The sequence below is a fragment of the Ambystoma mexicanum genome, chromosome 8 (genome assembly GCF_040938575.1).
Source record: "Ambystoma mexicanum isolate Mex_15411 chromosome 8, UKY_AmexF1_1, whole genome shotgun sequence".
Taxonomy (NCBI): domain Eukaryota; kingdom Metazoa; phylum Chordata; class Amphibia; order Caudata; family Ambystomatidae; genus Ambystoma; species Ambystoma mexicanum.
Window position 1 is genome coordinate 1,682,909,732 of NC_090929.1, and position 1,153,433 is coordinate 1,684,063,164.

Genomic DNA, 1,153,433 nt, shown 5'->3' on the forward strand with positions numbered 1-1,153,433 from the left:
TGCTCTGTGCTTGTCTTTTCTTCACGTCATGCTCGCTGCCTATCTTGCGCCTCTGCACTCACTTCTTTCTTGCTGTTGTGTCCACCGTCTTTTACTGTCTCCTGTATTTTCGCTTTCTGCTGCATGCATGTCTCTTTTGTAGTCTCATGTGCATGCGTTCCTTGCAACATGTCTCTGCATTTCACGCTGCACGGCTGTCTCTGCTTCTCTCCGCGCTTCGACTGTCTCGTGTCTTCTTTTTGAATCTGTCTTTTCACTCTCTATGGCTGTCTCCTGTATTTTCGGTCCTCCTGCGTGCCTGTCTCTCATGCGGTCTCCTGTGTATGCATTCCTTGCTATATCTCTCTCTGCATTTCGCGCTGCACCGCTGTCTCTGCTTGTCACCGCTCTCCGGCTGTCTCTCATGTCTGCTCTCCGGCTGATCCTTGTTTGCGGGGCCCACACCCCGCCCCTCTCTCTTTTTTATGAATCCATGACCTGGTTTGATGATTTTGGTGTTTTTCCAACTTTTAGGCAGAAAAAAGTATTTCCAAGTGCGCTGAGGCCAGTGCTGGAACAGGCCCCAGGGCCCCTCCCCCCACAGGCTCGCTGTCGGTGATAAAACACAGCCCGGCCCCTCCACTCTGCACTCTCTGCTCTGCGCCGGCAGACACCGCACAGGCCTTTGCTCTGCACCGGCAGACACCGCACAGGCCTCTGATCTGCACCGGCAGACACCGCACAGGCTTCTGCGTCCAGGTCTCCGGCGATTGAGGCTGCCAATCTCGGGGCCCCCAGAGACCCGGGGCCGAGCCGCCGCCCGTGGCAGTCAGGCCTAGAGCTGCCCCAGGAGAGACAAGGACTGGACCCAGCCGCTGAGGACACAGTGAAGGGGGACTGGACCCATTTCTCGAGTGTCCGGTGCAAGGACGGGCTTCTGGATCACCGGGCAGTGACTGGACACCAGGCTCCATTTAAGGGAAAGGGTTGCGCCCCTTCCGACCCCCTGGTCCTGTGATAGCTCTTGGGACTGGATATAATGCCTCCTTTACTCCCACTGTCCATCCTGGTCCTGCTCGCGGCCCCCTCCCTCGTGACCCCACTTCCAGAGGCGGGTTGCCCTGACCGCTGCGACTCCACGTTGTGTGCCCCCAGCCCCGTGCCCGAGGCCTGCGAGTCTGGGGAGACCGTGTTGATCTGCAATTGCTGCCTGGTGTGTGCGATTGGCGAGGGGGCTCGGTGTGGCCCCGGGCCCAATGGGGAGGCCCTAGCGCTTTGTGCTTCTGGACTCCGATGCTCCTTTCCTGGCCTAAGAAGGAGGATGCCACACACCAGCGGGCGGTGCCTGTGCGCCTCCAGTGAGCCCGTGTGTGGCAGTGATGGAAAGACATACAGCAACCCGTGCCGCCTGAGGGAGGCGAGCCGAGCCGCTGAGGCGAGACGGGAGCCGGCCGTGATCCTCATCCAACGCGGAGCGTGCGGGCACGGTAAGGAACCATGCGCCTAACTCCAGGCAACACCATGCGCCTAACTCCAGGCAACACCATGCGCCTAACTCCAGGCAACACCATGCCCCTAACTCCAGGCAACACCATGCGCCTAACTCCAGGCAACACCATGCCCCTAACTCCAGGCAACACCATGCGCCTAACTCCAGGCAACACCATGCCCCTAACTGCAGGCAGCATCATGAACACACTGCACCCAAACCAGGCGCCTAACTCCAGGCAACACCATGCTCCTAGCTCCAGGCAACACCATGCGCCTAACATCAGGCAACACCATGCGCCTAACTCCAGGCAGCACCATGCGCCTAACTCCAGGCAACACCATGCGCCTAACTCCAGGCAACACCATGCCCCTAACTCCAGGCAACACCATGCCCCTAACTGCAGGCAGCATCATGAACACACTGCACCCAAACCAGGCGCCTAACTCCAGGCAACACCATGCTCCTAGCTCCAGGCAACACCATGCGCCTAACATCAGGCAACACCATGCGCCTAACTCCAGGCAGCACCATGCGCCTAACACCAGGCAGCATCATGAACACACTGCACCCAAACCAGGCGCCTAACTCCAGGCAACACCATACTCCTAGCTCCAGGCAACACCATGCGCCTAACTGCAGGCAGCATCATGAACACACTGCACCCAAACCAGGCGCCTAACTCCAGGCAACACCATGCGCCTAACTCCAGGCAACACCATGCGCCTAACTCCAGGCAACACCATGCGCCTAACTCCAGGCAACACCATGCGCCTAACTCCAGGCAGCACCATGCGCCTAACTCCAGGCAACACCATGCCCCTAACTCCAGGCAGTATCGTGAACACACTGCACCCAAACCAGGCGCCTAACTCCAGGCAACACCATGCTCCTAGCTCCAGGCAACACCATGCGCCTAACTCCAGGCAACACCATGCCCCTAACTGCAGGCAGCATCATGAACACACTGCACCCAAACCAGGCGCCTAACTCCAGGCAACACCATGCTCCTAACTCCAGGCAACATCATGCGCCTAACTCCAGGCAACACCATGCGCCTAACTCCAGGCAACACCATGCGCCTAACTCCAGGCAACACCATGCGCCTAACTCCAGGCAACACCATGCGCCTGACTCCAGGCAACACCATGCCCCTAACTGCAGGTAGCACCATGCCCCTAACTGCAGGTAGCACCATGCCCCTAACTGCAGGTAGCACCATGCGCCTAACTCCAGGCAGCACCATGCGCATAACTCCAGGCAGTATCATGAACACACTGCACCCAAACCAGGCGCCTAACTCCAGGCAGCACCATGCGCCTAACTCCAGGCAGCACCATGCGCCTAACTGCAGGCAGCACCATGCGCCAAACTCCAGGCAGCATCATGAACACACTGCACCCAAACCATGCTCCTAACTCCAGGCAACACCATGCTCCTAACTCCAGGCAACACCATGCTCCTAGCTCCAGGCAACACCATGCGCCTAACACCAGGCAACACCATGCCCCTAACTGCAGGCAGCATCATGAACACACTGCACTCAAACCAGGCGCCTAACTCCAGGCAACACCATGCTCCTAACTCCAGGCAACATCATGTGCCTAACTCCAGGCAACATCATGTGCCTAACTCTAGGCAACACCATGCGCCTAACTCCAGGCAACACCATGCGCCTAACTCCAGGCAACACCATGCGCCTAACTCCAGGCAACACCATGCGCCTAACTCCAGGCAACACCATGCGCCTTACTCTAGGCAACACCATGCCCCTAACTGCAGGCAGCACCGTGCGCCTAACTCCAGGCAGCACCATGCGCCTAACTCCAGGCAACACCATGCGCCTAACTCCAGGCAGCATCATGAACACACTGCACCCAAACCAGGCGCCTAACTCCAGGCAACACCATGCTCCTAACTCCAGGCAACATCATGCGCCTAACTCCAGGCAGGACCATGAACACACTGCACCAGAGCCCAACACAAGGCTGAACCAGGCGCCTAACTCCAGGCAGCACCAGGAACACATTGCACCAGAGCCCAACACAAGGCCAAACCATGCGCCTAACTCCAGGAAACATCATTAACTCATTGCACCCAAACAATGCGCCTAACTCCAGGCAACACCAGGCCGAACCATGCGCCTAACTCCAGGCAGCACCAGGAACACATTGCACCCAAACAATGCACCGAACTCCAGGCAACACCAGGAACACACTGCAACAGAGCTCAACACCAGGCCGAACCACGCGCCTAACCCCAGGCAGCACTATGAACACATTGCACCCAAACAATGCGCCCAACTCAAGGCCACACCATGCACACAAGGCCAAACCATGCGCCTAACTCCAAGCAATACCAGGAACACACTGCAACAGAGCCAACACCAGGCCGAACCATGCACCTAACTCCAGGCAACATCATTAACTCATTGCACCCAAACAATGTGCCTAACTCAAGGCCACACCATGCACACAAGGCCAAACCATGCGCCTAACTCCAGGCAGCACCATGAACACATTGCACCAGAGCCCAACACAAGGCCGAACCATGCGCCTAACTCAAGCCAACATCATGAACACATTGCACCAGAGCTCAACACAAGGCCGAACCATGTGCCTAACTCCAGGCAACATCATGAACACATTGCACCAGAGGTAAACACCAGGCCGCACCAGGCGCCTAACTCCAGGCAACATCATGAACACATTGCACCAGAGCCCAACACAAGGCCGAACCAGTTGCCTAACTCCAGGCAGCACCAGGAACACATTGCACTAGAGCCCAACACAAGGCCAAACTATGCACCTAACTCAAGGCAACACCATGAACACATTGCACCAGAACTCAACACAAGGCCAAACCAGGCGCCTAACTCCAGGCAGCACCATGAACACATTGCACCAGAACTCAACACAAGGCGAAACCATTCGCCTAACTCCAGGCAGCACCATGAACACATTGCACCAGAACTCAACACAAGGCCGAACCAGGCGCCTAACTCCAGGCAACACCATGAGCACATTGCACCAGAGCCCAACACAAGGCCGAATCAGGTGCCTAACTCTAGGCAACATCATGAACACATTGCACCAGAGCCCAACACAAGGCCAAACTATGCACCTAACTCAAGGCAACACCATGAACACATTGCACCAGAGTCCAACACAAGGCCGAACCAGGCGCCTAACTCCAGGCAGCACCATGAACACATTTCACTAGAGCCCAACACAAGGCCAAACTATGTGCCTAACTCAAGGCAACACCATGAACACATCGCAGCAGAGCCCAACACAAGGCCAAACCAGGTGCCTAACTCCAGGCAGCACCAGGAACACTGCAACAGAGCCCAACACAAGGCCAAACCAGGTGCCTAACTCCAGGCAGCACCATGAACACATCGCACCAGAGCCCAACACAAGGCCGAACTATGCGCCTAACTCCAGGCAGCACCAGGAACACTGCAACAGAGCTCAACACCAGGCCGAACCATGCGCCTAACTCAAGGCAACATCATGAATTTATTGCACCAGAACTCAACACAAGGCCAAACCATGAGCCTAACTCCATGCAGCACCATGAACACATTGCACCAGAACTCAACACAAGGCGAAACCATGAGCCTAACTCCAGGCAGCACCATGAACACATTGCACCAGAGCCCAACACAAGGCCAAACCAGGCGCCTAACTGCAGGCAGCACCATGAAAACATTGCACCAGAGCCCAACACAAGGTGAAACCATGCACCTAACTCCAGACAGCACCATGAACACATTGCACCCAAACCATGCACCTAACTCCAGGCAACACCATGAACACATTGCACCAGAACTCAACACCAGGCCGAACAATTCACCCAACTCCAGGCAACACCATGAACACATTGCACCAGAGCCCAACAGAAGGCCAAACCAGGGAAACTCAGGGCAAACGTATGAATGCAACTCAGAACATACTGTAACCCAACACAAATCCAAGGAATGACCACAACTTAAAACCAAGCTGCACTGTACACACAACTCAACACAAGACTAAAACATGAGTGCAGCTAAGCATAAGGCCTAACCAAGAGCATAACTGAACACAGCGAACCCCAAGGCCATCCTTGTGCACAAATGAACACACGACTAAACCATGAGCAAAGCTCAACACAATATCTGACCTTCAACACAACTCATCACGGACAAATCCATGAGCAGAACTGAAAAATAGCACAGCTCCACACAAGGGCACACCATGATCACAGTGCAACACGACTCAGCTCCATGACAAACCACAAGTTCTATGCAACGCAATTAAAAGGTATCTACTCTTGAATTCAGCTTAATGCACAAGCAAGCACAAACCATGAACATCATCCAACACAACTCCTTACAAGGCTGACACTTCAGCAACACTAGGCCGGTTAGATAGGGCCCTCCTACAGACCCCCAGGGCGCAGGGTCAAATCCTAGCACCCCTCACCCTCCAAAGGACGTTAAAATATAGGATTAGTGTTTAGTTTGTAAATTAAATCACATATCGCCCAGTGATACAGCACGTTGCTGTATATACAGCTATTTGTTGGATTTAGCTTAACACAAAGCTAAACGACAAGCAAAGGTTTCGCCTTGAGCACAAGGGCACACAACGCTGCACCACGAGCCCAACCCACTGATCTGTGGACCGAATACACAACATGGCTGAAGCAAGCTGTGCAGCCGGACTAGCAGGCAGGTGGGGCCGGGAGCCCCCGGGGGCACTGGATATTGCAGCCAGACTAGCCAGGGACTAGCAGGCAGGCGGGGGCGGGAGCCCCCGGGGGCACTGGATATTGCAGCCAGACTAGCCAGGGACTAGCAGGCAGGCGGGGCCGGGAGCCCCCAGGGACACTGGATATTGCAGCCAGACTAGCCAGGGACTAGCAGGCAGGCGGGGCCGGGAGCCCCCGTGGGCACTGGATATTGCAGCCAGACTAGCCCCCGGGGGCACTGGATATTGCAGCCAGACTAGCCAGGGACTAGCAGGCAGGCGGGCCGGGCCGGGAGCCCCCGGGGGCACTGGTTATTGCAGCCAGACTAGCCAGGGACTAGCGGGCAGGCGGGGCTGGGAGCCCCGGGGGCACTGGATATTGCAGCCAGACTAGCCAGGGACTAGCAGGCAGGGCCAGGAGCCCCCGGGGGCACTGGATATTGCAGCCAGACTAGCCAGGGACTAGCAGGCAGGCGGGGCCAGGAGGCCCCGGGGGCAGACTAGCCAGGGACTAGCAGGCAGGCGGGGCCGGGAGCCCCCGGGGGCACCGGATATTGCAGCCAGACTAGCCAGGGACTAGGAGGCAGGCGGGGCCGGGAGCCCCCGGGGGCACTGGGTATTGCAGCCAGACTAGCCAGGGACTAGCAGGCAGGCGGTGGCAGGAGCCCCCGGAGGCTCTGGATATTGCAGCCAGACTAGCCAGGGACTAGCAGGCAGGCGGGGCCGGGAGCCCCCAGGGGCACTGGATATTGCAGCCAGACTAGCCAGGGACTAGCAGGCAGGCGGTGGCAGGAGCCCCCGGAGGCTCTGGATATTGCAGCCAGACTAGCCAGGGACTAGCAGGCAGGCGGGGCCGGGAGCCCCCAGGGGCACTGGATATTGCAGCCAGACTAGCCAGGGACTAGCAGGCAGGCGGGGCCAGGAGCCCCCGGGAGCACTGAATATTGCAGCCAGACTAGCCAGGGACTAGCAGGCAGGCGGTGGCAGGAGCCCCCGGGGGCTCTGGATATTGCAGCCAGACTAGCCAGGGACTAGCAGGCAGGCGGGGCCGGGAGCCCCGGGGGCACTGGATATGCACTCAGACATTAACGTGTTTTCACCTGCAGTAACATTCTTGAGTATAATTATAATACATGCGCATGGAGAATAGCTTGTCGGCCCCCCCGCCCCCGTCGACACCGAGCGTTGCTTTATCTCAGGCTGCATCCGTGGCTGAACCCCACCGCCCACCCTCGCCCCCATCTGCCCCCACTTGGAGGCGTGTCGGTTCTCTTACACAGGTTAGCGAGAACTCCTTTGCTTCGAGCAGGCGTTACCACACCCCATTGCGAATGTGTAAATATAATAACACATTGGGCCAGGGAGGGAAGGTTAGGGGGGAGGGGAGGCTCTTGTCCAGGCGGCCCCCGGGTTAAGCCCCCCTAAAGGAACACGAGGATGGAATCCTGCCTGCATAGTTGAACATCACTATTGCGCTTGCTGTTTCACCCCCTGGCATTCGTGCCCTCAGTCTTGGGTCACCCCTCGGATCCCCCAACTAAGGACAGCTATGAGACTCGATTTGCTACACTGCCGCAACCCGCCCTCTCCTTTCCACCCCACAAGGACACCCTTATTGTCCCCCTAAAGTCTGGTTACCTGCCCCATCCCCCACAATGCCCCTCACTGTGAACTATGCCTCTGACCTCTCCTCTGACATTCCCAAACTAAGGATGGCGGACTCCTCCTCTACCCACCCCTCCCTACTACCTCGTACCTCCACTCGTTCATCTCTTTCATTGTGACCCGCTACCTCTATAGAATTGGCACCCAAACCTTAGGATGGTCCTCTGATCTCCAAACCCCACCCTCTCATCCTCTGTTCCTGCATCTCCCATCCCCTCACCCCATCCTCTCATCCTACATCTCCCATCCACCATCCTATGCTCCTACATCGCCCATCCCCTCGCCCCTATCCCCTCACCCTCTGCTCCTACATCTCCCATCTCTTCCCCCACCCTCTCATCCTCTTCTCCTACATCGCCCATCCCCTCACCCCCATCTCATCCTCTCATCCTCTGCTCCTACATCTCCTATCTCTCAACCCCACCCTCTCATCCTCTGCTCCTACATCTCCCATCCCTCACCCACCCTCTCATCCTCTGCTCCTACATCTCCCATCCCTCACCCCATCCTCACATCCTCTGATCCTACATCTCCCATCCCCTCACCGCCATCTCATCCTCTCATCCTCTGCTCCTACATCTCCCATCACTCACCCAGCCCCTCATCCGCTGGTCCTACATCCCACATCCTCTCATCCTCTGGTCCTGCATCTCCCATCCCATCACCCCCATCCTCTGGCCCTACATCTCCCATCCACCATCCTCGCATCCTCTGGTCCTACATCCCCATCCTCTGGTCCTACATCTCCCATCCCCCCACCCCCATCCTCTCATCCTCTGCCCCTACATCTCCCATCCCCCATACTCTCATCCTCTGGTCCTACAACTCCCATGCCCCACCCTCTCATCCTCTGGTGCTACATCTCCCATCCCCCATCCTCTCATCCTCTGCTCCTACATCTCCCATCCCTCACCCCATCCTCTCATCCTCTGGTGCTACATCCCCCATCCTCATCTTCTCATCCTTTGGCCCTATATCTCCCATCCTCTTTTCCTCTTGTCCTACATCTTCCATGTCCCATCCTCTCATCCTCTGTTCCTTTCCCCCTGTCCTCCTGAAATTACTGGAACTCGCTACCCCTGATATTAGTGGAGCTCACCACCCATGATATTACTGGAACTAACTACCCCTGGAACTCACTACCCCTGATATTACTGTGCTCACTACCCCTGATATTACTGGAGCTCACTACCCCTGATATTACTGGAGCTCACTACCCCTGATATTACTGGAACTCGCTACCCCTGATATTAGTGGAGCTCACCACCCATGATATTACTGGAACTAACTACCCCCGGAACTCACTACCCCTGATATTACTGTGCTCACTACACCTGATATTACTGGAGCTCACTACCCCTGATATCACTGGAACTCACTACCCCTGGAACTCACTAACCCTGATATTACTGGAGCTCACTACCCCTGATATTACCGGAACACACTGCCCCTGATATTTATGTAACTCACTACTCCTGATAACAATGGAACTCAATACCCCTGATATTACTGGAGCTCACTACCCCTGATATCACTGGAACTCCCTACCCCTGGAACTCACTACCCCTGATATTACTGGAACTCACTGCCCCAGATATTACCGGAACTCACTACCCCTGATATCACTGGAACTCACTACCCGTGATATCACTGCAACTCACTACCCCTGACATTACTGGAGCTCACTACCCCTGATATCACTGGAACTCACTACCCCTGGAACTCACTACCCCTGCTATTACTGGAGCTCACTACCACCCGATATTACTGGAGCTCACTACCCTGATATTACTGGAACTCACTGTCCCGTATATTAGTGCCACTCACTACCCCTGATATCACTTGAACTCACTACCCCTGATACCACTGCAACTCACTACCCCTGATATCACTGGAACTCACTAACCCTGATATTACTGGAACACACTACCCCTGATATTAACTCACTATCCCGTATATTAGTGCAACTCACTACCCCTGATATCACTGGAACTCATGACCCCTGATACCACTGCAACTCACTGCCCCTGATATTACTGGAACTCACTACCCCAGATATTACCGGAACTCACTACCCCTGATATCACTGGAACTCACTACCCGTGACATCACTGGAACTCACTACCCGTGACATCACTGCAACTCACTACCCCTGATATTACTGGAGCGCACTACCCCTGATATCACTGGAACTCACTACCCCTGGAACTCACTACCCCTGATATTACTGGAGCTCACTGCCCCTGATATTACTGGAACGCACTGCCCCTGATATTTATGGAACTCACTACCCCTGATATCACTGGAACTCCCTACCCCTGGAACTCACTACGCCTGATATTACTGGAACTAACTGTCCTCTATATTAGTGCACCTCACTAACCCTGATATCACTGGAACTCATGACCCCTGATACCACTGCAACTCACTACCCCTGATATTACTGGAACTCACTACCCCTGATATTACTGTAACTCACTACCCCAGATATTACCGGAACTCACTACCCCTGATATCACTGGAACTCACTACCCGTGATATCACTGCAACTCACTACCCCTGACATTACTGGAGCTCACTACCCCTGATATCACTGGAACTCACTACCCCTGGAACTCACTACCCCTGCTATTACTGGAGCTCACTACCACCCGATATTACTGGAGCTCACTACCCTGATATTACTGGAACTCACTGTCCCGTATATTAGTGCCACTCACTACCCCTAATATCACTGGAACTCACTACCCCTGATACCACTGCAACTCACTACCCCTGATACCACTGCAACTCACTACCCCTGATACCACTGCAACTCACTGCCCCTGATATTACTGGAACTCACTACCCCTGATACCACTGCAACTCACTGCCCCCAATATCACTGGAACTTACTACCCCTGATATTTATGGAACTCACTACCCCTGATATCACTAGAACTCACTACCCCTGATATCACTAGAACTCACTACCCCTGATATTACTGGAACTCACTACCCCTGATATTACTGGAACTCACTACCCCTGATATTACTGGAGCTCACTACCGCTGATATTACTGGAACTCCCTACCTCTGGAACTCACTACCCCTGATATTACTGGAGCTCACTACCCCTGATATCACTGGAACTCACTACCCCTGATACCACTGCAACTCACTACCCCTGATATCACTGGAACTCACTAACCCTGATATTACTGGAACTCACTACCCCTGATATTAACTCACTATCCCGTATATTAGTGTAACTCACTACCCCTGATATCACTGGAACTCATAACCCCTGATACCACTGCAACTCACTACCCCTGATATTACCGGAACTCACTACCCCAGATATTACCGGAACTCACTACCCCTGATATCTCTGGAACTCACTACCCATGATATCACTGCAACTCACTACCCCTGATATTACTGGAGCTCACTACCCCTGATATCACTGGAACTCACTACCCCTGGAACTCACTACCCCTGCTATTACTGGAGCTCACTACCACCCGATATTACTGGAACTCACTACCCCTGATATTACTGGAACTCACTGTCCCGTATATTAGTGCACCTCACTACCCCTGATACCACTGCAACTCACTACCCCTGATATCACTGGAACTCACTACCCCTGATACCACTGCAACTCACTACCCCTGATATCAGTGGAACTCACTACCCCTGATACCACTGCAACTCACTGCCCCTGATATTACTGGAACTCACTACCCCTGATACCACTGCAACTCACTGCCCCCAATATCACTGGAACTCACTACCCCTGGAACTCACTACCCCTGATATCACTGGAACTCACTATCCCGTATATTAGTGTAACTCACTACCCCTGATACCACTGCAACTCACTACCCCTGATATTACTGGAACTCACTATCCCTGATATTACTGGAACTCACTACCACTGATATTACTGGAGTTCACTAACCCTGATATTACTGGAACACACTACCCCAGGAACTCACTACCCCTGATATTACTGGGGCTCACTACCCCTGATATCACTGGAACTCACTACCCCTGGAACTCACTACCCCTGATATTACTGGAACTCACTACCCCTGGTATTACTGGAACTCACTATCCTTTATATTAGTGTAACTCACTACCCCTGATATCACTGGAACTAACTACCCCTGATATCACTGGAAATCCCTACCCCTGGAACTCACTACGCCTGATATTACTGGAACTAACTGTCCTCTATATTAGTGCACCTCACAACCCCTGATATCACTGGAACTCACGACCCCTGATATCACTGGAACTCACTACCCCTGATATTACTGGAACTCACTACCCCAGATATTACCGGAACTCACTACCCCTGATATCACTGGAACTCACTACCTGTGATATCACTGCAACTCACTACCCCTGACATTACTGGAGCTCACTACCCCTGATATCACTGGAACTCACTACCCCTGGAACTCACTACCCCTGCTATTACTGGAGCTCACTACCACCCGATATTACTGGAGCTCACTACCCTGATATTACTGGAACTCACTGTCCCGTATATTAGTGCCACTCACTACCCCTGATACCACTGCAACTCACTACCCCTGATACCACTGCAACTCACTACCCCTGATACCACTGCAACTCACTACCCCTGATACCACTGCAACTCACTGCCCCTGATATTACTGGAACTCACTACCCCTGATACCACTGCAACTCACTGCCCCCAATATCACTGGAACTTACTACCCCTGATATTTATGGAACTCACTACCCCTGATATCACTAGAACTCACTACCCCTGATGTCACTAGAACTCACTACCCCTGATGTCACTAGAACTCACTACCCCTGATATTACTGGAACTCACTACCCCTGATATTACTGGAACTCACTACCCCTGATATTACTGGAGCTCACTACCGCTGATATTACTGGAACTCCCTACCTCTGGAACTCACTACCCCTGATATTACTGGAGCTCACTACCCCTGATATCACTGGAGCTCACTACCCCTGATACCACTGGAACTCACTACCCCTGATATCACTGGAACTCACTAACCCTGATATTACTGGAACTCACTACCCCTGATATTAACTCACTATCCCGTATATTAGTGTAACTCACTACCCCTGATATCACTGGAACTCATGACCCCTGATACCACTGCAACTCACTACCCCTGATATTACTGGAACTCACTACCCCCAATATCACTGGAACTCACTACCCCTGGAACTCACTACCCCTGATATCACTGGAACTCACTATCCCGTATATTAGTGTAACTCACTACCCCTGATACCACTGCAACTCACTACCCCTGATATTACTGAAACTCACTATCCCTGATATTACTGGAACTCACTACCACTGATATTACTGGAGTTCACTACCCCTGATATTACTGGAACTCACTACCCCAGGAACTCACTACCCCTGATATTACTGGGGCTCACTACCCCTGATATCACTGGAACTCACTACCCCTGAAACTCACTACCCCTGATATTACTGGAACTCACTACCCCTGGTATTACTGGAACTCACTATCCTGTATATTAGTGTAACTCACTACCCCTGATATCACTGGAACTCACTACCCCTGATATCACTGGAATTCACTACCCGTGACATCCCTGCAACTCACTACCCATGACATCACTGCAACTCACTACCCGTAACATCACTGCAACTCACTACCCCTGATATTACTGGAGCTCACTACCACCCGATATTACTGGAACTCACTACCCCTGATATTACTGGAACTCACTGTCCCGTATATTAGTGCACCTCACTACCCCTGATACCACTGCAACTCACTACCCCTGATATCACTGGAACTCACTACCCCTGATACCACTGCAACTCACTACCCCTGATATCAGTGGAACTCACTACCCCTGATACCACTGCAACTCACTGCCCCTGATATTACTGGAACTCACTACCCCTGATACCACTGCAACTCACTGCCCCCAATATCACTGGAACTCATTACCCCTGGAACTCACTACCCCTGATATCACTGGAACTCACTATCCCGTATATTAGTGTAACTCACTACCCCTGATACCACTGCAACTCACTACCCCTGATATTACTGGAACTCACTATCCCTGATATTACTGGAACTCACTACCACTGATATTACTGGAGTTCACTAACCCTGATATTACTGGAACACACTACCCCAGGAACTCACTACCCCTGATATTACTGGGGCTCACTACCCCTGATATCACTGGAACTCACTACCCCTGGAACTCACTACCCCTGATATTACTGGAACTCACTACCCCTGGTATTACTGGAACTCACTATCCTTTATATTAGTGTAACTCACTACCCCTGATATCACTGGAACTAACTACCCCTGATATCACTGGAAATCCCTACCCCTGGAACTCACTACGCCTGATATTACTGGAACTAACTGTCCTCTATATTAGTGCACCTCACAACCCCTGATATCACTGGAACTCACGACCCCTGATATCACTGGAACTCACTACCCCTGATATTACTGGAACTCACTACCCCAGATATTACCGGAACTCACTACCCCTGATATCACTGGAACTCACTACCTGTGATATCACTGCAACTCACTACCCCTGACATTACTGGAGCTCACTACCCCTGATATCACTGGAACTCACTACCCCTGGAACTCACTACCCCTGCTATTACTGGAGCTCACTACCACCCGATATTACTGGAGCTCACTACCCTGATATTACTGGAACTCACTGTCCCGTATATTAGTGCCACTCACTACCCCTGATACCACTGCAACTCACTACCCCTGATACCACTGCAACTCACTACCCCTGATACCACTGCAACTCACTACCCCTGATACCACTGCAACTCACTGCCCCTGATATTACTGGAACTCACTACCCCTGATACCACTGCAACTCACTGCCCCCAATATCACTGGAACTTACTACCCCTGATATTTATGGAACTCACTACCCCTGATATCACTAGAACTCACTACCCCTGATGTCACTAGAACTCACTACCCCTGATGTCACTAGAACTCACTACCCCTGATATTACTGGAACTCACTACCCCTGATATTACTGGAACTCACTACCCCTGATATTACTGGAGCTCACTACCGCTGATATTACTGGAACTCCCTACCTCTGGAACTCACTACCCCTGATATTACTGGAGCTCACTACCCCTGATATCACTGGAGCTCACTACCCCTGATACCACTGGAACTCACTACCCCTGATATCACTGGAACTCACTAACCCTGATATTACTGGAACTCACTACCCCTGATATTAACTCACTATCCCGTATATTAGTGTAACTCACTACCCCTGATATCACTGGAACTCATGACCCCTGATACCACTGCAACTCACTACCCCTGATATTACTGGAACTCACTACCCCCAATATCACTGGAACTCACTACCCCTGGAACTCACTACCCCTGATATCACTGGAACTCACTATCCCGTATATTAGTGTAACTCACTACCCCTGATACCACTGCAACTCACTACCCCTGATATTACTGAAACTCACTATCCCTGATATTACTGGAACTCACTACCACTGATATTACTGGAGTTCACTACCCCTGATATTACTGGAACTCACTACCCCAGGAACTCACTACCCCTGATATTACTGGGGCTCACTACCCCTGATATCACTGGAACTCACTACCCCTGGAACTCACTACCCCTGATATTACTGGAACTCACTACCCCTGGTATTACTGGAACTCACTATCCTGTATATTAGTGTAACTCACTACCCCTGATATCACTGGAACTCACTACCCCTGATATCACTGGAATTCACTACCCGTGACATCCCTGCAACTCACTACCCATGACATCACTGCAACTCACTACCCGTAACATCACTGCAACTCACTACCCCTGATATTACTGGAGCGCACTACCCCTGATATCACTGGAACTCACTACCCCTGGAACTCACTACCCCTGATATTACTGGAGCTCACTGCCCCTGATATTACTGGAACGCACTGCCCCTGATATTTATGGAACTCACTACCCCTGATATCACTGGAACTCCCTACCCCTGGAACTCACTACGCCTGATATTACTGGAACTAACTGTCCTCTATATTAGTGCACCTCACAACCCCTGATATCACTGGAACTCATGACCCCTGATACCACTGGAACTCACTACCCCTGATATCACTGGAACTCACTACCCCTGATATTACTGTAACTCACTACCCCAGATATTACCGGAACTCACTACCCCTGATATCACTGGAACTCACTACCCGTGATATCACTGCAACTCACTACCCCTGACATTACTGGAGCTCACTACCCCTGATATCACTGGAACTCACTACCCCTGGAACTCACTACCCCTGCTATTACTGGAGCTCACTACCACCCGATATTACTGGAGCTCACTACCCTGATATTACTGGAACTCACTGTCCCGTATATTAGTGCCACTCACTACCCCTGATATCACTGGAACTCACTACCCCTGATACCACTGCAACTCACTACCCCTGATACCACTGCAACTCACTACCCCTGATACCACTGCAACTCACTGCCCCTGATATTACTGGAACTCACTACCCCTGATACCACTGCAACTCACTGCCCCCAATATCACTGGAACTTACTACCCCTGATATTTATGGAACTCACTACCCCTGATATCACTAGAACTCACTACCCCTGATGTCCCTAGAACTCACTACCCCTGATATTACTGGAACTCACTACCCCTGATATTACTGGAACTCACTACCCCTGATATTACTGGAGCTCACTACCGCTGATATTACTGGAACTCCCTACCTCTGGAACTCACTACCCCTGATATTACTGGAGCTCACTACCCCTGATATCACTGGAACTCACTACCCCTGATACCACTGCAACTCACTACCCCTGATATCACTGGAACTCACTAACCCTGATATTACTGGAACTCACTACCCCTGATATTAACTCACTATCCCGTATATTAGTGTAACTCACTATCCCTGATATCACTGGAACTCATGACCCCTGATACCACTGCAACTCACTACCCCTGATATTACTGGAACTCACTACCCCAGATATTACTGGAACTCACTACCCCTGATATCACTGGAACTCACTACCCATGATATCACTGCAACTCACTATCCCTGATATTACTGGAGCTCTCTACCCCTGATATCACTGGAACTCACTACCCCTGGAACTCACTACCCCTGCTATTACTGGAGCTCACTACCACCCGATATTACTGGAACTCACTACCCCTGATATTACTGGAACTCACTGTCCTGTATATTAGTGCACCTCACTACCCCTGATATCACTGGAACTCACTACCCCTGATACCACTGCAACTCACTACCCCTGATACCACTGCAACTCACTACCCCTGATATCACTGGAACGCACTACCCCTGATACCACTGCAACTCACTGCCCCTGATATTCCTGGAACTCACTACCCCTGATACCACTGCAACTCACTGCCCCCAATATCACTGGAACTCACTACCCCTGGAACTCACTACCCCTGATATCACTGGAACTCACTATCCCGTATATTAGTGTAACTCACTACCCCTGATATTATTGGAACTCACTATCCCCGATATTACTGGAACTCACTACCACTGATATTACTGGAGTTCACTACCCCTGATATTACTGGAACTCACTACCACAGGAACTCACTACCCCTGATAATCCTGGGGCTCACTACCCCTGATATCACTGGAACTCACTACCCCTGGAACTCACTACCCCTGATATTACTGGAACTCACTACCCCTGGTATTACTGTAACTCACTATCCTGTATATTAGTGTAACTCACTTCCCCTGATATTACTGGAGCTCACTACCCCTGATACCACTGCAACTCACTACCCCTGATATCACTGCAACTCACTGATCCCAATATCACTGGAATTCACTACCCCATATATTTATGGAACTCACTACCCCCGATTAAACTGGAGCTCACTAACCCCGATACCACTGGAACTCACTACCCCTGATACCACTGGAACCCACTACCCCTGATACCACTGCAACTCACTGCCCCTGATATTACTGGAGCTCACTACCCCTGATACCACTGCAACTCACTACCCCTGATATCACTGCAACTCACTGCCCCTGATATTACTGGAACTCACTACCCCTGATTGTTTGTTTGTTTATTATTTGTAGTGCGTGCCTAACCCAAGGGTAGCAGGACGGAAAAGCAACAAGAGGATTGTAAAGCTTAGGTTACAGGGAGCACAATAGATGGAGTCCAACCGAGGCTACATTGCTGGAAAACATCAAGAACAATGAAAGCCGATACCTCAAATTATAATTACAGGAAATATACAATATTTGCAGGTTATATGATATGTCTAAACATAGAGGATCAGTAGATGTACATAGTTAAACACAATTTACAGTAGTTAAGTATGGCGCAGCAAGGAAGAGCGTTAGGTGTCATGTTCCTTGAGCCAGAGGATGGTATTAGATCTGAATTGAGGGTAGGGAAGGTCTTCCCTGAGGGATGGTGGTAGGGAGTTCCAGAATTGTGTTGCTTTGACAGGAAAGCTATTCCCTCCCGACATAGTGCGTTTGAATCTTGGCACCAGAAGGAGGTTAGAGTTGACCTTTCTGGAAGGGCGGCAGGATGCTGGTCTAGTGAATCTCGTTATCAAGTATTGAGGGGCAGCTTGGTGGAGGCCTTTGTGAGTCAGAGAGACAGATTTAAGGAATATTTTGTCTTTCGTTGAGAGCCAGTTGACAGATCTTCTAGTCTCTGAGATGTGGGCTTTCTTCGGGAGGCTTAGTGCAGCTCTTAAAGCATTATTTTGTAAAATTTGGATTTTGTTTGCGATGTATTTGTTTCAGCCTACATATTGAGCATTACAATAATCCAGCTTGGACAGGATCAAAGCTCTGGCTAGGGTGATGCAGTTAGTGGGAGAGAGGAATGGTTTGGCTGCTCTAATAAGTTTGCATGTATAAGATGTGACGGATGCCATAGCATTAACTTGTTTTTTGAAGGTGAGTGTGGAGTCTAAATAGAAGCAGAGGGTTTTGACCTCCTTAGCTACGGTGATGTTGTTGTTGTCAATTACAAAGGAAGAGTAATTTTGGCCTAGTTTATTAAGGTTGGATGTAGTGCCTAAGATGAGGAGTTCTGTTTTGTCATCATTCAGGCATAGACCGTGTGAAGCCATCTATGCCTGGATGATGAGGTGCACTCTATTTACAAAGGCCAAATCCTTGTCATAATCCCCCGTCAGCGGGATGAGGATCTGGGTATCATCAGCATAATTAGTATAGGTGATACCCAGGCCATCCAGATCATCGAAAAGGGGCTTCGTAATAAAGTTGTACAGGGTGGGGGAGACACAAGAGCCCTGAGGCACACCGCAGGTGATAGGCGTTGGGTCAGCAGCTGCTAGTGGGGAAAAGACTCGCATAGTGCGGTTGTTAAGAAAGGATTGGATCTAGTCGGTTGCCTCTTGGGAAAAGTGGGCTGCCGATTGCAAGTGATTGCAAAGGATCTCATGGTCGACCAGATCGAATGCAGATGAAAGATCAAGAAGCATCAGTAATGCTGTCTTACCCTCGTCTCTCAGCTCATCTATATGTGCCTTAAGATCTATAAGCGCAGTCTCAGTCCCGTGCTGGGGTCTGAAGCCTGACTGTCGGACTCCTAGAAGGTGGTAGTTTTCAAGGTAGTGTTGGATTTGTTGGTATGCTATTTTATCAAGGATTTTGAGTAGGAACGGCACTGTGGTGATGGGACGGTAATTTGTGGGGGTGGAAGGATCTAGATTAGGTTTTTTAAGGAGTGGGAGGACCCAAGATTGTTTCAGATTATTAGGTATAGTGCCTGCTGTAAAGGATGCGTTTATTAGTTTGGTGATAAATGGTGAAAGTTCACGAGCTGCATCTTTTATTAGCTGTGCAGGGCATAGATCCCCATGGCAATTCGAAGGTTTGAGACTGAGAATAACAGTTTCAACCTCTTTGGTGGATACTTTACGGAATTTAAAGTGGGGAGTCAGCACAGGAGGAGGCGACAAGTTGAATTGTGACAATGAGGAGCTAGTGGTGCTAGGTTTGGAGGTGGAGAGAAGGGAGTCTTTTTTTAGACTAATCTCAGTTTGCAAGGAGGTGATTTTATTAGCTAGAGAATTTTGTATACCTGTGCACCAGTTTTTATCCTTAATGCAAAAGTCAGGCGTCTGTACAGGGGATTCTACCTCTTTCAGAATTACAAAAAGCTCTATAGTGTTAGATTTGGCTTGAGAAATTCGAAGGTTATAGGAAGTTTGTTTAGCCAAGATAATTTCTTTTTTGTACTGGGAGTCTAGTTTCCTCAGGTTTTTCTTATTGTTTTCTGTAGGATCTGACCTCCAGATTTTTTTGCAGCGTCGTTTCTCCTGTCTGATAGCCTTGAGATGGGGAGAGAACCAGGTATTCATATGTTTGCAAGGTTTACTCTTTCACATCTTCATAGGTGCTATGTCATCAAGGGAAGGTAGCATTACTTTATTATACAGGTCTACCATAATGGAGGGATCTGTGTGGTCTGGAATGGCATTGAGAGTAGGTAGGATCAAAGGGATAAGGTTTTCAGGAGTAATGTTTCTTTTGTTTCTGGTCGGGACAGCTGGAGCTATACTGTGGGATTGCGATGGTATAGCTTCTAGGGAGATTGTGATCAAGTAATGGTCAGACCAGGGCTGTGGTGTTATAGATGAGACCAAAATTGGGCAATTATGCACAGCTAACCAATCAAGAGTTCTGCCTTTGATGTGGGTAGGAGTTGTGATCTTCTGGGTAAATTCCTCTAAGGTGTTGTTAATTAGAGTGGCACTAGCATCTGCGGGGTCGCTGAAACCAAGATTAAAGTCTCCCAGTAGGATGCTTTGGGAGGAGTTCTTGAGATTGTTTGATAGGATATTTGTAAGGTCCTCTTCAAAAGATCCTAAAGGGCTGGGAGGTCGGTATATAAGGTGAATAGATACAGGCTGCGTACTAGTTAAGGTTAACTTAGCAGTTAGGGATTCACATGAACCTGTGTTGTGGGGAGGAGAGATTTTCTATGTTGGTTTAGTTTTAGCTATTATGGCAAGACCTCCGCCTCGAGAGGTGGTACGATCAAGTCTTAGTAGGGTACAATCGTCTGGTAAGGCTAGCATAATTGCTGGACCAGCTGCTGGGTGGAGCCAATATTCGGCCACAACTGGAAGTCTAAATCTTCACTGTGTAGTAGGTCGGCGATATCTGTTGCGTGGGCTACCATAGATCGGGCATTTATAAGTGCGCCCTTTGTCTCAGGCTGTACTGGTTTCAAAAGTGATGGCTGAATTTTATGAATACCTTTCGGTGCGATGATTGGCTCTCGGAAAAGTCTGCTGTTAAGTTGGAGCCATCACTCCTGATATCACTGGAACTCACTACCCCTGATACCACTGCAACTCACTGCCCCCGATATCACTGTAACTTACTACCCCTGATATTTATGGAACTCACTACCCCTGATGACACTAGAACTCACTACCCCTGATATTACTGGAACTCACTACCCCTGATATTACTGGAATTCACTACCCCTGATATTACTGGAGCTCACTACCCCTGATATTACTGGAGCTCACTACCCCTGATATTACTGGAGCTCACTACCCCTGATATCACTGGAACTCACTATCCCTTATATAAGTGTAACTCACTACCCCTGATACCACTGGAATTCACTACCTGTGATACCACTGCAACTCACTACCCCTGATATTACTGGAACTCACTATCCCTGATATTACTGGAACTCACTACCGCTGATATTACTGGAGTTCACTACCCCTGATATTACTGGAACTCACTACCCCTGATAACACTGCAACTCACTACCCCTGGAATTCACTACCCCTGATATTACTGGAACTCACTATCCTGTATATTAGTGTAACTTGCTACCCCTGATACCACTGCAACTTACTGTCCCTGATACCAATGGAACTCACTACCCCTGATATTACTGGAACCCACTACCCCTGGTATTACTAGAGCTCACTACCTCTGATATTACTGGAACTAACTACCTCTGGAACTCACTACCCCTGATATTACTATAGCTCACTACCCCTGATATCACTAGAACTCATTACCCCTGATACCACTTCAACTTACTACCCATGATATCACTGGAACACATTACCCCTAATATTACTGGAGCTCTCTAACTCTGATATTACTGGAACTCACTACCCCTGATATTATTGGAACTCACTATCCTGTATATTAGTGTTACTCACTACCCCTGATTTCACTGGAACTCACTACCCCTGATGCCACTGCAACTCACTACCCCTGATACCACTGCAACTCACTGCCCCATATATTACTGGAACTCGCTACCCCTGATATCAATGGAACGCACTACTCCGATACCACTGCAACTCACTGCCCCTGATATTACTGGAACTCACTACCCCTGATACCACTGCAACTCACTGCCCCTGTTATTACTGGAACTCACTACCCCTGATATCACTGCAACTCACTGCCCAGATATCACTGCAGCTCGCTACCCCTGATATCACTGGAACTCACTACCCCTGCAACTCACTACCCCTGATATCACTGGAACTCACAAACTGTGATACCACTGCAACTCACTGCCCCTCATATTACTGGAACTCACTACCCTTGATATCACTGGAACTCACTACCCTTGATATCACTGGAACTCACTACCCCTGATATCACTGGAACTCACTACCCCTGATATTACTGGAGCACACTACCCCTGATATCACTGGAACTCACTACCCCTGATATCACTGGAACTCACTACCCCTGTTGTTACTGGAGCTCACTACCCCTGATGTTACTGGAGCTCACTACCCCTGATATTACTGGAGCTCACTACCCCTGATATCACTGGAACTCACTACCCCTGATATCACTGGAACTCACTACCCCTGATACCACTGGAACTCACTACCCCTGCTATTACTGGAACTCTGACCTCCATTCTCATTTCTCATTCCCATCCTCGCCCTCCGTGGCTCTTCAATGTATACAATCATGTTAAGTGCACATGTGGTGCCTTGCCTGTTTGTGATTTCCTCACATGTATCTCCTCTTCCAATACTTGGACCACCCCTATGTATCTGCCCCCTCGCTTCCCTTTTTTTGCATTGCGCCAGCAGCCCCGCGAATGAGAGATGCGAATAAGAGAAGCGAACACTCCCCCTTTGTGAGGTCATACGTATGTTGATGAAGCTCCCTGAAGGCATCTGTGCTAAGCTAACCTCTTGCTGTGGCCTATTGCACTTACTATCAAAATGATGTGTAGGGTAAACCTGGAGACTGGACCTGGAGACTGGACCTGGAGACTGGACCTGGAGGCTGAATCCACTAGAGATCTCATAAAGACCATGCCATGGTCGCCCAACATGTGTCATCTTCCGACAGTGTCTACAGTCATAAACCGTGAGCATATCTTGCATCACAGCACCCCCCAGCCAGAAGCCTTCCTTATTCACATGTGTTTTGGCTTATTCTAATGTGCGAGATCCGCAAATGTATGGCTGCAGAGTACTATTTGTCTGTGTTTATTTATTGTATTGCTTAAAGCGCAGACCTAGCTCGAGAGCAGCAGAGCGCTGTACAGAGTGCGGCTAGCCGGAATTTGGGCTGGCATTTTTTAACAGTAGTGCACTACTGTGAGGTCTGTGCTTTGGTCTGTGCCTCCATTGGAATGAGTCCTTGGTCAGGTGTTGTTGAAAGAGCCATGTTTTGAGATATTTGCGAAATCGGAACATTGTGGGTCATTCAGAGCCGACGCTGGGATCGAGTTCCAGAAGGTGGGTGCATCATAAGAGAAGGATTGTTTGTGGGTCCTCGCTTTTCCGGACGAGTTGTGATTCAAACTGGTTGTCGATTCACCGTGTGAGGAGCCTGTGCCACCAGATATGTGGAGCTTAGCCGCCATGTACGCTGGTGTGCTACTTGTGACTGCTTTGTAGATGATGGTTCTATGTTATTACATCAACAGTCTTTTTTAGATGGGATTTTTTTACAAAAACATTTTTCACTGAAAAACTCATCAAATCATTTTTTATCATTATTTTGGGGGGTTTTCTCTCCAAACTCCCCTTGTTTTTACCTAATCCCGACCCCTACACCATATATGACCTTTTTCACCCCCTATATTATTCAACATGTTTTTTCATAAAAAATATTTGAAAAAAACCCATCGAAAAATGAATGTCGATGTAACATTGTTGTACCCTGGATGGTACATGCAGTATTGAACAGTATCCTGGCTTAGAGTGGAAGCCAATGTAGTTCGCGTAGGATGGGGGTAATTTGGTCACATTTCTGTGCTCCCATAGGCCAAGCAGACGGATACCCTAGACCCATAGCTATGTATCTAGAGTCAACTGGATTGTTTTACGTTTCTGAGGCCTATCATTTCGTGCCAAAATAGTCTATATTTTGATGTGACTGTGGCCTAGATTTCCCCATATCCAGGTAGAATAGTTGATATTATATTATATTTTATGTATAGCGCTTCATATCTGACTCCTGGCAACTTTTGCTGCTAAGCACTGTAAAAATAGGTGGTATTACTGTTTACTTAGAGGGGAGAAGGCTAACCGTCTGCAGCCCTTATCCTCCTCCTTCACCTCTGTGCACCACTGGCTGTGATGACAGTATATATTGCACACATTTAGGGCATTGGTCCAGAGCCCCGTCCCACCCTTTTATTACTGCGTTTTATTATTACTCTAACAATGCATGGGTACATTGATGCCATCTTGCATTCCCGTGGTAATCATTCCCAGGGTAATGCAGTGTATGCTGACTTCCGTGGTAACGGGAAAACGCTTCACAATGTAAAAGTCTTCCCATATTCACTGCCTGTGTGTCCTCCTTGACCCTCTCCCGTTCTCCCCTTTCACTCTCTGGTTTGTGTGTCTTATTTTCTTTTTCGAGCGCGTTTTATGACGTTACTGTGGAAAGCTGCCAAGAATCCCACCGGATTCCCCTGGGATGACGGAAACGTTCAGGCACAAACAGGCACCTCAGCTCACCCCTAACTCTCTCACTGCACATGTGGTGCTCTTTCCCCCTCCACCCTGCTCCAAATATCATTTTAAACACTTTACTTTTTCAACTTCCTTTTGGGATTACCACGGTAATCCCTCACATCTAGCAAAAAAAAAAATGCCTTTTACTTTCTAAAAAGCCTCAGTGCTGCAATGCATCATGGGAAATATGTAAACGTTTATTAATTTATTGGGACATACCCTTTTCTGCTGAATTTTTTAACAGCTACTGGATGGATTTACATCAAAATAACAAAAGGCCCATCTGCAACGCTTTGTGCCCCACCTATTTCTTCAAACCCCTGCAGTAGTTTTCACGCCACAGGTGGTCAGTGGAAGCACCCTTTTCTCTGTGGGAAAATGAATGCGAGTATGCCAAAAAGAGTTTTTTGTTTTCTTGATAACTTTTGAACCATGAAAAGGTCTTTGTTGGGACAATGTCATCGAAATACATCCAGCGAAAACGTTATTAACAATAGCATTTTGGGAAAAGTCAACGCGAACAGGTTTTAACTTCACTATGATATAGGGCACCACTCTATATTAATCATTTCCAGTGGGAGAATGGTTTTATTTTTGGGCACCCTTGACGTGGTCTCTCTCTACACCTCTATTGATCATGTGGTTGGCATCAATGCCTGTTGATATATTTGGGAAACACGGTCCCTGAACTTTCTTTCTCACAGCAATATGATTTTGGAGATGTTAACATTGTGTCTCAATAACAATGTTTTCCTTTTCGAAAGTATTTTTTACCAGCAGAAGCGTGGCACAGCCACGGGTAGTACTTTTGCCCCATATATGCAAATCTGATGATGGGCTGGTGGGAAGCGACTTTTCTGAGTGATGTTGTTAATGAAACTTTTGCTGAGCAGATCGTGGCATGGTGGCGTTATATTGACGACATGTTCATCCTATGGAAGGGGACTGAGTCAGACTGGTTCAACTTTGTCAAATGCATCAATGAGAACACTGTCAATTTGGTGTTCACCGACAGTCACAGCTGAACTGAGATAGTGTATCTCGATGTGACTGTTTCTTTGGATAGTCTAGGCTTACACACATCTGTGTTTTAAAAAGAAAACACCAGTTCAAGCCTTCCCCTCCATGCCACCACTGGTCACCCAGTGAGTTGTAAAAGGAGCATATCCTTTGTAGAATTCGTACGCTATCATAGAAATTGTTCCGATACTGTGCAATTTGATAAATGCTGCTCCCGAGCCTCACATGATTTTTTAAGCAGCGGTACACCAAGGGTGTCATTGAGAATGCATATGTCAAGGCCAGATCACTTCAACGTGAGGACTTATTAGCCATTCAGAGAAAGGTGGGGTGCAGTGATAATGAGGACCCCCATTATATCATTACTTATGGCAGTTCCTCACACAGTGTGAGGAAAATTGTCCAGCAATACTAACATGTCCTTAAGTTGGACAATGATCTGTCATCATTAGTAGCCTCATGCCCCATCTTGTCCATTAGGAGAGCTCCCTCACTGAAGGACAAACTTGTCAAGAGTTTTTTAGATACCAAGCCCCAACTTGCCACCAACTCCTCCTGGCTCACCACATTACCCACGGGCTTTGTTAAATGCCATAAATGCAAGGTTTGCACCCATGCCATTGCTCAGAAATGTTTCACACATCCTGTCACAGCGACTCCTTGTGTCATCAGACAGCTCATTACACGTGACACCACATTTGTTGTTTACATGCTTTGTTGCTCCTGCAATAAGTGGTGCATTGGTAGCACAACCTGTAAACTTAAAATTCGGATTCTGCAACATCTCAGGGCTCTTAGAACATCTGACCCCTCTTATCCTACGGCTAAACGTTTTAAAGAACACCATGCCAAGAATGCGCAGTTGCTTACCTTCTTTGGGGTTGCTCGTGTTTCTATGAATCCTAGAGGTGGCGATCGAGTACTATGGCTCTGCCAGTTAGAGACCAAATATATATTGGATCTGAACCCTAAGGTCCCGCTGGGGCACAACATAGACAAAGAACTTTACACTTTCATAGGAGTTTAATCATAGGTGTTTTATCTCCTTCCCTTTGCTGAGCCTTGCTCTCTTTTGGCTGTTTTCATGAGTCTTACTTATTCAGTGTGCAATTGCATATGTGATGTCATGATGTTTGCACCTTTTCTGAATGTGTTCTCTCCTGTGTTCTATTTTTATTCTACATCTTGCTTTCCCTTGACGTCATTGTGTGCACTCCACTGACGCACCACAATCGCGCCATTGTTTTTTAAAACCTTTTGACTGTTTATTGTCTGTGCTATAGTGTTTTCTTGGCAACGGTTTATCATTTCTCATGCATTTTGTTTTTTTGAGTTCTTCTCCTCTCTTTGAAGTTGGGTTCACCCACTGGGGCTTACTTCATGGAGAGTTCAGTGCATTGCTAGCCATGAGTTACGTTTTACTGTTGCATTCCTATTAGGGTCTTGTTGCTTTGGGGCATTGCCAGAGGAGGTATGCTCATTTCTTCCTGGGAATTGTTAGGATTGTTATTGCATTTTGCGCTGTAAATGCAGCCTGCATTCTGCAGTAGCACTTTAATGGATGACTTCCCATTAGCATTTTTGCACTACTGCGGGCACGTAGTACTTTACTAGCAAATCGGTTAGTGTGGAAGTTGATGCCTTTATGATTCCTTGTTGGACTCCCCGTGGGTTATATTGCGTTATTTGCACTTGCACTTTATTACCATTTCCCATTGGGTGCTCCACATTGCTGCTTGCACTTGCACTTTATTACCATTTCCCATTGGGTGCTCCACATTGCCGCTTGCACTTGCACTTTAATACCACTTCCCATTGGGTGCTCCACATTGCCGCTTGCATTTGCACTTTATTACCATTTCCCATTGGGTGCTCCACATTGCTGCTTGCACTTGCACTTTATTACCATTTCCCATTGGGTGCTCCACATTGCTGCTTGTACTTGCACTTTATTACCATTTCCCATTGGGTGCTCCACATTGCTGCTTGCACTTGCATTTTATTACCATTTCCCATTGGGTGCTCCACATTGCTGCTTGTACTTGCACTTTATTACCATTTCCCATTGGGTGCTCCACATTGCTGCTTGCACTTGCACTTTATTACCATTTCCCATTGGGTGCTCCACATTGCTGCTTGCACTTGCACTTTATTACCATTTCCCATTGGGTGCTCCACATTGCCGCTTGCACTTGCACTTTAATACCACTTCCCATTTGGTGCTCCACATTGCCGCTTGCATTTGCACTTTATTACCATTTCCCATTGGGTGCTCCACATTGCCGCTTGCACTTGCACTTTATTACCATTTCCCATTGGGTGCTCCACATTGCCGCTTGTACTTGCACTTTATTACCATTTCCCATTGGGTGCTCCACATTGCCGCTTGCACTTGCACTTTATTACCATTTCCCATTGGGTGCTCCACATTGCTGCTTGCACTTGCACTTTACTACCACTTCCCATTGGGTGCTCCACATTGCCGCTTGCATTTGCACTTTATTACCATTTCCCATTGGGTGCTCCACATTGCCGCTTGCACTTGCACTTTATTACCATTTCCCATTGGGTGCTCCACATTGCTGCTTGCATTTGCACTTTTACATCATGTGTTCGATTCCCATGTTGACTGATCTATTTTTCCTTTGCATATATTATTTTTCTTGGCTATCAATATGCTCCGACATTAATTGATATGCCTTTATTGTATTCTTCATTTTTTATTTTTAACCCTTAATGTTACAGAGGAATGCACTGTTCAGGTAATATTTACGATCATTTGTGATGTACATTGCAGTCTGATTATGTTCAAAGATGTCTGCCGCTGAGCTCCATCCACTGATCCTTACACCACACTGTGTCATCAACATGGTGGAAGGACTGAGCACTCTATTCCAGTGTGTATTTGTTGCTGCTGTCACTGTGTGATCAAGCGCCCTGTGAGCACCAAACACGTAACCTTTTTCCGTGTACCCTTGCATGCTGTGCTTGACAATTAAACACGTTACAAGCCATTCCCCCTTGTTCGTTTTCTCTACTGAGGTGGCATCCAGTGGACCGGAGTGCGGGTCGCCTGCCGTTGGTGGGCTACTTGTTGTTTTGATATATACATACATACACATGTATATACACACATACACACACACACATATATATATATATAAAAACTGCTAACTGTATTAATGTTATCAGAAACTGTAAGTGCGCCTCCCCTCAGACATATCTCTTGGACACACCATTGTCCACCTTGTAGCCGTGTGCCACACGAGAAACACCTCCTGCGATCTGGATAAGGCAGTTGGGAGAGAGTGTTGGGGGAAGGGGGCACAGACAGGATTAAGACCAGAGATCACGCAGGAAAGGGAGCATGCCATCCAGGTCGTTCAAGCAAGCTGCAGAGAAGCCAGGTGGCAGGGACGTGATCTCTGCGTGCAGAGCGCAGCCGTGGAAGGAGCGCACTGGGAGCTGCAGTAACGCTCCTTTTGTAGTCAGCCTACACCTTTCCGTGTACCTGCTGGAGGCTGATTGGAGGTGATTAGAGGTGTTATTTGTACTGTGTTTTATTTAATTTATATAGCGCTCTTCGGCAAATGCACTGGTACAAAAAAATGAGCAATGCAATCCAATTAACACAGAAGAGGGTGGAGAGCAGAATTAAATTAGTTGAAAGAATGGACAAGGGTGGGTTTTAGGTTTGTAAGGGTGCAGCAGTAAAACTCTGACACAGAGGGATCATGTTGATTGATAGACACTTTCATTCAAGCATAAAAAGGAACATTAAACCCTATCTCGCCCTAGCTGTAAGAGGGGTTTCCCCGCTTCAACTAAAATAACTTGTGTCCAAAGCAAAAAGCCCAAATGTCCATTGTCAGAACCCTAACTCTGTCCCTCACACTCTAAGTCAAAAGGGGTGCATTCCTGGTTTAGAGGAATGACTCGGCAGTTCTTGGCTTGGTAGATTTCCAAGTTCAGTTCCAACTGCTCCTCAGTCTTCCTCAGGCTTCCTACACAGTTCATCAACTGTTGGGGAATGTCTCCCTTCCCCTTGCCCTCCTCAGGCTTACGATACAGTTCAACAGTTGGTAGGGGGGGTGTCTCCTTTCCGCAGCCCCCCCCCCCAGGCCTATGATTCAATTCCACAATTGGTGGGGGGATGTCCCCCTTCAGAAGATAAGCCATTTATAGGTGCACACCTTACGTATACACAGAATGTAGTAAGTGGACATGCTCCTAGGGATGTAGGAGGGTTGCTGGGGAGAAGAAATCAGCCTTGGCACTGGCCTGTGTATTCACAAGGAGAGAGAAACTGGTGTCCACGGGCTGTGGCGCACTCGCGTCCCCTACACACCAAATGTGTTTGAATACCAAACAATAGTTGTCAATAATTTGAAACTCAAGAATTAAGAAATAAATTCAATCATACAGTTTTGATAGCGGCAGCTGTGTTATTTGTAATAAAAATCATAACATGCGGTCGGTATAGTTCAGTCACATTGCAATTAATTAATCGCATTATGTAAATACAAATATTTTGGAATACAAATAATAGTCCAGTGCGTTTCGGGACTACAGTCCCTTCATCAGGAGCTGAAGTTCAACTGTCTTTCTTAAATTTCAACTTCAATCTGATCTATAGTGTAACATAAAATGTGAAATACATTAGCTATTATGTAAATTAAATATCTCCTAAGCACCATGTTACTGTATATACAATGGCTCTCGTGTATGGGGCATTCACCTGGCAAGAAACTGCAGTGGATTTACTCGGAGACTAATCTCCGTCCGAATGGTTACTGGAGGGCGGTGATGGAACCTAAAAAGGCGTTAAGGGATGGATTAGGGGCTGTATGTCATCCATGGAAAGGAGATCCATGGAGGTAGGATGTCCTCCTACCTGACTCTGAAGGGCTTTGGATAGAGGTCACATGCCTCATCTCGAGACCTGAAGATGATAATGTCTAATCAGAAAAAGGGTCTGAATGTCGGCATAGAGGCAGCATAATAAGGGTGTGTGCATACCTTGAGGATCACAGTTCTATGAAACGTACTGGCTTTTGATGTCAGGTGTCGGAATGTGGAACGCTAAGTTTCAAAAAGTGCATCTAGGAAAAAATATTTCAAAGGATAATGACTGTATTGTGAGCTACTGTGTAACTATACAAAATTATCAGCATATTGTGAAGATGTTTACCTTAAAAAGCTTGTGTTTTCCCACTTCGATATGGAGCGGGGGTTGCTAAGGAGCGGTGTAGGTCCCTGCAACAATTAGGACATGTTAGGGTGAAGAGACCGTTTGGTCCATTCATCTAAGGTTGCAATGCTGCACTAAGCAGATACGGGGCATACCTGTACTCTTCCATCTGCCGCAGTAGTACGACCGCGTCTTGTAGCGGGATCGGAGTGGCGCTGAGTGAGTAAAAAGCCTCATTGTAAATAAATGACACCATTACGCGGGGACGCCAGCAGAGGTGTGTATGGCGGCAGCCAATAGGATCTGTAGTCATGAATTCTCGTGAGAAATGGATTAGATGTAACATGGTGATCTCGGTGTCCAAAGGTGGCGACCAAAACCAGAAGAAGCAGTGACAACAACCTGGGATTCATCACAGGTTGGACTGAAAAACACAGAAAGTAGGACAAGAGTGGACAGATGGAGGGAGAGAGTTCCAATGTGTGGAAGAGTAAAAAGCCTGAAATGAGTGGATGTACAGAACGTAGGAGCTGATTTTGGGATCAAAGTGGACGAGTCGGAGAATGAAGTGAAAACAGCAAAGAACGATAAGAGGGAGCAAGGCCATGAATAGACTTGAAAACATTCCAAAGGAAATGGTAGAGGAGACTCGGAAGGAAGAAGCGATATAGCGAGTAACAATTGCGTGAGAGAGGCATGAGAAGACAGAGAAAAAAGGAGCCGACCCAAGGAGTTATAGATGGAACGAAGCAGAAGAAGATGAGACGCAGGAAGACCAAGAACAAGAGATAAACAGTCAATGCGAGAAAAGACCAAGCAATAGAGAAGAAGCTTTGTAGCATAAAATGATAGACGGGGTCAAGCACAACGAATATTAAACAGAGCGTAATGACAGGAACGAGCAGCGGAGGAAATGTGCCAGGAGAAAGAAAGAGAAGGGTCAAAGATTACACCCAGATTATGATCAGACGAGGAAAATGCTAGAAAAGATGGTGCAAAAGAAAGAGAGATGGGAAGAGTAGGAGGAATTGTGGAAACAGGAAAGAAAAGAACTTCAGTATTAGAAGGATTGAAGTGGAGAGACAGTTAGACACCATGGAATGCATAGTGTCATCAAAAGAAGTAGCGGAACAGAAAATTCAAGTGTTGTCGGCATAAACCGGTCTGATAGCACAGCCAGTACAGCGCTCGCTTTGACATCTATGCAGAGCTTGCTGACACGGGTTCGAATCCCGGCAGGGCAAAGCTCAGCCTTTCATCCTTCCGAGGTCGATAAATGAGCACCACACACCGTGGGTAATAATAAGCAGCGCTCAGATACCTGAGGGGTCATAGCGCTATATAAATGCTGAATTATTATTATTATTAAAGGTGATAAGAGAAATTTAAGGAAGAAATAAGAGCAGAAAGTGGGGAAATGTAGAGAGAAAACAAGAGGGGGCCAAGAACAAACCTTTGGGGAACACCATAGAGAAGCGGGTGCAGAGAAGAAGTGCGTCCAGCCATGTTACGGAGTATGACCATTGAGAGAGGCAGGAACGACACCATTGAAGAACAGAACCAAAAAGGCCAGGAGTAGAAAGAGAAGAGATAAGAGAGTGCTCAACAGTATCAACCACAGCAGAAAGACCAGGAAGAATAAGAATAGAGGAGGGTTTAGAATAACGGCCCAAGAGGAGGGCATTGGAGACGTGCAAAAGGCCAGTCGCTGTGGAATGGGAAGGCCCAAATCCAGATCGGCGAGGAGGCAAGAGGGCGTGAAGGTTAAGATAGGTAGATGCTTGAGCATAGGAAGCGCGCTCAAGAAGTTTAGATAGTAAAGGAAGAAGAGAAATTGGCTGAAGATATACGGGAATATAAGGATGCAAGGACTACTTTTTTTAAAATCAGAAGAATGAGTGCTTGCTTGAAAAGAGAAGGAAAACAAGAGTTAGAGAAAGATGAGTTAAAAAGAGAAGTAAGGTAAGGGAGAAGATGAGGATAGATTTGAGGAATAAGAGAAGAGGGAAGATGATCAGAGAGGAGGGCAGTAGGGTGAGCAGGAGCCAGAAGAGCAGAAGTGTCAGAATGAGAAAGAGCAGGAAGAGAAGATAGTGTGAAGGAGAAATAAGAGGAGAGGGGGGAAGTGGGGTAGCAGGAGTGGTAAAGGAGGAACGAGAGTCGCGACTTTGGATGTGAAGTGGTTTGCAAAGTCGGAGGAAGGGAGATAGGAGAGAAGAGAAGATTCAGGAGGTTTTGGAGACAGAATAGTCTGAAGAAGTTGAAAAAGATGACTAGGATGGTGGGAAAGAGAGATGGTGAGTTCCGAAAAGTAAATCATTTTTGCAGCTTGTAGAGCAGAGTCATATAAGGAAAGTGGGGAGGAGAGTGTAAAGAGATCAGACGAAGAACGAGACCTTTTCCTTTGCCGTTCAGCTTTGCGTAGACGGCAACGGGGAGAGGCAAGGTCAGTGGTGAGCCACAGGTGGGGAGGATTCTGAGTGGGTGAGAAAGGGCGAGCAGGAAAGTCAGAATCAAGTGCACACAGTAAGATAGAATGGATGGTATGGGCGTCATCACCAGGAGAAAGAGAAGAATCTAACGAAGGAGGAGAAGCAGTCAAGTGAAAGGATCGCAGGGTACGGCGAGTGAAGATGGATACAGGGAAAAATGAGATCAAGACAGGAACCAGACTGATGGGAAGGAGGTGATGGAAAGAGATGTAGGTGATACGAATCAATGAAGACTAAGTTGAGGCGAAAGAGGGAGGTTATCACGTGACCTGTTCTAGGATCGCATATAACATGGGCAAAGGTGCGCCCGCCAGCTCTGGTGTCTGACAGAAGCGCCCACCTTTCTCTTCAAGAAATACCGTCAATCACAAGTCATGCTCCCCAGGTGACGGTGTTTCCAAGCTTCCAGGAGCACTTTAAGGAATGGGTGGCAGTGGCACTTGTTTTTGCTGTGATGGCTGGTCTTATCGCTCAGATGTTGGCAAGTTGGTCGCCTGATTGGCGCGGCCATTGTATAAGGGCCTCTTGGGGGGTGAAGACCGGCTCCTATGGTAGAGAGGCTCCCACAGTGCTTGTGTTCCCTTCGTTGTTGACTACTTCTGGCAACTTGGATGTTATTGCCTTAAGTGCCAATGGCGAGTATGTTCTTTCTGAATTTCCATATGGAATCTTTGTAGGCCCCGCCCACTTCTGCAGTTAAAGGTCCCTCCCACCACACATTCTCTCCTGCAAGTCCAGGACTTGGGTGCTGTGCCTCTTATTGGCTGTCCTTTGACCTGTATATCACTTTGCTTGCAGTTTCACAGTGGTGCATGGATTTATAGATGTTCGATGCTGTACAGCTGTGTTTTCTTTTGTGCGTGTTGTACCTTGTGAGTAGCAGTGGGTGAGATCACCCATCCCTACTCCGTGGAGCAGAATGGCACGGTGGGGGCAGATCTGCCCCCTTTGCTATTCCACCTGCGGTGTGGATATTCAGATCTGGCGCCCGGTCCTCCATTTCACCAGATAAGTTTCTAATGCAGAGCACAGGACTGTCTCTCTCTTGCCTTCTGCACAGGCAGAGGGGTTTCAGAACATCCTCCCAGCCTCGAGTCGCTAACTAGTCTGTTGCCGAGCTGGAGACTAAGACACCATATGCCAGTCCAGGATCCGTTCTGGAGATGGTTCCATGAGGTGTAATCAAACTTTAACTGGTCAATTTTTATTCTGAAATATACTTTACCTAAATGTTTACCAAAGAGCGGGGGGGTGACACCCCACTCCCCAACCAATATTGCTTCACCCCAAACCACATCAGTTACAAAACTGTTAAAAAAAAATTGAAAAGCAACAAATTCAACCAGTTGGGGGTCAACCGAAACACAAAGATTAGGGGACGTCCAGAGTAAGGCAGCTTGGGATTTGCGCATCGCCCCGATCCAAGGTTCAGTACAACCACCTTCCTTGGAAAGACCATGGCTGGAGCGAAAGGTCTGACGTAGTCTTGGGCCGTTGCAGTACTTGCTTGACTGAGCGACGCATCAGCCAATTGACGCCACCAAAATCTTTTTATATCAAAATTGATGCTCACAAGGTAGGCAACCAGCGTTAGAAAAGTAATTCCCTTTACGTGTTAGGCTGTGTGTACCAGTTCCATGCTGCCCCCCAGGTTCAATGGAATTATTTTAGCCAGTTATGCTGGATATTTCACTGGATAGTGTGAGTAGCAGGTGAGCTTACGTTGCGTCTCGAAGATGGAAATATTGTCGCGATGATATCCGATATTGTATTGGAAACTCACAGACCCTGACGCAGTGTGCTCACGCCTTTTGCAGTCCTGCTGGGGGAAACGAGTCTCCTCTTCCGGTGGGCGGAGCCTCATAAAAACCCAATAAAATACAGAAAATAAAATGAATCGCACCACAAGTGGGAGCAAAGAAAAGGCCTGTCAACCAGACCTGGAATAAAACAAAATAAAAAAAGAAGAAATTGGCACGTGACTTTGTGAGGAATTGCCATGTGGCAAGGGTGCGAAGCCCTGAATTTTTTTATTTTGTACTAAATAATAAAATGATTCGGGTAATTCAATCTCTAGAAGTTAAGCCTGCTGATCAGATTCCCCTCTCATGAGCTCTGTACCCAAGGCATAGTGTGTATCTGTCTCCTGCTGCAACAGTATCCCGAATCACATGGCCTGCTCTACCAGTGGCACAGACCAGGGTCAGAGGTCACAGCTGCCCATTTGACAGCTACAGTGACAGCCAAGTGTCTGCAGCACAGTGGGCTGCATTTAATATGTGCTCCCCTGCACCGAAGCTACAGTGATCATAAGTAAGCCCTGCCTGAGTTTGGGAATAGTGCAGGGCACTACATCTGATCATTTCCTTCACAGCCCGATTGATATCGCGCATGTCCGCTCCGGTGAGCCAGCTCGGCTGTGCAATGTGATGTGTATTCTGGTCAGCTGGGTGGAGACTGCCAAATGGCAGGACAGCAACCTGGAGGACCGGCATCCTCTTTGATCTCTTTGTGAGGGCTGGTAACATCCTTCACACCAGAGGCACCTGTCCTGGGCCCAGGCATCAAGGGAGCAGATCCATTCAATAGGAGTAGCCTCACATAAGGGTGCTGCGTGTCTAAAGGCCTTTGTTCTCAGTGAGAAGGAAAGGGGGCAGGATTATGATGGGCAGGAGGGCTCTGGTCAATGGCAGGAGGCTTCCACCATTTTGTTTCTTTCTGTCTCTCTCGCTCTTTCCTGTCTCCTCTCCTCCCTCAGAGCAAAGCACTTTGGGTGTGACATCAGAAGGGCAAAGTCCACTCTCTTCAAGAGCTGGGATTGGACCACTAAGGTAGGCTGGCTTTAGTCGAATCACCTGGGAAAATTTGCCTTTAAAAGAAAGGGTCTCTCTGACTCCGTCAGTAGATTCTTTCCAGACAATGTAAAGACTCTCTTTAAAGCTCCTGAGAAGAGCTCCCTCCACTTTCTTTGGGAAAGTTGCACTTTCCAAAGCCCTCGTCTTGACGTGAAGAAGGAGCTGTCCAAGACAGAAGAAGGACTTGCCCGCTACCCACTCCAAGTTCACACTGGGGGTGAACCTTGCTGTGGACCAGGACCTGCCACTCTGCACTGGAATTTCCTTAAGGTGGGAGAGCAGATCCTGAACGGAACCCTCCTGTCCTTGAATGCCTTTGAGTGAGCCTCACAGCAGCCGGTGCATCGTGCCCTAGCTGCCTCCGTCACTTGCTAGGCCTGAGGCTACTGCTTAAACCAGGACCCGACCCGAATCACTGGTGAGTCACACACCGACTCTGACCCGGGGCTACAACCATGGATTGACCCAGCTAACCCTGGAACCTCTGCCTCACTGACCTCCACAGGTTTGGGTGACTAGTGGTTCACCTTCACACCACTCTTAAGAGCATAGTCTTCCCTCGGCCCACGTTACCACAAAAGGCGAAGGAGGTATATCTCTTAACTGTGCCTGTTTTACCTTTATGATGGCGTTGGCTCTTGATTTGTAAAAGAGTGAGGTTTGAGTGGGCATTTTAACTCCTAGTCAACCTTGGACTACTGCAGAGCAGAATCCAATTTGTCACAGTCGTGCAATAGTTTCAGGACGGCCACAAGTGCCATCTTGTTGTTGTGCACTGGTTCTTTTGTTTTCCGAAGCCAATTTCCTCAGACCTGCAGTGAGAGTTATTTTAAGTATTCTACTGGTGACAGCCTGTCCAGGGTGCGGGTCACTTCTTTCTGCCTATCAGGGAGGGTCACTTTTTACTACTGCAGTGTAGGCGTACTACCCTGCTTAAAGTGCTCTTGTTTCACTACTGTCGTATGGGTCAGTGGCAGTGTGCTTTGCCGTGTGTGTGTGTGTGTGTTTTTCAGTTTGCTGAAGTGGTCACCTTTAAGCACTGCAGTGGTGCTATCCTGTGCTGCCTTATGTGTGCTTATTTCATTGCTGTCGTAAGGGTCATTGGCAGTGTACTGTGCCGTGGGTGTGGTATAGTTTGTTGCGATCATCACCTTTCAGTATTGCAGTGGTGGTATCCTATCCTGCGTGATGTGTGCCTGTTTCACTGCTGTCATAAGGGTCAGTGGCAGTGTGCTGTGCCGTGGGTGTGGTATAGTTTGTTGCGATCATCACCTTTCAGTATTGCAGTGGTGGTATCCTGTCCTGCGTGATGTGCGTGCGTTTCACCGCTGTCGTAAGGGTCATTGGCAGTGTGCTGTGCCGTGTGTTTGTGGTCAGGGGGGTCGGTTATTCTAATACCAACCCAAAATACAACTCTTATCCGAAACAAAATTATAAAGTAAACTAAATAAAAAGTTTATATCCCCATAACCAGCGGTCGCTGGGCGGGTCCCTCTGCGTATAAAACATTGCAGCCAGTGCAGGGATCCTAAAATTGGGGATTCCTGGGGCGCATGGACAATTTTGGCCGTGACTTAAGACATCCATGGTGTTTTGGCCCTGAATTTTGAATTTTTTTATTTTCACATTTTTTTATTGAACAAAAATAAAAAATCAAGAAACATCAAGTACAAATAACTCCCCAAATTCCGCAAACACAACACAATATACCACAGGCCAGGATTCTTCAAGAAAAACAATTGCACCAAGCACAGAAACTTCCCCCAAATGTCTGCATAAAGGATACGTTTCTTTAGTTTGCTGAATGTGACCCTCTCTAACAGGGACATTTACGCAGGTCTTCAGCCCATACAGGAAGCGCATCACTCTTCCATTCTCTCAGTATTTATTTTTAAGCAGACGAGGAGACTCTGTAAAACCAACATTCCTGGGGCTAGGACAGACCCTCGAGGCGATCATCCTCACCCAAACTTAGAGTTTCAAAATCCAAATCAATGTCCATTTACAGAACCTTGTTCATCGTCTTAGTCACTTCAATCCAAAATGTTCTCGCCTGGCTACCTAACTTGGCCATGAATCAGGCCTTGTTCAGGCCAGAGATCATTCAGAAACAATCTGTTGGTGGCGTTCCTTACACACTCCTATGTCACAACCATTTCCTCCATAGTGTATGGGCGCCCGGCCAGGGGGTGGGACCACAGCCAGTTGCATTGCAAAATGAACACTTCTCCTTTAAATTTAGAGGTGCACATGGCTATGGCTGAGGACTCGCCTAATCTCAGCTCTGCTAGCCCCGCCCCTTGGTACCACACCACAGTCCATTTTTCTGTTCTGACCGGAGCAGACGCCTTGCACTGCACAAGTGCATTTTCCTTTCTATTTTTCCCCCTTTTTTCCCTTTTCTTTAGTTTTCATAGAAAGGGTCAGGCGGGCAAAAGTTGCAAAGTGCATATCTAGTTTACATGACACTGCACATTAGGAGTGCATAAAATGGCCGAAATTCACTTTAGTGGATAATTGGCAAGGTCAGAGCAAAATTCACAACCTAGCGAGTGAAATTGGCTATTTTGGGCTTTTTCCCAGCCCAAAATTCTATTTAATTCGAATGAAAAGCTTCTGGCTTAAAAAAATGAAATTTCATGGACAAACATCTCAGTTGGTTCCTTGTCTGAAATTTAATTTTGCTCTACAAAATTTCGTTTTAAGGGTTAAAAAAACACAATTTCATGAAAAAACGTAAATATTTCAGCGAAATGAAAATCTCCTAAAATAATTGGTCAAGAAGGTAAAAAAACAACCCACTGGCAAAACTGAATTTGAGGCGAAATTCGCCCATTTCCTTTTGCCGTCGGTAATTCCGCCCACCCCTATTGAGGATATTGCTCTGGAATAAGGTATGTGGTATTGCAATTTTTATTACCCGCTTATGCTCCACAATTGTTACTTTCAATGCCCCCCCATGCTCCCCACATCAGTAGGCCCAAATGGAGCTGAGAAGGTTGATCGCAAGAATTCCTCTGCTACCAAATCCTCGATGTATGTATGAGCTATTATAGGAGAATTCCAAAAGATGTGTCCACTATGTGCAGAAATTGCGCACACTTTGTGCGTGAGCGCCTGGAGACTGCCTCTGCGGTGGTAGCGGTGCGCAGTATAAATCAACATAACACATGTGAAAGCTCCACGCCAGGGGAGGTAGCAAAGTCAATATGTTGCAACGGTAAAGCTGTGGTTTGGCTTTTATTTATGGTTTCCGGCCCCGCCCCCACGATATGGCTTAGATCTGCATCTGACATTCAAATCAATTACACTGTCCGTTCTGCCATTTTGAATCCTTTTCTGTCCCTGGTGGAAAATAAATGGCATGGGAATCCAGGTGGTCCATGGGTTCTGCAGCCATTTTGCACCACACTCCGTGTATTCGCACATAGCGCTGATCCGTACTGGCGGCCTTCATCGCAAGGGATCTGTACGGATTCTAGCAGAACATATAGGGATCTCAGCCTCTCATGCATCAATATCTGATGCGGGCAGAGACCCCATTGCTTCCCCTCTGTGGAGTGCGGAAATGCCCCGCGTGCATTTCACGCTCCACGCGGTTTCATTTTTGCTTCTTTTATTGTACCGGTGTTTATGAATTGTACAGCGATTTGGCAAAAGCGCTTTATAAATTCAATAAAATGAAATTCCCTGCTCAGTCTAGGAAAATCGCATTAAAATGTCCCAGAGGTAGTGAGGCACGTGACCACCCGCCTCTACGTATTTCTCCACCTCTAGAAAAGGGCTCCACAAGCCATACCATCTCACCAAAAGGAACACTCTTTATATGGATATCCTTATGGGCGCTGTCACTAGGCAACCAAAAGAGCGTTAGCCACTGATGCTGTGGAAATCGCGTCATCTCTGTGTAGAATTCACTAAAAAACGAAATGCATTCTCTACTTTTTTGCATGAAGAGATGAGTCTTATTCTGATTTTTCGTCAAGCAAAAAAATCTTCACCCAGCTGGTCTCAATCGCCATCTCTTGCAACCATTATATCGTCAATAAATCGTGCCCAAAGTATAGCTTGTTGCTACAAGGGCCTGATTCCTTTGCACCAGGCCCGCTCTCTCTCAAACCAACCCATGAAGAGATCTGAATATGAGAGCAGTCGATTCTGGAAAAGTATTGCTCCTTTTTTTGTATAAAACGAAGCCTTGAAGTTCCGCCGCAGTGCGGTCTCAATGCTCCCACCCTGGCCTTTTGAGATGGACTTGCAGGTGACTGCGGAAGAATTGCAACCATGTCCGACACCTTCTAGAACATTGTGGGCGATGTGTTACAGTGTCACTCTTGAGCACAGGGGAGGGAGCAGAAGCTAGCCTGGTAACCTACTGTAGCCAAGGTTCTGGGAACCCAGGAACTAAAGAGACTCACGGAAAATAGTTAACTTAGGTGTGGGATGGGCGGGGCTTACAATGATCTCCTATGTATGTCAGGATGAACATACTCGCCCTTAGCAGTAGGCAAGAGCTCTCTAAAGCACCTTTCACTCACCTGGGGGCTTGGTTCAGTGAAATGCTAAATTCTGCAAGGGTTGTTGCTGGCAACAAGGTTCGGTGGATCCCAACAATTAGCGCTTAGAAAGAAAATGTTGAAAAGCCAAATGTTAGTTAGAGAAGATATTTATTTATGCTCTTGAATGTGAGCATGTCGCCTTGTGTCCGTTTTGCCTCTCTACGGGTCAGTGGAGGGTTTGATCAGTCTCCGTTTCCTGGAGGTGGCTCGTCCAGTGGCTCCCTGATATTTTGGTCATTGTGATTCCTGTAGTGATGTTGCGGCCGAGTCCCCAGGGTGAGGATGAGAAGGATGTCTCCACCATCAACTAAACCCTATCAATGAGGGGAGCTTAGGTTTGGCAGAGGCATAAGGGCTCAAAAGAAATCCCATTTTGGATCTCGCCCAGATCTTTGAATCCATCGTCCATATAGTCCACTGCTTGTTTGTGCTTTCAGGTATTGGGCACTTTAGGGTTAATACGTCAACATGAATACAATACTGGTTCTAGACCAGTCCATCAACATATTAAATTACACTAGGAAGGGTAGGGCCTGGCAGGCCCTCAAGCTGCCAGGACCCCAGATCCTCAGATGTCATGTGGAAGCCTTCAAACATTGTCAAAGTGGCCAGTGCTGGGGCTTTTCCATCCCGAAATGAGCACTGACAAAGCCAGCAGTTTTAGCTTTTGTTTACGCCTGCACCCATATACTGAACCTAGTTATCACTGGATGTCATTGGTAGACTAGAAGACCCCTTTTCTGGCAGTTCTGTGCTGGTGAATTCCAGTAGGAGCTGTACTGTGGACAATGCCAGCTCTTGTTGGCAGTCTATTAGTGATTCAATGCAGTCACTTACTTCCAGAGTGCAAAACATGTGGGCTTCTAGTCAATAGTATTATTGGTTAATCTGATGGGTGGATGCAGGGGTACAGGAAGCAGTCCTTCCACTCTCCGACTCCCACGTTCATCGGTCTCCTACACTTCTTGAAACTCCTTTGGGTGTACCGTGTACAGATATCCGCTGCCTGACAAAGTGGTCTCCAGGGGTTTGTGGAGGCCATGCCTGAGCTTCAGTTTCAATGGGTACTCTTGCAGCCAGAATGGCGACTTCTAAATCTTGATGGAACAATGTGGCAAAACATTGGATTAATGGGAAGAGCAGCTTCTTGTCTGTCCCTAACTTGAACAGTTGTCCATACAGATGTAGGTGGATATCGTGTCATTTTCACAGTATACCTATACCGTGCATCCTGATCACATTTGTGGTCCGAGGTGTCAGGATAGAACCAAGTTAAAACAATGTTTTCAGGTCTGGCATGGTGGCCATATCCTTGGCTCCACCTCATTGGCTCAGCGTCTGACACTCACCCTCACCTTCATGTTCATATTCTCCACGCGGCCTGGTTCATGCTGGCAATCCTGTAACCTGTCCGATGGACCGTTTGATAATTTGGTAATGTGTGATGGTTAATCGAAGCTTGCTTTACTTGGAGTTCCAAGCCAGCAGCAATATCTCTTCCTGCTACATAGCTGTTTGACCCTTCATCATGGTGGGTCATGAAGGAGAAATAGGGACTGTAAATCATTTCAACATTTGGTTGCTTCTTGCTTCCATGAGTGTTGTTACTTGGTCCCGGCATGTCTGGTCAATGAAGCCAGAATACAATTGTGAACCATTGGCGGGGGTGTCTGGAACATCTTGCCCCCAGGCCCCTCCGTGCCCACATCGATTCATTCTATTCCCAGAGACTAGTTGCCGGGGCTACGAAAATGGCAGATGAAACTGACGTCAGCTGATAACAAACGTGGTATGTCATTCATTTTTCATAGTGGCGTTCAGGCAAAGGGGCAGTAAGTAGCTACGTCGCCGATGAGAGAAAAGGCTGCTGATAATACACGCCGAGGCATTGAACAGGCTTACTAATGAAGAATGAAACATAATGACGGGCGACAACCTTTATGGAAATAGATACATTAAGAATCAATCTAGCGACAGCAGTCTGTGTCGATTAAGCTCTCCCCCACTAGCAGGGCTGGATATAAGCAATATACAGAAGTTTTAATAGACTGCCACCAGCAATCTACAGGAGGCACCTTGTCCATCATACTTTTTGAATAGAGAATTTAGCATCCTGAAGAAGGCCCCACTGAAAGGCTGAAACTTGTGGGGCTGGTTGAGCTTTCCCTGCCAATGAAGGATAATTATGTGAGGGGCTGTGTTACAACTTTACAAAATATGTAAATTTGATGAGTGTAATTGCGCTATATATTTATTTTATTTCCAACAATTTGATTTATGTTTGAATTAATGTATTATCATGTATTTCTATTCTAATGGTTGCTCCTGTTTTGAAGAGTTCAAATAAAATGTATTTCTGGATAAAACAGGTGGCATTTGTTCATGATGTTAATATTATAATTGGAGTAATTTGTGTAGCAAATTCCTTCAGCAAACAGGTCTTTAAGAGTTTGTGTATATACTACATAGGTTTCTTGGGGAACCCCTCTATATAGATCAGGTCCCTCCCAGTGATCAATGGTGGATAACTTCAGAGAGCCAGCAAGGGGCATCTTTGTTAGTCTGGAATGACCCTTGTTTCCGGTGAGGAAACATCTACTCAGGTGTTCGGAAATGTATCTCCTTGTGATTTCAACGTTTGGGATAAGTCATCTGTGGTAATTACAATTCCTCAGAAGCTCCTGGTTTCTGGGACTTTTTGGGGAGCAGTGGCTGTTTTGATTTCCTCTTGCTATACCCCAAAGTGATTCATGTGTACTTACTAAATCAAAGGTGTATGACAAAGGTTCCTTAACTTGGAATGTAGTTGCAGCCAATGATGTCCGGCATTGAGCTGACATGTTTAAGAGCACTTGACCCCATTTAAATTGATGTTCATATTTTTCAGGCCTCTTTTGGATGGTCTAATAATGCAGTCTCATGTCTACGCAGATCCTGACCTTGTCAGGGTTCCTGGGCTTCTTGTTAAGAACAATCAAGGGCACCCTCCCTTTCCATCAGACTCTTTGGAGAGCAGTGGCTGTCTTGATGTCCTCTTCCTTCTTGGGCTCAAGCACATTTTCCAAGAACATGTGACTGACAAAAAGTACACTTGGTTCTAGGAATTCTCCATTTTGTTTGTGTAGCATCAATTTACTGACCTATAGTCACTGCATCCTTGATCTTAGTCTCACGTGATGGGGGCTTTACAAGGCAGTCTCATGTCCACACAGATCCTTACCTCACCAGGTTGTCTGGCCTTTTTGGTCATAACTATCGAGAGCACCCTTCTTTCCAGATGATGGTTGCTTTTCTAGCTTTCTCTGCTTTTTTCCTACTTTGACCTTGTGTGGAATGTGATGTGTCTATGCTGCACTGTAACCTACACCCCATTAACCTGTATTTCTACATAATCTTCTTTCACCCACATGTAAACTGACGCATGCGCGCGTGCGCGCACACACATACACACACATGCACACACAGTCACTTAGCACAAAGAGCTATATAGTTCAACTGTTACATAACTGAGCAACATGCTAGTGACGAATATATCGATACCTCTTAGTGAATGTGGCACGTGCCTACATCGTCAGAATTCTCTTCGTAGTTTATCCCAATTTTGGGCTGCGGCCATGAATAACTGTTCCAACATGCTGTGGATGCTGCATGTGCCTTTAAGGACAGAGTGCCAATCCACAGCCACCCCCATCCTGGGCTTTGGCATTCTTCATTTTCAGTCTACAAATATTCTTTTCAACTTCTTTTGTTTTCCTTTTGTGTGGCTTGTTCAACAGCCCTGTTGCCAGTTGTTAGATAGCATTGCTTTGCCAGTAGCATGGTAGGTGCAGTGCCTCACCTTTGGTGTTTTGGGATTGAGACACAGTGGTGCAGGGGACACCCGCGTGGCAAAGCATGGAGGCTTTATTGCTCTTCGGTGCATCCATGCATCCTAGGCTATGCAAAATACAGGAAACCTGGATGATGGCCTGCCAGCATGTGCGTGTGCTCTGGCTCCTTAAAAGGAGCCACAGAGCAAAACCACAACTTATAAGTCACAACACCACAGGCATATCACGTGTTCCATGAAACACTGACACACTCGACCCATAAATGGAGTTCATGATGGGTTCAAAGGGACATCTGGGTTTCATCCTGATGGGAAGCCAACAAGCAGCCTGTGTGTTAACATGATGGAGCGCCTCCATTTGTGGTTTGGCATGACTATGGCATTGTGCAGCTGCGGTGCACCCCTCCTGAGCCGGGTGCGTCACTTGGAAGCTGCATGGCTGGGAGATCCATGTATTCCAGACAATGCATGCCTTTGCAGTTCAGCTGTTGTGCAGCTGCGGTACACCCCTCCTGAGCCGGGTGCGTCACTTGGTAGCTGCATGGCTGGGAGATCCATGTATTCCGGGCAATGCATGCCTTTGCAGTTCAGCTGTTGTGCAGCTGCGGTGCACCCCTCCTGAGCCGGGTGCGTCACTTGGTAGCTGCATGGCTGGGAGATCCATGTATTCCGGGCAATGCATGCCTTTGCAGTTCAGCTCTTGTGCAGCTGCGGTACACCCCTCCTGAGCCGGGTGCGTCACTTGGTAGCTGCATGGCTGGGAGATCCATGTATTCGGGCAATGCATGCCTTTGCAGTTCAGCTGTTGTGCAGCTGCGGTGCACCCCTCCTGAGCCGGGTGCGTCACTTGGTAGCTGCATGGCTGGGAGATCTATGTATTCCGGGCAATGCATGCCTTTGCAGTTCAGCTCTTGTGCAGCTGCGGTACACCCCTCCTGAGCCGGGTGCGTCACTTGGTAGCTGCATGGCTGGGAGATCCATGTATTCCGGGCAATGCATGCCTTTGCAGTTCAGCTGGTTTTCCTACTGCCTCTTTTATTTATGAGGGCGATGGGTCCTTCCCTTGGGTTTGCTTTTGGCAGCTGGTCAATAGCTTCTTGCAAGTTTCTATTCGTGCCTAGTTTCTGGGTCTTCGGACCCCATGGGACGTGGAACCTTTGACGGGGCTCCAATGCTTCCTGGCGCTGGGCAATGTATACTGGTTCCTCACTCTCAATGTATGTGCTGCCTTGAGCAGGGCTACATATTATTTCTGACGTGTGGTTCCCCTCCTTTTTCTCTGCAGCATATGGTGGCCACTAGACACTTAGTCACTTCCCTCAGAGGTCTAAGCTCCTTGCTCAGACACTCCATTCCAGCCAAAGTGTATTCATTTGAAGGACAGGGATGTCAGTTTCGCTCAGAAATGACTCAAAGTAACACATTTCCAGATGCCCGAGTCATGCCCCGGAAAGGCGCCTGTACAGTAGCACAAAATGAGTTCAATGGGCGATACAGTCTATGAGGGTGTGAATAAGGTGGCACACAGACCAGGGACAAAACTAAACAAAACACACAGGTAACCTCTGCCTGGGTTCCAGTCGCCCGGGGATCTTGTGAGGGCTACTGTCACGTGCTTATTTAGCCAGTCTCGCCGTCATGCTTCCGCCCCCTCATCCTGGTCAAGCTTTTGCACTGATTGCCACTTATTTCTGCTCCCAGGGTCTTTCCTGGCTACCTGTGGGCCATGGGTTCTGACTCTGAGTGTGCTCCTGTCCCCTCTCCTGCTGGCAAGGGTGGGCTCTGCATATCAGCAGTAAAGCAGTAAGCTTCCCTTGCGATGGGCCTGTTTATCTGTGGGCCCACCGAGTGTCCGGAGTCGCCCGGACCTGGACTCCAAGTGGGGGCGATCAGACATTGCATACTATTTAAAATGATTCTGTTTTTTGGGGAAAGAACATACACTATGTTAATGCGAGACACACTGGAAATGAGGCCTGGAAAGATGACATTGTTATGATGTAGAGTGCTGTGCGACGAATACAAAAGGAGGAGGCGCAGCGTGCTTCGCAGAGTCATGATCAAGATTTGACTTGACTAGGGTCCTGATTTCTACCCCCTGCAGCACCTCCCTAGGCCATTACCCAGCTAGATGCCTGGTCACCTGCCTGCACCACCTCCCACCATGGGCTTGACTCCTTCGCTTCAGGATCTCGCACCTACCCTCTTCTTTGAGCTATCTGCGCCACGCTGTTTCTACCTGCTCTTACTAGTGCGTTGGCTTCTCTTTGGGCTCCCAACCACCATTCGATCTCTTGCACCTATCCACTCTTTTCATCTCTCTCCAGTCTCCAACTCATGTGTCTCTCCTAATAACTGAGGTCTCGGACATGCCTCCTCTTGATTTCTCTCCAAACCTTCTCTTAACGAGTTCTTCCGACAACCTCCTATGATCTCCCTCCCACCAACTTCTGGTGCCTTTTTGCTACTATCACCAATGGTCTCCCTTCTATCACCTTTAGATGGTTTCCCCTTCCAACTCCTGTCTTCCTCCTAGGCCTATTACGCTTCCCTTGCTACTGCCACCTTCCACTGTTTTTCTCCTGCCACCTCCACTGACTTCCTCCTACCCATTCTAAACTCCCATTGCTGCTGCCACCTTCCACTGTTTTTCTCCTGCCACCTACACTCACCTTCCTCCTACCGATCCTAAACTCCCCTGCTACTGCCACCTTCTACTGTTTTCCTCCTGTCACCTCCATTGGCCTTCCTCCTACCCATCCTAAACTCCCCTTGCTACTGTCACCTTTCACTGTTTTCCTCCATTGGCCTTCCTCCCAGCCACCCTAAACTCCCCCTGCTACTGCCCCTGCTACTGCCACCTCCTACTGTTTTCCTCCTGCCACCTCGTACCTTATGAATGGGGTCCCCCCTGCAGGGAGGATTACTGGAAACATGCAGTCCCAGACACGACAGCTCACTGACAATTGATACTTAGGGCAAGAGCTGGCTACAGGTGGACACAGTTGCATATGAAAGGATATTGGGGTTTCCTGTCTCCTTTGTTATCTGCTGCAGCGAGGCCCCATGTCGGCCTGTTTGAAGTACACTCCATTTGTATGTCAATTATGTTAATCGCTGCCACCAGCTGCAGGGCCTAACAAAGGAGCAGGGCGGTCCCATGGAGCCTTTGTTAGTTAATCAGGCTGGCCTTGGCAGGAGGAAGGTTTGGTCTTCCCCTTCTGGAGATGCATTGTGTACTCCTCATGTCATATCCCAACTAAATATAACAGGGGGGACTGCCCCTGTAGGTGGTGTCCACCCAGAGTACACAGATCTATGTGTATGTCATGTGGTGAGCATAGGAAAGTGTGCGCGGGTTAGCCTCACACATTTTCCAGAGCTTGATCTAACATTTCAAAAAAGCACAGGCACGAGCGCACAGCTACTGTGCGAATGGTTGAATTCCTCACACTGCCACCATCTACTGTTTTCCGCCTGCCACCCCCATTGGCATGCCTCCTACCCATCCTAAATGCCCCCTGCTACTGCCACCTACTACTGTTTTTCTCCTGCTACCTCCATTGCCCTTACTCCTGCCCATCCTAAACTCCCCCTGCTACTGCCACCTTCCGCTGTTTCCCTCCTGCCGCATCCAGTAAACTTCCTCCCACCTCTTCTATTCTCCTCTGCTACTGCCACCTTCTATTGGTTCCCCCCCTGCCCGCCACCCCACTGGCCTTCCTCCTACCCATCCTAAATGCCCCCTGCTACTGCCACCTTCTGCTGTTTTCCACCTGCTGCCTCCTGTTCTCTCTTCTCCCCCTTTTGTCTCCAGCCACTTACACTCTGCTCCATCTCTTGTTCAACTCTTACATAGCCTCCTTCTCGAATTGCCAGCCCACTCTAAACTCCCGCACCAACCTTCTCCAAACAGCCACGCCCCCCCTTCCTGGGATGTCTCTTTTGTACATGAGTCTGGGATCTAACTTGTGGCTGGTTTAGGGTCTACTGCCTGCAATGCTGTATCTGCCCAGCTGTAGCACAGACTTCATCGCGTGATCCAGGAGGTGGTGGCACTGGGGCTTCGGCAAGCAGGCACCCACGCATTGCAGCCGTGTCTGGCGCGGGGGTGGCAGTGGGGTGTTGTAGTGTTCCCACATTGTGATGCTAGTTCTTGATGAGGTCTGGCATACCTCTTGTGATGGAAGAAGAGGCACCTTGTTCTGAGAGAGACTGCATGGACCTTCAGTGCCCAGCAGCAGGTGCCTGTGGCATGTGACTTTCCCCTGTCCTGTGGGGAGTGGGGGCTAAGTGAGGTAAGTACTGCATCATCCCCCCCCCCTGTGAATGGCCTGGAACTGTATCACTGTATCACTGTACCACTGTATCACTGTATACACATTGAACCTGAGAAGCCAACTTGCCACATTTCCTCCTGAGATCTGGGGGAGGGTGGGATGTGAGGAGGCATTTCTTCTTATTCTTAGCAGGACCCCCTGCTTATTCTCCTGGATAACATGAACTCAGCTAGACTCCATGATGCAGGCTCAGATGTCATCCAGGCTACATGCATGTTCAGTAAAACAGATGTTTGTTTACCTGTAACCGCTGCCGGGTAGTAAACCTTTAACTTCAGGAATAATCAGAGTGGTGAACATAGTTGTGAAAAGTAGTGGAACTGTTAACAGTAACAAAATAAAAGTAGCAGAACTCAGCTTCTGAAAGTTCCTGCTCACTTCTAGGTCTGCATATAAAAAAAGTGCAGCAGAGGTTAAAAATGCTTACTTAAGCAATATAACACGAGCAGGGGGGCATTACCGGTCAGGTGATGTGCCAGGGCATAAGGTACAAGCCTGTGCGAAGCAAGGGCTCTAACGTTAGCCCCAGGGCCTTAACTTGAGTGGTAATACCCCCCTGCTCGGGTTATATGATATTAGTTACCCCGGCAAGGTACACGTGTACCTCTCTCGCTGGCCACCCACTCTGGGTCCTCTTCCTGCTCCTTCCTCTGAGGCAAAGAACCTTGGTGTCATCTTCTACTCCACTGTCTCCTTCTCTCCTCACATTTCTGACATCTCCAAGAAGTCAAACTATCAGCTGCACCTCCTCAGAGGTATTCTTCCCTTCCTCACTTCCCCCCAGAAGCTCAATGTCTCCAGAGCTCTGGTCCGATCTAGGCTGGACTACTACACCAGTCTCTTTCTAAACCTGCCTGATTCTACTCTCCGCCCTCTGCAACTCATCCAGAACAAAGACTGCAAGACCTGTCCTTGGCCTCAAACCCAGGGATCGTATCTCTCCAGCTCTAAAGTCTCTTCATTGGCTCCCAGTGGCGGCAAGGAACAAGTTCAAGACCCTCTACATCATCCACAAGGCTTTCTGGGGCCTGGTACCGCACTACCTCCAACTCTCTCTTCCTAAGTATCTCCCTTCTTGAGCGCTCTGCTCATCCACCTCCAACTCTCTGCAGGTCAGACGCTCTCCAAGCAGAGAGTTGGGTGGAAGAGCCTCCTTGCCTCTCTCAAGCTTGAGCAGAACCATCTTCGGTTCTGGAAGCAACTCAAGACCGCCTTCTTCGCTTCCGCCTTCTCTCTTCCTCTCCCCTGCTGATGATCCGTCTGTTCCACGCACCTGGCTTACCTGGCCACCCTCTGAACTTGGGACCAGGTCCCTGCCTGTCCCGTTGCACCTCGCACTGCCTCTTGGCTCCCCTGCACTTGTGGTCTGCATCTGTAACCCTACAGTCCACCTACTCTCTCCACTTATTAGCCACCTGCTGGCTGCACCCTCTGATTACCGGCACTTAGCCATCCGTTGGCTGCAATTGTTACCTGCACTTCTCCCTCTCCCCTCCATTTGCACTTCTCCAATGCCCCTACCCCACTCTTGTACTTCTCCCCTCCCCCTCCCTGCGGTTGCACAATCAGAATGACACAAGGCCTAGTAAGATTGTTGTTTTGTCCTCCCTTGTTCCCCCCTCCTTTTCTTGTCACACCTAGAAACACTGGTGTACAGGCGCGTTATGAATGCCATATCATATCACGTTGTACCGGGGTACTGATAGTGTTTTTATTTCAAGTTGAGAAACAGTATGTTTGCCGTTTCTCAGCTTGAGATAAAACTACAAATGAAGATGGCCTCCATGGATCAGGGAGAACGGAACTACATGTAGTCCCTTCACCTTGGTGGCCATTGCTGTGACGGGGACTTGCTGGGAACACTAGTGTTCCCGGCGCCAGTGAGGGACAAGGCATTACAATGTAAGTGGGGCAGGGGTGGGGGGGTAGGATGTGTGGAAACGGGGGATGGGGTGGGTGGAAGGAGCCACAGGGGAGTGCAGATAACTGATTCCCGGCGTGGGAAGATGGTGGCCTCCTGCTCTGAGGAGGCTCAGAGTGGGGTCTTTAACCCTGTTCTGAGGCTCCTCATTGGCTGGGAGGCCGCCACCCCGCACACCTCCCTCCTACCGGGTACTCGTTAGCAGAAGTTCCCTGCTTCATCTCCTGAAGTTCTAGCTGGGTTATAAAGCAAACCTTAGACCCTGAATGTGTCAGCTGGTTTTATGTACACAACCTTAACTCTACCCTAAAGCACCACTCATGACCTCACACACTGCATTGTTTGTAGAGGTGAATTGGTTGCAGACATTCTATGCGGCTACTATGGGGGTCGTGTGAATATATGTTGCGGGGACCTTGGCATCAGGAGTGCCTACAGGGATGTAATAGGGGAACATGTATGGCAGGGTGAGTTACTGGCCCCCAATCTCCAATCGCAGTTCTTTAGTTGTTTCGTGTTTACATAGTTGCACATGTAGGGTAACATGTTTGGCAGGTGGCGTTATTACCTCAGCAAACTGAGGTAATAACGTCAGTCAAACTTTCCAGCTGCACAGTGAACTTACTCATCAAACTGGCCCTCAAAACTGATCCGTGTTGGGCCGGCCCAAGTGTAGGCGTTGACAGTGCTCATTAGTTTTAATAGTGCCCCTTTGAGAGCACTGAACTTCAACCGAACAACTCAGTAGGCTAACGCACCTGTGGAAGTTGTCAGAGGTTCACATTTTGGCAACTGTTTTAGAGATATCTCATACTTTTGTGTTACTTTTATAGTTTTCGTTGAAAGGTGAGAACGCCACTTGTGGCCAAACACATCCTGCATTGTGAGGTATCCGGGCTGGTGTAAGTATTCAGTAATTTCAGTAATTTGACATGTTATTTCTTTCCTGTTGAGAATCCAGGATTTTAGTGCAGGCTGATGGCTGCGTCATGCAAACGTCATTGGATGGGGGCCGCTGTCACTCCAGTCAGGCACCACCCCTGCTTCCTCCCACCCTGAAGTCTAGCCTAGCAGGTTGGTCTGCCTGCACATTGCCTGAGGCTCCTCAGACATCTGGCTCTTTCATTCATGGCTCCTTTCCTAAAATACCAGCGTGAGATGAAGGCAGAAGCCAGGTCTTGTTCAGATGTCATTTACTACATGTGTGCTCAGTCAGTGTGATTTACGAGCGGCTTGGGGAGACGTCTGGCGAAATCACAGATCCGCCAGGTAGAGATGTGCGGGATCAGTTTTGTCCATTAACTGGCACTAGCGCCACCTATAAACCGAAACTATTGCACCAGAGGATATATAGGGCGAAATGGCACACGAGAAGGGATCCAAGGTTTGTATGTGTTGTTTGATTATTTGCCCACCCATTGGCTGCACATGGCTATGACCATTCCTATGGCAATTCCCACCAACTTCCTGCCCCACCCTGCCTAAACCAAATCCTACTGGAATCTCTTTAAACTAGCTTTATCAAGCCTTATCATCAAACTCTGGGCTTGAAGTGTCTGCCAGTGTTTTTTTTTAAATCAGTCTTCGGAGAGTTAAGGACTTAATTGGAGCTGTAAACTCGATACTGGTTTAATATAGGAATGTGTGGGGAGGTTGCAGAAGATTCAGGGCATTGCTGCTGCAATAGTCTGCAATATCACAGAGAGAGGGCCAGTATCTAGAGCCCGGAAAGAGCTTCGCTGGCATCCAGTGGCCGTGCTCTAGCACCTTGAAGCATCTTCTTTGTGCTAGGTGGAATTACCAGTAATTATCAAAGACCTAATAACTGGACAGACCGAAGGGAGATGGTACAATACTGCTTTAATCTCAATGAAGGAAAGCAGGGAGAACTACAGCTATCAAATAGATGCACTATATGTTCACACATAAGTTTGCTTGCACAGAGTTCATATACTTTTACATGCGTCATGTGTGACGCCATCCTATGTGGCATTTCATAAAAACTTAACGCCGGGAGGGATTGGATTAGGGGAACATATCTACTTATAGAATGTTATAAGGGTTAATATCTGATTGGCTGCCCCTTGTCTTTAGGACACGCCCTGAGCTACGTCTACGTACGTCGCATACTGATTATAGCAGAGAATATGGCAGCGGGCTAATAACTGCAACATTGTATATGAAAGTGCATGGCAGGCCTTTTGATTGGTTGGCAACCCTATCCAACCTTGGACTTTTGGCACGTTTTAGCAGCACATGAACATAATGAAACCTAGGTGTTCACATTGCGTAAATGTATTCTCTGTTTTTCCAAATAATCCATCATATGTCATCGACCTGATCCTTAGCCAAGGTCTAACGTTTGTAGTTGACCTCGTAGCCTGCTCACCGTTCTGGGACATACCAGGGAGTGTGAGCACATCATTATCTTAACTCGAAGCTCTAATGAGTAGCCTTTGTTTGGAGTTCTTCATCACGTGTTAGGAGACCCCGCTTTTGTCCATTTCAGCCTCCCAGTTACTGCTATTTGATTTAATTAAAGAGGGTGTCATTACCCTCTCTGGCCTTTAGAGACTGCTCACTCCACCTCAAATAGGCTTTTGCCTTTGTGGTTGTCCAATACATGGCCTCAGCTAATGTCCTTGCCCTCCTAATCTTAACAGAAATATGTCTTATGCACATGGTGTGTTCATTCGACTCCCTTTGTGCCTTGCATCCATCTCTCGAAATAGCCTCCTTGAGTTCAGGCCAACGTATTCCCTTATTTTGCACCTGAAAACAGCTTCTCCATCAATTCTTCAATTTGCGATCCTAGGCTTGTCCTTTGAGGTGGCTGGGTGGATTCTTTAACACAAGACGTCATCCATTTTCTTTAAATGGTCTTCCTAAACGTTATATATATATATATATATATATATATATATATATATATATATATATATATATATATATATATTTCTGAGGCTTGTGGAATCTGCTTAGATCACATGCTGTGCATAGGCCGACATCTAGTGGAAGCTGCAGAGTATTACAGTTTGTTTTTCGAAACTCGAAAATGGGGTTGACACAGGGCGTGCCAGTAATACTATCCCTAGTGTGACGTCCACTGTACCCAAGATCCCTCACGCGTCTAGGATCCTCAGATTGTTTTTTTCCGCCATACTGGTCGGAAGCATTTTGCGGAGTCCCCTGGCCTTAGACATACTTTTGCTAAAAATTTAAAAGATTAATCTATTGACATCCTTCCCCACCCCAACGTCGAACTTCGACACTCGACGCCGGCTGGAGAAGAAATCGACCGTCGGCTGCTGCACAATGGATTTGGGCCTCGGAAGGCCACTGGCCTCGGCCCGGGCCTTGGAAGACCTCTGGCCTCGGCCCTGCAAGTAGGGAGAGTGGGGGGTGGTACATACTCTACACTCTTGGTATATAGGTACACCTTATACATTTCCTACACTTAACTGCCCGCTGCCTCAAGGTGCGTATGGAGGGTACCCCTTTTCAATTCTGCCCCAAGTGCAATCGCAAATACCCCTGGGTCGACAGGCACGCCACGTGCAATCTCTGCTTGCCGAGGGACCACCCCGAAGCGAACTCCAGAGCATGTAGTAGGTTTTAACTTAAGACACTTAAGGACCATTCGACCAAGCGTTGGGCCCACCACGCCAGGCAGGCGGCCATGGCAGCGGAGGGCGCCTTCAGCGATGGCAGCGACGCCGTACTTTCGGATGGCGAGGGCATTACGGCGTCGAAAGACAGCCGAGCGCAGGTCCCCGACCTCGGAAGGTCGTCCGTCAGGGCGGCTATGGGGAAGACCCCCGGCGACACAAGCGCTTCACATACTACACACACTAAACACACTAAGTCCAACCGAGACTCGACAACGTCGAGTTCTCGGAAAGAGGCACAAACAGAACGGTCCGATTCAGTGTCCTCTGGGCACTCTCGATCAAGATCGCCGCATGACTCCAGGCAATCATCCACTCTTGCCAAGAGTGCCTCGCTCCCTAGGCTAACAGAAGTTCGATCGTCGGAAGACGAAGACGACTTCCACCCCCAGGCTGCGCTCCAGGAGTCGGAGCCCGCAGTTAAAGCCAGCGAGGCCCCACACTCGAAGGACAGGGACACCACCCCCGATCCTCGACGCCAGGCGTCGAAAAACTCCGGAGCTACTAAAGGACAGGGAAAACATTTTTCCACGCACGGGGAGGGGGAAAAACAGCAGAAGAAACTACCTGTACATTCTTCCACACCTGTGAAACACTCCACTCCCCCTAAACAGACAGACAAAACCAGGTCTGCTGATAGGTCTACAACCAGCAAAGCTACTCAAGATAAATCCCATAGACTTGCTGAGAGAGTCATTCCTAGTTCCAAAAAATGGTCCAGTGAAGACATAGATAGGGTCATGTCAAGAATGTCTTCTTTGGCTGATTTTTATGATAAAAATCCAGAACATTTCCTCTCGTATGATCCACAAGGGGCCACACCCTCAGGCTCTACTGATCCTATCCCCCCCCGAGTAAAAAGCCCCGGTTTGAACCTCCGATGAGGTCAGAACCCTTCGAGGTACAGCCTTACGCAAGACCATACTCACGGTATCAAGGAGAGGCTTCCTTTGGTGAGGACCAAGAATTTGGTATGATAGAAGAGCAAACCGGGACGGACTACTATGGGGATGATGAGGACCAGGAAGAAGAAGAGGAGGACCCTGAAACATACAGAGTAGATTCCCCGGTAGAGAACGAAGCCCCGGTTACCGACTCCCCGGTCGATAACCAACCCCTCCTAAATGAGGTTCTCGCTCGCGCAGCAGAACATTTCCACATTGACACCCACGGTGTCCAGGAGGAAAGGGACTTCGCAGAAGAGTTAGTGGGAGAAAGGAGGCCTGTTGCCCAGACCATCCCTATCCTTAAGTCCATTCAGCGGAGAATAGATCCGTCCCCGGTGAACCCGAACCTCACCAGAGCAGTCAATCCCAGGGTTGAAAAACTTTTCAGGGCGGCCCAGTCTGACCCTCTCTATATAAGAGGACATCTGAAGCCAGACTCCCTAGTTGTCACCAACACTCGTAAGAGGGCTGGAACACCCTTGTCATCGTCCGAAGCTCCTCCCGACAAGGAGAGCAAAAAACTATACGGTTTTGGCAGGAAAGTAGCCTCAACGTCCGCCTATCAAGCAAGAATTGCTAACTCCACCACCCTGTTGACCAGCTACAACTGCCATCAGTGGGAAGAAGTCGTGGCACTCATAGCCTCTGCTCCTGAACCTTTAAAGGGCCAGTTAGCTCGGATTTCCGCAGAGGGTAGAGCCGTGTCTGGTTGCATTTTGAAAGCAACCTTCGACGCCGCGGACAACGCAGGCGGATTGATAGCGGAGGGCACTGTTATCAAAAGACATGCGTGGTTACGGCAGTCTGGTTTTAAGGCAGAAACCCAGGCATCATTGTTGGACAAACCGGTGGAAACCGATCTGTTGTTTGGTAAGGCGGTCGAAGACACACTGAAAAATGGCAAGGACGAATACGAAACACTCAAGTCCCTTGGCCAGTTAACCAATAAACCCCCTAACCAGAGAGGGAATAGTAATTTTCGTCGGCCACGCAGCCAAAATTCCCAGAGAGGATCTAACTATTCCCAGGGCCAGGGTACACAGTGGAACAACAACCAACAGTCTACCCAGGGTTACGGCAGGGGTAATAGGAGAGGTCGTGGTAAAGGCAGAGGCAGCCCCAGCAAAGGAGGCGGCACGCCTCCACCAAAGCAGTGATGCTCAGTTCAGGGTCCCTTCTCACGCAACCCCAGTAGGGGGACGCATTTCCAACTGCACCCAGGCTTGGGAAGGGATCACATCAGACAGATGGGTGCTGTCAACAGTATCCACATGATATTGTATAGAGCTACTGCAGCGTCCCCGGAACCATCCTCCACGACAAAGAGTACACTCCTTAGAACATGTTCTGCTAGAAAAGGACGCGATAGAACTCGTCCCGGGACACCAGGTAAACAAGGTTATTTATTCAACTTACTTCCTTGTGCCAAAGAAAGATTTGACAATGCGCCCAGTATTGGACTTACGGCCTGCCAAATAACGGTACGCAAAGCAATGCGTTTACTGGGCATGATGGCGTCATGTATTTACCTGGTCCCCCACGCGCGCCTGCGCATGCGTCCCATGCAGGAATGGTTGGCGAAACAGTGGTCTCAGGCAAGTGGTCAGTGGGACGATCTAGTGGTCGTTTCGCCAACACTGGTACAAAGCCTTCACTGGTGGACAAGAGAGAATCTCGCACAGGGGAAACCCTTTTACGATCCCGAAGTACAGGCAGTAGTCACTACAGATGCATGTCTGATGGGGTGGGGAGCTCACCATCTCCACTACACAGCTCAGGGTCTCTGGTCTCACTCAGTGGCCAAGAACCACATCAACCTGCTAGAGCTTCTGGCAGTATTCAGAGATCTTCAGGCGTTCGAGCCCCACCTACTAAACCTGTCAGTGCAAATCCGGACGGACAGCACAACAGCCATGTTCTACCTGAACAAGCAAGGAGGGACTTGCTCGCCAAATCTGTCCAAGCTTGCCCAGAAAATCTGGATATGGGCACTCAGACGGAACATCTTCCTGTCATCACAATATGTTCCAGGGGAGCTCAATTCCCTAGCGGTGCTCTGAGCAGAGACTCCCTCCCAGAGGAACACAAATGGGTTCTACACAGAGAGGTCGTAGAAGATATCTTCTCTCAGTGGGGTTTCCCCACTATAGACTTATTCGCCAGAAGTGAAAACAGACAATGCCCAGGATTTGCATTCAGGTTCCCCCAACCAGACTCCCAGGGGAACGCCCTGTGGATGAACTGGTCAGGGATGTTTGCGTACGCTTTTCCACCAACTCCTCTCATCAGGAAAGTGGTGAACAAGATGAACAGGGAATCGATGACGCTCGTCCTAGTTGCTCCCATGTGGGCAAGACAACCGTGGTTCCCACACCTACGCAGGATGGCGGTGTGCGAGCCCATCAAGCTTCCAGCCTGGTACAACCTACTGTCCCAGCACCAAGGTCAAACAGTGCACCAGCAACCCAACTCAATGAACCTGGCAGCATGGCTCCTGAGGTCATAGAGTTTGGACATCTCAATTTGCCACAGAGGTGTATGGACATCCTAAAGGAATCTAGGAAACCAAACACAAGGCACTGTTACTTTGACAAGTGGAAGAGGTTCGTTATCTGGTGCCAGAGTAGAGAAATCAACCCGGTTGATTGCACTCCTTCCACTATTGTTACATACATGCTCCACCTGCTAGATGCAGGATTGGTTTTTAACTCACTGAAAGTACACCTGGCAGCCCTGTCGGCTTACACCACTTCCCATAGCAAGGTTTCGTGGTGGAAAGTACCAGTAGTTAAAGCCTTCATGGAAGGAGTAAAGAGACTTCACCCTCCTATTGCAAACCCACCACCAGGGTGGAACCTTAATGTGGCGCTAGCCAAGCTCATGGGCCCCCCTTTCGAACCCATGCATAAAAGCAGTCTCAAACACCTGACTTATAAAACGGCCTTCTTAGTAGCTATTACTTCTATAAGAAGGGTCAGTGAAATTCAGGCTCTGTCAGTGCAGGATCCCTTCTTTACTGTCCATAAAGACAAACTGGTTTTACGCACACACCCTAGGTTCTCACCTAAATTTATATCAAAATTCCATGTAAACCAGTCCATCGAGCTTCCGGCTTTCTTCCAGGACCCGCAAAGCTCGGCTGAGGTGAAACTACACACCCTAGATGTGCGTAGGGCGGTCCTCTACTATGTAAATAAAACCAGACCGCTAAGAAAAACAGATCAACTGTTTGTCTCTGTAGCTACAGGCAGAGAGGGGGATCGCGTCTCTAAAGGTGCCATCTCGAAGTGGATTATTAACTGTATCCAGCTGTGTTACTCACTCTCTGAAAGAACTCTGCCTTTCACGCCAAGAGCCCACTCTACTAGAGGCATTGGGGCCACTCTGGCTTTCATTGCAAATGTACCCTTTGACACCATTTGCAAAGCAGCTACTTGGAGCTCTATTCACACTTTTACTCAGCATTACTGCATTGACACCCATTCCAAGGCAGATACACAAGTGGGACAGGCGGTTCTAAGACACTTATTTGCTCATGACCCTTCTCACATCCCACCTCCTTCTTCAGGTACTGCTCGCTAATCTATGCACAGCATGTGATCTAAGCAGATTCCACAAGCCTGAGAAGGGATACATTACTCACCGTAATCGTATTTCTGATGCTTGTATCTGCTTAGATTCACATGCGACCCACCCTTCCTCCCCTCTGAAAGAAGGCGCATGATTGCTTGTAGTCTTACCTTTCTGTCTATCTGCTTGGATTATCTGTACTCGCGCTACTCCTCATGCTACCTCATGTCAGAAAAAATACAATCTGAGGATCCTAGACGCGTGAGGGATCTTGGGTACAGTGGACGTCACACTAGGGATAGTATTACTGGTACGCCCTGTGTCGACGCCCATTTTCGAGTTTCGAAAAACAAACTGTAATACTCCGCAGCTTCCACTAGATGTCGGCCTATGCACAGCATGTGAATCTAAGCAGATACAAGCATCAGAAATACGATTACGGTGAGTAACGTATCATATATATATATATATATATATATATATATATATATATATATATGTATTACATGGACGCGGAAGGTTAAGTTGGTGTTTCTATAGGAAGAGCATTTTTTGGGTGGGTTATAACTTCGCTCCCTCTGGACGAATCCTCACCAAACTTTGCAGAAAAAGTATATGGCCCACTCTGAATTTCTTTGCAAATATGGTGTAAATCCGTCCAGTAGTTTTTTTTAAAATGACCAAAATGTAAGGCAAAAAAATTAGTGATATCTCTGTTCATTCCGCGGACGGACTTCCCTGTTTGCTCCGCGGACAGCGCCCCGATTGGCCAAGCGGCTTGCGTGATGTCCGCGGACAATGATTGGACGGCGTGGTGCGTGAAGCGCGTCAGATTTTTGGTGGCGCCCGCCATCTTGCATTCGCCGACGACCGCGGACAGCGCGGTGAAACTTGGATTAAAAATTGTATTTAGTGGAGTGTGTAAGAGTGTTTGGGGAGGGTGGTGTCATTTGTGATGTCATCTTTAATGTCCTGGGTGTTAGTCTTGGCAGTGCACGTTGGTGGCGCGAGTTATGGTTGCTTATCTTACCATAACTGCTGAATTTCTGGGGTTTTTCGGTTTTACTTTGAACCATAACGTCCCTTTAACACATTTTTTTACTGAATTTGATAGGTTTTTAGTAGCGCAACTTAACCATAACGTCCCTTTTAACCAAGTTTTTTCATTGAATATATATATATATATATATATACATATATACCTCTTTTTAGCAAGCTTCTATATACTTTTTCTACCTTATGTTACAGTGTATTTACAGTTGTTGGTCAGCAAATGACTCATCTTCTTATTCTCACGATACCTTCATCTTTGGTACCTGTCTCTCTTAGTGCTTCTGTTATCTTGTCCATCTTAAGTATTTTCATATTTTTTCGGTTTAGGCTTATATATTATCTTTATGACATCATATTGCTGTCATCAGACTTTTGTGAGTTCGCCCATGATTCCCATAGCCGCTCCCTGGCACTTTGGCAATGGACATCCTTCTTGGTAACTCCCTTCCATTGTCTCAACATGACGGTGTCTTCTGAATAGCTGTCTGAGGACATATCATCTTTCATACAATCGATGCGGTATGGACATGTCGCATAAACTCGTGCAAGGGATCCAAATAGAAGCTCTTCGTCTGCTACTCCAATAGGACGCTGGTGAGGGGGTGGGGCCTAGAGAACAGTCATCCACCTGCTCCTCTACAGTCCGATTCAAAATCCTGACCGTGGGACACACATGCCTGTTTGGAGTTGCTCAGAACAATCTGAGGAAGAGAATGGAATTTTACAAGCCCTGCCGAATTTTGCGGTCTAGTAATGCTCAACAGCTCAAAGTCTCTAGCTTTAAAAGAGCGAGAGGGAATGGTAGATCACTCCCAGTATTGGTTGCGCAAGTATGGAATGATCTTCCAACTGAACTACACCTTATTTTCAGGAATTGTCTGAAAACTCTCCTGTTTGAGTAGAATTTCCAGGTCGTTTTCTTGTTAGTGTCCTGTTATCTTCACTTGTCCTGTGTTCATGTCAGCGCCTTGCTGCCTCCAGGCTTTGGCGCTATACAAATAGAACATGTCATAAAATGTCTTAACCAAGTCTCTCTTCATCCACTTGATTTATAAACACTGTGGGCCGTATTCATGGAAATGGGTGCATCGATCCTGCAAATGCCACGTGCCGAAAATGACAATGCACTGCCCGTTGCGCATATGAAAATCTGCGCGCTCTGCATATTTATGGAAATATCTGCACAGATCTACCCAAGAGGAAGAGGAATGCCCATGACATGCCCACACGCAAAGCCATTCCAGCACAGGAGAGACATTTGCGCACTCCTGCGACACGATTCGGTGCAGCCTAGCAGGACCGCCTGCGAATCCCCACAGCCAATCCAGCACCCCGGTGGGGGTGCGTGGGGTCCCCCAGAACCCTGCGCAGCACCTCATGAACATGCAGACCACTTACCGTAAAAGTCGACATTCGCCTGTAAATATGCGTGTGAACCATTGCATTCCACTCCTGCACCCCGATGCGATGCTTACGCCACCCCTGAGTCTGATTGAAAACCTGTTTGCATGCACGCACCCCAATATCTGACTTGCAATCTTTTCTTAGTGCAGCGAATCCCATGCGCAAGTGCCTTTTAAACCTGCCTGGGGTTGTCTTATGAGGGATTTGCATGGCCTTTTCCCTGCAGAGACATTGCGCAGGTGGGTATTAGAGAGAAATCTTATAAATGTGCTAATTTCCCTTACCTTTGGACACCCCCAGCACCTTTGCTGGATTTCTAGGACTTACATTTTTACCTGGAAAGAGTGTGAGCCTTTTTGTCCCACTCTTTCATGTATTTTGATGTGTGTTTTAAAGAGACTAGCAAAGTCAATTTAACTTTACATTCACTGGGAGACAGTAGTCAGTCCCAGAGAAGGTATTTAAACCTTGGCAAGTCTGAAAGACATCCCTGTGCCACTGCACTGAGGGTGCTGTGTGACACACAAGAAAAAGATGATGCCTATGGAGTTGTCTAAAATTCCATACCCAAAGAACACAGTCAGCCAGCCAATCACGCCAGAGTGCATTTGGGTCTCCTAATAGACTAAGCACAGGGAGTTTTGGGCACCTCTGTCACATCCTGTCCACCCCAGACACTCAGGCGTCAGAGGGGGTATTCAGTACTGAAGCCCACCAAAGGCAAATTAACAAAGGGACCAAACCTGGTTTGGCGCGCAGAGACAAACACTAGAAGGACCTTTCCAAAAAGAACTGGCGAAAAAAGTCAATTGCAACCTGTTTTTACAGAGGGGACTCAGACGCCATCTTGAAAAACATGGCTCCAGTGGATTTTAGCTACCGGAGCATTTAAGCGGGTCGCAGTCGGGAAAATCATGGTAATACCACTGCCGCCATTCTGAAAGGAAAGGGTAGCTTTTGAGGGCTTAGTCTATTAGGAGACCCAAATGCACTCCTAGACCCAGCACACACTGCCTTACAGCAGAGTTCTGGAGGGGTTACCTAGTATTCCCTATGCCCAGAAAACTCATGTAGCCCTCAAAAGCTACCCTTTCCTTTCAGAATGGCGGCAGTGGTATTACCATGATTTTCCCGACTGCGACCCGCTTAAATGCTCCGGTAGCTAAAATCCACTGGAGCCATGTTTTTCAAGATGGCGTCTGAGTCCCCTCTGTAAAAACAGGTTGCAATTGACTTTTTTCGCCAGTTCTTTTTGGAAAGGTCCTTCTAGTGTTTGTCTCTGCGCGCCAAACCAGGTTTGGTCCCTTTGTTAATTTGCCTTTGGTGGGCTTCAGTACTGAACACCCCCTCTGACGCCTGAGTGTCTGGGGTGGACAGGATGTGACAGAGGTGCCCAAAACTCCCTGTGCTTAGTCTATTAGGAGACCCAAATGCACTCTGGCGTGATTGGCTGGCTGACTGTCTGGCCAGGACAGCCACCTTGCTGGGTGAGTGGCAGCCAGGCTGGAATGAATGGGAGCAAACTGTTTAAAAGCAGGTCTCTGGGACTTGGAAGGCAGAGTCGACCACTGGAACGAAAGAACCGAAGATGAGCTGAAGGAAGACGACTTCTGCAATTCCTGGACCATTGGTTTGCCCTGTGAAGCCCTGCTGCAGGTCAGAATAGCCTGAAACTCCCTCGACAGAGAAGCCCCTTCAAGGACGACTTCTTCCCTTGAGCTGGTGGGAACAACCAACTCGCAAGCCACCTGGAAACCATCTCTATACTGGTCAAATATTCTTCAGAGTGCTGTTGAAAACTGACCGGATGGCCAGTGAGAAAAATACCAGTTTGTGGACTTTAAGGCACTCACACCTTAAACCGATGTTTTGCCAAGCTTGTGGATCCATCCCTGTGCAGTGCAGGAACCTCCCGACATCCTCCCTCTTGTCCCCACGACTGAGGCCCAGGAACAGAGAGATCTGCAGGAACTGCCAGGAACAATTGCCTCAGCTACAGCTTTTCTTCATCACAAAGGTACTGTGCAAACGCAGTTGAAAAATCCTCTCTGCCGCGGTGAAAGTTTGTGAAACTTTCCCAACTTTGGAGTCTTGTTTGCTCCTAATCCGACATATAACTCTTTTTTTCATGCAAACTAGTTCTAAGAACATTGGCAAAGACTTACCCGTTTACTACCAGAACTGTGCTATCCTATCCAAGACACTGATCCATTGACTTTGGCCCAGGCCTATTGAATTGAATTGCCTCTTGTAGTGAACTGAAACTATTTGCCCTGCCTAAGAAAGTATTTGTGTTTAATTCTTATAACATGTGTCTTTTTACTCCCTTTTTAAAGTTACGGAGGTGCCATTTTGCTCCCACTTCAGGGGAGCATAACCTGTTCAGAAACATATTGGTTTGGTACTGGAGTGCATTATAGTGTGATATTGAGCTGCTTATTGTATTGCTAAGGAATGTTTTCTAAATGACTGTGTAAATAAATTAATATTGGTTTACCAAGAAACCTTGAGTATGTGTTTGTTTGGACCAATGTGATTGCAAGTCCTTTGTGTAACACCTTGTACTGCTCACATCCCTCGTGAGATAAGCCTGGCTGCTCAGCCCTGCTACCACAAAACTGTGTAGTACAGACTTATACCAAAGGTGAGATTGTACTTACACCTGTAGTCTTAATTGTGTGTAGTGTTCCCAAAGGGTACTGCATGTAATTCTGTCCAACAGTGGGTCCATGAATATGCACCGTTCCACGCAAATGTGGGCATATGATGGACTGCCTGTGGGCCGTCCCTCGTAATGCCACATTTTTGTAAGTTCTTTCCCATTTCCTGAGTACTGCCCCTTCCCAGCCCTCTGTGCAAGCCACGCCCATGCCCTGTGTGGTGACTCGCACAAGGCACTTGGCCGCTTGCAGAGGCATGCCGGGCCTGTGCGGAATCTTCGCAAGTCTCGGATAAGTCCAGCGCATTCGGTTCCATGAATCGCCGAACAGGGATTAGTGCGCAGGTTGGCACGCAACTTCCCGATTTTCCACGCAAATATTTCCATGAATTGGGCCCTATGTGTGTACTTCACTGAAGTCCTGTTAAAAACAAGCATTGGCAAAGCTAACAGTTTTGGCTTGTGTAAAAGTGCTATGCATTTGCCAAGCACTGTTTATATATGCCCAGCTACTCGCACTATTTTGCAGCTGCAATGGCCAGTCATTACCACTAAAGCAGTGCCTGGACAATTCCCTGAAAATGCCCTTCCCATGCCAACACAAATGCCAAAAGTGTTGGCATTATCACTGCTTGTTTTTCTCATTGACACAACACCCCCCGTTGGCTTTATTGCCTGCAGGAAGGGTAGGAAATGGGCCAGAACGAGACAGAACTCAACGTTCTACTCTGGCCTGAGGCCCAGGGGCTAGCCCAAGAAACTCCCAGATCTGCTCCCAATGCAGAAAGAGCCAAGGCCTCAGGTGCTGTTTAGAAGCGGTCTACATTGGCATGCATGTCTTATATTTAACAAACTTTTTTTGTTAGAGTATTGAGACTAAGGACCAGAACGGAGTCCAGCCTCCAGTACTCGCTCAAAATGGTTTCTTGCTGAATCACTATCAGACATCTTTCACATTTACAACTGCAGATATTCTTATGTTCCCAAAATGCTCTTTGATTTTATGCAAATCACTAAGCTCTGGTTCCAGGAAGAGAAACTGTGTTGTGGGAAATGACCTGGTGCCAATCCTATTCCACCCCACCCCATAAAACTGTTAAAAAAAGGTTGCTTTTGTAGTGGACATGAGGGTTCCAGTCCAAAAAGCACGACCTGTGATTTCTTAAAAATATATTTTCAAAAATGATATGCAGGCAGGATTTGAACCAGTCCTGTGGATTTACAAACTCCGTTGACATCAACTGTGAGGCCAGTGAAAAAGATATATACTCAAGAAAGCTAAAAATACCTTTTGTTAGCTCTATGTTAAATACACACAGGTGAAATCTCAGCGCTTAACACTTAGGGCCGGATTCACAGAAGCCTTTTATAATGGCGCAATCCCATTGGATAATGTTCTGGGAATCAGGTTTTAGGTATTGCGCTATACAACAAATGCCGGGCGGGTTCGAAAATGACTACTTTTTTTGTTCAAAATGCCAGTGCGCTATTGGAATGGAGGTGATAAGGCGCGCAGTCCCTGGAAAAAGGCCCAAACGACCAGTTATGCCCCATTTCTGCTACTCTGCAAGGGCTGAAAACAGATTTTTCCAGAAAGACTACCACTATTTTCTTCAAGGAAAATAATGTGGTACATTAAACTGCAACAAAAACTGCCAGGAATACTCAGTGTACAGATTGAATGCGGACAGGTGCTTCTTTGCAACTTTCTGCAGTAGCAGTTTAATGCATGACCATTAAACAAGCACAACAAGCACTGGCAAAACCAGCAGTTTGGGCATTTGTGTAGGCATGGAAAAGGCACTTGCCAGACACTGCCGTAGTGGTATTAACTGGGCATTAATGGTAGCAGGTGCAAAATGGTGCGAGTACCTGGCCATCTAATACAGTGCCTGTCAAATGCCTAACACTTATACACAAGCCAAAACTGTTAGCTTTGCCAATGCTTGTTTTTAACAGGACTTCAGTGAAGGACAGGCAGAGTGCTTATAAATCGAGTGGCTGAAGGCAGTCCTAGTAAGACATTTTTATTAAGAAAACGAGAAAAGAGTTCCCAAGAATGAAGGAGCTCCCGTCCCCTGCACACTGTCATAGACCAGAAGACATCAGCCAAACGTGCAGGGGTCGATTCATGGCATTACGCGCAGAAATCGTGCAATGGCTGCGCGCTGAAAGGGCCACTGCGCGCGCCTGCGCGCTTAAGAAAATCTGCGCACCAATGCAAAAGTCCTCAGCTGCAAATTGCAATTCATTCCTTTTGTAAGGGAGAGGGTTTTGATCAAATATGATGCGAACTGTGCATTTGGAAAAATATGTATTCAGTAAAACTGGCCAAAACTCCTAGCCGCACAGAGAAGTCTCTTATGAAACTGGCTCACTGGGGCAAAAAAGTGGGCCCAAAAAAACGGAGCCACACTAGAATTTTGCATTTTTGGTCTGGGCATTGCCCTATTGCCCTTTAGGTTACTTCGAGCCTGACCCCGTATTGGTAAAATCAGCGTGACTGTGCACTGGGCATCTTGCAGTGTAACTGTCCACTGTGCTACATGCAGTGTGACTGTGCACTGGGCCCCCTGCAGTGTGACTGTGCACTGGGCCCCTTGCAATGTGACTGTGCACTGGGCCCCCAGCAGTGTGACTGTGCAGTGTGACTGTGCACTGTACTATTTGCAGTGTGACTGTGCACTGGGCCCCCAGCAGTGTGACTGTGCAGTGTGACTGTGCACTGGGCCCCCTGCAGTGTGACTGTGCAGTGTGACTGTCCACTGGGCCCCATGCAGTGTGACTGTGCACTGAACCCCATGCAGTGTGACTGTGCACTGAACCCCATGGCAGTGCACAGCACGCACAGAATTCTCTCTAAGGGGCCGGATCTTAGCAGGCAGACCCCCTGTGCACTGAGCCCTCACTGCACTGGGGCGACCAGCAACTTGGCGCCCAGATTAAACCAATAGCAGAGCAGGTGGTGCACATTTCGCCGTTAGTGTGAGCATAGGTATTACTTAAATTCACTGTTATACTCTGCTGCCTTGATACCAATTGTATAGATATAAGATACCATCAAGTATTAGAGATTGTGATGTCACTTCCTGTCACGATCCTTCCCGTAGTATCCCCATAAACTGCCCATGCTAAGGACCTCCCCTCCCCCCTGTTTTTTAAGGCTTGTACCAATACATGCCTGGACTAGAGACCCTTTGCCTTTGAATCTATTTTCCTAATATTCTAAATACCCCCAAATTCTGGAATTAAAGCTTCCATTGAGGTGGGTTCAAATAACACCAGCCCATTTTACTGTAAATAATATAAGCTAATACCCCCCCTCCCCACACACACTCATTGGTGCGCAGAAAGCACCTCTGATCGTTGAAAGGCTCACGCAGCCCGGCCACAAACTTACCCTGTGACCCGTGAAGGTGGATACAGCCTGTAGGCGCTACAAATGGACTCCTTGAGGTTGGCGCTTTGTAAATGACCAATGAATAAAAGCACTTAACCCACCGCAGTATCTTTCATTTCACGAACACAAAGAGAGTGCAAAGTTTGTATTGTGCGTTATAACGAGATCATATTAATATGCAATACCTTACTGTCGTTGTTGGCCCAATACACGACCCCTCCCTCTACAGTTGTAGGAGTGCTGTATTGGCTGTGCACAGCCATCGCAGTGAGTACCCCAGACATGGGAGGTCCCTCTACACATACTGGCACACTGCTCTCTGCGCAACACGGCCCCTGTTGCTCATTTTCACAGGCAACATTTCCTGTTTTGTGTTGTGGCCTTTAGAGCATGTATGTATTCTCATACATGACAATACCAATCTCAGACAAGACCATTACTCTGAAGACCCATGCGTGATAGTTAAAAAGGCACGTGCAAGCTTCCACACAGGGTCAAATCGCTTTGATATCAGAGTGTGCTTTTTTCAGGTCTCAGGGGTCCTCATTTTATATATATATGCGAAAGGGGGAACGTCGGGCCGACTTGAACCTGCCACCCTACCAGGGTGACTTTCACAGCAGTGACATGAACCCAGTGAGCTACCCCCCCCATCAATAAATGTGATCCGTGTATGCGGCCATGCTAAGATCAGTCCCTTGGTCTGGAGTGCTGTTCCTCTCCGCTCCATTTCTGTCTGTTTTGCTTTTCGTGACTCTCTGACACTCTGGTTAAATTGACATTATGTTTTCCTAATCTTCATTTATTGTACCGTTTTAAATTTTATGGACAGCGCTTTGGCTTAAAGCGCTATATAAAACCCAAATAAAATACAAAGCAATATGCAAGCATGGCGTGATAGGCAGATCTCCAACCTCTTTGTCGCTGGGAGGGTTGCAACCTGAGACGGCCAGAAGGCTCTGCGCTGCCTGTTCGCTCTGTAGCACGAGGACGCAGGACGGGGACACATTTCTGGGAAGAACATGATTGTTTATGTTGAAATATCAGATAAAAATAGTTCTAAAATGTTTTCTGGAATTCGCAGGCATGTTTAGAAACGTGCCTCCGAATATGAAAGGCTTTTAAAAGGTTGTAATCTCAGACTGATGGACCATGTCGGCTCAGCCCACGAGCCAATCACACGGGTTGTATGGGTGGCGGGGGGGTTAGCCACGCAAAGCCTTCATACTATCTGCCTCCAGGGGGAGCACTCAAAGGTAGCTGTTCTGGCTGTTTTTGCTTTGCGTGGAGGCGTGTCGGGGGCGTTCTTGCCGCAACTTGCGTATATGGTTACTTTGCGCAGACAATTCCATGAATACGCAGAGCACACTTTTTTATTCGCTCGCGCAGTGTCATTCTCAGTGAGCGGCCTTCGCGGGCTAAATGCACACTTTCCCATGAATCAGGCCCCAAGTCTTCAAAACGTAACATATTTCTTCTTCTTCTAAATTACCGAATGGTGGGCGGACCCACGCAGGCGCTTCCCCATCCAATAGGATTTTTTTTTTTTGAACGTTCTCCACATCACCCCTTACAACCGTCCCTTTCCTCCAGCAAAGTAGTTTGTACTACTTGCGACTACACGCCAATTAGTTTTCCAATTAAAAGGTTTTCACGAATTAAAATTGAATTTGGTTTAAAAACTGTCAAAAAGAAAGACTTAGAGCAAAGCTCTCCCTAACCCAGATTGATTAAACAGTTAGCGTTCTCCAGTTGTCTTGTTGCCAAATCTTTTGTGCCTCCTGTTTACCCTTGTCTTTGGCATCAAGACAGTAATATGTGTATAAATAACACAACAGCAACTTAACATACTCCTCTGGAGTTATGTTTTTGTGCTGTAGCACTAGTCGTGATCTTGCCTTCCACACGGCCTCTTTTACGATGTGCACCACCCCACCAATCAACACATAGCCCACATAAACTACAATTTTTGCCTTTCACACAATGATTTTGCAAGCACCATCAATATTATGGTGATTTTGAAAAATGCATGAAAAAAAACTTCCACCTGAAATGTGAGCGTTAAATAGGTAATTTCCGCTAACAAACCGCACCACCACCCAGTAGTCATCATCGCTGGAGGTTCACCTCCAGTTCTGAACTACTGAGCAGTGCATTGTGGGTATGTAAATTTGCTGGTAAGCATGACTATTTGCTCCAGAAATGGTCTTTGTCTTAAAAGGCAGTGCTGTTTTGCACACAGCTTTGTCAACCCTGGACAGATGCTCTTAAGGAGGCAGAGACCCACATACACATGTCACCCTTTCTAGCGATCCGAAGGAATGTGCTGTACAGTGGTCATATATAGCGCCCTTCTGCCAATAATGTTGGCTTCGCTGCACATGGCTCTGTGAAAGAGGCGGTCCGGGTGCGTTAGTGCCATAGCAGGAAGGCACATGAAGAAACCTTTACTGTTGATGGATGCAGGTCGGAAGTACCTGTTACATGTGTGCCTAGATGAACATTTAGTTTACTGTAATTTTACCGAAGCCTTTTTTACTGAGGTAAATGTTAGTGAAAATAAAAAAATACAGATTTTTGTTTTAATTGGGGGTGTTCCCCCAAGCCCCGTTTACTTATGTATTCCACCCTCTCCCCACCCCTTTTGATCTCTTAGCCCCCCATTCCCACCCACTTCTTTTCGCTCCTGCACAAAACACACTCTCCAGGGATCTCTTTAAGCTTGCTTTCTCAAGCTTTACCATGAAACCTTGAAGTCCCTGCCAATGCAGTAGCTTGAGAGTTAATGGGCCTCATTACAAGTGCGGTGGTAACCTGCCGGTGTTACCGGCGGGTTGCCACCGGACTCTAACACTGTTTCCGCCGCCTGAGATCATGGTGCCGCCGGGACATTACAAGTCCCGGCGGCCCGGGGTATCAGGCGGTGGAAAATGTTAGTCCCCATTCCCATAGGGTCCCGTAGGGCTCCATGGGAATGGGGACTTGGAAGCACCAACGCCATTGCTAACGGTGCTTCCATGACCAGGGCCATTGTGCCTACCGAGGCCGTTGGGCCAGGCAGGGCAGACCTGCTGCACGCAACAGCACCAGCAGGGATAGTTGTAGTCTGCCGGTCCAGAAAGGGTTGCTACCGACACCCTTATTTCCGTACCAGCAGACTTGTAATGAGGCCCAATGACTTCATTGGAGTTGTACACACACCACACACCACGGGTGCAATAAAAATGTCTTTACTAGGTCTGCCTTCAGCCACTCAGTTTCTTAGCACTATGCTTGTCCTTCAATGAAGTCCTGCTCAAATAAGCATTGGCAAAGACAACAGTTCTGGCTTGTGTCTAAGTATTAGGCATTCGCCAGGCACTGCTATTAGATGCCCAGGTACTCGCACCATTTTGCAACTGCTACCATCGACTCCTAGTTAATACCACTACGACGGAGCCTGGCAAGTGCCCTTCCCATGCATAGACAAAAGCCCAAACTGTTGGCATTGGCAATGCTTGTTTCTCTTGTTTTTACTCTGGTTTCAGTGGGGTTTTTTTCGGAGCTTCGCCAGCACCATTTATCTGGCAATCTTAGCTCAGGACTCATATGTTTCTTTGCAGCCAGCGGTGCGGTTTGACATGGAAGTGTGGGGTACCTCTGGGCTATTTGGGTTCAGCACCCCCACACCCGCCCAAGGATCCAGCACAGCAATTTAAGAAAGGCAAAGCAAATACTTTATAAAAACATCTTTGAGTTATGAGCACAGCAACACATTTATAACGAGGGCTGGCAGTGGATGGTGACAGACACAGCAGTACGCGTGGGCGTTGTTGCATGGCACCCCTGTAAGGAGTGTGCTTGGTGTGGTCACATGGGCTTCCGGCTCGTCAGTCAAACCATCTTCGACTCCGGTGTGTGTTTGTTGCGTCACCATGCTGGTGTCACACCGCATGTGCTGGGCCCAAGGACGGGGCCCAGCTCGAGGACGGCGCCCCTGCGGGGCAACGCCGTTCCAGGGTGATCCCTCTGCCATGTGACCATGGCTGTTTGTTGAGAACCCGGCCTGGGTGCCCCCAGCCACGTGTGCAGCTCCGGTGACCCGGGGCGAGTGGGGTGACCCCCACTCCATTGTCTGTGGCGTGATCGCCACCCCAACGGTCCCTGTCGGGTGCTCCCGACATGAGTATGGGGCCTGCCCGGTGACCCGGAGCAGGCCCCCAACAGGCGTGGTCACCCGAATGGACCGCCTTTGTTTACGCTTCATGCCCGTGACGTATTGGGAGATTGGTGCTGTGATGGGCACGTGTCCAGCCGACAGCCCATGCGCAGCTCCAGGTGCCAACTGGGCCTGCACATTCTTCATTTCACACGATTTACGAAACAGCATAACAAATTAAAAATCTGTTCCAGATAAGGATTCCAAGCAAGTGACCTTATTTAAATTCTGAAAGTACAGCGATAAAACAGAGTGAGTTTGCGGGCTCCCAATTTCATTCTGCTTCTTGCAGTCATCCATTCAGGATGTGGAAAATAAAGCTTTTTTTTTCTTCACATTTTTCTCTATGGATTTACATATTTTCAAGTTTCTTTATTGTGTGATTTGTTTCCTTTGAAAGCCATCGATATAAAACAGTTATGCTTTGGCTTTAAAGAGCTACAAAACGAAATACATTTTGCAGCAACACTCAGAAGGTATATGGTCAAGGGCTTAAATTGCAGAGAATGCTCAAATACTAGAATCGCCACTTAACCAATGTGTGTGATCCTGGGCAAACATATTATCATAAAGTGCTCTACGTGGAAACATGGGTGTCCTGCCTGAGAAGGAATTCAGTTCGCTATCTACCCTGATTGGAAAACGCCTCACATGTTTATAGACTATAATCTTGCATCATATATAATCATAATAGTGGCAATTCATATACTGCACACCAGAACGTGTTTGTCTCTTGGTTTAAAGAGAGCAATATCACTTGGAAACCAGGGTTCGCTTCTGATGGAAAAGTGAAATAAACAATATGGGGGCAATTCATGGAATTATTTTCGTGGAAAATCAGGGATTTGTGTGCCATTCTGCGTGCAAACCCCTGTTCATCGATTCATGGAATCGACTACACAGTACTTTTTCCCCAACTTGCGAGCGGTGGAGTGCCTTGCGTGAGACACCACACAGAGCGTTTCTCGAGGCCTGCGCAAATGAGGAAGAACAAAGGAAAAAGTAGGCTTTAGAAGGTACAGGCCGCAGGCAGTCCATAGCACGCCCACAAAAGCGCACGACAATGCGTATTCATGGATGTGACAGCGAAACTTCTCACCTGCAAAAATGCCCACGCAAATCCCTCCCTCTCTCTGCCACCCGAAGGCTGGCATAAGTACAGTTGCGCATAAGAATCGCAGCCCAGATGTGGGTTTGCATTTTGGATTTAGGGGTGCATGTACGCAGCCAGCGATCTGATCGTACTTAGGTGTGTGCTTACGCATAGTAGTGTGGAGCAGGAACGGTTTACGGGGGTTTGCACGCAGATTTTTACCCAAGTTATGATACATCTTACGCATGTTGTGGGGGTGCCGGTAGCAGGTTACGGGTCCCCACGCAGGTTCCCAGAGAAGCAGGCCCGCTTACGAGGGACCCCATGCACTGTTTGAAAGGTGCGTGTATTCGAACCCGGCGGAGCATGCAAAGGTAGCTGTTCTAGTTGTTTTTGCTTTGGGTGTGGGCGAGTCAGTTGTGTTCTGGTCATGACTTCGTATACGGTTACTTTCCGCAGAAAATTCCATGAATACATGGGGCATTTTTAATTCTGCGTGCCGGCTTGTGCATTGTCGTTCTAGAGCCCTGGCCCTTGTGGGATTAGTGCAGACTTTTCCATGAATTGGCCCCTGTATCACTGCTTAGGAGCACCTTTGCTTTAGATGTATTTGTACTCACAAATATAAACATATTTTGGCAATAATGCCCTCCGGGGGGGGTTGTATTGGATGGTCACGGCCCATTTTGTTGATGTCCCGCTCTTTGATTCCACTTCTTGTAATTTGTTACTTGTGTTATATGCAAATTAGGGAGGCCCTGCTTGTCTTTTGCCACAGAGGGCCTCACAAATCCTAGGATGAGCCCTAGGGAAATAGTCTGAGAGCTTGCTCCTGTGTTACGCTCCATAACTTCTTGGATTCACCCACAAAACTACCAAGGACAACCTTGTCTCTCTAGCTCCAGCCTTGGCAGACCTCTGTAACCTCTCCTTCATCACTGGTGTTTTCCCCACTTCTCTCAAGCATTCTCTTGTGCACCCTCTGCTCAAAAAACCCTCTGCTTACCCTACTATTCCAGTAAAGTATTGCCCTATCTCCATCATTCCTTTCCTGGGCAAACTCCCTGAGAAGATGGCTATTTCTCAGCTCAGCCTCCACACTTAATCTGTTGGTTGTCTCCATGACCCATCAGTCTGGCTTTAGAACATTCAGAGCCACGGAAACCGCTCTTCTGAATACCCGTGAAGACCTGCTCGCAACCCTTGACTCTAACTCTCCCTCTGTCCTCATTCTTCTTGACCTCTCCTCTGCTTTTGACATGGTAAACCACATCATCCTGATCTCCTGTCTCCGTGAGACCCTGGGCATCACTGATCAGGCCCTGGCGTGGCTAGCATCCTTTCTCTCTCTAGCATCCTTTCTCCATGCTTCCCAGGTAGACCCTGCTTCCTTTCTCTCCGCTAACTCTCTCTCTACTTGTGGTGTCCCCCAGGGATCCAATCTATCCCCCTGGTTTTTCAATGTCTGCATGGCCCCTTTGGCCCACATGATCTCTGCCTTCACCTCCAACTTTCAGTGTTATGCAGATGACACACAGCTCTCTTTCAGGCTACCCTCGGCCTCTTCCTCCTCCTCGCTCATCCCGCACTATCAGTCCACAATTAAGTCCTGGTGTGCTGCTAAAGATCGCTGCCTTAATACCAGTAAGACAGAAATCATCCTCCTAGGGTCCCCTGCCCCTGCTTTCCCACTTTCACTCTGGCTGACCACCCTTGGTCCTGCACCCTCACCCACTAGTGAGCCAAACAATTTGGGGGTCATCTTAGACTCTACTCTCTCCTTTTCTTCTCACATCTTGGACATGTCCCAAAAGTCCCACTACCAGCTGCACCTCCTCAGAGGTATTCTACCTTTTCTCACCTCCCCCAGAGGCTCACTCTCTCCAGAGCCCTGGTTCTCTCTATGCTGGACTACTACAACAGTCTCTTGCTCAATATTCCTACCTCTACTCTCCGACCTCTTCAGCTTATCCAGAACAGAACCGCAACACTTATCTTGGCCTCAAGCCCAGGGACCGCATCTCTCTGTCGCTGAAATCCCTCCACTGGCTCCCCACGGCTGCAAGGATTAAGTTCATGTCCCTCTGCATTGTCCACAAGGCTTTCTGGGGCCGGGCCCACACTATCTCCAACGCTCTCTTGCTAAATACTCTCCTTCTAGAGACCTCCACTCGGCCTCCTCCAACTCTCTGCGGGTCTCCTGTTTTTTCCAAACAGAGATGTGGGGGTAGATCCTTATACTTTGCACGTGCCTCATTCTGTAACAGCCTACCTGCCTCTCTCCGCCTTGAGCCTGGACTCCTTAAGTTCTGGAAACTCCTCAAGACATTCCTCTTCTCTTCCTCTCTCTGACTCCCTTGCTAACCACCTTTCACATCTACTGCTTCCCTCCTGCGTTCTCGTCCCAAATCGGTCCGTTGACTGGTCGCCTGGTGCACCTCCAGAGCCTCACAGGTCCCAAGCTCCCCGCCAGTCCTGCACTTGCCTCCCGGCCGCCTCACTCTGCCTTCACTACTGCACCTGGAATACGTTCCATGAGAGTGGCAACCACTCTGCACTTAACCCTGGCCCCTGATGGACTGGGTGCATTTCCCCCCTCCCCCAGCCCCAGCATCGCACTTCTGTCTTGAGCACTTCTGGACCTTGAATGTACTTGGCTTAGCACGTTTGTCTGTCCTCCTCTATCCCCCCTTCTCCCCTCCCTAGCCTGGTTGTTTTCTGCATGCACAGGCGAATTGATGACCAATGTGTTTTGTCTTGTTTGTTCTTTCCCCCTCTCCGTCCCCCTTTTCTCTCCCCCCTAATCTTTGTCACGCTCGTATGCTAGTAGAAATGCCTTGGACTAGTATGCTAGTTATTGCTGTAAAATCATTCGGAATCTTCAAGGCCTAAGAATGAAGACGATATCCCCTTGTTTCCTTCCCACCTTTAAGCGCTTTAAAGCACTTCACTTGTGTATACGCACTTTACAAATAAAGAATGATAATTACCTTCCTGACACAGGTGGTGAGAATTCAAGGGGTGTCTGAAACCTCTGGATTTAGGGTCACGCAGGAGCCATGAAGAATTTGGTTTTAATGTTGTTTATTGGGTGCATTGAGGTTGAAGCGGCAGGATTTTTATTTGTAAATTAAACAGGCTCCCGGGACTACTCTCTGTTAGCTCTGGCAACACCTGTAGCGCCACTTCCTGTCGGCAAAGCGCCGCTCATTGAGGGATGATTCCAATGCAGAGAGTCACTGAGTTCTCTCTTCACTTTATTCTGTGACACCCACATGAGGGATAGCGCTGCTTTGCTATCGCTCTAAATCCAGCGGCAGATCATGGAAGCGAGTGGCGGTGGTGGTGGTAAATGAGTTTGGTGGTAATTCTGCTGCACTGAGTTTAAAGCCGGTGTGAAGGGGCGGCCTTCGGGGACAGATCTCTGGTGGTGTATTGGTGTTTCTTACATCAGAGGTTCATCTCATTTAGATATTAGAAGAAAGGAGACCAAGAGCCAGCAGGATGTGTGGGTCCATCAGATTTGAGAATGTAGAAGCCAACTGAGACACATTTCCAGACATTCCCAGAGCTGCCTCAGTGGAGAGGAAGAGTTTTCTGTGCATTTCCTGTCCTGCCAGCTGCCACTGTCCAGATGTCCCACGCAACGCCTTCGCATAAAGAGTGCACAAGTGTGTTCAACAAGTTCCTTCCTGTGCCGAACACACCATGCGCTGTTCTACATTTTCGATCCATTGCATTTGCTCTTCCCAAGCTTGGGGGGGCCTGGGTAAAGTTAGCCTTAGGGCCTGATTCATGGAAACGTGCGCAGGGATCCCGCACATGGCGTGTGCCGAGAACACCTCTGTGCGAGCCTGCGTGCAGAATTGACTCTGCGCGTTCCTCGTATTCATGGAAATGTTCCTGCAAAATAGGCCTATCCGCAGGTCGTGGCAAGAACGCCCCGGACATGCCCCCACGCAAAGCCAAAACAGCAACAGTAACCTACCTTTGCGGCCGCCCCGCTTTCGAACACACCACCCTGTGAAAACTGCGTGGGGTCCCCCACAACCAAGCCAGCACCTCACTGACACTGCGCAAGGTCCCCCTTAACTGCAACCGGCACCCCAAGAACATGCGTACCACTTCCCATAACTCATGTCATATTTCAGTCAACCTGCGTGCGAACCCCCGTAAACCGTCACTGCACCCCGCTATGCTGTGTACATGCACCACTGAGTCTGTTCGGAACCCCATCTGCATGCACGCATCCCTAAACTCGACATGCAAACTCACTTCCATGCTGTGCATCATATGTGCAACTGTGTGTACGCCTGCCTTCGAGTGGCAGAAAGATTGAGGGCTTTGCGTGGGCATTTTGCAGGCGAGATGTTGCTCAGTCCCATCCAGAAATACTCTGTCTTGCTCATTTCGGGGCATGCTATGGTCTGCCTGCGGCCCATCCCTCGTAACACCCACTTTTCCACTTATTCTTCCTCATTTTGCATGTTCGGCCCCCTACTATGCATAGGCCACGCCCACCCCCTGTATGGAGTCTCGTGCTAGGCACTCGGCCGATCGCAGAGCCGTGTCGAACCTGCACAAAGTCTGCGCATAGTACAAAAAAGTGTTGCGCAGACCATTCCATGAATCAACAAATGGGGTTTTCATGCTTGGTTTGGCGCGCATGTTCCCTATTTACTGCGCAATCTATTCCATGAATCAGGCCCTTAATCTGCATGTCATAATAACCATAGATTGTTACACCTCTAACAACCTTATTCTCCTGACCAGTGGTGGAGCCAGGTTGGGGGTAGGTGGGTGACCGCCCCCCTGGTGCCCAGTGCGCCTCCCCCAGCCTCCCATATACTCCTGACCCAAGAGGATCTGCTGTGAAGAGACCAGGAAAATCATTTAGCGGTCGCTAGGGGTCACATCTGCGACCCCTGAGGTCTCCCTTGCTACCCCTGTGGTCTCTCTTGCTACCCCTATGTAGAAATCAGGACAGTAGCCGATGTGGAGTTTTGTAGACCTTTATTACACACTGGTTAAATGTAATGTCTTAACCACGGTAGTTGGACTCCAGGTTGACCCCACAGTTACTTCACTGTGAGTAAAAGGCACCAGGAGTTCCTCTTCTCTTGAAGTGTCTCCTACTCTCATGGACCCGGATAGGCCCACCAGTTGCTCTCACTCTCCTCTCCTTCTCCCTGCCAAAAGCAAAACAAAATGCCATTAGGCCAGTCCCTTTTATATCTGGTGCTTGGAGGGAAAAAGGGCCAATTGGGGACAACTTCCCTCCCCCCCTTTCCGATTGGTGGGGACTCTAGGCACCCACCCTCTATGAATAGAGCTGCCTCCTCCCCTCCTCCTCCTTTACTCTGGCTGCCTGGTTCCGGCTCCCCCTCCCTGTTGTCAGCCACGCCCTCTCCATCGGCCCCACCCCCCCAACATGGTGTCTCCCTTGAGGCATGCTTCCCGGAGGCCCGTCCTGCTCGAGGCCCCATGCTTCTGCTAGGGGTCTGCCCTGCTTGAGGTAAGGAGGGGGTTCTGTTTTGTTCCCCCTGTCGGGATCCTGCCCAGCTGTCTGGCGCACCTCCGACGCCGAGCGGTCGGCACAAGCCGGGCTCTCTAATTCCCGAGCCTCGCCGCCGCTCGCTGCCGGAGGCCGCCGAGCTACGCTGTGTTCGCGGGTCTCCCAGCCGCAGCGCCAGTGGACCGGGTCCTCGTGGGCACACGCGGCGCTGCGGCTGTGGGCACACACGGCGCTGCGGCTACAACGCCGGCACTGTCGCGGGACGCCGACAAGGCTCTCCCTTTAACAGGGACGCGTCCCCGGCGCCCGCCCTCAGCGTCGCACACGCCCGCAGTACAGCGGGCTCCTCTGGCCGTGCGTCCCGCTCTCCATCCACCCTCACATCCTCACATACCCCCACCACAGATCCAGGCCGGTCGGGCCGGATCGAACTCCTGGACAAGTAATCCGCCACCAGCTGAAAGCTGGCAGGTCTATGTAAGGTAACGAAGTCGAAGGGCTGGAGGGACAGGAACCATCGCAGAACTCGTTGGTTGGAGTCCTTGTGTCTCGCCAACCACTGCAGTGGTGCATGGTCGGTATATAACGTAAACTCCCTCCCCAGTAGGTAGTATCGCAAAGAGTCCACCGCCCATTTAATGGCGAGACATTCCTTTTCGATAGTGGAATACGCTAACTCATGCGGAAGGAGCTTCCGACTCACAAAACAGATCGGTCGTAGGAACCCGTCTACCTCCTGCGTCAGGACCGCCCCCAACCCCATGCCAGAGGCATCCGTCTGCAGGAAGAAATGCTTCCGGAAGTCCGGGCATACCAACACCGGGTGGGATGATATACTGCGCTTCAGCCCCTTGACGGCCAGTATGGCTGCGTGATTGGTTGACAGGTCCGGGGAACCCCCGATTTTCAACGCCTCGGTCAGTGGCGCAGCCAGGGAAGAAAAACCGGGAATAAAGCGCCTATAGTACCCTATAAACCCCAAGAAGGCCCTAATTTGTTTTCTGTTAGTTGGTACTGGGATCCCCTGAATAGCCTCGATTTTGGACACCTGTGGCCGAATCACGCCGCCACCGACTATATGTCCGAGGTACTTGGTTTCCTGGGTCCCTAGTACCGATTTCGCTGGGTTGATGTGGAGTCCGGCCTGGGTCAGGGTGCCGACCACCTCGCGTAGATGGGTTAGGTGGTCATTCCATGATGCGCTGTATATCACGATGTCGTCCAGGTAGGCTGCAGCGTACTGGTCGTGGGGCTGTAGGAGGACGTCCATCAGCCTCTGAAAGGTGGCCGGAGCCCTATGCAACCCGAATGGTAGTACTTTATACTGAAAGAGCCCCTGGCTATAGCAAATGCGTTTTTTTCTTTGTCAGATTCCCGTAGGGGGATCTGCCAGTATCCCTTGGTGAGGTCCAAGGTACTGAGGTAACGGGCAGCACCCAGCCTTTCCAGCAGTTCATCCATCCTAGCCATGGGATAGGCTTCGTAGTGGGATATCATGTTGAGTTGCCTAAAGTCCATACAAAATCGTACAGCCCCGTCTGGCTTGGGTACGAGTACGATTGGAGAACACCACGCGCTGGTTGATGGTTCAATAATATCCAACCTAATCATTTCTTCGATCTCCTTCTTAATGATCAACCTTCGGGCCTCTGGGATCCTGTAGGGTCTCAGCCGGACTGTCTGTCCGTTTAGGGTTTCGATACGATGCTCCATTAGGCCGGTCCTTCCGGGTAAATGGGAGAAGGTGTTGCGGTGTGGTTTGAGCGTCTCCAGGATCTCGTTCTTCATGTGTTCAGTGAGTGTTTCACCCCACTGCACCGCATCCAATTGGCCGGTTGCGTGGAACACCCCCGTATCCTGGGTGGCTAGAATATCGACCGGGGCAGGCTCGGTCCATTTCTTCAGCAGGTTTATATGGTAAACCTTATGTGATGGCCTTCGGTCAGGTTGGTATATCCGGTAATTCACTGGTCCCACCACGTCCTTCACCACATAAGGACCTCTCCACCGAGCCAACATTTTGATCGTACTGGTGGGTAGTAACACCAGTACCTTATCCCCTGGTTCTAGCTTTCTTAGGCGACAGCCCTTGTTGTATGTCTTCTCCTGCCGGTCTTGGGCTATACTTAGATGGGATTCTGCTAGTCCCCTCAAAGTAGACAGATGGTTCTTAAGGTCCTCAGCGTACTCGGTGAGGGACGTTTCCTTAGTGTTTTCCCAGTCCTCCTTAACCAGATCTAGGATTGTTCTGGGCTGTCTCCCAAACAGCAGCTCGAATGGGGAAAATCCTGTCGAGGACTGGGGGGTGTCCCTTAATACCATTAGGATCAGGGGTATGACTCTATCCCAGTCCTTCCCCTCCGGGCCTGTTACCCTCTTCATCATTTTCTTTATCGTTTGGTTGTACCTCTCCACCAACCCATCCGTTTGGGGGTGGTAGACTGAGGTACGCAACCGTCTGATCTGTAGTCTTTCACAGACTTGTTGCATGACAGCCGACATGAAGTTTGTACCCTGATCGGTGAGGATTTCGGTGGGTAGGCCTACCCGTGCGAAGTAGGGGATGAGTTGGTCACATATCTGGTTAGCCGACGTCCCTTTTAGGGGAAAGGCCTCGGGGTACCGGGTGGCATAATCCACAATGACCAGCAGGTATCGATATCCACGACTGACTGGCTCGAGCGGGCCTACCAGATCTATACCTATCCTTTGAAAGGGTATGGTGATCAAGGGCATCCGCTGAAGAGGCGCCTTGGCTGGCTTTTCCCCACTCGTCAACTGGCAGATTTTGCATTCCTTACAGAATTTCGCCACCTCCCCATAGACCCCTGGCCAGTAGAAACGTTTTAGAATGTTTTGCTGTGTCTTTAGGGAGGCCATGTGGCCGCCACACGGGTGATTATGTGCCAACTGGAGGACAATGCCCCTGTGTGTTTTGGGCAGGAGTAGTTGTTCCCTCCGTGCTCCTCCCTCCTCTTGGTAGACCCGATAGAGCAGGCCCTGTCTAGATGTAAAATCGGCTCCCTTGGTCAGGTCTGGGTCCCCATTTGTGATGGCCCTTTCGCGGGCCAATGTTAAGGTAGGGTCCGTCAAGGTTTCTCCCCGGATGGAATCCTCATGGTCCTCCGGGTTCCAGGCTATCCGTTGGGTGGCATACATGGATGCGCATTGAGCAAGGCGAGCTTCCCTTCTTTTCCTAGCGGGTTTCTCTCGTCCCTGGGTGTTCGGGGGGATGGGCTCCCTGGCAAAGGGTGCTTCTTCCCACCATCCCTGGTCTAGGGCTTTGATAGTCTGGTGGAAGTGGGGCAGATCGGTCCCAATCACCACTGGGGCGGGTAAGGAGGGGAGGACGGCAGCTCTCATCTCTGCAATGTTAGGGCCCACCTCTACTGTTATGGATTTCATGGGGTAGGTCCTCACATCCCCATGTATACATCGAATTGGGATACTAACATTGGTGAGGTAAGGAGAATCACTTACGGTTGGTAGTACCGCCGTCTGCCGACTTCCACTGTCGAGTAGGGCCCTGGCTCTGTTCCCGTCTACCCGGACGTCCATCTCGTAGAGACCTTGGCATCGTGGTCCTGGCTCGGTCCTCATGAATCCGATCTCCATCGGCTCGGTGCCTCTCTTCCGGGGACAAAACCGGGCTATATGGCCCCACTCGCCACAGTCATAACATTGCGGTTGCGGGTATCCCGTGGACAACGGGGTGGACCGCGGGTCGGGACCACTCCTCTTCTCCTCGGATCCAGAAGGGCGTCCTTCCATTGCTCTCCATTTGGGAGGCCCTACTCGCAGGCTCTTGGTTGTGAGGGGTTCCAACGGTGGCATCGGGTTGCGAATGGGAGATCCGACTCCAAAGGGTTTACCCGCTCCCCCTGCCTTTTGGTAGGCCGACGCGATGTCCACAGCCTCAGATAAGGTGGGCCTGTGATGTTGTCGGACCCATCTTTGCATCGGAGGGGGTAGGGCCTCAATGAACTGCCCGAGGGTGACCTTATCTAAGACATCTTGGAGGCCTGTTCCCGGTACTTGTAACCACTTCTCGGTGAGGTCTTTAACCCGGTAGAAGAGTTGTCGGGGGTTCTCCCCCGGTTTGAGTTTAGTGTCGCGCAGCCTCATTCTGTAGGCCTCTTCGTCAAGTCCCAACCGGTCCAATACTGCCTTTTTGATTTCAGCGTAAGGCGTGGTTCCGTTTGGGTTAACGGCCTGGTAGGCACCTTGCATGATGCCAGACAAAAGGGGAGCAACATACTGGCCCCAGCGGTCCACCGGCCACTGAGCGTTTCGGGCGATCCTCTCGAATGTGGTGAAAAAGAAAGCCGGATCTTCGCCTTCCTTGAATTTCTGCAACACTGCGGAAGGGACCATGGGCTGGTTTCGGGCGCCGGTGACAGCATCCGTCAGGTGTTTTATCGTCTCTTGATGTTTGTCCTGAGAGGTGGACTGCAGGTTTCCCTGCAATTGTATTGCCTGCTGAAAGGCTTGGCGATCAGCGGCCGCCTGCTGGGCCTGAAGTTGGAAGAGCTGTTGTAACTGTTGTTGCCCCTCTGACAGTGTCTGTATTATTTTCTCCATCGCGTTCTCTTTTATCCTGCCGACTACGCCACTTGTAGAAATCAGGACAGTAGCCGATGTGGAGTTTTGTAGACCTTTATTACACACTGGTTAAATGTAATGTCTTATCCACGGTAGTTGGACTCCAGGTTGACCCCACAGTTACTTCACTGTGAGTAAAAGGCACCAGGAGTTCCTCTTCTCTTGAAGTGTCTCCTACTCTCACGGACCCGGATAGGCCCACCAGTTGCTCTCACTCTCCTCTCCTTCTCCCTGCCAAAATCAAAACAAAATGCCATTAGGCCAGTCCCTTTTATACCTGGTGCTTGGAGGGAAAAAGGGCCAATCAGGGACAACTTCTCTCCCCCCCTTTCCGATTGGTGGGGACTCTAGGCACCCACCCTCTATGAATAGAGATGCCTCCTCCCCTCCTCCTCCTTTACTCTGGCTGCCTGGTTCTGGCTCCCCCTCCCTGTTGTCAGCCACGCCCTCTCCATCGGCCCCGCCCCCCCAACATGGTGTCTCCCTTGAGGCATGCTTCCCGGAGGCCCGTCCTGCTTGAGGCCCCATGCTGCTGCTAGGGGTCTGCCCTGCTTGAGGTAAGGAGGGGGTTCTGTTTTGTTCCCCCTGTCGGGATCCTGCCCAGCTGTCTGGCGCACCTCCGACGCCGAGCGGTCGGCACGAGCCGGGCTCTCTAATTCCCGAGCCTCGCCGCCGGAGGCCGCCGAGGTACGCTGTGTTCACGGGTCTCCCAGCCGCAGCGCCAGTGGACCGGGTCCTCGTGGGCACACGCGGCGCTGCGGCTGTGGGCACCCGCGGTGCTGCGGCTGCAACGCCGACAAGGCTCTCCCTTTAACAGGGACGCCTCCCCGGCGCCCGCCCTCAGCGTCGCACACGCCCGCGGTACAGCAGGCTCCTCTGGCCGTGCGTCCCACTCTCCATCCACCCTCACATCCTCACACCCTAAAAAATGTTTAAAAAAAAAAAAAAAAGTTTTGCATTTTTTTTTATTACATTGAGGCCCCTGGGCTGTGGCCAGCAGCATGCAGCTCTTTGTTTCTGGTGAGGCTGTTGCTGTGATAGCTATAGCTGTTAAGATAGCTCAGTGGGTTGGGCGCTCGCTGCTACAATGTGTGTGCGATCTGCAGGTTGCAGGTTGCAGGTTTGAACCCCCACAAGGTCAACTCAGCCTTTCATCCTGCTGAGGTTGATAAATGAGTACCATCACAGGTTGGGTAATATTGTATGTATATTTGTTCTATATGAAGCACTTAAGCATAAGTGCTATATAATAACACATCATTATCGTTTGGACTTGGACGTCTACTTCCGTTCACAGTAATTTGGTAATATGGGCCTATACACACTGATATTAATGATACATTTAGTGATCCATTCTTGTATAAATGTATATCACTTTACAGTGATATCTTAACCATATTTTTCGTAGTGTACTTAGAAACAATGCTATGTGATGCAACTTCCTGTTTTGTTAAGGGGTGAAAGGTTGTCTTCCATCGCTTCCCTTGATTTCATGATCGGATGGGGTCCCATGACATCACTTCCTGTGATATCATCGGAGGTCAATGGCCGTGTGATGTCACTTCCACTACCCATGGCATTTTGGTGAAATGACGTCCCTGGAAGAGCCTGGTCACTCTGCTGGTAACTCATACACTACGGATACTGGTCAAGGACAGTTCCCTCTTCTGCATCCAAGAGGGATTCCCCTGGTAACTCATAATCTATGGATGCTCGTCCCGGGACAATCATCATTTCTGCATCCATGGGGGATTCTCCTGGTAACTCATACACTACAGATGCTGGTTATGGACAATCCTAATTTTTGCATTTATGGGGATTCAACTGGTAACTCATATCATACGGATGCTGGTCAGGGACAATCCTGCCTTCTGCACCCAAGGGGATTTTCCTGGTAACTAATTTCCTACGGATGCTGGTCAGGGACAATCCACATTTCTTCTGTGCCGCGAAGCATGTCTGCATGCTGGAGAGAAAACCAATGCAAAAGCACTCCTTCTCACTGCGCCGTGCCAGGGCCGGCTGCTGGGCAGATCCTGTGCCAGGGCCAGCTGCTGGGCAGATCCTGTGCCAGGGCCGGCTGCTGGGCAGATCCTGTGCCAGGGCCAGCTGCTGCACAGATCCTGTGCCAGGGCCGGCTGCTGGGCAGATCCTGTGCCAGGGCCGGCTGCTGGGCAGATCCTGTGCCAGGGCTGGCTGCTGGGCAGATCCTGTGCCAGGGTTGGACTGGAGAATAAAATTGCCGCAGACACAAATGAAAAGGTGGCAATTCATTCCATTTGTGATAGACTGTTTGAGTATTTCCCTGTTAGGGAGAATTCGCCAGAAGGGCTCATTTCCCTTACCTACTGAGTCCCTCAGCAGCTTTGCTGGATTTCTAGGATTTATTTTTGTTCACCTGGTAAGAGTGTGAGCCTTTTTTCCCACTCTTACATGTGTTTTGCTGTGTGTGTTTCACATTGTTGTGTTCATAGACTGTGGAGCCTCAAACTTAAATCCGCTATTTGGTTCCGGCTGGGTTTATTCGCCATTTCTTTTTGTAAAGGTCTTTCTAGTGTTTTACTCTGCGCGCCAAACCAGGTTTGGTTCCTTTGTTCGCCGTCCATAGGCAGGTTTCTGCACAGAAGCCCTCCTTAGGCGCCTGTATGTCTGGGAGGACAGGATGTGAGGGAGGGGTTTGGAACTCCCTGCACATGGTCTCCTTGGAGACCCATGTCGCACTCTGGTATGATTGGCTGTGGTGACTGTCCTGCCAGGACAGCCACCCTGCTGTGTGATTGACAGCCAGGCTGTGTGAATGGGGGAAAACTGCAAAAAAACAGGTCTCTGGGACTAGGAAGGCACAGTCACCAATAGATCGAGAGAACCAAAGAGAAGCTGGAGGAAGACGACCTCTACCATGACTGAACCTCCCGGTGAAGCCCTGCAGTCGGTCCGAATCGCCAAACTTCGACGACAGGGAAGATCTGCAGGGAATCTTCTCCCCTAGAGCTGGTGGGACCAACCAGTTTGTCAAACTGCAAGCCAGGCCTCCATCCTCTGGTCGAATTTGCTGTGCACAGCTACAGTGAACCGGATAGCCAGGAGGATCGGACCATGCTTGGGATTTAAGGAGCGCACCTTTTATTCGTTGCTTTGCTCTGCTGCTGGTTTCTTCCCTGGGCAGTGCAGGACCCTCCAGTCTTCCTCCTTCTTGTCAGTCTGACAGTCGCTTCAGGAACCGTGAGCCTGCAGGACCTGCCAGGAACGTCTGCCTCAGCTACAGCATTCTTCTGCTCTAAAGGTACTGTGCTAACCCGGTTGTTTGTTCCGTCCGACCACGGTGAAAGTGTTTGAAATCTTTCTCCAATCCGAGAGCTTATCCTTCTCTATTCTTTAAAGTAACTTTTCTTACGAACAACTTTGTTTCAAACTCTTGGCAAAGACTTAACCGCAAACTACTCTGAACTGTTTGATCCGCTGCAAAGACTCTGGTCCAATGACTTTGGCTCAGGCCTCTTGATTTGATTTCCTCACCGTAGTAGCCTTTTCTAGATTGCCCTGCTTACTTACTTGTTGGTGCTGCTTAATTGTTGCCTAACCTAGTCTTTCCCTCCCTTTTAAATTGCAAGAGTGCCATTTTGCTCACACTTCATTTTGAGCTTAACTTGTCCAGAATCTATTGGGGTGTGTGTAGTATATTAAGAGTGTGATTTTTCTACTGCTTTACATTAGTGAATTGTTTTACAACTGATGTGTAAATAAATGTATATACTTTTACTCAGAAACCTCGAGTCAGTGTTTGTTTGAACCATAGTCATTGTTGTGTTTTGTGTAATCTCTGCTACTGCTCACTTGCTCTTGAGATAAGTCTGGCTGCTCAGCCATCGCTACCACTTGACTGTGTAGTACAGGCTTGTACCAAAGGTGAATTTGTACTGCCACTTGTAGTCTTAGTTGTGTGTGCTGTTCCCAAAGGGTACTGCATATGATTCTGCCTAACATTCCCAATGAGGAGTTTTTGTGTTTCAATGTGTTGCAATTGTGCATTTTGGAGGAATATTTGTTCAGTGAGACTGGTCACGGCTACTAGCAGCACAGGGAAGTAACTTATCAGACTAGTGTGGCTGGCATGCACGTTGGGCGTTGAGCTGTTTCCGTGCAGACCAGCCCAGCCTGCCGTGTGCCTCACCTGCCCAGGGCACCCATGACCAAGTACATGTTTATCTAAAGGGGGGAGGGGCAGGGGAGGTCAGGGCTGGGCGCCGACCATCCTTGATTGGGCAATCTGTGCTTCTGGCAGCTGTGCGCCCCCATGCCTGTGGGCACCCTGCGGGCATAGGGGCATACTGCTTCCTGAAGCCTGCACGTGGAAGAACTGGCGGTGGGAGGCGTTAATAAAACACAGAAGGCCTTGTTCCATGCTTTCCGCCTGCATCCACTGGCAGACAAACCAGCTCTTCACTTCTGGGCTTTGCGCCAACTCGTAAGAGAATCCAAAACCAGACTGAGGCTCTTGATAAAAGGAGGCTGCCGTGGTCCTTGTACTCCAAATCTTCCCCAAGTCCTACTCACTTTACACCAAGGGTGGGCAACCTGCCCCCGCCTGGATATTTTGGACTATAACTCCCATGGTCCCTCACCATTGACTAGACTGGGTAGGGCTCTTGGGAGATATAGGCTCAAACATACGGAGGGCTGCAGGTTGCCCACCACTGCCTTACACCCTACCTTGCTGCTTATGTTCCAGTCCGCCTGGATACTGCAGGCAAGGGGGCAATACCCGAACACTCCAGGCAACCGTAGGCTCTATGAGGCCACCACTACACGGGGAGGTTTGGGGGTTTATGAAAGCTGTGTAACATGACATCAAATCTGCAAGGAGACACTGGCTCAGCTGTAACCACTGTCTCTGCTTAATTACCAACTTGATCTATGCAACGATGAATATTGCGAAACAATGCATCCAGGAAAGTGAAAGGCAGGACTTGCTGCCTTTCTTCATGCGACCCCATGACCTTTGAGGGCGCATGGACCATGGGGACCTACTATTCATGCAGCCATCTTCGTCCTGTGGGTCTCTGGCATATGGCCCTACAGTGCTGGGCCTTGGGCCGCCATCTCTAATCTCAGGCTCTCCCCTGGTGGCCAGATCATGGCCCACTTTTAATGGCAGTGGCAGATTTCAGGCAAAGGGCCCTGTGGGCAACACCTGACACAGGGTTCTAGGTGGGCCGGTCGAGGAGGTGGACCTTAGGGTGGGCGTTAATTGTGGTCACGAGTGCACAATGGCGAACTTTAGGGACAAGAGCTATTTTTAATAAAGTTGTCTTTATTACAGTTACCTGTGTTTAGGGGTCTGACTAACTGAAAACAGCTGGGCCTCCCCAGCAGGCTTTGCTATCAATGGTAATATTGGAGGATCAAGCCTGAAACTAATGTTCAAGGCTGGGGGTGAAAGAGAATTACAGTTTATGAAGACCACACAATTTTCTAGAAAAGTGTCTCAGAGAAAGCTAGTTGGATCCAATGTTTGTAATTACAACTGTGGAAATGTTTCACAAAGTACAAAACCTTGTCGAAGTATGTTTTTAATAAGTACACATCATAGTACAATTAATTCAGTATTGTGCAAAAAATGAAAACAGTTCCTTTATAGAAATTATTGTGCAATAAGTGAAGTAAAAACACAATTGCCGACTAAGCTTCATAAAAAATGCAATGAGAAGACATCAATAATAAAGTGTCCATTCATATATTGCACATCACAACATTCTCTTGGTTTACACAGGAAAACCTGGCATCCAGGATGGGGAAAACAAATGTAGAATCACATTCTTTTGATTGACCTGACTCTATGATGTATATATATTGTCAGTTGTTTTTATTATGTGATGTGTGCACTTTTCAAGGCATCGCTAGACAAATAATGATTTATCCTTTTGATGACCAAGCCTTATAAATACTGATATGAAGTATACCTGGGCAAATCATGTAATCTCATCTTGCCTGATCTACCAACATTGGGAACCCATAAACGCAATTCAGTTTTCAACTCTCAAGAGTCTCTAAACTCGAGTTAATGATAATGATTGGTTATGTAAATAGCGCTTCGCCAAACCACTATACATAGAACATATTCACATACAATAATCACCCAACTAAAGTTGGCACTGATTTATCGACCTTGGAAGGATGAACGCCCGAGTTGGCCTTGCCAGTATTAGAATCTTCGACCTGCAGATCATACACACACACACATCACAGAAACAAGTGCTCAACCCACTGAGCTACATTGTTACATAATAATATACTGTCCATTTATATAGCACGCAACATAAACTTTGCTTGGCATATACATGAAAACCTTGAATCAGGAGGAGCAAAATAAACATATCACATTCTTTTTGCTTGACCAATTTCCAAAATGGATATACATTGGGAGCCCATAAAAGCTATTCAGTTTGCTACTTTTCTGATTGGCCACCCCAGGTGCCACCCCATTATCCTAAACTACGATCATTAAGTGTGTGTGCTCGTACTTCATGCCACCCCTGCATAAGTCAGTGCCCCACTTCGCCCCCCCCCCAGCCAAAAAGCGCCTGGACAGCCACTGCAAAGCACACTTTAAGCATTTGTGCGGCGCTTTTGTTTTTTGGGGGAACAAACTGGGAGGAAAGTCAGCGGTCAAGACTTCCAGCAAGTAATCTGTGGACCAAGTGAAGCCACACTTCTGCGTTTGCCCCTCGAGGTGCCTCGATAATCCTACTGACCCCCACTCGTTTACCATTCTATCACCGCCTGCGGCCTGATAGCCATTGCTGTTAGTTTACATGGTATATAGAAGACGTCAACATTCTGCATCCACTATACTGGGTGCATTGTAAATGCGAAGAATCCCTGCTTCCTGCCTGCATTTCATCAACACCTGGATGTGCACTGATTGGCTTACACTGCCTGCATCACGAAGCTGTCATAACCACACACCACTCTATGCACCCATGCGTCCCGGATTCATGGGAAACTTGAACATTTGGTTCATCTCTTCCCCAGGACCCTCCCTTCGTGCCCCCCTCTTGCTCGCCGGCTTTGAAGCCACTTGTGGCATTCAGCATTTTACAACTCGAAAATATATACCTAAATACAATACATAGCTTCCAAATGGATCCATATCACGAGGGTCTCCTTTGTCCAGTCCAAGCTTTTTAACCAACAGCATGTTGAATGCTGGGATTTGAAGTCCTTTGTTTATAATAAAAAGTTAAACTGCATGTGACAACGTGAGACGTGATGTTGGTCATCCAGGTCGGAAGAGGGTGGCCCCCAGGATATGAGGAGGGTTGGCGGGGAGGTGGCTTGGTGCGGCACCTCATGGAGTCATCCACTCGTCCCCTCCTGACTTCCATTGTCGGAAGGAACCCTAATGACGCCTAATGCACCTGCCGCACCCCCATAGTGGCACCACTGTCTGGAGTCACAGAGGACACAAGGCCCTTTCTGCTGTGACTCACAGCAGAAAGGGCCTTGTGTCCTCTATCTCAGAGAGAGACTGGGAAGGAAAGGGCCGGGGCAGGGCAAAGGGGCCTGCTTGTTGTTTGTCCGCCTGGCGACCGTTATATCTGCCTCTGCTTAATGGTGTAATGTAAAGATACACTTTTATAGCGCTCTTCTACCATTCTTGTTGGCCTCATTGCACGTGGCTTTGTAAGAAAGGGGGGGAGGGGCCATCTGTGGGAAACCTAGAGAGGCAGATGTGAAATCTGTGGTGTTGATGCGCCCAGGTCGGAAGTACCAGGGTCCTGAATGCTGATTTGTTTTCTATAGGTTTGGAGGGAACGCTTGGGAGTGTGTAATCCGTAGGGGAGAGTTCACTCACACAGTCGACTGTTACAAGGAACAAAGAGCAAACGCGTTCCCCTTTGCAGATGGGTCCCATTTGTGGACTTGTCCAATTGAGAATTTGTAATCTGTTTGGATTTCTGGGAACGCTGCTATGCAACTGTTATCGTCCTTTAGTTGAGTGCCTCTTTTCATCTGTGGAAGGGTAGCCCAACAGACCAAGTTTGCAGCTTCTCGTCAGGTGGGCCAGTGATGTTAACATATAGGGTCCGATTCATCCGATTCATGGAAAAGGGCGCATAGATCCTGCAAAGACTGTGCGACGAGAACGACTCTGCGCGGGCCGTCGCGTAGAAGAAAATGTGCGCTACGCATATTCATGGAATTGTTCACGCAAAGTATCCTTATGCGCAAGTTGAGGCTGGAATGCCTATGACACGCCCGCACGAAAAGCCATTCCAGCCATAGATACAGACCGTTGCGCACTCCTCACGCGTAATGCAATGCACCCTGGGAAAACTGCCTGTGAACCCCCACAACCAGGCCAGCACCCTGGCGGGGGTGCGTGGGGTCCCCTGTAACTATTTCCAGCACCCCCTCAACATGTGTATCACGTATCGTACAAATCATCATTTCCGGGTACACATTCGTGCGTACCGCTGTAAACTGTTCCTGCCCCCCACTACACTGCTTACGGGCACCCCTAAGTCCAATCAGCACCCCGACTGCGTGCATACACCCCTAAATTCAACCTCCAAACTTACCTCCGCGCAGCGATTCCTATGTGCAAGCGTCTGTACGCCTGCCTTCAGGTGGGGGATAGATCAAGTGACTTGCGTGGCCATTTCCTTGACGAGAGATTGCACGGACAGATCCATGAATACGCTTGGTTATGTGCATTTGTGGGCGTGTGATGAACTGCCAGCAGGCCGTCCCTCGTAACGTCCACATTTTCCCCTGTTCTTCCCCACTTTGTGAGTTCTGCCCCCTACTCCGGTCTATGCAAAGCCAATGCCCAAGCTCTGCGAGGTGTCTCGCGCAAGCCAATCGGCCGCTCACAGGGATGTGCCGAACCTGCGCGAAGTTCCCGTATAGAATAAAGTCCTGCACAGTTGATTCCATGAATCGACAAACATGGTTTCACATGGGATTATGGGTGTAACGTGCCGATTTACTGGGCACATAATTCCATGAATCAGGCACATAGAGTGTTTTACCCGCCTTTTAGGTGACACTGTAGTATGGAGAGCACATTAACCCACATACCTTTTTAGTTTTGGCTGTTAGGTGGAACGCCCATCAATTTCCAACTGTTGTCATAAACATGGTAGAAAGCCTAGTTGAGCAACTGGACTAAGTACTGAATTTCCAACATGTCACGACGCTGCGCGTGTACCCTTCTGCATGCAAAGTAGTGCACTGCAAACGGATAGACACATCACGGAATGCATGAAGGCAGAAAGCTGTGTGCGCTTTCAGTGTGAAGGGCAGAGGTGTGCGATGGGCGTTTGGGATTTTCGACGTTCAATCTCACACTACCAACACCTGGTAATGGAGTGAGGACCAGGGCATTTAAAAGCTGAAGTGAATGGATTTTGAAGGCTTGTTTAATCCACACAGTGTGGTGCTTTGAGATTTGACTCTTGACCTCATTGGTTAATCATGTGAACATTATTTTCCCTGGCTGCGGCCCGTTTTCGTTAGATGCCAAGATTAGTAGCGCTTAGAGGCGATTCAGTTAACAGCATGCGCTGTAGAATGAGATGTCACAGACACGTGGTTTGATACACTCTAGTGTGTCTCCACATATGATAATATTGGTAATTTTCACACTACACGCAGCAAACTGAATCATCCCTGAGCCCCCTCGTGGCAACACGACTTGTGAGCCGCTGCCTCTTATTAAATAGCGTAAATACATGGGTACAAATATATAAATATTAAGATAGGCGGGACCGGGGTAGACGATAAGACCAAGGTGAGTATACCCAGAACTTCGGCAAAAGCCCATGGTAAATATATCTCACCCACTATGGACATGTCACTGCAGGTATCCGTTACTCATATACACTCAAATGTATCCTTTTAGCCAAACAATCTTTATTTCATTCAGTGTGAATACAAATATATACGTTTACAAAACAAATATTAATTCCATTCGATACCCGACATGTAAAAACTGTATAAACAATGTTCTTCCAACACCCAGTTCATTATGTCACTCCTCTGTTAATTACAGCACTATATCAACAGCACGTCAGTAACGTTTATATTTTTTAAAATACTGAATTGCTATCATCAACTTCGTGTCACTCTTTTGAACAGAAACACGTTCTATGTATAATCAATGTTTCTATTCTTTGGATATGTTGTAAATACATATCATTAAACAAAGCACTCAACGTGTTTCTGTTCATGACCCATTGTTACAGAACCTTCATCAGGAGTGTAATGCACACAATGTTTAAAAGGAGTGTTCTGATGGGTAGGCAGATTTGTCTTTTTACAATTTTAAACATGTTTCAGTTCATGACCCATTGTTACAGAACTTTCATCAGGAGTATATATCATTTCCAACCATATGTCAACACACAAAATCATTCAAAGGAGTATTCTCATGGGTGCCACCAGAGGTGTAGCCAGGATTGTCTAACAAGTGGGGCCTGAAGCTAATGCAGATGGGCCCACCTTAGTAACATTAACATCTGTAAATGGCCACAGAGCGCTGCTGAGTGGGCATTTACAGATTTTGGGTGGGCTTTGCCCGCTCAGGTCTTACCCTGTCTACACCTCTGGTAGTCGCATGTTTCCTTGTACAATTTTAAAACGTCCTCATCTTCTATCCACACAATCTGGATTCTAACATTATTATCTCAAGTTAATATCACTACTTTCAATGTGATATGTATCTCTGAGGAGATTGTAATTACCTTTCCTGGTGAGATTACTACCATAGCATCTACTATTTCACTGTCTCATAATGAGAGGTACCCTGTGTACAAATGACAGGGGCTCCCATTCATGATATAATGTATAATGAATGTATAGTGTGGTCACGTGATGCTGGCAACTCAAGAATGGCATTTCATATCTTGAGATTTAAAGATACCTTGGCTTCACACCTTTATTGTAACCTTTATACTTGCATAAAGAACTAGGTTCTTGACACATGAACAGTGTTTACAAATTCTCTGCATTTAAATGCGGAAACTGTTCAGTGTGTCGTTTCACAAAGAATGTGAAAACTGTCAACCTAAAAGGCTTAATTTGGCACTTAAAAGGCTTCACTAATTGCAATACACCATGGGCAATTTACGCCATTATATGCCCATGCAGGCTAATATATATTGGCAAGACAAAGAGACCCATAAAGCAGAGAATTTGTGAACACTGCTCATGTGTCAAGAACCTAGTGCCAGACAAACCACTAGTGGCCCACTTCGCAAAAGCGAAACACACTGCTGAAGACATTGAAAGGTTTATCATTCAAACAGTGCCAGGTCATCCACGAGGAGGGGATCGAGATCGCAAATTAAGACAGCTCGAGCAGAAATTGATCTATAATCTGAACACTGTTCAAGCTGGGCTTAATATTGGAATTGAATGGAGCCTGTTTTTGCATAAGTAAGTCACTAACGACCTTCTATATGCCATCGCACTTTTGTTCCTTGCTGCTCTAATTTATCATAAGTGCAGGAGGGATACATACAAAATATGCAGGTTTAAAAACATGAAAATTTGGTCATTACATGCCAAACACTAAAAACGCACACTTGGCACTGGTTTGAAAGCCACCGCTTCCTTAATGATTTCACCTGTTACATTTAAATTCTGTAACACGATCGCAAACAAGTTATTCAATGTTTCATCTTATCAAAAATGCGCTTGCATAATGACAGGCATTTTTCTATCATGCATGCTCAATTATTGTTACTCACCGACCGGTGAATGCCGAGACCGAGGCTCATGTAATGAAGTTTGGGACTTGATTGTAGAGCTCGGGTTGGAGCCTCCTACCCGAGCCTCTTCTCTATGAAGGAAGTAACTCTTTTCAGTAAAAAAGGGTCCCGATCACTTAAAAGAGCGGGGAGAACACACCGCCAAGTAACCGGCTGCAGAGGGAGATAGAAATCATAAGCCACAGGTAACGAGTAAATACATATAACCCAAAGAATTACAAAGTATACCTGATATGTCTTCCCCCAGATTGGCTACAAGAGACACCGGCCGTCCTCCTATCAGTAAACAACCAAAACAAGAAAATAGTGTTGTAACTACTAAATTGGGAGCCAGGCGATATTACAAGTAAATTGTTGAGTCTTACCACGAGAAGTACTCGATTTCTTTTATAAGGGAGACAACGGCAGGTATAAAATAAAAAAAAGGATGGTTAGTGAGGGTACTATTACCGGGCGGCACGAGGAGCGATCTAGTTCCAGGTTGGTGCAATCTCAGCGTAGCGTCCTTTATGCACGTAGGAAAAAGGAGGAGTTCCAGTACTTGAGTTAGGCGGAGGCAGCAGTGATTCCAGTAGTAAGAAGACAGTAAGGCACGGGTGAGTGGAAAAATTAGGTTGAAACAGGAAGGTACAATTCTTTTCAAGCGGTGGGAAAAATTGGAGTGACTCACTGTCTTTAGCAGCAAAAGCACAGGTGCTGAGCAGTGAAAGAAAGCAGCGCTTTACTAGCCTTCACACAGGTAAGCAGAGGGTCCGTGACGGTGAAGGACTGAAAGAGTTATGGTCCACAGGTAGAATCTGTACTTAGGCAATAGACGAAGCAGTCCACTTAAACAGGCAAGGGTCCTGGTACACGAGTGGGCAGAGTCAGAAGTAAGACGAAAGGCAGGGCAGTCCCATGAAGAAGCAAGTAACCCTGGTACACGGGCGGGCAGAGTTCTGGACAAAACGAAGGGCAAGAGCAGTCTGTAAAACACGCCAGGAGTCCTGATACACGGCTGGTCGGAATTCAAGACGACCAAAAGGCAGTCCGCAAGTCGAAAGGAAAACGGGATTTAGGAAACCAAACGAAGACAAAACTTTGCATAGCAACTTCAAACAGAAGCAGCGAGGAATGGTTCACAGCTGTTTATGAAGGGAGGCGCAATTAAGGAGAGCGTCCGGCAATGCTGTGACAAAGTCATGTGACAACCAACCAGGCAGCATGGGAATAGTAGTCCCCTTACAAGTTATGCTGCCTGACTCTCCCCTGCAGTTTCCATCGGGCTAGAAATGGTGCTACAAAGTACCGCACGCCACAAGGCAGGGTGACAACCTTACGCCTTACAGCAGGGTATTTTTGTACGTGCTTCGTGCACGGCCTGGAAGAGTTCTGCAAGCGCCTGTGTGTGCTGCGGAGTGTGACAATTATCCCTCCAGTAAATATGCCCATACATTGGCAAATTATAATAAATTATAGATGGCAATAAGGTTTCTCTCTTTTCTGTGACTTGAACAAGCTATCCCTGTTGGCCGTGTCCGCTCATTACAAAATGGCAGACACATTGAGACAGGCCGTCATTGCAGCAGGTCTGTCTGCATGCTAGGCTCTCCTTGTTCGGTCGCGCCCGCCATTTTTTATTTCAAGATGGCAGACGCATTAAATCAGACCGTTTGCACAGTGCAGGTTTAGTTTTCCCATACGCGATTATGAGAACATCCGGCAGCCACAGGGTGAGATCCTCGCGAAGCAACAACAGCGTTTGAGCGTGAGAGTTATTACCAACAACATTGCACAAAGGTATTTACATTACATACCGCGCTCGTGAAATACTCTCAGACAGTCTTTGTCTGATAATTACTGGCCGTTATATCTCAGCATTTATATTGACAGATTGGGCGAGCACCATATTCTGATACCATTGGACAGGACACGTGCAAATATGCTTGCGGCTTGCTGAAGCTAATAAAAGCACACTTTGCTTTTCCTGAAAGGTATTTATTTATTTAAAAACAGCATGGACCAAATGTTCCTCATACAATTGTTAGATTCAGTCTAGAACAACAGATGTGTCACTTGAGGCAACATACATTTTGCTTACAACTAACCCTTGGGGGCTTCAATATGACAAACAGAGAGGTCATAGATGAATTACTACATTTTTGTATTTAATGAACAAAGTCAAAAAATTGGAACTACAAACCTTTAAAGTTCATTCTTTTCTAGTTCTAATTATTGTGAAGATTCACAGTCCGGACAACTGAATTTCGTCCATATTCACATCTAACTTGAGGTAACACACATCCACCAAGCAATTGAAACGTTAGTGGAACCTGTTGCATGTGCACACCAATAGAGACATCCCACTCTGATTGGGTTCTTTTATCATGTGACCAACACGGCTTTTTCGTTTTGGTTTTTAGATTGCCATTTGTGAAGCGCATCAACCAATGAACTACCTTTGACATCCAATTCCGGGTATTTTCATACAAAGTCCTGAAGATGGGTCCAGCACACATCTTATAGCATCTTCAAAACTGGCTACAGAGTGTTTTCTCTCGTTCAATTAATATTGCTAGGACCTAGAAACACATTTCTCGGTGTCGACAGACAGAGTCAATGACAAGTTAATTGTAACTTGAGGTTTCATGAAACAACAAGATGTTCACCTCACACCTTTACTAACCCCACAACATCACCATTGTACGATGATTGTGTTAAGCTCAAAGAAATAGTTTTTGGTTGAAAACATTGACTTTCACTGTATGTTTCTTATGTGATGTTATGTATAAACAAAATGCATTTTTTGTCTTTTTTAATAAAAATCTTATTGAGTGTTTTGCATTTACAAATTAAAAGATGTATATCTCTATTGTTTCTGCCGCTATCAATTAACCAACAAGAAAGGTAGCACTTTTTGCAACTAGACACACCTAGCACGTGTGTAGCCGGGTAGCTGTTTCTGTGGCATTTTTTCTATATATATGTTCGCAGTAGTCCTCTGCCACACATCCCCCTAAAAAAGATACTTCATAGCTCTAATTGCTTTGTTTCAGTCATAGCTTGTGCCTGCTTCAGAGAGGGAGGGGTGCATTGCCATATATGGTCATAGCTTCGCCTGCTTCAGAGAGGGAGAGGCGCATTGCCATCTATGGTCATTGCTTGTGCCTTCTGGTGTGCTTCAGGGAGGGAGGGGCGCATTGCCATATATGGTCATAGGGTCTGCCTGCTTCAGAGAGGGAGGGGCGCATTGCCATACATGGTCATAGCTTCTGCCTTCTTCAGCGAGGGAGGGGCGCATTGCCATATACGGTCAGACCTTCTGCCTGCTTCGGAGAGGGAGGTGCGCATTGCCATATACAGTCATAGCTTGTGCCTGCTTCAGAGAGTGAGGGTGCATTGCCATATATGGTCATAGCTTCTGCCTGCTTCAGAGAGGGAGGGGCGCATTGCCATCTATGGTCATTGCTTGTGCCTTCTGGTGTGCTTCAGGGAGGGAGGGGCGCATTGCCATACATGGTCATAGGTTCTGCCTGCTTCAGAGAGGGAGGGGCGCATTTCCATATATGGTCATAGCTTCTGCCTTCTTCAGCGAGGGAGGGGCGCATTGCCATATACGGTCAGACCTTCTGCCTGCTTCGGAGAGGGAGGTGCGCATTGCCATATACAGTCATAGCTTGTGCCTGCTTCAGAGAGTGAGGGTGCATTGCCATATATGGTCATAGCTTCTGCCTGCTTCAGAGAGGGAGGGGCGCATTGCCATCTATGGTCATTGCTTGTGCCTTCTGGTGTGCTTCAGGGAGGGAGGGGCGCATTGCCATACATGGTCATAGGTTCTGCCTGCTTCAGAGAGGGAGGGGCGCATTGCCATATATGGTCATAGCTTCTGCCTTCTTCAGCGAGGGAGGGGCGCATTGCCATATACGGTCAGACCTTCTGCCTGCTTCGGAGAGGGAGGTGCGCATTGCCATATACAGTCATAGCTTGTGCCTGCTTCAGAGAGGGAGGGGCGCATTGCCGTATATGGTCATAGCTTGTGCCTGCTTCAGAGAGGGAGGGCCACATTGCCATATATGGTCATAGCTTGTGCCTGCTTCAGATAGGGAGGGGCACATGGACATATATGGTCATAGCTTCTGCCTTCTTCAGCGAGGGAGGGGCGCATTGCCATATACGGTCAGACCTTCTGCCTGCTTCGGAGAGGGAGGTGCGCATTGCCATATACAGTCATAGCTTGTGCCTGCTTCAGAGACGGAGGGGCGCATTGCCGTATATGGTCATAGCTTGTGCCTGCTTCAGAGAGGGAGGGGCGCATTGCCATATATGGTCATAGCTTCTGCCTTCTTCAGCGAGGGAGGGGCGCATTGCCATATACGGTCAGACCTTCTGCCTGCTTCGGAGAGGGAGGTGCGCATTGCCATATACAGTCATAGCTTGTGCCTGCTTCAGAGAGGGAGGGGCGCATTGCCGTATATGGTCATAGCTTGTGCCTGCTTCAGAGAGGGAGGGGCGCATTGCCATATATGGTCATAGCTTCTGCCTTCTTCAGCGAGGGAGGGGCGCATTGCCATATACGGTCAGACCTTCTGCCTGCTTCGGAGAGGGAGGTGCGCATTGCCATATACAGTCATAGCTTGTGCCTGCTTCAGAGAGTGAGGGTGCATTGCCATATATGGTCATAGCTTCTGCCTGCTTCAGAGAGGGAGGGGCGCATTGCCATCTATGGTCATTGCTTGTGCCTTCTGGTGTGCTTCAGGGAGGGAGGGGCGCATTGCCATATTTGGTCATAGGGTCTGCCTGCTTCAGAGAGGGAGGGGCGCATTGCCATATATGGTCATAGCTTCTGCCTTCTTCAGCTAGGGAGGGGCGCATTGCCATATACGGTCAGACCTTCTGCCTGCTTCGGAGAGGGAGGTGCGCATTGCCATATACAGTCATAGCTTGTGCCTGCTTCAGAGAGTGAGGGTGCATTGCCATATATGGTCATAGCTTCTGCCTGCTTCAGAGAGGGAGGGGCGCATTGCCATCTATGGTCATTGCTTGTGCCTTCTGGTGTGCTTCAGGGAGGGAGGGGCGCATTGCCATACATGGTCATAGGTTCTGCCTGCTTCAGAGAGGGAGGGGCGCATTTCCATATATGGTCATAGCTTCTGCCTTCTTCAGCGAGGGAGGGGCGCATTGCCATATACGGTCAGACCTTCTGCCTGCTTCGGAGAGGGAGGTGCGCATTGCCATATACAGTCATAGCTTGTGCCTGCTTCAGAGAGTGAGGGTGCATTGCCATATATGGTCATAGCTTCTGCCTGCTTCAGAGAGGGAGGGGCGCATTGCCATCTATGGTCATTGCTTGTGCCTTCTGGTGTGCTTCAGGGAGGGAGGGGCGCATTGCCATACATGGTCATAGGTTCTGCCTGCTTCAGAGAGGGAGGGGCGCATTGCCATATATGGTCATAGCTTCTGCCTTCTTCAGCGAGGGAGGGGCGCATTGCCATATACGGTCAGACCTTCTGCCTGCTTCGGAGAGGGAGGTGCGCATTGCCATATACAGTCATAGCTTGTGCCTGCTTCAGAGAGGGAGGGGCGCATTGCCGTATATGGTCATAGCTTGTGCCTGCTTCAGAGAGGGAGGGCCACATTGCCATATATGGTCATAGCTTGTGTCTGCTTCAGATAGGGAGGGGCACATGGACATATATGGTCATAGCTTCTGCCTTCTTCAGCGAGGGAGGGGCGCATTGCCATATACGGTCAGACCTTCTGCCTGCTTCGGAGAGGGAGGTGCGCATTGCCATATACAGTCATAGCTTGTGCCTGCTTCAGAGAGGGAGGGGCGCATTGCCGTATATGGTCATAGCTTGTGCCTGCTTCAGAGAGGGAGGGCCACATTGCCATATATGGTCATAGCTTGTGCCTGCTTCAGATAGGGAGGGGCACATGGACATATATGGTCATAGCTTCTGCCTTCTTCAGCGAGGGAGGGGCGCATTGCCATATACGGTCAGACCTTCTGCCTGCTTCGGAGAGGGAGGTGCGCATTGCCATATACAGTCATAGCTTGTGCCTGCTTCAGAGAGGGAGGGGCGCATTGCCGTATATGGTCATAGCTTGTGCCTGCTTCAGAGAGGGAGGGCCACATTGCCATATATGGTCAAAGCTTCTGCCTGCTCCAGAGAGGGAGGGGCATATGGACATATACAGGCATACCTTCTGCCTGCTTCAGAGAGTGAGGGCACATTGCTATATATGGTTATAGCTACTGTCTGCTTCAGAGAGCGAGGGCTACATTGCCATATAGGGTTATAGCTACTGTCCGCTTCAGAGAGTGAGGGGTACATTGCCATATATGGTTATAGCTGCTGTCCGCTTCAGAGAGCGAGGGCTACATTGCCATATATGGTTATAGCTACTGTCCCCTTCAGAGAGCGAGGGCACATTGCCATATATGGTTATAGCTGCTGTCCGCTTCAGAGAGCGAGGGCTACATTGCCATATATGGTTATAGCTGCTGTCCGCTTCAGAGAGCGAGGGCTACATTGCCATATATGGTTATAGCTACTGTCCGCTTCAGAGAGCGAGGGCACATTGCCATATATGGTTATAGCTGCTGTCCGCTTCAGAGAGCGAGGGCTACATTGCCATATATGGTTATAGCTACTCTCCGCTTCAGAGAGCGAGGGCTACATTGCCATATATGGTCATAGCTACTGTCCGCTTCAGAGACCGAGGGCACATTGCTATATTTGGTTATAGCTACTGTCTGCTTCAGATAGGGAGGGCTACATTGCCATATATGGTTATAGCTACTGTCTGCTTCAGAGAGCGAGGGCACATTGCCATATAGGGTTATAGCTACTGTCCGCTTCAGAGAGCGAGGGGTACATTGCCATATATGGTTATAGCTGCTGTCCGCTTCAGAGAGCGTGGGCTACATTGCCATATATGGTTATAGCTACTGTCTGCTCCAGAGAGGGAGGGGCATATGGACATATACGGTCATAGCTTCTGCCTGTTTCATAGAGAGGGTACATTGCCATATATGGTCATAGCTTCTGCCTGCTTCAGATAGGGAGGGGCACATGGACATATATGGTCATAGCTTCTGCCTGCTCCAGAGAGGGAGGGGCATATGGGCATATGGACATATACAGGCATACCTTCTGCCTGCCTCATAGAGTGAGGGGCACATTGCCATATACAGTCATAGCTTCTGCCTGCTTCATAGAGAGGGTAAATTGCAATATATGGTCATAGCTTCTGCCTGCTTCATAGAGTGAGGGGCACATTGCCATATACGGTCATAGCTTCTGCCTGCTTCATAGAGTGAGGGGCACACAAGCTGAACCCCATGTTCAGCTCCTTTGATATCGACAGTAATTCCATAAAAGTCTCCAAAGATTCCAAAACTCTCGGAATCTACCTCTACTCCACTCTCTCCCTCCACAGACAAACGAATGCAGTTGCTGCCGCCTCTGCTTACACCTGCAAGCTGATCACTGCTTGTCGCCCTTTTCTCTCCACTCATAACTGCACAATCCTTGCTAGGACTTTGGTCATGTCCAAGCTGGACTATTGTAATGCACTATACCAAGGCACCAATCAACGCAACCTAGACAAACTCCAGATTATGCAAAATAACGCCATCAGAGCAGCCCTCAATATCCCTAGATCAGCCCACATCTCGGAAACCAGGAAGAACCTTCAATGGCTGTCAGTCCACAAAGGATCTCACTAAAATCGCCTGCCCTGACCTACAAATGCATGAATAACCTGGCCCCCATCTATCTCTCCTCACGGTTCACTCAGTACACCCCATCTCGATCTCTAAGGTCTACCCTTAGCCAGAGCCTACTGATTCCCAGATAACAAGCTCCAAACAGCCGGCGGGTCCAGCTTCCCAGTCCTGGCAGCTAAATTGTGGAACTCTGTCCCCCTTACTATCAGAAACCTTCCTTCCCTGAACGAATTCAAACACAAAGCCAAACTCTGGCTAGTCACCTCAGACGACCAACTTTCACTCTGAATACTTGATGACCTATGTATTTCTGTCTATACTTCTAACATGTTCTGATTACTCTGTTCAATTCAAATGTTTACTTGTAATGTCATATTGTTATGTAACCACTGCCTCTAAGATATGCGCCCGGTAGCCTCCGGGCCTGGTTTTGCGCTATACAAATACAATAAATACAAATAAATACAAATACAAATGCCATATACGGTCATAGCTTCTGCCGCTTCAGAGAGCGAGGGGTACATTGCCATATATGGTCATAGCTTCTGCCTGCTTCAGGGAGGGAGGGGCACATTGCCATATAAGGTCATAGCTTCTGCCTGCTTCAAGGAGGGAGGGGCACATGGACATATACGGTCATAGCTTCTGCCTGCTTCAGAGAGGGAGGGGCATATGGACATATACAGGAATAGCTTCTGCCTGCTTCAGAGAGGGAGGGGCACATTGCTATATATGGTTATAGCTACTGTCCGCTTCAGAGAGTGATGGTACATTGCCATATATGGTCATAGCTTCTGCCTGCTCCAGAGAGGGGGGGCACATTGTAACTTCTGTAATTTACTGAACCAACCCAACTTTGGTGAAGCCTTAAAAGGTCTTCCCTTTATAGCCAACAACACATAAATGTGACAGTCTGATAGTAGATCCTACCTTATCTTCACAAGGACAGGTGCAAGGGGGGGCTGCACTGAATCCTGAAGAGAGGAAGAATCCCCGTGAGACCCCCTGCGCGATCAGCACTAGAAAGGCTACCCCCCACAGAGCAAGTCCCAAGGAAAACCCTCAAGGGGGAAAAAACCCTGTGCTGAGCTGCTAGGGAGCGTGGGTAAACGTCCTCCTTCCCTCCGGAATGTTCGGTATTATTCTTACTTTCCTGTCTTTGGGTTTTGCTGATTGTTCTAAAATGCCCAGCTGTAGATGTATTAAAGAACAACAATTAGCTAAAGAGTAGAAAATAAGAAGGACCATAGATACTAAAGAAAGCTCCCTGCCCCTTACCGAAAGTGCCAAAAGGACTGGTAATTTAATTGAAGAGGCAGGGAAAGGATTCCATGTGGACAGAGCCTTCTGGTGCTGCAAGATAACAAAGAATAGATTGCAAAGTCTTCTGCAATTGGAAATATCAGGTAATAGCAAATAAATAGAAGAAAAGGGCTTCTCCACCTGAAAGGGGCGAAAACTGAGCAAACACCCCAGTGTGAAGAGGACTCTGAAAAAGGTCTGAAAGGGATTCTGGGAATGGTAGTTCCCGTGATTAATAGAAGTTCTCTCACGACAAGTGCTGATTCCTAGATAGCGATGGAGAACAACAGAGTCTATCAAAATTCCCAGCCAGCTGCAGAACAAAGAGAAACAGTAAAGCGCTAAAGCCGCGCCTACCGAAGAACTGTTGAACGGGACTTGAGAGTGAAAACAATGGAGGCGCGGCAGCTGAACAGATGAAGGATCGGGAGAGGTCGCAGTTAAAGGCGCGGGTTCTTAGTGAAATACAGAGAGAGAGGTAGACAATTATACAAGTTGAAAAGGTCAGAATAGGAATAGAAGCAAGGAGGAAAGTACGGAAATGCCCTGAAGCGTACTCACGGAGCGTCTTGCAACCTCTGATAGAGTAGTGACACGACGTGAAGTCCGCTTTCCCTTCTTTTAACGTATTGACATCTCCCTCTGTGGGTGTGGTGAGGTTCTCACGCCGTCCTACTGCTTCCGGTGGGAATGTAGTGAATGTGTTTACTACTAGACCGACAACGCCTCCTACAGCCAGTGCCCTCGTAGAAAAGTTAGTCACTTATGCCGCACACATCACGTGATGTAATGGAGGAAACCATTACACACATGGACATATACAGGCATAGCTTCTGCCTTCTTCAGAGAGTGAGGGAACATTGCCATATATGATCATAGCTTCTGCCTGCTTCAGAGAGCGAGGGGTACATTGCCATATATGGTCATAGCTACTGTCCGCTTCAGAGAGCGAGGGGTACATTGCCATATATGGTTATAGCTACTGTCCGCTTCAGAGAGCGAGGGGTAATTTGCCATATATGGTTATAGCTACTGTCTGCTTCAGGGAGCGAGGGGCACATTGCCATATAGGGTTATAGCTACTGTCCGCTTCATGGAGCAAGGGGCACATTGCCATATAGGGTTATAGCTACTGTCCGCTTCAGAGAGCGAGGGGTACATTGCCATATATGGTTATAACTACTGTCCGCTTCCGAGAGCGAGGGGTACATTGCCATATATGGTTATAGCTACTGTCCGCTTCAGAGAGCGAGGGCACATTGCCATATATGGTTATAGCTACTGTCCACTTCAGAGAGCAAGGGGTACATTGCCATATTGCCATATATGGTTATAGCTACTGTTCACTTCAGAGAGCGAGGGCTACATTGCCATATATGGTTATAGCTACTGTCCGCTTCAGAGAGCGAGGGGTAATTTGCCATATATGGTTATAGCTACTGTCCGCTTCAGAGAGCGAGGGGTACATTGCCATATATGGTTATAGCTACTGGCCGCTTCATAGAGCGGGGGCACATTGCCATATATGGTTATAGCTACTGTCCGCTTCAGAAAGCGAGGGGTACATTGCCATATTGCCATATATGGTTATAGCTACTGTTCGCTTCAGAGAGCGAGGGGTACATTGCCATATATGGTTATAGCTACTGTCCACTTCAGAGAGCAAGGGGTAATTTGCCATATATGGTTATAGCTACTCTCCGCTTCAGAGAGCGAGGGGTACATTGCCATATATGGTTATAGCTACTGTCCGCTTCATAGAGCGAGGGCACATTGCCATATATGGTTATAGCTACTGTCCGCTTCAGAGAGCAAGGGGTACATTGCCATATTGCCATATATGGTTATAGCTACTGTTCGCTTTAGAGAGCGAGGGGCACATTGCCATATATGGCTATAGCTACTGTCCGCTTCAGAGAGCGAGGGGTACATTGCCATATATGGTCATAGCTACTGTCCGCTTCAGAGAGCGAGGGCTACATTGCCATATATGGTCATAGCTACTGTCCGCTTCAGAGAGCGAGGGCACATTGCCATATATGGTTATAGCTACTGTCCGCTTCAATGAGCGAGGGGTACATTGCCATATATTGTTATAGCTACTGTCCGCTTCAGAGAGTGAGGGCTACATTGCCGTATATGGTTATAGCTACTGTCCGCTTCAGAGAGAGAGGGGTAATTTGCCATATATGGTTATAGCTACTGTCCGCTTCAGAGAGCGAGGGGTAATTTGCCATATATGGTTATAGCTACTGTCCGCTTCAGAGAGCGAGGGCACATTGCTATATATGGTTATAGCTACTGTCTGCTTCAGAGAGCGAGGGGTACATTGCCATATAGGGTTATAGCTACTGTCCGCTTCAGAGAGCGAGGGGTACATAGCCATATAGGGTTATAGCTACTGTCCGCTTCAGAGAGCGAGGGCTACATTGCCATATATGATTATAGCTACTGTCCGCTTCAGAGAGCGAGGGCTACATTGCCATATATGGTTATAGCTACTGTCCGCTTCAGAGAGCGTGGGCTACATTGCCATATATGGTTATAGCTACTGTCCGCTTCAGAGAGCGAGGGCTACATTGCCATATATGGTTATAGCTACTGTCCGCTTCAGAGAGCGAGGGGTACATTGCCATATATGGCTACAGCTACTGTCTGCTTCAGAGAGCGAGGGGTACATTGCCATATATGGTTACAGCTACTGTCCGCTTCAGAGAGCGAGGGCACATTGCCATATATGGTTACAGCTACTGTCCGCTTCAGAGAGCGAGGGCACATTGCCACATATGGTTACAGCTACTGTCCGCTTCAGAGAGCGAGGGCACATTGCTATATATGGTTATAGCTACTGTCCGCTTCAGAGAGCGAGGGGTACATTGCCATATAGGGTTATAGCTACTGTCCACTTCAGAGAGCGAGGGGTACATAGCCATATAGGGTTATAGCTACTGTCCGCTTCAGAGAGCGAGGGCTACATTGCCATATATGATTATAGCTACTGTCCGCTTCAGAGAGCGAGGGGTACATTGCCATATATGGTTATAGCTACTGTCCGCTTCAGAGAGCGAGGGGTACATAGCCATATAGGGTTATAGCTACTGTCCGCTTCAGAGAGCGAGGGCACATTGCCATATATGGTTATAGCTACTGTCCGCTTCAGAGAGCGAGGGTTACATTGCCATATATGGTTATAGCTACTGTCCGCTTCAGAGAGCGAGGGCTACATTGCCATATATGGTTATAGCTACTGTCCGCTTCAGAGAGCGAGGGCTACATTGCCATATATGGTTATAGCTACTGTCCGCTTCAGAGAGCGAGGGGTACATTGCCATATATGGCTACAGCTACTGTCTGCTTCAGAGAGCGAGGGGTACATTGCCATATTGCCATATATGGCTACAGCTACTGTCCGCTTCAGAGAGCGAGGGGTACATTGCCATATATGGTTACAGCTACTGTCCGCTTCAGAGAGCGAGGGCACATTGCCATATATGGTTATAGCTACTGTCCGCTTCAGAGAGCGAGGGGTACATTGCCATATAGGGTTATAGCTACTGTCCGCTTCAGAGAGCGAGGGGTACATAGCCATATAGGGTTATAGCTACTGTCCGCTTCAGAGAGCGAGGGCTACATTGCCATATATGATTATAGCTACTGTCCGCTTCAGAGAGCGTGGGCTACATTGCCATATATGGTTATAGCTACTGTCCGCTTCAGAGAGCGAGGGCACATTGCCATATATGGTTATAGCTACTGTCCGCTTCAGAGAGCGAGGGGTACATTGCCATATATGGTTATAGCTACTGTCCGCTTCAGAGAGCGAGGGCTACATTGCCATATATGGTTATAGCTACTGTCCGCTTCAGAGAGGGAGGGCTACATTGCCATATATGGTTATAGCTACTGTCCGCTTCAGAGAGCGAGGGCTACATTGCCATATATGGTTATAGCTACTGTCCGCTTCGGAGAGCGAGGGGTACATTGCCATATATGGCTACAGCTACTGTCTGCTTCAGAGAGCGAGGGGTACATTGCCATATTGCCATATATGGCTACAGCTACTGTCCGCTTCAGAGAGCGAGGGGTACATTGCCATATATGGTTACAGCTACTGTCCGCTTCAGAGAGCGAGGGCACATTGCCATATATGGTTATAGCTACTGTCCGTTTCAGAGAGCGAGGGGTACATTGCCATATATGGTTATAGCTACTGTCCGCTTCAGAGAGCGAGGGGTACATTGCCATATATGGTTATAGCTACTGTCCGCTTCAGAGAGCGAGGGTACATTGCCATATATGGTTACAGCTACTATCCGCTTCAGAGAGCGAGGGCTACATTGCCATATATGGTTATAGCTACTGTCCGCTTCAGAGAGCGAGGGGTACATTGCCATATATGGTCATAGCTACTGTCTGCTTCAGAGAGCGAGGGCACATTGCCATATATGGTTATAGCTACTGTCCGCTTCAGAGAGCGAGGGGTACATTGCCATATAGGGTTATAGCTACTGTCCGCTTCAGAGAGCGAGGGCTACATTGCCATATATGGTTATAGCTACTGTCCGCTTCAGAGAGCGAGGGCTACATTGCCATATATGGATATAGCTACTGTCCGCTTCAGAGAGCGAGGGCATATTGCCATATATGGTTATAGCTACTGTCCGATTCAGAGAGCGAGGGCACATTGCCATATATGGTTATATCTACTGTCCGCTTCAGAGAGCGAGGGGTACATTGCCATATAGGGTTATAGCTACTGTCCTCTTCAGAGAGCGAGGGGTACATTGCCATATATTTTTATAGTTACTGTCCGCTTCAGAGAGCGAGGGGTACATTGCCATATAGGGTTATAGCTACTGTCCGCTCCAGAGAGCGAGGGGTACATTGCCATATAGGGTTATAGCTACTCTCCTCTTCAGAGAGCGAGGGGTACATTGCCATATATTTTTATAGCTACTGTCCGCTTCAGAGAGCGAGGGGTACATTGCCATATAGGGTTATAGCTACTGTCCTCTTCAGAGAGCGTGGGGTACATTGCCATATATTTTTATAGCTACTGTCCGCTTCAGAGAGCGAGGGGTACATTGCCATATAGGGTTATAGCTACTGTCCGCTTCAGAGAGCGAGGGGTACATTGCCATATAGGGTTATAGCTACTGTCCGCTTCAAAGAGCGAGGGATACAGTACGTTTGGTACTGAGACGAGGAAGAGGACTGTAGAGGAGTAGCTTTGCAAGAGTCAGGCATGTGCAGCTAACAGGCTTAATTATGGTCAGGAAATTGAAGACAAGGACTTGCACCTGCAACAATTTAATAGGCCCCAGGTGCATAAAATGGGAGAGCGCCAGTGAGAAAGGAGAAACCTGCCTGGAGGACAGGACAAGGCTGGCAGGCGTGGAGAAGGCTGGAGAGGGGCTAGCGGGAAGGACGCTGTGTGCTGCAGAAGGGTGAGAGTGATGCCAGGGCCCGAGCAGGCCGTGAGAGGGGCGAGACACCTGATGTATGCTGTTGCCTTGTGTCCACAGCCGGAGCTGTGGGTCAATGAAGGCTTCCGAACATCGCTGGTAGCTCCAGCGGTGGGCTAGCGGAGCTATGTGCAACATGTATCATGGTCCGAAAACGGAGAGCACTGCTCGCCGGGCTCCCGAAAAGCATTAGCGGAGTGAAAGGAAACCGGAAACTCGTAGCGGGGAGTTCCAGGCGCTGCGAGCAGGCATATGTGTATGCTGAATGAACTGAAAGTTAGGACAATTGGTTTTGAAACCCACATGGAGGGTTTGTAAAAGCCGAACAAGCTGAAAAGTGTAATGAATACTTTTAAGAGTGCAACACATAATATTGAATACCGAACTAAAGGAAAGTTATGATGAACCTATACATTAAGTGAAAAGCATGTAATGAGCACTTATGAATCCTGTGAAAGCAAGGTGGTGGAAAAGGGTGATCACCACGAGTTGTGTGGAAAACATGTGGTGGCAAAGCCAAGAGGCTGGCAAGGAGAACCAGAAATGAGTGTTAACCAATGACAAAGGTTCAGAGAGAGAAAACCTGTGTTGGCAAAAAAGCCCAAGAAATATAGAAGCATAACAGAGTGCCATGGGTTATCGGTTGAATGACATGTAATGGGTGGACCGTGTGGTCCTACAACTGCGCCTAGGCCGAGTGACCCCTGCTTGGAAAGAGCCAAGGAAAGCAAAGATAAGGAAGCTGCGTTGTGTAACAGGGTTGCTGAAGTGAATGAGAAAGAGAAAGAACACAATCTGTGTGAACTGTTGAAAAGCCGGGATGAATACAAAGTTGAATTGGAACTGTTCTGAATGCCAAGAGACTTTGAACTGATTGACGGTTTTGACTCTGGAAGAGCTGGCTTCTAGGGGAAGGGAGCCCCAAGACTTTGTGAACTGCGTTGACCTCTTAGGCACAACAACCCTGAGGCCTTTTGGAACTGTTTTGAACTTGGGAAAGGGAAGCTGGAATGTAAGCCAAGAGCTGGAAGCAGCTCCGAACTTTACTTTGAACACTGTTTCTTTTGTTGCTGACATGCCTACACATTGTTTAGATTTAGTTGTGAGGGCAAGCATAGGTTTTGGGCACAGACAGACTGTTAAGTTCAGTTTACTGACCCAGACTATCCTTAGTTTCTTTAGGTAGGGAAATCCCAACTTAGCATAGGGCAAGTGAGGCCTTACTCCATCCTGACATTGAAGAAAATAAATCATTTTATTTAGAAAATGGAATCTGTTGTCTGTGTCTTACTTCATGATGCCTTCTCAAGAGCCACCAGTGATGTGATGAAACCCCTTGAGGTCGTGTATGGGGGACCACGCGCGGCTCCTCTATTCTTCCCTTGGACACCCCCTCATGTGCCGCATAATCACCAATTCAAAGACAAGTGCGTAACATACCCCTCCAGGACCTCTATCTCATCAGCAGTGACAAAAACAGCCCACAGTGAGGGGAACAATGTTGAATAAAAAAAACTTTAGAAACTCAGCCTCTGGAAGGATTTGCCATAAATGCAGCAGAAGCGTGAACTTAGCTGCACACTCCAGAGTGGGAATCTGCCAAGAGCACATTCGGCACGCAAGCTCCACGGTGGACAGCGGAGCAGATACTGATGGCAAACGGGTTCAGCGGAAGACAGGAACAGAAACAGAGTGTACGCCCAAGGCGCTGAGAAGATGGCAACAAGCAAACACACTTCAAGCCAGTCTTGGCAGCTGGAATGAAAGGTGGCCCAGCCACCATACAAGTCTATGCATGACCCAAAATGGTGCATAGATTATTGAACCCCTCAAGCTACAGGGACCGGGGCAGTGGCTGAACCAAATCATTCGAGAAAGCTCAGCACCTGAACCGTATTGAGGCACAGGGACGCATGTGTAGGAGGTGTAACCCTCTAGTTTTCACCAATGGCATGACCCGTGGCTAAGAGTGAAAGCGAACCTCCAATCCCACGCTGACTGAAGCATTGGAGGCCTAAGCCAACCAATAAAAGGAGGCACTAGCAGGTCAATGGTCTGGATGCTAGGATGGCGCTCCAGAGAGTTGGTGTTGTAGCAGTGCGAGGAGCAGGAGAGACTGAGGAGAAGAAAGACCACATTGCAGGAGTGCTGAAGAACAGGAGGTGCTGAAGCCAAGGCACCCCTACTGTGCAGGGCTTGAAGCTTGCAGCAAAGGCCAGAGTACGGAGCCTGCGGCGGACCCTGAACCAACGGCTGGCAGAAGCCAGGCCTTGAAGACAAGGAGCAAAAGAGAAGACTGATCGGGGCATCATCTATGATACTGGTGCTAGCTGCAAAGTCGCCAGAGCCAACTACACACATCTGCAAGCTCTGGGAAGCTGCAGCCTGGCACGGAGCCGCGTACCCAGAAGGCCCATAGGGCAAGAGAGGGGCATTGCAGGGGATTGCCTCGCTAAAAGTATGACTAGACAACTAGACATCTAGTCCAAGAAAGGAGAAAAGGATCATTGCATTGTCTCTGGAAATAAACCCCGAAATCAAGAGAGGTGATTGGGCAGGTCTTGCCCCGGTAGGGTTACATCACGACTGCAGTGTCCAGGAAGTCTAGTCACCATGGAGATCAAGTAAGGAAATGTTCTGGAGCACCTATAAGCTCCCAGAGATGGTGATTTCTTTGAAGGATGCACTCCGTGCTGCGTACGCCCCAGAATTGTGTGGCTTAAATCAGGGACTGGATATTGGACTCAGAACACTGGTCCTTCACTTGAACGGATTTGTAATTCCATCAGATCTGTTTCTGAGAAATCTCCCCTGCTTTTGTTTTTTTAGCTATTCTCCAAGGTCCTGTAGGAGTGTGTATTTAGGATTCCTAGGAGGGGGGAGCGCAAAGCCGGGGGTACCAGGCTATCCAAGAACAGGGACTAAACGGGAAGGTGGGGAAGATCTACCATACAAATTCATGGATTATCCCCAATAAACCTGGACACAGGGTTCTGATTGGTAGGTCATCCCGTGAATGCGGGACACCCTTTGTGTGGTTCAGAACCTTGCTCGCCCCAGTAGACTCAGTCTGCACCCCTTTCCCAACCCACCTCACACCTTTAGGCGTAATCACAAATTTAAACTGGTGACCATCATTCTCGGGGCTGTTGGTCACACCTGACGACTGACCATTCCCATCACTGTTGCAGTGGGGAAGCAGCATCAGGACCAGTAATACACTTCATATTTTAAGGCCCTGGTCAGCCTTAGCCATTACTGTTCGTCCGACCTGACAGGGCAAAAACCAAAGCATGCCCCCTCTGAGAGCTGAGACTTCATAAACCCACACCACTTACCAGCTACTGTACATACATACTTACCTCCCATCATCAAGAAATAAGGTAAGTTTACCATATACCATATCCAGTCTTGGATGTCCAGTGCGTACTTGACGTTCAACCCCTGCAAGACCAAATTCCTACTCCTCACCAACAACACTGAACACCCAGACATACAGACCTGGCTATCAACCATGAACCCTGATGGCTTCACACCTGAGCTCACCTCCTGCGCCAGGTCCCTTGGGTTTCACAGCGACAAACAACTCTCCTTCAAGACAGACATAGCTAAGAAAACTCAGACAGGTTGGTATTGGCTCTCCCTCCTGCAGAAAGTCAAGCCCTTTCTCCCTCCGAACAGCTTTAGATCCACTGTTCAAGCACTGGTGCTATCCCACCTGGATGGGGGCAATGCTCCTTGAAGGCCTCCCGTTGCCCTCCCTGGTGCCCCTGAGAAGTGTCCTACACGCTGCTGCACACCTCATCAATGGCCTACACAGATACAACCAGGGCTTTAAGTGGGCCGGGCCTACCGGGACTGGGCCCCGGCAGGCTCTGAAATCTCGTTCTGAGGCGGGGCCCTCTAATCTGCCCTGGCAGCCCCGGCCACTACACGTAAAGGCTTTTTTTCTAAAGCCTGAATCTCTCGCTTGCGTGCGAAAGATTTAGGCTTCAGAAACAAATGCCATAATGATGGCGCCGCACCTGCGAGGCATCCCTTTAAGCAAGAGATATCCATGGGCCGGTGCCACCATTATGGAGAAAAAGTGAGGTCGCTGAAAGCAGAGGCCTTGTTTTCTAAATCCTGAAGCTCCCGCGCATCGCAGGAGTTTCAGTCTTCAGGAAACGGCCTCAGCTTCCAGCGGCCTCACCCTTTCAACCTTAATGGTGATGCTGCCCCTCCCCAGCTGGCGAGGGCCAGCGCCACCATTAAGGCTGAATAAGCAAGGTGCTGTCCCCTGCCAGGCAAGCCTTTAGAAAATAAAGGCGGAGATCAGCACCCTCTCCCCATTGGGGAGAGGGTGCTGATCCCTACAAAAGACTGCCTGGCAGTGGTGCCAGTAGCCCATTGAGCCGGGGCTTGTCACGGAGGCGTGGCCTAATGGGCCAGCAGGTGACCCTGCCGTTAGGTCACGCCCCCTTCATGAGCCCCGGCTCATTTTGTAGTGCCACTTTAGGCACTGGATACAACCACATCACCCTGGCCCTCATTGACCTTCACTGCTCCCTCTGCAAGCACGAATAACCTTCAAATCTTGCTGCATCATCTATAAGGCAGTCGCCCTCAAGTCACCGAGCTACCTCACAGAGAAACTCTGCATCTTTGGCGGACAGAGCACCACCAGAAGCAAGGACACGTGCAGACTTGAAATCCTCCCTGCAAAAAGGAAAGGACTAGAAAACAAGACTTCTCTGCCTACGCCACAAGACTAAGGAACCTCCTCCCCGTCAGCATCAAACTCGCCCCCACACTCCTACAAAGCAGAAAAGAACTCAAGACCCACCTCTTGAAGGAGTCTCTCCTTCTCAACACCTAGGTCATCACGTCGCCCCCTCGGCACCTGACTCGCCAGATGCCGCCAGCCCCTCTCTTCCCAGCCACCCGGTACAGCTGTACCCCTCCTCTGTCCCCCTCTGTATTATAACTCCCGCTGTATATCTGTTCTGTTGTTACCTCCCTAAAGCGCTCTGTTATGCATCTGTATTGTTGTATACCCCAGTAAAGCTCTCTGCTGCTTCTCGAAGCTAGGTCAGCGCTCAATAAATATAATAATAATAATAATAATAATATATTAGTATTATTACTATAATAATATATATATTTTTTTATTTTTTTATTATTATTTCGCTTTTATCAAATCAATGATTTTGCAAAAAGAAGAAAAGAAAGAAAAAATTGGAGGAGGAAAAAGAAAAAGTTGGAGGAAGAAAAATTAAAAGTTTATAGAGAGTTCCCTTTTACAGTTCGGTGTTGATGTTCAGGTCAGGTTGTTTATCAAGAACCTAGTTAATCGAATTCTTTAGATCTAGGGAACATGCCTCTAAAGCTGCTTTTAAGATTTTTGCGGTTGCAATAGACCATGTCGTTCTGGAACCGCTCAGAAGTCCATTCCACCAGACGTCTTCTTCATTCAAGAGGTTTGAGTTTATCAGAGGACTCAGGTATGCTCTTCTCCATTTTTCAGTTTTGGGGCAATGCATCAGAAGATGTTTTATCGATTCCGGCTCTGAGTCGGTTTCACAGAGGCGGCAAAAATTGGTTTGTGATTGCCCTGATTTCATTTGTTGGAAGCAAATTTAAGCGACTTCTCAGGAAGATAGATCTTAGACCCTTGTCCGGGAATCTTTTCAGGACTTCCGAGGTAGAGTGTAGTTTTTTAGGATGAAAATTCAGGTGGGCGAGCAGTTTGTTATTGCCTGACAATGTGAGAGTCTCTATCCAATCCAGCAGCGCCATTTTCCGTTTAACTTTCATGGGATTTTGCATCAAGTCGTCTTCAGAACATCCACTGATGACCAGGTGAGTGCGCTGTTTGTTCGCCCAAGAGGAGAGGAGTTTGCTCTTAGCTTCCATCATTTCCTCATTGATTATCTTGTAAACAGGCGGAGAGTCTTGCATTATTATTTTCCTGAAAAGTGCTATTTCGCCTGCCTCGATGACTGCTTTCAGGGAAAGAGTTCCCTTTTCTCTTCTGATAATCGAAATTGGAGTCGAATTTGGGAGCAAAAGAACTTTCCGCCAGAAATAGGCTTCCAATTTTGGCCAGATAGCAGAGGGTATCGCAGGCATTGCCTCACAGCCGTAAGTCAAACTCGGGACTACTTTGCTCTTGTAAAATTTTATGGCTGGTAGGAGCGAAAATCGTCCATATTTTCGGTCAATTATTTTAGCCTGAGTGGTCAATTTGTGGATTTTGTCCCATAGATAATTTTGCATCGCGATTTCTGATTTTGAATTGTCCATCATCGGTCCCAGGTATTTAAAGGACTTCACCACTTCAATTGTTGAGTTTTCAATTCTCCATCTGAAGTTTTTTGCGTTCTTTTCCTGCAGCTTTACGAGGGTCAGGATTTTGGTTTTCTCTTTGTTTATCTCAAGGTTGTTACTTGAGATGTATTTTGCTAGGTTGTCAAGCTGCCTCTGAAGACCAATTGGAGTCTGGTCGACGAGGATGATGTCATCAGCGTATAACAACCTAGTTACAGGAGTCTTACCAACTTTCGGAGGGAATGATCTTAGCTCGCTGGAATTGTCTTTTAGGTCTCCAAGGAAGGAGATGAACAGGGCCGGAGCCAACGGGCAGCCCTGCTTTACCTCTCTAAGCGCCTGGATTTCTTCAGACAAGTTTCCCGCTTGGTCCAATTTGATCCTGATCGAAGTCATGTCATGGAAAGCCTTGATTGGATCAAGGATTTTGTTTGGACAGTTCCATTTTTCTAACTTGGACCACAGCAAAGATCTGTCTATTTGGTCAAAAGCTTGACTCAGATCGATAAATGCCAGATGTACTTTCCCAGGCTTGGATGAAAATACAGACTTTATGACACTTAACAGCATAATGTTGGCGGTAGTCCCTGAGTTCTTCATGAACCCTGTTTGAAAAGGGTCTCGACACGGAGCTGATTTGGCCCAGGATTGGAAACTTTTTAGGAGAAATGACCCGTAGATTTTTCCAATGGTGTCCAAAAGGGCAATGGGACGATAATTACCAGGCTCGGTTTTGTCTCCTTTTTTATAGATGGGTGCAATCACTGCTGTGCGCCATGAATTCGGAATGGATCTTGTGGTGCTGCAATTCTTGAAAACTTGTCCTATAAAGTTAGCCCACTCCACCGGGTGGTTCTTTAAATCTATATTTGTGATTCCATCGGGGCCCGGTGCCCTAGAAGATTTAAGGCGCTTGATGGCCGAAACTATGTCTTCCTCGTTTGAGAAGTCTTCCCAGGTGGAAAATATTGAGTCCTGCACTGCAACCGGTGCTCGATTCCTTGGAAGTTGGAAAATCGTGGAAAAGTGTGATTTCCATGCTTCTTCTGAGACATTGTTTGATCCCTTTTCACTTACTCCCTCTTCTGTGTTCTTTATTAGCTGCCAGAAAGCACCAGAGTTCTTAGAGGCCAACTTTCGGAGCATTTCTTCAGAATCACGCTGGTACAGGAGGATTCTTTGTTGTCTGAGCCAGGATTTATATTACTTGTGTTCCTTTAGATAGAGGTCTCTTAGACCCGGTGACTTAGAAATAGCCGCTTGCTTTTTCAGCTTTCGCAAGGTACGCTGTTTCAGGACCAACTCAGTGTCGTAGATGTGTAAAGGTTTTTGAGTTGCTTTATGATTAAGTTTCCTTGGTATCAGGTACGGAACCAAAAGAGGCTGGTAGTCAGTGGGGTTTAATTTCTCCCTGTTTCCCCGAGAACAATGCGTCGAGTAGTTTTTGGTCAGTTCCTTGATTCTCTCTGATGTAAGCCTGAGACGGTTTCCTTGGTTGGTAGATTTGTTTTTTTCCATCAATTAGGTTCTTTTTCTAACTGTTGTCGGCCAAGAGATTTTCAGAATGTTATGGTCGCTTGCTTCCGTCCTTACAACCTCAAATGATGTAATTCGATTTAACATCTCCTCTGATACAAATATGTAATCCATCGTTCCTTCTTGTGAACCTCTTTCCCAAATTGGAATGGGGACAGCCTGGGGGAGAGAGTGGGCGATGTTAAAAATGTTTCTAGAATCCATGAGCGATTGCCATTGTTTTCCCCGTGACTCAGTCTGGGTTACTTGGCGCAGCTCAAGACCTCTCGGTTGACCCGTAGGGCATTTAGCATTAAGGTCGCCACTTAGAATTATAAGTGGATTTTCCTGAGTGGTCATGATTCCATCAATCTCTTTTTCAATAGTCGCTAAGAAAATTTTATCTGAAATGACTTGAGGATTCCAGTAAGTAGTGATTATCGTAATCAGAGAGGAAATCAACGATCGACTGTTTTCAGCTAGTCGGTCCCACTTTAGTTGTACTACTAAGTGAGATTGAGTTGCGGCAATCTCCTTCTGGATCGAAAGCCCCGAGCCCGATCGGACTGCTACTAGAAGGCCTGCTGATGGACGGCCCAAGCGGCCTTTTTTTGCTGGAGAAGTAGCAACTGAGAAGCCATCTATTGTTGGGGAATCAAGTAGCCATGTTTCTTGAAGGGTAATAATGTCAAAGTCCCCTAGGTTAACTCGTCCAGGTTTTGTGAGATGGGCAAAACCTCTTGTATTCCAAGAGATCATTTTAAGTGAGTGGTCTTGGCAATCTGGGTCCTTTGTTGGTGTATTTTGACTTGGTCCATCTTTTGAATCTGTTCCCCGCCTAGCGGATGGAATTTGTTGCTATTGCTTTTGGTGTTTCGAGGAAGTTTTCAGAAGCCACGCCAAAAGCTGTCTAATCGGTGCAAATGTTGACGAGTTTTCATTGGCAGCCACGTGGTCCATAGGTCTCGTGGACTTCCGGTTTCTATCGGAAGATTTTTGGTCCGTCTTAGATTCGATATAGGACTGTCCCCTACCTCTAGCCGGGGGTCTCCCTTACCGGGTTCCTCTTGGTCTTTGCGAGTTTCTTTCGGCAAGTTCCCCATTTGGAAGGGGATGCTTTTTGCTCTTTCCAATATACTCTAATAATTGGGCCGAGTCCCGCCTTGGGAGCGGCGACGTGGTCAGCTTATTCAACTCCGTTCTTGACCTGTAATGGATGTTCCCAGACGGGTATGCAGTTTTCATTTCATGCGGTGTCTCCTCGTTTAGGGAGCATTTCACCTCTGTAATGAAGTAGCCCTTTTTCAGGAGGTCAGCTTTGCCTTTTTTAGACCAGCTACCTTTTGCTTCTGCGCTTATGTACAAGTACGCCTTTGGTTTTTGATCCTTGTGGTATGGTTCAACAAGTACCAGGTCCTCTGTTGTCAGATCTTTTAGGTCTCTTGTGTGTTTTAGGATTTTCAGTACTGTCCCCCTGTTTAGAGTTGTCTTCTCAAAGTTTGCTGGAATCTGTTCTAGCTTTAAAATTGTTGTAGTTGCAAGCCTTGAGTTTAAGGCTGTTTTTTGAATCGAGCTTCTGTCCCCAGAATGTTTCTTTTTTTCCGTCAATTCGATACGGTCGTTATATCCTTTGTGCAAATTAGGTTCGACTCTCCGGATTTTGATGGTATCAGTATAGGATTCCGGTTCAGCATGGGTTCTTTTGTGCGACGTTGGTTTCTCCCTCAAGGAATACGGGCCACGAGGATGTCTCTCGTCAACGTCAAGCCGGGCCCTTTTGTTGTCAGTGTCGGGCTTATGTTTTTTTGGTGGTGAATTTTTTATACAGTCATTGATTGGTTGCAGTCTTTAGTGATGGTGGTTTTCAATGTGGTTTTGACAGCCGCTCTCTGGTGACGAGTGGAGAGTGATATTCATTAGAGCTTCGTCTCTCAGGAAGTCTTCACAGTAATTGGCGAATGTGACAGCGGAGACTGAGAGGGACTTCTAACGTAATGGCAGACCTGTATCGGGGACTGAGGGGTGGCACAGAGTTTTATTTCATTCACTGGCAGGTCTTTGGTTTTCTGTCGGGGGGGTCAAACATTTTTCCAGTGGTTTGCTAGCTGAGGGTTTCAGAACAGGAGCTATCAGCACTTCTTGTGGGGTGTTTTTTTTTTTTTTGATTTCCGTTTGAATTAGTAAGCTCAGGTGGTTTAACTGTTGTTTGCACTTTACCTGGACTCACCCCAGGTCGCTGATGTGATTGTTTAGGAGCTACAGTTGGCTCTTTTAGGCAAGGTTTAGCCGGGCCCTTTTTGGCTCCTTCAAATAGAAATTTTCTGAGAGGTTCGATGTTTTCTTTTCCTTTTTGGTTTGTTTTGAACTCTTTCCCAAAGTCAAAGCAGATTTTGCTTGGAACCTGTTTTCCAGTTTGTTGGGTTTTCGAACCCGATTCTCTTCCTTTTTCTGCCATTGGGTCGGTCTGTGATGCAGAATCTCTTGTATCTTTAATTAAGATTGAGTGGGCTGATTGAATCGACTTTTCTGTTTTTTTTTGTGAAGGGACACCAATGATTTTGTCATATATAGCACTGTCAACTTTTTCCTTTGCGGTTATATACCCTTCAAGGTATGTCATTTTCGTGTGAGTCATTGCGATCAGGGTGGTTTGATCCTTTAATGTGTCGTTTAGGGCTTCATATAATTTACCAAAAGGAGCGAGTGCAATCGTCAAAGCTGACATCAGTGTGGTCAGATCTCGTTTTTTCGACGGTGTTTCATTGAGGGCACCCTCCAATTGGGTCCCACCAGCGCTTTTCCTTCGAAGTGGAATATTATGGCTGCAGGGTGAAGAAGGAGGCTGTAATTTAGCCTTAGGAGAGTGGAGACCTGTGTCCGGAGCTGCAGAAGTTGGTTCCTGTTGGTGTTGATTTTTGGCTAGAGAATCAAGATCCCAGGTCTCAATACTTTGAGGGGCGGGTTGAGAGCTTAGTGGACCCTTTGGGCTATTCTTCTGGGGAACTTCAACTAGCGAGGTGGGTGGACTCGTTGGAGGAAGGTTGAACGGAGCAGGTTTTGGACTGCCTGATGTTGCAAGCAAGTCGGCTCTTGGGCTTTCCAGGAGACGAAAAACTTCACAGGTGTTGACGTTTTCAACAGAAAGCGGTAAAGGATCTTTCGGTACGTAAGGATACTTGCATGCTTTAGGGCCCCCAGCGAGGTTGTCCGTTGCGTCTAGTATTTCAGCGTCCATCAGTTCTAGGAGGACATCATATTTTCGTTTCCCTTGGCTGACGAAGTATTCTTTTAAAGAACTGCAAATTGCTGCGTTCGTTACGAGCTGGTCCGAAGGTTTTTTATACTGAGGTGCTCGACCTGCCGGACCCTTCTTCTTTCTTTGTTTGCTTTGGTTTCTTTTTTTTCTTTGGGAGCTCTTTATTTTTCAGATTTTTATTTGGGTGAGTGTGTGAAAGCAATGAGTCAATGGAGGGGGATTCGCCCTATAAATTCAGCATAGTTGGAGGCTTTGCAGGTTGAAACTCTGCATAGGCGGGTCTTCCTCAGTTTGTTGGTCTTTGGCTCGGCGCCCTTGAGGAAGTGGGCCCTCCTTTTCGGGCGCATGAATATTAACACGCCCCACCTGCTTCTCCGATGACGCTGTCGGCACCTCCATAGCTTCCGGGACGAGTGCTGGCGAGGCGGCAGGTGGGGGAGCAAGCTCTTGCGGCTCCCCTCCTCCTCGGCAGAGGGCATCCCTGTCACAGCCCTCCGAGCCGTCGCACACTGCGCCGGTCAAACCCAGGGCTCCAGGCGACCGAAGAACCTCTGAGGCCCGATCTCCGGTAAGAGGTTTTTGAGAGCCCTCCTGGGCTACAACGAGCGCAGAGAGTGGCGAAGCCGCCTGCGGTTCCCTCGCCGCCCACCCTTCGGTCGTCTGCACTGGGAACCTAACCGCATGGGGCTTCACCGACTCAGGCGCCCGCTCTTGGACCTCACGGGACTCGATTGCCGCAATGAGTCTGGTTTGAAGTATTTCCACACTGGCCGCGTCCTTTCTTGGGGGTGACGCTGGGGCTGCGCTTTGACCCTGATTGTTTTTTGAAGTATTTCCACACTGGCCGCGTCCTTTCTTGGGGGTGACGCTGGGGCTGCGCTTTGACCCTGATTGTTTTTTTTCAAAGCGGACTCGTATTGAAGGTATACAAGGGAGCTAGCGGTTTGCGGCCTCAAGTTGGTAGGATGTCTTTTTCTTGAGAGTGGGCAGGGAGGTCAGATCTAGTAGACGAAGGTCTTTGGTTTGAACTCCTCAGCCGTCGCACGTCCTCTTCTTCGCCTCTTAGAGGCGATGACGGGGGTGTTTCACCCCTATCGGCCTCCATGCAGGCCGGTCACTCCTGCTCACGGACTGCCACAGACTGCAACTCTGCAGCCAACTCCGCGGCCGCTCCGCGGCTAGGAAGAGGTTTTATGGGTCCACCCACAAAAACAGCAACAAGCGTCGAGAGACTCTGGTAGGAAAGTCTGGTAAGGAAGGTCGACTGCCACAGACTGCAACTCAGCAGCCAACTCCGCGGCCGCTCCGCGGCTAGGAAGAGGTTTTATGGGTCCACCCACAAAAACAGCAACAAGCGTCGAGAGTCTCTGGTAGGAAGGTCTGGTAAGGAAGGTCGACTGCCACAGACTGCAACTCTGCAGCCAACTCCGCGGCCGCTCCGCGGCTAGGAAGTGGTTTTATGGGTCCACCCACAAAAACAGCAACAAGCGTCGAGAGACTCTGGTAGGAAGGTCTGGTAAGGAAGGTCGACTGCCACAGACTGCAACTCTGCAGCCAACTCTGTGGCCGCTCCGCGGCTAGGAAGAGGTTTTATGGGTCCACCCACAAAAACAGCAACAAGAGAGACTCTGGTAGGAAGGTCTGGTAAGGAAGGTCGACTGCCACAGACTGCAACTCTGCAGCCAACTCTGTGGCCGCTCCGCGGCTAGGAAGAGGTTTTATGGGTCCACCCACAAAAACAGCAACAAGCGTCGAGAGACTCTGGTAGGAAGGTCTTGTAAGGAAGGTCGACTGCCACAGTGATGATTAATTATTATTATTAATAATAATTCTACTGCCTGGATATTCCTTTATTCATAGTAATGCTGTTCCCCTATATTCTGATCTCCTCCGTTCCCTTCCTGAGAGGTAGCCTTCATCCTCAACCACAACGTCTACAGTTTGGGCTCAGCGATGGCTTTGCTTACATTTGTGAACACTAGGACCAGAGATTCCTCGCTGCCATCAGATTGTGGCACTAACTTATGATTTTATGGATTGCCCTTAACCCCCTCCAACTCCCCTCCGACCTCCCCACCTTCTCCATGAAGATAATCACATGACTGAGAAAGCCAATTGGAGGCCGAGCTCCGCCATCTTTGCACAAGCAGCTCAATGGCGATTGGCTTGTGTGTATCGAGACACACTTTTGGGCACAGGCCATGGGGTGTTCGTGTTTAATGTGGACTGTCGCTCCCTTTCAGAAAGAGGCCCAGCCCCAGGATTTGTGGCGCCTGGGTGGAAAGCAAGTGCAGTGGCTCCCGTCCAATGTTCCCAGGCAGTCATGCCAGTGAAGTCATGGTTTGAATTGAAATACTCTTTTATAGAGGTAACTTGAAAAGTGCACAAATCACATATTAAACCAACCAGACACATTGAGAAATCCTTATAAAGCATGTAAGCTAAGGCTACGATAGGAGTTGTGTGTGTGTTTTTCCAGTCAGGACGGGAAAAGTAATGTGAGCCTAAAACATCTCAAGGGTTTGAGATCTGTGCTTCCAAAACACGGCTCAAACCAAGCGGTGTGATAGAATTCCCTGCCAATAGTCATTTTTTGGTACAGACATGAATTTTGTTACTATGCAAATTTGAAATTCTATTTAAAAAATGTGTTTGTACCACTAAGCACACACCAGTGAAATACAGTAGTTGGTTTAAAAACGTGCTCTATTTTAACTGTCTTTAAAACATGGCAAACACGTGGGCTGTGTGGGGCTTTGCTATGGAGGTGGCACCACTGCCGTGCTTATCACACGTGACCTGCGGGGCTACCTTCTTTTCAAGGTCCCGCAAGGCCTTTTGGTGTGACTCCAGGGCCTCGCAACGTGGGGATGGCCCTCGCAATATGGCGCTGGGCCCCCAACGAGGTGATGGGCCTCGCGTCCGGGCGCAGCCCAGAGCGCTCTGCTCATTGAGGGGCCTGCGTGGGTCTGGGGTCCTGGGCGACCTCGCACATAAAGTATACCTAGGGCTGGAGCTAATGCACATGGGCCGCAGCCCCCTTGCGCTGTCCCTGTTGGAAACTGCGCACATTTGTGTGGTATTACTGTCAGGGTCGGATTGATCCCTCGGCCTTTCGGCCCGGAAATCGTCCCTGGGGAGTGGGGGCCGGTTTCTGGCCATGCCTGGGCCGGTTTGGAAGAAAATGTAAAAAAAAAAATTCTCTTTTTTCTTCATTTTTTTTTCATAAAGCCTTTCATCCTTCTTAGATCGATAAATGAGCCCCAACACAGGTTGAGTGATATGGTATGCATATTTGTTCTATAAAAAAAAGCTTAAGCGTAAGTGCTATACAATAACATATCATTTGGCCTTGGACGTCTGCTTGGATTCACAGTAATTTAGTGTACTTAGGCACAAAGCTATTTGATGCCACTTCCTGTTGTGTCAAAGAGTGAAAGGTCGTGTTTCATCACTTCCCGGGATGTTACTTTGGGGTGGGGTCAAATGACATCACTTCTGGCGATGTCATCAGAGGTCAAGGGTCGTGAGGTGAGGGGTGGGTCACTTTTTTTTGGGTGACCCGGGTCTGTTGTGTGTGTGTTGGTCTAGTGTTCCCAGCTGCGTGCGTGTCATGACTGCGTCATGATGCTGGAATAATAAAAGGGGCTCTGCTGGCTCCGCGAGGGCAGAGCAACAGAGCCCCAGGAAGTGGCAACTTGTGTCTGTGCATTTGTGCGTTGTGAGCCTGCCACGTGGTCGTGGCCTAGTGTGCAGCGCGGCCCGAGTGCCCTCGGAGCCGCGGCTGCTGGAGACTGGGGGTGACACCACCACATCGTGAGACCTGCGCCCGGTGACACCGGACGTCGTAGGGTGCTCCCCTACCACAGGTTCGCCGGCTGCCCCCGGCGCACCTATCTTGTCGGGTGATCCCGACAACATCTGTGGGCTGCCCCGTAGACCGGAGGCAGCCCACAACACTGGCGACGAGGAAGTCGCGCCTGCCTGCTGGTGTACGCGGTGGGCGGGCGAAGGCACCCGCGGACACGGCTGCAGCCGGCGGCCGTGTGACAGAAGCATGGTGCGGCCGCCCAGCCCGGGAACAAAGGAAGGGGGCGGGGCCTGGTGCTCCGGCCCGCGCCGGCGTAATCCACCGGAGCGGGGATCACTCCCGCTGAGCCCCGGGCTGCCGACGGTTGAAAGGCCTGTAGTGCAGGAAGGAACAGTGGAAAGGCCACGTATGGGTTTTGGTTTTGTGTTCCTCGCAGTGCGAGAAGGAGAGGCACCGCGCTGCGGGTGATCCAGGGACAGCACACTGACAACTGCGCACGGGTCACCTGGTGCCGACAGAGGAGGGCGCGTGGCACTGCGCCGCGAGTACACCCAGGCGGCATCATTCAAGTCATGGCTGGAGCCGCGTGGTGAGGGAGAGCCTCCGCCCTACAGACAGAAAGGGGCGGGGCCTCATCTTGTGCCCCTAGGATACCTGGTGTACAGCACACGGGACTGCAACAAAGTCTCCTCTCGTTCAGAAGGGGGGGTAACATAACGGCAGAAGGTCATCCGCATCAACACATCCTTTTGCCTGCATCTGCATCAGGCCCTATGGGTAGCGGCTCTATCTGGAGTGCTCGTGGGCCCCTGGGGAGGAGGGGAAGGGTGGCACCACTGGGGTCTGTAACCAGTGGGTATCAGAGGCGCCCACAAAGGGGCAGGAACGTGTAAGCCCAAGGGGGTGGACATGTAAGACAGGACATTTTTCTGTCACCCCCGCTCATCAAGAACACCTCTGGAAGAACGGGTACCAGAACCGGGGCGGGACCACCGTGACACCTCTGCTCCCATCCACCGTCCCAGGGGAGCGGATGCCCGAAGGAGCAGATGAACGCCTCCAAAGGATCGCCCCACAAGGGGTCAAGCTGCCTGAAGCCCAGCAACGGCGGGCACCCCTCTACAATGGCAACTGCATCCGGCATCCTCAACAGCAATCAACATGTCGGATGACGAGGGGATATGTCGGGGTCAGCTGGCACCAATACCCCATTTTGATGTCCTGGGTGCACCTGCAAGTCTGGGGGCCCTGTGGGTGGCCTGGGTGGAGAACCTGGAGTTGTATTTCGCTCCAATGGAGATCAAGGAAGCAGCCAAACGCCCAACACTCCTGTACTCTGTTGGATTGGCAGTTCAGAGGCTGTTCAAGACCCTAAGGCCCCAAGATCAGTCATACGATGCAGCCGTCGCAGCCCTGAACGAGTATTTCAGACCCATGGTCAACAGGGACTATGAACGGTTCAGGAAGAGGTGTGCGAGGCAGGAGGGAGGGGAAAGCCTCGATGCATTCCATGGGAAGCTGGACACCTCTAGACACCACCTAAAGATGGAGGTCCCCATGCAGCGAGTGAAGGTTGAGGAGGTGGTGGCTGTCGGCAGGTGGCCAGGAGGAAGAGTGATGAGGAGGGGAGACTGGCCGAGGCGAGACCCCAATGCCACAATATGTCATCAGTGTGGGTGGGATCTTTCACACCCGCAGGACTGCACGGCGATAGGACAAATCTGTGGAAGGTGCGGGAAAGGAGATCACTTTGCACGAGTGTGTCTTGCCCCAGCCCCAGCCAGCATCGTGGGGGCATCAGGGGGGAATGAGGTGAAGGGGAGAAGGACCCCCAAGGTGGCGGCGGTCCAGGTGGCTGAGGGTCCCCGAGAAGCACTGCATGATATGGGGGAGGAGGAATACAAAGAGAACATATTCTTCTTGTCCTGCAGCGGCGTTGGTGGCCAATTTGATCCGGGAATCTTCTGAACTCCCACAGCCCGTGGTCGGGCCCCGTGGTGTGCGGACTAGAACACACCTGTTTGTTTGCAGTGGTAAACGGTTAAGCGTTAGTGACCGTTAAGAGGTGCTCGGACTAGAATGCACCCAATGTTTGCTGTGATGATGTAGGGGCACGGTGGTGCCCGGACTAGAATGCACCGCGTGTGACCCAGTATGGAGAGTTCCAGTTTGCAGTGGGGTCTTGTTTGTTTTGTTTATAATAAAGGAGGGATGTTATGTATGTGTTGGTCTAGTGTTCCCAGCTGCGTGCGTGTCATGACTGCGTCATGACGCTGGAATAATAAAAGGGGCTCTGCTGGCTCTGCGAGGGCAGAGCAGCAGAGCCCGAGGAAGTGGCAACTTGTGTCTGTGCATTTGTGGGTTGTGGGCCTGCCACGTGGTCGTGGCCTAGTGTGCAGCGTGGCCAGAGTGCCCTCGGAGCCGTGGCTGCTGTAGACTGGGGGTGACACCCCCACATCGTGAGACCTGCGCCCGGTGACACCGGACGCCGTAAGGTGCTCCCCTACCACAGGATCGCCGGCTGCCCCCCGGCGCACCTATCTTGTCAGGTGATCCCGACAACATCTGTGGGCTGTCCCGTAGACCGGAGGCAGCCCACAACAGGGTCTATTTCTTGTCCCAGTCTGACCCTGATTACTGCGCAGACGCGATGCACAGCACACAGCTAGCCAATGTTAATCACGCACAGCTGTCTCTGTGACTCAGCACTCAGCACTTTGTCCCTTGCAACGGAAGAACTTGGGGGCGTACAGCTCCCTCTGGTCCAGCTCAGAAGTCGGCCATAGTGCGAAGTGTTAGACAAACACTGAGTAGATTGTGCACCAATACAAAGCGCCTTGAGGCCTCCTCTGAGGAGGCCTCCAAAGTGCGATGTCAAGAAATTAAAGGGACTGCGGGCCTCATAACAGGCCACTGCATCTAGAAGGCCGGGGTGGCTGGGGCGGAGTCAGTCACAACAAGCCCACGAATGTGGAAGAGTGTAACTTGAAAGGTGGGCACGCTTACCCTGATGTCGAATAACCAGCGCCTGGCGCCTGCAGGTGTCTAAAAGTGTGCAGTGGGCCCCCAGGGAGTCATCAAAGCCTTGTGTTGTGCACCCAGTCATAGCTGCGCTGTGCACGTTTTTCTGCGGACTGTCATTTACAGCACTTTTGGCAGTTAAGGGAGAATTTAATGGTGAATACGTCATGTGGTCAAAACATTTTCAATGACTCTCGGGGGGATAGCTCAGGGGCAACGTGCTCGCCTCGGAAACAAGAGAATACTGAGCATCACAGGTTCGATCCCCGGGTCCACGCTTGGAAACCTTTGGGTATTAAGCGAGTTATAAATAACCAATTACAATTACTCTTCTATGTGGAAAGTTCTAAATGTTTTGAAAAAGTGCCAACGATAGCGTGTTAACACTCTCATAGGCCATGTGCACTTTTCAGTCATATCCACACCACATGGTTAAGCCAGTGAGATAGCTCTGCTGGTTAAGTGCTTGCTGCTGAGCTCTGTGTGTGTGATCTCCAGTTCACATGTTTAATTCCTGGCATAGCCAGCTCAGCCTTTCACCCTTTTGAGGTTGGTAAATGAGTACCAACTCTGTTTGGGTAATAATGAAAGAAGCAGGACCCTGCGGAAGAGTATACAGACATCTCAGTTCGGCCCTGGCCATTGTGAATGGGGCAACCAGCCTTGCACCTTCCCTTACATTCTGCCCCTTGCAGCCCTTCATTTATAATGGAAAAGCAAAACTACATGTACCAGAATTCACTGAAACCAAGAGTGCAGCATACGCCTCTCGTGCCTGATGCTGGGGAAGGGTTCTCGAGCTGCTGCACGAGCTGCATCCTGGCCTGCCCATACTACAGGCAACTGGAGCTGTCTGATGCCACATCCAGGCCAGGTTTTCTATTTTCTTTGCATTCTGGCATCTAAACGTCTGCAGTTATGCAAGTTTACCTTCAGTGATCTCCCTAACTGGGATGTCACGTGGGGTCAAAGGTCATGAGATGCTGCTTCCTGTGACGTCCTTAGGGTTGCCTGCCAATCCGCCTGTGAGGGATAGAGTTTTAATCAGTGACAACAACAGCTCTGATTTACAAGGTTTTTTCTTGTTGTGGTTCAATATCACACGCACACAATACCTACGCGGGATGCTCGCTTGCATGTCTTACTACTTCCTTGTTCTCCTACAGACTGCCTTCCTCTTTCCTTGTCCCCTCCCCTTTACTTCCACCGTTCCCTCCTTCGCTCCGAGGGTACCTCCTTCTTGAGGGAGCATGTCCCATAGTCCACAACATCCCTCCTTGCTTATCACGGGAGTTTGTGGCCTACATTTGTTCAATGAGGTGGAGGGTCCTTCGAATGGTGTGCTGGGGCCGACCCGGTATGTCATGGGCCTCCCCGTTGGGTGCCCTCGGCGGGGGGTCCTCGGGCGGTTCCACCCTGGGCTCGTCTTCTTCGACGTGTGTCTTTTTATCTGCATCCTTTTGGAACAACTTGCAAAAGAATGAGGCGTTCCGAGTTATTTCTCCATCGTCTCCCAGGGCTGTAACCATTGGCCCTTTGACCTCGGTGACCACGAGCGGCTCTGGTCTGTACCTTGTGTCTGTTTTCCTTTGTTGTTTTTGCCGGACAAGTACAACCTCACCTATTGGGAGTTGGTGCTCTTCGGCCTTTCGCTTGCAATCCCTCTATTCTTCGGCCTTCCTCTTTTTTCGGCCTCTTGTCCTCTAATCTCTTCATCTTCCGCAGGGATGTAGTCTGCCAGTTGCGGAAGCCCGGTCCGTGGTTTGTATCTTATCTTGAGTTCGGTGCGTGTGCATCTGGTCATCTGGGAGATGGCTTGAGGCATAGACATTAGGTCTGCTGCTGCTTTTTGGCGAGTCCTTTTTATCGTAGCCATGAATCGCTCCACCATGCCATTGGCCTGTGGTCATAGAGGTGTTATCCTTTGGTGGTGGAATCCTAGGCGCGCTGCAAATTTCCTGAATTCTTGGCCCTGGAATGGTGGGCCATTGTCTGTTTTGACTACTTTGGGGACACCTCATTCACTGAATAGCTTGTCTACTACCGCCACCACATGTTGCAATGCTGTGGACGGAATGTGCTTGACCAGGGGAAAGCAAGAGTATTGATCTATGGCTACCAGTAGGTGGCCTCCTTCTTCTAGTCGCCCGAAAAAATCTATTGCTACCCTTTTCCAGGGTCCTTCGGGTAATGGGACTATTTGGAGTGGACATGGAGGTCAGCTTGGTGCGGTGACTTGGCACAGTGTGCAGTGTTTTAGTGTGTCTTCCACTATTGCGTCCATGTACGGGAACCACACCTGGTTTTAAAGAATCTTCTTTGTATTAGCGATTCCGCTGTGGCCTTTGTGCGCTATGATGACGAGGGCTTTTCTGATACTCTTGGGGGCCACTCGTTGGTTACCTCTCAGCAGTGTTCCTTGGTCCGTTGTGGCCAGTTCACCATGTTTTCTCGTCATTCTCTGTATGTCTCTCTTGTCCACCCCCCTGTTTTCAAAGCTTTCCGTGGTCTGGTGTCACCACCTGTTGTTGTTTGTGAGCTGGATTGCCGCCTGGATGGTGGGGTCAGTCTTGTACCTATCTGCAAACAGGCCCTTTGTGATGGCCGGGGAAGGGCGTTGAGAGATAAGTACGCAATGTATGCTTCAGCCTCAAGTTGCATGCCATTTTCTTGTGCGCTGTCAGGGTGTCGTGACAGATAATCTGCTGGATTGGCCTCACCTCTGGGTTCGAGAACAATGGTGTAGTTGTAATCTTGCAATCGAATGACCCACCATTCTTTTCTTGGTGGCATTTTGATCTTGGGGTTCCCAAAGAGGGAGAGGAGTGCTTGATGGTCCGTTATGAGGACGAATGTTCTCCTGATAAAGTGCTGAAACTTCTCACATACCCAGACCACAGCAAAGCTTTCACGTCGGCCTGGGAATAGGCTTGCTCGATGATGGTGAGCGCTCTGCTGGCATATGCTACTATGCGTGTGTCGGATTTTCCGGCCTCGGTCTGTTTGGGCTAGGATAGCGCCCAGCCCGACCGGACTGACGTCAACCGTGATCTCGGTATCACAGTCAGGGTTGAAGTACTTTGTAGAGGAGGTCCCAGACAAAACAGCAGGGAGTTTGAAGGGAGTGATAAAAATATGGACTCCAAAGGCTCACACATTCACACCATCATGTACCAACGCAGAGAACGATGAGCACGACACCGAAGAATCAAAATAAATGAATGCAAAGGAGATTGCAGAAGTGGTCGATGAACCAACCAGAGGGGGGCATGTAGAGGAGGTCCCAGACATGGCCTGCACCCCTTCCCCTCATGTCGAGGTACCAGGAGCGTACTCGCCAAGGTATGTGACGTATGAAGAGCAAATTAACCAACAAAGAGCTGCACTGGGACTCTGCCCAGTATACATCAGAAGATCCACACTGGTTGAAGCACCCATAACCAGACAACCCTGGGCAGCACGGTACCCTATCAGACAGCCATACCAGCCACTGATACGAAATGAGGAGTACCTACACACGGTCCATGAAGAGACCCCAAAAGCCTTAATGGAAGGCCAGTGGAAATGACAAAAGGGCCTGAACAGACCCGTGAATGAACAAAAGCAGCTGTCGAAGATAACACGCCAGTGCGAGTAACTACGAAAATGAATGAAATAGACACAGAGAGGAGACAATGTTACAACATGAGGAAACAGTGCTACGAGACAAGATAGAAGCAACCCTCCTGTTAAACGTGTGTAAATAGGCTTGAAACGCAAGATGCTAAGAAATCGATATTGCTTGCAATGCTTAGTAGAAGATAGAGCGGCAAGCTCCAACCGTATATCTACCTCAATAAGGCACATTATACAAGTGCGACTCCATTTTGTAAAAGCAGAAAGGTACCCAGGCGGCCAGAGGCCTGACAGGTCAAGTTTCGAAACCCAGCCAAAGGCAAGAGAAGGAGCGGAATGGAAACTCACCAAAGAGCGGCTCATGCCTAGGAAATCGAGGTCAACCAGAGAAGGGGAGGAGAGCGTCAGCTCACAAGACTCCAACTTCAGAGCATACCAGCCTGCCTCATGAAGGTCAAGATAAGGGGGGTCCATGCAGGTGGCTAGGCTGACACAGAATTAAATGCACTAAAATCTGGAAACTGAAGCAGATTCATGGTGAACTAACACGTGACCAGCCAGGCGCGAAGAAGTACCATCGCCTGATGTCATCCAGGACCCGAGGATGCCATAACTTTTCCCAATAAGAGACTACAGTTTTGAGGCCATCCTTAGCCAACTAATTGACACATCACCCTAAAACACTGATTGATGGAAGGGAGGCAGAGTGAAACTTGTGACACCAGGCACAGGAATGTCCATTCTGCATGCTGCTAATTAAAAGTGGAAATTTATGTCTAGGGGTGTAACCTGCCCAATCACAATGAACCAAGTTATCTGGAGTCATATAGATATTGTAACCAATAGGACGTCGTAGTTGTAGTGACGTCTATCAAGTATGATGTAGAGGGATGGGCGTAGACGCCCACCCGATAAGAGTTATCCAATCCGCATGCCCTATTATCATATACAGATATAACACCTATACTTAAGTTACCTTTCCTAACCAATTATATTGCATGATGATTTTTATAGAAATTAGACATCAGTGATGACGATTTTTGCCTATAAGAAGTGCTGTCCGACTGAAGTTCGAGGAAGTCGGAACGAGACAGGTGATCGCAATGCTGCTGATTTCCATTTGTTTTTCTGTTGGATGTAATTGTCATTAAACAGACTTCCCTTTGCCAACCTACTGAGTCCTCATTATTGAGTCGTGTTGGAGTAAGTGAATTCTGCACCCCCTGTCCTCACATGGTGCTGCTATCTTGTCTTACAAGTTCTGGAGGATGAGCGCTGATCTATGGGCCCATCAGTAACTTTTTCCCCTCCTGAACACTTTCAACAGGAGGTCGTTTGCCAGCTTCTGCTTAATCATGTCAAAAGCTACTTGACAGTCCGTATCCCATGCGAAGGTGAGGTCTTTCTTATGGAGCTGCCTCAGTGGGCTGTTTAACGTTGCGCAGTGTGGCAGGTAGTGGGCACAGTATACAGCCATTCCCAGGAAGGTTCGCAGTTCCATCACGTCCTTTGGGGCCTCGAGATTGACAATGGCGTTCATCTTGTCGGGGTCTGCTCTTATCCCTTGATCAGGAAATATTTGTCCGAAGAAACACAGGCTGCGTTTGTTGACAGTGCATTTTGGGCCATTGAGGGTGAGGCCACTTTTGTGCAGGATGGTGCAGACCTGTCGTAGTGCGTTGTTATGTTGATCCTGGGTGATACCAAATACCAAGATGTCATCACTGTAATTGAAAGCATTCATGACTAGTGCTATGACTCGACGTATTGTCTCCTGGAATATCTTGGCTGCCGAGGATATACCAAAGTTAAGCCACTTGTAGCGGAATAGGCCTTCATGTGTAGTGATGGGTCTTGATGCTGGGTCAATGACCAGTTGATGGTAGCCTTGGTTCAGATTTAATTTCGAGAACCGGGTGGCCTGGTTAAGTCTGACCAGCATGTCCTCGATGTTGGGCCTAGGGTGTCTCGCCCTCTGAATCACGGTGTTGGGGATCCGCATATCTACACAGAGGCATAGGCATCCGTCCGACTTGGGTACTACCTCCAGGGGGGATACCCATGGGGTGGGTCCATCAACTCTTTCAAAGATGTCATTTTCAAGTAATAGTTGTAATTCATGTGTCACTTTATCCTGCAGATGAAACCCTATCCTCCGCGGGTGTTGCAGTACAGGATGTACCGTATGATCAATGTGGAGTCAGATAACAGTGTCCTTTAGCATGCCAATGCCCTTGAAAAGGTCGGGAAATATGTCTTTCAGTTCACTGATGTCTAGTTCTCTTCAAGATAGGGTCTGTAGGGTTTGGGTTTGTGGAGGGAAGCTCTGCATTGTCTTGGATTGGTTGTATTGGATGTTAATCAGTTCTCATACGGGTCGTACCTGGAAATCTCCCCTACTTGATAGAGGTCTTTCATGGTGAATTGATACTCTTTTATCCACCTAGCTACAGGTCTTCAAAGCACATTGATGCTGTTTATCCACCTAAGATGTCTTCAGGGTGCATTGATACTCCTTATCTGCCTAGGTAGAGGTCTTCAGGGTGCAATGGTACTCCTTATCTGCCTAGAGAGAGATCCTCAAAGCACATTGATACTCCTTATCTGCCTAGATAGAAGTATGCAGGGCACATTGATACTCCTTAACCTCTTAGATAGAGGTCTTCAGGGTGCAGTGATACTCCTTATCTGCCTAGTTAGAGGTTTTCCAAGCACTTGATACTCCTTATCTGCCTAGATAGAGGTCTTCAGCGAGCATTGATACTCCCTATCCGCCTAAATAGAGGTCTACAAAGCACAGTTATACTCCTTATCTGCCCAGATAGAGGTCTTCAAAGCACATTGATACTCTTTATCTGCCTAGATAGAGGTCTTCAGGGTGCATTGATGCTCCTTATAAAACTAGATAGAGGTCTTCAAAGCATAATGATACTCCTTTTCTGCCTAGATAGAGGTCTTCAGGGTGCATTGATACTCCTTATGCGCCTAGATAGAGGTTGTCCAAGAACATTGATACTCCTTATCCGCCTAGGTAGAGGTCTTAAAAGCAGATTGATACTCCTTATCTGCCTAGATACAGATCATCAGAGTGCATTGATACCCCTTATCCACCCAGATAGAGGTCTTCAGGATAAATTGATTCTCCTTATCCGCCTAGATAGAGGTCTTTAAAGCACATTCATACTCCTTTTCCACCTAGATAGAGGCGTTCAGGTTACATTTATACTCATTATCTGCCTAGATATAGGGCTTCAAAGCACATTGATTCTATTTATCCGCCTAGGTAGAGGTCTTCAGGGTGCATTGATACTCCTTATCCACCTAGATAGAGGTCTTCTAAGCACATTGATACTCCTTATCTGCCTAGGTAGAGGTCTTCAGGGTAAAGTGATACTCTGTATCCGCCTGGATAGATGTCTTCAAAGCACATTGATACTCCTTATCCGCTTCAATAGAAGTCTTCAGAGTGAATTGATACTTCTTATCTGCCTAGATACAGGTCTTCAAAGCACATTGATACTCCTTATCTTCCTAGATAGAGGTCTTCAAAGCACATTGATATTCCTTATCTGCCTCAATAGAGGCCTTCACGGTGCATTGATACTCCTTATACGCTGAGATAGAGGTCTTCAGGGTGCATTGATACTCCTTATCCACCTAGATAGAGGTCTTCAAAGCATATTGATACTCCTTATCTGCCTCAATAGAGGCCTTCAGCGTGCATTGATACTCAGTATCTACCAAGATAGAGGTATTCAGGGTGCATTGATACTCCTTATTTGCTGAGATAGAGGTCTTCAGGGTGCATTGATACTCCTTCTCTGCCTAGATAGAGGTCTTCAAAGCACATTGATACTCCTTATCTGCCTCGATAGAGGCCTTCAGCGTGCATTGATACTCCGTATCCACCTAGATAGAGGTCTTCACGGTGCATTGATACTCCTTATCCGCCTAGATAGAGGTCTTCAAAGCACATTGATTCTCCTTATACACCTAGATAGAGGTCTTCAGTGTGCATTGATACTCCTTATCCACCTAGATAGAGGTCTTCAAAGCATATTGATACTCCTTATCTGCCTCAATAGAGGCCTTCAGCGTGCATTGATACTCAGTATCTACCAAGATAGAGGTATTCAGGGTGCATTGATACTCCTTATTTGCTGAGATAGAGGTCTTCAGGGTGCATTGATACTCCTTCTCTGCCTAGATAGAGGTCTTCAAAGCACATTGATACTCCTTATCTGCCTCGATAGAGGCCTTCAGCGTGCATTGATACTCCGTATCCACCTAGATAGAGGTCTTCACGGTGCATTGATACTCCTTATCCGCCTAGATAGAGGTCTTCAAAGCACATTGATTCTCCTTATACACCTAGATAGAGGTCTTCAGTGTGCATTGATACTCCTTATCTGCCTACATAGAGGTCTTGAGGGTGCATTGATACTCCTTATTCGCCTAGATAGAGGTCTTCAAAGCACATTGATACTCCTTAAAGGAATGGTTCGGTCAGAAAATATTATTGGCCAAAAAGATGGCCAATAATAAAACAAATACCTAAAATATATATATTTTTAAGTCCCTATGCAAAGTTTCGAGCAAATGAAGCTCAAACTTTAAAATTGCAAGCTCTAGGGGGCATCCATTTTGTGAATTCAGGCAGCCTCCTCGGCTCTGCCTTTGCGGCACTAAACAAGCAGCAAAAGCCCCCTACTGAAGGCAAAAAGCCAAGGCGCACCAATTAAAAATATAACTTTGTTGTATTTGTGATTGCCGTGGTTGGAAAACCACGGCAATCACAAATACAACAACGTTGTTCTTCTGAATGCTGCAGCTTTTGCTGGGAATTTCCTGGGCTCCCTCAACCCTGAGGGAGTCCAGGAGACTCTCAGCAAAAGCTGCAGCTTTCAGAATAACAATGTTTTTGGATGTGTAAATACTGCGGCATTTACAAATACAAAAACATTGTATTTCTAAACACTGTGTCACGGAAACACAACCGCGTTGTGTTTCTGCCTACAGCAGCTTTCACTTTGGGGCTCTCGGGCTCCCCACGGGGGAGCACCACAGACCCAAAGTGATAGCCACGACAGGCAGAAACACAACGCGGTTGTGTTTCAAAAACGCTGCGGTTTTCTTTCTAAGTTTCTCAGGCTCCTCCGGCTTGGAGGAGCGCGAGAAACTTAGAAAGAAAAACCGCAGCGTTTTTGAAACGCAACAACGGCTCCAAGCTAAAGCTACCGCAAACATAAATACAACGTTTTAAAAGCTGCAGTTTTATTTCTAAGTTTTCCAGCTCCTCCAGCCCGGAAAACGTAGAAAAAAAAATGCAGCTAGTGCTTATTTTAAAAAATAAAATAGCACTTACTGAGATGCAGCTGCAGCTTTCCTGCCTGTACTCTCTGGTTCCCGTCCTCCGAGTCCGGCACCAATGAAGCAAAAGCCACCCAGTGGTAGCTTTTGTTTACTACAGCTGGCTGGCTTTTGCTTCATTCGTGCCGCAAACGCAAGCACAGGCGGCATCCATTTCACAAAATGGATGCCCCCTAGTGCTTGCAATTTCAAAGTTTGAGCTTCATTTCTTGAAACTTTGCATAGGGACTTTAAATAAATATATATTTTAGGTATTTGTTTTATTATTGGCCATCTTTTTGGCCAATAATATTTCTGAACAAACTATTCCTTTAACCGCTGAGATAGAGGTCATCAGGGAGCATTGAGACTGCTTATCTGCCTAGATAGAGGTCTTCAAAGCACATTGATACTCCTTATATGCATAGATGGAGGTCTTCAGGGTGCATTGATACTCCTTATCCGCCTGGATAGAGGACTTCAAAGCACATTGATACTCCTTATCTGCCTCGATAGAAGTCTTCAGAGTGCATTGATACTCCTTATCTGCCTAGATAGAGGTATTCAAAGCCCAATGCTACTCCTTATCCACCTAGATAGAGGTCTTCAGGGTGAATTGATACTCCGTATCTGCCTGGATAGATGTCTTCAAAGCACATTGATACTCCTTATATGCATAGATGGAGGTCTTCAGGGTGCATTGATACTCCTTATCCGCCTGGATAGAGGACTTCAAAGCACATTGATACTCCTTATCTGCCTCGATAGAAGTCTTCAGAGTGCATTGATACTCCTTATCTGCCTAGATAGAGGTCTTCAGGTGCATTGATACTCCTTATCTGCCTAGATTCAGGTCTTCAGTGAGCACTGATACTGCTTATCTGCCTAGATAGAGGTCTTCAAAGCACATTGATACTCCTTATATGCCTAGATAGAGGTCTTCAAAGCACAATAATACTCCTTATCTGCCTAGATATATGTCTTCGGGGTGAATTGATACTCCTTATCCACCTAGATAGACGTCTTCCAAGCACATTGATACTTCTTATCCTCCTAGATAGAGGTCTTCAAAGCACATTGATATTCCTTATCTGCCCAGATAGAGGTCTTCTGGATGCATTGATACTGGAATCTAGGCAGATGAGGAGTATCAATGTACCTTGAAGACCTCTATCTAGTCGCTAGATAGGGGATGTGGCCCACCCCACATCCGCCCCTACTGACCCTCCCCCTTCCCTTCTTATCACCAAGATCTACCCTCTTCTTATTCCCTACCTTACTTCCTTCTTCAACACCTGCCTTTCATTGGCCACCTTCCCCTCTGCTTTCAAACACGCCACTATCATCCCTATTTTGAAGAAACCTTCCGCCGATCCCCTTCTCACTTCTAACTTCCGCCCTATCTCTTTTCTTCCATTCCTCTCTAAGCTGCTTGAGCGCCTCGCCTACTCCCAGCTCTCAACCTTTGTCACCAATCTTTCCCTCCTACCCCCCTCCCAATCTGGCTTCCGTCCTAAACACTCTCCTGAAACTGCTCTTACCTATATCCTTAACTCCCTCCTCTCTGCTCGGCACTCTAAGCAATCCTCAGTCCTCATTCTTCTTGACCTCTCTGCTGCTTTCGACTCTGTTGATCACCCCCTCCTTCTTAACACCCTTTCCTCCTTTGGATTCACAGGCTCTGCTCTTAACTGGCTATCCTCGTACCTCTCCTCCCGCTCTTTCACTGTTTCCTGGGGTGTCCGGTCCTCTCTATCCCAATCTCTTGAGTACGGCGTACCTCAGGGCTCAGTGCTTGGACCTTTCCTTTTCTCACTCTACACCTCCCTCCTTGCCCCTGTTATCTCCTCGTTTGGCATTTCCCACCATTTCTATGCCGACGACACCCAACTATTCCTATCTTTCTCTTCCTTCTCATCCGACCTCTACCTGAGACTCTCTTCCTGCCTTACTGCCACAAAGAACTGGATGTCTTCCCGCTTTCTCTCGCTCAACACTGACAGGACTGAAGTCGTCTTTTTCCCCTCCAACTCTCTTCCTCCTCCCTCCCCCTTTCATTCACTTCCCTCCCTCTACTCTCCCTATCTCTCTCGACGCTCGTAACTTAGGCGTCCACTTTGACTCCTCACTCTCTTATTCCCAGCATATCTCTCTCACTTCACGTGCCTGTCGCTACTACCTCTTCAATATTCGCAAAATCCACCCCTCTCTCACCTTGCTGCTACCAAACTTCTAATCTCCTCTCTCATCTTCTCTCGCCTCTTCTACTGCTCCTCCTTACTCTTTGGTCTACCTACTTCTCATCTCGCCCTCTCAAATCTATCTACCACTCTGCTGTCCATACCCTCTGTCTCCTCACCTCCCGTGACTCCATCTCGGCTTCCCTCTCCTCCCTTGGCTGGCTTCCATTCCACTCTCAACTTAAATTTCACTTTCTCTGCCTTGTCTTCAAATCTCTCCATGAACTTGCTCCCCCTTACCTCTCCTCCCTCCTCTCTTTCTACACTCCCTCCTGCTCCCTTCGTTCATCTGACCACTTCCTTCTCACTGTACCTCCGTCCTCTTGTGCCCCCTCCCGTTTCTGCTCCTTCCAGCTCCTAGCTCGCCTGCGCTGGAACTCCTACCTCTTTCAATCCGTTCTATTCCTACTTTCTCCTCATTTCACACCTCTCTTAAATCTCTCCTTCTCGACCCCTGCGTTGAAACTCCTTCCCCTTCTTGCTCCCCCTCCTTTCTTTCTGCTTCCCTTGATCACCTCCCTCCAATCCCTGAGCACCCCACTCTCACCCTTCCCCATTCTCTCCTCTGTCTCCTCTCCACCCCTCCTTTTCCCTCACAGTCCCACTGCACTACTCTCCCTATTCCCTTCAGTTTAATGGCTCTTCTTACTGTTTGTTGATTGATTCATAACTGTAATTTGCTTCTACTGTTATATTGTTTTCATGTTTTATGTACCAAGTTGTTCAATTGTGCAGCGCTTTGGTGTAAAGCGCTATATAAACAAATAAATACAAATAAAAATATATTGATACTCCTCATACTCCTAGTTAGAGGACTATCGATACTCTTCATACTCCTAGTCAGAGGTCTTCATGGCACATTGATACTCCTCATACTCCTAGTTAGAGGTGTTCACGGCCCATTGATACTCCTCATACTCCTAGCTAGGGGTGTTCAAGGTACATTGATACTCCTCATACTCCTAGTTATAGGCCTATTGATACTCCTCATACTCCTAGTTAGAGGCCTTCAAGGCACATTGATACTCCTCATACTCCTAGTTAGAGGTCTTCACAGCACATTGATACTCCTCATACTCCTAGTAAGAGGACTATCGATACTCCTTATACTCCTAGTTAGAGGCCTTCAAGGCACATTGATACTCATCATACACCTAGTTAGAGGTCTTCATGGCACATTGATACTCCTCATTCTCCTGTTAGAGGCCTATCGATAATCTTCATACTCCTAGTTAGAGGCCTCCAAGGCACATTGATGCTCCTCATACTCCTAGTTAGAGGTGTTCACAGCACATTGATACTCCTCATACTCCTAGTTAGGGGTGTTCAAGGCACATTGATACTCCTCATACTCCTAGTTAGAGGTCTTCAAGGCACATTGATACTCCTCATACTCCTAGTTAGAGGCCTTCAAGGCATATTGATACTCCTCATACTCCTAGTTAGAGGTCTTCAAGGCACATTGATACTCCTCATACTCCTAGTTAGAAGTCTTCATGGCACATTGATAATCCTCATGCTCCTAGTTAGAGGCCTATCGATACTCCTCATACTCCTAGTTAGAGGTCTTCAAGGCACATTGATACTCCACATACTCCTAGTTAGAGGTGTTCACGGCCCATTGATACTCCTCATACTGCTAGTTAGGGGTATTGAAGGCACATTGATACTCCTCATTCTCCTAGTTAGAGGCCTTCAAGGCACATTGATACTCCTCATACTCCTACTTAGAGGTCTTCAAGGTACATTGATACTCCTCATACTCCTAGTTAGAGGACTATCGATACGCCTCATACTCCTAGTTAGAGGTCTTCAAGGCACATTGTTACTCCTCATACTCCTAGTTAGAGGCCTTCAAGGCACATTGATACTCCTCATACTTCTAGTTAGAGGCCTTCAAGGCACATTGATAATCCTCATACTCCTAGTTAGAGGTCTTCAAGGCGCATTGATACTCCTCATACTCCTAGTTAGAGGTCTTCACGGCACATTGATACTCCTCATACTCCTAGTTAGAGGTCTTCACGGCACATTGATACTCATCATGCTCCTAGTTAGAGGCCTATTGATACTCCTCATACTCCTAGTTAGAGGTCTTCAAGGCACATTGATACTCCCCATACTCCTAGTTAGAGGTGTTCACGGCCCATTGATACTCCTCATACTCCTAGCTAGGGGTGTTCAAGGTACATTGATACTCCTCATACTCCTAGTTATAGGCCTATTGATACTCCTCATACTCCTAGTTAGAGGCCTTCAAGGCACATTGATACTCCTCATACTCCTAGTTAGAGGTCTTTACAGCACATTGATATTCCTCATACTCCTAGTTAGAGGTCTTCAAGGCACACTGATACTCCTCATACTCCTAGTTAGAGGTTTTCACGGCACAAGATACTTCTCATACTCCTACTTAGAGGTCTTCAAGGCACATTGTTACTCCTCATACTCCTAGTTAGAGGTCTTCAAGGCTCATTGATACTTCTCATACTTCTAGTTAGAGGTTTTCAAGGCACATTGATACTCATACTCCTAGTTAGAGGTCTTCATGGCACATTGATACTCCTCATACTCCTACTTAGAGGTCTTCAAGGCACATTGTTACTCCTCATACTCCTAGTTAGAGGTCTTCAAGGCACATTGATACTCCTCATACTTCTAGTTAGAGGCCTTCAAGGCACATTGATAATCCTCATACTCCTAGTTAGAGGTCTTCAAGGCACATCGATACTCCTCATACTCCTAGTTAGAGGACTATCAATACTCCTCATACTCCTAGTTAGAGGCCTTTAAGACACATTGATACTTCTCATACTTCTAGTTAGAGGTCATCAAGGCACATTGATACTCCTCATACTCCTAGTTAGAGGTCTTCATGGCACATTGATACTCCTCATACTCCTACTTAGAGGTCTTCAAGGCACATTGTTACTCCTCATACTCCTAGTTAGAGGTCTTCAAGGTACATTGATACTCTTCATACTTCTAGTAAGAGGCCTTCAAGGCACATTGATAATCCTCATACTCCTAGTTAGAGGTCTTCAAGGCACATTGATACTCCTCATACTCCTAGTTAGAGGTCTTCACGGCACATTGATACTCCTCATACTCCTAGTAAGAGGACTATTGATACTCCTCATACTCCTAGTTGGAGGCCTTCAAGGTACATTGATACTCCTCATACTCCTAGTAAGAGGACTATTGATACTCCTCATACTCCTAGTTAGAGGCCTTCAAGGCACATAGATACTCCTCATACTCCTAGCTAGGGGTGTTCAAGGCACATTGATATTCCTCATACTCCTAGTTATAGGCCTATTGATACTCCTCATACTCCTAGTTAGAGGCCTTCAAGGCACATCGATACTCCTCATACTCATAGTCAGAGGACTATCAATACTCCTCATACTCCTAGTTAGAGGCCTTTAAGACACATTGATACTTCTCATACTTCTAGTTAGAGGTCTTCAAGGCACATTGATACTCCTCATACTCCTAGTTAGAGGTCTTCATGGCACATTGATACTCCTCATATTCCTACTTAGAGGTCTTCAAGGCCCATTGTTACTCCTCATACTCCTAGTTAAAGGTCTTCAAGGCACATTGATACTCCTCATACTTCTAGTTAGAGGCCTTCACGGCACATTGATACTCCTCATACTCCTAGTAAGAGGACTATCGATAATCCTCATACTCCTAGTTAGAGGCCTTCAAGACACATTGATACTCCTCATACTCCTAGTAAATGGACTATCGATACTCCTCATACTCCTAGTTAGAGGCCTTCAAGGCACATTGATACTCCTCATACTTCTAGTCAGAGGCCTTCAAGGCACATTGATACTCCTCATACTCCTAGTTAGAGGTCTTCAAGGCACATTGATACTCCTCATACTCCTAGTTAGAGGTCTTCACGGCACATTGATACTCATCATGCTCCTAGTTAGAGGCCTATCGATACTCCTCATACTCCTAGTTAGAGGTCTTCAAGGCACATTGATACTCCCCATACTCCTAGTTAGAGGTGTTCACGGCCCATTGATACTCCTCATACTCCTAGCTTGGGGTGTTCAAGGTACATTGATACTCCTCATACTCCTAGTTATAGGCCTATTGATACTCCTCATACTCCTAGTTAGAGGACTATCGATACTCCTCATACTCCTAGTTAGAGGCCTTTAAGACACATTGATACTCCTCATGCTCCTAGTTAGAGGCCGTCAAGGCACATTGATACCCCTCATTCTCCTAATTAGAGGTCTTCACAGCACATGGATACTACTCATACTCCTAGTTAGAGGTTTTCACGGCACATGGATACTCCCCATAATCCTAGTTAGAGGCCTATCGATACTCGAATACTCCTAGTTAGAGGCCTTCATGGCACATTGATACTCCTCATACTCCTAGTTAGAGGACTACCTATACTCCTCATACTCCTAGTTAGAGGTCTTAAAGGCACATTGATACTACTTATACTCCAAGTTAGAGGTCTTCAAGGCACATTGATACACCTAATACTTCTAGTTAGAGGTCTTCACGGCAACTTGATACACCTCATACTCCTACTCCTACTTAGAGGCCTATCGATACTCCTCATACTCCTAGTTAGAGACCTTCAAGGCACATTGATACTCCTCATGCTCCTAGTTATAGGCCTATTGATACTCCTCATACTCCTAGTTAGAGGCCTTCAAGGCACATTGATACTCCTCATACTCCTAGTTAGAGGTCTTTACAGCACATTGATGCTCCTCATAGTCATAGTTAGAGGTCTTCAAGGCACACTGATACTCCTCATACCCCTAGTTAGAGGTTTTCACGGCACATGATACTCCTCATATTCCTAGTTAGAGGACTATCGATACTCCTCATACTTCTAGTGAGAGGCCTTTAAGACACATTGATACTCCTCATACTCCTAGTTAGAGGACTATTGATACTCCTCATACTCCTAGTTAGAGGCCTTCAAGGCACATTGATACCCCTCATTCTCTTAATTAGAGGTCTTCACAGCACATTGATACTCCTCATACTCCTAGTTAGAGGTTTTCACGGCACATGGATACTCCCCATACTCCTAGTTAGAGGCCTATCGATACTCCTCATACTCCTAGTTAGAGGCCTTCATGGCACATTGATACTCCTCATACTCCTAGTTAGAGGACTACCTATACTCCTCATACTCCTAGTTAGAGTTCTTGAAGGCACATTGATACTCCTCATACTCCTAGTTAGAGGTGTTCACGGCACATTGATACTCATACTCCTAGTTAGAGGTGTTCAAGGCACATTGATACTCCTCATACTCCTAGTTATAGGCCTATCAATACTCCTCATACTCCTGGTTAGAGGTCTTCACGGCACATTGATACTCCTCGTACTCCTAGTTAGAGGTGTTCAAGTCACATTGATACTCCTCATGCTCCTAGTTAGAGGCCTATCGATACTTCTTGTTAGGCAGAATCCTGTGCAGTGCCCTTAGGGACCACTACACACAATTAAGACTACAGGTGGCAATACAAGTTTTACCTTAGGTACAAGCCCGTACTACTAAGTTATAGTGGTAGCAGTAGCAGAGCAGCCAGGCTTATCTCAAAAGTATATGAGCAGTAGCAGAGATTACACAAAGGGACCAAAATTACTGTGACTTAAGCAGACACTGACTCAAGGTTTCAGGTAAAAAATATAAGTACATTTATTTTTAAACCATTCCTTATAAACACAACACTTCTATTAATTCAAAATCACACGTAAAATACACTATAACCAACCAATTCACTTTGGTACACTCTAACTCAAGGTAAGTACCCTATGTTTTAACGGACCGGTGTTGTGAAACAAAAGACATTACCGGGAATACCCTTGCGGTCACTTTTTCACAGTAATGATAGTTCGGTCTTACTAAAGAAACGCGTATCCGTGGCAAGAAATGTTACCAGGGCAAAAACACACTTAGCACCTGAGTTAAACGGAGAGAGTTGGGGGCAGAAATCATAGGCAATACTTTTGTCAAGGCAGACAGAATCAGAGAACACTCATAGACAGAAATTCAAGAGTCAATAGGCCGGAGCCATTGTCAAGTGGAACTGGGTTCCTGTTGTCGAGGATCACACAGTCGGATAGTTCGAGATTCAACGTTGCCAGGAGTACTTAGATATTGTCAACAGAGGAAGCAAAAGTTGTAAGAAGGAGGGAAAACAAGGGAAAGCCTTGAAGGCGAAGAAATGGGGTTCACCCTAATTCTTCAAGCAGAACACAGTACCTTATTCAATGAAGAAGCTGGTGCCACGGCAGTTGTTCCTGGTAGTTCCTGGAGCTTCGGTGTGAAGGAGGACGTCTGGAGGGGTCTGCACCACACATGGATGAGGCCGCCAGCAGCGACGGTGAATAAAAGGTGTGCTCCTTATAAACAGGATAGGCTCTTCAATGGCTATCCGGACCACTACAGCAGTGTGCAGCGATTTCGACCAAGAAGAGGATCCTCTGGCTGTGGAAGATGAGCTGGTTATCCCCACCAGGCTCAAGGGAAGAAGTCTCCGGACTGGATCTTCTCTGGTCGTCGAAAGGTAGATAGCTCAGGACTGCAGCAGGGCTTCACCGGGACGGGGTAGTTGCAGCAGCCGTCTTCTTCTCTGCTTCTCTTCGGTTCCTTGTAGTTCCAGTGCCGACTCTGACTTCTAGCCCAAGAGACCTGCCTTTTATGCGAAAATCCCCCATTCACACAGCCTGGCTGTCAATCATGCAACAGGGGGGTTGTACAGCCCGGACAACCACGTCAGCCAATCATGGCAAAGTGCACATTGGGTTTCCTAGGATACCCTGTGCAGGGGGTGACTACACCCCTCCCTCACAGCCAGCCCACCTAGACACCCAGGCGCCTAGAGGAGGGCTTCTTGGCAGAAGCCCGCCAAAAGACAGTGAACAACGGGGCAAACCTGGTTTGCCGCGAACAGTAAAACACAAGAAGGACTTTAACAAAAAGAAATGGCGATTAAACCTGACCGGAGCCAAAAGCAAAAGTATTTGGTCAAGCGGGTTTAAGTTCGAGGCTAATATAATAGCCTAAAACAATACCACGTTTAAATAGTATAATCGCGGTAGAAAAGTTAGGGTAGATACCACTGCCACCAGCCAAGTCTAAATGTTAAAAGAGCGAAACAATGCTCTAGGAGGTACAGATAAAAAGGGATACGGAGTAACCCTTTCCAGTACTCCATGTAAGATGGGGTGTACTGATCTGTGGTAAAATGACTAAGTAAAGTTAATGGCAACTTTACCCTTTTCTGGGGGACAGTAGTCAGCCTCAGAAATGGAGTCGGTCGGAAGTCTAAAAGACAACCCTGTGTCACTGCACTGAAGGTGCTGTGTAACACACAAAAGAGGGGGACTACTGAAGCGGTGTACTCCAGAATCCACAATCACAAAAACAGATGAAATACACATGGCAAAACATGGGTAGGAGTGGGGGGACAGCTCACACTCTTACCAAGTGAAACAAATTCACTCCAAAAGTCCAGCAAAGCTGCTGGGGGACTCACTTGGTGAGGGAAATTAGCCATGAATTGAGAATTCTCCCTAACACTCCTCATACTCCTAGTTAGAGGCCGTCAAGGCACATTGATACTCCTCATACTCCTAGTTAGAGGTCATTACGGCACATTGATTCTCCTCATACTCCTAGTTAGAGGCCTTCAAGGCACATTGATACTCCTCATACTCCTAGTTAGAGATGTTCATGGCACATTGATACTCCTCATACTCCTAGTTAGAGGACTATCGATACACCTCATACTCCTAGTTAGAGGTCTTCATGGCACATTGCTACTCCTCACACTCCTAGTTTTAGGCCTTCAAGGCACATTGATACTCCTTATACTCCTAGTTAGAGGTGTTCACGGTACATTGATACTCCTCGTACTCCTAGTTAGAGGACTATCGATACTCCTCATACTCCTAGTTAGAGGCCTTCAAGGCACATTGATACTCCTCATACTCCTAGTTAGAGATGTTCAAGGCACATTGATACTCCTCATAGTCCTAGTTAGACTATCGATACTCCTCATGTTCCTAGTTAGAGGTCTTCACGGCACATTGATACTCCTCATACTCCTAGTTAGAGGTGTTGAAGGCACATTGATACTCCACATACTCCTAGTTAGAGGCCTATCGATACTCCTCATACTCCTAGTTTGAGGCCTTCAAGGCACATTGATACTCCTCATACTCCTAGTTAGAGATCTTCACGGCACATTGATACTCCTCATACTCCTAGTTAGAGGACTAGCGATACTCCTCATACTCTTAGTTAGAGGCCTTCAAGGCACATTGATACTCCTCATACTCCTAGTTAGAGGCCTTCAAGGCACATTGATACTCCTCATACTCCTAGTTAGAGATGTTCAAGGCACATTGATACTCCTCATAGTCCTAGTTAGACTATCGATACTCCTCATGCTCCTAGTTAGAGGTCTTCACGGCACATTGATACTCCTCATACTCCTAGTTAGAGGTGTTGAAGGCACATTGATACTCCACATACTCCTAGTTAGAGGCCTATCGATACTCCTCATACTCCTAGTTTGAGGCCTTCAAGGCACATTGATACTCCTCATACTCCTAGTTAGAGATCTTCACGGCACATTGATACTCCTCATACTCCTAGTTAGAGGACTAGCGATACTCCTCATACTCTTAGTTAGAGGCCTTCAAGGCACATTGATACTCCTCATACTCCTAGTTAGAGGTCTTCACGGCACATGGATCCTCCTCATACTCCTAGTTAGAGGCCTATCGATACTCCTCCTACTCCTACTTAGAGGTCTTCAAGGCACACTGATACTCCTCACCCTCCTAAATAGAGGAATTCAAGGCAGACTGATACACCTCACGTTCAAGAGGCCTTTAACATTATAATGATAATTAATCATAATTATAATTCCTTATTTATAACGCACTTAATGCCCGGATCCACCTGCGTTTGGGGAATGAAACAAGGGTCCAGTCAACATCCACGATGGACTGGTCTGAGCTTCCTACTGGATTCTGGAGGACCGGCTCTACCTCAGGGGTCAGGTATAAATGTAACCAGAACACAGCCTCGGACTCCGAGCTGGCATTGTCTGTCCAGAGGTTAAGGGCAGCTACCTAGTTTAGGGGTGCCAACAGGAGCACCCGTAAACTACAGCAACATAATCTACACCGGCCTGTTAAAAACGTAACGGCCAACAGCATCGAGTGCAAAATGGAGTGCCTGGACTGGGCCTTATCAGGATAAAGCACTGATCTATGGCAAACGGTGGCACTGGATCCTGGATTCACTTTTATCTTCTCTGCATCACGACCTATGAAACCTGCTGGCAAACTGTGGCACCGGATCCCGGTGATGGGAAGGATTAATTTTAATCTTCTCTGCATCACGAACTTTGAAATCTGCTGGCAAACTGTGGCACCGGATCCCAGTGATGGGAAGGATTCACTTTTATCTTCTCTGCATCACGACCTATGAAACCTGCAGCAAACTGTGGCACTGGATCCCGGTGAAGGGAAGGATTCACTTTCATCTTCTCTGCACCACGACCTATGAAACCTGTTGGCAAACTGTGGCACTGGATCCTGGTGACGGGAAGGATTCACTTTTGTCTTCTCTGCATCACGACCTATGAAACCTGCCGACAAACTGTGGCACCGGATCCAGGTGACGGGAAGGATTCACTTTTATCTTCTCTGCATCACGACCTATGAAAGCTGCCAGCAAACTGTGGCACCGGATCCCGGGGACGGGAAGGATTCACTTCTATAAGACCTATGAAACCTGCCGGCAAACTGTGGCACCGGATCCTGGTGACGGTAAGGATTCACTTTTATCTTCTCTGCACCACGACCTATGAAACCTGCCGGCAAACTGTGGCACCGGATTCCGGTGATGGGAAGGATTCACTTTTATCTTCTCTGCATCACAACCTATGAAACCTGTCATCAAACTGTGGCACCGGATCCCGGTGACCGTCATCTTCTCTGCACCACGACCTATGAAACCCACCTGCAAACTGTGGCATCGGATCCTGGTGACGGCAAGGATTCACTTTTATCTTCTCTGCACCACGACCTATAAAACCCGGCGGCAAACTGTGGCACCGGATCCCAGTGACGGGAAGGATTCACTTTTATCTTCTCTGCAACACGACCTATGAAACCTGCCTGCAAACTGTGGCACCGGATCCCGGTGGTGGGAAGGATTCACTTTTATCTTCTCTGCACCACGACCTATGAAACCCACCGGCAAACTGTGGCACCGGATCCCGGTGATGGGAAGGATTCACTTTTATCTTCTCTGCATCACGACCTATGAAAGCTGCTGGCAAACTTTGGCACCAGATCCCGGTGACGGGAAGGATTCACTTTTATCTTCTCTGCATCACGACCTATGAAACCGGCCTGCAAACTCTGGCACCGGATCCCGGTGATAGGAATGATTCAGTTTTATCTTCTCTGCACCATGACCTATGAAACCTGCCTGCAAACTGTGGCACTGGATCCTGGTGACGGGAAGGATTCACTTTTATCTTCTCTGCATCACGACCTATGAAACCGGCCTGCAAACTCTGGCACCGGATCCCGGTGATAGGAGATTCAGTTTTATCTTCTCTGCACCATGACCTATGAAACCTGCCTGCAAACTGTGGCACTAGATCCCGGTGACGGGAACGATTCACTTTTATCTTCTCTGCACCACGACCTATGAAACCTGCCATCAAACTGTGGCACCGGATCCCGGTGACCGTCATCTTCTCTGCACCACGCCCTATGAAACCCGCCTCCAAACTGTGGCATCGGATCCTGGTGACTGCAAGGATTCACTTTTATCTTCTCTGCACCACGACCTATGAAACCCGCCTCCAAACTGTAGCATCGGATCCTGGTGACTGCAAGGATTCACTTTTATCTTCTCTGCATCACGACCTATGAAACCTGCCTGCAAACTGTGGCACCGGATCCCGGTGATGGGAAGGATTCACTTTTATCTTCTCTGCATCACGACCTATGAAACCCGCCTGCAAACTGTGGCACTGGATCCCGGTGATGGGAAGGATTAAGTTTTACCTTCTCTGCACCATGACCTATGAAACCTGCCTGCAAACTGTGGCACCGGATCCCGGTGATGGGAAGGATTCACTTTTATCTTTTCTGCATCACGACCTATGAAACCTGCCTGCAAACTGTGGCACCGGATCCCGGTGACGGGAAGGATTCACTTTTATCTTCTCTGCATCACGACCTATGAAACCCGCCTGCAAACTGAGGCACTGGATCCCGGTGATGGGAAGGATTCAGTTTTATCTTCTCTGCACCATGACCTATGAAACCTGCCTGCAAACTGTGGCAACGGATCCCGGTGATAGGAATGATTCAGTTTTATCTTCTCTGCACCATGACCTATGAAACCTGCCTGCAAACTGTGGCACCGGATCCTTGTGACGGGAAGGATTCACTTTTACCTTCTCTGCATCACGACCTATGAAACCTGCAGGCAAACTGTGGCACTGGATCCCGGTGACGGGAAGGATTCACTTTTATCTTCCCTGCATCACGACCTATGAAACCTGCCATCAAACTGTGGCACTGGATCCTAGTGACGGGAAGGATTCACTTTTATCTTCTCTGCATCACGACCTATGAAACCTGCCATCAAACTGTGGCACTGGATCCTAGTGACGGGAAGGATTCACTTTTACCTTCTCTGCATCACGACCTATGAAACCAGCCTCCAAACTGTGGCATCGGATCCTGGTGACTGCAAGGATTCACTTTTATCTTCTCTGCACCATGACCTATGAAACCTGCCTGCAAACTGTGGCACTGGATCCTGGTGACGGGAAGGATTCACTTTTATCTTCTCTGCACCACACTCAAACTCTTTTGGTGTAAGTATTTATTTAAAATGTTTATATAGCGCGAACAAAGTCTAAATTCTTCGGGGCGCTTCACAATGAATATACATATAATCAACAGATTGCATAAAAACACTAGTTAAAGAAATATATAAATATGAAAAGTCAAAATCATAAAAATGGACATAGCAGTGAGCAAAAGAATAAATCATCAAAACGAGCAGCCATGATTAATTCCGTTTAGATTTCCAAACCCATACTTCCAGGATTTTCCTGAATCCCAAGAAATCAGGAATTTAACGTAGAGTAATTGGTAATAGGTTCCAAAAGTACACAGCAGCACCCGAAAAAGATCTTTTAGCAACCGCTGAACGTCTGAATCTTGGAACTTCAAGAAGTCATGAGTCGTGACTACGGAGGCCTCTCGACCCTCCTGAGATTTTTAAGTACCTCGAGAAGTGGACGCCCCAACATGCACCTAACTACCACCTCCATTGGTCCAACGTACAATGGGCGAGCAAAATGTCAAGCTAAACAAGTATGGCGGTAGATCCCTCGCTGTCCAGGGCCTCTCAGCCCGAAGCTCTTTCTGAGCAACCTTTAGGTCCCAACCTATCCAGTGGTTCTTCAGGCGACTCTTGGAAACCGAGCTGTTCAAGACAACCTTCGACTGATGGATGTCACCAATGGAAGCCACAACCAAGGATCCGATCTCTTGTATTACTTGCAGCCTTGACCGAGCAGTGCGGTTTGGTGATTCCAAATGTTACCCTAGCCTTGACCCGCAGCGTAGAACTGACACGTCCATCCCACACTAATGCTTAAGACTCAGAATCTGAACCTACACACCAGTACCGCCATCAAAGACACAAGGGAAGGCCTCTTTGCTTTCTGGAACATCAAGTAGTCTGCGCCATTATCCAGAACCGGGCTACCTCACTCACATGGACCGACTACCCGAATGTTGTATACCTAAGTGGACTCGACTGACAGGAAGTCATGGGGACACCAAGCTTCCAGTCCTGGGTCTTCCTTTTACTAATCAAGCTGTATAGGTAACGTGGTACAGTCCGAACACACCAAGGCTACCATTGCTTTGCTGGAGGGGCAACACTTTTTCCCGGTGATATCAAGTCCTCTGGGCACCCTATGGGTCAGTGCAACCAAGCGCCTTGAAATGGCTGCAAAGCAATGAGTGAAATAAATAATGCAGTCAAACAACACCAACTCTTCGCTTACAGCAACTTTTATCTGAGCAACAGACCAACTCACACTGGGTTCCACAGATGCGTGCTGTGATTGGGTGAAACATCCCTCATTGGAACAGAAAATGCGGCATGGCACAGCGGTTCTATGGTTTTTCCGTATCCCGCAGAGTTCCTAAAAATACATTCTTTTTGAAATTCTATATTGAAGACATGATTGGAGCAGTGCCAGTCTTGCCCGTAGGCATTCATTTTAGAGTAACGTGTCAGTTGTCTCTACAACCTGGAACAGGCCTTGGAAGAAAGGGAAGGTGTGTTCGACACCGGGGCGCCCGGCCAAAAGCGATGCATGGGCTTGTGGGGCGGAGATATGTCATACTCTGTCATCTCAGAGTATAGCATTTAGAGTCTTTATATTTGTATGGGAGAAGGGCTGGGGAGGTCTGGAGTGTTGAGGGAGTGTAGATCAGTTGGTGGAGCAAGGAGAAGGTTGAGGATGGATAAACTGCAGCTGCAACTTTTATCTTAAATAAATGCTGGCACTGGGGATGGGATTATGTGCTTTGGAGAGAAGGAGTCCAGGTAGGTTGTTGGGTGACAATGGACCTTAGATGGTGCCAAGAGAATTTCAACAGTTCTTAGGTTAATATGGTATCCAACATGTTAGAGCTGCCCTATATCACCCTAGAAGCAATGGATGTGTGGAGGGGTTTAATAGGACAGAGGTGCTGAGAGGAAAGAAAACCAAATACACAATTCTGTCCAGTATGGATGGGACATCCAAAATGTTGACCCCACATTTTGAAGGTATTAAATAGAGGATTAGAAAGAGTGGTGTGGCAGCTAAAGGAAGACATGAGTGCAAGTTAATTTATAAGGATGTAGTAAAGATTAGGTTACCTGAAGAGTGAGAAATGGCGGGTCTAAATTCTCCAGAAGGAGAAGAGTACTAGAAGATTGTGGCAGTGCAGTGAGGTTGCATGGAGGTGATGCGTGGAATAAGGAAAGAGTAGTTTGCATGGTTATGGAAGTGGGAATGGATTACTGATTGGGTTCAGTTATTGTTCAGTTTAATATTCCCTTGGATGTGAAAGAAAAAACAAAAGAGCTACCTCAGATGTGTTTGCATAATCTCATGGGTATATCACAAGTATTAAACTATGAATCAAATGTATTTATGAAATTGTATAACTGTAAACACGTTAATCAAAAAATATCACAATGCTATATTGTACATAGTTTCTAAGTGTAGACATCAACTTTTCGTTACAGTTTTCAAGGTTTATGTATCAACTTTTAGTTACAAACAAGTCTTGTGTTTTAAGCCGCATCCTCTAAGTCACACATTACACGAATCCCACAAGTAAGTAAAGGGGAGGGTGGGGGTGTTATAGCTGATGCTTTGCCTGCACAGAGTTTAGTCTTTATATTTGGAAGGGAGAAGGCTGGGGAGGTCTGCAGTGTTGAGGGCGTGTAGATCAGTTGGTGGAGAAAAGAGTCGGCGGAGGATGGATAAACTGCAACTTTAATCTTAAATGCATGCCGGTTGCAACTAATCGCTCCGACTGATTCACGTCATTGTGCCTGTACACTATTCATGCTTGCAAACGCTTGCAATGAGACAGCCGCGTGCTGATTTGCTTGCACGGCACACGCCTATGTACTGCTGCCTGAGCCAAGGCAGACCCTACAACTTCATTTAGACGCCCCCCACCACCCCTCAGGGTGCCGGACAGCTTTGCACAGGGTCACAGTCACTGCTGAGTCTGACACACATCCAGCACTAACCACTGACATAGTTAGTGATGTTGGTGGAGGTGAAGGGTTCCAGGCGGGGGCCTGACAAGCGACCTGGAGTGGGAGTTCAACCAAAGGGCTTGCCTTGTCCATTTAAACACAGATTTGCCCCCCGACCACCCTCCCAAGAACCCAGAAGTGAAGAAACCGTTTTGGGCCCTGATTCCTGCCTTGAACTGCTTGTGAGCTGCACCGACCCAGACATCGCCAGTGTTAGGCAAAATCATATGCAGTACCCTTTGGGAACACTACACACAATTAAGACTACAGGTGTAAGCACAATCTCACCTTTGGTACAAGCCTTTACTACACAGCTATGTGGTAGCAGTGGCTGAGCAGCCAGACTTATCTCAAGAGTAAAGTGAGCAGTACAAGAGGTTACAGAAAGGACTAGCAATCACAGTGATTCAAACAAACACTATACAAGGTTTCTTGGTAAAGGAATATACATTTATTTACACAGTCATTTGGAAAACATTCCACTAGTAAGAAAGCAGCTCAATATCACACTCTAATACACTACAGTACTCAACCAATACGTTTATGAACAAGTTAAGCTCCCGTGAAGTGGGAGCAAAATGGCACTTCAGTTACTTTCCAAAGGGGTAGAAAGACAAAGTTAAAATAATTTAAAGCACAATTACTTTCACAGGCAGGGCAAATAGTTTCAGTTCACTACAGCCAGCAATTCAATTCAATAGGCCTGGGCCAAAGTCAAAGGTTCAGAGTCTTGGATAGGATAGCACAGTTCTGGTAGTAAACGGTTAAGTCTTTGGCAATGTTCGAGGAAGTAGTTTGCCAGAAAAAGAGTTATATGTCAGTTTAGGAGCAAACAAGGCCCCAAAGTTGGGAAAGTTTCACAAACTTTCACTGCGGCAGAAAGGATTTCGGCACCGCGTTTGCACACTACCTTAGTGATGAAGAAAAGCTGTAGCTGAGACAGTTGTTCCTGGCAGTTCCTGCAGAGCTTCAGTCGTGGGAACAAGAAGGAGGACGTCGGGAGGTTCTTGCACTGCCCAGGGAACAGGCCACAAGCTTGGCAAAACGTCGGTTTTAAGGTGTGAATGCCTTAAAGCCCGCAAAGTGGTACCCTTCTCACAGGCTATCTGGTTTTCAACAGCACTCTGAAGAAAATTCCACCAGTATGGAGACGGTTTCCAGGCGGCCTACGAGTTGGTTGCTCCCACCAGCTCAAGGGAAGAAGTCATCCGTGAAAGGCTTCTCTGTCGAGGGAGTTGCAGGTAATTCGGACCTGCAGCAGGGCTTCATCTCAAGGTCCAAAAGGTCCAAAGGTCCAGGAGTTGCAGCAGTCGTCTTCCTTCAACTCGTCTTCGGTTCTTTCGTTCCAGTGGTCGACTCTGCTGTCTAAGTCCCAGAGACCTGCTTTTAAACAGTTTTCTCCCATTCATTCCAGTCTAACTGCCACTCACCCAGCAGGGTGGCTGCCCTTGCCAGCCAATCACACCAGAGCGCATTCAGGTCTCCTAAGAGACTAAGCACAGGGAGTTTCGGGCACCTCCCTCATATCCTGTCCACCCCTGACAATCAGGCACCAGAGGAGGGCTTCACCAATGAAGCCCGCCAAAGGGCATCGAACAAAGGGACCAAACCTGGTTTGGCAATCAGAGTTCAACACAAGAAGGACCTTTCCTAAAAGAAACGGCGAAAAAAGATGACCAGAGTCTGTTTTTACAGAGGGGTCATGGGCGCCATGTTGAAAAACATGGCTGACCCGGTTTTTAGCTACCGGTGTTCGCGGTCAGGAAAAATCATGGTAGTTTGATCTAAACAACTGTCACCAGCCATTCCAAGAGGAAAGGGTAACATTTGACTGTTACATGAGTGTTTAGACCCAGGGGATGCTAGGCAATCCCTCCAGCACTCTGTAGGAAGATAGTGTGTGCTGCGTCTATGAATTTAAAAGGACTAGTAAAGTCAATTTAACTTACATGCTCTGGGAGATGGTAGTCAGTCCCAGAGAAGGTATTTAAAACTTGGGGAGTCTGAAAGACACCCCTGTGCCACTGCACTGAGGGTGCTGTGTGACACACAAGAAAAGGATGATGCCTATGGAGTTTGTCTAAAAACTCTATATCCAAAGAACAAAAAAGTAAAACACATCAAAATACACGAAAGAGTGGGAAAAAAGGCTCACACTCTTTCCAGGTAAAAATTAAAATCCTACAAATCCAGCAAATTTGGTGGGGGTCTCAAAAGGTAAGGGAAATCAGCACATTCTTGAGAATTATCCCCAACAGCCTGCCTGTCCCAAAATTGTTTGTGCCACACGCTGTTGCAACCTTTACAGCCCTGCAACTGACTTTGAATCCGGTCGACCAGCTCACCAACCCAACGCTGCTGAGTCCCAAAAACAAATGAATAAGGCATGTGAAGAAACCCTGAACCCCTGAACCCTGAACCCCTGTACACTTTGGGCCCTTAGTGACTTTTAAGGCCCTTGCTTCTGCCTTTTTCCTGAAAGACATATCCTTTGAAATGTGACATTGCTGCAACTGCTTGCCTGATCCCCTTGCTTAAGTACCCAGAATGTTAGTCTGTATCAGTTTTGCATTTTCTGTGTTCTTTCAACAGGGTGGGTTTTTGTTAGTATTCTTAGTGTGTACGTGTTTTATATTCCTATGGGACCTTGATTGGAAATTCTTTTACTGTACAGTCATTACAGTGTTGCTCGTGTTATTACGCCTCCTGGGCGCGTAGCCTGCTCTCAGCCCATGTCACCACAAAAGGTGACAGAGGCCTACCCTTGGGATTGTGTCTGTTTTACTTTGATGATTGGGGTCGCTACTGGTTTAGTCATAGTCGGGGTCTGAGTAGGCGAGTTAGACTTTGTCACATATAATATATGTAGCCTGGACTTGTGTGTTTTTCCTGTTCTTGTTCAGTAATGTGCACATGCTGTTTATGCTTTCATAGTACCCAATACTTAAAGTGAGATGAGGAATTGTGGGGGGAGGGGTCTGTAACACGGGGCGTGGCCAACGTGTGGGGGTGGGGAGGCAGGAAATTGCTTTGCTCCCAAGGTCACTGGGATCTAAACAGGGGAAGGGGCTTATTTCTTTCAGACCTTTTGCTGCACCCTCCTCTCGTTTTTTTTTTTTTTAATCACAGGCTCCGTCCCCCGCAGGCAGCCCTTTCACCACGCAGCTCTGTTGAGTGAAAAGGCTGCCTTTAGGGCTGGTTGGGGGAGCCCAGCAGAGCCCCAATCAGGAGCAGTTTTTGGAGACTGCTGGTCAGATAGCACAGCAAGCTAAGCGCTTGCCTCTGAAATCTGTGTGCAGCCTACTGTGGCAGGTTTGAATCCCGGCTGGGTCAACTCAGCCTTTCATCTTTCTGAGGTCGATAAAATGAGTACCACTCTGTGGGACAATAATGTCTTCTGTTATTTGAGCGCTCTGACCCCTTTGGGTGTGTAGCGATATACAAGAAATACATTATTATATTGGACCCGGCTAGCCCAGGACCACTTAAAGCCCTGAAAGGAGCCTTGGGGAAGTCGTGTTATCAGTTGGGTTTTTCGTTCCTACACGTGTGATCTCAGTACATTCTTTGTAATGGTGGAAATAAGGCTGCTTTGATCTCAGTGGCGCCAGTGAATTGTTGAGAGGTGGTTTGGCCCTTGCGTTGGCGACACATGCAGGAGCAGATGTTCGCCAGCGGCTGTACCATCAGGCTGCGCCGCACGTGGGTTGGCCGGATGCTGCGGCCCCACATGTCCTCATGTAGGTGGGGGCCCCAGCACCCGTCCGGCCACAGGATATAGCTTCTGGGATCATCTCATAAAGTCTAAATGGGAAACATAAACTACACTTCTCTGGATACAGCCTGCTTTATATTTGAACTAGATTGAGCCAGATTTAAAATAATCCCAGATTTGTTTCAAATAATATCTTTACTGACGCCGTTTTCCAGCATGTTTCCTAAGGCTCATTTTATCAACCTCGCAGGATTGATTGAAACTATTGCCCTGCAGGTGGCACACCTATCTCTGCAGCAGTCACAAGAACCGACTGAGTTACTTTACAAGCATGTACTTTTTTTCACCTGCACTCATTGCTGGAAATGGACAAAATGTACTGGGCGTACTCCCCCCCTCCCCCCCTTGGTGCGTGGTGGGTGCCGATTGTCAGTAGTAGCATGGGCGGGACTGGGGGGTGGAGCAAAGTGTTAAATGATGTGTGTGCCCTGATTATAGGATGCTGGCTGCTTTGCATAAAAACAAAGTGCATTTTGGGAACATAAGTATGACCACCAATTTTGAAAACATGTCTGTGCTAGTAATTCCAACGTGCATTCTTTCTGAGCATGCAATGCACACTGGGTATGGGGCTCATTTCCTCTGTCAGACTAGTCAACCTCACAGTAAAATGCGTGCAAAGCATGAGCCATATATACCGCTTTGGACAGTGTCACTGTTTATGTTTGAGCCCTTGAGAAAATAGCACATTTTAGATGCAGTCTGTGAAGACACGCATCACTCAACTGCAGGCGCTGGCGCTTGGGAGACTCAGGCAGTCAGGGGCAAAGAGCTTCCTCAACTGCCGCCTGATGCACCTCAGAGTCTCACAGTTCCCAGGCACCTGGCCATTCCTTTCAGCACTTGCCTCAGGGCCCTGCACCCCACCCACTAACTGCACTTGCAATAGATCCCTGAGAGCTTCTCTCTCTGCACTTCTCCAGTCTCTACCGACTGGATGTACTTGGTCCCCTGGCCTGTCCTGTCTGCACTTGCTTGACCTGTATACAGCCTTGCCTGAAGATCGTTCTGTCCGTTCTCCCTTGTCTTCACCCCTTCAGGCCTATTTGCGGTATCTAAACTGTTAAATGAACCATATTCACTTATTCTGCCTTTGCAGACTGTTATTGCTTCAGAAATTCAAGGGCTCTGAGCCACTGTTGTTTTTCTCTTTGTTCCCGCCCTCCTTGAGCGCTTTGATACACGTGCCTGTGTATAGGTGCTTTATAAATAAACATTACCATACCATACCATACTTGAGGGGGTTTGGGCCTTGTGTCTGAACAGAACGGCATTCCAGCAAGACAGTTTTTGCCAGAGCGCAACTCTACCTTGTTCCGGCCCAATTTCTTTCCTGGGAATTTGGCATGGCTCTAGTTACAGTGCAGTACAATCAGCTTTGCAAACGGTTGAATTCATGGGGTCCCATGTTAGATTGCAATGATCCTGCAGTGTGCGCCGATCTAACAATGTCCCACGCACTGGGAGGTATAGCTCGCTCTTGCACCCATTTGAAAACTCCACCAGTTACTATGCTTTTATTAAGGCCCCTGTAATATATGGGGCCTTAATAAAAGCATAGTAACTGGTGGAGTTACTGTATGGCTGCTGTAACACTGAGAGCCTACAGATTTGAGAAAATACTATCTTGAAAGAACTTTCGGGTCTTCCTGCCACGGTGCCAAATTCTGGTGGGTGGGGTCCCCATATATCATGGACTTCATTAAGAGTTAGACTTATTTCTCTCTTTCTAAAAACGGTTTTAAATTAAAAGGTTAAGGTTTAATTTGTTATTTTAAAAGATATATGGAAACCTCCAAATTGTTTAGCAATTCTGTGGGTTAAAAAAGCGGATTTAGCTCCTTTGCACCTTATATATAGCTGGAAAGATTTTTTGGACCTTAAATTTAGATATACTTCGCTCACACATGGACTGCTTTCAGTTATCTATTCTGGCATGCAGAGAGTCTCTGGAACTAGAACTTGTCAATAAAGCTTGGTCAGAGGAATTCTGTACTAATCAGACCTTGCAAATGCTTTAAAAATCCCACTAGACCTGCAGGGCGAGTTTCTTAGTTTACATACTCGACCTAAGAGAAATTCACTCGCCCTATGGTGACAAAATATTTACCAGTGCCTTCTGTAAAATGATGCGCATCACCATAAGTAGACTTTATAGTTGGTGCAAAGCTGCCACCCAAAGGCCAGCCATGCACAGTGAAATGTTTATTTGCCATTTATGCAAACAATGTTTGTCAGATGTAATCACACATACCCCTCTCTGGACTCCTGTTTGCTTTTGCTCATAACCTCATTGAAGGGGGTGACTTGCTTGACTATCACCTATGCCCCTAAGCTACCGACGGCTATACTGAATCTTCTCAGCAATCAAGATACCTGAATAAACAGCAGTTCCATAAAACTGACCAACAATAAGAGACAGGCTGCAGAAGGGGGATGGTGTCCACAATGTCCTCGGCCCCCAACCTTCTGAATGCCTTCATGTAAGGCTCGTACCCCCACTGTCCACATTTCAAGCCGCCCACACATTGTCCTTCTCCCTAAATATTACACTGTCACTGCCCCCTCTGATTCTCAGTGTCCTGCCTTCTCAAATGCCTGCAGTGTCCTGTCCTCAACCTACCTACCCACCACTCACATCCCCATTGTCCTAAGTACTTACCCTCACATTCACACCATCTCCATTAAAAGCTCACACCCACATACACCGCTTTCTAAGCCACACACACTAACCCCCTTCTGCGACTCTTAAACATGCATTGTCCTCATCTGACCTCACACCCACCTCACCTCTTTCTGGGGTTGCTCAACACATTGGCCCTCATTACGACCCTGGCGGAGTGGGTTTACGCCAGCGGTAATCGCGGCGGACCCGTCCGCCCTACTACGAGTTCCCGTAGCGCCATGGAGCCGTTTTCCGCCTGGTTTTTCCAGGCGGAGAAATCCATGGCGCTATGGGACCTTGTTGTTAATTACGCCACCGTATTTTACGGTGGCGTAATTAACGCCTTCCCCACTCCCATTATACCCTATGGGGCAAAAATGGGAATGGGGAAGGGTAAAATGGGGAATGGGGATTTACCGCCCCGCCAAGGTCGGCATGGGGCGGTAAATCCGCCAAGCCCCATGGCGGTATCGGCAGCTTTCCGCCGTGCTCCATGGTGCATATTGCACCGCGATCTCCGCCAGGGTCGTAATGAGGGCCATTGTCCTCCTTCCTAGCCGTCACACCCACACTGCCCTGCCTTGCCTCGCTCGCACCGCACTGTCCCGCGTAACAATGTCATACCTTGTCCTCACACCCACACTGCCCTGCCTTGCCTCGCTCGCACCGCACTGTCCCGCATAACAATGTTATACCTTGCCGTCACACCCACACTGCCCTGCCTTGCCTCGCTCGCACCGCACTGTCCCGCATAACAATGTCATACCTTGTCCTCACACCCACACTGCCCTGCCTTGCCTCGCTCGCACCGCACTGTCCCGCATAACAATGTTATACCTTGCCGTCACACCCACACTGCCCTGCCTTGCCTCGCTCGCGCCCACACTGTCCCACGTAACAATGTCACACCCTGTCCTCACACCCACACTGTCCTGCCTATCCTCATGCCAACGCTGTCCCACCTATCCAACACCCACCTGCCTACCCTCCCTGCCTACCACACTGTTCTGCCTGCCCTCATACCGACAGTGTCTTGCCTACCCACCCACACTGTGCTGCCTATCCTCGCGCCCACACTGTCCTTGTACCCACACTTGCACCTATACTGCCCTCCTCCATGTGAAGTCCTTCATCGGGGCTCCCATAAACCAAGAGGCCCTCTAGCAAGGCCCAGTACCCACCAGGCCCTCACATTGCATCAGGGGGTACAACCACTGGGTCCTCACATTGGTAGTATCCGCTGATGCCCATCCTAAGTCTTAGCCAATTCTATGAGCACGATTTCCTTCTTCCTGTATCCCATAATGCAGTGCAGTTGCACGGAGTGCCATAGAGCTGAGACGGGGCAGCACCTCCAGCACAGCCATGGCTCCCCAAGCTCAGCACTGCCCCTATCGGCAGGTCTGAGGATCTCCTGCACAGGACAGGTCCTTTTAGATCCATGAAAGCCTTTTCCTGCCCTCACACAACATTTCACTGCTTGTCCTGCAGTGGCTGTGGGTGTTGTTATTTTACACAAACTTGCTGCAATAACCTCCTATCCCCAGGACTCCAGGATAATTAAGGGGCAGAACACTACGGTACTCATTCGGGGCACTGCGCGGCGTATAATGCACACGTAATGATTGTATGCATGCGTTTTACGCCACGCCATACTTTCATTAATTTGTATGGTGGGGAGGGTGCACGGAACGGAATTCCCATTTCCGCCACCGCCATTTCCTACACTGTACAAACACATCAGAATTTATGCCAGTATGAAAATGCCCTGCTGGCGTAAATGCTATGGATGCCTATTGAAGCCGCGAGCTTCTTACATCCGCAACAATCAGGCGGATTCCATAGGAATCCATTAGAAAGATGCGGCTTGACACGTGTAATTGGCTGACAGCCAGCAAAATGCAAAGGCACTTTCACCAGCATTGTACACCTCCCTTTTGCACTTAGCAGTGCAAACGATGAAAATTGCCCATAGGAGACCTGTTTGCACCTAAGCACAAAGGCAACGGGCACCGTCCATGTGATTTACACAGACGGAGCAAGAGCTCATGTGAAGTAGCCTCTGTTATTGCATGGGCAGGTATGTTGCCCCCGACGGATGGCCATGGGGCTGAAAATGGCATCGTACTCTAGGTGGGTGACAGCATAGTGCCTATCCCTTGCCAGTATGCTCTGTACCAACCCGTGAGGCATTCCTCCTGCCAATGGGCATGACCTCACACTCAAAAGATAATAATTGCTCTAATTAACTTGGCTATTAATATTATTATAATTTTGTTAACGTTTTGTTAATGTTAAAGGATATTTGTATCACGCACTTTCACCACTGGAATGGTCCCCTGGTGCTCTGGCGGCTCTGAAAAGGGAAGGTGGGTGAGTTAGTGGGGACGAGCGGGAAAAGTGCAAGAGAGCAGTGATGTGCTTTTGGCAGCCTCAGCCTGGTTAACACCGTTCGCTGGGCTTGGGGTGCTTTCCGGTCGGTAGCCGTCATGTGCTGTTGTGTGAGTCTATGTGTGGTTTGTTTTGTTGTTGCGGTGTAGAGAAGTTTGTGTAGTTTGTTATGCTATAGGGTTGTGTTTGTTTAGAGTTTGAGAGGTGTATGCAGAGGGGTGAAATTGTTAGTGGGTTGGTTATGAGATCGCTGTCTAGAAATGATGTGCTAAATTTCCACATTCTTTCTAGATGTGGCGTGTGAATACCTTTGCATTTCTATCTAGATCCGGTACCGGCCAATATTCAGAATCCTTTCTATATATATGACGCCCCCACCAATATTCACATCTGGATCCAAATGTGGCACTGGCCTACCTTTGAAATGCTGTCTACATGTGAAGCAAGCTAGTATTCACAATTCTGTCTACATCTGGCCTTGATAATATTCCCAGTGCAGTCTAGACGTGGCACTTGCTAACAATCGCTATTCTATCTAGATGTGGCACTGGGTGACATTCGCTATTCTATCTAGTTGTGACGCATGTGTTAGGCAGAATTGCAGGCAGTACCCTCTGGGACCACTACACACAATTAGGACTACCAGTGTTAGCCAAACCAACCTTTGGTATAAGTCTGTACCACACAGTTTTTGGTAGCGAGCTGAGCCGCCAGGCTTATCTCAAGAGTGAATGTGAGCAGTACAAGTAGTTACACAGAGTACTTTCAATCACAGTGGTTCAAGTAGACACTTATACTCAAGGTTTCTTGGTAAAAACACTTATTAATTTATTACACAATCATTTAGAAAACATTTCACTAGCAGAAGACAACTTACTATTATAAACCAATACACTTCAATACAAAATTCTATGGTTTTGAGACAGTTTGAGCTCCCCTGAAATAGGAGTCAAATGGCAGTTCAGTTACTTAAAAAGGAGCAAAAGGCACAAGGTAAGTAACATAGATCATATTTACTTTTTAGACAGTGCAAATAGTTTCAGTTCACCAGAAGAGTTCAATTCAAGTCAATAGGCCAGGCCAAAGTCAATGGGCTAGTGTTCTGGATAGGAAAGAGCAGTTCTGGTATCAAACAGTAAAGTCCCTGCGAAAGTTCTTAGAAATAGTTTAGGCGAAAAGGAATCATATGGCGGGTCACAAGATAATTAGGCCTGCAAGTTGGGAAAGTTTCACAAACTTTCACCGCGAGAGTGGCGTTCTCTCAATCGGGTTGGCACAGTACCTCTGTATGAAGAACAAAATGCAGCAGAAGACGCTGGTTCCTGCAGGTCCTGCAGAGCTCACTGTTCCTGAGCCTCAGTCGTGGAGACAAGAGGGAGGACGTCGGGGGACTCCTGCACTGCACGAGATCGTCAAAAAAGCAAACAAGATGGTGTCACTTCAGTTCTGGTAGCTGTAGTTTAAAGAGCACAAACTGGTGTCCCTCTCCCTGGTTAATCCTAACCAGCCTTGAGAATGGTATCCAGGTGGCTTGTGAGTTGATTGGTCCCACCAATTCAAAGGAAGAAGTCGTCCTTGAAGGGGCTTCTCTGTCGAGATGAACTTCGCAATTCGGACCTGCAGCAGGGCTTCACCGGGCATACCAACGGTCCAGGAGTTGCAGCAGCCGTCCTCTTCCAGCTCTTCTTCGGTTCTTTCATTCCAGTGGTCGACTCTGCCTTCCAGTCCTGAAGACTCACCTTTCAAACAGTTTTCTCCCATTCATTCCAGCCTAGCTGTCACTCACCCAGCAGGGTGGCTGTCCTTACCGGACAGTCAGCCAGCCAATCATGCCAGAGTGCATTTGGGTCTCCTAGGAGACTAAGCACAGGGAGTTTTCAGGCACCTCACTCACTTCCTGCCCACCCCAGACACTCAGACGCCATAGGCGGTCTTCAGTCCTGAAGCCCGCCAAAGGCATAGGAACAAAGGGACAAAACCTGGTTTGGCGCGCAGAGACAAACACTAGAAGGACCTTTCCAAAAAGAAACAGTGAAAAAAGAAGACCGGGACCTGTTTGAACAATGGGGCTTAAGGCGCCATCTTGAAAAACATGGCTCCTGTGATTTTTAGCTACTGGTGTTCTCGGTCGAGAAAAATCATGGTAGTTTGTTGTAAAACCACTGCCACCAGCCTTTTCAATAGGAAAGGGTAGCATTTGACTGCTACATGAGTAGTTAGACACAGGGGATACTATGTAACCCCTCCAGCACTCCATTGTAAGATAGTGTGTGCTGGGTCTATACATTTGGAAAGACTAGTAAAGTCAATTCCACTTTACATTCTCTGGGAAACAGTAGTTTATCCCAGAGAAGGTATTTAAACCTTGGGACAGCCTGAAAGGCTTCGCGGTCACTGCACTGGGGGTGCTGTGTGACACACATGAAAAGATGATGCCTATGGAGTTATCTAAAACTCCATACCCAAAGAACACAAATGTAAAACACACATCAAAATACATGAAAGAGTGGGAAAAAAGGCTCACACTCTTTCCAGGTAAGAAAATCAAGTCCTCAAAAAACCAGCAAAGTTGCTGGGGGTCTCTAAGGTGAAGGGAATTAGCACATTTTTGAGAATTCTCCCTAACAGCATGCTATTCTTCACAATCTTATCTAAGTGTGGCACATGTTAGCATGTGCCACACTTAGACGGAATTCCTAACTTTGGCGTGCATTGCATCTAGATAGGACTGTGAATGTTAGCATAAGCCACACCTAGATGGAACTGGAATGTTGCATGTGCCACACTTAGAATTGAGAACATTAGCCTGCCCCATATCTAGATAATTATTGTGAAGGTTAGCGAGTGCCACACTTATGTAATTATGTAGATCAGCAAGTACTACACTTGGACAGAACTGTGAATGTTAGCATGTTAAATGTCATATAACCCACTAACCAATATAAGCTCAAACTCTCTGAATACTTATCTCACTCAAAAAAACTCACACAACCATCTCTCGCACAACAAGCTGCATGCACTTCACCACACTGCAACAATACATAAGCCGCACCAACAGCACACACGGACTGACACCGATCCAATACTCGCACCAAAGCACAGCACCCGGTGTCTACCGAGTTGCAGCTGCCAACAGTACACCACTCCTCTCACTATCCTACTCCCTCTTCACCTTACTAACCCATCCCACCTTCTCGTTTACAGATCCGCCAGAGCACCTGGGGATCAATTCCGTTGGTGACAGTGCGCTATATAAGTACCTTTAACATAAAATAACAAGTGTGGCATGTGCTAATATTCACAATTTCATCTAAGTGTGGCGCATGCTATCATTCACAATATCGTCTAAGTGTGGCGCATGCTATCATTCACAATATCATCTAAGTGTGGCACATGCTAACATTCACAACATCGTCTAAGTGTGGCACATGCTATCATTCACAATAGCATCTAAGTGTGGCACATGCTATCATTCACAATATCGTCTAAGTGTGGCGCATGCTAACATTCACAATATCGTCTAAGTGTGGCACATGCTAATATTCACAATTTCGTCTAAGTGTGGCGCATGCTATCATTCACATTTCTATCTAGAGGCAACTTCAGGCTAATGTTCAAGATTCCATCTAAGTGTGGTGCATGCTATCATTCACATTTCTATCTAGCGGCAACTTCAGGCTAATGTTCAAGATTCCATCTAAGTGTGGCGCATGCTATCATTCACATTTCTATCTAGCTATCATTCACATTTCTATCTAGCGGCAACTTCAGGCTAATGTTCAAGATTCCATCTAAGTGTGGCGCATGCTATCATTCACATTTCTATCTAGCTATCATTCACATTTCTATCTAGCGGCAACTTCAGGCTAATGTTCAAGATTCCATCTAAGTGTGGCGCATGCTATCATTCACATTTCTATCTAGCTATCATTCACATTTCTATCTAGCGGGAACTTCAGGCTAATGTTCAAGATTCCATCTAAGTGTGGCACATGCTAATATTCACAATTTCGTCTAAGTGTGGCGCATGCTATCATTCACAATATTGTCTGTGTGGCACATGCTATCATTCACAATATCGTCTAAGTGTGGCACATGCTAACATTCACAACATCGTCTAAGTGTGGCACATGCTATCATTCACAATAGCATCTAAGTGTGGCACATGCTATCATTCACAATATCGTCTAAGTGTGGCGCATGCTAACATTCACAATATCATCTAAGTGTGGCACATGCTAATATTCACAATTTCGTCTAAGTGTGGCGCATGCTATCATTCACAATAGCATCTAAGTGTGGCACATGCTATCATTCACAATATCTTCTAAGTGTGGCGCATGCTAACATTCACAATATCGTCTAAGTGTGGCACATGCTAACATTCACAATATCATCTAAGTGTGGCACATGCTAATATTCACAATTTCGTCTAAGTGTGGCGCATGCTATCATTCACAATAGCATCTAAGTGTGGCACATGCTATCATTCACAATATCTTCTAAGTGTGGCGCATGCTAACATTCACAATATCGTCTAAGTGTGGCGCATGCTATCATTCACATTTCTATCTAGCTATCATTCACATTTCTATCTAGCGGCAACTTCAGGCTAATGTTCAAGATTCCATCTAAGTGTGGCGCATGCTATCATTCACATTTCTATCTAGAGGCAACTTCAGGCTAATGTTCAAGATTCCATCTAAGTGTGGCACATGCTATCTTTCACAATTTCGTCTAAAATTGTGGTATTTATTGAGGGCAGACAAGCTTCGGGAAGCAACAGAGCGCTTTAGAAGTCATTGTGGCGCTTTGAAATACTATTCAGGTGTATACGCGCCTCACAAATGTCAATAAATAAATAAATAGGGGGAAGCACCTAGGGAGGAAAGCAGAGATGCAAGGGAGTGCAGACCTAATAAGGTGGTGGGGGTCATTTGGCAACAAGGGATCTACAAGCAACCAGGGGAGGAAACAGGGGGTGGGGGTGAGATGACCCAGTCCTAGGTTAGCTGAGGAGTGGAGGGTGTGTGGGCCCCATTGTTTATGACTTTACTACCTTCACTGGAAGTCAGGGGAGGAGGGAGGTGAAGGTACAGGCCGGAAAGCCGAGTGATGTGCTGTGGGCGATTCCTCTAACAGGTATTTGCCAGGACCCACTCTCCCAAGGAAAGACCCCAACTGTCAGCTGTCACGCTGCTGTGCACATGCGCGGAATGAGTTTGGGAATAACAACTGGTGCGTGCAGGGCTTCCATCTGCCCACTTCCTGGTTGTGTTTTCCTTTTCAGTGACCCATTTTCTAACCCAGGCGAGGAATGTAGCCCTGTGTGCAATCTTCCCTGTTTCTGGTTAAGGATAACACCGCCCCCCTGCCTCTCTGGTGCAAGGTTAGGCAGTTCACATACTTTGTCATGCTAGGTACAAATATTCAGAACAGAAGGAGAAAGAAAGTGAAACTGAACTGTTGCATAACAAGCCCAGAGTCTTAAATCAGGGTCTGCACTTCCAGTTTAAAAGACACTCACCTCTTTCAAATGTGTTTTAGTTTAAAATAAGGTCGCAGGAACAAACATTTGCCAAAATTGCTGTAGTGAGGGTATGTACTATTAAATCCCTAATTGTCCAATGAGTAGTATCAGTGGCAACGCGCTAGTTTTGGAAGCAAAACGACTGGTTCGAATGCCGGCTTGCACTTAAAAAACCACTCGAATCCCGGCTCTCGCTTAGAAACCTCTTTGGTATTAAGGGCGTTATAAATAACCGATTATACTTATACCGCTAACCCTGACAGACGTCACTACTTTCAATCCATTGTTTTACGCACAAAACCACTTTTCTTTCCGATGAGCTGGGGCCAGAGTACCAAAACCTTGCCCCTGTGCAAGCACACGAAACGAATGAGGCGCCAATGGGGCACACAGGGTTAGCTCCAAACCGTATTATCCAAAACTGTTCCCAGTTGGGCAAAATGTAACCCCTTAACTGCTGAGCCTTAATCAAGTCTATGCAAAAAGGACAAGCATACTCGTCCCTAGCACTTCAGACTATTTCACTACCTATGTTCGCTGCATAACACGAAACTGAATGCATTCAGCACATTACCTTTTAAGGTATGCAGCAAAGGTTGCACAACAAAAACAGTGTGGGGCACTTGCCCCCTAGTGCAAACGTTTTCAGGTGATGTGGATTGGGGCCGAACTGTTTGTCCCATTCTGTTATCTAAGCATTTGCTACATTTTTACCACTGTCGCAAATGTTCGATTATTTGGCTGTAGGGGTATTAGCCGCACTGCTGACCCCATGTGTCATGATCTCTGCTTCCAAAAGATCAGGACTTGCCCGACTCCCTTGGAAGCAGACCCATAACCCCGGTTCCGAGTGCCAGCCAGTCCCAATTGGGATCTTTTGGACCCTGTCCTGGCGCCAGTGGCACCAGGCTCATAAAGATGCCCAGTCCCAGCGCTGGAAGCGCTGGGCTCATAATGCTTGGGTGGACTTACCTGCAGCAGACCATGCTGCTTACTTACCTGCCAGTTGAACCCCTGATCCTTTTATGTTTGGGACTACTTTTCCTGTTGGGTGGGGCAGGAGCCACTCCCTAGGTTCAGAACACTGGAACTCTTCTGGAAAGCAGGAACTCTTTTCTTACCTAGGCGTGGCTGTGGAAGGAGACACCTAAGCACTACAGGAGGCTATTTAAACCACACCCCATGGATGAATCTTGCTTTGTGTTATTCTGCATTCTCTGCAGCAGAACGCTCATCGTGTCTTCTGTTTCTGATCCTGGGCCTAAGGGAACAAAGGCTTACCATCCTGGAATCCAGTCTTCAGCAGCACCTGTAAAGACAAAGAAAGAACAGGTTAGCACTACGGTCTTCAGTGGCAGCGCATCTCTTACCTGGTCCATCGGCTGTCACCAATGCCTCGCGCTGCATTCCGGCATCTGAAAGACAAAGGCTTACCTACTCTTCGCAGGCTCCGGAGGTCTTCGCACTGCATTCCGGCATCTGAAAGACAAAAGCTTACCAGCTCTTTGCACGCTCCGGAGGCCTTCGGCGCTGCATCCCGCATCTGAAAGACAAAAGAAGGTGCGTTTAAAGAAATTGGGCAACTTTATTCCTCACGTGCCATTACTCCTTCCCACGCCGAATCCAGTGGGTATTCCTGCACCCTTCAGCTTCTCTAAAGCTCCGAACTTGTACCTGCAAGATAAAAGGGACAGTTAGTGCGCATCGTGAAGCAGGCTACAAGCGCGTACTTACGTGCTTCCAGGCGCTTCTATTCCTCACGCGGGTTCGATCCTCAACTCTCATCAGCCCGCCAATCCGCCATCGCCGGAACCCTGCAAAACAAGAGATATCATTACAAAAGACTTTTAAGACATTTGAAGTGCCCAGAACTTACCGTTCGTGCAGGTAACGACGGACAGCAGTCCTCTGAGGTCAAGAGGCCTGCACCCTTATCCAGTGAAGAAACTGGTTACGGCACCCTGCCCCGAGGCAGATGGAGAGCTTGGCGTTCACTTACCTAAGGTGAGGGCGTTAACCTTTGGGGTTCTACAGGAGAAGAGAAAGGGAAGAGGAGAGAGGCACCCAATAACCCCAGTTCATTAATCCCATATTTTCTATCTTACTCTTCGAGTCAGACATACAGTGCACAGAGGTCCAGCCCAAAGAGCCAACCGTGTGTTACACATCATCTTTGAAGATACGGCATTCACCCAGTCAAGACCGGCGCCTCTGCGGGAATCAGGTGAGCGTTACAGAACAAAAAGCCTACCGCAAAACTCCCACCCAGGCGCTATGGAAACCTCGGATACCGACCAGCTAGCCCAGTTACTTGGGGAACTAAGAGCAGAAGTGCATGCAGCCCGTCAGGAAACGAATGCTCTAAGAAGGGAACTGATTATTTCCAAGGAGCGAACAGACGATCTCGCTAGACAATTGCTACAGTCACAAGCCGGACAAACTCTGTTACCCGCATCAGGGGCAAATCTTCCTTCAACATCCTCTACGAACCCAGTGCAGATCAACCTACCTGGGAATGTACCTCTGGCTCCGCCCGAACGATTTTCTGGTGACCCAAAGAGGTTTGCAGTATTTATTAATCAGTGCCGGTTGCACTTCTTATGCCGGCCAGCAGCCTTTCCAACTGATCAAGCTAAGGTAGCTTTCGTGCTTTCGTACCTTAGTGGCAATGCGGCAGACTGGTCGATCCCTCTAGTTAATCAAGATGATCCGGTTCTCCATGATTTTCAAGCTTTTCATCTCAGTATGGAAAAACTGTTTGCAAGACATTCACAGGGGCAGGCCTTGGACAATGAGCTCCTTTCATTGCGACAGGGTAATCAAGACCTTTTGGCTTATATTGCGTCTTTCAACAGACTGATAGTGGAAACTCGATGGCCTGAGGACAAAAGGATTACGCTGTTTTATAGAGGTCTACGTGGAGAGCTCAAAGATGTGTTAGCCCAAGTAGTGAATCCCCCGCAAGACTGTTCGGACTATATTGACTTAGTCGTTCAAATTGACCACAGACTGCAGAACAGGAAGGCCGATCGTTCCAAGTTTGATGCTCGAGTATTTTCCAAACCACCAACTCCTACCAAAGGAGTAGACTCCGGGGAACCCATGCAAATAGGGGGCCTGAAAGGACCACTAACACAAAAGGAGCGGGAAAGGAGAAAACAGCTGCAATTATGCCTCTATTGCGGAAACTCTGGGCACTTTCTTCGAGACTGTCCGGTGAAACCAGCCAAGAAGGCAGTAGGAGCTGCAGTTACCAGGGTCACAAACTCTGAGCAGGGAAACGACCTCGCACGACAAGAATAGAGGTCCTCTTGCCGAGCGTTAAAACCAGTTCAGTGACCTCGCATTTCGTGATACCTATGGTCCTCATTAGCCCTGAACATCCGGATTGATTACATGCGATTGAAGCTTACGTCGACAGCGGTGCCATCGGCAATTATGTGGATCATGAAATGGTTTTGAGGATGAATCTGACTCTTTGTCCAAAGGCTGTAAAGGACGTCATTACTACGGTGGATGGTACGGAGATAGCCTCCGGACCAGTAACGCATACCACCCAAGAAGTGACGCTAGTAAGTCAAGATGGACACCACGAGAAGATCGTGTTCGATGTGATCAAGGCCCCTCAGTTCCAGATTATTCTAGGAATTCCTTGGTTAGAGAAGCACAATCCTCAGATCGTTTGGCGAGCAAGAACGGTTCAGTTTCCAGAATGTGTCTCTACTTGTCACCCTCGACCTGGTGTTGCACTGGCAGCAATTTCCTCGGAGGCTCCCCAGTTACCTCCTGAATACCTAGAATTCCAAGATGTTTTCCGGAAGGATCAGGCTAACTCTCTACCTCCTCATAGGTCTTATGACTGCCAGATAGACCTGATACCTGGATCTACTCCTCCTTGTAGTAGAATTTATACCCTCACCGAGCCTGAGAATCTTCACCTCCGACAATACCTGGATCAATACCTAGCGAATGGGTTTATTCGTCCTTCCAAGTCCCCTGCTTCCTCAGCTTTGTTCTTCGTTCCAAAAAAAGAAGGGGACCTTAGAACTTGTATAGATTATCGCGCCCTGAACCAGATCACCGTTAAGAATAGATATCCGTTGCCTTTGATCCCTGAACTCCTGGACCAAGTCAGAAAAGCATGCATATATACAAAGCTGGATCTTAGAGGAGCCTACCACTTGGTACGAGTAAAAGAGGGCGATGAATGGAAGACGGCCTTCCGCACCAAGTATGGGCTATTTGAATATCAGGTCATGCCCTTCGGACTTTGCAATGCCCCGGCCGCCTTTCAATATTTTATGAACGATGTCCTCAGAGAGCTCATAGATGTGTGTGTTGTTGTTTACATTGACGACATCCTCGTTTATTCTTAATCGGAAACTGAACATCGGAAACACGTGAAAATGGTCCTCGAGAGATTGCGTCAACACAAACTTTTCGCTAAGTTGGAAAAATGTGTTTTCAACGTGACTGAAGTTGAATTCTTGGGATTCATATTATCACCTAGCGGAGTGCGTATGGATTCGAAGAAGGTCGATGCAATTCTCAAATGGCCATCGCCATCCTCCGTAAAAGGTGTTCAAAGCATGTTAGGCTTCGCTAACTTTTACCGCAGGTTTATCCCCGAATTCTCTCGAATAGTCCAGCCCATCACCGCCTTGTTAAAGAAAAACAAACGTTTTGAATGGTCTACCGAGGCGGAACAAGCTTTCCAGAATTTGAAGACTAGATTTATCTCTGCACCGATCTTAAAACATCCTCGCCCAGAACTCCCCTACATCGTTGAAACTGATGCTTCGAGCCTTGCCATGGGGGCAGTTCTATCACAAAAGGACCCAGTAACCAATCAGTTGCATCCCGTGGCATTTTGGTCCCGCAAATTCTCGCCTCCTGAAATCAATTACACTATTACTGATAAGGAACTTCTAGCTATCAAGTCCGCCTTTAAGGCTTGGCGGCATTATCTTCTGGGGGCCCGACACACCGTTACTGTGATTACAGATCACCGAAACCTGCAATATTTGAAAACCGCAAAAGCTCAATCCTCTAGGCAACTCCGTTGGGCACTATTCTTTGCCGAGTTTGACTTCATAATTACCTATCGACCTGGTACAAGAAATGGTAAAGCTGATGCCCTTTCTCGGATGGGAGTGGAACAACATTTGATCAATCCTAAACCTGTACCTATCATTCCCGAACAAAGAATTCTAGGTGTAATCGCCACACAATCCATAGAGGAAGTTAAGGATAAAGCCAGGCTACTGGTAACTCCAGCATACATACAGAATTGGCATCTGCAGGGAAAGGACTTTACGGTGAAGGACAACCTATTATATTTCCAAGAACGGTTATACCTGCCCAGCACAGATTTACAGAAAAAGGTAATCTCTTGTTATCACGATTCTTTAATGGAAGGACATCCCGGTATGACCAAGACCTCGGAAAAGATCAAGCGCTACTTCTGGTGGCCGTCTTGGAAAAAAGATATCAGAGACTTTATAATGTCCTGTGGAGTATGCGCCCAAAACAAGAGTCAAAAGGAAAAACCAGCCGGCCTCTTACACCCTATTGACATCCCGCCTCGCCCTTGGCATACGCTTTCTATGGACTTCATCACCGATCTACCTCCATGCTCCGGATACAATACGATCCTAGTAATCGTGGACCTATTCTCCAAGATGGCGCATTTCATTCCACTCAAAGGCTTACCAACAGCAGCAACTCTGGCCCGAGAATTTCTCGAAAACATCGTCCGACTGCACGGTTTTCCTTCAGTTCTAATTTCGGATCGAGGTAGTCAATTTATTTCTCATTTTTGGCGAAGTTGCTGTCGGTCGGCTCAAATTGATGTGAGACTTTCGACCAGCCACCACCCTCAAACCGACGGACAAACCGAGAGGACCAATCAAACTCTGGAACAGTATTTGCGCTGCATGCTACAACAAACTGAAAAAACTTGGAAAGATATCCTTTGGATAGCCGAATATGCCTACAATAACTCTGTCCACTCGGGAACTGGGAAGACCCCGTTTTTTCTTTTATACGGTAGTCACCCTCGAACCTCGGAGTTGGATCCACTCCAAGATCTTGGAACACCAGCAGTAGACCACCTGCATTTTACAATCACCCAAGCCTTTAAGGAAGCCGTTTCTCACCTTCAAAGGGCTAAAGAACAATACAAGAAAGGAGCAGACCAACATCGGAAGGAAGCCCCCCAATATCAGGTAGGAGATCAAGTCTGGTTATCCACCAAATATCTACCTCTAAAAGGACCACGCACATTCAACCCAAGATACCTTGGTCCCTATTCCATCACTACCATAGTAAATCCAGCAGCGGTCAAGTTGGACTTGCCCCCTCACATGAAGATACATCCGGTCTTCCACGTCTCTCTATTAAAACCCGTGCAACCTCAAACCCGACTAACTACATCTCCAAAACCTATTCTAGTTGATGGAGAACTCGAGTTTGAAGTCAAAAGCATCCTGGATTCCAAGATCTCCAAATCTAAACTATTTTACCTGATTGACTGGAAAGGCTACGGTCCCCAAGAAAGATCCTGGGAACCTGCAGAATATGTCCACGCGCCTCGTCTAATCAAAAGATTTCATCGAACATTTCCTAACAAGCCCAAACCCCCGGAGAAGCCCGGTTTGGGAGGGGCCTTGAGGGGGGGTGCTGTCATGATCTCTGCTTCCAAAAGATCAGGACTTGCCCGACTCCCTTGGAAGCAGACCCATAACCCCGGTTCCGAGTGCCAGCCAGTCCCAATTGGGACCTTTTGGACCCTGTCCTGGCGCCAGTGGCACCAGGCTCATAAAGATGCCCAGTCCCAGCGCTGGAAGCGCCGGGCTCATAATGCTTGGGTGGACTTACCTGCAGCAGACCATGCTGCTTACTTACCTGCCAGTTGAACCCCTGATCCTTTTCTGTTTGGGACTACTTTTCCTGTTGGGTGGGGCAGGGGCCACTCCCTAGGTTCAGAACACTGGAACTCTTCTGGAAAGCAGGAACTCTTTTCTTACCTAGGCGTGGCTGTTGAAGGAGACACCTAAGCACTACAGGAGGCTATTTAAACCACACCCGATGGATGAATCTTGCTTTGTGTTATTCTGCATTCTCTGCAGCAGAACGCTCATCGTGTCTTCTGTTTCTGATCCTGGGCCTAAGGGAACAAAGGCTTACCATCCTGGAATCCAGTCTTCAGCAGCACCTGTAAAGACAAAGAAAGAACAGGTTAGCACTACGGTCTTCAGTGGCAGCGCATCTCTTACCTGGTCCATCGGCTGTCACCAACGCCTCGCGCTGCATTCCGGCATCTGAAAGACAAAGGCTTACCTATTCTTCGCAGGCTCCGGAGGTCTTCGCACTGCATTCCGGCATCTGAAAGACAAAAGCTTACCAGCTCTTCGCACGCTCCGGAGGCCTTCGGCGCTGCATCCCGCATCTGAAAGACAAAAGAAGGTGCGTTTAAAGACATTGGGCAACTTTATTCCTCACGTGCCATTACTCCTTCCCACGCCGAATCCAGTGGGTATTCCAGCACCCTTCAGCTTCTCTAAAGCTCCAAACTTGTACCTGCAAGATAAAAGGGACAGTTAGTGCGCATCGTGAAGCAGGCTACAAGCACGTACTTACGTGCTTCCAGGCGCTTCTATTCCTCACGCGGGTTCGATCCTCAACTCTCATCAGCCCGCCATCCGCCATCGCCGGAACCCTGCAAAACAAGAGATATCATTACAAAAGACTTTTAAGACATTTGAAGTGCCCAGAACTTACCGTTCGTGCAGTTAACGACGGACAGCAGTCCTCTGAGGTCAAGAGGCCTGCACCCTTATCCAGTGAAGAAACTGGTTACGGCACCCTGCCCCGAGGCAGATGGAGAGCTTGGCGTTCACTTACCTAAGGTGAGGGCGTTAACCTTTGGGGTTCTACAGGAGAAGAGAAAGGGAAGAGGAGAGAGGCACCCAATAACCCCAGTTCATTAATCCCATATTTTCTATCTGCAGACATCTTACTCTTCGAGTCAGACATACAGTGCACAGAGGTCCAGCCCAAAGAGCCAACCGTGTGTTACACATCACCTTTGAAGATACGGCATTCACCCAGTCAAGACCGGCGCCTCTGCGGGAATCAGGTGAGCGTTACACCATGGTGCAGAGGAAATAGCCAAGTGCCCCTCCCACGAAGTTGGGAAAGCATTTTCAAGTATTTTCAGAGAAGCCCATTTTGATTATATTTTTAAACCGTGTGACGAATCAACGTCCGCGGCACCAGTGGCCCAGGGTTGAATATCGGTTTCTAAACCTCTAGTACACCAGAACGGATCCGAACAGATTGGAAACACAAGCAAATTATAAACCTCCTTGTCCAATTTTGTTAACATAGACAGAATGGCAGGCTTGTCTCCACAAAGTCATGGATCGTTGGTTAGTTGCCAGTGATAAAAGGGACTGTCCAGTCAAGGTTGTATAAAAAAATCGGCTTTATTATTATTCAACAGACAGTTCTAGCACACTACAAAATACAACCCATCCTGTAAAGGAATGCAGGGGACAGACAGTTTCAAGAAGGAAAAGGGATGCACTCTGGATACTGACAGGAGGGTAGTAGGTAAAGTAATCACAATAGTTCAAGTATACTTTGTTTCAGCACAAAGGGAGTAATGGGTCATAAAATGTCACTAGGGGCCTTTCGGAAAAGGACCAGGGGACAGAACCACAATGTACCTTGTGCTTATAGAAGTTCTTGGTATTTGACAGGGTAGAGTTGATTTCAGGGTGCTTTGCAGCTTCTGCGACAGAGTTCAAGACGGGAGACATCTGCGAGTCTCAGGCAACAGGCTGTTCGGCGAGCGAGGCTGGATGGAAGGTTGCAAGATGACCTACACAGCGGCTTGGGGTCATGAATCTTTGTCTGAGTGCTGGTTGGTGGATCTGAAGCACTGGTCGAGGAGTCTCGGATGGCATGAGCGACTGCGGCATGACAACAGTCAGCGCTGCAGTCGGTTGCAGATCATGGGGCTCGACTGGCTCTAAAATGTCCTTTGGACGGACACTGTTTGATGCTTGTGAGGCACTCCTCCTAGCTTCTTCACTGGGCTCATGTCATCCTTTAAGGCGGACGGCCCAAAGCTGAGGAGAGTGTTGCAGGCAACAGCCTTGGTTTGGTTCAGAGACTCTCTAGCACTTCCCACCTAGGAAGCTTGCTGCAGAGTCCAGTAGCACATGCTGGGTGCTGGCTGGGTACTGGTTCTGGAGCTGCTGGAGGGACCTCTGGTTTCAGTATCTCCCTCTGTTCCCTGTGAGATGTTTAGGGGAGAGATACTGCTTCCCCTTTGGAAATATTGGCCTTCCTTGACTGGCAGAAGCTGTAAGGCAGACTGTACCTTTAGCCAGGATCCAAATGAGTTATTCTTGTTACTCCCTGAAAAGCCTTCAGATGATCTGACAAAAGAGGGGCTGAACCCCCTCATTTAAGGTGAAATGGGCCCCAGTGATGGGTGTAAGCTAAGCCTACCTTAATTGACCAATCCTGGGTTCCCACGAACAATATTCTGTTATGAGGTCATAACCAGAGTGCTTTGCAATAGGAAAGGTAAAGGGGTGAAAAAATGTATTACTAAATCCCACTCATCTTCCTGTCTGTTGCGGATCAAATTGTCTCTCTGGTTAATTGAGCTCTCTGTATTTCCTGATTGAAGGCATGTTTCCCTTGAAGTTGTGGTGAGAACAGACTTTCTGTCTCCATAAAATCACATACTCCTACCATCTGAAAGGGGTCACCCTGTGGGGGTTGTCTACTGTAAACACATGTACCAGACATGACACTTCACTGCCCATGATACTGAGGATGGTAGCTGGCTTCATGTTGATAAAGCGCATGCCAAAGGTTGGGGGCTTTCCTGTCTTTTGTTAGCCTCTGCAGCTAGGCCCCATGTTGGCCTGTTTGAAGACTACTCTGTCAGTATGCTAATTATGTTTAATTGCTGCCACAATTTCTGCAAGGCCAACAAAGGATAGGGCAGATCCATGGAGGCTATGTTATTTAATTAGGCTGGCCATGGCATGGGGAAGGTTTTGCCCTCCACCTTTTGAGATGCCTTGATGTACTCCTGGGTGTCAATTCCAACTAAATGTGACAGGGTGGACAGCGCCTGTAGGCTCTGTCCACCCAGAGTAGACAGGTCTATGTGTATGTTGTGCGGTGAGCATAGGAAAATGTGTGCAGATTAGTCCCACACATTTTCCAGAGGTTGACCTACTCTCATTCAATTTCATATGCAATTTCAAAGAAAGCCCAGGCGAGCACACTCTCCCTGTGCGGATGGTCGAATTCCTCACATGCCCCCCCAGCCTCAACATGTGAACCACCACCCTACTGAGGGTCTGGTTTGTCATCAAGGCAAAGCACCGGCTGAGGCCATCTGCATTTCCGTGCTGGGAGCCTGGCTTGTGCTGGATGTCCATATCTAATCCTTGTAGGGATATGGCCGAGAGCAGAAGCTTAGGGTTGTACCCTTGCATGGCCATTAACCATCAAAGAGGCCGGTGGTCTGTCTGGTTCGTAAAATGCGACCCACAGATGTAGAGTTTCAGCTTCTTTACAGCCCACACAACTGCATAAGCCTCTTTTTCAATGACAGCCCAGTTATTTTCCCTTTTTGTCAATCGCCTGCGACAGGTTGCTCCCCCAGGGGAGTTCAGCCGCTCTAACACTGCTCCAATACCAAAATCACAGGTGCCTGTCTGGATAGTGAATTCCCGACCATAGTATGACACTTTCAGAACTGGGGCCCTGCACAATCCATCTTTTAAATCCTGAAAGGAGGTATGACAGGTGGGGGTCCAAGTTAACTTCTTTGGCATTTTCTTGGAAGTTACATCATTCTGGGGCATGGCAATGGTCCCGTACCCCTTAATGAATGACCGGTAGTACCCAGTGAGACCTAGAAAGACTCTCACCTGTGTCTGTGTGGTGGGGAGGTCCCAATCCATCACAGCCTGTACCTTTGCTTTGGAAGGTTGTTTCTTACCTTCACCGACCAGGTGGCCTAAGTAAGTCAATGTGCACTGTGCTATTTGGCACTTTGTGGCCTTGATATTCAGAGCTGCATTCTGCAGTGCCTGAACACTTGTTTCAGGTGGGATACATGTTCCTTCCAGGTGTGGCTGAACACAGCAATGTCGTCTAAATATGCGATACTGAAGTTTTCCAGTCCAGACAAAACCTGGTTAACCATCCGCTAAAATGTAGCAGGGACATTCTTCAGTCCGAAGGGCATCACAGTGAACTAATAATGTCCTTCTGGGGTTGAGAATGCTGACCTCTCTCTCGCTACATCTATCAAGCCGACCTGCCAATCCCCTGCCATGAGGTCGAAGGTGCTCATGTGCCTGGCAGCGCTGAGCTTGTCAATGAGCTCCCCTGCCTGGGGAATTTGGTGGGCATCTGTCTTCATGACAGAATTGCGCCCCCTGTAATCCACACAAAAGCAGACTTCAGTCTTTCCACCACTGGTCATTTTAGGGACCAATACAACTGGGGTAGCTCAGTGGCTGTGGGATGGCTCTATCACTCCTAGGGACAGCACCTTGGAAACATCCCCCTTGATGGTGTCCTTGAACTTATTGGACATCCAATGAATCTTACTCTTCACCGGCTTACGGTCTCCAGTGTCTTCATCATGGGTGCACCAATCTGCGTGACCTGGAGTCAGCGAAAAACAGACTAGCAAACTGTCCCAGTAAACAGCAACAGTCTGTCAGTTGCTATTCTGAGAGAGCCCTGTCAAGGCTGGCACCTTCAACTGACCCATCTGTGGCTTCAGTGTGCAAGAGGTCTGGGAGGGGTCGGTCTCCTCCTCAGTCTCTCCACCAGTCACTAATGCCATGACCAAGTCATCCCGGCTGTAATGTGGTTTTAGCTGGTTGATGTGAAAGACCCTGCACATCTGTTAGGTCCTTTCACATTAATGAGATCATTTAGCTCACTGACTTTTTCCAGCACACAGTAAGGCCCAGTCCACTTGTCCTGAAGGGTACTGGGTTTGTCAGTCTCCATAATCCACACCCACTGGCCTGGAGAATAGACTGTCACTGTGGCCTTCTGGTCAGGTCAGTGCTTCATCAACTCCTGACTGGCCTTTAGGTTTTTCGTTGACTGTTCCATGTACTATGTCATTCTAGACTGAAGGCCAAGTACATAGTCCACCACATCGCGTGTAGGGGATGAAGGGTTGCTCTCCCATCCCTCCTTCACTAGACTGAAGGCACCTCATACAGAGTGTGCAAACAGAAGCCCAAAGGGGCTAAACACTACTCCATTCTGTGGCACCTCCCTGTAGGTGAACAAAAGTCATGGAAGTAGAATATCCAATTTTCTCCTCAGGTGCTCTCCCAAGTCACCCATAAGGCCTTTCAGGGTCTGTTGAACCGCTCAACAAGCCCATTTGTTTGTGGATGGAGGGATGGAAAGTACTGGTAGGTGACTCCACACTGTTCCCACATAGCCTTCATATTTGCTGATATGAAGTTTGATCCCCTGTCAGAAATGACTTCCTTGGGGAATCCAACATGGGAGAGTATCCCAATCAGAGCCTTTGCAACCACCAGGGCTTTGATGCTCCTCAGAGGGACAGCCTCAGGGTAATTTGTGGTATGGTCCACCACCACCAAGATATATCTGTGCCCCGAGCTAGTTTGAGGATCCAAAGGATCCACAATATCCATGCATATTCTCTCGAAAGGCCGCCCCACCATGGGTAGTGGTATTAAGGGGGCCTTTGTGGCACCACCTGACTTGCCAGAAGCTTGACAAGTCCGGCAGGACCAGAGAAATTACTTAACCTTTACACCAAACTGCGGCCAGTAAAAGCGCACAGACAACCAGTCTGATGTCTTAGTCACTCACAAGTGACCCGCTGAATCAATTTGGTAAGCCAAATCTAAGCAAACTTTCTGTGGCATTGGGGAATCACCAACCTTCTGTGCCCTCGCCCTCAGAGTCCTTTGGCTCACTGTACAGGAGTCCATTCTCCCAGTACACTTTGAACAGTCTTAGCCTGCTCCTCTGCCTGCTTCGGCAGCCCCGCCAGAGTGGGACAATCTTTCTTGGCTGTGAAGAAGTCAGTCTGATATGGGCCTCCAGCTGATGCAAACCTATCCAGCTTGGGCAGGCCCTTTACATCTGCACCCACCTGGTCCTCCACCTCAGGTTCCTGTGCTGCGCCAGGCAACTCTGAAGTCACTGAGTCCCCTGCTACCAACGTAGGGTCCTCAGTGGCTACTGGCAACTCTCCTGCAGGAGTAGGTGACTCAGCAGTCAGTGGAACTGGACTAGGGACTACCGGCCACGCCGGTCCTTCCAAGAAGCCCTCCAGGAGCACTCCACACCATAAGGCTTTGAGATTTTTCACTCTGGTGATCTCTTTGGCCCTCGATTGGGTAGCCGGTTTAATTATCTCGGGATCAGGAAAATCATTATCCAACAGACATAAGGCAGGTATGGAGTCTTTCACCGCTACACGGCGCTGGGTCGTTTCACCTCACCAGCTGAACCGTACTATAGCCAAGGGGCACTTACTCTTTCCATCAAACCCACTGACGTTACAATCAGGCACATTAATGTATTGTCCTGGCTGTATCCACTGCCGGGTGACAGCAGTGACGCTAGCCATAGTGTCTTGGATCGCTGGAGTTTTGTGTTCATGGGGATACACCGAACAGCATATAAGGACCAGTGCTTTGGTACTGTGTGCTCACACTTCTGGTCATAGTCAGCCATCACATAATTTCAACCAGAATAGAAATTGCTTCATTAACAAATAAGTACTCCAAGATTCCAGTTATTCCAAAACGGTATCCAGGGCTCAGGTCAAGGGTACACTTTTTTCAGAGGGTGGACTCAGTCCCCCCAACTAAAATGAGAAACATTGAACGTCTTTTTGAATTTATGCCGACCCCAGGGATCGAGCAACAGCCGTCAGGTTTGTAGGCCGGACACTTCATCACTGCACTATATAACCTGATGTAAAATCGTAAACAACTAAAGGTGAATTGTCCCATTTGGGTACTGCAAGTTCCAGGGAAAACATTTGTATTGGTTCTTGGAGTTTGAAACATACACACATTTTAACGTTTTCAAAAACACTGTTAGAAGAAAATATCTTTTCTTGGTTTTGTATATGTGTTGATTATATGAAAGGCAAATGTTGTCCTGTGCAATTTGGGTGATTATGCAAGCCAATTGAATTAAATGTGCATATTTCACCTTGATATGCTAATTTATGGCGATACCACATCCCATTGCGTTAGTTGATGAGCCCCCCCACTTTTATTTTTAGGACTTGACACCTGACAATGGGCCTCATTACGACCCTGGCGGAAAGTTACTGACCTGACCGCCATAGCGTAAATAGCGTTTCCGCCATGGCACGACGGAGTAAAGTGCGGCCAATTCTGACCCATCGGGCACGAGCACTACGCCATGGCGGAAGTGCAAAGTCCGCGATGGCGGAAATGTCCCCAAAACGCCCCTCACCGCCGTCGTACGGCGCCCTAGGTGCAATTCCGCCACCCATCATAGCGGTCACCGTAATGAGCGGCAATCGGAAAATACGGTGACCGTAAATATACGGAAACGGAAGTAAAAACATGGTCCCGGAACGGGAAACAGCACGCCGTACACCTACAAAATCAGAATTCCCACACAACCATTAAAAATACTACCCTGAGACACATCCCAACCCGTCATCCACCCTAGTGAAAACAATAAAAATGGGAAAAGTAGCGAAAAAAGCGTGCGACCGCAAGCGGCAGGTCCACTTCTCCACTGAGGAACTCACCGTGCTCACAGAGACCCTCCAGGAGAATGCTGCCGTCGTCTTCTCGACGCAAATGACCAGGACGGCACTTGCGAAAAAGAAGGCCATATGGGCCCTGGTGGCACAGCGGGTAAGTGCGGTGGGGACCGCACCCCGCAACCCACAGCAATGCAGAAAGCGATGGGACGACTTGCGGATACGCGTACGGAGCATACTATCCGCCAACCGTAACATTGCCACAGCTACCGGGGGAGGATCGGAATCACCCATCAAGTTGACCCCCTGGGAAGAAATCTGTGCCTCCACCATTGGAATGGAGAGTATAGAGGGAGTCGGAGGGATGGAGAAAGGAGTGCAGACATCCGAAGAATCAGGTAGGTGGGCCAAATAAAACAATGCTAAATCCACAATGTCCAATCATGTGAAGTACCATGTGTCCACATAGTGCAACAGAAACACATGTCCAGGAGAACGTCCACATACATTGGCCTGATAGCGCACTTTAAAAGTCACATTAAATACATAAATAATTAAAAATCCTAAAAACACCCTCTACACGTGCAGCAGGCACACCCTAACTGCAGGCTGCAAAACAACTGCATCCTCAATCCACACAAAATGAAACCACCTCCAAGGCCCTCACCCAAATCACCCTCAGGTACCACCCCAATGCATGTGATACATTGCCATTCCAATTTCCACAGACCCATTAATAACGCTCGCCCTCCTTTACTCCACCACAGGGTCCGATTCAAACGACGAGCTCCAGGACACCCCTACCAGCACACCTGCAAAGAGGGCGAAGACCAACGGCCAAAGACCCTCCACCTCAGCTGCACGGATCAAGACACGGCAGCAGCACAAATCAAGTGGCAGCATACAGGAGGGCACTTCCACAGGCACCCCAGCAGCCAGCATGCCCACAACAGCACCACCACAGGTCCCCCCAATGGATGCCACAGAAGGCACTGCTTCTGGTGGCAGCAGCACCATAGGTGACACTGCATTAATGGCAGCATGCTCCGACACAGAAAACGGTGATGTCGATGTAGGATCCATCCATGACCTGTCTCAATCCCCCTGTTTGTTTCATCCCGTACACCATGAGGATACCACGCAGGGGCACCACAAGACGACGACTGGCCATCCCCCACAAGCCCTGTGTCAAGGCAACATGAGGTGATCAGCCCCTCTGTGACACCACCGCAAATGGCCATGGCCCAGCAGAGGCAACAGTCCCTCGACCAGGTGATCGTGCAACAGCAGCAACTGGCCACGCTCCTCAAGGACCATGCTGATGAATGTGGGGGTACTAAGGCAGCCATAGAAACATCTACTGAGACACTTAGGGCAGAAATGGAGAGAAGTACAGAGACACTAAGGGCACAAATGGAGAGAAGCACCGAGAGCCTGAGGGGGGAACTGCATGCGACGTCCAAAGACGTATGTGCTGAACTTGCCGCTGTGCGCCGTGTGCTCACTGAGCTCTCACAAACCCTTAGGGACATGCATGGACGTGAGCAGGCAGAGACATCATCCGTTGCAAGTTCCGTCCAGGGCAGCCCCCAACGTAGATCTGGGAGGAACCTGCGCTCCACAGGCAGGGGTGCCCCTGATACCCGGAGAGGGGGCTTGCAATAGCGTCTGCCCACTGACAATGAGCATCTTTGAACACTGGTGTTCGGGGGGGAGGTAGGAGGGTGGAGGGGGTGTGTTGGGCTTACTTGGGTGGCGGGTCGATGGGGTGTGTAACATAATTTCACATATGCTATAAACATTTCACAATCATCCAATGAGATGTGTGGACATTGATCTTTGTGTACGAGGCCTTTATAGGCGTACAGTCCATATTGTGCATGTTCCAGACACACACAGTGCCACAAGTCCCGTGTCCATGTATCAGCCACCGGGCGTGAGTGCTAGAAGCATGAATCTATGATAATCTGACGAATTTCACGGCCCTCCTGTGCCTCGCAGACTCCTTGAGGTGCTGCCACATCCCCACCCTCATCATGACCATCTTCAGGTGCTTGCAGTTCTGCGTCAGGGGGCATGGGCACATTTCTACGTACGCACATGTTGTGTAGCATGACAATGTTCCAGACACACACAGTGCCACAAGTCCCGTGTCCATGTATCAGCCACCGGGCGTGAGTGCTAGAAGCATGAATCTATGATAATCTGACGAATTTCACGGCCCTCCTGTGCCTCGCGGACTCCTTGAGGTGCTGCCACATCCCCACCCTCATCATGACCATCTTCAGGTGCTTGCAGTTCTGCGTCAGGGGGCATGGGCACATTTCTACGTACGCACATGTTGTGTAGCATGACACATGCCATGACCATCTTTGCAACCTTCTCATGGCGGTACAGGAGTGCCCCGCCAGACCTGCTGAGGCAGCGGAAACGACCCTTCAGTAGGCCGAATGCCTGTTCTATGACTACACGGGTACGTGAGTGGGCATGGTTGTAGTCCTCCTCATGCTGGTTCTGTGGGTTCCGGAGTGGTGTAAGGAGCCATCTCTTCAGTGGATACCCGGCATCACCTGTATGTGGACAATAAAGGATGTTTGTGGAATGACATTGCTACGTACACATCCCCCCCCCTTCCTGCCAGGTCATTGCCGCATCACATACCCCACATTATCATGCATGAAATGAGACTCACCGAGTAGCCAGGATCTGTTCCCTGCGTGTCGCTCCATGTAGCGTGGTATTGTAGAGTTCCTCAAGACAATAGAATCATAGGTTGATCCAGGAAATCGGGCACAACAATGTGTAATGATCCTGTTGGAGTCACACACCATTTGTACATTAAGAGAATGATATTGTTTTCGGTTGCGGTACTGGGCCTCCATGGCATGTGGGACAACCAATTCCACATGGGTGCAGTCGATGGCACCAATGCAACCCGGTATGCCGGCAAGTGCATGGAATCCCACTTTTGTGTTCGTAATTTCCTGCTCCGAGCGTGGTAGAGAGATGTAGTCGTCTGCGTGCTTCAGGAGGGCATCGAGCACTTGCAATAGTGTCCGTGACAACAGTGGCTGTGAAATGCCATGCAACTGTCCGACTGTGTGCTGGTAGGTGCCTGTGGCCAGGAAGTGGAGTACAGACACCACCTTCAGTAGGGGTGGGATGGCGGTTGGGCTATCTATCATGCTGACAAGGTCAGCGTGTGTCATGTCCACAATGGCGGTTATGTCCCGGTCCAAACGGTAGAGGGTGTGGATCTGCTCATCAGTGAGGTTGAACGGATGTGCTCGGAGGCGTGGGATTGCGGGCTGCCTGCGTGGTGGTAGTGGCTGTGCTGGTGGGCCTTGCTGGCCCTGCCTTGCCCTCCTCCTCCTCCTGCGTCTCCTCTGTGCGGCCGGTTGTTGTAGTAGTTGGTGTTCGTCTTCTTCTTGAAGTTGGAGTACTTGCAGTGCTATCAGGTCCCCCAGGGCCAACATCGCTAGTCCTGCCGGTAGCATTTTGGAGTGGGTGTGGTTGTGGGAGGGGATTGGGTGTGCAATTTATGTGTTTTCAGGCTGTATAGCCTCCACCTGTGGTGATTCATTCCACCTGTGCAAGCTGCAATCCCCTTTGGGCGAGCACGTCCCGCACACAACGCTGCAATTCGACGCATGGCATCTTGCTATTACAATCATGTATTTAATCCCGATGGCAGTGAAATATTGGTTCATATGTTCATTCTGCTATGGTCCCATTGTTTCACATACTATCTTTGCAGTCGCGAACAAACTTGTGAAGGGTCAGTGGAATGTAGTACTCGATTAACGGTGGACCCTCATGCAGCACTGTACCGCGGTTCACCGACGGGCGGGGCGTCCCATTTGTGAGTGAAGCCAGTTGCCATTTTCACACACTGCCGCACTACATGGATGGATTTGTGATTTCAAGCGGTCACAGATGCCTTTTCGACATGATGTTGCAAATGAGGAATTCGAAGGACAGCGCTTTCGGTTTTCAGCTAGCGGCGAGGAGACGCCCACAGGTCTGACTGCAGATATAAAGTTCTATTGTTTAATGTCCTTCGGACAGGGGCCATGGCGAGAATGCAATGATTGATATGAATAGTATGGGATGCGCAATAGCGTAGTGGACGATAAGGCCGGACGTTCCCAAATACATGTTACTTCACAACACTGGAATTCCGGGCTGGAGCACAGTGGATTTTACAGACTGCATTACGCACAGACTCAATGGAAATTTCACATGTTATGTGAGTAAATAATCAGGCGTTTTCATACCGGGATGAGGGAATGATGTATGGATGCATGGACAGATGATTTAATTCAGAGTTTGCCATGTACGGGGCTTCTTGGAATATTTCCACCTCCCCTGCGCTATGTGATGCAGGGCTGCCATAGTGGGACCATCGTCTATGTGCCCTTGTTGAACCCTCCCTGTCTCGACGCGCCTTCAAACACTTGTGTCTATGCACGTTACTAATCCCATCTAATGGAATCTGTTTTAACAGACGCATGCACACAAACACTCGTTTGTAATAGTGTTTTCACCTCGATTTATATAGTTATGATTCGCAAGTGATTTTTGGGTGGGAATAATCCTTTTGAGTGGGCTAGCATGCATATGGCTGTGGATTTAGTGTGATCATTGAAGTGAGTAATTCAAATGAAGTTCTGATGCCCATACTATTCTTTTTCATTTCATTTGGGTGACAGGTATCTCCTCCCCTTTTGCCGCTGCCATCTGTATGCCACTCCTGCAGATGGCTTTTACTCCCGACACCTGCTACTTTGTGTTAATCAGTGGAGCACCATTACGATCTTATGGGACGATCGCCAATGGGCCACATGCCCTTAAGCAGTACTAGTGGCTAGGAGCAACATATCGACCTTTCAGCTGGACTAGTGCCTACCTAATGGGACGGCCCTGCGGTTCTCGGCGCTTCCATGTTGCCTTTTTGAACGTGAATGTAGCCCCTGTGTACCATGAAGGAACAGGGCGTCACACAAGAAGAGGCTGGTCATTTATTGCGGTTGCAGCCCACAATGATGAAATATATTTTGGAGTTCATGACCTAATAGCTGTATGGGCTTGGTGATTTTGTTGTGCATTAAATTTTGATTATGATATTGACCGTGTAGCGTTATTCTTTGCAAGTAATGTGGCATATTCCTATTTGTGGAGCGATGTATTGTGAGAAGATCTGCATTGGGTTCCGGCTTCTGAGTATAGTTGCGTGGTACTGTACTGGGCACGTTTGCCTACGAAGCCCAGTGAGGTGAGGGATAGGGGCTGCCATTATGACTGTTTTAATGATGTCATGCTCAGGGGCGGGGGATTAGCTTTTGTGTAACAGATGCCGGTCAGCCAGGTGGATTGGTGGAATGATGTGATTATCAGAATATGGCTGGTCACAGGTGCCTGTGTTTGCGTGCGTTTCTTGGAGGGAGACTGAGGTCATGTCCATTGGAATAGCTTCTGTATTCGTGCCATCTGTGCCCTGCAGCTCCCATTGGCCCCTCTTGAGATGAGCCTGGCTGCTCAGTCACTCTGCCAACTTGTGTGGTACATGCTTATGCTGATGGTTGGTTTGTTTACTGGCAGGAGTACAGGGCTGGTGCAGTCTCACTCAAGATACTGCTTTGAATGTTGCCTTACACTGGTGTCAAGCGATGGGGGGCCTGTTTTTGTTTGTCTCATATTTCAGTTCATGTTGCTGTACTTGAACCTTCACATGCCTGTGCTGCATCAGTACGGCAATGGTGCCATGGCAAATATGGATGGCCACTCACAAGGCACTTGGAGCCCCTACATTCTTTTGTTCGTTGGCATGCCTGGGTGACTTGTACATTTCACTGGTTGCATTGTGTGACTTCATTGCACCTACGAGGAGTTGTGCAATGTGGCCAGGGAGTGGTGTACGGGCACTCAGTAGGGCCTTTTATGGTTGGTTCGCGATGCCGTACTTCTCACCATGGCGGAATGGTACTTTCCGCCATGCTTGATGGCGTTAGGTAAATGTCCGCTAGGGTCAGAATTCGCGTACCGTTGCGCCATGGTGGTAATTACGGTTTCGCAAGGCGCGCGTGCACGTACTTGGTGCAGTTAGCGTTGGCGTTCACTACGGTGTCGCTAATGGCATCGTACTTTACGGTGACGGGTCATAATCGCACCGAGCGCTATTCGATGGCGGTATTGCATTTCTGCCATCGTTTTTCGATTTCCGCCAGGGTCGTAATGAGGGCCAATATCTTATTAGTGCTCAATATAAACTATGTTGAAAGATAGAGGAGAGAGAACTCTGTGGCCAATGTATTTTGTATTTAAAAATTATTAATCAGAGTATATATAAATCAAGTAGAATAAAACAGAATAAAACAAGTAGAGAAAGTAATTTATACAAGGAACCCGTGCAATGAATCCGGCGGAGACATCACTGATCCCCACCCTAAAGTCTCCTCCCATGTGGACAGCGGAAAGCGGAAAGCAGCCGCTACCTGATCCTGACCCTGCTGGTATTCTGAGGGTGGATCGCATGGGAGGAGATGGCTGTGGGGGCGGGGGAGGGAGGAGTTGTGACTCCACAAGGAGAGAAGCGATATACTTCTCTGTGTTATCACGAAGATCCATACATTTCAAGGTGTTTCATAGCATGTTGCCATTATTCAAAACCATCTCATGCTAAAGCCTTTGTGTAGATATGGTGAAAGTAAAACGTGAAACATCTGATGTTTATGGTAATTGTAATGATATTACAACTGTTCAATCATGCCTCCCAGGTCCAACTCGGGTCTTTCCTCTCTTCTATCGCTCTCTCTACCGGCTGTGTTCCCCAGGGGTCTAACCCTTCTCCCTGGCTGTTCAACCAATATCTGGCACGTCTGGCCCAGTACATCGCTACGTTCTGTTCTAACTTTCAGTGTTATGTGGATGACCCTCAGCTCTCCTTCAGGTTCCCCTAAGCCACCTCTGCTCCCTCTCTCATACCAGACTGTCTGGCCACAATTCAGGAATGGTGTGCTGCCAATGATCTCTGCCTTAATGCCAGTAAGACTGAGATCCTCCTCAATGGAACACCTGCTCCCTGCTTTCCTTTCTCTCTCTGGACGCCCAGCCTGGGCCCTCTTCCTGCTCCTTCCTGTGAGGCTAAGAACCTTGGGGTCATCTTCGACTCCACATTCTTCTTCTCTCCTCATATCTCCGATGTCTCTAAGAAGTCACACTACCAGCTGCACCTCCTCAGAGGTATTCTTCCTTTCCTCTCCTTCCCACAGAAGCTCACTGTCTCCAGAGCCCTGCTTCTCTCCAGGCTGCACTATTGCAACAGCCTCTTTCTAAGTCTACCTGTCTATACTCTTCGACCTTTACAACTTATCCAGAACAGGACTGCCAGACTTGTCCTTGGCCTCAGGCCTAGGGATCTTATCACTCCAGCTCTGAAATCTCTGCACTGGCTCACTATGACTGCAAGGATCAAATTCAAGACCCTTTGCATCGTCCACAAGGCTTTGTGGGGCCTGGGACTGCACTACCTCCAACTTTCTTTTCTTAAACATGTTCCTTCTCGAACTCTCTGCTCATCCACCTCCAATTCTCTGATGGTCAGATGCTTTTCCAAGCAGAGAATGATGGGGGCAGATCTCTTTCCTTGGCTGGGGCCTCCTCTGGAACAGCCTCCCTGCCTCTCTCAAACCTGAGCAGAACCACCTTCAGTTCCGGAAGCATCTCAAGACCTCCCTTTTCACTTCCAATTTCTTTCTTCCTCCCCCCTGCTGATGTCCTGACTGCTCCGTGCACTGGTGACCTGGCCACCCCTGCACTCAGGCCCAGGCTCCTGCATGTCCAGTTACCCCTGCACTGCCTCTGGGCTCCCCGGCACTTAAGGGTCTGTATCTGCAACCCTACAGTCCTTTCTTTTTGCACTTAAGAGCCACCCTCTGGCAGCACGTATTGAGTCACCTGCACTTCTCCTCACTGCCCACCACCCCCTTGGCACTTCCCCCCTCCCCTTTTGACACAAGGCCTAGTAAGATCGCTGTTTGTCCTACTTCTGTTTTCCCCTCCTTGTCTTGTTGCGCCTAGAAACACTTGTGTACAGGCGCGTTACAAATGACTTATCATATCATATATCATGTCATATCATTGATAGAGTTGAGTATTATTGGGAACTGGGATCTCTTCTGGAGATCCGGTACCGTTCCCACTCAGTGTAACCAATCCAAATTCAGCCACTCTTTGGCATAGTGGGAAGTCCTCCTGTAAGAGGCCGACACTAATAATGGCCTCTTCCATGAGTCCAACATTCACTATAGCTTGCTTGGGTAAGCCCTTGCAAGCAGGATCCCTTTTCCTATGGCCCAGCTCCTTACACACAAAACAACCTTTGGGGGGTGAGAACACCGATGTCCCAGTGTTAGGGGTGCCTTTGCTCTTCTTTTCTGTGTGTACGGCTGAACTAAAGTTTCGGAATTTCCCTTCATACTTGTGGGGGAATGACTTCGAAGAGGAGTGGGTTGAACCTTTGTCCTTCCAATCCTTGTTTACCTTTATGTGTAAGATTTCGCTTCCTGTTTGGGTGTGCTCGATTGAGCCCTTTTCTGGACTCGAGAACTCACAAACCCTCCCAAGCTCCGTAGGGTCTGTGATAGTCTTGTCCACAAGATGTTGGTACAGGTCAACATCACAATTCTTCAATACATGCTTGCACGCAATCAAATTGTCCATCCCTTTAAGTGTGTCAACTTTGTTACCAGCCACCAACTCGTTCAGATATTTCAACGACAAGTGTGTGAATGCTTCAAATGTCTGCCCACTTTTCTTTCCAAGCTCTCTGAAGCTCTTGAGATACTGTTTTGGGGTTTCACAGAACTTCCTGTGGAGGGCTGCCTTCATGCTCTCATAAACAGGCCTTTCCTCAGGAGTTAACTGAAGAATTGCATCAGTCACTGGTGTCGGTAAGCGACTCATCAGGGCTGCACCCGACAGAACATCATCCTCCTCCTGTAGCTGGAATGCCAGCTCGAGATCTTCAAACCAGTCAAAAAAATCCTTCCAGACTGCATAATCCTGCACTAAGTCTTTGGGGATGTGCCGTTGGGGCTTATTCCGGGCACTCTGGTTAGAACAACTACTGCTGCGTTGCTAGCCGTGGACCTGTTGGCCTCTTTCTTCTCTACAAGCGCCAGGTTGCGAAGATCTATGGCGGCCCTGTCCTGTTCTATGGTGACCATGTCCTGAGGTTTCTGTTCCTGTAGCACTAGTCTCCTCTCCTCCAGCAGGAGCTTTCTAGCCGCTACCTTAGTAACAGCCGGAACCTTTACACACTGTGCTGCGACTGTTGAGCGACAAGTGCAAACCAGAAAGCTGCACAGGATGCACAGCAGGTTGAGTAACTGTTGCTGAGATGTTTTATGTTCTGTACTGCCTGCAGATTTTTGGGAAGTGCTATAAAATGCATGGTTTCGATGTGGGTAGAAGTTGGGTTAGTTAAAATCGTTTGGTTCCTTGTTTATATTCAAGGCAGGGGAATCTCTAAAATTGGGACCCCCTGGCTCCCGCTCAATCGAGCCCAGTCAGGGCCAGTGTGATGTGAGTGTTTTAAACAGAGCAGGCCCTCGAATTTGCGAGGCCCTGTGCTTCGCAACTTTGCTTTGAAAAGGCTGTGTGAGATGCAATGCAAACAAAATGCCGATTGTGACTGGGCGGAAATGTGATGATGTCACTTCTGGTGATGTCACTTCCCTAAAATCCGGGCACCCTACAGGGAAATGCATAACTTGCCACCCCTAATTCGGGCGTGTAATTTCTCCTTTACCAGAGAAGCGGCTGTGCTTGAGAAAGGCCCTCGGAAGATCTTCCAGGGTGGGGCTGCCTGCTCCCCAGACACTCCCCAGGGACAGTGCGAACCTCCTGCCTCTTCACGCTGCGGCAGAGCGCTGCCTGCTAGAAGCCCTGTGTCTAGGCACCTAGGAAAGCAGTGTGTCAAGTTCTGGGAGCACTAGTCCAGAGGTCTTGGTTCAAGCCCTGATGAACTCACTCAATTGGCTGATTGCGAAGTGCGGGTCGAGTGCAAGTTTGCATGGGGGCTATTAGTGCACATAAGTTTTCCCCCAGCACGTTATCTTTTGCCAGCAATGCCTAGGCTTCCAATGGCAGGTGGGCACCTACTTCCCTCTCTCCAGGTGTGAGCATCCGGAGGTGAGCAGGGCGGTTACTATCATTCCGGTGTCTTGGGGAAGCTTGACCACTGCCAACACAACCACAAGGCAGTGGTACCAACCTTCTTCTAGGCAAGAGCCATGAGCAGCCTTTGGTGCCCAGCTGAGGACGCCACGGCGGCAGCAACGCCTGAGAGAACCCTGCCTCACGGGAGGGATTCAGTGTGAAGGGAACCTTTTAGGTAGGTCCTGCACCTTCTGCACGCCAGCTAGTTCCTCTGCAAGCCTGGCTAGGCCGAAAGCCGTAATCTCCAAGGACCCGCATCCCTTTCCCACTGCCATTCACTTCACCAGGACCTTAAGACTACATGGAGATGCCAGCAGTAGCGACGTATGACCTCTGTATCCTTTTTAGGGGGCCATAGCAATGTATGACCTGTGTATCCTTCTTGGGGTGCCGCAGCGACCTATGACCTGTTTATCCTTTTTGGGGTGCCGTAGCAATGTATGACCTGTGAGTCCTTTTTGGGGTGCCGTAGCGATGTATGACCAGTGTATCCTTCTTCGGGGGGGGGGGGGGGGGCGTAATGACGTATGACCAGTTTATCCTTTTTGGGGCGCCGTAGCGACGAATGACCTGTGAATCCTTTTTGGGGTGCCGTAGCGATGTATGACCAGTGTATCCTTCTTCGGGGGGGGGCGTAATGACGTATGACCAGTTTATCCTTTTTGGGGTGCTGTAGCAACATATGACCTGTGAATCCTTTTTGGGGTGCCGTAGCGATGTATGACCAGTGTATCCTTCTTGGGGGGGGGGTGGCATAGTGACATATGACCAGTTTATCCTTTTTACAGCGTTATTATTTGTTTCTGCTCATTTCACTTTTTAACTGGTTTCTAGTTATTACAGATTTTACTATTTTCATCAAGACCTTTGTCGTCTCTTGGTAATCGTTATCTCTTGACTGTATTTCATTGGGCTTTCTGTTTCTGGCATCCCCGCACCTCTTGCTGTTTTATGCATTGAGTATGGCCGCGTTACCTAAAGGAGAGCCAACTGTAGCTTGCACAGCTTCTGGCTTCTTCTAGTTTAAAGATTTGAGTTTGGGTGTTTTACTCGTATCTGGCCACCGGCCTGGGACTTCCCCACAGGTTTCTCCACAAATCCCTGAACGGGAACATCTGCGGTTACGTCCAAAGCACTGAGAACAGCTATTAGGCAGCATGGGCATACTTTTAGGGGGGTACGTGGTGTTTGTCCCCCCAACTTTCATGGAACACCATTTTAGGCCCATTAATTTGGCTGGGGCACCTTTTCATTAGATATCATGTCACCCCCAACATTTTCAGAAAAGTTACTCCACTGTTAGACAGGCATATCAAACACAAACATTGCAATGAAAAGATCGATGGATGCTATTTAATAGCCTGTCTGATCATGAACTCCAGTAATTTGAAAAGACAAGATCTTGTACTAACAGTTCCATGAGTCAGGCTGAGCTTCCACCAGCTTCCAATCACAGAGAAGGTTACTAGCGAGGCACGTTATACCAAAACGGAAGTAGATGGCCGACTAAAACAGCAGAATAAAACTCAAACTCTAACTCAAGGGCATGGACAGAGATACTGGCTAGAATGAGTGCTGCACGGCACTGACAGTTCCCCTGTTGCCTGGAAACTTACCAGAGGATGGTACTCAACAACTCAACACCTGATCTATAAATGGAGACATGGAACCTCTGTGCTCTATGGTCTGGAAGCAATATGCATGCAAGACCCCACCTGGCTAAAAGGGTTGGAGGATACATTTTGGCATAGAATGCTGGGCTTGGGGCCTATGGATCCTGTCGAAGTTATCCCTTTGGAATTGGGACTTATTTCATTGGCCACTAAGGCTTGGAAAAGGCGTTCTGCATTGCATCTGAGATCCCGCAAAGCGCCATAATGCCCATTCTTGCATCTATTGGCAAAGCAAACTCATCTTCCTCACCCTGATTCGCTTGCCTCCTTGACCAATAAGACTTTTGCTAGGATTGGATGGAAACCGAATTGGGATGACAGCAGACATATGCTGATCACAAAGTCACTCCCAAATTGGAGCAATGGGACTGGTGTTCCAATTACACTTATTTGGCTTCCTTGAAGAACTATCCTGCCTCTGTGGAGCAATTAAACCATACATACAAAACTCCTCAGTGCTTTTTAAATGTTTGCCCATCGCCAGACCTACGTGAGTTTATTTTACTCCAGTGAATTGGCAAATTACCTATTCTGGCTGCGATTGGCTCCAAACTTGGAATCCGACAAGAGGGGAAGAGTTTAGTTTGGTTTATTTACTTAAATAGCGCGCCTAACCCAGGGGTATCTGGGCGCTTTTACTTGAGTACAGAACATGTTACCAAATTACAATGCACAGGGTTACATAATTACAATACTCATCATGTTACAATATATAGGGTCTGTCGATCTTGCAGTCCGGAAGGAAAGATGGAAACTGCTCAACATGTATTGGCCGCGTGTCTTGAGAACGGTCCACTATACATGAACATGCTGGGCACATGTGTACCTGACTACAATAGCATTAAGAGTAACACGTTCTGGAGGTATGTCTATGCCTGCCGCACTGGATAACATTTGGAAAGGAATATTAGAATCAGGAGAATGAACTAGATAGTGTTTTCTTCCGATAATAATATTTGTTATAGAATTTTTAGAATGTATAGTTTATTTAGGCACATGTACTTATCAAATCGATGGTGCTGATTATGTTTAGTCTTAGTACAAACGCATAAATAAATAATTATGACGCACAGCGATGCATGATGTTGATAGGAAATGATTCGGGAGGATAGCTCAGGGGCGATGTGCTCGCCTTGGAAGCACGATGATCCGGATCAACACCGGTTCGATCCCCGTGTCCGCGCTTAGAAACCTCTGGCTATTAAGCGCATTATAAATAACCTATCATAGGATGAACGTAGGTATGGCAACTGCTATGCTAGATCTGAGTATGTTACTTCATTTATTTATTTATTTAATGTGATTTAGTCTGAGAAAAACTCAAACTTTACATATATTATACAAAAAGATAAAACAAAGACTATACAATATATTTTGCAATTACATAATCAAATATAACACAATAATTCACATAATATTTAAAGCAAATACATTAAATCAGTGATTCACATAGTACATGAAAAAGAAATAAACAAACATTTTTAATATCCTACATCTGCTAAGTGGCCGCTTATCGTCACACTCGACCACCTACCTATGAACACAAAGCAGCTCACACGACTTCCCAATTCCGGCCCACTTCCCCTAGACTAATCAAATTTGCCTCCTTTTTATCAGTGGCCAGATTTAACTCCTTCTTTTCAATACCTCATTTAGCATTTCTACCTTGAGTTCCACCTTAAGCCATACATTATAAAGGGCAATTAGTCGACTCATATTCCCCGAGTTTGTACAGTAACACCAGAAGGACAGATCTTTCAAGGATTCCAGATTATGGACATATTTCCCAAGTAACAAATGAATAGTATTAACGAATAGTTACTTAATGTGTATATTTACTTTTTTATTTTTCATAGTAATGATTCAATGAATGTAGTGTTTTATTTATTACTGTATTGTTAAACTACTTTGAGCTATAAACATAATAAACAATTATTATGAATGGATAAAGGAAGAGGGTACCAGGAAAAAAGAGAAGGTTATAGCAAAATACTCTTACTTCTGGGAACTTAGGCTGCAAGACCTGGCAAGATACAGTGATTTAGGAAGATTGGCCTGTGAGTGCTTTTCAACCTGAGGATTCATCTGCTCTGAAGTTGGCAGATGGGGGAAAACCCTATCCCTGGCTATCAGATAGCTAGGCTTAGCCCGGAAAATCACTCTTTAATGGGCCAATCGGAGATCTGCGTTGGTCTCCTTGTATCGGTGAAGCTTTTCTCTCGCTCTATGCTCGCGGGGAGGATTCTATGTATTGTGCAGCAGCTACATAACACTAAAGTTCAATCTAGATTCCTTTTCTGTGTTGTGATCTTTTGTTGGTCCCGGCAACCTGGCAATTCGAAATACAGAAATGGATTAGGTTTCTGAAATGGATTTTATCACTGCATGCAATTTCCAAAAACTACAACAAATTATATTGGAATTTACATATTTTCGAGTCACACAAGACTAAAACACATTGTCAGCTGGTGCTGTGATGTCACTTCCTGTCAGACAGTGCAAGAGGTTGATTGTGTGTTACCTATGGTAGGAGCCAATCTTGATCTACATCCAAAACCACTGTGGGAACCCAAGGTCTTAGAATCCAAATATACTTCTTAAAGCTACAATGTTCCACATATCCTTTCAGATATTCTTCATAAATGTCCCTTCTGTAGTCAACACAGAACCGTATAATACCAACTTGCTTCATAGCAATTATTATTATGAAGGCCATGCCTGACAGGATTAGCAAGGGATGCCACGGCTAGCATCTTCCTGAATGTTTAACAGATATTCTCTATCAATGACACTGCAGTTTTGTAGGTTACAAATCTATGATAAATGAAAAAATGTCACCACCTTTTAAAACCTGCTAAAGTTTCCAGCTAAGTTATGCACACAGAATTAACTTAATTTGTCCAGGTCTTCTGGTTGTAAAGTTGGCTGGCTAGCCACCACGGCACATCCTGCACTCTACCCCGCACTCCCCTGGCCCCAAGCATCACCACATTTCTTGCAAACAACTGGAATGCCCCATACCAAGAATGGCCTCACTGGCAAGTACTTATCCCCGCCATTGTCTTCTTTGTCTGCACCAGATTTCATGACACAACCTCTTCATCAGAGCTGATGTTTCAGTTCCTGCCTGATCCCCTGACCGACTATTTCTCCTGGCTGATGATCCTGGCTAGTTACTGCATCCAGCCTGGCCTGCCTCCTCTTAGTGACCTTCTCAACTAATGCAACCATTTTCTTGGTCTAGTTGCCCGCATTGGCTGGATCTCAGGTCTAGCATCCAATCCTCTTGCTTAATATTATGATGCCAATATTTCTCCTGCACACTTACTGGCTACATTATGGAGTACAAATCTTCCTTAACTACCCACCCTCCGGAGGTACCCCCCTCTTCTAATAGAAAGGTTGACACCCCAGGTGGCCAAGCCTGAACGCTTGTGGTCGTGCCACCCCACACTGCTTTCTCTTATGCCTACCCGGTCTAGTCTGCCTTTGCTCCCTTCATTTGTGTTATGTTATTTCATGTACATAGGCTTCTTATACTGCACCAAATCACCACCGTAGCATTCTCAGAGCACCTAGGCTTGTCCATGGAGAGACGTACTGTGTATCAAGACCTCAGTGTGCTGCAAGAAAGGAAGTGAGCGAGGGCAAGATGGGCAGATGGGAAAGCAGGAAATCGATGCTCCGCACACAGGAAGTGAGGGATGCAGCGGAGAAGAATGTTTGTGATAACATTAAGTAATGATGAAAGTATTTGTAAAGCGCACCATTTGCCATTTCCATGGCTTCTCAGCGCTGACAGCTATCGCAGAGATGAGAGGTTAATAAACGCTTGTAATACTGTTTTTCTAGCGCCCATTGCACATCAACCAGAGGACTTCCAGGCAGTGTGCAGAGTGGACTTTCTTCTACTCACCTCCTAGATCCAACCTCCCAGAAGGTTACAGGCCCAGTCTGCAGCCTTCCTCCACTCCTAATGCCTCATTCCAGCTAAATAAGTCTTTGAACCTCCACCTCCAGAAGTGATTCCAAGAACAGGCAGGGATCTGGCTTTCAGGGAGCGTTTTGAAAGGGTGCTGGGGAGGCTGCCATGCAGAGGTTTTGTTGAAGGATGGACATCTATAGAGTTGTGGAGGATAGCTCACGGGCAACACGGTCTATCAGATTGCCGGTCTTTCCCGGTCCCTTCTTCACCGAAATCCATCACCTCGTCCCTGTCATCCTGATCTTTTGCTGACCCCTACATCACCATCTAAAAGCTGAGGCCGCCGGGTTATTGACCCAAAATGACCCAGAGCTTCACCACAAGCTGCATGAGTGTAATCCCTGGGGCCGGAAGGGGTGGTGGATGTTTTGGTTAGAGTGTGGTGTGAAAGTCAAAGAGAAGGTAAGAGTGGTGGGTGTGAGCCGATTGGGTAGACTCGGGAGATCCTTAGAGATGGAGACACTCTATGCAGGGTGCTAGCATAGAGGAAAGTAATTGCCAGTCAGGGTAGGAATCTAAATGGCAGGGACCATGTAAAGGTGATGGCGTGGTTATCCATTTCTGTATGCTATCAACAGGGGGAGAGTGGAAGTATTTGCGTAACCGTAAGCACTATGTAAATAACACATCTTTTTTTGCAATACCTTAAACTCTTGCTGAATGTGTTATGTGTTCAAGAGTTCCTTCGGATGCAACATTCCAGCAAACAGGTTCAATACATCTCATGTAATTGTGCATTTCTTCCTGCCTGACCCGAGATTTGTGTCCATTTATGTGCGCTCTGAGGCCTATGGGCGTGTATCGCTCTATAAAAACTACAAATGAATAAATGAGTAAATACATTGAATAAGTGTCAGCCCATAAACTAATAGCAACACCTTCAATTCACAATCAATGTCTGTCAACACTATGAACATACTTCAGTGTGAATTTTATTCAGTGGTCTTGGGATCCCAGTCCAACTTTTGGGGTACTAGCTTTTCCCTTCTGTGTTAAATGCAAAAGAAGTGCTCAAAGTGTTTGCGTAGAAAGTCATAGTTGGCTGTCTTGGGCTTCCATTCCCAGAATCGCCATTGTAATTAAAGTGTTTGGGGCTGAGGAGTAAAGATGGCTATTTTCTTCTTCTATCACCAGGACAGGATGATCCCAACAGTTTGCGGCATAAATACAACTTCATCGCAGACGTAGTGGAGAAGATCGCCCCTGCTGTGGTGCACATTGAACTCTTCCGCACGTAAGCAATGCCTGCGATATGTATTGATTAAACGCCACACCCATGGGAGCTTTGTTCACACATAGGATTTTAAATGCTATTGCAATTCAGAGACGTATCATGGCAATGGGAGAAGGCACAAAAACACTCATTTAGAAAGTTGGGTCCTCATCTTCCAAGCCCTCCGGAAAACCACGGATTGCTAGGTTCGAAGCTCTGGTTGGATTTTCTAGCTCTTCTAACCAATCAGAAATGCTCTATTTGCTCATTGGTCCCTGATCTGTTCAGTACAGACCATTCTTCATTTACCCAATGAAAGGGCCCCAAGGTGTCTTCTTTGCACCATTGTGAAATATACATAATATACACAACAAAATAAGAAAATTAATACTTTATAATGGGTTCCTGACTTAAGTAAAAAGGCTAGCCGATACAGGGTGCCTAGGCAAAAGGGTCTTTATGCCAGTAAGATAGCTCAGTGGGTTGAGTGCTTACTGCTGCGATCTGTGCCTGATCTGCAGGTCGCAGGTTTGAACCCTGAGTAAGGCCAACTCAGCTTTTCATCCTTCCGAAGTCGATAAATGAGTACCAATTTTGGTTGGGTGATATTGTATGTAAATATGTGCTCTGTAAAGCACTTTGGATAAAGGTGCTTTATAAATAACACATAATTATCAGTATATCTGCGGAACACTTGAGCCAACCTTCTTCAGAATCTCCTTTTCTCAATTAAATGATCAAAGCTAGCACCAGCTTTGTAAGGTGCGCAATCTGTTTAAGACTGCCCATCGGTGAGGTTTGATTACGGTGGCGTAAGAAGGCACGCAGCCACGCAAGACTAAAGGGGAACCAGTCAGTTTCAGAAAAGTTTGTACCCTTTGAAGTTCTTGTAGAGCTGGGGCAGAGTCAGTTGCGAGTGTGTCGTTGCAGGTAAGAGGAAAGCATCAGAGGAAGGAGTGATGACTGCAGGTAGGTGGCAATCGTCCAGGTGGCAAGTAAGAACTATTTTTAGAGCGGCATACTTCAGCTAAACATCTGAACCAACGTGATGCAAAGCAGGAAAAACAAGGACTCCAGCTGCAGACTGACTGACCCCAGGAGCAGTGAGCAGGAAGCTCGCAGAAGACTGGTTTGCTTATTTTCAGATGTGTGTGGGTTTGAGAAGGGGGGTATTTCTGGCTGAGTTTCTAGTGCAGGGACCAGCTTTGTGATTCAGTCCAGGGCCTTCTTCCTTTGCCTGGACCTCTGGCTCCTGCCAGCCTCTGGGTTACAGGCCCATCTGGCAAGCAACAGCTCCTCTCTCTCTCTCCTGGTAGTCACAGGCTCTTGCCACGTGTTGGGCTATAGTAATACCATTCTCCTTGATGTTGCCTGGCCGTGGCCTGTCTCTGGGCCATTTCCCCCAGCATGCTCTCTGCAAGCGGTTCCCTGCACGGCCTGGCCCCACCCAGAGGCGGAGTTATAGCACTGAGTACGCCCTGCCCCCTTCCCTGCACTGCCACTCACCTCTGCCATGCACACACGTCAATGGACCGCCAGCCCATCTGCCTTACTCTCTGATTGGCCTTGTGCATATTTTAACTCCGCCCTAATAGCTGTCATAATAATCTTTGTCCTATCTCACCTCATCATGTGTTTCGCCGTTCCCCCTCATCCCTTTCAGCTGTTTCGGGTCTCCCGCTTCAATGTGTCTCTTAATTGTGCCGTTTGCCCCGAGGCCATGGGCTTGAATAGCACCACGGCCATCTTAAGATCACGGGCAGCGGCGGTAGCACCGGCACGCGCGATACCGCCAACCCGTTCTATGCCGGTGCATTATACACAACCTCCTTATGTCTTAGTGGTTCCCGATCTCAACAGAGTTCCCTCAATCCTGCATCTCTGCCCAGCATTTCCTCTTCCACGCCATTGATATCTGTCTTTGGCTCTCAGGAGAATCGGATTTTCCCACAGTGTTTCTGTTCTTGATATATGGGGGTTTGGGGCATCTCCTGGCATGAGAGGTTGGTGAGGGTAGGTAGAACCTGTCGAAGCCTCCATGTATTGCCCCTAAGCATCAGATCGAGGAATGGGTGGTTCCTTCTCACCCGAAAGACCCCCCTGGTCCTCCACTACTCGCTGTGTACATGGGACTTTGTCTAAGACAGTAACCTTGGAAAGTTCTTTGGTGTACTATGTAGACCACTCTGGAATTGTCCGTCGCTGACCATTGTACGATGTGTTGCTGTTTACCCACAGAAAGTGTGAGGATTTCTACAGCACAGCCTAAAGCACAGTCTACAGCACAGTCTAAAGCACCATCACGTTATTAATTCCAGAGTTTCATCCTGGGCTCCTCAACTTGATCACGCTCAGGAAATACTCTTGCTATTTCATGAGCACTCTTACCAAGCGGGGAGGCCTGGATTTAAGTTGTTAAAGGTCCATTGTTAAGACCTGCAGGTGCCTGATTGGAGTCGGCCCACATGAGCACCCTTGGAAGCGTATGCCTCCAAAGATCCATCAGCAAACCTGCAAATGTTCCAACTCTAGTTTAGCATCTTCTGATCAAGTTGCAGTGCCTTTAAAAGGGCAGCAGGATCACCTACACTTTAGAAGACCACCAAAGACTTGCCTTTAAGATGCGCTCATCACCACCCAGAGTAAATTCCTGGGGGGAGGTCTTTTCTCAGCTAAGGGTCTCAGTTTCCTGCATTTGGCATCTTGGTCTACAACAGCGCCACAATGCTGTCCTGTCAGATCATGGCGCTGTATAAATAACACGCTCCTCCTAGGAGACATCGGGTCCTACCTCCTTGCTCCCCTGTAGATGGATCATACTCTCAGGATTGTCCAACTATCCTGGTGGGTTTTCAGGATATCCCTCAATAATATTCATGAGGGAAAATTTGCATACCTTTAGAATCATTGTATGCAAATATATCCCATGCATATTAATGAGGGGTATACTGAAAACCCGACATGGATCCAGCTCTCGAGGTCTGGAGTTGGACAACCCTGCCCTAGACGTTCATGCAAGTAATGCATCCCCATTGGGGTTGCCACTCAACCAATGTCATCCCCTATTGTTTTTTTCCTAGAGATACTTAAGGAATTCCTCGTAGATTGCAGGGAGACTGGAAAACCCATAGGTGAACAGCGGAAACGTTCATGCTAGGATTCCTGTAGAAGAGTTTTGTACGATACTTGCCCGAAAGCTCTATAGGTGTCTTTTCAAAGTATTTCTCATAGGGTTCTGATAGGAATCATCCTACCTCCAACTTTACCACGATATGACTTTCTCTGAAAAGCCAACAGCCCTCACGAACCCCTCCCCCCCAGAGCAGTGACATTGCTAGTACCTTCCAATAGGCAGCTAGTCAGATAGCTCAGTGAGTGTGAGCAGAGCTGGGATCTCTATGCATGCTGCATGTCCTGGGTGCAGACCTCAGCTGCAATGGCTCAGCCTTTATCCTTAAAGGGAAATATTTTAAGGTCAAAACATTGAGTGCTGTTAATCTGGGTAATAGTCACACTAGTTATTCACAGCACAACAAAATGACAGGAACTGCTGCACCAGCGCAATATACAAAGAACAAGGTATTGGTAATATTTGAGGTATTGGCATAGTTGACCTCATGCCAACTTGACCTACTCCCATTTGAGTGAATCTTTATGACCTAATTCGTTAGGTGAAATGGTACACTTTGATTCAAAAAATAGGTGTGGGATGGGGTAAGGAAATAGATTGAGGTGGGGTGAAGTCAGGGGGGGTGTTCTCCATCCGCAGTAGGTCAAAAAGAATTAGGTCAAAAGAATTAGGTCAAATGAGCAGAAGGTCAAGTTTTTTAGATCAAACAACCCATATCCAATATTTGATACCTAGTGTCATGTAAGAAATTAGCATACAACTATCCTGTAAAATTCCTACTTGATTTCCCATGGGAAACCCATAGGATGATGTTGAACAGGTCTGTCATTGCCCCCGCTCCTGTTCCCCTCGATCCTCCAATTCTGAGACACTGCCCAGGTCTTAGTATTTTCCATCATTGCCCCCGCTCCTGTTCCCCTCGATCCTCCATTTCTGAGACACTGCCCTCCTCCACTCCTCAGGTCTTAGTATTTTCTGTCATTGCCCCCGCTTCTGTTCCCCTCGATCCTCCATTTCTGAGACACTGCCCTCCTCTACTCATCAGGTCTTACTACTTTCTGTCATTGCCCCCGCTCCTGTTTCCCTTGATCCTCCAATTCTGAGACACTGCCCCCCTCTATTCCTCAGGTCTTAGTACTTTCTGTCATTGCCCCCGCTCCTGTCCCCCTCGATCGTCCAATTCTGAGACACTGCTCCTCCTCCACTCTTCAGGTCTTAGTATTTTTTGTCATTGCCCCTGCTCCTGTTCCCCTCAATCCTCCATTTCTGAGACACTGCCCTCCTCTGCTCCTCAGGTCTTACTACTTTCTGTCATGACCCCCGCTCCTGTTCACCCTAATCCTCCAATTCAGAGACACTGCCCTCCTCTACTCCTCAGGTGTTACTGCTTTCTGTCATTGCCCCTGCTCCTGTTCCCCTCGATCCTCCAATTCTGAGACACTGCCCTCCTCTGCTCCTCAGGTCTTACTACTTTCTGTCATTGCCCCCGCTCCTGTTCCCCCTAATCCCCCAATTCTGAGACACTGCCCTCCTCTACTCCTCAGGTGTTACTGCTTTCTGTCATTGCCCCTGCTCCTGTTCCCCTCGATCCTCCAATTCTGAGACACTGCTCCTCCTCCACTCCTCAGGTCTTAGTATTTTCTGTTATTGCCCCCGCTCCTGTTCCCCTCGATCCTCCAATTCTGAGACACTGCTCCTCCTCCACTCCTCATGTCTTAGTATTTTCTGTCATTGCCATCGCCCCTGTTCCCCTCGATCCTCCATTTCTGAGACACTGCCCTCCTCTACTCCTCGGGTCTTACTACTTTCTGTCATTACCCCCGCTCCTGTTCCCCGCGATCCTCCATTTCTGAGACACTGCCCTCCTCTACTCCTCAGGTCTTACTACTTCCTGAAGAGGGACATGCCGGTGGCCAGCGGTTCTGGCTTCATAGTCTCTGAGGATGGCCTGATTGTGACCAACGCCCATGTGGTGGCCAACAAGAACCGCGTGAAGGTGGAACTGAAGGACGGCAGCACGTACGAGGCCAAAATCAAGGATGTGGACGAGAAAGCGGATATCGCACTGATTAAAATCGATGCTCAGGTGAGCCACGGCTGCATACGACTTCCTTCTCTTGAATGAACTGTTGCTAATCATGAAATGTATTGATACACATTGGGTAGAGTGTCCAAAGGCCACATGCACTTTTGGAACTCAACTACCTCACCGTTTCTCCCAAGTTATAATCCAACAAAAAATGCCTAGGAGGTGTAATCTTTCAGTCATTTTTTTTTTATTATATATTTTTATTGTGATCAACAGGAGCATCAGTCACGAGACTCAAAAAATAAACACCTGTGCACACCCTCTCCAGCAATTGGGGGAGAGGCCTGGGTACATTTTGGCCAAACGTTGGGGAGTTAGGTGCCATTGTGCGAGTATTCTACAGTTATGCATCTTGTACTGCATAGGTAGGGAAGATTCCCACACCGCTCTGTATATGGCATCCCAACCTGCTCGTCTTTATCCCACTTCGCTTTGGTGCTCGGGGGGAGAGGGGGCCTCTGTCGATGAGTGCTTTGTACATGCAAGTTATAAGGTCTTTGGTGCCTGAGCGAATGTTCAATATTTTTTTGAATGTGGTGAGGGGGCGCTGCAGCTGGTATTTCCATATCTTTTGGTCATTCTGATTAGAGTTACTATTGCTGACACCCTAATGATCAGTATGTTGTATGATGCCCCTTTGCTTTTTCCTGGTAGGTGATTGGTGCAAGGGTCTGCAACATTTAGCTCTCCACATGTTTTGAACTACAACTTTCATCAAACCTAGCCAGCATAGTCAAAGGTGAGGGATCTTGGGAGTCGTAGTCGTAGGGATGATCCTGGAAAGCTTTTCCAACAAGTCTGAGACCACAATATCAGGCAACACACGTCCTGCTATACATCCATCACATTTCTTGGAATCACCATTGGTCGGCAGCATTGGCTATCCAAAGGTTTTGCACTGCACCTCCTGTCAACCCTAGCTTGCATAGCCAATGGTGATGGGCAATTCTGAGCTACTGGGTCATTGCATGGGCATTCCATTCCACCAAGAAGTGGTGGCTAAAACATCCAATGCCATGCTAGTAAAGACTTGCCAATATCTTCTGAAAAAACAGTTAACGTTATTGATTTTTGGCTTTGGTGCATGTTGGTGGCATAGCCACCAAAATATCACCAACACCATTTCTACAGAGAGGAGACAGAGAGTATAGGGGTGCCAGAAAGCTGACTTTGTGCTTGGCTTCACAACTGTAAAGTCTGCGGCATGATCTATCAACACACTAAATGTTATTTATTGCTCCATTACACTGATGTAATCCAATACTGGCTTGTTTAACTAATTCTCTCCCAATAAAGGAAACTGTAACCTGTCACCTGTCTGTGTGACTTACTAAGCTGGGGCTGCACAGTGATCTTCTTTTTGCAGCCAGAGGCAGCTGAGCTGTATTTGGGCTACATTCCTGGCCCTGTTGGGTTACATGTAGGTTTGGTTTCTTGTTCTGGATGCTGTTACCATACAAGCCATTCTTTTTTCGAGAGGTGCAATACCACTGTCAAGCTGCAGATGTCCTCATAAGAAATGCATTTCTTATGAGGATATCTGTCTGTTGTCAGTGGTACTGCACTTCTCCAATCTCAATGTGATTTCTTATGAGGACAACTGTTGTCAGTGGCACTGCACTTCTCCAATAACACATATTTTGAGGATATCTGTACGTTTTAATTTATTGGAGAGGTGCAGTACAACTGACAAATGTTTTCTCCTGCTCACAACCTGTTTCCATTTCTAGTTCCTGTTTCCCTGGTTGTTTTGTTTTGTTTATTTATTTGAGAGGTGCAGTGCCACTTGCAACATATAGATGGCCTTATAAGACATCTCAATGTGATTTCTTAGGATGACATCTGTCAGTTTGTTTGTTTATTTTATTTAGTATAGCGCTCCAGACCCAGGGGTAAATGGGCACTTAAGGACAGGTTACATAGTTACAGTATAAAGACAGTTATACAATTGTGGCGGAAATATGCCATATATGGTATGTACAGGCAGGTAGTAGGAAACGATTCAGAGTATGTACAATATATACAGTTAGTACTGAGCTTAGTCTATCTGAGGATTGCCTTCTCCAGAAGCCAGCTAATGACTAGTTTTCTGAACACTAGGAAGGATTTGGTCAGTTTAATACTCAGTGGCAGGGTGTTCCAGAGTTGAGGGGCGAGGACAGTGAAGCTCGAGCCCCCCGCTCTTTTGGCGGTGAATCTGGGCACAATGAGACTGAGAGTATTGGATGATCTGGTGATTCTTGTGTTTGGTTTAAGAGTGAGTTTGTTGGTAAGGTACTGGGGGGCTAGGTGGTTTAAGGCTTTGTAGGTGAGGCAGATGGTTTTAAGGTCGATTTTTTGTTGAATGGATAACCATTTGCAAGATATTCTTATGTGGGAGATGTGCTCTCTCCTTGGAATATTTAATGCTGCTCTCAGCACATTATTTTGGAGGATATGAAGTTTCTTGATTATAACTTGGTTGGCACCAAGGTAGACTGTTGCAGTAGTCAAGCTTCGATTGTATGAGGGCCCTCGCCAGAATGAGGCAGCTGTTTGTAGATAGAAAAGGTCTACAGGCCCTGATTAGTTTTCCCGTGTATGCGGTGGCTGAGGCAGTCATATTAACTTGTTTGGAGAGGTTGGTATTGGCGTCAAGGTAGAAACCTAGTGTTTTCACATTATTCACAACTGGAATGATGTTGCCATCTATGGTGAAGTTGGAATAGTCGGGGCTGAGTTTCTGTAGGTTATTGGGGGACCCGACTAGGAGGAGCTCGGTCTTCTCATCATTCAGGCAGAGGCCGTGTATGGCCATCCATGCCTGATTGATGGCAAATTTTTCGTTAATCCTGGTGGCGTCAGTGTTGTAGTTGCCAGTGATGGTGAGGAGTATCTGGGTGTCATCTGCGTAGTTGGTGTAGGTGACACCCAGATGGTCCAGTTTATCAAAGGGAGGCTTTGTAAAGATATTATAGAGGGTGGGGGAGATGCAGGACCCTTGTGGGACACCGCAGGTGAGGGGGATGGGGTCTGCTGCCTCCACAGATGAGAAAACCCTCATGGTTCTGTTGGCTAGGAAGGATTGTATCCATATGACAGCAGAGAGGGAGAAGTGGGCAGCAGAAGAGAGGTGGTTGCAGAGTATTTTGTGGTCAACCAGGTCAAAGGCTGCTGAGAGGTCTAGGAGGAGTAGGATTTGTCCTTGATGTCATCAATCTGGCTTTTGAGGTCAACAAGGGCAGTTTCCGTTCCGTGTTGAGGGCGAAAGCCAGATTGACGCAGGCCTAGCAGTTGATTGGTCTCCAAGTAATCTTGGATTTGCAGGTAGGCAACTCTGTCGAGGATTTTTAGCAGGAAGGGGACTGTGGTGATAGGTCTGTAATTGGTGGGAATGGCCGGGTCGAGAGATTGTTTTTTTAGGAGAGGGAGAACCCATGACTCTTTTAGGTTATTAGGTACCGAATTGGTCGAGAAGGATAGGTTTACTAGTTTGGATATAAAGGGGGCTAGGTCTCGTGCAGCATCTTTGATGATCTGTGCGGGGCAACTGTCCCCTTTACAATTAGAAGGTTTAAGGGATGCTATGATTTTTTGGATTTTGGGTATAGTAACCGGTTTGAATGTGAAGCCGGAAGTATTGCTGGTCGGTGTGGGTGTGCTAGGTATGAAGGCGTTACTATTTGAGAGTTGTAATCTTTTGTATTCGATTTTGTTTTGAAGACCAGTGATTTTGTTAGCTAGGGCATTTTGGATGCTGGTGCACCATGGCTTGTCCTTCACGCAGGTATCGGTTGGAGGGTTCGGATTTTCTAATTCCTTCAGGATGGTGAAGAGTTCTTTAGCAGAAGATTGGGCATTGTTTATTCTAACATTGTAGGCTTCTTTTTTAGTGCAGATTATCTCTTTCTTATAGTGGGAGGAAATGGTCATGAGATTGGATTTGTTTTCTGCAGAGGGGTTGGTTTTCCATAGGGTTTCCATCTTGGCTTTCTTTTTTCTAAGAGTTTTGAGTTCCGGTGTGTACCAAGGGTTCAGGTGAGCTATAGTCTTACCTTTGCGTTGCTTTAGCGGGGCAACGGCATCAATGGCGCTAGTTAGGGCATCATTGTAGGTGTTGACTAGAAGGTTAAGGTCGGCAGTAGCTGAGAGTGTGTTTAGAAGGGGGAGGATCAGTGGTGTGAGGGTCTCCGCAGTGATGTTGCGCTTGTTTCTAGTCAGGCAGGCATGTGCGTAGGGGCGCTGTTTAGGGTTAGGATTGTTTTGGTTGATGTTGAATAATATGAGGGAGTGGTAAGTCCATACAAGAGGTTGTGGGGCTTTGCAGGTGATATTGCAGTTGTGGGCTGCGACCCAGTCAATGGTTCTACCTTTCTGGTGGGTGGGTAGTGTAACGACTTGGGTGAAGTCATGCTCGGATAAGGCGTTAGCCAGGGAGGCCGCAGGAGAGTCGTTAGGGTCATTAAACCCAGGGTTAAAGTCTCCTAGAATAATATTTTGGGAGTAGGGCTTGGAATTCTCTGCTATGAGAGAGGTAATATCTTCCTCAAAGGAACCTATGGGGCCTGAGGGCCTGTATATTAGTTGCAGAGTAATTGTACTCTCAGGGGTGTGGCTTGTACTTTGATGGTGAGGTGCTCGCAGGACTTTAGCGGGGGGATTTGAATATGATTGCTACACCTCCTCCAGTGGTACTGCACCTCCCCAATCTCAGTGTGATTACTTATGGGGATATCTGTATGTTGTCAGTGGTACTGCACCTCCCCAATCTCAGTGTGATTACTTATGGGGATATCTGTATGTTGTCAGTGGCACTGCACCTCTCCAATAAAATAAGTTGTGAGGACATCTGTAGGTTGTAGTCCATTGGAGAGGTGCAGTACCACTGTCAACATACAGATGTCCTGGTAAGAAATTGCATTGAGATCAAAACTACATCCTGCTGCTATTTCTGAAGGCCACACCCTCCTCAGTGGATTGGCACGCTCGCATAACAAAGAGGACTTCTCTATCTGTACCACCTGCCCTTTCCACAACAGACTCCCCTTCTGAACTTCCTCAGCACTTTGCCATAGTCGGATGACTCCCACTCCTGGGTTCACCAGTGCCCTTAGCAGTAATTGGGTTCACTCCCCTCTGCAGTCCCCTCTCCCATCTTTTTCGCTCTCTCTCAAACATGTATTCCCACCTTCTCTTTCTATATATCTCTGTCTCTGATTCCTCTTCCAACCTCTTATTGTGTTCCTTCCTCTCTCCTCCTTGATGTCTCTTCCAACCTCCTTTGCTTCTCTCCTTCTAAAATTCTCTTTTGTATTCCTTATTCCCTCCTTGTCTCTTCTCTCTTTCTTTCCAACCTCCTCCGGCATGTTCTTTGTCCCCTCCTCTTCCTTTCCCTCTTCCCAACCTCCTCCATGATGTGACTTATCTGCCTCCTTCTTCTTGCTCTACTTCCAACCTCCGCCAGACTCCTTCATTCAGCGTCCCAACCTCTTTCTTATCTTTCCCTTCTACCTACCTCTTATGCTTCCTTCTGTCCTCCTCCTTGATTTCCTCATCACCTTCTCCTGAGTGATTCCTCTAGCCACCTTTCTCTCTCTTCTCCCAGCCTCCTCTGCATGCCACCTTCTGACCTCATCCTTCCTGAGGTTCTCTTAGTCAGTGCTGTTCCCTCCTTTCCCCTCCACCACTCTGATGTTCTCTTTACCTTTCCATGTTAGTCCTCCAACCTCCTTGCCAACTCCGTACACCGCCGCCTCTCCAATTTCACTTTCCACCTCCTCTCCAATTTGCCTGCCTCCCCTTGCTCCACCTCTCTTCTTCCACCTCTGACCATCTCCACCAACATCTAGTGCTTGCTCGCCAACCTCTCACACCCACACTACTTCCCCACTTCTGATTCATGTTGTATGACACTACCCCCACCCACTTGACCACAGTGGAGCAGACTGAGCCTATTTCTTGCTCGGTCACTGTACTGGAGACACCAGGTTGTGCATTCCTCCCGCGTTCATTCAGGAAATAATACACGGGAGCCTTAGACTGATGCTTGCAACTGGCACACAGGGAGCCGTGCGCCCTCTTTCATTAACATGGTCACATGTAACCCCATGTGACCTAACGCAGGCTCACCCAGGCATCATGTGACGGCTCTGTTTACAACAGTCGCCATTTTGAATTTCCTGTTTTCATTCAGGACACTGCCAAGTTAACCACCCTTGTGCATACTCCTGCAACCTGACACAGGTTTCACCTTTTCTGCCTAGGGTGCCTCCAGGATGCAGTCCTGAGCACATCCTGCCCTTGGGGGTGGTGTACTGTGGGAAGATCACCTGGGTGGCGACAGGGCCCAGGGTAGTGAGGAGATTCCGTGGGATGAGACACAGTATCTTTCCTCTGAGAGGGAGACTCTTACCACCATGTCAGAAGAGGTTATAGCTTATTGAAGTGCTTTAAAACACATTGTGTATAGGCGCTATATAAATGAACTGTCATATCATATCATATTGTCATTTTAAATATATCAACCTCCTTGTGCAAGTGAAATGGTAAATGCTACGGTTGTAACACCGCAAAATATTATATCAAAAGAACAAATCTTTTGTATCCCTGAAATGAAACATCTTCCTCAATACCAAAGGTACACTACAAGAAATGGCGTAAATACAGCCTTTTCTATACTATCTGTCTCTATTAAGATTGAAACCCACAATCCCTCTTCTAGAAATACTAAGGGAATTAAAAGTACCCTTGCAAGTATAAAAGGATGGGGGAAACCTAATTTCACTAAAGTGAACTACATGTCCCAGAATCCTACAGGGACTGAGACGAAGAAGGCTGAGGAGGCATGTAGAGTTGAAGGACAGGCAAGTTGGCCTAACAGCCTTTGTCAGGGTCAGGCAATTAACAGGGCTGGCACTTGAAATCAATTTCTGCACCTGAGAGGCATAAAAGGCTGCAGGAGGAATGAGCTAGAGGATTGCACTGGAGCAGGAGCTGGAAGGCTGGCAGTAGTAGCAGAAGGAGAAGAGCATGAGGCTGGCAGTTCATGAGGAAGTGTGATCACTTAAGGGACGCAGGACGAGAAAAGAGCAGATTTCACCTGCAGGTTCTGAGTTGGCCCTGTGTTCACAAACCCTGCCTTGCCGTGGCTGCCCTGAGAGAGACGTGCCGACATTGAAGGTCTTCCCAGGTGCGCATAGTGGCTGTAACTGCAGAGCCGTGATCGTGCTGCAACCCGAGGCCCGTGTTCAGAAGCAAGACGAAGAACAGAGGCATGTAGGAGACTCCTCGTGCTCAAGGCTGGACTGTAGACACCCACGCTGCACAAAGGTGTGGGTCCAAAAAGTGCCTAAAGTAGTAGTTGAAGGAAGAGAAGTCCGGATGTGGAAGCAGCCCACAACTGCAGTGTTTCTGGAGCCGGTGAGTGAAGCTCTGTGTTCAGAATCACTGAAAATCCCTTGCCGGTAACTTTTACCAGCTCAATTGTAACTCGCATAAGAGTAGGAGCGAGTGCAAGTTGTTAGTTGCTGTGAAATGTCCTAACAACAAAGGAAATGTATCACGCGCACATCTAATGCAAGTGGCAGTGCTCGTGTAAACAAAAAGCTTTCCATTTCCCATTGTTGAACTGTATTACTTTAACGGAGTGGTCGCGTGTCTCCAATTAAGAAGGGGGGCGCTTTTCTAAATCACTCAGAAAGTTAAAGCTCACTTTTCTAAACGGTTACAAGGAATATTACATCAAAGAGAAGTTGCGTGTGGACAATTGCGATTTCCCACCAGAGTCAAAGTATCACTCCTTGCTAATGAAAGGGAACGTAAGTCCTTACAATTCTTTAAAGTTGAAAATCTTCATTAAAGAGTGGTCGAGTGTACCTAAATCTGTTTCCCTTGTAAAACCTGACCCTAAAACATCCAGAAGAAGTATTCTGTACATATAGAAGTTGCCGAATTAAAGAGAAAAAGCATTACCCAAGCCAGTAGACAAATTCTTGCTATAGTGAAACCAGCCCTATTGAAATCTAATCACCTGTATTTTGAAGTTTCTGAAGTTGTTAAAGGTCCAGTGTCCTCTGATACAAGGGTGACAAAGCTGGAAGAGTGGCATTACAGATTCAGGGTAGCTGCTGTAACCAAGACAGTGTGAAAAAAGCTGGTGAAGGGAGCTGGGTGCATGTAAGCAGACTAAGTCAATGCTGAGACTGTTGAAGGTGAGAGAGGCAGTCTGGAGTCAAAGGCAGATTATGCTGTTGGTAGTAGAACAGACAGACGCGGCAAAGAGGCTGCCCTTTTCTTACAACACAGGAAAGAAGAGTGACTTGCCTTCCTGCGGAGGTCAAAGAGTCTGGTCTTTAAATTGCCTAACAATCCTAAGTTACCAAGTTGAAGCAGACCTATCAGAACTGTGCTTGTCAATAATATTGTCAGTGAATGTTGTATTAAAGGTGGTTGAAGCAATGGCACACTGTGGAGCAAAGGAGCCTGCCTCTACAGTGACCGTAGTAGAAGGGGGTTGTCGAGAGGAAAGCAACAGCCCAAGAAGAAGCATCCTGACAAATTATACTAAAGACACTGCAGAGGTTATAAACATATGGACAGTCTTTTGTCTTTGAACTGTGGCAATACCATCCTGGAAGGAGGATCTCCAGGATTACCATTGGTGCTGTTTTGAAGTGAGGTGGTCCTGGAGATCCCCGACATGGGCATCACCTGGTCTGCGTGGCCTGCAGAACCCTATGCCCAAGGAAGGGGCCCCATATGCCCATGTGTATACTGTGGCCTAATGACCCCATCATGTGTGGTCCCATTGGTGTTGGAAGGTAGAACGGGAAGACATTCCTTCTTTTTCCAGTATGGCGTTTATTTTCCAATTTACTTTTTTCAAAGACCTTTCCGACATCGGAATTACTTCCAAAAAAACTAATCGAAATATATGGGGGCAGGGAGGAGGGTAGCAATTGGTGAGGATGGGGTTGGTGTAGGGGTCAAACAATAGAGAAAGGAGGGTTTGGGGGGACCCCCCCAAATTAAAAAGAAATAAAGTCAATGGTTTGTTTTCAAAGTAATTCCGATGTCGGAAAGTGCTTCGGAAAAAGTCAGTCACAAAATTAACATAGAACCCTTTTCCATGCAATGTGAGAGCTGTAGTCTTCGGAATCGTAAAAGAGAGGGGAAATGCAGAACCGTATTTCCCAACATTTCTTCCTTAAAAGAAGCTTTTTTTGCATCCATTTGGCCAATGATTGGAATCAGGTGAAAGAAAGCCATAAACCCTGGAATCCATTGCGATCATTACCTAATCAAACAAACATGTTCTAAAATGTTCTTTGATATCTTTAATTAAAACATTTTTGTGTGTCGACATGAAAACCAAGAGCGTATGAAGCGTTCTGGGACCAGAAGTTTAATAAAGTGGGGGTGCTCGACTCCACAGGGGCTGTTCTCTTCAGAAGGAATGAGGTTTGGAGTGGTTTTGATTAGTCTGCACATATCTATCCGTGGACTGTATTAGGGGTGGAAGGGAAACCTATTAATCCACAGAATGCTTTGGTCTAGGAAAATATTGATTTACAGGATATTCTGTTATTCTTTTCCACAACAGCCTTGAGAAAGCCATTTGGGGTGCGAAACACATTGGGCAGTCTCCTTACAAATAGCGTTTTTTACTAACATAACCCATGAGCTGCCCTTCACGCTCGTATTGTAATTGCTAACAAACTTCCCACACTAGTTTTGTATTCTGATTGCTAAAGTTCTTCCTCCAATGCCTCTCCCTCTATTCTTATTTTTGGTTTATCTCTAATTGCCTTTCAGAACATTCCACTGCAGTGTCATATTGCGATTTCTAATTATACTTGTAAGCCCCTGCGAGTATTGGTAACGGTCAGAGCAAGGGACACAAGTGTTTTTTGAGTGCATTTTGCTTTTTGGCATTTATGAAAGTGGGATCTGATTAGCAGATCTCACTTTCGGAAGCAGAAATACCTGCATGATCTTATTATTAAAAACAAAAAGGATCAGGCTACCTCACCCTCGCAGGTGGCAATCTGCCAACACCTGATCTCCCAATGTTTCCGATAGTCTCCTCTGTTACTCATGAACCTCCCACTTTGCCTGATATTGTGGTCTCTAATGTTACACGTGAGACTCCTTTCCCGTCTCTTAGGCTGATCTGGTACTCCTGAGCCTCCCTTCCAGTCTCCTATACTAATCTGGTAGTCACGAGCCTCCTTTTCAGTTTCATATACTGATCTGGTACTCTTGAGCCTCCTTTCCCATCTCCTATACTGATTGGGTACTCCTGTATCCTGCTGCCACCCAGTGCTGCTATTCATAGACTCCGTATCCTGCTGTCACACAGTGCTGCTGATCATAGACTCTGTATCCTGCTGCCACACAGTGCTGCTGACCATAGACTCTGTACCCTGCTGCCACCCAGTGCTGCTGATCATAGACTCTGTACCCTGCTGCCACACAGTGCTGCTGATCATAGACTCTGTATCCTGCTGCCACCCAGTGCTGCTGATCATAGACTCTGTATCCTGCTGCCACACAGTGCTGCTGATCATAGATTCTGTATCCTGCTGCCACACAGTGCTGCTGATCATAGACTCTGTATCCTGCTGCACCCAGTACTGCTGATCATAGACTCTGTATCCTGCTGCCACACAGTGCTGCTGATCATAGACTCTGTATCCTGCTGCCACCCAGTGCTGCTGATCATAGACTCTGTACCCTGCTGTAACCCAGTGCTGCTATTCATAGACTCTGTATCCTGCTGCCACACAGTGCTGCTGATCATAGACTCTGTATGCTGCTGCCACACAGTGCCTCTGATCATAGACTCTGTATCCTGCTGCCACACAGTGCTGCTATTCATAGACTCTGTATCCTGCTGCCACACAGTGCTGCTGATCATAGACTCTGTATCCTGCTGCCACACAGTGCTGCTATTCATAGACTCTGTATCCTGCTGCCACACAGTGCTGCTATTCATTGACTCTGTATCCTGCTGCCACCCAGTGCTGCTATTCATAAACTCTGTAACCGGCTGCAACTCAGTGCTGCTGAGCATAGACTCGGTATCCTGCTGCCATACAGTGCTGCTGATCATAGACTCTGTACCCTGCTGCCACACAGTGCTGCTATTCATAGACTCTGTATCCTGCTGCCACACAGTGCTTGCTGTTCATTGACTCTGTATCCTGCTGCCACACAGTGCTGCTGATCATAGACTCTGTACCCTGCTGAAACCCAGTGCTGCTATTCATAGACTCTGTATCCTGCTGCCACACAGTGCTGCTGATCATAGACTCTGTATCCTGCTGCCACACAGTGCATCTGATCATAGACTCTGTACCCTGCTGCCACGCAGTGCTGCTATTCATAAACTCTGTATCCTGCTGCCACACAGTGCTGCTGTTCATTGACTCTGTATCCTGCTGCCACCCAGTGCTGCTATTCATAAACTCTGTAACTGACTCCAACTCAGTGCTGCTGATCATAGACTCTGTATCCTGCTGCCATACAGTGCTGCTGATCATAGACTCTGTATCCTGCTGCCACACACTGCTGCTGATTATAGACTCTGTATCCTGCTGCCACCCAGTGCTGCTGATCATAGACTCTGTATCCTGCTGCCACACAATGCTGCTGATCATAGACTCTGTATCCTGCTGCCATGCAGTGCTGCTATTCATAGACTCTGTATCCTGCTGCCACACAGTGCTGCTATTCATTGACTCTGTATCCTGCTGCCACCCAGTGCTGCTATTCATAAACTCTGTAACCGGCTGCAACTCAGTGCTGCTGAGCATAGACTCTGTATCCTGCTGCCATACAGTGCTGCTGATCATAGACTCTGTACCCTGCTGCCATGCAGTGCTGCTATGCATAGACTCTGTATCCTGCTGCCACACAGTGCCTCTAATCATAGACTCTGTATCCTGCTGCCACCCAGTGCTGCTGATCATAGACTCTGTACCCTGCTGCCACGCAGTGCTGCTATTCATAAACTCTGTATCCTGCTGCCACACAGTGCTGCTGTTCATTGACTCTGTATCCTGCTGCCACCCAGTGCTGCTATTCATAAACTCTGTAACCGGCTGCATCTCAGTGCTGCTGATCATAGACTCTGTATCCTGCTGCCACACAGTGCCTCTGATCATAGACTCTGTATCCTGCTGTCACCCAGTGCTGCTGATCATAGACTGTGTACCCTGATGCCACGCAGTGCTGCTATTCATAGACGCTGTATCCTGCTGCCACACAGTGCTGCTGATCATAGACTCTGTATCCTGCTGCTACACAGTGCTGCCGATTATAGACTCTGTATCCTGCTGCCACCCAGGGCTGCTGATCATAGACTCTGTATCCTGCTGCCACCCAGTGCTGCTAGTCATAGACTCTGTATCCTGCTGCCACACAGTGCTGCTGATAATAGACTCTGTATCCTGCTGCCACACAGTGCTGCTCATCATATATTCTGAATCCTGCTGCCACACAGTGCTGCTGATCATAGACTCTGTACCCTGCTGAAACCCAGTGCTGCTATTCATAGACTCTGGATCCTGCTGCCACACAGTGCTGCTGATCATAGACTCTGTACCCTGCTGAAACCCAGTGCTGCTATTCATAGACTCTGTATCCTGCTGCCACCCAGTGCTGCTGATCATAGACTCTGTACTCTGCTGCCACGCAGTGCTGCTATTCATAGAATCTGTATCCTGCTGCCACACAGTGCCTCTGATCATAGACTCTGTATCCTGCTTCCACCCATTGCTGCTGATCATAGACTCTGTACCCTGCTGCCACGCAGTGCTGCTATTCATAGACTCTGTATCCTGCTGCCACACAGTGCTGCTATTCATAGACTCTGTATCCTGCTGCCACACCGTGCTGCCGATTATAGACTCTGTATCCTGCTGCCACCCAGTACTGCTGCTCATAGAGTCTGTATCCTGCTGCAACCCAGTGCTGCTGATCATAGACTCTGTATTCTGCTGCCACACAGTGCTGCTGATCATAGACTCTGTATCCTGCTGCCACACAGTGCTGCTGATCATAGACTCTGTATCCTGCTGCCACCCAGTGCTGCTGATCATAGACTCTGTACTCTGCTGCCACGCAGTGCTGCTATTCATAGAATCTGTATCCTGCTGCCACACAGTGCCTCTGATCATAGACTCTGTATCCTGCTTCCACCCATTGCTGCTGATCATAGACTCTGTACCCTGCTGCCACGCAGTGCTGCTATTCATAGACTCTGTATCCTGCTGCCACACAGTGCTGCTGTTCATTGACTCTGTATCCTGCTGCCACCCAGTGCTGCTATTCATAGACTCTGTATCCTGCTGCCACCCAGTGCTGCTAGTCATACACTCTGTATCCTGCTGCCACACAGTGCTGCTGTTCATAGACTCTGTACCCTGCTGCCACACAGTGCTGCTATTCATAGACTCTGTATCCTGCTGCCACACAGTGCTACTGTTCATTGACTCTGTATCCTGCTGCCACCCAGTGCTGCTATTCATAGACTCTGTAACCGGCTGCAACTCAGTGCTGCTGATCATAGACTCTGAATCCTGCTGCCGCACAGTGCTGCTGATCATAGACTCTGTACCCTGCTGCCACCCAGTGCTGCTATTCATAGACTCTGTATCCTGCTGCCACACAGTGCTGCTGATTATAGACTCTGTATCCTGCTGCCACCCAGTGCTGATGATCATATACTCTGTATCTGTAGCCTGCTGCCACACAGTGCTGCTGATCATAGACTCTGTATCCTGCTGCCACACAGTGCTGCCGATTATAGACTCTGTATCCTGCTGCCACCCAGTACTGCTGATCATAGACTCTGTATCCTGCTATCACCCAGTGCTGTAGGTCATAGACTCTGTATCCTGCTGCCACCCAGTGCTGCAGGTCATAGACTATGTATCCTGCTGCCACCCAGTGCTGCTGATCGTAGACTCTGTATCCTGCGGTCACCCAGTGCTGCAGGTCATAGACTCTGTATCCTGCTGCCACCCAGTGATGCTGATCATAGACTCTGTATCCTGCTGTCACCCAGTGCTGCAGGTCATAGACTCTGTATCCTGCTGTCACCCAGTGCTGCTGATCATAGACTCTGTATCCTGCTGCCACCCAGTGCTGCAGGTCATAGACTCTGTATCCTGCTCCCACCCAGTGCTGCAGGTCATAGACTCTGTATCCTGCTCCCACCCAGTGCTGCAGGTCATAGACTCTGTATCCTGCTGTTACCCAGTGCTGCAGGTCATAGACTCTGTATCCTGCTGTCGCACAGTGCTGCTATTCATAGACTCTGTACGCTGCTGCCACCCAGTGCTGCCATTCATAGACTCTTTTACCTGCTGCCACACAGTGCTGCTGATCATAGACTCTGTATCCTGCTGCCACCCAGTGCTGCTATTCATAAACTCTGTACCTGACTGCAACTCAGTGCTGCTGATCATAGACTCTGTATCCTGCTGCCACTCAGTGCTGCTGATCATAGGCTCTGTATCCTGCTGCCACACAGTGCTGCTGATCATAGACTCTGTATCCTGCTGCCACCCAGTGCTGCTGATCATAGACTCTGTACCCTGCTGGCACCCAGTGCTGCTATTCATAGACTCTGTATTTTGCTGTCACACAGTGCTGCTGATCATAGACTCTGTATCCTGCTGCCACACAGTGCTGCTGATCATAGACTCTGTATCCTGCTGCAACCCAGTGCTGCTGATCATAGACTCTGTATTCTGCTGCCACACAGTGCTGCTGATCATAGCCTCTGTATCCTACTGCCACACAGTGCTGCTGATTATAGACTCTGTATCCTGCTATCACCCAGTGCTGCTGGTCATATACTCTGTATCCTGCTGCCAGCCAGTGCTGCAGGTCATAGACTCTGTATCCGGCTGCCACCCAGTGCTGCTTATAATAGACTCTGTATCCTGCTGTCGCCCAGTGCATGTCATATACTCTGTATCCTGGTGCCACCCAGTGCTGATGATCATAGGCTCTGTAACCTGCTGCCACACAGTGCTGCTGATCATAGACTCTGTATCATGCTGCCACACAGTGCTGCTCATCATATATTCTGAATCCTGCTGCCACACAGTGCTGCTATTCATAGACTCTGTATCCTGCTGCCACACAGTGCCTCTGATTATAGACTCTGTATCCTGCTTCCACCCATTGCTGCTGATCATAGACTCTGTACCCTGCTGCCACGCAGTGCTGCTATTCATAGACTCTGTATCCTGCTGCCACACAGTCCTGCTGTTCATTGACTCTGTATCCTGCTGCCACCCAGTGCTGCTATTCATAGACTCTGTAACTGGCTGCAACTCAGTGCTGCTGATCATAGACTCTGTATCCTGCTGCCACACAGTGCTGCTGATCATAGACTCTGTACCCTGCTGCCACCCAGTGCTGCTATTCATAGACTCTGTATCCTGCTGCCACCCAGTGCTGCTGATCATAGACTCTGTATCCTGCTGCCACACAGTGCTGCTGATTGTAGACTCTGTATCCTGCTGCCACCCAGTGCTGATGATCATATACTCTGTATCTGTATCCTGCTGCCACACAGTGCTGCTGATCATAGACTCTGTATCCTGCTGCTACACCGTGCTGCCGATTATAGACTCTGTATCCTGCTGCCACCCAGTACTGCTGCTCATAGAGTCTGTATCCTGCTGCAACCCAGTGCTGCTGATCATAGACTCTGTATTCTGCTGCCACACAGTGCTGCTGATCATAGACTCTGTATCCTGCTGCCACACAGTGCTGCTGATTATAGACTCTGTATCCTGCTATCACCCAGTGCTGCTGGTCATAGACTCTGTATCCTGCTGCCAGCCAGTGCTGCAGGTCATAGACTCTGTATCCGGCTGCCACCCAGTGCTGCTTATAATAGACTCTGTATCCTGCTGTCACCCAGTGCAGGTCATATACTCTGTATCCTGCTGCCACCCAGTGCTAATGATCATAGGCTCTGTATCCTGCTGCCACACAGTGCTGCTGATCATAGACTCTGTATCCTGCTGCCACCCAGTGCTGCTATTCATAGACTCTGTATCCTGCTGCTACACAGTGCTGCTGATCATAGACTCTGTATCCTGCTGCCACCCAGTGCTGCTAGTCATAGACTCTGTATCCTGCTGCCACACAGTGCTGCTGATAATAGACTCTGTATCCTGCTGCCACACAGTGCTGCTCATCATATATTCTGAATCCTGCTGCCACACAGTGCTGCTATTCATAGACTCTGTATTCTGCTGCCACACAGTGCTGCTGATCATAGACTCTGTATCCTGCTGCCACACAGTGCTGCTGATCATAGACTCTGTATCCTGCTGCAACCCAGTGCTGCTGATCATAGACTCTGTATTCTGCTGCCACACAGTGCTGCTGATCATAGACTCTGTATCCTGCTGCCACACAGTGCTGCTGATTATAGACTCTGTATCCTGCTATCACCCAGTGCTGCTGGTCATAGACTCTGTATCCTGCTGCCAGCCAGTGCTGCAGGTCATAGACTCTGTATCCGGCTGCCAGCCAGTGCTGCTTATAATAGACTCTGTATCCTGCTGTCGCCCAGTGCAGGTCATATACTCTGTATCCTGCTGCCACCCAGTGCTGATGATCATAGGCTCTGTATCCTGCTGCCACACAGTGCTGCTGATCATAGACTCTGTATCCTGTTGCCACCCAGTGCTGCTATTCATAGACTCAGTATCCTGCTGCCACACAGTGCTGCTGATCATAGACTCTGTACCCTGCTGAAACCCAGTGCTGCTATTCATAGACTCTGGATCCTGCTGCCACACAGTGCTGCTGATCATAGACTCTGTGTCCTGCTGCCACCCAGTGCTGCTGATCATAGACTCTGTACTCTGCTGCCACGCAGTGCTGCTATTCATAGACTCTGTATCCTGCTGCCACACAGTGCCTCTGATTATAGACTCTGTATCCTGCTTCCACCCATTGCTGCTGATCATAGACTCGGTATCCTGCTGCCACACGGTGCTTCTGATCATAGACTCGGTATCCTGCTGCCACACAGTGCTGCTGATTATAGACTCTGTATCCTGCTGCCACCCAGTGCTGATGATCATATACTCTGTATCTGTATCCTGCTGCCACACAGTGCTGCTGATCATAGACTCTGTATCCTGCTGCCAAACAGTGCTGCCGATTATAGACTCTGTATCCTGCTGCCACCCAGTACTGCTGATCATAGACTCTGTATCCTGCTATCACCCAGTGCTGTAGGTCATAGACTCTGTATCCTGCTGCCACCCAGTGCTGCAGGTCATAGACTATGTATCCTGCTGCCACCCAGTGCTGCTGATCATAGACTCTGTATCCTGCGGTCACCCAGTGCTGCAGGTCATAGACTCTGTATCCTGCTGCCACCCAGTGCTGCTGATCATAGACCCTGTATCCTGCTGTCACCCAGTGCTGCAGGTCATAGACTCTGTATCCTGCTGTCACAAAGTGCTGTAGGTCATAGACTCTGTATCCTGCTCCCACCCAGTACTGCAGGTCATAGACTCTGTATCCTGCTGTTACCCAGTGCGGCAGGTCATAGACTCTGTATCCTGCTGTCACCCAGTGCTGCAGGGTCACCCTGTGCTGCAGGTCATAGACTCTGACTCTGTATCCTGCTGTTACCCAGTGCTGCAGGTCATAGACTCTGCATCCTGCTGTCACCCAGTGCTGCAGGTCATAGACTCTGTATCCTACTGTCACCCAGTGCTGCAGGGTCACCCTATGCTGCAGGTCATAGACTCTGATTATGTATCCTGCTGTTACCCAGTGCTGCAGGTCATAGACTCTGTATCCTGCTGTTATCCAGCGCTGCAGATCATAGACTCTGTATCCTGCTGTCAGCCAGTGCAGCAGGCCATAGACTCTGTATCCTGCTGCCACCCAGTGCTCCTGATCATAGACTCTGTACCCTGCTGAAACCCAGTGCTGCTATTCATAAACTCTGTATCCTGCTGCCACCCAGTGCTGCTGATCATAGACCCTGTACCTGGCTGCAACCCAGTGCTCCTGATCATAGACTCTGGATCCTGCTGTCACCCAGTGCTGCAGGTCATAGACTCTGTATCCTGCTGCCACCCAGTGCTCTTGATCATAGACTCTGGATCCTGCTACCACCCAGTGCTGCATGTCATAGGGCCTCATTACAACCCTGGGGTTGGACCATGGTGCTATTAGCACCATGGTCCATGCCGGATTCCGCCATGGTGGATGGCGTATTTACTGCCCCATTCCAAGGTTGGCGGGGCGGTAAATCCCCATTCACCATGGCCCCTTCCCCATTCCCATTTTTGGCCCATAGGGCTCAATGGGAATGGGGAAGGCGCTAATTACGGCACCGTAAATTACTGTGCCGTAATTAGCACCAAGGTCCCTTAGCGGGTTGGACTTTAACACCTGCAAAAAGCAGGCGTTAAAGTGTGAATCTGGCATTAAGGGTTTAATGGCGCCGCAGCCTTTTATGGTGCTGTTAACCCCTTACCGCCAGGGTTGTAATGAAGCCCATAGACTCTGTATCCTGCTGTTACCCAGTGCTGCAGGTCATAGGGCCTCATTACGACCCAGGCGCTGGACCATGGTGCTATTAGCACCATGGTCCATGCCGGTCTCCGGCATGGTGGATGGCGGAATTATCGCCCCCATCACAAGGTTGGCGGGGGCGGTAATTCCCCATTTAGCATTTGCCCTTCCCCATTCCCATTTCGACCCATAGGGCATAATGGGGATGGGGAAGGCGCTAATTACGGCTTCGTAAATTACGGTTGCCGTAATTAGCTCCAAGGTCCCTTAGCGGGTTGGATTTTAACACCTGCAAAAAGTAGGCGTTAAAGCCTCCAACCCGCTAAGGGACCTTGTAATCAGGCACTAATGGTTTAACGGTGCCGACGCTCTTTACGGCGCCGTTAAACCATTAGCGCCAGGGTCATAATGATAGACTCTGTATCCTGCTGTTACACTGTGCTGCAGGTCATAGACTCTGTATCCTGCTGCCACCTAGTGCTGCTGATCATAGACTCTGTGCCCGGCTGCAACCCAGTTCTGCTATTCATATACTCTGTACCTGGCTGCCACCCAGTGCTGCTAATCATAGACTCTGTGTCCTTCTGCCGCACAGTGCTGCTGATAATAAACACTGGTCCTGCTGCTGCTGCTTAGCGCTGCTGATCATAGACTATGTATCCTGCTACCCCCAGTGTAGACTTTGTATCCTGCTGCCATCCAGTGTAGACTTTGCATCCTGCTGTCACCCAGTGCTGCAGGCCATATACTCTGTATCCTACTGTCACCCATCGCTGCAGTTCATAGACTCTGTATTCTGCTGCCACACAGTGCTGCTGATCATAGACTCGGTATCCTGCTGTTACCCAGTGCGGTGGGTCATAGACTCTGTATCCTGCTGTCACCCGGTGCTGCAGGTCATAGGCTCTGTATCCTGTTGTTACCCAGTGCTTCAGGTCACAGACTCTGTATCCTGCTGTTACCCAGTGCTGCAGGTCATGGACTCTGTATCCTGCTGTTACCCAGTGCTGCAGGTCATAGACTCTGTACCCGGCTGCCACCCAGTGCTGATGATCATATACTCTGTATCCTGCTGTTACCCAGTGCTGCAGGTCATAGACTCTGTATCCTGCTGCCACCCAGTGCTGATCAGACTCTGTACCCGGCTGCCACCCAGTGCTGATGATCATATACTCTGTATCCTGCTGTTACCTAGTGCTGCAGGTCGTAGACTCTCTATACTGATTTCACCCAGGGCTGCAGGTCATAGACTCTCTATCCGGCTGTCAGCCAGTGCTGCAGGTCACAGACTCTGTATCCTGCTGTTACCTAGTGCTGCAGGTCGTAGACTCTTTATACTGCTTTCACCCAGGGCTGCAGGTCATAGACTCTCTATCCGGCTGTCAGCCAGTGCTGCAGGTCATAGACTCTGTATCCTGCTGTCACCCAGCGCTGCAGGTCATCGACTCTGTATCCTGCTGTTACCCAGCGCTGTGGATCATAGACTCTGTATCATGTTACCCAGTGCTGTGGGTCATAGACTCTGTATCCTGCTGTCACCCAGTGCTGTAGTTCATAGACTCTGTATCCTGCTGTTACCCAGTGCTGCAGGTCATAGACTCTGTATCCTGCTGTTACCCAGTGCTGCAGGTCATAGACTCTGTATCCTGCTGCCACCCAGTGCTGCAGGTCATAGACTCTGTATCCTGCTGTTACCCAGTGCTGCAGGCCATAGACTCTGTATCCTGCTGTCACCCAGGGCTGCAGGTCATAGACTCTGTATCCTGCTGTTACCCAGTGCTGCAGGTCATAGACAATGTACCCTGCTGTCACCCAGTGCTGTTTGTCATAGACTCTGTATCCTGCTGTCTGCTGTCACCCTGTGGTGTTGTGGGTGGTGGAGGTCAGTCTATATACTCTGCTGCCATCTAGTGCTGGAGGACAGATAACATATCCTATAGGTATCCAGTGTGAGTGGCCAGCCTGTGTATCCTGCTGCCATCAAGTGCTGGAGGTCTTACTCCTTATCCTGAGGCCATCAAGTGCTGGAGGCCTGCCTCCTTATCCTGAGGCCATCAAGTGCTGGCGGTCTGACTCCTTATCCTGAGACCATCAAGTGCTGGATGTTTGACTCCTTATCCTGAGGCCATCAAGTGCTGGAGTTTTGATTCATTATTCTGAGGCCATCAAGTGATGGAGGTCTGACTCCTTATCCTGAGATCATCAAGTGCTGGAGGTTTGACTCCTTATCTGGAGGCCATCAGGTGCTGGATGTCTGACTCCTTATCCTGAGACCATCAAGTGCTGGAGGTCTGACTCCTTATTCGGAGGCCATCAAGTGCTGGAGGTCTGACTCCTTATCCGGAGGCCATCAAGTGCTGGAGGTCTGACTCCTTATCCTGAGACCATCAAGTGCTGGAGGTCTGACTCCTTATTATGAGGCCATCAAGTGCTGGTGGTCTGACTCCTTATCCTGAAACCATCAAGTGCTGGAGGTTTGACTCCTTATCCGGAGGCCATCAAGTGCTGGAGGTCTGACTCCTTATCCTGATACCATCAAGTGCTGGAGGTTTGACTCCTTATCCGGAGGCCATCAAGTGCTGGAGGTCTGACTCCTTATCCTGAGACCATCAAGTGCTGGAGGTCTGACTCCTTATTATGAGGCCATCAAGTGCTGGTGGTCTGACTCCTTATCATGAGGCCATCAAGTGCTGGAGGTCTGACTTCTTATCCTGAGGCCATCAAGTGCTGGAGGTCTGACTTCTTATCCTGAGGCCATCAAGTGCTGGGGGTCTGACTCCTTATCCTGATACCATCAAGTGCTGGAGGTTTGACTCCTTATCCGGAGGCCATCAAGTGCTGGAGGTCTGACTCCTTATCCTGAGACCATCAAGTGCTGGAGGTCTGACTCCTTATTATGAGGCCATCAAGTGCTGGTGGTCTGACTCCTTATCCTGAGGCCATCAAGTGCTGGAGGTCTGACTTCTTATCCTGAGGCCATCAAGTGCTGGAGGTCTGACTTCTTATCCTGAGGCCATCAAGTGCTGGGGGTCTGACTCGTTATCCTGAGGCCATCAAGTGCTGGAGGTCTGACTTCTTATCCTGAGGCCATCAAGTGCTGGGGGTCTGACTCGTTATCCGGAGACCATCAAGTGCTGGAGGTCTGACGCCTTATCCGGAGGCCATCAATGCTGATGTCACACATTTAGTGTTAACGGTCAGGCCTCCTCCCCTGACCCACATAATTATTTCCTGGGAGAGATGCAATTTAGTGGCTTCGTTGCTAGCTGGCCACAGTAGAGTCGGGTTTTATTCACAGCTCTCACACTTGACCACATTGTGTGATTCTAGGAAAATTAGATCATCGTTCTGTGCCTCAGTTCCATCTGACTGGGACAAAAGAGCCTGAGACCCCAATAAAAACTGCCCCATCTTCAGAAATCGGAAGAAATAATTTGATTAGTATCTGGAGGAACGTTTTTGAGGTTATTTATGAAAAAGAGCAGTCATTTTGACTGGAAATTATGTGGACTCTTCCCGTTAATACAGGCTTAGCATATGCAGTAACAGTAAACGGCGGTATTACCACAGCTGATAGCGTGAAACTTGCAATCACGCCCAAAAGGCTTGGTTCCCTATTCACTAATTTAGCCCAACCACCCAGCCAGGGGAGTATCCGGCATTGCAAGAGTGGGGGTGGAGGGGTAGAGGCGAGCCTCGAAACAAATCCTGTTACTTTTCCCTCCAAATGCACCTTGGAAAATGAATACTAAACTGATACAAAATCGTTCCTGTCCCGCCCTGCCCTCACACCCCATATGATGAGTTGACTCCATACCCTCTCCCTGCAACATTCAGACAAGAGTGGGACATGGAGCTGTGTGCTCCTGCTCTGCATCTGGCTCTGCCCCTTATTCGGCCTGCAGTGCAGTCAGCGGCCTGTGGTGGGACATGGAGCTGTGTGCTCCTGCTCTGCATCTGGCTCTGCCCCTTATTGGGCCTGCAGTGCAGCCAACGGCCTGGAGTGACCACAGAGCATATGCTCCTGCTATGCTCCCTATTGTGCACGGAAGGTGCAGAGCAGGAGCGTACGGCCACACTGTTGTCCATGTCCTGCTCCAGACCGCTGTTCTACAGGCAGCCAGGCGGAGCAGGAGCAGACGGAACATTGCTGTCCATGTCCTGCTCCAGACCGCTGTTCTACAGGCAGCCAGGCCGAGCAGGAGCAGACAGAACACTGTTGTCCATGTCCTGCTCCAGACCGCTGTTCTACAGGCAGCCAGGCCGAGCAGGAGCAGACGGAACACTGTTGTCCATGTCCTGCTCCAGACCGCTGTTCTACAGGCAGCCAGGCCGAGCAGGAGCAGACGGAACATTGCTGTCCAGTGCTGCTCCATCTTCACCAGAAAGAAGGCCTGGCCTCCACGCAACCTGCCTGCCGACTCCCGTGCTCAGCTGACTCCCTCCTCCACTATGCATACCATGGAAGCAGGAGAGCTTCCTGGTTTCCTGTCATGAGTAGTGGGGCCAGAGTCAGAAAGAACATCACTTATTTTATTTATTTATCATTATAGTATTTTAGTTCATAGAACTTTAACAACTGTAGCGACAAATAGATTATTTACATAATTACAAAATACACAATAGTCGTACATATATCACAAATAATTATTATGTGAGTATACATTAGTATAAATGTAACTAAATTTAACTAGATTCTTATGTACACATTTCAAAAAACTCACATAATATTTTAAATAAGAAAAGAGACATCACAACATTCATTTGGACCAATTAATCCTAATTGGTTCACTCAAAAACTGTAAAATTAATTATTTAGTGATAGTATCACCCTCAGATCATGTTAAAAATAGATATTATTATTCTCATAATCTCATGGTTTAATAATCTAGGTCAGTTTTTACTTTATAGTTTCCAATTCAGTTCAGCTACAGACCAAACTCTGTAAACTGCAATGTGTAGAGAGTTAATTGGAGAGTTTCAGCAAAATTGCCAGAAATGAGTAGTAGCTATAGTAGATAGGGGTGTCACGGTATTAGTTTTATGACGGTATGATAACCTTCTTGCAAAATGACGGTATATTATGGTTATTGCGGTATAGCAGGTGGAGTTAACCAATCTTAACAAATATTTTCTAAAAGGTCATACATTGTCAGATTTATCATCACAAACAAAACCAGGCACCCAGAGCCAGAATTGGGCTTTTCAACATACTTTTCACTGAAATGCCACCCCTTGCTTCCACCAAACACAAACACGTGTGGAGAGGAGGAGGGGGAGAGCCCTGCTGCGACTGGCAAAGCAAACTGAATAGCTTTTCTTAAGTGGTCATTTAGGCTTTTAGCTTCCCCACTGGCTACTGGTGAAGATGAACATGTTGCCATCTTTATAACCTGCATGCCACAGATCAATGAAGGCTGATGGTAGTATACGCTTGTGTGCATACACACGCACGCTCTCTTTACGTTACAGCCTTTAGTTTACTTGCGGGCCAAAAGGTGTTCAGTAATCACGGACATCTTACCCTTTGGTATGGCAGCAGGGAATAACCACAGAGAAGTGAATTTCGCAGTGTGACTTATTATATGTAAATTCAATGATGGAACCAGGGAAATCCCCCATTGTCATGTGTTTAGCAAACATTATCCATTATAAATATATAAACCCCAAAGCCACCAACCCAAAGTAAACCCTTTTCCTTCTTGGCACTGTATTTATTCTTCCTATTGCTAACTTATTGATTTTGTGTCAGGCACGTGTAGTTTATGGAATGGCATTAAAAACTGCTCCAACTGAAACTACTTGGCAGATGGCACATCCAACAGTGCAAGACCAAGACTGCGCAGCACTTGCTTACTGCAGCTTTCCAAATCAGATTGAAAAGCACACTTAACGGTATACACGGTATACCTGTATAAACAATGTGACGGTTATTATTGTTCAATTGAGTGGTTCACGGTATCTTTAACGGTATACCGTTATACCGTTACATCCCTAATAGAAGAGTGTCGATATATATATTTGTCATACAAATTTTAGTACAAATTCTCAAGTTTAGGACATTGTATAAGGATGTGTTGCATAGTTTCAAAGGATTCCAAGTTATTACACAACCTACAAAATCGTTGATTAGCATCACGTTTCCACTGGGAGCCCTGGCTCTGACTGTTAGTTGATTGGTTCGCATCATGAGTCTAAACTGGCGCACAGCGGGATTAGGGCACCTCATTAAATATATTTGTGGCTTTAAGTATGCATAAACAATGCCTTCAAGATATTGACTATTACATAGCCCACTCATATATTCATAGTTGTTAATCCAACCAGTCTTATGCTCTGATAGCGGCCCTCTCTAGATACATCAATGGTCCAGTCCATATAATTGAAAAGCTCTCTACATTTGAACTCATAGGAGTTATACGTTTTCTTTTCCTGAATTTGTATGATGTCAGTCGCAATAATGCGTTGGATCATACTCACAGGATACTCACAGGATGGCGTACGGCTTCCAGGACAAAGAGACCACGTTGCTGTAGAATGATGCTCTTCAAAGAGGCCAGGCCCATTTCTGTGCCAATGTACTGTATTGGGCTAGAGCTGGGCAGTCCGCCAAAAATAACCTTCAATCTGGCTAAGCCAATCAAGATTTTTATTCGTCAGTGCTTCTAACCCATAAGCGACCACCGGAATAAGCCATTGAGAATAAAGCATTAAGATTCCTCTCAAGAAGTAACCAGCATACTGCAGAACAAAGCTGCGGGCAAGCATAGAAATGTGTTTCACCTGTCGAATCTTTCTGGGTACTAAAGTAAGATTACCTCTTCCGCAGTCAATTTCTACACCCAGGTATTTATATATAGAACATAACGTTCTAGTTGCAGGGCAGTGCGCGTGCTGCAACTAGAACGTTACTTTCTTAAGTCCCTGAGCGCATTCACTAGTTCGACTTCAGATAGAAGTCAGATCATTTCTTTCTGGAGACGGGGTGTGAATGCGCCCAGGACTGGAGCTGAAGGCTCACAATAAGGGTGCTGCACCGTGGATGTGTCCTGCTTCCAGGACAGCGAGGGTGTTGTGCAGGATCTCCTGCTCGGCACCCTCATTGTCCTGGCAGCGCAACACCTTTCCAGCCATCCAAGCATCTCCCCCCTCCAGCACCCTCACTGGGTACGTCCCTGCCCCCATCTTCTCTCACACTGATGCATTTTTCTCTTCCACTATATTAGCCGCTGCACAGGGCCTGTTATTCCGTCTAACCCTAGGCGGCATAAGGTCAGAGGTCTCCCAGCAGTCAGCTCAGGTGGCCCCTGAAATGCAGCGACTCCCAGCTAGGGGTGTCACGGTATTAGTTTTATGACGGTACAATAACCTTCTTGCCAAATGACGGTTTATTATGGTTATCGCGGTATAGCAGGTGGAGTTAACTAATCTTAACAAATATTTTCTTAAAAGGTTATAAATTGCCAGATTTATCATCACAAACAAAACCAGGGCCAGAATTGGGCTTTTCAACATACTTTCCACTGAAATGCCACCCCTTGCTTCCACCAAACACAAGTGTGGAGAGGAGGAGGAGGGGCGGGGGGAGCCCTGCTGCGACTGGCAAAGCAAACTGAATAGCTTTTCCTAAATGGTCCTCCTTTAGGCTTTTAGCTCCCCCACTGGCTGCTGGTGAAGATGAACATGTTGCCATCGTGATAACCTGCATGCCACAGATCAATGGAGTCTGATGGTAGTATACGCTTGTGCGCATACACACACACGCACACACACACTCTCTCTGTACGTTACAGCCTTTAGTTTACTTGCGGGCCAAAAGGTGTTCAGTAATCGCGGACATGTTACCCTTTGGTATGGCAGCAGGGAATACCCACAGAGATGATTAAATTTCGCAGTGTGACTTATTATATGTAAATTCAATGAAAGAACCAGGCAAATCCCCCATTGTCATATGTTTAGAAAACATTATCCATTATAAATATATAAACCCCAAAGCCTCCAACCCAAAGTCCCGGGAGGATAGCTCAGCGGCAACGTACGTGCCTTGGAAGCAAGACGACACGAAGCAACACAGGTTCGATCCCTGGGTCCGCGCTTAGAAACCTCTGGGTGCTTAAGGGCGTTATAAATGCGCAACGAAGACAAAAACAATTGCGCAACTAAATAAACAAAACCAATTTCTTTAACAGCGCCTCGATGCCCGCAGGCTGTCTGAGCGCTTTTAAAAAAATGTACATAAAAAAAACCCTCTTCCTTCTTGGCACTGTATTTATTCTTCCTATTGCTAACATATTGCTTTTGTGTCAGGCACGTGTGGTTTATGGAATGGCATTAAAAACTGCTCAAACTGAAACTACTTAGCAGACGGCACATCCAACAGTGCAAGACCAAGACTGCGCAGCACGTGCTTACTGCAGCCTTTCCAAATCAGATTGAAAAGCCCACTTAACGGTATAAACAATGTGACGGATATTATTGTTCAATTAAGTGGTTCACGGTATCTTTAACGGTATACCGTAATACCGTTACATCCCTACTCCCAGTTTAGAAGGCGGCGTTTGAGGCTGTGCAGGACACGCCTTCCGGCCTCCGGTCTCCCGCCGCCTGCCAGGCAGCTTCCGGTCCTATGCTGTCTGAGCACCTCTAGATCCGGCCCTGGGGGCTCCAAGTGGAACTACTCTGATCCTCTGCCTACAGCCCCCTGGGGGCGAGTGCATACCCGATGCCCGCCGCCTGCCAGGCAGCTTCCGGTCCTATGCTGTCTGAGCACCTCTAGATCCGGCCCTGGGGGCTCCAAGTGGAACTACTCTGATCCTCTGCCTACAGCCCCCTGGGGGCGAGTGCATACCCGATGACGAGCCTCAGCACAGACTCTGTGGAGAAGCTCGGGTTCTGGCCAGACCGGATGCCTGTTCTCGGCAGGTAAGTCCACGCTGGAAAGGAACGCCAGCTCAGTCCCGTACACAGGCTTCCTGAACTCAGGCGCGGACTGGCCTAGAGGGCGATACCCGGAGGGCTGGCCCGGCATGCTACCGTGGGCAGCTGTTAGGGAACTGATTAATTGGGCTGTAAAATACTCTGCCACCCATTTTACCAATACCTCCCTTTGTAGAATCCCCAGTCTAGTAAAAAAAAACGAACTCGTGTCCACGTGCAGCTGCGGGACACTTCTTCAGTGGTGGGCCGGCTAAGTGCATATCCCAGTCCAACCCTGCTCATCGTGCATTGACTTCCTGGGTCCTACGCATAGCCGTCTGGTCGCCCTGATCACCCCTTCACGAGTGGGCTGCGGTGCATGTGACCCAGCGAATCACACACTTTGATGACACAAGGCCTCCAGAACCAGATACAGGACCCGAGGTGAACCCGCCAGAGCTGGACACAGGACCCCAGGTAAGGCCTCCAGAACCAGGCACAGGACCCGAGGTGAACCCACCAGAGCTGGACACAGGACCCCAGGTGAGGCCTCCAGAACCAGGCACAGGACCCCAGGTGAGGCCTCCAGAGCTGGACATAGGACTCCACATGAGGCTTCCAGAACTAGACACAGGACCCCAGGTGAACCTTCCAGAGCTCTATACAGGACTACACATGGGGCCTCCAAAACCAGACACAGGACCCCAGGTGAGGCCTCCAGAGCTGGACACAGGACTCCAAATGATGTCTCCAGAACCAGACACAGGACTCCAGGTGAACCCTCCAGAGCTGAAAACAGGACTACACATGGGGCCTCCAGAACCAGACACAGGACCCCAGGTGAGGCCTCCAGAGCTGGACACAGGACTCCACATGAGACCTCCAGAACCAGACACAGGACCCCAGGTGAGACCTCCAGAGCTGGATACAGGACTACACATGGGGTCTCCAAAACCAGACACAAGACCCCAGGTGAGGCCTCCAGAGCTGAACACAGGACTCCACGTGAGGCCATCAGAACCAGACACAGGACCCCAGCTGAACCCTCCAGAGCTGGACACAGGACTCCACATGAGACCTCCAGAACCAGACACAGGACCCCAGGTGAACCCTTCAGAGCTGGATGCAGGACCACACATGGGGCCTCCAAAACCAGACACAAGCCCCCAGGTGAGACCTCCGGAGCTGGACGCAGGACTCCACGTGGGGTCTCCAAAACCAGACACAAGACCCCAGGTAAGGCCTCCAGAGCTGGACACAGGACTACACATGGGGCCTCCAAAACCAGACACAAGACCCCAGGTGAGGCCTCCAGAGCTGAACACAGGACTCCACGTGAGGCCATCAGAACCAGACACAGGACCCCAGCTGAACCCTCCAGAGCTGGACACAGGACTCCACATGAGACCTCCAGAACCAGACACAGGACCCCAGGTGAACCCTTCAGAGCTGGATGCAGGACCACACATGGGGCCTCCAAAACCAGACACAAGCCCCCAGGTGAGGCCTCCAGAGCTGGACACAGGACTACACATGGGGCCTCCATAACCAGACACAAGACCCCAGGTGAGGCCTCCAGAGCTGAACACAGGACTCCACGTGAGGCCATCAGAACCAGACACAAGACCCCAGGTGAGGCCTCCAAAGCTGGACACAGGACTCCACGTGAGACCTACAGAACCAGATACAGGACCCCAGGTGAGGCCTTCAGAGCTGGGCACAGGACCCCAGGTGAGGCCTCCAGAGCTGGACACAGGACCCCAGGTGAGGCCTCCAGAGCTGGGCACAGGACCCCAGGTGAGGCCTCCAGAGCTGGGCACAGGACCCCAGGTGAGGCCTCCAGAGCTGGACACAGGACCCCAGGTGAGGCCTCCAGAGCTGGGCACAGGACCCCAGGTGAGGCCTCCAGAGCTGGACACAGGACCCGAGGTGAGGCCTCCAGAGCTGGGCACAGGACCCCAGGTGAGGCCTCCAGAGCTGGGCACAGGACCCCAGGTGAGGCCTCCAGAGCTGGGCACAGGACCCCAGGTGAGGCCTCCAGAGCTGGACACAGGACCCCAGGTGAGGCCTCCAGAGCTGGGCACAGGACCCCAGGTGAGGCCTCCAGAGCTGGACACAGGGCCCCAGGTGAGGCCTCCAGAGATGGGCACAGGACCCGAGGTGAGGGCTCCAGAGCTGGGCACAGGACCCCAGGTGAGGCCTCCAGAGCTGGACACAGGACCCCAGGTGATTCCTCCAGAGCTGGGCACAGGACCCCAGGTGAGGCCTCCAGAGCTGGGCACAGGACCCCAGGTGAGGCCTCCAGAGCAGGACACAGGAGCCCAGGTGAGGCCTCCAGAGCTGGGCACAGGACCCCAGGTGAGGCCTCCAGAGCAGGACACAGGAGGCCAGGTGAGGCCTCCAGAGCTGGGCACAGGACCCCAGGTGAGGCCTCCAGAGCAGGACACAGGAGGCCAGGTGAGGCCTCCAGAGCTGGGCACAGGACCCTAGGTGAGGCCTCCAGACTGTAGTCCAGTGTAGCCTCCGACGCACCGACAGTGGGTGCAACTCTTTACATTGATTCTTCATGCCTTTAACGGCCCCCAGAAGGCAATGCACCGGAAGTCGCCTTCAGAACTGCGCACAACTCTTTAGAAGAAGACTTCTTGCTCAAGCTGAGGTCATTGATCCGATAACCCCAAAATCCAGCCCCCTCCCTCAGATTGGCCTCAGACTCGTGCCTCACCGCATGTCCTTCAGGGTGGGTGCCCTGGGTGCGACACTTAGCAGAATGTGTTCGGATGACTAGGGTGGGGCTGTCTGCTGGAGAGCACGCAATTACCACTGAGAGGGACTGGGAGCACACATGCCCCCCACCGCCCCCCCCCAGAGGGCACCTTCAAAATGCTCCAGTACTAGGTGTCCACCAGGGCGGTGTGCCTGGCAGTACTAGCCCACCAGGGCGGTGTGCCTGGGGCAGTACTAGGTGCCCACCAGGGCTGTGTGCCTGGCAGTACTAGCCCACCAGGGCGGTGTGCCTGAGGCAGTACTAGGTGCCCACCAGGGCTGTGTGCCTGGGGCAGTACTAGCCCACCAGAGCGGTGTGCCTGGGGCAGTACTAGGTGCCCACCAGGGCTGTGTGCCTGGGGCAGTACTAGCCCACCAGGGCGGTGTGCCTGGCAGTACTAGCCCACCAGGGCGGTGTGCCTGGGGCAGTACTAGGTGCCCACCAGAGCTGTGTGCCTGGCAGTACTAGCCCACCAGGGCGGTGTGCCTGGGGCAGTACTAGGTGCCCACCACCAGGGCTGTGTGCCTGGGGCAGTACTAGGTGCCCACCAGGGCTGTGTGCCTGGGGCAGTACTAGGTGCCCACCAGGGCTGTGTGTCGGGAGCAGTACTAGGTGCCCACCACCAGGGCTGTGTGCGTGGGGCAATACTAGTTGCCCACCAGGGCTGTGTGCCTGGGGCAGTACTAGGTGCCCACCAGGGCTGTGTGCCTGGCAGTACTAGCCCACCAGGGCGGTGTGCCTGGGGCAGTACTAGGTGCCCACCAGGGATGTTTGTCTGGGGCAGTACTAGGTGCCCACCACCAGGGCTGTGTGCCTGGGGCAGTACTAGAAGCCCACCAGGGTGGTGGGCCTGGGGCAGTACTAGGTGCCCACTAGGGCGGTGTGCCTGGGACAGCACTAGGTGCCCATCACCAGGGCGGTGTGCCTGGGGCAGTACTAGGTGCCCACCACCAGGGCTGTGTGCCTGGGGCAGTACTAGAAGCCCACCAGGGTGGTGGGCCTGGGGCAGTACTAGGTGCCCACTAGGGCGGTGTGCCTGGGACAGCACTAGGTGCCCATCACCAGGGCGGTGTGCCTGGGGCAGTACTAGATGCCCATCATCAGGGCTGTGGGCCTGGGGCAGTACTAGGTGCCCACCAGGGCGGTGTGCCTGGGGCAGTACTAGGTGCCCACCACCAGGGCTGTGTGCCTGGGGCAGTACTAGATGCCCACTAGGGCTGTGGGCCTGGGGCAGTACTAGGTGCCCACCAGGGCGGTGTGCCTGGGGCAGTACTAGGTGCCCATCACCAGGGCGGTGTGCCTGGGGCAGTACTAGGTGCCCATCACCAGGGCTGTGTGCCTGGGGCAGTAATAGATGCCCACCAGGGCTGTGGGCCTGGGGCAGTACTAGGTGCCCATCACCAGGGCGGTGTGCCTGGGGCAGTACTAGGTGCCCATCACCAGGGCGGTGTGCCTGGGGCAGTACTAGATGCCCACTAGGGCTGTGGGCCTGGGGCAGTATTAGGTGCCCACCACCAGGGTGGTGTGCCTGGGGCAGTACTAGGTGCCCACCACCAGGGCTGTGTGCCTGAGGCAGTACTAGATGCCACCAGGGCTGTGGGCCTGGGGCAGTACTAGGTGCCCACCAGGGCGGTGTGCCCTGGGGCAGTACTAGGTGCCCATCACCAGGGCGGTGTGCCTGTGGCAGTACTAGGTGCCCATCACCAGGGCTGTGTGCCTGGGGCAGTACTAGATGCCCACCAGGGCTGTGTGCCTGGCAGTACTAGGTGCCCACCAGGGTGGTGTGCCTGGGGCAGTACTAGGTGCCCATCACCAGGGCCGTGTGCCTGGGGCAGTACTAGGTGCCCATCACCAGGGCGGTGTGCCTGGGGCAGTACTAGGTGCCCATCACCAGGGCGGTGTGCCTGGGGCAGTACTAGATGCCCACCAGGGTTGTGGGCCTGGGGCAGTACTAGGTGCCCACCAGGGCGGTGTGCCCTGGGGCAGTACTAGGTGCCCATCACCAGGGCGGTGTGCCTGGGGCAGTACTAGGTGCCCATCACCAGGGCGGTGTGCCTGGGGCAGTACTAGGTGCCCACCAGGGCTGTGTGCCTGGGGCAGTACTAGGTGCCCACCAGGGCTGTGTGCCTGAGGCAGTACTAGATGCCCACCAGGGCTGGGGGCCTGGGGCAGTACTAGGTGCCCACCAGGGCGGTGTGCCCTGGGGCAGTACTAGGTGCCCATCACCAGGGCGGTGTGCCTGGGGCAGTACTAGGTGCCCATCACCAGGGCGGTGTGCCTGGGGCAGTACTAGGTGCCCATCACCAGGGCTGTGTGCCTGGGGCAGTACTAGGTGCCCACCAGGGCGGTGTGCCTGGGGCAGTACTAGGTGCCCATCACCAGGGCTGTGTGCCTGGGGCAGTAATAGATGCCCACCAGGGCTGTGGGCCTGGGGCAGTACTAGGTGCCCATCACCAGGGCGGTGTGCCTGGGGCAGTACTAGGTGCCCACCAGGGCTGTGTGCCTGGGGCAGTACTAGGTGCCCACCAGGGCTGTGTGCCTGGGGCAGTACTAGATGCCCACCAGGGCTGTGGGTCTGGGGCAGTACTAGGTGCCCACCAGGGCTGTGGGCCTGGGGCAGTACTAGGTGCCCACCAGGGCGGTGTGCCTGGGGCAGTACTAGGTGCCCACCAGGGCGGTGTGCCTGGGGCAGTACTAGGTGCCCACCAGGGCGATGTGCCTGGGGCAGTACTAGGTGCCCATCACCAGGGCTGTGTGCCTGGGGCAGTAATAGATGCCCACCAGGGCTGTGGGCCTGGGGCAGTACTAGGTGCCTTTCACCAGGGCGGTGTGCCTGGGGCAGTACTAGGTGCCCACCAGGGCTGTGTGCCTGGGGCAGTACTAGGTGCCCACCAGGGCTGTGTGCCTGGGGCAGTACTAGATGCCCACCAGGGCTGTGGGCCTGGGGCAGTACTAGGTGCCCACCAGGGCTGTGTGCCTGGGGCAGTACTAGGTGCCCACCAGGGCTGTGGGCCTGGGGCAGTACTAGATGCCCACCAGGGCTGTGGGCCTGGGGCAGATCTAGGTGCCCACCAGGGTGGTGTGCCTGGGGCAGTACTAGGTGCCCATCACCAGGGCGGTGTGCCTGGGGCAGTACTAGGTGCCCACCAGGGCTGTGTGCCTGGGGCAGTACTAGGTGCCCACCAGGGCTGTGGGCCTGGGGCAGTACTAGGTGCCCACCAGGGCTGTGGGCCTGGGGCAGTACTAGATGCCCACCAGGGCTGTGGGCCTGGGGCAGTACTAGGTGCCCACCAGGGCTGTGGGCCTGGGGCAGAACTAGGTGCCCACCAGGGTGGTGTGCCTGGGGCAGTACTAGGTGCCCATCACCAGGGCTGTGTGCCTGGGGCAGTACTAGGTGCCCACCAGGGCTGTGGGCCTGGGGCAGTACTAGATGCCCACCAGGGCTGTGGGCCTGGGGCAGTACTAGATGCCCACCAGGGCTGTGGGCCTGGGGAAGTACTAGGTGCCCACCAGGGCTGTGGGCCTGGGGCAGAAGTAGGTGCCCACCAGGGTGGTGTGCCTGGGGCAGTACTAGGTGCCCATCACCAGGGCGGTGCGCCTGGGGCAGTACTAGATGCCCACCAGGGCTGTGGGCCTGGGGCAGTACTAGGTGCCCACCAGGGCTGTGTGCCTGGGGCAGTACTAGGTGCCCACCAGGGCTGTGGGCCTGGGGCAGTACTAGATGCCCACCAGGGCTGTGGGCCTGGGGCAGTACTAGGTGCCCACCAGGGCTGTGTGCCTGGGGCAGTACTAGGTGCCCACCAGGGCTGTGGGCCTGGGGCAGTACTAGATGCCCACCAGGGCTGTGGGCCTGGGGCAGTACTAGATGCCCACCAGGGCTGTGGGCCTGGGGCAGTACTAGGTGCCCACCAGGGCTGTGTGCCTGGGGCAGTACTAGGTGCCCACCAGGGCTGTGGGCCTGGGGCAGTACTAGGTGCCCATCACCAGGGCGGTGTGCCTGGGGCAGTACTAGGTGCCCACCACCAGGGCTGTGTGCCTGGGGCAGTACTAGGTGCCCATCACCAGGGCGGTGTGCCTGGGGCAGTACTAGGTGCCCACCAGGGCTGTGTGCCTGGGGCAGTACTAGGTGCCCACCAGGGTGGTGTGCCTGGGGCAGTACTAGGTGCCCACCAGGGCTGTGCGCCTGGGGCAGTACTAGGTGTTATGGGGGCCGGCTAGTGCCATCACGACTGCCCCCTTGGTGCTACATAGATACATCATTCAGCACCTTAGAGGCCCAGTATCTCAGGGGGTTCTGTGGGGGCAGCGTGAGCCCTACCCAGACCATGCGGACCCTAGCCACCTTGCTGGCACGAGGGTCCCACGGCATCATAGCTTGCAAGCCCGCGCTCACATGGTAGGGGCTTTCAGGCCTACATGAGACACAGCCTCAGTCGTTTCCTTCTGGAGTCTGCAGGCGGCCTGAGGCACGTGCCTGCAGTTGCTCCTTTTATTAGCTTTGGCCATGACACAGTGGCCATGACACAGTCCCATCTTCGACAGGCAATACCCATGGAGGGTCAGACACCACACTAGGTGCCACCCAGGGCTGTGTGTCCGGGGTGGACTCGTGTTACTGGCCTAAAGGCGTCTACAGTTGCAGAACCAGGCCAGAATTCGTGTTATCCCTTCAGGCAAGCCTGACAGGTGACTGCCTGTTAAACCACCTTTCCAGGGATTTCAGACGTAGGGGATTGCGTGAGCCTGGCAAGTGACCGGCTCGTCTGAAGCCCCATCTGCTATGGAAAGCCACGGACCAGTCTGACCCACCCTGACAGATCAGGGATTCTGTCCCAGCCCTACCAGGCTTTTAGAATGTCCAAGTTTGACAGGGGCTCAGGGGCAAGGAGCTCGCTTTAGAAGCAAGACGACATGGAGCAACACAGGTTCGATCCCCGGCCCACACTTAGAAACCTCTGGGTATTGAGCGCTTTATAAATAACTGATTACAATTATTATTCTCCTTTTAGGGTCACCAGCCTGACCGTGCCAGACAGCTTCAGTGACTCTTCTTTCCCAGCAAGCCCTTCCTGCCTTAAAGAGAAAGTAATAGCAGGTGAGTGACTCTGCCCCAGCGCTGCAAGCGTTACAGAGACAGCGCAGCACGTCTGAGGCTGACCTGGCCCAGGTTTGGCATCCTTATAGTGAGGGTGGCATACTAGTCACTCTCCCGCAACCCTACCTACTTGCCAGCCAGCACACAGTGGCATATCCAAGCCTAAGGCATGTTTGCAACTACCCCAGCCCTACCTGCCTTACCGAAGCAGCAGCATGTCCGAGCCTAGTACGCAAAGGACTTGCCCCAGCCCTTCCAGGTACAGCAGCATATCCAAAACACAGCGATATAGGCGACCCTGCCACGTGCTCAACTGCTATAATAGATTAACGTAGCTACAGGCTTTCCTAGACTGACACGTGAGTGACTATGCCACAGACACACACGTATGCCCAAGACAGAGTGACTCTGAGTCTCTGACCCTTGGAGTCACCGCGCCATCTCCGAGCCTCACACGTGAGTGACTCTGTCTCGGTTCTGCCGAACCTCCAGACCCAGCACCACGTCCTAGTCTGACGTGGGAGTGACTCCTTCCCAGCTCTATGTGACATGTCTGAGACTGTCAAGGGAGTGACTCTCTCCCAGTACTTCTGGTCTTTCCGATAAAACAGCAGCCCCAGACTGACGGGGGAGCTGCCCTCCCCCAGCCCCGCTGGTCATCAGACACAGTGGCATGCCCTGATGCCCGGCCCTGATCATTGGTTGACTCTGCCCCAGCCCTGGCAACATGCCAGACGCAGCACCATGTCCTAGTCTGACGTGGGAGTGACTCACTCTGCCCCAGCTCTGACGGTCTTCCCATGTCTGGGCCTCATCCTTTAGTGACGCTGCCCCAGCCCTCTGGCTTCCAGACATGGCAGCACGTCGTAGACTGGCATAGGAGTGACTCTTCCAGGCCGAGAGGCCTCTGATCGCCTGCCACAGTAGTAATTCCTTCCCAGCCCTGCTGTCCTTCCAGACACAGCAGCATGTCCTACCTAGTCTGACACGGGAGTGACTCAGTCCTCCCCAGCTCTGACGGTCTTCCCATGTCTGGGCCTCATCCTTTAGTGACGCTGCCCCAGCCCTCTGGCTTCCAGACATGGCGCCATGTGCTGGCCCGGGAGCTGCTCGTCCTCCTCACCCTTGCCTTCTTCCAGGACGAGAGGCATCTGAACGCCTGCCACCGAAGTGACTCCTTCCCAGCCCTGCTGTCCTTCCAGACACAGCACCATGTCCTAGTCTGACACGGGAGTGACTCAGTCCTCAGTCCTCCCCTGCTCTGACGGTCTTCCCGTCTGGGCCTCATCCTTTAGTGACTCTGCCCCAGCCCGGCTGTCCTTCCAGACACGGCAGCATATCGTAGTCTGGCATAGGAGTGACTCTTCCAGGCCGAGAGGCATGTGTGCGCCTGACACGCGAGTGGCGCTATCCCAGGCCCGCCGGGCTTCCAGGCGCAGCGGCCTGTCCGAGCCTGACACGTGAGGACTCAGCCTAGGGGGCTGCGTGCAGATGTCTCCTAGGCCCGGCCGACACTTCTATGAGTCCGCGGAGCTCCCCTTCTTGGCCAAGTTCTGGAAGATGCGAGTCTTTGTTTGACAGCGAGAAGCGAACAGAACCCGCATTCACTGGGACTTCGCTGCCAAGAAAGAACCCGGCAGCCGCCTTCAATTTCCATCTCCCAGGCCCTGACACGAACATCCTGCCTGGGGTCAGAAACAGGGACAAGCCGGGGAGGCACCGCTCCCAAACCTCCAGAGTGCTGAATGTGTGGTGGGGGTGTACCTTAAACCCAAGCGAAAGTGTTCTGATACTTTCCCCTCCCAAGAAAGAAAGGACAAGCACCCTGAGACCACTACCTCTCAGAAAGAAGGGAAACTACCCTGACACTACCCCCTATCCTCTCCTCCCCCAGGAAGGAAGAAGGCAAAGTAGCCTGGCACTATCCCCACTCAGAAAGAAGGGAAAGTACCCTGACACCATCCCCACCCAGGAAGAAGGGAAAGTACCCTGACACTATCCTGACCCAGCAAGAAGGGAAAGTACTCTGACACAATCCCCACCCAGGAAGAAGGGAAAGTACTCTGACACTATCCCCACCCAGGAAGAAGGGAAAGTGCCCTGACACTATCCCCACCCAGGAAGAAGGGAAAGTACCCTGACACTATCCCCACCCAGGAAGAAGGGAAAGTACTCTGCCACTATCCCCACCCAGGAAGAAGGGAAAGTACTCTGACACTATCCCCACCCAGGAAGCTATATGGGAAATGACACTGACACTATCCCCACCCAGAAAGAAGGGAACGTACTCTGACACAATCCCCACCCAGGAAGAAGGGAAAGTACCCTGACACTATCCCCACCCAACAAGAAGGGAAAGTACTCTGACACAATCCCCACCCAGGAAGAAGGGAAAGTACTCTGACACTATCCCCACCCAGGAAAAAGGGAAAGTACCCTGACACTATCCCCACCCAGGAAGAAGGGAAAGTACCCTGACACTATCCCCACCCAGGAAGAAGGGAAAGTACCCTGACACTATCCCCACCCAGGAAGAAGGGAAAGTACTCTGACACTATCCCCACCCAGGAACAAGGGAAAGTACTCTGACACTATCCCCACCCAGGAAGCTATATGGGAAATTACCCTGGCACTATCCCCACCCAGAAAGAAGGGAATGTAATCTGACACAATCCCCACCCAGGAAGAAGGGAAAGTACTCTGACACTATCCCCCCCAGAAATAAGGGAAAGTACCCTGACACTATCCCCACCTAGAAAGAAGGCAAACTACCCTGACACTATCCCAACCCAGGAAGAAGGGAAAGTAGCCTGGCACTATCCCCACCCAGAAAGAAGGGAAAGTACCCTGACACTATCCCCACCCAGAAAGAAGGGAAAGTACCCTGGCACTATCCCAACCTAGGAAGGAAGAAGCAAAAGTACCCTGACTCTATCCCCACCCAGAGAGAAGGGAAAGTACCCTGACACTATCCCCACCCAGAAAGAAGGCAAACTACCCTGACACTATCCCCACCCAGGAAGAAGGGAAAGTACCCTGACACTATCCCCTCCCAGAAAGAAGGGAAAGTACTCTGACACAATCCCCACCCAGGAAGAAGGGAAAGTACTCTGACACTATCCCCACCCAGGAAGGAAGAAGGGGAAGTACCATGGCACTATCCCCACTGGGAAAGAAGGGAAAGTACGCTGATACTATCCCCTCCCAAGAAAGAAGGGAAAGTACCCTGGCACTATTCCATCCCAGAAAGAAAGAAGGGAAAGTACTCTGACTCTATCCCCATCCAGGAAGGAAGAAAAGGAAGTACCATGGCACTATCCCCACCCAGAAAGAAGGGAAAGTACCCTGATACTATCCCCTCCCAAGAAAGAAGGGAAAGTACCCTGATACTATCCCCTCCCAAGAAAGAAGGGAAAGTACCCTCATACTATCCCCACCCATGAAGGAAGAAGGGGAAGTACCATGGCACTATCCCCACCAGGAAAGATGGGAAAGTACGCTGATACTATCCCCTCCCAAGAAAGAAGGGACCAGCCCCCTGAGAACACCACCTCTCACAGGAAGCATTAAAGAAAAGTACCCTGACACTATCCTCACCCAGAAAGAAGGGAAAGCACCCTGATACTATCCCCTCCCAAGAAAGAAGGGACCAGCCCCTTGAGACCACCACCTCTCAGAAAGAAGGGAAAGAACCTTGGCACTATTCCATCCCAGAAAGAAAGAAGGGAACATACTCTGACTCTATCTCCACCCGGAAAGGAAGAACGGAAAGTACTCTGACACTCTCCCCACCCAGGAAGAAAGGACGGAAAGTACCCTGGCACTATACCCACCCAGGAAAAAGGGAAAGTACCCTGGCACTATTCCATCCCAGAAAGAAAGAAGGGAAAGTACCCTGACACTATCTCCACCCTGGAAAGAATAAGCAAAAGTACCCTGATACTATTGTCATGGTTTTATAACCCGGCACACTCCAGCCAGGGACTTCTTCCCCTGACAATGAATGTGGCACACAATAAAAACACGTTTTATCTTTAATAAACCCCAGGGTCTTTTATTAGAGTAGGCCTCCAACCCTTCTCACACCCAACCTTCACAAATAGCCCGTGTCACAATGGACTAGGAACCAGGCCGGTGGTTATCAATAAGATATTTATTAATTTATGGTTTAATGAAAAAGAAAAATCAAACAATTTTACAACAGCCACCAATGTTGTGGCAACACAAATGCCAGCGCCACAATGCCCACAGGCTGCTGTGCGCTTAACAAATGTGAATAAATAAATAAAAATAAATGATTCCTACAGAACAATTGGTTCAGAAAACCTATCAAAGTTTACACGGATCTTTAATGGCAAAACAGGAAAAACTGTTTTGAATCAAGTGATATCACTAAGGTTCGGCACTCCCTCCTGCAACACTCACCCGCAAACATCAGCTAACTTAATTCCTTTGGATGGAAGGCAGTGGCAAGGAGTAAGGATAGAAAGAAAAATCAGATTTGGAAAAAAGACCACCACCCCAAGATGGAAAGTCAGAAAAGAAAATGAAAACCCGTATTTGGTGCAAAACGGAAACATTTGATTTTGCTTATTACTCACACGGCTACTCACAACTGCAATGGGACAGATAGAAAGGGAATGTGTGTTGTGTGGGGTACATTTACCCACCCAACAGAATTCCCCTCCATCACCAATCTGCACTTCAGCCGTTACCAGCAAAATGGCCGCGCTGTCTTTGCCAAGCACATATGGATGGGGCAAGATGGAACCGGAAACACACCAAGAAAGGCTGCCAGTGTGTTTCCTGATGTGCACCAAAGAAGAGAGTTGAAAAGCAGCGCTGCTTGGCTGCTAACTCCGGAATTTCCCATTAAAAAGGAAACATTTTGCATTCAAGTGATGGAGCCTGATGCCCTTTCCTATCTGTTCAACAATACACAGTCCTGATCCAGTGAGACCCAGCTATGCCCAGCCATATTCAGGTTGTGAAAAAGATAGCATTTCTCACTAAATGACAGGCTGTGTCAGGAAAAATCTGTGAAATCACAAACAACTTTACTCCCAGCTGTATAGGAAAAAGGCTTCATTTGGCAACAAAATATCACAGCTGAACTCTTCAAAAGAAACCCTATTCCTCTGTGCTATGTTAGTGTGAGTGGACCTTTGCCTTGAGCTCCGCATGAGAAATTGACTAGGGCTGCAATTTGACAGCAAAAGGAAAATTAACCATGTGTAAAAATTGTTGCTTTTTGCAAACAAGATAAGTGTCTGTTTAAAAGTGTAATGTTGAATCCTGTCCTTGCCTAGAAATGTAGGGGGGGTTGCTTGAAAGCATATATGGGATGTTTTATTTCAACAGACTTGCTTCTGATTAAAAAAATAAGTATATAAAGAAGTGCATTTACTGTGGACGCCACAGAACAGGTTTTCCTGCTTGGCTTCAAAGGACATTGGTTTGCTGGGAACAGGAGTTGCCTTTCCCAAAATGGGGCCAGCCCCTTTGAAACTCTGAATGGAACAAGAGGAAGCATATAAGATGCTCGTCAGACTTTGTGTCTGGGCTTGAGCCTGATAAAATAGATTCCAGGACACTTAGGTGTGAAATTGCAAATAACACCTCCCCTCAACTTCAAATGGGGGGCTTCGCAGCTAACACCAGAGCAGCCTTGGAAGTTATGCCCTTATTTGGGAGACAATGCTGACCATTTGGCTCAAAAGACTCTTTTATTTAATAAACTTTAAGACTGTTATTTTTGCTATTGGATAACGCAGTAATGCGAAAGTTTTACAGATTAAATGCAATGTTTGTGGCTTTAAATTAAGACGTGGTAGCCTTCACTAGCATATTGGGGACGGAAATGACGGAAAATTGTATATTCTGAGGAAAGTGCAAATGGTGCCACTTTGAAATTCAATACTAACATGCCTTATGATCATATGTACATATGTATAAAATTATAGAATTGTAAGTGAAATATTTCCGAATGAAAATCACAAAAAAATATTAGAAGGATGAAACAATGTCGTACAGACCTGGGAGTTGGACTGCCATGCCTTGTGTGGAATATGTCATTTGCATATGTGATTTGTGAGACCACCACAACTGTAAATATTTGCAATTTATGTCAGAACTGATTTTTGGCAAAAATGACTGGGTGGTGGCTTTATACCTCTAATAACACACCCCATAAAACTCAGTCCCCTCCTTCAGTTCAATCTGCCCCTAAGGAGGAGGCAACACAACATAGACTGACCTATCCATTTCTTAGGGGTAGGTCTAGCTTAGTTCTCCCCCACAATAAATCCTGTGATGTCACCCGCCTTATAAAAGGTAGAGGCTCACAGAGACAAGACACACTCTCTTCTGAATTTTCCAGCACCTGCGTATCCAGACATTACACATTCACTCTGCAAGATTCCAGATTTTACTGCCAGGCCAGAGCATAGCTGACCCTATCCAGGTAGAACCACCCTTTAGAACTAAACCCCATAACAAAATCCCACTAACTCAGGGAGAAAGGGGGAAAACTGTGGTACCCTTTTTGAGAGTACCCTGTGACCAGACCAGCTTTTTGCCCCACTACCTGCATGCCACTGTGCCATGACCATACCTTTGTCTAGCGGTTTTCTGTTAGGAGAGCCCACCGCTGTGACCAGTGACCAGATATTACCTCGCTGTCTAGAAACTCGGTTGGCTGTCCCAAAATCCCAAACTCATGCGCTGATTGTGAGTATTACCCCATCCCATAGCAACACATAGTATACCCAAGCTTGATACCTTTTCTTTGCTCCACCTTCTAAGTAATCCCATCCATACCCTGATAACTTGGTGAAGATAGTCTGAATCCTCTGTGTATTCTGTTCCTTGATTTTCTAGTGTTAGCACAATTCTTCCATTCATTTCTGTCTTGCACAAGTCCCTAGTCATATTTGAAGAATTTAAATGATTTCCCACATAGAGCTGAACGCAGGGTGAAAAGGTTAACCTTGCAAATTAACCTTGGAGCATACTGTGTCTTTCTTTAACAATCTAGTCATTAAATCTAGTTTAAGTGAAACGTGTCCTTTCCTTTTTAAACCGATTTTCTTTTAACTGCTTTTATTTTTAAAACCGAATTTCCTTTCACCTTGAAACTCTCATCCAGTTTTCCAGCTAGAGTCCCTCTTTCACTTTCTTACTATCCCTGTGATGTGCATCTATCACCCAGCCTAAAAACCGCATTCCGATTCTGTCTATTTCACCCGTTTTTCAAACCGTTTTTGCCATTTAAGCCTGTGTAATTTAGCAAATGCAAATTCTGTGCATGTGATTCTGGCTGCACTGTGTTGTCACTTCAAAGTTGATTTTTGAATTGTATGCCCTTTGTTGGTACCTTGCCTTCTAGTTGCTAGTGTTATTACATCCCTGATACTGTGATAACTCATATTTACCTAATTTATTCAACAGCACATTTAAATTTATTATTTACCAATTCCGAGTGTCATTTACGCAATTGCAAAGGTTTTCAAACCCAATTTCGTTTTCCATTTTGCGAGGGAATGTCAGATTGTAATTCTTTTTGCTGCCTAGTATCCCTGACTGCTTGCTGCTCCTTTCCAACCACACCATTCGATTAGTTGGGGTTTAAGGGAGCATTTCAGGGGGTATTCTTGACTCTGTGCTATCTACCCGAACAGTAAAATTGCTCCTATTAATCTGTTCTTCGGATATGTTCTAGTAGAAGGTCAACCAAGTATATTTAATCAGTTTACATTGTAATTATCACACCATTGGTGATTTCTGCCCAATATTAAAATTGTGTGATTTTCTTTGAATTTAAAATAAATAAATATTGTATTCCCACCAACCGGCCTGGTTCATGGTCCATTGTGACCCGGGGTATTTGTAAAAGGTGGTGTGAGACGGGTTGGGTGCCAGCTCAATCTGAATTCTAGGAAAAAAAGAAAAAGTATTCTAATTGAGCGCTACAGCCTAGACTAAGGGCAAGGGTCCTGGTCCGGTGTGACGCCCGATTAGATTCCTTAAGATCTGATACACTTGGAGAGATAGGGTAACTTAGAGACTACTAATCAGTACACAGAGCAACGTGGACATGAGGTGAGGAAATTGATTTTGGGAAGAAAGCAAATGCAAAATAAAAATACAAACAGCAAATGGAAATTCGTTTCACACAGGATTTACAATGACAGGTAGCTAAGGAAAGGGTTTAGCTTTCAAAATCGGAAATCGATTTTCAAGGACAAGGACAGAAGCACATAACAGATAGGATTCTAGACAAAAGAGGTTGCTCTCAAAGGGACTACGGTTTCGGGTTTTAATGGGACAGATGCAAATTAGGAGTCCGTGGGGTAACGCACACAACACACGGGCACATTCTGTTTTCAGTTACACAGAGACTAATTATGTTGAGGCTATACTTTAATGACTATAGCTATAAAAGAGAGACACTTGAAGAAAGACACTAGGCATAATGGGGTTAATTTCTAATTGTAACCAACTCAGAATTTCAACAGGGAGTTAATTGATTTACTTCAAAATAATGCTAAGGATTTATACAGACAACAGAGAGATTTATCAAAGAGAATGCACTAACATCCACAGGCTAATACAGATTCTACTATGGGAAGGTGAATGAATTATACTCGCAATTAGGGACATTAAATGGGATTTCCAATGGGATTTCAATGGTGGTTCAATTGGATTTTCAATGGTGTTTCAACGGGGGAAATATTGGATGCAATGTTACAAAAGGAGAGGTTTATGCAATTTGGGGCTGGGGTTATTTGCTACTTTCAAAGTAAGCCTTGGTTTGGGATTCTGGACAGCCAGCTGGATCCGAGGACATTGTGGACAGCTAGGCAAGGGGTCTGGTCTCTGCACTCTCTTGGATGGGATTCTGTACAGCCAGCTGGATCTCAAGACTCTCTGGATAGCTGGGCAAGGGGCCTGGTCTCTTCACTCTCCTGGATGGGATTCTGGACAGCCAGCTAGATCTCAGGACTCTCTGGACAGCTAGGCAGGAGGTCTGGTTTCTGCACTCTCTTTGGTATGGTTCAGCTGCCTCCTCTCCGTCCTCCTTCTCCTGTCTCCCTGGATTTGTGTGTGTGTGTGTCTCTGTGTCTAGTACAGTCCCTCCTTATATAGCCAAAATGACATCATTCACTTTACAATCTAGGGTGTGTACTCTGGAATTACTCCTACCCTGGGATAGGTCAGCCTACCATTCCCCGCTCCACCCCCTGGCCTTATTGGTTCAAGGGGAGAGAGCGTCATCTGTCTGTTTGTCATTTATTGAAGTTCTTTGTTCCCAGGTCCACCTTTTAGCAAAATTGAGTTATGTATCATAACTTCAAACTTATACTAGCCACCGACATAAGAAATAGATATGCAGTTTCAGTGGGTCATAGAGAATTAGACAAGCCGATCGCCACTCTGTGCGAGGTAGAATGGCACTTTGGCACATTATTGTCCTTTTCATGAAATGCATAACAGTTATAACTCTGCAAATGATTAAGCATGTTCATAATCTCATTTTCCATCTTTCCACCAATTATCATATCTGTCCCATTTTTAAATCAGCCAGAAATGAGTCTTTACTGGCCATTTCAGTCCACAAAGTCCCAGGAACATGCACTTCGTCTCTTCAGAACCCCTTGGAAATCACATGGAAAAACAGCATAAAACAAAATTATTTCTTATTTTGAGTGCTGGGAAAAATGTGTGATATGAATCAATGCTTTAATGTCAATTTGGAGGATCTGTCACATATGGGAGGGCGGTGCTTCATCCCCCAACTGTCTCACCTGGCTCAGCTGCAACAAAATACTTTCATTACACCCTTTGAAGGTTGTCATTTTGTCCTGGGTAGTGGGTGCAGAAGGAACTCACACTTCTTGTTCGAGCTCTAGCCACACTTGCTTTCTTTGTCCTCCCTGCTAGTCCTGCCTTCCGGTTTGGCAGAGCCGGGAATTATAGTGACCTCAGTCCCATCACATGTCATTGCAGAATAGTTTGCTTATAGGTGCGACTTCCAGTGGGAGGCAAGGCATTCAATTGAGAAGTTTCCTGCCCGAGCCAAAAACTGTTTTTACTGGTATTATGAGCCTCTTCTAAGGTGATTGTCTTGTGGGGGAAAATATAATGTACATTGCTTAGCCAACAACCCACCCACAACATGTTTTACTGACATTTTTGTTCGAGCAAAGCTATCCTTTCACATTGGCTTTTAAACATCATTTTTCCTATTTTCTTTCACACGTGTTCAAGCAGTATTTTTCATCTAATGCTTGAAATGCGGTTCTGTAGGTCATTGGATTTTTTTACTTTGTCCTCTTGAGTGGGTTTGCATTTGCTGCTCGTCCATTGACACGGAGGGGTAAGCCCCCTGCACAGGGCTCTTTGATTAGACATGGGATAAAAAGAAAAAGCCAAGCTGTTTTTCATTTGCAGTGTTTTAGAGTGCCGCTGTTCACATGAAAGGGAAAACAAAAGCTGTGTCAGGTTGCAATGTTGAAATCCTTGCCCCTCATGTGATTTGACAGTAAGACAAGGCCGTTTTGGATGTAGTGCATAACTTTGATGTTCAGATGCAAGGAAAACAAATGCAGGGCCGTTTTTCAATGCAGTGCATACTTCTTGTTATTCAGATGTAAGAGAAGTAAACGCATAGCCATTCTTGGTGCAATGTTTAAATGCTTGCCACACATGTGCCCGGGAAAGCAAAGCACAGCCATTGGTGGCACTGTTTTATGCAATTTTTCAGGTGACAGGGATTTCTCTTTCAGGACCTTAAATGCACCCCACACTATCCCCACCCAGGAAGGAAGTAGGGAAAGTACCCTGCCACTATCCCCACCCAGGAAGAACGGAAAGTACCCTGGCACTATTCCATCCCAGAAAGAAAGAAGGGAAAGCACTCTAACACTATCCCCACCCAGGAAGAAAGAAGCAAAAGTATCCTGACACTATCCCCACCCAGGAAGAAAGAAGCAAAAGTACCCTGACACTATCCCCACCCAGGAAGGAAGGAGGGAAAGTACACTGGCACTATCCCCACCCAGGAAGAAGGGAAAGTACCCTGGCACTATTCCATCCCAGAAAGAAAGAAGGGAAAGCACTCTAACACTATCCCCACCTAGGAAGAAAGAAGCAAAAGTACCCTGACACTATCCCCACCCAGGAAGGAAGGAGGGAAAGTACACTGGCACTATCCCCACCCAGAAAGAAGGGAAAGTACCCAGGCAATATTCCATCCCAGGAAGAAAGAAGGGGAAGTACCCTGACACTATCCCCACCAAGGAAGTAAGGAGGGAAAGTACCCTGGCACTAAACCCACCCAGGAAGAAAGGAAAGTACTCTGACACTATCCCCACCCAGGAAAGAAGAGGCAAATGTACCCTGACACTATCCCCACCCAGGAAGGAAGACAGCAAAATACCCATGCACTATTCCATCACAGAAAGAATGAAGGTAAAGTACCCTGGCACTATCCCTACCCAAGAAGAAGGGAAAGTACTCTGGCACTATTCCATCCCAGAAAGAAAGAAGGGAAAGTACCCTGACACTATCCCCACCCAGGAAGGAAGAAGGCGAAGTGCCCTGGCACTATGCCCACCCAAGAAGAAGGGAAAGTACCCTGGCACTATTCCATCCCAGAAAGAAAGAAGGGAAAGTATCCTGACACTATACCCACCCAGGAAGGAAAAAAGCAAAGTACCCTGGCACTATACCCACCCAAGAAGAGGGGAAAGTACCCTGACACTATTCCATCCAAGAATGAAAGAAGTGAAAGTACCCTGACACTATCCCCACCCAGGAAAGAAGAAGCAAATGTACCTTGACACTATCCCCACCGAGGGAGGAAGTAGGGAAAGTACCCTAGCACTATCCCCACCCAGGAAGAAGCGATAGTACCTGGCACTATTCCATCCCAGTTAGAAAGTAAGAAGGGAAAGTACCCTGACACTATCCCCACCCAGGAAGCAATATGGGAAACTACCCTGACACTATCCCCACCCAGGAAGGAAGAAGGCAAAGTACCCTGGCACTATCCCCACCCAAGAAGAAGGGAAAGTACCCCGGCACTATTCCATCCCAGAAAGAAAGAAGGTAAACTACCCTGAGACTATCCCCACCCAGGAAGCAAGAAGGCAAAGTACCCTGGCACTATCCCCACTCAGAAAGAAGGGAAAGTACCCTGGCACTATTCCATCCCCGAAAGAAAGAAGGGAAAGTACTCTGACTCTAGCTCCACCCAGGAAGGAAGAAGGGAAAGTACTCTGACACTATCCCAATCCAGGAGGGAAGAAGCAAAAGTACCCTGACACTATCCCCACTCAGGAAGGAACAAGGGTAAGTACCCTGGCTCTATCCCCACCCAGGAAGAAGGGAAAGTGTCCTGTCACTATTCCATCCCAGAAAGAAAGAAAGAAAAAGAAAGAAAGAAAGAAAGAGAGAAAGAAAGAGAGAAAGAAAGAAAGAAAGAAAGAAAGAAAGAAAGAAAGAAAGAAAGAAAGAAAGAAAGAAAAGAAGGAAGGAACGAAAGTACCCCCACATTATCCACACCCAGGAAGCACTATAGCAAAGTACCCTGACACTACCACCATCCAGGAAGGTAGAAAGCAAAGTTCCCTGGCACTATTCCATCCCAGAAAGAAAGAAAGGAAAGTACCCTGACACTATCCCCGCCCAGGAAGGAAGAAGCAAAAGTACCCTGACACTATCCCAACCAGAGAAGCACCATAGGAAAGTACTCTCACTCTATCCCCACCTAGGAAGGAAGAAGGGAAATCACCCTGACACTATCCTCACCCAGGAAGGAATTAGGGAAAGTACCCTGGAATAAGGGAAAGTACCCTGACACGATCCCCTCTCAAGAAAGAAGGGAACATGTCCCTGAGACAACCCTTTCTCACAGGAAGAATGAATGAACAGTACCCTGACACTATCCCCTCCCATGAAAGAAGGGAACATGCCTCTGCGACCTCCCTTTCTCACAGGAAAAATGAATGAAAAGTACCCTGACACTATCCCCACCCAGGAAGACATAAGGGAAAGTACCCTTACCTTATTCTTCCTCACAGGAAGGAATGAGGGGAATTACACTGACACTATTCCTTCCCAGGAAGGAATATGGTAAATTACCCTGACACTATGCCCACCCAGCAAGGAAGAAGGGAAAGTATCCCAATGCTATCCTCCCTCACAGGAAGGAATGAGGTTAAGTACCCTGACACTATTCCCTCCATGGACGGAATAAATGAAAGTACCCTGACAATATCCTCCCTCACATGACAGAATGAGGGAAAGCACCCTGACACTATCCCCTCCCAGGAAGAAATGAGGGAAAGTACCCTGACCTTATTCTTCCTTACAGGAAGGAATGAGGGGAAGTACCCTGACACTATTCCTTCCCAGGAAGAAATAACAGAAATTACCTTGACCCTATCCTTGACCCTATCCTTCCTTACAGGATAGAATAAGGGAAATTATCCTAACACTATCCTCCCTCACAGGAAGAAATGAGGGAAAGTACCTTGATACTGTAAGAAAGTACCCTGGCACTATTTCCTCCCAGGACGGAAGACAGGAAGTACGCTAAGGCGAAGGGTTGGACTCAGACCTACAATTGGCCTGGGCACTAATGTTTTACTGTAGGGGGAGTTTTTGGTAAAATTTTATGCAAATAGTGCACTTGAAAGCTTATTTGGTTTTAAACTGTGATGAATCCGATGGAACCCTCACAGATTCTCTGGCGGTGACCTCCTCCCACGTGGCCAGGGGACGGCCGCTGTCACCTGATCCTGACCCTGGGGGTGGTTTCTTGAGGAAGGATCACATGGAAGGAGACCACTACCAGGGAGATGTCATGACTTCATTGGAGGAGCCACAAAGTTCCCCCCTTCCCCATGAGGAAGACCCTCAGATACCTGGGTTCTTGATGGCCTGTCATTCTAGTCAGGCCCTCACCTTTCACTCAAACACTCACAACTCACATATTACACCTTTTTCTCTTGATGCGCCTTTTTGTGAAAACCATGAGAGAAACCATCCAAGAGCTAAAAGCCCAAACAAAGTTATGGTCTTCAACTCCCATAGAGAGGAAGTAGAGTCAACGGCTACCCAGGCCTAAGGCGTGATAGGGGGTCGCAATATTCCTTGCAGTGGAGCTAGGAAGATACTAGCTGGAGAATAGACAATGTTACATGTATTGTGAATGTAAACAATACATAGAATATCTGGTCACTATTGTATGATTACTAACTCACCGATATGCAACCTGTAAATGTATTTCAAGTATGCATACACTATGTGCCACGGCACATAAAGAATTGTGTAAACATGTCTTCCTATTAAAATAAACCTTCATGTTTATTATACTCCACGGTGATCCTTTTTCTCCAGCTAGTATTTTCCTAGCTCCACTGCAAGGAATATTGTGACCCCCTGTCATGCCTTAGGCCTGGGTAGCCGTTGACTCTACTTCCTCTCTATCTCCGTACCTTCCGACCCTCCAGAGTCAGGCCCCCAACAAAAAAAGAGGGTCCGCCCATTTTCTTTCTTCCCTTCGGACAACCCTTTGGTTGTTGGGCATCATTTATTTGAGAAACACCAAATGGAGAATGTAAACATTGTTAGCTTCTCCGATGATTTATATAAAAAAACTCTTAGACACTCCATCGCTCCTTGGTGTAACCACAACACCGGCGGTACCGGTGAAAGATCCGGCACTAAACGATCTAGATATCCTACTACAGAAAAAGAAGAAGCTCACCCGCACAGAATCGCATGGTCAACTTATGCTAGAATACCTAAAAGCAGGCATAATTCCGGAAGGCCTTCAAGTTAAAAACATACCCCGTGTCTTCCTAGATAATCCTCGTTTCATGACCAAATTCAGCAGAGTTGGCAACAAATGTTCCCGCGACTGGGTCATTTTAGTAATTGAGACAGCAGACGAGGAAACTAAGACACAAAGCGAAGAACTTAAAACCCTTGAAGACAAAATCAAGAACGATTCTGTGATACCGGAAATCAAAATGCATCTGGACAAAATCGAAGAAGAAATAAAGAAATTTCAGAAATTCACAATTGACAAAAAGTTGTGGAAACTGCAAAACGACATTAAGAACTATAAGGAAGAAAGGACATATCCTTATTTGATCCCAGGTTTCTATAACCAACTTAATCAACAGGCATCCAACAACAGACAAAACCCCCGAAGACAACAGAGGAAGAAATTCGTGACATTTTCGAACAGCTCTAACAGCAGCGACTCAGACTCGACAACCGGTGGACAAGACAATCAACCACAATCTTCAATTTTTCAAGGGAGGGGACAACGCGGCAGACCCCGCTTCCAAGGCCAACACCCCATGCGCACACGGAATTGGACCCCACGAGCGCAACAAACATGGTGATCCCCATTTTTAATCTTAGCGATCACACTCTGTCAATAAATGAAATTGAAGTCCTGAGCAAAGGTCTCAGTTTTATCCCGAGCTTCAAACGCATCTGTGAACATCGGTCATGTGTACGCAACCAAGTAGAAGATAAACCCCTAGTGGCACACTACAAAGCCATGAAACATACCCACAACAACATTTTCTGGACAATACTGCAAACAGTGGGTAACCCCTTCCGAGGGGGTAATAGAGACCTTGCCCTTCGCAAACTCGAGCAGAAATGGATATATCGCCTTGACTCCGTCAGACAAGGCTTGAACATTTCCATTGAATGGAACCTTTTCTTTAACAAATAACTCTGAGTTCCCACACTAACGCGCAAAAATTGGTTTGCAACATTTTTCCCTGTAACCAAACATCAAAATCGGTTCTTTTAGACGAGCACCATTGTTAAAACTACACTAAACATGGGCTTTGTTTACTTTTGATGTTTCCCTCCTTCTGTCATGATGTTTTCATATATATGTTGTATGCTTTGATGTTTCGCAATCTTGACAATGTAACCACACCAAATTCATTTCTCCCTAATGGTATATTGATGACTCTCGTGTACCACTTTGCACATCCTATGTTTAGGAGGTTTAACAACTCCGTCTCCAAATTAAGAGATTTGTTGCATCCAGAGATCACTTTTTTTTGTCAACCATGACTACTTGGAAAAGAGTCTTATTAATCCATACACATATTCCTGCCATACATGACTATATGTGTTTCTCCGCTACTCCATCACTGAGTTTTGGTTTTGAGATTTAACGCTCCCTGCGTTGAGCACTCACTCAGACATTGCCCTTCTGCACATGCGCGTTCGGGCCACGTTTCAGCCTCATTCTGGTTAAATAACCCTCCAGGGCACACATGCGCACAACTAGCCTGCAGTGACACAACTCTTTTTCAATTCGGCACAGGTAGGAACGAGTACGGTCACATTTTTTGATTCACTGCCGTTGGTCCCAGCACTTATTTATCAAGTGTCCTTCCTCACCGCTCTCACACTTAGAGTCGTGGTAGAATGTTCATCGTCACAATCCGATCATGACCTAGCTATTTTTCCCTTGGCCGCCATTAAAATTGGAAAGGGCATTTTCAACAACAGCCCTCCCTTACTCCGGCACCAACCGCACAATCAAGTTCTTTTCAGCATGTCCAAAAATTAAAAAATTAAAATCCATGAATGGCATTCACTTTATGCACCTTTCTCGTAAATAACGAATACCTTGCACGTCAAGATCTTACCTGTGCACTAATTTGTCTTAGCTCACCGCTAACCACCGCACTGTCATTTTTGACCCCCTTCCAACTAGATTTGGGCATCTGACTATCGCAGACTGCCCACCCCAGCCGTATTTACCGACAGCTGGATAAACACAAGAACACTGCCATGGCGTCAACTTACTTACACATGGTAGGTCCACTCCTTGCAGCCCAACTTTCACTATGTTTCAAATCTTGCATCACCGTTTCTAATTAGCGTTCTCCACCCTTAAACTTCAGGATGACGCTCTTCTTACTTAACTAAGTCCGACCACGACTTGATGTCCTGAAGACAGTTCGGTACTACCTTGCAGCGCTGCCTCATTTCATCCAGCCACTGCCCTTTGTATCCTACCGAACCAGAAACACCCACCTATGTGTCGACAACGTTAAATGTATTGTGAATGTAAACAATACATAGAATATCTGGTCACTATTGTATGATTACTAACTCACTGATATGCAACCTGTAAATGTATTTCAAGTATGCATACACTATGTGCCACGGCACATAAAGAATTGTGTAAACATGTCTTCCTGTTAAAATAAACCTTCCTGTTTATTATACTCCACGGTGATCCTTTTTCTCCAGCTAGTATTTTCTTAGCTCCACTGCAAGGAATATTGCGACCCCCTGTCAAGCCTTAGGCCTGGGTAGCCGTTGACTCTACTTCCTCTCTATCTCCGTACCTTCCGACCCTCCAGAGTCAGGCCCCCAACAAAAAAAGAGGGTCCCGCCCATTTTCTTTCTTCAACTCCCATAACCACTCAGCTACTGAGATGGAGAGGAGGACAAGGGAGTTTGTGCAGAGTGACAGGAGCTCAAAGTTCAACATGCTGACTAGTTGTTTTTCCAAACCTGTTATGAGCGGGACATTTAAAAATGGCAACCACGCTCTGGCAAGGGGGGGTGCAGCGAGGAGCACAGAAGGAGACTTTGTCATCCACGCCGGGGTGCCTGAACGCGAAGCACACCAACAGAGCAGGCAGAGCAGAGACGGCCGATGAGATAGGAAGAGGAATGCTGCAAGTGGGCAGGAAGGGCCGTGAAGATGCCAGAGGAGAGCAAGAGCTCCTGGAGGTTCGGTCCCTCGTTGAGGAAGCAGACCTCATCCCGGGCCAAGAAAGAGAGCTGTTGTGGACCGCAGAGCCGCGCCAGGTGCTGAGGAAACATCTGCACACTCCAACCTGGAAGGCAGAAGAAGAGGCCATAATGCAGAAGCGCAGGCAACATTGGGGATGCTGGAAAAGGTCAGTGAGTTTGCCTAAAGCCACTGGGGACTTCGGGGCATTTCATTGCCACACCAGCAAGTGATTGAATGGTACAAGATTGCCAATGCAGAAAATATACAAAGGTAGATTTTGTTTGAATGCAGTCAAGGCAAAGTGCCAATTCATCACCCAATATGAAGAATGTTTGATGCAGAAAATATACAAAGGTAAAGTTTGTTTGAATGCAGCCATGCCAAAGTCCAAAGGCAAGATTCAATGACAAGAATGTTTGAACGCCGACAAGACAAAGTATATAGGTAAACCCCAATTAAATACAGAAGCATGAGATGCCAATGTGGGGGAGAAGTTTGAGCAAGTACATTTGAATAAACATATTACCAAGCAGCACTTTGTATATGCTATTGTGGTATATCACGGAACTGTGAAATACATAAGACGTCCTGGCAGGCGAGTATATCAGGCAGTTAGAAATTGTATAATGATTCCAGGCAGGGGAGTATAGCAGGTCATCTGCAGTACAGACATATTGTTACAGAACTCTTTGATTGAACATAACTTTTTGCTTGAACACACCTTTTTGGTTGAACAAGAACATTGTGAGTCCAGTGAACACACAAAGGAACTGTTAGCTAAAGAGACATTTTGCCATCCTGTTTAAGAATTGGACCATCCTCTGGATCCAAGTCTTTACCTTGAAGAACATTTTCATTGTAGTCATTCTTACACTTTTGGTTTTTGCAAATGTATTCGAACATCAAGCCAAAGAAATTTCCTTGCACCTTTTGTTGTTTGTTTATAGGTGTCAGGATAGGTTGTTTCGGACACAAGGATGGCCTTTCAGTTACTGGAATAATTGTGGTGAGTGGGCATAGCTTCTACTTGCCTAATTCGAACATGCATTCATATGAAATGTTTTTTTGCTCACATATATGAGTGGGGTGCAGACCCAGTGATAAGTGCCTCTGTGTTGGACACACCATAATTGACAGGAAAAGGACCATGGCTCTCTAGCCTTCGGTGTGGGCTGCACACGCTACCATCCACTATGTGGTTGGATATAGCATATTACTGTTACTAAATCTTGAATAGGAGGTCAATTAACCTTGTAGAAATGATTCTTCTTCACCCTTTTGTTCGCCAACACCTGGCTTAGGTTTTATTAATGGAGGCTTTTCAGTTACTGACATCCTGATGCAGAAGGTCCTTTGTTTTAGTTTCTAGTTAGGGAAGTTCCTCTTTAGAACAGGGCAAGGGAGGCGTTTTTCCTACCCGTTTTTTTATTTAATAAACACGTCTTTGATTAAGTACAGAACAGAACAACCTTGTTTCCGTCTCTCATATCTGAGCCCTCACATACCATTGGTTAAAACTAGTGGAGTAACTCATCAAACTGTCCAACATTGGCCCCAAAACTATGATACTATAAGGCTACCAGGAAATAATAAGGGAAAATACCTAACAATATCAACTCCCAGGAAAAAGAAGGGAACATACCCTAACATTAACAATATAACTTGGGGAACTTTTTTACAGTCACTCTTAGACCTCCGCGACTTGATACAACATGATAGTATTACAGTTTCGCACTGATCCGTGCAGAGAACAAAGACACAGAGTCCCCCTATTCCGTTAGTAGTAAGTGAAAAAGGTGGTTTCTGCACTCATCTATTACTGCGCCACAGGGAGTTCGGTATCAACCAACACCAATTTCTCTTAGTTCATCATATATTTATTTATTTGATCGCCCATAAGGATGACACGTGTTTCGGCACCCTACATGTGCCTTTTTCAAATCTGGGCATAGATTGTTTAATAAACTGTGTACAAGATAGCAAAAAATAATAAATATAATTGTAAGACAATTTTTATGATATATCAATAGAATAGATTAAGTATTCATATCAATCATATTAACAAGCATATGACCCAAATGAATTAGCAATTTTTACAGAAAAACAAAAAATCACAAATTAGTTTCCACACAATCACAATTAAAACAAATCGAGTGTAAACAGAATCACAAGTTTGTATCCACATAATAACAATTAAAACAAATCAAGTGTGAATCCATTATGAAATAAATTAAACATACTATCATGGTGCCCAGTCGGGGTGATCGGACATAAGAGATTTTCGTGGAGGGAGGAGGAAGGGAAGGGAAACATCGTGATAAATAAGGGAGGGAAAGAAAAATGATATAATAGACATAAGCTCAAGTTAGGTTAATTTTCATTTGCTAGTTTGACTTAATTTACATCTGCCTTGAGATAGGGCTTACCTATCGTCGGAGTACAAATAGCTCACTGATGTGTTGTCAGAAAGAGTCCCATCAGACTCACAAGCGCTGCACGCACTTAATCCATATAAAAGAAAATGATGGAAAAATATATTATTTTCTTGCGTAATGCAGAATTTCAGTCATAAGTCTACCATGTCAGGGTTTGGGTTTGCACTATTTCTGCGTTCATTGTGGAATTTATCATATACAGATAATCGTTATCGAAAAGCGATTGGCAATAACTGTCAAAAAAAGTATTTCTTGTTACATACATATCTCGTATTGCACATGTATTTGTGTGTGCATTCGTAAAATGATTGTCGTCATAAAATATAGCGGCAACTGGAAGCCTGCCTGTTTTCTGCAGACCTTCTTTAAATCGGGAGGCTAACAGGGTGGGCTTGCGCCTTCCCTCAGGGCGTACCTCAAAATTCTGGTTTATGCTTCAAGCGTCGGGTTCTACTGTGAGCCCTCTCGGGCAGCCATGAAGTGTTTATATAATGTTGTCTAGGTAACTGGAATGTCCTTCTTATATTTCCGTCATGATACGGCTGTCGGACATATTTTGGGAATGATGACTCTTCAGGAGTCTATACTATGTTAAGTCACAGGCTATCCTTTCCAGTCTAAGCATGTTAGTTAACCAAAAAGTATTCCTTGTCATTTTGAATTCAAAAAGAGAAAAAAAAACAACCTACGGACGCAAGGTGAAAAGTTATTTTTTTCGAAATTACAAATATTGTCCTACTGGCAAAGTTATGTGTAATTGGGGAGCCCTATCCCCAGAGCTATATGGGAAATGTAGTTTTTCCCATGGGGGAGTCCAATATATCCCATTACAATTCATATAATGAGCTTTAAATAGGCTCTCTAAAAACACTAGGTGCTTCATAAGCTATGTAATTTCTCATCGCGAACGATTGTACATGTTTCCATGTTTGTTAGAATCAATTTACGCATGCTAGTGAGTTCATCATTTCTAAAACCCCTGCTCACGGCTTCATGGGAGATGTAGTTCCTTGTATATTAATGGAAAATATACCACATACAATAAATTAGTCATTCCCTAGTGTTACTCGTTATCATGATAGTAATGTCATGTCTTGTATATATAAATTTGTGCAGTTGGAGACCTTTGGGGCACTCATGATTACAACTATACATTGCAGTAGGTAGAAATCAGTCTAGATATTTCGTTTTCTACAGAAATTTGGACATTTCATTGTCCATGTTCAGGCCATTTTCTGCATTACGCAAGAAAATAATATATTTTTCCATTGTTTTCTTTTATATGGATTAAGTGCGTGCAGCGCTTGTGAGTCTGATGGGACTCTTTCTGACAACACGACATCAGTGAGCTATTTGTACTCCGATGCAACTATACATTGCAGTAGGTACAGATCAGTCTAGATATTTCGTTTTCTACAGAAAGTTGGACATTTTATTGTCCGTGTTCAGGCCATTTTCTATACATCTAAAGTAATTTATAAGCTTAGCTTCTTCTTGTCGTAATTGCAGCTCTTGATTTCCACCTCTGCGTCCAAGGGTCACTTTTTTGAGTCCAATGAATTTAATATTTTGTTTGTGTTCCATCTGGTGATGCCTCTGCCAATGTTCAGCTATTGGCAGATTCCTGTTTTGGCTTCCAATAGCTGTTAAGTGCTCACGAATCCTGGTACGAAGCTCTCGGATCGTACTTCCAATGTACATTTTCCCACAAGTACATAGGATAGCATATATCACGTACTTAGTACGACAATTAATCTGGTCTCCTATTTGCATCTGAATTCCATCCTTATTTTTGAAAAAGTCTGTCATAGTAACCGCATGTTTACACATGGAGCACATTCCACATTTCCTGAAACCTGGTCGACATTCTTGAAGCCGGTGCCTGCTGCATCTTTGGTGTCCTCGGGTAATAATGAAGGACTAAGGCTCCTTTTTAAAGTTCTTGCCCTTCTGTAAACTACAGATGATAGTTCTGGATGAATGGTCCTATGTGAGGATCTAGTTTGAGCAATTCCCAATGTCTTTTAAGGGTTTTCTTGATCACATGGTTGTTAGCGCAGTAGGTTGTAATGAAATTGACCTTATCATCGTGGATTGGTCTGTCTCGCTGGCTAAGTGTTTGTAACCTTGGTGTCTGCTGCGCTTTCTTGTTAGCGGTTTGAATGCTAGCTCTGGAGTAACCTCTTGCTTCAAATCTTGTGGACAAGGTTTCGCATTCTTTCTTAAAGCTGCTTTGATCATAACAGTTCCTTCTTGCTCTGATATGTTCTCCCTTTGGGATGTTCCGAATTACCGGTTCGTAATGACAACTGGTGGCATGTATTGTTGAATTCACTTCCGTACTTTTGCGGTAAGTTCTGGTTTCAAGATGATCTCCTGATACATATATTGTCAAATCCAAAAAGTTTATTTCTGTATTGCTCCATTCTCCTGTAAATTCAATCCCCACATCATTATTGTTAATTTCTTGCCTGAACAGTTCCAGTTCTTGTGGTGTGCCTTTCCATATGAACAGCACATCATCTATATACCGGGTCCATTTTACAACCTGTTGATTGTATGTTCTGGTGGTATAAATGTGTAAGTCCTCGAACATGCCCATCACCAGGTTTGCTAAGGCTGGTGCATACTTCACATTACAACCTGTTGATTGTATGTTCTGGTGGTATAAATGTGTAAGTCCTCGAACATGCCCATCACCAGGTTTGCTAAGGCTGGTGCATACTTCACACCCATGGCTACCCCACGTTTTTGTTTGAAGAAAGTATTATTGAATGTAAAAATACTGTTGTCCAAAGTGGCCATGAGCATTTCTTTGAGCATACAAACGAACGGGAAATGAGATGCCGATTCTTGTCTAAATATATAATCAATTGTGTCTAGAGCAAGGTCGTGACTAATGGACGTATATAGGGCCCTAACGTCCCATGTTGCCAAATAGTAAGATGGATGCCATTGTATACTTTCAATAATGTTAATTGCTGAAGTCGAATCTTTAAGGTATGCCTGTACCATCTTTGCCTTGGGTCTTAGTATTTTGTCAATATATTCTGCATGGGTTCCGTGGCCCAGCCTATTCCACTTAGTATCGGTCTGCCTTCAGGGATAGTTGTAAAAGGTTTATGTACCTTTGGAAGGAAGTAGATCGTCGGCTATATGGGTTTGGGTATAAACAGGAACCTTTTTTCCTCATCGGTGATGAGGCCTTGTCTGTACCAGCCATCAATTGAGTCTCTAAGATCTTGAACAATCTGAGTCTTTGGGTTGCCTGGTAGTCTTTCATAGCAATTAGGTGTATCCAGATGGTTTTGGGCCATCTTAATATAATCTGGAAGATTCATGATGACTATGTTTCCACCTTTATCAGCTTCCTTAATAACGATCGTATGTTCTTTCTCCAATTTCTTTAAAGCAATTCTCTCCTGTACTGTGAGATTTTCCCGTTCTTTTGTCCTGCCCATCCTGTTCTGTTGGTATTCTATTTTATGTAAATCTTTCGTTACTGATTTGTAGAAGGCATCAATCATGTTATCCGGGGAAAATTGAGGTAGGAATTTAGAGGTTGGTTTAAATTCTTTTTTAGTTAGACTGATCGGTGCAATTGTTAGTTCTTGGATTGTTTGGTGAATTGGAAACGTTTCAGTTTCTTGTAATGATCTTAGAAGAAGAATATTGCCTAATTCCTCTATTGTGACTTCACTCATTGTGGTTGCCTCTGTTGGGTGTTTATGTGCGGTGATTTGAGTCGCAAAGTATTTCTTAAGTTTAAGTTTCTGCACAAATTTGAAAAGATCAATATGTACTTGCATGAGTTCCATGTACGTTGTGGGAGCAAATGATAATCCTTTATTTAACAAACTGATTTCATCCTGGTTTAGTTCAACATCTGATAAGTTCATCACTAAATTAGTTATTGACTCTTCTTAGCTGCTTCCCTTGTTGCTACTCTTGTTTGTCTTCGATAATCTTCTAATGCATCTGGGTTGCCGGAGTCTACCTGCCCTCCTCCTTCCTCTTCTCTGAGTAAAGGTTGTTTCTTGGTGGGTATATTCGTTACTTGAAAATTGACTTGTTTAGGTGTTTGGATTCTATTTCCTTTTTTATATCTGCGGAAGCCTTTCCCAGTTCTGCTACTGTCTTCTACTGTGTTTGTTTCTCCTTCTGCTGTTTCTTCTACATCTGAGCTTGGTGCTGAGCTAGCAGGTGATGTATTGGGTGTACTTTCCTTAGATTGTGATTTAAGAAATGTATTATATTTCTCCTGAAATGTGTAAACTCTGTTCTCATTATACTCTCTTTCGTCCCTGAAGAATTTCCGTAATTTGCGCAATTTGATATCATCTTGGTATTCTTTTAATACTTCATACATCTTGAGGTCATTTTTTTCCTTCATTACCTCTAGTGCCTTAGCGTCTGCTATTTCCTTTTTGATTATTTCTATTTGTTCGCTGGCTCTCTTTTGCTCTCGAGTTGCGTGTTCTACCAACATCTCTAACATCTGTGTGGAGCAGGCACCTAAATTTCTCTCCCAGTCTTCTGCAAGATCCTGGTCATCATCTTTGTTAAAATCGGGAAAAATCAAGATCCGTAACCCTCTGGGTATTTGTTTCTTGCTGAGATAATTATTGAGTGAGACGATCTCCCAGTATTTGTCTATTTCCTTCTGGGAGATTCTTTCTAGCTTGATAAACTTGTATCTCAGGTCCTCACGTTTCGTGTACTGGTTCCAAATGCATGTACATTACTTCCTTTAGGCATGAACAGGTTACTTGCTTCCTCTTCTTGGTTTTCTAGGTATTCAGCCATTATATTCAACTCAGATCTGTAGTCAGCGCGGTGAGTGACTATTTCAAAACAATATAACTTGGGGAACTTTTTTACAGTCACTCTTAGACCTCCGCGACTTGATACAACATGATAGTATTACAGTGTCGCACTGATGCGTGCAGAGAACGAAGACACAGAGTTCTCCTACTCTGTTTGTAGTAAGTGAAAAAGGTGGTTTCTGCACTCATCTATTACTACGCCACAGGGAGTTCGGTATCAACCAACACCAATTTCTCTTAGTTCATCATATATTTATTTATTTGATCGCTCATAAAGATGACACGTGTTTCGGCACCCTACATGTGCCTTTTTCAAATCTGGGCATAGATTGTTTAATAAACTGTGTACAAGATAGCAAAAAATAATAAATATAATTGTAGGACAATTTTTATGATATGTCAATAGAATAGATTCAGTATTCATATCAATCATATTATCAAGCATATGACCCAAATGAATTAGCAATTTTTACAAAAAAACAAAAAATCACAAATTAGTTTCCACACAATCACAATTAAAACAAATCGAGTGTAAACAGAATCACAAGTTTGTATCCACATAATAACAATTAAAACAAATCAAGTGTAAATCCATTATGAAATAAATTAAACATACCATCATGGCACCCAGTCGGGGTGATCGGAAATAAGAGAATATCGTGGAGGGAGGAGGAAGGGAAGGGAAACATCGTGATAAATAATGGGGGAAAGAAAAATGATATAATAGACATAAGCTCGTTAGGTTAATTTTCATTTGCTAGTTTGACTTAATTTACATCTGCCTTGAGATAGGGCTTACCTATCATCGGAGTACAAATAGCTCAGTGATGTCGTGTTGTCAGAAAGAGTCCCATCAGACTCACAAGCGCTGCACGCACTTAATCCATATAAAAGAAAACAATGGAAAAATATAATATTTTCTTGCGTAATGCAGAAAATGGCCTGAACATGGACAATGAAATGTCCAAATTTCTGTAGAAAACGAAATATCTAGACTGATTTCTACCTACTGCAATGTATAGTTGTAATCATGAGTGCCCCAAAGGTCTCCAACTGCACAAATTTATATATACATTATTAAACAATCTATGCCCAGATTTGAAAAAGGCACATGTAGGGTGCCGAAACACGTGTCATCCTTATGGGCGATCAAATAAATAAATATATGATGTACTAAGAGAAATTGGTGTTGGTTGATACCGAACTCCCTGTGGCGCAGTAATAGATGAGTACCCTAACATTAACCCTCAGACCTCTGAAAAGAACAAGGTGAAATGCTCTGACATTTTCCCCATAACAGAAAAGAAGAAGGGAAAGTACCTGATACTATCCCCTCCCAGGAAGCAACAGAACACGCCCTGACTGTCTACACTCTCCAAAGAACAAACAAGGGAAAGTGCCTGATACTATCCCCTCCCAGGAAGCAACAGAACACGCCCTGACTGTCTACACTCTCCAAAGAACAAACAAGGGAAAGTACCTGATACTATCCCTTCCCAGGAAGCAACAGAACACGCCCTGACTGTCTACACTCTCCAAAGAACAAACAAGGGAAAGTACCTGATACTATCCCCTCCCAGGAAGCAACAGAACACGCCCTGACTGTCTACACTCTCCAAAGAACAAACAAGGGAAAATACCCTGATACTATTCCCCTCTCAGGAAAGCCTAAGGGAAAGTATCCTTAAGTACCCTTCCACTACCCCTCTCAGAAACTCAGAAAAGCATAAGGGAAAATATCCCAAGGCACCCTACCACAACTCCCTCTCAAGAAAGCCAAACTGGAAAGTGTCCTAAGCTACCCTGCAACTACCTCCTCTCAGGAAAGCCTAAGGGAAAGTATCCTAAGATACCCTACCACTAACCCCTCTCAGGAAAGCCAAACCGGAAGGTATCCTAAGGTACCCTACCACTAACCCCTCTCAGGAAAGCCAAACCGGAAGGTATCCTAAGGTACCCTGCAACTACCTCCTCTCGGGAAAGCCTAGGGGAAAGTATCCTAAGGTACCCTACCACTAACCCCTCTCAGCACAGCCAAACCGGAAGGAATCCTAAGGTACCCTACCACTAACCCCTCTCAGGAAAGCCAAACCGGAAGGTATCCTAAGGTACCCTACCACTAACCCCTCTCAGGAAAGCCAAACCGGAAGGTATCCTAAGGTACCCTGCCACTACCTCCTCTAGGGAAAGCCTAAGGGAAAGTATCCTAAGGTACCCTGACACTACCACCTCTCCAGAAAGCTTGAAGGAAAGTACCCTAGAAACCGCAACAGTGGGATCTAGACTATTGGGACGGTTTGCTCCAAAGAACGATAATATGGAAGAGTGGTGGTCGTATGTGACAACAGGCAATAACATCAAACTCACATGTGCAGTGGTTGATTACATGGACAAAATCCTAGAGTTGACCGCTTAATAAGAACTTTAATCTAGTATAAAAGTGAAGTACCAAGATTTGAAACTTGAACAATGGTAGCCCCTGAAGATCTGTGCAGTGGATTTAATTTGAACCGATGTATGGTAGAAAGTATTTTTTTATTTTCTGGATAGTCCCTTTAATTTTGGCAATCTCCATATGTTTCTATATTGGGTTGAATGATGTTTGTTTTCTTTGCTAACAGATGAAATGATGAATTATGTTTTTCTATAATGGATGTAATGAAAGTTTTGTACAAAAACAAAAATTACAATAAAAATACAAAAATAATGATAATAAAAAAGAAAGTACCCTAAGGTACCCTGAGACTACCTCCTATCAGGGAAAGCATAGGGCAACGTATCCCAAGGTACCCTGACACTAACCCCTCTTGGAAAAGCATAAGGGAAAGTGTCCTAAGGTGCCCTGCCACTACCCCCTCTCAAGAAACCCAAACTGGAAAGTATCCTAAACTACCCTGCAACTACCTCCTCTCAGGAAAGCCTCAAGGAAAGTATCCTAAGGTACCCTACCACTAATCCCTCTCAGGAAAGCCAAGCCGGAAAGTATCCTAAGGTACCCTGACACTACCTCCTCTCGGGAAGCTTAGGGGAAAGTATCCTAAGGTACCCTGACACTACCTCCTCTAAGGAAAGCCTAAGGGAAAGTATACTTAGGTACCCTGAGACTACCTTCTCTCAGGAAAGTATAGGGCAAAGTATTCTAAGGTAGCCTGACACTACCCACTCTTGGAAAAGCTTAAGGGAAAGTATCCTAAGGTGCCCTTCCACTAATCCCCTCACACGGAAGAATGATTATCTATTCCCTGGCTCTACCTCCCTCCCAATAAAAAATAAGGAAAAGTTCCCTGATAATACACCACCACCCCTAAACCACCAGGTCACAGGTTGGGGTAAATATCTAGGGATGATCGTCCTGCCTGAAACCATCTATATATATAAAATGCTTAGGTATGTTTCCGCACTCAGCTGATGCAATTTATCAGTGTTAGGTTGCCGTATGCTACCCAAATGGCAAAGTGCACCTCTGTGTTCCCTTCCACTTCAACAAGAGCTATCATTTTAAAAAACAGAATAAGCACGGTTCTACGCGGCCACCTTTACCTTCCAATATCGCAAAAAATTAGGTATAATTTCAAGATGCTTCTTTCCACCCCACTTCCCTCCACACAGGGCATGGCAGTTCCAGTGTCAATGAACAGTTAATTATCGGCTCAACATTTCAGGCTCTAAAGAGCGAAACGCTGTAGGAAAAAATCCTCCTCATCAATAAAAACTGAAAGTAGGTGTTGTAAATATGCTACTACACAATATAATGCCATCACTGGGGCTCTGCAATGGAATAAGGTTGACAATTACATATCTACAAGGACACATCATAGAGGCCTGCGTAATCGATGGAACTTAGATACTGTTCTTATACCGTGCATACCTTTCATTCCATCTGATGCAAATATGCCTTTCAAATTCAAATTCAAGTTGCATTACGCATTTTCAATGACTTCTTATCTCCACAGTTGGTCTCTCCCAGGGCCTGAGATATTGCCCTCAGCAGGCTCTTGAGTCTTTCCCCTTCTCTATGACTGGTCTCTCCCAGGGTCTGAGATATTGTCCTCAGCAGGCTCTTGTCTCTTTCCCCTTCTCCATGACTGGTCTCTGCCAGGGTCTGAGATATTGCCCTCAGCAGGCTTGTGGCTCTCTTTCGCTCACTTCTTCTCTAAGGCTGGTCTCTCCCAGGGTGTGACATATTGCCCTCCGCAGGCTCTTGGCTCTTTCCCCTTCTCTAAGACTGGTCTCTCCCAGGGTCTGAGATATTGCCCTCAGCAGGCTTGTGGCTCCCTTTCGCTCACTTCTCTAAGGCTGGTCTCTCCCAGGGCCTGAGATATTGCCCTCAGCAGGCTCTTGGCTCTTTCCCCTTCTCTATGACTGGCCTCTCCCATGGTCTGAGATATTGCCCTCAGTAGGCTTCTGGCTCTCTTTCGCTCACTTCTCTAAGGCTGGTCTCCCCCAGGGCCTGAGATATTGCCATCAGCAGGCTCTTTGCTCTTTCCCCTTCTCAATGACTGGTCTCTCCCAGGGTCTGAGATATAGCCCTCACCAAGCTCTCTGTTTCTGGTCTTTGTCAGGGTTTGATAGATCCCTTAGCGGGCTCCCCCGTCTCTCTCTTTTTCTCTTGCTCTCTTTCTTTCTCACGTTTCCTCTCTTGCTCTTCGTCTCTTTGTCTTTTACTCTTACTCTTTTTCTCGTTCTCCCTTTGAATGAACGATTTGGCCGGGGCATTTGTGTGCTTTTTTGAAAAGTGGCCTCTCCTATCCAGCTCCCCCAAAGTCTCTGCACCCCTCGCCCTTGATGCTGCTTTCTCTCCTCTCCTCGCACTCTTCACCCTTCCCCCCGCTTCCATAGAGTGTGGCACTGCCATTGTGCTGCTTTCTTAAATTCTTCCTCAGTGTTCCCTTTCAGTGCGGTCTTTCTCATTGGTGCTGTGTTTCTGCTCTGCGTTGTCCTGAATTTTAAAAAACATTATCAGTCATAGCCTGTCCCTAAAACGTCTCTTCCGTGCAGTATCACACTCTGGCGCTCTCTTCCACTTTTCTTTTTTGTTTTAAACTCTTTATTTCACATTTTCAACAAGTTACAATAAACAAGAGAATGAACATCCTCGGTCATTGAATTGCAAAATAAATAACAGTGGAAAACAAAACATATAGAAGTCCAAACCATAAATCTATGTTCCACCAAATGAAACTTTAGACTGAACGAAAACAAAACCAGATGCATCAAACAAATGACAATACACAAAACAGCCACACAGACAACACAACCCCCCCCCACATATAAATGTTGACAAACCAAATACACTCCATTCCAAAACCCAACCTAGCATCATCCATAAAGGTCAACAAAGTTCCCCCACATATCCTCATAAAGAGTTTCCTTGCTTTGTTTACCATACATTGTTTTCTTAAATCTGGATAAAATCTTAACATCCAAAATCCATTCCTCCACCATTGGCTTCCACTTTTCTAACATGGCACACGGCCTGTTAGGTAACCCAAATTGTGATGGATGAAAGGTTACACTATTGTTTTTACTTGGCCTGCGCCATTGCAAAAAGGTGCCAAACATATGCAAATCAGTCTTGGTCCTGCCCATAGTGCCAAGCCACACCCCTTCTGGCTGGAAATAGAAGCATCCCACAACATGTTTTAGCCTTGTTGGCCCTCATCATTGAGGTGCAGCTTGGTTCTCTATGGCGCAGCGAGCAAGGGACCCATGTCTGGGAATACCCTCTTCACTTAGGGAGGTAAACTATAACCAAAATATGGTTATTAATTATAATTATGGAAGGTTATTAATTAATCAGTTATTAATTAATCTTCACAACTGGCATAGCTCTGGACAACCTTCCAAACCATAATTTTAAGCCTGGATGTCCTATTGCAGATAGGTACCTGTTTTATGCAAATCAGCCTTGGTTCTGCCACCAATGAGAGCAGCCCAGCCTGAACTGCTAGGACATGTCCCTTCTGCACTGAAACACAAGCCCCCACCCAGATGTATTTTTTCCTCCTTCAGCCTCATCCGTGAAGTGCACCTTGGTTCCCTAGGGTGCCGTGAGCAAGGGTCCCATGTGTGGGCATATCCTCTCTCTCTATCTTAGAGAGACAAACTTTAACCAATAACTAGGATGTGTGGAATTTTGTTAATTATCTGGCATACATTTGGGCAATCTTCCACACCATCCTTTTTTAGCCGAATGCCTCATTGCACCAGTGTGAGCAGCCCACCACGAAATATTAGGCCACGCCCCTTCACACAGAAACACAATCACCACCACAACATGTTTCAGCCTTGAGATGCAGCCATTACCCTTCATTTTTGCTATAGGCACTCCGAGTCTGATGGGTAGTCCCTGTGCTCCGGGACCCCCAACCGGCCCATAGAGTCGGGGTTTGCCCAGAAGCACTTTAAGACAAGATAGCAGCACCCGTGAGATGGATGGGGGTGCAGATTAATACTCCAACATCAAATCAATAATGACAACTCAACAGTTTGGCAAAGGGAGTCTGTTTAATGACAAGTACAAAAAACAGGGAGTTTCATGAAATATCAGCGGATGCGTGATCTTCCTTCTTGCTTCACAACACCACCGAACCTCATAATAACAACATCATTCATACTAAAATCTCGTCATCACTCACGTTTAACACTTAAAAGTTGGCATGCAATTTCATTGGTTAAGGAAAGGTAACTTTGATATAGGTACTATAGCTGTATATGGTAACGGAGTAAGGGGATTGGATAAACACTGTCTGGTGGGAAATCTAAGCCCTACCTTCAAAATGGCTACTGTAGACGTCACTACAAGTACGACGTCCCATTGGTTCTACTAACTATAGGACCCTAGATTACTTGGTCCACTGATTACTTGGTCCCACTCATACTTTTCCACTTTGCCTAGCAGCACGCAGAATGGTCGGCCAGATGCAGGGTGCCCCTTAGCTACTCGGCCGTCCTCCAATTATTGTTACAATCAATCCTCACTTTAGTAGCCATGTGTCAATTATTTCACTGTGGTTGGCCTTGAGACTGCATCTCCAGTCTGGAAAGTTCAAATATCTTTGCCTAGCCTGATGTCATGTGTAGGTGTGAAAGTCTCGCTTCTCCTCGCCCGGCTGGTCACGTGATTCAGACACCGTGAATTTGTCTCTTCTTCATGTCATTTGTGTATTTCATTTTCATTTCACCCACCACCTGCCTCCAGTTTCTTATCTTGACCTTTCTGAATCAGGATATTCCTTTCTTAGTTTCAATTAATTGTAGCTACTGTTCGTCTCTTCTACTGATACGACCTTGGCTTTCTTGGCATGATTTGCCTTTTCTGTGTTTCGTTTCTGCCGCTTATTCTTGGTTTTGCTAGATACGAAGCCCTCCTCGTGTAGCCTTTAGTAACCTTTGGTTAATTCTGCTTTTCGTGCAAGGTGGAAGTATGCTTATATAACGTGCTTCTTTTGAGGTAGATTATGTATAGTGGTGCTTGCCACACTATCTTTCTATTAAGCATAGCAAGCTGCACGATTTTCTTAGCTTTCTTGCGGTTCCAAGTATATGTGCATGCATAAACTGGTCGATTGTCTTCCTCATGCTCATTGCATTGGTTCCTTGCATTTAACATAGTCTTTTCACTTTAAGTTCACAATATCTCTTGTTCATTGTGTTTCGTCTCTTTACATCATTCTCTGGTCGTCATATCTTCTATGTGTGAGTCAGTCTGGGTTCTTGTGACATCGCCATTCATCTTCCATTAAGAGCCTTTTTTTGTTTCTTCAGGGACTGTACTTAGACGATCTTCATTTCGTTTCATTTGTTGGTATGGTTTTCTCAATGGGTACTTTACTGTCCATGATTTCCTAGGTGCTGGTACTTCAATAGGTGCTGTTCTTTTGATAGCTACTGGACAGAGCCCCACTGCGGCTCTTCTGGTTTATTTGGTCATCATACGTCACATATTTCGGTGTGAACGTTCCTGGTACTTCAAAATGGACTGTTGGAGTGCAGGCTGTATTTGGGACCTCCTCTACAGCCCACACATAGGTCTAGAGCCTGCTGGGCCTAGAAACCCTGGCTGCCATTCACTGATGAGGCCCAATTAGTCTGAAACATGTCTGGCATTGCTTGTGGATTTGTGAAGAAGGGAAGTCACCCAGTGGTTGGGGCTGGACGCCCCTTTTGGGGTGGAACCAAGCATGGTTTGCATCTGGTCTTTCCCTTTCTGTAATGGCTTTACAGGCTGAAAAACAATGGTCTGGGGGGTTGCCCAGAGCAATTCCTGTGGTTATGATTAATTCGAAACAGTCCAGCCATCACCCATCAGTTGTGCACTGCCTGTTCAGAAACAGTCATAGTCAACTATGTAATTGGTAAATGCGTTATTTTGTGGAGGCCGGTCTTATTTCATCAACATCAGAAATCAATATAAGAAATGTGTCAATATATCACAGATGCTCAAAGGCAACTAACATTACCACTAAAAACACATCCCTAGCCTTTTGGACAGGATCCCAATCTCCGCACTGACACTCGATCGTGCCCAGTTGCTTCCATAGCAGCTTTCCAAGTAAATGACGGGATCCTAATGGTTGCTTATGCCAACGCTTGACTTTGTGAAATGGCTGTTTCTATATTGTCATTTTATTGTGCTGTTCAGCGTGTTAAGAAAAAGTGTTGGACGTTCTCTATAAGAAATATTAATTAAAAATGAATGTGCTGAAAGTGATTAACTGCAGGTTTTGTGCCTTTTCTTTGATTCCTTTGATAGAGTTGTATCGCCTCAATGTTGCCCCTTTGGGTTTGTATGGTTCTGATCGCATCTGGCGTTCCACTAGAAAGTACATGGACCGTCTTGAGGCTTTCATTCTCAAGGAAGTCGTAGGAGTGCCGAAAACTATACCTATCAGTGTTATTCAGCTACAGATGGGGCTGCTGTCTTGGTGGGCACAGTATATGGAAAGGGCCATTTTCTGCTACAAAAAAATATCAAATTCTGAGAAATGTTCTGTTGCGTTCCATCTGTGTGAAATGTTTGAGGGTGGTTCCAACTGATTTTTGTCTAAATTCTATAAACAGTATCTGAAGTACATGGAGCTGGCAGACATTTCTATTTTGGATTCACAGATAGTGATAAAAACAAAAATTAAAAGGTAGGACAGGATATCGGATCTCAATGATTTGCAAGGACTTAAATTGTACAGAATTCATGTTTTTTATTACACTCCCACCAATGATATCAGAACCTACATTGGACATTTCAATCTAAAACATAACGAGGTTGGTTTTTAAAATGTAGGTTACATTGTTTAGCAACACTTGAGATGATCAGACCGACATTAGGGATTCTGAAAGAGCTAAGAATGTGCAGACTTTGGAGTCCTGATATCATGCAGTGGTGGAAGGTCCTAACCTTAGAAAAGGCAGGCTTCAGTTTCTGGGTTCCTACATACAATCTACGTCAGAAGTCATGCTCATCAGTCTTTGGAATATTCTTAGGATGGGCCCCCAATTATCGACGACACCGGCCCTGTCAAAGTCTCTTGTATTAATTTTGTAAGACTTGCAGGCAGTAGTAGAGCAAGGACACTCTTGTTTATCTTTCTAGAATTTAAATTTATGGGGCTTCTGTTTTTCTTTATGATGGATTATGTATTTTATGTGTAATTATGTGAAAGATCTATTTTAGATAATTTGAAAAATTTAACTCAGATTTTGTATTTTGTAATTCGCAATTGGAGAATGGAATGACATTGTTTTCTCTTTTTTTCTCTTTGTGTAAGGTACTCTGTGTACAAAAAAAACAATAACCATTCATTTTTTTGAAAAAATAAAAAATTGTCATGGCGCATTTTGTTACAGGGGAAGCTGCCCGTGCTGCTTCTGGGCCGCTCAGAGGATTTAAGGCCTGGAGAATTTGTGGTCGCCATCGGAAGCCCCTTTTCCCTTCAGAATACGGTGACAACAGGGATCGTGAGCACGACACAGAGAGGCGGGAAGGAGCTCGGGCTGCGCAACTCAGACATGGAGTACATCCAGACGGACGCCATCATCAACGTACGTATGTACAGTCGACTCACCCGCGAAGGCCCTTAACTGTCCATAGAATTGAATGGGGGTTCACCCCCCAGAAATAAAATCCCCGCTTTTCATCCGCCCTGGCAACTCAAATGATTGAGAGGTATGGCTAGTATATGTCCAATGCCAGGCAATACCAGTATGCCAGTTGCCAAGGATGACCCCATACTTAAAGCCAGTGCATACCCCCATGTCAACACTGCCCTTTCACTGCAGGATAGCTCACTGCAGCAAGTGTAGGGTTGTCCTGAGGACCAGGCATGGGGAAAACAAAGGGTATAAGGGATGTCCTCCCAAAAAACGGCACATGTTAAGGGGGTTGGTAGATGTGGGCAGGCCCTCCATATGACAGCTGGGGTATATGCAGTCAAGCACAGTAAACTGACATACCAATGTACCCACAATCCCACAAATATACCCACTGCCACGTTACAGGCAGCCAGCATACACCTATGCCCACCCACAACAGTATACGCCACACTGGCAGTACATACCCACGGAAAGACTGTACAACCAGTGCCAGTCCATACCTTTACAAAGTACCTATATTACTAACATATACCACTGCCAGTCCATACCTTTACAAAGTAACTACATCACTAACATATACCACTGCCAGTCCATACCTTTACAAAGTACCTATATTTACTAGCATATACTGAGCGAGTCAATGCCTGTACAAAGTACCTACATTATAAGCAAATACCGGTGCCAGTCCATACCTGTATAAAGTAACTACAATACTAACATATAATGGTATCACTAGATACCAGTACAAAGTACCTACATTATTAGCAAATACCACTGCCAGTCCTAACCTGTACAAAGTAACTACATCACTAAAATATACTGGTGCCAGTCCATACCTTTACAAAGAACCTATATTAGTAGCATATACTGGTGCCATTCCTAACCTGTACAAAGTAACTACATCACTAAAATATACCGCTGCCAGTCCATACCTGTGCACTGTACTTACATCAGTAGCATATGCCAGTGCCAGTCAAAGCCGTATGCAAGTTAAAGAAATGGCATCTTCTTTGAAACGAAGCACTTGTGGGGGAACTAATCTCCTGATCACACAGATTACAGTGAAGTACTTGGGAAAATATAAAGGTTGCATATTTACTAAGCGGGCGGTTAAATAGATTCTGGAACCAGAAAAAAAAGCTGAATATTCATTTCAAGGGGAATTGGGGATTCCAAATAACAGACACAAATCTGATATACATTTAACTGCACTGTGCAGTCATATTTTCCAAAAAACCTTGCATTACGGGAATGGATGAGACCTTTCCCTGGCCTATTTCCCCAAAAGACTCGTGTTTGATGGAAACTCATTGGAATGCAAGCCACCACTTGATCTAATAGTGTATTCGGATCTTCTTGGACAAGTCGCAAACTGAAGATTTTCATCCCCGTAGCATCAGAAATCCAATAATTAACTCCAAACAGCTGGTGTCAGGCTCCAAGCTTCCAGGCGCAGGAGTCGTATGAACCAACCACCCCACTGCGAGTCTAAGCTTACACAGGCCTCCGCCACCCCAGCGGGGAAAGAGAGCTAGGGAAACCCGGATTGGATGGGTACGGGTGTTGAGGAGAACCGGATAGAGGATTGGGGAAAGAATGATGGATGGGTTAGGGGATTATAGGAAAAAACAAAGCATTACAATGTCCTACATACATATACCCAATCACCCACATGCTTGCAATATCTGCTTCCTAGACAGGCATAAAGCACTGGCTAGACCAGATGGACTCTTAGCTCTAGGGTGAGTGCTGGCCTCCTGCCGGCGCACTCCAGGGCCGTTATCAGGAGCAGTTCAAATGCTGCAAAGAGAGCTTACATTTTAGAATGCACCTTGTTGCATGTTGTTCACGTGTGCTCATGCAGGATTCACTAGAGTGAGCGTTCATGCAAACGTGGATTTGCCCAAGCCTTTATGTATGCAGGCTCAGTACATACAGCGTTCTACAAGGGGCTGCACGTGACTCTAACTATACGGGTTTGTCTTCCTAGCTGCACGTGGCTTCAGCATGCAGTTTCTTTTCTGTGCCTCATGTGGCTTAAAAACATGCGTATGTGGCTTTCGTTGTGCGGTTTGTTCGTAAGCCGCACGTGGCTTTGTTATGCGGTTGTAGGCCACACATGGCTTTCGCTGTGCAGTCATAAGCCGCACATGGCTTTCGGTGTGCGGTCTGTTTATGAGCCGTAAGTGGCTATGGGCATGCAGCTACACAGACGGGCTGCCCGTGGTCTGTGGATGCGGCTTCTGTACATGCAACGGTGTGTGCGGTATCCCTATGACTGTGCCAGGCGTATCGCTGATGCACTTCATGCAGTAAGGCTCAACAAGGGTTGCGCGCAAGACCTAGCTTTCCTGGATCAGGTGGACTTTTGAACTCTGGCGATGACCCCTGCGCGTGTTCCTTTGCGTCTCTTCTCCCCCTCGAGACAGCGCTACCTAACACAGTAAGGCGAGGGGCCGGAATGGAGATTCCTTGCGGCGTGGCCCCTCGTGGTGATCCCCGTGGCTGGAGCTCTTCGAATGCGACCGCTCGCGTTGAAGTTTAGAGCACAAGCCCGTTCTCGGCTCTTCGTGCAGGCGCGCAAGCGTGCCGCTCCCAATGTGGCCTTTAGCAAGTAGTTCCCGGCCCCAAGGCTGCTGGGATATGTAGTCTGCAAAACCATTTTACTGCAATGAGGGCAAAGAAGCCTTTTGTAGGGCCTGAACTTTTTCTTTTGTCTTTTCTTTATTAGTTTAGGACCCCTCTAGTATGCCCCTTCAACCAAACCACACACATTCTTGCTGCAAACCCTGACAGTACCCCACCCCGCACAGAAGGACCTTGGTTGGGGTTTCTCTGGGTGATTGGTGTGAAAAGTCTGGAGTAATCTAGGGGCGTCGACATTGTTCGTTGGTTCCCAAGACCGGTCTTCTGGGATGTAGCCCACCCAGTCAATAAGGTGGTAGATCTGACCATCTTTTCACTGTTGAGAATTCAGGATAGCTTGTACCTTGTATTCAGGGTACCCTTGCACTATTATTGGTGGGGGTTTAACAGTGCAGATAGATGGTCGTGCTGGTTTTAGTGGAGACACGTGAAATGTGGGATGTATTTTTATCTGACTAGGAAGTGCCAACCAGACTGCCACTGGGTTTATTACATCAGTTACGGACCTAGGTATCATGGCTGTAACTTGCGAAGACCTTGCATTCGTATATTTTGGGTGAACGACCAAACCGGATCCCCTTGTTTGTACAATGGATTGTTTCAGTGTTTTTCATCAGCATATCGTTTGTATGACTCCTTGGCACAATTTAAGTTGGTCTGAATATCTGCCCAGATCTGTTGTGCGTGCGCATGTTGCCCTACCAATGTGGGTATATCTATTGGTGGGGTGACAGGTGACATAGACAAAACCCGTGGGTGGTAACCATACGCACGAAAGAAAGGCGCATGCTTCGTAGAGCTGTGCACAGTGTTATTATACGCGACGTCGGCCAACCAAACATATTGAATCCACAAAGTCTCTGCACTAGAGGTGTAACACCACAGGTACTGTTCTAGGCCTTGATTGACCTTTTCAATTTTCCCGTCTCTCTGGATGGTAGCCTGAAGACAGACTGACTTCCATGCCAATCAACGTACAAAATGCTCGCCAGAACCGAGATGTAAATTGAGGGCCTCTGTCGGTTATAACGCGCGTGCGTAGGCAATGCGGCCGCCCCACGTTGTCCAGCCGTGGGAACTCTCATAAAAGGAACGAAGTGACTCATCTTAGTAAGGAATCTACGATAACTAAGATTGAGGTATACTTCTGGACGGGTGGTAAGTCCACCATCAAGTCCATTGTGACTGTGTGCCAGGGACCTGGTGGTGTGGGCATTGGTTGCAGTAATCCTGCTGGCTTTTGATGACTGGCCTTTTGCCTACTACAGGTTTCACAGTCAGACACATATACTCGGATGTCCCATAGTAAGGTGGGCCACCAGAAATGTTGGGATACATTCTTTTGGGTTTTGGCAATGCCGGGGTGTACAGGTAGTGCCGAATCATGACACCATTGCATGACCTCCTTCCTTAACTCGGCTGTGGGCAGATATAGGACTTTAGCATAGTACGGAAGACCGTTTACTAGCGTATGTTGAGGCTCTTTGGCACACCAGTCTTGTAACTCCGGGTTGACATGGCCTTCAGCACATCTTCATATACGCTGGGCCTTCCTACCACTCCTATGATCTGAGCCGCCGGGATGATGGGTTGTGTCCCATTCGTCCTTTTCTCCTCTGGCTCCGTATACTGTGACAGGATATCCGCCTTTCTATTTTCTGTTCCTGGGCGATACGTTATGAGGAAATCGTAATCAGTGAAGAACAATGCCCAGTGTAGCTGACAGTGACTGAGTGTTTTTGCGTTTTTTTTTTCCAACATTGTTTTTATTATTTTGGTAACAAGTCATACAGATTCTTTGAGAATTACATACTTTGCAAACTTGTTAAAACATTTAATGGAAAATAACGCCTCTTTCTATGGCTAAAACTAGGCAAACATGCATTCACTTCAAAAATAAAACTTTTAAATCATAACTGAAGAGGGGGGGAATGGGGATGGGGGGACAAGGAGCTGTGCACACATCAGAGGTAGAAGGCTGGCTGTATTCAACAAGGTAATGGTTCAAGGGTTCAGTGCGTCTCTTTGACTGGTTTTAGGATGCAGATCTCGGCGCAGGCCTTTCGAGGTTGGGGAACTTGGCCTGGAGGTTCCTAAGGTTGCGGGGGCACAAAGAAGTCCCGTCACTCTTCGACCTGGTTCCTGCTACGTTCTTTTCAGTTTTGAGTTTCCAACCAGCGAAGGGAAGGGGCTGTCTCGCTACTCCGGGGAATTGCTGCACATAGTCCAGAAAGGGGGCCCCTACGCGGTCGAATTTGGGTTTATTGCCTAGTCTGATGGCTGTAACTTTTTCGGCTGCAACAATGTCCCAGCATTTAGACCACCACATTTGCGTGGACGGACCCTCCGGGTTTTTCCAGAGTCTGGCGATGGTCATTTTGGCAGCAGTAAGGAGATGGGAGCAGAGGTCCGCCAGACAACCTGTTAGGGGGAATTGACCGTCTCCCCTCGCACCCAGCAGCGTGATACCTGGGTCCCAGGGGATGGTGAGTCCAGTGATTCCTTTGATTTGCTCCAGGATGTTCTTCCAGATAATGGAGGCTTTCGGGCAAGTCCAGAAGAGGTGGAACAGAGTTCCTTGGTCCGCGCACCTCCTCCAGCATTGAGCAGAGATCGTTGAATTACATTTGTTTAGGATTACCGGGGTCATATACCATCTGTAGCAAACTTTAAAGGCACTTTCTTTGTTTGTTACGCATTTTGAGCTTTTCTGGGCGTGGGACCAAATGTGCTGCCATTCCTCTGGGTCAATCTGTCTTCCGATGTCTTCTTCCCATTTTGGCATATATGGTTCTTTTTGTGCGGGATCTGTTCTGTCCAGGATCTTGTACAGTGCAGAGATTTTCCCTCTCGGGGGATTTGCTGCGAGGGTAAGTTCTAACGCCGTTAGCTCTCTGCAGCCTTGTTTTCTGATCTGTGGGTTTGACAGCCAATGTCTCAATTGCGTATAGTGGAACCTTTCCTTTTCAGGGATCTGGAATTTCGTTTTACACTCCTCGAAGTTTAAGGGGAGGCTGTTTTCAAAGAAGTCTGATATGGTTTCCAAGCCCCCGGCCCTCCACTCCCCGAACTGGTTTGGTGAGACTCCGGGGGAAAAGTCGGGATTGTCCCAGATTGGCGTGAGGGGTCCTGTTGTGCCCCTGCAATTCCACCGGCGGGCCGCCATTTTCCAGCTGGCGAGCGTATTTCTTGTTGCAGGTAGGGGCCCCGGGTCCTGGGTTCTTTTGGGCTCTTTGGAATGGGGCAAAGATTCAAGTGGGATCTTACTCCAATCTTCCTCCAGTTGTAGCCACCGGCGACGGTTGGCGCTAAGCTTCCAGGTGAAAGCTGGGGCGAGCTGGGCTGCGAGACAGTACTTTGGACATCTGGGACCCCAAGGCCACCCAGGGCATTACTTTGGAGCATGATGCGTTTCGGCATACGGGACTTCTTTCCTTCCCAGATTAGGTTCAAGATCTCTCTTTGCAGCTTTCTTAGGGCTTTCTCCTGAATTGACACCGGTAGAGCTTGAGCGTAATATTGCAGCCGTGGAGTTAGATTCATCTTTATCGCCGTAATCCTGCCGAACCAGGAGATCTCCTGTTTTTGCCATCGGTTGATGTCATTTTTCAGGTCTCTGAAGAGTGCCGGAAAGTTAGCCTTGTACAGTTTTCCAGTTTTGTTGGGTAACTGAACACCCAGATAGCTGATGTCGTTTTTTGCCCAGGGGATCCGGAACTCTGCTTCGAGGTTGGCTTGGGCTTTTCTTGGGATATTAATGCCCAGTGCTGCTGATTTGGAGATATTTACTGTGAAGCCTGAGGCTGCGCGGAATTCTTCTAGCGTTTGCCATAGTGCTCTTATTGATTCTGCTGGCCGGGTAAGTTTCAGCAGCACATCGTCCGCGTATGGGGCGATTTTGTAAGATGCTTTTTTGAACGTGAGGCCGTGAATTGATGGATTTCGACGGATCCTGTCCGCAAATGGCTCCATTGATAGGGCAAAGATAAGCAGAGAGAGTGGACAGCCTTGCCTCGTGCCTCTAGTTATGTTTATCTTACTGGATTTGGCCCCATTGAGGCGTATTTTTGTGGAGGGGCTTTGGTAGATAGCAAGGATCCATTTTACAAAGTTTGGGTCGGAGCCAAAAAGCTTGAGGATTTCCTGCAAGTAGCCCCAGTCGAGCATGTCGAACGCCTTCTGTGTATCTAGGGAGAGGACTGCTAGCCTTGAGCCCAACCTATTCGCTGACTCAATGATATTGATGGTTCTGCGGATGTTGTCTTGGGTGCTCCATCCCGGTATGAAAACTGCTTGGTCTGGGTGAATGATCTCCGGGAGGGAAGGGGCCAGCCGATTTGCCAGGATTTTGGTGAATATTTTCGCATCAATGTTAAGGAGTGTAATGGGCCTGTATGATGCGCATTGCGTTCGGTCTTTCCCTGGTTTTGGGATCAGTACTGTAATCGACTCATTCATGGATGCGGTCGTGGAGCCTGTGGAGAGGAAAGAATTGAACAGTTTTGCCATTTGTGGTGATAGCAGGTGAGCAAACTTTTTGTAAAATTTTGCGGAGAACCCATCTGGCCCGGGCGTTGAGTTTTTCAGGTGGCAGATCGTTTCGCTGACTTCCTCCGCTGAGATAGGAGCCTCCAAGTCGGATAGTGATGGGTTTGACTTAGATTTTGGAATCGGGGCCAAGAATTGGGTGATAGCTGGATTTGACGTCGGGGGTCCCGACATGATTTGCTTGTGGTGCTGGACCATTATCTCGAGTTTGTCAGAGTCCAAATGGTGGAGGGAGCCTCTGTTGCCCGCTAGGACTTGGATGTGGTTCCTGGTTTGGAGCTTTTTCAGTTTGTGACTAGGAGCCGGTTCGCTTTGTTGCTGTTAAGGTAGTAATACTGTTTGTTGTAAATTAGTGCTTTAGTGGCCCGGTCTGCTAGGTGGATCTCCAACTCTCTTTTAGCTCTTTTCAGTTCATGGTGGGTCGTTTTCATGTAGCGTTGTTTGAGCTTATTTTCTAGTTCTGAGAGTTTTACCTCTAACTTTTGTTGCTTTAGCAGATTTTGGCGCTTAAGTCTAGCCGTTGAGTCCATCGCCACCCCTCGAATCACAGGTTTCATGGCATCCCATATAGTTTCCATTGAGGAGTCTGGGGTTATGTTCTCCGTGAAGTAATTCTGAATCGCCTCCGTGATGTCAGAGCTGGCTACTAAGTTGGTAAGGATATAGTCTTGCAGCTTCCATTGCCTCTGGCTGGGTTCTGGAGCTCCATGGAGAAGCAGCGTCATCGTGACTGGTGCATGATCCGAGATTGCTATAGGTCCGATGTGGATGTTATCCACACAGGGGGCCTATTTGTTGGCGGTTAACAGAAGGTCGATACGCGAGTAGCCTCGGTGAACATGTGAGAAGAATGTATAGTCCCTTTCTCCCTGGTTGCATAATCTCCAAATGTCGATCGTCTCGGTTTCACGCAGGAATTCCGCCAGGGCCAGGGATTTGCCGAAGTCATCCCTCGAGGTAGGGAGCGACTTGTCCACCCTCGGATCTGGGGGGGTGTTGAAGTCTCCGGCGATTAGCAAGTGGCCAACCGAGAAGGCCGTGATGGTCGGGAGGAGATTATGGAGGAATTGGTCTTGCTCTTTGTTTGGTGCGTAGATAGCCACCAGAGTGATCGGTAGTTCGACAAGGAGGCCCCTCAGGAGTAGGAATCTGCCCTCCGGATCTTTTTTGGTGGTGATCTGCGTTAGTGGGAGGTCTTGACCTTGCAATATAGTGACTCCTCTCTTTTTCTGTGTAGCGGAAGCGAAGTAGCATTTCGGGTAGCGTCGGAACCGTAGACGCTTTTCGTCTTCCACGATCAAGTGTGTTTCCTGCATGAAGACAATGTCCGCGGCAAGCTGGTCCAGTTTGTGCTCCACTGACTTACGCTTTCTTGGTGCGTTGAGCCCCTGCACGTTCCAGGTCGAAATAGTAAGGGTTTTGTCTATTGAACCCATCCTCTAAGATCTAAGTAAGGTGTATCGGCCTTGAAGATTTCTTGTTCCTTGTCTCCCAGTGCTGAGTTCATCAGTTCTCCCCTAATTGTGAGGATCTCCTCTCCTTTACATCCCCCCTCCCTCCTCTCTCCCCCCCCAAACAACAACAAGGTTTCCGGACCAGCCTTCGATCAACGGGGCATCCGGCCGGTACCGGTGGGTTAACTCTTCTTGGAGGCAAACATTGCCTCTGCTGTTGACCAGTAAACTTTCAGGTTGAGGTTAGTGAGCCCCTTTGATAGGTACCATTTGAGACTCTGTGATGCCCCCACATGGGCGGAGGGCGGACGGGCTAGGAGGGGGCCAGGGGCACAAGTCACCCCCGTTCCGGAGGACCCAAGGATTGGGCCGGATCCTCAACGGTTGTTATCTCGTTTCGGCCTGCCCGGAGGGACTCGGGGCCTGCGGCGCCCCGACATCTTGGTCCAGGCTTTGGTGGGGTCCCCTGGGGATCTCTCCGGGGCCCCTGAGCTTTCGGGGAAGGGCCCCTCCTCACGCCCCAGGTTCATGAATCGCTCGGCATCTCTGGGGGAAGATATAGTCCAGGACTTGCCCTCCCAGTTGAAGATTAGAGAGGTGGGGAAGCCCCAACGGTAAGTTGTTTTCCTCTGACGCAGCCATTCGCACCATGGCGCCAAGCCACGCCCCCTTGTTTTGTGGGTTTAATGATTTGTAGTTTCCGGTGATCGGTCATGACTGTTACCGTGTGACGGGCTCCAAAGAGATAGTGGGCCTCATCACGAGTTTGGCGGTAACCCTTAAATGCAGCGGTAATGTTATCACTGCTGCATTTAAGGGTCTGCCAAATCACGGGCTTGGTGGATTTACCCCCAGTTCTGAGCTGGGGGCAAATCTGCTGTGATTTTACTGATTTCCAGCGCTATTAACGCTGGCGGTAATACCGCCAGTGGTAATAGCGCTGAACATTCCCCATTGGGCCCAATGGGGAATGGGAAATTCCTTAATGGGCCCAATGGGGGATGGGGACTTACCGTTCCGCCAAACCTGTGATCTGGCCCTAATAGTGCCAGGGGGTTTGGCGGTAGGGCTAATAGCTCTGACGGTAATACCGCCGGGGTTAGCGCCCAACTCGTGATGAGGCCCAGTGTCTTCACTCCTCAAATGCAGATTTTACCGCAAGAAATTCCCAGTCGGCTATAGTATAATTCAATTCTGCTGGAAGTAGTTTACGCGAATGGTAAGCCACAGGATGTAGTAAGCCAGACTTGGGTTCACGTTGGGGGAGAACCACTCCCAGTGCGTAACTAGACGCATCCGTTTCTGCCACAATGTGCAGAGTCAGATCTGGATGTCTGAGTACCGGTGCAGAAGTGAATGCCAACTTGAGCTGTTGAAACCCATGTTCGGTGGAATCATCCCAAAGGAACGTCCGACCTTTTCGGAGAAAGGCAGTGATTGGGGTTACCAATTCTGAGAAGTTCTTAATAAAACGCTGGTAAAAGTTTGCAAATCCTAAAAAGTACTGCACCTCCTTGACTGAAGTGGGCGGCTGGCCAATCCAACACTGCTTGAACCTTTTTCTGGTCCATCTATACCCCAGATGGGGTTAAGAAGTACCCTAGGAATTCCACTGTAGTGCGATGGAATTTGCACTTTTCCAGTTTGGTGAACAGGTTGTGTTCTCTGAGACGTTGTAGCACTGCTTTACATGTTGTACATGTTTTTGCATGTTTCATGAGTATATTAAGATGTCATCTATATACACCACTGCGAACACGTCCAAGTATTCGCGAAGGACCTCATTGAGGAAATGTTGGAAGGCCGCAGGGGCAATGGAGCATCCCTGAGGTCTAGCTTTGTGCATACCGCTGCATCACGTACCTGATCTAGCAGAACTGGTATCAAGGGTAGTGGGTACCGATTTTTCACTGTGATGCGGTTGATTCCGCGGTAGTCAATACAGGTTCTGAACTCGCCGATCTTCTTAGGTACAAAGAAGAGTGGCGACGAGACGGGAGAATTAGAATGCCTGATAAACCCACTACGAAAGTTGGAATCGATATAGTCCTTCAGGCGTGCCGTTTCAGCCTCCGTAAGGGCGTAGATGCGACTAAAAGGTAGTACTGCCGTGGGCTCTAGATCGGTACGACAATCGAATGATCGATGAGGTGGTAATGTTTCAGCAGCTTGCGATACTTGTGATACTCAGGTGGTAGGTCACTAAGGTCTTGAGTATTTTCCAGCAGGACAGATGGTTCACCTGTGGTCAGTGGTGTTTTCGGGATGATGCAATGCTTTTGGCAATCTGGTGAGGATAAATTCATGGTGCCCCTGGACCAGAACACCTGCGGATCATGTTTTCGGAACCAGGAAAGCCCCAAAATGATGCCAAACTTCTATGAGGTCAAATTGCACCTTTTGAAGGTGGTTCTCCATGCAACGCAACGTCAAAATCTGTGTGCTCTGAGTTATGGTTCCTAAACATAATGTAGTGCCATCTACTGCTTGCACAGCTTCTGGTGGCTCCTTTGAGCACAACGGCACGCCTAATTTGGCAGCATAGTTAATGTCTATGAAGTTCCCAGTGGCCCTTGAGTCTAGGAGTAGAGAAACCTGTACCTCTTGATCAAGGAAACCCAGGTACCCAGTAAGGCGACGTGCAGCGCATAGTTGGCATAGCCTTTGGTTGGGGCTGCTAAAACTTCCTGGCTTGACTGTACGACCCCTACAACTGTCGAGCCAAAGCGTTTTGCTGCATCTTGGGCTTGGAGTGGCACTCCCGAATGAAATGACCAGTGCTCACGCAGTCTCAAACACTACACCCGCTACCAATACAGTTACCCACTGCTAACACTTGGTTTGGTTTGGTTTGGTTTATTCATTTGTATTGCGCACCAGACCCGAGGGTATAAGGGCGCATGAGCAGCAAGGTTATTCAAAGCTTGGTTACAGGTTGCTTATACATTGCGTTACATAATTACAGTGTGACAATGAAGGACATGTGTACAGTTTGGCAGGAAGGAGATAATGCAGTACATATATTTAAAGATTTACATATATTTTTCAAATTTAAAATTAAAAATTTACAAATTTACATATAAGCATACAATGCGGAGAGCAGCCGTGTAGTGTTAGAGGTGTTAATGGTTCGTGTTCTTTAACCAGTGGATGTAGTTGCGTCTGAAGTGTGAGTAAGATTGGGGAGTTCTGAGAGATGGTGGTAGGGAGTTCCAGTGTTGAGGTGCTTTCACCTGGAAACTGTTGCCGCCCATTTTGGTGCGTTTAAACCTGGGGACAGTGAGCAGGTTAGCGTTGGAGGTTCTGGTGGGTCTGTTGGGGGTGTGTTTGCATATTCTGTCTGCCAGGTAGCGTGGGGCAGCGTTATTCAGGCATTTGTGGGTGAGTGATGCTACTTGAAGCAGGATTTTGTCTGTTGTGCTGAGCCAGTTATGGGATTTCCTGATATTGGAAATGTGTTCCCTCCTGGGAATGTTGAGCGCTGCCCTAAGAGCGTTGTTTTGTAACGTCTGAATTTTGTTGGTAATTTGCCTGCTGGCTCCTATGTAGAGGGCGTTACAATAGTCCAGTTTGGATAATACCAGGGCTCTGGCTAGTGTAATGCAACTCTGGGTGGAAAGGAAGGGTTTGGCTGCTCTTATAAGCTTACATGTGTAGGCCGTGGAGGATGCCATCGAACTAACCTGTTTGTGGAAGGTCAGGGAGGAGTCAAGGTATATTCCTAGAGTTTTCACTTCTTTGGAAACCTTAATTAGGTTCCCGTCTATGATGAAGTTGGCGTAGTTGTGGTCGAGTTTGGTTAGGTTGGAGGTGGAACCAAGGATGATGAGTTCAGTTTTGTCATCATTCAGGCATAGACTGTGTGAAGCCATCCATGCCTGGATGATGAGATACACCTTGTTCACCAAGGCCAAATCCTGGTTGTAATCTCCTGTAAACGGGATGAGGATCTGTGTATCATCGGCGTAGTTGGTGTAGGTGATACCCAGGCCATCTAGATCGTCAAACAGGGGCTTTGTGAACACATTGTAAAGAGTGGGGGAGATGCACAAGCCCTGTGGGACTCCACACGTGATGGGGAAGGGCTCGGCGGCGGCAGAGGAGGAGAAGACACGCATGGATCTGTTGTTGAGGAATGACTCAATCCAGCTGATGGCTTCTTGTGAGAAGTGGGCAGCTGAGTATAAATGATTGCATAGGATTTTATGGTCAACTAGGTCAAACGCTGCGGAGAGGTCTAGCAAGAGTAGTAATGCAGTTTTCCCGTTTTCTCTAAGGGCGTCTATTTGGGCTTTCAAATCTATCAGGGCGGTTTCAGTCCCATGTTGGGGTCTGAAGCCTGATTGTTTTATGCCTAGGAGGTGGTTTGTTTCAAAATACTTTTGGATTTGTTGGTATGCTGTCTTGTCTAGTATTTTGAGCAGGAATGGGACGGTGGTAATCGGTCTGTAGTTGGTCAGGATGGACGGGTCGAGGGAAGGTTTGTTGAGGAGAGGGAGGACCCAAGACTCTTTGAGAGGTTACTGGGGACTGTTCCTGAGGAAAATGAGGCATTGATGAGTCTGGTGATGAATGGCGAGAGGTCTCTTGCCGCATCTTTAATGATTTGTGAGGGGCAGATATCGCCTTTGCAGTTAGAAGGTTTAAGTCCAAGAATAATTTTTTCTACTTCGAGAGTAGAGACTTTGGAAAAGCTGAAGCGAGCAGTGTTGTGTGTGTGGTGTGAGGGTGGAGGGCTCGAGTGGGCGTTGATGGGGTTGGTGAGTTTGGTGAGGGAGTCTTGTTTTTAATTTTAGTTTGAAGGCCGGTGACTTTGTTGTTTAGTGCATTTTGGACACTGGTGCACCATTGTTTGTTCTTAACGCAAGTATCTGGAATTATCACCAGTGTTTCCAATTCTTTCAGGATAGTAAATAATTCTCTGGAGCTGGAATTGGATTGTGAGATTCTCTGGTTATAGGATTCTTGTTTGGCCGCTATGATTTATTTTTTATAGTTGGCCGTTATTTTGTTAAGCAATAGTTTGTTGTGGTCTGTCGGAGACTGTCTTCCAGTTTACGCTTTTCCAATCTAAGGGTTTTAAGATGGCTGGAGAACCATTGGTTGAGGTGCTTTTTAGGTTTGCATTTTCTGAGGTTCAGTGGTGCAATGGCATCTACGGCTGTGTGCATGGGTTGTTATAGCCTTCTACGAGGTCATAGGGGTTAGAGTCAGGGAGTTGGTTGAGCGTAGGAAGAATGAGCGGGATCAATTTTTCCACTGTAATGTTTTTTTTTGCTTCTTGTGGGGATGGCTGCAGCTAGTGCCATGTTGGTTATGGGGCTTGAGGCCTCGAGTGAGAAGGAAAGGAGATGGTGGTCAGTCCAGGATTGGGGAGTGTTATTAGTGATCGATACGGCACAGTTGTAGTCTGCTATCCAGTCAAGGGTTCTCCCTTTGTTATGGGTGGGTCTGGATACTTTTTGTGTGAAGCCTAGTTCAGACAAGGTGTTACTGATGAGGGTGGCTTGATTGTCTTTGGGGTCTTTGTAACCTAAGTTGAAGTCTCCCTAAGAGGAGGCATTGTGAGGAGTTTTTTAGGTTGTCGGTAAGGATGGTGCTGAGGTCTTCCTCGAAGGATCCCAAGGGTCCAGGTGGTCTGTATAGTAGGTGAATGGATATAGTTTGGGAGTTGGCAGTGGGTAGCTTGGCTGTAAGTGATTCGCATGATGGGAGGTGTGTAACGGAGTTGAGTCTGATGTTAAGGTGAGTCTTGGCAATGATGGCCAAACCTCCACCTCTAGCATCAGTTCTGTCCGCTCGGATGATGGTGTAATCAATGGGGATGGCTAGCGAAAGGGCTGGGCCTGCGGCTACATGAAGCCAGGACTCTGTTATGGCTAAGAAGTCTAGATCTTCAGCTAAGATGTGATCAGCGATGTCCGTGGCATGGGCAATTATGGAGCAAGCGTTAATGAGGGCACCTTTTATAGGTGGGGTATTGGTTTTGGCAGAGGGGGTGGGGGTGGTTGCTGTAATGAGCGCTTTGTTGTTGGTTGTAGTGGTGTTGAGGGGTTTAAGTTTAGGTTTTTTAGCGTAAGGTTAGCGCAGGCGCTAATGGAGGTTCGGTTTGTGAGTTTGGATTGTGTGGAGTCCCTGGCTCTAGGCTCATGTATTTTGGGAAGTCTGGATCGCAATCTGGTCAGCCTGTCCGAGAGGCATGGGGGAGAGAGTAGGGTAAGCATGATTGTGGTGCTAGGCTCTGTGAGGGTGGGTGATGCGGTGCCTAGGCTGATCAAGTTAAGGGGTGAACTGGGCAGGCATGCAGAGTTGGTGAGGTGGAGAATGATTCTCAGTACTATAGAGTAAAGGCCCGGGAGGAACATTGTGTAAGGTGGGTAAGATGCAATGTGTGCCCTGTCTAGGGTCAAAATCTAGCAGTGGGCACGTAAGTGTAGTTAGTGCAGCCTGCCTGGAATAGCACTTAGTTCAAGTAGCGCATGGTTGCAGATTAGCGTACAGGCATGCAAAGTGGCCTTTAGATTCAAAATAGCAAGCGTTTGCAAATTTAGCACAGCACTAGGTTTAGAGTGACACCGGAGTACCAATTAGCATCTACGATCAGAGTAGCACATGAATTCAGAGTAACACAGGTTTGCTGGTTAGCATCTAGATTCAGAATAACACCTAGATTCAGAATAACACCTAGATTCAGGATAGCACCTAGATTCAGGATAACACCTAGATTCAGAATAACACCTAGATTCAGAATAACACCGAGATTCAGAATAACACCTAGATCCAGAATAACAGTTAGATTCAAAGTAGCATACGTTTGAAAATTAGCACAGCACTAAATTTAGCGGCTATAGAGATGTGTAGCACGATGACACATAAATGTAATGAGCCCTGGAGGCGTAGGCATGGTATAGTTATCCATCAGGGTGCAAGGGTCTGCTGGCACATTCAAGGAATTGTTGCAGACGCTAGTCGGCGGTCAGGCAGAAATGAGTGCAAGCAGCAACGTGGGCGAGATTAGGCTAGAGCATAGACACAGCTAAAACAGGTCATTAGGTGGTTAGATGTAATACAGGTATGCAGTAGTAGTGGTGCGGTAATGCAGGAGGACGTTCATGAAGTGGGTACTGTGCGGCGCCGACAGTCCACAGATGGGTGAGGTGGAACAGATTAGTGTTAAGAGCAGGTTAGTTCACTGCAAGGTAGGGTACATACTGTGGTGGCACCGGATAAAGTCCAACCGGCAGAGTTTCTAGGCGTTGGCGTCTGGCCGGACTGGACAGGCACAGGACAGGTGTAGTCCTTGTTGCACGGTCCTTTGTGCGTGGGACGGCTCACGCCTCACGGTTCAGCGTCGTGGAAGATGAAGAAAAAACAGTGCAGCCAATCACACGGCTGCTTGGTTCTGTATGGTGCTAGACGGCAGCTCGCACTGGTGGGGCGGCCATCTTTGGGAGGTGCAGTGCCGAATTAGGGATAATGGTGGCACAGCCTACACGGCTTGGTAACGGATGAAATGGGCACGGTCCTGATCGAGTGGAACTCTATAACGCATCCGGTCTCAAACACTATACCCGCTACTAACACAGCCACCCACTGCTAACACTTGCAGTCTCAAACACTACACTCGCTACCAATACAGTTACCCACTGCTAACACCACCAGGCCTGGATTGCACATGCATTATCAACACTGCCCGCCCTGAACATTTGCTATCACTGCCAGGTCTGAGCAGTATCGCTACTGCTAACTCTACCGGCCCTCACACACTGTTAATGCTGCCAGCTTTGAACGGACACCCACTGCTAGTTACACCAGCCCTGAACAGTGTATCCACTGCAAACACTGCCAGTCCCCGAACATCACACCCATACCAACACTGCCATCCTTGAGGGCTCTATCCAGTGCCAATGAAGTCAGTCCGGATGAGTATACCCATCACTAACCTGTGTGTTTTTATTCTTCACAGTATGGGAACTCAGGAGGACCTCTGGTGAACCTTGTAAGTACCCAGATTTTTATTTTATTGAAAGAAATCTCTTGCGTGTCTGGCGTGGGACTGGGGGGCGGGCGGCGGGGGGAGGGGGTGCCTGGCATTGAGTGTCTGGCGGGGCATGTCTGGAGGGGCATGTCTGGAGGGGCGTGTCTGGTGGGGCGTGCTTGGCGGGCCATGTCTGGTGATTTCCTGCTAAAATCACCGGGTTGGAGGCCTCCCGCTGAGAAAAGGCAGCAAAGTGTTTCAAGTGCGGGGAGCTCGGGGGTGGGACTCTTAAAAGTGTCCTGGTCTACATGTTGGGGGTGGCCCAAACAGTGAGGGCCGAGGCCTGAAGAGGCGCTGCCTGACCTAAGCAGCACACCCCGAGAACCTGCAGATAAACTGCCAGGCACAGCTGTTGCAGGTGCACTTCCGCGCTGGAGCAGGTCTGTGGCTGCTGCACTCCCCGCTCTGGAGCAGATGCATACATTGATCTGGGGCAGGTGAACTCCTGTGTCTGGAGCAGAACAGGGTGTGCGCCGCCTGGCACAAGAGAAGGTGCAGTACCTGTTCTGGAGCAGGTGCACTACCTGGGCTTGATCAGTGCACCCTGGCTGGAGCAGGGGCACTCTCAGGGCAGGTGCAGTCCTGGGGCTGGGGCAGGTGAACCCAGTGGGCTCCTACACATAAACTCCGAGGATGGATCAGAGGAACTTTCAGGCCTGGGGTAGCAGCCCTCCCAGGGCTGAAGAAGGTGCACCCCTGGAATTATAGTAGGGGCACTCCCGGGGCTGGAGAAGGTGCACCCCCCAGATTATAGTAGGTGCATTCCTGGGGTTTCAGCAGGTGAACTGCCAGGGCTGGAAGAGGTGCACCCCCAGATTATAGTAGGTGTACGCCTGGGGCTGGAGAAGGTGCACCCCTGAGATTATAGTAAATGCATGATGTCTGGGGCTGGAGCAAGGTGCACTCCCAGAGCTGGAGAAGGTGCACTCCTAAAATCACACTAGGTGCATGACTGGGGCTGGAGCAGGTGCACCCCGGGAATTACAATATGTGCACGTCTGAGACGGCAACAGGTGCACTCTTGGCACTGGCATAACTGTGTCCTCGAAGGGGTCCCCTGAGAATAAAAAAAAAAAATGTTTACAAAACATTTTTAAAAAACAGAAAAAAATGACGTTTAATACTTTTTTACAGAAATAATTTCTTTATGAAGGCAGAGTGACTAAAAAAAGATTCCATTTCTTTATGAAGTCCGAGGGCTCCCCCACCTCATGACGTGGAAGCCTAAAGGCTAGCGGCCTCCAAGGCATGGGGCAGGGAGCCTATGACTTCAAAAAGAAATTGGGCCTCATTACGAGGTCGGCCGTAACCCGCCGGTGCGACCAGCTGTTTGCCGCCGACCTCGTAACACCATTTCCAACACCTAGCTTCCCGGTGCTACCAGGACATTACAAGTGCCGCCGGATCGGGAAGCTAGGTGCTGGAAAATGTTTGTCCCCATGCGTTCATGGAAGCACCGTCACTGTCACTAACGGTGCCGGGGCTTCTGTGATGAGTCTGCCTACTGGTGCCGCTGCGCCCGCCATTATCAGACCTGTCGAGCGCAGCGACCCCAGCAGGCAGACTCTGAGTGTGGTGGTCCGGAAACACCAGACAAGTGTCCTTGTTTCCAGACCACCACACTCAGAATGAGGCCCATAGATTCTGTTTGAAGTCACTCTGCCTTCATAAAAAAATTATTTTTCTGGTTTGGTCCTTTAACGGAAATAATTTCTTATGAAGTCAGAGTGACTGCAAAAAGAAACCATTTCTTTTTGAAGTAATGGGACTCCCCTCCACCCTATGACACGGGGGTCTCTTGGTCCTCTGCAGATGACGGAAACAAGCATTCCTGGCTACTGCAGGGAGCTGAAGGTCTAGTTCCCTGGACCAATGGATTAAAGGTAAGAATCTGGGCCTCATTACGACCCTGGGGCTAATGGGTTAACGGCGCCGTAAAAGGCTGCGGCGCCGTTAACCCATTAGCGCCTAATTGCGAGGTCCCTTTGCGGGACCCGACCTTAACGGCTGGTCTAGACCAGCCGTTAAAGTAGGGACCCGCAAAGGGACCTTCGCGGTAAGTATGGTACTGCAATTTGCAGTACCGTACTTAGCGCCTTCGCCATTCCCATTATGCCCTATGGGGCAAAAATGGGAATGGGGACGGGCCATGGGGAAATACCGCCCCGCCAACCTTGGAATGGGGCGGTATTTCCCCATTTCACCATGGCGGACATGTTATGATACCGGCACCAACCATGGTGCTAATAGCGCCATGGTTTAGCTCCGGTATCGTAATGAGGGCCTATGTATTTTCTTTAAATGTGTGTGCGTGCATGTAAGTGTGTGTATATGTATGTATATAATATGACGTGCATTAATGAGTGAGTGCATGATGCGGCCTGGGTATGCCCGTGTGTGTATGGTGAATGTGTGCACACTCAAATGAAGGGGTGGCTGGTTGTGCATGTGTGAGTGTATGGTGAAAAGGTGCAGACTTAAATGTATGGGTGGCTGCCTGGGTGTGCCAGTATGGTGAAAGGGTACACACCTAAATGTATGGGTGGCTACCTGGGTGTGCCTGTATGGTGAAAGGGTTAACACTTAAATGTATCGATGGCTGGGTGTGTGTGTATGTGCATGGATGGTGAATGGTGTGTGCGCTTTTGTTCAGGGGCTCAACAAAACCTACATTTCGGGAGACCGCTAACCCTTCAAATGTGGGCAGAGGCGCTAACTTCACGAGTGGAGGGGGAGGGGCAAACTTATTTGTTTGGGGGCATCTAACTTCTTTATGCATTCACATGAGACTATTCTAGTGCAGCATCAATGTTACAAGCAGTTAACTCTCTCCTTTAAGTCTGGAAGCACACACTTATGGACTGCTGTGATAATGAGCGGTCTCCTGTCCCCCCTCTACCCTTCCAATCACTCCCCAGGCATGCAAGTACTAAACCCACATCACGATTTCAACTACCTAAATACGAACAGTGAAATGCTTTACGTTACACAGGCGCTATTTAACATCTGTGTCCTGTTCTGTCCAGCGGCATTGTAGGTCAGCCAGGTCGAGTCAACAAAGCCCAAAATGTCAGGGGTGGGGGAGAGCACTGACGCCCACTCAGATCAATGGTCTTGTGCTACTGCTTGTGTTTAATGCCATGATTGCTTATTGGTAATCTTGATTACTCATATCCCCATTCTTCCTCATCCCAGTACTTGTGTATGAGTCACTTTGCCACATACACCAGTACGGGGATAAGGTAGGGAGCATGGAGGTTATGCCTGGCTTAGTTACCTGTAATCTCCCTTACTTCTAGCCCCACTATTCCTCATCCTTGTATTTACCTATGAGGGAAGGTGCCTTATATGTCAGCACTGGGACAAGGAAGAGGGACATGGAGGTTATTCTGGGCCGATGTGCTGATTTTGGGGTTTGGAGCAGGGGGTTGGAGGGAGAGGGGATGTGTGGGGGGAAGGGATTGTAGGATACATCGTAATGGCAGTCGATCTCGAGGCTAAGCAGGCATGATATGTGGTATTAGCTGATAGAGAGGCATTTTGGTGCAGCCAGTCTAGTCATTGCTTAGTTTGGCTTGAGTTTCTTTAACTGGACATCTTAGATAAAGCAGTTCTGCTTAGTGTAATTACCTGGCTAGACTGGCATTTGGTTGCTGCCAGTCTAGCCATTTCTTACTGTGTTGTTGTGTATTTTTCTGGGCATCTGTGATAAAACAACCATGATAAGTGTTATTGCTTCAACTGCCATTTTGGTGCAAGCAGTCTAGGTATGTCTAAATGTGGCCTGACATGCTTTACTGTAATATGTTATTACGTGTCTAGACTGGTCTACATTGTACAGCCAGTTGGACATGTTTTCGTTATGGCAGCATTTTTAATAGCAAAGCATTCAATTAATGAAAGCATTAAGGTTCCTGTGCACTGTTGGTGACTTGCATGTATTGGATTTTTGGACTGGTGTTACCCTACAAAACAATTGCAAACACTCTGGCTTTTTAGCCAATTTTTCTCAGAAAGTGTGCCTTATAATGCATTAAAATACACACATATATATGTGCTGCTCCTAGTACAGTGTGCGGCATACCCTTGAAGCAGCACGCTCGTGCGTACTGCGCAATTGTGGTAATCGAGGCCGGCCCAGAGTGCGGCGCGACCAATGATTTGTTGCCAAACTGGGGGTGTGGAGGAGGCCCTCACCCGCAGGGGTGGGGGGGCAAATGTTGTGTTACGCCACTGACTCCTGGGGCTAGAGAAGCTGCACCCTCAGGGCCGGAGAAGGTGTACCCCAGGGCTTACAGTCGGTGCACTCCCGGGGCTGGAGCAGGAGCATTCCCTGTGCTAGAGTAAGGGCACTTTCAAGGCAGGAGCAGGTGCACTCCTGGGGGTGGAGCATGTAAGCTCAGTGTGTTTATTCAGGTGAACTCCCAGGGATGAGAAGATGAACTCTCAAGGCTGGGGCAGCAGCATATCTGGGGCTGGAGAAGATACGCTCCCGCATTACAAGAGGTGCACTCCCTATGATCTGGGTTGGAACAGATGAACTCTAAAGGCTGGAGCAGGTGCACTCCTGGGGCTGTAGCAAGTGCACTCCTGGGGCTGGCCCAAGTGCCTTCCTGGTGCTGGCGCAAGTGTTCTCCTTGGGCCTGAACAAGTGCACTCCTGGGGCAGGCACACGTGCAGTCCTGGGGCTTGAGCAAGTGCACTCCTGGGGCTTGAGCAAGTGCACTCCAGGGGCTGTAGAAAGTGCTCTCCTGGGGCTGACGCAAGTACATTCCTAGGGCTGGAGCAAGTGCACTCTCGGGCTGGAGCAAGTGCACTCCTAGGGCTGGAGAAAGTGCACTCCTCGGGCTGGAGCAGGTGCACTATCTGGGCTGGATGGAGCAAGTGCTCTCCTGGGGCTGGTGCAAGTGCACTCCCGGGGCTTGAGCAAGTGCACTCTCGGTCTGAAGCAAGTGCACTCCTTGGGCTGGAGCAGGTGCACTACCTGGGCAGGCTGGAGCAAGTGCACTCCTCGGGCTGGAGCAAGTGCACTCGCAGGTCATTCGCAGGTACACTCCCGGAGCTGGAGCAGGTGCACTCCTGAGGCTGGCGCAGGTGAAACCCTAACCTGTAGACAGTCACTCTCATAGCTGGTACAGGTGCATTCCTGATATTGGATCAAGGACATTCTGAGGGCTGGAGCAGATCCACTTTAGGGGCTGGAGCAGTACACCTCGGGTCCGGGTAGGTGCCCACTCAGGGCTGGGACAGCCACACTCCAAAGGAGGAATTATCTGTACACCTAGGACGGGAGCAGCAGGTTCACTCCCAGGACTGGGGCAGGAACGACCCCAGAGATTGGGTCGGTGCACTGCAGGGCTGATGGAGGTGTACTTGCACGGCTGTAGCAATTGCAGTCCCGGGAGCAGCAGGTTCTCTCCCAACGCTGCGGCAAGTGAACTCCAAGGTCGCATGTAGAGGATCATCTGCCCCCCATAGGCCACTGAGCAGGAGCGCCCTACTTGGGCTGGTGTTCCCCATGGGGTGCTGAGCAGGAGTGTCCTACTTGGGCTAGTACTCCCCATGGGCCGCTGAGCAGGAATGTCCTACTTGGGCTGGTGCCCCCAATGGGTTGCTGAGCAGGAGTGTCCTTCATAGGTTGGTGCTCCCAATTGGTCGCTGTGCAGGAGTGTCCAACGTAGGCTGGTGTTCCCCATGGGCCGCTGAGCAGGAGTGTCCTCCATGGGCTGGTGCTCCCCATGGGCTGCTGAGCAGGAGTGTCCTCCATGGGCTGGTGCTCCCCATGGGCTGCTGAGCAGGAGTGTCTCCATGGGCTGGTGCTCCCCATTGGTCGCTGACCAGGCGTCTCCTGCTTGGGCTGGTGCACCCCAAGGGGCACTGAGCAGGAGTGTCCTCCATGGGCTGGTGCTCCCCATAAGCCACTGAGCAGGAGTGCCTCTATGGGCTAGTGCTCCCCATGAGCCGCTGAGAAGGAGTTTCCTACATGGGCTGGTGCTCCCTATGGGTCGATGAGCAGGAGTGTCCTCCATGGGCTGGTACTCCCCATGGGCCACTAAGCAGGAGTGTCACTATGGGCTGGTGCTCCCCATGGGCCACTGAGCAGGTGTGTCCTCCATGGGCTAGTGCTCCCCATGGGTCTCTGAGCAGGAGTGTCTCTATGGGCTGGTGCTCCCCATGGGTCGCTGAGCAGGAATGTCCTACTTGGGCTGGTGCTCCCCATGGGCCGCTGAGCAGGAGTGTCACTATGGGCTGGTGCTCCCCATGGGCCGCTGAGCAGGAGTGTCACTATGGGCTGATGCTCCCCATGGGCCGCTGAGCAAGTGTGTCCTCCATGGGGTGGTGCTCCCCATGGGCCACTGAGCAGGAGTGTCTCTATGGGCTGGTACTCCCCATGGGCCGCTGAGCAGGAATGTCCTACTTGGGCTGGTGCCCCCAATGGGTTGCTGAGCAGGAGTGTCGTTCATAGGTTGGTGCTCCCAATTGGCCGCTGTGCAGGAGTGTCCAACGTAGGCTGGTGTTCCCCATGGGCCGCTGAGCAGGAGTGTCCTCCATGGGCTGGTGCTCCCCATGGGCTGCTGAGCCGGAGTGTCCTCCATGGGCTGGTGCTCCCCATGGGCTGCTGAGCAGGAGTGTCTCCATGGGCTGGTGCTCCACAATGGTCGCTGACCAGGAGTCTCCTGCTTGGGCTGGTGCACCCCAAGGGGCACTGAGCAGGAGTGTCCTCCATGGGCTGGTGCTCCCCTTAAGCCACTGAGCAGGAGTGCCTCTATGGGCTAGTGCTCCCCATGAGCCGCTGAGAAGGAGTTTCCTACATGGGCTGGTGCTCCCCATGGGTCGATGAGCAGGAGTGTCCTCCATGGGCTGGTACTCCCATGGGCCACTAAGCAGGAGTGTCACTATGTGCTGCTGCTCCCCATGGGCCACTGAGCAGGTGTGTCCTCCATGGGCTAGTGCTCCCCATGGGTCGCTGAGCAGGAGTGTCTCTATGGGCTGGTGCTCCCCATGGGTCGCTGAGCAGGAATGTCCTACTTGGGCTGGTGCTCCCCATGGGCCGCTGAGCAGGAGTGTCACTATGGGCTGGTGCTCCCCATGGGCCACTAAGCAGGAGTGTCACTATGGGCTGGTGCTCCCCATGGGCCACTGAGCAGGTGTGTCCTCCATGGGCTAGTGCTCCCCATGGGTCTCTGAGCAGGAGTGTCTCTATGGGCTGGTGCTCCCCATGGGTCGCTGAGCAGGAATGTCCTACTTGGGCTGGTGCTCCCCATGGGCCGCTGAGCAGGAGTGTCACTATGGGCTGGTGCTCCCCATGGGCCGCTGAGCAGGAGTGTCACTATGGGCTGATGCTCCCCATGGGCCGCTGAGCAAGTGTGTCCTCCATGGGGTGGTGCTCCCCATGGGCCACTGAGCAGGAGTGTCTCTATGGGCTGGTACTCCCCATGGGCCGCTGAGCAGGAATGTCCTACTTGGGCTGGTGCCCCCAATGGGTTGCTGAGCAGGAGTGTCGTTCATAGGTTGGTGCTCCCAATTGGCCGCTGTGCAGGAGTGTCCAACGTAGGCTGGTGTTCCCCATGGGCCGCTGAGCAGGAGTGTCCTCCATGGGCTGGTGCTCCCCATGGGCTGCTGAGCCGGAGTGTCCTCCATGGGCTGGTGCTCCCCATGGGCTGCTGAGCAGGAGTGTCTCCATGGGCTGGTGCTCCACAATGGTCGCTGACCAGGCGTCTCCTGCTTGGGCTGGTGCACCCCAAGGGGCACTGAGCAGGAGTGTCCTCCATGGGCTGGTGCTCCCCTTAAGCCACTGAGCAGGAGTGCCTCTATGGGCTAGTGCTCCCCATGAGCCGCTGAGAAGGAGTTTCCTACATGGGCTGGTGCTCCCCATGGGTCGATGAGCAGGAGTGTCCTCCATGGGCTGGTACTCCCATGGGCCACTAAGCAGGAGTGTCACTATGGGCTGGTGCTCCCCATGGGCCACTGAGCAGGTGTGTCCTCCATGGGCTAGTGCTCCCCATGGGTCGCTGAGCAGGAGTGTCTCTATGGGCTGGTGCTCCCCATGGGTCGCTGAGCAGGAATGTCCTACTTGGGCTGGTGCTCCCCATGGGCCGCTGAGCAGGAGTGTCACTATGGGCTGGTGCTCCCCATGGGCCGCTGAGCAGGAGTGTCACTATGGGCTGGTGCTCCCCATGGGCCGCTGAACAGATGTGTCCTCCATGGGGTGGTGCTCCCCATGGGCCACTGAGCAGGAGTGTCTCTATGGGCTGGTGCTCCCCATGGGCCGCTGAGCAGGAGTGTCACTATGGGCTGGTGCTCCCCATGGGCCGCTGAGCAGGAGTGTCCTCCATGGGCTGGTGCTCCCCATAAGCCACTGAGCAGGAGTGCGTCTATAGGCTAGTGCTCCCCATGAGCTGCTGAGAAGGAGTCTCCTACATGGGCTGGTGCTCCCCATGGGCCGCTGAGCAGGAGTGTCCTCCATGGGCTGGTGCTCCCCATGGGCTGCTGAGCAGGAGTGTCTCCATGGGCTGGTGCTCCCCATTGGTCGCTGAGCAGGAGTGTCTCCATGGGCTGGTGCTCCCCATTGGTCGCTGACCAGGCGTCTCCTGCTTGGGCTGGTGCACCCCAAGGGGCACTGAGCAGGAGTGTCCTCCATGGGCTTGTGCTCCCCATAAGCCACTCAGCAGGAGTGCCTCTATGGGCTAATGCTCCCCATGAGCCGCTGAGAAGGAGTTTCCTACATGGGCTGGTGCTCCCCATGGGTCGATGAGCAGGAGTGTCCTCCATGGGCTGGTACTCCCATGGGCCACTAAGCAGGAGTGTCACTATGGGCTGGTGCTCCCCATGGGCCACTGAGCAGGTGTGTCCTCCATGGGCTAGTGCTCCCCATGGGTCGCTGAGCAGGAGTGTCTCTATGGGCTGGTGCTCCCCATGGGTCGCTGAGCAGGAATGTCCTACTTGGGCTGGTGCTCCCCATGGGCCGCTGAGCAGGAGTGTCACTATGGGCTGGTGCTCCCCATGGGCCGCTGAGCAGGAGTGTCACTATGGGCTGGTGCTCCCCATGGGCCGCTGAACAGATGTGTCCTCCATGGGGTGGTGCTCCCCATGGGCCACTGAGCAGGAGTGTCTCTATGGGCTGGTGCTCCCCATGGGCCGCTGAGCAGGAGTGTCACTATGGGCTGGTGCTCCCCATGGGCCGCTGAGCAGGAGTGTCCTCCATGGGCTGGTGCTCCCCATAAGCCACTGAGCAGGAGTGCGTCTATAGGCTAGTGCTCCCCATGAGCTGCTGAGAAGGAGTCTCCTACATGGGCTGGTGCTCCCCATGGGCCGCTGAGCAGGAGTGTCCTCCATGGGCTGGTGCTCCCCATGGGCTGCTGAGCAGGAGTGTCTCCATGGGCTGGTGCTCCCCATTGGTCGCTGAGCAGGAGTGTCTCCATGGGCTGGTGCTCCCCATTGGTCGCTGACCAGGCGTCTCCTGCTTGGGCTGGTGCACCCCAAGGGGCACTGAGCAGGAGTGTCCTCCATGGGCTTGTGCTCCCCATAAGCCACTCAGCAGGAGTGCCTCTATGGGCTAATGCTCCCCATGAGCCGCTGAGAAGGAGTTTCCTACATGGGCTGGTGCTCCCCATGGGTCGATGAGCAGGAGTGTCCTCCATGGGCTGGTACTCCCCATGGGCCACTAAGCAGGAGTGTCACTATGGGCTGGTGCTCCCCATGGGCCACTGAGCAGGTGTGTCCTCCATGGGCTAGTGCTCCCCATGGGTCGCTGAGCAGGAGTGTCTCTATGGGCTGGTGCTCCCCATGGGCCGCTGAGCAGGAGTGTCACTATGGGCTGGTGCTCCCCATGGGCCGCTGAGCAGGAGTGTCACTATGGGCTGGTGCTCCCCATGGGCCGCTGAACAGGTGTGTCCTCCATGGGGTGGTGCTCCCCATGGGCCACTGAGCAGGAGTGTCTCTATGGGCTGGTGCTCCCCATGGGCCGCTGAGCAGGAGTGTCACTATGGGCTGGTGCTCCCCATGGGCCGCTGAGCAGGAGTGTCCTCCATGGGCTGGTGCTCCCCATAAGCCACTGAGCAGGAGTGCGTCTATAGGCTAGTGCTCCCCATGAGCCGCTGAGAAGGAGTCTCCTACATGGGCTGGTGCTCCCCATGGGCCGCTGAGCAGGTGTGTCCTCCATGGGCTAGTGCTCCCCATGGGTCGCTGAGCAGGAGTGTCCTACTTGGGCTAGTACTCCCCATGGGCCGCTGAGCAGGAATGTCCTACTTGGGCTGGTGCCCCCAATGGGTTGCTGAGCAGGAGTGTCCTTCATAGGTTGGTGCTCCCAATTGGCCGCTGTGCAGGAGTGTCCAACGTAGGCTGGTGTTCCCCATGGGCCGCTGAGCAGGAGTGTCCTCCATGGGCTGGTGCTCCCCATGGGCTGCTGAGCAGGAGTGTCCTCCATGTGCTGGTGCTCCCCATGGGCTGCTGAGCAGGAGTGTCTCCATGGGCTGGTGCTCCCCATTGGTCGCTGACCAGGCGTCTCCTGCTTGGGCTGGTGCACCCCAAGGGGCACTGAGCAGGAGTGTCCTCCATGGGCTGGTGCTCCCCATAAGCCACTGAGCAGGAGTGCCTCTATGGGCTAGTGCTCCCCATGAGCCGCTGAGAAGGAGTTTCCTACATGGGCTGGTGCTCCCCATGGGTCGATGAGCAGGAGTGTCCTCCATGGGCTGGTACTCCCCATGGGCCACTAAGCAGGAGTGTCACTATGGACTGGTGCTCCCCATGGGCCACTGAGCAGGTGTGTCCTCCATGGGCTAGTGCTCCCCATGGGTCGCTGAGCAGGTGTGTCTCTATGGGCTGGTGCTCCCCATGGGTCGCTGAGCAGGAATGTCCTACTTGGGCTGGTGCTCCCCATGGGCCGCTGAGCAGGAGTGTCACTATGGGCTGGTGCTCCCCATGCGCCACTGAACAGGTGTGTCCTCCATGGGGTGGTGCTCCCCATGGGCCACTGAGCAGGAGTGTCTCTATGGGCTGGTGCTCCCCATGGGCCGCTGAGCAGGAGTGTCACTATGGGCTGGTGCTCCCCATGGGCTGCTGAGCAGGAGTGTCCTCCATGGGCTGGTGCTCCCCATAAGCCACTGGGCAGGAGTGCCTCTATAGGCTAGTGCTCCCCATGAGCTGCTGAGAAGGAGTCTCCTACATGGGCTGGTGCTCCCCATGGGCCGCTGAGCAGGTGTGTCCTCCATGGGCTAGTGCTCCCCATGGGTCGCTGAGCAGGAATGTCCTACTTGGGCTGGTGCTCCCCATGGGCCGCTGAGCAGGAGTGTCTCTATGGGCTGGTGCTCCCCATGGGCCGCTGAGCAGGAGTGTCCTCCATGGGCTGGTGCTCCCCATAAGCCACTGAGCAGGAGTGCCTCTATAGGCTAGTGCTCCCCATGAGCCGCTGAGAAGGAGTCTCCTACATGGGCTGGTGCTCCCCCTGGGCCGCTGAGCAGGTGTGTCCTCCATGGGCTAGTGCTCCCCATGGGTCGCTGAGCAGGAATGTCCTACTTGGGTTGGTGCTCCCCATGGGCCGCTGAGCAGGAGTGTCTCTATGGGCTGGTGCTCCCCATGGGCCGGTGAGCAGGTGTGCCTCCATGGGCTGGTGCTTGGGAATCTGTGGCCTTGGTGAGCATGCACATAGACTATGCGCACTAATGGCCATTCTGCAACTCCACATTCCTCTGTGCGGATGGTTGCCCCTATGAGCCTGTGTACAGACTGTCTTCCATGGTTCGGTGTACAGACGCTGCCCTCGATGGGCCTCTGTGTAGGCAATGCCCGTCATGGGCCTTCTCTGCCCTGAATGGGCATGTGTGGAGGCTATGCCGCCCTCCCTGGACCTGTATAACAGTGTAAGGGACTCTGCCTTCCATTGTACGGGCACAGCGTCTGCCCGTAAATGGCCCTGTGTGAAGGCTATGCCACCTCTATGAGCCCGCACAGACTCTAACCTGCTTGGGCATGTGTACAGAAGACTCCCCATCCCTGCATACACACTCTGCTTGCTCTGCCTGCCCCTGTGCTCAGGAGGCTCCCCATCCCTGGGCCTGCATACACACTCTGCTTGCTCTGCCTGCCCCTGTGCTCAGGAGGCTCCCCATCCCTGGGCCTGCATACACACTCTGCTTGCTCTGCCTGCCCCTGTGCTCAGGAGGCTCCCCATCGCTGGGCCTGCATACACCCTCTGCTTGCTCTGCCTGTCCCTGTGCTCAGGAGGCTCCCCATCCCTGGGCCTGCATACACACTCTGCTTGCTCTGCCTGCCCCTGAGCACTGTGCTCAGGAGGCTCCCCATCGCTGGGCCTGCATACACCCTCTGCTTGCTCTGCCTGCCCCTGTGCTCAGGAGGCTCCCCATCCCTGGGCCTGCATACACACTCTGCTTGCTCTGCCTGCCCCTGTGCTCAGGAGGCTCCCCATCGCTGGGCCTGGATACAGACTCTGCTTGCTCTGCCTGCCCCTGTGCTCAGGAGGCTCCCCATCCCTGGGCCTGCATACACACTCTGCTTGCTCTGCCTGCCCCTGTGCTCAGGAGGCTCCCCATCGCTGGGCCTGGATACAGACTCTGCTTGCTCTGCCTGCCCCTGTGCTCAGGAGGCCCCACCATCCCCGGGGTTGTGTACACAGTGCATCCATGTTACTGAGTTTACCCTCAATGGAGTTGGGTACAGGAGACTCCACCGTCCAGGGGCGGCCTACATGAGACCTCAGTGTGCATGGACCTGTGTACATATGTCTTTCTGTACAGGAGTCTGTACCATCCATAGGCATGTCAGCAGGACATGGGCTTGTATGCAGTGGCTGCTCTCTTTGGACCTATTCATAGGACACTCTGCCATCCATGAGACTGTGTACGGGAGTCTCCACCGTCCAGTGGGCTGTGCACATGTTCTGCCCTGCGTGGGCCTGTCTACTGGTGACTCCACCCTCCATGAACGTGTATACAAAGGTCCCTGGCATGCTCTGTAGGCAGACGCTGGCCACTATGGACCTGTTTTCAAACTCTACCTTTCATTAGCATCTGTAGAGTTTCCCCCCGCATACATGTCCTAATTAACCTTCTAAATTAGGTCAATTCTCCGAGGTCAATTCTCCGAGGTCAATTGTGAAAAGGTAAATTATTATACACCCTGCAGATTCTGCCCCCCATGGCCTTGTTTCCAGACCCTGCCCTCCACGGGTCGGTGTAAAGACTCTTCCCTCTATGCAATCTCGCTGCTCCCCAAGAATGTGCACGTGCCCTGCCCCCTTTGGCCTGCGTACATATCTTCTGCCCATGCTTGGCCTTTTTTTAACTTTTTCTTCTGCTTGCCTGTGTACAAACTATGCCCACAATGGTCATGTGTACAGGCTCTCCTCTTCATGCGTCTGTGTACAGGCTGTGTCCTCCATGGGCCTGTGTACAGACTTTGCCCTACTTGGGCCTGTGTACAGGCTCTGTCCTCCATGAGCCTGTGTGCAGAGTCTGCCCTTCTTGGGCCTGCGTACAGGTTCTGTCCTCCACGAGCCTGTGTACAGACACTGCCCTTCCTGGGCCTGTGTACAGGCTCTGTCCTCCATGAGCTTATGTGCAGAGTATGACCTTCTTGGGCCTGTGTACAGACTCTGTCCTCCATGAGCCTGTGTGCAGACTCTGCCCTTCTTGGGCCTGTGTACAGACTCTGTCCTCCATGAGCCTGTGTGCAGAGTGTGCCCTTCTTGGGCCTGCGTACAGGCTCTGTCCTCCATGAGCCTGTGTACAGACTCTGCCCTCCATAGGCCAGCTTGCCTATTTTTCTCTCTGTTGGTTTGTGTACAGGATACATTGTCTTCCAATGGCCTATGACAGATCCTTGAGAGAGATCCCGGATCATTTGGGATTACTTGGGGCTCTTTCCTGTTTTGAGAAGGATCGGTGAGGGCCTGGTTGATCCTTTCTTGCCTGTTGGCTAGCGCCAGACGCCTTTTTGGCCTTGGTTCCCGTGCTTAATAGTTTTACATTACATCACATTACTTTCCTTCATGGGTCAGTATTTACTATAGCTTCTACTGTGACGCTGCATGCCGACTGCACCCTCCGTGAGCCTATATACAGACTCTTCCTTCTTTCGACCTGTGCATAGACTCCACCGACAGATTTTACTCTACGCCGCCAGACGACAAAATGGGAAAGCAGTGGTGCATAGTGAAAGCTTTGTACTGAAAGAGAGGGAACCGCCCCACACCCAGATTACCACCCCCACATGTGACTACTGCGGAGGACCACTGCCTCATAAGGGCCGCTGCCCAGCCCGGGGGGGTGGAAGTCTACAAATACTACCACATGATCTACTGCACCAAAGAGTGTGGAGCCGGAACCTTGAAACCCCCATCCAGTATCCATAGACAACAGCACCTCAATGTACAAGAAATAGAAGTGCCCCCGGCACCTGACTTCCAAGACTCTGAAGATGGGCAGGATGTGTTCATGATCTCCACCTTAGGCCCCAAACCAGGGGAAAGGAGGCAGCCAAGATGCAGAATTCTAATTGGTGAAAAACCCATGCCTTCATTGGTCGACACAGGCACTTCAGTAAATATGATTAGCACACCCAGTTTGCTCTAGTGAAGCCTCGCCCAACCCAGAAGCCAACTAAAGTGTGCATCTTTGCTTACGGAAGTCAAACCCTGATCTCCCTACACAGAGAAGACCACGCCACCTTTCCACATAATGACACAAAAACTGAAGAAAGACTTCACATTATGCCTGCTGACACAGCAACGCTGCTGAGCTGTGACACTGCCTTAAAGCTCAAGCTAGTCAATTTCACATTTGAGGTACACTCCGAAGAGATTGAAGACATTCTGTATAAATTCCAAAGCATCTTTGATGACATTGGCTGCTTACGCCCCCACGAAATATGGCTCCACATAGACAAAACAGTCCAACCAGTTGCTCTCAAAAAACCTTGCATTCCATTCCACTTGTGTCCTAAAATGGAACAATTTAAGAAGCTTGAAGATGCATGCATAATTGAGAAAGCTCATGGCACCACACTATGAGTATCGTCCATTGTGATTGCAAGGAAACCCAAAACACTGGGTAAAGTTAGCATGTGCGTGGACATGCGCCTACCCAACAAGATAGTGCGGTGGGAAAGACACCAAACTCTCTCTTTATATTACCTAATTATGGACATTCAGGCGCTCAACACTTTTCGAAGTTAGACCTGTGGCAGGTTACCCTCAAATCCTGCTACATGAGGAATCAAGATGCACCTATACGAGCGGCTTAGTTTTGGAGTGTCATCTGCTGCTAAAGTTTTTCAGAGCACAATTCGCGGGGTCGTAGCAGGAATCCAGGGTGTTGTCTGTGACGACATACTGATATTTGCCAAGACACATAATGAGCACAACCTGCGGCTGAAGGCAGTCAGGCAGAAAAATCCCTATCATTGACTCACACTCAACAGGGAAAAGTGGGAATTCCTCACGCAGCAAGAAGGGTTTGAATCCACAGTGTACCCTAGGAAACCATCGAATCCCTGGTGGGGCGGAGGTGTGGTGGCGGCTGCAGGGGGTCTCGCCTGCATTAAGTTACCCTGAAATGCTTTTAAAAGAAAAATAAGAGTGATGTTTTGTGATTCGGAATGTTTTATTGTTGTAATCACGTTCATACATTCCACAAAGCATGCCCTAGCAGGGGGCCTAACAATGTTATATTTTGACCCTCACAGGGAAACCAAGTTGGTGGTTGAGGCCAGACCTCATGGCCTTGGGGCAGACCTTTTGTGGGGGAATTCAGTATTGGAGACAGACGGTACTAGTTGTGTTGAAGGAGGGCAGAGGTGTGGTACTTAGACTGTGCGGTCATGTGTTGAATGTGCGATCCGTGAGGTTTCATGGGATTTCAGTACTAGAAAAAAACATCGCTGGGTAAATGATATTTTTTTTCACCCGCTAAACACCCTTCTCAACATATTTGTAGGACTTGCATGATTATATAAATGAACATCAGTCCTAGAATATGTGGGGAAAGTGTTCGATAGTGGCTGAACAAAATATTGTTTCCCCATTGATGTTTGTTTTCAGTTCTGAAATCTCTGGGTATGGAACCACGAGCACACCCGCAGGTACGCGCAGCATCACCACATATGATAGAGAGCCCCCGGGGTAACATGTACGGTGTGGGGGCTCTATTGGCGGCTGAGGTGCTCGGGCATAGTTCGGGCCAAGGAGCGGCCTTGCAGTCTCTATCCAGCCTGTGCACCCGCTTCTGCTGCGGCATCCCTGTGAGGGAACCACCACTGACAGACTCCTCTGGGCCTGGAGTCCCCGACTTCGTGGTAGGACATAACTCCCAACATGGGCCAGTGTGCAGACTCTGCCCTTCCTGGCTCTTTTCTCACTCGCTGCTCTCCGTGGATTCGTGTATAACCCCTTCCATCCCTGGAGCAGTCTATGGATTCTGCCATCAGTGGGCCTGCGTATAGACACACTCTGCCCTCCATGGACCCTTGTATACAGCTTCCTTGCCCTCCGTGGTATAGATTCTGCCATCAGTGGGCCTGCATGTAGACACACTCTGCCCTCCGTGGTATAGATTCTGCTATCAGTGGGCCTGCGTAATGACACACTCTGCCCTCCATGGTATAGATTCTGCCATCAGTGGGCCTGCATAACGACACACTCTGCCTTCTGTGGTATAGAATCTGCCAACAGTGGGCGTGCATACAGACGCACTTTGCCCTCTGTGGTAAAGATTCTGCGATCAGTGGGCCTGCGCATAGAGACACTCAGCCCTCTGTGGTATAGATTCTGCCATCAGTGGGCCTACGTAACAACACACTCTGCCCTCCGTGGTATAGATTCTGCCATCAGTGGGCCTGCGTAATGACACACTCTGCCCTCCGTGGTAAAGATTCTGCCATCAGTGGGCTGGGTATAGAGACACTCTGCCCTCCGTGGTATAGATTCTGCCATCAGTGGGCCTGCGTAACGACACACTCTGCCCTCTGTGGTATAGATTCTGCCATCAGTGGGTCTGCAAATAGACACACTCTGCCCTCTGTAGTATAGATTCTGCCATCAGTGGGCCTGCGTAACGACACACTCTGCCCTCCGTGGTATAGATTCTTCCATCAGTGGGCCTGCGGAAAGACACACTCTGCCCTCCGTGGTATAGATTCTGCCATCAGTGGACCTGCGTATAAAAAAACTCTGCCCACCGTGGTATAGATTCTGCCATCAGTGGGCCTGCATAATGACACGCTCTGCCCTCCGTGGTATAGATTCTGCCATCAGTTGACCTGCGTTATGACACACTCTGCCCTCCGTGGTATAGATTCTGCCATCAGTGGGCCTGCATAACGACACACTCTGCCCTCTGTGGTATAGAATCTGCCAACAGTGGGCATGCATACAGACGAATTTTGCCCTCCGTGGTAAAGATTCTGCCATCAGTGGGCCTGCGCATAGAGACACTCTGCCCTCTGTGGTATAGATTCTGCCATCAGTGGGCCTACGTAACAACACACTCTGCCCTCCGTGGTATAGATTCTGCCATCAGTGGGCCTGCGTAACGAAACACTCTGCCCTCCGTGGTATAGATTCTTCCATCAGTGGGCCTGCGTATAGACACACTCTGCCCTCCGTGGTATAGATTCTGCCATCAGTGAACCTGCGTATAAAAACACTCTGCCCACCGTGGTATAGATTCTGCCATCAGTGGGCCTGCATAACGACACATTCTGCCCTCCGTGGTATAGATTCTGCCATCAGTGGACATGCGTAACAACACACTCTGCCCTCCGTGGTATAGATTCTGCCATCAGTGAGCCTGCGTAACGACACACTCTGCCCTCCGTGGTATAGATTCTTCCATCAGTGGGCCTGCGTATAGACACACTCTGCCCTCCGTGGTATAGATTCTGCCATCAGTGAACCTGCGTATAAAAACACTCTGCCCACCATGGTATAGATTCTGCCATCAGTGGGCCTGCATAACGACACATTCTGCCCTCCGTGGTATAGATTCTGCCATCAGTGGACATGCGTAACAACACACTCTGCCCTCCGTGGTATAGATTCTGCCATCAGTGGGCATGCGTAACGACACACTCTGCCCTCTGTGGTATAGATTCTGCCATCAGTGGGCCTGCATAACGAAACACTCTGCCCTCTGTGGTATTGATTCTGCCATCAGTGGGCCTGCATAACAAAACACTCTGCCCTCCTTGGTATAGATTCTGCCATCAGTGGGCCTGCGTAACAACACACTCTGCCCTCTGTGGTATAGATTATCTCATCAGTGGGCCTGCGTATAGACACACTCTGCCCTCCGTGGTATAGATTCTGCCATCAGTGGGCCTGCGCATAGACAAACTCTGCCCTCTGTGGTATAGATTCTGCCAACAGTGGGCTTGAGTAACAGCACACTCTGCCCTCTGTGGTATAGATTCTGGCATCAGTGGGCGTGCGTATAGACACACTCTGCCCTCCGTGGTATAGATTCTGCCATCAGTGGGCTTGCATAACGATACACTCTGCCCTCCGTGGTATAGATTCTGCCATCAGTGGGCCGGTGCATAGACACTCTCTGCCCTCCATGGTATAGATTCTGCCATCAGTGGTCCTGCATAATGAGACACTCTGCCCTCCGTGGTATAGATTCTTCCATCAGTGGGCCTGCGTATAGACACACTCTGCCCTCTGTGGTATAGATTCTGATATCAGTGGGCCTGCATAACGACACACTCTGCCCTCCATGGTATAGATTCTGCCATCAGTGGGCCTGCGTAACGACACACTCTGCCCTCCGTGGTATAGATTCTGCCATCAGTGGGCTTGCGTATAGACACACTCTGCCCTCTGTGGTATAGATTCTGATATCAGTGGGCATGCGTAACGACACACGCTGCCCTCCGTGGTATAGATTCTGCCATCAGCGGGCCTGCATAACGACACAGCCTGCCCTCTGTGGTATAGATTCTGCCATCAGTGGGCCTGCTTAACAAAACACTCTGCCCTCCGTGGTATAGATTCTGCCATCAGTGGGCCTGCGTAACAACACACTCTGCCCTCTGTGGTATAGAATCTGTCATCAGTGGGCCTGCATATAGACACACTCTTCCCTCTGTGGTATAGATTCTGCCATCAGTGGGCTTGCATAACGACACACTCTGCCCTCCCTGGTATAGATTCTGCCATCAGTGGGCTTGCATAACAACACACTCTGCCCTCCGTGGTATAGATTCTGACATCAGTGGGCCTGCGCATAGACAAACTCTGCCCTCTGTGGTATAGATTCTGCCATCAGTGGGCCTGCGTAATGACACACTCTGCCCTCCGTGGAATAGATTCTTCCATCAGTGGGTCTGCATAAAGACACACTCTGCCCTCCATGGTAAAGATTCTGCCAACAGTGGGCCTGCGTAACGACACACTCTGCCCTCCGTGGTATAGATTCTTCCATCAGTGGGCCTGCGTGTAGACACACTCTGCCCTCCGTGGTATAGATTCTGCCATCAGTGGACCTGCGTATAAAAACACTCTGCCCACCGTGGTATAGATTCTGTCATCAGTGGGCCTGCATAACGACACATTCTGCCCTCCGTGGTATAGATTCTGCCATCAGTGGACCTGCGTAACAACACACTCTACCTCCATGGTATAGATTCTGCCATCAGTGGGCCTGCGTGTAGACACACTCTGCCCTCCGTGGTATAGATTCTGCCATCAGTGGACCTGCGTATAAAAACACTCTGCCCACCGTGGTATAGATTCTGTCATCAGTGGGCCTGCATAACGACACATTCTGCCCTCCGTGGTATAGATTCTGCCATCAGTGGACCTGCGTAACAACACACTCTACCTCCATGGTATAGATTCTGCCATCAGTGAGCCTTTGTATAGACACACTCTGCCCTCCGTGGTATAGATTCTGCCATCAGTGGGCATGCGTAACGACACACTCTGCCCTCTGTGTTATAGATTCTGCCATCAGTGGGCCTGCATAACGACACACTCTGCCCTCTGTGGTATTGATTCTGCCATCAGTGGGCCTGCATAACAAAAAACTCTGCCCTCCTTGGTATAGATTCTGCCATCAGTGGGCCTGCGTAATAACACACTCTGCCCTCTGTGGTATAGATTATCTCATCAGTGGGCCTGCGTATAGACACTCTCTGCCCTCCGTGGTATAGATTCTGCCATCAGTGGGCTTGCGCATAGACAAACTCTGCCCTCTGTGGTATAGATTCTTCCAACAGTGGGCTTGAGTAACAGCACACTCTGCCCTCTGTGGTATAGATTCTGGCATCAGTGGGCGTGAGTATAGACACACTCTGCCCTCCCTGGTATAGATTCTGCCATCAGTGGGCTTGCGCATAGACAAACTCTTCCCTCTGTGGTATAGATTCTTCCAACAGTGGGCTTGAGTAACAGCACACTCTGCCCTCTGTGGTATAGATTCTGGCATCAGTGGGCGTGCGTATAGACACACTCTGCCCTCCGTGGTATAGATTCTGCCATCAGTGGGCTTGCATAACGACACCCTCTGCCCTCCGTGGTATAGATTCTGCCATCAGTGGGCCAGCGCATAGACACTCTCTGCCCTCCATGGTATAGATTCTGCCATCAGTGGTCCTGCATAATGACACACTCTGCCCTCCGTGGTATAGATTCTTCCATCAGTGGGCCTGCGTATAGACACACTCTGCCCTCCGTGGTATAGATTCTGCCATCAGTGGGCCTGCGTATAAAAACACTCTGCCCTCCATGGTATAGATTCTGCCATCAGTGGGCCTGCATAATGACACACTTTGCCCTCCAGGGTATAGATTCTGCCATCAGTGGGCCTGCGTAACGACACACTCTGCCCTCCGTGGTATAGATTCTGCCATCAGTGGGCCTGCGCATAGACAAACTCTGCCCTCTGTGGTATAGATTCTGCCAACAGTGGGCTTGAGTAACAGCACACTCTGCCCTCTGTGGTATAGATTCTGGCATCAGTGGGCGTGCGTATAGACACACTCTGCCCTCCGTGGTATAGATTCTGCCATCAGTGTGCTTGCATAACGACACACTCTGCCCTCCGTGGTATAGATTCTGCCATCAGTGGGCCGGTGCATAGACACTCTCTGCCCTCCATGGTATAGATTCTGCCATCAGTGGGCCTGCATAATGAGACACTCTGCCCTCCGTGGTATAGATTCTTCCATCAGTGGGCCTGCGTATAGACACACTCTGCCCTCCGTGGTATAGATTCTGCCATCAGTGGGCCTGCGTATAAAAACACTCTGCCCTCCATGGTATAGATTCTGCCATCAGTAGGCCTGCATAACGACACACTCTGCCCTCCATGGTATAGATTCTGCCATCAGTGGGCCTGCGTAACGACACACTCTGCCCTCCGTGGTATAGATTCTGCCATCAGTGGGCCTGCGTATAGACAAACTCTGCCCTCTGTGGTATAGATTCTGATATCAGTGGGCATGCGTAACGACACACACTGCCCTCCGCGGTATAGATTCTGCCATCAGCGGGCCTGCATAACGACACAGTCTGTCCTCTGTGGTATAGATTCTGCCATCAGTGGGCCTGCTTAACAAAACACTCTGCCCTCCGTGGTATAGATTCTGCCATCAGTGGGCCTGCGTAACAACACACTCTGCCCTCTGTGGTATAGAATCTGTCATCAGTGGGCCTGCATATAGACACACTCTTCCCTCCGTGGTATAGATTCTGCCATCAGTGGGCTTGCATAACGACACACTCTGCCCTCCGTGGTATAGATTCTGCCATCAGTGGGCTTGCATAACAACACACTCTGCCCTCCGTGGTATAGATTCTGACATCAGTGGGCCTGCGCATAGACAACTCTGCCCTCCGTGGTATAGATTCTGCCATCAGTGGGCCTGCGTAATGACACACTCTGCCCTCCGTGGAATAGATTCTTCCATCAGTGGGTCTGCATAAAGACACACTCTGCCCTCCGTGGTAAAGATTCTGCCAACAGTGGGCCTGCGTAACGACACACTCTGCCCTCCGTGGTATAGATTCTTCCATCAGTGGGCCTGCGTGTAGACACACTCTGCCCTCCGTGGTATAGATTCTGCCATCAGTGGACCTGCGTATAAAAACACTCTGCCCACCGTGGTATAGATTCTGCCATCAGTGGGCCTGCATAACGACACATTCTGCCCTCCGTGGTATAGATTCTGCCATCAGTGGACCTGCGTAACAACACACTCTACCTCCGTGGTATAGATTCTGCCATCATTGGGCATGCGTAACGACACACTCTGCCCTCTGTGTTATAGATTCTGCCATCAGTGGGCCTGCATAACGACACACTCTGCCCTCTGTGGTATTGATTCTGCCATCAGTGGGCCTGCATAACAAAACACTGTGCCCTCCTTGGTATAGATTCTGCCATCAGTGGGCCTGCGTAATAACACACTCTGCCCTCTGTGGTATAGATTATCTCATCAGTGGGCCTGCGTATAGACACTCTCTGCCCTCCGTGGTATAGATTCTGCCATCAGTGGGCTTGCGCATAGACAAACTCTGCCCTCTGTGGTATAGATTCTTCCAACAGTGGGCTTGAGTAACAGCACACTCTGCCCTCTGTGGTATAGATTCTGGCATCAGTGGGCGTGCGTATAGACACACTCTGCCCTCCGTGGTATAGATTCTGCCATCAGTGGGCTTGCATAACGACACACTCTGCCCTCCGTGGTATAGATTCTGCCATCAGTAGGCCGGCGCATAGACACTCTCTGCCCTCCATGGTATAGATTCTGCCATCAGTGGTCCTGCATAATGACACACTCTGCCCTCCGTGGTATAGATTCTTCCATCAGTGGGCCTGCGTATAGACACACTCTGCCCTCCGTGGTATAGATTCTGCCATCAGTGGGCCTGCGTATAAAAACACTCTGCCCTCCATGGTATAGATTCTGCCATCAGTGGGCCTGCATAATGACACACTTTGCCCTCCATGGTATAGATTCTGCCATCAGTGGGCCTGCGTAACGACACACTCTGCCCTCCGTGGTATAGATTATGCCATCAGTGGGCCTGCGCATAGACAAACTCTGCCCTCTGTGGTATAGATTCTGCCAACAGTGGGCTTGAGTAACAGCACACTCTGCCCTCTGTGGTATAGATTCTGGCATCAGTGGGCGTGCGTATAGACACACTCTGCCCTCCGTGGTATAGATTCTGCCATCAGTGGGCTCGCATAACGACACAATCTGCCCTCCGTGGTATAGATTCTGCCATCAGTGGGCCGGCGCATAGACACTCTCTGCCCTCCATGGTATAGATTCTGCCATCAGTGGGCCTGCATAATGAGACACTCTGCCCTCCGTGGTATAGATTCTTCCATCAGTGGGCCTGCGTATAGACACACTCTGCCCTCCGTGGTATAGATTCTGCCATCAGTGGGCCTGCGTATAAAAACACTCTGCCCTCCATGGTATAGATTCTGCCATCAATAGGCCTGCATAACGACACACTCTGCCCTCCATGGTATAGATTCTGCCATCAGTGGGCCTGCGTAACGACACACTCTGCCCTCCATGGTATAGATTCTGCCATCAGTGGGCCTGCGTATAGACACACTCTGCCCTCTGTGGTATAGATTCTGATATCAGTGGGCATGCGTAACGACACACTCTGCCCTCCGTGGTATAGATTCTGCCATTAGCGGGCCTGCATAACGACACACTCTGCCCTCTGTGGTATAGATTCTGCCATCAGTGGGCCTGCTTAACAAAACACTCTGCCCTCCGTGGTATAGATTCTGCCATCAGTGGGCCTGCGTAACAACACACTCTGCCCTCTGTGGTATAGAATCTGTCATCACTAGGCCTGCATATAGACACACTCTTCCCTCCGTGGTATAGATTCTGCCATCAGTGGGCTTGCATAACGACACACTCTGCCCTCCGTGGTATAGATTCTGCCATCAGTGGGCTTGCATAACAACACACTCTGCCCTCCGTGGTATAGATTCTGACATCAGTGGGCCTGCGCATAGACAAACTCTGCCCTCCGTGGTATAGATTCTGCCATCAGTGGGCCTGCGTAATGACACACTCTGCCCTCCGTGGAAAAGATTCTTCCAGCAGTGGGTCTGCATAAAGACACACTCTGCCCTCCGTGGTAAAGATTCTGCCAACAGTGGGCCTGCGTAACGACACACTCTGCCCTCCGTGGTATAGATTCTTCCATCAGTGGGCCTGCGTATAGACACACTCTGCCCTCCGTGGTATAGATTCTGCCATCAGTGGACCTGCGTATAAAAACACTCTGCCCACCGTGGTATAGATTCTGCCATCAGTGGGCCTGCATAATGACACATTCTGCCCTCCGTGGTATAGATTCTGCCATCAGTGGACCTGCGTAACAACACACTCTACCTCCGTGGTATAGATTCTGCCATCAGTGAACCTTCGTATAGACACACTCTGCCCTCCGTGGTATAGATTCTGCCATCAGTGGGCATGCGTAACGACACACTCTGCCCTCTGTGTTATAGATTCTGCCATCAGTGGGCCTGCATAACGACACACTCTGCCCTCTGTGGTATTGATTCTGCCATCAGTGGGCCTGCATAACAAAACACTCTGCCCTCCTTGGTATAGATTCTGCCATCAGTGGGCCTGCGTAACAACACACTCTGCCCTCTGTGGTATAGATTATCTCATCAGTGGGCCTGCGTATAGACACTCTCTGCCCTCCGTGGTATAGATTCTGCCATCAGTGGGCTTGCGCATAGACAAACTCTGCCCTCTGTGGTATAGATTCTGCCAACAGTGGGCTTGAGTAACAGCACACTCTGCCCTCTGTGGTATAGATTCTGGCATCAGTGGGTGTGCGTATAGACACACTCTGCCCTCCGTGGTATAGATTCTGCCATCAGTGGGCTTGCATAACGACACACTCTGCCCTCCGTGGTATAGATTCTGCCATCAGTGGGCCGGCGCATAGATACTCTCTGCCCTCCATGGTATAGATTCTGCCATCAGTGGGCCTGCATAATGACACACTCTGCCCTCCGTGGTATAGATTCTTCCATCAGTGGGCCTGCGTATAGACACACTCTGCCCTCCGTGGTATAGATTCTGCCATCAGTGGGCCTGCGTATAAAAACACTCTGCCCTCCATGGTATAGATTCTGCCATCAGTGGGCCTGCATAATGACACACTCTGCCCTCCATGGTATAGATTCTGCCATCAGTGGGCCTGCGTAACGACACACTCTGCCCTCCTTGGTATAGATTCTGCCATCAGTGGGCCTGCGTATAGACACACTCTGCCCTCTGTGGTATAGATTCTGATATCAGTGGGCATGCGTAACGACACACTCTGCCCTCCGTGGTATAGATTCTGCCATCAGCGGGCCTGCATAACGACACACTCTGCCCTCTGTGGTATAGATTCTGCCATTAGTGGGCCTGCTTAACAAAACACTCTGCCCTCCATGGAATAGATTCTGCCATCAGTGGGCCTGCGTAACAACACACTCTGCCCTCTGTGGTATAGAATCCGTCATCAGTGGGCCTGCGTATAGACACACTCTTCTCTCCATGGTATAGATCCTGCCATCAGTGGGCTTGCATAACGACACACTCTGCCCTCCGTGGTATAGATTCTGCCATCAGTGGGCTTGCATAACAACACACTCTGCCCTCCGTGGTATAGATTCTGCCATCAGTGGGCCTGCGTATAGACACACTCTGCCCTCAGTGGTATAGGTTCTGCCATCAGTGGGCCTGTGTAAAGAAAAACTCTGCCCTCCGTGGTATAGATTCTGCCATCAGTGGGCCTGCGTATAGACACACTCTGCCCTCTGTGGTATAGATTCTGCCATCAGTGGGCCTACGTAACAACACACTCTGCCCTCCATGGTATAGATTCTGCCATCAGTGGGCCTGCGTAATGACACACTCTGCCCTCCGTGGTAAAGATTCTGCCATCAGTGGGCTGGGTATAGAGACACTCTGCCCTCCGTGGTATAGATTCTGCCATCAGTGGGCCTGCGTAACGACACACTCTGCCCTCTGTGGTATAGATTCTGCCCTCAGTGGGTCTGCAAATAGACACACTCTGCCCTCCGTGGTATAGATTCTGCCATCAGTGGGCCTGCGTAACGACACACTCTGCCCTCCGTGGTATAGATTCTTCCATCAGTGGGCCTGCGTATAGACACACTCTGCCCTCCGTGGTATAGATTCTGCCATCAGTGGACCTGCGTATAAAAAAACTCTGCCCACCGTGGTATAGATCCTGCCATCAGTGGGCCTGCATAACGACACACTCTGCCCTCCGTGGTATAGATTCTGCCATCAGTTGACCTGCGTAACGACACACTCTGCCTCCGTGGTATAGATTCTGCCATCAGTGAGCCTGCGTATAGACACACTCTGCCCTCCGTGGTATAGATTCTGCCATCAGTGGGCATGCGTAACGACACACTCTGCCCTCTGTGGTATAGATTCTGCCATCAGTGGGCCTACGTAACAACACACTCTGCCCTCCGTGGTAAAGATTCTGCCATCAGTGGGCCTGGGTAATGACACACTCTGCCCTCCGTGGTAAAGATTCTGCCATCAGTGGACTATAGATGGCAGAATCTGGGTATAGAGACACTCTGCCCTCCGTGGTATAGATTCTGCCATCAGTGGGCCTGCGTAACGACACACTCTGCCCTCTGTGGTATAGATTCTGCCATCAGTGGGTCTGGAAATAGACACACTCTGCCCTCTGTGGTATAGTTTCTGCCATCAGTGGGCCTGCGTAACGACACACTCTGCCCTCCGTGGTATAGATTCTTCCATCAGTGGGCCTGCGTATAGACACACTCTGCCCTCCGTGGTATAGATTCTGCCATCAGTGGACCTGCATATAAAAACACTCTGCCCACCGTGGTATATATTCTGCCATCAGTGGGCCTGCATAACGACACACTCTGCCCTCCGTGGTATAGATTCTGCCATCAGTTGACCTGCGTAACGACACACTCTGCCTCCGTGGTATAGATTCTACCATCAGTGAGCCTGCATATAGACACACTCTGCCCTCCGTGGTATAGATTCTGCCATCAGTGGGCATGCGTAACGACACACTCTGCCCTCTGTGGTATAGATTCTGCCATCAGTGGGCCTACGTAACAACACACTCTGCCCTCCGTGGTAAAGATTCTGCCATCAGTGGGCTGGGTATAGAGACACTCTGCCCTCCGTGGTATAGATTCTGCCATCAGTGGGCCTGCTTAACGACTCACTCTGCCGTCTGTGGTATAGATTCTGCCATCAGTGGGTCTGGAAATAGACACACTCTGCCCTCTGTGGTATAGTTTCTGCCATCAGTGGGCCTGCGTAACGACACACTCTGCCCTCCGTGGTATAGATTCTTCCATCAGTGGGCCTGCGTATAGACACACTCTGCCCTCCGTGGTATAGATTCTGCCATCAGTGGACCTGCGTATAAAAACACTCTGCCCACCGTGGTATATATTCTGCCATCAGTGGGCCTGCATAACGACACACTCTGCCCTCCGTGGTATAGATTCTGCCATCAGGTGACCTGCGTAACGACACACTCTGCCTCCGTGGTATAGATTCTACCATCAGTGAGCCTGCATATAGACACACTCTGCCCTCCGTGGTATAGATTCTGCCATCAGTGGGCATGCGTAACGACACACTCTGCCCTCTGTGGTATAGATTCTGCCATCAGTGGGCCTACGTAACAACACACTCTGCCCTCTGTGGTATAGATTCTGCCATCAGTGGGCCTGCGTAATGACACACTCTGCCCTCCGTGGTAAAGATTCTGCCATCAGTGGGCTGGGTATAGAGACACTCTGCCCTCCGTGGTATAGATTCTGCCATCAGTGGGCCTGCTTAACGACTCACTCTGCCGTCTGTGGTATAGATTCTGCCATCAGTGGGTCTGTAAATAGACACACTCTGCCCTCTGTGGTATAGATTCTGCCATCAGTGGGCCTGCGTAACGACAAACTCTGCCCTCCGTGGTATAGATTCTTCCATCAGTGGGCCTGCGTATAGACACACTCTGCCCTCCGTGGTATAGATTCTGCTATCAGTGGGCCTGCATATAGACACACTCTGCCCTCCGTGGTATAGATTCTGCTATCAGTGGGCCTGCGTAATGACACACTCTGCCCTCCGTGGTATAGATTCTGCCATCAGTGGGCCTGCATAACGACACACTCTGCCCTCTGTGGTATAGAATCTGCCAACAGTGGGTGTGCATACAGACGCACTTTGCCCTCCGTGGTAAAGATTCTGCCAAAAGTGGGCCTTCGCATAGAGACACTCTGCCCTCTGTGGTATAGATTCTGCCATCAGTGGGCCTACGTAACGACACACTCTGCCCTCTGTGGTATAGATTCTGCCATCAGTGGGCCTGCGTAACGACACACTCTGCCCTCTGTGGTATAGATTCTTCCATCAGTGGGCCTGCGTATAGACACACTCTGCCCTCCGTGGTATAGATTCTGCCATCAGTGGACCTGCGTATAAAAAAACTCTGCCCACCGTGGTATAGATTCTGCCATCAGTGGGCCTGCATAACCACACACTCTGCCCTCCGTGGTATAGATTCTGCCATCAGTTGACCTGCGTAACGACACACTCTGCCTCCGTGGTATAGATTCTGCCATCAGTGAGCCTGCGTATAGACACACTCTGCCCTCCGTGGTATAGATTCTGCCATCAGTGGGCATGCGTAACGACACACTCTGCCCTCTGTGGTATAGATTCTGCCATCAGTGAGCCAACGTAACAACACACTCTGCTCTCCGTGGTAGAGATTCTGCCATCAGTGGGCCTGGGTAATGACACACTCTGCCCTCCGTGGTAAAGATTCTGCCATCAGTGGACTATAGATGGCAGAATCTGGATATAGAGACACTCTGCCCTCCGTGGTATAGATTCTGCCATCAGTGGGCCTGCGTAACGCCACACTCTGCCCTCTGTGGTATAGATTCTGCCATCAGTGGGTCTGCAAATAGACACACTCTGCCCTCTGTGGTATAGTTTCTGCCATCAGTGGGCCTGCGTAACGACACACTCTGCCCTCTGTGGTATAGATTCTTCCATCAGTGGGCCTGCGTATAGACACACTCTGACCACCGTGGTATAGATTCTGCCATCAGTGGACCTGCGTATAAAAACACTCTGCCCACCGTGGTATAGATTCTGCCATCAGTGGGCCTGCATAACAACACACTCTGCCCTCCGTGGTATAGATTCTGCCATCAGTTGACCTGCGTAACGACACACTCTGCCTCCGTGGTATAGATTCTGCCATCAGTGAGCCTGCATATAGACACACTCTGCCCTCCGTGGTATAGATTCTGCCATCAGTGGGCATGCGTAACGACACACTCTGCCCTCTGTGGTATAGATTCTGCCATCAGTGGGCCTACGTAACAACACACTCTGCCCTCTGTATTATAGATTCTGCCATCAGTGGGCCTGCGTAATGACACACTCTGCCCTCCGTGGTAAAGATTCTGCCATCAGTGGGCTGGGTATAGAGACACTCTGCCCTCTGTGGTATAGATTCTGCCATCAGTGGGCCTGCGTAACGACACACTCTGCCCTCTGTGGTATAGATTCTGCCATCAGTGGGCTTGCGTAACGACACACTCTGCCCTCCGTGGTATAGATTCTTCCATCAGTGGGCCTGCGTATAGACACACTCTGCCCTCCGTGGTATAGATTCTGCCATCAGTGAACCTGCGTATAAAAACACTCCGCCCACTGTGGTATAGATTCTGCCATCAGTGGGCCTGCATAACGACACATTCTGCCCTCCGTGGTATAGATTCTGCCATCAGTGGACATGCGTAACAACACACTCTGCCTCCGTGGTATAGATTCTGCCATCAGTGAGCCTGCGTATAGACACACTCTGCCCTCTGTGGTATAGATTCTGCCATCAGTGGGCCTGCACAACGAAACACTCTGCCCTCTGTGGTATTGATTCTGCCATCAGTGGGCCTGCATAATAAAACACTCTGCCCTCCTTGGTATAGATTCTGCCATCAGTGGGCCTGCGTAACAACACACTCTGCCCTCTGTGGTATAGATTATCTCATCAGTGGGCCTGCGTATAGACACACTCTGCCCTCCGTGGTATAGATTCTGCCATCAGTGGGCCTGCGCATAGACAAACTCTGCCCTCTGTGGTATAGATTCTGCCAACAGTGGGCTTGAGTAACAGTACACTCTGCCCTCTGCGGTATAGATTCTGGCATCAGTGGGCGTGCGTATAGACACACTCTGCCCTCCGTGGTATAGATTCTGCCATCAGTGGGCTTGCATAACGACACACTCTGCCCTCCGTGGTATAGATCCTGCCATCAATGGGCCAGCGCATAGACACTCTCTGCCCTCCATGGTATAGATTCTGCCATCAGTGGGCCTGCATAATGAGACACTCTGCCCTCCGTGGTATAGATTCTTCCATCAGTGGGCCTGCGTATAGACACACTCTGCCCTCCGTGGTATAGATTCTGCCATCAGTGGGCCTGCGTATAAAAACACTCTGCCCTCCATGGTATAGATTCTGCCATCAGTAGGCCTGCATGACGACACACTCTGCCCTCCATGGTATAGATTCTGATATCAGTGGGCATGCGTAACGACACACTCTGCCCTCCGTGGTATAGATTCTGCCATCAGCGGGCCTGCATAACGACACACTCTGCCCTCTGTGGTATAGATTCTGCCATCAGTGGGCCTGCTTAACAAAACACTCTGCCCTCCGTGGTATAGATTCTGCCATCAGTGGTCCTGCGTAACAACACACTCTGCCCTCTGTGGTATAGAATCTGTCATCAGTGGGCTTGCATATAGACACACTCTTCCCTCCGTGGTATAGATTCTGCCATCAGTGGGCTTGCATAACGACACACTCTGCCCTCCGTGGTATAGATTCTGCCATCAGTGGGCTTGCATAACAACACACTCTGCCCTCCGTGGTATAGATTCTGACATCAGTGGGCCTGCGCATAGACAAACTCTGCCCTCCGTGGTATAGATACTGCCATCAGTGGGCCTGGGTAATGACACACTCTGCCCTTCGTGGAATAGATTCTTCCATCAGTGGGTCTGCATAAAGACACACTCTGCCCTCCGTGGTAAAGATTCTGCCAACAGTGGGCCTGCATAACGACACACTCTGCCCTCTGTGGTATAGATTCTTCCATCAGTGGGCCTGCGTGTAGACACACTCTGCCCTCCGTGGTATAGATTCTGCCATCAGTGGACCTGCATATAAAAACACTCTGCCCACTGTGGTATAGATTCTGCCATCAGTGGGCCTGCATAACGACACATTCTGTCCTCCGTGGTATAGATTCTGCCATCAGTGGACCTGCGTAACAACACACTCTACCTTTGTGGTATAGGTTCTGCCATCAGTGAGCCTTCGTATAGACACACTCTGCCCTCCGTGGCATAGATTCTGCCATCAGTGGGCATGTGTAACGACACACTCTGCTTTCTGTGTTATAGATTCTGCCATCAGTGGGCCTGCATAACGACACACTCTGCCCTCTGTGGTATTGATTCTGCCATCAGTGGGCCTGCATAACAAAACACTCTGCCCTCCTTGGTATAGATTCTGCCATCAGTGGGCCTGCGTAACAACACACTCTGCCCTCTGTGGTATAGATTATCTCATCAGTGGGCCTGCGTATAGACACTCTCTGCCCTCCGTGGTATAGATTCTGCCATCAGTGGGCTTGCGCATAGACAAACTCTGCCCTCTGTGGTATAGATTCTGCCAACAGTGGGCTTGAGTAACAGCACACTCTGCCCTCTGTGGTATAGATTCTGGCATCAGTGGGCGTGCGTATAGACACACTCTGCCCCCCGTGGTATAGATTCTGCCATCAGTGGGCTTGCATAACGACACACTCTGCCCTCCGTGGTATAGATTCTGCCATCAGTGGGCCGGCGCATAGACACTCTCTGCCCTCTATGGTATAGATTCTGCTATCAGTGGGCCTGCATAATTACACACTCTGCCCTCCGTGGTATAGATTCTTCCATCAGTGGGCCTGCGTATAGACACACTCTGCCCTCCGTGGTATAGATTCTGCCATCAGTGGGCCTGCGTATAAAAACACTCTGCCCTCCATGGTATAGATTCTGCCATCAGTGGGCCTGCATAATGACACACTCTGCCCTCCATGGTATAGATTCTGCCATCAGTGGGCCTGCGTAACGACACACTCTGCCTCCGTGGTATAGATTCTGCCATCAGTGGGCCTGCGTATAGACACACTCTGCCCTCTGTGGTATAGATTCTGATATCAGTGGGCATGCGTAACGACACACTCTGCCCTCCGTGGTATAGATTCTGCCATCAGCGGGCCTGCATAACGACACACTCTGCCCTCTGTGGTATATATTCTTCCATCAGTGGGCCTGCTTAACAAAACACTCTGCCCTCCGTGGTATAGATTCTGCCATCAGTGGGCCTGCGTAACAACACACTCTGCCCTCTGTGGTATAGAATCTGTCATCAGTGGGCCTGCGTATAGACACACTCTTCCCTCCGTGGTATAGATCCTGCCATCAGTGGGCTTGCATAACGACACACTCTGCCCTCCGTGGTATAGATTCTGCCATCAGGGGGATTGAATAACAACACACTCTGCCCTCCGTGGTATAGATTCTGCCATCAGTGGGCCTGTGCATAGACAAACTCTTCCCTCCGTGGTATAGATTCTGCCATCAGTGGGCCTGCGTAATGACACACTCTGCCCTCCGTGGAATAGATTCTTCCATCAGTGGGTCTGCATATAGACACACGCTGCCCTGCGTGGTAAAGATTCTGCCAACAGTGGGCCTGCGTAATGACACACTCTTCCCTCCGTGGTATAGATTCTGCCATCAGTGGGCCTGCGTATAGACACACTCTGCCCTCAGTGGTATAGGTTCTGCCATCAGTAGGCCTGTGTAAAGAAACACTCTGCCCTCCGTGGTATAGATTCTGCCATCAGTGGGCCTGCGTATAGACACACTCTGCCCTCTGTGGTATAGATGCTGCCATCAGTGGGCCTGCGTATAGACACATTCTGCCCTCCGTGGTATAGATTCTGCCATCAGTGGGCTTGTGTATAGACACATTCTGCCCTCCGTGGTATAGATTCTGCCATCAATGGGCTTGTGTAATGAAACACTCTGCCCTCCGTGGTATAGATTCTGCCATCAGTGGGCCTGCTAAGGACACACTTTGGCCTGATTCTGCCATCAGTGGGCCTGCGTATAGACACACTCTGCCCTCCGTGGTATAGATTCTGCCATTAGTGGGCCTGCATAACGACACACTCTGCCCTCCGTGGTATAGATTCTGACATCAGTGGGCCTGTGTATAGACACACTCTGCCCTTCGTGGTAAAGATTGTGTCATCAGTGGGCGTGCGTATAGACACACTCTGCCCTCCGTGGTATAGATTCTGCCATCAGTGGGCTTGCATAACGACACACTCTGCCCTCCGTGGTATAGATTCTGCCATCAGTGGGCCAGCGCATAGACACTCTCTGCCCTCCATGGTATAGATTCTGCCATCAGTGGTCCTGCATAATGACACACTCTGCCCTCCGTGGTATAGATTCTTCCATCAGTGGGCCTGCGTATAGACACACTCTGCCCTCCATGGTATAGATTCTGCCATCAGTGGGCCTGCGTATAAAAACACTCTGCCCTCCATGGTATAGATTCTGCCATCAGTGGGCCTGCATAATGACACACTTTGCCCTCCATGGTATAGATTCTGCCATCAGTGGGCCTGCGTAACGACACACTCTGCCCTCCGTGGTATAGATTCTGGCATCAGTGGGCCTGCGCATATACAAACTCTGCCCTCTGTGGTATAGATTCTGCCAACAGTGGGCTTGAGTAACAGCACACTCTGCCCTCTGTGGTATAGATTCTGGCATCAGTGGGCGTGCGTATAGACACACTCTGCCGTCCGTGGTATAGATTCTGCCATCAGTGTGCTTGCATAACGACACACTCTGCCCTCCGTGGTATAGATTCTGCCATCAGTGGGCCTGCGTAACAACACACTCTGCCCTCTGTGGTATAGAATCTGTCATCAGTGGGCCTGCATATAGACACACTCTTCCCTCTGTGGTATAGATTCTGCCATCAGTGGGCTTGCATAACGACACACTCTGCCCTCCCTGGTATAGATTCTGCCATCAGTGGGCTTGCATAACAACACACTCTGCCCTCCGTGGTATAGATTCTGACATCAGTGGGCCTGCGCATAGACAAACTCTGCCCTCTGTGGTATAGATTCTGCCATCAGTGGGCCTGCGTAATGACACACTCTGCCCTCCGTGGAATAGATTCTTCCATCAGTGGGTCTGCATAAAGACACACTCTGCCCTCCGTGGTAAAGATTCTGCCAACAGTGGGCCTGCGTAACGACACACTCTGCCCTCCGTGGTATAGATTCTTCCATCAGTGGGCCTGCGTGTAGACACACTCTGCCCTCCGTGGTATAGATTCTGCCATGAGTGGACCTGCGTATAAAAACACTCTGCCCACCGTGGTATAGATCCTGCCATCAGTGGGCCTGCATAACGACACATTCTGCCCTCCGTGGTATAGATTCTGCTATCAGTGGACCTGCGTAACAACACACTCTACCTCCGTGGTATAGATTCTGCCATCAGTGAGCCTTTGTATAGACACACTCTGCCTTCCGTGGTATAGATTCTGCCATCAGTGGGCATGCGTAACGACACACTCTGCCCTCTGTGTTATAGATTCTGCCATCAGTGGGCATGCATAACGACACACTCTGCCCTCTGTGGTATTTATTCTGCCATCAGTGGGCCTGCATAACAAAACACTCTCCCCTCCTTGGTATAGATTCTGCCATCAGTGGGCCTGCGTAATAACACACTCTGCCCTCTGTGGTATAGATTATCTCATCAGTGGGCCTGCGTATAGACACTCTCTGCCCTCCGTGGTATAGATTCTGCCATCAGTGGGCCTGCGTAACAACACACTCTGCCCTCTGTGGTATAGAATCTGTCATCAGTGGGCCTGCATATAGACACACTCTTCCCTCTGTGGTATAGATTCTGCCATCAGTGGGCTTGCATAACGACACACTCTGCCCTCCCTGGTATAGATTCTGACATCAGTGGGCCTGTGCATAGACAAACTCTGCCCTCTGTGGTATAGATTCTGCCATCAGTGGGCCTGCGTAATGACACACTCTGCCCTCCGTGGAATAGATTCTTCCATCAGTGGGTCTGCATAAAGACACACTCTGCCCTCCGTGGTAAAGATTCTGCCAACAGTGGGCCTGCGTAACGACACACTCTGCCCTCCGTGGTATAGATTCTTCCATCAGTGGGCCTGCGTGTAGACACACTCTGCCCTCCGTGGTATAGATTCTGCCATCAGTGGACCTGCGTATAAAAACACTCTGCCCACCGTGGTATAGATTCTGCCATCAGTGGGCCTGCATAACGACACATTCTGCCCTCCGTGGTATAGATTCTGCCATCAGTGGACCTGCGTAACAACACACTCTACCTCCGTGGTATAGATTCTGCCATCAGTGAGCCTTTGTATAGACACACTCTGCCCTCCGTGGTATAGATTCTGCCATCAGTGGGCATGCGTAACGACACACTATGCCCTCTGTGTTATAGATTCTGCCATCAGTGGGCCTGCATAACGACACACTCTTCCCTCTGTGGTATTGATTCTGCCATCAGTGGGCCTGCATAACAAAACACTCTGCCCTCCTTGGTATAGATTCTGCCATCAGTGGGCCTGCGTAATAACACACTCTGCCCTCTGTGGTATAGATTATCTCATCAGTGGGCCTGCGTATAGACACTCTCTGCCCTCCGTGGTATAGATTCTGCCATCAGTGGGCTTGAGTAACAGCACACTCTGCCCTCTGTGGTATAGATTCTGGCATCAGTGGGCGTGAGTATAGACACACTCTGCCCTCCCTGGTATAGATTCTGCCATCAGTGGGCTTGCGCATAGACAAACTCTTCCCTCTGTGGTATAGATTCTTCCAACAGTGGGCTTGAGTAACAGCACACTCTGCCCTCTGTGGTATAGATTCTGGCATCAGTGGGCGTGCGTATAGACAAACTCTGCCCTCTGTGGTATAGATTCTTCCAACAGTGGGCTTGAGTAACAGCACACTCTGCCCTCTGTGGTATAGATTCTGGCATCAGTGGGCGTGAGTATAGACACACTCTGCCCTCCCTGGTATAGATTCTGCCATCAGTGGGCTTGTGCATAGACAAACTCTTCCCTCTGTGGTATAGATTCTTCCAACAGTGGGCTTGAGTAACAGCACACTCTGCCCTCTGTGGTATAGATTCTGGCATCAGTGGGCGTGCGTATAGACACACTCTGCCCTCCGTGGTATAGATTCTGCCATCAGTGGGCTTGCATAACGACACACTCTGCCCTCCGTGGAATAGATTCTGCCATCAGTGGGCCAGCGCATAGACACTCTCTGCCCTCCATGGTATAGATTCTGCCATCAGTGGTCCTGCATAATGACACACTCTTCCCTCCGTGGTATAGATTCTTCCATCAGTGGGCCTGCGTATAGACACACTCTGCCCTCCGTGGTATAGATTCTGCCATCAGTGGGCCTGCGTATAAAAACACTCTGCCCTCCATGGTATAGATTCTGCCATCAGTGGGCCTGCATAATGACACACTTTGCCCTCCATGGTATAGATTCTGCCATCAGTGGGCCTGCGTAACGACACACTCTGCCCTCCGTGGTATAGATTCTGCCATCAGTGGGCCTGCGCATAGACAAACTCTGCCCTCTGTGGTATAGATTCTGCCAACAGTGGGCTTGAGTAACAGCACACTCTGCCCTCTGTGGTATAGATTCTGGCATCAGTGGGCGTGCGTATAGACACACTCTGCCCTCCGTGGTATAGATTCTGCCATCAGTGGGCTTGCATAACGACACACTCTTCCCTCCGTGGTATAGATTCTTCCATCAGTGGGCCTGCGTATAGACACACTCTGCCCTCCGTGGTATAGATTCTGCCATCAGTGGGCCTGCGTATAAAAACACTCTGCCCTCCATGGTATAGATTCTGCCATCAGTGTGCTTGCATAACGACACACTCTGCCCTCCGTGGTATAGATTCTGCCATCAGTGGGCCGGTGCATAGACACTCTCTGCCCTCCATGGTATAGATTCTGCCATCAGTGGGCCTGCATAATGAGACACTCTGCCCTCCGTGGTATAGATTCTTCCATCAGTGGGCCTGCGTATAAAAACACTCTGCCCTCCATGGTATAGATTCTGCCATCAGTAGGCCTGCATAACGACACACTCTGCCCTTCATGGTATAGATTCTGCCATCAGTGGGCCTGCGTAACGACACACTCTGCCCTCCGTGGTATAGATTCTGCCATCAGTGGGCCTGCGTATAGACAAACTCTGCCCTCTGTGGTATAGATTCTGATATCAGTGGGCATGCGTAACGACACACACTGCCCTCCGCGGTATAGATTCTGCCATCAGCGGGCCTGCATAACGACACAGTCTGCCCTCTGTGGTATAGATTCTGCCATCAGTGGGCCTGCTTAACAAAACACTCTGCCCGCTGTGGTATAGATTCTGCCATCAGTGGGCCTGCGTAACAACACACTCTGCCCTCTGTGGTATAGAATCTGTCATCAGTGGGCCTGCATATAGACACACTCTTCCCTCCGTGGTATAGATTCTGCCATCAGTGGGCTTGCATAACGACACACTCTGCCCTCCGTGGTATAGATTCTGCCATCAGTGGGCTTGCATAACAACACACTCTGCCCTCCGTGGTATAGATTCTGACATCAGTGGGCCTGCGCATAGACAACTCTGCCCTCCGTGGTATAGATTCTGCCATCAGTGGGCCTGCGTAATGACACACTCTGCCCTCCGTGGTATAGATTCTTCCATCAGTGGGCCTGCGTGTAGACACACTCTGCCCTCCGTGGTATAGATTCTGCCATCAGTGGACCTGCGTATAAAAACACTCTGCCCACTGTGGTATAGATTCTGCCATCAGTGGGCCTGCATAACGACACATTCTGCCCTCCGTGGTATAGATTCTGCCATCAGTGGACCTGCGTAACAACACACTCTACCTCCGTGGTATAGATTCTGCCATTAGTGAGCCTTTGTATAGACACACTCTGCCCTCCTTGGTATAGATTCTGCCATCAGTGGGCATGCGTAACGACACACTCTGCCCTCTGTGTTATAGATTCTGCCATCAGTGGGCCTGCATAACGACACACTCTGCCCTCTGTGGTATTGATTCTGCCATCAGTGGGCCTGCATAACAAAACACTCTGCCCTCCTTGGTATAGATTCTGCCATCAGTGGGCCTGCGTAATAACACACTCTGCCCTCTGTGGTATAGATTATCTCATCAGTGGGCCTGCGTATAGACACTCTCTGCCCTCTGTGGTATAGATTCTGCCATCAGTGGGCTTGCGCATAGACAAACTCTGCCCTCTGTGGTATAGATTCTTCCAACAGTGGGCTTGAGTAACAGCACACTCTGCCCTCTGTGGTATAGATTCTGGCATCAGTGGGCGTGCGTATAGACACACTCTGCCCTCCGTGGTATAGATTCTGCCATCAGTGGGCTTGCATAACGACACACTCTGCCCTCCGTGGTATAGATTCTGCCATCAGTAGGCCGGCGCATAGACACTCTCTGCCCTCCATGGTATAGATTCTGCCATCAGTGGTCCTGCATAATGACACACTCTGCCCTCCGTGGTATAGATTCTTCCATCAGTGGGCCTGCGTATAGACACACTCTGCCCTCCGTGGTATAGATTCTGCCATCAGTGGGCCTGCGTATAAAAACACTCTGCCCTCCATGGTATAGATTCTGCCATCAGTAGGCCTGCATAACGACACACTCTGCCCTCCATGGTATAGATTCTGCCATCAGTGGGCCTGCGTAACGACACACTCTGCCCTCCGTGGTATAGATTCTGCCATCAGTGGGCCTGCGTATAGACAAACTCTGCCCTCTGTGGTATAGATTCTGATATCAGTGGGCATGCGTAACGACACACACTGACCTCCGCGGTATAGATTCTGCCATCAGCGGGCCTGCATAACGACACAGTCTGCCCTCTGTGGTATAGATTGTGCCATCAGTGGGCCTGCTTAACAAAACACTCTGCCCTCCGTGGTATAGATTCTGCCATCAGTGGGCCTGCGTAACAACACACTCTGCCCTCTGTGGTATAGAATCTGTCATCAGTGGGCCTGCATATAGACACACTCTTCCCTCTGTGGTATAGATTCTGCCATCAGTGGGCTTGCATAACGACACACTCTGCCCTCCCTGGTATAGATTCTGACATCAGTGGGCCTGCGCATAGACAAACTCTGCCCTCTGTGGTATAGATTCTGCCATCAGTGGGCCTGCGTAATGACACACTCTGCCCTCCGTGGAATAGATTCTTCCATCAGTGGGTCTGCATAAAGACACACTCTGCCCTCCGTGGTAAAGATTCTGCCAACAGTGGGCCTGCGTAACGACACACTCTGCCCTCCGTGGTATAGATTCTTCCATCAGTGGGCCTGCGTGTAGACACACTCTGCCCTCCGTGGTATAGATTCTGCCATCAGTGGACCTGCGTATAAAAACACTCTGCCCACCGTGGTATAGATTCTGCCATCAGTGGGCCTGCATAACGACACATTCTGCCCTCCGTGGTATAGATTCTGCCATCAGTGGACCTGCGTAACAACACACTATACCTCCGTCGTATAGATTCTGCCATCAGTGAGCCTTTGTATAGACACACTCTGCCCTCCGTGGTATAGATTCTGCCATCAGTGGGCATGCGTAACGACACACTCTGCCCTCTGTGTTATAGATTCTGCCATCAGTGGGCCTGCATAACGACACACTCTTCCCTCTGTGGTATTGATTCTGCCATCAGTGGACCTGCATAACAAAACACTCTGCCCTCCTTGGTATAGATTCTGCCATCAGTGGGCCTGCGTAATAACACACTCTGCCCTCTGTGGTATAGATTATCTCATCAGTGGGCCTGCGTATAGACACTCTCTGCCCTCCGTGGTATAGATTCTGCCATCAGTGGGCTTGAGTAACAGCACACTCTGCCCTCTGTGGTATAGATTCTGGCATCAGTGGGCGTGAGTATAGACACACTCTGCCCTCCCTGGTATAGATTCTGCCATCAGTGGGCTTGCGCATAGACAAACTCTTCCCTCTGTGGTATAGATTCTTCCAACAGTGGGCTTGAGTAACAGCACACTCTGCCCTCTGTGGTATAGATTCTGGCATCAGTGGGCGTGCGTATAGACAAACTCTGCCCTCTGTGGTATAGATTCTTCCAACAGTGGGCTTGAGTAACAGCACACTCTGCCCTCTGTGGTATAGATTCTGGCATCAGTGGGCGTGAGTATAGACACACTCTGCCCTCCCTGGTATAGATTCTGCCATCAGTGGGCTTGCGCATAGACAAACTCTTCCCTCTGTGGTATAGATTCTTCCAACAGTGGGCTTGAGTAACAGCACACTCTGCCCTCTGTGGTATAGATTCTGGCATCAGTGGGCGTGCGTATAGACACACTCTGCCCTCCGTGGTATAGATTCTGCCATCAGTGGGCTTGCATAACGACACACTCTGCCCTCCGTGGTATAGATTCTGCCATCAGTGGGCCAGCGCATAGACACTCTCTGCCCTCCATGGTATAGATTCTGCCATCAGTGGTCCTGCATAATGACACACTCTGCCCTCCGTGGTATAGATTCTTCCATCAGTGGGCCTGCGTATAGACACACTCTGCCCTCCGTGGTATAGATTCTGCCATCAGTGGGCCTGCGTATAAAAACACTCTGCCCTCCATGGTATAGATTCTGCCATCAGTGGGCCTGCATAATGACACACTTTGCCCTCCATGGTATAGATTCTGCCATCAGTGGGCCTGCGTAACGACACACTCTGCCCTCCGTGGTATAGATTCTGCCATCAGTGGGCCTGCGCATAGACAAAGTCTGCCCTCTGTGGTATAGATTCTGCCAACAGTGGGCTTGAGTAACAGCACACTCTGCCCTCTGTGGTATAGATTCTGGCATCAGTGGGCGTGCGTATAGACACACTCTGCCCTCCGTGGTATAGATTCTGCCATCAGTGTGCTTGCATAACGACACACTCTGCCCTCCGTGGTATAGATTCTGCCATCAGTGGGCCGGTGCATAGACACTCTCTGCCCTCCATGGTATAGATTCTGCCATCAGTGGGCCTGCATAATGAGACACTCTGCCCTCCGTGGTATAGATTCTTCCATCAGTGGGCCTGCGTATAAAAACACTCTGCCCTCCATGGTATAGATTCTGCCATCAGTAGGCCTGCATAACGACACACTCTGCCCTCCATGGTATAGATTCTGCCATCAGTGGGCCTGCGTAACGACACACTCTGCCCTCCGTGGTATAGATTCTGCCATCAGTGGGCCTGCGTATAGACAAACTCTGCCCTCTGTGGTATAGATTCTGATATCAGTGGGCATGCGTAACGACACACACTGCCCTCCGCGGTATAGATTCTGCCATCAGCGGGCCTGCATAACGACACAGTCTGCCCTCTGTGGTATAGATTCTGCCATCAGTGGGCCTGCTTAACAAAACACTCTGCCCGCCGTGGTATAGATTCTGCCATCAGTGGGCCTGCGTAACAACACACTCTGCCCTCTGTGGTATAGAATCTGTCATCAGTGGGCCTGCATATAGACACACTCTTCCCTCCGTGGTATAGATTCTGCCATCAGTGGGCTTGCATAACGACACACTCTGCCCTCCGTGGTATAGATTCTGCCATCAGTGGGCTTGCATAACAACACACTCTGCCCTCCGTGGTATAGATTCTGACATCAGTGGGCCTGCGCATAGACAACTCTGCCCTCCGTGGTATAGATTCTGCCATCAGTGGGCCTGCGTAATGACACACTCTGCCCTCCGTGGTATAGATTCTTCCATCAGTGGGCCTGCGTGTAGACACACTCTGCCCTCTGTGGTATAGATTCTGCCATCAGTGGACCTGCGTATAAAAACACTCTGCCCACCGTGGTATAGATTCTGCCATCAGTGGGCCTGCATAACGACACATTTTGCCCTCCGTGGTATAGATTCTGCCATCAGTGGACCTGCGTAACAACACACTCTACCTCCGTGGTATAGATTCTGCCATTAGTGAGCCTTTGTATAGACACACTCTGCCCTCCTTGGTATAGATTCTGCCATCAGTGGGCATGCGTAACGACACACTCTGCCCTCTGTGTTATAGATTCTGCCATCAGTGGGCCTGCATAACGACACACTCTGCCCTCTGTGGTAATGATTCTGCCATCAGTGGGCCTGCATAACAAAACACTCTGCCCTCCTTGGTATAGATTCTGCCATCAGTGGGCCTGCGTAATAACACACTCTGCCCTCTGTGGTATAGATTATCTCATCAGTGGGCCTGCGTATAGACACTCTCTGCCCTCCGTGGTATAGATTCTGCCATCAGTGGGCTTGCGCATAGACAAACTCTGCCCTCTGTGGTATAGATTCTTCCAACAGTGGGCTTGAGTAACAGCACACTCTGCCCTCTGTGGTATAGATTCTGGCATCAGTGGGCGTGCGTATAGACACACTCTGCCCTCCGTGGTATAGATTCTGCCATCAGTGGGCTTGCATAACGACACACTCTGCCCTCCGTGGTATAGATTCTGCCATCAGTAGGCCGGCGCATAGACAATCTCTGCCCTCCATGGTATAGATTCTGCCATCAGTGGTCCTGCATAATGACACACTCTGCCCTCCGTGGTATAGATTCTTCCATCAGTGGGCCTGCGTATAGACACACTCTGCCCTCCGTGGTATAGATTCTGCCATCAGTGGGCCTGCGTATAAAAACACTCTGCCCTCCATGGTATAGATTCTGCCATCAGTAGGCCTGCATAACGACACACTCTGCCCTCCATGGTATAGATTCTGCCATCAGTGGGCCTGCGTAACGACACACTCTGCCCTCCGTGGTATAGATTCTGCCATCAGTGGGCCTGCGTATAGACAAACTCTGCCCTCTGTGGTATAGATTCTGATATCAGTGGGCATGCGTAACGACACACACTGCCCTCCGCGGTATAGATTCTGCCATCAGCGGGCCTGCATAACGACACAGTCTGCCCTCTGTGGTATAGATTCTGCCATCAGTGGGCCTGCTTAACAAAACACTCTGCCCTCCGTGGTATAGATTCTGCCATCAGTGGGCCTGCGTAACAACACACTCTGCCCTCTGTGGTATAGAATCTGTCATCAGTGGGCCTGCATATAGACACACTCTTCCCTCCGTGGTATAGATTCTGCCATCAGTGGGCTTGCATAACGACACACTCTGCCCTCCGTGGTATAGATTCTGCCATCAGTGGGCTTGCATAACAACACACTCTGCCCTCCGTGGTATAGATTCTGACATCAGTGGGCCTGCGCATAGACAACTCTGCCCTCCGTGGTATAGATTCTGCCATCAGTGGGCCTGCGTAATGACACACTCTGCCCTCCGTGGAATAGATTCTTCCATCAGTGGGTCTGCATAAAGACACACTCTGCCCTCCGTGGTAAAGATTCTGCCAACAGTGGGCCTGCGTAACGACACACTCTGCCCTCCGTGGTATAGATTCTTCCATCAGTGGGCCTGCGTGTAGACACACTCTGCCCTCCGTGGTATAGATTCTGCCATCAGTGGACCTGCGTATAAAAACACTCTGCCCACCGTGGTATAGATTCTTCCATCAGTGGGCCTGCATAACGACACATTCTGCCCTCCGTGGTATAGATTCTGCCATCAGTGGACCTGCGTAACAACACACTCTACCTCCGTGGTATAGATTCTGCCATTAGTGAGCCTTTGTATAGACACACTCTGCCCTCCTTGGTATAGATTCTGCCATCAGTGGGCATGCGTAACGACACACTCTGCCCTCTGTGTTATAGATTCTGCCATCAGTGGGCCTGCATAACCACACACTCTGCCCTCCTTGGTATAGATTCTGCCATCAGTGGGCCTGCGTAATAACACACTCTGCCCTCTGTGGTATAGATTATCTCATCAGTGGGCCTGCGTATAGACACTCTCTGCCCTCTGTGGTATAGATTCTGCCATCAGTGGGCTTGCGCATAGACAAACTCTGCCCTCTGTGGTATAGATTCTTCCAACAGTGGGCTTGAGTAACAGCACACTCTGCCCTCTGTGGTATAGATTCTGGCATCAGTGGGCGTGCGTATAGACACACTCTGCCCTCCGTGGTATAGATTCTGCCATCAGTGGGCTTGCATAACGACACACTCTGCCCTCCGTGGTATAGATTCTGCCATCAGTAGGCCGGCGCATAGACACTCTCTGCCCTCCATGGTATAGATTCTGCAATCAGTGGTCCTGCATAATGACACACTCTGCCCTCCGTGGTATAGATTGTTCCATCAGTGGGCCAGCGTATAGACACACTCTGCCCTCCGTGGTATAGATTCTGCCATCAGTGGGCCTGCGTATAAAAACACTCTGCCCTCCATGGTATAGATTCTGCCATCAGTGGGCCTGCATAACGACACACTCTGCCCTCCATGGTATAGATTCTGCCATCAGTGGGCCTGCGTAACGACACACTCTGCCCTCCGTGGTATAGATTCTGCCATCAGTGGGCCTGCGTATAGACAAACTCTGCCCTCTGTGGTATAGATTCTGATATCAGTGGGCATGCGTAACGACACACACTGCCCTCCGCGGTATAGATTCTGCCATCAGCGGGCCTGCATAACGACACAGTCTGCCCTCTGTGGTATAGATTCTGCCATCAGTGGGCCTGCTTAACAAAACACTCTGCCCTCCGTGGTATAGATTCTGCCATCAGTGGGCCTGCGTAACAACACACTCTGCTCTCTGTGGTATAGAATCTGTCATCAGTGGGCCTGCATATAGACACACTCTTCCCTCCGTGGTATAGATTCTGCCATCAGTGGGCTTGCATAACGACACACTCTGCCCTCCGTGGTATAGATTCTGCCATCAGTGGGCTTGCATAACAACACACTCTGCCCTCCGTGGTATAGATTCTGACATCAGTGGGCCTGCGCATAGACAACTCTGCCCTCCGTGGAATAGATTCTTCCATCAGTGGGTCTGCGTAAAGACACACTTTGCCCTCCGTGGTAAAGATTCTTCCATCAGTGGGTCTGCATAAAGACACAATTTGCCCTCCGTGGTAAAGATTCTGCCAACAGTGGGCCTGCGTAACGACACACTCTGCCCTCCATGGTATAGATTCTGCCATCAGTGGGCCTGCGTAACGACACACTCTGCCCTCCGTGGTATAGATTCTGCCATCAGTGGGCCTGCGTATAGACAAACTCTGCCCTCTGTGGTATAGATTCTGATATCAGTGGGCATGCGTAACGACACACACTGCCCTCCGCGGTATAGATTCTGCCATCAGCGGGCCTGCATAACGACACAGTCTGCCCTCTGTGGTATAGATTCTGCCATCAGTGGGCCTGCTTAGCAAAACACTCTGCCCGCCGTGGTATAGATTCTGCCATCAGTGGGCCTGCGTAACAACACACTCTGCCCTCTGTGGTATAGAATCTGTCATCAGTGGGCCTGCATATAGACACACTCTTCCCTCCGTGGTATAGATTCTGCCATCAGTGGGCTTGCATAACGACACACTCTGCCCTCCGTGGTATAGATTCTGCCATCAGTGGGCTTGCATAACAACACACTCTGCCCTCCGTGGTATAGATTCTGCCATCAGTGGGCCTGCGTAATGACACACTCTGCCCTCCGTGGTATAGATTCTTCCATCAGTGGGCCTGCGTGTAGACACACTCTGCCCTCCGTGGTATAGATTCTGCCATCAGTGGACCTGCGTATAAAAACACTCTGCCCACCGTGGTATAGATTCTTCCATCAGTGGGCCTGCATAACGACACAGTCTGCCCTCTGTGGTATAGATTCTGCCATCAGTGGGCCTGCTTAACAAAACACTCTGCCCTCCGTGGTATAGATTCTGCCATCAGTGGGCCTGCGTAACAACACACTCTGCCCTCTGTGGTATAGAATCTGTCATCAGTGGGCCTGAATATAGACACACTCTTCCCTCCGTGGTATAGATTCTGCCATCAGTGGGCTTGCATAACGACACACTCTGCCCTCCGTGGTATAGATTCTGCCATCAGTGGGCTTGCATAACAACACACTCTGCCCTCCGTGGTATAGATTCTGCCATCAGTGGGCCTGCGTAATGACACACTCTGCCCTCCGTGGTATAGATTCTTCCATCAGTGGGCCTGCGTGTAGACACACTCTGCCCTCCGTGGTATAGATTCTGCCATCAGTGGACCTGCGTATAAAAACACTCTGCCCACCGTGGTATAGATTCTGCCATCAGTGGGCCTGCATAACGACACATTCTGCCCTCCGTGGTATAGATTCTGCCATCAGTGGACCTGCGTAACAACACACTCTACCTCCGTGGTATAGATTCTGCCATTAGTGAGCCTTTGTATAGACACACTCTGCCCTCCTTGGTATAGATTCTGCCATCAGTGGGCATGCGTAACGACACACTCTGCCCTCTGTGTTATAGATTCTGCCATCAGTGGGCCTGCATAACGACACACTCTGCCCTCTGTGGTATTGATTCTGCCATCAGTGGGCCTGCATAACAAAACACTCTGCCCTCCTTGGTATAGATTCTGCCATCAGTGGGCCTGCGTAATAACACACCCTGCCCTCTGTGGTATAGATTATCTCATCAGTGGGCCTGCGTATAGACACTCTCTGCCCTCCGTGGTATAGATTCTGCCATCAGTGGGCTTGCGCATAGACAAACTCTGCCCTCTGTGGTATAGATTCTTCCAACAGTGGGCTTGAGTAACAGCACACTCTGCCCTCTGTGGTATAGATTCTGGCATCAGTGGGCGTGCGTATAGACACACTCTGCCCTCCGTGGTATAGATTCTGCCATCAGTGGGCTTGCATAACGACACACTCTGCCCTCCGTGGTATAAATTCTGCCATCAGTAGGCCGGCGCATAGACACTCTCTGCCCTCCATGGTATAGATTCTGCCATCAGTGGTCCTGCATAATGACACACTCTGCCCTCCGTGGTATAGATTCTTCCATCAGTGGGCCTGCGTATAGACACACTCTGCCCTCCGTGGTATAGATTCTGCCATCAGTGGGCCTGCGTATAAAAACACTCTGCCCTCCATGGTATAGATTCTGCCATCAGTAGGCCTGCATAACGACACACTCTGCCCTCCATGGTATAGATTCTGCCATCAGTGGGCCTGCGTAACGACACACTCTGCCCTCCGTGGTATAGATTCTGCCATCAGTGGGCCTGCGTATAGACAAACTCTGCCCTCTGTGGTATAGATTCTGATATCAGTGGGCATGCGTAACGACACACACTGCCCTCCGCGGTATAGATTCTGCCATCAGCGGGCCTGCATAACGACACAGTCTGCCCTCTGTGGTATAGATTCTGCCATCAGTGGGCCTGCTTAACAAAACACTCTGCCCTCCGTGGTATAGATTCTGCCATCAGTGGGCCTGCGTAACAACACACTCTGCCCTCTGTGGTATAGAATCTGTCATCAGTGGGCCTGCATATAGACACACTCTTCCCTCCGTGGTATAGATTCTGCCATCAGTGGGCTTGCATAACGACACACTCTGCCCTTCGTGGTATAGATTCTGCCATCAGTGGGCTTGCATAACAACACACTCTGCCCTCCGTGGTATAGATTCTGACATCAGTGGGCCTGCGCATAGACAACTCTGCCCTCTGTGGTATAGATTCTGCCATCAGTGGGCCTGCGTAATGACACACTCTGCCCTCCGTGGAATAGATTCTTCCATCAGTGGGTCTGCATAAAGACACACTCTGCCCTCCGTGGTAAAGATTCTGCCAACAGTGGGCCTGCGTAACGACACACTCTGCCCTCCGTGGTATAGATTCTTCCATCAGTGGGCCTGTGTGTAGACACACTCTGCCCTCCGTGGTATAGATTCTGCCATCAGTGGACCTGCGTATAAAAACACTCTGCCCACCGTGGTATAGATTCTTCCATCAGTGGGCCTGCATAATGACACATTCTGCCCTCCGTGGTATAGATTCTGCCATCAGTGGGCTTGTGTATAGACACATTCTGCCCTCCGTGGTATAGATTCTGCCATCAATGGGCTTGTGTAATGAAACACTCTGCCCTCCGTGGTATAGATTCTGCCATCAGTGGGCCTGCTAAGGACACACTTTGGCCTGATTCTGCCATCAGTGGGCCTGCGTATAGACACACTCTGCCCTCCGTGGTATAGATTCTGCCATTAGTGGGCCTGCATAACGACACACTCTGCCCTCCGTGGTATAGATTCTGACATCAGTGGGCCTGTGTATAGACACACTCTGCCCTTCGTGGTAAAGATTGTGTCATCAGTGGGCGTGCGTATAGACACACTCTGCCCTCCGTGGTATAGATTCTGCCATCAGTGGGCTTGCATAACGACACACTCTGCCCTCCGTGGTATAGATTCTGCCATCAGTGGGCCAGCGCATAGACACTCTCTGCCCTCCATGGTATAGATTCTGCCATCAGTGGTCCTGCATAATGACACACTCTGCCCTCCGTGGTATAGATTCTTCCATCAGTGGGCCTGCGTATAGACACACTCTGCCCTCCATGGTATAGATTCTGCCATCAGTGGGCCTGCGTATAAAAACACTCTGCCCTCCATGGTATAGATTCTGCCATCAGTGGGCCTGCATAATGACACACTTTGCCCTCCATGGTATAGATTCTGCCATCAGTGGGCCTGCGTAACGACACACTCTGCCCTCCGTGGTATAGATTCTGGCATCAGTGGGCCTGCGCATATACAAACTCTGCCCTCTGTGGTATAGATTCTGCCAACAGTGGGCTTGAGTAACAGCACACTCTGCCCTCTGTGGTATAGATTCTGGCATCAGTGGGCGTGCGTATAGACACACTCTGCCGTCCGTGGTATAGATTCTGCCATCAGTGTGCTTGCATAACGACACACTCTGCCCTCCGTGGTATAGATTCTGCCATCAGTGGGCCTGCGTAACAACACACTCTGCCCTCTGTGGTATAGAATCTGTCATCAGTGGGCCTGCATATAGACACACTCTTCCCTCTGTGGTATAGATTCTGCCATCAGTGGGCTTGCATAACGACACACTCTGCCCTCCCTGGTATAGATTCTGCCATCAGTGGGCTTGCATAACAACACACTCTGCCCTCCGTGGTATAGATTCTGACATCAGTGGGCCTGCGCATAGACAAACTCTGCCCTCTGTGGTATAGATTCTGCCATCAGTGGGCCTGCGTAATGACACACTCTGCCCTCCGTGGAATAGATTCTTCCATCAGTGGGTCTGCATAAAGACACACTCTGCCCTCCGTGGTAAAGATTCTGCCAACAGTGGGCCTGCGTAACGACACACTCTGCCCTCCGTGGTATAGATTCTTCCATCAGTGGGCCTGCGTGTAGACACACTCTGCCCTCCGTGGTATAGATTCTGCCATGAGTGGACCTGCGTATAAAAACACTCTGCCCACCGTGGTATAGATCCTGCCATCAGTGGGCCTGCATAACGACACATTCTGCCCTCCGTGGTATAGATTCTGCTATCAGTGGACCTGCGTAACAACACACTCTACCTCCGTGGTATAGATTCTGCCATCAGTGAGCCTTTGTATAGACACACTCTGCCTTCCGTGGTATAGATTCTGCCATCAGTGGGCATGCGTAACGACACACTCTGCCCTCTGTGTTATAGATTCTGCCATCAGTGGGCATGCATAACGACACACTCTGCCCTCTGTGGTATTTATTCTGCCATCAGTGGGCCTGCATAACAAAACACTCTCCCCTCCTTGGTATAGATTCTGCCATCAGTGGGCCTGCGTAATAACACACTCTGCCCTCTGTGGTATAGATTATCTCATCAGTGGGCCTGCGTATAGACACTCTCTGCCCTCCGTGGTATAGATTCTGCCATCAGTGGGCCTGCGTAACAACACACTCTGCCCTCTGTGGTATAGAATCTGTCATCAGTGGGCCTGCATATAGACACACTCTTCCCTCTGTGGTATAGATTCTGCCATCAGTGGGCTTGCATAACGACACACTCTGCCCTCCCTGGTATAGATTCTGACATCAGTGGGCCTGTGCATAGACAAACTCTGCCCTCTGTGGTATAGATTCTGCCATCAGTGGGCCTGCGTAATGACACACTCTGCCCTCCGTGGAATAGATTCTTCCATCAGTGGGTCTGCATAAAGACACACTCTGCCCTCCGTGGTAAAGATTCTGCCAACAGTGGGCCTGCGTAACGACACACTCTGCCCTCCGTGGTATAGATTCTTCCATCAGTGGGCCTGCGTGTAGACACACTCTGCCCTCCGTGGTATAGATTCTGCCATCAGTGGACCTGCGTATAAAAACACTCTGCCCACCGTGGTATAGATTCTGCCATCAGTGGGCCTGCATAACGACACATTCTGCCCTCCGTGGTATAGATTCTGCCATCAGTGGACCTGCGTAACAACACACTCTACCTCCGTGGTATAGATTCTGCCATCAGTGAGCCTTTGTATAGACACACTCTGCCCTCCGTGGTATAGATTCTGCCATCAGTGGGCATGCGTAACGACACACTATGCCCTCTGTGTTATAGATTCTGCCATCAGTGGGCCTGCATAACGACACACTCTTCCCTCTGTGGTATTGATTCTGCCATCAGTGGGCCTGCATAACAAAACACTCTGCCCTCCTTGGTATAGATTCTGCCATCAGTGGGCCTGCGTAATAACACACTCTGCCCTCTGTGGTATAGATTATCTCATCAGTGGGCCTGCGTATAGACACTCTCTGCCCTCCGTGGTATAGATTCTGCCATCAGTGGGCTTGAGTAACAGCACACTCTGCCCTCTGTGGTATAGATTCTGGCATCAGTGGGCGTGAGTATAGACACACTCTGCCCTCCCTGGTATAGATTCTGCCATCAGTGGGCTTGCGCATAGACAAACTCTTCCCTCTGTGGTATAGATTCTTCCAACAGTGGGCTTGAGTAACAGCACACTCTGCCCTCTGTGGTATAGATTCTGGCATCAGTGGGCGTGCGTATAGACAAACTCTGCCCTCTGTGGTATAGATTCTTCCAACAGTGGGCTTGAGTAACAGCACACTCTGCCCTCTGTGGTATAGATTCTGGCATCAGTGGGCGTGAGTATAGACACACTCTGCCCTCCCTGGTATAGATTCTGCCATCAGTGGGCTTGTGCATAGACAAACTCTTCCCTCTGTGGTATAGATTCTTCCAACAGTGGGCTTGAGTAACAGCACACTCTGCCCTCTGTGGTATAGATTCTGGCATCAGTGGGCGTGCGTATAGACACACTCTGCCCTCCGTGGTATAGATTCTGCCATCAGTGGGCTTGCATAACGACACACTCTGCCCTCCGTGGAATAGATTCTGCCATCAGTGGGCCAGCGCATAGACACTCTCTGCCCTCCATGGTATAGATTCTGCCATCAGTGGTCCTGCATAATGACACACTCTTCCCTCCGTGGTATAGATTCTTCCATCAGTGGGCCTGCGTATAGACACACTCTGCCCTCCGTGGTATAGATTCTGCCATCAGTGGGCCTGCGTATAAAAACACTCTGCCCTCCATGGTATAGATTCTGCCATCAGTGGGCCTGCATAATGACACACTTTGCCCTCCATGGTATAGATTCTGCCATCAGTGGGCCTGCGTAACGACACACTCTGCCCTCCGTGGTATAGATTCTGCCATCAGTGGGCCTGCGCATAGACAAACTCTGCCCTCTGTGGTATAGATTCTGCCAACAGTGGGCTTGAGTAACAGCACACTCTGCCCTCTGTGGTATAGATTCTGGCATCAGTGGGCGTGCGTATAGACACACTCTGCCCTCCGTGGTATAGATTCTGCCATCAGTGGGCTTGCATAACGACACACTCTTCCCTCCGTGGTATAGATTCTTCCATCAGTGGGCCTGCGTATAGACACACTCTGCCCTCCGTGGTATAGATTCTGCCATCAGTGTGCTTGCATAACGACACACTCTGCCCTCCGTGGTATAGATTCTGCCATCAGTGGGCCGGTGCATAGACACTCTCTGCCCTCCATGGTATAGATTCTGCCATCAGTGGGCCTGCATAATGAGACACTCTGCCCTCCGTGGTATAGATTCTTCCATCAGTGGGCCTGCGTATAAAAACACTCTGCCCTCCATGGTATAGATTCTGCCATCAGTAGGCCTGCATAACGACACACTCTGCCCTTCATGGTATAGATTCTGCCATCAGTGGGCCTGCGTAACGACACACTCTGCCCTCCGTGGTATAGATTCTGCCATCAGTGGGCCTGCGTATAGACAAACTCTGCCCTCTGTGGTATAGATTCTGATATCAGTGGGCATGCGTAACGACACACACTGCCCTCCGCGGTATAGATTCTGCCATCAGCGGGCCTGCATAACGACACAGTCTGCCCTCTGTGGTATAGATTCTGCCATCAGTGGGCCTGCTTAACAAAACACTCTGCCCGCTGTGGTATAGATTCTGCCATCAGTGGGCCTGCGTAACAACACACTCTGCCCTCTGTGGTATAGAATCTGTCATCAGTGGGCCTGCATATAGACACACTCTTCCCTCCGTGGTATAGATTCTGCCATCAGTGGGCTTGCATAACGACACACTCTGCCCTCCGTGGTATAGATTCTGCCATCAGTGGGCTTGCATAACAACACACTCTGCCCTCCGTGGTATAGATTCTGACATCAGTGGGCCTGCGCATAGACAACTCTGCCCTCCGTGGTATAGATTCTGCCATCAGTGGGCCTGCGTAATGACACACTCTGCCCTCCGTGGTATAGATTCTTCCATCAGTGGGCCTGCGTGTAGACACACTCTGCCCTCCGTGGTATAGATTCTGCCATCAGTGGACCTGCGTATAAAAACACTCTGCCCACTGTGGTATAGATTCTGCCATCAGTGGGCCTGCATAACGACACATTCTGCCCTCCGTGGTATAGATTCTGCCATCAGTGGACCTGCGTAACAACACACTCTACCTCCGTGGTATAGATTCTGCCATTAGTGAGCCTTTGTATAGACACACTCTGCCCTCCTTGGTATAGATTCTGCCATCAGTGGGCATGCGTAACGACACACTCTGCCCTCTGTGTTATAGATTCTGCCATCAGTGGGCCTGCATAACGACACACTCTGCCCTCTGTGGTATTGATTCTGCCATCAGTGGGCCTGCATAACAAAACACTCTGCCCTCCTTGGTATAGATTCTGCCATCAGTGGGCCTGCGTAATAACACACTCTGCCCTCTGTGGTATAGATTATCTCATCAGTGGGCCTGCGTATAGACACTCTCTGCCCTCTGTGGTATAGATTCTGCCATCAGTGGGCTTGCGCATAGACAAACTCTGCCCTCTGTGGTATAGATTCTTCCAACAGTGGGCTTGAGTAACAGCACACTCTGCCCTCTGTGGTATAGATTCTGGCATCAGTGGGCGTGCGTATAGACACACTCTGCCCTCCGTGGTATAGATTCTGCCATCAGTGGGCTTGCATAACGACACACTCTGCCCTCCGTGGTATAGATTCTGCCATCAGTAGGCCGGCGCATAGACACTCTCTGCCCTCCATGGTATAGATTCTGCCATCAGTGGTCCTGCATAATGACACACTCTGCCCTCCGTGGTATAGATTCTTCCATCAGTGGGCCTGCGTATAGACACACTCTGCCCTCCGTGGTATAGATTCTGCCATCAGTGGGCCTGCGTATAAAAACACTCTGCCCTCCATGGTATAGATTCTGCCATCAGTAGGCCTGCATAACGACACACTCTGCCCTCCATGGTATAGATTCTGCCATCAGTGGGCCTGCGTAACGACACACTCTGCCCTCCGTGGTATAGATTCTGCCATCAGTGGGCCTGCGTATAGACAAACTCTGCCCTCTGTGGTATAGATTCTGATATCAGTGGGCATGCGTAACGACACACACTGACCTCCGCGGTATAGATTCTGCCATCAGCGGGCCTGCATAACGACACAGTCTGCCCTCTGTGGTATAGATTCTGCCATCAGTGGGCCTGCTTAACAAAACACTCTGCCCTCCGTGGTATAGATTCTGCCATCAGTGGGCCTGCGTAACAACACACTCTGCCCTCTGTGGTATAGAATCTGTCATCAGTGGGCCTGCATATAGACACACTCTTCCCTCTGTGGTATAGATTCTGCCATCAGTGGGCTTGCATAACGACACACTCTGCCCTCCCTGGTATAGATTCTGACATCAGTGGGCCTGCGCATAGACAAACTCTGCCCTCTGTGGTATAGATTCTGCCATCAGTGGGCCTGCGTAATGACACACTCTGCCCTCCGTGGAATAGATTCTTCCATCAGTGGGTCTGCATAAAGACACACTCTGCCCTCCGTGGTAAAGATTCTGCCAACAGTGGGCCTGCGTAACGACACACTCTGCCCTCCGTGGTATAGATTCTTCCATCAGTGGGCCTGCGTGTAGACACACTCTGCCCTCCGTGGTATAGATTCTGCCATCAGTGGACCTGCGTATAAAAACACTCTGCCCACCGTGGTATAGATTCTGCCATCAGTGGGCCTGCATAACGACACATTCTGCCCTCCGTGGTATAGATTCTGCCATCAGTGGACCTGCGTAACAACACACTATACCTCCGTCGTATAGATTCTGCCATCAGTGAGCCTTTGTATAGACACACTCTGCCCTCCGTGGTATAGATTCTGCCATCAGTGGGCATGCGTAACGACACACTCTGCCCTCTGTGTTATAGATTCTGCCATCAGTGGGCCTGCATAACGACACACTCTTCCCTCTGTGGTATTGATTCTGCCATCAGTGGACCTGCATAACAAAACACTCTGCCCTCCTTGGTATAGATTCTGCCATCAGTGGGCCTGCGTAATAACACACTCTGCCCTCTGTGGTATAGATTATCTCATCAGTGGGCCTGCGTATAGACACTCTCTGCCCTCCGTGGTATAGATTCTGCCATCAGTGGGCTTGAGTAACAGCACACTCTGCCCTCTGTGGTATAGATTCTGGCATCAGTGGGCGTGAGTATAGACACACTCTGCCCTCCCTGGTATAGATTCTGCCATCAGTGGGCTTGCGCATAGACAAACTCTTCCCTCTGTGGTATAGATTCTTCCAACAGTGGGCTTGAGTAACAGCACACTCTGCCCTCTGTGGTATAGATTCTGGCATCAGTGGGCGTGCGTATAGACAAACTCTGCCCTCTGTGGTATAGATTCTTCCAACAGTGGGCTTGAGTAACAGCACACTCTGCCCTCTGTGGTATAGATTCTGGCATCAGTGGGCGTGAGTATAGACACACTCTGCCCTCCCTGGTATAGATTCTGCCATCAGTGGGCTTGCGCATAGACAAACTCTTCCCTCTGTGGTATAGATTCTTCCAACAGTGGGCTTGAGTAACAGCACACTCTGCCCTCTGTGGTATAGATTCTGGCATCAGTGGGCGTGCGTATAGACACACTCTGCCCTCCGTGGTATAGATTCTGCCATCAGTGGGCTTGCATAACGACACACTCTGCCCTCCGTGGTATAGATTCTGCCATCAGTGGGCCAGCGCATAGACACTCTCTGCCCTCCATGGTATAGATTCTGCCATCAGTGGTCCTGCATAATGACACACTCTGCCCTCCGTGGTATAGATTCTTCCATCAGTGGGCCTGCGTATAGACACACTCTGCCCTCCGTGGTATAGATTCTGCCATCAGTGGGCCTGCGTATAAAAACACTCTGCCCTCCATGGTATAGATTCTGCCATCAGTGGGCCTGCATAATGACACACTTTGCCCTCCATGGTATAGATTCTGCCATCAGTGGGCCTGCGTAACGACACACTCTGCCCTCCGTGGTATAGATTCTGCCATCAGTGGGCCTGCGCATAGACAAAGTCTGCCCTCTGTGGTATAGATTCTGCCAACAGTGGGCTTGAGTAACAGCACACTCTGCCCTCTGTGGTATAGATTCTGGCATCAGTGGGCGTGCGTATAGACACACTCTGCCCTCCGTGGTATAGATTCTGCCATCAGTGTGCTTGCATAACGACACACTCTGCCCTCCGTGGTATAGATTCTGCCATCAGTGGGCCGGTGCATAGACACTCTCTGCCCTCCATGGTATAGATTCTGCCATCATTGGGCCTGCATAATGAGACACTCTGCCCTCCGTGGTATAGATTCTTCCATCAGTGGGCCTGCGTATAAAAACACTCTGCCCTCCATGGTATAGATTCTGCCATCAGTAGGCCTGCATAACGACACACTCTGCCCTCCATGGTATAGATTCTGCCATCAGTGGGCCTGCGTAACGACACACTCTGCCCTCCGTGGTATAGATTCTGCCATCAGTGGGCCTGCGTATAGACAAACTCTGCCCTCTGTGGTATAGATTCTGATATCAGTGGGCATGCGTAACGACACACACTGCCCTCCGCGGTATAGATTCTGCCATCAGCGGGCCTGCATAACGACACAGTCTGCCCTCTGTGGTATAGATTCTGCCATCAGTGGGCCTGCTTAACAAAACACTCTGCCCGCCGTGGTATAGATTCTGCCATCAGTGGGCCTGCGTAACAACACACTCTGCCCTCTGTGGTATAGAATCTGTCATCAGTGGGCCTGCATATAGACACACTCTTCCCTCCGTGGTATAGATTCTGCCATCAGTGGGCTTGCATAACGACACACTCTGCCCTCCGTGGTATAGATTCTGCCATCAGTGGGCTTGCATAACAACACACTCTGCCCTCCGTGGTATAGATTCTGACATCAGTGGGCCTGCGCATAGACAACTCTGCCCTCCGTGGTATAGATTCTGCCATCAGTGGGCCTGCGTAATGACACACTCTGCCCTCCGTGGTATAGATTCTTCCATCAGTGGGCCTGCGTGTAGACACACTCTGCCCTCTGTGGTATAGATTCTGCCATCAGTGGACCTGCGTATAAAAACACTCTGCCCACCGTGGTATAGATTCTGCCATCAGTGGGCCTGCATAACGACACATTTTGCCCTCCGTGGTATAGATTCTGCCATCAGTGGACCTGCGTAACAACACACTCTACCTCCGTGGTATAGATTCTGCCATTAGTGAGCCTTTGTATAGACACACTCTGCCCTCCTTGGTATAGATTCTGCCATCAGTGGGCATGCGTAACGACACACTCTGCCCTCTGTGTTATAGATTCTGCCATCAGTGGGCCTGCATAACGACACACTCTGCCCTCTGTGGTAATGATTCTGCCATCAGTGGGCCTGCATAACAAAACACTCTGCCCTCCTTGGTATAGATTCTGCCATCAGTGGGCCTGCGTAATAACACACTCTGCCCTCTGTGGTATAGATTATCTCATCAGTGGGCCTGCGTATAGACACTCTCTGCCCTCCGTGGTATAGATTCTGCCATCAGTGGGCTTGCGCATAGACAAACTCTGCCCTCTGTGGTATAGATTCTTCCAACAGTGGGCTTGAGTAACAGCACACTCTGCCCTCTGTGGTATAGATTCTGGCATCAGTGGGCGTGCGTATAGACACACTCTGCCCTCCGTGGTATAGATTCTGCCATCAGTGGGCTTGCATAACGACACACTCTGCCCTCCGTGGTATAGATTCTGCCATCAGTAGGCCGGCGCATAGACAATCTCTGCCCTCCATGGTATAGATTCTGCCATCAGTGGTCCTGCATAATGACACACTCTGCCCTCCGTGGTATAGATTCTTCCATCAGTGGGCCTGCGTATAGACACACTCTGCCCTCCGTGGTATAGATTCTGCCATCAGTGGGCCTGCGTATAAAAACACTCTGCCCTCCATGGTATAGATTCTGCCATCAGTAGGCCTGCATAACGACACACTCTGCCCTCCATGGTATAGATTCTGCCATCAGTGGGCCTGCGTAACGACACACTCTGCCCTCCGTGGTATAGATTCTGCCATCAGTGGGCCTGCGTATAGACAAACTCTGCCCTCTGTGGTATAGATTCTGATATCAGTGGGCATGCGTAACGACACACACTGCCCTCCGCGGTATAGATTCTGCCATCAGCGGGCCTGCATAACGACACAGTCTGCCCTCTGTGGTATAGATTCTGCCATCAGTGGGCCTGCTTAACAAAACACTCTGCCCTCCGTGGTATAGATTCTGCCATCAGTGGGCCTGCGTAACAACACACTCTGCCCTCTGTGGTATAGAATCTGTCATCAGTGGGCCTGCATATAGACACACTCTTCCCTCCGTGGTATAGATTCTGCCATCAGTGGGCTTGCATAACGACACACTCTGCCCTCCGTGGTATAGATTCTGCCATCAGTGGGCTTGCATAACAACACACTCTGCCCTCCGTGGTATAGATTCTGACATCAGTGGGCCTGCGCATAGACAACTCTGCCCTCCGTGGTATAGATTCTGCCATCAGTGGGCCTGCGTAATGACACACTCTGCCCTCCGTGGAATAGATTCTTCCATCAGTGGGTCTGCATAAAGACACACTCTGCCCTCCGTGGTAAAGATTCTGCCAACAGTGGGCCTGCGTAACGACACACTCTGCCCTCCGTGGTATAGATTCTTCCATCAGTGGGCCTGCGTGTAGACACACTCTGCCCTCCGTGGTATAGATTCTGCCATCAGTGGACCTGCGTATAAAAACACTCTGCCCACCGTGGTATAGATTCTTCCATCAGTGGGCCTGCATAACGACACATTCTGCCCTCCGTGGTATAGATTCTGCCATCAGTGGACCTGCGTAACAACACACTCTACCTCCGTGGTATAGATTCTGCCATTAGTGAGCCTTTGTATAGACACACTCTGCCCTCCTTGGTATAGATTCTGCCATCAGTGGGCATGCGTAACGACACACTCTGCCCTCTGTGTTATAGATTCTGCCATCAGTGGGCCTGCATAACCACACACTCTGCCCTCCTTGGTATAGATTCTGCCATCAGTGGGCCTGCGTAATAACACACTCTGCCCTCTGTGGTATAGATTATCTCATCAGTGGGCCTGCGTATAGACACTCTCTGCCCTCTGTGGTATAGATTCTGCCATCAGTGGGCTTGCGCATAGACAAACTCTGCCCTCTGTGGTATAGATTCTTCCAACAGTGGGCTTGAGTAACAGCACACTCTGCCCTCTGTGGTATAGATTCTGGCATCAGTGGGCGTGCGTATAGACACACTCTGCCCTCCGTGGTATAGATTCTGCCATCAGTGGGCTTGCATAACGACACACTCTGCCCTCCGTGGTATAGATTCTGCCATCAGTAGGCCGGCGCATAGACACTCTCTGCCCTCCATGGTATAGATTCTGCAATCAGTGGTCCTGCATAATGACACACTCTGCCCTCCGTGGTATAGATTGTTCCATCAGTGGGCCAGCGTATAGACACACTCTGCCCTCCGTGGTATAGATTCTGCCATCAGTGGGCCTGCGTATAAAAACACTCTGCCCTCCATGGTATAGATTCTGCCATCAGTGGGCCTGCATAACGACACACTCTGCCCTCCATGGTATAGATTCTGCCATCAGTGGGCCTGCGTAACGACACACTCTGCCCTCCGTGGTATAGATTCTGCCCTCAGTGGGCCTGCGTATAGACAAACTCTGCCCTCTGTGGTATAGATTCTGATATCAGTGGGCATGCGTAACGACACACACTGCCCTCCGCGGTATAGATTCTGCCATCAGCGGGCCTGCATAACGACACAGTCTGCCCTCTGTGGTATAGATTCTGCCATCAGTGGGCCTGCTTAACAAAACACTCTGCCCTCCGTGGTATAGATTCTGCCATCAGTGGGCCTGCGTAACAACACACTCTGCTCTCTGTGGTATAGAATCTGTCATCAGTGGGCCTGCATATAGACACACTCTTCCCTCCGTGGTATAGATTCTGCCATCAGTGGGCTTGCATAACGACACACTCTGCCCTCCGTGGTATAGATTCTGCCATCAGTGGGCTTGCATAACAACACACTCTGCCCTCCGTGGTATAGATTCTGACATCAGTGGGCCTGCGCATAGACAACTCTGCCCTCCGTGGAATAGATTCTTCCATCAGTGGGTCTGCGTAAAGACACACTTTGCCCTCCGTGGTAAAGATTCTTCCATCAGTGGGTCTGCATAAAGACACAATTTGCCCTCCGTGGTAAAGATTCTGCCAACAGTGGGCCTGCGTAACGACACACTCTGCCCTCCATGGTATAGATTCTGCCATCAGTGGGCCTGCGTAACGACACACTCTGCCCTCCGTGGTATAGATTCTGCCATCAGTGGGCCTGCGTATAGACAAACTCTGCCCTCTGTGGTATAGATTCTGATATCAGTGGGCATGCGTAACGACACACACTGCCCTCCGCGGTATAGATTCTGCCATCAGCGGGCCTGCATAACGACACAGTCTGCCCTCTGTGGTATAGATTCTGCCATCAGTGGGCCTGCTTAGCAAAACACTCTGCCCGCCGTGGTATAGATTCTGCCATCAGTGGGCCTGCGTAACAACACACTCTGCCCTCTGTGGTATAGAATCTGTCATCAGTGGGCCTGCATATAGACACACTCTTCCCTCCGTGGTATAGATTCTGCCATCAGTGGGCTTGCATAACGACACACTCTGCCCTCCGTGGTATAGATTCTGCCATCAGTGGGCTTGCATAACAACACACTCTGCCCTCCGTGGTATAGATTCTGCCATCAGTGGGCCTGCGTAATGACACACTCTGCCCTCCGTGGTATAGATTCTTCCATCAGTGGGCCTGCGTGTAGACACACTCTGCCCTCCGTGGTATAGATTCTGCCATCAGTGGACCTGCGTATAAAAACACTCTGCCCACCGTGGTATAGATTCTTCCATCAGTGGGCCTGCATAACGACACAGTCTGCCCTCTGTGGTATAGATTCTGCCATCAGTGGGCCTGCTTAACAAAACACTCTGCCCTCCGTGGTATAGATTCTGCCATCAGTGGGCCTGCGTAACAACACACTCTGCCCTCTGTGGTATAGAATCTGTCATCAGTGGGCCTGAATATAGACACACTCTTCCCTCCGTGGTATAGATTCTGCCATCAGTGGGCTTGCATAACGACACACTCTGCCCTCCGTGGTATAGATTCTGCCATCAGTGGGCTTGCATAACAACACACTCTGCCCTCCGTGGTATAGATTCTGCCATCAGTGGGCCTGCGTAATGACACACTCTGCCCTCCGTGGTATAGATTCTTCCATCAGTGGGCCTGCGTGTAGACACACTCTGCCCTCCGTGGTATAGATTCTGCCATCAGTGGACCTGCGTATAAAAACACTCTGCCCACCGTGGTATAGATTCTGCCATCAGTGGGCCTGCATAACGACACATTCTGCCCTCCGTGGTATAGATTCTGCCATCAGTGGACCTGCGTAACAACACACTCTACCTCCGTGGTATAGATTCTGCCATTAGTGAGCCTTTGTATAGACACACTCTGCCCTCCTTGGTATAGATTCTGCCATCAGTGGGCATGCGTAACGACACACTCTGCCCTCTGTGTTATAGATTCTGCCATCAGTGGGCCTGCATAACGACACACTCTGCCCTCTGTGGTATTGATTCTGCCATCAGTGGGCCTGCATAACAAAACACTCTGCCCTCCTTGGTATAGATTCTGCCATCAGTGGGCCTGCGTAATAACACACCCTGCCCTCTGTGGTATAGATTATCTCATCAGTGGGCCTGCGTATAGACACTCTCTGCCCTCCGTGGTATAGATTCTGCCATCAGTGGGCTTGCGCATAGACAAACTCTGCCCTCTGTGGTATAGATTCTTCCAACAGTGGGCTTGAGTAACAGCACACTCTGCCCTCTGTGGTATAGATTCTGGCATCAGTGGGCGTGCGTATAGACACACTCTGCCCTCCGTGGTATAGATTCTGCCATCAGTGGGCTTGCATAACGACACACTCTGCCCTCCGTGGTATAAATTCTGCCATCAGTAGGCCGGCGCATAGACACTCTCTGCCCTCCATGGTATAGATTCTGCCATCAGTGGTCCTGCATAATGACACACTCTGCCCTCCGTGGTATAGATTCTTCCATCAGTGGGCCTGCGTATAGACACACTCTGCCCTCCGTGGTATAGATTCTGCCATCAGTGGGCCTGCGTATAAAAACACTCTGCCCTCCATGGTATAGATTCTGCCATCAGTAGGCCTGCATAACGACACACTCTGCCCTCCATGGTATAGATTCTGCCATCAGTGGGCCTGCGTAACGACACACTCTGCCCTCCGTGGTATAGATTCTGCCATCAGTGGGCCTGCGTATAGACAAACTCTGCCCTCTGTGGTATAGATTCTGATATCAGTGGGCATGCGTAACGACACACACTGCCCTCCGCGGTATAGATTCTGCCATCAGCGGGCCTGCATAACGACACAGTCTGCCCTCTGTGGTATAGATTCTGCCATCAGTGGGCCTGCTTAACAAAACACTCTGCCCTCCGTGGTATAGATTCTGCCATCAGTGGGCCTGCGTAACAACACACTCTGCCCTCTGTGGTATAGAATCTGTCATCAGTGGGCCTGCATATAGACACACTCTTCCCTCCGTGGTATAGATTCTGCCATCAGTGGGCTTGCATAACGACACACTCTGCCCTTCGTGGTATAGATTCTGCCATCAGTGGGCTTGCATAACAACACACTCTGCCCTCCGTGGTATAGATTCTGACATCAGTGGGCCTGCGCATAGACAACTCTGCCCTCTGTGGTATAGATTCTGCCATCAGTGGGCCTGCGTAATGACACACTCTGCCCTCCGTGGAATAGATTCTTCCATCAGTGGGTCTGCATAAAGACACACTCTGCCCTCCGTGGTAAAGATTCTGCCAACAGTGGGCCTGCGTAACGACACACTCTGCCCTCCGTGGTATAGATTCTTCCATCAGTGGGCCTGTGTGTAGACACACTCTGCCCTCCGTGGTATAGATTCTGCCATCAGTGGACCTGCGTATAAAAACACTCTGCCCACCGTGGTATAGATTCTTCCATCAGTGGGCCTGCATAATGACACATTCTGCCCTCCGTGGTATAGATTCTGCCATCAGTGGACCTGCGTAACAACACACTCTACCTCCGTGGTATAGATTCTGCCATTAGTGAGCCTTTGTATAGACACACTCTGCCTTCCTTGGTATAGATTCTGCCATCAGTGGGCATGCGTAACGACACACTCTGCCCTCTGTGTTATAGATTCTGCCATCAGTGGGCCTGCATAACGACACACTCTGCCCTCTGTGGTATTGATTCTGCCATCAGTGGGCCTGCATAACAAAACACTCTGCCCTCCTTGGTATAGATTCTGCCATCAGTGGGCCTGCGTAATAACACACTCTGCCCTCTGTGGTATAGATTATCTCATCAGTGGGCCTGCGTATAGACACTCTCTGCCCTCCGTGGTATAGATTCTGCCAACAGTGGGCTTGCGCATAGACAAACTCTTCCCTCTGTGGTATAGATTCTTCCAACAGTGGGCTTGAGTAACAGCACACTCTGCCCTCTGTGGTATAGATTCTGGCATCAGTGGGCGTGCGTATAGACACACTCTGCCCTCCGTGGTATAGATTCTGCCATCAGTGGGCTTGCATAACGACACACTCTGCCCTCCGTGGTATAGATTCTGCTATCAGTAGGCCGGCGCATAGACACTCTCTGCCCTCCATGGTATAGATTCTGCCATCAGTGGTCCTGCATAATGACACACTCTGCCCTCCGTGGTATAGATTGTTCCATCAGTGGGCCAGCGTGTAGACACACTCTGCCCTCCGTGGTATAGATTCTGCCATCAGTGGGCCTGCGTATAAAAACACTCTGCCCTCCATGGTATAGATTCTGCCATCAGTGGGCCTGCATAACGACACACTCTGCCCTCCATGGTATAGATTCTGCCATCAGTGGGCCTGCGTAACGACACACTCTGCCCTCCGTGGAATAGATTCTGCCATCAGTGGGCCTGCGTATAGACAAACTCTCCCCTCTGTGGTATAGATTCTGATATCAGTGGGCATGCGTAACGACACACACTGCCCTCCGCGGTATAGATTCTGCCATCAGCGGGCCTGCATAACGACACAGTCTGCCCTCTGTGGTATAGATTCTGCCATCAGTGGGCCTGCTTAACAAAACACCCTGCCCTCCGTGGTATAGATTCTGCCATCAGTGGGCCTGCGTAACAACACACTCTGCTCTCTGTGGTATAGAATCTGTCATCAGTGGGCCTGCATATAGACACACTCTTCCCTCCGTGGTATAGATTCTGCCATCAGTGGGCTTGCATAACGACACACTCTGCCCTCCGTGGTATAGATTCTGCCATCAGTGGGCTTGCATAACAACACACTCTGCCCTCCGTGGTATAGATTCTGACATCAGTGGGCCTGCGCATAGACAACTCTGCCCTCCGTGGTATAGATTCTGCCATCAGTGGGCCTGCGTAATGACACACTCTGTCCTCCGTGGAATAGATTCTTCCATCAGTGGGTCTGCATAAAGACACACTCTGCCCTCCGTGGTAAAGATTCTGCCAACAGTGGGCCTGCGTAACGACACACTCTGCCCTCCGTGGTATAGATTCTTCCATCAGTGGGCCTGCGTGTAGACACACTCTGCCCTCCGTGGTATAGATTCTGCCATCAGTGGACCTGCGTATAAAAACACTCTGCCCACCGTGGTATAGATTCTGCCATCAGTGGGCCTGCATAACGACACATTCTGCCCTCCGTGGTATAGATTCTGCCATCAGTGGACCTGCGTAACAACACACTCTACCTCCGTGGTATAGATTCTGCCATCAGTGGGCTTGCATAACGACACACTCTGCCCTCCGTGGTATAGATTCTGCCATCAGTGGGCTTGCATAACAACACACTCTGCCCTCCGTGGTATAGATTCTGCCATCAGTGGGCCTGCGCATAGACAAACTCTGCCCTCCGTGGTATAGATTCTGCCATCAGTGGGCCTGCGTAATAACACACTCTGCCCTCCGTGGAATAGATTCTGCCAACAGTGGGCCTGCGTAACGACACACTCTGCCCTCCGTGGTATAGATTCTTCCATCAGTGGGCCTGCGTGTAGACACACTCTGCCCTCCGTGGTATAGATTCTGCCATCAGTGGACCTGCGTATAAAAACACTCTGCCCACCGTGGTATAGATTCTGCCATCAGTGGGCCTGCATAATGACACATTCTGCCCTCCGTGGTATAGATTCTGCCATCAGTGGACCTGCGTAACAACACACTCTACCTCCGTGGTATAGATTCTGCCATCAGTGAGCCTTCGTATAGACACACTCTGCCCTCCGTGGTATAGATTCTGCCATCAGTGGGCATGCGTAACGACACACTCTGCCCTCTGTGTTATAGATTCTGCCATCAGTGGGCCTGCATAACGACACACTCTGCCCTCTGTGGTATTGATTCTGCCATCAGTGGGCCTGCATAACAAAACACTCTGCCCTCCTTGGTATAGATTCTGCCATCAGTGGGCCTGCGTAACAACACACTCTGCCCTCTGTGCTATAGATTATCTCATCAGTGGGCCTGCGTATAGACACTCTCTGCCCTCCGTGGTATAGATTCTGCCATCAGTGGGCTTGCGCATAGACAAACTCTGCCCTCTGTGGTATAGATTCTGCCAACAGTGGGCTTGAGTAACAGCACACTCTGCCCTCTGTGGTATAGATTCTGGCATCAGTGGGTGTGCGTATAGACACACTCTGCCCTCCGTGGTATAGATTCTGCCATCAGTGGGCTTGCATAACAACACACTCTGCCCTCCGTGGTATAGATTCTGCCATCAGTGGGCCGGCGCATAGATACTCTCTGCCCTCCATGGTATAGATTCTGCCATCAGTGGGCCTGCATAATGACACACTCTGCCCTCCGTGGTATAGATTCTTCCATCAGTGGGCCTGCGTATAGACACACTCTGCCCTCCGTGGTATAGATTCTGCCATCAGTGGGCCTGCGTATAAAAACACTCTGCCCTCCATGGTATAGATTCTGCCATCAGTGGGCCTGCATAATGACACACTCTGCCCTCCATGGTATAGATTCTGCCATCAGTGGGCCTGCGTAACGACACACTCTGCCCTCCGTGGTATAGATTCTGCCATCAGTGGGCCTGCGTATAGACACACTCTGCCCTCTGTGGTATAGATTCTGATATCAGTGGGCATGCGTAACGACACACTCTGCCCTCCGTGGTATAGATTCTGCCATCAGCGGGCCTGCATAACGACACACTCTGCCCTCTGTGGTATAGAATCCGTCATCAGTGGGCCTGCGTATAGACACACTCTTCCCTCCATGGTATAGATCCTGCCATCAGTGGGCTTGCATAACGACACACTCTGCCCTCTGTGGTATAGAATCCGTCATCAGTGGGCCTGCGTATAGACACACTCTTCCCTCTATGGTATAGATCCTGCCATCAGTGGGCTTGCATAACGACACACTCTGCCCTCCGTGGTATAGATTCTGCCATCAGTGGGCTTGCATAACAACACACTCTGCCCTCCGTGGTATAGATTCTGCCATCAGTGGGCCTGCGTAACAACACACTCTGCCCTCTGTGGTATAGAATCCATCATCAGTGGGCCTGCGTATAGACACACTCTTCCCTCCATGGTATAGATCCTGCCATCAGTGGGCTTGCATAACGACACACTCTGCCCTCCGTGGTATAGATTCTGCCATCAGTGGGCTTGCATAACAACACACTCTGCCCTCCGTGGTATAGATTCTGCCATCAGTGGGCCTGTGCATAGACAAACTCTGCCCTCCGTGGTATAGATTCTGCCATCAGTGGGCCTGCGTAATGACACACTCTGCCCTCCGTGGAATAGATTCTTCCATCAGTGGGTCTGCATATAGACACACTCTGCCCTCCGTGGTAAAGATTCTGCCAACAGTGGGCCTGCGTAATGACACACTCTTCCCTCCGTGGTATAGATTCTGCCATCAGTGGGCCTGCGTATAGACACACTCTGCCCTCAGTGGTATAGGTTCTGCCATCAGTGGGCCTGTGTAAAGAAACACTCTGCCCTCCGTGGTATAGATTCTGCCATCAGTGGGCCTGCGTATAGACACACTCTGCCCTCTGTGGTATAGATTCTGCCATCAGTGGGCCTACGTAACAACACACTCTGCCCTCCGTGGTATAGATTCTGCCATCAGTGGGCCTGCGTAACGACACACTCTGCCCTCTGTGGTATAGATTCTGCCATCAGTGGGTCTGCAAATAGACACACTCTGCCCTCCGTGGTATAGATTCTGCCATCAGTGGGCCTGCGTAACGACACACTCTGCCCTCCGTGGTATAGATTCTTCCATCAGTGGGCCTGCGTAACGACACACTCTGCCCTCCGTGGTATAGATTCTGCAATCAGTGGACCTGCGTATAAAAAAACTCTGCCCACCGTGGTATAGATTCTGCCATCAGTGAGCCTGCATATAGACACACTCTGCCCTCCGTGGTATAGATTCTGCCATCAGTGGGCCTACGTAACAACACACTCTGCCCTCTGTGGTATAGATTCTGCCATCAGTGGGTCTGTAATCAGACACACTCTGCCCTCTGTGGTATAGATTCTACCATCAGTGGGCCTGCGTAACGACACAATCTGCCCTCCGTGGTATAGATTCTTCCATCAGTGGGCCTGCGTATAGACACACTCTGCCCTCCGTGGTATAGATTCTGCTATCAGTGGGCCTGCATATAGACACACTCTGCCCTCCGTGGTATAGATTCTGCTATCAGTGGGCCTGCGTAATGACACACTCTGCCCTCCGTGGTATAGATTCTGCCATCAGTGGGCCTGCATAACGACACACTCTGCCCTCTGTGGTATAGAATCTGCCAACAGTGGGCGAGCATACAGACGCACTTTGCCCTCCGTGGTAAAGATTCTGCCAAAAGTGGGCCTGCGCATAGAGACACTCTGCCCTCTGTGGTATAGATTCTGCCATCAGTGGGCCTACGTAACAACACACTCTGCCCTCCTTGGTATAGATCCTGCCATCAGTGGGCCTGCGTAATGACACACTCTGCCCTCCGTGGTAAAGATTCTGCCATCAGTGGGCTGGGTATAGAGACACTCTGCCCTCCGTGGTATAGATTCTGCCATCAGTGGGCCTGCGTAACGACACACTCTGCCCTCTGTGGTATAGATTCTGCCATCAGTGGGTCTGCAAATAGACACACTCTGCCCTCTGTGGTATAGATTCTGCCATCAGTGGGCCTGCGTAACGACACACTCTGCCCTCCGTGGTATAGATTCTTCCATCAGTGGGCCTGCGTATAGACACACTCTGCCCTCCGTGGTATAGATTCTGCCATCAGTGGACCTGCGTATAAAAAAACTCTGCCCACCGTGGTATAGATTCTGCCATCAGTGGGCCTGCATAACCACACACTCTGCCCTCCGTGGTATAGATTCTGTCATCAGTTGACCTGCGTAACGACACACTCTGCCTCCGTGGTATAGATTCTGCCATCAGTGAGCCTGCGTATAGACACACTCTGCCCTCTATGGTATAGATTCTGCCATCAGTGGGCATGCGTAACGACACACTCTGCCCTCTGTGGTATAGATTCTGCCATCAGTGAGCCTACGTAACAACACACTCTGCTCTCCGTGGTAAAGATTCTGCCATCAGTGGGCCTGGGTAATGACACACTCTGCCCTCCGTGGTAAAGATTCTGCCATCAGTGGACTATAGATGGCAGAATCTGGGTATAGAGACACTCTGCCCTCCGTGGTATAGATTCTGCCATCAGTGGGCCTGCGTAACGCCACACTCTGCCCTCTGTGGTATAGATTCTGCCATCAGTGGGTCTGCAAATAGACACACTCTGCCCTCTGTGGTATAGTTTCTGCCATCAGTGGGCCTGCGTAACGACACACTCTGCCCTCCGTGGTATAGATTCTTCCATCAGTGGGCCTGCGTATAGACACACTCTGACCACCGTGGTATAGATTCTGCCATCAGTGGACCTGCGTATAAAAACACTCTGCCCACCGTGGTATAGATTCTGCCATCAGTGGGCCTGCATAACAACACACTCTGCCCTCCGTGGTATAGATTCTGCCATCAGTTGACCTGCGTAACGACACACTCTGCCTCCGTGGTATAGATTCTGCCATCAGTGAGCCTGCATATAGACACACTCTGCCCTCCGTGGTATAGATTCTGCCATCAGTGGGCATGCGTAACGACACACTCTGCCCTCTGTGGTATAGATTCTGCCATCAGTGGGCCTACGTAACAACACACTCTGCCCTCTGTGGTATAGATTCTGCCATCAGTGGGCCTGCGTAATGACACACTCTGCCCTCCGTGGTAAAGATTCTGCCATCAGTGGGCTGGGTATAGAGACACTCTGCCCTCCGTGGTATAGATTCTGCCATCAGTGGGCCTGCGTAACGACACACTCTGCCCTCTGTGGTATAGATTCTGCCATCAGTGGGCTTGCGTAACGACACACTCTGCCCTCCGTGGTATAGATTCTTCCATCAGTGGGCCTGCGTATAGACACACTCTGCCCTCCGTGGTATAGATTCTGCCATCAGTGAACCTGCGTATAAAAACACTCCGCCCACTGTGGTATAGATTCTGCCATCAGTGGGCCTGCATAACGACACATTCTGCCCTCCGTGGTATAGATTCTGCCATCAGTGGACATGCGTAACAACACACTCTGCCTCCGTGGTATAGATTCTGCCATCAGTGAGCCTGCGTATAGACACACTCTGCCCTCCGTGGTATAGATTCTGCCATCAGTGGGCATGCGTAACGACACACTCTGCCCTCTGTGGTATAGATTCTGCCATCAGTGGGCCTGCATAACGAAACACTCTGCCCTCTGTGGTATAGATTCTGCCATCAGTGGGCCTGCATAACGAAACACTCTGCCCTCTGTGGTATTGATTCTGCCATCAGTGGGCCTGCATAACAAAACACTCTGCCCTCCTTGGTATAGATTCTGCCATCAGTGGGCCTGCGTAACAACACACTCTGCCCTCTGTGGTATAGATTATCTCATCAGTGGGCCTGCGTATAGACACACTCTGCCCTCCGTGGTATAGATTCTGCCATCAGTGGGCGTGCGTATAGACACACTCTGCCCTCCGTGGTATAGATTCTGCCATCAGTGGGCTTGCATAACGACACACTCTGCCCTCCGTGGTATAGATTCTGCCATCAGTGGGCCGGCGCATAGACACTCTCTGCCCTCCATGGTATAGATTCTGCTATCAGTGGGCCTGCATAATGACACACTCTGCCCTCCGTGGTATAGATTCTTCCATCAGTGGGCCTGCGTATAGACACACTCTGCCCTCCGTGGTATAGATTCTGCCATCAGTGGGCCTGCGTATAAAAACACTCTGCCCTCCATGGTATAGATTCTGCCATCAGTGGGCCTGCATAATGACACACTCTGCCCTCCATGGTATAGATTCTGCCATCAGTGGGCCTGCGTAACGACACACTCTGCCTCCGTGGTATAGATTCTGCCATCAGTGGGCCTGCGTATAGACACACTCTGCCCTCTGTGGTATAGATTCTGATATCAGTGGGCATGCGTAACGACACACTCTGCCCTCCGTTGTATAGATTCTGCCATCAGCGGGCCTGCATAACGACACACTCTGCCCTCTGTGGTATATATTCTGCCATCAGTGGGCCTGCTTAACAAAACACTCTGCCCTCCGTGGTATAGATTCTGCCATCAGTGGGCCTGCGTAACAACACACTCTGCCCTCTGTGGTATAGAATCTGTCATCAGTGGGCCTGCGTATAGAAACACTCTTCCCTCTGTGGTATAGATCCTGCCATCAGTGGGCTTGCATAACGACACACTCTGCCCTCCGTGGTATAGATTCTGCCATCAGTGGGCTTGAATAACAACACACTCTGCCCTCTGTGGTATAGATTCTGCCATCAGTGGGCCTGTGCATAGACAAACTCTGCCCTCTGTGGAATAGATTCTTCCATCAGTGGGTCTGCATATAGACACACTCTGCCCTCCGTGGTAAAGATTCTGCCAACAGTGGGCCTGCGTAATGACACACTCTTCCCTCCGTGGTATAGATTCTGCCATCAGTGGGCCTGCGTATAGACACACTCTGCCCTCAGTGGTATAGGTTCTGCCATCAGTGGGCCTGTGTAAAGAAACACTCTGCCCTCCGTGGTATAGATTCTGCCATCAGTGGGCCTGCGTATAGACACACTCTGCCCTCTGTGGTATAGATGCTGCCATCAGTGGGCCTGCGTATAGACACATTCTGCCCTCCGTGGTATAGATTCTGCCATCAGTGGGCTTGTGTATAGACACATTCTGCCCTCCGTGGTATAGATTCTGCCATCAATGGGCTTGTGTAATGAAACACTCTGCCCTCCGTGGTATAGATTCTGCCATCAGTGGGCCTGCTAAGGACACACTTTGGCCTGACTCTGCCATCAGTGGGCCTGCGTATAGACACACTCTGCCCTCCGTGGTATAGATTCTGCCATTAGTGGGCCTGCATAACGACACACTCTGCCCTCCGTGGTATAGATTCTGACATCAGTGGGCCTGTGTATAGACACACTCTGCCCTTCGTGGTAAAGATTGTGTCATCATTGGGCCTGCGTATAGACACACTCTGCCCCCCCTGGTATAGATTCTGCCATCAGTGAGCCTGCATATAGACACACTCTGCTTCCCGTGGTATAGATTCTGCCATCAGCGGGCCTGCATAACGACACACTCTGCCCTCTGTGGTATAGATTCTGCCATCAGTGGGCCTGCTTAACAAAACACTCTGTGCCCTCCGTGGTATAGATTCTGCCATCAGTGGGCCTGCGTAACAACACACTCTGCCCTCTGTGGTATAGAATCTGTCATCAGTGGGCCTGCGTATAGACACACTCTGCCCTCCGTGGTATAGATTCTGCCATCAGTGGGCTTGCATAACAACACACTCTGCCCTCCGTGGTATAGATTCTGCCATCAGTGGGCCTGTGCATAGACAAACTCTGCCCTCCGTTGTATAGATTCTGCCATCAGTGGGCCTGCGTAATGACACACTCTACCCTCCGTGGAATAGATTCTTCCATCAGTGGGTCTGCATATAGACACACTCTTCCCTCCGTGGTATAGATTCTGCCATCAGTGGGCCTGCGTATAGACACACTCTGCCCTCAGTGGTATAGGTTCTGCCATCAGTGGGCCTGTGTAAAGACACACTCTGCCCTCTGTGGTATAGATTCTGCCATCAGTGGGCCTGCGTATAGACACACTCTGCCATCTGTGGTATAGATGCTGCCATCAGTGGGCCTGCGTATAGACACATTCTGCCCTCCATGGTATAGATTCTGCCATCAGTGGGCTTGTGTATAGACACACTCTGCCCTCCGTGGTATAGTTTCTGCCATCAGTGGGCTTGCGTAACGAAACACTCTGCCCTCCGTGGTATAGATTCTGCCATCAGTGGGCCTGCTAAGGACACACTTTGGCCTGATTCTGCCACCAGTGGGCCTGCGTATAGACACACTCTGCCCTCTGTGGTATAGATTCTTCCATTAGTGGTTCTGCATAATGACACACTCTGCCCTCTGTGGTATAGATTCTGACATCAGTGGGCCTGTGTATAGACACACTCTGCCCTTCGTGGTATAGATTGTGTCAACAGTGGGCCTGCGTATAGACACACTCTGCCCTCCCTGGTATAGATTCTGCCATCAGTGGGCTTGCATAACGACACACTCTGCCCTCTGTGGTATAGATTCTGCCATCAGTGGGCCTGCGCATAGACAAACTCTGCCCTCCGTGGTATAGATTCTGCCATCAGTGGGCCTGCATAATGACACACTCTGGCCTCCGTGGAATAGATACTTCCATCAGTGGGCCTGCATATAGACACACTCTACCCTCCGTGGTATAGATCCTGCCTTCCGCGGCCTGTATACAGACTTTGCCTCTGTGGACCCATGTATAGGGCCACCCTGCCCTCCTTAGTATGGATCCTGCCTTCCGGGCCTCTATAGAGACTCTGCCCTCCGTGGACCCATGTATAGAGCCATCCTGCCCTCTGTAGTATAGATTCTGCTTTCGGAGCCTGTATAGAGACTCTGCCCTCCGTGGACCCATGCATAGGGCCACCCTGACCTCTGTGGTATGAATCCTGCCTTTTCGGGCCTGTATAGAGAGCCTGCCTACCGTGTGGGCCTCCTTGGTATAGATCATGCCTTCCGGGGCCTGTATAGACACTCTGCCCTCCGTGGACCCATGCATAGAGCCACCCTGCCCTCCATGGTACAGATTCTGCTTTTCGGGGCCTGTATAGAGAGCCTGCGCTCCGTGGGGGCCTCTGTGGTATAGATCCCGTCTTCCGGGGCCTGTACAGAGACTCTGACCTCTGTGGACCCATGTATAGGACCACCCTGCCCTCCGTGCTATGGATTCTGCCTTTCAGGGCCTGTATAGAGAGTCTGCACTCCGTGGGGGCCTCCATGGTATAGATCCCGCCTTCTGGGACCTGTATAGAGGCTCTGCCCTCTTTGGCCGCATTTATTGACCCACCCTGCCCTCCTTGGTATAGATTCTGCCTTCCGGGGCCTGTATACAAACTCTGCCCTCCATGGACCCTTGTATAGGGCCACCCTGCCCTCTGTGGTATGGATCCTGCCTTTTGGGGCCTGTAGAGAGAACCTGCCTTCCGTGTGGGCCATCTTGGCATAGATCCCGCCTTCTGGGGCCTGTATAGAGGCTCTGCCCTCTGTGGCCCCATGTATTGGGCCACCCTGCCCTCTGTGGTATGGATCCTGCCTTTCAGGGCCTGTATAGAGAGCCTGCCCTCCGTGTGGGCCTCCTTGGTATAGATCCCGCCTTCTGGGGCCTGTATAGAGGCTCTGCCCTCTGTGGCTCCATGTATTAACCCACCCTGCCCTCCTTGGTATAGATTCTGCCTTATTGGGCCTGTATAGAGACTCTGCCCTCAGTGGACCCATGTATTGGGCCACCCTGCCCTCTGTGGCATGGATCCTGCCTTTCAGGGCCTGTATAGAGAGCCTGCCCTCCGTGTGGGCCTCCTTGGTATAGATCCTGCCTTCTGGGGCCTGTATAGAGGCTCTGCCCTCTGTGGCCCCATGTATTAACCCACCCTGCCCTCCTTGGTATAGATTCTGCCTTCTGGGGCCTGTATAGAGACTCTACCCTCCGTGGACCCATGTATAGAGCCATTCGGCCCTCTCTGGTATAGATCCTGCCTTCCGGGGCCTGTATAGAGACTCTGCCCTCCATGGTACAGATCCTGCCTTCCGGGGCCTGTATAGAGACTCTGCCCTCCGTGGTATAGATCCTGCCTTTCAGGGCCTGTATAGAGACTCTGCCCTCTGTGGTATAGATCCTGCATTCCGGGACCTGTATAGAGACTCTACACTCCATGATACAGATCCTGCCTTCCGGGGCCTATACAGAGACTCTGCCCTCCGTGGTATAGATCCTGTCTTCCGGAGCCTGTATAGAGACTCTGCCGTCCATGGTACAGATCTTGCCTTCTGGGGCCTGTATAGAGACTCTGCCCTCCGTGGTATAGATCCTGCCTTCTGGGCCTCTATAGAGACCCTGCCCTCCGTGGTACAGATCCTGCCTTCCGGGCCTGTATAGAGACTCTGTCCTCCGTGGTATAGATCCTGCCTTTCCGGGCCTGTATAGAGACCCTGCCCTCCGTGGTATAGATCCTGCCTTCCGGGGCCTGTATAGAGACTCTGCCCTCCGTGGTATAGATCCTGCCTTCTGGGGCCTGTATAGAGACTCTGCCCTCCATGATACAGATCCTGCCTTCTGGCCTGTATAGAGACTCCGCCCTCCGTGGTATAGATCCTGCCTTCCGGGGCCTGTATAGAGACTCTGCCCTCCGTGGTATAGATCCTGCCTTCTGGGGCCTGTATAGAGACTCTGCCCTCCGTGGTATAGATCCTGCCTTCCGGGGCCTGTATAGAGACTCTGCCCTCGTGGTATAGATCTTGCCTTATGGGGCCTGTATAGAGACTCTGCCCTCCATGGTACAGATACTGCTTCCGGGGCCTGTATAGAGACCCTGCCCTCCATGGTACAGATGCTGCCTTCCGGGCCTGTATAGAGACTCTGCCCTCCGGGGTATAGATCCTGCCTTCCGGGGCCTGTATAGAGACTCCGCCCTCCGTGGTATAGATCCTGCCTTCCGGGGCCTGTATAGACTCTGCCCTCCATTATACAGATCCTGCCTTCCGGGGCCTGTATAGAGACTCTGCCCTCTGTGGTATAGATCCTGCCTTCCAGGCCTGTATAGAGACTCTGCCATCCGTGGTACAGATCCTGCCTTTTGGGCCTGTATAGAGACCCTGCCCTCCGTGGTATAGATCCTGCCTTCCCGGCCTGTATAGAGACTCTGCCCTCCATGGTATAGATCTTGCCTTCCGGGGCCTGTATAGAGACTCTGCCCTCGTGGTATAGATCTTGCCTTACGGGGCCTGTATAGAGACTCTGCCCTCCATGGTACAGATACTGCTTCCGGGGCCTGTATAGAGACCCTGCCCTCCATGGTACAGATGCTGCCTTCCGGGCCTGTATAGAGACTCTGCCCTCCGTGGTATAGATCCTGCCTTCCGGGGCCTGTATAGAGACTCTGCCCTCCATTATACAGATCCTGCCTTCCGGGGCCTGTATAGAGACTCTGCCCTCTGTGGTATAGATCCTGCCTTCCGGGCCTATATAGAGACTCTGCCATCCGTGGTACAGATCCTGCCTTCTGGGCCTGTATAGAGACCCTGCCCTCCGTGGTATAGATCCTGCCTTCCCGGCCTGTATAGAGACTCTGCCCTCCATGATACAGATCCTGCCTTCCGGGGCCTGTATAGAGACTCCGCCCTCCGTGGTATAGATCCTGCCTTCTGGGACTGTATAGAGTCTCTGCCCTCCGTGGTATAGATCCTGCCTTCCGGGGCCTGTATAGAGACTCTGCCCTCCGTGGTATAGATCCTGCTTCTGGGGCCTGTATAGAAACTCTGCCCTCCGTGGTACAGATTCTGCTTCCGGGGCCTGTATAGAGACTCTGCCCTCCGTGGTACAGATCCTGCCTTCCGGGGCCTGTATAGAGACTCTGCCCTCCGTGGTACAGATCCTGCCTTCCAGGGCCTGTATAGAGACTCTGCCCTCCGTGGTACAGATCCTGCTTCCGGGGCCTGTATAGAGACTCTGCCCTCCGTGGTACAGATCCTGCCTTCCAGGCCTGTATAGAGACTCTCCCCGCCGTTGTATGGATCCTGCCTTCCGGGGCCTGTATAGAGACTGCCCTTCATGGTATAGATCCTGCCTTCCGGGGCTTGTATAGAGACTCTGCCCTCCGTGGTACAGATCCTGCTTCCGGGGCCTGTATAGAGACTCTGCCCTCCGTGGTACAGATCCTGCTTCCGGGGCCTGTATAGAGACTCTGCCCTCCGTGGTACAGATCCTGCCTTCCGGGGCCTGTATAGAGACTCTGCCCTCCGTGGTATAGATCCTGCCTTCCGGGGCCTGTATAGAGACTGCCCTCCATGGTATAGATCCTGCCTTCCGGGGCCTGTATAGAGACTCTGCCCTCCGTGGTACAGATCCTGCTTCCGGGGCCTGTATAGAGACTCTGCCCTCCGTGGTACAGATCCTGCTTCCGGGGCCTGTATAGAGACTCTGCCCTCTGTGGTATAGATCCTGCCTTTCGGGCCTGTATAGAGACTCTGCCCTCCGTGGTATAGATCCTGCTTCCAGGCCTGTATAGAGACTCTGCCCTCCGTGGTATTGATCCTGCCTTCCGGGGCATGTATAGAGACTCCGCCCTCCGTGGTATAGATCCTGCCTTCCGGGCCTGTATAGAGACTCTGCCCTCCATGGTACAGATCCTGCTTTCGGGGCCTGTATAGAGACTCTGCCCTCCGTGGTATAGATCCTGCCTTCCAGGGCGTGTATAGAGACTCTGCCCTCCGTGGTACAGATCCTGCCTTCTGGGGCCTGTATAGAGACTCTGCTCTCCGTGGTATAGATCCTGCCTTCCGGGGCCTGTATAGAGACTGCCCTCCATGGTATAGATCCTGCCTTCCGGGGCCTGTATAGAGACTCTGCCCTCCGTGGTACAGATCCTGCTTCTGGGGCCTGTATAGAGACTCTGCCCTCCGTGGTACAGATCCTGCTTCCGGGGCCTGTATAGAGACTCTGCCCTCCCTGGTATAGATCCTGCCTTCCGGGCCTGTATAGAGACTCTGCCCTCCATGGTATAGATCCTGCCTTCCAGGGCCTGTATGGAGACTCTGCCCTCCGTGGTATAGATCCTGCCTTCCTGGGCATGTATAGAGACTCCGCCCTCCGTGGTATAGATCCTGCCTTCCGGGGCCTGTATAGAGACTCTGCCCTCCGTGGTACAGATCCTGCTTCCGTGGCCTGTATAGAGACTCTGCCCTCCGTGGTACAGATCCTGCTTCCGGGGCCTGTAAAGAGACTCTGCCCTCTGTGGTATAGATCCTGCCTTTCGGGCCTGCATAGAGACTCTGCCCTCCGTGGTATAGATCCTGCTTCCGGGCCTGTATAGAGACTCTGCCCTCCGTGGTATTGATCCTGCCTTCCGGGGCATGTATAGAGACTCCGCCCTCCGTGGTATAGATCCTGCCTTCCGTGCCTGTATAGAGACTCTGCCCTCCATGGTACAGATCCTGCTTTCGGGGCCTGTATAGAGACTCTGCCCTCTGTGGTATAGATCCTGCCTTCCAGGGCGTGTATAGAGACTCTGCCCTCCGTGGTACAGATCCTGCCTTCTGGGGCCTGTATAGAGACTCTGCTCTCCGTGGTATAGATCCTGCCTTCCGGGGCCTGTATAGAGACTGCCCTCCATGGTATAGATCCTGCCTTCCGGGGCCTGTATAGAGACTCTGCCCTCCGTGGTACAGATCCTGCTTCTGGGGCCTGTATAGAGACTCTGCCGTCCGTGGTACAGATCCTGCTTCCGGGGCCTGTATAGAGACTCTGCCCTCCCTGGTATAGATCCTGCCTTCCGGGCCTGTATAGAGACTCTGCCCTCCATGGTATAGATCCTGCCTTCCAGGGCCTGTATGGAGACTCTGCCCTCTGTGGTATAGATCCTGCCTTCCTGGGCATGTATAGAGACTCCGCCCTCCGTGGTATAGATCCTGCCTTCCGGGCCTGTATGGAGACTCCACCCTCCGTGGTACAGATCCTGCTTCCGGGGCCTGTATAGAGACTCTGCCCTCCGTGGTACAGATCCTGCTTCCGGGGCCTGTATAGAGACTTTGCCCTCCGTGGTACAGATCCTGCTTCCGGGGCCTGTATAGAGACTCTGCCCTCTGTGGTACAGATCCTGCCTTCCGGGGCCTGTATAGAGACTCTGCCCTCCATGGTACAGATCCTGTTTCCAGGGCCTGTATAGAGACTCTGCCCTCCGTGGTACAGATCCTGCCTTCCGGGGCCTGTATAGAGACTCTGCCCTCCGTGGTACAGATCCTGCTTCCGGGGCCTGTATAGAGACTCTGCCCTCCGTGGTACAGATCCTGCTTCCGGGACCTGTATAGAGACTCTGCCCTCCGTGGTACAGATCCTGCCTTCCGGGGCCTGTATAGAGACTCTGCCCTCTGTGGTATAGATCCTGCCTTCCGGGGCCTGTATAGAGACTCCCCTCCATGGTATAGATCCTGCCTTCTGGGGCCTGTATAGAGACTCTGCCCTCCGTGGTACAGATCCTGCTTCCGGGGCCTGTATAGAGACTCTGCCCTCCGTGGTACAGATCCTGCTTCCGGGGCCTGTATAGAGACTCTGCCCTCCGTGGTACAGATCCTGCCTTCTAGGGCCTGTATAGAGACTGCCCTCCATGGTATAGATCCTGCCTTCCGGGGCCTGTATAGAGACTCTGCCCTCCGTGGTACAGATCCTGCTTCCGGGGCCTGTATACAGACTCTGCCCTCCGTGGTACAGATCCTGCTTCCGGGGCCTGTATAGAGACTCTGCACTCCGTGGTATAGATCCTGCCTTCCGGGCCTGTATAGAGACTCTGCCCTCCGTGGTATAGATCCTGCCTTCCGGGCCTGTATAGAGACTCTGCCCTCCGTGGTATAGATCCTGCCTTCCGGGGCATGTATAGAGGCTCCGCCCTCAGTGGTATAGATCCTGCCTTCCGGGCCTGTATAGAGACTCTGCCCTCCGTGGTACAGATCCTGCTTCTGGGGCCTGTACAGAGACTCTGCCCTCCGTGGTACAGATCCTGCCTTCCAGGCCTGTATAGAGACTCTGCCCTCCGTGGTACAGATCCTGCTTCTGGGGCCTGTACAGAGACTCTGCCCTCCGTGGTACAGATCCTGCTTCCGGGGCCTGTATAGAGACTCTGCCCTCCGTGGTACAGATCCTGCCTTCCGGGGCCTGTATAGAGACTCTGCCCTCTGTGGTACAGATCCTGCTTCATGGGCCTGTATAGAGACTCTGCCCTCCGTGGTACAGATCCTGCTTCTGGGGTCTGTATGGAGACTCTGCCCTCCGTGTTACAGATCCTGCTTTCCGGGGCCTGTATAGAGACTCTGCCCTCCGTGGTATAGATCCTGCCTTCCGGGGCCTGTATAGAGACTGCCCTCCATGGTATAGATCCTGCCTTCCGGGGCCTGTATAGAGACTCTGCCCTCCGTGGTACAGATCCTGCTTTCGGGGCCTGTATAGAGACTCTGCCCTCCATGGTACAGATCCTGCTTCCGGGGTCTGTATAGAGACTCTGCCCTCCGTGGTATAGATCCTGCCTTCCAGGCCTGTATAGAGACTCTGCCCACCGTGGTATAGATCCTGCCTTCCCTGGCAAGTATAGAGACTCTGCCCTCCGTGGTATAGATCCTGCCTTCCGCGGCATGTATAGAGACTCCGCCCTCCGTGGTATAGATCCTGCCTTCCAGGCCTGTATAGAGACTCTGCCCTCCCTGGTACAGATCCTGCTTCCGGGGCCTGTATAGAGCCTCTGCCCTCTGTGGTATAGATCCTGCCTTCCAGGGCGTGTATAGAGACTCTGCCCTCCGTGGTACAGATCCTGCCTTCTGGAGCCTGTATAGAGACTCTGCCCTCCATGGTATAGATCCTGCCTTTGGGGCCTGTATAGAGACTCTGCCCTCCGTGGTACAGATCCTGCTTCCGGGGCCTGTATAGAGACTCTGCCCTCCGTGGTACAGATCCTGCCTTCCGGGGCCTGTATAGAGACTCTGCCCTCCGTGGTACAGATCCTGCTTCCGGGGCCTGTATAGAGACTCTGCCCTCCGTGGTACAGATCCTGCTTCATGGGCCTGTATAGAGACTCTGCCCTCCGTGGTACAGATCCTGCTTCTGGGGTCTGTATGGAGACTCTGCCCTCCGTGTTACAGATCCTGCTTTCCGGGGCCTGTATAGAGACTCTGCCCTCCGTGGTATAGATCCTGCCTTCCGGGGCCTGTATAGAGACTGCCCTCCATGGTATAGATCCTGCCTTCCGGGGCCTGTATAGAGACTCTGCCCTCCGTGGTACAGATCCTGCTTTCGGGGCCTGTATAGAGACTCTGCCCTCCATGGTACAGATCCTGCTTCCGGGGCCTGTATAGAGACTCTGCCCTCCGTGGTATAGATCCTGCCTTCCAGGCCTGTATAGAGACTCTGCCCACCGTGGTATAGATCCTGCCTTCCCTGGCAAGTATAGAGACTCTGCCCTCCGTGGTATAGATCCTGCCTTCCGCGGCATGTATAGAGACTCCGCCCTCCGTGGTATAGATCCTGCCTTCCAGGCCTGTATAGAGACTCTGCCCTCCCTGGTACAGATCCTGCTTCCGGGGCCTGTATAGAGCCTCTGCCCTCTGTGGTATAGATCCTGCCTTCCAGGGCGTGTATAGAGACTCTGCCCTCCGTGGTACAGATCCTGCCTTCTGGAGCCTGTATAGAGACTCTGCCCTCCATGGTATAGATCCTGCCTTCGGGGCCTGTATAGAGACTCTGCCCTCCGTGGTACAGATCCTGCTTCCGGGGCCTGTATAGAGACTCTGCCCTCCGTGGTACAGATCCTGCCTTCCGGGGCCTGTATAGAGACTCTGCCCTCCGTGGTACAGATCCTGCTTCCGGGGCCTGTACAGAGACTCTGCCCTCCGTGGTACAGATCTTGCTTCCGGGGCCTGTATAGAGACTCTGCCCTCCGTGGTACAGATCCTGCTTCCGGGGCCTGTATAGAGACTCTGCCCTCCGTGGTACAGATCCTGCCTTCCAGGGCCTGTATAGAGACTCTGCCCTCTGTGGTATAGATCCTGCCTTCCGGGGCCTGTATAGAGACTCTGCCCTCTGTGGTATAGATCCTGCCTTCCAGTGCCTGTATAGAGACTGCCCTCCATGGTATACATCCTGCCTTCCGGGGCCTGTATAGAGACTCTGCCCTACGTGGTACAGATCCTGCTTCTGGGGCCTGTATAGAGACTCTGCCCTCCGTGGTACAGATCCTGCTTCCGGGCCTGTATAGAGACTCTGCCCTCCGTGGTATAGATCCTGCCTTCCGGGCCTGTATAGAGACTCTGCCCTCCGTGTTATAGATCCTGCCTTCCGGGCCTGTATAGAGACTCTGCCCTCCGTGGTACAGAGCCTGCTTCCGGGGCCTGTATAGAGACTCTGCCCTCCTTGGTATAGATCCTGTCTTCCAGGGCATGTACAGAGACTCTGCCCTCCGTGGTACAGATCCTGCTTCCGGGGCCTGTATAGAGACTCTGCCCTCCGTGGTACAGATCCTGCCTTCCGGGCCTGTATAGAGACTCTGCCCTCCGTGGTACAGATCCTGCTTCTGGGGCCTGTACAGAGACTCTGCCCTCCGTGGTACAGATCCTGCTTCCGGGGCCTGTATAGAGACTCTGTCCTCCGTGGTACAGATCCTGCCTTCCGGGGCCTGTATAGAGACTCTGCCCTCCGTGGTACAGATCCTGCTTCCGGGGCCTGTATAGAGACTCTGCCCTCCGTGGTACAGATCCTGCTTCTGGGGCCTGTATAGAGACTATGCCCTCCGTGTTACAGATCCTGCCTTCCGGGGCCTGTATAGAGACTCTGCCCTCCATGGTATAGATCCTGCCTTCCGGGGCCTGTATAGAGCCTGCCCTCCATGGTATAGATCCTGCCTTCCGGGGCCTGTATAGAGACTGTGCCCTCCGCGGTACAGATCCTGCTTCTGGGGCCTGTATAGAGACTCTGCCCTCCGTGTTACAGATCCTGCCTTCCGGGGCCTGTATAGAGACAATGCCCTCCATGGTATAGATCCTGCCTTCCGGGGCCTGTATAGAGCCTGCCCTCCATGGTATAGATCCTGCTTCTGGGGCCTGTATAGAGACTATGCCCTCCGTGTTACAGATCCTGCCTTCCGGGGCCTGTATAGAGACTCTGCCCTCCATGGTATAGATCCTGCCTTCCGGGGCCTGTATAGAGCCTGCCCTCCATGGTATAGATCCTGCCTTCCGGGGCCTGTATAGAGACTGTGCCCTCCGTGGTACAGATCCTGCTTCTGGGGCCTGTATAGAGACTCTGCCCTCCGTGTTACAGATCCTGCCTTCCGGGGCCTGTAGAGAGACAATGCCCTCCATGGTATAGATCCTGCCTTCCGGGGCCTGTATAGAGCCTGCCCTCCATGGTATAGATCCTGCCTTCCGGGGCCTGTATAGAGACTCTGCCCTCCGTAGTACAGATCCTGCTTCCGGGGCCTGTATAGAGGCTCTGCCCTCCATGGTACAGATCCTGCTTCCGGGGCCTGTATAGAGACTCTGCCCTCCGTGGTATAGATTCTGCCTTCTGGGCCTGTATAGAGACTCTGCCCTCCGTGGTATAGATCCTGCCTTCCAGGGCGTGTATAGAGACTCTGCCCTCCGTGGTATAGATCCTGCCTTCCGGGGCATGTATAGAGACTCCGCCCTCCGTGGTATAGATCCTGCCTTCCGGGCCTGTATAGAGACTCTGCCCTCTGTGGTACAGATCCTGCTTCCGGGGCCTGTATAGAGACTCTGTCCTCTGTGGTATAGATCCTGCCTTCCAGGGCGTGTATAGAGACTCTGTCCTACGTGGTACAGATCCTGCCTTCCGGGGCCTGTATAGAGACTCTGCCCTCCGTGGTATAGATCCTGCCTTCCGGGGCCTGTATAGAGACTGCCCTCCATGGTATAGATCCTGCCTTCCGGGGCCTGTATAGAGACTCTGCCCTCTGTGGTACAGATCCTGCTTCCGGGGCCTGTATAGAGACTCTGCCCTCCGTGGTACAGATCCTGCTTCCGGGGCCTGTATAGAGACTCTGCCCTCCGTGGTATAGATCCTGCCTTCCAGGCCTGTATAGAGACTCTGCCCTCTGTGGTATAGATCCTACCTTCCAGGGCGTGTATAGAGACTCTGCCCTCCGTGGTATAGATCCTGCCTTCCGGGCCTGTATAGAGTCTCTGCCCTCCGTGGTACAGATCCTGCTTCCGGGGCCTGTATAGAGACTCTGCCCTCCGTGGTACAGATCCTACCTTCTGGGGCCTGTATAGAGACTCTGCCCTCCGTGGTACAGATCCTACCTTCTGGGGCCTGTATAGAGACTCTGCCCTCCATGATACAGATCCTGCCCTCCATGATACAGATCCCGCCTTCCGGGGCCTGTATAGAGACTCTGCCCTCCATGATACAGATCCTTCTTCCGGGGACTGTATAGAGACTCTGCCCTCCATGATACAGATCCTGCTTCCGGGGCCTGTATATAGACTCTGCCCTCCGTGGTACAGATCCTGCTTCCGGGGCCTGTATAGAGACTCTGCCCTCGGTGGTATAGATCCTGCCTTCCGGGCCTGTATAGAGACTGCCCTCCATGATACAGATCGTGCGTTCCAGGGCCTCTGTAGAGACTCCGCCCTCCGTGGTACAGATCCTGCCTTCCGGGCCTGTATAGAGACTCTGCCCTCCGTGGTATAGATCCTGCCTTCGGGGCCTGCATAGAGACTCTGCCCTCTGTGGTACAGATCCTGCTTCCAGGGCCTGTATAGAGACTCTGCCCTCCGTGGTACAGATCCTGCTTCCGGGGCCTGTATAGAGACTCTGCCCTCCGTGGTACAGATCCTGCTTCTGGGGCCTGTATAGAGACTCTGCCCTCCATGATACAGATCCTGCCCTCCATGATACAGATCCTGCTTCCGGGCCTGTATAGAGACTCTGCCCTCCGTGGAATAGATCCTGCCTTCCGGGCCTGTATAGAAACTCTGCCCTCCGTGGCCAGCGCCACAGCACATGTTTCTCCTCACATTAAATGCTGACGTTGCTTGGGCGCTGCCGGGAAGTCTGCGGTCTCCCTCCTTCATGACGCACCCCAGCTGTGGCACTCGTGCTATTTTGGGGCATTATTTGAGAGGAGCTGGAACACATTTGGGAGAAAACCTCCGACTTCGTGAAAAGCTCGAAAACCTTTGAATCAGCAAAGAATGATGTGATGCCCGCAGCACAGAGGGGAAAGCTGCCCCCCCTCCCGACTCCCACCCCCCGCGCCCTCCATGCTGCACACATCACTCCCACAATATTTCCCAAAAGGGACTTCTTTTACTTCAACGTGGGGGGTCCCGTGTCCTGATTTTGCAGTGGGCAGGTGCAGTGGGTCTGGGAATTCGGCAGCCCCGTGGGGGGCGGTGGTGACGTCACCCAGAAGTGCCTGCGCGGTGAAGGCTTTTTGAGGGGGCTCATGGTGGTGGGAGAGAGGGCTTGAGATGTGACCTCTCGCGAACAGGAACCGCTTGGAAGTCAGGGGAGGAGGTCCTCGTGGGCACTAAAGTGAACAGAACGTGCACCTTACCTCTGGCATCCACCGCGTCATGCTAGAGGCGCCCTGGCACTCGGACCAGTATTTATCCATGAACTGATTGGATGGAGCACGTGTAGCGCCGCATGCTCCACCAGGGCTTCAAGCCACTTGGTTTGTGAGACAATAGCACATCTAAGAAGCTCGCAAGAATGCTGCCCTGCCAGGAAGCGGGGAGCTCACTCTGCAGACGCCTGCCCTCAGCTGAAAGCCTGGCCACAAGCACGACATCTAAGGGGTGTCTGACGAGGGATTAACCCTCTCCCACCCTCTTTCAAAGCTAAATCCCAATCATTCCACTGGCCAATCAGTCAATCCCGAGAGACCTCCTCTGCGTCATGCACTGAACTAATGCTGTATGTTGGTGAGCACTTTGCCTCATGCTCATCAGGGATGCATGCATACATGTTATGCCTGGAGCGAGGCACAGAGGTGTAGCGCCTTGGAGGGCTGGCGGTGGAGTGTGAGGCGCATCCGCCCCACCTCAATACTGAGAATGTGAACTGTGTGTTGGCTTTCTCATGCTAAATGAATGGGGTAACAATACCTCAGTAGGTGCCTGCACCCCCATATAGCCCGGCCCCACCACTTCCTTGCTTGTAGAAGGGGATCAGGGGGGCCCCTCAGAAGCCGTCGACTAGTCCAGCCCATGCCAGGGGCCCCTTGATCTGGGGCCCCTTCTACTCATTTTGTTTGGCTGAGGAGGATCTGGGTACCTCTCACAAGCCCTTGACTAGTCCAGTCCACGCCAGGAGCCACTTGCCCTGGGGCACCTTGTACTCCGTTATTTGGCTTAGTAGGGTCTGGTGGCCACTCAGAAGCCCCTGACTAGTCCAGTCCACCTTGGGGTGGTTGGGGGGGAGGGGCTTGCCCCGGGGTCTCTCACTTTCCTTTTATTTTGCTGAGTAGGAGTTGGGTGGCCCTCAGGAAATCCTGGCTAGTCCAGTCGACGCCAGGGGCCCCAGAGCAAGGGGCCCCTTGAACTCCTTTGTTTGGCTGAGGAGGATTGGGTGGCCCCAGGAAATCTTGGCAAGTCCAGTCCATGACAGAGGTCTTTAATTCATACTCAGTGATTGGGCACGAAGTGGAATATTACCAGTAGATGGGTGGAGTTCTGTACTGTCTGTGGGAGGGGTGGAGTTCTGTACTGTCTGTGGGAGGGGTGGAGTTCTGTACTGTCTGTGGGAGGGGGTGGAGTTCTGTCCTGTCTGTGGGAGGGGTGGAGTTCTGTACAGTCTGTGGGAGGGGTGGAGTTCTGTACAGTCTGTGGGAGGGGTGGAGTTCTGTCCTGTCTGTGGGAGAGGGTGGAGTTCTGTCCTGTCTCTGGGAGGGGGTGGAGTTCTGTACAGTCTGTGGGAGGGGTGGAGTTCTGTACAGTCTGTGAGAGGGGGTGGAGTTCTGTACAGTCTGTGGGAGGGGTGGAGTTCTGTACAGTCTGTGGGAGGGGTGGAGTTCTGTACAGTCTGTGGGAGGGGTGGAGTTCTGTACAGTCTGTGGGAGGGGGTGGAGTTCTGTCCTGTCTGTGGGAGGGGGTGGGGTTCTGTACTGTCTGTGGGAGGGGTGGAGTTCTGTCCTGTCTGTGGGAGGGGGTGGAGTTCTGTACAGTCTGTGGAAGGGGGTGGGGTTCTGTACTGTCTGTGGGAGGGGTGGAGTTCTGTCCTGTCTGTGGGAGGGGGTGGAGTTCTGTACAGTCTGTGGGAGGGGTGGAGTTCTGTACAGTCTGTGGGAGGGGTGGAGTTCTGTACTGTCTGTGGGAGGGGTGGAGTTCTGTACAGTCTGTGGGAGGGGTGGAGTTCTGTACTGTCTGTGGGAGGGGGTGGAGTTCTGTACAGTCTGTGGGAGGGGTGGAGTTCTGTCCTGTCTGTGGGAGGGGTGGAGTTCTGTACTGTCTGTGGGAGGGGGTGGAGTTCTGTACTGTCTGTGGGAGGGGTTGGAGTTCTGTACTATCTGTGGGAGGGGTGGAATGAAAGGGGATGGAGATCAGGATTTTGTGGAGAGGGGAAAAGCATTTAGATAATGGCCTGTGAGCAGAACTCTTGGGTGGGTTGTGGTGATGGGAAGAGCTGACCTCCTGGGTGGTTAGTGAGGATTGGTAGAGCAGACCTCATGAGTGGTTAGTGAAGATGGGTAGGGCAGACCTCTTGGGTGGGTTGAGGGGATGGGTAGAGCAGACCTCCTGGGTGGTTAGTGAGAATGGGTAGAGCAGACCGCCTGGGTGGTTAGTGAGGATGGGTTGAGCAGACCTCTTGAGTAGTTTTTGAGGATGGGTAGAGCAGACCTCTTGGGTGGGTTATGGGGATGGGGAGAGCTAACCTCCTAGGTGGTGAGGATGAAGGTTAGCAGACCTCCTACGTGGTTAGTGGGGGAGAGCAGACCTCTGGGTGGGTAGTGATGAAGGCTGAGTAGAGACCTCTTGAGTGGTTAGTAAGGATGGGTAGAGCAGACCGCTTGAGTGGTTAGTGAGGATGGGTAGAGCAGACCTCTCGGGTGGGTTGTTGGGATTGGGGAGCAGCCCTCTTGGGGGGGGGGGTTATGGGGAGAGCTAATCTCCTATGTGGTTAATGAGGATGGGTATAGCAGACCTCTTGGCTGGGTTGTGGGGATGGGGACAGCTGGCCTCCTGGGGTGTTAGTGGGGATTGGTAGAGCTGAACTCCTGGGTGGTTAGTGAGGATGGGGTAGAGCAGACCTCCTAGGTGGATAGTGAGGATGTGTAGAGCAGACCTCTTGGGTGGGTTGTGGGGATGGGGAGAGCTGACCTCCTAGGTGGTGAGAAAGAGGGTTAGCAGACCTCTTAGGTGGTTAGTGGGGCAGAGCAGATCTCTGGGTGGATAGTGACGAAGGCTGAGTCGAGAACTCTTGAGTGGTTAGTGAGGATGGGTAGAACAGACCTCTTGTGTGGTAAGGGAGGATGGGTAGAGCAGATCTCTTGGGTGGGTTGTGAGGATGGGGAGAGCTGACTTCCCAGGTGATAGGGCTAGCAGACCTTTCAGGTGGTTAGTGGGGGAGAGCAGACCTCTGGGTGGGTAGTGATGAAGGTTCAGTGGAGACATCTTGAGTGGTTAGTGAGGATGGGTAGAGCAGACTGCTTGAGTTGTTATTGAGGATGGGTAGAGCAGACCACCTAGGTGGTTAGTGGTGATGGGTAGAACATACCTCTTGGTGGTTAGTGAGGAGGTGTAGAGCAGGCCTCTTGGGTGGGTTATGTGGATGGGGCAGAACAGACCTCCTAGATGGTTAGTGAGGATGGGTAGAGCAGACCTCTTGGGTGGGTTGTTGGGGGTGGGGAGAGATGACCTTCTGGGTGGTTAGTGGGGATGGGTAGAGCAGACCTCTTGGGTGGGCTGTGGGGATGGGGAGAGCTGACCTCCTCGGTGGTGAGGATGAGGGTTAGCAGGCCTCTCAGGTGGTTAGTGGGGTAGAGCAGACTCCTGGGTGGGGACTGAGAAAGGGTGAGTGGAGACCTCTTGAGTGGTTAGTGAGGATGGGTAGAGCAGACCTCTTGGGTGGGTTGTGGGGATGGGGAGAGATTACCTCCTAGGTGATGAGGATGAGGGTTAGCAGGCCTCTCAGGTGGTTAGTGGGGTAGAGCAGACTCCTGGATGGGTACTGAGGAAGGTTGAGTGGAGACATCTTGAGTGGTTAGTGAGGATGGGTAGAGCAGGCCTCTTGGGTGGGTTGTGGGGATGGGGAGAGAGAACTTGCTAGGTGATGAGGATGAAGGTTAGCAGACCTCTCAGGTGGTTAGGGGGGGAGAGCCGACCCCTGGGTGGGTTGTGAGGAAGGTTGGGGGGGACCTCCTGATTGGTTAGTGAGGATGGGTAGAGCAGACCTCTTGGGTGGGTTGTGGGGATGGTGAGAGATAACCTCCTAGGTGGTTAGTGAGGATGTGTAGAGCAGACCTCTTGTGTGGGTTGTGGGGAAGAGGAGAGCTGACCTCCTAGGTGATGAGGATGAGGGTTAGCAGGCCTTTCAGGTGGTTAGTGGGGTAGAGCAGATTCCTGTGTGGGGACTGAGGAAGGTTGAGTGGAGACCTCGTGAGTGGTTAGTGAGGATGGGTACACCAGACCTCTTGGGTGGGTTGGGGGCATGGGCAGAGATGACCTCCTAGGTGGTTAGTGATGATGGGTAGAAAATACCTCCTCAGTGGTTAGTGAGGATGTGTAGAGCAGGCCTCTTGGGTGGGTTATGGGGATGGGGAGAGCTGACCTCCTAGGTGGTTAGTGAGGATGGGTAGAGCAGACCTCGGGTGGGTTGTGGGGACGGGGAGAGCTGACCTCCTAGGTGATGAGGGTTAGCAGGCCTCTCAAGTGGTTAGTGGGGTAGAGCAGACTCCTGTGTGGGGACTGAAGAAGATTGAATGGCGACCTCTTGAGTGTTTAGTGAAGATGGGTAGAGCAGACCTCTTGGGTGGGTTGTGGGGATGGGGAGAGATGACCTCCTAGGTGATGAGGATGAGGGTTGGCAGCCCTCTCAGGTGGTTAGTGGGGTAGAGCAGACTCCTGTGTGGGGACTGAGGAAGGTTGAGTGGAGACCTCTTGAGTGGTTAGTGAGGATGGGTACAGCAGACCTCTTGGGTGGGTTGGGGGCATGGGGAGAGATGACCTCCTAGGTGGTTAGTGAGGATGGGTAAAGCAGACCTCTTGGTGGTTTGTAGGGATGTGGCGAGAGGACCTCCTAGGTGGTGAGGATGAGGGTTAGCAGGCCTCTCATGTCGTTAGTGGGGTAGTGCAGACTCCTGGGTGGGGACTGAGAAAGGTTGAGTGGAGACCATTTGAGTGGTTAGTGAGGATGGGTAGAGCAGACCTCTTGGGTGGGTTGTGGGGATGGGGAGAGATGACCTCCTGGGTGGTGAGGATGAGGGTAAACAGGCCTCTCAGGTGGTTAGTAGGGGAGAGCAGACCTCTAGGTGGGTAGTGAGGAAGGTTGAGTGGAGACCTCTTGAGTGGTTAGTGAGGATGGGTAGACAGACCTCTTGAGTGGTTAGTGAGGATGGGGAGAATAGACTTCCTGGGTGGTGTTGATGAAGGTTAGCAGACCTCTCAGGTGGTTAGTGGGGGAGAGCAGACCTCTGGGTGGGTAGTGAGGATGGGGAGAGCAGACCTCTTGGGTGGGTTGTGGGAATGTTGAGAGCTGACCTCCTTGGTGGTTAGTGGGGATGGGTAGAGCAGACCGCTTGGGTGGGTTGTGGGGATTGGGAGAGATTACCTCCTTGGTGATGAGGGTGAGGGTTAGCAGGCCTCTCAGGCGGTTAGTGGGGTACAGCAGACTCCTGGGTGGGTACTGAGGAATGTTGAGTGGAGACCTCTTGAGTGGTTAGTGAGGATGGGTAGAGCAGGCCTCTTGGGTGGGTTGTGGGGATGGGGAGAGATGACTTGCTAGGTGATGAGGATGAGGGTTACCAGCCCTCTCAGGTGGTTAGTGGGGGAGAGCAGACCGCTGGGTGGGTAGTGAGGAAGGTTACATGGCGACCTCTTCAGCGGTTAGTGAGGATGGGTAGAGCAGAGCTCTTGGGTGGGTTGTGGGGATGGGGAGAGTAGACCTCCTGGATGGTGAGGATGAGGGTTAGCAGGCCTCTCAGGTGGTTAGTGGGGGAAAGCAGACCTCTCGCTGGGTACTGAGGAAGGTTTAGTGGAGACCCCTTGAGTGGTTAGTGAGGATGGGTAGAGCAGACGTCTTGGGTGGGTTGTGGAGATGGAGAGAATAGATCTCCTGGGTGGTGAGGATGAAGGTTAGCAGACCTCTCAGCTGGTTAGTGGGGGAGAGCAGACCCCTGGGTGGGTAGTGAGGAAGGTTGAGTGGAGACCTCTTGAGTGGTTAGTGAGGATGGGTAGAGCAGACCTCTTGGGTGGGTTGTGAGGATTGGGGAGAGCTGACCTCCTTGGCGGTTAGTGGGGGTGGGTAGGGCAGACCTCCTGGGTGGGTTGTGGGGATGGGAAGAGATGATTTCCTAGGTGATGAGGGTTAGCAGGCCTCTCAGGTGGTTAGTGGGGTAGAGCAGACTCCTGGGTGGGGACTGAGGAAGGTTGAGTGGAGACCTCTTGAGTGGTTAGTGAGAATGGGTAGAGCAGACCTCCTAGGTGGTCAGTGAGGATGGGTAGAGCAGACCTCTTGGGTGGGTTGTGAGGATTGGGGAGAGCTGACCTTTGGGTGGGTTGTTGGGATGGGGAGAGTATACCTCTTGGGTAGTGAGGATGAGGTTTAGCAGTCAGACCTCTCAGGTGGTTAGTGGGGGAAAGCAGACCTCTCGCTGGGTACTGAGGAAGGTTGAGTGGAGACCTCTTGAGTGGTTAGTGAGGATGGGTAGAGCAGACCTCTTGGGTGGGTCGTGAGGATTGGGGAGAGGTGACCTCTTGGGTGGGTTGTGGGGATGGGGAGAGTATACTTCCTGGGTGGTGAGGATGAGGGTTAGCAGTCAGACCTCTCAGGTAGTAAGTGGGGGAGAGCAGACCCCTGGGTGGGTAGTGAGGAAGGTTGAGTGGAAACCTCTTGAGTGGTTAGTGAGGATGGGTAGAGCAGACCTCTTGGGTGGGTTGTGGGGATGGGGAGAGTATACTTCCTGGGTGGTGAGGATGAGGGTTAGCAGTCAGACCTCTCAGGTGGTAAGTGAGGGAGAGCAGACCCCTGGGTGGGTAGTGAGGAAGGTTGAGTGGAAACCTCTTGAGTGGTTAGTGAGGGTGGGTAGAGCAGACCTCTTGGGTGGGTTGTGAGGATTGGGGAGAGCTGACCTCTTGGGTGGGTTGTGGGGATGGGGAGAGTATACCTTCTGGGTGGTTAGTGAGGATGGATAGAGCAGACCTCTCAGGTGGTCAGTGGGGTAGAGCAGACCCCTGGGTGGGTAGTGAGGAAGGTTGAGTGGAGACCTCTTGAGTGGCCAGTGAAAGTGAGAAGCCTGGTTTTCGTTGGCACAAGGGTAGACTTGGGCGTATATTTGAGTCATGTTTCAGCGCTGAAGTCACTGGATGACCATCTCAAACCCCCCTCTGCCAATTAATACATTTCAATAATTTCTATCTAACCATGACACTATTCTGCAGGGAGAATCTCAATGCTCAGCCATCCCCTTGGCTCTCCTTTATCATCAATGGAGGGAGATGCTGATTTAGAATAAATACTCTAGTAATGTTCTTTGCATACAGGCACTTGAAACAAGCTGTTGGTTTTTTGTATGAAGGTAAAATGCCAACATTCATAACAGCAAAACAGTCCCTTCGTGAGCTGCCTCCTCCCTGCGAGACAACATATATGTAAAACAAAAAAAAATCCCATGGCACATATAGTCAAAATGCATTTCAAATTGTGCAAACGCGTAGTTAATATTAATACACATAAAAACCCTATGGGCCCGATTTTCAAAAATGAGCGCAAATGAAAAAGCGCAGCAGATGCGCTCTTTTCGTTTGCGCTCATTGCTGCAGCGTACAAGGTCACCTTACTCTCGAAGGTGGCCTGCACATTGCAGGAGGGGCTGGACAGTGGAGCAAAGATGCGCTTTCCAGCCCCCCCTGGGAGTGCGCTCGGACACTAATGTGTGACTGTTTCCCAGCAACCACGTGGTTAGAGAAGGGCCCATCTGGGGCCCGGGCCTCTCCCCCTGCGCTTGTTTCCAACAGGCGCAGGGGGGGTGACCCTCATTTCTGGGCATTTAAAAGAGCATTGCATTTGTGAAATCGGGAGGCGCTTTTAAATGCACATAAATGCCCCCTTTCTTTGCGCAAATGTGCCAACGGGGGAAAAGCGCATGGAATGAGTGCATGTAGGATACGCTCATACAGATGCCCTTTGTGAATTGGGCTGCCCCTTTTCTTGTTTTGGCGCAAATGAAGAGCTGCGCTAGCGCATGCATCTCCCCACTTGCACCCCAAAAGGTTTTGAGAATGTGGTACTGTGTTTGCGGTGGGTTATCTCGACTTGCTGCAGACTTACTGCAGACCCCTAAAACCACTGCGCAACCTTCTTTGGGATTGGGTAATGAGTGGCTCACGTCAGGACTCACACCTATAGAAATGTAGAGCGTGAATCGCATGTTTCCCTGAAGGAGGGGGGCAATCGTGTATATACAAGAAAAAAGAAGGAAAACAGAAATGGCTTCCACCACTACCCCTGGAGGAAAAAACACTTAGGGCCAGATTCACAAGGCCTTTTAGGATTCATTGCCCTTTTCCCTCTTTGCGCATTTGCACAAATAGGCAGGCATTTTTGGTTATTTTAAAGCGCACCATATGCCACTGCCCAGCCCCTTTCAGAAGAAAGTGACCTGCGCATTGCAGCATTGAGCACAAATGAAAAAAGCGCATCGTCTGAGCTTTTTCATTTGCGCTCATTTTTGAGAATGGGGAAGCTTATTGTTTTGGTTTCCCGCCAACTGCAAAAACCAAGGTTCCACTTATTTAGAAAATGAAGGGGTTTTAATCACCCAGATGTGACAAACACGTGTCAGGTGGTGGGATGGCGATGGCCCTCACAGACCCCGTGGAGGGCATTATGTGAGAGACATGTTTTCATGTTTGTGTGTAGGGTGCTGGGAACTTTCAGCTTCCGCTGCATGTGGCTTCTCACTGGGTTGCGCATGCGCGCCAGATTCCCTGCATGCTTAAATGATTGCTTAAGGCCCACCTTAAGTGGCTTTTGTGATTTAAATTCAAACAGTCTTTCCAGAGAAGTCCAGGAGTATTAACTGCATGTGGCATTTGTACAGTGTGAACAGATGAGGACTTCTGTTTAATAACGAAGGGGAGGCGCGTAAAGGGGCACACGCAGCAAATAGGATTTCCATGGGATTTCCCTTGCGTGGCAAGTAATGTGGGCTCTGTCTTCTGAGCTGCTGGGCCGGAGGCAGATCACTGAAAGAAGCCGCATGCCAGCAAAGTAGGGCCGCAAGGGGGAGTGGCCGTGTGTTGTCCTTTGTCTATGTTTGGTATTTGCAGTTGTGTTCTACAGTGGCTAATTCCCCTCACTATCCTGAGTGGGGGGTTTAGATTGTATTAAAGACACAGAGGCGAGTATTATGCATTCATCCTTTTTACCTACTCATCCAGCAGCAAATACTTTTTTTTTACGTTTAAAGAAAACTTTTTCCAAAACAAAATGAAACAGTTTCTGATAACATGAAACGTGGCTCCATAACTCGCTGGGTTCGTGACCTGTGACACCGGCCAATCACAGCCAGACCAAGAGGCGTTGCTAGATGGGGGCTAGGGGGCTATAGCCCTGGGGATTTTTTTGTTTGTAGCCCCGGATAAAATGTCAGGGACTAAAACCAAAAGGCTAGCTAGCCCCGAGTCCCGACAGTCCCAACATTAACGTAGCCCCCGATCTTTTCCAGACCTAGCAACACCCCTGGCCAGACCCAATACATAAAAGGCTGTGCCGTTAGTCTCTCGTCCTTCTTCTTTAGCGCTCGGAACAATAGCATTTACTTGAAACAAGCCCCACAAAAGGACCCAAGCAAAGAGGTAGCCTGGGACACCCGGGTCACTTCTTATCAGCCACCGTCGTTCTTCCGCTGTGTGTTGAGGATCAAGGACGCTTCCGCGGGGCCTTTCGACAACTCGTTTGCCACTGATAAACCATGGCGTCCGTTCCTCCCTTGGAGAGAAAAGAAAGAAACCAGTGGGTAGCGTGCACAGACGACACCACAAGTTTGAATAACCTGACGTCCAAATTACAGTTGGTGACCATTGGTACTATCTCTACACATATTGCAGTACTCTGAGGGGCTCTGACAAGGAGGGAAACAGTAATAACACTACAGCACACTGGAGGCAATTTACATGAACATCTATGCAACAATACCAAGTAGCACGAACAGAAGCGCAGAGATCCACAAGCTGCTATGGAGTCTGGCAGATCCTTTTTTATAATTATAATTGGTATCAGACTCTGGGATCGAACCTGTGATGCTCCGCACCGTCTTGCTTCTAAAGGGGAGCGCGTTGTCCCTGAGCTATCCTCCCGAGACTTTGGAAAGTATCAGCAGATATCCAAGTATAGATATTCTGTGATCCGTATGCCAGGCAGTAATAACAATAACGTGGACCTAAGGCATAGCCAATCACACCTCGAGATGGAATATCATTTCCTGCAGCACCTGACCAGAGAGAGGCCAAATCTGCGTGAGAGGAAAACATATTGCAAATGAAATGCACTCCATTGCCCAGAGGGTAACCTTATGATATGATGCCTTGCCCCCTGCCACCTTGGGTAGTCCCTGAAAGCTTTATAGAACAGATCATGGTATGACCTACCCTTTCTTTGAATATGGGAAGTTATTCTCCTTAGTGCTAAATAGTTTAGGCTACTAGCAGAGTCCATCCCCAAGTGCCTCCCCAGGTTTACCCGTCTTTGAGAAGTAGTGAAAATAGCAACTATTAGGTCTCAGCTTACACCCCCTGGGATCACAGGGGTAAGAATGTGTATGGAAATATACCTTGAAGGATCAGTCAATGCAAATGGGGGGGTGCACCAAACCCACCCCAAAAAACCGACACTTGTAATGGTGGTTCCCTAGAACTGCCCTAATCCGAAAGGTATCTAAAAGCTAAGGTGACTGCTACATGAATTCTGAGCAAAACACATTCAAAGTAAAGGGAAAGCGAAAAAAAATGAGACCCGAATGGCCCTTTCCATGTCTCCCAAATGTGATGCATTAAATTGACACCAAGCATTTAAATATTTCACGTAAGAGGGTCCTCTGCATCAGGATAGGCAATATCCTGGATAGCAGAACAGGTTATTGAGTAAACTTTCCAATAGCAAAATTCTTTGTCACATTCTACAAAACGGGTACCTACCATTCGAGTTAAGATTGAGTCATGTGACCATGTTACCATAAGGAAGAAGACACAGCGCGTGGACTCATCTACGGCCTGCTCCCCAGCCATGATAGCATCTCTCCTGCCATTATACATATTATGACATGTTCCATGTGATCCTTGACACAGGATATGTCACCTTAAGCCTCTCCTACTCATTCAATACTCGTCTTATTGTCATAGAGTCTCAATAGACAGGGCCAGCTGATGACATTAAAAAACATTGTGAGATAAAAATACACCCATTGTAGTTACTGTAACATGGGGTTTGGGACTGGACAATGGGAGAGCCAAAACTGACAAACCTGTGTAACTGTATCCCAGAGATGCCGGGTGAGAAATCAACCCTCTGAAGCAATGCGAAAGAAACTTCCTGACACCAATAACGTTGAAACCCGACAAGCGTGAAAAATTGTCCATTGGAAGGAAAATGCCCCATGACAATTATAGGATAGAATCATCTTTGCAATTACAATCCTCTACTCCAGCCTAACCTAGGTATGACACGAGCTACTATACACTTGGGAGGGAGGGATAATACTCCCCTGGGTGTCTTTAATAGAATCTAAACCCCTACTCACGATAGTGAGGGGGATTAGCCATTCTCTGTCAAGCCGGGAGGCTTCCCATTATGCAAGTTTAAAGCTCTTTTGCAAAGGCCTATTTCACCGAGTGGTGAGTAAACCATGTGTTACACCACGAAATCGCAACTGTTACCCCTCCGATACTAATCTATATTCATCCCGACAAGCTAATGTAAACACAACTGCATGCCATAACCCTGTTGGGCAGAAAGAAATGGTGATGACATGGTAATAGAATATGAATCGAACATCTGACCGTTTGTACCAGGCAGGCACCTACGAGGAGGTGAACGTCACGCAATAGATCCATTTGTGAGAATAGTCTCACGAAACTAAAGGAAGAAGAAACCGCACTGACCATGCAGATGGTCCATCCAAAATGTAAGCAAAACACACACTGTCCACTTAGGAAGAAGACATTTGGACCCAATGGAACTCTCATCTTAATGACAGAAAACAGACACGATGGTTGTTCCATCCACTCGGGTAGAGGAATCCATTAAGATGGAGGGGCAATTATGGCATAAGCAGATGTTAGACGCTTGCAAACACTGGTCTCTCTTACCAATGGAGAACGCCACCTTCACACCAGCAGAAAATGTCCTTTGTTAGTGTGAGCAAACCCCAGACGCATCAAGAGTTTGTCCTCCATGCCATGTTAGCTGACAGGACTGGTAGTGTGTTCAGCCTTGAACCGGCACGTCTGAAGCGTACCTTATCGAGTATATGAACCTTGCAGGCAAGTTAGAGGGCTGTGATCGAGAAAGTCCATACATGAGCTAAGGAGACCCTATGGCACGTTTCAGTCAGTGCTCATGGCACTTATGACCTGAAACATCTAAAAGGGAAATAAGGGACCCACATGTAGAAACATGCCTTAATGCCCCCAGGAGCAGAGCGAGAAGCTGCCCATGCCAACGCTGCTCACTGTGACTCTGCACCGCCCTAGCAGCTTCCTTTAAAGCCAGAAGAAGGCGATGGTTTGAAGCCCTCATTTGACTGGACTTGAAAGTTCCATGACCATGTTCATGAACGCAATAAGAAAGGGTACATCTTGCCACCAACAGAGAAAGAAACACACCAAGATCTCCCAACAATAAAGTGTTAAAACAGAGTATGACAATATGCAGGCATTGTATGCCCATAGATACCAACCAGTGTGCCAAGAACAAATGCAACTAAGCCGGATAAAGACCTGATTGCTCCTGGAACCACATTGGCATTGGCAAGCCGGTAGCGTGCATTGCTCGCGAGCAGCACATGCATGGAATCATGGCACACAGAACCATGACTTCATTTCCGGGAGCACCTTTAAGTGCAGAGTCTGACTAATGTAGCACCAACATTGTCCCTTCTGTCCAAAACAATCCACTGGCGAGCAGGCAGACACTGCCAAGCAGGCAGAAGGTGTAACACCACCAATACTAGGGCTATAGCAAGCCAGTGCCAAGCAGGCAGACACTGCCGAGCAGGCAGAAGGTGTAACAACACTCATATCAGGTCCATTGCAATTCACTGCCGAGCAGGCAGAACGTGCAACACACCAATACCAGGTCCATAGCAATCCACCGCCGAGCAGGCAGACACTGCCAAGTAGACAGAAGGTGTAACACACCAATACCAGGTCCATAGCAATCCACTACCATACAGGCAGACACTGTATGCCCAGACGTGGGTCCCGTGCCTGCTGGGCCTAGAGACCCAAGCTACTCCTCACTGATGACACCCAACAAGGCTGAAACAGGTCTGGGGATGCTTGTGGTCTCGTGCAGAAGGGATGTGACCTAGCAGTTTGGGCTGGACTACCCCTTTGGGGGTGGGACCAAGCCTGATTTGCATATGGTCTTTTCCCTTTTGTAATGGCTTTGCAGGTGAAGAACGATGGTCTGGAGGGTTGCCCAGAGCAATGCCAGAGGTTAAGATTTATTCTAAACCTTCCAGCCATCACCTCTTTTGTTTTGCTATAGACACTGCCAAGCAGGTAGAAGGTGTAACACCACCAATACTACGGCTATAGCAAGCCAGTGCCAAGCAGGCAGACACTGCCAAGCAGTCAAAACGTGCATCACCACCAATACTAGGGCTATAGCAAGCCAGTGCCAAGCAGGCAGACACTGCTGAGCAGGCAGAAGGTGTAACAACACTCATACCAGGTCCATAGCAAGCCAGTGCCAAGCAGGCAGACACTGCCGAGCAGGCAGAAGGTCTAACACCACCAATATTAGGGCTATAGCAAGCCAGTGCCTAGCAGGCAGACACTGCTGAGCAGGCAGAAGGTGTAACACCAACAATATTAGGGCTATAGCAAGCCAGGGCCAAGCAAGCAGACACTGCCAAACAGGCAGAAGGTGTAACACCACCAATACTCGGGGTATAGCAAGCCAGTGCCAAGCAGGAAGACACTGCCGAGCAGGCAGAAGGTGTAACAACACTCATATCAGGTCTATTGCAATTCACTGCCGAGCAGGCAGAACTTGCAACACACCAATACCAGGTCCATAGCAATCCACTGCCGAGCAGGCAGACACTGCCAAGTAGGCAGAAGGTGTAACACACCAATACCAGGTCCATAGCAATCCACTGCCGAGCAGGTAGACACTGCCAAGCAGGCAGAAGGTGTAACACCACCAATACTAGGGCTATAGCAAGCCAGTGCCAAGCAGGCAGACACTGCCAAGCAGGCAGAAGGTGTAACACCACCAATACCAGGTCCATAGCAATTCACTGCCGAGCAGGCAGACACTGCCATACAGGCAGAACGTGTAACACACCAATACCAGGTCCGTAGCAATCCACTGCCGAACAGACAGACACTCCAAAGCAGGCAGAAGGTGTAACAACACTCATATCAGGTCCGTTGCAATTCACTGCCGAGCAGGCAGACACTGCCAAATAGGCAGAAGGTGTAACACCACCAATACTAGGGTTATAGCAAGCCAGTGCCAAGCAGGCAGACACTGCCAAGCAGGCAGAAGGTGTAACACCACCAATACCAGGCCCATAGCAATTCACTGCTGAGCAGGCAGACACTGCCATACAGGCAGAACGTGTAACACACCAATACCAGGTCCGTAGCAATCCACTGCCGAACAGACAGACACTGCAAAGCAGGCAGAAGGTGTAACAACACTCATATTAGGTCAGTTGCAATTCACTGCCGAGCAGGCAGACACTGCCAAGCAGGCAGAAGGTGTAACACACCAATACTAGGTCCATAGCAATCCACTGCCGAGCAGGCAGGAGGTGTAACAACACTCATATCAGGTCCATAGCAATCCACTGCCGAGCAGGCAGGAGGTGTAACAACACTCATATCAGGTCCATAGCAATCCACTGCCGAGCAGGCAGGAGGTGTAACAACACTCATATCAGGTCCATAGCAATCCACTGCCGAGCAGGCAGGAGGTGTAACAACACTCATATCAGGTCCACAGCAAGCCAGTGCCAAGCAGGCAGAAGGTGTAACACCACCAATACTAGGGCTATAGCAAGCAAGGGCCAAGCAGGCAGAAGGGGGGACGCCTGGTCACATTATTAAAGTAGGTTACTCTGACAGTTGGCATAAGGGTAATTCATCCCATATAAGTGGAGCGTTTTGGCTTCCAGTATGTGAGTGAAAACAAGACTCAGAGCAGGGATGTAAAATAACTTAACAAAATGTCATACATAAATATAAAAAAACCTTATGCAGTGAGGGGCACCATGCAGAGTGCCTTTTCCCCAAAACACCCTTGTTGTGGAACAAAAGTATTTGAACCGAGCAGAAATGTATTAACTTCCAAAATGGGGCAAATAAACGCATTGGAAGGAGCAAGGCAAGGGTTGGTAATGTAGCCCGTTTTGCCCCTTAGGGTTAAGCTAAAATGAAAAATAAAAATAGCAGCCACGGCGCGTGCCCACGCATTTTAAGAAGTAAAGCGCTCCCTGAACTCAGGCTCGAACCCGCAATACCCAGTGTCATCCAGCATCCACGAGAGTAATGTTGCCCGTGAGCCAATAGCTAAGCTCCGTCCAGAGACCATTTGAAAATAAGTGGAGTTATATTTACAGAGGCGGTGTGTGGCTATGACACAAAAGAAGTGTGGGAGACCCGCAGTGAAGCCCAATTATTTCCACTTCAAGCAGTATTACAATGAACACACATTTATATACATTGAAGTAAAACCACAGTAGACTCACAAGTAATTGGGTAAAAAGCCAAACAGTTTGTAATTGGTTTTATAGGGTAAGTCTTGAAAAATATCTAATAGATGCAAGTCAACAACAGGGCACAGGAGCATTTCTCCAGCACATTTTCATGATGCCTTTTCACACAATATGTGCCAGCATGCAACATTTTCACACTGGCTGTGTCCATGCATTTTCATGCTGACTGGAACATTGTACCCTAATATTCCCATATAAGAACATACTTGTGTTTGGTTTGCACATAATACCAGTAATGATACTTTAAGAAAACATGTTTGTTCTGCCAATGTATGGCAGCCTCCCCACATAAGAACGTGCTCCAGTTGGCTCTACAATTACGAATGGATGCCAAAGTATGAAACATGTCCAAACTGGCTGCACTAAAATGCCAGTCAAGCTACATCATATTTCTAACACTTGCTTTATCAAAGATGCCCAATACAAAATGCCATACCACAATGCTAAATAACTGAACTGGCTGCACTGAAAGGCCAGTCTAGCTACATAATAACAATAATGCTTGTTTTTACAAATGCCATACCCCAACACAAAATGGCTAGACTATCTGCATAAAAGAGACAGTCTTGCTTCATAATAAGACCCATCATGCTTGCTTTACCAAGGATGCCCAATACAAAATGCCTTAGCACAATGCTAAATAACTGAACTGGCTGCACTGAAAGGCCAGTCTAGCTACATAATAACAATAATGCTTGTTTTTACAAATGCCATACCCCAACACAAAATGGCTAGACTATCTGCATAAAAGAGACAGTCTTGCTTCATAATAAGACCCATCATGCTTGCTTTACCAAGGATGCCCAATACAAAATGCCATACCACAATGCTAAATAACTGAACTGGCTGCACTGAAAGGCCAGTCTAGCTACATAATAACAATAATGCTTGTTTTACCAAAGGTTCCTAACACAAAATGTCATGCCACAGTAAAACGAATACCACTGATGCTGCTTGCTTTATCACAGATGCCCAATACAAAATGACATGCCACAGTAAGAAATGACTAGACTGGTTGGATACAAAAGGCCAGTCTTGCCTGCCTCTCATGCCGTACCGATGATGGCACCACCATCTTTTGTTGTGTACATATTTGTCATTGGCAGAGCTTCGGCGAATGGCGCATGCTCCGCTCTTCATTTCAGTCTACGTTGCCTACTTCATGCAAAACAGTGAATCTTCAATGTTTTTTGCTGTCGTTATGGCTTCTTTCGCGGCAGGGATTTTTGTGGACCCACAAAGCTTCTTGCACTTTTACACTGTGACAATGAAGGGCCATCATTTGATCAGTCATGGCCTGAAACCCACCATGTGGCCGGTAGCTCACCAAGTGATGTGACAAAGTCATCAATGGATTTGGTAGGAACTAGTGATCTATTCTAGGACTACATTGTGCTCCAAAACAAACATGCATACATTTTCCATAGCATTTCACCAGGCGATCAAGCGTCTCCTTGCCCACAGAATCAGGTGCACCTGGCTGGACCTGTGTTGGAGCAACAGGGAACAGGCGTTGCCCTTCAGAACCCAAAGCATTTAACAGGAGTGCTCTTAGATGAGCAGAGGAAAATTCTCCATCTTCGATGGCTCCAATACATGTGTGATATGAGTCCTCCATTGTGCCCCAGTAATAGGATGAGGGCTGTGGCATTGAGGACATGGTAGTTCAGCGCCAGACACAGGTATAAGGTATGATATTTTATTTATATCGCGCCCATACAAAAGTGTTTCAAGGCGCGACGTAAGTGAAGGGTCATGATCATGAAATCCACAGAAGCAGTTGTGCATGGGGTACAGGTCGTCACTACTGCGGCATTTGAAGTTGTGCTCCACAGTTGCGCGCTTTGAGATGAATGATGAGCAGGATCGAAACAGAGACATTTTTGCAGGCATTCATTGATGACATCGACAAATGCTTTAGCCAATACGATGTTGATTACATGTGTGTGGGTGGAGACCTAAATGCACCTTGCCTGTCTAACAAGGGGGTGATGATTAATGATGAGGAGGAGGAGGGCAGGAATAGTAGAAGAAATACAAGAGCGTTGGGGTGGCTGGATTTAATGAGAGCTAAAGAGCTGCGTATGCTAAATAGTTAATGTGAGGGCGCCCAACCGCCGGGCTAAGCGGGGTCAAATGGGGTATACTCGTTAATGATGAACTACATATTTGTATCTTCCTCCCCAGACAAACATCTTTGAGAATCTGTCCAAAAGAAATAGTGATCATGTCTTTTTAAGGTTTTCTGGCAAGAAAAGGAACAAGACATGGCAGCATGGTATAGGAGCCACTAATGGATGCAATCGTGTACGGCTTAAGCCCTCTGACGTTAAAGCCCTGAACGCACATTATCGATGAGAAAGTCTCCAACGAAAACAAGCTTTTGCAAAAGATCAGAATTTTGGACAGAAACAAGGTTGAAGGCTTTCATATGTTGATTAAAAAGAGAAAACAAAAATTCAGAAATTGACTAGCGACACATAGGGCAATATTGTTGCAACAATATTCAGAATTAAGGTCAGCGAAGCTCATGCGGAGGGACACAAGATCTCTAAGGGAATTGCCAAACAATCACGACAAAGAAGAAAGCTTGGTTCTATCTAATATGGTGTCAGAAAATCCGTGGATTACACATTATGAGAAACTATTTACCAAGAGAGGAAGTCTTTGTTATAGGCCTCCAGAGGTGAAGGGATCAGGACAGTCCATTCCATTCGATAAGGATGATTTGGTGACAATACTTAAGAAAGCAAGTAGATCCAGAGCCACAGGGCCTTATGGCATCACAAATGCGATGCTTAAAGCGGCACCAGAGGAATGGGCAGCCGTTATGCCAACCCTCTTTAAACAAATGATGAAGGAATAGAGAGTCCCCAAGTCATTGTCCCAATCCACAAGGGAAGTGATAGGGCTGATCCTGAAAACTATCGCCCCATCGCCCTCCTAGACGTACTGGTGGAGTACTACTTAGTCATCTATAGAAATGGATCTCTACTTCTAAAAGATATGATCACAGACAGACGGGGTTCACAAATGGGGTAGGAATGGACATAGACTTGTTCTTGTTAAATTTTCTTAAGGGTAGAGTAACTGAAAAAGGAACGCAAATATATATTGCCTTTATTGACCTTTAAAAGGCATTTGATAGTGTAGATAGCAACTGCTCTGGGCAAAAATGGAGTCTTGGAATTGCCCTGCACATTTGTTAGCGGCAATTGGAGCTCGCTATTCATCCAGCAATGTGAGCATTAGGCTTAGTGCGCAAGGACTCCTTTCTAGGCCTACTTACACAGAGAGAGGCCTGAAACAGGTTTGCCCTCTGTGACCAATGCTTTTCAACTTATTTATGTCCGATTTACCCCTAGCATTAGATGCGGTCAATGCCTTCCCTCCCAAGATGGGGGATCACTCGCTGGGTAGGCTGTCATTTGAAGCTGACCTTGTTCTTGTGGATCAAATCCTGATAGGGTTGCAACGGAGTTTGGAGGCACTACAGGTATTCATGACCGCAAATGGCCTTGAGATAAAACACAAAAAAACAAAAACATGGTTTTTGGATCTAGAAGTCGGAAAGGGAATTCTAGGTATAGGTGGTCCTTAGAGAAAGTGTCACCAACAGAAATCCAATCCCTGGTTTATCTCGGGACCTATATTAACAGTAGAAGAGATGATGGCCCGAGGCTGCTGGCTTTAAAAAAAAAAAAAGAAGCTATGTTGACATCACAGGCGATTCTGATCCCTAGGAGATTTGGTAAATCCTCAATAGAGCGGTTAATAACTTTTTGTGAAGCCAAAGCCACTGCAGTGCTTCTTGGAGCAGAGGGCTTTCTTTTCACTTCTTACAAAGTGTGGTCCTCGCTAGAAGGGGTGTTTTGGAGAAAGATCTTAAAGCTCCCAAATTTGATAGCAACCTCAATGATGACCTATGAACTGGGTCTAATATCACTATATTCAAGAACTGTTTGGAAGTCGCTGTCACTATTTCGGAAATGTTCGCTGCTGACTCTGTCTCTGCCTTTTGAAATCCTTAGTGCAGAATTGGGTAAGATGGATCACGACATCCTGGGACAGTGGGAGAGTTGCTGCAGTGCCATGCTAGAATCCTTAGGTGTAAGAATTTACACACTGATAAGCAATTCCGACAAAAGAAAGAATAAAATGTGAGAGCTAGATTGGATGCGTACAATGGAGGACAGAAATGCCCACCGTTTGCAGTCAGCTCTAGTGAAAGAAGTTAAAGCCTTCGGGTGTAGGCCGTGATATATACATATCTTTCCCTCGGCCTAGTATCGGATGCAGGTCTTGAGATTTCACCTAAACTTGCACGCATCCAACCAATTAAATCAAGAGGATCTATTGTAAAACTAACGAGATGGCTTGTAGATTCTGTCAGTCTGAATCCCAGACAGAAACTCTGCAGCACGTTACAGGTTACTCTAGGGGTTTGATGGCAGTAAAAACTAGGTATCTGGGTTCTGGATATGAAAAAGACAATGTTATGGGGCAGAGACGTTTTGAAATCTCCTAATGGGTGGTGAAGATTGTAGGAGAATGTTTGTGTTGATACAGTTTTTGAAAGAAATGGTTAAACTTTAAAGGAAGAGGTGGATGGAATCGAGGGATTAATTCATTGTGGGATAGGAGGGATACATGTATTGTGGGATAGGAGGGATACATGTATTGTGGGATAGGAAGCGTGGTTGGAGGATTAAGGATTTTCAATGGAAGTTTTGTTTATTGTATGATCTATTGATAAAAGTTTGTAATAAACTATGAAATAAATAAAACATATGAGCTACTCACGATCCTTGAAGCATTGACATGTATTGCCTTGTAAATTGGTATTGTATTGTATTGTTTATTTATATAGCGCCTATACACAGGAAAGTGTTTTAAAGCGCTCAAGCAGGGTGGGAACAGGGGGGAAAAGACAACAGTCGTTCAGAGCCCTTGAAATTCTGAGACGATAATAGTCTGCACAGGCAGAGTAAGTGCATAAAATACATTTAACATTTGAGACACAGCAAATAAGCAAATAGGCCTGACTGTGATTCTGCAGTGTTACCGGTGAAAAAGGGGGGTGGGAGGAGATTAGGGAGAACAGACAGACGATCTTTGGGCATGTTGCATTTGCATCGTGCAAGTGCATAGACGGTAACAGGAAGGGGAAGTCCAAGTGCACCCAGTCATTGGAGACTGGGGTAAGTGCAGAGAGTTCCACTCTCTTGGGTTAATTTTAAGTGCTGTGAGGGTGAGAGGATGTAGGGCCCTGAGGCAAGTGCGAGAGAGGACTGGCGAGGGTGCCTGGGACTGGTGAGACTCTGAGGTACTTAGCAAACAATGGGGCAATTTCTATAAATTGACAGGGTATTGCCCTTAGATAGGTAATATTCACACAAAAGGTTAGGCAACACACAACTGTGTAAGAGCTACTAGCAACCACCTGAAAACCCAAGACTAGGTCCAGATAGTAAAACCAAACCCAAAGAGAAGGTTTTATTTATTTTACTATGGGGTGGACTCAAATCTATTCATAAGGAGAACTGAACAAGGTTGTGGCTGAAGACAGAAGGATAGAGCGAAGCAAGGGTGCTATCCCTGCCTAAAGTGCACTCTTGACTAGGTTGCGGTGTTACAACGCCTGTCCATTAGTGACAGAGAAAGAGTAAGATTACCTCTCTATGATATGTAATACGTTCAACCTTGAGAGTCCCAACCCACTCTCTTCCCGATTGGCTAAAATCGGAAGAGACTACCAGTAAATCCAGGGAAAGGAAAAGAGAGTCAATTTTTCTCTTCAGAACGAACCGTGTGGCATCTAATGGGATAGACAGTTTTTCAATAGCCCATTGATTGTCACACTGCTCCTGGGGTACTCAAATGTAAAAATGACACAACTTAGGGAAATGGGATAAATTCCCAATCCCAAAAACACACACAAAGACAATACAATTACCACTTCCCATGTGGAGTCAACTTTTTGCTCATGGAAAGTGGGACAATGTAAAAAAGTTTGCTCAAAACTAAAATGGGGGCAAATTGGAGCCTTTTTAGATGATACAAACACCGTCTTTTACTATGAGTGCACCCCATAGTAAAATAAATAAAACCTTCTCTTTGGGTTTGGTTTTACTATCTGGACCTAGTCTTGGGTTTTCAGGTGGTTGCTAGTAGCTCTTACACAGTTGTGTGTTGCCTAACCTTTTGTGTGAATAGACTCTGAGGTACACCAGGTGGCCAGTCAGCAAGCTGTAGGGAAGAGGAGGGAGAGACAGAGAGAGCAGAGGGCTAGGTTCGCAGGGTAGAGGGAGATGAGCAAAGGAGGAGGAGAAGAGGAAGGTCTTGAGGATGTTCTGGAACCTATGAAGGTCAGGCTCAAGACAGAGGGTGGCAGGGAGGCTATTCCAGAGGGAGGCCCCTGCTGAGGATAAGGATCTCCCTCCCGATCTCTGCTTGGAGAACCCGCTCACCCACAGAAGGTTGGAGGTAAATGAGCGGAGGGCTCGTGAGGGACAGTATTTAGGTCGGCAGCGTTGCAGGTAGGTAGGTCCCAGGCCCCAGAAAGCCTTGTGGATAATGCAGGGTCTCATGTACTTGAACCTTGCAGCCACGGGGAGCCAGTGAAGGGATTTCAGTGCCAGAGAGATGCGGTGCCTGGGCTTGAGGCCAAGGATAAGTCGTGTGGTTCTGTTCTGGATGAGTTGCAGAGGGCGCAGGGTAGAAGAAGGGAGGTTGAAGAACAGGCTGTTGCTAGAGTCCATCCTAGAGAGAACCAGGGATCTCGAGATGATGAGCCTCTGGGGGAAAGTGAGAAAAGGTAGAGTACCTCTGAGGAGGTGCAGCTGATAGTTGGACTTTTTAGAGATGTGAGAGATGTGAGAGGAGAAGGAGAGAGTGGAGTCGAAGATGACCCCAAGGTTTTTTGCCTCGCAGGTGGGTGTGGGTGCAGAGCCAAGGGAGGGAGGCCAGAGTGGAAGTGGAAAAGTGGGAGCAGGGGTCCCAATTCAAATGATCCCAGTCTTACTGGTGTTGAGGCAGAGGTCGTTTGCGGCACCCCAAGACTGGATAGCCGACAGGCAGTCAGATATGCGCAAGGAGGAGGCGGCGGCGGCTGAGGGTAGCCTGAAGGATAGTTGCGTGTCATCCGCATAACACTGGAAGTTAGAGGTAAAAGTGGCAATCACACATATAGACAGCCATATAGACATTGAAGAACCAGGGTGAGGGGTTAGATCCCTGGGGAACGCCATAAGTTGAAAGAGTTATAGTCGAGAGAAAGGCTCTGAGTTCCACCTGGGATGGGCGGTCAAAGAGAAAGGAGGTTAACCACACCAGACCCTGACCTGTAATTCCCAGCATGTCATGGAGACGTGTGATCAGGATATTGTGGTTAACCATGTCAAAGGCAGAGGAGAGGTCAAGGAGAATGAGGACAGAGGGACTGTTAGTGTCACGATTTGAGAGCAGGTCTTTACGGGGGTTCAGAAGAGCAGTTTCTGTGCCTTTGGATGCTCTAGTGCCAGACTAATGGTCGTAGAAGCAACCAATAGATTCATTGTGGAGGGTCAGCTGAGTGATGGCCAACTTCTCCAGGAGTTTGCCCAAGAAAGGAGTGATGGAGATACATTGGTAGTTTGCCAAAATTGAGGGGTCGGCAGAGTGTTTCTTGAGCAGAGGGTGCACAAGGGAGTGCTTAAGAGAAGTTGGGAAAACTCTGGTTGAAAAGGAGAGATTGCAGAGATCAGCCAAGGCTGGGGCAAGGGAGTCAATATTGTCCTTAATAGTTTTAGAGGGGAAGGGGTCCACCTGTTTCGATGAAGCCTGTTTGTATAGCAGCACAGGCTTATTGCTCATAAATGGCTCCACTGTCGGTGTCACGGTGCTCGCCACTCTGCGCCGTGAGTATATGTAGATTGTGGCTTGAAGACATTTTACTGTCAGGGTGAGTGTTGTGATAAATGAAAAGAGCAGAAAGGCCAGTGTGCATTAGGCGCTCCGAAGCATGTCATGCATGAATCGCTATCACAGACATATTTCAAATATAACATTTTGTGGTTATTCTTATGTTCCCAAAATGCTCTTTGATTTTATGCAAATAGCCAGGAAACCACCTAGCTGCTATTTGCCCTCCCCCATTCATCATGGGTGATTTATTTAGAGTATGACACTGATTTACTCACTGATTGACTTGTTTATGCACTGATTGAGAGAGTGACACATTCACAAGTCTCTGAGAAATGAATTTACAATATGTAGGCTGCATGCAGGCACAACCATCTGAGGCCATGCTGAGGGACCCACATGTTTGCAGCCTCTAATGTTGTATCATTTGGGTCAGGCAGCTCCCACTTTAGGCCACACCCATCACTATTCAGGCTGCGCTCAATATTCAGGCCAGGCCTTCTTGTTCCAGCCCCCCTCGATTACTTTCCAGCGCTGAACGATGACACTTTGGGGGCAATAAGACAGGTCAGTGAGTGCATGGACATGCATTAGGCCGTATTTAATTTATTTTGAAGTATGGCTGCCTGTCACTATTGGAGACCCTTTTGTCAGCCTTTTATATACATGTTGTGCGGAGAACCTTTCTGGCTTAGGGTCGGATTCTCTGCCTGTGACTCACAGTCAGTGTTTGTCGTGCTGTTCCTGAACTGGCCCTAGGGCAGCTGTTCTCTCAGAGACTGGGGTTTAAAGCTGTTGAATTGGAGCAGAGGACCGCTGGGAGTAACAGCAGACTGAAAGGAGGCCCTAGTCTGCAAAACCGGTGCTATCCCAAACAACCTACTTCTTTAATCTCATAAAAACAACACATCTGTTCGATCTGCCCTTTTGATAAACACCCCTTCAGTATAAATCATCATCTGTTTGTAATGTACAGAGGCCACGTGCGAGTTAATACCCCCTGCACCCCTCTGTAAAGACCTTGGAATTTGAATTACAATATCAACTTAAAATAAGCCTCGCAAAAGGTCAATTTTTTAGTTTGATCATGCGTGCAATGACGCCAGAGGGTTTAATTCTTTAATTCAGTAAGAATTATACAATAGAAGCGGCACGTTTCAAGCACTGTTTCTGAAGATGAACTTTCACATGAGGGGGGTTCATGAATTCGGTGGGTGCTCTCGCCATCCAACTCCCTTAGAGAGTATTTGGTCACATAGGTATTTCGGGTACTAGAAGCCCCTTATTCTTATCTCCTGGCCCGACTTTCACTTGTGCAGTTGCCAGCTGGGGTGTTGCTAAGTTTGTAAAAGATCTGGGCCTACACTAACGTCGGGACTGTCGGGACTCGGGGCTAGCTAGCCTTTTGGCTGTAGCCCCTGAGTTTCTGTCCGTGGCTGCAACCTAAAGACCTGGAGCTATACCCCCATCAGGACCCCCCTAGCAACGCCTCTGTTTGCTTGTATTCGTTTTGCTACAGCCGGGGGTCAGAGAGGAACTGTTTCTGTTTTTCCTCTGCTTGAAGTTCTATACAACATATGTTCTTCTTTCCATACATGCACCAATTGCACAGATGTGAATACTGACATGTGCAACTATAATATGATGCACCAGTTGCACAGATGTGAATACTGACATGCGCCACTATAATATGATGCACCAGTTGCACAGATGTGAATACTGACATGCTCCACTATAATATGATGCACCAGTTGCACAGATGTGAATACTGACATGCTCCACTATAATATGCATGCACCAATTGCACAGATGTGAATACTGACATGCTCCACTATAATATGCATGCACCAATTGCACAGATGTGAATACTGACATGCTCCACTATAATATGCATGCACCAATTGCACAGATGTGAATACTGACATGCTCCACTATAATATGCATGCACCAATTGCACAGATGTGAATACTGACATGCGCCACTATAATATGATGCACCAGTTGCACAGATGTGAATACTGACATGCTCCACTATAATATGCATGCACCAATTGCACAGATGTGAATACTGACATGCTCCACTATAATATGCATGCACCAATTGCACAGATGTGAATACTGACATGCTCCACTATAATATGCATGCACCAATTGCACAGATGTGAATACTGACATGTGCCACTATAATATGATGCACCAGTTGCACAGATGTGAATACTGACATGCGCCACTATAATTATACAAACCTGAAGAAGGTCCTGCAATGGCTTTAGGGCATTGAAACATGTTGGGATGACCCATAGCAAGTACTGTTCTTTTCGTGTATCAGCTAAATCTTTGTACAATCAGGAATACCTTTTGTACGCACGTGTCATGTGATTTTATTATTTTACATTTGCTGTCTGCAGGGCCTCTACTGCTTACTTCTGTAGGCTGTTTTTCTGTTATGAATATTGGTCTGTAACCTTAGCACACAAAACTGGAAGCTTCTTTAAAGTGGCTGTTTGCATAGGAAATGCCATTAGTCAATACGTCAGCGTGGATCTCCAATGGCAGTGTACGTGACCTCAGCAGGTGGCTGAGTTATGAGGGAGGCTCTGATAACGCAAGCATGTCATTGTTGCTTACAACTATTCAAACATGGTATACTTTTACAGAGAGGGTTTGGGATTTGGGATTAGTAATGTGGTATATTTTGACAGAGAGGGTGTGTGATTAGTAATGTGGTATACTTTGACAGAGAGGGTTTGGGATTAGTAATGTGGTATACTTTGACAGAGAGGGTGTGTGATTAGTAATGTGGTATACTTTGACAGAGAGGGTGTGTGATTAGTAATGTGGTAGACTTTGACAGAGAGGGTGTGTGATTAGTAATGTGGTATACTTTGACAGAGAGGGTCTGGGATTGGTAATGTGGTACACTTTGACAGAGAGGGTGTGTGATTAGTAATGTGGTATACTTTGACAGAGAGGGTCTGGGATTGGTAATGTGGTACACTTTGACAGAGAGGGTTTGGGATTAGTAATGTGGTATACTTTGACAGAGAGGGTGTGTGATTAGTAATGTGGTATACTTTGACAGAGAGGGTGTGTGATTAGTAATGTGGTATACTTTGACAGAGAGGGTGTGTGATTAGTAATGTGGTATACTTTGACAGAGAGGGTTTGGGATTAGTAATGTGGTATACTTTGACAGAGAGGGTGTGTGATTAGTAATGTGGTATACTTTGACAGAGAGGGTTTGGGATTAGTAATGTGGTATACTTTGACAGAGAGGGTGTGTGATTAGTAATGTGGTATACTTTGACAGAGAGTGTTTGGGATTAGTCATGTGGTATACTTTGACAGAGAGGGTGTGTGATTAGTAATGTGGTATACTTTGACATAGAGGGTTTGGGATTAGTAATGTGGTATACTTTGACAGAGAGGGTGTGTGATTAGTAATGTGGTATACTTTGACAGAGAGGGTTTGGGATTAGTAATGTGGTATACTTTGACAGAGAGGGTGTGTGATTAGTAATGTGGTATACTTTGACAGAGAGGGTGTGTGATTAGTAATGTGGTAGACTTTGACAGAGAGGGTGTGTGATTAGTAATGTGGTATACTTTGACAGAGAGGGTCTGGGATTGGTAATGTGGTACACTTTGACAGAGAGGTTTTGGGATTAGTAATGTGGTATACTTTGACAGAGAGGGTGTGTGATTAGTAATGTGGTATACTTTGACAGAGAGGGTGTGTGATTAGTAATGTGGTATACTTTAACAGAGAGGGTGTGTGATTAGTAATGTGGTATACTTTGACAGAGAGGGTTTGGGATTAGTAATGTGGTATACTTTGACAGAGAGGGTTTGGGATTAGTAATGTGGTATACTTTGACAGAGAGGGTGTGTGATTAGTAATGTGGTATACTTTGACAGAGAGGGTGTGTGATTAGTAATGTGGTATACTTTGACAGAGAGGGTGTGTGATTAGTAATGTGGTTTACTTTGACAGAGATTGTTTGGGATTAGTAATGTGGTATACTTTGACAGAGAGGGTGTGTGATTAGTAATGTGGTATACTTTGACAGAGAGGGTGTGTGATTAGTAATGTGGTATACTTTGACAGAGAGGGTGTGTGATTAGTAATGTGGTATACTTTGACAGAGAGGGTGTGTGATTAGTAATGTGGTATACTTTGACAGAGAGGGTGTGTGATTAGTAATGTGGTATACTTTGACAGAGAGGGTTTGGGATTAGTAATGTGGTATACTTTGACAGAGAGGGTTTGGGATTAGTAATGTGGTATACTTTGACAGAGAGGGTGTGTGATTAGTAATGTGGTAGACTTTGACAGAGAGGGTGTGTGATTAGTAATGTGGTATACTTTGACAGAGAGGGTCTGGGATTGGTAATGTGGTACACTTTGACAGAGAGGGTGTGTGATTAGTAATGTGGTATACTTTGACAGAGAGGGTCTGGGATTGGTAATGTGGTACACTTTGACAGAGAGGGTTTGGGATTAGTAATGTGGTATACTTTGACAGAGAGGGTGTGTGATTAGTAATGTGGTATACTTTGACAGAGAGGGTGTGTGATTAGTAATGTGGTATACTTTGACAGAGAGGGTGTGTGATTAGTAATGTGGTATACTTTGACAGAGAGGGTTTGGGATTAGTAATGTGGTATACTTTGACAGAGAGGGTGTGTGATTAGTAATGTGGTATACTTTGACAGAGAGGGTTTGGGATTAGTAATGTGGTATACTTTGACAGAGAGGGTGTGTGATTAGTAATGTGGTATACTTTGACAGAGAGTGTTTGGGATTAGTCATGTGGTATACTTTGACAGAGAGGGTGTGTGATTAGTAATGTGGTATACTTTGACATAGAGGGTTTGGGATTAGTAATGTGGTATACTTTGACAGAGAGGGTGTGTGATTAGTAATGTGGTATACTTTGACAGAGAGGGTTTGGGATTAGTAATGTGGTATACTTTGACAGAGAGGGTGTGTGATTAGTAATGTGGTATACTTTGACAGAGAGGGTGTGTGATTAGTAATGTGGTAGACTTTGACAGAGAGGGTGTGTGATTAGTAATGTGGTATACTTTGACAGAGAGGGGCTGGGATTGGTAATGTGGTACACTTTGACAGAGAGGTTTTGGGATTAGTAATGTGGTATACTTTGACAGAGAGGGTGTGTGATTAGTAATGTGGTATACTTTGACAGAGAGGGTGTGTGATTAGTAATGTGGTATACTTTGACAGAGAGGGTGTGTGATTAGTAATGTGGTATACTTTGACAGAGAGGGTTTGGGATTAGTAATGTGGTATACTTTGACAGAGAGGGTTTGGGATTAGTAATGTGGTATACTTTGACAGAGAGGGTGTGTGATTAGTAATGTGGTATACTTTGACAGAGAGGGTGTGTGATTAGTAATGTGGTATACTTTGACAGAGAGGGTGTGTGATTAGTAATGTGGTTTACTTTGACAGAGATTGTTTGGGATTAGTAATGTGGTATACTTTGACAGAGAGGGTGTGTGATTAGTAATGTGGTATACTTTGACAGAGAGGGTGTGTGATTAGTAATGTGGTATACTTTGACAGAGAGGGTGTGTGATTAGTAATGTGGTATACTTTGACAGAGAGGGTGTGTGATTAGTAATGTGGTATACTTTGACAGAGAGGGTGTGTGATTAGTAATGTGGTATACTTTGACAGAGAGGGTTTGGGATTAGTAATGTGGTATACTTTGACAGAGAGGGTTTGGGATTAGTAATGTGGTATACTTTGACAGAGAGGATGTGTGATTAGTAATGTGGTATACTTTGACAGAGAGGGTGTGTGATTAGTAATGTGGTATACTTTGACAGAGAGGGTGTGTGATTAGTAATGTGGTATACTTTGACAGAGAGGGTTTGGGATTAGTAATGTGGTATACTTTGACAGAGAGGGTGTGTGATTAGTAATGTGGTATACTTTGACAGAGAGGGTGTGTGATTAGTAATGTGGTATACTCTGACAGAGAGGGTGTGTGATTAGTAATGTGGTTTACTTTGACAGAGATGGTTTGGGATTAGTAATGTGGTATACTTTGACAGAGAGGGTGTGTGATTAGTAATGTGGTATACTTTGACAGAGAGGGTGTGTGATTAGTAATGTGGTATACTTTGAAAGAGAGGGTTTGGGATTAGTAATGTGGTATACTTTGACAGAGAGGGTGTGTGATTAGTAATGTGGTATACTTTGACAGAGAGGGTTTGGGATTAGTAATGTGGTATACTTTGACAGAGAGGGTGTGTGATTAGTAATGTGGTATACTTTGACAGAGAGGGTTTGGGATTAGTAATGTGGTATACTTTGACAGAGAGGGTGTGTGATTAGTAATGTGGTATACTTTGACAGAGAGGGTGTGTGATTAGTAATGTGGTATACTTTGACAGAGAGGGTTTGGGATTAGTAATGTGGTATACTTTGACAGAGAGGGTGTGTGATTAGTAATGTGGTATACTTTGACAGAGAGGGTGTGTGATTAGTAATGTGGTATACTTTGACAGAGAGGGTGTGTGATTAGTAATGTGGTTTACTTTGCCAGAGATGGTTTGGGATTAGTAATGTGGTATACTTTGACAGAGAGGGTGTGTGATTAGTAATGTGGTATACTTTGACAGAGAGGGTGTGTGATTAGTAATGTGGTATACTTTGACAGAGAGGGTTTGGGATTAGTAATGTGGTATACTTTGACAGAGAGGGTGTGTGATTAGTAATGTGGTATACTTTGACAGAGAGGGTGTGTGATTAGTAATGTGGTATACTTTGACAGAGAGGGTGTGTGATTAGTAATGTGGTATACTTTGACAGAGAGGGTTTGGGATTAGTAATGTGGTATACTTTGACAGAGAGGGTGTGTGATTAGTAATGTGGTATACTTTGACAGAGAGGGTTTGGGATTAGTAATGTGGTATACTTTGACAGAGAGGGTTTGGGATTAGTAATGTGGTATACTTTGACAGAGAGGGTGTGTGATTAGTAATGTGGAATACTTTGACAGAGAGTGTTTGGGATTAGTAATGTGGTATACTTTGACAGAGAGGGTGTGTGATTAGTAATGTGGTATACTTTGACAGAGAGTGTTTGGGATTAGTAATGTGGTATACTTTGACAGAGAGGGTGTGTGATTAGTAATGTGGTATACTTTGACAGAGAGGGTTTGGGATTAGTAATGTGGTATACTTTGACAGAGAGGGTGTGTGATTAGTAATGTGGTATACTTTGACAGAGAGGGTTTGGGATTAGTAATGTGGTATACTTTGACAGAGAGGGTGTGTGATTAGTAATGTGGTATACTTTGACAGAGAGGGTGTGTGATTAGTAATGTGGTATACTTTGACAGAGAGGGTGTGTGATTAGTAATGTGGTATACTTTGACAGAGAGGGTTTGGGATTAGTAATGTGGTATACTTTGACAGAGAGTGTTTGGAATTAGTAATGTGGTATACTTTGACAGAGAGGGTGTGTGATTAGTAATGTGGTATACTTTGACAGAGAGGGTTTGGGATTAGTAATGTGGTATACTTTGACAGAGAGGGTGTGTGATTAGTAATGTGGTAAACTTTGACAGAGAGGGTGTGTGATTAGTAATGTGGTATACTTTGACAGAGAGGGTGTGTGATTAGTAATGTGGTATACTTTGACAGAGAGGGTTTGGGATTAGTAATGTGGTATACTTTGACAGAGAGGGTGTGTGATTAGTAATGTGGTATACTTTGACAGAGAGGGTGTGTGATTAGTAATGTGGTATACTTTGACAGAGAGGGTGTGTGATTAGTAATGTGGTATACTTTGACAGATAGGGTTTGGGATTAGTAATGTGGTATACTTTGACAGAGAGGGTGTGTGATTAGTAATGTGGTATACTTTGACAGAGAGGGTGTGTGATTAGTAATGTGGTATACTTTGACAGAGAGGGTGTGTGATTAGTAATGTGGTATACTTTGACAGAGAGGGTGTGTGATTAGTAATGTGGTTTACTTTGACAGAGATGGTTTGGGATTAGTAATGTGGTATACTTTGACAGAGAGGGTGTTTGATTAGTAATGTGGTATACTTTGAAAGAGAGGGTTTGGGATTAGTAATGTGGTATACTTTGACAGAGAGGGTGTGTGATTAGTAATGTGGTATACTTTGACAGAGAGGGTTTGGGATTAGTAATGTGGTATACTTTGACAGAGAGGGTGTGTGATTAGTAATGTGGTATACTTTGACAGAGAGGGTTTGGGATTAGTAATGTGGTATACTTTGACAGAGAGGGTGTGTGATTAGTAATGTGGTATACTTTCACAGAGAGGGTGTGTGATTAGTAATGTGGTATACTTTGACAGAGAGGGTTTGGGATTAGTAATGTGGTATACTTTGACAGAGAGGGTGTATGATTAGTAATGTGGTATACTTTGACAGAGAGGGTGTGTGATTAGTAATGTGGTATACTTTGACAGAGAGGGTGTGTGATTAGTAATGTGGTTTACTTTGACAGAGATGGTTTGGAATTAGTAATGTGGTATACTTTGACAGAGAGGGTGTGTGATTAGTAATGTGGTATACTTTGACAGAGAGGGTGTGTGATTAGTAATGTGGTATACTTTGACAGAGAGGGTGTGTGATTAGTAATGTGGTATACTTTGACAGAGAGGGTTTGGGATTAGTAATGTGGTATACTTTGACAGAGAGGGTTTGGGATTAGTAATGTGGTATACTTTGACAGAGAGGGTGTGTGATTAGTAATGTGGTATACTTTGACAGAGAGGGTGTGTGATTAGTAATGTGGTATACTTTGACAGAGAGGGTTTGGGATTAGTAATGTGGTATACTTTGACAGAGAGGGTGTGTGATTAGTAATGTGGTATACTTTGACAGAGAGGGTGTGTGATTAGTAATGTGGTATACTTTGACAGAGAGGGTTTGGGATTAGTAATGTGGTATACTTTGACAGAGAGGGTTTGGGATTAGTAATGTGGTATACTTTGACAGAGAGGGTGTGTGATTAGTAATGTGGTATACTTTGACAGAGAGTGTTTGGGATTAGTCATGTGGTATACTTTGACAGAGAGGGTGTGTGATTAGTAATGTGGTATACTTTGACAGAGAGGGTTTGGGATTAGTAATGTGGTATACTTTGACAGAGAGGGTGTGTGATTAGTAATGTGGTATACTTTGACAGAGAGGGTGTGTGATTAGTAATGTGGTATACTTTGACAGAGAGGGTGTGTGATTAGTAATGTGGTATACTTTGACAGAGAGGGTTTGGGATTAGTAATGTGGTATACTTTGACAGAGAGGGTGTGTGATTAGTAATGTGGTATACTTTGACAGAGAGGGTGTGTGATTAGTAATGTGGTTTACTTTGACAGAGATGGTTTGGGATTAGTAATGTGGTATACTTTGACAGAGAGGGTGTGTGATTAGTAATGTGGTATACTTTGACAGAGAGGGTGTGTGATTAGTAATGTGGTATACTTTGAAAGAGAGGGTGTGGGATTAGTAATGTGGTATACTTTGACAGAGAGGGTGTGTGATTAGTAATGTGGTATACTTTGACAGAGAGGGTGTGTGATTAGTAATGTGGTATACTTTGACAGAGAGGGTTTGGGATTAGTAATGTGGTATACTTTGACAGAGAGGGTGTGTGATTAGTAATGTGGTATACTTTGACAGAGAGGGTGTGTGATTAGTAATGTGGTATACTTTGAGAGAGAGGGTGTGTGATTAGTAATGTGGTATACTTTGACAGGGAGGGAGTGTGATTAGTAATGTGGTATACTTTGAGAGAGAGGGTTTGGGATTAGTAATGTGGTATACTTTGACAGGGAGGGTGTGTGATTAGTAATGTGGTATACTTTGACAGGGAAGGTTTGGGATTAGTAATGTGGTATACTTTGACAGGGAGGGTGTGTGATTAGTAATGTGGTATACTTTGGCAGGGAGGGTGTGTGATTAGTAATGTGGTATACTTTGACAGGGAGGGTGTGTGATTAGTAATGTGGTATACTTTGACAGGGAGGGTTTGGGATTAGTAATGTGGTATACTTTGACAGGGAGGGTGTGGGATTAGTAATGTGGTATACTTTGGCAGGGAGTGTGTGTGATTAGTAATGTGGTATACTTTGACAGGGAGTGTGTGTGATTAGTAATGTGGTATACTTTGACAGGGAGGGTGTGTGATTAGTAATGTGGTAAACGTTGACAGAGAGGGTGTGTGATTAGTAATGTGGTAAACTTTGACAGAGAGGGTGTGTGATTAGTAATGTGGTATACTTTGACAGAGAGGGTTTGGGATTAGTAATGTGGTAAACTTTGAGAGAGAGGGTTTGGGATTAGTAATGTGGTATACATTGAGAGAGAGGGTGTGTGATTAGTAATGTGGTATACTTTGAGAGAGAGGGTGTGTGATTAGTAATGTGGTATACTTTGACAGGGAGGGTGTGGGATTAGTAATGTGGTATACTTTGACAGGGAGGGTTTGGGATTGGTAATGTGGTATACTTTGAGAGAGAGCGTGTGTGATTAGTAATGTGGTATACTTTGACAGGGAGGGTGTGTGATTAGTAATGTGGTATACTTTGACAGGGAGGGTGTGTGATTAGTAATGTGGTATACTTTGAGAGAGAGCGTGTGTGATTAGTAATGTGGTATACTTTGACAGGGAGGGTGTGTGATTAGTAATGTGGTATACTTTGAGAGAGAGCGTGTGTGATTAGTAATGTGGTATACTTTGACAGGGAGGGTTTGGGATTAGTAATGTGGTATACTTTGACAGGGAGGGTGTGTGATTAGTAATGTGGTACACTTTGACAGGGAGGGTTTGGGATTAGTAATGTGGTATACTTTGACATGGAGGGTGTGTGATTAGTAATGTGGTACACTTTGAGAGGGAGGGTGTGTGATTAGTAATGTGGTATACTTTGACAGGGAGGGTGTGTGATTAGTAATGTGGTACACTTTGAGAGGGAGGGTGTGTGATTAGTAATGTGGTATACTTTGACAGAGAGGGTTTGGGATTAGTAATGTGGTATACTTTGACAGAGAGGGTGTGTGATTCGTAATGTGGTATACTTTGACAGAGAGGGTTTGGGATTAGTAATGTGGTATACTTTGACAGAGAGGGTTTGGGATTAGTAATGTGGTATACTTTGAGAGGGAGGGTGTGTGATTAGTAATGTGGTATACTTTGAGAGAGAGTGTGTGTGATTAGTAATGTGGTATACTTTGACAGGGAGGGTGTGTGATTAGTAATGTGGTATACTTTGAGAGAGAGCGTGTGTGATTAGTAATGTGGTATACTTTGACAGGGAGGGTTTGGGATTAGTAATGTGGTATACTTTGACAGGGAGGGTGTGTGATTAGTAATGTGGTACACTTTGACAGGGAGGGTTTGAGATTAGTAATGTGGTATACTTTGACAGGGAGGGTGTGTGATTAGTAATGTGGTACACTTTGAGAGGGAGGGTGTGTGATTAGTAATGTGGTATACTTTGACAGAGAGGGTTTGGGATTAGTAATGTGGTATACTTTGACAGAGAGGGTGTGTGATTAGTAATGTGGTATACTTTGACAGAGAGGATGTGTGATTAGTAATGTGGTATACTTTGAGAGGGAGGGTGTGTGATTAGTAATGTGGTATACTTTGACAGAGAGGGTTTGGGATTAGTAATGTGGTATACTTTGACAGAGAGGGTTTGGGATTAGTAATGTGGTATACTTTGAGAGAGAGGGTTTGGGATTAGTAATGTGGTAAACTTTGACAGAGAGGGTGTGTGATTAGTAATGTGGTATACTTTGACAGAGAGGGTGTGTGATTAGTAATGTGGTATACTTTGACAGAGATGGTGTGTGATTAGTAATGTGGTATACTTTGACTGGGAGGGTTTGGGATTAGTAATGTGGTATACTTTGACAGAGAGGGTTTGGGATTAGTAATGTGGTATACTTTGACAGAGAGGGTGTGTGATTAGTAATGTGGTATACTTTGACAGAAAGGGTGTGTGATTAGTAATGTGGTATACTTTGACAGAGAGGGTGTGTGATTAGTAATGTGGTATACTTTGACAGAGAGGGTGTGTGATTAGTAATGTGGTATACTTTGACAGGGAGGGTTTGGGATTAGCTGGTGAGTGAGGACAGGGGTTAGTCCGGGGAACTCGGTGAGCAGGTGGAGGGGACACGGCGGGGTATGCATGCAGGGGGCGCCTTAATAGGAGACTGCCTGGGTGATGCATGAGCAGTAGTAGAGCAGGGAAGAGCAGTTCTGCTAGTTGGGTAGAGTGCACATCAGCCGCACAGAGAGTGAGCCAGAGGAGCAACAGGCTGTCTGGGTGGGCAGTCAGTGGGCAGAGAGCTAGGCGTCCTAAGAGATGGGTCGGGAAGTAATAAAGCCTCTTTATATAGAAATTCCAGCTGCCACGACAGGTGTTACAACGCGCTGGCATGGTACTCAAATGATTGCCCTTGGAAGGATGCATGGCTGAGTTACCCTGCCGTTAGGCCGAGGTATTTAAGGCAAGGGATCTGCTTGATGAGCCCTATCAGCGGTTTACCCGCCGAGCAGACGGATGGCAACATACTGCCTGGGTAGTTAATAAGCATACTGCCTGGGTAGTTAATTGGTATACTCCCAGGGTAGTTAGTGGGAAGGTAGGAAGCAATGCACTGCCTCAGAGGGTAATTAGCATGCTACCTGGGTAGTTAGAGGGCAGGGGGAGCAACGCACTGCCCGAGAGGCTAATTAGCACGCTGCCTGGGTAGTTAGAGGGCAGGGGGAGAGGAATGCACTGCCTGAGAGGTTAATTAGCATACTGCTTGGGTAGTTAGAGGGCAGGGGAGAGCAATGCACTGCCTGAGAGGTTGATTAGCATACTGCCTGGGTAGTTAGAGGGCAGGGGAGAGCAATGCACTGCCTGAGAGTGTAATTAGCATACTGCCTGGGTAGTTAGAGGTCAGGGGGATATCAATGCACTGCCTGTGAATGTAATTAGCATACTGTCTGGGTAGTTAATAGGCGGGGGGAGAGCAATGCACTGGCTGAGAGGTTTTTTAGCATACTGCCTGGGTAGGTAGAGGGCAGGGGAGAGCAATGCACTGCCTGAGAGGTTAATTAGCATACTACCTGGGTAGGTAGAGGGCAGGGGTGAGCAATGCACTGCCTGAGAGGTTAATTAGCACACTACCTGGGTAGTTAGAGGTCAGGGGGAGAGCAATAGACTGCATGAGAGGTGTATTAGCACACTACCTGGGTAGTTAGAGGTCAGGGGGAGAGCAATAGACTGCCTGAGAGGTTAATTAGCATACTGCCTGGGTAGGTAGAGGGCAGGGGTGAGCAATGCACTGCCTTAGAGGTTAATTAGCACACTACCTGGGTAGTTAGAGGTCAGGGGGAGAGCAATAGACTGCCTGAGAGGTGTATTAGCACACTACCTGGGTAGTTAGAGGTCAGGGGAGAGCAATAGACTGCCTGAGAGGTAAATTAGCATACTGCCTGGGTAGATTGCAGGGAGATGGAGAGCATTGAACTGCCTGAGAGGTACATTTTCATACTGCCTGGTTAGTTAGAGGGCAGGGGTGAACAATGTACTGCATGAGAGGCTAATTAGCATACTGCCTGGGTAGTGAGAGAGCAGAGGAGAGCAATGCACTGCCTGAGAGGTTAATTAGCATACTGCCTGTGTAGTTAATAGGCGGGGGGAGAGAAATGCACTGCCCGAGAGGTTAATTAGCATACTGTCTGGGTAGTTAGCAGGCAGATGGAGAGCAATGTACTGACTGAGTGATTAATTAGCATATGCCCGGGTAGTGAGAGGGCAGGGGAGAACAATGCTCTGTCAGAGCGGTTAATTAGAATACTCCCTGTGTAGTTAATAGGCAGGGGTGAGCAATGTACTGCCTGTGAGTGTAATTAGCATACTGCCTGGGTAGTTAGAGGGCAGGGGAGAGCAATGCACTGCCTGTGAGTGTAATTAGCATACTGCCTGGGTAGTTAGAGGGCAGGGGAGAGCAATGCACTGCATGGGTGATTACTTAGCATACTACCTGGGTAGTTAGAGGGCAGGGGAGAGCAATGCACTGCATGAGTGATTACTTAGCATACTACCTGGGTAGTTAGAGGGCAGGGGAGAGCAAAGCACTGTATGAGAGGGTAATTAGCATACTGCCTGGGTAGTTAGCATGCAGATGGAGAGCAGACCTCACTGGTGGCTAGTTGACATGGGGTGTCGAGCACCTGTGTAGTTAGTGAGTAGTCAGATAGCAGGTTGCCTAGCTGGTAATTGGGCAGACAGACAGCAGGCTGCCTGGGTAGTTCGTGAGCAGCCACAGAAGAGACCATATGGGTAGTTAGTGAGCAGAAGGAACACAGGGCTTATGGGTAATAAGTGGCAGAGTGCAGAGACAATGGTTGGTTAGAGAGCACATGGAGATAGAGCTCGTGTGCGGTTATCGGGCACTGGGTAAAGGCTGACTCTGTGGTAGACTTGCTGTGGATGTTGGGTCCGCTACATTGTGGGTTTGGGGCACCGTGCCATGGGCTACTTACCCCCAGGCCCAACGTTGCCAGTCCTGCCCTGGTGAGCATACACATTGCAGACTGCATGGGTGGTTAGTGAGACTGGCTATGTGATAGTGGGCGTACAGTTTAGCAGGTTACCTGGGTGGTTAGTGGGTGGTTTCTAGGCGGGGAGGTATGCCCAGGGAACAGAGCTGGCATTATGTGTGTTCTCTCCAAGCATCTGCCCAGATTCTTGCCCTCACTGGTGTTCTCTCTTACCGCAGGACGGGGAGGTGATTGGCATTAACACCCTGAAGGTCACCGCTGGCATATCCTTCGCCATCCCCTCGGACAAGATCAGGAAGTTCATGGCCGAATCGCACGACAGGCAAGCAAAAGGTATGGCCTCAAATGCTTTCTGCCCCATCACACTGCACAGCGTGCTGAAGGGGTATAATGTACCCACAAAAACGTGACTGAGACATGCACCATGTAATGTGCAGTGTAAAGTATGCAAGGGAAAGATGAAGGGGTATGATGGGCCCAGGAAAATGGCGACTGGGATATGTAATGTGTACAAGGGAAATATGAAGGGGTATAATGTGACCAGAGAAAAGGTAACTGTGATATGAACCATCTAATGTGCATTGTAATGTGTGCAAGCGAAAGATGATGGGGTATGATGTGCCCAGGAAAAGGTGACTGAGATATGCACCATGCAATGTGCCTGGTAATGTATACAAGGGAACGATGAAGGGGTATGATGGGCCCAGAAAACAAAGTGACTGGGACATGTAATGTGCACAAGGGAAAGATGAAGGGGTATAATGTGACCATGGAAAAAGTGATTGAGCTATGCGCCATCCAATGTGCATGGTCATGTTTGCAAGGGAAGGATGAAGGGGTATGATGTGCCCAGGAAAAAGGTGATTGGGGTATGTAATGTGCGCAAGGGAAAGATGAAGGGGTATAATGTGACCAAGGAAAAGGTAACTGTGATATGCACCATCTAATGTGCATGCTAATGTGTGCAAGGGAAAGATGAAGGGGTATGATGTGCCCAGGATAAAGGTGAATGGGATATATACCATGTAATGTGCAGGGTAATGTGTGCAAGGGAAAGATGAAGGGGTATGATGTGCCCAGGATGAAGGTGAATGGGATATATACAATGTAATATGCGGGGAAATGTGTGCATGGGGAAGATGAAGGGGTATGATGTGCCCAGGATAAAGGTGAATGGGATATATACCATGTAATGTGCAGGGTAATGTGTGCAAGGGAAAGATGAAGGGGTATGATGTGCCCAGGATGAAGGTGAATGGGATATATACCATGTAATATGCGGGGTAATGTGTGCACGGGGAAGATGAATGGGTATGATGTGCCCAGGATGAAGGTGAATGGGATATATACCATGTAATGTGCAGGGTAATGTGTGCATGGGGAAGATGAATGGGTATGATGTGCCCAGGATGAAGGTGAATGGGATATATACCATGTAATGTGCAGGGTAATGTGTGCACGGGGAAGATGAATGGGTATAATGTACAGAGGAAAATGGGGCTTGGAGCATGAACAGTGGAATCTGCACAGAAGAAAGATGAAGGAACATAATGACTGCAGGGAATAAGGAATAAGGTGACTGAGAGCTGCACCATGTAATATGCGGGGTAATGTGTGCACGGGAAAGATGAATGGGTATAATGTACAGAGGGAAAATGGAGAAGAGTTATGTACAGTATAATGTGACTTAGCTGAGTTGAGGAGAAGGCAGTCTTGGTAGTCTTTGGCGGGCGCAGGCAGCAGAGCGTGGATGGAGGAATCCATGAGAAAGGAGGGAAAGGATGGGTTTATGGTGAATTTGGAGAACTTGGACAATGTTTGCATGGAGACGGTGCCAAAGCCAGCCCCTGTGATTGAGTGCTATAGTGGCCTAAGTGTCAAGAAAAACGGGGAGGTGGGAGCCCTGTTAGTCAATGTTGGTGGAGTGGGTAATGTTGTTGGAAATGGCGGCGTATGAAGTGGGCCATATTGTGCCACAACCTTTTAACGTTTTAGTAGAAGTAATCGCTAGCACGGCAGCTTACATTGAGGGACTATATTACGTGCTCTCTCCCGAAAAGGTGCCTGGATGTCTTATATTAAATGGTACCCTAACTTCAAAAGAAAACAATGAGGTCCTAATCTCGGACAGCTCGTGTGGTGGTGACACTTTATGCAAGCGACCCGTAAGGCCGACTGAGAGAATAAACAATAAGGAGACAACGCAAATAACGGCATCGCTACTATATAACACATTGGGTGTTCTATAGGCAAAGACAGAGTATTTACCTTTCCACAGACACATACTATGAAAAGCCATAATGCTGTGAACTGGGGTGTCCGACCTAGCCCTTTAAGATGAGGTAGCAATAATTTGAGATGGATGGAGATGCAGAATATACTCAAACATCAATAATCAAACTAACGCAGGAAGTTGGCAAAGTGTAACAGTTTTAATATCAATTATCTAAAACAGGGAGTTACAACGAACATCAATGAATTCGCTCGATCTTCACACTCAATGCATGTCATAAAAAACACATTTTATAATGAAAGCGCGTCATCATTGACGTCAACCTACGTGGCAGACTACAAAAACCTACCTGGGAAGGTGATGGGCTTACAGGGAACATCTAGGTATACGTTCCATACTTGCTAGGATGGTGATTGGGTCTCTAACATCAGGTGGGGCAACAAAGCCCTCCGTTAGTGCAGGCCACTACGAATGTCATCAAATACACAACGTCCCATTGGTTATACAAACTATAGAGCACTCTATTACGTGGCCCTCTACAATTGGTTGGCACCCTTGACCCTCTGTAATATTCCATTTACACAAGCAGCACGCAGGATAACATACAGGTGCTGGTGAGCTGTTCATAACTATAGCTTCCCACCAATTAGCCTGTTAATCCTTCATCACCCTTGCAGTCTGCCAGCCAATTAGGCTTTGAACTTAGCCTTGAAAATGTTCTCTTAGCTCGAGAATATGAGGGAGTATAGGCATCCTCTGTGTTTTCGGTTTCCATACAGCTCATCCCAGTGCCTATTTTCATCCAACCACCTGACTGCAGACTACGTCTTTCTGCATTTAAAATACTATTAAATGATGAACTTCCAACGTCTTCAATGTTCTCACTCCTCATATAAAATAGGAGGTTTGTTCTTTTCACACATTCTGTAACCACTATGCCAACATTCAGGCCCAAGATGGCCTTGACTTCTTGGTGTTGAGCCAGCCATGCCCTTCCTTCGTTCACCGGTTAGGTTTTCCGATTTCTAACTGCGAAACACTGAAAAACTTTCTTTTTACTGGATCGATCTCTACTAAAGTGCGTAGTGGAATCATCCATAGTACATAAGATTCCTATGCATATACGTTTACACATCGTCACCATCTATTGAGTACATAGCCAGCCTTTAAGAATACTTTGTCTACTTGCGTTACTGCTTCTGTACAATTGTAAAATGACTTGATATCTTCTTCATTTTTTCTGTTAGCACGAGCATCTTTATCTCGAGCCCGAAATGTTGCCCATCTTTAACACCTCCTCTTTAGAGCCTATGGAATGTTTATGTTCTTTCGTCTCTGCATCTCTTCTGTGTGAGTCAGCTCTCCTCTTTATGATGTCACCAATCTTCTCTTCTGCTCAGTTTTCCTGCTTCTTCCGGGATTTCATTCAAATGGCCATCATATTGTCGTGTATGCATGTATGGCTTTCTCAATGGGAATCTTACTTCCAGGATTCTCTTTGGTATTGGTACTCTCACTGGCATTGAACGTATCGCACACTCTGGCTCCCAACATATAGGCAACATGGAGAGGATCTTTGGGTGGGTCTACTTGGCTCCACCTCTACAGCTGAATTAGAGCCCTCCAGGGCCATCAAACGGTCGACCTTTAATCCTTCACTTGATGCAGGCAATCCACTCAAAGGTAAATCAATTTGGCAACCGACAGAGTTGGATCTGATGAGGCTTTTAAAAACTATAGACTTTTGTAACCGCAAGGTATCTGCTGAGGGCAAATTAGGGCTAACACAGAATTTATGTGAGGGTGGAAGTTGACGATGAAGACCTACTAGAATCAATGAAGCTCATTGAAAATGTCTCAGCAAGTATGAAGGTCGTCTCTCCGAATGTAAATGTGGAAATGAGGGAAGCCGGTAAAGCTCTTTCCGAGAATAGTGAAGAAATTGGTGGAGATGAATTGGAAATTATTCAGATAATTAATCAGGACTTGGCAATTATGCCCCTAGCAGAACATTCTAGAAGTAGTGTAAATCTTGGGAGTCACAAGCTGGGTGGAGTCAAAGGGTGTGGGACTGGAAGTCCTACTCAGAAGAATTTACTGGTAACCCTTATTTATCCTTAGCAAAGTCAAAGCCTATGTTATTGGGTGAAATCTCCAAAAACCCAAAATTAGATCCTATAATTACATCTGTTATGGATGTGGTTCAGCCCTCAAGAAAGTCTGTTGAGGGAAAGCATAAGAGGACAAGGCTTTTATCTGGAAGTCGGGAGTCTCCCTTGCAGGAAGACCTTTTAGATATAATTAAAGGCTGCAATTGTCATCAAATAAGTTCATCCCGAAGTGTGCAACTAATAGAATGCCCGGAGAACAACGCTAAATCAGTTGGGATCAACACGAATACTGCGGCGGCACTAACTGTCACAATGGCTCCCTTTGCTAAACTTTATGAGAGCATAAATGACCAACTTAAGGATCATACAATGTGGTGAGCAATAGTGCACTCGAAGATGCTATTTGTGGAGGGCTTTGTAACTGCGGTACAATATAATTTGGACAAGAACAGTGTGTAAATAATAAATATACTTTGCATTATTTTTGAACCAATTATCCAGGAAAAAAATCAAAGGAGATCACAAAGATCGCTGGTGACACCAGCTGACCAGGAGATGGGTGCTCAAGAAATGTCCAGGACCCAAGTCATGGATGTTACAAAGGCACAGGGCATCAAGGCTGCTACAGGCAAACAAAAAGAGATTAATGAGATGCCAGTGCTTTTTGCAGGTCAGGGATGCAAACCACAAATCACATGACGGAACAGTGACCTTTGCTTCATATTAATGCCCAGCTGGAGGGCTTACGAGTCTGATTGGGTGTGGATCAATAGAGACAGTAATTCTGGATACAACTGTTCGTAAAGAGTCTGATGAGGTGGAAGATTCGATATTTGAAGAGTTGGATGGGAGGGAAGTGACATACGTTAATGAAACAGCTCAAGATCCTTTGATTGATATGTCTGGTGTTGCAAACTCTCACCCTTTGGAAGAATATACAATCTTCTTAAAAATAAGGGAGGTCAACCTTGGTCAAGTAACTGGACCTCGGCAACAGGGCAAACAACAACAAAAACAGCGGAACCTCCGTCCACAACAAGAAAAAAATCTAAAAACCAGAAACTGCTGAATAAGCAGAGATCAAATGATTCATGTTAATTCATATGGAATTTGGTCTTACGAGAGTGTTCAAATGAGCATGCAACCCTCAAAATTAATACTAATATGGAAACTTTGAAAGAAGCAAGCCGAGAGAAGAACCAGTGAGATGTTAAACAACTCAATTACAGACGTGGAAACATCAGTTGATCAGACTATATTGTAACGCTCACCTGATTCCCACGGAGGCGCGGGTCTTGGCAGGAAGCTGTCTGTGACTCGAAAAGTGATGTGCAGGACTCGATTGGCTTCTGGGGTCGAACCTCTTCGCACTGTGTGTCGGACTCGAAGAGTGAGGTTTCTGCAGGTGAAAGAATATGGGGGTTAATGGTCTGGGTTGTTGAATGTCCCTCTCTCTCTCTCTCTCTTCCCAGCTTTTTCGTAGAGCCCCCAGGTCAACGTGCTCATCTTATATAGGTGAATGCTGGGCTCTCCATCTGCGTCTGGTGCAGGGTGCCGTTGCCAGTTCCTTCACTGGTGAAAAACAGGCCTCTTGAATTCAGAGGATGGTTACCGTCGTTATCTGCACGAGCGGTGAGTTTCTGGACACCTTTTGTCTTTATAGTCTTTACATGCATGGCACGTTTATATGCAGACTCTGTATAATGCCTTTCCCTTATGTATTGCAGGGCTCTTGAGATGAAAGATGAAGTGAAGCGCCTGGAAGTTCGTAAGTATGGCAAGCGCTCTAACTGTCTCTTTCCTTGCAGCTTAGTTCGTGTTAAAGAGACGCCGGAGTATTCGCAGGCGTTTTTATTGCGACGAGCGTGATGGACGTAAGTAAATACCTGCTTAATGTCTTTTCTTTTGCCTTTCAGATGTTGGGTTGCAGGGCCGGAGTCCGCGGAATGCCAGTAAGTTGTTAACGATACTTTGCCTTCGCAGGCGGCGATGCAGAACGAAGAAATACGGAATTCACAGCGTGCCGGTAAGTATGGCAATGCTTTTGTTCTTGCAGGTGGAGATGCGGCGTGAAGAAACGGCCGCAGCCGATGGATCAGGTAAGTAAGCACTGCGAGTAAAGTTCGCCTTGCTAACCTGTTGTTTCTGTTCTTTGCAGGTGCTGATGATGTCTGGATACCGAAATGGTAAGTAGGATTCTTGCAGGTCCAGGATCGGAAGAAGAAAGGCCGGAGTAGACTCGGTGAGCGTTCTGCTGCAGATGCAGAATAACGCGAAGCACGCTTCATCTATCGGGTGTGGTTTAAGTAGCCTTGGAGTGATCTTCTTCCACGGCCCGCCTAGGTAAGAAAAGAGTTCCAGTTTCCAGAAGATTTCCAGTGCTGTATCCAGGGAGTGGAGCTGCCCCACCCAGGTAAGAAAGTAGTTCCTGTTCTCAGATGGCTTCTAAGTGGCTGGTAAGTAAGCAGCATGGTCTGCTGCAGGTAAGTCCACCCAAGCATCTTCACACCTATTATGAGCCCGGCGCTTCCAGTGCCGGGACCAATGGTTTTGATGAGCCTGGTGCCACCGGCGCCAGGACAAGGTCCAAAAGGTCCCAGTGGGGACCGGCTGGTGCTTAGGATTAGGGCTAGGGGCCTGCTTCCAAGGACGTTGGGCTGGTCCTGGCTCCTTGGAAGTAGTGATCATGACAGTACCCCCCCTCAAGGCCCCTCCTAAGCGTGTCTTCTCCGGGGGTTTTGACTTGTCGGGGTGATTCAGATGGAATTTCTTGACCAGACGATGTGCGTGGACATATTCTGAAGGTTCCCAAGACCTTTCCTGGGGGCCGTAACCTTTCCAATCAACCAGATAATATAACTTAGATTTGGAGATCTTGGAGTCTAGGATGTTCTTAACTTCGAATTCAAGTTCTCCATCTACTAAAACCGGTTCTGGGAATTCAGTCAATCAGGTTTCTGGTTGTACTGGTTTTAATAAGGAGACATGGAATACTGGGTGTATTTTCATATGCGTAGGTAACTCCAATTTGACAGCCACCGGATTAATTATGGCAGATATGAGATAGCGTCCAAGGTATCTCGGGATGAAGGTGCGGGGTCCCTTTAAAGGCAGGTGCTTAGTGGATAGCCAGACCTGATCTCCTACAGCGTAGTGAGGAGCCTCTTTACGGTGGCGATCTGCTCCTCTTTTGAATTGAGCTTTAGCTCTTTGCAGATGGGCCGAGGCTTCCTTAAAAGCACGGGTGATCTCCGAGTGCAAGTGATCCACAGCAGGTGCTTCGAATTCTTGGGGAGGATCCAGGTTAGAGGTTCTAGGATGGTGTCCGTATAGTAGGAAGAAGGGAGTCTTCCCTGTTCCAGAATGAATCGAATTATTGTAAGCATATTCAGCGATCCAAAGAATATCCTTCCAGGGGTTTTCAGTTTGTTGGAGCATGCAACGTAGATATTGCTCTAGAGTTTGATTTGTCCTTTCGGTTTGTCCGTCAGTTTTGGGATGGTGACTAGTTGAAAGTCTTACATCAATTTGGGCTAGACGACAGCAACTGCGCCAGAAGTGAGAGATGAATTGACTTCCCCTATCGGAGACTAAAACCGAGGGAAAACCGTGTAGCCGAACAATGTTTTCTAAGAATTCTCGGGCCAATACTGAGGCTGATGGTAGACCCTTCAGGGGAATGAAGTGAGCCATCTTGGAGAATAGATCCACGACTACTAAAATAGTAGTATACCCAGAGCATGGAGGTAAGTCCGTGATGAAATCCATGGACAGGGTATGCCATGGACAGGGAGGGATGTCTAGTGGCTGTAATAGGCCGGCTGGTTTCTCCTTCTGACTTTTATTCTGGGCACACACACCACAGGAGATTACAAAGTCTCTAATATCCTTTTTCCATGACGGCCTCCAGAAATGTCTTTTAATCTTTTCCATGGTTTTGGTAATGCCAGGGTGACCCTCCATTAGAGAGTCGTGACAACAGGAGATTACTTGTTTTTGTATTTTCTCACAGGGTAAATGCAATCGTCCTCGGAAATATAGTAGGTCTTGATCCACTGAGAATTCTTTCCCCTTTAATTGCCAATCTTGCAAATCGCCCGGAGTTAGGAGTGATTTAACCATGGTCTTGATGTCTTCAAAAGATTGAGCGCTGACCAAACCCAAAATTCTTTGTTCTGGGATTATGGGTATTGGTTCTGGATTGGTCAAATATTCATCTACTCCCATCCGGGAGAGAGCATCTGCTTTTCCGTTCTTACTGCCTTGTCGATAAGTAATTATAAAGTCAAATTCTGCTAGAAACAGAGCCCAGCGAAGCTGTCTGGAAGACTGAGCTTTGGCTGTCTTTAGATATTGTAAATTGCGGTGATCAGTCATTACGGTGACTGTGTGTCTGGCTCCTAAAAGATAATGCCGCCAGGCTTTAAAGGCCGATCTGATGGCCAAAAGTTCCTTGTCTGTAATTGAATAGTTGATCTCGGGAGGCGAAAACTTGCGGGACCAAAAGGCAACAGGATCTAGTTGGTGTGTGACCGGATCTCTTTGGGATAAAACTGCCCCCATAGCAAGACTAGAAGCATCCGTTTCCACGATGTAGGGGAGTTCTGGGTGAGGATGTTTTAAAACAGGTGCAGAAATGAATTTAGCTTTTAAGTCCTGAAAAGCTTGTTCTGCTTCAGAAGACCACTCAAAACGTTTGTTCTTTTTCAACAGAGCGGTGATGGGCTGGACTATACGAGAAAATTCAGGAATGAATCTGCGGTAAAAGTTAGCGAACCCTAACATGCTTTGAACTCCTTTTACAGAGGTTGGTGATGGCCACTTGATGATTGCATCAACTTTCTTTGAATCCATATGGACTCCGTTAGGTGACAATATGAATCCCAGGAACTCGACTTCCGTTACGTTGAAAACGCATTTCTCAAGCTTAGCAAAAAGATTATGTTGACGCAATCTCTCGAGAACCTTTTTAACGTGTCTCTGATGTTCCTCTTCAGATGATGAATAGACAAGGATGTCATCAATGTAGACAACAACACACACGTCTATGAGTTCTCTAAGGACATCGTTCATAAAATACTGGAAAGCAGCAGGAGCATTACACAGTCCAAAGGGCATCACTCGATATTCGAATAGCCCGTACTTGGTGCGGAAGGCCGTTTTCCATTCATCGCCCTCTTTTATCCGTACCAAGTGGTAGGCTCCTCTGAGATCCAACTTTGTGTATATACATGCCTCTTTGACTTGATCCAGGAGTTCAGGGATCAAAGGTAATGGGTATCTGTTTTTAACGGTGATCTGATTCAGGGCGCGGTAATCTATGCAAGTCCTAAGGTCTCCTTCCTTTTTCGGAACGAAGAACAAAGCCGATGAAGCTGGAGATTTTGAAGGACGGATAAACCCGTTAGCTAGGTATTGGTCTAGGTATTGTCTGAGGTGAAGGTTCTCTGGCTCGGTAAGGGCATAAATCCTGCTGCAAGGAGGAGTTGTTCCAGGTATCAGATCTATTTGACAGTCGTAAGACCTATGAGGAGGCAGGGTGTTGGCTTGATCCTTCCGGAAGACGTCTTGGAATTCCTGGTATTCAGGAGGTAATTTGGGCACCTCCTCAGAAGAGATTGCCGCCAGTGAAACATCAGGCCGAGGATAACATGTGGTAAAACACTCTGGAAACTGAACCGTCTTTGCTCGCCAATTGATCTGAGGATTGTGCTTCTCCAACCAAGGGATTCCCAGAATGATCTGGAACTGAGGGGCCTTGATTACATCGAACACGATTCTCTCCCGGTGTCCATCTTGACTCACTAGCGTCACTTCTTGGGTGGCATGCGTTACTGGTCCGGAGGCTATCTCCGTGCCATCCACAGTAGTGATGACGTCTTTCACTGCCTTAGGGACAAGGGGTAGATTCATCCTTGATACCATTTCACGGGCCACATAGTTACCGATTGCTCCGCTGTCGATGTAAGCTTCAATTGCATGCAAACGATCCGGACGTTCAGGACTAATGAGGACCATGGGTATCACAAAATGCGAGGTCACGGGACAGATCTTAACGCTCGGCAAGAGGACCTCTACTCTTGTCGGGCGAGGTCGTTTCCCTGCTCAGAATTTGTGGTACAGGTATCCGAGGCTCCTACAGTCTTCTTAGCTGGTTTCACGGGACAGTCCCGAAGAAAGTGTCCTGAGTTTCCGCAATAGAGGCATAATTGCAGCTGCCTTCTTCTTTCCCGCTCTTTCTGGGTTAAAGGTCCTTTCATGCCCCCTATTTGCATGGGTTCCACAGTGTCAGCTCCCTTATTCGAGGTCTGTGGTTTAGAAAACACTCGGGTATCAAATCTGGAATGATCTGCCTTCCTGTTCTGTAGTCTATGGTCCAATTGGACAACTAAGTCAATATAGTCAGAACATTCTTGTGGAGGATTCACAACTTGCGCTAACACATCTTTGAGCTCTCCACGCAGGCCTCTGTAGAAAAGCGTTATTCTCTTGTCCTCGGGCCATTGTGTTTCCACTATGAGTCTATTGAAGGAGGCTATATAAGTCAAGAGGTCTTGATTACCCTGTCGTAATGAGAGAAGTTCATTGTCCAAGGCCTGCCCTTGTGCATGTCTTGCGAACAGTTTCTCCATGCTGGACTGGAAGGCCTGAAAATCATGTAAAACCGGATCATCCTGGGTGACTAAAGGGATCGACCAATCTGCAGCGCTGCCACTGAGATAAGAAAGCACGAAAGCCACCTTGGTCTGGTCTGTTGGGAATGCAGCTGGTCGACATAAGAAGTGTAGGCGGCACTGATTGATGAACACTGCGAATTTCTTTGGATCACCAGAAAAGCGTTCGGGCGGAGCCAAGGGAACATTACCGGGCAGATTGATTTGCACTGGATTTAAAGATGATGCAGAAGGATAACTTCCTCCTGGAGCGGGCAGAGGTGTCTGTCCTGCCTGCGTTTGTAGCAATTGCCTAGCGAGGTCCTCTGTTCGCTTCTTGGAAAGTATCAGTTCTCTTCTTAGAGAGTTCGTTTCCTGACGAGCTGCATGTACTTCCGCTCTTAATTCCCCGAGCAACTGGGCTAGTTGATCAGTGTCTGAGGTTTCCATTGCGCCTGGGTAGAAGTTTTGTGGTGGGCTTCGCGTTCTGTAACGCTCACCTGATTCCCACGGAGGCGCGGGTCTTGGCAGGAAGCTGTCTGTGACTCGAAAAGTGATGTGCAGGACTCGATTGGCTTCTGGGGTCGAACCTCTTCGCACTGTGTGTCGGACTCGAAGAGTGAGGTTTCTGCAGGTGAAAGAATATGGGGGTTAATGGTCTGGGTTGTTGAATGTCCCTCTCTCTCTCTTCCCAGCTTTTCGTAGAGGCCCCAGGTCAACGTGCTCACCTTATATAGGTGAATGCTGGGCTCTCCATCTGCGTCTGGTGCAGGGTGCCGTTGCCAGTTCCTTCACTGGTGAAACACAGGCCTCTTGAATTCAGAGGATGGTTACCGTCGTTATCTGCACGAGCGGTGAGTTTCTGGACACCTTTTGTCTTTATAGTCTTTACATGCGTGGCACGTTTATATGCAGTCTCTGTATAATGCCTTTCCCTTATGTATTGCAGGGCTCTTGAGATGAAAGATGAAGTGAAGCGCCTGGAAGTTCGTAAGTATGGCAAGCGCTCTAACTGTCTCTTTCCTTGCAGCTTAGTTCGTGTTAAAGAGACGCCGGAGTATTCGCAGGTGTTTTTATTGCGACGAGCGTGATGGACGTAAGTAAATACCTGCTTAATGTCTTTTCTTTTGCCTTTCAGATGTTGGGTTGCAGGGCCGGAGTCCGCGGAATGCCAGTAAGTTGTTAACAATACTTTGCCTTCGCAGGCGGCGATGCAGAACGAAGAAATCCGGAATTCACAGCGTGCCGGTAAGTATGGCAATGCTTTTGTTCTTGCAGGTGGAGATGCGGCATGAAGAAACGGCCGCAGCCGATGGATCTGGTAAGTAAGCACTGCGAGTAAAGTTCGCCTTGCTAACCTGTTTCTGTTCTTTGCAGGTGCTGATGATGTCTGGATACCGAAATGGTAAGTAGGATTCTTGCAGGTCCAGGATCGGAAGAAGAAAGGCCGGAGCAGACTCGGTGAGCGTTCTGCTGCAGATGCAGAATAACGCGAAGCACGCTTCATCTATCGGGTGTGGTTTAAATAGCCTTGGAGTGATGAGACGTCTTCTTCCACGGCCCCGCCTAGGTAAGAAAAGAGTTCCAGTTTCCAGAAGAGTTCCAGTGCTGTATCCAGGGAGTGGAGCTGCCCCACCCAGGTAAGAAAGTAGTTCCTGTTCTCAGATGGCTTCTAAGTGGCTGGTAAGTAAGCAGCATGGTCTGCTGCAGGTAAGTCCACCCAAGCATCTTCACACCTATTATGAGCCCGGCGCTTCCAGTGCCGGGACCAATGGTTTTGATGAGCCTGGTGCCACCGGAGCCAGGACAAGGTCCAAAAGGTCCCAGTGGGGACCGGCTGGTGCTTAGGATTAGGGTTAGGGGCCTGCTTCCAAGGACGTTGGGCTGGTCCTGGCTCCTTGGAAGCAGTGATCATGACATATATTTAATAGTCTGAGTAGCAGATGATGACAGTGTCGTGAACATATGTTCTCGTCCACGTGGGGAGGGAGGATGAGACCAGGCAAGAACTTTTGGAAAGGAGCATAGATACGCATTTAGCTAATCACAACGAGTCTAAGGCGAATCCTAAGAACGTTGTGTTTCATGTCACCCTACCAACTTGGATGCCTCTAAAGCTAAACGATCACCTCCTCTCCCTTCTCCATCCCATGATAACTTAGAGGAACAATTGCATAATCTGAGATTGAAACATAGAAAGGTAATTAGTAGAATCATTGACCAGAAGAAAGATGCTGACCTTGCCTGAAAAATCCTTTGAGCTGAGATGGAGAACTGTAGGTCTCTGTAGTTCTGCTAAAGCGAAACGGGAAGATCAACCTGAACAGAGGATGACCGAGTCTTCTTTTTCTAACTTGCAGAAATTGAAAACTTAGCGCCAGACTCAGACTTTGACTCCTCCATTTCAAACCTTGGAGGAAAAACATCTCAGATTTTTTTTAGAATCTTATATTGTGTTTTCAACGCAATATAAGATTGTAACTGCTCGAAGTGTTGAGAAGTACTCGGACGAGAACTCTCCTAAAATAGTTGAACAGAGAAGATCTAAGGAAGCGTCTTGTTACACAAAGAATTTGTTTCTAGAGTGTATTTTGCCTGATTCCGAACCGTGCAAATGTGCTCAGATGACTGCACCACGTTACAAAAATGTTGTTTAATAACTGCAATTGATTTGCAAACTGTTGACTCTCTGGAGGATGAACAGCTGGACAAGGTTGCAATTCATTTGGTATCTAACTTAGTTAAGCATTCGCTGCTGGATGAGACAAATAAATGGTTGCCTTTAGGTTTTGATTTGACAGAATTGTCCAACAATCCTCAGACAAGGCTTTTAAAATCGTCCAGGGGGGTCACAGAGAAAAGGAAGGATGAGGCTGCTTCTACGCCACTGCATTCCGTAGTGGGGCTTAACCAGTATAATGAGAGAAGAGTGGTCAAACAACAGATGCAAGCAAACAACAAAGAGCGCGACACCTGGAATTGGTTAGCAGAAGCTTTGATGGTGAATAAAAAAATAAAGCATCCAAGCCCTCGAGAGGATATTATTGTCGTGAGTTGGAACACAAGAGGGTTTTGTCATCTGTTTGGGAAGGGTGATACGGATTTTGATTTGCGTGATATTGTTTTTCTTCCAGAGACCTGGCTGAGAAAGACCCCTGTTTTAGATGGATATGCTTCTATCTAAATCTGGCTAGGGAAGGATTGAGTGGTAGGTCTAATAGATATCAGAAATGAGCGGGGATTGAGTGTAGTGGCAGTGTTTGATCCAAATGCCCACATTCAAATCCTAATGATGCCGGTTAATTGTGCGAGATTTCATTATCAAAAGTGGATGGTGCTTTTTAACTTATACTGGAATCAAGAGGCAGATGGGGCGCTAAATTTACGACCGCCAATCATCGGTCTTCTGGACAGGTCTTTTGAAATGTGGCTAGATACAGTCATAATAATCTGTGGTGACCTAAATATTCATTGCTTTGATAAATGATATCCAAGTGTCATCAGCAATGGCTGAAAGGAGAAAAGAACTGAGCTTTAGGGACATCCATTTGCTGAATGGTCAAACTAGGGGGTATATACTGGCAAAAGACACCTGGAAACGGGGATGAGAAATGAGTGTGCTGGGTTATATTTTCGTGTCAGGCAAAATGCTTAAGCACATTTTGTATTTCCAAATCACTCAGACAAAACAGAGTGATCATAACATCCCCCATTGTCCTGTATGGAATGGGGGACTGAGTTAACTGAAATCTACCCTATGGAAGTTGATTCCTCCGTGGGGAGAAACAGGCTGATTATGAACCAATCGAGAATTGCATGGTTGACTGAGAGAGTTGTAAATCAGGTGGAGTCGGTTCCAAAGGGTCAAAAATCTAGTGCATTGCAGTATACTAGGTTCCTGGTGAATTTTGTTGAACTCAGGAAGCCAGGGGTAAAGAACGCAGTCTCTCATTTGGATGCATATGATGAGGAATTGACAAATGCAAAGAGAACTTTGAGGTCAAAAATGAGGAGACTTAAAGGAAATAAGGCGGTGGTCCAAAGGGAAGACACTAAGAAATTAAAACAACTATATCATAATTGTGTAAGATCTTGAAAGTATGCAATGCTGCAACAGGACGCAGAATTAAAGCTCCGAATGATTGCAGCAAAAAAGCACAAATGTTTTGTATTGGATACAAACGTGATGGCGGTAATACATAGTCATCTGTAGAGTCAAATACTGCCTCATTCTCTGTGACATCACCAATTTCTAAGACTCCCGGGGCTCTAGAGAAAAAAAACATTCCGTTCCGCCCACCCTCAACAACCCACCCAACCTGAGTCCCTGAATATCCATTTCCCTGCCCGGAGGAGTCCTGTGTGCCTGACCTTGTGCTAGTGGTCCAAGGTCAGGCACACAAGTATTGTGCTTCTGTTGAAGTCTTATACTTCTGTTGGGGCCCTGCGTTCCCCATTGGATCACGACAAGCCTAACACTAAACCAGAAGCAGAATGACAACAGATAGAAAAGGTGTACACTTGGCAGCCACATCCACAACGCATTGGAACGCACATCCACCCAGCGGGTGCACCCTCGGGTATATTCAGTAGACAAATCACAGTTTCATATAAGGATATGTATAAGTGGCAATTTAACTGTGGGAGTGACAAGATAACAGTATCCTGAAATACTATTCTGAAACATATCGTATGGAAGCCACCTCTTACTTACAACAAGTCTAACATAAACATGAGGATATGTGGGTGAAGTACGCATCAGTGTAAAGCATAGCACATCATGTAGTAACATCAAAGTGTGTGTTGTATAGGTCCTGCCAGTGTTATATTTCTGGGAGTTTATGCCTTGTTTGGGCATGTTAATGAGTTTCTGTTGTAATTAAAATAAGACAGGAGTGTGCCCTTGCACTTAAGTCCTGTTAAAAACAAATACTAACAAAAGGCTACAGTTTAGGCGTTCGTGTAGGAAATAGATAGGCACTTATGAGGCACTGGCATCACATAATTGGATACTTACACCATTTTCCTGCTGTTGCCATGTCATGGCCAGGTCCATTATGGCAGTGCTTGGGAACATGTCTATTCCTTGGTTTCTAGCTAGTTCTATCATGCAAAGTTTTCAAAATATTTGTTGACTAGGGCCTGCCAGTGCCATTTTTAAGCAGCCTTCTGAGATGTAATGCTTCAATTGTGCATGTAAATGAGTTCCTGATGTAATTTGAGTAAGACAGATGTGTGCCCTTGCACCTGTTCCTGGCACTTAAGTCCTGTTAAAAAAAAAACAAATACTAACAAAGGCAAAGCTTTTGACTTTGTTAGAGGTATTATGTAATGTAATGTAAGTGGTCTTGTATAGTGCCTGTCTGCCCCTATTGGTGACCTTGCTGTGCTTGACTCTGTAAGAAAAAAGGTAGGTTGCGTTCATTACTGAGGCAGTGGGAAAGGCAGATGCGAAAACTGTAGTGTTGATTGGTGCAGGTCCCAAGTACCTGGTTCCTGAGTGCCAATCTGCTTTCAATGAGTTTGGCGGAGAAACATCAGAGTATGTTATGCAAAAGGAAGAGCCAAAGATCTGATCGACTACCGCGCTTTGGGTGTGGTTACATGCTGATGTGGGAGAGTGTGGCATGACTAGTATGCTTAGCATGCTGATTGGCAGGCTGAGACAGACCTCAAAGCTCACTCTACAATGCTCGGGTGCTGTGCTCAGTGGCCTGCTCATGATTCTGCCTGTATTGGGCAGGGTCCTTCTTAGGAAGGGCAAGAAGTTTTTCAGGTGTTCATCAAGCATTGGTCTGGGCAGGAGCTAAAATCACTGCTGTTTTTGCCCAGAGGTCTGCCTTGTTTCCCTCAAGCTTCAATCTCTTCTTCCACATTGCAAAATGAAAATCCCCCTCCAGCGCCACCAACAGACACAACCCCTCCAGGTTTTGAAGTGGCACCAGGTCTTCAGTATCAGAGTGATGCTACAACGCTGCAGGGGATTCTTCATGGTGAAGTGCGGAGCAGGAAAGATGGAGGGTGGGGTGTGGATTCCTCAAAAATGTGCTGCACCTTGATGTAAAAAAAAGAGACAGGAGGTGCGACGGCGGCACAGTGGTGAAGAGCAGTGTGTCTGCAGTGACAGACAGGGGTTGTGGGGCTGGGGGAGGTGATGAGCTTTCCAATAAGTCTGCAGTCTCGAGTTTGCAGTCTCTCAGGCTCCTTTCCAGTTAAGGGTCTCAGCAGGTTTCCTTACTTGTGCCCCAGCTAAAATATTGGGAGCTGGACACAAGCAGCCATGCTTTATTCATCCAGATTCCAAGGGCGGTCCTTCCAAGGGTAGAGAGAGGATGCCAGGGATTAGCATATGCACAAGTTGTGAGCTGTACCCCACACAGGGTCTCCTGGAGCCAGGGAAGGGTCTGCCACGCCCATTCACAGCTGTTTACACTACAGAAGAGGGGGAAGGAGGAGAGAGACTGTCTATCTAAAGCACGTGGGGTGTTGACTGAATTGTGCTCTTACATTTATAACTTTTTACACAAGTTTGAAAGATGTATTGGGGCGCTGTCAGAGAAGGCGGCAGAAGCCGCACTCGCACCTAAACTGGGCAGCTGCTGTGTGTGCCCTCAGTGACCACAAAAGCAATGGTACATCGACCTCCCACGCTCTCATGACAAACCCGATGAGAAATGTAAACAGGAGATCTGCAATACAGAAAAGAAGCTTGCAGCTCCCTGAAAAGTGAGCAATGCGGCATTTGTGTGGATAGGATCAGGCATTTTGTGAATGCCTAGGCTTGTGTGTGAGCTGGGTCCAGGGTTGAAGCAGGCTGCCTGTAGGAGCTCCTGTATATATACATACACACAAACGCCCGCATTTGTAAGCAGTCTTCTGAGATATTATGCCTTCACTGTGCATGAAAATGAGTTTCTGTTGTAATTAAAATAAGACAGATGGGTGCTGATCTGTTTATAGCACTTAGGTTCGGTTAAAAACAAGTAGTAACAAAGGCAAAAGTTGTGGCTTTGTATAGGTATTATGTAATGTAATGCATCTTCCAAATACTGAGCCAGGTGTATCTGCCCCTGCCAGCGCTACAACACAAACACCTATTTCGGTCGTTAGGGGGTGCAGGCGTGCTGGGTTGAATCGAGTAGCATCAGTGTGTAATAACAACGCTGATTAATAGAGCGCTCAGACATGCCCCAATTAACTGAACCTATATTCATATGATGCAAGTTCACGACTAGGTGCTGCGTCTGATGGCCAAAGCTGGCAATTGTGTGAGTACCTGGTCATGATGCGAGTACCTAACCAAATGATGACAATACCTGCAATAGGTTTTACGTCATCATATCCTGGCAAATATATCAAATGGTAGTAAGCTTGGGCATGCGCCTGGAACACTAGGCATACCGTGAGGGATCATGGACATGTGAGCGCAAAACCTACAGCCACAACAAACAACACACGTATGTCAAAATGTTGGTTTTGCTAATGCGTGTTCTCTGTTTTGTTTTCTGTCCTTCTCCCCCTTCTTCCCACTTCCTCCCCAAACGAATTAACATTCCAGACAAATGATACTCTGAAGCGATGGAAGGAATGTCTACGTCTTGAATAGCAAGACTGGGGGCTGTTGGCTTTTCTAATCTGGTACTTTTGACACCCAAGCCCTTTTTTTAGTGTGGTTCAGAATGTTTGCCAGCTCAGACTGGGATAGCAGTTCTTTGATGAATTCTTAGCATTCTGTTAGGCAGAATTATATGCAGTACCCTTTGGGAACAACACACACAATTAAGACTACAAGTGACAGTACAAATTCACCTTTGGTACAAGCCTGTACTACACAGTAAAGTGGTAGCGATGGCTGAGCAGCCAGACTTATCTCAAGAGCAAGTGAGCAGTATCAAATAGTTACACAACAGACAGCAATTACTATGATTCAAACAAACACTGACTCAAGGTTTCTGAGTAAAAGAATATACATTTATTTACACATCAGTTGTAAAACATTTCACTAAAGTAAAACAGTTGAAAAATCACACTCTTAATACACTACACCACACCCAATAGATTCTGGACAAGTTAGGCTCAAAATGAAGTGTGAGCAAAATGGCACTCCAGCAATTTATAAACGGAGGGAAAGACAAAGTCGGGCAAGAATTGAACAACACCAACAAGTAAGTATGCAGGGCAATCTAGAAAAAGGAACTACAGTGAGGAAATCAAATTCAAACACAGCCTGGCCCCTAATCAATGGGTCAGAGTCTTTTGCTCAAGATCACACAGTTCAGGGTAGTTCGCGATTAAGTCTTTGCCAAGAGTTCTGGATGAAGTTGGTTGGCAGAAAAGTTAGTTTAAAGAATGGAGAAGGACAAGCCCTCGGATTGGCAAAAGGTGTCACACTCTTTCACCGCGGCTGAACAAAATGAACAAACGGATTTGAACAGTACCTTAAATGGAGAAGATGGCTGTAGCTGAGGTGGATGTTCCTGGCAGACCCTGCAGGCTCACGGTTCCTGCAGCGACTGTTGGACTGACATGAAGTAGGAAGGCTGGAGGGTCCTGCACTGCCCAGGGAAGAAACCAGTAGCAGACCAAAGCAACAAATAAAACGTGCGCTCCTTAAAACGCAAGCAGGGTCCGTTCCGCCTGGCTATCCGGTTCACTGTAGCTCTGTACAGCAAATTCGACCAGAGAAGGGAGACTTGATGAGCAGTTTGGCAAACTGGTTGTTCCCACCAGCTCAAGGGGAGAAGATTCCTTGAAGATCTTCCCTCTCGTTGGAGTATGAATATTCAGACCTGCAGCAGGGCTTCACCAGGAGGTTCAGTCATGGTAGGGGTCCTCTTCTGTCAGCTCCTCTTCGGTTCTTTCGTTCCATTGGCGACTCTGCCTTTCCAGACTCAGAGACATGCTTTTTATGCAGTTTTCCCCCATTCACACAGCAGGGTGGCTGTCCCGCCGGGACAGTCACTACAGCCAATAAGATCAGAGTGAGAAATGCGGTCTCCACCCCGTGCAGAGAGTCCTAAACCCCTCCCTCACATCCCCCCCCCCCAGACATACAGGGGCCTAATGACGGCTTCTGTGTAGAAGCCTACAAAAGGATGGTGAACAAAGGAACCAAACCTGGTTTGGCGCACAGAGTAAAACACGAGAAAGACTTTTACAAAAAGAAATGGTGACTAAACCCAGCCGGAACCGTATAAAAACGTATACGGTCTAGCGGTTTAAGTTTGAGGCTACCATGGTAGCCTAAAACAATACCAGAGTTATTTAAGATAACCGCGGTAGGAAAAATAGGGTAGTTACCACTGCCACCAGCCAAGTCTTAATTAAAAGGGAGCGGAACAATGCTCAGTGAGAAACAGACAAAAAGGGATAAGTATTAACGCTTTCCAGAACTCTATGTAAGATAGTTTGTACTGGGTCTGTGAGTATTAAAAGAGACTAATAAAGTCAATGGGAGGGACAGTAGTCGGTCTCAGAAAATGGAGTTGGAGTTGGGAAGTCAAAAAGACAACCCTGTGTCACTGCACTGAAGGTGCTGTGTAACACACAGTAAAAAGATGATACCTATGGAGAAGGTGAGGCTCCACAGTCTATGAACACAAGAAAATGTTAAACACACACAGCAAAACACATGTAAGAGTGGGAGCAAAGGCTCACCCCCTTACCAGGTGAAAAAAATAAACCCCAGAAATCCAGCAAAGCTGCTGAGGGACTCAGTAGGTAAGGGAAATTAGCCATTCTGGAGAATTCTCCCTAACACATTGCAAGGTGCTCTTACATATCTCTTACATGCCACATGTGCTAACAACTCTAGAATATGCCAGCGAAGGAGGCATGGCAAATCTGTCTGTGATGACAACCAGCAAAGCACACCAGGGGCCATGCCTATTTCCTGTTAAGCCAGCAATTTCTCCATTTAGTTCCTGAGCTTATTCTCTTTCTATGGTGCAGGAGACGCTCACGTTTGTGCCTACGGAAAACAACTAGGCGTATTTTATGCCAATAGCTACCAGGTGCCCAACCCACTGAGCTAGCTTGCAAAGGCAAACGACAAGCATTCCAATGGGGCTGCACACAGAAGGAAAGCCAGAAAAAGAACGAAATGCAAAGCGGAACCTGACGTTGTCCGAACAAGCATCCATACTTGCTACAAAACGGAACATCCCAACACCCTTACCCAGGGCAGTTTCTAGCCAAACTGGTGCCCAGTGCAAAACAATAGCAATACATCATTGCTAACCAAATTAAGCTGCTTTAATTACATTGTAATTCAAGTAATTTACAGAAGAAATCTAATGTGAAAACACAGCTGTTGCTTCCCAAGTGAATGGTTCTTCTGTCACCTGCTCTTAGGGAAGGCCATGCCTGAATGCAGTTGCAAACTGTCTGTACTGACACAGTGTGGTGTGACCAGCCATCCGCGATCTGAGGGCCCTCTGACCTGGCCCTGTGTTGCAGGCATTCTGTTTGAACCACCTCACTTGTATTTCCCAAGAGGTAACACTAGACTAACCATAGGAATTATTTCCTGATAGGAGGGTATTATTGCAAAGTGGACAGTCTGGTACACTACTATTGTACTCTCTCAAAATGCTACTATGAGAGAGAGAAAGGGGACAAATAGCACCAATGAGTGTTCCTGACTGCTTTGCATTAAATCACAGAGCCTTTTCGGAATATACCAATGATCAGAAATCTCTATATTTGATGAACAAGTTTGTGAGAAAAGGGTTGTAGGTGTGAATTAGTAAATATATAAAAGACACAAGGCTTAGTGCTGACATCACTGTTCACAACATTCACCGTAACATTTAAATGTTTGTAAACAGAAACCTACATACTAATTCGGACATCTAAGTGTTGGTATGTGAGGATAAAATGGCTGCAACAACAGCCACTCAAATGAGGTATAAGAGCTCTTTTGCTTCTTGTTTCTGGGGAATTTTAGATGAGGAGGGGCTGGGTCTCGGTCTGAGCATGCCCAGTCCCCAATACAGAAACATATTTAGGGAATTATATCTATAGACAGGAACGGATACCCCCACAAGAGACACCCAATAAAGAGGGAAAATGTACAGAAAGGGTTGTACTTCTTACAAACGTTAGTTTGCCTGACCAATAATCAGCTAGTGAAGCGTTTTAAACAACACTGACTTCTTATAAGTGGTAAAGGGTCCACAGTTTTTCAGCGAATACCTCCTCACCTTTGCACAGGCCTCAGGGGTTATTTCTGCAAAAAAAAGAGCGAGCCCATGCTTTAACTAACAGCTGGCATTGGCATCTTGTATTAGTGCTGGCCTGCAGCTAGTGAAAATCATGGGCAGTGTAGAAAGGGTGTTTGGCCTAGTGGATGTACACTTCTTTGATTGGTTTATGTGTTTAAGTGCAGGGACAGTATAGCACACTTGTTAGAGCCACATACACAAAACGTTCCAGTGTGCTATTGTATGGGTGTGGGACAAATCAGACATAAACAGTCTTATGTGCTGTTACATAGAGGAGCAGCACATACACGTCTTAACAAACAGGGTGGTGCCTTGGGCAGCGCAGAAATTATTGCTGCACACATATCACTGCATTGATTTCCCACGGACTACGGTCTGCACGGTGACGCACAATGCTCCCTGCTTTCCTAATCAAGGTGCCAAGTCGCATTGAGGAGCCATATGGCAGTGGTTGGCTTGTTAAGAAAATCAAAAGTTCCTTGATGCTGAGCAGATGCATTTAGTCCATGTCCCAAAGCAGCCACTAGACCACTTAGGCAAGAGAATTACAGTTGACTTCATCAGTCATGGGCCTTATGTAACTAAAACTTAATATTAAAAAGAAAACGTTTGGGTGTGTGAAAGACATGAAAATAAAGAACATAGTTTAAACCCTTTTCTGTGTGGCATGTTAATACTCTTGGAAGAATGCGTAGATTTGGTCAGCTAACCGATGCTTTGTGCTGGCCTTCGGAATAAAAATGACCCATGTTCAGTTCTTATCACTGTGGTGTAAAAACAATGGCTTGTTAAACGAGCTCCCACTTTAAAGGCTCTGTCAACACAAAGCTGGAGAGGGGAGGCAGAGGGTGTCTGTCTACAGAGCATCTCAGAGGCTGCCTTCGGAATATGCATTCCTTCTTGGAAACAAAGGAATGCCTAACTTTTCAGAGGCAGCTGTTTGACGGCCGACCCCTCCGCCTGCCCCAGGAAACGGGGCCGCTCTTACCTTAGGCGGTGACACAAAGTTACGTCGAAGGAGGAACCAGCGCGAAACGCGAACAACAACGGAAAGCGCGCCCTGGAAAATTCCATGAAACAGAGAAGAGGGCCGCTACTCATTCCTGGAGCCACTCACAGATTGCAATGGAGTTCACCGTGCCAGCATGTATGGAAGACCAGGCGAGCTATTGCACTGTTAGATAAGGTGCAAAATCAATGTACATGTTGGACCCACCCCCACAACCTTGCCTCTGTAGCAAAACAAGCTTATTTCAATGCTCCATCTGCCCCTTGGAAATAATTGTCAATGCAGGCAAATTAGCTTACCATGTCATTCGTGTATGCTGTGCTCAGACGCCTATGCACTGACCTTTGTCTATAGAGGACCGGCCAGTGGAGCGATGGTGAGCCCGACCAGCCAAGCTGTACTTCAGAGAGCAAAGGACCTTTTACGTGTTTATCCTAGGCAGTGGTCGAAGTGTACGAAAAGAAGTAGCAGAACTATGTTACCTACTGGCCTGCACCTCTCCCCACAAACCCCATCACCACACACCCTCCCACACACGATACAAACCCCAAAACACATGCTCCTGCTGTTTAGGGAAACGCTCAGTGTAGTGCACTGTATGTGCAAGTTTCAACTTCTTCCTATACTTTTATTTTATAACTAAACCATTCCAGAACAGTTTCTTTTTAAAATAAAAGTATAGGAACTGTAACCCTTAATTAAAAGAAGTAGAGGAGCACCACTAGCTTCGACCACTGATCCTGGGAAATCATGATTTTTTTTCTTCTTCCCTTTTTAAGAGAAGGAACCACTTTCAGCATTACGTGCAGTGTGACCTACAAAATCCTGGCACTGAAGACATGCGCCATTGTAGCACAGCCCTAACTTTTCGTACCCAATCCAAAATAAAACGACCATGTGACCTGTGCCCCCCTCCTTCTGCTAGGGGACTGTGTGTACAGGCAGCAATGAAAGCCCACCCTTGGCCTCTACAACCCTCTTTGCTTTAAGTAAGGAGAGTACGCCAGCTTTTGGTGCTGGCTGTTTCGTCACAGTGCTTTTGGAGCAGGTCACTGTGGCCTGTTGGCAGACCTGCCTACACTTGTTATGTTAATGTTAAAGGACATTTGTACCGTGCACTATCAACACTGGAGTGTACCCTGGCGCTCTGGCGGCTCTGAAAGAGGAAGGGAAAGGTGGTTAGTGGGAAGTAGCTGGAAAAGTGCAAGAGAGCAGTGATGTGCTGTTGGTGGCCTCAGCCCTGTGGGTCCGTTGGCTGGGCCTGGGGTGTTGTACGGCTTTTAGTCGTTGTGTACTGTTGTGCAAGTCTATGTGTGTTTTTTGTTTTGTTGTTGCAATGTAGTGACGTTTTTGCGGTTTGTTGTGCTGTAGGTTTGTGGTTGTGTTTGGATTGGAGTTTGAGAGGTGTATGCAGAGGGGGAAATCGTTAATGCAATTGGTTAGTTGGCATCTTTATCCTGAATTGAGGCGCTGGGCTTCTGTAATTTCCCTAGGTGTGGTTCGGGATGCGCCCCTGCGCCTCTGTCTAGATCTTGGTCCGTCCGGCCTTCGAGGTCCCTTTCACCTCTAGCCCCCTCCTCCCCTAGTCTTCCCTTCGCACCCATATGGCTAGTGCACCTGCCCATGTCCACAGCTCATATATTGTGGTGATTGCTAATATCCCGGTAATTCCACTATACTGTGGTACCCAGTGGAAACTTACGGACGAGTGCAGTTGTTGGGTGGGGAGTTTATTACGTCCCAGTTTGGGTGTTGCCTGTGTTCCCCTCTAACCGGTGTCCTTCGTCCAGGTGCCTTGGGAGCTTCTTCAAATAGGGAGATGCCCACAGTCTGTACTGGGGGTTGTCCGAGTCCAGTTCATTCATCCCTTTCCGATTCGGTTTTCAGTTTAAGTCTGTGGTGTTCAAGAGCCAGGTTTTAGTAATTTCCTACATTTTAGGTGATTTTTGGTGTTTCTTATGTCTTTTGGGATGTTGCTCCAGGTTTTTGCGGCTAAGTGGTAGAAGGAGGTGCCTCCCAGTGTCTTCTTGAGGTATGGTTTAGGTTCCAGTCAGATTTCGTTGCTTGACCTGAGGGGTCTTGTTGGTTTTATAGATTTTTTGGGGGGAATTCTGCTCCCTGTCCACTGATTGCCCTGTGCGTTATGCACATTGTTTTGAAGGTGATGTAGTGTTTTACTGGGAGCCAGTGTAGTGTTTTTAGGGCAGGGGTGATGTGTTCTCTTCTTGATAGTTTGAGGAGTAGTCTGGCTATAATTGCCCATTCACGGGGGACGGACCCGGATGCAAGTTTGGAGGTAGCCTTGCCGGTAAAACCGGCAAGGCTACCTCCAACCTCGTAATGAGGACCATTGTCTCTGATCACCTCACCGGATGAGTCTCAAGTGTAAGCATCACATAGGATTCTTAATACACCATTTGGGTACCCTCTCTTTTTACTTCTGCTCTGCTTATTTTTAAGCCGTCTTGTGCTCAGTGTAGTATTCTAAAAAGGGAAGCCAAATCCTATCAATGTGAGAATGTGATTCCAAGAGGGCTGCCGTCATACTCTCCATTTGGTATATAGAGTGCGCTTTCGTTAACCACTCTCCTTTCGTTGGTAGGCTATTACATTTCCATTTAACAGTTAAACACACTCTTGCTGCCAATAGCACATGTCTGGGCATATGTGAGAGAATGGAATGGGATCCTTCTGAGTCTGACTCAATTCCGAACAGAACCAGTAATGGGGATAATTGCCTTTGGATACTGTGAATAGCATGTATCCAACGTAGTGTCTTTCTTCCAATATGTCTGCACATTTATACAACTCCACCATTGATGCCAATAATCACTCGGTTCCCCACACCCTCTCCAGCAATCTCTGTGGTGTAAGATGCCATCTCATCAACAGCCGACCATTATGCATCTTATACTGCATTGATATTGAAGTGCGCCATACAGCCCTGTATATTTCTGTCCATGCATCTAAATGGCCCTGCAGCGCTAACTCTTCCTCCCTTTTATCCTGGGTGCTCGGTTTCACCAGGTGACCTCTAGAAAGCAGGGCACTATATAACTGAGCTATCAAACCTCTTGTACTTTGACGTTCACTCAAAACACGCTCAAACGCCATTGGAGGCCTCCTAAGCGAGTCCCCCCAGTGTGTATCATGCAGTACACTCCTCATCTGCAAATAGTGGAGAGGAGCTAGCACTGTGCCCTGCTGTACCGCCTCTAAGTCCTCTTTCAACATGTAAGACCCCTCCTTCCACATTTGCCCTTCTCTCACCAAACCTCCCTCATATAGAGGCTGAAAGTGGTGTGCATCAACTAAGTGATCCCTTATGGGGGGGCCCCATATATAACTGAGAGGGTATGGCCAGGTTGTGACTCCATTCATGCTTCTCATAGGGACCATAGTACCGCTAAGACGGGGTTCTCACGGATCCTATGTGGCATAGATTGATATGGGACCCACAGTCATTTGCCTAAGGTCACAGGTGTAAATAACTTGTGTTCCAGGCCAACCCATTGTTTCTCTATATGTTCCCAGAGATGATCTGTAAGGATGTGCCATTGGAAAGCCCTGTAATATTCAAAGAGATCAGGAAACCCCATACCCCGCTTATCTTTCGGTGTAATCAAGGATGTGTACAAGATACAAGGTTTCGAGTCAGCCCACACATATGCTAGGACGGATCGCTTAACCTCTGCCTGGAATGCATCTGCGATCATCACTGGGAGGTTCTGAAAGAGAAATAAGAATCTGAGCAGTATATTCATCTTAATCGACGTGAACCTTGGTGTCCGTGATAACGCCATTTTTGACCACCTCTCTAGGCCTAATTTAATGTTCTTCCACAGAGGAATATAATTTGCATTGAACAGCCTCTCTAAATATTTCATAATCACACCCCTAGGTATTTCAGCTCTTCTGTTTGTTGTTGAAATCCCCATTAATTTACCAGGTTCGCTGGGAGGGCTGTGATCATTCGAAGCTGTAGTGCTACTGTTTTGTTCAAGTTTGCTCGGAATCCTGACAGTGCCCCATATTCACTCAGTGTAGCAAAAAGGGCTGGTACTGACTCCAATGGTCAGGTGATGTAGGCTAAAATGTCATCAGCAAAAACTGCCAACTTGTACTCCCTCCCTCCACTCGTGATCCTGTGTAGCTGGGCATTTGTCCTCATGGCTTGTGCCAACAGTTCTCCCACCAAGGCATACAAGCGGGGCGACACAGGACAGCCCTGTCTGGTGCCTCTCGTTAGGTTGAAGGATTCCGACCACGACTTTGGCCCTAGCATTCTTATATAATGCGAATGCCCCTGAGACTGAATGTGGACCCAGTGCTGCCCACATCATGACCCCTTGCAGGAAAGGCCATTTGACTCTGTTGAATGCCTTTTCGGCATCCACTGACATCAATGTGGGACAAGCCTCTATTTCATCTATGGCAGCGATAAGGTCAAGCATTTTGCGGACATTGTCCACCCCCCTGTCTTCCGCTTACATAACCTACCTGGTCGGTATGGACTAATTGCGGTCAAATTTGGGCTAATCGGCGGGCGAGAATGCTCACATAAATCTGCGCGTCCAAATTTATAAGCAAAATTGGGCAATATGACGCACACTCCATGGCATCTTTGCCTTCTTTCGGAATTACTATGATACAGGATTCAGTGAATGACTGTGGGGCCTGGCTGGTTTCCATAATTGAGTTATAAAGTTTTACTAAGAAAGGGGTCAGCTGGGTACTGTAAGCGTTATAAAAGGCTGTAGTAAATCCATCCTGTCCTGGAGTGGAGCCTGCCCTCATTTTAGAGAAAGCTGCTTGAATTTCCTCAGCTAAAATCGGACCATTTAACATTTCCAGATTAACTTGTGATATCGGAGCGTGGGGGAAATAAATACCTCGCAATATTGTCCTCCAAGCCTTCCCCTTCCACCGTGTATAAAATAGAGTAGAATCTGGAAAAGCACTTTGTAATTTCACTAGGGTCTAGTCTCTCTTCGCCTGTTTCATTTTTGAATTTGGGGACCGCCCTTTCTGCTCTTTGGTTTCGTATGCACATCGCTAACATGGTATGTGCTTTGTCGCCTTTTTCGTAATATTTTTGCTTTAAATATCTCTATTGCGTTAGTGCTTTATCTTTCCAGATGACTCTCAATTCCTTTCGAAGTGTTACAACTTCCGCTGATACTTTTTCTGCATCAACTGGGTGGGCACGGAGTTCTAGTTCTTTGCTTGTAATTTTAGCTTTGAGATCTAGTTCCCTTCTTACCCATATTCTATTCTTATTGGCTCCTTCTGAGATCAAAACCCCTCGAATTGTGGCCTTCACCGCCTCCCACACCGTGTTCAATGATACCTCTCCCGTGTCATTTTCAGTAAAGTAATTACTAATCACATCAGATAAGACCTCTCTGAATATTGGGTCTTTGTAGAGGGTATCATTGCAGATCCATATGCATTCTATGCGTGGGGGGGATCCCAGTCTAATTCCAGCACACATAAATCATGATCCGACCAAGAAACTATTTCTATTACAGTGGATATTATTATACTTTCTTTCTTAGCCTCAATCAACAAATAATCTTTACGAGAATATGGAAAATGGGGGAGGGGAGGTAAAAAGTGTTAGCTCTCTCATGTGGATGCTTTGTGCACCAGGTATCCATAAAATGGTGTGTTTTTGGTAAATCTGGAAGGCCTTCCTTGGCGTGACCCGCTGGCGGAATCGCCCCCTGCCTCATGGAATCCCAATCCATCCCTGGGTCAGATATTAAGTTTAAATATGCTGCACAGACCAAGGTACCTTCTTTCCAACTGCTAAGGAAGCTGAAAAGTCATTCACTAAAGCAGAGTTGGTTTTGATTGGGTGCATAAGCCGAACATAGAATGATTGTCCATGCTTTTATTTTCCCTTTCAATGCGAGATATCTCCCCCGCTCCTCCCTTTATATTTGCTCTATTTATAGGCCCAACGACTTCCTATAAATGATTCCCACCCCGCCTTTTTTGGACTCACCCAAGGCCCACACTACGCCTCCTATACCCCTACCGGCAACATTAAATTCCTTCCCTTTGGCAAACTTTGTTTCCTGAACGAACAACACATCCAATTTTGATAGCTTAAATTCCCTTACTAGCATGGAGTGCGTTTGCAGTGAGTTCAAACCCTTGATGTTGAGGGACCCTAATTTTACCACTTCAGGTGATGCCATGTCAGTGTTCTAACTGAGGCTCTTCGACTCTCTCCGGGTGGCATAACTCAGTAGTTGGTGTTGTACCCATTTCGAAGTGCTTTTACATCTTTTGCATAAAAGGTTGTGACCATGGTACTTTCTTGATAATTATAAACTTTCCTTTACCTCTCAGTTGTGTTACCCTTCCACCCCTCTCCACCCTCCTCTGCTTGAAAAATGCCTTCCTCTGCATTTCCCTGGGTCTGAGACGCCCTTGTAAAACAAAGGGCCACACTTCAGGGACCCCACTCCAGGCAAACTATAACCCCTCAACAGAACCTAACAACTTAATGGCAAAGACTACTCGCTGCTACTCTGTTAAGGGACTTCAATTCAGCATTCCAACTAAGTCAATGCCTGGTCTGGGATGCCCAAGAGAAGCCCTTATTTATATATTTTTATGACAAGTTATAATCTGGATGATAAACCCTTATGTAACGCCCCTCTCTTTGAATCCCCCTGACCTCACTGAGCCAAGAAGTAGGTTTGTTTTGCAATTTAAAAGATTTATTTGAAAATTAAACAATATATATATATATATATATATATATATATATATATATATATATATATATATATATATATCACACTTTTATAATAAATTAATATTTGATAGCACACTTATGAATATGACAGTGCTCAACAATGGATAATATTACACTAGCACACTTATTTAATTACTTAGGAGTTAGTATAGAAGGGATAAGGTAGCTGAGAATGCTTTATGGTTTCAAGGGAAAACAATGATGGAAAGAATGCAGCACAGAAATAAACTGATATGGTTTCAACAAGAGATAATATAATCACTTTTTCTTTTGTGGCAATTCACTCCCCCCCTCCCCCTATGCAATGAAAAGAGATGGAAGGAGAGCACACATTTTTCAGGAATACCATCAAATGCAATACCAATTCAGTTCCCCCTTAGCAAGCTTAGATCACAGGGATGATTTTAAAACACAGGCAAAAATACTTTAAATGTGATTTGCAAAGAAGTGAAAATATGCTAAAAATGATTTTAATTCCCTATAGGAGATTCAGGGTAGGTGATAGCTACTTTGAATTAGTTCAGGTCTACACTAGCAATGACTCATGAGGGATTATCAGGTTGAAAACGAATTTCAGCAATGGAAGCAAAAGACAGGTATTTTTGACAGGTAAAGAAGTGTGAGCTAGTTTTCAATTCGCGGCACTTTTTCCGAGTGCGTCGAGCAAGAGTACGGAAAACCATAAGTCGGGCTTGTTGGAAAGCTGAGGATCCTAGCTTTCAAATGAAAGTTAAATCTCGTTCCTAGCACATGCGGTTCCAAAAGATACAGACGATTTTGTGAAGGTAGTTTTTCAGAAATGAAATAATGATTCAGAATGACAAAATGACACTTTTACAGGTTTAAAATCGGAGAATGGACGCACGATTCTATGATGCAGTTCTGGACAGGTTAAAATGGTTTGAATCAGATTATTTTAGACTAAGAGATTGGTTCTGGCACAGTTTTCAGGATACTCACTCCTAGTCTTGGAAGGAATGGGCCTCCGTCACTGATCTGGTCAACAGGTTTAGCTGCGGTTCTCTCGCCACGGACGGTCTTTTGTACCGGTTCTGCTCACAGCGATCTGGGTCAGCTCTGCTCAGCTGCTCTGGATCTCTGGTTCTGGCAAAAGTTCTTGGCACTGCATACAGCTCTGCTTTCTGGGTGTTTCTGGCACAAGGTTATAGGCCAGAATCAAACAGCTCGCCCGGCTGTTGAATAGTTTGGTTAGGTTGCTGGATTCTGAGGCCTGCTGAGGATTCAGCTTTTGGACTAGGCCTCTCTGCTGCAAGTTCTGAAATCTGGAGTCTGGTTTTCTAAGTTCTGGTTCTGGAGTCTTCTGGATATTGTCTGGTCCGGCAAAATGCTTCGCAAGAAATCAGTGGAAAGTGAATGTCTCTACCTGGGTCCCAGTGGCTCCTTTTATGTCTTTAGAAAGTAGGTGGGAAGGCTTTCTTTCTATTCCCAACCGTCTGAGGATCCTGATAGGTGAGAGAATCTACCGCCCTCTGATTGGGGGAGAAAATGAAGTGTCATCGTGATGAGGTAGGTTTATGGGTCAAAGGATCCTCCCCTTGTCAATTTGCGGACAAATCTATTTTTGAACCAAATACATATTTATCTATGTACAATTTTTCTAATATTATATGTCCAGTTATTTTCTGTAGCACCAAATCATCCGATCCCTGTCTTTGTAAGATGTTGTGTCAACTTCTGACAGAATTCTGCCCTTTTCATCAAGAACACAACCTCTAAACTTTTTCAGAATTTACACAAACGTGCGCAAGGAGTATGGCCATCAGATGATAAAGTGTCAGATTTTTAACATACAGACATTTGGAGTAATACCTTATTTTCCGCTACTACCCCCCAGAACATACCACCGAGTCCTAACACCTCTTAAAATGTGCACAGAAAAATCACAAGAATAAATGATATTATTATATAATTTTGACAATTTCGTACTATGAATTATCCATCTTTTTAAAATTATGCTCTGGCCCAGATGGGTGTGGTTTAGGTTCCAAAGCACATGGGGGGATTTCTGTCTATCCCCGCCTCCAGCTCAGGTGGCTCCCAGAAGCACTGCTCCTCCCAGTTTCTTCCAAGAGGAAGCCATTTACGACCCGCCTAATTTAACATTTGCCTGAGCCAAGGAAGGTTCATTGTTCTGTTTCCTTTGCAGTCCAAGGTGCCCCTCCTATGATTCAATCAGAGAGGTGTGATCTCCTTTTGCTGGTGCAGCAGAAGGGAGGCCAGGCCTGGGAATGCAGTTGCTGGGCAAGTTTCCGCTCCTGTCGGGGGTAGTTGTCAGGCAGAATTCAATCTGCTTAAGACAGGCTTCAGCGAAATGTCACTTTTGTTCCCAGTTTTTCTTCATTCAAATCAAACTTACAATTTTTACACATGCAGCTAGAACGCTGATTCTAAGTTCAAAGCTATGACATTTAAACAGTTGCAACCTATGTGACACTCAAAAGTAGGTCATTCATTTATTTTAAACATTTCGATTTTAGTAGTTTTAAATCCCATTTCACTTAAGCTGCTGACATCCACAGCTCAGCCAGTTTTGTTATAAACATTGCTTTAGCTCTTCATCTTTCCAGATTTTGTATGCACACAAGACTACATTCTGCCAAATGTCTGCTGGTGTTCAGTGAGATTTTTGAATATCTTGCAGTGTTTAATATAGGCATTTTAAGCTTGCATTTCAGAGAAACAAATGTGATTTCAAAGCGCTTTTTGAGCTAACAGGCACTGCTGTTTTTCCTTTGGCACCACGTTTCACTCATGGTGCTTCTGGCCTATCACGCTAGCACTGGTGGGTGGCAGGTCAGGCGACCATTTTGGTGTGCGCAAAACTGCATGGTTTTCCTGGATTCTGGCGCAAATGTGGGCTTTTCGGCCATCTTGGATTTTCTAAGCCCACAGCACCAATGTTGTAGCATAATATTTCAAACGTGGGTCAAGACACCTGACAACACCCAACCATCTCAACATGTGAACACTCTTAATTCTCCAGTCATTTTGAACCCCATGTCTGTTGTTTTCGATGAGAATACAACGGGTTCTCCCACCTTTAATAATCAAAACTCCACCTTTGCCCCCCAAAAAGCATGCACACACACTTGAGAAGGCGATTATTTATGTTAGTGCCCTCTTCCGGGGACTAAACTCTCAGAACGTATTGTATCATTTATATTTTCTCGTTCCAGGGGCTCAACCCCCTTCTCGGTGACGAGGACCCTTCTTTATGTCTCGGGCCGCTCGGTTTTCTGAAATTTCCTGCTTCGGTTCCTTGAACTCCTATTTGTAAAGTATCCAGAACTCTGTGGGCCTCCTCTTCTGTCGTAACCCGGTAGCTTTCTCCTTCATGCTCGAAGCTTAAGGAAAAGGGAAACCACCACCGATTGCGGATCCCAGGCTCCTGCAGCTAACCTGTCAAAGCACGATAACCTCTCCGCTTGTTCAGCGTGATAACTGAAAGATCTTGAAAGATTTTGTATCTGGAACCTTCAAATTCCACTGGCTCGCTCTCCCTTGCTTTCTGTAATATGTCTTGTCTTTGCTTATAGTAGTGGCATTTGGCGAGGAATGATCTTGGGCCATTCGGGGGACCACCCGCCCTATGTATCCTGTCGAACTCCAAGGTAGGGGGATCCATGGGATCGAAGAGTGAAGGACCGCTGGCGTTTCTCCTTGTCTCTCGCTGAGGCCCATAATACAAATGTTAGACCTACGCTCTCGATTTTCTGGATCATCGAGCTTCAGGTCAATATCCCTTTCTTTTTGCTCCAAATCCTGGAACCTTGCCTCACAGCCACTGCTGCTAAATCACCTGACAACTGGTTTTTTTCGACTGCCTCAATCCGGTCTTCTACTTTCACCATTCTGGCTTGCAAGTCAGTTCCTTTTTTGGTCAAGCTCGATTTAATAGACCTGATTTCCCCTAGTAGGAGGCTGATGTCTACTTTGGTCGAGCTATCCCTGTCATCTCCTGGGATTTCTGGCAAGCCTTGCTCTCGGTCGCGCTCCATTGTAACTGGCCCATAACTGAATCCTTGTAACTTGAGCGTGGTAGTGGTGTCCAGAATGCCTAAGTGCGGGGAACTTGTGATTGTTTTTGCTATTGGTGGTGGTTTCCATCCCCACTTCCTCTGTTAGGCACTATTTAGGTCGCACTTGCTGTTTCTGGGTGACCACATTAAAATTTTCACTGACCAGGCTTCCACGGACACTGATATGATATGATATGGTATTTATAACGCGGCTACACACAAGTGTTTCAAGGCGCGACAAGGCAAGGGGGGGGAACAAAAAGGGGGGGACAGACAACGATCCTACTAGGCCAGGTGTCATGCAGATCGCGCAAGTGCATGGGATGGGGAGAGGGAAAAGTGCAGTACATGGGAAAGTGGAATAGATAAGCTAAATAACGGCCAGCTGGTGGCAACTGCAAGGAAGTGCAGGCGTAAGTGCTGGTAGGGGGACTGAAGGGGTACAGAAAACAGTCCCCCGGTGCAGGGGTTACCAGGGGGGCAGTGCAAGTGGGCAATTGACGGGGCCTGGGCCAGAGATCAGAAGGCCAGGTAACCAGTGCAGTCTCAGTAGGGAGTTCAGCAGGGGAGAGGGGGGGAGAAAGCAGAAGCAAAGAGGAAGGTTTTGAGGTGCTTCCGGAACCTGAGATGGTTCTCCTCGAGTTTCAGGGAGGCAGGAAGGCTGTTCCAGAGAGAGGCCCCTGCCGAAGAGAGTGATCTGCCACCAACTTGTTGCTTGAAGAGGCAGTTGGAGGCGGATGAGCGAAGAGCTCGAGAAGGAAGATATTTAGGAAGAGAGAGTTGAAGGTATTACGGCCCCAGACTCCAGAAGGCCTTGTGTACAATGCAGAGGGTTTTGAACTTAATCCTCGCAGCCACTGGGAGCCAGTGCAGAGATTTCAGTCCTGGAGAGATGCGATCCCTGGGTTTGAGGCCAAGGGCAAGTCTCGCAGTCCTGTTCTGGATAGGGGCTCTTTCTCACTGTGAGGTCCACTCTCTGTGCATCACATAGCTTGTGAGCTGCCAATAGTTTGAAGACGCTTATTGCGTGCACGGTAGGATTCTTGTAGTTCAGTTGTCCTTGCGTTGCTCACTTTACTTTTCTGCGCAGCTCTTCTTCATTATCTAATCGTGCTCGGGGAACTTGCACCCCCTACCGCTATCACAGGGCACTGCATGCACCTTCTTTTCCAATGTCTCCCCCTTTCATCTTCTGCACTGTGTCTCCCCTGCTGACTTTTACATTTGCCAAAGTTTCGTATTCTATGTGATGTGCAGGTTACATCAAGGTATTACTTTGGATAATGTTGGTATCCTGTGCAGCGAGGTCTACGTTGCTGCTGCTCTTCCCCTAGGGCACAACTGTGATCTGTCAGTTGCCTACATTATGCGGAGTGCTGGCCTCTTAATCGGGTAAATTCAAATATTGGCGTTACTTTGAGACGCGAGTGCATTCTCATCGGGAGCCACCCTCTCTGTATATATGGGAGGGAGCACAGGTCTAATTGGCGGGCCCTCGGTGCAGTGTCGTTATAGCAGGGAGGCGCTTTCCGCTAACCGGCAATGTTGTGTTTGTACTGCGGCACTCCTGTACGCCTGCACTCGATCCCCCCGACGGCTAGTTGCACTTTAGGGTTGCGGTCAAGCTCCTGGTCACATACTTCTGGTTGCGGGGGATCGGCGCCACCGGGCGGATCACTTTATTTGGATATGTTCACCTGCTGCCAGCGGTGTCCACCGTGTTGTGGGCTCCTCTTCACTCCGGCCTGCAGATCTTTGCCTTGGTAACTGCGATCTGAGGCATGGTTTGCTTTCTCCTTTGGGTGTGACCTGCACCAACAGTTGAGGGGTCGAATCGTGTGTCTATAACTGTAGTAGTTATAATTCACACGATGCTTCGCCTATTCTTCTCGCCTGGAGTGGGAGATGACGGTTTAGGCAGCCATCACGCCTGCACCTCACCCCCTGGTGGTCTCCGTGTAACCATTTTTAACATTTGCTGACACATTTTATTTTATACATTACTGTTGTCCCTCCTTGCGGACCAAGTAATTTCCTTCTCCCGTTCCCGCAAGTTCTCTTCCTTTATCTAGGAAGGCGGTCTTCGCCCTGCTTCCTTTCTCTCCGGCATAAATGTGCCGAAGAGAATGCCCGCGCAGTGGACGGGCACAGCGCGCGTGCCGTCAGCGCACCAAAGGCGCTCTTCAGGCAAGCCTGTCTGTGCCCATCCATGCACTGGCCGGGCCGTGGGCGTTTGCCTCATCAGGTAGGACTTGTTCTGAACCTCCTGTACTAAGTGTATCATGGGCAGATCCTCTTTATTGGGCCCCAGTGACTACTACTTTTCCATCTATCTTTGACAGAACATGTGTTCCTGTGCAGCTCTGCTAAAACCTGATGCAACCTTGATAAAAGAAGTCGAATTGTACTATGAACAGCCTCTGATCAATGCACGCTCCTTGGTGGTGCACGCTCAAAATTGTAAAAATCTTGTTGAAGATCATTACCCGGAATTTGTATTTATTTGAGAAACCTGGTTTGACCCCCATTCTGAGCCTGCAGTGATTCAAACCCTTCCTCCTAATTACGAGCTAGTGCGCTGCGATCGCAGCTCACCACGGCCGGGTGGTGGGGTAGCTGTAATTTATTAGTCTGTTTTTAAGGTTGTCCCTGAGTTTCCCGGTCTCGTGGCCATGCTGCGCCTGGACTATTTTAACGTGATTATTGTAGGTGATTTTAATCTTCCAGTGAACAAATCCAACTGCAATCTGGCCAGTCAATTTCTGGCCATGATGTCGGACTTGGGTCTTTCACAGCTGATTAGCTACCCCACGCATCAGCTGGGGAACACCCTTGATCTTATCTTTTCTCCACCAGCAGTCCTGCCTGTTTTTCCTGTGTTTCCCATTATTTGGTCTGATCACATGGTGAGCCCTTTCTCTACAGCAGCTGTGGTTTCTCTCCTTCCCCTCAGCAGTTTATCTAGAAGCGCTGCTGGCATTCCTTTTCTACTCAGAACCTTAGTTCTCTACTTAGGAAAGATTGCACTAATGTCCCCCACTGCACACTGGTGACAGTCTCCCAGACATTTAAGTCAGTGGCGAATACTCATGCACCCAGTAAACGCTGTCTTGTGAAGTCTTACTGCAGACAGGCAGAAAGAAAATGGATAATGGCTTATTCACCATCCGTGAGAGCTCTTTACTGTCTTGCCACTGTAAAATACCAAAAGCTACTTTGACGGGCAAACAAGTATTTATTAGTACTAAGATTGAACAGGCCATTAACCAGCCTAAAGCCTTATTTCTGGCCGTTCAATCTTTAACTGTGCATGCCAAATCTCAGTCTACAACTCCTTCCTCACAGGAACTCTGTGACTCTCTTTCATCCGTTTTTGATGACAAAATAACCGCTATTCGTAAGGCCATTGGTCTGACTTGCCCTCAGATGGTGTGGCTGGGTCCATCATTTAACCTATCCACCACTTTGGACATAGTGGTGGATCTCCAGTCCTCCTCTAAGTCAGTGTCGCCCAGTGACATTATCCCGCTCTCAATTCTGAAAAATGTCTGTGATGACATTGTCCCATTGCTCACTAGAGCTGTTAATGACTCATTTTCGTCAGGGGGGATCCCTGACAATCTTAAGCACGCTCTTGTAATTCCGCTGCTGAAGAAGCCTCGCCTGGACCCATTAGTTCTGTCCAATTTCTGCCCTATCTCTCTGCTTACTTTCCTAATGAAACTGCTTGAGTCCTTGGTTTCCCCTCTCCTCGGTGCTTTCTTGGAATCATCTGGCTTCTTTCATCCTGTCCAATCAGGATTTCACCCCGGGCGAGGTACTGAGTCTGCATTGATATCAGTTGAGGATGATCTGGTGCGTTTGGTTGACCAGGGCGGGGTGGGGGCCTTGATCCTGTTTGATCTGTCAGCAGCATTTGACACCGTTGACCACCATACCCTGGTCACCCGTCTCTCCTCTGCTGGCCTTTCTGGTCAATGTTTTGGCCTGGTGCTCCTCCTTTTTGGCAGGGCACTCTCAATCTGTTTCTTTACCTCTTTTTCACTCACCACCTATCCCATTGCAGTGTGGAGTCCCTCAGGGCTCCTTGCTGTCTCCTACTTTGTTCAATGCGTATATTCAGCCTCTTCTCACTATAAACCTCACTCATGGGTTTTTGTGCTACTCTTACGCCGACGATATGCAAATTATTTTGCGTCTCGACTTAACCCAGCCTGAGACGGCTGGTTGTTTGAGGAGTTGCTTAAAGGCAGTTGGCGATTGGATGGCCCTGAACTGGCTCAAATTGAATGGAGAGAAAACGGAGGTGCTGGTGGTTGGCACAGCTACCCTCTCCCTGTTCTGGATCCCTGAGTTCTGGCTTGTGAGCCTTGGTCCTTTTCCTTCTCCAGTTTCATCAGTGAAGGACTAGGTGTAAAAATATCGGCCTCGCTATCCATGGCTGAACAGGTCTCTTTATCTTGCCAGAAGGCACACTTTAAATTGCGGACCCTACGGAAAGTCCTTCTGTGTAAATTCCATGAACCAGTGGTATCATCCTTGATTATTAGTAACATCGACTACTGTAACACTTTGTATTTAGCTCTCCCGCTGCATTTGGTCCATCGCCTGCAGTTCCTGCAGAATATAGCAGCTAGAGCGGTACTTCACCCCCCTTTTGGTGCCCATATCATACCCTTGGGTCTCTAGATTATCCCGCTTTGTGTCTGTGGTTTATCCTTCCTTGGGATATTTTATTTATTTTTTATTTATTTGAATGTTTATATAGCGCCGAAAGCCTGCAGGCATCAGGGAACTTAACATGAAGCATACATATGACAGAGACCAGACATAAAAACAACAAACCATCTAGGCAAACAAAAGAGACACAGCTTAACAATAACATAGTTATAACGGGCCTAAATGCTGAGAAGAGTAGATCTAAAAAATAAAAAACAATACCACTAAAAGAATGTAATACAATTACAAGAGAAGAACTAAACTATAACAGTTAGTTAATTAATTCAATTCAATACAATTCTAAGGGTACTGGAGGAACATATGTGCCGTGGGAGTGAGAAAATACATCGGTTGACTACTAGACCCACAATAATGCAGTCAGTGTTCTCGGTAGGACACCAATTAGCAATTTGAATTCTACAAAGCACTTTTAGATCTTGCGTCCTCACACACTTAGTCCCCAATATAGAATTGAACCAAGCCAAGATTTAATTTTTCAGGGCCTCCCTAGATTCATATTGATTTGGATTATCAACATTAGTGATAATCAAGTTTCGCGGGCCCAAAGCAAAACTCCTTAGACTGGGATCCGCAATACTGGCCATTTTAGCTTTCCTTTGTCGGAGTGCCTTAAAAGATGAAAAAGCGTCCAACGAATCTGACCTTAGTCGGCGGAATAGTGACTACTCGTGGTGTGTATTTCCACTGACCAATTGCGTGAGTGACACACCTACGTCACTGCACTCCATAGAGTCGGTTTGGCAGCCCTTTTGCTGGCAATTCCCACAAGGAGGAGGGGTTTGTGTGGAGTTTTCCATTCTCACAGTTTCCAACATATTGGGCTTCTCAGAGTTAAGCCGATACGTGGTAAGAAAGTTAGAGCCCACCAATGCTACCCATCTCTGGAAGTCTGTGATGTTCGAACAAGCCCCAAGCTCCCGCATCAACTGTTCTTGGTGAAGTCGCCAGGGCTCTAAAATCTTGAAGTCAACCATCTCCCTGTCCATGTTTCGCACAAAATTTTGACCTAATTGAACTCTCCTTGATTTCGGCTGCATCCGCACGAAATGGGTATATCCTCTGCTTGGGTAGACAGTTCATCGTGTCCTTGTGTTTACACTCGTCCCTTTCCCTGGGTCTTTATTTTATCTTCTGGTTGAGTGTACAGTGTATCATCCCCTTCGGTCTCTAGTTTATCCCGCTTTGTGTCTGTGGTTTATCCTTCCTTGGGATATATCCTCTGCTTGGGTGGACAGTTCATCGCCTCCTTGTGTTTGCACTTGTCCCTTCCCCATGGCATCTATTTTATCCTCCCATTGTGTCTGTGGTTTGTCGTTCCCTGGGGTCGCTGGTGGCCCCGAAGGCTTCTCTGCTGAGATAAATCTATATTCTTTAATCATTTAATCGCTATACTCTGCTATTGCGTCCCTCTTGGGACTGATAGACCGAGGGACGGGGAAAGAGGGAAGTAGGTAAGGAGGGATGGAAGCAAGCAGAGAAGAGGTTATGAAGGAATGAAAGTTGAAGATCTGGGCTTCAGTCATGAAGACCTACACTACCCCTTCTCTGACCTTCATCAGCAGACCTCTTACTCGCCGAGGATGCGCCAGAGCCGAGCCTGCACTCTGTGACAGCATGAGCAATGCTTCTAGAAGTCTCGTGACCTAGTGAAAGCTCCGGCTAAGGACTTCCCACTCTCAGTCAACGAACAAGTGGGACTTTTACAAGATGGAGTAAGAATGATCTAAGTGTGCGGCAAGGAGCGTACCACACAAACCTATCCTGAAGAAGCTGGGCCACTTCCATGAACTGCATGGTGGATCGTACAGTACATAAGCTTTGAACTGTATCCTGCGGTTCACTGGAGTCAATGAAGCTTGTAGATACGCTGAGATGTGGCCACATTTGCACACAGAGGAAATCGGGCCAACTGGAATTATAGCAACCCCAAATACGGCAAGCTAAAGTAGTCCAAATGCATGGATGCAAACAATCTATGACCACGACACACTGCAACACTAGAACGAACTTCATAGGCTTATGCACAGTATAGTCAGCCCATACAAACAGCTTGAAACCAATTGCAGATCTGTGACTCCAACCAAAAAGCAGAATTGATAATCACACTGAGATGACTTACCTTGGTCTCAGATGAGGGGTACGGGCCAAGTGACGTAGACCAGAGGGAGGACCTCCAAAGATTAGTTTTAGGGCAGAAAGTAATGACTTCTGTCTTTGAAAGATTACTTGTGAGAGAATTCTCATGCATCCATGTCTTAGTCTCTTTCATACATGGATAGAAGGCGGCAATGTCTTTAACCAGATCCTCCTCCAAGCACAGGAGATCCTGGGCATCGTCTGTGTAAATTTAAAGAATCCCAGAAGGATTGAATAAGTGCAGTGAGTGGATGAACATACCAGTTAAAAATCAGCATGGGCAAGATGGATCCCTGAGTAGCACCACAGGTTAAGGTTTGCAGTGTAAGGACGGGAAAGCAATGGAGCTAGATGTCGAACTCGCAAATGACACAGGCGTGGTCTACAGCGTGACAAGCTGCCAATGTTTTCAGAAGATATGCAACGAAGTAAAATCTGCACTTCTGTAGGAACGAGGGGAAATAACAAAAAATATACAAATGTTTGAGAAGAATCAATGAAGGCCAACTGAGGCCTCACACCAGTGCCCTGAGAAAGCCCTGCCAACCTCGTTCACAAACATCCGTCCGATGAAACAAGTGTCAGCTGCTGCCTTCTCATCCACCTTTATCCCTCTTAGCCCCCCCAACTCAGACTCTACCACCAACACTGCTCTCAACAACTTCAACTTGTCCGTCACCAACACTCTTGACATTCTTGCCCCGGTCATGAGGATCCGCCTGAAACCCCCCTCTAAGCAGTACACCTGGAACGACTCCGAACTTGCAGCCCTGAAACGAAAGTGCAGAGCGGTGGAACAGAAGTGGCAAACTTCTGCCTCACCCTCTGACAAACTGGCCTGCCGCCTGCTCCAAAGGCAATACAGACTCTCCATCCGTGCCAAGAAAAGGGCCCACATTCAGGCACAGATATCTGGAGCATCCAACAACACAACCAAACTTTTCAAAATCTGCAGGGAACTAGCCAACCCTACCGCAGTCTCCTCCTCCCTTCTTCCTTCCCAGGCCTGCTGCAACGCACTGGCCACACACTTCGCCACCAAAACTCAGGGCATTCTGACCCCACTTGCTACACACCCTTCCATCCCATCCCACACATACTTGCCTCCCTTGGCCCCCACACTCGGCCCCTACCCTTCTCCTTCCTCTTTCTCCTCCTTCTCCTCTGTCACACCTGAAGAAGTTACCAGAGTTGTCCACTCCATGAAGGTCTCTTCCAAACAGGTTTCCCCTTGCTCATTCAGAACCTTCCAGGACAACAATCACTCATTTGACACTGGCTCTTTCCCCTCCTCCCTCAAGCACTCCCTTGTGTGCCCCACCTGACAAAAACCTTCAGTGGCCCCTACCCGTGCCAGCCAACTACCGCCCTATTTCCATCACCCCCTTCCTGGGGAAACTGCTGGAAAAGTTGGCCTTGCCCCAACACAACTCTCACCCTGAACTTGTTGGTGGTCTCCAAGACCATCAATCTGGATTCCTTGCATCCAGATGCACGGAAACTGCTCTTATGAGCCCCCGTGAAGAATTGCTCACATCCCTTGATTCCAACTCCCCAGCTGCCCTCATCCTACATGATTTCTCCTCTGCCTTTCATTCGGTCCTCATACAAAGACTCCACAATACCCTTGGTATCTCTTATCGGGCACTAAACTGGCTGGCCTCCTTTCTAACTGACCGCTCTTCCCAAGTCATCCTGGGCACCTTCTCCTCTCCTACTTCCTTCTCCACCTGTGGTGTCACTCAGGGTTCTATCCTCTCCCCTTGACTCTTTAACATCTACTGTACACAGCTGGCACTCTTCATCTCCTCCTTCTCCCCCAACTTCCAGTGTTATGCAGATGGCACACAACTTTTTTTCAAACTTCCTGCTGACCCTCTTGCACCTTCCATCATCCCTGACTGCCTATCTGCCATCCCAGCCTGTGGCACTTCCAATGATCTCTGCCTCAGTGACAGCAAAACAGAGATCCTTCCCATTGGGACCCCTGATCCCACCTTCTTCCCTTCACTCTGGCCTTCCTCCATGGGCTCTCTCCCTGATCAGTCTTCTGAAGCCAGACACCTTGGAGCCATCTTTGACTCCTCGCTCTCCTTCCTCCCTCACACTCAGGACATTGCCAAGAAGTCCCACTTCCAGCTCTTTCTTCTCAAAGGAATTCTACCTTTTCTCACCTTCCCCCAGAAGCTCAATGTTACCCGAGCCCTGGTTCTCTCGAGGCTCGACTATTGCAATAGCCTCCTCCTGAATCTACCTCTTCCACTCTGCGGCCCCTCCGACTAATCCCGACTTATCCTTGGCCTTAAGCCCAGGGACCGCATCTCTCCTGCCCTGAAAAGTCTACACTCCCTTCCGGTTGCTTCACATATTAAAATCAAATCCCTCTGTCATGCACAAGGCTGTCTGGTGCCGGGACCACACTATCTACAACTCTCTCTTACTAAATATTCTCCCTCTAGACATTTGCGTTCCTAGACATCCAAGCGGAGGATACTGGAGGCCCAGAGAGGCATAGACTACAAACCCAAGAGAAGGAAAAAAAACTTAGAACAAAGTAGAGGTGAAATTGGAGGACCAAGGGGATGATAAACTGTAGACCAAAAAGAGTATAAATCAAAGACCCAAGCCGAAGATAAAACAGAGACCCAAGGGAAGGAACAACTTTAAACACAAGGATATAACAAACTGAACAGCCAAGCAGAGGATAACAGAGACCCATGGGCAGGATAAACCTCAGCCACAAAGGGAGGATAACATAGATACCCAAGGAGAGTTTAAACTAGAGAGGATAAAGTCAAAGATAACATAGGGACCCGATGAAAGGAACACATGTAAACACAAGGGGCTGATAAGCTGTCCACCCAAGCAGAGGATAAAATAGAGACCCAAGGGAAGGCTAAACCACAGACACAAAGGGAAGAAAAAACAGAGACCCAGGGGAAGGAACAAGTGCAAACACAAGGGGGTGATAAACATTATACCCAAGCAGAGGATAAAATAGAGACCCTGGGGAAGGGACAACTGTAAACACAAGGACACGATGAGCTGTACACCCAAGCAGAGGATATAAAAGAGACCCAGGGGAAGGGACACGTGTAAACACAAGGACATGATGAACTGTACAACCAAGCAGAGGATATCATAGAGACCCAGGGTAAGGGACAAGTGTAAACACAAAGAGATGATGAACTGTACACCCAAGCAGAGGATAAAATAGAGACCCTGGGGAAGGGACAAGTGTAAACACAAGGACATGATGAGCTGTACACCCTAGCATAGGATAAAATAGAGACCCAAGGGAAGGCTAAACCACAGACACAAAGGGAAGATAAAACAGATATCCAAGGGAAGGAACACATGTAAACACAAGGGGATGATGAACTGTACACCCAAGCAGAGGATAGCTTAGAGACCCAGGGTAAGGTACAGGTGTAAACACAAGGAGATGATGAACTGTCCACCCAAGCAGAGGATAAAATAGAGACCCAAGGGAAGGCTAAACCACAGACACAAAGGGAAGATAAAACAGAAATCCAAGGGAAGGAACAAGTGTAAACACAAGGGGATGATGAACTGTACACCCAAGCAGAGGATAGAATAGAGACCCGGGGAAGGGGTAAGTGTAAACACAAGGAGATGATGAACTGTACACCCAAGCAGAGGATAAAATAGAGACCCGGGGAAGGGATAAGTGTAAACACAAGGGGATGAAGAACTGTACACCCAAGCAGAGGATATAATAGAGACCCGGCTAAGGGACAAGTCTAAACACAAGGAGATATTGAACTCTACACCCAAGCATAGGATTATAATAGAGACCCAATAGAAGGATAAACCATAAACCCAAGGAGAGTTCATACTGGAGACCCAAGGGGGTGTTAAACTGGAGACCCCGAGGGGGATACATCAATTCAAAAAGCAATAATAAATACATCGAAGACCCACGTCGAGGATAAAATTGAGACGCAAGGGAGGGGACAAATGTAAACACAAGGGGATGATAAACTTTACACCCAAGCAGGCTACCCTTTTAACACAAATAAACATCAAAATCCTGAATAAAAATACATACAGATTATCATTTCAAAAAGAGGTAAGAGGGGTTTAAAAGCAAACTAGAGGGCACAAGATGAAAGGGCAGACCATCTGTGTTGGGCATTGGAAAGGTATGGAGAGAAAAAGGCATACAAACAAATGGCACTTCAAAATTGCCATGCCAATAGTTTTGGCTTTGCTGAAAGGAACTTCTTCAACCAGCCAGTCATATGACTAGGTCCCAGACAGAGAGGTGGGAGGAGATGTGTGCGTGACACTTCTCTGACCCACCCACTTACTGGTCCCCCCACCTTTCAGCCTGTGCCATCTACTGCACCCCACATCCCAAACATATGTAACAATATCTTAGCTATCTCTGCCTGGTGCTAAAGTGCCACTCAAGCGCCCAAACTATTGTGGCATTAAAGTGCCACCCAGAAGCCAGACCAGTGTGGCCTTATTGTGCCAACATGTGCAGCCTCACTGGATGGCACTAAAGCACCACCTGTGCTCCATCACTATGAACCAGAGAACATTATGTCACCTGCACCTGTGCTCCAAAGCGAAAATGAAAGGTAAAGGGTCTGCATGAGAAGCTGGAACATCCTGATTGGTTGGGTGCATGAGAAGCTGGAACATCCTGATTGGTTGGGTGCATGAGAAGCTGGAACATCCTGATTGGTTGGGTGCATGAGAAGCTGGAACATCCTGATTGGTTGGGTGCATGAGAAGCTGGAACATCCTGATTGGTTGGGTGCATGAGAAGCTGGAACATCCTGATTGGTTGGGTGCATGACAAGCTGGAACCAGGGCCGGTCTTTGCATCAGGCCATACAGGCGGCCAGGCTCTAGGGGGCGCCTGTCCTACTCCTCCAAAAGGGCTCCAATATCACCATCATTCATTATGCTCGATGCTTCAATGCTGCATCATTTCATGTTATTGTGCTAAAGTTAAGTACATTACGTTATTACCTAGATATAAAAAAACAAAGTACTAATCGGAAGCAGACTCAGTAGGAAAATTCAGGCTAGCAGTGCATCTGGGGTCTCCATGTCGGTATTTGGATCCTAGTGAAAAGCAACATGTGTTGCTTATCAGTTCTTCGGGCCCGGCCAGGTCTGCCCACACGTGCCTCGTACTCAGCGCATGCGCTGCAGTCAGAGGGTGATTGTTCAGCTGTCTGGGCTTTTCAGTCAGCTCATACTTTGGCCAGACAGCAGGGACCGGATACTCTAAAGAGATCAATCGCCATCAGGCTTGAAGGATCAAGACCCAGGCACAGGAGTAGAAGGTCCAGTCAGGGCAGGACTCAGGAGGAGGTGTCACAAGCAGTGTCATATTATCTAAGTGCTGCAATGGTATCGCCCACAGTGGGACGAGGAGGTGGAGCAGAACAGAGGCACTTGTAATGTCTTCCTCATCAGAGAAATCATATATCCTATGCATGTAATCTATGTAAATGGTCATTTTGCACTCATATTCCAGTGGTGTGATGGAAATTCCCAATGTAGATTTTCACTAGAACTGCAGGTAAATGAGCACCTGCAGCATCACGCAGGTGAATGAGTCAACCCCCCACCCCTAAGGGAAAGCACCTAGTTCTGCGCCGAGGTATATTTCAGGCAGGCCAGTTCTGAACTCTCAGGACAGGAGACTGGCCTCTGCGTCATGCCACTGCTCTAGATAGGAAGCTTTTAAGATCACTGCCAAAGAGGGTGCTGAACTGTAGTTTCTGAGGCCTGTGCAGTTTCCTTAGGTGGTGAATGAATGCTGAAGGACTTCGTACCTAGCGAAGCCCACTGTACACAAGTACATGGACGGCATTGGGGCTTTTCAACTTTTTCAAATGAAAGGTGTCTTGAGCCTCAGGGGCCCCCAGCAACTGCCCCCAGGTTGCCGGTCAGCAGTCTTTCCATATATTCATTTCTAAAGCTGTGTTTTCTCTTCCCAAAGGATATACAGAAGTGTTATCATCTCAGTGCCTTCCAACACTGGTTACTCCACATCAGCCATTTGTTGACAAAGAAGGGTTTAGAGCTCTTCAGTGGGCATTTCATGTTTAAGCTCCCTGGCGCCTGACCATCTTGTGATAATGGGTGGCTATTAACCTTACCTTTGTTGCCATTGTAATGTATGCAACCCACAGGTGCTGCAGACTGTTTTCACTCTAAGCAGGGGGCCTGTAACTGTCATGTTGAATGGGCCCCCACACATCTTCAGCCAGTCCTGCTTGAGTAGAATGGTCACCAATGTACAGTGTGGGTGCCTCTATTTTATAATTGGTTGACTACACCTTGTACGAGAGCAGAGTGTTCGGTAGGGGAGTTTCACAAATACAGTAATGATAATGATATGTTGTTTATATAGAGCTTTCACCAAAACACTTTATATAGAACAAATACATTATCACCCAACCAAAGTTGGTATTCTAAAAAGCTGACATATAAATTAAACAAAATGCCATGAAGGAGCCTTTTTATAATAGCATACACCATGCAGGCCAACATATCTATTTCAGTCAAGGGATGATAGGCCAGTCCTGCATTTAACTTTGCATTCTGGGTCTTGTCGTACTGGATTTACCCATTATAAATCTAGGACTACAGGTCCCAGAATGCAAACCTAAGTCCAGGACTGGGCTAGCATCTCCCTAATAGAATGGATGATGTTGGCATTTATGTAATCACGTGTCCAGGATCACACACTTTGCAGTGAAAATGGCATTTCAGACCAGTCTGTAACTTAGGCACTTACGCAAATGTTCTCATGTCTAATTGTTAGAAATGTGTGCTTATGCTTGGAATTTGCAATGTCAAAGTCAAGAAAAGTTACTTTTTGGACTCCTAATACATTAACATTACAGTAACATTCTAAGATCGTCACCTAGTATCGAATGTATGCATTTTGTATTACATTTGCATCTGATTTTTTATGGTATCACTACATATTATCCCCACCAAAATATTGCCGTATATATGGTCGTCTAGAACGGCCATAGGCGATATTTTGGGGGTTTGGGGGTAATTTTTTGGGGTTTTGGGAGCAGGGGTTGCGGGGGTATCCCCCGCTCCTTTAAAAATAATGCAGGGGTTGAGGGGGTGTCCCGCTCAGGTTCCATGCCTTAATATCGCCGCAAAAATATGGCAATATATTTGTATGGTGATAATTATGCGGGGATATTAACACATGGAACCTTCTTTATTGAGTGGCCCATTAAGAACATTTGTAACATACATATTTGTTGTAATTCCTTTTGGTGGTTGGTGGGCACCAACAATGCTTCCCGCCTGGGGTGCAATCTGGTCTAAGACTGGCACTGGCTGGAACACTCTGATTGGTTGGGTGCATGATAAGCTGGAACATCCTGATTGGTTGGGTGGACGTGTGGAAGCTTTGGGAAATGCACGGTGTAGTCTCCAGGAAAGGAGGATGCAACGAAATAATTGGAAGGCTGGTGGTTAAGATGCAGTGGTGCACTCCGGGCCTTCTACAGCTCTGCACCCCTGCATGGAGCACCCGGGCCTTCTGCAGCTCTGCACCACTGCATGGTGCATCCTGGGCCTTTTGCAGCTCTGCACAACTGCATGGTGCATCCTGGGTCTGCAACTCTGCACCACTGCATGGTGCATCCCGGGCCTTCTGCAGCTTTGCACCACTGTATGGTGCATCCCGGGCATTCTGCAGATCTGCAGCCCTGCATGGTGCATCCCGGGCCTTCTACAGCTCTGGACCACTGCATGGTGCACCCCGGGCCTTTGGCAGCTCTGCACCACTGCACCACTGCATGGTGAATACCGGCTCTGCAGCTCTGCACCACTGTATGGTGCACCCCGGGCCTTCTACAGCTCTGCGCCACTGCTTCACGATCTATGCCATTTTGCCAAAGAGGGATGCCTCGCGCCCCTCAGTAACAAGAAGGCATTGCAGACTGCTATCCTTCCTGGGGCACCAGCTCAGCAAGCAGCCCGGCTCTGCCAGGGGGGCCCTGAGCTGTGGGAAAGAGGGCTGCAGTCCACACATAGCAGGCATAATGCCTAGAAGCCATTTGCTGCAGGGAAGGCGCTGTGCCTGCTGCCTCCGAGGAGAAAGCCGAGCTCTGTAGCATGCTTTTACATTAGCCTTCCTGGGTGGGGTTTCACCGGACGCACGCCCAGGCCTCACAGGCCAGGTGAGGTGTCCATGTGTGCGGTAGCATGACTTATACCCAATCAAACAGAAAGCCCGGGTGCATGGGTGACCTGGTCCGTGCCCTGGCCCGTCCTCCCTGTTTCCAGACCCATCGAGCACCTGCTCCCCAGTGCTCTTCATCAAGTCAGGGACACCGAGACGCAGCTTCCTGCAGCTCATGGGGTTGCCCTCACTGGGCCCTGCTACTTGCCAAATGTCACAGATGTTGGTCTGCAGTTCCGCCATTGGAAAACCTATCAGAGTGGTTGCATTGGAGCCTGCCCCATTTCACCTTCATGCAGCCAGGCCGGGGACCGGTTCTTACTGGACAGGCCTGCGCGACCTCTCCCAGTTGGTTCCAGGGACGGCTGAGGTGTCACGTCAGCCTAACTATCAACCAAGGACCCTTGAAAGGCAGCCCACTTCTGAGCTCGGTAGCGGTGGTAGCAGCAGAAGGCTCAAGCCAGCTTTGGTGCCAAGAATCTCCTGGCCCATGTGCCAAGCGTACCACAAGGTGCTGCCAGGAAGCCGAATGGGGTCAAGGCACAGGGTGTGAAAACAGAAATAAAATATCGAGGCAGAGTACCCCAAAAGGAAATACACCAGACACGGGTTACAAAGGAACATACAAAGTACTTTATTCTATACTGAATTCAATTACAAAACAAAGAGCAAAATCAGATAGCTATTGGCCCTCAGTACAACACAACGAACTCCAGCCGAATAGGATCAACATAAAGGGCAGGAAGCCGAATAGAGCCAACATAAGGCACAAGCTGCTGCCAGGAAGCCGAATAGAGCCAACATAAAGCACAAGCTGCTGCCAGGAAGCCAAATAGGGTCAAGATAAGGCACAAGGTGCTGCCAGGAAGCTGTCTAGGGTCAACATAAGGCACAAGGTGCTGCCAGGAAGCCGACTAGGGTCAACATAAGGGACAAGGTGCTGCCAGGAAGCCGAATAGGGTCAACATAAAGGGCAACATAAGGCCCAAGGTGCTGCCAGGAAGCCGAATAGGGTCAACATAAGGCCCAAGGTGCTGCCAGGAAGCCGACTAGGGTCAACATAAGGCACAAGGTGCTGCCAGGAAGCCGAATAGGGTCAACATAAGGCCCAAGGTGCTGCCAGGAAGCCGAATAGGGCCAACATAAGGCACAAGCTGCTGCCAGGAAGCCGACTAGGGTCAACATAAGGCACAAGGTGCTGCCAGGAAGCCGACTAGGGTCAACATAAGGCACAAGGTGCTGCCAGGAAGCCGACTAGGGGCAACATAAGGGTCAACATAAGGCCCAAGGTGCTGCCAGGAAGCCGAATAGGGCCAACATAAGGCACAAGGTGCTGCCAGGAAGCCGACTAGGGTCAACATAAGGCACAAGGTGCTGCCAGGAAGCCGACTAGGGGCAACATAAGGCACAAGCTGCTGCAGGAAGCCGAATAGGGCCAACATAAAGGGTCAACATAAGGCCCAAGGTGCTGCCAGGAAGCCGAATAGGGTCAACATAAGGCCCAAGGTGCTGCCAGGAAGCCGAATAGGGCCAACATAAGGCACAAGCTGCTGCCAGGAAGCCGACTAGGGGCAACATAAGGCACAAGCTGCTGCCAGGAAGCCGAATAGGGTCAACATAAGGCACAAGCTGCTGCCAGGAAGCCGACTAGGGGCAACATAAGGCACAAGCTGCTGCCAGGAAGCCGACTAGGGTCAACATAAGGCACAAGGTGCTGCCAGGAAGCCGACTAGGGGCAACATAAGGCACAAGGTGCTGCCAGGAAGCCGACTAGGGTCAACATAAGGGACAAGGTGCTGCCAGGAAGCCGAATAGGGTCAACATAAAGGGTCAACATAAGGCCCAAGGTGCTGCCAGGAAGCCGAATAGGGTCAACATAAGGCGCAAGGTGCTGCCAGGAAGCCGAATAGGGTCAACATAAGGCGCAAGGTGCTGCCAGGAAGCCGATGTGTTCAGGCGATGGCTTATTGGGAGCATTTACAGATGTGGGCCAAACTAGGAACATGCCAAGAAAAAACTTGAACAGCAACAGGATGGCTTCGCCTTTCGTTAACCTTTCAAGTCTGTATTTTGCCAATCCTGATCCAGGTTTCTAGGTGTTTTCCCCGTTATGGGTGATCAATCTTGTTGAATGGCCCTGCGTTTATTTCTTGTCTCGGGTCACCGGCGTCTAATCCTCGGTGCCAGGTGGCACCCTGGCCCTGGTTCTCAGGGTGCATGTGTGTTTGCCTGCTAGGCCTGCACAAGGGTAGAAGCCAGCTAGTTATAAACAAGATCCCAGCGATTCCACCAATGGACTGGTGGGCCGTGTTTACCTAATGTCCCCACTTTTGCTTCCTTGTCCCCTCAATTTCGCAGGGCCCTGGTTTTATTCCCCAGGCCCATCCTTGCTTTCCTCCTTGGCGGGCGGTGACTGTCTCATACCTAAGGGATCCTGTCCCGCACCTCCTCTGCTTTCTAACCTGTCTCTCCTCTTGCACCTGCTCAACACCCCTCTACATGCTACACCCCTCTACATGCTACACCCCTCTACATGCTACACCCTCTACATGCTACAACCCTCTACATGCTACACCCCTCTACATGCTACACCCTCTACATGCTACACCCCTCTACATGCTACAGCCCTCTACATGCTACACCCTCTACATGCTACACCCCTCTACATGCTACACCCTCTACATGCTACACCCCTCTACATGCTACACCCCTCTACATGCTACACCCCTCTACATGCTACACCCCTCTACATGCTACACCCTCTACATGCTACACCCCTCTACATGCTACACCCCTCTACATGCTACACCTTCTACATGCTACACCCCTCTACATGCTCGCATCTCCGCCCCTCCAGGGCTCACACTTATCCGGCTAACGGGCTGCCTCCTCCTAATCTCTCTCTCTCTCTCTCTCTCTCTTTCCGCACACTGGCATCTTCTCTCTTTCTCACTAGCCTGTGTATCCCTCCCAACCATGTCCCCGTCTCTCCTTATTTCTTCGCCTCTCCTCTTTGATGTTCTCTCTGTCCTCCTCCTGGTGGCCCCTTTCAACCTCCTTGATTCCACACGACATCACCAAACACCCCTCCATGCATCCAATGACCCTGAAGCGCCAGGTGAACTATGGCTCACTATGCCAGGTGGGCATCACCCAAAACAGGTATGCCTTGCAATCCTTGCCATCCTTATTGTTGACGATTCTTGAGGATGAAGCTAGCATGGGTAAAGAGATCTGGAATAGGTTATTTTAAGAAGATTGTATCTGATTCTCTCTATAGCTGTCATTGTCTGACTGTCTTGGCATTATTAACTGCACGTGCCCCTCACAGTGTCGCAAATACGGATTTCATTTATGCGCTATATTTAATTTCTATTGCAGGGAAAACAGTGACTAAGAAGAAATATATCGGAATTCGCATGATGTCTCTCAACCCAAGGTAAGAGGCCTGAACTATATAGTAATGCTTTATAATCCACCCACCACAGGGCTGCATTACCCACCCATCAGAGGGCTGCATTACCCACCCATCAGAGGGCTGCATTGCCCACCCATCAGAGGGCTGCATTGCCCACCCATCAGAGGGCTGCATTACCCACCCATCAGAGGGATGCATTGCCCACCTATCGGAGGACTGCATTACCTATCTATCAGAGGGCTGCATTACCCACCCACCAGAGGGCTGCATTACCCACCCACCAGAGGGCTGCATTACCCACTCACCAGAGGGATGCATTGCCCACCTATCGGAGGACTGCATTACCCATCTATCAGAGGGCTGCATTACCCACCCACCAGAGGGCTGCATTACCCATCTATCAGAGGGCTGCATTACCCACCCACCAGAGGGCTGCATTACCCACCCATCAGAGGGCTGCATTACCCACCCATCAGAGGGCTGCATTACCCACCCATCAGAGGGCTGCATTACCCACCCATCAGAGGGCTGCATTACCCACCCACCACAGGGCTGCATTACCCACCCACCACAGGGCTGCATTACTCACCCATCAGAGGGCTGCATTACCCACCCACCACAGGGCTGCATTACCCACCCATCAGAGGGATGCATTGCCCACCTATCGGAGGACTGCATTACCTATCTATCAGAGGGCTGCATTACCCACCCACCAGAGGGCTGCATTACCCACCCATCAGAGGGATGCATTACCCACCCATCAGAGGGCTGCATTACCCACCCATCAGAGGGATGCATTGCCCACCTATCAGAGGGCTGCATTGCCCACCCATCAGAGGGCTGCATTACCCACCCACCACAGGGCTGCATTGCCCACCCATCAGAGGGCTGCATTGCCCACCCATCAGAGGGCTGCATTACCCACCCGTCAGAGGGATGCATTACCCACCCATCAGAGGGCTGCATTACCCACCCATCAGAGGGATGCATTGCCCACCTATCGGAGGACTGCATTATCCATCTGTCAGAGGGCTGCATTACCCCCCCACCAGAGGGCTGCATTGCCCACCCATCAGAGGGCTGCATTACCCACCCATCAGAGGGCTGCATTACCCACCCATCAGAGGGATGCATTGCCCACCTATCGGAGGGCTGCATTACCCACCCACCAGAGGGCTGCATTACCCACCCGTCAGAGGGCTGCATTGCCCACCTATCGTAGGACTGCATTACCCATCTATCAGAGGGATGCATTGCCCACCTATCGGAGGACTGCATTACCCATCTATCAGAGGGCTGCATTACCCACCCATCAGAGGGATGCATTGCCCACCTATCGGAGGACTGCATTACCCATCTATCAGAGGGCTGCATTACCCACCCACCAGAGGGCTGGATTATCCATCTGTCAGAGGGCTGCATTACCCACCCACCAGAGGGCTGGATTATCCATCTGTCAGAGGGCTGCATTACCCACCCACCAGAGGGCTGGATTATCCATCTGTCAGAGGGCTGCATTACCCCCCCCCACCAGAGGGCTGGATTATCCATCTGTCAGAGGGCTGCATTACCCCCCCCCCACCAGAGGGCTGGATTATCCATCTGTCAGAGGGCTGCATTACCCACCCACCAGAGGGCTGGATTATCCATCTGTCAGAGGGCTGCATTACCCACCCACCAGAGGGCTGGATTATCCATCTGTCAGAGGGCTGCATTACCCCCCCCCCCACCAGAGGGCTGGATTATCCATCTGTCAGAGGGCTGCATTACCCCCCCACCAGAGGGCTGGATTATCCATCTGTCAGAGGGCTGCATTACCCACCCACCAGAGGGCTGGATTAGGGGAGGTTAGGGTGGCAATGCTGCCGCTGCCCTCCAACTATCTCTGTTCACCCCTAAATTGATCATCAGTTTCAGTATCAGGGGGGCACGGGCGAGGCAGGGCTTCCACCAGCACTTGAGCATGAAAGTGTGGCAGAAGGTTGCACGCCATGCCTCCTCCGACCTCACTCTTTAATTCAGGGTCTGAGTATCAGGGGACAGCAGCCAGTGGTGAGTGAGCAGACAGAACACATGATTAGATCCAATTCTCCATCCATCACAGAGGCGCTGTGTAATGCTGACAGTCCTGGCACCACTGCCTACTCCACCTGTGCCCCCACCAGCACTGCACACTGCAGCTACTTCCTGGCCAAGCAGCCTACCCCCCTCACACTTTACCCCCAGGGGAGTGCCTCCACCTCTATATCCTGGTCCATACATGCCCATATTCGCCTGCTCCTCCCTGTGCTTATCCTGTGTCAGCTTCTACAGTGGCATTAATGCATATCCGCCTGCTCCTCCCTGTCCATATCCTGTGTCAGCTTCTACAGTGGCATTAACGCATATCCGCCTGCTCCTCCCTGTGCATATCCTGTGTCAGCTTCTACAGTGGCATTAACGCATATCCGCCTGCTCCTCCCTGTGCATATCCTGTGTCAGCTTCTACAGTGGCAATAATGCATATCCTACTGCTCCTCCCTGTGCTTATCCTGTGTCAGCTTCTACAGTGGCATTAACGCATATCCGCCTGCTCCTCCCTGTGCATATCCTGTGTCACCTTCAACAGTGGCATTGATGCATATCCGCCTGCTCCTCCCTGTGCATATCCTGTGTCAGCTTCTACAGTGGCATTGATGCATATCCGCCTGCTCCTCCCTGTGCATATCCTGTGTCAGCTTCTACAGTGGCATTAATGCATATCCGCCTGCTCCTCCCTGTGTATATCCTGTGTCAGCTTCTACAGTGGCATTAATGCATATCCTACTGCTCCTCCCTGTGCATATCCTGTGTCAGCTTCAACAGTGGTATTGATGCATATCCGACTGCTCCTCCCTGTGCATATCCTGTGTCAGCTTCTACAGTGGCATTAATGCATATCCGCCTGCTCCTCCCTGTGTATATCCTGTGTCAGCTTCAACAGTGGCATTGATGCATATCCGCCTGCTCCTCCCTGTGCATATCTTCTGTCAGCTTCTACAGTGGCATTGATGCATATCCACCTGCTCCTCCCTGTGCATATCCTGTGTCAGTTTCTACAGTGGCATTAATGCATATCTGCCTGTTCCCTGTGCATATCCTGTGTCAGCTTCTACAGTGGCATTAATGCATATCCGCCTGCTCCTCCCTGTGCATATCCTGTGTCAGCTTCTACAGTGGCATTAATGCATATCCGCCTGCTCCTCCCTGTGCATATCCTGTGTCAGCTTCTACAGTGGCATTAATGCATATCTGCCTGCTCCTCCCTGTGTATATCCTGTGTCAGCTTCAACAGTGGCATGATGCATATCCGCCTGGTCCTCCCTGTGTATATCCTGTGTCAGCTTCTACAGTGGCATTGATGCATATCCACCTGCTCCTCCCTGTGCATATCCTGTGTCAGCTTCCACAGTGGCATTAATGCATAGACGCCTGTTCCCTGTGCATATCCTGTGTCAGCTTCTTCAGTGGCATTAATGCATATCCGCCTGCTCATCCCTGTGCATATCCTGTATCAGCTTCTACAGTGGCATTAATGCATATCCGCCTGCTCCTCCCTGTGCATATCCTGTGTCAGCTTCTACAGTGGCATTAATGCATATCCGCCTGCTCCTCCCTGTGCATATCCTGTGGCAGCTTCTACAGTGGCATTAATGCATATCCGCCTGCTCCTCCCTATGCATATACTGTGGCAACTTCTACAGTGGCATTAATGCATATCCTCCTGCTCCCTGTGCATATCCTGTGTCAGCTTCTACAGTGGCATTAATGCATATCCGCCTGCTCCTCCCTGTGCATATCCTGTGTCAGCTTCTACAGTGGCATTAATGCATATCCGCTTGCTCCTCCCTGTGCATATCCTGTATCAGCTTCTACAGTGGGATTAATGCATATCCGCCTGCTCCTCCCTGTGCATATCCTGTGTCAGCTTCTACAGTGGCATTAATGCATATCCTCCTGCTCCCTGTGCATATCCTGTGTCAGCTTCTACAGTGGCATTAATGCATATCCGCTTGCTCCTCCCGGTGCATATCCTGTGTCAGCCTCTACAGTGGCATTAATGCATATCCGCCAGCTCCTCCCTGTGCACATCCTGTGTCAGCTTCTACAGTGGCATTAATGCATATCCACCCGCTCCTCACTATGCATATCCTATGGCAGCTTCTACAGAGGCATTAATGCATATTTGTCTGCTCCTCCATGTGCATATCCTGTGTCAGCTTCTACAGTGGCATTAATGCATATCCTCCTGCTCCATGTGCATATCCCGTGTCAGCCTCTACAGTGGCATTAATGCATATCCTCCCGCTCCATGTGCATATCCCGTGTCAGCCTCTACAGTGGCATTAATGCATATCCGCCTGCTCCTCCCTGTGCATATCCTGTGTCAGCTTCTACAGTGGCATTAATGCATATCCGCCTGCTCCTCCCTGTGCATATCCTGTGTCAGCTTCTACAGTGGCATTAATGCATATCCGCCTGCTCCCTGTGCATATCCTGTGTCAGTTTCTACAGTGGCATTAATGCATATCCGCTTGCTCCTCCCTGTGCATATCCTGTGTCAGCTTCTACAGTGGGATTAATGCATTTCCGCCTGCTCCTCCCTGTGCATATCCTGTGTCAGCTTCTACAGTGGCATTAATGCATATCCTCCTGCTCCCTGTGCATATCCTTTGTCAGCTTCTACAGTGGCATTAATGCATATTCGCTTGCTCCTCCCTGTGCATATCCTGTGTCAGCCTCTACAGTGGCATTAATGCATATCCGCCAGCTCCTCCCTGTGCGCATCCTGTGTCAGCTTCTACAGTGGCATTAATGCATATCCACCCGCTCCTCACTATGCATATCCTATGGCAGCTTCTACAGAGGCATTAATGCATATTTGTCTGCTCCTCCATGTGCATATCCTGTGTCAGCTTCTACAGTGGCATTAATGCATATCCTCCTGCTCCATGTGCATATCCCGTGTCAGCTTCTACAGTGGCATTAATGCATATCCGCCTGCTCCTCCCTGTGCATATCCCGTGTCAGCTTCTACAGTGGGATTAATGCATATCCGCCTGCTCCTCCCTGTGCATATCCCGTGTCAGCTTCTACAGTGGCATTAATGCATATCCGCCTGCTCCGCCCTGTGCATATCCTGTGTCAGCTTCTACAGTGGCATTAATGCATATCCGCCTGCTCCTCCCTGTGCATATCCTGTGTCAGCTTCTACAGTGGCATTAATGCATATCCGCTTGCTCCTCCCTGTGCATATCCTGTGTCAGCCTCTACAGTGGCATTAATGCATATCCGCCAGCTCCTCCCTGTGCACATCCTGTGTCAGCTTCTACAGTGGCATTAATGCATATCCACCTGCTCCTCCCTGTGCATATCCTGTGTCAGCTTCTACAGTGGCATTAATGCATATCCACCTGCTCCTCCCTGTGCATAGCCTGTGTCAGCTTCTACAGTGGCATTAATGCATATCCTCCTGCTCCCTGTGCATATCCTGTGTCAGCTTCTACAGTGGCATTAATGCATATCCGCTTGCTCCTCCCTGTGCATATCCTGTGTCAGCCTCTACAGTGGCATTAATGCATATCCGCCAGCTCCTCTCTGTGCACATCCTGTGTCAGCCTCTACAGTGGCATTAATGCATATCCGCCAGCTCCTCTCTGTGCACATCCTGTGTCAGCTTCTACAGTGGCATTAATGCATATCCACCCGCTCCTCACTATGCATATCCTATGGCAGCTTCTACAGAGGCATTAATGCATATTTGTCTGCTCCTCCATGTGCATATCCTGTGTCAGCTTCTACAGTGGCATTAATGCATATCCTCCTGCTCCATGTGCATATCCCGTGTCAGCTTCTACAGTGGCATTAATGCATATCTGCCTGCTCCTCTCTGTGCATATCCTGTGTCAGCTTCTACAGTGGCATTAATGCATATCCCCCTGCTCCCTGTGCATATCCCGTGTCAGCTTCTACAGTGGCATTAATGCATATCCGCCTGCTCCTCCCTATGCATATCCTGTGTCAGCTTCTACAGTGGCATTAATGCATATCCCCCTACTTTGTTGCAGCAAGGCCAAGGATCTGAAGGAGCTCCTGAAGGATTTCCCTGACGTCACATCTGGAGCCTACATCATCGAGGTCATCGCCAACACACCGGCAGCCGCGTAAGTCACTGAAGAGAGCCCCCGACCCTGACCCACTGTGTTGCCACCATGTGCTCTGTTTTACACTCATGCAGCTACTGGAACCATCATGAAGATTCCACCCCTTGCAAAACCTCCCCAACACACCCCTGATTCCCCAGCCATTTCCCCATGGATTATGGCAGCAGAGCTCAGCCTTGTGCCCCCTACACCCCCACCCTTACGTACTGCTGATGTTGATTGTCCATAGATAATTGATACATTGTCTGGGAGGCAGGAACAATTTGCAAAAGTTGCAAATGACTTAACCCCTTACGATGGATGTGTGTGTGTGTGGATTATTCATTTCATTGGTGAATCGGTGCGATGCAGGTGTATATTCCCATCAGAAACCTTTTGCACGTTCTGACCCCTCAATGCAGGATAGTAAAGTTTATTTTAATAGCAGCTATTTTGCTTGGCTGAACCATTGAACAGCAGTAGAGGTAGCCGCCGTCTTAAATACTGTGCCATGACAAATTAAATCAGTAAAGAATACTGTGCCATGAAAAATGATGAGCATCAAGAATACTGTGTCATGACAAATTACAGCCATCAAGAATGCTGTGTCACGATAAATTATGGCCATCCAGAATACTGTGCCATGAAAAATCACAGCCATCAAGAGTACTGTGCCATGACAAATTATGGCCATTGAGAATACTGTGTCATGACATATTATGTCCATCAAGAATGCCGTGTTATGTTAAAATACATAACCAGAAGGAATTATGTACCTAGATAAATACTGCCATCAGGAACACTGTGCGCTCAGTAAGAATATTGTAGCATATCAATACACTGCAGGGGAATACTGTACCTAGAAATGCTTTCCCATAGAATGATGCTCCCAGGACATTGGTCCCAGGCCATCTACAAAAAAATTGTTCCACAGAATGTGGCTTTGGATTGCTATGCAGTGGAATGAACTAATTATCATTGGTAGCTGCAGAAATAAAGACTGTCTTATGAGAGTTCTTACAACTATGCAGACAGCTTCATATCTACAGGATGGAAGCGGTGGATGCCAAGGAAGCCCACTATGTGGACCGCATAGAACATGCAGTGTCCACAAAAGGAATATTCTCTCATAGCCGGTAGGTTAGGAACCTGTCAACTCGCAGCAACAGCCTAATACCATCACAACAACTTTGCAATGGCATAACAGCCTAATCAGGTAGACAAAAAGCACATGCCTTTGGACTACAGAAAGAATCTGACCTCATTCGGACGCCAGTTCACCCCTGCACTCCTAGAGCTTTTCACCTCCTCACAGATTAGGAATTTGGGACTGGTCAGCTCTTTCAGCCAAGCCGGGCCACCAGAAGACCACTGCCCAACAGATATCTACAAAGCCCTACCACAACAACAAGACCTCGCCGAACTATCCCGGCTCTCTCATAACCGCTCCATTGAACAAGCAATCGTCCTACAAATTTTCAAGTCTGTAAACATCATACTTCACCTAGAAAAGTCAACAGCTAATGGTGCTACCCTCGCTAGCTACTGCCCAAACTCTAACCTCTCCTACTGGATGGAGTTCCTGAAGATATTCACTAATCCCACGCCATGAGGATATTCACTAATCATCGGCCACTGGAGAAACTGGAGTCTAGCAACCACCTACGCTATGAAGATATTCACTAATCATCAGCCAGTGGAAGACCTGGAGTCTAGTAACGTCCCACGCCATGAAGATATTCACTAATCATCAACCACTGGAGAACCTGGAGTCTAATAACATTCCACGCCATAAAGATATTCACTAATCATCAGCCACTGGAGAACCTGGTATCTAGTAACATCCCACGCCATGAAGATATTCACTAATCATCAGACACTGGAGAACCTGGAGTCTAGTAACATCCCACACCATGAAGATATTCACTAATCAACAGCCACTGGAGAACCTGGAGTCTAGTAACATCCCACACCATGAAGATATTCACTAATCAACAGCCACTGGAGAACCTGGAGTCTAGTAACATTCTCACACCATGAAGATATTCACTCATCATCAGCCACTGGAGAACCTGGAGTCTAGTAACATCCCACACCATCAAGGTATTCACTAATCATCCGCCACTGGAGAACATGGAGTCTAGTAACATCCTACTATGCCATGAAGATATTCACTAATCATCAGCCACTGGAGAACATGGAGTCTAGTAACATCCTACTACGCCATGAAGATATTCACTAATCATCAGCCAGTGGAGAACCTGGTATCTAGTAACATCCCACGCCATGAAGATATTCACTAATCATCAGACACTGGAGAACCTGGAGTCTAGTAACCTCCTACGCCATGAAGATTTTCAGTAATCATCAGCCACTGGAGAACCTGGAGTCTAGTAACATCCCATGCCATGAAGATATTCAGTAATCATCAGCCACTGGAGAACCTGGAGTCTAGTAACATCCCACACCATGAATATATTCACTAATCATCAGCCACTGGAGAACCTGGAGTCTAGTAACATTCTCACAACATGAAGATATTCACTAATCATCAGCCACTGGAGAACCTGGAGTCTAGTAACATCCCACACCATCAAGGTATTCACTAATCATCAGTCACTGGAGAACATGGAGTCTAGTAACATCCTACTATGCCATGAAGATATTCACTAATCATCAGCCACTGGAGAACCTGGAGTCTAGTAACATCCCACACCATCAAGGTATTCACTAATCATCAGCCACTGGAGAACCTGGAGTCTAGCAAGCACCTACGCCATGAATATATTCACTAATCATCAGCCACTGGAAGACATGGAGTCTAGTAACATCCCACGCCATGAAGATATTCACTAATCATCAGCCACTGGAGAACCTGGAGTCTAGCAACCACCTACGCCATGAAGATATTCACTAATCATCAGCCACTGGAAGACCTGGAGTCTAGTAACATCCCACGCCATGAAGACATTCACTAATCATCAACCACTGGAGAACCTGGAGTCTAGTAACATCCCACGCCATGAAGATATTCAGTAATCATCAGCCACTGGAGAACCTGGAGTCTAATAACAACCCACGCCATGAAGATATTCACTAATCATCAGACACTGGAGAACCTGGAGACTAGTAACCTCCTACGCCATGAAGATATTCACTAATCATCAGCCACTGGAGGACCTGGAGCCTAGTTACATCCCACGCCATGAAGATATTCACTAATCATCAGCCACGGGAGAACCAGCAGTCTAGTAACATCCCATGCCATGAAGATATTCATTAATCATCAGCCACTGGAGAACCTGGAGTCCAGTAACATCCCACACCATGAAGATATTCACTAATCATCATACACTGGAGAACCTGGTGTCTAGTAACATCCCACACTATGAAGATATTCACTAATCATCAGCCACTGGAGGACCTGGAGTCTAGTAACCTCATACGCCATGAAGATATTCACTAATCATCAGCCACTGGAGAACCTGGAGTCTAGTAACAGCCATGAAGATATTCACTAATCATCAGCCACTGGAGAACATGGACTCTAGTAACATCCCACGCCATCAAGGTATTCACTGATCATCAGCCACTGGAGAACCTGGAGTCTAGTAACATCCCACGCCATGAAGATATTCAGTAATCATCAGCCACTGGAGAACCTGGAGTCTAGTAACATCCCACACCATGAAGACATTCACTAATCATCAGTCACTGGAGAACCTGGAGTCTAGTAACATTCTCATTCCATGAAGATATTCACTAATGATCAGCCACTGGAGAACCTGGAGTCTAGTAACATCCCACACCATCAAGGTATTCACTAATCATCAGCCAGTGGAGAACATGGAGTCTAGTAACATCCTACTACGCCATGAAGATATTCACTAATCATCAGCCAGTGGAGAACATGGAGTCTAGTAACATCCCACGCAAGGAAGATATTCACTAATCATCAGCCACGGGAGAACCTGGAGTCTAGCAACCACCTACGCCATGAAGATATTCACTAATCATCAGCCACTGGAGGACCTGGAACTAGTAACATCCCACGCCATGAAGATCTTCACTAATCATCAACCACTGGAGAACCTGGAGTCTAGTAACATCCCACGCCATGAAGATATTCACTAATCATCAGACACTGGAGAACCTGGAGTCTAGTAACCTCCTTCGCCAAGATTGGAGGGCCCTGCACTGCCCAGGGAAGAAACCAGCAGTGGAGTAAAGCGACAAATAAAAAGTGCGCTCCTTAAAACACAAGCAGGGTCCATTCCTCCTGGCTATCCGGTTCACTGTAGCTCTGTACAGCAAGTTCGACCAGAGGAGGGAGTCCTGGCTAGCAGTTTGGCGAACTGGTTTTTCCCACCAGCTCAAGGGGAGAAGATTCCTTGCAGATCATCCCTGTCATCGAAGTTTGAAGATTTGGACCTGTAGCAGGGCTTCACCGGGAGGTTCAGTCGTGGTAAAGGTCCTCTTCTGTCAGCTTCTCTTCAGTTCTTTCGATCCAGTGGTGACTCTGCTTTCTCAGTCCCAGAGACCTGCTTGTTATGCAGTTTTCCCCCATTCACCCAGCCTGGCTGTCAATCACACAGCAGGGTGGCTGTCCCACCGGGACAGTCACCGCAGCCAATCATACCAGAGTGTGACATGGGTCTCCAAGGAGACCCTGTGCGGGGAGTCTCAACCCCCTGTCTCACATCCTGTCCCCCTCAGACATTCAGGCGCCTAAGGAGGGCTTCTGTGCAGATATTCACAAAAGGTCGGCGAACAAAGGAACCAAACCTGGTTTGGCACGCAGAGTAAAACACGAGTAAGACTTTTATAAAAAGAAATGGCGAATAAACCCAGCCAGAACCATATAAAAACGTATATGGTCCAGCGGGTTTAAGTTCGAGGCTACCAAGATAGCCTAAAACAATACCAATTCTATTTAAAATAACCGCGGTAGGAAAAATATGGTAGATACCACTGCCACCAGCCAAGTCTTAATGAAAAGGGAACAAAACAATGTTCCATGAGAAACAGACAAAAAGGGATAAGTATAACCCTTTCCAGAACTCTGTGTAAGATAGTTTGTACTGGGTCTGTGAGTTTAAAAAGACTAATAAAGTCAATGGCAACTTTACATGTTCTGGGAGACAGTAGTAAGCCCCAGAAAATGGAGTCAGAGTTGGGAAGTCTGAAAAAGACAACCCTGTGTTACTGCAATGAAGGTGCTGTGTAACACACAGTAAAAAGATGATGCCTATGGGGTAGGTGAGGCTTCACAGTCTATGAACACAAAAATGTTAAACACACACAGCAAAACACATGCAAGCGTGGGAAAAAAGGCTCACACTCTTACCAGGTGAAAAAAATAAATCCTAGAAATCCAGCAAAGCTGCTGAGGGACTCAGTAGGTAAGGGAAATTAGCCATTCTGGAAAATTATCCCTAACACTCTCCCCTCCCCCCGAGACTAAGGGACAGGAGGATTTAATCCACTCCTGGATGAATCTCTTCACTCTAGTCGGTTACAAAAATCCTAGAGTGACCATCAGCATTTTGGTGGTGTCATCCTGCTCTGTGCTCAATGGTGAAATCAAACCCTTGCAGGCAGATTGACTATTTTAGATGTTTTGGGTTTTCCCCTTTTATTTGCATTAACCATCTCAAGGGTTGGTGGTCAGTTTGAATCACAGAAGTAGGTCCATACAAGTATGGTCTAAACTTCTTCAAAGACCACACAATGGCAAAACATTCACGCTCTATGGTTGCCCTCCTTGTTTCTGGTTCCTTCAGTTTCTTACTGAGGAAGAAAATGGGGTGCTCCCTACCTTTCTCATCCAGTTGACTAAAGACTGCACCTATACCTGTATTGGATGCATCTGTCTGCACAATGAAGGGTTGGTGATAATCAGGAGCTCTTAGGACTGGAGCTTGACGAAGGGCTTTCTTCAGGCTTTCAAAGGCTTAAGTGCACTCCTCATTCCATCTAACCTTTTTAGGGAATTTTGGAAAGCGGATTACATTCAAGGGAGAAGCTATGGTCCCATAGTTTTTTGGGTTTTTTTAGCAATTTTTATTTTTAAACCACAAACACACCAAACATTATAACTTTTTAGGACGTACATAATCAATGACCAAGTATCACATTATACAGTGTCGCCCTCCGTCCTTTCCCCTTCCTCCCCCCGAGCTCGAGCCATCTCAGCTACATCATCTATGTGAGCATTTCCGGGAGTCTCAGTGCTTGTTGCCCCATCTAAGTCTTCTATATCATGATTGACCTGGTGGGGGTCAGCCATCGAGGTCACCAGCTGCCTCCAGGCTATCAGGGGACCCACTTCCTCCTCTCCCCCTTTGGTGACAGCTTCAAACCATACCGCGGTTTCTGCTTCCACCCATCTCAAGAGATCTGCCCACCATATCTCCACCCTGGGCCTGTGGGCCGCTTTCCAACACATTGCAATTCTGCCTTTGGCCAAAATATAGGCCAGGTCCTTGATCTTACTGATATGCTTTGAATGATGCGGACTGGAGAAGTTCCCAAGCATGCAAGCCCAGGCAGACCCTATGTCCAGTGCCACTCCCCCACCTGTCATTTTCATCTTTATTTCCTCCCAGAATCTATGCACCTCAGGGCAAGCCCAGAACATGTGTAATATCCCTGCCTCCTCCTCTCCGCACCTGGGGCATTTTTGTATAGCCGGGCCTCCAAACCTAGCTATTCTACTGGGAGTCAGATAAGCCCTATGGGTGACATACAACTGAATCTGTTGGAGTCTCGCATTCCGGGACACCTTTTTATGGTACCTTTGGACTCTATCCCATTGTCCCTCTGTCATGGATTCCCCAACCTCCTCCTCCCAATCCCGTCTCAATTTGAGCAGCTCCATCCCTGTCTTCACCCCCAGGAGCTCGTATATCCTTGATATTTCATGTCCACCCTCCGAGACATACATCGTTTCTAGGGAGGCATCGGGTTCTTCCTCTAGCACCGTCTCAGGCCACCTCTCTTTCACCCGTTTCATGAGCCTGGTATAGGTAATGAATTGGCCCCTATGCACCCCTGTCTCCTCCTGCAGCCTCTGGAATCCCAACGCCTCCCCTTCCTGCCATATGTCTCCAAGGGTGGCCAATCCCACTGGTTCCCAGTATCTGCGGATTGCTTCAAACAATTGAGAGTCGTCCCCGCACAGCACCGCCAGCGGGGCCTGCAGAGAAAGCGGATCTGGGTCACCCACCGTTTTCCATGTCCTGCGACAGACTTCCCAGCCCAGCCTCAATAATCTCCCCATCCTTGCTATTCTAGTTTTCTGCAGCCATACTGTCTCCCTCAAAAAGTAAGGAGCCAATTCACCTTGCAAAAGCCTAGCTTGTGCTGAGTCTTCCACAGACAACCACCAAGACACATACAACAGCTGTCCCGCTAGGTAATACAGCTCAAAATTCGGTAGGTTTATGCCCCCCTTATCACATGTGTTCTGTAGTTTACACAGGGCCCCCCTGTTCCTGGAGTTACCCCATATGAAGCCCTGCACACGCTATTAAGTTTCACAGAAAAGCGTTTAGGGATCAAGTACGGGACATTAACAAAAAAGTGCAAGAGTCTGGGCAGGACCACCATTTTGAGCAAAGCTGCTCTCCCCATCATGGCTAGGGGTAATCTGGACCAGAACACCATGCTATTCTTAACTCCCTCCATCGCTTTCTCTGTGTTATGTTTGTGTTCCGTCTCTATTTTGTGGTAAACATTCACTCCCAAATACTTAATGTCTTGGTCTGCCAAGGTATCTCCAAGACTGGTAGCCTCTCCAGAGGGATATTCTTGTACCTTCCCAGGGGGAACAAACTAGACTTACCAGGGTTCACCGATATGCCCGAGAGGGTAGCGTAACGATCCATTACCTCCAGTATATATTGCAGGTTCTCCTCCGGGTAGCGCAAGTAGAGGAGCACATCATCTGCATACAATGATATCAGGTGTGTGCCTCCTGTTGTGTGGATCCCTACCTCCCCTTATTGTTGCCGCAGGCATATTGCCAGCGGCTCTAATGCCAAGATGTATAACATGGGTGACCAGGGGCATCCCTGTCTGGTCCCCCTACTAAGTTGCCATTTATCTGATATTGTCGTTCCTGTTTTAACTCTCGCCATCGGGGTACTATATAGCATCTGGACCCATCTAATATATCCTGGTCCCATCCCGTATCCTTTCAGAGTCGCTTTCAACCACGGCCACCGCACTGAATCAAAAGCTTTGACCGTGTCCAGCGACACTATAGCCAGCTCGTCGGAGTCTCCCTCAATTTGGTCAATGATGTGGTGTAGCCTCCTGTGGTTATCTGTGATATTTCTACTGGGGACATAAACCGTTTGATCTGGGTGTATCAACTTACCAATTACCCTCTTTAACCTATTGGCCAGCACAGCCGCGAGTATCTTGCTGTCCTGATTGAGCATAGACAAGGGCCTATAAGATCCGCATTCTGCCTCCGGTTTGCCTGGTTTTAGGAGCGGGATGATCACTGCCTCGCGAAGGGACGCCGGCAGTTCCCCCCGTTCATAGGCCTCATTAAACATGGCCAGCAGCGGCTGGAGTAGCTCCTGCTTATACGTTTTATAAAACTCACTGGGTAACCCGTCCGACCCGGGCGCTTTACATGTAGGCAGGTGTTGGATCACCGCCTACAGTTCGTCCACGGTGATGGGGGCATCTAGGTCTGCTCGTTCTAGATCATCTAAGGTGGGCAGTCCTATATCATCTATCGTATCCACAATTTCTTGGCTCATATCCTCCCCTGTGTAAAACTTGAGGAACTCCTCATTTACCCCTTCCTGGGTATTATGGATTTGACCTACTTTGTCCCTGACCTCTCTGATCATTGAGCGGGGGTTCTCGTTCTTGTATAACCAGGCCAATAGCCTCCCCGGCTTATCCCCCCCTGCATGCAGCCTCTCAGTATATTTCTTATAGTTTAGTTTGCATAGTCTGTCTCAAAGTTCGCTACAAGCTACCTGTAAGCCTTTTATTTTATTGCTGTTCGCCCGGGTGGTCCCCACATTTTGTATCAAGCCCTCTAGCTCTCTTTCCGTTTCTTGCAGTTCCCCCTCAACACCCCCTAGAAGCCCTTTGGATTTGGATATAGCTACTCCACGCACCACTACCTTAAATGCCTCTCAAACTGTCCCCACAGAACGCACACTACCCGTGTTAATTTCAAAGTATTCCTCGATGGCCTCCCTCAAATCCTCTCGGAAGCCTGCATCCTGTAGAGCCTCAGTTCTGAGCCTCCACGTCGGGATCGGCGCTCTAAGGGATTGATGTCGCCACTCTATGACCAAAGGCGAATGGTCAGAGAGTACCCGGGCCTTGTATTCCGCCCCCACCATTTCTCCCACTATCCCGGCAGATGCAAACACATAATCCAGCCTTGTATGCAGGTCATGCGGCGCTGTATAATGCGAGTATTGCCTAACCCCTGGGTGTAGTCTTCTCCACACATCTTCTAGGCCAAGGTCCATCAACAGTGTCCTCAGTGCTTTAGCGGCTGGCGCCGGCTTTTCTAATTCATCATCTGACCTATCTAACCTGGGGTTCAGAGTGCAATTAAAGTCCCCTCCCCACACCATCTCGCCACCCACCAGGGGGCTGATTTTACTATATAAAGACCTAATATATGCTGTTGTGTCATGGTTAGGGGCATACAAGTTTATAATATGCACTTCTCTGTTATCCAGAAGTCCTGCCACCACCACCATTCTGCCTTCTGGGTCTATCGTTCAGCTAAGCAGTTGAAATGGCACATGCGGTGCCACCCATGTAATCATCCCTCTTGCATATGCCGAGTATGGGGCCCCTATGACATTACCCCTCCATTTTCTCTTGACCACCTCCAACTTCTCCTTGGTGCGATGGGTTTCCTGTAGCAGAGCAATGTCAATCCGCAGCCTCTTAAGGTACATCATCACCTTATTACGTTTGAGATAGCTATTAAGGCCCCGCACATTCCAGGTCACAAGTCTGAGGTTACCCGATGCCATTGATTTGTTCGACATTTCCATGTAGGCTCATACATAAACTAAAACTAAAACTCCCCAAAACTAAATACACCACAAACATATCTAAATACACACCAAACTCCCCACCTCCCTCCCCTCCCCCCACCCGTCCCTGCCCCAACACTACCCTGCCTAACTGTTTCCCAGCTCCATTCCTGGATCTCAGGCACCCCCTCATCTAGCCGTGTCTAGCACAAACCTATGCCCAGGGCTCAGTAGGGTGAAGCCGCCTTAATGGCCGCTTGACTATTAGTTCCCGGGGTAGGTTGCCTCCATCCTGTCACTCCTACTGCTGATTTACTGCGCTTACGCTAATACCATATAGCTACCAATTACATTTTACCCACTATATTCCAGTCCATGTCCAGCACCAGGCCCGAATACTATCCAATGTTCAGCCGATAGCACTCTCCCAGATAACCCGGATCACCCTCCGACTTACCCACTCAATGTCCATGGCACAAGATCTTCAGTTATCATGCTCCCGTCGGTCACGATCCGCTTCTTGTTCTGGGCAACCCTGTAGGTCCAGCCATGTCACCACATCCTCCAGAGAGTCGAAAAAGAGTACTCTGCTCTTGTGTAATACCTTCACCATTGCGGGGTACAGAAGCATGTACTTGATGCCTGCTGCACGCAGCCTCCTCTTAACAGCCATGTAGCTGTATCTCTGCCTCTGCACCAGCATCGTGTAATCCGGGTATGCCGTGATGTAGGTGGATGCTCTTTCTATCGTTCTGCCTTCACGAAAATATTCCAGGATCTTCTCCCTGTCTCTGTAGTTCAAGATCCTCGCGATGATCGGTCTCGGTGGAGCCCCAGGTCGTGGTTTCCTCATTAAGGCGCGATGCGCCCGCTCCACCGTGAACCCTTGCGAAAGCTTGTCTGCTCCAATCTCCTGGAGAATCATGTTCTCCATGGTCCCATAGTTCTCTATGAAATTCCTGTAGTACCCAGGGAGACCTAGGAAGGCTCTCACTTGGGTTTGAGTAGTCGGGGTGGCCCAGTTTTGTACAGCTTGTACTTGCTAGGTAATGGTCTTATTTCACCTCCTACTACCTCATGACCAAGGTAGACCTCTTTGCTTTGACCAATTTGACTTTTGCTTGCCTTTATGGTCGGATGGGCCTGCTCAACAGCCTGCAAAAACATATCCTACGTGATCAACATGTTCTTTCCAAGTAGGGCTGAACACTGCAATGTCACCCAAGTATGCCATGCAGAAGTCCTCCATCGCATTCAGAACTTGATTAACCATCCTTTGGAATGTAGCAGGTGCATTCTTTAATCCAAAAGGCATGACCTTAAACTGGTAGACGCCTGCTGGGGTTGAGAATGCAGTTTGTTTTCTCCTTGGCATGGTCTGTCAGGGCTATTTGCCAATAACCTGACGTCAGATCAAATGTACTGAGGTACTTGGCTGAACCAAGTCTATCCACCAGTTCATCTGTCCTTGGCAAAGGATGGGCATCAGTCTTGGTGACTGCCTTTAGAGCTCTATAGTCCACACAGAATCTGAACTCTTTGGATCCTGCCTTTGGTACTAGAACAACTGGATTAGACCATGGACTTGTAGAGGGCTCTATAACTCCAAGATCAAGCATCTTGTTGACCTCTCTTTTGATGTGGGATCTCACATGTTCTGACATTCTGTAACCTCTTCTTTTCACAGGTAAACAGTCACCAGTGAGAATATCATGCTGGCCCCAAGGGGTCAAGCCTGGAGAAAGTGAAAACAGGGAGGCAAATGATTTGACAGAACTTTGCACTCCTCCTGTTGTTCAGATGTCAGTTGAGAAGAGAGATTGACTCCTATGTTCTCATCCAAAGGTTGGCCTCTGAGGAGATCAGGTAGAGGTTCACTCTCCTCCTCCTCTTGAGCTGGAGCTAGAAGCAAAGCTCCCACTCCTGGTCTCGAGACATATGCCTTTAAACGGTTGGTGTGAAAGACTCTGGGAGCCTCCACAGGTCGGACTAACTCCACCAAATAGTTCACCTCTCCAAGTTTGCCCACAACCTTGAAGGTTCCTATCCATTTGTCCTGCAAGGCCCTCTGCCTTGTTGGCACCATAACTAGTACAAGCTGGTCTTGAGTAAACTCTACCATGCTAGCCTTCTGGTTATGCCAGTGTTTGACCGGAGCCTGACCTGCTTTTAAATTATCACTTGCTTCATGTGTGACATTCTCCTCTGGAGAGCTATCACATAGTCAGTCACTCTGACTGACTTGGGGGAAGGAGCACTCTCCAACCCCTCCTTAATCAGGGCCAAGGGGCCTCTGACTGGATGGCCTTAGAGAAGTTCAAAGGGACTGTAGACCAACTCCCTCCTAAAGGACTTCTGTATAAGCAAATAGAAGGCATGGCAGTAAAGGGTCCAACTTTCTTTTAAGGGGTTCCTCTAAAGCACCTATCATGCTCTTCATAGTAAGATTAAACCTCTCTACCAGTCCATTTGTCTGTGGATGGTAGGCTGTAGAGAACTAATAAGTGGCCCCACAGTTCTTCCACATGGCTTGCATGTAGTGGGACATAACATTGGATCCCCTGTCGGATACCACTTCCTTAGGTAACTCTACTCAGGTAAAAATACCAGGTAGAGCCTTAGCCACAGCCTGAACCATAACAGTCCTCATAGGTATTGCTTCTGGGTATATAGTAGCATGGGCTACTACAACCAGGATAAACCTGTTCCCTGAAGATGTAGGAGGGTCAAGGGGACCAACTATCTCGATGCCCACCCTCTCAAAAGGAACTCCCATCACTGGGAGAGGCACCAGGGGTGCCACATTCTTGGCTCCACTCTTGCCAGAGGTTTGGCAAGTGTGACAGCTCCTACAGAATTTGTCAACTTCTGAGCCCATTTTAGGCCAGTAGAAGTATAAAGAGAACCTTTCCTTGGACTTTTTGAAACTCAAATGACCAGCCAAAGGTATCTCATGGGCCAACTGTAGGAACTGGAGTCTGTTTTCTAGGGGCACTACAATTCTTTTGCAGTCCCCAGGGATAGTCTCAATCGGTTCACTGTTGAACAGGACATCTTCCCAGCTCAACCTATGCTTTCCAACTTCTTGCCCATCAAGTTGAGAAGCAGCCTGTTGTCGAAGACCTTCGAGAGTAGGACACTCTCTTCGTCCTCTGCTGAAGTCTGCCCTGTGGGGTCCACCTTCTGCCAGTAAAGACTGCAGCTCAGGCTGGCCAACAGGTTCAAGATCTCCAACCAAAACAGTGTCTTCCTCCAGATCTGACTCTTCAGAAACTGGATCAACCACACAAGGTTGTACCTCACACTCTGCCTCAGCAGGTGGAGGAGTCAAAGGTGTGACTTTGGACAATCTTGGGGATGTCCTTGTTGGTAGCACAGGGGTGCTGTCTGTCTTTTTCCTTGAGGTCTTGGGTTTCCCCTTTGCCTCTTTCTTTCCAGAAATAGCAGTGAGCAACTCCTGTGGAGTGGGATAGCTTCCTCTATCAACTCCTCTGGAGAGCCTCTCAAGGTCCTCTCCCTTGCAGGCCTAGTGAGCTCCTGTTTCCTTTTACTGGGAGGCCTGGGGGCACTAGACACAACTCCAAGATTTTTCAGGTCATTACACAACAGGACTCTCCCAGGCACTTCACTCTGCACACTAACAGGTATTTTGACAGTCATATCACTACACTGGATGAGAGCTGGTAACTGGGGAAGCATTTGCACAAGGCATCCAGCTAACTTGGTGAGGTGAGTCTCCTGGCCATTCACAAGAACACTATCTTTATAATATTCTTTAGTATTATCTGGGATGGAATTATAGACATCTCAATTCTGTTGTTCCCACAAGCCCAGGGACACTAAAGAAACACTAGCTGAGACTCTCATGGGTTCATCAACCAGTAGGTGAAAGTTTCCACTTGCCATAGGTACTTCTTCCTCTGGAGAGAAGGCTAAGGAGACAGTGTGGACCCCTGAAGGTTTACCCTTACATCTGGGATCCGGTGTCCAGTCATAGTTTCGAAAAAAAAGGACCGGAAAATATTTTTTAGAATGCTTTTTTATTTATTTATATATTTTTTAGTTTAGTATGCATTAAAACATTCTTTTTTTTAAATGAAAACCAGTGATTGGGGGGGGGGGGAACCCCCACATAAAAAAAAAAAAAGCATTGTAAACTTTTTTTTCCGCCACTTTTGGTGTAGAAAAAAAGGCATTCGGTCCTTTGTATTTCGAACAACACACCTACAACCCTGGGATCCCCTTTCACATGGTCAGTTGACCCACACACATCCAAATGTCTTGATGAATGGGGGTTTGTTCTGACCTCTATCTGGTTTTGGTCCAGATGGTGCACTAGCCTGATTCGGTTTCCCTTGTAGTTTACCCTATGTTGCTGTTTGGGGCCCTCTTTTGGATTGGAGGTATTTGAATTCTCCTTGTTATCTTTCTTTGCCTGCTTTCCCTCATCCTTCTTCTGAGTTGCCCCATAATCCTTGTGAGAAACCCTGTTGGCAACCCACAAATCAGCAGCCTTAGCTAACTTCTTTGGATCTATCTCCTTAGAATCAGCCAAGTGCTGTCTGAGCTCAGGAGAGCAGGCATCATAAATTGACTCCAACATAACAGGATTTCTCATACCTTCATAAGTGTTCACTCTGTAACCCTTAACCTAACCATCTAAATTCTTCAAACATTCACACACCCAGGTAGCCCAAGGGGTACGTACCATCATGTTTTTTGAGGGTCCTAAACCTCTTAAGGTACTATGAAGGGTCTTCCAAATCTAGCGATTAAAGCTAGCTTCACACACTCATAATCCTTCCTATCCTCCTCCCCCAACTCCATCACAACATCAGATGTACCAGTGGGTAGCCTAGAGAAGAGCCAAGGAAGCAACTGATTCCCTGTAATGTCTTAAATCCCATGGTTATATTCAAACATTGCCAACCAATCAGAAATATCAAGCTTAGCCTCATACATACCCACAATTTATTTAGGCATACATGGTTTCCTAGGACTGGAAGACCTAGAATACTCTGGGAGAGAAGCATTTTTAATAGACAACTTTTTCATTTCTAAGGCATGGTTCATCTCCATTTCTCTGGGCTTAAGTTCTTGATGCTTTTGTTCAGTTTGAGCATTTAAACTTTTAAATTCCAATTCAAGACTCATCTTTTCTAGAGCAATGAATTCAGGGCTGAGTGTAGGACCCTGAGGGGTCCCAGTGGACAAAGGTTGAGGTTGCTAAGCAGGTAAAGGAGCAGTGAGGCCTACATTGTGGGACACACCTGTTTCATCTAACACATCAATAATAGACATATTACCATCCTCATCATTGTCCACATTTGTTGAGGGGTCAGGTATTTCAGACCCACCCTCCAGACTTTGTTTCTCTAACAACCTTTCAATCAATTCAGACTTTTTGCCTTTAACAGAGAGATTCCTTTCTCTTCACAGATTTTTCAGATAATCCACAGTGTAACTAAGGAGGGTCTCCTGACTGTAGCTTTCCATATCAGACATTATTAATATTGCTTTTTAGTGATGTTTAGCCTTGTGGTTAGTTGATCCAAGGCAATAGCAGCAATCTAAGTGTAATCACTATACTTGATCCTCACCACTGTACACCAGTGTTAGGCAGAATCATATGCAGCACCCTTTTGGAACACCACACACAATTAGGACTACAAGTGACAGTACAAATTCACCTTTGGTACAAGCCTGTACTACATAGTAAAGTGGTAGCGATGGCTGAGCAGCCAGACTTACCTCAAGGGTAAATTGAGCAGTATCAATAGTTACACAAAGGACAGCAATTACTATGATTCAAACAAACACTGACTCAAGGTTTCTGATTAAAAGAATATACATTTATTTACATATCAGTTATTAAACATTTCACTATTATCAAGCAGTTGAAAAATCCCGATTCTAATACACTACACCACACCCAATAGATTCTGGACAAGTTAGGCTCACAATGAAGTGTGAGCAAAATGGCACTCCAGTAATAAAAAGGGAGGGAAAGACCAAGTTAGACAGAAATTGAGCAGCACTAACAATTAAGTTTGTTTGTTTGTTTATTTATTTATAGGCCACCTGAAACCCTTAGGTAGCTGGGCACACAAAATGGCAAGAATACTTAAAGCTTGGCAATCTAGAAAAAGAAACTACAGTGAGCAAATTAAATCAAGAGGCCAGGGCCAAAGTCAATGGACCAAAGTCTTTGCAGAGGATCACACAGTTCAGGATAGTTCGGGGTTAAGTCTTTGCCAAGAGTTCAGAACGAAGTTGGTCGGACGGAATGTTACTTTAAAGAATGAAGAAGGACAAGCCCTCGGATTGGCGAAAGATTTCACACACTTTCACCACGGCTATACGAAACGAACAGCTTGGTTAGCACAGTACCTTTAGAGCAGAAGAATGCTATAGCTGCGGCAGACATTCCTGGCAGGTCCTGCAGGCTCACAGTTCCTGAAGCGACTGTCGAACTGACAAGAAGGAGGAAGAATGAAGGGTCCTGCACTGCCCAGGGAAGAAACCAGCAGTGGAGCAAAGCGACAAATAAAAGGTGCGCTCCTTAAAACGCAAGCAGGGTCTGTTCCTCCTCGCTATCTGGTTCACTGTAGCTCTGTAGAGCAAGTTCGACCAGAGGAGGGAGTCCTGGCTAGCAGTTTGGCGAACTGGTTGTGCCCACCAGCTCAAAGGGAGAAGATTCCTTGCAGATCTTCCCTTTCATCGAAATTTGAAGATTCAGACCTGCAGCAGGGCTTCACCGGGAGGTTCAGTCGTGGTAGAGTTCCTCTTCTGTCAGCTTCTCTTCGGGTTCTCTCGATCCAGTGGTGACTCTGCCTTCTCAGTCCCAGAGACCTGCTTTTCATGCAGTTTTCCCCCATTCACCCAGCCTCCTGTCAATCACACAGCAGGGTGGCTTTCCCGCCGGGACAGTCACCACAGCCAATCATACCAGAGTGTGACATAGGTCTCCAAGGAGACCCTGTGCAGGGAGTCTCAAACCCCTCCCTCACATCCTGTCCCCCTCAGACATTCAGGCGCCTAAGGAGGGCTTCTGTGCTGATATCCGCAAAAGGTCAGCGAACAAAGGAACCAAACCTGGTTTGGCACGCAGAGTAAAACACAAGAAAAACCTTTACAAAAAGAAATGGCGAATAAACCCAGCTGGAACCGTATAAAAACGTATATGGTCCAGCGGGTTTAAGTTCGATGCTACCAAGATAGCCTAAAACAATACCAAGGCTATTTAAAATAACTGCAGTAGGAAAAATAGGGTAGATACCACTGTCAACCACCAAGTCTTAATGAAAAGGGAACGAAACAATGTTCCATGAGAAACAGACAAAAAGGGATAAGTATTAACCCTTTCCAGAACTCTATGTAAGATAGTTTGTACTGGGTCTGTGAGTTTAGAGTTGGGAAGTCTGAAAAAGACAACCCTGTGTTACTGCACTGAAGGTGCTGTGTAACACACAGTAAAAAGATGATGCCTATGGAGTAGGTGAGGCTCCACAGTCTATGAACACAAAAATGTTAAACACACACAGCAAAACACATGTAAGAGTGGGAAAAAAGGCTCACACTCTTACCAGGTGAAAAAAATAAATCCTAGAAATCCAGCAAAGCTGCTGAGGGACTCAGTAGGTAAGCGAATTAGCCATTCTGGAGAATTCTCCCTAACAGCACCACAGGTTCGATCCCCGTGTCCGCGCTTAGAAATCTCTGGGTATTAAGCACGTTATAAACAACCTATCATATCATATCATCATATCACCCCCTTAACATCAAAGAGGGATGCATGCGTCCAGCCTGAATCATTTAAAACATGGAGAGATGCCGGCCTCTAGTTGGGCATTGATTTACACCCGTTTTGTTGCGCCGTTGATTACTGCCCATTCTGTTCTGTGTCATCATATTGAGATCCAAAATTGTAGCATACAAAACCAAGTGGATTACTGAGTAATTACTGAAACCTGGCTGAGAGATTACACTGGACCTATTTAATCAGCAACAGAACCGGCGGACTATAAAATACTTATGACTCATAGACAAGGAAAGAAAGGCTGTGGCGTTGCCCTGATCTGTAAAAGTTATTTTTCGTGTATGCTGTTTTCGTGCCTTAGTATTCCTGGCTTTGAAGTCGCAGGTCTGCACTGTAACAATCTGTTACCATCCCTAGTTCAAATCTTCACTATCTATCGCCCCCTCGCCTCCCCAATGTCTGGGAGTTTTGTGCATCATTTTATGGGACCAGCTCTATCCTTTCTAAGACCGCCTTCTTCGCTTATGATCTTAGGTGATTTTAAATAGTGTAAGTTGCACACCTTAAGGGAGAAGATGCAGACTATCAGAAAAAAAGGTTATGGATGCCCAGGCTGTGGCAGTGCCTGTTATACCCAACCGGTTCATAGCTAACTTAACCATAAATTATCCCTCTTTTGATTTTCTTCCGATTTAGTTCGAGGGCACCAAATCCTTTTTGGCGTCCTAAAAAAATCTACAAATTGTCCTACAAACCCTTTTCCCTCTGTCCTAGTAAAGGAATGTGTAGAACTGTTGTCCCCTTTGATTAATAAATGTAGCGATGCCTCTTTTTCCCAAAGTAATGTGCCTGAGCTCTTGAAACAAACCTGCTGACCCCCCTCTTGAAGAAACCTGGTCTCAACCCAGAAGACTGTGCAAGTTACTGCCGTATTACCAATAGGTCTTTCCTTTTGAAAATCTTGGACTATGTTGCCACTCATCAAACCACTATCTGCCACTATTGCCTGTGCTATAGTCAATGCCCACCTGGACTACTGTAATGCCTTTTATGCAGGTGCCATGAGCTTGGCAATACAGAATCTTCAAGTAATCCAGAATCCGGCTACTCATATCCTGGCAGGCTTCCTCAAGAGAGATCACATAATTCCACTCTTAACAAAACTCCACTGGCTTCCGGTAAAATACTGAATCAAGTTTAAGCTCTTGAGTACAGCCCATGAAGCTCTATGTGGTTGGGCCCACCTTTACATCAAGAGGTAACTCAGAAAGCTTTCATCATCGAAGCCCTTACGAGTGGATTCCAGCTACACAATGATTGCTGACCACATCTGCCTAGCCAGAGATTGCGGTCGCTCTTGCACCATGATATGATATTAGATGATATGGCGTTTATAACGCGCCTATACAGAAGTGTTTCAAGGCGCGACCTGCTTTGGAACGTGCTCTCAATTGAGTTCAAGTGACCTTAGGACATTTAGGAGAAAAAGAAAAACCCTTCTCTTCCAGTTCGCTCGGCCCTGCAGGGCCAGAGTTATTTGCTGGCCTAAGTGCTTAGACACCTTTGGTTGTACCACTGTTACCGTTGATCGTTCTTGGCTCCACTCTACCCGGTTGTTACTCTCGGTAAAAAAATAGAACTAGAAGGTGGAGGGCCCCTGAGACTCCTAGTCATCATGTCAAGAATCCTCTTGGTGTTAATACTGGCAGTGGATGATTTGGTGTCATTGGGAAAAACCTCTACTCAAATGAGGACCTCCACAGGGATCCACCTGTGCTGTCTCTTCTTCAACCTTTACATGGTTGCATCCATGAACATCATGCCACAGCTGTACAGGTGATACCCAGACTGTCTCCAGATTAAACCTAGACTTGACAAGTCTGCAGCTGGACGTAGCCTGAAGCTTACCACTATTAGAATCCTGCATGAGCAACAGCAGATTGAAGTCTCTGCGCTTAGAAACCTCTGGGTATTGAGCGCGTTATAATTAACATATCATATCATAAATTCAACCTGAGCAAAATGGAAATCATGGTCTCCCTAATTATAGCTGCATATAGCACGGCAATCATGTGGCAGGGAAAGATGCAAGACTGCCCTCAGCCACATATTCTTATGGATAATTTCCTTACCTTGGAGTCAACGCACCGGCCAGCAATGTCTTCCACTGAAGTTCCATCTGACACACCATGCAATGTAATGTAGTGTAAATGTAATGGGTTATTTACAATGCGCTTAATACCCAGAGCTTTCTAAGCGTGGACACGGGGATCGAACCTGTGTTACTCCGTGTCGTCTTGCTTCCAAGGCTAGCGTGTTGCCCCTGAGCTGTCCTCCTGAGACCATGCAACACTTGCTACTGTCCTTGCACCAGTAAAATCAAAGTTGTCTATGACAAATACCTCTACATATGCCTCCCAGGCAACCTGTTTGATCCGTCTCCAGAGAAAACAAAATGCAGTGGCCGGACCCCTGCTGGGACTAAGAAGATGGGAGCACATCCCCCCAGCCCTCCCAGCCCTTCACTGGCTTCCAATCAAACACAGGATCAGTTTTGAATACTCTGCATCACCGACCAAGCCTTCCACGGAAGGCACCTGTTAGGCAGAATTATATGCAGTACCCTTTGGGAACACCACACACAATTAAGACTACAAGTGACAGTACAATTTCACCTTTGGTACAAGCCTGTACTACGCAGTAAAGTGGTAGCGATGGCTGAGCAGCCAGACTTATCCCAAGAGCAAGTGAGCAGTATCAGAAGTTACACAAAGGACAGCAATTACTATGATTCAGGCAAACACTGACTCAAGGTTTCTGAGTAAAAGAATATACATTTATTTACACATCAGTTGTATAACATTTCACTAAAGTAAAGCCGTTTAAAAATCACACTCTTTATACACCACACCACTCCCAATAGTTTCCAGACAAGTTAAGCTCACAAATGAAGTGGGAGTAAAATGGCACTCCAGAAATTTAAAAGGGAGGGAAAGACAAAGTTAGTCAGAAATTGAACAGCACCAACAGTTAATTAAGCAGGGCAATCTAGAAAAAGGAACTACAGTGATGGAATCAAATCAAAAAGGCGCAGTTAAGTATTTGCCAAGAGTTCTGGACGAAATTGGTCGGCAGAAAAGTTAGTTTAAAGAGTAGAGAAGGACAAGCCCTCGGATTGGAGAAAGATTTCACACACTTTCACCGCGGTTGAACAAAACAAACAACTGGATTTGCACAGTACCTTTAAATGGAGAAGAAGCTGTAGCTGAGGTGAACGTTCCTGGCAGTTCCTGCAGGCTCACGGTTCCTGAAGTGACTGTCGGACTGACATGAAGCAGGAAGACTGTAGGGTACTGCACTGCCCAGGGAAGAAACCAGCAGCAGAGCAAAGCAACGAATAAAAGGTGCGTGCCTTAAAACCCAAGCAGGGTACGACCTTCCTGGCTGTTCGACCTTCCTGGCTATCCAGCCCACTGTAGCTCTGTACAGCAAATTCAACCAGAGAATGGAGCCCTGGCTTGCAGTTTGGGCAAACTGGTTGGTCCCACCAGCTCTGGGGAAGAAGGTTCCTGGAGGATCTTCTCTGTCGTTGGAGTTCGAGAATTCGGACATGCAGCAGGGCTTCACCGGGTGGTTCAGTCGTGGTAGGGGTCCTCTTCCGTCAGCTCCTCGTCGGTTCGTTCATTCCAGTGGCGTCTCTGCCTTTCCAGACCCAGAGACCTGCTTTTTATGCAGTTTTCCCCCATTCACACAGCCTGGCTGTCAATCACACAACAGGGTGGCTGTCCCGCCGGGACAGTCACCATAGCCAATCATTTCAGAGTGCGACATGGGTCTCCAAGGAGACCCTGTGCAGAGAGTCCTGAACCCCTCCCTCACATCCTGTCCCCCCCAGACATACAGGCGCCTAAGGATGGCTTCTGCGTAGAAGCCCGCGAAAAGACGGTGAACAAAGGAACAAAACCTGGTTTGCCGCGCAGAGTAAAACGCGAGAAAGACATTTTCAAAAAGAAATGGCGAATAAACCCACCCAAAATAAAACATATATGGTCTATCAGGTTTAAGTTCGAGGCTACCAAGATAGCCTAAAACAATACCAAGGTTATTTAAGATAACTGCGGTAGGAAAAACAGGATAGTTACAACTGCCACCAGCCAAGTCTTGATGAAAAGGGAGTGAAACAACGCTCCAAGAGAAACAGACAAAAAGGGATAGGTATTAACCCTTTCCAGTACTCTATGTAGGATAGGGTGTACTGGGTCTGTGGTTTTACAGAGGCTAATAAAGTTAATGGCAACTTTACATGTTCTGGGAGACAGTAGTCAGTCCCAGAAAATGGAGTCGGAGTTAGGAAGTCAAAAAGACAACGCTGGGACACTGCACTGAAGGTGCTGTGTAACACACAGTAAAAGGATGATGCCTATGGAGTAGGTGAGGCTCCACAGTCTATTAACACAAGAAAATGTTAAACACACACAGCAAAACACATGTAAGAGTGGGGGAAAAAAAGTCCTACACTCTTACCAGGTGAAACAAATAAATGCTAGAAAACCAGCAAAGCTGCTGAGGGACTCAGTAGTTAAGGGAAATTAGCCATTCTGGAGAATTCTCCCTAACAGCACCCAAAAGTCACAGTGAAGAAGTTCATCTCATATGTGCAGGTAATGTCTAACACTCTGAGGAAGCCTCGGTGACAGCTCCCCACTGCAACAAGAAACCCCAATGAGGGGCTTCCTGTGCAGCGATGGCCACAAAGCTCAGGAGCTCCATGCCAAGGTAACTTAAGACACTGAAGGACCTTTGATCTTTCAGAAACTCCTGAAACATGGTTTTTACTTGGCTGCAGGAAGTAAAATACTGCTTATACAGACCTCTTGCTCGAGGTGAACACTCAGAGATCAGGTATGTCCAGTGGCAATTAGACCGCTGACAGTGAGGTCATCACCATGAGTGCAGGATAACATGAAAGAACTCCATCCACGCATGCGTTGGCAGGATTCGTTAGCATGTAATTGAGCAGGTTAACAACATCAAAGGCTACTGTTATGAATCCAGTGGAGTCATCACGGATTCCCTGGTGGGAATCTCCTCCCATGTGGCCAGGGGACAGCAGCCGCTACCTGATTCTGACCATGCAGACAGTTTATGAGGGAGGATCACATGGGAGGAGACAACTACCGGGGAGATGTTATGACTTCACTGGATGAAACACAGTATGCCCCCTTTCCCATGAGGAAGACCCTTTAATACCCAAGTTCTTCATGGCCTATTGTCAGTCTAGTCAGACCCCCACCTTTGTCCCAAACACCCACAACATACACATATCACCTTCTGTTTCTAATATGCCTTATTCTAAAAATCCTGAGAAAAACCATTTGAGATTTAAATGACATCCATGGACTCCAACTCCCATAATTACTCAGGTACTGAGACGAGGAAGAGGAGGGTGTTTGTGCAAAGTGACAGGTGCTCGAAGGACAACATGCAGTCTAGTTGTTTTTCAAAGCCTTAAGTGCGCGGGACATTTAAAGATGGTAACCGCACTGTCAAGTCGAGCAGTGCAGGAGAGGATGGTAAACTCCAGGTGGAGCCTGGCGAACACGAGGCACACAGAAAATGCTACCGGAACTGAGGGAAATACGACGCAGATGAGCACGAAAGGCTGTGGGAATGTTGGGGGCAGGAGCCCTTGGTTGTTGAGCCGCTTGAGTAAGCAGCATTTGTCAGTCCAGGCCGAGAAGGAAAGTTGGCGTGTAATTACAGAGCCACACAGAACGCTGGCAATACTGCCACTGACTCCAGAGTGGAAAACGGGTGAAGAGCTACTCCACAAAGGCGCCGTGGAGTCAGAGATGCTGGAACAGACTGGTGAGGTTGGGGCATACAGAAAAGTGTGCCAACAAGTGTTTGATAGATATGAGATGGATAATGTTAAAACTAACAGAAGAAGGTTGTTTGAAGGCAATCAAGGCAAAGTACATATGCAACACCCAATAAGAAGAATGTTTGAATGCAGACAAGGCACAGTAAAAAAACAAACCTCAATTCAGTACAGATGAAGTAGATGCCAGTGTGGGGGAGATATTTGAGCAAGTGTAACCATGGGCAAATATACCAAGCACTTCAGGGTATATGCCATTGTGATATATCCAAGGAACTGTGAAAAGATTTAGAAAAGTCCTTGTAGGTGAGTACACAAGGCAGTTGAAATGATATAAAGACTCCTGGCAGGGGAATATACCAGGTGATCTGAAAAGAACTGTGAAAAGATTAAGAGAAGTCCTGGAAGGCGAGTAAACCAGGCAGTTTACATTATATAAAGATTCCTGGCAGGAGAGTATACCAGGAGATCTGAAAAGAACTATAAAAGGAATCCTGGCAGGCGAGTTTACCAGGTAATTGAAAGTGAATATAGATTTCTAGCAGGGGGCTACACCAGGCAATCTGCATAATTAAAAGAAATCCTACAGATAACCTCTTACAGAATGTATTGATTAAACAAGAACTTTGTGAGTCCAGTGAAGACACAGAGGACCTATTCCTTAAAGTGGAACTTTTGCAATCCTATTTAAGAATCCAGGGGAAGGGGATCACCCTTTGGATCCAAGCATCTCTACCTTGGAGAACATTTTTTTGTTGGAGTCATTATTATCTTTTTGTTTTGAACACTTTTGCCAACATCAAGATAAAGACATTTCCTTGCACCCCTTTGTTGTTTAGTGTGAGGGTCAGGATAGGATGTTTTGGTCACAAGTGCGGCTTTTTCAGTTACTGACTTCCTGACACAGACTAATCCATAGTTTAGATTTCTAGGTAGGGACATTCCTCTTTAGAATAGGGCCAGATAGGCCATTTGCCAACCCACCTTTATTTCAATAAATGTCTTTGTTTGAAAACATACACACCTTGTGTTTGTCTCTCATTGCTGACTCCTCAAACTACCCTCTGGCTACCCACACCCCGCACCCCACACTCCCTACCTCAACTCACTTAAAATATGACTAGAACACAGAGAACAGGTGCTTCTGATCCGACTCCATTAACATGATAACGTTCTCATCATGCCTCTTTCACTTTTCGCCACTAACTCCAAACTTGCCGCTGTTTAATATGACCCTGCAGCAAGAACCCGCCCGATTTGGCAGAGGTTGTCCTATTCACAACCCAGTTACATTACATTGCATGAATCAGAACAGGCCACTCTTGTTACATGAAAGCATCATCAAGCATAATACAGATATCTGTCATATTCCATGTGGTTTTCAAGAAAGAGGCATTTAAAAAAAATTAAATCATTATTTCTTTTATGTAGGATCCGTTAAAATGGCCAGAATCTGCAAAGTTTCTGAACTCTACGTGTATAATGTGTTATTCACTCATCGTGTGATACATTTGCGTTAGTCTCCAGAAAACCCAGTTTCACCTTGAGCTCTGCTCTTGACAATACCCAGTCATTTAGTGTTCTGCTCTTAATAATGCTGAAGGTTGCTCAAGAATCTGTCCTAGATCACATAGGGTCCGATAGACCGTTCACTCAGCGCTCTACTCTTCATTATACCATGAGCACTCAGAGCTCTGCTCTTAATAATACTGAAGATTACTCAAGGATCTGTCCGAGATCACACATGGTCTGTCAGGGTTCTCTTTTTGATAATGGCCATTCACTCAGGGCTCTACTCTTCATTATACCAAGAGGCACTCAGAGCTCTGCTCTTAATAATATTGAAGATTACTCAAGGATCTGTCTGAGATCACACATGGTCTGTCAGGGTTCTCTTCTTGATAATGACCATTCACTCAGAGCTCTACTCTTGATTATACCCACAGGCACTCAGAGTGCTGCTCTTAATTATGCTGAAGGTTACTCAAGGATCTGTACTAGATCACACAGGTTCTCGCTGTGTTCTCGTCTTGAAAATGACCATTCACCCAGAGCTCTACTCTTGATTATACCCAGAGGCACTCAGAGCTCTGCTCTTAATAATACTGATGATTACAAAAGAATCTGTCCTAGATCATACAGGGGCTATCAGGGATCTCGTCTTGAAAATGACCATTCACCCAGAGCTCTACTCTTGATTATACCCAGAGGCACTCAGAGCTCTGCTCTTAATATTGCTGAAGGTTACTCAAGGATCTGTCCGAGATCACACATGGTCTGTCAGGGTTCTCTTCTTGATAATGACCATTCACTCAGAGCTCTACTCTTGATTATACCCACAGGCACTCAGAGTGCTGCTCTTAATTATGCTGAAAGTTACTCAAGGATCTGTACTAGATCACACAGGTTCTCGCTGTGTTCTCTTCTTGATAATGACCATTCACTCAGAGCTCTACTCTTGATTATACCCAGAGGCACTCAGATCTCTGTTCTTAATAATACTGAAGGTTATGCAAGGCTCTGTCCTAGATCACACAGGGGCTATCAGGGATCTCGTCTTGAAAATGACCATTCACCCAGAGCTCTACTCTTGATTATACCCAGAGGCACTCAGAGCTCTGCTCTTAATAATACTGATGATTACAAAAGAATCTGTCCTAGATCATACAGGGGCTATCAGGGATCTCGTCTTGAAAATGACCATTCACCCAGAGCTCTACTCTTGATTATACCCAGAGGCACTCAGAGCTCTGCTCTTAATATTGCTGAAGGTTACTCAAGGATCTGTCCGAGATCACACATGGTCTGTCAGGGTTCTCTTCTTGATGATGACCATTCACTCAGAGCTCTACTCTTGATTGTACCAAGAGGTACTCATAGCTCTTGGGGACATGGCGGATGACTTTGTGGACCTACTCTTGAAAAACTTCTGCCGTAGACGAGATGCCAAAACTAAGCCACTTCTACTGGACGAAATCCATGTGGTTACGAAGGTTGTGATGTACTAAGATTCAGGGGCAATCTCGAGCTGGTGATAACCTTTTGTGAGGTCCAATTTAGAGAAAAACCTTGCACCATTAGTAGGTGGATCATGTCAGTTATCCTGGGCGCTTGCTCTCTTTCCCGCTCAATTGCTTTGTTCGTTCTCCCTCATGTCCACGCATAGTCTGATGGAGTCGTTTGGTGCTTGTTTTGGGACAGGGGCTATGGGTGACACCCACCGGTTGGGCCCTGTCACTGCTGCTTCAGAAGTTTGCTGATCTCTTCTTTGACTTGTTGTTCTATATTGATGGGTATGCCCTTCTAGTGTTGGGCAACTGGCTTGATATCTACGTTGATATGCAGCTGAATTTTCCAGTTCTTCAGTTTTCCAAGTCCTTTGAATAGGTTTGGGAACGCTGCTTCAATGTCTTCTGGCCTTGCAAAGTATGTGTGGCCCATTAGTTGGTATAATATGTCTATGAGGCCCATTTCCACCTCTGTTTTAAAGATAACGATGCATCTGCTATTCACGTCGGTTTGGAGGACATGTAGCAGTACCTTTGCTGTGTGGACAATGACCCCATTGCACAGAAGTGGTGAGGTGAATCCATACCGAAAGATGTCAATGGTGGATCTCTTGAGTTTTGGGGCCCTGGAAAGTCCATTATAGGCTTCGTTAATGATTATGTTGATCGTCGCCCCTGTGTCAATGCGTGAGCTCTGGATTGCCTGTGGGAGCATTTGCTACCTCCACCCCCTCCGTACCTTGTGGTGATGTGTGTCCTGATGGGAGGAGTGTCGACGTGCATTGTAGGTGCCCGATGGCACCCACCTGGGCCACAGGGCTGCAGGCTGTTGTGGCGTGTGTCTCAACTTGGGCCATCTTCGTCACCAGTGTGAGTTTGTGCCTCACCTGCTCCGAGGACCACTCGAGCAGGGAGGTACACAATCTCAATGAATACGCACACACGACGGCTGGTGTAAACTTGCCTCTTTATTACACACCGTCATGGCGATAACTGCCGATTTCCTTTTTTCCCGCCCCCTCCCTAGCTCAACATCATTTCCCTTTGTCCAGGCCTGAACGTGGGCCTTCCCACATAACGATGTGGGAGGGCGCTCAGCCCGTATTCACAGCATGACAGTTGGCTACTGGTTAAGCATGGAAGCATTGTTTTCAGGGTCAGGGGTGAGAGAGGAGGGTGGATGTGTTTACTAAGAAGACGTGTGCAGTAAAGATAGACAGGAAGGAATGAAACTGTTGTAGGGTTGTAGCAAATGACCGGATTATTTCTTGCCATTTACCATAGCTATACGTGTGTTGGTGATCAGCTTTAGCTTCGAAGGTAGTGGATAGGTTGCGCATAACGGCAAGAGATGCTCGGCAGTCATCTAACGTTGCGAGTAGCTCATCTGTGAAGGTGGGTATGTCTGGCTGGACTGTTCTTGGTGTGTCTTTGGGCTCCTGTGGAAGTGCTGAAAACCATCTTGAGAGGGTCTTGATTTCTTCTGGCTGAGTGGAGTATTTGGGTTCTAGACGACGGTGAAGTCTGAGTTTGGCCGAGGGACATGGGAGGTCTCAATGGGTATCTTCTACCGGAGAGCTTTTTTTTCCCCTGCTCCATTTTTTAGATTCCTAGTCACCATCTGGCGCTCCTTTCCTGCCAACCCGTGAATTATGACCTCATTGCTGGCTCTGATTTTGCTCAACCACTAGCATTGGCTGGTCTTGAAAACTATCACCTTGTTGTCTGTCGGACATGGTGGGGCAGATGTGCCGGGGGTTGTCATTTTGAAAAACATGGGAACCCTTCTGCTGAGAATTAACATGGCTCAAATAACCTGTTCTCTGGGATGTTTCCAACTAAGGAAGCGTCGGGGCAACGTGCTTGTCTTGGAAGCAAGACAACGCAAAGCAACACAGGTTTGAATTCCGGTCTTGTGCTCAGAGACTGGTCTCTGGCATTAAGCGCGCTATAAAAGATTAATTAATTAATTCCAACCACGTTTTAGGTCACTGTACCTTTCATAGCAGAAGAATATGTATTTTCATGTCAGTCTGGTCCCAGCCCCCTGGCTCCAAAATGCTGGCCAGTTCTCCTCTGAACCACAGTGCCATCTGCAAAGCGAGACGTGTTCTGCCTTGTTGGGCCTCGCCAGTGAGGTGAAGCTGTATCTCTTTAAAAACAATGTTCAAGGGGGCCGCGACTGGCCTACCCTTAGTAACTTAGGGTTAAACCCGAAGTTTACAGAATTTATAAAAACATTGGAGCCCCTCTACCAGGATTGGCATTACATTATATCCTTGTCTATTCAGTTTTGTTTTGGTTGGCTCATACCTGGACTACCTGCGGAAGAGCCTGGGATAAGGATGTCTCTGGAAGCTGGTGTTTCCCGTAGAGGCATGCCGAGTCCCAGCATGCAAAGGGAATTTGGTATTTGACACTGTGAACCCCATCAACATTAGTCCAAAGTTGAGCCAAGTTCAGGGCCACATCGAAGTTTCAAGAGATTGTGAAGGTTTGCAAAGTTTTTGAGAATCCAATTTGGTATTTGGTTGTATGAAGTGCCTCTAGGAGGGAATCCCATGCTTGAGCTCCTGTGTAGGCGAGACCTGTGCTGACCGGGCTTGCCTGTTTGCTGCCTGGAAAGCTAGCACATGGTAGTCTGTGGGCCGCAGGTGATCACCAGTGTGTTTTTCAGGGGATATGGTTGAACCATGATGGCCCTCGTTCGATTGTTGGCAAGTGCTTTGAGTGTACTGAAGGACACTCTTCGTCTAAACGGCAACCAGTGGAAAGTTCCAACATCTGTTTGGAGAACATGTAGAGTAGAAATACTCAGTTGTCCCTGTTAATGATGGTGGTCAGGGCTCCAGATGAAAATCCAATTGGATGACAAGTAGAGAAGAACTCCTCATTTGTCACTGTTGTTGATGGGAGTGGTCCCGGCTCAAGATAAACAACCAGTCTGATGACAAGTAGAGAAGAACTCCTCATTCATCACTGTTGTTGATGGGAGTGGTCAGGGCTCCAGATAAACATCCAATCGGATGACAAGTGGAGAAGAACTCCTAATTTGTCACTGTTGTTGATGATGGTGGTCAGAGCTCCAGATAAACATCCAATCGGATGACAACTAGAGGCGATCACCTAATTTGTCACTGTTGTCGATGGTGGTCAGGGTGCCAGATAAACATCCAATCCGATAAGAGGAACAGTAGAACTCCTCATTTCTCACTATTGTTGAGGGGAGTGGTCAGGGCTCCAGATAAACATCCAGTCGGGTGGCAAGTAGAGGAGAACTCCTCATTTGTCACTGCTGTCGATGACGGTGGTCTGGGCTCCAGATAAACATCCAGTCGGGTGGCAAGTAGAGGAGAACTCCTCATTTGTCACTGCTGTCGATGACGGTGGTCAGGGCTCCAGATAAACATCCAGACGGGTGGCAAGTAGAGGAGAACTCCTCATTTGTCACTGCTGTCGATGACTGGTCAGGGCTCCAGATAAACATCCAGTCGGATGGCAAGTAGAGGAGAACTCCTCATTTGTCACTGCTGTCGATGACTGTGGTCAGGGCTCCAGATAAACATCCAGTCGGGTGGCAAGTAGAGGAGAACTCCTCATTTGTCACTGCTGTCGATGACGGTGGTCAGGGCTCCAGATAAACATCCAGTCAGGTGGCAAGTAGAGGAGAACTCCTCATTTGTCACTGCCGTCGATGACAGTGGTCAGGGCTCCAGATAAACATCCATTTGGATGTCAAGTAGAGGAGAACTCCCTGTTGTCGATGACTGTGGTCAGGGCTCCCGATAAACATCCAGTCAGGTAGCAAGTAGAGGAGAACTCCTCATTTGTCACTGCTGTCGATGACGGTGGTCAGGGCTCCAGATAAACATCCAGTCGGGTGGCAAGTAGAGGAGAACTCCTCATTTGTCACTGCTGTCGATGACGGTGGTCAGGGCTCCAGATAAACATCCAGTCGGGTGGCAAGTGAGGAGGACTCCTCATTTGTCACTGCTGTCGATGACGGTGGTCAGGGCTCCAGATAAACATCCAGTCGGGTGGCAAGTGAGGAGGACTCCTCATTTGTCACTGCTGTCGATGACGGTGGTCAGGGCTCCAGATAAACATCCAGTCGGGTGGCAAGTGAGGAGGACTCCTCATTTGTCACTGCTGTCGATGACGGTGGTCAGGGCTCCAGATAAACATCCAGTCGGGTGGCAAGTAGAGGAGAACTCCTCATTTGTCACTGCTGTCGATGACGGTGGTCAGGGCTCCAGATAAACATCCAGTCGGGTGGCAAGTAGAGGAGGACTCCTCATTTGTCACTGCTGTCGATGACGGTGGTCAGGGCTCCAGATAAACATCCAGACGGGTGGCAAGTAGAGGAGAACTCCTCATTTGTCTCTGCCGTCGATGACAGTGGTCAGGGCTCCAGATAAACATCCAGACGGGTGGCAAGTAGAGGAGAACTCCTCATTTGTCACTGCTGTCGATGACTGGTCAGGGCTCCAGATAAACATCCAGACGGGTGGCAAGTAGAGGAGAACTCCTCATTTGTCTCTGCCGTCGATGACAGTGGTCAGGGCTCCAGATAAACATCCAGTCAGGTGGCAAGTAGAGGAGAACTCCTCATTTGTCACTGCCGTCGATGACAGTGGTCAGGGCTCCAGATAAACATCCATTTGGATGTCAAGTAGAGGAGAACTCCCTGTTGTCGATGACTGTGATCAGGGCTCCCGATAAACATCCAGTCGGGTAGCAAGTAGAGGAGAACTCCTCATTTGTCACTGCTGTCGATGACGGTGGTCAGGGCTCCAGATAAACATCCAGTCGGGTGGCAAGTAGAGGAGAACTCCTCATTTGTCACTGCTGTCGATGACGGTGGTCAGGGCTCCAGATAAACATCCAGTCGGGTGGCAAGTGAGGAGGACTCCTCATTTGTCACTGCTGTCGATGACGGTGGTCAGGGCTCCAGATAAACATCCAGTCGGGTGGCAAGTGAGGAGGACTCCTCATTTGTCACTGCTGTTGATGACGGTGGTCAGGGCTCCAGATAAACATCCAGTCGGGTGGCAAGTGAGGAGGACTCCTCATTTGTCACTGCTGTCGATGACGGTGGTCAGGGCTCCAGATAAACATCCAGTCGGGTGGCAAGTAGAGGAGAACTCCTCATTTGTCACTGCTGTCGATGACGGTGGTCAGGGCTCCAGATAAACATCCAGTCGGGTGGCAAGTAGAGGAGGACTCCTCATTTGTCACTGCTGTCGATGACGGTGGTCAGGGCTCCAGATAAACATCCAGACGGGTGGCAAGTAGAGGAGAACTCCTCATTTGTCTCTGCCGTCGATGACGGTGGTCAGGGCTCCAGATAAACATCCAGACGGGTGGCAAGTAGAGGAGAACTCCTCATTTGTCACTGCCGTCGATGACTGGTCAGGGCTCCAGATAAACCTCCAGTCCGGTGGCAAGAAGAGGAGAACTCCTCATTTGTCACTGCCGTCGATGACGGTGGTCAGGGCTCTAGATAAGGATTCGAGGTAGGCTTATTCTAGAAACATATTTTGGGAAGTTGGGGGTGAATGGATGTTTACTGTGTTTACTGAGTAGAAATGTAGTTCTCATCCTAACTTCTGTATTTTTAGCCAAGTAAATATACATTTCAGTTTTGAAGGGCAGGTATATTTTTTAATCCAGACATTCTTTGTAGCTAGCAATTCCCTTAAATGAAAAGAAACACGTATAGCACAGGCCGCCTTCAGATCAGGCAGCGCTAGAGCAGGGGTCCTCTTTGCGGAAACGGCTTCTCATGCCTCTGGTCTGAGTGCATCACCTGAGTGCATCACCTGAGCGTGCGCGTGGCATGACAAGGTAGGCGCTGCGAAACGGATGTGCCTGTGTTGACGCCTTATAACCCCCCATATACCCGCGGGTCCCTATCTTTCCTTCTCGGGAGTATTGGCCTGATTTTTGGGAGTAACTGAGCAGGCGCACCACTTACCTGCAACCCTGCGGGTGGTGTTTTGGACTACCCAGCGGCGACTTGAGCAATTGGCACTCAGTGGCAAATGCCCTGAACTCCACCGTAGGCCTTGTGGTGAGGACTGATTACCTGCAAGCCTGTACTGTACCCCCCCCCTGTCCCCCCCACACAGGCATCTACTGGCTCCAGCATTGCCGCCTGAGCATTAACCCGTATGGCTGCCCCAGACGTCACTCCACAAGTCATTAAGATGAATTATAGGATAACATGGTTTCCATGTCTTTGCCCCCCTGCAGTGCGCTTCTTGTTTCCCAAAATGGTGTTTCCCACGTCTGTTCCCGAGAATCCCTGATCTGACACTCGTACTGGCATTTGTACGACTGGATAGAATTGTGCCAAAAAAAGCTGACCCCGTGAGTCCGGGGAGCGAGCCAAACACGGCGGCTATTAATCATGGCACGCAGAGAGACGGGCTGGCACAACGGGGGCCTTCACGCGGCTAGGTGCTTTAAAGCCAGGCTTTCCTTGCTTCCAGGCACTGCCAATTCACAGTGAAGGGGACGGAGACGTAGGGCGCCCGAGGACTGACCTATGACTCTGCAAAATGAGCCATTTTTTAAGACTGTCAAAATGTTCACTTCTTTCATTTCTGCAATGGCTCATGTTTGATCCACAGACGAGGTCACAGCCATATTAAGCAGGAGGTTTACACTCCCTGGCCTCCACATACTGCAGGCATGCCCACTCCTGACCCTGCGGCGCCGCTCCTTATCATCCGCTCCTTGGGTCACATGTGCATGGGGAGCTTTTGGGGGGGCTTCCCTCCTGGGGGGCGGTGTTGCAGTTGTGCACATTAAATGATGCACTGGACAAGGGGTAAAGCAGCGTTGGATATTCACCTGAGCCATTATAGGTCTAGAAGCCAGGGCCGCCCGAGGCATGGGCAGTCTGTGCGGTGGCCCAGGGCACTGCTGTCAGAGGGGGGCCCCGTAGGCACCAGCGCCTGTCTCAACGTTACCAAGAATATTGTTTTAACGGGGGCTGTGCGGCTTCCATGTACGAAGTGTGGCCTCCAACCTCCCGTGGCTCTCTAGAGACCAACACCCACTCCCAGCGGCCATCGCTTTTTTTCTTAAAGTGGGGCGATTTACAAGTGATGGCCCATTTAAGAGACCATTCTTTTGGAGGAGATGTTTCTAACGTTTCCGTTTTAAGAAATGCCAATGGCCATTTTCATTCCGAAGGCACACACAAAGCTCACATCTACACTCTCCTGCAGGGAATTACGATATATCACACAACATAGTTTTAAATTAGCTACATTATTTTCTGATGTTCATATTTAGCTCACCAAAAAGTGTTCATTTTTGGTAGGACGTGGTTTTTTCGTCACATCCTATATGAACCCTGCATTTGTCAAACACTGAAACACAAACAGGTAACCTTTTCACGCATTACATGTTATATGTCTTGGAAATACAAAGGCCATTTTGTTTGCCTTTGCTGAATTGCATTCTGGTATTTGTAGTCTCCCAGTCAAGATGGGGGAATAATGCCAAAATTGTACACTTTTTGCGTCACATATTTCTGTCACGATTTCTATATTTCAGTGGGTACTTTACTATGGTATGTGTACTTCTTCAAAAAGCAGAGTATTGTTGAACGCCAGACATGGGGGGGGAGGAGGGGAAATGATGGGAGGGCAAGTGAGTCCCAAACATTTCCCCAGGATGTGGCAAGAAAGGTTGCAACCCTGGAGACTGGTGCGGTTATTTTTCCCTGATTGTGGCCATTGCTGTTCAGGGCACAAGAAAAGGATACACGTGGGTGGACAGTTTAACATTTTTCAAAGGGCAGTCACAACCCCCTTGGTTTTTTTTTAGGTCGGCAAGCTTTCTCAAGCATTTGGCTACCAGGATTTCACCCAGGTTGTCATGTTTCCAGTGCAGACACATAAAATGATCATCAAAGCACATGCTCGTATTGGCATTTTGTTTTCCAGGGAATATTTCACTACATATTGCTGGGTTTAAAAGGTGAGCACCTTTAAAACTTTGCCAGCATATTTATTGGAAAATATCCTCTTAGGTTATTTGTCTGTTGTTGGTACTTTTTTTGAAAGACCAACGCTCTTTTTTTTTTTGGAACTGTATTTTTATTAGTTTGTTCAAAAAAGAAATAACAACAACAATAAAATAGACAACTAGAGACCCAAATACCATCCCCACTCCCGACCCACTTACCTCCACCTTATTCACCCCGATGTATTCCGCACAGTGTCCATCAGGCTCCGTTTATATAAGCACAGTTCCAACATCCATCCCTATATGTAAGAATTAATCCCCCCCCGTAGTAGCCTGCCCCGCAACCCGGCCACTGGCTACCCAACAGTATGAGATTCAAAGTGTTGTGGACCTGGCTGTCACGTCACCTGGGGTGTCAAAGGTTTATTGCGTCTCAACCCCGTTCGCCAGCTCTATGTCTCTGGAAGTATAGCACCGAATGGGTACCCAGTAGTCCTTAGGTCTGCTAGTCAAGGGAATCGTTAAATTATACAGCATCTCCCTGCGTTCACAAATCTGCATAACGTTTAACCAATGTTGATATGGGGGAGGCCTGGCTGCCCCCCAGGTACGTGCCACTAGAGACCTGGCTACACATGACGCCATGCCTATCAGCCTCTTCTCACTCCGGGATTCTGAATCAACCATTGCTAGCGACCAAAATCAGGAGAAGCTGGCCCGGGCTTGTCTACCATCTCGGACACTGCCTCCATGATGCCCTCCCACACAGGACGCACCTGCGGACACAGCCAAGCAACATGGAAGTAATCAGCCGATGTCTGCTGACATCTCCTGCAATTAGGGGATTTAAGTGGGACCAAGTTATGGAGACTGAGGGGTGGATAGTGCAGTTGGTGCAAACATTTGAAATGGATCAGGCAGAACCTATTGTTAGTAGATATAGACTTAGTCTGTGCACAAGCATAGTTCCATTGCTCGTATGTCAGTGTGTACCCCAGGCATCCCTCCCACCGAGCCTTACTTCGATCTAAATCTGGGGGTTTATGTGTACGGGCCATTCCATATAAAATCAAAATTAACCTTTTAGTAGGGGTCGGATTGGCGATGTATTCCAACAGTGTGGAAGAGGGGGAAGCACGTGGGAAGTCTGGCCATTTAGTCTTCATCGCCTCCCGGAGACGGAAATGACGAAGCTTCGTAAGAGGATTCCATTCCCCCTTACTCTTGAGATCCTCCCATGAGATAAACATACCCTCAGGAGCGATATCACCCAATGTGTGTATTTGCAACCTGGTGTAGTGTAGTATAAAGATCAGCTCATGTGTAAGAGGTAAGCCCCGGGCTCGATATAAGGACATCGCGGGGGAGTACCAGTGTCCCTGTCCCACCCTCTTTGCAAATCAGTCCTAAGCCCTTAGTGTGACTTCCAACGGCTGCACTTCAGACCTTGTGTGACGGTCTCGTGTGGCCCACAACAGTCCCCTGAGATCGTCTGGGTTGGTGATCGCCCTCTCCAAGCTCGTGTTGGGGAGGTCCTCCGAGAGGGACCACCACCGGACCGCGTACTGAGCCTGGGCCACTAAATAATACAAAAAGAGGTCCGGAACGTCCATTCCCCCCTGAGAGCTCGGGCGACATAACGTATCTAATGAAACACGCACCTGCTTCCAGCCCATATCAGCCTATTCATCATGCTCCTCAAGCAGTTCCAGAAAGTAAGAGGGGGCCATATTGGAACATTATTAAAGACATACAGCAATTTAGGTAATATCACTATTTTAGATAATGATATGCGGGCTGCCTGAGAGATTGGAAGCCGCACCCAGGTGTCTACCCTGTGTTCCAAATATTGTAATGCCGCCAAATAGTTATTTTCGTACAGCCTAACAGGAGATGTGGGCGCCTGAATACCCAGGTAGCGGATGCCTTGCGGGCACTAGGCGAAAGATTCACCAATGTCATGCGGGGAGACCAATTGATACGTAAACCCGATAGGTTCCCGAATTCCGTGATCTCTTCCACCACAGGGTTCAGGTTAACTCACGGATACTTGACGTATACCAACTTGTCATCAGCATATAAAGAGACGACGGACTTGTGCTTACCAAGTGTCACCCCCCTTTGGGCATGATACTCCCTCAGCACGCACGGCACCAGCTCTATCGCTAGGGCAAACAGGATCGGAGAGAATGGGCAGCCCTGTCTAGTGCCCCGGGACGGATAGATAGGGCAGGATTGCCTGCCGTTGGTATACACCAGGGCTTGAGGGGCCGTGTATAACATCCGCACCTAGTGTAAATACAAGGTACCCAGACCAGCACGAAGAAGGACTTCAAACAGAAAAGGCCACTCAACCGAATCGAGTTCCTGCGAGATATAGGAAACGTCTCCTATTTTCAGGACGATATAATGGTGTACGCCGATGACGAGCACACGCACAACGTCACATTGAGAAAAGTACTCACCAAATTACAGGATGCGGAAGTAAAGCTGAGGTATGAGAAGTGCGTCTTGAAGGCACAAGAAGTCGAATACCTGGTGTACAAGATATCCGCCAGAGGAATTAGCCCCAAGCAAAACCTTGTGCAGGCTACAGTCAAGGCTCCAGAGCCTGCCATTAAGGATGAAGGGAGATCATTTCTGGGACTTGCAGAATATTACACCAAATTCTTCCCAAATATTTCAGAAGTCTATGCACCACTGAGAGACCTGCTCAAAAAGGGAGCGGAGTTCACCTGGTCCGAAGCCCAGTCGGATGCTGAATAGTGCATAAATGGGTGGATAGTGGAAGCACTTTGCCTACAGCCGTTCGATCCCATGTGGAACACACTCATCACCACAGATGCCAGAGTGTGCAGCCTAGGGGCCGTGCTCACCCAGACGAAAGGCGATACAGAACATTTGGTGGCATTTGACTCCAAAACCCTATCCAATGCTGAGAGGAACTACTCCACTGTAGAAAAGCTGATGTTAGCCTGTGCATGGGCAGTAGAGCATTTCAGGATTTACAGATGGGGCACAACATTCAAGTTGGTTACGGAGCATAAGCCTAGTCCAGGAGGAACAAAGTCGTCCACATGCCACGTGGCACGCATTGCGGCAAAACTTCAAGAATATAAGTTTGAGATTGCTCACATAGCCTGGTGGAGGAATGCCCAAGCAGACTGTATGTCCAGGCTTCCGAGAAACAAAGAGAGAGCCACCACATTCCTGCAGGACAAATGCATTGTCTCATCCATCCAAGACCTGAGACATCTCGAGTTCTTAGAGATGAGTGAAGGTTTACTTGAAAGAGGAGGACAGTAAAGACTACACCATGGTGAGACTGAGAGAGTGGGTCAGGAGCGGGTGGCCAGAAGAAAGAGCCATCGTGGAAGGCATGAGACCGTACTGGAAGGTGGCGGAAGAAGTATCAGCGACAGAAGGTCTGATCCCTAAGGGCAACATAGTAATACCCCCAATAGGAATGAGAATAGTCATCCTGTGCAGAGCCCATTCAATGCATTTGGGAAACATCATGATGCACCGGCGAGTAAGAGAGGCATACTGGTGGCACGCAATGGATCAAGCCATCCACTCCATGATTGAGAGAAGTCATGAGTGCATGAAGTGATAAACATTTGAAGACCAGACAAGCCCTGATGATTCCCTCAGAAATACCTGAAGCAGTCTGGTAAAAAGTGGGACTGGATTTCATTGGTCCTTTAGAAGCAATGGCTCCCGAGCATCGGTATGGAATAGTAATGGTAGACTGGCGAAATGGGTAGAAGCGGAATTTGTCCCCTACATTACCTCCCACAACAGTTATTGAAGTCCTCACATCCATCTTTCAGAGTGAAGGCCTCCCCAAAGACATTGTCACAGACAACGAGGTCCAATTAGTGTCACGGGAGATGGAGTCATTTATGCAGAGACACAACATAAGGCAGAGGAAGGCCCCGTTGTACCACCCCCAGGCGAATGGATTGGTTCAGAGGGCGAATAGGTTTATCAAGGGGGCGATTCAGTTAGCAAAGGCATCAGGAATGTATCCCCTAAAAACAGTGAATTAAGCTGTATGGCATCACCCAAGTGTCGCCTTTTTGCATGCTGAGGAGGAGAAGAGCGGCGTCCACACTTGTACCACTATGGTTGATCAAAGTAAAAGAAGATGATTAAGTAAACATGGCAGAGATTGTGTGGAGGTTGGCAAATAATAAAGCGCAAATCAAAAGTGGAGCGACTGGAGAAGTGCAACCCAAGGTCCTGAAGTCAGGGAAGGAGACTGGATTAAAATATGTCTACCATTTAAAGACCAAGCGGCAGGGTCGAAGTTCAGCAAGCCCATAAAAGTAATACACAGAGGGACCAATCACATCCGCACTGAAGATGGCTGCACGTGGAACGTGGAACATGGAACGTGTGGAAATGTTTGAACGGCATCAGACCACTGAGCGAATGCAAGCCGAGTTCAATCCCTGCACTGCCAAGACCGCAATGCAACAAGAGGACAAGAACTAGAGGCATCACTGAGGGATGTCATAGAAAATGAGATAGAAAGCGAGTCGCCGGAATTGTCCCATGGAGCGATGCAAGCACCGGGCGCAGGGAATACAAAGGAGTGTCGTCCGAGGAGAGAGCACAGAACCCCGGTGAAGTATGATGGCTTTATTATGGAATAGACATCATTGTTCGAAGGGAGGTGTGTAGGAAGCTCATGAGACGCGTCTCGCCATGGTCTCGCGAGATCCTGTCCCGGCAGCGCCCCGAGCCGCGCAAAGCGGCAAACAGGCAGTGCATGGTGCCAGTGATACAGAGTAGACGTGCTCCTGGCTCTCCTCCTGTTTAAGGAACCTAAGACTGCCACAGGGCCACTGGAACAAGCCTGGGGACCCCGAGACTGCATCCTGCCTCCAATCAGCACATAAATATTAATGGACCCATTTCCAGAGATATCAGATGCTGTATGTGTTAGAGTTAAATAAAATCTGTTGCTCCAAACTACAAAAAGTGAACAACATGGAGGAGACTCATCAGAGGTGAGGGTCAAGACTTTGGTCCTCACAATAATCAGAGAAAGCAGACTCTTCTATCCTGGTTTTTAAACTTGGGTATTTTTAATAACTCTGATTTAATTGGCTGGGTTGCTTCTCATTGTCTTACGCTGGTCTAGCTTCAAAGGGCTATGTTTTTCTTAAGATGCCGAGGCTCTCCACTTATGCAGGCACCGGTTCCGCCTGCCTTCTTAACGCTGCATACTTTGGGGTTGGCAAGTTTCCTATTGGAGGATTACTTGCAGGGTCCTGTGAGTGACCAGCTCAATGCTGCCCTCCCTGCCTGAGAAGGGTGGGGGGCTTTTTTTCTGTTTCCAGAGGTTTGATATAGAACACCATATATATTGTCGAAATGTATCCTGTGTGTGTACACCTTTTTGACTTGCCTGTAACTGTAGTATTTTCCTTTTGCGTCGAACTTTGACCTTGTGAGCAAACTCCACACTAGACAGAAAATGTCTCCCAGGGAACTATGGCTCCGAACCTCTAAAATAGATAGGCTCATCTCGGCAGGCACTGGAAGGTAATCAGGAACTGGGGTCCCCCTCCATTTCAAATAAACACTCACACATACCAATATGCTCCCTCTCACTCTACACCACGACTCTGCAACCTTCAGCTCTCCAGATGTTTTGGACTACAATTCCCATGATATCCGGCTATTGACTATGCGTGTTAGAGTTGATGGGAGTTGTAGTCCAAAGCATCTGGAGAGCCAAAGGTTGCAGATCCCTGCTCTACACCAACAAAAAATAGAATGCAGCTCTACCCCTCGATCAGTTTGAGCTTGCTGCACACATACTTATACACCTCCAGGGACACCTCAACAGTCTTTAGAACGCAGGTATACGCCATGATAATATCGGCCTAGCTCCACACATTATCTCACACACAAGCTTTACCAACGCCCGCTAGAATGCAGATACCGAGCTCAATTCGGCCTTGCTGCACACGTTGTACTGATTTCACACAACCACAGCACCACGTCAAGCATTAGAATGCAGCAACACCCCACCTAGCCCGCACTAGCTGCACACGTACTGAGTGCACCCAAGCACTATTTACTACCCTAATCTCTCCACTGACCTGGACTGCGGTCCCCGAGGGCGTTCAACCCATAGTGCTTTGAGATCATACCAATGGTACAAAGGTACTACGCTTCACAAATGCCCAATAACATAACATAACATAACATAACATAACATAACATAACATAACATAACATAACATAACATAACATGCTAATACCACACTCTGAAAACTCACACTGTAGTTGGTAACACACCCACTCTACCCCTCTCCAAGCACTACACTGTTCTATCAAACTATTCGCTGTTACCAGCACACTGTACCACCAGAACATTCACCACAGATACTAGCAATACTCAAAACCTAATCCTTGATTTCTTATATTTGAACTCAATTTCTCGCGCAGTGCTCTGTAGTTTTGCCACAGTACTCCTACACCATGCTGTGCTGAAACTGTTACCCAATCATGTTCTTGCTAATGCTACTGTACTGCCGAGGAACCCACAAATCGGTAATGTTATCCTCCTCTCTTCCAGGGCTGGTCTGAAGGAAAATGACGTCATCATCAGCATCAACGGACAGTCGGTGAGCACCTCCAGTGACGTCACAGACGCCATCAAGAAGGATGCCACGCTGAACATGGTGGTGCGTCGAGGGAATGAGGATGTGATGTTGACGGTGGTGCCGGAGGAGATCACACCGTAGTCGTCGACGTGAGCCGGATCTCACGCCCCGCGACTACCGGATCTCACGCCCCGCGACTACGACTACGATCCTCACTGCGTATTACTCAGGACCGGTGCCGGCAACCGTAGACTTTCGACCTGCAACAGGGCTTCCTCAGGGGGTAGAGCCTGGACTGGCAATGGAAGCCCATTATTTAATGGAAGAGGGATCAGAAAGGGGGGAGGTTGTTTTGGGACCCACATGGGCCCATTGAAGGAGGCGAGCATAAGGGTAGGAATCAGTGCATTGTGGGAGTTTAGTGTGAGTGCTGTTATGGGCATGCTACGGGGTGGTGGGTTTAGTAAGGGGGCTTAGTATAGGGAAGTCTTGGGTGCAGTGGAGAGAGTGTTGAGGAGCAGACATGTAGTGGAACAGGACAGTAAAGAGCAAACATGGGTGTTCAAGGGTTGCAAGGGGGCATAGATGCAATTGTGGTGTAAGGGAGCAGACCAATATACATTTGGTAAGAGCTCTATAGTGGGAGCCATAGTCGTGCCGGGGTACAAGTACACTGGGGAAGACAAAGGGTCGTGTGTGGACGTATGGGTGAAGTAAGGGATGGCTGTCAGGGGGTGCGCATGGTTGAATTTAAAGAGCACTGTATTAGGGGGTCACATTGGTGCAGAGGAGGTCATAACAGGGCAGACCTGGTGTAACCATGAAGGTGTGTTAGGGGGGCAGAAATAGGTACACAGGGGGTGCATGCTTGGGCCTTTGGAGAAAGGTGATTGCGCTTCTTGACTGGATTTCATCCACCCTCTAGAATATCTTGGATGCCAAACTGGCGACACTTTTTATACGATTATCACTTATATTTTGTAGAATGTTCAGCAGTTCTTACCGGTAATAAAAAATAAAAAAAACCTGTCCAGAAGGAGGGTGTCTGTGGTTTGCTGGAGGTGCTGCGGCGAGCACGGAACTCTCTATCCTGCCGCCTCTTGAACTTCGGATGGAAGGTATAACTCAACATAACATAACATAACCACATAGAGCATGTAAAATGGCACAGCCAAGTTATAAAGGGCCCCTTATAAGTTTGGTGACAGTGGTAACACAGGTGCCATATTAGAATATCAAGTATTTTACCAGCCCGCCAAATTCAGAGTTTCAGAAGTGAAACTTATCTCATCCGCCAACTTTTGTGTGATGGTGATAGCCTCCACACAAAAGCATTACCGCATGCAGTAATTAGCACATGCGGCAATTACCAGGAGCGGTCATATAAAATCTCGATTTAAGTCCTATTGGACTCCACAATGGGTATTAACCAAAAAGGTCTTTGCGACTAGGAATCATGCGGAACCTTCAAGTTACCGCATGCTTATCCCATGTGGTAGCATTGTCATTGTTTGGCGGTATTTCCAGAGGAAGTAATGCCAAACTCGTGAGCAGGCCCAGCAGTGCATATGAAATATAACATTCAAGCTGCAGGCATGTTGTCAAACTACTCCAAAGTCTATACGTTTTCAAATTGTGCAGTACTCTCTGAATGGAGACAAGATGGGCGTTCAATCTCTGCAGTGTTCCCAAGGTTAGAGCCGAGTGTCCTTGCTGCTACAGTAGGGGTCAGGTCTAAAGCCTCCTAGTCTGCATTAAGAACTGAAGCAAGAACGGGTTAACATCAAAGGGCCTCATTAAGAGTTTGGCTATAAACCAGCAGTAAATCCGCCATGTTACCACCAAACTCAATGACCGTTTCCATCACTCTGTACCTTGACCTTGCCATGGGGTAACAAATGGTGTTATGGTGTTGCAAATCCCCATTTTTGGAGTCCTTTGGAATCCATGCAGATTTTGGCGGAATTACCACGTGATGTTATTCTGCCACGGTCATTTCACCGGAAATTGGAGCTAAAGTGGAGGCGTCATCTCCAGCTTCTTGCTGGAGGTGAACTCACCACTTTAACTTCAAATGGAATTACTGCTCTGCCAAACTTGTAATGAGGCCCAAAGTCTGCCCTATTAATGGAGTGGAAGCAGATTAATGTAGGGTTCTGACTCTAGCGATCAGTGCATCTCCCACTTTTATCAGAGAACGTGGGACTCCAGTTCAAGGTATGTGAGTTCCCGCTGTGTCTTCTTAGGCTGCAGATGAGCGCTCCCGGTGATGCTTGGCTCCCAGGCACAGAACAGTATTTATCCAAAGAAGGCCGACTTACCTGCCTGCTTCAACTACAGTAGTAATGACCGTGGGATTGATAGAGACACAGAAGGGGGTTCTGGAGTAGGATGTCCACTTCCTTTCTACTGAGGGAATCCAGGAGCCCCACCTGCACAGGGGCTCATTCTTATGATACATCTCCCTTAGGAATCTGCTTCTAGGATCACACATCCACAGCAAGCCGGGTACAATAGATGCTGACAAACAGACACTAGTTGCTTCTCAGGATGTGTGTGTGCCCTTTAACCCAGTCCTCTGTTGTACATTCACCAGAGCTGTGCTGGGGAGACATTACATTCACTGGTTTGCAAATGTTTGGACCGCTCACCAGAATCCAAGTGCTTTTAATCAGCAATGATAATCACTTAATGAGATCGCCTCGAAGCACTTGATAAAATGTGTGTTGGGACTACCCATCTCATTGGTATCAACCTTTGAAGAATGAAAGACTGAGCTACCTTGCTGCATTGAACTCTATTAAGCAGGTATGTGGGACGGAACTCAACCCGATGAGCTATCTAACTAATTCATGTTTTAGAAAGCATACAGTGAGCAAGCAGACAGTGCACATTTACATTTTATTATTTGACATCACAAGGTACTTTGACTACCATGTATCTCTTCAAAATCTACACCTCTCTTTCTGGTGAACTTTTCTCTTCCTTCCTTCAGCTTCTCGCATTACCTACCTTGACTGGAAACACCCACATCTTCTTCTATATCACATCGTTTGCCATCTTCTTCTCCTTCACACCCTTCATCATCTTCTTTTCCTTTATGTTCTTCAGATATTCTTCTTAACCTCCTTCCCCAACTTCTTCTCCTTAACATCCTTCACCATCTTCCTCTCCTTCACCATCTTCTTCTTCTTAACCTCCTTCATCATCTTCTTCTCCTTCACATCCTTCACCATCTTCCTCTCCTTCCCATCCTTCACCATCTTCTTAACCTCCTTCACCTTCTTCTTCTCCTTCACATCCTTCACCATCTTCTTCTCCTTCACAGCCTTCACCATCTTCTTTTCCTTTACATCAAACTTCTTCTACTCTTTCACATCCTTCACCAATTTCTATTTAACCTCCACCATCTTCATCTCCATCACATCTTTTGCCACCTTCTTCTCCTTAGCATCCTCCACCATCTTCTTCTCCTTCACACACTTCAACATCTTCTTCTGCTTTACGTCCTTTACACATTGATCTTAACCTCCTTCCCCATCTTCTTCTCCTTAACATCCTTCATCATCTTCCTCTCCTTCACATCCTTCACCATCTTCTTCTTCTTAACCCCCTTCACCATCTTCTTCTCCTTCACATGCTTCACCATCTTTTTCTCCTTCACACCCTTCACCATCTTCTTTTCATTGACATCAAACTTCTTCTACTCCTTCACATCCTTCACCGTCCTCTTCCACTTCATGTTCTTCACCATCTTCTTAACCCAATTCACCATCTTATTCTCCTTCACATCCTTCACTATTTTCTTCTCAACCTCATTCACCATCTTCTTCTCCTTCACATCCTTCAACATCTTCTCGTTTACATCCTTAACCATCTTCTTCTCCTTCAAATCCTTCACCATCTTCTCCTCAACCTCATTCACCATCTTCTTCTCCTTAACCTCCTTCACAATCTTCGTATTCTCCTTCACCATGTTCTTCTCAACCTCATTCACCATTTCTTCTTCTTCACATCCTTAACCATCTTGTTCTCCTTCAAATCCTTCAGCATCTTCTTCTCAACCTCATTCACCATCGTCTTCTCCTTCACATCCTTCAACATTTTCTCTTTTACATCCTTCACCATCTTCTTCTCCTTTACAGCCTTCACCATCTTCTTCTCCTTCACATCCTTCAACATCTTCTTCTCCTTCAACATCTTCTTTGCAACCTCATTTATCTTCTTCTTCACCATCTTCTCCTTCACACCCTTCAAAATCTTCTCTTTTACATCCTTCCCCATCTTCTTCTCCTTCACATCATTCAACATCTTCTTCTCCTTCAAAGACCCCACCATCTTTTTCACATCCTTAATCATCTTCTTCACATCCTTCATTGTCTTCCTCACATCATTCACCACGTTCTTCTTCACATCCTTTACCATCCTCTTCCCCTTCACATCCTTCACTATCTTATTCTCCTTTACATTTTGCACCATCTACACCTTCATTCCATTCACCTTATTCTCCTTTACATCCTTCACTATCTTGTTCTCCTTAAAATTCTGTACCATCTTCCCCTTCATGCCTTTCAGCTTCTTCACCTTCACACCCTTCTCCCCTGATCTTTCCTCCAGTATAGCTAAATGTATTTTATCACCCATCACTGGATGCCACTTCAGTGCCTAATGCTCAACTCTTCTAAGCCCCAAATCATCTACCTCCCCACACCTCATCCTTCCTCCCCTCCCCATTATTCTTTCTCCCCGCCTCCACTCTCGTTCCTCCAAGGCGTGCAGCCTTGCAGTCCTCCTAGTTAACTAACAAAATTGTCAACAATGAACTCGCCCTACCTCAATAGATGACAGGCTAAAGCTACTAAACATGCAATGTGTACCCACACCTCAACTATTACTTTACTAAAAATCTGGGTTTCCTCTCTTGTCCTCTGCTGGCTTGCCTACAAACCTATCCATCTCCTGGGCCATTTCCTCTACTCTTTGTGACCCTTTCACAAAGTACTGAACCTGGCAGTCTGCACTCTCTTCCACCCCCCCCATTCTTCACCCACCTAGGCCATTGTCTTCATTCAGGGTGGCTTTCCATGCAGCATCAGCCCCTCAAAGTCTTTCTCCTTTTATTCAAATCAGTTCACGGGCTGCCCTTGACACCTTTCCCCCAACCTGGTTAACTCTGTCTTCCTTCATCCCCCAACTCATTCGTTGTGATCCGAAACTGTGAAAACCCTGTAGGTTCCCCGTCCCTCCTCCGCTGCATCCGTCCACTTCTTGACCCTCCTTGCTCTGTGCCAATTGAACTCCTCAAGGCATGAAACAGAAAACAGCAACATGCTCCAGCCATTGAAATTGCCTTCAAGAATCAGCACAGCAAATGAAATTGCCCTCAAGAATCAGCACAGCCAATGAAATTGCCCTCAAGAATCAGCATCTTACCCAAGAGTGAGCGCACGTGATACACAACGTCGTCTTCTCTACTCCTGATTCCCAAACCTTCCATCCGTTCTAGAAATCTGCAAATAATACACATTATGTGGCAGAGTTGTCATAACCCACTACTGAGAATGAACATAGCCGAACAGACTGTTCTCTGGAATGGTTCCCACTCAGGAGGGTCTAGTACAATGCTCACTTTGCCCTTCACAAAGGACAAATAACAATTTGCAGATCAGTCTAGTCCCACCCACAGGTACAGCGCAGCACCAACATGTCTTCTCAAAAACAGGTGTGCCACCTGCATCCCCAGACACATGGGTCTGCCCCTTTTGGCCATCAGTGCGGTGCTTCTGTGTCACGCGCATTGTCTCTCTCTAATGTCCCTAAGTCCCCCCTTTCTTCTACTGCTGATCCATGCTTTGCTGCCCGTGTGTCCCCTGGGGTGCAATGTTTTGGTTAGAGTGTTTATGTCTCTTGTTCTGTGCGTGTACTTCTGGGGGTCTCTTGGCGCCGTGCAATGTAGGAGAGGGGGGGGTGCAGACCAACGAAGAGGAGAGTGATGTCACAAAGCATGCAAGGATCAGTGCATATGTTTCCCACCAGGTCTTTATTAGGGTTTGTCTAAGGACAAACCAATGTAATTCTCCGAGGGACAAGAATGTACATAAAAGTGACCCAACAGTGATCAGGATAGTCGCCCCCAAAATATGCGTCAGCGTCTCCTGGGAAGGTTCAGGAAAAGTCCAAATCAAAGGTTATTTCTGTTCTCATTAGTGCCAGGACCTGGTCCTGCAAAGCAGCTAAACATAACAACGCTCAGATCTGGACCATGCGCTCAGAGTCCCAAAGAAAACAAACGCGTTCCAAGGAAAGCGCCTTTCATGATTCTTCTTGTCATTTTAGTCCATAATTACAGCCTCTGGTATTCGGAGCCTCTTTGACACTGTTCCTGTGCTGCCTCCTGCTGTAGCCATTGAGGTGCCCCAGGCCGCCCCACACAGCACGCACGCACACCAGAGGAAAGACTCACTGACACGTCTGCTTGCTATGGGGTCCCGGCGGAAACTGCCGCCTATGTCCTCGTTTATTAGGCAAGTGCATGCGTGCGCTGGAACGAGGCTCACGCATGCGTGCATATATCTCTACTACGTAACATCTCTCCTTTTCTTTGAACAAGAAAACATTGCATGATATAACATGACAACAACTCAACGTGAGTTAACAAACTTTGCTTCCTCCCACTCTAACCGTTGGTGTCCATGACATAGTCTCAAAATCGAGCAGGGGGTTGTCGTCCCTCTCTGCTCGGATACCTGCTGCTACTCCCTGAGGTCGGCAGTGGTACTTCTTCTGCTGGCGGGCCTTCTTCCCCGTTTGGGTTTTCAGTTGACCGGGTTCCCTCTGGACCAGACTGCTCATGAGACTCTGACGGGTCAGCTGATGGGCTCACCTCGAATATCTTGTAATATGATCTGTTTCTGGTCACCGTCCCTCGCCCATTGGCGGCTGTCACCATAGACCCTCTCACATGGGTTACCCCGAGGAGTTGTGGTTCATAGGTGAGGGACATCTTCCCTTCAGGATGTCGGTTCCTTACTAGCACTGTGTCTCCCACCGCAATATCTTTCTCCTGGAGGTATCTCCACTCGCTCTCCCTCTCATTTCTGTCCTTCCGCTCCTGCCGGACACGTTCGTCGTCAATCACTCCCGGTGTTCTTCCTTCGACTTCTGGAATCAGTCCACGCGGACAGCATTTGAATAGAGCTTCTGCCGGCGGGACGCCTGTGGACTGGTGTGGAGTTGTCCTATATTGCCGCAGAAACTCAAATAGGTTCCGTCGTAACTCCCCTCCCCCATTTAGGGAGATGCGAAAGTTCTTGTTCAGGGTTCGTATGAACTGTTCAGCTTCTCCGTTGGCCCTAGGCCAGAGTGGTGTTACTTTCTGGTGCCTAATCCCTCTTTCTTCCAGGTATTTTGCCAACTGGTTGCCTTGAAATGGCGGCCCATTGTCCGAACACAGTTCTACTGGGAACCCATGTGTGGCAAATATTTTTTCCAACGCCAAGATGGTGTGGTCGCAGGCCGTCGATTCCACCAGCTCCACTTCTGGATACCATGACCACTGGTCTACTACCGCTAGTAAGTACATGCCTCTTCCTCTAGACCCGAAGTCTGCATGAATGGTACCCGAAGGCTGCTCGCTCCTCTCCATTGATCTGATCGGGGGTGCTCTCTCTGCAGGACTTGCCGCTTGGCATGGGACACACCCTCGTACAAACTCGTCCACTCTTCTCTCCAGATCAGGGAACCATACTTTGGGTCTTAAGCGTGCTTTTGTTTTTGCTGTCCCTTGATGCCCTGTGTGCGCCAGTTCCAGCACCTTGATTACGAGTGATCTTGGGATGACTTCTTTCGGCCCCGTAGGATGAGTCCATCCCCGGAGACTGATAGCTAATTTCTAGCTTTCCATAGTGCTTGCATGTCCCGCTCAGCCCCTGTCTCCCGTCTGGAATTGTTGAGGAGCACTTCTTTCCATTCCCCACTTCCAGTGGCAGACCTTATGACCCGGAACACTTCATTGTTGTCCGATGCCACTATGATGTCCTGATGTGCCAACACCACCGGCATGGCAGCCTCCACTATGCTGCGTACCATTTCCAGGCTCTCCACTACCTCTACCTGGTCGAGAGTGTGACTTGTGCTGGGGTGGCGTGATAGATAGTCTGCAGGATTATGTGTGCCAGGCCTGTTCTGTTGCTTCACCCCGTATTCGATCAGTGATAGCATCCACCGTTCTATGCGCGGGGGTGGTTTCGATGAGGCGCCAGCCATGATTGGTATAAGAGGTTTATGGTCCGTGATGACCACCACTGTTTTTCCTAGAATGTACAGTCGGAAGTGGCAGCAACCCCACAATATCGCCAGGGCTTCCCTCTCAATTTGAGAGTACCTCCTTTCAGTTTCAGAGAGGGCTTTGCCAGCGTAAGCAATGGGGCACATGTTTCCGTGTGCATTGGCCTGTAACAGTGCTGCACCCAAACCCACTAGGCTAGCGTCTACCACAATTTCGGACTCCCTTTCTGGGTTGAAGTACACCATGGTTTCTTGGTCCGACAGCGCTGACTTGATATGATATGATATGGCATTTATAACGCGCCTATACACAAGTGTTTCAAGGCGCAACGGGGCAAGGGAGGGGGAAACAAAGGGAAGACAGACAACAATCCTACTAGGCCCAGTGTCATTCAGACCGCGCAAGTGCATGGGAAATGGGAGAAAGGGGGAAGTGCGGGGGTGAGGGATAAGTGCAGTACATGGAATAATAGCATAATAGGATAAGATACATTTTTTAAAAAACGGCCAACTAGTGGCAAGTGCACGGTAAGTGCAGACATAAGTGCTAATCGGGGGGACTGCAGGGATACAGAAAACAGTCCCCAGGTGCAGGGGTTGCCAGGGATGCAGTGCAGGTGGGCAACTGGCGGGGCCTGGGCCCGAGTTCAGAGAGTGGCCAGGTAACCAGTGCAGTTTCTGTCGGGAATTCAGCAGGGTAGAGGCGGAGAGAAGGCAGATGCAAAGAGGAAGGTTTTGAGGTGCTTCCGGAATCGGAGATGGTTCTCCTCAAGTTTCAGGGAGGCAGGAAGGCTGTTTCAGAGGGAGGCCCCTGCCGAAGAGAGAGATCTACCACCAACTCGTTGCTCGAAGAAGCGACTGATCCTGAGGGAGTTGGAGGTGGATGAGCGAAGAGCTCGAGAAGGAAGATATTTAGGAAGAGAGAGTTGAAGGTATTGCGGCCCCAAGCCCCAGAAGGCCTTGTGGACAATGTAGAGGGTTTTGAACTTAATCCTCACAGCCACTGGGAGCCAGTGCAGAGCTTTCAGTCCTGGAGAGATACGGTCCCTGGGCTTGAGGCCAAGGACAAGTCTCGCAGTCCTGTTTTGGATAAGTTGCAGAGGGCGGAGAGTAGAAGCGGGCAGATTTAGAAAGAGGCTGTTGCAGTAATCCAGCCTAGAGAGAACCAGAGCTCTGGAGACAGTGAACTTCTGGGGGAAGGAGAGGAAAGGGAGAATACCTCCGAGGAGGTGCAGCTGGTAGTGTGACTTCTTAGAGATGTCAGAGATGTGAGGAGAGAAGGATAGTGTGGCATCGAAGATGACCCCAAGGTTTTTAGCCTTGCAGGTGGGAGCAGGAAGAGGGCCAAGAGAGGCCGGCCAGAGAGCTGCAGGGAAGGAGGGAGAGGGGGTGCCGATGAGTAGAATCTCGGTCTTACTGGCATTAAGGCAGAGGTCGTTAGCGGAACACCACTCCTGGATGGCAGACAGGCAATCAGAGATGAGGGAAGGAGAGGAGGTGGCTGAGGGGAGCCTGAAAATGAGCTGGGTATCATCCGCATAGCACGGAAAGTTGGGGCAGAGAGTGGCGATGCGGTGGGCAAGGAGTGTCAGGTATTGGTTGAACAGCCAGGGAGAGAGGTTAGAGCCCTGGGGGACACCACAGGTAGAGAAAAAGATATCGGAGAGGAAGGACCCAAGTTGGACTTGGGAGGGTCGGTCGGAGAGGAAAGAAGTCAACCACGCCAGAGCCTGGCCAGTGATACCCAGGTTATCACGGAGACGGTTGAGCAGGATGGCATGCCATGACTTGATGTCTGTAAATGCCTTTTGCTCCCTCTCAGTCCATGTCCATGCCGCATTGTTTTTTGTTAGCGCCCTTAAAGGCTCAGATAACGATGCCAGGCCCTTAATGTATCTGCCGCAGTAATTTACCATGCCCAGGGTACTTCGAACCTCTGCAGGCGATTCCGGGGCGGCCGCTTCGCGAATGTCGCAAACTTTTTCAGGATCTGGAGAAATGCCCCCAGCATGGAAGATGAAGCCAAAGAATTCGATGCTTTCCTTGAAAAATACACACTTGGTTTTGTGAAGTGTGAGACCTAGGGTGCTTAACCGGTCCAGTGCCTGCTCCAGCCGCTTCATGTGATCAGCCTCAGATGCCGCGAAGACAAGGATGTCATCGCTCATGTTGATGACTCCTTTCAGTCCGGCGAGGGCTCCCCTGATGACATTTTGGAACACCTCCGCCGCTGACGATACTCCAAAGCTCAACCTCTTGAACTGGTACAACCCTTCATGTGTGGTGAAGGTTGTAATGTAACGTGACTCTGGATGCAGTTCTAGGTGGTGGTACCCTGAACGCAAATCCAATTTTGAGAATACCTTCACCCCTTGCAATTCACCTATGATGTCGTCTAACGTCGGCGTGAAGTGACGTTCCCTTTTTATGGCGGCGTTGGGTAGGCTCATGTTGACGCAGATGCTTACTGCTCCGGGCTGTTTTGGTTTTGGTGCAACCACAATCGGGGATACCCACGGGTTGGGGCCCTCCACCCTCTCTATGATGTCCATGTCTATCAGCGTCTAGAGTTCCTTCTCAACTTGGGCTCTTAGATAAAATGGCATTCTTCTATGTTTCAAAGCAGTGGGTCTCAACGTTTCATCGATTTGAAGATGTATTGGTTCTGCCTTCAGCTTCCCCACCCCATGGAAGAGGTTCTCATATCTTTCTAGAAGTCGTTCGACACCGACATGGTGAAATGTACAATGTTCAGAGCCTCTGAGGCAGCGCAGCTGAGCAGGAAGTGGGGACTTACGTCGGTCACAAAGAACCTGACCTTGATTACATTTTGTCCATGGGTGACCGGTGCCACAAAGACCCCTTGTATGGGTAAAGGCGTGCTACCACCAAAGGTGTAGATCCTCGCCCTGGATGTTTCGAGCACTGGCGGGCCAGGGAGGGCTTCATAATGTTCAGTCGCTAGGACGCATACCAATGCCCAAGTATAAATCAAGCTTCTATCCCACTGGGGAAGGAGTCTGAGGAGAAGGATGCCCCTGTAATCTCTTCTTCCTCATAAAAGTAGAATGCCAGATTAGCAGAGTGGACACCCAAGGTGTTGACCTTACATCTGGGATCCCCCTTCACATGGTCAGTAGCTCCACAAGCAAAACAAGATCCACTTGGTCTGTTTACATAGGGAGGCTTATTATAACCAGAGTTCTGTTTTGTAGGCTGACCTCCACTACCCTCTGAGTTCTCTTGTTTCTTACCCTTATTTTTCCTCTTGTGGCCCTTCTGGGAGGAAGTTTTATCAGATTCTCCACCCTCCTTATCTTTGGACTTTTTCCCTTCTTCCTGCTTACCAGGATGAGTCTTGTCCTTATGGGACATTTTATGTGACACCCACAAGTTTGCTGCTATGGCAAGCGCCTTAGGATCTATCTCCTTTGAATCTGCCAAATGCTGCTTAAGCTCAGGGGAAGAAGATGCAAAAATAAGTTCCACCATGACAAGACATATCGTACCTTAAAAAGTAGAGACCTTATAACCTTCAACCCAGCCAGTCAAGTTCTTTAAGGTTTCATTTACATAAGATACCCAAGTCCCACCTTCCTTCTTTCTGAATCTTTTTAATTATTAGGCAGGAGTCTTTCCAAACTTTAAGATGAGAGTTTGCTTCAACATTGCAAAATCTGCTCGCTCAGCCTTTGACATTTGCATAATGGCACTGCAGCCAGAATGGGGTAGTCTGCTAAGTAACCAGGCAATCTTATCAGCATAGTTAACTTGTTGAACTTCACATGCATACTCAAACGCATTCAGCCAGTCCATAATGTCATTCTTTTCCTCATACACACTGAGCAGATCCTTAGGAAACCTTGGATGAGAAGAGGCCCCAGAATCATGTCCAGGACCCTTGGATCCATTGACAACTTCAAGCTTGGCCAGTTCCAACTTGTGATCCCTGTCTATCTTTTTTTCTGCATGCTCTATCTTCAGTTTGGCCATGTTAAATTCAAGCTCCTTCTACCTAAACAGCAGCTCTTGCTTCTTGAATTCAAGCATGGCCTCACCTTCAGCACTGGCAGAGAAAACATTAGACATTACACCTTCCAAATCCTCATGGTCCCCATGAACCCGTGCAGCGGCAGAACTTCCAGTTCTGCCAGTGGGAGCAGCCCCACCTCCTTCTGCACTGTCATCAGAAGCTATGGCACTAAGCTGAGCTTCTTCCCAGTCCATGATTCTTTGGATCATTTCCATTTTTGTGCCTTGAGCTAAGACATCTCTCTCAGGACACATCTTTCTCAATGTTTCAGATTTAGAAGCATTTAAAGTTAACAAGGTACTTGCTTCCATATTGTTAGATAGGACTATGGCCTTTTTCAGTTATACTACAACAAGTCACTATGTGCCCTGGTAGAAATAACTTGAAATGCCTTCACTAGTATGCAACACTGGGGGCCTCATTACAACTCAGGCGGTAAGGGGTTAACGGCAGCGTTAACAGCGCCGACCCTTACCGCCTGATTACGAGGTCCCCTAGCGCCATGGTGCTTTTAACACCTGCTTTTAGCAGGTGTTAAAATCCATGGCGCTAAGGGACCATGGAGTTAATTACGCCACCGTAATTTACGGTGGCGTAATTAACGCCTTCCCCACTCCCATTATGCCCTATGGGGCAAAAATGGGAATGGGGAAGGGTAAATGGGGATTGGGGACTTACCGCCCCGCCTAGGTCGGAATGGGGCGGTAAGTCCGCCAACCACCATGGCGTAAACGTAGTTTACGCCATGGTGGTAAAGTCACGGCCCAGGCGGTAACTTACCGCCTGGGTCGTAATGAGGCCCTGGATATCTTCAGTCCTATCCCACTGCTGTATACCAATTTGTTAAGAAGGATTTCTGAACTCTGACCTGGAGGGGCAGAGGTTCAGAAGGCCAACCTAGTTTCTTGGAACAGGGTAACCTCTGGACAAGCCAGACCAATCAGGGTAGCGATGGCAGGCGGTCAGGACTAAGGGCCTCATTCCGAGGTTGGAGGTAGCCATGGTGCTATTAGCACCATGGCAACCCCCTTATCGCATACCAGGTCCGGGTTCCCTGAATGGGGACTTACCGGGTCATTCCAACCTTGGAGGACCCGGTATTTCCCCTTTCAGGGATCCCATCCCCATTCCCATTCGAGCCCCCATAAGGCTCAATGGGAATGGGGAGGGAGCTATAACGGGCCAGTTAATAACGGGCGCATTGTTATCTCCGTGGTCCTTTAGCGGCGGTAATACCAGCCGCCCTTAGCGGGACCCGCTAAAGGACCTCGTAATGCAGCGGTAAGGGGTTAATGGCACCGGCACCCTTACCGGCGCTGTTAACCCCTTACTGCCGCTCTCGGAATGAGGCCCTAAGTCTCAGAAGGGGTGAGGATGACTGAAAGACCTCAACGAGCATACAAAGCAAGCACACTTACAAATTACTCCAGACAGGTGTTATATTAAAAATATAGACACATGTATTACAAGGCTTTTGTAACATAGACCATAGCAAAGAATCACAGTAACACTAATTAAATCAACACATTACACTCAATACAATATATATACAAGCCCATTGGGGTCTAAAGGGTTAAATGCATGAAATATGTTGACAACCTAGAGGGGAAGCATGCAGTGCAGGTAATCATTAGTCCCACTTCCACATCAATAATACACCTAACTAAGAGGTTGTCCAAGCCCTATGAAAAGAGGAGCCTTGTGCTCAATAGTACATGCACGCGCATGTGCCAATGGGCAGGATAGGGTCTCTTCAAGGGTCTCTAGCAGCTCAGGAAGGTGGATGAGACGATGCAGAACAAGTTCCCACTATTCAAGAAGGCAGAGGCAATTTGAGAGTGTGGGATGGAGTCGCTGTTTTGCAATAGCTGTGGAAAGGAAAGGGGCCCTCAGGGGCCACTTGTGCATAAAAATGGACTCCTGCACTAGGGACCACCGGTTGGGGTAGGGAGTACTCACCAGTCCCCGATGCAGGCAGACCCAGATTTCACCAGTTCAGTCCACTTCGCTGGCAGGTTTGAATGTGGCAAAAAGGACGTCTCAGCACCTTCCAGTTCCCAAGATACAGTGATGATTCCCAAACGGGACAGTGGGGATTTCTCTGCTCCGGTGGAGGAATCGGCCCAGTTTCACTGCGGCAGGCTTCAGGGGTAAGAGGGTCACAAATGCAGCAAACTTGCACAGGTCGCTGCCGTGGCAGGGCAACACGGTAACCGCGTTTAAGCCGGTCCTGGCACACTCGTCTCACTGCAGACCTGGGAATGCCAAGTGTACAAGATTCGGTGTGAGGGTGCCGTGGACACAGAACTAGCACTATACCAAGTTTCGAGGGCCTCCTCGAAACGGCGGCGGTGACTGAGCAAAGCAACTGGGTAAGCTGGTCAGCCCACTGGTTGGCCCAGGGACACTTCCGAGAAAGCTTACTTGCAGGGTTTGATGAAGGTGCCAAGAATAGTTGGTCCCACTATTTCAATGGGTCGAAGCATCTTCACAGACCTTCTAGGACGACCAGATCCAGAGGGGTCCCACGGGACAACCGCGGGCTCAGGGTGCCAAACCTTCCAGCGGGTCACCAGCAGCTCCTCGACTCAGCTTTGAGTTGCAGTATAGTTCTGGACCGCAAAGAGTTTGAAGAACTGTGACCCAGCAAGGGCGTTGCATCATCGGCGTCTCTGTGGTCTTTTGGTGGCGGGAAACCCACCGGCGGATGCTCCTCGGCACATTGACGGTCAGGCCTTCTCTAGCAGGATACAGAGGCGACGATGCGGACGAGAGCGTCCTTGGATCAATGAAGTTCTTAGGCAAACGGGAGCACGGCGGCTCCAGTCGGCGACGGCGGTCGTCGACAGTGGCGGACAACAGTCTGGGTGCTTTTCTTTGGAGTTCCGTAGCAGTCCCCATATCGGGTCGGCAGCCTGTTGATGGTCTGTCTACCAGGGAGCTTTGGCAAAGGTCAGCTGGTGCACGATGGTCCCTCATAGCTCGGGAAGAGGGCGCCTTACGAGGTCCTCTCTGGGTCAGTCCTTGGAGACACCACAGCTTTCAGATTGCGAAGGAGAGCAACAGCAATTCTTCTCTTCCAGCAGGGCTTCAAGGTCAAGCATCAATTTCACTCCAGTTACTCTTCGTAGTTTGGACTTCAGCTCTGAACACTTCTGAACACAATTCCTAGCAGTGAGAGGTTCCCAGATATACTGTTGATCTCCCATTCCGCTGGGTCACACTCAAGCATCCAATCACTACGAAGGACATTCATGCAGGCAGGCAACCAATCAGGCACAAAGTGCATTCAGGCCATTCACTTCTCTCCAGACACTCACAACACGTTATGTGTATTGGGACAAGTACCAAGCCATTCAACACTTCATACTGCATTCATACCGGTTTCGGGCAGGGTTGTCTCAGTCATTGTGTCAACCACCAGATACTAGACACCCACAACATAGAATGCGTATTCGTTACACACTCCATTCAACCAGGTCCCACCCACAGGCGTACCCACAACATACGGTCGTTGGGAAGGCTCCAGCCAGTCTGGTCAGCACTTCCCCACACTACCATATATAGAACTTCCACCCAACAGCCAGTCAGGGGGAAGGGACAGAGTCAGGGCTTCCAGGGACTTCAGGAAGATCAAGGAAACAGGCGATGGAAGGCAAGAGGCCATGGGGGCCATTTTTTCTCCATCAGGAATCTACCGATTCCAATGACAGGGCCTGGGCATCCCAAAATGGAGGATGCTCAGGGCACCAGTCATTTCAACACGGAGATGCCAACAGCCCGTGCCCTGCTCTGTGGCCCACCCACAGGTGCCCAAAAACATACACTAGGGGCATAGGGTTGCACCCCTACCCATGGGTGCCATAAGGGTATCCCATGGGTCTGTTCACCAAACCAAGAGAGAGAAGTGCACCGCCAGGAGTCCCACACGAACCCCTGCACGGAAAACACGACAGACCACAATAAAAAGCAGTAAAGGACAAGGATACGGAGGCCCTGTCCCTCCAATGCATTTCCAGCATTACAGTCGCCCCCCCCAGACTGAGGTTAGGGTGCCTAATCTCTCACGAGATAGACACCCTCATCAAGATGGTCAACATACCTTCTGGAAAGGCCATCTGCATTATCGTGACTCTTCCCTGGTCTATGCTCTATGGTGAAGTCTGGCCCTTGCAGGCTAATGGACCACCTGAGCAGTTTGAGGTTTTCACCCTTCATCTGCATAAGCCACTTAAGGGGCTTATGATCTGTTTGGACCTTGAAGGTAGACCCTGTAAGGTAGGGTCTAAAAGGCCTAAGGCTCCAAACTATACTAAAACATTCCTTTTCAACAGTAGCCTACCTAAGTTCTCTACCCTTGAGTTGTCTACTGATGAATATGAGAGGATGTTCCCTTCCTTTGTCATCTAACTGGGACAAGAGAGCTCCAATTCCGGTGTCGCAGGCGTCAGTTTGAACGATAAAGGGCTTGCTGTAATCAGGCGCACACAACACAGGTGCCCTACACAGACTTTCTTTGAAGCCATCAAAGGCCCTCTGACAGTCTTCAGTCACATTAACCTTCCTAGGTTGTTTGGGTGAAGTCAGAGCTGTCAGGGGTGCAGCTATGGTTCCATAGTCTGCCATGAATTTGCGATAGTACCCAGTGAGGCCCAAAAAGGCTCTCACCTGGGTTTGAGTAGTGGGAGTCTCCCAGTCACGTACATCCTGTACCTTACTCGGGAGAGGTTGGATTTGACCCCTCCTACCTCATGACCAAGATACGTGATTTTCCCCTGAGCTATCTGGCACTTGGTGGCCTTGATAGTGAGGTTAGCCCTTTTCAAGGCCTGCAACACCTTATCCAGGTGTGTCAAATGCTCTTCCCAGGTGGAACTGTAGACGGCAATGTCGTCTAAGTAGGCCACACAAAAGGCCTCCAGCCCACTAAGTGAATGATTAACCATTCTCTGGAAGGTGGCAGGGGCATTCTTCAACCCAAAAGGCATGACCCTAAACTGGTAGAGTCCCTCTGGTATTGAGAAAGCCGTCTTTTCCTTGGCATGGTCCATCAGAGCTATTTGCCAATAGCCTGAGGTAAGGTCATAGGTGCTCACAAATTTGGCAGAACCTATGGTGTCCACCAGCTCATCAGCCCTGGGCAATGGGTGCGCGTCAGTTTTGGTGACGGCATTGACTCCTCGTTAGTCCACACAGAACCTCCAATCCTTGGTACCTGCCTGGAAACTTGCCTTGGGGACAAGGACCACTTGACTGGACCAGAGACTGGTTGAGGGTTCAATAACACTCAGATCCAACATCTTGGCGACCTCAGCCTGGATGTGGTTCTTAACTGTATCTGACATACGGTAGCACCTGCTTTTGACAGGCACACTGTCACCAGTGTCAATCTCGTGCCTACACCACGGTGTAAGGCCTGGTGTCAGTGAGAACAGAGAGGTGTACTACCGGAGCAGAGTCCTGCAGGCCTTCTGCTGCTCTGTCGTCAAATCGGGAGAGAGATGTACTCCCTCCACTGAGCCATCCTGAGGGTTGCTATGCAGCAAATCAGGAAGGGACTTACTCTCATCCTCTTCTTGCTCTGAAGCTAGCTAGCGACATGAGACTTCGGCTCGCCTGTGGAAAGGCTTAAGCCTATTAACATGGAATACCTGAGGGGCTACCCCCGAGGCTCCCATGTCAACCAGATAATTGACCTCGCCCATCTTGGAGATTATCCTGAAGGGTCCAGTCCACTTGTCTGCCAAAGCCCGAGGCTTGGTAGACTCCATCACGAGGACCTCCTGTCCCGGAGTCCAGTCCACTTGAGATGCTTTAAGGTCATGCCAGTACTTATTCAATTCCTGGCTGGCCTTAAGATTCACCGTTGCCTGACCCATCATCTGTGTCATCCTCCGTCTGAGGCCTAACACATAGTCCCCCACTTGCTTGGCGGGACCTGGAGGAGTGGCCTCCCAACATTCTCTGATTAAGGCAAGGGGCCCCCTCACGGGACGTCTGAAGAGTAACTCAAAGGGGCTGAAACCAACACCCTCTTGAGGTACCTCTCTGTAGGCAAACAGCAGGCATGGCAGGAGAAGATCCCACTTCTTCCTTAGGGGCTCTTCCAAAGGGCCTAGCATGCCTTAGAGTTTTATTAAATCTCTCAACCAGACCATTGGTCTGGGGATGGTAAGAGGTGGAGAACTTATAGGTTACCCTGCACTCTTTCCACATGGTTTTCATGTAACTCGACATGAAGTTGGATCCTCTATCAGAGACAACCTCCTTAGGGAATCCAACATGGGTGAAAATGCCCAGGAGAGCCCTGGCAACCACCTTGGCAGTTACAGTCCGAAGGGGTATAGCCTCAGGGTAACTGGTGGCATGGTCTACCAAGACCAGGATGAACCGATGTCCACCTGACGTGGGAGGGTTAAGGGGACTGACGATGTCGATGCCCACCCTCTCAAACGGTGTGCCAACCACTGCCAACGGCTGCAGTGGGGTAATGACACTGCTTCCATTCTTGCCAGAAAACTGACAAGTCGGGCAGGTCCTGCAGTGGGACTCCACTTCTGCTCCCATCCGGGGCCAGTAGAAATGGGCAGAGAGCCTCTGCTTAGTTTTCTTGGTACCTCATGCGCCAACTGCAGCAGGAAGGGCCTGTAAACCTGGGGTACCACCAACCTCTTGAGGGCACCAGGTTCAGGCTTAGTGGGCTCACTAACTAGGAGCTCACCCTCCCAATAAATCCAGAATGTCCTAGGCACTTCTCCTTGCGCCTGGGACAGGGCCTGTTTTCTCAGACCCTCGAGAGAGTGGCACTCTCTCTGTCCCTTACAGAAGTCCACCCGGGAGGGTCCCCCTTCAGCTAACAAGCATTGAAGGTTGGGATGTTCCTCCGGGTTGAGAGCCTCTCCCACAGGAAAGTCTTCTGGCTCTTCTCCCACAGGAGTTGAGATGGGATTCACCACTGGATCCAGCCCGTCCGGAGCATGGATCCCAATGGGTTCTGTCGTAACAGCAGGAAGAGCAGGGGCTCATCCACAGAGGTGGCCTTCTTACTTTTCCGTTTCCTTCGTGCCTTGGGTTTCCCCGTCGGCAAGGATACCGGGCTTACAGCCAGACCCTGCGTGATCTGCGATCGGATGACCGCCACAGCAGTCATGGGTAGACCATCCGTGATCATCCCCAACTCGACCAAATCGTTTCCCAACACAATGTTCGCAGGCACGTTGTCCTGAACCAGGACCGGAAGCTTCGCTCTCTTGTCTCCAATCGTAATGTTGACTAAGGCTACAGGCGATAATTTGGGAGGCCCACCAGCTAACCTGGTGGTTCTCAGAGGAGCATCTACATAGTCCTCTGGCTTGAGCAGGGTCCTGTCCACCACTGTCATGCTTGCCCCAGTGTTTCTCAAACCAGTATAAGGCTGGCCATTCAAGAGGACACTTCTCAAAAACCTACGAGTGTTCTGTGGGATAGTCGCCAGTACTTCTGCGTACTGGTCCCAGGCCCCAAGGGACACTAAGGAAATCTCTACGGGAGCACCAAAGGTGATCCCAGTAGAGGAGGGGAGGACAGTGGCCTCCACCTCAGGTATGGAGTAGTGATAGGTCAGGCTGACAGCCTGGACTCCAAGTGCCTTACCCTTACACTTGGCGTCATCCCTTCGGTGATCCAGATCCCCACAATCCCAACAAGTGCCGGGAGTGCGGGGTACGGTACTGGAACCACTGGGACCCTGCTTTGCAGCAGGCAGACCACTATTCTTACTCCCACGCACAACAGACTTATCCCCACTAGGTTTTTGGGTCTTCGAAGAGGAGGGTTTTGGTTTACCCGACTGTGATTGCTTTTGGGACTCCTCAGCTTTCTGAGAGGCCCCCTTTTCTTTGAACTTGTCCTTCCCACTGGAGTCCTTAGGGAACACCCGGTGGGAGACCCACTTTTCAGCCAACCTAGCCAGCTTAAAGGGATCCAAAATGTTCTGGTCAGCAACATACTGACGCAGCTCCGGTGAACAGGCTTCCGAAAAATGCTCAAAAAACAAGAGGTGAGACAATTCAACACACGTTGCACTTTGTAACCATCAAGCCACCCCATCATGTTCATGTGCGCAGCACTCACCCAGTCAATCCAAGAAACATTCTCTCGTTTCTTAAAATCCCTGAACCGTTTAAGATATTGGGTAGATGTCTTGCCAAACTTGACAATTAAAGCAGACTTTATGCACTCATACTGACCCCTTTCTTCCACACTCAGTTTCAGAATACAGTCATATCCAGTTTGAGGCACTCTGCTTAAAGGAATGGTTCGCCCAAAAAATTTGATTGCAAAAAAAGATGGGCAATAATAAAAAAAATACATTGCCACTTTTTTTTTTAAGTCCCTATGTAAAATTTTGAGCAAATGAAGCTCAAAATGTACAAAAGGAAGCACATCGGGGCATCCATTTTGTAAAATCGATACCCGCCTGTGCTTGCTTTTGCGGCACTAATGAAGGAAAAGCCAGCCAGCTGTAGTAAACAAAAGCTACCACTGGGTGGCTTTTCCTTCATTGGTGCCGGGACTCGGAGGCCACAGACCGGGGACTACAGGCAGAAAAGCTGCAGCTGCAGCTGCATCTCGCTGAAGGAGCCCGGAAAACTTAGAAATAAAACCGCAGCTTTAAAAACGTTGTAGTTATGTTTGCGGTAGCCCTAGACTTATCCACAAAGTCTAATTCCCTAGCTTCACAAGCACTCTGGAGAGCCTCTAAGCTCACCCGAGTCAATTTACCATTCGCAATAGATTCCATTGCTTGTAATGCAGTTATCTTGTACACAACTAAACCTTAATTTGATAAAGTGCAGATATCCTTCGTAAGTGGCATGATTATACACTGATTCTTAAAACCATAAACATCCCACCAGTGCCACCACCAGTGTAAAGACGCCGGTGGGGGGTGTCTGTACTTCCGCTCTCTATATGGTAGAGGAGAGGCACGGAGGACCCCAGCCAAGATTCTCTATTTGGTAGCTATGGTCGAGCAATCAAGGCCTAGCTTCTCAGGAGGTGATGCAGGCTGGTTCTTAAGTACAGTGTAGTCCCCAAGCACCCACAGAGGAATGTCCACACACTGTATCGGTTACAACACAGTCTTTATATAATTAATATTCAACAGTATATACAATATCACGATAACTCACTTTGTACTCTGAAAATCAGCAATGGTAAATATATACAGTTCTAAAATGGTACCACTAACGTTATCGATCTCATTAAAGTGCATAGGGTCAGAATGACACACATATCAAAATAAAGAGGAAACCAGCAGTAGAGAGAGAAAGGAAAGCAAGATGGTTGAGCAATTGGCAGAATAATGGTCACTACCGTTTAACACAGCTCTGTGTGGAGATCCCCCACCTGGGCAACCTGTAGAAGAAGGATAGAAGCCCAGTCCATATATTGCTCACACTAGACCTTCCAATAGTTCTGCAACCGCAAAGTACCTTGTTGTTGTAGCGTTCCTCGTCGGGGAATCAACGGCCCTTCTTGAGTGCCCTCCCTTTGAGGCAGGAGTCATGGGTGGTTGAACGTCTGACGGAGAACAGGTTGAGCTACGACGGTGAAGTGGCCGCGTCGTTCCTAGTGGTGCTCGTTGACAGGGAAGCATAAACGTCCTGCAAGGAAGAGGAGTGCGGAGCACCTCGGTGTCGATAGTTCTGGACTGCAAAGAGTTTGAAGAACTATGGCCCAGCAAGGGCGTCGAGTCGTTGGCGTCTCTGTGGTCTTTTGGTGGCGGGAAATCCACCGGCGGTTGCTCCTCGGCGCTTCGACGGTCAGGCCTTCTCCAGCAGGATACAGCGGCGACGATGCGGACGAGAGCGTCCTTGGATCAATGAAGTTCTTAGGCAAACGGTAGCACGGTGGCTCCGGTTGGCGACAGCAGGCATCGACAGTGGCGGACAACAGCCGGGTGCTTCTCTTTGGAGTTCCACAGCAGTCCCTGTATCGGGTCTGTAGCCTGTCGAAGATCTGTCTACCAGGGAGCTTTGGCAAAGGTCAGCTGGTGCACGATGGTCCCTCGTAGCTCGGGAAGAGGGCGCCTTACCAGGTCCTCTCTGGGTCAGTCCTTGGAGACACCGCAGCTTTCAGATTGCGAAGGAGAGCAACAGCAATTCTTCTCTTCCAGCAGGGCTTCAAGGTCAAGTGTCAGTTTCACTCCAGTTACTCTTCGTAGTTTGGACTTCAGCTCTGAACACTTCTGAACACAATTCCTAGCAGTGAGAGGTTCCCAGATATACTGATGATCTCCCATTCATTCCGCTGGGTCACACTGAAGCATCCAATCACTACGAAGTGCACTCATGCAGGCAGGCAACCAATCAGGCACACAGTGCATTCAGGCCATTCACTTCTCTCCAGACACTCACAACAAGTTATGTATATTGGGACAAGTACCGAGCCATTGAACACTTCATACTGCATTCATACCGGTTTCGGGCAGGGCTGTCTCAGTCATTGTGTCAACCACCAGATACTAGACACCCACAACATAGAATGCATATTCGTCACACACTCCATTCAACCAGGTCCCACCCACAGGGGTACCCACAACATACGGTCATTGGGAAGGCTCCAGCCAGTCTGGTCAGCACTTTCCCACACTACCATATATTGAACTTCCACCCAACAGCCAGTCAGGGGGAAGGGACAGAGTCAGGGCTTCCTGGGACTTTCGGGAAGATCAAGGTAACAGCAGGGAAGGCAAGAGGCCATGGGGGCCATTTTGTCTCCATCAGGAATCTACTGATTCCAATGACAGGGCCTGGGCATCCCAAAATGGAGGACACTCAGGGCACCAGTCATTTCAGCACGGAGCTGCCACCAGCCCATACCCTGCTCTGTGGCCCACCCACAGGTCCCCAGAAACATACACTAGGGGCTCAGGGTTGAACCCCTACCCATGGGTGCCATAAGGGTATCCCATGGGTCTGTTCACCAACACAAGAGAGAGAGCTGCACCGCCAGGAGTCCCACACGAACCCCTGCACGGAAAACACGACAGAACACAATAAAAAGCAGTAAAGGACAAGGATACGGAGGCCCTGTCCCTCCGATGCATTTGTGCAACATGTAACAAGTGTGTCAGATACATTGCACACTTGTTACATGTTGCACAAAAGCTGTAACATGAGGAAAGGACTAAGGGAAACAAAGTCTCCCAGTTCTGACTGTTTTAAGGGCATGTCAGTTTCCCCATAAGCAGTGAGCGAAAGCCCAGAGGAGTGCAGCTGAAGGCTGTGCTTCTCTGGCAAAGTCGGTTAATGGTGTCTAAACAGCAGCAAAAAGTTTGGGGTTTGACACATGGAGGGAAACGTACATATAATTATGAAATCTTTCCTAACAGTCACCTTCAACTCCACACTATCCTTTTCTCCTCACATCTCTGACGACTCTAAGAAGTCAAACTACCAACTGCACCTCCTCAGAGGTATTCTCCCTTTCCTCTCCTTCCCCCAGAAGCTCACTGTCTCTAGAGCTCTGGTTCTCTCTAGGTTGGAATACTGCAACAGCTTCTTTCTAAATCTGCCCGCTTCCACTCTCCACCCTCTGCAACTCATCCAGAACAGGACTGTGAGACTTGTCGTTGGCTTCAAGCTCAGGGATTGTATCCCTCTAGCACTGAAATCTCTGCATTGGCTCCCATTGGCTGCAAGGATTAAGTTCAAGACCATCTGCATTGTCCACAAGGCCATCTGGGGCCTGGGTACTCAATACCTACAACTCTCTCTTCACAAATACCTTCCTACTCAATCTCTTCGCTCCTCCACCTCCAACTCCCTCACGGTCAGTCGCTTCTCCAAGCAACAAGTTGGTGGTAGATATCTTTCTTCAGCTGGGGCCTCCCTCTGGAATAGACTCCCTGCCTCTCTGAAACTTGAGGAGAACCATCACTGGTTCCAGAAAGCACCTCAAGACCTTCCTCTTTGCTTCTACCTTCTCTCTTTCTCTCCCCTGCTGATTTCCTGTTTGGAGAATTTAATGCAGATATGTCCTACTGCTCAAAAGATATTAGACATAGAACTTTTGCATTTCCTATGGATGATAGGTTTCACCTTAATTATAGGGCATCTAGCGTGGCCTCATAAAATAAATATGTATATATACTGTGACGAATCACAGGTATTCGTATCTTCTCCCCAAAGGGGATACTCCGCCTGTGAGGTGGTCCCACTCCGCAAGACCCTCCCTAGGGGTCAAGCCAAGTGGCACCTCACCGGGAGAGAATTCCCCTTTGGGGACAAGGATTCCCACTCCTGTGAGGAAGTCCCTAAGTCAACTACTATAGCTGCATATATGGCACTATCTTTTATAGTAGTGTGGCAACTTTAAGTTTGGCTGAAGACAATGTGAAAAGAAACATATGTGGGAAACTGGGACAAGTCAGAGCAGAAGGAGAGATGGAGAGTTTGATGCACAGAGGATGTCCCATGTCATGAACACGTTGTGTGAAGGTGGAGTCAATGCAGAATGTGGAGCCCGCGACTTTTGAAGAGCCAAAAAAAACTGTGGGAGACACCGGAATCCCAGTGTATGCAACTGTAAAGGAAGCAGTACGACAAAGAACAGAGGGAAGAAATACCTGGTAGTCGCATGACCACACTTGCACACTGGTGGGCAGGACGCCTGAGGAACAGCACAAAGACTATCGAGACAGAAAGCCTAAATTAGTTTTGATCACCAGCGTCTGGAGAAGGCAGGCACCCGGCGAGGAACCAAGAATGGAAATCCGAGCAGCGAGAAAAACGAGAAGCAGTACCTGAGTGAGAGCATAGCCCTGCAACCTTTCCCTGCACGAGAGGTACCAGGAGAATCGGGAATAGTCAGCGGCCACCAGGGAATCGTTATATGTGTGAAGAAACATGTCCCAGTCCTAAGCATGAGAACAAAAATACAAAATTGAATGACTGGAACTGTAAAAACCTCAGAAAGCAAATAGCAAACAACCCAGTCAGGGATGACCAGTGTCACTTGAAGAGAGAAGCTTGTCCCAGTCCTGAGGATGAGATAGCATTGAAGAAAGCAGTTTTCAAGGGGATCCAACAATATATAAAAGGGAGATTTAACCAACCCAGGTGCGGAGCCAGCAGGGACTGGGAACTAAAATCCTGGGAGGAAGGGCAAACACCCTATATCTGCAGAGTTGAAGACTGGAGAAAGTGCAACCCAGAAACACATTACCAGAAAGACGAGATAAAGCTTGCCAGTGAACAAGATAAAAGAGCAGACAGCCTCAGAGAGAGAAACCTTGGCAGAGAAAGCCTAAAAGGGAATCAAGGCAAACATAATTTAGGAAAGCCTGAGCAAGAGGATTGGGAAGAACATTTATGTGATGCAAGTGTGAGAGGACCTACTGGAAGGAAAAGTACTCCAAAGCTAGCGCCATAGAAAACACGAGACCCAAGAGCCATTTTGAAGAACTACAAGAGTTGATCAGAGAGACTATCCAAGGAAATTACGCTAAGAATTATATGAGCCAAAAATAAACCTGTACATAAAAAGACTATCCACAAAAAATGGAAGACCAGGGGATGAAGAGCCATTCTCCTGGCCTATTTACTTTAGTTATCTTTAGTGGTAGAGTCAGATAGAGTTACTTTGGATGAAGGTCATATTTAATTTGGACTTTAGTTCTTTTAGATAGGCAGGTTATTCCCTTTAGCAAGAAGGACAGATAGGCATTATTACAGAATAGAGATTACAGAATGTCCTTGTAGAGGAGGTCCCAAATAAAGCCCGCACTCCAATCGTCCATTTTGAAGTACCAGGAACATTCACACCAAAATATGTGATGTATGATGAGCAAATAAATGAGCAGAAAGCCACAGTAGGGCTCTGCCCGGTGCCTATCAGAAGAACAGCACCTATTGAAGTACCAATACCAAGAAAACCAAGGACAGTAAGGCATCCATTAAGGAAACCCTACCAACAAATGAAACGAAATGAAGATTGCCTAAGTACAGTCCCGGAAGAAACCAAAAAGGTCTTAATGGAAGACAAATGGTGACGTCACGAGGACCCGGACAGACTCCCAGATAGAAGAACCGATGACCTGAGAATGATGCAAAAAGACAATACGCCATGAATAAGGATATCGTGAACCTAAAGTGAAAGGACGATGTCGAAATGCAAAAAAGTTTAAAGCTGTAAGCAAGATGAAGACATTTGACCAGTTTACACCTGTAAATGTGCTTGGAACCACAAGAAAGCTCAGAAAACAGTGCAGCTTGCTATGCTTAGTAGAAGAATAGTGCGGCAAGCGCCATTATACATAATCTACCTCAAAACAAAGCACAGTATTACAAGTGTATTTCTACTTTGCACGAGAAGCAGAATCAACCCAGGTTACTAAAGGCCAAACGAGAAAGGATTCATATTTAGCAAAATGAAAAGAGACGGCTGAAACGAAACTCGGCAGAGGCAACTCGTGCCAGGAAAGCCAAGGTCATGCCAATAGAAGAAGCGAACAGTAGCTACATTTGATTGAAACTAAGAACAGAATATCCTGCCTCTGAAAGGTCGAGATAAGAAGAAGTAGGCAGGTGGTGGGCTAAATGAGAATCAAATACACAGATTGAGAGAAAAGAGGCAAATTCACGGTGTAGGAATCACGTGACCAGCCGAGCAAGAAGAAGCGAGGGTTCACACCTACGCTTGGCACCTGACCAGACGAAGATATCAGAAGTTTTCCAGACAGAAGAGGCAGTCTCGAGGCCAACCACAGTGAACTAAATGACACATGGCTACTAAAGTGATGATTGATTGTAACCATAATCGGAGGAAGGCCAGGTAACTAAGGGGCACCCCGCACCTGGCCGACCATTCTGCGTGCTGATAAGCAAAGTGGAAAAGTATGCATGGGGTTGGTGCCAACCCAATCAAAATGGACCAAATAATCTAGGGTCCTATAGTTAGTAGAACAAATGGGACGTCATACTTTTAGTGACATCTACAGTAGTCATTTCTGAAGGAGGGGCTTAGACCCCACCTTACAGTGTTTACCCAATCCCCTCACTCCGTTACCATATACAGATATAGTACCTATAGTAAAGTTACCTTTTCCTAACCAATAGAATTGCATGTTAACTTTTGAATGTTACACGTCAATGATGACGAGTTTTGAGTATAAATGTTACAACTTGTGTGAAGTTCATTGGAGTTGAAGCGAGAAGGACGATTGCATCACTGCTGATATCCATGGCTCCCCGTTTTTTGTACCTGTCATTAAACGGACTCCCTTTGCCAAACCATTGAGTTGTACTTATTGATTGGTATTGGAGTAATGAATCTGCACCCCCATCCATCTCAAGGGTGCAGCTATCTCGTCTTAAAGTACTTCTGAGCAAACCTCGGCTATATGGGCCGGCCGGGGTCTCGGAGTACACTTGGTAGCAGAGATTGATGGTTATCGATTATCGATTAGAATAAGACACCCATTGACCGTCGACATAAAGTAACTCTAGGTCTTCGGCAATATCACAAGTGCTTTGCCATTCGGCCGAGTAGACTGTGAAGCTCCCCGTAGACAGTGGCAGTGTAAGAAAACAAAACCTACAGGATAAGGTCTGAAGGGACCTGTGTTTCCCCACGTAAACCCTTCCCTTTTCTACGGGCAGCTGAGCGAGAGACGAAGAAGGCGGTAACAAAGGCGATGATCCTGAGGGTCCAGAGAGGAAACATGTGAACAGTGAGTGAAAAAGACTGAGGGGGTCATTACGACCTTGGCGGTAAGGGTTAACGGCGCTGGTAATGGTGCCGGAGCCATGAACCCCTTACCGCCCCATTACGAGTCTGATCGCGGCACCCGCAAAGGGCGCCTGGTCCCGCTAGCAGACCAGGGAGCTAACAAAGGGCATGTTATTAACAGGCCCGTTGTTAGCTCCCTCCTCATTCCCATTGAGCCCTATGGGGGCTCAAATGGGAATGGGGGTGTACCGGGTCCGGTTCCTCGAAGAGGAATTACCAGGTCCTCCAAGGTTGGAATGGCCTGGTAATTCCTCATTTAAGGAACCCAGACCTGGTACCTGTTAAGGGGGTAACCATGCCGCAAATTGCGGCATGGTTACCTCCAAGGTCGCAATGACCCCCCAAGTGTTTTGGCAAAAGTGAATGCTTTAGAAAAAGTAAAGGGAAAAGGTAATGAAGTGAGGCGGGAAAACAAAATATAGCTAGAAGTAGAGAAGAATGCATTTATCTAAGGGGAAGGGAATAATGACTCAAGAGTTACTGAGAAGTAAGTAAAGGAAAGATACCGGGGAGGACACCCGAGAAGGGAGAGGTTTCTGGGGAGGACACCCAAGAAGTGAGAGGATTTGCCTTATTCCTACACTAATATAGCGGATAGAAGAAACGTGTATCAAGAGTCCCAAATAAAGGGGCACAAATAGACTACCACAGTGATTAAAGATGCCTCGAAAGGGATACATTTAAACTCCATGTCGGGGTAAAATTCAGAGGCAGAGATACATGTGACTAGCTGGTGTTCGTCTAGTCTGTTAAACGTCTGTCTTACATGTTGTTTGTTGTGAAGTCATAAATTGAAAATGTTCTTTACAAAATGGACTTAAATTTTACGCGATTGAATAGCTGAGATAATATAGTATACAAATTGATGTTTTTTGTGTAAAAAAGAAGATATAAATTGTTGTGACAAAATCGGGATTGGAGCTTGCAGTGATTGGTGCTCGCTCATATTGGTGGAACTGTTTAAGTCACGTGAAGCTTTGACAAGTGTCATATAAGGAGAAAGGGAACAGATTTAAGCATGGAAGTCATAACTCCATTGGCATACTTATGCAAACAATTGCCGAAACATGCACCTAAGCTGAAAAAATACAGTACAGAGTGGGTTAAGGGGACCGCCCACAAAATGTTTATGCCATGGCCACAGGGCGGTCCTTATCTATAGCTGTTTTGCAGCACATGACGACATACTTGCACGCCACACACACGGGCAAGAAGTTAGACAAACGCCTAGCTCTTCATGAGCTTTGGAAATTGTATGAACAGAGAAAGGAAGAGGAGCCGCCAATAGATTGGATACTTAATGTATGTTCAGAGGGGGGTGAGATGCTACTGCGCCACCCACTCCAGCCGAAACAAAGATTGAAGAAAATAAAGACGAGGGGTTAAACCCGCTGAGAGAACTTAAAGCAGCTACAGGGTATAGCAAACCAGCATATGAGTCACCTACGCAAAGTAGTGATGAAAATCAAGGTAAAGATAAGGATATCACCTCCACAGTCCCAAGGGACAGGGAGAGACGTGAGGATGAAAGAAGGGATCAGACAGACAAGTACATCTCTCGACAAGGAGAGAGAAGGCAAAAGATGGAAAGGAAATGAAGATAGAACTGATGAGATAACATTCGCAAAAAATGAATGGATGGGAGCGCAAATCCTATTGAAACTTGATGGCAAAGGCATTGATGATGTGAAGCAAAGAGAGAGGCTAGATGATGTACAGAGAAAAGAGAAAGAAGTAAGAGACGAAAGAATAAGAAAGAAAGATAGACAAAGGCGAGAACAGCTATATCACAAAGAGCAAGAAAGACAGCTCGATCGCAAACAGAGAGCAGCAAATGCTCAAGACAGACAGAAGCAGCAAAGTTCAGAGGAAGAGCAAAGAATATGAGAGAAGATAATAAAGAGACGAAGGGATGAGGAAATCCAAAGGGCAGATGAACGCAGAAATGAAAAGAAAAAGGAAGAAGATAGGGTCAGAGAAGAGGCGCGGAAGCGCAGAGAATTCGATGACGATGTAGAACGTAAGCGAAGACAGAGAGCATGCGATCTCGAATATCTGGGGAGAGAGGTTAAAAAACCTGAGCCAGTAGTAGATTGGGAAGATATTGAAGAATTCTTCCCTGCGTACGATTCAATACCAGGCACGTCTAGGGCGAATATCGAGGATGACTTCGACACCAGAAGCATCAGAGAAACGATCAATAGAATATATGATGAAATGGGGTTAGAACAAATGCCCCAAGGGGAGGGAGAAGACGAGCGCCTGGAGAGCACTCAGCTGTACGACACTGAGGATGTTTCCCGAAGTAGTGGGAATAGAGAACTATCCCTGGATAGACTAGAAATAAGTAGGAACAAAGAAGACACAAGAAGTGGCACGAGTAGGGCACAGATAATGTCCAACTCAGAAAGGGAGGGGCGCGAGGAAAAGGAGGAAGAGAGAAGGAGCGAAAGATGACTCCCAAGGGAGAAAGGGATAAGGTGGTCGGACACTAGCAAGTCTGCCCCGAGGGCATCAGAGTCAGCCACACAGTCAGACCGACACGAAGAAGTATCTCACGGTCAGAGGGGGTTGTCACCACCGCCCTATGTGAACAGGCTTAGGTCATTGCCAGGCAGGCGGCGATGCAGGAATATTACCCCTGCAATAGATAGGAGAACAATGAGAGAAGAGAGAGAGAGCTATTCGTCCCAATTCCCGTTACTCGAGAAAGGGGGGGGCGAGACCACAATATATTCTATGGCCACACATGGATAGGTAACATTTGAAAAACAAGCTTCCAATGCTGACATCGGGAGCCGGAAAGTGGATACATGAGTTAGAAAAGATAACAGGAGGAACACGTTAGCTATAGGGGATATCAAGGTTCTCCTAATCGCCATATTTGGTGAGAGGGCACACGATGTGTGGACACGGGCAGGTTACCTCCGGTGTGACCACAATTAGTACTGCACATGACGGAGCTCCATTTAACAATTGCAGAGCAGTGGTATGGAAGGCACTACGAGTGCTTTACCCAGACACTTCTGATATGGGAGCTATAATGACACGTAAAATGAAGGAGTCTGAGGATCCGTTAATTTACATACAGAATTTTCAAGACACGTGGGTACTCGAGACTCATGAATCTTGGGGGAACTCTATACCTGTATTCTACCATATATTGTGCAAGGGCTGCCAGAGCCGGTACAGAAACAGCTCAAGAATTTGGTAGGAATCAAGGCTAAGCCATGGTCAGAAATACAGCTGACCATTGCACACTATTTCAGGCTACTACAAGAAAAGAATCACAAAAAGGAAGCTGCACGAAAGGGTGAGGAAGCGAAATTGGTGCAGAAGTAATTGTCAAAATATGCTCTTGAGGGGGCCATGATAACTAGCACAGCTGAATCGAACATGCAGCAAGTCAATAATCCACAACAGAATAATCACACCAATACTGGATTTTACCCCAGGGGAAGAGAATTTAGAGGAAGAGGATGGCAGAGCAATCAGGGAGGTTTTCAAAATAATCAAAGAGGTTTTCAAAATATGCAACATGGTAATCAAGATATTTAAAATGGGCAAATGATCCGACCACCACCAGTATGTTGTTTGTGTGGGATGACAGGGCATTTAGCATGCACATGGAGAAACCAAGGCATGGTGCAGAACGGCCAAGGGACAGGAGCTGGCATGGCATATCCACCTGCATTTTTACAGCAGGGTGTTGCACAGAATCACATGGTGCAACAACAAGCGCCAAGAGCCAACAAGGTTTGCAACCTCAGAATATAGTGAGTTTTTCACAAGGGCAATCCTAAGAGTCACCGCTCTAATTGTCACAAACGATGAGCTCAGGACAGACCATGAACCCTGGAATGGAAAATAACACTGCCAATGGGGGAAATCCATCAGCACACGGTGGGCCCAAGCTATATATGGATTAGGACAGCTCACTGGGAACCCTGATGTGGTCTATCCTATCAGTGACACCAGACCCTCACCGGGAACCTAGGGTGGGTGTCGTTATAGGGGATAAAGAATATTCCTTCTTAGTTGATATGGGCGCAACATGTTCTTGCATACGTGAAGGCAAGTTTTCCTTGTCTGGAGATGCCATACATACTCAGAGTTTCACAGGAGTTACAAGTCGTGTACCCTTCACAAATGCACTTCCAGTCTCCATAGGAGAATGTGAGATGAATGTGCCTTTATTATATTCACAACAGACCCCAGTAAACATTCTGGGTCAAGATTTACTGACAAAGGTAAATATGACATTGGCCCTCATTACGACCCTGGCGGAAATCGAAAAACGATGGCGGAAATGCAATACCGCCATCGAATAGCGCTCGGTGCGATTATGACCCGTCACCGTAAAGTACGATGCCATTAGCGACACCGTAGTGAACGCCAACGCTAACTGCACCAAGTACGCGCACGCGCGCCATGCGAAACCGTAATTACCACCATGGCGCAACGGTACGCGAATTCTGACCCTAGCGTACATTTACCTAACGCCATCAAGCATGGCGGAAAGTACCATTCCGCCATGGTGAGAAGAACGGCAACGCGAACCAACCGTAAATGGCCCTACTGAGTGCCTGTACACCACTCCCTGGCCACATTGCACAACTCCTCGTAGGTGCAATGAAGTCACACAATGCAACCAGTGAAATGTACACGTCACCCATGCATGCCAACGAACAAATGAATGTAGGGGCTCCAAGTGCCTTGTGAGTGGCCATCCATATTTGGCATGTCACCATTGCCGTACTGATGCAGCACAGGCACGTGACGGGTCAAGTACAGCAATATGAACTGAAATATGAGACAAAACAACAACAGGCCCCCATCGCTTGAAACCAGTGTAAGGCAACATTCAAAGCAGTAACCTGAGGGAGACTGCACCAGCCCTGTACTCTTGCCAGTAAACAAAGCAACCATCAGCATAAGCAGGTACCACACAAGTTGGCAGAGTGACTGAGCAGCCAGGCCCATCTCAAGAGGGGCCAATGGGAGCTGCAGGGCACAGATGGCACGAATACAGAAGCTATTCCAATGGACATGACCTCAGTCTCCCTCCAAGAAACGCACGCAAACACAGGCACCTGTGACCATCCATATTCTGATAATCACATCATTCCACCAATCCACCTGGCTGACCAGCATCTGTTACACAAAAGCTAATCCCCCGCCCCTGAGCATGACATCATTAAAACAGTCATAATGGGAGCCCCTATCCCTGACCTCACTGGGCTTCGTGGCAAACGCGCCCAGTACAGTACCACGCAACTATAACCAGAAGCCGGAACCCAATGCAGATCTACTCACAATACATCGCTCCACAAATAGGAATATGCTACATTACTTGCAAAGAATAACGCTACACGGTTAATATCAGAATAGAAATTTAATGCACTACAAAATCACCAAGCCCATACAGCCATTAGGTCATGAACTCCAAAATACATTTCAGTATTGTGGGCTGCATCCGCAATAAATGACCAGCTTCTGCTTGTGTGACGCCCTGTTCCTTCATGGTACACAGGGGCTACATACACGTTCAAAAAGGCAACATGGAAGCGCCTAGAACCGCAGGGCCGTCCCATTAGGTAGGCACTAGTCCAGCTGAAAGGTCGATATGTTGCTCCTAGCCACTAGTACTGCGTAAGGGCATGTGGCCCATTGGCGATCGTCCCATAAGATCGTAATGGTGCTCCACTGATTAACACGAAGCAGCAGGTGTCGGGAGTAAAAGCCATCTGCAGGAGTGGCATACAGATGGCAGCGGCAAAAGGGGAGGAGATACCTGTCACCCAAATGAAATGAAAAAGAATGGTATGGGCATCAGAACTTAATTTGAATTACTCACTTCAATGATCACACTAAATCTACAGCCATATGCATGTTAGCCCACTCAAAAGGATCATTCCCACCCAAAAATCACTTGCGAATCATAACTATATAAATCGAGGTGAATACACTATTACAAACGAGTGTTTGTGTGCATGCGTCTGTTAAAACAGAATCCATTAGATGGGATTAGTAACGTGCATAGACACAAGTGTTTGAAGGCGCGTCGAGACAGGGAGGGTTCAACAAGGGCAGATAGACGATGGTCCCACTATGGCAGCTCTGCATCACATAGCGCAGGGGAAGTGGATAGATTCCAAAAAGCCATGTACATGGTAAACTCTCAATTAAATCATCTGTCCATGCATCCATACATCATACCCTCATCCCGGTATGAAAACGCCTGATTATTTACTCACATAACATGTGAAATTTCCATTGAGTCTGTGCGTAATGCAGTCTGCAAAATCCACTGTGCTCCAGCCCGGAATTCTAGTGTTGTGAAGTAACATGTATTTGGGAACGTCCTGCCTTATCGTCCACTACGCTATTGCGCATCCCATACTATTCATGTCAATCATTGCATTCTCGCCATGGCCCCTATCCCAAGGACATTAAACAATAGAACTTAATATCTGCAGTCAGACCTGTGGGCGTCTCCTCGCCGCTAGCTGAAAACCGAAAGCGCTGTCCTTCGAATTCCACATTTGCAACATCACGTCGAAAAGGCATCTGTGACCGCTTGAAATCACAAATTCATCCATGTAGTGCGGCAGTGTGTGAAAATGGCAACTGGTTTCACTCACAAATGGGACGCCCCGCCCGTCGGTGAACCTCGGTACAGTGTTGCATGAGGGTCCAGCGTTAATCGAGTACTACATTCCACTGACCCTTCACAAGTTTGTTCGCGACTGTAAAGATAGTATGTGAAACAATGGGACCATTGCAGAATGAACATATGAACCAATATTCCACTGCCATCGGGATTAAATACATGATTGTAATAGCAAGATGCCATGCGTCGAATTGCAGCGTTGTGTGCGGGACGTGCTCGCCCAAAGGGGATTGCAGCTTGCACAGGTGGAATGAATCACCACAGGTGGAGGCCATACAGCATGAAAACACATAAATTGCACACCCAACCCCCTCCCACAACCACACCCACTCCAAAATGCTACCGGCAGGACTAGCGATGTTGGCCCTGGGGGACCTGATAGCACTGCAAGTACTCCAACTTCAAGAAGAAGACGAAAACCAACTACTACAACAACCGGCCGCACAGAGGAGATGGAGGAGGAGGAGGGCAAGGCAGGGCCAGCAAGGCCCACCAGCACAGCCACTACACCACGCAGGCAGCCCGCAATCCCACGCCTCCGAGCTCATCCGTTCAACCTCACTGATGAGCAGATCCACACCCTCTACCGTTTGGACCGGGACACCATAACCGCCATTGTGGACATGACACACGCTGACCTTGCCAGCATGATAGATAGCCCAACCACCATCCCACCCCTACTGAAGGTGGTGTCTGTACTACACTTCCTGGCCACAGGCACCTACCAGCACACAGTCGGACAGTTGCATGGCATTTCACAGCCACTGTTGTCACGGACACTATCGCAAGTGCTCGATGCCCTCCTGAAGCACGCAGACGACTACATCTCTCTACCACGCTCGGAGCAGGAAATTACGAACACGAAAGTGGGATTCCATGCACTTGCCGGCATACCGGGTTGCATTGGTGCCATCGACTGCACCCATGTGGAATTGGTTGTGCCACATGCCATGGAGGCCCAGTACCGCAACCGAAAACAATATCATTCTCTTAATGTACAAATGGTGGTGACTCCAACAGGATCATTACACATTGTTGTGCCCGATTTCCTGGATCAACCCATGATTCTATGGTCTTGAGGAACTCTACAATACCACGCTACATGGAGCGACACGCAGGGAACAGATCCTGGCTACTCGGTGAGTCTCATTTCATGCATGATAATGTGGGGTATGTGATGCGGCAATGACCTGGCAGGAAGGGGGGGGGGATGCGTACGTAGCTATGTCATTCCACAAACATCCTTTATTGTCCACATACAGGTGATGCCGGGTATCCACTGAAGAGATGGCTCCTTACACCACTCCGGAACCCACAGAACCAGCATGAGGAGGACTACAACCATGCCCACTCACGTACCCGTGTAGTCATAGAACAGGCATTCGGCCTACTGAAGACTCGTTTCCGCTGCCTCAGCAGGTCTGGCGGGGCACTCCTGTACCGCCATGAGAAGGTTGCAAAGATGGTCATGGCATGTGTCATGCTACACAACATGTGCGTACGTAGAAATGTGCCCATGCCCCCTGACGCAGAACTGCAAGCACCTGAAGATGGTCATGATGAGGGTGGGGATGTGGCAGCACCTCAAGGAGTCCGCGAGGCACAGGAGGGCCGTGAAATTCGTCAGATTCTCATAGATTCATGCTTCTAGCACTCACGCCTGGTGGCTGATACATGGACACGGGACTTGTGGCACTGTGTGTGTCTGGAACATGCACAATATGGACTGTACGCCTATAAAGGCCTCGTACACAAAGATCAATGTCCACACATCTCATTGGATGATTGTGAAATGTTTATAGCATATGTGAAATTATGTTACACACCCCATCGACCCGCCACCCAAGAAAGCCCAACACACCCCCTCCACCCTCCTACCTCCCCCCCGAACACCAGTGTCCAAAGATGCTCATTGTCAGTGGGCAGACACTATTGCAAGCCCCCTCTCCGGGTATCAGGGGCACCCCTGCCTGTGGAGCGCAGGTTCCTCCCAGATCTACGTTGGGGGCTGCCCTGGACGGAACTTGCAACGGATGATGTCTCTGCCTGCTCACGTCCATGCATGTCCCTAAGGGTTTGTGAGAGCTCAGTGAGCACACGGCGCACAGCGGCAAGTTCAGCACATACGTCTTTGGACGTCGCATGCAGTTCCCCCCTCAGGCTCTCGGTGCTTCTCTCCATTTGTACCCTCAGGCTCTCGGTGCTTCTCTCCATTTGTACCCTCAGGCTCTCGGTGCTTCTCTCCATTTGTGCCCTTAGTGTCTCTGTGCTTCTCTCCATTTCTGACCTAAGTGTCTCAGTTGATGTTTCTATGGCTGCCTTAGTACCCCCACATTCATCAGCATGCTCCTTGAGGAGCGTGGCCAGTTGCTGCTGTTGCACGATCACCTGGTCGAGGGACTGTTGCCTCTGCTGGGCCATGGCCATTTGCGGTGGTGTCACAGAGGGTCTGATCACCTCATGTTGCCTTGCCACAGGGCTTGTGGGGGATGGCCAGTCGTCGTCTTGTGGGTGCCCCTGCGTGGTATCCTCATGGTGTACGGGATGAAACAAACAGGGGGATTGAGACAGGTCATGGATGGATCCTACATCGACAGCACCGTTTTCTGTGTCGGAGCATGCTGCCATTAATGCAGTGTCACCTATGGTGCTGCTGCCACCAGAAGCAGTGCCTTCTGTGGCATCCATTGGGGGGACCTGTGGTGCTGCTGTTGTGGGCATGCTGGCTGCTGGGGTGCCTGTTGAAGTCCCCTCCTGTGTGCTACCACTTGATTTGTGCTGCTGCCGTGTCTTGATCCGTGCAGCTGAGGTGGAGGGTCTTTGGCCGTTGGTCTTGGCCCTCTTTGCAGGTGTGCTGGTAGGGGTGTCCTGGAGCTCGTCGTTTGAATCGGACCCTGTGTTGGAGTTAAGGAGGGCGAGCGTTATTTATGGGTCTGTGGAAATTGGAATGGCAATGTATCACATGCATTGGGGTGGTACCTGAGGGTGATTTGGGTCAGGGCCTTGGAGGTGGTTTCATTTTTGTGTGGATTGAGGATGCAGTTGTTTTGCAGCCTGCAGTTAGGGTGTGCATGCTGCACGTGTAGAGGGTGTTTTTAGGATTTTTAATTATTTATGTATTTAATGTGAGTTTCAAAGTGCGCTATCAGGCCAATGTATGTGGACGTTCTCCTGGACATGTGTTTCTGTTGCACTATGTGGACACATGGTACTTCACATGATTGGACATTGTGGATTTAGCATTGTTTTATTTGGCCCACCTACCTGATTCTTCGGATGTCTGCACTCCTTTCTCCATCCCTCCGACTCCCTCTATACTCTCCATTCCAATGGTGGAGGCACAGATTTCTTCCCAGGGGGTCAACTTGATGGGTGATTCCGATCCTCCCCCGGTAGCTGTGGCAATGTTACGGTTGGCAGATAGTATGCTCCGTACACGTATCCGCAAGTCGTCCCATCGCTTTCTGCATTGCTGTGGGTTGCGGGGTGCCGTCCCCACCGCACTTACCTGCTGTGCCACCAGGGCCCATATGGCCTTCTTGTTCGCAAGTGCCGTCCTGGTCATTTGCGTCGAGAAGACGACGGCAGCATTCTCCTGGAGGGTCTCTGTGAGCACGGTGAGTTCCTCATGGGAGAAGTGGACCTGCCGCTTGCGGTCGCACGCTTTTTTAGCAACTTTTCCCATTTTTATTGTTTTCACTAGGGTGGCTAACGGGTTGGGTTGTGTCTCAGGGTAGGATTTTTGATGGTTGTGTTGGGATTCTGATTTTATAGGTGTACGGCGTGCTGTTTCCCGTTCCGGGACCATGTTTTTACGTCCGTTTCCGTATATTTACGGTCACCGTATTTTGCGATTCCCGCTCATTACGGTGACCGCTATGATGGGTGGCGGAACTGCACCTAGGGCGCCGTACGATGCCAGTGAGGGGCGTTTTGGGGACATTTCCGCCATCGCGGACTTTGCACTTCCGCCATGGCGTAGTGCTCGTTCCCGATGGGTCAGAATTAGCCGCACTTTACTCCGTCGTGCAATGGCGGAAACGCTATTTACGCTATGGCGGTCCGGTCAGTTACTTTCCGCCAGGGTCGTAATGAGGGCCATTCTCCTTCACAGAGGACGGTATGTTCAACTCCAAGAATGCACTATTCAAACGTATGCAAAATGATTAGAGCATACACAGGACACACAGCCATAAGGGCTATACCATTAGAGCCGGAAATATTCGCTTATGGAATATGTGTGCTCATGGCAGGGCTGCCAGGCTTTGCAGACAGAATCATGAGAACCCCAGATGAGTTCCTATTTAGACCAAGAATACCGATGCACGAGGAGAAGGGACAAGTATTTCCCTTGATGATGCACACAGCTGTAGTCCGAGGGAGAATGGACTGGATTGATGGTTATGACGACGAAGGCCGACAATGGTGCGCAGTAATCGCCATTGAAGAAGGATATCGATTGACTGATGTCACCGATGACGATTTGGGGTGAGAATGATCAAAAGAGAGGTGCCTCAGAGAATGATGATGGCACAAAACCGTCCTGCATATTTTGATGACGACATGCCCAGGTGCCTGTCTCAGTGTGGACCACAGGACCCCATGACGTTGGCCTATTGAAAGGGTTTGGGGAAGTGAAAATTAAGCTAAAACCACGAGCAATTTTACCCAAAGCACGACAATATCCCATGTCCAGAGAGGCAGATGAAGGAATTTTTAAGACAATGGCCCTCATTACAAGTCAGGCGTTAAGGGTTTAACGGCACCGTTAACCCTTAACACCTGATTCACACTTTAACGCCTGCTTTTTGCAGGCATTAAAGTCCAAGGCGCTAAGCGACCTTGGTGCTAATTACGGCACCGTAATTTACGGTGCCGTAATTAGCGCCTTCCCCATCCCCATTTTGCCCTATGGGGCAAAAAGGGGAATGGGGAAGGGCAAATGGTGAATGGGGAATTACCGCCCCACTCACCTTGGAATGGGGCGGTAATTCCGCCATCCACCATGGCGGAATCCGGCATGGACCATGGTGCTAATAGCACCATGGCCCACCTCCGGACTTGTAATGAGGGACAATTTCTGCCATGATGGAGCAAGGCATCTTAGTGACGTCAGAGTCACCATGTAATATGTCAGTGTACCCTGTGAAAAAAAGTAAAGGAGGGTCTTGAAGATCTGAGGCCGATAAATGATATTATTGAGGCCGAGTTCCCTTTAGTCCCTAACCCGGCTACAATCCTATGTAATATTCCTGTTTAGGCAAAATAGTTAATGGTGATTGACTTGAAAAATGCATTTTTCTCAATCCCGTTGCTCCGTGTCTCACAAGATCTGACGTCATTCACGTTCAGACAGATGTGTCTGAAAAGCATGAGGCTTCCCCAGGGGTACTGTGAGTCTCCTATTTTTAACAGAGTCCTACAGATGGACCTAAGCAATATTGCATTGGAAAGTGTTGTCTTACAATATGTGGATGACATCTTAATCTGCAGCACGACAGAGGAGCAATGCAGGCATGATTCTGTTCAGCTATTGACTATACTGGCTGAGAAAGGATATAAGGTTGACAAGGAAAAGCTATAATATTGTCAACAAGAAGTGCTGTACATAGGCCAGCTTATCTCACATGAGGACCCCAGAAAGGGCTGAAGCCATACTGAACACAGCTAAGCCACACACGATAAAACAGATGCAGAGCTTTTTAGGCCTGTGCAACTATGTCAGGGCATGGGTCTTCGACTATAGCTCTTACACTAAGCCTTTACTTCAGGCCTTAAAGAAGGCCCAAGTGACAAAATAAAAAATTGAATGGTCTGAGACCATGCATGAAGGATTTGCTGAACTCAAAAGACTATCCCGGTCGCCGGGAGCCCTGAGGGAATTGCAGGCCCTGGAAGCCCTGCCCGACCCTAGCGGGCATCCGTGAGTACATTGTGTGCTCCTTTAAAAATACTGAAATTGCATCTGCGCTCAGAGCGCGTTGTTGTGCCTGCTCTCCCCTCCCCTCCCACTTCCTGGTTCTCCTCTCCCTCCCGCCTCCCTGCCCGCCCACCCCCCCTCTGATTGGCTGCTTGGCCGCCTCCCTTCTTGGCTACTCGATGCCCGCTCCCCCTGCTCGCTTCTTTGTTCAGCTGAGCCTGGGAGAGCGGTCGCCGGGAGCCCTGAGGGAATTGCAGGCCCTGGAAGCCCTGCCCGACCCTAGCGGGCATCCGTGAGTACATTGTGTGCTCCTTTAAAAATAGTGAAATTGCATCTGCGCTCAGAGCGCGTTGTTGTGCCTGCTCTCCCCTCCCCTCCCACTTCCTGGTTCTCCTCTCCCTCCCGCCTCCCTGCCCGCCCACACCCCCCCTCCCCTTCCTCTCCTCCCTCTTCCTATAACCACCTCCTTCTGGGCAGCCCTCTGCCCGGCAGCCCCCTGCGGCTAAGGGCCCCAAGGCCAAGGGCGACTCCTACAGTTGCGGCTCCCTGTGTGTCTGCAGGTGTCCGCAGGGGACGCAAGTTCAATTTGCCTTCACCACCTTCTCCCTGCCCACCCCACCTACGCCTGGCCACTGCATTCGCATGGTGTCTTGACCTCACTGTGTTCCTCAGTTGTGGTAAACTAGGGTTTTCTCCCCTCGCAGGATTCTCAAACTTAGGTGGACTCTCCACTGTGTACCTAAAACGCATTACTGTTGCTGATCTTAAATGTGGTAAACTAGGGTTTTTCTCCCCTCGCAGGATTCTCAAACTTAGGTGGACTCTCCACTGTGTACCTAAAACGCATTACTGTTGCTGTTCTTAAATGTGGTAAACTAGGGTTTTTCTCCCCTCGCAGGATTCTCAAACTTAGGTGGACTCTCCACTGTGTACCTAAAAAGCATTACTGTTGCTGTTCTTAAATGTGGTAAACTTGTGCTTGCCGCTCTCTTCCTGTCTGCAGGCTCTCACATCGTCTGTCTTCCCCCCCCACTCCCTCCTACTCTATGGTGCTCTCTATCTCACCTATCTTCTCTAACTGCTTCTCTATTGACTATCCTGCTCTCCTCTAAATCCGGTAGGAAAAGTTTTAAAAAGGACATCCTGGTCTCCAACCCAGGCCTCCCTATCACTGACACCTACACTAGTGCCTGCTCTAAGGAAACTCTCACTGACATCCTCTTTTTTGTGCCTTCGCCTGACCTATGGACCCTTCATATGGTCTCTGTGCTCTCTCCTTTTTCCTCTTCTCCCATTAATGGTGGCACCCGCTGGGATGTCCTTTTGGCCCCCTTCCACTCTTCTAAGTCCATCATTAATGTCTACGCTAATGGGACCGTCTTGGTCCAAGGCCCTCAGGCCAACCTTCACCTCTTTGATAGACGCTTCCCTCGCCTCATCAACTTCCTCTCCTCTCCTGCTGTCCCCCCTCCTCTGTCCTCGGCTACCTTGCCTCTACCCTCCCTCCCTGCCCCCTCTCTTGCTCCTTCTTCACCTCCTTCTTCTACACCTCCGCAGGGCGTACCTCTGATCTGTACCCCTCCCCGGAAGTCCTTCAAGGATGGCAACCTTCTCCACATTGCCACTCTTAGCTCTCGCTCTGCCATCAAGCATTCCTCTGATATCTGTCACCTTCTTGAGGAACTGGACCTCGGTCTCACTGAGACATGGTTCACAGCCAGCTCTGTCACCAGCTATGACACACTCCTACCTGATGGTTACAAGATCCTCTCCGTGCTCAGGCCCAACCGTGCAGGGGGGGTGTTGCCCTTATCTTCCCTGAGTGGATTTCTGCCACTGTCACTCCTACGCAGTCCTACTCCTCTTTTGAATGTCTTGTCTGCCGACTCTCTCTCTCTCCTAGCCATTCCCTTACCGTGGCTACTATCTATCGGCCACCTGGTCAAATTTCCTCCTTCCTCTCCGAGTGGGCTGACCTCTCCTCCTCACTCCTGTCCACTACCACTCAACTCCTCCTTCTTGGTGACTTCAACATCCACCTAGATGCCTCCTGTCCCCCCACTGGACTCTTTCGTGACCTCTGCGACTCTCTCTCACTCTCTATTCTCCCATCTGGGCCTACTCATTCTGCAGGGCACACTCTTGATGCTCTGATCTCTTCTGACCTTCCCCTCTCAGTCCCTCTCTCCACTCCTTTCTCCTGGAGTGATCACTTTCTCCTATCCTCCCACCTCACCCTCCCTACCCCACAGGCCAAGCCACCCTCATCATTGCCACCTTCCTTCTCGGTCATCCGACCCATGAAGCGCGTGTGAGTTGAGGCTTTCGCTGCCACCTTCTCCCCCCCCTCTCCCCCTTCGGCTGACTCCCACCCTGACACAGCCCTCTCCTTGCTCCACTCTGCTATTTCTGATACTCTTGATATCCTTGCCCCCGTCATGAGAATCCGCCTGAAGCCCAAAGCCAAATGTAACTCCTGGTATGATTCGGATCTCGTCACCCTAAAACGCAAGTGCAGGGTGGCAGAGAGGAAATGGCGTGCTTCATGTTCATCCTCTGACAAACTGGCCTGCCGCCTGTTCCAAAGGCAATACCGTCTCTCCGTTCTCACCAAGAAGAGAGCCCTTATCCAATCCCGCATCTCTGCGGCATCTAACAATTCGGCCGAACTCTTTAAAATCTGCAAGGAGCTTGCCAACCCTGCTGCAGCCTCTACCTCTCCTGTCCCCTCCCAGGCCCTCTGCACTGCACTGGCCTCCCACTTCATCTCTAAAACTCAGGACATCCTGTCCTCACTCTCCTCCTATCACCTCCCTCCCTCGCTTCCCTGCTCTTCCTCCGGCCCTTCTGCAGCCACCCCTCCTCCCTCCTTCTCTGCCTTTCCCCTTTTCTCTGCTGACGAAGTTTACAGACAAGTCCGATCTATGAAAGTCTCGTCTAAACAGGTTCACCCCTGTTCCTCCAAAACTATCAAGGACCACATCGACTCCCTGGTTCCTGCCCTGGCTGACTTTTGCAACCTCTCCTTCCCCTCTGGAGTCTTCCCATCCCCCCTCAAGCACTCACTTGTGCACCCTCTTCTTAAGAAACCCTCTGCCGACCCCTCCTGCACGGCTAACTATCGCCCAATCTCCATCACTCCCTTCCTGGGCAAGCTCCTGGAGAAACTGGCCATCTCCCAGCTTAACCTCCATGCTGAAGCTGTTGGTAGTCTTCATGACCACCAATCCGGCTTCAGAGCGGCCAGAAGCATGGAAACTGCTCTCCTGAACATCCGTGATGACCTGCTCTTGAACCTCGACTCCAACACTCCGTGTGTTGTCATTCTGCTCGATCTCTCTTCTGCCTTTGACACTGTCAACCATGCCATCCTGCTCAACCGTCTCCGCGATAACCTGGGTATCACTGGTCAGGCTCTGGTGTGGCTGACCTCTTTCCTTTCCAATCGACCCTCCCAGGTCCAACTTGGGTCCTTCCTCTCTGACATCTTTTTCTCCACCTGTGGTGTTCCCCAGGGATCTAATCTCTCTCCCTGGCTTTTCAACCAGTATCTGGCACTTCTTGCCCACCGCATCGCCGCCCTCTGCCCCAACTTTCAGTGCTATGCGGACGATACCCAGCTCATGTTCAGGCTACCCTCGGCCTCCTCCTCTCCTGCCCTCATCTCTGACTGTCTGTCTGCTGTCCAGGAATGGTGTGCTGCCAACGACCTCCGCCTTAATGCTAGTAAGACTGAGATTCTACTCATCGGCACACCCACTCCCTCCTTCCCTGCAGCTCTCTGGCCAGCCTCTCTTGGGCCTCTTCCTGCTCCTACCTGCAAGGTAAAAAACCTCGGGGTCATCTTTGACTCCACACTCTCCTTCTCTCCTCATATATCTGACGTCTCTAAGAAGTCACACTACCAGCTGCACCTCCTTAGAGGTATCCTTCCCTTCCTCTCCTTCCCCCAGAAGCTCACTGTCTCCCGAGCCCTGGTTCTCTCGAAGCTGGACTACTATAACAGTCTCTATCTTAATCTGCCTGCCTCCACTCTCCGCCCTCTGCAACTCATCCAGAACAGAACTGCGAGACTTGTCCTTGGCCTCAAGCCCAGGGACCGTATCTCTCCAGGACTGAAATCTCTACACTGGCTCCCAGTGGCTGCGAGGATTAAGTTCAAAACCCTCTGCATTGTCCACAAGGCCTTCTGGGGCCTAAATACCTGCAACTCTCTCTTCCTAAATATCTTCCTTCCCGAGCCCTTCGCTCATCCGTCTCCAACTCCCTCAGGGTCAGCTGCTTCTCGAAGCAACGAGCTGGGGGTAGATCTCTCTCCGCGGCAGGAGCCTCCCTCTGGAACAGCCTTCCTGCCTCCCTGAAACTTGAGGAGAACCATCTCCGGTTCCGGTAGCACCTCAAAACCTTCCTCTTTGCTTCTGCTTTCTCTCTCCCTCTCCCCTGCTAAATTCTTCACTAAATTCTGCACTGAATCTGAAACTTGGCCACTCTCACCGACCTCGGTCCTGGGCCCAGCCACTCTCCACTTGCACTGCCTCCCTGGCAACCCCTGCACTGCGGGACTGTCTCTGTATCCCTACAGCCCCCCCTTCCCAGCACTTGTCTGCACTTACCTTGCACTTGCCACCAGCTGGCCCTATTTATTTATTTATCTATTTATTTCTATTCTACTTACCTTGTACTGCACTTTTCCCTTCCTCCTACCCCTGCACTTGCGCGGTCTGAATGACACCTGGCCTAGTAGGATCGTTGTCTGTCCTCCCCCTGTTCCCCCCTCCCTGCCTCATCGCGCCTTGAAACACTTGTGTATAGGCGCGTTACAAATGCCATATCATATCATATCATATTTGCACAGCACTAGTTCTAGGGATTCCCAATTATGCAGAGGAATTTGACCTGTTTTCACACACAAATGGCAGTGTAATGACGGCAGTGCTCACACAGAGAACCACATTGGGGTAGAAGCCCCTGGCATACTATAGTGGACATTTGGACCCAGTAATTAGAGGCCATTTCCCGTGCGAACAAAGTTTAGCTGCCGCTGCGTTTGCCATAGAGAAGGCTACAACCATTGTGATGGATTGCTCAATGGCGTTGTACGTCGAGCACTCACTATTTGCTATTCTAGAAAAACCGAAGGGCACGTTGACATCCTAGAGCTTCTGCCTATGAGGTGATCATATCGAATCCATGGATTAAGGTAGTCCGATGTAAGATGTGAACCCAGCTATGTTTATAGCAGAGCCAGTCACTTAAGGAGAGCCAATACATGACTGTGCGAACTATGAAGAATACTATGATGAAATTCCCAGGGTGAAAGAAAATGCTTTGGCAGAAGGTGAAAGTGTCTTTATTGACGGTTATTCAAGAATCAATCGAAATGATGGGCAAAGATATACAGGTGTCGCTGTAATGAAACACACCACAAAAGGAGAATTTCGAGTACTCCTTAGTGCATGAATACCATCTCACTATTCAGCACAGGCTGCAGAATTATTGGCATTGATACTCGCCATTGAGAATCACGCAGACCAGGAAGTAACGGTGTACAGTGATTCCGCCTATGTGATGTCAACAGTTCACACAGGCTTAGCGCACTAGAAAAGGAGGGGATACCTCCGAGCAGACAGCACACCAGTGCAGCACGCAGCCTTATTGGACAGGCTGATCAAGGCACTACAGCTCCCAGTGGGCATAGTGGTCATGAAATGCGCCGCCCACACAAAAGGGACAGATTTTTATCTCATGCGGAAACCAAGCAGCAGACACGGAAGCCAAATGTATGGCATCCAAGAGTGAGACGATCATGGAAGTGGAAGTCACCCATACCAATGAGAGAATGATGGTTGGACAAACTACACCTGAAAGCTATAACAATCTAGGGCAAACACAGTTGATGGAACTCCAAGGGAAGGCACCACAGGAAGAGAAAAATCTTTGGAAACGACAAGGGTGTTCTTTAAACCCCTCTGACAGTTTGTGGTGACAAGACAGCACTGGTAAACCGGTGATGCCTGTAGCCCTGTTACAATTAGCACTGGAGCAGCTACATTATCCAGCACACATGACAAAAGTAAATCTTGCGGCAACGCTTGCAGAAGACTGGTTCATTCCAAATTTAACCAAGCACGTTGCATTTTTTATTGTGAACTGTATAATCGGCCAACAATTCACAGCTGGGCACACATTAAAAGTAATGAGAGGAGTCATCCCCAGGCGAAATGGGCCTTTTTAGCACTTGCACGTCGATTACGTCGACAAGATTCAAGTATGTAACGGGTACAGATACTTAATGTTGTGGTGTGTCCATTCTCTAGATGGATAGAGGCAGGTCCATGTCCATGTCTTCCGGACTGAAACAGATCAGGGGCACGGACTGGGAGCTGACATACTTTGAACATGCACGGTAAAGAGACTTGCTGAATTATCACTTAATTTTGACACTTCACATATTTTAGTAAAAGAACTGTATCCTGAGATAATAGACAATTCATTATTGACAAGAGGGCGGACAATTGTGAAACACCTACAACTCTTAACAAAGAATCCGGAAGATGATATTGTTAGAGGAGTATAATAAAAATTAACATTTGGCGAATGATCGAGATGGGATCCAGAGCAGCAACCTCGTCCTCCCGCAGGAGGAACGACATCCCTATTTCTCTGGAAGTAAATGCTGCCGCCTGACATACAGGGGCATAATGTATTTGTGTATTATATTCATCATTGTTTTAATGTCATTAACAATCAGAACTGCATTTTTTATTGGTGCACAAAGCGTTCCAATTCCAGTGCACACACCTATTGATGCACGCATGACGCCTACAAAGGCACCCAGACCTTACATAGTCATTTCCTCACTAGAAGATCTGATGGTGAAATGAATGAAATGGAAATGGATGTGATTAGCAATGACAAACACACACTTGTGGTAACAAACAAAAAGGAAAGCCGGAGACAGGGTCGGCAAAGCATGACTGTGACAAGATTACAGACAACCACACCATGCCAACACAGAATGCACACACAACAGGCCTAGTGTCAATGACTACAGAACCATAATCAAAAAAACATTAGAGAAGAAAAGACTGCCTGCTATGAGAAATATCACTACAAGTAAAGTGAAGAGCCAAATGAAGGAAGCAGACATAGTGGCAAAACAAGAGGAATTGGAGAAGAAACCAACACAAATGACAACAATGAACACCCCTGAGACGACACTGATGGAGATGAAGACAAACTCAAATAAAATCTCACGAGCACAGCTGATAGCAGAATCCATCTGGCCGTCGTTAGCCAGAGCCAGGAAGAGGCAAGAGGAAATAGAAAGAATTGCCAGACTTTCCTCCACTCAAATGGCACAGATGAGGAGGCCTGCACCATGGACCGGGATGGTTTATAGTCATAATATCGAAAAAATAATGTCGAATTACAAAAATGTCGAATTCAAAAATGTCGAATTCAAAAATGTCGAAAACACATACATATAATAGAAAAAGTAATTAATTCGAAAATAAAATGTCGAAAAAAAATCGAAAAACCAATGTTAAAATAACTATGTAAAATGTCACAAAAACTAATGTTTTTTATGGGGGGTCCCCCCCAACCCCCCCAACCCCCCATCCCAAACCCCTACCCCAACCCCCCCTCCTCCCCATCCCCTCCCAACACCCCCCATGGATATACCTTTAATTTTAAAAAAATATATATTTAATAAAACATTAATTAAATAATTAATTATTAAAAAAACCCATCCCAAACCCCTACCCCAACCCCCCCCTCCTCCCCATCCCCCCCACCCACCATGGATATACCTTTAATTATTTAAAACAATTATGTTTAATAAACTATTATTAATTAATTATTTATTTAAACATTAATTCGAAAAAAAATCGAAAAAAATTCGACATTTTTGTAATTCGACATTTTTATTTTTGACATTTTTTTTTCGACATTTTGACTTTCGAAAATATTGCATTCGATATTATGAATGGACACCGACCGGGATACCTGAGAATCCTCCAGCAAGAAAGAGCCATACAGATGCATTCAGGGATGTAGTCATATCAAACTACATGAAAACCTTAAGAATCAAGAGGAGTATGCACGGAGATGACAACGAACTAAACGATTACCTGGACAGCACAGCACATTTGGGAAACAACATTTGGTACCAGCACATGAAAGAAGTTGGAAGACGAAATTCAGAAGGGGAATGCTTTGTTTGTGCACTCCTACCATACAGCATGGGGAAGTCCAAGATCTTCGTAGCTGTAGAAATTGATGTCCAAACAGCACACTGTCTTTCATACGTAGCCATGTGCAAAACTAGAGGCCAGTTCATGGGCAGTGATGCTTCCCTAATATGGGCAACTGAAACAGCCTATCCAGATGAAGATGATTATGTTCAAGACATTAAGACAAGAAACAGAGCTCATACAAGGAACCATGTGATCAGGTACGAGAAACCTGGGGTAAAAGGAGCTGAAATTAGATGGGAGGTAAATCCGAAGCTAAATGTCCATGGAAGAACTCCAGAAGAGGCTCAAAGTTGGAACAACAGAGGCCAAATGCAGATTTGGGGAACGGTGCTTTCACCAGACGGATGGGAGAAAGGAGTAGTATTATGTAGAGCCTGGATGGTCACTAGTCGTTACCAAGGCACCATCAACATCGTACAGAATGGATGCAGCCATTATGGCCAAAGCTCGCAAAACTACTGACATGGGTCGAAGACAGAGGAGGACCCTCGCAGATAGTGCCACTGGAGAGACCCAAGTTCTGTTTCAGGAATAATGGCACTAGAAAAATGGGAGAGAAGCAGAACTGTGGACGAGTTTTTGATGCTCCAGGAATGGTGCATGGAACTGCAGTAATTATGGATCATTATTGGGCATGTGGATACAAAGCATACATCAGACTGCCGAAAAACTGGGGAGGTATATGCACAATAGTGAACGTTTACATCCCAGCATTGGTGATCCCGAAAAGTGACCTGAACATTGACAGTTTCCCGAATGCCGATGCTCACCTGAGGAAAAGGAGATCTGTGGAACTGCTAACTCGGATGAAGAGAGAGAATTACTTCTCTGCCAAATCAGAATAAGCCTTTCATGCAATCCCATATGAACATAGGCTGTCCAGTCTCACCTCATCAGTGTTCACAACTATTTTCATGCCAAGATTCCAAGTTGGAGCAAATTCTAAATGGTTGCAGATAACCAGATGGGAGTTACTGCAGACCATCAACATGACAATAAAAGGATTCAATGCGATTAAGGAAGAATTAAGAGCCATCCGACTGATGACTCTCCAGAACAGATATGTGCTTGACATGATCACAGCTATGGATGGAGGAGTTTGTGCAAAAATCAGAGAATCATGTTGCACATTTATACCTTCTCACGATGAGGAGAATGGAACCCTAACAGAAGCCATAGGTATGCTGACGAAGCTGCAGAATCAGATGATTGAAGAAACTGACGAAGTTGACGATGACAGCTGGTTTGGAGCACTATTCTCATGGGTCCCGCAATGGATGGCAGATGCATTCAAGTTCCTGGGAGCCCTGCTAGTGATGATATTGCTAGGATTTTGTGTTATCAAGATGATAATCTCTCAGTGCCAGAAAACTGCAAAAAAAGCCATAGGGATGAAGATCATGATTGATGTCAAACCAGGATGGAAGCCCAGAGATCTAACTAATGAAGAAATAAGAGACTTTGTGAAGGCCAGCGAATATGCGCCAGAAGGTACGAAGTTTCTCTATCCCAGGAAACATCAAAACTATCTGGGAAGATGGGTTTACTGCAGCCCAAATGGACAATATCAATTGATGACATGGAATAAAGACGAACATGTAAGGACAGTGGGAAGCCTGAAAGGAGTAATAAAAATACGGACCCCAAAGAGACACTTCTTCAGACCATCTTGTATAGATCCAGAAGATGAAGAAGGAATGAACCCAGGCGATGAAGTGAAGATGAATACAGAAGAACCGAGTAAGATGAATGCAAAGATGAAAGTGAAAGTGGTCGATGAATCGCCGAGAGGGGGGAGTCTACAGGAGGTCCCAAATAAAGCCTGCACTCCAATCGTCTATTATGAAGTACCAGGAACGTTCACACCAAAATATGTGATGTATGATGAGCAAATAAACCAGCAGAGAGCCGCAGTAGGGCTCTGCCCGGTGCCTATCAGAAGAACAGCACCTATTGAAGTACCAATACCAAGAAAACCATGGACATTAAGGTCTCCATTAAGGAAACCCAACCAACAAATGAAACGAAATGAAGATTGCCTAGGTACAGTCCCGGAAGAATGGAAAATGAATGGTGACGTCACGAGGACCCAGACAGACTCACAGATAGAAGAACCGATGACCTGAGAATGATGCAAAGAGACGAAACGCCATGAATAAGGATATCGTGAACCTAAAGTGAAAGGACGATGTCGAAATGCAAAGAAGTTTAAAGCTGTAAGCAAGATGAAGACATTCGACCAGTTTACACATGTAAATATGCTTGGAACCGCAAGAAAGCTAAGAAAAAACTGTGGCTTGCTATGCTTAGTAGAAGAATAGTGCGGCAAGCGCCATTATACATAATCTACCTCAAAACGAAGCACAGTATTATAACTGTATTTCTACTTTGCACAAGAAGCAGAATCAACCCAGGTTACTAAAGGCCAAATGAGAAAAGATTCATATTTAGCAAAACGAGAAGAGACGGCTGAAACGAAACTCGGGAGAGGCAACTCGTGCCAGGAAAGCCACGGTCATACCAATAGAAGAGGCGAACAGTAGCTACATCTAATTGAAACTAAGAACAGAATATCCTGCCTCTGAAAGGTCGAGATAAGAAGACATGGGCAGGTGGCAGGCTAAATGAGAATCAAACACACAAATTGAGAGAAAAGAGACCAGCCGAGCAAGAAGAAGCGAGGGTTCACACCTACGCTTGGAACCTGACCAGGCGGAGATATCAGAACTTTTCCAGACAGAAGATGCAGTCTCGAGGCCAACCACAGTGAACTAATTGACACATGGCTACTAAAGCGATGATTGATTGTAGCCATAATCAGAGGAAGGCCGGGTAACTAAGGGGCACCCCGCACCTGGCCGACCATTATGCGTGCTGCTAAGCGAAGTTGAAAAGTATGCATGGGGTTGGTGCCAACCCAATCAAAATGGACCAAAAAATCTAGGTTCCTATAGTTAGTAGAACCAATGGGACGTTGTACTTTTAGTAACGTCTACAGTAGTCATTTTTTAAGGAAAGGCTTAGACGCCCACCTGACAGTGTTTACCCAATACCCTAACTCCGTTAACATATACAGATATAGTACCTATAATAAAGCTACCTTTTCCTAACCAATACAATTGCATGTTAACATTTGAGTGTTACACGTCGATGATGACGAGCTTTAAGTATTAATTTTACAACTTGTATGAAGTTTGTTGGAGTTGAAGCGAGAAGTATGATCACATCACTGCTATCCATAACTTCCCGTTTTCTGTACTTGTCATTAAACAGATTCCCTTTGCCAAACCATTGAGTTGTCCTTTTTGATTGTTGTTGTAGTAATGAATCTGCACCCCATCCATCTCAAGGGTGCAGCTATCTCGTCTTAAAGTACTTCTGAGCAAACCTCGGCTCTATGGGCCGGCCGGGGGTCTCAGAGTACATCCTCAATGTGTCCAACTCCTTCTTCTGAACCACAATACACATTGTGAGAAACCAGAGGGTGTCTCACTGTCTAGTCCCCAGGGATTGCTTGCCCAGGTTGCCAGAGCATGGCCATCACTTTTGGAAACAGTCCCTGGGGTGGACCAGTGCAGGAGGATCACCTGGGTGTGGGGTCCTCAGGGAGTGGAGGTGTAACACCCAATGGTGGCACGCGGTATTCCCCCTTTTTCAATACCCCTACCCCATTCTGTTTTTCAGTATACTCCGACTTCCCAATCCCCCCCTTTATTACACAAACACTGGGACGAGGAAGAGAGGGACTCAGAAGACAAAGAGTACTGAGAAACCACACACAAGAAAGACAGAGGACAGACTCTCCCATTTTGAAAACAGGCTGTCCAGTTAACGAGCACAGGCATGGTCAGGCAGGCCCAACCCTGACCACACACCTCAAAGAGAGGGTCCCAGGAATGTCCCTCCTCACCCCCATGTGCATGAAAGGACGGAGGGAGAGGAATGCTCAAAATCACACATCATATTTCAGACACATTCCAGGCGCACCACTAGCAGACACGTGCACAGAAAGGCACCCCTTCAATCAGACCTAATCCTGTGCATATCTTTACAGGTATAGGGGACACAACGGAGATCGTGGCTGGGAATACCCTAATGGACAGTCTTGATTAAACACCAAGAAGCCACGATTCTGATGTCATTAGTGACACCACGAAATAGCAGCATTAGTCATGAAGCACACTCACAGCCCTCCACCACATTACACAAACACACATTTGCATACAAGAAGAACATGCTTTCACAGTTCTATAGCTAGAGGACGGATACACATATATATTGTCAAAGCTTTTATTATTTTTTCACCAGCCAAATGCAGTAATGCAGAAACGCAGGGCAACAACAGATCCTGAGCAAGCTTGCAGGTGCTTAAGGCAACTAACCCTATGCGACTACAAGAGTATATATGGAGCCTGGTAGGACCATGTGCGACTAATATATAGGTTACTTAGTATAACATGAGCATGTAGAAATCATATTATAAGTCTAAGGAAAATTACAGAAGGCTTCAAGCCACAGAACACGAGACAAGACGAGCTGACTCAGGCTGCACAGAGCGCAAAGCAGGCTCACAGCCATGGTCAGAGATACACAGACACATTCCATACTCTAGACGACAAGGGACCAGCTGCAGAAAAAGGGAATTAATCCTCATAAATGCAGGCTCAAGTGTTTGACTCTGTGGTCTACAAGCATGTGATGCAGCCGAGCAAGACAATGGGCATTCACCCGTGGTGGGAAAGCAGAGCTGATCACAGCAAACCAGACAAGGAAAGAAACAAGTGTAGCAAATGTGGTGGTATAATACCAGTTACAATACAGGCACATAATCGTTTCACATTACCTTGAAGAGGTGCACAGAGAGCTGAGAACCAAATCGAGTCCCAGGCCTGGAGAGATCTGCTCTAACCAATCACAGCATAGTAACCCAGGGGTGGATGGCAAGGGGCATGGACCAATGGTAATCCCACTACTCTGCAATAATGTAATATATAGTTTCTTGGAGATGGGACAGGCCAGCCACCTGATATGCGAGGTCCAGTAGTATAACCTCTATAGGGTACTTCCATGAGGGATTCCACTCGTGATACCCAATTCGCTCCAGAGATAGGTTTTTGGGGAAGGGCCCAGATGATGACGCAATGTCACGAAAAAACAAGCTAGCATGCATCGTAATGTTGAGAAGTACTGGAGAAATTTGATTGTCTTATACAATCCCTGTTGTTATTTTGTAATAACCTGCAGTTCTAACTTGCCGTTGGCCGAGTCCTCTGTTTATTGGTGTTAGACTCTTGAGAGTCGGGTGGACCCTCAGATCGGGTGGACCCTCAGACGTCCTCCTGCATGCCAGGGTACCATTCCAACAACCTGCAGCCCATTAACCTCTCAGAGGTATTTAAAAGGAGCCTGCATGGGAGGAGAAGACAGTTGCTCTCGGGAAGAGAGGAGGGAGGCTGCAAGGCTGAGTCCGCAGAAGATCCCTACCCAAATCTCAAGCACTTAAGGGGCAAGGCTTGACACGAGAAGAAGCAGCTCAGCAGGGGCTGACAAGGACCAGGCAGCGAAGCACGGAAGGCCGAGGGACTGTTCAGCTGCCAAGGAAAGCAAAAGATAGCCAGGCAGGAGAACCATGCTTAAGAGAGGCTATAAGAGTGCGTGACGTGAAGCCACTGAGCTGGAGAAAGCATCCCTTTTGGTATCAGGAAATGGGCCTTTCTCCTCAACGAGAGTGTTGGAGAGGAGCAGAGAGGCTGATGCTCAAGGCCTTGCCCGCAAACCAGCTGGAAGAAGTGGAAAGCCTGAACGCTACCGGTGAGTGAATGAATTAAACAAGAGTCCTGTTGGCGAAAGGCACTGTTAGGGAGAATTCTCAGAAATTTGCTAATTCCTCTCCACCTTAGAGACCCCCAGCACATTTGCTGGACTCTAGGACTTTTTAATTTCTAACCTGGAGAGATTGAGACCTTTTTCCCACTCTCTCATGTTTTTTTCCTGTGATTCTGACTATGTTTCTTTTGGTTTTTGGGAGTCGGACAAACTCCCTAGGCATCTTTTGCATTGTGTCACACAGCACCTTTAGTGCAGTGACACAGGGAAGTTTTTTAGATTTCCCAAGGTTTAAATACCCCCTCTGGGATAAACTACTGTTTCCAAGAACTGTGAAGTGAAATTGACTTTGCTGTACATTGTGACTTTCTAGACCCAGCACACCCTTTCTTACAATAAAGTGCTGGAGGGGTTAGTTAGTAGTCCCTGTGTCTAACTTCTCATGTAACAGTTTTTATTTTACCCTTTACATAATTAATGGCTGGTGGCAGTGGTTACTTTTTACTACCGTATTGTGTCTTTAACGTGGGCTGCGTTTGCAGCTGCAGTAAAGCACCCATGGGTGCCATTTTTGTCAAAATGGCCACAGTCTTCTTTTTTCGTCATTTCTTGTTATTTTGGTACTTCTTGAGATTTACTCTGCGCGCCAAACCAGGTTTGGTCCCTTTGTTCATTTTGTCTATGGCAGGCTTCATGAGTGAAACCCGCCTCTGGCTCCAGGGGGCAGGAAGTGAGGAAGGTGCCCGAAACTCCTTGTGCTTAGTCTCCTAGGAGACTTGAATGCACTCTGTGATGATTGGCTGGCTGGCTGTCCGACAAGGACAGCCACCCTGGTGGGTGATTGACATCTAGGTTGGAATGAATAGGAGCAACCTGCATAAAAGGTGAGGCATTTTGCCTGGAAGGCAGAGTCGACCACTGGACGAAGGAATCCGAAGAAGAACTGGAAGAAGATGCCTGCTGCAACTCCTCGGCCGTTGGTTTGCCCGGTAAAGCCCTGCTGCGGTGCTTAAGCTCCAAGTTCGCCTCGACAGAGAAGCTCTGCAAAGACGACTTCTCCCCTTGAGTTGTTGGGACCAACCAACTCCAAAGTAAGCCACCTGGACATCCATCTCGGAGCTGGTTGAAATTTCCGAAAAGTGTGCTGCTGGAAACCGTATAGCCAGGGAGAGGAACACAAGTTTGTTTGCGTCACTTTTAAGCTGGCCAAGAGGTCCAGGAAGATCCTCCGAACTCCCAGGAAGCAGGACTGACTGAGCCTGAACCCCCTCAAAAGGGTGCGGGACCCCAGAAGCAAAGAGAGTCCATCTCAACAGCCAGGAACCGTGGTGTTGCGGGAAGCTGAAACGCCAAAGTGCCATTTGTTTGAAAGTTGCCGGTTGCAATCAGTGACTGTCCCTTTGTGGTGCAGGAGTCCCCAGAAGTCCTCCCTCTTGTGCCCATGACTCAGGAACAGGAAAAACAGGATCCGCAGAGCTGCATAGGAACAGATGTCATCAGCTGCATCTTTTTCTTCAAACCAAATGTACTGTAAACTCTGAGAGAACTTACCTCTCACTGTATATTTGCTTGCTCTTCTAGTTCACAAGTCTCCCGGCTTGTGGCCCTAAATTTAATTCTTTTTATTTTTTTTATTTTTTATTTATAGTTACAAAGTAACTTTTACAAAACAACAAGAACATTCTTTTTTTTCTTTTCTTTTTTTTCCCCTTTGAACATACAAAGAAACATAGTAATATAGACAAGCGTAAACAATACTAAGAAAGAAGTCTCAAGATTTCCATATAATTTCATATAACAATTACGTACACAATTTCATAAAATCCCTAAAAACTCAGATCTTAAAATTCTAAAAGACCATATGGCTAGTAATAATATTAAGATTCGGTTTGCAGTACGATCCAATAAAATACATATAAAAACACTCATCCAAACACAGCAATTATCTTACCAACAATACATACGAGTAACGGTTATCATTTCCATAACACAACCCAGTATGTTACTTTTAGGAATTGATACGATTCAAACGCGTTGCCAGACATTATATGGAACTATTTTGTATTGCTTTGTCAGGGTTTTATAAACTCAGCAAATTAATTAATATGGTGCCAGTGCGTTGCAAGTACATTATATGGCAATATTTCATTTGGTTTTTAAAAGAATTTCATAGATTGCAACACATTTTTAGAAATCTTATTATTGCAATCTGTAACTTTACTCTTTTCCCGTGCAACATATCTTGCCACAGAAGCTCCAAATCCACGCACTCAGTATTGGGTACATGGCAACTGAAATAGCTGATATGTTCCTTTCTTAATCCGTCACATTGGGTCAACAAGTGCACTAGTGTCTCGCAGTAATCCTTCTGTTTACAAAACGTACAGAGCGAATAATTTCTAATATAATGTATTTCTCCCGTTCCCAAAACATTAAATCGAAATCTCATGAAGTATTGTCTCCATTCTCGATCCGGAAATTTAATTAGATATCATGCGGTTTCCCCCATCTTTTTGCTGGCATTTACAATATCATTGTATAGGCAGGTTCTTCTGACCTCGTGTACTGTAAGATTCCATTCCGCATGTGACAGTAGTTTTTTTACTTTCATTGGGTTCCGAATTAACATATCTCTAGGAACACCCAATAGATCCAATACAGCATTAGCTTCCTCCATCATATCTCTCAGATATTTAGAAGTAGGAGCACCACTCCGGATGCCCTTCCCCATAATATCATACATAGTAGATTCATTGCTGGTGATCATTTTCCTATAAAGGGACAATCTTCGCCATTCTAAAACACTCCTCAATGAGTGCAGGCCAAGTTCATACCGAATTGCCGTCAAGGGCACACATTTGGGCAGACACCTCACCATTGATCGTACAATTTTGGCTTCGTATAGTGCCACCTCTGACCTGCACCATAATGGAGCTAATTCTAGGCCATAACTAAATTGGGCTACAATACGACTTTTATACAGGCGAATACATGGCATTAACGAGAATTTTCCATATTTCGAATCCATTTTTCTCACTTGTGCAGTCATTGTGCCGACCTTCGCATTCAGAAGGTTACGAACATTCTCCTTTTTTTTGTCCCCGAATACGGGATACCCAAGGTATCTGATTGCTGTACTGGTGGGAAGTTTCTCATGTTGTTTTTTCTTATGGGAAAGACGGACTATGACTGTTTTTGAGTGGTTTATTTTTAGTGCGTTTACAAAGATGTAATCTTTAAAAGCTGATAAGAGACGCTGGAGTCCAATGGGAGTATGATTGTACAGGGTCACGTCGTCTGCATAAGCAGTCCATACAATCTTGGTACCCTCAATCTTTGGTGAGTTAACTAAAAGATGTTTAAAACTCTGCCCCATATCCGAGAAATAAAGATTAAAAATGGTCGGTGCGTAAATACATCCTTGCCTTAGGCCATTTTTTACCCTAATCTCTTGAGATAGGATTCCCTCCACGTTAAGTCTCACCTTAAGTCTAGAATCTTCATGCATATTATACAATATAGGTAACAGAGGTGTTGGCATTCCTACATTTACAAGTTTGGACCACAAAATTGTTCTATCCACTAGATGAAAAGCAGCAGTGAGATCAATTGAAGCTATATAGATAGGTGGATTTCCTGGGGTCCACGCTGCATTTTGTAAGATGTTAATAAGAAGACCACCTACGTCTGTACCTACATTCTTTCTAAACCCAAACTGATTAGGGGACAGAATACCAAACATGTCCATCCAACTCCGAATATGAACCAATATGAGACTTGCAAAAATTTAGGAGTCAACATCTAACAGAGCAATGGGTCGTAGCTTGATGGAAGTGACCTATCCCCTTTTTTATAGATGGGTACAATATACGACATTCTCCAACTTAAAGGGATGGTCTTTGTGAACAGAATGTCTTTAAATAAGAGGAATAACATTTTTGCCCATGTATTTACGTTTCCCTTCATGACACTATTACAGAGCAGATTTGGGCCAGGGGCCCTCGAAGAGGAGCTTTTAGCGATGATACATTCGATATCTTTCACATCAAATGGAATATCCCAAATGACATTTACTATTTGCAGTGAGGGATTCCAAGCCACCCCTGGAGCGGAATATAAAGTACCAAAATGTCCTTCCCATTTTTCGAAATTTACACAAACGGATTGAGCTTTCATTTGTGTTGTCCCTCCCTTATTTACTAATGCCCAAAATCTACGTGTGTTAGCATCACGAAGAGATACCAACATGTCTTCGGCGTCTCCCTGATATAATTTTGCACGTAGGCACCTCGTTTTCCTCTTCCATCTGTTTTTTAACTGGGAGAATTCACTCCTATTCAGCACGTTTAGTGAGTTTTTATGACAAGTTAGGAATCTACGTATTTCTCGATTACGTTCGTTCTTTAGTGTTTTCATTTCCTCAGAGAATACGTGCTTGTGGGCTTGTGGGGTTCTTTCCTATTTGTATACATATTTATTTTGTTTAATCCCACTTTGCCAATAACAATGGATACTATATAGCCCCCAAAGGAATTTTGGGCATATATATCAATTTTTTTTGAGTGTACGTGCTATTGTCAAAATCCTCTTGAAAAAACACATTAACTCTATTGATGTTTGTTTTGTGCCATACAATTCGATTCTGTTGGGCATTTAGAGACAGTGGAATGTCATAGCTAAATACATCCACCCTGTCCACCTCAGTTACTAATACCATTCTCAACATTTTGTGGTCACTCTCAGACACGCCCATTAATTTAAACTCATGTATGTTTTGAAATGTCTTTGTACACACAAAAATATAGTCAATAGTAGAACTCCATTTGCCATTTGACCAGGTAGATTTATCCGTAGAATTTTCCAGCAGATTATTTGCACATTTAAGCCCCCAGCCACCTATAAATTGTGCCCATTGCTGCCCCTGAAGGTGCTTACGTGAGTCCCCCGCTCCATTCTAGTACAACCAACCCTTCCTACATATTGTGCTTCTTACACACAAATTTCAAGTTAAAATCCCCACACATAACAATGTACAAATCCTCATCTAAGTCCTGACATTCCTGAATTAATTAATTAATAGACTCAATAAACTGCTTTAAATCACACTCTGGTTGCCAATATATATTTATGATTAGCAAATAAATGTGTGCACTCTTCCAACCCACATTGATGAGTGAGGCTATACCCTTTATTTATACAAATATTCTTTATTGTTTCAAAGTTAGTATTATTCTTGATGGCAATAATCAGTCACCCCGCCAGTCTCCCCTTAGTTTTTTTCGTAGCGAGCTCCTGAAAAATTGTAAAGCCATCTAGAAAATAGCGGTTGTTGCCCAGGTTTCTTGAATGCACAGAAAGGAATATTTCACGAGCTTTGAACAGGTGTTTACGGAGTAAGTTAAAGGACGAGACCCCCTAGAGTTCCATGATAGAAAATGTAGCTTCGCAATACTCTAGGTGGAGTCTTTCAAACCTTTAATCTTGGCTATGGATTCTCTCAGGTATTGTGCCAATGTTCTAAGCTCATTCATGTCTTTGAGCTGTTTCTCAATGTTTACGTTAAAACCTCCATTTGTTTGGTTATTCCTTTCTGACTTGCTGTAATAACCTATCCAGTCCCCACCCTGTTGTGTTCCCGAACCTTGACTAAAATTTACAATATCGTAACCAAATCTTTGCAAAGCCACTCCTTCTGCGACTGAAAGATCATAAGTTGCTCTTGAATAGAACACAATCCTGACACAATCATATCTCATCGGATGGATGTAGTCTATGAGCTTAATATCCCCAGAGGAGATCAATGAGAGGCGAGGAATTTCGTTAAACAATGAGAGGATTCTGACTCGGTTTAGGGAGGGGGGACCTCCTATTGTTAATACAAAATTCAATATGACACTAGGGTCATCCACATATTTCGGTTCCCTCCATTCTCTCCAGTTCTCTTGCCCGGCATCTTGATACCTAGGATCTTGTTCCTCAAGCTTAGTTTGCTTATCTGATTCCCACTCCCTACCACCACGGTTCTCAAACTTTACATCCCGCCCTGTATTGATGTCCCTTCCTTTTTCATGGGCCTTCTCTAAATTCCATAGTTCAAATTTTTCTCTGATACGTTCGTCAAATTCCTTGTCCACCTGTTGTATTTGATTAATCGGTGGGCCTTCCCCTCTACCTTCCATGCTCGTCTCAGTGTTGCTGACCGAGACCTTAGTGGAAAGATATTCATGTTTTAAATTTGGCATATCAGTATTAGACCCATCTTCATGCGATCGATCATTTGGTGCCTGTAGACTATTGTCTTCTTTACTTTGTGTGACAATTTCAGGAGGGTTCCTCCTTAATGCTTCCCCCAAGGATTTGTGCTCTAAATGGACTATTGGAGCAGGGAGGGTTAGAGCAAGCTTGGATGACAGTTGAAGAATTTTGAGAAGTGCTTCCTGTACCAGTATTTTTAAATCTTCACTGGGAATAACAGTTGAATCATTATCACTGGCTTCCTTAATTTCAACCACTCCCACGCTTCCAGTCCCCTCTTGCTCGGTTGGATTAGTGAGGGGGTCCGAACCCTTGGGGGCATCCTTATGTGTTGTCTCATCCATTCCTGTCTCCTGCACTTTTTCTATAACAGTTTTTTCTTTTGTTTTTGTGCTGAAAAACTGTTGGATACTCCTTACCACTTTACATCCTTCTGCTCCAGTATCATACGTCTTTTTGAGATCTTCTTTTTTTTCTAATTGTTTCTATTTTTTTATTTTTTATTTTTTTGTTTAGTAGTAGCAATTTTCCCCTTATGGTTCATGGCTTCAGATAGGGTGTTTTGGGCTTCTCCGTATTCAGCATCATTGACCTTACAAACAGTTTCTACTGTCTGTGTGGGAGTGCCCACTTTTCCCAGATCATGTCTACCTGAGTCTTCCTTTACATCCAATGCCAACTTACTTTCTCCATTAAGTTGGGTAAAATCTAATGTACCACCCTCACCTGATAAACTACAAATATCTTTAATGTCATGTTCGTATTTTTTATTTTTAAGGAGGGTTGGTTTTGTGATTTCTTTGATGATCCTGAGTTGGCAATCCTTTCACTCTTAGCTCTTTTTTTAATAGCTCTTGCCCTCATTTTCTTTTCTCTACGTGAAATGAAACGTACAAAGGGTTGATCTTCTCCCTGGTTGGGATCTAAGTCTTGTGTTTGTTTCAATGTCTGCTTCTCCGTCACCTCCACTTCTAAGACCATCAAAAGAATAGATGGGCTGTCGGATTTACTTCCAATACTTAATTCTGAGGCATTCGTATCTTTACTGTCTCTAATTTCATACTCCATTTCTCTCTGGTTTCCCACATTTTTTATTTTTTCCGAGTAGATCATAATCAACTTCTTCAATTCCTTTAATTCTTCAGTGGAGCTCTCTTGCACATTTTTCCTATGATGCTTATTCTGTATGACTTCGTCCCTCGTTTGGCATCTTATATTATGCCACACCTTGGTTTCCTTGTCTGGTTGTGGTAGGATATCTTTTTTGTATATATTCAGAGCATGCACAAACCCTTCCACCCTACTTAATTTCTCCAAGCATTCTACCATCATGATTCGTAGTTCCTGAATCTCTGCGTGTGTCCTTTTGTGCCCCTTATCCAGGAGATTGAGGATCCTGGTTAGGACCGGAAAGGATTCTAACGGATGGACAATGTCTTCGGTATTAGACTCTTCAGATGCAAGGATATGAGCTGTTTCCTCAAAGTTATGATTTAGAGGAGCAATAGGGATTGTTGGACTGGAGCATTTATGAAGATCGGGCCTAGAATTCCCCCGGTTTCCGCTTCTAAACATACCCCTCACTTCTCTTGTGTTCTCTGTGAGGGGTTGAGATATGGACGCTAGGGGGTGCTCCTCCATTCTGCCCAAACTGGATTTGTGGAGGTGCACATTATCGAGCCCCCCGTCCCATGCCCTTACGGGTGTTGACGGCCCTCTAGATAATCTAACCCTTCGATCCAACTCCGCAGATACTACCGAGGCTAATAAGGACGTATCCAGCAGCGGAGTGGAGGGCAAGGTGTCATCCAAATTTAGAGTTGAGGGCCTTATTAGTGTGTCTTGAACACTTAGAAAGCTTTTCTGCTTGTGCTCCTCGGGCAGGTCGGCCTGCTTTAGTGACTCAAGGGGGATCCTTTACTGAGTCTTCCAATGCAATTGGGAGTGGGGGAAAATCAATACCACTCAATTCCCATTTTTCTGAGGCTCCTACCCCCTTAGATCCTTGGAGTCTTTTACATCCATCCTCAGGGAATACTGGTTTACCCCTAATACACTATTAATATTAGGGAAAACAAAAGTTCCACTCGCAATTAGAATGTTTTTTTTTTCCAATTTGTTTTTAGCAGCCTCACATGGGGTATGTAACTTGCCACTTCGGGTTCCTACCATGCTCATGCACACACAACAAATTCTTCTTTCTTCATCAAAGACTTCTAAAAACATTGTGCAAAGACTTTTACTCACCTTCCAGAAGTGCTTCAGTTACATTGACTTTTGCCCATTGACATTGGCTTAGCCTGGTTCCCTGAATGACTCTTCTCTCCTCTGTTTTGTGTTGCACCTATCCTTCCAGGAAGGGGTAACTTACTCTGCATTGGGGGGTCAAAAGTATTTGCCTGCTTAAAGAAATATTTGAGATCTCTGGTTTATTCTGTTTGACCTTACTTTTTACCCACTCTCTGCCTACTCTAGATGTAACAGTTCTATATTAATGTCCACAAGTATCTTAGTTATTTATGTCACCTGAGGGTGTAGGAATTGTCTGTGGGAAGTTACTGAATCTACGAAACCTAAGAGTGTGGACTTTTGAAGTGTATTTGAGTGCTGCTTGTATATTGTTATTTCTGAAGAAGGCTTGTTTAAATGACTGGTAAATAAATTAATAATTGTTTTATCAAGAAACCTTGAGTATAAGTGTTTATTTGAATACATGTCATTGTGAATCTCTCTGTAACTGCATTACTGCTCACATTGACCCCTCTTGAGATAAGCCTGGCTGCTCAGCCACACTACCAACCGGTGTAGTTCAGACTTATACCAAAGGTTGGTTCCCTATTGCCAGGAGGCTGAGGATGTTGTAGTGCTACCCCCAATCTTTACCTAACAGGCACCAAAGATAAAAAGGCAAGAACAAGGCCTTATGGGACTTGTAATCCAGTTGGGAAAAGAGAGACACAGAGTAACGAAGTGGGCTGGCAGAGAAAGATTGCACAGTCTAAAGTTTCAGTGAAGTGTCTTGATCTCATAAATGTGGCAAAATGAGTGAAAGAAACGTAAGATATGTGAAATGAACTTTGTAACACTAAATTGAAGAAGTGATCCCAATGGCGCGAAACCAAAAGAACAGAAGATTGATTGGAACTTTTTATGCTCAAAACTAAAAGTACCAAAAAGCATTGGGAGAGGAGCTAAAAGTAATAAGGGAACGAAAGTCGAAATGGTCCTGCAGAAGTATTTGACAAAGCCTCGCACATTCAAAAGTCTTTGAAATCCAAAAGTGGTCCGAGCCCGACAGAGGGAGACCGAAGTGAAATAAGATTGAGGAAGGGAGCCCCTTTGCAAGTTTGTGCTGAACTTAATCGTGAAAGGTCTGAGCCCAAGAGAGGGGGGACCTTTGTGAACCTTTTGGTTGAAACATTAATTTGGAAGGCTAAGTAAGCCTTGGTTCATGTTGAGATCTATATTCTTGCAACCAGAGCCAAAGCGGGTCACCCAGCCAGAGTGTGCCACCTTATCCCGTGCTATACAAACGAGGGGAAGAGAAGCTGCTCAGCAATTTTTTTAACACTATTTTTCCTTTTTACATACATATCCCTTTCCAAAGTTATTCTATAAGTTTAAGGGTAGGCATTTGTTTTTTTTTGTATAGGCCATTTTTATTTCGACTTAAAGACTGACCAGGACTGTGTTTTTTTTATTTTGATGGTAAAGACTACTCCCATCTTAATGTTAGGGCAAGTTAGGAGTTTTCCAACCCCACAAATATTAAATAAAGGTTTTGAAAACGTATTTCTTTTGTGTCAGTCTCTGCTTGTGATACCATGCCTTCCCTGCAACAACAAAAAAAAAAAACGCACACACACACCATATCATAAGATTAATTCTTTCCATGATGTTGCTTGGTGATAATTGTGGATCATTTTGCACTGTACTTCAAGTTACGGGTCAGGAGGTGTGCGTTGTATTTTTCCAGTGACTTCCATCATATCGGATACGTGAGCTCAGCAAGGCACGCTTCATCATAGGAGGTCACTTATTGTATTCATGCAACATTGCTAGTGCTCTGGGACCCCCTCGAGGAACCCTTTCTTCCACTGTGTGAGTGGGGATGTATTGCGAGGCAGCACACGAAGCAGCGCAGTATACATCACGAGATGTGTTTTGATGCAGGAATGTTGTCCCGCGCTGCTGGCCATCTCTGAGCGCTGCTGGAATGTGGGTGCATGGTGTGACTGACTGCTCAGGAGAATGTTGATGAATTCTTGAGGGTGAATCTTCTGCAGTGCAAGAGGATGGCCGGTGGGTGGTCTCATAATGTAAATACTAAGGAGTAACTGGAACAATACAGCATCTGTACATATGTGTAATAAAGCTTACCTGGACCTCATACCCAAGATAATCACAGCTGGTCTGTGTCTGGACTACCATCAATGTGTACCAGGTCACAACAAAATGTCCATGGCATATTTTAACTGAGTTTTATTTCAGGTAAGCATAAAGCAATCAGTGGTAGTGCACCCACAGCTATTTCTCGTTCTTTTTTTATTTAATAGGCGCATATAGTGCTACCATCCGGGTTTCCAAGCGTTCAGGACTTATAAATGGAACTGAATATTTCCTTTCTATTTAAAAAGCAAACACTTGTCACATGCTGCTCCTCAAGTGACCTGCTCTCTTCCTTCTTACTGCCTGGCACCTCCTACGTGATGATGTAAACCATGTGGGGCTGGGCGGGGAGAGGAATGACGCAATTGCAATCTGCCAGAGTAGAAATAAGGGAGTTTGCACGTTGCATGCCCGGAAACACGTCCCTTTAAAGCAGTGGTCTCCAAACAGTGGTGCTGACGCTCTCAGGGGGGCTCAAAGGATGTTGAGAGGGTGGGGGCGGAAGGCTCTTGCAAAGGGAGTATGGGACTGCTTTTAATAGAGAATATAAGCTGTTTTAGCATTTGCTGGGCACCAACAATAAATTAACTCGAGGGCAGTGGGGGAGCTCAGCATGTACAAGTTTTGATACCACTGCTTTGGGGTGTTGTGGTGCGAGCCGAGGGGATATTATATCAGTGTCACATACACTGCCATAATCTTACTCTCTGCTGTGGTGGATCATTCAATCATGTTTGCTTTTTAGTAGAAGGCTATTTACCATCGACCCCCACATTTGTAAGTGTCATTCTGTATATCTATTTTCTCTTTTTTTTTTTTACAAGAGAAATGAAGAGACTGCACTCACATTCAGCTTTTAGTTGTAATGTAAGGATCATCAAAAACTGATCTTTGGCGCTCAAAAACATGAAACAGTCTATTTTGTATATTGAAGAATTATAACGTGGAAAATAATGTCCCTATACTTTTCAACATGAAACATGTCTGCAGAAAAATAACCCTCTTGTGTCAAATGTTACAGATGGTGCACTAATTTTAGTTAATTGATAAACTTTCTACACAGCTAAAAATACATAAATGGAATTGAATCTGGTTTTCATGGTCAGACCACGTTGCTGTCCCCTTCACTCTCACTCTACTGCACAAGATCCCTCCACCTGTCGCGCATCCCCCCCAGCCAGACAAACAAACCAAACATATTACAGACACAGCCGTTGTAACACTCATAGCACCCCCTTGCGCCCACACGCACCTTCATTCACTCTCCTCAACAATTACAACACCATCATCACACAGTCACTCGACAAAATTACCCCCCTAATATCACAAAAACCTCAGTCACCTCCACAAACCATGGTTCAAAAGCTCCCTCCCCTCTATTAAGGAGGAAGCCAGACATCTAGAAAGATCCTGGCAAAAGAACCCATGCCCCTGCCACCAGAACACCACTCAAACTCTGCCATAACAAAAATAAAACAGCCAAACGCAATGCTGAAGCCAACCATTACCGCCAAGAACTCCAATTCACCACCAATTGTACACAGAAACTATTCAACATTGTCAAATCCATCTCCAAACCACCATCTACTGCAGTATGCAACTCCCTCATGAACTATTTCAGCTCCAAAATACACATTAGGACAGCCCTCCCGTCTGCTCTCCCACTGCCCCCCCCACTCCCAAACATTCCAACGCATGGGACACCTTCCACCCCATTGACACAGACACCCTCAATACCAAAACAAAACCTGCATGCTTCCTGGATGATGCATGCCCACCTCAAGCCGCATCCAATTGCATCACCACTCTCGCACCCCAGTGCTCCTGTCTCTCACAGGGTACTATCCACTCTGCTCTCAAAACGGGTCAAATCTCAACTCTCCTCAAAAAACATCTCTCTACCCCACACTCCCCAAAAAGTGCTGTCGCATCACTATCCTGCCATAACTCACCAGAATCATGGAAAGCTTTGTCACTACCCAACTGCAACAACAGATCTCCACAAACCCATCCAATCTGACCTTTGACCTGGACACAGCACTGAAACTGCTTCACTTTACATCCTTGATGATCTTCAGAACATCACTTACAAAGGACACACAGTTCTACGCATCCTTGACCCCTCTGCAGCCTTCGACACCATTGACCATAGCATTCTAGTCAACATCCTGTCCCACAGGATGAAACTCTCAGGCACTGCCCTCGAGTGGTTTACTTTCTTATTTTGCTGTTACCAGTTCCTGGTAAAATATAGAATGTGCTGCTCTGAAACTGGTGGCAGTCACAGTTGGAGATATTAAAGGAGATGGTCCTGCGCCCTGCAGATGAACAAGAATAGAGTCTTACCTCCCAACGTGTGTGCCCCACTTTTAATAGTGGTGACGAGGCGGGTGCTGCCAGGGAGGCAGCTATCATCTGGAACGTCATGGCAGGACACCCTGTGTCATGGGTGGTGTGGCCAGAACCGTGAAGGAGAGAACCATCATAGCATTACAGGGCCCTGTGTCTTCCATCTGCTTTTGAAGGTCAGGAGGGTCACCAGTAGCACCATCAGGGGCCGAGGAAGGATAGGTGAGGAGGTGCAGGTTTTTATTGTGAGCTTGGCCAAGCCCATCTGGCTCCAAAGGACTGTAAGTGAGGGCTCCATTGCATACCCCACTGAGCGTGTGCCAGCTCAGGAAGTCCCAGAGCGTGTAACGCTGGCACGCAGTGCGATGTCCACGGTGTAAGGAATGCATTGTCAAACAGGGAAGACCGACACAAGAGATCAGAGTTCAAGGGTGTTTATTGAATTTCAATAGGTTGGTAGAATGCCTATCTAAACCGAAATCTAAAGATGGGAGCAAGCTACGACCATCAAATAATAATAACGCAGTCCTAGTGGAGTCTGTCAAAATAAAAGTGCCTGTACTGATAAACCTATTGCTAGGGGAGTTGCTAGGTCTGGAAAAGACCTGGGGCTAAGCTGATGTCAGAACTGTCGGGACTGGGGGCTAGCTATTCTTTTGGCTGTAGCTCCTGAGATTCTATCTGGGGCTACAACCAAAAGATCAGGGGCTATAGCCCCCTTAGCCCCCCCTAGCAACGCCCCTGCCTATTGCCAATCCTTACTTCTAAATACAAAATCGTGTGGGATAACAATGTATGCAAAAGGAAAGTGCTCAAGAAATATGTCAGGATAAGTGAACAGTTGGCTTCCCTTCCCCATGTTTTCAGCATGGGACAAGGTGGCACGTGCAGGATTTGCACACACTCTGGCTTCTTGGCTACGAGGTAACAGTTCAACACATAAATATCAGGGACTTCCTCCAAAGTCTCTCTTGAAATGACAGTCTCTTATTGCAGATGTAATAAACAAAACACAAAAGTTCCTTTCACAAGTTCAAGACTGGTCTCCCACCATCGGGCTCGAACAACGGGTCCCCTTCGTTCGGGCTCAGACCCCTTTTCTACAATGTTCACAATTTGTTCCCCCTCATTCAGGCTCAGACCATGGAGCCCCCGTCCGGGCTCAGGTCCTCTTTTCCACAATGTTCACAACTTGGTCTCCCTTGTTCGGGCTCGGACCATGGATCCCCCTCGTTTGGCCTCAGATCCCTTTTGATACCCGAATTGAATACTTGAATGTGCAATGGGTTTTGCTTAAACCATCACAGGACAGCTTCGATTGCCTTCACACAATTTACACTTCACATCAATCTTCTACTTTCGTTTCTTTTGTCAGGATCCCATACACAGACCTTCGACTGAGCACATTCACAGTGCCGGACCACTCTGTCAACAGTATTGTGTCCTTCCTTCTAATGTTCAGATATTCCCCAGCAATTTACTTCACTCATGTCTTTCATCACACACGTTTAACAATGTTCTGGCATCAGTCCCTCAAACTCACTGGCTGTGTTGTTCTAAGTTGCTTCTTTGTTCTTGGAGCCAAGATAATACCACAGTATCTACTGCTCCTCCCTGCCTTGGTCAGTTATGTGGGAGGACCCTCAGTATCTCTGACACACAATTCAGGATTCATCAGCCTTGTTTCCTGGTCACTCCCACTCCCTGAAGACCCCTCGCCCAGGTGATCCTCCCGCACTGGTACATCCCCAGGAACTGGATTCAAAAGCGATGGCCGTGTCCTGGCCACCTCGATGTCAGATCCCTGCGGACTAGCGGGTGAGACACCTTCTGGTTTCTCACAACGCATTGACGTCAGTGCTATCCGTTGCCGAGCGACAGATTGGAAGCGTGATCCAGGAGATGAGCTGCTCTGGTGCATGGCACTCCAATGAGCAGAGTGCCCTATAAAAACAAGAAGGAAATAAAGGAGTCGAACTAGTAACACACATTTTCGTGCTCTGAAACACCTGTGTATGAGCCAGATATCAATAAAAAAAATATCATATCATTTAACACAAGCGAGGAGTTGAATACAAGAGAAAGTGTGAGTGAACAGGAAAAACACATTCTCACAAGCCAATTGTTAAGAGTTTGTCACAAGAACAATTGTACTTTCCCTGTTCCAGTGGTAACAGTTGACACGCCACATTTCACCACAGCAGCTGTTAGTATGGACCCTACACCCCAGTTTCTGGCTGAACCAGGGACCCCACTAATCCCTTGGGAGAGATGGAAGAAGATGTTTGACATGTATTTGATGGCCGTAGGTGGTGACAAGTTTGCCCCTGCGTGGAAAGAGGCTGAACTCTTGCACAATTTGGGGCCAGAGGGACGTAGTGTGTATGATGGATTTCCAGAACTGTTAGATAAGGTGCAGGGGGACACAATGAGTTTTTCAATTCAGTAAAGAAATTGAAAAACCACTATAAGCCTATAAAAAAAACAACCTTTGAAAGACACAAGTTTCTTCAAAGGACACAGGAGTTACATGAGCCAGTAGAGAACTATGTTGCTACCCTCATGACTTTGAGCAACACATGTGAGTTTGGGCCTCTTTCCAATTTGCTCATAAGAGATCAGCAAGTGAGGTGCACTAAAAACCCAAGAGTGAAGGAAAACTGCTACTTAAGGAAATTCCACTCGAGGAAGCTGTGGAGGTGGCTAGAAGTGTTGAACAAATGGCCACGTACACATGACACATCAAAGGTGAAAGAAATGAACAGGAAAGCACCACTTTATGTGCTCTCAAAGGTTTTAACATGAAGAGCTAAGAGGGATTAAGGGAGATGACACGTTTTAGATGTGGCATCCACAGGCATCTAGCAGCATACCAATTCCGACCAGTGAAGACCACAGCCTGTCTCAAATGTAAAGGAAGAGGGCCTTTAGCACGCATGTGCAAGGAGTCTACGGTCAACAATGTTTAATGTATTGCAACTAATGAGAGGAACGAACAGGAGATACAAAACATAGGGCAGAACCAGATGAGGCATGTGTTTGAAATAATGGCCATTTCAGGAGAAAGGCAGGTCCCTGTAGACAGTTTTACGGTGAATGATAAAGTCATTTCAATGAAGGTGGGCAGTGGGCCTGCATGGGCTATAGTATCAGCCAAGAACTATGTAGAAATCTTCAGTAGAAGTCTAAGTGGGCTGAAGGAGCATCACATCACACCCTATGCATATGGTGAAGTGGAAATAGATCTATTGGGAACATTTGAGGTAGTGACAGAATACGAAGGAAGGAATTGTTTGGCCTGGATATATGTGGCAGATAAAAGATCATCCCTGATGGGATGAGCAAGCTCAGTTTGGTATTCGCCTACAGACAGGATAGAATGAATCGGTCACTGTAGCCGAGGTGGAGGACAGATGGGCACGGAATTTCCAGAAGTATTTTTGGATCTGAAAGATTTTTCGCATCACATTTGGGTATACGATAATGCAAACCCAATAGTACATAGTGTAAGGTCTGTGCCTTATCACATGAGGGAAAGCTTAAGGGAAGAACTCAGCGCCATGCTTCAGAAGTGGATAATTGAATGAATTGAGGGTTCAGAGTGGTTGTCTCCTGTGGTTCTTGTTACTAAAAGTAACAGCAGACTGAGGGTCTGTGCAGATCTGAGAGATTTACATAGAAGCATATGGGTGGAAAGACATCCCTTGCCTTGTATTTCCGAAGCACTATCTTCTTTGGTTGTGGCCAAGTTCTTCACTCTTATTGACCTGTCAGTGTATCATTAGACCCATTGGCTCCAGAATGTCAACATGTAATGTCTTTCATAACAGCAAAAGGGGCATTTAAGTTTTCTAGAATGCCTTTTTCGACTGGCTTCGGCTGCTGCAGTTTTCCAAAGGGTAATGGAAGGGGTATCTAACACTGTAGTATTCCAAGATTATGCTTTATTGTATGCTGCTACAAGGGATGAGCATGATCAGGTATTGAGGAATGTATTGGAGAGGTGTAAGGTGGCTGGGTCGACTGTTTGAAGGAGCAAGTGTAAAATATGTGTAGATTAAGTCAGCCCTCCAGATAAGGTCCATATTAGGCCTTTTTATGCGCAGATAATCTTGTCAATATGGCCCTTTCAATCCTCTCTTGCGTATCACTTATACAGGCTATTTATGGCAGCACCCCCATAAGTCATGGAGTTCACTGGTGATAGCAGCTTGCATATCCACTCTTTATTTTAGTAATGAACACAGTTCCTTGAAAGAAGCAACTGGGATGAGTCCTGGTCTGTTTAATTTTTTTGACACTCTCCTCTGTTAATGATTCTATCAAGATAATACTTTTTCAGTAATTTAAAAGGGAATTTGTGTTTTGTTCACTTTTTTCAACTGCCTGCATTTTGTAGGTTACAGTGTTATTAAAGTATCTTGAATCATGAACATGCTTTTCACTTTGCTTTAGGACACAGGTAGTATTGTGTAAAATGAAAATGGTCTTAAACAAGGGCTGCATTTCTACTTTATTGGCTTTAATAGAGGCAGTGCAGTTGCAGCAGCATGGGCATTTCATACTATGTTTTCTTTTCATCACAGAAGCACACTAATTGCATAGCTAGGCATCTGGTCTGAACTTTAACTCCCTTTATGACCACCCACCGCAAGCAGGTATATTGGCTACAGGTAGAATCAGTGCTGTATATATTTTCAGTGGCACAGATTTTACCTGTACCTTTCAACAGGACTGCTATGTATTCAGCCAAAGGAGCCTCATTTATCAATGGAGCTGCTATGCCATTGATACTGCCCGGAATGAACAAAGCAGCACGAAGACGACATTCATTAATTGAGTCGACGAAATGCCAACAGCCGACGAGTGTACTAAGAAAAGGGCTTTAATGGATTACACAATCGCGTCTCAAACCCATTCACATCCAGGGACTGCAGTCACATCTTTTCACACGACTAGGGTGACATTGCTAAAGAACCCGTCACTTGCATGAAAAAAGACATTAAGAAAGCTCATTCACCGGCAAGACAGAGCTTATAAGAAAGACTCAGTAAGAAAAGCTCAGGAGTATAACTAATGGCTCAGCATTCAGAAGATTCCTAAATTGAAACAATATAGAGATAAATGAAAAAGGAGGACTAGAAGAACCTTGTACACACTAAGGTGTGAAATTGGACCCTAAAAGTAGAAAAAGAAGTGAGAGATGGAAGCCTGCAAAAGAGCTGTGTGGAATAAGACACAATGATACCTAAAGAAAAGATACGAAACAAAGCTTACCTCTCAGCAGAATTATGACTCTATGTTCATAGTTTTAGCATAAAGAAAGTGGAATTGAGTAATAGTATACCCCTGATGAAATTCCAGGCACATTGTTCTTAATTAGAGAGGGTGAATGAGTGAAACATGTTGGGTGGTGAATGATGAATAGGAGTGAATGTGAGCATTTAAAGTAGAATGTGATTTTAATAATACTAATGAAAGGTAAGCAGTGGTATCGATACATTGTTAGCTATCAGCTGTAAGAACACTATGACTGCCTTTTCCCACAATAGCTAAATGAGTATTTTTTAGATTGTAATAACTGTTTATTATACTTTAATGTAATAAATATTTTTCTATGTTTATGAAAAGCAGTGTATGAAGGTTTAATGATAAACATTTACACTGGACCAGATGCAGTAAAAGCCTGAACTACCTGCTGGGTCTATAATACCTAATCTCAACCTATGGAATACTTGTGTCTTTTTGCTCCAATACCGTATGCATGTCATGGCACAATGCCAAATATTAACAGCAGGGGTGATTGCATCATCCCCACATTTCATAGCAGGACTTCTATGTTTTGGGACGGTACTTGAATTTCTTAACAGAGCTGCTTTTAAGAAAGCACGAACATGTGTTGACATTTTCTGCAGCGAGCTAAAGTACAGAGCAAGAACAGTGTCTGAGCTCTTCCCACCAACCTCCGACAGTGTGAGAAGATGGCATTGCTGTCATATACTTCAATCCCTTCTACTCGGTCTTGTGTTTTTCAAAACTTCTGCTTGTCCCATATCCGATTACGGAGTCCCACGGCCAAAAATCTAGCACATTTCAAAGCCTTATTATGAATCCCCTGGCTAATGTAGGATAGTCAAAACACTCTTAGAGCTTTTGACAAGCCATTTATGTCAGGCAAGCCTCACATGGAACTGCCAGTGCGCTAAACCTATGTGCCTTTCACTGTCAACAGCCTGTTGGGAAATGCAGCTCAGTGGGTCAATAACCCAGCTGCAGAGATTATTGTGTAACCTGTTAGTTCACATCCTGTTAATAGGTGCGTTAATGAGTCTGCATCAGAGATATGGATTTAAGATGCAGGTAACATTCAATTGTAAAACAGTTGACTTACCTTTCGAATGATCAAAAGCACTACTACATGTTCAGTGATTCAGAACACACACATTTCATCCAGGATGCTCTTCTTGTAATGGCTCATAACACACAACTCATCAGGGCTGCTATACATGTGATTGCTCAAAACACAACTCTTCAGGGCTGCTCTACTTGTAATGGCTCAGAACACACAGATCATTGGGGCTGCTATACCTGTGATGGCTCAGAACAGACACATCGAATTTGGGCTGCTATACTTGAAGTGGCTCAGAAGAAGCACATACCATGAGGACTGCTATACTTGTAATGGCTCAGAACAGGCACACTGCATCAGAGCTGCTATACCTGTGATGGCTCAGAAGTAGAACACACACATCCCATGAGGACCACTAGATTTGTAACGGCTCAGAACAGACATCTCATTTGGGCTGCTTTACTTCTAATGGCTCAGAAGAAGCACATCCCATGAGGACTGCTATACTTGTAATGGCTCAGAATACACACCTCATCGAGGCTGCTATACCTGTAATGGCTCAGAACACACATTTCATATGGGCTCTTGTACTTGTAATGGCACGCAGTGTTGGTAAAGCATCTGCATTCAAGCAAGTGCTGCATCTGGTCAAACCTCTAACTCTATAATTGCCAGCCTAATGGCCAAAAGAAGGTTTGCAAACATCTAAAAAGGAGCACCCAATGGTAAAGTTGCCCCAGATTTCTAAATAGAAAAGGCATTTTCAGCTTTTTGGATATTTATTGGTTCTATGTTAAAAGACAAACATAAAAGCAGGAGAGGAAGAGCAACTTTGAATCTAGCAATACCGAAGAACAAAGGTGTGGCGGGGATGGGGGGGTCGAAGGGACAGAGAACATACTAGACAATTCATAACAAGAATTTGAGCAACAGGAAGAGAGAGCAATGAGCTTCATGATAGGGCAACAAAGGGAGAAGGGAAACAGGGTTAATAACAGGACAAACAACCAATAGGAGTGATGAATAGCAGCAGAGCAAAAGAGACATTTGGAGACAGTAAAATAAAACACAGATTAACAGCAGGTGAGGAGAGATTGAAATAGAAAAGCAAGACTAAAGAAGGGTGGGCCAATAACATGGGAGACAGTGCAAGAATGATAATCAAAAGGAGTAGCAACCACAACCGAATACTTGAAAAAACAGATACTGCCAGAGTAATGACATGAGAGAGGAAGAGGAGTTAAATTAACCGATGCAGCGAGATATAGGAGGGAAGAAGCAACAATAGAATGCAGAGATGGGAGAGGCAGAGTGACACAGAAACAGACTGCAAAATTGTGGCATTGCAACACTTAAGGGTGAGAGGCAGAGTGTCAAAAAGTGAGAGATGGGAACAAAGTAGGAAAGGGAAGGAGAAATGGAGCAAAAACATGGAGTGGCTGTTAAGCAGGTAGTGCCAGGCAGCAACAGTAGGCCCGAGAGGCAGAGAAGCGATGCTGGTAGAGTGAGGGACTTGATTTATGAATCACCCGATGCAACTAGCTGGCATCTGTAGTAGCTGCTAACAGCGTGTGCCCAAGTATCATGAAGATGAAGCTGGGTAGTATGTGTGGGGAAATTATTTTCCACAGGTGCCATCCATTATTTAGAACACTCTCTGAAAAAGTTATGAAAACAAATAGTGCAGATGAGATGATAGATACATACAACCCGATAATGCAGGAAGCCACAGATTCATTAGCCCCATTGAAATCCAAGCAAGTAGTTGAGGGAAAGAATAATCTATGGTTCTCATCAGAATTACAAACACTTAAAGCCACTAAACAGAAACACTTTAATGCGTGAAAGTTAACTCACGGTGTATATAAGAAGGAGATGTTTCGAGCTACAACTAAAGAGTTCAGACAGGCTGTAATCACAGCAAAAAATCATTTTTATAATGATAACATTAGTAATGCACATTCTAGCTCCAAAGAACTCTTTAAAGTAGTAAAAGAACTAGAAAAACCTTGTAGAGCAAATACAGACATCATTGAAAAAAATGATGCATGGTGCAATACGATACAGGATGCTATGATGAAAAAATGTACGTAATTAGGAAAACGATTGAAGTAAATAATAAAAACCATCTCCCTAAAGATAATACTCTGATAGGAGGGGCTACACGACAGTAAGAAAGCCTTGAACATCAGTTTAGTTTTAAAGCAGTTAGTGAAACTGAACTATTACAACATATCGCTGCACTGAAACCCACTAACTGTAAAGGTGATGTATGTCCAGCCATGGTGATAAAAGAATGCACACCACAGCTGATAGGCGCACTCTGCAAATTTATAAACACCTCTTTTGCAGAAAATTACATTCCAGATAACTTCAAGAATGACTGGATTACTCCACTAATTAAAACACCAGGTCTCTGTCCTAAAATTGCCTTAAATTATCGCCCCATCACTAACACACCATTTCTATTAAAGATCTTGGATTGTGTGGCGTACTTACAAATGTCAATATTTCTGAAGGAAAATGACATCCTATATAAATGGCAATCAGGTTTTAGACAAGGACACAGCACAGAGTCGGCCTTATTAGATTTACAATCACAGATACTACAATATATGGACAAAGGACAGGTAGTGTAACGCTCACCTGATTCCCGCAGAGGCGCCGGTCTTGACTGGGTGAATGCCGTATCTTCAAAGGTGATGTGTAACACTCGGTTGGCTCTTTGGGCTGGACCTCTGTGCACTGTATGTCTGACTCGAAGAGTAAGATGTCTGCAGATAGAAAATATGGGATTAATGAACTGGGGTTATTGGGTGCCTCTCTCCTCTTCCCTTTCTCTTCTCCTGTAGAACCCCAAAGGTTAACGCCCTCACCTTAGGTAAGTGAACGCCGAGCTCTCCATCTGCCTCGGGGCAGGGTGCCGTAACCAGTTTCTTCACTGGATAAGGGTGCAGGCCTCTTGACCTCAGAGGACTGCTGTCCGTCGTTAACTGCACGAACGGTAAGTTCTGGGCACTTCAAATGTCTTAAAAGTCTTTTGTAATGATATCTCTTGTTTTGCAGGGTTCCGGCGATGGCGGATGGCGGGCTGATGAGAGTTGAGGATCGAACCCGCGTGAGGAATAGAAGCGCCTGGAAGCACGTAAGTAAGCGCTTGTAGCCTGCTTCACGATGCGCACTAACTGTCCCTTTTATCTTGCAGGTACAAGTTCGGAGCTTTAGAGAAGCTGAAGGGTGCTGGAATACCCACTGGATTCGGCGTGGGAAGGAGTAATGGCACGTGAGTAATAAAGTTGCCCAATGTCTTTAAACGCACCTTCTTTTGTCTTTCAGATGCGGGATGCAGCGCCGAAGGCCTCCGGAGCGTGCGAAGAGCTGGTAAGCTTTTGTCTTTCAGATGCCGGAATGCAGTGCGAAGACCTCCGGAGCATGCGAAGAGTAGGTAAGCCTTTGTCTTTCAGATGCCAGAATGCAGCGCGAGGCGTTGGTGACAGCCGATGGACCAGGTAAGAGATGCGCTGCCACTGAAGACCGTAGTGCTAACCTGTTCTTTCTTTGTCTTTACAGGTGCTGCTGAAGACTGGATTCCAGGATGGTAAGCCTTTGTTCCCTTAGGCCCAGGATCAGAAGCAGAAGACACGATGAGCGTTCTGCTGCAGAGAATGCAGAATAACACAAAGCAAGATTCATCCATCGGGTGTGGTTTAAATAGCCTCCTGTAGTGCTTAGGTGTCTCCTTCCACAGCCACGCCTAGGTAAGAAAAGAGTTCCTGCTTTCCAGAAGAGTTCCAGTGTTCTGAACCTAGGGAGTGGCTCCTGCCCCACCCACCCAACAGGAAAAGTAGTCCCAAACAGAAGAGGATCAGGGGTTCAACTGGCAGGTAAGTAAGCAGCATGGTCTGCTGCAGGTAAATCCACCCAAGCATTATGAGCCCGGCGCTTCCAGCGCTGGGACTGGGCATCTTTATGAGCCTGGTGCCACTGGCGCCAGGACAGGGTCCAAAAGGTCCCAATTGGGACTGGCTGGCACTCGGAACCGGGGTTATGGGTCTGCTTCCAAGGGAGTCGGGCAAGTCCTGATCTTTTGGAAGCAGAGATCATGACAGCACCCTCCCTCAAGGCCCCTCCCTCCCAAACCGGGCTTCTCCAGGGGTTTGGGCTTGTTAGGAAATGTTTGATGAAATCTTTTGATTAGACGAGGCGCATGGACATATTCTGCAGGTTCCCAGGATCTTTCTTGGGGACCGTAGCCTTTCCAGTCAATCAGGTAAAATAGTTTAGATTTGGAGATCTTGGAATCCAGGATGCTTTTGACTTCAAACTCGAGTTCTCCATCAACTAGAATAGGTTTTGGAGATGTAGTTAGTCGGGTTTGAGGTTGCACGGGTTTTAATAGAGAGACGTGGAAGACCGGATGTATCTTCATGTGAGGGGGCAAGTCCAACTTGACCGCTACTGGATTTACTATGGTAGTGATGGAATAGGGACCAAGGTATCTTGGGTTGAATGTGCGTGGTCCTTTTAGAGGTAGATATTTGGTGGATAACCAGACTTGATCTCCTACTTGATATTGGGGGGCTTCCTTCCGATGTTGGTCTGCTCCTTTCTTGTATTGTTCTTTAGCCCTTTGAAGGTGAGAAACGGCTTCCTTAAAGGCTTGGGTGATTGTAGAATGCAGGTGGTCTACTGCTGGTGTTCCAAGATCTTGGAGTGGATCCAACTCCGAGGTTCGAGGGTGACTACCGTATAAAAGAAAAAACGGGGTTTTCCCAGTTCCCGAGTGGACAGAGTTATTGTAGGCATATTCGGCTATCCAAAGGATATCTTTCCAAGTTTTTTCAGTTTGTTGTAGCATGCAGCGCAAATACTGTTCCAGAGTTTGATTGGTCCTCTCGGTTTGTCCGTCGGTTTGAGGGTGGTGGCTGGTCGAAAGTCTCACATCAATTTGAGCCGACCGACAGCAACTTCGCCAAAAATGAGAAATAAATTGACTACCTCGATCCGAAATTAGAACTGAAGGAAAACCGTGCAGTCGGACGATGTTTTCGAGAAATTCTCGGGCCAGAGTTGCTGCTGTTGGTAAGCCTTTGAGTGGAATGAAATGCGCCATCTTGGAGAATAGGTCCACGATTACTAGGATCGTATTGTATCCGGAGCATGGAGGTAGATCGGTGATGAAGTCCATAGAAAGCGTATGCCAAGGGCGAGGCGGGATGTCAATAGGGCGTAAGAGGCCGGCTGGTTTTTCCTTTTGACTCTTGTTTTGGGCGCATACTCCACAGGACATTATAAAGTCTCTGATATCTTTTTTACAAGACGGCCACCAAAAGTAGCGCTTGATCTTTTCCGAGGTCTTGGTCATACCGGGATGTCCTTCCATTAAAGAATCGTGATAACAAGAGATTACCTTTTTCTGTAAATCTGTGCTGGGCAGGTATAACCGTTCTTGGAAATATAATAGGTTGTCCTTCACCGTAAAGTCCTTTCCCTGCAGATGCCAATTCTGTATGTCTGCTGGAGTTACCAGTAGCCTGGCTTTATCCTTAACTTCCTCTATGGATTGTGTGGCGATTACACCTAGAATTCTTTGTTCGGGAATGATAGGTACAGGTTTAGGATTGATCAAATGTTCTTCCACTCCCATCCGAGAAAGGGCATCAGCTTTACCGTTTTTTGTACCAGGTCGATAGGTAATTATGAAGTCAAACTCGGCAAAGAATAGTGCCCAACGGAGTTGCCTAGAGGATTGAGCTTTTGGGGTTTTCAAATATTGCAGGTTTCGGTGATCTGTAATCACAGTAACGGTGTGTCGGGCCCCCAGAAGATAATGCCGCCAAGCCTTAAAGGCGGACTTGATAGCTAGAAGTTCCTTATCAGTAATAGTGTAATTGATTTCAGGAGGCGAGAATTTGCGGGACCAAAATGCCACGGGATGCAACTGATTGGTTACTGGGTCCTTTTGTGATAGAACTGCCCCCATGGCAAGGCTCGAAGCATCAGTTTCAACGATGTAGGGGAGTTCTGGGCGAGGATGTTTTAAGATCGGTGCAGAGATAAATCTAGTCTTCAAATTCTGGAAAGCTTGTTCCGCCTCGGTAGACCATTCAAAACGTTTGTTTTTCTTTAACAAGGCGGTGATGGGCTGGACTATTCGAGAGAATTCGGGGATAAACCTGCGGTAAAAGTTAGCGAAGCCTAACATGCTTTGAACACCTTTTACGGAGGATGGCGATGGCCATTTGAGAATTGCATCGACCTTCTTTGAATCCAAACGCACTCCGCTAGGTGATAATATGAATCCCAAGAATTCAACTTCAGTCACGTTGAAAACACATTTTTCCAACTTAGCGAAAAGTTTGTGTTGACGCAATCTCTCGAGGACCATTTTCACGTGTTTCCGATGTTCAGTTTCCGATGAAGAATAAACGAGGATGTCGTCAATGTAAACAACAACACACACATCTATGAGCTCTCTGAGGACATCGTTCATAAAATATTGAAAGGCGGCCGGGGCATTGCAAAGTCCGAAGGGCATGACCTGATATACAAATAGCCCATACTTGGTGCGGAAGGCCGTCTTCCATTCATCGCCCTCTTTTACTCGTACCAAGTGGTAGGCTCCTCTAAGATCCAGCTTTGTATATATGCATGCTTTTCTGACTTGGTCCAGGAGTTCAGGGATCAAAGGTAACGGATATCTATTCTTAACGGTGATCTGGTTCAGGGCGCGATAATCTATACAAGTTCTAAGGTCCCCTTCTTTTTTTGGAACGAAGAACAAAGCTGAGGAAGCAGGGGACTTGGAAGGACGAATAAACCCATTCGCTAGGTATTGATCCAGGTATTGTCGGAGGTGAAGATTCTCAGGCTCGGTGAGGGCATAAATTCTACTACAAGGAGGAGTAGATCCAGGTATCAGGTCTATCTGGCAGTCATAAGACCTATGAGGAGGTAGAGAGTTAGCCTGATCCTTCCGGAAAACATCTTGGAATTCTAGGTATTCAGGAGGTAACTGGGGAGCCTCCGAGGAAATTGCTGCCAGTGCAACACCAGGTCGAGGGTGACAAGTAGAGACACATTCTGGAAACTGAACCGTTCTTGCTCGCCAATCGATCTGAGGATTGTGCTTCTCTAACCAAGGAATTCCTAGAATAATCTGGAACTGAGGGGCCTTGATCACATCGAACACGATCTTCTCATGGTGTCCATCTTGACTTACTAGCGTCACTTCTTGGGTGGTATGCGTTACTGGTCCGGAGGCTATCTCCGTACCATCCACCGTAGTAATGACGTCCTTTACAGCCTTTGGACAAAGAGTCAGATTCATCCTCAAAACCATTTCATGATCCACATAATTGCCGATGGCACCGCTGTCGACGTAAGCTTCAATCGCATGTAATCGATCCGGATGTTCAGGGCTAATGAGGACCATAGGTATCACGAAATGCGAGGTCACGGAACTGGTTTTAACGCTCGGCAAGAGGACCGCTATTCTTGTCGGGCGAGGTCGTTTCCCTGCTCAGAGTTTGTGACCCTGGTAACTGCAGCTCCTACTGCCTTCTTGGCTGGTTTCACCGGACAGTCTCGAAGAAAGTGCCCCGAGTTTCCGCAATAGAGGCATAATTGCAGCTGTTTTCTCCTTTCCCGCTCCTTTTGTGTTAGTGGTCCTTTCAGGCCCCCTATTTGCATGGGTTCCCCGGAGTCTACTCCTTTGGTAGGAGTTGGTGGTTTGGAAAATACTCGAGCATCAAACTTGGAACGATTGGCCTTCCTGTTCTGCAGTCTGTGGTCAATTTGAACGACTAAGTCAATATAGTCCGAACAGTCTTGCGGGGGATTCACTACTTGGGCTAACACATCTTTGAGCTCTCCACGTAGACCTCTATAAAACAGCGTAATCCTTTTGTTCTCAGGCCATCGAGTTTCCACTATCAGTCTGTTGAAAGACGCAATATAAGCCAAAAGGTCTTGATTACCTTGTCGCAATGAAAGGAGCTCATTGTCCAAGGCCTGCCCCTGTGAATGTCTTGCAAACAGTTTTTCCATACTGAGCTGAAAAGCTTGAAAATCATGGAGAACCGGATCATCTTGATTAACTAGAGGGATCGACCAGTCTGCCGCATTGCCACTAAGGTACGAAAGCAAGAAAGCTACCTTAGCTTGATCAGTTGGAAAGGCTGCTGGCCGGCATAAGAAGTGCAACCGGCACTGATTAATAAATACTGCAAACCTCTTTGGGTCACCAGAAAATCGTTCGGGCGGAGCCAGAGGTACATTCCCAGGTAGGTTGATCTGCACTGGGTTCGTAGAGGATGTTGACGGAAGATTTGCCCCTGATGCGGGTAACAGAGTTTGTCCGGCTTGTGACTGTAGCAATTGTCTAGCGAGATCGTCTGTTCGCTCCTTGGAAATAATCAGTTCCCTTCTTAGAGCATTCGTTTCCTGACGGGCTGCATGCACTTCTGCTCTTAGTTCCCCAAGTAACTGGGCTAGCTGGTCGGTATCCGAGGTTTCCATAGCGCCTGGGTGGGAGTTTTGCGGTAGGCTTTGTGTTCTGTAACGCTCACCTGATTCCCGCAGAGGCGCCGGTCTTGACTGGGTGAATGCCGTATCTTCAAAGGTGATGTGTAACACTCGGTTGGCTCTTTGGGCTGGACCTCTGTGCACTGTATGTCTGACTCGAAGAGTAAGATGTCTGCAGATAGAAAATATGGGATTAATGAACTGGGGTTATTGGGTGCCTCTCTCCTCTTCCCTTTCTCTTCTCCTGTAGAACCCCAAAGGTTAACGCCCTCACCTTAGGTAAGTGAACGCCGAGCTCTCCATCTGCCTCGGGGCAGGGTGCCGTAACCAGTTTCTTCACTGGATAAGGGTGCAGGCCTCTTGACCTCAGAGGACTGCTGTCCGTCGTTAACTGCACGAACGGTAAGTTCTGGGCACTTCAAATGTCTTAAAAGTCTTTTGTAATGATATCTCTTGTTTTGCAGGGTTCCGGCGATGGCGGATGGCGGGCTGATGAGAGTTGAGGATCGAACCCGCGTGAGGAATAGAAGCGCCTGGAAGCACGTAAGTAAGCGCTTGTAGCCTGCTTCACGATGCGCACTAACTGTCCCTTTTATCTTGCAGGTACAAGTTCGGAGCTTTAGAGAAGCTGAAGGGTGCTGGAATACCCACTGGATTCGGCGTGGGAAGGAGTAATGGCACGTGAGTAATAAAGTTGCCCAATGTCTTTAAACGCACCTTCTTTTGTCTTTCAGATGCGGGATGCAGCGCCGAAGGCCTCCGGAGCGTGCGAAGAGCTGGTAAGCTTTTGTCTTTCAGATGCCGGAATGCAGTGCGAAGACCTCCGGAGCATGCGAAGAGTAGGTAAGCCTTTGTCTTTCAGATGCCAGAATGCAGCGCGAGGCGTTGGTGACAGCCGATGGACCAGGTAAGAGATGCGCTGCCACTGAAGACCGTAGTGCTAACCTGTTCTTTCTTTGTCTTTACAGGTGCTGCTGAAGACTGGATTCCCGGATGGTAAGCCTTTGTTCCCTTAGGCCCAGGATCAGAAGCAGAAGACACGATGAGCGTTCTGCTGCAGAGAATGCAGAATAACACAAAGCAAGATTCATCCATCGGGTGTGGTTTAAATAGCCTCCTGTAGTGCTTAGGTGTCTCCTTCCACAGCCACGCCTAGGTAAGAAAAGAGTTCCTGCTTTCCAGAAGAGTTCCAGTGTTCTGAACCTAGGGAGTGGCTCCTGCCCCACCCACCCAACAGGAAAAGTAGTCCCAAACAGAAGAGGATCAGGGGTTCAACTGGCAGGTAAGTAAGCAGCATGGTCTGCTGCAGGTAAGTCCACCCAAGCATTATGAGCCCGGCGCTTCCAGCGCTGGGACTGGGCATCTTTATGAGCCTGGTGCCACTGGCGCCAGGACAGGGTCCAAAAGGTCCCAATTGGGACTGGCTGGCACTCGGAACCGGGGTTATGGGTCTGCTTCCAAGGGAGTCGGGCAAGTCCTGATCTTTTGGAAGCAGAGATCATGACAGCACCCTCCCTCAAGGCCCCTCCCTCCCAAACCGGGCTTCTCCAGGGGTTTGCGCTTGTTAGCAAATGTTCGATGAAATCTTTTGATTAGACGAGGCGCGTGGACATATTCTGCAGGTTCCCAGGATCTTTCTTGGGGACCGTAGCCTTTCCAGTCAATCAGGTAAAATAGTTTAGATTTGGAGATCTTGGAATCCAGGATGCTTTTGACTTCAAACTCGAGTTCTCCATCAACTAGAATAGGTTTTGGAGATGTAGTTAGTCGGGTTTGAGGTTGCACGGGTTTTAATAGAGAGACGTGGAAGACCGGATGTATCTTCATGTGAGGGGGCAAGTCCAACTTGACCGCTACTGGATTTACTATGGTAGTGATGGAATAGGGACCAAGGTATCTTGGGTTGAATGTGCGTGGTCCTTTTAGAGGTAGATATTTGGTGGATAACCAGACTTGATCTCCTACTTGATATTGGGGGGCTTCCTTCCGATGTTGGTCTGCTCCTTTCTTGTATTGTTCTTTAGCCCTTTGAAGGTGAGAAACGGCTTCCTTAAAGGCTTGGGTGATTGTAGAATGCAGGTGGTCTACTGCTGGTGTTCCAAGATCTTGGAGTGGATCCAACTCCGAGGTTCGAGGGTGACTACCGTATAAAAGAAAAAACGGGGTTTTCCCAGTTCCCGAGTGGACAGAGTTATTGTAGGCATATTCGGCTATCCAAAGGATATCTTTCCAAGTTTTTTCAGTTTGTTGTAGCATGCAGCGCAAATACTGTTCCAGAGTTTGATTGGTCCTCTCGGTTTGTCCGTCGGTTTGAGGGTGGTGGCTGGTCGAAAGTCTCACATCAATTTGAGCCGACCGACAGCAACTTCGCCAAAAATGAGAAATAAATTGACTACCTCGATCCGAAATTAGAACTGAAGGAAAACCGTGCAGTCGGACGATGTTTTCGAGAAATTCTCGGGCCAGAGTTGCTGCTGTTGGTAAGCCTTTGAGTGGAATGAAATGCGCCATCTTGGAGAATAGGTCCACGATTACTAGGATCGTATTGTATCCGGAGCATGGAGGTAGATTGGTGATGAAGTCCATAGAAAGCGTATGCCAAGGGCGAGGCGGGATGTCAATAGGGCGTAAGAGGCCGGCTGGTTTTTCCTTTTGACTCTTGTTTTGGGCGCATACTCCACAGGACATTATAAAGTCTCTGATATCTTTTTTCCAAGACGGCCACCAAAGGTAGCGCTTGATCTTTTCCGAGGTCTTGGTCATACCGGGATGTCCTTCCATTAAAGAATCGTGATAACAAGAGATTACCTTTTTCTGTAAATCTGTGCTGGGCAGGTATAACCGTTCTTGGAAATATAATAGGTTGTCCTTCACCGTAAAGTCCTTTCCCTGCAGATGCCAATTCTGTATGTCTGCTGGAGTTACCAGTAGCCTGGCTTTATCCTTAACTTCCTCTATGGATTGTGTGGCGATTACACCTAGAATTCTTTGTTCGGGAATGATAGGTACAGGTTTAGGATTGATCAAATGTTCTTCCACTCCCATCCGAGAAAGGGCATCAGCTTTACCGTTTTTTGTACCAGGTCGATAGGTAATTATGAAGTCAAACTCGGCAAAGAATAGTGCCCAACGGAGTTGCCTAGAGGATTGAGCTTTTGCGGTTTTCAAATATTGCAGGTTTCGGTGATCTGTAATCACAGTAACGGTGTGTCGGGCCCCCAGAAAATAATGCCGCCAAGCCTTAAAGGCAGACTTGATAGCTAGAAGTTCCTTATCAGTAATAGTGTAATTGATTTCAGGAGGCGAGAATTTGCGGGACCAAAATGCCACGGGATGCAACTGATTGGTTACTGGGTCCTTTTGTGATAGAACTGCCCCCATGGCAAGGCTCGAAGCATCAGTTTCAACGATGTAGGGGAGTTCTGGGCGAGGATGTTTTAAGATCGGTGCAGAGATAAATCTAGTCTTCAAATTCTGGAAAGCTTGTTCCGCCTCGGTAGACCATTCAAAACGTTTGTTTTTCTTTAACAAGGCGGTGATGGGCTGGACTATTCGAGAGAATTCGGGGATAAACCTGCGGTAAAAGTTAGCGAAGCCTAACATGCTTTGAACACCTTTTACGGAGGATGGCGATGGCCATTTGAGAATTGCATCGACCTTCTTTGAATCCAAACGCACTCCGCTAGGTGATAATATGAATCCCAAGAATTCAACTTCAGTCACGTTGAAAACACATTTTTCCAACTTAGCGAAAAGTTTGTGTTGACGCAATCTCTCGAGGACCATTTTCACGTGTTTCCGATGTTCAGTTTCCGATGAAGAATAAACGAGGATGTCGTCAATGTAAACAACAACACACACATCTATGAGCTCTCTGAGGACATCGTTCATAAAATATTGAAAGGCGGCCGGGGCATTGCAAAGTCCGAAGGGCATGACCTGATATTCAAATAGCCCATACTTGGTGCGGAAGGCCGTCTTCCATTCATCGCCCTCTTTTACTCGTACCAAGTGGTAGGCTCCTCTAAGATCCAGCTTTGTATATATGCATGCTTTTCTGACTTGGTCCAGGAGTTCAGGGATCAAAGGTAACGGATATCTATTTTTAAACGTGATCTGGTTCAGGGCGCGATAATCTATACAAGTTCTAAGGTCCCCTTCTTTTTTTGGAACGAAGAACAAAGCTGAGGAAGCAGGGGACTTGGAAGGACGAATAAACCCATTCGCTAGGTATTGATCCAGGTATTGTCGGAGGTGAAGATTCTCAGGCTCGGTGAGGGCATAAATTCTACTACAAGGAGGAGTAGATCCAGGTATCAGGTCTATCTGGCAGTCATAAGACCTATGAGGAGGTAGAGAGTTAGCCTGATCCTTCCGGAAAACATCTTGGAATTCTAGGTATTCAGGAGGTAACTGGGGAGCCTCCGAGGAAATTGCTGCCAGTGCAACACCAGGTCGAGGGTGACAAGTAGAGACACATTCTGGAAACTGAACCGTTCTTGCTCGCCAATCGATCTGAGGATTGTGCTTCTCTAACCAAGGAATTCCTAGAATAATCTGGAACTGAGGGGCCTTGATCACATCGAACACGATCTTCTCATGGTGTCCATCTTGACTTACTAGCGTCACTTCTTGGGTGGTATGCGTTACTGGTCCGGAGGCTATCTCCGTACCATCCACCGTAGTAATGACGTCCTTTACAGCCTTTGGACAAAGAGTCAGATTCATCCTCAAAACCATTTTATGATCCACATAATTGCCGATGGCACCGCTGTCGACGTAAGCTTCAATCGCATGTAATCGATCCGGATGTTCAGGGCTAATGAGGACCATAGGTATCACGAAATGCGAGGTCACTGAACTGGTTTTAACGCTCGGCAAGAGGACCTCTATTCTTGTCGGGCGAGGTCGTTTCCCTGCTCAGAGTTTGTGACCCTGGTAACTGCAGCTCCTACTGCCTTCTTGGCTGGTTTCACCGGACAGTCTCGAAGAAAGTGCCCCGAGTTTCCGCAATAGAGGCATAATTGCAGCTGTTTTCTCCTTTCCCGCTCCTTTTGTGTTAGTGGTCCTTTCAGGCCCCCTATTTGCATGGGTTCCCCGGAGTCTACTCCTTTGGTAGGAGTTGGTGGTTTGGAAAATACTCGAGCATCAAACTTGGAACGATTGGCCTTCCTGTTCTGCAGTCTGTGGTCAATTTGAACGACTAAGTCAATATAGTCCGAACAGTCTTGCGGGGGATTCACTACTTGGGCTAACACATCTTTGAGCTCTCCACGTAGACCTCTATAAAACAGCGTAATCCTTTTGTTCTCAGGCCATCGAGTTTCCACTATCAGTCTGTTGAAAGACGCAATATAAGCCAAAAGGTCTTGATTACCTTGTCGCAATGAAAGGAGCTCATTGTCCAAGGCCTGCCCCTGTGAATGTCTTGCAAACAGTTTTTCCATACTGAGCTGAAAAGCTTGAAAATCATGGAGAACCGGATCATCTTGATTAACTAGAGGGATCGACCAGTCTGCCGCATTGCCACTAAGGTACGAAAGCACGAAAGCTACCTTAGCTTGATCAGTTGGAAAGGCTGCTGGCCGGCATAAGAAGTGCAACCGGCACTGATTAATAAATACTGCAAACCTCTTTGGGTCACCAGAAAATCGTTCGGGCGGAGCCAGAGGTACATTCCCAGGTAGGTTGATCTGCACTGGGTTCGTAGAGGATGTTGACGGAAGATTTGCCCCTGATGCGGGTAACGGAGTTTGTCCGGCTTGTGACTGTAGCAATTGTCTAGCGAGATCGTCTGTTCGCTCCTTGGAAATAATCAGTTCCCTTCTTAGAGCATTCGTTTCCTGACGGGCTGCATGCACTTCTGCTCTTAGTTCCCCAAGTAACTGGGCTAGCTGGTCGGTATCCGAGGTTTCCATAGCGCCTGGGTGGGAGTTTTGCGGTAGGCTTTGTGTTCTGTAACGCTCACCTGATTCTCGCAGAGGCGCCGGTCTTGACTGGGTGAATGCCGTATCTTCAAAGGTGATGTGTAACACTCGGTTGGCTCTTTGGGCTGGACCTCTGTGCACTGTATGTCTGACTCGAAGAGTAAGATGTCTGCAGATAGAAAATATGGGATTAATGAACTGGGGTTATTGGGTGCCTCTCTCCTCTTCCCTTTCTCTTCTCCTGTAGAACCCCAAAGGTTAACGCCCTCACCTTAGGTAAGTGAACGCCGAGCTCTCCATCTGCCTCGGGGCAGGGTGCCGTAACCAGTTTCTTCACTGGATAAGGGTGCAGGCCTCTTGACCTCAGAGGACTGCTGTCCGTCGTTAACTGCACGAACGGTAAGTTCTGGGCACTTCAAATGTCTTAAAAGTCTTTTGTAATGATATCTCTTGTTTTGCAGGGTTCCGGCGATGGCGGATGGCAGGCTGATGAGAGTTGAGGATCGAACCCGCGTGAGGAATAGAAGCGCCTGGAAGCACGTAAGTAAGCGCTTGTAGCCTGCTTCACGATGCGCACTAACTGTCCCTTTTATCTTGCAGGTACAAGTTCGGAGCTTTAGAGAAGCTGAAGGGTGCTGGAATACCCACTGGATTCGGCGTGGGAAGGAGTAATGGCACGTGAGTAATAAAGTTGCCCAATGTCTTTAAACGCACCTTCTTTTGTCTTTCAGATGCGGGATGCAGCGCCGAAGGCCTCCGGAGCGTGCGAAGAGCTGGTAAGCTTTTGTCTTTCAGATGCCGGAAGTCAGTGCGAAGACCTCCGGAGCATGCGAAGAGTAGGTAAGCCTTTGTCTTTCAGATGCCAGAATGCAGCGCGAGGCGTTGGTGACAGCCGATGGACCAGGTAAGAGATGCGCTGCCACTGAAGACCGTAGTGCTAACCTGTTCTTTCTTTGTCTTTACAGGTGCTGCTGAAGACTGGATTCCAGGATGGTAAGCCTTTGTTCCCTTAGGCCCAGGATCAGAAGCAGAAGACACGATGAGCGTTCTGCTGCAGAGAATGCAGAATAACACAAAGCAAGATTCATCCATCGGGTGTGGTTTAAATAGCCTCCTGTAGTGCTTAGGTGTCTCCTTCCACAGCCACGCCTAGGTAAGAAAAGAGTTCCTGCTTTCCAGAAGAGTTCCAGTGTTCTGAACCTAGGGAGTGGCTCCTGCCCCACCCAACAGGAAAAGTAGTCCCAAACAGAAGAGGATCAGGGGTTCAACTGGCAGGTAAGTAAGCAGCATGGTCTGCTGCAGGTAAGTCCACCCAAGCATTATGAGCCCGGCGCTTCCAGCGCTGGGACTGGGAATCTTTATGAGCCTGGTGCCACTGGCGCCAGGACAGGGTCCAAAAGGTCCCAATTGGGACTGGCTGGCACTCGGAACCGGGGTTATGGGTCTGCTCCCAAGGGAGTCGGGCAAGTCCTGATCTTTTGGAAGCAGAGATCATGACAGGTAGTGACATTAATGCTTTTAGATCTCTCTGCCGCCTTCGATCTGGTGGATCATAGTAAATTGGTCACCAGATTGAAGGGGGTAGCAAGATTTTCGGAGAATGTGGCCTTATGGGACAAACCATTTCTGAGCAAACGGAGCTGTAGAGCTTGGAGCTGTGATGCAAAAGCCTATCACCACCCTTATATAACCTATTTACAGTACCATTTTTTAATCTACTGGAAAAAAATAACATAGGTTTCACTCATTTTGCGGATGACACTGTGTCATTCCCATGTCAGGACAACATGAAGAAGATGAAAAAAAGTTACATGAACCCTATGAAATCATTGAATGCTGGATGATGGAAAATGGCCTAGCATTAAAGAAAGAAAAAAACGAGCTCACGGTAATAGGCACAAAAAACAAAATTAACAAGTTAGATGATCAATATAAACACTTTGAAATAACAGGTTATGCTATAGAAACCAAAAAGAAGGTGAAAACTTTGAGGATCATTTTAAACCAAAATCTAAATATGAAGGCACACATAGGTAGTCTCATGTCTTCCACAGATTATAACATCAAACTGTTGACCCAACTCAGACCTGTTATCTCTCAAATAAACTGTGAGACAATTGCTAGGGCCATTGTAGGGTCAAAGATCGATTACTGCGGTAGTCTATTGGTGGGGCCAGCTAAAGCTGACGTTGCGCGTCTGCAGACACTCCAAAACTCTATGGTCAGAACCATCGTTGTCCTAAAAAAGAGAGGCCAGGCATGGTCTACACTGGCTTCCCATTACCTCTAGCATACAGTATCGATTACTCACCATTAACTATAAATGTCTTAAGGGAGTTGACTCACGCCAGAAATACTTCAAAGAAAAAGTAATACCAGAACGCTAAGGTCAAACACACTAAACCAGCTACAAATCCCAAAATGTAACTTTATTCAGGTGATAAAAAGAGTATTATTTGTGGAAGCACATAGGGCATGGAATGAAATCCTTCCTGGTCTTGGGGATAGCGATTCCTTAAAAACATTCAAAAAAGGGATCAAGACCTTGCTGTTTAATTAATCATTGACATTCTCTAAATCACATCTTACACAAGATGATCTGTATCTGACTTTTGTCGCGCCCTCGCGCCTCTGGGTTTCATGCCAATTAAATAAAGTAAAGAACCACTTTGAAATACAGCTGTTTTGTCACTTATTTTTTCAAACAAAGTTTTCATTTTACACACACATTGGATAGTTGTCAGACACTTTTTACTCTCTAGCAAAGGAGGAAAATCATTTTGACTCTCTTGAAGTTGAATTTACTCTCCAATTCTACAAATTGGGAGTGAAATCCTCTCACTCCAAAATCCTATCTGGAGCACTGGATGAGGCGGAGTGTCTGGGCCACAGGGTGTCAGCCCAGAGCTAAGCTTAATTGATGCTATTAAACATGCACCTGCTCCTGGTGATAAGGAACAGATTAGATGCATTTTGGGTTTAGTTTAGTATTATCACAAGCTTGTGAGGGATTTTGTAATTAACTCGACAAAGCTGAGGTCCTTATTAAAAATGGTTGAAATCTGAATGATCTCAGGAATGTGACAGGGCATTCATGCAGATAAAGAATGACATTGTGTGTGTACCTTGTTTAGGGAAATTTCCGTTGGGAGGCTGCACCATGTTGACGGTGGATGCGAGTAGACTGGGATTAGGGTCTAGTGGGCTAAGCGGCGGATTAGGCGTCGCGTCACCATGGGAACGATTAAAATAGTCCCAAGATGGCGCCCGTTTCCATTTCCGAAGCCAACGCGAGTGACTACAGTTCTTGGAAAGTAAGTGGCGCTTTTTGCTCTCGCACACTGGCGATACATATGACTTTGGTTCTCGATTTATACACATTATGAAGCTTGAAAACATAGCATGAATAGAACACGCATGATTAGAATGAGAGTGATTACAGACGTTGTGGAAAGGAGGGAGTTACGCTGCGCTTGCACATTTGTGCTTTAGTTAACTGCAGTGTCGGACCTGTAAATAAGATAATTTCAGGATATTAGTTTATGCATGGTGTTATTTAAACAGGATGTTATATGGAGGTATTTGGATACTACTCTCTCAATGCATATGAGACTTAAATGAAGCAAAGCCTTGAGCGTAGCGTCTTACATGTAATGACATGGGACTCAAAAACTTTTTCTATATCTGTTTTTTGGTATCAGATTATATAATAATGGGATTTGACCCAATACACAACTGTTGAATGAGAAGCTATTGACCCCCGGTGTGGGTAAGTTATGATATGTAGTAGCCGTGGCTCTGATTGCACACTTAAGTATGAGATAAACCGTGACTAACGCAATACCCGTCTCTTGTCTCTTGTTTGTCTGTATGTCTCTTTCCTCCTCTTTTTCTCTCCCAACCCTTCTGTATAAATTACAAACGTATGTTTTGCTGTTTGTTCTTATATAATTGTATTGATGCCAAAATACTGTTTTTATTTGTTTGCATATGATGTTTTTTGTTTTCTTATGGGGAATATTTTACTTTTCGAAATGTATGGTGCAATACATGATTTTGCATAATTGCTTTGTTGGAATGGCATCTTAAAATATGATCTATTTTCGTGTATCACTTATATTTTAACGTCCCTTTTAACTAGTATGATTACACCAGCCCTGATTTGAAAAAGGCCGGCAGGGGCCGAAACACGTGTTATTACAAGGGCAAACTTATTATTACAGATGATAATAAAACATATTTTTCTCAGACTTTAAAAGGCGCAATGTCCTGGATCTTTTTGGATGCTTTTGCATACTTATATTACTATTTATGACGGGTTTCTCGTGGCTTACCGTCGATCCAGTGACCTGCGACGACACAATAAATATGTGGAAATAAGCGGTTATTCCTGTCCCCAGTTTGGATTTGGTCAAAACTACTTTTGTCTCAACTTAATGCTGAATGAGTCGCCCAATAGACCAGCTGTACCACTAAGCCTAGCATTTTTTCCCTAAACTGGGATTAGGGTCTACTTTGTCGCAATATACCAAAGGTAAAGGGGAGTGTGTGATGGCTTTTGCTGTCAGACCTATGATGGGGGCTGACAGGAATTACTCTGTGGTAGAGAGGGAGGCATTGGCTGTGTGTTGGTCAATCCTGTACTTTAAGGTTTTTGTGTGGGGTCAAAGTTACACTGTGAGGTCTGTTCAAAAGCCTTTTATTCAAATGTTTTCTAGTGTAGGTTGGAGGAATGCATCACCAAGAATTTCACAAGGTTGCTGGGTTTTCAGTCATTTGATTTCCAAGTATTTTACCAGCGGGTGGAAAGAACGCAGCGGCAGATTGTCTGTCACATCTTCCGTTGGACGCAGCAGTACTTAGTGAGGAAGGTGTAACTGAAGACGTAATTGTGGCAAGTATTGAAGAGGAAGCTATCAGTTTGCCGGAGTGGGATTTGGCTGAGGAGAGTGATGAAGTCATAAGGTGGGTCATGGAATGGGCAGTTTTGGTTTGGCCAGAAAGAGCAACATCGGGTGGGAAGTTTGGGATGAGTTCATTGAGGGGAGGCTCAGGAAGGGTGTTAAGATTATATCCCCAGAAGGGTTGAAACAAAAGTTGGTGGGTTTGGCTCATCAAGTTCATTTAGGCTTAACTGGTACCAAGAGATCAAGACAGATTTATTGGGGGCTGTCCATTGATTTTATTTATTTATTTATTTATTCGCATTTGTTTAGCGCACATGCAGCCCAGGGGGCATTGTGGCGCTTGTTACAGATATGATTTGTTGTACATACATTGAAGTCATTAATTAGTTGCAGGAGAAGATTGCAGCTAGGAGAAATGGCTAGTTGTGCATACATTGAAATCATTACTTAGTTGCAAGAGAACGAGAAATAGCTACAGGAGAGGAGGAGAGGAGAGGGGATAGAAGAGGAAAGCGTAACGAACTAGAAGAAGAGGAATTAGTTCAACAATTGATAGTTGGGTAGAGATGTTGGTGATAAAGTGCGGGCCATGTGTCAACAGTGATTAATGCAAGGTTGTTAGAGACACACCCCTTATTCCTGTGGAGGTACTGTCACAGCGGTGGGTCAAGGTGGCGGTGGACATGATGTGGCCCATACAAGGACTGGGTTGGGAATGCAAGTATTTATTTGTTATGGTGGATTACTATTCCAAATGGGCCAAATGGAAGGGTGTGGGCGAGGCAATGACCGTGGAGATGCTGATATTTTTGGAGGAAGTGTTTTTCAGAGAAGGATTTCCCAAGGAAATTGTAATGGACAAAGGAGTGACATTTTGTTCAGAGTTCATGAGGAGGTTTTTGGTGGGGTGTTCCATTAAACACAGACACACTACGCTTTATCACCCTAGGGTCAATTGCTTCATCAAAGGAGGGATTCCGCTGGCCATCAGTGTCAGGGTACCATGGAGGGTGGTGCTCCAAAATATTTTGTGGGGTTATTGTACCACCTCTCATTCCGTGACCAAGGTTTCACCTTTTGTTTCGCTCAAGATACGAGGACCGGGCATTAGGCTGTGTCCTGTTTGGTTGAGGTTGGTAGTTGTGGTGCAAATAGAGAGGGAGGCAAGTATTAAGACCATAAAGAAGCAATAGAAGAGAGTATTTAACTTTGAGAAGAAGGCTTAGCTGAGGGAATGGGCAGTGGTTGATTAACAATATGGATCCCAAGGTGGGACAAAAATGCCAAGATAGCAAATATATTGGACCCAAGAAGATGATCACAATAATGAGGGGTGTGGTGATTGTGGTGGTGGTGAGGTGTGGTCAATGGGACGTCTAGTGCCTTGGAATGGAGTTTCAGAAGTGCAATGTATGAGTAAATCCCAGGATGTGTGGAGAACGTGCAGTGGGGTGCAAGCTCCGGAGAAGTCTGGCAGGTGTAAGAGGAGAACACATTCTCCAGTGAAGTTGCAGGCGATCTGGCAGAAGGATTATGTTTACTCTTAAGTGGGGCAGTTTGGAGTACATTTCCTTAGTGTTTGAATTGTGGGTGTCAATGCTGTCATACTGTTTTAGTATTTACCCCAATCAAGTATGGCATCCTACAAGGCTCCATCCGGTCCCCACTCCTCTTCAACTTATATGTTGAATCCCTAGGACGTACCCTTTGCAAACACAACATACATTTGCACCAATGCGCAAAGGACACACAAATATACTTCCAAATGTCATCCCTTTCACAACTCCACATCATCAAAAGCTTTCTATCCACCATTACCAACTGGAAGTCACCAACCTTCTCAAGCTCAACACTTGCAAAATGGAATACCTCCTCATCTGCCCCGAGATACAAACCCAAAGTCACCCCTAGGTCAAAGAACTCACCACTGTCAATCCACACGTATACCTTTCAACACCTGTCAAATCCCTTAGCCTCACCATCAAACCCACCTTTCCTTCCCACACCACGTAACTGCTGTCACCAAAACATGCAATCTACATCTACAGCTCCTGCGTCTGCTCAGGCAGAGCCTTCCTCCTGATGACTTCTGCACCACTTTCCAAGCACTGGTTCTCCCCAAGCTGGACTCCCCAGCAGCGCCCGTGTCCCATTACAAGCCATACAAAATGCAGCAGCCAGACTCATCCGCTACCTCCCAAACATTCACACATCACCTCAGCTCTTTCCCAGCTCCACTGGCTCCCTGTACCCCAAATAATTGCCTTAAAAGGACTCTGCATTGGGTAACATTCACCTCAAACCCAATCTAGTCTTCACAACACACTCAAACCCATCACCGACACGAACACCAAACAAGCAAGCCAGCAGCTCCTACACATTCCACTCTGTAAAATGACATGCACACAAAAGTAACTATTTACCCACTGGGCACCCAGGACATGGAACACCCGACCTCTTCGCATTCCTCACTGCACCCCCCCCATCACCACTTTCAGAAAGATCCTCAAAACATACCTGTTTCCCCACACATAACCCCACCCCTTCATCTCCGCTTCTACTACTTGTCTATCCTAATCTTCCTATCCTATCGTGAAAACATTTTGTGACTTCTGTTTCAACTCGCACCTTTTTAACCTTTAAACCTTGCAAGGTGCTCCGAGACTCTCTGCGTAGGGCGAGCGCTGCACAATAATCTGAATAAAATAAATGAAATGGCCAAATAATCTACCTGAAATCCACCTTGCTTACTCTGCACACTTTTATTCATTTGTAGTTATAACATGTTTCCATTTGTTAGGAAAATACACATCACACAAGAAACCTTGTGTTATCTTGCTAAATACCCATCCTAAAATTAACAATCACTCTTTCTAGATTACAATATTTAAACACTGAATTAATCAATTAATACATAAGAGACACTTATTACATTACTGGAAGGTCACCTCTAGTTCGCACCTGCATCATTTTCTGGAGGAAAAGGCTTGCAATGGGGCTAATTTGCATACCCACAATGCCTTGCTCAAGTGGCTCTGAACTGGAGCTGAACTTCCAATGATAGTTAAGAGGTGGCGCTGTGGCGTGTGTGACATATTCAACTTTCACATTTCAGGGTTTTTTCCAAGCCTTTTTTTAAACCCTCTAATCCTTAGCTCATTGTACAGCACTACTTCTCAACACTGACTTTAAATATAAGGACGTAAACATCAGAAGTAGAGCATATTTAAGGTGGGGCTTGGGAAGTAGGGGTGTGATATGAGTGAGGGTTTCATTTGCAGTGTGAGGGAGTATGTTTAAGAATGTACACCCCCCAGTTTGCATTAAGCGTAACCGTAAGATTTCCCCTGTGTGAACATTCCTTTACTGATTTCTGTGTTTCTGAGTTTGCCGCATAGCTCCATATTAGTATAATCTAGCACGGCCTGGGTAATGTGTACTGTGACAAAGGGTGCGGATTGTGTGAAAGGGCATTGCATTGTGTCTATGATTGTGGATTGTGGCGAAGGTTATTGCATTTGTGGGGGGGGTTGTGGCAGAGGGTGTAGAGAGTGAGAAAGGGTGGCAAGTGGCATGGGGCATGTGGGTGTGTTGGCATAGGCTGTGTGGATGGTATTGCGAACGGTGGCATAGGGTGAGGGTGGGCATGTGGGACTGGTCATCAGTAGCGACAGAATGCCCAGTGTTTGCATTTCACACTCTGCAGTCAATCCGTCGCCCTGCCGTGCTCAGTTGTACCTTCCCCACACTGGCTGCTGTGAGAGCACTTTGCACTTCGTTGCACTTGAGCAGAGTGTGCATGCCGTGATAGCCGGGGAGCGGCTCTTATTTTGCAAGCAAAGCTTGCACGTTCCGCAGAGAAAGCAGCAGCACTGTCTTGGCTTGCATTGCAGTTTCCAAAAATGCATGACTCTAGGGGTCTGATTCACAGAACGTTTTCCTATGGGATTGCGCCATTATCAAACACTTCCACGAATCAGGCCCTAGTCTTTCTCTCCAGAGGTCTGCATCCTGTGCTTTTATGTAAACTGTAATGCAAGCCCCAGCCACTTAATGAGTCGCAGGGACGGGGCGCTCTAGGGTGTGCAAGAAGGATCTGGGCAGGGGGGACGCTGACACCCCCTCCCTTCCACTGGCTCTGCCACTACTAATGCTTCAACATACACCCCCAGGAAACTTTTAAGACGACTAGACTAAGCTGTGTCTTTGTTTATATAGGCTGCCCATTAAACAAGCATTGGCAGTGCCAATCGTTTTGGCATTTGTAATTGGTTATTACATTATACATTTAGCATGGAGGCAAGGGAGTAGGATTGACAGCACGGAAGGGAATGAAGGGCACTGCCAGGGGGTGGGGGGAGGGTTGAGGGAAGCCTTGTGGGGGGCAGAATAGGAAATAAATGGTAACATGATTGAGAATATAAGAATTTGATCGATAAAGGCTAGGCCTGCAACAGTACACAGAAGCATTGTACATTTGAAGGAAAGAGTGCCAGTGCAAATGGGGGAGAAGAGTGACAGTGCAAATAGGGGAAGGAGCAACAGCACAAGGGGAGAAGTAGTGACACCACAAGGGAAGGGAGCAACAGCACAAGGGGGGAAGTAGTGACACCACAAGGGAAGGGAGCAACAGCACAAGGGGGGAAGTAGTGACACCACAAGGAGAGGGAGCAACATCACAAGGAGGGAAGGAGCGATAGCATAAGGGGGAAGGAGAGGTGTAGTACCACTGATAACATACAGAGGTCCTCCCAGATTTCTTATAAGGTCCTCTGTATGGTGTCAGTAGTACTGTACCTCTCCCAAAAAATGATGCTTGTATTGTTACTGTATGCAGAAAGGGAACCCTGCCTGTTGGGATGGGGCCAGGAAAGTAGCCCAGATGTAGTCCACCTCCCTCTGGCTCTTCAGCTCTTCAGAAAAGAAAGATCACTATGGGCCCCAGCTTTGAAATGGACACATACCCATTCCGAAGTGCATCCCAAATTTTGATGCACATGTTTTTGATGGAGCGTGGGGGGGCGTGGGGGGATGGGATGCAGAATGGATATCCAGGTCACTCATGACCCTGTGATGCTAATTTTCGTTTCTAATCCTCCAACAGAGATAGACATGCTAGAAAGACGTACACAGACCACTCACAGCACAGATGTCTTTCCAACAATTACAACATAAGGCAGATATGAAAACCATGGAATCTGAGCATTACATTACAAGCATTTTGTGGAGAGCTGCAGTATCACTTGCTACTTAAAGGTCCTCATAAGAAATCCCAGATTTCATATGAGGACCTCTGTATAGTATTATTTTGTGGAGAGGTGCAGTGCCATAGACAACATCCAGAGGCCCACTCAGATTTCTTATGAGGACCTCTGTGTGTTGTCATTGGTACAGCACCTCTCTGAAAAACAGAATGCTTGTCATGCAATGTAATGCTCAGATCCCAGGGTTTTCATATCTGCCTTCCATCGCTGCTTGGCCACAGCTAGACTAAGCTGTTTATTGTCTTCAGGCATGGGTTGCCTTGGGCTTTAATAAGTGTTCCCTTTAAATCCAGTCATGGTGCATTCAAGGTTCTGCAGATGACGCGAGATGGGTGGCTCCTGCGCTCCTCTACAGAGGCTGCACATCGCAGCACGCATGCAACTAATGGAAGAGTTTTGAGATAATGCGCAGCTCGCAGGCAAATAGTAACTAATGGAGGAGATTAGAGATAATGCTCTGCACGCAGGCAGATAGTAACTAATGGAAGAGTTTAGAGATAATGCGCAGCTCACAGGCAAATAGTAACTAATGGAAGAGTTTAGAGATAATGCGCAGCTCGCGGGCAAATAGTGACTAATGGAAGAGTTTTGAGATAATGCTCAGCACGCAGGCAGATAGTAACTAATGGCAGAGTTTAGATATAATGCGCAGCTCGCAGGCAAATAGTAACTAATGGAAGAGTTTAGAGATAATGCTCTGCACGCAGGCAGATAGTAACTAATGGAAGAGTTTAGAGATAATGCGCAGCTCGCAGGTAAATAGTAACTAATGGAAGAGTTTAGAGATAATGCTCTGCACGCAGGCAGATAGTAACTAATGGAAGAGTTTAGAGATAATGCGCAGCTCGCAGGCAAATAGTAACTAATGGAAGAGTTTAGAGATAATGCACAGCTCACAGGCAAATAGTAACTAATGGAAGAGGTTAGAGATAATGCTGTGCACGCAGGCAGATAGTAACTAATGGAAGAGTTTAGAGATAATGCGCAGCTCGCAGGCAAATAGTAATTTATGGAAGAGTTTAGAGATAATGCTCTGCACTCAGGCAGATAGTAACTAATGGAAGAGTTTAGAGATAATGCGCAGCTCGCAGGCAAATAGTAACTAATGGAAGAGTTTAGAGATAATGCGCAGCTCGCAGGCAAATAGTAACTAATGGAAGAGTTTAGAGATAATGCTCTGCACGCAGGCAGATAGTAACTAATGGAAGAGTTTAGAGATAATGCGCAGCTCACAGGCAAATAGCAACTAATGGAAGAGTTTAGAGATAATGCTCTGCACGCAGGCAGATAGTAACTAATGGAAGAGTTTAGAGATAATGCGCAGCTCGCAGGCAAATAGCAACTAATGGAAGAGTTTAGAGATAATGCACAGCTCACAGGCAAATAGTAACTAATGGAAGAGTTTAGAGCTAATGCTCTGCACGCAGGCAGATAGTAACTAATGGAAGAGTTTAGAGATAATGCGCAGCTCGCAGGCAACTAGTAACTAATGGAAGAGTTTAGAGATAATGCTCTGCACGCAGGCAGATAGTAACTAATGGAAGAGTTTAGAGATAATGCGCAGCTCACAGGCAAATAGTAACTAATGGAAGAGTTTAGAGGTAATGCGCAGCTCGCAGGCAAATAGTAACTAATGGAAGAGTTTAGAGATAGTGCTCTGCACGCAGGCAGCTAGTAACTAATGGAAGAGTTTAGAGATAATGCGCAGCTCGCAGGCAAATAGTAACTAATGGAAGAATTTAGAGATAATGCTCTCCACGCAGGCAGATAGTAACTAATGGAAGAGTTTAGAGATAATGCACAGCTCGCAGGCAAATAGTAACTAATGGAAGAGTTTAGAGATAATGCTAAGCTCGCAAGCAAATAGTAACTAATGGAAGAGTTTAGAGATAATGTGCCGCATGCGGGCAAATAGTAACTAATGGAAGAGTTTAGAGATAATGCGCAGCACACAGGCAAATAGTAACTAATGGAAGAGTTTAGAGATAATGCGCAGCTCGCGGGCAAATTGTGACTAATGGAAGAGTTTTGAGATAATGCTCAGCACGCAGGCAAATAGTAACTAATGGAAGAGTTTAGAGATAATGCTCAGCACCCAGGCAAATAGTAACTAATGGAAGAGTTTAGAGATAATGCGCAGCATGCGTGCAAATAGTAACTAATGGAAGAGTTTAGAGATAATGCGCAGCGCGCAGGCAGATAGTAACTAATGGAAGAGTTTAGAGATAATGCGCTATACGGGCTAATAGTAACTAATGGAAGAATTTAGAGAAAATGTGCAGCTCGCAGGCCAATAGTAACTAATGGAGGAGTTTAGAGATAATGCTCAGCACGCAGGCAAATAGTAACTAATGGAAGATTTTAGAGATAATGCTCTGCACGCAGGCAGATAGTAACTAATGGGAGAGTTTAGAGCTAATGTGCCACATGCGGGCAAATAGTAACTAATGGAAGAGTTTAGAGATAATGCGCAGCATGCAGGCAAATAGTAACTAATGGAAGAGTTTAGAGATAATGCGCAGCACGCGGGAAAATAGTAACTAATGGAAGAGATTAGAGATAATGTTCAGCATGCTGGCAAATAGTAACTAATGGAAGGGTTTAGAGATAATGTGCAGCACGCTGGCAAATAGTAACTAATGGAAGAGTTTAGCGATAATGCGCAGCTCCCGGGCAAATAGTGACTAATGGAAGAGTTTTGAGAAAATGCTCAGCACGCAGGCAGATAGTAACTAATGGAAGAGTTTAGAGATAATGCGCAGCTCGCAGGCAAATAGTAACTAATGGAGGAGATAAGAGATAATGCTCTGCACGCAGGCGGATAGTAACTAATGGAAGAGTTTAGAGATAATGCGCAGATCGCAGGCAAATAGTGACTAATGGAACAGTTTTGAGATAATGCTCAGCACGCAGGCAGATAGTAACTAATGGAGGAGTTTAGAGATAATGCACAGCTCGCAGGCAAATAGTAACTAATGGAAGAGTTTAGAGATAATGCGCAGCTCGCGGGCAAATAGTGACTAATGAAAGAGTTTTGAGATAATGCTCAGCACGCAGGCAAATAGTAAGTAATGGAAGAGTTTAGAGATAATGCTCAGCACGCAGGCAGATAGTAACTAATGGAAGAGTTTAGAGATAATGCGCAGCTCGCAGGCAAATAGTAACTAATGGAAGAGTTTAGAGATAACGCGCAGCTCGCGGGCAAATAGTGACTAATGAAAGAGTTTTGAGAAAATGCTCAGCACGCAGGCAGATAGTAACTAATGGAAGAGTTTAGAGATAATGCGCAGCTCGCAGGCAAATAGTAACTAATGGAGGAGTTGAGAGATAATGCTCTGCACGCAGGCAGATAGTAACTAATGGAAGAGTTTAGAGATAATGCGCAGCTCGCAGCCAAATAGTAACTAATGGAAGAGTTTAGAGATAATGCTCTGCACACAGGCAGATAGTAACTAATGGAAGAGTTTAGAGATAATGCGCAGCTCGCAGGCAAATAGTAACTAATGGAAGAGTTTAGAGATAATGCTCTGCACACAGGCAGATAGTAACTAATGGAAGAGTTTAGAGATAATGCGCAGCTCGCAGCCAAATAGTAACTAATGGAAGAGTTTAGCGATAATGCGCAGCTCGCAGGCAAATAGTAACTAATGGAAGAGTTTAGAGATAATGTGCCGCATGCAGACAAATAGTAACTAATGGAAGAGTTTAGAGATAATGCGCAGCTCGCAGGCAAATAGTAACTAATGGAAGAGTTTAGAGATAATGCCCTGCACGCAGGCAGATAGTAACTAATGGAAGAGTTTAGAGATAATGCGCAGCTCGCAGGCAAATAGTAACTAATGGAAGAGTTTATAGATAATGGGCAGCTCACAGGCAAATAGTAACTAATGGAAGAGTTTAGAGATAATGCTCTGCACGCAGGCAGATAGTAACTAATGGAAGAGTTTAGAGATAATGCGCAGCTCGCAGGCAAATAGTAACTAATGGAAGAGTTTAGAGATAATGCTCAGCATGCAGGCAGATAGTAACTAATGGAAGAGTTTTGAGATAATGCGCAGCTCGCAGGCAAATAGTAACTAATGGAAGAGTTTAGAGATAATGCGCAGCTCGCGGGAAATAGTGACTAATGAAAGAGTTTTGAGATAATGCTCAGCACGCAGGCAAATAGTAAGTAATGGAAGAGTTTAGAGATAATGCTCAGCACGCAGGCAGATAGTAACTAATGGAAGAGTTTAGAGATAATGCGCAGCTCGCAGGCAAATGGTAACTAATGGAAGAGTTTAGAGATAATGCTCTGCACGCAGGCAGATAGTAACTAATGGAAGAGTTTTGAGATAATGCGCAGCTCGCAGGCAAATAGTAACTAATGGAAGAGTTTAGAGAAAATGCTCTGCACGCGGGCAGATAGTAACTAATGGAAGAGTTTAGAGATAATGCGCAGCTCGCAGGCAACTAGTAACTAATGGAAGAGTTTAGAGATAATGCTCTGCACGCAGGCAGATAGTAACTAATGGAAGAGTTTAGAGATAATGCGCAGCTCACAGGCAAATAGTAACTAATGGAAAAGTTTAGAGATAATGCGCAGCTCGCAGGCAAATAGTAACTAATGGAAGAGTTTAGAGATAATGCTCTGCACGCAGGCAGATAATAACTAATGGAAGAGTTTAGAGATAATGCGCAGCTCGCAGGCAAATAGTAACTAATGGAAGAATTTAGAGATAATGCTCTCCACGCAGGCAGATAGTAACTAATGGAAGAGTTTAGAGATAATGCACAGCTCGCAGGCAAATAGTAACTAATGGAAGAGTTTAGAGATAATGCACAGCTCGCAGGCAAATAGTAACTAATGGAAGAGTTTAGAGATAATGTGCCGCATGCGGGCAAATAGTAACTAATGGAAGAGTTTAGAGATAATGCGCAGCACACAGGCAAATAGTAACTAATGGAAGAGTTTAGAGATAATGCGCAGCGCACAGGCAGATAGTAACTAATGGAAGAGTTTAGAGATAATGCGCTATACGGGCAAATAGTAACTAATGGAAGAATTTAGAGATAATGTGCAGCTCGCAGGCCAATAGTAACTAATGGAGGAGTTTAGAGATAATGCTCAGCACGCAGGCAAATAGTAACTAATGGAAAAATTTAGAGATAATGCTCTGCACGCAGGCAGATAGTAACTAATGGGAGAGTTTAGAGCTAATGTGCCACATGCGGGCAAATAGTAACTAATGGAAGAGTTTAGAGATAATGCGCAGCATGCAGGCAAATAGTAACTAATGGAAGAGTTTAGAGATAATGCGCAGCACGCGGGAAAATAGTAACTAATGGAAGAGATTAGAGATAATGTTCAGCATGCTGGCAAATAGTAACTAATGGAAGGGTTTAGAGATAATGTGCAGCACGCTGGCAAATAGTAACTAATGGAAGAGTTTAGCGATAATGCGCAGCTCGCGGGCAAATAGTGACTAATGGAAGAGTTTTGAGAAAATGCTCAGCACGCAGGCAGATAGTAACTAATGGAAGAGTTTAGAGATAATGCGCAGCTCGCAGGCAAATAGTAACTAATGGAGGAGATAAGAGATAATGCTCTGCACGCAGGCGGATAGTAACTAATGGAAGAGTTTAGAGATAATGCGCAGCTCGCAGGCAAATAGTGACTAATGGAACAGTTTTGAGATAATGCTCAGCACGCAGGCAGATAGTAACTAATGGAGGAGTTTAGAGATAATGCACAGCTCTCAGGCAAATAGTAACTAATGGAAGAGTTTAGAGATAATGCGCAGCTCGCGGGCAAATAGTGACTAATGAAAGAGTTTTGAGATAATGCTCAGCACGCAGGCAAATAGTAAGTAATGGAAGAGTTTAGAGATAATGCTCAGCACGCAGGCAGATAGTAACTAATGGAAGAGTTTAGAGATAATGCGCAGCTCGCAGGCAAATAGTAACTAATGGAAGAGTTTAGAGATAATGCGCAGCTCGCGGGCAAATAGTGACTAATGAAAGAGTTTTGAGAAAATGCTCAGCACGCAGGCAGATAGTAACTAATGGAAGAGTTTAGAGATAATGCGCAGCTCGCAGGCAAATAGTAACTAATGGAGGAGTTGAGAGATAATGCTCTGCACGCAGGCAGATAGTAACTAATGGAAGAGTTTAGAGATAATGCGCAGCTCGCAGCCAAATAGTAACTAATGGAAGAGTTTAGAGATAATGCTCTGCACTCAGGCAGATAGTAACTAATGGAAGAGTTTAGAGATAATGCGCAGCTCGCAGGCAAATAGTAACTAATGAAAGAGTTTAGAGATAATGCTCTGCACACAGGCAGATAGTAACTAATGGAAGAGTTTAGAGATAATGCGCAGCTCGCAGCCAAATAGTAACTAATGGAAGAGTGTAGCGATAATGCGCAGCTCGCAGGCAAATAGTAACTAATGGAAGAGTTTAGAGATAATGTGCCGCATGCAGGCAAATAGTAACTAATGGAAGAGTTTAGAGATAATGCGCAGCTCGCAGGCAAATAGTAACTAATGGAAGAGTTTAGAGATAATGCCCTGCACGCAGGCAGATAGTAACTAATGGAAGAGTTTAGAGATAATGCGCAGCTCGCAGGCAAATAGTAACTAATGGAAGAGTTTATAGATAATGGGCAGCTCACAGGCAAATAGTAACTAATGGAAGAGTTTAGAGATAATGCTCTGCACGCAGGCAAATAGTAACTAATGGAAGAGTTTATAGATAATGGGCAGCTCACAGGCAAATAGTAACTAATGGAAGAGTTTAGAGATAATGCTCTGCACGCAGGCAGATAGTAACTAATGGAAGAGTTTAGAGATAATGCGCAGCTCGCAGGCAAATAGTAACTAATGGAAGAGTTTAGAGATAATGCTCAGCATGCAGGCAGATAGTAACTAATGGAAGAGTTTTGAGATAATGCGCAGCTCGCAGGCAAATAGTAACTAATGGAAGAGTTTAGAGATAATGCGCAGCTCGCGGGAAATAGTGACTAATGAAAGAGTTTTGAGATAATGCTCAGCACGCAGGCAAATAGTAAGTAATGGAAGAGTTTAGAGATAATGCTCAGCACGCAGGCAGATAGTAACTAATGGAAGAGTTTAGAGATAATGCGCAGCTCGCAGGCAAATGGTAACTAATGGAAGAGTTTAGAGATAATGCTCTGCACGCAGGCAGATAGTAACTAATGGAAGAGTTTTGAGATAATGCGCAGCTCGCAGGCAAATAGTAACTAATGGAAGAGTTTAGAGAAAATGCTCTGCACGCGGGCAGATAGTAACTAATGGAAGAGTTTAGAGATAATGCGCAGCTCGCAGGCAACTAGTAACTAATGGAAGAGTTTAGAGATAATGCTCTGCACGCAGGCAGATAGTAACTAATGGAAGAGTTTAGAGATAATGCGCAGCTCACAGGCAAATAGTAACTAATGGAAAAGTTTAGAGATAATGCGCAGCTCGCAGGCAAATAGTAACTAATGGAAGAGTTTAGAGATAATGCTCTGCACGCAGGCAGATAATAACTAATGGAAGAGTTTAGAGATAATGCGCAGCTCGCAGGCAAATAGTAACTAATGGAAGAATTTAGAGATAATGCTCTCCACGCAGGCAGATAGTAACTAATGGAAGAGTTTAGAGATAATGCACAGCTCGCAGGCAAATAGTAACTAATGGAAGAGTTTAGAGATAATGCACAGCTCGCAGGCAAATAGTAACTAATGGAAGAGTTTAGAGATAATGCTCTGCACGCAGGCAGATAGTAACTAATGGAAGAGTTTAGAGATAATGCGCAGCTCGCAGGCAAATAGTAACTAATGGAAGAGTTTAGAGATAATGCTCAGCATGCAGGCAGATAGTAACTAATGGAAGAGTTTTGAGATAATGCGCAGCTCGCAGGCAAATAGTAACTAATGGAAGAGTTTAGAGATAATGCGCAGCTCGCGGGAAATAGTGACTAATGAAAGAGTTTTGAGATAATGCTCAGCACGCAGGCAAATAGTAAGTAATGGAAGAGTTTAGAGATAATGCTCAGCACGCAGGCAGATAGTAACTAATGGAAGAGTTTAGAGATAATGCGCAGCTCGCAGGCAAATGGTAACTAATGGAAGAGTTTAGAGATAATGCTCTGCACGCAGGCAGATAGTAACTAATGGAAGAGTTTTGAGATAATGCGCAGCTCGCAGGCAAATAGTAACTAATGGAAGAGTTTAGAGAAAATGCTCTGCACGCGGGCAGATAGTAACTAATGGAAGAGTTTAGAGATAATGCGCAGCTCGCAGGCAACTAGTAACTAATGGAAGAGTTTAGAGATAATGCTCTGCACGCAGGCAGATAGTAACTAATGGAAGAGTTTAGAGATAATGCGCAGCTCACAGGCAAATAGTAACTAATGGAAAAGTTTAGAGATAATGCGCAGCTCGCAGGCAAATAGTAACTAATGGAAGAGTTTAGAGATAATGCTCTGCACGCAGGCAGATAATAACTAATGGAAGAGTTTAGAGATAATGCGCAGCTCGCAGGCAAATAGTAACTAATGGAAGAATTTAGAGATAATGCTCTCCACGCAGGCAGATAGTAACTAATGGAAGAGTTTAGAGATAATGCACAGCTCGCAGGCAAATAGTAACTAATGGAAGAGTTTAGAGATAATGCACAGCTCGCAGGCAAATAGTAACTAATGGAAGAGTTTAGAGATAATGTGCCGCATGCGGGCAAATAGTAACTAATGGAAGAGTTTAGAGATAATGCGCAGCACACAGGCAAATAGTAACTAATGGAAGAGTTTAGAGATAATGCGCAGCTCGCGGGCAAATTGTGACTAATGGAAGAGTTTTGAGATAATGCTCAGCACGCAGGCAAATAGTAACTAATGGAAGAGCTTAGAGATAATGCTCAGCACGCAGGCAAATAGTAACTAATGGAAGAGTTTAGAGATAATGTGCAGCATGCGTGCAAATAGTAACTAATGGAAGAGTTTAGAGATAATGCGCAGCGCGCAGGCAGATAGTAACTAATGGAAGAGTTTAGAGATAATGCGCTATACGGGCAAATAGTAACTAATGGAAGAATTCAGAGATAATTTGCAGCTCGCAGGCCAATAGTAACTAATGGAGGAGTTTAGAGATAATGCTCATCACGCAGGCAAATAGTAACTAATGGAAAAATTTAGAGATAATGCTCTGCACGCAGGCAGATAGTAACTAATGGGAGAGTTTAGAGCTAATGTGCCACATGCGGGCAAATAGTAACTAATGGAAGAGTTTAGAGATAATGCGCAGCATGCAGGCAAATAGTAACTAATGGAAGAGTTTAGAGATAATGCGCAGCACGCGGGAAAATAGTAACTAATGGAAGAGATTAGAGATAATGTTCAGCATGCTGGCAAATAGTAACTAATGGAAGGGTTTAGAGATAATGTGCAGCACGCTGGCAAATAGTAACTAATGGAAGAGTTTAGCGATAATGCGCAGCTCGCGGGCAAATAGTGACTAATGGAAGAGTTTTGAGAAAATGCTCAGCACGCAGGCAGATAGTAACTAATGGAAGAGTTTAGAGATAATGCGCAGCTCGCAGGCAAATAGTAACTAATGGAGGAGATAAGAGATAATGCTCTGCACGCAGGCGGATAGTAACTAATGGAAGAGTTTAGAGATAATGCGCAGCTCGCAGGCAAATAGTGACTAATGGAACAGTTTTGAGATAATGCTCAGCACGCAGGCAGATAGTAACTAATGGAGGAGTTTAGAGATAATGCACAGCTCTCAGGCAAATAGTAACTAATGGAAGAGTTTAGAGATAATGCGCAGCTCGCGGGCAAATAGTGACTAATGAAAGAGTTTTGAGATAATGCTCAGCACGCAGGCAAATAGTAAGTAATGGAAGAGTTTAGAGATAATGCTCAGCACGCAGGCAGATAGTAACTAATGGAAGAGTTTAGAGATAATGCGCAGCTCGCAGGCAAATAGTAACTAATGGAAGAGTTTAGAGATAACGCGCAGCTCGCGGGCAAATAGTGACTAATGAAAGAGTTTTGAGAAAATGCTCAGCACGCAGGCAGATAGTAACTAATGGAAGAGTTTAGAGATAATGCGCAGCTCGCAGGCAAATAGTAACTAATGGAGGAGTTGAGAGATAATGCTCTGCACGCAGGCAGATAGTAACTAATGGAAGAGTTTAGAGATAATGCGCAGCTCGCAGCCAAATAGTAACTAATGGAAGAGTTTAGAGATAATGCTCTGCACTCAGGCAGATAGTAACTAATGGAAGAGTTTAGAGATAATGCGCAGCTCGCAGGCAAATAGTAACTAATGAAAGAGTTTAGAGATAATGCTCTGCACACAGGCAGATAGTAACTAATGGAAGAGTTTAGAGATAATGCGCAGCTCGCAGCCAAATAGTAACTAATGGAAGAGTGTAGCGATAATGCGCAGCTCGCAGGCAAATAGTAACTAATGGAAGAGTTTAGAGATAATGTGCCGCATGCAGGCAAATAGTAACTAATGGAAGAGTTTAGAGATAATGCGCAGCTCGCAGGCAAATAGTAACTAATGGAAGAGTTTAGAGATAATGCCCTGCACGCAGGCAGATAGTAACTAATGGAAGAGTTTAGAGATAATGCGCAGCTCGCAGGCAAATAGTAACTAATGGAAGAGTTTATAGATAATGGGCAGCTCACAGGCAAATAGTAACTAATGGAAGAGTTTAGAGATAATGCTCTGCACGCAGGCAGATAGTAACTAATGGAAGAGTTTAGAGATAATGCGCAGCTCGCAGGCAAATAGTAACTAATGGAAGAGTTTAGAGATAATGCTCAGCATGCAGGCAGATAGTAACTAATGGAAGAGTTTTGAGATAATGCGCAGCTCGCAGGCAAATAGTAACTAATGGAAGAGTTTAGAGATAATGCACAGCTCGCGGGAAATAGTGACTAATGAAAGAGTTTTGAGATAATGCTCAGCACGCAGGCAAATAGTAAGTAATGGAAGAGTTTAGAGATAATGCTCAGCACGCAGGCAGATAGTAACTAATGGAAGAGTTTAGAGATAATGCGCAGCTCGCAGGAAAATAGTAACTAATGGAAGAGTTTAGAGATAATGCTCTGCACGCAGGCAGATAGTAACTAATGGAAGAGTTTAGAGATAATGCGCAGCTCGCAGGCAAATAGTAACTAATGGAAGAGTTTAGAGAAAATGCTCTGCACGCGGGCAGATAGTAACTAATGGAAGAGTTTAGAGATAATGCTCAGCACGCAGGCAAATAGTAACTAATGGAAGAGTTTAGAGATAATGCGCAGCATGCTGGCAAATAGTAACTAATGGAAGAGTTTAGAGATAATGCGCTATGCGGGCAAATAGTAACTAATGGAAGAGTTTAGAGATAATGCGCAGCTCGCAGGCAAATAGTAACTAATGAAGAGTTTAGCGATAATGCGCAGCTCGCGGGCAAATAGTGACTAATGGAAGAGTTTTGAGATAATGCTCAGCACGCAGGCAAATAGTAACTAATGGAAGAGTTTAGAGATAATGCTCAGCACGCAGGCAAATAGTAACTAATGGAAGAGTTTAGAGATAATGCGCAGCATGCTGGCAAATAGTAACTAATGCAAAAGTTTAGAGATAATGCGCTATGCGGGCAAGTAGTAACTAATGGAAGAATTTAGAGATAATGCGCAGCTCGCAGGCCAATAGTAAGTAATGGAGGAGTTTAGAGATAATGCTCAGCACGCAGGCAAATAGTAACTAATGGAAGATTTTAGAGATAATGCGCAGCACGCAGGCAAATAGTAACTAATGGAAGAGTTTAGAGATAATGCGCAGCACGCGGGAAAATAGTAACTAATGGAAGAGTTTAGAGATAATGTTCAGCATGCTGGCAAATAGTAACTAATGGAAGGGTTTAGAGATAATGCGCAGCACGCTGGCAAATAGTAACTAATGGAAGAGTTTAGAGATAATGCGCAGCACACAGGCATATAGTAACTAATGGAAGAGTTTAGAGATAATGCGCAGCACACAGGCAAATAGTAACTAATGGAAGAGTTTAGAGATAATGCGCAGCACGCAGGCAAATAGTAACTAATGGAAAAGTTTAGAGATAATGCGCAGCACGCGGGAAAATAGTAACTAATGGAAGAGTTTAGAGATAATGTTCAGCATGCTGGCAAATAGTAACTAATGGAAGGGTTTAGAGATAATGCGCAGCACGCAGGCAAATAGTAGCTAATGGAAGAGTTTAGAGATAATGTTCAGCACGCAGGCAAATAGTAACTAATGGAAGGGTTTAGAGATAATGCGCAGCACGCTGGCAAATAGTAACTAATGGAAGAGTTTAGAGATAATGCGCAGCACGCAGGCAAATAGTAACTAATGGAAGAGTTTAGAGATAATGTTCAGCACGCAGGCAAATAGTAACTAATGGAAGGGTTTAGAGATAATGTGCAGCACGCTGGCAAATAGTAACTAATGGAAGAGTTTAGAGATAATGCGCAGCTCGCAGGCAAATAGTAACTAATGGAAGAGTTTAGCGATAATGCGCAGCTCGCGGGCAAATAGTGACTAATGGAAGAGTTTTGAGATAATGCTCAGCACGCAGGCAAATAGTAACTAATGGAAGAGTTTAGAGATAATGCTCAGGACGCAGGCAAATAGTAACTAATGGAAGAGTTTAGAGATAACGCGCAGCATGCTGGCAAATAGTAACTAATGCAAAAGTTTAGAGATAATGCGCTATGCGGGCAAGTAGTAACTAATGGAAGAATTTAGAGATAATGCGCAGCTCGCAGGCCAATAGTAACTAATGGAGGAGTTTAGAGATAATGCTCAGCACGCAGGCAAATAGTAACTAATGGAAGATTTTAGAGATAATGCGCAGCACGCAGGCAAATAGTAACTAATGGAAGAGTTTAGAGATAATGCGCAGCACGCGGGAAAATAGTAACTAATGGAAGAGTTTAGAGATAATGTTCAGCATGCTGGCAAATAGTAACTAATGGAAGGGTTTAGAGATAATGCGCAGCACGCTGGCAAATAGTAACTAATGGAAGAGTTTAGAGATAATGCGCAGCACACAGGCAAATAGTAACTAATGGAAGAGTTTAGAGATAATGCGCAGCACACAGGCAAATAGTAACTAATGGAAGAGTTTAGAGATAATGCGCAGCACGCAGGCAAATAGTAACTAATGGAAGAGTTTAGAGATAATGCGCAGCACGCGGGAAAATAGTAAATAATGGAGGAGTTTAGCGATAATGCGCAGCTCGCGGGCAAATAGTGACTAATGGAAGAGTTTTGAGATAATGCTCAGCACGCAGGCAAATAGTAACTAATGGAAGAGTTTAGAGATAATGCTCAGGACGCAGGCAAATAGTAACTAATGGAAGAGTTTAGAGATAACGCGCAGCATGCTGGCAAATAGTAACTAATGCAAAAGTTTAGAGATAATGCGCTATGCGGGCAAGTAGTAACTAATGGAAGAATTTAGAGATAATGCGCAGCTCGCAGGCCAATAGTAACTAATGGAGGAGTTTAGAGATAATGCTCAGCACGCAGGCAAATAGTAACTAATGGAAGATTTTAGAGATAATGCGCAGCACGCAGGCAAATAGTAACTAATGGAAGAGTTTAGAGATAATGCGCAGCACGCGGGAAAATAGTAACTAATGGAAGAGTTTAGAGATAATGTTCAGCATGCTGGCAAATAGTAACTAATGGAAGGGTTTAGAGATAATGCGCAGCACGCTGGCAAATAGTAACTAATGGAAGAGTTTAGAGATAATGCGCAGCACACAGGCAAATAGTAACTAATGGAAGAGTTTAGAGATAATGCGCAGCACACAGGCAAATAGTAACTAATGGAAGAGTTTAGAGATAATGCGCAGCACGCAGGCAAATAGTAACTAATGGAAGAGTTTAGAGATAATGCGCAGCACGCGGGAAAATAGTAACTAATGGAGGAGTTTAGAGATAATGTTCAGCATGCTGGCAAATAGTAACTAATGGAAGGGTTTAGAGATAATGCGCAGCACGCAGGCAAATAGTAACTAATGGAAGAGTTTAGAGATAATGTTCAGCACGCAGGCAAATAGTAACTAATGGAAGGGTTTAGAGATAATGCGCAGCACGCTGGCAAATAGTAACTAATGGAAGAGTTTAGAGATAATGCGCAGCACGCAGGCAAATAGTAACTAATGGAAGAGATAAGAGATAATGTTCAGCACGCAGGCAAATAGTAACTAATGGAAGGGTTTAGAGATAATGCGCAGCACGCTGGCAAATAGTAACTAATGGAAGAGTTTATAGATAATGCGCAGCACACAGGCAAATAGTAACTAATGGAAGAGTTTAGAGATAATGCGCAGCACACAGGCAAATAGTAACTAATGGAAGAGTTTAGAGATAATGCGGTCTCTCGTTATCACTCATATGGAAAGTACGTTTAAACTAGGTCACCGTATTTGATTTTGAATAGATGAAAGCTGTTTAGATAGCTCAGTGATCAAAGCACTCCCTTCAGAGATCTGCAGCTGACCTGGAAGTCACAGTTTCGGGTGACTCGGGCCTCCATCATTTGGAGCTGGATAAATTGAGTATCGTTACATGTATAATAATAACATCTACTCTCACAGTGCTTAAAATTAGGGTTACAACCTCTGTATAAAAGCTTGAGGTTATTATTAACAACACCAAGATTAATGTTAACAATAGCAGTGCTTTTACTAGTAATAAAACTGTAACTCTATATGCAATATTGTTTACTCAATAATACATTGCCCACACACCCATGACTATGCAAAAGCCGTTAACGCGCAGCCCTCTTTGCTTTTTAATGTTGCCATCTATTGAACGCTCATTCCTTTGTGAATTATCGTAGATCCCCGCGAAACGGGCAGCACCTCGTAATGACTAATCGCCCGAAAGCAGCAAACGATCCCACATATGTGGACCCCCAGATTTATCCAAATAGCGCCGTGAGAGGAGCTGAAAGCTCAGTGGCAAGCAGCGCTTGCGCTACATCTATTGACCCCACATGATTTTTGAAGGCAGGAAGGCAGACAGCCACACTTTTTAAGTACTAGCAAGGAAAATACAGTTTTACGCGCATAATAAGGTTCAACTTCCGTTTTTTTTTTTAATTAAACTGTTTCAATATTCTGAACTCATTCTCTCTGACACTTAAAAATCAGATGCATTCATCAAACCTCCCTCGGCTCTTTAATATGATCTTTTCTCTATGTAAAACCTCCCGCTGCGGAGAAGAATCAATGTTATCATGGTTACTTGTAAGCTCTTCCTGAAGACCCTGCGGAAAGTAGCCCAACACCGCCCAATTGTTCGTGAATAGCCCAAAATAGCACAACTAGGCAAATCAGTATTCAGCTGGAAAATGGAAAGCCCGGCTGACTTGCTGACTCCAAAGCTGCTGATTGGAGCAAATCTTGTTAGGGAGCTCCTCATTGGCTAGTACCACAGAGGAGTTTGGAGAAAGTTTTTTTTGGGTGAGTTGGCCATTTCATTTCGTGGCATTGCTGGTTGCTATGCCAACCAGATATTCTCAGTTCAGAGCCCCTTTTTCCCTCCATCTCGCTTTGGTAATAATGGTTTTGGCAAATGTATGGCTTGTGTCACACACATTAGCCAAACACGAAGGTACACAATGCAAAAAGGTGTGAAAATGACCCGGATCACGCCAGTTCTTACTGGCCCGCATCACGCCACCAACAGCAGTTCCTGGGTTGCCCAATGCAGCACCCCGAAACAGATTTTACAGGCCTGAAAGCAAAACGCAAGCTGCTGTGATTCGGTTCTCCAGCCCTTTCCAAGAAAGGCCATTTCAAGAGCACCTGGGCAATGAGTAGTACTTGGAATGTCTTCACGAATATTTATAAAATTAAGAAAATAAGTCGTTCAGCGCCTGTTTGGACCAATCCTATCACTATTTCGCATTTTTTACAATATTCAGAAGATGACAGACTCCAGTGGCAAAGCAAATTGGTAAACTGATTCAAGCTGACTAGTTTGGGATATTAGCTGTCGCTTGTGATACCTATAAGCCTAAACTATTACATTAGAGTACAGAATGCCATGTGAGGAGGGATACACAGTTTGAAGGTGTTGTTTGGTTATTTGCCCACCCATTGTCTTCCCAGGGCCATGCTAATCCCTATGGCCATTCCCACTCAAATCCTAGCCCTCCCTGCCCAAAAAACTTCCTCACAAGAACTCTTTGAGCTCGCTTTAAGCAAGCCTTACCATCAAAATTAGCGCTCAAAGTGTCTCAGTGTGTTTTAAAAGGACTCTTCTGAGAGTTTATAACTGAAACTGAGCTGTAAATGTGCTACTGGTGTAACATGAACATAACCAGGTCTACCTTCAGTCACTCGCGTTATAAGCACCCTGTGTGTACTTCAGTTAAGTCCTGTTAAAAACAAGCATTAGCAAAGCTAACAGTTTTGGGCTTGTGGGTATGTAATCGGCATTCGTCAGGCACTGCTATTAGATACTCAAGTACTCGTACCATTTCCTCACCTGCTACCGTCAATGACTAGTTAATAACAATATGGCAGTGCCCGACAAGTGCCTTTCCCATGCCTACACTAAGCACACACGATTTGCACTGCCAGTGCTTGTTTCTTTGGGTGGTTCGGACCTGTCAGACTGGCATCATCAGGCAATCTCTATTTCGCCACTGATGAATAATAACTCACTCACCTGAGCCCCATCTTTGTGCAAAGATAATACTTAGAATAAGGTGATGCCTCGCAAGTACCGCTTCTTAATAGACCTATAATTACTTCAGCAGCCTGGCGAACGCACCCTCCATCTGCTGAGGGATTGTCCTTCATCAATGAGAGTGGCTGTAAGGACTTCCTCACCTGGCCACTCTTAATGCTTGTCATGGCAGTTGTTAGGTGAGGCACCTGAGAGGAAGAAGAGTGCCAAGGCGAAGCAGTCTTGGTTGACTATTGTTATGTGGGTCAAACTTAAAACGCAAAACTAGGGTTCTCTCAGAAAAACAACCATCGAGACGATCTTTTCCAGGAGTGTCTCCTCTGACCCTGTGTCATGACGTGCACGCCATGGAAACTTTTCTTTCTTTCTTTAAATTAGAGTAGGCGTGGACGGACCCACGCAGGCGCTTCCCCATCCAATTGGATGATGTGCACCTATCCACCATTCAGCATTCAACCCACGTAAAATTCACAATTCCTCCCACCGCCCTGTCTGCCTCACAAAATCCAACAACACACTACTCCTCCTCCTGCCACTCACCCCGTCACCTCCCAACAAAGCCTTCCCACTCAACTCAGTCATACCCTGCGCAGACAATCGAACCCTCATCAATTCTCTCTCTACAGCATGTCTCTCACACCTAAACAGAAAATGTTCCACAGTCTCAGGCACTCCACACACCGCACAATCCCTCGACTCTCGCTTCCCCACTCTAAACAGACATTCATTCAGCCCCACATGCCCTATTCTCAATCGATTCAACATCACCTCCTCTCCCCTCCTCCATTCTAGGCTTCCCGGATCTACCTTTACTGACACTTTCTCATGAATACCAAACATCCACCTACCTTTCACCCCACTCTCCCACTTTTCCTGCCACTCATCCATGACCCGCCTCACCATCACTGCCTTCGTTTCATCCACACTCAAAGGCAACCTTACATCAACTGCTTCCCTTCTCATACCCTCTCCCGCCGCCAGATCCACTAACTCATTTCCCAGAATGCCGCTATGACTTGGGACCCATGCCAACTCCAGATCCATCCCCCCACGCACACACCGATCAATCTTTCTCCTGATATCCAAAATCACATCCTTCCTATCACCATCCCCTGCCACAATCGCCTGCAACCCACTCAATGAATCTGAAAATACCACTACTTTCTCAAACCTCAACTCGCATACCCTTTCAATCGCCATTGCAATCGCCACCAACTCAGCCGTACAAATTGACACATCATCCGTCAGACGCCCCACTTTATACTCCCCAGTGCTTTCCAAATAATACGCCATTCCCACTCTTCCAGATACCGGATCCTTTGAACCATCCGTGAACACCCTGCACCCATCTTTCCCTTTCACATATGCCTGTCCCAAATCTTTGATCTCACCCCGCAATCCCCGCTTCTTTGACACCACACTCGTCAACTCTAAGCACACCTTAGGAGACCTCATCATCCACATCGGACACCTCACCAGATCCATATCTTTCACAACCATCAACTCGCCCACACCCCACTGCACCCCCTTCTCCCACATATGGAACCCCAAAGTGCCCCCTTTACTCCTCCACCGATCCCCATAATAGTCAAACCTCCAATTATACCGCAAACATTCACGTACCGGATGAGCCACACTCTTCGCACTACACTTCCACCACCTCATATTCAACACATCCCTTCTCAATCCCAATGGCATCTCCCCCACAAGTACCTGTACCGCATTCATTGGAGAGGACCTCATCACACCCGAACACACTCTCAACGCTCTCGCCTGCACCCTATCCAACCGCAACTTCTGACTCTTTGTGAAACCCACTGCCACCTGACATCCAAAATCTAGCACACTCAAAATCAATCCCTTATATAACATTCGTAAACACTTCTGCTGCGCACCCCACTCTTTCCCAGTCACCGCCCGCAACAAATTCAACCTGCGTTTACACTTGTCCATCACTCCATTCACTTGCATGTTCCAATTCAACTTTCTATCTAGAATCACCCCCAAGTACCGGAACTCCTTCACACTCTTCACCCTCACACCTTTCAAAACCAAGTTCAACTCCTGCTGCACTCTTCTCCTTGAAAACACCATACTCACACTTTTTTCCACAGACACCGAAAAGCCCCATTTCCCACACCACTCCTCCATGCGTACTATCACAGCTTGCAAGCGACTCTGCACCATCAACAAACTCCGCCCTCTTACCCATACCACACCATCATCTGCAAAGAAATCTACCTGACACCCGAATCCCATCATAGCCCGAATCAGTCCATCCACCATCACATTAAACAGCATTGCACTAATCACACTTCCCTGCGGTGTCCCATTTTCCATCTTCCAAACTTCAGACAGCACCCCCCTCACTCTCACCTGAAAGGTCCTATCCGCCAAAAATGCCCTTATCCACCGAAACATCCTCCCCTTCACACCCACCTCCAATAATCTTACCAACAACCCACTCTTCCACACCATATCGTAAGCCTTTTCCAAATCCAAAAAGAACGCTCCCACCAACTCTCCATCACATTTGCCTCTTCCACCCCAGTCACTAATCTCACTAATGGATCAGCCACTGACCGATTTTTCCTGAACCCACTCTGAAAATCACTCAAACACCCATTCGACTCCAAATAAAACCCCAATCGCTTAACCACCATCCGTTCCATAACTTTACACATCACAACTGTCAACGCAATCGGCCTATATGACTTACACTCCGTTGGAACCTTTCCACCCTTCAAAATCGCCACCACAATCGCTCTTTTCCACATCTTCGGCAAAACACCACTCTTCCAAATCTCATTGATCAAAGCTAATACCTCCAACTTACATTCTACCGGCAACTTCTCCAAAAATACATACATAACACCATCCACCCCTGGACTTGACCACTTCCCCTTCCTGATCGCACCATCCAACTCCAACATCGAAAACAGGACCTCATATTGCTCTTCCCAAGGCCCAACATTTGCCAACACCTCCCGCATCTCCTCCTCTACCACACCCATTCGTAACTTCACTGCTTCTGGAAAATTCCCCGAACTGTGCACCTCCGCAAAATACTCCCCCATCAAATTCGCCTTTTCCCCATCCTCACTAATCACCTCTTCTCCTTTCAACAACACTGACATTCCACCCTGTGATCTCGTTAATCCAGACATCCGCTTGAACTGTTTCCATTCCTCACCCACACCGGATTCATTCCCCAAGGACCCACAATAACCCCTCCAATAACCACGTTTTTGTTCCCGAATTACTCTCTGCGCCTTAGCTTTAGCCTTTTTATATGTCACCAAATCTACTATCATTCCTGACCTTACCGCCCTGGCCCTAGCCTTCTTACGTTCCGCCACCGCTCTCGAACATTCAACCGTCCACCAAGGTACCTCAATCTTCCCACTCTTCCCCTTCTCAATCTCTGGAACTGCCGCCTCAGACGCTGCTCTCATTCCCTGCACCAAATATTCATTCCATTCATCCACCCCCTCATCTCTACCTCGAGAAACAATCACTTCCTGACACACTCTTTTATACATCTCCCAATCAGCCTTCCTAAAATTCAACCTTCTCCCAGTCATCCGTGACCTGATCCCTACCTCACCCCTTACAGTCACCAAGATACCAGAATGATCACTCCCCATGTCCCCTTCCACACGCACCTCCCAATCACATTCACCCGCTATAGCAGCAGACACCCAGGTCAAATCCAAGCACGACAACTTCCCAGTCCTCACATCCAGCCGCGTACCTGAACCATCATTCAGCAAAACCAGTCTCAATTCATCCGCCATGTCCTCCAACATTTCCCCATTTGTATCTGTCCGATCGCTACCCCACAACGTGTTGGCACTATTAAAATCACCACACAAAACACAAGATCCCACATGTCCCCTTATCACTTCAGACAGCACACCCACTTCCACCACCTCACACGGATTATAATAATTCAGCACCAAAATCTCCGATCCTCCTACCTGTATCCCCACCCCGATCACCTCTACTTCTCCATCCACCACAATCTCTCTTGCTACCAACCCCTTTCGAACCGCACCATGGAAACTATGGAGGCAATGGAAGAAGGGCTGATTCCATTCCACAGTCAGCGGTCTAGTCTTCCACGCACACACGCACGTAATGACGCATTTAAATAAGCGTCACACAAGGAAGTCGATGCGTTGCAACCTTGCTTTTCCCCCGCCAGGTTTACACGCTGTGTTTCCTTCGTCCTTGTTCCTACCTTTGCCATCTTCATTCCTCCTTGTTCCTCCGTATCCCTTCCGCTGTTCAGCAACCCCGGTTCCGAGCCTCTATCCCTCCGGCTCGGCTCCTTTGTTCTCCGCGTCTCCCGAGCCTCCTCCCGCCCCCCATGCTCGGCTCGAGAGATTCTTTCCAGCTTTCCTCACCAGGGTCTCTTTCTGCCCTTGCATAGCGGCCCCGACACGCTTCCTTTCCGCTGGAGCCTTCAGCACTCCCGCTGCAGTCCTCAGTACCAAATCCAGTGCATCCTGGGAACTGGAGTCTACTCTTCAAACTACACCTGCAAGCCTTCCTACCGAGGTATCAACAGCGCTGTCAACATCCCAGCACTCCAGGGTTTTTTAGCCACGCTTTTCCCTGGTTTTGGGGGCAGGCTCCCTGAGGGCCCCTTTGCTTGGCTGTTTGCCAGCTGGCAAGGTGGCCTCCGGTGGAGCTTGTCCTAAACTCACAAAGAAAGGACCGGACCAACCTTTGGAGAGAAAGAAGAGCAATTTACACGGATAGTTCCTCTGAAGAACCCAGTACAGGTGAGGAGGAGGAGGAGGAGGGGACTAAAGAGGGCATTGATCAAGCACACATTTATTCATCGCATGAGACCCTGTAACGCCAACGCCCGCGTCTATACAGTCCAAAGTAGGCTGCTTCTTCTCGCCTCCCCTCGTGTTGACTCGATCCTTCTTCTGTCGCCTCGGCTATGTTCAGGCTTTCTGGGGTCCCATACCCCATGGCTGACTCTGCCACCTAGTCTTTTGGACAGATGGCTCTGTGGTAGTGGCTGGCCGGGGACACTACCAAGGGGTCCCTCGGTTGGGTTCAGCATATCCCAGGTTCTTCTTGCACCATCTCCCTGTGCTGACCGTCACCTTCCTCTCCCCCTCCCATTCCTCCTCCCACCCTGTGGTCCTGCCTGGGGAGGACCTTGCCAGCTGGAACCCTCCTATTCTTGCTACCTGCATCCTGGCCTTCCTCACTTTCCCTTTACTCCATGACCTTCTTCACTTTACTCCCACATCCTCCCCACCACTCTCCTCTGATGTTATTGCTTTTTTCATTCATGGGCCTGATGTCCGCACCTCCTCCTGGCCCCTGTATTGTACCACCCCTCCCTATATCTGGGTTCTGTGGTTATCTGCTCCTCTTCCTGTACCCATCCTCTCTCTGATGTTGCACCCTTAACTCACACCACCTCCTCTTGTCCCGTCTAATTCCCTCTTATTACTTCCTCTCCCCATCTGACGTTACCACCCACTCCTACTCCTTCTTAACTCACACCACCTCCTCTTGTCCTGTCTAATTCCCTCTTATTACCGCCTATCCCCATCTGATGTTACCACCCACTCCTGCACCTTCTTAACTCACACCACCTCCTCTGTCCCGTCTAATTCCCTCTTATTACTTCCTCTCCCCATCTGACGTTACCACCCACTCCTACTCCTTCTTAACTCACACCACCTCCTCTGTCCTGTCTAATGCCCTCTCATTACTTCCTCTCCCCATCTGATGTTACCACCCACTCCTACACCTTCTTAACTCACACCACCTCCTCTGTCCTGTCTAATGCCCTCTTATTACTTCCTCTCCCCATCTGATTTTACCACCAACTCCTACATCTTCTTAACTCACACCACCTCCTCTGTCCTGTCTAATGCCCTCTTATTACTTCCTCTCCCCATCTGATGTTACCACCCACTCCTACACCTTAACTCACACCACCTCCTCTGTCCTGTCTAATTCCCTCCTATTACTTCCTCTTCCCATCTGATGTTACCACCCACTCCTTCACCTTCTTAACTCACACCACCTCCTCTTGTCCTGTCTAATTCCCTCTCTTTACTGCCTCTCCCCATCTGATGTTACCACCCACTCCTACACCTTCTTTACTCCCATCATCTCCTTGTGGCCACTCTCCTCTCCTGATGTTGCCTCCTCCTCTTTCTCACCACTGCTGCCACCTCTCCAGCCTTCGCTCCTTTACTGCATTCCAGCCTCCAGCCCTCTCCATATGTGAGCCTCCTTCTCCGGCAGCCTGGGGTTATTGCTTCTGTACTGTGTTACCTCATCCTCCCGGGTGGACATTTCACTGAGGGTCTGCACCTGTGAATGGGAACTGAACTGAGTGCTTCCTTGAGCACCCATGAGGATCACGTGGGCTCAGAGGGATTGACACAGCCTCTATCTGACTTTTCCTGTCGACACTGAGCAGATGCATGTGGTGTTCCCACGTGTGAATGACAGACTGGGAACACACTTGATAAGCTTTGCATCATTTCTGATGTACTGATAGAAGTGTGTGCACTCGGGGAGGGGGGGAGAGGGTGATACCCAGTGCCCCCAGAATAACATTCTGTTGCTGGAGAATGGGAGAGTCATAACTTTGCTCACCCTGTACATTTCTTCATGTTCAGGATGGCGCAGACTTGAAATATCGCATCTGCGGAAATGCAGTGTTCGTTGCAGTGAGCCGCGCAGCATAATGTGGATATGAAGTGTTCGTCACAAGGGGCCGCGCAGCATAATGTGGATATGCAGTGCTCCTCGCAGTGGGCCACGCAGCATAATGCAGATATGCAATGTTCATTGCAGTGGGCCGCGCAGCATAATGCAGATATACAGTGTTCGTCGAAGTGGGCCTTGCAGTATAGTGCAGATATGCAATGTTCATCGCAGTGGGCCGCGCAGCATAATGCGGATATACAGTGTTCGTCGAAGTGGGCCTTGCAGTATAGTGCAGATATGCAATGTTCATCGCAGTGGGCCGCGCAGCATAATGCCGATATACAGTGTTCGTCGCAGTGGGCCATGCAGCATAATGCCGATATGCAGTGTTCGTCGCAGTGGGCCGTGCAGCATAATGCCGATATGCAATGTTCGTCGCAGTAGGCCGCTCAGCATGATGTGGATATGCAGTGCTTGTCACAGTGGGCCACGCAGCATAATGCCGATATGCAGTGTCCGTCGCAGTGGGCCACGCAGCATAATGCGGATATGCAGTGTTCATCACAGTGGGCCGCGCAGCATAATGCGGATATGCAGTGTTTGTCTCAGTGGGCCACGCAGCATAATGCAGATATGCAATGTTCGTCGTAGTGGGCCACGCAGAATTATGCAGATATGCAGTGTGCGACGCAGCATAATGCAGATATGCATTGTCCGTCGCAGTGGGCCTTGCAGCATAATGCAGATATGCAGTGTTCATCGCAGTGGGCCGCGCAGCATAATTCCTTTGACGTGTTGGGTGAACTGGCAACAGTAGCAATGTACGGGCAACCCCCATGGAAAGGTTTCACTGAAAGGGAAAGCCTTACTTTTCATTATTGGAGATTAGGGCAAGGCTAGGGTGACCACTAGGCTCTATCATTTGGGAAGGGGGGCCTTTGCATTATCCTTCAGACTATTACAAGGGATTAGGTCAGGGTTTAAGTGTCTAGGGTACGTCTTTCCGATAAGCCAGGGAGGGATTGAACCCCTAAATTGGGTCTGTGGTGAGGCAATGTGACTGCCCCCTCCCATGTGCCAAGGATCAGGGCAAGGTAATCCTCCCCATTGCAGCCCTTGGCAGAAGATCCACTGGCTCGGGCGGGCACCTGACCTGCTGGATCACTGCTCCAGTGGATTCCAGAACCGGCAAAGGGGACTTGGAGGCAGAGGATAACGAGAGCTCGCCTCAGAGGCCAAGTGGAATGTTTGCTTGTGATTGATAGATGCCTAGAATAGGAAGACTACTGGAAGCAAATATCATCAAAAGTCTCTGGTATGCTCGTAGGTGAACATACCCCTTAAAGTACTAGGGGCTAAAAGAGAGCCCCTAGAACCTGAAGAAGTCAGAACAAGCTGTTGTCACAAAGTCAAGTGGGTTCAGACATGGGCAAGGCGCCAATGAATTGCCTTAACATTTCTTCATTACACTATCCTCTCAGGAGGATAGCTCAGGGGCAACGTGCTCGTCTTGGAAGCAAAACGACACAGAACACAAGTTCGATCCCCAAGTCTGCGCGCATTTACCGGAGCAAAGCAAGTTAGTTAAGTTAGGACAAGGAGGATACACTAAATGACTGAAAATAGGTCAGGATCCTTCTCTGAGTAAACTCAAACAATTAGTGCCACTCGTTTAGGATTAAAGGGGACGCAATCAAAGGGTCTCTCATGTATTGTTCAGCCCAGGCTCTGTTCCCTCTTCTGGCTTCTGGCTTAGTACAACAAAACAGATGGGAATAGGTGCAAAGGTAAATTCCAAATAACATGTCTTACATGGCTTCTCTGAGTCCACCCCCCACCCCGCCATCGCCCTCCCCCCCCCCACCGGGTCTCAGTCATTCAATGAATGCTCTGGTAATTGCATCTACCTCTGCGACGTTCTTATGCAGCCAAGGAATGCTGGGGGTCTTCTTCCTGCTGCGTCTCAGTTCTGCACTGGAGCCTGATGGTTGTGCCGTGGGAGTCACCCTGAAACTGGGACAGAGTCCAAAGTTGGCAGGAGGCCAGCCTAGCGTCTTTAGTTTGTCATCTCTAGGCCCCTCACTGCTTCCCTCTCCTGGATTCTTGGCTTTGCAGCCTTCTAACCCAACCTTTCTCTTCTTGACATCTTTCCGCGCCCTCACGCCTGAGGGGGCCTTTTCTCGTTCGCTCTTTCTCTGTCCTTGTGCTTTTCCTGCACATTCTAGACACTACACCTCGAGCTCGACCCCTCTCCCAGGCTTCTCCTCTTCTTGCTCTCTTAGTCTCTGGCTGACCTTCCTTTCCCGTTTCACCTTCTTCTGGGGATCTTCTGCTTCACCTCTCCTCTCTAGTGACCCTTTTCTGCACTCTCCTCCTCACCGTTCACCACCTTCGCTTTGGGCACTTCCTCCTCAGAAACTTCTATGCTGAGGGTGATCTTCTTCACCACCTCTATGGGGATACATCTCACCACCTCCTCCAACCTCTTCTCCCCTCTCACCTAGTCCAGCATCCTCACCTCCATCTGCATCTTTAGCACCTCCCCCTGCTTCTGCACACCTTCACCTCATTAACTTCTCTCACCGTCCCCACCACCCAATACACCACCTCCTCCATAAACATCTCCTCAGCACAGCGTCCTGGGTCTCTCCTCCACCCTCCAATCGCCTTCTCTTCCCAGCCATCCGCGTATGCCTTTATCCCGCCTCCTGGGCCTGCTCCTCAGAGTCCTGTATCTGCCTCTTCTCAGCTGGGCATTCCTTCCCTCAGCCTCATGGGCCTGCTTTCAGCAAGTGTCATGACTCTACTCCTCCCTCCTCCTTCTGGGTCCCACCTCCATCCCCATATCTTCATCTTAAACAAGCCGCTACTTTTACCACCCCCCTCCACCCCGCCGTCTCTTCTCTGACCTCCGGTCTCCTGCTAGAGCTTTTCTGCTCCCCTTTTGAGCAGCCTCAAAATGGAGCTTCTTCTCGCTACTCCCGCTGCATTCTGCCAGAGGTCCTTCCTTTTACAGGTCCTTGAGCCCACCATCTAGTCTCTCTCTGGTGCAAGGGAACTCAGGTGTGTCTCCTTATGCAGCTGCGATGGCCTCCTTCACATAGCGTGTGGTAGTCACGATTCAGGGGTGTCTCCCCGTGTAGCTGCGATGGCCTCCTTCACATAGCATGGGGTAGTCACGATTCAGGGGTGTCTCCCCGTGTAGCTGCGATGGCCTCCTTCACATAGCATTTGGTAGTCACGATTCAGGGGTGTCTCCCTGTGCAGCTGTGATGGCTTCCGATGGCCTCCTTATGCAGCTGCGATGATGGCCTCCTTCACATAGCGTGTGGTAGTCACTATTCAGGTGTGTCTTCCAATGTAGCTGCAATGGCCTCTGTTAGGATGAATCATATACAGTACCCTTTGGGAACACCACACACAATTAAGATTAGAAGTGCAAATACAATTTCACCTTTGGTACACGCCTGTACTACACAGTAAAGTGGTAGCGATGGCTGAACAGCCAGACTTATCTCAAGAGTAACGTGAGCAGTATCAGAAGTTACACAAAGGACAGCAATTACTATGGTTCAAACAAACACTGACTCAAGGTTCCTGAGTAAAAGAATATACATTTATTTACACATTTATTTGTAAAACAGATCACTAAAGTAAAGCAGCAGAAAATCACAATCTTAATATACTACACAACACCCTATCAATTCCGGACAAGTTAAGCTCAAAATGAAGTGTGAGCAAAATGGCACTCCAGCAATTTAAAAAGGGAGGAAAAGACAAGGTTATACAAAATCAAACAGCACCAAAAAGTAAGTAGGCAGGGCAATCTAGAAAAGGCTTGCTACAATGAGGATTCAAATCAATAGGCCTGGGCCAATGTCAATGGTTCAGAGTCTTTGCAGAGGATCACACAGTTCAGAGTAGTTCGCGGTCAAGTCTTTGCCAAGAGTTTGAAACGAAGTTGGTCGAAGGAAAAGTGATTTAAAAGAGTAGAGAAGGACAAGCCCTTGGATTGGCAAAAGATTTAAAATACTTTCAACGCGGTCGGACGAAACGAACAACCAGGTTTGAACAGTTCCTAGAAGAAGAAGAATTCTGTAGCTGAGGAAGAAGTTCCTGGCAGATCCTGCAGGCTTATGGTTCCTGAAGCGACTGTTGGACTGACACGAAGGAGGAAGACTGAGGGTCCTGCACTGCACAGGGAAGAAACCAGTAGCAGAGCAAAGCAACAAATAAAAGGTGTGCTCCTTAAAACCCAAACAGGGTCTGGTCCTCCTGGCTATCCGGCTCACTGCAGCGGTGCACAGCAAATTCGACCAGGGGAGGGAGGCCTTGCTTGGTGTTTGGCAAACTGGTTGGTCCCACCAGCTCAAGGGAAGAAGATTCCTTGCAGATCTTCTCTGTCGTCGAAGTTTAGGAGATTCGGATCCCCAGCAGGGCTTCACCGGGAGGATCAGTAGTTGCAGCAGTCCTCTTCCTTCAGCTTCTCCCTCAGTTCTCTCGATCCAGTGACGACTCTGCCTTCCAAGTCCAGAGACCTGCTTTTTATGCAGTTTTCCCCCATTCACACAGCCTGGACAGTCACCTAGCCAATCAAACAAGAGTGAGACTTGGGTCTCCAAGGAGACACTGTGCAGGGGGCCTAAAACCCCTCCCTCACATCCTGTCTACCTGGACTCTCAGGCGCCTAAGGAGGGCTTCTCTGCAGAAGCCTGCCAAAGGACGGCGAACAAAGGAACCAAACCTGGTTTGACGTGCAGAGTAAAACACAAGAAAAATGTTTACAAAAAGAAATGGTGAATAAACCCAGCCGGCACCAAACAAAAGTAAATGGGGTCCAGCGGATTTAAGTTCGAGGCTACTAACATAGCCCAAAACAGTACCAAGGCTATTTTCATAGACCGCGGTAGGAAAAATATGGTAGATACCACTGCCACCAGCCAAATCATAAAGAAAGGGGAACAAAACAATATTCCATGAGAGACAGGCAAAAATGAATTATTATTAACCCTTTCCAGTACTCTATGCAAGATACTTTGTACTGGGTCTGTGAATTTAAAGAGACTAATAAAGTCATTGGCAACTTTACATGTTCTGGGAGACAGTAGTCAGTCCCAAAAAATGGAGTTTAGAGTGGGAAGTCTGAAAAAGCCAACCCAGTGTCACTGCACTAAAGGTGCTGTGTGACACACAGTAAAAATATGATGCCTATGGAGTAGGTGGCGCTCCACAGTCTATGAAAACAAAAATGTAAAACACACAGAGAAACACATGTAAGAGTGGGGAAAAAAGGCTCACACTGTTACCAGGTGAAAAAAATAAATCTTAGAAATCCAGCAAAGCTGCTGAGGGACTCAGTAGGTAAGGGAAATTAGCCATTCTGGAGAATTCTTCCTAACAGCCTCCTTCACATAGAGTGCGGTAGTCACGACTCAGGTGTGGCTCCCTATGCAGGTGCACTGGCCTCCTTCACATAGAGTGCGGTAGTCACGACTCAGGTGTGGCTCCCTATGCAGGTGCACTGGCCTCCTTCACATAGAGTGTGGTAGTCACAATTCAGGTGTGTCTCCCTATAGAGCTGTGATGGCCTCCTTCACATAGTGTGTGGTAGTCACGATTCAGGTGTGTCTCCCTGTGCAGCTGCGATGGCCTCCTTCACATAGAGTGCGGTAGTCACGACTCAGGTGTGGCTCCCTATGCAGGTGCACTGGCCTCCTTCACATAGAGTGTGGTAGTCACAATTCAGGTGTGTCTCCCTATAGAGCTGTGATGGCCTCCTTCACATAGCGTGTGGTAGTCACGATTCAGGTGTGTCTCCCTGTGCAGCTGCGATGGCCTCCTTCACATAACGTGTGGTAGTCACGATTCAGGTGTGGCTCCCTGTGCAGCTGAGATGGCCTCCTTCACATAGCTTGTGGTAGTCACGACTCAGGTGTGTCTCCCTGTGCAGCTGTGATGGCCTCCTTCATACAGCGTTCATCGGGTATTCGGGCACCAATGGCACTAGTGTCTAAAGTGTGACTTTCCCATGGAGCAGTGATCTTTACTCCACAGAAACACACACATAGCGAACAGATTTCACCTAACTACCTGCTTTGGCCCATGTGGCAACTATTGTCAGGGGTTAACCCCTCCTAGTATCCCCAATTATTTTGCAAATGCGGCTACATACCAAACTCCTTGTTGATGTGCCCAAGCAGACAGTTTGTATCGGGGCTTTTTGAAAGAGAACAGAATGCCACCTGCGTGTAGCCATAACTACATGCCTGTATGTTTCAATGGCCCTAGAAATGCAATATGTGATCCAATTAACAGGGTGAAGTGCAAAGGTGCCAAGTTCAGAACCACACAGAGGGACGGGTTCTGGCAGGGCCATTTTATCAATTTTGGGGCCCTGGGCACGGACATCTTTGGGGCCTCCTCCACCAAACCAAAGGGATTAAGTGATCAAGAATATCTGCCCCGCCCCCCCTGGCGCAATCACACCCCATAGGTTGATATGCTGCCTCACAGCATTAAAAATAAGGATGTTTACTCCCTTTAAGTCCCCTAGCCTCTTCATTCTTGCTCTAATCAGAACGATAAACAAGTACCATTTGAAGGCCAACATTATCAGTCTACGAAGAGGTTACTTCTGTTCTAGTATAGATTCAGGAGACTTTATATCAATAGAATCTGGGAAGGTATGCAGCCTGTAGTATTAATGCAGGACTGTATGTAAAAGGTACATGTAACCCAGAATAGACAGAGAATTCACATTTGTTGCCTCCCAGAACGCAAACGTGCTCAAGAATGGAGAGAGGAGACCAATTGGTAGGAAGGAGAAAGCTACACGTACCATAGCATGGATAGTGGATGCAGATTAGAAGCTGCCAGGAAGGTGTCTGTATCCAGACAGACTGACATTATACGTGGGACATGGTTTTCAAATAGCGTTGCCATTAGAGACCAAAAGAATAAAGTTCCTGTGGTGTGAAATATATCAATGCTCACTATTATAGTGGAAGCAACACTATAGTCAGCGGAACCATAAGTGAGGCTGTTTTGAAGATCATCCCCTGAGAAGGAAATCACTCTGAAGGGCTGACAATTTTGAAAGTTTTAGGGACTGGCAATTTCGAGAGGTTAGGCAATACAAGATTCAATTAGATGCCCAGCATCACACACACTGGTTAAGGGGTGAATCTGGGATTTGTGACAACTCTGCAATTTCTCAATTTGAACACTTTCATTACCAGTTCTTACCATAAACTAAAATAATTTAATTATATAAAACTTACTTGGAAAGTACACCAATATCGTTACCAAACATGACAATTTTTAAAAACAAAATATTATAGCAGGGTGTACAGAATGATCCTAGCTTCATTCTCTCCACCATCAAGAGAAGTATATAAGTACCAGCATTCCGATCAGTGTGATTTAACAGATTTAATCTGGATTGGTCTTTTGTATTTTAAAGTTTTACATACTTCCAAAACACGGGCATGTGAAAATGTCATTTATAAACGTGCAGAAAAACCTTTGACATTTACAAAAATCCAAAGCGTTCTTTTGCGTCAAACAAGCAGACTTTAAAATATGCTTGCCCAAGTCCTGCACTATCTGGTCCGCTCGCTTCTGTCTACCACCCCTTCCACTCAAATGGCCTACATAAGAAGAAAGATCAGGTAATGGGCTAAACAATGCCAACAGCAAACCTCACAGAAGACAGTACAGTAATGTATGAGATATTAGATGATTTGACCAAGATCACTGTATTGTCTGCTGGATACAAGCAGGAATGCTTAGGTTCCAAATTTGGATACGTATTCATCTCTTGGAATAACAGTGTATGCTGATTGTTGGAGGTGATTGCCTAGGTTTTACAACACCCCATCTGAACAAACCAATTTCTAGACCTTCACCATAAGGATGACATGTTTGTTTTTATAGCAACCCCATCTGGTGCAGGTACATTGCTGTTAATAGCACCTGTTGTACTGCAAAAGCAAGTACATATGCAGGCAAGTTAATAAACTTCAGACATAGGTAAGGCTCAGCCGGCCTTACAGGAATGTGCTATTCTAATCTTGCATAGGAACACATATCTCTGCAATGAGTGTTTAACACACTGAGCTAACTTCTGAACCATTGTGACAATCAATTTTCCAATATGCTTCTCAAATGTGGCTATTGCACATGATCAACATAATTCCCACAGGAAGGAAAGAATGCTACAGGAGTTGTGCCACAAGGAACGAACACGCCAACCATATATACCACAGTGAACACAGAAAACATTACATGATAAATTGAACGAGGCAGAATGTGCTTGTCAAAACAGACAGGCAATAGGTTTAGAGCCTCAGCACCATGCAATACAATATCCCAGGGGTGTTGCTAGGTCTGGAAAAGACCCGGGGCTACGCTGATGTCGGAGCTGTCGGGACTGGGGGCTAACCAGCCTTTTGGCTGTAGCTCCTGAGATTCTATCCGGGGCTACAACCAAAAGACCAGGGCCTACAGCCCCCTTACCCCCCCCCCCAGCAACGCCTCTGCAATATCCTGACGTGTCCTATTTAAGTCCGGTGAACAAAGGAATCTTACTTCTTTAGATCAGGCAGCCTTGAAGGGCCACCTCCAAGGTAGGGGCCCTGGGCAAATGCACCATTTACCCTCCCATTAAAACGTCTCTGGGTTCTGGGACCCACCAAGGTGCAGTGGGGCTATGCAACTCGACCATTTTTCCACCCAGCTACTTGTTCCTGGCAGTTCGCCCGATGAAAAGTCAAATCAAAATCTTGTAAGTGACCACGAGGTGGCAGGAGAGACTAAGGTTTAATGAAGGTCGGACGGCGAGTTAAATCCCTCAGACTCCCAGCTTCAGAGTTGCAGGGATCTCCGTCTGCAATAAATGGTGATTTTCACGCACTTCTTTGTATGGAAATCTTGTTATTAGCCACGAGGTGGCAGCAGAGCATGAGATTTCATGGGGTTTGCTATTGTTTTCTCAAACATTATGTCCACCGAAGCATTGCTTTTTCTGATGCTCCGGGTGGCATTATATACAAACAGCCCTATCCAGTTACGCAGGTCCCTGAGACCCTGCTAGCGGTGGCCAATAGGGTGTGCCTAAAAAGGACTTGCGGCCAAGGGGCCGTGCTGAACCGGTCAGCGCCAAAAGCGCTGCCCTGGAATGTCTGGCTCGTCTCCACCTGGTGAAATGTATTTATTTATTTTTATTTGTATATTTTTAATTGATAAAGCGCACAACAGCCCATGGGCATTGTGGCGTTGTTCCAAGAAGGCGACTTAGTTACATTGTACATACAGAGGTGTTACATGTGCAGATTACATACACTTGGGTATTAGATCAAATGGCATGTTTACATGATGTAGTGTGCGTAGCTAACAGTTGTAAAGTTCAGGCAAATAGCAGTGTTTTGATAGCTAGGCCTCCGCTTCCCATGGTCCGTAGTTACAGGGGTGCCTTTCTACAAATACACTTTCATGCCCTGGGTAGGCCTGTGATCACTGTGCTGCAGGAGTGACACTGTCATGCCCTGGGCAGGCCTGTGATCACTCTGCTACAGGAGTGACACTGTCATGCCCTGGGCAGGCCTGTGATCACTCTGCTACCTACAGGAGTGACACTGTCATGCCCTGGGCAGGCCTGTGATCACTCTGCTACAGGAGTGACACTGTCATGCCCTGGGCAGGCCTGTGATCACTCTGCTACAGGAGTGACACTGTCATGCCCTGGGCAGGCCTGTGATCACTCTACTACAGGAGTGACACTGTCATGCCCTGGGTAATCCTGTGATCACTCTGCTAAAGGAGTGATAGAGCCCCTCTGTAGGTTTGCCGTGCACTATGATGCCCTGGGTAGGCCTGTGATCACTCTACTACAGGAGTGACACTGTCATGCCCTGGGCAGGCCTGTGATCACTCTGCTACCTACAGGAGTGACACTGTCATGCCCTGGGCAGGCCTGTGATCACTCTGCTACAGGAGTGACACTGTCATGCCCTGGGCAGGCCTGTGATCACTCTGCTACAGGAGTGACACTGTCATGCCCTGGGCAGGCCTGTGATCACTCTACTACAGGAGTGACACTGTCATGCCCTGGGTAATCCTGTGATCACTCTGCTAAAGGAGTGATAGAGCCCCTCTGTAGGTTTGCCGTGCACTATGATGCCCTGGGTAGGCCTGTGATCACTCTACTACAGGAGTGACACTGTCATGCCCTGGGCAGGCCTGTGATCACTCTGCTACCTACAGGAGTGACACTGTCATGCCCTGGGCAGGCCTGTGATCACTCTGCTACAGGAGTGACACTGTCATGCCCTGGGCAGGCCTGTGATCACTCTACTACAGGAGTGACACTGTCATGTCCTGGACAGGCCTGTGATCACTCTGCTACCTACAGGAGTGACACTGTCATGCCCTGGGCAGGCCTGTGATCACTCTGCTACCTACAGGAGTGACACTGTCATGCCCTGGGCAGGCCTGTGATCACTCTGCTACAGGAGTGACACTGTCATGCCCTGGGCAGGCCTGTGATCACTCTGCTACAGGAGTGACACTGTCATGCCCTGGGCAGGCCTGTGATCACTCTGCTACAGGAGTGACACTGTCATGCCCTGGGTAGGCCTGTGATCACTGTGCTGCAGGAGTGACACTGTCATGCCCTGGGCAGGCCTGTGATCACTCTACTACAGGAGTGACACTGTCATGTCCTGGACAGGCCTGTGATCACAATGCTGCAGGAGTGACACTGTCATGCCCTGGGCAGGCCTTTGATCACTCTGCTACCTACAGGAGTGACACTGTCATGCCCTGGGCAGGCCTGTGATCACTCTGCTACAGGAGTGACACTGTCATGCCCTGGGCAGGCCTGTGATCACTCTGCTACAGGAGTGACACTGTCATGCCCTGGGCAGGCCTGTGATCACTCTGCTACAGGAGTGACACTGTCATGCCCTGGGCAGGCCTGTGATCACTCTGCTGCAGGAGTGACACTGTCATGCCCTGGGTAGGCATGTGATCACTCTGCTACAGGAGTCACACTATCATGCCCTGGTTAGGCCTGTGATCACTCTGCTGCAGGAGTGATAGAGCCCCTCTGTAGGTTTCTGTGCACTGTCATGCTCCGGGTAGGCCTGTGATCACTCTGCTGCAGGAGTGACACTGTCATGCCCTGGGCAGGCCTGTGATCACTCTGCTACAGGAATGACACTTTCATGCCCTGGGCAGGCCTGTGATCACTCTGCTCCAGGAGTGATTGAGCCCATCTGTAGATGTGCTATGCACTGTCATGCCCTGGGCAGGCCTGTGATCACTCTGCTACAGGAGTGACACTGTCATGCCCTGGGTAGGCATGTGATCACACTGCTGCAGGAGTGATAGAGCACCTCTGTAGGTTTGCCGTGCAGTCATGCCCTGGGTAGGCCTGTAATCACTCTGCTACAGGAGTCACACTGTCATGCTCTGGGTAGGCATGTGATCACTCTGCTACAGGAGTGACACTGTCATGCCCTGGGCAGGCTTGTGATCACTCTGCAACAGGAGTGACACTGTCATGCTCCGGGTAGACCTGTGATCACTCTGCTACAGGAGTGATAGAGCCCCTCTGTAGGTTTGCCGTGCACTATGATGCCCTGGGTAGGCCTGTGATCACTCTACTACAGGAGTGACACTGTCATGCCCTGGGCAGGCCTGTGATCACTCTGCTACCTACAGGAGTGACACTGTCATGCCCTGGGCAGGCCTGTGATCACTCTGCTACAGGAGTGACACTGTCATGCCCTGGGCAGGCCTGTGATCACTCTGCTACAGGAGTGACACTGTCATGCCCTGGGCAGGCCTGTGATCACTCTACTACAGGAGTGACACTGTCATGCCCTGGGTAATCCTGTGATCACTCTGCTAAAGGAGTGATAGAGCCCCTCTGTAGGTTTGCCGTGCACTATGATGCCCTGGGTAGGCCTGTGATCACTCTACTACAGGAGTGACACTGTCATGCCCTGGGCAGGCCTGTGATCACTCTGCTACCTACAGGAGTGACACTGTCATGCCCTGGGCAGGCCTGTGATCACTCTGCTACAGGAGTGACACTGTCATGCCCTGGGCAGGCCTGTGATCACTCTACTACAGGAGTGACACTGTCATGTCCTGGACAGGCCTGTGATCACTCTGCTACCTACAGGAGTGACACTGTCATGCCCTGGGCAGGCCTGTGATCACTCTGCTACCTACAGGAGTGACACTGTCATGCCCTGGGCAGGCCTGTGATCACTCTGCTACAGGAGTGACACTGTCATGCCCTGGGCAGGCCTGTGATCACTCTGCTACAGGAGTGACACTGTCATGCCCTGGGCAGGCCTGTGATCACTCTGCTACAGGAGTGACACTGTCATGCCCTGGGTAGGCCTGTGATCACTGTGCTGCAGGAGTGACACTGTCATGCCCTGGGCAGGCCTGTGATCACTCTACTACAGGAGTGACACTGTCATGTCCTGGACAGGCCTGTGATCACAATGCTGCAGGAGTGACACTGTCATGCCCTGGGCAGGCCTTTGATCACTCTGCTACCTACAGGAGTGACACTGTCATGCCCTGGGCAGGCCTGTGATCACTCTGCTACAGGAGTGACACTGTCATGCCCTGGGCAGGCCTGTGATCACTCTGCTACAGGAGTGACACTGTCATGCCCTGGGCAGGCCTGTGATCACTCTGCTACAGGAGTGACACTGTCATGCCCTGGGCAGGCCTGTGATCACTCTGCTGCAGGAGTGACACTGTCATGCCCTGGGTAGGCATGTGATCACTCTGCTACAGGAGTCACACTATCATGCCCTGGTTAGGCCTGTGATCACTCTGCTGCAGGAGTGATAGAGCCCCTCTGTAGGTTTCTGTGCACTGTCATGCTCCGGGTAGGCCTGTGATCACTCTGCTGCAGGAGTGACACTGTCATGCCCTGGGCAGGCCTGTGATCACTCTGCTACAGGAATGACACTTTCATGCCCTGGGCAGGCCTGTGATCACTCTGCTCCAGGAGTGATTGAGCCCATCTGTAGATGTGCTATGCACTGTCATGCCCTGGGCAGGCCTGTGATCACTCTGCTACAGGAGTGACACTGTCATGCCCTGGGTAGGCATGTGATCACACTGCTGCAGGAGTGATAGAGCACCTCTGTAGGTTTGCCGTGCAGTCATGCCCTGGGTAGGCCTGTAATCACTCTGCTACAGGAGTCACACTGTCATGCTCTGGGTAGGCATGTGATCACTCTGCTACAGGAGTGACACTGTCATGCCCTGGGCAGGCTTGTGATCACTCTGCAACAGGAGTGACACTGTCATGCTCCGGGTAGACCTGTGATCACTCTGCTACAGGAGTGATAGAGCCCCTCTGTAGGTTTGCCATGCACTGTCATGCCCCGGGTAGACCTGTGATCACTCTGCTACAGGAGTGACACTGTCATGTCCTGGGTAGGCCTGTAATCACTCTGCTGCAGGAGTGATAGAGCCCCTCTGTAGGTTTGCCATGCACTGTCATGCCCCGGGTAGGCCTTTGATCACTCTGCTACAGGAGTGACACTGTCATGCTCTGGGCAGGCCTGTGATCACTCTGCTACAGGAGTGACACTGTCATGGCCTGGGTAGGCCTGTGATCACCCTGCTGCAGGAGTGCTAGAGCCCCTCTGTAGGTTTTCTGTGCATTGTCATGCCCCGGGTAGGCCTGTGACCACTCTGCTACAGGAGTCACACTGTCATGCCCTGGGCAGGCCTGTGATCACTCTGCTACAGGAGTGACACTGTCATGCCCTGGGTAGGCCTGTGATCACTCTGCTATAGGAGTGACACTGTCATGCCCTGGGCAGGCCTGTGATCACTCTGCTACCTACAGGAGTGATACTGTCATGCCCTTGGTAGGCCTGTGACCATTCTGCTACAGGAGTGATAGAGCCCCTCTGTAGGTTTGCCATGCACTGTCATGCCCTGGGCAGGCCTGTGATCACTCTGCTACAGGAGTGACACTGTCATGCCCTCGGTAGGCCTGTAATCACACTGCTGCACGAGTGACAGAGCACCTCTGTAGGTTTGCATGCGCTGTCATGCCCTGGGTAAGCCTGTGATCACTCTGCTAAAGGAGTGATAGAGCCCCTCTGTAGGTTTGCCTTGCAGTCATGTCCTGGGTAGGCCTGTGATCACTCTGCTACAGGAGTGACACTGTCATGTCCTGGGTAGGCCTGTAATCACTCTGCTACAGGAGTGACACTGTCATGTCCTGGGTAGGCCTGTGATCACTCTGCTACAGGAGTCACACTGTCATGCTCTGGGTAGGCATGTGATCCCTCTGCTACAGGAGTGACACTGTCATGCCCTGGGTAGGCCTGTGATCACTCTGCTGCAGGAGTGATAGAGCCCCTCTGTAGGCTTTTGTGCACTGTCATGCTCTGGCTAGGCCTGTGATCACTCTGCTGCAGGAGTGATAGAGCCCCTCTGTAGGTTTGCCGTGCACTGTCATGCCCCGGGTAGGCCTGTGATCACTCTGCTGCAGGAGTGATAGAGCCCCTCTGTAGGCTTTTGTGCACTGTCATGCTCCGGGTAGGCCTGTGATCACTCTGCTGCTGGAGTGCTAGAGCCCCTCTGTAGGTTTGCCATGCACTGTCATGCCCTGGGTAGGCCTGTGATCACTCTGCTACAGGAGTGACACTGTAATGCCCTGGGTAGGCCTGTGATCACTCTGCTAAAGGAGTGATAGAGCCCCTCTGTAGGTTTGCCGTGCACTGTCATGCCCTGGGTAAGCCTGTGATCACTCTGCTAAAGGAGTGATAGAGCCCCTCTGTAGGTTTGCCGTGCACTGTCATGCCCTGGGTAGGCCTGTGATCACTCTGCTACAGGAGTGACACTGTCATGCCCTGGGTAGGCCTGTGATCACTCTGCTACAGGAGTCACACAGTCATGCCCTGGGTAGGCATGTGATCACTCTGCCACAGGAGTGACACTGTCATGCCCTGGGTAGGCCTGTGATCACTCTGCTACAGGAGTCACACTGTCATGCCCTGGGTAGGCATGTGATCACTCTGCTACAGGAGTCACACTATCATGCCCTGGGTAGGCCTGTGATCACTCTGCTGCAGGAGTGATAGAGCCCCTCTGTAGGTTTCTGTGCACTGTCATGCCCCGGGTAGACCTGTGACCACTCTGCTACAGGAGGCCACTGTCATGCCCTGGGCAGGCCTGTGATCAGTCTGCTACAGAAGTGACACTGCCATGCCCTGGGTAGGCCTGTGATCATTCTGCTATAGGAGTGACACTGTCATGCCCTGGCCAGGCCTGTGATCACTCTGCTACAGGAGTGACACTGTCATGCCCTGGGCAGGCGTGCGATCACTCTGCTACAGGAGTGACACTGTCATGCCCTGGGTAGGCCTGTGATCACTCGGCTGCAGGAGTGATAGAGCCCCTCTGTAGGCTTTTGTGCACTGTCATGATCCGGGTAGGCCTGTGATCACTCTGCTGCTGGAGTGATAGAGCCCCTCTGTAGGTTTGCCATGCACTGTCATGCCCTGGGCAGGCCTGTGATCACTCTGCTACAGGAGTGACAATGTAATTCTCTGGGCAGGCCTGTGATCACTCTGCTACAGGAGTGTTACTGTCATGCCCTGGGTAGGCCTGTGACCACTCTGCTACAGGAGTGATAGAGCCCCTCTGTAGGTTTGCGTGCACTGTCATGCCCTGGGTAATCCTGTGGTCACTCTGCTAAAGGAGTGATAGAGCGCCTCTGTAGGTTTGCCGTGCACTGTCATGCCCTGGGTAGGCCTGTGATCACTCTGCTGCAGGAGTGACACTGTCATGCCCTGGGTAGGCCTGTGATCACTCTGCTACAGGAGTCACACAGGCATGCCCTGGGTAGGCATGTGATCACTCTGCCACAGGAGTGACACTGTCCTGCCCTGGGTAGGCCTGTGATCACTCTGCTACAGGAGTCACACAGTCATGCCCTGGGTAGGCATGTGATCACTCTGCTACAGGAGTCACACTATCATGCCCTGGGTAGGCCTGTGATCACTCTGCTGCAGGAGTGATAGAGCCCCTCTGTAGGTTTCTGGGCACTGTCATTCCCAGGGTAGGCCTGTGACCACTCTGCTACAGGAGTCACACTGTCATGCCCTGGGCAGGCCTGTGATCACTCTGCTACAGGAGTGACACTGTCATGCCCTGGGTAGGCCTGTGATCACTCTGCTATAGGAGTGACACTGTCATGCCCTGGCCAGGCCTGTGATCACTCTGCAACAGGAGTGACCCTGTCGTACCCTGGGCAGGCATGTGATCACTCTGCTACAGGTGTGACACTGTCATGCCCTGGGTAGGCCTGTGATCACTCTCCTGCAGGAGTGATAGAGCCCCTCTGTAGGCTTTTGTGCACTGTCATGCTCTGGGTAGGCCTGTGATCACTCTGCTGCAGGGGTGATAGAGCCCCTCTGTAGGTTTGCCATGCACTGTCATGCCCTGGGTAGGCCTGTGATCACTCTGCTACAGGAGTGACACTGTCATGCCCTGGGTAGGCCTGTGATCACTCTGCTACAGGAGTTACACTGTAATGCTCTGGGCAGGCCTGTGATCACTCTGCTACACGAGTGATACTGTCATGCCCTGGGTAGGCCTGTGACCACTCTGCTACAGGAGTGATTTGTAGGTTTGCGTGCACTGTCCTGCCCTGGGTAAGCCTGTGATCACTCTGCTAAAGGAGTGATAGAGCCCCTCTGTAGGTTTGCCGTGCACTGTCATGCCCTGGGTAGGCATGTGATCACTCTTCTAAAGGAGTGACTCTGCCATGCCCTGGGTAGGCATGTGATCACTCTGCTACAGGAGTCACACAGTCGTGCCCTGGGTAGGCATGTGATCACTCTGCCACAGGAGTGACACTGTCATGCCCTGGGTAGGCCTGTGATCACTCTGCTACAGGAGTCACACTGTCATGCCCTGGGTAGGCATGTGATCACTCTGCTACAGGAGTGACACTATCATGCCCTGGAAAGGCCTGTGCTCACTCTGCTACAGGAATGATAGAGCCCCTCTGTAGGTTTGCGTGCACTCTCATGCCCTGGGTAGGCCTATGATCATTCTGCTGCAGGAGTGATCAAGCCCTTCTGTAGGTTTGCCATGCACTGTCATGACGTGGGTAGGCCTGTGACCCCTCTGCTGCAGGAGTGATAGAGCCCCTCTGTAGGTTTGCGTGCACTGTCATACCCTGGGTAGGCATGTGACCACTCTGCTACAGGAGTGATAGAGCCCCTCTGTAGGTTTGCGTGCATTGTCATGCCCTGGGTAATCCTGTGATCACTCTGCTAAAGGAGTGATAGAGCCCCTCTGTAGGTTTGCCGTGCACTATGATGCCCTGGGTAGGCCTGTGATCACTCTGCTACAGGAGTGACAATGTCATGCCCTGGGTAGGCATGTGATCACTCTGCTACAAGAGTGACACTATCATGCCATGGGTAGGCCTGTGATCACTCTGCTACAGGTGTCACACTGTCATGCCCTGGGTAGGCATGTGATCACTCTACTACAGGAGTGACACTATCATGCCCTGGGTAGGCCTGTGATCACTCTGCTAAAGGAGTGACACTGTCATGCCCTGGGTAGGCATGTGATCAGTCTGCTACAGGAGTGACACTATTATGCCCTGGGTAGGCCTGTGATCACTCTGCTACAGGAGTCACACTGTCATGCCCTGGGTAGGTATGCGATCACTCTGCTACAGGAGTGACACTATCATGCCCTGGGTAGGCCTATGATCACTCTGCTGCAGGAGTGATAGAGCCCCACTGTAGGTTTTCCGTGCACTGTCATGCAATGGGTAGGCATGTGACCACTCTGCTACAGGAGTGATAGAGCCCCTCTGTAGGTCTGCATTGCACTGTCATGCCCTAGGTAAGCCTGTGATCACACTGCTACAGGAGTGACACTGTCATGCCCGGGGTACACCTGTAACCACTCTGCTTCAGGTGTGGTAGAGTCCCTCTGTAGGTTTACGTGCACTGTCATGACTTGGGTAATGCTGTGATCACTCTGCTAGAGGAGTGATAGAGCCCCTCTGTAGGTTTGCCGTGCACTGTCCTGCCCTGGGTAGGCCTGTGATCACTCTGCTACAGGAGTGATAGAGCCCCTCTGTAGGTTTGCCGTGCACTATCATGCCCTGGGTAGGCCTGTGATCACTCTGCTACAGGAGTCACACTGTCATGCCCTCGGTAGGCCTGTGATCACTCTGCTACAGGAGTCACACTGTCATACCCTGGGTAGGCCTGTGATCACTCTGCTACAGGAGTCACACTGTCATGCTCTGGGTAGGCATGTGATCACTCTGCGACAGGAGTGACACTGTCATGCCCTGGGTAGGCCTGTAATCACTCTGCTACAGGAGTCACACTGTCATGCCCTGGGTAGGCATGTGATCACTCTGCTACAGGAGTGACCCTATCATGCCCTGGGTAGGCCTGTGATCACTCTGCTACAGGAGTGACACTGTCATGCTCTGGGCAGGCCTGTGATCACTCTGCTACAGGAGTGACACTGTCATGCCTTGGGTAGGCCTGTGATCACTCTGCTGCAGGAGTGATAGAGCCCCTCTGTAGGTTTCTGTGCACTGTCATGCCCCGGGTAGGCCTGTGACCACTCTGCTACAGGAGTCACACTGTCATGCCCTGGGCAGGCCTGTGATCACTCTGCTACTTGAGTGACACTGTCATGCACTGGGTAGGCCTATGATCACTCTGCTATAGGAGTGACACTGTCATGCCCTGGACAGGCCTGTGATCACTCTGCTACAGGAGTGACACTGTCATGCCCTGTGCAGGCCTGTGATCACTCTGCTACAGGAGTGACACTGTCATGCCCTGGGTAGGTCTGTGATCATGCTGCTGCAGGAGTGATAGAGCCCCTCTGTAGGCTTTTGTGCACTGTCATGCTCTGGGTAGGCCTGTGATCACTCTGCTGCAGGAGTAATAGAGCCCCTCTGTAGGTTTGCCATGCACTGTCATGCCCTGGGTAGGCCTGTGATCGCTCTGCTACAGGAGTGACACTGTCATGCCCTGGGTAGGCCTGTGATCACTCTGCTAGAGGAGTGACACAGTAATGCTCTGGGCAGGCCTGTGATCACTCTGCTACAGGAGTGATACTGTCATGCCCTGGGTAAGCCTGTGATCACTCTGCTAAAGGAGTGATAGAGCCCCTCTGTAGGTTTGCCATGCACTGTCATGCCCTGGGTAGGCCTGTGATCACTCTGCTACAGGAGTGACACTGGCCCTCATTACGACCCTGGCGGAGAGGGGTTTACGCCAGCGTAATGCATGGCGTACCTCTCCGCCTTACTACGACTTTCCGTAGCGCCATGGTGATTTTTACACCCGGATTTTCCGGGCGGAAAAATCCATGGCGCTACGGAACCTCTTGTTAATTACGTCACCGTAACTTACGGTGACGTAATTAACGCCTTCCCCACTCCCATTATACCCTATGGGGCAAAAATGGGAATGGTGAAGGGTAAATGGGGATTGGGGACTAACCGCCCTGCCAACCTCGGAATGGGGCGGTAAGTCCGCCAACCCCCATGGCGGAGTTGGCAGCTCTGCGCCATGGTCCATGGTGCAAATTGCACCATGGATCTCCGCCAGGGTCGTAATGAGGGCCACTGTCATGCCCTGGGTAGGCCAGTGATCACTCTGCTGCAGGAGTCACACAGTCATGCCCTAGGTAGGCATGTGATCACTCTGCCACAGGAGTGACACTGTCATGCCCTGGGTAGGCCTGTGATCACTCTGCTAAAGGAATGATAGAGCCCCTCTGTAGGTTTGCGTGCACTCTCATGCCCTAGGTAGGCCTGTGATCACTCTGCTGCAGGAGTGATCAAGCCCCTCTGTAGGTTTGCCGTGCACTGTCATGACCTGGGTAGGCCTGTGACCCCTCTGCTGCTGGAATGATAGAGCCCTTCTGTAGGTTTGTGTGCACTGTTATGCCCTGGGTAGGCAAGTGACCACTCTGCTACAGGAGTGATAGAGCCCCTCTGTAGGTTTTCCGTGCACTGTCATGCAATGGGTAGGCCTGTGATCACTCTGCTAAAGGAGTGATAGAGCACCTCTGTAGGTTTGCTGTGCACTATGATGCCCTGGGTAGGCCTGTGATCACTCTGCTACAGGAGTGACACTGTCATACCCTGGGTAGGCATGTGATCACTCTGCTACAGGACTGACACTATCATGCCCTGGGTAGGCCTATGATCACTCTGCTACAGGAGTCACACTGTCATGCCCTGGGTAGGCATGTGATCACTCTGCTACAGGAGTGACACTATCATGCCCTGGGTAGGCCTATGATCACTCTGCTGCAGGAGTGATAGAGCCCCACTGTAGGTTTGCCGGTCACTGTCATGCAATGGGTAGGCCTGTGATCACTCTGCTACAGGAATGATAGAGCCCCTCTGTAGGTTTGCGTGCACTCTGATGCCCTGGGTAGGCCTATGATCACTCTGCTGCAGGAGTGATCAAGCCCTTCTGTAGGTTTGCCGTGCACTGTCATGACCTGGGGAGGCCTGTGACCCCTCTGCTGCAGGAGTGATAGAGACCCTCTGTAGGTTTGCGTGCACTGTCATACCCTGGGTAGGCATGTGACCACTCTACTACAGGAGTGATAGAGCCCCTCTGTAGGTTTGCGTGCATTGTCATGCCCTGGGTAATCCTGTGATCACTCTGCTAAAGGAGTGATAGAGCCCTTCTGTAGGTTTGCCGTGCACTATGATGCCCTGGGTAGGCCTGTGATCACTCTGCTACAGGAGTGACACTGTCATGCCCTGGGTAGGCATGTGATCACTCTGCTAGAGGAATGACACTATCATGCCATGGGTAGGCCTGTGATCACTCTGCTACAGGAGTCACATTGTCATGCCCTGGGTAGGCATGTGATCACTCTGCTACAGGAGTGACACTATCATGCCCTGGGTAGGCCTGTGATCACTCTGGTAAAGGAGTGACACTGTCATGCCCTGGGTAGGCATGTGATCAGTCTGCTACAGGAGTGACACTATCATGCCCTGGGTAGGCCTGTGCTCACTCTGCTACAGGAGTCACACAGTCATGCCCTGGGTAGGTATGTGATCACTCTGCTACAGGAGTCACACAGTCATGCCCTGGGTAGGCCTATGATCACTCTGCTGCAGGAGTGATAGAGCCCCACTGTAGGTTTTCCGTGCACTGTCATGCAATGGGTAAGCCTGTGATCACTCTGCTGCAGGAGTGAGAGAGCCCCTCTGTAGGTTTGCATGCACTGTCATACCCTGGTTAGGCATGTGACCACTCTGCTACAGGAGTGATTTGTAGGTTTGCGTGCACTGTCCTGCCCTGGGTAAGCCTGTGATCACTCTGCTAAAGGAGTGATAGAGCCCCTCTGTAGGTTTGCCGTGCACTGTCATGCCCTGGGTAGGCATGTGATCACTCTTCTAAAGGAGTGACTCTGCCATGCCCTGGGTAGGCATGTGATCACTCTGCTACAGGAGTCACACAGTCGTGCCCTGGGTAGGCATGTGATCACTCTGCCACAGGAGTGACACTGTCATGCCCTGGGTAGGCCTGTGATCACTCTGCTACAGGAGTCACACTGTCATGCCCTGGGTAGGCATGTGATCACTCTGCTACAGGAGTGACACTATCATGCCCTGGAAAGGCCTGTGCTCACTCTGCTACAGGAATGATAGAGCCCCTCTGTAGGTTTGCGTGCACTCTCATGCCCTGGGTAGGCCTATGATCATTCTGCTGCAGGAGTGATCAAGCCCTTCTGTAGGTTTGCCATGCACTGTCATGACGTGGGTAGGCCTGTGACCCCTCTGCTGCAGGAGTGATAGAGCCCCTCTGTAGGTTTGCGTGCACTGTCATACCCTGGGTAGGCATGTGACCACTCTGCTACAGGAGTGATAGAGCCCCTCTGTAGGTTTGCGTGCATTGTCATGCCCTGGGTAATCCTGTGATCACTCTGCTAAAGGAGTGATAGAGCCCCTCTGTAGGTTTGCCGTGCACTATGATGCCCTGGGTAGGCCTGTGATCACTCTGCTACAGGAGTGACAATGTCATGCCCTGGGTAGGCATGTGATCACTCTGCTACAAGAGTGACACTATCATGCCATGGGTAGGCCTGTGATCACTCTGCTACAGGTGTCACACTGTCATGCCCTGGGTAGGCATGTGATCACTCTACTACAGGAGTGACACTATCATGCCCTGGGTAGGCCTGTGATCACTCTGCTAAAGGAGTGACACTGTCATGCCCTGGGTAGGCATGTGATCAGTCTGCTACAGGAGTGACACTATTATGCCCTGGGTAGGCCTGTGATCACTCTGCTACAGGAGTCACACTGTCATGCCCTGGGTAGGTATGCGATCACTCTGCTACAGGAGTGACACTATCATGCCCTGGGTAGGCCTATGATCACTCTGCTGCAGGAGTGATAGAGCCCCACTGTAGGTTTTCCGTGCACTGTCATGCAATGGGTAGGCATGTGACCACTCTGCTACAGGAGTGATAGAGCCCCTCTGTAGGTCTGCATTGCACTGTCATGCCCTAGGTAAGCCTGTGATCACACTGCTACAGGAGTGACACTGTCATGCCCGGGGTACACCTGTAACCACTCTGCTTCAGGTGTGGTAGAGTCCCTCTGTAGGTTTACGTGCACTGTCATGACTTGGGTAATGCTGTGATCACTCTGCTAGAGGAGTGATAGAGCCCCTCTGTAGGTTTGCCGTGCACTGTCCTGCCCTGGGTAGGCCTGTGATCACTCTGCTACAGGAGTGATAGAGCCCCTCTGTAGGTTTGCCGTGCACTATCATGCCCTGGGTAGGCCTGTGATCACTCTGCTACAGGAGTCACACTGTCATGCCCTCGGTAGGCCTGTGATCACTCTGCTACAGGAGTCACACTGTCATACCCTGGGTAGGCCTGTGATCACTCTGCTACAGGAGTCACACTGTCATGCTCTGGGTAGGCATGTGATCACTCTGCGACAGGAGTGACACTGTCATGCCCTGGGTAGGCCTGTAATCACTCTGCTACAGGAGTCACACTGTCATGCCCTGGGTAGGCATGTGATCACTCTGCTACAGGAGTGACCCTATCATGCCCTGGGTAGGCCTGTGATCACTCTGCTACAGGAGTGACACTGTCATGCTCTGGGCAGGCCTGTGATCACTCTGCTACAGGAGTGACACTGTCATGCCTTGGGTAGGCCTGTGATCACTCTGCTGCAGGAGTGATAGAGCCCCTCTGTAGGTTTCTGTGCACTGTCATGCCCCGGGTAGGCCTGTGACCACTCTGCTACAGGAGTCACACTGTCATGCCCTGGGCAGGCCTGTGATCACTCTGCTACTTGAGTGACACTGTCATGCACTGGGTAGGCCTATGATCACTCTGCTATAGGAGTGACACTGTCATGCCCTGGACAGGCCTGTGATCACTCTGCTACAGGAGTGACACTGTCATGCCCTGTGCAGGCCTGTGATCACTCTGCTACAGGAGTGACACTGTCATGCCCTGGGTAGGTCTGTGATCATGCTGCTGCAGGAGTGATAGAGCCCCTCTGTAGGCTTTTGTGCACTGTCATGCTCTGGGTAGGCCTGTGATCACTCTGCTGCAGGAGTAATAGAGCCCCTCTGTAGGTTTGCCATGCACTGTCATGCCCTGGGTAGGCCTGTGATCGCTCTGCTACAGGAGTGACACTGTCATGCCCTGGGTAGGCCTGTGATCACTCTGCTAGAGGAGTGACACAGTAATGCTCTGGGCAGGCCTGTGATCACTCTGCTACAGGAGTGATACTGTCATGCCCTGGGTAAGCCTGTGATCACTCTGCTAAAGGAGTGATAGAGCCCCTCTGTAGGTTTGCCATGCACTGTCATGCCCTGGGTAGGCCTGTGATCACTCTGCTACAGGAGTGACACTGGCCCTCATTACGACCCTGGCGGAGAGGGGTTTACGCCAGCGTAATGCATGGCGTACCTCTCCGCCTTACTACGACTTTCCGTAGCGCCATGGTGATTTTTACACCCGGATTTTCCGGGCGGAAAAATCCATGGCGCTACGGAACCTCTTGTTAATTACGTCACCGTAACTTACGGTGACGTAATTAACGCCTTCCCCACTCCCATTATACCCTATGGGGCAAAAATGGGAATGGGGAAGGGTAAATGGGGATTGGGGACTAACCGCCCTGCCAACCTCGGAATGGGGCGGTAAGTCCGCCAACCCCCATGGCGGAGTTGGCAGCTCTGCGCCATGGTCCATGGTGCAAATTGCACCATGGATCTCCGCCAGGGTCGTAATGAGGGCCACTGTCATGCCCTGGGTAGGCCAGTGATCACTCTGCTGCAGGAGTCACACAGTCATGCCCTAGGTAGGCATGTGATCACTCTGCCACAGGAGTGACACTGTCATGCCCTGGGTAGGCCTGTGATCACTCTGCTAAAGGAATGATAGAGCCCCTCTGTAGGTTTGCGTGCACTCTCATGCCCTAGGTAGGCCTATGATCTCTCTGCTGCAGGAGTGATCAAGCCCCTCTGTAGGTTTGCCGTGCACTGTCATGACCTGGGTAGGCCTGTGACCCCTCTGCTGCTGGAATGATAGAGCCCTTCTGTAGGTTTGTGTGCACTGTTATGCCCTGGGTAGGCAAGTGACCACTCTGCTACAGGAGTGATAGAGCCCCTCTGTAGGTTTTCCGTGCACTGTCATGCAATGGGTAGGCCTGTGATCACTCTGCTAAAGGAGTGATAGAGCACCTCTGTAGGTTTGCTGTGCACTATGATGCCCTGGGTAGGCCTGTGATCACTCTGCTACAGGAGTGACACTGTCATACCCTGGGTAGGCATGTGATCACTCTGCTACAGGACTGACACTATCATGCCCTGGGTAGGCCTATGATCACTCTGCTACAGGAGTCACACTGTCATGCCCTGGGTAGGCATGTGATCACTCTGCTACAGGAGTGACACTATCATGCCCTGGGTAGGCCTATGATCACTCTGCTGCAGGAGTGATAGAGCCCCACTGTAGGTTTGCCGGTCACTGTCATGCAATGGGTAGGCCTGTGATCACTCTGCTACAGGAATGATAGAGCCCCTCTGTAGGTTTGCGTGCACTCTGATGCCCTGGGTAGGCCTATGATCACTCTGCTGCAGGAGTGATCAAGCCCTTCTGTAGGTTTGCCGTGCACTGTCATGACCTGGGGAGGCCTGTGACCCCTCTGCTGCAGGAGTGATAGAGACCCTCTGTAGGTTTGCGTGCACTGTCATACCCTGGGTAGGCATGTGACCACTCTACTACAGGAGTGATAGAGCCCCTCTGTAGGTTTGCGTGCATTGTCATGCCCTGGGTAATCCTGTGATCACTCTGCTAAAGGAGTGATAGAGCCCTTCTGTAGGTTTGCCGTGCACTATGATGCCCTGGGTAGGCCTGTGATCACTCTGCTACAGGAGTGACACTGTCATGCCCTGGGTAGGCATGTGATCACTCTGCTAGAGGAATGACACTATCATGCCATGGGTAGGCCTGTGATCACTCTGCTACAGGAGTCACATTGTCATGCCCTGGGTAGGCATGTGATCACTCTGCTACAGGAGTGACACTATCATGCCCTGGGTAGGCCTGTGATCACTCTGGTAAAGGAGTGACACTGTCATGCCCTGGGTAGGCATGTGATCAGTCTGCTACAGGAGTGACACTATCATGCCCTGGGTAGGCCTGTGCTCACTCTGCTACAGGAGTCACACAGTCATGCCCTGGGTAGGTATGTGATCACTCTGCTACAGGAGTCACACAGTCATGCCCTGGGTAGGCCTATGATCACTCTGCTGCAGGAGTGATAGAGCCCCACTGTAGGTTTTCCGTGCACTGTCATGCAATGGGTAAGCCTGTGATCACTCTGCTGCAGGAGTGAGAGAGCCCCTCTGTAGGTTTGCATGCACTGTCATACCCTGGTTAGGCATGTGACCACTCTGCTAGAGGAGTGATAGAGCCCCTCTGTAGGTTTGCCGTGCACTATCATGCCCTGGGTAGGCCTGTGATCACTCTGCTACAGGAGTCACACTGTCATGCCCTTGGTAGGCCTGTGATCACTCTGCGACAGGAGTGACACTGTCATGCCCTGGGTAGGCCTGTAATCACTCTGCTACAGGAGTCACACTGTCATGCCCTGGGTAGGCATGTGATCACTCTGCTACAGGAGTGACCCTATCATGCCCTGGGTAGGCCTGTGATCACTCTGCTACAGGAATGATAGAGCCCCTCTATAGGTTTGCGTGCACTGTCATGCCCTGGTTAGGCCTGTGATCACTCTGCTGCAGGAGTGATAGAGCCCCTCTGTAGGTTTGTCGTGCACTGTCATGCCCTGGGTAGGCCTGTGATCACTCTGCTGCAGGAGTGATAGAGCCCCTCTGTAGGTTTGCCATGCACTGTCATGCTCCGGGTAGTCCTGTGATCACTCTGCTACAGGAGTGACACTGTCATGCTCTGGGCAGGCCTGTGATCACTCTGCTGCAGGAGTGATAGAGCCCCTCTGTAGGTTTCTGTGCACTGTCATGCCCTGGGTAGGCCTGTGACCACTCTGCTACAGGAGTGACACTGTCATGCCCTGGGTAGGCCTATGATCACTCTGCTATAGGAGTGACACTGTCATGCCCTGTGCAGGCCTGTGATCACTCTGCTACAGGAGTGACACTGTCATGCCCTGGGTAGGCCTGTGATCACTCTGCTGCAGGAGTGATAGAGCCCCTCTGTAGGCTTTTGTACACTGTCATGCTCCGGGTAGGCCTGTGATCACTCTGCTGCAGGAGGGATAGAGCCCCTTTGTAGGTTTGCCATGCACTGTCATGCCCCGGGTAGGCCTGTGATCACTCTGCTACAGGAGTGACACTGTCATGCTCTGGGCAGGCCTGTGATCACTCTGCTACAGGAGTGAAACTGTCATGCCCTGGGTAGGCCTGTGATCACTCTGCTGCAGGAGTGATAGATCCCCTCTGTAGGTTTGCCATGCACTGTCATGCCCTGGGTAGGCCTGTGCTCACTCTGCTACAGGAGTGAAACTGTCATGCCCTGGGTAGGCCTGTGATCACTCTGCTACAGGAGTGACACTGTAATGCTCTGGGCAGGCCTGTGATCACTCTGCTACAGGAGTGATACTGTCATGCCCTGGGTAGGCCTGTGACCACTCTGCTACAGGAGTGATAGAGCCCCTCTGCAGGTTTGTGTGCACTGTCATGCCCTGGGTAAGCCTGTGATCACTCTGCTAAAGGAGTCATAGAGCCCCTCTGTAGGTTTGCCATGCACTGTCATGCCCTGGGTAGGCCTGTGATCACTCTGCTACAGGAGTGAAACTGTCATGCCCTGGATAGGCCTGTGATCACTCTGCTACAGGAGTGACACTGTAATGCTCTGGGCAGGCCTGTGATCACTCTGCTACAGGAGTGACACTGTCATGCTTTGGGTAGGCCTGTGATCACTCTGCTACCGGAGTCACACAGTCATGCCCTGGGTAGGCATGTGATCACTCTGCCACAGGAGTGACACTGTCATGCCCTGGGTAGGCCTGTGATCACTCTGCTACAGGAGTCACACTGTCATGCCCTGGGTAGGCATGTGATCACTCTGCTACAGGAGTGACACTATCATGCCCTGGGTAGGCCTGTGCTCACTCTGCTACAGGAATGATAGGGCCCCTCTGTAGGTTTGCGTGACTCTCATGCCCTAGGTAGGCCTATGATCTCTCTGCTGCAGGAGTGATCAAGCCCCTCTGTAGGTTTGCCGTGCACTGTCATGACCTGTGTAGGCCTGTGACCCCTCTACTGCAGGAGTGATAGAGCCCCTCTCTAGGTTTGCGTGTATTGTCATGCCCTGGGTAATCCTGTGATAACTCTGCTAAAGGAGTGATAGAGCCCCTCTGTAGGTTTGCCGTGCACTATGATGCCCTGGGAAGGCCTGTGATCACTCTGCTACAGGAGTGACACTGTCATACCCTGGGTAGGCATGTGATCACTCTGCTACAGGAGTGACACTATCATGCCATGGGTAGGCCTGTGATCACTCTGCTACAGGAGTCACACTGTCATGCCCTGGGTAGGCATATGATCACTCTGCTACAGGAGTGAAACCATCATGCCCTGGGTAGGCCTATGATCACTCTGCTGCAGGAGTGATAGAGCCCCACTGTAGGTTTGCCTGCACTGTCATGCAATGGGTAGGCCTGTGATCACTCTGCTGCAGGAGTGATAGAGCCCCTCTGTAGGTTTGCATGCACTGTCATACCCTGGGTAGGCATGTGACCACTCTGCTACAGGAGTGATTGAGCCCCTCTGTAGGTCTGCATTGCACTGTCATGCCCTGGGTAAGCCTGTGATCACTCTGCTACAGGAGTCACACTGTCATGCCCTTGGTAGGCCTGTGATCACTCTGCGACAGGAGTGACACTGTCATGCCCTGGGTAGGCATGTGATCACTCTGCTACAGGAGTGACCCTATCATGCCCTGGGTAGGCCTGTGATCACTCTGCTACAGGAATGATAGAGCCCCTGTATAGGTTTGCGTGCACTGTCATGCCCTGGTTAGGCCTTTGATCACTCTGCTGCAGGAGTGATAGAGCCCCTCTGTAGGTTTGTCGTGCACTGTCATGCCCTGGGTACGCCTGTGATCACTCTGCTGCAGGAGTGATAGAGCCCCTCTGTAGGTTTGCCATGCACTGTCATGCTCCGGGTAGTCCTGTGATCACTCTGCTACAGGAGTGACACTGTCATGCTCTGGGCAGGCCTGTGATCACTCTGCTGCAGGAGTGATAGAGCCCCTCTGTAGGTTTCTGTGCACTGTCATGCCCTGGGTAGGCCTGTGACCACTCTGCTACAGGAGTGACACTGTCATGCCCTGGGTAGGCCTATGATCACTCTGCTATAGGAGTGACACTGTCATGCCCTGGGCAGGCCTGTGATCACTCTGCTACAGGAGTGACACTGTCATGCCCTGGGTAGGCCTATGATCACTCTGCTATAGGAGTGACACTGTCATGCCCTGTGCAGGCCTGTGATCACTCTGCTACAGGAGTGACACTGTCATGCCCTGGGTAGGCCTGTGATCACTCTGCTGCAGGAGTGATAGAGCCCCTCTGTAGGCTTTTGTACACTGTCATGCTCCGGGTAGGCCTGTGATCACTCTGCTGCAGGAGGGATAGAGCCCCTTTGTAGGTTTGCCATGCACTGTCATGCCCCGGGTAGGCCTGTGATCACTCTGCTACAGGAGTGACACTGTCATGCTCTGGGCAGGCCTGTGATCACTCTGCTACAGGAGTGAAACTGTCATGCCCTGGGTACGCCTGTGATCACTCTGCTGCAGGAGTGATAGATCCCCTCTGTAGGTTTGCCATGCACTGTCATGCCCTGGGTAGGCCTGTGCTCACTCTGCTACAGGAGTGAAACTGTCATGCCCTGGGTAGGCCTGTGATCACTCTGCTACAGGAGTGACACTGTAATGCTCTGGGCAGGCCTGTGATCACTCTGCTACAGGAGTGATACTGTCATGCCCTGGGTAGGCCTGTGACCACTCTGCTACAGGAGTGATAGAGCCCCTCTGCAGGTTTGTGTGCACTGTCATGCCCTGGGTAAGCCTGTGATCACTCTGCTAAAGGAGTGATAGAGCCCCTCTGTAGGTTTGCCATGCACTGTCATGCCCTGGGTAGGCCTGTGATCACTCTGCTACAGGAGTGAAACTGTCATGCCCTGGATAGCCCTGTGATCACGCTGCTACAGGAGTGACACTGTAATGCTCTGGGCAGGCCTGTGATCACTCTGCTACAGGAGTGACACTGTCATGCTTTGGGTAGGCCTGTGATCACTCTGCTACCGGAGTCACACAGTCATGCCCTGGGTAGGCATGTGATCACTCTGCCACAGGAGTGACACTGTCATGCCCTGGGTAGGCCTGTGATCACTCTGCTACAGGAGTCACACTGTCATGCCCTGGGTAGGCATGTGATCACTCTGCTACAGGAGTGACACTATCATGCCCTGGGTAGGCCTGTGCTCACTCTGCTACAGGAATGATAGAGCCCCTCTGTAGGTTTGCGTGCACTCTCATGCCCTAGGTAGGCCTATGATCTCTCTGCTGCAGGAGTGATCAAGCCCCTCTGTAGGTTTGCCGTGCACTGTCATGACCTGGGTAGGCCTGTGACCCCTCTACTGCAGGAGTGATAGAGCCCTTCTGTAGGTTTGCGTGCACTGTCATACCCTGGGTAGGCATGTGACCACTCTGCTACAGGAGTGATAGAGCCCCTCTCTAGGTTTGCGTGTATTGTCATGCCCTGGGTAATCCTGTGATAACTCTGCTAAAGGAGTGATAGAGCCCCTCTGTAGGTTTGCCGTGCACTATGATGCCCTGGGAAGGCCTGTGATCACTCTGCTACAGGAGTGACACTGTCATACCCTGGGTAGGCATGTGATCACTCTGCTACAGGAGTGACACTATCATGCCATGGGTAGGCCTGTGATCACTCTGCTACAGGAGTCACACTGTCATGCCCTGGGTAGGCATATGATCACTCTGCTACAGGAGTGACACCATCATGCCCTGGGTAGGCCTATGATCACTCTGCTGCAGGAGTGATAGAGCCCCACTGTAGGTTTGCCGTGCACTGTCATGCAATGGGTAGGCCTGTGATCACTCTGCTGCAGGAGTGATAAAGCCCCTCTGTAGGTTTGCATGCACTGTCATACCCTGGGTAGGCATGTGACCACTCTGCTACAGGAGTGATTGAGCCCCTCTGTAGGTCTGCATTGCACTGTCATGCCCTGGGTAAGCCTGTGATCACTCTGCTACAGGAGTGATATTGCCCTCTGTAGGTTTGCTGTGCACTGTCATTGCCCTGGGCAGGCCTGTAATCACTCTGCTACAGGAGTGACACTGTCATGCCCTGGGTACGCCTGTGACCACTCTGCTACATGTGTGATAGGGCCCCTCTGTAGGTTTATGTGCACTGTCATGCCCTGGATAGGCCTGTGACCACTCTGCTACAGGAGTGATAGAGCCCCTCTGTAGGTTTGCCATGCACTGTCATGCCCTGGGTAGGCCTGTGATCACTCTGCTACAGGAGTCACACTGTCATGCCCTCGGTAGGCCTGTGATCACTCTGCTACAGGAGTGACACTGTCATGCCCTGGGTAGGCCTGTGATCACTCTGCTACAGGAGTCACACTGTCATGCTCTGGGTAGGCATGTGATCACTCTGCGACAGGAGTGACACTGTCATGCCCTGGGTAGGCCTGTAATCACTCTGCTACAGGAGTCACACTATCATGCCCTGGGTAGGCATGTGATCACTCTGCTACAGGAGTGACCCTATCATGCCCTGGGTAGGCGAGTGATCACTCTGCTACAGGAATGATAGAGCCCCTATGTAGGTTTGTGTGCACTGTCATGCCCTGGTTAGGCCTGTGATCACTCTGCTGCAGGAGTGATAGAGCCCCTCTGTAGGTTTGTCGTGCACTGTCATGCCCTGGGTAGGCCTGTGATCACTCTGCTGCAGGAGTGATAGAGCCCCTCTGTAGGTTTGCCATGCACTGTCATGCCCTGGGTAGGCCTGTGATCACTCTGCTACAGGAGTGACACTATCATGCCCTGGGTAGGCCTGTGATCACTCTGCTACAGGAGTCACACTGTCATGCCCTTGATACGCCTCTGATCACTCTGCAACAGTAGTCACACTGTCATGCCCTTGTTAGGCATGTGATCACTCTGCTACAGGAGTGACACTGTCGTGTCCTGGGTTGGCCTGCGATCACTCTGCTACAGGAATCACACTGTCATGCCCTGGGTAGGCATGTGATCACTCTGCTACAGGAGTGACACTATCATGCCCTGGTTAGGCCTGTGATCACTCTGCTGCAGGAGTGATAGAGCCCCTCTTTAGGTTTGCATGCACTGTCATGCCCTGGGTAGGCCTGTGATCACTCTACTACAGGAGTGACACTATCATGTCCTGGGTAGGCCTGTGATCACTCTGCTACAGGAGTCACACTGTCATGCCCTTGGTATGCCTCTGATCACTCTGCAACAGGAGTCACACTGTCATGCCCTTGTTAGGCATGTGATCACTCTGCTACAGGAGTGACACTGTCGTGTCCTGGGTTGGCCTGCGATCACTCTGCTACAGGAATCACATTGTCATGTCCTGGGTAGGCATGTGACCACTCTGCTACAGGAGTGATAGAGCCCCTCGGTAGGTTTGCGTGCACTGTCATGCCCTGGGTAGGCCTATGATCACTCTGCTGCAGGAGTGATAGAGCCCATCGGTAGATTTGCCGTGCAAGGTCATGCCCTGGGTAGGCCTATGATCACTCTGCTACAGGAGTGACACTGTCATGCCCTGGGCAGGCCTGTGACTAAAATGCTACAGGAGTGATAGAGCCCCTCTGTATGTTTGCTTGCACTGTCATGCCCTGGGTAGGCATGTGATCACTCTGCTACAGGAGTGATATAGCCCCTCTGTAGGCTTTCATGCACTGTCATACAATGGGTAGGCCAGTGATCACTCTGCTACAAGAGTGACACTGTCATGCCATGGCTAGGCCGTTGATCACTCTGCTACAGGAGTGACACTGTCTTGCCCTAGGTAGGCATGTGATCACTCTGCTACAGGAATGATAGAGCCCCTCTGTAGGTTTTCGTGCACTGTCATGCCCTGGTTAGGCCTGTGATCACTCTGCTGCAGGAGTGATAGAGCCCCTCTGTAGGTTTGTCATGCACTGTCATGTACTGGGTAGGCCTGTGATCACTCTGCTGCAGGAGTGATAGAGCCCCTCTGTAGGTTTGCCATGCACTGTCATGCCCTGGGTAGGCCTGTGATCATTCTGCTACAGGAGTGACACTATCATGCCCTGGGTAGGCCTGTGATCACTCTGCTACAGGAGTCAACCTGTCATGCCCTTGGTATGCCTCTGATCACTCTGCAACAGGAGTCACACTGCCATGCCCTTGTTAGGCATGTGATCACTCTGCTACAGGAGTGACACTGTCGTGTCCTGGGTTGGCCTGCGATCACTCTGCTGCAGGAATCACTCTGTCTTGCCCTGGGTAGGCATGTGATCACTCTGCTACAGGAGTGACACTATCATGCCCAGGGTAGGCCTGTGATCTCCATCTGCCTCGTGGTAGGGTGCCGTAACCAGTTTCTTCACTGGATAAGGGTGCAGGCCTCTTGACCTCAGAGGACTGCTGTCCGTCGTTAACTGCACTAACGGTAAGTTCTGGGCACTTCAAATGTCTTAAAAGTCTTTTGTAATGATATCTCTTGTTTTGCAGGGTTCCGGCGATGGCGGATGGCGGGCTGATGAGAGTTGAGGATCGAACCCGCGTGAGGAATAGAAGCGCCTGGAAGCACGTAAGTAAGCTCTTGTAGCCTGCTTCACGATGCGCACTAACTGTCCCTTTTATCTTGCAGGTACAAGTTCGGAGCTTTAGAGAAGCTGAAGGGTGCTGGAATACCCACTGGATTCGGCGTGGGAAGGAGTAATGGCACGTGAGTAATAAAGTTGCCCAATGTCTTTAAACGCACCTTCTTTTGTCTTTCAGATGCGGGATGCAGCGCCGAAGGCCTCCGGAGCGTGCGAAGAGCTGGTAAGCCTTTGTCTTTCAGATGCCGGAATGCAGCGCGAGGCGTTGGTGACAGCCGATGGACCAGGTAAGAGATGCGTTGCCACTGAAGACCGTAGTGCTAACCTGTTCTTTCTTTGTCTTTACAGGTGCTGCTGAAGACTGGATTCCAGGATGGTAAGCCTTTGTTCCCTTAGGCCCAGGATCAGAAGCAGAAGACACGATGAGCGTTCTGCTGCAGAGAATGCAGAATAACGCAAAGCGAGATTCATCCATCGGGTGTGGTTTAAATAGCCTCCTGTAGTGCTTAGGTGTCTCCTTCCACCCACAGCCACGCCTAGGTAAGAAAAGAGTTCCTGCTTTCCAGAAGAGTTCCAGTGTTCTGAACCTAGGGAGTGGCTCCTGCCCCACCCAACAGGAAAAGTAGTCCCAAACAGAAGAGGATCAGGGGTTCAACTGGCAGGTAAGTAAGCAGCACGGTCTGCTGCAGGTAAGTCCACCCAAGCATTATGAGCCCGGCACTTCCAGCGCTGGGACTGGGCATCTTTATGAGCCTGGTGCCACTGGCGCCAGGACAGGGTCCAAAAGGTCCCAATTGGGACTGGCTGGCACTACGAACCGGGGTTATGGGTCTGCTTCCACGGGAGTCGGACAAGTCCTGATCTTTTGGAAGCAGAGATCATGACAGCACCCCCCCTCAAGGCCCCTCCCAAACCAAGCTTCTCCGGGGGTTTGGGCTTGTTAGGAAATGTTCGATGAAATCTTTTGATTAGACGAGGCGCGTGGACATATTCTGCAGGTTCCCAGGATCTTTCTTGGGGACCGTAGCCTTTCCAGTCAATCAGGTAAAATAGTTTAGATTTGGAGATCTTGGAATCCAGGATGCTTTTGACTTCAAACTCGAGTTCTCCAGCAACTAGAATAGGTTTTGGAGATGTAGTTAGTCGGGTTTGAGGTTGCACGGGTTTTAATAGAGAGACGTGGAAGACCGGATGTATCTTCATGTGAGGGGGCAAGTCCAACTTGACCGCTACTGGATTTACTATGGTAGTGATGGAATAGGGACCAAGGTATCTTGGGTTGAATGTGCGTGGTCCTTTTAGAGGTAGATATTTGGTGGATAACCAGACTTGATCTCCTACTTGATATTGGGGGACTTCCTTCCGATGTTTGTCTGCTCCTTTCTTGTATTGTTCTTTAGCCCTTTGAAGGTGAGAAACGGCTTCCTTAAAGGCTTGGGTGATTGTAGAATGCAGGTGGTCTACTGCTGGTGTTCCAAGATCTTGGAGTGGATCCAACCCCGAGGTTCGAGGGTGACTACCGTATAAAAGAAAAAACGGGGTCTTCCCAGTTCCCGAGTGGACAGAGTTATTGTAGGCATAATCGGCTATCCAAAGGATATCTTTCCAAGTTTTTTCAGTGTGTTGTAGCATGCAGTGCAAATACTGTTCCAGAGTTTGATTGGTCCTCTCCGTTTGTCCGTCGGTTTGAGGGTGGTGGCTGGTCGAAAGTCTCACATCAATTTGAGCCGACCGACAGCAACTTCGCCAAAAATGAGAAATAAATTGACTACCTCGATCCGAAATTAGAACTGAAGGAAAACCGTGCAGTCGGACGATGTTTTCGAGAAATTCTCGGGCCAGAGTTGCTGCTATTGGTAAGCCTTTGAGTGGAATGAAATGCGCCATCTTGGAGAATAGGTCCACGATTACTAGGATTGTATTGTATCCGGAGCATGGAGGTAGATCGGTGATGAAGTCCATAGAAAGCGTATGCCAAGGGCGAGGCGGGATGTCAATAGGGCGTAAGAGGCCGGCTGGTTTTTCCTTTTGACTCTTGTTTTGGGCGCATACTCCACAGGACATTATAAAGTCTCTGATATCTTTTTTCCAAGAAGGCCACCAGAAGTAGCGCTTGATCTTTTCCGAGGTCTTGGTCATACCGGGATGTCCTTCCATTAAAGAATCGTGATAACAAGAGATTACCTTTTTCTGTAAATCTGTGCAGGGCAGGTATAACCGTTCTTGGAAATATAATAGGTTGTCCTTCACCGTAAAGTCCTTTCCCTGCAGATGCCAATTCTGTATGTCTGCTGGAGTTACCAGTAGCCTGGCTTTATCCTTAACTTCCTCTATGGATTGTGTGGCGATTACACCTAGAATTCTTTGTTCGGGAATGATAGGTACAGGTTTAGGATTGATCAAATGTTCTTCCACTCCCATCCGAGAAAGGGCATCAGCTTTACCGTTTTTTGTACCAGGTCGATAGGTAATTATGAAGTCAAACTCGGCAAAGAATAGTGCCCAACGGAGTTGCCTAGAGGATTGAGCTTTTGCGGTTTTCAAATATTGCAGGTTTCGGTGATCTGTAATCACAGTAATGGTGTGTCGGGCCCCCAGAAGATAATGCTGCCAAGCCTTAAAGGCGGACTTGATAGCTAGAAGTTCCTTATCAGTAATAGTGTAATTGATTTCAGGAGGTGGGAATTTGCGGGACCAAAATGCCACGGGATGCAACTGATTGGTTACTGGATCCTTTTGTGATAGAACTGCCCCCATGGCAAGGCTCGAAGCATCAGTTTCAACGATGTAGGGGAGTTCTGGGCGAGGATGTTTTAAGATCGGTGCAGAGATAAATCTAGTCTTCAAATTCTGGAAAGCTTGTTCCGCCTCGGTAGACCATTCAAAACGTTTGTTTTTCTTTAACAAGGCGGTGATGGGCTGGACTATTCGAGAGAATTCGGGGATAAACCTGCAGTAAAAGTTAGCGAAGCCTAACATGCTTTGAACACCTTTTACGGAGGATGGCGATGGCCATTTGAGAATTGCATCGACCTTCTTTGAATCCATACGCACTCCGCTAGGTGATAATATGAATCCCAAGAATTCAACTTCAGTCACGTTGATAACACATTTTTCCAACTTAGCGAAAATTTTGTGTTGACGCAATCTCTCGAGGACCATTTTCAGGTGTTTCCGATGTTCAGTTTCCGATGAAGAATAAACGAGGATGTCGTCAATGTAAACAACAACACACACATCTATGAGCTCTCTGAGGACATCGTTCATAAAATATTGAAAGGCGGCCGGGGCATTGCAAAGTCCGAAGGGCATGACCTGATATTCAAATAGCCCATACTTGGTGCGGAAGGCTGTCTTCCATTCATCGCCCTCTTTTACTCGTACCAAGTGGTAGGCTCCTCTAAGATCCAGCTTTGTATATATGCATGCTTTTCTGACTTGGTCCAGGAGTTCAGGGATCAAAGGTAACGGATATCTATTCTTAACGGTGATCTGGTTCAGGACGCGATAATCTATACAAGTTCTAAGGTCCCCTTCTTTTTTGGAACGAAGAACAAAGCTGAGGAAGCAGGGGACTTGGAAGGACGAATAAACCCAGTCGCTAGGTATTGATCCAGGTATTGTCGGAGGTGAAGATTCTCAGGCTCGGTGAGGGCATAAATTCTACTACAAGAAGGAGTAGATCCAGGTATCAGGTCTATCTGGCAGTCATAAGACCTATGAGGAGGTAGAGAGTTAGCCTGATCCTTCCGGAAAACATCTTGGAATTCTAGGTATTCAGGAGGTAACTGGGGAGCCTCCGAGGAAATTGCTGCCAGTGCAACACCAGGTCGAGGGTGACAAGTAGAGACACATTCTGGAAACTGAACCGTTCTTGCTCGCCAATCGATCTGAGGATTGCGCTTCTCTAACCAAGGAATTCCTAGAATAATCTGGAACTGAGGGGCCTTGATCACATCGAACACGATCTTCTCATGGTGTCCATCTTGACTTACTAGCGTCACTTCTTGGGTGGTATGCGTTACTGGTCCGGAGGCTATCTCCGTACCATCCACTGTAGTAATGACATCCTTTATAGCCTTTGGACAAAGAGTCAGATTCATCCTCAAAACCATTTCATGATCCACATAATTGCCGATGGCACCGCTGTCGACGTAAGCTTCAATCGCATGTAATCGATCCGGATGTTTAGGGCTAATGAGGACCATAGATATCACGAAATGCGAGGTCACGGAACTGGTTTTAACGCCCGGCAAGAGGACCTCTATTCTTGTCGGGCGAGGTCGTTTCCCTGCTCAGAGTTTGTGACCCTGGTAACTGCAGCTCCTACTGCCTTCTTGGCTGGTTTCACTGGACAGTCTCGAAGAAAGTGCCCCGAGTTTCCGCAATAGAGGCATAATTGCAGCTGTTTTCTCCTTTCCCGCTCCTTTTGTGTTAGTGGTCCTTTCAGGCCCCCTATTTGCATGGGTTCCCCGGAGTCTACTCCTTTGGTAGGAGTTGGTGGTTTGGAAAATACTCGAGCATCAAACTTGGAACGATCGGCCTTCCTGTTCTGCAGTCTGTGGTCAATTTGAACGACTAAGTCAATATAGTCCGAACAGTCTTGCGGGGGATTCACTACTTGGGCTAACACATCTTTGAGCTCTCCACGTAGACCTCTATAAAACAGCGTAATCCTTTTGTCCTCAGGCCATCGAGTTTCCACTATCAGTCTGTTGAAAGACGCAATATAAGCAAAAAGGTCTTGATTACCCTGTCGCAATGAAAGGAGCTCATTGTCCAAGGCCTGCCCCTGTGAATGTCTTGCAAACAGTTTTTCCATACTGAGCTGAAAAGCTTGAAAATCATGGAGAACCGGATCATCTTGATTAACTAGAGGGATCGACCAGTCTGCCGCATTGCCACTAAGGTACGAAAGCACGAAAGCTACCTTAGCTTGATCAGTTGGAAAGGCTGCTGGCCGGCATAAGAAGTGCAACCGGCACTGATTAATAAATACTGCAAACCTCTTTGGGTCACCAGAAAATCGTTCGGGCGGAGCCAGAGGTACATTCCCAGGTAGGTTGATCTGCACTGGGTTCGTAGAGGATGTTGAAGGAAGATTTGCCCCTGATGCGGGTAACGGAGTTTGTCCGGCTTGTGACTGTAGCAATTGTCTAGCGAGATTGTCTGTTCGCTCCTTGGAAATAATCAGTTCCCTTCTTAGAGCATTCGTTTCCAGACGGGCTGCATGCACTTCTGCTCTTAGTTCCCCAAGTAACTGGGCTAGCTGGTCGGTATCCGAGGTTTCCATAGTGCCTGGGTGGGAGTTTTGCGATAGGCTTTGCGTTCTGTAACGCTCACCTGATTCCCGCAGAGGCGCCGGTCTTGACTGGGTGAATGCCATATCTTCAAAGGTGATGTGTAACACACGGTTGGCTCTTTGGGCTGGACCTCTGTGCACTGTATATCTGACTCGAAGAGTAAGATGTCTGCAGATAGAAAATATGGGATTAATGAACTGGGGTTATTGGGTGCCTCTCTCCTCTTCCCTTTCTCTTCTCCTGTAGAACCCCAAAGGTTAACACCCTCACCTTAGGTAAGTGAACGCTGAGCTCTCCATCTGCCTCGGGGCAGGGTGCCGTAACCAGTTTCTTCACTGGATAAGGGTGCAGGCCTCTTGACCTCAGAGGACTGCTGTCCGTCGTTAACTGCACGAACGGTAAGTTCTGGGCACTTCAAATGTCTTAAAAGTCTTTTGTAATGATATCTCTTGTTTTGCAGGGTTCCGGCGATGGCGGATGGCGGGCTGATGAGAGTTGAGGATCGAACCCGCGTGAGCAATAGAAGCGCCTGGAAGCACGTAAGTAAGCGTTTGTAGCCTGCTTCACGATGCGCACTAACTGTCCCTTTTATCTTGCAGGTACAAGTTCGGAGCTTTAGAGAAGCTGAAGGGTGCTGGAATACCCACTGGATTCGGCGTGGGAAGGAGTAATGGCACGTAAGTAATAAAGTTGCCCAATGTCTTTAAACGCACCTTCTTTTGTCTTTCAGATGCCGGAATGCGGGATGCAGCGCCGAAGGCCTCTGGAGCGTGCGAAGAGCTGGTAAGCTTTTGTCTTTCAGATGCCGGAATGCAGTGCGAAGACCTCCGGAGCATGCGAAGAGTAGGTAAGCCTTTGTCTTTCAGATGCCGGAATGCAGCGCGAGGCGTTGGTGACAGCCGATGGACCAGGTAAGAGATGCGCTGCCACTGAAGACCGTAGTGCTAACCTGTTCTTTCTTTGTCTTTACAGGTGCTGCTGAAGACTGTCTTTACAGGTGCTGCTGAAGACTGGATTCCAGGATGGTAAGCCTTTGTTCCCTTAGGCCCAGGATCAGAAGCAGAAGACACGATGAGCGTTCTGCTGCAGAGAATGCAGAATAACGCAAAGCAAGATTCATCCATCGGGTGTGGTTTAAATAGCCTCCTGTAGTGCTTAGGTGTCTCCTTCCACAGCCACGCCTAGGTAAGAAAAGAGTTCCTGCTTTCCAGAAGAGTTCCAGTGTTCTGAACCTAGGGAGTGGCTCCTGCCCCACCCAACAGGAAAAGTAGTCCCAAACAGAAGAGGATCAGGGGTTCAACTGGCAGGTAAGTAAGCAGCATGGTCTGCTGCAGGTAAGTCCACCCAAGCATTATGAGCCCGGCGCTTCCAGCGCTGGGACTGGGCATCTTTATGAGCCTGGTGCCACTGGCGCCAGGACAGGGTCCAAAAGGTCCCAATTGGGACTGGCTGGCACTCGGAACTGGGGTTATGGGTCTGCTTCCACGGGAGTCGGGCAAGTCCTGATCTTTTGGAAGCAGAGATCATGACAGTAAGCCTGTGATCACTCTGCTAAAGGAGTGATAGAGCCCCTCTGTAGGTTTGCCATGCACTGTCATGCCCTGGGTAGGCCTGTGATCACTCTGCTACAGGAGTGAAACTGTCATGCCCTGGGTAGGCCTGTGATCACTCTGCTACAGGAGTGACACTGTAATGCTCTGGGCAGGCCTGTGATCACTCTGCTACAGGAGTGAAACTGTCATGCCCTGGGTAGGCCTGTGATCACTCTGCTACCGGAGTCACACAGTCATGCCCTGGGTAGGCATGTGATCACTCTGCTACCGGAGTCACACTGTCATGCCCTGGGTAGGCCTGTGATCACTCTGCTACCGGAGTCACACTGTCATGCCCTGGGTAGGCCTGTGATCACTCTGCTACAGGAGTCACACTGTCATGCCCTGGGTAGGCATGTGATCACTCTGCTACAGGAGTGACACTATCATGCCCTGGGTAGGCCTGTGCTCACTCTGCTACAGGAATGATAGAGCCCCTCTGTAGGTTTGCGTGCACTCTCATGCCCTAGGTAGGCCTATGATCTCTCTGCTGCAGGAGTGATCAAGCCCCTCTGTAGGTTTGCCGTGCACTGTCATGACCTGGGTAGGCCTGTGACCCCTCTACTGCAGGAGTAATAGAGCCCCTCGGTAGGTTTGCGTGCACTGTCATGCCCTGGGTAGGCCTGTGATCACTCTGCTGCAGGAGTGATAGAGCCCCTCTGTAGATTTGCCGTGCAAGGTCATGTCCTGGGTAGGCCTGTGATCACTCTGCTACAGGAGTGACACTGTCATGCCCTGGGCAGGCTTGTGACTAAAATGCTACAGGAGTGATAGAGCCCCTCTGTAGGTTTGCGTGCACTGTCATGCCCTGGGTAGGCATGTGATCACTCTGCTACAGGAGTCACACTGTCATGCCCTGGGTAGGCATGTGATCACTCTGCTAGAGGAGTGACCCTATCATGCCCTGGGTAGACCTGTGATCACTCTGCTACAGGAATGATAGAGCCCCTCTATAGGTTTGCATGTACTGTCATGCCCTGGTTAGGCCTGTGATCACTCTGCTGCAGGAGTGATAGAGCCCCTCTGTAGGTTTGTCGTGCACTGTCATGCCCTGGGTAGGCCTGTGATCACTCTGCTGCAGGAGTGATAGAGCCCCTCTGTAGGTTTGCCATGCACTGTCATGCTCCAGGTAGGCCTGTGATCACTCTGCTACAGGAGTGACACTGTCATGCTCTGGGCAGGCCTGTGCTCACTCTGCTGCAGGAGTGATAGAGCCCCTCTGTAGGTTTCTGTGCACTGTCATGCCCTGGGTAGGCCTGTGACCACTCTGCTACAGGAGTGACACTGTCATGCCCTGGGTAGGCCTATGATCACTCTGCTATAGGAGTGACACTGTCATGCGCTGGGCAGGCCTGTGATCACTCTGCTACAGGAGTGACACTGTCATGCCCTGGGTAGGCCTATGATCACTCTGCTATAGGAGTGACACTGTCATGCCCTGTGCAGGCCTGTGATCACTCTGCTACAGGAGTGACACTGTCATGCCCTGGGTAGGCCTGTGATCACTCTGCTGCAGGAGTGATAGAGCCCCTCTGTAGGCTTTTGTGCATTGTCATGCTCCGGGTAGGCCTGTGATCACTCTGCTGCAGGAAGGATAGAGCCCCTTTGTAGGTTTGCCATGCACTGTCATGCCCCGGGTAGGCCTGTGATCACTCTGCTACAGGAGTGACACTGTCATGCTCTGGGCAGGCCTGTGATCACTCTGCTACAGGAGTGACACTGTCATGCCCTGGGTAGGCCTGTGTTCACTCTGCTGCAGGAGTGATAGACCCCTCTGTAGGTTTGCCATGCACTGTCATGCCCTGGGTAGGCCTGTGATCACTCTGCTACAGGAGTGAAACTGTCATGCCCTGGGTAGGCCTGTGATCACTCTGCTACAGGAGTGACACTGTAATGCTCTGGGCAGGCCTGTGATCACTCTGCTACAGGAGTGATACTGTCATGCCCTGGGTAGGCCTGTGACCACTCTGCTACAGGAGTGATAGAGCCCCTCTGTAGGTTTGTGTGCACTGTCATGCCCTGGGTAAGCCTGTGATCACTCTGCTAAAGGAGTGATAGAGCCCCTCTGTAGGTTTGCCATGCACTGTCATGCCCTGGGTAGGCCTGTGATCACTCTGCTACAGGAGTGAAACTGTCATGCCCTGGGTAGGCCTGTGATCACTCTGCTACAGGAGTGACACTGTAATGCTCTGGGCAGGCCTGTGATCACTCTGCTACAGGAGTGACACTGTCATGTCCTGGGTAGGCCTGTGATCACTCTGCTACCGGAGTCACACAGTCATGCCCTGGGTAGGCATGTGATCACTCTGCCACAGGAGTGACACTGTCATGCCCTGGGTAGGCCTGTGATCACTCTGCTACAGGAGTCACACTGTCATGCCCTGGGTAGGCATGTGATCACTCTGCTACAGGAGTGACACTATCATGCCCTGGGTAGGCCTGTGCTCACTCTGCTACAGGAATGGTAGAGCCCCTCTGTAGGTTTGCGTGTACTCTCATGCCCTAGGTAGGCCTATGATCTCTCTGCTGCCGGAGTGATCAAGCCCCTCTGTAGGTTTGCCGTGCACTGTCATGACCTGGGTAGGCCTGTGACCCCTCTACTGCAGGAGTGATAGAGCCCTTCTGTAGGTTTGCGTGCACTGTCATACCCTGGGTAGGCATGTGACCACTCTGCTGCAGGAGTGATAGAGCCCCTCTGTAGGTTTGTTGTGCACTGTCATGCCCTGGGTAGGCCTGTGATCACTCTGCTGCAGGAGTGATAGAGCCCCTCTGTAGGTTTGCCATGCACTGTCATGCTCCAGGTAGGCCTGTGATCACTCTGCTACAGGAGTGACACTGTCATGCTCTGGGCAGGCCTGTGCTCACTCTGCTGCAGGAGTGATAGAGCCCCTCTGTAGGTTTCTGTGCACTGTCATGCCCTGGGTAGGCCTGTGACCACTCTGCTACAGGAGTGACACTGTCATGCCCTGGGTAGGCCTATGATCACTCTGCTATAGGAGTGACACTGTCATGCGCTGGGCAGGCCTGTGATCACTCTGCTACAGGAGTGACACTGTCATGCCCTGGGTAGGCCTATGATCACTCTGCTATAGGAGTGACACTGTCATGCCCTGTGCAGGCCTGTGATCACTCTGCTACAGGAGTGACACTGTCATGCCCTGGGTAGGCCTGTGATCACTCTGCTGCAGGAGTGATAGAGCCCCTCTGTAGGCTTTTGTGCATTGTCATGCTCTGGGTAGGCCTGTGATCACTCTGCTGCAGGAAGGATAGAGCCCCTTTGTAGGTTTGCCATGCACTGTCATGCCCCGGGTAGGCCTGTGATCACTCTGCTACAGGAGTGACACTGTCATGCTCTGGGCAGGCCTGTGATCACTCTGCTACAGGAGTGACACTGTCATGCCCTGGGTAGGCCTGTGTTCACTCTGCTGCAGGAGTGATAGACCCCTCTGTAGGTTTGCCATGCACTGTCATGCCCTGGGTAGGCCTGTGATCACTCTGCTACAGGAGTGAAACTGTCATGCCCTGGGTAGGCCTGTGATCACTCTGCTACAGGAGTGACACTGTAATGCTCTGGGCAGGCCTGTGATCACTCTGCTACAGGAGTGATACTGTCATGCCCTTGGTAGGCCTGTGACCACTCTGCTACAGGAGTGATAGAGCCCCTCTGTAGGTTTGTGTGCACTGTCATGCCCTGGGTAAGCCTGTGATCACTCTGCTAAAGGAGTGATAGAGCCCCTCTGTAGGTTTGCCATGCACTGTCATGCCCTGGGTAGGCCTGTGATCACTCTGCTACAGGAGTCACACTGTCATGCCCTGGGTAGGCATGTGATCACTCTGCTACAGGAGTGACACTATCATGCCCTGGGTAGGCCTGTGCTCACTCTGCTACAGGAATGGTAGAGCCCCTCTGTAGGTTTGCGTGTACTCTCATGCCCTAGGTAGGCCTATGATCTCTCTGCTGCAGGAGTGATCAAGCCCCTCTGTAGGTTTGCCGTGCACTGTCATGACCTGGGTAGGCCTGTGACCCCTCTACTGCAGGAGTGATAGAGCCCTTCTGTAGGTTTGCGTGCACTGTCATACCCTGGGTAGGCATGTGACCACTCTGCTACAGGAGTGATAGAGCCCCTCTGTAGATTTGCCGTGCAAGGTCATGCCCTGGGTAGGCCTGTGAACACTCTGCTACAGGAGTGACACTGTCATGCCCTGGGCAGGCTTGTGACTAAAATGCTACAGGAGTGATAGAGCCCCTCTGTAGGTTTGCGTGCACTGTCATGCCCTGGGTAGGCATGTGCTACAGGAGTGATATAGCCCCTCTGTAGGCTTTCATGCACTGTCATACCCTGGGTAGGCCTGTGATCACTCTGCTACAAGAGTGACACTGTCATGCCATGGCTAGGCCGTTGATCACTCTGCTACAGGAGTGACACTGTCTTGCCCTAGGTAGGCATGTGATCACTCTGCTACAGGAGTGATACAGCCCCTCTGTAAGTTTTCCATGCACTGTCATGCCCTGGATAGGCCTGTGACTAAAATGCTACAGGAGTGATAGAACCCCTCTGTAGGCTTTCGTGCACTGTCATGCCCTGGGTAGGCCTGTGATCACTCTGCTACAAGAGTGACACTGTCATGCCCTGGCTAGGCCGGTGATCACTCTGCTACAGGAGTGACACTGTCATGCCCTAGGTAGGCATGTGATCACTCTGCTACAGGAGTGATACAGCCCTTCTGTAGGCTTTCGTGCACTGTCATGCCCTGGGTAGGCCTGTGATCACTCTGCTGCAAGAGTGACACTGTCATGCCCTGGCTAGGCCGGTGATCTCTCTGCTACAGGAGTGACACTGTCATGCCCTGGGCAGGCCTGTGACTAAAATGCTACAGGAGTGATAGAGCCCCTCTGTAGGTTTGCGTGCACTGTCATACCCTGGGTAGGCATGTGACCACTCTGCTACAGGAGTGATAGAGCCCCTCTGTAGGTCTGCATTGCACTGTCATGCCCTGGGTAAGCCTGTGATCACTCTGCTACAAGAGTGATAGAGCCCTCTGTAGGTTTGCTGTGCACTGTCATGCCCTGGGCAGGCCTGTGATCACTCTGCTACAGGAGTGACACTGTCATGCCCTGGGTACGCCTGTGACCACTCTGCTACAGGTGTGATAGAGCCCCTCTGTAGGTTTACGTGCACTGTCATGCCTTGGGTAAGCCTGTGATCACTCTGCTTAAGGAGTGATAGAGCCCCTCTGTAGGTTTGCCGTGCACTGTCAAGCCCTGGGTAGGGCTGTGATCACTCTGCTACAGGAGTGATAGAGCCCCTCTGTAGGTTTGCCATGCACTGTCATGCCCTGGGTAGGCCTGTGATCACTCTGCTACAGGAGTCACACTGTCATGCCCTGGGTAGGCCTGTGATCACTCTGCTACAGGAGTCACACTGTCATGCTATGGGTAGGCATGTGATCACTCTGCAAATGGAGTGACACTGTTATGCCCTGGGTAGGCCTGTAATCACTCTGCTACAGGAGTCACACTGTCATGTCCTGGGTAGGCATGTGATCACTCTGCTACAGGAGTGACCCTATCATGCCATGGGTAGGCCTGTGATCACTCTGCTACAGGAATGATAGAGCCCCTCTGTAGGTTTGCGTGCACTGTCATGCCCTGGTTGGGCCTGTGATCACTCTGCTGCAGGAGTGATAGAGCCCCTCTGTAGGTTTGTCGTGCACTGCCATGCCCTGGGTAGGCCTGTGATCACTCTGCTACAGGAGTCACACTGTCATGCCCTCGGTAGGCCTGTGATCACTCTGCTACAGGAGTCACACTGTCATGCCCTGGGTAGGCCTGTGATCACTCGGCTACAGGAGTCACACTGTCATGCTCTGGGTAGGCATGTGATCACTCTGCAAATGGAGTGACACTGTTATGCCCTGGGTAGGCCTGTAATCACTCTGCTACAGGACTCACACTGTCATGTCCTGGGTAGGCATGTGATCACTCTGCTACAGGAGTGACCCTATCATGCCATGGGTAGGCCTGTGATCACTCTGCTACAGGAGTGACACTGTCATTCCCTGGGTAGACATGTGATCACTATGCTGCAGGAGTGATAGAGCCCCTCTGTAGGTTTGTCGTGCACTGCCATGCCCTGGGTAGGCCTGTGATCACTCTGCTGCAGGAGTGATAGAGCCCCTCTGTAGGTTTGCCATGCACTGTCATGCCCTGGGTAGGCCTGTGATCACTCTGCTACAGGAGTGACACTGTCATTCCCTGGGTAGACATGTGATCACTATGCTACAGGAGTGACACTATCATGCCCTGGGTAGGCCTGTGATCACTCTGCTACAGGAATCACACTATCATGCCCTGGGTAGGCCTGTAATGACTCTGCTGCAGGAGTGATAGAGCCCCTCCGTAGATTTGCCGTGCAAGGTCATGCCCTGGGTAGGCCTGTGATCACTCTGCTACAGGAGTGACACTGTCATGCCCTGGGCAGGCCTGTGACTAAAATGCTACAGGAGTGATAGAGCCCCTCTGTAGGTTTGTGTGCACTGTCATACCCTGGGTAGGCATGTGATCACTCTGCTACAGGAGTGATATAGCCCCTCTGTAGGCTTTCATGCACTGTCATACCCTGGGTAGGCCTGTGATCACTCTGCTACAAGGGTGAAAGTGTCATGCCCTGGCTAGGCCGGTGATCACTCTGCTACAGGAGTGACACTGTCTTGCCCTAGGTAGGCATGTGATCACTCTGCTACAGGAGTGATACAACCCCTCTGTAGGTTTGCCTGCACTGTCATGACCTGGGTAGGCATGTGATCACTCTGCTGCAGAAGTGATAGAGCCCCTCTGTAAGCTTCCGTGCACTTTCATGCCCTGGGTAGGCCTGTGATCACTCTGCTACAGGAGTGTCACTGTCATGCTCTGCGTAGGCCTGTGATCACTCTGCTACAGGAGTCACACTGTCATGCCATGGGTAGACCTGTGATCACTCTGCTAAAGGAGTGATAAAGCCTCTCATTAGATTTGCCTGCACTGTCATGCCCTGGGTAGGCATGTGATCACTCTGCTGCAGGTTTGATAGAGCCCCTCTGTAGGTTTGCCGTGCGCTGTCATGCCCTGGGTAGGCCTCTGAACACTCTGCTAGAGGAGTCACACTGTCATGCCCTGGGTAGGCATGTGATCACTCTGCTACAGGAGTCACACTGTCATGCCCTGGGTAGGCCTGCGATCACCCTGCTACAGGAGTGACAGTGTCATGCCCTGGGTAGGCATGTGATCACTCTGCTACAGGAGTGACACTATCATGCCCTGGGTAGGCCTGTGATCACTCTGCTACAAGAGGGATAGAGCCCCTCTGTAGGTTTTTGTGCACTGTCATGCCCTGGGTAGGCCTGTGATCACTCTGCTGCAGGAGTGATAGAGCCCCTCTGTAGATTTGCCGTGCACTGTCATGCCCTGGGTATGCCTGTGATCACTCTGCTACAGGAGTGACACTGTCATGCCCTGGGCAGGCCTGTGACTAAAATGCTACAGGAGTGATAGAGCCCCTCTGTAGGTTTGGTGCACTGTCATGCCCTGGGTAGGCATGTGATCACTCTGCTACCGGAGTGATGGAGCCCCTCTGTAGGCTTTCATGCACTGTCATGCCCTGGGTAGGCCTGTGATCACTTTGCTACAAGAGTGACACAGTCATGCCCTGGCTAGGCCGGTGATCACTCTGCTACAGGAGTGACACTGTCATGCCCTAGGTAGGCTTGTAATCCCTCTGCTACAGGAGTGATAGAGCCCCACTGTAGGTTTACCATGCACTGTCATGCCCTGGGTAGGCCTGTGCTAACTCTGCTACAGGAGTGATAGATCCTCTCTGTAGGTTTGCCTGCACTGTCATGACCTGGGTAGGCATGTGATCACTCTGCTGCAGGAGTGATAGAGCCCCTCTGTAGGCTTCCATGCACTTTCATGCCCTGGGTAGGCCTGTGATCACTCTGCTACAGGAGTGACACTGTCATGCCCTGGGTAGGCCTGTGATCACTCTGCTACAGGAGTCACACTGTCACGCCCTGGGTAAGCATGTGATCACTCTGCTACAGGAGTGATAGAGCCTCTCTATAGATTTGCCTGCACTGGCATGACCTGGGTAGGCATGTGATAACTCTGCTATAGGAGTGATAGATCCTCTCTGTAGGTTTGCCTGCACTGTCATGACCTGGGTAGGCATGTGATAACTCTGCTACAGGAGTGATAGATCCTCTCTGTAGGTTTGCCTGCACTGTCATGACCTGGGTAGGCATGTGATCACTCTGCTGCAGGAGTGATAGAGCCCCTCTGTAGGTTTGCCGTGCACTGTCATGCCCTGGGTAGGCCTGTGATCACTCTTCTACAGGAGTGACACTGTCATGCCCTGGGTAGGCCTGCGATCACTCTGCTACAGGAGTCACACTGTCATACCCTGGGTAGGCATGTGATTACTCTGCTACAGGAGTGACACTATCATACCCTGGGTAGGCCTGTGATCACTCTGCTACAGGAGTGATAGAGTCCCTCTGTAGGTTTGGGTGCACTGTCATGCCCTGGGTAGGCCTGTGATCACTCTGCTGCAGGAGTGATAGAGCCCCTCTGTAGGTTTGCCGTGCACTGTCATGCCCTGGGTAGGCCTGTGATCACTCTTCTACAGGAGTGACACTGTGATGCCCTGGGTAGGCCTGCGATCACTCTGCTACAGGAGTCACACTGTCATACCCTGGGTAGGCATGTGATCACTCTGCTACAGAAGTGACACTATCATACCCTGGGTAGGCCTGTGATCACTCTGCTACAGGAGTGATAGAGTCCCTCTGTAGGTTTTGGTGCACTGTCATGCCCTGGGTAGGCCTGTGATCACTCTGCTGCAGGAGTGATAGAGCCCCTCTGTAGATTTGCCGTGCACTGTCATGCCCTGGGTAGGCCTGCGATCACTCTGCTACAGGAGTGACACTGTCATGCCCTGGGCAGGCCTGTGACTAAAATGCTACAGGAGTGATAGAGCCCCTCTGTAGGCTTTTGTGCACTGTCATGCCCTGGGTAGGCCTGTGATCACTCTGCTACAAGAGTGACACTGTCATGCCCTGGCTAGGCCGGTGATCACTCTGCTACAGGAGTGACACTGTCATGCCCTAGGTAGGCATGTGATAACTCTGCTACAGGAGTGATAGAGCCCCTCTGTAGGTCGGCCATGCACTGTCATGCCCTGGGTAGGCCTGTGATAACTCTGCTACAGGAGTGATAGATCTTCTCGGTAGGTTGGCCTGCACTGTCATGACCTGGGTAGGTATGTGATCACTCTGCTGCAGGAGTGATAGAGCCCCTCTGTGGGCCTCCGTGCACTTTCATGCCCTGGGTAGGCCTGTGATCACTCTGCTACAGGAGTCACACTGTCATGCCCTGGGTAGGCATGTGATCACTCAGCTACAGGAGTGACACTATCATTCCCTGGGTAGGCCTGTGATCACTCTGCTACAGGAGTGATAGATCCTCTCTGTAGGTTTGCCTGCACTGTCATGACCTGGGTAGGCATGTGATCACTCTGCTGCAGGAGTGATAGAGCCCCTCTGTAGGCTTCCATGCACTGTCATGCCCTGGGTAGGCCTGTGATCACTCTGCTACAGGAGTCACACTGTCACGCCCTGGGTAAGCATGTGATCACTCTGCTACAGGATTGACACTATCATGCCCTGGGTAGGCTTGTGATCACTCTGCTACAGGAGTGATAGAGCCTCTCTATAGATTTGCCTGCACTGGCATGACCTGGGTAGGCATGTGATAACTCTGCTACAGGAGTGATAGATCCTCTCTGTAGGTTTGCCTGCACTGTCATGACCTGGGTAGGCATGTGATAACTCTGCTACAGGAGTGATAGATCCTCTCTGTAGGTTTGCCTGCACTGTCATGACCTGGGTAGGCATGTGATCACTCTGCTGCAGGAGTGAAAGTCCCCCTCTGTAGGTTTGCCGTGCACTGTCATGCCCTGGGTAGGCCTGTGATCACTCTGCTACAGGAGTCACACAGTCATGCCCTGGGTAGGCATGTGATCACTCTGCCACAGGAGTGACACTGTCATGTCCTGGGTAGGCCTGTGATCACTCGGCTACAGGAGTCACACTGTCATGCCCTGGGTAGGCATGTGATCACTCTGCTACAGTAGTCACACTATCATGCCCTGGGTAGGCCTGTGACCACTCTGCTGCAGGAGTGATAGAGCCCCTCTGTAGGTTTCTGTGCACTGTCATGCCCCGGATAGACCTGTGACCACTCTGCTACAGGAGGCACACTGTCATGCCCTGGGCAGGCCTGTGATCACTCTGCTATAGGAGTGACACTGTCATGCCCTGGGTAGGCCTGTGATCACTCTGCTATAGGAGTGACACTGTCATGCCCTGGCCAGGCCTGTGATCACTCTGCTACAGGAGTGACACTGTCATGCCCTGGGCAGGCGTGCGATCACTCTGCTACAGGAGTGACACTGTCATGCCCTGGGTAGGCCTGTGATCACTCTGCTGCAGGAGTGATAGAGCCCCCTCTGTAGGCTTTTGTGCACTGTCATGCTCCCGGTAGGCCTGTGATCACTCTGCTGCTGGAGTGATAGAGCCCCTCTGTAGGTTTGCCATGCACTGTCATGCCCTGGGTAGGCCTGTGATCACTCTGCTACAGGAGTGACACTGTCATGCCCTGGGTAGGCCTGCGATCACTCTGCTACAGGAGTCACACTGTCATACCCTGGGTAGGCCTGTGATCACTCTGCTACAGGAGTGATAGAGTCCCTCTGTAGGTTTGGGTGCACTGTCATGCCCTGGGTAGGCCTGTGATCACTCTGCTGCAGGAGTGATAGAGCCCCTCTGTAGGTTTGCCGTGCACTGTCATGCCCTGGGTAGGCCTGTGATCACTCTTCTACAGGAGTGACACTGTCATGCCCTGGGTAGGCCTGCGATCACTCTGCTACAGGAGTCACACTGTCATACCCTGGGTAGGCATGTGATCACTCTGCTACAGGAGTGACACTATCATACCCTGGGTAGGCCTGTGATCACTCTGCTACAGGAGTGATAGAGTCCCTCTGTAGGTTTTGGTGCACTGTCATGCCCTGGGTAGGCCTGTGATCACTCTGCTGCAGGAGTGATAGAGCCCCTCTGTAGATTTGCCGTGCACTGTCATGCCCTGGGTAGGCCTGCGATCACTCTGCTACAGGAGTGACACTGTCATGCCCTGGCAGGCCTGTGACTAAAATGCTACAGGAGTGATAGAGCCCCTCTGTAGGCTTTTGTGCACTGTCATGCCCTGGGTAGGCCTGTGATCACTCTGCTACAAGAGTGACACTGTCATGCCCTGGCTAGGCCGGTGATCACTCTGCTACAGGAGTGACACTGTCATGCCCTAGGTAGGCATGTGATAACTCTGCTACAGGAGTGGTAGAGCCCCTCTGTAGGTCGGCCATGCACTGTCATGCCCTGGGTAGGCCTGTGATAACTCTGCTACAGGAGTGATAGATCTTCTCGGTAGGTTGGCCTGCACTGTCATGACCTGGGTAGGTATGTGATCACTCTGCTGCAGGAGTGATAGAGCCCCTCTGTGGGCCTCCGTGCACTTTCATGCCCTGGGTAGGCCTGTGATCACTCTGCTACAGGAGTCACACTGTCATGCCCTGGGTAGGCATGTGATCACTCAGCTACAGGAGTGACACTATCATTCCCTGGGTAGGCCTGTGATCACTCTGCTACAGGAGTGATAGAGCCTCTCTTTAGATTTGCCTGCACTTTCATGACCTGGGTAGGCATGTGATCACTCTGCTGCAGGAGTGATAGAGCCCCTCTGTAGGTTTGCCGTGCGCTGTTATGCCCTGGTTAGGCCTGTGATCACTCTGCTACAGGAGTGACACTGTCATGCCCTGGGTAGGCCTGTGATCACTCTGCTACAGGAGTGATAGAGCCCCTCTGTAGGTTTGGGTGCACTGTCATGCCCTGGGTAGGCCTGTGATCACTCTGCTGCAGGAGTGATAGAGCCCCTCTGTAGGTTTGCCGTGCGCTGTTATGCCCTGGTTAGGCCTGTGATCACTCTGCTACAGGAGTGACACTGTCATGCCCTGGGTAGGCCTGTGATCACTCTGCTACAGGAGTGATAGAGCCCCTCTGTAGGTTTGGGTGCACTGTCATGCCCTGGGTAGGCCTGTGATCACTCTGCTGCAGGAGTGATAGAGCCCCTCTGTAGATTTGCCGTGCACTGTCATGCCCTGGGTAGGCCTGTGATCACTCTGCAATAGGAGTGACACTGTCATGCCCTGGGTAGGCTTGTGATTACTCTACTACAGGAGTGATAGAGCCCCTCTGTAGGTTTGTGTGCACTGTTATGCCCTGGGTAGGCATGTGATCACTCTGCTGCAGGAGTGATAGAGCCCCTCTGTAGATTTGCCGTGCACTGTCATGCCCTGGGTAGGCCTGTGATCACTCTGCAATAGGAGTGACACTGTCATGCCCTGGGTAGGCCTGTGATTACTCTGCTACAGGAGTGATAGAGCCCCTCTGTAGGTTTGTGTGCACTGTTATGCCCTGGGTAGGCATGTGATCACTCTGCTACAGGAGTGATAGAGCTCCTCTGTAGGCTTTCATGCACTGTCATGCCCAGGGTAGGCCTGTGATCACTCTGCTACAAGAGTGACACTGTCATGCCCTGGCTAGGCTGGTGATCACTCTGCTAAAGGAGTGACACTGTCATGCCCTAGGTAGGCATGTGATCACTCTGCTACAGGAGTGATAGAGCCCCTCTGTCGGTTTGCCATGCACTGTCATGCCATGGGTAGGCCTGTGATAACTCTGCTACAGGAGTGATAGATCCTCTCTGTAGGTTTGCCTGCACTGTCATGACCTGGGTGATAAAGTAGGCATTTGATCACTCTGCTGCAGGAGTGATAGAGCCCCTCTGTAGGCTTCCGTGCACTTTCATGCCCTGGGTAGGCCTGTGATCACTCTGCTACAGGAGTGACACTGTCATGCTCTGGGCAGGCCTGTGATCACTCTGCTGCAGGAGTGATGGAGCTGTACCTTTCTTTCACCAGGACCTTGTCCACCAGCTGCACATCACAACAGCTGAATGCACCTCTTTTAAGCATAGTTACTAACCATGGTTTGCGAGAATCAGACATTAACGTTATCTTTGCAGTAAAAGGAAGCAGCTTCAAAGACACGTGGATAACTACCAAACAAGTAAGGTCTCATTTCAGAACATCTGTCTTTAGTTGGGGTTTCACAGCAAAAGGACCTTGATATGGTAGTTTCTCAGGAGTCAGAAAAAAGGATAACCAACTAGCATTCTTGTGGATGAGTCTCGCCCGCCACCTTCTCCTGCCGGCTTCAGTCATTTGGGAGGTGGTCTAAAATAAAGCAAAAGACTATACCAGCTTCCCCAACCCCAACCTGTGTGATGACGAGTTCTGTTTTTACAGGTTTTTAGGTTCTTGGGAACCATGGTTATACTCCATTCCAGCATCTCCCAAAGGTGAGTTAAGTCAGTCAGGAAGGTCACTAGGTGCTTGACCGGGTGCTGTTGTGCTTCCTTTCCTTACACCTATCAGGTAGGTCAGGAAGGTCACTAGGTGCTTGACCGGGTGCTGTTGTGCTTCCTTTCCTTACACCTATCAGGTAGGTCAGGAAGGTCACTAGGTGCTTGACCGGGTGCTATGGTGCTTCCTTTCCTTACACCTATCAGGTAGATCAGGAAGGTCACTAGGTGCTTGTCCGGGTGCTATGGTGCTTACTTTCCTTACACCTATCAGGTAGGTCAGGAAGGGAAGGTCACTAGGTGCTTGACCGGGTGCTATGGTGCTTCCTTTCCTTACACCTATCAGGTAGGTCAGGAAGGCCACTAGGTGCTTCAACGGGCGCTATGGTGCTTCCTTTCCTTACACCTATCAGGTAGGTCAGGAAGGCCACTAGGTGCTTGACCGGGCGCTATGGTGCTTCCTTTCCTTACACCTCTGAGGTAAGTCCCGAGAGTGACAAATCAATTTTAATACCTACATTTTTTTTTACAATATGTTGTACTGGGAGAGGAAGAGAGCCCAGGGAAAAAGGCCAGAAGTCAGCCGACCAAGTGGAACACTCCACTGAATCAGCACCAAGGACCAGGGCTCAATGGGAATGGGGAAGGAGCTAAAACCAGCCGCCTTTAGCGGGACCCACTAAGGGACAAGGAATGCGGCTGTAGGGGGTTAACAGCACCGGCATCCTTACAGGTGCCGTTAACCCCCTACCACCATACTCGCAATGAGGCCCTGTGTCATATCAGACAGGAAGGACTAGAACCAGTCAAGAGCCAAACAACCAATAGCGATCTCCATCTGTCGTTGACAGGGGGTAGCATGGAAAATTGTGTGGAATGCTGCAGAGAGGTCAAACAAGAGAAGGACACCTGCTCCCCTTGATCTGATAGGTGAGGTCATCAATGACAGAGGCCAGGACTGATTATGGCCCACTAAATGACGAAAACCCAACTGAAATGTGTCCAAAATGGCACACGACTCAATAAAGCCTCTCAGGTGTCACTACAGCTTCCGGAATCTTTATCAGAAACAGAAACAGCGAGATAGGTCAATAATTTGCCAGACTGGCCAGGTCCAAAGAGTCCTTTTTCAATAGAGCAGAACCATGGCCTGTTTTAAAAACGGCAGAGTAAAGCCAGGCTGCAGAGAATGATTGACTGCACCAGCAAGAAGCAAAACCAGCTCTGACTGGCCCAATAGATTTCAAGACCCAAAGAGGAGTAGGGTCTAACGGAGACACAGATCTGAGCCAGTTGACGTTTGAAGTTTGAAGTTTGATTTATTTGTAAAGCGCACCAGGCCCGTGGGCAACCGGGCGCATAATCTTAAGTACAGGTTACAGCAATATAAACAGGGCGAGATTTACAGGTAGTGCATAAGGGCAGGCTACACATTAAGAGCGATACAGTGTGGCATATTATATATATACATACATACATATATACACGAATGAGATATATACAGATAAGAAACCGGCTAGCGTGGGACCTTATGCTTTCTGGGTGAACAGCCAGGCTTTGGCTTTGTTTTTGAACATTAGAAAGGACGCGTCAGTTCTTATGTGGGTTGGCAGAGTGTTCCACAGTTTGGAAGCTAGGACAGGGAAGCTCACGCCGCCCGCTTTTTGGAGTTTGAATCTGGGCAGAATTAGGCTGTGAATTTGGGCTGATCTGATAGGACGGGGGGAGGAGGGAAGTGCAAGACGCGATGAGAGGTAGGGTGGGGCATCGTTGTTCAGGCATTTGTGTGTCAAGGCTAGCATTTTCAAGGCAATTCTGTGTTTGACCGGGAGCCAGCGAAGGTCAGATCTGAAAGTGGAGATATGGGACCGTCTGTGAATATTGGAGGCTGCCCTTATGGCATTATTTTGAATAGTTTGTAATTTATTGAGGTTAGACTGGCTAGTCTCTAGGTAGAGGGCACTACAATAGTCTATTTTGGACATGATAAGAGTTCTAGCTAGTGTAGTGCAATTGTGAGTGTGAGGAGGAGTAGAGCCAGCTTCCCGTTGTCCTTTAGTGTCTCCATCTGAGTTTTCAGATCAATCAGGGCTGATTCGGTGCCGTGTTTAGGGCGGACGCCTGATTGTCTTAGCCCCAGGAGTTTGTTGGATTCGAGGTAGTCTTGGATCTGCAGGTAGGCTGCGCGATCAAGAATCTTAAGCAGAGACGGGACCGTGGTTATGGGTCTGAAGTTAGTTGGGATGTTAGGGTCAAGGGAAGGTTTTTTAAGTAGTGGGATTACCCACGCATCCTTAAGGTTGTCAGGGACTATGCCCGTTTTGAAGGAGGCGTTTATGAAAGATGTGATGAACGGGGCAAGGTGGTGCGAGGCTTCCCTTATGATAGGAGCTGGGCAGGGGTCTCCTTGGCAATTGGACGGTTTGAGGTTGTTTATGATTCCTTCTACTTCAGGGATGGTGAGAGGGGAGAGGCGAATGGTTTAATGGATAGGTTAGCTTGGTGTTGGGAGCTAAGTTTGGCTGTGAGCAGTGGTTGGTCGGACTGCAATGACTTTTGTTTATCTCTGATTTTAGTTTGAAGGGTGGCAATTTTACCTAGAAGTGCTGTCTGAATATTCGTGCACCAGTTGATATCTTTAGGACAGGAGTCAGTGGGGGCTACAGGTGACTCTAGTTCCTTAAGGATTTTGAATAATTCCTTGGTATTTGATTGTGCAGATGTGATACGGTTATTGTAGGCATCTTTTTTGGCCTGTAGAAGAGCTTCTTTGTAATTAAGGGTGGATAATAGGAGGCTGTCCTTGTTTGTGTCAGAAGGGTGACTTTTCCAACGTGCCTCTGCATTCCGTTTCTCTTTGCGTAGCACTCTGAGCTGCGGTGTGAACCACGAGTTAAGGTGCGCGTGTTGTTTGGGTCTCCTGAGTTTGAGTGGGGTGATGGAGTTTATGGCTGTGAGAACTGACTGGTTGTAAATGTTGGCTAGTATGGTGGGGTCAGAGCAGGAGTCAGAGGCATTATTGAGTAGGGAGGATGAGAGGGAGATGCTTTTCAGTAGTTATGTTCTTTTTGTTTCTGGTGAGGATGGCTGGGGCGACAGGAGGCGCTGGTGGTGTGGCTGCTTCAATGCTGAAGGTGATAATGTGATGGTCCGACCAAACGCAAGGAGCGCTGGAGAGTAGGCGGATGTTGCAGTTGGTGTCACTGAGACAATCTAAGGCTCGCCCTTTATTGTGGGTGGGTTCTTGTATGTGGTGGGAGAAACCTAGATCTGTTAAGGTGTTAGCAAGATCGAGTGCCGCCGGGTCAGTAGGGTCTTGGTAACCTAGATTGAGATCACTGAGGATAATAATTTGAGAGTTCGTTTTAGCTTTATCAAGTACTAGAGCGGTGATGTCATCCACGAAGGATGTGGGGGGACCAGGTGGTCTGTAGAGTAAGTGGATAGTGGCCGTTTGATTGGCTGATAAAGTGAGTTTGATCGAGAGTAGCTCTGCGGTTTCCAACTTAGTACTCGGTAGAATTCTAAGTTCTAGTGAGTTTTTGTAGATGAAAGCAACACCTCCACCTTTGGAGGTATGGTCACAACTGCTAATGGCATAATTAGGTGGGATAGCTAGTGAAAGAGCTGGGCCGGAGGCAGGGTGCAGCCAGGACTCAGAGATGGCGATGAAGTCAAGCTCCTGAGTCTTGATGAGCTCTGCCATGTCCAGGGCGTGGGCCGCTAGGGACCGTGCATTAATCATGGCAGCCTTGAATGGGCCAGCGTTGCTAGGCTTTGCCTTAATCAGACTGTTGTTCCCTGAGGCGGCAGGGTTTGTCTGATGGCCTTGCGGCATAGGTGGGGTGAGGGTTTGTGGGGACGTGCTGGGCTTCATGGTTTGCAAAGATACGTTCGGGTACATAGGGTGACCCTTCTTGCCCATGAGTCTAGAGCCTAGTCTCAGGTTTCTTAAGGCGGTGGCGCAAGGTTGATTAGGTGTAGGTTTTTTAGTGAAGTGGTCGAGCCATAGGGCCGGTGCGTTAAGGTAGATATTAGGATGCTGGGGAGCGATGCTAGAGCAGGTGTCAGCAAGTCTGCAGGCAGGGGCCATAGTTGCAAAGTGCAGAGTGATGGGTGCCAGCATGCTCAGGGGTGATAAATAAGGCGCGCAAGTGGATAGCCACAATGTGAAGAGAACTTTTAGTAGTAGGAGATGGCAGTTTTGGGCAGGTAGGCGTGGTAGCATGATACCAGAATTGGGTGGAGTGAGGCGCCAGGCCAATGGGACAGTCACTGAAGTGGGTAGCGAGAGTGCAGTCGGCAGGGTCAATAGGCTCTCTAGACTATGCCGTACAGAATGCATTGACGATGATAGCGAATGGCAGGCATATTGGGTAGGACAATACAAAATGCAGCATAGCTAAGTTCGAGTTTCAACGACATCCAGGTAAAACGATTCAAAATGCAGTACAGCTAAATTCGAATTTCAACCACATCCAGGTAAAACAATGCAAAATGCAGCATAGCTAAATTCGAATTTCAGACACATCCAGGTAAGACAATGCAAAATGCAGTATAACTAAGTTCGAATTTCAACCACATCCAGGTAAAACAATGCAAGATACAGCTAGGTCTAAGTTGTTGATGTACTGGGTGGATGGGTTGAGGACTTGCGGCTTATCTTTCAACGTAGAGTGCAACAGCTAGCGTCAAGTAACAGTAGCATTACGCAGGTCGGGCACAAAGGCTGGTAACAGGAACACATAAGGCTAGGTACAGTGGTTGTTATGCGTAGGGCTAGTGCATATCAGGTGGCATCAGGTAAGGCATAATAATAGTTTGTGGAGTGTAGTCGGCAAGCGCCGTGAAGTTTGGAGCAGCGCCCTGCTGATGGGGTAGCAGTAAGGTCTTGTCTAGGGAGGTGTGCTGGAGTAGTAGATAGTCTTAAAAGTAAGTTGACAATATGTTGTAGAAAGCTTACCGGCTCCTCATGATGTGCTTGGGGGGGTAGCGGCAAGCGGATGCTGTGCGTGAGGGTCCTTCCGCAAGGGTGCAGGCTGGTGGGCAAGGAGTAGAGAATGAGGCCCTGGGCACGGCAGGCAGCGGACAGGCTCGGGACTGGAGCCTTTTTTCCTGCCTTCTTTCGCGGCCGGCATTCGCCTGCCGGCGCAGTGTGATTGGCTTGATTAAAGCAACCACAGCCAATCCGGGCACTCAAATCAAAATGGCTCAGGGTGCTGCTGCTCGAATTTCTGTGACGGCCATGTTGGAAATGAGAAACCTCATGGTTCTCAATGGCGGATGGTGCAGAAAACGGCGGTTATGTGCACAAATAGATGCCTTTCTCGGATCAGGTGCTTTCTTGCTACAGTGCAAGAATATTAGCAAATTTAGCTTCAGGGTGATCGCGGGTGAGAGCGTCTGCAGATGTCTCTCAAGGTGCTGGTAATTAGGTACCAGCGCTTACCTTAGCACCCAGAAGGGAGAAGGTGTTGTGGATGCTGCTCCGCTGCTCCAGGGAGCTCCTGCTCAGATGGAAGGGTGGTGGGACTGGGGCTCGGGACATGACAATTGGAAGAACTTAATCCGCCCCCACAAGAGGAAAGGTGAGGAGAGAATTCTCAGGATTGGGTAGAGAGGGCAACGCTGGTGAAGAAAGCACAGACTATGCAACATTGAGATATAATATATTCGTATACATCTTCGTAATCTTTTGGGAAAAGAAGTCCGTGAGTGAATCACAAAGAGCCTGGGAACCAGATAATTTAGTTAAATCAGACACGGGTTGAGACAGCTCCTTCCTTGACGACTGCAAAGAGTTCCTTGGGTTGGCTTTGTGCTGCAGAAACACCATTGGAGAAGTAGACCACTTTTGCCTCCTTAATGGCCTGATGATAAGCAAGCCGCTGCACTTTCAATGATTGTCAGGGTCAGAATATGCAGAGCGCCAATGGCATTCAGCATGCTTATAAGGAGGTTTGAGAGAGCACACGTTCTCAGTAAAACAAGGGGCTGGCAGCCCCTGTGGTTTTCTATGGTAGTTCACTGGGGCTAATTAATGGGATAACAAACTACAAGCAGAGTACAATGCTGATAAAGGATCAGAATGTGAATTAAGACTAACAGCATCAAACTTACTTATGACACAAGTAGCTAAAGACGCTGGGTCCACAAGACTTCAAGGCCAAAAGGAAGAACGCATGGGCTTAATGATAGTCCTAGGACAGGGAATAAAAAGAGTAAAAGGGACGATGTGGTGATGAGACCAGACAACTGTAAAAGCGGGATGAGGAACACTGCTGTCGGTCTCCGCGTTAATCAAATCTAGAGGGTAGAGGAGCCGGTAGATGCTTATACCTTAACTCCTGCCTCCCTCACTGACTTCATATTGGAATAGCAGCAGAAGAGCAGCATGTGGGACCCCCTGTGTTGTCCCTACACGGCATTGAGTGTATGAGAGACGTTATGCACTCAGACCACCATATTGAATGTACCCACACGTCGAGAGAGTGGATGGATGTCTGCACGCACCAATGGATATTATGGAACGCTGAGTGGCATCTGGTAAAAGCAAAGTGATGCCATGAAGAAGATATACGAGAACCTGTTGAAAAGATTTGAACATTCTTAAGAACAACAAAGTAACTGAAGCGATAAGAGAAACATGTACGAAATTATAAAAAGGAAGAAAGCACATCGCCAGAGGTGACAACAAATGGAAATGTTTCATAAAAATTTGAATTACACCAGGGGACAAGGCAAGGTTGCTCATTGTCACCCTTGCTTTCTGTCCTCTCCTTGGACCCGTTGGCAGTGGCCATTAGATCAGAGGAGATGATAGTAGGGGTTAATTTTAATGTTGATAACACAGAATCTTTGGCTCTTTATTGATGATCTTCTTCTTGTAGAAAGTAATATATCAGCTTCTCTCCTGGTCTTGATAAACCTTATTGAGGTCTTCGGAATGGTTTCAAACTACAAAATTAATTGGGCTAAATCAGAGGCCTTGCCATGCTCTGATTTCTGTAATGATTCTTTGCTGAATACATGGGATTTGAGTGGTGCACAGAGAAAATGAAATACCTGGGTATATGGATAACAAAGAACTTGGAAGACATGATGAATGTGAAGATGAGGTTGGCAATGGACAAACTGGCAGTGGATTTTCAATGCTGGGATTCTTTAAATCTGTGACCGGGTGGAAGGGTGAATACAATCAAGATGACGCGGCACCTAAACATTCTCTGTAATGAGTATGATTCCACTTCCTATTCAGAGGTCTTTGCTAATAGATCGATAGTATGATTCACTCCTTCATTTGGGAGTATAAAAAGCTGAGATTAAAGTTGTGGAAATTGATACTCCGGAATGAGAAAGGGAGTTTGAATATCCTGAATTTTGAAAAATATCATCAGGCGTTCACAGCAAGACATTTCCTGCAATTCATCGGGGAAGACATAGGTGATTGGTCCGTTGCTGGGTCTGGTTGTCTGGCCCATTACACCCATCAGCTACCCTATCCACGTCCACTAAAGCTTGATACATTAAGTGCTTTTTGGCAGTCTTTTTAAGAGTAACCTGGTGAGGAATTGCATCCACATTAGATATGTCACCAGGATTTATGGGATCCTCATCAATTTGGATAAATCCTGCGATTGAAACCAACAATAAGTCTTGATTCTGGCCTGACTGGTTTTTAGCCGGGATTATGAAAATCGATGATCTATAAGAAAAAGGTCATGGCTCACATTCCAAGGATTAAAGGCGAAATACAGTATTGAAAGTTGTCGATTTGGAGATTACAAGCAACTCAAAAGTGCTGTGAATCTGGAATCCCCAGATCTGTTGAACTATACGAAAGCTACAGGAGGCCAGAAGAATTCGGCTTCAAAGATGTATAGTTTACTACATGCTGTTTCAAAGGGTCATGACAAACTGCTACAGTTCTGGTCGATGCGTCTGGAGGAAGAAATGATGCCTCAACATTAGCTATCATTATGTAAAAACATCCCAAGAATGTTCATGAACATCAGAGAGAGAGAGCATGGCAAGTACAAATCCTAAACAGAGTTTTCTGGACACCGAATCATCTATATAGGGTTGAGCTTAACAGAAGCATGCTATGGTTGTAGTCACTCGAGAGGAGCTCTTGAACAAATGCGTTGTGAGTGCAGCAGGGTAAGGTCATTGTGGTCTATGGTCACAGAAGTGTTGAATAAAGTACTGGATGACAAGAGAGAATTCAGTTTTGAAACAATGATTCTAGGGGAGGATCTGCCGTTTCATCAAGTGTCCTGGATATTAAAGGCATTGTTGGCAGCAAAAAAGTTAATCCTGCGCAGGTGGAAATCGACTGTTTCAGCTCCAGAAGTTTCTTGGATGTCAGAAATGTACTCAATTTGCAATGTTGAAAGAGTCGTGCTGAACTTGCAGAAAAAAAGAAAGTTGTTTGATAAACTCTGGAGCGGCTTCTTGATTCTGGCTTGAAACGTATGAGTTAGAAGAAGAGGCCATTCAGGAATATTATGATAAGTCTATATTTTAAATATATGTTTCAATTATAAAGTATATATTGCATTGTTTAGGATATTTTAATGCCTCATGGAATATGCTGATTGTAGTTTTGTTTTTTGTTTTTTTTTTAAATATAATTTTATATATTGTTATTTGATGTTTTTTGTGTTTCAACATTGTCGTTATCGTGATGTGGTGTAACTATTGATGTATTGTTTTGGAAATCTGAATAAATTGGTATACATTTCTTTTTTTAAATCATGTATGGAAAAAGACGATAAAGTAACTTGAGGGTCAATAAGTGCAAATATGCAGCAATGGAAGGCAGACGCGAAAAATAGAAGATTGCAATAGAGGAATATATAACATGGCAAGGACGGACATGATTGGAAAACGGATGTCGGCTCGTGTGAAGATTCATCCTAACTACCTCAGAAGCAGATCAGGGCTGAAGAGTCAGGAGATGCTGGAAAATGGTTTCTGGTGCAAACGAGGAGGAGTCTATGTTGGTCTAGGATCAAGGATGCTATTTCAAGAAATAACTGCAGAGCACAAAGGGAAGCAGATGGATAACATCATGAGCTTGAGACACATTTCTCTTAGATTAATGAAGAAGTAAACATGTGCAAGAGCCAAGCATTGGACAATTAACAGTGAATAAGGCTCATACACGATGGCGTGAGCAAGTCTCTAGAGGCCAAGGAAGCAATAACACCCAGCAAAATTGAATCAAACAGCAGTAAATTGGAGGTCGAAATTGACAAATGTATGGTCTCCTCACATGTAATGCAAAAGAAGAAAACAAGGCCTATTCTTTAGGCAGAAATTGAAGATACATGATGTGCTTATATTCCCTCAAATGCCATAGAACAGAGAGCAACAGCAAGGTCAACTACAGACAGGGAACTTTGGCTTATGGTCAAACTGATGAGAGATGATGGCCTAGTTGGGAAAGTGGGGAGTTATCTGACGTGAATCAATTAACTGGGTTTCGATTCCCTTAAGTGCTGCTAGCGAGCATAAAGTCTTAGGTTGGGTGGGATGCCAACCAATCAGCGGGTCTATGGGGCAGCCTGCTATACATTGTTGCATAGACCAATCCACTGCTTTTTTGTCTGCTATAATCAGTATTATACGTATTTGGAGGTAGTTCAAAGTGTGTCTTACAGATAAGAGACCGCCAATGAAGTATTAACCAGTATACTTTCTATAAGTAGACGACATCTTTCCATAACCAATACCTCCTGCCAGAAGGTCTTATGGTTTGCCACGTAGGATGATGTCATAGATGACGCATATTATGATAAAAGACCTCTGTGTAATCAAGTTTGTTTGTGTGTGTCCACCGTCAGCCGGTGTCTGCCTGTGTACCCTGCTTTATTAAATGGAGTATAAAGTAGTACTTTACTCTGCCATATTCTTTGAGTTTGTCCGGTTATTTGGTCAAAGATCTTTTATTGGTAATTCCATCTAGCACAACAGACGCTTCAAGGTGCTAGAGCACATGAGTATGACTATGAGAGTCAGCAGGACCTGACACCAATTATGAACGCTGCAAGTCAGAGTGAAAGGTAAGTAGGTTGGCAGCGTGTAAATCAAAGAGATCATCAGGCCAGAAATTAAAGTCTCCCAAGATAACCAGCTGGGAATAGTTCAACTGTAGGGCCGAGACAAAATTAGGAAAATCCGTAGAAAATGAAGGGTCAAAAGTAGGTGGTCGATTGATGTTTAAAAAATAGATAGTGATCGTAGGAGAAAAGGACGAACTAACCATGATGTGTTCCATTTTCATCTAATGCGAAACTATAACCACATGTTGACGTTCCCATGCAGCACCTTTTCTGTATCACCCTGACTAACTGTGTCTTGGGTGCTGGACTCAGTACCTAAAGGTGGGGGGTTGGAAGATTTGTACTGGCATAGATTCTGTGTGAATTCTGTGGGTCTGCATTAGCTGAGACACCCCGTTGTTCCCTGCAGGAGCAATCTGATTTAAAGATACACACGCTGCATTGCATTTAATGTGGTGGCCCCCTGTTCTGGGTCTCTACTGCTGTGGGTGCGGTGGGGGGTGGGGGCGGAGGCAGAGGATCCTCTCCATATCACCCCGGATTGCCACATCATGTAGTGGGCTATGTAGCCTGGCCTCCTGAGTTGCCCCCACACACAGCCATTTGGACAGGAAGGGACACCTGCCCGGCCTACAGACCCAAGCTACTCCTCACTGATGATGCCCAACAAGGTTGAAACATGCCTTGTGATCTCGTGCAGAAGGGCAGGACCATTTTAAGCACTTTTGGGGCCCTGGGCACGGACATCTTTGGGGGCCCCCCCTCCACCAATCCAAACAAATTAAGGGATCAAGAATAATGGTCGCACCCCCAAACCCCCACCCGTGGCGCTCACAACCTATAGGTTGATATGCTGTTTTGCAGCATAATTGGCACGCTTACTCTCTTTAAGTCCCCTTACCTTCTTCATTCTTGCTCTAATCAGAATGATAACCAAGTAGCATTTGAAGACCAACATTAGCAGTCTACGAATAGGTTACTGCTCTAGTGCATACAGGATAATTGTTATCAATAACATCCAGGAAGTTGTGCAGCCTGTAGTATTAATGCAGCACCATATGTAAAAGGTACATGTCACCCATAACAGACAGAGAACTCACATTAGCTACCTCATAGAATGCAAAAGTGCTCATGCATGGACAGAGGAGACAAATTGGAAGGAAGGAGAACGCTACACATACCGTAGCATGGATAGTGGATGCAGATTAGAAGCTACCAGGAAGGTGTCTTTATCGAGACAGATTGAGATTGGAAGTGGGATATGCTTTTCAAATAGTGTTGCCATTAGATACCAAAGGAACAAATGCCTGTGGTGTGCGTTATAAATATGCTCACTATTAAAGTGGAAGCAACCCTATAGCCAGTGAAACCATGAATAAGCCTTTTATGAAGATCATAACATGAGAAGGAAATCACTCTGAAGGGCTGACAATTTTGAAAGGTTTAGGGACTGGCAATATAAGATTAAATGAGATGCCCAGGATCACACATTGGTTAAGGGCTGAAGGGGTAAAGCTGGGATTTGTGCCAACACTGCAATTTCTGCATTTGAACACTTTCTTTTCCAGTTCTTACCATGAACTAAAACAATCTCATTTTATAAAAATGGACTTGGAATGTACACAAATCACATTACCAAACATAACCATTTTTAACAAAATATTATAGAAGGGTTCTATGCAAAATGGGAATGGTTCTAGCTTCATTCTCTCCATCATCAAGGGAAGTATATAAGTACCAGCATACCAATCGATGTGATTTAACACATGTAATCTGGGTTTGTCTTTTGTATTTTAAAGCTTTAAATACTTCCAAAACAATGGCTTGTGACATTTTCATTTATAAACGTGCATTTTTACCAAAAAACTAACCGTTTTTGTGTCAAACAAGCAGATCTTGAAATATGCTTGCCTAAGGCCTAACATCTGGTCCGCTCTCTTCTGTCTACCACCCCTTCCAGTCAAATGGTCTACATAAGAAGAAAGATCAAGTAATGGGCTAAACGATGCCAGAAGCCTGCAAGAAGGCAAACCTCACAGAAGACAGCAAAGTAATGTAAGAAATATTAGATGATTTGACCAGGATCACTGTATCGTCTGCTGGCAAAGCCAGGATATAAGCATGAATGCTTTCGTTCCATAGTCTTGAAATTGGATACTTATTCACCTCTTAGACTAACAGTTTATGCCATTGTTGGAGCCGATTGCCTAGATTTTACAACACCTCATCTGAACAAATCAATTTGTAGACCTTCACCATACGGATGACATGTTAGTTTTTATAGCATTCCCTATCTGGTACAGGTACATTGCTGATACCAGCAGATGTTGTTCTGCAAAACCAAGTAGATATGCATCAGGTTTTATAAACTTCAACATAGGAAAGGCTCAGCCAGCCTTGATGGAATATGATATTCTAATTTTGCATATGAACACATATCTCTGCAATGGGTGCTTCACACACTGAGCTAACTTCTGAACCATTGTCGCACTCAATTTATCAATATGCATTTCACTGTTGCCTATTGCAAAGGATCAACATAATTCCCACAGGAAGGAAAGAATGCTACAGAGTTGTGCCGTAAGGAACACACAAACTATGTATACCATAGTGAACACAGAAAGCAATACATGATGAATTGATCAAGGCAGAATGTACTATTCAAAACAGAAAGACAATGGGTTTAAGGACTCAGCAGTACCACCTAAAATATCCTGATGTGTGCTATTTAAGACTGCTTAACAATGTAATCTTCTTCAGATCAGGCAGCCTTTTTGGGGCCCCCTCCAAGGTGGGGGCCCTGGGCAAGTGCCCCTTTTGCCCTCCCATAAAGACGTCTCTGCAGAAGGGATGTGACCTAGCAGTGCGGGCTGGACTGCCCCTTTTGGGGTAGGACTAAGCCTGATTTGCATATGTTTTTTCCCCTGCTCTAATGGCTTGGTAGGCTGAAAAACCATGGTCTGGAGAGTTGCCCAGAGCTATTCCCTTGGTTATGATTAATTCAAAACCTTCCAGCTATTACCTTTTTGTTTTGTTTTCAGGAAGGGACACTGTAATGCATCGACCTTGGAAGGTTTGGGACCGATTGGAAGTACACCTAACATGGATGCTGGAAGCTTCGTGTTGCGGTCTATGCATCATCCAAGATGGCCGCCAGCACGTATTTACGCACAACGCACCAGTGCTCCGATGCGTTGTATCAAAGTACTTTCGTATCTTACCAGCGCTGTGTTTCTGAATCTCTCGCTACCTGTTATTGCTTCCTGTTGTTTATTCTTCTCTCTTCTTCCACTATCTTACACCGAGGTTTACATACTATTTTTTGGGTACCTTTCCTTTATACGGTTGGATCCCTGATAATCGCACTTTGAGGTTAGTTCTTTAACTCCTCAGTCTCTGTATCTATCCTTCCTGCTATGTACCTTGTTTACTTTCACCTTGCGTACCGTTTCATTTCAACGTACTCTGTTTTCTTCCGATTGGAGTTTCTTCTCTCTAGTGACAGTCTACCCTTTCTAGGCTACTAATCACCAGTTTGTCGGTTCGCCGTCTTGGCGTTCTTCTTCCATCCGGCCATTATCCTGTGCTCCTGGTGTGCCTCAGTTCCGTCGGCACCACCGGCTACTATAAACTGCCTTTTGGACACGATTTCTCAGTTCTCTCGATCATACTACACCGAAGAAAGGACTGGACTTGCTTCTACTCTTCTACCCAACCTGAAGAAGACCATTCACACAGGGTTTTTTCAGCTTACGGCTTTTTCCCTGGAACAGCGGGTTGGCTCCTGGGAGGCTTCTGGGATTTGGTTCCTATCCGTTCATGGTGGCCTCCGGGGAGTCACGCCCGTATTTGCATCAAAGAAGGAGTAAAGAAACCAGAAATACACGAAGGAAAAAGAAGACGGAACTCCAAGAAGATTCCGCCTGTGATTCAGGTGAGGAGGAGTTGGAAAGGAGGGGAACCAGGGTTGCAAGTTTTGACAAACACCTTCACAAAGCACAGCAAAGTCTTCTATCCAAGCCAATGCATGACTTGAAACATTATGGGAAAAATTACTACAATTATAAATACGACCCGAAAATAAAATGAACATGTTCTGGAAGCTCTCAGAAGTAATAATGGGCACATTCTCAGAGGTCGCACACATATATCTTTCCGAACTTTGATGAGGTCGATGGCTCTGATTTAGTTGGAGAATCTTAAACAAAATCTCAACCCGAGATGTAAAAGATGCAAGAGGTGCAAAAGAGGAACAAGGTGGTACAGATGCAAATAATGCAAGATGTGGAAATGTTTCTAAAGATGCAAAAGATGCAAAAAATGGAAAAGATGCAAAAGAGGAACAAGGTGGTACAGATGCAAATAATGCAAGATATAGAAATGTTTCTAAAGATGCAAAAGATGAAAAAAGATTCAAGGGATGCAAAAGAGGAACAAGGTGGTACAGATGCAAATAATGCAAGATGTGGAAATGTTTCTAAAGATGCACAAGATGAAAAAGATGCAAAATATGCAAGAGATGCAAAAGAGGAACAAGGTGGTACCGATGCAAATAAAGCAAGATGTGGAAATGTTTCTAAAGATGCACTAGATGCTGCAGATGCAAAAGATGCAAGAGATGCAAAAGAGGAACAAGGTGGTAAAGATGCAAATAATGCAAGATGTGGAAATGTTTCCAAAGATGCACAAGATGCTGCAGATGCAAAAGATGCAAGAGATGCAAAAGAGGAACAAGGTGGTACAGATGCAAATAATGCAAGATATGGAAATGTTTCTAAAGATGCAAAAGATGAAAAAAGATGCAAGAGATGCAAAAGAGGAACAAGGTGGTACAGATGCAAATAATGCAAGATGTGGAAATGTTTTTAAAGATGCACAAGATGCTGCAGATGCAAAAGATGGAAGAGATGCAAAAGAGGAACAAGGTGGTACAGATGCAAATAATGCAAGATGTGGAAATATTTCTAAAGATGCAAACGATGAAAAAGATGCAAGATATGCAAAAGAGGAACAAGGTGGTACAGATGCAAATAATGCAAGATGTGGAAATGTTTCTAAAGATGCACAAGATGCTGCAGATGCAAAAGATGCAAGATATGCAGAAGAGGAACAAGGTGGTACAGATGCAAATAATGCAAGATGTGGAAATGTTTCTAAAGATGCACAAGATGCTGCAGATGCAAAAGATGCAAGAGATGCAAAAGGGGAACAAGGTGGTACAGATGCAAATAATGCAAGATGTGGAAATGTTTCTAAAGATGCACAAGATGAAAAAGATGCAAGAGATGCAAAAGAGGAACAAGGTGGCACAAATGCAAATAATGCAAGATATGGAAATGTTTCTAAATATGCACAAGATGCTGCAGATGAAAAAGATGCAAGAGATGCAAAAGAGGAACAAGGTGGTACAGATGCAAATAATGCAAGATGTGGAAATGTTTCTAAAGATGCACAAGATGAAAATGATGCAAAATATGCAAGAGATGCAAAAGAGGAACAAGGTGGTACAGATGCAAATAAAGCAAGATGTGGAAATGTTTCTAAAGATGCACAAGATGCTGCAGATGCAAAAGATGCAAGAGATGCAAAAGAGGAACAAGGTGGTACAGATGCAAATAATGCAAGATGTGGAAATGTTTCCAAAGATACACAAGATGCTGCAGATGCAAAAGATGCAAGAGATGCAAAAGAGGAACAAGGTGGTACAGATGCAAATAAACCAAGATGTGGAAATGTTTCTAAAGATGCACAAGATGCTGCAGATGCAAAAGATGCAAGAGATGCAAAAGAGGAACAAGGTGGTACAGATGCAAATAAAGCAAGATGTGGAAATGTTTCTAAATATGCACAAGATGCTGCAGCTGCAAAAGATGCAAGAGATGCAAAAGAGGAACAAGGTGGTACAGATGCAAATAAAGCAAGATGTGGAAATGTTTCTAAAGATGCACAAGATGCTGCAGATGCAAAAGATGCAAGAGATGCAAAAGAGGAACAAGGTGGTACAGATGCAAATAAAGCAAGATGTGGAAATGTTTCTAAAGATGCACAAGATGCTGCAGATGCAAAAGATGCAAGAGATGCAAAAGAGGAACAAGGTGGTACAGATGCAAATAAAGCAAGATGTGGAAATGTTTCAAAAGATGAAAAAGATGCAAGAGATGCAAAAGAAGAACAGGGTGGTACAAATGCAAATAATGCAAGATGCGGAAATGTTTCTAAAGATGTACAAGATGCTGCAGATGCAAAAGATGCAAGAGATGCAAAAGAGGAACAAGGTGGTACAGATGCAAATAAAGCAAGATGTGGAAATGTTTCAAAAGATGCAAAAGATGAAAAAGATGCAAGAGATGCAAAAGAGGAACAGGGTGGTACAAATGCAAATAATGCAAGATGTGGAAATGTTTCTACAGATGCACAAGATGCTGCAGATGCAAAAGATGCAAGAGATGCAAAAGAGGAACAAGGTGGTACAGATGCAAATAATGCAAGATGTGGAAATGTTTCTAAAAATGCACAAGATGCTGCAGATGCAAAAGATGCAAGAGATGCAAAAGAGGAACAAGGTGGTACAGATGCAAATAAAGCAAGATGTGGAAATGTTTCAAAAGATGCAAAAGATGAAACAGATGCAAGAGATGCAAAAGAGGAACAAGGTGGTACAAATGCAAATAATGCAAGATGTGGAAATGTGTCTAAAGATGCACAAGATGTTGCACATGCAAAAGATGCAAGAGATGCAAAAGAGGAACAAGGTGGTACAGATGCAAATAAAGCAAGATGTGGAAATGTTTCAAAAGATGCAAAAGATGAAAAAGATGCAAGAGATGCAAAAGAGGAACAGGGTGGTACAAATGCAAATAATGCAAGATGTGGAAATGTTTCTACAGATGCACAAGATGCTGCAGATGCAAAAGATGCAAGAGATGCAAAAGAGGAACATGGTGGTACAGATGCAAATAATGCAAGATGTGGAAATGTTTCTAAAAATGCACAAGATGCTGCAGATGCAAAAGATGCAAGAGATGCAAAAGAGGAACAAGGTGGTACAGATGCAAATAAAGCAAGATGTGGAAATGTTTCTAAAGATGCACAAGATGCTGCAGATGCAAAAGATGCAGGAGATGCAAAAGAGGAACAAAGTGGTACAGATGCAAATAAAGCAAGATGTGGAAATGTTTCAAAAGATGCAAACGATGAAAAAGATGCAAGAGATGCAAAAGAGAAACATGGTGGTACAAATGCAAATAATGCAAGATGTAGAAATGTTTCTAAAGATGCACAAGATGCTGCAGATGCAAAAGATGCAAGAGATGCAAAAGAGGAACAAGGTGGTACAGATGCAAATAAAGCAAGATGTGGAAATGTTTCTAAAGATGCAAAAGATGCAGGAGATGCAAAAGATGCAGGAGATGCAAAAGAGGAACAAGGTGGTACAGATGCAAATAAAGCAAGATGTGGAAATGTTTCAAAAGATGCAAACGATGAAAAAGATGCAAGAGATGCAAAAGAGAAACATGGTGGTACAAATGCAAATAATGCAAGATGTAGAAATGTTTCTAAAGATGCACAAGATGCTGCAGATGCAAAAGATGCAGGAGATGCAAAAGAGGAACAAGGTGGTACAAATGTAAATAATGCAAGATGTGGAAATGTTTCTAAAGATGCACAAGATGTTGCACATGCAAAAGATGCAAGAGATGCAAAAGAGGAACAAGGTGGTGCAGATGCAAATAAAGCAAGATGTGGAAATGTTTCTAAAGATGCACAAGATGCTGCAGATGCAAAAGATGCAAGAGATGCAAAAGAGGAACAAGGTGGTACAGATGCAAATAAAGCAAGATGTGGAAATGTTTCAAAAGATGCAGATGAAAAAGATGCAAGAGATGCAAAAGAGGAACAAGGTGGTACAAATGCAAATAATGCAAGATGTGGAAATGTTTCTAAAGATGCACAAGATGCTGCAGATGCAAAAGATGCAGGAGATGCAAAAGAGGAACAAGGTGGTACAAATGTAAATAATGCAAGATGTGGAAATGTTTCTAAAGATGCACAAGATGTTGCACATGCAAAAGATGCAAGAGATGCAAAAGAGGAACAAGGTGGTGCAGATGCAAATAAAGCAAGATGTGGAAATGTTTCTAAAGATGCACAAGATGCTGCAGATGCAAAAGATGCAAGAGATGCAAAAGAGGAACAAGGTGGTACAGATGCAAATAAAGCAAGATGTGGGAATGTTTCAAAAGATGCAGATGAAAAAGATGCAAGAGATGCAAAAGAGGAACAAGGTGGTACAGATGCAAATAAAGCAAGATATGGAAATGTTTCAAAAGATGCAGATGAAAAAGATGCAAGAGATGCAAAAGAGGAACAAGGTGGTACAGATGCAAATAAAGCAAGATGTTGAAATGTTTCAAAAGATGCAAAAGATGCAAGAGATGCAAAAGAGGAACAAAGTGGTACAAATGCAAATAATGCAAGATGTGGAAATGTTTCTAAAGATGCACAAGATGCTGCAGATGCAAAAGATGCAAGAGATGCCAAAGAGGAACAAGGTGGTACAGATGCAAATAAAGCAAGATGTGGAAATGTTTCTAAAGATACACAAGATGCTGCAGATGCAAAAGATGCAAGAGATGCAAAAGAGGAACAAGGTGGTACAGATGCAAATAAAGCAAGATGTGGAAATGTTTCAAAAGATGAAAAAGATGCAAGAGATGCAAAAGAGGTACAAGGTGGTACAAATGCAAATAATACAAGATGTGGAAATGTTTATAAAGATGCACAAGATGATGCAGATGCAAAAGATGCAAGAGATGCAAAAGAGGAACAAAGTGGTACAGATGCAAATAAAGCAAGATGTGGAAATGTTTCAAAAGATGCAAAAGATGCAAAAGATGAAAAAGATGCAAGAGATGCAAAAGAGGAACATGGTGGTACAAATGCAAATAATGCAAGATGTGGAAATGTTTCTACAGATGCACAAGATGCTGCAGATGCAAAAGATGCAAGAGATGCAAAAGAGGAACAAGGTGGTACAGATGCAAATAATGCAAGATGTGGAAATGTTTCTAAAGATGCACAAGATGCTACAGATGCAAAAGATGCAGGAGATGCAAAAGAGGAACAAGGTGGTACAGATGCAAATAAAGCAAGATGTGGAAATGTTTCAAAAGATGCAAACGATGAAAAAGATGCAAGAGATGCAAAAGAGGAACATGGTGGTACACATGCAAATAATGCAAGATGTAGAAATGTTTCTAAAGATGCACAAGATGCTGCAGATGCAAAAGATGCAAGAGATGCAAAAGAGGAACAAGGTGGTACAGATGCAAATAAAGCAAGATGTGGAAATGTTTCAAAAGATGCAAAAGATGAAACAGATGCAAGAGATGCAAAAGAGGAACAAGATGGTACAAATGCAAATAATGCAAGATGTGGAAATGTCTCTAAAGATGCACAAGATGCTGCACATGCAAAAGATCCAAGAGATGCAAAAGAGGAACAAGGTGGTACAGATGCAAATAATGCAAGATGTAGAAATGTTTCTAAAGATGCACAAGATGCTGCAGATGCAAAAGATGCAAGAGATGCAAAAGAGGAACAAGGTGGTACAGATGCAAATAAAGCAAGATGTGGAAATGTTTTAAAAGATGCAAAAGAAGATGAAAAAGATGCAAGAGATGCAAAAGAGGAACAAGGTGGTACAAATGCAAATAATGCAAGATGTGGAAATGTTTCTAAAGATGCTGTCATGATCTCTGCTTCCAAAAGATCAGGACTTGCCCGACTCCCTTGGAAGCAGACCCATAACCCCGGTTCCGAGTGCCAGCCAGTCCCAATTGGGACCTTTTGGACCCTGTCCTGGCGCCAGTGGCACCAGGCTCATAAAGATGCCCAGTCCCAGCGCTGGAAGCGCCGGGCTCATAATGCTTGGGTGGACTTACCTGCAGCAGACCATGCTGCTTACTTACCTGCCAGTTGAACCCCTGATCCTCTTCTGTTTGGGACTACTTTTCCTGTTGGGTGGGGCAGGAGCCACTCCCTAGGTTCAGAACACTGGAACTCTTCTGGAAAGCAGGAACTCTTTTCTTACCTAGGCGTGGCTGTGGAAGGAGACACCTAAGCACTACAGGAGGCTATTTAAACCACACCCGATGGATGAATCTTGCTTTGTGTTATTCTGCATTCTCTGCAGCAGAACGCTCATCGTGTCTTCTGCTTCTAATCCTGGGCCTAAGGGAACAAAGGCTTACCATCCTGGAATCCAGTCTTCAGCAACACCTATAAAGACAAGAAAGAACAGGTTAGCACTACGGTCTTCAGTGACAGCTCTTCACTTACCTGGTCCATCGGCTGTCACCAACGCCTCGCGCTGCATTCCGGCATCTGAAAGACAAAGGCTTACCTACTCTTCGTGCGCTCCGGAGGTCTTCGCACTGCATTCCGGCATCTGAAAGACAAAAGCTTACCAGCTCTTCGCACGCTCCGGAGGCCTTTGGCGCTGCATCCCACATCTGAAAGACAAAAGAAGGTGCGTTTAAAGACATTGGGCAACTTTATTACTCACGTGCCATTACTCCTTCCCACGCCGAATCCAGTGGGTATTCCAGCACCCTTCAGCTTCTCTAAAGCTCCAAACTTGTACCTGCAAGATAAAAGGGACAGTTAGTGCGCATCGTGAAGCAGGCTACAAGCGCTTACTTACGTGCTTCCAGGCGCTTCTATTCCTCACGCGGGTTCGATCCTCAACTCTCATCAGCCCGCCATCCGCCATCGCCGGAACCCTGCAAAACAAGAGATATCATTACAAAAGACTTTTAAGACATTTGAAGTTCCCAGAACTTACCGTTCGTGCAGTTAACGACGGACAGCAGTCCTCTGAGGTCAAGAGGCCTGCACCCTTATCCAGTGAAGAAACTGGTTACGGCACCCTGCCCCGAGGCAGATGGAGAGCTCGGCGTTCACTTACCTAAGGTGAGGGTGTTAACCTTTGGGGTTCTACAGGAGAAGAGAAAGGGAAGAGGAGAGAGGCACCCAATAACCCCAGTTCATTAATCCCATATTTTCTATCTGCAGACATCTTACTCTTCGAGTCAGACATACAGTGCACAGAGGTCCAGCCCAAAGAGCCAACCGTGTGTTACACATCACCTTTGAAGATACGGCATTCACCCAGTCAAGACCGGCGCCTCTGCGGGAATCAGGTGAGCGTTACAGATGCACAAGATGCTGAAGATGCAAAAGATGCAAGAGATGCAAAAGAGGAACAAGGTGGTACAGATGCAAATAAAGCAAGATGTGGAAATGTTTCAAAAGATGCAAAAGATTAAAAAGATGCAAGAGATTAAAAAGAGGAACAAGGTGGTACGAATGCAAATAATTCAAGATGTGGAAATGTTTCTAAAAATGCACAAGATGCTGCAGATGCAAAATATGCAAGAGATGCAAAAGAGGAACAAGGTGGTACAGATGCAAATAAAGCAAGATGTGGAAATGTTTCAAAAGATGCAAAAGATGAAACAGATGCAAAAGATGCAAAAGAGGAACAAGGTGGTACAAATGCAAATAATGCAAGATGTGGAAATGTTTCTAAAGATGCACAAGATGCTGCAGATGCAAAAGATGCAAGAGATGCAAAAGAGGAACAAGGTGGTACATATGCAAATAAAGCAAGATGTGGAAATGTTTCTAAAGATGCACAAGATGCTGCAGATGCAAAAGATGCAAGAGATGCAAAAGAGGAACAAGGTGGTACAGATGCAAATAAAGCAAGATGTGGAAATGTTTCAAAAGATGCAAAAGATTAAAAAGATGCAAGAGATGCAAAAGAGGAACAAGGTGGTACAAATGCAAATAATGCAAGATGTGGAAATGTTTCTAAAGATGCACAAGATGCTGCAGATGCAAAAGATGCAAGAGATGCAAGAGAGGAACAAGGTGGTACAGATGCAAATAAAGCAAGATGTGGAAATGTTTCAAAAGATGCAAAAGATTAAAAAGATGCAAGAGATGCAAAAGAGGAACAAGGTGGTACAAATGCAAATAATGCAAGATGTGGAAATGTTTCTAAAGATGCACAAGATGCTGCAGATGCAAAAGATGCAAGAGATGCAAAAGAGGAACAAGGTTGTACAGATGCAAAGAAAGCAGGATGTGGAAATGTTTCAAAAGATGCAAAAGATGAAAAAGATGCAAGAGATTAAAAAGAGGAACAAGGTGGTACAAATGCAAATAATTCAAGATGTGGAAATGTTTCTAAAGATGCACAAGATGCTGCAGATGCAAAAGATGCAAGAGATGCAAAAGAGGAACAAGGTGGTACAGATGCAAATAAAGCAAGATGTGGAAATGTTTCAAAAGATGCAAAAGATGAAAAAGATGCAAGAGATGCAAAAGAGGAACAAGGTGGTACAAATGCAAATAATTCAAGATGTGGAAATGTTTCTAAAGATGCACAAGATGCTGCAGATGCAAAAGATGCAAGAGATGCAAAAGAGGAACAAGGTGGTACAGATGCAAATAATGCAAGATGTGGAAATGTTTCTAAAGATGCACAAGATGCTGCAGATGCAAAAGATGCAAGAGATGCAAAAGAGGAACAAGGTGGTACAGATGAAAATAATGCAAGATGTGGAAATGTTTCTAAAGATGCACAAGATGCTGCAGATGCAAAAGATGCAAGAGATGCAAAAGAGGAACAAGGTGGTACAGATGCAAATGTTTTGGAGGAATCCTCTGGTGACAAAGCTAAATAAATAAAACACTGGATGGGGTCGGTTTGACACACAGGGCACCGCCGACAAGCAAACAGAAGCAGGCTGCTTCACAACAAACCCTCGAAAGACACAAAGGCTTCGGTGGAACACATATCCTCATCAAGCGGCTTGGTAACCCTAAAGAGCTCTGTGCCAAGTAGTGCTCTCTCGAAGGCATGTTCACAAGATATCACACATGCCGAGTTTGCCTAGTTACACACCAAAAACAGCTGCACATTCTCGTAGACCTAAAGCACACACACCGAAACAGACTGCCTTGACGCTAATAGAAACACCTGGCTCAGGGTACACAGGTAACACTTCCCCTTTAGTGGACACACCTGAGAATAGGAAGCCTAGACAAAGTCAGTAGGATGAGGTGGTTTTTCCACTGGAAGCCTCACCTTCACTGGAAGTAGTGCCTTGTAGTGGAAAAACCACCTCGTCAAACCATCGGACAAAAGATAGATTTGAACAAACACAAGATAAAATGGCCTCTTTCCTGGACTTTTTAGACAAACATCCTATAAAACGTAAACTTGTACAGGAAGATGATGTTTCACCGAAGAGAGCAAGAATGAAATGAAATGATATTTTATGTATATCGCGCTGGTACACAAGTGTTTCAGAGCGTGACAGAGTAAAGATCAAGCCCACGCTAAGGAGGAGCCCATACCTGAGCTTGATGGAGATCATGAGGAAGATCAACCGGCCGTGGGAGACCCATTCACGAAGCCAGAAGACTAGACTCTCCTGTCTGCAGACATCATGGATGAACAGATTCTATATAATGATCTTTTTGAAAAGGAGGTCGATTTCTTCAAAATCGACACCCGTGAGTCTGAAGAGGAGTGATTTCGTTGATGACATTATCACTGAGAGATAGCAAATAGGTCCAGATATCCTGTCCTTACAGTCTGTATAAGGAGATTACTGCCATCCCGCTCTACACCAGCCCTAACCAGAGCTGTGCATGCACACACTGAGAAGCGCTTCAATCCAGCCCCCACAGACCCTCCATTTTATTAAAGAGCATCTTGAGCTGGATTCTCTCGTAGTTACTACTGCCCGTAAACGCGCTGCGACTCCTTTAGCCACATCCGACGCACCTTCTAATAAGGAGAAGAAAAAGATTTATTCCCTGGGGGAAAAGGAAGCAACATCAGATGCTTTTCAAATGCGTATCGCCAATAGTACAACTCTTAAGGCAAGATTTAATAGAGCACAGTGGGATCATGAGGAGCACCTTGTTAATGGTGTCCATGAGGCCTTTAGGTCTGAATTACTTAAGACGCTAACAGAGGGCATGCAGACAACTAATACCATCATCAAGAACACTCTTGATGCTAAAGATACCGCTGGTAGAATAGTTGCAGAGGGCATCCTCATTAAGGCACCCTCACTAAAAGTCATGCATGGCTAAGAAATTCTAGGTTTTGACCAGAAGCCCAGGCCGCACTGCTACACATGCCTGTGGAAGATACGAGTTTGATGGTATAAGGTAGAAGTGTTGGTAATACCGTTTACTGTCACTTTTACTGGTCTGGCCAAGTACGAGTTTTCCGGAACACAGTTCCCGGAAATTATTGGCACCGGTCTCGCCTCATCCAGAATTACCAGAAGCGGTAATACCAGCAACAAAAGTACCGGGTAGGCCAGAAACCTGCACCGGTAATACCTGCACAGTGGTATCACCAGCATATTCTGAGACTGGATTTGCCGCTAATACTGACTGATATTTTCTGGTAATACCGGCAAAACCAAGGCAGAGATAAGAACACCTTTGAGCAGCTGGTCAATGGACACGTGAAGGAAAGTAGGCCACAGGTGCACCCAATCCACCTAGGGTCACCCAATGCACACAGTACACCTTCCCCCAAAACACTTTCCAAAACAGCAATGCTGCCAGTCATTGTTGCAAACATGCAGCTGGAGGTGCTGCATGCCAATCCTCAGCTGCAGTGGCTGGAGTACCAGCAGAGCCAACAGGTGGTCAGGGAGAGGATGAGGATGACGGGGATGCAGATGGCGAGGCGGAGGTATTTAGGGATCCCTCGCACAAGGGCCACACCCTGGGCCCTCACTGACAGGCAGATACTAACCCTGTACCGCCTAAACAAGGAGACCATACTTGACCTCCTGACCCACATTCAGGAGGACATTGGGAGCAGGATTGGCATCAGGCCAGCCATACCACCGCTGGTAAAGCTGGTGTCGGTCCTGCACTTCCTGGCTGGTGGCACGTTGCAGCACTCTGTGAGCCAGCTGCACGGCATTTCACAGTCTTTTTTCTGCAGACTGCTGGTCCAGGTACTGGAGGCCCTCCTGCGCCATTTGGGCCAGCACATCACCCTCCCAACCACCCTGGCACAGTTCAACACCAACAAGGCCTGCTTCTATGCAATTGCAGGCATGCCTAATGTGGTGGCAGCATTGGACTGCACGTATGTTGAGCTGGTGCACCCCCCCTCGCCTCTGAAGAGGTCTACACGAACAAGAAGTAGTTACATCCCCTGAATGTCCAGGTCACCTGAGACACAGCACGCTACCGACCTACATGGAATGTCACAGAGGACAAAGGTTTCTAAATTAGGGCTCCTGTAGGGGGACCTATTCTGTCCAGGAAGGCTACTTATAAACACGGATACAATTGAACAGGTCAAAAGAAGGAACACCTTCACTCTCTCCTGTGTTCCCTGTTGTCTAAAATAAATAAACACAGACACTCAAGTAATGGTATTTTACTGAAAAGATTGTTTGGACTGTATTATACATCGTGAATGGAATTGATTGATGTGTCAACATTTCTTTTCACCAAACATTACTTTCTATATCACACATATAGACCATGAAAGCAGACACCAGTGATGCCGGTGAATGCTTGTGCGACAGAACCGAGGACAATTCAGTAATCGTCACAACATAGTAAACAGCATAATAACAAGTGCAAAACAAAACGAAAAAAACATAGTATTCTTGACACAAACAGTGATGTTACACTGTAGGTAAGAGGTGCGTCTACACCAAGGTGTTTCTGCCGTCTCAGGGGGCTAGATGGGTCTCATGTCTACTACGGCATTCATCAGGACGTGGTCTGTGTGGGGGTGCTGTAGACAGGGAAAGGGAATATTGTTTAGGAGAGAGTTCAAGTGAAATGATTTAAAAGTCAATTTAATGGTTGGCTGTACCATGTATATAATATCATGGAAGGAAGACAGCTTACCTGGGTGGAAGAAATTCCACCAGGTATTCGTGTGTGGGGCCGTCAGTCGGGGCTCCTAGAGCAAGAAAAAGGAGGTATTAGTCTCCTCAGATAAGAACATGTGTGAAAAATCGACACATGCAGCACCGAGTGGTTGTGCAGCTTGTTCTATCAGTGAAATAAAATCTTACCTCACATGCAGGACTGGGATCCGCGAAGATTTCGTGTGATACACAGTCCTGCAAGAGGTCACTAAATCAGTATCATGTTGTTGATATGAGAACCATTATCTAGGTGGACAAAAAATTGCAGCGCCGTGAGCGTACCTGGTGGCAAAGCGCGAGCGATGCTCCGTGCAGGCTGTGTTCTGCAGGGGTCTGCAAGGACTGCTGAGTCACTCCAGGGCAGAAAGAAAGCGAAAGACGCGGCGTAATGGACGCCGTCGCTAAGCAGCCGATCATTATATACCGGCGGCCATGTTGGAATGGTTTAATGGCGCCGGGATACCACGTATCACCCGGGGATAACCCAATCCTCTACACAGGTGTGGAAAAGGGGGTCCAAAACGTGTGGGCAATGAAACAGGTGACTGTTAGGTACATATACGGAATTATGGAGTGACCAAAAGCGTATGTTGATAACGGTTGTCATGGTAACAAGTCAGACGTGCTGTAGCAGCAAAAAAACATATTATACAAAAACGAGCATAATTTAACTAGACATATCTGGCTAGACATCGCTTGAATACATGGACAAATACAGTAATTGGTTCAGTAATCAATTGCTGACCGAATGGTGATAACAGTTGTCATGGTAACAAATCAGACATGCTGTAGCAATAAAAACCCTTACAAAGGAGCGAGCATAATTCATGGACATATATGGCTAGGCATAGCTTGAATACATGAAAAAACCGAATGGTGATAACGGTTGTTATGGTGACAAGTCAGACGTGCTGTAGCAGTAAAAAATTATTATTATAGAGGAGCAAGCATAATTCAGTAGACATATATGGCTAGGCATAGTTTGAATACATGAAAATACACAGTATTAAATTTCTAACCACAGTGTATGTAAGCAGAATCCTGCGTGTGTTGTCCATTTCTAGAATGTAACCTAACATGTTGGTGACCCAAAAGTCGGCACTCCCTGAAGTGTAACAAATCACTATGTGGTCAAGTATATTCTGTGACCCAGAGCCCTCTGCATATAATCTGGGCGGGGGCAGACATGTGATGGAAGAGCAGCATGTTTGTGTTTATAAGAAAGACTTCCACTCAAGTGAAATGTTGAGTCCTGCTTGCACTGTATCTAGTTTATGGACCTATCTTTGCTCAAGTTGGGTCAGGGTCTTATTCAAGTCCCCTCCCCGTTTGGCTGCGGTGACCTTCTGCAGTGTAAACCATCTAAGGTCTGTGTCTTTGTTTTTTGCTTTATTGAAATGTTCCACAAGGGGTTTATCTGCTACCATGTTCCTTATGCATGATCGGTGCTCAGAGAGGCGCATTTTTATTGGGCGAATGGTCTTGCCTACATAGAGGAATCCACAGGGGCACTGTATGATGTATAACACATCTTTGGTGTTACAATTCGTGTGCTCTTTCATCGTCCATTTGATTGTCTTATGTTCAAACGATTTCTTCTGTAAGGTGAGCGGGCATGCTACACAGTTCCCACATTTGAAATGTCCCTTGGTGGGTGGTAGATCCCAGAGAGTGTTTTCGCTTCTTTCCGGTGTGCCAATGAATGTATGGACTAGGGAATCCTTCAGGTTTTTGTTTTTCTTAAAGGCGAAACATGGTGTTTTACTCAAAGTGCCTGGTTGTTTGACCAAGTGCCAATTTTTCTTCACGATTTTCTGTATCAAAAGGCTCAGTGGTCCAAAGGTGGTCACACACACTAATCTTCCTAATTCACTTTTGGGCTTATTTTCAAGGCAGATCTCCCTCGGTGTGTTCCTTGCTCTCTTGTTAGCTTGCTTTATGGATTTCCGTGGGTATCCTCTCTCAATTAGACATCCTTGTAGGTCTTCTGCATGTTCCCTGTAATTTTTCGACATCGGTGTAGTTTATACGAATACGTAGGAACTGTCCATATGGTAGATTATACTTTAACCCCATGGGATGATAACTGCTGTAGTGGAGTAGGGTGTTACGATCTGTCGGTTTTCGAAAGAGTTCTGTTTTGATTTGGTTCCCCGTTCTGTATATGTGTAAGTCCAGAAAATCAATCTGGTGATGGTCCCAATGGATGGTGAACTTTATGTGCAGGCTACGTGCATTCAGCCAGAGGTGGAATGCCTGGAGTTCGTTGGGGTACCATCCCAGATGATCAAGACGTCGTCGATGTAGCGTTTCCAAAGGGCAATGTGCTCATGGAAGGGGTTCGCTCCCATTGCCACATTCTTTTTCTCGTATTCGGCCATGAAGAGGTTAGCGATGTCAGGGGAAAAAGTTGCCCCCATGCTCACTCCCTTGATTTGTTTATAAATTTGGTCTTGAAAGAGGAAGAAGTTCTCAGACATGGCCAACTTGATGCATTCCAAGATGAAAGCAGTGGGCGTAGTGTCTACATCTTCTCGGGTGTCAAGGAGGTCACGTAACGCCTGCAGGCCCTCGTCCTGAGGGATGGATGTATATAGTGCCTCGACATCCATAGTGGCAAAAAGGCTGTCGTTAGTTAGGGAAATACCATTGAGCAAATTGATAGTGCTGGTGGAGTCCTTGAGGTATGAGGGCATCCTGGCAACAAACGGTTTTCGAAAAAAATCGGTGTAAAGAGATAGGGGTTCGAATAATGACTCACATGCAGAAACTATCGGTCTTCCTGGTGGTGTATGTGTGTTCTTGTGCACTTTCGGCAGGATGTAAAAAGCTGGAATTTTTGGATTTGTTTGATTCAGGAAGGATTGCTCCTCCTCACAGATCCATCCTTTTTCCAGAGCATGTTGGGTGAGGCTCATAATTTCGGCTTGTAGAGTCTTAGTAGGATCGGACCTAAGTGGTTTGTATGACGTAGTATCGCTGAGGAGACGTAGGCATTCGGTATTGTATTTGGTGGTGTCCCAAACAACTATACCGCCGCCCTTGTCTGCCGGCTTGATCGTGATAGATAGATCTGTCTTGAGTATTCTCAGGGCTGCTTGTTCTTCCCGATCCAGGTTATCTCTGTAGTAGTTTTGTTTAGAGAAGCCGGCCATCACGGTTTTGGTGACCACCCTCTCAAATGCTTCAATTTCGCATGGAATCGAGTTTGGTGGTGGGTAGAAGGTAGATTTTTGTTTGAGACCAGTAATATTGTCTGATCTAGATTCGGGATGTTGATCTTGTTGCTCCGCCTCTCTCGTAGCAGGTAGGTAGACTTCAAAAAAATGTTTGAGGCATATGTTTCTATAGAACCTCCGGCTCGATTTCGAAAGGTTGAGATTTCTGGGCAGGGACAAAAGAGAGCCCCTTTCCTAGGAGCCTTAATTCAGCTGGAGTCATCACACGGTCGGAAAGGATGAAGACGGATATTCCGAGGCTGGTGCTTGATTCTGATACCACTGGCGCGTCCTCATACGCTGACCCGATGGCGTAGGTCTCCTTCTGGGTCTGCCTCTTTGACCTCCCCTGGGAAAAAAAGGTTGTTGCTGGCCTCCAGAGCCTAACAAACCAGCGGAGCTTCCGCTACCACTGGATGAGGACCCAGAAAAATTGGCTCCTCTATTTCTCCTGTTATATCCCTGACTGATTTGTAAGTCAGTATAGTAAGTGGGCCTCAAGTAGGGATATGTCCTCTCCCCACCTAGATAATGGTTCTCGTATCAACAACATGGTACTGATTTAGTGACCTCTTGCAGGACTGTGTATCACACGAAATCTTCGGGGATCCCAGTCCTGCACGTGAGGTAAGATTTTATTTCACTGATACAACAAGCTGCACAATCACTCGGTGCTGCATGTGTCGATTTTTCACACATGATCTTATCTGAGGAGACTAATACCTCCTTTTTCTTGCTCTAGGAGCCCCGACTGACGGCCCCACACACGAATACCTGGTGGAATTTCTTCCACCAGGTAAGCTGTCTTCCTTCCATGATATTATATACATGGTACAGCCAACCATTAAATTGACATTTAAATCATTTCACTTGAACTCTCTCCTAAACAATATTCCCTTTCCCTGTCTACAGCACCCCCACACAGACCACGTCCTGATGAATGCCGTAGTGGACACGAGACCCATCTAGCCCCCTGAGACGGCAGAAACACCTTGGTGTAGACGCACCTCTTACCTACAGTGTAACATCACTGTTTGTGTCAAGAATACTATGTTTTTTTCGTTTTGTTTTGCACTTGTTATTATGCTGTTTACTATGTTGTGACGATTACTGAATTGTCCTCGGTTCTGTCGCACAAGCATTCACCGGCATCACTGGTGTCTGCTTTCATGGTCTATATGTGTGATATAGAAAGTAATGTTTGGTGAAAAGAAATGTTGACACAATCAATTCCATTCACGATGTATAATACAGTTCAAACAATCTTTTGAGTAAAACACCATTACTTGAGTGTCTGTGTTTATTTATTTTTGACAACAGGGAACACAGGAGAGAGTGAAGGTGTTCCTTCTTTTGACCTGTTCAATTGTATCCGTGTTTACAGAGGACAAAGGACCTTGATGTTGGGTGAGTACATGTACAATACCATATACCTTGCAGCATGAGTAACAGGAGAGGGGAGAGGACAACAATCTCACAAATGCATGTCCGAAAGCACCCTGAACATGCAGGACCCACCACTGCACCCCTCAATTGACAGGGAACAACACAGAGTAGCACATGACTAGAGATGTAGCAGTCACTGTCCAGGCCTTTTCAGACTCAACTGGGCATCCACACGCAGTGCCCTTCAGGTGCCAGAATGCAGCACCCCCACCTCATGCTATGGCAGTGAAGTGGCAGACATGGCCACCTAGGGTCATCTAATGTATGCCCTGGGGCACCCCAAGATCCCGGGGACAAGCCTGCAGATGACACGCAGCAACAACAAAGACCAAGGCAGAGGAACAATCACAGGAAACAACACAGTCCTGTGATGCACGATTAGCCGTGCCTATCCAATAGCACGTCCAAAACCGGAACAGGCTGCCCAGGCCCACACACACTTGGTATAAGCCCTGTGGGTCAGGCTAAGGCAAGGTGCATGGTCCAATACCAACAATGTAGCCTATGGCATTGATGTTCAATGAGCCACCCAAACACACACCCATACATAGGATGAGAGACTGTCAAACAACTACTGATGGACACTACCCTGCCATCTGACCTGGCATGCACTCAATCCACCAGTAATCAGACCCTCCAGCTTATAGCGATTTTGCGATCCCGCAAAATGCCGCGAAAACGGCCGTTTTGCACAAAATGCCGCAAAACGGCCGTTTTGTGCAAAAATTCTATCTTTAAAAAAATAAAAAAAATTTTACTTTTTTTTTTTAAGTAATCTGCAAAAATTACTGTTTTAAAAAAAATAATACTCAGGGTGACAAGTTCTCAACTTTTTTTACACAAGTAATGAAATGCGCTAACACATCTCATCACTTGCGCACCAAAAAAGTGCAGCCCAATTCACAAGGGACACATGAATGGGCACATTCTATATGCGCGCCCATTCAGATGGCCTTTTTCACCTCCTTGATCAAATAAAGTGGCGTTTTTGTCAATTTAAAAGCGCATCCCTCATTTCCAAGCAAGATGCACTTTTAAATGTGAAGAAATTGTAGGCAACCCTATGCGCACGGGATGTGGGGCTGCCGCTGCATGGCAAGGTCTTTCCTGACCCTGTCATGCATTTCTTTTAAGGTATGAACCGCTGCTGTGCCGCTTGCATTTCTGTTCCTCAAACAGGATAAACATGCATTTTTTGGGTCGCATTTTACAGCGGCAGGCACCTGGAGGGCCTGTCCCTGTGAAAGGCGCTAGGAGCTTGCAGAACACTGTCTGGAGAGCGATTCTATTCAAAGTACTGCCCATTTTGATGACAAAAATCTATCGAATGTTACAATTTGACCTATTTCGTCCAGTACTATTCGATCCATTTTTATAAATACTGAACATGTGTTGCGTGGGTGTCACCCGCTCCCCATGTTCAGCTTTTTTGGTCTCGGGTGATTGCAGAAGTGTTTTCCCCTTTTTCCTCAAAATTGGAGCCGGGGACAAAAAAAAAAGAAAATAACAAAAAAGGGACCCTGCGGAGTCGGATCCGACCCACGTTAGAGGGACGGATCTGGCACCGCAGGGTTGCAGGGGAAGTGGCAGCGACCAAGCAGTTAAGTAGGGGAGGGGATGGGGTGGTGGTGAAAGGTACATTTTGGGTTGTTTGGCTAAAGTGCAAATCAATTTGCAGCGAAATTGACTACGGTCAATTCTGCCGCAAATAATTACACTTCGGTCAAACAACCCAGAACACCATTCAAGGCAGCTGGCCAGCGCACCATTTGCGCTACAGCTCAAGCCTGTGGAAATGCGCCGGTCACCTTTGAGAATAAAGTGACCTGCTCATTTCCAAAAATGGGTTGTCTAAAAATAGCATATCCTCCGTTCTTTTTTTAAATGCCCCACTATTTGAGGAACTGGGTCAAAATCTACATTTAAAAAAAAATAAAAAAATGGTTACACTATGAAAGAGGGAGAGTGATGGGTGAGATGTGAAGTGATAGGCAAGAAAGCAAAGGGAGAGCAGTGGGTCAGAGGAGGAAGCGCAGCACAAGAGAGCAGAGGAAGCAGTGATGCGGTGGGCCAGAAATCTAAGAGCGAGCAGAGGTACAGAAAGTAGAGGGAGCATGTGGTCAGTGAGCCAGAAAGCAGAGAGGAATCGGTTGGCCAGAAAGAGGCAGCGAGCTGCAGATTGGGATAAAGGATGAGGGAAGAGTGTGATAGAATGGGAGAAAGGATGCAAGATGCAGAACCAGCACAAAAGAATGAAACTGTATATTGCGAGAGGAATTTTAGAGTGTAAGGTGTGAGTTGGGAGTATGATTTGGAGTGTGACCGGGGCTGGGCAGTACAAATTGTGACTTGACAGTGTGACATAGCACGTGAGTATTTGTATGACAGAGTGAGAGGTTAAGGAATGTAAGTTGGGATGGAGAGTTGGTGAGATGTGTGTTGGTGAGAGAGGTGTGTGGGTGTTTGGGGGATTGGAGAACATAGAAGGGGAATATTTTCAGCATTACAATTTATAATGATCAATTTAGTTAATATTATTAAATAGTTCAAAGAAGGTAGCAGGCGCTCCTCTCCAGAAAGAACATGGCATGATAACACGTGTATGGGGTTGCTTTTGGTACTCTTGTTCAGAGAGGAATTGCCATAGCGTTTCGGTGCTGGACTGCCCATGTGGGCGGGACAAAGACTGATATGCAAATGGACATTTCCCATCTGTGAAAGGTACAGTGAGCAAAAAGCATGTGCTGCAAACTCTCATCTCAGAACAGGTAATCATGCCATGTTCTTTCTGGAGAGGAGCGCCTGCTACCTTTTTTGAAATACTATTAAATAGGCATGAACATTAAACCAGAAATGTAGCCAAATCAAACACTGTTCTGCCAAGCCAGAGACATCTGGGACTCTTCCTATTAAATTAATACAAAAGATACATAATAATGATACCCTGGCTCTCTTGTAGCCTTGCACTCTGACTATGTCCTGCAATGTGGCAATCTTACACACTCCAGTTAATACAAAATGTCCGGCCAAAATGCCGCAATAAATAAAGGTTTGTGCCGCAAAATTTGCCATTCCATGCCGCAAAATCCTGGAAGGTCTGAGTAATGACACACACCATCATGGATACCACATAGACCACCCGCACATGCAACCCAGACTCCGGTCAGGTACCATGCACAGTGGCAATCCACAGGCCAAGACCTCCCCCCATGGCATGCCGCCCACACAGTCAGATACCAAATTGCAATGAGCGCTAGCAGTGAGCCGTGTGCAGGTGTTACCTTGTCAGACTGCACACACCTGAGCAGTGCAACATGCATGCAAGGACTGGAACATGAAACACTGTGGCACATTGAGGCATGGGACATGCATGCGCAGACTGACCATTGAGATGGCGCCTCCCCAGGCAACACTACTGCCGAGCATCATTACTCACATCTGTGCCCTTACCCCTTGTAGGTGGCTCTGGAAACCCGCAACTTCCAAGGCTGATGACACCTCTCAGGAAACCCCAGACGCTGCAAGAAGTGGCATACAACATGGCCCATGTGAGGACTAGAGTAACCATTGAGTGGGCCTTCTGGCTCTTGAAGGCATGTTTCAGATGTCTACACTGGTCTGGAAGTGCGCTCATGTACAGACCAGAGAAGGTGGGGCAGATAGTCCTGGCCTGTGCAATGTTGCATAACATATGCGTCAGACGCAACATATCCCTACCCCCAGATTTGGACATTCCTCCACCAGAGGATGATGATGATGCAACACCAGCTGGGACCATGCATATGTGCAAGAAGGCCAGGGATGGGCGCATGGCCCACCAATAACTGCTTGAGAACTTTTTTTGAGTGTCTTCTTCACTCTGCACACCCCTTGCACCTTTGAAGTTATCATGCAGCATCACAGTAAACACTCGAATGGAACAAAGGAATGACCAGTCAGTGCTTTAGATGAAAATGTAATAATTGCTAACATGAATGCAGACAAGACCTACACACCCCTCTCCCCTACCCAAACACCCCCTCACTCCTCCTGACACCCCCTGCCCCTCTTCAAACACACGAAGTGAAATACCCAGTTAGTGTTCAGTGTCACTTGCGTTTCCTCTTTGGCATGGGGCTCTTAGCAGACCCCACTGGGGACCTGAGTCAATATGAGTAGTGCCTTGGGTTGCCATGCTGGGAGCTCTCAGTTGTGGTAACCGATGTCTGTGGGTCAGAACCCTTGCCCGCATGTGTTCCAGGGTCAATCGGATGCAATGGTGTATGGCCTGAGCCGTGGCAGAGGCAATCTCATTGCCCTCACGCACTCTTTGGGCAAGGGTGAGGAGGGCAGAGATGGCATGGCCTCGAGACCTGGCACTCCTGCGGCTGGAGGCCTGCATGCATTCCCGCATGATTCTACTCTCTTCCAGCTGCTGGCATGCTATCACAGAGGGTTCAGTGTGGCAATCATCAATTGTATGCAGGCCGGCATCAAGGGAACTGATGCTGGGTATTGGCTGTTGAGAGGGGCTGTTTTAGGGAGAATTCTCCAGAATGGCTAATTTCCCTTACCTTCTGAGTCCCTCATCAGCTTTGCTGGATTTCTAGAATTTATTTTTTTACCTGGTAAGAGTGTGAACCTTTCTTTACCACTCTTATGTGTGTTTTGCTGTGTGTTTAACATTTTTTGTGTTCATAGACTGTGGAGCCTCACTTACTCCATAGGCATCATCTTTTTACTGTGTGTCACACAGCACCTTTAGTGCAGCGACACAGGGTTGTCTTTTTCAGACTTCCCACCTTCAAACTCCATTTTCTGGGACTGACTACTGTCTCCCAGAACATGTAAAGTTGCCATTGACTTTATTGGTCTTTTTAAATTCACAGACCCAGTACACACCATCTTACATAGAGTACTGGATAGGGTTAATAGTTATCCGTTTTTGTCTGTCTATCATGGAACATTATTTCGTTCCCCTTTCTTTAAGAGTTGGCTGGTGGCAGTGGTATCTACCATATTTTTCCTACCGTGGTCCATGAAAATAGACTTGGTACTGTTTTAGGCTAAGTTAGTAGCCTCAAACTTTAATCTGCAGGACCCCATTTACTTTTATGTGGTTCCGGCTGGGTTTATTCGCCATTTCTTTTTGTAAAGGTCTTTCTCATGTTTTACTCTGCGCGCCAAACCAGGTTTAGTTCCTTTGTTCGCCCTCCTTAGGCGCCTGAGAGTCTGTGTAGACAGGATGTGAGGGAGGGGTTTTAGGACCCCTGCACAGGGTTCCCTTGGAAACCCAAGTCACACTCTTGTTTGATTGGCTAGGTGACTTTCCTGCCAGGACAGCCACCCTACTGTGTGATCGACAGCCAGGCTGTGTGAATGTGGGAAAACTACATAAAAAGCAGGTCTCTGGGACTTGGAAGGCAGAGTCGCCACTGGATCGAGAGAACTGAAGAGAAGCTGAAGGAAGAGGACCATTACCACGACTGAACCTCCCGATGAAGTCCTGCTGTGGGTCCGAATCTCCAAACTTCGATGACAGAGAAGATCTGCAAGGAATCTTCTTACCTTGAGCTGGTGGGACCAACCAGTTCGCCAAACACCAAGCAAGCCTCCCTCCCCTGGTCGAATTTGATGTACACAACTGCAGTGAACCGGATAGCCAGGAGGACTGTACCCTGTTTGGGTTTTCAGGAGCACACCTTTTATTCGTTGCTTTGCTCTGCTGCTTGTTTCTTCCCTGGGCAGTGCAGAACCCTTCAGTCTTCCTTCTTCATGTTAGTCCGACAGTCGCTTCAGGAACCGTGAGCCTGCATGATCTCCTGGAACTTCTGCCTCAGCTGCAGCCTTCTTCTTCTAAAGGTACTGTTCAAACCTGGTTGTTTGTTCCATCCGACCGCGGTGAAAGTGTTTTAAATCTTTCGCCAATCCGAGGGCTTGTCCTTCTCTATTCTTTTAATTAACTTTTCTTCCGTCCAACTTCGTTTCGAACTCTTGGCAAAGACTTAACCGCGGACTACTCTGAACTGTGTGATCCTCTGCAAAGACTCTGAACCATTGACATTGGCCCAGGCCTATTGATTTGAATCCTCATTGTAGCAAGCCTTTTCTAGATTGCCCTGCCTACTTACTTGTTGGTGCTGCTTAATTTTGTATAACCTTGTCTTTCCCTCCCTTTTTAAATTGTTGGAGTGCCATTTTGCTCACACTTCATTTTGAGCTTAACTTGTCCAGAACTGATTGGGTGTTGTGTAGTATATTAAGAGTGTGATTTTTCTGCTGCTTTATTTAGTGAACTGTTTTACAAATGAATGTGTAAATAAAAGTATATTATTTTACTCAGAAACCTTGAGTCAGTGTTTGTTTGAACTATAGTAATTACTGTCCTTTGTGTAACTTCTGATACTGCTCACGTTACTCTTGAGATAAGTCTGGCTGCTCATCCATCGCTACCACTTTAGTGTCTAGTACAGGCTTGCACCAAAGGTGAATTTGTACTTGAATTTGTAGTCTCAATTGTGTGTGGTTTTCCCAAAGGGTACTGCATATGGTTCTGCCTAACAGGCTGTGTGGTTTTGTGGGGCTGTAAGAAGCCGACGGGTAGGATGTGATGTCATCCACCCCCTCCTCCTCATCAGTGGTGATGTGCCACGCCAGCAGTGGATGGTGATGGAGGTGATGATGGTGATGTTGATGGAGGTGGGGCAGATGTAGCTGAAGGTGGTGGGGCTGTTGGTGGCTGTGATGGACCAGTAGCCCTGCCCTGCTGCCTGGGCCTTCTGGCGAGTGATGTGTCCTTCGCAGGTCTGCCTGCAGCTTCGGGGCCTGATGATGACTGTCCACGTGCGTTGCTGTCGGAGGACTGTGTGCCGGTTGGGGAGAGATGAGCATGCTGTTAGTCTTCTGGGAGTCATGTCTGCGGGCTTGCATAACACTCATGCTACATTGTGTGTGTCCTGCTCTTGCCATGCGCTTTCTTTAGTCCGTTGGCTCCGATGTGTTCTTCTACATGTGGGTGGTGGGAGTGCACATTGGCTGTTGGTCTGCCAAGGTGGCTTGATGTTGTGTCTGCAGTGGGCCTATGATTCCTGACCTGTTCTCCCTTGGCACACATGGGCACTCATCATGTATCGATTTGTGGGGCTTTACATTTTGGTTTGTGCATGGCTACAACTACCCACATCCCCTAGCATGTGTGTGTGATCTGGCCATTTGCTGTGACTGATATGTGTTGGGCCTTTTCCATTGCCCATTAGGTGTTTCTCTGCCTATGGATGCATGTATTTCGACTAAAGATTTGCATTTACATGGGGTGTGTTGTACTTACCACCATCACCTTGGGTCCCAGCTCCTACCTCTGGTGTCCCACTCCCTCTATTCACTCCATGTGCACGATGTAGCTGCACGTCTCCTCCAAGGGCATGAGGTTGAGTGTTAGGCACAATCCTGTGCAGTTCCCTTATGGAGCACTACAGAAGATTAAGACTACAGGTATGAGCAATAAATCCCCTTTGGTATCAGTCTGTACTACACAGATTTAGTGGGTAGCTGTGGCTGAGCAGTCAGACTTATCTCAAGAGGAAGATGAGCAGTATTCAGGGTTTACACAATAGGACTACAATACCCTGGAACAAGGAAACACTGACCAAAGCTTTGTATCAAAAAGAATATATATATATTTATTTTACACACTCTGATGTTCACAGACAAATCACTATTCTTAAAGCAAGTTAAAACAGTCAGGAAAAGTATACACACTCCCTATTTAAATTGTAGACAGGTTTGCGCAAGACTGAAAACTGGGCAAAACGGCACAGTGATAACCAAGCAGAAATGGCACTCTAACAATTTCTCAAAAGGGAGGTAAAGGACATGTTATACAGGTTTAGACTCTTCAACACACCAGCAACACTTCCCAAGTAGATTGTGAACAAGTTAGGCAAGGCAGTATATTAGCATATGCAATACTGAGGTGAAAACCGAGCAAAATGTCACTTCACAAGTTTAAACAGAGGGAAGAAAAAGGTGGTTATAAGAGTTAGGTGCACCAACACATTTCTAGGTGAGAAGCAATCTAGAGAAGGCAGTTGTAACAGATTTATCCAGAGTCAATAGGCATGTGCCAGTGTCAATGGTACAAGGCGAAATGCCTGGGTGCAAAATGTTCTAGTAGCTGCAGTCAAGTCTTTCTTTAACGATTTCAAAAGGCTGTTGCAGAAGGACAAAGACAATGTTAGAGGATGGGGTGGCCAACCCAGTAGGTAAGTAAAGGATTTAAAACACCTTTAGTGATACCCAACGAAGCGGGAGGCCTGGTGGAACAATGTACCTTAAAAGTGGAAGCAGCTCCTGCGGTGGCGGTTGTTCCTGGCAATTCCTGCAGTTCGGGAGATCCAGCAGAGGGAGAGAGACTCTCGTCGTGGAGGAAGGTTCGAATTACTGTACTGCCCAGGGATGAAACCAGCCGCGGTGCTGCCAAATCAAATAAAAGGTATGCTCCTTTAAATCGCGGTCCTGGTGGACGGGTGCCTGGCTATCGGTCTCCTAGTGCTTGGCACTGTCAATTCGATCAAGGCAGATCCTGGAAGGTGATTGGCGAACTGGTTGGCCCCACCAGCTCAAGGGAAGAAGACTCTTGCAGATGAAGATCTTCTCAAGTCGTTGGAGAAAAGTGGTGAGGATCTGCAGCATGGCTTCACCGGTGGTTCAGTTGTTGCAGATGTCTTCAGCTTCTCTCCTCTTCGGTTTCTTAGTTCCAATGGCGACGTCTTGTTCTCCAGTCCTCAGGACCCTGCTTTTATGTAGCAAGATCCCCATTCATACATCCTAGCTGATACTCACACAGTGGGGTGGCTCTCCTGGCGGGAGAACCCCCCAGCCTATCAGGGCAGAGTGCGACTTGGGTTGTGTAGGCAACCTGTCTAGGGTGCCTATTCCCCCTCCCACACATCCTGCCTACCCCAGACTCAGTGGCGCAGAGAGGAGGGCTTTTATGCAGAAGCCCGCCAAAAGGACGAACAAAGGATCCCCGACCCGGGTTAGGATTTCAGAGAAAAACACGAGAAAGAAATATTATTAAAGTTCTGGCAATAAAAACCTACCTGAGTAAAGTTAATATTAAAATAAACCGGCGGTATGTTAGAGGCTGTCAGTAAAAGTGGTAGCCTCGAACAATGGGAAAATCCCATAGGGAAATATTTGCGGTCAAATATTTACGGTAGTAAACACTGCCACTAGCCAGAAACTTTCGAGAGAGGGACTGTACGGTACCCCCTCGAAAATGAACGTTAGGGAAAAACTATTACCCCTTCCCAGTACTTCCATAGTAAGATGGGTTGTACTGGTTTAGTTCATAAGAATTGACTAGTAAAGTCAATGGGTACTTTACATGCCCTGTGAGACAGTAGTCAGTTCCAGGGTATGGAGTCTATTTTTGGGGGTCGCTACGACACCCCTGTGGTATGGCACAGAGGGCGCTATGTACCACACATGTTAAAAAGATGATTCCTGTGAGGGTGAGAAAACCCCATAGACCAGAAGCACACAAGATAGCCTCAAACACACACTAGCAATCTGTCTAAGAGTGAGAAAAAAAGGGTCTCACTCTCAAGCAGGATAAAAAAATAAACCCTTCAAATCCAGCAACGCTGCTGGGGGACTCTATAGGTAAGGGAAATTAGCCATAGAAGAGAATTCTCCCTAACAGTCGAGGGGTGCCACGGTCCATCCTGCTGTGGCAGCAGATTCGGGGCAATGTATTGAGATGAGGTTGCGGACTCTCAGGGGCAGGTCTTCCCACGGCTTATGGCAGTCCCTCTGTGTGCGGGGGACAGTCCCCATGTCTGTGACCCTTTTGTCACTTCCTTCCAGATGGCTGTCTTCCTCTTCTGGCGTGTCCTTCTGTGGCCAACCCCAAAGAGGTTCTCTGCATGCTGAACCACAGTGTCGACCAGTGCAGTCAGCTCTGCCTCTGAAAAGATTGTTTTCCACAGGTCGACGTCAGGGACTCATGCCTTTTTTCTTCCAGACATGTTTGAGCATGGCAGCAGGAAATGGGAGATTCAAAGTGGATTGAGTTTTAAAGATGGCCACCAGTGAGTGTCCCATTCCGGCGGCGACGCTAATTCCGGCACCAGTAATTCCGTCAGTTTGGGTGCCAGTATCGGTGCTACTGGCACATTTCTGCCAGTAATACCAGTGGATTGATGCGGATTCTGGTAATACTGTCATGCCCGTATTACCCTTTCTGGCAGGGGATGTGCACGTGCCCGAGAACTTGTAATGCACCAGTATTTCCAGCGGTCGCCCTAACGCAGACGGTAATACCAGCGTGATGGTGTTACTGGCATTTTCCCAGCAAAGTTGTAATGAGCCTTGCCCTATTCGTCAAAGCATTAGAGAATGCTCTCGAAACTGCAAAAAAGGAGCACGATATTCTTAAAACATTGGGACAAAATTCAAGCAAGCCTTTCCAACAAAGAGGTTCCTTCTATACCCCCGTAGTTTCGTAATCAAGGCTACCCTAGATCCTCAGGCCAATCGGGCTACGCTTCAGGTGCAGGTTCCAGCTCATGGTCTACCGACCAGGGACAGTTATCCATCTCGCAATCTTTCTTTCCCAGACAATGTAAAAGGTGAGGTAGCAGGGGTCGAGGCCAAGCCACTCGAAGTTCGGCAAAACACACGCCAAACGATGACTTCCAGTTTCAGGTCCGCTCCTAGACCAACCCAGTAGGGGGTCGCATTGCATCATTTGCACACATATGGGAGGCGATCACATAAGACAGGCGGTTGTTAACAACAGCAAAACACAGGTATTGTGTGGAATTCCAAGAAAAAACACGCGATCACCCATGGCGACACAGGAAGATACCGTTAAACCATCAACCGATTCTTCAAGCTGAAGTAGATACTCGACTGTAGAAAGGAGCCATATAACTTGTTTCACCATCAGAAGTAAACAATAGTATTTATTCTGTGTACTTCCTTGTTCCAAAGGAAGACAAAACAAAACGCTCAGTGCTCGACCTCAGAACAGCAAACACGTATGTCCAACTAGAAAAGTTCAGAATGACAACATTGCAGCAGTCCTCTCATTGCTCAAAAAGGGAGACTTCATGGCAACACTGGACATGAAAGATACATACTTTCATATGTCATTTTTGCCAGTGCATCAAAAATATATAAGGTTGAAAATAGTGTTGATGTACTACCAATTCAAGGTTCTACCCTTTGGAATCGCATCAGCCCCTCCGGTATTCACAAAGGTACTGGCAGCACACCTGTGCAGAGGGAGTATCGCAGTGTACCCCTATCTGGACGACTGGCTAATAACGGGAGAAACACCTGAGATTTCTCAACAAAATACACAGAAAACAATGCATCTTTTGCATCAAATGGGTTGCCTCGATCATCGAAAAGAAATCAAGTCCAATACACAGTCAGCAAAAACATTTCCCAGGAGAAATTATCCACACAAAAAACACTTTGGTCTTTCCCTCCAACACGAGGGTCCAAAACGTTCTATAGCAAATCCTGTGCTATGGAGCCAGTTATCAGCTAATAGTCAGGAAAATAATGCAACTTCTCGTCATGATGGCGTTATGCATCTTCATCGAGCCTCATGCAAGGCTACAGAAGCGTCCTGTCAAACAGTGGTTAGCAAAACAATGGTCCTAGGGGCAAGGCAATTGCAACGATCTAGCGGAGAGTTCGCAAGCAGTGGTGTTAGCACTTCAATGGTCCACAAAGGAAAACATGTTACTCAGGAAACCCTTTGTGATCCCGCCAATACACATCACAATCACAACAGATGCTTCACTCTAGGGATGGGGAGCCCATTGTCTCCACCATACAGCGCAGGGCATGTGGACCCAAATACTTGCCAAATAACACATCAATGTTCTGGAATTGCAAGCCGTTTCCAAGGCACTGCAAGATTTCCAACACCTCTTAATAGGGGAAACATGTACTGATTATAACAGACAGCACAACCATAGTGTTTTACATCAACAAACAGTGCAGGACTCACTCCCTAAAACTATCCTCACTAGTGCAGAAGACTTGTACACGGAGCCTCCAAAGACGAAACATCTCCTATTTCAGCATGTTCCAGGGGAACACAACTGCATAGCAGGCACACACAACAGACACACAAATCAACATTCATAATATGAGTGGGAGTTGCAACTTTTTTACACACTGGGGGCTGCCAAACATAGACCTTTTTGACACAAAGGAAAACACAAAATGCCTAAGTTACGCCTCCAGGTTTCCACAGAAAGGGCCCAATAGGAACAAATGCATTGCGGATCAGGTGGGCATGGATACTTGTATCCGCTTTTCCTCCAACACCCCTCCTAAATGAACTAATGCACAAAATGCACCAAAATGCACCAGGAAACATTTTACAATGTTCCCAATTACACCAATGTGGGCCCGTCAAATGTGGTATTCCCACCTGCTCAAAATGTCCCTTTGCTCACCAATCACAGAGTCAGAGGTTACAGACTCAACCTTAGACAACCAACTTAGCAGCTTGGCTCCTGAAGTCATAGTTTGAACACTATAATCAGTGGAAGGTGGGGGGCCTATGGCACCTGGGGAACAACATCAATGGGGGCTCAGGGCTGGTGAGTTGTGTCTTTTGGGGGCAAACTGGCATGAAGCATGTCATTCTTGGGCGAGCAAATGCTTAGGCTGGCTCCTATCTCTATTGTTATCAAGGTCAGCAAAATAAAGTGCAGATTTTGCCTAACGTTGCCACAATGGTAATGGTCACATGTGAATCGTTGCCAATTGGGGGTGCAGGGATGTTTTGGTGCTGGGCATCTGGAGAACATGCTGGAGTAGGAAGCAGGTCTTATGTGGGCCCACAAGGTTTGAGGCCACCCCTTCCTCCATAGTTAGGCAGGTCAGCACCTTGTATAAAGGGCACAACCCAGACTGAAATGTCTGTACTTTGCTCAATCAGGGCAACGTGGTTCTTCAATGAAAAGTCAAACAAATGAGAGAATCCATCTGTTTAGGGGTGGGTGAGCTTCTCTGATACTACTATATCTGTCTACTATACAACTAATTTATCACTCATACTGCGGACTTGGCAGGCCTTAAGATGTGCACATAGAGGTTCTGGGGCAATCTAACCTTCACACATACATTTCACTCACTCCCTTCCGCGCCATCTGACTCCAAGGTCTCCACCCTCATTTTGAACTATAATGTATCCCTCCAAAAAGCCTTGCAGTACAAATCACACGATTGTTGCTTCAACGATGTGCCCTGTCCGTCCTCTTTGAACATCTCAGGACTTGTTACGTTGGGGTTGGTGGTCAAAGGCACCTGGTGCCATGGAATTTAGACTTCTTAAGTTTTAGTCAGTTATATGGGCGGTAATTTATGGTCGCCCGGGGATGGGCCGGGTCATGCTTTGCCCAGTGTGAGATAACATACACACCAGGCAGCGGGCTCCGATCGCGGCCTTGTAGGGCACTTTCATCTCGAACAACTGTTAGAACAATGAATAGGCATTTTGGCGGTTGGGGGTGTGGGTTGTCTTCATGGGAGCTTGGGCATGGCTGGGGATTTCTCTTGTCTTGCAATTTGGGCCCAGTGTATGCAATGCCGCATTTACCACGCAGGCCTTCCCATCTACCTGTACTTACTAATATCTATGCAAAAATATCAATGCTGTTCGCACCTTATGCTGTGCTATGTGGATAGACTATATTTGGTTATATTGGAGTTGAGTCCTTTTGTATTGGGAGGTGCTCCTCTCATCGTCCCCCCTCCCTCCTGGCTCATCATAGTGCTTTGAATGCATCTCACCTCACTCTAAAGAGCCTAGGGGGGTAGGTTGGGCGGTCCCCGTCCCGACAGCCTCACACACTGATTTCCCTGAGAAACGTAAAGCAGAGCTGGGAATGCAGAGCTGCGCCTAACCTTGTCAGGGACGCTGGGAGAGAGTGTATCGAGTCAACTGAAGATATAGAACACCTGCAAAGGCTGGGAGATGAAATTCTTCATAAATGCAAGCAGAGAACTCAATTCTGCGGTCCCTACACATGTGAACTGAACCTGGGGAACAAGGCCCATTCATCTGAGGCCGGCAGAAACTGTTGTTCCCATCAAACTGAAGCCAGAAAAGGCAAAAGTGTGATACAGCATTAAGCTAGAGGCTGGAATGCCCTTGCTCAGGGCCGGAGGAGTCAGAGAGATGGTAACATTGTGAGAAACAGGCAGGACCCCAATCCATTTTCTTCACCCATTATTATGCTCACATGCTGGTAAATTTCCCAAGTTCAGATGGCTCACACTGGCATCCTGTGGGTGGTGCCAGGCGGAGCTACCCGACATGGCCAGGCCAATCAGATTATCTTTCCCCTTTAGGATGTAAGTCTGGCTATACTGTTCACCCAATCCCAGCTCGTCCAAGGTCCAGAAATGCAACTTTTTGATTGTGATGTAACAGTGGAACAAAACCTTGCTATCAGCCTGTAATGAACCAAGAGTGCATTTGGACGCTGCAAAAATCTGTGTGCCTATCCCTGCTTTTGAATGAATAAAAGCAGTCATTTGTCACATTTCTGGTCTACTCTGTTCCTTGGGTGTGGCGGATTTCCCTTGACCCAACCTCTGATTCCGCTTCAAGATATCCTGGGTACCAATCAAGGTGAAGAGGGATGGGGAAGCCTGCCACCACCCCGCCCCCGTACTAAATGTATGACAAGGAAGAAGGCCAGTAAACACCACAATCACCCATTCTACTTTGGACGAATTCCCAACGGACATATGATTAACAAGTATGTCGAGAGGTATTACCTCAGCCATCCATGCCGACAAAGGGACCAGAAGATCTATCCATGCGTGCAGGCCCGGCTCCAGGAATTTCCATCTGGGTGGGCCAGGGTTATGATCAGGTGGGCCCACATTCTATTGGGTGTGGGTCTAGCAGTACCCTAAACAAAGTGCTGGTGTTAATCCAGATTTCCCAGATCTGTGATCCAGCAAAAAATGTCTTCCCAGATCTGCAAAAATACATTTGCACCCCGCTATAAAAAACAGTACATAGCAAAAGAGAAGCAATGAAAATAGTGTTACATCATCAATCTACCGATCTTCCCTTCCCATCTGCTCTCACCTCTCTCTTATAGCTGATCCTCCTTAACCTTTGACTGTCCAGTCACCTTCCTTCTGCTGCCCTACCCACTGTTACCATTTACCTCCCCTCCCACCTATTCACACCAGCACCCAGCATGCCTTTCCTGGCCTGGCTTGGGAGAATTGAGGGTGGTGCCTCCTCTTCCTCCTCTGAGAGGCTGAGCAGTGAGGCCCCCAGTCTTGGTACCATCTCAGATGGTGGCTGCCCAACAATACTTTTCTGAGCACTATGGCTGCTCCCAGCATGCCCTGGAGGAGATGCTTGTGCTCCCTCCATCTTGCCGTGAAAGCTAGACCCCCCAGAATACTGAAGCAAGGAATGGGAGATTTTGGTTCCTACAAAATTACATTTTTTTTCAAATTTCTTTTAATTTCAAGAACAGAACATACCTTGTCCAATCAATGCAGGTGGCCTTGTTGATCCTAAGAATATTTAAAGCACAACAACATATCATCCAATAACATACTTTCACCCACCCATTCCACGACCTCCCCCCCCCGCTTTCCAACTGAACCCCTACAGTAGTCCCATTCTGAAGGTCTCCCATCAATGGTCCATGTCCAAAATTACATTTTAAACACGTGTTATTTTTTGTTGCATTTTTTCAGCACATTTTAATTGAGTTGAGAGTGCAAGGGAGTGCTAGGGCTGTAAGTGCTGTATCAGGAGGCAGGTAGTGCTGCTTGAGAGGTTTGCAGCCTCCTGGTATCGCTCCTGGTGGGGTGTGCCCCTGTACATCATTGTCTGGTACATACTGGTTATAATATACAATTGTCCATGATGACTCTTTTGCTTGATGTGTTTACTTTGATTTGCTATTGAATGACAATTTTGTTCAATAAATGTGGCCCGGATATTTTCAAAGTTAGATGTGTGTGTGTGTGTGGTGTGTGTGTGTGTGTGGTGTGTGTGGTGTGTGTGGTGTGTGTGGTGTGTGTGGTGTGTGTGGTGTGTGGTGTGTGTGGTGTGTGTGGTGTGTGTGGTGTGTGGTGTGTGTGTCCAAATGCCTGTGCTTCCCATCTATTAAGCCATGAGTGAGACTTTTTGGAATAGCTCATAATGTGAACTGAATCCCTTCTAGGGGCACCTATTTGAACAGGTAAGGCATAGTGAAATAAAAGAAATATGCCAAGGATCACACACTTTGGTCAAGTGGTAAAGCCATAAGGTGAACCTAGCCTAAAATTTAGATACTTGACCTCTGAGCTCAAGCTGGTACATATATGTGTTGAATTTTGGCTTTGAATACCTAAAATAATAATAAATGTTATACAGATTACTTTAGAAATGCACAAGTCACATGATAAACCAACCTGACAATGCATTTATCATTGTAGAAACATGTTGATGAAAAGATTAATGGGGGCATTTTGTTTTGAATCCTAAATTGCACCGAGTGGAATTCTCCTGTTTGCACTTTTTTGCAAAAGGGGCCATTCATTCATTTTCATTGTTTAACATGCATTGGCCTAGCCAACAGTTTAGGCTTTTGATTGGGCATGTATAGGCATTTGCCAGGCACTGCCATAAGGGTACCACCTGGTCATATGATGGGAAAAGCTGGAAAATGGTTTCAGTAACGGTACGACGTCCTTTCATCGCGGGATGTTTTTTCGAGGAGGTTTTTACTGCGATTTTTTTGCCGAAAAAACTCATCAGATTTTTTTTTGGGGGGTTAAAAAAATATATAAATTGGGTGTTGGTGTATGGGAATATAAAAAAAAGGGGATGGGGGTTTGTGGGGCAACCACCCAAAAATAAAAAAATAAAAAATTAGATGAGTTTTTTTTAAAAAAAATCAGTGGTAAAAAAACCCGCGAAAAAATATCCCGCAATTAAATGACATGGAACCTCAGTAACTGGGCATTTGAGGGCATGGCAAATGTCTGCTAATACCTATACGCATGCCAAAACTGCTGGCTTTGTGATTGCTTGTTTAAGTCAGGACTTCTGTGCAAGTCAGAGGCATTGACAAATATATTGCATATAAAATCAACTGGCTGAAGACACACATTAAGAGAATTTTACTACACCGGGAGCTCATTTACAGAGGCAATTTAGTAATTAAACACTCAAAACAATGCTTCGATATAACACTGGCAGGTCCTATACAGCAACACGTTTGGTGTTACTTTGTGATAGAGCTTGCTCAAAGAGTTCTATAAAGGTTAAGTTTTGGTGGTGAGGCATTGATATAGCCACGGCTAGTCGTTAGGTGGGTAAATGACCAGACACACCCATAGGATGTGTGTTTCTCCTCACATTTTATTGCTATCCTATCTGTGTTCCACAGCATATGTTCTGGTTGTAACTAATATTTAAAAAGTCTCTGAATCAATTAGAACCACCATCATTGCTCTGGCCAGCCTTCCATACCATTGTTTGCATATCAGCCTTGGCCCTGTTACTAATGTCAGAAGCCCTTGCCAAACTGCTAGACCACAGGGACAAAAAATGAATGTGGTTGATTGTGTTCCAGGGCAGAAGGAACACGGTCTAGCAATTGAGATTCAACTGCACCTTTTAGTGGCAGCACCAAAAGTAATTTGCTAATGGCTTGTCCCCTTCCCTAATCGCACAGACATACTACAGCATTATGACATGGAATTCTGAACAGAGCAAAGGTAGTGGTAATTCAAAGCATTGGATCTATCACTTTTTGATTTTACTACACTCTCCCCTCCAGAATTTAATTTGTGTTACTACCAACCTTATCTTTTCCCTTATACTCAAGTAGTTAATGCAGCAGAATATATACTTTGAATGTAACGCACCTTCTGCAGAAATCTGTGTTAAAGCAACTTTACCTGTCATTTATTGTTTAATATAGTTAACCATTTTATTGAGCATGATGTGAATAACCACTATATTCCCACAAAAACAAACATACTTCAAATTACGGAAAGCAAAATTGTGATTTTAGGTTTCAGAAAATAGTTGGACGCAGCCTGCTTGAATAAGTGTCCTACCTCACATAGAGGTGTGAATGGCCCTCCATCTCCCTGGCCATTTGTACTTTTATGGCTGTGGGGCATAAATCATTGCTAGGGCATGAAAACAAATCCTGGCCAGGCCTCCTGTAGTTCAGCCTCTCAGAATGATGTCTCTGCCATTGCTGCTGAAGTGACATCCACCCCGACTCCCTCAGTTACCAGTGGTGTATAACACCACTGACATGGCCTCCTTTCTAGGGGGTGCCAGAGGCCGGTTCTGAGGGGCCTGGCGCCCCCTGGCTCCCCTGCTGGAGCCGGGCCTGCATGTGTGGATGAATAGCTACAGGTTTTGATCAAAGACACCTCTATGGACAGCTTGGACTAAACACCAAGAAGCCATGTTTCTGGCGTCATTAAAGACCCCACGACATAGCAGGGTTAGACATGAATCACACGTGCCTTCCACACTCGGGACACAAACACGCACTCGAATACATGAAGAACACAAGCGTACAGTTCTATAGTTGTGGGACAGACACATATACATACTTTCATTGCTTTATTATTTTTTCCATTAGGGAAACGCAGCAACGCAGAAACCACAAGAGATCATGAGCAAAGCTTGCAGATGCATAAAAATGAATAACCATATGGAACTGCAGTAGCACTTATGGAACCTGACAGAACCAAGTGTGACTAACCTATGGAGAATGTAGTATAGCATGGACACTGTAGAAACTGCATTATAAGGTTTAGGAAAATTACAGCAGGCCTCAGGCCTCTGAGCAAGAGACAAGCTGAGCTGATTCAGGCTGGACAAAGAGCAAGACGTGTGAGACAGGACCCACAGCCAAGGTCAAGAGAGGATCACTCAGGCAGGATCCTCCACTAAAGAATTATTCAAAATTCTGAAGGAACTAGAAAACCCTATTTCACCTCCGGAAACCTGCCTGAAAGACAAATCCTGGTGCACCAACATCCAGAACGCCCTCAACAATAACATTTTAGGACTCCAAACTAAAATCGAAGACAAACGGCAACAACTCTTCAACAATAATGTCACCAACCTTAGCCTACCCACACTTAACAACACTAGTGCAGGCTTTTCGTTCAAAAAAGTCACCATCCCGGAAGTTCAAAAAATCATCACCTCCCTGAAACCCTCTAACTATAAAGGAGACAGCTGCCCGGCTCAGATCATAAAAGATGCAGCCAGAGAGCTCTCCCCCTTCATCACCAAACTCATCAACCTATCCTTCACCAATAGCTCTATCCCCAGCAACTTAAAACAATCATGGGTTCTCCCTCTCCTGAAAAAACTATCCCTCGCCCCGGCCACACCCACAAACTACAGGCCCATCACCACAGTCCCCTTCCTACTGAAAATCCTGGACAGAGTCGCCTACATCCAAATTCAGGAATACCTAGAATCCAACCAACTGCTAGGAATACGTCAATCTGGCTTCAGACCTCAACACGGAACTGAAACCGCCCTTGTTGATCTCAAAAGCCAGATTGATGAAATTAAAGACAAAGGCAATGCCGCAATCCTACTCCTAGTAGACCTCTCAGCGGCCTTTGACCTGGTCAGCCATTAAGTCCTCTGTAATCACCTTGCCACCGCAGCCCACTTCTCCTCCTCTACCATCACATGGATACAATCCTTCCTGGCAAACAGAACCATACGAGTCTTTTCCACTACAGCTGCAGCAGACCCCATCCCCATCACATGCGGGGTCCCACAAGGTTCCTGTGTATCCCCCACTTTGTACAACATATTTACAAAGCCTCTATTTGACCAACTGGACCATCTGGGTGTCACCTACACAAACTACGCAGATGACACCCTGATACTCCTCACTATCTCTGGTAATTACCAAGAAGACTCCGCCCGGATCAACATAATATTCTCCATCATTCAGGCATGGATGGGCTCCCATGGTCTCTGCCTGAATGATGAGAAGACAGAGCTCCTAATCGTCGGCTCCCCCAACACTCTAACTAAACTTGACCCTAGCTATAACAACATCACCATCGATGGTCATTCCATTCCCATAGCCAAAAGCGTAAAAACCCTTGGCTTCTATCTAGATGCCAACACCAACCTTAGCAAACACACCAATATGACCGCCTCAGACGCTGCCTATACTGGTAAGCTCATTAGGGCCAGCAGACCTTTCCTATCACCCAACAGCTGCCTCACCCTTGCCAGGGCCCTAATACAATCCAAACTGGATTTCTGTAACAGCCTGTACCTAGGTGCTAATCAATCCGTACTCAACAAACTGCAGGTAATACAAAATAACGCCTTGCGCGCAGCCCTCAACATTCCCAGACAAGAGCATATCTCTGCTACCAGGAAAGCCTGCAAATGGCTATCCCTACGCCAAAAAATTGATCTAAAAACCCTCTGCCTCACGTACAAAGCCCTCAATCACCTAGCACCACCTTATCTAGCTAATAAACTCACCCTGAAACCTGCCACCAGATTCACCAGATCCTCCAACACTCTTTGCCTACTAGTGCCCAGGTTCCACCTAAAAAGAGCTGGAGGGGTAAGCTTCACAGTGCTTGCCCCCCAACTCTGGAACTCCCTACCGCTTAACATCAAAACTGTCGAATCCTTCCAGATCTTTAGGAAGCAGGTCATCAGCTGGCTGCAAAACAAAGAATAACACCACTAACTCTAGACCCGTGCGGATACTGGCTTAGACACAGTATTTATTCTGAAAATTGTATATTGTACGTCCTGCATATGTTCTGTTTATTGACCACTGTATATATATGTATATATTATAAACTTGTACGAAGTATGCAACACACAGATACTTCTCAACTCTGTAACCAAATTCTTAAGCGCCCTTCTACCTCTGGGTTTGGAGCGCCATACAAATAAAATAAACAAACAAACAAACAAACAAACAAACAAATATCAATGACATTCCAATCCCCAGACGACAAAGGGACCAGCTGCAGAAAATACGGATAAATCCTCATAATTCAGAGCTACACAGCTCAGATTCATGCTCTCTGAACACCTGACTTGGCCAAAGCAGATAATGGACAGCGATCAGCGGTGGGAATGGAGAGCTGGTCCTAGGCCATCAGACGCAGACTGTGTCAAGTATGCAACAAGTGTTGCGCTGATCAGGAGAGCACTCTCATAAGCAATGCTGGAACACACAAGTTACAATACAGACACATAATCGCTCTTATTACCTTGGAGAGGTACACAGTGAGCTGAGAACCTTTGCAGATACCAGGCCTGGGGACGTCAGCTCTAGCCAATCACAGTTTAGTGCCCTCGGGGTGGGTAGCAATGGGCAAGAACCAATGGTAAGTCCACAACACTGCAACCATGCTACAGCTAGTGACCTTAGGGATGGACCATGCCTGCCACCTGACATGCGAGGGCCAGTAGAATAACATCTATAATGTCCTATATAGGGGGCAGAATCCTCAATACCCAATTACGTGGTCCAATGGGTTTTCTGGAGAGCGGCTCAAGTTGTGATGTAGTGCTGATGCCATTTAGAAGTAAAACCGGCATGCGAGCTGAGGAAGAGTGAGATGTGCATGGATTCTTCCTGTTCCTGTGCTGATCCCTGTTGGTTTTGCCTGTAATAAACCACAGTTTGAACTTGCCGTTCACTGAGTCCTCTGTGTATGCTGGCGGAGGGAGTTGGGCCCTCCAAGTCTGCGGACTTCCAATGTCCCTCTGGCATACCTGGGGGTCCGTCCCCAACAAAGGCTTAACACACAAGAGCCTGCTGTCGCCAGCAGGTAAACCTAATACACTCGTATGGGAATGTTCTCCCCTGTAATTTCAAAACTGGTTCATACATCCCTCACTGGGACTAGAGCCTATATTATTATAAAAGAAATGTTCAAAGACTCATGAGTAATTAGCTTTCAACCAAATGTATTTATAATAGCCTAGAATGGACTCAATGGGCCTCATTACACAGTAGGCGGTAAGGAATTAACGATACCGGTAAGGGATTACCGGTATCGTTAAATTCCCATGCCGATTATGACCCGGCCAACTGCTATTAGCGGCACCGCTAAGAACGGTGCCACTAATAGCGGCTAGTCCGCGAGCGCGCGACCCCTCATCCCGTAAATAGCGGCATGGCGCTATTAGCACCCAATCACAAGCCATGCGGACGTGATAATAGCGGCATGGATCAGCCCCCAAAATCCGATACCGGCATGGCATAAATGCCGCCATCGCGAACCACCCGTTAAGAGAACTGAGCAGTGTTCCCACCTGCCCCAGGTGGACACAATCAGCACAGGTGGAGGCAATGGAGACTGTGGCAGCACAAAAGGAGCACACCACACCCCTTCCCACACCAAGATGGTTCCAATACTAGCAGCATTACATGGGCTGGAGGACATGATTGCATTGCAGCACCAACAACAACAGGCAGCACAGAGGAAACGCAGGAGGAGGAGGAGGAGGGTGAGCCAGGCACAGCAAGCACCACCAGGGCACCTAGTAATACCACAGAGGCAGCCACCAATCCCCAGGATCCGAGCTAGTCCATTCAACCTAACCCCTGAGCAGATACACACCCTGTACCGTCTGGACCGGGATACCATCACCAGCATCGTGGACATGATACACAAGGACATTGTGAGACTCATAGACATCCGAACTGCCATCCCACCTCTACTGAAGGTGGTGACTGTGCTCCTCTTCCGGGCCACAGGCACCTACCAGCATACAGTAGGGCAGATGCATGGCATCTCACAACCAGTATTCTCATGCACGCTGACCCAGGTTCTCGATGCCATCCTGAAGCACGAAAGTGAACACATATTCATGCCACGGACTGCCCAGGAGATTGCAAACACCAAAGTTGGCTTCTATTCACTGGCAGGCATCCCAAGTTGCATCGGGGCCATCGACTGTACCCATGTGGAATTGGTGGTCCCATATCACAATGAAGTAGTCTACCGAAATAGTAAGCAATTCCACTCCATCATGTCCAAATGGTATGTGACGCAAACAAGATAATCACACATTGTTGTGCCCGATATCTCGGATCAACCCATGATTCAATGGTCCTGCGGAACTCAACCATACCATGCTACATGGAGCGACAAGCCGGACAACGTCCGTGGATACTTGGTGAGTAGCAGGGCAAGCACATGGCAGTGTGATGTGGGGTGTGATATGGGGGGGAGAGATGCATACTCCAACTGGGTGTGGACTGTCGTCCGTAGAACAAATGGACATACAGCTGTATGCCAATGTCCATCAAGGAAGGCCACAAATTACTGTAAAAGAACCCACATGTAATTTGAAGCGGCACAACATTGAAAATAATCCAAGATGCCAAACATGACACATCCATCCACATTGCACATCATGCCACACCACATATGACACAAATCAGCAACATGGCGTCAATATAGCAATAGAAAAGTAGCGCTGCACAACATCAACACAGCAATGCACCCTTGAGTGCATGCAAGGGGATCACCCCTAGCCATTGCACTGAACCACAACCCTACACCACCACTGAAGTGACGCTTCACAGCATGGCAACATCGATGTCAGTATGGCAGTACACTAGCAGTGTGGTACCAAATTTGCCTGGGTCAAGGGACACCTAAGACCTGTCCTCACCCAGGACATGTCAATGACTGTCGGAGGCATGCAAGGGGCATGTCCACTTGCAGGGACGAGCTCACCTTTGCACATTGCAGTTACACAGATCGTCTCCATGCATGCTGGGATTCGTGGATGCCACTCACTATGCAAAGTCGATTAGGGTGATATGTACAGGTTGCTCTTGAGGTGAACAGTAACAAGTCCCCATTGTTCCACCCATGCAGGTGATGCCGGCTATCCCCTGAAGAGGTGGCTCCTCACCCCTGTACGGAACCCACAGAACAGGCACGAAGAGGACTACAATCGTGCACATACCCGTACCCGCGTCGTGATTGAGCAGACATTTGGCCTTTTGAAGACACAGTTCCGGTGCCTAAGCAGGTCTGGTGGCGCTCTCCTGTACGGCCATGAGAAGGTGGCCAAGATCACCATGGCATGTGTCATGCTGCACAATATGTGTATCAGACGGAATGTGCCACTGCCCCCTGACGTTGAAATGCAACCACCTGATGAGGATGATGATGGTGATGAGGGCGGAGGTGACGGGGATGCTGGTCATGCAAGAGGCGATGCCCAGGAGGGACGCGATGTGCGACAGCATCTGAGCAACCAAATATTCTGAATCACATGGTCCAACTCTGTTGGATGGATGTGGGTATTAGTGCACTGGTGTCTGTGTTGAAGCGCACAATGGGCCCTGTCCCCAATAAAGCACACATACACAATGATGAAGTCCAAGCCTGTGTTTCAACTTGTCAACAGTGTATTATAGTAAATTTGTGAACAAAAAGTGCATGGCCCCAACTGTGCAACCACCCTTTCCCCCCTCCCCCACAACACTCCCAAAACACCCTTTTATCCTCCCCCCACAACACCCCCATGTGTGGCTTGTAGAACGTAGGTGTCCTGCTGCACATGTGCCAGCTAGATCTTGCTGGCCCTTCTTCTCATGCCCACCACCGCCATTAGGAGGTTGGGAGAGCGTGTGCCTCATGGTGCGCAAGGAGCGGCGGCGGGGGCTTGTCTGTCGTGAACTTGCAGAGGAGGAGGTGCCAGTTTGATCCTGTGGTGGGGGGGGTATTGTCGGTCCATAGCGTCCGCTATGCGGGTGAGGACCTGCCTCAGTTGGGCCAACACCTCGCAGAGCCTGTTGGTGCAGGCTTCCATGCCCTCTCTCGTTTGGCTTGCATTCGCCCTAACCTCCTCCCTCAGACGGGCTGCCTCTTCCACATGCTGGCCAACCAGCGCTGTAATTTCCACCTGCCTCTGGCTGATGGTAGCCAGGTCATTGCCACTGCGTCCAGCTCGTGGGGTGGCTGCTCCGCCCTGGTCCATGGCTCGGCCATCAGATGAGGGCACCTGTGGGCTCCAGCACCCTTCCATAGTCTCGTCGGCAGAATGGCCATGGATACTGGATCGAGATGGTGGGCATGGGCTTGCCTCAATGGATTGCGGGGGACTGGAGGTCTGCATTTGTGTGCCCATGTCAATGGTGTCCTCCACGTCAGACAGCGGCACGGTGGCTGCTGCCTCACCAGTCGAACTGGTGGCAGCAGAGAGCCGGCCCTCCGTTGGTGTTTCCTGTGATGGGGGATCACTGCAGTGGGTGCAGCAATAGTTGCAGCCGTGGCTTCAGGCCTTGGTGAACTGGCGCTCTTGCTGCGTTTACCCCTCTGCTGGCGCTCACTCCTCTCAGTGCCCCTTGATGTGGTGGCGGTGTCCCTTGTTTCCTGTGCCCTGGCCTGTTTCTTGGCTGGGGGAGCCTGCGTCGCAGTGCCCTGCTCATCACTGTCAGTCTGTGAGCCTGTGGGGGAAAAAGAGGGGGATGGCATTGGTGATGGTTCAACGTGCTTCATGCCGATTTATTACATCATGCTGCTCTATGCATTGGGACTTCATTAGTTGGCAATCAGGTAATGGGGCCATCGGGTGGGTCATGCATGCATGGGTCTGTGTGGCATGTGTCTGTGGTGATGCGTGCATGTGTGTGTGTTGGGGTGTGACACTCACATGGGCAGGGTTGTGTGCATGTTTGTTTGTGGCCGCATCCATGAGCTGATTCTGGGCTCACATTTGGGGGGGCCTCACCCTTCACAGAGTATTGTTTAATGTGTACACTCACCTCCATCTGATGATGTGGGCGCACCACGGTCCATGTCCCCGACTCCCTCTATGGATTCTACGCCAATTGTGCTTGCGCTGTTGCGCACTCCCTGAGTTTGATGGGAGAATCAGCGCCACCTCCTGTGGCCATGGCCAGGTTGCGATTTGCAGCCAGTATGCTGCGGACCCGGAGGCGGAGATCGTCCCACCGCTTCCTGCAGTCTTTGACGTTGTGAGTGGTGGTGCCCACCGCACTGACTTTCTGGGCCACCTCTGCCGAAATGGCCTTTTTTTTCATGAGGGTCTCACGTCGCATGTCATTCGCAAATACAACATTTGCATTTGCGGCAAGGGTCTCCGTCAACATGATCAGCTCCTCGTTGTTGAATTTCTCTTTGCGCTGGCGATCCGCGCCTTTCTTGATGGCCTTTGGCATTGTCAAGGTATCCGGGATGCTTTGGTGTGGGACTGGTGTGGAAACAGGTCCTGGGGACAGAGGATGGCAAAGGATTGTGTTTTTAAAGATGGCCGCCGTGCTCTTTCCCGTTCCTGTGCGATGACGCTATTTCCGTGTCCGCTATTTTACGGTGACCGCTAATAACGGTCATCGCTAATTGCGGTGACTGCTATTTGCGTGTTGTCGGAAGTGCTATCAGCGCTTTCGTTGGTGCCGCTAAGGGTCTTTACAGGGTCTTTAGCGCCATGGCGATAGTGTCATTACCGGCATGGCGCTATGCTCGTGTCCGCGTACTCGTAATGGCACGTAATTAGCGGCGTCTTGAGAAGGCGGACACGCTGATAGCGCCATGCCGGTATCTTACCGCCTACTGTGTAATGAGGCCCAATGTCTCATAACACACTTTTTTTTAACATTGTGCCAAACAACGTATTGAAAACAGTCCCAGAATTAGTTTTCCAAGGTACTTCTCAGCCATTCCAATGGTATTAGACCTGCATGACAGAAACAGTGTAATGTAAAGAGTTTATTCGTTTTAACATTAATTAACTCCTAGTCATGCCGACGCGCTATGGGTTTCTATATCAGTCTTCAGGGCGTGTTAACTGCCCTTACATAACAATTCAACATGCACTTCATGGAAGCAACCTAGAGAACATATATAAGAACCATGTGACAGCATGTGTCACCCTAACGCTCATCAGTACATGTCATGGTAGTGCAACATGGCAGTCAAACATCCCACACAAACCTCTCCTGTATAAACGCTGTTCATAACGGCGTGCACCTAAAATCATCTGTTAGCTATCCGCCCCATAGGGGCTTGGGTGCGAGTAGTCCCCCACCTGGGAGCTGTTCTACTTTCTCTGCTAAGCCCTTGATGCAACTTTCAGGATTTTGTCTGACACAAACAATGTCTTGCAGCATTAATTAATGTTTGCGATACTCAGGAGATGTCATGCCTACATCGCAGACACTGACTTAGTGTCATGTGTAGCTTTAGGATGGAAACTCGTAGCCAAAAGTACACTGTTGCGATCCGTTACTTTAGTTAAGATGTTAGTGAAGAGCGCATTGTTTTCTCGGTAGAAATTGACATATTTTCTTAGAAAGTGGTACCTATCATTTAAATGTGTCATACCTACAGAAGTCCGTAGCGCACCTCACATTTTTGCTTACACCAATCAAGGTTTCCCCCCAAGTGCACGGTGATGGAGACATGATTCACCTCTGGGCCTCAACCCATTTACCTGACAGAATTGCCTCTGCTTAAAACACAGACCACTATGAGTAAGCGCTACCTTCAGTGTTCAAGGCAGGCCAGTACAAAGAGGACCTAAGATATGATGCGCAAGGCAGGCCAGTACGAAGAGGACCTAAGATATGATGCTCAGGGCAGGCCAGTACAAAGAGGACCTAAGATATGATGCGCAAGGCAGGCCAGTACAAAGGGGACCTAAGATATGATGCTCAGGGCAGGCCAGTGCAAAGGGGACCTAAGATATGATGCTCAGGGCAGGCCAGTGCAAAGGGGACCTAAGATATGATGCTCAGGGCAGGCCAGTACAAAGAGGACCTAAGATATGATGCGCAAGGCAGGCCAGTACAAAGGGGACCTAAGATATGATGCTCAGGGCAGGCCAGTACAAAGGGGACCTAAGATATGATGCTCAGGGCAGGCCAGTACAAAGGGGACCTAAGATATGATGCTCAGGGCAGGCCAGTACAAAGGGGACCTAAGATATGATGCTCAGGGCAGGCCAGTACAAAGAGGACCTAAGATATGATGCGCAAGGAAGGCCAGTACAAAGGGGACCTAAAATATGATGCTCAGGGCAGGCCAGTGCAAAGGGGACCTAAGATATGATGCTCAGGGCAGGCCAGTGCAAAGGGGACCTAAGATATGATGCTCAGGGCAGGCCAGTGCAAAGGGGACCTAAGATATGATGCTCAGGGCAGGCCAGTGCAAAGGGGACCTAAGATATGATGCTCAGGGCAGGCCAGTGCAAAGGGGACCTAAGATATGATGCTCAGGGCAGGCCGGTGCAAAGGGGACCTAAGATATGATGCTCAGGGCAGGCCGGTGAAATGGGGACTTAAGATATGATGCTCAGGGCAGGCCGGTGCAAAGGGGACCTAAGATATGATGCGCAAGGCAGGCCAGTACAAAGGGGACCTAAGATATGATGCTCAGGGCAGGCCAGTGCAAAGGGGACCTAAGATATGATGCTCAGGGCAGGCCAGTGCAAAGGGGACCTAAGATATGATGCTCAGGGCAGGCCAGTGCAAAGGGGACTTAAGATATGATGCTCAGGGCAGGCCAGTGAAATGGGGACTTAAGATATGATGCTCAGGGCAGGCCGGTGCAAAGGGGACTTAAGATATGATGCTCAGGGCAGGCCGGTGCAAAGGGGACCTAAGATATGATGCTCAGGGCAGGCCAGTGCAAAGGGGACTTAAGATATGATGCTCAGGGCAGGCCAGTGAAATGGGGACTTAAGATATGATGCTCAGGGCAGGCCAGTGAAATGGGGACTTAAGATATGATGCTCAGGGCAGGCCGGTGCAAAGGGGACTTAAGATATGATGCTCAGGGCAGGCCAGTGCAAAGGGGACTTAAGATATGATGCTCAGGGCAGGCCAGTGAAATGGGGACTTAAGATATGATGCTCAGGGCAGGCCAGTGAATGGGGACTTAAGATATGATGCTCAGGGCAGGCCAGTGAAATGGGGACTTAAGATATGACGCTCAGGGCAGGCCGGTGCAAAGGGGACTTAAGGTATGATTTTATGAAATGATAATGAATTACGAATGTTGTATTGTCCTACTATTGTGTAAGGTGTAATCTCGCCTCCCTTGAACGCTCATATAAAGGGAGCAGGAATTGTCATCACGACACTGGGGGCACTGTGTGTGTCCCCACAACGTCTACAAGCCCTGCACAGGCTGCGCTGCAAGTTTGGAGCCACTGATACTGCATACTGTTAGTTAGGCCACCCCCCCTTTCACCCCACCTTAGGGAACCTCCACCTTGTCACTCCTCTAGAAGCCCTTCCAGGGTGTGGCGGTAGGTAGGTTGTGACCCATGTTTGTAGTGCCTGGCCCACTTCCGGCTTCTTATCTCGTGCACTCCTCCTGCACATCTCATGCTGTTCTTTTTTACTGTTACATGAGTGGTTTCTTATTTTGTTTGTAATGTGGCTTCTGTCCTTTCCATTCAGTAAAACAATGAGGCAATCCTCTGTCCCCGGGCTTCTTGCTGGTAAGATGGCTGTCTGGCTTCGCACAGTTCAGTGTAGGGTCATGGCCTAGTGCTGATGTTCTTTGGCCACTTCCGGGGCCAAGCAGACCACCTGCTGCCTCAATGTACCGTCAAAGGTCTTGGTGCTGCCAACCCACTCTGCAGGGCAGTGCACCCCTCCCTAGATCAAACTGCATGCAACAGATATGGCGACCAAGCTACACCAAGGGCACAGGCCGGGGATCCTGAAGCCACAGAGCCAAGCTCCACACACCCTCAACTCCCCGCTCTACCTGAGGCCCAGGTCCACACACCCTCCACTCCTCGATCTACCCGAGGCCCAGCTCCACACACCCTCCACTCCCCGCTTTACCTGAGGCCCATGTCCACACACCCTCCACTCCCCGCTCTACCCGAGGCCCAGCTACACACACCTTCCACTCCCTGCTCTACCTGAGGCCCAGGTCCACACACCCTCCACTTCCCACAATGTTATATAGCGTAGTATGGCTCATACGCATGCGCGAGCCTCGTTCCGGCTCGCGCAAGCGGGTTTTATTAAACAAGGACCGGAAGGCTTCATTCGCCGCCGGGACCCCAACCACACCAGACATGTCTGTGCATCTTTGTGTGTAATGCATGTGTGATGTGAGGGGCGGCCTGGGGTGCATATACTGGGCAACATTGGTGACGAGGATCGTGCGGCGTGGGAGAGAGCGGAATCCTTGAGTGGTTTCCCAATGTCGGACGAGGCATTCTGACTCCCTCTGCTGCATCGTATCCTACGCGGCAAGGTAACCGCCATCTTGGCTAACAGTGCGCGACGATTGCGGCCCCGAAAGGGTGCCCATCTGCCATTTGTGACACGTGTTTATAAAATTTTTGAAACGTTCATGGCCATCACCTGCACGATGGAGACGGAGAATGAGGAAGGCATGGTACGCAACCAATTCATTCAGGGGTGCAGCTCAGGAAAGCTGAGAAGACAAATTCTCTGAGAGCCTGGCCTCATGTTAGCGCAAATTCTGGACATTGGACGCGCTTATGAGTTAGTGGAGAGCAGGGGTGCTCGGTTGGATGACGCTGTCCGCCCGGGGAAGAGTGAAGAGGCGTTCGCCATAAGCCGGTCGACCCCTACGAATACCCGGTGGGAAAAGAAGAAACCCGATGGCCCTGCGAACTCCAACAACCCGCATTCCTGCCAATACTGTGGGTATGATCTACCTCATGTGAGCAAATGCCCGGCAAAGACGAGAATCTGTGGCAAGTGCAGCATGCCCGGACATTATGCAAAAGTGTTCAGGACTGCAACGCCGGTGGCCGTCTCCAGGGGACCAGCAAGGGTCGGCAGTGGCGGCCCTAGGAAATTTAAGAGTGTTGCGGCAGTGGAACAGGGTATATAAGAACTGGACATAGCAGAGCAGGAGGAGGACGATGAGGAAGTGTTCTTCATTTCCAACATAGCAACGGGTGCAAAGAAACAGAGGCAGCCTACATGCATGGTTGACATAGGAGACACCCCGACGCCTGTATTGATTGACACAGAGGCGTCTGTCTGCGTTCTAGCGGCAGAACATTGTGAGGCACTCCCAGGTCCCCCAGAGCTTGAAGTCACCAAAGCAAGGATATACACTTTTGGTGGAGACACACCTTTACCCATACAAAGGGTTTTCTTGACACCCGTCACCCATGGACAGAACATGATAAAGGCCAGATTCTTCGTCACAGACGTGAGCCCTCATTCATAACTGAGCTGTGCTACCTCTGAGGTGCTGGACATTGTACACTTTACCATGTCCATGTAAAACTGACATTGATCGCCTCCTGATACGGTATGCAGACATTTTCAGTGGGGTGGGCAAGCTAAAAGGGGACCTGATTAAACTCCACATAGATGAATCAGTGCGGCTAATGGCGCTGAAGCACAGAAGAATAACGTTTCACCTCAGGGCGCAGGTGGAAAAGGAATTACAGACATTGGTTGATATGGACATCATCAAAAGAATTGAAGGCCCTACCCCATGGGTGTCCCCAATTGTGGGGGCGCCGAAACCGAAACAGCCCGGAGCCGTACGCATTTGCGTCGACATGCGACTACCAAATGCGGCGATTAAACGAGAAAGACACCTCACGCTGACTTTGGATGACACAATAGGCGACCTACAAGGGGCGAGAGTATTCTCAAAGTTAGACCACCGTTCGGGGTATCATCAATTGGAACTACACCCAGACTCCTGTTACATCACGACTTTTACTACCCCTGAAGGATTATATCAATTGAAAAGGTTGAGCTTTGGCATGTCATCAGCAGCAGAAGCCTTTCAAAATGTGGTTTAAAATGTGGTTCGTGGTGTATTGGTAGAGTTGAAAGGGGTCATCAACCTGAGTTTTTGCCTCCTCGGAAGCTGACATATGATAAGACTGGAAAAGACTCTGGACAGGATCAAAAACCTGGGTCTCATGCTACATAAAGAAAAATGTGAATTCCTCAAGGACTGCATTGAATTCTTTGGGTTCGTATTCCACGCAGGAGGCATATCACCAGACCCGGAGAAAGTGCAAGATATACCAGAAGCAACAGCCCCAGAAACACCCTTGGAGGTTAGAAGCTTCTTGGGTATGGTGAACTGTTGTGGCCGATTCATTCGGGATCTGACATCTCTGTCCGAGCTGTTGAAGGCACTGACCAAGAACGATGTGGTCTGGGCATGGACAGCCAAAGAGCAGAAAGCATTCACAGACATTAAAACGGCGCTGACAGGAAAGGAAACCATGATACCCATCATGGCAGGGGCTTCCTCGAAACCACCGCCGCAAATCGAGAGGTGGATGTTGTCCCTGATTGAATACAGGGTGAAGCTTCAGTACTGGCCAGGCACCAACAACACCGCGGACTACTTGTCTCGCCACCCAGGGGTGGGCCGCACACAAGAAAGCCCTGTGGTGGTCGACTGCAATGAGGTGATTTGCAATGTTGCAGAAGCTGCCATGCCCGTGGCACTTTCACTTCAGGAGATAGTAGAGGCGTCGGAAGCAGATGAGGTCTTCCAAATCATCCGAACAGCCTTGGACAGCGGGGAGTGGAAAGATTTGTTGGCCAATGGCACCAGACGAGAGACGGGGGCACAACAAGACTTGCAAGGTCTATGTAAGGCCCGGAACGAACTCTCTATGTCAGAGGAAGGGCTGATACTGAGGGGTTGGCAAATTGTCATCCCTCGCTCCCTGGTTGCGAAGGTGTTAGAGCTAGCCCACAAAGGGCAGCAAGGGGCGGTGAAAACTAAGGCAAGGTTGAGAGCAAATGTATGGTTTACGAACCTGGAGAAACGTGTGGACGAGTTTGTGCGCATATGCATCCCATGCCAGGCGGCCAGTCCGGTCGAGAGGGGACCCACCATTCAATCCATGGAAAGAAGTGAGCAGCCATGGGGGACCGTGCATGCAGATTTTGGATCCACGGGGAGGGGGTTGTACTTTTTAGCTGTGGTGGAACAGTGGTCCAGTGTCATCCGCCGCCACCGTGATTGGCAGATTCTTTCGCGTTACAGGTGGTGGTACAGGGGTGGTGTGTTTTAGTCCTCTTTCTATGGTCATCATTCTCAGCCATTCTTGTGGGCGGTGCCTGACGGGAGTTTAAATACTTCCTCTTTCCCAGCAGACTCCGCGTTGCAACCCGCTACGGAAGTCTCTCTTCCGGATTTAGGCACTCCCGAGGCTTGGCACTCCTTGCTTTGCTCCAGCCTTTCCTCGCTCCACTGTCCACCACTTCGCTCTTCCCGCAAAGGGTTTTTCTGATGCTTTCCTTTGAGCATTCTTCAGTGTTTTTCATTAGGTCCGGTTCTTTATTTTCTCCGGACCTACCTTTCTCCTTCTTACCTGTTTCTTCCTCCTTTCTCTCCGCCTGCAGGCTGTACTCCCCGGTTTCCTCTCTGTCCTTGCTTCCTTTCCTTACCAGATTCGGCTCCCTCTTTCGGAACTACTGGGCGGGCTCACCCGTCCTCGACTTGCTTTCCGGAGGTCCCTTCTGCCAGTGTTGGTTCCTTCATTGCCTCCTTCAGAGGTGCTGCCTGATCTTCATGCCATCCTGCTCGTTCACATTCTGCTCAGCCTTCACCGACACCTACGGAGAGGAAAAGAAGTGAACTCAAGTACTACGAAGGGTTTTTTCTTCCCGATTGGGTTTTTCCCTTCCTCCAGCTTGATTCCGGAAGAGGGGCCACGGAACTGCTGTTTCCTAGTGGTAACTGTGGCTTCCTTCCGTGACAAGCACCTCCATCCAAGAAGGGAGAAGGATTATCTGGCCAGGCGGAACCTACAGTCTACGAACAACAATTCCGACAGCTCAGGTGAGGAGAGTGCAGAAGGAGGGAAGGAGGAGGGAACGAAGGAAACTAAGGGAATCAAACTAGCACAGTTTGCAACGCCAAAGAGTAACAAGATGTCAGCTGAAGAGCAAGTCTAGGAATTATGGAAAGCCTTTCAAGCCATGTCTCAAGAATTACACGGAGTAAAGACAGAAAACGCGCTCCTCAAGCAAATGGTAACAGCAAGAGAACCCTCACCACCAGAACTACCACCCATGGCACTTTCCTCAGGCAAATTCGATGGCTCTCCAAAGAAGGTGAAAGAATTTTTGGAAGCGTGCACGGTATATGTCACCTTCAGGCCCCGTACTTTCGTAACGGACCAGGCCAAGGTTGGATTTCCAATTTCTAACATGACTGGAAATTCACTAACTTGGGCTACTCCAGGGGTTACTAGCGGCAATGCTATCCTTCAGGATTATGTAGGGTTTCGGAATCTACTCAAGCAGACTTTTGAACGCCCTGAATTGTCTTTCACGGCCTGTGAAGATCTGCTGGACGTTAGACAGGGAAATTTGGATGTCCTCTCATATATCTCTTCGTTCAAGACCCTAGCAGCCGGAGCAGGATGGCCTGAGACAGCGCAGTACGCCATTTTTCGGAGGGGTTTAAAGGAAGAGATCAAGGATGAACTGGCCAGATCTCCTCGCTCACCCACTTTTGCGGACTTGTTAGCTGCCGCTCTTCACATGGAATATCGGCTTCAAGAACGAAAATTAGAGCGACGCAAACAGAGAGGTTCCGGGTCGTCCTCAGACTCCTTTCTGCACTCCCTCCCTGGTCATTCCTCAGTGACAACCTCAGATGAACCAATGCAGATCGGTGCCACCAGGGCCCCTTTATCCGCGGCAGAGAGAAGGCAAAGAAGAGAGAAGGGTCTGTGCGCATATTGTGGTTCCGATCAACATCTTCTCAAGGACTGCACTGAACTACCAAGTAGGAGGTCGGGAAACAAGCTCCCTCGGCACAAATAGGGACTAGTGTCCGAGGGTTACCAAGCTCTTCTCAACGTCCCTATGTTTTCTTATCCATTTCCTCTCCTGATTTCCGAGAAGACTCCAGACTTATGGTACTTCCAGTGATCCTAGACTTAAAGGGAAACAGGTGGAAACCTTAGCCCTATTGGATGGTGGTGCCGCAGGGATGATAAGTAAGGGCTAAGTCGGATCACCCGCAACGAGGGGCAGAAGGTTGAAGGAGAAGATGGGTCCCCTCTGTCTTCAGGCCCTTTGACACATACCACAGAAGATCTTTCAATGAGAATCTATCAACACTCTGAGATTTTGAGGTTTGACATCATCAGGGCTGCACACTTCCCTATCATCCTGAGCATCACGTGGCTTCGCAAACACAACCCCTGGGTCAATTGGACTGAGAACCAGTTGAGTTTCCGTTCCTCATTCTGTGCCACGAACTGTCTTCCTGTGGAGGGCAGGGAAGATTTTCAGCCAGTAAAGATTTTCACTAATCATCACATTGGTATCCATGCTCTTCCCAGCTATTACTCCACGTTTACAGAAGTGTTCCAGGAACAGTTGCATGCCAAACTGCCTCCACATCGGCCCGAGGACTGTGCAATTGATTTGGAACCCAATGCCCTGGTTCTGTTTGGAAGAATGTTTTCTCTCATGCAGACGGAGAAACAGGTGTTGTGTAGGTATTTGGACACAAACATGGAGAACAGACTCATCCAACCTTCGAAGTCCCCGGCTGGAGCTCCTTTATTCTTCATAAAGAAAAGAGACTCGAATGAGCTTAGGCCTTGTATTGACTATCGGGGTCTAAACAAGGTCACCATACGAGATCGATTCCTGATGCCCCTCATCACCGATATAATAGAGGCAGTCCAGGGGGCAAAAATATTCACCAAACTCGATTTAAGAAACGCATACCATCTGCTCAGAATAGCCAAAGGAGATGGGTGGAAAACTGCTTTCCGCACCCCATTCGGCTTATACGAGTATAAAGTGATGCCTTTTGGATTAGTGAACGCGCCAGCTACATTTCAAAGATTCATGGACAGAATGTTTTCTGATCTTTTGTCAGTCTCTGTCATCATCTATCTTGATGATATATTGATTTTCTCCTCGAACATGAAGGAACACGTATTGAAAGTCAAGCAGGTTTTGAAGCGCCTTCAGGGGAACAAACTGTTGGTCAAGGCTGAGAAATGTAAGTTTGCAGTTCTGTCTGTGCAATACCTTGGATATGTGCTGTATGAAGATGGAATTAGCATGGACCAGGACAAAGTACATGCCATACTGAAATGGCCGGCTCCCACTACTGTCCGAGAGGTTCAAAGATTTCTTGGGCTTTCCAACTATTACAGAAGATTTATTCCCAATTTCTCTGAGGTGGTATATCTCATTACCCGACTGTTGAAGAAGGACGCTGTTCCATTCCGATGGTCAACTGCCGCGTAGGAGAGTTTCCATCATCTCAAAGGTTTTTTCTGTTCTGCTCCGATTCTGCAACATCCTGATCAGACACAACCTTTCATATTGGAGACCGACGCCTCAGCTATTGCCCTTGGAGCAGTGTTACTTCAGACTGTCGATGGAGTGGAACATCCGGTCGCATATCTATCTAAGACTCTCACTCCAAGCCAACTAAACTATTCAGTTCTGGAGAAGGAACTGTTGGCTATGAAACTTGCTGTGAGGAGTGGCGTCACCTTCTCATAGGGGCCCGACACCAGTTTCTTATCCGAACTGATCATAAGAACTTGAGGGTTCTACAGGAGATGGAATGTGCTAACACCAGGCAGGCAAGGTGGGCTCACCTTTTCTCACAATATGATTTTCAAATCACTTACATCCCCGGAACATCTCATCGATTGCCAGATGCATTATCTCGCAAGGACTCAAGCAAGGAGAAGGCCTTAATCAACACCAAACCTATGTTTCACAGAAATCAGATTCTAACCCTGGCCGGTTCTTTCCTCCAAGAAGTGCAAGCAGCAGTGATGAAAGAATTACCTCGAATATCTCTATCCCCCAAATAACTTTATCAAATGAAAGATGGCTGGGTTTTGTATAAGAAATGCTTGTACATTCCCGAGGGTCCCTGGCGAGAAAAGATCTTAGACTGGAGTCACAACTCACGCACAGTAGGACATAGAGGATGGAATAACACCTTGCAACTCATCTCGAGAGTCTTCTTTTGGCCCACTCTAAGGGAAGAGACTCGGAAATATGTCAAGTCATGTCCCATCTGTGCCAGGTCTAAATACTAGGCCGGTAAACCTTTAGGCTTACTGAAGCAGGCAGAGGTACCTACTTGTCCTTGGGGACATATTTCTACTGACTTCATTGTGGATCTTTCTCCCTCGGAATCTTGTTCTTGCATTATGGTTATTGTAGACACTTTTTCCAAACTGGCGCATTTCTCCCCTCTTACAGGTCTCCCAACTGCATCCAAGATGGCAGAAGTGTTTGAGAGGGACATCTTTCGTCTCCATGGCTTACTGGATAGGATTATTTCCGATCGAGGTAGTCAGTATGTATCTAAGTTTTGGTCAGCGCTCTGTCACCGATTGGGAATCGAACGTGCTCTTTCGTCTGGCTACCATCCGCAAACTAACGGACAGACCGAGAGGCTGAACGCTACATTGGAATTATACTTGAGATGTTATGTCACTACTCATCAGGAGTATTGGGTCTCTTTACTTCCTACGGCGGAGTTTTCTTATAATAATGCCAAACATTCTGCCACAGGTTACTCACCTTTCTTTTGTACGTATGGAGTTCACCCAAGATCCATCCTGCCTTTGACGCCCAGTTTTACCAACTCCCCAGCAGTTGAAGATGTGTTACACAATATCACGGAGGCTCATTCCACCACCTTACGCAGCCTGGAAGCTAGCAAGAGACGTACCAAAAAAGAGGCGGACAAGCATCACAGGGATTGTCCGGATTGGAAGCCCGGTGACAGGGTGTGGCTGTCCACAAAATTCTTGCCCAAGTGGGTCCGTCCTTCTAAACTGTCTCCTCGTTATCTGGGACCTTTTCCCATTCTCACTAAGATTGATCCTGTGGCTTATCGTCTTCGACTTCCCCCCACTCTTCATCGCATACACCCTGTCTTCCATTCCTCTCTTCTTAAGCCATTCTTTCCTGATCCACATCACAGATCAGTGCCTCGTCTTCCTTCCTACCACAAACCAGACATGAAAGAATATGAGGTCTCTAACATTCGGGACTCCAGATTCTATCGGGGCCGTTTAGAATACCTCATTTCCTGGAAGGGTTACCCTGAGTCGGAGGATTCTTGGGAACCAGCTTCACAGGTGAATGCCCCTCGGTTGCTTGCCAGATTTCATCGCTTGCACCCGGGGAAGCCCGGTGTTCCACGCTCTAAGGGGGGCATACTGTCATCTGCCGCTGCTGCGATTGGCGGATTCTTTCGCGTTACAGGTGGCGGCACAGGGGTGGTGTGTTTTAGTCCTCTTTCTATGGTCATCATTCTCGGCCATTCTTGTGGGCGGTGCCTGACGGGAGTTTAAATACTTCCTCTTTCCCAGCAGACTCCGCGTTGCAACCCACTACGGAAGTCTCTCTTCTGGGTTTAGGCGCTCCCGAGGCTTGGCACTCCTTGCTTTGCTCCAGCCTTTCCTCGCTCCACTGTCCACCACTTTGCTCTTCCCGCAAAGGGTTTTTCTGACGCTTTCCCTTGAGCATTCTTCAGTGTTTTTCATTAGGTCCGGTTCTTTATTTTCTCCGGACCTACCTTTCTCCTTCTTACCTGTTTCTTCCTCCTTTCTCTCCGCCTCCTGGCTGTACTCCCCGGTTTCCTCTCTGTCCTTGCTTCCTTTCCTTACCAGATTCGGCTCCCTCTTTCGGAACTACTGGACGGACTCACCCGTCCTCGACTTGCTTTCCGGAGGTCCCTTCTGCCAGTGTTGGTTCCTTCATTGCCTCCTTCAGAGGTGCTGCCCAATCTTCAAGCCATCCTGCTCGTTCACATTCTGCTCAGCCTTCACTGCCACCTACGGAGAGGAAAAGAAGTGAACTCAAGTACTACGAAGGGTTTTTTCTTCCCGATTGGGTTTTTCCCTTCCTCCGGCTTGATTCCGGAAGAGGGGCCACGGAACTGCTGTTTCCTAGTGGTAACTGTGGCTTCCTTCCGTGACAAGCACCTCCATCCAAGAAGGGAGAAGGATTATCTGGCCAGGCGGAACCTACAATCTACGAACAACATTTCCGACAGCTCAGGTGAGGAGAGTGCAGAAGGAGGGAAGGAGGATGAAACGAAGGGAACTAAGGGAATCAAACTAGCACATCCAGATACCCAGAGATCGAGTTGGTGGAGTCGACGGCATGCATCCATACCATACTGGCGCTGGAGAAAATGTTCGCCACAGACGGGTTCCCATTTTAACTTTGCACGGACAATGGCTCACCGTTCCAGGAACAGCAATTCGCCAAGTACCTTGAAGACCGTGGCATCAAGCATTGAAGAGTGACACCGTTCTGCCCAAGAGCAAATGGGGAAGCAGAAAGGTTCATGCGAAGATTGAACAAAGTTTTCTGTATTTCGCTAAATGGTGGAGGGGAACTACGTCAGAACCTGTTACAATTCCTGAGAGAGTATAGGACAACCCCGCACCAGTCCACGGGGGTAGCACCGGCGGAGGCACTGTTTAGTTGGTCTCCCAGAGGTTTGATACCCGAGGTAGAAGGAAGGGAACCTGGGGTGATCGACAATGATCGCGTCAGACAAGAGCGACAGGCCAAGAATGAGAGAGAAAGCAGTCGGAGAAATTTATAAGATAAGAGCATTGCCGTAGGGGAAACTGTGCTGATCGAAACAGACGCCATGAAGGGAAAATGTCCCTCATGTATGAAACTCAACCATTGGGGGTGACTCATGTGAAAGGCTCAATGATAACTGCTGCCAACGAGAGAGGAACGGTAACCCCGAACATGTCATATTTCAAAAAGATCGAAATCAACCCGCCGGAAGGGATGCAAGGGAGCATCGAGTTGGAAAATCCGGAGGCCACCCCGACGATGGAGATCCAGGAGAGGAGCGGAGACTCCCCGTCAAGGGAACCGCTGCCTCCGATCCCGGATGGGAGCAGGAGATACCCAAGATGAGAAGCGCGGCGGCTTCCAGTTCGATTCAAAGACTATATCATAGATACTGATTCCTTGACAGTTGTGGTGGTAACCTGAGTTAACTCATGTTGAGTTGTTGCACTGTTGATGTGTTGTTATTTCTTTTTGTTTAAAGAAAAAGAGGGATGTTGCGTAGAGTAGTATGGCTTATACACATTTGCGAGCCATGTTCCGGCTCGCATATGCAGGTTTCATTAAACAAGGACCGGAAGGCTTCATTCGCCGCCGGGACCCCAACCATACCAGACGTGTCTGTGCATCTTTGTATGTAATACAATACGTGTTTTATGTGAGGGGCTGCCTGGAGCGCCCATACTTGGCAAAACGCACTACCTGAGGACTAGCTCCACACACCTTCCACTCCCGCTATACCTGAGGCCTAGCTCCACACACCCTCCACTCCTGCTCTACCTGAGGCCTAGCTCCACACACCCTCTACTCTCCGCTGTACCTGAGGCCTAGCTCCACATACCCTCCACTCCTGCTCTACCTGAGGCCCAACTCCACACCCTCCACTCCCCGCTCTACCTGAGGCCCAGCCCCAGACACCCTCCACTCCCTGCTCTACCTGAGGCTTAGCTTCACACACCCTCCACTCTACCTGAGGCCCAGCTCCACACATCCTCCACTCCCCGCTCTACCTGAAGCCCAGGTCCACACACCCTCCACTCCCCGCTCTACCTGAGGCCTAGCTCCACACACCCTCCACTCCCCGCTCTACCTGAGCTCCAGCGCCACACACCCTCCACTCCCCGCTCTACCTGAGGCCTAGCTCCACACAGCCTTCACTCCCCGCTCTACCTGAGGCCTAGCTCCAAACACCCTCCACTCCCCGCTTTACCTGAGGCCTAGCTCCACACACCCTCCACTCCCTGCTCTACCTGAGGCCTAGCTCCACACACCCTCCACTCCCCACTCTACCTGAGGCCCAGCTCCACACACCCTCCACTTCCCGCTCTACCTGAGGCCTCGCTCCACACACCCTCCACTCCTCGCTATACCCGATGCCCAGCTCCACACACCCTCCACTCCCTGCTCTACCTGAGGCTTAGCTCCACACACCCTCCACTCCCGCTCTACCTGAGGCCCAGCTCCACACACCCTCCACTCCCCGGTCTACCTGAAGCCCAGGTCCACACACCCTTCACTCCCCACTCTACCTAAGGCCTAGCTCCACACACCCTCCACTCACCGCTCTACCTGAGGCCTAGCTCCACGCACCCTCCACTACCCGATCTACCTGAGACCTAGCTCTACACACCCTCCACTCGTGCTCTACCTGAGGCCTAGCTTCACACACCCTCCACTCCCCGCTCTACCTGAGGCCCAGCTCCACACACCCTCCACTCACGCTCTACCCGAGGCCTTGCTCCACACACCCTCCACTCCACGCTCAACCTGAGGCCCAGCTCCACACTCCCTCCACTCCTCGCTCTACCTGAGGCCCAGCTCCACACACCCTCCACTCCCCGCCCTACCTCAGGCCTAGCTCCACACACCCTCCACTCCCCGCTCTACCTGAGGCCCAGCTCCAGAGACCCTCCACTCCCCGCTCTACCTGAGGACCAGCTCCACACACCCTGCAGTCCCCTCTCTACCTGAGGCCCAGCTCCACACACCCTCCACTCCTTGCTCTACCTGAGACATAGCACCACACAAGCTCCACTCCCCGCACTACCTGAGGCCTAGTTCCACACACCCACCTAGCTCCACACACCCTCCACTCCCCGCTCTACTTGAGGCCCGCTCCCCGCTCTACCTGAGGCCTGGTGTTCTGCTCCTCAGTTTCCTCCCCTGGGTGCTTGTAGATCTCTTGCTGCAACTGCCCGCCCTCCCCTGTTAGCTCCCCTGCTCCCTTTTTCTCTGTTTCTCTCCCTGTGTTCTTCCCTCTGTGATTGTAAAGCACCCCGTTGCTTCCCGAAGCTAGGTCCGTGCGGGAGGGCATAATGTCGATTGCAGACCAGGACAACCAATCAGATTCCTCAAAACGTTGCGATACGTCTCCTCTGGAATCTCTTGCAGCTCAAAACTCATTTAAAACACAGACAATGAGTGGCGGCAGAGCTGTTCCAATCAGTATAATAATAATAATACTATCTAGTCTTATATAGTGCTACAAATACGCAGGTACCTAAGTGCTGCAGTAACAGCGGATATTATTTCATAAGGATGAAAGGCTGAGTTGGCAAAGCCAGTATTCAGACCTGCATCAGCAGGCTATGCCCAGATGTCAGAACAAGTACTCAACTTGCTGTGCTATCTCACCAACCAGAGTATGGGGGGGGATATATGGGCTGCCATTGCTAAAATAACATTGATTCCAGGGCCGGTTAATCACACTTGTTAGGGAGGTTTGGCTGTTTCTGCTGGGCTGCTTATAGGATGCACTTATGATCTTCCTGTAGGAGGTCCCACATGAAAAAAACCCTTTTTTCATAGTGATTCTTAGAGGATTTTACTTTACACAGGGTAAGAGTTACCGCTTCACTAATGGCTAAAGAACCTATTGTCCAATTAGATGTACTGTCCCCTCTGCCGATCTCCTAACCAACTGCCTGTCTGTGTTTTGAGCTGCCTTTGTCCTTAATTTTATATGTGCGCCGTGATGCCTGCGGGCTGTGGCGCTTACAAGCAATAAATAAATAAATAAATAAACCATGCTGCGGGACTGTTAGGGAGAATTCTCTGTATTGGCTAATTTCCCAAACCTAGTGAGTCTCCTAGCAGCTTTGCTGGATTTTGGGGGTTTATTTTTTTCTCCTGCTAAGAGTGAGACCCTTTTTCTCCCACTCTTAGACATGATTTGAGATATCCTTTGACTTTGTAATGTGTTTTATGGGCTATGGGGTCTTTTACCCCATAGGGCTTCATGTGTTTTTGGTATGTGTGTTACACAGCACCCTCCGTGCAGTAACACAGGGGTGTCATAGTGACCCCCAAACATAGACTCCGCACCCTGTGACTGACTACTGTCTCCCAGGGCATGTAAAGTCACCATTGGCTTTACTCGTCCTAAATTGTGAAGAGAACCAGTACAAAACATCATATTGTGGATGTACTGGTAGGGGCAATTCGATTGCCCCTGGGTCTGTTGTTCTAGGGGGCACTGTCCAGTCCCCGCTGATTGAGTTTTGGCTTCTGGCAGTGGATACTACTTTTAAATTCGACCGCAAATATAATCCTATGGTATTTTCCCATTGTTCGAGGCTACCACTTTTTAGCATAGCCTCAAACATACCACCGGTTCATTAAATTAATATTAATTCACCGGTGGGGATTTTTGCCAGAACTCGGTGCCAAAATGGCGTCTGTGTCCGCTTTTGTAACTCTAACCCAAGTCGAGCCCTTTGTTCCACTTTTTGGCAGGCTTCTACACAGAAGCCTCCAAAAGTGGTGCCACTCTGTCTGGGTCTACAGGATGTGTGGGAGGGGGGTTTAGGCACCCCGGACTGAGTTGCCTCGGCAACTCAAGTCACACTCTTGTGTGATTGGCCCAGTGGTGAGCCGCCCGGCTCACCACTTAACATGTTTGAGTGACAGCTAGGACTGATGAATGGGGGTTTTCTGCATAAAAGCAGGGCTTTGGGGACTGGAACTTCAGAAGTCGCCACAGGACCAAAGAATCCAAAGAGGGAGAAGCTGAGCCGACCTGCAACGACGACACCACCGGTGGAGCCCTGCTGAACTGCCTCACCACTTCCCGACGACAGAGAAGATCTTCATCTCAGAGAGTCTTCTTCCTCTGAACTGGTGGGGATAACCAGTTTGCCCTCTTTTTCACCTTCCTGGATCGTCTCGTGGTGGAATCGCCCTTGCCAAGCACCCCGGCGGCCGGATAGCCACGCTTCACCACTACCGCAAATAAAAGGGTAGTACCTTTTAACTGGGAAACTCTGCGGCTGGTTTCATCCCTGGCAGTGCAACGACCTCCAGCTTTCCTCCACGTCGAGATCTTCTCAAGCACTGACTTGCCCCGCTGCCAGGAACAACTGCCCCCGCTGGAGCTTTCTCACCATTTCAGGTACTGTGTCCCGCCTGGTCTCACTTGCAACAGACTGTTCAAGGTGTCCCGTAAATTCTTGACTCTCTATCCTGGGGTGACCTGGGACCTGTTAACTAACTTTCTCTGAACTGATCCAACTCTTTTTGAACTATCTGCAAAGACTTTTAAAGTATAATTCAACTGTGTGATCTTGGACACATTCCGCCTTGCTCTCTCCAAGAGTGGGCCTGGCCTATGAACTTTCTTGCTCTAAAGTAGATTCTGCCTTTCCTCACTTGCTGTGGTTCTTTAAAAAGTGTTGGTATTGTGTACTTTCCTAATTCTGCCTTTTCCCTCCCTTTTTAATTAACTTATTGGAGTGCCATCTTAGGTTAAGCGCTCACCTCTGTCTGAAAATAAGTGGTGTTTTAACTAAGACTTGTTCAATGAGTAATCAGGGATGTATATATATTGATAGTGACTGTGTTTGAACTTGCTTGCCATATTAGTGTTAGTGTATTTTACAAGTGTGTTTTTTTTTGTAAATTTGGTTTTATTCGTTTTTACAGATACAAGTCATGCAAAGAAAAGATACATTTAAGTACACAATTAACTATCTCGTAATGGAGAAGCGAACCCTTAAAATTAGGCGTATTTAGTGTCTGTCCTGCAAACACCTTCTTCATACATAGGGTTTGCGCAAAAACATGACCTTACCTTCCTCCCTTTTCCTGCCCCCCTCCCTGCTGGTCAGAACCTGTATTGCAGGTCGAGTAGCGTTCATCGTGTGGTGAGCAGCGCCAGTGTTCAATGCCGAAACTGCGTTGGTTGTGAGAGAGTCAGTTGGAGAGCTCAACTCATACGTTGCCTAGGTCAATTCTTGTGCCTCCATCGTCGTGGTAGGGGCATTGTTATGAGATAAGCTGGTGGGCAGGTATATACTTTTATATTCCATCCATAAGATTTCAGTCTGAGGTACTTTTCAATGTAGCAATGCTTTTATATGTTCCATTATGCATATATTATTGGGAACATGGATACATTCATTTTTCGTGGGAGTTGTAGGCGCTTTCCACCTCATTACTACTGCTGCTCCAGCGGATAATAGCAATTGTGGTGCTAGATCCTTGATCTTGACCCAGTCATCCTCATCTTTCTCAAGGCCAAACAATATGAGGTAGGGAGTAGGTGTTCTGTCGATACCGTCGACTTCTTTGATCCAGCCCAGGACCTCCGACCAGAACACTTGTATTCTGGGACATCCCCACCACATGTGCCAGTAGTCTGCTCTGTTTCCGCATTCACGCCAGCAATCCGGCCTTGTAGTCTGAAACATTTTAGATAATCTGACTGGATCATATTGCCATCTATGTAATAATTTGATTGCATGGAGTTTGTAGTCATTTGAAATGGATATTCGTGTGACTGCCTGGCATATGGTATCCCATAGGTCTGGAGTGAACTGTTCGGAGAAATCTGTTTCCCATCTGCTTTTCAATGAGTCCGTGTTCACCCCCTCCCCTTCTATCAGTGTTTTGTACATATCGCAGATTAGGCCTTTCATTACAATTCTTGAGTCCAGTATTTTCTCAAAAGGGGTGAGTTCTCTCATTAATTTGGGTTTCCACATGGCTCTTGTCAAAACCCCTTTTATCTGCAAGTATTGAAAGGTGGATATTGGGCCTATTCTGAGGGCTTCGGTTAGTTCAGGGAGAGAAATGAAGGAGTCTTTCCGTTGCAGTTGCCCTACTCTCTCTAATCCAGCCTCACACCATGATTGGAACCTTCCGACTTCTGGGATGTGGTCGTTGATTCCTGGGGACCATAAGTGGCTGAGGGGAGCCGGCCAGGTAGTAATGTTCTGCATGTTTTTGCCATGTGTCCAGATGTCCCAGATGGTCATTAGTATCGGGTGGTCTTTGAGTTTTCTACAGAGGTGCCCATAACCATTCAGATACTGTGGCTGGTGTAAAGTAATGGTTGTCCATATTGACCCACTGGGTGTCTGGTTACGGAGGCGTAGAATCAATACCCTAAGTTGGGCGGCCTCGTAATATTTTTGAAATTTGGGAAGCCCAACTCCACCTTTATCTTTTGGGAGCGTTAGGGTCTTATATGGAATTCTTGCTTTTTTCCCTTGGCATAGGAATTGGAGCATGGCCCTTTTGATCTCAGTAAAAAAGTTTTTGGGAATCCTAATGGGTATCGCTTGAAAAGGATATAGGAACCCGGGCGGGGATATCGTCTTTATTGCATTAAGCCGGCCTAGCCAGGATATTGTGAGCTTGTCCCATCTTATCAAGTCTAACCTAAATTGTTTCAATAGGGGAGGGGAGTTTGCTTCAAATAAGTCACTTCAAATAAGTTCTTCGTTAGTTGTATGCCCAGGTATTGTAGTTGTGAGTGTTCGATATTGAGACCGAATGGGGAGAATCTGATGGTATTCTCGTCTTTTTGACCTTGGAGGGGAAAGAGTGTGGACTTTGTTTTATTTATTTTTAACCCAGAGAGTTTACCATATTCTTCTATCATGCAGAGAGCCCGGGGATGGAGACGGAGGGGTTCGTGATGTGGAGGAGGATGTCATCTGCGTAGAGGGCAATTTTGTATTCTGTTGTCCCCAGTCGAATACCTTTTAGTGTAGGGTCTGCCCTTATTGCGATTGCCAAGGGTTCTAAGGAGAGGGAAAAGAGAATCACTGAGAGGGGGCATCCTTGTCGGGTTCCACGCTGCAGGTTGAACCATCCTGAGTATTCCCCGTTCACAAATATAGATACCTTGGGATCTGTATAAACTGCGTGTATCGCTCTCCTAAATCTAGTGCCCATTCCCACCTTTCGGAGTACTGCCTCAAGGAACCCTCATTCCACCCTATCGAAGGCCTTTTCCGTATCGATGGAAAGCAGGGCCGGGTTATTCTCCATGGTCTGGGATGCGTGGATCAGGTGTAAGGTTTTGCGGATTGTGTCTGCCCCTTGTCTGCCCAGTATGAACCCAACCTGATCGGAGTGTGTAAGTTGAGGGATGAGGGTTTCGAGTCTCGCTGCCAAGATTCTGGTGTATATCTTTGCGTCAAGGTTGAGTAGAGAGACGGGGCGGTATGAGGAACATTTCATAGGATCCCTCCCAGCCTTGGGGATAACAGTGATCAATGCCTTGGTAAAAGAGTCTGGGGGTTTCCCTGTGTCCATTATTTCAATTTAGAGGAGTGTTGGGAAGGGGGCCAGCGCGGTGATGAAAGTTTTATAAAATTCGGCGGTGTAGCCGTCTTCGCCCGGGGACTTGCCCAATGTTAATCTTTTTATGGTGGCTTCGACCTCTAGTTCCGTAATAGGGGATTCTAGTGATTCGACCTCTAAGTCAGGAATACAGGCCACATCTACTGAGGACAGATAGGACTTTGTCTGTGATCGTTCAGGGTCTACCTCAGAAGAATATAAAGTTTCATAAAAGTCGGCAAATTGTTCTGGGATGGTGGTGTGGGCGTGTGATGTGGGGAAGGTGTCGCCTTTAATTTCTAATACTCTTCACTCCGCGCTCTTTGTTCTCGCAGCCTAGCGGCGAGAAGTGCGTCGGCCTTATCGCCCTTCTCGCAGAATTTTTGTTTTAAAAATATTAGTTTACACACGACCTGTTCATGCTGCAATAGTTTCAGTTTGTTTCTTTTCTCTCTGGCTTTGTTCATCTTCTGAGGATCCACTTCTTCGCCTATTTTGGGTGTGCGTTCTAATTGGGAGATTTCAGTTCTGAGCCTTTGTTCAATAAGATTACGTTCTCTCTTCTTTGATGAGCCTTCCCTTATCAAGATCCCTCTCCAGGTGGCCTTACCGGCCTCCCACACTGTTTGTTTGGGTACCTCTCCATTGTCGTTTGTTTTAAAGAATTCAGAGATTTCTGTCTCCATTTCGGTTCTGAAAACGACATCCCTCCAGAGGCTCTTGTTGCATCGCCATTTCCCACTATTTTTAGGTAGGTCGGCCCACTGGATGTCTGTGAGGACCATGTCATGGTCAGACCAAGTAATAAGGGTTATCTTTGCCTGTGATGTTACTTCAGAGAGCTCTCTGTAGAGATACATGTAATCTATACGGGTGTACGTATTATGGGGAGCAGAATAGAAAGTGTAGCCTTGTTCTTCCGGATGAAGAGCTCTCCATGCGTCTACCATGTTATACAGTTCCATCATATGAGCTAGCTCAGTCGGTTCAGGTCTATTCTGATGAGTCGTGGTAGGGTTCCCAGGATTCCGGTCTGAGGCCGGGTTCGCCCATTGGTTAAAATCCCCCCCCAAGATGATGTGCCCGGTGGCTTCAAGTAGTATTTTAGGGATTGTTCTGGAGAGAAATCTAGACTGACCTGTGTTCGGAGTGTACAAGGTGGCAATTGTGACATTCAGATTACCTAGTTGCCCATTTACTACCATTGCTCGTCCTTCAACGTCTGACATGCCTTGGTCATCACAAAATCTATGCCTTTTCTAATGAGGATTCCCAACCCTCCATTTCTGAGTGGGCCAGAGCCACAAAATTCAGTTCCCACTCGTTTCCCAAGAATCCGTTGTTCATCTCCTTTTATGTATTTTGTTTCTTGGAGTAGAAGAATATCTAGTCCGCTTCTACGAAATTCTCTGGCCACAAGGGACCGTTTCGTCGGTGAGTTGAGCCCTTTAACATTGAGTGTTCCAACTCTTAAGGAGACCGGTTCCCTTATATTAACGTTCGTAGCCATAGTTCTTTCTCGCTGGGAGTTGTCTCTTTGTATACACTCGGCGATGCTCTATGCTCACGAGCCGCACGCTGATTTGGCTGGTGTGGTTCATTATGTTTGCTGCTCTGACCTTCTTTGTTTCCTTCACTTTTCCCTCTCCCTGTCCTCCTTCTTCCTCCTTCCTAATTGATGGCGTCCGGTCGAGCCCAGTCGGTTGTCCCAGGTTGATATCGGACCACTTCCGGGGGTCGTTACTTCACGCCCCTTAACCAGAATAAGTCAGCGTAGTCCAGAGTGAGCCCCCTGGTGGTTCCCCTCTAATTATCTTCATTAGAGTCCAGAGAATGTGTGTGCGTTTGTGCATCCATATCACACCATTTACATACTTTGATTGGAATTGTTTTACCGGTATCATCTGGTGTCAGTTGTCCGTTTCTGGGGAGAGATTGCCCCTCCTGAATTTTTGCAACCCCATCACTCTCCTTCTCCGGGGGCCTTGGAGTCGCCATTCTCTTCCTTCCTTATTTGTCGCTTCTTGACTAGCCTCTTCTCCTTGTGACCCTAAGAGGTCAGATATGCACGATTTTATCTCATTCTCCGATCGCAGTCTGAATCTGGTCCCCTCGTATTGGAACGATAACCCCATCTATATCGAACGTTCTTTTCCTTGAGCATTTTCGTTAGAGCTCCGCACATTTTTCTGAGGGCTAGGGTCAAGTAGGAGAGATCTTGGTAAATGGAGATTTGTGCTCCGCATAGCGTAATCTTCTCGCTCATTCTGGCTTTCTCAAGAATTCTAGCTTTGTCCCTGAATCGGTGAAATCGGGCGAGGACTGAGCGTGGTCCACTCGCTGGGCCTCCTGCCCTATGAATTTGTTCCGTTACCGGTTCATCCACCTCATCATTCGTTGTCAGAAGTTTGATGATGTTGTGAAGTGTCTCCTTATGGTCCGCTTCCGTTTCCCCCTCTCTCTCCGGAATACCAAAAATTCGTATATTATTCCTCCTTTCTCTGTTCTCCAAATCATCGAGCTTAAGTTTAAACTCGTATTCACGTCGTTCCAGTTCCGTCATTCTTTGGTCGAGTTGCCCTTCCAGTGTTGATTGTTTTCAACTCCCTCGAGTCTGTCCTCCATGCTATCAAGCCGTTGAGTGATCCTATCTATTTTGCCACCTATATTTGTTCCCAGGTTCTTAATCTCCCCCAGTAGGGTGGCTATGTCTCCTTTCGTAGCTGCAGCCGGGTCGTCTCCTGTAGTGGCGCAGTTCGCCATCTTGGCGCCAGCGGTTGTAAGCAAGGTGGGGGTGTAGGCGAAGTGAGCTAGTTTATGCGTAGTACTGATACAGATCACCGATGGTGGGCCTGGGTAGAAGCTGCATGCGCTGTAATAATCCACGCCTCACTCGATCTAGGTGGATGATGATGGCCTACTCCCTCGAGTTGTGCTGCGGGTAGTTTGCGGATGGGGCGGCGTAAGTTCTTGTGTGGGCCTGGGGTGGTGCTGTGGGAAGGCGAGGAGTCGTGCTGGGTAGTCGGCTCCGAGGGGTGGTAGGCACTGTCCCCTGTCGGTTCCGATTATGAATTCCGTCTCTGGTGGAGTTTGTGCACCTTTTTTTGTTTGGCCTAGACAACTCCGCCGTTGGGTTCACCCGGGAAGTCGCAGATCTGTGAGGGCACCACTCGGCGGTTTTCCCCAATGTCACTATGTCACAAATTGGTATGTTCGCGATCCGCAGTTCACTCCTTCTTGCAGCACTTATTCGCGCTCACCGGGTCGGTTGGCTGATCTCACGTCCTCGTGTGATGGTGTTGCACTCCGGGAGCCGAACACACGCCTTCCGGGCTTTCCAACGGTGAGACATACACACAGTTGTTTTCAATTCCCACATGCCTCTGAGGCCCCGATTTTCTCTTGCGTTTTCTGAGGCCGTGGAAGGCCGATTTTCATCTGGATTTTTCCTCAGGGTGTGGGGGACGTTCACACGGCAAAATCACGTATTTGTTCAGCGGGGGGTTCCAAAAGACGGGGGCTCATTCCATCTTCCGGGGTGCTGGTTACAGAGCTCACAGAGTGAGCATACTGATCTCTGTGCCCCCTGGTGGCCGTCCCTACAAGTGTGTTTTTAAATAAATAATTATACACTTTTATACCAAAGCTCTGGTCAGTGTTTGCTTGTGCTACTGTATCTTTGTACCTATTTTGTATACTCTATATATTGTCTAACTCTTCTTGAGAGAAGTCTGACTGCTCAGCCACAGCTACCAGGTAAATCTGGGTGGTGCGGACTGCTACCAATTGGGTTTACTGCCAACACCTGTAGTCCTAAGCCTTTTGCAGTGGTCCCTAAGGGAACTGCACAGGTTTCTGCCTAACACTGGTGTACAGCGGTGGGATTTGTATTGAGCATACATTTTAGTGTGCTTATGGATACCTTAGTGCAACTAACCACAAAGCTTAGCACTAAAATGTTTATTTTCTAACCTGTCAACTATGGAAAGTTATAGTCAAGAGTCCCTTGCTACAAAAAACGCTGATTGTTTAAGAGTTCTCTGTAAGCATAAGAATCTCCTGACTAAAGGCAAGAAAATGGAGCTAATAGAAAGGTTGTTAGCAAACCAAAGTCTGGATGGTGGTTCAGAGGAACCTACCACTCCAGCAAATGTAGATAACAGTAATGATATTATATTGATCAAAGTATTGATAATCTTAGGTCAGAACCAGAAGAGGAGGGTGAGTATGACGAAGTTGTCCCCCCTAGGACTCTGCCTACTCTGCCAGCTGTACCTACTGGAACTTTGCCAGATCCCACATTTAGTCCTCAATATCTGGAACTAGAGAAAATGAAACTTGAATTGGAGTTTAAGAGACTTAAAACTCAAGCAGAACAAAGACACCAAGAACTGAATCAAGAATTTAGGCTCAGAGAAATGGAGCTCAAGCATGAGCTATAGATGAAGAAATTGTCTGTGGAAAATGCTTCTCCCTCCGGATCCTCTAGGAGTTTCAGTCCCAAAAGACCCCGGATGCCTAAAGAGCTTGTTGGTATGTATGAGCCTAAGTTGGATGTGTTGGATTGGTTGAGTCTGTTTGAGTATAATCTTGGGCTCCAGAACATCACAGGAAATTAGTTACTTTCCTGGTTGTTCTCTAGGCTCCCCCCTGTTGCAACCGATGTGGTAATGGAGTTGGGGGAGGAGGATAAGACGGATTATGAATGTGTGAAGCTAGCTTTGATAGCAAGATTTCGGAAGACCCCTTCCCAGTACCTTAAGAGGTTTAGGACCCTCAAAAAGCATGATGGGCTTGGGCTACCTGGGTGAGTGAACGTTTGAAGAACTTAGAGGGATGGATTAAGGGTTACAAGGTGAACACTTATGAGGGAATGAAGAACAGTGTGATGTTGGAGTCAATTTATGATGCCTGCTCTCCTGAGCTCAGACAGCACTTGGCTGATTCAAAGGAACTAGATTCGAGAAAGCTAGCTAAGGCTGCTGACTTGTGGGTTGCCAACAGGGCTACTCACAAGGACTCTAGGGTAACTCAGAAAAAGGATGAAGGGAAACAGCCTAAAAAGGACTCCAACGAGAATTCTAATAATTCCAATCCCAAAGAGGGCCCCAAACAAAACAATAAGGGTAAGCCACAAGGGAAACCAAATCAGGCTAGTGTACCTTCTGGTGCCAAACCAGAAGGAGGTCAGAGCAAGCCACCATTCCAGAAAGCATTTGGAAAATGCTATGTTTGTAGTTTGCCTGATCATGTGAAAGGGGATCCCAGATGTAAGGGTAAACCTTCAGGGGTCCACACTGTCTCCTTAGCCTTCACTCCAGAGGAGGAAGTACAGATGGCCAGTGGAAACTTTCTGTTACTAGCTGATGAACCCATTGGAGTCTCAGCTAGTGTTTCTTTAGTGTCTCTGGGGTTGTGGGAACAACAGAATTTAGATGTATATAATTCTATCCCAGATAATACTAAAGAGTATTATAAGGACAGTGTCCAGGTGAATGGTCAGGAGACTCCTGCCATTAGAGACACTCGGCCCAGCATAACTGGTGGATAAATCATTTTTTCAGGCAGAGGATGTTGCTAAGGCACCCAAACGCCTCACCAGGTTAGCTGGAGGGCCTGTGCAGATGTCTCCCCAATTACCAGTTCTCATCAAGTGTAATGACATGACTGTAAAGATACCTGTCAGCATACAAAGGGAGGTACCAGGAAGGGTTCTGTTGGGAAATGACCTAAAAACTCTTGGAGTAGTGTCACATACCCCCAGACCTCCTAATAAAAGGTTACAGGAGCTCACCAGACCTGCAAGGGAGAGAACCATGAGAGGTACTCCCAAGGAGATGATGAAGAAGGATATCACTCCTACTCCACTGGAGTTACAACTTGCTATCTTGGAACAACTAGAAGCAAAGGGGAAACCCAAGACTTCTAGGAAACAGCCAGCAGCAAGCACTCCAGTGCTTCCAACAAGGACTTCCCCTAGGTTGCCCAAAGTTACACCTGTAACTCCACCTCCAGCTGAGGCTGAGAGGGAGGTACAACCCTGTCTGGTTGAGCTAGACTCTGAAGAGGAGCTAGTGGAAGGCCAATAACTCATTGAGATCTGGATCCTGTTGACCATCCTGAGCTGCAGTCTTTACTGGCAGAAGGTGGACCCAACAGGGCAGACTTCAGTACGGGACAGAGAGAATGTCCAACTCTGGAAGGTCTTTGCCAACAGGCAGCTTCTCAGGCTGATGGGCAAGAGCCTGGGAAGTATAGGTTGCACTGGAAAGATGGCCTCTTCTACAGTGAACCGACTGAGTCTGCACCGGGAGACTACAAGCGGCTTGTAGTACCCCAAGAAAACAGACAACAGTTCTTGCAACTAGCCCATGAGATTCCTTTGGCTGGCCACTTGAGTCTCAAGAAGAGCAAGGAAAGGCTCTCACTCTACTTTTATTGGCCAAAGATGGGGGCTGAGGTAGATAAGTTTTGCAAGAGCTGCCACACCTGCCAAACTTCTGGTAAGGTTGGTTCCAAGAATGTGGCACCTTTAGTGCCTCTCCCAGTAGTGGGAGTCCCATTTGAGAGGGTAGGGATTGACATTGTTGGTCCCCTTGATCCTCCAATCTGCTCAGGCAACAGGTTTATCCCTGTTGTAGTAGACCATGCTACTAGATACCCTGAGGCAATTCCTTTGAGGACTGTTACAGCTCAGGCTGTGGCTAAGGCCCTCCTTGGCATTTTTACCAGGGTTGGGTTTCCAAAGGAAGTAATCTCTGACAGGGGGTCAAATTTTATGTCCCACTACATGAAAGTCATGTGGAAAACCTGTGGAGTTACTTACAAGTTCTCTACTGCCTACCAACCTCAGACAAATGGGTTGTTAGAAAGGTTTAACAGAACCATGAAGTGCATGATAGGTGCTTTGAAAGATCCCCTTTAACGCAAGTGGGACCTTCTACTGCCATGCCTTCTCTTTGCTTATAGAGAAGTCCCTCAGGAGAGAGTAGGTTATTCTCCCTTTGAACTTCTTTATGGCCAATCCCGTCAGAAGTCCATTGGCCCTGTTCAAGGAGGGGTTGGAGAGTGCTCCTTCCCCTAAGCCAGTCAGAGTGACTGGCTATGTGATAGTTCTCCGGAGGAGAATGTCACACATGATGGCAGAAGCAAGTGATAACTTGAAAGCTGGACAAGCATTGGTCAAGCACTGGCATGATCGAAAGGCTAACATGGTGAGTTCACTCAAGACCAGCTAGTTCTAGTTATGATTCCAACAAGGCAGAGGGCCTTGCAAGACAAATGGATGGGACCCATCAAGGTTGTGGGTAAACATGGAGAGGTGAACTATCTGGTGGACTTGGGCAATCCCAAGGAGGCTCCCACAGTCTTCCACACCAACCGACTAAAAGCGTATGTATCCAGGCCTGAAGTAGGGGCTTTGCTTCTAGCATCATCAGAGGAAAAATAAGAGAGTGAAGCTCTTCCTGATCTCCTCAGAGGCTTACCCTTGGATGAAAAGATTGAAGGAGTAAATCTCTCTTCGAATCTGACACCTGAGCAACAAGAGGAGTGCAAATCTATGTTAAATCAGTTTGCCTCCCTGTTCTCACTTTTACCAGGCTTGACCCCTTGGGGCCAGCATGACATACTCACTGGTGACTGTCTGCCAGTCAAAAGCAGAGGATATAGAATGTCAGAAAATGTAAGAACCCACATCAAAGGGAAGGTCAAGAAGATGCTTGATCTCGGGGTAATAGAGCCCTCTACTAGTCCATGGTCTAGCCCAGTTGTGTTAGTACCAAAAGCAGGATCCAAGGAACTGAGATTCTGTGTGGACTATAGAGCTCTTAATGCAGTCACCGAGACTGATGTCCACCCTTTGCCAGGGACATATGAGTTGGTGGATAGACTTGGTTCAGCCAAATTCCTCAGCACATTTGACTTTACGTCAGGCTATTGGAAAATAGCCATGACAGACCATGCCAAGGAGAAAACTGCATTTTATACCCCAGTTGGCTTATACCAATTTAAGGTTATGCCCTTTGGACTGAAAAATGCACCTGCAACATTCCAAAGGATGGTAAATCAGGTTCTGGCTGGGATGGAGGACTTCTGCATGGCATACATGGATGACATTGCAGTATTCAGCCAATCCTGGGAAGAGCATGTGAACCACCTAGGACATGTTTTGCAGGCTCTTGGACAGGCCAATCTGACCATAAAGGCAAGTAAATGCCAGATTGGTCAGAGTAAGGTGGTCTACCTTGGGCATGAGATAGGAGGTGGAGAAATAAGGCCTTTGCTCAGTAAGATTGAAGCTGTGCAAAATTGGACAACGCCTACTACTGAAACCCAGGTGAGAGCCTTCCTAGGCCTCACTGGGTATTACAGGAATTTCATTGAGAACTATGGGACCATAGCTTCTCCACTGAATGTAATCTCCTCTCCAAAATTCCCTAAGAAGGTCAGGTGGAATGAGGAGTGCAATCAGGCCTTTGGAAACCTGAAGAAAGCTCTTTGCCAAGCACCAATACTGAGAGCTCCTGACTATCACCAAACTTTCATTGTGTAGACAGATGCATCTAATGTAGGTATAGGTGCAGTCCTTAGCCAACTGGATGAGAAAGGTAGGGAGCACCCCATCTGCTTCATCAGCCGAAAGCTGAAGGATCCTGAGACAAGGTGAGCAACAATTGAAAGATAATGTTTTGCTATTGTGTGGGCACTGAAGAAGTTTAGGCCATACTTGTATGGTTCTACTTTTGTCATTCAGACTGACCACCAACCCTTGAGATGGTTGATGCAAATGAAGGGGGAAAACCCAAAACTATTGAGATGGTCAATCTGCCTTCAAGGGTTTGATTTCACCATTGAGCACAGGTCAGGGTGTCACCACCAAAATTCTGATGGTCTTTCTAGGATGTATGACTAGACTAGAGGTATGAGATTCATCCAGGAGTGGATTAAATCCTCCTGTCCCTTAGTCTGGGGTGAGGGCGAGTGTTAGGGAGAATTCTCTGTATAGGCTAATTTCCCAAACCTAGTGAGTCCCCCAGCAGCTTTGCTGGATTTTTGGGGTTTATTTTTTTCTCCTGCTAAGAGTGAGACTCTTTTTCTCCCACTCTTAGACATGATTTGAGATATCCTTTGACTTTGTAATGTGTTTTATGGGCTATGGGGTCTTTTACTCCATAGGGCTTCATGTGTTTTTGGTATGTGTGTTACACAGCACCCTCCGTGCAGTAACACAGGGGTGTCATAGTGACCCCCAAACATAGACTCCGCACCCTGGGACTGACTACTGTCTCCCAGGGCATGTAAAGTCACCATTGGCTTTACTAGTCCTAAATTGTGAACAGAACCAGTACAAACCATCATATTGTGGACGTACTGGTAGGGGCAATTCGATTGCCCCTCGGTCTGTTGTTCGAGGGGGCACTGTCAAGTCCCCCCTGATTGAGTTTTGGCTGGTGGCAGTGGATACTACTTTTTATATTCGATCGCGAATATATTCCTATGGGATTTTCCCATTGTTCGAGGCTACCACTTTTTTAGCATAGTCTCAAACATACCAGCGGTTTATTAAATTAATATCAATTCACCGGTGGGGATTTTTTGCCAGAACTCGGTGCCAAAATGGCGTCTGTGTCCGCTTTTGTAACTCTAACCCAAGTCGAGCCCTTTGTTCCAATTTTTGGCGGGCTTCTGCACAGAAGCCTCCAAAAGTGGTGCTACTCTGTCCGGGTCTACAGGATGTGTGGGAGGGGGGTTTAGGCACCCCGGACTGAGTTGCCTCGGCAACTCAAGTCGCACTCTTGTGTGATTGGCGCAGTGGTGAGCCGCCCGGCTCACCACTTAGCATGTTTGAGTGACAGCTAGGACTGATGAATGGGGGTTTTCTGCATAAAAGCAGGGCTTTGGGGACTGGAACTTCAGAAGTCGCCACAGGACCAAAGAATCCGAAGAGGGAGAAGCTGAGCCTACCTGCAATGACGACACCACCGGTGGAGCCCTGCTGAACCACCTCACCACTTCCCGACGACAGAGAATATCTTCATCTCAGAGAGTCTTCTTCCTCTGAACTGGTGGGGATAACTAGTGCGCTCTCTTTTTCGCCTTCCTGGATTGTCTCATGGTCGAATCGCCCGTGCCAAGCACCCCGGCGGCCAGATAGCCACGCTTCACCACTACTGCAAATAAAAGGGTAGTACCTTTTAACCGGGAACCTCTGCGGCTGTTTCTTCCCTGGCAATGCAACGACCTCCAGCTTTTCTCCACGTCGAGATCTTCTCTTCCCCTGGACGAAACACTGACTTGCACCCGCTGCCAGGAACAACAGCCCCCGCTGAAGCTTTCTCACCATTTCAGCTACTGTGTCCCACCTGGTCTCCCTTGCAACAGACTGTTCAAGGTGTCCCGTAAATCCTTGACGCTCTAGCCTGGGGTGACCTGGGACCTGTTAACTAACTTTCTCTGAACTGATCCAACTCTTTTTGAACTATCTGCAAAGACTTTTAAAGTATAATTCAACTGTGTGATCTTAAACCCATTCCGCCTTGCTCTCTCCAAGAGTGGGCCTGGTCTATGAACTTTCTTGCTCTACAGTAGATTCTGCCTTTCCTGACTTGCTGTGGTTCTTTGAAAAGTGTTGGTATTGTGTACTTTCCTAACTCTGCCTTTTCCCTCCCTTTTTAATTAACTTATTGGAGTGCCATCTTAGGTTATGCGCTCACCTCTGTCTGAAAATAAGTGGTGTTTTAACTAAGACTTGTTCAATGAGTAATCAGGGATGTATATATATTGATAGTGACTGTGTTTGAACTTGCTTGCCATATTAGTGTTAAGTGTATTTTACAAGTGTGTTTTTAAATAAATAATTATACACTTTTATACCAAAGCTCTGGTCAGTGTTTGCTTGTGCTACTGTATCGTTGTACCTATTTTGTACACTCTATATACTGTTTAACTCTTCTTGAGAGAAGTCTGACTGCTCAGCCACAGCTACCAGGTAAACCAATTGGGTTTACGGCCAACACCTGTAGTCCTAAGCCTTTTGCAGTGGTCCCTAAGGCAACTGCACAGGTTTCTGCCTAACAGGGACCCAGCTCTCATTCTTTCATCCTTCCAAGGCGGATGCAATGAGTACCATTACATTGGCTAACAGCAGCACTTGTTATTTGCAGGACTAATCGATCACACAAACTCCTGTAGTGAGCACTGTTTAAGCAAGACCTGGAAAAGCCAATAGGTCTGGCTTTTTTATATGTGTGAGTGCGGAGGTGAGAGGGTGACATGGTACATGGATGTTTGGATGGATGATCGGGTAAATATGGCTGCATGGATGGTTGAACGAGTGCATGAATATTCTGTGGGGTGAATGAACGGATGGTTGAGTCAATAAATGTGGATGGATGGATATATGACTGTGGCATTGGGTGGACAAAAAGTGGGTTTGTGGATATCGTTAGATGGGTGGATGAATGAGCCAGTGAATAACCGTGGATGGATGAGTGGGTGAATATGGTTGGATGGGTGGACATGCACGGATGAGTGAGTGAATATTGTGTGGGTGGGTGAATGGGTGGTTAAGTAGATGAATGTGGATGGATACGTGGGTGGATACGGTTGGGTGGGAGTGCATGTACAGAGGAGTGAGTGAATATTCTGTGGGTTGGTGAATGGCTGGTTAAGTAGGTGAATGTGGATGGATGAGTGGGTGGATACGGTCTGGTAGGTGGACATGGATGAATGAGTGAGTCAATATTGTGTGGATGGGTGAAAGGGTGGTTAAGTAGGTGACTGTGGATAGATGAATGGGTGGATATGGTTGGATGGGTGTACATGTACAGATGAGTGAGTGAATATTCTGTGGGTGAGTGAAAGGATGATTAAGTAGGTGAATGTGGATGGAGGAGTGGGTGGATATGGTTGCGTGGGTGGACATTTACGGATGAGTGAGTGAATATTTTGTGGGTGGGTGAATGAGTGTTTAAGTGGGTGAATGATTGTTTAAGTAGGTGAATGTGGATGGAGAAGTGGGTGGATATGGTTGGATGGATGTACATGTACAGACGAGTGAGTGTATAGTCTGTGGGTGGGTGAAAGGATGGTTAGGTACGTGAATGTGAATGGATGAGTGGATGGAGATGGTTGGGTGGGTGAACATGTATGGATGAGTGAGGGAATATTCTGTGGGTGGGTGAATGGGTGCTTAAGTAGGTGAATGTGGATGGTTGAGTGAGCGGATATGGTTGGGTGAGTGGGCATGTACAGATGAGTGAGTACATTTTCTGTGGGTGGGTGAATGGGTGGTTAAGTTGGTGCATGTGGATGGATGAGTGGGTGGGTGGATATGGTTGGATGGGTGTACATGTATAGAGGAGTCATTGAATATTCTGTGGGTGGGTGAAAGGATGGTTAATTAGGTGAATGTGGATGGATGAGTGGGTGGGCGGATATGGTTCGATGGGTGTACTTTTACAGGTGAGTGAGTGAACATTCTTGTGGGTGGGTGAATGGGTGGTTAAGTAGGTAAATATGGATGGATGAGTGGGTGGATATGGTTGGGTGAGTGGGCATGTACTGATGAGTGAGTACATTTTCTGTGGGTGGGTGAATGGGTGGTTAAGTAGGTGAATGTGGATGGATGAGTGGGTGAATATGGTTGGATGGGTGTACGTGTACATATGAGTGAGTGAATATTCTGTGGGTGGGTGAACGGGTGGTTAAGTAGGTGAATGTGGATGGATGTGTGTACATGTATAGATGAGTGAGTGTATTTTCTGTGGATGGGTGAATGGATGGTTAAGTAAGTGAAAGTGGCTGGATATATTGATGGCTGTGACAGTTAGTGAACAGATGGTGAGTTATTGAATGCTGTTGGATGGCTTGATGAATGAGTGTTTAAATAACTGTGGATGCATGAGTGGGTGAATATGGGTTCATGAGTGGGTGACTAGATGAGAGGATGAATACAGTTGGATGGATGATTGGGTGAATATGACTATATTGATGGACAGATGAGTGGGTGAATATATTTGGCTGGGTGAATTGTGCCTGGGTGAACATAGTTGGATGTGTAACTGAATGAGTGTGTGAATAAGGGTGACTGGTTCAGTCTGTGAATAGGGCTATAAGGCGGGATGGCTAGGGGTATGGATGAATGAGTGGGTGAATATTCAGTGGGCGGGTGGATTCATGGACGAGTCGATGAATATGTGTGGCTGGATGACATGGGGAGAATGGTGGATGAATGATGAGCACGGGAACAAGGTTGGGTGCATGGATGGATGGATGTCAGATTGAATAAGGGTGGATGGATGTTTTGGTGAATACGGTTACATGAATGAGTGGGTGAATACGCCTGCATGGATGGGTGGGTGTATATGTTAAACTGCTGTATGAATGGATGAGTGAGTGAACATGGTGGATGGGTGGCTGAATGAGTGGCCCGGTCTCATTCAAACAGTCACTTTAGTGGTGCCCCTTTCGGTTGAGTGACCCTTATCAGAAAAAGCAGGTTTGGCAAGTTTTGCAACCTGATTTTTCTGATAAGGTAAACCAAACGGAAATTGGCACGTGAAGTGACTTTTTGAATGAGCACATTGCACAGTTGTCAAAAATAACACTTGCTGTTAATGACTGTGACGCAGGGTGTGCTTTCTTGATTTCGCAAAACGAACTGAACTTTGATGTTATTTCAAGAGCATGCGTATGATTGCAGAAGTGATTGGCTGCAGTTAATGACATGCGGCAGTTCTTGACCCTATCCACAGGCAGAGGGCGCTGCACTATAAACCCAGTTATTAACAGAGACAGAGGCGCTCCAAATCCACAGAAAACCTTGTGAAAAGGTGGAGAACGTTATTCATATTTCTGCGGGTAGGAAATTAAATTGGTACAAAGGGAAAATCTGTTGGAACTGTCCAACCATTTTCGAAACCCGCAGGTGATTTCTAAAATCTGCAGAGAATTTTGAAAGTCTGTTCCTAAAAGAAATCAGCACTTTCTCTGGAACAATCTGGCCTTCCGATTTGGACTGTCTCTACTTGTGAGATTTGCTCATTTCAAAGAACACTGGCAGAGAAGTAGCACAGCTCCGCTAGGTCACAGATGCCAGGCTGCACTAAGACGAAATATATCAGAGAAACGCATTCTCTTCAATGCTTGAGATAGCGGATGAGAGAAGAGACGAGATGTTTTGTGACTGATTCTGGATTGAAATTTAATTAAGTAGCAGGCACTTCAGAATTTGTCATTCTATGACAAGACAGGAGGCGAGCATTATGCTTCATCTTCTTTTATTACTACTCCTCAGCAGTTCAACAACATATATATAAAACCATGGAAAATACCCAACAAACTTTTCCATTTTTTTTTTTTTTTTTTTTTTTTTTTTAACTACAACCCCCATGAGTCTCTGTAGTCCGTGCTCATTCCACCAGTCCTGATCTCCTTCCTGTACTTAGGCTCCTCCTCTTCTTTTACTGCTCTTCAAGCAGATAAGTACCTTTTCTCCACTCTCTGTACGACTGGGGTAAAATGTCTGTGTGAGAGTGGGTGATTATACAAATAAGTTGAGACAGTGTGTAGGAGATAGTAGTTTATGAAAAAAAAAAAAAAAAAAATGTTTTGGTATAAAATAGTAGTTTGTTGATAGCACGCTTAGGCGAGTTTGCTTCGAAGGGAGCTCGCGTACGCGGGCAGCCGATTCAGGGATTCACCTTAGACAAGCCGGTTCGCGAGGCGGACGGTCCCGTGTCGCATACCCGGCACCGCAGGGGCTCAGTCAGGCCTCGCGAACTACGCGGCTGAGGCCGCGGGACACTCGCGAGCCGGCCCCCGCCCTCGGGTAGGGGAAGCCGGCGCTCGCGAATCATACGAAGCCGCCAGACGGCTCTCACAGAGGTAGCCCCACCCGCGGGTGGGCGGAGCTACCGCGTGAGGAGCGCGAAGAGCGACGCTCTCAGAGCAGCCCCCACCCGCGGGTGGGAGGAGCCTATCAAAGACGTGCCGCGCAGTACATTCTGCGTCGGCTTCGAACTTCGGCTCAGTTTTAAACGCCGCTAGTTCGGACAAGTTTCCCCTGATACAAGGGAAGCGCCAGGCCGTAGCGATCGGATCGCTCGGGAGCTCCGTGCCTAAGAAAGACATCACACGGCAGCTTACGGGTATAAAAAAAAAAAAAAAAAAAATAACGCTACTGCTCCTAGCAGATAACCGGCGCTACTGAGGAGAGAGAATACCTCTCAAGAGCCACTGAGCTGTGGACAAGCAAGGTGCAGCCACTGGAATAAAATAGAATAAAAACATAAGAGAATACAAGTAGGGGACCCTACTATCTCTAGACCATCAGGAGGGAGCAGTGGGCGTGCTAAGACACCTGATCCAGGTAATTTGGCACACAGCACTGTTTAAAAAATAAAAAAAAAAAAAAAAAATGTCAGAATTTGAGTGGAGCGAGGAGGAACAATCACATGACCTCGCTGCCAGCTTCAAGAAAGTGCTAGGGAGCTCCCTCATTGATGCAGTGGCGGAGGGCGTTAGGCCCCTTCAAGAAAGGCTAGAGACGCTGGAAGCTATGCTTTCGCAGCCTGAGGACAGCACCACAGACCGCAAGCGCACGCCCACAGATCCCGTGATACAGGGACACAAGGGGAGTAAGTTAGCCCTTAAGAGGAAAGCCTCTGTCGACCCCCGGGGCTCTTGGGACGGGGCAGAAGATGAGGCCCCAGAGGTGCCTGATGCGTTCGCAAAGCTGAAGGAAGCTTATCTACGACGACAGGCAGTGCCAGACCTCATGACCCCCTCTCCAGGGGAGGACAATACTGGAGATGACCCAGGCTCGGAGGAGGAGCAAGGGGAGGATCAGACCTCACAAGGAGACGAGGAGAGCGAGGTAGACTGGGTCCAGCCCAGTGGGGGCAAGAGAGCTCGGAAAGAGAAACACTTGACTGGGGGCCAAGATGATATGTTCGACCCGGACAGCATCAGGAATCCAAGGTCCACCGAGTGGCAGCCATCCCCCCGAGTAGCTCAGTACATGGCGGCTAGGCTGCGCAAGCCATTAGACAAGGAAGTGAGACAACGGCTGCGCGCAGAGTGTCCGCGACCGGATCTCCCGGGCAAAGTAGCAGAGGCCCCCGAGCTCGACCCGAAAATGCTGACCTTCGTGTCAAAGACAAATAAGGACCCCCGCAAAGGTATCGATAGGTCCTGGAAAAGTTGTCAGGAGAAGATCCTAGACCTGTCAGGACCACTGGCAAAGATAATGGACCTCGCAGAGAGGTCCAAGGACACTGGTGAAGCAGTGGACCCGGAGGCTCTCGCCGGATGGGCGCAGAGAGCGGTCTGTCTGCTCGGGAATGCGAATTGCGCCATAGCCTCAGAGAGGAGAAAGGGGCTTCTACTCAAGATTGATTCGAAGCTCAGCGATCTATCATCGTATGAAGCGGGAGAAGGGGCGCAAGGCCTTCTATTCGGAGAGACTTTTGGGAAGGAGATGGGCCGATTCGTCGGAACATACGCATCCCTGGAGAAAGCCCAAGCATCGATCCGCAAAATCTTTCCGAGTAGAGTTTTTGGAGGGACCGGCCGCGGTCGGGGTCGCGCAGCCGGTCGCAGTCACGGAGGAAGAAGACCCCATAATCCCAGAGCACAATACTGGGAGAACAAGGGCCAGGATACATTCTTCCCGTCCAGAGGAAGATTCCCGAGAGGTCGCAGATCCAGGGGATCAGGCCGAGGCCAAGGATTTACGCCAGGTGAGAGCGATTCAGTATCCTCCAGTTGGTGGGAGGACGCGCATGTTTTTAGAAAATTGGCGCATGATTTCAAGCGATTCCTGGATATTGCAGACCGTCAGAGGACTGCAGCTAGATTTTATAGAAACCCCAATTCAGCAGCACAGGCCACGGGGCCAGAGACTAGCGCAAGCGGAGCAAACATGGCTAGACAGCGAGATCGCGCAGCTAGAGCACAAACAGGCGATAGAGAGATGCGCGAGGGAGCCCAAATTCGTAAGCAATATGTTCCTAGTGCACAGGAAAGAGAAGGTGCGTCCAGTTATAAATCTCAAGGAGCTGAACGGATGGATCGTATACCGCCACTTCAAGATGGAGGGCATACATCAGCTCAGAGACTCCCTAAGGGAAGGAGACTGGCTGACGCGTTTAGATCTGAAGGATGCCTATCTCACGGTTCCGGTACTCGAGGAGTACAGACCTTACCTAGCTTTCCGCTGGCACAGACAGTTCTGGCAATTCAAGACGATGCCGTTCGGGTTGGCGTCGGCTCCTTGGGCATTTACAAAGCTAATGAAACCCGTAGCAGCAGCAATCAGAGAGAAAGGCGTCAGGTTGATCATCTATCTAGACGACCTTTTGCTGCTAGCGGAAAATCGAGAGGTGCTGCTATACCAAACGAGATGGGTACAAGACCTTCTGATATCGCTAGGGTTCCTAGTGAACATAGAGAAATCGGATATCATTCCAGAACAGAGATTAGACTTCCTAGGGTTTGTGCTAGACACAAAGAAAGCGACCCTGGAACTACCAGCGCGGAAGATGAGAGATATAAAGAGAGAGATCAGAGTATGCCTAGAGAGAAGGCTTATATCCCTCAGGACATTGGCGAGGATAGTCGGACTATTAGCAGCATCCATTCAGGCCATATTCCCTGGGCCTCTACACTACCGAGCACTGCAGAGGCTGAAGATAAAACATCTTCAACAGGGTCTGAAATATCACCAACAAGTACCTCTAGATCAAGACTCCATTACAGAGCTGGAGTGGTGGTTAAAGAATATGGACGCCTGGAATGGACGTGCCATATTCGGAGACAAGCCAGATCTGATCATAGAGTCAGACGCCAGCCGGCAGGGCTGGGGAGCCAGATGCGGGAGTTTACAGACCGGAGGCAAGTGGAGCGAAGAGGAGCTCCTGCTTCACATAAACTGTCTGGAACTCCTAGCGGGATCGTTCGCGATCAAGGCCTTCACGAGAGAGAGAGTGAAGTCTTGTGTGCTGCTGAAGATGGACAACATCTCGGCAGTGAGGTACATAAACCACTTAGGTGGCACGAGGTCCAAGATGCTGGCGGAGTTAGCGAAGGACTTATGGCACTTTTGCCTTCAGTCAGAAACGTCAGTGACTGCAGAGTACCTGCCGGGTTCACTGAATGTAGTAGCGGATTGGAACTCCCGTTACCTGACAGATTCCAGCGATTGGAGACTGGATCCAGTAGTGTTTCAGAGACTAGACAGGAAGTGGGGTCCATTGCATACGGACCTTTTCGCCTCCCGGCTCAACGCTCAGACGAGCTTATATTACAGCTGGAGGCTGGATCCGGGAGCTCTAGGGACGGATGCGTTTCTGCAAGAGTGGACAGGAGGTCCGCATTACGCTTTTCCCCCCTTCGCGATGCTGAGCAGAGTTCTAGCGAAGTGTCGGAGGGAGAAGGCAGAACTAGTATTAGTAGCACCCTTGTGGAAGTCTCAAGTGTGGTTCCCAACGTTAATGGAGCTAGCAGCAGACGTTCCCAGAGTCCTTCCCGAAGGAGAGCGACTGCTCACGGACCCAGCTGGGTCGTGTCATCCTCTGAGAGTGAGAGGGACACTCCCATTAGTCGCGTGCAGGATATCAGGAGACGCTGGGCTCTGCCAGGAATTTCGGAGCAGGCTGCGCAGCTTATCGCTGAATCCTGGGCTCCTTCCACTAGGAGGAGCTACGACGCAGCTTGGGCAAAATGGACGAGTTGGTGCAAGAACAGAAGTGTTCATCCCGTTTCAGCACCTGTAGTGGAGATCCTAAATTTCCTAGCGCATCTATTGCAGAATGGGAAAGCTTTCCGTACGATAGGAGTGTACAGGTCGGCTATATCAGCGGGACATATGTCAATTGAGGGAGTACCGGCAGGGGAACATCCAGCGGTAGTGAGACTCATCAGAGGAGCGAGATTTAGAGCGCCTCCAGGGCCTAAGTATAGTACTACATGGGACGTGGCGACAGTGCTACGATTACTATCAGACTGGCCAGCAGATAGATACCTTTCTCTCAAACAACTATCGGGTAAATTAGCTATGCTATTGTGTCTGATCTCATGTAAACGAGTGTCAGACGTCAAGGCGCTAGAGATTAATAGACGAATCTTCGGACCGGAGGGGGTTACGTTCTCCATAGTGAGGAGGACTAAGACAGGCACCTTCGCAGTCCATTACCCTTATTTTCCGGACAACTCGAAATGGTGCGTAGCTCGATGCATTAAAGAATACGAGAGCAGGACAGCAGAGAACAGAGCAGCTAGCACTACTCAGTTGTTAATAGCGCGTAGGAAGCCTTATCACGCTGTGGCATCCGCCACCATAGCCAGATGGGTCAAAGAGATTATGTGCGCAGCAGGAGTGAATGTGGACACATATGGAGCTCATTCAGTAAGAGGGGCGATGGCTTCATCAGCCGCGAGAGCAGGAGTGCCTTTGAGTGAAATAATGAGAGCAGCAGATTGGGCGAGCGATCGTACATTTAAGGAATTTTACTTTAAGCCAGCAGAGGGTTTGGCTAGTACAGTCTTGGGGAAGCTTTAAACAAGCATAATGCTCGCCTCCTGTCTTGTCATAGAATGTAGATTACCCCTGCTATCTGCGCAGGGAGTATTAATTCTATTAAAGACTAGGAGGCGAGCATTAAATTCCCGCCCGATTGGATGTACTGTATAAAATGTTGAGAAATTTATATGTGAGAGTACAGTACATGCGCACCACCCTAAGATTTATGATTGTGTCTTCATAGGGGAAGAGCAGAAGAATAACTGAAGAAGAGAAGACCATCAGGAGGCCGGGAGCGCACCGGCAGTTGAGTTAGAGTTCTGAAGATTCTTCGCACCGTTGACGAGGATCAGTTAATGGACAGGAGTGAATATCAGAGCGAGTAAAAGCAGAGGAGGAGCCTAAGTACAGGAAGGAGATCAGGACTGGTGGAATGAGCACGGACTACAGAGACTCATGGGGGTTGTAGTTAAAAAAAAAAAAAAAAAAAAAAAAAAAATGGAAAAGTTTGTTGGGTATTTTCCATGGTTTTATATATATGTTGTTGAACTGCTGAGGAGTAGTAATAAAAGAAGATGAAGCATAATGCTCGCCTCCTAGTCTTTAATAGAATTAATACTCCCTGCGCAGATAGCAGGGGTAATCTACATTAGAATTGTTCTTTTCTAACACGCTTAATACCAGAGACCAGTTTTTAAGCGGAGCCCAGGATTCGCATATGTTTTGCTATGTGTTGTCTTGTTTCCAAGACACATGTGTTGCCCCTGAGCTATTCACGCGGCCTAACGAGGCTGGGAAGATACCATGAGTGTAATCCTGATCTATAACCTGGTGATGGCATAGTTGCTGCTGCTTAATTGCATTTGAAGATGGACTCTGTTTTCAAAGGATGTTAGCGCTGTACCGTCCACACTGTGTAGTGTAATGTAGTGTAATGCCTCCAGATAACCAGAAAAACAATCCTCTACGAACGAAAGCTCGGTGCACCTGTTTGCAAGGGAAACAAGTTTATTTTGTATACAAGAAGGAAAAAGGTTACAAGTACCCAAAAGTGCCTACTCGATGTGGGAACCTCTACTGTACGTCCCTACCTGTTCCTGGTGGAAATAGGTGCCGCAGAACCCACTTGGCGAGACTTTCAAGAAAGCAAGCGTGCGCGCCACAGAGCACACAAAATGGCCGCTGCGGACCGCGGATGAACGGAGGCCACCGTGTGTCACCATCGAACCCTGCCCGAATACCGGCGGCTGGCGAGTGCGGTGCTGTGCTGGACCGCACGACGGGCAAAGGACCCTAAAATAGAACTAAGCGAACCCCGGTGCCTCTCCCGGACTGCGGAGAGCGGGACCCGTTGGGTGCCTCCCCGCCTCCTGCCGGTGAAACCCGCGGAACCGTGGAAATTACCCTCCAACAGCAAATCGTGAGGCAGAGGGGATACACCCTTGGAAGCGGCGTCAGCGGTTATCAGTTACAGGCAGTCAAATCCGCATCAACGTAGCGACGTACGCACCCGTACACTGCTTCTGCCTGCTGGCACCATCGGAGCGTCTGGAAGCATTGGGGCTCCTCGCTGAGCGCCCACCAGACTCCTGAGGTGGCTCCCGTTCGCTGTTGGACAGCTACTGTCTCTATCCTGCGTTAAGGAGAAGGGGGGACGGGAAAGCAGGAACTTGTGTGTCTCCCCCTCGCCGCCGGTGGGCCCGCTACGAAGACTCTCCCAGCTGCCCCTCCATAACGAAACAGATCCGCCATATTGAGGCACAGAGATACCCTGGGATCACCGGGCGACCTACATCCTCACCCCCCCCCGCTGCCCGTGAGAAATCGTCATTGTGGCCCCGGCAGGGGCGCACTTACTGGACCCGCCACCACCCTCCCGCCGAGCACAGCAGGACCGACCAAATTTCGATGAAATAAGCAACACTCGGCAGGGTGGCCAGAACACGGTAGCACACGGTGAAACTGTCTCACGACGCACCTGCCTACGTGGGAACACCGATACAGCTACGCCAAAGAAGTGCTGGAGGGTGCGGTGTTGAATGCTGTGTAATCCCAAAGCAAAAACTAGCTGCGCACTAAACCCTAACACAGTATCCGGCAGATTGCACCCGGACTGGGGGAGGAAAGAAGCTCTACGACGGAACAATTGCCTCGGACAAACAGGCGGAATCCACCTACCGATTAACGCTATAGACCATGCCAGCTGCTATGGGGAAAGACAAAGCAAAAAAATTGACAAGTCAAAGCAAAATGGACCAATTCACTACGGCCGCAGCAAGCGCACAAGCGAACCATGAACAATCAAACACCATGTTAGAAACAGAACAAGACATATCCCTGAAGGATATCATGGCTGCGATAACAAACTCCAGAACCTCCATGGAACAAAAGATGGATAGCATCAGCACAGACGTCTCGCTCCTCCGTCACGATCTCCAGAAACTGTCCTCCCGCACAGGAGAAGCGGAACAGCGGATCTCTGGGAATGAAGATGGGCTGCGCACCATGGAACAAAGGATGGCCGGGGTAGTGGCACGCCTGAAAACACTGGAGGAGAAAGCAGAGGACAGTGAAGGCCGTTCAAGACGAAATAACGTTCGCATCCTGGGCGTACCGGAAAAAACGGAAGGCCCTTCCATGGAACTGTTCCTTGAACAATAGATAACTGACATGTTTGAACCCCAGACATTCTCGAAGTTCTTTTCAATCGAACGAGCGCACCGTGTGCCCACTGGAAGAGCGATACCCGGCGCACCTCCACGCACCATAGTTGCAAAACTGTTGAACTATAGAGATAGAGATGCGTTACTCCAGACGGCGCGAGCCAAATGTACACTGACCTTCAATGGATCCAAGGTAACATTCTTCCCTGACTACACAAGGGAGGTCCAGAGAGCCAGGCAATCTTTTGATCAGCTCAAAAGACAACTCCAGTCCCTACACGAAAAATACGGCCTGGTCTTTCCGGCCCAGCTCAAGATCTACCACGGCGGGACAACAGTACACTTCACAGACCCAAAAGAAGCGTGGAACTGGGCAGAGAAACACATTGAAGGCGACTGGAAACTTGCAAACAACAGAACCAGAAACAGAAACCGACGTGAGCCACTAGACAGAAGGCGTCCAGCTCCACAACCTCCGATGCAGGAACCACCACAACAAGAGAAAATGGGCTGAAACAGTGGCACCAACAAGAAATACTACTCCATCGCGGCCCACTTAACAAACTATCATACCACACTGATGTAAATAAGGCACGTGGCCCGCAAGGCACGGGAGTACTCACTGCATCGGCCAAAGCCACGCCCTCAGCTCAAGACTTGAGACTCGGAACACCAGACTTGCCAAAGAACAGTAAGTCGAGAGAAAGGTGTAAACAGTTCACATTAAGTTAATCTGGCGGTATAGTTGTTTGACGCCAGTAGAGTTAGGGCGACAGATACTTCATGTTGGGGAGGAGAATAGGGAGGGGGGGCGGGGATTTGTTTCATGTTAGTTATGTTACAAGACACCACACCATCTATAATGTCAAAAAACACACCATCCCTAGCACACCAATTGTCACTCCAATCTTGCCAGCAGTCCACACAACACAGATGGAAACACATGTCCTGATGGAAAACCAGCCTGCCCTTAACCCTGGCAGATATTACCATAGCATGAAACACCACAATGCTATTGAGGGCCCGACACATACTGTTGTCATCCACACACGTGTCAAATGGCAGGAGTCACTAACGTGAACAAAAACAGCCCAGTCCGAGTGATGACTTGGAATGTAAATGGGCTCGGCAATTGTATCAAAAGACGTCTAGTACTGCAAACACTGAATAGACATTCCCCGGATGTGATATTCCTGACGGAGACACATCTAGCTGGTACCAACTGCTCATCCTTTAGACGCACCAACTACAGACTAGCATTCCACGCCAGTTTTACCATGGGGTCACGAGGGGTACTGATCCTAATACACAAAAGACTCCCCTTTGTGCCCGCATCCATTACGCAAGACACGGGAGGGAGGTTTGTACTCACGACAGGTACAATTGGGGAACGGTCGGTGACCATGATGGCAGTGTATGCACCTCCTAACCTACTGACCCCCCTGACTAACGACATTACGCCTCTAATTATGAATAATCTTGCAGACCTTACATTGATTGGGGGAAACTTTAATGAGGTAATTAATGGACGTGGACCTTGATAGAACACAGAAGATCCAGAAATCCGAACACACGTACAAAACTTGCCACATTCACTAGCGCACTGGGACTGCAAGACGTATGGAGAACGCTGCACCCTGCCACAAGGGAATATTCAAACCATTCTGGCGCACACGCCTCACTGTCTAGGCTGGACTATCTCCTACTGCCACTGAATAACATGCACGAAGTACGTGAGGCACAATTTCTCCCCAGAGGTATATCAGATCATTCCCCACTTGTAATAACACTTAATACCAACAGGTCGATCCCCCCACCCAGCTGGTGATTGAACAGCTACTACCTAGGCTTCCCAGAGCTAGTTGAACATATCCAAAAGACCACTGAAGAATATTTTGAGAGGAATACCAACTCAGTGGATAACCCGGTAACACTATGGGAGGCATTCAAGACAGTACTCAGAGGGGAAATAATAGCCTGGACCACAGCCCATAAAAAAAAACAAGCAGAAGCAATACGCCATGCCGAAGCGAAAGTGCAAAAAGCAGAAACCGATCACTTAACCCATGACAACTCGGAGACGCACCGCGCACTACAACTGGCGCAGGCGCAGCTCCAACACATAGCCCTAGACAATGCAAAATAGGCGCACACTGCAATGCGCGCAAAGATATACGAAACAGGGGATAAAGCCGTGAGAATGCTGGCATGGCTGGAAGGTAGAGACCTGGGCTTCTGCCAGTTCAGGCAACTAACAACAGGAGAATCAGAACTATTAGTGACAGACGTAGATATAACGGAGGGTTTTGCAAAATACTACACTGAGCTATACAAAGCACCAACCTCACCACCCGTAATGGACATCCTAGAGGAAATTACCCTCCCCACCCTAAACACAGAGCAGTCTACTCTACTAGAACAGGTAATCACTGAGGAGGAATTAACCCAAGCCATGTCAGAACTCCAATCGGGCAAGACCCCAGGCCCGAACGGCTTCCCCATTGAAACATGGAAAAAAATAGGAGCAAATGTAATTTCCCCACACTTACTTTGTTTACTACAACACTCACACTCACAGGGCTGTCTCCCCCCTGACTTAAGGAAAGCCACAATTATAGTCCTGCCCAAAGCAGATAAGCCACCCGACAAATGCAGCTCCTACAGGCCCATTTCTCTCATAAACTGCGAGGCCAAAATATTGGCAAAGGTACTAGCCAACCGCCTCCAACAAGTAATACACACACTAATACATCCCGACCGGTGTGGATTCATGCCACAGAGATCCACTAGACAAAACATATATAGGCTACACGCAGCACTGGAGAAGCTATCTGAGATACAGAACCCATTGGCTTTACTGCCATAGACTTCAAGAAGGCATTCAACTCAGTCTACTGGGAGGCAATATGGACCATTATGCAACGTATGGGCATAGGACCGCACTTCATGAGTTGGGTCAAACTACTTTACAACCGCCTCGAAAAAGCCACAAAGGTAAATGGACACGTCTCCAATCCCTTTCACCTAGGCAAGGGCACGAGACAGGGTTGCCCCCTGTCCTCCCTAATCTTTGCAATAGCAATTGAGCCCCTAGCAATTCTATTAAGATCTACACAAACATGGAGCGGCTTCAGATGGGCAGTCGACTGGGAGGACAGGGTATCCTTATACGCAGACGACTTATTAGTATATCTGAAAGACCCACGCAAATCCTGCCCCATAGTGACGCGATTATTGATAAAATACGGAGCATTCAGCAGCCTTCGTGTCAACTGGACTAAATCCATACTATTCCCACTGAAACAAATAGACAACGCAGTGCCAGATGAGTGCCCATACTATGTGGAAAAGGAGAAATTCAGATACCTAGGCATCCAAATCACGAACAACCTGACAGACTATGTGCCCAATAACCTGTACCCAATAATGACGAGATTTAAAGAAGACGTCCGGCACTGGATGTCCCTACCACTAACACTACTAGGCAGAGCCGCACTCTTCAAGATGCTGGCGCTCCCCCGCTTCCTTTATATACTTCAAAACGTGCCACTATCTATAGCGCCCAAGGAATTCCGTAAAATAGACCAGACGCTCAGAAAACGGCTATGGAATGGAGGTCACCCTCGCTTAGCATTAACCACTCTACAAAGATCTGTATGGGAAGGTGGAATCGGAATGCCCCGATTGCAAACCTATTACTGGGCTAGTCAGATGGCAATAGTGAACGACAGACTCCACGCGGACATGACATTGCCACACAACAGAGAACCAGATCCTAACCGAAACGAACGACCCTCTACCGGAAAAAAGACCGAGCTACTACCCCATCCATGCTGTCACACATATCCCTAACATGGCCAGACATCCACAAATACTTAGGCTGGGACAATAAGCTGACCCCAGCTCAACCGTTGTGGGATAACAGACTACTCCCGAAAGTGAATAAACTTCCAAAATGGCACTCTTGGACCCAAGCGGGCATCACTAAAATTGGCGACATAATAAAAGGAAACGAAATAATACCATTTGCGGACCTAATCACCACCTCCGATCTGACGATAAATGAGCAATATCGCTAAACACAACTCAAAAACGCACTACAGACCCATCTCCCTGAGATGATCGACATGCCTGAATACACCCCTTTAGAACGTAACCTATTCCCGAAAGCCAAATGGGAGGGGGACGTAGGTGACATACTCCTAGAGGAATGGGTAACTGCCCTGATGTTCCCCAGAGAAACAGCGATCTCCTCCAGGCTAAGATTGATCCAACTTAAAGTACTGCATAGAATATATTACCCGAGGGTGGCACTATTCAAATGGGGTAAGATCTCCTCTTCAACCTGTCTGAGATGCAAACGAGACGAGGGTACATACTATCACATACTATGGGACTGTACCATAATCCGACATTACTGGCAGCAGTGCTGCGATGATCTCTCAAGAGTACTGGGTAGAGCGATCCATAGAAATGCAAAACTGTTACTACTGGGGATAGATGATGAGGTCGAACTGTCACGCTACGAAAAAGTGCTATTATTCACGACCACTGCGTTAATCAAGAGAAACATAGCGCAACTCTGGGGCTCTGAAACGGCACCAAACTATGAACAATGGACCACGGACGTGAACATTTGTGTTGCAATGGAAAAGAGAGTCTACACGGCCAGGGGATGTCCTGAGAAAGGCCCAGAAATTTGGCAAAAGTGGGAAGACGCACACTGAAAGGTGGCCCCCATCCGGGATTGGACTGGCACCCAAGGACATGAACAGAAATTGTAAAATCACACACTACTGGCATAACAAAGACAATTGACAGTGCTAAGAAGCTCTATTGTAATGGGTACGTGGAATGCATTTGTTGGTGGGTGGGGTAGGGACATAACTTTTATCTCGCTGCGCGAGATGTATGTTTTCTTTATGTGAAAAAACAATAAAAAATGTTGTATTAAAAAAAAAAAAAAGGAAAAAGGTGACAGAGGGTCCCGTAGAACCCAATTGCCACAGAGCTCACTGTTAGTCCAAAGCAAACACGCCATTGTAAGGCAAGACATTTTCACTTATGAAGCACACAGTATACAGTGTTCATCCCCAACCCTCATTTGCTACATATCATCAGCCCCCTCTAGCCCCTCGGTTGATTGGCCACATTCTAATTTATCCCGGCCCTCTAACACATAGGGCCTCATTACGAGGTGGGCACAAAAGGATACCGGGCACCGTTAAGGACATCGGTGTCGGTAATCCCTTTGCGCCCTATTCCGAGGTCCCTTAGCGGGTCCCTTCCTTAACGCCTGGTTTTACCAGGCGTTATGGACGGGGCCTGTTAAGGGACTTCAGAGCTAATAACGGTACCGCAATTTGCGGTACTGCTATTAGCGCCTTCCCCCTTCCCATTGAGCCCTATGGGGGCTGGAATGGGAATGGGTAACGGCTTTTTCAATGGGGACTTACCGGTCCCGCAAAGGTCGGATTGGACCGGTAAGCCCCTATTGAACGAGGGCGCACTCGGTACCGGTATTGGAGGTAGTCATCGCGCTAATAGCGCCATGACTACCTCTAACCTCGTAATGAGGCTCATAGTCTACTACTCCATCACCTTCCTTCCTGCTACTTGACTGGGTGACTCCTTGGAATGCTTCTCTCCCCACAGGTCTAGTCACATGGTGTGCACCTCGTCGTAAACATGAGCTCTGTGGATACCTCCGAGGTCAAATTGGCCCTTGAGAATAAAGGAGAGCTTTTCTTGATACCAGACATGCAGGTGCCCCCACTATGCCTCCCTGACATGGTACTGAATTTGTTGGCATCACCTCTCGCTCCTCGTACCACAAATCCAGGGATGTTTAATTTCTGGCTCGTCCCCCTTATCAGCTGCCCCTCCCCAGAGCTTCTGCTGGGCCTCTCGAGGACCACACTATTCAACTGAATTCTGATGGATTTAGGTGTTCTATTTTATGGACGCCTGGTACTTCAAACACAATAGCCATTATTGTGGGGGCATTAATGCTTTAAATGTAGGTCAGGCCTTTTGGCAGCTCAAGACCCTTATGCTAGCTCCCATGAGTTTGTAATTCGGGACGGGCACAGCTCTACCCTTGCTCAGTCATTCACATTCCTTTCTGGTTTCGCAGGCCCATGGCTCGATACAATTACTTTTATGAAGGGCTCAGGGTTTGGCTTCACTGCTGGGACTTGGGATGGGAAAGTGATTCAAACTTCAGTCCCGCACTATCCTACTACTATCAACAGGGCCTGCAATATGCTAGGCCTTACTACAAATAATGCAGTGCTTCAGTATTTCTCGCTTTGGGAACAAGTGCCCATGTTTTCATCCCTGTACATTATGTTCAAACTACTGTACTTCAATATCACTTGTGCCCTCTAACGAGGTCTACATATATGATCATGGCTGCTACCAAGCAACTATATTTGATATTAGCAGTTCACATGTTCCACCCCCTGCATCCGTGCACATTCACTGTCTTGTGCGTTAATATATTTTCTGCAGCCTAAATCATTTGGGAGGGCATGGGAGCTGGACGTGCTTCCCTACAGGCTCTGTCTGCCTCATTACGAGGTTGGAGGCAGCCATGGCGCTACTAGCTCCATGGCTGCCTCCAAAACCCTTCCGACTCCGCCCGGTAAATGGAGCAATTACCGGTCCATTCCGAGGTCGGAGGGACCGGTAATTCCCCATTCACCAGGGCCATTCCCCATTCCCATTTGAGCCCCCATAGGGCTTAATGGGAATGGGGAAGGCGCTAATAACGGTACCGCAAATTGCGGTACCGTTATTAGCTCTAGAGTCCCTTTGCGGGTCCCGTCCTTAACGCCTGCAAAAACCAGGCGTTAAGGATGGACCCGCAAAGGGAACTCGTAGTAGGGAAGTAAGGGATTACCGGCACCAGTGCCCTTACCGGTGCCGGTAATCCCTTACCTCCCACCTCGTAATGAGGCCCTGTATGTAGCTGCTGGCAGTGAGGGCTGTTCGTGGAGTTCCAGATATTTAAATGATACCCTGACTTTAATATGTTATAAAAAAACTTAGAAATAAGTTGAAAGTGTTCACTAATTATTTTTAAAAGTGCACATTAAAAAGAAGCATACCATTAAATGTAAAGGGTGCTCTCTACAGATATCGTGGCAGAACTTACTTTAGGAAGAACACTAAATGAGAACATCCTAAGATGGCCACCATAGCCTCCGCTTCGAGGAGAACACCAGAAGCAACAAAACTGAAGACAGACTGTGCTTTCAATGAATTTCAGCCCAGTGCCTTATCCATTGTCAACCCTGATGAACAAGAAAACCCTGATAATATTTAATAAATCTCTACCCAACTTAAACCGCTCCATTGGCTCTTAGGATTTGGCCATCACTGTAATAGAGCATTCTCAGGGATGCTCTCAATGTGCATGGCCGAGCAACTGACAGGCACTAGTTCCCTTCTCTAATATGTAGTTTCATAAGCTCTTGCAGCAAACAATGCTCTCAGCAGGGAGACCTAAAAACAATGGGCCTCATTACAAGTTTGCCGGTCTGGAAACAACACTGCAGGTAAGCTTACTGGCACCGTTGTTTCCAGACCGGCAAACTACGAGTCTGCTGGGCTGGCGGGCGGAACGGCATCTGCCAGCAGACTTTGACGGAAGCATCAGCACTGTTGCGCACAGTCCCGGTGCTTCCGTGCTCCCCATTCCCATTGAGTCCTATGGGACTCGAATGGAAATGGGGAGTAACAATTGCCGCCGCCTGATTTACCGGACCTCCAGGGCTGTAATGCCCCGATTATTACGGCAAGTCAGGCGGCGGTAATTCATTACGAGTCCAGCAGCAGCCTGCCAGTTATACCGGCACGGCTACCGCCGGACTCATAATGTATGGCTGTTATTCTTATATATGTAGCTAGCATTGAAATATCCTATGGGTTGCATTCGAGAATTTCCTATAAGATTCAAATTTGCTTTCCCACAAGAATCCTAAGGATGATTTAATACAAAGAGTCTCAGTATGAGGTTGGCGGTATCCCGGCGGTAATTGCGCCGGGATATCGCTAACGCAAATCGCGTTACTGCTACTCAGTCTGGCACAATTTGCGAAGGATCACGAGAAGTGGTAATGCTGTTAATCCCCATTTTATTAAGAGTCCACAGGATTTTTGGCGCTATTACCGCCAGTGAAAATAGCACCGGAGTCGAAAATAACCAAAAATGAAAGTGAAATCTCCAACTCCCTGCCCAATTCCAGATTGGGCAGAGTGTTAAATGCAGCATCAATAGCGTTGCCATCGCATTCAAGGGCTACCGCCCAACTTGTGATAAGGGCAAAAGCTGTAATGTGTTCACGGACATCTCACAATTTCGGCACTTCATTTTTATTTTAAGTCAGGCTCACATGATGTTTTGAACTTGCTACCTGTACTTAACACAATGAGGTGCTCATTTTATGGGTGGCGGAGAGGAGAGAGGATCGTAATTTACCGATGGAGGCAAGGTCTCTGCCACTAGATTATGACCAAATGTGAATTGACCTCTTCTGTCAAAAAGTTTGCACCATTTCGACCTCGAGGTCGAAATGGTGCAATTCTGCGCATTGGTTGGCCAAGGGGGATAGGATTGATTTTAAAACAAGTTGTTTGATATTTAAATGGCTGCACAACCTTTCTCCATCTTATTTGATGGATAAAATCAATAGATACCAACCGGAGAGGACACTTCACTCGGGGGGATCAGCTGCTTTTGTCAATTCCTTCCTCTGTCTGCGTTTGCAGAGGAGAGAGAAGATTCGCTGCACACAGTCCCAGGTTTCGGAATTCTCTTGCTCAGGAGATCAGAGCACTGCAATCTCTGCATCAGTTTCAAAAAGCCCTTAAAACCGACCTTTTTTTAATAAGGAGTTTGAGGGGCGCGTGGAGTTCAAGTAGGCTAGTCCCCTACTTGCATCTACTTTCTTGAACCAACTGCACCTTTATATGGTTAAGTCCATCCTGAGCACGATATAAATACTCAAATCAAATCAATCACGGAGCAGGATAGCAGCAGGTCAATAACTGCGTGCGGCAGTTCTGCATGCAGCTCCAGCTGCATTGAATTTTCATGCGGCCACAGATGCTTGATTCCCCATATTTTCTAACCAGAAAAAAAAAAAAACAAGTAGGATTTCATAGGAAATGCTGTCTGCCCTGAATTACTGGCACACTATTGTACATGAACTTAGCACTGCCATTATGCATCATTAACAGGTTCTTATTTGTTTTTCCCTTTCTTTCTCTCTTTTCTCTCCATGATATATGTTCGATTATTGTATGGGATTGTTCCTTTGCATTTTTATTCTGTATCCCTGCTTGCTCTTCACACCCTTGTACTGTTTCATGTGGATATGCACCTATGTTATCTGGACCATAGCTCCCTTCTTTCCCTTTTCTTTTTTCTCCCTTTGTGTTTGCCTCATTCCATTTTCGCGTGGACTGTAGCATTTACTTATCACACACCACCGTGGTTTATAGTTATAGTTTCGACAGTCATAGCTTCGAATGAAAATAGTTCTGACACAAAAGTGTCGAAAAAAAAGTTTTGATTTTTTTGGGGGGGTTCCCCTCCAAACCCTCGTTTAAAAAAAAAAACACACTTCTTTTACAATACGAAATTTAAAAAAAACTTTAATATAAAAAATACATTAAACATTTCTTTACGGCACTTTTGTGTTGAAACCTTTGGCATTCGAAACTATTGTTTCGAAACTTTGACTGCAGAAAATTGCAATATATTCCAGAATTTAAGTAAATGCAAATCCCGGTTCTCTCACTGGCTCTTGTATTTAGAAACCTAACGAGCAACATACTTTACCCCACTCTATTGGTTAGTACATTACACGTGATTTTCTGAATCCATCTACCAGCCGATGACCCAATAGGGCAATTAGTAAAAAAGTGAAATCAGCACCTCGTGGCCACAATATTAGATACACTGACATCCTTTTCCATGACACCAGACATCTTGGAACCCTAGACGGTTCCGAGACCTTGCAGCTTCCTCACTGTGAAACATATCTTTGCAACTACCACATTGATACATGTTGCTGTGCCCATTACTCATCCTTCTAGCTAAGCCAAGGACAGAAACTGTTACTTTGCAGAATGTTCATCTTGCTTGGGAAAGAGATCCTCATGGAAAAACATGTAACCGAGAACTCCCTTTTGAGAAGGGATTTCTTGTATTATTTGTGCTTTTAAACTACTCCGCCATGTAATTGGTGTCCTAAGACTTCACTAGAAGGCAGTAGATACAAAGCCTGATTCAGTATTTTGGCAGCGCCGCAGCCGAGGCCTAGTTCACACCAGAGCCCATTTTTTGCAACTATTGTTTTTCCATCTCACTAATGCTAAAAGACATAGGGCCTCATTCCGAGTACGGCGCTAACCAATGGCGCTATTAACGCCTTGGTTGACGCCGTACCCGGACCGGCAGCGCCTTGGTGGTTGGCGGAATTACCGCCCCATTCCAAGGTTGGCGGGGCGGTAATTCCCCAATCCCCATTTACCCTTCCCCATTCCCATTCTTGCCCCATAGGGCATAATGGGAGTGGGGAAGGCGTCAATTACGCCACCGTAAATTACGGTGGCGTAATTAACATCAAGGTCCCTTAGCGCCATGGTATTTAACGCCTGCTAAAAGCAGGTGTTAAAAGCACCATGGCGCTAAGGGAACTCGGAGTATGGCGGTAAGGGATTACCGCCACCGCTATCGTTAGCGGTGGCCGCTATCCCTTACCGCCATACTCGGAATGAGGCCCATACAATACTATTATTCCAGGTGCTAACATTTCCTGGGAAAAGCTTCCAGAGAGAAGATAACAGGAACCGCATTTTTGAAACAATAACTAACATGATTAAGATGTGCACTGCCTGGCTATCCACAGTCATGTACTGGGCAACTTAAAAAAGTTCTCTTGTATGTGGCAGAAACAATGCCTAAACCAAAATGGCAGAGACACTAAAACAACATGGAACCCTCACTTTTTGAGTATTCTCGCAGCCTGTATTTCCCTTTACGTTTGGGATGTTGCATTTAAATAGTAACACCTACTATGGAACCGTCCCTAACTACCTGCTCTACACCCCCTCTGTTCTAGTGCAGTATGATTCATCCCTATTAGGGACCAGTTCCCAACTCCCCACTCTGCGACACACAAGGGCTGTGCTACCATCCCTCTCTTGTAGTGCAGCGCCATTCAAATCTACTATTGACCAGTTCCTATCTCCGCACTCTGAGCTGCACTGCACCCCCTCTCTTCTATTTAGTGCAGTGCCATCCATCCCTACTATTGACCAGTTCCTATCTCCGCACTCTGAGCTGCACTGCACCCCCTCTCTTCTATTTAGTGCAGTGCCATCCATCCCTACTATTCACCAGTTCTTATCTCCGCACTCTGAGCTGCACTGCACCCCCTCTCTTCTATTTAGTGCAATGCCATCCATCCCGACTATTGACCAGTTCCTATCTCCCCACTCTGAGCTGCACCGCACCTCCCTCTTCTATTTAGTGCAGTGCCATCCATCCCTACTATTCACCAGTTCTTATCTCCGCACTCTGAGCTGCACTGCACCCTCTCTCTTCTATCTAGTGCAGTGCCATCCATCCCTACTATTCACCAGTTCTTATCTCCGCACTCTGAGCTGCACTGCACCCCCTCTCTTCTATTTAGTGCAGTGCCATCCATCCCTACTATTGACCAGTTCCTATCTCCCAACTCTGAGCTGCACTGCACCCCCTCGCTTCTATTTAGTGCAGTGCCATCATCCCTACTATTGACCAGTTCTTATACCCCCACTCTGAGCTGCACTGCACCCCCTCTCTTCTATTTAGTGCAGTTCCATCCATCCCTACTATTGACCAGTTCCTAACCCCCCCCCCTTTTGGCGCTGTGCTAAACCCCCTCTCTCCTAGCGTAGTGCCATTCATCCTGACTATGGACCAGTTCCTAACCCTCCCACCCCCCAACCACCCCCCGCCGCTAAAGGAAACCTGTGGTCCATTTAAACTCCTCTAAAGCAGTGGAATTGCCCCTCTTCTGATCCTGGGAGTAGGCCATGAATATCAAGTGAACGTTCACAGAAGATCACCTGCACCCAGGGGTGTCCCTGCCTGTCTCACTGCAGTATCTCCTGACACGTGCACTATAACAGGGTGGGTGTTGCTGCCCGCGTGGCCTCACAGGTCCTGTGGAACTCAGTGGCAAGAGCCTTTACCAGCTCTTGATGTGAACCCAGGACTGAACCCTGTTGCTTGGAATGGGGTGGACGTCCTTCATATATAATCATAGCGGCATTCATGTATTTCACTCAACTAATGGCAACTTTTCTAACGGTATTCCTTTGGTGCCTCTAAGTATCAAAGACTAAAAATGCTCCTTTCAGTGCCAGTTCTGTGAAGTCCCTTATGCTGGTGTCAACACGTGTACACATTGGGATGTTCACATATATGTTGGCCCACAGCGCATGGGCAGAGCGCTAACAGATGAGTATCCTGCATCTATAATGACCTTACATATTTTGTGTGCTGTGTATGTGTTAAAATGCCACCTGCCACAAATGTACCAAAAGTGTGGCTGCAAGGGGGCGTGAATGACACCGTATGGAACCGCGCGCACTGCCGGCAGCTTCTGGTGCGCTACCACGCCTAAGGGGTCCTGCCAAACCATTTTGTGAAGTTGGCCATGCTACTCCTCCGAAGGGTGGAGTCTAGGATCATGGCCCATTTCTTCAAGGCTGGCATGTTTGTATGCCAAAGGCATGTTTCACACTTTAAAGTGTGAGCATTCTTATTAAGAACTCCGACCATTTTAAATTTGAAACATGTCTGTGATTCTGCAAGAAATGCTTTTGAGTGAATAATGGAAGTTGGACTCTGTTTTCATTGGTCACACTTCTCACCTTAACAGAAAGAATTCCGGACATTGCAAGAGATATATAACAATGTGGGCATCTTTTGAACAGGCAGTGAGGCTGGCCGTTTCTGTTCAGTCGCATGGCAAGGCTTCTGAAGCTGGTCTTGGGAACAGAGCTGGGAGTTTCCTGGGTCCGCATTAGTCCTTGGGCCAGAACAGCCTCCTGTGCTGGTGCTGGGAGCTTTTCTGTTTACACAGGGCGCTGCTGCCACACCAGCATGAAGGAGCCTTGAAGAGCTTCCCTGAGCTGGCCCGATGGCGGAGCCAGCCCACATTTTCAGACAGGATCTCGGTGTCACCCCTTTCCCCCTGGGGCACAGGGTTCGGCACTCGGACATCAAAGCAGAATGCTGATTACTGCCCACAATTCTCTAAGCTAGGGCTGGCGCCGCCTCAGCTGTGCTGACGCTGGCCACACCTTCACAGGACGGGAGGGGTTGGGGTGGGGGGCACATTTTGTTTAAACCGGGACGCTGCCACAGCTAAAAAACATGGGTTTAACTCTTAGTTCTCCTGATTGAGTCAATAAAAGCTGGCCACCTGGAGGGAAACACCACCTCCTGTGCTGCGGAGTCTCGCATTGCATGAGGAGAGCAGGCCTGGCGCTCCCAGGGCGTCATCACAACCTCTGTGCACCCCCAGTGAGCAGGAAGCACATCACAACTTTCCCACCAGACTGGGCATCCGGAATGTGATTGAGATTAACCTGCGGTTGCGGTTGTTAATGCCACAAGTTGGCAGCAGTGGTCGAAGTGTATGAAAAGAAGTAGTGGAACTAAGTTCCCTGCTGGCCTGCACGCACTCCCCACAAACCCCATCACCACGCCCCCTCCCACACACAATGCAAACCCCAAAACATGGGGGCACCTGCTGTTTATGGGAAAGTTTAGTGCAGAGAACTGAAAGTGCAAGTTTAAACTTCTTCCTACACTTTTATTTTAAAACGAAACCATTCCGGAACGGTTTCTTTTTAAAATAAAAGTATAGGAACTGTAAAAGGTAATTTAAAAAATTAGAGGAGCACCGCTCCCAACCGCTCCTGCTCACTTCGACCACTGGTTGGCAGAGGGTGGGAGGTTACCCCACCGAGCAGCAGCAACTCTCTGGCGCGTAGGGAGAAGGCTGGTATTGCAGGCACTCAAACTTCATTTCAGAGGCAGCAGCCAATCAGTCATTACCCTGGTCGATCTATAGACCCCTCCTCTGCTGATCAAGAAGGACTTCAATAAAAAGGAAAAAGGAGAAAAGAAAATGTGTCTATCTTAAACATTAGACTCTGCCCTGCCTGGGGACGTTGCAGGCTGTTGAGACATGAGAACTATAATGCTTTCATGCTCTGCGCAATGTTCTAATTTATGTTTACTCTTTGCTCCTCTGTAGCTAAAATGGCATATTTTGGATTTCGGTTTAGGTTTGATTGTTTATCTCTTATTCCTTATCTTACTAAAAGCGATTATTCCTTGCTATTTGGCTATTTCATTATCGGATGTTATGTTATATTATCTGATCTTAGTACTATTTTATGTTCAATTGTTATTCGTTATGTCTAAAGTTTATTAACTAAACTGTATCACATTAAATAAATAATTATTATAAAAAGAAAATGATGATAATAAGTTGCAAGTCCCAAAAAATCTCTAGCACACGTGTGACTTCGCCCTTGTCGAACCCTTTATTTATTTATTTATTCGCATTTGTTGAGCGCACAGCAGACCGTAGACATCGTGGCGCTAGTTACAGTGTAGCTTATGCTTAGTTGCATACAGTTCATGTCTGTACGGTTACATTGGACGAGATATACTTTTTTACAGATATTCAAGAGCAGCCGGAGCACCTGGGAACGGGGTTAGTTGAATAGGGCAGCTTTGAGGTTTTTTTCGGAAGGAGAAGAGCGATGCATCCGCTCTGAGGTCAGTAGGAAGGGAATTCCAGAGTTTAGGTGCGAGGAAGGGGAAGCCTATTCCTCCTATTTCAGTTCGGTTGATGCGAGGTATTGCTAGTTGATTCGTGTATTGTGCTCTTCTCGGTCTCGTGGATTGATATCGACCTATCGTATCAGATAAATAAGAGGGAGCTGTGAGGTTGATGCATTTATGGGTGGTTGTGAGACATTTGAAGGAGATACGGTCTTCGACTGGGAGCCAGTGAGCTGCCTTTCTGGCTTGTGTAATGTGTTCTCTTTTTGGTATGCTGAGGGCTGCTCCGAGAGCGTTGTTTCAGGTTGTTTGCAGCCTAGATAAGTTCTTTTTGGAGGTGCCATCTAGGAGCGCATTACAATAGTCTAGTTTGGCTCCTATAGTTGCTCGAGCGATGGAGAGGCAGCTATCCTTGGTTAGGAATGGTTTTATTGAGTTAGTGAGTTTAGTACTCAGTGCTGAGGCCGGGACTATGGCGCTGACTTGTTTGTCCATGGATAGCGTGGCGTCTATGTGAACCCCCAGAGTTTTGACTGAGGATAGGACTGGGATGATACAATTGTCTATGTTGAAATTGATGTACAGTGGGTTGAGGTTGGAGAGGGTGGATTTCTGTCCTAGAATGAGGATTTCGGTCTTGTCCCCGTTCAAGCAGAGGCTGTTGGTAGCCATCCATGCTTGTATGGTAGAGTAGATTTGCTGTAGGGTAGAAGCGTCTTGGTGGTAATTCCCTGCCAGGGGGAGGAGAACCTGGGTGTCGTCGGCGTAGTTTGTGTAGGTGATCCCCAGCGCGTCTAGTTTATCAAATAGTGGCTTGGTAAAAAGATTATAGAGCATGGGGGCAGTACAGGAGCCTTGTGACACACCACAGTGGATGATGGAGGGTGCTGCATGTGCTGTGTTAGAGAACAAATGCATAGCTCTACCCTCTAAGAATGATGTTACCCAGGATGCTGCATCATTTGAGAAGTGTGCAGCGTGTGTCAGGTGACAAGTAAGAGTAGTGTGGTCTACCAGGTCAAACGCAGCTGAGAGGTCAAGCAGAAGGAGGAGGGCGGGCTTGCCTTTATCTAAGATGTTGGTAATTTCGTTTTATAAGTCTAGAAGGGCAGTTTCAGTTCCGTGTCCCTTGCAGAACCCAGATTGACTTTTACCTAGGATTGCGTTAGATTCAAGGTATAGTTGAATCTGTTTGTGGGCAGCCTTGTCAAGTAGTTTCAGGAGGAATGGGACTGTGGTTATGGGTCAGTAGTTGTTAGGGTTAGCAGGGTCTAGTGTCAGTTTTTTTAAGAGAGGGCGTACCCAGGACTCTTTAAGGCTGTCTGGGACTATGCCCGTTTTGAAGGATGCATTGATGAAGGCAGTGAGAAGAGGGATGAGTGGTTGTGCGCAGTCTTTGATGATTTTAGGGGGGCATACATCACCCTTGCATTGTGAAGGTTTGAGGTGTCTGAGGATGTCAGTGACCTCAGCTTCGGAGATTTTGGAAAATGCAAATTTGGGCACGTTTCTTACTTTTACATTAGGTTTTATCTGTGCATGTGCACTTTGCTTTGGTAAGGTATTGAAGTGGTGGGATATTTTGTTTTGGGGAGGTTTATTTTTGTAAGCATGGCTGATTGAATGCCTGTACACCATGCCTTGTCTTTGTCGATCTCATCAGGGCATGTAGGTGGTACGGTTAGTTCTTTGAATATATGGAAAAGTTCTTTAGAGTGGGAGTTGACATCCCTCCAACTGATCAGTGTTGCCTACTACTGGAGCCTTCTGTTGGTGCTCAGTGTCGCCTTCTGCTGGACCATCCCACTGCTGCGGCTCATTGTCGCCTTCTGCCAGACCCTCCCACTGCTGGGGCTCATTGTCGCCTTCTGCCAGACCCTCCCACTGCTGCTGCTTATTGTCGCCTTCTGCCAGACCCTCCCACTGCTGCTGTTTATTGTCGCCTTCTGCCAGACCCTCCCACTGCTGCTGCTTATTGTCGCCTTCTGCCAGACCCTCCCACTGCTGCGGGTCATTGTCGCCTTCTGCCAGACCCTCCTGTTCTCGGGGAGAGGAAATTACTGACAGGCCCATTGGTCAGTACTCGACCCCCAAAAACTTGTACTACAAGATAGCTGCACCATGTGAGGACAGGGTACAGGATTTACATACTCCAGCACAAATCAATACTAGGGACTCAGTAAATTGGCAAAGGGAAGTCAGTTTAATAATACATACATCAGCTTATGGAAATCAGCAGCATCGCGAACACCTGTCTCCCCCCCCCGACTTCCCCGAACTTCAGTCAAACAGCCTTTTTTATTGGCAAATTCCGTCATCAATGACGTACACTTCTATAAAAAATCATCATGCAATATAATTGGTTGGGAAAGGTAACTTAAGAATAGGTGTTATATCTGTATATGAAAATAAGGCATACAGATTGGATAACTCTTATCGGGTGGGCGTCTATGCCCATCCCTCTACACCACACGTGATTGACATCACTACAAGTACGACGTCTCATTGGTTACAGTGGCTATAGGACCCTAGATTACATGGTCCCTTGTGATTGGGCGAGTTACACCTCTAAACATAAATCTCCACTTTTAATTAGCAGCATGCAGAATAGACACCCTGGTGCCTGGTGTCCCAAGATTCACCCCGCCTCCCTTCCATCAATCAGTGGTTTAGGGCTATGTGTCAATTAGTTGGCTGGGTATGGCCTTGGATCTGTAGTCTCTTATCAGAAAAAGTTATGGCACCATCTGGTTCTGGATGACATCAGGCGTTGGTACATCTTCGCGCCTGTCTGGTCATGTGTTGGTCCACCGTGAATCTGCTTCAGTTTCCAACCTTTTGTGCATTTAATTCTGTATGCGCTTGGCCACCTGCATGGGCCTCTCTTATCTTGACCTTCACGGGCGGGCTGGCATGCTCTGAAGTTGGAGCCTTGTGAGATCATGCTCACCTCCCCTTCTCTGGTTGACCTCGATTTCCCCGGCATGAGCCATCCTTTGTTAAGTTTCGATCTTGCTCTTTTCCTCCGCTTGGGCCTGGATATGAAACTTGGCCAGTCAGGCCTTGGCCGCCTGGGAGTACTTCTGTTTATACAAAATGGAGTCGCACGTGTACATTGTGCTGTATTGAGGTAGATGTATACAGTCGGGGCTTGCCGCTCTAACTTCTACTAAGCATTGCAAGCAGACTTGATTACTTAGCATCTTGCGTTTCAAGCTTATTTATACACGTTCAATAAGGCGGTTGCTTCCATCTTGTCTCATGGCACCATTCTCATACGTTTTTCACAGTGTCTTTCCCCTTCGTCCATTACAATTATCCTTGCAGTTGTCGGTACTGGCATGCATAGCTTTCAGTAGCCACTTCTGGTTGTTCTCGGGGCTGCCCAGGCCCTTAGTCTATTTCCATTGGCCTTCCATTAAGGCCTTCGGGGTTTCCTCGTGGACAGTCTGTACATACTCGTCGTTTCGTACCAATGGCAGGTACGGTTGTCTGATTGGGTACCGTGCTGCCCAGGGTTGCCTGATTATGGGCATTTCAACAGGTATTGATCTTCTAATGTACACAGGGCAGGGGCCCACTGAAGCCCTTTGTTGGTTCAGCTGCTCCTCGTACGTCACATACCTTGGCGAGTATCTTACTGGCAACTCGCAATGGCGGGCAGGGGTGCAGGTCATTTCTGGCACCTCCTCTACACTCTCACTGCTGCGGCTCATTGTCACCTTCTGCCAGACCCTCCCACTGCTGCTGCTTATTGGCGCCTTCTGCCAGACCCTCCCACTGCTGCTGCTCATTGTCACCTTCTGCCAGACCCTCCCACTGCTGCAGCTCATTGTCACCTTCTGCCAGACCCTCCCACTGCTGCTACTCATTGTCGCCTTCTGCCAGACCCTCCCACTGCTGCTGCTTATTGGCGCCTTCTGCCAGACCCTCCCACTGCTGCTGCTCATTGTCACCTTCTGCCAGACCCTCCCACTGCTGCGGGTCATTGTCACCTTCTGCCAGACCCTCCCACTGATGCTGCTCTTTGTCGCCCAGTGCTGGACCCTCCCACTGCTGCTGTGCTCTTTCTACCAGTGCCAGACCTTCCCTCTGCTGATCTCAATGTCAATGACTGCTGCACTCTCCCACTGCTACTGCTCAGTGTCTTCCACTGGCGTATCCTCATAGTGCTGCTGCTCAGTGTCCCCCACTGCCAGACCTTCCCACTGTTGCTGCTCAGTACACCCATTGCCAGACACTTCCACCGATGCTGTTCAGTTTCACCCGCTGACAACCATTCCACTGCTACTGCTCAGTGTCTCTCTCTGTCAGACCCTCCCACTGCTGCTGCTTAATGTAGCTCACTGTCAGACACTGCTGCTTCTCAGTGTCAATGATAGCCAGACCCTCCCACTGATGCATTTAAGTGCACCCACTACTGGCCCCTCCCATTTCTGCTGCTCAGTTTCACCCGCTGACGACCCTTCCGCTGCTACTGCTCAGTATCACCCACTGCCAAATCTTCCCACTGCTCCTGGCCATTATCAACTAATGCCAGATCCTCACCCTGATGCTGCTCGGAGCACCCACTTTCAGACCCTCACACCTCTGCTACTCAGTGCCTCCCACTGCTGCATCCCACACTACTGCTGCTCAGTGCCTGGAATGCCAGAACCCCCCTCTGTTGCAGATTAGTGTCACCCACTGCTGTAACCTCCCACTGCTGCTTCACTATGTCCCCCACTGCTGGAACTTCACATTGCTCTTTGTCGATGAATACTGGACCCTCCCACTGTTACTGTTCAGTGCCACCCACTGCCAAATCTTCCTACTGCTGCTAGTCAGTGTCAAACACTGCCAGCAGCCTTCACTACTGCTACTCAGTGTCCCCACGGCCAGATCCTCGCACTGCTGCTGTTCTGTTTCACCCAGTATCAGACGCTTCCACTGTTGCTGCTCAGTGTAACACACTGCTCGACTCTTCCACTGCCCGGTGTCCCTTATTCCCTGACCTTCCCCTCTGCTGTTGCTGAATGTCACTCATTTCCAGACCTTCCCACTGCTGCTGCTCAGTGTTCCCACTGCCAGATCCTTGCACTGCTGCTGCTGTTCCACTCTATGTCAGTCACTGACATAGAGTGAAACAGCATTTCCAGACCCTAATTTCCAGACCCTAATTTTGCTGTCGCTGAATGTCACTCACTGCCAGACCTTCCCACTGCTACTGCACAGTGTCCCCACTGCCAGAAGACTTCATTAATGCTGCTCAGTGTCCCCACTGCCAGATCCTCGCAATGCTTCTGCTCTGTTTAACTCTATGTCAGTCGCTGACTTAGTGTTCCTCATTTCCAGACCTTCATTCTACTGTCGCTGAATGTCACTCACTGCCAGACCTTCCCACTGCTGCTGAACAGTGTCCCCACTGCCAGAAGACTTCATTAATGCTGCTCAGTGTCCCCACTGCCAGATCCTCGCACTGCTGCTGCTCTGTCTCACTCTGTGTCAGTCACTGACTCAGTGTCCCTCATTCTTACACCTTTCTCTCCGCTGTTGCTGAATGTCACTCACTGCCGGACCTTCCCCCTGCTGCTGCTCAGTGTCCCCACTGCCAGAAGCCTTCAGTCCTGCTGCTCAGTGTCCCTAATGCCAGATCCTTGCACTGCTGCTGCTCTGTTTCACTCTGTGTCAGTCGCTGACTCATGTCGCTCATTCCCAGACCCTCCCCTCCGCTGTTGCTGAATGTCACTCACTGCCAGACCTTCCCATTCCTGCTGCTCAGTGTCCCAACTGCCAGAAGCCTTACCACCAGCTACTCAATGTCCCCACTGCCAGATCCTCACACTACTGCTGCTCTGTTTCACTCTGTGTCAGTCGCTGACTCAGTGTCGCTCATTCCCAGACCCTCCCCTCTGCTGTTGCTGAATGTCACTCACTGCCGGACCTTCCCACTGCTGCTGCTCAGTGTCCCAACTGCCAGAAGACTTCACTACTGCTGCCCAGTGTCCACACTGCCAGATCCTCGCACTGCTGCTGCTCTGTTTCACTCTGTGTCAGTCGCTGACTCAGTGTCCCTCATTCCCAGACCCTCATTCTGATGTTGCTGAATGTCACTCACTGCCGGACATTCCCCCTGCTGCTGCTCAGTGTCCCCGCTGCCAGAAGCCTTCAGTCCTGCTGCTCAGTGTCCCTAATGCCAGATCCTCACACTGCTGCTGCTCTGTTTCACTCTGTGTCAGTCGCTGACTCTGTGTCCCTCATTCCCAGACCCTCATTCTGCTGTTGCTGAATGTCACTCACTGCAGGACCTTTCCACTGCTGCTGCTCAGTGTCCCCACTGCCAAAAGCCTTCACTACTGCTGCCCAGTGTCCTCACTGCCAGATCCTTGCACTACCACTGCTCTGTTTGACTCTGTGTCAGTTGCTGACTCAGTGTCCCTCATTTCCAGACCCTCATTCTACTGTTGCTGAATGTCACTCACTGCCGGACCTTCCCACTGCTGCTTCTCAGTTTGTAGCGTGTTAAAATGACTGCTGTGCTGCAGGTGTACGAGGATGGGCAAAGGCTAAAGTGCCTTCTCAGTTTCACACTACTATTAAAAAACATTGATCCCAATCATTTTTATTTATTTGTTTATTTTATTTTTTATATCTATAAAGCGCACTGGCAGCCCGGAGGCATCGAGGCGGTGTTACAGGAATGTGTCTTAGTTGCCCTGTAAATACAATGCTACAGGTTACAGTCAGTTGAGCAGGGTTAAGATGCGAGGGTACTTTACGGATGCTGTAGTTACATGAGGCATATGCAGTTACACACAGCACATTGAAAACAGTGTTGTAGTTACAGGAGGCATATACAGTTACAATCAGCACATTGTGAACAGTGAGAACCCAGTCAGGGGGCGAAGGGAGGTTCATACGAATAGCATAGTTTTAATTACGTTGCAGAAGGCTAGGTGGGACGCTATTCCTCTGAGGTGGGGTGGTAGGGAGTTCCACTGGGTAGCAGCAATGAAAGGGAAGTTGGAACCTCTGACCCGAGCCCTCAATACCTTGGGCACTGTGATTCGGTTGGTGTATGGGGTTCTGGGGAGTCTAGCTGTGTGTGGTCTTGTGATTCTTTGTGCTAGGTACAGGGGGGCTGTATTGTGGATACATTTGTGTGTGAGGGCCAGTGTTTTGAAGATGAGCCGTTCTTTAATGGGGAGCCAGTGGGATTGTTTCCAAGCCACTGTTATGTGGTCCCTTTTGGGGATGCCGATAGCAGCCCGGAGAGCATTGTTTTGGACAGTCTGGAGTTTTTCAATGTTTTTGTGGCGGTGGCGGCCAGGAGGGCGTTGGAGTAATCAAGTCAGGATTCAACTATGGCTCTAGCTATGCTTAGGCAGTTCTGCTCAGAAAAGAAGGGTCTAGCTGCGTTGAGTAGTTTGGGATGGTAGGCTGCTGCGGAAGCTACAGCATTTAACTGTCTGGTCATAGGGAGGTTGGAGTCCAGGTAGACTCAGAGGGTTTTGATGGCTTGGGAAACTAAGATTTGTTAGTTGTCGATCGTGAAGGCATGGCATTGGTTGTTGAGTTTCCTTAAGGTTTCTGGGGATCCAATTAGGAGTAGTTCAGTTTTGTCCCTGTTTCGGCTCAACCAGTTTTCTGCCATCCAGGTGTGGATGGTAGAGTAGACGGAGTTGAGGTTTTGGGTGTCAGACTCATAGTCACTGGTTAGTGGGAGGAGGACCCGAGTGTCGTCAGCGTAGTTTGTGTATGTAATGCCTAGTGAGTCAAGGATGTTGAACATTGTCCTAGTGAATATGTTGTACAGTGTGGGGGATATGCATGAGACCTGTGGGACTCCCCACTTGATGATGTTATGGTGGGCGCAGGCTTGGTCTGAGAAGACTCTGATGGCTCTGTCTTGAAGGAATGAGGGGATCCATGCTGTGGCATTGGGGGAGAAGTTTACAGAGGATGAAAGGTGATGGCAGAGGGTTTTGTGGTCAACAAGGTCGAAGGCTGCTGACAGGTCTAGGAGGAGGAGAAGGGCTGGTTTGCCCGAATCTCTGATGTCGTCCATTTGATTCTTGAGCTCTAACAATGCTGTTTCGGTTCCATGGCCTGGGCGGAAGCCTGAATGGCGAAGACCGAGAAGGCTGTGAGCTACAAGCAACTTTTGTACTTGCAGATAAGCTGTTTTATCAAGGATCTTTAAGAGAAATGGGACCGTGGTGATGGGTCTGTAGTTTCCTGGATTGGTTGGGTCCAACAAGGGTTTCTTTAAGAGTGGGTGTACCCATGCCTCTTTAAGATGGATTGGGACATGCCCAGTGGAGAAGGAGGCGTTGACGTATGGTGTGATGAAGGGGGCAAGGGTAGAAGCGCACTCTTTGATGAGAGGTACAGGGCAGAGGTCCCCTTTACAGTTGGATGGCTTGATGGAGTTCAGAAGGGCGATGACTTCCTGCTCATTGACTTCCTTAAAGGAGAAGAGGGGAGAGTCACTGGAGTTGAGGTTTGGGAGGTTTTGTCCTTGGTGGTTAAGAGACTGTTGGAGAGCTAGGATTTTGCTATGTAGGGTGTCGAGTTTGCCAAGCATGGCAGATTGGATGCTGTTGCACCAAGCTTTGTCTTTGGTGAAGGTTTGTGGGGGGGGGAGTGGATGATTCTAACTCCCTGAAGATGGAGAAGATCTCTTTGGTGTCTGATTTGGCATTGGCTATTCTGGTGTTGACGGAGGTGCCTTTGGCACTAATGATAGCTAGTTTGTATTCCTTAGCGATTTTTAACTCGAGTTTTGCGGACTCGCCAGGATTGGCTTTCCAGGTGGAGAGTGCTTCCCTTTTTCTAGTGCGTAGTTCCAGAAGCTCGGGGGTGAAGCAGGCATTAGTGTGCTTGGTGCGTTTGACATTGCTGTGAAGTGAGTGGGGCGATAGCGTCTACTGCTTGGGTAATGATGGTGTTGAATGTTAGAGCCAGTGTTTCAGGGTCATTAGTGAATGGGGGCATGAGGGCAGGCACTGAAAGGTAGAGTAGGAGCATAAAGGTGCAATACAGCACAACATGAATGGTAGACCTTGTTTACCCCTTAAGGTAGCGACGGCCGAGGCCATGCTCTGCTCTTCAGAAGGGGGCGTGCGCTGTCCAATCAAAGCGCTACACAAATTGCACTAAACAACCCACCAACGCCGCATTGGAGAGAGCACAGAGACTGTAGGATTTATAGTGAAAACGATGCTCTGGATATCATAGGCTTTGTCAGGACAGGCAATTTTTCAGCAGCAATGCCATGAAAAATAAGATGTCTTTGGACAAAAGCTACTGAGTGGTGACATACAAGTTGCTAGTGTCCTCAAAGGTAGGCCAGGGGGACAGGGTCACTGCAAATACCCCTTTGTCTTGTTTTCGCAATTCAACAGTGACAAGCCATGCTTCAAGGTGCTTTCTGAAGCAGTGATTTAGCCTTGGGTTGGTGAGCTTGGTGAATGAGTCCAACACACCAGCACGCGCAACGAAGAAGCCCGGTTGGGTGCAGCTAAGAAGCAGCTTGATACAGGAATTAGGGCCCAGAGCTATTCCTTGATTATGAGGTGTGTGGTGGATCTCGCCAGACTCTCCTCGGGCTAGGCAAGTCTTTTCTTTCTGCATTTTTTGACCAGGAGGTTCTATAGCACACGTACAGAGTTCTGCTACCTCCAGTGAGCCTGATCCTGGGTCTCTGTGGCTCTGCTGCCGTAGGCCTGGTCCAGCCAGCCTGCCACCTCAAAAGTGTCCTTGGTATGGGTAGGCAGCAGAGCTGGCCTCTGCCCCGGAGCCTTCCGTCTTTTATCTCTGTGGCAGAGGACACTGCCACAGACTGTATCTCAGAGTAGGTGAATCCTACGTGTCCTTCTGTGAGTGCGATGATGGATCAACAAAGGAGGGGGTTTGCATCATAAAGGCAAAATGTCACAGGGGATTGGTCCAAAGCAAGCCTGCTGTAACCGGCCCTGTACACGCTGTTGTAAGAAGTGCCCTTTGCCTTCTGACGTCATATCCAGCGTTCCAGAGGAAATGGGTGTACAGGAAGTTGCAGAGAGCCATAGCAGAAGCCAAGATGGTTGGTGGATTTCCTCTCTCAGCCTACCCCTCCCCTCTGGCTCCTCTAACTCTAACCCCTTCCAATGTCTACTGACTTCAAAGGGACTCCAGTGCTCAGCACATTGGTGTGAATGTGGCTGTTATGTCAATGCTGCCTTTAAAACACTGAATCCCCCCCTTATTTTGCATATTAAGTAACTTTGGGTCTCACCAAAAGTTACCAGGGTAATACAGACGTGGACCCCTTGCTCATCGTTCTTAGAGAGGCACAGCTCCACCTCACTGACGAGGCCCAACCAGGCCGAAACATGTGTCTGGGTTTGCTGTTGGTACTCTTGTTCAGAAGGGAATTGCCTGGCATTTCGGTGCTGGACTGCCCCAGGGCAGGACAAAGGCTGATATGCAGATGGATATTTCTCCTCTGTGAAAGGGACAATGAGCGAAAGACCTGGTTGAGACTCTCCCGGGGACCATCCACCCAAGAACAGGTAAATGGCCGTGTTTGTGCCGGTAGAGGGTACCCCCAAAAGCCCCCACTTGTATCACATATGAAGGGTCTAATGGGCTTACAATGCAAATCAAAAGTGCTTGTGCCATCCTAGAATACATGATTCCAGGATTCTTTGGTCCTTGACTTGCAATGGATACAGATGGACTCCTTGGTGCTTTCCCCTTTCCAAATACCTATAACTTCTCCTACTGGCAAAATGTTTCGACAGAATCTCACAATTCTATTCTTAAACACCACACTGGGGAACTTCATCAAATACGATGGAAGAAAATTGCATTTTTTTGATGTAAGTGACAAATTGCGATACAACTAACACGTTTCCAACTCGGTCTTGGAGGCCGTGCAGTCCATATCCCACAATGTGTGTTTGGTTTTTTTTGTTGGATTGTGGATAAAATCTTCCTTGGTACAGAAAATTAACAGAGAATTTTAATTAAAAAGCTAAGACTTTCACACCCTCACAGATCGTAATCTGTCACATGCCACCAGCCAAATTGTTTGTGTATTACCCTCCTAATGGCCTGACTCACCCTCAAAATTAAAGTATCTACTGAGGTCGTCTGCATTGGAGTGCTGCGATCCAGGTTTATGCTGGATGTCCACGTTCAGTCTCTAAAAGAATATGTCTGTGCTCAAAAACGTGTGATTCTTTGCCTGCATGGCCATTACCCACCTGAGAGGCATCTAGGCAGTCTGGATAGCAAAATGAGAGCCACAAATGTCAACTTGTGTACCGGTCAAACTAACGTAAAGGCCTGAAGTGTTGCCTAGTTGCAATCTTGCGTTGCCAGAAGCCCAGGGCTGGACTGCCCCACCAGGACACCGGGACATCCCCCGGTAGGCCTCTGGCCTGTAGGGCCTCTTTTTGAGCGGAAGGATACACATGTGTTAGCATAAACACATCACATGAGCGGCGTGATTTTGCCTCGGCTTCACCTGGGTGGTTTGCCTTAAATTGGTTGCCACCGCTGACCGAGGCAGAGGCACCATCTTTTTTTTCTTCCCAGCAGCTGGGCTGGGCACGCGCCTGAGTAGGGCCTCCTGTGCTGGGCACCAGATTGGAACCGCACGTGCCCTGCCTGCAGCCCAGGCTGCGCGCACAGTGCACACATTAGCAGGCAGTGCAGGCAGGCAGCTGGTCCGGGCTGCATGAGGCCTGGCAAGCCAGAAGATCGATCGATTGTCAGGTAAGAAGCGAGACACACTGCACGTTGATGATATGTATCATGAGTCTCGACTCAAGATCGTCCATGTAAGTAAAGTTAACTTGCAGTGGCTGCCTGGCCAGCCTTCAAATCATTCCCCAGAGCCCCTGTTATTGGGCCGTAGACAAAACCGTTTAGGCCAGACTGGGCAGGCCCATCGATGCTCGGCTGGTGGGAGTTCAGCACCTGGGTTAGGGAGAGCCCAGTCGAGCGTCGATGCAGCAGGACCTAGCCCGGCCTGGTTCTGCTGGTCCTCTGGTCTGTGATGGTCACTCATTGCTACTGTTGATGAAATAGATGATTTTGTGTAGTTAAGTAACTTAACTTAAAGCCTGCAAGTCAAGTTACTTAACTTAACAAAATCATCTATTTCTTGAATCGTGCATTGCAGCGGCAGCCAGTCCCTCAAATAATTCCCCAGGACAGTGCTCTTGAGGGCTGCCCACCAGGTGCCCTGCCCTGGAGAATGTAGGGCAATAGATGGGGGCTATCGCTTCTTTTCTTTTAAAAGTTGTGGCTGCCAGTGACGCACAGAATCTTCAACGAGCAGTAGCTGGTGCAGTGATTAGAGTGCTTGCGTGAATCTAGCATGGCTCTCAATAATTTCATGTTGAGAAATATGTTAATTTCTTATTGTGTTCCGGTGTGTCAAGTGTTCCCGGTATGGAACGTATCGGGAGCATCAGCGTGCAGTGTTCAGATGTAGCAATCTAAGCTTCCGAGTGCAATAGGCGCTTTGCTCAGATGTGTCCCAAGACCAACGTTTTTTTTAACACATTAGGCACGAAATGTGGATGGTTGTACATTTCCATAATGAAACCCCTCCCCCCTTCACAAGTGGGAGATTATGAGACGGAAATAAGGAGAATTCAGTTCGCCTATAGACTTGAATGGGTGGAGGGATTTTAGAAGGTAAAACTTTATGGGAAAAACATTTGTGTCTTCAAAATCGTGAGTCTCCTTCCCGAATAAAGAGGAGTTGGCGCGTATGCTTGCCCGGCAGCAATGTACATAACATTTTGTTGGTGCGTGCCTGGCACACTCACGTTTTACCGGCTGCAAACGTTTCTACCCAGTGGCAGTAAAATGGCTCTTAAACTAAAGTAGTCACCTCATTTCCACAGTATATGTCCATATGTCAACATTAACGCAGAACACTACGACAAATGTCACTCTCAATTTGCAAAACGCACAGATTGCTACCCTGATACTTGCATATTGTAAGTGGTTGCACGTGTGCTACACAACATGAAAGAAATTCCACTGTACTGTGGAATAAATTGTGCCCTCACAATTGAGGAGCATAGGGCCTAGTTGTAGGACCTCCAGCTGAGTAATTTGCATCAGATCCAGGCCAGGCCGGATAGGCCCTGCGTCTAACAGTGAGATACATTATTTAACAGTCTGTCATCAGTGCGGTGGCACAGCGAGGAAGAGAAACGCAAGGGCATCAACCCGCGCCTAGATGTGAATAACCTTGCCAAGGCACTATTGCAATGCACCAATACTGCTAATGACACTGGCCCAAAGCAAGTACAGTGCAGTAGTGCACACAAGCACATATGCATGAAACCGGAGCCAGCTACCGACTAGTGGACCCCACCATTCAGCTGACCCTGTGGGCAGAAGAGACATTATGGCCAGTTTATGTGCACGTGTCTACCCTTGAAGTGCCCACATTGCCAGTGCTACCTGCTAGTGTAACACAATGTGCAGGAAGTGTGAATTCTTTTCAAGCAATCAAATAATGCAAAGAAAGTGCAATTCTTAGAAAATTAAAAAGGATTTTAAAATTAGAAACGTCCAAAATTCCTACTTGTTCCCAATACTAAAAAGATCCTTAATATAGTCCTGTATCAATGTTATGTTTTCTTATATTTGTATAGCACCTCCTGCCATATGTAAAGGCATCGAAGCACTCTGATCACTGGCATGTACAGAAGTGTTGTTATGTGCTAGAGTTTGCTGTGGAATAAAACGTGTGCACATTTTATCAGATGCATTCACTGAATTGAAGCGATTCGTGGGTTCTAAGTTTTCGTTTACCATTCCTGGCAGCATTCCTAGAATATTTTGGGTAAAATCGTAAAGTGCAGTGTTTCTCCGTGTGTTTGTTTTCTGAATGCTATGCTAATGGGTTCCTATCGGGAGGATAGCTTAGGGGCAACGTGCTCGCCTTGTAAGCAAGACGACATGGAGCAACACAGGTTCGATCCCCGGGTCCGCGCTTAGAAAGCTCTGGGTATTAAGCGCGTTATAAATAACCTATCATATCATATCATACCCGCACTACTTTCCAGACACACTGAGTAAGTCATGAATCCTGACACACCATTGGTGAGTGATTTATCCGGGCCGTGTCTGTGAATCTATTCTCCTTTTCCGGTCCTTATCTCAGGTACATGTTGTACAGGTGACTTCCCATTGTTGGTTTTCTACGTTTCGGTGTAAGTGGTATGCCCGTGCTATCGTTGTAAATGATAGCACAGACATGGCACTTTACTTAACAAACCAGAACAACAACACTGAGGGCAGGGGACCTGCCCCGCTCACCGGCAGGACCGTCATCGGCTCTGTCTGTGCATGGTGTGAAAAAATGCATTTATTATAAGTCACTTATCGACCTATGTATAATAAGTGCATATTTCACTCTGGCCTTCCCCCGTTCCTGCATCATCTCATTAGAACATTTAGACGCAGTTGCACTGGGCAGCGTGATTATCTGGTGCATAAATACTCGGGCACTGAGGCAAATTTGTTCACTGAACTACTTCACGTTCTATAGCCTGCCAATACAACCACCCAGTGGTGGAAATGGAATAAATGTGGTGGGGGATCCCACAACGGCAGGGGTGGGTGAGGAGTTTGTGGGGCGGTGCAGAGGTGGCCTGGTCTATAGGGGCGGAGTGGTAGTGGCCATCCGATCAAATGAATACTTGAAAAGAAGAAAGAACAAAAAGCGCCCGCGACAGCAGCATTGCCTTTTACCACCGGCTTTGGTGTAATGCACAATGCTCGCTACGTGTGCAACTGATTCCTTTCAGTTGTACATGTAGTGAGCATTGTGCATTACACACCAGTTCCAAAACCGGCGGTAAAAGGCAATGCTGCCGTCGCGGGCGCATTTTAAAAATTATTATTTTTTTTTTAAGTTTTACAGCGCGGTTCATGGGCTTGGGTGGCTGACTCTGGCCAGATCCCGAGATCCGGCTACACATCTGGTGCTGGATCTCGGATCCGCCGAGAGCCGGCCCAATGACCAGCACTGCCACCACCCAAATAAAGTGAACGAGAAGGCGAAATTCTCCTGGCCTGAACTGTTTACCTACTGGTACTTAAGCCAGGCCAGATGGCCATTCTTCCACAACGAGGATTGATGCATTTGTTTTATTGGATGAAGTATTGCCTTTACACCGTTTAAGTAGAGGGGTAGTTCACTGCCTCAGTAAGCAGACTGGGTGGCCAATTCATACATTGGCTCTGTTGGAACGACCCTGAATATTTATTAGAAAGAGGACACTAAGGCCTTTAAAATGGGAATAGTCGCTCCCTCTGACTTAGGAGCCTGCCACCAGTGATTAAACTATTATGACGATGGTACTAGGCAGTTTTAATCCAAAGCCCAGTTTCTTAAGTGGAGCTGTAGAAAGGGTTACTTGGGTTTACTCCCTCCCCTCCCATCCAGAGTTCTCTCAGTTACTGCGCCATCAGCTGCACTGCAGAGCGTTACAAATTAAAGGGCTCTTTCAGCCTATATACGTTCTGCAGTGTTGGTGGTACAAAGAGGTTCAGTGGGTTGAGTGGCTGCTGCAGAGACGGTTGCCACTGATTGCCTGCATCACACAGCAGCACCATGTAGAGGATTGGTGCGTAGTTATGATTAGCACACTGAATTGCCTTTAGTCACTGATAATAGGTGGTGTGTTTTTCCTGCAATGAATAGTACTATTTGAATTGGGAAAGAAGAGCTGTCAAAGTGGACTGTCTGAATTACATAAATGCATGCAATTTCGTTTTCTGACATACGAAATGTGGGCCTCTCAACACAGAATTCTGATATTGTATTTTCTGGCACACAGATGGACTGTACCGTGACTACATGCCCACCCCATGTTTTGATATTTTGGATGAATGGAACTGAATGAGGCCCCACGCTCTCAATACAGCTTTCACCATAACAAGTGCAACACGAAACAGTGTCATTGGTGAAGTGGATCCACTGATAAGTGTACAACTATGGTGGAACGCACAGGCGCGGAGTCACTTTCTCAGGACACTGCGGGCGCATCATTGGTAGGACTCACTCTCTATCTATGTTAGTTTAGGATAAAATGCTAGCTATAAGCTGAAACTATTGCAATAGAGTGCAGCTAGGGAGAAATGTCATATGAGGTGGGACACCAAACTTGTACGTGTTGTTTGGTTATTTATCTACCCATTGACTGCCCATGGCCATGCTAATCCTTATGGCCATTTCCACCTGCTTTCTGCCCCTCTCCACCCAAAACACATCCTCCTGGGGTCTATTTTGCTAGCCTTACCATCAAACGTTGTTTTCTTAAGTGCCTGCCAGTGTTTTCTCACAGCAGTCTTCTGAGAGTTAATGACTTGACTGGAGCTGTAAACGTGCTACTTGTGTAATAGAAATGTCTTAATCAGGTCTGCCTTCAGGCACTCGATTTATAAGCCTGTCCTTCACTGAAGTTTTGTTCAAAACAAGCATTGGCAAAGTCAACAGTTTAAACTTGTGTATCATTATGAGGCATTAACCAGGCACTGCTATTATTTGCCCAGGTACTCTCGTCATTTTGCAGCTGCAACATTCCAGTTAATACCACTAAGGCAGTGTCTGGTAAATGAATTTTGCATGCCTACACAAAAGCCAAAACTGTTGGCACTGCCAATGCACATTTAAGAATGCCTTTTATCTGTGTACCCTTCCCAACATGGCAATAGGATTATCATTATAATTTTTCTTTTATTGCGACAAATACGTTGCCCCTGAGCTGTCCCCTCCACCAATGGATGAAATGGATTAGGGATGCATGTTGTCTGGGCACCTTTAATACCGGATGAATTTGTTTTTATAATCTGTAAATGTGGAACCTCCCGGTCCCTCTATCATTGAAGATCTACTTTGAGAGATCATGAACTTATTTAAAACATCACTTTTTAATCCATATATGTTTAAATCCTGCTTTAAATGCACAAAGTGGCACATTGTATTCAACATTTTCTTGGGGGATACTCCCAATCCCCTCAGAGAAAGGTTGGACTTGTGCGCTGTGCTCACTCTGTCGGCGAAATATGGGGCCACTTTGAAAAAAATGTCCAGGGCCACTTTTGGTTCAGTCCGGCCCTGCCGGAGCCTGCTAATGTAGGCACATTTTTGTTCAACCCACTTTCAGTTCAGCTGGGATAAAACTTCTCTAATTCCAAATTTGAATGCATTTGCCTCAATGCTACATTTCTGACCATAGTCTGGGAACTTTGGAAATGGGACAATCATTTAGGTTCTGGAAAGCTGTTCAGTGCAAGTGCCTTTTTGGCATCTTTTTGGATGTCTAGTCACTTAAGGGGATGACAAGGGTCCCATATACCTTGATGAATGATCGATATTACTTTGTGAGGCCAATAAATCACATTACCTTAGTGTAAGTGATGGGGATCTCTCAATTGTTTGCCCCTTGCACTTTGGCTGAAGAGGCTGTTTCATAAACCACCCACTTGGTGTCCTGGGTAAGTCACAGTACCCTGCTCTATCTGACACTTGGACGACTTAATAGTCAAGCCAGCCTTCTGCATGGCTTGAAGCACCTGTTCCAGGTGGGATAAATGGTCTTCCAGGTATGGCTGAAGACCGTAACCTGAATGGTTTGACAGTAAACTGGTAGTGCCCTTCTGGTGTGTAAAATGCTGACCTCTCCTTTGCTTTGCCAGCCAGAGGCTGACCTACCAGTACCCTGCCGGCATAGTGTGAACATCTCTCTCTCTAGTCCACCCCAAAGTAGACTTCTGTTCTCCCCTGGCAGGACATTTTAAGTCCTTGATGGCGTCTCTTACATTGTCAGGCATATAGTGAGTTCTTCTCTTAACTGGCTCACTGTCCCCAGTGTCGACATAATAGACAAACCAGTCTATTTGATCTGGAGTCAGTGGGAATAGACCTGCAAACTGGCGCAGGTGCTGTTGGGAGTCCCACAATTGCTCTGTTCGGTCAGGGGACATGCATATGTCGGCCAGAGACCCATCTGCCGATCAGTCTCATGATCTGCTACTAGAGCCAACACCATCTCATCTCCTCCTTCCTTTGATTTTCAAGTCAAAGCCTCTTGGCCAATAACACCCACATGTTCTTCTTTTTCCCATCCTTCACTCCTGGCATCTCTCAAAACACCACCAGCTGCTTCCCAGCCGTCATCACCCGATTGGCACAGTGTGGCCTGTTGATGAACTCTTCCAAAAAGTGGAACTGTATTCATCCCCAACTTTAACGCTAATCCTACTCTCCCGTTTCTTATATTCTGGATATCCTCACGCCTTCACCCAAGACTTGCAGCCTTGCAGTCCTCTGTAAAAGGGACCTTAGACTCAAACACTTCATTGTGCCACTATCACGGCCAATCACCTGACCATTAGAGAAATGTGCCCTGACCATACCCGCCACGCCGCCAACATTCTAATCTCTGCTCTTGTGCTCAGTAAACTTGATTATTGCTTACTCTAGCTCCTTGGACTCCACTTCTACATCTCCGCCCCTTTAACAAAGTCCGGAATGTTGTTACTCTTACATTCTGTAACGTACTTGGATCCTCTCTCACCTCTGCACACTGCCACCATGCCAGTTGGTTCTCAATACAAAGCCACGCTCTCTTCACATTCTTCGTGCCTTGAAGTCCATCCTTGCTCTTGCTCCCCCCACCTCCACATTGCTGACTGCATCTGCCTGCACTGCCCCTCTCACACTATATGCCTCCTCTCCCTAAACCTCTCTGTTCTCCCAGCACCACTGTGCCTCCTTCTGTTTCCTTCTCCTTTCTTTCCCTGCACCATTGGAACACCCTCGCCAAATATCAAAACCATCCTGTCTCTTGAATGCTGGAAGACCAGATGCAAACTCTACCTTCTGTCCTGCGAAGGAACTACTCTCACCCTCCCCAAATGACTCCGGTCCACCCTGACCACACTAGTCCATCCATGTATTCCTGAATATGCATTAGTATGCCTCATGTCATTTACTGTCTCACAAGGCAGAGGGCCTGCAACTTGTGGTTTTCCAGATCTTTTGGACTAAGACACCCATGATCCTTCCCCGTTACCTATGCTGTCTACATCTGATGGTAGTTGTAGTCCTAAGTAGCTGGAGATCCCTGGACTAGGCCTATACTAAACTGCACTGGCAATGTCTGTTTCCTACTGTATGTCCCCGTTTTCGGTATCCAATTGGCTGTTTCAGCCGGCTACTCCTTCCCAGACACCCTGAACCTATTGAAAAGGCACCCCATCTCAGGACCGCCCCAGTCTTCTATATTGGTTCCCACAGACGTCATTTCTAGTTGAAATGACACCCCATACAAATAAGTACAACTACATGTATCTTGCAAATCTCTAGCGGTCTGGGTAAGGAGATCATCTTTGCCACAGTTAAACTGCCCGTTCTTATAATAATAATGTCATAATTGGTTACTTTAACACGCTTAATACCCAGAGGTTTCTAAGTGCTGACCCGGGGATTGAACCTGTGTTGCTCCACGTCGTCTTGCTTCCAAAGCGAGCGCGTTGCTCCTGAGCAATCCTCCCAAGACAAGTGGGGAGAAATTTCATTTAAAATGATGTTCTAGTTCCGTCTCAGCTCATTTGCTAAATCTCTGACATAGACCTCTATGGAGACCACCTCACTCTCTATGGCGATTCATCAATACAAATACATACATTCAGCATGAGGTGTCTCCACCTGCAGTCATCCCTTTTCTGTCCTGTCACGACCCACCAACAGGTGCATAACTGGATGGGTTCAATTCAGCACAAAGCTGGAGACCGATTCACCCTGGGCTGGATCTGCTAACACCCCTCCTCCGATGCACAGGTTCTGGGCATCTCCTCCCCCTCTTCCCCTGTTCTGGTTACTTGCAAGCAGTCCACTCCTGCAATGTTTATTGGAGTGCCACTCCACCTATGCACAGACTCTGGGAGCCTCCTCCCCTTTTTCCCCCTGTTCTGGTTGCTTGCTCGCAGTCCTCTTCTGTGATGTTTATTTGCGCGCCTCTCCGGCTGTGCACTGGTTCTGGATCCTTTCCCCCTGTTCTGGTTACTTGCTCGCAATCCTCTCCTGCAATATTTATTGGCGCACCTCTCCACCTACATACAGGTTGTGGGTGCCTCCTTCCCCTCTTCCTCTGTTCTGGTTGCTTCCTCGCAGTCCTCTCCTGCAATGTTTACTGGCGCGTCTCTCCACGTATGCACAGGTTCTGGGCGTCTCCTCCCCCTCTTCCTCTGTTCTGGTTGCTTCCTCGCAGTCCTCTCCTGCAATGTTTACTGGCGCGTCTCTCCACCTATGCACAGGTTCTGGGCACCTCCTCCCCCTTTTCTTCTGTTCTGGTTGCTTCCTCGCAGTCTTCTCCTGTGATGTTTATTGGCGCGCCTCTCCACCTATGAACAAGTTTTGGGTGCCTCCTCCCCCTTTTCCTCTGTTCTGGTTGCTTCCTCGCACTCCTCTCCTGAGATGTTTATTGGCGTGCCTCTCCACCTATGGACAGGTTCTGGGCGCCTCTTTCCCCTTTTCACCTGTTCTGGTTGCTTCCTCGCACCCCTCTCCTGCGATGTTTATTGGCGCGCCCCTCTCCACCTATGCACAGGTTGTGGGTGCCTCCTCCCCCTCTTCCCTGTTCTGGTTGCTTCCTCACAGTCCTCTCCTGCGATGTTCATTGGTGCGCCTCCCCACCTATGCACAGGTTCTGGGTGTCTCCTCCCCCTCTTCCCTATTCTGGTTGCTTCCTCGCAGTCCTCTCCTGCGATGTTTATTGGTGTGCCTCTCCAAATATGTACAGGTCTGGGCGCCTCCTTCACCCTTTTCACCTGTTATGGTTGCTTCCTCGCAGTCCTCTGCTGTGATGTTTATTGGCGTGCCTCTCCGCCTATGCACAGGTTCTGGGCGCCACCTCCCCCTCTTCCCTGTTCTGTTTGCTTCCTTGCAGTCCTCTCCTGCGATGTTTATTGGCGTGCCTCTCCACCTATGCACAAGTTCTGGGCGCCACCTCCCCCTTTTCTTCTGTTCTGGTTGCTTCCTCACACTCCGACTCCTGTGATGTTTATTGGCGCGCCTCTCCACCTATGCACAGGCTTTGGGCGCCTCCTTCCCCTTTTGACCTGCTCTGGTTGCTTCCTCGCAGTCCTCTCCTGTGATGTTTATTGGCACGCCTCTCCACCTATGCACAGGTTCTGGGTGTCTCCTTCCCCTCTTGCCTGTTCTGGTTGCTTCCTCGCAGTCCTCTCCTGCGATGTTTATTGGCGCGCCTCTCCACCTATGCACAAGTTCTGGGTGTCTCCTTCCCTCTTCCCTGTTCTGGTTGCTTCCTCGCAGTCCTCTCCTGCGATGTTTATTGGTGCCCCTCTCCACCTATGCACAAGTTCTGGGTATCTCCTTCCCTCCTCCCTGTTCTTGTTGCTTCCTCACAGTCCTCTCCTGCAATGTTTATTGGTGCGCCTCTCCACCTATGCACAGGTTCTGGGTGTCTCCTCCCCCTCTTCCCTATTCTGGTTGCTTCCTCGCAGTCCTCTCCTGCGATGTTTATTGGTGCGCCTCTCCACCTATGCACAGGTTCTGGGTGTCTCCTCCCCCTCTTTCCTATTCTGGTTGCTTCCTCACAGTCCTCTCCTGCGATGTTTATTGGCGCGCCTCTCCACCTATGCACAAGTTATGGGTGTCTCCTTCCCTCTTCCCTGTTCTGGTTGCTTCCTCGCAGTCCTCTCCTGCAATGTTTATTGGTGCGCCTCTCCACCTATGCACAGGTTCTGGGTGTCTCCTCCCCCTCTTCCCTATTCTGGTTGCTGCCTCGCAGTCCTCTCCTGCGATGTTTATTGCCGCGCCTCTCCACCTATGCACAAGTTATGGGTGTCTCCTTCCCTCTTCCCTGTTCTGGTTGCTTCCTCGCAGTCCTCTCCTGCAATGTTTATTGGTGCGCCTCTCCACCTATGCACAGGTTCTGGGTGTCTCCTCCTCCTCTTCCCTATTCTGGTTGCTGCCTCGCAGTCCTCTCCTGCGATGTTTATTGGCGCGCCTCGCCACCGATGAACAAGTTATGGGTGTCTCCTTCCCTCTTCCCTGTTCTGGTTGCTTCCTCGCAGTCCTCTCCTGCAATGTTTATTGGTGCGCCTCTCCACCTATGCACAGGTTCTGGGTGCTTCCTTCAACCTTTTCACCTGTTCTGGTTACTTGCCCACAGTCCTCTCCTGCGATGTTTATTGGTGCGCCTCTCCACCTATGCACAGGTTCTGGGTGTCTCCTCCCCCTCTTCCCTGTTCTGGTTACTTGCCCACAGTCCTCTCCTGCGGTGTTTATTGGCACGCCTCTCCACCTATGTGTTAGGAAAGATTTCATAATTGTATGTAATTTTCCCTCCATGTGGAAACCCCCAATATTTTTGCTGTTGTTTTACACCCTGATCTAGACTTTGTCAGAGAAGCGCAGCCTTCCGCCGCACTCCTCTGGGTTTTCGCTCAATTCTTATGGGGAAACTGACATACCCTTAAGACAGTCAGTACTGGGAGACTTTGTCCTTTCCTCATGTTGCAGCTTTTGTGCAACATGAAACAAGAGTGCACCGTAACTTACATTACCGCGCTCTTGGGTCTCTAGTCATTCCAAAGGCCCTAGAAACTCTCGCTGGACTTATTATGAACTGTGCAAGTGTGTCACGGACGGGACTGGTGGCAGCTATCGTTTCTCTTTGCTTTTGAACCCTTTTTCGCCATGTTATCCGCGCTTACCGCCTTTGGCACAATGCCACGAGGTTCTTTGTCCTGTCCGCTGACCGTCTTGCCCCTTCACCTTCCCCCAGGGCGAGCCGACCCAGGGAAGTCCTTATTTGGTCATGCACTTTCCCGCGAAACACAACGCTTTCGTGGGCTTCTGCATGCCTTGTGTGTGCTTCCAGGATGTGGGCTGGGATGTCTAGTCCCAATACACATCCTGGGTGCTAGGGAGTCTAGAGTCTCCTGAATGCCTGGGACCACCGTGGTCCATGATAGGTCCACGTATGGTGTGAGTGTTTGTGAGCAGATCTCCCATTGGGCCCTCTCCGTTTTGGCGCGAAGGGAACTTTGGATAAGAGGAGGCTGAAAACACCACTACCATGTCGATCTCCTGAGTTCACACCGAACAAGGGATAAGGAGCCAAGTATCCTGCAACAAGAAGCTGAGTCAAGGAACCACTGGTGACCCGCTGAAGGTTTGCCACCCTGAACTGCTGTCGTCCTGCGAGACCCCTCTGCATCTGATCATCCTAGAAGGTCTGCGAAGGCGCTTCGACCCATTGGAATAGTGGGATCAACTATTCCCGGCACCTTCATCAAACGCTGCAAGTAAGCCTCTTCGGAAGTGTTCCTGGGCCAACCAGTGGGCTGACCAGCTTACGCAGGACGCTTTGCTCTGTCGCCGCCATTTTGGGGACGCCCTCGAAACTTGGGCTACTGCTTGCTCTGCGTCCACGGCACCCTCACACCGAATTCGTACACCTGGCATTCCCAGGTCTGAAGTGAGACGAGTGCGCCCGGACCAGAGAAAACACGGCTGCCGTGTTGCCCTGCTGTGGTAACAACCTGTGCAAGTCTGCTGCATTTGGGACACCCTCGACCCTGCATCCTGCTATGCAGAATCTACCCGGTGTCGAGATGTCCTGATCATCGCAGCTGAACCTGCCAGCAACGTGAACTGAACTGGAGAAGTCTGGGTCTGCCTGCGTCGGGGACCGGTGAGTAGTCCATACCCCAACCGGTGGCCCCTCGCGCAGGAGCCTGTTTCTTTTCTACCGCTGTTGCGGAATAGCGACTCTATCCCGCACTCTCACCCTGCCTCTGTGCACAAGTGGAGGCCTTGCTTGAGTAGTGGGGACTTGTTCTGCATCGCTTCATTCACCATCCTGAACTGCCTGATATCCTCAAAGAGGCCCTCTTTTGTCCATTGGCACCAGCGCGTGCAGGTACTTTTGAGCATAACGCTCCTCTCTTCGTAGGGCTCGGACTTCCTCCTAGTTAGGTGTATTTCGTATGTCGAACTGGGTCTTATGATTACTTGCACTGCCTGTTTTCCTCCCTATCTAGGTGGTCTACACATTACGTGCTCCTAACTCCTTAGACCCAGTGGTCTTGTATATATATTGTATTGATTGTGATGTGTTGGTTTACTTTAGTATTATTGTGATTCTTTGCTATGGTCGATGTTACAAAGGCCTTGTAATAAATGTGTCTATATTTTTAATATAACACCTATCTGGAGTAATTTGCAAGTGTCCTTGCTTTGTGTGCTCATTGAGGTCTTTCCGTCACCCTCACCCCTCTTGAGACTTAGTCTTGACCGCCGCCATTGCTACCCTGATTGGTCTGGCTTCTCCAGAGGTTACCCTGTTCCAAGAAACTAGGCTGGCCTTCTGAACCTCTGCCCCTCCAGGTCCGAGTTCAGAAATCCATCTTAACACTATGCACAGGTTCTGGGTGTCTCCTCCCCCTCTTCCCTATTCTGGTTGCTTCCTCACAGTCCTCTCCTGTGATGTTTAATGGCACGCCTCTGCAACGAAGCACAGGTTCTGGGTGCCACCTGCCCTTCTCCCATCTCCTTTTTCTGGGTGCCCCTCCTTTCTTCCACCACAGGTCTGGCACTCGGTGCCATCTCCCCCACTACCCCTGAGTTGTTTGTAGGCCTCCCTCCATCTCCTCCACTGGGCTGGATATGGTGGCTTGCTCCCCAGTCTTCCCCCGAGAGGGTTCTTAGCACCTCCTACCGACCCTTCCTTGGCTGGTTATGTGTCCTGCCTCCCCCGTCTCCCCTGTGTTACTTCTTTTTGCCTGCTCTCTCTGCTCGCTCCTTGTTCTGGCGGCCCTCTCTCTTCCTCCCCTGGTCTGGTTTTTGGGCACACGCCCCCTCTTCATCCCTTTTCTTCCACTTCACTCCCCCAGATAGCCTTGTTTTGTACTGTTTCGAATCATCCATGGGAAAGTCTTTTGCTTTCTGTTTCCTTCTAATCCCACCACTTCTTCAAAACATACCACACCCAGAAATGTGATTGCTATTGTCATTCTTTGTCCAATTTAAAGCGTTTTTTTAAACACATTTTCTCTGCAATATTTATTAACTAAAGTCAAATACGAAAAAGAAATAACGTCCAATATGTATAGAAATGTTTCCGATGGATCGGTCCTATAGAAAAGAACATCGTCCACATACAGGGCCTTCATGCATAACTTGGCACACGAATTTCTTTGTATTGACCAGTTATGCAATGGGTTTTAAAGAAAGTAGTGGCAAAGGCCACAGATAGAGGGTAGGATTTTCTAGCCCTCAAGGAAATTTATAAAAAGAGGTGTTCTCTCCATTTTGAAAGCCAACCCAGTAGGCTTTGCCAATATTTGTTTTTCGATAGAATTTGCTGCTCCTGTGTTTTGCAGTCATGTGGAACGTGTTATTTATTATCTCTATTCCTACAGGAATGGGCTGCTCACCACTGGATGGCTTTGCGCAGTTCTTACTGTCTAGAACTGCTGTGCATAGTTGTCTTGTTTTCTTTCTGTTTAGGACCTCACTCTACTCTATGTACACATTGACATTGTCTCTGCCCTTTAGCAAATTTAATGTACGTCTGTTTTGTTTCGCGTCACCACACTTCCTCCACCCCCACCCCTTGTGGTTCACGTTGCCCAGATCACCATCCCGCGCCATTGTAAGGCAGCTGGTAAAAACACTCCTATCTGTTATGTACTCAGTGTTGTATTTCTGCTTGAAGTACTATGTTCCCTATTAAAATTACATACATACAACACAAAGAATGAAAGGGGACTCGATTTCGCAAACTTGCAAGGATGAAAGGCTTAATCGCGGTTGCCAAGATTCAAACTTGTGTCCCGCAGCCTGAATGCAGGGGCCAGCAGAGGAATTTAAGGTGCCATGCAACAATTTCTTCTGAAAACATTGACGTAATCATCAGTGGCACCTTGAAGAATTGCAATTGACTATATGCAAAAATGCAAATGAACCTCCCCAAATGGAGCCCTGCAGTTATTTTGGCAGCCATTTTGGAATTCATATTTATGACCCTGCAGCAGCTGTTACAAAGTAACAGGAGTAGATTGAAGACTGGAAAAGTAACATTGTTCGGCTCAGGTTTCATCCTTTAAGGCAGGGCCTTTATCTCACTTGACTACACAGTACACAATATAACTCTCCAGAGGGAGGAAGAGCTAGACCCAGACAGATACGTATTTTTCAGTTATATTGTATACTGTGCTATTGAAGGCACACCACTGAATGCTTGCACCAGAAAAAATACAACCCGCTAGGGAAAAAGGCCCAGGAAACTCTTACAAGGATAACAAGTATTTATTTCTACAAAAATAGGTGCGTCAGCAAAGTACTCTGCTGCCATGGAACGTTCTGCCACGAAAATGTACAAGCAGAATCTTCTAAAGAGACACAGCGTCATAGATGACATCATCATATACTGTGAAAACCCGCCTGGCTGGTTGAAGCGACCCTATACATGGTCGGCCTGCTGCATAGGGGATGCCAGGTCCCATCCCAGTCCAGCCATCTTCCATCACGTGGGTTCTGCTGGGCTCATCATCTCCAAGGCCGAAGAAGTAATTAGCAACATTTTCGAATAGTGCTACTCTATCACTATACAGTGCACCTGGCAGGCTCAGGGACTAGCACAGGGGGAGTTTTGAGGTGAAACTGACCCACACACACTACACTCATTCCTGCTCGCGTCATCAGCTCCCAAGGCTTCCAGCCTCGCTTTTAACTATAATGTATCCCTCCCTGTACTTCGCACTACAAACCACGTCATTATGAAATGAAGGTGAAACGACCATACACTCAGACCTTTATGGTTGATTGGTTTATGGTCGGTGGTCTGAGGTCCACTGGTATCTTGGAATTCAGGGGTCTCGGCACTAGGGCAGTTGTGGAGGTTATAACTCATAGTTAGCTGGGTGGGGGTCGGAGGCCTGTTTGTGATAAAACGTACACCAGGGTGCCCAGTTCTGTCTCGTGGCCTTGCAGCGCACATTCTTATTAGAACATACAGGCCACAATCTTAAAACAAAGAAGGGTTTCCGTGAAAGTCGGGCAGCATGGGCCTCACTCATCAGCGCTTGGGCCTATCCTGATTTCCCCTTCAGTTACGAGGACTGTGTTGAACGCACGGAATACTGCATGGCCGTGCAGGCCTTGTGCTTTGATTATGGCTACTAATATTTACAAAAATGGAGTTTGCTTATATATGTGCTCTATGTTTAAGTTGCATAGAATATTATGATTGTGTGGGGACTTTTAAGACGCCCTCCTTCCCCCTTGTTTATCATGATATGATTGGTTATTTATAACACGCTTAATACGCCGAGGTTTCTAAGCGCTGCCCCGGGGATCGAACCTGTGTTGCTCCGTGTAGTCTTGCTTCCAAGGCGAGTATATTGCCCCGGAGCTATCCTCACGAGACATATCATAGTTCATATCATGTATCAGAGTTATTTCAAAGGGGCTCATCTCACCTTAAACTGCTGAGGGGGGTTTCTCCCTTCCGAACACCATACAGTGCTACTTTGCAACCCTACATTTACTTTGAGACAGGATCTAGTCTCAGCTGTTAGGGTCCCAATCTTTAATCGATTCTTGCTACTTTCTGAAAATTGTTGCTCACCGTCCTCTCCCCAACAGGAGTAAGTTTGAGGGCTCATTTTGCTATTGAATTTTGGGTGATATCACTCATTTAATAATGGGATGCCTGACAAAAGGAAATGTGTGCTTCAATTTTCGAATTGGGGTTGTTTTACCGCGGCAGAAATAACCATGACGGAAATGACCGAATGAGAAATGTACGTAATGCAAAATTGTTTGTACATTTCCCATTCGGTCCTTCAAGGAAAAACAACCCCAAATCTAAAGATACCCTAAAACACCCCCACACCCCTACTTACCTTTCCTTCAATCTCGCTGGTCCCTGCGATGCCAGTTCCCTTTCACTTCCGTGATTGGGACCCAGCGCTGCAGGGTCCTTTTTTGGGGGGGGGTTAGCTGTAGGGGTGTCACCCGCAACCCCTGCTCACTATTTTAATTTTTATATTAGTTGTATTTAGTTTGTCAACAAACGTTTACAGTATTGATATTCAAAAATAATCTTATTCATGCTTTACAGTATAGTTTAATAAGTATACATAATTAAATATCAGTTTACAAACATGTCTTGGCATCCTCAATGCCTGCGTATGAGTCGTCACTTTTTACATTAAAAATTTCTGACAATTTGCAATTGAATCAAAATCCACCTTGAATAAACATCAAATCATCATAACATAACATAGGTACTGATTCTTACTAACACCTCACATAGAGTCATGAACATTCATGGTCTACCCCCGTTGTTAAGCAATTATTAATTGTAACTTGCTTGCCAGTTCTTCGTTAATCGTTATAAGCAGTCTTGTCAGTAAAAGAATAACCTTGATTCTAGTACCCCACATACATGTAATCCAAAACCATTCCCTCGAAAGAATGGAATTACCTAGTCCCTCAATTGCAAATACTTCAATACGTAAATCTTCAAAGTGTTGACAATAGATAACCAGATGTTTAGTAGTTTCTTTCTGGTCTAAATCATGACAAAATCTGCAATTGCTCATTTCCACATTTTTAGTACTGGTATACCACTTCTTGATTCTTTCAAGAGTTGGAGTTTGGTTTAACGTACATCTGAGATAAACATCACAAGGGACGTCATTTCACCAAAATGCCAGTGGTAGCGGAAGTGCCATCACACTACTCTTGACACCTGAGGACATCACATCACAGCACATTGTGAGCAGTGAGAACCCAGTCAGGGGGTGAAGGCAGGTTCATACGAATAGCATAGTTTTAATTACGTTGCAGAAGGCTAGGTGGGACGCTATTCCTCTGAGGTGGGGTGGTAGGGAGTTCCACTGGGTAGCAGCAATGAAAGGGAAGTTGGAACCTCTGACCCGAGCCCTCAATACCTTGGGCACTGTGATTCGGTTGGTGTATGGGGTTCTGGGGAGTCTAGCTGTGTGTGGTCTTGTGATTCTTTGTGCTAGGTACAGGGGGGCTGTATTGTGGATACATTTGTGTGTGAGGGCCAGTGTTTTGAAGATGAGCCGTTCTTTAATGGGGAGCCAGTGGGATTGTTTCCAAGCCACTGTTATGTGGTCCCTTTTGGGGATGCCGATAGCAGCCCGAAGAGCATTGTTTTGGACAGTCTGGAGTTTTTCAATGTTTTTTGTGGCGGTGGCGGCCAGGAGGGCGTTGCAGTAATCAAGTCAGGATTCAACTATGGCTCTAGCTATGCTTAGGCAGTTCTGCTCAGAAAAGAAGAGTCTAGCTGCGTTGAGTAGTTTGGAATGGTAGGCTGCTGCGGAAGCTACAGCATTTAACTGTCTGGTCATAGGGAGGTTGGAGTCCAGGTAGACTCAGAGGGTTTTGATGGCTTGGGAGACTAAGATTTGTTAGTTGTCGATCGTGAAGGCATGGCATTGGTTGTTGAGTTTCCTTAAGGTTTCTGGGGATCCAATTAGGAGTAGTTCAGTTTTGTCCCTGTTTCGGCTCAACCAGTTTTCTGCCATCCAGGTGTGGATGGTAGAGTAGACGGAGTTGAGGTTTTGGGTGTCAGACTCATAGTCACTGGTTAGTGGGAGGAGGACCCGAGTGTCGTCAGCGTAGTTTGTGTATGTAATGCCTAGTGAGTCAAGGATGTTGAACATTGTCCTAGTGAATATGTTGTACAGTGTGGGGGATATGCATGAGACCTGTGGGACTCCCCACTTGATGATGTTATGGTGGGCGCAGGCTTGGTCTGAGAAGACTCTGATGGCTCTGTCTTGAAGGAATGAGGGGATCCATACTGTGGCATTGGGGGAGAAGTTTACAGAGGATGAAAGGTGATGGCAGAGGGTTTTGTGGTCAACGAGGTCGAAGGCTGCTGACAGGTCTAGGAGGAGGAGAAGGGCTGGTTTGCCCGAATCACTGATGTCGTCCATTTGATTCTTGAGGTCTAACAATGCTGTTTCGGTTCCATGGCCTGGGCGGAAGCCTGAATGGCGAAGACCGAGAAGGCTGTGAGCTACAAGCAACTTTTGTACTTGCAGATAAGCTGTTTTATCAAGGATCTTTAAGAGAAATGGGACCGTGGTGATGGGTCTGTAGTTTCCTGGATTGGTTGGGTCCAACAAGGGTTTCTTTAAGAGTGGGTGTACCCATGCCTCTTTAAGATGGATTGGGACATGCCCAGTGGAGAAGGAGGCGTTGACGAATGGCGTGATGAAGGGGGCAAGGGTAGAAGCGCACTCTTTGATGAGAGGTGCCGGGCAGATGTCCCCTTTACAGTTGGATGGCTTGATGGAGTTCAGAAGGGCGATGACTTCCTGCTCATTGACTTCCTTAAAGGAGAAGAGGGGAGAGTCACTAGAGTTGAGGTTTGGGAGGTTTTGTCCTTGGTGGTTAAGAGACTGTTGGAGAGCTAGGATTTTGCTAGGTAGGGTGTCGAGTTTGCCAAGCATGGCAGATTGGATGCTGTTGCAGCAAGCTTTGTCTTTGGTGAAGGTTTGTGGGGGGGGAGTGGATGATTCTAACTCCCTGAAGATGGAGAAGATCTCTTTGGTGTCTGATTTGGCATTGGCTATTCTGGTGTTGACGGAGGTGCCTTTGGCACTAATGATAGCTAGTTTGTATTTGTTAGCGATTTTTAACTCGAGTTTTGCGGACTCGCCAGGATTGGCTTTCCAGGTGGAGAGTGCTTCCCTTTTTCTAGTGCGTAGTTCCAGAAGCTCGGGGGTGAACCAGGCATTAGTGTGCTTGGTGCGTTTGACATTGCTGTGAAGTGAGTGGGGCGATAGCGTCTACTGCTTGGGTAATGATGGTGTTGAATGTTAGAGCCAGTGTTTCAGGGTCATTAGTGAATGGGGGCATGAGGGCAGGCACTGAAAGGTAGAGTAGGAGCATAAAGGTGCAATACGGCAAAACATGAATGGTAGACCTTGTTTACCCCTTAAGGTAGCGATGGCCGAGGCCATGCTCTGCTCTTCAGAAGGGGGCGTGCGCTGTCCAATCAAAGCGCTACACAAATTGCACTAAACAACCCACCAACGCCGCATTGGAGAGAGCACAGAGACTGTAGGATTTACAGTGAAAACGATGCTCTGGGTATCATAGGCTTTGTCAGGACAGGCAATTTTTCAGCAGCAATGCCATGAAAGATAAGATGTCTTTGGACAAAAGCTACTGAGTGGTGACATACAAGTTGCTAGTACCCTCAAAGGTAGGCCAGGGGGACAGGGTCACTGCAAATACCCCTTTGTCTTGTTTTCGCAATTCAACAGTGACAAGCCATGCTTCAAGGTGCTTTCTGAAGCAGTGATTTAGCCTTGGGTTGGTGAGCTTGGTGAATGAGTCCAACACACCAGCACGCGCAACGAAGAAGCCCGGTTGGGTGCAGCTAACAAGCAGCTTGATACAGGAATTAGGGCCCAGAGCTATTCCTTGATTATGAGGTGTGTGGTGGATCTCGCCAGACTCTCCTCGGGCTAGGCAAGTCTTTTCTTTCTGCATTTTTTGACCAGGAGGTTCTATAGCACACGTACAGAGTTCTGCTACCTCCAGTGAGCCTGATCCTGGGTCTCTGTGGCTCTGCTGCCGTAGGCCTGGTCCAGCCAGCGTGCCACCTCAAAAGTGTCCTTGGTATGGGTAGGCAGCAGAGATTGCCTCTGCCCCGGAGCCTTCCGTCTTTTATCTCTGTGGCAGAGGACACTGCCACAGACTGTATCTCAGAGTAGGTGAATCCTACGTGTCCTTCTGTTAGTGCGATGATGGATCAACAAAGGAGGGGGTTTGCATCATAAAGGCAAAATGTCACAGGGGATTGGTCCAAAGCAAGCCTGCTGTAACCGGCCCTGTACACGCTGTTGTAAGAAGTGCCCTTTGCCTTCTGACGTCATATTCAGCGTTCCAGAGGAAATGGGTGTACAGGAAGTTGCAGAGAGCCATAGCAGAAGCCAAGATGGTTGGTGGATTTCCTCTCTCAGCCTACCCCTCCCCTCTGGCTCCTCTAACTCTAACCCCTTCCAATGTCTACTGACTTCAAAGGGACTCCAGTGCTCAGCACATTGGTGTGAATGTGGCTGTTATGTCAATGCTGCCTTTAAAACACTGAATCCCCCCTTATTTTGCATATTAAGTAACTTTGGGTCTCACCAAAAGTTACCAGGGTAATACAGACGTGGACCCCTTGCTCATCGTTCTTAGAGAGGCACAGCTCCACCTCACTGACGAGGCCCAACCAGGCCGAAACATGTGTCTGGGTTTGCTGTTGGTACTCTTGTTCAGAAGGGAATTGCCTGGCATTTCGGTGCTGGACTGCCCCTGGGCAGGACAAAGGCTGATATGCAGATGGACATTTCTCCTCTGTGAAAGGGACAATGAGCGAAAGACCTGGTTGAGACTCTCCCGGGGACCATCCACCCAAGAACAGGTAAATGGCCGTGTTTGTGCCGGTAGAGCGTACCCCCAAAAGCCCCCACTTGTATCACATATGAAGGGTCTAATGGGCTTACAATGCAAATCAAAAGTGCGTGTGCCATCCTAGAATACATGATTCCAGGATTCTTTGGTCCTTGACTTGCAATGGATACAGATGGGCTCCTTGGTGCTTTCCCCTTTCCAAATACCTATAACTTCTCCTACTGGCAAAATGTTTCGACAGAATCTCACAATTCTATTCTTAAACACCACACTGGGGAACTTCATCAAATACGATTGAAGAAAATTGCATTTTTTTGATGTAAGTGACAAATTGCGATACAACTAACACGTTTCCAACTCGGTCTTGGAGGCCGTGCAGTCCATATTCCACAATGTGTGTTTGGTTTTTTTTGTTGGATTGTGGATAAAATCCTCCTTGGTACAGAAAATTAACAGAGAATTTTAATTAAAAAGCTAAGACTTTCACACCCTCACAGATCGTAATCTGTCACATGCCACCAGCCAAATTGTTTGTGTATTACCCTCCTAATGGCCTGACTCACCCTCAAAATTAAAGTATCTACTGAGGTCGTCTGCATTGGAGTGCTGCGATCCAGGTTTATGCTGGATGTCCACGTTCAGTCTCTAAAAGAATATGTCTCTGCCCAAAAACGTGTGATTCTTTGCCTGCATGGCCATTACCCACCTGAGAGGCATCTAGGCAGTCTGGATAGCAAAATGAGAGCCACAAATGTCAACTTGTGTACCGGTCAAACTAACGTAAAGGCCTGAAGTGTTGCCTAGTTGCAATCTTGCGTTGCCTGAAGCCCAGGGTTGGACTGCCCCACCAGGACACCGGGACATCCCCCGGTAGGCCTCTGGCCTGTAGGGCCTCTTTTTGAGCGGAAGGATACACATGTGTTAGCATAAACACATCACATGAGCGGCGTGATTTTGCCTCGGCTTCACCTGGGTGGTTTGCCTTAAATTGGTTGCCACCGCTGACCGAGGCAGAGGCACCATCTTTTTTTTCTTCCCAGCAGCTGGGCTGGGCACGCGCCTGCGTAGGGCCTCCTGTGCTGGGCACCAGATTGGAACCGCACGTGACCTGCCTGCAGCTCAGGCTGCGCGCACAGTGCACACATTAGCAGGCAGTGCAGGCAGGCAGCTGGTCCGGGCTGCATGAGGCCTGGCAAGCCAGAAGATCGATCGATTGTCAGGTAAGAAGCGAGACACACTGCACGTTGATGATATGTATCTTGAGTCTCGACTCAAGATCGTCCATGTAAGTAAAGTTAACTTGCAGTGGCTGCCTGGCCAGCCTTCAAATCATTCCCCAGAGCCCCTGTTATTGGGCCGTAAACAAAACCGTTTAGGCCAGGCTGGGCAGGCCCATCGATGCTTGGCTGGTGGGGGTTCAGCACCTGGGTAAGGTAGAGCTCAGCCGACTGTCGATGCAGCAAGACCTAGCCCGGCCTAGCTCTGCTGGTCCCCTGGTCTGTGATGCTCACTCACTGCTACTGTTGATGAAATGGATGGTTTTGTGCAGTTAAGTAACTTAACTTAAAGCCTGCAAGTCAAGTTACTTAACTTAACAAAATCATCTATTTCTTGAATCGTGCATTGCAGCGGCAGCCAGTCCCTGAAATCATTCCCCAGGACAGTGCTCTTCAGGGCTGTCCGTCCAGGTGCCCTGCCCTGGGGAATGTAGGGCAATAGCAGCGTGTGTGAGATGGGGGCTATCGCTTCTTTTCTTTTAAAAGTTGTGGCTGCCAGTGACGCACAGAATCTTCAACGAGCAGTAGCTGGTGCAGTGATTAGAGTGCTTACGTGAATCTAGCATGGCTCTCAATAATTTCATGTTGAGAAATATGTTAATTTCTTATTGTGTTCCGGTGTGTCAAGTGTTCCCGGTATGGATTGTATCGGGAGCATCAGCGTGCAGTGTTCAGATGTAGCAATCTAAGCTTCTGAGTGCAATAGGCGCTTTGCTCAGATGTGTCCCAAGACCAACGTTTTTAACACATTAGGCACGAAATGTGGATGGTTGTACATTTCCATAATGAAACCCCTCCCCCCTTCACAAGTCGGAGATTATGAGACAGAAATAAGGAGAATTCAGTTCGCCTATAGACTTGAATGGGTGGAGGGATTTTAGAAGGTAAAACTTTATGGGAAAAACTTTTGTGTCTTCAAAATCGTGAGTCTCCTTCCCGAATAAGGAGGAGTTGGCGCGTATGCTTGCCCGGCAGCAATGTACATAACATTTTGTTGGTGCGTGCCTGGCACACTCACGTTTTACCGGCTGCAAACGTTTCTACCCAGTGGCAGTAAAATGGCTCTTAAACTAAAGTAGTCACCTCATTTCCACAGCATATGTCCATATGTCAACATTAACGCAGAACACTACGACAAATGTCACTCTCAATTTGCAAAACACACAGATTGCTACCCTGATACTTGCATATTGTAAGTGGTTGCACGTGCGCTACACAACATGAAAGAAATTCCACTGTACTGTGGAATAAATTGTGCCCTCACAATTGAGGAGCATAGGGCCTAGTTGTAGGACCTCCAGCTGAGTCATTTGCACCAGATCCAGGCCAGGCCTGATAGGCCCTGGGTCTAACAGTGAGATACATTATTTAACATCTGTCATCAGTGCGGATGAAATGCAACACTGTATAATTTTGATCAAAGGATGTGCCACAGTGAGGAAGAGAAACGCAAGGGCATCAACCCGCGCCTAGATGTGAATAACCTTGCCAAAGCACTATTGCAATGCGCCAATACTGCTAATGACACTGGCCCAAAGCAAGTACAGTGCAGTAGTGCACACAAGCACATATGCATGAAACCGGAGCCAGCTACCGACTAGTGGACCCCACCATTCAGCTGACCCTGTGGGCAGAAGAGACATTATGGCCAGTTTATGTGCACGTGTCTACCCTTGAAGTGCCCACATTGCCAGTGCTACCTGCTAGTGTAACACAATGTGCAGGAAGTGTGAATTCTTTTCAAGCAATCAAATAATGCAAAGAAAGTGCAATTCTTAGAAAATTAAAAAGGATTTTCAAATTAGAAACGTCCAGAATTCCTACTTGCTCCCAATACTAAAAATATCCTTAATATAGTCCTGTATCAATGTTATGTTTTCTTATATTTGTATAGCACCTCCTGCCATATGTAAAGGCATCCAAGCACTCTGATCACTGGCATGTACAGAAGTGTTGTTATGTGCTAGAGTTTGCTGTGGAATAAAACGTGTGCGCATTTTATCAGATGCATTCACAGAATTGAAGCGATTCGTGGGTTCTAAGTTTTCGTTTACCATTCCTGGCAGCATTCCTAGAATATTTTGGGTAAAATCGTAAAGTGCAGTGTTTCTCCGTGTGTTTGTTTTCTGAATGCTATGCTAATGGGTTCCTATCGGGAGGATAGCTTAGGGGCAACGTGCTCGCCTTGGAAGCAAGACGACATGGAGCAACACAGGTTCGATCCCCGGGTCCGCGCTTAGAAACCTCTGGGTATTAAGCGTGTTATAAATAACCTATAATATCATATCATACCAGCACTACTTTCCAGACACACTTTGAGTAAGTCATGAATCCTGACACACCATTGGTGAGTGATTTATCCGGGCCGTGTCTGTGAATCTATTATCCTTTTCCGGTCCTTATCTCAGGTACAAGTTGTACAGGTGACTTCCCAATGTTGGTTTTCTACGTTTCGGTGTAAGTGGTATGCCCGTGTTATCGTTGTAAATGATAGCACAGACATGGCACTTTACTTAACAAACCAGAAAAACAACACTGAGGGCAGGGGACCTGCCCCGCTCACCGGCAGGACCGTCATCGGCTCTGTCTGTGCATGGTGTGAAAAAATGCATTTATTATACGTCAATTATCGACGTATGTATAATAAGTGCATTTTTCACTCTGGCCTTCCCCCGTTCCTGCATCATCTCATTAGAACATTTAGACGCAGTTGCACTGTGCAGCGTGATTATCTGGTGCATACATACTCGGGCACGGAGGCAAATTTGTTCACTGAACTACTTCACGTTCTATAGCCTGCCAATACAACCACCCAGTGGTGGAAATGGAATAAATGTGGTGGGGGATCCCACAAGGGCAGGGGTGGGTGAGGAGTGTGTGGGGCGGTGCAGAGGTGGCCTGGTCTATAGGGGGCGAAGTGGTAGTGGCCATCCGATCAAATGAATACTTGAAAAGAAGAAAGAACAAAAAGCGCCCGCGACAGCAGCATTGCCTTTTACCACCGGCTTTGGTGTAATGCACAATGCTCGCTACGTGTGCAACTGATTCCTTTCAGTTGTACATGTAGTGAGCATTGTGCATTACACACCAGTTCCAAAACCGGCGGTAAAAGGCAATGCTGCCGTCGCGGACGCATTTTAAAAATTATTATTTTTTTTTAAGTATTACAGCGCGGTTCATGGGCTTGGGTGGCTGACTCTGGCCAGATCCCGAGATCCGGCTACACATCTGGTGCTGGATCTCGGATCCGCCGAGAGCCGGCCCAATGGCCAGCACTGCCACCACCCAAATAAAGTGAACGAGAAGGCGAAATTCTCCTGGCCTGAACTGGTTACCTACTGGTACTTAAGCCAGGCCAGATGGCCATTCTTCCACAACGAGGATTGATGCATTGGTTTTATTGGATCAAGTATTGCCTTTACACCGTTTCAGGAGAGGGGTGGTCCACTGCCTCACTAAGCAGACTGGGTGGCCAATTCATACATTGGCTCTGTTGGAACGACCCTGAATATTTATTAGAAAGAGGACACTAAGGCCTTTAACATGGGAATAGTCACTCCCTCTGACTTAGGAGCCTGCCACCAGTGATTAAACTATTATGACGATGGTACTAGGCAGTTTTAATCCAAAGCCCAGTTTCTTAAGTGGAGCTGTAGAAAGGGTTACTTGGGTTTACTCCCTCCCCTCCCATCCAGAGTTCTCTCAGTCGCTGCGCCATCAGCTGCACTGCAGAGCGTTACAAAATAAAGGGCTCTTTCAGCCTATATACGTTCTGCAGTGTTGGTGGTACAAAGAGGCTCAGTGGGTTGAGTGGCTGCTGCAGAGACGGTTGCCACTGATTGCCTGCATCACACAGCAGCACCATGTAGAGGATTGGTGCGTAGTTATGATTAGCACACTGAATTGCCTTTAGTCACTATTAATAAGAGGTGGTGTGTTTTTACTGCAATGAATAGTACTCTTTGAATTGGGAAGGAAGGGCTGTCTAAGTGGACTGTCTGAATTAAATAAATGCATGGAATTTTGTTTTCTGACATACGAAATGTGGGCCTCTCAACACAGAATTCTGATATTGTATTTTCTGGCACACAGATGGACTGTGAATCTGTACCGTGACTACATGCCCACCCCATGTTTTGATATTTTGGATGTATGGAACTGAATGAGGCCCCACGCTCTCAATACAGCTTTCACCATAACAAGTGCAACATGAAACAGTGTCATTGGTGAAGTGGATCCACTGATAAGTGTACAACTATGGTGGAACGCAGAGGCGCGGAGTCGCTTTCTCAGGACACTGCGGGCGCATCATTGGTAGGACTCACTCTCTATCTATGTTAGTTTAGGATAAAATGCTAGATATAAGCTGAAACTATTGCAATAGAGTGCAGCTAGGGAGAAATGTCATATGAGGTGGGACACCAAACCTGTACGTGTTGTTTGGTTATTTATCTACCCATTGACTGCCCATGGCCATGCTAATCCTTATGGCCATTTCCACCTGCTTTCTGCCCCTCTCCACCCAAAACACATCCTCCTGGGGTCTATTTTTGCTAGCCTTACCATCAAACGTTGTTTTCTTAAGTGCCTGCCAGTGTTTTCTCACAGCAGTCTTCTGAGAGTTAATGACTTGACTGGAGCTGTAAACGTGCTACTGGTGTAATAGAAATGTCTTAACCAGGTCTGCCTTCAGGCACTCGATTTATAAGCCTGTCCTTCACTGAAGTTTTGTTCAAAACAAGCATTGGCAAAGTCAACAGTTTAAACGTGTGTGTCATTATGAGGCATTAACCAGGCACTGCTATTATTTGCCCAGGTACTCTCGTCACTTTGCAGCTGCACCATTCCAGTTAATACCACTAAGGCAGTGTCTGCTAAATGAATTTTGCATGCCTACACAAAAGCCAAAACTGTTGGCACTGCCAATGCACATTTAAGAATGCCTTTTATCTGTGTACCCTTCCCAACATGGGAATAGGATTATCATTATAATTTTTCTTTTATTGCAACAAATACGTTGCCCCTGAGCTGTCCCCCCCACCAATGGATGAAATGGATTAGGGATGCATGTTGTCTGGGCACCTTTAATACCGGATGAATTTGTTTTTATAATCTGTAAATGTGGAACCTCCCGGTCCCTCTATCATTGAAGATCTACTTTGAGAGATCATGAACTTATTTAAAACATCACTTTTTAATCCATATATGTTTAAATCCTGCTTTAAATGCACTAAGTGACACATTTTATTCAACATTGTCTTGGGGGTTACTCCCAATCCCCTCAGAGAAAGGTTGGGCTCGTGCGCTGTGCTCACTCTGTCGGCGAAATATGGGGCCACTTTGAAAACAATGTCCAGGGCCACTTTTGGTTCAGTCCGGCCCTGCCGGAGCCTGCCAATGTAGGCACATTTTTGTTCAACCCACTTTCAGTTCAGCTGGGATAAAACTTCTCTAATTCCAAATTTGAATGCATTTGCCTCAATGCTACATTTCTGACCATAGTCTGGGAACTTTGGAAATGGGACAATCATTTAGGTTCTGGAAAGCTGTTCAGTGCAAGTGCCTTTTAGTCATTTAAGGGGATGACAAGGGTCCCATATACCTTGATGAATGATCGATATTACTTTGTGAGGCCAATAAAGCACATTATCTTAATGTAAGTGATGGGGATCTCTCAATCGTTTGCCACTTGCACTTTGGCTGAAGAGGCTGTTTCATAAACCACCCACTTGGTGTCCTGGGTAAGTCACAGTACCCTGCTCTATCTGACACTTGGACGACTTAATAGTCAAGCCAGCCTTCTGCATGGCTTGAAGCACCTGTTCCAGGTGGGATAAATGGTCTTCCAGGTATGGCTGAAGACCGTAACCTGAATGGTTTGACAGTAAACTGGTAGTGCCCTTCTGGTGTGTAAAATGCTGACCTCTCCTTTGCTTTGCCAGCCAGAGGCTGACCTACCAGTACCCTGCCGGCATAGTGTGAACATCTCTCTCTCTAGTCCACCCCAAAGTAGACTTCAGTTCTCCCCTGGCAGGACATTTTAAGTCCTTGATGGCGTCTCTTACATTGTCAAGCATATAGTGAGTTCTTCTCTTAACTGGCTCACTGTCCCCAGTGTCGACATAATAGACAAACCAGTCTATTTGATCTGGAGTCAGTGGGAATAGACCTGCAAACTGGCGCAGGTGCTGTTGGGAGTCCCACAATTGCTCTGTTCGGTCAGGGGACATGCATATGTCGGCCAGAGACCCATCTGTAGATCAGTCTCATGATCTGCTACTAGAGCCAACACCATCTCATCTCCTCCTTCCTTTGATTTTCAAGTCAAAGCCTCTTGGCCAATAACACCCACATGTTCTTCTTTTTCCCATCCTTCACTCCTGGCATCTCTCAAAACACCACCAGCTGCTTCCCAGCCGTCATCACCCGATGGCACAGTGTGGCCTGTTGATGAACTCTTCCAAAAAGTGGAACTGTATTCATCCCCAACTTTAACGCTAATCCTACTCTCCCGTTTCTTATATTCTGGATATCCTCACGCCTTCACCCAATGCTCACAGCCTTGCAGTCCTCTGTAAAAGGGACCTTAGACTCAAACACTTCATTGTGCCACTATCACGGCCAATCTCCTGACCATTAGAGAAATGTGCCCTGACCATACCCGCCACGCCGCCAACATTCTAATCTCTGCTCTTGTGCTCAGTAAACTTGATTATTGCTTAATCTCGCTCCTTGGTCTCCACTTCTACATCTCCGCCCCTTTAACAAAGTCCGGAATGTTGTTACTCTTACATTCTGTAACGTACTTGGATCCTCTCTCACCTCTGCACACTGCCACCATGCCAGTTGGTTCTCAATACAAAGCCACGCTCTCTTCACATTCTTCGTGCCTTGAAGTCCATCCTTGCTCTTGCTCCCCCCATCTCCACATTGCTGACTGCATCTGCCTGCACTTCCCCTCTCACACTATTATTATATGCCTCCTCTCCCTAAACCTCTCTGTTCTCCCAGCACCACTGTGCCTCCTTCTGTTTCCTTCTCCTTTCTTTCCCTGCACCATTGGAACACCCTCGCCAAATATCAAAACCATCCTGTCTCTTGAATGCTGGAAGACTAGATGCAAACTCTACCTTCTGTCCTGCGAAGGAACTACTCTCACCCTCCCCAAATGACTCCGGTCCACCCTGACCACACTAGTCCATCCATGTATTCCTGAATATGCATTAGTATGCCTCATGTCATTTACTGTCTCACAAGGCAGAGGGCCTGCAACTTGTGGTTTTCCAGATCTTTTGGACTACGACACCCATGATCCTTCCCCGTTACCTATGCTGTCTACATCTAATGGTAGTTGTAGTCCTAAGTAGCTGGAGATCCCTGGACTAGGCCTATACTAAACTGCACTGGCAATGTCTGTTTCCTTCTCTATGTCCCCGTTTTCGGTATCCAATTGGCTGTCTCAGCCGGCTACTCCTAGCCAGATACCCTGAAGCTATTGAAAAGGCACCCCATCTCAGGACCGCCCCAGTCTTCTATATTGGTTCCCACAGACGTCATTTCTAGTTGAAATGACACCCCATACAAATAAGTACAACTACATGTATCTTGCAAATCTCTAGCGGTCTGGGAAAGGAGATCATCTTTGCCACAGTTAAACTGCCCGTTCTTATAATAATAATGTCATAATTGGTTACTTTAACACGCTTAATACCCAGAGGTTTCTAAGTGCTGACCCGGGGATTGAACCTGTGTTGCTCCACGTCGTCTTGCTTCCAAAGCGAGCGCGTTGCTCCTGAGCAATCCTCCCAAGACAAGTGGGGAGAAATTTCATTTAAAATGATGTTTTAGTTCCGTCTCAGCTCATTTGCTAAATCTCTGACATAGACCTCTATGGAGACCACCTCACTCTCTATGGCGATTCATCAATACAAATACATTCAGCATGAGGTGTCTCCACCTGCAGTCATCCCTTTTCTGTCCTGTCACGACCCAGCAACAGGTGCATAACTGGATGGGTTCAATTCAGCACAAAGCTGGAGACCGATTCACCCTGGGCTGGATCTGCTAACACCCCTCTTCCCATGCACAGGTTCTGGGCATCTCCTCGCCCTCTTCCCCTGTTCTGGTTACTTGCAAGCAGTCCACTCCTGCAATGTTTATTGGAGTGCCACTCCACCTATGCACAGACTCTGGGAGCCTCCTCCCCTTTTTCCCCCTGTTCTGGATGCTTGCTCGCAGTCCACTCCTGCAATGTTTATTGGCGTGCCTCTCCACCTATGCACAGGTTCTGGGTGTCTCCTCCCCCTCTTCCCTATTCTGGTTGCTTTGTCGCAGTCCTCTCCTGCGATGTTTATTGGCGCGCCTCTCCACCTATGCACAAGTTCTGGGTGTCTCCTTCTCTCTTCCCTGTTCTGGTTGCTTCCTCGCAGTCCACTCCTGCAATGTTTATTGGTGCACCTCTCCACCTATGCACAGGTTCTGGGTGTCTCCTCCCCCTCTTCCCTATTCTGGTTGCTTCCTCGCAGTCCTCTCCTGCGATGTTTATTGGTGCGAATCTCCACCTATGCACAGGTTCTGGGTGTCTCCCCCCCCTCTTCCCTATTCTGGTTGCTTCCTCGCCATCCTCTCCTGCGATGTTTATTGGTGCGCCTCTCCACCTATGCACAGGTTCTGGACGCCTCCTTCCCCCTTTCACCTGTTCTGGTTGCTTCCTCGTAGTCCTCTCCTGCGATGTTTATTGGCACGCCCCTCCACCTATGCACAGGTTCTGGATGTCTCCTCCCCCTCTTCCCTGTTCTGGTTGCTTCCTCGCAGTCCTCTCCTGCGATGTTTATTGGCACGCCTCTCGACCTATGCACAGGTTCTGGGCGCCTCCTTCACCCTTTTCAACTGTTCTGGTTACTTGCCCACAGTCCTCTGCTTCGATGTTTATTGGTGCGCCTCTCCACCTATGCACAGGTTCTGGGTGCTTCCTTAAACCTTTTCATCTGTTCTGGTTACCTGCCCATAGTCCTCTCCTGCGATGTTTATTGTTGCGCCTCTCCACCTATGCACAGGTTCTGGGTGTCTCCTCCCCCTCTTCCCAGTTCTGGTTACTTGCCCACAGTCCTCTCCTGCGATGTTTATTGGCGTGCCTCTCCACCTATGCACAGGTTCTGGGTGTCTCCTCCCCCTCTTCCCTCTTCTGGTTGCTTCCTCACAGTCCTCTCCTGCGATGTTTATTGGTGCGCCTCTCCACCTATGCACAAGTTCTGGGCGCCACTTCCCCCTTTTCTTCTGTTCTGGTTGCTTCCTCGCAGTCTTCTACCTGTGATGTTTATTGGCGTGCCTCTCCACCTATGCACAGGCTTTGGGCGCCTCCTTCCACTTTTGACCTGCTCTGGTTGGTTCCTCGCAGTCCTCTCCTGCGATGTTTATTGGCGCGCCTCTCCACCTATGCACAGGTTCTGGGTGTCTCCTTCCCCTCTTGCCTGTTCTGTTTGCTTCCTTGCAGTCCTCTCCTGCGATGTTTATTGGCGCGCCTCTCCACCTATGCACAAGTTCTGGGTGTCTCCTTCCCTCTTCCCTGTTCTGGTTGCTTCCTCGCAGTCCTCTCCTGCAATGTTTATTGGTGCGCCTCTCCACCAATGCACAGGTTCTGGGTGCCTCCTCCCCCTCTTCCCTATTCTGGTTGCTTCCTCGCAGTCTTCTCCTGCAATGTTTATTGGTGCGCCTCTCCACCTATGCACAGGTTCTGGGTGTCTCCTCCCCCTCTTCCCTATTCTGGTTGCTTTGTCGCAGTCCTCTCCTGCGATGTTTATTGGCACGCCTCTCCACCTATGCACAAGTTCTGGGTGTCTCCTTCTCTCTTCCCTGTTCTGGTTGCTTCCTCGCAGTCCACTCCTGCAATGTTTATTGGTGCACCTCTCCACCTATGCACAGGTTCTGGGTGTCTCCTCCCCCTCTTCCCTATTCTGGTTGCTTCCTCGCAGTCCTCTCCTGCGATGTTTATTGGTGCGAATCTCCACCTATGCACAGGTTCTGGGTGTCTCCCCCCCCTCTTCCCTATTCTGGTTGCTTCCTCGCCATCCTCTCCTGCGATGTTTATTGGTGCGCCTCTCCACCTATGCACAGGTTCTGGACGCCTCCTTCCCCCTTTCACCTGTTCTGGTTGCTTCCTCGTAGTCCTCTCCTGCGATGTTTATTGGCACGCCCCTCCTCCTATGCACAGGTTCTGGATGTCTCCTCCCCCTCTTCCCTGTTCTGGTTGCTTCCTCGCAGTCCTCTCCTGCGATGTTTATTGGCACGCCTCTCGACCTATGCACAGGTTCTGGGCGCCTCCTTCACCCTTTTCAACTGTTCTGGTTACTTGCCCACAGTCCTCTGCTTCGATGTTTATTGGTGCGCCTCTCCACCTATGTACAGGTTCTGGGCGCTTCCTTAAACTTTTTCATCTGTTCTGGTTACCTGCCCATAGTCCTCTCCTGCGATGTTTATTGTTGCGCCTCTCCACCTATGCACAGGTTCTGGGTGTCTCCTCCCCCTCTTCCCTGTTCTGGTTACTTGCCCACAGTCCTCTCCTGCGATGTTTATTGGCGTGCCTCTCCACCTATGCACAGGTTCTGGGTGTCTCCTCCCCCTCTTCCCTCTTCTGGTTGCTTCCTCACAGTCCTCTCCTGCGATGTTTATTGGTGCGCCTCTCCACCTATGCACAAGTTCTGGGCGCCACTTCCCCCTTTTCTTCTGTTCTGGTTGCTTCCTCGCAGTCTTCTACCTGTGATGTTTATTGGCGTGCCTCTCCACCTATGCACAGGCTTTGGGCGCCTCCTTCCACTTTTAACCTGCTCTGGTTGGTTCCTCGCAGTCCTCTCCTGCGATGTTTATTGGTGCGCCTCTCCACCTATGCACAGGTTCTGGGTGTCTCCTTCCCCTCTTGCCTGTTCTGTTTGCTTCCTTGCAGTCCTCTCCTGCGATGTTTATTGGCGCGCCTCTCCACCTATGCACAAGTTCTGGGTGTCTCCTTCCCTCTTCCCTGTTCTGGTTGCTTCCTCGCAGTCCTCTCCTGCAATGTTTATTGGTGCGCCTCTCCACCAATGCACAGGTTCTGGGTGCCTCCTCCCCCTCTTCCCTATTCTGGTTGCTTCCTCGCAGTCTTCTCCTGCAATGTTTATTGGTGCGCCTCTCCACCTATGCACAGGTTCTGGGTGTCTCCTCCCCCTCTTCCCTATTCTGGTTGCTTTGTCGCAGTCCTCTCCTGCGATGTTTATTGGCACGCCTCTACACCTATGCACAAGTTCTGGGTGTCTCCTTCTCTCTTCCCTGTTCTGGTTGCTTCCTCGCAGTCCACTCCTGCAATGTTTATTGGTGCACCTCTCCACCTATGCACAGGTTCTGGGTGTCTCCTCCCCCTCTTCCCTATTCTGGTTGCTTCCTCGCAGTCCTCTCCTGTGATGTTTATTGGTGCGAATCTCCACCTATGCACAGGTTCTGGGTGTCTCCTCCCCCTCTTCCCTATTCTGGTTGCTTCCTCGCCATCCTCTCCTGCGATGTTTATTGGTGCGCCTCTCCACCTATGCACAGGTTCTGGACGCCTCCTTCCCCCTTTCACCTGTTCTGGTTGCTTCCTCGTAGTCCTCTCGTGCGATGTTTATTGGCACGCCCCTCCACCTATGCACAGGTTCTGGATGTCTCGTCCCCATCTTCCCTGTTCTGGTTGCTTCCTCGCAGTCCTCTCCTGCGATGTTTATTGGCACGCCTCTCGACCTATGCACAGGTTCTGGGCGCCTCCTTCACCCTTTTCACCTGTTCTGGTTACTTGCCCACAGTCCTCTGCTTCGATGTTTATTGGTGCGCCTCTCCACCTATGCACAGGTTCTGGGCGCTTCCTTAAACCTTTTCATCTGTTCTGGTTACTTGCCCATAGTCCTCTCCTGCGATGTTTATTGTTGCGCCTCTCCACCTATGCACAGGCTCTGGGTGTCTCCTCCCCCTCTTCCCTGTTCTGGTTACTTGCCCACAGTCCTCTCCTGCGATGTTTATTGGCGTGCCTCTCCACCTATGTGTTAGGAAGGATTTCATATTAGAATGTAATTTTCCCTACATGTGGCAACCCCCAATCTTTTTGCTGTTGTTGTACACCCTGATCTAGACTTTGCCAGAGAAGCGCAGCCTTCCGCCGCACTCCTCTGGGCTTTCGCTCAATTCTTATGGGGAAACTGACATGCCCTTAAGACAGTCATTACTAGGAGACTTCGGGCCTCATTACGAATCAGGCCTTAAGAAGTTAACGGCAGCGTAAACGGCGCCGACCCTTAACGCCTGATTCCGAGGTCCCTTTGCGCCATGGTGAGTTTAACGCCTGCTTTTTGCAGGCGTTAAAATCCATGGCGCTAAGGGACCATGGTGCTAATTACGCCACCGTAATTTACGGTGGCGTAATTAGCGCCTTCCCCACTCCCATTATGCCCTATGGGGCAAAAATGGGAATGGGGAAGGGTAAAATGGGAAATGGGGATTTACCGCCCCACTCACCTTGGAATGGGGTGGTAAATCCGCCATCCACCATGGTGTAAACATAGTTTACACCATGGTGGTAAGGGTACGACCCAGGCGGTAACTTACTGCCTGGGTCGTAATGAGGCCCTTCGTCCTTTCCTCATGTTGCAGCTTTTGTGCAACATGAAACAAGAGTGCACCGTAACTTGCATTACCGCGCTCTTGGGTCTCTAGTCATTCAAAAGGCCCTAGAAACTCTCGCTGGACTTATTATGAACTGTGCAAGTGTTTCACGGACGGGACTGGTGGCAGCTATCGTTTCTCTTGTGTTTTGAACCCTTTTTCACCATGTTATCCGCGCTTACCGCGTTTGGCACAATGCCACGAGGTTCTTCGTCCTGTCCACTGACCGTCTTGCCCCTTCACCTTCCCCCAGGTCGAGCCGACCCAGGGCAGTCCTTATTTGGTCATGCACTTTCCCGTGAAACACAATGCTTTTGCTGGCTTCTGCATGCCTTGTGTGTGCTTCCAGGATGTGGGCTGGGATGTCTGGTCTCAATATGCATGCTGGGTGCCAGAGAGTCTAGAGTGTCCTGAATGCCTGGGACCACCGTGGTCCGTGATAGGTCCACGTATGGTGTGAGTGTTTGTGAGCAGATCTCCCATTGGGCCCTCTCCGTTTTGGCGCGAAGGGAACTTTAGATAAGAGGAGGCTGAAAACACCACTACCATGTCGATCTCCTGAGTTCACACCGAACAAGGGATAAGGAGCCAAGTATCCTGCAACAAGAAGCTGAGTCGAGGAGCCGCAGGTGACCCACTGAAGGTTTGCCACCCTGAGCCCGCTGTCGTCCTTTGAGACCCCAGTGCATCTGATCGTCCTAGAAGGTCTGCGAAGGCGCTTCGACCGATAGGAATAGTGGGATCAACTATTCCTGGCACCTTCATCAAACCCTGCAAGTAAGCCTCTTCGGAAGTGTCCCTGGGCCAACCAGTGGGCTGACCAGCTTACGCAGGACGCTTTGCTCTGTCACTGCCGCCGTTTTGGGGAAGCCCTCGGAACTTGGGCTACTGCTTGCTCTGCGTCCACGGCACCCTCACACCGAATTCGTACACCTGGCATTCCCAGGTCTGAAGTGAGACGAGTGTGCCCGGATCAGAGTACACGCGGTTGCCATGTTGCCCTGCTGTGGTAACAACCTGTGCAAGTCCGCTGCATTTGGGACACCCTCGAACCTGCATCCTGCTACGCAGAATATACCCGGTGTCGAGACGTCCTGATCATCGCAGCTGAACCTGCCAGCAACGTGAACTGAACTGGAGAAGTCTGGGTCTGCCTGCGTCGGGGACCGGTGAGTAGTCCATACCCAACTGGTGGCCCCTCGCGCAGGAGCCTGTTTCTTTTCTACCACTGTTGCGGAATAGCGACTCTATCCCTCACTCTCACCTTGCCTCTGCCCACAAGTGGAGGCCTTGCTTGAGTAGTGGGGACTTGTTCTTCTTCACTTCATTCACCTTCCTGAACTACCTGATATCCTCGAAGAGGCCCTCTTTTGTCCATTGGCACCAGCGCGTGCAGGTACTTTTGAGCATAAGGCTCCTCTCTTCGTAGGGCTCGGACTTCCTCCTAGTTAGGTGTATTTCGTATGTCAAACTGGGTCAAATGATTACTTGCACTGCCTGTTTTCCTCCCTATCTAGGTGGTCTACATATTATGTGCTCCTAACTCCTTAGACCCCGCGGTCTTGTATATATATTGTATTGATTGTGATGTGTTGGTTTACTTTAGTATTATTGTGATTCTTTGCTATAGTCGATGTTACAAAGGCCTTGTAATAAATGTGTCTATATTTTTAATATAACACCTGTCTGGAGTAATTTGTAAGTGTCCTTGCTTTGTGTGCTCATTGAGGTCTTTCCGTCACCCTCACCCCTCTTGAGACTTAGTCTTGACCGCCGCCATTGCTTCCCTGATTGGTCTGGCTTGTCCAGAGGTTACCCTGTTCCAAGAAACTAGGCTGGCCTTCTGAACCTCTGCCCCTCCAGGTCCGAGTTCAGAAATCCATCTTAACACTATGCACAAGTTCTGGGTGTCTCCTCCCCCTCTTCCCTATTCTGGTTGCTTCCTCACAGTCCTCTCCTGCAATGTTTAATGGCGCGAGAGGTTCTGGGTGCCACCTGCCCTCTCCCATCAGCTTTTTCTGGGTGCCCCTCCTTTCCTCCACCACAGGTCTGGCACTCGGTGCCATCTCCCCCACTAGCCCTGAGTTGTTTGTAGGCCTCCCTCCATCTCCTCCACTGGGCTGGATATGGTGGCTTGCTCCCCAGTCTTCCCCCGAGAGGGTTCTTAGCACCTCCTACCGACCCTTCCTTGGCTGGTTATGTGTCCTGCCTCCGCCGTCTCCCCTGTGTTACTTCTTTTTGCCTGTTCTCTCTGCTCGCTCCTTGTTCTGGCGGCCCTCTCTCTTCATCCTCTGGTCTGGTTTTTGGGCACACGCCCCCTCTTCATCCCTTTTCTTCCACTTCACTCCCCCAGATAGCCTTGTTTTGTACTGTTTCGAATCATCCATGGGAAAGTCTTTTGCTTTCTGTTGCCTTCTAATCCCTTCAGTTCTTCAAAACATACCACACCCAGAAATGTGATTGCTATTGTCATTCATTGTCCTATTTAAAGCGTTTTTGTTTTAAACACATTTTCTCTGCTATATTTATTAACTAAAGTCAAATCCGAAAAAGCAATAACGTCCAATATGTATAGAAATGTTTCCGATGGAACGGTCCTATAGAAAAGAACATCGTCCACATACAGGGCCTTCATGCATAACTTGGCACACAAATTTCTTTGTATTGACCAGTTATGCTATGGGTTTTAAAGAAAGTAGTGGCAAAGGCCACAGATAGAGGGTAGGATTTTCTAGCCCTCAAGGAAATGTATAAAAAGAGGTGTTCTCTCAATTTTGAAAGCCAACCCAGTAGGCTTTGCCAATATTTGTTTTTCCATAGAATTTGCTGCTCCTGTGTTTTGCAGTCATGTGGAACGTGTTATTTATTATCTCTATTCCTACAGGAATGGGCTGCTCACCACTGGATGGCTTTGCGCAGTTCTTACTGTCTAGAACTGCTGTGCATAGTTGTCTTGTTTTCTTTCTGTTTAGGACCTCACTCTACTCTATGTACACATGGACATTGTCTCTGCCCTTTAGCAAATTTAATGTACGTCTGTTTTGTTTCGCGTCACCCCACTTCCTCCTCCCCCACCCCTTGTGGTTCACGTTGCCCAGATCACCATCCTGCGCCATTGTAAGGCAGCTGGTAAAAACACTCCTATCTGTTATGTACTCAGTGTTGTATTTCTGCTTGAAGTACTATGTTCCCTATTAAAATTACATAAATACAACACAAAGAATGAAAGGGGACTCGATTTCGCAAACTTGCAAGAATGAAAGGCTTAATTGTGGTTGCCAAGATTCAAACTTGTGTCCCGCAGCCTGAATGCAGGTGCCAGCAGAGGAATTTAAGGTGCCATGCATCAATTGTTTCTGAAAACATTGACGTAATCATCAGTGGCACCTTGAAGAATTGCAATTGACTATATGCAAATATGCAAATGAACCTCCCCAAATGGAGCCCTGCAGTTATGTTGGCAGCCATTTTGGAATTCATATTTATGACCCTGCAGCAACTGTTACAAAGTAACAGGAGTAGATTGAAGACTGGAAAAGTAACATTGTTCGGCTCAGGTTTCATCCTTTAAGGCAGGGCCTTTATCTCACTTGACTACACAGTACACAATATAACTCTCCAGAGGGAGGGAGAACTAGACCCAGACAGATACGTAATGTTCAGTTATATTGTATACTGTGCTATTGAAGGCATGCCACGAATGCTCGCACCAGAAAAAATACAACCCGCTAGGGAAAAAGGCCCAAGAAACTCTTACAAGGATAACAAGTATTTATTTCTACAAAAATAGATGCGTCAGCAAAGTACTCTGCTGCCATGGAACGTTCTGCCAAAAAAATGTACAAGCAGAGTCTTCTACAGAGACACAGCGTCATAGATGACATCATCATATACTGTGAAAACCCGCGTGGCTGGTTGGAGCGACCTTATACATGGCCGGCCTGCTGCATAGGGGATGCCAGATTCCATCCCAGTCCAGCCATCTTCCATCACGTGGGTTCTGCTGGGCTCATCATCTCCGAGGACGAAGAAGTCATTAGCAAGAATTTCGAATAGTGCTACTCTATCACTATACAGTGCACCTGGCAGGCTCAGGGACTAGCACAGGGGGAGTTTTGAGGTGAAACTGACCCGCACACACTACACTCATTCCTGCTCGCGTCATCAGCTCCCAAGGCTTCCACCCTCGCTTTGAGCTATAATGTATCCCTCCCTGTACCTCGCACTGCAAACCACGTCATTATGAAATGAAGGTGAAACGACCATACACTCATACCTTTATGGTTGATTGGTTTATGGTCGGTGGTCTGAGGTCCACTAGTATCTTGGAATTCAGGGGTCTCGGCACTAGGGCAGTTGTGGAGGTTATAACTCATAGTTAGCTGGGTGGGGTCAGAGGCCTGTTTGTGATAAAACGTACACCAGGGTGCCCAGTTCTGTCTCGTGGTCTTGCAGCGCACATTCTTATTAGAACAAACATACTGGCCACAATCTTAAAACAAAGAAGTGTTTCCGTGAAAGTCGGACAGCATGGGCCTCACTCATCAGCGCTTGGGCCTATCCTGATTTCCCCTTCAGTTACGAGGACTGTGTTGAGCGCACTGAATACTGCATGGCTGTGCAGGCCTTGTGCTTTGATTATGGCTACTAATATTTACAAAAATGGAGTTTGCTTATATATGTGCTCTATGTTTAAGTTGCATAGAATATTATGATTGTGTGGGGACTTTTAAGACGCCCTCCTTCCCCCTTGTTTATCATGATATGATTGGTTATTTATAACACGCTTAATACGCAGAGGTTTCTAAGCGCTGCCCCGGGGATCGAACCTGTGTGGCTCTGTGTCGTCTTGTTCCAAGGCGAGTACGTTGCCCCGGAGCTATCCTCACGAGACATATCATAGTTCATATCATGTATCAGAGTTCTTTCAAAGGGGCTCGTCTCACCCTGCTGAGGGGGGTTTCTCCCTTCCGAACACCATACAGTGCTACTTTGCAACCCTACATTTACTTTGAGACAGGATCTAGTCTCAGCTGTTTGGGTCCCAATCTTTAATCGATTCTTGCTACTTTCTGAAAATTGTTGCTCACCGTTCTCTCCCCAACAGGAGTAATTTGAGGGCTCATTTTGCTATTGAATTTTGGGTGATATCACTCATTTAATAATGGGATGCCTGACAAAAGGAAATGTGTGCTTCATTTTTCGAATTGGGGTTGTTTTACCGCGGCAGAAATAACCATGACGGAAATGACCGAATGAGAAATGTACGTAATGCAAAATTGTTTGTACATTTCCCATTCGGTCATTCAAGGAAAAACAACCCCCAAATCTAAAGATACCCTAAAACACCCCCACACCCGTACTTACCTTTCCTTCAATTTCGCTGGTCCCTGTTCCCTTTTCCGTGTTGCGACCTCTGGCGACCCCTAAATGACGTCCCTGAACATCACACAATTTATTACATGGAAATTGTGTTACATACAATTGACGAGGCAGGCACTTTGTAGTCAATTTTTTGCATTTTCCTTTTATGATGACAATACAGCCATACAATCAATTGTATGGCACCAGTCTAGTTCAAAGAGTTTTTTTTGGCATGGATAAGTCTGTGTTCCAGATCCTGTGGTTTGAGCTCCATTTCTGACAGCAGCATTACCATTCTGTCGAAATATTGGGCTATTGATGGAGGATGGAGCTCCTTGATCATCACTCCTAGGTTCTCATACAATGAGTTGGGCGGTGGAAACAACATTGTTGCCAAATTTGCTAAGGAGCGCCAATGGAACCTCGCCGACAGTGATGTAAGACCGAGCTTGTGCCCCAGAATTACATTTGGCAACGGCTTTGCTAGTCTTAATGTTCGTTTCCACAGCCCTCCCTCTATTTGGTCAGGAACATTGTCAAGTTGTGTTAAACACGTACCAAGGCCATAAAGAATGGTTGACTCTACTTTCAGAATGTAAAGCTCTATCAGGGGTGCCAGTATTTGAGATAAACCATGCGCATCTGTGTGGTTAGTGCATTCACCTCTTGATTTAGTGCTGCTTTCCACATTTTTGCGGAATTGGTGTCCACCAAATCATACCCCAGACATATGATGAAATGTTCTCTAGCTATAGAAATTTCATTGATAGACCAATTCAATGCAGGTTTTTTTTTTCTTAAGGTTTTGAAATATAATGATCCTGGACTTTTTAACATTAAACTGTAAATTATGAACCTGTGAATACTGGGCAAATAGCTTTAATTTAGCGTGAAGCCCAAAGGGCGTTCGATCGAATATCAAGATGTCATCGGCAAAGGCGAGCCAATGCAATTTTAAGTGGCCCAGCCTTGCCGGAAAGCTAACCTTCTGCAACCAAATGTTGTCAATGTCACAAAGATATAAATTAAATAGGGTTGCTGCTAAAATGCAACCCTGCTTCACTCCCATTTCCGTTGGTATGGGATCCGTGGTCACACCACTCTGATTGACTCTAACCAAGTAGGCCGTCTTTAGATGTAATTTTGCAATCAGTATAATCAAGTGAGATGGAATTCCTAAACTGGCATTTTTTCCCACAGCAAGCTGCGAATTACACAGTTAAAAGCCTTGGTAAGATCAATCGAGGCCATGTATAATGGACCAGCATTAGGCACTTTTGTTTTTGCAAGTAGATGGGCCAGAATGGTTACATTCAGTGATGTGCTCATGTGGGATCTAAAACCAATCTTAAATCGTGACATGATATTATTATGGTTTATATGTGCTTGAAGTTCTCTTAACAAAACTCCCAACCGGCAAACTTCACTTTCAGTGGCTGCTCAGTATTTCAGCTCCTCGCGTCTGCCGCAAATAGCAACCCCGCGGTTCCTGGCTGTCGAGATGGACTTTCCTTGCTTTCTGGGTTCCTGCACTCTGTTGAGTGGGCTCAGGCTCAGTCAGTCCTGCTTCCTGGGATTCCAGAGGGTCTTCCTGAAGCTCTAGGCCACCTTAAAAGCAACACATAGAATCTGGTGTTCCTCTCCCTGGCTATACGATTTACAGCAGCAACTCTGTGGAAATTCAACCAGCTCTGGGATGGATGTCCAGGTGGCTTACTTTAGAGTTGATTGGACCCACCAACTCAAAGGGAGAAGTCCTCCTTGCAGGAGCTTCTCTGTCGATACGAATATGGAGTTTCAGCACAGCAGGGCTTCACCGGGCAAACCAACGGTCCAGGAGTTGCAGCAAGCGTCCTCTTCAAGTTCTTCTTCGGATTCCTTCGTCCGGTGGTCGACTCTACTTTCCAAGCCAAAAGCCTCGCTTTTTATTTAGTTCTCTCCCATTCATTCCAGCCTAGCTGTCAGTCACCCAGCAGGGTGGCTGCCCTTGCCAGACAGTCAGCCAGCCAATCACCACAGAGTGCATTTTAGTCCCCTAGGAGACTAAGTACTGCACTGAAGGTGCTGTGTGACACAATGTAAAAGATGATGCCGATGGAGTTTGTCAGACTTCACAACAAAGAGAAACACAGTGTTCAAAATCACATTAAAATACATGAGAGAGTGGGAAAAAGGGTCTCACTCTCTACAGGGTAAAGAAATCAAGTCCCCAAAATCTAGCAAAGTTGCTGGGGGTCTCTAAGGTGGAGGTAATTAGCAAATTTCTGAAAATTCTCCCTAACAGTGAGGAAGAGCATGCATCTATGACCCAATTACCCAAGTCATGACCAGCCTCCATAGACATGTATCCTTATGGGTTCACGTCTGCTCTCCTTTGCACGGATGGCTTGACTGCCAACTGAGCTTACAAGGATCATGTCAGCCTCGTGGGTTCACGTCTGCTCTCTTTTGCATGCATGGCTTGACTACCACCTCGCATGGACATACAACGTGGATGTAGCCTAAGGATTAGGGTCCCTATTTCTCAGCAATTCTTTTGCAACCCTTTTTCCACTGCTGTCCACACCCCTCCACCTTTACTGTTCGGGGGGTTCAATTGTCAGCCCTCCCTCTCATTGCAATGGGACACCCAGTGAACCGCTTTGTTTTAAATTGGTGTTCGACATCTTTTACATCAACATTGCAGTGGTGATCCTATGTTTCATGTAAGCCATCAGGGGGTACACATGGCCCCTAACGACCCGCCAGGCCGAGCCTAAGTAGGCACGAGCAAAGCGAGGGCCTCAGCGAGGGTTGTGGGTCGTTGCCAGCCCTATCCGCCCCCCAACAAGGGGGTGATAACCATTCGAACCCCAGGGTTTATCCAGGGTTTGAATGTTGTTTTTTTTGGGGAAGATTGGCTGCTTGAATTGCGTGATGCCAATCTCCAGAGGAAATGCCGGCCGACATTTCTATGGTGGCAGCTGCGGGTGGGAGGAGCACCAGGACAGAAGCACAAAGCAGATAAGGGGGGAGGGAGAGAGGGGTTGGGGAAGGGGTATGTTTTGTTTTGGGGATGAGCCGGCTGATACAAGAGGGAAAGGCTCCCTGTTGCCTCCCCACAATCAAGATGGTGCCTCGGGTGGCTGGAAAGAGTGGATGGTACACAGTGTATTCTCATCCGCTCCTCCAGCTACCCATTTGGTTGAGTGCCCTCCCCCGGGTGCAAAGGAAGATTCAAACATGGAATAAAGAGAAACGGTCTATATTTACCCCGTGTGTGCGTAGTCTCTACACCTGCGTTATCTGATAGAATGAAACTGGCGTACTTGCCATGAGAACCGCATCACCTCCCTAAAACACAATGGGCAATTCATGGACCATTTTTCTTGGTGCATCATAGAATATCTCATACAGCACTACTGTGAGTGAATTAGTGTAAAGGTTGAACAGCAGGAGGACAAGAACACTCCCCTATCTCACCCCCCTAGTGGGTGTCCATGCTTTGGGACAATGTTTACGGAGTTGGGGAAAGGGTGAGGGGCGAGGCTTCCCTTCCACCGCTCCTGTCTGAAGTCCGGTCTCTGCCCTTTCCTGAAGCTGCTGGAAGCTTCCACCGGAGGCTCTTGGCAGGGAGTTCCTGTGGAAGGATGTGCGGTCTCCAAAGCAACCGGCGCTGTGTAGCAACATACGGCAGCGCGGCTTCTTTTAAATCTCTTAGGGGCCGATTCATGGAACAAACGTGCGCCGAAAATCTACGCGCAAGCAGGCGCAAGGAGGCGCAAGCAGGCGCAAGCGGAAAAAAAGCGCACGCGCACGCGTGCGATACATGGAAGTCCCTGCGCGTGTCTTCCGCGGGATGTGCGCCAAACCCGTGCATGGCGCACACGTCACTGCAACATCCCGAAAGACGTGCGCGACGCGCACAGTGAAAGCGCACAACCTCTACGCATACACTAGAAAGTGGGCGGAACACGGGGCGTAACGCGCGGAATGGGGAACAACTTGCGAAAACAAGGGCGTAACTGGGGATGTACTGCAGGGAAGCAGAGGGAACGCCCACACGCACCCGAACCACACGTATTCATGGAACCGAATAGGGCAAAGCCACACACAGCGAAAGACACGCACAAGCCGATACACGTCCGCCACACGAAGGCAGGCGGTAGCGTCCCTGCGCATTACAAAAGTGGCAACATACAGCAATTGTGCGAGCGGGGCACGTGTATTTCGGGGTTGCGCGGGAAGTTACACACGCGATTGAGCGGGATACGTGTATTTCAGGGGTTCGCGTGAACTTTCTCACGCGATCGGGCCTGGGGGAGCGTGCTACGTGTATTTCAGGGGTTCGCGTGAACTTTCTCACGCGATCGGGCCTGGGGGAGCGGGCTACGTGTATTTCAGGGGTTCGCGTGAACTTCCTCACGCGATCGGGCCTGGGGGAGCGGGCTACGTGTATTTCAGGGGTTCGCGTGAACTTTCTCACGCGATCGGGCCTGGGGGAGCGGGCTACGTGTATTTCAGGGGTTCGCGTGAACTTTCTCACGCGATTGGTGGAAATCCACGTGTGTTCTGTCATCACGTGCAATGAGGGTAACACCTGCGTGCGTCACGTCACTTACGCGCATAGGCCCTTTCCTCGTATTACACGCGGACGTGCAGTTTCCACTACGCGCATGGCCCTTTCCTCGTATTACACGCTGACGTGCATGTGTGTTGGGGATTGTGAGGACCTGGTGGAGGCTGGCCATGGTGACTGGGGGGGTGGGGGTGGTGGGAGACATGGGTGGGGGCCTGGTGGAGGCTGCCCCTGGTGACTGGGGGGGTGGGGGTGGTGGGAGACATGGGTGGGGGCCTGGTGGTGGGTGCCCCTGCACTGCTGGGGGGTGGGGGTGGTGGGGGACATGAGTTGGACATGGGTGGGGGCCTGCTGGCAGGTGCCCCACAGTGCTGGTGGGTGGGGGTGGTGGGGGACATGAGTTGGTGTTCATTAGTTCAAGGAGACATGTGCCTTTGCTGGGGGGCATGCCCATGTTGGGTGGGCTGCCTGCGGGACATGACCAGGGATGCAGGGTAGTCCCCTGTGGTGTGGGCTGCCTGCAGGGGCCGTGGAGGGTGTACAGGGAACACCTGGGAGGACCCACACTGTCAAATCACATGTAGGACTCCCCGGCACCCCTGAAATACACGTACCCTGCTGAAATCGCGTGTAAAACTTCCCGCGAACCCCTGAAATACACGCGCCCAGGCTATTCGCGTGTGGAACTTCCCGCGCACCCCTGAAATACACGCGCCCAGGCTATTCGCGTGTGGAACTTCCCGCGCACCCCTGAAATACACGTAGCCTGCTCCCCCAGGACCGATCGCGTGTGAAACTTCACGTGAACCCCTGTAATACACGTAGCCCGCTTGCCGTGCTGGTACAGGGTTAGCGCAGCCCTTTGCGCTGGATTGGGGATTTTGATGGCTTTTCCCTGCGCGGAAGGCGTTCTTGGGGGCGTAACTGGCGCTGCTGCAAGGTCGCTGCGCCACTGTGCGCCACGGCTGGTTTTGGTGGCTGGAATCCATGAATACGCTGTGCGCGGAAATGTGTTTCGGCGCACGCGGCTGGCGCAGACTACCGCACGCGCACACTGTGCGCCAGCCGCGTGCGCCACTTGTGCGCCGAATTCTATGAATCGGCCCCTTAATCTCTGTTTTAATATTGTTTTTTACGGATATTGAACGTCTCAGAATACAATAACATAATTATCTGAACTAATTTCATATGTCGAGGTTAAGCAGACTTCTTTTAAAATAGACTTGGGAACCGGAAACTAATTCCACACAGAGATTAGGATCAATTTGGAAGTCGTTTTCTTCAGTTGCGTGGCACACTTTCCTGAATCTTTGCCACAGATCATAGGTCGGTCTATTTTTGCTTGAAAAATGGCAGTAAATACATCACCTCGGCACGTGGCCACTTCTTGGTCCATAACCCCCTTACTCCTGTATGATTACAATACCTGCACACACTGTACAATGTCATACAATGTCCAGAGTCGCTTCTTCTTTGTGGCTTAAAAGGCCGCAGGTTCATTTCATATACAAAGCAATCAGACTGAAGTGAATTCTACTTCATGGCTGTCAACTCTGCAGAACACACTTTGGCTACATTGTTATTCTTATGCAGTGACTAAATCACACATTTCTTGCTTCCCTCTGTTTTTTATTATACATCTCCATCTTTATTTAGTAGGCCAAAGCTCCCCCAACAGACCGCATAGGTCCCTTGCAGACCAGGGACGCACCCAGCGAGATCGGGAGACACAAACACACCAGGAAGCACTCTGCAGAAAGACTTAAGACATGCTGATTAGCTGAAGAGGATGCAAACAGAGAAGAGGCCCTCCTCTATCCTCACAGGCAAGACTGGGACGAACTACCTGATACTGGAAAGCATCTGTCAAAAAACCGAGACAGTATACCAAGACTGCAGCGCTATCCGAACTGACGGATGGGCACACGCTATGAGGAAGCAACACCTCTACTTTCAGTCTGAACCTATCACATCATTGAAAACTGCCTTGCACCTGTGTCCCTGCCTAGCCGGACTCCCCAGGGGTCTACTAGCTGGACGCCCTGAAGAAGGTAGTTGTGCTACGTGAACACACTAGTAAACATACTGAAGATTAATATGGTCAAATTGTCTTCCACTTTTTCTTTCAATAGTGTGATACTTTATCTTTTTTGAACACTTTGGCTAACATTAAGATATCTTGAAAGTCCAAGACCCAGACCTCAAAGGTCAGTTTAAACAGGAATTTAGTGACTGTAAGAATACAGGCAATTTAGCTAGCTCTGGTGAAAGTAACACAAGGTTAGTTCTGTTTTTCACCTCCAGAAATAATCCAGTCACAACCCAGCCAAACTGAAAAGGATCTAGCAGATTACTCCACAAAGGAATGTGGATTCTTTATATTTTCTGATTTGATTTGTTCGTTTTATGTCAATGTAAATATGTTATTGTAAATAATTAGGGTTGTACATATGTCTTTCTTTTTTGACTACAGAATTAAGTACAAGAAGCTGAATGTGATCTTTTGTCCATTGTTAATAATTGTTATTGCACTACATACTTTTACTGCTTTGATCTCTTTTTGCTTTACTTTGCTCATTTGCATATAAAGCACATATTATTATGCGTTTGGCTGAAGTGGTTTCAATAAGTAGACTCAGACTGAACGAACGCATAGAAGTGTGACTAGCTCCTCAATAGTCCTCTTGCCCACTACTGCGTGACAGTTCAAGCAAGGGCAAGGTAGGAACAAGCTTGTGCCCCACCTAAACAAAGGAAGGGCACCATTAAAAATGTATGTATGGGAAATGTTAGGCAGAATCCAGGGCAGTTTCCTTAGGGAGCACTACAGAAGATTAGGACTACAGATGAGAGCAATAAATCCCCTTTGGTATCAGTCTGTACCACAAAGATTTAGTTGGTAGCTGTGGCTGAGCAGTCAGACTTATCTCAAGAGGGAGATGAGCAGTATTCAGGGTTGACACAATAGGACTACAGTACTATGGCACAAGGAAACACTGACCAAAGCTTTGTATCAAAAAGAATATATATATTTATTTTATACACTTCTAAGTCAACACATAGATCACGGTTAATAAAGTAAGTTAAGTTTAGTCAAAAGAAAAGTATATACAACTCCCTATTCAATTGTAGACAAGTTTGCGGTAGAGTGAAAACTGAGCAAAACGGCACAGTGAAAACCAACTACAAATGGCACTCTAAAAATTTAACGAAAGGGAGGGAAAGTACAAGTTAAACTGAAATATCTTCAGACACCCCCTAGCAACACTTCCCTGAAGTTTTGTGAACAAGTAATGGACAGTCACACTTTAGCAGAAAGATAAGTAATTGAAAACTGAGCAAAATGGCACTCCACAAGTTAAAACAGTAGGAAGGAAGAGGGGTTTAGAAGATTTAGGTGCATCCACACATTTCTCAGTGAGAGCAGATCTAACAAATCAGCCAGAGTCAATAGGTCTGAGCCAGAGTCAGTGATACAGGACCAAGAGCTTAGGAGCAAAAATGTTCTTGTAGCTGCAGTCAAGTCTTTAGTAGAAAAATCTTGAATAGGTAGATGTGAGGTGAAAGACAATGTTAAGAGAGAGGGCGGCCGACCCCACAAGTAGTCAAAGGATTTAAAACACTTTTAGGGCTACCACGGAAAAAGGGCGGCCTGGCAGAACAATGTACCTTAAAAGTGAATGAGTGGCTCTTGCAGTGGTGGTTGTCCCTGGTAGTTCCTGCAGTTCAGGGGATCCAGCAGAGGAAGAGGGACTCTCGTTGTGGAGGAAGGTTCGAGTCGCTGCACTACCCAGGCATGAAACCAGCCACGGTGCTGCCAAACGAAGTTTAAAAGGTACGCTCCTTTTAATCGCGGTCCGGTTCGATAGCTGCCTGGCTATCCGGTCTCCAAGTGCTGGGCACTGTCAATTTGACCAAGGCAGGTCTGGGAAGCGATAGGTGAACTGGTTGACCCCACCAGCTCAAGGGAAGGAGGCTCTTTTGCTGAAGATCTCCTCTCGTCGTGTGGAAGAAAAGTGGTGAGACGATCCGGCAGGGCTTCACCGGTGGTGTAGATGCTGAAGATGTCTCTGGCTTCTCTTCCCTTCGGTTCCGTAGTTCCAGTAGCAACGTCTTGCTCTTCCAGTCCTCAGGACTCTGCTTTTATGCAGAAAGAGACCCATTCATAATGCCTAGCTGTCACTCACACAGTGGAGTGGTCATCTTGGCAGGAGACCCTCCAGCCTATCAGGTTAGAGTGCGACCTGAGTTGCTGTGGCAACTCTGTCCAGGGCTTCTACTCCCCCTCCCAAACAGCAGACCCACCCCAGACTTAGAAGCCCTCCAAAAGAGCGAACAAAGGATCCCCGACCTGGATTAGGAATATAGAGTAAAGCTCAGGAAAGAAGTTATATCAAAGTTCTAGCAAATAAAACCTACCGGAGTAAAGTTAATAATAAAATAAACTGGCGGTATGTTAGAGGCTGTCAGTAAAAGTATTAGCCTCGAACAATGGGAAAATCGCATAGGAAAATATTTGCGGTCAAATATAAAAGGCAGTAACCACTACCACCAGGCAGAAACTGTGTAGAGGGGGACTTTAAGATACCCTCTCGAAAAATGAACATAGGGGAAAAACTATTAACCCCTTCCAGTACCTCCATATTAAGATGTGTTGTACTGGTTTAGTTCATAGAGATTGACTAGTAAAGTCAATGGGGACTTTACATGCCCTGGGAGACAGTAGTCAGTCCCAGGGTATGGAGTCTATGTTTGGGGGTCGCTACGACACCCCCGTGGTACTGCACGGAGGGTGCTGTGTAACACATGTGAATAAAGATGGTTCCTATAGGTGAGAGAAAAGATCCCATAGGCATTGAACACAAAAATAGCCTAGAACACACATAGCAAAAATGCCTAAGAGTGGGAAAAAGAGTCTCACTCTTAGCAGGTCAAAAGAAATAAACCCTTCAAATCCAGCAAAGCTGCTGGGGGACTCTATAGGTAAGGGAAATTAGCCATGAAATGAGAATTCTACCTAACTGGAAAGGGGACAACTTACTTTGTTGAAATACAAAGCTCCCCCAACCGCAAGTGTCCTCGAGCTGCCTGCCCTCGCAGGCGATCCAGGGCTGGAGGAGGGCTGTTCATGACAGGGAAGCGGAGCTCTCTTCCTTTCATTAAAGCCACCCTCGCCGCTGGGCCTCAGAGGGAGGCTGACCACGGGAGGAGCGAAAACCCCTCCTGGTTACTACCAAGCTCACTTCATAGTCTTTAAAGTGCAAGTGGTCGCTTGCATTCCACCTTGCAACTGCGACGGTTGCATCAACAAGAACGTGTTACCCGCCCCTTGCCGTAAAATCATTCCTTGTGGGGTGGGAGTGAGGGCGACGCCGCCCTGCTGGGCACTCTACAGCAGGCACCAGAGAGAAGAGGCGCAAGAGGTTGCATGAGGCGGCATACCGGTTCATGCCCGTGGAAAAGCAAGCCCTCTATTGGCTGCCGTCCTTTCTTCTGGCTGCCCCCTTTTTTCAATTTCCCAGGCTTGGGCCCCGCTAGCAATCAGAATAAGCAGGGGTGCTCCTTTTAAGCCGCCTTATCGCCTTAGTCGTCCTGGGATCAGGATAACACTAGCATTTCTCAATGAGGCTTCTTGTGTTCGAGCCTAGGACAAGGTACACATTCACAGGCGTAGAGACAGAATTGGGATATGCAGCACATAATGTACATTACAGGCCGATCAAACCACGTGGGAGGCTTCTTAAAAATAAATATACATTGGGAACTAAATCACACTTAGGGGGTGACAAGTTTTGAATATTATGGGGCAGGCGATTTTGACCGGTTTGGTACTATGATATTGAATGCGTTGCTCAGGATCACACACTTTGGTTACATTTTGAAGCTGGGATTTAATCCCAGTCTGCATGTTTCACCACATTGTTGCCCAGTTCTTGTCATGCAGCAAGGTACATTTATTTGTGAATGTTTGACCTTTATAAATAAAAATAATATTGTTTCTTGTAAGGTGCTATTGGCAAGCACATCACATGGTAAGCGAACATGCGACTATGTTTTAAAAAATATGTTTGAATGAACAATATTAAGCAAAAACAGAATGATTCCAGTGAGTTGTATGCTTTCCCTTCTTCACAAGCAGCATACACATACCAGAATATTTATTTATTTATGTATATTTGCATTTAAATCAGCGCACAAAGCCCTGAGGTATCGAAACACCAGTTACAGAAAGTGCATAGTACAGTTCACAATGTGCAAGAAAGCACATAGGTTACAGCATAATGGTGGGTGGTAGAAGCATGCTTTGTCAAGCCTCGCCTCATGGTACAGGAGGGGGCTACGTCAGACGTGCACGCAAGCATGAGAGACAGTACTACTCGATGTAAGCCTCAGAAATCTCATGTGGATGTTGCTACTATGTTTCAAAGATTTAAACACAACCAATGCAATACACTGTGCTATAAAGCCACCTGAAAATAGTCATTCTTTGATACAGCAGTGTAGCTTATTATTCATGAAGCGAACATTTGAAGTTGTGCAGAAAAGCACACGGCTTGTGTGCCAAAGAAGCAGACTGGAAAGAAAGCTTGCCAGGGGCATGTGACATGTGACATGTGATCCACTCTATCCAGCTGTTGACCCCTTCCATGTCACACATGGAAAAGAGCGTGAGATGGCTAATCTTATCACAGAAATCAGCACAGTACAATACAGCATGATGAGCTCATGTGTCCAGGGTCACAGTATGGTTCCGCGACAAAGGTGCACTGAGCCGCAACACCTTCGATGTCTCGCATCTGGCTGCCTAGCTATCTGTCCTGACTAGCGCTTTCATCTCTGTATTGGGGGTTGGCTGCCCAGTTTCTGAACCCCTGGTTTGAAGTAACTGACACCTAGACCTGCTCTTTCCGTTGCAGGTACATTGGTTTGTTGAAGAGTGGGCGTTTCTATCACCAAATTTTTTACTGACCTCAGGGAGGCTGAGCCTGCCTTGCCGGGATTTGGCACTGCGCTCTGGCGCATGAGCAATGCTTATCTGCAACGAGTGCTAAACAAATTGAGCTATCTTCTGAACCATTACGGCACTCAAACGTATCGACTTGCATGCCAGCTTTGGTTATTGCGCCTGACTGATGCGTTCCCATGCAAAGGTGGAAAACCAGCATGAGTTGCGCTGGAGTGAACACAGAAACGGTGTGCCCCATGGCGAGCACGTGGCACGCAGAGCAATTTGGCTCCGAAACTCAGCAGTGTACTCAACAATATCATGGCATATGGTATTTATGGTTTGTAAAAATGTGCCCTGTCTTCTTTTCATCAGGCAACCAGGCGAGGTAGGGGAGCGTGTGTAAAGACTGGAGGGGGGTATCTGTACTCCTGCCCTCTATATGGCAGAATAGAAGCAGCACAGAGCACCCCCGCCAAGGTTTTCTATAGGGTAGCTTGGGACGAGCAACCAAGGCGTAAGCTCTCAGGAGAGGTGATGCGGGCTGGTTCTTAAGTACAGTGTAGTCCCCAAGCCCCCCACAAAGGAAAGTCCACGCACTATGTTATGTGCTAACACAGTTCTTTATATCAAAATAAGGTTCAGGACATATACATCAATTAATAACACACTTTGTACTTTGGCAAATCTAATATGGCAACTATATACAATATCTATGTGGTACCACCCTTAGCTATTGACTCCTTTAAAATGCACCAACTGCTGACAGTTCTAATGGCATACAAGTCAAACAGCAATGTGGATCAGCATAGGATATAGGAAGGAAGACAAGTTGGGTTAAACAATTGCAGAATGGTACTTTAGCTACTAAAAAACAGTTCTGAGTGAGGATCTCCCCAGCTGGGCAACCTGTAATAAAGAGTATTAACAAGCCCAGTCCATTAATGTTTAAAGAGTCTTGTTTCCTGGTTAAAATGTTCAACTACCCCAATGTACCCGAGTTAAAAGTGTTTCTTCGATGGTTCGTCGATGGATCCCTCGAGAGTGAACAACCTTTAAAGCAAAAGCCACAAGGCGTCGGGATTCCTTGAAGAAAGGTGAATACTTGCGTCGAGACGGTTGCTTCGACCTTCGCGGCGCGACGATCGCTTGTGCAACTCCTGTGAAGATGAGGCATGCAGTCCACCTCGATGCAAAAAGTTCTGTGCCGCAAAGAAGACTCAGTGATGAACGTAGGCCCAGCAGCGGGCGTCGGGATAGCTTCAGCAGTCTGGACTCGACCACGGGTTGGACTTCGGATCGTCACTCCATCAGCGTCTTTGGTAGCAGAATTTTCTTGGTTGTTGAGGACCTCAACTTTCTCCGGCGGGACAAAGCGGTCAACGGTGATGGGAAGGGAGACCTATGTTCAATGTTCTTAGGCAAGGTGGAGCGTTGCTGCTCCAGTCGGCAAGCAGCATGGCACGCTTCTGGGCAACACGCTTCAACTGGCATCCAGCAGTTATGGAAATCTTCCGTACCCCGGTTGACGGCAATGGACTTCGATGGCCTCGATGTCCTCGTGCTTTACTTCAAGATTCTCGGTGAACCCCTTCTCCGGTCGACAGCCTTTCGGGACTGGCTTCCAGGCAGTGATGTCATTTGGGGGACACTTCTTCTTTTTTTTTAAATGCAACTCCTGGCCTGTGGCCAGCGTCATGTGGCTCTTTGTTTCTGGAGTGGCTGGCGTTCTTGTTCAGGCCTCTTAAAAAAAACAGGGGTTTCCACAAGTGTAACATTTTGAGCAGTGACCCTAAATAAGAAAGAATAGGAATAACAAATAATTCGTTTTTCTGGAATTCTATACAATAATTGCTGGCCTCATTAAAGGTTTATTTCAGGCGCACTTCAGGGGGTGAGTCACTGGTTTAGGCTGTTCTGAAACACCTCAACTCAGCCTTTCATCCTTCTGAGGTCAATAAATGAGTACCAACACAGGTTGGGTGATATTGGGTGTATATTTGTTCTATATAAAGCGCTTAAGCGTAAGTGCTACATAATAGCACATCATTATCATTTGGCCTTGGACGCCTGATTGCCTTCACAGTAATTTGAAAAAGACCTGATTGAAAGAGAACTGGTTTTTGTGCCAGTCTTTTCCTGACCCCATTGCCATCATTTAAGAATGTGGTTCATACACTTACTAAGAGTTACACACAGATTAGGGGTTCTCGGGGCACCCGACCGGACTTGGATCCGGACGAGCAGGTCCGCCCCCTTTTCTTTGGGGGACACAGCCCCGAACAGTAAGCAGTAGGACACAGATTAAGATCCTGTGGAGCGCGGAGGGGTGGCTCCTCCCCCGGGAATCTACGAGAACATCTATCGCCACATAAGAAATCCTCGACTCCCTGAAGGTGGTCTGACCATACTGGCAGCCTATGCACCTTTCTATACACCTCCAATGAGCATTATTGAACCTATATAATCATTGAGCAAGCTATTAGCTTGGAGCATTGGGTTGCTTAGCAACAGGTGGGAGTTTTGCCCACACCAAGATGCCGGCGTTTGCCTGGAGACGCACCGCACATGCATGGGCGTCTCTAGACGACACCATATACATCGGTACCCTCTGCTGTGCGGAGCATTACCTACTGGCAGTGGGTAAGTAGGGTGGAGTATGTTAGAGCCAGTAGACAATTTACTGACTTACGTTTAGAACGGTTCTTGTTCACCACTGGCGGTTCACCACTGGCGGTTCACCAGTGGATCACCTGTTATGTTTTTCTCGACGCTGGTATGACATCTATGTAAGGGGGTGAGCTTTGCCATCGCATCATTACGTGAACAATGGCATTAATCGGTTTAGCCAACATTTTACCCGTTGCTGAACCTAATGTATAGTGCAAGTATCTATTAATTTTAAGGTGGACTTGGCACTTAATGGTATTTTCTGGTTTACAGTGTCCGGGACCACGCAGTGTTTATAGACACCTTGGTCCTGTTTCCCGACCTGGTGCTACGCATTACTCGACGGGTAAGCCTTATCTTGCATCCTTGATCACATGAGCCTTACTTCTAGTTTTTATATACACGCCTTAGCATACTTGTACCTTTATGTGTCCTCAGGCCAGAGTGACGACAAAAGAAGCTTTTGGGTGATGGCAAACCTGGGACCAAATGCACCCCAAGGCCCTGAAGAAGGATAATATTGTTATCCGAAACGCGTTGGCAATTTTGCAAAACCAATGGAGGGTGCAAGGAGATAGATACATATGTGATTGAGACATTCATGTACAGGGTTCAAGGAATGATGGAATTCTATGTGAATGTACAACAAAATTACATGCACCTGTCTCATTTTTTGTTTATGATTTGTGAATGAACATATAACTTGCGTTTTAAATTTTTCTTTTGGTGAAAGAAAATTACGGACTGGTGCAAAACCACCAAGACTTTATTTTAGATTATATTTCTTGCTAACAATCCAATCTGTGCGTGGGTTTTGTAACATACATGGATACCTGCAATACAAGTGCAAAATGCATTTGAGGTTTTTGATAGAGTAACATGTTGGCTGCTCTTACCATTGTGTGTAACATGTTGGCTGCTCTTACCATTGTGTGTTTAATAATGAATTTGTATGGAGGTTACACGACTAAAGAAATTTCGGATTTGTGTGGACACCTGCTTCGGGTATTCCCCATCATACTATTAAATTAATTAAACACTTGGGTTTTTTTTCCCCTCAGGAGTGCATTTAGGGGTGCTGGTTGGCAACAATTGGCTTGTGTTCTTTGCTTAGCTTTGTGGTCTCGGGTGCCTTGAGACTTGTTTTTTCCCCCGTTTGCACCTGAAGTACTTTAAATTTGCTACAAGGTACATTATAATAACTGGAACTTCTTTTTAAGACATAGTGCCCCCCTAACTCCCGCATTTTTGTGCATTCACAGTAATATGGTAATATGGACCTATACACACTGATATTAACGATACATATGGTGATCCATTCTTGTATGAAATGTATATCACATTATAGTAACCATATTTTTCGTAGTGTACTTAGGAACAATGCTATGTGATGCCACTTCCTGTTTTTTCAAGGGGTGAAAGGCTGTGTTCCATCGCTTCCCGTGATGTCACTGCGGGGTGGGGGTTAAATGACTGATGTCATCAGTGGTCAAAGGTCGCATGATGTCACTTCCGCTACCCCTGGCATTTTGGTGAAATGACGTCCCTGCTTCCAGGGTATCTCGACGAAGATCAGCTTCTGCAGGATGTTCTCTGGGAGAGGTCTGCTAGCCAGGTCCTCTCTTGGATCAGTCCTCGACAGACGCGACAGCTCTTGGATCGTCGACGTTAAGCAGCAGCACTTCTTCTTCTTCCAGCTGGGCATCGAGGATAATCTGCTTGAAGTTTCAACTTAAGCTTCTGAACAAATTGGGAGTGAGATGTCCAAAGATATACACAGCTGTCACTCATTCACTCTGCAGAGCTAAGCTCAGTCAGCCAATCAGACAGAAGGGCATTCATGCAGGCAGGCACCCAATCCGGCTCACAGGCATTCAGGCTATTCACTTCCACCCAGACACACATAACAAGGACTGTGGATTGGGGCAAGCATCTAGCCTTTCAGCAAACCAGACTGCATTCATGTCAGTTTCAGGCAGGGCTGTCTCATTCACTCTGCCACACACACAGAAACCAGACACCCATAACATAGAATGCATATTGGTCACACACACTATTCACACAGGTCCCACACCTCAAGGGTGCACCCACAACATACAGTCACTGGGAAGGCTCCAGCCAGTCGTGTCTGGACTTCCCCACAATACCATATATGGTTCTTCCACCCAACAGCCAGTCAGGGGGAAGGGACACAGTCAGGGATTCCCAGGACTTTGGAAAAAACAAGGTGACTGTCACGCCCTCTCACACAACCCATCTCTCACTTCCCCCATCACACCTGTCTCCCTCATCAGGCGCTTCTCGCCGTCATGTTCTCCATTCACATCAGCGGGGGAAGCACGGCAGCCGGAATACCATGTTGGGCGGACCCGCCTCTTTTCGCCCTTTTCCAAGTTGGCGGTTACCATGGCGCCTCCTGCACAGCCGGCGACGCCAGATACCAGGAGGTACCGGCAGCCCCAATCGCTGGCCGCGTTGCGCTCCACGCAACGTGCGCGAGCAGTCACGTGATGCGTCACGTGATACCGCTCGTCGCTTCAAAAGAAGCCGGCAAACAAGACTCTTTGCTTCACAGCTACTTCTACGGAGGACTGCCAGGCGTTACCTTTTGCTTCTTGTTTCCCTCCTTGCCTCGACCTTGGAACGCTTCACTTGGACCTGCTCTTGGAATACCCTTGGGCTCTGGCGTGCTCTCTGATTCCCCGGACATCTGACACCTATTTGTACTCTGGACTTGCTTTTTGGATTGCCCTTCTGTTTTTGCAACCCTCAGATTGCTTCAAGTTTTGCCACGGATCCAGTCTTGCTCCACCAGGTGCTTTCAGGAGTGCCAACTACATCATCCCAACCTGCTGTGGGTTCCCCTGCTGTCCGCATAGGTTTCTTACCTATACTCCATCCCTTTTAGGTAAGCTGGTGTCACTGCATCTTGTTTGCTCCTGCCAAGTGCCAATTGCCTTTTTTTGGTGTCCCCTTGATTATATCCCTTTGCCTTACAGCACTCAGGGGTCCTTCCGGCGTTCCCGGTACCAGGCTGACGACGACACTCCCACCTGTGGCCTCAAAGATTGCTAGGGCAGTATTTTACACTCTGCTCGAGCGGTACTTGGGGACGGAGGCATTACATAACTGCACGACCATCAAGTCGGACCCATCAAGTTAGAACAGACTGTGAAGCCTTATGGTCGTCCAGTTATGGCTGTTTCAGCCGGGGACCCTGTGACTGCCTTAATGCAACCAGTGACATCGCTTAGGACAGATATGGCAGCTGCTACCACTGCCCTCCGCACTGACCTGGCCACTGCCACCACTGCACTGAACCACCGTCTTGATGCCATGCAAAGCACACGACATCCCTTACCTGTTGACGCCAAGTTCGGCGATGCTGCCCCATCCCAAAACACGATTCCCGTCATATCACCCACTCTGACAGCCCCGTCTGTGGTGGTTCAGACCCCATTTCCTCTAGCAGCCCCTGAGAGGTATCAGGGGGATCCCTTGAAATATCGCACCTTCATAAATCAGTGCAAACTGCATTTCTTGTGCCGACCCCAGGCTTTCTCTGATCCGGTCTCTAAGGCGGCTTTTCTTCTCTCCCATTTGTCGGGTGTGGCAGCCATGTGGGCTAACCCATTGTTGGAGGGCAACCATCCTGCCCTGTACGATTTCGAGTTATTGACCCAAGAAATGGCCAAGGTTTTTGACACTAGATATAAAGCCCAATCCAGAGACATGGAACTCCTACATCTTACTCACGGCCGATCCACCCTCATTGAATGTATCACAAAGTTCAACCAACTGGCTACTGAGACCTCCTGGCCAGAGGACAAAAAAGCAGTGATCTATTATCGGGGCTTGTGTGGTTCCATGAAGGATGCTTTGTCTGTGGTGCCTTCTCTTCCCTCACTCTATATCGACCTAGTTGACTTGATCTTGCAAATCGACACCAGGCGGGCAGAACATAAGGGGGAAGCAGGGCTATCCCATACCTCACCTTCAACTTCATCCGGCACATTACCCAAACCCATGCAGATCGGCGGTGTACGCAGCCCCATTACTCATGCCGAACGAGAGCGCAGAAGGGCGGACAACGCTTGCTTCTACTGCGGTCTCAACGGGCATTTTGTAAAGGAGTGTCCCCGCCGGCCAAGGAACAAAATTCTGGGTTTTGCGAAGACTCGCCCTTGAGATCAGGGGTTGGGGCGAGTCCTATACAAAATTCCTCTGATCCAGCTTTTGGTCCCGTCCGACCTGTGGTGGTACAAGCTTCCTTAAACCCAGCTGCAGGAGTCTCCCATGCAGTACAAATAGTGATCGACTCTGGAGCTACAGGCTGCTTTATAGATATAGTGCTAGCCAGTTCACTAAACTTACCTCTGATCAAAAAGAAACACCCCGAACCGGTTCATGCAGTAGACGGGACGTCCCTAACCTCTGGACCAATCTTGCAACAGACAGCCCCGCTGGAATTAGTCATACAGGAAGTCCATAGAGAGACCATGTCATTTGATCTCATAGCCACGCCTCAGTTTGGAGTTATCCTGGGCATTCCTTGGCTAAAGAGGCACAATCCTCTGATTAACTGGGGCACGGGTTAGGTTTCCTTTGAATCAGAAACGTTCCAATACTACTGCCTGCTCGAGACACCTCGGGTTTCCAGTCCCGCAGACATCCTAGGGGTAGTCGCTTCTTTAGCCATAGAAGACAGACCCGACTCCCAGGACACTCACATGATAGGGGCGGTCACGAACAACATACCTTCTGAGTATTATGAATTTTGGGCTGTGTTTGACAAAGGCTCTGCGGAAGGTCTTCCTCTGCATCGATCCTACGACTGCCCCATTGATTTAGTCCCAGACGCCCCCATCCCGAAGGGGCGGATCTACTCCCTTACCCAGACGGAAGATAGAGTCCTGCAAGAATACATACAGCAGGCCCTGCGTCTGGGCCACATTCGCCCATCAACATCCCCAGCTGCAAGTCCTATCTTCTTTGTGCCAAAGAAGGAAGGGGATCTCCGTCCTTGCATAGATTACAGGCGTTTGAACGTCATCACGGTAAAAAACCGCTATCCCATACCTCTCATTACCCCATTGTTAGACAAACTCACTCATGCCACGATCTACACCAAACTGGATCTGCGGGGAGCGTACAATCTCATACGCATGCGGGATGGAGATGAATGGAAGACGGCCTTCTGCTCACGACAAGGGTTGTTTGAGTATACAGTTATGCCATTTGGCCTCTGTAATGCTCCTGCTACGTTTCAGCGCTTCATGGATGACATATTTGGCGATATCTTGAACGCTTACGTGGTAGTGTACTTAGATGACATATTGGTTTTCTCTTCCTCCCTCGATGAACACATCACGCATGTCAAGGAAGTGTTGTTGCGTCTCCAAGCCAACGCACTATTTGCTAAACCCGAGAAGTGCATTTTTCACACCAGTCAGGTTGAGTTCTTGTGGTTTCATATCTCTCCCGGGGGTCTCTCTATGAATCAGTCCAAAGTCCGGGCAATCAACGAATGGCCAATTCCGACCACACTCAAGCAACTGCAGTCATTTGTGGGTTTCGCCAACTTTTACCGACGATTCATAGCTGGGTTCTCCTCTATTGTAGCACCACTCACTGCGCTCACTAGCCCTTCCGTCCCCTATGTCTGGTCCGTGACACAACAAAACGCCTTTGACTCTCTGAAAACTATGTTCACCACTGCTCCGGTGTTACAACACCCTGACCCTGAACTCCCATTTGTCCTCGAGGCAGACGCATCCTCCTATGCACCAGGCGCTGCACTGTCCCAACCATGTCCAGCCACTGGTCGTTTGCATCCGGTTTCATTTCACTCTCGTAAGTTCACGGCAAGCGAATTGCACTACACTGTCACAGAAAAAGAACTATTGGCCATTAAGGATGCTCTACAGACCTGGAGACACCACCTCCTGGGTGCAAAACACCAGACGGTGGTGTTCTCCGATCATAAGAATCTCCAAGACCTTGCCTCTCTGAAATGTACAAACAGCTGACAAGTATGTTGGCATCTCTTCTTTGCAGCGTTCGACTTCGTGGTCAAACATAGACCTGGTGTTGGGCATGGGAAAGCAGACGCTCTGTCTCATTCCCCTGGGGGGGAGGTTCTCCCATCCTTCCCTGAAACCTTGTTGAGTGAGACTCATGTAGTTTGTGTCTGCACACCGTCACCTTCATTACAGTCCACCATACGACAGTGGGTCTCCAGCTATCCACAATCACTAACAGAATGGGATCCGGTTATGCAGGATGGGCTGCCCTTTGTACACGGGAAACTCTTTCTTCCCACAAGTGAAACCAGGAACCTGGCGTTGGAGTAGTCTCATGATGCTGCCATTAATGGTCACCCCGGGCAGTATCGTACTCTGGAACTACTCAAACGCTGGTGTTGGTGGCCGACTATGAAACACGACGTACAGAACTATGTCAATACCTGCTCAGTCTGTGCCCAGGGCGAGTCACGCAGGGGCCGACCTTTGGGTCTTCTTCTTCCTCTCCCTGTTCCTCCACGTCCCTGGAACACGGTCTTAATGGACCTGATTACCGACCTGCCACGTACACAGGGTTTCGATACTATTTGGGTCGTTGTCGACTCCTATACCAAACTGGCCCGTTTCATACCATGAAAGGGGGTACCCTCAGCCCCGGTCTTAGCCAAGCATTTCTTTAGGTCTGTATTCTGTCTCTTTGGCCTGCCACATGTTTTGGTTTCCGATCGAGGCACACAGTTCACCTCCCGTTTCTGGCGGGCCCTCACCTCTCTGTTGGGTATTGATGCTCATTATTCCTCTGCTTACCATCCAGAGAGCGACGGGCAAACCGAGAGGGTCAATCAGACATTGGAGCAGTATCTACGCTGCCTAACGTTACAGTATCAGGACACTTGGCTTAACCTCCTGCATCTCGCCGAGTTTGCTTATAACAATACACTGCACTCTGCTACTGGGTTCTCACCTTTCTTCGCCCTCTATGGCCAACACCCCCGTACTCTTCCCATTCCGGACTTCTCCTCTTCTGATACCCCCGCCGCTTCGGCCTGCGCTCGGGATTTGGTCTCAGTCCATGCCCAAACGTTGGTCCACCTGCGTGAGGCCCAAACCTCCATGAAAACCGCTGCTGACAGGAGGAGGGCGGATGCGCCTGCATACAAGGTGGGGGACCGGGTTTGGCTCTCTACCCGCCATTTACACATCCCTGGCTGTCGCACACTTCTCCCTCGCTTTGTGGGTCCATATGAGGTGGTCAAAGTCCTGAACCCGGTGGCTATGCGCCTGGCGGAGCCCCCCGCCTGGCGCGTCCACCCGGTATTTCACGTCTCCCTGCTTAAGCCATGCCCTGGCCCTACCCGGTTGACTGCCCCTCCTGCCCCAGTCTCTGTCTCGTCCCCCGATGTATTTGAGGTGCGGGCTATTCTGGGTTCCTGTATTCACAGGGGCGGGTTGCAGTATCTAGTAGACTGGCTGGGGTACGGCCCTGTGGACCGCTCCTGGATTGCTTCCCTGGATGTTCACACTCCTCGCCTGGTGGGCCGGTTTCACCGGGAGCATCCATCCAGCCCACGCGGACGTGGGCCTTTGAAGGGGGGCTCTGTCACGCCCTCTCACACAACCCATCTCTCACTTCCCCCATCACACCTGTCTCCCTCATCAGGCGCTTCTCGCCGTCATGTTCTCCATTCACATCAGCGGGGGAAGCACGGCAGGCGGAATACCATGTTGGGCGGACCCGCCTCTTTTCGCCCTTTTCTGCGTTGGCGGTTACCATGGCGCCTCCTGCACAGCCGGCGATGCCAGGATACCAGGAGGTACCGGCAGCCCCAATCGCTGGCCGCGTTGCGCTCCACGCAACGTGCGCGAGCGGTCACGTGATGCGTCACGTGATACCGCTCGTCGCTTCAAAATAAGCCGGCAAACAAGACTCTTTGCTTCACAGCTACTTCTACGGAGGACTGCCAGGCGTTACCTTTTGCTTCTTGTTTGCCTCCTTGCCTCGACCTTGGAACGCTTCACTTGGACCTGCTCTTGGATTACCCTTGGACTCTGGCGTGCTCTCTGATTCCCCGGACATCTGACACCTATTTGTATTCTGGACTTGCTTTTTGGATTTTCCTTCTGTTTTTGCAACCCTCGGATTACTTCAAGTTTTGCCACGGATCCAGTCTTGCTCCACCAGGTGCTTTCAGGAGTGCCAACTACATCATCCCAGCCTGCTGTGGGTTCCCCTGCTGTCCGCATAGGTTTCTTACCTATACTCCATCCCTTTTAGGTAAGCTGGTGTCACTGCATCTTGTTTGCTCCTTCTGTCAAGTGGCAATTGCCTTTTTTTGGTGTCCCCTTGATTATAACCCTTTGCCTTACAGCACTCAGGGGTCCTTCCGGCGTTCCCGGTACCAGGCTGACGACGACGCTGCCACCTGTGGCCTCAAAGATTGCTAGGGCAGTATTTTACACTCTGCTCAAGCGGTACTTGGGGACGGAGGCATTACATAACTGCACGACCATCAAGTCGGACCCATCAAGTTAGAACAGCGACAGGCAGGGGTGTTGCCAGGTCTGGAAAAGATCTGGGGCTATGCTAATATTGGGACTGTCGGGACTTGGGGCTAGCTAGCCTTTTGGTTGTGGCCCCTGAGCTTCTATCTGGGGCTACAATAAAAAGACCGGGGGCTATACCCCCCTCGGCCCCCTCCTAGCAATGCCTCTGGTTACAGGCAATAGAAACCAAGAGGCCAAAGGGGTCATCTTGCCTTCAATCAGGAATCCACCGATTCCTATGCCAGGGCCTGGGACTCCCAAAATGGAGGATAATCAGAGCACCTGTCAAATTCAGCACGGAGCTGCCACCAGCCTATACCCTGTTCTGTGGGCAATGCATAGGTGTCCAAAAACATACACTAGGGGTACAGAGATGTACCCCCACCCATGGGTGCCATAAGGGTATCCCACAGGTCTCTGCTCACCACAACCAAAAAGAGGAAGAGCTGCACTGTCAGGAGTCCCACATGGACTCCTGTGCAGAAAACAACACAGAACACACATGGTAAGGGAGCACAGGACAAGGACATGGATGCCCTGTCCCTCCAATGCAATGCATTTTCAGCATCACAGCGTGGCCCTTTTGTCCTCCCATAAGGAGTTCTCTGAGGTATACCTAGTTTTGGGTAACGAGCAACAGTGTGCTTCCATTCCCAGGTTTCAAGCGTGTGTGCGATACTTGTAACCACAATCTTGCATCACTGCTGTGACGGCACTAGTGGGGCGAAGAACTCACCACTACAATGCTATGTCAGAAATGCTAATTGCCCATTTTCACAAGTCCCAGAAATATTCACAATATTTTCAATTCCTTTTCACACATTCTTTTTCTTTATGGGGGGGGCAAATCTATATAGTCCCTATGCTCCCTCCCGCCCCCTCTTCACGCCTCCCCTCTCTTCTTCCTTTCCCCTCCCCCTTTTACCTGCTTATTTCCTTTTTTCAAAATGTTCCCCACCTTTCCTTTCATTTCATACCACCCATGTATTCATGTATTTTCTTTTATTCAAACAAAAAACAACAGATTTATCCCTGAATAAGGCTAACAAGGTCGGCGAAACACGCGGGGCCCTTCTGTCTGCAGGTCCAGCCATCTCCAGGCCGTACACATGAGAGCCTCGGCACAGTAAATACATACACATCCCTGTGCAAAGGGCATAGGGAGACAGCGAAACATGATCCCGGATGTTTTCATGTTTGGAAAGGTTTCTGTTCGTGAAGGGTATTACTGACACTATGAAAACTCTAGACTCTTTTTATGTGACTTGCAATGAGATAACCCACTATTACCAAGTCACTGTTTGAGAGGACACGGCAGTGTTTTCTTTCAAACCAGTGTCGTGTCCATTCGCATTGCTGACACGACTTTGATGCTTGAAAACAAGTCCATTTCATTTGACAGAGCTGAGCAATAACAAAGGGCAAACCGCTGTCAAATGAATGAAGGCTACTGGTCAGACAAATCGCCGCCCTGAGTCGTGCAATGCGCCAAAGTGTCCTGCACTCTTCAGTCACCTCACGAAAAGTGGGCCTAAATGTCGCAAGTGTGGAGGCACTAACCCGGACAAGCATAACATGATGTAAATACCCAGGCATAAAATGCATGCCTGTTAATACTTCGCTATAGAGGTGCATGTAAATGCACGTGTGCATCCATGCATACATGCCACCAGCACAGCCGACATTAGCACCAGTGCCTTCTATTATATCAGGTTGCTGCAAAACCGCCACCTTTTTTGGAGGAAATTATGAGGATACCATAGCCAGGGCTTTTTAAGGATCTAGACTGCATGACTGTAATGCTCCCTTTATGAATCCCATTCTTAAGAGCATAAATCAGTTACCTTGACGCTGAGCAGAACTCTCAATAGCAAGCTTTAACTCACTGAGCTATCTGACCAATTTAGGAGACGGAGGAGGTGGGCCAGGGAAAACAGTGAACAATAATAGAATGATAGAATGGACAGACCACAAAATAACCGAAGAAAAGGCGAGGAAGAAAGAGGGGGAAAGAGTGCATGGGTTTATACAACATGGCCAGTTATTTTGTTGTGTGGGAACTTGGCATCTCTGTTCTGAGGCATACACTGGCCTATTATAGGTGTTTCTGGGCATGTGGAGCGCTGTGGAGGAGGGCTATACCTGTTGCTGGGCCTGTGGGCGCTGGCCATTTCTATTGCTGGGCCTGTGGAGGATGACCATGGATGTAGCTGATCCTGTGGAGGATGACCATGGGTGTTGCTGGGCCTGTGGAGGATGACCATGATTGTAGCTGGTCCTGTGGAGGATGACCATGGGTGTTGCTGGGCCTGTGGAGGATGACCATGGGTGTTGCTGGGCCTGTGGTGGATGACCATGGATGTTGCTGGGCCTGTGGAGGATGACATGGATGTAGCTCATCCTGTGGAGGATGACCATGGATGTTGCTGGGCCTGTGGAGGATGACCATTGATGTAGCTGATCCTGTGGAGGATGACCATGGATGTAGCTGGTCCTGTGGAAGATGACCATGGGTGTTGCTTGGCCTGTGGAGGATGAACATGGGTGTTGCTGGTCCTGTGAAGGATGAACATGGGTGTTGCTGGGCCTGTGAAGGATGACCATGGATGTTGCTGGGCCTGTGGAGGATGACCATGGATGTAGCTGGTCCTGTGGAGGATGACCATGGGTGTTGCTGGTCCTGTGGAGGATGACCATGGGTGTTGCTGGGCCTGTGGAGGCTGACCATGGGTGTTGCTGGGCCTGTGGAGGATGACCATGGATGTAGCCGGTCCTGTGGAGGATGACCATGGGTGTTGCTGGGCCTGTGGAGGATGACCATGGATGTTGCTGGGCCTGTGCATGATGGCCATGGGTGTTGCTGGGCCTGTGGAGGATGACCATGGGTGTTGCTTGGCCTGTGGATGATGACCATGGGTGTTGCCGGGCCTGTGAAGGATGAACATGGGTGTTGCTGGGCCTGTGCATGATGACCATGGGTGTTGCTGGTCCTGTGGAGGATGACCATGGGTGTTGCTGGGCCTGTGAAGGATGATCATGGATGTAGCTGGTCCTGTGGAGGATGACCATGGGCGTTGCTGGGCATGTGGAGGATGACCATGGGTGTTGCTTGGCCTGTGGAGGATGACCATGGGTGTTTCTGGGCCTGTGAAGGATGACCATGGATGTAGCTGGTCCTGTGGAGGATGAACATGGGTGTTGCTGGGCCTGTGAAGGATGAACATGGGTGTTGCTGGGCCTGTGAAGGATGACCATGGATGTTGCTGGGCCTGTGGAGGATGGCCATGGATGTTGCTGGGCCTGTGGAGGATGACCATGGATGTAGCTGGTCCTGTGGAGGATGACCATGGGTGTTGCTGGGCCTGTGGAGGATGACCATGAGTGTTACTATGCCTGTGGAGGATGACCATGGATGTAGCTGGTCCTGTGGAGGATGACCATGGGTGTTGCTGGGCCTGTGGAGGATGACCATGGGTGTTGCTGGGCCTGTGCATGATGGCCATGGGTGTTGCTTGGCCTGTGGAGGATGACCATGGGTGTTGCCGGGCCTGTGAAGGATGAACATGGGTGTTGCTGGGCCTGTGGAGGATGACCATGGATGTTGCTGGGCCTGTGGAGGATGACCATGGATGTAGCTGGTCCTGTGGAGGATGACCATGGGTGTTGCTGGGCCTGTGGAGGATGACCAGGGTGTTGCTGGGCCTGTGCATGATGACCATGGGTGTTGCTGGTCCTGTGGAGGATGACCATGGGTGTAGCTGGTCCTGTGGAAGATGACCATGGGTGTTGCTGGGCCTGTGGAGGATGACATGGATGTAGCTGGTCCTGTGGAGGATGACCATGGGTGTTGCTGGGCCTGTGGAGGATGACCAGGGTGTTGCTGGGCCTGTGCATGATGACCATGGGTGTTGCTGGTCCTGTGGAGGTTGACCATGGGTGTAGCTGATCCTGTGGAAGATGACCATGGGTGTTGCTGGGCCTGTGGAGGATGATCATGGATGTAGCTGGTCCTGTGGAGGATGACCATGGATGTAGCTGGTCCTGTGGAAGATGACTATGGTTGTTTCCTGGCCTGTGGAGGGTGACCATGGGTGTTGCTGGTCCTGTGGAAGATTACCATGGGTGTTGCTGGGCCTGTGGAGGATGATCATGGATGCAGCTGGTCCTGTGGAGGATGGCCATGGGTGTTGCTGGGTCTGTGGAGGGTGAACATGGATGTAGCTGGTCCTGTGGAGTATGACCATGGATGTAGCTGGTCCTGTGGAAGATGACCATGGTTGTTTCTTGGCCTGTGGAGGGTGACCATGGGTGTTGCTGGGCCTGTGAAGGATGAACATGGGTGTTGCTGGGCCTGTGCTGTGGCGGATGACCATGGATGTTGCTGGGCCCGTGGAGGATGACATGGATGTAGCTCGTCCTGTGGAGGATGACCATGGATGTTGCTGGGCCTGTGGAGGATGACCATGGATGTAGCCGGTCCTGTGGAGGATGAACATGGGTGTAGCTGGTCCTGTGGAGGATGACCCTGGGTGTTGCTTGGCCTGTGGAGGATGAACATGGGTGTTGCTGGTCCTGTGGAGGATGACCATGGGTGTAGCTGGTCCTGTGGAAGATGACCATGGGTGTTGCTGGGCCTGTGGAGGATGATCATGGATGTAGCTGGTCCTGTGGAGGATGACCATGGGTGTTGCTGGGCCTGTGGAGGATGACCATGGATGCAGCTGGTCCTGTGGAGGATGACCATGGGTGTTGCTGGGTCTGTGGAGGGTGAACATGGATGTAGCTGGTCCTGTGGAGTATGACCATGGAAGTAGCTGGTCCTGTGGAAGATGACCATGGTTGTTTCTTGGCCTGTGGAGGGTGACCATGGGTGTTGCTGGGCCTGTGGAGGATGACATGGATGTAGCTCGTCCTGTGGAGGATGACCATGGATGTTGCTGGGCCTGTGGAGGATGACCATGGATGTAGCCGGTCCTGTGGAGGATGAACATAGGTGTAGCTGGTCCTGTGGAGGATGACTCTGGGTGTTGCTTGGCCTGTGGAGGATGAACATGGGTGTTGCTGGGCCTGTGAAGGGTGACCATGGATGTAGCTGGGCCTGTGGAGGATGACTATGGGCGTTGCTGGGCCTGTGGAGGATGAACATGGGTGTTGCTGGGCCTGTGGAGGATGACCATGGATGTAGCTGGGCCTGTGGAGGATGACCATGGGTGTTGCTGGGCCTGTGGAGGATGACCATGGATGTAGCTGGGCCTGTGGAGGATGACCATGGATGTAGCTGGTCCTGTGGAGGATGACCATGGATGTAGCTGGTCCTGTGGAATATGACCATGGGTGTTGCTTGGCCTGTGGAGGATGACCATGGGTGTTGCTGGGCCTGTGAAGGATGACCATGGATGTTGCTGGGCCTGTGGAGGATGACCACGGGCGTTGCTGGGCCTGTGGGGGATGACCATGGATGTTGCTGGGCCTGTGGAGGATGACCAGGGATGTAGCTGGACCTGTGGAGGATGACCATGGGTGTTGCTGGGCCTGTGGAGGATGACCAGGGATGTAGCTGGTCCTGTGGAGGATGACCATGGGTGTTGCTGGGCCTGTAGAGGATGGCCATGGGTGTTGCTTGGCCTGTGGAGGATGACCATGGGTGTTGCCGGCCTGTGAAGGATGAACATGGGTGTTGCTGGGCCTGTGGAGGATGACCATGGATGTTGCTGGGCCTGTGGAGGATGACCATGGATGTAGCTGGTCCTGTGGAGGATGACCATGGGTGTTGCTGGGCCTGTGGAGGATGACCAGGGTGTTGCTGGGCCTGTGCATGATGACCATGGGTGTTGCTGGTCCTGTGGAGGATGACCATGGGTGTAGCTGGTCCTGTGGAAGATGACCATGGGTGTTGCTGGGCCTGTGGAGGATGATCATGGATGTAGCTGGTCCTGTGGAGGATGACCATGGGTGTTGCTGGGCCTGTGGAGGATGACCATGGATGCAGCTGGTCCTGTGGAGGATGACCATGGGTGTTGCTGGGTCTGTGGAGGGTGAACATGGATGTAGCTGGTCCTGTGGAGTATGACCATGGATGTAGCTGGTCCTGTGGAAGATGACCATGGTTGTTTCTTGGCCTGTGGAGGGTGACCATGGGTGTTGCTGGGTCTGTGGAGGGTGAACATGGATGTAGCTGGTCCTGTGGAGTATGACCATGGATGTAGCTGGTCCTGTGGAAGATGACCATGGTTGTTTCGTGGCCTGTGGAGGGTGACCATGGGTGTTGCTGGGCCTGTGAAGGATGACCATGGGTGTAGCTGGTCCTGTGGAAGATGACCATGGGTGTTGCTGGGCCTGTGCTGTGGCGGATGACCATGGATGTTGCTGGGCCGGTGGAGGATGACATGGATGTAGCTCGTCCTGTGGAGGATGACCATGGATGTTGCTGGGCCTGTGGAGGATGACCATGGATGTAGCCGGTCCTGTGGAGGATGAACATGGGTGTAGCTGGTCCTGTGGAGGATGACCCTGGGTGTTGCTTGGCCTGTGGAGGATGAACATGGGTGTTGCTGGTCCTGTGGAGGATGACCATGGGTGTAGCTGGTCCTGTGGAAGATGACCATGGGTGTTGCTGGGCCTGTCGAGGATGATCATGGATGTAGCTGGTCCTGTGGAGGATGACCATGGGTGTTGCTGGGCCTGTGGAGGATGACCATGGATGCAGCTGGTCCTGTGGAGGATGACCATGGGTGTTGCTGGGTCTGTGGAGGGTGAACATGGATGTAGCTGGTCCTGTGGAGTATGACCATGGATGTAGCTGGTCCTGTGGAAGATGACCATGGTTGTTTCTTGGCCTGTGGAGGGTGACCATGGGTGTTGCTGGGCGTGTGAAGGATGAACATGGGTGTTGCTGGGCCTGTGCTGTGGCGGATGACCATGGATGTTGCTGGGCCTGTGGAGGATGACATGGATGTAGCTCGTCCTGTGGAGGATGACCATGGATGTTGCTGGGCCTGTGGAGGATGACCATGGATGTAGCCGGTCCTGTGGAGGATGAACATAGGTGTAGCTGGTCCTGTGGAGGATGACCCTGGGTGTTGCTTGGCCTGTGGAGGATGAACATGGGTGTTGCTGGGCCTGTGAAGGATGAACATGGGTGTTGCTGGGCCTGTGAAGGATGAACATGGGTGTTGCTGGGCCTGTGGAGGATGACCATGGATGTAGCTGGGCCTGTGGAGGATGAACATGGGTGTAGATGGGTGTTGCTGGGCCTGTGGAGGATGACCATGGATGTAGGTGGGCCTGTGGAGGATGAACATGGGTGTTGCTGGGCCTGTGGAGGATGACCATGGATGTAGCTGGGCCTGTGGAGGATGACCATGGATGTAGCTAGTCCTGTGGAGGATGACCATGGATGTAGCTGGTCCTGTGAAATATGACCATGAGTGTTGCTTGGCCTGTGGAGGATGAACATGGGTGTTTCTGGGCCTGTGAAGGATGACCATGGATGTTGCTGGGCCTGTGGAGGATGACCATGGGCGTTGCTGGGCCTGTGGAGGATGACCATGGATGTTGCTGGGCCTGTGGAGGATGACCATGGGTGTTGCTGGGCCTGTGGAGGATGACCAGGGATGTAGCTGGTCCTGTGGAGGATGACCATGGGTGTTGCTGGGCCCGTGGATGATGACCATGGGTGTTGCTGGTCCCGTGGAATATGACCATGGGTGTTGCTTGGCCTGTGGAGGATGAACATGGGTGTTGCTGGGCCTGTGAAGGATGACCATGGATGTTGCTGGGCCTGTGGAGGATGACCATGGATGCAGCTGGTCCTGTGGAGGATGACCATGGGTGTTGCTGGGTCTGTGGAGGGTGAACATGGATGTAGCTGGTCCTGTGGAGTATGCCCATGGATGTAGATGGTCCTGTGGAAGATGACCATGGTTGTTTCTTGGCCTGTGGAGGGTGACCATGGGTGTTGCTGGGCCTGTGAAGGATGAACATGGGTGTTGCTGGGCCTGTGCTGTGGCGGATGACCATGGATGTTGCTGGGCCTGTGGAGGATGACATGGATGTAGCTCGTCCTGTGGAGGATGACCATGGATGTTGCTGGGCCTGTGGAGGATGACTATGGATGTAGCCGGTCCTGTGGAGGATGAACATAGGTGTAGCTGGTCCTGTGGAGGATGACCCTGGGTGTTGCTTGGCCTGTGGAGGATGAACATGGGTGTTGCTGGGCCTGTGAAGGATGAACATGGGTGTTGCTGGGCCTGTGAAGGATGAACATGGGTGTTGCTGGGCCTGTGGAGGATGACCATGGATGTAGCTGGGCCTGTGGAGGATGACCATGGGCGTTGCTGGGCCTGTGGAGGATGAACATGGGTGTAGATGGGTGTTGCTGGGCCTGTGGAGGATGACCATGGATGTAGGTGGGCCTGTGGAGGATGAACATGGGTGTTGCTGGGCCTGTGGAGGATGACCATGGATGTAGCTGGGCCTGTGGAGGATGACCATGGATGTAGCTAGTCCTGTGGAGGATGACCATGGATGTAGCTGGTCCTGTGAAATATGACCATGGGTGTTGCTTGGCCTGTGGAGGATGAACATGGGTGTTGCTGGGCCTGTGAAGGATGACCATGGATGTTGCTGGGCCTGTGGAGGATGACCATGGATGTTGCTGGGCCTGTGGAGGATGACCATGGATGTAGCTGGACCTGTGGAGGATGACCATGGGTGTTGCTGGGCCTGTGGAGGATGACCATGGGTGTTGCTGGGCCCGTGGATGATGACCATGGGTGTTGCTGGTCCCGTGGAATATGACCATGGGTGTTGCTTGGCCTGTGGAGGATGAACATGGGTGTTGCTGGGCCTGTGAAGGATGACCATGGATGTTGCTGGGCCTGTGGAGGATGACCATGGATGTAGCTGGTCCCGTGGAGGATGACCATGGGTGTTGCTGGGTCTGTGGAGGATGATCATGGGTGTTGCTGGGCCTGTGGAGGATGGCCATGGATGTAGCTGGTCCTGTGGAGGATGACCATGGATGTAGCTGGACCTGTGGAGGATGACCATGGATGTAGCTGGGCCTGTGCATGATGACCATGGAAGTAGCTGGTCCTGTGCATGATGACCATGGGTGTAGCTGGTCCTGTGGAAGATGACCATGGGTGTTGCTGGGCCTGTGGAGGATGAACATGGATGTAGCTGGTCCTGTGGAGGATGACCATGGGCGTTGCTGGGCCTGTGGAGGATGACCATGGATGTTGCTGGGCCTGTGGAGGATTACCATGGATGCAGCTGGACCTGTCGAGGATGACCATGGGTGTTGCTGGTCCTGTGGAGGATGACCAGGGATGTAGCTGGTCCTGTGGAGGATGACCATGGGTGTTGATGGGCCCTTGGATGATGACCATGGGTGTTGCTGGTCTCGTGGAGGATGACCATGGATGTTGCTTGGCCTGTGGAGGATGACCATGGATGTAGCCGGTCCTGTGGAGGATGAACATGGGTGTAGCTGGTCCTGTGGAGGATGACCCTGGGTGTTGCATGGCCTGTGGAGGATGAACATGGGTGTTGCTGGTCCTGTGGAGGATGACCATGGGTGTAGCTGGTCCTGTGGAAGATGACCATGGGTGTTGCTGGGCCTGTGGAGGATGATCATGGATGTAGCTGGTCCTGTGGAGGATGACCATGGGTGTTGCTGGGCCTGTGGAGGATGACCATGGATGCAGCTGGTCCTGTGGAGGATGGCCATGGGTGTTGCTGGGTCTGTGGAGGGTGAACATGGATGTAGCTGGTCCTGTGGAGTATGACCATGGATGTAGCTAGTCCTGTGGAAGATGACCATGGTTGTTTCTTGGCCTGTGGAGGGTGACCATGGGTGTTGCTGGGCCTGTGAAGGATGAACATGGGTGTTGTTGGGCCTGTGCTGTGGCGGATGACCATGGATGTTGCTGGGCCTGTGGAGGATGACATGGATGTAGCTCGTCCTGTGGAGGATGACCATGGATGTTGCTGGGCCTGTGGAGGATGACCATGGATGTAGCCGGTCCTGTGGAGGATGAACATGGCTGTGGCTGGTCCTGTGGAGGATGACCCTGGGTGTTGCTTGGCCTGCTGAGGATGAACATGGGTGTTGCTGGGCCTGTGAAGGATGAACATGGGTGTTGCTGGGCCTGTGGAGGATGACCATGGGCGTTGCTGGGCCTGTGGAGGATGACCATGGGTGTTGCTGGGCCTGTGGAGGGTGAGCATGGATGTAGCTGGTCCTGTGCAGTATGACCATGGATGTCGCTGGGCCTGTGGAGGATGACCATGGGTGTTGTTGGGCCTGTGGAGGATGCCCATGGATGTAGCTGGGCCTGTGGAGGATGACCATGGATGTAGCTGGTAACTGTGGAGGATGACCATGGATGTAGCTGGTCCTGTGGAATATGACCATGGGTGTTGCTTGGCCTGTGGAAGATGAACATGGGTGTTGCTGGGCCTGTGAAGGATGATCATGGGCGTTGCTGGGCCTGTGGAGGATGACCATGGATGTTGCTGGGCCTGTGGAGGATGACCATGGATGTAGCTGGACCTGTGGAGGATGACCATGGGTGTTGCTGGGCCTGTGGAGGATGACCAGGGATGTAGCTGGTCCTGTGGAGGATGACCATGGGTGTTGCTGGGCCCGTGGATGATGACCATGGGTGTTGCTGGTCCCGTGGAATATGACCATGTGTGTTGCTTGGCCTGTGGAGGATGAACATGGGTGTTGCTGGGCCTGTGAAGGATGACATGGATGTTGCTGGGCCTGTGGAGGATAACCATGGATGTAGCTGGTCCTGTGGAGGATGGCCATGGGTGTTGCTGGGCTGTGGAGGATGTCCATGGGCGTTGCTGGGCCTGTGGAGGATGACCATGGGCGTTGCTGGGCCTGTGGAGGATGACCATGGGCGTTGCTGGGCCTGTGGAGGATGACCATGGATGTTGCTGGGCCTGTGGAGGATGACCATGGATGTAGCTGGACCTGTGGAGGATGACCATGGGTGTTGCTGGGCCTGTGGAGGATGACCAGGGATGTAGCTGGTCCTGTGGAGGATGACCATGGGTGTTGCTGGGCCCGTGGATGATGACCATGGGTGTTGCTGGGCCCGTGGAGGATGACCATGGGTGTTGCTGTGCCTGTGGAGGATGACCATGGATGTAGCTGGGCCTGTGCATGATGACCATGGGTGTTGCTGGGCCTGTGGAAGATGACCATGGGTGCAGCTGGTCCTGTGGAAGATGACCATGGGTGTTGCTGGGCCTGTGGAGGATGAACATGGATGTAGCTGGTCCTGTGGAGGATGAACATGGGCGTTGCTGGGTCTGTGGAGGACGACCATGGATGTTGCTGGGCCTGTGGAGGATGACCATGGATGTAGCTGGACCTGTGGAAGATGACCATGGGTGTTGCTGGGCCTGTAGAGGATGACCATGGATGTTGCTGGGCCTGTGGAGGATGACCATGGATGTAGCTGGACCTGTGGAGGATGACCATGGGTGTTGCTGGGCCTGTGGAGGATGACCAAGAATATAGCTGGTCCTGTGGAGGATGGCCATGGGTGTTGCTGGGCCTGTGGATGATGACCATGGGTGTTGCTGGTCCCGTGGAGGATGACCATGGGTGTTGATGTGCCTGTGGAGGATGACCATGGATGTAGCTGGTCCTGTGTATGATGACCATGGGTGTTGCTGGGCCTGTGGAAGATGACCATGGGTGTAGCTGGTCCTGTGGAAGATGACCATGGGTGTAGCTGGTCCTGTGGAAGATGACCATGGGTGTTGCTGGGCCTGTGGAGGATGAACATGGATGTAGCTGGTCCTGTGGAGGATGACCATGGGCGTTGCTGGGCCTGTGGAGGATGACCATGGATGTTGCTGGGCCTGTGGAGGATGACCATGGATGTAGCTGGACCTGTGGAGGATGACCATGGGCGTTGCTGGGCCTGTGGAGGATGAACATGGGTGTTGCTGGGTGTTGCTGGGCCTGTGGAGGATGACCATGGATGTAGCTGGGCCTGTGGCGGATGACCATGGGTGTTGTTGGGCCTGTGGAGGATGACCATGGATGTAGCTGGGCCTGTGGAGGATGACCATGGATGTAGCTGGTAACTGTGGAGGATGACCATGGATGTAGCTGGACCTGTGGAGGATGACCATGGGTGTTGCTGGGCCTGTGGAGGATGACCAGGGATGTAGCTGGTCCTGTGGAGGATGACCATGGGTGTTGCTGGGCCCGTGGATGATGACCATGGGTGTTGCTGGTCCCGTGGAATATGACCATGGGTGTTGCTTGGCCTGTGGAGGATGAACATGGGTGTTGCTGGGCCTGTGAAGGATGACATGGATGTTGCTGGGCCTGTGGAGGATGACCATGGATGTAGCTGATCCTGTGGAGGATGACCAAGGTGTTGCTGGGCCTGTGGAGGGTGATTATGGGTGTTGCTGGGCCTGTGCAGGATGTCCATGGATGTAGCTGGTCCTGTGGAGGATGACCATGGGTGTTGCTGGGCCTGTAGAGGATGACCATGAGTGTTTCTGGGCCTGTGCATGATGGCCATGGGTGTTGCTGGGCCTGTGGAGGATGACCATGGGCGTTGCTGGGCCTGTGGAGGATGACCATGGGCGTTGCTGGGCCTGTGGAGGATGACCATGGGCGTTGCTGAGCCTGTGGAGGATGGCCATGGATGTTGCTGGGCCTGTGGAGGATGACCATGGATGTAGCTGGACCTGTGGAGGATGACCATGGGTGTTGCTGGGCCTGTGGAGGATGACCAGGGATGTAGCTGGTCCTGTGGAGGATGACCATGGGTGTTGCTGGGCCTGTGGATGATGACCATGGGTGTTGCTGGTCCCGTGGAGGATGACCATGGGTGTTGCTGTGCCTGTGGAGGATGACCATGGATGTAGCTGGTCCTGTGTATGATGACCATGGGTGTTGCTGGGCCTGTGGAAGATGACCATGGGTGTAGCTGGTCCTGTGGAAGATGACCATGGGTGTAGCTGGTCCTGTGGAAGATGACCATGGGTGTTGCTGGGCCTGTGGAGGATGAACATGGATGTAGCTGGTCCTGTGGAGGATGACCATGGGCGTTGCTGGGCCTGTGGAGGATGACCATGGATGTTGCTGGGCCTGTGGAGGATGACCATGGATGTAGCTGGACCTGTGGAGGATGACCATGGGTGTTGCTGGTCCTGTGGAGGATGACCAGGGATGTAGCTGGTTCTGTGGAGGATGACCATGGATGTTGCTGGTCCCGTGGAGGATGACCATGGATGTTGCTGGGCCTGTGGAGGATGACCATGGATGTAGCCGGTCATGTGGAGGATGAACATGGGTGTAGCTGGTCCTGTGGAGGATGACCCTGGGTGTTGCTTGGCCTGTGGAGGATGAACATGGGTGTTGCCGGTCCTGTGGAGGATGACCATGGGTGTAGCTGGTCCTGTGGAAGATGACCATGGGTGTTGCTGGGCCTGTGGAGGATGATCATGGATGTAGCTGGTCCTGTGGAGGATTACCATGGGTGTTGCTGGGCCTGTGGAGGATGACCATGGATGCAGCTGGTCCTGTGGAGGATGACCATGGGTGTTGCTGGGTCTGTGGAGGGTGAACATGGATGTAGCTGGTCCTGTGGAGTATGACCATGGATGTAGCTGGTCCTGTGGAAGATGACCATGGTTGTTTCTTGGCCTGTGGAGGGTGACCATGGGTGTTGCTGGGCCTGTGAAGGATGAACATGGGTGTTGCTGGGCCTGTGCTGTGGCGGATGACCATGGATGTTGCTGGGCCTGTGGAGGATGACATGGATGTAGCTCGTCCTGTGGAGGATGACCATGGATGTTGCTGGGCCTGTGGAGGATGACCATGGATGTAACCGGTCCTGTGGAGGATGAACATGGGTGTAGCTGGTCCTGTGGAGGATGACCCTGGGTGTTGCTTGGCCTGTGGAGGATGAACATGGGTGTTGCTGGGCCTGTGAAGGATGAACATGGGTGTTGCTGGGCCTGTGGAGGATGACCATGGATGTAGCTGGGCCTGTGGAGGATGACCATGGGCGTTGCTGGGCCTGTGGAGGATGAACATGGGTGTTGCTGGGTGTTGCTGGGCCTGTGGAGGATGACCATGGATGTAGCTGGACCTGTGGAGGATAACCATGGGTGTTGCTGGGCCTGTGGAGGATGACCATGGATGTAGCTCAGCCTGTGGAGGATGACCATGGATGTAGCTGGTCCTGTGGAGGATGACCATGGATGTAGCTGGTCCTGTGGAATATGACCATGGGTGTTGCTTGGCCTGTGGAGGATGAACATGGGTGTTGCTGGGCCTGTGAAGGATGAACATGGGTGTTGCTGGGCCTGTGAAGGATGAACATGGGTGTTGCTGGGCCTGTGCTGTGGCGGATGACCATGGATGTTGCTGGTCCTGTGGAGGATGACCATGGATGTAGCTGGTCCTGTGGAATATGACCATGGGTGTTGCTTGGCCTGTGGAGGATGAACATGGGTGTTGCTGGGCCTGTGGAGGGTGACCATGGGTGTTGCTGGGCCTGTGAAGGATGAACATGGGTGTTGCTTGGCCTGTGCTGTGGCGGATGACCATGGATGTTGCTGGGCCTGTGGAGGATGACATGGATGTAGCTCGTCCTCTGGAGGATGACCATGGATGTTGCTGGGCCTGTGGAGGATGACCATGGATGTAGCCGGTCCTGTGGAGGATGAACATGGGTGTAGCTGGTCCTGTGGAGGATGACCCTGGGTGTTGTTTGGCCTGTGGAGGATGAATATGGGTGTTGCTGGGCCTGTGAAGGATGAACATGGGTGTTGCTGGGCCTGTGGAGGATGACCATGGATGTAGCTGGGCCTGTGGAGGATGACCATGGGCGTTGCTGGGCCTGTGGAGGATGAACATGGGTGTTGCTGGGTGTTGCTGGGCCTGTGGAGGATGACCATGGATGTAGCTGGACCTGTGGAGGATAACCATGGGTGTTGCTGGGCCTGTGGAGGATGACCATGGATGTAGCTGGGCCTGTGGAGGATGACCATGGATGTAGCTGGTCCTGTGGAGGATGACCATGGATGTAGCTGGTCCTGTGGAATATGACCATGGGTGTTGCTTGGCCTGTGGAGGATGAACATGGGTGTTGCTGGGCCTGTGAAGGATGACCATGGATGTTGCTGGGCCTGTGGAGGATGACCATGGGCGTTGCTGGGCCTGTGGAGGATGACCATGGATGTTGCTGGGCCTGTGGAGGATGACCATGGATGTAGCTGGACCTGTGGAGGATAACCATGGGTGTTGCTGGGCCTGTGGAGGATGATCATGGATGTAGCTGGTCCTGTGGAGGATGACCATGGGTGTTGCTGGGCCTGTGGAGGATGACCATGGATGCAGCTGGTCCTGTGGAGGATGACCATGGGTGTTGCTGGGTCTGTGGAGGGTGAACATGGATGTAGCTGGTCCTGTGGAAGATGACCATGGTTGTTTCTTGGCCTGTGGAGGGTGACCATGGGTGTTGCTGGGACTGTGAAGGATGAACATGGGTGTTGCTGGGCCTGTGCTGTGGCGGATGACCATGGATCTTGCTGGGCCTGTGGAGGATGACATGGATGTAGCTCGTCCTGTGGAGGATGACCATGGATGTTGCTGGGCCTGTGGAGGATGACCATGGATGTAGCAGGTCCTGTGGAGGATGAACATGGGTGTAGCTCGTCCTGTGGAGGATGACCCTGGGTTTTGCTTGGCCTGTGGAGGATGAACATGGGTGTTGCTGGGCCTGTGAAGGATGAACATGGGTGTTGCTGGGCCTGTGGAGGATGACCATGGATGTAGCTGGGCCTGTGGAGGATGACCATGGGCGTTGCTGGGCCTGTGGAGGATGAACATGGGTGTTGCTAGGCCTGTGGCGGATGACCATGGATGTAGCTGGGCCTGTGGAGGATAACCATGGGTGTTGCTGGGCCTGTGGAGGATGACCATGGATGTAGCTGGGCCTGTGGAGGATGACCATGGATGTAGCTGGTCCTGTGGAGGAGGACCATGGATGTAGCTGGTCCTGTGGAATATGACCATGGGTGTTGCTTGGCCTGTGGAGGATGAACATGGATGTTGCTGGTCCTGTGGAGGATGACCAGGGATGTAGCTGTTCCTGTGGAGGATGACCATGGGTGTTGCTGGGCCCTTGGATGATGACCATGGGTGTTGCTGGTCCCGTGGAGGATGACCATGGGTGTTGCTGGGCCTGTGGAGGATGACCATCCGTTTAGCTGGGCCTGTGCTTGATGACCATGGGTGATGCTGGGCCTGTGCATGATGACCATGGATGTGGCTCGTCCTGTGGAAGAAGACCATGGGTGTTGCTGGGCCTGTGGAGGATGACCATGGGTGTTGCTGGGCCTGTGCATGATGACAATGGGTGTTGCTGGGCCTGTGCATGATGACCATGAATGTTGCTGGGCCTGTGGAGGATGACCATGGGTGTTGCTGGGCCTGTGGAGGATGAGCATGGGTGTTGCTGGTTCTGTGCATGATGAACATGGGTGTTGCTGGTCCTGTGGAGGATGACCATGGCTGTAGCTGGTCCTGTGGAAGAGGACCATGGGTGTTGCTGGGCCTGTAGAGGATGATCATGGATGTTGCTGGTCCTGTGGAGGATGATCATGGGCGTTGCTGGGCCTGTGGAGGATGACTATGGGCGTTTCTGGGCCTGTGGAGGATGACCATGGGTGTTGCTGGGCCTGTGGAGGGTGAACATGGATGTAGCTGGTCCTGTGGAGTATGACCATGGATATAGCTGGTCCTGTGGAGGATTACATGGATGTAGCTCGTCCTGTGGAGGATGACCATGGATGTTGCTGGGCCTGTGGAGGATGACCATGGATGTAGCTGGTCCTGTGGAGGATGACCATGGGTGTTGCTGGGCCTGTGGAGGATGACCATGGGTGTTGCTGGTCCTGTGGAGGATGACCATGGGTGTTGCTTGGTCTGTGGAGGATGACCATGGGTGTTGCTGGGCCTGTGGAGGATGGCCATGGATGTAGCTGGTCCTGCGGAGGATGACCATGAATGTAGCTGGTCCTGTGGAAGATGACCATGGGTGTTACTTGGCCTGTGGAGGATGACCATCGATGTAGCTGGTCCTGTGGAGGATGACCATGGGTGTTGCTGGGCCTGTGGAGGATGACCATGGGTGTTGCTGGGCCTGTGCATGATGACCATGGGTGTTGCTGGGCCTGTGCATGATGACCATGGGTGTTGCTGGGCCTGTGGAAGATGACCATGGGTGTTGCTTGGCCTGTGGAAGATGATCATGGATGTTGCTGGGCCTATGGAGGATGACCATGGGTGTTGCTTGGCCTGTGGAGGATGACCATGGGTGTTGCTGGGCCTGTGAAGGATGAACATGCATGTTGCTGGGACCCGGAACACTGTACATTCCTCTCGCTGGGCCAGTGAACAAGACAAGGCTGTAGGTGGGCATGGGAGGGTATGCCATACCGTTGCTGGGCATGAAGAGGCTGTCCCTGCCTGTTGTCTGTCCTCTGAAGTCTGGACCTGCCTGTTGCTGGGCATGTGGAGGAAAGCAATCTCTGTGGCTGGGCCTGTGGAGGATGACCATGGGTGTTGCTGGGCCTGTGGAGGATGAGCATGGGTGTTGCTGGTTCTGTGCATGATGACCATGGGTGTTGCTGGTCCTGTGGAGGATGACCATGGCTGTAGCTGGTCCTGTGGAGGATGACCATGGGTGTTGCTGGGCCCGTGGAATATGACCATGGGTGTTGCTTGGCCTGTGGAGGATGAACATGGGTGTTGCTAGGCCTGTGACGGATGACCATGGATGTTGCTGGGCCTGTGGAGGATGACCATGGATGTAGCTGGTCCTGTGGAGGATGACCATGGGTGTTGCTGGGCCTGTGGAGGATGATCATGGGTGTTGCTGGGCCTCTGGAAGATGACCATGGGTGTAGCTGGTCCTGTGGAAGATGACCATGGGTGTAGCTGGTCCTGTGGAAGATGACCATGGGTGTTGCTGGGCCTGTGGAGGATGAACATGGATGTAGCTGGTCCTGTGGATGATGACCATGGGCGTTGCTGGGCCTGTGGAGGATGACCATGGATGTTGCTGGGCCTGTGGAGGATGACCATGGATGTAGCTGGACCTGTGGAGGATGACCATGGGTGTTGCTGGTCCTGTGGAGGATGACCAGGCATGTAGCTGTTCCTGTGGAGGATGACCATGGGTGTTGCTGGGCCCTTGGATGATGACCATGGGTGTTGCTGGTCCCGTGGGGGATGACCATGGGTGTTGCTGGGCCTGTGGAGGATGACCATCCGTTTAGCTGGGCCTGTGCATGATGACCATGGGTGTTGCTGGGCCTGTGCATGATGACCATGGATGTGGCTCGTCCTGTGGAAGAAGACCATGGGTGTTGCTGGGCCTGTGGAGGATGACCATGGGTGTTGCTGGGCCTGTGCATGATGACAATGGGTGTTGCTGGGCCTGTGCATGATGACCATGGATGTTGCTGGGCCTGTGGAGGATGACCATGGGTGTTGCTGGGCCTGTGGAGGATGAGCATGGGTGTTGCTGGTTCTGTGCATGATGAACATGGGTGTTGCTGGTCCTGTGGAGGATGACCATGGCTGTAGCTGGTCCTGTGGAAGAGGACCATGGGTGTTGCTGGGCCTGTAAAGGATGATCATGGATGTTGCTGGGCCGGTGGAGGATGACTATGGGCGTTTCTGGGCCTGTGGAGGATGACCATGGGTGTTGCTGGGCCTGTGGAGGGTGAACATGGATGTAGCTGGTCCTGTGGAGTATGACCATGGATATAGCTGATCCTGTGGAGGATTACATGGATGTAGCTCGTCCTGTGGAGGATGACCATGGATGTTGCTGGGCCTGTGGAGGATGACCATGGATGTAGCTGGTCCTGTGGAGGATGACCATGGGTGTTGCTGGGCCTGTGGAGGATGACCATGGGTGTTGCTGGGCCTTTGGAGGATGACCATGGGTGTTGCTGGTCCTGTGGAGGATGACCATGGATGTTGCTTGGTCTGTGGAGGATGACCATGGGTGTTGCTGGGCCTGTGGAGGATGGCCATGGATGTAGCTGGTCCTGTGGAGGATGACCATGAATGTAGCTGGTCCTGTGGAAGATGACCATGGGTGTTACTTGGCCTGTGGAGGATGACCATGGATGTAGCTGGTCCTGTGGAGGATGACCATGGGTGTTGCTGGGCCTGTGGAGGATGACCATGGGTGTTGCTGGGCCTGTGCATGATGACCATGGGTGTTGCTGGGCCTGTGCATGATGACCATGGGTGTTGCTGGGCCTGTGGAAGATGACCATGGGTGTTGCTTGGCCTGTGGAAGATGATCATGGATGTTGCTGGGCCTATGGAGGATGACCATGGGTGTTGCTTGGCCTGTGGAGGATGACCATGGGTGTTGCTGGGCCTGTGAAGGATGAACATGCATGTTGCTGGGACCCGGAACACTGTACATTCCTCTCGCTGGGCCAGTGAACAAGACATGGCTGTAGGTGGGCATCCATCTTCCTAGAGGGGTGAGGGCAGGAGCCCCCCCATGCCAGAAGCGGATCCTGTGCAGCAAGGCAAGCTGCTGCCTCAACGGAGAAGGACCTGCCTGACCCTGTCTCCATACTGTGCCTGACTCGCGCATGCCGGGCGCTGCGCGGCACGACAACGAGGCTGAACCTCGTTATCACTCGATTTGCTTCGCCGGTAGGCGGAGTCGCCGGTGGCCAGCCACGAAGGCCACACAAAGGCCCTGTTTGGCGCCCAAGTCCTCCACTTCATCCATCTTCCTAGAGGGGTGAGGGCAGGAGCCCCCCCATGCCAGAAGCGGATCCTGTGCAGCAAGGCAAGCTGCTGCCTCAACGGAGAAGGGCCTGCCTGACCCTGTCTCCATACTGTGCCTGACTCGCGCATGCCGGGCGCTGCGCGGCACGACAACGAGGCTGAACCTCGTTATCACTCGATTTGCTTCGCCGGTAGGCGGAGTCGCCGGTGGCCAGCCACGAAGGCCACACAAAGGCCCTGTTTGGCGCCCAAGTCCTCCACTCCATCCATCTTCCTAGAGGGGTGAGGGCAGGAGCCCCCCCATGCCAGAAGCGGATCCTGTGCAGCAAGGCAAGCTGCTGCCTCAACGGAGAAGGGCCTGCCTGACCCTGTCTCCATACTGTGCCTGACTCGCGCATGCCGGGCGCTGCGCGGCACGACAACGAGGCTGAACCTCGTTATCACTCGATTTGCTTCGCCTGTTCGGTGCATGTGAGGGAGGTGCGGTCTGCACCATTCTACCGCAGGAACTGTAACCTCTCCAATGATGGGCCTCCAACACTACGGTAAGCCTCTGGGCTCTACTATGCAAGATTAACAGGAACATTCAAACGCAAAATGTCCTCATGTTGAACTCTGATTCGTCATTGCCACCACCATTGCTGACTAAGTGCCATTCTATAACCCCTGTCGCTCTGTACTGAGCTGAGCATAATTAACCTTGCCTACTATCCCGTTGCTTATAAGCACGAGACTCACCTCTCAAAAATGGCCACTCTGCCTAGGTGCCCGTTTGCCAGCTGCCACCCAGGCCCTGCCATTAGGTGCCTCAGACTGCGTGCCCGCACGCTAGAGTCCACCCTCAGCACCCAGCCCACCCCCACTAGCACCCGAAATGAACGTCTATGCTCCCGTACTATGCCCCCCACTATAGGTGCAAACAGGGCCAGGATCATCCGCCCAACTGCCAAGCTCACAGCCACTATAGCTACCCACAATATAGTTGTCAATGAATCAGCTCACCCCATTCCAAATTATATTCATTCTATATTAAATGTGATCCCACATGTGTCCACCACTACCGAAAATGAGGTCCCCAGTGCAAAATCTGTGTTATGCAATTCCTCTGACCCCACCTTGAATGCTATTGTGCCAAATGTTATTCCACATGTGTCCACCACTACCGAAAATGAGGTCCCCAGTACAAAATCTGTGATATGCAATTCCTCTGACCCCACCTTGAATGCTATTGTGCCAAATGTTATTCCACATGTGCCCACCACTACCGAAAATGATGTCCCCAATGCAAAATCTGTGATATGCAATTCTTCTGCCCCCACCTTGAATGCTATTGTGCCAAATGTGATTCCACATGTGTCCACCACTACCGAAAATGAGGTCCCCAGTACAAAATCTGTGATATGCAATTCCTCTGACCCCACCTTGAATGCTATTGTGCCAAATGTGATTCCACATGTGTCCACCACCACGGGAAAATCAGCACTGTGCAACTCTTCTACCACCCCCAGCGTAACCACGCCCACCCCTGCACCCACTCTCCCCGTGGACCCCCCCCTAGCCGTTACAGAACCCCATCTCAAATGCGCCATGATCAACGCTAGGTCAATCAATGCCCATGCTCTGGACATCCATGACCTCATCACCACCCATGACCTTGATCTACTCATGATCTCAGAAACCTGGCTTCACGAGGCCTCCGGCCCCGCGCTCTCACTTGCACTGCCCTCTGGGTATTCCATCACTAGGCAGGATCGACTCTCTAAAGGGGGAGGTGTAGCAATCATTGCCAAAGACGCCCTCTCGATTAGAAAGGTAGAGAAATCCCTACACAACAACAGCGACTACCTCCAAGTCAAAATCAACATCTCTCCCCATTGCACCATTACCATTCACACTGTCTACCGCCCTCCAGGCCCAACAGGAGACTTTCAAGCCTCTCTCACCCACCTCCTCTCCGACAACCTCAAAAAACACACAAAAGCCATTCTCCTTGGGGACGTCAACCTAGGCCTCCTGGACAGCAAGGACTCAGCAGCCAAATCCCTTGACTCAGCCCTCAGGGCACTAGGATACAAAAACACCATCTTCTGCCCAACTCACACCCAGGGCAGAACTCTCGACTGGATTGCACAGCATAACTGCCCACTCATCATCACTGGAAACTCTCCCACCCCCTGGTCCGACCACCACATCATCACTTTCAGCATCCCTACCACCAGCCCCTCCACTCCCGCACCACAACCCCTGCCTCCTTGCCTCGCAAGAAGCTCCCGTCAGCTCACTAAGGAAAGGATACTGCCCTTCCTCCAAGGCCCAGCCTTCAGACCACCTTTTTCCACAGACCCAGAAACCCTCGCAACAGCCTATGATGTTGCCATCAAAGCAGCTATCAACTCCATTGCACCACTCAAACCCCGGAAATCCAAACCAACTACCCACTCTAACTCCTGGTTCACCCCGGACCTTCTCATACTCCGCAATGAGAAAAAGGCTGCACTTACGCAATGGCAAACATCCCACTCCGACGAAGATAAGCTGATCTTTAAAACCCGCTCCACCATATACAAAAAGGCAATCACCCTAGCAAAGTCCAAATCCTTTGAATCCAGAATCTCAGAAGCCCAATCTAGCTCAAAAGAAATCTTCGCCATCTTCAGGGAGCTGGAGACACCCACCCCCGCCCCCCAGAACTTCACCAAAGACAAAGCCTGGTGCGACGAAATACAAACGGCCATGCAGACCAAATTGAAGACTCTCCAAAGCAAAATACTGGCTACCAAACTAGCCCTACCTAATACACACATCCCTGTCCCACCACCAGCCTCGGACCCCCCCCAACCTTTTTCCTTCAAACCCATACAGGAAAAAGATATCATCAACATAATGAGGAATATCAAACCCTCTAACTGTAAAGGGGATGCTTGCCCAGCCACCATCATCAAGGACTGTACTGAAGCGCTTGCTCCCTTCCTGACAGCCTTTGTCAATGCGTCCTTTGCCACAGGGAAAGTCCCCGCCTCCCTCAAGGAAGCCTGGGTCCGCCCTCTCTTAAAAAAACCAACCCTTGACCCAACATCCCCTAACAACTACAGACCTATCACCACTGTCCCTTTCCTCCTCAAAATATTGGACAAAGCAGCCTACCTGCAGGTCCAGCACTTCATTGAAGAGAACAAACTCCTGGGACTCCGTCAATCTGGCTTCCGCCCCAGACACGGGACGGAAACCGCCTTACTTGACCTGAAAAACCAGATGGACGATGCCAGAGACATGGGCAAACCAACACTTCTCCTACTTCTTGACTTATCCGCGGCTTTCGATCTTGTTGATCACGACGTCCTTTGCCACCACCTCTCCTCCACTGCCAAGTTCTCCCCTGACGCCACTGCATGGATCACTTCCTTCCTACAAGACAGAACCATGCAAGTATTCTCTGACCTAGCCTCCGCCTCACCCTCCTTCATACTCTGCGGTGTGCCCCAAGGCTCCTGCCTTTCTCCCACCCTGTACAACATCTTCACACGGCCCCTCTTCCTCATCCTCGACGCTATGGGTATCTCATACACTAACTATGCTGACGATACCCAGATCCTCCTTACCCTCACTGGCAACTACAACACTGACTCCTTGACCCTTAACAACCTCTACAACACCATTCAAGCCTGGATGGCAGACAATGGACTATGCCTCAATTCCGATAAGACTGAACTCCTCCTGGTAGGCTCCACCGACACACTAAGAAATCTAGACTCCCAATTCAGTCACTTCACCATCGACACCATCAAAATACCTGTCTCTGACTCAGTCAAAACCCTTGGAGTCTATTTGGATTCCAACCTATCCATGGAGAGACAAGTCAATGCAATAGCCTCCTCAGCTGCATATCATGCTAAACTAATCAACGCAGTCAGGCCCTTTCTCTCCAAAGAGAACTGCACAAACATAGCCAGAGCCATCACTGGCTCCAGGCTAGACTACTGCAACGTACTCTTCCTAGGAACCTCCAACAAAAATCTGGAAAGGTTACAAGTCATACAGAACAGTGCTCTCCGTGCAGCCCAAGGCATTGCTAAAAGAGAACACATCTCGGAGGCCAGAAAACTAGCCCACTGGCTCCCAATTAAGGAAAGAATCGTCTTCAAAGCTCTTACACTGACCCACAAGTGCATTCACCTCACTGCTCCCGCTTACCTCTCCGAAAGGATCCACCCTGTCTCCTCCACAAGGCCAACCAGATCACCCTATACCAACATGCTCTATGTGCCACTAGTAAAAAGAGCCAGAGCGGGGGGTTCCAGCTTCCCATATCTTGCACCCACACACTGGAATGCCCTACCTCCCACTATCCGAGGTGAGGCCTCCCTCATCGCCTTCCGTAAAGCTATGAAAACCATCCTCTTCACATAAGGTCCCTCACATCAGCATGAATACTATACATTTGACCCACTGCATAAGCTGGAATGTAATGACCAATCGCAGAAGCTGTAAGTATTGTATTATGTCTGTAATACTTATAATGTACCAACAACTGCTACCATTCCTGTACCTCTTAGCTTAGTTAAGCTCTCACAAGTAACAGCGCCTCAATGCCCGTGGGCTGCTTGCGCGCTATATAAATCTAAATAAATAAATAAATAAATAAATGCCATACCGTTGCTGGGCATGAAGAGGCTGCCCCTGCCTGTTGTCTGTCCTCTGAAGTCTGGACCTGCCTGTTGCTGGGCATGTGGAGGAAAGCAATCTCTGTGGCTGGGCCTGTGGAGGATGACCATGGGTGTTGCTGGGCCTGTGGAGGATGAGCATGGGTGTTGCTGGTTCTGTGCATGATGACCATGGGTGTTGCTGGTCCTGTGGAGGATGACCATGGCTGTAGCTGGTCCTGTGGAAGAGGACCATGGGTGTTGCTGGGCCTGTAGAGGATGATCATGGATGTTGCTGGTCCTGTGGAGGATGATCATGGGCGTTGCTGGGCCTGTGGAGGATGACTATGGGCGTTTCTGGGCCTGTGGAGGATGACCATGGGTGTTGCTGGGCCTGTGGAGGGTGAACATGGATGTAGCTGGTCCTGTGGAGTATGACCATGGATATAGCTGGTCCTGTGGAGGATTACATGGATGTAGCTCGTCCTGTGGAGGATGACCATGGATGTAGCTGGTCCTGTGGAGGATGACCATGGGTGTTGCTGGGCCTGTGGAGGATGACCATGGGTGTTGCTGGGCCTGTGGAGAATGACCATGGATGTTGCTTGGTCTGTGGAGGATGACCATGGGTGTTGCTGGGCCTGTGGAGGATGACCATGGGCGTTGCGGGGCCTGTGGAGGATGACCATGGGCGTTGCTGAGCCTGTGGAGGATGACCATGGATGTTGCTGGGCCTGTGGAGGATGACCATGGATGTAGCTGGACCTGTGGAGGATGACCATGGGTGTTGCTGGGCCTGTGGAGGATGACCAGGGATGTAGCTGGTCCTGTGGAGGATGACCATGGGTGTTGCTGGGCCCGTGGATGATGACCATGGGTGTTGCTGGGCCTGTGGAGGATGACCATGGATGTAGCTGGGCCTGTGCATGATGACCATGGGTGTTGCTGGGCCTGTGGAAGATGACCATGGGTGTAGCTGGTCCTGTGGAAGATGACCATGGGTGTAGCTGGTCCTGTGGAAGATGACCATGGGTGTTGCTGGGCCTGTGGAGGATGAACATGGATGTAGCTGGTCCTGTGGAGGATGACCATGGGCAATGCTGGGCCTGTGGAAGACGACCATGGATGTTGCTGGGCCTGTGGAGGATGACCATGGATGTAGCTGGACCTGTGGAAGATGACCATGGGTGTTGCTGGGCCTGTAGAGGATGACCATGGGTGTTGCTGGGCCTGTGCATGATGGCCATGGGTGTTGCTGGGCCTGTGGAGGATGACCATGGGCGTTTCTGGGCCTGTGGAGGATGACCATGGATGTTGCTGGGCCTGTGGAGGATGACCATGGATGTAGCTGGTCCTGTGTATGATGACCATGGGTGTTGCTGGGCCTGTGGAAGATGACCATGGTTGTAGCTGGTCCTGTGGAAGATGACCATGGGTGTAGCTGGTCCTGTGGAAGATGACCATGGGTGTTGCTGGGCCTGTGGAGGATGAACATGGATGTAGCTGGTCCTGTGGAGGATGACCATGGGCGTTGCTGGGCCTGTGGAGGATGACCATGGATGTTGCTGGGCCTGTGGAGGATGACCATGGATGTAGCTGGACCTGTGGAGGATGACCATGGGTGTTGCTGGTCCTGTGGAGGATGACCAGGGATGTAGCTGGTTCTGTGGAGGATGACCATGGATGTTGCTGGTCCCGTGGAGGATGACCATGGATGTTGCCGGGCCTGTGGAGGGTGACCATGGATGTAGCCGGTCATGTGGAGGATGAACATGGGTGTAGCTGGTCCTGTGGAGGATGACCCTGGGTGTTGCTTGGCCTGTGGAGGATGAACATGGGTGTTGCTGGTCCTGTGGAGGATGACCATGGGTGTAGCTGGTCCTGTGGAAGATGACCATGGGTGTTGCTGGGCCTGTGGAGGATGATCATGGATGTAGCTGGTCCTGTGGAGGATTACCATGGGTGTTGCTGGGCCTGTGGAGGATGACCATGGATGCAGCTGGTCCTGTGGAGGATGACCATGGGTGTTGCTGTGCCTGTGGAGGATGACCATGGATGTAGCTGGGCCTGTGCATGATGACCATGGGTGTTTCTGGGCCTGTGGAAGATGACCATGGGTGTAGCTGGTCCTGTGGAAGATGACCATGGGTGTTGCTGGGCCTGTGGAGGATGAACATGGATGTAGCTGGTCCTGTGGAGGATGACCATGGGCGTTGCTGGGTCTGTGGAGGACGACCATGGATGTTGCTGGGCCTGTGGAGGATGACCATGGATGTAGCTGGACCTGTGGAAGATGACCAGGGTGTTGCTGGGCCTGTAGAGGATGACCATGGATGTTGCTGGGCCTGTGGAGGATGACCATGGGTGTTGCTGGGCCTGTGGAGGATGACCAGGAATATAGCTGGTCCTGTGGAGGATGACCATGGGTGTTGCTGGGCCTGTGGATGATGACCATGGGTGTTGCTGGTCCCGTGGAGGATGACCATGGGTGTTGCTGTGCCTGTGGAGGATGACCATGGATGTAGCTGGTCCTGTGTATGATGACCATGGGTGTTGCTGGGCCTGTGGAAGATGACCATGGGTGTAGCTGGTCCTGTGGAAGATGACCATGGGTGTAGCTGGTCCTGTGGAAGATGACCATGGGTGTTGCTGGGCCTGTGGAGGATGAACATGGATGTAGCTGGTCCTGTGGAGGATGACCATGGGCGTTGCTGGGCCTGTGGAGGATGACCATGGATGTTGCTGGGCCTGTGGAGGATGACCATGGATGTAGCTGGACCTGTGGAGGATGACCATGGGCGTTGCTGGGCCTGTGGAGGATGAACATGGGTGTTGCTGGGTGTTGCTGGGCCTGTGGAGGATGACCATGGATGTAGCTGGGCCTGTGGCGGATGACCATGGGTGTTGTTGGGCCTGTGGAGGATGACCATGGATGTAGCTGGGCCTGTGGAGGATGACCATGGATGTAGCTGGTAACTGTGGAGGATGACCATGGATGTAGCTGGACCTGTGGTGGATGACCATGGGTGTTGATGGGCCTGTGGAGGATGACCAGGGATGTAGCTGGTCCTGTGGAGGATGACCATGGGTGTTGCTGGGCCCGTGGATGATGACCATGGGTGTTGCTGGTCCCGTGGAATATGACCATGGGTGTTGCTTGGCCTGTGGAGGATGAACATGGGTGTTGCTGGGCCTGTGAAGGATGACATGGATGTTGCTGGGCCTGTGGAGGATGACCATGGATGTAGCTGATCCTGTGGAGGATGACCAAGGGTGTTGCTGGGCCTGTAGAGGATGACCATGAGTGTTGCTAGGCCTGTGCATGATGGCCATGGGTGTTGCTGGGCCTGTGGAGGATGACCATGGGCGTTGCTGGGCCTGTGGAGGATGACCATGGGCGTTGCTGGGCCTGTGGAGGATGACCATGGGCGTTGCTGGGCCTGTGGAGGATGACCATGGGCGTTGCTGGGCCTGTGGAGGATGACCATGGGCGTTGCTGAGCCTGTGGAGGATGGCCATGGATGTTGCTGGGCCTGTGGAGGATGACCATGGATGTAGCTGGACCTGTGGAGGATGACCATGGGTGTTGCTGGGCCTGTGGAGGATGACCAGGGATGTAGCTGGTCCTGTGGAGGATGACCATTGGTGTTGCTGGGCCTGTGGATGATGACCATGGGTGTTGCTGGTCCCGTGGAGGATGACCATGGGTGTTGCTGTACCTGTGGAGGATGACCATGGATGTAGCTGGTCCTGTGTATGATGACCATGGGTGTTGCTGGGCCTGTGGAAGATGACCATGGGTGTAGCTGGTCCTGTGGAAGATGACCATGGGTGTAGCTGGTCCTGTGGAAGATGACCATGGGTGTTGCTGGGCCTGTGGAGGATGAACATGGATGTAGCTGGTCCTGTGGAGGATGACCATGGGCGTTGCTGGGCCTGTGGAGGATGACCATGGATGTTGCTGGGCCTGTGGAGGATGACCATGGATGTAGCTGGACCTGTGGAGGATGACCATGGGTGTTGCTGGTCCTGTGGAGGATGACCATGGATGTAGCCGGTCATGTGGAGGATGAACATGGGTGTAGCTGGTCCTGTGGAGGATGACCCTGGGTGTTGCTTGGCCTGTGGAGGATGAACATGGGTGTTGCCGGTCCTGTGGAGGATGACCATGGGTGTAGCTGGTCCTGTGGAAGATGACCATGGGTGTTGCTGGGCCTGTGGAGGATGATCATGGATGTAGCTGGTCCTGTGGAGGATTACCATGGGTGTTGCTGGGCCTGTGGAGGATGACCATGGATGTAGCTGGTCATGTGGAGGATGAACATGGGTGTAGCTGGTCCTGTGGAGGATGACCCTGGGTGTTGCTTGGCCTGTGGAGGATGAACATGGGTGTTGCCGGTCCTGTGGAGGATGACCATGGGTGTAGCTGGTCCTGTGGAAGATGACCATGGGTGTTGCTGGGCCTGTGGAGGATGATCATGGATGTAGCTGGTCCTGTGGAGGATTACCATGGGTGTTGCTGGGCCTGTGGAGGATGACCATGGATGCAGCTGGTCCTGTGGAGGATGACCATGGGTGTTGCTGGGTCTGTGGAGGGTGAACATGGATGTAGCTGGTCCTGTGGAGTATGACCATGGATGTAGCTGGTCCTGTGGAAGATGACCATGGTTGTTTCTTGGCCTGTGGAGGGTGACCATGGGTGTTGCTGGGCCTGTGAAGGATGAACATGGGTGTTGCTGGGCCTGTGCTGTGGCGGATGACCATGGATGTTGCTGGGCCTGTGGAGGATGACATGGATGTAGCTCGTCCTGTGGAGGATGACCATGGATGTTGCTGGGCCTGTGGAGGATGACCATGGATGTAGCCGGTCCTGTGGAGGATGAACATGGGTGTAGCTGGTCCTGTGGAGGATGACCCTGGGTGTTGCTTGGCCTGTGGAGGATGAACATGGGTGTTGCTGGGCCTGTGAAGGATGAACATGGGTGTTGCTGGGCCTGTGGAGGATGACCATGGATGTAGCTGGGCCTGTGGAGGATGACCATGGGCGTTGCTGGGCCTGTGGAGGATGAACATGGGTGTTGCTGGGTGTTGCTGGGCCTGTGGAGGATGACCATGGATGTAGCTGGACCTGTGGAGGATAACCATGGGTGTTGCTGGGCCTGTGGAGGATGACCGTGGATGTAGCTGGGCCTGTGGAGGATGACCATGGATGTAGCTGGTCCTGTCGAGGATGACCATGGATGTAGCTGGTCCTGTGGAATATGACCATGGGTGTTGCTTGGCCTGTGGAGGATGAACATGGGTGTTGCTGGGCCTGTGAAGGATGAACATGGGTGTTGCTGGGCCTGTGAAGGATGAACATGGGTGTCTCTGGGCCTGTGCTGTGGCGGATGACCATGGATGTTGCTGGTCCTGTGGAGGATGACCATGGATGTAGCTGGTCCTGTGGAATATGACCATGGGTGTTGCTTGGCCTGTGGAGGATGAACATGGGTGTTGCTGGGCCTGTGGAGGGTGACCATGGGTGTTGCTGGGCCTGTGAAGGATGAACATGGGTGTTGCTGGGCCTGTGCTGTGGCGGATGACCATGGATGTTGCTGGGCCTGTGGAGGATGACATGGATGTAGCTCGTCCTGTGGAGGATGACCATGGATGTTGCTGGGCCTGTGGAGGATGACCATGGATGTAGCCGGTCCTGTGGAGGATGAACATGGGTGTAGCTGGTCCTGTGGAGGATGACCCTGGGTGTTGCTTGGCCTGTGGAGGATGAACATGGGTGTTGCTGGGCCTGTGAAGGATGAACATGGGTGTTGCTGGGCCTGTGGAGGATGACCATGGATGTAGCTGGGCCTGTGGAGGATGACCATGGGCGTTGCTGGGCCTGTGGAGGATGAACATGGGTGTTGCTGGGTGTTGCTGGGCCTGTGGAGGATGACCATTAATGTAGCTGGACCTGTGGAGGATACCCATGGGTGTTGCTGGGCCTGTGGAGGATGACCATGGATGTAGCTGGGCCTGTGGAGGATGACCATGGATGTAGCTGGTCCTGTGGAGGATGACCATGGATGTAGCTGGTCCTGTGGAATATGACCATGGGTGTTGCTTGGCCTGTGGAGGATGAACATGGGTGTTGCTGGGCCTGTGAAGGATGACCATGGATGTTGCTGGGCCTGTGGAGGATGACCATGGGCGTTGCTGGGCCTGTGGAGGATGACCATGGATGTTGCTGGGCCTGTGGAGGATGACCATGGATGTAGCTGGACCTGTGGAGGATGACAATGGGTGTTGCTGGGCCTGTGGAGGATGATCATGGATGTAGCTGGTCCTGTGGAGGATGACCATGGGTGTTGCTGGGCCTGTGGAGGATGACCATGGATGCAGCTGGTCCTGTGGAGGATGACCATGGGTGTTGCTGGGTCTGTGGAGGGTGAACATGGATGTAGCTGGTCCTGTGGAAGATGACCATGGTTGTTTCTTGGCCTGTGGAGGGTGACCATGGGTGTTGCTGGGACTGTGAAGGATGAACATGGGTGTTGCTGGGCCTGTGCTGTGGCGGATGACCATGGATCTTGCTGGGCCTGTGGAGGATGACATGGATGTAGCTCGTCCTGTGGAGGATGACCATGGATGTTGCTGGGCCTGTGGAGGATGACCATGGATGTAGCAGGTCCTGTGGAGGATGAACATGGGGGTAGCTCGTCCTGTGGAGGATGACCCTGGGTGTTGCTTGGCCTGTGGAGGATGAACATGGGTGTTGCTGGGCCTGTGAAGGATGAACATGGGTGTTGCTGGGCCTGTGAAGGATGAACATGGGTGTTGCTGGGCCTGTGGAGGATGACCATGGATGTAGCTGGGCCTGTGGAGGATGACCATGGGCGTTGCTGGGCCTGTGGAGGATGAACATGGGTGTTGCTAGGCCTGTGGCGGATGACCATGGATGTAGCTGGGCCTGTGGAGGATGACCATGGGTGTTGCTGGGCCTGTGGAGGATTACCATGGATGTAGCTGGGCCTGTGGAGGATGACCATGGATGTAGCTGGTCCTGTGGAGGAGGACCATGGATGTAGCTGGTCCTGTGGAATATGACCATGGGTGTTGCTTGGCCTGTGGAGGATGAACATGGATGTTGCTGGGCCTGTGGAGGATGACCATGGGCGTTGCTGGGCCTGTGGAGGATGACCATGGATGTTGCTGGGCCTGTGGAGGATGACCATGGATGTAGCTGGACCTGTGGAGGATGACCATGGGTGTTGCTGGGCCTGTGGAGGATGACCAGGGATGTAGCTGGTCCTGTGGAGGATGACCATGGGTGTTGCTGGGCCCGTGGAATATGACCATGGGTGTTGCTTGGCCTGTGGAGGATGAACATGGGTGTTGCTAGGCCTGTGAAGGATGACCATGGATGTTGCTGGGCCTGTGGAGGATGACCATGGATGTAGCTGGTCCTGTGGAGGATGACCATGGGTGTTGCTGGGCCTGTGGAGGATGATCATGGGTGTTGCTGGGCCTCTGGAAGATGACCATGGATGTAGCTGGTCCTGTGGAAGATGACCATGGGTGTAGCTGGTCCTGTGGAAGATGACCATGGGTGTTGCTGGGCCTGTGGAGGATGAACATGGATGTAGCTGGTCCTGTGGAGGATGATCATGGGCGTTGCTGGGCCTGTGGAGGATGACCATGGATGTTGCTGGGCCTGTGGAGGATGACCATGGATGTAGCTGGACCTGTGGAGGATGACCATGGGTGTTGCTGGTCCTGTGGAGGATGACCAGGGATGTAGCTGTTCCTGTGGAGGATGACCATGGGTGTTGCTGGGCCCTTGGATGATGACCATGGGTGTTGCTGGTCCCGTGGAGGATGACCATGGGTGTTGCTGGGCCTGTGGAGGATGACCATCCGTTTAGCTGGGCCTGTGCATGATGACCATGGGTGTTGCTGGGCCTGTGCATGATGACCATGGATGTGGCTCGTCCTGTGGAAGAAGACCATGGGTGTTGCTGGGCCTGTGGAGGATGACCATGGGTGTTGCTGGGCCTGTGCATGATGACCATGGATGTTGCTGGGCCTGTGGAGGATGACCATGGGTGTTGCTGGGCCTGTGGAGGATGAGTATGGGTGTTGCTGGTTCTGTGCATGATGAACATGGGTGTTGCTGGTCCTGTGGAGGATGACCATGGCTGTAGCTGGTCCTGTGGAAGAGGACCATGGGTGTTGCTGGGCCTGTAGAGGATGATCATGGATGTTGCTGGTCCTGTGGAGGATGATCATGGGCGTTGCTGGGCCTGTGGAGGATGCCTATGGGCGTTTCTGGGCCTGTGGAGGATGACCATGGGTGTTGCTGGGCCTGTGGAGGGTGAACATGGATGTAGCTGGTCCTGTGGAGTATGACCATGGATATAGCTGGTCCTGTGGAGGATTACATGGATGTAGCTCGTCCTGTGGAGGATGACCATGGATGTTGCTGGGCCTGTGGAGGATGACCATGGATGTAGCTGGTCCTGTGGAGGATGACCATGGGTGTTGCTGGGCCTGTGGAGGATGACCATGGGTGTTGCTGGTCCTGTGGAGGATGACCATGGGTGTTGCTTGGTCTGTGGAGGATGACCATGGGTGTTGCTGGGCCTGTGGAGGATGGCCATGGATGTAGCTGGTCCTGTGGAGGATGACCATGAATGTAGCTGGTCCTGTGGAAGATGACCATGGGTGTTACTTGGCCTGTGGAGGATGACCATGGATGTAGCTGGTCCTGTGGAGGATGACCATGGGTGTTGCTGGGCCTGTGGAGGATGACCATGGGTGTTGCTGGGCCTGTGCATGATGACTATGGGTGTTGCTGGGCCTGTGCATGATGACCATGGGTGTTGCTGGGCCTGTGGAAGATGACCATGGGTGTTGCTTGGCCTGTGGAAGATGATCATGGATGTTGCTGGGCCTATGGAGGATGACCATGGGTGTTGCTTGGCCTGTGGAGGATGACCATGGGTGTTGCTGGGCCTGTGAAGGATGAACATGCATGTTGCTGGGACCCGGAACACTGTACATTCCTCTCGCTGGGCCAGTGAACAAGACAAGGCTGTAGGTGGGCATGGGAGGGTATGCCATACCGTTGCTGGGCATGAAGAGGCTGTCCCTGCCTGTTGTCTGTCCTCTGAAGTCTGGACCTGCCTGTTGCTGGGCATGTGGAGGAAAGCAATCTCTGTGGCTGGGCCTGTGGAGGATGACCATGGGTGTTGCTGGGCCTGTGGAGGATGAGCATGGGTGTTGCTGGTTCTGTGCATGATGACCATGGATGTGGCTCGTCCTGTGGAAGAAGACCATGGGTGTTGCTGGGCCTGTGGAGGATGACCATGGGTGTTGCTGGGCCTGTGCATGATGACCATGGATGTTGCTGGGCCTGTGGAGGATGACCATGGGTGTTGCTGGGCCTGTGGAGGATGAGCATGGGTGTTGCTGGTTCTGTGCATGATGAACATGGGTGTTGCTGGTCCTGTGGAGGATGACCATGGCTGTAGCTGGTCCTGTGGAAGAGGACCATGGGTGTTGCTGGGCCTGTAGAGGATGATCATGGATGTTGCTGGTCCTGTGGAGGATGATCATGGGCGTTGCTGGGCCTGTGGAGGATGCCTATGGGCGTTTCTGGGCCTGTGGAGGATGACCATGGGTGTTGCTGGGCCTGTGGAGGGTGAACATGGATGTAGCTGGTCCTGTGGAGTATGACCATGGATATAGCTGGTCCTGTGGAGGATTACATGGATGTAGCTCGTCCTGTGGAGGATGACCATGGATGTTGCTGGGCCTGTGGAGGATGACCATGGATGTAGCTGGTCCTGTGGAGGATGACCATGGGTGTTGCTGGGCCTGTGGAGGATGACCATGGGTGTTGCTGGTCCTGTGGAGGATGACCATGGGTGTTGCTTGGTCTGTGGAGGATGACCATGGGTGTTGCTGGGCCTGTGGAGGATGGCCATGGATGTAGCTGGTCCTGTGGAGGATGACCATGAATGTAGCTGGTCCTGTGGAAGATGACCATGGGTGTTACTTGGCCTGTGGAGGATGACCATGGATGTAGCTGGTCCTGTGGAGGATGACCATGGGTGTTGCTGGGCCTGTGGAGGATGACCATGGGTGTTGCTGGGCCTGTGCATGATGACTATGGGTGTTGCTGGGCCTGTGCATGATGACCATGGGTGTTGCTGGGCCTGTGGAAGATGACCATGGGTGTTGCTTGGCCTGTGGAAGATGATCATGGATGTTGCTGGGCCTATGGAGGATGACCATGGGTGTTGCTTGGCCTGTGGAGGATGACCATGGGTGTTGCTGGGCCTGTGAAGGATGAACATGCATGTTGCTGGGACCCGGAACACTGTACATTCCTCTCGCTGGGCCAGTGAACAAGACAAGGCTGTAGGTGGGCATGGGAGGGTATGCCATACCGTTGCTGGGCATGAAGAGGCTGTCCCTGCCTGTTGTCTGTCCTCTGAAGTCTGGACCTGCCTGTTGCTGGGCATGTGGAGGAAAGCAATCTCTGTGGCTGGGCCTGTGGAGGATGACCATGGGTGTTGCTGGGCCTGTGGAGGATGATCATGGGTGTTGCTGGTTCTGTGCATGATGACCATGGGTGTTGCTGGTCCTGTGGAGGATGACCATGGCTGTAGCTGGTCCTTTGGAGGATGACCATGGGTGTTGCTGGGCCCGTGGAATATGACCATGGGTGTTGCTTGGCCTGTGGAGGATGAACATGGGTGTTGCTAGGCCTGTGAAGGATGACCATGGATGTTGCTGGGCCTGTGGAGGATGACCATGGATGTAGCTGGTCCTGTGGAGGATGACCATGGGTGTTGCTGGGCCTGTGGAGGATGATCATGGGTGTTGCTGGGCCTCTGGAAGATGACCATGGGTGTAGCTGGTCCTGTGGAAGATGACCATGGGTGTAGCTGGTCCTGTGGAAGATGACCATGGGTGTTGCTGGGCCTGTGGAGGATGAACATGGATGTAGCTGGTCCTGTGGATGATGACCATGGGCGTTGCTGGGCCTGTGGAGGATGACCATGGATGTTGCTGGGCCTGTGGAGGATGACCATGGATGTAGCTGGACCTGTGGAGGATGACCATGGGTGTTGCTGGTCCTGTGGAGGATGACCAGGGATGTAGCTGTTCCTGTGGAGGATGACCATGGGTGTTGCTGGGCCCTTGGATGATGACCATGGGTGTTGCTGGTCCCGTGGAGGATGACCATGGGTGTTGCTGGGCCTGTGGAGGATGACCATCCGTTTAGCTGGGCCTGTGCATGATGACCATGGGTGTTGCTGGGCCTGTGCATGATGACCATGGATGTGGCTTGTCCTGTGGAAGAAGACCATGGGTGTTGCTGGGCCTGTGGAGGATGACCATGGGTGTTGCTGGGCCTGTGCATGATGACAATGGGTGTTGCTGGGCCTGTGCATGATGACCATGGATGTTGCTGGGCCTGTGGAGGATGACCATGGGTGTTGCTGGGCCTGTGGAGGATGACCATCCGTTTAGCTGGGCCTGTGCATGATGACCATGGGTGTTGCTGGGCCTGTGCATGATGACCATGGATGTGGCTTGTCCTGTGGAAGAAGACCATGGGTGTTGCTAGGCCTGTGGAGGATGACCATGGGTGTTGCTGGGCCTGTGCATGATGACAATGGGTGTTGCTGGTTCTGTGCATGATGAACATGGGTGTTGCTGGTCCTGTGGAGGATGACCATGGCTGTAGCTGGTCCTGTGGAAGAGGACCATGGGTGTTGCTGGGCCTGTAGAGGATGATCATGGATGTTGCTGGGCCGGTGGAGGATGACTATGGGCGTTTCTGGGCCTGTGGAGGATGACCATGGGTGTTGCTGGGCCTGTGGAGGGTGAACATGGATGTAGCTGGTCCTGTGGAGTATGACCATGGATATAGCTGGTCCTGTGGAGGATTACATGGATGTAGCTCGTCCTGTGGAGGATGACCATGGATGTTGCTGGGCCTGTGGAGGATGACCATGGATGTAGCTGGTCCTGTGGAGGATGACCATGGGTGTTGCTGGGCCTGTGGAGGATGACCATGGGTGTTGCTGGGCCTGTGGAGGATGACCATGGGTGTTGCTGATCCTGTGGAGGATGACCATGGATGTTGCTTGGTCTGTGGAGGATGACCATGGGTGTTGCTGGGCCTGTGGAGGATGGCCATGGATGTAGCTGGTCCTGTGGAGGATGACCATGAATGTAGCTGGTCCTGTGGAAGATGACCATGGGTGTTACTTGGCCTGTGGAGGATGACCATGGATGTAGCTGGTCCTGTGGAGGATGACCATGGGTGTTGCTGGGCCTGTGGAGGATGACCATGGGTGTTACTGGGCCTGTGCATGATGACCATGGGTGTTGCTGGGCCTGTGCATGATGACCATGGGTGTTGCTGGGCCTGTGGAAGATGACCATGGGTGTTGCTTGGCCTGTGGAAGATGATCATGGATGTTGCTGGGCCTATGGAGGATGACCATGGGTGTTGCTTGGCCTGTGGAGGATGACCATGGGTGTTGCTGGGCCTGTGAAGGATGAACATGCATGTTGCTGGGACCCGGAACACTGTACATTCCTCTCGCTGGGCCAGTGAACAAGACATGGCTGTAGGTGGGCATGGGAGGGTATGCCATACCGTTGCTGGGCATGAAGAGGCTGTCCCTGCCTGTTGTCTGTCCTCTGAAGTCTGGACCTGCCTGTTGCTGGGCATGTGGAGGAAAGCAATCTCTGTGGCTGGGCCTTTGGAGGATGACCATGGGTGTTGCTGGGCCTGTGGAGGATGAGCATGGGTGTTGCTGGTTCTGTGCATGATGACCATGGGTGTTGCTGGTCCTGTGGAGGATGACCATGGCTGTAGCTGGTCCTGTGGAAGAGGACCATGGGTGTTGCTGGGCCTGTAGAGGATGATCATGGATGTTGCTGGTCCTGTGGAGGATGATCATGGGCGTTGCTGGGCCTGTGGAGGATGACTATGGGCGTTTCTGGGCCTGTGGAGGATGACCATGGGTGTTGCTGGGCCTGTGGAGGGTGAACATGGATGTAGCTGGTCCTGTGGAGTATGACCATGGATATAGCTGGTCCTGTGGAGGATTACATGGATGTAGCTCGTCCTGTGGAGGATGACCATGGATGTAGCTGGTCCTGTGGAGGATGACCATGGGTGTTGCTGGGCCTGTGGAGGATGACCATGGGTGTTGCTGGGCCTGTGGAGGATGACCATGGATGTTGCTTGGTCTGTGGAGGATGACCATGGGTGTTGCTGGGCCTGTGGAGGATGACCATGGGCGTTGCTGGGCCTGTGGAGGATGACCATGGGCGTTGCTGAGCCTGTGGAGGATGACCATGGATGTTGCTGGGCCTGTGGAGGATGACCATGGATGTAGCTGGACCTGTGGAGGATGACCATGGGTGTTGCTGGGCCTGTGGAGGATGACCAGGGCTGTAGCTGGTCCTGTGGAGGATGACCATGGGTGTTGCTGGGCCCGTGGATGATGACCATGGGTGTTGCTGGGCCTGTGGAGGATGACCATGGATGTAGCTGGGCCTGTGCATGATGACCATGGGTGTTGCTGGGCCTGTGGAAGATGACCATGGGTGTAGCTGGTCCTGTGGAAGATGACCATGGGTGTAGCTGGTCCTGTGGAAGATGACCATGGGTGTTGCTGGGCCTGTGGAGGATGAACATGGATGTAGCTGGTCCTGTGGAGGATGACCATGGGCAATGCTGGGCCTGTGGAAGACGACCATGGATGTAGCTGGGCCTGTGGAGGATGACCATGGATGTAGCTGGACCTGTGGAAGATGACCATGGGTGTTGCTGGGCCTGTAGAGGATGACCATGGGTGTTGCTGGGCCTGTGCATGATGGCCATGGGTGTTGCTGGGCCTGTGGAGGATGACCATGGGCGTTTCTGGGCCTGTGGAGGATGACCATGGATGTTGCTGGGCCTGTGGAGGATGACCATGGATGTAGCTGGTCCTGTGTATGATGACCATGGGTGTTGCTGGGCCTGTGGAAGATGACCATGGTTGTAGCTGGTCCTGTGGAAGATGACCATGGGTGTAGCTGGTCCTGTGGAAGATGACCATGGGTGTTGCTGGGCCTGTGGAGGATGAACATGGATGTAGCTGGTCCTGTGGAGGATGACCATGGGCGTTGCTGGGCCTGTGGAGGATGACCATGGATGTTGCTGGGCCTGTGGAGGATGACCATGGATGTAGCTGGACCTGTGGAGGATGACCATGGGTGTTGCTGGTCCTGTGGAGGATGACCAGGGATGTAGCTGGTTCTGTGGAGGATGACCATGGATGTTGCTGGTCCCGTGGAGGATGACCATGGATGTTGCTGGGCCTGTGGAGGGTGACCATGGATGTAGCCGGTCATGTGGAGGATGAACATGGGTGTAGCTGGTCCTGTGGAGGATGTCACTGGGTGTTGCTTGGCCTGTGGAGGATGAACATGGGTGTTGCTGGTCCTGTGGAGGATGACCATGGGTGTAGCTGGTCCTGTGGAAGATGACCATGGGTGTTGCTGGGCCTGTGGAGGATGATCATGGATGTAGCTGGTCCTGTGGAGGATTACCATGGGTGTTGCTGGGCCTGTGGAGGATGACCATGGATGCAGCTGGTCCTGTGGAGGATGACCATGGGTGTTGCTGGGTCTGTGGAGGGTGAACATGGATGTAGCTGGTCCTGTGGAGTATGACCATGGATGTAGCTGGTCCTGTGGAAGATGACCATGGTTGTTTCTTGGCCTGTGGAGGGTGACCATGGGTGTTGCTGGGCCTGTGAAGGATGAACATGGGTGTTGCTGGGCCTGTGCTGTGGCGGATGGCCATGGATGTTGCTGGGCCTGTGGAGGATGACATGGATGTAGCTCGTCCTGTGGAGGATGACCATGAATGATGCTGGGCCTGTGGAGGATGACCATGGATGTAGCCGGTCCTGTGGAGGATGAACATGGGTGTAGCTGGTCCTGTGGAGGATGACCCTGGGTGTTGCTTGGCCTGTGTTGGATGAACATGGGTGTTGCTCGGCCTGTGAAGGATGAACATGGGTGTTGCTGGGCCTGTGGAGGATGACCATGGATGTAGCTGGGCCTGTGGAGGATGACCATGGGCGTTGCTGGGCCTGTGGAGGATGAACATGGGTGTTGCTGGGTGTTGCTGGGCCTGTGGAGGATGACCATGGATGTAGCTGGGCCTGTGGAGGATGACCATGGGTGTTGCTGGGCCTGTGGAGGATGACCATGGATGTAGCTGGGCCTGTGGAGGATGACCATGGATGTAGCTGGGCCTGTGGAGGATGACCATGGATGTAGCTGGTCCTGTGGAGGATGACCATGGATGTAGCTGTTCCTGTGGAATATGACCATGGGTGTTGCTTGGCCTGTGGAGGATGAACATGGGTGTTGCTGGGCCTGTGAAGGATGACCATGGATGTTGCTGGGCCTGTGGAGGATGACCATGGGCGTTGCTGGGCCTGTGGAGGATGACCATGGATGTTGCTGGGCCTGTGGAGGATGACCATGGATGTAGCTGGACCTGTGGAGGATGACCATGGGTGTTGCTGGGCCTGTGGAGGATGATCATGGATGTAGCTGGTCCTGTGGAGGATGACCATGGGTGTTGCTGGGCCTGTGGAGGATGACCATGGATGCAGCTGGTCCTGTGGAGGATGACCATGGGTGTTGCTGGGTCTGTGGAGGGTGAACATGGATGTAGCTGGTCCTGTGGAAGATGACCATGGTTGTTTCTTGGCCTGTGGAGGGTGGCCATGGGTGTTGCTGGGCCTGTGCTGTGGCGGATGACCATGGATCTTGCTGGGCCTGTGGAGGATGACATGGATGTAGCTCGTCCTGTGGAGGATGACCATGGATGTTGCTGGGCCTGTGGAGGATGACCATGGATGTAGCCGGTCCTGTGGAGGATGAACATGGGTGTAGCTCGTCCTGTGGAGGAAGACCATGGGTGTTGCTGGGCCTGTGGAGGATGACCATGGGTGTTGCTGGGCCTGTGCATGATGACAATGGGTGTTGCTGGGCCTGTGCATGATGACCATGGATGTTGCTGGGCCTGTGGAGGATGACCATGGGTGTTGCTGGGCCTGTGGAGGATGAGCATGGGCGTTGCTGGGCCTGTGGAGGATGATCATGGGCGTTGCTGGGCCTGTGGAGGATGACTATGGGCGTTTCTGGGCCTGTGGAGGATGACCATGGGTGTTGCTGGGCCTGTGGAGGGTGAACATGGATGTAGCTGGTCCTGTGGAGTATGACCATGGATATAGCTGGTCCTGTGGAGGATTACATGGATGTAGCTCGTCCTGTGGAGGATGACCATGGATGTTGCTGGGCCTGTGGAGGATGACCATGGATGTAGCTGGTCCTGTGGAGGATGACCATGGGTGTTGCTGGGCCTGTGGAGGATGACCATGGGTGTTGCTGGTCCTGTGGAGGATGACCATGGGTGTTGCTTGGTCTGTGGAGGATGACCATGGGTGTTGCTTGGCCTGTGGAGGATGGCCATGGATGTAGCTGGTCCTGTGGAGGATGACCATGGGTGTTGCTGGGCCTGTGGAGGATGACCATGGGTGTTGCTGGGCCTGTGCATGATGACCATGGGTGTTGCTGGGCCTGTGCATGATGACCATGGGTGTTGCTGGGCCTGTGGAAGATGACCATGGGTGTTGCTTGGCCTGTGGAAGATGATCATGGATGTTGCTGGGCCTATGGAGGATGACCATGGGTGTTGCTTGGCCTGTGGAGGATGACCATGGGTGTTGCTGGGCCTGTGAAGGATGAACATGCATGTTGCTGGGACTCGGAACACTGTACATTCGTCTCGCTGGGCCAGTGAACAAGACATGGCTGTAGGTGGGCATGGGAGGGTATGCCATACCGTTGCTGGGCATGAAGAGGCTGTCCCTGCCTGTTGTCTGTCCTCTGAAGTCTGGACCTGCCTGTTGCTGGGCATGTGGAGGAAAGCAATCTCTGTGGCTGGGTCTGTGGAGGATGACCATGGGTGTTGCTGGGCCTGTGGAGGATGAGCATGGGTGTTGATGGTTCTGTGCATGATGACCATGGGTGTTGCTGGTCCTGTGGAGGATGACCATGGCTGTAGCTGGTCCTGTGGAGGATGACCATGGGTGTTGCTGGGCCCGTGGAATATGACCATGGGTGTTGCTTGGCCTGTGGAGGATGAACATGGGTGTTGCTAGGCCTGTGAAGGATGACCATGGATGTTGCTGGGCCTGTGGAGGATGACCATGGATGTAGCTGGTCCTGTGGAGGATGACCATGGGTGTTGCTGGGCCTGTGGAGGATGATCATGGGTGTTGCTGGGCCTCTGGAAGATGACCATGGGTGTAGCTGGTCCTGTGGAAGATGACCATGGGTGTAGCTGGTCCTGTGGAAGATGACCATGGGTGTTGCTGGGCCTGTGGAGGATGAACATGGATGTAGCTGGTCCTGTGGAGGATGACCATGGGCGTTGCTGGGCCTGTGGAGGATGACCATGGATGTTGCTGGGCCTGTGGAGGATGACCATGGATGTAGCTGGACCTGTGGAGGATGACCATGGGTGTTGCTGGTCCTGTGGAGGATAACCAGGGATGTAGCTGTTCCTGTGGAGGATGACCATGGGTGTTGCTGGGCCCTTGGATGATGACCATGGGTGTTGCTGGTCCCGTGGAAGATGACCATGGGTGTTGCTGGGCCTGTGGAGGATGACCATCCGTTTAGCTGGGCCTGTGCATGATGACCATGGGTGTTGCTGGGCCTGTGGAGGATGAGCATGGGTGTTGCTGGTTCTGTGCATGATGACCATGGGTGTTGCTGGTCCTGTGGAGGATGACCATGGCTGTAGCTGGTCCTGTGGAAGAGGACCATGGGTGTTGCTGGGCCTGTAGAGGATGATCATGGGCGTTGCTGGGCCTGTGGAGGATGACTATGGGCGTTTCTGGGCCTGTGGAGGATGACCATGGATGTAGCTCGTCCTGTGGAGGGTGAACATGGATGTAGCTGGTCCTGTGGAGTATGACCATGGGTGTTGCTGGGCCTGTGGAGGATGACCATGGGTGTTGCTGGGCCTGTGGAGGATGACCATGGATGTTGCTTGGTCTGTGGAAGATGACCATGGGTGTTGCTGGGCCTGTGGAGGATGACCATGGGCGTTGCTGGGCCTGTGGAGGATTACCATGGGCGTTGCTGAGCCTGTGGAGGATGACCATGGATGTTGCTGGGCCTGTGGAGGATGACCATGGATGTAGCTGGACCTGTGGAGGATGACCATGGGTGTTGCTGGGCCTGTGGAGGATGACCAGGGATGTAGCTGGTCCTGTGGAGGATGACCATGGGTGTTGCTGGGCCCGTGGATGATGACCATGGGTGTTGCTGGGCCCGTGGAGGATGACCATGGGTGTTGCTGTGCCTGTGGAGGATGACCATGGATGTAGCTGGGCCTGTGCATGATGACCATGGGTGTTGCTGGGCCTGTGGAAGATGACCATGGGTGTAGCTGGTCCTGTGGAAGATGACCATGGGTGTAGCTGGTCCTGTGGAAGATGACCATGGGTGTTGCTGGGCCTGTGCAGGATGAACATGGATGTAGCTGGTCCTGTGGAGGATGACCATGGGCATTGCTGGGCCTGTGGAGGACGACCATGGATGTTGCTGGGCCTGTGGAGGATGACCATGGATGTAGCTGGACCTGTGGAAGATGACCATGGGTGTTGCTGGGCCTGTAGAGGATGACCATGGGTGTTGCTGGGCCTGTGCATGATGGCCATGGGTGTTGCTGGGCCTGTGGAGGATGACCATGGGCGTTTCTGGGCCTGTGGAGGATGACCATGGATGTTGCTGGGCCTGTGGAGGATGACCATGGATGTAGCTGGTCCTGTGTATGATGACCATGGGTGTTGCTGTGCCTGTGGAAGATGACCATGGTTGTAGCTGGTCCTGTGGAGGATGACCATGGGTGTAGCTGGTCCGGTGGAAGATGACCATGGGTGTTGCTGGGCCTGTGGAGGATGATCATGGATGTAGCTGGTCCTGTGGAGGATTACCATGGGTGTTGCTGGGCCTGTGGAGGATGACCATGGATGCAGCTGGTCCTGTGGAGAATGACCATGGGTGTTGCTGGGTCTGTGGAGGGTGAACATGGATGTAGCTGGTCCTGTGGAGTATGACCATGGATGTAGCTGGTCCTGTGGAAGATGACCATGGTTGTTTCTTGGCCTGTGGAGGGTGACCATGGGTGTTGCTGGGCCTGTGAAGGATGAACATGGGTGTTGCTGGGCCTGTGCTTTGGCGGATGACCATGGATGTTGCTGGGCCTGTGGAGGATGACATGGATGTAGCTCGTCCTGTGGAGGATGACCATGAATGATGCTGGGCCTGTGGAGGATGACCATGGATGTAGCCGGTCCTGTGGAGGATGAACATGGGTGTAGCTGGTCCTGTGGAGGATGACCCTGGGTGTTGCTTGGCCTGTGGAGGATGAACATGGGTGTTGCTGGGCCTGTGAAGGATGAACATGGGTGTTGCTGGGCCTGTGGAGGATGATCATGGATGTAGCTGGGCCTGTGGAGGATGACCATGGGCGTTGCTGGGCCTGTGGAGGATGAACATGGGTGTTGCTGGGTGTTGCTGGGCCTGTGGAGGATGACCATGGATGTAGCTGGGCCTGTGGAGGATGACCATGGGTGTTGCTGGTCCTGTGGAGGATGACCATGGCTGTAGCTGGTCCTGTGGAAGAGGACCATGGGTGTTGCTGGGCCTGTAGAGGATGATCATGGATGTTGCTGGGCCGGTGGAGGATGACTATGGGCGTTTCTGGGCCTGTGGAGGATGACCATGGGTGTTGCTGGGCCTGTGGAGGGTGAACATGGATGTAGCTGGTCCTGTGGAGTATGACCATGGATATAGCTGGTCCTGTGGAGGATTACATGGATGTAGCTCGTCCTGTGGAGGATGACCATGGATGTTGCTGGGCCTGTGGAGGATGACCATGGATGTAGCTGGCCCTGTGGAGGATGACCATGGGTGTTGCTGGGCCTGTGGAGGATGACCATGGGTGTTGCTGGGCCTGTGGAGGATGACCATGGGTGTTGCTGGTCCTGTGGAGGATGACCATGGATGTTGCTTGGTCTGTGGAGGATGACCATGGGTGTTGCTGGGCCTGTGGAGGATGGCCATGGATGTAGCTGGTCCTGTGGAGGATGACCATGAATGTAGCTGGTCCTGTGGAAGATGACCATGGGTGTTACTTGGCCTGTGGAGGATGACCATGGATGTAGCTGGTCCTGTGGAGGATGACCATGGGTGTTGCTGGGCCTGTGGAGGATGACCATGGGTGTTGCTGGGCCTGTGCATGATGACCATGGGTGTTGCTGGGCCTGTGCATGATGACCATGGGTGTTGCTGGGCCTGTGGAAGATGACCATGGGTGTTGCTTGGCCTGTGGAAGATGATCATGGATGTTGCTGGGCCTATGGAGGATGACCATGGGTGTTGCTTGGCCTGTGGAGGATGACCATGGGTGTTGCTGGGCCTGTGAAGGATGAACATGCATGTTGCTGGGACCCGGAACACTGTACATTCCTCTCGCTGGGCCAGTGAACAAGACATGGCTGTAGGTGGGCATCCATCTTCCTAGAGGGGTGAGGGCAGGAGCCCCCCCATGCCAGAAGCGGATCCTGTGCAGCAAGGCAAGCTGCTGCCTCAACGGAGAAGGGCCTGCCTGACCCTGTCTCCATACTGTGCCTGACTCGCGCATGCCAGGCGCTGCGCGGCACGACAACGAGGCTGAACCTCGTTATCACTCGATTTGCTTCGCCGGTAGGCGGAGTCGCCGGTGGCCAGCCACGAAGGCCACACAAAGGCCCTGTTTGGCGCCCAAGTCCTCCACTCCATCCATCTTCCTAGAGGGGTGAGGGCAGGAGCCCCCCCATGCCAGAAGCGGATCCTGTGCAGCAAGGCAAGCTGCTGCCTCAACGGAGAAGGGCCTGCCTGACCCTGTCTCCATACTGTGCCTGACTCGCGCATGCCGGGCGCTGCGCGGCACGACAACGAGGCTGAACCTTGTTATCACTCGATTTGCTTCGCCGGTAGGCGGAGTCGCCGGTGGCCAGCCACGAAGGCCACACAAAGGCCCTGTTTGGCGCCCAAGTCCTCCACTCCATCCATCTTCCTAGAGGGGTGAGGGCAGGAGCCCCCCCATGCCAGAAGCGGATCCTGTGCAGCAAGGCAAGCTGCTGCCTCAACGGAGAAGGGCCTGCCTGACCCTGTCTCCATACTGTGCCTGACTCGCGCATGCCGGGCGCTGCGCGGCACGACAACGAGGCTGAACCTCGTTATCACTCGATTTGCTTCGCCTGTTCGGTGCATGTGAGGGAGGTGCGGTCTGCACCATTCTACCGCAGGAACTGTAACCTCTCCAATGATGGGCCTCCAACACTACGGTAAGCCTCTGGGCTCTACTATGCAAGATTAACAGGAACATTCAAACGCAAAATGTCCTCATGTTGAACTCTGATTCGTCATTGCCACCACCATTGCTGACTAAGTGCCATTCTATAACCCCTGTCGCTCTGTACTGAGCTGAGCATAATTAACCTTGCCTACTATCCCGTTGCTTATAAGCACGAGACTCACCTCTCAAAAATGGCCACTCTGCCTAGGTGCCCGTTTGCCAGCTGCCACCAAGGCCCTGCCATTAGGTGCCTCAGACTGCGTGCCCGCACGCTAGAGTCCACCCTCAGCACCCAGCCCACCCCCACTAGCACCCGAAATGAACGTCTATGCTCCCGTACTATGCCCCCCACTATAGGTGCAAACAGGGCCAGGATCATCCGCCCAACTGCCAAGCTCACAGCCACTATAGCTACCCACAATATAGTTGTCAATGAATCAGCTCACCCCATTCCAAATTATATTCATTCTATATTAAATGTGATCCCACATGTGTCCACCACTACCGAAAATGAGGTCCCCAGTGCAAAATCTGTGTTATGCAATTCCTCTGACCCCACCTTGAATGCTATTGTGCCAAATGTTATTCCACATGTGTCCACCACTACCGAAAATGAGGTCCCCAGTACAAAATCTGTGATATGCAATTCCTCTGACCCCACCTTGAATGCTATTGTGCCAAATGTTATTCCACATGTGCCCACCACTACCGAAAATGATGTCCCCAATGCAAAATCTGTGATATGCAATTCTTCTGCCCCCACCTTGAATGCTATTGTGCCAAATGTGATTCCACATGTGTCCACCACTACCGAAAATGAGGTCCCCAGTGCAAAATCTGTGATATGCAATTCCTCTGACCCCACCTTGAATGCTATTGTGCCAAATGTGATTCCACATGTGTCCACCACCACGGGAAAATCAGCACTGTGCAACTCTTCTACCACCCCCAGCGTAACCACGCCCACCCCTGCACCCACTCTCCCCGTGGACCCCCCCCTAGCCGTTACAGAACCCCATCTCAAATGCGCCATGATCAACGCTAGGTCAATCAATGCCCATACTCTGGACATCCATGACCTCATCACCACCCATGACCTTGATCTACTCATGATCTCAGAAACCTGGCTTCACGAGGCCTCCGGCCCCGCGCTCTCACTTGCACTGCCCTCTGGGTATTCCATCACTAGGCAGGATCGACTCTCTAAAGGGGGAGGTGTAGCAATCATTGCCAAAGACGCCCTCTCGATTAGAAAGGTAGAGAAATCCCTACACAACAACAGCGACTACCTCCAAGTCAAAATCAACATCTCTCCCCATTGCACCATTACCATTCACACTGTCTACCGCCCTCCAGGCCCAACAGGAGACTTTCAAGCCTCTCTCACCCACCTCCTCTCCGACAACCTCAAAAAACACACAAAAGCCATTCTCCTTGGGGACGTCAACCTAGGCCTCCTGGACAGCAAGGACTCAGCAGCCAAATCCCTTGACTCAGCCCTCAGGGCACTAGGATACAAAAACACCATCTTCTGCCCAACTCACACCCAGGGCAGAACTCTCGACTGGATTGCACAGCATAACTGCCCACTCATCATCACTGGAAACTCTCCCACCCCCTGGTCCGACCACCACATCATCACTTTCAGCATCCCTACCACCAGCCCCTCCACTCCCGCACCACAACCCCTGCCTCCTTGCCTCGCAAGAAGCTCCCGTCAGCTCACTAAGGAAAGGATACTGCCCTTCCTCCAAGGCCCAGCCTTCAGACCACCTTTTTCCACAGACCCAGAAACCCTCGCAACAGCCTATGATGTTGCCATCAAAGCAGCTATCAACTCCATTGCACCACTCAAACCCCGGAAATCCAAACCAACTACCCACTCTAACTCCTGGTTCACCCCGGACCTTCTCATACTCCGCAATGAGAAAAAGGCTGCACTTACGCAATGGCAAACATCCCACTCCGACGAAGATAAGCTGATCTTTAAAACCCGCTCCACCATATACAAAAAGGCAATCACCCTAGCAAAGTCCAAATCCTTTGAATCCAGAATCTCAGAAGCCCAATCTAGCTCAAAAGAAATCTTCGCCATCTTCAGGGAGCTGGAGACACCCACCCCCGCACCCCAGAACTTCACCAAAGACAAAGCCTGGTGCGACGAAATACAAACGGCCATGCAGACCAAATTGAAGACTCTCCAAAGCAAAATACTGGCTACCAAACTAGCCCTACCTAATACACACATCCCTGTCCCACCACCAGCCTCGGACCCCCCCCAACCTTTTTCCTTCAAACCCATACAGGAAAAAGATATCATCAACATAATGAGGAATATCAAACCCTCTAACTGTAAAGGGGATGCTTGCCCAGCCACCATCATCAAGGACTGTACTGAAGCGCTTGCTCCCTTCCTGACAGCCTTTGTCAATGCGTCCTTTGCCACAGGGAAAGTCCCCGCCTCCCTCAAGGAAGCCTGGGTCCGCCCTCTCTTAAAAAAACCAACCCTTGACCCAACATCCCCTAACAACTACAGACCTATCACCACTGTCCCTTTCCTCCTCAAAATATTGGACAAAGCAGCCTACCTGCAGGTCCAGCACTTCATTGAAGAGAACAAACTCCTGGGACTCCGTCAATCTGGCTTCCGCCCCAGACACGGGACGGAAACCGCCTTACTTGACCTGAAAAACCAGATGGACGATGCCAGAGACATGGGCAAACCAACACTTCTCCTACTTCTTGACTTATCCGCGGCTTTCCATCTTGTTGATCACGACGTCCTTTGCCACCACCTCTCCTCCACTGCCAAGTTCTCCCCTGACGCCACTGCATGGATCACTTCCTTCCTACAAGACAGAACCATGCAAGTATTCTCTGACCTAGCCTCCGCCTCACCCTCCTTCATACTCTGCGGTGTGCCCCAAGGCTCCTGCCTTTCTCCCACCCTGTACAACATCTTCACACGGCCCCTCTTCCTCATCCTCGACGCTATGGGTATCTCATACACTAACTATGCTGACGATACCCAGATCCTCCTTACCCTCACTGGCAACTACGACACTGACTCCTTGACCCTTAACAACCTCTACAACACCATTCAAGCCTGGATGGCAGACAATGGACTATGCCTCAATTCCGATAAGACTGAACTCCTCCTGGTAGGCTCCACCGACACACTAAGAAATCTAGACTCCCAATTCAGTCACTTCACCATCGACACCATCAAAATACCTGTCTCTGACTCAGTCTAAACCCTTGGAGTCTATTTGGATTCCAACCTATCCATGGAGAGACAAGTCAATGCAATAGCCTCCTCAGCTGCATATCACGCTAAACTAATCAACGCAGTCAGGCCCTTTCTCTCCAAAGAGAACTGCACAAACATAGCCAGAGCCATCACTGGCTCCAGGCTAGACTACTGCAACGTACTCTTCCTAGGAACCTCCAACAAAAATCTGGAAAGGTTACAAGTCATACAGAACAGTGCTCTCCGTGCAGCCCAAGGCATTGCTAAAAGAGAACACATCTCGGAGGCCAGAAAACTAGCCCACTGGCTCCCAATTAAGGAAAGAATCGTCTTCAAAGCTCTTACACTGACCCACAAGTGCATTCACCTCACTGCTCCCGCTTACCTCTCCGAAAGGATCCACCCTGTCTCCTCCACAAGGCCAACCAGATCACCCTATACCAACATGCTCTATGTGCCACTAGTAAAAAGAGCCAGAGCGGGGGGTTCCAGCTTCCCATATCTTGCACCCACACACTGGAATGCCCTACCTCCCACTATCCGAGGTGAGGCCTCCCTCATCGCCTTCCGTAAAGCTATGAAAACCATCCTCTTCACATAAGGTCCCTCACATCAGCATGAATACTATACATTTTGACCCACTGCATAAGCTGGAATGTAATGACCAATCGCAGAAGCTGTAAGTATTGTATTATGTCTGTAATACTTATAATGTACCAACAACTGCTACCATTCCTGTACCTCTGTAACTAAGCTCTCACAAGTAACAGCGCCTCAATGCCCGTGGGCTGCTTGCGCGCTATATAAATCTAAATAAATAAATAAATAAATAAATGCCATACCGTTGCTGGGCATGAAGAGGCTGTCCCTGCCTGTTGTCTGTCCTCTGAAGTCTGGACCTGCCTGTTGCTGGGCATGTGGAGGAAAGCAATCTCTGTGGCTGGGCCTGTGGAGGATGACCATGGGTGTTGCTGGGCCTGTGGAGGATGAGCATGGGTGTTGCTGGTTCTGTGCATGATGACCATGGGTGTTGCTGGTCCTGTGGAGGATGACCATGGCTGTAGCTGGTCCTGTGGAAGAGGACCATGGGTGTTGCTGGGCCTGTAGAGGATGATCATGGATGTTGCTGGTCCTGTGGAGGATGATCATGGGCGTTGCTGGGCCTGTGGAGGATGACTATGGGCGTTTCTGGGCCTGTGGAGGATTACCATGGGTGTTGCTGGGCCTGTGGAGGGTGAACATGGATGTAGCTGGTCCTGTGGAGTATGACCATGGATATAGCTGGTCCTGTGGAGGATTACATGGATGTAGCTCGTCCTGTGGAGGATGACCATGGATGTAGCTGGTCCTGTGGAGGATGACCATGGGTGTTGCTGGGCCTGTGGAGGATGACCATGGGTGTTGCTGGGCCTGTGGAGGATGACCATGGATGTTGCTTGGTCTGTGGAGGATGACCATGGGTGTTGCTGGGCCTGTGGAGGATGACCATGGGCGTTGCTGGGCCTGTGGAGGATGACCATGGGCGTTGCTGAGCCTGTGGAGGATGACCATGGATGTTGCTGGGCCTGTGGAGGATGACCATGGATGTAGCTGGACCTGTGGAGGATGACCATGGGTGTTGCTGGGCCTGTGGAGGATGACCAGGGATGTAGCTGGTCCTGTGGAGGATGACCATGGGTGTTGCTGGGCCCGTGGATGATGACCATGGGTGTTGCTGGGCCTGTGGAGGATGACCATGGATGTAGCTGGGCCTGTGCATGATGACCATGGGTGTTGCTGGGCCTGTGGAAGATGACCATGGGTGTAGCTGGTCCTGTGGAAGATGACCATGGGTGTAGCTGGTCCTGTGGAAGATGACCATGGGTGTTGCTGGGCCTGTGGAGGATGAACATGGATGTAGCTGGTCCTGTGGAGGATGACCATGGGCAATGCTGGGCCTGTGGAAGACGACCATGGATGTTGCTGGGCCTGTGGAGGATGACCATGGATGTAGCTGGACCTGTGGAAGATGACCATGGGTGTTGCTGGGCCTGTAGAGGATGACCATGGGTGTTGCTGGGCCGGTGCATGATGGCCATGGGTGTTGCTGGGCCTGTGGAGGATGACCATGGGCGTTTCTGGGCCTGTGGAGGATGACCATGGATGTTGCTGGGCCTGTGGAGGATGACCATGGATGTAGCTGGTCCTGTGTATGATGACCATGGGTGTTGCTGGACCTGTGGAAGATGACCATGGTTGTAGCTGGTCCTGTGGAAGATGACCATGGGTGTAGCTGGTCCTGTGGAAGATGGCCATGGGTGTTGCTGGGCCTGTGGAGGATGAACATGGATGTAGCTGGTCCTGTGGAGGATGACCATGGGCGTTGCTGGGCCTGTGGAGGATGACCATGGATGTTGCTGGGCCTGTGGAGGATGACCATGGATGTAGCTGGACCTGTGGAGGATGACCATGGGTGTTGCTGGTCCTGTGGAGGATGACCAGGGATGTAGCTGGTTCTGTGGAGGATGACCATGGATGTTGCTAGTCCCGTGGAGGATGACCATGGATGTTGCTGGGCCTGTGGAGGGTGACCATGGATGTAGCCGGTCATGTGGAGGATGAACATGGGTGTAGCTGGTCCTGTGGAGGATGACGCTGGGTGTTGCTTGGCCTGTGGAGGATGAACATGGGTGTTGCTGGTCCTGTGGAGGATGACCATGGGTGTAGCTGGTCCTGTGGAAGATGACCATGGGTGTTGCTGGGCCTGTGGAGGATGATCATGGATGTAGCTGGTCCTGTGGAGGATTACCATGGGTGTTGCTGGGCCTGTGGAGTATGACCATGGATGCAGCTGGTCCTGTGGAGGATGACCATGGGTGTTGCTGTGCCTGTGGAGGATGACCATGGATGTAGCTGGGCCTGTGCATGATGACCATGGGTGTTGCTGGGCCTGTGGAAGATGACCATGGGTGTAGCTGGTCCTGTGGAAGATGACCATGGGTGTTGCTGGGCCTGTGGAGGATGAACATGGATGTAGCTGGTCCTGTGGAGGATGACCATGGGCGTTGCTGGGTCTGTGGAGGACGACCATGGATGTTGCTGGGCCTGTGGAGGATGACCATGGATGTAGCTGGACCTGTGGAAGATGACCATGGGTGTTGCTGGGCCTGTAGAGGATGACCATGGATGTTGCTGGGCCTGTGGAGGATGACCATGGATGTAGCTGGACCTGTGGAGGATGACCATGGGTGTTGCTGGGCCTGTGGAGGATGACCAGGAATATAGCTGGTCCTGTGGAGGATGACCATGGGTGTTGCTGGGCCTGTGGATGATGACCATGGGTGTTGCTGGTCCCGTGGAGGATGACCATGGGTGTTGCTGTGCCTGTGGAGGATGACCATGGATGTAGCTGGTCCTGTGTATGATGACCATGGGTGTTGCTGGGCCTGTGGAAGATGACCATGGGTGTAGCTGGTCCTGTGGAAGATGACCATGGGTGTAGCTGGTCCTGTGGAAGATGACCATGGGTGTTGCTGGGCCTGTGGAGGATGAACATGGATGTAGCTGGTCCTGTGGAGGATGACCATGGGCGTTGCTGGGCCTGTGGAGGATGACCATGGATGTTGCTGGGCCTGTGGAGGATGACCATGGATGTAGCTGGACCTGTGGAGGATGACCATGGGCGTTGCTGGGCCTGTGGAGGATGAACATGGGTGTTGCTGGGTGTTGCTGGGCCTGTGGAGGATGACCATGGATGTATCTGGGCCTGTGGCGGATGACCATGGGTGTTGTTGGGCCTGTGGAGGATGACCATGGATGTAGCTGGGCCTGTGGAGGATGACCATGGATGTAGCTGGTAACTGTGGAGGATGACCATGGATGTAGCTGGACCTGTGGAGGATGACCATGGGTGTTGCTGGGCCTGTGGAGGATGACCAGGGATGTAGCTGGTCCTGTGGAGGATGACCATGGGTGTTGCTGGGCCCGTGGATGATGACCATGGGTGTTGCTGGTCCCGTGGAATATGACCATGGGTGTTGCTTGGCCTGTGGAGGATGAACATGGGTGTTGCTGGGCCTGTGAAGGATGACATGGATGTTGCTGGGCCTGTGGAGGATGACCATGGATGTAGCTGATCCTGTGGAGGATGACCAAGGTGTTGCTGGGCCTGTGGAGGATGATTATGGGTGTTGCTGGGCCTGTGCAGGATGTCCATGGATGTAGCTGGTCCTGTGGAGGATGACCATGGGTGTTGCTGGGCCTGTAGAGGATGACCATGAGTGTTGCTGGGCCTGTGCATGATGGCCATGGGTGTTGCTGGGCCTGTGGAGGATGACCATGGGCGTTGCTGGGCCTGTGGAGGATGACCATGGGTGTTGCTGGGCCTGTGGAGGATGACCATGGGCGTTGCTGAGCCTGTGGAGGATGGCCATGGATGTTGCTGGGCCTGTGGAGGATGACCATGGATGTAGCTGGACCTGTGGAGGATGACCATGGGTGTTGCTGGGCCTGTGGAGGATGACCAGGGATGTAGCTGGTCCTGTGGAGGATGACCATGGGTGTTGCTGGGCCTGTGGATGATGACCATGGGTGTTGCTTGTCCCGTGGAGGATGACCATGGGTGTTGCTGTGCCTGTGGAGGATGACCATGGATGTAGCTGGTCCTGTGTATGATGACCATGGGTGTTGCTGGGCCTGTGGAAGATGACCATGGGTGTAGCTGGTCCTGTGGAAGATGACCATGGGTGTAGCTGGTCCTGTGGAAGATGACCATGGGTGTTGCTGGGCCTGTGGAGGATGAACATGGATGTAGCTGGTCCTGTGGAGGATGACCATGGGCGTTGCTGGGCCTGTGGAGGATGACCATGGATGTTGCTGGGCCTGTGGAGGATGACCATGGATGTAGCTGGACCTGTGGAGGATGACCATGGGTGTTGCTGGTCCTGTGGAGGATGACCATGGATGTAGCCGGTCATGTGGAGGATGAACATGGGTGTAGCTGGTCCTGTGGAGGATGACCCTGGGTGTTGCTTGGCCTGTGGAGGATGAACATGGGTGTTGCCGGTCCTGTGGAGGAGGACCATGGGTGTAGCTGGTCCTGTGGAAGATGACCATGGGTGTTGCTGGGCCTGTGGAGGATGATCATGGATGTAGCTGGTCCTGTGGAGGATTACCATGGGTGTTGCTGGGCCTGTGGAGGATGACCATGGATGTAGCCGGTCATGTGGAGGATGAACATGGGTGTAGCTGGTCCTGTGGAGGATGACCCTGGGTGTTGCTTGGCCTGTGGAGGATGAACATGGGTGTTGCCGGTCCTGTGGAGGATGACCATGGGTGTAGCTGGTCCTGTGGAAGATGACCATGGGTGTTGCTGGGCCTGTGGAGGATGATCATGGATGTAGCTGGTCCTGTGGAGGATTACCATGGGTGTTGCTGGGCCTGTGGAGGATGACCATGGATGCAGCTGGTCCTGTGGAGGATGACCATGGGTGTTGCTGGGTCTGTGGAGGGTGAACATGGATGTAGCTGGTCCTGTGGAGTATGACCATGGATGTAGCTGGTCCTGTGGAAGATGACCATGGATGTTTCTTGGCCTGTGGAGGGTGACCATGGGTGTTGCTGGGCCTGTGAAGGATGAACATGGGTGTTGCTGGGCCTGTGCTGTGGCGGATGACCATGGATGTTGCTGGGCCTGTGGAGGATGACATGGATGTAGCTCGTCCTGTGGAGGATGACCATGGATGTTGCTGGGCCTGTGGAGGATGACCATGGATGTAGCCGGTCCTGTGGAGGATGAACATGGGTGTAGCTGGTCCTGTGGAGGATGACCCTGGGTGTTGCTTGGCCTGTGGAGGATGAACATGGGTGTTGCTGGGCCTGTGAAGGATGAACATGGGTGTTGCTGGGCCTGTGGAGGATGACCATGGATGTAGCTGGGCCTGTGGAGGATGACCATGGGCGTTGCTGGGCCTGTGGAGGATGAACATGGATGTAGCTGGGCCTGTGGAGGATGACCATGGATGTAGCTGGTTCTGTGGAGGATGACCATGGATGTAGCTGGTCCTGTGGAATATGACCATGGGTGTTGCTTGGCCTGTGGAGGATGAACATGGGTGTTGCTGGGCCTGTGAAGGATGAACATGGGTGTTGCTGGGCCTGTGAAGGATGAACATGGGTGTTGCTGGGCCTGTGCTGTGGCGGATGACCATGGATGTTGCTGGTCCTGTGGAGGATAACCATGGGTGTTGCTGGGCCTGTGGAGGATGACCATGGATGTAGCTGGGCCTGTGGAGGATGACCATGGATGTAGCTGGACCTGTGGAGGATAACCATGGGTGTTGCTGGGCCTGTGGAGGATGACCATGGATGTAGCTGGGCCTGTGGAGGATGACCATGGATGTAGCTGGTTCTGTGGAGGATGACCATGGATGTAGCTGGTCCTGTGGAATATGACCATGGGTGTTGCTTGGCCTGTGGAGGATGAACATGGGTGTTGCTGGGCCTGTGAAGGATGAACATGGGTGTTGCTGGGCCTGTGAAGGATGAACATGGGTGTTGCTGGGCCTGTGCTGTGGCGGATGACCATGGATGTTGCTGGTCCTGTGGAGGATGACCATGGATGTAGCTGGTCCTGTGGAATATGACCATGGGTGTTGCTTGGCCTGTGGAGGATGAACATGGGTGTTGCTGGGCCTGTGGAGGGTGACCATGGGTGTTGCTGGGCCTGTGAAGGATGAACATGGGTGTTGCTGGGCCTGTGCTGTGGCGGATGACCATGGATGTTGCTGGGCCTGTGGAGGATGACATGGATGTAGCTCGTCCTGTGGAGGATGACCATGGATGTTGCTGGGCCTGTGGAGGATGACCATGGATATAGCCGGTCCTGTGGAGGATGAACATGGGTGTAGCTGGTCCTGTGGAGGATGACCCTGGGTGTTGCTTGGCCTGTGGAGGATGAACATGGGTGTTGCTGGGCCTGTGAAGGATGAACATGGGTGTTGCTGGGCCTGTTGAGGATGACCATGGATGTAGCTGGGCCTGTGGAGGATGACCATGGGCGTTGCTGGGCCTGTGGAGGATGACCATGGATGTAGCTGGACCTGTGGAGGATAACCATGGGTGTTGCTGGGCCTGTGGAGGATGACCATGGATGTAGCTGGGCCTGTGGAGGATGACCATGGATGTAGCTGGTCCTGTGGAGGATGACCATGGATGTAGCTGGTCCTGTGGAATATGAGCATGGGTGTTGCTTGGCCTGTGGAGGATGAACATGGGTGTTGCTGGGCCTGTGAAGGATGACCATGGATGTTGCTGGGCCTGTGGAGGATGACCATGGGCGTTGCTGGGCCTGTGGAGGATGACCATGGATGTTGCTGGGCCTGTGGAGGATGACCATGGATGTAGCTGGTCCTGTGGAATATGACCATGGGTGTTGCTTGGCCTGTGGAGGATGAACATGGGTGTTGATGGGCCTGTGGAGGATGATCATGGATGTAGCTGGTCCTGTGGAGGATGACCATGGGTGTTGCTGGGCCTGTGGAGGATGACCATGGATGCAGCTGGTCCTGTGGAGGATGACCATGGGTGTTGCTGGGTCTGTGGAGGGTGAACATAGATGTAGCTGGTCCTGTGGAAGATGACCATGGTTGTTTCTTGGCCTGTGGAGGGTGACCATGGGTGTTGCTGGGACTGTGAAGGATGAACATGGGTGTTGCTGGGCCTGTGCTGTGGCGGATGACCATGGATCTTGCTGGGCCTGTGGAGGATGACATGGATGTAGCTCGTCCTGTGGAGGATGACCATGGATGTTGCTGGGCCTGTGGAGGATGACCATGGATGTAGCAGGTCCTGTGGAGGATGAACATGGGTGTAGCTCGTCCTGTGGAGGATGACCCTGGGTGTTGCTTGGCCTGTGGAGGATGAACATGGGTGTTGCTGGGCCTGTGAAGGATGAACATGGGTGTTGCTGGGCCTGTGAAGGATGAACATGGGTGTTGCTGGGCCCGTGTAGGATGACCATGGATGTAGCTGGGCCTGTGGAGGATGACCGTGGGCGTTGCTGGGCCTGTGGAGGATGAACATGGGTGTTGCTAGGCCTGTGGCGGATGACCATGGATGTAGCTGGGCCTGTGGAGGATGACCATGGGTGTTGCTGGGCCTTTGGAGGATGACCATGGATGTAGCTGGGCCTGTGGAGGATGACCATGGATGTAGCTGGTCCTGTGGAGGAGGACCATGGATGTAGCTGGTCCTGTGGAATATGACCATGGGTGTTGCTTGGCCTGTGGAGGATGAACATGGATGTTGCTGGGCCTGTGGAGGATGACCATGGGCGTTGCTGGGCCTGTGGAGGATGACCATGGATGTTGCTGGGCCTGTGGAGGATAACCATGGATGTAGCTGGACCTGTGGAGGATGACCATGGGTGTTGCTGGGCCTGTGGAGGATGACCAGGGATGTAGCTGGTCCTGTGGAGGATGACCATGGGTGTTGCTGGGCCCGTGGAATATGACCATGGGTGTTGCTTGGCCTGTGGAGGATGAACATGGGTGTTGCTAGGCCTGTGAAGGATGACCATGGATGTTGCTGGGCCTGTGGATGATGACCATGGATGTAGCTGGTCCTGTGGAGGATGACCATGGGTGTTGCTGGGCCTGTGGAGGATGATCATGGGTGTTGCTGGGCCTCTGGAAGATGACCATGGATGTAGCTGGTCCTGTGGAAGATGACCATGGGTGTAGCTGGTCCTGTGGAAGATGACCATGGGTGTTGCTGGGCCTGTGGAGGATGAACATGGATGTAGCTGGTCCTGTGGAGGAGGATCATGGGCGTTGCTGGGCCTGTGAAGGATGACCATGGATGTTGCTGGGCCTGTGGAGGATGACCATGGATGTAGCTGGACCTGTGGAGGATGACCATGGGTGTTGCTGGTCCTGTGGAGGATGACCAGGGATGTAGCTGTTCCTGTGGAGGATGACCATGGGTGTTGCTGGGCCCTTGGATGATGACCATGGGTGTTGCTGGTCCCGTGGAGGATGACCATGGGTGTTGCTGGGCCTGTGGAGGATGACCATCCGTTTAGCTGGGCCTGTGCATGATGACCATGGGTGTTGCTGGGCCTGTGCATGATGACCATGGATGTGGCTCGTCCTGTGGAAGAAGACCATGGGTGTTGCTGGGCCTGTGGAGGATGACCATGGGTGTTGCTGGGCCTGTGCATGATGACAATGGGTGTTGCTGGGCCTGTGCATGATGACCATGGATGTTGCTGGGCCTGTGGAGGATGACCATGGGTGTTGCTGGGCCTGTGGAGGATGAGCATGGGTGTTGATGGTTCTGTGCATGATGAACATGGATGTTGCTGGTCCTGTGGAGGATGACCATGGCTGTAGCTGGTCCTGTGGAAGAGGACCATGGGTGTTGCTGGGCCTGTAGAGGATGATCATGGATGTTGCTGGTCCTGTGGAGGATGATCATGGGCGTTGCTGGGCCTGTGGAGGATGACTATGGGCGTTTCTGGGCCTGTGGAGGATGACCATGGGTGTTGCTGAGCCTGTGGAGGGTGAACATGGATGTAGCTGGTCCTGTGGAGTATGACCATGGATATAGCTGGTCCTGTGGAGGATTACATGGATGTAGCTCGTCCTGTGGAGGATGACCCTGGATGTTGCTGGGCTGTGGAGGATGACCATGGATGTAGCTGGTCCTGTGGAGGATGACCATGGGTGTTGCTGGGCCTGTGGAGGATGACCATGGGTGTTGCTGGTCCTGTGGAGGATGACCATGGGTGTTGCTTGGTCTGTGGAGGATGACCATGGGTGTTGCTGGGCCTGTGGAGGATGGCCATGGATGTAGCTGGTCCTGTGGAGGATGACCATGAATGTAGCTGGTCCTGTGGAAGATGACCATGGGTGTTACTTGGCCTGTGGAGGATGACCATGGATGTAGCTGGTCCTGTGGAGGATGACCATGGGTGTTGCTGGGCCTGTGGAGGATGACCATGGGTGTTGCTGGGCCTGTGCATGATGACTATGGGTGTTGCTGGGCCTGTGCATGATGACCATGGGTGTTGCTGGGCCTGTGGAAGATGACCATGGGTGTTGCTTGGCCTGTGGAAGATGATCATGGATGTTGCTGGGCCTATGGAGGATGACCATGGGTGTTGCTTGGCCTGTGGAGGATGACCATGGGTGTTGCTGGGCCTGTGAAGGATGAACATGCATGTTGCTGGGACCCGGAACACTGTACATTCCTCTCGCTGGGCCAGTGAACAAGACAAGGCTGTAGGTGGGCATGGGAGGGTATGCCATACCGTTGCTGGGCATGAAGAGGCTGTCCCTGCCTGTTGTCTGTCCTCTGAAGTCTGGACCTGCCTGTTGCTGGGCATGTGGAGGAAAGCAATCTCTGTGGCTGGGCCTGTGGAGGATGACCATGGGTGTTGCTGGGCCTGTGGAGGATGAGCATGGGTGTTGCTGGTTCTGTGCATGATGACCATGGGTGTTGCTGGTCCTGTGGAGAATGACAATGGCTGTAGCTGGTCCTGTGGAGGATGACCATGGGTGTTGCTGGGCCCGTGGAATATGACCATGGGTGTTGCTTGGCCTGTGGAGGATGAACATGGGTGTTGCTAGGCCTGTGAAGGATGACCATGGATGTTGCTGGGCCTGTGGAGGATGACCATGGATGTAGCTGGTCCTGTGGAGGATGACCATGGGTGTTGCTGGGCCTGTGGAGGATGATCATGGGTGTTGCTGGGCCTCTGGAAGATGACCATGGGTGTAGCTGGTCCTGTGGAAGATGACCATGGGTGTAGCTGGTCCTGTGGAAGATGACCATGGGTGTTGCTGGGCCTGTGGAGGATGAACATGGATGTAGCTGGTCCTGTGGATGATGACCATGGGCGTTGCTGGGCCTGTGGAGGATGACCATGGATGTTGCTGGGCCTGTGGAGGATGACCATGGATGTAGCTGGACCTGTGGAGGATGACCATGGGTGTTGCTGGTCCTGTGGAGGATGACCAGGGATGTAGCTGTTCCTGTGGAGGATGACCATGGGTGTTGCTGGGCCCTTGGATGATGACCATGGGTGTTGCTGGTCCCGTGGAGGATGACCATGGGTGTTGCTGGGCCTGTGGAGGATGACCATCCGTTTAGCTGGGCCTGTGCATGATGACCATGGGTGTTGCTGGGCCTGTGCATGATGACCATGGATGTGGCTTGTCCTGTGGAAGAAGACCATGGGTGTTGCTGGGCCTGTGGAGGATGACCATGGGTGTTGCTGGGCCTGTGCATGATGACAATGGGTGTTGCTGGGCCTGTGCATGATGACCATGGATGTTGCTGGGCCTGTGGAGGATGACCATGGGTGTTGCTGGGCCTGTGGAGGATGAGCATGGGTGTTGCTGGTTCTGTGCATGATGAACATGGGTGTTGCTGGTCCTGTGGAGGATGACCATGGCTGTAGCTGGTCCTGTGGAAGAGGACCATGGGTGTTGCTGGGCCTGTAGAGGATGATCATGGATGTTGCTGGGCCGGTGGAGGATGACTATGGGCGTTTCTGGGCCTGTGGAGGATGACCATGGGTGTTGCTGGGCCTGTGGAGGGTGAACATGGATGTAGCTGGTCCTGTGGAGTATGACCATGGATATAGCTGGTCCTGTGGAGGATTACATGGATGTAGCTCGTCCTGTGGAGGATGACCATGGATGTTGCTGGGCCTGTAGAGGATGACCATGGATGTAGCTGGTCCTGTGGAGGATGACCATGGGTGTTGCTGGGCCTGTGGAGGATGACCATGGGTGTTCCTGGGCCTGTGGAGGATGACCATGGGTGTTGCTGGTCCTGTGGAGGATGACCATGGATGTTGCTTGGTCTGTGGAGGATGACCATGGGTGTTACTTGGCCTGTGGAGGATGACCATGGATGTAGCTGGTCCTGTGGAGGATGACCATGGGTGTTGCTGGGCCTGTGGAGGATGACCATGGGTGTTGCTGGGCCTGTGCATGATGACCATGGGTGTTGCTGGGCCTGTGCATGATGACCATGGGTGTTGCTGGGCCTGTGGAAGATGACCATGGGTGTTGCTTGGCCTGTGGAAGATGATCATGGATGTTGCTGGGACTATGGAGGATGACCATGGGTGTTGCTTGGCCTGTGGAGGATGACCATGGGTGTTGCTGGGCCTGTGAAGGATGAACATGCATGTTGCTGGGACCCGGAACACTGTACATTCCTCTCGCTGGGCCAGTGAACAAGACATGGCTGTAGGTGGGCATGGGAGGGTATGCCATACCGTTGCTGGGCATGAAGAGGCTGTCCCTGCCTGTTGTCTGTCCTCTGAAGTCTGGACCTGCCTGTTGCTGGGCATGTGGAGGAAAGCAATCTCTGTGGCTGGGCCTGTGGAGGATGACCATGGGTGTTGCTGGGCCTGTGGAGGATGAGCATGGGTGTTGCTGGTTCTGTGCATGATGACCATGGGTGTTGCTGGTCCTGTGGAGGATGACCATGGCTGTAGCTGGTCCTGTGGAAGAGGACCATGGGTGTTGCTGGGCCTGTAGAGGATGATCATGGATGTTGCTGGTCCTGTGGAGGATGATCATGGGCGTTGCTGGGCCTGTGGAGGATGACTATGGGCGTTTCTGGGCCTGTGGAGGATGACCATGGGTGTTGCTGGGCCTGTGGAGGGTGAACATGGATGTAGCTGGTCCTGTGGAGTATGACCATGGATATAGCTGGTCCTGTGGAGGATTACATGGATGTAGCTCGTCCTGTGGAGGATGACCATGGATGTAGCTGGTCCTGTGGAGGATGACCATGGGTGTTGCTGGGCCTGTGGAGGATGACCATGGGTGTTGCTGGGCCTGTGGAGGATGACCATGGATGTTGCTTGGTCTGTGGAGGATGACCATGGGTGTTGCTGGGCCTGTGGAGGATGAGCATGGGTGTTGCTGGGCCTGTGGAGGATGACCATGGGCGTTGCTGAGCCTGTGGAGGATGACCATGGATGTTGCTGGGCCTCTGGAAGATGACCATGGATGTAGCTGGACCTGTGGAGGATGACCATGGGTGTTGCTGGGCCTGTGGAGGATGACCAGGGATGTAGCTGGTCCTGTGGAGGATGACCATGGGTGTTGCTGGGCCCGTGGATGATGACCATGGGTGTTGCTGGGCCTGTGGAGGATGACCATGGATGTAGCTGGGCCTGTGCATGATGACCATGGGTGTTGCTGGGCCTGTGGAAGATGACCATGGGTGTAGCTGGTCCTGTGGAAGATGACCATGGGTGTAGCTGGTCCTGTGGAAGATGACCATGGGTGTTGCTGGGCCTGTGGAGGATGAACATGGATGTAGCTGGTCCTGTGGAGGATGACCATGGGCAATGCTGGGCCTGTGGAAGACGACCATGGATGTTGCTGGGCCTGTGGAGGATGACCATGGATGTAGCTGGACCTGTGAAAGATGACCATGGGTGTTGCTGGGCCTGTAGAGGATGACCATGGGTGTTGCTGGGCCTGTGCATGATGGCCATGGGTGTTGCTGGGCCTGTGGAGGATGACCATGGGCGTTTCTGGGCCTGTGGAGGATGACCATGGATGTTGCTGGGCCTGTGGAGGATGACCATGGATGTAGCTGGTCCTGTGTATGATGACCATGGGTGTTGCTGGGCCTGTGGAAGATGACCATGGTTGTAGCTGGTCCTGTGGAAGATGACCATGGGTGTAGCTGGTCCTGTGGAAGATGACCATGGGTGTTGCTGGGCCTGTGGAGGATGAACATGGATGTAGCTGGTCCTGTGGAGGATGACCATGGGCGTTGCTGGGCCTGTGGAGGATGACCATGGATGTTGCTGGGCCTGTGGAGGATGACCATGGATGTAGCTGGACCTGTGGAGGATGACCATGGGTGTTGCTGGTCCTGTGGAGGAATACCAGGGATGTTGCTGGGCCTGTGGAGGGTGACCATGGATGTAGCCGGTCATGTGGAGGATGAACATGGGTGTAGCTGGTCCTGTGGAGGATGACCCTGGGTGTTGCTTGGCCTGTGGAGGATGAACATGGGTGTTGCTGGTCCTGTGGAGGATGACCATGGGTGTAGCTGGTCCTGTGGAAGATGACCATGGGTGTTGCTGGGCCTGTGGAGGATGATCATGGATGTAGCTGGTCCTGTGGAGGATTACCATGGGTGTTGCTGGGCCTGTGGAGGATGACCATGGATGCAGCTGGTCCTGTGGAGGATGACCATGGGTGTTGCTGGGTCTGTGGAGGGTGAACATGGATGTAGCTGGTCCTGTGGAGTATGACCATGGATGTAGCTGGTCCTGTGGAAGATGACCATGGTTGTTTCTTGGCCTGTGGAGGGTGACCATGGGTTTTGCTGGGCCTGTGAAGGATGAACATGGGTGTTGCTGGGCCTGTGCTGTGGCGGATGACCATGGATGTTGCTGGGCCTGTGGAGGATGACATGGATGTAGCTCATCCTGTGGAGGATGACCATGAATGATGCTGGGCCTGTGGAGGATGACCATGGATGTAGCCGGTCCTGTGGAGGATGAACATGGGTGTAGCTGGTCCTGTGGAGGATGACCCTGGGTGTTGCTTGGCCTGTGGATGATGAACATGGGTGTTGCTGGGCCTGTGAAGGATGAACATGGGTGTTGCTGGGCCTGTGGAGGATGACCATGGATGTAGCTGGGCCTGTGGAGGATGACCATGGGCGTTGCTGGGCCTGTGGAGGATGAACATGGGTGTTGCTGGGTGTTGCTGGGCCTGTGGAGGATGACCATGGATGTAGCTGGGCCTGTGGAGGATGACCATGGGTGTTGCTGGGCCTGTGGAGGATGACCATGGATGTAGCTGGGCCTGTGGAGGATGACCATGGATGTAGCTGGTCCTGTGGAGGATGACCATGGATGTAGCTGGTCCTGTGGAATATGACCATGGGTGTTGCTTGGCCTGTGGAGGATGAACATGGGTGTTGCTGGGCCTGTGAAGGATGACCATGGATGTTGCTGGGCCTGTGGAGGATGACCATGGGCGTTGCTGGGCCTGTGGAGGATGACCATGGATGTTGCTGGGCCTGTGGAGGATGACCATGGATGTAGCTGGACCTGTGGAGGATGACCATGGGTGTTGCTGGGCCTGTGGAGGATGATCATGGATGTAGCTGGTCCTGTGGAGGATGACCATGGGTGTTGCTGGGCCTGTGGAGGATGACCATGGATGCAGCTGGTCCTGTGGAGGATGACCATGGGTGTTGCTGGGTCTGTGGAGGGTGAACATGGATGTAGCTGGTCCTGTGGAAGATGACCATGGTTGTTTCTTGGCCTGTGGAGGGTGACCATGGGTGTTGCCGGGACTGTGAAGGATGAACATGGGTGTTGCTGGGCCTGTGCTGTGGCGGATGACCATGGATCTTGCTGGGCCTGTGGAGGATGACATGGATGTAGCTCGTTCTGTGGAGGATGACCATGGATGTTGCTGGGCCTGTGGAGGATGACCATGGATGTAGCCGGTCCTGTGGAGGATGAACATGGGTGTAGCTCGTCCTGTGGAGGAAGACCATGGGTGTTGCTGGGCCTGTGGAGGATGACCATGGGTGTTGCTGGGCCTGTGCATGATGACAATGGGTGTTGCTGAGCCTGTGCATGATGACCATGGATGTTGCTGGGCCTGTGGAGGATGACCATGGGTGTTGCTGGGCCTGTGGAGGATGAGCATGGGCGTTGCTGGGCCTGTGGAGGATGATCATGGGCGTTGCTGGGCCTGTGGAGGATGACTATGGGCGTTTCTGGGCCTGTGGAGGATGACCATGGGTGTTGCTGGGCCTGTGGAGGGTGAACATGGATGTAGCTGGTCCTGTGGAGTATGACCATGGATATAGCTGGTCCTGTGGAGGATTACATGGATGTAGCTCGTCCTGTGGAGGATGACCATGGATGTTGCTGGGCCTGTGGAGGATGACCATGGATGTAGCTGGTCCTGTGGAGGATGACCATGGGTGTTGCTGGGCCTGTGGAGGATGACAATGGGTGTTGCTGGTCCTGTGGAGGATGACCATGGGTGTTGCTTGGTCTGTGGAGGATGACCATGGGTGTTGCTGGGCCTGTGGAGGATGGCCATGGATGTAGCTGGTCCTGTGGAGGATGACCATGAATGTAGCTGGTCCTGTGGAAGATGACCATGGGTGTTACTTGGCCTGTGGAGGATGACCATGGATGTAGCTGGTCCTGTGGAGGATGACCATGGGTGTTGCTGGGCCTGTGGAGGATGACCATGGGTGTTGCTGGGCCTGTGCATGATGACCATGGGTGTTGCTGGGCCTGTGCATGATGACCATGGGTGTTGCTGGGCTTGTGGAAGATGACCATGGGTGTTGCTTGGCCTGTGGAAGATGATCATGGATGTTGCTGGGCCTATGGAGGATGACCATGGGTGTTGCTTGGCCTGTGGAGGATGACCATGGGTGTTGCTGGGCCTGTGAAGGATGAACATGCATGTTGCTGGGACTCGGAACACTGTACATTCCTCTCGCTGGGCCAGTGAACAAGAGATGGCTGTAGGTGGGCATGGGAGGGTATGCCATACCGTTGCTGGGCATGAAGAGGCTGTCCCTGCCTGTTGTCTGTCCTCTGAAGTCTGGACCTGCCTGTTGCTGGGCATGTGGAGGAAAGCAATCTCTGTGGCTGGGCCTGTGGAGGATGACCATGGGTGTTGCTGGGCCTGTGGAGGATGAGCATGGGTGTTGCTGGTTCTGTGCATGATGACCATGGGTGTTGCTGGTCCTGTGGAGGATGACCATGGCTGTAGCTGGTCCTGTGGAGGATGACCATGGGTGTTGCTGGGCCCGTGGAATATGACCATGGGTGTTGCTTGGCCTGTGGAGGATGAACATGGGTGTTGCTAGGCCTGTGAAGGATGACCATGGATGTTGCTGGGCCTGTGGAGGAAGACCATGGATGTAGCTGGTCCTGTGGAAGATGACCATGGGTGTAGCTGGTCCTGTGGAAGATGACCATGGGTGTTGCTGGGCCTGTGGAGGATGAACATGGATGTAGCTGGTCCTGTGGAGGATGACCATGGGCGTTGCTGGGCCTGTGGAGGATGACCATGGATGTTGCTGGGCCTGTGGAGGATGACCATGGATGTAGCTGGACCTGTGGAGGATGACCATGGGTGTTGCTGGTCCTGTGGAGGATGACCAGGGATGTAGCTGTTCCTGTGGAGGATGGCCATGGGTGTTGCTGGGCCCTTGGATGATGACCATGGGTGTTGCTGGTCCCGTGGAAGATGACCATGGGTGTTGCTGGGCCTGTGGAGGATGACCATCCGTTTAGCTGGGCCTGTGCATGATGACCATGGGTGTTGCTGGGCCTGTGGAGGATGAGCATGGGTGTTGCTGGTCCTGTGGAGGATGACCATGGCTGTAGCTGGTCCTGTGGAAGAGGACCATGGGTGTTGCTGGGCCTGTAGAGGATGATCATGGGCGTTGCTGGGCCTGTGGAGGATGACTATGGGCGTTTCTGGGCCTGTGGAGGATGACCATGGATGTAGCTCGTCCTGTGGAGGGTGAACATGGATGTAGCTGGTCCTGTGGAGTATGACCATGGGTGTTGCTGGGCCTGTGGAGGATGACCATGGGTGTTGCTGGGCCTGTGGAGGATGACCATGGATGTTGCTTGGTCTGTGGAAGATGACCATGGGTGTTGCTGGGCCTGTGGAGGATGACCATGGGCGTTGCTGGGCCTGTGGAGGATGACCATGGGCGTTGCTGAGCCTGTGGAGGATGACCATGGATGTAGCTGGTCCTGTGGAGGATGACCATGGGTGTTGCTGGGCCTGTGGAGGATGACCATGGGTGTTGCTGGGCCTGTGCATGATGACCATGGGTGTTGCTGGGCCTGTGCATGATGACCATGGGTGTTGCTGGGCTTGTGGAAGATGACCATGGGTGTTGCTTGGCCTGTGGAAGATGATCATGGATGTTGCTGGGCCTATGGAGGATGACCATGGGTGTTGCTTGGCCTGTGGAGGATGACCATGGGTGTTGCTGGGCCTGTGAAGGATGAACATGCATGTTGCTGGGACTCGGAACACTGTACATTCCTCTCGCTGGGCCAGTGAACAAGAGATGGCTGTAGGTGGGCATGGGAGGGTATGCCATACCGTTGCTGGGCATGAAGAGGCTGTCCCTGCCTGTTGTCTGTCCTCTGAAGTCTGGACCTGCCTGTTGCTGGGCATGTGGAGGAAAGCAATCTCTGTGGCTGGGCCTGTGGAGGATGACCATGGGTGTTGCTGGGCCTGTGGAGGATGAGCATGGGTGTTGCTGGTTCTGTGCATGATGACCATGGGTGTTGCTGGTCCTGTGGAGGATGACCATGGCTGTAGCTGGTCCTGTGGAGGATGACCATGGGTGTTGCTGGGCCCGTGGAATATGACCATGGGTGTTGCTTGGCCTGTGGAGGATGAACATGGGTGTTGCTAGGCCTGTGAAGGATGACCATGGATGTTGCTGGGCCTGTGGAGGAAGACCATGGATGTAGCTGGTCCTGTGGAAGATGACCATGGGTGTAGCTGGTCCTGTGGAAGATGACCATGGGTGTTGCTGGGCCTGTGGAGGATGAACATGGATGTAGCTGGTCCTGTGGAGGATGACCATGGGCGTTGCTGGGCCTGTGGAGGATGACCATGGATGTTGCTGGGCCTGTGGAGGATGACCATGGATGTAGCTGGACCTGTGGAGGATGACCATGGGTGTTGCTGGTCCTGTGGAGGATGACCAGGGATGTAGCTGTTCCTGTGGAGGATGGCCATGGGTGTTGCTGGGCCCTTGGATGATGACCATGGGTGTTGCTGGTCCCGTGGAAGATGACCATGGGTGTTGCTGGGCCTGTGGAGGATGACCATCCGTTTAGCTGGGCCTGTGCATGATGACCATGGGTGTTGCTGGGCCTGTGGAGGATGAGCATGGGTGTTGCTGGTCCTGTGGAGGATGACCATGGCTGTAGCTGGTCCTGTGGAAGAGGACCATGGGTGTTGCTGGGCCTGTAGAGGATGATCATGGGCGTTGCTGGGCCTGTGGAGGATGACTATGGGCGTTTCTGGGCCTGTGGAGGATGACCATGGATGTAGCTCGTCCTGTGGAGGGTGAACATGGATGTAGCTGGTCCTGTGGAGTATGACCATGGGTGTTGCTGGGCCTGTGGAGGATGACCATGGGTGTTGCTGGGCCTGTGGAGGATGACCATGGATGTTGCTTGGTCTGTGGAAGATGACCATGGGTGTTGCTGGGCCTGTGGAGGATGACCATGGGCGTTGCTGGGCCTGTGGAGGATGACCATGGGCGTTGCTGAGCCTGTGGAGGATGACCATGGATGTTGCTGGGCCTGTGGAGGATGACCATGGGTGTTGCTGTGCCTGTGGAGGATGACCATGGGTGTTGCTGGGCCTGTGGAAGATGACCATGGGTGTAGCTGGTCCTGTGGAAGATGACCATGGGTGTAGCTGGTCCTGTGGAAGATGACCATGGGTGTTGCTGGGCCTGTGGAGGATGAACATGGATGTAGCTGTTCCTGTGGAGGATGACCATGGGCATTGCTGGGCCTGTGGAGGACGACCATGGATGTTGCTGGGCCTGTGGAGGATGACCATGGATGTAGCTGGACCTGTGGAAGATGACCATGGGTGTTGCTGGGCCTGTAGAGGATGACCATGGGTGTTGCTGGGCCTGTGCATGATGGCCATGGGTGTTGCTGGGCCTGTGGAGGATGACCATGGGCGTTTCTGGGCCTGTGGAGGATGACCATGGATGTTGCTGGGCCTGTGTATGATGACCATGGGTGTTGCTGTGCCTGTGGAAGATGACCATGGTTGTAGCTGGTCCTGTGGAAGATGACCATGGGTGTAGCTGGTCCTGTGGAAGATGACCATGGGTGTTGCTGGGCCTGTGGAGGATGAACATGGATGTAGCTGGTCCTGTGGAGGATGACCATGGGCGTTGCTGGGCCTGTGGAGGATGACCATGGATGTTGCTGGGCCTGTGGAGGATGACCATGGATGTAGCTGGACCTGTGGAGGATGACCATGGGTGTTGCTGGTCCTGTGGAGGATGACCAGGGATGTAGCTGGTTCTGTGGAGGATGACCATGGATGTTGCTGGTCCCGTGGAGGATGACCATGGATGTTGCTGGGCCTGTGGAGGGTGACCATGGATGTAGCCGGTCATGTGGAGGATGAACATGGGTGTAGCTGGTCCTGTGGAGGATGACCCTGGGTGTTGCTTGGCCTGTGGAGGATGAACATGGGTGTTGCTGGTCCTGTGGAGGATGACCATGGGTGTAGCTGGTCCGGTGGAAGATGACCATGGGTGTTGCTGGGCCTGTGGAGGATGATCATGGATGTAGCTGGTCCTGTGGAGGATTACCATGGGTGTTGCTGGGCCTGTGGAGGATGACCATGGATGCAGCTGGTCCTGTGGAGGATGACCATGGGTGTTGCTGGGTCTGTGGAGGGTGAACATGGATGTAGCTGGTCCTGTGGAGTATGACCATGGATGTAGCTGGTCCTGTGGAAGATGACCATGGTTGTTTCTTGGCCTGTGGAGGGTGACCATGGGTGTTGCTGGGCCTGTGAAGGATGAACATGGGTGTTGCTGGGCCTGTGCTTTGGCGGATGACCATGGATGTTGCTGGGCCTGTGGAGGATGACATGGATGTAGCTCGTCCTGTGGAGGATGACCATGAATGATGCTGGGCCTGTGGAGGATGACCATGGATGTAGCCGGTCCTGTGGAGGATGAACATGGGTGTAGCTGGTCCTGTGGAGGATGACCCTGGGTGTTGCTTGGCCTGTGGAGGATGAACATGGGTGTTGCTGGGCCTGTGAAGGATGAACATGGGTGTTGCTGGGCCTGTGGAGGATGACCATGGATGTAGCTGGGCCTGTGGAGGATGACCATGGGCGTTGCTGGGCCTGTGGAGGATGAACATGGGTGTTGCTGGGTGTTGCTGGGCCTGTGGAGGATGACCATGGATGTAGCTGGGCCTGTGGAGGATGACCATGGGTGTTGCTGGGCCTGTGGAGGATGACCATGGATGTAGCTGGGCCTGTGGAGGATGACCATGGATGTAGCTGGTCCTGTGGAGGATGACCATGGATGTAGCTGGTCCTGTGGAATATGACCATGGGTGTTGCTTGGCCTGTGGAGGATGAACATGGGTGTTGCTGGGCCTGTGAAGGATGACCATGGATGTTGCTGGGCCTGTGGAGGATGACCATGGGCGTTGCTGGGCCTGTGGAGGATGACCATGGATGTTGCTGGGCCTGTGGAGGATGACCTTGGATGTAGCTGGACCTGTGGAGGATGACCATGGGTGTTGCTGGGCCTGTGGAGGATGATCATGGATGTAGCTGGTCCTGTGGAGGATGACCATGGGTGTTGCTGGGCCTGTGGAGGATGACCATGGATGCAGCTGGTCCTGTGGAGGATGACCATGGGTGTTGCTGGGTCTGTGGAGGGTGAACATGGATGTAGCTGGTCCTGTGGAAGATGACCATGGTTGTTTCTTGGCCTGTGGAGGGTGACCATGGGTGTTGCCGGGACTGTGAAGGATGAACATGGGTGTTGCTGGGCCTGTGCTGTGGCGGATGACCATGGATCTTGCTGGGCCTGTGGAGGATGACATGGATGTAGCTCGTCCTGTGGAGGATGACCATGGATGTTGCTGGGCCTGTGGAGGATGACCATGGATGTAGCCGGTCCTGTGGAGGATGAACATGGGTGTAGCTCGTCCTGTGGAGGATGACCCTGGGTGTTGCTTGGCCTGTGGAGGATGAACATGGGTGTTGCTGGGCCTGTGAAGGATGAACATGGGTGTTGCTGGGCCTGTGAAGGATGAACATGGGTGTTGCTGGGCCTGTGGAGGATGACCATGGATGTAGCTGGGCCTGTGGAGGATGACCATGGGCGTTGCTGGGCCTGTGGAGGATGAACATGGGTGTTGCTGGGCCTGTGGCGGATGACCATGGATGTAGCTGGGCCTGTGGAGGATGACCATGGGTGTTGCTGGGCCAGTGGAGGATGACCATGGATGTAGCTGGGCCTGTGGAGGATGACCATGGATGTAGCTGGTCCTGTGGAGGAGGACCATGGATGTAGCTGGTCCTGTGGAATATGACCATGGGTGTTGCTTGGCCTGTGGAGGATGAACATGGGTGTTGCTGGGCCTGTGAAGGATGACCATGGATGTTGCTGGGCCTGTGGAGGATGACCATGGGCGTTGCTGGGCCTGTGGAGGATGACCATGGATGTTGCTGGGCCTGTGGAGGATGACCATGGATGTAGCTGGACCTGTGGAGGATGACCATGGGTGTTGCTGGGCCTGTGGAGGATGACCAGGGATGTAGCTGGTCCTGTGGAGGATGACCATGGGTGTTGCTGGGCCCGTGGAATATGACCATGGGTGTTGCTTGGCCTGTGGAGGATGACCATGGGTGTTGCTGGGCCTGTGAAGGATGACCATGGATGTTGCTGGGCCTGTGGAGGATGATCATGGGTGTTGCTGGGCCTCTGGAAGATGACCATGGGTGTAGCTGGTCCTGTGGAAGATGACCATGGGTGTAGCTGGTCCTGTGGAAGATGACCATGGGTGTTGCTGGGCCTGTGGAGGATGAACATGGATGTAGCTGGTCCTGTGGAGGATGACCATGGGCGTTGCTGGGCCTGTGAAGGATGACCATGGATGTTGCTGGGCCTGTGGAGGATGACCATGGATGTAGCTGGTCCTGTGGAGGATGACCATGGGTGTTGCTGGTCCTGTGGAGGATGACCAGGGATGTAGCTGGTCCTGTGGAGGATGACCATGGGTGTTGCTGGGCCCTTGGATGATGACCATGGGTGTTGCTGGTCCCGTGGAGGATGACCATGGGTGTTGCTGGGCCTGTGGAGGATGACCATCCGTTTAGCTGGGCCTGTGCATGATGACCATGGGTGTTGCTGGGCCTGTGCATGATGACCATGGATGTGGCTCGTCCTGTGGAAGATGACCATGGGTGTTGCTGGGCCTGTGGAGGATGACCATGGGTGTTGCTGGGCCTGTGAATGATGACCATGGGTGTTGCTGGGCCTGTGCATGATGACCATGGATGTTGCTGGGCCTGTGGAGGATGACCATGGGTGTTGCTGGGCCTGTGGAGGATGAGCATGGGTGTTGCTGGTTCTGTGCATGATGACCATGGGTGTTGCTGGTCCTGTGGAGGATGACCATGGCTGTAGCTGGTCCTGTGGAAGAGGACCATGGGTGTTGCTGGGCCTGTAGAGGATGATCATGGGCGTTGCTGGGCCTGTGGAGGATGACTATGGGCGTTTCTGGGCCTGTGGAGGATGACCATGGGCGTTTCTGGGCCTGTGGAGGATGACCATGGGTGGTGCTGGGCCTGTCGAGGGTGAACATGGATGTAGCTGGTCCTGTGGAGTATGACCATGGATATAGCTGGTCCTGTGGAGGATTACATGGATGTAGCTCGTCCTGTGGAGGATGACCATGGATGTTGCTGGGCCTGTGGAGGATGACCATGGATGTAGCTGGTCCTGTGGAGGATGACCATGGGTGTTGCTGGTCCCGTGGAGGATGACCATGGGTGTTGCTGGGCCTGTGGAGGATGACCATCCGTTTAGCTGGGCCTGTGCATGATGAGCATGGGTGTTGCTGGGCCTGTGCATGATGACCATGGATGTGGCTCGTCCTGTGGAAGATGACCATGGGTGTTGCTGGGCCTGTGGAGGATGACCATGGGTGTTGCTGGGCCTGTGCATGATGACCATGGGTGTTGCTGGGCCTGTGCATTATGACCATGGATGTTGCTGGGCCTGTGGAGGATGACCATGGGTGTTGCTGGGCCTGTGGAGGATGAGCATGGGTGTTGCTGGTTCTGTGCATGATGACCATGGGTGTTGCTGGTCCTGTGGAGGATGACCATGGCTGTAGCTGGTCCTGTGGAAGAGGACCATGGGTGCTGCTGGGCCTGTAGAGGATGATCATGGGCGTTGCTGGGCCTGTGGAGGAATGACTATGGGCGTTTCTGGGCCTGTGGAGGATGACCATGGGCGTTTCTGGGCCTGTGGAGGATGACCATGGGTGTTGCTGGGCCTGTGGAGGGTGAACATGGATGTAGCTGGTCCTGTGGAGTATGACCATGGATATAGCTGGTCCTGTGGAGGATTACATGGATGTAGCTCGTCCTGTGGAGGATGACCATGGATGTTGCTGGGCCTGTGGAGGATGACCATGGATGTAGCTGGTCCTGTGGAGGATGACCATGGGTGTTGCTGGGCCTGTGGAGGATGACCATGGGTGTTGCTGTTCCTGTGGAGGATGACCATGGGTGTTGCTTGGTCCGTGGAGGATGACCATGGGTGTTGCTGGGCCTGTGGAGGATGGCCATGGATGTAGCCGGTCCTGTGGAGGATGAACATGGGTGTAGCTGGTCCTGTGGCGGATGACCCTGGGTGTTGCATGGCCTGTGGAGGATGAACATGGGTGTTGCTGGTCCTGTGGAGGATGACCATGGGTGTAGCTGGTCCTGTGGAAGATGACCATGGGTGTTGCTGGGCCTGTGGAGGATGATCATGGATATAGCTGGTCCTGTGGAGGATGACCATGGGTGTTGCTGGTCTCGTGGAGGATGACCATGGATGTTGCTGGGCCTGTGGAGGATGACCATGGATGTAGCCGGTCCTGTGGAGGATGAACATGGGTGTAGCTGGTCCTGTGGAGGATGACCCTGGGTGTTGCATGGCCTGTGGAGGATGAACATGGGTGTTGCTGGTCCTGTGGAGGATGACCATGGGTGTAGCTGGTCCTGTGGAAGATGACCATGGGTGTTGCTGGGCCTGTGGAGGATGACCATGGGTGTTGCTGGGTCTGTGGAGGGTGAACATGGATGTAGCTGGTCCTGTGGAGTATGACCATGGATGTAGCTAGTCCTGTGGAAGATGACCATGGTTGTTTCTTGGCCTGTGGAGGGTGACCATGGGTGTTGCTGGGCCTGTGAAGGATGAACATGGGTGTTGTTGGGCCTGTGCTGTGGCGGATGACCATGGATGTTGCTGGGCCTGTGGCGGATGACATGGATGTAGCTCGTCCTGTGGAGGATGACCATGGATGTTGCTGGGCCTGTGGAGGATGACCATGGATGTAGCCGGTCCTGTGGAGGATGAACATGGCTGTAGCTGGTCCTGTGGAGGATGACCCTGGGTGTTGCTTGGCCTGTGGAGGATGAACATGGGTGTTGCTGGGGCTGTGAAGGATGAACATGGGTGTTGCTGGGCCTGTGGAGGATGACCGTGGGCGTTGCTGGGCCTGTGGAGGATGACCATGGGTGTTGCTGGGCCTGTGGAGGGTGAGCATGGATGTAGCTAGTCCTGTGCAGTATGACCATGGATGTCGCTGGGCCTGTGGAGGATGACCATGGGTGTTGTTGGGCCTGTGGAGGATGACCATGGATGTAGCTGGGCCTGTGGAGGATGACCATGGATGTAGCTGGTAACTGTGGAGGATGACCATGGATGTAGCTGGTCCTGTGGAATATGACCATGGGTGTTGCTTGGCCCGTGGAGGATGAACATGGGTGTTGGTGGGCCTGTGAAGGATGATCATGGGCGTTGCTGGGCCTGTGAAGGATGATCATGGGCGTTGCTGGGCCTGTGGAGGATGACCATGGATGTTGCTGGGCCTGTGGAGGATGACAATGGGTGTTGCTGGGCCTGTGGAGGATGACCAGGGATGTAGCTGGTCCTGTGGAGGATGACCATGGGTGTTGCTGGGCCCGTGGATGATGACCATGGGTGTTGCTGGTCCCGTGGAATATGACCATGTGTGTTGCTTGGCCTGTGGAGGATGAACATGGGTGTTGCTGGGCCTGTGAAGGATGACATGGATGTTGCTGGGCCTGTGGAGGATAACCATGGATGTAGCTGGTCCTGTGGAGGATGATCATGGGTGTTGCTGGGCCTGTGGAGGATGGCCATGGATGTAGCTGGTCCTGTGGAGGATGGCCATGGGTGTTGCTGGGCCTGTAGAGGATGACCATGGGTGTTGCTGGGCCTGTGCATGATGGCCATGGGTGTTGCTGGGCCTGTGGAGGATGACCATGGGCGTTGCTGGGCCTGTGGAGGATGACCATGGGCGTTGCTGGGCCTGTGGAGGAGGAGGATGACCATGGGCGTTGCTGGGCCTGTGGAGGATGACCATGGATGTTGCTGGGCCTGTGGAGGATGACCATGGGTGTTGCTGGGCCTGTGGAGGATGACCAGGGATGTAGCTGGTCCTGTGGAGGATGACCATGGGTGTTGCTGGGCCCGTGGATGATGACCATGGGTGTTGCTGGGCCCGTGGAGGATGACCATGGGTGTTGCTGTGCCTGTGGAGGATGACCATGGATGTAGCTGGGCCTGTGCATGATGACCATGGGTGTTGCTGGGCCTGTGGAAGATGACCATGGGTGTAGCTGGTCCTGTGGAAGATGACCATGGGTGTTGCTGGGCCTGTGGAGGATGAACATGGATGTAGCTGGTCCTGTGGAGGATGACCATGGGCGTTGCTGGGCCTGTGGAGGACGACCATGGATGTTGCTGGGCCTGTGGAGGATGACCATGGATGTAGCTGGACCTGTGGAAGCTGACCATGGGTGTTGCTGGGCCTGTAGAGGATGACCATGGGTGTTGCTGGGCCTGTGCATGATGGCCATGGGTGTTGCTGGGCCTGTGGAGGATGACCATGGGCGTTTCTGGGCTTCTGGAGGATGACCATGGATGTTACTGGGCCTGTGGAGGATGACCATGGATGTAGCTGGACCTGTGGAGGATGACCATGGGTGTTGCTGGGCCTGTGGAGGATGACCAGGAATGTAGCTGGTCCTTTGGAGGATGACCATGGGTGTTGCTGGGCCCGTGGATGATGACCATGGGTGTTGCTGGGCCCGTGGAGGATGACCATGGGTGTTGCTGTGCCTGTGGAGGATGACCATGGATGTAGCTGGGCCTGTGCATGATGACCATGGGTGTTGCTGGGCCTGTGGAAGATGACCATGGGTGTAGCTGGTCCTGTGGAAGATGACCATGGGTGTTGCTGGGCCTGTGGAGGATGAACATGGATGTAGCTGGTCCTGTGGAGGATGACCATGGGCGTTGCTGGGCCTGTGGAGGACGACCATGGATGTTGCTGGGCCTGTGGAGGATGACCATGGATGTAGCTGGACCTGTGGAAGCTGACCATGGGTGTTGCTGGGCCTGTGCATGATGGCCATGGGTGTTGCTGGGCCTGTGGAGGATGACCATGGGTGTTTCTGGGCTTCTGGAGGATGACCATGGATGTTGCTGGGCCTGTGGAGGATGACCATGGATGTAGCTGGACCTGTGGAGGATGACCATGGGTGTTGCTGGGCCTGTGGAGGATGACCAGGAATGTAGCTGGTCCTTTGGAGGATGACCATGGGTGTTGCTGGGCCTGTGGATGATGACCATGGGTGTTGCTGGTCCCGTGGAGGATGACCATGGGTGTTGCTGTGCCTGTGGAGGATGACCATGGATGTAGCTGGTCCTGTGTATGATGACCATGGGTGTTGCTGGGCCTGTGGAAGATGACCATGGGTGTAGCTGGTCCTGTGGAAGATGACCATGGGTGTAGCTGGTCCTGTGGAAGATGACCATGGGTGTTGCTGGGCCTGTGGAGGATGAACATGGATGTAGCTGGTCCTGTGGAGGATGACCATGGGCGTTGCTGGGCCTGTGGAGGATGACCATGGATGTTGCTGGGCCTGTGGAGGATGACCATGGATGTAGCTGGGCCTGTGGAGGATGACCATGGATGTTGCTGGGCCTGTGGAGGATGACCATGGATGTAGCTGGACCTGTGGAGGATGTTCATGGGTGTTGCTGGGCCTGTGGAGGATGACCGTGGATGTAGCTGGGCCTGTGGCGGATGACCATGGGTGTTGTTGGGCCTGTGGAGGATGACCATGGATGTAGCTGGGCCTGTGGAGGATGACCATGGATGTAGCTGGTAACTGTGGAGGATGACCATGGATGTAGCTGGACCTGTGGAGGATGACCATGGGTGTTGCTGGGCCTGTGGAGGATGACCAGGGATGTAGCTGGTCCTGTGGAGGATGACCATGGGTGTTGCTGGGCCCGTGGATGATGACCATGGGTGTTGCTGGTCCCGTGGAATATGACCATGGGTGTTGCTTGGCCTGTGGAGGATGAACATGGGTGTTGCTGGGCCTGTGATGGATGACATGGATGTTGCTGGGCCTGTGGAGGATGACCATGGATGTAGCTGGTCCTGTGGAGGATGACCAAGGTGTTGCTGGGCCTGTGGAGGATGATTATGGGTGTTGCTGGGCCTGTGCAGGATGGCCATGGATGTAGCTGGTCCTATGGAGGATGACCATTGGTGTTGCTGGGCCTGTAGAGGATGACCATGAGTGTTGCTGGGCCTGTGCATGATGGCCATGGGTGTTGCTGGGCCTGTGGAGGATGACCATGGGCGTTGCTGAGCCTGTGGAGGATGACCATGGATGTTGCTGGGCCTGTGGAGGATGACCATGGATGTAGCTGGACCTGTGGAGGATGACCATGGGTGTTGCTGGGCCTGTGGAGGATGACCAGGGATGTAGCTGGTCCTGTGGAGGATGACCATGGGTGTTGCTGGGCCTGTGGAGGATGACCATGGATGTAGCTGGACCTGTGGAGGATGACCATGGGTGTTGCTGGGCCTGTGGAGGATGACCAGGGATGTAGCTGGTCCTGTGGAGGATGACCATGGGTGTTGCTGGGCCTGTGGATGATGACCATGGGTGTTGATGGTCCCGTGGAGGATGACCATGGGTGTTGCTGTGCCTGTGGAGGATGACCATGGATGTAGCTGGTCCTGTGTATGATGACCATGGGTGTTGCTGGGCCTGTGGAAGATGACCATGGGTGTAGCTGGTCCTGTGGAAGATGACCATGGGTGTAGCTGGTCCTGTGGAAGATGACCATGGGTGTTGCTGGGCCTGTGGAGGATGAACATGGATGTAGCTGGTCCTGTGGAGGATGACCATGGGTGTTGCTGGGCCTGTGGAGGATGACCAGGGATGTAGCTGGTCCTGTGGAGGATGACCATGGATGTTGCTGGGCCTGTGGAGGATGACCATGGATGTAGCTGGACCTGTGGAGGATGACCATGGGTGTTGCTGGGCCTGTGGAGGATGACCAGGGATGTAGCTGGTCCTGTGGAGGATGACCATGGGTGTTGCTGGGCCTGTGGATGATGACCATGGGTGTTGCTGGTCCCGTGGAGGATGACCATGGGTGTTGCTGTGCCTGTGGAGGATGACCATGGATGTAGCTGGTCCTGTGTATGATGACCATGGGTGTTGCTGGGCCTGTGGAAGATGACCATGGGTGTAGCTGGTCCTGTGGAAGATGACCATGGGTGTAGCTGGTCCTGTGGAAGATGACCATGGGTGTTGCTGGGCCTGTGGAGGATGAACATGGATGTAGCTGGTCCTGTGGAGGATAACCATGGGCGTTGCTGGGCCTGTGGAGGATGACCATGGATGTTGCTGGGCCTGTGGAGGATGACCATGGATGTAGCTGGACCTGTGGAGGATGACCATGGGTGTTGCTGGTCCTGTGGAGGATGACCAGGGATGTAGCTGGTTCTGTGGAGGATGACCATGGATGTTGCTGGTCCCGTGGAGGATGACCATGGATGTTGCTGGGCCTGTGGAGGATGACCATGGATGTAGCCGGTCATGTGGAGGATGAACATGGGTGTAGCTGGTCCTGTGGAGGATGACCCTGGGTGTTGCTTGGCCTGTGGAGGATGAACATGGGTGTTGCTGGTCCTGTGGAGGATGACCATGGGTGTAGCTGGTCCTGTGGAAGATGACCATGGGTGTTGCTGGGCCTGTGGAGGATGATCATGGATGTAGCTGGTCCTGTGGAGGATTACCATGGGTGTTGCTGGGCCTGTGGAGGATGACCATGGATGCAGCTGGTCCTGTGGAGGATGACCATGGGTGTTGATGTGTCTGTGGAGGGTGAACATGGATGTAGCTGGTCCTGTGGAGTATGACCATGGATGTAGCTGGTCCTGTGGAAGATGACCATGGTTGTTTCTTGGCCTGTGGAGGGTGACCATGGGTGTTGCTGGGCCTGTGAAGGATGAACATGGGTGTTCCTGGGCCTGTGCTGTGGTGGATGACCATGGATGTTGCTGGGCCTGTGGAGGATGACATGGATGTAGCTCGTCCTGTGGAGGATGACCATGGATGTTGCTGGGCCTGTGGAGGATGACCATGGATGTAGCCGGTCCTGTGGAGGATGAACATGGGTGTAGCTGGTCCTGTGGAGGATGACCCTGGGTGTTGCTTGGCCTGTGGAGGATGAACATGGGTGTTGCTGGGCCTGTGAAGGATGAACATGGGTGTTGCTGGGCCTGTGGAGGATGACCATGGATGTAGCTGGGCCTGTGGAGGATGACCATGGGCGTTGCTGGGCCTGTGGAGGATGAACATGGGTGTTGCTGGGTGTTGCTGGGCCTGTGGAGGATGACCATGGATGTAGCTGGGCCTGTGGAGGATGACCATGGGTGTTGCTGGGCCTGTGGAGGATGACCATGGATGTAGCTGGGTCTGTGGAGGATGACCATGGATGTAGCTGGTCCTGTGGAGGATGACCATGGATGTAGCTGGTCCTGTGGAATATGACCATGGGTGTTGCTTGGCCTGTGGAGGATGAACATGGGTGTTGCTGGGCCTGTGAAGGATGACCATGGATGTTGCTGGGCCTGTGGAGGATGACCATGGGCGTTGCTGGGCCTGTGGAGGATGACCATGGATGTTGCTGGGCCTGTGGAGGATGACCATGGATGTAGCTGGACCTGTGGAGGATGACCATGGGTGTTGCTGGGCCTGTGGAGGATGATCATGGATGTAGCTGGTCCTGTGGAGGGTGACCATGGGTGTTGCTGGGCCTGTGGAGGATGACCATGGATGCAGCTGGTCCTGTGGAGGATGACCATGGGTGTTGCTGGGTCTGTGGAGGGTGAACATGGATGTAGCTGGTCCTGTGGAAGATGACCATGGTTGTTTCTTGGCCTGTGGAGGGTGACCATGGGTGTTGCTGGGACTGTGAAGGATGAACATGGGTGTTGCTGGGCCTGTGCTGTGGCGGATGACCATGGATCTTGCTGGGCCTGTGGAGGATGACATGGATGTAGCTCGTCCTGTGGAGGATGACCATGGATGTTGCTGGGCCTGTGGAGGATGACCATGGATGTAGCCGGTCCTGTGGAGGATGAACATGGGTGTAGCTCATCCTGTGGAGGATGACCCTGGGTGTTGCTTGGCCTGTGGAGGATGAACATGGGTGTTGCTGGGCCTGTGAAGGATGAACATGGGTGTTGCTGGGCCTGTGAAGGATGAACATGGGTGTTGCTGGGCCTGTGGCAGATGACCATGGATGTATCTGGGCCTGTGGAGGATGACCATGGGTGTTGCTGGGCCTGTGGAGGATGACCATGGATGTAGCTGGGCCTGTGGTGGATGACCATGGATGTAGCTGGGCCTGTGGAGGATGACTATGGGCGTTGCTGGGCCTGTGGAGGATGAACATGGGTGTTGCTGGGCCTGTGGAGGATGACCATGGATGTAGCTGGGCCTGTGGAGGATGACCATGGGTGTTGCTGGGCCTGTGGAGGATGACCATGGATGTAGCTGGGCCTGTGGAGGATGACCATGGATGTAGCTGGGCCTGTGGAGGATGACTATGGGCGTTGCTGGGCCTGTGGAGGATGAACATGGGTGTTGCTAGGCCTGTGGAGGATGACCATGGATGTAGCTGGGCCTGTGGAGGATGACCATGGGTGTTGCTGGGCCTGTGGAGGATGACCATGGATGTAGCTGGGCCTGTGGAGGATGACCATGGATGTAGCTGGTCCTGTGGAGGATGACCATGGATGTAGCTGGTCCTGTGGAATATGACCATGGGTGTTGCTTGGCCTGTGGAGGATGACCATGGGTGTTGCTGGGCCTGTGAAGGATGACCATGGATGTTGCTGGGCCTGTGGAGGATGACCATGGGCGTTGCTGGGCCTGTGGGAGATGACCATGGATGTTGCTGGGCCTGTGGAGGATGACCATGGATGTAGCTGGACCTGTGGAGGATGACCATGGGTGTTGCTGGGCCTGTGGAGGATGACCAGGGATGTAGCTGGTCCTGTGGAGGATGACCATGGGTGTTGCTTGGCCTGTGGAGGATGACCATGGGTGTTGCCGGGCCTGTGAAGGATGAACATGGGTGTTGCTGGGCCTGTGGAGGATGACCATGGATGTTGCTGGGCCTGTGGAGGATGACCATGGATGTAGCTGGTCCTGTGGAGGATGACCATGGGTGTTGCTGGGCCTGTGGAGGATGACCAGGGTGTTGCTGGGCCTGTGCATGATGACCATGGGTGTTGCTGGTCCTGTGGAGGATGACCATGGGTGTAGCTGGTCCTGTGGAAGATGACCATGGTTGTTGCTGGGCCTGGGGAGGATGATCATGGATGTAGCTGGTCCTGTGGAGGATGACCATGGGTGTTGCTGGGCCTGTGGAGGATGACCATGGATGCAGCTGGTCCTGTGGAGAATGACCATGGGTGTTGCTGGGTCTGTGGAGGGTGAACATGGATGTAGCTGGTCCTGTGGAGTATGACCATGGATGTAGCTGGTCCGGTGGAAGATGACCATGGTTATTTCTTGGCCTGTGGAGGGTGACCATGGGTGTTGCTGGGCCTGTGAAGGATGACCATGGGTGTAGCTGGTCCTGTGGAAGATGACCATGGGTGTTGCTGGGCCTGTGCTGTGGCGGATGACCATGGATGTTGCTGGGCCTGTGGAGGATGACATGGATGTAGCTCGTCCTGTGGAGGATGACCATGGATGTTGCTGGGCCTGTGGAGGATGACCATGGATGTAGCCGGTCCTGTGGAGGATGAACATGGGTGTAGCTGGTCCTGTGGAGGATGACCCTGGGTGTTGCTTGGCCTGTGGAGGATGAACATGGGTGTTGCTGGTCCTGTGGAGGATGACCATGGGTGTAGCTGGTCCTGTGGAAGATGACCATGGGTGTTGCTGGGCCTGAGGAGGATGATCATGGATGTAGCTGGTCCTGTGGAGGATGACCATGGGTGTTGCTGGGCCTGTGGAGGATGACCATGGATGCAGCTGGTCCTGTGGAGGATGACCATGGGTGTTGCTGGGTCTGTGGAGGGTGAACATGGATGTAGCTGGTCCTGTGGAGTATGACCATGGATGTAGCTGGTCTTGTGGAAGATGACCATGGATGTAGCCGGTCCTGTGGAGGATGAACATAGGTGTAGCTGGTCCTGTGGAGGATGACCCTGGGTGTTGCTTGGCCTGTGGAGGATGAACATGGGTGTTGCTGGGCCTGTGAAGGATGAACATGGGTGTTGCTGGGCCTGTGCTGTGGCGGATGACCATGGATGTTGCTGGGCCTGTGGAGGATGACATGGATGTAGCTCGTCCTGTGGAGGATGACCATGGATGTTGCTGGGCCTGTGGAGGATGACCATGGATGTAGCCGGTCCTGTGGAGGATGAACATAGGTGTAGCTGGTCCTGTGGAGGATGACCCTGGGTGTTGCTTGGCCTGTGGAGGATGAACATGGGTGTTGCTGGGCCTGTGAAGGATGAACATGGGTGTTGCTGGGCCTGTGAAGGATGAACATGGGTGTTGCTGGGCCTGTGGAGGATGATCATGGATGTAGCTGGGCCTGTGGAGGATGACCATGGGCGTTGCTGGGCCTGTGGAGGATGAACATGGGTGTAGCTGGGTGTTGCTGGGCCTGTGGAGGATGACCATGGGTGTTTCTGGGCCTGTGGAGGATGACCATGGATGTAGCTGGGCCTGTGGAGGATGACCATGGATGTAGCTAGTCCTGTGGAGGATGACCATGGATGTAGCTGGTCCTGTGAAATATGACCATGGGTGTTGCTTGGCCTGTGGAGGATGAACATGGGTGTTGCTGGGCCTGTGAAGGATGACCATGGATGTTGCTGGGCCTGTGGAGGATGACCATGGGCGTTGCTGGGCCTGTGGAGGATGACCATGGATGTTGCTGGGCCTGTGGAGGATGACCATGGATGTAGCTGGACCTGTGGAGGATGACCATGGGTGTTGCTGGGCCTGTGGAGGATGACCAGGGATGTAGCTGGTCCTGTGGAGGATGACCATGGGTGTTGCTGGGCCCGTGGATGATGACCATGGGTGTTGCTGGTCCCGTGGAATATGACCATGGGTGTTGCTTGGCCTGTGGAGGATGAACATGGGTGTTGCTGGGCCTGTGAAGGATGACCATGGATGTTGCTGGACCTGTGGAGGATGACCATGGATGTAGCTGGTCCCGTGGAGGATGACCATGGGTGTTGCTGGGCCTGTGGAGGATGATCATGGGTGTTGCTGGGCCTGTGGAGGATGGCCATGGATGTAGCTGGTCCTGTGGAGGATGACCATGGATATAGCTGGACCTGTGGAGGATGACCATGGATGTAGCTGGGCCTGTGCATGATGACCATGGAAGTAGCTGGTCCTGTGCATGATGACCATGGGTGTAGCTGGTCCTGTGGAAGATGACCATGGGTGTTGCTGGGCCTGTGGAGGATGAACATGGATGTAGCTGGTCCTGTGGAGGATGACCATGGGCGTTGCTGGGCCTGTGGAGGATGACCATGGATGTTGTTGGGCCTGTGGAGGATTACCATGGATGCAGCTGGACCTGTCGAGGATGACCATGGGTGTTGCTGGTCCTGTGGAGGATGACCAGGGATGTAGCTGGTCCTGTGGAGGATGACCATGGGTGTTGCTGGGCCCTTGGATGATGACCATGGGTGTTGCTGGTCTCGTGGAGGATGACCATGGATGTTGCTGGGCCTGTGGAGGATGACCATGGATGTAGCCAGTCCTGTGGAGGATGAACATGGGTGTAGCTGGTCCTGTGGAGGATGACCCTGGGTGTTGCATGGCCTGTGGAGGATGAACATGGGTGTTGCTGGTCCTGTGGAGGATGACCATGGGTGTAGCTGGTCCTGTGGAAGATGACCATGGGTGTTGCTGGGCCTGTGGAGGATGATCATGGATGTAGCTGGTCCTGTGGAGGATGACCATGGGTGTTGCTGGGCCTGTGGAGGATGACCATGGATGCAGCTGGTCCTGTGGAGGATGACCATGGGTGTTGCTGGGTCTGTGGAGGGTGAACATGGATGTAGCTGGTCCTGTGGAGTATGACCATGGATGTAGCTAGTCCTGTGGAAGATGACCATGGTTGTTTCTTGGCCTGTGGAGGGTGACCATGGGTGTTGCTGGGCCTGTGAAGGATGAACATGGGTGTTGTTGGGCCTGTGCTGTGGCGGATGACCATGGATGTTGCTGGGCCTGTGGAGGATGACATGGATGTAGCTCGTCCTGTGGAGGATGACCATGGATGTTGCTGGGCCTGTGGAGGATGACCATGGATGTAGCCGGTCCTGTGGAGGATGAACATGGCTGTCGCTGGTCCTGTGGAGGATGACCCTGGGTGTTGCTTGGCCTGTGGAGGATGAACATGGGTGTTGCTGGGCCTGTGAAGGATGAACATGGGTGTTGCTGGGCCTGTGGAGGATGACCATGGGCGTTGCTGGGCCTGTGGAGGATGACCATGGGTGTTGCTGGGCCTGTGGAGGGTGAGCATGGATGTAGCTGGTCCTGTGCAGTATGACCATGGATGTCGCTGGGCCTGTGGAGGATGACCATGGGTGTTGTTGGGCCTGTGGAGGATGACCATGGATGTAGCTGGGCCTGTGGAGGAGGACCATGGATGTAGCTGGTAACTGTGGAGGATGACCATGGATGTAGCTGGTCCTGTGGAATATGACCATGGGTGTTGCTTGGCCTGTGGAGGATGAACATGGGTGTTGCTGGGCCTGTGAAGGATGATCATGGGCGTTGCTGGGCCTGTGGAGGATGACCATGGATGTTGCTGGGCCTGTGGAGGATGACCATGGATGTAGCTGGACCTGTGGAGGATGACCAGGGATGTAGCTGGTCCTGTGGAGGATGACCATGGGTGTTGCTGGGCCCGTGGATGATGACCATGGGTGTTGCTGGTCCCGTGGAATATGACCATGTGTGTTGCTTGGCCTGTGGAGGATGAACATGGGTGTTGCTGGGCCTGTGAAGGATGACATGGATGTTGCTGGGCCTGTGGAGGATAACCATGGATGTAGCTGGTCCTGTGGAGGATGATCATGGGTGTTGCTGGGCCTGTGGAGGATGGCCATGGATGTAGCTGGTCCTGTGGAGGATGACCATGGGTGTTGCTGGGCCTGTAGAGGATGACCATGGGTGTTGCTGGGCCTGTGCATGATGGCCATGGGTGTTGCTGGGCCTGTGGAGGATGACCATGGGCGTTGCTGGGCCTGTGGAGGATGACCATGGGCGTTGCTGGGCCTGTGGAGGATGACCATGGGCGTTGCTGGGCCTGTGGAGGATGACCATGGATGTTGCTGGGCCTGTGGAGGATGACCATGGATGTAGCTGGACCTGTGGAGGATGACCATGGGTGTTGCTGGGCCTGTGGAGGATGACCAGGGATGTAGCTGGTCCTGTGGAGGATGACCATGGGTGTTGCTGGGCCCGTGGATGATGACCATGGGTGTTGCTGGGCCCGTGGAGGATGACCATGGGTGTTGCTGTGCCTGTGGAGGATGACCATGGATGTAGCTGGGCCTGTGCATGATGACCATGGGTGTTGCTGGGCCTGTGGAAGATGACCATGGGTGTAGCTGGTCCTGTGGAAGATGACCATGGGTGTTGCTGGGCCTGTGGAGGATGAACATGGATGTAGCTGGTCCTGTGGAGGATGACCATGGGCGTTGCTGGGCCTGTGGAGGACGACCATGGATGTTGCTGGGCCTGTGGAGGATAACCATTGATGTAGCTGGACCTGTGGAAGATGACCATGGGTGTTGCTGGGCCTGTAGAGGATGACCATGGGTGTTGCTGGGCCTGTGCATGATGGCCATGTGTGTTGCTGGGCCTGTGGATGATGACCATGGGTGTTGCTGGTCCCGTGGAGGATGACCATGGGTGTTGCTGTGCCTGTGGAGGATGACCATGGATGTAGCTGGTCCTGTGTATGATGACCATGGGTGTTGCTGGGCCTGTGGAAGATGACCATGGGTGTAGCTGGTCCTGTGGAAGATGACCATGGGTGTAGCTGGTCCTGTGGAAGATGACCATGGGTGTTGCTGGGCCTGTGGAGGATGAACATGGATGTAGCTGGTCCTGTGGAGGATGACCATGGGCGTTGCTGGGCCTGTGGAGGATGACCATGGATGTTGCTGGGCCTGTGGAGGATGAACATGGGTGTTGCTGGGTGTTTCTGGGCCTGTGGAGGATGACCATGGATGTAGCTGGGCCTGTGGCGGATGACCATGGGTGTTGTTGGGCCTGTGGAGGATGACCATGGATGTAGCTGGGCCTGTGGAGGATGACCATGGATGTAGCTGGTAACTGTGGAGGATGACCATGGGTGTAGCTGGACCTGTGGAGGATGACCATGGGTGTTGCTGGGCCTGTGGAGGATGACCAGGGATGTAGCTGGTCCTGTGGAGGATGACCATGGGTGTTGCTGGGCCCGTGGATGATGACCATGGGTGTTGCTGGTCCCGTGGAATATGACCATGGGTGTTGCTTGGCCTGTGGAGGATGAACATGGGTGTTGCTGGGCCTGTGAAGGATGACATGGATGTTGCTGGGCCTGTGGAGGATGACCATGGATGTAACTGGTCCTGTGGAGGATGACCAAGGTGTTGCTGGGCCTGTGGAGGATGATTATGGGTGTTGCTGGGCCTGTGCAGGATGGCCATGGATGTAGCTGGTCCTGGGAAGGATGACCATGGGTGTTGCTGGGCCTGTAGAGGATGACCATGAGTGTTGCTGGGCCTGTGCATGATGGCCATGGGTGTTGCTGGGCCTGTGGAGGATGACCATGGGCGTTGCTGGGCCTGTGGAGGATGACCATGGGCGTTGCTGGGCCTGTGGAGGATGACCATGGGCGTTGCTGAGCCTGTGGAGGATGACCATGGATGTTGCTGGGCCTGTGGAGGATGACCATGGATGTAGCTGGACCTGTGGAGGATGACCATGGGTGTTGCTGGGCCTGTGGAGGATGACCAGGGATGTAGCTGGTCCTGTGGAGGATGACCATGGGTGTTGCTGGGCCTGTGGATGATGACCATGGGTGTTGCTGGTCCCGTGGAGGATGACCATGGGTGTTGCTGTGCCTGTGGAGGATGACCATGGATGTAGCTGGTCCTGTGTATGATGACCATGGGTGTTGCTGGGCCTGTGGAAGATGAATATGGGTGTAGCTGGTCCTGTGGAAGATGACCATGGGTGTAGCTGGTCCTGTGGAAGATGACCATGGGTGTTGCTGGGCCTGTGGAGGATGAACATGGATGTAGCTGGTCCTGTGGAGGATGACCATGGGCGTTGCTGGGCCTGTGGAGGATGACCATGGATGTTGCTGGGCCTGTGGAGGATGACCATGGATGTAGCTGGACCTGTGGAGGATGACCATGGGTGTTGCTGGTACTGTGGAGGATGACCAGGGATGTAGCTGGTTCTGTGGAGGATGACCATGGATGTTGCTGGTCCCGTGGAGGATGACCATGGATGTTGCTGGGCCTGTGGAGGATGACCATGGATGTAGCCGGTCATGTGGAGGATGAACATGGGTGTAGCTGGTCCTGTGGAGGATGACCCTGGGTGTTGCTTGGCCTGTGGAGGATGAACATGGGTGTTGCTGGTCCTGTGGAGGATGACCATGGGTGTAGCTGGTCCTGTGGAAGATGACCATGGGTGTTGCTGGGCCTGTGGAGGATGATCATGGATGTAGCTGGTCCTGTGGAGGATTACCATGGGTGTTGCTGGGCCTGTGGAGGATGACCATGGATGCAGCTGGTCCTGTGGAGGATGACCATGGGTGTTGCTGGGTCTGTGGAGGGTGAACATGGATGTAGCTGGTCCTGTGGAGTATGACCATGGATGTAGCTGGTCCTGTGGAAGATGACCATGGTTGTTTCTTGGCCTGTGGAGGGTGACCATGGGTGTTGCTGGGCCTGTGAAGGATGAACATGGGTGTTGCTGGGCCTGTGCTGTGGCGGATGACCATGGATGTTGCTGGGCCTGTGGAGGATGACATGGATGTAGCTCGTCCTGTGGAGGATGACCATGGGTGTTGCTGTGCCTGTGGAGGATGACCATGGATGTAGCTGGTCCTGTGTATGATGACCATGGGTGTTGCTGGGCCTGTGGAAGATGAATATGGGTGTAGCTGGTCCTGTGGAAGATGACCATGGGTGTAGCTGGTCCTGTGGAAGATGACCATGGGTGTTGCTGGGCCTGTGGAGGATGAACATGGATGTAGCTGGTCCTGTGGAGGATGACCATGGGCGTTGCTGGGCCTGTGGAGGATGACCATGGATGTTGCTGGGCCTGTGGAGGATGACCATGGATGTAGCTGGGCCTGTGGAGGATGACCATGGGCGTTGCTGGGCCTGTGGAGGATGAACATGGGTGTAGCTGGGTGTTGCTGGGCCTGTGGAGGATGACCATGGGTGTTTCTGGGCCTGTGGAGGATGACCATGGATGTAGCTGGGCCTGTGGAGGATGACCATGGATGTAGCTAGTCCTGTGGAGGATGACCATGGATGTAGCTGGTCCTGTGAAATATGACCATGGGTGTTGCTTGGCCTGTGGAGGATGAACATGGGTGTTGCTGGGCCTGTGAAGGATGACCATGGATGTTGCTGGGCCTGTGGAGGATGACCATGGGCGTTGCTGGGCCTGTGGAGGATGACCATGGATGTTGCTGGGCCTGTGGAGGATGACCATGGATGTAGCTGGACCTGTGGAGGATGACCATGGGTGTTGCTGGGCCTGTGGAGGATGACCAGGGATGTAGCTGGTCCTGTGGAGGATGACCATGGGTGTTGCTGGGCCCGTGGATGATGACCATGGGTGTTGCTGGTCCCGTGGAATATGACCATGGGTGTTGCTTGGCCTGTGGAGGATGAACATGGGTGTTGCTGGGCCTGTGAAGGATGACCATGGATGTTGCTGGACCTGTGGAGGATGACCATGGATGTAGCTGGTCCCGTGGAGGATGACCATGGGTGTTGCTGGGCCTGTGGAGGATGATCATGGGTGTTGCTGGGCCTGTGGAGGATGGCCATGGATGTAGCTGGTCCTGTGGAGGATGACCATGGATATAGCTGGACCTGTGGAGGATGACCATGGATGTAGCTGGGCCTGTGCATGATGACCATGGAAGTAGCTGGTCCTGTGCATGATGACCATGGGTGTAGCTGGTCCTGTGGAAGATGACCATGGGTGTTGCTGGGCCTGTGGAGGATGAACATGGATGTAGCTGGTCCTGTGGAGGATGACCATGGGCGTTGCTGGGCCTGTGGAGGATGACCATGGATGTTGTTGGGCCTGTGGAGGATTACCATGGATGCAGCTGGACCTGTCGAGGATGACCATGGGTGTTGCTGGTCCTGTGGAGGATGACCAGGGATGTAGCTGGTCCTGTGGAGGATGACCATGGGTGTTGCTGGGCCCTTGGATGATGACCATGGGTGTTGCTGGTCTCGTGGAGGATGACCATGGATGTTGCTGGGCCTGTGGAGGATGACCATGGATGTAGCCAGTCCTGTGGAGGATGAACATGGGTGTAGCTGGTCCTGTGGAGGATGACCCTGGGTGTTGCATGGCCTGTGGAGGATGAACATGGGTGTTGCTGGTCCTGTGGAGGATGACCATGGGTGTAGCTGGTCCTGTGGAAGATGACCATGGGTGTTGCTGGGCCTGTGGAGGATGATCATGGATGTAGCTGGTCCTGTGGAGGATGACCATGGGTGTTGCTGGGCCTGTGGAGGATGACCATGGATGCAGCTGGTCCTGTGGAGGATGACCATGGGTGTTGCTGGGTCTGTGGAGGGTGAACATGGATGTAGCTGGTCCTGTGGAGTATGACCATGGATGTAGCTAGTCCTGTGGAAGATGACCATGGTTGTTTCTTGGCCTGTGGAGGGTGACCATGGGTGTTGCTGGGCCTGTGAAGGATGAACATGGGTGTTGTTGGGCCTGTGCTGTGGCGGATGACCATGGATGTTGCTGGGCCTGTGGAGGATGACATGGATGTAGCTCGTCCTGTGGAGGATGACCATGGATGTTGCTGGGCCTGTGGAGGATGACCATGGATGTAGCCGGTCCTGTGGAGGATGAACATGGCTGTCGCTGGTCCTGTGGAGGATGACCCTGGGTGTTGCTTGGCCTGTGGAGGATGAACATGGGTGTTGCTGGGCCTGTGAAGGATGAACATGGGTGTTGCTGGGCCTGTGGAGGATGACCATGGGCGTTGCTGGGCCTGTGGAGGATGACCATGGGTGTTGCTGGGCCTGTGGAGGGTGAGCATGGATGTAGCTGGTCCTGTGCAGTATGACCATGGATGTCGCTGGGCCTGTGGAGGATGACCATGGGTGTTGTTGGGCCTGTGGAGGATGACCATGGATGTAGCTGGGCCTGTGGAGGAGGACCATGGATGTAGCTGGTAACTGTGGAGGATGACCATGGATGTAGCTGGTCCTGTGGAATATGACCATGGGTGTTGCTTGGCCTGTGGAGGATGAACATGGGTGTTGCTGGGCCTGTGAAGGATGATCATGGGCGTTGCTGGGCCTGTGGAGGATGACCATGGATGTTGCTGGGCCTGTGGAGGATGACCATGGATGTAGCTGGACCTGTGGAGGATGACCAGGGATGTAGCTGGTCCTGTGGAGGATGACCATGGGTGTTGCTGGGCCCGTGGATGATGACCATGGGTGTTGCTGGTCCCGTGGAATATGACCATGTGTGTTGCTTGGCCTGTGGAGGATGAACATGGGTGTTGCTGGGCCTGTGAAGGATGACATGGATGTTGCTGGGCCTGTGGAGGATAACCATGGATGTAGCTGGTCCTGTGGAGGATGATCATGGGTGTTGCTGGGCCTGTGGAGGATGGCCATGGATGTAGCTGGTCCTGTGGAGGATGACCATGGGTGTTGCTGGGCCTGTAGAGGATGACCATGGGTGTTGCTGGGCCTGTGCATGATGGCCATGGGTGTTGCTGGGCCTGTGGAGGATGACCATGGGCGTTGCTGGGCCTGTGGAGGATGACCATGGGCGTTGCTGGGCCTGTGGAGGATGACCATGGGCGTTGCTGGGCCTGTGGAGGATGACCATGGATGTTGCTGGGCCTGTGGAGGATGACCATGGATGTAGCTGGACCTGTGGAGGATGACCATGGGTGTTGCTGGGCCTGTGGAGGATGACCAGGGATGTAGCTGGTCCTGTGGAGGATGACCATGGGTGTTGCTGGGCCCGTGGATGATGACCATGGGTGTTGCTGGGCCCGTGGAGGATGACCATGGGTGTTGCTGTGCCTGTGGAGGATGACCATGGATGTAGCTGGGCCTGTGCATGATGACCATGGGTGTTGCTGGGCCTGTGGAAGATGACCATGGGTGTAGCTGGTCCTGTGGAAGATGACCATGGGTGTTGCTGGGCCTGTGGAGGATGAACATGGATGTAGCTGGTCCTGTGGAGGATGACCATGGGCGTTGCTGGGCCTGTGGAGGACGACCATGGATGTTGCTGGGCCTGTGGAGGATAACCATGGATGTAGCTGGACCTGTGGAAGATGACCATGGGTGTTGCTGGGCCTGTAGAGGATGACCATGGGTGTTGCTGGGCCTGTGCATGATGGCCATGTGTGTTGCTGGGCCTGTGGATGATGACCATGGGTGTTGCTGGTCCCGTGGAGGATGACCATGGGTGTTGCTGTGCCTGTGGAGGATGACCATGGATGTAGCTGGTCCTGTGTATGATGACCATGGGTGTTGCTGGGCCTGTGGAAGATGACCATGGGTGTAGCTGGTCCTGTGGAAGATGACCATGGGTGTAGCTGGTCCTGTGGAAGATGACCATGGGTGTTGCTGGGCCTGTGGAGGATGAACATGGATGTAGCTGGTCCTGTGGAGGATGACCATGGGCGTTGCTGGGCCTGTGGAGGATGACCATGGATGTTGCTGGGCCTGTGGAGGATGACCATGGATGTAGCTGGACCTGTGGAGGATGACCATGGGCGTTGCTGGGCCTGTGGAGGATGAACATGGGTGTTGCTGGGTGTTTCTGGGCCTGTGGAGGATGACCATGGATGTAGCTGGGCCTGTGGCGGATGACCATGGGTGTTGTTGGGCCTGTGGAGGATGACCATGGATGTAGCTGGGCCTGTGGAGGATGACCATGGATGTAGCTGGTAACTGTGGAGGATGACCATGGATGTAGCTGGACCTGTGGAGGATGACCATGGGTGTTGCTGGGCCTGTGGAGGATGACCAGGGATGTAGCTGGTCCTGTGGAGGATGACCATGGGTGTTGCTGGGCCCGTGGATGATGACCATGGGTGTTGCTGGTCCCGTGGAATATGACCATGGGTGTTGCTTGGCCTGTGGAGGATGAACATGGGTGTTGCTGGGCCTGTGAAGGATGACATGGATGTTGCTGGGCCTGTGGAGGATGACCATGGATGTAACTGGTCCTGTGGAGGATGACCAAGGTGTTGCTGGGCCTGTGGAGGATGATTATGGGTGTTGCTGGGCCTGTGCAGGATGGCCATGGATGTAGCTGGTCCTGGGAAGGATGACCATGGGTGTTGCTGGGCCTGTAGAGGATGACCATGAGTGTTGCTGGGCCTGTGCATGATGGCCATGGGTGTTGCTGGGCCTGTGGAGGATGACCATGGGCGTTGCTGGGCCTGTGGAGGATGACCATGGGCGTTGCTGGGCCTGTGGAGGATGACCATGGGCGTTGCTGAGCCTGTGGAGGATGACCATGGATGTTGCTGGGCCTGTGGAGGATGACCATGGATGTAGCTGGACCTGTGGAGGATGACCATGGGTGTTGCTGGGCCTGTGGAGGATGACCAGGGATGTAGCTGGTCCTGTGGAGGATGACCATGGCTGTTGCTGGGCCTGTGGATGATGACCATGGGTGTTGCTGGTCCCGTGGAGGATGACCATGGGTGTTGCTGTGCCTGTGGAGGATGACCATGGATGTAGCTGGTCCTGTGTATGATGACCATGGGTGTTGCTGGGCCTGTGGAAGATGAATATGGGTGTAGCTGGTCCTGTGGAAGATGACCATGGGTGTAGCTGGTCCTGTGGAAGATGACCATGGGTGTTGCTGGGCCTGTGGAGGATGAACATGGATGTAGCTGGTCCTGTGGAGGATGACCATGGGCGTTGCTGGGCCTGTGGAGGATGACCATGGATGTTGCTGGGCCTGTGGAGGATGACCATGGATGTAGCTGGACCTGTGGAGGATGACCATGGGTGTTGCTGGTACTGTGGAGGATGACCAGGGATGTAGCTGGTTCTGTGGAGGATGACCATGGATGTTGCTGGTCCCGTGGAGGATGACCATGGATGTTGCTGGGCCTGTGGAGGATGACCATGGATGTAGCCGGTCATGTGGAGGATGAACATGGGTGTAGCTGGTCCTGTGGAGGATGACCCTGGGTGTTGCTTGGCCTGTGGAGGATGAACATGGGTGTTGCTGGTCCTGTGGAGGATGACCATGGGTGTAGCTGGTCCTGTGGAAGATGACCATGGGTGTTGCTGGGCCTGTGGAGGATGATCATGGATGTAGCTGGTCCTGTGGAGGATTACCATGGGTGTTGCTGGGCCTGTGGAGGATGACCATGGATGCAGCTGGTCCTGTGGAGGATGACCATGGGTGTTGCTGGGTCTGTGGAGGGTGAACATGGATGTAGCTGGTCCTGTGGAGTATGACCATGGATGTAGCTGGTCCTGTGGAAGATGACCATGGTTGTTTCTTGGCCTGTGGAGGGTGACCATGGGTGTTGCTGGGCCTGTGAAGGATGAACATGGGTGTTGCTGGGCCTGTGCTGTGGCGGATGACCATGGATGTTGCTGGGCCTGTGGAGGATGACATGGATGTAGCTCGTCCTGTGGAGGATGACCATGGATGTTGCTGGGCCTGTGGAGGATGACCATGGATGTAGCCGGTCCTGTGGAGGATGAACATGGGTGTAGCTGGTCCTGTGGAGGATGACCCTGGGTGTTGCTTGGCCTGTGGAGGATGAACATGGGTGTTGCTGGGCCTGTGAAGGATGAACATGGGTGTTGCTGGGCCTGTGGAGGATGACCATGGATGTAGCTGGGCCTGTGGAGGATGACCATGGGCGTTGCTGGGCCTGTGGAGGATGAACATGGGTGTTGCTGGGTGTTGCTGGGCCTGTGGAGGATGACCATGGATGTAGCTGGACCTGTGGAGGATGAACATGGGTGTAGCTGGTCCTGTGGAGGATGACCCTGGGTGTTGCTGGGCCTGTGGAGGATGACATGGATGTAGCTCGTCCTGTGGAGGATGACCATGGATGTTGCTGGGCCTGTGGAGGATGACCATGGATGTAGCGGGTCCTGTGGAGGATGAACATGGGTGTAGCTGGTCCTGTGGAAGATGACCATGGGTGTTGCTGGGCCTGTGGAGGATGATCATGGATGTAGCTGGTCCTGTGGAGGATTACCATGGGTGTTGCTGGGCCTGTGGAGGATGACCATGGATGCAGCTGGTCCTGTGGAGGATGACCATGGGTGTTGCTGGGTCTGTGGAGGGTGAACATGGATGTAGCTGGTCCTGTGGAGTATGACCATGGATGTAGCTGGTCCTGTGGAAGATGACCATGGTTGTTTCTTGGCCTGTGGAGGGTGACCATGGGTGTTGCTGGGCCTGTGAAGGATGAACATGGGTGTTGCTGGGCCTGTGCTGTGGCGGATGACCATGGATGTTGCTGGGCCTGTGGAGGATGACATGGATGTAGCTCGTCCCGTGGAGGATGACCATGGATGTTGCTGGGCCTGTGGAGGATGACCATGGATGTAGCCGGTCCTGTGGAGGATGAACATGGGTGTAGCTGGTCCTGTGGAGGATGACCCTGGGTGTTGCTTGGCCTGTGGAGGATGAACATGGGTGTTGCTGGGCCTGTGAAGGATGAACATGGGTGTTGCTGGGCCTGTGGAGGATGACCATGGATGTAGCTGGGCCTGTGGAGGATGACCATGGGCGTTGCTGGGCCTGTGGAGGATGAACATGGGTGTTGCTGGGTGTTGCTGGGCCTGTGGAGGATGACCATGGATGTAGCTGGACCTGTGGAGGATGACCATGGGTGTTGCTGGGCCTGTGGAGGATGACCATGGATGTAGCTGGGCCTGTGGAGGATGACCATGGATGTAGCTGGTCCTGTGGAGGATGACCATGGATGTAGCTGGTCCTGTGGAATATGACCATGGGTGTTGCTTGGCCTGTGGAGGATGAACATGGGTGTTGCTGGGCCTGTGAAGGATGACCATGGATGTTGCTGGGCCTGTGGAGGATGACCATGGGCGTTGCTGGGCCTGTGGAGGATGACCATGGATGTTGCTGGGCCTGTGGAGGATGACCATGGATGTAGCTGGCCCTGTGGAGGATAACCATGGGTGTTGCTGGGCCTGTGGAGGATGATCATGGATGTATCTGGTCCTGTGGAGGATGACCATGGGTGTTGCTGGGCCTGTGGAGGATGACCATGGATGCAGCTGGTCCTGTGGAGGATGACCATGGGTGTTGCTGGGTCTGTGGAGGGTGAACATGGATGTAGCTGGTCCTGTGGAAGATGACCATGGTTGTTTCTTGGCCTGTAGAGGGTGACCATGGGTGTTGCTGGGACTGTGAAGGATGAACATGGGTGTTGCTGGGCCTGTGCTGTGGCGGATGACCATGGATCTTGCTGGGCCTGTGGAGGATGACATGGATGTAGCTCGTCCTGTGGAGGATGACCATGGATGTTGCTGGGCCTGTGGAGGATGACCATGGATGTAGCCGGTCCTGTGGAGGATGAACATGGGTGTAGCTCGTCCTGTGGAGGATGACCCTGGGTGTTGCTTGGCCTGTGGAGGATGAACATGGGTGTTGCTGGGCCTGTGAAGGATGAGCATGGGTGTTGCTGGGCCTGTGAAGGATGAACATGGGTGTTGCTGGGCCTGTGGAGGATGACCATGGATGTAGCTGGGCCTGTGGAGGATGACCATGGGCGTTGCTGGGCCTGTGGAGGATGAACATGGGTGTTGCTGGGCCTGTGGCGGATGACCATGGATGTAGCTGGGCCTGTGGAGGATGACCATGGGTGTTGCTGGGCCTGTGGAGGATGACCATGGATGTAGCTGGGCCTGTGGAGGATGACCATGGATGTAGCTGGTCCTGTGGAGGAGGACCATGGATGTAGCTGGTCCTGTGGAATATGACCATGGGTGTTGCTTGGCCTGTGGAGGATGAACATGGGTGTTGCTGGGCCTGTGAAGGATGACCATGGATGTTGCTGGGCCTGTGGAGGATGACCATGGGCGTTGCTGGGCCTGTGGAGGATGACCATGGATGTTGCTGGGCCTGTGGAGGATGACCATGGATGTAGCTGGACCTGTGGAGGATGACCATGGGTGTTGCTGGGCCTGTGGAGGATGACCAGGGATGTAGCTGGTCCTGTGGAGGATGACCATGGGTGTTGCTGGGCCCGTGGAATATGACCATGGGTGTTGCTTGGCCTGTGGAGTATGAACATGGGTGTTGCTAGGCCTGTGAAGGATTACCATGGATGTTGCTGGGCCTGTGGAGGATGACCATGGATGTAGCTGGTCCTGTGGAGGATGACCATGGGTGTTGCTGGGCCTGTGGAGGATGATCATGGGTGTTGCTGGGCCTCTGGAAGATGACCATGGGTGTAGCTGGTCCTGTGGAAGATGACCATGGGTGTAGCTGGTCCTGTGGAAGATGACCATGGGTGTTGCTGGGCCTGTGGAGGATGAACATGGATGTAGCTGGTCCTGTGGAGGATGACCATGGGCGTTGCTGGGCCTGTGGAGGATGACCATGGATGTTGCTGGGCATGTGGAGGATGACCATGGATGTAGCTGGACCTGTGGAGGATGACCATGGATGTTGCTGGTCCTGTGGAGGATGACCAGGGATGTAGCTGTTCCTGTGGAGGATGACCATGGGTGTTGCTGGGCCCTTGGATGATGACCATGGGTGTTGCTGGTCCCGTGGAGGATGACCATGGGTGTTGCTGGGCCTGTGGAGGATGACCATCCGTTTAGCTGGGCCTGTGCATGATGACCATGGGTGTTGCTGGGCCTGTGCATGAAGACCATGGATGTGGCTCGTCCTGTGGAAGAAGACCATGGGTGTTGCTGGGCCTGTGGAGGATGACCATGGGTGTTGCTGGGCCTGTGCATGATGACAATGGGTGTTGCTGGGCCTGTGCATGATGACCATGGATGTTGCTGGGCCTGTGGAGGATGACCATGGGTGTTGCTGGGCCTGTGGAGGATGAGCATGGGTGTTGCTGGTTCTGTGCATGATGAACATGGGTGTTGCTGGTCCTGTGGAGGATGACCATGGCTGTAGCTGGTCCTGTGGAAAAGGACCATGGGTGTTGCTGGGCCTGTAGAGGATGATCATGGATGTTGCTGGTGCTGTGGAGGATGATCATGGGCGTTGCTGGGCCTGTGGAGGATGACTATGGGCGTTTCTGGGCCTGTGGAGGATGACCATGGGTGTTGCTGGGCCTGTGGAGGGTGAACATGGATGTAGCTGGTCCTGTGGAGTATGACCATGGATATAGCTGGTCCTGTGGAGGATTACATGGATGTAGCTCGTCCTGTGGAGGATGACCATGGATGTTGCTGGGCCTGTGGAGGATGACCATGGATGTAGCTGGTCCTGTGGAGGATGACCATGGGTGTTGCTGGGCCTGTGGAGGATGACCATGGGTGTTGCTGGTCCTGTGGAGGATGACCATGGGTGTTGCTTGGTCTGTGGAGGATGACCATGGGTGTTGCTGGGCCTGTGGAGGATGGCCATGGATGTAGCTGGTCCTGTGGAGGATGACCATGAATGTAGCTGGTCCTGTGGAAGATGACCATGGGTGTTACTTGGCCTGTGGAGGATGACCATGGATGTAGCTGGTCCTGTGGAGGATGACCATGGGTGTTGCTGGGCCTGTGGAGGATGACCATGGGTGTTGCTGGGCCTGTGCATGATGACCATGGGTGTTGCTGGGCCTGTGCATGATGACCATGGGTGTTGCTGGGCCTGTGGAAGATGACCATGGGTGTTGCTTGGCCTGTGGAAGATGATCATGGATGTTGCTGGGCCTATGGAGGATGACCATGGGTGTTGCTTGGCCTGTGGAGGATGACCATGGGCGTTTCTGGGCCTGTGGAGGATGACCATGGGTGTTGCTGGGCCTGTGGAGGGTGAACATCGATGTAGCTGGTCCTGTGGAGTATGACCATGGATATAGCTGGTCCTGTGGAGGATTACATGGATGTAGCTCGTCCTGTGGAGGATGACCATGGATGTTGCTGGGCCTGTGGAGGATGACCATGGATGTAGCTGGTCCTGTGGAGGATGACCATGGGTGTTGCTGGGCCTGTGGAGGATGACCATGGGTGTTGCTGTTCCTGTGGAGGATGACCATGGGTGTTGCTTGGTCTGTGGAGGATGACCATGGGTGTTGCTGGGCCTGTGGAGGATGGCCATGGATGTAGCCGGTCCTGTGGAGGATGAACATGGGTGTAGCTGGTCCTGTGGCGGATGACCCTGGGTGTTGCATGGCCTGTGGAGGATGAACATGGGTGTTGCTGGTCCTGTGGAGGATGACCATGGGTGTAGCTGGTCCTGTGGAAGATGACCATGGGTGTTGCTGGGCCTGTGGAGGATGATCATGGATATAGCTGGTCCTGTGGAGGATGACCATGGGTGTTGCTGGTCTCGTGGAGGATGACCATGGATGTTGCTGGGCCTGTGGAGGATGACCATGGATGTAGCCGGTCCTGTGGAGGATGAACATGGGTGTAGCTGGTCCTGTGGAGGATGACCCTGGGTGTTGCATGGCCTGTGGAGGATGAACATGGGTGTTGCTGGTCCTGTGGAGGATGACCATGGGTGTAGCTGGTCCTGTGGAAGATGACCATGGGTGTTGCTGGGCCTGTGGAGGATGATCATGGATGTAGCAGGTCCTGTGGACGATGACCATGGGTGTTGCTGGGCCTGTGGAGGATGACCATGGGTGTTGCTGGTCCTGTGGAGGATGACCATGGGTGTTGCTTGGTCTGTGGAGGATGACCATGGGTGTTGCTGGGCCTGTGGAGGATGGCCATGGATGTAGCTGGTCCTGTGGAGGATGACCATGAATGTAGCTGGTCCTGTGGAAGATGACCATGGGTGTTACTTGGCCTGTGGAGGATGACCATGGATGTAGCTGGTCCTGTGGAGGATGACCATGGGTGTTGCTGGGCCTGTGGAGGATGACCATGGGTGTTGCTGGGCCTGTGCATGATGACCATGGGTGTTGCTGGGCCTGTGCATGATGACCATGGGTGTTGCTGGGCCTGTGGAAGATGACCATGGGTGTTGCTTGGCCTGTGGAAGATGATCATGGATGTTGCTGGGCCTATGGAGGATGACCATGGGTGTTGCTTGGCCTGTGGAGGATGACCATGGGCGTTTCTGGGCCTGTGGAGGATGACCATGGGTGTTGCTGGGCCTGTGGAGGGTGAACATCGATGTAGCTGGTCCTGTGGAGTATGACCATGGATATAGCTGGTCCTGTGGAGGATTACATGGATGTAGCTCGTCCTGTGGAGGATGACCATGGATGTTGCTGGGCCTGTGGAGGATGACCATGGATGTAGCTGGTCCTGTGGAGGATGACCATGGGTGTTGCTGGGCCTGTGGAGGATGACCATGGGTGTTGCTGTTCCTGTGGAGGATGACCATGGGTGTTGCTTGGTCTGTGGAGGATGACCATGGGTGTTGCTGGGCCTGTGGAGGATGGCCATGGATGTAGCCGGTCCTGTGGAGGATGAACATGGGTGTAGCTGGTCCTGTGGCAGATGACCCTGGGTGTTGCATGGCCTGTGGAGGATGAACATGGGTGTTGCTGGTCCTGTGGAGGATGACCATGGGTGTAGCTGGTCCTGTGGAAGATGACCATGGGTGTTGCTGGGCCTGTGGAGGATGATCATGGATATAGCTGGTCCTGTGGAGGATGACCATGGGTGTTGCTGGTCTCGTGGAGGATGACCATGGATGTTGCTGGGCCTGTGGAGGATGACCATGGATGTAGCCGGTCCTGTGGAGGATGAACATGGGTGTAGCTGGTCCTGTGGAGGATGACCCTGGGTGTTGCATGGCCTGTGGAGGATGAACATGGGTGTTGCTGGTCCTGTGGAGGATGACCATGGGTGTAGCTGGTCCTGTGGAAGATGACCATGGGTGTTGCTGGGCCTGTGGAGGATGATCATGGATGTAGCAGGTCCTGTGGACGATGACCATGGGTGTTGCTGGGCCTGTGGAGGATGACCATGGGTGTTGCTGGGTCTGTGGAGGGTGAACATGGATGTAGCTGGTCCTGTGGAGTATGACCATGGATGTAGCTAGTCCTGTGGAAGATGACCATGGTTGTTTCTTGGCCTGTGGAGGGTGACCATGGGTGTTGCTGGGCCTGTGAAGGATGAACATGGGTGTTGTTGGGCCTGTGCTGTGGCGGATGACCATGGATGTTGCTGGGCCTGTGGCGGATGACATGGATGTAGCTCGTCCTGTGGAGGATGACCATGGATGTTGCTGGGCCTGTGGAGGATGACCATGGATGTAGCCGGTCCTGTGGAGGATGAACATGGCTGTAGCTGGTCCTGTGGAGGATGACTCTGGGTGTTGCTTGGCCTGTGGAGGATGAACATGGGTGTTGCTGGGGCTGTGAAGGATGAACATGGGTGTTGCTGGGCCTGTGGAGGATGACCGTGGGCGTTGCTGGGCCTGTGGAGGATGACCATGGGTGTTGCTGGGCCTGTGGAGGGTGAGCATGGATGTAGCTGGTCCTGTGTAGTATGACCATGGATGTCGCTGGGCCTGTGGAGGATGACCATGGGTGTTGTTGGGCCTGTGGAGGATGACCATGGATGTAGCTGGGCCTGTGGAGGATGACCATGGATGTAGCTGGTAACTGTGGAGGATGACCATGGATGTAGCTGGTCCTGTGGAATATGACCATGGGTGTTGCTTGGCCCGTGGAGGATGAACATGGGTGTTGGTGGGCCTGTGAAGGATGATCATGGGCGTTGCTGGGCCTGTGAAGGATGATCATGGGCGTTGCTGGGCCTGTGGAGGATGACCATGGATGTTGCTGGGCCTGTGGAGGATGACAATGGGTGTTGCTGGGCCTGTGGAGGATGACCAGGGATGTAGCTGGTCCTGTGGAGGATGACCATGGGTGTTGCTGGGCCCGTGGATGATGACCATGGGTGTTGCTGGTCCCGTGGAATATGACCATGTGTGTTGCTTGGCCTGTGGAGGATGAACATGGGTGTTGCTGGGCCTGTGAAGGATGACATGGATGTTGCTGGGCCTGTGGAGGATAACCATGGATGTAGCTGGTCCTGTGGAGGATGATCATGGGTGTTGCTGGGCCTGTGGAGGATGGCCATGGATGTAGCTGGTCCTGTGGAGGATGGCCATGGGTGTTGCTGGGCCTGTAGAGGATGACCATGGGTGTTGCTGGGCCTGTGCATGATGGCCATGGGTGTTGCTGGGCCTGTGGAGGATGACCATGGGCGTTGCTGGGCCTGTGGAGGATGACCATGGGCGTTGCTGGGCCTGTGGAGGAGGAGGATGACCATGGGCATTGCTGGGCCTGTGGAGGATGACCATGGATGTTGCTGGGCCTGTGGAGGATGACCATGGATGTAGCTGGACCTGTGGAGGATGACCATGGGTGTTGCTGGGCCTGTGGAGGATGACCAGGGATGTAGCTGGTCCTGTGGAGGATGACCATGGGTGTTGCTGGGCCCGTGGATGATGACCATGGGTGTTGCTGGGCCCGTGGAGGATGACCATGGGTGTTGCTGTACCTGTGGAGGATGACCATGGATGTAGCTGGGCCTGTGCATGATGACCATGGGTGTTGCTGGGCCTGTGGAAGATGACCATGGGTGTAGCTGGTCCTGTGGAAGATGACCATGGGTGTTGCTGGGCCTGTGGAGGATGAACATGGATGTAGCTGGTCCTGTGGAGGATGACCATGGGCGTTGCTGGGCCTGTGGAGGACGACCATGGATGTTGCTGGGCCTGTGGAGGATGACCATGGATGTAGCTGGACCTGTGGAAGCTGACCATGGGTGTTGCTGGGCCTGTAGAGGATGACCATGGGTGTTGCTGGGCCTGTGCATGATGGCCATGGGTGTTGCTGGGCCTGTGGAGGATGACCATGGGCGTTTCTGGGCTTGTGGAGGATGACCATGGATGTTGCTGGGCCTGTGGAGGATGACCATGGATGTAGCTGGACCTGTGGAGGATGACCATGGGTGTTGCTGGGCCTGTGGAGGATGACCAGGAATGTAGCTGGTCCTTTGGAGGATGACCATGGGTGTTGCTGGGCCTGTGGATGATGACCATGGGTGTTGCTGGTCCCGTGGAGGATGACCATGGGTGTTGCTGTGCCTGTGGAGGATGACCATGGATGTAGCTGGTCCTGTGTATGATGACCATGGGTGTTGCTGGGCCTGTGGAAGATGACCATGGGTGTAGCTGGTCCTGTGGAAGATGACCATGGGTGTAGCTGGTCCTGTGGAAGATGACCATGGGTGTTGCTGGGCCTGTGGAGGATGAACATGGATGTAGCTGGTCCTGTGGAGGATGACCATGGGCGTTGCTGGGCCTGTGGAGGATGACCATGGATGTTGCTGGGCCTGTGGAGGATGACCATGGATGTAGCTGGACCTGTGGAGGATGACCATGGGCGTTGCTGGGCCTGTGGAGGATGAACATGGGTGTTGCTGGGTGTTGCTGGGCCTGTGGAGGATGACCATGGATGTAGCTGGGCCTGTGGCGGATGACCATGGGTGTTGTTGGGCCTGTGGAGGATGACCATGGATGTAGCTGGGCCTGTGGAGGATGACCATGGATGTAGCTGGTAACTGTGGAGGATGACCATGGATGTAGCTGGACCTGTGGAGGATGACCATGGGTGTTGCTGGGCCTGTGGAGGATGACCAGGGATGTAGCTGGTCCTGTGGAGGATGACCATGGGTGTTGCTGGGCCCGTGGATGATGACCATGGGTGTTGCTGGTCCCGTGGAATATGACCATGGGTGTTGCTTGGCCTGTGGAGGATGAACATGGGTGTTGCTGGGCCTGTGAAGGATGACATGGATGTTGCTGGGCCTGTGGAGGATGACCATGGATGTAGCTGGTCCTGTGGAGGATGACCAAGGTGTTGCTGGGCCTGTGGAGGATGATTATGGGTGTTGCTGGGCCTGTGCAGGATGGCCATGGATGTAGCTGGTCCTATGGAGGATGACCATTGGTGTTGCTGGGCCTGTAGAGGATGACCATGAGTGTTGCTGGGCCTGTGCATGATGGCCATGGGTGTTGCTGGGCCTGTGGAGGATGACCATGGGCGTTGCTGGGCCTGTGGAGGATGACCATGGGCGTTGCTGGGCCTGTGGAGGATGACCATGGGCGTTGCTGAGCCTGTGGAGGATGACCATGGATGTTGCTGGGCCTGTGGAGGATGACCATGGATGTAGCTGGACCTGTGGAGGATGACCATGGGTGTTGCTGGGCCTGTGGAGGATGACCAGGGATGTAGCTGGTCCTGTGGAGGATGACCATGGGTGTTGCTGGGCCTGTGGATGATGACCATGGGTGTTGCTGGTCCCGTGGAGGATGAGCATGGGTGTTGCTGTGCCTGTGGAGGATGACCATGGATGTAGCTGGTCCTGTGTATGATGACCATGGGTGTTGCTGGGCCTGTGGAAGATGACCATGGGTGTAGCTGGTCCTGTGGAAGATGACCATGGGTGTAGCTGGTCCTGTGGAAGATGACCATGGGTGTTGCTGGGCCTGTGGAGGATGAACATGGATGTAGCTGGTCCTGTGGAGGATAACCATGGGCATTGCTGGGCCTGTGGAGGATGACCATGGATGTTGCTGGGCCTGTGGAGGATGACCATGGATGTAGCTGGACCTGTGGAGGATGACCATGGGTGTTGCTGGTCCTGTGGAGGATGACCAGGGATGTAGCTGGTTCTGTGGAGGATGACCATGGATGTTGCTGGTCCCGTGGAGGATGACCATGGATGTTGCTGGGCCTGTGGAGGATGACCATGGATGTAGCCGGTCATGTGGAGGATGAACATGGGTGTAGCTGGTCCTGTGGAGGATGACCCTGGGTGTTGCTTGGCCTGTGGAGGATGAACATGGGTGTTGCTGGTCCTGTGGAGGATGACCATGGGTGTAGCTGGTCCTGTGGAAGATGACCATGGGTGTTGCTGGGCCTGTGGAGGATGATCATGGATGTAGCTGGTCCTGTGGAGGATTACCATGGGTGTTGCTGGGCCTGTGGAGGATGACCATGGATGCAGCTGGTCCTGTGGAGGATGACCATGGGTGTTGCTGGGTCTGTGGAGGGTGAACATGGATGTAGCTGGTCCTGTGGAGTATGACCATGGATGTAGCTGGTCCTGTGGAAGATGACCATGGTTGTTTCTTGGCCTGTGGAGGGTGACCATGGGTGTTGCTGGGCCTGTGAAGGATGAACATGGGTGTTCCTGGGCCTGTGCTGTGGTGGATGACCATGGATGTTGCTGGGCCTGTGGAGGATGACATGGATGTAGCTCGTCCTGTGGAGGATGACCATGGATGTTGCTGGGCCTGTGGAGGATGACCATGGATGTAGCCGGTCCTGTGGAGGATGAACATGGGTGTAGCTGGTCCTGTGGAGGATGACCCTGGGTGTTGCTTGGCCTGTGGAGGATGACCATGGGTGTTGCTGGGCCTGTGAAGGATGAACATGGGTGTTGCTGGGCCTGTGGAGGATGAACATGGATGTAGCTGGGCCTGTGGAGGATGACCATGGGCGTTGCTGGGCCTGTGGAGGATGAACATGGGTGTTGCTGGGTGTTGCTGGGCCTGTGGAGGATGACCATGGATGTAGCTGGGCCTGTGGAGGATGACCATGGGTGTTGCTGGGCCTGTGGAGGATGACCATGGATGTAGCTGGGTCTGTGGAGGATGACCATGGATGTAGCTGGTCCTGTGGAGGATGACCATGGATGTAGCTGGTCCTGTGGAATATGACCATGGGTGTTGCTTGGCCTGTGGAGGATGAACATGGGTGTTGCTGGGCCTGTGAAGGATGACCATGGATGTTGCTGGGCCTGTGGAGGATGACCATGGGCGTTGCTGGGCCTGTGGAGGATGACCATGGATGTTGCTGGGCCTGTGGAGGATGACCATGGATGTAGCTGGACCTGTGGAGGATGACCATGGGTGTTGCTGGGCCTGTGGAGGATGATCATGGATGTAGCTGGTCCTGTGGAGGATGACCATGGGTGTTGCTGGGCCTGTGGAGGATGACCATGGATGCAGCTGGTCCTGTGGAGGATGACCATGGGTGTTGCTGGGTCTGTGGAGGGTGAACATGGATGTAGCTGGTCCTGTGGAAGATGACCATGGTTGTTTCTTGGCCTGTGGAGGGTGACCATGGGTGTTGCTGGGACTGTGAAGGATGAACATGGGTGTTGCTGGGCCTGTGCTGCAGCGGATGACCATGGATCTTGCTGGGCCTGTGGAGGATGACATGGATGTAGCTCGTCCTGTGAAGGATGACCATGGATGTTGCTGGGCCTGTGGAGGATGACCATGGACGTAGCCGGTCCTGTGGAGGATGAACATGGGTGTAGCTCGTCCTGTGGAGGATGACCCTGGGTGTTGCTTGGCCTGTGGAGGATGAACATGGGTGTTGCTGGGCCTGTGAAGGATGAACATGGGTGTTGCTGGGCCTGTGAAGGATGAACATGGGTGTTGCTGGGCCTGGTGAGGATGACCATGGATGTAGCTGGGCCTGTGGAGTATGACCATGGGCGTTGCTGGGCCTGTGGAGGATGAACATGGGTGTTGCTGGGCCTGTGGCGGATGACCATGGATGTAGCTGGGCCTGTGGAGGATGACCATGGGTGTTGCTGGGCCTGTGGAGGATGACCATGGATGTAGCTGGGCCTGTGGTGGATGACCATGGATGTAGCTGGGCCTGTGGAGGATGACTATGGGCGTTGCTGGGCCTGTGGAGGATGAACATGGGTGTTGCTGGGCCTGTGGAGGATGACCATGGATGTAGCTGGGCCTGTGGAGGATGACCATGGGTGTTGCTGGGCCTGTGGAGGATGACCATGGATGTAGCTGGGCCTGTGGAGGATGACCATGGATGTAGCTGGTCCTGTGGAGGATGACCATGGATGTAGCTGGGCCTGTGGAGGATGACTATGGGCGTTGCTGGGCCTGTGGAGGATGAACATGGGTGTTGCTGGGCCTGTGGAGGATGACCATGGATGTAGCTGGGCCTGTGGAGGATGACCATGGGTGTTGCTGGGCCTGTGGAGGATGACCATGGATGTAGCTGGGCCTGTGGAGGATGACCATGGATGTAGCTGGTCCTGTGGAGGATGACCATGGATGTAGCTGGTCCTGTGGAATATGACCATGGGTGTTGCTTGGCCTGTGGAGGATGACCATGGGTGTTGCTGGGCCTGTGAAGGATGACCATGGATGTTGCTGGGCCTGTGGAGGATGACCATGGGCGTTGCTGGGCCTGTGGGAGATGACCATGGATGTTGCTGGGCCTGTGGAGGATGACCATGGATGTAGCTGGACCTGTGGAGGATGACCATGGGTGTTGCTGGGCCTGTGGAGGATGACCAGGGATGTAGCTGGTCCTGTGGAGGATGACCATGGGTGTTGCTGGGCCTGTAGAGGATGGCCATGGGTGTTGCTTGGCCTGTGGAGGATGACCATGGGTGTTGCCGGGCCTGTGAAGGATGACCATGGATGTAGCTGGTCCTGTGGAGGATGACCATGGGTGTTGCTGGGCCTGTGGAGGATGACCAGGGTGTTGCTGGGCCTGTGCATGATGACCATGGGTGTTGCTGGTCCTGTGGAGGATGACCATGGGTGTAGCTGGTCCTGTGGAAGATGACCATGGTTGTTGCTGGGCCTGTGGAGGATGATCATGGATGTAGCTGGTCCTGTGGAGGATGACCATGGGTGTTGCTGGGCCTGTGGAGGATGACCATGGATGCAGCTGGTCCTGTGGAGAATGACCATGGGTGTTGCTGGGTCTGTGGAGGGTGAACATGGATGTAGCTGGTCCTGTGGAGTATGACCATGGATGTAGCTGGTCCGGTGGAAGATGACCATGGTTGTTTCTTGGCCTGTGGAGGGTGACCATGGGTGTTGCTGGGCCTGTGAAGGATGACCATGGGTGTAGCTGGTCCTGTGGAAGATGACCATGGGTGTTGCTGGGCCTGTGCTGTGGCGGATGACCATGGATGTTGCTGGGCCTGTGGAGGATGACATGGATGTAGCTGGTCCTGTGGAGGATGACCCTGGGTGTTGCTTGGCCTGTGGAGGATGAACATGGGTGTTGCTGGTCCTGTGGAGGATGACCATGGGTGTAGCTGGTCCTGTGGAAGATGACCATGGGTGTTGCTGGGCCTGAGGAGGATGATCATGGATGTAGCTGGTCCTGTGGAGGATGACCATGGGTGTTGCTGGGTCTGTGGAGGATGACCATGGATGCAGCTGGTCCTGTGGAGGATGACCATGGGTGTTGCTGGGTCTGTGGAGGGTGAACATGGATGTAGCTGGTCCTGTGGAGTATGACCATGGATGTAGCTGGTCCTGTGGAAGATAACCATGGTTGTTTCTTGGCCTGTGGAGGGTGACCATGGGTGTTGCTGGGCCTGTGAAGGATGAACATGGGTGTTGCTGGGCCTGTGCTGTGGCGGATGACCATGGATGTTGCTGGGCCTGTGGAGGATGACATGGATGTAGCTCGTCCTGTGGAGGATGACCATGGATGTTGCTGGGCCTGTGGAGGATGACCATGGATGTAGCCGGTCCTGTGGAGGATGAACATAGGTGTAGCTGGTCCTGTGGAGGATGACCCTGGGTGTTGCTTGGCCTGTGGAGGATGAACATGGGTGTTGCTGGGCCTGTGAAGGATGAACATGGGTGTTGCTGGGCCTGTGAAGGATGAACATGGGTGTTGCTGGGCCTGTGGAGGATGACCATGGATGTAGCTGGGCCTGTGGAGGATGACCATGGGCGTTGCTGGGCCTGTGGAGGATGAACATGGGTGTAGCTGGGTGTTGCTGGGCCTGTGGAGGATGACCATGGGTGTTGCTGGGCCTGTGGAGGATGACCATGGATGTAGCTGGGCCTGTGGAGGATGACCATGGATGTAGCTAGTCCTGTGGAGGATGACCATGGATGTAGCTGGTCCTGTGAAATATGACCATGGGTGTTGCTTGGCCTGTGGAGGATGAACATGGGTGTTGCTGGGCCTGTGAAGGATGACCATGGATGTTGCTGGGCCTGTGGAGGATGACCATGGGCGTTGCTGGGCCTGTGGAGGATGACCATGGATGTTGCTGGGCCTGTGGAGGATGACCATGGATGTAGCTGGACCTGTGTAGGATGACCATGGGTGTTGCTGGGCCTGTGGAGGATGACCAGGGATGTAGCTGGTCCTGTGGAGGATGACCATGGGTGTTGCTGGGCCCGTGGATGATGACCATGGGTGTTGCTGGTCCCGTGGAATATGACCATGGGTGTTGCTTGGCCTGTGGAGGATGAACATGGGTGTTGCTGGGCCTGTGAAGGATGACCATGGATGTTGCTGGACCTGTGGAGGATGACCATGGATGTAGCTGGTCCCGTGGAGGATGACCATGGGTGTTGCTGGGCCTGTGGAGGATGATCATGGGTGTTGCTGGGCCTGTGGAGGATGGCCATGGATGTAGCTGGTCCTGTGGAGGATGACCATGGATATAGCTGGACCTGTGGAGGAAGACAATGGATGTAGCTGGGCCTGTGCATGATGACCATGGAAGTAGCTGGTCCTGTGCATGATGACCATGGGTGTAGCTGGTCCTGTGGAAGATGACCATGGGTGTTGCTGGGCCTGTGGAGGATGAACATGGATGTAGCTGGTCCTGTGGAGGATGACCATGGGCGTTGCTGGGCCTGTGGAGGATGACCATGGATGTTGCTGGGCCTGTGGAGGATTACCATGGATGCAGCTGGACCTGTCGAGGATGACCATGGGTGTTGCTGGTCCTGTGGAGGATGACCAGGGATGTAGCTGGTCCTGTGGAGGATGACCATGGGTGTTGCTGGGCCCTTGGATGATGACCATGGGTGTTGCTGGTCTCGTGGAGGATGACCATGGATGTTGCTGGGCCTGTGGAGGATGACCATGGATGTAGCCGGTCCTGTGGAGGATGAACATGGGTGTAGCTGGTCCTGTGGAGGATGACCCTGGGTGTTGCATGGCCTGTGGAGGATGAACATGGGTGTTGCTGGTCCTGTGGAGGATGACCATGGGTGTAGCTGGTCCTGTGGAAGATGACCATGGGTGTTGCTGGGCCTGTGGAGGATGATCATGGATGTAGCTGGTCCTGTGGAGGATGACCATGGGTGTTGCTGGGCCTGTGGAGGATGACCATGGATGCAGCTGGTCCTGTGGAGGATGACCATGGGTGTTGCTGGGTCTGTGGAGGGTGAACATGGATGTAGCTGGTCCTGTGGAGTATGACCATGGATGTAGCTAGTCCTGTGGAAGATGACCATGGTTGTTTCTTGGCCTGTGGAGGGTGACCATGGGTGTTGCTGGGCCTGTGAAGGATGAACATGGGTGTTGTTGGGCCTGTGCTGTGGCGGATGACCATGGATGTTGCTGGGCCTGTGGAGGATGACATGGATGTAGCTCGTCCTGTGGAGGATGACCATGGATGTTGCTGGGCCTGTGGAGGATGACCATGGATGTAGCCGGTCCTGTGGAGGATGAACATGGCTGTCGCTGGTCCTGTGGAGGATGACCCTGGGTGTTGCTTGGCCTGTGGAGGATGAACATGGGTGTTGCTGGGCCTGTGAAGGATGAACATGGGTGTTGCTGGGCCTGTGGAGGATGACCATGGGAGTTGCTGGGCCTGTGGAGGATGACCATGGGTGTTGCTGGGCCTGTGGAGGGTGAGCATGGATGTAGCTGGTCCTGTGCAGTATGACCATGGATGTCGCTGGGCCTGTGGAGGATGACCATGGGTGTTGTTGGGCCTGTGGAGGATGACCATGGATGTAGCTGGGCCTGTGGAGGATGACCATGGATGTAGCTGGTAACTGTGGAGGATGACCATGGATGTAGCTGGTCCTGTGGAATATGACCATGGGTGTTGCTTGGCCTGTGGAGGATGAACATGGGTGTTGCTGGGCCTGTGAAGGATGATCATGGGCGTTGCTGGGCCTGTGGAGGATGACCATGGATGTTGCTGGGCCTGTGGAGGATGACCATGGATGTAGCTGGACCTGTGGAGGATGACTATGGGTGTTGCTGGGCCTGTGGAGGATGACCAGGGATGTAGCTGGTCCTGTGGAGGATGACCATGGGTGTTGCTGGGCCCGTGGATGATGACCATGGGTGTTGCTGGTCCCGTGGAATATGACCATGTGTGTTGCTTGGCCTGTGGAGGATGAACATGGGTGTTGCTGGGCCTGTGAAGGATGACATGGATGTTGCTGGGCCTGTGGAGGATAACCATGGATGTAGCTGGTCCTGTGGAGGATGATCATGGGTGTTGCTGGGCCTGTGGAGGATGGCCATGGATGTAGCTGGTCCTGTGGAGGATGATCATGGGTGTTGCTGGGCCTGTGGAGGATGGCCATGGATGTAGCTGGTCCTGTGGAGGATGACCATGGGTGTTGCTGGGCCTGTAGAGGATGACCATGGGTGTTGCTGGGCCTGTGCATGATGGCCATGGGTGTTGCTGGGCCTGTGGAGGATGACCATGGGCGTTGCTGGGCCTGTGGAGGATGACCATGGGCGTTGCTGTGCCTGTGGAGGATGACCATGGGCGTTGCTGGGCCTGTGGAGGATGACCATGGATGTTGCTGGGCGTGTGGAGGATGACCATGGATGTAGCTGGACCTGTGGAGGATGACCATGGGTGTTGCTGGGCCTGTGGAGGATGACCAGGGATGTAGCTGGTCCTGTGGAGGATGACCATGGGTGTTGCTGGGCCCGTGGATGATGACCATGGGTGTTGCTGGGCCCGTGGAGGATGACCATGGGTGTTGCTGTGCCTGTGGAGGATGACCATGGATGTAGCTGGGCCTGTGCATGATGACCATGGGTGTTGCTGGTCCTGTGGAATATGACCATGGGTGTTGCTTGGCCTGTGGAGGATGAACATGGGTGGTGCTGGGCCTGTGAAGGATGACCATGGATGTTGCTGGGCCTGTGGAGGATGACCATGGGCGTTGCTGGGCCTGTGGAAGATGACCATGGGTGTTACTTGGCCTGTGGAGGATGACCATGGATGTAGCTGGTCCTGTGGAGGATGACCATGGGTGTTGCTGGGCCTGTGGAGGATGACCAGGGTGTTGCTGGGCCTGTGCATGATGACCATGGGTGTTGCTGGTCCTGTGGAGGATGACCATGGGTGTAGCTGGTCCTGTGGAAGATGACCCTGGTTGTTGCTGGGCCTGTGGAGGATGATCATGGATGTAGCTGGTCCTGTGGAGGATGACCATGGGTGTTGCTGGGCCTGTGGAGGATGACCAGGGTGTTGCTGGGCCTGTGCATGATGACCATGGGTGTTGCTGGTCCTGTGGAGGATGACCATGGGTGTAGCTGGTCCTGTGGAAGATGACCATGGTTGTTGCTGGGCCTGTGGAGGATGACATGGATGTAGCTCGTCCTGTGGAGGATGACCATGGATGTTGCTGGGCCTGTGGAGGATGACCATGGATGTAGCCGGTCCTGTGGAGGATGAACATGGGTGTAGCTGGTCCTGTGGAGGATGACCCTGGGTGTTGCTTGGCCTGTGGAGGATGAACATGGGTGTTGCTGGGCCTGTGAAGGATGAACATGGGTGTTGCTGGGCCTGTGGAGGATGACCATGGATGTAGCTGGGCCTGTGGAGGATGACCATGGGCGTTGCTGGGCCTGTGGAGGATGAACATGGGTGTTGCTGGGTGTTGCTGGGCCTGTGGAGGATGACCATGGATGTAGCTGGGCCTGTGGAGGATGAACATGGGTGTAGCTGGTCCTGTGGAGGATGACCCTGGGTGTTGCTGGGCCTGTGGAGGATGACATGGATGTAGCTCGTCCTGTGGAGGATGACCATGGATGTTGCTGGGCCTGTGGAGGATGACCATGGATGTAGCCGGTCCTGTGGAGGATGAACATGGGTGTAGCTGGTCCTGTGGAAGATGACCATGGGTGTTGCTGGGCCTGTGGAGGATGATCATGGATGTAGCTGGTCCTGTGGAGGATTACCATGGGTGTTGCTGGGCCTGTGGAGGATGACCATGGATGCAGCTGGTCCTGTGGAGGATGACCATGGGTGTTGCTGGGTCTGTGGAGGGTGAACATGGATGTAGCTGGTCCTGTGGAGTATGACCATGGATGTAGCTGGTCCTGTGGAAGATGACCATGGTTGTTTCTTGGCCTGTGGAGGGTGACCATGGGTGTTGCTGGGCCTGTGAAGGATGAACATGGGTGTTGCTGGGCCTGTGCTGTGGCGGATGACCATGGATGTTGCTGGGCCTGTGGAGGATGACATGGATGTAGCTCGTCCTGTGGATAATGACCATGGATGTTGCTGGGCCTTTGGAGGATGACCATGGATGTAGCCGGTCCTGTGGAGGATGAACATGGGTGTAGCTGGTCCTGTGGAGGATGACCCTGGGTGTTGCTTGGCCTGTGGAGGATGAACATGGGTGTTGCTGGGCCTGTGAAGGATGAACATGGGTGTTGCTGGGCCTGTGGAGGATGACCATGGATGTAGCTGGGCCTGTGGAGGATGACCATGGGCGTTGCTGGGCCTGTGGAGGATGAACATGGGTGTTGCTGGGTGTTGCTGGGCCTGTGGAGGATGACCATGGATGTAGCTGGACCTGTGGAGGATGACCATGGGTGTTGCTGGGCCTGTGGAGGATGACCATGGATGTAGCTGGGCCTGTGGAGGATGACCATGGATGTAGCTGGTCCTGTGGAGGATGACCATGGATGTAGCTGGTCCTGTGGAATATGACCATGGGTGTTGCTTGGCCTGTGGAGGATGAACATGGGTGTTGCTGGGCCTGTGAAGGATGACCATGGATGTTGCTGGGGTTGTGGAGGATGACCATGGGCGTTGCTGGGCCTGTGGAGGATGACCATGGATGTTGCTGGGCCTGTGGAGGATGACCATGGATGTAGCTGGACCTGTGGAGGATAACCATGGGTGTTGCTGGGCCTGTGGAGGATGATCATGGATGTAGCTGGTCCTGTGGAGGATGACCATGGGTGTTGCTGGGCCTGTGGAGGATGACCATGGATGCAGCTGGTCCTGTGGAGGATGACCATGGGTGTTGCTGGGTCTGTGGAGGGTGAACATGGATGTAGCTGGTCCTGTGGAAGATGACCATGGTTGTTTCTTGGCCTGTAGAGGGTGACCATGGGTGTTGCTGGGACTGTGAAGGATGAACATGGGTGTTGCTGGGCCTGTGCTGTGGCGGATGACCATGGATCTTGCTGGGCCTGTGGAGGATGACATGGATGTAGCTCGTCCTGTGGAGGATGACCATGGATGTTGCTGGGCCTGTGGAGGATGACCATGGATGTAGCCGGTCCTGTGGAGGATGAACATGGGTGTAGCTCGTCCTGTGGAGGATGACCCTGGGTGTTGCTTGGCCTGTGGAGGATGAACATGGGTGTTGCTGGGCCTGTGAAGGATGAACATGGGTGTTGCTGGGCCTGTGAAGGATGAACATGGGTGTTGCTGGGCCTGTGGAGGATGACCATGGATGTAGCTGGGCCTGTGGAGGATGACCATGGGCGTTGCTGGGCCTGTGGAGGATGAACATGGGTGTTGCTGGGCCTGTGGCGGATGACCATGGATGTAGCTGGGCCTGTGGAGGATGACCATGGGTGTTGCTGGGCCTGTGGAGGATGACCATGGATGTAGCTGGGCCTGTGGAGGATGACCATGGATGTAGCTGGTCCTGTGGAGGAGGACCATGGATGTAGCTGGTCCTGTGGAATATGACCATGGGTGTTGCTTGGCCTGTGGAGGATGAACATGGGTGTTGCTGGGCCTGTGAAGGATGACCATGGATGTTGCTGGGCCTGTGGAGGATGACCATGGGCGTTGCTGGGCCTGTGGAGGATGACCATGGATGTTGCTGGGCCTGTGGAGGATGACCATGGATGTAGCTGGACCTGTGGAGGATGACCATGGGTGTTGCTGGGCCTGTGGAGGATGACTAGGGATGTAGCTGGTCCTGTGGAGGATGACCATGGGTGTTGCTGGGCCCGTGGAATATGACCATGGGTGTTGCTTGGCCTGTGGAGGATGAACATGGGTGTTGCTAGGCCTGTGAAGGATGACCATGGATGTTGCTGGGCCTGTGGAGGATGACCATGGATGTAGCTGGTCCTGTGGAGGATGACCATGGGTGTTGCTGGGCCTGTGGAGGATGATCATGGGTGTTGCTGGGCCTCTGGAAGATGACCATGGGTGTAGCTGGTCCTGTGGAAGATGACCATGGGTGTAGCTGGTCATGTGGAAGATGACCATGGATGTAGCTCGTCCTGTGGAGGATGACCATGGATGTTGCTGGGCCTGTGGAGGATGACCATGGATGTAGCCGGTCCTGTGGAGGATGAACATGGGTGTAGCTGGTCCTGTGGAGGATGACCCTGGGTGTTGCTTGGCCTGTGGAGGATGAACATGGGTGTTGCTGGGCCTGTGAAGGATGAACATGGGTGTTGCTGGGCCTGTGGAGGATGACCATGGATGTAGCTGGGCCTGTGGAGGATGACCATGGGCGTTGCTGGGCCTGTGGAGGATGAACATGGGTGTTGCTGGGTGTTGCTGGGCCTGTGGAGGATGACCATGGATGTAGCTGGGCCTGTGGAGGATGAACATGGGTGTAGCTGGTCCTGTGGAGGATGACCCTGGGTGTTGCTGGGCCTGTGGAGGATGACATGGATGTAGCTCGTCCTGTGGAGGATGACCATGGATGTTGCTGGGCCTGTGGAGGATGACCATGGATGTAGCCGGTCCTGTGGAGGATGAACATGGGTGTAGCTGGTCCTGTGGAAGATGACCATGGGTGTTGCTGGGCCTGTGGAGGATGATCATGGATGTAGCTGGTCCTGTGGAGGATTACCATGGGTGTTGCTGGGCCTGTGGAGGATGACCATGGATGCAGCTGGTCCTGTGGAGGATGACCATGGGTGTTGCTGGGTCTGTGGAGGGTTAACATGGATGTAGCTGGTCCTGTGGAGTATGACCATGGATGTAGCTGGTCCTGTGGAAGATGACCATGGTTGTTTCTTGGCCTGTGGAGGGTGACCATGGGTGTTGCTGGGCCTGTGAAGGATGAACATGGGTGTTGCTGGGCCTGTGCTGTGGCGGATGACCATGGATGTTGCTGGGCCTGTGGAGGATGACATGGATGTAGCTCGTCCTGTGGAGGATGACCATGGATGTTGCTGGGCCTGTGGAGGATGACCATGGATGTAGCCGGTCCTGTGGAGGATGAACATGGGTGTAGCTGGTCCTGTGGAGGATGACCCTGGGTGTTGCTTGGCCTGTGGAGGATGAAAATGGGTGTTGCTGGGCCTGTGAAGGATGAACATGGGTGTTGCTGGGCCTGTGGAGGATGACCATGGATGTAGCTGGGCCTGTGGAGGATGACCATGGGCGTTGCTGGGCCTGTGGAGGATGAACATGGGTGTTGCTGGGTGTTGCTGGGCCTGTGGAGGATGACCATGGATGTAGCTGGACCTGTGGAGGATGACCATGGGTGTTGCTGGGCCTGTGGAGGATGACCATGGATGTAGCTGGGCCTGTGGAGGATGACCATGGATGTAGCTGGTCCTGTGGAGGATGACCATGGATGTAGCTGGTCCTGTGGAATATGACCATGGGTGTTGCTTGGCCTGTGGAGGATGAACATGGGTGTTGCTGGGCCTGTGAAGGATGACCATGGATGTTGCTGGGGTTGTGGAGGATGACCATGGGCGTTGCTGGGCCTGTGGAGGATGACCATGGATGTTGCTGGGCCTGTGGAGGATGACCATGGATGTAGCTGGACCTGTGGAGGATAACCATGGGTGTTGCTGGGCCTGTGGAGGATGATCATGGATGTAGCTGGTCCTGTGGAGGATGACCATGGGTGTTGCTGGGCCTGTGGAGGATGACCATGGATGCAGCTGGTCCTGTGGAGGATGACCATGGGTGTTGCTGGGTCTGTGGAGGGTGAACATGGATGTAGCTGGTCCTGTGGAAGATGACCATGGTTGTTTCTTGGCCTGTAGAGGGTGACCATGGGTGTTGCTGGGACTGTGAAGGATGAACATGGGTGTTGCTGGGCCTGTGCTGTGACGGATGACCATGGATCTTGCTGGGCCTGTGGAGGATGACATGGATGTAGCTCGTCCTGTGGAGGATGACCATGGATGTTGCTGGGCCTGTGGAGGATGACCATGGATGTAGCCGGTCCTGTGGAGGATGAACATGGGTGTAGCTCGTCCTGTGGAGGATGACCCTGGGTGTTGCTTGGCCTGTGGAGGATGAACATGGGTGTTGCTGGGCCTGTGAAGGATGAACATGGGTGTTGCTGGGCCTGTGAAGGATGAACATGGGTGTTGCTGGGCCTGTGGAGGATGACCATGGATGTAGCTGGGCCTGTGGAGGATGACCATGGGCGTTGCTGGGCCTGTGGAGGATGAACATGGGTGTTGCTGGGCCTGTGGCGGATGACCATGGATGTAGCTGGGCCTGTGGAGGATGACCATGGGTGTTGCTGGGCCTGTGGAGGATGACCATGGATGTAGCTGGGCCTGTGGAGGATGACCATGGATGTAGCTGGTCCTGTGGAGGAGGACCATGGATGTAGCTGGTCCTGTGGAATATGACCATGGGTGTTGCTTGGCCTGTGGAGGATGAAAATGGGTGTTGCTGGGCCTGTGAAGGATGACCATGGATGTTGCTGGGCCTGTGGAGGATGACCATGGGCGTTGCTGGGCCTGTGGAGGATGACCATGGATGTTGCTGGGCCTGTGGAGGATGACCATGGATGTAGCTGGACCTGTGGAGGATGACCATGGGTGTTGCTGGGCCTGTGGAGGATGACCAGGGATGTAGCTGGTCCTGTGGAGGATGACCATGGGTGTTGCTGGGCCCGTGGAATATGACCATGGGTGTTGCTTGGCCTGTGGAGGATGAACATGGGTGTTGCTAGGCCTGTGAAGGATGACCATGGATGTTGCTGGGCCTGTGGAGGATGACCATGGATGTAGCTGGTCCTGTGGAGGATGACCATGGGTGTTGCTGGGCCTGTGGAGGATGATCATGGGTGTTGCTGGGCCTCTGGAAGATGACCATGGGTGTAGCTGGTCCTGTGGAAGATGACCATGGGTGTAGCTGGTCATGTGGAAGATGACCATGGGTGTTGCTGGGCCTGTGGAGGATGAACATGGATGTAGCTGGTCCTGTGGAGGATGACCATGGGCGTTGCTGGGCCTGTGGAGGATGACCATGGATGTTGCTGGGCCTGTGGAGGATGACCATGGATGTAGCTGGACCTGTGGAGGATGACCATGGGTGTTGCTGGTCCTGTGGAGGATGACCAGGGATGTAGCTGTTCCTGTGGAGGATGACCATGGGTGTTGCTGGGCCCTTGGATGATGACCATGGAGGATGACCATGGGTGTTGCTGGGCCTGTGGAGGATGACCATCCGTTTAGCTGGGCCTGTGCATGATGACCATGGGTGTTGCTGGGCCTGTGCATGATGACCATGGATGTGGCTCGTCCTGTGGAAGAAGACCATGGGTGTTGCTGGGCCTGTGGAGGATGACCATGGGTGTTGCTGGGCCTGTGCATGATGACAATGGGTGTTGCTGGGCCTGTGCATGATGACCATGGATGTTGCTGGGCCTGTGGAGGATGACCATGGGTGTTGCTGGGCCTGTGGAAGAGGACCATGGGTGTTGCTGGGCCTGTAGAGGATGATCATGGATGTTGCTGGTCCTGTGGAGGATGATCATGGGCGTTGCTGGGCCTGTGGAGGATGACTATGGGCGTTTCTGGGCCTGTGGAGGATGACCATGGGTGTTGCTGGGCCTGTGGAGGGTGAACATGGATGTAGCTGGTCCTGTGGAGTATGACCATGGATATAGCTGGTCCTGTGGAGGATTACATGGATGTAGCTCGTCCTGTGGAGGATGACCATGGATGTTGCTGGGCCTGTGGAGGATGACCATGGATGTAGCTGGTCCTGTGGAGGATGACCATGGGTGTTGCTGGGCCTGTGGAGGATGACCATGGGTGTTGCTGGGCCTGTGGAGGATGGCCATGGATGTAGCTGGTCCTGTGGAGGATGACCATGAATGTAGCTGGTCCTGTGGAAGATGACCATGGGTGTTACTTGGCCTGTGGAGGATGACCATGGATGTAGCTGGTCCTGTGGAGGATGACCATGGGTGTTGCTGGGCCTGTGGAGGATGACCATGGGTGTTGCTGGGCCTGTGCATGATGACCATGGGTGTTGCTGGGCCTGTGCATGATGACCATGGGTGTTGCTGGGCCTGTGGAAGATGACCATGGGTGTTGCTTGGCCTGTGGAAGATGATCATGGATGTTGCTGGGCCTATGGAGGATGACCATGGGTGTTGCTTGGCCTGTGGAGGATGACCATGGGTGTTGCTGGGCCTGTGAAGGATGAACATGCATGTTGCTGGGACCCGGAACACTGTACATTCCTCTCGCTGGGCCAGTGAACAAGACATGGCTGTAGGTGGGCATGGGAGGGTATGCCATACCGTTGCTGGGCATGAAGAGGCTGTCCCTGCCTGTTGTCTGTCCTCTGAAGTCTGGACCTGCCTGTTGCTGGGCATGTGGAGGAAAGCAATCTCTGTGGCTGGGCCTGTGGAGGATGACCATGGGTGTTGCTGGGCCTGTGGAGGATGCGCATGGGTGTTGCTGGTTCTGTGCATGATGACCATGGGTGTTGCTGGTCCTGTGGAGGATGACCATGGCTGTAGCTGGTCCTGTGGAAGAGGACCATGGGTGTTGCTGGGCCTGTAGAGGATGATCATGGATGTTGCTGGTCCTGTGGAGGATGATCATGGGCGTTGCTGGGCCTGTGGAGGATGACTATGGGCGTTTCTGGGCCTGTGGAGGATGACCATGGGTGTTTCTGGGCCTGTGGAGGGTGAACATGGATGTAGCTGGTCCTGTGGAGTATGACCATGGATATAGCTGGTCCTGTGGAGGATTACATGGATGTAGCTCGTCCTGTGGAGGATGACCATGGATGTTGCTGGGCCTTTGGAGGATGACCATGGATGTAGCTGGTCCTGTGGAGGATGACCATGGGTGTTGCTGGGCCTGTGGAGGATGACCATGGTTGTTTCTTGGCCTGTGGAGGGTGACCATGGGTGTTGCTGGGCCTGTGAAGGATGAACATGGGTGTTGCTGGGCCTGTGCTGTGGCGGATGACCATGGATGTTGCTGGGCCTGTGGAGGATGACATGGATGTAGCTCGTCCTGTGGAGGATGACCATGGATGATGCTGGGCCTGTGGAGGATGACCATGGATGTAGCCGGTCCTGTGGAGGATGAACATGGGTGTAGCTGGTCCTGTGGAGGATGACCCTGGGTGTTGCTTGGCTTGTGGAGGATGAACATGGGTGTTGCTGGGCCTGTGAAGGATGAACATGGGTGTTGCTGGGCCTGTGGAGGATGACCATGGATGTAGCTGGGCCTGTGGAGGATGACCATGGGCGTTGCTGGGCCTGTGGAGGATGAACATGGGTGTTGCTGGGTGTTGCTCGGCCTGTGGAGGATGACCATGGATGTAGCTGGGCCTGTGGAGGATGACCATGGGTGTTGCTGGGCCTGTGGAGGATGACCATGGATGTAGCTGGGCCTGTGGAGGATGGCCATGGATGTAGCTGGTCCTGTGGAGGATGACCATGGATGTAGCTGGTCCTGTGGAATATGACCATGGGTGTTGCTTGGCCTGTGGAGGATGAACATGGATGTAGCTGGGCCTGTGAAGGATGACCATGGATGTTGCTGGGCCTGTAGAGGATGACCATGGGCGTTGCTGGGCCTGTGGAGGATGACCATGGATGTTGCTGGGCCTGTGGAGGATGACCATGGATGTAGCTGGACCTGTGGAGGATGACCATGGGTGTTGCTGGGCCTGTGGAGGATGATCATGGATGTAGCTGGTCCTGTGGAGGATGACCATGGGTGTTGCTGGGCCTGTGGAGGATGACCATGGATGCAGCTGGTCCTGTGGAGGATGACCATGGGTGTTGCTGGGTCTGTGGAGGGTGAACATGGATGTAGCTGGTCCTGTGGAAGATGACCATGGTTGTTTCTTGGCCTGTGGAGGGTGACCATGGGTGTTGCCGGGACTGTGAAGGATGAACATGGGTGTTGCTGGACCTGTGCTGTGGCGGATGACCATGGATCTTGCTGGGCCTGTGGAGGATGACATGGATGTAGCTCGTCCTGTGGAGGATGACCATGGATGTTGCTGGGCCTGTGGAGGATGACCATGGATGTAGCCGGTCCTGTGGAGGATGAACATGGGTGTAGCTCGTCCTGTGGAGGATGACCCTGGGTGTTGCTTGGCCTGTGGAGGATGATCATGGGTGTTGCTGGGCCTGTGAAGGATGAACATGGGTGTTGCTGGGCCTGTGAAGGATGAACATGGGTGTTGCTGGGCCTGTTGAGGATGACCATGGATGTAGCTGGGCCTGTGGAGGATGACCATGGGCGTTGCTGGGCCTGTGGCAGATGACCATGGATGTAGCTGGGCCTGTGGAGGATGACCATGGGTGTTGCTGGGCCTGTGGAGGATGACCATGGATGTAGCTGGGCCTGTGGAGGATGACCATGGATGTAGCTGGTCCTGTGGAGGAGGACCATGGATGTAGCTGGTCCTGTGGAATATGACCATGGGTGTTGCTTGGCCTGTGGAGGATGAACATGGGTGGTGCTGGGCCTGTGAAGGATGACCATGGATGTTGCTGGGCCTGTGGAGGATGACCATGGGCGTTGCTGGGCCTGTGGAGGATGACCATGGATGTTGCTGGGCCTGTGGAGGATGACCATGGATGTAGCTGGACCTGTGGAGGATGACCATGGGTGTTGCTGGGCCTGTGGAGGATGACCAGGGATGTAGCTGGTCCTGTGGAGGATGACCATGGGTGTTGCTGGGCCCGTGGAATATGACCATGGGTGTTGCTTGGCCTGTGGAGGATGAACATGGGTGTTGCTGGGCCTGTGAAGGATGACCATGGATGTTGCTGGGCCTGTGGAGGATGACCATGAATGGAGCTGGTCCTGTGGAGGATGACCATGGGTGTTGCTGGGCCTGTGGAGGATGATCATGGGTGTTGCTGGGCCTCTGGAAGATGACCATGGGTGTAGCTGGTCCTGTGGAAGATGACCATGGGTGTAGCTGGTCCTGTGGAAGATGACCATGGGTGTTGCTGGGCCTGTGGAGGATGAACATGGATGTAGCTGGTCCTGTGGAGGATGACCATGGGCGTTGCTGGGCCTGTGGAGGATGACCATGGATGTTGCTGGGCCTGTGGAGGATGACCATGGATGTAGCTGGACCTGTGGAGGATGACCATGGGTGTTGCTGGTCCTGTGGAGGATGACCAGGGATGTAGCTGGTCCTGTGGAGGATGACCATGGGTGTTGCTGGGCCCTTGGATGATGACCATGGGTGTTGCTGGTCCCGTGGAGGATGACCATGGGTGTTGCTAGGCCTGTGGAGGATGACCATCCGTTTAGCTGGGCCTGTGCATGATGACCATGGATGTGGCTCGTCCTGTGGAAGATGACCATGGGTTTTGCTGGGCCTGTGGAGGATGACCATGGGTGTTGCTGGGCCTGTGCATGATGACCATGGGTGTTGCTGGGCCTGTGCATGATGACCATGGGTGTTGCTGGGCCTGTGGAGGATGAGCATGGGTGTTGCTGGTTCTGTGCATGATGACCATGGGTGTTGCTGGTCCTGTGGAGGATGACCATGGCTGTAGCTGGTCCTGTGGAAGAGGACCATGGGTGTTGCTGGGCCTGTAGAGGATGATCATGGGCGTTGCTGGGCCTGTGGAGGATGACTATGGGCGTTTCTGGGCCTGTGGAGGATGACCATGGGCGTTTCTGGGCCTGTGGAGGATGACCATGGGTGTTGCTGGGCCTGTGGAGGGTGAACATGGATGTAGCTGGTCCTGTGGAGTATGACCATGGATATAGCTGGTCCTGTGGAGGATTACATGGATGTAGCTCGTCCTGTGGAGGATGACCATGGATGTTGCTGGGCCTGTGGAGGATGACCATGGATGTAGCTGGTCCTGTGGAGGATGACCATGGGTGTTGCTGGTCCCGTGGAGGATGACCATGGGTGTTGCTGGGCCTGTGGAGGATGACCATCCGTTTAGCTGGGCCTGTGCATGATGACCATGGGTGTTGCTGGGCCTGTGGAGGATGACCATGGATGTAGCTGGTCCTGTGGAGGAGGACCATGGATGTAGCTGGTCCTGTGGAATATGACCATGGGTGTTGCTTGGCCTGTGGAGGATGAACATGGGTGTTGCTGGGCCTGAGAAGGATGACCATGGATGTTGCTGGGCCTGTGGAGGATGACCATGGGCGTTGCTGGGCCTGTGGAGGATGACCATGGGTGTTGCTGGGCCTGTGGAGGATGACCAGGGATGTAGCTGGTCCTGTGGAGGATGACCATGGGTGTTGCTGGGCCCGTGGAATATGACCATGGGTGTTGCTTGGCCTGTGGAGGATGAACATGGGTGTTGCTAGGCCTGTGAAGGATGACCATGGATGTTGCTGGGCCTGTGGAGGATGACCATGGATGTAGCTGGTCCTGTGGAGGATGACCATGGGTGTTGCTGGGCCTGTGGAGGATGATCATGGGTGTTGCTGGGCCTCTGGAAGATGACCATGGGTGTAGCTGGTCCTGTGGAAGATGACCATGGGTGTAGCTGGTCCTGTGGAAGATGACCATGGGTGTTGCTGGGCCTGTGGAGGATGAACATGGATGTAGCTGGTCCTGTGGAGGATGACCATGGGCGTTGCTGGGCCTGTGGAGGATGACCATGGATGTTGCTGGGCCTGTGGAGGATGACCATGGATGTAGCTGGACCTGTGGAGGATGACCATGGGTGTTGCTGGTCCTGTGGAGGATGACCAGGGATGTAGCTGTTCCTGTGGAAGAGGACCATGGGTGTTGTTGGGCCTGTAGAGGATGATCATGGATGTTGCTGGTCCTGTGGAGGATGATCATGGGCGTTGCTGGGCCTGTGGAGGATGACCATGGGTGTTGCTGGGCCTGTGGAGGGTGAACATGGATGTAGCTGGTCCTGTGGAGTATGACCATGGATATAGCTGGTCCTGTGGAGGATTACATGGATGTAGCTCGTCCTGTGGAGGATGACCATGGATGTAGCTGGTCCTGTGGAGGATGACCATGGGTGTTGCTGGGCCTGTGGAGGATGACCATGGGTGTTGCTGGGCCTGTGGAGGATGACCATGGGCGTTGCTGGGCCTGTGGAGGATGACCATGGGCGTTGCTGAGCCTGTGGAGGATGACCATGGATGTTGCTGGGCCTGTGGAGGATGACCATGGATGTAGCTGGACCTGTGGAGGATGACCATGGGTGTTGCTGGGCCTGTGGAGGATGACCAGGGATGTAGCTGGTCATGTGGAAGATGACCATGGGTGTTGCTGGGCCCGTGGATGATGACCATGGGTGTTGCTGGGCCCGTGGAGGATGACCATGGGTGTTGCTGTGCCTGTGGAGGATGACCATGGATGTAGCTGGGCCTGTGCATGATGACCATGGGTGTTGCTGGGCCTGTGGAAGATGACCATGGGTGTAGCTGGTCCTGTGGAAGATGACCATGGGTGTAGCTGGTCCTGTGGAAGATGACCATGGGTGTTGCTGGGCCTGTGGAGGATGAACATGGATGTAGCTGGTCCTGTGGAGGATGACCATGGGCATTGCTGGGCCTGTGGAGGACGACCATGGATGTTGCTGGGCCTGTGGAGGATGACCATGGATGTAGCTGGACCTGTGGAAGATGACCATGGGTGTTGCTGGGCCTGTAGAGGATGACCATGGGTGTTGCTGGGCCTGTGCATGATGGCCATGGGTGTTGCTGGGCCTGTGGAGGATGACCATGGGCGTTTCTGGGCCTGTGGAGGATGACCATGGATGTTGCTGGGCCTGTGGAGGATGACCATGGATGTAGCTGGACCTGTGGAGGATGACCATGGGTGTTGCTGGGCCTGTGGAGGATGACCAGGGATGTAGCTGGTCCTGTGGAGGATGACCATGGGTGTTGCTGGGCCTGTGGATGATGACCATGGGTGTTGCTGGTCCCGTGGAGGATGACCATGGGTGTTGCTGTGACTGTGGAGGATGACCATGGATGTAGCTGGTCCTGTGTATGATGACCATGGGTGTTGCTGGGCCTGTGGAAGATGACCATGGTTGTAGCTGGTCCTGTGGAAGATGACCATGGGTGTAGCTGGTCCTGTGGAAGATGACCATGGGTGTTGCTGGGCCTGTGGAGGATGAACATGGATGTAGCTGGTCCTGTGGAGGATGACCATGGGCGTTGCTGGGCCTGTGGAGGATGACCATGGATGTTGCTGGGCCTGTGGAGGATGACCATGGATGTAGCTGGACCTGTGGAGGATGACCATGGGTGTTGCTGGTCCTTTGGAGGATGACCAGGGATGTAGCTGGTTCTGTGGAGGATGACCATGGATGTTGCTGGTCCCGTGGAGGATGACCATGGATGTTGCTGGGCCTATGGAGGATGACCATGGATGTAGCCGGTCATGTGGAGGATGAACATGGGTGTAGCTGGTCCTGTGGAGGATGACCCTGGGTGTTGCTTGGCCTGTGGAGGATGAACATGGGTGTTGCTGGTCCTGTGGAGGATGACCATGGGTGTAGCTGGTCCTGTGGAAGATGACCATGGGTGTTGCTGGGCCTGTGGAGGATGATCATGGATGTAGCTGGTCCTGTGGAGGATTACCATGGGTGTTACTGGGCCTGTGGAGGATGACCATGGATGCAGCTGGTCCTGTGGAGGATGACCATGGGTGTTGCTGGGTCTGTGGAGGGTGAACATGGATGTAGCTGGTCCTGTGGTGTATGACCATGGATGTAGCTGGTCCTGTGGAAGATGACCATGGTTGTTTCTTGGCCTGTGGAGGGTGACCATGGGTGTTGCTGGGCCTGTGAAGGATGAACATGGGTGTTGCTGGGCCTGTGCTGTGGCGGATGACCATGGATGTTGCTGGGCCTGTGGAGGATGACATGGATGTAGCTCGTCCTGTGGAGGATGACCATGGATGATGCTGGGCCTGTGGAGGATGACCATGGATGTAGCCGGTCCTGTGGAGGATGAACATGGGTGTAGCTGGTCCTGTGGAGGATGACCCTGGGTGTTGCTTGGCCTGTGGAGGATGAACATGGGTGTTGCTGGGCCTGTGAAGGATGAACATGGGTGTTGCTGGGCCTGTGGATGATGACCATGGATGTAGCTGGGCCTGTGGAGGATGACCATGGGCGTTGCTGGGCCTGTGGAGGATGAACATGGGTGTTGCTGGGTGTTGCTGGGCCTGTGGAGGATGACCATGGATGTAGCTGGGCCTGTGGAGGATGACCATGGGTGTTGCTGGGCCTGTGGAGGATGACCATGGATGTAGCTAGGCCTGTGGAGGATGACCATGGATGTAGCTGGTCCTGTGGAGGATGACCATGGATGTAGCTGGTCCTGTGGAATATGACCATGGGTGTTGCTTGGCCTGTGGAGGATGAACATGGGTGTTGCTGGGCCTGTGGAGGATGACCATGGGTGTTGCTGGGCCTGTGGAGGATGACCATGGGTGTTGCTGGGCCTGTGGAGGATGACCATGGATGTGGCTGGGCCTGTGGAGGATGACCATGGATGTAGCTGGACCTGTGGAGGATGACCATGGGTGTTGCTGGGCCTGTGGAGGATGATCATGGATGTAGCTGGTCCTGTGGAGGATGACCATGGGTGTTTCTGGGCCTGTGGAGGATGACCATGGATGCAGCTGGTCCTGTGGAGGATGACCATGGGTGTTGCTGGGTCTGTGGAGGGTGAACATGGATGTAGCTGGTCCTGTGGAAGATGACCATGGTTGTTTCTTGGCCTGTGGAGGGTGACCATGGGTGTTGCCGGGACTGTGAAGGATGAACATGGGTGTTGCTGGGCCTGTGCTGTGGCGGATGACCATGGATCTTGCTGGGCCTGTGGAGGATGACATGGATGTAGCTCGTCCTGTGGAGGATGACCATGGATGTTGCTGGGCCTGTGGAGGATGACCATGGATGTAGCCGGTCCTGTGGAGGATGAACATGGGTGTAGCTCGTCCTGTGGAGGATGACCCTGGGTGTTGCTTGGCCTGTGGAGGATGAACATGGGTGTTGCTGGGCCTGTGAAGGATGAACATGGGTGTTGCTGGGCCTGTGAAGGATGAACATGGGTGTTGCTGGGCCTGTTGAGGATGACCATGGATGTAGCTGGGCCTGTGGAGGATGACCATGGGCGTTGCTGGGCCTGTGGAGGATGAACATGGGTGTTGCTGGGCCTGTGGCGGATGACCATGGATGTAGCTGGGCCTGTGGAGGATGACCATGGGTGTTGCTGGGCCTGTGGAGGATGACCATGGATGTAGCTGGGCCTGTGGAGGATGACCATGGATGTAGCTGGTCCTGTGGAGGAGGACCATGGATGTAGCTGGTCCTGTGGAATAGGACCATGGGTGTTGCTTGGCCTGTGGAGGATGAACATGGGTGTTGCTGGGCCTGTGAAGGATGACCATGGATGTTGCTGGGCCTGTGGAGGATGACCATGGGCGTTGCTGGGCCTGTGGAGGATGACCATGGATGTTGCTGGGCCTGTGGAGGATGACCATGGATGTAGCTGGACCTGTGGAGGATGACCATGGATGTAGCTGGACCTGTGGAGGATGACCAGGGATGTAGCTGGTCCTGTGGAGGATGACCATGGGTGTTGCTGGGCCCGTGGAATATGACCATGGGTGTTGCTTGGCCTGTGGAGGATGAACATGGGTGTTGCTGGGCCTGTGAAGGATGACCATGGATGTTGCTTGGCCTGTGGAGGATGACCATGGATGTAGCTGGTCCTGTGGAGGATGACCATGGGTGTTGCTGGGCCTGTGGAGGATGATCATGGGTGTTGCTGGGCCTCTGGAAGATGACCATGGGTGTAGCTGGTCCTGTGGAAGATGACCATGGGTGTAGCTGGTCCTGTGGAAGATGACCATGGGTGTTGCTGGGCCTGTGGAGGATGAACATGGATGTAGCTGGTCCTGTGGAGGATGACCATGGACGTTGCTGGGCCTGTGGAGGATGACCATGGATGTTGCTGGGCCTGTGGAGGATGACCATGGATGTAGCTGGACCTGTGGAGGATGACCATGGGTGTTGCTGGTCCTGTGGAGGATGACCAGGGATGTAGCTGGTCCTGTGGAGGATGAGCATGGGTGTTGCTGGGCCCTTGGATGATGACCATGGGTGTTGCTGGTCCCGTGGAGGATGAACATGGGTGTTGCTGGGCATGTGGAGGATGACCATCCGTTTAGCTGGGCCTGTGCATGATGACCATGGATGTGGCTCGTCCTGTGGAAGATGACCATGGGTGTTGCTGGGCCTGTGGAGGATGACCATGGGTGTTGCTGGGCCTGTGCATGATGACCATGGGTGTTGCCGGGCCTGTGCATGATGACCATGGATGTTGCTGGGCCTGTGGAGGATGACCATGGGTGTTGCTGGGCCTGTGGAGGATGAGCATGGGTGTTGCTGGTTCTGTGCATGATGACCATGGGTGTTGCTAGTCCTGTGGAGGATGACCATGGCTGTAGCTGGTCCTGTGGAAGAGGACCATGGGTGTTGCTGGGCCTGTAGAGGATGATCATGGGCGTTGCTGGGCCTGTGGAGGATGACCATGGGCGTTTCTGGGCCTGTGGAGGATGACCATGGGTGTTGTTGGGCCTGTGGAGGGTGAACATGGATGTAGCTGGTCCTGTGGAGGATTACATGGATGTAGCTCGTCCTGTGGAGGATGACCATGGATGTTGCTGGGCCTGTGGAGGATGACCATGGATGTAGCTGGTCCTGTGGAGGATGACCATGGGTGTTGCTGGTCCCGTGGAGGATGACCATGGGTGTTGCTGGGCCTGTGGAGGATGACCATCCGTTTAGCTGGGCCTGTGCATGATGACCATGGGTGTTGCTGGGCCTGTGCATGATGACCATGGATGTGGCTCGTCCTGTGGAAGATGACCATGGGTGTTGCTGGGCCTGTGGAGGATGACCATGGGTGTTGCTGGGCCTGTGCATGATGACCATGGGTGTTGCTGGGCCTGTGCATTATGACCATGGATGTTGCTGGGCCTGTGGAGGATGACCATGGGAGTTGCTGGGCCTGTGGAGGATGAGCATGGGTGTTGCTGGTTCTGTGCATGATGACCATGGGTGTTGCTGGTCCTGTGGAGGATGACCATGGCTGTAGCTGGTCCTGTGGAAGAGGACCATGGGTGTTGCTGGGCCTGTAGAGGATGATCATGGGCGTTGCTGGGCCTGTGGAGGATGACTATGGGCGTTTCTGGGCCTGTGGAGGATGACCATGGGCGTTTCTGGGCCTGTGGAGGATGACCATGGGTGTTGCTGGGCCTGTGGAGGGTGAACATGGATGTAGCTGGTCCTGTGGAGTATGACCATGGATATAGCTGGTCCTGTGGAGGATTACATGGATGTAGCTCGTCCTGTGGAGGATGACCATGGATGTTGCTGGGCCTGTGGAGGATGACCATGGATGTAGCTGGTCCTGTGGAGGATGACCATGGGTGTTGCTGGGCCTGTGGAGGATGACCATGGGTGTAGCTGGTCCTGTGGAGGATGACCATGGGTGTTGCTTGGTCTGTGGAGGATGACCATGGGTGTTGCTGGGCCTGTGGAGGATGGCCATGGATGTAGCTGGTCCTGTGAAGGATGACCATGAATGTAGCTGGTCCTGTGGAAGATGACCATGGGTGTTACTTGGCCTGTGGAGGATGACCATGGATGTAGCTTGTCCTGTGGAGGATGACCATGGGTGTTGCTGGGCCTGTGGAGGATGACCATGGGTGTTGCTGGGCCTGTGGAAGATGACCATGGGTGTTGCTTGGCCTGTGGAAGATGATCATGAATGTTGCTGGGCCTATGGAGGATGACCATGGGTGTTGCTTGGCCTGTGGAGGATGACCATGGGTGTTGCTGGGCCTGTGAAGGATGAACATGCATGTTGCTGGGACCCGGAACACTGTACATTCCTCTCGCTGGGCCAGTGAACAAGACATGGCTGTAGGTGGGCATGGGAGGGTATGCCATACCGTTGCTGGGCATGAAGAGGCTGTCCCTGCCTGTTGTCTGTCCTCTGAAGTTTGGACCTGCCTGTTGCCGGGCATGTGGAGGAAAGCAATCTCTGTGGCTGGGCCTGTGGAGGATGACCATGGGTGTTGCTGGGCCTGTGGAGGATGAGCATGGGTGTTGCTGGTTCTGTGCATGATGACCATGGGTGTTGCTGGTCCTGTGGAGGATGACCATGGCTGTAGCTGGTCCTGTGGAAGAGGACCATGGGTGTTGCTGGGCCTGTAGAGGATGATCATGGATGTTGCTGGTCCTGTGGAGGATGATCATGGGCGTTGCTGGGCCTGTGGAGGATGACAATGGGCATTTCTGGGCCTGTGGAGGATGACCATGGGTGTTGCTGGGCCTGTGGAGGGTGAACATGGATGTAGCTGGTCCTGTGGAGTATGACCATGGATATAGCTGGTCCTGTGGAGGATTACATGGATGTAGCTCGTCCCGTGGAGGATGACCATGGATGTTGCTGGGCCTGTGGAGGATGACCATGGATGTAGCTGGTCCTGTGGAGGATGACCATGGGTGTTGCTGGGCCTGTGGAGGATGACCATGGGTGTTGCTGGGCCTGTGGAGGATGACCATGGATGTTGCTTGGTCTGTGGAGGATGACCATGGGTGTTGCTGGGCCTGTGGAGGATGGCCATGGATGTAGCTGGTCCTGTGGAGGATGACCATGAATGTAGCTGGTCCTGTGGAAGATGACCATGGGTGTTACTTGGCCTGTGGAGGATGACCATGGATGTAGCTGGTCCTGTGGAGGATGACCATGGGTGTTGCTGGGCCTGTGGAGGATGACCATGGGTGTTGCTGGGCCTGTGCATGATGACCATGGGTGTTGCTGGGCCTGTGCATGATGACCATGGGTGTTGCTGGGCCTGTGGAAGATGACCATGGGTGTTGCTTGGCCTGTGGAAGATGATCATGGATGTTGCTGGGCCTATGGAGGATGACCATGGGTGTTGCTTGGCCTGTGGAGGATGACCATGGGTGTTGCTGGGCCTGTGAAGGATGAACATGCATGTTGCTGGGACCCGGAACACTGTACATTCCTCTCGCTGGGCCAGTGAACAAGACATGGCTGTAGGTGGGCATGGGAGGGTATGCCATACCGTTGCTGGGCATGAAGAGGCTGTCCCTGCCTGTTGTCTGTCCTCTGAAGTCTGGACCTGCCTGTTGCCGGGCATGTGGAGGAAAGCAATCTCTGTGGCTGGGCCTGTGGAGGATGACCATGGGTGTTGCTGGGCGTCTCTATGCTGACCCTACCTGTTGCTCGGCCTGTAGATGCTGTCTATGCCTGTTGCTGGGCCTGTGGGCACTGGACATTTCTATTGCTGGGCCTATGGAAGAAGACCATGGATGTTGCTATTCCTGTGGAGGCTGGCCCGCCTGTTGCATGGCCTGTGAAGGATGAACATGCCTGTTGCTGGGTGTGTGAAGGCTAGTCATATATGTTCCGAGGCAAAGGCCTGGGCAGAAGAGGTGCACACCCTGGGCACCCTAATGCTGAGGCCCCCCCAATCCCTGACTGGAAAGCTGTCTGACCTCAGTGAGTTGAACTTGCTAAAGATGCGGCAATGGTTTTGCAGAATTACCTGGCAAATGAGTGCTACTGACCAGAGCATGTGTTTGATCAAATGATTTCAGACAGCAATGTTGCAGGTTATAGTTAGTTTGCATTTGTACCCTGTGATCCATGCAAACTAGAGTCATGATTTTCACACACTTGCAAACTAAAAAGTGCCCAGTGCAACTTGCTGTTTAGGGATCAGGTGGAACTGCACCGAAGAGAACATCTCTGCAGAGGGTAATATAGAGTATTAGGCCACTAGTGTAAGAGGAGTACACGCGCCAAAATGCAGGTTTTCCTTGACACAGTAAGACCACTACATATCCTAAGGCAGCAGCTCCCTCTAGCGGTGACAACAGGCGAAGCTACTGCATCCGACAAACATACAGGGAAAACGATACATCTGGCCTTTCATTAAATTAAATAGTTGGGTCTGGTTATCCAACACTTTGGGGTCATTACCACAAAGGCGGTATCAGAAAAAGCATGCAGCATTTTTAGATGCATGCTATAACTGGCACTCACAATTATAGATGGAGAGGACATACACTCTTTACTGCATGAGGCAAATTAAGAGCACTGCATTGTGTATTTACCGTAACACCACGGCACAACGCGCAGTATTTTCACAGGTGCAGAATCTTCTCCGTTTGTGGTTTCCCTCGAGAATCCCAGCAGCCATCATAAACTCTTCAAACAGCACCATCATGGGCCATCATGAACACCATACTCAGAGATCGTAGACAGCGTTGGAGCCCGGTGGGGCCAGGGTGAGAGACCACCCACTCAGAATTATTTCTCCTTTCCAGTGTCCCCCATTGCCGCCAACAGTGGCCTTAACATGCAACTGAATGAAAGTCTGTGCAAGTGCATATTATTACGCGCTTAGTTTGTTAGGGTAGTGGAGCCGCACCAACATCATCAAAGAGCCAGACAGCGAAACCGCTTTTATATAGTGTGTGTAGCTGCATGAAAGGGATTTGTGTGTTATGGGCAGTGGAAGTGATTTACAACAGGAAAGACTGCATATATTGTGGGTGCAACATCAGCAAAGTTATTTACAGTGGCAATGATGGCCTATGTTGTGGCCACAGCTTTATGAAAATGATTTATAGTGACCATATCGACATACAGGGGCCTAATTCACAGACAAATTTTATAATGGCAAAACCCCATTGGAAAATGCTCTGTGAATAAGGGCCAATGTGTCTACAGATTAATGCAAGCCATTCACAGTGAGCGTCAGACATAGATAGCTTGTGGCCGCAGAATCATGAAAGGGATTTGCAATGACCATACTGACATAGAATGTGACTACAGCTTCATGAAAGTCATTCACAGTGAGCACACAGGCAATGGTAGATTATGGCGACAGCATCATGAATGGGATTTACAGGGACCATAATGGCATAGATTGTGACTGCAGCTTTATGAAAGTGATTCACAATGACCAATATTGTGATAGACCTTGACCTCATCGTCATAAAGGTGATTCACAGTGACCATTACTGGCATAGATTGTGGCCACAGCTTCATAAAAGGAATTCACAGTGACCATAGTTATAAAGATAGAGGCTGCACCTCCATAAAAGTGATTCACTGTGACCATAATTGCATAGATATACTGTGGCCATAGCTTCATGAAGTGGTTTACAGTGGCAATGCTCACATACATCCTTGGTACATTTGCATGAAAGTTACTTAAAATGCAATGGTGACATATATTGTGGGTGCAGCTTCATGAAAGTGACACAGACTGCAATGATGGCATTTATTGTGTACCCAGTCATCATGAAAATGTTGTAACATGTTCCCGTGTACTGTTCATTACATGCATTTACTAGATTTGTTCATGTGCATCTCTAGAGAACCAACCACCTGTTATGGTTTCTTATCCCATTTTCCAAAAATTGTGATGTAAAATGCACCTTTTCAACACGTTATTTTAAAGGAATTCACATGTGGAGAACCCCAAAACCCCTAGATTATTTAGGGCTCACTCAACCTAATTGGGAGATGTGAATGCCCCTCCACACAAAATAGTCAACTGCCAATGTATGTATTTAATTAATTTATTAATTTATTTATTTATAATGCGCCCGCAGCCCGCAGGCATCAGGGTGTGACACAAACACAAACAGACGAACAGATAACATAGGACAAATTCATAGGAGACTGGACCGGGGTGGCAGATTTACTTGAATAGCCTGGTCTAAGGATTTTTGTAAAGTCTGGGAATTCTGATCTTGCATCATGGGAAGAGGGAGAGTATTCCAAAAGTTGGCAGCTTTGACCTGGAAGGATCTGCTGAGACCCTTCTCCCTTTTGAACATGGGACAGATAATCAGCCCTTTGTTAGATGAACGCAGTGCTCTAACCGGGCAATACTGTGGAATCTGTGTTTTCAGGTAGGCTGGAGCGTCTCTGTGTACACATTTATAGATGATGGTGGCTACCTTAAAATGAACGCGCTCTTGAATGGGCAGCCAATGCATCTCCCGTCTATAGGGGGCAACATGCACGCACCTAGGGATATTGTTGATAATGCGCATTTCGCTGTTCTGTAGTAGTTGGCACCTCCTCGTGTCCTTAGTGGAGGCTCCTATCAGCAGGGCGTTACAATAGCCCAGTCTTGCCAGGACAGTAGCTCGGGCGACCATAGCAGGGTTAATCTTGGAGATGAAAGGCATTATGTTTTTAGCAGGTGGAGAGAGTAATCACAACTCTTAGTTAGTAGGTCAACATTTGCGTCAGAATTAAGAGACGCTTTGAGACAGATGCCTAGTGTTTTGACCCTGCTGAGGATGCAAATGCTGCCCGTGTCAATTAGAAAGCTGGCCTATTCAGGGCTGAGATTGGCACGTGCTGTTTTCGGACCAAAGATCAGCAATTCTGTCTTGTTGCTGTTGAAACAGAGCCATTTGGAGGACATCCATTCCTCGATCAGATGGTAGGCAGTGGACATGGTGGTGGAGTCTGCCAGATAGTCCTCAGTTACCTCTATGACTAGTTGGAAATCGTCTGCATAGTTGATAAAGAAATACCCTTGGTTGTGTAGCAGGGTACAGAGAGGCCAGATGTACAAGCTAAATAGAGTTGGTGATACACTGACCCCCTGCGGAACGCCACACCTGATCGGTTTGGTGGCAGAGCTTGCCTGACTCCACTGTATGCAAGATACGCGATCTGACAGAAAGGAACGGAACCATTTAATGGCATTGTCAGAGCATTGCTCCGAAAGGTGAAGGGATTGTTTCAACGTATCATGATCAACCAAGTCAAAGGCCGCCGACAAGTCCAATAGGACCAGGATGCCGGCTCTGCCCTCATCGGATATACTAGGCATATGAGCCTGTAGGTCCACCAGTCCAGTCTCTGTGTTGTATTTGGATCCGAAACCCAATTGTCTAGGATCAAGAATACAGTTTGCCTCAATAAAACTTTGGTATTGCCTATAGACCGCTTTGTCTAGCACCCTAAGCAAAAAGTTGGAGTTGGTGATAGGCCTAAGGTTGTTGGGATCCTTAAGGTCACCTGATGGTTTTTTTGGGCAGGTGGGTTACTGTGGCAGTTTTTATGGATGATGGCACTTTACCATCACAGAAGGAGGCGTTGACCAGCCTTGTGAGAAAAGGGTCAAAAAGCTCTGTGTGCTCAATTCTGACCCTTAATCGATTACAATGCCCCCTCAGGTGCTGCCCGCTCCCCTGGCACCAAATTCTGCTTCTGATCTTGACTACAGAGTGTCCTGAATAAGGGCAATCGACTGTGCCTATTCTGCAGGTTCTGAACGTGTCTCCTCAGCTCGGCGCACCCTTCATTCGTCGCCAAATTAGACTAAACGTCGTTGTGAATGTGTTTATGCTAGTGGGGGCATTTCATGGGCAAGGCTGAAGATGTCTTTTCTTTTCAGATAGGTTCCCCCACTACATGCCTTCACATTCCCTATGCCCGCTACTCCTCTGCCCTACTGATTGCCACACTATTAGGGAGGCAACTCTTCTTCAGCACTGGCCTACAAAATGTGTAATGCGTTTCCCCGTGACCTCTGCATCACCCAGATGACCTTTTATGCATGTATTTATTTGGTGGTCTTTTGTAATGTGTCTCTTGTATATAGCTTTACCTCCCTGGTGAGGCCCGACTAGGCCGACACACGTGTACGGGGTTGCTGGGGGTAACTCTTGTTCAGAGGAGGTTTGCCAGGCATTTTGGTGCTGGACTGCTCAAGTAGGCGTGACAAAGACTGATATGCAAATGGATATTCCTCCTTTGTGAAAGATAGAGTGAGCTAAAATGTGGCTGCAGACTCTCGAGTGGGCGCCTTCCCATAGAGCAGGTCATTAAGCCGTGTTCGTTCCCAGAGAGGGGCGCCCGTACCTCTTCTTTTATGTATACAGGATACTTGTTGAAATCTCGCTTCGTTCCACAGTTAATGGTTGGCCCCATTATGGTTGGTTATGCTACGGTAGCTCAGCACCAAGAAGTGGCTACCCGCTGTGCCCAATAAGAATGGTTAAACTTGATATGATATAATGTGGCATTCATAAAGCGCCTAAACACAAGTGTTTCAAAGCGCGAAACGTCACCTAACTTAACATAGCTTCACCAAAGTGGGCGTGTCTAAAATGTGCAGATATGTGTTTTTGGTCCCTTACTATGGGGGCTACTTCCCCATAACCTATTTTACTACAAGTGAAGGAAGGTGCTGGCGAAATAGGTACACTGTCTGATGTCCTTCGTTCATGCCTGTGTTCTATGGTGCACATCTGGTGTTGCCGTATGCATTACGAATAGGGTGCTTTTTAAAATGCCTGGAAAAACATGGAGCTATTTTGCACCTGCTTGGAACCGGTGCAGAGGAAGGGATTAGTGTGTATGTTTGCATCAGAATAGCAGCAATAGGAATCATAACTGCCCCTCAGCCATATTTTAGACTGCCTTACAGACTCTAAACCTTTAAAGGCTCCTTAATGCAAGAAACAACAAAATGTTGTGTTAATTCTTGAATAGTACGGCAAAGGTCATATTGACCCCCTCTGTGTTGTTTCTACTTTTAAAGTGTTTGATGAATCTATTCTTGCGTGCTATGAATTGTGTAAAGTCTGGAATTTCACACAGTTCTGTATAGCATACTATACAGATAGACACATTTTTATTGATATACAGGAGCAGTGCAATCAGATTTGATGGGAAGCAGTGAGTTTGAGTGACATTCTGACCAGGTTGTCCTGGGAATTAAATGGAACAGTCACCGGGGACAATACATTGGTGGACTTACATAGATTAAGGACAACCAACATTAGACATTGTTCAGTGCAGGAAGGTGGTACGGGCAGCTCTGCTCTGCATGTGACCATGATGGGCGAAGTGCTAGAGTGGAGGCAGAGAAAGTGAGGGACAGAGGAGGGCTAGAGGCGAGGGAAACATGTCAGCTAGAAGGCAGGTGAGATGAAAGTTAAGAAGTAGGTGTTCAAAGACAGTCCTGGTAGCAAAGTTATTTATCTTGTTGAGAGGACAGAAAGCATAGGTGGGGAGGCCAAAGAGCCTGCTGGCAAAGTAGTCCAGTTTAGAGAAGACAAGAGGGGTTAAGAGATGCTCAGCAGTGTTGAAAGGAAGGCAGTAGATCTTCCTAATAATTACGAGGTGTAGGCTAGTCACCATTGCAGTTTTGGAGAAGAAAGTAGAGAAGGTGTAAGAAGTGTCATAGATGACGCAGATGTTTCTTGCTGAGGAAGAGTAGGTGAGAGTGTCAGGTAGGAACTGGATAGGCTGGGGAAGCGATAAGTGAGAGAGTAGTTCTCAGGGAAGAAGAGCACCTCTTTTTTGGTAGAGTTTAACATCAGAGAGTGCAAAGCCATCGAATATTTGATTGCGGAAAGACAGTTCCAAATTTTGATAGAGAGATCCGAGGAGAGTTCAGGAGAAGAATGAGAGATTGAGGAGATTAGAGTGATCGACAGCTTCAAAGGCAGTGGACAGGTCAAAGAGAATTAGGATAGAGGATAGGTTGGAGTGCTTAGCAGAGGAAGTGAAGTTGGAGACATTCATGAGAGCAATTTCCTTGCAGTGACAGGAGCGGAAATCTGCATTTAGGGGGTCTCGAAGGTTGTGGATGTTTAATGGCCCGATGGTTGAACACAACCTTTTCCTGCACTTTACAGTAGTGCAGAAGGAGAGACACAGGGCGAAAGTTAGCCAGTAGGTTAGGGTCAGCCCCTTCCTCTTTAAGCAGATGGATAACCATGGCTGTTTTGAAAATAGAGGGAAAGCAAGCAGAGTCGAAGGACAGGTTGAAGAGTTCCACAAGTTGAGAGGCCACTTAAGGGGCAATAGGCTTGACTAGCAGAGGAGCAAGACGTTCTGATGGGGCACTAGAGCAATTAGCCTTCACGAGTAGAGATAGGACTTCCTCAGTATTAGTGTGACTAAATTGGGAGATAGAAGCAGGGAATGATGGTAGAGTACATTGATTGTAACATTTAAGAAGAGGGAGTGTGAGGAAGGTCACGACAGAGTCTCTAAGTTTGGACATTTTTGCAGTGAAGTATTCAGCTATGTCATTGGCTCAGAGAGTAGAGTTGATAGCCATAGGAGTAGGTGGAGTGAGGAGTCATATTAGAGTGTCCTGTAGCTGGCAAGGATAGCTGGAGCGAGTCAATGAGGTTGAGGTACAATTCCCTTTTTTTTCTATCAAGAGTGGACTTGAGAGAGTTCAGGGCAGAGAGGTAGGGTTGGAGGTCCTCATGCGAGCGGGTAAGCCTCCATTTGCACAGAAGCCGAGGCATGTCTGTGCACAGAGAGCATATGAATGGGGGAACCCCTTGGCTGAGGATGCTGATACTTAGGGGTGAAGTAAGCACTGGGAAGTGAGAGGTATAGAAGGGATTGGAAGCTGGAGAAGGCAGTGTTGCTGAATGAGGCATTGTGTGTGAAGGAGGAGAGTGAGAACTTTAGGTCGGAGAGAAAGAGTGGAATTGCAGAAGGTTTAGGTTTCCTTTTAGCAATAGGTGAAGCAAATGGTTCGGAAAGGTCGGAGGGTGGAAAGGGGATTATGTTGAAAACAATTGAGCGATCAGATATGGATGCTGCAGTATCAGAGGATAAGAGAGAGGTGGAGATGAATAAAAGATACAAAGAGTTACCCCCTGTGTGGGTAGGTGAGATATGGATAGAGCGGAGAGGATGGTCACTAAGAAAAGACTGAAATTCAGATTTCTGAGAAGTGGTTGGAAAGGGAAGGTTAAAATCACCTAACAGAAAGTAGTGATGTTTAGTGGAAAGAGAATCAAGTTGTCCCAAGTTCTTCAAGGATGTGCAGCGTGCTTTTACAATTATATATTAATGTATTGGTGATTTGGAGGGTGCCGCACAGCCCCACGTGCTTTGGAGGACACATTACAAGTGATATGGCCAGGTGACATTGAGATCACGCAAGGATAGGGGGAAGGGGGAGAAGTGCGGGGGGAAAGTGGAGGGAGCAGTGCAGTATATAGGATAACAGTATAAATAAATAAGACCATGAATAGAAAGTGCGGCCAGCTGGTGGCAAGTGTAAGTGCAGACATCAGGTGTCAAGTGCTGGTAGGGGGCTGTAGGGATACAGAAACAGCCCCCGAGTGCAAGGGTTGCCAGGAGGGCAGTGCAGGTGTGAAACTGTCTGGGAGGGGACCTGGGCCCAAGGACAGAGGGTAGCCAGGTAACCAGTGCAGTTTCGGTGTCAGTCAGGAGATCAGCAGGGGAGAGGAGGAGAGAAAGCAGAAGCAAAGAGGAAGGTCTTAAGGTGCTTCTGGAACCGGAGATGGTTCTCCTCAAGTTTCAGAGAGGCAGTGAGGCTGTTCCAGAGGGAGCCCCAGATGAAGAAAGAGACCTACCACCAACTCGTTGCTTGGACAAGCGACTGACCCCAAGGGAGTTGGAGGCGGATGAGCGAAGAGCAGGAAGATATTTAGGAAGAGAGAGTTGAAGGTATTGAGGCCCCAAGCCCCAGAAGGCCTTTTTGACAATGCAGAGTGGTTTGAACTTAAACCTCGCCGCCACTGGGAGCCAGTACAGAGATTTCAGTCCTGGAGAGATACAAACCTTGGACTTGAGGGCAAGGAAAAGTCTTGCAGTCCTGTTCTGGATTAGTTGCAGAGGGCGGAGACTAGAGGCAGGCAGATTTAGAAAGAGGCTGTTGCAGTAGACCAGCCTAGAGAGAACCAGAGCTCTGGAGACAGTGAGCTTCTGGGGGAAGGAGAGAAAAGGAAGAATACCTCTGAGGAGGTGCAGCTGGTAGTATGACTTTTTAGAGACATCAGAGATGTGAGGAGAGAAGGAGTGTGTGGAGTCGAAGATGACCCCGAGGTTGTTAGCCTCACAGGTGGGAGCAGGAAGAGGGCCAAGAGAGGCCGGCCAGAGAGTGACAGGAAGGGAGGGAGCGGGTGTGCTGATGAGGAGAATCTTGGTCTTACTGTCATTATGGCAGAGATCATTGGCGGCACACCACTCCTGGATAGCACACAGACAGTCAGAAATGAGAGAAGGAGAAGAGGTGGCAGAAGGGAGCCCGAAAATGAGTTGAGTGTCATCTGCATAGCACTGAAGGTTGAGGTATAGAGCGGCAATGCAGTGGGCAAGAAGTGCCCAGTATTGGTGGAACTACCAGGGAGAGAGGTTAGACCCCTGGGGAACACCACAGGTAGAGATAGAGATAGAGGAGAGGAAGGATCCAAGTTGGACCTGGGAGGGTCAATCGGAGAGGAAAGAAGTCAGCCAAGCTAGGGCCTGATCAGTGATACCCAAGTTATCACAGAGACGGTTGTGCAGGATGGCATGGTTGACCGTGCAAAGGCAGAAGAGAGATCAATCTCAAAAAACAGCACAATGGACCAGTCGAATAGGGAATGGTGCACGTTTTCACATTTACTTTTTTAATAAATATTTATACATGTCACTCATTTGAATTCATATTCATTTTATCATCAACACATAAAATATCAAATTAATAAAAAAAACAAATATCACACAATATTTATCACCAAAATTCAACTCACTCTCAGTCATTCCTACCATTCATTCAAAGTTTAAAAATGTGTACATCACAGCTAAATAGCTTTGTAGGTGGTAAAACTCACCCTACATGGTTACAGGGGAATGATATTAATTCCCTATTACAGTCCTGAAGAAGGTTGCATCATCAAGAGCATGAATTTGTGATGTCCACCTAGATTACAGAAACATATGTAGACTTTTTTCTACTGTGTAATTGTTTAAAAACACAGGAAGTACCATCTGCCACAGAAGGGGAGGACATTGTACATATAGAAATAGACAAATCACTGATCAAGGAATCAGCCATTTAGCTGTGATGTACACGTTTTTAAATTTTGAATGAATGGTAGGAATGACTGAGAGTGAGTTGAATTTTGGTGATAAATATTGTGTGATATGTGTTTTTTACAATTATTTTGATATTTTATATGTGTCGATGATAATAAAATGAATATGAATTCAAATGAGTGACATTTATTAATATTTATAAAAAAGTAAATGTGAAAACATGCACCATTCCCTATTTAACTGGTCCATTGTGTTTTTTTTTGTTGAGATTGTGACAAGCCTGGAGGACCAGGGTTTGACCAGGCACCCCTCTATTTATAAATATATTGGTACAGCCCATGGCTGTAGGGGCATCAAGTTGTTTTTCTGATATCTACAAAGAAAACAATGGATCGGGGAAATATTTTCTCCTTCTCCGATGAACACTACCAAAGATTGTTAGGAACTCCTGCATTATTGGGTAGTGTGATACCCACCCCAGCTAGTGGTGGTGGTGCAGATGAATTAGATAAAATCAATCAGAAATTGAAAAAATTGACATGCACGGACCTCCATGGCAAGTTTATGCTTGAGTATTTGAAGGCGGGTATTATTCCAGATGGGTCACAGGTCAAAAATATCCCGAGAATATTTGTGGACAACCCCAAATTCCAGAAAAACTTCAGTGCAGTTGGTAATAAATGTTCTCGGGATTGGATCATTTTGATTGTAGAAACAGCTGAGGAGGAGGCAGAAAAATAAGGAGATGAGCTGGCAGAGCTAGAGAAACTCTTCTTAGACAATACAACCATTAAGGATGCAAAGAAACAGCTAGAGGACCTGGAAATAGAGATTAAACAATTCACACAAATACATTTGGATAGAAAAATTGCCAAACTACAAAAAGATATCTAAAATTATAAAGAGGAAAGAACATATCATTACCTGAGAGAGGGTTTCTTTATGGATCTAGCAAATGCTCATTACAACAGAAGAAACAATAGATTTGTTACTTTGTCCAACACCTCAGGGTCCTCAAGTGGCTCTGACCCATCCTTGAATAATCAAACAGGCCCGAATACTGGGGGGAAAGGAGGCCAATCTAATCAACAGGATTTTTCAGAAGCAACCAAAGGGGCCGCCAAAGACAGGGGCCTGGGATGTGCACAAGACAGTGGTATCAGAACCAATAACCAATGAAAATATTGCTATTGTCAATGTATCCACGTTGACTTTGAGCACAGTTGAGTTGAGTTTATTATCAAAGGGGCTATCTTTTGTGCCAGTAGCGAAAGCCGACTGCTTCAATACAGAAGTCGAGTTACATAGGTATTTTCGTAACATCCGCTTAAAACACTATTTTGAAGTCTTTTTACCTAGACAAAATAAAGATGGTAATCAGAGACAAGTCCCTGCTGACGATGTGCCCAATTTGACGGGTTTGAAAACAAATCTGCCTTTAATCCTCCACCATATGCCTGCCCTCCAGAGATTCAGACATTTGAGAATAGGGTGACCAATCAAGTGCTCATTGCCATTAGGAAGAAAAACTATGCTTTGGACAATTTGACTAGAGCAGAAAGAGGTCTTAAAAAAATTTGTGATATCGAGGAAATCACGATTAAACCAGCCGATAAGGGTGGGGGTATAGTGATTCTGCCCACAAAGGATTACAAAAATGAATGTATACGTCCATTGAATGATGAGGGATCATATAAGAAATTGGACTATGATCCTACAGAGAGTCTCATAACACATCCTGAGAATCAGTCTTGGATAAATAAGGAAGAGGCCTTTTTCTTATTAAAAGTCATCCGAAGAAGGTGGCCTTTTATATCTTACCAAAAATCCATAAAAATAAAAGACATCCACCAGGGAGGCTCATAGTATCAGCCATTGATTCTCTGCTTGAACCTTTATCAGTCTACGTGGAGTTCTTTTTAAAACCTTTCGTGCTAACCATGCCTTCCTATATCAAAGATTCAAGGGACATGATTAGAATTACGCAAGATTTGATAATAAGAGCAGATGATTATCTAGTGACTATGGATGTAGAGTCCCTTTATACCTCCATTCCTCAGAGGGAATGTTTGAAGGTATTAGAGGCTTTCCTTGACAAAAGACCAGAACCCGATAAACCACCAACAAAGTTCATTTTAAAATGTGCCAAATGACAGAAAACGTTTTCCCGTTTAAACAGTCCCTCTTTAAACAACAGAAAGGAGTAAGCATGGGGGCTACCTTTGCCCCAGACTTCGCTAATCTCTTTATGGCAGACTTCGAACAAAATTATATCTCTGGAGAAGAAAGTCTTCTAAAAACAACAAAGTGACCTGTGTCCAGGCCTGAGAGCCTGGTACAGGTATATTGATGATATTTTCATCATCTGGAGAGGTTTGAGGGAGGCACTGACTAGCTTTTACCACTGGCTAAATACATGCAAGAACCATATTAAGTTTACGATGGAATCGCATCAAATACAAGTCCGTTTTTTGGATTGCTGATTGTTAAATCAGATGACAAATTGGTAACAACACTATCGTAAACCCACCGATAAAAATATACTTCTTCATTTCTCCAGTTTTCATCCTTTGAGTCTCCGTCAAAATCTGCCCTATGGGCAGTTCCTATGGATCCGTAGAAACTGCACTACGCGAGATGAATTTACTGAACATGCTGACATTTTGAAAAAGAGACTCCTAGAAAGAGGTTATCAAAAAAAACTTGTGAAAAACAACTACAACGGGTGTCTAACTTAAACAGGGATCTTTGTCTGACTCCACACATAAAATAAAAACAGGACAGGCTGGTATGTGTGAGCACATTTAACCCAGTGAGCAATGATATTAAAAAAATAGTCAGTCGTAATTGGGATCTGATCAGACAGCCAGGTACTTTGTCAAAACAGCCGATGTTTGCTTTTAAGAAAAACTTTAATTGAAAACAACATCTGGTACAAACTTATGTTGACAAAACTCAGGAACAAAAAGTCCTGAATCAATGGGGTCTTCCGCCTGTAGTAGGTCACCATAGATGTGGCAATTGCGTGTCCTGTCCCCTGACGGAAACACATTTAGAGTTCAATTATGGACAAGTTCGGTCGAAGCTAAGCACACATACAAACTGTCGGACTAGAAATGTAATCTACATAATCTTGGCAAAACTACTAGAGAAGTGAGACAACGTATAGGAGAACACTGAAGTTGCATTCACAACAAAGTAGCAGACAAACAGTTTGTGGACCATTTTACACAAAAGAAACATACAGCAATGGACTTAAAATGGTTTGTACTCCAAAGCGTCAAACCACAAAGGAGTAGGGGTGATATGGCTGCTGTTCTACATAAAATAGAACAGCATTGGATATACCGCCTTGACTCTGTAAGAAACGGTATGAACATTTCTGTGGAGTGGAATGCACTTATAACCCATTAAAATCCTAGACACTCCCATCATGCAACATTGTGTCTCTGCAATAGATACAGTGATTGATAGTTTTATGCCAAACTTCGGGCCTGTGACGTTTGCACTCTATATTTTATAAATGATTACACAGAGACTGAAAGTAGGGTTTAACTAATTCAGAAACATCTTTTATTATCATTAACTTTCTTTGTTATTTTCTCTTTCTTTTAGTAAAAAGGATACATCTTGTTTCCTGAAGACTGATTATCTCCTAGATCTGGGAGGTCTTCCTACGTCTCACAACCAAAGTCTTGTTAGGTAAGTGTCTCTTTCTCTTGGATTCTTCTCCTCTTTTAACACCCTTTTGACGTTATGTTTCTGTACTTGTTAAGTTTCTCATCACGTCTTATATCTTTTCTATCACTTTGTTTGTTTAACCTCTTTCTTTTTAGAATAATGTATATTATAGTCTTTGTTTTCGTTTGGTTCTTTTCCTTACCACACTCCCTTTATTTTGGCTTGTTCTTCTCAGTAACGTTTTATCACTTGTCTCTTTTTATTCTTTTCTTAATAATCTCTCTGTGTATTCTTTGTTTACGATTACTCTTATTCTCTGTTTCTTTTTCTTGTGACAGTCTTTTCACACTTTTCAGATTCGTTCTATCTTCCCTCACATAACTTTCTCTATGTCTTTCAGTATTTCTTGTCTCACAAAACTCTCTCTTTATCTTTTGAATCTTCTCTCACCTCCCTCTCATCTCTCTCTCACTTTCACGTACCTTCATCTGTTTATTTACTTCGCTTTCCTTCTAGGACGTCTGCCGGTAGGAAATACTTCTTATTAGCAGATCAGCTGCTCTTTCAGGCGTGTCGTTTCGTCTCGCCTCTCTGTCGCTTGATCTCAGTGTTACAGCTGTTCGGATTTAACTCTGCCCCTTCTATACGAGCTCCGAACAACCGACATGTTCTCTAGTACACACCCCTTCGTCTCTCATCTTCCTGTGAAAACGAACCGCGTCTTGCGCAGTTGAAAGAAAGTTGTTTTCGTTTCCTTCAGAGCGGTTCCGCTTGTATATGCTGACCCCCGTCAACTCAACCTGTTTGTGTCTTCGTTACGAACGAGCGGTACGATCCCTCCCCCTTCAGGGTTATAAAGTCTATGTTTATAATTATTCACTCCAACCTTCAGTCGTCAAACGGACGGCCTTCCGCGCAACGGCGCAACAGTATTTAACTTCAATAAACTTCTCGGGTCTTTTTTCCCAGCCTCTCAGTAGACCCACTCGTAACCGTCTCCCTTCAGATCCTCCGCCTCTGTCTCCTAGCAACATAGAACAGAAAACACACACAATCATTTACGGATCCCTGATTGGCGCAGGGACTTGTCCATTACTCCCTCCTCCTTAGCAGCCAGATTAACCCTTCATATGGGCATTGTGCCAAGTATTGCCTTACATTGTCAGAGGCTGAATTACTTGGTACCTGATTTGGGGAGGTTCACTCATTTTTATCACACACCCCCCCTCTAGTCCCTTACATTCGGGAAGGGAATTGCTACGGGATGAGAAATCTGCCTGTGACATTAGTTTTCCTGGTAAATGTATGGTCTTGAAAGTAAAAGGTTGTAGTGACAGAAACCATCTGGGGACTCTGGGATTAGTGTCTTTATTTCGAGCTAACCATATAAGTGGTGCATGATCTGTCACTAGGGTGAACTCTCTGCCCAATAAATAATAACGTAATGCCTCTATAGCCCACTTCACAGCCAGGCATTCCTTCTCGATTGTAGCGTAATGCAGTTCGTGGGGTAGAAGCTTCTGGCTTATGAAAAGTATTGGTCTTTCTAACTCTCCTTGATTTTGAAATAGCACGGCCCCAAGACCTGTTCCAGACGCATCTGTGTGTAGGTAGAATGGAGCCGAGAAATCGTGACATTGTAAAATTGCTTTTTCTGATAGTGCATTCTTCAGATTATTAAATGCATTCTCTGTCTCAGTGGAATACCAGTCGACTTTTGTTGAAGTCTGTTTCTTTAGAAGATTGGTCAGTGGTGTAGCCAAGGTTGAAAAATAGGGAATAAACCTTCTATAATATCCAACAAAACCTAGAAAAGCTCGTACCTGACGGACATTTGTAGGAAACTGTAATTTTTTTAATGCTTTCAATTTTTCTTCTTGAGGTTTAATTATTCCTTGTCCCACAAAGTATCCTAAATATTTAGTGTAAAAATTAGCCACAAAAGTTTTTTTAGGATTTATATGAAGACCAGATCTTTGCAATAACTGAAGTACAGTCTCCAAATGGTACAAATGCTCTTTCCAGGATTGACTATATACAATAATATCATCAAGATATGCTCCCACGTATTTTTCATGTCCTCTAAGGATTGAACTCATCAGCCTTTGGAAAGTCCAGGAGCCCCATGTAAGCCAAAAGGTAACACTGTGAATTGAAATAATCCTGAGGGAGTAGCAAAAGCATTTTTTTCTTTGTCGTCTGAATGAAGAGGTATCTGCCAATATCCTTTGGTTAAATCTATTGTTGTCAAATATTTTGCTTTTCCCAATTTGTCAAGTAGATCTTCTATCCGTGGCATGGGATATGCATCAAATTTAGATATCTCGTTCAATTTTCTAAAATCCATGCAAAACCGAGCTGTCCCATCAGGCTTCGGAACCAATACTATGGGTGAGGACCACTCACTATGTGAAGGTTCTATCACCCCAATTTCCAACATTTCTTTAATCTCATTGTTAATTGATTGCAATTTTGATTCTGGTATTCTATATGGTCTTATCCTTACAATTTCTCCAGGTTGAGTTACAATATGATGGCATGCCAACTCTGTTCTTCCTGGTAAAGTAGAAAATGTCTTGGAATATCTCCTGAGTACCCCCATGAGTTCTTCTTTCTGTATTTCAGATAGATCTTGGTTTATATTTAAGGCTTCTAGACCAATTTCTTCTTTTAACTGAGGAAAGGGTTCAATATTCACCTCAGTTGTATTGATCACTGCGACCGTTGTAATAGGTTCGACCCACTTCTTAAGTAAGTTTACATGATAAGTTTGGGTCGGGAATCTTCAGTCATTCTGTCTCACCTTGTATGTCAGCGGACCTAGGACCTCTTCAATTTCTTATGGACCTCTCCAAGCGGCTAACATTTTATTTTCAGACTTCGGTAATAACACTAATACTTTATCTCCTTTTTTGAAGGACCTCAATTTTGTATTCCGATTGTAATAGTGTTCTTGTTTTGTTTGTGCTTATAACAGGTTTTCCCTGGCGATCTTTTGCAGCTTTTCAATCCTTTCCCTAAGTTGATCTGCATATTCGGTTAAAGAGATCTCTTGACTTGGCTCTACTTCCCAATTCTCTCTCAAAATATCAAGTAGCGTCCTCACTGACCTCCCGAACAACAGTTCAAAAGGTGAAAACCCAGTGGATGATTGTGGAGTATTTCGGAGGGTAAGAAATATCCAGGGTAACATTCTGTCCCAATTCCTGCCTCCCGGGTCTTCTGTTTTACGTAGCATCTGTTTTATGGTTTGATTGTACCTCTCTACAAGACCATCAGTTTCGGGGTGATAAACAGCGGTTTTCAAATGTTTCATTTGTAGAATTTGACAAACCTGTTCCATTACATTTGACATAAAATTGGAACCCCGATCAGTAACAATTTCTTTCGGAATTCCCACTCTGCTGATAAACGGTATTAAAGCATCACATATATTTTGGGCACTAGTCGACTTAAGTGGAAATGCTTCCGGGTATCTCGTGGCGTAGTCTACAACCACTAATATATATTTATGTCCTCTGGAGGAAGGTTCTAATGGACCAACAATATCTAGTCCGATCCGATTGAAAGGTTCCAAAACTATTGGCATTGGTTGTAGAGGGGCCTTCTTTATATTCGCTTTATTCTTCTTCTGGCAATCTGGACATGCCTGACAGAAACGAGCTACTTGAGCATATATACCTGGCCAATAGAACCTGGCTAAAATGTTCTGCGTGGTCTTCTCAGTCCCCAAATGTCCTTCCCCAATCTGCAGGTGAGCCACTTCCAGGACAGTTTGATAGTACTTCTTGGGAACCAGCAGCTGTTTTATTGTGTCTCCTGTAGCATCCTTGCTTATTCTATAATATAGGCCTTTTTCCTGAATAAAATAGGGATCATTTCCAGTTACATCTGTTTGAACAGCTTTCCTAGCATCCCCCAGTAATGGGTTCATTTCTTCTGCCATTCTGAAGCTATCGCCTCCTTCATCAATCTTCCAGTCTACTGCTATGGGACAAACATTTTTTTCTGCCCAGACTCTCTTTAACTTTCTTAACATAGATTTCACTTTCTTGTCTTTTCCCACAGCTGCAGGTATTTCTTCATTATGAAAAGGTGCATCTTTTAGCCAAGTTTCCTCTATTTTGTTTATGATCCGGGCAAAATTTGGCACATCGGAACCAATTAAAAGAGGCTCTGGCAATAATGGCATGATGGCAGCTCTCACCTCCACCTGTTCACCAGCTACCTTTAAATTAATCTCTTTGGTAGGATAAGGCTTAACATCCCCATGGACGCAACGAATAGGAATTATGTTGTTTGAATCCCCTGTATTCCCCACAAGTTTTGTACTTACGACTGTCTGAAGACTGCCAGTATCAACCATGGCTCTCGTAGGTTTCCCATCGACTTCAGCCTCACATACATATGAATAAGACGACTTTGGGATAGTTGTTGATTCTTGACATTCCCCTTCTTTAAACACCTCCATATTTCCTACGTCCATAGGCTCAACTTTAAGCCTTTTGGGGCACATTCTTGCCAGGTGCCCCCATTCACCACAGTCAAAACATTGTATGCCCTTAGGTCCTACAGTCGGAGTTCTAATTCCTGCAGGACTCTCACTCGATGGTCGTATTTTAGAGGGTTCCCACTCTGTTTTACGAAGCATCGAGTTGGGCCACCTTGGGGTACTGGTTGGTCTGAGAGAAGGATTATTCCAGATGGCAGTCGGTTTGGTATTTGCTACATACGACATGGTCCTGCCCTGTCCAGCCTTTTGATACGCTGAAGCGATGTTAACTGCTTTAACCAGACTGGGTCTGTGATGTTGGCGGACCCAACGTTGCATTGGCAATGGAAGGGCTTCAATAAATTGTCCCATAACAATTTTTTCTGATATCTCATGAGCTGTGTTCGTAGTCGTCTGTAGCCATTTATCTCCAAGTTCTTTCACCCGATAGAATAGTTGTCGGGGTGTTTCATCTGTTTGTAATTTGATTTCGCTAAATGTTATCCTATAGGCCTGTTCATCATGACCCAAACGTTCTAGGACCACTTGCTTCATATCGATATATGGTGTTTCCCCAGTCGGATTTGCTGCCTGATAGGCACTCTGCATCTCACCTGTCATGAGGGGCGCTATGTAATGACACCAGCTTTCATTTGGCCATTGAGCATTCCTTGCCACTCTTTCAAAGTTCACAAAGAAGTGGGCTGGGTCTTCCCCCACAGAGTATTTTTGTAGAACTGATGCTGGGACTTGAGTGTGTCTACGTACATTGGTGGCCTCTATTAGCTGTGCTTGTTGTAATTGTATAGCTTGTTGGAACGCTTGTCTATCTGCTTGGGCCTGCTGATTTTGTAATTGCAAAGCTTGTTGAAGGAGTTGTTGCCCTTCACTTAGTGTTTTAATGAGTTCCTCCATGGTGTTCGTCAAATCCCACTTCTGACACCAAATTGTGACGTTTGCACTCTATATTTTATAAATGATTACACAGAGACTGAAAGTAGGGTTTAACTAATTCAGAAACATCTTTTATTATTATTAGCTTTCTTTGTTATTTTCTCTTTCTTTTAGTAAAAAGGATATGTCTTGTTTCCTGAAGACTGATTATCTTCTAGATCTGGGAGGCCTTCCTACGTCTCACAACCAAAGTCTTGTTAGGTAAGTGTCTCTTTCTCTTGGATTCTTCTCCTCTTTTAACACCCTTTTGACGTTATGTTTCTGTACTTGTTAAGTTTCATATCACGTCTTATATCTTTTCTATCACTTTGTTCGTTTAACCTCTGTTTTCGTTTGGTTCTTTTCCTTACCACACTCCCTTTATCTTGGCTTGTTCTTCTCAGTAACGTTTTATCACTTGTCTCTTTTTATTCTTTTCTTAATAATCTCTCTGTGTATTCTTTGTTTACGATTATTCTTATTCTCTGTTTCTTTTTCTTGTGACAGTCTTTTCACACTTTTCAGATTCGCTCTATCTTCCCTCACATAACTTTCTCTATGTCTTTCAGTATTTCATGTCTCACAAAACTCTCTCTTTATCTTTTGAATCTTCTCTCACCTCTCCCTCATCTCTCTCTCACTTTCACGTACCTTCATCTGTTTATTTACTTCGCTTTCCTTCTAGGACGTCTGCCAGTAGGAAATACTTCTGATTAGCAGATCAGCTGCTCTTTCAGGCTTGTCATTTCATCTGGCCTCTCCGTCGCTTGATCTCAGTGTTACAGCTGTTCGGATTTAACTCCGCCCCTTCTATACGAGCTCCGAACAACAGACATGTTCTCTGGTGCGCACCCCTTTGTCTCTCGTCTTCCTGTGAAAACGAAGCGCGTCTTGCGCAGTTGAAAGAAAGTCATTTTCGTTTCCTTCAGAGGGGTTCCGCTCGTATATGCTGACCCCCGTCAACTCAACCTGTTCGTATCTTTGTTACGAACGAGCGGTACGATCCCTCCCCCTTCAGGGTTATAAAGTCTATGTTACTCCAACCTTCAGTCGTCAAACGGACGGCCTTCCGCGCAACGGCGCAACGGTATTTAACTTCAATAAACTTCTCGGGTCTTTTTTCCCAGCCTCTCAGTAGGCCCACTCGTAACCGTCTTCCTTCAGATCCTCCGCCTCTGTCTCCTAGCAACGTAGAACAGAAAACACACACAATCATTTACGGATCCCTGACTTGTCCATTACTCCCTCCTCCTTAGCAGCCAGATTAACCCTTCATATGGACTTTGTGCCAAGTATTGTCTCACATTGTCAGAGCCTGAATTACTTGGTACCTGATTTGGGGAGGTTCACTCATTTTTATCACAGGGCCATACTTGAGTTAGCAGTGTGGAATAATGCATACAGAGCAATGTATCTTTTGCAAATAAAGACAAAGGGTCACCTGATATTTGACGTATTTATATATCCTTATAGTATGGGTGTGATGTAAAAAGAACCCAATTGTTAAGCACTACTAGGTTATGTTAAACATTGCTCTTCCTTGGATGTAAACTATGCTAGTGCATGCGGGCCCTGTGCCATCGTTATGGAATATATCACCGGTCAATTACTATCATTATTTTGATTATTGTCCTTATATTTCTAAATATGAAATATGGGTTAATGTAGTAACAAAATGTATCTACTGTAAAAAAGAAATATACAATGTCCCTTGTTAGTCGCGGTGGAGAGAGAGCGATATTGTAAAACGCCGCGGTTGAGCGTTTTTCAGTCCTCTTTCTAGGATGATGCTTTTTCATATAAAGCAGTCATGAATGAGGCGTCGCCCGAATTGTGGGTGCGATGGAAGTCGCGCTCTACACATAGAGATGAGAGACGATACTGGGAGAGCCGAAGTTAAGGTAAGCAGCCTCATGAGTGATTACACTACCTGTGTGTAGATAGCGAAAACATGCACGGATGAGAACTGATACGGGGGCAGGCCAGCGAGATACTATTGAGTTGCCTTAAACTATGTGTTGGTACATGGGCTATGAAATTTTAACGTTGAGACAGGTGAAAGAGCAGGGAATAGTAAGACATTTGTAAACAACAAAATTCTGAAATGTTATTACAGGACTTTTTCAAGATGTGGACGAGCTGTATGAGAAACAAACAGAGAGGGTGTGCCCTGCTGTTCTATGTAAATGTCTTCTGAATCACCTCCATAACAGCAATAAACATCCTTTTTTTCTGAACTAAGCGTTTAGATGTAAATATTAGCGTTGTTTTCGCTGATGATGTGTTGAAAGGAGTTTATATATGAAAAGAGATTTTACAACATGTTATTATCTCTGTAGGGCACCAAATAGATGTGCTAGTTCTTGAAGTACTGGTGTGGAGTGTCAGCAAGGTGCAGAAGAAACCCTCTGCTCTTTTGCTCTTTTGACCAATGATTGAAACGAACGAGGCAAGGATAGCAGATATGCTGTCTTGTGCCGGGGTTTGAGTAAGTATTCTGACACATTATGTTGTCATGTTATTTGCTAAATAAGATTTTGTTTGTATCCTAATGGTGGGAATAAGACTTGTGACTTTCTACAAAAGGATATGAATAGGATTCATTCCAATTATCTTGCTTTTTGTGAATGGAATGTGAATGGTATGTGCTCACATATACCAGCCTGTGTACTCATAAGAGAGTAATGATTACTTTTTAGGGTCATTTTGTGCACATTAATAAGAAATAAGAAAATTTATAAGGGAATGGTTGCTTTATGCAGATCACTAATAGGTTGTATTGTTTTGTAGGTGGTAAAACTCACCCTACGTGGTTACAGGGGAATGATATTAATTCCCTATTACAGTCCTGAAGAAGGTTGCATCATCAAGAGGACACATTTGTGATGTCTACCTAGACAACTGAAACATATCTAGACTTTTCTCTACTGTGTCATTGTTTAAAAACACAGGAGGTACTATCTGCCACAGAAGGGGAGGACATTGTACGTATAGAAATAGACAAATCACTGATCAAGGAATCAGCCATTTAGCTGTGATGTACACATTTTTAAATTTTGAATGAATGGTAGGAATGACTGAGTGAGTTGAATTTTGGTGATAAATATTGGGTGATATGTGTTTTTTTAATTATTTTGATATTTTATATGTGTTGATGATAATAAAATGAATATGAATTCAAATGAGCGACATTTATTAATATTTATAAAAAAGTAAATGTGAAAATGTGCACCATTCCCTATTCGACTGGCCCATTGTGTTGTTTTTTTGAGATTGTGACTAGTCTGGAGGACCAGGGTTTGACCAGGCACCCCTCTATTTATAAAGAAGAGAGATCAATAGGATGAGGACACAGGGAGTGTTGGAATCGAGGTTGGAGAGCAGGTCATCACAGATGTTCAGGAGAGCAGTTTCCGTGCTTCTGGCAGCTCTGAAACCAGACTGATGCTCATGGAGACAACCAACAGATTCAGTGAGAAGATTACGCTGGAAGATGGCTAGCTTTTCCAGGAGTTTGCCAAGGAAAGGAGTGATTGGTGATAGTAAGAAGGGCAGGATGGGTTAGCAGAGGGTTTCTTAAGAAGAGGGTGCACAAGGGAGTGCTTCAGGGGGGAAGGGAAGACTCCAGTGGCGAAGGAGTGGTTACAGAAGTCAGACAGAGCAGGAGCCAGGGTGTCAATGTGGTCCTTGATGGTTTTGGAGGAACATGGGAGAACCTGTTTTGACGAGACTTTCATAGATCAGACTTGTCTAGAAACCTTGTCTGGGGAGAACAGGGGAAAGGCAGAGGAGGGGGGAGAGGTGGCCGAAGAAGGGCCAGGGAAGAGCAGGGAGTAGAGGGAGGAGGAGAAAAGAGAAAGGACAGGATGTCCTGAGTTTTAGAGATGAAATGAGAGGCCAGGGCCGTGCAGAAGGCCTGGGAGGGAAACCGGCGAGGTAGAGACTGCAGCAGGTCGAGTTGTTGGATGCCCGCAGAGAAGCGGGCTTGGATGAGGGCTCTCTTCTTGGTGCGGATAGAGAGCCGGTATTGCCTTTGGAGCAGGCGGCACGCCAGTTTGTCAGAGGATGTACAGGAAGCACGCCATTTCCTCTCAGCCACCCTGCACTTGCATTTATTGCGAGTCTTTTGGGATATCCGATCTACACAATTGACTGAACTAGGGTCACCTGAATGTAAACCAGGAGGCATCTCTTCATCACAAACAGGTGAAGTTTTCTATAGAGAGAATCAGAAGTATCACCTGTGACACTAATTGCACCCAGAGACAAGTTCGTCTTACACAGGACAGGACAGACCGGCACCACTGCAATGCTGAAAAGGAACAATGCAGGGCTACAATGAGAGCATTTATCAAACACTTCAAGCAGGAGAGGACACAGCCAACGCAACCCTGCTAAGAGGCCCACGCAGCAGGGTTGAACCATTCAAGCAGGAGAGGACACAGCCAACGCAACACTGCTAAGAGGCCCATGCAGCAGGGTTGAACCATTCAAGCAGGAGAGGACACAGCCAACGCAACACTGCTAAGAGGCCCACACGGCAGGGTAGAACCATTCAAGCAAGAGAGGACACAACCAACGCAACACTGCTAAGAGGCCCACGTGGCAGGTTTGAACCATTCAAGCAGGAGAGGACACAGCCAACGCAACACTGCTAAGAGGCCCACGCAGCAGGGTTGAACCATTCAAGCAGGAGAGGATACAGCCAACGCAACACTGCTAAGAGCCGCACGCGGCGGGGTTGAATCATTCAAGCAGGAGAGGACACAACAAACACAAAACTGCTAAGAGGCCCGCACGGCAGGGCTGAACCGTTCAAGCAGGAGAGGACACAAACAATGCAACACTGCTAAGAGGCCAACGCGGCAGGGTTGAACCATTCAAGCAGGAGAGCACACAGCCAACGCAACACTGCTAAGAGGCCCACATGGCAGGGTTGAATCATTCAAGCAGGAGTGGACACAGCCAACGCAACGCTGCTAAGAGGCCCACGCGGCAGGGTTGAACCATTCAAGCAGGAGAGAACAAAGCCAATGCCACACTGCTAAGAGGCCCACGCGGCAGGGTTGAACCATTCAAGCAGGAGAGGACACAACCAACGCAACACTGCTAAGAGGCCCACTTGGAAGGGTTGAACCATTCAAGCAGGAGAGGACACAGCCAACGCAGCACTGCCAAGAGGCCCACACGGCAGGGTTGACTCATTCAAGCAGGAGAGGACACAACCAATGTAACACTGCTAGGAAGCCCACACGGCAGGATTGAACCATTCAAGCAGGACAGGACACAGCCAACGCAACTCTGCTAAGAGGCCCACATGGCAGGATTGAACCATTCAAGCAGGAGACGACGCAGCCAACGCAACACTGCTAAGAAGCCCACGCTGCAGGGTTTAACCATTCAAGCAGGAGACAACACAGCCAACACAACACTGCTAAGAGGCCCACACGGCAGGGTTGAACCATTCAAGCAGGAGACGACACAGCCAACACAACACTGCTAAGAGGCCCACCGTGCAGGGTTGGACCATGTCAATCTTAGACCAGACAGGTGTTATCACAGTCAGGTTTCTGGGCTTCAGATTTGCCTGGTTAGCAGCTCCACGAGTTCACTCACTCTTTGCTCCCCCACGTGGTGATATTGGCCTTGACCTCTGCCTATTGCAAGGGAACTGGGGCAACTATTTAATGTGGCTTTCCTCTGCACTGCAGCCAGAGATTTGCCCCCTTTCCCCCATGTGCTTTTCCAGCACTGCAGAGGTGGTCACAGCCCCATCTATGGACCTTTTCACAGCTGCCCGGGATACCCTAAAACATGGGTGCACAACATACGGCCCGCGGGCCAGTTGCGGCCCGCCAAGCCCTTTTGACCGGCCCGCGAGGCACAAAGACTTTCCTAATGGATTAGGAAAGTCTTTGTTGTCTTCCGGGCCGGTGAAAACACTGGCCCTCATTGGCTCAGCACACACACGCATCACGTCGCTCCTACGAGCCACGTAATGCGTGTGTGCTGCACCAATGGAGGGCCAGCACTACGGCTGGCGTGGTCCATAAGGCTTGATGCCGGAAGGCATTTCAGCCTTGGACCATGCCAGCCGTAGTGCGATTCCAGCGACTTCCAGCTTACCTGCCACTTACCTGCCTTCCAGCACGTCTCCGGTAAGTGCTCTGTTTGTGTTTGTGTGTCGGGTTTGTTTTGCTTTATGTTTGTGTGTATGAATGTTTGTGTTTGAATGTATTTTGTGTATATGTTGAGGTGAAGGGGTGTGTCGGATGTGTATGAATGTTTGTGTTTGAATGTATTTTGAGTGTATGTTGAGATGCGGGGGTGGAGGGGGGTGTCGGATGTGTATGAATGTTTGTGTTTGAATGTATTTTGTGTATATGTTGAGATGCGGGGGTGAGGGGGTGTGTCGGATGTGTATGAATGTTTGTGTTTGAATGTATTTGAGTGTATGTTGAGATGCGGGGGTGGGGGGGTGTCGGATGTGTCGGATGTGTATGAATATTTGTGTTTGAATGTATTTTGAGTGTATGTTGAAATGCGGGGGTGGGGGGTGTGTCGGATGTGTATGAATGTTTGTGTTTGAATGTATTTTGTGTATATGTTGAGATGCGGGGGTGAGGGGGTGTGTCGGATGTGTATGAATGTTTGTGTTTGAATGTATTTTGAGTGTTTGAATGTATTTTGAGTGTATGTTGAGATGTGGGGGTGGGGGGGTGTCGGATGTGTATGAATGTTTGTGTTTGAATGTATTTTGAGTGTATGTTGAGATGCGGGGGTGGGGGGGGTGTCGGATGTGTATGAATGTTTGTGTTTTAATGTATTTTGAGTATGTTGAGATGCGGGGGTGGGGGGGTGTGTCGGATGTGTATGAATGTTTGTGTTTTAATGTATTTTGTGTATATGTTGAGATGCGGGGGTGAGGGGTGTGTCGGATGTGTATGAATGTTTGTGTTTTAATGTATTTTGTGTATATGTTGAGATGCGGGGGTGAGGGGGTGTGTCGGATGTGTATGAATGTTTGTGTTTGAATGTATTTTGAGTGTTTGAATGTATTTTGAGTGTATGTTGAAATGCGGGGGTGGGGGGGTGTGTCGGATGTGTATGAATGTTTGTGTTTTAATGTATTTTGTGTATATGTTGAGATGCGGGGGTGAGGGGGTGTGTCGGATGTGTATGAATGTTTGTGTTTGAATGTATTTTGAGTGTATGTTGAGATGTGGGGGTGGGGGGGTGTCGGATGTGTATGAATGTTTGTGTTTGAATGTATTTTGAGTGTATGTTGAGATGCGGGGGTGGGGGGGGTGTCGGATGTGTATGAATGTTTGTGTTTTAATGTATTTTGAGTATGTTGAGATGCGGGGGTGGGGGGGTGTGTCGGATGTGTATGAATGTTTGTGTTTTAATGTATTTTGTGTATATGTTGAGATGCGGGGGTGAGGGGTGTGTCGGATGTGTATGAATGTTTGTGTTTTAATGTATTTTGTGTATATGTTGAGATGCGGGGGTGAGGGGGTGTGTCGGATGTGTATGAATGTTTGTGTTTGAATGTATTTTGAGTGTTTGAATGTATTTTGAGTGTATGTTGAAATGCGGGGGTGGGGGGGTGTGTCGGATGTGTATGAATGTTTGTGTTTTAATGTATTTTGTGTATATGTTGAGATGCGGGGGTGAGGGGGTGTGTCGGATGTGTATGAATGTTTGTGTTTGAATGTATTTTGAGTGAATGTTGAGATGCGGGGGTGGGGGGTGTCGGATGTGTATGAATGTTTGTGTTTGAATGTATTTTGAGTGTATGTTGAGATGCGGGGGTGGGGGGTGTGTCGGATGTGTATGAATGTTTGTGTTTGAATGTATTTTGAGTGTATGTTGAAATGCGGGGGTGGGGAGGTGTGTCGGATGTGTATGAATGTTTGTGTTTGAATGTATTTTGAGTGTATGTTGAGATGCGGGGGTGGAGGGGTGTGTCGGATGTGTTTGAATGTATTTTGAGTGTATGTTGAGATGCGGGGATGGGGGGTGTGTCGGATGTGTATGAATGTTTGTGTTTGAATGTATTTTGTGTGTATGTTGAGATGCGGGGGTGGAGGGGTGTGTCGGATGTGTATGAATGTTTGTGTTTGAATGTATTTTGTGTGTATGTTGAGATGCGGGGGTGGGGGAGTGTCGGATGTGTATGAATGTTTGTGTTTGAATGTATTTTGAGTGTATGTTGAGATGCGGGGGTGGGGGGTGTGTCGGATGTGTATGAATGTTTGTGTTTGAATGTATTTTGAGTGTATTTTGAGATGCGGGGGTGGGGGGGTGTGTCGGATGTGTATGAATGTTTGTGTTTGAATGTATTTTGAGTGTTTGAATGTATTTTGAGTGTATGTTGAGATGCGGGGGTCGGGGGGTGTCGGATGTGTATGAATGTTTGTGTTTGAATGTATTTTGTGTATATGTTGAGATGCGGGGGTGAGGGGGTGTGTCGGATGTGTATGAATGTTTGTGTTTGAATGTATTTGAGTGTATGTTGAGATGCGGGGGTGGGGGGGTGTGTCGGATGTGTATGAATATTTGTGTTTGAATGTATTTTGAGTGTATGTTGAGATGCGGGGGTGGGGGGGTGTGTCGGATGTGTATGAATGTTTGTGTTTGAATGTATTTGAGTGTATGTTGAGATGCGGGGTGGGGGGGTGTGTCGGATGTGTATGAATGTTTGTGTTTGAATGTATTTTGAGTGTATGTTGAAATGCGGGGGTGGGGGGGGTGTGTCGGATGTGTATGAATGTTTGTGTTTGAATGTATTTTGAGTGTATGTTGAGATGCGGGGGTGGGGGGGTGTGTCGGATGTGTATGAATGTTTGTGTTTGAATGTATTTTGAGTGTTTGAATGTATTTTGAGTGTATGTTGAGATGCGGGGGTTTGGGGGGGTGTCGGATGTGTATGAATGTTTTGATTTGAATGTTTTTTGTGTGCTGAGTTGGGGGGTGGGGTTTCGGGTCTGTATGGGTGCTTGTTTGAGAGTTTGCTGATTTGGGGGGGTGGGGGGTTTGGGTCTGTATGGGTGCATGTTTGTGTGTGTGCTGAGTTGGGGGGGTGAGGGGTTCGGGTCTGTGTGTGTGCTGAGTTGGGGGTGGGGGGTTCGGGTCTGTATGGGTGCATGTTTGTGTGTGTGTTGATTTGGGGGGTGGGGGGTTCGGGTCTGTATGGGTGCATGCTTGAGTGTGTTTGGGGCATAGTGTTTGGTTGGGGTGAGGGGGCCATGGGGCATAGTGTTTGGTTGGGGGTTAGGGGGGTGAGGCGGCCATGGGGCATAGTGTTTGGTTGGGGGTGAGGGGGCCATGGGGCATAGTGTTTGGTTGGCGGTGAGGGACAGGGGGCATAGTGTTTGGTTGGGGGTGAGGGGGCCATGGGGCATAGTGTTTGGTTGGGGGTGAGGGACAGGGGGCATAGTGTTTGCTTGGGGGGTGAGGGACAGGGGGCATAGTGTTTGCTTGGGGGATGGGAGCCATGGGGCATAGTGTTTGCTTGGGGGTTAGGGGGGTGAGGGGGCCATGGGGCATAGTGTTTGGTTGGGGGTGAGGGGGCCATGGGGCATAGTGTTTGGTTGGCGGTGAGGGACAGGGGGCATAGTGTTTGGTTGGCGGTGAGGGACAGGGGGCATAGTGTTTGGTTGGGGGTTAGGGGGTGAGGGGGCCATGGGGCATAGTGTTTGGTTGGGGGTGAGGGGGCCATGGGGCATAGTGTTTGGTTGGCGGTGAGGGACAGGGGGCATAGTGTTTGGTTGGGGGTGAGGGGGCCATGGGGCATAGTGTTTGGTTAGGGGTGAGGGGGCCATGGGGCATAGTGTTTGGTTGGGGGTGAGGGGGCCATGGGGCATAGTGTTTGGTTGGGGGTGAGGGACAGGGGGCATAGTGTTTGGTTGGGGGGTGAGGGACAGGGGGCATAGTGTTTGGTTGGGGGTGGGGGCCATGGGGCATAGTGTTTGGTTGGGGGTGAGGGGCCCATGGGGCATAGTGTTTGGTTGGGGGTGAGGGGGCCATGGGGCATAGTGTTTGGTTGGGGGTGAGGGGGCCATGGGGCATAGTGTTTGGTTGGGGATGGGAGCCATGGGGCATAGTGTTGCACTCCAAGAGTGAATTCAATAATAAAGTTAAAACAGGCACAGTTAGGAGATGTACATCCTTTGCTTTTTTGAGGAAACCTGACTCAACGAAAGCCATACTCCTCTTGGGTAACCCAAACAGCAAACTATAGCAGTCCAAAATAACGGAATGTCCAATCAAGGGTCAATAAAATATATATAATTTAATTAAACAGACGATATACAATAACTACATCGAAATAAATGATAGCAATGGAAAATGTATAGTACAAAATGTAAGTTTGAAATGCAATAAAAATCGTTACCCCTCAAAAACATATCTTTTTCCATGTGTTTAATATAAATTGGGGGTTGAAAAAGCCTCCTGACATGTCCCGCCTACCGCCCCGCCCACTTTTACTTTTCGGCCCACTATAGCCCTCATGTAAGGTACTTTCGGCCCTCTGTCAAAATCAGTTGTGCACCCCTGCCCTAAAACCTCAGAGCCAACTCTTTTTATAAATGAGTTGCAGTCATTTATATAGTGTCTTTAGCCAAAGCACTGAACAACATGTAACCAATCAGTACAAAGGGATGGAAAATGCACCAAAAGAGCACCAGGCTGAAGTCGAAGAAAGACGAGTTAAAAAAAAAAACAATTCTAGCAAACGACTTCTACTGCCAAGAATGACTCCAATATAACGTGCAATGGACTCACACACCTACAGAACTCACAGAGAGACTGTGCTATAAACGGAGCCACTGGCAGCACTGCATACATGCCAGAAGGTTCCTGGTAGTGGTTTGAGAAGACTGAGAAAAGGACAGGGGAGGAAAGGCCACAGACAGGAGCTAGAATGAGAAGATTAGAAAACCTGTGGCCAGAGTGGATGCCTGCTCCATCTAAACACAGCTGGACCACAGCAGCGTGGAGCCGGGCGGTGCTGCTTAACGTTGAGTGTAGACTCCGTTCCTGAGCGCAGGATTAGCTTTGATCCAGGCGAGCGTGAGGGGGCCGCACATTGTGGACGTCTAGACGTCGGCCACATATGGGGCCACCAGACGTCTCCCTGCATCCGGGCCACCACTGTTCCAGTGCTGCACTCTTGCTTGACAAAGCAAGGCCTTCTGGTCGATGTGTTGTTAACTACAATTCAACAAATTGGCCTTGAGCACCTGAAGCCAAGAACCTGTTGATTAAAAGTGTTGAAAATCATTACCCCTAGCTGGCGAGTTCTGTGACGCTGCCATGTTCTCTCCCACTAACCCAGTGTGGGGACTGATTAACACATACTGCTCTATAGTCATGCATGCGGGACAATTCTCTCCTTATGTTGTGAGGGGTTTTACAGGGACGCCTTGCACTTAACTTCGAGTCCAATATTGACAATACTTTCCAGGTGCAAGAGCTTGCCGTTGACTTAAGATCAGACAATGGATCTGTTGTGCTAATGCAGGCACCTGTGCACAAGGTCTACTCTGCGGTGCACAGAGGCTTCTGGAGGTGTTCAGCCTGTCAGCGCTGTGACACGCGAGTGATAGCTCAAGGCAGACACGTCTAGGATAGACCTGCGACCTGAAACGTGAGCCAGGAATACTGCAGTCCCTTGAGGGACTCTCGGATATAGACAGCCCTCTTTGGTGCAGGCCTGGAGCCTTTTTGCTTTTCTCCCTGACCCTGATCTGCTAAAGGGAGGCTCGTGTGAAGTTCATGCTTTCTCCTGCTCCAAAAAGGTGAGAGACGCCCAGTTCCCATATGAAACTTGCAGACTCAGGACACGGCCCTGAGCTCAATCTCTGCTTGTAGCATGACACTAGGAATCAAAGTTGCAGTAGGCTATTTAGAGTCTGCATGTAGCAGGGAAGAGCCTGATTCACTTGACACCAACCTGGAGCCATCATTGACGCTGCAGGCTGACTGGTGCCGGTATCGGGTAATAATGTCCCCATACATAATGTCCCCATACATAATGTCGCCGGGAAAAGCCTGGTTAGCTTGACTCCAACCTGGAGCCACCATTGACTCTGCAAGCCGACTGGTGCTGGTATCAGGTAATAATGTCACCGGGAAACACCTGGTTAGCTTGACTCCAACCTGGAGCCACCATTGACTCTGCAAGCGAACTGGTGCCATGCGAACCAGGCTAGGCGGCATGGACTCCAGGACTTTGGGAATGGGAAAGGGACTTTAGGCCACAGTAGGGTTCAACTCCTTCTGGCCGAATTTGACTGTAAATATATGTGTGTGTGGGGTGGGGGGGGGGCAATCGTGATAATAAATATAGGAAGTGGTCAGGGTGGACAGCGGGGGTCTCCCCCTGCTTATTTTTTCGTCCAGATTGAATAAAAGAAAAAAACCATTAGTCGAATTCTGATTCGAAGAAAATAAAAACTCAACCAGATCACCTAGAACCCCGGGACAGCGTGTGAATAAGGGTTAGGTTCCATCTAGGAGACATTTAAAGCATGATGGGCCATATGTTATGGACTATAAAGTTACAGAATCACACATGGCGGTTAGCGCCTCCTTCCCAAGAGCTAGCTCCTTCTTACTGGGGGATTCCCGATACCCTGCAGCTGCTTTCATCCATCCCTGGACATGCTTTCTACACTTCCTATTAATGATGTCCCTAGTCTTTGAAATGGAAAATACGTGCAGGCGCTCACCAATCTAGGGCAGCTTTATGGAAGCTTTGCTCAGTGCACGCACTTGCGTTCCATAGTCCAAAGTGCAACCTTTGCGATGCAATGCGACCCATAGCATTGCTCGTGGTGGGCAAAAGAAGCCAAGCACAATGCTCCTTTCTGCTGCCTCTTCGCCCCTTGTCTCTTTTCTTCCTTTGCCTGGGTTCGCTCTCTTGCAGTGTCTGTCTTTCGGGGTGTCCCCATTAGCATCGCTCTATTTGTGAGTCTTTTATCCCCCCTCTTCACACAGCCTCTTCAATGCAATCTCTTTTCAATCTTTTTCTTCCGCCCTAAGTGTGTCTTGCCTGAATTCTCTGTTTTTGGTGCCTTCCATGCGTTCGCTTTCAGCCTCTGTGCCTCTCTGTCACCTGCTTTGGGGTTTCCCTCACTGAAGGTCTCTCTCTAGCAAATTCTCTTCCTGTTTCATGCTTCTCTCTCTAAGGGTTGTTTTTGCCATTTCACTTCACTGCTTCTTGGCACTAAAGCCCCTTCAGGCTTTTGCTTTATGTTTGGTGTATTTTTTTTTGTCCCCTTTCCCTCTCTGTGGATCAAACGTTCCATGACTCTTCTGGGGTCTTTGTCCCCTCTGTTGTGCTCTCAGATCTTTCCTACGACCTCCGTTTGTGTCTCCTGTTCTCTTCAGTTTCTCTTTCCCTCTGACTCTCTCTTGCAAACAGTGGCATCTATGTGATTACTGCGACCACTTCACTGCAACCCCTGAAAATGTTGCCTTTTTTCATTTCAACCCCCTTTTCAGCCCATATATATGTGGGGAGAGACCCCCGAATCCTCCCCTACATGCATTAGATGCTATACCGACCCCCCCACATATATATGGCGTGCAAAGTGGGTCAAAATAATTTTAAAACTCACCATTTTCAGGGATTGCAGTGAAGTTTTCGCAGTAATGGTATGAACCCCACACAGTGGCCCTTATTCCAGACCGTTTTCCAATGGGGTTTTGCTTTTATAAAACACTTTTGTGAATTAGTTCCAGTGTCTCTATGTCCCTCACTCTCTCTCCTGCTGTCACAATAGATTATACAGCACAAGCAGGTCAGGGATCTCCTTCCCCTGCAATGAAGGTGACGCACAATACAAACGCGTTTTATTTTTACAATCGAGATTTGTTGTTTAGGGAGGCCTCCAACCCGTCTCATACCCAACCTCCACAAGCACCCTGTGTCATAGTACACTAGGAACAAGGCTGGTGTGTTATCAATGAATATTTTATTAATTTCTGATTTGATAGGAACATAGAATAAACAGTTACAATAGCCACCAAGGTGTGGCACCAGAAATGTCCGAGTCCTTTTTGGATAGAGCAGCATACTGAGAGAACTCAAACATGTATAACACAAGGATTACATTTTTACTTCTCTCACCACTACTATCAAGACAGTTCCAAACACCATGAAAATGAATGCAACCCACAGGAAAGTGCATGCGCACCCAAAGGATTCTTGAGTCCCAGCAACGCTCACTCCCCGTAGACCTCCACTAGGCTTGTCAGCTTTGAATGGAAGGCAGTGGCAAGGAATGGGAACACAAGGTTAAAATCAGATTTTGGGTGGGCCTTTCAGAAACAATATAGGGAGCCAGCAATGAATGGGACAATTCGTTTTTCTACACCAGGAAAATTTGATGTTTAACTAATTAGGACAACTGCTATGGGACAGCACAAAAGGGACTTTGCGCTGCTTAGTTTTAGAAGACAAATAAGCTTTAGAACATACTAGCCAGCACACAAGAGGAAATTGATTTAAGAATATACAACACATGGGCAGATGGAAAGGGAATGCAATTAGAAATTCGTTCTCACCATACAGAAGAGGAACTTACTAGGAAAACGGTTTTTAAACAGTTAAGCTACATTTCCATGGAAAAGAAAATGCAAAGGAAATTCGTTTTACTAAGGCTGCAAAAGACAGGCAAGCTCAAGGCTATGGGGAACTCACAATAGGAACATCGTTTTTCAGTTAAAATGACTGAGGCTAATAACAGGTGGGCTCTGGGCGAAGCGATAGCAGACAATAGGAAAATCGGTTTGGGTTTAAAATGACAGATGCAAATAGAAATTAGTTTTGTAGGACACAGTTTAAACACACAGACACATTTGTTTTTCAGCTCACAATGAAATGAATACTTTGGGGGAACATTTTATAACTATAACGACTCAATGCACTGGGAAGAGATAGTTGGTTTTGAATTCCAACTATCCCAATCCCGTGATATAAATGTGGAAATTAATTGATTTACTGAGAAAAATATACTAGGGATCTACACAAGCAACTGGAGATTCTTCAATGGGAAATGTCTGTAATTCACAGGCAAACAAAAGGTTTTTCAATGGGAAAATGACTACAATGCACAGACAAGTACATTATTTTGCAATAGGAAAATGACTGAATTGCGCAAACAAATAAGATGGGGGATTTTTCCATGGGGGAAATCTCTATGGCAATGCTGAAGAAGATAGGGCTTATTTAATGTTTGGCTGGGGATGTCTATATTTACAGGAGACGGCTTGATGGACATGTGGGGGCCTCAGAGCCTCACTGCTGGGACAATAGAGGGGTCACTGAAGGCTTATCTCTGTCCTCCAAAAGGGTCCCACTAGAGCTACTACAGCTCCTGGCTTCATTTCAAGATTTGGGCCTCACTCTGCAAGTATGGGTCAAGATTTTGTCAGCTACACCTCCAGATTTGGTAGGGAGAGTCCTGATTTGTGGCGGAGTGACTTATTTATTAGGCAAGTGATGACATGGATGTGCCATAGTTCTACCAGAATAGATTTGGCAGTGTTCAAGGGTTCCCTCCCATCTGTGGGCCGATAAGTCCAGAGAATGTGGGAGTGTTTTTGTAAACCACAGTAGGCAACCCAAGAAATCATGTAACTTGGACAGGGTGCTGTGTCTGGTTTTTGTACACTACATTTTTCAGTGAATCACATAAACTTTGTCAGGTGTCTGTGTGACCTACTGGTGCAAAGCCAGAGTATTTTCTCATTTACACCCAAATGATATTAATGAAAAATATGGCGCTCAGTGGGCGGAATATGGATCACTTTTTGTATATTTTCTCAAAATGTTAAGGTTCTCACATTTATTCAGAGAGCCACATCAAGTTTTTCTTCAACACTTTTTGTATGTTGGAGTCACCAAAATCATTTTTGGCTTACCAGAAGTGGCTCTCTGCCAGCTTTTCAGAAATCCAAACATGAATAGTGTGTGATTAATATTATGGATATCACACAATAGAAAACATTTCTCTCAATTTACACAAAGGGCAGCTAATTCTCCCACTTGACTTCTGGCCCTGTGCCTGTTCCTGGCTGTGATGTCAAGAGGGGTTCCTTTGTTTAGATTAGCCCAAGGCTTCAAGGGCTAATGTCCAGCTTTATTACGGCCTAAGTGGTTTGAGTCATAAACTGCTGGAGAGCAGAGCTGCCTTATCTTGGTTTCCATGCCAACCCAGGGAAAGTATCCAGTTTCACATTTGAGGAACTAAACCCATTTCCAGCAACTCACTTTAGCCAATATTACTTATTAACTCCTATTTTCATTTTTAAATGTTTCTTGAAATGCACACACTTTTAACCTGGATAAATGCAATTGCAAAGTTGTTCCCTGCATGCAGGGGTTAAATGAGCACAACAAAGGTACATTAGAGACATTAGTTGTACATCTGGATGCTCATAGTGTCACTTGAAAGCACATTTGAAATGTCCTTTGTCAATTCCAGCCGTGAAAAGCTTTCATTTTCTGCAGCTGTTTATCCCAGTTCAGGTTCCCAACATGTCAGAAGCCAAACTCTTATGTTAAGAGTGTTGTACACATTTTGATGAGCCTGTCGTTAGTTTAAAGGGAAAAACTGATTTTACACACAATTATTTCTGTCACAATAACAGGCTCCATTCTTCTGCGCAGGCTTGCACACAATCTTGGCATTTTCATTTAATATTCTGGATACTGACATTTCTGACAATATGACTTCAGCTCGCCAAGACTTTTATTCAAATGTTGTCTCATGTCTTTACCTTATGTAAGGCAATTAACATTTTTAGGCATCTCCATGTTTTGATGCTTTATTTTGCTCCTTTACACTTTGAAATTGCAGGGCTTTATTTCCATGTTAATTGAAAGCAGGCCTTTCATTTTGTGGAGCCCTCATTCTGACTCTGGCCTTTAATTATGGCATTCAGGCTATTTCACCCCACACTGCTCTCAATTTCTCTTTCTCTCTCTTCACCCTCCTTTTTCGATTTTTCTCCTCTCCCTTTGCAAAACCTTTTCCCATTCTCTCTCGCTCCCGCTCTCCCCCTCACAGACATCTGCCTCCCTCTCCTTTCCCCTTCCCATCTTCCTCGAACTCTCACATTCTCCATCTGTGACTCTGTTTGTCTCCCACTGTGTCTACTTGTGTCCTTTGGACCTCTCCTTTCTTCCCTCCCCTCTCTTTTTCTCCTCTCTCCAATTGTCTTACCCTCGGGCTCACTCTGCTTCTGCCCATTCTTGTCTCACTCTATCCTTTTCTCCATCTGCCTCTATGTATCACCCTCACTGTTTGATTCACTCAATCCCCCTCTCTCTTTGTGCTCTTTTCTGTTTCTTCTCTCTCTATATATATTTACTCAATTCTAATTCTCATCAGCGTTTATCTTTCCAGTTATTTACCCTCTCTCCTTCTCCTCATCTTCCCAGTCATGTGGCCATCCATTGTTTACCTCTCTGTTCAAGTCCCTCCTATGATGTGAGGTGGCCAATCTGATTCAAGGGGTAGCACATGCCACCACAGGCCACTGCCTGGACACTCCTATGGTGGAAAGTGTTGTGAAAGCCTCGCTCCAGCCCCCTTCATTCAAAGAAGGTGTGAAGCAGGAGGCTCCTTAGCGTGCTTTTAGGTTAGCACACACCCTTAGCAAGGTCACCACTTCCTTTGGGGGGGGTGTAGAAGTGGGGGCATTAGGGCAGGGCATTGTGGGTCCACAGTCAGGCTAGCGTGAGAGGGGTGCATTTTGGGTCAGGAGACGGATGGGAAGGGGACATTGGTTAAGAGGGCAGATCCCTAGAGGAGTGCAGGGAGTTTATGGACGTTCCTCCTTTTGCACTGATATTTAGATGCACCAACCACAGTACGACAGACACACACAAACCAGAGTCAGCGAGAGCACCCACCCTCCCGCTCATTACTGTCTGTGGTTTAGTATGATACTAATGCTGTTTTGTTTTATTTTCAGAACCCCATGGCAAGGTCACATGGTGTGCACCCGGTGTAAAACACCGGGCTGAGACCATAAGGGTCCGGTACAGCCAAGAGTCAGATTATGACACTCATCAGTACAACACCTTTGTGGAAGCTACGGAGTGTGCCTCAGGAGATGGTCATCTGTGGGGATATTGGACAAGAAAATGAAGGACAGCTGACCGGTTACGAGGCCAACAGCAGACAATGTTAAATTAAAAGGTGAGGGCTAATGAGGTAAAGGGATGGGAAGGGTAAGGAGAGGGTTTAGGGTTAGCGGTTTTAACAAGGTCAGGGGTTGGTCAGCGATTACTGGGGGAGATTTACTCCCCTATAACAGAATGCTTGAGCGATCTTTACTAGGACTGGTGCCCAGGTGACCAGGTGAAGAGATTAAGGACTGCCTCACAGGCACAGCCACGATATCCTGACACTGTGAGGTCATTTCATGGAGATACCTGTGAGGTAGCTGACTAATAAAGAACTCTGTGGGCATTTTGGTCCCACACACCATGTGTCTGTCTGGGTGGGTTGGGGGTGCTGGTTTGGATAGGTTGGAGGCAGGATGGTTGCGGGGAGTCTGTTTGATGGTGTGATAGTGATGAATTGTAGCAGGTTGTTACTGGACTTTCCGTCAGGCTGGGGTGAATGCCCAAGGATTGGCCACAGCGCGAGAGAGTGGAGTGAGCATGGCTTCCAAAAGAGAAGGTTCTGGTAACTTTGTCCTACATTAGGACACATATTAATGAAGCGTTAATACTTTCCTCATCGCCACATGCATGAGTAGCTGTACTATCTTTCAGCTTGCAATAGTCTGGAGTAGTAGAAGGGGTCCCCTTTTACACAAGTCAAAATGTTGACAGGTGGACACGCCCCCTGCTTCCGGTCTTAGTCCCTCCCCCTTTTGATGTGCTTTGATATAAACTTAATATAAAGTGAATATACATGTTATATAAAATCTATATTTAGATGGGAGTGATGGGAGCGGCACTAACCGATGTTGCTTGCTCGCGCGCTGAGAGCGAAGTGAGCTCTGAAGACAGGGACTGTGAATATAGGTTTTCACAGAGTGACACATTGAAGACATCAAAGAGGGGTTCCACCCACTGCGATAGGAAGCGGATATATATTTTACATCAAATTGATAAACCCTCCAAAGTTTTTGATAGCAATTTTATTGAACCCAAATAATTTTTATATAATCTTTATAGGAAGCAGAAAATGATATCAAGCAATTTTGATATCTTGTTAATTTGAAATGTATACAAATATTAAATATATGTTTTGATATATACATTTATATAAACAACAATATTAAAAAATTATGTTTTTGAAATGGAATTTTATATAACAATATTTACAAATCATATTTTTCATATGGAATCGTATCTAAAAAGAATATTAAAACACATTTTTATATAGACATTTATATATAAATTATTCTTACAATATTTTTTTGGAATAAAAATGTATGTAAAAATTCATATTTTTTATCTAAAATATGCATTTACATGTACATAAACGTCCTCAAAAATGTTGATACCAAACTTTTTTTCTATCAATTCTGATATAAAAATGTATATCAATCTTATACGAAAAAGAGCGTAAAAAATGAAAAGCAGTTTAGTTTATAAGTAAAGTGTGCTTCCCAAAGCCTGTACACAAATCAAACTATTGTTTCTAAGGGGTCTACAGCATCTCATTGTGGGGTGCATTTAAGGCGCTTGCAGAAATCCCCTTCAAACAAAAACCGCATGGAAATAATGCAGAAAAACTGCAGCACTTTTCTTTCCATGGCGAATGTGCATGGCGAGCACTAAACACAAGAATGCTACCAAAAGAAGCGCTCTGCATTGTTTTACCTCCATTTAAATCATCTGAAAATGACCTACATACAGAACGGCACCACATTTGTTGCTCTGTTTTCTGATTATTAAAACTGCACTCGACATCTAAGTGGGCTTTGCAATTTGCTCTTGATTTCATTTTAAAACATCACAAAGTGTGCCCTGGCGGCTTTACTTCTGCTGAGTACTGAGAAGTGAGGCAATATATTTCCAGAACAGCTGATGTACTGGGAAATCATTTGAAAGGCAAGAATTCAGTTTTCCATATAAACACGGCTTGTGTTTTCTTTTTCTATAAACCATCGCACACAAACTCCAGTAAATGAAAGAAATAACGTGGTGTTTCTTTTTCTCGTGTCAATTTCAAAGAAATACTTTGGCAGTATATCTCTGTTTGTCCAGAAACTGACCTTATCTGTAAAAGCACTCCAGAAGGTTAATTAACAAGAAACTGTGTACTGCAGAAACCGCATTGATAAACTCAAAATGAACTGACATAAATACACGTGTGAAATTGCTCTTCTGAAAATCTGGAAAATGCTGTTTAAAAGTGTATAAAAGTGAACTGACAAATGACAGTGTTGCTCACACAGAAACAGTATTGTATATGTGGGGGGTTTGCAGTGACATGGATATCTAAAATGCACATTGTATTTATTCCCCAAAAGACTTGTTTCAGTTGAAAGAAAGAAAAAAAAACTTTGAAACCAGCAGAAAAGGTGCCCTGCCTTCCATGGGAAAAAAATTACCTCCACATGTGAACCGGCCCCCCATGGGCATATGAAAGGGCCAAAGTGTGGGAGTGTGCAGCCTCATCAGACTGCCAGAATTTCGACACAAAGGAACAATGGACCTAAGGGGGACTAGCATGTTCACCAAGAAGTGATTTCCTTTGATACCCCTCCCAAACCCAACTGCCTGGTTTCAAAGGGAGTCATGGAAACCCTTTGTTCAAACTGACCATGGGCAAGACAATTTGACTGTGGGGGTTGGAAAGACCACCCTCACCTGTGACTAATCCAGCCCATTGACTTTAAAGAAATGTTTATATTAAGTCATTTCTCCCAATGCCCTGAATAAGCTGTAATGTTATATTATGCCAGCCTTTTATGTGAGTTATGGACAAACCCAAAGAGACTAAGCATATGTTCCTAGCACCTGGGGAACTGTAATGGCAGGAAAAATGCATTTCTGGGTGAAGTATAAATGATACTGATATGAAACTTGTTGAAAATATGCGAAATAGTTGTGGGCACATGTGTAGCCATTTGCAGAATTTTAAATATGTTTCTCCTAAAAACTACAAAATTGTGCCAAAGGGCGATGCAAAATCACACAGAGTTGGCGATCGGACTCTGGTTCCCTGTGAAATATGGAATCTGCATATCTGTTTATCAGGATGGTGACTAGGATGGATTTGAAGTTTTGCTCCATAACTTATTTTTTTAAAAGTAACTCTTGAGAAACAAAGAAAGGTCATAAATGCACACACATAAAATGATGTCTGTTCCCCTGAACCAATCAGCCCCGAGGGAGGAGGGAACACCAGTAGCCTGGCCTATCCCAGTAGAGGGGTAAGGCCAGAGTACTTCTGCCCAGACTGTAACATTCTTTCATGTCACTTTGCATATATAAGCAGGTGACAGGGAAACCCTTGGGACAAGCAACTGAAAACCAGACCCCAAGATCCAGGAAAGCAGAGATACATCCCACTATTCAAAGATTCAAAAACCAGATCCAGAGGCAACTGATTCCATCCAGGCAGGACCTTCCAGATCCAGGCAGAACCACCCCTCCAGATCCAGCCTTACCCAATAATCCAGGGAGAAAAGAGGAAAGGCAGCTGACCCATCCCACTGTCCACAGTGACCAGACCTTGGCCAGCTGTCCCAGTGACCAGATCTCTTGACCCGGCTATCCCAGTGACCAGATCCCTTGGCCCTGCTGTCCCGAGACCTTGCTGGCTACTCAAAGTCCCAAACTCAAGCTTACCTTGCAAGTATCACCTCACCCAGTCCCAAAAACTGCATATCCCGCTCTTTTATTTTTGCATCCTACAGAAAATCCCCTTTGAAGACCCATATTGCATACCCCTCTCTTTTGAATCCTGCATCTCCTATTCAAATCCTATTGAAATCCTATTGCAAATGCCAAATTGCAAGTATCATCTGTTCACCTTTTCCATAGAAGAATCTGTTAGTTTATGTATGCTGGCATATACCTTATTTTAATTATTTCAGTTATCTGTGTAAGTCCTTAGTACCATTTTGAACTAAATTAACAAATTCCCCTATAAGGAGGTACGTAGTGCAGGCTGGTTAAAATGCTAAATTAACACCCTTGCACGCAGTGTCTTTCTTTAATAATATAGTAATTAAAATATAACCTTTGTAGAACCTGTCATTGGGCAACATAAAGCAAGTTTGCCCATGTATTATGCTTTTCTCTAAATTCGGATTTGCCTTGTTCCCATAAAAAACCCAAACATAATCCCATTGCAAATATTCCCTTTCCCTCTGAATCCTGTCTGTTATATACCTTTGTTTCTCATCCTAAAACTGATTTCCAATTTTAACAGCTAAGCTCCCTTTTCTTAGCTGCTTATCATTTTAAAGCCTGTGTAAAATAAGAAATTTCAATTCTGCCGCATGTGTTTTATCCTGCACTTTCCTCCCAAAATCGATTTTCTTCTCTGTCTCACATTGCTTTGGTGCCCTGTTCTGTAGTCTGTAAGCTTCCTTATCATTTAAGTGCAACCACATACATTTCAGTCATAGCTATCCTACCGCAATTGCAAATTAAGATACAAGTAATAAGTAAAATCCAAGTATGCCATTTTGCTCTTTTTGAAGGATTTTAATTTGTTCTGGCCTCCCATCCTGTGGTGTTGGGTGGAATTTAAAAATCGATTTTTCTCTCTTCTTATGAACTTCTTGCCACTACTGTCCTTCCACAAAGTGGTTTGTTAGTAGGTGTTTGTGGGGGAAGCGTGGCAGGGGGAGTGCATAACCTGTGTGCGCCATTTGCCATTTTGAAGAGTGATTTTGCTTCTGATTTCTATTAAAGGTTTATATAGATGATGATGACGATGGGAATTTAAATTAATTGTGTTGTAGGATTGTTACATAGTATACTGCCACACTGTGGTGGCTGTGGTCCTAATTATGATTTGCTTGATTTTCTTTTAATTCTAAATTAATAAATAGTGTATTGTTACACACCAGCCTGGTTCGTAGTCCATTGTGACACAGGATATTTGTTAAGGTGCGTGTGAGGTGGGTTGGGTGTCTTCTCAATGTAGAATCTGAGGATAAATAAAGAGAAAAAGCGTTTTTATTGTGCGTTGCATTTATTGTCAGTGAAAGGGTCCCTGGCTGGAGTGTACCATGTTCTAAAACTATGAAGTCATGCACAGCATACATGTGTCCCTCTGCGACCCACCGAAGAGCTGTGAATCAACACTGCACAGGTTTCATATTACCACAAGGCCTGGTGAATATTAGGAATGTGGTATTCTAGCCGCATTAGCAGAGAGCAAAGATGGGTTTATATTTAGTTCACCGTTATACTGGGTGTTTGTGCCAGCTGTATAAACAAACTCTCCATGTATGTACACATGAACAATGTTTACCAACAAAAATGAATGGGCGTTAGCAAGGCTATTTTTAACTTGTGACTGAAGGCCGTCACAGGAAGCAGCTGCAGGGGTGAACTTAATTTTAGATGTTTCATGGGCCAGTGACACTCGGTAATTCTTGCAGAGTATGCTAGAAATCTGTATGTGTGTTGATAAGAAAAATGACACTGGCCGCCAGGAAACAGCTTGGGCATATGAATCATTTAAATTAGATTTGTTACAAAACCCAGACAAGAGTTCAGGAAATCTGTGTGTGTTGAAAAAAATAATGGTGCTGGCTCGAAGGAAACAACCTGGACACCAGAAACAGGTAAAAATTTGATTTTTTTACAAAACCCATACATAAGTTCAGGAAATCTATGTGTAAATAACATTTGAGCTTTCACCCTTTAAAAAGGGGTTCTCTGACTGCCGCATGGGCTGTCGACCACAGTGTCAGAGCCCTTGATTGATGCACCCCTACGTACACAGGCTAATTGACCTGGGACAACCCTGCGGTGTACCATGCTTCTCAGCTGGATTTGATGTGTGTCTGTAGACAGTGGGAGAACCCCCTGCAAAGCCTGCTCACTAGAAACTGTGCCGGCTTTTTATTTAAAGTTTTATTTCAACAACAGAAAAAAGGTGAGTGTGGGGCATATTTTAATACTTTAATGTATTATTTTTGCGATTTGTACAATTTATGTGGTTTTATTCTTGCTTGTTAAGGCGTTTTACTACTGTATTTATTGATAGGCAGACCCTTTTTAAGACAGGCCATGAGGCAGGCCCTTTCTGAGACAGGCTGTGCGTTTTTAAACTAAACAGCTATGTGCTTTTAATGATGTGTTTGAAAATGTACAGTTTACTTATAATGCTCTGTTGTTTTGCATGTCGGCCAGGATAGTGTATAAATGCTGGTCACGCTGGATTCCATTTCTATGTATGGAGTTTATGTCCTATTCAACTCTTCAATTTATTGTTTTTGTGGTTCGTACAATTTATGGGGTTTTATTAAAGCTTGATAAGGCTTTGTTTTACTGTTTATTGATAGGCAGGCTCTTTTCAGTCAGGCCATGAGGCATGCCCTTTCTTAAACAGGCTGTGCATTTTTTTTTATTGATTATTTCTTACAAAACATTTACAAAAGAAAGAGGAATACTTCCACTCATCACATCATAACGACTTATTGTCGATACATTTCTTGTTTGTAAATCTATTGCTAGGGGTCGCGTGACTAACCTCTTCTGGAAAAAAATAACAGTTTTATCGCAGGACAGTTCTCAACTCGTTCTGTCAGGTCCTACAAGTTTATCCAAATAGTTAATGGTTGCACATATTAACGTATAATTGTGACCAGCAATTAATGAGTTCCACCAATCTTCACTGTTGATGTATGTGGGACAAAGGACCCCAATGCAATAGTTTGTTCCATGGTTAGTTCCGGACATTCGATAACCAAATGATTCTACAATTTTATCGCAAAATCAACAGATGTTATTTGGAGTGTTGGTGTCATGTCTAAGGAACAACATTTCTTTAGTTGGTAAAACATTGAGCCTCAATCCGAAGACCCATATCACGATGGTGTCTAAAAATGCACAATTTTTTCTATCTAAACTAAACACCTATGTGCTTTTAATGGCGTGTTTTTAAATGTACAGTTTACTTAGAATGCTCTGTGATTTTGCATGTCGGCCCGGATAGCGCATAACTGTTGGTCGTGCCAGATTCTATTTATAGAACTGTTTTTGAGATTTTTACTACAATGCTTTGGAAGAAGTTGAAAATGTGTGTAGAGGGTTTTGTAAGTGTTTAGTATTCATGACACCACTACAAAATCAGACACTTCAATATTAAAGCTTGGAACCCGAGCCCTTATTGCCATTACAAACAATAAATAAAGCATTAAATAAACCCTGACTGCACTTGTCTTTTTGTGATGCAACATATTTGCACACACACAATTCCTTGTCTCAGCTTCACGGTGCTGATAAAGCTGAAATATTTTTAGCATGTAAAATATTCAGCACAGAGGGTGGCAAGTGTCAGGGTGCTGCATCTTACTTGAGGGGGGATCACTATGCGCCAAAGATCACATGTCATGCAAACGTTATAGCCAAGATTTATTTTGTACAAACTGTCGGCATGACAGATTTTTAAGGGTTGCGATTGGCAGGGGCTACATCTTACTTGATCTGTTTGGGGATGTGTTATGTATTGATCAACTGTGCCAGTGCATGCTTTCGATTGTGTTGGATTCATTTTGTACTTCCAAGTAGGCGCTACATTTTATTTTATTTTTCATGCATAGTGGTGCAAAGTAAAACCAAATGTGTCTAATCTCTGCCTGCAAAGGAAGCGCAGAGGGTTGCCCCGCATCTTTACATGTGAAAACTGCAATGTGTACTTTAAAAACAGAATTGTGAAGTAGAAATGTGTCAGGACCTTTTAAATATGGTTCTAACTTTTTCAGTATTGTATGCAATCTTGACAATACTGTCAATGTGAAGTTGTATTGGAGTATGTGCCAAAGATCAAACATGTTGCGCAAATGGTATAGCACAGATTAATTTTGTACGAACTGCCAGCATGACCAATTTTATTTTTTTAAGGGGACATGTGCTAAGGGTTTACACTGGGCTTGAGATGTTTGGTGTTGTGCCACGTATTGATGGAGGAATGTCTGTGTAAAAGGCGACGTATCCTGATTGTATATTTTTCTGTTTTTTCTAAAAATATCTTCCAACAACTGGATGGCACAGCCGGCTAATTGTGAAAAAACAACCTGTGGCAACCAGCAAGCGTCACCCATTGGATTAATGGATATTTCTACACCTAATTCAACAGTTTCTGTATGCTTTGAGGGCCCGAGTAAGGTGCATGGTCTCTGTGCTGTGCCCGCATTGTGTGTGGCATGTGGACTCTCACAGCCAACATACCCCGACGCCATGGATATAGGGTTGCACATTGATGTGGCTGATGGGTTCACACATTCATCGAGGGAGGATCTGTGTGGCAAGGATTTATGGCGTGTGTCATCTGCTGGTTCTCACAAGGACCTGTGGTTGCCACTGACAACGGAGGAAGGCTTTTAGGCTAGTTTAAGGAGCCCCAGTAACGAGCGTTATGGAAGTGTCCCAAGAAAAAAAGCAGAGTTTTTGGACCCTGTATAGAGGGGGTGATGGTGCCCATTGCTTCGTTAGCGATAGGGTTTATACACCAGAGGAGCTGCTGCTACCAAGATATCAATCACAGAGTGCTACAGATAGTGGATCTGATCTCCAGAACCAGCAGTAGAGAATGCAAAGCACCGTTTTGAGGGCCCAAGGATGGGGCATCTTTGATGTTGATCATAAGGGCTGCTGAATTGCCTGGGGGCCTGATGCATGGAGTTGTTCTTTGGTTTTTGATTCATCAAGGGACATGGAATGTCTGGGGCCCGACGGGCGAAGTTGGTCATTTGATTGATCAATGGGCCTTGAGAACGGGTGTTATGGGGTGTCTGACAAATGGCACCCCATTGTTTTCCACTGGGGTGATGGGATAGGGTGCTATATGTTGATGATTCATTATAACTTCTGAAGATATTTTGTGTATCATATACAGTGGATGTGTGTTTTATATAGTATTTAATGTCATATTGTTGAAGAAAATATGCAAAAACGGTCACATTTTTATTTGCTGCTTCCAGGTACGCTAGATAAGACCATGCATTTCATTTGTAGGTTTTCACGTGGCACTTAAGTGCAGAAAATGCATGCCCAGATACAGCAGTGTTTGTTTTAACAACTTCTAGACGATTGAAAGGCTCACCACCCACTGTGATTTTACCTCACCCGAGAAGATCGCATTTAGATATCTGTACATGATTTCTTAGCAAGCTAAAATGTATAGCCAATGTTAAATTCATGATGTTATGTAGTTATACAACATACAGCATTTGTAGTAAATTGACCCCTAAATGGATATGTTCCACTTTTTATGTTATTTGTATGTGTCTAAAGAAATGTCGAAGTAAATATATAAAGTGCATTGAAAAATAAGCTTTGAGCAAACCCTCATTAGATGCAACAGCATGTGCTCCCCTAAAGATTACTGTTTTCATGACGGCTAGTAAGAAAATACATGCAAGTGACATAATAGATATTGGGCCTCATTTTAGGTGTGCCAGTAACTGGTGCTACCAGTGGGTAGCCGCCAGACCTGTAATAAATTACTGGCACCTGACTCCCCGGTGCAACCGGGCTATTCCAAGTCTGGTGCCCGGGAAGTCAGGCGCTGGCAATTTTGTTACTCCCCATAGGACTCTATGGCAGTGGGTACATGGAAGCCCCCGGCACCATTGTTATCGGTGCCAGTGCTTCCGTGATGGCTTTGCCTGCCATGACAGCTGTGCCCGGCAGGGTCAGACCTGTTTGGCACAGCAGCTCCAGCAGGCAAACCCGTAGTTTGCCAGTCCGGAAACAACAGAGCTACACCATGGCACATCCAACATCTTCAGACAACACAAACATATTCACAGCGCGTTCACAACCGCTCACGCACACTTAAATCGATTTGGTGTGATGGAACAATTACAAGAGCAGGTTTTGTATCACGATACTGATAGCATTATTTTTGTCAGACATCGTGGCGATGTCAACCCGCCCACAGGCAACTATCTAGGGGAATCTAACTTCTGAACTAGCCCCTGAAAAATACAATATGGAGTTTGTATCCACTGGCCCCGAAATATATGCTATCGCCCATCTATAGAAGCTGTCGGCATTAAAGTAAAAGGTATAACATTAAATGTTAACAACACTGCTACAATACATTTTGACAGTTTAAAAGAGTTGGTGCAATACTTTATACAATAAGATGCGTGTAACACCACACACTCTATCATCATTACACATCCAGGTATAGTGCACAGTAAAAAACAGTGGGATATTAGCACCGTCACTCTACAAAAGATGCTAAGTGTTGTGTTTGATAAAAGAATACTGGCACCAGGCAGATTGACACACTTTTATGGCTATTAAATAGGTCTAGTGTCAATCTTTACCAGCCCCATTACTATTCCACAGCAGCCCTGCCATCTCGCTGTCTCTAAATCATCTATGTGTTTCTCTGAAAGACACAGGAAACCCCACACTTTGGATGGGAGTATTACTCTAAATTTGGATAACGGAAGGGCATCCAAAGGAAACAATTCAAGAAATGTGGTATCAAGGATTTTATTGAACCTGATACTGATTTAATATATCAAACAAATCATGATTAAATCTGCACTTGTGAAAACAATTTACATAGCAGGAAGCAACTTTTATTAAAAAGAACACATCTATATAGTAAAAATCATCTTATTCAATCATCCAAGCATACAACCTCATCCATCCATTAGACAAACCACTCATACTGAACGCCAATCAATATACAATGTAAAATCTATAAGAAAATTCATCACAGTTGATTCATCTGAAAAATTTATAGAAAGAATATGAAATCAGTTTAACGAGCCACAACAGGTAACATCAGTGGCATAGGCAATTAAGATGGGTCCCAGAGTTTTTTGACCACGACCTCATCTTAATCCAAACTCAACCGGTTTCGACGTATATACTTTAGTGTAGTGACGTCTTCATCAGGAGTAACAAAAGTATATTCTAACATAAAAAAGAAAGAAAAAACAGATTCGACACATCAATTTTTTGAAACCACTAAACTTAGAAAGAGAACATACAACATCAATAATAAACCTAATATGTGTAATGAAAAATTTAAATAAAACAATGAATAATCATATACAAGAGCCTGCTTCCAACCCGGGATAACTCCGGGATGGATCTGAGGTGTCTGGTAGAGAAATGTGAAAAGAAGATTTAAACTATCCTAAATAGGGAAAAACATTACAGTGTTAAAGAATATATATAACCTGTACAGCCACGGGCTGAAAATATGTGTTTCTCTGAAAGACACAGGAAACCCCACACTTTGGATGGGAGTATTACTCTAAATTTGGATAACGGAAGGGCATCCAAAGGAAACAATTCAAGAAATGTGGTATCAAGGATTTTATTGAACCTGATACTGATTTAATATATCAAACAAATCATGATTAAATCTGCACTTGTGAAAACAATTTACATAGCAGGAAGCAACTTTTATTAAAAAGAACACATCTATATAGTAAAAATCATCTTATTCAATCATCCAAGCATACAACCTCATCCATCCATTAGACAAACCACTCATACTGAACGCCAATCAATATACAATGTAAAATCTATAAGAAAATTCATCACAGTTGATTCATCTGAAAAATTTATAGAAAGAATATGAAATCAGTTTAACGAGCCACAACAGGTAACATCAGTGGCATAGGCAATTAAGATGGGTCCCAGAGTTTTTTGACCACGACCTCATCTTAATCCAAACTCAACCGGTTTCGACGTATATACTTTAGTGTAGTGACGTCTTCATCAGGAGTAACAAAAGTATATTCTAACATAAAAAAGAAAGAAAAAACAGATTCGACACATCAATTTTTTGAAACCACTAAACTTAGAAAGAGAACATACAACATCAATAATAAACCTAATATGTGTAATGAAAAATTTAAATAAAACAATGAATAATCATATACAAGAGCCTGCTTCCAACCCGGGATAACTCCGGGATGGATCTGAGGTGTCTGGTAGAGAAATGTGAAAAGAAGATTTAAACTATCCTAAATAGGGAAAAACATTACAGTGTTAAAGAATATATATAACCTGTACAGCCACGGGCTGAAAATATGTGTTTCTCTGAAAGACACAGGAAACCCCACACTTTGGATGGGAGTATTACTCTAAATTTGGATAACGGAAGGGCATCCAAAGGAAACAATTCAAGAAATGTGGTATCAAGGATTTTATTGAACCTGATACTGATTTAATATATCAAACAAATCATGATTAAATCTGCACTTGTGAAAACAATTTACATAGCAGGAAGCAACTTTTATTAAAAAGAACACATCTATATAGTAAAAAATCATCTTATTCAATCATCCAAGCATACAACCTCATCCATCCATTAGACAAACCACTCATACTGAACGCCAATCAATATACAATGTAAAATCTATAAGAAAATTCATCACAGTTGATTCATCTGAAAAATTTATAGAAAGAATATGAAATCAGTTTAACGAGCCACAACAGGTAACATCAGTGGCATAGGCAATTAAGATGGGTCCCAGAGTTTTTTGACCACGACCTCATCTTAATCCAAACTCAACCGGTTTCGACGTATATACTTTAGTGTAGTGACGTCTTCATCAGGAGTAACAAAAGTATATTCTAACATAAAAAAGAAAGAAAAAACAGATTCGACACATCAATTTTTTGAAACCACTAAACTTAGAAAGAGAACATACAACATCAATAATAAACCTAATATGTGTAATGAAAAATTTAAATAAAACAATGAATAATCATATACAAGAGCCTGCTTCCAACCCGGGATAACTCCGGGATGGATCTGAGGTGTCTGGTAGAGAAATGTGAAAAGAAGATTTAAACTATCCTAAATAGGGAAAAACATTACAGTGTTAAAGAATATATATAACCTGTACAGCCACGGGCTGAAAATATGTGTTTCTCTGAAAGACACAGGAAACCCCACACTTTGGATGGGAGTATTACTCTAAATTTGGATAACGGAAGGGCATCCAAAGGAAACAATTCAAGAAATGTGGTATCAAGGATTTTATTGAACCTGATACTGATTTAATATATCAAACAAATCATGATTAAATCTGCACTTGTGAAAACAATTTACATAGCAGGAAGCAACTTTTATTAAAAAGAACACATCTATATAGTAAAAATCATCTTATTCAATCATCCAAGCATACAACCTCATCCATCCATTAGACAAACCACTCATACTGAACGCCAATCAATATACAATGTAAAATCTATAAGAAAATTCATCACAGTTGATTCATCTGAAAAATTTATAGAAAGAATATGAAATCAGTTTAACGAGCCACAACAGGTAACATCAGTGGCATAGGCAATTAAGATGGGTCCCAGAGTTTTTTGACCACGACCTCATCTTAATCCAAACTCAACCGGTTTCGACGTATATACTTTAGTGTAGTGACGTCTTCATCAGGAGTAACAAAAGTATATTCTAACATAAAAAAGAAAGAAAAAACAGATTCGACACATCAATTTTTTGAAACCACTAAACTTAGAAAGAGAACATACAACATCAATAATAAACCTAATATGTGTAATGTAAAATTTAAATAAAACAATGAATAATCATATACAAGAGCCTGCTTCCAACCCGGGATAACTCCGGGATGGATCTGAGGTGTCTGGTAGAGAAATGTGAAAAGAAGATTTAAACTATCCTAAATAGGGAAAAACATTACAGTGTTAAAGAATATATATAACCTGTACAGCCACGGGCTGAAAATATGTGTTTCTCTGAAAGACACAGGAAACCCCACACTTTGGATGGGAGTATTACTCTAAATTTGGATAACGGAAGGGCATCCAAAGGAAACAATTCAAGAAATGTGGTATCAAGGATTTTATTGAACCTGATACTGATTTAATATATCAAACAAATCATGATTAAATCTGCACTTGTGAAAACAATTTACATAGCAGGAAGCAACTTTTATTAAAAAGAACACATCTATATAGTAAAAATCATCTTATTCAATCATCCAAGCATACAACCTCATCCATCCATTAGACAAACCACTCATACTGAACGCCAATCAATATACAATGTAAAATCTATAAGAAAATTCATCACAGTTGATTCATCTGAAAAATGTATAGAAAGAATATGAAATCAGTTTAACGAGCCACAACAGGTAACATCAGTGGCATAGGCAATTAAGATGGGTCCCAGAGTTTTTTGACCACGACCTCATCTTAATCCAAACTCAACCGGTTTCGACGTATATACTTTAGTGTAGTGACGTCTTCATCAGGAGTAACAAAAGTATATTCTAACATAAAAAAGAAAGAAAAAACAGATTCAACACATCAATTTTTTGAAACCACTAAACTTAGAAAGAGAACATACAACATCAATAATAAACCTAATATGTGTAATGAAAAATTTAAATAAAACAATGAATAATCATATACAAGAGCCTGCTTCCAACCCGGGATAACTCAGGGATGGATCTGAGGTGTCTGGTAGAGAAATGTGAAAAGAAGATTTAAACTATCCTAAATAGGGAAAAACATTACAGTGTTAAAGAATATATATAACCTGTACAGCCACGGGCTGAAAATATGTGTTGCTCTGAAAGACACAGGAAACCCCACACTTTGGATGGGAGTATTACTCTAAATTTGGATAACGGAAGGGCATCCAAAGGAAACAATTCAAGAAATGTGGTATCAAGGATTTTATTGAACCTGATACTGATTTAATATATCAAACAAATCATGATTAAATCTGCACTTGTGAAAACAATTTACATAGCAGGAAGCAACTTTTATTAAAAAGAACACATCTATATAGTAAAAATCATCTTATTCAATCATCCAAGCATACAACCTCATCCATCCATTAGACAAACCACTCATACTGAACGCCAATCAATATACAATGTAAAATCTATAAGAAAATTCATCACAGTTGATTCATCTGAAAAATTTATAGAAAGAATATGAAATCAGTTTAACGAGCCACAACAGGTAACATCAGTGGCATAGGCAATTAAGATGGGTCCCAGAGTTTTTTGACCACGACCTCATCTTAATCCAAACTCAACCGGTTTCGACGTATATACTTTAGTGTAGTGACGTCTTCATCGGGAGTAACAAAAGTATATTCTAACATAAAAAAGAAAAAAAAAACAGATTCGACACATCAATTTTTTGAAACCACTAAACTTAGAAAGAGAACATACAACATCAATAATAAACCTAATATGTGTAATGAAAAATTTAAATAAAACAATGAATAATCATATACAAGAGCCTGCTTCCAACCCGGGATAACTCCGGGATGGATCTGAGGTGTCTGGTAGAGAAATGTGAAAAGAAGATTTAAACTATCCTAAATAGGGAAAAACATTACAGTGTTAAAGAATATATATAACATGTACAGCCACGGGCTGAAAATATGTGTTTCTCTGAAAGACACAGGAAACCCCACACTTTGGATGGGAGTATTACTCTAAATTTGGATAACGGAAGGGCATCCAAAGGAAACAATTCAAGAAATGTGGTATCAAGGATTTTATTGAACCTGATACTGATTTAATATATCAAACAAATCATGATTAAATCTGCACTTGTGAAAACAATTTACATAGCAGGAAGCAACTTTTATTAAAAAGAACACATCTATATAGTAAAAATCATCTTATTCAATCATCCAAGCATACAACCTCATCCATCCATTAGACAAACCACTCATACTGAACGCCAATCAATATACAATGTAAAATCTATAAGAAAATTCATCACAGTTGATTCATCTGAAAAATTTATAGAAAGAATATGAAATCAGTTTAACGAGCCACAACAGGTAACATCAGTGGCATAGGCAATTAAGATGGGTCCCAGAGTTTTTTGACCACAACCTCATCTTAATCCAAACTCAACCGGTTTCGACGTATATACTTTAGTGTAGTGACGTCTTCATCAGGAGTAACAAAAGTATATTCTAACATAAAAAAGAAAGAAAAAACAGATTCGACACATCAATTTTTTGAAACCACTAAACTTAGAAAGAGAACATACAACATCAATAATAAACCTAATATGTGTAATGAAAAATTTAAATAAAACAATGAATAATCATATACAAGAGCCTGCTTCCAACCCGGGATAACTCCGGGATGGATCTGAGGTGTCTGGTAGAGAAATGTGAAAAGAAGATTTAAACTATCCTAAATAGGGAAAAACATTACAGTGTTAAAGAATATATATAACCTGTACAGCCACGGGCTGAAAATATGTGTTTCTCTGAAAGACACAGGAAACCCCACACTTTGGATGGGAGTATTACTCTAAATTTGGATAACGGAAGGGCATCCAAAGGAAACAATTCAAGAAATGTGGTATCAAGGATTTTATTGAACCTGATACTGATTTAATATATCAAACAAATCATGATTAAATCTGCACTTGTGAAAACAATTTACATAGCAGGAAGCAACTTTTATTAAAAAGAACACATCTATATAGTAAAAATCATCTTATTCAATCATCCAAGCATACAACCTCATCCATCCATTAGACAAACCACTTATACTGAACGCCAATCAATATACAATGTAAAATCTATAAGAAAATTCATCACAGTTGATTCATCTGAAAAATTTATAGAAAGAATATGAAATCAGTTTAACGAGCCACAACAGGTAACATCAGTGGCATAGGCAATTAAGATGGGTCCCAGAGTTTTTTGACCACGACCTCATCTTAATCCAAACTCAACCGGTTTTGACGTATATACTTTAGTGTAGTGACGTCTTCATCAGGAGTAACAAAAGTATATTCTAACATAAAAAAGAAAGAAAAAACAGATTCGACACATCAATTTTTTGAAACCACTAAACTTAGAAAGAGAACATACAACATCAATAATAAACCTAATATGTGTAATGAAAAATTTAAATAAAACAATGAATAATCATATACAAGAGCCTGCTTCCAACCCGGGATAACTCCGGGATGGATCTGAGGTGTCTGGTAGAGAAATGTGAAAAGAAGATTTAAACTATCCTAAATAGGGAAAAACATTACAGTGTTAAAGAATATATATAACCTGTACAGCCACGGGCTGAAAATATGTGTTTCTCTGAAAGACACAGGAAACCCCACACTTTGGATGGGAGTATTACTCTAAATTTGGATAACGGAAGGGCATCCAAAGGAAACAATTCAAGAAATGTGGTATCAAGGATTTTATTGAACCTGATACTGATTTAATATATCAAACAAATCATGATTAAATCTGCACTTGTGAAAACAATTTACATAGCAGGAAGCAACTTTTATTAAAAAGAACACATCTATATAGTAAAAATCATCTTATTCAATCATCCAAGCATACAACCTCATCCATCCATTAGACAAACCACTCATACTGAACGCCAATCAATATACAATGTAAAATCTATAAGAAAATTCATCACAGTTGATTCATCTGAAAAATTTATAGAAAGAATATGAAATCAGTTTAACGAGCCACAACAGGTAACATCAGTGGCATAGGCAATTAAGATGGGTCCCAGAGTTTTTTGACCACGACCTCATCTTAATCCAAACTCAACCGGTTTCGACGTATATACTTTAGTATAGTGACGTCTTCATCAGGAGTAACAAAAGTATATTCTAACATAAAAAAGAAAGAAAAAACAGATTCGACACATCAATTTTTTGAAACCACTAAACTTAGAAAGAGAACATACAACATCAATAATAAACCTAATATGTGTAATGAAAAATTTAAATAAAACAATGAATAATCATATACAAGAGCCTGCTTCCAACCCGGGATAACTCCGGGATGGATCTGAGGTGTCTGGTAGAGAAATGTGAAAAGAAGATTTAAACTATCCTAAATAGGGAAAAACATTACAGTGTTAAAGAATATATATAACCTGTACAGCCACGGGCTGAAAATATGTGTTTCTCTGAAAGACACAGGAAACCCCACACTTTGGATGGGAGTATTACTCTAAATTTGGATAACGGAAGGGCATCCAAAGGAAACAATTCAAGAAATGTGGTATCAAGGATTTTATTGAACCTGATACTGATTTAATATATCAAACAAATCATGATTAAATCTGCACTTGTGAAAACAATTTACATAGCAGGAAGCAACTTTTATTAAAAAGAACACATCTATATAGTAAAAATCATCTTATTCAATCATCCAAGCATACAACCTCATCCATCCATTAGACAAACCACTCATACTGAACGCCAATCAATATACAATGTAAAATCTATAAGAAAATTCATCACAGTTGATTCATCTGAAAAATTTATAGAAAGAATATGAAATCAGTTTAACGAGCCACAACAGGTAACATCAGTGGCATAGGCAATTAAGATGGGTCCCAGAGTTTTTTGACCACGACCTCATCTTAATCCAAACTCAACCGGTTTCGACGTATATACTTTAGTGTAGTGACGTCTTCATCAGGAGTAACAAAAGTATATTCTAACATAAAAAAGAAAGAAAAAACAGATTCGACACATCAATTTTTTTGAAACCACTAAACTTAGAAAGAGAACATACAACATCAATAATAAACCTAATATGTGTAATGAAAAATTTAAATAAAACAATGAATAATCATATACAAGAGCCTGCTTCCAACCCGGGATAACTCCGGGTTGGATCTGAGGTGTCTGGTAGAGAAATGTGAAAAGAAGATTTAAACTATCCTAAATAGGGAAAAACATTACAGTGTTAAAGAATATATATAACCTGTACAGCCACGGGCTGAAAATATGTGTTTCTCTGAAAGACACAGGAAACCCCACACTTTGGATGGGAGTATTACTCTAAATTTGGATAACGGAAGGGCATCCAAAGGAAACAATTCAAGAAATGTGGTATCAAGGATTTTATTGAACCTGATACTGAGTTAATATATCAAACAAATCATGATTAAATCTGCACTTGTGAAAACAATTTACATAGCAGGAAGCAACTTTTATTAAAAAGAACACATCTATATAGTAAAAATCATCTTATTCAATCATCCAAGCATACAACCTCATCCATCCATTAGACAAACCACTCATACTGAACGCCAATCAATATACAATGTAAAATCTATAAGAAAATTCATCACAGTTGATTCATCTGAAAAATTTATAGAAAGAATATGAAATCAGTTTAACGAGCCACAACAGGTAACATCAGTGGCATAGGCAATTAAGATGGGTCCCAGAGTTTTTTGACCACAACCTCATCTTAATCCAAACTCAACCGGTTTCGACGTATATACTTTAGTGTAGTGACGTCTTCATCAGGAGTAACAAAAGTATATTCTAACATAAAAAAGAAAGAAAAAACAGATTCGACACATCAATTTTTTGAAACCACTAAACTTAGAAAGAGAACATACAACATCAATAATAAACCTAATATGTGTAATGAAAAATTTAAATAAAACAATGAATAATCATATACAAGAGCCTGCTTCCAACCCGGGATAACTCCGGGATGGATCTGAGGTGTCTGGTAGAGAAATGTGAAAAGAAGATTTAAACTATCCTAAATAGGGAAAAACATTACAGTGTTAAAGAATATATATAACCTGTACAGCCACGGGCTGAAAATATGTGTTTCTCTGACACCGGTTGAGTTTGGATTAAGATGAGGTCGTGGTCAAAAAACTCTGGGACCCATCTTAATTGCCTATGCCACTGATGTTACCTGTTGTGGCTCGTTAAACTGATTTCATATTCTTTCTATAAATTTTTCAGATGAATCAACTGTGATGAATTTTCTTATAGATTTTACATTGTATATTGATTGGCGTTCAGTATGAGTGGTTTGTCTAATGGATGGATGAGGTTGTATGCTTGGATGATTGAATAAGATGATTTTTACTATATAGATGTGTTCTTTTTAATAAAAGTTGCTTCCTGCTATGTAAATTGTTTTCACAAGTGCAGATTTAATCATGATTTGTTTGATATATTAAATCAGTATCAGGTTCAATAAAATCCTTGATACCACATTTCTTGAATTGTTTCCTTTGGATGCCCTTCCATTATCCAAATTTAGAGTAATACTCCCATCCAAAGTGTGGGGTTTCCTGTGTCTTTCAGAGAAACACATATTTTCAGCCCGTGGCTGTACAGGTTATATATATTCTTTAACACTGTAATGTTTTTCCCTATTTAGGATAGTTTAAATCTTCTTTTCACATTTCTCTACCAGACACCTCAGATCCATCCCGGAGTTATCCCGGGTTGGAAGCAGGCTCTTGTATATGATTATTCATTGTTTTATTTAAATTTTTCATTACACATATTAGGTTTATTATTGATGTTGTATGTTCTCTTTCTAAGTTTAGTGGTTTCAAAAAATTGATGTGTCGAATCTGTTTTTTCTTTCTTTTTTATGTTAGAATATACTTTTGTTACTCCTGATGAAGACGTCACTACACTAAAGTATATACGTCGAAACCGGTTGAGTTTGGATTAAGATGAGGTTGTGGTCAAAAAACTCTGGGACCCATCTTAATTGCCTATGCCACTGATGTTACCTGTTGTGGCTCGTTAAACTGATTTCATATTCTTTCTATACATTTTTCAGATGAATCAACTGTGATGAATTTTCTTATAGATTTTACATTGTATATTGATTGGCGTTCAGTATGAGTGGTTTGTCTAATGGATGGATGAGGTTGTATGCTTGGATGATTGAATAAGATGATTTTTACTATATAGATGTGTTCTTTTTAATAAAAGTTGCTTCCTGCTATGTAAATTGTTTTCACAAGTGCAGATTTAATCATGATTTGTTTGATATATTAAATCAGTATCAGGTTCAATAAAATCCTTGATACCACATTTCTTGAATTGTTTCCTTTGGATGCCCTTCCGTTATCCAAATTTAGAGTAATACTCCCATCCAAAGTGTGGGGTTTCCTGTGTCTTTCAGAGAAACACATATTTTCAGCCCGTGGCTGTACAGGTTATATATATTCTTTAACACTGTAATGTTTTTCCCTATTTAGGATAGTTTAAATCTTCTTTTCACATTTCTCTACCAGACACCTCAGATCCATCCCGGAGTTATCCCGGGTTGGAAGCAGGCTCTTGTATATGATTATTCATTGTTTTATTTAAATTTTTCATTACACATATTAGGTTTATTATTGATGTTGTATGTTCTCTTTCTAAGTTTAGTGGTTTCAAAAAATTGATGTGTCGAATCTGTTTTTTCTTTCTTTTTTATGTTAGAATATACTTTTGTTACTCCTGATGAAGACGTCACTACACTAAAGTATATACGTCGAAACCGGTTGAGTTTGGATTAAGATGAGGTCGTGGTCAAAAAACTCTGGGACCCATCTTAATTGCCTATGCCACTGATGTTACCTGTTGTGGCTCGTTAAACTGATTTCATATTCTTTCTATAAATTTTTCAGATGAATCAACTGTGATGAATTTTCTTATAGATTTTACATTGTATATTGATTGGCGTTCAGTATGAGTGGTTTGTCTAATGGATGGATGAGGTTGTATGCTTGGATGATTGAATAAGATGATTTTTACTATATAGATGTGTTCTTTTTAATAAAAGTTGCTTCCTGCTATGTAAATTGTTTTCACAAGTGCAGATTTAATCATGATTTGTTTGATATATTAAATCAGTATCAGGTTCAATAAAATCCTTGATACCACATTTCTTGAATTGTTTCCTTTGGATGCCCTTCCGTTATCCAAATTTAGAGTAATACTCCCATCCAAAGTGTGGGGTTTCCTGTGTCTTTCAGAGAAACACATATTTTCAGCCCGTGGCTGTACAGGTTATATATATTCTTTAACACTGTAATGTTTTTCCCTATTTAGGATAGTTTAAATCTTCTTTTCACATTTCTCTACCAGACACCTCAGATCCATCCCGGAGTTATCCCGGGTTGGAAGCAGGCTCTTGTATATGATTATTCATTGTTTTATTTAAATTTTTCATTACACATATTAGGTTTATTATTGATGTTGTATGTTCTCTTTCTAAGTTTAGTGGTTTCAAAAAATTGATGTGTCGAATCTGTTTTTTATTTCTTTTTTATGTTAGAATATACTTTTGTTACTCCTGATGAAGACGTCGCTACACTAAAGTATATACGTCGAAACCGGTTGAGTTTGGATTAAGATGAGGTCGTGGTCAAAAAACTCTGGGACCCATCTTAATTGCCTATGCCACTGATGTTACCTGTTGTGGCTCGTTAAACTGATTTCATATTCTTTCTATAAATTTTTCAGATGAATCAACTGTGATGAATTTTCTTATAGATTTTACATTGTATATTGATTGGCGTTCAGTATGAGTGGTTTGTCTAATGGATGGATGAGGTTGTATGCTTGGATGATTGAATAAGATGATTTTTACTATATAGATGTGTTCTTTTTAATAAAAGTTGCTTCCTGCTATGTAAATTGTTTTCACAAGTGCAGATTTAATCATGATTTGTTTGATATATTAAATCAGTATCAGGTTCAATAAAATCCTTGATACCACATTTCTTGAATTGTTTCCTTTGGATGCCCTTCCGTTATCCAAATTTAGAGTAATACTCCCATCCAAAGAGTGGGGTTTCCTGTGTCTTTCAGAGAAACACATATTTTCAGCCCGTGGCTGTACAGGTTATATATATTCTTTAACACTGTAATGTTTTTCCCTATTTAGGATAGTTTAAATCTTCTTTTCACATTTCTCTACCAGACACCTCAGATCCATCCCGGAGTTATCCCGGGTTGGAAGCAGGCTCTTGTATATGATTATTCATTGTTTTATTTAAATTTTTCATTACACATATTAGGTTTATTATTGATGTTGTATGTTCTCTTTCTAAGTTTAGTGGTTTCAAAAAATTGATGTGTCGAATCTGTTTTTTCTTTCTTTTTTATGTTAGAATATACTTTTGTTACTCCTGATGAAGACGTCACTACACTAAAGTATATACGTCGAAACCGGTTGAGTTTGGATTAAGATGAGGTCGTGGTCAAAAAACTCTGGGACCCATCTTAATTGCCTATGCCACTGATGTTACCTGTTGTGGCTCGTTAAACTGATTTCATATTCTTTCTATACATTTTTCAGATGAATAAACTGTGATGAATTTTCTTATAGATTTTACATTGTATATTGATTGGCGTTCAGTATGAGTGGTTTGTCTAATGGATGGATGAGGTTGTATGCTTGGATGATTGAATAAGATGATTTTTACTATATAGATGTGTTCTTTTTAATAAAAGTTGCTTCCTGCTATGTAAATTGTTTTCACAAGTGCAGATTTAATCATGATTTGTTTGATATATTAAATCAGTATCAGGTTCAATAAAATCCTTGATACCACATTTCTTGAATTGTTTCCTTTGGATGCCCTTCCGTTATCCAAATTTAGAGTAATACTCCCATCCAAAGTGTGGGGTTTCCTGTGTCTTTCAGAGAAACACATATTTTCAGCCCGTGGCTGTACAGGTTATATATATTCTTTAACACTGTAATGTTTTTCCCTATTTAGGATAGTTTAAATCTTCTTTTCACATTTCTCTACCAGACACCTCAGATCCATCCCGGAGTTATCCCGGGTTGGAAGCAGGCTCTTGTATATGATTATTCATTGTTTTATTTAAATTTTTCATTACACATATTAGGTTTATTATTGATGTTGTATGTTCTCTTTCTAAGTTTAGTGGTTTCAAAAAATTGATGTGTCGAATCTGTTTTTTCTTTCTTTTTTATGTTAGAATATACTTTTGTTACTCCTGATGAAGACGTCACTACACTAAAGTATATACGTCGAAACCGGTTGAGTTTGGATTAAGATGAGGTCGTGGTCAAAAAACTCTGGGACCCATCTTAATTGCCTATGCCACTGATGTTACCTGTTGTGGCTCGTTAAACTGATTTCATATTCTTTCTATAAATTTTTCAGATGAATCAACTGTGATGAATTTTCTTATAGATTTTACATTGTATATTGATTGGCGTTCAGTATGAGTGGTTTGTCTAATGGATGGATGAGGTTGTATGCTTGGATGATTGAATAAGATGATTTTTACTATATAGATGTGTTCTTTTTAATAAAAGTTGCTTCCTGCTATGTAAATTGTTTTCACAAGTGCAGATTTAATCATGATTTGTTTGATATATTAAATCAGTATCAGGTTCAATAAAATCCTTGATACCACATTTCTTGAATTGTTTCCTCTAAATCATCTATGCCACATCAGTGACATGTCCTTCTAGGTGTCTGTCTGAGCGTTGAGAATTTGAATCTGCATGTTTATTTTTTGTGGTGCTTTTGGCAGTAGTTGTCCATTAGCGAGTGGCTGGTGTTGACGCATATGTTTGCGATACATAACAGACGGTTACATTTCTTTCTGTATATAACCATTGGTGCTTCCAGATAACACTGCAGACTTGGACATATAGTACTCCAATGCTCCTTACGTATATCCAACATTGATCATTGTACACATCCAACAGCAGGCTTCACATTAAATTGATCACTTTCTAACATGTTTTATTTCCTGCAAATAAGCACAAATACATATGAAAACATCTACAGTCTTAATACTTGTAGGTCAGTTTATGAGGCTCCATGCATGTTGCTCTACCATACTGTCTTTGATATACTTTATCCCCCACTTGCAAACTGGTTTCTCAATGATGCTTCTAACACACATCAGCCACCCCTGTCTAAAATGTTCATTTTCAAAAGGGGGTTATGCGCTGATTGCATAGCCCATAATATTTTAGATACGCATCGTTCAGTCCCTACGCCAACCCCTAGCTGTGTTAATGGCTGTGTCACTCACATCATTTCTACAAGGTGTTTAGAGTTCAAAATGTTACATATCTTACATTGCGAATTATCCGTATAGATTATTTCCAAACACTCATGAGCATCCTGTCGGGGGTCATCAATTTTATGTCCTGAGAACCATCTGTTGTTTTAAACACATGTTCACCACTATGGCTGTGAAACCTTGTATGGTAAGAATATAAATCAAGGTCACAGCCAATGTCATCTTTAATGCTGCCGGTCTCCATTAGCAAAACACAAACCTTACACAGGCTATTATCGCGATCCCCTGGGTTTTCAATTTGGTTTGAGCAGCAAACACAATAAATATTGATAGTTTCTGCTACAGCTTTTCTTTCCTAAATGTCATCCACTTTATCGGTTAGGTGCTGTAAACAAAACATAAAACACATAATTGTCGACATAATTGTCGTTGCCTGAATTTCCCCTGGAAAGCTAAAAGAGTGCCAGTGTTTCCCAGGCCTACCACAAACGCTATATATCAGTCTTTTGAGCCTCTACCCCCATGCCATCATAGCCTTAGGCTGTCCCTTTAGATGAAAATGTATATCAAACGTTCTTGGGATTCTTGAAATATATAAAATGTATGTAAAAATGATTGGGGTTCAATAAAATTGGTATCAAAAACTTTGGGGAGGTTATCAATTTGATATAAAATGTATAATCGCTTCCTATCGCAGCGATGCGGAACCCCTCTGTGACATCACAGCATCACTCTGCGAAACCCTACATTCACAGTCCCTGTTTCAGAGTTCACTTCGCGCTCGACTGAGCAACATCGCGAGCGCCGCTCCCATCTATATATAGATTTTATAAAATTTGAAAACAATTTATATCCAATATACATTGAATATAAATTAGATATCAAACAATTTTTATATCCTTTTTATATGAAATTTACATTAAGTTTATATCGAAAGTGGCAGGAACTAAGGCCCGGAAACAGGAGGCGTGACCACCTGTCAAATTTTTGACTTGTGCAAAAGGGGACCCTTTCTAGTACTGTCTGGGACCTCAAAATTGGCATAAATGGAGTGCCTTAAGTGGGTGGGGCTAGCCATGGCAGAGCCCCGACAGGCTCTGAAAATTGTGTCCGAGATGGAGCCCTTCCGGGGCTCCCTAAAGCCCCCTGCTAACCCCAGTCCACCAGGCTCCAAGAAGCCACGGCTCTTTTCTAAAGTCTGAAGCTCTCGTATGTAAGCAAGAGTTTTAGACTTTAGTGGAAACAAAAGCCTCACCAATAATGTAGCTGATTTCCTGCCAAACACCCCTTTCAATAGAGATGCCATACATGAGACCAACTGGGAACACCAAGAAAAAGGTGCACATCCCACAGAATCGACAGAGGACTCATATTAGCTGCAATACACAATGCAAAAGTGCTCAAGCGTGGCTACACGAGACCAACTGGGAGCACCAGGAGAAAGGGGCACACCCCACAGACTAGACGGAGATTAGACGCTACCAGGAGGGGGCATATTTCCAGACATAAACTCAGATAAGAAAAGGGCTATGGTTTTCAAGAGATGGTGCCATTAGAGAGCAGAGAAACAAATGACTGTGGTGTTCAATGCATCGATGATCACGGTTATTACTTATGAAGCAACAATATAGGCAGTGAAACCAGGAGTCAGGCTTTTTTGAAGAGTATATTCTGGGATCAAAATCACTCTTAGGGGCTGACAATTTTAATTTGTTACGGTAATGGCAATTTTGACAGGTTAGGCAATGGGAGATTAAATGTGCTGCCCAGGATTGCTCATTGGTTAAGAGGTGAAGCTGGGATTTGAGCCCAATCTGCAATTTCCTGACTTTGCTTCTTTGTTTCAGATTTCTTATCATAGAGCAAGGTGCAGGTTTTTGTAAATATTTGACTTTCGTGAACTAAAATAATCCCCTTTTGTACAACTGACAAAGTACACAAAAACCCATACCCCAACATGAGGTTTCTGAAAAGTCAAACGTTATAGAAGCATGTTATGCAAAAAGGGATTCATTATACCTTCATTATCTCCATCGTCAAGGAAAGTATAGAAGGACCAGAATACTAATTGATATGAGCATGAAAGATTTTATCTGGGTATTTCTTCTGTATTTTCATACGTTAAATAACCCAATATACAGTCTTGTGGGTAAGTATTTATGATGTGCAGAAGAACCTTTAAAATGTACACAAGAATCAAACAATTATTTGTGTCAAATTAGCAGGCCTGTAAATAGGCTCGCCACAGGCCTGTGACATTTGGTCGATCTCTTCTGCCTTGGCCACTTCTATACAAATGGCCTACATGAAAAGAACGATCAGGCAATGGATGGGCTAATGAATTCTAGCAACATGCGAGAAGGTAAACCTTTTATTGGAAGACTATAAAGTAGTAAACGGTGATATATTAAAAAATGTGTCCAGAACCACTATATCCTTCACTGATCACGCCAGGCTAGAAGGCTGGGCTCCTTGGGTCCACAATCTCCAATTGGCTTACTTAATTATCGCTAACTCGACAAACACTTGAAATAATATGATATCATATGATGTTGCATTTATAACGTGCCTATACACAAGTGGCTACATAGGTCTTGCATCCGGTCCGGAGGATTCCCATTCTAGACCGGCACCATAATGATGCCATGTTTGTTTTTTAGCTACCAATATCTGGTGCAGTGAAGTTCGTTTGCAGCATAACAACAGGTGTTACTATCACCAATGTGTACATGCATGCCTGTTTATCAACTTGAGACATAGGAAAGGCTGAGTCAGGCTTGCTGGTATTTGGTACTGTGATCTGGCCTTTGAGCATAAATCTCTGCAACAAGTGCTTAGCACACTGAGCGATCTTCTGAACCATTACAGCAATCACATGAATTATTTAAACGCTCGTTATTGCACTTCATCAAAATATTCCCCACAAAAAGCTAGGAATGCTGCTGGAATTGTGAATGCAAAAACTATTTATACCACAGTGACCACAGAAAGCTTTGCAGATTAATTAATCAAAGCAGAATGTACTTGTCAAGAGCCAGTAGGTTTAGCGCCTCAGCAGTGTACCAAAAAATATACTGGCAGAGGCGGAACTCCACTGGTGGAAAAGAGGCTACTTAAAGTCAGCCATCATCCAGTTTTATAAAAGAAGCTGGCAGAAAATATGCCAGTCTCCATGCATTGCAATGGGGACCGGCGGTTTTTCCACCAGCTTTTTGCCAGTGGAAAACCGATGTAAAGCTGGTGGGGTGCTAACTTCAAATAGCTTTCTTTGCACCAGCGGAACACCGGCGTGTTTGAGCATCTGCCAAATTCTAAATGCAGCCCATTAACTTTTCTTATTTATGTTTGGTGAACAATGGGCACTGACATCTTTGGATCAGGCAGTCATGTGGGGGCCCACTTTCAAGTTGGGGGCCCTGGGCATGTGCCCATTTTACCCTCCCTTAAAGACGTCTCTTTATACGTTGGAGTTCCCCAAGTACTGCAGATTTGTGCCACTCTTGTCAGCTTTCATTATACTATGTAATGATTATGAAATGAGATGACGAGGACACATTGTAGAAAGAAAGTGATCGGTTTACTACAAACAAAATGAAATCATAAATAAACAGACTTTCCAATACAGAGGATGGGTGTCAAAGAATAGTCAGAAAAGGGAGTCTAGCAAGGGTGGTTGAGATGGAGCAGGCTTCCCTTCAAGCGCCAAAAAAACCTAACGAATTCAAACATTGTAAATATGGCATCTAGCTTTTCCCATTACAACATAGAAGGAGTGCAGTGCCCAGGCCAAGCAAGTAATACACATGTTCTGTGCTCGAGCTTCCAGTGAGAAGTGGCTCAGCGGTTCCTGCCATGTGGTGGGTGGTACTGGAGTGCACACAGTAAAGAACGGTCTATTCCGAATCCTGCTGTAAATGAGCCACAGAGGGTACCGGTATGGGGGTCAAATTTGCTCCCGCCTGATCCGGCTTTAGACCCGGATGACGTTACAGGGTCCCTTTGGCTTTAGATGGATACCAGCATGGCATTATCACACTGGCATTGCATCCTTTCAATGCTGCCTTTTAGATGTGTCCTACTAGGGACTTTCCTCCCCCTGTAACAATTAATGTTGTAAAATAAACACCACAGATTAAGGGCTGGGGTACTTGCAGCTCCTACCAGCCCCCATCAATTATTAGGACGCAAACCTAAATCCTAAGCCTACTAGATTAGGGCACACATTATGAACACATTTGAAGGGCAACGAAGGGTAAAATCAGCTCAATGGCAGTCTCACAGGTGGACAATCTGCTTAATGTAAAGTCACATGTATGTTTGTGCGTGCATTTGCTTGACCTTTCATTGATGTCTGGTTTTCACGAGCCCAAAAATAAAAACAAATGAAAGTCTGACTTTGTTGGGGAATAAGCAGCCTCGCTACTTCTGATGTCTTAATTCTGCGCACGAGATTTAAAGATTCCTCTCATTAAACAAGCGATCCGGATTACAGATTAAAACAATTGGTTATTTGAATGAATCACCTGTACATTGGGGATAGGGTTTCCTGTTGTTTAAAGGGGGGTCCTTGTGACCTCATGGGATGCTGGAGACCCCAGTGAGGTATAGGGGACCACCCACTGCAGGAACAGGAAAGCAAACACAAGAAAATACTTAAGTACCTAAACTTTGCACCAAACCATTCCATTTTTTTGGGAGACATTTGTACCAGTGCTACAAACATGTACCCTTTGCAGCAATGCATTTCTGAGCCAGCACACCTGGTGCAAATGTGATGCAAAACATACTTCTAAGTAGCTTTATGCAACACCATTCTAGTGCTCTCTCACTGTCCTGTTTCTCTCTCTGCACTTTTTCTATTGCTCTCTCCCTTTCTCCCTCTGTGGGCGAGTCATGTTGTCAGGCATGAGTTTGCTAGAGTCACCCCAGCCCTTGCTGACAGCAGCACAATCAGCGAAAAAACACAGACAGCTTGAAGTGGGGTGTTGCTGTGTTTCCTATTGTTAAAAGTGCAATGAGTGCATCACCGACAGAGGCCCCCACGCCCCCGGAACCCGCTCCGAGGTGTCTAGAGATGCGCGTTGTAATGACTCTTTAATGCTCACAATAGTAACATCACACTTGCTTTACTGAGCAAAGCACGTGATGCAGACCTAGAATAAAGGGTGCCAATTACCAGAATGCCAAGGGTAGTGTAAGTGACATTACACACTTAATGACACCACATAGAGCCTCGCTGCATGACCTTTGACCCTGATGACATCACAGGAACTGATATCATAGGCCCCAGTGACAACACAGGAAGTAACTTCAAATATTTAACAAAACCTCAATAATTTGAAGGTTCATAAATAGACAAATATTACTAAACAGATAAAAGGCTATTTAATTTGCATACTAAATATTAACTAAGATGTTGCTTCAATAGGCCTGGGTGCGGTCGAGATGCCAGGCGCAAAACCAGCAGAACCACCATAGACCATTAGCACTGCCTTCTTATTCAGCATTATCATTGCCAGTTGAATTGAATTGATTGTTTGTTTATTTGTATAGTACCTATACACAATGCGTTACAAAGCACTTCAAGGAGGGAGGGAGCAAGGGAGAATACAAATATACTCTTACAAGTCCTTGAAACAAATAAGAATGAAAAATAACTATCATAATCAGCCTGGCGACATTTCAGATAGTGCAAGAGCAGGAACAATAAAGGTGGAGGGGAAGGGACGAAGAGGAGAACAATACAAGCAGTAACATTACGATGCCTACAGCAATCGATGTAGTGCATGAGTAACAAGAGGAGGGGGAGAGGAGGGAGGGGGATATGGAGAGAGGGAGAAGGAGAGTGACGAAACAAGCATCTATCATATTAGGACAGAAAGGTGCTGGGGGAGTGGGAGGAGAGGACAAGAGGGAAGGGGTGGGAGAAAAACAGGCTGCAACAAATAAGAGTAAGTGCTAGTGGACATAAAAGGGAGGAGGGGGGGGGGAGGGCAAGTGGCTGTGAAAGGAAGGCGGCTACAATTACTATGCCTGACGGCAATTGAGGTAGTGCCAGAATTTAAAAGGAGGGGGAAGAGAAGGGGAGGAGGGAAGGGGTAGGTAGGTAAGAAGGGGAAAGAGGTGAGGAGGAGGGGATGGGCAAGAGCGACAACATATTAGGTCAGGACCAGTTAAGTTCTGCTAGGGGGCAGGGGGAGGAGGAAGGGTGGGGCAAGAGGGTGGGTGGGGGGACAGAAACACAGGGGGAATGGGGGTAGGTGGGGGGCACAGAAACATTCACATAGGTGGCAAACTGTGGTGCACAGGGGTAGACAAGGCCTTTGTTGGACCGGGTTAGACAGGGCCTTTGTTATGGCCTTAGGTGGATGGCCGGCTCCCACCTCCTGGTTGCTCTCATTGGCTTAACAAGCCAAGGGCAACCAATGGGAGGGGGAGCAGGGCCAACCCGAAGGCTGCAGTTCAGTATGGGAAAAAGTGCAGCCATGTTGGAAGGCTAAGGCACAATGAGGCAGGGGTACAGTAAACAGGACACAGTCACAGAAAGAACTAAATACATAAAGCGCTGCTTTACAACTAAAGCGTTACCTGCCAGGCATGTGCATTTATTTATTTATTTTATTTATTGCAGTTGAGTGGCACCCAGACCGAAGGGATCATGGCACTTGCACATAGTAGGTAGAGCATATATGTAGTATAATAGGAACAGAATAGAAGACACACAGATAGGCAGCAGCTTAGTCATATCTGTTGAACAGCTGGGTCTGCAAGAGTTTTCTGAATGTGTTACAGGAGGGCTCACTTCTGATGGAGCTGGGGACAGAGTTCCAAAGTACTGGTGCTGTGTAGCAGAAGCCGGAGCCTCCTGCTCGTTTGTGAATATACCTGAGGGTTAGGAGAGTGATGCTGGCTGATGATCAAAGAGGGTGCGCTGGGAGTTTGGAGGCAATGTGGTGTTGTGCTCTAGCACCTTGAAGCGTCTCTTGTGCTAGATGGGATTGCCAATAATGACCTTAGATTAAATAACCAGACAGAATCAAATAATATGGCAAAGTACAACTTTATTCTCAATTTAATAAAGCAGTGCAATACTGGCAGACATCGGACTGATGCTTGCACACTTACACACAAACTTGATTACACAGAAGTCTTATACCCCAATATGCATCATCTATAACATCATTCTACGTGGCAAACTGTAAAACCTATCGACGGGAGGGATTGGTTATAGGAACACATCTACTTATAGAATACATATGGGTTAGTATACCATTGGCTATCTCTTATCTGTAAGGCACGCCTCGATCTACCTCTGAATAAGTACAATACTAGTTATAGTGGACGAAAGGTCAGCAGATTGGTCTATGAAACATTGTATAGCAGATTGCCCCATAGACCCACTGATGGGTTGGCATCCCCACCCAACCTTGGACTTTCGGCTTGGCTAGCAGCACGTAAGCAAAAAGAAACCCATGTGCTTGAGTCACATCACATTACTCCCCACTTTCCCAATTAGTCCTCATCTCTCATCAGACGGGCCATGAGCCAAAACATTCCGGTCTGTAGTTGACCTTGTAGCCTCCTCTCCGTTCTGTGATATTCAAGGGAGTGCAAGCACATCACTATCTTCACCCACAGCTTAATGAATAGCCCTCGTTTTCGACTTCTGAATATTGTGTGAAGAGACCACAAATTTGTAATTTTCGACCTCTTATTTACTGCTATTTTATTCAATTATGCTAGGTGTCATTGCTCCTCTTGGGATCTAGGGACTTGCTCACTCTTCTTGTGTAGACTGTATACACTTTTAATTGTCCAATACTTGGCTCTCTTAGATTTGTTCTTCTTTTTTAATCTAAGAGAAATAAGTCTCACGCACATGGTTTATCCGTCTGCCTCGCTTTGTGCCTTGCAGCTATTCCTTAAAAATAACATGCTTGATCCCAGGCCAACATAGACTCCACTCCGTTTTGCACACAAAGCTGTTTTTCAGTGCCTCCTGACTCTGCACCCCTGGTCTGTCTCTGAGGTAGCTGAATCAAATCTTTATACAAAATGACGTCCATTTTCCCATCATGGCCATCCTTGCCATGTTATATTTCCCTCTATAGCAAGCTTCTATTTATTTATTTATTTATTCATAAACGCGCCGACAGCTCACAGGCTTCAGGGTGCGACACAGACAAACAGATAGCACAGGACAATTTCATAGAAGACTGGACAGAAGGGCGAATTTACTTAAATAACCTGGTTTTTAAGGATTTTTTAAAAGGTCAGAAAATTCTGGTCTTGCACCAGGGGAAGAGGGGGAGTATTCCAAAACTTGGCAGTTCTGACCTTGAAGGATCTACCAAGACCCTTCTCCCTTTTGAACCTAGGACACATAATCAGCCCATTATTAGACAAACGCAGTGCTCTAGCTAGGCGATACAGTGGAATTAACGTGTTCAGGTAGGTTGGAGCATCTCTGTGTACACCTTTACGGATGATAGTGGCCATTTTACAATATGCTCTTGAATGGGCAGCCAGTGCAACTCCCGTCTACAGGGGGCCATATGCACACGCCTAGGGAGATTGTTGATAATGCGCACTGTGCTGTTCTGTAGTAGTTGGAACCTCCTTGTGTTCTTAGTGGAGGCTCCTATCAGCAGGGCGTTGCAATAGTCCAGTCTTGACAGGACAGTAGCTCGGGACCCGTAGCAGTGTTAATCTTGCAGATAAAAGTGTTTATGTTTTTAAGCAGGTGGAGAGAGTAATTGCAACTCTGTGTTAGTAGGTCGACATGTGCGTCAGAATTAAGAGACACCTCGAGACAGATGCCCAGGGTTTTGACCCTGCTGAGGACAGAAATGCTGCTTGTGTCAATTAGGAAGCTGGTGTATTCAGGGCTAAGATTGGCGCGTGCTGTTTTCAGACCAAAAATAATTCATTCTGTCTTGTTTCTGTTTAAATAGAGGCATTTGGCGGACATCCATTCCTCGATCAAATGGTAGGCAGTGGACAAGGAGATGCAGTCTGCCAGATAGACTTCAGTTGCCTCTATGACTAGTTGGAAATCGTCTGCATAGTTGGTAAAGAAATACCCTTTATTGTGTAGCAGGGTACAGAGAGGCCGGATGTACAGATTGAGTAAAGGTGGCAATCAGCTGGCCCCCTGCGGAATGCCACACCCGATTGGTTTGTTGGCAGAGCTTGCCTGACTCCACTGTATGCGGGATTCGCGATCTGACAGAAAGGAAAGGAACCATTTAACAGCATTGTCAGAACATTGCCCCGAGAGGTGAAGAGATTGTTTCAACATATCATGATCAACCAAATCGAAAGCCGCGGACAGGTCCAACAGGACCAGTATGCCGGCTCTGCCTTGGTCAGATATAAGCATGTGAGTCTGTAGATATAGCGGTGCGGTCTCTGTGCTGCAATTGGATCTCAAACATGATTGTATAGAATGAAGAATAACCTTTGCTTCAATACAACTTTGGTTTTGACTGTAGGCCATTTTGTCTAACACCCTGAGCAAGACATTGGAATTGGTGATAGGCCTAAGCTTGTTTGGATCCTCAGGGTCACCCGATGATCTCTTGGGCATGGGGTTATCGTGGCGTTTTTTGTGGATGGCACCTTGCCATCACAGAAGGAGGTGTTGACCAGCCTAGTGAGAAATGGGGTGAAAAGCTCCCAATGCTCTAGGATGATTTTGGGTGTAATGATATTCTCTGGGCAGACTGTAGGCTTCATAGTGGAAAGGTGGTTTTCCATTTCAGAGATGTACATTTTTGTGAAGGAAACCCTTGGGTGGTTGTTCGTCTCAAAATCAGCATAGGTGGATGTCGTAATTGTGTTATTTTTGGCCCGTGTTTTTAACCTCTAGGTTTCCTCTAGCTTTTGTGATTTTGTCCTCATAGGCTGCCTGCACTAGGATGGCATCCTGACACGTGGGAATGCATGGTATCTGTAATGCATTAAGGCTTCTCAAGATATCTGTGTGTCAAAGAGTTTCTTGGTGCTGTTCCCCGATAGGGTCATTTCCTGGTTAAAGAATTGCTTTTTCTTTTCAATCACTTAGTTTTTATAGACTTTGTCTCTCTGTTTCCAGGCGTATTTATTTTCTTTTGTTGGTTGTTTCAGCCAGATGGATTCTAGCTTCCGTTTTTTTTTTTTTTTTAAGGCAATAACTTCCTTGTCAAACCATTTTTGGTGGCCAGGATTATCTCTCAATATCCTGGTTTTGAGAGGTGCGCCTTTGTCACAGAGGCAAGTCAGCTTTTTGTTGTACAGAACAATTAGTTGTTCAGCGGAAACAGTGTCAGATGTTTCAGACATAAGGTCAAAACAAGGTGCAAGGTTCTTGGCATCAATCTTCCTACTCTTCTATATGTCTTGTGTACCTTGCGTTGCTGCGTATTTACACTTATTGGTCAGCAAGTTACTTTATCTTCTTTGCATATATGATCACTATCATTTCGCACATGCTTCTCTTGTCACTTCCGACACATTATTACTCTTAAATTATTTTCAAATAATTTCTGTATGTTTTTGTACATCTTCTTCAAGACATCACTCTGTCCGCATCAGATTTCACTCAACGCTCCATGATGTCCAATGGTGCGTGCGGACATCCTTCCATACAATATCCTTCCACAATCGTACGATATGGTTGTCTGAGTGCATATCATCTTGTACACTCAATGTGGTGTAGGCATACCACATGGGGTCCCAAATAGGGCCCTTCTCCTGCTGTTCCAGTATGGAGGCGGTGAGCAGACAGGAGTTAGGGAAAGCATGTCCACCTGCTCCTCTACAGTTAGTAAGGTCGGCATAATATGCACAACATGGCAATAGAATCCCAGGCATTGATATTATATTGGTAGTGCCACCCTATAGCAGGTTAGCCTCTTACCCCATTATAAGAAAGAAAACGTCTCAATCACCCAAGTGAAATGGTCATGGGACAAGCCCAGCCTCAGTCATGCAAGTACTGCTAACTCTGTTGTGCCAGGTTTTGTCATTATATGAAAGGTACAGGCTTATATGCCAGAGTGTTTCTGTAATTGCCAAGTGTAGGCTTGTTTTGGCCAGGCCTAGTCTTGTGTCACAGGACCAGCCGCCCTTTACATGACCCAGCATTAGAAGATTTAAGCCAAGAGCCCCATAGTCCAGTCGTCAAGAATGTCAAGAACAGCCTGGTATGCACAGGCAGTGGAGGTGGGGAAGGTAAGGGTGGTACGGTTTCTGGTGGATGGATTTTAGGTCCGACGATAGAGCAAGTTAGGGTTAAATGATTCAGCTTGTTAATTGGAAAACTGAACTGAATCGCTGTATGTGATTTCAGTTGGAGTGGTTAAATAAAAAAAGGCTGTCTAAGCAAAAGTGATTTGTTTAGGATCACACAATTTGGTCAAGAGGAGAAGCCAAGATTTGAAACCAGGCGTTCTTCAATTTACAAAGCAGTCATGTCCACCTTTAGTGTTACATCAACATACTATGGTTTCTGCTTTATTTGCTTTCATGAACATAACCAGTTTGTGTTTTATAAAATGTATCTGCAAGTCACTAAATCACATTCGTAGTCAAACTGAAAATATAAAATAACATTTTCTAGAAGTGTGTTGGGTAAAAAGAGTATGACGTACCCCTGTTCCCTTTCTAGCACTAGCTAAATCAATGTTCACATTGTGTGTCATTGACCGATATCGGGGTTATCCAACTTAATGATGTTCAATTTGTCACCATTGCCGAGATGAAAGGCTGAGTCGGCCCTGCTGGAATGTAAATCTCTCTTTGGGAGGCAGGGTGACTACAATCACTAGTGGCAAGCACTTAACTCACTGAGTTGTGTATATCCCTTCCTACATAGTATATTAAAAGACTTAATTCAAAAGTGCCTGGAAATAAAACTGTCACACAAGACATACAAATTCACACTTGGTCAAACTGCAAACATCCATGGTAGAGAAAACATGATAAGTGTTATTACGTGGCTAGACTTGCCTACATTGGTGCAGCCAACATGGCCATATTGTCTTACTGTGGCAGGGAATAGTGTACTGGGGAAGGTAACAGGAGTATGTTTTTGCATGGTAATGCTGGCATATAATGATGCAGCCTCCATGGACATGTTTTGGCACAGCCAGAATGAAGATATTTTTTATAGTCCAAAAACAAAGGTTGGGACGCCTACATGGGCATCCGGGGTGAGTTCAATATATACTAAACACAGAGGCTGCCCTATGTGCTGAAAAAATAAATTAATGTGTTTCAGAAAGCGCATGCTGAGGACCAGAGAGTGCGTTCTTCTTAAAAATATATTTTATTCTGTTACAATTTCAGACAATACATCATTTTTGAACAATTATAAGACAACAATTGATTTCCAATCAAAATATATTTTTGTGAACAAATGTTTTTTTGTGCAATGCGCTATGTGTATATCACTAACACACCATTCTACCATTCATCTTCACAATCGAATCTAGTTAATGGTGGACTGTCAAAGTAAGAATATTACTACTGTAAAAGTTATTTAGAATGTCTCTATACAAACTAGATTTGATTGGAAATGAATTGTTGTCTTATAATTGTTACAAAATGATGTCTTTTATGAAATTGTAACAGAATAAAATGATATATTTATTTAATTTTTCAGCACACTGGGGATCCTCTCCGTTTAGTAGATATTTTTTTATAGTGGCATATATTGTATCTATTTTCATGCGTTACCCCACACAACCAATTTCATACCATGGCATGTTCCTGCATATTTCACAGAAAGTGCGCTGAAAATGCACAATTTTAACTCAGTATTTTAATATTTTTCTGAGGCAGTACCACTCCCCACACCCGCGATTCCCACTTGGTTGGCTCAGACACACACATATTTGTGGAAAACAATTACGCCCCTTCAAATAGAATTTCATCATAATCACAGACAGCAGACCTGACAATGCATGGATTTTAACCACCGATGCCATCTCTGATAGTGACATCATAGATATACAGCCTAGTTATGAGCTGTTGTGTTTGATAAAGATCTTTCTTGTAAACTCATGGTAGCATCATATTAAAATACAATGATTAGTAACAGGCACAAGCACCCCACTACCAGAAGTGTCCTCTGGTTGGTCACAGGGGTTCCAAAGGAGTGTCAAGGGCTTCTCAATCCACAGGAGTTGATTTAGTCGGCCATACTGTACGCTGCAGAAAGGATGTTGAGTAGGATTGATGGTATACAGTCTTTATAACGAAAATGTTATGTAGAATGCACATAAAGAAATTGTATAAAGAAAAACAACACAAATATATGTGGGGTGGGGTAAAGGGTTAAATCTTGAGGGGAAATTTTTAAGAGTGGGAAGTGGGGGTATGGTGGGGCCCCCCTAAAAAAAGAAGAAATATGTTATGTTTTGTCATTATAAAATGTTCATTATATGTGCATTCGTTATAAAATGAGTTGTTATAAAGACATGTAACCGGATCGATTCCTTCACACACAGACATGTGTATTGTGTGTCAAACACTGAAAAATGGCATTTTCCTTGACAGGGCGCCGGTGTAATTTCAGAAAGGTCAAAGCCATCTTATCAGACTCGCTTAAGATTGGGATAATAAGTGCTCTGGCTGCCGTGTTCTGGAGCTCCTGGACATTTTGGAGCTGTTCCAGAGAGACAGCCTTGTCTTCGTAGACTGTGGATGCAGCTTTTCACCCAGTGGCGTACAGGCTACCCATAGTCCATAACTAACTGCAACTTCTTCTATCGAATGGGACATTTCCTATCATCCGTTTGGCTCCTATGTGTTTGTGTGTGACCCCTTTACCTATCTGCTTTACCCCAGGATGATATGACAGAGAGCAAATAAGAAACAAACTTTAGAGCCATTACAGTAATTATTCTGTAGAAAACATATTGCACTCTTTTGGACAAAATATAGTTCAACGCCTATGTTCAACCTCTGACCAAGCTGATCTTCTCCCACGGCTTCCTCCATATGCCGACGACATCCAGATCCTGGTTCGCCTTGAACTTTCTACCCGAGTCGGCGGCCAGTTTCTGGCTCGTCTGGAGGCTGTGGGGGAATGGATGTGTAACAACTGGCTCAAGTTGAACGGCGAGAGGACCGAGGTGCTCGCGTGGGCCCCGCCTCTGGTTCCTTTTGTTGGACTACTGATTTCTGGCCAGCTTCTCTGGGCCCTTTTCCTTCCCCTGTCTCTATTGTTAACGATCTGGGGTTGAACATTTCTTCCACTTTTTCTATGGAACCACACGTTTGCGCGGTCTGTCAGCGGGGATACTTTTAGCTTAAACTCTTGTTCAGTTCTCCCCTTCAACCTAGCCCAGCTCTGCGCCCCAATGGTCTTTGCTCTTGTCACCTCTTCTATTGACTATTGTAACTCTCTATTTCTAGCCCAACCCGGCTACCTCACAGCACGCTTACAGGTCCTTCAAAATTCTGCAGCATGGCTGGCTACCTCCACGCCCTGTTTTTTACAGCAAAATCCATTGGCTCCCGGTAGCCCAACGTGTCCATTTCAAAGCCCTCTGTCTGGTACATCAGGCTTTCTATGGTCAGGGAGCTGAATGTCTACAGACCAAATGTTGGCCTTGGGTCCCAGGTCAAGCACTGTGGTCCACAGACGCTTGCTTGGTGTCTGTTCCCAAGCTCAAGTACAGTCAGGTCGGGGGCCGCTCTTTTTCAATGTCAGCTGCTGGACTGTGGAACGCTTTGCATTGCCCCCTCCTGGCCACGGTTGACTATCTTTCTTTCCGCCATGCCCTAAAAACTTTACCTTTTTAGCTTAAATGATTGCCTCTCCTGCTGAGGAGCACCAAGATGTCTTCGAGCAAAGGTCGTGCTTAACATGTAACGGTAACATAGTGATAACAATTTTAGGCTGGTCTGTATTACAAATATGATTTGAAACAACATAATTCATACTACTAGATGTATTGAGGTAAATTCTCTAAGGATACAGATTTATGTGCTATTGTATACATGGTAGGAGGCATGCTTTGATGACTGCATTGCATGATACTATCCAGTTACAGCGATTGCATCCACCACAGGAAGTTGTTGGTCTTGTAGTTCATCGTGCGTGTGCGCGCTTGCCTGTGTGTGTAGCACAATGAGAGGGTGGGGTAAGGTGGTATGGGGTTAACCCCCACTTAGAAGAGTTGACCTACAAGACCACAAATTAACTGTGGTCGATGTATTCACATAGAACCGCTACTATATCAATATTGTACTACATATAGTAGGGATACTGTAGCAAATAAAGTACTGAAGAGAGTCTGCAGCCGGCACCACAGCAACTTTTATATGCAATACATACTATATTTTAAGGTTCAGTGCATTCTTTTTCTTTGGAGACTTGCCTGAAGGACAGCGTTTGATCACAAAGGAACAGGGTCACAGATGACACATACTCCAGTGTAGGAAAGATGGCTTCTTTACTTGGTTTCAGTTACAGGTTACCGGGATAGTTTCAGGTTACACAGGACAGGCACACTGGGTCACATACACTGGAACCCTCTTTCTCAGCCAGCCTCCAGCAACTGACACTCCAGGAACATTCAGATATGAGCATTCACACCAGCATTCCAACCATGACATCACACACTCCAGGCCAGAGTAGATAAGCAAAGGCAAGACACAACATTAGGCTTCTATTGGGGCCACAGCAGGGAAATCACTGTTGCTCCTGGCAGATGTCGCCAGGTGTGGTGTTGTAGCAGGGAAATCACTATTGTTCCGGCAGGTGTTGCCTGATGTGGTGTCATAGCAGAGTAAATAACTGTTGCTCCCGGCAGATGTTGCCAGGTGTGGGGTCGCAGCAGAGAAAATCCTGATTGCTACTAGCAGATTTTCCTAGGTGTGGGGTCACATCAGGGAAAAACACTGTTGCTGCTGTTAGATGTTGCCAGGCGTCTTCTCTCGAAGATACATTGGCTATTTTGTAGCTTTGTCAACTTCCAGGTAGCATTTGATTGGTTGAGCCGGTTTCCTGTATGAAAGAAAGTGAGAAGACATGGACTGAAAACTGGTATGTTCGGCATGTTAAGAGGTCTACATAGGTATTTGCAGGTAACTCTTTGAAGTGGTCCTGTTTGCAGCAAATAGCATTGACGCATCTGATGACTTAAGGCAAGGTTGTGTGAAAGCACCCATGACTGAATGCAATTTTCCACAGTATTAAGTGAAACTAGTGGCAAATGTGGCCGGGGGGATAGCTCTATGCATCCCAACGTGGGTTTGAATCCCGGTCCCGCACTTAGAGACTGGTTTCCGATAATAAGCACATTATAAAAGATGAATTCATTAAATGTGGCCACAGAGTATATGTGATGTTCTTCGCACTGGGAAGGTAGTGCCGAGAACATGACACAAACGTTCTCAGCACTAGAGGGGCTAAGATATGCTAAGTTGATTTGCCACAAGTGTTTGATCAGACTAGGTCCTTTTCCCCTATGGCAAGAGAGGAGAACCAGAGTTGTTTATTGCATGCTGATGACATGATCCTATGAGAACTCACACCCATCTGTCCACAAAGAAAGCTGAAAGATCTGGAATGGTACTTCCCACAAAATGTAGTTGAAGCAGATGCAAGTAAATCCAAGAACATATTATTTGGGTCGTACAGATGTTGTAAAGAAAATACTCTCACCGAACATCTGTGCAGGAACCACGCTTGGAAGTTCTTGCCGCCCTCGTTTCGTGCAGTTTATGTCTGATTCAAGCCTACTATTGCCAGTGGGCAGTACTGTTCAGAGCCTACCCGCTTCTAGCCCTGTGGTGGCAGTGTTAAATGAACTGGACATTAACACAGTGTTGGGTGCATTTAAAGGCCCTAAACAGAAATACCTTTCACCTGAAAAACCACATTTAAACACTGCCACCAAAAACAGCTGTGCTTTGCTTTCTCCGTCACATGAGTGGCAAGCAGTTGAACAGTGTAACCCAAAAGCGGCACTGTGTTGCTTTTATTTCACTTGAATGACAAGAAGTTATACACAAGCATCAAAAAAACTGCCTTGTTTTACTTTAAATGCAAATGAGGGGCAAGAATATCAACACTACAACCAGACACAGCTTTTGCTTTCCATTTCACTTGAACAGCAGCCCTTGAAATACAGCAAATGAAAAATGGCTTGGCTTTTTCTTTTGTTCATGTGAAATCAGACAATCGTGTGGAAGGGGGCCTACCCCTAATTGTCAATGGACCAACATCAAATGCAAACTTGCTCAAAAAGGAGAATTTAAAGAATCCTGTGACATACAAGACAGGATTTCAAACATTAGACGAAAAAATGGCTTGCACACATGTGAAAAAGAAAAATGACTTTAAAAGGCCACAGTGAAAAGATAGCACTGCTCGCACAGAAACGTCAGGGAAATATGCTGGGTTGACAAAAGCAATGTACATTATGTTTCCACCCGCAAGACTTCGGTCACCGTTGAAGAGGCACAGAATACCAGAAAAAACAGTTTGGGACTAATGTAGGAAACTTTACAATTAAAGCCCTGCTTCCCATTGGAAGTCACACCTACCAGTGAACCATCCCGCAGTCAAATGTGATGTTACTGAGGAAATCATAATTCCCTGCTCTGCCAGACTTGAAGGCAGGGGGTCAGGGATTTTAGAGAAAGCAAGTGTGGCTAAAGCTGGACTAGGAGGTGTGAGCTCCTTCCTGCCAGACTTGAAGGCAGGGGGTCAGGGATTTTAGAGAAAGCAAGTGTGGCTAAAGCTGGACTAGGAGGTGTGAGCTCCTTCCTGCACCCACTACCGAGAACAAACGACAACTTCAAAGGGGGTCGTAAAAATCTCTGGTCACCGGCTGTGGGGGATGAAGCGCTCCTACCACAGAGGGGTACAGATCCTCCCAATTGACCTTAAAGGACTGATTTCATTTTTAGGCATTTTCCGCAGCAATTAGAATGAGAAATAATGTTGTTTTATGCTATGTCTTTATGTAATTTCCAGGCGGTTTTAAAGAGATAAAGTGCATTTTTCTAGGACTTTGGAGACAGAAATGGCCAGTTAGAACATTTTTCTGGCTGATCTAAAAATGGGACAAATATGACAATTGGTGGAAAGATGGAAAATTAAATTATGAACATGCTTGATCAATTGCAGATTTATGACTGTTATACATTTTGGGAAAAGGACAAAAATGTACCACCGGACCATGCTACATCATACGGAGTTGGCGATTGGCTTACCCAATTCCCGATGACCAATTAAAACCACTTCTCTTATGCATATAGCAGGGTCTAGTAGAATTATGAAGTTATGAGACATAACTGTTTTTTGTCAAAAAGTGGCCAAGAGAACAAAGAATAGTAATAAATGCAACCCGACAGATGGTGCCCTCTTGCCTTGGACCAATCATGCCAGTGGGCAGAGAGATGAATGGTAAAATGTCCTACCCGAGAGGTAGGGATAATTACAGAGTACTCCCCCTAGATTGTAAACTGAGTGATGTTATTTGTGCTATATAAGGGGGACTGTATTACGACGGACACAAACATCTGGGGAGACAGGAGAAGAGGATGGAGAGAACGTGGCTGAACCTTACCATCTTTGAGAGTGCAATCACACATTTGCCAAAAATATTGTTAAAAAGAGAGAGAAGAAGAAAACGGGGTTCTGAACTGAGAATATATGGATAGCATGGCAACCAGTAATGCCACGGCATGAAATGGTCAACTCACTAATATTTATTTTTCCAAACAGCTTCACCGTACTTCCCAATGAGGAGCTCCTTAAAAGGACGTGCTCCAATCCGCAGCTTTGTAAGAAGTCGATCAGGATTTTCATTTTCCAGCTGCATAGCGATTTGCCCGATTGGCCCATTTCACATACAATTGGGCTATTGTTTGGGCTACTTGGTTGCATTCTTTTTTTATATTCCTGCTGGTGCTGCCAACCCGAGTGCTAACCAGTGTCTCCAGCATGAGGGAAGCCAATCTTCATCCTGCTCACACATTGCCATCCAAATTTTTTTGTACTGCTTCATCATCGAAGCAGTGTCTGTGCGCCCCTCACTGTGTGCTCTCTGTCACCCTCCCATTAAGGCAACCAGGACATGCTTGAGCTGGTACTTGGTTTGCTTTTTTTCCCTTCGCTTCACATGGCAATCAGCAGATTGTGAACTAGGGGAGCGCACTATGCGTCAGGGGGGTTCCAGCCGGGGCAACGATAACGAGTTTCCCTTCTCGCCTTTCCGGCCACTGTGATGGTCAGTAAACCCCGACCCTGCCCGCACCCTGCCTTCGGTGGTGCAGGGGCAGAGCATGGCGTGGCAGATGGATGAATGCTGGCTACAGCGTGTGTATGCTGCTTCTTGCCTGATGCATCCTCTGCCTTTCTTTGAAGGTACTTCATTTTGGGATGCCTACTCGCCCGCCTGCCCTCTAGCAGAGAGCATTTCAAGCACCGCTCGCTGGTTTAGAGTCTGCTTTATTTTCTGCGCCCATGAATCTCTTATACTTTCCATATTCTGATTGGAGGGGCTGGTCTTGACGGCAGAGGGAACTTAACAGCTCTTCCTTGTTGATTGAGGCCCTGTGTGTGTGCTGTGTGGGCGAACACAGCACTGTAGACAGTGCAGAGTCAGTGAGTAGCCCAGCTGATTTAGGGGGGCCCAAAGTGGGGCCCAGGATTTCAGACGAGGGGCCCAGGCTCCCCCAGGTCCCCCCTAGCTATGCCACTGCATACGGTACTGTGCTAGCGTGTGCAAGGGAACTGCATGTTTCCCAGGATTAGGCCAGAGTTTTCCCCATTGCAGAGGCCTCTTTCCAGCTTCTCAGGTAGGGTGGAAGGATGGGATTCAGGACGCTTGTTCCCTGGAATTCAGTAATGGGAGACTGTGGGTAGTGCAGAGGCATTGTAGGTTCACCTCCCATCATATCCCCTTGCCCAGAAGGAGGATCTGGGGCATTGCCGATGCTTTGAGGTGAGCTCTTTAGGAGGTGCTCATATGGTTGGGGTTTCACTTTACACATTTTTGGGCCAATTATGACGCCTGATCTGCTTTTTTTAGTCCTCCCAAATTTGCCCCTCTCCCCCCAGCCACCCACCCCAACCCCACTCACTCTACCCCCATGTGCCGGATGGGTTTGGTTTGGGCTACTTTTGACAAGTCCTCTGGCTGCTTTGTTCTTTATGTTTTCTGCCTCCAACCAACTACTACTAACCACCCCACACTCTACCAACCCTGCCACCACTCTCTCCTCCCAACCTGCCTATGTCCACCCACCCGACCCCCACTCTCTCTACCCCCAGTGACTCCCATTCTCTCTATCCCCACTGTCTACCCCCACCCACTGCCTCTTACCCACCCACCCTACCCCCACTCTTTCTACCTGTACCCACCTACTTACCCCCACTTGCTTTACCCTCACCCACCCAACCCCCTCTGTTTCTACCCCTCACACCCTACCACCAACCACCCACCCTACCCCCACTCTTTCTACCTGTACCGACCTACCTTACCCCCACTCTCTTTGCCTCACCCTTCCTCCACTCTCAAACCCCACCCACCATTCCTCTGCTTTCTCTACCCCACCCACCCTACCCTCTAACTTCATCTATCCACCCACCCTAGACCCACTCCTTCTACCCCATCCACGCTCTACCCCCACCCAACCCTCACTCTCTCTACCCCCATGAACCCCACTGCCCCCTCTACCCCCCACCCATCCCGTCTCTCTACTACCACCCATCCTAACCCCTTTTTATACTCAACCCTACCCCGCCTTTATCCCCACCATGCACCCTACCCCCCTCTCACAGGCTTCACCCACCCTACACCCTTTATTCTCCCACCCATCTTACCTCCTCTCCCTTCTCATCCTTCCTCTCACACCCTCACTTTATTTCGTACCCTCTCACTCTTTCTCGCTCATGTTTCCTCTTGCTCGTTATCAATGGCACCCTCTATCAAAGGCTTCCTCCCTTGCTCTATTCCCCTTCTCACTCTCTTGCACACATGCACCCCTTATCACATCCTCCTTTGAAACTTTGCACTCTCCTCCTTGCACCCTGGTGCCTATAAATGCTAAATGCAAAAACAGTAGCAAACGGCAAAACTATTGGCATTGCCAATGCGTGTTATCGAGAACACGTGGAGGGAGTTTACATTGGAAACTCCTAGAGACCCTTCAGAATATGCTGAAGGAGTTGAAATCGATAGAGGTCACAATATGGAGAGCATGGCCTTGGTGATGGAGAACATGAATGACTATTTGGAACCCCTTATAATGACTATTTGTCCAGCTAGAGGGGAATATCCCGGGTGGGTGCGCCAGTTTTCCAGGACTAAACACCCTGATGTTCTCAAATTAGCAGCAGCATTTAACACGTAGGATTCAGCGGGGGTGAGGGCCGACTAAGAGGAAATACCCCAGCCGCCCTACAGTAGTGCGACCTCACCCTGAGTATATCCTAATCGATACTATGAGCTGGGCATAGTCTACGACGTGTGCGACTGTTGTCATCTTGCCCGACTCAACCATCTGACAATATACCAGCAACAGAACACGGAATCTCATAAACATGTACTACACGCAGCCTAGACTTGATAGAGTACTCTGCAATCAATATGTGTGTTTCACTAGGTTCAAATCTTTGCACTGCTGTGACATCATTTATACCAATAAGGACAAGATGTTGGCAGTGAATCTGCTTGGACGAATGACTCATAGCAAAAACTGCTGGATCAGGCGAGTACTAGCAGTCATGGTATGCTGTGTCATGTGCTAGATTTGAAGCGGATATAAATCTTCACAAGGCATATGGTCAGTTTTTTGGGAATAACGTTATCAGTTTTTAATTCACAGCAAACATGTTTTAAATTAGTTTATGCAGGTGTGTTTTTTTTACTTTTCAATGTACATAGGAGCAAGATTACTCATGGTGTTACTGTATGTACAATTTAGAAATAGCGTATTAAGGGATTTATACATTTCTTACTATCTGAGTTTAATCACAATTTAATCAGCACTCAAGCAATTATTTAACATAGCAGGAAAAAATGTAAAAATATAATGATTCCATAAAAATCATACTGTTCAATCATTCATGCATTCATCCACATCCATACAACATACATCAATCCACTCATGCAAAAACATTAATAAGTACAAGATAAAAACATAACAAATATCACAGTTCATCAACAATTCAATTATTGTACAAAAGGTTTTTTGTGCAAAACAAAGTGCATGGCCAGAATACATTTTATAGGTGGCCAACCATTAGGATAGGCCAAAAATAGAAGATCTTCACTGGTGGCCATATCCCGATTTTTCTCTACCGGTTTCGACGTATTAACGTGGTTTGTGTTACGTCTTCATCAGGAGATTACAGTTAGTTTTCTAAAAACAAAACAAACATAAAACCATAAAATCCCTATATCAATAAAGGAACAATGGAAAGAAAAAGGAAGGGAACTGCAAATACATTACTTAACAGTGGTCAGATTTTAAGTAGAATAGCCTACTGTTATCCTGCTCGTGACTCCAAATTATATATATCTGGGGTAAACCAAGGGTGTCATATAGAGAGTGCTACCATAGAACATCAGTGTCCCTGGGCGAGGCGGGAGTGGATCATGGCTACAAATGGACCAAATGTGATAGAATTTGGGTGCAACCCATGCAAGCAGTGGACCCAAGAAGTGATGTCAAACAACTCTTTGAAAAACTAACCTTGGCACAACCAACACGAGTCAATCCGTGGTGTTTAAAGACTGGAGGTACTGTCATGAGAATTGGCAGTAAAGAGATGAAGGGTCCTGCAAGGAAGATGGCTGCACTAGGTGCTCCAATCTGTAATAGATATAGGCATAAAATGTCAAAAGATCTCGGGAGCTCCGTGCCAACAAATCGAGGCATATATTGCAGATAAAGCTGCACATTATTGGAACTTTAACAGAAGAAAGTCAATGGTCAGGAGGGGTGGAGCCTGAATTTTGACGTCTATGAGGCGAAAGAGGGAGGGAAAAACAACAGAGGAACTAGTGAATAGTTATGGCTCGTTTTAAAAAACACAGTTGGAGAAAGGGGAACGTTGTGACATAACTGATCACTTCAGGTTAAAAAAGCTACCATGAATTATATAAAAAAGGGGGGTGGATGTCATACATCCCAAACAGTCTAGTATTAGTAATGTTATAGTTATCGTCTAAAGTAAGCCAAGATTTCATTATACTATATTGGACTTATTTCAATCAAACTATCACGGCATTTAAACATTTGTATATCACATGGCTGTTTGGAGCGCTATTTACCTGGAGCTAATGGCCGCTAATACGATGGAGTCAAGGGTTCACGGGTAAACCAAAACACTCGAACTTTCCAGACCGTCTCTGTGAACCAGACATGCGCATCTAAACGAGGGAGTTAATGGTGCGTATAAATAGCACGCTCTCCCTACTCACGTGATAATGCTACGCAACGTGCAAAAAACGTCTCCAGCTATTGGAGAACATGATTGTTGGTTTACGTGACTGACACGTTCAATCGGGAGGACATACTGCATGACGTATCTAAAACATCCGCATGGCATATTGTTATGGAAACAAGCTCAAGTTACGAACTTGCTAACAAAAATACATTAATGTGTTACACTACGTACATATAACATCCACAGACTATTAGGCAACGTGGTTGTGGGTGCAATTAACTTGTACCCAATCGCATAGGGCAACCACCACGGCATTGCAAAAAGGTAAACAAACCGTGCTACCATGGGAACCAGCACGATTATGGAAACTTGTTCAAGGGATCTGTTTTGTATAGCCGTGCAAAAGGATTGTAAACCATAAAGTCTAATTATAGGTCGGTTTCTTAACATCTTGGCCTATTTATGAAAACCGGCATGGTCAACAAGATGGTTTTTCGAGTAGTAAAATAGTAGGTGGATTAACCTCACAGTTTTACAAAGGTAGCGGGCGCCCCTCTCTCGCAAGAACAGACATGATAACCTGTTCAGTGGTTATTAACCACTTGAGAGTTCGCAGCCACTGCTTTTACTCACTGTGCCTTTCACAGATGGGAAATATCCATTTGCATATCAGTCTTTGTCCTGCCCAGGGGCAGTCCAGCACCGAAATACAATGGCAATTCCAATCTGAACGAGAGTACCACCAGCAACCCCATACACGTGTTTCACCCTTGTTGGGGATCATCAGTGAGGTGAAGCTGATGCCTCTCTAAGCACAGTGAGAGGGAGACCACGTCTGGTTGCCCCCAGGAGACCTAGGGTTACCAATCCCAGGTTCCTTAACAAATAGTTTTACAAAGGTAGCGGGCGCCCCTCTCTCGCAAGAACAGACATGATAACCTGTTCAGTGGTTATTAACCACTTGAGAGTTCGCAGCCACTGAGGATTAACCTCACACCTTGGCATTTACATGGGGTCCCGCTGCAGCTACACACAGACTCGCGATTCGCATATGTTAGGAGTGGATGAAACTTGCCATAATGGGTGACATTGTAAGTAGTGCAGGCCAACATAGGGGGCTCCTTTCTCTCCGCTACATCTCTAAAGAATATATATAGAATATATTCAAAAAATGTATGGCCTAGTCAAAGCTAAATATATGTATAACCAAGCACTTGACCCAATCTAGATGGATTCAATGCATCCTAGCCAAAGGTATATGTACATAGGTAAATGACGACATACAGCATGTGTGCAATAGAGTCCTTTCCAAAGATTCGTCAATAGAGGATATTAAGTGCCTGAATTCCAGGGTTCCAGAGTATTCAACCCCGAAGTCAATGTCTTCAAATTAAAGATCCATAATTCTTCTTTATAGGCTACATTTTTTAAAAGCTGTGTAGGATTGTGGCCGAAGACCTTTTCTACACAAAACCATTCCATTTGTTCCGCTTTGTGACCCATCTCTACATAGTGGATAACCATGGGAGCATTTAGGTTGCGAGTTTTTATCTTTGATCGATGCTCATTGATACAGGTGCTTACTTCCCCGAGTAGTTTTTCCTATGTACATCTTTTGACAGGGACATAGAATTTCATAAATTACATTTTTGCAAGTCGTGAAAGTGCGAAGGTCCCAATTTTTGTTTTGCATGAAAAAGGAAATCATTTTCTTGGAAAACTTACAAGCCACACAATCTGGAATGACCTCTACTAGCACGGGTAATTTGTTGTTTTAGATTCTTACTCTTTAAATGCAAAAAGAGGTTTGGGCACCATTGTGCCTGATGCATTTAAGATGCGCCAGTTCTTAAGTATAATTCCCTTAATGGCTTCGCTGTGTTGACAGAAAGTTGACACGCAAACTAGTTCTTTTTTCTCTATCTGGGCTTTGGGTAACAATAATGCCTCTCTACTGGCAAAACTGGCCCTTTTTCTGGATTGTTTTATAAACCCTGTTGGATATCCATGTTCCAAGAGTCTTTTTTCCAAAATCAAGGCATGTTTTGTAAAATTATTAATGTCTGTACAATTGCGGCGAAGCCGTAAAAACATGCCATATGGTAAGTTGTGCAGGAGGCTAGCTGGGTGTTGGCTCTCGTATTGTAATGTGGTATTTCTTTCCGTTGCTTTTCTGTGTAGTTCCGTATGGAGACAACCCCCTTCAGAAAAAAAATGGATAAATCCAGGAAAGCAATTCTGGAAGTGGAATGTTCAAAAGTAAAGTGAATATCCACATCTACCTTATTCAGCCATTCCACAAATGACAACAATGTTTCCAAAGTACCCTCCCAGATCATTAATATATCGTCGATGTATTGACGGTATATCTTAATTTGTGCTCTGTACGAGTTGGAAATATGCAAAAAATATTCTTCTTCAAGTAAAGCCATAAAGATTATTGCCAAATTTGGAGCAAAGGTACATCCCATGGCCGTACCCTTACTTTGTAGGAAAAAAAATCTTCCTTGAATTTAAAGAAACTATTGGTCAAAACGAATTGAGCCGTTTTACATAAGAATTCTATTGGCACAATGTGTGGAGGCACTCGTCTGTCTAAGATGGTCCTTAAGCTAAGAATGGCTCTGTCTTGAGGTATATTGGTGTATAGAGCCTCAATATCTAAGGAGACCAATATTAGTGTGGATGGATCAAAAGGTCTTAATTCAACGAGGTTAATTACATCTCGTGAATATAATAAGAAAGTAAGAGTTGCCATGGCCAAGGGTTTTATGAAGAAATCAATATATTTAGAAATGGGCTCCAGCAAGGAACCACAGCCTGAAACAATGGGCTGTCGGGGGCGGGGGGTTCCATATTTTTATGTATTTTTGGCATAATATAGAAAAGGGGCATCCGATCCTCTTAGAAATATAGTCAATTTATTTTGTCGAAAGAAACCCTGCATGGCTACCTTCATCAGTGAGAGCCAAAATCTTAGCCTTAATTGATTTTGATGGATCATTGGCAATTCTAGTGTAGTGGCCTGGGATGGACAAGTCTCAAAACATCTGGGTCATATTTTGATGCATCCCAGACCACTATCCCCCCACCTTTATCTGCAGCCTTAATCACTATGGAGCGATCCTCGGCTAGTGTCTGAATTGCCTGGAATTCCAGTAGTTTCAAGTTAGGACCCGATAGTGTCCTTGAGTAGTGGATTACTTGTTCAATTTCTTTCAGGACCAATTTTTCAAAGATGGTCACCTCTGAAGGAAGATCATTGGAATTGGGGGTAAACGTGGACAATCTAGATAGGCCAGAAATGTTGGGTTCTCTGGGTATCGTATTATTCAGAAAATAGAAGCGTAGTCTTAATTTTCTTAGAAACCGTTTGATTTAATTTACTATAGACATGGCACTGGGGTTCTGATTTGGAACAAAGGATAGACCACGTTTCAAAATAGAAATTTCTGCCAATGTCAGAATACGAGCGGAGTTGGAGAGCCTGAGGTGGAGAGCCAGTCTGCAGCGTTGTGCAGCCCATCCACGCTATTTTGCAGGAGGTGCCTATAAGTGCCTCAAAACACCGCGGAGCTCTGAGCGGAGTTGGAGAGCCTGAGGTGAAGAGCCAGTCTGCAGCAGTCCACTGCAGACGCAAAGTCGGAGTCGCATGGAGCCGGAGGTTTGACCTCTGAAATCCTCGAAATCATTCTTGAGACCACCCATGAAAAACTCACTGTCGACTAAAACAACTAAGCCAGAGGAGGCAATGGCCCCGGGATCAACCGACAGGAGGAGGGGCAAATCTGATTCGGCACCAAGACCGCCTTTGACATCTACGATTATGGACTTTCTATCTATAGCTCCCGGACCGATATGTCCGCAGGCGCCGTTACATGGACTTGGCAAAAGAAACAGAAAAGAAAACAACATCCTACCTGAAGTACGAGGCAAAGAGCGGGAGTCCGCTCCATCGATGAAATCCACGGCATCGGTGGAGGAGCGAGAGAAGCGGCCTGCCCGAGAAGAGGCGGAGGGGGCACAAGAGGGACCGCGCCCACTAACCTCGGCCTCATTACATCCAGCAGGCAACAGTCCATTGTCACCGGTTAGAGTGAGTCGAGTTCGTCCGGGCGCAGTCGGAGGACGGCGCCCGCCCGACTCGAAGCGGCAGCCCTGCAGCGGGAGTGAAGAAAGTCCCCAACTGGAGGTAACCGAGGTTTGGGAAGCAGCTATATCCCTGGAGAAGCCAGTCAGAAACAATGTAGCGTCCAGCCAGGCATGGGACCCGAGTAACAGGGGCTCAAGGGGGACTAAGGAGGCAGAAGCATGTCTCGAAACATCCGAGATACCAAAACATCAATCGGCAGGAGAGAGGCTGACCTGTCAGCATGGCACTGAAGTGGAAGCACTGTCTAAATCCCCAGGTATAGCAGAAGAAAGTGAAACTGCACCAAATACGCTTCGCATTCAAGTCATGCTTCATGTTACACATCGTGAATGCGATGATCCCACGCAAAGGCAGGGCAAAAGTCAACCAAGGGTCTTTAGGCCCGTCATAGAGATCAGTGATAAAGAGATGGATGTCGATCTAAGCAAAGATGAGGAATCAGATGAAGACGGCTTGGAAAGTGATAAACAAATGGAGGGTGAGCCGGAGGATTCGAACAAGGAGACTGATGGAGAGCAACTTAAAATTGGTTGCGCAGTGAAAAGAAAAACGAGAAACAAAAGCAATACTCCGGCCAAAGCAAAAAACATGGCAAACATGGGAGCCCTCAATAAACTTTCCGTGGGGAATTGAAAGAAAAAAAATCATCAGAAGACGGGGTCAAATATCGAAAGGGCTGCCTAATCCACTTCTGTCTGGCCCCCTAAAGGCTTTCTTCACACAACAACATAAAAGGAAACAGGGTATAGAGACCGAAGTATCTGATGCGGAAATGCTTGAAATAGCAAGTGAAACACAGTCAGTACTAAAGCAGAGGAAAACTGATAGGGCAACATTAACAACTGACAAGCAAGGGCGAGAAGACTGCCGCCCTCAGGTGAATAAGAATACATCTACTAAAGAACCGAGTAATGATATAGAAAAGCCAACGGCGGCAGGGAGCCCGAGTACAACGGCACTGATCCCAAAAGGCCATTCAAGAGGAATGGCTCTGAATGCCCAGACTCAAAAAGCACCAAATGGGGTCCCGGCAACCATAGAGGAGATTGAGATACTGGTTAATGTACGGGAGGAGGAGAAGGAAAAGGTGGAACAAATAGCCCGGGAGTCCAACCGTGAGTCCCTCACTCAGCCTGAAAGAGAGCTGCGTCTGGCATTGACAAAGCCCCATCTGTCCACGGGTCAGTTGATGTCTACTCCGACTACGAAAGGAGCCGAGCTAAAAGCAAATTGGGACAACTCATATAAAAAATGGACCAGTAAAAAACCTGGCGAACTCTGATCGGAACATAAGATCCCCAGTGGAATGCTTGGTTTTGGGCTCATCAGCACCCATGAGGCGAACTGAAAAAACTCAAGACTCGCCAAAAAAGAGACGACTAAGTGACATCGCAGTGGCTATGCAAAACGAATCGCCAAACAAAAAACCCAACATAATAGCCATCATGTCAGCTATGACCATCGTGCTAGCACCCTTCTGTAAATTATGTGAAGCGATAAAAGAAAACGTCCACGACAACACAGCAATCCTGTCATATACAATGGGGAAACTGGCCAACGTGGAAAGCTACATAACAGCAATCGAAGACAAAGCTCTCAATCAGAAAACCTGTTGGGAAAGAAAAATTGTAGCCCTGGAAAAAAAGATCGAAAATATGGACACACAAAACAGAAGTCTAAAATCAATATCTGCCTCTGAGGAAACGGTTCAAGAGGTTCAGGGGCTGACAAAGGGAAATGATAAAAGCCCTCCAATGCTCCCACAAGTATTTAATGAAGGGAGCAAATTTGCAAAAGCAAAAAAGACCTTGGTGCCTACAACCCCCCAGATTGAGAAAAACTCCAATTCCAAGATCATCATTGAAACTTTGGCTAAAGCAGACTTTAGAGCCGGAGCGCCACTATTAAAGGTTAACCAACTTGAGCCAATGATACGGCCTGAGGAAAACATTGCACCCAGATCGCCAAGCACAGCGGAAGGATTTTTAGACTGTTCGGACCTAATGAATAGATCTCTACACTCAGAAAAGGAGAGGAAGGAGACAAAGGAGCATCGAACAGAAGGCAGCGAAAAAAGGAGGCTCAACGATCAGGATGTCTGCCCCATAGACACGGATATAGTGGCCAAAGAGGAAGCTGTCTGGAATAATAAGAGCGGTCCGTCTCAGCCGGATGCCAATGAGGCCCGGCCCAAATCCAAACTACACCCAAGCGTTGAAGAAAAGCAGGACAAAAGCCATGAGGGTAGAGCAAGAAGGAGTCCATCGAAACTCCAATCGGAACGAAAGCAGGCAGACAAACGAGGAAGCTCGTGGAATAATCGAGCTGAAAGGGTCGAAGCGGAAAATCATCAACAAAAAAAAAGGTTACAGAGATACCAGTTTTCAAGCTGGAGCAAATGGAAGCAGATAAAAACTTCCTAATATTAAATAGACAGACAGTACCGCAAATAAACACGGAAAATGAAAACACTGAAAAAAATGAGAACAGAGGATTTCGAGCTTGTGCTACCATACCATAGGGAAAAGAAAGCAAAAGCTTTTTTACACCTGAAATCTGCAGGCATTAAATATATTGATGAGTCAGTTTATGAAGAAATTGAACATTTGGGTTTCCGTCTGACGGAAATAAAAAGAAAGATGGATAGACAAGATTGTGAAGTTGAAAAAAAGGAAAGGAACAAAATCCAAAAGCACTACCGATCAAAAACTGAGGATCTATACCGTCAAAATCGATGGTACAGGTTCCAGGAGTTCGATGAATCCAGCAGAAGATCACATTGGAATGGTGGGGCAGAGAACCGTTGGTTTGAGGCGATGAAGAGGGACGTTGCGGTAAACAATCGAAGGCAAAGCCCCAGCAATAAGGAGCAGCTTGATTCGGGATGTAAGAGTCTAAGAACCCAAAGAGAGGAACAGCATCAACCCTCTTCCCGTATGGCATCAGGTCTTAAACACTCGGAGAACAAGAAAAACTCATACGGACTTATCCAAGAGAAATCAGAAGGCGCAAGACAACCTAAAGGGCCCTGGAAGTGGCTAATGTCAAAATGGAACAAAAATACCGGCAAATAGCAACGACCAGGGTTAGCCCGACTCGACAATAACATTTGTAAGAGAGGAATCGAGCGACCCGTAAAGGAAAATTTCAGTCTGGGTTCATGGAATAAGACAGGACATGCTCACCTCACGACAGCTGGAGACGTCACTCTGGGTCTCTTCGATAGTTTGTCTGCAAGAAACCTGGTTGTTGAACCAACCTGCTCTTGACGGGTTCACAGTGACGATATCACCAGCAGTTAAAGGCCTGCTAGGTAGACCGTCATCAGGTCTTTTAACTGCAATCAAAACAGGAACGGGTTTGAGTGAACCCATAAAGTGGAAAGACTCATATGAAATGCTGGTCATTCTGACCTCTCAGTCCGATTTGAACGACAAGAACCAAAATGGTCTGCGAAATCCCTTGGCTATGGCTAATTGCTATTGGAATCCGCAGCGGATGTCGATAAAAACAAACATTCTGTTCCAACATAAGTGCAATGATAGACCAGCTATACGTTGAATTTGACAAATTTGAACTTAATCATCTGTGGTGATTTCAACGCCAAATGCTCGGCGATGGTGATCGACCAACAAAGACCCGTCCAACCACGGGGAGGCTGAGACCTCACCATTGAGAGAGGCAAGGCGTGGAAGGAAGTTATCTCCTCAAGAAACATCTAAAATGTTGCCTCTCTGTTCCCAAACCAAATGAACCTTCCGACATGGGAGCGTGACTCTTCAAAAGCAACCCTCGATTATATTTGTGTCTCCAACGGGCTGATTCAAGGCATGACTGGCTTCAAGGCCCAAAAAACCGTGAACAGCGATCACAATTTACTGATGTGTACGTGGCAAAAAAGAAGTTCGAAGTCAAGTTTTTACGATCTGGCCATTGAAACAAATCTCCAACAGACCCGGTTACGACTGACCGAACAAGACATTGCGCTAATTAAACGGGCCTGGCAGCAGAAGGTTAATGGCTATGTCTCAAATGCAACGAAAGATAGACCGAATTATCTGCCACTACTATTGTCATTCCAAGTAGTGGGCAAGAAGAAAATGAAGAATCCAGAACATACTAACCACACCTATGACAAAGACCTGGTTGCGAAAAGAAGGTGGGCCGCAGATTGAAAAGATTAGCGAAGAAATCAAATGCCCCTGAGGATTGGGAAAAATGGCAACTTGAAATGAAAAGCTATAACAACTGGCACAAACAACACAGATATCAAAATGATGCCCGAGAACATGATGAGCAAATTACAAACAAAAAAATCCAACAAGTTTTGGACGCTGATAAAAGGAAAGAACAGTTTTCAAAGTGCAGCCCAGTGCAACGCCGTGGCGGAAGAAAGGTGGATCAGTTATTTCACGACGGAATTTGAAGGCCTAAACTCAGAACCATCAATGAGTAACCAAGTCGCCAATATACCCTGGGAAGATCTCTTGAGCGCAGAAAACATCGAAGCATCCATAAGGAAACTCAAAACATTGAGAGCCCCAGGTCCGGATGGATTGACGAACGTGGTTCTCAAAATGTTCCCAAAGCAATGGTCTGAAATGATCAGTAAGATTTTCGCCGAATGTGGTAGAACAATGTTGATCCCTGAATCATGGCAAAAAGCGGTGATAGTCCCAATTTATAAAAAAGGAGCAAGAAACGAACCTGAGAGCTATAGGCCAATAGCCTTATTGGACATAATAGGGAAAATCTATGCAACCCTCCTGCTGGAACACTTCAGAATTTGGGAAAAAGACGGCCCATCAAAAGACCATCTATAAACGGGCTTTCAAAAAAATGGCTGCACAACAATCAACCTACTGATAATAAACATCCTGAAAGCCAAAGTAAAAGAAGGTGCACCAAATGTCTATTTGGCTTTTGATAGGATCGACCGGAACAGACTTTGGTCGAAACTGCAAGGTTGGAACTGCCCGAAAAAAATACTCGACCCCATAAAAGCCCTTCACTCGCATACGAAAATCGGAGTCAAACTGAACTACCAAGGCGCACTATCAGAGGAGATAGTGCTGAATAGAGATGTCAAGCAGGGGTGTCCCTTGGCCCCGGCCTTGTTTATAGCATTTCTAGGTGATTACCAGCTCTCAGAAAGCAAAATAAGATATTTTCCTCCTAAAATTGGGAAAATGGAGATTCCACGTCTTCTGTACGCCGATGACATGATCCTAATAGATCAGACCAAAGTGGGGCTTCAAAGAAAACTGGCAAACCTGGAGAAGTATATTGCCGAAAACCACGTGGAGATAAATAAAACAAAGACCAAAATCTTGGTAATCGAAAAAGTAACCAGCAAAGCAACTAAAAAACTAAATTGGTTTCTCGACAACACCAAAATTGAAATCGTCAAAAATATGAAATATCTGGGGGTCCAGATTGACAGTTCAGGAACAGACATGAGTGCGCAAACTGTGGGAAAAAGTGAGACGTCTAACTTCCCAGACAAGAGCGATTGACTCCAAGTTTGGAAAGTTTTCCTTAATACCGGCGATAACCTTTTATAAGGCTAAAGTCATCCCAGCGTTGGCATATCGGATGGAAGCTTCTTTGTACACCCCACACCATCTCTGGAGCAAACTAGAGGGCTGTGTTTGGAAAACAAACACTTTTGGGTCTACCGAAATCAACTGCCATGCCGGCCATCAGGAGAGAGCTGGGGTTAGTATCATTAGCATCGATGGTAGACCAAAGCGCGAGGAGACTGTACAGGAGAATAATCATGTCGGATACATTACCCATATTAACACCTTGAAGGAAGAAAGTGAAACAGGCAAATGTGAGGCTCTGAAAAAATGGGTTAAGGCCCGAAAGGCTGATCTAGCACAAATAGCATGTACAGAAGTAGAGCTGAAGGAAAACCCAGATCGAATTAAAAGAAAAATGGAAGAGATGGACTGGATCCTGACAATAGAGAAAGCGGCGGGGAACAGACTCCTAAGTCACCTACCAACCACTTTTAACAAACTGAGAAAACCGCTGAACTACTGTCAAAAATTTCCGGATAAGATGAGAATTGGCGCCATGAAAGCGAGACTTAACCTTCTGTTGACCCAAGAGATTATAACAATCCGAGGAACCACAACCGACAAGAGATGTCACTTTTTTAAGGAGGAGTCCTCTGCTGAAACACTAAAGCACCTCGTGATTAACTGCCCAAAAACCAACGCAAATGGAAACATCTACCTCCCATCGCTGGTCGAAAACCTATATATATTCCAACCTGACGATCTGTTGAATAGATTGATCTCTGGCGAAAAAACGAGATGGACCATAGCACTGGTCAAATTATTCGAACTTGCATTCGAACAGATAAATCGCCAAGCGTCCGAGGGTGTTTCGGCTTAGGGCGTAGATCTCAGGAGCCTAGTTTTAGATCCTTTTTATCAGCACCCACTGTGACAGACCAGTTAGTTTGGGAGGTTTTATGTAGTTGGAGAAGTTTTTCTTTCTGCTTCAGTTGATGGGAAGGTTTTGATAAAACTTATTGTAAATAAGTAAAAGTTCAAAAAATAAAATAATAATAATATATATTTTTGTTAGCAAGTTTGTAAACTTGAGCTTGTTTCCATAACACGCCATGGGGATATTTTAGATACGTCGTGCAGTATGTCCACCTGATTGGACGAGTCAGTCACGTAAACCAACAATCATGTTCTCCAATAACCGGAGATGTTTTTTGCACGTTGCGCAGCATATTCACGTGAGTAGGGAGAGCGTGCTAATTATACGCACCATTAACTCCCTTGTTTAGATGCGCATGTCTGGTTCACAGAGACGGTCTGGAAAGTTTGAGTGTTTTGGTTTACCCGTGAACCCTTGACTCCATCGTATCAGCGGCCGTTCGCTCCAGGTAAATAGTGCTCCAAACAGCCATGGGGTATACAAATGTTTAAATGCTGTGATAGTTTGATTGAAATAAGGCCAATATAATATAATGAAATATTGGCTTACTTTAGACAATAACTATAACATTACTAATTCTAGACTGTTTGGGATGTATGACATCCACCCCCCTTTTTTATATAATCCACGGTAGCTTTTTTACCTGAGGTGATCAGTTATGTCACAACGTTCCCCTTTCTCCAACTGTGTTTTTTAAAACGAGCCATAACTATTCACTAGTTCCTCTGTTGTTTTTCCCTCCCACTTTCGCCTCATAGACGTCAAAATTCAGACTCCACCCCTCCTGAGCCTTGGGCTTTGTTAAAAAGACATCCTTTGAGGCGTGCCATTAACACAACTTGCGCCTCCATCTTTACCTGGACTTCCTGGGTAAGATAATAATTAGGAAGGTAAGTGAGTGGGCACCACTTGTTTAAATTCACTTTCAAACAGATCAAAAAAGGTTGAGGTTATAAATCATCTTTCAAAAAATTCACAGGAGCTGGCTACGATGAGTCTGGAGACACCCTGACTCGTGGAACACAAAAATATACAGAAGACCAGGTAACAAACCTGGCCACACAGCCGCTCTCTGTATAAGCCCTACCAAGGGCAGTGCAATTTGCAAAATTAGAGTCAACTAATAAATGTTCACTGTATTTACAGAATGTAACTCATCCAAATAAATCTCTTAGTCGGATCCAAAAGTAATATGCGTTTATCAAAAAGAAAATTCCAAGTTGGTCACTAATAAAATCTTAGTGAGGCCGCGGCTAACTCATCCCATAATTGTTATAGACATAAAGTGCCAATGCATTTCGGAGCATACAGCTCCTTCATCAGGGCAGGTCTAATGTACACAAACTGTGGAACATTTATACCAAAAGCATCAAGTTTTGAAAAACAAACAAAATCGTGATTGTGTTACAAAATATAACCATGCGTGAAAACAATATAAAAATAACATACCAATTTTCGATGAGTTGCAAGGTAAGTGGAAAAGGTGAATTAAGCCACACAGTAGGGAAAAGAAAAGATGCCAAAATAAATAATGTGTAAATGAAATAACACAGTTAATTTGAACATGATCAAAAAACCAAGGAAAGTTACCTCAAGGGATCGAGGTAGCCCGTGGAAAAAATGTGCGGGGAGTTGACAACAACTTCACGCAAGATCAAAGGTCTGGAAACCAGACCAAATCAATTCTTCAATCTGTAGGTGCAACAACATGTGTTTTAGTGGGTTGTCTCAGAATTTGTCATAGACACTAGTTGTAGAGGTCTGCAGGCTTACCTGTACTCGTAAAGCTACGAGTGTACTGAGGCTGGGATTGCAGTCAAGCAGGGGACGCCATTCCGCATTGCCAGGGAACAGCGTTCCCAAGGTTACTCATACTAATATAAACACGTGACCCAAATGTGTCCATTGATCGACACGATGCCGATAGGCAGTTGCACTCTATGCAATCAGGCAATCAAGGCTAAGAATCATAGAAATAAAGAATTTGCAGTAGAGCTGATGATAATTACGGAATTATAGAAGGAAAAAAAATCGAAAATTAAATATGAGAAAAACGGCTGATAGACATAGAAAACATACTGCCGATTACACTCTATGTAATCAGACAATTCAAGCCAAGAATTCAAATAAAAAAGAATTTACAGTAGAGCTGATAATTACGGAATTATAGAAGGAAAAAAATCAAAAATTAAATATGAGAAAAAAGGCTGATAGACATAGAAAACATACTGACGATTGCACTCCATGCAATCAGGCAATTCAAGCCAGGAATCCAGATAAAAAAGAATTTACAGTAAAGCTACTGATAAATGTAGAATTGTAGAAGGAAAAGAACAGAAAATTGAATATGAGAAAAAAGGCTAATAGACATAGAAAACATACTGACAATTGTGTATAAATGAGTGAAAATGTCATAGATAAAATAAACAAACATTATGATGATAATAATAATAATGATAATAATAAGCATATTAGACACACTGCGATATATGGAAAAAATCATGCAAGGGTAGCAAGTGTATCTAAACCATTACATAAACAACTAATGGGTGTAATCGTGGATATATCATGTACATTTATCATAAATACACCAGTCGCATGCGGTAGCCCCCGGAAGGCGCTACCTTGGGTCCCAAACCTAAGTTCGGGAAGGGCAACAATGGTGTGTAAACGTTGGTGATTGGATCCTAATGTGATAACAATTCATATTGAATCCTAAAATAAAAGACATGAATGACCCCCTTAAAGAGAGGGGTCATCCAAAGTGTCCCGGTATAAATGTACATTGGTAGAGGAAGGGAATCATGTACTAGTCACTCATGTATCAACATAATCCTCTTAAGTCAAGCATGGAAAACAATGATTCAAATGTAACAGTGATAGTTAATCTCTTCATTTAGGCCATTTGGGTAGAGGCTCCCAAGTTTGTCTATCCAAAAGGTTTCTCTTTGGTTGAGTCGCAGGCCCAAATCCTCATGGGGATTCAATTTCTTTGACACTTCAAGAATGACAAATCTAATTTGAGTCAGGTTGTGGCTCTCATCACGCCAATGGCGTGCCACCGCCGAGTTGGTGTTACATGTACGTATGCACGAACGGTGCTCGTTCCAACGTGCCTTTGCTGATCTCGTGGACTGTCCTACATAATACTTACCACAGGGGCATTTTATACCATATATAATGTTCACACTATCACACGTACCAAATGTCTTCAGGAAAATCTTGTTGCCTGTTCTGGGATGGTATATCGTGTCACCCTTGATCACCAAATTACAATTGATGCAATGTAAGCACGGATATGTTCCTGTGCGTGAAGTAATGGGTTCTTTCATCGGTGGCCTCGTGTGGACCAGTTCATCTCGTAGGTTTTTGCTCCTTTGATAAGCAAAGACTGGAAGTTGTTCAAATAGATTCTGGACCCTTACATCATTCTTAAAAATGCTCCAATGTTTCTTAATGGAATTCTTTATTTTGTTACTCTGAATGGAAAATTTGGAAACATATACTGGAGTTTTGAGTTCTTTCTTGGGTTTAGTAGTACTTTTCAATAGGCTGTCACGATCAAGGGAATTAACCCTCTGGACTGCCAAATCCAATTCATCCTTTCTGTATCCACGTGCTTCAAATTTCTCTCTCATGTTCAATTGCTGTGCTAAGTAGTCTTCAGGATCTCTCACGATCTTTTTAACTCTCAACAATTGACTGTAAGGAAGATTTTTGAGTAAACTGGACTGATGGAAACTCAGGCGGTGAAGTAAGTTATTGCGATCTGTGATTTTTCGAAATAATGTAGTAGAATAGTTGGCGTCTTTTTTCTCAATCTGAACATCAAGGAATGTGATTCTGTCTCTGGAGGTCTCTTTGGTGAACTGGATGCGCTGGTCGATGTTGTTAAGATATGTGAAAAAGTCACTGAAGCTCTCATCCGTGCCTGTCCATATTCCAAAAATATCATCGATGAACCGTAACCAGAGGTGTATATTTTTGTTCCATTCCTGGTTATTCAGTATATGGTCCATTTCATACTTATGCATAAAACAGTTCGCATAGGATGGTGCCATAGTGGCCCCCATTGATGTACCAGACACTTGAAGGAAGAATTTGTCTTGAAATTGAAAATATGAGTTCTCTGAAATAAAGTGAAGGAGAGATAGTATAAATTCCTTCTGTGCTCGAATTTCTGGTGCTTTTAACAGCAGCCATTCAACTGATTCTATCCCAAGGTCATGAGGTATAGATGTGTATAGACTCTTCACATCAATGGTAAACATCAGGTGATCACAATCAAAAATAACAGAGTGTAGTTGCTGTAAGAAGTGTGTGGTATCTCTAACGTATGTGGAAGTTTGTTGTATTAGAGGTTGCAGAAAAAAGTCAATATACACTCCCAATGGTTGATTGATGCTACTCATTCCAGCAACAATAGGTCTCCCCGGTGGTTTAACAAGATCCTTATGAATTTTGGGCAACGTATAGAAATTGGGAACCCTTGGGTGTGGGTTGTTGAGGAATTTATAGGTGTGTTCATTTATCCAGTCTAATTCCATGGCTTTATCCAACAACATCTCAAGGTTCAATTTGATAGAAAGAGTGGGGTCTTGGTCTAAAGGTGCATAAATGGTCCGATCTTGCAGTTGTCTGATGCATTCAATGTTATAATCTGTAGTGTTCATGATGACTAGGGCGCCTCCCTTATCAGCTGGGCGTATGGTGATATCCTTATCACAATATAAATCTCTGATAATTTTCATTTCATGAGGTTTCATGTTTCTATGCGGTGGAGTTTTATAACTGATCCGTTCAATGTCTCGAGTAACAAGTTTTTGAAAAATATCAATTGATGGTACTGAGATTGGTGGTATGAAGCCACTCTTAGTTCTGAATTCTTGAAAATCTGGGGCATCCGAGGTGTTCTCGTATGGTTCTAACTCCTCAAAGAATACTTTCAATTTAAGTTTTCTTATGAATTTGTACAACTCAATCTTGGTATTAAATAGAGTGGTACTGTAAGTGGGTACAAAACTCAACCCCTTTTGTAGGGTATCCTCTTCAGTTTTATTCAGAGTTTTATGAGATATATTTATGACTAGGTTTTCCTCAGTTGTAATCTTGTTTGTGGTTTGTTTTTTAGATTTCCTCCTCCCCCTGCGGGTTCTTTTGGGCGAGCTCCTAAAAAAGGTCCAGTCGTAGATGTGCGTGTGGACGGGCTGGCCGTTTGGTTGGGATCGCTCGATGCTTGTTCTGTCGGGACCTCGGTCTTCCTCTGTGCGTCTGAATCGGAGCTGGAAGTGTTATCTAATGGATACCTGTGGAGTTTCTTTGGTGCTATCGGACCATACTTCTCCATCCATGTATAAACCTCTTCATTGATATAATCATATGTGTCCCTTTTAAACTTCTTCACCTTCTTTTGTTCCAACTCGTTCTTGTAGTCTTCCAGTTTCGCATTGATGTCAGTTAGAATGATATTGTATTCTTCTTTTCCTAGTGAACCTACAAGTTCTTTCTCAATTTCCTGAATTTCAGTGTTTAGTGTAACCAAATTTTTTGATAATTCCTGTATGGTTAATAAAATCAGGTCAAGAGAACACTTATTCAAAATAGCCTCCCATTTCCGTACAAATTCTTTGCTTTCCTTGCAAAGTGTTGGGCGAAGTTGGATCCGTAACCCTCTTGGTATACGTTGATTCTTGAAATAGCGGCCTAGAGTGATCGCATGTAGTTTGCGGTTTATCTCCTTCCGTATCAAGTATTCAAGTTGTTTAATGCGTGGCTTAATTCACCTTTTCCACTTACCTTGCAACTCATCGAAAATTGGTATGTTATTTTTATATTGTTTTCACGCATGGTTATATTTTGTAACACAATCACGATTTTGTTTATGTTTTTCAAAACTTGATGCTTTTGGTATAAATGTTCCACAGTTTGTGTACATTAGACCTGCCCTGATGAAGGAGCTGTATGCTCCGAAATGCATTGGCACTTTATGTCTATAACAATTATGGGATGAGTTAGCCGCGGCCTCACTAAGATTTTATTAGTGACCAACTTGGAATTTTCTTTTTGATAAACGCATATTACTTTTGGATCCGACTAAGAGATTTATTTGGATGAGTTACATTCTGTAAATACAGTGAACATTTATTAGTTGACTCTAATTTTGCAAATTGCACTGCCCTTGGTAGGGCTTATACAGAGAGCGGCTGTGTGGCCAGGTTTGTTACCTGGTCTTCTGTATATTTTTAAGATAATAATTAGCTCATTACCATTGACTTTCTTCTGTTAAAGTTCCGATAATGTGCAGCTTTATCTGCAATATATGCCTCGATTTGTTGGCACGGAGCTCCCGAGAGCTTTTCACATTTTATGCCTATATCTATTACAGATTGGAGCACCTAGTGCAGCCATCTTCCTTGCAGGACCCTTCATCTCTTTACTGCCAATTCTCATGACAGTACCTCCAGTCTTTAAACACCACGGATTGACTCGTGTTGGTTGTGCCAAGGTTAGTTTGTAGGTTTTCAAAGAGTTGTTTGACATCACTTCTTGGGTCCACTGCTCGCATGGGTTGCGCCCAAATTTTTATCACAATATGGTCCATTTGTAGCCATGATCCACTCCCGCCTCGCACAGGGACACTGATGTTCTATGGTAGCACTCTCTATATGACACCCTTGGTTTACCCCAGATATATATATTTGGAGTCACGAGCAGGATAACAGTAGGCTATTCTACTTAAAATCGGACCACTGTTAAGTAATGTATTTGCACTTCCCTTCCTTTTTCTTTCCATTGTTCCTTTATTGATATAGGGATTTTATGGTTTTATGTTTGTTTTGTTTTTAGGAAACTAATTGTAATCTCCTGATGAAGACGTAACACAAACAACGTTAATACTTTGAAACTGGTAGCGAAAATCAGGATAAGGCCGCCAGTGAAGATCTTCTATTTTTGGCCTATCCTAATGGTTGGCCACCTATAAAATTTATTGTGGCCATGCACTTTGTTTTGCACAAAAAACTTTTTGTACAATAATTGAATTGTTGATGAACTGTGATATTTGTTATATGTTTTTATCTTGTACTTATTAATGTTTTTGTATGAGTGGATTGATGTATGTTGTATGGATGTGGATGAATGATTTAATAGTATGATTTTTATGGAATCATGATATTTTTAATTTATTCCTGCTATGTTAAATAAATAATTGCTTGAGTGCTGATTAAATTGTGATTAAACTCACATAGTAAGAAATGTATTAGGTAAAATAAATCCCTTAATACGCTATTTCTAAATTGTATCCTTTGGATTTTCTTTCCGAGACAAGTTGTTATGCTAATACCCCATTCCAGAGAGTAGAGTTCCCTGTGCCTTTCAGATACACTTTACTGTATGTACACCTTGAAAAATAGCCTTCCCCAACAAATCTGATATATCCAGCGTGCACATCCATCTCTGCTCACAACTAGTGCTTCATCTAATGTTGGCAGAGGGAACCTCACTCTTGTATATGGGATTTTCAGTGGTACAAGTGCAGGTAGAACGCAATGAGGCTGAGCCCATGCTTGAGATAACCAACCCTTTCAATAACTACCTTAAACGGTGGGGGGGGACAAAGTTTTGGCCCTCGTCTGGAACAAGCTAGTGTAATTAACGGGCCTTCTCATAATAGCAATTGGTGGCTTTGACAATGAAAATGTCAGCCCTCTGCCAATAACGCAAATGGAGGAATTGAAGGTTATTTCATGGAACACCAGGGGACACTCCCATCTTTATACTAATCTGGCAGTGGTAGAGACATTGTAGAATGCACAATGTATACTACGACAGGAGACCTGGCTTATAGCGAAACCGGCTTTTGATGGGTACCAGGTTTTCTGCAAACCTTGGTGGGAGAAGTAAACCCTACAGAGACCTAGTGACTGCCGTAAAATCAGACCCCTCCATAATAGCAGGTCACATTTCGGATCAACCTTACGGTATCCTGCAGTAGAACTGGAGTACTCGCCAATGAATTTCGTGTCCTCCTACTGAATATCTACTGGCATCCGGGAATGGGTAAATTGGACGACTTCATCTCGTCTATTGTTAACCTTGCTTGTGATTGGAGGGCCCCAAATGGCGTTCGATGAGTTTTGCTAGCGGGAGAATTGAACACCAAATGTTTTCCTGTCTCAGCTGACAACACTTTAGATAATTTTAAATCGGATACATGCCCTCAACAACTGGGCAATGATTCAGAAACCCTCTCCTCACTGAACCTTTTTTCCCTCTACAACCAATTTAGAAGAAAGGAATTAACTCATTATGCATGGTTCAGAGGTGAGAGCAAAAATACGATTGGCTATTTTTTGTCGACCCGGTGCTGTTCGAGCTATTTTCTGATTTTGCAATAACCCCAACGGATTGGAGTGATCCTTGCATGCTGCATGCCCTCATACGTCTGCCATCTCTTCTTCTTGAAAAGGGAACCATGGGTCCTACTAATCTGGAGATTTGTCCTGGGGCAATGCTGTCCGTAGCATTGCTATGAATGTTGATAAAACAGCACAATTATTGCAAGAAGTAATTATTACCACCGCATGTGAATGGAAACTTAATACGTTCAATGTTGTACACTAGGGCTGCTTCATTGAGTCCCTGGGTTCAGGAGCTAGATGCCCCGCAACTCAGGGTCTATGCTTGAAAGGGAAAAAACCATCTACACGTCTATGATGCGCAGTTGGCACAAATTAAATCAATCATGAGACATACTCTACGAGATATGAAGTGTCAAACTATCTCGATTGATCTAAGACTTAAAGCAGTTGAATTAGTCAAAAAAAAATACAGACTATACTGTAGACAACGGCGTGCATCATTACTCCAGTGTGATGCTGAACTAGTCCTACAATCATTATGTAAAAAGGACTGCGGCCTCTTTTGGACGTTAATAAACGATATTGACGTTTCACTATGTACTTCGTAGATTAATGCCGTCACAGAAGCAATAAGGGCACAGTATTTTTCGACCGTATATGCGGTGGGCTCTGTCAAACCATTTGCAGTGCCATTTGAGCAATGTGCATTGTCTGCGGACTTTGCAGCCCCCACCATCATTAAGGAAGACGTTTATAAATTGATACTAAAAAGTAAACTGTCAAGATCGGCTGGACCCAATGGGTTATCTAATGTTATTCTCAAGGTGCTATTTGATCAGATTGCCCGAACATCAAATATTCCCCACTCATGGACGAAAGCAATAATCGTTCCAGTATTCAAAAGAGGAAACAAAGATGATCCTGCAAATTATCGCCCCATAGCGCTGCTTGACACTATGGGGAAGATATTTGCCACATTCCTCCAAGAAAAAATTGAAAGATGGGCAAAACTAAAAAAGATCTACGATGAGAGACAAACTGGATTCACCAAAGGAGTCGGCGTGGAACTCAATTTGGTATTGCTAAACCTGGTTAAACTAAATGCAATAAAACAGAAAAAAAGGCTGTTTTTAGCGTTCATTGATCTAAAGCAAGCCTTTGACTGCATAAACCGGAACTTGCTGTGGCATAAACTAAAAAAGTGGGGATGTCCCAATGAATTACTAGCCCCACTGGTGGCACTACATACTAAAACCAGTATTCGTGTACGTCTAAACGCAAAAGGAGACTTAACTGATGAAATAAAAACTACACAGGGTGTGAAGCAAGGTTGCCCACTTGCAGCCACACTGTTCAAACTTTTCATTTCAGATTTACCCGAAGCTTTTGCCATAACGAGGTGCTTTCCTCCAAAAATCAACGGCACGCTTGTATCACATATAATCTATGCAGATGACATAGTGTTGCTTGATAGCACCGAAATAGGCCTACAACGATCATTAGCAGCTCTGCAAGCCTACCTAACAACAAACAATCTAATGATAAATGTAAACAAAACGCAAGTGATGGTTCTTGGACCAAAAAACAACTTAAGAAAAGTGAAGTTCAACTGGTACATCAATAAAGAAACACTATCATGCACAGAAGCCATCCGATATCTGGTTGTTTCATTCAATGGCTCGATCAGAGAGTGGAGTTGGACAAACAAAATCATCTTGCGCACGAAATTGTTTGCTTTACAAGGTCGCAAACTGCACTTAAACTACGGGAAATTTTCACTCCAACCAGTAACGACCTTCTACTTACAGAAAGTGATCCCAGCATTATGCTTTGGGAGTGAAACAGGGTGGAATATCAGGGCAAGCCTATGGGCACAAGTCGAAGGCTGCTTCTGGCGTAAAGTCCTCCAACTACCACAATGCGTTTCAATGGTGGCTGTGAGGCATGAACTTGGTCTCGACTCCCTGCACTCCACTGTACTATGGAAATCCATACTAATACTGAGGAAAATCAGAATGGTGCCGGTAGCAACCGCTTACACAATTCTGGCCAATAAAAAAAACGATACCTCTGCATCCATGCTAAAAAACTGGGAAGAAAACCTATTGCACATCCTGGAAGAAGCAAATATAAAATTGCCTCTGGTGCTACGGTCGCCGAAACTGGCAAAAATAAAATTCATGCAATCCAAGTGGATTAAAAATGCAGAAAGGCGAGCAGCACTATCCACAAGCTTAGACTACGGAATATGCGAACAGGAAAGAGGCACTTTACCGAAATATCTGTCTAAGTTTCCCTCTCATTATCATCGGAATCAATTCTTAAGGCTCCGCCTTAACTTGTCCAACACCAGGTTACACAAAAGAAGAATAAAAGATCCCATGACTATTGATGCCAACTGTCGTTTCTGTAAGCAAGAACCTGAATCGATCAAACATCTCATAATCGACTGCACACAGATTAATGAACAGCGTACCCTCCACCTTGAACGCTATGCACCTAAAAACGGCAACATGGATGAATGGTGGTCATATTTGATAACGGGACGAAATGTACAGTTAACCTGCAACGTGATTAACTTTATGGACATGATACTGGCATAATCCCCTATAAAATACTAGCTTTCTAAAAAAAAGGATTTAACGCAGATGATCCATTATGCCCACGCCTGCCTAACTTTAAGGAAAATACATTAATGGCAGGACGTGGGTTGGGGACCGCAAGTGATTTGAAACTGACAAAAAAGTTTGTTTTTCTTTACAAAACTAAGTCAATAAAATAAAATAAAAAAATAAAAATGTTATTCTTAAATCGGAACCCATGCATTGGGCAAATGTTTTAGCTATCCTCTTCCGAAGCATAACATCTTCTAAGTAATACCCCATCTCCTGGCAAACAGCACACATCATATCTATGTTTAAAAAGGGTCGAATATGTGAACCCTCTAATTACCGCCCGATCTTGCTTTTAGACACCAATAGCAAAATCTTTTCAGCAATACTCCTTCAACACCCGGAGAGTTGTGCTGCGTCCTGTGCCAGAGTATCCAAATATCAAACTGGATTTCGAAAGGGGTATTCTACATCGCTGAATGGCCTTATCCTTAGACATATCCAACGGTCTACCTGGGATACTCCAGATTCTTGCACTTATGTTGCATCAATTGACCTATCCGCAGCCTTTGATTGCGTGGACCGCAAAATTTTGTGGTCTCAGCTCAAAAGATGGGGAATTCCAAACTCCCTTCTCGCCCTTATCATAGGCCTTCATGACAATTCTTCAGTTAAAATTCGATTAAATAAAGAGGGAGATATGTCACGCAGAATTTCCACTGAGTCAGGACTTCATCAGGGGTGTACCCTTACGGCATGTCTTTTTAATCTTTATGTGTCTGATGCGAACGACGACTTAACACCTGTTGCACTAATAGCTCCTAAGGTGGGCTCACAGCAGATGTATTCATTTATTAGCATTTCTAAAGTGCGCAACAGCCCTTAGGCATCGTGGCACTGTTACAGAGATACTTGCTGGTTATAGAAAGCTTAGGGGCTACATAGGATGCAGCAAACTTGGTTACATGATATACTTTGTGGGGGAGTGGGTAGGAAGAAACCTGGGATGGAGAGGCAGGTTGGGTGGGGTGAGATGTCCTGGCTCGCATACGCAGACTATTTCCTTCTCTTTGATAAATCTCGTGTTGGATTGAGACGTTTGTTAAAGGCATTTTTGAAATTCACCTTTGATAGCAGGCTCAAAATCAATGCCAAAAAAACGTGTATTTTAGCAGTATCAAGAAGCCAGAAAAAGCGACTGCAAACGTGTATAATACCATCTTCTAATTCTAATCTCTCAAGCATGGCAATATATAAAAAAAATACAGCTCTTACTCAATCTTACCAGTCCTACACTTCTATCTGGGCAAGGCAGTCCCCAAACTGATATGTGGCCAGGAACTGTTCTATAGAAGTGTGGGAAGGGAAACTATGGAGGGCAGTATTAGGAGTCCCCAACTGTGTGCCGCGTGCGGTTCTCAGATTCGAGTTAGGTCCATCGTCTATTGCTGTTAGGGTCGAATGGAAACTGCTCTCATTATTCCGGAAAATAGCCATGTCCTCCGGCATGGTATCCAGTCATAATTTCGAATACAATATATTCGAAAGTAAAAATGTCGAAAATATTTAGTCGAAAAACAAAAATGTCGAAAAACAAAAATGTCGACTTTTTTTCGACTTTTTTCGATTTTATGTGTTAATAATAAATATTTTATTAAACTTTTTTTAAAAAATAATTAAAGGTATTTCCATGGGGGGTGGGGGTGATGGGGAGGATGGGGGGGGGGTTGGGGATAGGGGTTTGGGATGGTTTTTTAAATAATTAATTAATTATTTAATATTATATTAAAAAAAAAATTAAAATAATTAAAGGTATATCTATGGGGGGTGGGGGGGATGGGGAGGAGGGGGGGGGTTGGGGTAGGGGTTTGGGATGGGGGGGTTGGGGGGGACCCCCCCCCATAATAAATGTTACTATCTGGGTAAAAAAAAAAAAAAAAGTGTTTTGGGTTTTCAATTTTTTTTTCGACATTTTTTTTTCGAAATTATGACTTTTCCTATTATATGTATGTGTTTTCGACTTTTTTACATTCGACATTTTTTTTTCGACATTATGTTTTCGACTTTTTGTCTATAAACCCTCCGGCATATCTCTGTATGCAAACTTGAATGAGAGCTTGCAAATAACTCATAATATGAAAACACCAAACATTCTAATGTCAATTGTGCACGAATTCTTGGCCAAATTAACACAAATATTGAAACCTTAATTCTAAATCCAGACAAAGTAAAAGATAAACTGTTAGACTTTGATTGGATTGTAAATTTGGAGAAATTCCATAGTTATCCCTCAAGGACACATTTAAGTCATGAATATAAAAAACGAGGTGAGATTGCTTCATATTTTGCCAGGTTTCCTGACAGACGCATTTTTATGCAATAACGGTGGAATCTGCTGTACATGAAAAAAATTCTTGCACGACACTCGCTAATTGAATCCAAAGAGTTGTTTTGCTGATTTTGCCTTCAGGAAGGAGCGGTTGAGTCAACAAGACACCTACTATCCTTTTGTAAGGAACTGAACACAAAACGGGAGTGTTACTTGACCAAAATGTACCCTAATCATCAATTGGCTAACAAACAACAAATATGGCATTGTTGACTGAGTGGATGGAACACATCTCAAACCCTAGCCGTGGCTTCCTTTCTTAAATCTTTGAATTTGAATGAGGCTTATGTTAAACCGAATACCGAGCTTGTCATGGTAGCACTATAGTATGAAATAATGACTTGTGCTTTTCACAAATTACACATTTTATTTTTGATGTACAAGTAATCAAATTTGTTTGCATATGTTTTAGTGACTTTAATTCTCTTTTCTACCGAGTAGTTCAAGTCAATTTCTTGTGATTTTTCTTGTTTTAACATTTATTGATGTATTGGTTTGTATTACTTTTGATTGTATAGTGAACATTTTGTAAAGGTTATTTAAACATAAACAATAAAAAAATGTTTAAAAAATAGTAAAGCAAATGGAATTAAAAGATGAATTTCTGTAAATTATTATCTTTGTCATTAATCTAAATGTCATCACTGCATATACTGTTCAGGATGAAGAGGCATGACCATGTATGCGGCACAGACTTTTTCACGTATGTTTATAATGTCACCTGTATGTGCAGTAGCATCACATGGGTTTCGCCAGATGTGCATTTATGAGTCTAAGTGGTGTTTTGATTGACTTAATTGTGCAATATGGTCTGGTCTATCATACACTTCTAGAAGAAGCAAGAACTCAATCTGTGCAATGTTGTGGCATGCACGGTTTATGGGGAGCAGTTATGATATTCTGTTAAAGTGGGGTGTACAGTCATTCTTTACTTGCACCATCAATGAAATGACCTATTTACGTGTTTCTACACCCACGACATAGACCGATTGGGACTGTGCACATTGTTTAGCTTTGGTTTACAAGAGGAGACTGTTCTGTACACTGTTACATCAGTTCTGTATGGCACGAGCTCTGTAGAAGAGGCATTTCTTAAAAATGTTATTGGTCTCACGTCGAATGTTTTACAATTTATAGATACGTATTTAACACAGTTGTTAAAGTGTGTATTGTATCTGTACTTCTACTGTAATGTAAACAGAATTTATAGAGTGCAACTAAGGTCCAAGGGCATCCATGCATGTGTAATGTTATGCATCTCTAATTATTGATGCACCAAAATAAAAATGTGATGCATCAATATATGGCCCAAAATCAATGTACTTGCGATTTGCAGCCCTCCTTTAATTTTATTTAAATTGTCGACGTCAGAAGGATGAAGGCCTGAGCCTGCCCTGACATGACTCTAATTTACAAAGTCAATTGCCCTTTCCATGAAAGATTTGACATTTCCCTCTGTACAAGAGCTGCATGACCTGGTCTCAGGAGGATAGCTCAGGGGCAACGTGCTCGCCTAGGAAGCAAGACGACATGGAGCAACACAGGGTCGATCCCAGGTCCGCCTTTAGAAACCTCTGGCCATTAAGTGTGTTATAAATAACCTATCACATAATGTCGTGCAGCCTCAGACTCGCACGTTTGCCACTTGATCCCAACCTTCAGTCACTCAACATGAAAGCACCATGGAACTGTCACTGCTGACCAACAGGAAGACCCTGACACAGCAGAGTCACCAACCTATGGAGACTCAGACTATGGCAATGGTGGAACATCCAAGACCCGCACAGAGTGACACCTAATGGCCATTCACAGTGTGGCACAGGCAGGTACCCATCAGGGAGCGGGCATTGCTATATGCAGCCTTGAGCCCTTGCAGCCAGTCACCGGTCCATAGCTTTCCTTTAACAACTTGAATCATTCTGTGCATTTGAATTTCCTTCTCAGTGGCAATTGGATTTAAGTGCCAGGTTGCCAGCATTTGTAAATGGAAACCCAGAAATGGGACATGGTACACCAGATTTAGTTTTTTAAATTGTCAAACAACCCTATTTCTAATCTTGGCGTCCCCACTGGAACACACACTCTGTTCCTTGGCACATCACTTCATCTCCCTGTGCCCAGGAATCCTTAACATGAGAACTTTGGTATCATCCTGTAGAACTGGTAGCCATGCTTAATGGCCCTCTGCCTTAAAGAGCAGTGCGCTTGCATTTCCCTGACCTCGGAACAGCTTTTTCAGTCCTAAAAGCATGGTTTCAGATTGATAAGCAAGTCTGAATCGGGCCAGTTGCAGGCAGACGGAAGTGACCGTCAGTAGACTTGTCTGGAGCACAGCCTCTTGATGGTCAGTACCAGGCCCCAATAAGCACCTTCTGCAACATTTAATTCCGGTGGTTTCCAAGAGAAAACAGACGCGCTATTGTTTAACTATGGCATGAAGGTAAGAGGCTTGCACGTTGTTCCCTTTGACAGTTTCTGTTCCCCAGGGTGCATGTCCAATGGGCGATGCAAGGCTGGCGGCGTTTCTCAGCCTTGCATGGCCCATTGGGTATGCAAGCAGGCAAATTGCAACTCTGAATTTGCGAGGGGGCACTCCTATGTCTCCCCCACATTCAGAGTGTCTGAGACGTAGACATGGTAGCACTGCAGCTACTGCGTGTATGTGCCGGAACCCGGAAGCGCTCTTTGCTCCCTGGTTGCTGTCCATGTGGCATGGGAGCCAGAGAGCTTCTCTGTTCCCTGGGAGACGGCGCCATTGCAAGGAGGAGCAACCCCACCAGGGCTGAAGGTAAGAGCTTGAGAAATGGATTAGGTGTGCGTGCGTGCGTGCGTATGATTGAGTGTGTGATGCGTGGGTGCGGGTAGATGTATGAATGAGCGAGCAAGCGAATGCTGTGTGAATGAGCCAGTGAATTCCGTGTGGCTGTGCAGTGTTGTGCGCTTGGGCGGGGCCAGTGATCTGGGGGTAGGGCAACTGCAAAATCAATGTCATGTAAAAAAAAATAAAAAAAATGATGCTGTGACAGCATCTTTTTTTACTGAGCATCAGAGGTGTTGCTGGGGGGGGGGGTGGCTGTGGGGGCTATAGCCCCAGGTCTTTTGGTTGTAGCCTCGGATAGAAGCTCAGGGATTACAGCCAAAAAGGCTAGCTAGCCCCCAGTCCCAACAGTTCCAATTTAGCATAGCCCCGGATCTTTTCCAGACCTGATAAAGCAAGAATTGTGACTTATTACGGGGTTAAACTGGAAATGTGGTGCAACCAGTTTGGACCGGTTTTCATTTTGTGCCATGGCATTTTTAATGGCAAAGCCAACTGGGGTTTATTCCTACGTGGGACACTGCCATGTATTGGCAGAACAAGCGTGGCACGTTTCCTTATAGTATCCTTACTGGCATTATGTGCAACCATGGAAATGTAAGGGCGTGGCCAGGGTGAAAAAGTGTTTATACTTCTATTTTGGGCAACGCATCATGAAAATGTGTTAGGAAATGCTCCTGTGCCCTGTTGCTTTTGCCATGAATACCTCTACAAAACCGTCTGGCAAACTTTCTGGCTTTTCACTCTATTTTCACAGAAAGTCTGCTGTAAAATGCACCATTTTAACCCATTATTCAAAACATGTTCTGCGGGTAGTACCCACCAGACCCCCGCCCCTTGTTTCTACAGGCTTCCTTGCTATGCCAAATCGCTCAAGCATAATTGTTGGAATGATTCATGCCCCTACAATAAAATAAATAAATAAAAAAAAACACCTGCCACCACAATTACTGTACAGTATATGTTTGTGGTGAGAAGGAAGGGGTTTTGTTTCTTTCATACCATACGTTATTCAGAAACATGTTATCCCGAACTCCCACTGCCTGTACAAGGATACAAATATTTAAAGAAGCATCGAACAAATGCAATACCATGTATTTTGAGGGCCTAGTTGACAACTTCTTTAAAGGGTACTTAATTGAGAAAGGGATGTTGCCATATAGCAGGGGGGGTATTACTTGGAGCCCGCCGGGATATTATGCACTGGACAGGACAATGACCCCAAGCACTCAACTGCAGCAGCCTTTATGTGGGAGCAGGTGCTCACTTAGATTGGAAATCCCACACAATCTCCTGACCTTAACCCTACTGAGTGGTTTGTTGTGCTATGTCCCCAGGGATGTTCCCCCCCCACCCCCGCACGATTTGGGCATCCTTGGGCAGCCCAGTCACCAGCAGCTAACCTGTGTTTGCCCGGCGTGTAGGCCTGGGGCACAAATACCACAGACAGCTCCAACAGTGCCCAGGCCTTCACACCTGCCTTTGTGCACTGGCCACACTGATCTTTACCCACTCACCTGACCCCTTCTCAATACTATGTGCACACTCCTCCGCCAGTAACTGCCGGCTCCACCAAAAGTGCAATCCCATCTCCTTCTGCTACACTGATGGTTGGGGAGATGCCCAAGACTGTGGCCAAGGCCGGATCTGCTGCATCCTGGGCGTTGCCGGTGCCATCTCCAGAGACTGTTTGCCCTCCTACTTCCTCTCACAACAACTCTGTTACCAGCACCCCCACTAACACCACAGGGGAGCCAAAGACTGGGTCATCCGGGCCGTCAAGGCAGTGCATATAAGTGACTCTGAGCCACCAGTAGCCCCCAACACCACAGGAACTGGCTCCAGCAGCCAAGACACCTACCTGGGCCCTTCAGCTCCACCTGCCATCATGAGAGATGATTGCATCCCAAGGCAGTCCTTCTAAATTCCCTGCAACTCTGACAAACGCCTATGCAGAAGTGGTCCAACTCAGATTATTCCTGCCCCACGCTTTGGCTATACCGCCTCCCCACCTGAACAATTCTGCAAGGGCACCATAATCGTGTGCAGCTCCGTCACCCGGCCAGTGCCCTCTGCTTGTGATCCAGCTGCTGCTGCATTAGAACCAACACTTGTACCCTCCAAGAGTGTCATGGCCAGTGCAGGCCCTATCGGACCAGTACTTGTGGCAGGGACTTCCTTCAACCTCCAGCTACTGAAAACACCCGCACATCTGCCAACCAAGTCCTTCATCTGAACTCGGCCCAAGGGAAGTGCCAGGGTCATCCAACAAGGATTCCGCAGGGCCTGGTCTGCACACAGGCCACAGTGATTGTGATATTGGATGGGGACATGACCATAACCCTGCTGGACAGTGGGTCTCAGGTAACCATTGTATATGAGACCACTACCTCCAACGCCTCTGCCATATCCCGCTGGAACCACCAATAGGACTAAGGCTGGTTGCCCAGGGGACTGTCCCCATGCGAATTAGACTGCCACAGTATATAGATAGTATGGAGACCACTCTAGACACGCTGGCCATCGTCCGCAAACATTGCAGTCATGCCCCAGACCCATCATTAGTCATCAGCGCAAATTCCTCCATGTTTGGAGGTCTGGCCAACCTGTGTCATTACCTGGCCGGGCCCTGCTACCCTAGCCACTTGCATTCTCCCACTGTGTAAGGATGCCTACATCTGTAAGGAACTGCAGTTCAGGTCTGGGCCGGATGGTCCAGTGGGGGAGGTGCGCACCCCACGCTATGGACAGACTCTGCCCCATGGCACCGCTATTGTGGTACCTAGACATGTTCAGCTCAGCCTCAGGCCCAGCAGGCTGGTGGTGGAGGCTCCTGAAAAAGAGTTGCTCCGAGGGGGGGCTCCTGCCCAGAACGCACCATCATCTCCGACTCGGACACAGAAAAGAGCAATCCAAGGGTACTGTGATGAATCCCCAGAGGCCTCTTCGCCCCTAGGGAGAGCCCCTTCCCATGAGGCCAGGGAGGTGAGGCTACCACCCAATAGTGCCCCTGGGGGTGGTACTCAGTGGGTGGATTTCATGGGGGAGGAAAACCACCTGTGGGACTAGCAATGACCTGGGCAGAACATGGCATCCCAAAACCCACCATACCCTGACACACCTTCCTACCCCACCACACCACACCAACACTATCCCTAAAATTCATATATGTTTTTGCAGATCTATCAGTATATGATATGTCATTTACGTGCCTGTACACAATTGTTTCTAGGCACCACAAGACGAGGGAGGGAAGACATAGGGAGGACAAGACAAACAATCCTAATAGGCCCTGTGTCATTTGGATCGTGCAAGTACGACACCGAAAAAGTGCAGTGGGAAGGAGAAGGGGGAAGTTCAAGGGTAGGGGTAAGTGCTGCCAGGGCAGCACAGCTCTGGGTAAGCGCAAGGAGGCAGAAGGGGCTGTAGCGGTTAAGGTTATAGCCCCTAAGTGCACGGTAGTCCAAGAGGCAGGGCAGAAGAAGTCTGGTCGTGGAGGGGTACCCAGTGAGACTCTGAGGGAACCAAGCAACCAGTCGGCGCAGCAAACCGGTAAGTTATGAAGGCAGCGAGCAATAGAAGGCAGAGGAGAAAAGTAGGGTCTTGATTTGCTTCTGGAACGTCAGGTGGTCCGGCTCAAGTCTGAGGGGCAGGGAGGTCCCAGCAGAGGAGAGAGATCTACCCCCACTCTCTGCCTGGAGAAGCGTCTGTCCCTCAGAGAGTTAGAAGTTGGTGAGCGAAAGGCTGTAGAAGGAAGGTATTTGGAAGAGAGCTGTATGTAGTGCAGGCCCCAGCCGCAGAAAGACTTGGGGACGATGCAGAGGGTCTTGAACTTGATCCTTGCAGCCATCGGGAGCCAGTGGAGGGATATCGGGGATGGAGAGATAGGGTCCCTGGTCTTGAGGCCAAGGATAAGTCTTCCAGTCCTGTCTTGGATTAGTTGCAGGGGGCGAAGAGTAGAGGTAGACAGATTGAGAAAGAGGCTGTTGCAGTAGTCCAGCCTTGCGTGAACCAGGGCTCTGGAGATGGTGAGCTCCTGGAGGAAAGCAAGGAAGGGTAGAATACCTCTGAGGAGGTGCAGCTGGAAAAGACCTTTTTGGCAAGATCCATGATGTGAGGAGAGAAGGGGAGAGTGGAGTCTAAGATGACACCAAGATTTTGTGCCTCACAAGAAGGGGAGGGTAGAGGGCCTGTGGAGGTTGGCCAGAGAGAGAGAGGGAAAGCGGGAGCAGTGGTCGAATAACAAGGACCTCCGTCTTACGGGCATTAAAGCAAAGATCATTTGGGGCGTACCAATCCTGAATCGCGGATAGACCATCAGGAATATGTGTGGGAAGAGGGGAAGCTGAGGGAAGCCTGAAAGAGAGCCAAGCGTCATCCGCATAACAATGAAAGTTAGAAGAGAAGGCGTAGATCAGGTGGGGCAAAGGGGCCAGGTAGACATTGAAGAGCCAGGGTGAGAGGATAGAGCCCTGGGGGACAACACATGTCGAGAGATAGGTAGTGGAGAGAAAGGGCCCAAGTTAGCATGGTCCAGGAGGAAGGAGGTCAGCCACGCCAGGGCCTGATCCATGATGCCCAGGTTCACACAGAGTCGGCTGATCAGGGTGGCATGATTGACCATGTCGAAAGCAGAGGAGAGGTCAAAGAGGACGAGGACAGAAAGAGCTGGAGTCGGGATTAGAGAGCAGATCTTCACAGGTGTTCAAGAGAGCAGGTTCCATGGCTTTGGCTGCACTGAAGCCAGGCTGATGGTAATGGAGACAACCAACAGATTCACCATGGAGAGCAAGCCATGAGATTCCCAGCTATTCTAAGAGTTTGCACACAAAAGGAGTGATAGAAATCGGGCGATAGTTTACCAGACATGTAGGATTGGCAGAACCTTTTTTAGAAGGGGGGTGCAGAATTGGGCAAGGCTGGAGCGAGGGTGACAACGTGGTCTTTGATGGTTCTGGAAGAGCAGGGGAGCACCTGTTTAGACAACACTTTCATAGATCGGACTTGTCTAGAGACATTGTCTGGAGTGGAGAATGAAGAAAAACGAAGAGAAGAGGGAGAGGCAAACAAAAGGGGCCATTGAGAGGCAGAGGAAAGCTAGGCCAGGATGTCCTGAGTTTTAGTGTTGAAATGAGAGTCCAGAGCTGTGCAGAGGGTCTGGGAGGGAACAGGAGAGGTGGAGACTGAGGTAGGGTTGGCCAGCTCCTTGCAGATTTTAAAGAATTTGGCCGTGTTGCTAGAGGCTGCAGAGATGGAGGCTTGGATGTGGACCCTCTTCTTGGACAGGACAGAGAGTCTGTATTGCCTTTGAAGCTAGCAGCAGGCCAGTTTGTCAGAGGATGCGCCTGAAGCCCTCCACTTCCTCTCAGCCACCCTACACTTGCGTTTCAGGGTGGCAAGATTGGAGTCAAACCAAGAGTTGCACTTGGAGGTAGGCTTCAGACGGATTCTTATGGCAGGGGCAAGGCTGTCCAGAGTGTTGGAGAAAGAGAGATGCAGTTTGGAGAGTGCGAGTCATCCACAGGCGTAGGAAAAGCAAAGAAAGTAGAGGCAAAGGCATCCACTGATACTTGTTTCATGGGCCGAATGACTGAGAATGAAGGTGGCAGTGCTGGGGGTGGGCTTTACTTGAAGGGCAAGAAGCTTTAGGTGATGGGGGAGCAGAGTGGTCTGTCCAAGAGAGAGGAGTGGTTAAAGAAAGGGATGTTGTAGGAGATGAGAACTTTTAAGGTGTGTACAGCAGAGTGTGTGTAGGAAGTACTGGGACAAGGAAGAGTGTAGGCTTCACAAAGGAAAATTATCCTATAAGTACTGCGATGAAGGAAAAACCAACTGACCCACGGGAAGATCTCCAAGTTGGTACTAAGAAGAAGAAGAGGTGCAGAGCCATGCTGATGGGCCCTCCGAACCAAAGCAAGCATTCTAGCAGCATCAGATGAGGTATGAAACATCCCAACAATGAAAGGGAAGAGGGACAATAAATGTTGTCAGACTCACCCTGGAGGAACCAGGAGATTCAAAGCCAGACAAATCAAAGAAATCAGGAGAGCGGAGATCGGGATGCTTATCCTCAGGCAGAAAGTGACGCTGAAAGGTTTGCCACGGATGAACTGACGAAGGAGGAGAAATAACCGGGAACCAGCTGACCGAGGAAGCTGGTACACGCTGTCAGCTGGAGATGTGCAGCCGGGGAATAGGGGAACCCTGCAGAGCTGCCACATCCCCTGGAGAAGCCAAGAGAGACCCAAACAGGAAGGGAGAGGAGCCCAGAAATGACCGGAGGATGCCGGTAAGCACCTTGCATAGCTCTGGGTTGACCCGGACAGTCTGAGACCCCCGATGGGAGGAAGATTAAAGAAAGACTGGTCTTGAACCCGCACCCCATAACTTGCAGCCTCCTAAGCCATCTATCTTGTGGGGGTACCTTGCATGGCAGTGAACTAAGTGTGCCAAAACCCAGAGAAGGGGGAAAGACGGGTCCGGAATCTGTAACCAAAGAAGAAGAATCTCTTAAACCATCTTCTTTGTCACTGTATCTGGCAGGGTAGTGAACCAAGCCTGCCCACAGCAGAGAGAGCACGAAAAGCAGGTCTGGGACCCACAACCATAGAATTAAGAAACCAGTGGGGTTTAAACCCCAAAACAAAAGTCCAGGGAAGGGAGGCATTCCCGCTGGCATTGTGAACTGCCTGAGAAAAAGTCAGGGGAAGGGAAACCTTCCCCTGACACGGTGAATGTATTGAGAGCAAGACATCTGGAAAAGGGAGGCATTTTCAAGAAACCAAATAACTATGGGCGATAAGGAATGTTGATGTTCGAGCTAGAACATTGATCTGGAACATTGTCTTTCGCCTTGAAAAGGGATTAAGACCTGGGGAAGGGAGCTATTCCCTCAGGCAGAAATCCCACCCAAGAGTTGCAACTATAACTTTTGAGTTTGAACTGAGAACGTTTTCATTTGTTGACATCTCAACCTGAAACTTTGTTTTGATACTTAGGAAGGGATTGAGATTTGGGTAAAGGAGTTATTCCATCAGGTAAAGGTTCCACCTACAGTTGGAACTGGAATCCATTGTCCAGAAGAAGGGAGTCTTTCTGCTGGACCAAGAAAATCCATTACCTCTTTAATTTTCTTACAAGTGTGAGGGACAGAAGTAGGCATTTTGACACACAACGGTGGACTCTCATTTACTTGGACATTCTGACAGAATCCTTCCTTTCTGGGTTGGGGCAGGGAAACTCCTCTTAGAGTTAGGTAGATATAGGTTTCATCTTTATTTTGATTAGATAACTGTTTGCGCCGACAAGCATGCCATTTGTGTGCAGTTTCCTCCTCCTGCACCCATACAGTACCCGTCACCAACATCACAGAGTCAGTATTCATGGGATTGCTTGCGGTCATCACTCAGTACAATCCAATAGCCACTGCAGCTCAGGTTAATACCACCCAGAAATAGATCTCAGTTGCTGGGCCCCCAGAAGAGAGTCTTTAGAGACTCGCTGCTGATGAGAAGAATACGTTTCGGACACAGTTGGCTGATAGAGCCGATGTGTCCTCTTCTTGCAACTGGGATCTTGAAGAGGCCCATGGGGGACATCACTGAATCCGAGTGATGGATGAGACACCTTTCCAAGAGTGGTCACAAAGACTGGCAACCAGAGATAAGAAGATGTCAGGACTCACCTCAAACTGTTACAGGCAGGGTTCTTCCATGGGTCCAGAGTCCCTACGACTCAGCATTGTGGTAGTGTGCAAAAAGAACAAGGAAATATGTAAATCAACCTTTGGAAGCTAAACAGCCAGACAATATCCAACCAACACACTACTCCCCATGTGGGTGGTTTGAGGCACTCAGGGAGCCAGTGGTTAGTGTATTGTATGTCTGTAGTGGGTACTGCCAAATACTGAAGCACCTCAATGCCGAGGAGAAGACGGTCTTTATCAGTCCACTGGAATTCTAGTTTGTTGAGATGTCCAAGGGATTCTCAGGAGCCCCCGCCATCTTCCAGAGACTGATGGAAGGATGGTTGGTGACATGGGCCACCTTGAGGTGTTGGTGTACCTAGATGATATCATCTAAGGCCACACCCTCGAGGAGCACAACCAGTGGCTTTTAAAGGTCCTGGACCATCTGCGGAAGCCAGAGCTAATAATCTGCATCAACATATGCTTCGTTTTGTTGCATGAGCATGGAGCACATTGGTCACGTCTCTGAACACCGTATCCCAGTGATGCAGCCAAGATTGAGGCCGTCCGCACTTACCCACTTCCAGACAACCTGAAAAACCTGCAGAGATTTCTATGCTTCTGCAATTACTACAGAAGGTTGCTATGAACTTGGCAAAGATCAGCAGGCTGCTGGTAGAGCTGGCCAAGTGATACCCATCCATGCAGAAGGCGTTCCACAACAGAGTCCCTTTAGCCTGTTCTGGACTCCTTTCGAGAACACTAGATAGGGCGCCAACAGGCATTTGAAAACCTGATCAAGACTCTAGGGCCTCATGGGGCGGTAACGGTATTACCACCACATTAAAGAGCTGGCCTTATCACGAGTTGGGCGCTAAATGGGCTGCTTTACCTCCAGCTTTTTTCTGGAGGTGGAAATCCCATTTAGAGCCCTGTTTTCGGTTGTACTACCGCCAGCTGTATTAGCACGCAGTATTAGCAACGGAAATGCCCCATTGGATCCAATGGACCCAATGGGGAATGGGGATTTACCGTTAGTGCCCAAACCGTGATCCAGCGGCAATACCGCCGGACTGATGGGCACCAACGATATTACAGTTGGGCGGTATTTGCAGCCGGGATACTGCCCAAATCGTGATGAGGCCCTCTGAGACCCCAGTACTGGCCGATGCCGAGCCACACACAAGTCCTACACCCTTCATGTGGTCGTCAGCCTGGACAGCCTTGGAGCGACAGCAAGTTGCAGACACAAGCTGAGGACTGGACCAGTATGATCGTAATTACCCAGTACACAAGCTTGAGTTTCTAGCACTGAAATGGCCGGTGACAGAGAAGTTTCACGACTATCTGTATGGAGCTCAGGTCACCGTAGTGACGGACAACAACCTGCCAACATATGTGCCCAAGTCCTCCAAACTCGATGCCTCCAGCCAATGCTGGCTAGCAGCCCTTTCTGCATATCATTTTCAGCTTGGATACTGGCCTGGTTACATGAACATCGATGCTAATGCCCTGGTCTTATTGTCAGTCTGTTAACTGATCTGGGTGGGAGGAAGTTCCTGAAGCCGGAGACAAAGCCATTTGCCAGACAGCAAGCAACAGGGACCCTGACACATTCTGTGGCATTGACTGTCTGGGGGCTGCAGCCATAGGACTACCCCGACATTCTGCAATATGTTCACCTTAGAAGTTTATGAGCTACCACATGAGAAACAGTCGCCCAACTGACTGAGCCCAGAACCAGGCCCTTCATCGCGGCCAAGACCGCTGGACGCAGTGAGACTGAATTTCAGAGGAGTTCTAGAGCATGCAATCATGCTCCAGTAACAAGCAGAGCTACATCATAGATCAGGAAATCCAGCACCTAGTTCTGCCCTGAAATGTCCAACATGCTGTCCTGTTTGGCCTGTATGACCAAAAGGCGCATCTGGGCAGTGACCAGACTTTTGAACTCATCCGAAGCAGGTCTTACTAGCCTCGCTTGGCATCATCAATCGAGAACTATTGCCACCACTCCTACTATTGCCTGGCCAGAAAAATCTGAGCTATGCCAAACAGCACCAGGAACGGAATAATGGCGCAAGCCCATGAACTTGCCTGAGCTGCCGCAGGCAAAGTGCAGGCTTGATGTCAATGTGCAGCATCAAAACCTCCAGCTCAGTGACCATGTCCTCCTCAATGTGCAGCATCAAAACCTCCAGCTCAGTGACCATGTCCTCCTCAATGTGCAGCATCAAAACCTCCAGCTCAGTGACCATGTCCTCCTCAATGTGCAGCATCAAAACCTCCAGCTCAGTGACCATGTCCTCCTCAATGTGCAGCATCAAAACCTCCAGCTCAGTGACCATGTCCTCCTCCACAGGGAAGAAGAAGATCAGAGACTGGTGGAGGTCACAGCCCTACCTGAGTAACAGCTGAGAGAACCCACCAGAGTTGGTCTAGAAGAGGAACTGTCCACTTGACCGCCTCCTTTGATCCCAGAGTGGGTACGTTTGCCTCGTGCTCCCAACTTACGTCCTAATGCAACTCCTCTGGTTGGTCTACCCAATCTGCACACTCCTGCACCGATCTCACCCGCCTCTTTGCATTCTGAATGCCTGTAGTGCCGCGTGCCTCTACAGGCATAGGATTTGGTGGCTGCTTCTCCATTGTTGCCTCCTGTTACTTCCATTGCTGGACATTGTTGTTTGTGCTCCTGGTCCTGTGCTGTACCTAGTCCACATGTTTTCACCGATGCAAGCCAGTTCTGTCGACACCTGTGGTGGATGCACGTGAGCCACAGTCACCATCATTGCTGCATCCGGTGCCTTCCCAGCCATTTTGCCACCCACTGGAATCAGGTGCTCTTCATTAATAATAATAATAAATAATAATATCCCTTCACCATCCTTCCTTGTTGTTCTGGGGAAGTAGCCCATTGGCCAGCCCGTGCTCCTAATAGCCTATCGGAGGAGCTGGCAGGCGAAGCCGGCACACACCAAGGCTCCTGGCTGAGCTGACCGAGCGCAGCCGGTGCCAGGCGACAGAGCACTGCCGATCTATCTACGCAATCTACTTGTACACTGCTCCCGCTTTGCTGCCCTGCATACCCCTAATACCTGCATCGGCATCAGTACTTGCAGATTCCTACACGAGCCCTCCAACATATCAATGCTAAAACAGGGTGAGTCCAGTCCCTCCCCTATAAGTGTTTGACTGTCTCCTCAGACACCCCCCCCCCTCTGGATATATGCTATACCCACAAACAATCTTCTGGCATTGTAGCACCGTCTGACCTCCACAACTTGAACTACCTCAGCGCCTCTCAAGCGTCAGTGTGCAAATGTGCATGTTTATTGCCCATATTGTATTAAATTGAGTCGCCATTGTTATGACATTACTGCCTGCAGTACAGTACCTTCCACTACTCCCGCGGTATCACAATTCCGTAGTGCATATCTGTACTGCTTCACTTTACTGCATGCATAATCTGCTATGAACTACTATACTTGGAATCATCTACAATGCCTGTATTGCCTTACAGTATGACCAGCCAGCTTTCACCTACAATGTATGTGCCCTTACGAGTACCATGTTCCTACATATAACACCACTACTTCTTGCCTAATTGCTATATATGGCCTACTGATCTACTAAGCCCCTCAATGCTGCTTTGTACTACTATGTCCCTTTATGCTTGCCACTCAGACACTCGATTAACATTACGTACTCTGCCAGACCTTATATGAAATTGTGTACCTGACTCCCGGATGGTGACCCCTGTGTATGCCGCTGATTGCGATCCTTGATAGCTATATTAGCAATATATGTTACTACCTCATAATAGCATTGTGACACCCGCTGCCTGTGTATAGAGATCCCTATACTGTCACACTGCCTAGCAACACGGACAATAACGTGTCTCTTGACCTTCAACTCTAGTGTATGCTGAAACATGTCAACATGTCATCCACACGTAAACCCGATAGGTCCTGTTGTAACATGCACACGCTTATCACTACCCTCTACCTTATTATCTTACTACTAGCCCTCAACCCAATAGAAGGCTTCAACCCCCAGATCACAAGACCCATTGACCATGGCCACTATGACATTTCATTTTGCTCACCATACTATGCATCCTAGCAACCAGCTCAGACCAGCATACCTTGCACTGTAGAAGCTAGAAACCTGAGACTACGAGCGTGCCTTAGTAAACTGTACGAACCACTCGCTAGATCCCTACCCTCACCTAACATCAAAACCAACCTCCACATCACCCAGAAAGCCTCAAGTGGTATGCCTAACCCTATTAACCTTACCCATCAGGCCACCTCCAAACAACACTCACTGTGCAAATCTAACAACTCCCCTTCCACCAATAGAACACCTACCCTTCCTCTCAAAGCAGCACTAATAAATGCGAGATCCCTGGTGGCACATGCCACTGACACTGCTGACCTAATATTGGCTAACAACCTCGACCTCTTAGCCATTACTGAGTCCTAGCTACATGATGCAGCAGGACCCTTGCTCTCCGTAGCTGTCCCAGATGGCTATACCATAATCAGACAGGATAGAGATAAATCACGAGGTGGAGGAGTTGCCATCCTCTCCAAATCCAACCTCTCTATGAGACTAGCTCCTGCCCAAAACACCCCCTCCTGTGAAATCCTCACTTGAAAACTCCCTCTAGTTAATTCCCAGACATTAGCCATTCACCTTATCTATAGGCCCCATTGGAACCTTTGAGTAGGACATTCACTCTCTTCTATCCAATAACCTGAAAACCACATCTCCGGTATTAGTCCTGGGAGATTTCAACCTGGGCTTCAATGACCCTTTAGACACACATGCCTCTGTCATTGCTAACACCCTATCCAAATTAGGCCTATCCCAAAAAAATCACTGAACCTACCCACATTAAAGGGAGAACCCTCGACTGCGTCCTGGAACATAATTGCACAGTCAATATTACCTCCATCACCCCCTAAATATGGGCAGACTACTTTATCGTGTCCTTTTCATTTCTCACTACCAGATCACTCCTGCCAACCATGCCTATAGCCCCACCCTGTCTAACTAGAAACAAAAAAATATATAACGAGGGAGAAAGTGATCCCAGCGATCATCCCTACCCTTAACCAGCTTGAAGACCACCTTGACCCAGGCTCACTTGTCAATGAGTATAATAAAATCATGCTTACTACATTGGACACCATTGCTCCCAGTAAACTCCGACCTAGTAACCCTAAAGCGCATCTGAATAAATGGTTTTTGCCTCAACTCAAAGACATCAGAAACCTAAAGAGGAGTTGTGAAACCACCTGGCGACTACGCCCAAAAATATCTAACAAAACTAAACTTACCGAAATCTCAACCCACTACAAAAAGGAAATTATACTTGCCAAACGCAATTCCTACAACGAACGCATCTCGAGTGCCAACTCTAGCACTAAAGAATTATTCTCCATCCTCAAGGACCTTGAATCCCCTATTAGCACACCTGATATCTGCACCAAAGACAAAACATGGTGCGCTGATATACAATAGGCCCTTTCCAACAAAATATCTACCCTTCCAAATAAAATGTACCAAAAAAAACAAAACAAAAAAAACAAAAAAAAAAACAATCCATTAACCATCCTCCCCACAATATCATTCTGTTCTGACTTGAGTCGTGTAGACCGATGAGACCTCCGTCCCCAAGTGACGCACAGGGGAATTAATAGAAACCCACTGTGCGACCTTTGAGGCCACAGGTGAGAGATGTCTTCCCAGATCCACGGAACCTCTGGAACACTGATGCTGCTGTCAAAAGGGAACGAGGTTAAGTACCAGGCAATTACAATACAATCAGGCAATCAATAGGATCTAAAGAGTCTTACCTATCTGGTGTTGGGGAAACCCAGGTAACCTAGTAGAGAGGTTCAAGACTCAGATGATGCGGCGGTCCCTGGAAGAGTAGAACCGCAGGTGAGCGTGGATGTAGGGTTAGCCACCTGTAGGAGATAGGGCTTGACTTGAATCCCAAGTAGGGAAATGGCGTAGAAGTTCAGCAAGGTATCAAGGGATGATCCAAAGACAAGTCGAGGTGAAGTCCAAAATCCGGAAACAGGTAAACAGTTCCAAGCAAAGGTACAAGGGGGTGTCCGAAGGAGTCCGAAGTAGAGTTCCGTGATCAAAGTAACAAGGAGCAATCCGTAACGCCACACAGGGTCTGAAGACAGCTGAGAAGCAATGAGCATTCTGTCTCTCAGGCCTTTATACTGTGTGTCTCTGGGTCATGTGACGTCTCTGGGTCATGTGACGTCCACCAAGGTCACGTGAGGAACGCCACACTGGATCATGTGACCGACGTGAAGATGTAACGCCGCCCCTTCTGCTATAAGTTCTCCAAGGCAATTGCCAATGCGGAAAGGGTTGCAATCGAGCCCGTACACCAAAGCTGGTACGGTGTTTTCGGTCCTTTGGGTTCACCGGATCACTTGAGCCTCGAACCGTGGGAGGAGATGTTGGGGGAATGTGTGCAGTGTTCTGACGTGGAGTGGACTGGTGTGCAGGGGATCGCCTAACACATTCGAAGTTTCCCTGTGAAGGACCCACTGGCTAACCTGACCTCCCGATTTAACTTTAACAAAATCTCTGCCCTTGAGGCAGAGAAAGTAATTCTTTCCTCAAGCCCTCTAACTGCCTGGGAGATCTCTGCCCTGCTCCGCTCATAAAAGATGCGGCTAGAGACCTAGCCCCTTTCATAGCCAAACTCATCAATGCCTCATTCACATCTGGCACTATCCCATCCAATCTCAAAAAATCCTGGGTGCTCCTGTTACTAAAGAAACACACTCTAGACCCACTTATACCCACTAACTACTGCCCTATTACAACAGTCCCCTTTCTTCTTAAGATCCTTGATAAAGTTGCTTATCTTCAAATACATAAATACTTGGAGCAACATAAACTCCTCGGAGCATGTCAATCAGGCTTCCGCCCTCAACATGGAACTGAGACTGCCCTTATCGACCTGAAGGCACAGGTAGACGAACTGAGAGATAAGGGGAAATCAGCCTTACTCTTATTACTCGACCTCTCCACTGCATTCGACCTTGTCGATCACAAGGTCTTATGCAGACACCTGGATTCAGCTGCCCACTTCTCTAAAGATGCTATTACCTGGATTGAGTCCTTCCTAAGAGAGATAACTATGAGGGTCTTCTCTCCCTCAGCAGCAGCGGACCCCATTCCCCATCACCTGTGGCATGCCTCAGGGGTCTTGTGTCTCCCCCACCTTATACAACATATTTACCAAGCCCCTCTTTGATGATTTGGACCTTCTTGGTATCACCTACACCAACTATGCAGATGATACCCAGATTCTCCTACCATTTTCTGGGGTATACAGAGAGGATTTGGCCTTGGTGGATAGGGTGTATCTCATCATCCAGGCATGGATGGCCAATCATGGTCTATGCCTGAATGATGACAGAAGACAAAACGGAGCGTATCATTCTCGGCACCCACAGCAACCTGAAGAAACTAGGACAGGAGTACTCTTCTTTCATTATAGATGGTATCCTTATTAAGGTGGCTAAGGAAGTAAAAATGCTTGGCTTTTACCTTGATTCCACACTCTCCTTAGCCAAACAAGTCAGCTCCATGGCCTCTGCCACAGCCTACACATGTCAGCTGATCAGAACTGGTAAAGCCTTTCTCTCAGATGACAACTGCATTACCTTGGCAAGAGCCCTGATCCTATCCGGTCTCCAAGTGCTGGGCACTGTCAATTCGACCAAGGCAGGTCAGAGGAAGCGATAGGTGAACTGGTTGACCCCCCCCAGCTCAAGGGAAGGAGGCTCTTTGGCTGAAGATCTCCTCTCGTCGTGTGGAAGAAAAGTGGTGAGACAATCCGGCAGGGCTTCACCGGTGGTGTAGATGCTGAAGATGTCTGTTGCTTCTCTCCCCTTCGGTTCCGTAGTTCCAGTAGCAACGTCTTGCTCTTCCAGTCCTCAGGACCCTGCTTTTATGCAGAAAGAGACCCATTCATACAGCCTAGCTGTCACTCACACAGTGGAGTGGTCATCTTGGCGGGAGACCCTCCAGCCTATCAGGTTAGAGTGTGACCGGAGTTGCTGTGGCAACTCTGTCCAGGGGTTCTACTCCCCCTCCCAAACAACAGACCCACCCCAGACTCAGAAGCCCTCCAAAAGAGGGGATTGGGTCCTCCAACGTATTCCATATCTATGACAGACTCCCAAAGCAGTACCAACGGATGGAGGAGGGAAAAAGAATTTAGAATATAGAGATTTAAAATGCCCAATCAAATTGCAGAGTAAAGGACCGCCTTGCCAAAGGCCAGATCCTGCCCATGGATAGAATCTAGGGAGTAGTGTCGTACAAAAGTATGCACCGAAGCCCATGTGGCAGCTTCACAGATGTTACGAATAGGAACACCCCTCTGCAGGGCAGTAGAGCCAGCCATACCCCTAGTAGAATGGGCCCGTAAGCCTACCGGAGGGTCCTTACCCGCCAGGCGGTAACATTCAGAAATTGCCAAGATAATCCATCTAGACAGTCTGCTTAGTCAAAGCTTGTCCCAAACGCCTTCCAGCGTAACCAATAAAGAGCTGATCATCCACTGTGACCCGGGACATGCGTGAAATGTAGACATTTAAAGCTCTCCTAGGATCCAACCTATGGAGCCTCTCCTCTTCCTTACCAGGATGTGGAGAAGGATAAAATGCCGGAAGAACAACCTTCTGGCTTAAATGAAATTCCGACACCACCTTCGGAAGAAAGGAAGGACGAACTCCAAGGACAACCCTGTCCTTATGAAACATCGTGAAGGGTGGCTTAACTGAAAGTGCCTGCAACTCACTCACTCTGCGAGCGGAAGTGACCGCAACTAAAAACACAGTTTTAAGGGTTAACAGCCTCAAAGGACAAGAATGTAAAGGCTCAAACAGAGCATCCATAAGGAATTTCAGAACAAGGTTCAAATCCCAACCAGGCATCTGGAAAGGTCATGGCAGAAACACATTAGGGAGTCCTTTGAGAAACTGAGAAATTAAAAGGAATTTTGAAATAGGAACACTCCTCAGACAAGGAGCGCTTAAATATAGACAGCGCCGCCAGGTAACCTTTAACAGTACCCACTTGCAGGCACCTGTGGGCCAAAGAAAGCAAAAAAGACAGAACCACAGGAATGTCACATGTCCACATTCTGGACCCTGGACCAGTCGCAGAACTTTCTCCAACGGCAACGGTACAGGGACGCCGGGCCGTCTGGCCGAAAGCAACACCTCCATCACGTCTTCAGGGAGGTCCCAATCCTTGTACCTCAACCTTTCAGAAGCCAAGCGTGAAGGTTGAGGGACCTGCCCTCTGGATGGAGAACCTGAGCACCCTCCTGTGAGAGCAGATCGTCTTGGTAGGGAAGACGACGTGGAGGGCAGATGGACAAGTCGAGAAGGTTCGGGTACCACGTCCTCCGGGCCCATGCCGGAGCAATGAGGATCATCCGGGAACAGAACCTCCGTAGCCACCGCAGCACTTGCGGGATGACGGGGACTGGAGGAAATGCGTACAGCAGTGGGAAGGACCACTCCACCATGAACGCGTCTCCCAAGGCTCCTTTTGGAGGAAATTCCCGCGAGCACAACCTTTCGCACTTCCGGTTGACACTGGAGGTGAAGAGATCCACTTGAGGGGTCCCCCAAAGGATGAAGATCTCCAGGACAATCTCCTGACCCAGCTCCCACTCGTTAGAGATCGCGCTCTGCCTGCTCAGAGCGTCCGCCGTCTTGTTTTTGTCTCCGGCCAGATGAACTGCCGAGATAGAAACTTCCTGCTGGATGGCCCAGAACCCGAGCTGCATCGCCTCCCTGCACAGAGGAAGTGACCCTGCCCCCCATCCTTTTTGTTGACGTAGTGCATGGCCACTGTGTTGTCCGTCAGAATCAGGACATTCTTCCCTCGCACAGTCGGCAGAAAAGGCTTCTGGGCAAGCCTGATGGCCCGCAGCTCCAACAGATTGATATGGAGTCTGGACTTCGACGGAGACCAATGACCGCTGACTGTCAGCTCGTTGGCATGAGCTCCCCATCCCGTGAAGGATGCGTCCGTCATGATCGTCACCTCCGGCCAGGGCAGCCAAAATGGAGCCCCCATCAGGTTGCCTTCGACGGCCCACCACAGAAGGTCCTGGGCGACCGAGGGTGGCACTTGAACGGGGTCTGACATCCTGCCGGAGGGCTGTGACCACTGGAGCTTGAGGGCCCATTGCAGAGATCTCATCCGCAACCTGGCCTCTGGCACCAGAAGAATGCAGGATGCCATGAGGCCGAGCAACCAAGAACTCGAACGCCGGGAGCATCTGGGCAAGTTGAAACTTGTGCACCATCTGCTGAATGTGAAGAGCCCTCACCTGGGGAGGGAAACACTGCCCAAGGGATGTGTTGAGCACTGCTCCGATGTACTGGAGCCACTGTGCTGGCATCAAGTGGGACTTCTTTAAGTTGAGGGAGAAGCCCAGCTTGTGAAGGGAGCGGCAGGTGACGGACAGATGATACAGGACCTGCTCGGGTGAGCGCGCCCAGATCAACCAATCGTCCAGGTAGGGGTAGACGTGAATACCCCTTTCCTGAGATACGCTGCCACCACCACCATGAGCGTGGTGAAGACCCTCGGGTGGAGGTCAATCCGAACGGCAGGACCCGAAACTGAAAGTGTGAGTTGCCAACCGCGAACCTCAGGTATTTCTTGTGCTTTGGATGGATCGGCACATGAAAATAAGCGTCCTTGAGGTCGAGAGACACCAACCAGTCCTGAAATGGAAGGGCCTGGAGGACTTGAGAAAGAGTAACCATCTTGAACTTGTCCTTCCTGAGGAGTTTGTTCAAACCATGCAAGTCCATGATGGGTCTCAATCCCCCGTCTTTCTTCGAAATAAAAAAATAAGGGGAATACCATCCCTTGTTCCTCTCCCCTACAGGCACCAGTTCCATGGCATCTTTCTCAAGCATGGATTGAATTTCCTGCGCAAGGAGCGGATCCAGACTCTTCAAAGAGATTCCCTGGTGGATTGCCGTGAGGCCTCTGCCAGAAAGGAAGACAGTAGCCGTGGGCTATGATCTCCAGAACCCACACATCTGAATTAATGGCACGCCACTCTACAAGATGCTGCGCCAGCCTTGCCCCAACTGGCGAACCATGGGACATGGCCTCATTACTGAGCTGAAGTGGCTGCAGCAGTGCCTGAGGGCAAAGAGGCAACTGCCCGAGAGGCCTTGGCACCTCGAGTACCCTGTTTTCCACCTCTGGCGTTCTACGGTGGCCCCTTTGACTAGCAGCTCCTCTCGATGTACTAAAGGACAAGTAATATCGAAAGGAACCTCCCCTCCATTGTTGTCCCCTAGGACGAAAAGGCAGAGGTTGGCGAACTGCAGCGCCCAACGACTTAGCTGCAGCTTTGGAGGTCTGCAACCGCTCAAGGCTCTCGTCAGCCTTGCTGCCAAAAAGAAGTTCACCATCAAAGGGCATGTTGAGGAGCTGAGCTTGCACATCAGGAGCAAACCCCGACTTCCGCAACCACGCAAACCTGCATATTACGGCGCTCGCCGCCATTGAACCGGCTGATGCAATCAACCATGTCCAGACCCGACTGAACGGACTCACACATGGCGTCCTTGCCATCCTGCATGATAGCAAGAAAACCATCCGTTCCTCCCCTTCGGGAATATGATCAGCCGCTAAGGAGATACAGTTCCACAGAGTGTGCGTGAAACGAGACAAGGCACAAACGGAGTTGGCAGCCTGAAGCGACATACCCCCAGAAGAAAACACCTTTTCCACCCAGCCTTCAAAACACTTGTCGTCCCCATCAGGAAGGATGGTAGGGTACGATGCCTGCTTTGCAGGGGCCGTAGCCGCCTGCACCACCAAACTCTCCGGAGTGGGGTGCGTGGTCAAGTAGCAGGGGTCGCCACTGGCTGGGCGATATTTCTTCGGCAAGGACTTGCTCACTGCCGGGAGACTCTCCGGAGAAGTCCAAGCCGCAGCCACCCTTCTCTGCAAGGCCATATGGAATGGCAGTACCGGGTCAGTTGGTGGACCTTGGTCGAGGATATCAGTCAGATCATACTGCTGAAAATCCCCAGCGGGGGCAGACCACCCCAGGTAATCCGTGACCCTCGACATCAGGCACCTAAGGAGCATGCGTGCCAGGCTCAGGCCTACCAAACTCCACCTCCAGAGAGGTGTCCAGCCCACTGGCATCATGCAACCACTGGCGCAGGTCCTCAAGTTGGCTATGACCAGAAAGGAGGCCATCAGGAACCTCTGCAGGAACCTCACCTTCCTCAGACCCCTCATCCACCTCAAATATAATCCAAAGGCTGGGAAGAGGGTACAGAAAAAGGAACAAACACATGTTTAGCCTTGGCCAGAGCCTTTCTGGGGTGTTCCACCGTGCCACGGGGTACCCCCGACAAAGCTGCCTCAAAAGGCGACAACGGAATCGGCATCGACGTAGAGCGCAACGCCGACAGCTTCAGTGGCGTCGACACAGGCCTCGAGGGCAGAGCCCCGAGCGTGTCTCTCGACAGCCTGAGCGCCGATGACTTCCTCAGAGGCGGAGCCTCGAGAGAGTCCGTCGACGACCTCGGCGTCGATGTCTTCTTCGAAGACTTCACAGGTTCTCACGGTCTCGAGGGTGTCGAGGACCGGGACCTGGAATGGGCATGCCTAGAGTGACCATCCTTGTCCAACCGGGACCTCGAAGGCGCCCGGTGGTCGCGACGACTGCTCGAGCCCGAAGGCAGACGAGCAGTGTCTCTAGTACAGCCACGTCCGGCATCCTCAGACGGCGCGGAGGGACCGGAGGCCTGCGATTGAAAAATCGCCAACATCTCCTTTTGGAAGGAATCCCATTCCCCAGGAGTGGAATGCTTGTTGGGACAAGCAACCCGCCGACGGGCGGAGTCCTTGGATGAGGACGAGGACGGGGACCTGTAACGGCGCTTCCTGGAGTGCCTCGAAGAGGCAGAGGAATGGAGGGACCGACTCCCAGATCGAGAACCCCCAGACTCACGACGACTATGCGGAGAGTCGCCCCTCGAATCATCCATCGAAAGACCAGTGGAACGTGACTTCCGGGGCTTGGCCACCTTACCGACAGACAGCTTCTTCTTACGCTCCCGCAAGGCCTTCAACGTGAGCGATTGGCAGTCGACACAGTCATCCGTATCATGGTCCTCCACAAGGCACCAGAGGCAAGCGTTGTGCGTGTCCATCAGCGACATCTTGGACCCGTACACCCGACACTTCTTAAACCCAGACCGCGGGGTGGAAGAAGCCGAAGACATCATACAATATTCAATGAAGAAACAGGTTCGAAGAACCGCAAGAACAGGATTCAGTAGAATCGAGGCGCGTCGAGCTCTCCGAAGCGAACACATTCGCGGAAAAAACGGAACTGAGGCTACGGGTGTCGTGCGTCCTACTTATAACATCTGGTGACGTCAGCTCGACGGAGGCCTTCGGGGATGGCTCATCGACGTCATCGATGCAGGACGGAGACGCCAAAAGATTTTCCAAAGCAGCACAGCTGTGGTGATTACTGTCATAGATATGGAATACGTCGGAGGACCCAATCCCCTCGAACTATTTCTTAGGTCCATTCTCAATTTGGTACACCACCCATAAAAGCATTCCTCCCTCTGAACTCGCATCACAAGGGTCCTAATGCACTCAGACCTGGGGAAAACGGTAATGATGGGGCTGTGGTGAGGTGGTGGTCTAGGCCATATTTGTGCCGATATGTATTTTAACTTTGTCATTTTCAAAGTTGTTTTTTGCCACTACCTTTAAAGAAGGTAAAGTAACATGTATTGCAAGAATCAATAAAGAAATCAACTGAACGCTGTCACTTTAGGATTACATGGTCAGTAGTGACGGACATCAAACGTTCATAATACACCAGGCAGATGGTAAACACGCTATAGTGCTTAGATCACTAAACAACCTTTCACATGGGCTTTTCGACCGCACATGAGTGACCCTTCTCCCTTTAATGGGGTAAAGAGTTGTCAAAACAAACTTTTTTGTCGCAGCGAGGGGCCGTGATGCCCATGCCATGAGGTTCCAAATAAATGCAAGTCGAGGCCAATTTTCAAAGCGATGACCTGTGACTGAGCAGCAAGCTCATTGCTCAAAATGTGCATTATAAACACTTCCGCTAGTCACTCTTTCATTCAAGGCGATCAACTAGTGAGCGCCATGAAAGACCAATTCTGCAGCCGCCTTAGATTCCTGGAGGATCAGCTAAATATGTGCAGAGACAAGTTTCAAAATGCTACCTTGCAACAGCTGGAAAATCCTGCCCGCGTATTCTTAAGTTAACTAAAAATCATTGGGCCTCATTACGAGTCTGGCGGTAACCGAGGCGGTAAAACCGTCTAGTTACCGCCGGACTTGTATTACCATTCCGCCTCCCTGATTCCCGGAATTACCGGGGCATTTCAACCCCGGTTTCCCGGGAATCACGGAGGCGGAATGGTGTTAATCCCCATTCCCATTGAGTCCTATGGGACTCAATGGGAATGGGGATCATGGAAACACCGGCAGCATCTCGTGATGCTGCCGGTGTTTCCTCGTCCGCCTGCAAGCGGGCGGTGTTAAACCCGCCAATCACCACCCGCCTGCAGGAGTCGGGATCAGGCGGTCCGGAAACAACAGTGGCAGCGGGTTTATCGCCAGCGTTATTTCCGGACCACCTGATTTGTAATGAGGCCCATTGACTTAATGGTAAGTTAAAGAACTTCACAATGTAAAAATAAAAGTGCATTTTTTTGGTACAAGTAGTTTCAGTTGGAGCAGTTTTTAATGCCATTCCGTAAACCACACGTGCCTGACACAAAATCAATATGTTAGCAATAAGAAGAATAAATACAGTGCCAAGAAGGAAAAGGGTTTATTTGGGGTTGGCGGCTTTGGGGTTTGTTTATATATAATAATGGATAATGTTTTCGAAACATATGACCATGGGGATTTCGCTGGTTCTATCATTGAATTTACATATAATAAGTTCACACAGCGAAAGTCAATCATCTCTGCGGGTATTCCCTGCTGCCATACCAAAGGGTAACATGTCTGTGATTACGGAACACCTTTTGGCCCGCAAGTAAACTAAAGGCTGTAACAAAGAGAGAGAGAGTGTGTGTGTGTGTGTGTGTGTATGCGCACAAGCACATTCTACCATCAGCCTCCATTGATCTGTGGCATGCAGATTATCAAGATCGCAAAATGTTCATCTTCACCAGCAGCCAGTGGGGGAGCTAAAAGCCTAAATGAGCACTTAAGAAAATCTATTAAGTTTGCTTTGCCAGTCACAGCAGGGCTCCCCCCACCCCTCCTCCTCCTCCTCCTCACATGTGTGTTTGGTGGAAGCAAGGGGTGGCATTTCAGTGGAAAGTATGTTGAAAAGCCCAATTCTGGCCCTGGTTTTGTTTGTGATGATAAATCTGACAATTTATAACCTTTTAAGAAAATATTTGTTAAGATTAGTTAACTCCACCTGCTATACCGCGATAGCCATGATATACCGTCATTTGGCAAGAAGGTTATCGTACCGCCATAAAACTAATACCGTGACACCCCTAACGACTGGAAAGTGGCAAGACCTGAATGTCACTACAATGTAGTAAGGACACTAAACTTTGTCTAGTAACTGCACAGGTGCTGCAGTATGCAATAGTACAGAAGCATAACGTGTCTTTGTGCAACGCAGCAATGGCAAGCTTTACACACTCACAGTACAGGTCTGCTGTCATGTGAAAGCACCTCGTAACAGCTCTCCAAACCGATCCATGCTTTCAGCGTCCACATTCACCCAGAGTGGCACCCAGCACCACGAACTGAAGGTAGCAATATTTGTTTTCCTCCCAGCACTCCACCAACTCCAAAGATACAATACTTCAAAGTGCATTACAGTAGTTAAAAATCTGCGCAATGCACACTACTCAAGCACATGCACTTTGCGGTTGAACCCTATGCACTGCTACACACACACACTTTCTCACCACATCATCAGTGGAGACACTGCAGAACTGTTCACTCCATAAGCTCCTGCCACGCACTGGAAAATGTACCATGTATGAACAATCAGCACACCCATGGAATCAACAATGCATGTACAACTCACAAACCACACAAAACAATCTGAGGAGTGGTCGCAAGCAACCCACATAGCTCTTTGTGTAAGGCTTCCAGCCATGCACCCAAGATGCTAGGGCCTCACCACACATAGCACACCCTAGTGCACCCCACATTTTACTCCTCGTGTCATGTGTAATGCATTCCCCATCTGCAACTGCACCTGCCACCTCTCGCCCTGGCCCCATCTTTGCATGCATGGCTCCATGACCTTGCATTGCCTGTGCTGAATGGTATTTGAGTGGCTCTGTACATTGTCCATATTGCAACTTTCTGATGCGCAATGTTAAAACACTTCCTCAAGCAACGGTCTTGTAAAAGGCACCCCATAGCAAAGGGAATGCTAGCATATGGCTCCCTAATGTGCAACACATGCTATGACCTACACCATGTGCTTGTGAACGCATAGCACCTCACTTTGGTTGTTCCACCAAGTGCAAAATGCTCTCCACACCCATTATTCAAAGGTCACCATCCTCCAAGAGATGCCGAGGCAACTCTGCATGGCTGCATTGTGGTGTGCTGGCTGTCGTCAAGGGATAGGCTCTTGGGTGCATGGCCAACAGCCTACGGCCTTTGGCCATGTACCCAATAGTTTAGGCCAAAGTTGTCTAACATACGGCCCGCAGGCCACAATGAGGCCCTCCAAGCCATTTCATGTGGCACGCAAGGCTGAACAAACAAAGGAATCCAACTTTAACAAGCCGGCATGGGTTGTGATTTCACAGGTACGTCATAGTAAAAAAAAAAACCTTGCATGGTCACAGTATTTCCATTGGCTGTTTCTAAGCCAATGGAAATCACAATAGCAATGTTTATGGGTAGAGTGAAGGCATACCATGCCAGCGGCACCACCTTCACACTTCTGATGCAGCCGGCTTTGTGTAATCCAGCAGCTCAGCTCAGCTCAGCCCCGCCCCGCCCCGCCCCGCCCAGGCCCGCATCACAGTGACCGAGGCCTGGTAAGTTTATCCTTTGTTTTGTTGCAGGCCATGCCACGGCCCGGTTTATTCATTTATTTGTTCAATGTTTGTCGGGTCCGTGGACCCGATTAATTTATTTCTTTCTGCAATCCTGGGTCCGACCAGCATTGTAGAAATACATAAATTAATCGGGTCCACAGACCCGACAAACATTGAGCAAATAAATAAACCAGGCCGTGGCGGAGCACCGTTACTGCCTGGTTTATTTATTTGCTCAATTGTCAGCCCGTAGACCCGAATTGCCGGGTCGGAGGACTGTTACTGCCTCTGCTGCCCCCTGGCAGTTGCAGGCCATGGCCTGGTTTATTTTTACATTTTTTCAATGTTTGTCGGGTCCGTGTACCTGAATTCTGTGTGGTGGAGGACTGTTATTGTCTCTGGTGCCCCCTGCAAGCTGGCACCAGAGGCAGTTACTGGTTTATTTGTTAAATGTTTGTCGGGTCCACAGACCCGAAAAACATTGAACACATAAATAAACCAGCGCGTGGCGGAGCACTGCCTCTGGTGCCCCCTACAAGGGGGCACCAAAGGCAGTTACAGGCCTGGTGTATTTTTGTTGCATGTTTGTTTGCATGTATGAGCTAACGAGTGCTCAGAGTATGGGATGTCCTGTGAGTGCGCTGCTTTCCCTATTTTGTCAACCTCTGAAGCCTGAAAAGTAGATGCATGCATGTTTGACATGCGGCCAACTTTGCACCAGACCTGCAGATGAACTTAACTGGTCTGTGTTAAATCTCAGTTACCAGTTTAATGGTATCCACTACTGAATAATTGCTCATTTTACTATAGCCAATATGATAGCTCAGTGGGTTGAGCGCTCACTGCTGCGATGTGTGTGTGGCAGGTTCACAGTAATTTGACAATATGGATCTATACACACAGATATTAATGATACATATGGTGATCCATTCTTGTATGAAATGTGCTCAATGTTTGTCGGGTCCGTGGACCCGAGTAATTTATTTCTGGGCCATGGCGGAGGACTGTTACTGCCTCTGGTGCCCCATTTAAGGGGGCACCAGAGGCAGTTACAGGCCTGGTTTATTTATGTATTTGTTATAAATTAATCGGGTCCAGCAGAAACATGATCCTTTGCCATTGATATTTGAGGGGGGGGGCCTTCATCCATGATACTTTTGTTAGCCATTTCATAATGAAAAATATCTTGCATGTTTGAAGGGGAACCCAATAGCTCGAAGGTAGAGCATGGGTCCACCAGCAACAACATGCAGGGTGCAAGCCACCTCTAAGGCGTGTGAAACACAATTGGCATATTGAGGTACAAGTCAATATTTTATTTTAGTTCTGTCTTTTCTTACCAAAAACCGCAGCAGAAACAATGATACTTTGGCATTGATATTTTGGGTGAGGACCTATAGAGGACCAGTCACCTATTGTAGCAGACATACAGGCTGCAATGGATCTAGTTGCAGCTCACCAATTGTGCCCCCTGCTCCTCATGAACTCATAGTTGGTCAATCTAGTGGTGTCATCAGGAATCAAATGTAGGAGGGGCACAGAAGGGGCCAAAGGCAAAGGTAGGGGACGTGGTCAACATAGATACAGAATATTTACTTGGCAACACAAGTACCTAATAACCAGTGCCATGGAAGTGGTTCAAAGTGGAATTGTTATATACTTTGGGAAAGCACTGTGAAAGAAATTGCACCTCACCACTTATATAATGACATTATGTGTACTGGTTAATAGCCTTGCCTTTAATTTGCAGCACTAAAAAGCTGGAAGACTCTGGCCACAAGCACGACGTAACAAATAAAACATGTTGTTGTTCTCCTCAACAGGCATAACTTGTTGGCCACCTCCAACTCTATCAGCTCGCTGCAGCAACAATTTTTCCGGTTTACCTGATACTATTGCCGACCTCCCTCTCTGCCCTCCACCAGGTAAGAGCACTATCCTCTGAGTTTATCTGTGTTAGAACAAAGCTGATGGAGCAATTACACATTTTTCAGTGGCATTTTAGTGTTGCATCTCCCCTCTGGTTGCCTGCCACATGAGAATAAGAGCATTCCTTTGCAAAAATTCGTATTTAAGTAGAATCCTGAGGGGTGCCACAGCCTGTGTCCGCAACCACCCCCACTGACTTGTATATAACATGCCAAACACTGCTTCTCTACGGGCATTGTTATAGATCTGTGGGACAATACTATGAGTGAGGCATTTTTTATTCATGCCATACAGTGTGGCCCAATGTTCTGCCTATATTAAAACCACAGCACTATTACTGAGTAATACAAGTAAGTTTGAATTGTTTTTAATGTGATGGGCCTGTGACAACGTAGCTTTCATATGACTAAAACCTACCCAACTCTCAATAGATGGCGAATCAGAAGAAAAGAAAAATTGATGCTGAATGTTGTGTTTTTAAGGATAATTGGGCCAAGGATTTTTTTTGTGTTTGAACAAAAGGGGAACATCCTGTGTCTGATTTGCCAGGAAAAAGTAGCTGTCTGCAAGGAATACAATGTTAAGCGGCATTATACTACAAAACATGCCACTGAATTTGACAACCTGATTGGCCAGATTAGGATTGATCGGGCGAACTCGCTGAAGCAGACCCTGATCAGGCAACAATCATTCTTCAAAGCTGGCAGACAGAACTCTGAGGCAGCAACCAAGATAAGTTACTTGATATCCGAGGCCATAGCGAGGAGAGGGAAACCATTGTCCGATGGAGAATTTGTCAAAGATTGCTTGGGAATATTGACATCTGTGGCATTCCCTGACAAACAAGCAATGCTGGAGAAAATCATTCTCTCACATCAGACATTTGCTAGACGAGTAGATGACCTATCAAACATTGCAGACACACTGACGAAAAGATTGGGTGCCTGTCACTTTTACGAGGAGTGACCAAAGAATTCTAAATTGTTGAGGAGCTTCTTGGCCTATGTTCCTATGTCAATGAAAGGCAAAACAACAGGACAAGACGTTTTCAATGAAGTGAAACGTGTCTTGTTGAAATTCAGTCTGCCAGAGGACAAACTCTGTGGTCTAACAACTGATGGGGCCCCTGCTATGATCGGCAAACACAACGGATTTGTCAGTTTAATGGCAAAGTCAGTTCCCCAGAATATCATCACTGCATCATTCACCAGGAACAACTGGTGACGCATGTGATGGAAAAGGTTGTTTCTACAGTGAATTTCATACGGTCAAAAGGGCTTAACCATAGACAGTTCCAAGCATTTTTTGCGGAGATGGGAGCAGACCATGATGATATTTACTTTTGCCAAGTTCGTTGGCTTAGCAGGGCAGCCACACTATTCAGATTCTGGTCACTGCTTAATGAAATTAAAAGGTTCATTACCAACAAAGGGAAAGACGTCAGCTTCTGGGATGATGATAGCTGGTTGAAGGACTTGGCATTCCTTGTTGACATAACAAAATATCTTTCGGACCTGAATATAAGACTGCAAGGGAATGATCAGTTTGTGAACAGGCTGTATGAGCACATACAATCCTTTGTTCATAAGCTGGAATTGTTTCAGAAACAGCTGAATGAAAAAAATGCTACTCATTTCGCTGCACTGATGACTAGATCTGCTCACAGCATCAACCAGGGAGCACGGTGGTGAGCTGAAGATGTTTGCAGATCCATTTGGTACTAATGTCACCAATGCTCCCGACATGTTTCACATGGAATTGACATGCAAAGTAATGGCGACATGAAGAGAGCCTTTTCCGAACATACCCTGCATACATTTTATAGTAATTACATTACATGGGACTCTTTCCCAAATCTGTCTAATCATTCACTTTGGTTCATTGCACTTTTTGGCAGCACGTACTGCTGTGAACAGCTTTTCTCAAGATTGAAGAACATAAAAACAAAATCAAGATCACTTTTGAGAGATGGACACCTATCTGGAATACTCTGCATTGCCACATCAAGTGTGCCAGCAGATGTTGAGAATTTGTGCAAGTAAAAGCAATGCCAAGTGTCACACTGAAAACATGTGCAGCGTTAGTAGAATTATTGGACTTAACTTTTCTGAATGCTTAACAAGTTACAACTTTACAAGTTACTAATCATGCAATAAAAAAAGTCCTTCATACGTGTAGATCGCGTTTCTTCAATTGGGTTCACCTTTGGGTGATCAATTCTCCACATTTTATCTTTTGAATCTGATTATGCTTCTTTCATTACCACAGAAGTAATGAATGTGTATTACAGAGATAAGCTGGCATATGTATTGGGCACACTGCACAGGCAGCATCCATCATTAACAAAGAAGTAATGAATGTGTATTACAGAGATAAGCTGCCATGTGTATTAGGCACACTGGACATGCTCAGGCAGCATCAATCATTACCACAGAAGTAATGAATGTGTATTACAGAGGTAAGCTGCCAT

At 48.6% G+C, this 1,153,433-nt stretch overlaps 3 protein-coding genes across 3 annotated transcripts; all 3 read left to right on the forward strand.

The window, feature by feature from the left end:
• The first annotated feature begins 697 nt into the window (after nucleotides 1–697).
• Nucleotides 698–516,449, forward strand: HTRA1 (HtrA serine peptidase 1). Its single transcript, XM_069611985.1, has 9 exons — nucleotides 698–1,466; nucleotides 199,730–199,829; nucleotides 204,817–205,024; nucleotides 275,271–275,465; nucleotides 292,131–292,163; nucleotides 415,640–415,754; nucleotides 467,928–467,985; nucleotides 474,051–474,146; nucleotides 515,386–516,449. The coding sequence occupies exons 1-9, from the start codon at nucleotides 1,019–1,021 to the stop codon at nucleotides 515,552–515,554; spliced, it is 1,422 nt and encodes a 473-aa protein (XP_069468086.1). The 5' UTR covers nucleotides 698–1,018; the 3' UTR covers nucleotides 515,555–516,449.
• Nucleotides 516,450–709,924: 193,475 nt separating this feature from the next.
• Nucleotides 709,925–711,154, forward strand: LOC138473451 (transcription factor SPT20 homolog). Its single transcript, XM_069612102.1, has one exon. It carries the CDS (start codon nucleotides 709,925–709,927, stop codon nucleotides 711,152–711,154), a length of 1,230 nt encoding a protein of 409 aa, XP_069468203.1.
• Nucleotides 711,155–712,724: 1,570 nt separating this feature from the next.
• LOC138473452 (golgin subfamily A member 6-like protein 24) lies at nucleotides 712,725–714,266 on the forward strand. The gene has a single exon (XM_069612103.1). It carries the CDS (start codon nucleotides 712,725–712,727, stop codon nucleotides 714,264–714,266), a length of 1,542 nt encoding a protein of 513 aa, XP_069468204.1.
• Nucleotides 714,267–1,153,433: the final 439,167 nt, after the last annotated feature.

Bases quoted from the DNA above. Each gene is read 5' to 3' on its own strand.
- LOC138473451 (XM_069612102.1), top strand. From the start codon at position 709,925: ATGCAAAAGATGCAAGAGATGCAAAAGAGGAACAAAGTGGTACAAATG.
- HTRA1 (XM_069611985.1), top strand. From the start codon at position 1,019: ATGCCTCCTTTACTCCCACTGTCCATCCTGGTCCTGCTCGCGGCCCCC. The intron at 199,830-204,816 runs GTAAGCAATGCC...TCTACTCCTCAG, and splicing joins CACATTGAACTCTTCCGCAC to GTCTTACTACTTCCTGAAGA. The intron at 467,986-474,050 runs GTAAGAGGCCTG...ACTTTGTTGCAG, and splicing joins ATGATGTCTCTCAACCCAAG to CAAGGCCAAGGATCTGAAGG.
- LOC138473452 (XM_069612103.1), top strand. From the start codon at position 712,725: ATGCACAAGATGCTGAAGATGCAAAAGATGCAAGAGATGCAAAAGAGG.